General features: G+C 46.1%; 71 protein-coding genes, 1 long non-coding RNA gene and 40 other non-coding genes across 191 annotated transcripts; 50 read left to right on the forward strand and 62 right to left on the reverse strand.

Moving 5' to 3' along the window:
* Positions 1 to 13,343: 13,343 nt before the first annotated feature.
* On the reverse strand, positions 13,344 to 19,252 carry LOC128771069 (cholesterol side-chain cleavage enzyme, mitochondrial). The gene is made up of 8 exons (XM_053886195.1): positions 18,840 to 19,252; positions 18,620 to 18,775; positions 18,354 to 18,553; positions 18,091 to 18,294; positions 16,775 to 16,935; positions 16,463 to 16,708; positions 16,202 to 16,393; positions 13,344 to 16,135 (listed from the first exon to the last, which is right to left on the reverse strand). Exons 1-8 carry the CDS (start codon positions 19,106 to 19,108, stop codon positions 16,013 to 16,015), a joined length of 1,551 nt encoding a protein of 516 aa, XP_053742170.1. The 5' UTR covers positions 19,109 to 19,252; the 3' UTR covers positions 13,344 to 16,012.
* Positions 19,253 to 19,344: 92 nt separating this feature from the next.
* stoml1 (stomatin (EPB72)-like 1) lies at positions 19,345 to 22,070 on the reverse strand. Its single transcript, XM_053886196.1, has 7 exons — positions 21,586 to 22,070; positions 21,314 to 21,420; positions 21,094 to 21,243; positions 20,285 to 20,488; positions 20,021 to 20,225; positions 19,750 to 19,947; positions 19,345 to 19,675 (listed from the first exon to the last, which is right to left on the reverse strand). Exons 1-7 carry the CDS (start codon positions 21,737 to 21,739, stop codon positions 19,479 to 19,481), a joined length of 1,215 nt encoding a protein of 404 aa, XP_053742171.1. The 5' UTR covers positions 21,740 to 22,070; the 3' UTR covers positions 19,345 to 19,478.
* A 725-nt stretch (positions 22,071 to 22,795) lies between these two features.
* On the forward strand, positions 22,796 to 37,646 carry arih1 (ariadne ubiquitin-conjugating enzyme E2 binding protein homolog 1 (Drosophila)). The gene is made up of 15 exons (XM_053886210.1): positions 22,796 to 22,830; positions 23,956 to 24,292; positions 28,463 to 28,530; positions 28,602 to 28,749; positions 29,867 to 29,959; positions 30,029 to 30,084; positions 31,270 to 31,336; positions 31,403 to 31,509; positions 31,593 to 31,635; positions 33,118 to 33,189; positions 33,406 to 33,536; positions 33,772 to 33,829; positions 34,249 to 34,509; positions 34,571 to 34,683; positions 35,561 to 37,646. The coding sequence occupies exons 2-15, from the start codon at positions 24,005 to 24,007 to the stop codon at positions 35,643 to 35,645; spliced, it is 1,590 nt and encodes a 529-aa protein (XP_053742185.1). The 5' UTR covers positions 22,796 to 22,830; positions 23,956 to 24,004; the 3' UTR covers positions 35,646 to 37,646.
* Positions 37,647 to 41,008: 3,362 nt separating this feature from the next.
* c14h15orf39 (chromosome 14 C15orf39 homolog) lies at positions 41,009 to 51,599 on the reverse strand. Its single transcript, XM_053886600.1, has 4 exons — positions 51,309 to 51,599; positions 45,220 to 48,187; positions 44,231 to 44,265; positions 41,009 to 41,152 (listed from the first exon to the last, which is right to left on the reverse strand). The coding sequence occupies exons 2-4, from the start codon at positions 48,110 to 48,112 to the stop codon at positions 41,147 to 41,149; spliced, it is 2,934 nt and encodes a 977-aa protein (XP_053742575.1). The 5' UTR covers positions 48,113 to 48,187; positions 51,309 to 51,599; the 3' UTR covers positions 41,009 to 41,146.
* Positions 51,600 to 59,788: 8,189 nt separating this feature from the next.
* On the reverse strand, positions 59,789 to 64,813 carry ppcdc (phosphopantothenoylcysteine decarboxylase). The gene is made up of 5 exons (XM_053885690.1): positions 64,638 to 64,813; positions 61,888 to 61,983; positions 61,581 to 61,709; positions 61,351 to 61,519; positions 59,789 to 60,092 (listed from the first exon to the last, which is right to left on the reverse strand). Exons 1-5 carry the CDS (start codon positions 64,779 to 64,781, stop codon positions 60,004 to 60,006), a joined length of 627 nt encoding a protein of 208 aa, XP_053741665.1. The 5' UTR covers positions 64,782 to 64,813; the 3' UTR covers positions 59,789 to 60,003.
* A 353-nt stretch (positions 64,814 to 65,166) lies between these two features.
* On the forward strand, positions 65,167 to 72,049 carry fnbp4 (formin binding protein 4). Its single transcript, XM_053885686.1, has 17 exons — positions 65,167 to 65,393; positions 66,005 to 66,082; positions 66,163 to 66,293; positions 66,824 to 66,989; positions 67,072 to 67,219; positions 67,306 to 67,405; positions 67,475 to 67,816; positions 67,904 to 68,081; positions 68,151 to 68,263; positions 68,338 to 68,442; positions 68,542 to 68,675; positions 69,560 to 69,690; positions 69,767 to 70,032; positions 70,099 to 70,216; positions 70,565 to 70,755; positions 70,828 to 70,979; positions 71,109 to 72,049. The coding sequence occupies exons 1-17, from the start codon at positions 65,270 to 65,272 to the stop codon at positions 71,191 to 71,193; spliced, it is 2,562 nt and encodes an 853-aa protein (XP_053741661.1). The 5' UTR covers positions 65,167 to 65,269; the 3' UTR covers positions 71,194 to 72,049.
* Positions 71,901 to 79,308, forward strand: agbl2 (AGBL carboxypeptidase 2). The gene is made up of 15 exons (XM_053885687.1): positions 71,901 to 72,047; positions 72,598 to 72,706; positions 73,142 to 73,315; positions 73,382 to 73,489; positions 73,549 to 73,696; positions 73,770 to 74,025; positions 74,187 to 74,585; positions 74,653 to 74,795; positions 75,543 to 75,702; positions 75,777 to 75,903; positions 75,969 to 76,069; positions 76,130 to 76,227; positions 76,456 to 76,519; positions 76,607 to 76,686; positions 78,320 to 79,308. The coding sequence occupies exons 1-15, from the start codon at positions 71,997 to 71,999 to the stop codon at positions 78,330 to 78,332; spliced, it is 2,031 nt and encodes a 676-aa protein (XP_053741662.1). The 5' UTR covers positions 71,901 to 71,996; the 3' UTR covers positions 78,333 to 79,308.
* Positions 77,867 to 79,020, reverse strand: tmem17 (transmembrane protein 17). The gene is made up of 5 exons (XM_053885691.1): positions 78,828 to 79,020; positions 78,606 to 78,709; positions 78,308 to 78,421; positions 78,111 to 78,254; positions 77,867 to 78,050 (listed from the first exon to the last, which is right to left on the reverse strand). The coding sequence occupies exons 1-5, from the start codon at positions 78,940 to 78,942 to the stop codon at positions 77,973 to 77,975; spliced, it is 555 nt and encodes a 184-aa protein (XP_053741666.1). The 5' UTR covers positions 78,943 to 79,020; the 3' UTR covers positions 77,867 to 77,972.
* On the reverse strand, positions 79,084 to 80,548 carry exosc6 (exosome component 6). The gene is made up of 2 exons (XM_053885689.1): positions 80,234 to 80,548; positions 79,084 to 80,066 (listed from the first exon to the last, which is right to left on the reverse strand). The coding sequence occupies exons 1-2, from the start codon at positions 80,509 to 80,511 to the stop codon at positions 79,520 to 79,522; spliced, it is 825 nt and encodes a 274-aa protein (XP_053741664.1). The 5' UTR covers positions 80,512 to 80,548; the 3' UTR covers positions 79,084 to 79,519.
* An 830-nt stretch (positions 80,549 to 81,378) lies between these two features.
* LOC128770448 (alanine--tRNA ligase, cytoplasmic-like) lies at positions 81,379 to 91,773 on the forward strand. The gene is made up of 20 exons (XM_053884912.1): positions 81,379 to 81,459; positions 83,358 to 83,513; positions 83,583 to 83,771; positions 83,861 to 84,006; positions 84,105 to 84,296; positions 85,664 to 85,808; positions 85,868 to 86,013; positions 86,075 to 86,183; positions 86,301 to 86,451; positions 87,218 to 87,342; positions 87,615 to 87,759; positions 87,831 to 88,009; positions 88,089 to 88,202; positions 88,281 to 88,487; positions 88,560 to 88,744; positions 89,090 to 89,198; positions 89,721 to 89,834; positions 90,811 to 91,017; positions 91,083 to 91,196; positions 91,268 to 91,773. Exons 2-20 carry the CDS (start codon positions 83,370 to 83,372, stop codon positions 91,445 to 91,447), a joined length of 2,901 nt encoding a protein of 966 aa, XP_053740887.1. The 5' UTR covers positions 81,379 to 81,459; positions 83,358 to 83,369; the 3' UTR covers positions 91,448 to 91,773.
* Positions 91,774 to 91,876: 103 nt separating this feature from the next.
* On the reverse strand, positions 91,877 to 135,176 carry st3gal2 (ST3 beta-galactoside alpha-2,3-sialyltransferase 2). Of its 2 annotated transcripts, none has more exons than XM_053884913.1 (8): positions 134,962 to 135,176; positions 109,293 to 111,184; positions 102,182 to 102,241; positions 101,861 to 101,994; positions 97,751 to 97,930; positions 97,639 to 97,684; positions 95,810 to 95,929; positions 91,877 to 95,726 (listed from the first exon to the last, which is right to left on the reverse strand). In XM_053884913.1, the coding sequence occupies exons 2-8, from the start codon at positions 109,662 to 109,664 to the stop codon at positions 95,553 to 95,555; spliced, it is 1,086 nt and encodes a 361-aa protein (XP_053740888.1). In that variant the 5' UTR covers positions 109,665 to 111,184; positions 134,962 to 135,176; the 3' UTR covers positions 91,877 to 95,552. The 2 variants fall into 2 exon arrangements, with proteins under 2 accessions (XP_053740888.1, XP_053740889.1); XM_053884914.1 differs by lacking the exon at positions 134,962 to 135,176 and adding an exon at positions 122,229 to 122,374.
* trnav-uac (transfer RNA valine (anticodon UAC)) lies at positions 132,258 to 132,330 on the forward strand. The gene has a single exon. It is a non-coding gene; the product is annotated as a tRNA-Val (tRNA).
* On the forward strand, positions 132,430 to 132,502 carry trnav-uac (transfer RNA valine (anticodon UAC)). The gene has a single exon. It is a non-coding gene; the product is annotated as a tRNA-Val (tRNA).
* Positions 132,615 to 132,687, forward strand: trnav-uac (transfer RNA valine (anticodon UAC)). Its single transcript has one exon. It is a non-coding gene; the product is annotated as a tRNA-Val (tRNA).
* On the forward strand, positions 132,796 to 132,868 carry trnav-uac (transfer RNA valine (anticodon UAC)). The gene has a single exon. It is a non-coding gene; the product is annotated as a tRNA-Val (tRNA).
* On the forward strand, positions 132,981 to 133,053 carry trnav-uac (transfer RNA valine (anticodon UAC)). Its single transcript has one exon. It is a non-coding gene; the product is annotated as a tRNA-Val (tRNA).
* Positions 135,177 to 136,025: 849 nt separating the features above from the next.
* On the forward strand, positions 136,026 to 154,334 carry sf3b3 (splicing factor 3b, subunit 3). Its single transcript, XM_053886559.1, has 27 exons — positions 136,026 to 136,131; positions 136,679 to 136,819; positions 137,564 to 137,719; positions 137,834 to 138,004; positions 138,128 to 138,300; positions 138,504 to 138,645; positions 138,785 to 138,897; positions 139,053 to 139,190; positions 139,522 to 139,625; positions 139,755 to 139,920; positions 140,129 to 140,224; positions 140,496 to 140,568; positions 141,384 to 141,535; positions 141,655 to 141,810; positions 141,891 to 142,046; positions 142,863 to 143,006; positions 143,809 to 143,931; positions 144,012 to 144,166; positions 144,442 to 144,616; positions 145,889 to 146,094; positions 146,373 to 146,529; positions 147,893 to 148,018; positions 148,108 to 148,320; positions 148,792 to 148,890; positions 151,492 to 151,635; positions 152,223 to 152,327; positions 152,404 to 154,334. The coding sequence occupies exons 2-27, from the start codon at positions 136,750 to 136,752 to the stop codon at positions 152,542 to 152,544; spliced, it is 3,654 nt and encodes a 1,217-aa protein (XP_053742534.1). The 5' UTR covers positions 136,026 to 136,131; positions 136,679 to 136,749; the 3' UTR covers positions 152,545 to 154,334.
* A 1,272-nt stretch (positions 154,335 to 155,606) lies between these two features.
* il34 (interleukin 34) lies at positions 155,607 to 244,233 on the forward strand. 6 transcript variants are annotated; one of them, XM_053884581.1, is made up of 10 exons: positions 155,607 to 155,771; positions 192,856 to 198,517; positions 215,598 to 215,663; positions 215,742 to 215,819; positions 226,233 to 226,336; positions 229,602 to 229,679; positions 229,745 to 229,822; positions 231,605 to 231,712; positions 234,145 to 234,328; positions 240,944 to 244,233. In XM_053884581.1, exons 4-10 carry the CDS (start codon positions 215,774 to 215,776, stop codon positions 241,000 to 241,002), a joined length of 657 nt encoding a protein of 218 aa, XP_053740556.1. In that variant the 5' UTR covers positions 155,607 to 155,771; positions 192,856 to 198,517; positions 215,598 to 215,663; positions 215,742 to 215,773; the 3' UTR covers positions 241,003 to 244,233. The 6 variants fall into 6 exon arrangements, with proteins under 6 accessions (XP_053740556.1, XP_053740554.1, XP_053740555.1 ...); XM_053884579.1 differs by having other exon boundaries at positions 215,598 to 215,819; XM_053884580.1 differs by having other exon boundaries at positions 192,856 to 192,952; positions 215,598 to 215,819.
* Positions 244,234 to 244,727: 494 nt separating this feature from the next.
* lonp2 (lon peptidase 2, peroxisomal) lies at positions 244,728 to 272,496 on the forward strand. The gene is made up of 17 exons (XM_053884574.1): positions 244,728 to 245,045; positions 248,351 to 248,486; positions 251,181 to 251,291; positions 257,249 to 257,380; positions 257,482 to 257,604; positions 257,671 to 257,828; positions 257,899 to 257,993; positions 259,472 to 259,590; positions 259,656 to 259,795; positions 262,820 to 262,961; positions 263,061 to 263,211; positions 264,650 to 264,776; positions 269,842 to 269,978; positions 271,152 to 271,237; positions 271,453 to 271,660; positions 271,725 to 271,915; positions 271,974 to 272,496. The coding sequence occupies exons 1-17, from the start codon at positions 244,813 to 244,815 to the stop codon at positions 272,193 to 272,195; spliced, it is 2,511 nt and encodes an 836-aa protein (XP_053740549.1). The 5' UTR covers positions 244,728 to 244,812; the 3' UTR covers positions 272,196 to 272,496.
* A 1,557-nt stretch (positions 272,497 to 274,053) lies between these two features.
* Positions 274,054 to 290,596, reverse strand: siah1 (siah E3 ubiquitin protein ligase 1). Of its 2 annotated transcripts, none has more exons than XM_053884576.1 (5): positions 290,316 to 290,596; positions 281,200 to 281,256; positions 276,710 to 276,891; positions 276,095 to 276,391; positions 274,054 to 275,809 (listed from the first exon to the last, which is right to left on the reverse strand). In XM_053884576.1, exons 2-5 carry the CDS (start codon positions 281,207 to 281,209, stop codon positions 275,438 to 275,440), a joined length of 861 nt encoding a protein of 286 aa, XP_053740551.1. In that variant the 5' UTR covers positions 281,210 to 281,256; positions 290,316 to 290,596; the 3' UTR covers positions 274,054 to 275,437. The 2 variants fall into 2 exon arrangements, with proteins under 2 accessions (XP_053740551.1, XP_053740550.1); XM_053884575.1 differs by lacking the exon at positions 290,316 to 290,596 and adding an exon at positions 283,372 to 285,486.
* Positions 290,597 to 295,895: 5,299 nt separating this feature from the next.
* On the reverse strand, positions 295,896 to 307,251 carry n4bp1 (nedd4 binding protein 1). 2 transcript variants are annotated; one of them, XM_053886522.1, is made up of 12 exons: positions 306,737 to 307,251; positions 304,836 to 305,063; positions 304,586 to 304,759; positions 303,701 to 304,191; positions 302,180 to 302,561; positions 301,011 to 301,349; positions 300,698 to 300,933; positions 298,985 to 299,115; positions 298,169 to 298,265; positions 297,702 to 297,809; positions 297,249 to 297,350; positions 295,896 to 297,182 (listed from the first exon to the last, which is right to left on the reverse strand). In XM_053886522.1, exons 1-12 carry the CDS (start codon positions 307,046 to 307,048, stop codon positions 296,801 to 296,803), a joined length of 2,982 nt encoding a protein of 993 aa, XP_053742497.1. In that variant the 5' UTR covers positions 307,049 to 307,251; the 3' UTR covers positions 295,896 to 296,800. The 2 variants fall into 2 exon arrangements, with proteins under 2 accessions (XP_053742497.1, XP_053742498.1); XM_053886523.1 differs by lacking the exon at positions 304,586 to 304,759.
* Positions 307,252 to 307,660: 409 nt separating this feature from the next.
* On the reverse strand, positions 307,661 to 310,292 carry LOC128770928 (protein FAM3C-like). 2 transcript variants are annotated; one of them, XM_053885936.1, is made up of 9 exons: positions 310,026 to 310,292; positions 309,621 to 309,701; positions 309,491 to 309,556; positions 309,323 to 309,428; positions 309,209 to 309,267; positions 309,098 to 309,148; positions 308,943 to 309,027; positions 308,595 to 308,721; positions 307,661 to 308,522 (listed from the first exon to the last, which is right to left on the reverse strand). In XM_053885936.1, exons 1-9 carry the CDS (start codon positions 310,045 to 310,047, stop codon positions 308,436 to 308,438), a joined length of 684 nt encoding a protein of 227 aa, XP_053741911.1. In that variant the 5' UTR covers positions 310,048 to 310,292; the 3' UTR covers positions 307,661 to 308,435. The 2 variants fall into 2 exon arrangements, with proteins under 2 accessions (XP_053741911.1, XP_053741910.1); XM_053885935.1 differs by having other exon boundaries at positions 309,323 to 309,431.
* Positions 310,293 to 311,038: 746 nt separating this feature from the next.
* Positions 311,039 to 316,432, forward strand: prr5l (proline rich 5 like). Of its 2 annotated transcripts, none has more exons than XM_053885861.1 (9): positions 311,039 to 311,074; positions 312,001 to 312,131; positions 313,014 to 313,094; positions 313,165 to 313,213; positions 313,271 to 313,328; positions 313,405 to 313,496; positions 313,763 to 313,900; positions 315,135 to 315,249; positions 315,620 to 316,432. In XM_053885861.1, the coding sequence occupies exons 2-9, from the start codon at positions 312,010 to 312,012 to the stop codon at positions 315,850 to 315,852; spliced, it is 888 nt and encodes a 295-aa protein (XP_053741836.1). In that variant the 5' UTR covers positions 311,039 to 311,074; positions 312,001 to 312,009; the 3' UTR covers positions 315,853 to 316,432. The 2 variants fall into 2 exon arrangements, with proteins under 2 accessions (XP_053741836.1, XP_053741835.1); XM_053885860.1 differs by lacking the exon at positions 311,039 to 311,074 and adding an exon at positions 311,425 to 311,832.
* A 373-nt stretch (positions 316,433 to 316,805) lies between these two features.
* On the reverse strand, positions 316,806 to 326,684 carry nup160 (nucleoporin 160). The gene is made up of 34 exons (XM_053885507.1): positions 326,559 to 326,684; positions 325,727 to 325,835; positions 324,902 to 325,112; positions 324,525 to 324,747; positions 324,262 to 324,452; positions 323,943 to 324,179; positions 323,750 to 323,847; positions 323,565 to 323,649; positions 323,427 to 323,495; positions 323,231 to 323,311; positions 322,990 to 323,160; positions 322,822 to 322,921; positions 322,336 to 322,504; positions 321,996 to 322,129; positions 321,040 to 321,182; positions 320,832 to 320,968; positions 320,356 to 320,426; positions 320,119 to 320,272; positions 319,876 to 319,945; positions 319,706 to 319,804; positions 319,504 to 319,623; positions 319,323 to 319,415; positions 319,148 to 319,242; positions 318,977 to 319,073; positions 318,804 to 318,909; positions 318,576 to 318,736; positions 318,452 to 318,512; positions 318,226 to 318,336; positions 318,041 to 318,164; positions 317,863 to 317,964; positions 317,619 to 317,760; positions 317,211 to 317,336; positions 317,033 to 317,134; positions 316,806 to 316,972 (listed from the first exon to the last, which is right to left on the reverse strand). Exons 1-34 carry the CDS (start codon positions 326,653 to 326,655, stop codon positions 316,889 to 316,891), a joined length of 4,173 nt encoding a protein of 1,390 aa, XP_053741482.1. The 5' UTR covers positions 326,656 to 326,684; the 3' UTR covers positions 316,806 to 316,888.
* A 500-nt stretch (positions 326,685 to 327,184) lies between these two features.
* Positions 327,185 to 337,937, reverse strand: lamb1a (laminin, beta 1a). Its single transcript, XM_053885176.1, has 33 exons — positions 337,812 to 337,937; positions 335,881 to 336,095; positions 335,247 to 335,385; positions 334,777 to 334,850; positions 334,528 to 334,716; positions 334,387 to 334,450; positions 334,117 to 334,319; positions 333,927 to 334,047; positions 333,667 to 333,855; positions 333,417 to 333,593; positions 333,234 to 333,346; positions 333,079 to 333,158; positions 332,868 to 333,003; positions 332,353 to 332,511; positions 332,167 to 332,294; positions 331,983 to 332,103; positions 331,702 to 331,903; positions 331,456 to 331,599; positions 331,155 to 331,386; positions 330,779 to 330,942; positions 330,446 to 330,670; positions 329,975 to 330,192; positions 329,814 to 329,910; positions 329,371 to 329,740; positions 329,117 to 329,301; positions 328,814 to 329,049; positions 328,644 to 328,742; positions 328,435 to 328,579; positions 328,151 to 328,358; positions 327,933 to 328,074; positions 327,692 to 327,868; positions 327,461 to 327,620; positions 327,185 to 327,383 (listed from the first exon to the last, which is right to left on the reverse strand). Exons 1-33 carry the CDS (start codon positions 337,900 to 337,902, stop codon positions 327,244 to 327,246), a joined length of 5,343 nt encoding a protein of 1,780 aa, XP_053741151.1. The 5' UTR covers positions 337,903 to 337,937; the 3' UTR covers positions 327,185 to 327,243.
* A 945-nt stretch (positions 337,938 to 338,882) lies between these two features.
* Positions 338,883 to 348,897, reverse strand: lamb4 (laminin, beta 4). 2 transcript variants are annotated; one of them, XM_053885473.1, is made up of 34 exons: positions 348,848 to 348,897; positions 348,637 to 348,782; positions 348,350 to 348,485; positions 348,222 to 348,295; positions 347,965 to 348,153; positions 347,681 to 347,744; positions 347,380 to 347,597; positions 346,942 to 347,062; positions 346,695 to 346,877; positions 346,472 to 346,627; positions 346,304 to 346,407; positions 346,150 to 346,229; positions 345,929 to 346,091; positions 345,415 to 345,540; positions 345,163 to 345,351; positions 344,989 to 345,101; positions 344,805 to 344,925; positions 344,577 to 344,730; positions 344,268 to 344,411; positions 343,971 to 344,202; positions 343,574 to 343,731; positions 343,232 to 343,456; positions 342,839 to 343,050; positions 342,680 to 342,776; positions 342,259 to 342,622; positions 342,035 to 342,192; positions 341,494 to 341,693; positions 341,269 to 341,421; positions 340,710 to 340,854; positions 340,328 to 340,532; positions 340,125 to 340,263; positions 339,889 to 340,059; positions 339,674 to 339,821; positions 338,883 to 339,113 (listed from the first exon to the last, which is right to left on the reverse strand). In XM_053885473.1, the coding sequence occupies exons 1-34, from the start codon at positions 348,870 to 348,872 to the stop codon at positions 338,974 to 338,976; spliced, it is 5,253 nt and encodes a 1,750-aa protein (XP_053741448.1). In that variant the 5' UTR covers positions 348,873 to 348,897; the 3' UTR covers positions 338,883 to 338,973. The 2 variants fall into 2 exon arrangements, with proteins under 2 accessions (XP_053741448.1, XP_053741447.1); XM_053885472.1 differs by having other exon boundaries at positions 345,163 to 345,540.
* A 2,378-nt stretch (positions 348,898 to 351,275) lies between these two features.
* On the reverse strand, positions 351,276 to 355,389 carry zgc:114188 (40S ribosomal protein S17-like). Of its 2 annotated transcripts, none has more exons than XM_053886285.1 (5): positions 355,371 to 355,389; positions 353,409 to 353,560; positions 352,226 to 352,331; positions 352,030 to 352,095; positions 351,276 to 351,814 (listed from the first exon to the last, which is right to left on the reverse strand). In XM_053886285.1, the coding sequence occupies exons 1-5, from the start codon at positions 355,371 to 355,373 to the stop codon at positions 351,737 to 351,739; spliced, it is 405 nt and encodes a 134-aa protein (XP_053742260.1). In that variant the 5' UTR covers positions 355,374 to 355,389; the 3' UTR covers positions 351,276 to 351,736. The 2 variants fall into 2 exon arrangements, with proteins under 2 accessions (XP_053742260.1, XP_053742259.1); XM_053886284.1 differs by lacking the exon at positions 355,371 to 355,389 and adding an exon at positions 354,813 to 354,854.
* On the reverse strand, positions 351,869 to 351,992 carry LOC128771455 (small nucleolar RNA SNORA71). Its single transcript, XR_008416635.1, has one exon. It is a non-coding gene; the product is annotated as a small nucleolar RNA SNORA71 (small nucleolar RNA).
* Positions 354,716 to 356,442, forward strand: commd9 (COMM domain containing 9). The gene is made up of 7 exons (XM_053886283.1): positions 354,716 to 354,752; positions 355,055 to 355,188; positions 355,432 to 355,548; positions 355,627 to 355,766; positions 355,856 to 355,890; positions 355,958 to 356,061; positions 356,215 to 356,442. Exons 1-7 carry the CDS (start codon positions 354,731 to 354,733, stop codon positions 356,344 to 356,346), a joined length of 684 nt encoding a protein of 227 aa, XP_053742258.1. The 5' UTR covers positions 354,716 to 354,730; the 3' UTR covers positions 356,347 to 356,442.
* On the reverse strand, positions 356,124 to 361,424 carry LOC128771118 (L-fucose kinase). 3 transcript variants are annotated; one of them, XM_053886281.1, is made up of 23 exons: positions 361,114 to 361,424; positions 360,734 to 360,885; positions 360,618 to 360,668; positions 360,434 to 360,559; positions 360,301 to 360,373; positions 360,137 to 360,234; positions 359,992 to 360,072; positions 359,809 to 359,928; positions 359,614 to 359,746; positions 359,431 to 359,537; positions 359,271 to 359,372; positions 359,014 to 359,181; positions 358,878 to 358,951; positions 358,460 to 358,815; positions 358,165 to 358,393; positions 357,933 to 358,099; positions 357,651 to 357,872; positions 357,440 to 357,583; positions 357,266 to 357,385; positions 357,017 to 357,204; positions 356,863 to 356,962; positions 356,581 to 356,804; positions 356,124 to 356,515 (listed from the first exon to the last, which is right to left on the reverse strand). In XM_053886281.1, the coding sequence occupies exons 1-23, from the start codon at positions 361,184 to 361,186 to the stop codon at positions 356,444 to 356,446; spliced, it is 3,180 nt and encodes a 1,059-aa protein (XP_053742256.1). In that variant the 5' UTR covers positions 361,187 to 361,424; the 3' UTR covers positions 356,124 to 356,443. The 3 variants fall into 3 exon arrangements, with proteins under 3 accessions (XP_053742256.1, XP_053742255.1, XP_053742257.1); XM_053886280.1 differs by having other exon boundaries at positions 357,266 to 357,583; XM_053886282.1 differs by lacking the exons at positions 360,434 to 360,559; positions 360,618 to 360,668; positions 360,734 to 360,885; positions 361,114 to 361,424 and having other exon boundaries at positions 357,266 to 357,583; positions 359,992 to 360,046; positions 360,301 to 360,388.
* Positions 361,425 to 362,010: 586 nt separating this feature from the next.
* pclaf (PCNA clamp associated factor) lies at positions 362,011 to 363,278 on the reverse strand. The gene is made up of 4 exons (XM_053886192.1): positions 363,135 to 363,278; positions 362,747 to 362,827; positions 362,276 to 362,459; positions 362,011 to 362,197 (listed from the first exon to the last, which is right to left on the reverse strand). Exons 1-4 carry the CDS (start codon positions 363,184 to 363,186, stop codon positions 362,158 to 362,160), a joined length of 357 nt encoding a protein of 118 aa, XP_053742167.1. The 5' UTR covers positions 363,187 to 363,278; the 3' UTR covers positions 362,011 to 362,157.
* A 549-nt stretch (positions 363,279 to 363,827) lies between these two features.
* On the forward strand, positions 363,828 to 368,208 carry nedd1 (NEDD1 gamma-tubulin ring complex targeting factor). Of its 2 annotated transcripts, none has more exons than XM_053885862.1 (15): positions 363,828 to 363,911; positions 364,225 to 364,368; positions 364,477 to 364,571; positions 364,686 to 364,802; positions 365,164 to 365,304; positions 365,378 to 365,607; positions 365,680 to 365,881; positions 365,953 to 366,073; positions 366,129 to 366,251; positions 366,310 to 366,360; positions 366,435 to 366,524; positions 366,589 to 366,909; positions 367,603 to 367,786; positions 367,854 to 367,920; positions 367,995 to 368,208. In XM_053885862.1, exons 2-15 carry the CDS (start codon positions 364,233 to 364,235, stop codon positions 368,097 to 368,099), a joined length of 1,983 nt encoding a protein of 660 aa, XP_053741837.1. In that variant the 5' UTR covers positions 363,828 to 363,911; positions 364,225 to 364,232; the 3' UTR covers positions 368,100 to 368,208. The 2 variants fall into 2 exon arrangements, with proteins under 2 accessions (XP_053741837.1, XP_053741839.1); XM_053885864.1 differs by having other exon boundaries at positions 366,132 to 366,251.
* Positions 368,209 to 369,171: 963 nt separating this feature from the next.
* Positions 369,172 to 372,846, reverse strand: LOC128770845 (importin-5-like). Its single transcript, XM_053885754.1, has one exon. It carries the CDS (start codon positions 372,745 to 372,747, stop codon positions 369,382 to 369,384), a length of 3,366 nt encoding a protein of 1,121 aa, XP_053741729.1. The 5' UTR covers positions 372,748 to 372,846; the 3' UTR covers positions 369,172 to 369,381.
* A 1,709-nt stretch (positions 372,847 to 374,555) lies between these two features.
* Positions 374,556 to 378,493, forward strand: LOC128770992 (kelch-like protein 10). Its single transcript, XM_053886055.1, has 5 exons — positions 374,556 to 374,910; positions 374,978 to 375,464; positions 376,162 to 376,776; positions 377,818 to 377,967; positions 378,032 to 378,493. Exons 1-5 carry the CDS (start codon positions 374,774 to 374,776, stop codon positions 378,407 to 378,409), a joined length of 1,767 nt encoding a protein of 588 aa, XP_053742030.1. The 5' UTR covers positions 374,556 to 374,773; the 3' UTR covers positions 378,410 to 378,493.
* A 1,451-nt stretch (positions 378,494 to 379,944) lies between these two features.
* si:ch211-59o9.10 (uncharacterized protein LOC561841 homolog) lies at positions 379,945 to 383,068 on the reverse strand. Of its 3 annotated transcripts, none has more exons than XM_053886072.1 (11): positions 382,827 to 383,068; positions 381,861 to 381,978; positions 381,733 to 381,787; positions 381,355 to 381,667; positions 381,125 to 381,294; positions 380,947 to 381,063; positions 380,798 to 380,861; positions 380,649 to 380,737; positions 380,477 to 380,592; positions 380,297 to 380,396; positions 379,945 to 380,237 (listed from the first exon to the last, which is right to left on the reverse strand). In XM_053886072.1, the coding sequence occupies exons 2-11, from the start codon at positions 381,971 to 381,973 to the stop codon at positions 380,181 to 380,183; spliced, it is 1,194 nt and encodes a 397-aa protein (XP_053742047.1). In that variant the 5' UTR covers positions 381,974 to 381,978; positions 382,827 to 383,068; the 3' UTR covers positions 379,945 to 380,180. The 3 variants fall into 3 exon arrangements, with proteins under 3 accessions (XP_053742047.1, XP_053742044.1, XP_053742046.1); XM_053886069.1 differs by having other exon boundaries at positions 381,861 to 382,017; positions 382,827 to 383,067; XM_053886071.1 differs by lacking the exon at positions 382,827 to 383,068 and adding an exon at positions 382,671 to 382,819 and having other exon boundaries at positions 381,861 to 382,017.
* Positions 383,069 to 383,240: 172 nt separating this feature from the next.
* On the reverse strand, positions 383,241 to 388,749 carry zgc:171459 (uncharacterized protein LOC562056 homolog). 2 transcript variants are annotated; one of them, XM_053885594.1, is made up of 14 exons: positions 388,370 to 388,749; positions 387,995 to 388,067; positions 387,824 to 387,917; positions 387,681 to 387,768; positions 387,330 to 387,618; positions 387,162 to 387,255; positions 386,979 to 387,066; positions 386,615 to 386,921; positions 386,446 to 386,539; positions 386,150 to 386,237; positions 385,791 to 386,091; positions 384,385 to 384,478; positions 384,222 to 384,309; positions 383,241 to 384,162 (listed from the first exon to the last, which is right to left on the reverse strand). In XM_053885594.1, the coding sequence occupies exons 2-14, from the start codon at positions 388,041 to 388,043 to the stop codon at positions 383,587 to 383,589; spliced, it is 2,250 nt and encodes a 749-aa protein (XP_053741569.1). In that variant the 5' UTR covers positions 388,044 to 388,067; positions 388,370 to 388,749; the 3' UTR covers positions 383,241 to 383,586. The 2 variants fall into 2 exon arrangements, with proteins under 2 accessions (XP_053741569.1, XP_053741568.1); XM_053885593.1 differs by having other exon boundaries at positions 387,995 to 388,749.
* A 383-nt stretch (positions 388,750 to 389,132) lies between these two features.
* On the reverse strand, positions 389,133 to 401,148 carry phf21ab (PHD finger protein 21Ab). Of its 9 annotated transcripts, XM_053885310.1 has the most exons (19): positions 400,916 to 401,147; positions 399,616 to 399,652; positions 398,661 to 398,712; positions 398,500 to 398,589; positions 397,628 to 397,660; positions 397,493 to 397,558; positions 397,104 to 397,199; positions 396,811 to 397,041; positions 396,647 to 396,736; positions 396,242 to 396,583; positions 396,059 to 396,169; positions 395,843 to 395,894; positions 394,507 to 394,586; positions 394,363 to 394,423; positions 393,553 to 393,659; positions 392,805 to 392,960; positions 392,530 to 392,605; positions 392,070 to 392,173; positions 389,133 to 391,996 (listed from the first exon to the last, which is right to left on the reverse strand). In XM_053885310.1, exons 3-19 carry the CDS (start codon positions 398,700 to 398,702, stop codon positions 391,403 to 391,405), a joined length of 2,331 nt encoding a protein of 776 aa, XP_053741285.1. In that variant the 5' UTR covers positions 398,703 to 398,712; positions 399,616 to 399,652; positions 400,916 to 401,147; the 3' UTR covers positions 389,133 to 391,402. The 9 variants fall into 9 exon arrangements, with proteins under 9 accessions (XP_053741285.1, XP_053741281.1, XP_053741277.1 ...); XM_053885306.1 differs by having other exon boundaries at positions 396,059 to 396,583; positions 398,661 to 398,693; positions 400,916 to 401,148; XM_053885302.1 differs by having other exon boundaries at positions 396,059 to 396,583; positions 400,916 to 401,148.
* A 1,010-nt stretch (positions 401,149 to 402,158) lies between these two features.
* cd59 (CD59 molecule (CD59 blood group)) lies at positions 402,159 to 403,346 on the forward strand. The gene is made up of 4 exons (XM_053885313.1): positions 402,159 to 402,226; positions 402,293 to 402,503; positions 402,574 to 402,675; positions 403,059 to 403,346. Exons 2-4 carry the CDS (start codon positions 402,452 to 402,454, stop codon positions 403,256 to 403,258), a joined length of 354 nt encoding a protein of 117 aa, XP_053741288.1. The 5' UTR covers positions 402,159 to 402,226; positions 402,293 to 402,451; the 3' UTR covers positions 403,259 to 403,346.
* kcnj11l (potassium inwardly rectifying channel subfamily J member 11, like) lies at positions 402,914 to 405,484 on the reverse strand. The gene is made up of 5 exons (XM_053885312.1): positions 405,261 to 405,484; positions 404,993 to 405,157; positions 404,605 to 404,844; positions 404,042 to 404,519; positions 402,914 to 403,971 (listed from the first exon to the last, which is right to left on the reverse strand). Exons 2-5 carry the CDS (start codon positions 405,149 to 405,151, stop codon positions 403,538 to 403,540), a joined length of 1,311 nt encoding a protein of 436 aa, XP_053741287.1. The 5' UTR covers positions 405,152 to 405,157; positions 405,261 to 405,484; the 3' UTR covers positions 402,914 to 403,537.
* Positions 405,485 to 406,133: 649 nt separating this feature from the next.
* chrm4b (cholinergic receptor, muscarinic 4b) lies at positions 406,134 to 407,386 on the reverse strand. The gene has a single exon (XM_053886822.1). The coding sequence runs from the start codon at positions 407,370 to 407,372 to the stop codon at positions 406,134 to 406,136; it is 1,239 nt and encodes a 412-aa protein (XP_053742797.1). The 5' UTR covers positions 407,373 to 407,386.
* A 1,026-nt stretch (positions 407,387 to 408,412) lies between these two features.
* ambra1b (autophagy/beclin-1 regulator 1b) lies at positions 408,413 to 419,522 on the reverse strand. Of its 3 annotated transcripts, none has more exons than XM_053884596.1 (19): positions 419,097 to 419,522; positions 417,466 to 417,642; positions 417,327 to 417,385; positions 417,043 to 417,226; positions 416,805 to 416,977; positions 416,647 to 416,713; positions 415,089 to 416,560; positions 414,634 to 414,720; positions 414,257 to 414,451; positions 414,109 to 414,186; positions 413,931 to 414,031; positions 412,828 to 412,938; positions 412,559 to 412,747; positions 411,752 to 411,906; positions 411,538 to 411,677; positions 410,876 to 410,980; positions 410,504 to 410,814; positions 410,355 to 410,435; positions 408,414 to 410,265 (listed from the first exon to the last, which is right to left on the reverse strand). In XM_053884596.1, exons 2-19 carry the CDS (start codon positions 417,592 to 417,594, stop codon positions 409,829 to 409,831), a joined length of 4,074 nt encoding a protein of 1,357 aa, XP_053740571.1. In that variant the 5' UTR covers positions 417,595 to 417,642; positions 419,097 to 419,522; the 3' UTR covers positions 408,414 to 409,828. The 3 variants fall into 3 exon arrangements, with proteins under 3 accessions (XP_053740572.1, XP_053740571.1, XP_053740570.1); XM_053884595.1 differs by having other exon boundaries at positions 408,415 to 410,265; positions 417,466 to 417,647; positions 419,097 to 419,521; XM_053884597.1 differs by lacking the exon at positions 414,634 to 414,720 and having other exon boundaries at positions 408,413 to 410,265; positions 417,466 to 417,647.
* Positions 419,523 to 420,051: 529 nt separating this feature from the next.
* On the reverse strand, positions 420,052 to 425,438 carry nox5 (NADPH oxidase, EF-hand calcium binding domain 5). 4 transcript variants are annotated; one of them, XM_053884603.1, is made up of 18 exons: positions 425,410 to 425,438; positions 424,468 to 424,544; positions 424,268 to 424,396; positions 424,038 to 424,188; positions 423,746 to 423,956; positions 423,434 to 423,671; positions 423,218 to 423,371; positions 422,824 to 422,996; positions 422,576 to 422,758; positions 421,865 to 421,997; positions 421,660 to 421,796; positions 421,392 to 421,589; positions 421,224 to 421,268; positions 421,028 to 421,152; positions 420,838 to 420,922; positions 420,647 to 420,746; positions 420,417 to 420,583; positions 420,052 to 420,342 (listed from the first exon to the last, which is right to left on the reverse strand). In XM_053884603.1, exons 2-18 carry the CDS (start codon positions 424,531 to 424,533, stop codon positions 420,211 to 420,213), a joined length of 2,427 nt encoding a protein of 808 aa, XP_053740578.1. In that variant the 5' UTR covers positions 424,534 to 424,544; positions 425,410 to 425,438; the 3' UTR covers positions 420,052 to 420,210. The 4 variants fall into 4 exon arrangements, with proteins under 4 accessions (XP_053740578.1, XP_053740576.1, XP_053740574.1 ...); XM_053884601.1 differs by having other exon boundaries at positions 423,746 to 424,188; XM_053884599.1 differs by having other exon boundaries at positions 421,392 to 421,592; positions 423,746 to 424,188.
* Positions 425,439 to 425,942: 504 nt separating this feature from the next.
* On the reverse strand, positions 425,943 to 433,172 carry rpgrip1l (RPGRIP1 like). Its single transcript, XM_053884598.1, has 24 exons — positions 432,626 to 433,172; positions 431,785 to 431,893; positions 431,475 to 431,619; positions 431,100 to 431,413; positions 430,939 to 431,038; positions 430,350 to 430,493; positions 430,046 to 430,151; positions 429,726 to 429,872; positions 429,588 to 429,661; positions 429,365 to 429,504; positions 429,158 to 429,261; positions 429,043 to 429,093; positions 428,804 to 428,980; positions 428,601 to 428,718; positions 428,100 to 428,531; positions 427,901 to 428,040; positions 427,507 to 427,831; positions 427,185 to 427,444; positions 426,918 to 427,125; positions 426,769 to 426,851; positions 426,518 to 426,704; positions 426,356 to 426,440; positions 426,152 to 426,288; positions 425,943 to 426,088 (listed from the first exon to the last, which is right to left on the reverse strand). Exons 2-24 carry the CDS (start codon positions 431,885 to 431,887, stop codon positions 425,967 to 425,969), a joined length of 3,702 nt encoding a protein of 1,233 aa, XP_053740573.1. The 5' UTR covers positions 431,888 to 431,893; positions 432,626 to 433,172; the 3' UTR covers positions 425,943 to 425,966.
* Positions 433,173 to 433,228: 56 nt separating this feature from the next.
* LOC128770322 (cortactin-binding protein 2) lies at positions 433,229 to 442,954 on the reverse strand. 3 transcript variants are annotated; one of them, XM_053884605.1, is made up of 10 exons: positions 442,762 to 442,950; positions 442,070 to 442,301; positions 441,775 to 441,908; positions 441,247 to 441,471; positions 440,740 to 440,784; positions 439,840 to 439,962; positions 435,738 to 435,824; positions 433,748 to 433,820; positions 433,585 to 433,677; positions 433,229 to 433,518 (listed from the first exon to the last, which is right to left on the reverse strand). In XM_053884605.1, the coding sequence occupies exons 2-10, from the start codon at positions 442,293 to 442,295 to the stop codon at positions 433,385 to 433,387; spliced, it is 1,140 nt and encodes a 379-aa protein (XP_053740580.1). In that variant the 5' UTR covers positions 442,296 to 442,301; positions 442,762 to 442,950; the 3' UTR covers positions 433,229 to 433,384. The 3 variants fall into 3 exon arrangements, 2 of the variants coding, with proteins under 2 accessions (XP_053740580.1, XP_053740581.1); XM_053884606.1 differs by having other exon boundaries at positions 441,301 to 441,471; positions 442,762 to 442,949; XR_008416498.1 differs by lacking the exon at positions 433,229 to 433,518 and having other exon boundaries at positions 433,626 to 433,677; positions 435,530 to 435,824; positions 442,762 to 442,954.
* Positions 442,955 to 443,526: 572 nt separating this feature from the next.
* Positions 443,527 to 445,568, forward strand: LOC128770323 (iroquois-class homeodomain protein irx-5-like). The gene is made up of 4 exons (XM_053884607.1): positions 443,527 to 443,830; positions 444,509 to 444,878; positions 444,948 to 445,260; positions 445,343 to 445,568. The coding sequence occupies exons 1-4, from the start codon at positions 443,669 to 443,671 to the stop codon at positions 445,350 to 445,352; spliced, it is 855 nt and encodes a 284-aa protein (XP_053740582.1). The 5' UTR covers positions 443,527 to 443,668; the 3' UTR covers positions 445,353 to 445,568.
* A 143-nt stretch (positions 445,569 to 445,711) lies between these two features.
* On the forward strand, positions 445,712 to 448,027 carry LOC128770321 (uncharacterized). Its single transcript, XM_053884604.1, has one exon. The coding sequence runs from the start codon at positions 445,748 to 445,750 to the stop codon at positions 447,344 to 447,346; it is 1,599 nt and encodes a 532-aa protein (XP_053740579.1). The 5' UTR covers positions 445,712 to 445,747; the 3' UTR covers positions 447,347 to 448,027.
* A 304-nt stretch (positions 448,028 to 448,331) lies between these two features.
* Positions 448,332 to 453,588, reverse strand: tbc1d15 (TBC1 domain family, member 15). 2 transcript variants are annotated; one of them, XM_053885416.1, is made up of 17 exons: positions 453,480 to 453,588; positions 452,696 to 452,797; positions 452,537 to 452,611; positions 452,135 to 452,276; positions 451,744 to 451,945; positions 450,993 to 451,095; positions 450,692 to 450,886; positions 450,450 to 450,578; positions 450,267 to 450,370; positions 450,100 to 450,194; positions 449,901 to 450,017; positions 449,722 to 449,822; positions 449,464 to 449,563; positions 449,304 to 449,401; positions 449,113 to 449,229; positions 448,948 to 449,034; positions 448,332 to 448,865 (listed from the first exon to the last, which is right to left on the reverse strand). In XM_053885416.1, the coding sequence occupies exons 1-17, from the start codon at positions 453,501 to 453,503 to the stop codon at positions 448,695 to 448,697; spliced, it is 1,962 nt and encodes a 653-aa protein (XP_053741391.1). In that variant the 5' UTR covers positions 453,504 to 453,588; the 3' UTR covers positions 448,332 to 448,694. The 2 variants fall into 2 exon arrangements, with proteins under 2 accessions (XP_053741391.1, XP_053741390.1); XM_053885415.1 differs by having other exon boundaries at positions 451,744 to 451,948; positions 453,480 to 453,587.
* Positions 453,135 to 467,674, forward strand: LOC128770664 (zinc finger C3H1 domain-containing protein-like). 2 transcript variants are annotated; one of them, XM_053885414.1, is made up of 35 exons: positions 453,135 to 455,041; positions 455,962 to 456,324; positions 456,418 to 456,590; positions 457,698 to 458,064; positions 458,123 to 458,328; positions 458,404 to 458,527; positions 458,641 to 458,681; positions 458,828 to 459,007; positions 459,077 to 459,238; positions 459,315 to 459,452; positions 459,526 to 459,644; positions 459,718 to 459,864; positions 460,038 to 460,212; positions 460,281 to 460,409; positions 460,556 to 461,206; positions 461,277 to 461,374; positions 461,458 to 461,589; positions 461,773 to 461,894; positions 461,963 to 462,064; positions 462,130 to 462,258; positions 462,391 to 462,562; positions 463,116 to 463,302; positions 463,372 to 463,560; positions 463,626 to 463,863; positions 463,933 to 464,038; positions 465,004 to 465,202; positions 465,270 to 465,364; positions 465,513 to 465,620; positions 465,770 to 465,874; positions 466,118 to 466,265; positions 466,336 to 466,436; positions 466,509 to 466,610; positions 466,776 to 466,815; positions 466,961 to 467,023; positions 467,107 to 467,674. In XM_053885414.1, exons 1-35 carry the CDS (start codon positions 454,474 to 454,476, stop codon positions 467,230 to 467,232), a joined length of 6,105 nt encoding a protein of 2,034 aa, XP_053741389.1. In that variant the 5' UTR covers positions 453,135 to 454,473; the 3' UTR covers positions 467,233 to 467,674. The 2 variants fall into 2 exon arrangements, with proteins under 2 accessions (XP_053741389.1, XP_053741388.1); XM_053885413.1 differs by having other exon boundaries at positions 453,136 to 455,041; positions 458,614 to 458,681; positions 467,107 to 467,673.
* Positions 467,675 to 468,449: 775 nt separating this feature from the next.
* On the forward strand, positions 468,450 to 483,244 carry LOC128771161 (receptor-type tyrosine-protein phosphatase beta-like). Its single transcript, XM_053886346.1, has 34 exons — positions 468,450 to 468,641; positions 470,195 to 470,563; positions 470,630 to 471,927; positions 472,006 to 472,282; positions 473,211 to 473,483; positions 473,551 to 473,814; positions 473,875 to 474,138; positions 474,202 to 474,465; positions 474,537 to 474,803; positions 474,864 to 475,130; positions 476,654 to 476,917; positions 477,018 to 477,281; positions 477,350 to 477,613; positions 477,675 to 477,938; positions 477,996 to 478,262; positions 478,330 to 478,593; positions 478,665 to 478,931; positions 478,998 to 479,288; positions 479,460 to 479,738; positions 479,809 to 479,958; positions 480,023 to 480,278; positions 480,364 to 480,470; positions 480,536 to 480,641; positions 480,727 to 480,813; positions 480,889 to 480,906; positions 480,967 to 481,048; positions 481,646 to 481,736; positions 481,795 to 481,871; positions 481,937 to 482,071; positions 482,138 to 482,260; positions 482,328 to 482,491; positions 482,708 to 482,843; positions 482,915 to 483,032; positions 483,113 to 483,244. The coding sequence occupies exons 1-34, from the start codon at positions 468,548 to 468,550 to the stop codon at positions 483,133 to 483,135; spliced, it is 7,734 nt and encodes a 2,577-aa protein (XP_053742321.1). The 5' UTR covers positions 468,450 to 468,547; the 3' UTR covers positions 483,136 to 483,244.
* Positions 483,245 to 483,521: 277 nt separating this feature from the next.
* Positions 483,522 to 489,453, forward strand: LOC128770730 (fibroblast growth factor receptor substrate 2-like). 2 transcript variants are annotated; one of them, XM_053885547.1, is made up of 7 exons: positions 483,522 to 483,884; positions 485,468 to 485,559; positions 485,640 to 485,731; positions 486,290 to 486,476; positions 487,679 to 487,813; positions 487,896 to 488,059; positions 488,154 to 489,453. In XM_053885547.1, the coding sequence occupies exons 3-7, from the start codon at positions 485,666 to 485,668 to the stop codon at positions 489,171 to 489,173; spliced, it is 1,572 nt and encodes a 523-aa protein (XP_053741522.1). In that variant the 5' UTR covers positions 483,522 to 483,884; positions 485,468 to 485,559; positions 485,640 to 485,665; the 3' UTR covers positions 489,174 to 489,453. The 2 variants fall into 2 exon arrangements, with proteins under 2 accessions (XP_053741522.1, XP_053741523.1); XM_053885548.1 differs by lacking the exons at positions 483,522 to 483,884; positions 485,468 to 485,559; positions 485,640 to 485,731 and adding an exon at positions 487,367 to 487,394 and having other exon boundaries at positions 486,332 to 486,476.
* A 1,041-nt stretch (positions 489,454 to 490,494) lies between these two features.
* On the forward strand, positions 490,495 to 495,568 carry tph2 (tryptophan hydroxylase 2 (tryptophan 5-monooxygenase)). The gene is made up of 11 exons (XM_053885240.1): positions 490,495 to 490,626; positions 490,780 to 490,908; positions 491,658 to 491,841; positions 491,901 to 492,001; positions 492,082 to 492,149; positions 492,224 to 492,420; positions 492,773 to 492,908; positions 492,976 to 493,102; positions 493,182 to 493,277; positions 493,898 to 494,031; positions 495,305 to 495,568. Exons 1-11 carry the CDS (start codon positions 490,510 to 490,512, stop codon positions 495,477 to 495,479), a joined length of 1,464 nt encoding a protein of 487 aa, XP_053741215.1. The 5' UTR covers positions 490,495 to 490,509; the 3' UTR covers positions 495,480 to 495,568.
* Positions 495,569 to 496,309: 741 nt separating this feature from the next.
* Positions 496,310 to 504,786, forward strand: LOC128771360 (carbohydrate sulfotransferase 8-like). 3 transcript variants are annotated; one of them, XM_053886746.1, is made up of 4 exons: positions 496,310 to 497,174; positions 502,330 to 502,472; positions 503,345 to 503,385; positions 503,546 to 504,786. In XM_053886746.1, the coding sequence occupies exons 2-4, from the start codon at positions 502,364 to 502,366 to the stop codon at positions 504,473 to 504,475; spliced, it is 1,080 nt and encodes a 359-aa protein (XP_053742721.1). In that variant the 5' UTR covers positions 496,310 to 497,174; positions 502,330 to 502,363; the 3' UTR covers positions 504,476 to 504,786. The 3 variants fall into 3 exon arrangements, with proteins under 3 accessions (XP_053742721.1, XP_053742720.1, XP_053742722.1); XM_053886745.1 differs by lacking the exon at positions 496,310 to 497,174 and adding an exon at positions 498,574 to 498,883 and having other exon boundaries at positions 503,546 to 504,785; XM_053886747.1 differs by lacking the exon at positions 496,310 to 497,174 and adding an exon at positions 498,578 to 498,717.
* Positions 504,787 to 505,191: 405 nt separating this feature from the next.
* On the forward strand, positions 505,192 to 509,005 carry LOC128770360 (BTB/POZ domain-containing protein kctd15-like). The gene is made up of 5 exons (XM_053884710.1): positions 505,192 to 505,752; positions 506,783 to 506,958; positions 507,056 to 507,200; positions 507,705 to 508,007; positions 508,069 to 509,005. The coding sequence occupies exons 1-5, from the start codon at positions 505,726 to 505,728 to the stop codon at positions 508,225 to 508,227; spliced, it is 810 nt and encodes a 269-aa protein (XP_053740685.1). The 5' UTR covers positions 505,192 to 505,725; the 3' UTR covers positions 508,228 to 509,005.
* Positions 508,423 to 517,912, reverse strand: LOC128770354 (transcription initiation factor TFIID subunit 4-like). Of its 2 annotated transcripts, none has more exons than XM_053884699.1 (14): positions 516,230 to 517,912; positions 515,164 to 515,324; positions 514,999 to 515,085; positions 514,678 to 514,863; positions 514,488 to 514,625; positions 514,232 to 514,321; positions 513,893 to 514,157; positions 512,875 to 512,983; positions 512,433 to 512,602; positions 512,230 to 512,360; positions 512,039 to 512,164; positions 511,914 to 511,970; positions 510,104 to 510,226; positions 508,423 to 509,575 (listed from the first exon to the last, which is right to left on the reverse strand). In XM_053884699.1, the coding sequence occupies exons 1-14, from the start codon at positions 517,371 to 517,373 to the stop codon at positions 509,414 to 509,416; spliced, it is 2,949 nt and encodes a 982-aa protein (XP_053740674.1). In that variant the 5' UTR covers positions 517,374 to 517,912; the 3' UTR covers positions 508,423 to 509,413. The 2 variants fall into 2 exon arrangements, with proteins under 2 accessions (XP_053740674.1, XP_053740675.1); XM_053884700.1 differs by having other exon boundaries at positions 508,424 to 509,575; positions 514,488 to 514,610; positions 516,230 to 517,911.
* LOC128770357 (protein LSM14 homolog A-like) lies at positions 517,690 to 522,304 on the forward strand. 3 transcript variants are annotated; one of them, XM_053884704.1, is made up of 9 exons: positions 517,690 to 517,937; positions 518,518 to 518,681; positions 518,751 to 518,907; positions 519,027 to 519,335; positions 519,399 to 519,578; positions 519,641 to 519,803; positions 519,944 to 519,982; positions 521,038 to 521,275; positions 521,354 to 522,304. In XM_053884704.1, exons 1-9 carry the CDS (start codon positions 517,814 to 517,816, stop codon positions 521,375 to 521,377), a joined length of 1,398 nt encoding a protein of 465 aa, XP_053740679.1. In that variant the 5' UTR covers positions 517,690 to 517,813; the 3' UTR covers positions 521,378 to 522,304. The 3 variants fall into 3 exon arrangements, with proteins under 3 accessions (XP_053740679.1, XP_053740680.1, XP_053740678.1); XM_053884705.1 differs by having other exon boundaries at positions 521,357 to 522,304; XM_053884703.1 differs by having other exon boundaries at positions 519,027 to 519,578.
* A 398-nt stretch (positions 522,305 to 522,702) lies between these two features.
* Positions 522,703 to 528,205, forward strand: LOC128770358 (periphilin-1). Of its 2 annotated transcripts, none has more exons than XM_053884706.1 (9): positions 522,703 to 523,382; positions 524,884 to 524,966; positions 525,113 to 525,286; positions 525,693 to 525,754; positions 526,243 to 526,299; positions 526,368 to 526,489; positions 526,555 to 526,877; positions 527,402 to 527,515; positions 527,710 to 528,205. In XM_053884706.1, coding segments are annotated over exons 1-9 (1,119 nt in total). In that variant the 5' UTR covers positions 522,703 to 523,381; the 3' UTR covers positions 527,893 to 528,205. The 2 variants fall into 2 exon arrangements, with proteins under 2 accessions (XP_053740681.1, XP_053740683.1); XM_053884708.1 differs by having other exon boundaries at positions 522,705 to 523,382; positions 526,371 to 526,489.
* Positions 528,206 to 528,288: 83 nt separating this feature from the next.
* On the reverse strand, positions 528,289 to 568,280 carry prickle1a (prickle homolog 1a). 2 transcript variants are annotated; one of them, XM_053884701.1, is made up of 10 exons: positions 568,199 to 568,280; positions 559,694 to 559,823; positions 541,895 to 542,125; positions 532,390 to 532,569; positions 531,751 to 531,864; positions 530,964 to 531,101; positions 530,692 to 530,895; positions 530,414 to 530,600; positions 529,557 to 530,348; positions 528,289 to 529,385 (listed from the first exon to the last, which is right to left on the reverse strand). In XM_053884701.1, the coding sequence occupies exons 3-10, from the start codon at positions 542,084 to 542,086 to the stop codon at positions 528,610 to 528,612; spliced, it is 2,583 nt and encodes an 860-aa protein (XP_053740676.1). In that variant the 5' UTR covers positions 542,087 to 542,125; positions 559,694 to 559,823; positions 568,199 to 568,280; the 3' UTR covers positions 528,289 to 528,609. The 2 variants fall into 2 exon arrangements, with proteins under 2 accessions (XP_053740676.1, XP_053740677.1); XM_053884702.1 differs by lacking the exons at positions 541,895 to 542,125; positions 559,694 to 559,823; positions 568,199 to 568,280 and adding an exon at positions 535,323 to 536,887.
* LOC128770359 (uncharacterized) lies at positions 562,250 to 563,383 on the forward strand. The gene has a single exon (XM_053884709.1). It carries the CDS (start codon positions 562,250 to 562,252, stop codon positions 563,261 to 563,263), a length of 1,014 nt encoding a protein of 337 aa, XP_053740684.1. The 3' UTR covers positions 563,264 to 563,383.
* A 675-nt stretch (positions 568,281 to 568,955) lies between the features above and the next one.
* On the reverse strand, positions 568,956 to 623,653 carry LOC128770659 (A disintegrin and metalloproteinase with thrombospondin motifs 20). Of its 3 annotated transcripts, none has more exons than XM_053885396.1 (39): positions 623,410 to 623,653; positions 623,007 to 623,347; positions 617,640 to 617,799; positions 608,924 to 609,144; positions 607,787 to 607,870; positions 607,225 to 607,349; positions 607,103 to 607,143; positions 606,756 to 606,861; positions 605,196 to 605,342; positions 602,270 to 602,411; positions 602,100 to 602,204; positions 596,042 to 596,187; positions 595,042 to 595,223; positions 594,834 to 594,970; positions 594,013 to 594,130; positions 593,263 to 593,358; positions 590,330 to 590,496; positions 590,136 to 590,265; positions 589,930 to 590,056; positions 589,654 to 589,864; positions 589,387 to 589,551; positions 589,033 to 589,203; positions 587,709 to 587,828; positions 587,508 to 587,615; positions 586,798 to 586,962; positions 585,777 to 586,046; positions 583,731 to 583,892; positions 583,491 to 583,667; positions 574,127 to 574,288; positions 572,768 to 572,941; positions 572,379 to 572,549; positions 572,120 to 572,299; positions 571,918 to 572,047; positions 571,741 to 571,835; positions 571,579 to 571,673; positions 571,389 to 571,522; positions 571,227 to 571,318; positions 571,062 to 571,166; positions 568,956 to 570,936 (listed from the first exon to the last, which is right to left on the reverse strand). In XM_053885396.1, the coding sequence occupies exons 1-39, from the start codon at positions 623,498 to 623,500 to the stop codon at positions 570,847 to 570,849; spliced, it is 5,643 nt and encodes a 1,880-aa protein (XP_053741371.1). In that variant the 5' UTR covers positions 623,501 to 623,653; the 3' UTR covers positions 568,956 to 570,846. The 3 variants fall into 3 exon arrangements, with proteins under 3 accessions (XP_053741371.1, XP_053741372.1, XP_053741370.1); XM_053885397.1 differs by having other exon boundaries at positions 571,227 to 571,296; positions 571,443 to 571,522; positions 608,924 to 609,147; XM_053885395.1 differs by having other exon boundaries at positions 608,924 to 609,147.
* Positions 623,654 to 642,695: 19,042 nt separating this feature from the next.
* On the forward strand, positions 642,696 to 646,889 carry irak4 (interleukin-1 receptor-associated kinase 4). 2 transcript variants are annotated; one of them, XM_053886328.1, is made up of 11 exons: positions 642,696 to 643,013; positions 643,084 to 643,229; positions 643,303 to 643,437; positions 643,500 to 643,660; positions 643,727 to 643,791; positions 643,855 to 643,969; positions 644,028 to 644,137; positions 644,196 to 644,376; positions 644,441 to 644,503; positions 644,580 to 644,744; positions 645,954 to 646,889. In XM_053886328.1, exons 1-11 carry the CDS (start codon positions 642,853 to 642,855, stop codon positions 646,005 to 646,007), a joined length of 1,356 nt encoding a protein of 451 aa, XP_053742303.1. In that variant the 5' UTR covers positions 642,696 to 642,852; the 3' UTR covers positions 646,008 to 646,889. The 2 variants fall into 2 exon arrangements, with proteins under 2 accessions (XP_053742303.1, XP_053742304.1); XM_053886329.1 differs by having other exon boundaries at positions 642,798 to 643,013; positions 643,088 to 643,229.
* Positions 646,140 to 651,617, reverse strand: twf1a (twinfilin actin-binding protein 1a). The gene is made up of 9 exons (XM_053886330.1): positions 651,500 to 651,617; positions 649,647 to 649,727; positions 649,397 to 649,575; positions 648,704 to 648,799; positions 648,528 to 648,632; positions 647,851 to 647,976; positions 647,623 to 647,773; positions 647,339 to 647,460; positions 646,140 to 647,261 (listed from the first exon to the last, which is right to left on the reverse strand). The coding sequence occupies exons 1-9, from the start codon at positions 651,522 to 651,524 to the stop codon at positions 647,094 to 647,096; spliced, it is 1,053 nt and encodes a 350-aa protein (XP_053742305.1). The 5' UTR covers positions 651,525 to 651,617; the 3' UTR covers positions 646,140 to 647,093.
* A 572-nt stretch (positions 651,618 to 652,189) lies between these two features.
* Positions 652,190 to 661,189, reverse strand: LOC128770975 (uncharacterized). Of its 8 annotated transcripts, XR_008416569.1 has the most exons (8): positions 660,534 to 661,189; positions 660,291 to 660,445; positions 659,818 to 659,905; positions 658,395 to 658,910; positions 658,208 to 658,252; positions 657,282 to 658,105; positions 656,271 to 657,201; positions 653,266 to 654,663 (listed from the first exon to the last, which is right to left on the reverse strand). It is a non-coding gene; the product is annotated as an uncharacterized LOC128770975 (long non-coding RNA). The 8 variants fall into 8 exon arrangements; XR_008416567.1 differs by having other exon boundaries at positions 657,282 to 658,252; XR_008416570.1 differs by having other exon boundaries at positions 657,282 to 657,533; positions 657,960 to 658,910.
* Positions 653,100 to 671,836, forward strand: tmem117 (transmembrane protein 117). 3 transcript variants are annotated; one of them, XM_053886018.1, is made up of 8 exons: positions 653,100 to 653,547; positions 656,181 to 656,484; positions 661,756 to 661,888; positions 666,001 to 666,100; positions 666,680 to 666,777; positions 668,349 to 668,508; positions 669,111 to 669,240; positions 669,977 to 671,836. In XM_053886018.1, exons 2-8 carry the CDS (start codon positions 656,205 to 656,207, stop codon positions 670,624 to 670,626), a joined length of 1,551 nt encoding a protein of 516 aa, XP_053741993.1. In that variant the 5' UTR covers positions 653,100 to 653,547; positions 656,181 to 656,204; the 3' UTR covers positions 670,627 to 671,836. The 3 variants fall into 3 exon arrangements, with proteins under 3 accessions (XP_053741993.1, XP_053741992.1, XP_053741994.1); XM_053886017.1 differs by having other exon boundaries at positions 653,101 to 653,470; XM_053886019.1 differs by lacking the exons at positions 653,100 to 653,547; positions 656,181 to 656,484 and adding an exon at positions 661,426 to 661,670.
* Positions 671,837 to 674,090: 2,254 nt separating this feature from the next.
* Positions 674,091 to 728,202, reverse strand: nell2a (neural EGFL like 2a). The gene is made up of 23 exons (XM_053885411.1): positions 728,114 to 728,202; positions 727,221 to 727,299; positions 725,527 to 725,672; positions 723,312 to 723,502; positions 723,022 to 723,150; positions 712,382 to 712,532; positions 711,149 to 711,322; positions 710,947 to 711,043; positions 709,259 to 709,331; positions 708,932 to 709,014; positions 708,516 to 708,644; positions 705,705 to 705,807; positions 703,573 to 703,664; positions 701,264 to 701,369; positions 699,541 to 699,669; positions 692,986 to 693,111; positions 687,777 to 687,899; positions 687,125 to 687,220; positions 680,908 to 681,048; positions 679,592 to 679,785; positions 678,123 to 678,299; positions 675,662 to 675,886; positions 674,091 to 674,856 (listed from the first exon to the last, which is right to left on the reverse strand). Exons 4-23 carry the CDS (start codon positions 723,397 to 723,399, stop codon positions 674,815 to 674,817), a joined length of 2,478 nt encoding a protein of 825 aa, XP_053741386.1. The 5' UTR covers positions 723,400 to 723,502; positions 725,527 to 725,672; positions 727,221 to 727,299; positions 728,114 to 728,202; the 3' UTR covers positions 674,091 to 674,814.
* A 2,323-nt stretch (positions 728,203 to 730,525) lies between these two features.
* LOC128771087 (prolactin-like) lies at positions 730,526 to 732,377 on the reverse strand. Its single transcript, XM_053886221.1, has 5 exons — positions 732,282 to 732,377; positions 732,037 to 732,215; positions 731,208 to 731,309; positions 730,952 to 731,131; positions 730,526 to 730,708 (listed from the first exon to the last, which is right to left on the reverse strand). The coding sequence occupies exons 1-5, from the start codon at positions 732,289 to 732,291 to the stop codon at positions 730,526 to 730,528; spliced, it is 654 nt and encodes a 217-aa protein (XP_053742196.1). The 5' UTR covers positions 732,292 to 732,377.
* A 2,055-nt stretch (positions 732,378 to 734,432) lies between these two features.
* szl (sizzled) lies at positions 734,433 to 735,560 on the reverse strand. The gene is made up of 4 exons (XM_053886823.1): positions 735,280 to 735,560; positions 735,030 to 735,196; positions 734,826 to 734,918; positions 734,433 to 734,743 (listed from the first exon to the last, which is right to left on the reverse strand). Exons 1-4 carry the CDS (start codon positions 735,558 to 735,560, stop codon positions 734,433 to 734,435), a joined length of 852 nt encoding a protein of 283 aa, XP_053742798.1.
* A 3,572-nt stretch (positions 735,561 to 739,132) lies between these two features.
* On the reverse strand, positions 739,133 to 748,132 carry mov10l1 (Mov10 like RISC complex RNA helicase 1). Of its 5 annotated transcripts, none has more exons than XM_053884534.1 (27): positions 748,012 to 748,132; positions 747,427 to 747,553; positions 746,889 to 747,076; positions 746,475 to 746,634; positions 746,302 to 746,408; positions 746,031 to 746,218; positions 745,818 to 745,958; positions 745,302 to 745,571; positions 744,947 to 745,147; positions 744,753 to 744,867; positions 744,190 to 744,367; positions 743,435 to 743,505; positions 743,267 to 743,358; positions 743,134 to 743,189; positions 742,936 to 743,027; positions 742,820 to 742,868; positions 742,564 to 742,745; positions 742,346 to 742,492; positions 742,148 to 742,269; positions 741,977 to 742,076; positions 741,766 to 741,912; positions 741,122 to 741,295; positions 740,904 to 741,053; positions 740,703 to 740,810; positions 739,782 to 739,922; positions 739,626 to 739,718; positions 739,133 to 739,213 (listed from the first exon to the last, which is right to left on the reverse strand). In XM_053884534.1, the coding sequence occupies exons 2-27, from the start codon at positions 747,521 to 747,523 to the stop codon at positions 739,172 to 739,174; spliced, it is 3,411 nt and encodes a 1,136-aa protein (XP_053740509.1). In that variant the 5' UTR covers positions 747,524 to 747,553; positions 748,012 to 748,132; the 3' UTR covers positions 739,133 to 739,171. The 5 variants fall into 5 exon arrangements, with proteins under 5 accessions (XP_053740509.1, XP_053740510.1, XP_053740507.1 ...); XM_053884535.1 differs by having other exon boundaries at positions 742,820 to 742,865; positions 746,889 to 747,079; XM_053884532.1 differs by having other exon boundaries at positions 746,889 to 747,079.
* adck2 (aarF domain containing kinase 2) lies at positions 747,405 to 751,875 on the forward strand. 2 transcript variants are annotated; one of them, XM_053884547.1, is made up of 9 exons: positions 747,405 to 747,572; positions 749,075 to 749,967; positions 750,026 to 750,172; positions 750,233 to 750,361; positions 750,414 to 750,509; positions 750,575 to 750,829; positions 751,173 to 751,301; positions 751,369 to 751,422; positions 751,482 to 751,875. In XM_053884547.1, exons 2-9 carry the CDS (start codon positions 749,116 to 749,118, stop codon positions 751,620 to 751,622), a joined length of 1,803 nt encoding a protein of 600 aa, XP_053740522.1. In that variant the 5' UTR covers positions 747,405 to 747,572; positions 749,075 to 749,115; the 3' UTR covers positions 751,623 to 751,875. The 2 variants fall into 2 exon arrangements, with proteins under 2 accessions (XP_053740522.1, XP_053740521.1); XM_053884546.1 differs by lacking the exon at positions 747,405 to 747,572 and adding an exon at positions 748,441 to 748,929.
* Positions 751,397 to 784,626, reverse strand: srpk2 (SRSF protein kinase 2). Of its 4 annotated transcripts, XM_053884539.1 has the most exons (16): positions 784,530 to 784,626; positions 784,231 to 784,297; positions 761,255 to 761,406; positions 760,845 to 760,953; positions 760,365 to 760,452; positions 760,062 to 760,149; positions 759,335 to 759,441; positions 759,105 to 759,270; positions 758,912 to 758,937; positions 758,260 to 758,584; positions 757,337 to 758,188; positions 757,168 to 757,268; positions 756,804 to 756,911; positions 756,649 to 756,718; positions 755,125 to 755,217; positions 751,400 to 753,985 (listed from the first exon to the last, which is right to left on the reverse strand). In XM_053884539.1, exons 1-16 carry the CDS (start codon positions 784,543 to 784,545, stop codon positions 753,801 to 753,803), a joined length of 2,553 nt encoding a protein of 850 aa, XP_053740514.1. In that variant the 5' UTR covers positions 784,546 to 784,626; the 3' UTR covers positions 751,400 to 753,800. The 4 variants fall into 4 exon arrangements, with proteins under 4 accessions (XP_053740515.1, XP_053740514.1, XP_053740513.1 ...); XM_053884540.1 differs by lacking the exons at positions 755,125 to 755,217; positions 784,231 to 784,297; positions 784,530 to 784,626 and adding exons at positions 755,457 to 755,549; positions 774,430 to 774,698 and having other exon boundaries at positions 751,397 to 753,985; XM_053884538.1 differs by lacking the exons at positions 755,125 to 755,217; positions 784,231 to 784,297; positions 784,530 to 784,626 and adding exons at positions 755,457 to 755,549; positions 774,430 to 774,698 and having other exon boundaries at positions 758,897 to 758,937.
* Positions 782,020 to 791,987, forward strand: pus7 (pseudouridine synthase 7). Of its 4 annotated transcripts, XM_053884543.1 has the most exons (18): positions 782,020 to 782,608; positions 785,148 to 785,237; positions 787,227 to 787,516; positions 787,597 to 787,681; positions 788,167 to 788,280; positions 788,403 to 788,544; positions 788,855 to 788,872; positions 789,156 to 789,267; positions 789,333 to 789,410; positions 789,478 to 789,606; positions 789,847 to 789,972; positions 790,044 to 790,105; positions 790,229 to 790,389; positions 790,455 to 790,581; positions 791,096 to 791,197; positions 791,292 to 791,421; positions 791,500 to 791,591; positions 791,656 to 791,987. In XM_053884543.1, exons 3-18 carry the CDS (start codon positions 787,239 to 787,241, stop codon positions 791,790 to 791,792), a joined length of 1,893 nt encoding a protein of 630 aa, XP_053740518.1. In that variant the 5' UTR covers positions 782,020 to 782,608; positions 785,148 to 785,237; positions 787,227 to 787,238; the 3' UTR covers positions 791,793 to 791,987. The 4 variants fall into 4 exon arrangements, with proteins under 4 accessions (XP_053740518.1, XP_053740516.1, XP_053740520.1 ...); XM_053884541.1 differs by lacking the exons at positions 782,020 to 782,608; positions 785,148 to 785,237 and adding an exon at positions 786,649 to 786,781; XM_053884544.1 differs by lacking the exons at positions 782,020 to 782,608; positions 785,148 to 785,237 and adding an exon at positions 786,854 to 786,948.
* On the reverse strand, positions 785,901 to 785,974 carry trnat-agu (transfer RNA threonine (anticodon AGU)). Its single transcript has one exon. It is a non-coding gene; the product is annotated as a tRNA-Thr (tRNA).
* Positions 786,303 to 786,376, reverse strand: trnat-agu (transfer RNA threonine (anticodon AGU)). The gene has a single exon. It is a non-coding gene; the product is annotated as a tRNA-Thr (tRNA).
* Positions 791,988 to 794,388: 2,401 nt separating the features above from the next.
* Positions 794,389 to 796,775, forward strand: aplnr2 (apelin receptor 2). The gene is made up of 2 exons (XM_053885967.1): positions 794,389 to 794,421; positions 795,090 to 796,775. The coding sequence occupies exon 2, from the start codon at positions 795,183 to 795,185 to the stop codon at positions 796,527 to 796,529; it is 1,347 nt and encodes a 448-aa protein (XP_053741942.1). The 5' UTR covers positions 794,389 to 794,421; positions 795,090 to 795,182; the 3' UTR covers positions 796,530 to 796,775.
* Positions 796,776 to 798,105: 1,330 nt separating this feature from the next.
* Positions 798,106 to 798,179, reverse strand: trnan-guu (transfer RNA asparagine (anticodon GUU)). The gene has a single exon. It is a non-coding gene; the product is annotated as a tRNA-Asn (tRNA).
* Positions 798,180 to 798,369: 190 nt separating this feature from the next.
* Positions 798,370 to 806,575, forward strand: hdac10 (histone deacetylase 10). Its single transcript, XM_053886824.1, is given in 19 exon segments — positions 798,370 to 798,808; positions 799,509 to 799,643; positions 799,708 to 799,804; positions 799,871 to 799,968; positions 800,135 to 800,239; positions 800,304 to 800,372; positions 800,441 to 800,750; positions 800,811 to 800,870; positions 800,930 to 801,019; positions 801,110 to 801,216; positions 801,292 to 801,359; positions 804,000 to 804,207; positions 804,267 to 804,342; positions 804,507 to 804,592; positions 805,001 to 805,057; positions 805,137 to 805,215; positions 805,428 to 805,616; positions 806,321 to 806,480; positions 806,544 to 806,575. Coding segments are annotated over 19 exon segments (2,085 nt in total). The 5' UTR covers positions 798,370 to 798,749.
* On the forward strand, positions 801,629 to 801,701 carry trnam-cau (transfer RNA methionine (anticodon CAU)). Its single transcript has one exon. It is a non-coding gene; the product is annotated as a tRNA-Met (tRNA).
* Positions 802,023 to 802,095, forward strand: trnam-cau (transfer RNA methionine (anticodon CAU)). Its single transcript has one exon. It is a non-coding gene; the product is annotated as a tRNA-Met (tRNA).
* Positions 802,963 to 803,036, reverse strand: trnan-guu (transfer RNA asparagine (anticodon GUU)). Its single transcript has one exon. It is a non-coding gene; the product is annotated as a tRNA-Asn (tRNA).
* On the reverse strand, positions 803,254 to 803,327 carry trnan-guu (transfer RNA asparagine (anticodon GUU)). The gene has a single exon. It is a non-coding gene; the product is annotated as a tRNA-Asn (tRNA).
* trnan-guu (transfer RNA asparagine (anticodon GUU)) lies at positions 803,547 to 803,620 on the reverse strand. Its single transcript has one exon. It is a non-coding gene; the product is annotated as a tRNA-Asn (tRNA).
* trnan-guu (transfer RNA asparagine (anticodon GUU)) lies at positions 803,864 to 803,937 on the reverse strand. Its single transcript has one exon. It is a non-coding gene; the product is annotated as a tRNA-Asn (tRNA).
* Positions 806,547 to 818,518, forward strand: parvb (parvin, beta). 3 transcript variants are annotated; one of them, XM_053885342.1, is made up of 14 exons: positions 806,547 to 806,567; positions 807,373 to 807,516; positions 813,692 to 813,781; positions 814,048 to 814,118; positions 814,209 to 814,311; positions 814,583 to 814,723; positions 815,053 to 815,168; positions 815,304 to 815,362; positions 815,434 to 815,453; positions 815,562 to 815,623; positions 815,687 to 815,755; positions 815,821 to 815,922; positions 815,988 to 816,060; positions 816,721 to 818,518. In XM_053885342.1, exons 2-14 carry the CDS (start codon positions 807,408 to 807,410, stop codon positions 816,795 to 816,797), a joined length of 1,092 nt encoding a protein of 363 aa, XP_053741317.1. In that variant the 5' UTR covers positions 806,547 to 806,567; positions 807,373 to 807,407; the 3' UTR covers positions 816,798 to 818,518. The 3 variants fall into 3 exon arrangements, with proteins under 3 accessions (XP_053741317.1, XP_053741316.1, XP_053741318.1); XM_053885341.1 differs by lacking the exons at positions 806,547 to 806,567; positions 807,373 to 807,516 and adding an exon at positions 810,278 to 810,330; XM_053885343.1 differs by lacking the exons at positions 806,547 to 806,567; positions 807,373 to 807,516 and adding an exon at positions 812,433 to 812,674.
* parvg (parvin, gamma) lies at positions 817,554 to 825,610 on the forward strand. 5 transcript variants are annotated; one of them, XM_053885345.1, is made up of 12 exons: positions 817,554 to 817,628; positions 818,591 to 818,719; positions 818,996 to 819,060; positions 819,427 to 819,529; positions 820,207 to 820,350; positions 821,136 to 821,251; positions 821,316 to 821,371; positions 821,436 to 821,461; positions 821,530 to 821,591; positions 821,694 to 821,924; positions 822,786 to 822,858; positions 825,216 to 825,608. In XM_053885345.1, the coding sequence occupies exons 2-12, from the start codon at positions 818,662 to 818,664 to the stop codon at positions 825,347 to 825,349; spliced, it is 1,068 nt and encodes a 355-aa protein (XP_053741320.1). In that variant the 5' UTR covers positions 817,554 to 817,628; positions 818,591 to 818,661; the 3' UTR covers positions 825,350 to 825,608. The 5 variants fall into 5 exon arrangements, with proteins under 5 accessions (XP_053741320.1, XP_053741321.1, XP_053741324.1 ...); XM_053885346.1 differs by having other exon boundaries at positions 818,594 to 818,719; XM_053885349.1 differs by having other exon boundaries at positions 817,558 to 817,628; positions 818,641 to 818,719; positions 825,216 to 825,610.
* Positions 825,611 to 825,900: 290 nt separating this feature from the next.
* shisal1b (shisa like 1b) lies at positions 825,901 to 878,729 on the forward strand. Of its 2 annotated transcripts, XM_053885924.1 has the most exons (6): positions 825,901 to 825,945; positions 847,622 to 847,811; positions 868,324 to 868,506; positions 869,740 to 869,953; positions 870,614 to 870,910; positions 871,391 to 872,208. In XM_053885924.1, the coding sequence occupies exons 3-6, from the start codon at positions 868,440 to 868,442 to the stop codon at positions 871,623 to 871,625; spliced, it is 813 nt and encodes a 270-aa protein (XP_053741899.1). In that variant the 5' UTR covers positions 825,901 to 825,945; positions 847,622 to 847,811; positions 868,324 to 868,439; the 3' UTR covers positions 871,626 to 872,208. The 2 variants fall into 2 exon arrangements, with proteins under 2 accessions (XP_053741899.1, XP_053741900.1); XM_053885925.1 differs by lacking the exons at positions 825,901 to 825,945; positions 871,391 to 872,208 and adding an exon at positions 875,120 to 878,729.
* A 9,687-nt stretch (positions 878,730 to 888,416) lies between these two features.
* trnan-guu (transfer RNA asparagine (anticodon GUU)) lies at positions 888,417 to 888,490 on the reverse strand. The gene has a single exon. It is a non-coding gene; the product is annotated as a tRNA-Asn (tRNA).
* Positions 888,491 to 888,962: 472 nt separating this feature from the next.
* trnan-guu (transfer RNA asparagine (anticodon GUU)) lies at positions 888,963 to 889,036 on the reverse strand. The gene has a single exon. It is a non-coding gene; the product is annotated as a tRNA-Asn (tRNA).
* Positions 889,037 to 889,412: 376 nt separating this feature from the next.
* Positions 889,413 to 889,486, forward strand: trnan-guu (transfer RNA asparagine (anticodon GUU)). Its single transcript has one exon. It is a non-coding gene; the product is annotated as a tRNA-Asn (tRNA).
* A 269-nt stretch (positions 889,487 to 889,755) lies between these two features.
* Positions 889,756 to 889,828, forward strand: trnam-cau (transfer RNA methionine (anticodon CAU)). The gene has a single exon. It is a non-coding gene; the product is annotated as a tRNA-Met (tRNA).
* A 1,580-nt stretch (positions 889,829 to 891,408) lies between these two features.
* On the forward strand, positions 891,409 to 891,481 carry trnam-cau (transfer RNA methionine (anticodon CAU)). Its single transcript has one exon. It is a non-coding gene; the product is annotated as a tRNA-Met (tRNA).
* A 786-nt stretch (positions 891,482 to 892,267) lies between these two features.
* On the reverse strand, positions 892,268 to 892,381 carry LOC128771446 (U5 spliceosomal RNA). Its single transcript, XR_008416626.1, has one exon. It is a non-coding gene; the product is annotated as a U5 spliceosomal RNA (small nuclear RNA).
* Positions 892,382 to 893,175: 794 nt separating this feature from the next.
* Positions 893,176 to 893,249, forward strand: trnan-guu (transfer RNA asparagine (anticodon GUU)). Its single transcript has one exon. It is a non-coding gene; the product is annotated as a tRNA-Asn (tRNA).
* A 511-nt stretch (positions 893,250 to 893,760) lies between these two features.
* Positions 893,761 to 893,901, reverse strand: LOC128771441 (U4 spliceosomal RNA). Its single transcript, XR_008416621.1, has one exon. It is a non-coding gene; the product is annotated as a U4 spliceosomal RNA (small nuclear RNA).
* A 756-nt stretch (positions 893,902 to 894,657) lies between these two features.
* Positions 894,658 to 894,771, forward strand: LOC128771445 (U5 spliceosomal RNA). The gene has a single exon (XR_008416625.1). It is a non-coding gene; the product is annotated as a U5 spliceosomal RNA (small nuclear RNA).
* Positions 894,772 to 895,788: 1,017 nt separating this feature from the next.
* On the forward strand, positions 895,789 to 895,862 carry trnan-guu (transfer RNA asparagine (anticodon GUU)). Its single transcript has one exon. It is a non-coding gene; the product is annotated as a tRNA-Asn (tRNA).
* Positions 895,863 to 896,167: 305 nt separating this feature from the next.
* On the reverse strand, positions 896,168 to 896,280 carry LOC128771454 (U5 spliceosomal RNA). Its single transcript, XR_008416634.1, has one exon. It is a non-coding gene; the product is annotated as a U5 spliceosomal RNA (small nuclear RNA).
* A 345-nt stretch (positions 896,281 to 896,625) lies between these two features.
* On the forward strand, positions 896,626 to 896,699 carry trnan-guu (transfer RNA asparagine (anticodon GUU)). Its single transcript has one exon. It is a non-coding gene; the product is annotated as a tRNA-Asn (tRNA).
* Positions 896,700 to 896,973: 274 nt separating this feature from the next.
* On the forward strand, positions 896,974 to 897,046 carry trnam-cau (transfer RNA methionine (anticodon CAU)). The gene has a single exon. It is a non-coding gene; the product is annotated as a tRNA-Met (tRNA).
* Positions 897,047 to 897,981: 935 nt separating this feature from the next.
* trnan-guu (transfer RNA asparagine (anticodon GUU)) lies at positions 897,982 to 898,055 on the forward strand. Its single transcript has one exon. It is a non-coding gene; the product is annotated as a tRNA-Asn (tRNA).
* A 168-nt stretch (positions 898,056 to 898,223) lies between these two features.
* LOC128771444 (U5 spliceosomal RNA) lies at positions 898,224 to 898,336 on the reverse strand. Its single transcript, XR_008416624.1, has one exon. It is a non-coding gene; the product is annotated as a U5 spliceosomal RNA (small nuclear RNA).
* Positions 898,337 to 898,817: 481 nt separating this feature from the next.
* Positions 898,818 to 898,958, reverse strand: LOC128771461 (U4 spliceosomal RNA). Its single transcript, XR_008416641.1, has one exon. It is a non-coding gene; the product is annotated as a U4 spliceosomal RNA (small nuclear RNA).
* A 1,049-nt stretch (positions 898,959 to 900,007) lies between these two features.
* Positions 900,008 to 900,121, reverse strand: LOC128771452 (U5 spliceosomal RNA). Its single transcript, XR_008416632.1, has one exon. It is a non-coding gene; the product is annotated as a U5 spliceosomal RNA (small nuclear RNA).
* A 434-nt stretch (positions 900,122 to 900,555) lies between these two features.
* Positions 900,556 to 900,696, reverse strand: LOC128771467 (U4 spliceosomal RNA). Its single transcript, XR_008416646.1, has one exon. It is a non-coding gene; the product is annotated as a U4 spliceosomal RNA (small nuclear RNA).
* A 587-nt stretch (positions 900,697 to 901,283) lies between these two features.
* LOC128771451 (U5 spliceosomal RNA) lies at positions 901,284 to 901,397 on the reverse strand. Its single transcript, XR_008416631.1, has one exon. It is a non-coding gene; the product is annotated as a U5 spliceosomal RNA (small nuclear RNA).
* Positions 901,398 to 902,255: 858 nt separating this feature from the next.
* LOC128771440 (U4 spliceosomal RNA) lies at positions 902,256 to 902,396 on the reverse strand. The gene has a single exon (XR_008416620.1). It is a non-coding gene; the product is annotated as a U4 spliceosomal RNA (small nuclear RNA).
* An 834-nt stretch (positions 902,397 to 903,230) lies between these two features.
* Positions 903,231 to 903,343, reverse strand: LOC128771447 (U5 spliceosomal RNA). Its single transcript, XR_008416627.1, has one exon. It is a non-coding gene; the product is annotated as a U5 spliceosomal RNA (small nuclear RNA).
* Positions 903,344 to 904,118: 775 nt separating this feature from the next.
* LOC128771449 (U5 spliceosomal RNA) lies at positions 904,119 to 904,233 on the reverse strand. Its single transcript, XR_008416629.1, has one exon. It is a non-coding gene; the product is annotated as a U5 spliceosomal RNA (small nuclear RNA).
* Positions 904,234 to 904,761: 528 nt separating this feature from the next.
* LOC128771448 (U5 spliceosomal RNA) lies at positions 904,762 to 904,875 on the reverse strand. The gene has a single exon (XR_008416628.1). It is a non-coding gene; the product is annotated as a U5 spliceosomal RNA (small nuclear RNA).
* Positions 904,876 to 905,279: 404 nt separating this feature from the next.
* Positions 905,280 to 905,420, reverse strand: LOC128771468 (U4 spliceosomal RNA). The gene has a single exon (XR_008416647.1). It is a non-coding gene; the product is annotated as a U4 spliceosomal RNA (small nuclear RNA).
* A 519-nt stretch (positions 905,421 to 905,939) lies between these two features.
* On the reverse strand, positions 905,940 to 906,080 carry LOC128771450 (U4 spliceosomal RNA). The gene has a single exon (XR_008416630.1). It is a non-coding gene; the product is annotated as a U4 spliceosomal RNA (small nuclear RNA).
* Positions 906,081 to 921,524: 15,444 nt separating this feature from the next.
* Positions 921,525 to 1,072,522, forward strand: plxnb2b (plexin b2b). Of its 3 annotated transcripts, XM_053884847.1 has the most exons (40): positions 921,525 to 921,922; positions 961,307 to 961,475; positions 984,904 to 985,010; positions 1,006,932 to 1,006,994; positions 1,015,405 to 1,015,542; positions 1,026,314 to 1,027,440; positions 1,027,624 to 1,027,812; positions 1,027,878 to 1,027,997; positions 1,029,305 to 1,029,405; positions 1,030,871 to 1,030,997; positions 1,032,961 to 1,033,120; positions 1,033,192 to 1,033,303; positions 1,033,630 to 1,033,741; positions 1,033,877 to 1,033,978; positions 1,034,049 to 1,034,144; positions 1,036,089 to 1,036,176; positions 1,037,514 to 1,037,692; positions 1,039,658 to 1,039,806; positions 1,042,866 to 1,042,977; positions 1,043,274 to 1,043,410; positions 1,043,730 to 1,043,903; positions 1,044,204 to 1,044,297; positions 1,046,725 to 1,046,922; positions 1,047,014 to 1,047,193; positions 1,047,825 to 1,047,961; positions 1,048,988 to 1,049,088; positions 1,049,209 to 1,049,438; positions 1,050,469 to 1,050,650; positions 1,053,754 to 1,053,820; positions 1,054,061 to 1,054,207; positions 1,056,383 to 1,056,539; positions 1,058,328 to 1,058,428; positions 1,060,075 to 1,060,159; positions 1,060,592 to 1,060,743; positions 1,060,817 to 1,060,977; positions 1,062,364 to 1,062,511; positions 1,062,963 to 1,063,027; positions 1,063,114 to 1,063,189; positions 1,063,266 to 1,063,340; positions 1,070,005 to 1,072,522. In XM_053884847.1, the coding sequence occupies exons 6-40, from the start codon at positions 1,026,316 to 1,026,318 to the stop codon at positions 1,070,107 to 1,070,109; spliced, it is 5,544 nt and encodes a 1,847-aa protein (XP_053740822.1). In that variant the 5' UTR covers positions 921,525 to 921,922; positions 961,307 to 961,475; positions 984,904 to 985,010; positions 1,006,932 to 1,006,994; positions 1,015,405 to 1,015,542; positions 1,026,314 to 1,026,315; the 3' UTR covers positions 1,070,110 to 1,072,522. The 3 variants fall into 3 exon arrangements, with proteins under 3 accessions (XP_053740822.1, XP_053740821.1, XP_053740823.1); XM_053884846.1 differs by lacking the exon at positions 1,015,405 to 1,015,542; XM_053884848.1 differs by lacking the exons at positions 961,307 to 961,475; positions 1,015,405 to 1,015,542.
* A 2,799-nt stretch (positions 1,072,523 to 1,075,321) lies between these two features.
* On the forward strand, positions 1,075,322 to 1,103,543 carry tubgcp6 (tubulin, gamma complex associated protein 6). Of its 5 annotated transcripts, XM_053885057.1 has the most exons (25): positions 1,077,290 to 1,077,760; positions 1,078,982 to 1,079,769; positions 1,079,841 to 1,080,004; positions 1,080,561 to 1,080,774; positions 1,081,462 to 1,081,620; positions 1,083,111 to 1,083,232; positions 1,083,303 to 1,083,357; positions 1,083,430 to 1,083,539; positions 1,083,619 to 1,083,710; positions 1,085,667 to 1,085,806; positions 1,087,786 to 1,087,935; positions 1,088,394 to 1,088,475; positions 1,088,684 to 1,088,772; positions 1,092,054 to 1,092,169; positions 1,093,927 to 1,094,065; positions 1,094,132 to 1,094,230; positions 1,094,306 to 1,095,863; positions 1,096,255 to 1,096,410; positions 1,097,366 to 1,097,534; positions 1,099,217 to 1,099,358; positions 1,099,478 to 1,099,672; positions 1,099,752 to 1,099,884; positions 1,100,014 to 1,100,227; positions 1,100,655 to 1,100,848; positions 1,100,924 to 1,103,540. In XM_053885057.1, exons 2-25 carry the CDS (start codon positions 1,079,002 to 1,079,004, stop codon positions 1,101,013 to 1,101,015), a joined length of 5,352 nt encoding a protein of 1,783 aa, XP_053741032.1. In that variant the 5' UTR covers positions 1,077,290 to 1,077,760; positions 1,078,982 to 1,079,001; the 3' UTR covers positions 1,101,016 to 1,103,540. The 5 variants fall into 5 exon arrangements, with proteins under 5 accessions (XP_053741029.1, XP_053741031.1, XP_053741028.1 ...); XM_053885056.1 differs by having other exon boundaries at positions 1,077,289 to 1,077,760; positions 1,083,303 to 1,083,539; positions 1,100,924 to 1,103,542; XM_053885055.1 differs by having other exon boundaries at positions 1,094,132 to 1,095,863; positions 1,100,924 to 1,103,539.
* Positions 1,101,160 to 1,112,518, reverse strand: appl2 (adaptor protein, phosphotyrosine interaction, PH domain and leucine zipper containing 2). The gene is made up of 21 exons (XM_053885058.1): positions 1,112,396 to 1,112,518; positions 1,109,165 to 1,109,263; positions 1,109,040 to 1,109,099; positions 1,108,877 to 1,108,948; positions 1,108,488 to 1,108,575; positions 1,107,849 to 1,107,890; positions 1,107,732 to 1,107,790; positions 1,106,448 to 1,106,594; positions 1,106,305 to 1,106,387; positions 1,106,085 to 1,106,237; positions 1,104,056 to 1,104,244; positions 1,103,943 to 1,103,985; positions 1,103,819 to 1,103,875; positions 1,103,528 to 1,103,622; positions 1,102,942 to 1,103,085; positions 1,102,696 to 1,102,748; positions 1,102,459 to 1,102,633; positions 1,102,364 to 1,102,400; positions 1,102,142 to 1,102,297; positions 1,102,034 to 1,102,081; positions 1,101,160 to 1,101,963 (listed from the first exon to the last, which is right to left on the reverse strand). The coding sequence occupies exons 1-21, from the start codon at positions 1,112,450 to 1,112,452 to the stop codon at positions 1,101,832 to 1,101,834; spliced, it is 1,989 nt and encodes a 662-aa protein (XP_053741033.1). The 5' UTR covers positions 1,112,453 to 1,112,518; the 3' UTR covers positions 1,101,160 to 1,101,831.
* Between the last annotated feature and the right edge of the window lie 2,907 nt (positions 1,112,519 to 1,115,425).

Raw genomic sequence — 1,115,425 nt, forward strand, 5'->3', positions numbered from 1 at the left:
TTATGAGTAGGACAATATTATTGTCAACATAATTTTGAGACCAAATTATGCGAGAACACCCTTTTAAAACATATATATTTCTCTTCAATATTTTTTCCATTGTAATCGAAATGTCTTTTAAATGACTTTTAAATAACTTAAAAATAACAAATATACAATACATAGTCTCAGTTAAGAACCTTGAACATGTGGTTCTTGTGAGCATGCATATTTGATGTGTTTCAGTGTTTGAGAACCAATTCGACAAATTGGCTCGTGTCCTCATTGCTGTGTTCACCTCGCACATCGAAGCCAAAATATTCCCAAACTTGGGATGTGGCATTTGACTTTGCAATTATGCTTTTTTTCTCCCATTATTTCCACAAAGATACAGTATAAAATGGACTTGTGCTCACTATGAATGACTCCCAGGTGAGATGAAGGACAGATAAGAGTGTTTACTCAGCTCATTCCAGGTACAATGCGACCAGAGAGGTGTCTGATATTGTGGACAGAGTGAACCCTCCTGTCAGCCAGCGAAGACAGGCTACTTAGCTGTGGGAGAGATGAGGAAATGAAACAAACAAACATACAAATGGCTATTAATCGAGTTCATTTTTTATTATCGTACAATTAATTGACTTCTTAATTATCGTGACAGGCTTAGTTATGAGTCGATGTCACTCTATATGTTAATATTTCTGACTAAAATGATTAACTATAACAGATTTCTTTGGGGAAAAAAACACGGAAAACTGCAGTGATCAATGTTCATCTGGAAATTATACAATACACAGAAATAGACCACTTACATTTTTCTTCTACCAGTGGTTTCCCAGTAACAGCCACCCAACAAATATCCTATGATCTTGTCTTTGTAAGCTTCCTTTGTGTTACTATACCTGGTAACAACTTTGTCCCCAAAAATGTCAATGCATCACAGATATAGCAGCATCGCATGGATCTTCTCCTCTTGAGAATCACCTGATCTGTGAAAACGATGCTCGTATATGAGCTTTTTATCTTTATTTTTCCAATTAAAATAATTCAACATTTGTGTTTTATAAGAATTTTTAGATCTATGTAATAGCAGCAGGTGAAAGGCTATTCAGATGGAATTGCATACCTCCTTATCGAGAGCACCACTGTTTCTTGAAGCGTTTAGTACAGTTTAAAAAAAAACAAAAACATTTTCCTACGCTGGTACGAACCTGTTTGGGAAAGGCACTTTATTTAAATGGTCTCTTATAAAGGATCTTGGGAAATATCGTTTGATGGCTCTTCAAATTAGAGCATCAGTCTTGGGTCTGTTGCTCGTGACCACCTTTGTGTCTGATCCTCTTCCCTCCTGCCGTTTCCTTCTTTTATGGGCCCTGATTCACTGCCACACGGTATTAATAGATCCCGTGCTGCCAGAATGGCTCTCCTGTGCGTCTTTATTTTGATACAGTTTAGTATTTTATGATCTTCGATTCCTCTCTCTTTCGCATCCACAAGACGACCGTGCCATACACCACTGCTTGGATTCATTTTGTTACAAGCTGAAAAGCTAAATAAATGGCCCAATACTCAAGGTCAGAAGGGGATTTGGTGCATAATGTGTACAATATAGGATCCGCTGCTAATTATCGCTAACAGGAAAATATGCCCCCGACAGCCTCTCCCCTGGTTTCAGTCTGATTTACATGAATATAATGGCACACAAGAGAGTGCCGAGCCCAGAGTCTGGTCTCTCTGATGGGAGGGGAGGTGTGACTGGATCTGGGTGCACAAGTGTTAATTGTCAAGGAGGGAGAGGGAAAGCTGTTATTCCAACACTTCACTTCATGGTAATGGAAGCGGCGACGGCTGCAAACACACTGAACATGAACTTGAATTCAAAAAAACGAAAAAGAAAATCCTATTTCTGGGCAAATCATCAGTTCCCTTTTATATCCTGAGCTTCTCTGTCAGTGCTTAATACATTTACATTCTAGAAAACGGCATCATTAAAATAATATAATTGGAAATCTGGGCTCCTTTTTTATTCGTCTGTAAATAACTGGAGATAAGATAAATTATTAACAGAAGTGACTGCTTGTATTGGGGCATTCATTTGGTTTTTTTTTTCCTTTTTCTCCAGTTGAACGGTTGAGTAAATGGACCCTGTCAGTTAAGTACCACACAACCATTTAGACAAGTGTTATTGCGGCGCTGGTGCAATACGGTTTTAGCCAAACAGGCCAGGCGTGTGGGAGGGAGCCGTGCAATTATCTGCAGTCCGTGTGGTGGCGATGATTGCTCCAACAGCCAAGTGGTCCCAGAACACAGCAGGTGTGACCGTCAGACGGCTGCTTGGTGGACGTGAGCGCGGCAGCATCTGGCTTCTCTTCAGCGACTCGGAGATTATATATAATAATTTATATTTAATATTTGTTCAGAAATCTTCCTGGGCCATTCACATACATGTGCTAGCTGCTTTTTAAAGTTGCTGTAAGTGGACAAAACTGTTTGCCCGCGAACACTGTCTTTGACCTTAGAGTCGCCTTCTTTAAGTCGGAGACAATGGTGAAAAGTGTGTATGGGTTGGAGAGATCAGTAGCCAGGTGGAAGTGTTCTAATAGCACCGCGCTTCATGAGGGAAAGATGGACAGACAAATGGGTGCAGCGTCTTCCGTCACGTACAGGTCTGTTGTGGTGGAGAACAAGCTCCATTCAACTGTCATCTTCGCAAGATGTCTTTTGGATGCCTCACTGGGAGGAGGAGAGACCCAGGAAAAGCTAGGGATGATAAGTCTCTTGTTTAACTAAGAGAGAGTTTGGCTGTTGCCCCCATGACCTGAGTGTGGATTGGTGGAAGGAAGTTTAAGGATGAACCTAAATTGTGGTGAACAAAGATGCAACAAAATGTAAAGAATTATTTTTTTTCGGCATTTGTTTTAAAGATTTTTTTTAATTTCTCACTCCTACTATTTCAATAACAAATGCGCGAACAGATTAGTGTGGACAGAAATGTCAGACACTGATATCATTGGGCAGAACAGATGTTTTCATACTTGATTTCACAGAATGGCAGTGACTTCTAAGCTGCTCTGACAGCGTGGAAACTTGAAAACATCTGCTGCTTTTGAAGGCCTCAGCAGCCAAGATAGGAATGCAGATGTCACTGGAACACATTTAACTGACATTTTCCTGATTCCATAGGATTGAGAAGAACGTTATGTGCTCAAAAAGGTGACTTCGATATAGGAAATATGCCAGATGTTTCCAGAAAGATATGGTTTCTGTTGATGCCCAGGCGTGTTGTCAAAAAGGTGGAGCCTGGACTGCAGTCAGAGAGCATCACTACTCTGCAGGTATGGCGACGTCTTCAATGTTCCGCTGAATTGAACCTAGCTTTCTCTCGCACCGCATGTCGGCTTCTTCTGTAGCTGCTCCTTAATTCTGCGATCACACAGCAGTGAAGAGAAACATGGCTCTCTTGAGCTGAAGGCTCTTGTTCAGAGAACAGCTCATAAGTGCCTGTCACCAGCTGTCATGCAGAGACAACTCTTCTTTATGTCTGAGACCATCAGCGGTTACTCGCCTGACTAATGAGGTGGATTCAGAGAGGTCGAGGGGTGGGCCGTACGTCTTTGTTAGACGGGCCCGTAGCTGCCTCCTCTGCTGCCCCCTCCCAGGGGAGGACTCTCAGGCTGCCTAATTGAATCAAGTACACATGGTGCCTCCCCCTTCCAAGGCAGACCCTCCCCTCGTGAGCGCAGCGAGGAGGAGAGCTCCGCTTTGATGCTTTTGTTCTTCCCAGCACCATGGACAGCACCGGGGGGCTCGCTCCACTGGTTGCTGAACGGCAGGATGAAGGCAATTCATCTTTGCTTGCTGTTGCTTTTCATGCTGGTGTTTACTCTGGAGTCACACCGTGTGAGTCAACAGCGACATAAAAACCATTAGATCCACAAATGTGTAGCAGAAAAATAAGGAGTTTTACTGTGAAACTGTGACAAGAATGGCTACTGTTTTTAACATAAAGTTGATCGCTGAACTCTTTTTAGCCTGTGGTCAAATTTAAGGGCAACAAGGGGGTACTTTAAACCCTTATGTGGTCTCAGTGAGTGCAGTAACAGGCTTTAAACGCCAACATCACAGTACAGCGACAACCATCATAGTAAAACACTGTGGCGCTATATTACTTGGAGTTTCATGGTTTTCAGTTGGTCTCTTTGAAGACGGAAGCCTGGGCCTCTTCATTGTGGCTGCTGCCCCCATGACCTGACATCACATCAGAGGTGAGAAATGGATGGTTCATTGGATTTTAGGTCAGTGGCACTGCGTAGAACTTATTATATATTTATATTATTACATATTTTTAAACTGTAGACTTCATACTTATATGCTTTCCATATTACTGACAGATATTGTCAAGTAAAAACACAAATACACCGAAACGTTTAGAAGCATTCCAGACCACCATTGGCCATTGAAGGACAGTCTTCAGAACCTTTTTCACCCATATTATGATATATTGTTGGTCATAATTAATGTCAATAACACCAAGTATTTGAGATCACTAGAGTGATGCCCCATATGATGAGTTTTTGCCTTGAACTTTGCTACAGATTTCTTTTTTAAATGTGGTTTTCCTGAAGTGCCGCCATGTAAATATGAAGGTGTCTTTGGTAAATATTGTTTCAAACCGTCATGAAATATATTATACCATATCATAATAAGCATCTTATAATGAAGACTTTTGTTGTGTATTTGAAAATGAACTCTCCATTATTGCATTGCTTTAGTAACGTTTCCATCTGTGAAAGTCAGTCAACACATGATACAAGAGCCTCAGAATATCTACATGGAATCCAATGTACTGCTATGTCCTGCTTGGCTAAACAAACAAGTCAAGACAGAAGCGTGCGACTGCGCATTATGTAGAGTTCTGGCACAGATGGGCAGAGATGGATTACAAATTGTGCTGATGGAAGATGTCTAGTGGTTGGATGGCATCCAGACGTCAGGTTAATTAAATATCTGTTAGAATTTCAAGATGCAGACCTCAGTCTTGGTGGAGTCTGTTTCCTGCTTCGTCCTCTTGAGTGTACAACCTGTTTGCATTCAAAGGCCAATACCAAGGCATTAGAATTGTCAAAATTATTTTGTTCATATTTTGTTCATTGTCATCATGGAAGACAAAGCTTTGTGCCTAAATGGAGTTCTGTTTGGGCTCACTTGACTCAAATATCAGTGAGATCAGAGTTGAACTCTGGACCAGGAACAGGACAAGGTTCCCTTGCTGGTTAGGAGGTGAGAATGAGGGAGGCATGAAAATACCTTGATGAAACTAATGTGCTGTGGCTCAACAGTCCAGATGCAGATGAAGATGAATGTGTGATGTTTACACCGAGGCTATAGTCCTTCAGGAGAAGCCACTGTGGACTCATAAACGCAGATGTTTGAGAGATTTTACAGATATAAAAGGCTTTGCAGACAGTCCCTAATAAAAGACAGAAATGGTTGTCGTAGTGTAGTGTTGTACTCAAGACTACACAAGCCGAGATGCTCGCCTTTTATGACCTATTATTGACTCTTATGTGTTCTCCGTCAGTCTCGACCGGTCTGGAATATAAATCCCGAGACCGAGACATGACTTAGTAAAAATGCATTTGAGAATGAGAGCCTAAAGAAGTGACCAGTATGGAGTACTACAACAGTAGGTTGATGCTGTCTAGTATGGCAGTGGTGCGGATGGCCAGAAAAGTATTTTTCTTCGTCTAGTTTGATCTCATTCATTCTGGATTTTTTTAGAGAGTGTTGCCAGTTTGTGATGTAAACAAATGTAAACTACAGTTATTTAAACTGTTTGACATTTATGTTTTAAATTTAGTCGTATTCTCATGGAGCAGCGAAGTTGGACTCATTTGTTGGCTTCATAGTTTCTTTGTTTGTAATAACGTTCAATAGAATCCTGCCCAGAAGTTTGGTCACTTTGGTCTGGAAACTCTTACAAGACTTAAATCTGATTGTGTTGAACAGCTGGCTTATAACTTCCGCCACTAATAATATCAGGAAACAATGCGTAGCTCTCACTCACGCCACGTGTCACTGCATCGAAGCGGAGGACATTGCTTATCTTCCTTTTTCTTCCATTTTGATTGAATTGCGCTGCTGATGTGTGCGTTAAATGAAGCAGCCTGGTGGCATCACTGCAGCATTACATGGTCCTGGGTGCAGCACCCTGAGGCTCAATCTTCTGTAGAATTGAGAAATCTTCCAGCAGCTGTCCAATCTCTGCTTCCTCGGGCAGACCAGACTCCTTTTCTCGCCCTTGCGGGCGCGAGCACCACGCCCAGCTGTGCACTCAGAAAGACCTGCTGCTCCGGCGTCAAGACAGTGTGGAGCCTTTATTTGATCTGACTACACCAAAACACAGTGAAGGGATCTCATTCCACACGTGAGCGAAGTTAAAAAAGCTCATGTCGGAACCAAAGGAGAGTGAACCAAAATCTCCATCAGAAGCTGTCAATACTGTTGTGCACCACTAATTATGTTTTATATACGACACATCTACATTTTGTCGCCTGGACTGAGTCTGATCAATATCCTCTCTGAGTACAAATTTCAAATTCATCAAGGCATCTTATATAGTATTGATCACGAGCCGTGTTTGCTCTGAAGGAATCGGATTACTTTGTTCCTCCATCAGTCAGAGCAAACATGGGTTTGATAGAAGCAGCAGCCTGGAGATCTGCTGAGCTGCCATGTTTCCTATTAAAATAGATTTAGCAGGGAACAGAAGTGGGTTTTGTTTCAGTGTTTTTTTTTCTTTTTCATTATTAAGGCAGCTCTTTATACTCCAGATTTAAAGTTCTTTGCCATTAACCCTTTCTCCCTTGTTATGAGGATGGCAAGGAAAAGTGCTAAACTGTTACGTGTGGACAATATGCCGCGACAGTGTTCAGTGTCGAACACTTAATATTTAAAACCAGATCTATTTTCTTTTTACATTTAGTGGGTGTGGCTTCTGTATTCAGGGGGAGAGAAATTCCCAAAACGGTCCAATGTTCAAAATACCTTGGTGACTCTGACTGTTTCTGAGAACGTGAAGTGCTCATTTAGTGACAACTTTATGTGTAATTCTACCAATGAAATGAGTTATAAACTATAAATACAGCATAGTTCTTGAATGTAGCCATTAGCAACACAATGCTGTTTCACCAAATACTGTGTTTGTAGTCACAGCATTGGATTAAACTGACCCTCAAACCTTCCACCTTGAAGTAAACATCCGTATATGTGACCATGAGACCTCGGGTCTTTTGGCTTCACTTCCTACGCAGTGGACTCATAAAGCAACAACTCCAACCATGGCGTGTTCTATTCCCATACTCTACAACACCACTGAAGGTTCAAAATAAAGACTCCATCATCCGCGACAGCCGAGTTGGTCTTTTCCATCCCTGCTATCAACCTTTCTGGAGCCCTCCAAATATTAGCAGTAGCCAAGTGTGAGATGTAAATGTGTGTTTTATTGGCAGGGATGTTTTGCTCCCCGCAGACCAGACCTGGGGTTCAGATGGAGCTTAATATATGCAGTGGAGCTGCAGCGTACTGTAATTTCAGACCCCCTCTCTCCCCTCTCCCGCTGTTGTTTCTCAGTGTTGCAGACAGAAAGAATGGTGCAACTGGTCCTGAATAGTAATGTCAGCATATATATATTAGTCGCAGCTCTGTCCCTCACAAAGAGGACCATGAAGCGTTATCAGGTCAGTGGGCCGAGTGAGGCCACAGTGACATCTAGTGGTGATGGGAGTGTTTTCCCCCACATTTGCATTAATACTTAATGTTTGATTTTTGGAATATCTCCTCTCTGTTGGTGTGAACACTGTGAGAACTATTTGGCTGTGAGTGCAGTAGTCCTGTCTCGCGTCTGGTTTTTTTGTTCCGGCCTTGGCGGACAGAAGCTGAGAATGTGGAACTGGGCCTGAGCGGGGACGAGGTGGGAGGGGTGTGAATGTGTGTCGTGGGCGGCTCACTCCAATTATGAGCTCTGCAGGCTTCTGAGACCTTGAGCACTGACAACCGTCAGAGTTCAAGGTCCTGACTGCTTTTATAAGTCGCTGAGCTGCCAGCAAATGGGAGTTCATTATCTCTCTGCATCATTCTTCACCTAGTCCAATTGGGACACATGTTATTGTTCAAACTGAACCCGAGGAGCGGCGGAACAGTGTGTCATAATCAGGGTTACAAATTTACCGTACACCATAACAATCCTGCACAATATCGGGCTGAGCTGAGCTGCTAACTGACGTGGAATTATGGCATGTTTTATGCAGCACGAGGACCAGATTCATCCTCCAAAATGAGAGCTGTGGGGGCTCTTATTTTGAAACCAGATTGTTGGAAACCAGTAGAGGTCCAATTCACTTATATTACAAGCCTCCACTGTGCAGCAGATGTGGTACACAAGCCTTGCTATTGAGTTGAATGACATGTCTGTACTACTACTTGTGATCAGAATTACTAAAGCTGTATATTGGGGATATTGAGGAAATGTGAAGTAAAGATTTTTCGATACATTTATGTGATATTTCAGTATTTTGAGATATTTATCTCATAATGTATAATCTGTTTTTTTAGATCAAAGTGTATTCTAAAATAATTTACTCGGATAACATCAAATTCAGGTGGTTATAGGTTTGGGTTTCACTTTTTAGTGAGATATGTTGGGTAAGATCAGTTCATATTTCCCAACACATAGCTTTTAAACTTGAGCAGGGAGGAGAGCTTTGATGGGCTTTGAGATGTAAATCATCGTTTAGTCAATAGAGGCCGTTCAAGACGCTCTGAGAATGTATCAGAATATGAGGATTAATTAATAGAATCTGGTTTTCTTTGAGGCGTTTTCGCTGGATGTCTTCACTCTCTGAAAACCCAGCAGTGAATTAAACCCTCTCACGCTTGTTTATTGCTAATTCCACACTTGTTTACCTCGCTGTCCTGCGGCGCTCTGATAAGCTCAGGTTGGGGAGTGAGGGAGCCGTGTTGGCACCTCTCTGGTGTTCACACTGGACCGGGCCGGCTCTGTTTGAAGTGCAACGTTGCGCCTGGTATCTGTCGTCCACAGCTGGGGAGGTGGGGATGGGGGCGGTTCTCCTCATCTCAGCTCACCCTGAATACAGATGTGCTGCCGTCTGACAATGAAGCTGTCGGCTATTGTCCTGCTTGTCTCGTATCAGTGTTGCGGTCCATCGTCGCCCCCTCTTGAATTCTATCATCAGCGTGATCTCAATGTCCCGCTCAGTGGAGGTGAAAGGTTCATGTCTTCATCCGGCATGTGATTTTCTGCCTAAATCAATAGCCCACTAATGCAGCTCTTTAACCCTCTGATGGACCCGAGCCTCTGCCATTATCTCCATGATGCTTCCAAGGTTTCATTTGAGGGACAGTCTGAACAGCCAACAATTGATGTGGACATCACATGGTACATTGGCTGCATCATGTGCAGCTTCTCCTCTGGCTTTGTGAGCAGGATAATGGCCTTCAGAGATAAAGACGTCCCTGTGGCGGGGTCATGGTGGACGCTGGTGTCCCGCTCTCAGCTGTGCAATCACATCAGCTGACCTCGGAGCCGGAGCACGAGCGGGAAGGGGTGTGGGTCGGGGTGCAGCTCTCATCCCGCCCTGATGTAAATTTGATCCAAGTGACATTTCTGCCAAAACACCAGTGATGCATCACCAAGCAGCCACGCCTTCCTCTCCTTCATCAATCACCACGTTCGGCCTTTTCGCAGCTCCAGACTGGCTGTTGTGTGACTGTACTTTTAAATACCATGCAGAGGAGGGAGGGGAATCGTGCTACACGGAGGCATGTCTTTAGCATTTAGAGCACAACTAGGGAGTTCGCAGAACAAATATAATCTATCATCTGAACCGAGAAAATTATGTGAATATGGTGAATTTAGGAAAAAAGAGGGACAAAGAATGCATGAAAAATTAAATGTCTGAACAATTACAGTCATTTTTGGACTATAAGACGCAACGTGATTCTCAAAGTCTGAACCCTTCGACTTATACAACGACGCGGCTGATATATGGATTTTTATAGGCTAAAGAACGTCATGCTGCCAAAATATTGAACCTTGTCACATCAAACCAATGAAATCACTGGTGTTTTATTTACCTTAAAGCACTCAAAATGTGCCGTTTTTGCCCACAATTATAATAAGAATATGCCATACATTAATTACAAAAAGAAAAAGCTATTTGAAAACAGGATGAAATATAACAAATAGTTATCTATAGATCACTATAGATTGTGATAAGCCAGCACTTCTCAAAGGATACAGTTTTGGGGAAGTTTTTCTCTGCACGAGGCTTGACAAATGTCAAATGTTGTGTTGGTGATTATGAGACGCCTCTGTAGCATTTCTTAAAAGGTCACGTTGTGCCGGCGGGTGAAAGCAGCCACTGATACTCACGTTGGCTAGATTTCCGTCTGCGCTGCGTCCCCAGAGGCGCCATCACTTCCTGTGCTGTGTAATCACGGTTCATTCAGGAATCAGATTCATAGTCAGGATTGTTTTTCAGACAAGGCAGAAAAGGATTCGCTGTGAAATGAAGCCGCCTATTTGCACTTTTCTGAGAGAAAAATAACGGCACAGCTTCATTGTAAGAGTATCAGAAGGGGCATTTTGTGTTTCATGTTGCTTTTCTATGGAAATGTAATGTCAAAGGGTTGAATTTATAATCTGTGTCGGCCTTGCCGCGGCGACCAGTCAGTTCGGACCACATAGTGTCTTACCTTGATTTGAATTCATTCTTGCTGGCCTGGACCGCTGAGGAAGGGAGGGCCTCTGGCTCTGAGCCTCCACTGTCCTTGAGTGAGTGACCTTGAAACCTCTTGCTGGAGGTGACCAAAACCATTGCTATATACGCTGATAGAGAAAAAAAACATCTGAGTACATGCAGGGCAAGTTTGTCTCACTGCTCAACGTGGGGTCGACTGCTTTACCACATTGTTTGATCACTTAAAAACCTTTGTGTGACAGAAATAATCTCCATCCTTCTGTCAAATCTGTAAACCCTTCTCTCAGTACTCTTTAAAAAAATATATATTATTCCATATCTGTGGTAACAGTCTCAGCAGCTCCTGCTCCGTTTTCTCCCACATTTCTTTTTTTCTTCTCTACTGATCCATTAGCGCTCGCACGTCTTTCCGCTCAGCTTGTCACGTCTGGAAGACGGGTTGAGGTGCGGGGGCTTTTATGGGAAGGACACGGAGGTCAACTGTGGGAAAAAGGAGGAAAAATGCTTCTGTCTGGCTCAGTTGAGAGATGGGAAGTGCTGTAGAGGACGGAGGATGCGTGGTGGACCGAACTCCCGAGTGTCTTTCCTAATTGAAGCCAGTGTGGCAGCAGACTGTCGGTTTTCAGGCCGTGTGCTGAATTCTGATGATGCTAGCTGTAGCCCCCTCCACTTAGGAGACCCTCCTCTTCTCCGTGGACTTGTACATCACACCTCGTCTGCAGCTGCTCCCTGTAGATTACGTGTAACGGGGTCGGACGCATTCGCAACGCGAGCCAAGGCGGAAATGTGTTTGTCTGTTGGCTTTCAGGCACGATGAAGGGATATTAAACCGTGCTGCGTTTAGCTTCGATTAGAGAAGAGATTTGCAGAGCACATCGCTGCAAGCATAGATTGAATTATTGATCAGGATATGAAAATATTAGTTTTAAGAAAGATGCTGATTTTCAGTAGAAATGAAGAGAAAGTGTGCCACTGTTCTGAGGGCTGCATGTGAGACTACACCGCTGCTCACATGTCTTTGACCCTGTTGAGCGAAACAGCACGAGATGCTCTGAAGTGTTTTGTAAATCAGACCTGGTGGCCAGACTGTTGTGGGGAAGGGGACACATGTTAAGAGTCCAGGATGATGATGGTGGAGAATAAAGCCGGCTTTGAAGAAAAAGAAAATATTTGTGGGAAGAAGTTGGCTGCTTCATCACCCACTCAGTCCCCTGCCCCCAGTCATCAATGGCTGCCAATCTTGTTATTGATGACTGTTCGTCCCTGCCGTCTCTGCAGATTTTGATCTATAGTTCTTCTGCAAAGGTTTGTTCCACTTGTTATAGAAAATCGGATTTTAAACCGAAACTCGCAACATAGCTTCCTGCATCTTGTGGGTTTTGATAGTCCACATTTGTGGTAAAGTTGCTGTGATGTACGTTTCAAGTCGATGGCTCTGTTGTGCCTCTCAGTGTGCCGACGCCCACTCCGGTGTCTGTGGGGCGTTTTGGTGAAGAGCTCTCTCGTAGTGAGTGGGAGCCAGTCGAGTTGTGATGTAACCATGTTTAAAAGGTTGACGCAGGACAGCGATGTTTTCACCACCTCAGTCACCATTAAGTTTAGTTTTCCCTTCAGTTCTCAAGTTTCCTTTTTGATTTTACAGACCAGAATTACTTCTAATTCACTGTATATATCAATTGTTTTCAATATGTTTCTGGTTCAACCATCCATTTCTCCGGTATATCGTAGGCCATGTTGCAGGGCCAGAAGGGCAAGACATGCCTTTCCTCAGAAAACTCAGCCTTTCTGGGGGAATACTGAGGTGTCCGCAGCTCAACAGTTAAAATCTCACCAGTGTAACCTGGGTCCGCCCCAGGGCCTCTTCCTTTGCCTCTCCTGGAGCCGATCCTCCTCTCAGCTAAAATGTCCCTCCGCTATCTAGCGTGTATTATTGGCTATTTTATCTGACAATAAACTCTTGGAATATTCCAGCTCCAGATGACAAGGTTATGAAAACGCCTCATTATTCCGCTTCCTCACGGCGCAGGCGACAGCATACTCAAATCACACACCTTAAATTTGGAATACGAGGCCTGAACGTGTCACGAGGAACCTGTCTCACCATGATGTCCCCCCAGCCGAGACCCCATCACATCTTGAGCCATGATTGTCACCTGAGCCATCTACCCTTTCAATTAGATGCTCGATTTCATGGCCGACTCCCAGGGGAGCCACGGCCACCACGGCCCAGATTGGAATTCTGTAATTGTCGCCGGCATACAGGAGATCCTGTGGCGCTTCATTTCTGCCTGTTCAGCGCTATAGGCGACGGAACAATGACAACACGCGAAGAAATCCTGGATAACAGGAGAACAGCAACAGTGGGATTCATGGGTAAATGAGGTTTAGATATTATCAAGTGAATGTTTTCCTGGGAAACCAGCATGACCCTAGTGATGAAAAGAAATGTGTTATTCATCACGAAAATGAAGAGAAAGGTTTACAGTCACTGAGATACGTGTAACGAAAATATGTCACATTTTATTGTCTAACTGAACAGAACTGAATAATTCATCATTATTAATTCCATTCTGTTTATTGGTAAACTGTAAAAACATAAAAAGAACAATTAATGTGACATAATTAAAAAGATAACCTGATTCCACTATACAGTATATTTCATGACAGTAGTTATACAAAAAGTGAAAAAACGAGTTCTCAAGAAAGGCAAACGCTTTTATGCTTTTATCAGTGGAGTAAAGACGACATCTAGTGGCAATAAATGAGAGTGCAGAAACGATTTGTTCAGTTCTTTTTTTTTATTAACAGCCGAATGTATCGTGACATTATTTTTTTTGTGTGAAATATTCGGTTGTGGTTATTCTTTATTTTGATGAGATGTTGAAATTTTGAAGCTGCATTTGAAAAACTGTTGCTCACATTATTTGGAAATGGAGTCATTTCTCTGCACCTTCATAGGCACTTCCTGTCTTTTCTTCTGGTGATAGACAAACGTTGTCAAGTGTGTTGATGTGGTGATGAAGAAGTAAAGAGCAAATAGCTCTGTGGTCTGTCATTGCGCCGGGTCCTTGCCCGAACCTTGCAGCCAGACAGGGGCCAAGGCTGAACCTGAGATGCGGCGAGCTGATTCTGATGAAGAACCGCCGCAAATGTTTTTGAACGCAATCAATGACGTTGTTTTTGAATCCTTGCAAGTGACTGCAGAATTCAGATGTGTTGTGATGACGCCCCCTCACGGTCCAGGGACCCTGATAAGCTGCGGGGGCCGGACGGCTCTTATCTCCTGAAGGACAGCGTGTGACCCTCAGAGGGGCCGTCGCTCGCACTGCACTTGAGACAGTCGTTTTTTAATCTTTCAGAAGTCTGAACATCAAAGATTCCAATTAATCTGGAGCGGACGCAGAGATATGAAGAAGAAAAGACCCAAAATATGAGTAAAACACCAGACTGAAACTGAGTGAGACCAAAGTAACTAACTGTGGGAGGAAACTGGATATATTTATTATTTTGAAAGGCACGTAATCCAATGCTACAAACTCTAGTTCTAGTTCTCCTCCACCACCATGTGTTCTATTGGCAACATGGGGCTTGATACTGGGGTGTTACCACAGCACCGTCGTGACCCATGCAGGTTTCCACCTGTGTGTCTCCAGCAAACATCCTTAGCGTGTTGTCGATCCACTGTGTGTCTTAAAGCCAGCAGCACAGCACCTTCTTCTGCAACCCTGACAATCCTGATCATCCACAGTGTGTTGGAGTTCTGCCATTTATGTACCTTCAAGTTTGAAAAGATCTACTGGTAGCAAAGCAGTGAGCTCCCCGGTATTAAATACCACACGTGCCATCGTCTTACAGTGAGGCATTAGCTGCGAGCTCAGCTCTGTGTTGCATTAATATTTAGTATGTGTCATGCAAAAGTATGTATTCTTCTAAGGTGTTTCTAGAGAAAATCGCCATTTAACTTCAGTGTAACAGAAGAGGTATTTATTTTGAACTGTCAAACAAAAAAAAATTGATTTCCATTAGAAAAGTCAATGACTGTATTATGATGCTAACTTATAAAACACCAAACTTCTTCTTTTCCTTTCGGCTTCTCCCTTCAGGAGCCGCCACAGCGGATCATCTCCCTCCATCTCACCCTCTGCTTCCTCTCCTCTCAAACCTATAAACCTCATGTCCTCCTTCACCACCTCCATCGATCTCCTCTGTGGCCTTCCTCTCCACCTTCCATCAACCTCAACATCTTCCTACCAATGTACTGGCTCTCTCTCTACTCTGTACATGTCCACATGTCCTTATGTACTGCCATAACATTATGACCACCTGTTTGGAATTTATATTTTAAGACTCATGCGTCCTCTTCTTATCCCTCTGATGGTTCATTGTGAAGTTATTGCTTTATACAGTTCTCCCCCATCTGCAGTATTGGTGAACAAGAGGTTATGAGAGTCGTGCCCGATGTGATGTCACAACTCCAGCGCCTCTCAACTAGATTCAGGCCTGCAGCAGAAATGGTGTGCTTTGCATCAGACCAGAGATGTCATGGTTCAAGATAGTTAGGTGTGCATGTTTCTGACTATAAATAGTGTGAACTGAAAGTATTCATTGATTATTTGAAATGTGGATGACAAGTATATACCTAGTACATTACTAGTATACTTTTTATATAGTTATTGAATACTTAAAGTATACGTCAGTAAACTCAAATGTTTCAATTTAGTCTGAAGTAGTATAAAACTAGTATACTTTCCAGTAAACTACTAGTATATGGTCTGGAATATAATTGTATCACGTATACTTGCTAACATTTTTGTTAAGGGGAGGTGCAGACCAATGAGTAGGCGTGGTCCTGGAAAGAGTTCAGCGCCAGGGAAACAATTTTGAATGGGCGGGGCTCATGTTCATTTTGTTCATTTTAGAGACACAGGCTGGTGTGTTCCATTGGGGTCCAATATCATTTTAAAAGATGCTCAAATACTGTTTATCGAGAGGTGAGGCAAGGAAAGCAGGGCAGATGAAGATTTGGGATCTCAGAGTAGAAGAGTTGCCCAGTGAGGTGCCAGAATGGCCTTACTGTGTCAGCTGCCCATCTAGATTAAAACTGAAACAGTTTACATGGTGTGTGTTCAGTGAGTGCTCATAGCAGGACTGGTCAGTAGGCATCAACCAGGGGGTGTGTATGGATCAGTAATGCATGTTAAGTGGTCATAATGTTATGGCAGATCAGTCTATGACATCAGAACCTGGACCTCCTATGAGGCGGCGTGCAGGGGCTTCAGGGTCAGCATGATGGGTTTGTCCGGCACCAGAATGAGCTCAAAGGTGCTCTTGGCCTCCACGTGTCGCATCTTCTCCACCCTAAAGTTCTCCAGCATCTGCAGAGAAACACCACTGGGTCGGTTCTCGTGGTGGAGTGATGAGAGGGTCACAGTGATTCTCACATGGATGAGGAAGATCAGCATCTCGCTCTCTGCTATTCTGCGACCCAAACACTGGCGGGGGCCAAATCCAAAGCCCAGACTCCTGAAGTAGTGGGTCTCTGTTCTCAGCCAGCGGGATGGTTGGTACTGCTCGGGACGGGTAAACACCCTGGGGTCCCGTCCCATGGCGTATAGTCCCAACTGGACTAAGGTCTGCACAGACGAACGAAACGAAGAGGCATGTTGAACTGGAGAGGTTCAGGGATGTAGCAGGAAGTTTACCCCGGCAGGGATGTGGTAGTTCTGGATGACGATGTCTTCTGCGGTGTATCTTTGCAAGCTGATGGCGACGGGATGGAGGCGGAGTGTCTCCTTCAGAGCCCCTCTGAGCAGCGGAATCCTCTTCAGCATGTGCAGCAGGTTACCCTCGCTCTCTGCCCGCGCGGCAGCCACCTCGGCTCGCAGCTCTTCCTGGAGACTCGGGTGTCGGGCCAGTTCGTATAGCGTCCACTGCAGCGTGATGGACGTCTAGAGGCCGATGAGAAGTGTTGCTAAAGAGAGTTGCCAGGATGGAGGACGAGGTGAGGTGCCTACCGTGTCCACTCCTCCAGCCATCAGCTCGGTGACACTGGCCTTAATGTCCTCGATGGAAAGCTTGTCCAGAAGAAGCAGGCGGGCCATGACTCCCGGGTATTTCTTGGTGCTCCTGTTTTCATCCTGCAGCTGCCGATAGATGTTCTGGATGCAGCTGTCAGCTTGAGTCAGATTGAGTTGAGTTAGATCTTTCTAGTTGCATTGTGTGTGATGTGGCGTCAGTGCCACGTAGCGATTTAGTGATGGTGGAGCGTCTTTTCTGTGGCTAAAATTTGGGTGGTTCAAACACTTTTTTCATCTTCTAAACATAATATCTATTGTCCTGTGATGCGCAGCATGGTTCATATACTAGATTAGATTCGATGCCCTTTATTTGTCCCACAGTGTTCAGGGTTATAGCAGGGTTTCAGCTTGTTTCAGCTTCTGCACCACCTTGGCACCTTGACGACCGCTTTGCCCGCACCTGCTTTATATCAAATGGCAACAAAAAGGCTCTAGATTTATTTCCTTTTGGAGACATTTCTTGTTTTTATTTCCTGCATCGTTCCATGACAGAGATTTTTATCTTCATCTTGGATGTACATTATATAACAGCCTTTTACAAGACACTCAGATTTGCTTCTTTTTTGTTTAAACTGAAAATAAATGAAGCGCATTTTTCACTTTTTTTCTCAAACTAATAAATCATTTTGTAGAATTAGCACCTACTGCCGCTAAACAAATAGAGGGTGACACTTGTCAACTATCAAAGTTTGCTCTGTGGTTTAAAAGTTGGCTAGAAACTAATGGTGGAACCACATAAATGCACTCCAAAATGTGAAGAGAGAAAGAATAACTGTAGTTATGAAGCAAGCTGAAGCAAAAGTGCAGAGTGTTTGGACCGCAAGAGAAAAAAAATAGTGGCTTATAGTCCAGGAATCACTGCATTCAGAAGCTGGTTAAAACGATAAACCCTGGGAGGCATTTATCAGTGTACAGTGGCCAACAATGAGGTCAAAATCACCAGTCTGTGATAAAAGGAAGGCAGCAGTTAACTGTTTTGACCTTCTTTTGCTGTGACCACCAAGGCAACTTCAGCGGAGCTGTGACGCACGGTGAACTGTATCAAATATCTGTATTTCTGTCTTGTGAGGCATTTGACAGTTACATTATAATTTTCAAATATATGAAATTGCATTGTCCACATGCTTAACTGCAGTTGGAGGTGGGCATGAAATGAGTTTGAAGATGAAATGAGATTTGCAGAAACCCTGGGCTAGTACTTAGTACCATACTAGTGAAGTTAAATCTAGTGACTGTGTGAGAAAATGGCCCACCATGTTGGAAGATTCCGTCCCAAGCCTCCACATGGTCCCGCCACACTTTGGCTCCAATTCTCCGCAGCACAGCAGGGGGGATGTACAACATCGGCGAGGTGGTCTTGAACATCAAGGTGATGCAGTCGATGAAATGTTGAGCTTCGGGGTCGGCGTAGTCCATCATCAAGCCCAGGCGCTTCCCATAGAGCACCGAGCTCACGGCTGCATCGCAACACGCGTCAATAAAAACACATCATGAGAAGTTGTGCAGAGGATCTTACATTCTAGAGCGTATTTGAAGAGTTCCTGGGAGAGGTCAGCTGTCCATTTCTCCCCGCCGTTCCTCTTGATCTTCTGATGAAGCCTGGCCATGAAGTCCTGCCCCACCTCGTCCAGAAGAGGCACGAAGTAGTCCAGCATCTTCGGCGAGATCACCTCCTTGTTGAGGATGACTCTGTTTGATCTCCAGTCTTCTCCGTTCCTGTTGGGAAGCAGCAGATAATCAGAAGCTTTTCTTCGTTGACTGTTTCTGACATTGTGAGAGTACTTCAGCAGAACTCCGTATTTGCGGTTCCTGTAGTCCCTGTACGCCGTCCACGCCTCTACGTTCAGCCTTTTTGGATAATGTCCCTCAGCTTTGAAGAGGACGGCCGCATCCTCAGGATTGATGATGTTGACACTTTCATAATATCCTATTTTTTCCCTGCCGGAGTGAGAAAGTGTCAGAAGTTTCCAGCATCTGTCAAGGACTCGGCCTGCTCCAGTACCTGTAAATGGGTCCGAAGGCGTTGAAGTTACGCACCATGACCCGGTGAATGTTTCTGAAGCCGTCCAGCTTCCAGAAGTTGTACAGGTTGACCACTCCGTTCTTCCACTGGCCAGGAATCTCACTGAAAGGCTTCACGCTGCCGCTGCTCTCCACCAGAGCCTGCCTCCCCCTCTGCAGGCTGCTGCTGCTGAAACGCAGCGCCAGTCGACTCTCGCTGCCTGACAGGTGCAGCAGCACAGACCTGCGACACAAAGTCCACCGAGCCATCGCACTTTCATGTGTGTGTAACTTCTCACTGCTCCAGTCGGAGCTCAAAAGTAGGCTGAACTAAAATCCCCCCCCCCCCCGTTGGGCTCATCAAGGCTTTCTGTTTCATGTTACCGCCTCACATAAGTGCGCTGTCAACTCACAATAGTGCAAATTAAAGAAAGACAACACAAGTGCATTTGTAGCTGGGGTGGGGAAAACAGTCCTAGGAGGGTCACGGTGGCTCCAGGTTCGTGTTCCAACCCTTCACTCAACAGTGATGATTCAGCTGAACATGCTCACCCTGCACCACCCTGGCCCTTAGAGGACCGGTTCGCTCACCCCTGGTTTATAGCACACAAGAAGACACATCACAAAGTTCCAAATAGTATCATTTCCTGAGCAGCTTGGCGAGCTCCTCCAGCCTGAGGGCCGTCTGAATGTCCCCCTGGATCTGCAGTCTCCCGCTGGTGTAAGCAGCAAACGGCGTCACACTGCCCTGGAACATGGCCAGAAGGTCGACCTCACTCATCGTCAGCGTGACGTCAGGCTGCTGAGACAAGGACCCGGGTCCAACTGCACCGCTGCCTACGACACACACACCGGGTCAGGAAGTTAAGAACGAAAAAAAAAAAGCAACACCAACCAGTGAGATGTATCACCTTGACTTAAATCCACATAGTAACTGCGCTGTCCGTCTTCTGAGCTGATGTGAAACTGGAAACAAGCTCCCACACGGTCCACCAGACTGTCAGATAGATGGCACTTCACCTCTTCAAGCAGCTCCTCAACAGACCCAGGCGTGGTCACCACCACCTGCTGGAGCTCACTACACCCGTCACTCCCCACTGCACCGCTTGCTGTGGACATAAATGAAGATGACATTAAGGAGGATGCTGTGGTCGGAGTGACCTTTGACTTTATTTATTGTACCTTGTTGTGGTGCTGGGCTGTGACCCAGAATGTGCATGGCGAGCTGCTGGATGGGGCCTGTGATGCCTTCCAGCCCAGGTACAGATGGAGGCATGATGAGGGGCCCAGTGGGAGCCTCCTCAGGAGCCTTAAGTATCGAGCCCAGCGTGAGTTCTACTCTGTCCACCTCCAATCCCCACGGTTTGGTCATCTCGTTGATGTCGATCTGCGACAGCAGGCGACTCAGGAACACAGCAGAAGACAAGAGCTGAGGTCTCATCTTACCCCCAGGTACTCTCCCAACTTCAGTCTCTCCGTCTGGATCTCCCTGACCGTCTTCTTAGTCAGACTGTGAGTTAAGGCGTTCTGGGCCGTCATCCTTGTCGAAGCATTCAGGTCCTGGACTGCTACCACCGACAGGACCGGGTTCCAAATCCTGAATTGGATGTCTGCTCCCACAGACAACAGCCCACCATCCCGAGTGTTCACCTATCATAATAACAATTCACGCCACCGGTCACATTTTCAACTAGGCAAGACTGACACCTAGTGGTCAAATGTTATAGTAAACTATGGTGAATAACTTAATGCAATTTGATAATAATCGTGTGATGACTAACATCCTTCAGTCATCGTGCATGTTTACCGTTGTGGGGGAGAAACTTTTCTAAGTTCTGATGCGAGTGTAGGCAGAATGGAATGATCCGTTTTAGAATGAAAATTAAATGACTGTTTCCTACAAGCAAAAAAAAATGCGAGTTGACATGGAAACGGACCATAAGACCAAGTATCAGTCACTGGATACAAGGATTGACTCAGTTATTTCCAATGGAATGAATAACATATACAATGAAAGACAAAGAAAATATTTTGAAAGAATAAGGGGACCTTTTTTAACCATCTTAACAGAAATTGTTTTTCAAAACATTGTTTTTCAGATGATATTTTTGTCTGATGATTTTGTCTTTTGGTATTTATTTTTTAAAATACTAATAAACAGATGTTTTCCTTTCATTGACATCCATAGAACCAGTAAACATAAATACATTGTCACAAGAGGACTAACATTTTCATATTCAGAGGAGTTTGGTCACCTGACATGGGGGGATATTAAATGCACGGGTGCGCAGGTCGACTCTCTGCCACTGGTCAATGAGGGGCAGAACAAGAACAACACCAGGACCCTTTGGAGCACAAATCCAACCCAGGCGAAATACCACTATCCTTTGGTAGTTGGGCACCGACTGCAACGCATTTAAGAAGGCGTTATGATGACGTTGAATAGCAGAAGAAGAAGGTCATGTCAAGACTTACTTTTAAAACAAACCATCCTGATATGGGAAAGGTGAGGAAAGTGGCGATGTAAACTAAAGATATGACAATGAGATTGCAAATCCAGGACATCCAGCTCTGGGAGGCATCTGTTTGCAGAAAGAGACATAATACAAGAATATTATTATTTACATAGTTAATAAATTATACTTTTGGTGTCAGAATTATTAAAGTGAACCTGCAGTAACATAGTCATTATGTGTGTATGCATGGTGGACATGTAGATCCATCACACTGAGTAAGAAGTTACAAACCACTGAAGTCGTTTTCATGAACCTTGGGGATGTAGTCAAAAGAGCCCTTGTGGTAACCGGGCGGTGAGTGATAGTCAGCGGACAAGAGGAACCCAGGGGGTCTCGCTGTGCTCGAGTCCCTTTGAGGAAGCAGCTGATACGAACTCGTCAACATTCTTCTCAACAAAACCGAAATTCCACGTCAGACAAAATGCATACTTCTGCAGTCTAATGACTATCAAATGCGTCGATGGTGGGAATGACATACATTGAACTTCGATAAATTATTTTGTAAAAATCGAACATTTATCTACTCGTGCTAACTAGATTAGCCACCAGGCTGTTTTGCTTGATCTTCTTCTCCCCGCATATTAAAGCGACTCATCTTCCCTTTATTGTAAGTACCGCCATCTAGGGGTCGGAAAGACGAACCCGTGAGGCATAAAAGCATGTAAAATATTTTTAACATATTCGCTACATTAATCAGTGAGAGCAAGTGTTTTGTGTGTCAGATAAAGTAAAAACAATTATATTATATTATTATATTATGTTATTATACATATTATTATACTATTATTATATATTATGTTATAATATTGATTGACATTTCTTGTAAATTGTTTAAAACAAATCAATTTAGATTATTTTCACGTTTATATAAGTGTAATTTCGCCAAAGTAAGTATTTTCGCACTGTAATGTATCCATCCCAAAATTAATACAAATTTTATTTGCGATTTTATCAAAAAAAATTCAAAACAAAAACTATGAATTGAAGTCAAATCAAGTAAAAAAAATATATATATATATATATATATATATATATATATATATATATATATATATATATATATATATATATATATAATTTCTTTATTTACAACTTAATATTCAGGCAGCACTCAGGAAAACTTTAATGATGATGTCTTTGATTTATCCATAATATTAATGCATTGTCTGCTTTAGTGAGTGGCGAAAGAAACCCTAGACAGGCCACAGATATACTCACAAATATTTCAAACAATTGTAATCATATCAGGTGTGATACCTGTCAACCAGGTACTGTATCACCTAGGCCAGGTCTGCGTTGACCTGGGCAAATCACGGCCTGCTCCTATGATTGCTCACAAACATCAGTATGACTTCAGCAACAAACTTAAAAGACAAACTCAGGCGCCGCCTTCTAAAGAGTATAAGTACAACAACCAAATCGATGAGCGATATCTCAGTCTGAATTTAGTGAGTGGCAGCATGGCTTCTCAAAGTGGTGAGTTCTGATTTGTGTTCAGGTTCACGCTGTTGCCACCTCTACAGCAGAAAGACTTCATTACTGAAACTTCAGGAACCAGGTGCAATCCTGACTCCTGCTTAGAAAAGGCACTAGACCTAGAGTCACTTGCGAATTGTTGAGCTGCTTTTCAGCAAGAAAACACTTCAAGGCTTATACCATAACAACTTGTGGGAGATACTTCCTATTCTTTAATAACAAATTTCACGTGGAATGAAATGGTCCACTTGATACTACTTGCAACATCACACACAAATATAACTTAGAAGAGCACCCAGATGTTGGTGAATAAATCAGAGACAGGGGCGAGGCTGCAGTGGCTGCAGGTTTTTCTTCCAACCAGTCATGAGGACAACTTTCCACCAATAAGGTGTCTTATGACTGCCATCATTTGACTGTCAGTCTGGTGTTGCTTCATTCAGCCGAAACCTCATTGGTTAAACAGCGGGTGCTTAACCGGTTGGAGGAAGAAAAAAAAACGCCACTTCTCGGGCCCTTTGAGGACCGACTCGCCCGTCCCCGGTCCAGATGGATGACACTTCTAGGTCTGAATACATGGTGCCTGCCTCGACCTCATCAGATCAGTGTTTAGATTTTGTTCTGGAACTGGTTCTTGGGTGGGTATGGAGATGAGTCATCAATCTGAGACTTGTAGTAGAGCTGTTTTTTTTCTCTCTTCCCCTGAAAGAGAGGACATCTCTTATTTCCACTCTGACGCTGGAATATTTTGTTGGTTTCAGTAGCTAATAAAATGAGCCAAGCATTTTAAAACGAACTTTCAAGTCGCGTATTTGAGTGACAACGCCGAGGCTTTGTTCAGAACTCAGTCCCCAGAAAAACCGGCCTCTGAAAATATGAGTTTTGAGGCGAAAACCCAATTTGACCGAGGGGTAAGCGAGGGGTCAGTAGATGGGGATGTTTTTCTCGACCAGTTGCTCTGACGTCAGGACGTCGTCAGTCAGTGACGCCGCGTCTCTTTGTTGGCTTAGCAGCTCCAGCAGTAGCAGCAGCGCCGACGTTTTGTTGTTGTTTTCGCACTAACTGAATACGGTCTCGGATCATTTTGATTCTTGTGCTGACTGCTCCCCAACTCCCCTTTCTCAGACTGTAGATCCGTAGGCGTGCTTGTCACAAGTTGATAACCACCCTAGGAATGGACTCAGACGAGGGATACAACTATGAATTTGACGACGAGGAGGAGGAATGTAGCGAGGACAGCGCCGAAGAGGAGCCCGAGGACGAAACCCTGGAGCTCGGCGAGGTGGAGTTGGTCGATCCTGTCGTGGCGGTGGGTGATCGAGATGACTGCGGCGACTCCGGAGGAGGTAGTCATGGCCCAGGCGACGAGGACGAGGAGGATTACCGCTTCGAGGTTTTGACGGCCGAACAGATTCTCCAGCATATGGTGGAGTGTATCAGGGAGGTCAACGAGGTCATTCAGGTACGTATTTTGGAATGTCAGAGTCAGGAAACGCCGAGGTCTTGAGTGGGGATGGAGCGTAAACAGGCCGTGGACCTGACTGGAGGCTGACAGTCCAGCGAGAGCACACCATTAGCATGCTAACCCCTGTACGCCGTTGTAGTGAATACACTGAGAAACACGAATAAATGAAACGCACGCGTAACGTTTCCATTAAAGTAACCAAGCAGCCGAAATGCTGATGGACGTCCAGGAAGTCGTCTAATCCCTATTGAGAAGTTGGCACCTCCGACTCTGTTAGCATTAGCATTTAGAAGCTAAAATTAGCTTAGCACAACGGTATCTTTTTACTCAGAAAAAATATTGTCGCGACTACACAGGTTCATAGTTTGGTATGTCCCATCAGTAACAATAAAAACTGCAGCGAACTCGACGAGTAAACGTCGCTGTAATCGCTGGATTTGACCGAGGTTAGAGTTTCCCATTAATGTTCTCCGGACAGCTTGGTCATCGAGTTAGTTGGCAAGTTTGCCGAGCATGATAGACAGAACTACGCTAGTCTTTAAAAATATACCATTTTGATCTCGACATTTCGTGTCGTTTAAGTAATTTAGCCAGGAAGCTGGTGCAACCCTGAATGATATATTGGCCTCCATTTTCCTTCACCCTGGCTATTTTGGCTCCTACCTAACTGCTTTCCTGTCAGTTTGTGATGTTAGAACACGTTTCACGTCAACAAACGCGTTCTTTATTGACCGAATCATTTTGCAGAATGTTAACTTGCTGCTTACAATTCAGGTCCACACATGGTAGTTGCCTCCACTGACATGCTATCTACTGCTATAAATAGGTTCCCCTGCTCAACCTCAGATTTCTGAAAAGTATCGTTTTAAAATAACTGCAGTATTAAAATCAGGCTTGTTAATATGATGTCGAATGTTTGTTGTTGCCCCATACAACACACATTGTTGTTTCACAACTGTGTCTGAGGAACAAAACCAATTAACAGACCATTCTCTATTCCAGTTGCGTGATGGTTGTTTAACCATCTGGTTTCTAGAGTTTATTTTTCAACGAAAAGATTGAGTATTTCAAAAGGTGTTAGCTTGAAAATGATTAAAAGACAAAGGTATCCGGTAAATGAGAAGCGACACAGAGTTGGGCATGAATTGACTCATCTGATTTGTATGTGTCATGACGTCACCAGGTGGCAGCAATTGTGAGTGACTTACTTTTTCAGATGTTATCTGATCCACCGGAAATGCTTTTCCTCATTTCTCAACCAACAACAATGATGATGATGGCCAGGCATCATCACTGTCAGCTGCTATACAACAGGACTGCTGCCATTAGACTGTATGTTCTCCCACAGCATCTGCCACTATTTCCACAGTTTTTCCCCCCATTCTCACTACCTCCATCACCGTTTTTGTCAGTGGCTCCACCACCAGCGTCTGCTGCTTGTGGAGCACTGCTTCTGCGCGTCACTTTCTGTTTCACTGTGAGTCAGTCAAATCTGTTCTCCTGGTCTATGCGATGCTTCTACTATAAAACTACAACCTCTCTGATCTCCTCGACTGGGGGATAGTTTTCAAACTATATTTACTCCTAAACACAACCACAAGTACTACTTTGATTGAAGTTCCAGGTGCATGCCATCTGCTTGTATAAAGTAAAGTACTGACTACATCAGCCTTAAATTTACAGCTGGGCTTGTTTAAATGCGGCGATCTAGCTTGTCGCTATATTGCGGCTGTAGCCGATGACAAGTTTAAGAGAATGCCTGTCAACAGTTTGGTCCAGTTCGATCTTCTTTCCACTAAACTCAATTGCTGTCACAGCTTTTACTTTGGCAGTCTGTTGTTCATAAGCAAAGCAATCTGAGGTCAATGCACAACATCTTTTAGCTGATGAAATTGATAAGTTGCAGCTGAAGCGATGCCACTTCTTATCTTGTGCTTGCAAAGCACACCATGGATTCATTTGGTTTGCAAGTCTCTGCAATTCTAGAAAATTCGTAACGTTTAAAAACACGTGGAGCGGTCTCCATGCACACCCCAAAAATGCTGTCACAATGACAAACACTTGTTGTATGGGTTCATAGATTTTATAACTGTAGCATTGCACACGCTGGTGATAAGCCCTGGCCTATCTATTTCAAATACTTGACATATATTACTGTCACCTTTGGAACGTGCTCGTTTATTAGTCAACCATTAAGCTTTCTTTCAGTTTAATATGCCAGACAAGTGCTGACACTTTCGACTCGTGTTTTTTTTTCGTTGTGATCTACGGAAATTGAGGCTGAAAATGAACAAATTATCTGGAGAAACTCCAGGCCAACAAGGGAGTCAACTCTCATCAGTATACTGCAGCATTAGCATGTGATTTTTGTGGGAGTAGAGCACACAAGGTGTCATCGACCAGGATGGAGAAGGAATGTCAGTTGAAGAACGGGCGTCTCATGACTCGGCTTTATTGGACCATTAAACCAAAAACCCTGAGTAGAACAGATACATAGTGTTGAGCTGTTTAATGTACCAAGGCATCCCAAAACAGGAGGGTTGTAGACATGGAACCCATCATGGTTGGTCTGTTTTGGACAGAGAACTGGAGCAAATCAACCAGCAACAGGCCCAGTTGTATTTTACAAGATATTAAATCCAAATGACGCAAAGGAGAAATGGTTGTAAGCCAAACAGAAAAGTTGGAAGCCATGTTCGGCTGTTACTGTTGTGCGAGTATCGGAACATGTTTGGATTTTTCAGGCAGCCGGCTCTAATAAAACAGAATTAGGAGGTGGTGATATTGTCGTTAACACGGCACCGCCAGACCTTGACTGCAGGGGGCCAAAAGCCATCTAGGGAGAGTGAAATCCTCTTTATCTGTCAGAGCCCATCGGCAAAGTTTTGTTTTCTTGCTCCTGCGTGAACGTTTGACACATGATTACAAGCACAGATTTGTTTACTTCAGTCTGTCTTTATGGAATGATATTTATTAGCTTGCCGTCGCTGTGTCACCTTTATTAGACGAATGACAGATTAGATTTGGTTTCAGCAGCATTGTGCAACATTTTCTTCCCTCAATTTTGTTTGAAGCCTAATATAGGTTCTGTCTAGAAAAACAAATCATACCATTTTGTCCCAATTTTATAATGGCAAACAGTCTACACTTTTTCCTCCTACTGTAGTTTTCAGAAAGCACATAAGTATTTTCCGATTATCATCAACCTTCTTTTATAGTGTAAACAAATGTTTGTTTCAATCCAGGAAGATATTTCATTCATATATTTGACTTAAACTTTGTCAGAATCAAGTTATTGTGTTTGCGCAGCTTGACTGGGTTATTGGCCAGAGGTAACAGTGGCAACAGAAAGGAGAGCCATGACTTCTGACTTAATCATATTACCATTACAAAGGTTCTGCTCTGACGTCACGTTGTCCTCCCACTCCGTAAAAACAGCTCCCCTGAAGACGTTTGCTCAGAGTGAGCATTGACAGCCTTTGTAGATAATCTTCGCGTCTGACAACTATCAATGTGACAGCAGTAAAATCGTGGATAAACACATTCCATTTGCCTCTTTCTGACCTAAATAAAGCCCCCAATCGTTGTTCACATTTGCCATGACCTGTTTTCTGTGCTGAGCTCTGTAAACTTTGAAACCACAACACTCTTTTCCACCTGATGAGGCCAGTCCAAAAAGTGCTTGTCGAATCTCAGAAGTATAAGCAAACTGCATATAGTTGTATTGTAAATTCTAGGTTTGCAGTGCTGCTGTACAACAACCACACAAAAAGATGATGTATGTCTGCTATGTTTAAATGAGGTTTATTCAGTCGTGGTAATCCATGGACGTCTCCCTATCATATTCACAATGTCTGGTTATATTTCGAATTTGAATGGAATCTGTTTTGAATTAAGCTTAAGGTTTTTTTTTTAATTGTGCTTGAGACGACAATTTGTGATTAGATGTACTTCCTGGACATTGACTGTCTGCAGTATGATTCATAACAAGAGGCCCTTTATTTCCCTGGAAATACTTTCATACAGCCGTATGTTGGTGTGTAACTTTACAGAACTGTCTTGGAGACAGTTTTTAATTTTTTTAAATTCTTGTTAAGCCACTTCACCCTTTGATCATGTCGCCATCAACCGGCATGAATTTCATGTTTGTTTGTTTTTCTCCACCAGAATCCTGCAACAATAACTCGCATCCTTCTCAGCCACTTCAACTGGGACAAAGAAAAGCTTATGGAAAGGTAGCTGTCCCTCAAATACATTTCGGTTTTGAGTCAGTGCTTTGTAATTGGAACTTCTTTCATCCCTACAGGTATTTTGACGGGAATCTTGACAGGCTCTTCACCGAGTGTCACGTCATCAACCCCAGCAAGAAACCGAGGATCCGTCCGCCTATCAATACCAGATCGTCATCACAAGACATGCCGTGTCAGATATGCTACCTGAACTTCCCCAACTCGGTAACCACCACAGTGACACTCCAAAATAGTGAAGCAACTCTTGGATCTGATTCCTGTCATTCCAGTAGCAGACCTGTCGTTGCCAATCCATTTGCCTTTTTGCAGTTGTGTTGAACTGATCTCAGATTACGTTGAACTTTCTGAACTGGAATTCACTGTCGACCGTTAAGCTTCTTCATTCCACTGTGGTCTCTTACTCATGACAAAATATTTGTCATAATTCTGAAGAAATGTCAGCTCCCATGTCTGATGGTCACTTGCTCCCTCTCGTTGCTGCGGCTGTGATGGCCTGCCCTCTGCCACATGTGTGGATCTGATTGGTTCATATTCTTGTCAAACATTGTCAGACATCCCCTCGTCTAATTTTCAATGGAGCCAAGGCCATTTATTGATAAGTGTCTTTACAGTTTGGTTGTGCTTGAATCAACCCAGCAACTGTACTTTTAACCCCCTCTAGAAACCATTTTTTTTGGGTAATATTGTCGACCAGCTCTTTAGACAAGTGATGCGATGTTTACAGCCTGTTTGGTTGAAGCTTTTCTTGGATCCAATTTGTTTCTGTAACCATGGATTTTTAGTCCCAGAAAAAAATGTATATTTTAAAATATTCTATGAATGCCATTAGTTGTGTAGTATTGTCGTGGATAGTACTGCTGCCTCAAAGGGTGAAGGTTCAAATCCAGCCTGTAGCTGCTCTGGTTTTGTTGTCCAATTCTGTGTGTTTGCATGGAGCAGAAACATACTGTGGTGAAGTGACTCTTGGTTGTTCGTAGATGTGTGTCAATGGTTGTGTGTCCTGTGATGGACTTTTTTTTTAATGTATATTTTTTTAAACCACAGTTCCCATGTTGCTTCAGGATGTGGGAGTCAAATCTAGTGACATGCATCAATTAATTTACATCTTTATTAAACCTTAAACTTCTTTGACAGTTATTAATTAACCTTATTGCCATCCAGCAATGAAACATTTAGCAACAGTCCGAACGTCAGACCCCTGCCTCTGAACTGCTACATACATTTGCTCAACAGCACATTGTTTCAGCAGAAAAATGTGAACAATGTTTGGGCTAGGTTTTTTTTGTGATGTTTGAAGTCTAACTGTGTATTTGTCCTGCAGTACTTTACAGGCTTGGAGTGTGGACACAAGTTCTGCATGCAATGTTGGGGAGACTACCTGACCACCAAAATCATAGAAGAAGGAATGGGACAGGTACCTATCACCACTGTTTTAGAAACTGCCATGTCAATGAAGGATTTCTCACCTTGGCTCTCTTTCCAGACGATTTCCTGTCCTGCTCATAGTTGTGACATTTTGGTCGATGACAACACAGTCATGTGAGTGAAGTGCACACACTGGTGTGATTGAGAGGCAATTTATTGTGTTTAAGTGTTGACCATCACATTAAGGTGTTTGCTTTGTCTTGAATTTCACCTGCACTGCAGCTGTGAAATAACGTTGAAATTATATTTATATATTTATATTTATATTTATATGACATTATATTTAAAAAGAGACATTTTTAACTGAAGCATTACGAAGTTAACAATTTTGCGCACTTTACTCCACTGCGTGTAAACACGGGCCGTGCCCCTGTCTATGGTTGGCCTGCTGCAACCTCCATCTTGAGAAGCCGGTTGCTAATCTCCCGCTCCTAAGCTGGACGTAATTGCCTTGACCTCATTAGTGATGTGGTCACCTTGAAAGTGAATCTGACTTTTCCTGTTGATCAGATGAAGATGCTTTTTCACTTCTCATATTTTTATTATGATAATGTGTAAAGTAAATTCTCAATTCGATTCAATGTGTCTTAAACCCTTTTTATATTTAGACACACTCACGTTATTCCTGCCAAACTTTTTTTCTTCTTCCCCCAATAAAACTTTTCACTTCCTTCTGCATATTTTTGCTCATATTTTAAAACGTTTTCTTATTTCAGATTCTTCCACCACACACACATATTTATATCTACATAACAAAACGGAAGAGAAAAGTAAAATTAAAAAGTAATAAAAACAATATTGTTCTGGTACAAATTACTGTTTCAGATTAAAACAAATGAATCCACATAAATAAACACTTACTAACAGCCATCATTGTATCCATTATTCTGTCATGTCCGTAAATGTTGTTTTTCAACAGTTCATCATTTCTAGGGTCTGGAGTTAACTGTAGATGGAGCCACAAGGTCTTGTTTTTATTGTGAAAATAATTACGTTTAAAATGAATCAACTACATTGTAAACAGCACAAACAAGCACTCAAGAATTAAATGTGAATATTATTTGAAACATATAATTGTAAATTAAATGTAATGAAATTTGACTTCATCACCAAGAGAACATGGGAACTTGAGTCTGCAAAAATAAAAAAAATGATTTTTGTAGTGGAAGTGAGTTAGCTACCAAGCAACGGTGGACATGTTGTGCATGTCTTTTAATTCCTATTTTATTTTAACACATTGCCAGATATTCAGCGTACAAGTGAGTCAGGACTAATATTCCGTTTGCATTCCCTCTTCAGGCGCCTCATTACAGATTCAAAAGTGAAGTTGAAGTACCAGCATTTAATTACAAATAGTTTTGTAGAGGTAAGATGTGATTTATTTCCCTCAAATAGAAACAAAGTCTCATGGGATTTTTTTTCCTCTTTTAAGTGCAATCGACTGTTAAAGTGGTGTCCAGCACCCGACTGCCATCACGTTGTCAAAGTCCACTATCCAGACGCCAAGCCGGTGAGGTGCAAGTGCGGCCGCCAGTTCTGGTGAGACAGTCTTCTCTCCACACAAGACAAATTTGAGACACATTTTTAACGCTGGAAATAATGAAACTCCTGTGTCTGTGCAGCTTCAACTGCGGGGAGAACTGGCACGATCCTGTCAAGTGTAAGGTAAATCAAAAGCTTTTGTTTCCCCCACCTGTGACTCAATTCAAACCATGTATCGGTGTCAAGGCTCTGGTTTTTGGTTTCCTGTCGTCTTTGATGTGTTTTCTTTCCATTTTCAATCATTTAAAAAATCTAGTAGCACTTTAAATTTAAATATTAAATAGTGGAATCGATTTTCTCTCTTGGTGTGCCATGGTATTTACGGTACCCTCTCGCCAGAACCCACCATGAGAAAACTAAACAGTGGTACAAATGAATAATTTTGTTACTAAAAAGGTCAGATAAATCGGCGTGAGACTGTGGTCAAGCGAGCCGCCATTAAGCCGCACCTAAATTCTGGTGCACGAATATACCAGTTTTTATGCCAAATGGTGACTTCAGCGTTATTATTATTATAAATATATTATGAATATACTGTGGCCACGACACGACAATGAGAGGCAGGTCCGGGTGAGTGGCTCTTATCATCAGAACATAACTCAGTCAAATGATATGAAAATAACTTGAAGTGTGAAACAAGGCTTGACAGGTTCTTTATAATAAACATGTTGATCTTCCACTCATCATGATCTACTTCTGTCGGTACCAGCCAGTTTTGTGCTTGTGTCTCGCAGCATCTCTACTTGATGCACCGAATAAGCACGTTTGGACACCTTGTTAAGCACGACAGTGCTGGCCACTGTGTCTGCGGTCGGTTCAACGTGCTTCGTGCACATTAGTCTACAGTAGTTTTCACCAAAAAAATCAAACTTTATTTAACTTTTCTAGCACCCATTCTTATGACTTCTAAACACACAAATTGATTTGAATGACTTGTTATTATTTCTCACATTTCCATGGTAAGACACTAGTTATTGTCAACAGGTTTTTGCTTTGAAGCTGTCCCTGTTCGAAAGATAAAGCATGCCATACTCACACCCTCACTGCTTTGTCACTGATAAATCTGTTGCTCTGTGAAAAGGTGCTACTTTAAAACTAATTTTTCTTTCACTATACTATGACGACCCGAGCCAGGAGAGTCTTCAGGGGTTTCTGCTCATTTTTAAATGTATAGCTTGTGTGTGTTTTATTACATAATATTCAGAATGTCATGGCTCTTGACTCACCTTTGGTTGTTATTACTTGTGTTGTGAGCATAGCGTTGTTATTAGAAAGCTCTCCGTTGTGTATGGTTCAGCCAACAGTATCTGGCCGCAGCATGTGCTCAGCTCTTGTCTCACCTAAGTTCAGCGTTATTGTTTATCTCCATACAACACCAAGGTAGCACAGCATTCATGGGCTTCTATTTCAAATTTGATATTGACGTTTTCACCAGCAGTGAAAACATTTAACATTGCCTTCAGTTTTCTCTCTAATAACCTTGTCGATGTCTTTCTTTCTGGTAGTGCTGCAGAGCAGCATGGTTTTGGGGTGCTATGGCAACAACTGAGCTGCCGCTCAACGCTCACGACTGCGTTCCGTTTGATAGTTTGTTTTGTTTCACAGTGGCTGAGGAAATGGATTAAGAAGTGCGATGATGACAGTGAAACATCAAACTGGATCGCTGCAAACACAAAGGTATGGAGTCAGTCCGGACGATTTTAGGTGAATGTACTTTTTTTAGATCGTCTTTCACTGAACAACCTCGCAGACAAATGATGCAGTTAGGAAACCATTCCCTCAATCTTTCCAGGTTATTAGTGCTTCAAATGTTTTTCTCTTTCTGTCAGAATCAAGCAGCTGCAGACAAACTGCCACCTCCAGTTATGAACGTCCTTCTTCTATTCCCTGCAGGAATGTCCAAAATGTCACGTGACCATTGAAAAAGATGGCGGCTGCAATCACATGGTTTGTCGAAACCAGAACTGCAAAGCAGAGTTCTGCTGGGTCTGCTTGGGGTCTTGGGAACCACATGGCTCAGCATGGTAAGAGCAATGAGACCCCCACGCACTTTTCCTCTCTAGTCCCTGTGGGGTTTTACTGTGGACCAGATTCTATATCGCCCTCTACAGTATTCTCATAGGGACTGCAGTACTAGATTTTATGGTAGATTAGATTAAATCCATAACTTTTCAGCAACCTTAACATTCAGGTTTTTGTTTTGTGCATGTTGAAAATGGACTCCATGTATAATGTGTTTTTCAATTGTTTTTTTTCCAGGTACAACTGCAACCGCTACAACGAAGACGATGCCAAGGCGGCCAGAGATGCTCAAGAGGTATTGAATGTTGCCAAACATTAAGCAATAGTTAAAGCAACACACATCACGGGTTCATCTAATCTAATGCTGCGTTCAGTTGTTTGTCTCTTCATATATGTGTGTGTACATAAATGACATACAAGTTCATGGCAGTATTTGGTCCGGATTGATTCAAAATTTGAGCTGGTACTCCAACACCTTCATTTCAATTCATTAGTTTCAGTTAAACAGAATGGTTCGATCTAAATAACTGCCTATAAACTTTCTTTCGCAAGGAGCATTTTTCGGCATTATGTCACGTGATATAACTAAAACATCCGTGATGAAGTAGACTAAATGAGACTGCTCTTAAAGAGTTGGCTCAGCACTGGAGCTCTACCAAGCTGATTTTCAACCTTATTATCCAACTTGAACGTGATTCCATCTCCCTCCCGCAGCGCTCCAGAGCGGCCCTGCAGAGGTACTTGTTCTACTGCAACCGCTACATGAACCACATGCAGAGTCTGCGCTTCGAGCACAAGCTGTACGCTCAGGTCAAGCAGAAGATGGAGGAGATGCAGCAGCACAACATGTCCTGGATCGAGGTCCAGTTTCTGAAGAAGGCGGTGGACGTGCTGTGCCAATGCCGCTCCACGCTCATGTTCACTTACGTTTTCGCCTTCTACCTCAAAAAGAACAACCAGTCGATTATCTTTGAGGTACGTCCGCCGTGGTCGCTCTTCGGTAGTTTGGGGTTTGAACTTATGCTTGTGCCCTCAGAACAACCAGGCGGACTTGGAAAATGCTACCGAGGTGCTGTCTGGATACCTAGAGCGGGACATCTCCCAGGATTCTTTACAGGATATCAAGCAGAAAGTACAAGATAAGTACAGGTCAGTGTCATGCTATTAAATCACAGGTGTTTTATTGACCTTAAAGCTCTCGAAATGTGCTGTTTTCGCCCGTGAGTCAGCAGCTCCTGGAAGACTGGCGACGAGAAGGAGCAGCTGAGACCAGCTGTGGTGTCAGAACGTCCGATACGTGGGCAAAAACAGCGCATTTAGAGCGCTTTAATGTCAATAAAAGATGTGAGGAGTTCATGATTCCAGTTCAGGACATTGCCCAGTTTGTTTCATGAGTCAGTCTCCATGCTGGAGCCTGTTTTCCAAACTAGTTTACAAGTGGTCCTCATGCATTTTAAGCCGGGTGCACCACTGACCTTCCTACACCGCTGCACCCGCGGCTTATAGACCGCTGCAGCCTATGTATGGATTATTTTCCTTCTTAAATTTAGTGGGTGTGGCTAATATTCCAGTGCACTCTATATTTCGGAAGTTACGGTACTTTGGTGTCTGAGGATTTAGGTGTGCAAGTTTTGAATCTTGTTTGTCCACCTGTCTCATTTGACAAATGACAAGGCTGAAGCAGGAATGACTGATTTATTGGTGAACATGAACAACTGTGGTGTTAAATAGTGAGTCTGTTTCAGTCAATTGAACTGGTCTTCTAGGTTTTTATTTTAAGTTGCGGTGCGTTGTAAAAGCTCCCTGATAAATCTAGGGCCAGATTGTTTGGGGGCGAGCACGAGCCCCTCAGCTCGAGGGTGCAGTGGATACAGAGGTCGAGCTGCGGCTCGCTGTTGGACCAGTTTTGTGTGGCTGCTGTAGCTGAGCAGAACCTGCAAGTGAGGTCATCACGGCTCAGAAATGTTCCCGAAAGCAGACAAACTGGGCCCCAAACACTTGGTAAACATCTTTCTTTCTTCCGCAGATACTGTGAGAGCAGGCGGAGAGTTCTGCTACAGCACGTGCATGAAGGCTATGACAAGGAATTGTGGGAGTACATTGAGGATTGAGGACACGTCCCAATGCAACAGACTCTTGAGAATCTCCACGAACTAGGACGCTGATGCAATTTACCAGGGCAGCACGGGCCTTCTGCCACCTCTCTTTTGGCAAAACCAACCACTTTTGCATCATCCCCCCCTACCCTCTGGATTTGTTTAACAAAATTTAAGTAAATTATATTTAAATACAAAAGGTAGAGTAATAAAGTGTACTACAGTATTGTTAGTAACAGAGTGGAGTCTTCAACAATCCGAGAACCCGTCTAAAACAGAGCATCCCTTTGGCTTGTATCGTAACACCATCCCGGAGCTTCTTACTTCCTGTTTTTGGCTTGTGAATCTTTCCTGTTTTTGTTTTTTTTTTCTTCGTTTTTTTCCTTTTTTTTGTTTTCCATTAGTGTGATGTTTTCAACACAGCTTTAATTGCCCTGAACGTGGGAGGAATACGTGGTGAGCTCCTCGTCCGGGTGGCTGAACTTTGACCGTCTGATTGGAAGAAAGGGGCAAATAAGACATTTCAAGGGGGAGATGAGAAAAACAAACAAAAAAAAAGTCTGTATTTTTCAATGTGTAAATAGTCCATATGCATGGAAGATCAAGAGAGTGGCACGTGTTTGCTTAATTTTGAAATATTTATTCTTTTCAAATATTCAAAATGCTGTTCTTTTCTGATCCAGCTTGGGTCTGTACTTCCTCAGCGGGAACTTTGGAGTCTCTGGCAATAAGTCATTCCCCCTGTCGTCCCCGGTCTCTTCAGAGCAGTGCACAAGTTACACCGTATCAGTAACTCTAAATGGGGACTGACGGTGAGAATTTCTACAAGTTGCCAAGTGATCAATCAAAAAGACTCTTGAAAAAGGAAAAAAAAGAATTCCATCCAGCAAGTTTTCTGTTCTGACAGCGCGAAGGTGAGGTGGAATGTGCCGGCTCTGTTTTCTTTAGTCTAACCCTTTTGCCGTGTTTTTTTTTTCTTAGTTGTTTTTAGAGTTTAAAAATGATTTGCGAGAGCCAAACTGAGTGACATTCACTCCTTCTCCCCCCCACTCGCCCCCTTTCTCTTCTCTTTCCCGACTTGTCTTGAGATGGCCCTGTGAGAGCTCAGCTTGCACCTTGGGGATCGAGTGAGAGTGTTTAGAATGTACTGACGGCACTGTTGGCTGCGCTGCTTCTGGCCTGGATCTCTGTCAAACAGGTTCAAGCGTCACTAGTGCAGGTCATAGTGGAGATCTGTCGCCTCGCAGCGAGACCGAACTTTGCTTTAAATCCCACCTACACTGGTGGTGTAGATTAAAAAGATCTGTTTAGGTTGGTTTTTATGATGCCATTGGTTCAAGAGAGTTGACTCACATTCGTGGATTCAGTCAGCGCCCCGACAAGGTTAAGTCATTCGACTGTGTGTGAGACGGTGGGTCTCCGCTTGTGTCTGCAGTATGGCGTCTTCACAAGACTGACATGGGGCACAAATATTCTGTTGCAGCTCGGAAGGCGACGCCATCGGCTCATCCTTTATCCCAGTTTCAAATGGTTGGGGGAAATCGCTCCCAAATGCTTCTTATGTGTTCAAACGTATTATTTTATCCTAGCAGAACTATGGCCTGTATTGTTTATTTGAATAAATGTCATCAGAAATCTAATTTTCAGGAGTTCTGTGTGAGTCATTAGAGTAGCCGTCGCTAACTTCTGCACTGTGTACTGCGTTGTTACAACAGACCAAATTGGAGTTGAACTAATACATTTTTGGTTCTGAGGGCTGTGCGTGTGTGTGTGTGCGTGTGCTTTCCAGAACAAGACAGATTTGTCGATCCACAGCCGTCTTTATCCGTCATCTGTTGTAGCTCATTACTAATGGAAAAAAAAAGCTTCTTGAATTAAATTGAAAACATCCGAAAGCTTTTAATACTTTTCTACATGTCTTTTCTTTATGCTATCAAAGGTGTTTTATTTACTATTAGTGTAAGAAAAAAATGTGGGAAATATAGTTGTCTGTTTTGGAGAAAATATTAAAGTGCATTCTGTTGCAAACATCCTTCTGGCGTGGGTGGTTGTTTGACTGGAGATGGAAGCTCTTATGGCATATAAAGTGCTGCACCGAAGCATATTATCACATAAGTTGGCCTAATAAAAAAAGATCCTAGCTCGAGTTGTACACACGTGTCAGTGAAAATATGGTTGTGCCTTCACAAATGCTGAAGATCCAGTTGTGTAGCGTTTTTATGGCCAGATCAGATCACCGGATGTTTGTGGTTTTCTGTTGCGCGGCTGACGTTAAAGATTCTGCGTATATGCGAACTATTGGGTAGTTTTCCTTAAATATAAAATTCGACTGACTTTTAAAAGTCGTATTTTTGCGCTCAAAACTGGAGTTTATTGGAGGCCGCTTGGGCGTGACGTAACGGGCAAACGCGGAAGTAAACACCGGCAGCGTTAGCTTTAGCCTTAGCTGCTAGAGGGTCATACTAGTGATACCGACTGCTGGGACTCATCTGGAGGAATCTCCAGGAGCTTGTGGTCTGATTTTTCACTTTGATTTTGGACCCACGCCTCCATGAGATTAGGATTGTGATTTCATGAGTCATTCTTTTGCTGTTTTATTGTCATCGCATTCTACTGTGCAATACACGGTGATTTCACTTGAAATATACCGATGAAATATAAGATAAATATCGATAAAACAACGCTTTTGAAACTCGCACTCAGCCACTTTACTTTATTCATTTATCACCTGTGAAATTCTAAATACCGAGGACGGAAACATTCATGCTCGCGACCTGCACCGACCACAAGCTTCCGTCAGATCTAACTGTGGTTCGTCTGTGACCGGTTCCGCTGCTGCTGAGTTGCAGTCACACGATGGCGACAAAGACGGCGGTTGTTGGAGGCGCCGACTTCAACTTAAAATCGAAGATTCAGACGCTCGTCTTTTTCAGCGAGTCACATACACTGGAGAATGAGGACAAACACGTCAGAGTCGGAGAAAAACTATAAAACTGTTCACGTCGAAATATTTCTAGCAATTTTATTTTGTGCTTTTTTGTTCATTATGAGTGCAACTGAAATATAATAATTATATAAATTGAAATATATAATTCCCCTGATCATTTTTTAATTCATCTTTTCAATTGACCATTTTATTTTTTCTCCTTTAAAATACATCGGAATTGAAAGAGGATTTTGAAAGGTGTAAGACACATTGACAATCCTTAAATGGATTGTTTTAAATTAAATAAGACACAATTGACCAACATTTTTTTGAGTATATTACACATAAAATACTCACTAGAATTTTTCCATTGAGTTTTCAGATTACCTCCCTTGATCTGCTCTAACTATTCACCCCAATGAGGCTGGAGTTTTTACATTTCTGTTAAACAGAAGAAGTGACTTGGACTGACTCACAGACTCCGAGCTGAGCCTCACATTTCAAGTGGTGCGAGACAGTAAGTGGGTCGGACTGAGGGAAGCGTCGAGCCACATATATTGCAGTCTCCTGAGCGTGTCGGACGAACATCTGTCAAAACAATTACGACAAACGTTGGACCTTAAGTGGCCCCCGTAGCAGTAGCTGTGATCACTGTGCCTTCCATTTGGAGAAGACCCCAGAGAGGTGAAGGCACCATTTGTCTTCAATGGACACAATGGTACTTTCTTGACTTTCTGCATCCCTAAGGGTCAGTTACACACTCCGCCTCCTGAAAGATCCACGTGCACGATTCTCACGAATAACATGGATTCTTTCACAGTTCAAGATTCCAGGTATCATGTCGGACCTTTAGCTGTAGGTGCTGAAACCAGAGGTGAGCAAAGCGCAGCCTGGGGGCCACACGTGACCCATAGCTTGTATTCACGTGGCCCTCATGAGCTCAGAGCAAATGCACAGCTATGATTTTGTTTCCAAATAAAAAGTTTCTTAACGCTCCTTTTAACTGTCCCTCAAACTAAATAAAAATATTGAAGAAAATACCTTGTAGTAAGTGACTTTTTAAAGTCATAAATAAAAGTTCTGTTGCAAAATATTCAACACTTGAAAACATCTTCCATTATTTATGTTTTATAACAAGAATCTTTAAATAAAACGGAATAATTATATAATTAAATATATTTTAAGCATGTAATGCCATGGCATAATTGTATTTTCCACTAGTTAAAAATATTTAACCCACAAATTTATCATGCTTTTTATTCTGCTCTTCAAAGGATGTGGTCCCTTTTCTTTATTAAAGCCATATCATTATCCTTCAATGAATAAGGGGTGAAATTATCAAGTCTCTTCGTAGGGACAGACTGCCCCTGATCTCGCAGATATGGAACGAAATCCAACTGGTCTTCACAGTCGAGTCAAAGAACATTGTTTATTCTCATTTCTGGCAACATCTGCTGTGCATCAGTGAACTGGGTCTGATAATGTCTTGGATGGAAATGTCGATGGCAACAACACCAACCAGTTAAAAACTGGAATAGAAAACAACTTCTGGTCTGTGCGTCGAGAATTGTAAAAAGTGGGTTAAAAAAAACAACTTCACAGCAGCTCTTTACGTTCAGTAAAAATACACACTCACATATCAATGTTTTTTGCTGTGATTGTACACACGTGCAGGTCCGCTACATTCAAAGTTTCAAGTGTCGGACTTTGGTATAAAAACAGTCTTGCATAAGCAAATGTATCTGTCACTCTTCGATCTGGATCCAGCCCTTCCTGTAGTCCAACAGCAGCTCCAGGTAGTACGTCCACTCGGGCTCGCTGTCATACCGGACCTCGTAGACGGTCTTCAGAGGATTCATATGAGCCTCGTGGACACGCACCACCTCCCCCCGGTACCACACTTCCGTCTTGTCGCGCTCCTCGTACAGATGCCGGATCCGCTTCCCCACCAGGTCCGGGTAGAGCCTCATGGCCCTCCGAGCCGTTTTGACGGCCGAGCGCAGTACCCACCGCCTCCTGCGGTCTGCACTGTGGCAGGCGGACAGGAAAGGGCAGTATTTGATCTTCACAAGTCTTCTCTTTGAGGACCCGTTGAAGGTTTTGTGGCGATGCCGGGCTGAGATCCCGCTCAGGTCCTCGCGAGGTCTGGCCTTCCCCTCGCACGTCTGCGAGTCAGAGACAGCCTGGTAAAGAGCCTGGCTCTCATCAGGACCACCCATCCTCCTCAGTTTTAAAACCATCCCTTTTTTAGGCACGTGGTGAAACGTAGCTGGCGCGGTAACACGCCGTGCTGAGCGCAGTTCAGCCTCACGGGTCGAGGGAGACAGATCGTCCGAGGACAGTGGACACATCCACGAGCGGCTGGTTTCGTCCGGCGAGGAGCGCGCTGCACCCACACCGACTCCGTCGTCCTTGCTGACGCTTCCCTTGCTAAATATACCACGGTCTTTTTCGTCTCCGTCTGACCAGCTGTCGTCTAAAAACAGAAGTCGCGAACTTCTCTTTATCCTGCTTTTGGTTCGGCGATGGCTCGCTGGTGTGTCTTTGGTCAGCGTGACTGGAGAAGCAGAGACTTCTTCAGTGTCGGCGGCTAGTCCTGCAACAGAAGCAGAGAAGCTTTAGCAAAGCAGAAGGACTAGTAAGAGCTGAGGATGTTAGCAAAGCTAGTGATGGGCTGATGAGGCTTCATGAAACATGGTGCTCAGTTTCAGAGCTCAATAGGTGGCGCTCTCCGTTAAAAAAAAATGTGGTTTAATAGAAATGGCTGTTCAAATGCAAAGGTTTTAGAGCAGAGCGCCATCTTGTGGCCACTGAAAATAAGGACGCTGTTTCATGAAGCCTCATCGGCCCATCACTGACCACCACCATGTTAGTCACCGAGAGAAATCAATCATGAGAAGGTCTGGAGTGTTTCTTGCTCCTCAATGGGTGAAAGTACACGCAAATAAACATGTATTCAGGACAAGTAACTAGTGTAACATCCAAATATTAGATGAGATATCTACAGAAAAACATGTTTAATACGATTCTCACAACTTGCAATTGCCTCAATTGAGTCAAAATACAAACAGATTTCAGATGAAGAACGGTACCCAGAAATTCCTTATGTGGCAAAATATTTTTAACATATATTTTTTTCTTCGACTAGAAAGCTTTTATTACACGTTGGTTATAAAATATACAAATGAATGAATGCTAACCACCTCAGTTCATTATTTAAATGTTCCTGGAGTGATAGAAATTATGCTAATGCTAATGCTAATTATGCTAACTAAAAAAATTCCTGAATGAAGACTTAGCACCACCATTTATACATAGAACACTAACTCAGTTAACATCCTGAATTCTTATGCAACAGAGCATTGAGACTAACAAATACTCAGATAAATACCAACTCTCTTTATTATTCATTGCCTGTTCTCTTATTCATCTGTCACACACACAGAAATGACTCACTACCTTCTAGTGACAACCTCTAGAACAGTCGTCTACGCTCATGTTAGTTTTGCTGTCATTGCACGCTGCAGGTGTAACGTTTTCTGTGAGGTGGCTGCGAGATGCTAACGTGTTCCGTGGCTCTCATGTCAAGACCGGAGGAACATCCAGAGGTTTTCACATGACCGAAACAAGCCACTTCTAACAACAATAATAATAAAAGACCTATCGTTGTTTAGCCTGGTTGCTGGACTTAGCATCTCGGCTAACTTGGTTTCTTAGATTAGTAGCCCATTACCACAGACCATATCTCACACACAGAGTGTTTTGTCACCTTCCAACTACTGCGTGAAATCCAGTAAGAGCCAAGATGCCGTCTTTTTTTGGTTTCTCCTCCTTCATTTTCCATGTTTTCCTTTTGCAATTTGTTCCCTCCACTTTGCCATGAAGCTGTTGCTAATGTCGCTAACCAGTGTGCTATAGACCGGCGTCAGAATCGTTCACGTCTTCCTCACGATACATTGAGAAAATGATTATTTTCAACAGCACCATTAATCTTGGATACATTTTCTGTGCCTCAATTCCAGGTGCACCTCATTGTTAAACATAGTAACCAAAAAAAGCAAGATAACGCTAAAATTGTTCGTGTAGCAAAGATCGCTTTCACTCCACCCTGATGTTCAAACGTGTACAGATTCAGCTTCACAGTCAGGAGTCAAACATTAAAATGTGATTAACTGTGATTTATTAATGAGAACGTTTTATTTCCAACTTCCATTTTGACTCTTTAAACTTCACCTCTGTTTCAGCGATGAATTGAGTTGCTGTTCTCGCGTATCAATCCAAACGTTGACCAATTGCTTCTATTAGAGAAGGTCCTGTTTGCACTCTATAAATCAGTGATAATAATGTGAATAGTGAAGGAATCTGACCACAAACCATGGGTTTCAGCTCATGTCAGAATCAAGAGGACTGGATAACTGAGGATGTTGTGGGTAAAATGATCCGGTAATATATAGTAACAATCGATCTTTTTAGGAAATCAAATAAAAACAGAAAAATTACATTCAAATTCAACAGTTAAAAGGCAGAAAAAATGGAAGGTTCTTGGGAGTAAATCTGGCGTTTTTTTACCCCAATGACTCAGCGCTAGCTAAAACCTTGGCGCCGTAGAAGATAATAGAGCAACCAGCAGGATGAGTTTGACAATTTAATCACAAAAGGCAGCCAGAAAAATCTAATTAAAATGCCGCAGAACAGCCTTAACAACAAGGTGCGAGTGAAGGGAGACGGCAGACAGAGAGAAACGTGTGAAGAAGCAAACAAGACTAAACGCGCGAGGCGTTAAGCCTCATCTGTCAACAGCAGCTATAGCATATGCCTTTTGCCCCAAGGACACACAATGAAAGGAGAACAAGCATGTTGAACCCCATTAGCACACAGTGGAAATACACACACAGTGCAGCGACGCAGATTTTTTTTTGACAGGTTAGCGTCCTTGTTTGACACCATGTCAGTCTGGATTGATTTAACGTCTCTTTGATTGAACGCAGTCACTTGCAGCCTTCTTTTTTTAAACCATCAAAGTCTGATAAGATTGAGATAAGCGCTGCACACAGGCCACTTTGTCTCAAAAGATGTGGATTGTCATGACTTTCAATTGATGCTTATGGCCTTCTGAAAGGCTGCTTTTTAAATACTTTAAATTCTGTATGACTCTCAAGTCTGTATTTGATGATTCGGTTTGCCTCAGCTTTAACTTGTTTTCTAACACAGTTGGCTAAAATTTGAGATTTAGGTCCATCTGTCTTTTGTGTTCAGCGCCTTTCATCCAAAAATTGGACAGGAAAGTAGTCTGATCCAGTTTATGCAAATAGCAACATGAAAAACAAGCAAAGGCCAAAACCATGTTTTTAGCTGGAGTGGGACCTATTTTTTATTGCTACGCAACTCGTGTTACCAAACACTACAAGTGAGTCTCACAGGGAGCCGAGCCCCGCGGCTGAGCAGCAGAATTCCTTCAGTGTGCTGCACATCCGTCACTTCCTTCCGGCTCTGTACTCATCGTGCATGACCGTCCCCGATATGAGAGTCATAAACTGACCAACTGAGTCAGAGACAACAAGGTTCTATCCTTTAAAGAGCTTCGGCCTGAAACTGCCCCCGGGGTGCCACTTGTGTTTCTCTACTTAAAAAGTGAGACAAAGTAAGAGTAAAGCAAACATAAAACAAAAAGTACCTGGACTCTCTGTTCGACATCAGGTGATGTTGACTCTGAAAAGAAATACATGGATTTCATATTCAATATTTATTTAGCTGAACAAATGTAGAAATTAAATGAGCATAAAAGGTGTTTTGGTGAACTACCCAGAGGGTTAGAAACAAGAGTCAGACTGTCAGAAAGTGAGATGATGAAGTATGAGCTGAGCTAAAGGGCACAGCTGACAAGTGTATATAGGGCTGGGCGATACTGCAAAATAGATATTTTTTCAACATCATTTGATCTCAATTATTCTTGTTTTTTTTTCTTGATGCTTTCAGAATGGCAGTTTTTAAAACACCAGTTTTGAATACTATATAAACAATTGTTTTAACAGTTTAAATTTGAACAAACAAAACAAATAAAGTTAAAAAATACAACACAACATAACATAAAAACAACCTCCACTCAGCAACCATTACAACAAAGCCGTACCATGTCAGAACCAGTTAGCTTTGCGGCTAATGCTACAAACTGACTCAGCGAAACGCCAACAAACGACCAGTCAAATAGGTTAGTTGAATAAATGTACTCAAATTTAGCATCAGACATTCTACCAGAGCTCGCTGCGGCAACAGAATACAAACGTTGACATTTTGATCATTGACTTATCAGTTAGATTCAGAACTCAGCAACTTCTGAGAAGAGTTGTATCAAAACAGTGAAACCTTTTTTCACAGTTATTGTGGTGGATTAATCGCCCAGCCCTATATGAATATCATCAAGGGATCCCAAAATGTAAAAGCGCAGTGACAGCCATCCTCTCATGGTGCGGGGCCTCTCTAAGATAAGACTAGAGCCACAGCAGGAGCAGACCGGAGCTACATCCTGTTTGCCCTGTGATACCCGAGAATGAGCTGACAATGGCATCTGTGCACAGGGAGGAATGGGCTTCTTTCCTTGGGCAGCAGCCCCCACAACCCATGAGACCCAGTTTAATGTTAGTACCTCACTCTAAGTGTACTCACCGATATGTTTGCAGACTTGTGTGTAGTACACCAGGTTGAAGATGTCAGTGTAGACTTCAGGCAGATGCTTGAGGGACATCAATCTCCTCAGTTTTGAGGAAGAAGCTCTTTTGTCACACTGAATAAGGAACTTCTCCTCCGAGAGAGTTGATGGCCGTAGTTCGACCTTGTGCTCCTGCAGGACTTGGTCGATGAAGTTGCCCTGAACCATCGGGAAAAAGATTTCTTTGACCACCAGCATGGGGAGAAACACAGACCCTGCTCGCATCACATGGGGGAAAGGGAAGCGGTCTTGTGAAGAGTACTCCCGTAGTCTCTCCAGGACCTTGTCGAGCGCTGCATCGATGGCCGGGTCCAGCCACTCTTTCCTGGCCCTGAAGCCCGACAACTGTGAGATCTTGATTTTTGTCAGGGAGGACGGAGACTCAGTGATTTGCATGTGAGACAGCCAGTCTCTCAGCTTTCTCGCCGAACAGGTCGACACAAACGTCGACACTAGTTTGCAGACGGAACGGTGGAGTTCTAAAAAGTTCTTCCGAACCGGTTTTGGGATTCCAGGCGATTCAACTATTCGCTGCAGCGTCGTCTCTGGGTAGCCGACGAAAGTGGACGGTTCCAAATAAGGCTGGAAACAAGGGGGTTTCGGAGGGACGTCTCCAATGTTTGGTTTAGACTCTGGGAGTTTTGGAGTTGTTATTGTCACAGGGCTGACCACCACCTCCTGCTGCAACCTCTTATCACTTTGAGGTGGTGGGTTCCCATCTGGCACCGCAGGCTTGGACTCGCTTGGTCTCTTATCCTCATCCAATAAATGCGATTTCCACTCTGGCTCACGTTTCTCAACAACCTCCACTCGCAGCATTTCAGACTCTTTCATCTCGTTTTTGATGGTCAAGTTACCCTCAACTGACTCTTCTTTTGACTCTGAGTCTGGGGGCTCTTTCTTCACCTGAATCGCCACCGGTTCAGGTACCTCTTTGACCGGCTTCTGTGACGGGGCGTCTTGATTTTGCACCGGTGAATCTGCCCTCTCTTTTTTGATGCAGAGCTTGGGTTTGGGCTCCTCGCGCTGAGGGGACTGATCTGAGGGAAGGCCCATCAGGGACCTGTACGGTGCCAGACTAAAGACGCTATCTATAACCGGCATTGGGGGGGATTCCACTCCACTTCTCTTCGGATCTTCCTCGATTTCAACCTTTATCCGCTTCTTACTCAAGTCGATTCCTTCGTTCTGGTCCGCATCTTTATCACTGACTGTGGAGACACTTCTCTTCAGCAGCCGTTTCAACAGAGTAGTATTGGAGCTCGGTGTATCGCCGCCGCTGTGTTCAGAGCTGGGAGTGGGCGACGGCAACAACCACGATGGCGACGAACTTGGCAAGCCTTGAGGCGTTTTGGGACTAGGAATACGGGACTCACCAGAGGAATAGTCACTGCTCAGACTGGCGGCGGGGAAACCTGGTTTGTCTAGACGTAAGCTGGTGAACGGGGGAACAAATCTTTGAAGTACGATTTTTGGTGGGGAAACAGCAGATGGATAGTGGGGTGCGGTAGTCTGGTCTACATGAGGGAAAGCCTGAGACTGACTGACATATTGAGCAGGACTGGGCTTGTTTGCAGTGGAGCTGAGGGTCACGGTAGCTTGCGAGCCAGTCTGGGAAACATTCAGAAAGTTGGAGTAAGACGGCGGGGACAAATGCTGGCGAGTCAAAGCGGATCTCACCTGGCTCGGAGGTAAATGGTATCTGGGCACTGCGTAGTAGGGGTACGGGTAATTGATTCTCTGATTGAACGGATGACGTGGCAGCGCTTCTGAGCCGGGCCGATGCACAGGAATCTCACCATGAAGAGAGTGAGGAGCTCTGCTTTGGTCCCCGGAGTTCAGGAGTGTATTCTTAATCAGGATGGGCACCTCCTCCCGCCGTCTGGCATCCATGTCTTTATACAGATGCCTGTTTTCAAGCTCCACATGCGCTGGCGGGTAGTAAACTAATGGGTGGTGAGCTAGCTGGCCATATTTGGGCAAGGGAGAGGAATCCTGATACATTTCTGAGGTCATACCCTCGTACGCTGCGTGGGCAGGGAAGTGGCTCTGGCAGCCTCGGAGAGACATGTGTAACGGCTGGCTCGATTCACTTAAGGGACCTAAGAACGGTGGAATGTAGGGGTAGCTGTTGTAGCTCGGATCAACAGCGGGCAACTTCCTTACTTTGCTCGGGCTGCAAGTGTCCGTGTTGATTTTCTTGATTTGCTCAGCACTTGGCTCGAACTGCAGCACGGCGTCCTTCCTCTGAATGTAGGCCCTTTCCGAGTACCGCGACTCGTTTTGCATCCACTCATGCTCATATAAGGAGCTGGGTATTCTCTGCAGTCCGTGTTCCACTGCGTATCGAGGTCCCAGCCCGCAGCCCAGCTCGTGACAGCAGGGGTTTTGGCCGTACACAGGCTTCGGAATGTTTAAGTAAACAGAGTTTTCAAATCCAGGAGTTGAATTCTCACCTCCATTTTTGTGTTTTTTTACAGTCAGTGTCGTGGAGGGTCTGGGGCTGCTCAGCCGGGGGCTTTTGGTATACACTGAAAAGCCTTGCTTGACTGGTGTGTGACACATTCGGGAGGAATTTGAATGGCCTTCATTTGAAGAATGGTCGTCTTGCCTGTAAACTAAAGCGTTTTGTCTGTCCATGCCAGAGAAGTGACACACGGGACTTCTGCCTTCGAGCAGGGAGGCCTTCAAGCTGCTCCACGGAGGAGTGAACTCTCCCACATCTGTTCCTTTGGAGTCGAACGCGAGGTAATTTCCACCATACAGCAGTTTCTGCTTCCCATCGATACCAGACATATTTTCTGGCTTCTTCAGTCCCGGCGGGACGACGTTCCCCTCCAGTAAAGGCATGTTCCTCTCCAAATCACCCGGCAGACGAAGGTGTTCCCGGTTGGACCGTCTCACAGGAAGCTTTTTTTCATGAAGCTGGAAGACAGAGGTAGAAGACGTGTTCATGAAAGTAGTACTGGGTGCAGACTAAAATCATCTGGGACAAGAAGTTCTGGGAAAAAAAAACAGGGGTCATGTGCCGGTTTTTCTATATAAGCAAGATGCTAGGCGACGGTGGAACAGGTTTTGAACGCAAATATTTCCAGACATGATGAACTCATCTGATCTTGTGACGCACTTTGGTGTGAAGACACCTCATGGGTCCCATTCAAATATGAAGTAGTGAGTATAGACAAGTGACTTTTACTATTTAACGATCCACTTCAATGTTAATATATTCAGTCTTAAATCTTCTCAAACATATTTAGCCTAAACCTGTTTATTCGTACTTGATAGATTTGATGAAAGTTAAATAATAAAGCATTATTTAAGAGTGGATGAAACAAAAAGCAGATTGACCTTGAACTTCACAAGTCAGGCCTGGGGGGGGAAGTGAGGGGGGGGTCGGCAGCTTGACAGCCCTAAATGTGATCTCATTCTGTTATGAAATGTTTGTTGCACAACCTGACTGTCGACCTGAAATGTTCTCAATTCTGAGGCGTCGCATCGCCTCTTTCGACAGATGAGCTAGGTGGCTAATTTCTGAATTGTGGAACTGGCTGCCTGCCGGCGACGGGGGAGGGAGGGTTGCTGTTTAATGGACGTTTTATAGACTTGTTAATAACTTCCACATGCGTCCTAGCACAACTGATCCATCATGTCTTTGATTCTCAAGCATCTTTTAATTCATACTCTTCATTTTATTTGAATTATTTAGCCAATTTTCGTGTGGCCAAAACCACCTGGAGGTGACTTTAAATTGCATCTTAAATATCCATTTTGGTTTCTTACTTTCATCTACCTGAAGACATGAACACGTCATATGCAGAGGACTGTTTTCAAAACATTCCAGCAGACACTGATGGTCCTGTTGACAGACCAAGTGAGATCGCTACATCATGTGGCCCAGGCAGGGGGGGATATATTTGAAGGTTGCACCCCTCACCACCATTTAATTCTTGTTACCACGACGATAATCGCCTTAATAATTTCAATAAACCCACCGCTGGTTGTGCAACAGTTATTTCCACAGCCATTTTTTTCTTTTCTGTCCATGCAGTTTCTTGCTCACACATCTATTTTAGGCAATATCAGCGAGCACATTAATGTCACATAACTCTCTGTTTACGACTGTTGGAACCAATTAAAAGCTGCTGTTCTTTCAAAATACACAAGTGAACACTTAGTCAATCGCCGCCAGACGCGGCACTTGGGACTCGGCCAAAACAAGCTCGCCTCAGGTAGTCGTGTCCAAGCCAGTCTGAATGGCTCATCATGTCATGGTTGGCAGGCGACTCGCTGGAACGGCTTCACTTCATCTGACTTTCTCAGAAAGGTTTCGACAGCTGCAGCTGTTTCTAATCTGTTACTCATTATCAGCTCCGAGGAGCTCCATCTGAAACAGAGATCTGAGGTCAAGAGGTCGGCGAGTCATGGAGTGGAAGGTTTTTATTTAATCGTCGGCCTCGCCCCTTCTGATCGTGATAGCAATGTCAGCCTTTTTATTTATTTATTTATTTATTTATCTCCTGGAGGGTGAATATGTATAATAGGACGGTCCTGTTATGTCCGACTCTGCATTAGGTAGCAAGTGCATCATTGGCGTCATGATCCATCTGACCGACGGGGTCATTTCCTGCAAGGACAGGTTCCAAAACCAGTTGAAAAACTGACTTGTTTTACCAACGACAGGCCACAGACGCAGGTCAGTTTTCCACAAAATCCTGGTGGAAACCCTGAACCATCTCTTCACAGTCAGGTGACCCAATTCTCAAGGCAACCACTTTAGATACCAGCTCCATCGGGTGCTCACTTCCTCATGGTGGTCTTGATGTTAACCGTCTCCAGGACAACTCTCAAACTGACCACAACTTGATGTCAATGTGGGGCAGATCCTAGTTGAGATGCAACTCCAGACTAACTGCTTACGAAGCCTTTAGAATGGACTGTCAGATGAGTGCTAGTTTGTTTCCAGAGAACAAAAAAGTGAATCCATTAATGCTGAGCTTGCAAAACCTCAAAATGACCCCCCTATATTTGTAGCAAGATCATAGTTCTTATTAGCTCAGAACATCTTATTGCTTGTGCAGAGCTGTTCACAGCTTCTTTACAAGGCGTGCAGCACCTCTTCAAGTCGACACGGCAACTTTAGCATCCCACTGCATCGGCCTGCCTCCTATTAATAAGAGTGCCATGAAAAACATGACTTTTCAATCATAAAACTGTACTAGTGTTTGGTATTGTTGGTGGATGTATGATGGGCTGATTATAATGTAAGAATGTCATGAAAAATGCATTAATTCCTGATTTTGTTTGCCTCATCAGTCTCCTATTTGACTGCATTCGGAATATTTAGCTTTTTTATTTTAAAAATATATGATATATACACACCACTTTCACGCATTTTATCGATCATAAAACACTTTGACAGGTGACTTATACTGTAACTGTACACTTTAGTTGTTAGCATTACTCTGTCACTCAGTTTTATTTTTGCATTTATATATTTTTCAATCTAAAAAAAAAAAGACATTTTTATTTAACTTCAAAACACTCCTTTTCAACACTCAGGTGTGTTTATGCTGGAGAGTGATTTGATGTCCGGGTGACACTCGGGTCACATCGCAAGTACAGATTTGAGTTACCGAGCAGGAAACTAGTCATGTTGTGCTGCAGATGCGGGTGTCGTGGTTCAAGTCAGTGTCCAGGAAATGAAACCTCAATATAAAGACAGTAAAGTCAGCGTGTGTGCGCGCGCGTGTGTGTCGTGCGAGCAAAAGAGGAAGACGGTCAGAAAGAGCACTTTGCAACAGAGGACTCCTCGTGAGATGATGAAGCGCCACCGTGACTTTGTTTGTCAGACAGAGACAGGAAATGCAGCAGCCTCCAAACCCAACAAAATCTCATCCCGCCAGTTCAGCAAACACTTCGGATCGTAAACGGAGCCACGTCGCGCTCCACAGCCGACCTCTCCTCTGACACGGTCTCCTTCAAGTCATCGTCACGTGTCTGCAACTTTTCCCAACTCCCAAACTCGCGCGGCGGAGTTCGCTCTTACCTCGCAGCCGTCGCCTCCACTCGCAGTCAAAGTTCGCCGTGCAGCGGCTCGCCTCTGCTGCGCCGGATGTGTCGACCACCGCCGTCACATGAGTGCGGTCGCTCGCAAATCATCGCGGCTTTTGCTCGCAGCAAACATGAAAAGACAAAAGCGGAGGAGGAGGATGGTCTTCGGTTTATAGGCGGAGTCACACCCGGAGTCTTCCCACGACCTGGCCCCCCAACGCGTGAGATCTGGACCCGGATTCACCCCCAGCACCAACACAACTCTCTCGATCCCTGTGAGCTGCGCGACAGACGTGAAGTCACGTTTGACACTGGGAACATGGAACAGCGGACGCTGAAACCATCGTCGTTTGACCTCATGAGTTGAAACGACAGGAAATGATCTTTCATCTTTCGTTCGCGTTTGATAGATTTCTGGTGTCAATGTGAAAATGTGTGTTCGTTCTGATCGATATTTCTTGCCTCTAAATCCTTTTTCCTGAACATTGAAATTATTCATCATAATTGTTTTTCACCTCAATTTGTTGTAAACTAATTTATACTTTTGTATTTTTTAATTTACTTTTACATACTAAAAGTTATTAAGTTATTGATACATTACTTTGCTCATGTTACTAAACTATGCAATAGTTTTAATTAATTATCATCAAATGCACACTTTTAATTGGTTTGTGTTCATCTATTCATTTTTTTATCAATTATTTTTGATAGATTTTGATGAAAAGCACAATATTGCTTGTAGGCTTTTTTCAGATGATCCTTCTCCTCCTTTTAAACCACTTTTTTGTGACATTTATCTGATTTGATCACCTTCAATTTAGCGTTTAATCTATTTTTATGCTTCTTTTTTCGCATTTTGTTTATATTTAATCTTTTTCTGGCTGACATTGATGGCTGTTTACCACATCCTGCTTGCATTCACACACACACACACACAGAGGCTAGCAGAAGAAAATTTAGATTATTAAGATCAATATCGTCCCTCTTCACCCCCGGGGGAATGTTTTCATCGGAGGATTCTGGCTGAGCCAGCGATCATGCGCTTCCTGTTATCTCTGTCTTAGATGAAAACATTCACACTTCATGTCAAAGGTAGACTGAAAGGACAGATGGCGACTTCGATAAGAGCGTCTATTTTTACAGGTCAGTTTTACGCCCACACGACCCACTGACAGCTACATGAAGAACCTAGATGAAGAAACTCTCAGGAATGAGGGTCTTTGAGCGACAGTTTCTTTAAAGCTAACTTATTCAAAACATGGATATAAATCAGGAGTCGGCATCAACTCTCTCCTCCAGGGTCCCACCTGCCTTATGCAAGTTGACCAGGTCCATGAACATCCTCTTCCTGCTTGCCCCCCCTCCAACATTCTTCATCTATTAGACCCACATGGTATCATACCTACATCATGTGAGAATCATATCTGTGTCATTATGTAATGGTATTATTGTTTTCAAATTGTGTTAGGAGCTCTTCCTGATGTAATGGGGGTCGAAAGCGCAGGCCGAGACACTGATGGAAATCCCCTGACCGACATCAGTCAAAGCTCAGGATGACTGTTAGAGACCTTTGACATGAGGATATTGAGGAATGGGATGACACAAGTCAAGCAGGGATCTTCTTAGGACTGTGTCAAACTCAAGATACACCGACGATTCAACATGAATTTCACTTGCCAGATCAGCTCTACCGTGACCCATGAAGTTAGCTGAACTTAAGTTTAGTTTTTGGTCCGTAGAGGCCCCGGCGAAGTTAGGACGCTGAACCTACAAGGCTTTTCGATTGATATTCCTGAATGAATCTTCTAATATGATGTCAATACAAAAATATCTGAATCAAATATTCTGAAAAATATGTAAAGTCTTAAAATAAAATGCTGATTTCTGAGAAAAAAAAAAAATATATATATGTTTGTTAAAAAGTATATGAAAAAAAAGCAGATGCAGAATTGCTCTGTAATGCAGTCTTGTCTTTACTCTTTAATGAGACTCTGGACATTTGTTAACATGACGCAGTTAATGGTTGACTGTTGTTAACCCAAGTAAATCAGGTCAACAATCGACTGCGGCCAGTTTTATCTCTGGTCTTTGGTCAGACCTCATCACTTTCGCTCTGCTCTGAAACAGAGTGCCAGCGGAGGTGGCGCTCATGGCTCGTTCAGATGAGCCAATCCGTCGCGGCGCTTGCATCATGCAGCAGTCCTGCAGGACCCACACCCTTCAGTCGGGGCAAGTCCTGGCTGTGGTCTCACAGGTGAGCAGGAGGAGCGTGTCAAGAGGTTTGAGTGAGAGGAGGGGGGTCAGGTGCTGGTCCCCACGGAGCAACTCCCTCGCTCCCTTGTTTCCAGATACCATGACAACTCCTCATCAAGAGCTGTCGTCTTCACCTGGCTGACACGCCGCCACCTGGGCCACCGATCCTGCCACAGCCCACTTGAGGATCAAGAAGATTTTTGATGTTTTTGGTGTAAACATCTCCCCCCTTTCGGTTACCTTCATTTGGAAGCCTCCCAAGAGAGTATGTTCGAAGATGTCGAGACAGTTGTGGCTCAAAATCAAGACGAGATATATGGAGGTGAACATGAGGGTGGTACCAGGATCTTTAGACCAAGAGAAGTTGGGAAGTTTGGGACAGAGGCCAATGCAATCGAAGACCGTGGAGACCACAACAACTGTATTACCTTCAGACTGAAAAAGACAGTGTAGATTCAAGGGGTCAAAACCCGAGACACAACATCAAGATGAGGACTGTTTCAATGGACACGACAATAACATCCATCCTTCCTCATCGGTTTATCTGTAGCCAGGTCGCGGGGGCAGCACCTTCAAAGGGTCACAGCTAGTGATGGGCTGATGAGGCTTCATGAAACAGTGTGCTCATTTTCAGAGCTCAGTAGGTGGCGCACTGGGTTAAAAAATAACGTGTTGTTTAATTGATATGGCTGTTGAAATCCAAAGGTTTTAGAGCAGAGCGCGGGCTCTGAAAATAAGGACACTGTTTCATGAAGCCTCATCAGCCCATCACTGGTCGCAGCAAACCTTCTCCCAGGCAACACCTGCTCCGACTGGGGGATCCTGAGACGCTCCTTGGCCGGGAGATATAATCCCTCCACCTGGTCCTGGGTCGACCCCTGGGTGCAGGATCTTGTTCTTTCGTTCATGACCCTCAGCTCATGACCCTAGGTGAGGGTCGGGATGAAGACTGATCGGTAAATAGAGAGCTTTGCCTTTTGGCTCAGCTCTCTCTTACACACAGCAGTGTGGTAGAGCAACTGCAATACTGCACCTGCTGCACCGATTCAACTCCCTTACCCCCTAATGGGAACTGTGCATGTATTATACAATATTAATATTATTCATTGTTTGTGCGACAAAAAAAGAAGTTATTCACAGGAATGCTGAATGCGGAAGTGTGGCTGAGTGTGTGTGAGAATTTGAAGTTGCAGGTGGACTACAATGGAGGGAGTGAACCACGCTGGCGGAACAACTCATTAGAGGGTCCAAGGTCAGACGGAGGAGGCTGGGAAGCACCATCTTCTGCAGAGCTGGTCCTGATAAGAGCATGAGGAGGGGTGCATGCCTTGTGATCGTCGCCATGGTTACGAGGGAGCCAGTGACCAGGACAGCTGAGGACCAATCGGTCGAGGACGACGCCCACGTTTTTGTGTATAAAGGGGTCAAGACCTCAGATAGTTTTTGTCGCTCTACCGGACTACTGCTAAGGCGAAGTCAGGCGAAGTCAGGTGTATTTCCAAGGGAGTATTGGGACACACTACACTTACACGTGAATGTGCAAAACCCAGTGTTAGGGTGAGAAATGGGACAAAGTGTAGACCAGGATTTCTGAACAATTTTACTCCTCAAATATGGCTATTTAAATCCCCAGTGTGTGCTCCGAGTCACGGTCCTTGGTGCCACCTTGTTGAGTCAGACTTCAATGGCACGTGAAGCGTTACAAGCTAAAAACAAGGCCTATAAATCCTTCATCACTGCGAGTCTCAGAGCATCATTATCATGTTTCTGGCGTCATGAGGTGCGAGGAGTGTGACAAGTCAGGCATCAGACCATAATGAGATCACAGATGTTTACAGCGTTTAAATCAGTGAAGTGAGACGAGTGAGGAAGCGGAGTGATCTCTCTGGATATTTGGGATCTGATGAAACACTGGCAAGCATTTTCCCATAGGCCACAAGCGTCACTCCAGGCGACTGCAGTTGCATCAGACAGAGCACGAGGGGCACACACACACACACACACACACACACACACACACACACACACACGCCCCGGCACACAGCAACAACATGCAAGTGACAGTTGAGAGTTTCCTAGTGAAGAAGGAACCTGAAAGAAACGGCTTTATTTGAACAGTAAATTCACTGTATTAACATGTTCAATCCAATCTAATCCGAAAATAAAATCAGTAGAATTAAGCTAAATAAAGATAATGATAATGTACCGGAGAAAACTCTAATAATGTTCTTGTCATTTCAGAGCGCTGCTGATCATAACTGTAGTGCTGGCTCAAATAGAAACGCAAACACAGCAGCTGGTGAAACAAGTGTCAGTTATTCCAGGAAGTCAGTGGTGTCTTATCTGTCATCAAATCGAAACTCAACGTGAGTAACCCAAACTTTCAGAGGATTATGACTTGACTTTTTTTAGTATGAAAGAAATCAGATTTTTATTTGTATTTATTTATTTTATTTAAAAAATCATCATATATATTTTTTTCCCATCTTTTTGTTTTTACACTTTTCTGTTTATTCTTTCCATTGAATAAACCAAAACACTTCTTTCTTCCCTTGAAAATCAGTTTTGTTTGATGCGTCAAATAAATCTTTCACGTATTATCAATGACCTCCTCTCTTCTGTCAGCGGAGGTGATGAAACATTCTTCCATGTAAACATTCACTCTGCAGCCAGTCACAGTCGGACACGTCGGCTGAGCTCATGCCCGCTCTTTCACCAGCGCTTTGCAACGAACGAGCTACATCTTGCCAGGCAAAATTCTTCAAGACTCAAGAACAAGTCCAGTTTCAATGAAACAGTTAGGTGTAATGCAGTTGGCAGTGTGTGTGGCGTGGACCAGCGATGGACACTCAGCTGTGTCTCAGCTCTTTTATTCACTTTACTTTTAACACATGCCTGAGGCTTCTCCCTCAGCAGAGGCGATTTATGACCAACAGACAATACTGTGAGCATGATGGCATCCAGATGGCGCTGTAAATTCAACTGGCCACCAGAGGAAATGAATCATTCATCTGGAGGTCATAGACTGTTCCAGTGACAAACTCAATCCCTCTTCTTGATGCAATTACATTTTGTCACAGGAATGAAAGGGAATTCAACGCGAGTGTTGCTTTGAATCACGGAAGCTTCACCCAGAGCAGATCATGGGACAGTGAGGTGGTGGTCAGGGGACTTCACTATTGATCAACAGGGTGTTCATGAAAATGTGTCAGGGGAGAAAGTCGTCGGTGTCGGGGAGTCATATTTGTTGGGAACAATCACTTGTTTGTAGGCCTTAGGCCGTGAACCCTAAGATGAACATCCTGTCCTGGCTTGGAACAGGGTCGCAGGGTGATGAAAACCCTCATGACCAGACACACATGACCCGGGAGGCCCAGTGGGTTGAGTGTCCAGTCGCCATTCGTCTTTGTTGATTCATACCTTACAGTGTGTGCAGATGGGAGGGAGACCTTCATCTGTTTTCCTGTCTGTGCAACCCATCGTGTGTCCGTGTGACTGTCAATCATCCACCTCCCTGGTCGTGACGCCTTCTTCTTCTCAAGCCCATCCAACACTCATTAATCCACACATCCTCCCTTCCCACCACCATTGTCTGTTAGGTTCCTCTTCTCTTCATCTGTTCTTTCCTATCTATCCAGCAGTCTTCCCAACCTCTCTTGCTGCCAGGCTATCATTCATCTTTCTACCATCTCTCTCCCCAGCTATCTCACATCCATCCATCCATCCATCTCTCAGTCCAATGGCCAGTTTTTGATCTGTGTGTTCATCCATCCATTCCTCATACTGCCCCTATCTATGCATTCATTCGTCTCTCTGTGCGCTTCTCAGCTGACAGTCTGTCCTTTCATCTACCGTCCTTTGATCTGCCCTGTGACCCTCTCATGTCTCATCCAGCTATATCATAGTCAAACCCTCCACTCGCCCGGAAACGCTCCGCTTCTGCTCCTCAAGTGTTGGTGTCTGTTTGTCTTCAACCTGAGCAGAGAGAAGAGCCAGAAGCCGAAGCAGACAGACCTGGTCACGGTTCACCTTTGAACCACGCAGAGCAGCCTTCGATCGTAGGATTTCCATTTTTTTTTCATCACAGTAGCCTCAGAGCTAAAACCGGTCTGAGCACAGCAAACGACTTTCCTTGATTCCAACTAGGAGAGTATTAATATTTGGCAAACACACACAACATAACCCTCGTGACTTTGCGACTCACTTTGATCACCATAGCTCACTCCTTTGTTTTGACTTACTCTGAAGCAATATTACAAAAGCAGAGTTCTCCTTTTCATGCCGACCAGCAGCCTTTGTTCTCAGTCCTGTAGTGCAGACCTGGGTAAAGTGTGGCCCAGGGGCCAGATGCGGCCCTTTTCCTGTGTTTTTGCGGCCCACATGAGGTCAGACTAAAACTATACAACTGATAAGCAGTCATTGTTCTATTTTTTGTCTTGTTTCATTCTTAGCATTATTGTTTCAACAGTAGTTATAACATGTTCAGGACTAAAATTTCTTTTCATCTGCCATTTCAGTGAGTATTTTTTGTTCTTCAAAATATTGAAAGAAAATGCAAATTATATTTTGAAATTAATTTCCTTTTAATATTTCATAGATATTTGTGCTATAATTGTATAATTATTTATATTTAAATTCAATCACATATTAAATTGAATATTTGTATAGGTTTCACGCCATATTTTCACTTTTTAATATCCTGTCTTTAATGGTCCATTTCATCCTTGTTACTTAAGATTTTTTTCCCTCATGTTTCTTAGTCATCGCCGCCTTTCTTTTGGCATGGCGGCCCCTCACAACAGTCACAGTTAATAATGTGGCCCTTTTGGACATTTAGCTGCCCACCTCTGCTGTAGTGTAAGGAGTGTATTCATGTGATGCTTTTTGACACTCCAGTTGCTTTATCTTATCCTTAAAGAGTGACCAGCCTTCACTCCTTCACACCACAGAATTGCTTCCACTCGTGAACTTACCATGAACTCTGGGGATCCCAACACAGACAGGGCTGGCCAACCTGTCAGAGGCTAAGAGTCGTATTGTTTTACTGTGTTGCTAAAAAGAGCCACATCCTACAAATATGTCAGGCTGTAAGGCTCAGCTGAAGAGCTGTTCACGTGATGAGGCAGCAGTATAGCAGTTAAAGCACATCCCTGTGTGTCACAAGGTTGCGTCCAGTGTATGTCTCTTGTGCATGTATTTTTAACCGTGATCCCCCTGGAAATGTCAAGTGGCGTAGATAGAAATGTGTGCGGCATTTATTTTACTTACTATATTATTTTGCGCAGCGCATGCCACCAATAACGTGGCCCCGGTCTGTGGGTGTGAGCGACGCTGCAGATTGGAGCGTCTCATCTTCACTCCACTAAATTAAACAGACTTCACCACAATCATCGATCATAGGTGAAACACATGTCATACGTTTAGTTTAGGGAATGACAAAGTGAAACGTAGAACTAAGCCATGTAAATCATGTTGATCATGGATCTGATGACGCTCCAAGTCAAAGTCTTTGAACAATATTTTGACATTTCGCTGGAATAGCTCTTACATTTTCATCTTATTTCCTGTATCTCAACAGCGACTTGACCAAAATCGCAGACAGACGTTTGAGTCGGCCAACTGAAGGTACCTGCATCTGAGTGGACCGCCTCCATGGCGTCACCTTCTATAGCTAGGGGTGTTAACAATTTCATATAACTGCAATGCACTCAATGGGACAGCAGGTGGCAGTAGTCCTAATGAACTGGCTCGCACAGCACACACAGGCACAAAGAAGAAAGAGAGACTGAATCCTCCAATCTGCTTATCTGGTTCTTATCTGTCTCATTATCAACACAAAACTATGTTTAAAACACACCGAATGAGACAGATAAACACCGATGATCATGTGACCTGGCAGGAGGAAGTAATGAAGCTATAAATAGGTGATCTCATGAGCACTTGAAATCAAATGTTTTGTTGAGTGCTTCTTGATGACAAGCCACAGCATGTGCGAACTCTGAACGGTCTTGATGTGTTCTCTCAGATCAGCGTGAGCGAGGCGATGATAAACTCCTCTGGTTAACAGACCGCAGCCACACAGTTCACGCTGCCTGCAGCTGCAGCAGAAGCAGAGACTTTCTAGCGCAGGGCAGGGGACTGGATAGTTCTGGTCCACTTTAGCACAAGGCAGAACAGCCTCAAAGGTCTGAAATCTTCACCAGCAGACGCCTTGTGCACGTAAAGAATGCTTTATTTCAGGAGGTTTCTCCCACTTCCTGTTCTACATGGGAGGAAGTTTGATTATATAATCCTCCATTTGTCTCACAAGTGAACTTCAATCATGACAGTTACTCTGAAAGGGAAGACACTGCAAGATATTTTTAAGGCTCAAGGTGGATGTTTAGGTTCATCTCTGACAGATAGAAGCAGAATATGAAAGAAGAAAGTGACGCTAGTCATGTATTCTGACATGACTCCTCCGATTTCTGTACATATTGCTTGACGACATCGACGATGGTTGGAACGTCGGCCATGCCGCCTTTACCTGTGATGAAAGAGATGAAAGTCATTTGTTTTTCTCATATATTTTCTAAAAAAAACATGGTTGCAAATAAGCGTCTAATGTATTCAAACTAAGCACAGGGTTTCCACTACATGCAAATAAAAGCTGTCACGACCTTTTGTTACATTGTGTTATCAATGTAAACTATATTGTATGAATCATTCATATGACTATAGGGTTTATATCTGCATACATTTATGGACCATATTAATAATTTACAATTGTACATAGGAAACGTGACATTGCTATACAAATACTTGAAAAACGCACACCGGAGCCTCTGTCTCATGTCTGGTTGTACAGTGTTTCACTCGAGGCAACAGTGGGAACACAGTCTTACTCACGCAAGACTTTCCAAAATCTTAAGGATTTTTTTTTGGTTTATCACTCAGAAACCAGGGTTTGGGTTGGTGCTCCCCTACACTTTCAAAACCTCCCGGAGGAAACCCAGAGGTAAAGGAAGAGTTACTTCCCGATCCCGTAAAAAGTTGAATCTGAGCTTGACGCCAGACCTGCTTCTAAAAGACTCCAGTCACCAAGGACTACAGACTGATAACCGACTGATACCCAACTTTCCCATGAGCACCAAGTCATAACAAAGCAGATACTACTTGAGCAACAAGTCACTACAGCATTGTTTAACTGTAGACTTGTGCACTTCACAGAGCGGTGAGTTAGGTCTCCCACTGTTTATCCTACTTCATGGGGACCGATTCTTGACAAAACCAATTCTTGAGGCTGAAGACTTCAAGATAACTGGGTCATTACAATTGGGTTACCGTTTGGTTCAGAGTCCTGGTTAAGGTCAGCCATGTCTTTTGGATGGTTAGGTTTAGTGTGACACTGATCTTATGAGGACATTTTACTTTGTGCCGACATTTTGTGCTGAGAGTTTTGAGGGTGAAAATGTCAAAATAACTGGATAGAGGAAGGATAGAGATACAAGTATGCATGTGAGCGTGCGTGTGCTTTTATAGCAATCCTTGTGAGGACTAATTCTTGGAAGCACAGATACTTATGGGGGCATTTTTGCTGGTCCCCACAAGTCCAAGCCTCAATTTGAGGATGAAAATGTAGAAATAACTGGGTCATTATGACCAGGTTTCACTTTGGTTCAGAGTCCTGGTTTTTGTTTTGGATGGTTAGGTTTAGGGTGAGAGTGTTATGGCAATGAGAGGTCCCCACAAGGATAGCGAGACAAAAGTGTGTGTGTGTGTGTCATTTGCATTGTTTTCTTCACCTTCATCTCCACATGCCAGCACCTTCACGATGCAGGGAATCTCCACGTATCCAAATTCCTTCAGTCTAGACACATTCTGTTCTGTGATAGGATGCACCCACATGGCCGTGTTCATGGCGGTGCAGAAGAGGAGGGGCCGACTGGTGTCCCACGCTCGCACCACGCACGTCTGCCCGCCACAGACAGAGATCAGCGTCACCATGCGCAGGAATGCCGCGCTTCGTTCTCACCAGCATGTTGTCGCAGAGGCCGTTGGCGATCTTCCCAAGCGTGTTAGCGTCCAACGGGGCGATGAGCAGCAGGTCTGCCCAGCGCCGCAACTCAATGTGGAGAACCGGGTCTGACTTCTTGGTCCACATCTGAGTCAGAGTCAAAAACTTATTCTCAGCTCAAGGTTAGAGATGGCTCAGTTAAGTGTGTTGGGGAGCAGGAGAGTACGACGTAAAGGGGTCGTTTTACCTTCCTTTAAATGAAGCTGCTGGAAGTTTTGATCGGCTCTGACCGAAACGTAGTACAGATCTGGGGCAGAGAACTCACCTCCCATTCATCTTTATCGCCATAGATTTTAGCTGAAACCTCCGCCGGGTCATAAAAGTGCCTGGCATGTTCGGTCGTCACCACCCTGACGTTCACCTGACAAACACAAATATGGTTACAGGAGCAGCTGCTGAGACCTAAACAACCTGGCGTTGTCATACGACTCTCCTATTCTCCATCTTAAATTCGAGCGCCTCGGTCGTCCAGTCCCAGCAGCTGTAAATCGCCTGATTTATCGGACATATTGCTGTTCAAAATGCTAACAGCTCAGCACAGCGAGCCATAACAAGTGTAAATCAGCCATCAACAGCAGTCCACCACAGCAAAAGGGGTTTTAAAAACAAGGAATGTGGGCACATGGCAAGGCAGCATTCTTATGTGGCATATTTATGTTTGAATCAAACATCATATTGAGGAAGGAAAGAGGGCGATAACACTTAAATGATTGCCATGTTGGGATCAGTAACTTCATGGTTTAGGATTAGCCCGAGTCACGGCCGGAAGATTTATGGGGACATCAGTCAGTGGGGAACTAAACAAACATCATTCAGAGAGATAGCAGAGAGGCCAGAGGCCCGTAAATCTGAAAGCAGGAGATTAAAGGCTTCAAAGTTGAGACCTGAGTGCAAAAGGAATTTTGCGGGTTCAATTTGGGGTTCAGGTTTTGTGGGGGGTGTTGTTGTTCTAACTAGCAGGACCCCCTGGACGCTCTTTAAATCCACTGGCTTCGTGCGGTCCCAAGATGCAGCAGTCCGAATCAAAACAGCGCCATTTTGGCAGGAGCCCGTACCAACCCGGACGGCCAACACTAGTCAGCAAGAAATGTTGCTGCTTTCATCAAACAAAATATTAGTTCTTATTCTGGAAGGCCAGAATCTTCGGGGGAAAGTGTTTTATAGGACTCCAAGAGGACGGAAATGGATCGCGGCCATTTTAGGAGCAGACAAAACCAAACTACGGGTTGGAGTCTGAAAGTATTCGTGCAGCGTTGACTATTCATCACAAACCCAGTGGAGTGAGACCATCATGTGAGCTGCAGGGAACTGTCCAGGGTGTCCCTCACCACTCACCCTGAGTGTCTAATATAAGCGCCAGCCAACCACACAGGAGAAGACGCCTGGAAAGGATTAAACCTATGGAGTTCCTCTGAAGGATACTTTAAATTGAATTTATATTTCAGCTCACCCAGTGAAACCCACATAGTCTTGGGGAAAAAAAGTGCTTATCAGTGCCAGTTTCAAATTTTGCAAGCCTAATCAACATTTTGGCTAGTGTTGCCTCACGCTGCGGTTTTCAATAGTTTCGTTTCCTTTCTTTCATCTCACCGCAATCTGCGTGGTAAGGGTTTTTTGGATCGGATAAGACCTTTTGACACTTGCATATCAGTAAGGTTGTGAAACACTTTATTGATTTGGAAATTAAAGAGCACCTTTACCCAATTCCACTGTATTTTATTTTTATGCGGATGAAATGATGGACTGAACTGTTAGTCAGTGGTTATGACTGTCGATGGTGAATCAGCAGGATTTCAATTGCTTGCAAAACAAGTTATAACAAGCTGCTTTTGTTTTTACTAACGGTAGTGACTCAGGAAACGTCAGGGATATAGTCACTTAAAATGGGGCTGGTAACACGAGAACAGGTTCGTCTCAACATGCAAAAGGCTCTGGATGAACCTGTGCTCTTCTCTCTTCTTGGTCACTGCTTCCTGGGAGGATGAGTTGCTACTTCTGCTCAGGCTTTTTGTGCCACACCTTGGGCTAGAATTTGGCCAAACAACCGGCAGAAAGTGGATCACATTAAATTATTTTATGGTGTTCCTCATATTCAGCTCACTAAAAAGAATGTGCTTGTGTGGGTTTCCTCCAGCCACTCTGGTTTCCTCCCACAGTTGGATGACTCTAAATTGTCCATAGCTCCGCAGGTGTAAGTGGTGTGACCTAGGGTGACCTCTGCCTCCTCCTATACAGTATATGTGGTATGAGCCAGGTTAATCTTTTGTTCTACAGGTAGAAACTAGTTTGTTGATTCTAATCGGAACAAAAAAATGCAAAACCACACTGACAAAAGTCAAAAGATAATGCCCTTTGTTAACTTGAGTAAACATGTGCGGTATTATGACGCCATTAAATTGCATTTCAATGGTTTGAAAAAAAAAACACATTTTAATTATGCTTCGTTCAAAAAACGATTTACCGATAGAAGCGTTTTAATCGTCTCAGCTGGTTCAACTCCAACTGCCAACTTCTTGCAGAATTATACCACCTAGCGGCCACAGCCCATATTGCACATATTCGAAAATATGGCTGCAATTTGTACGCTTGATTGTGTTCTACTTGCAGTGAAGCTACGAACTAAATGCTAATGTAGTGATTATTCGTTACTACATCGCATTAAATGGCTCGAAACAATATACGTATTTAATGCGTTCATCTTTTAATGTTTTTTTTTTCGGAAATTACACTTTGATTTATCTCTTTACCTGGGATCAACTCGTGAAACTCATCAATTAAAACAATTCAAACGAAAATCATCTGAATTTTATTTTTTTTTTACAATTTCCATCACGACTGATCTAATCTTCCTTCTCATTGGTGAACTTATCAGATCATATTTCCGGGGAGCAACAATCTAAACGTCAGGCGAAAACAATGTATCTTAAGACTGGAATATTAAGATGCCTTGCGACGTGTGACATGACCGAACACAAAGTAATTATCAACTTCATGTCAAGTGCATGAGTCGCTCACCCCAGGAATCTTAAGCAGTTCAGAAACCAGCAGAGGTAGTTTGATTGCAGCCACACTTCCGGAGACACCCACGAGGATGTTGAAACCGTCTTTAGATTTTAGGAAATCGGGATCGGAACAAGCAGCGTTCGAATCTGACTGCATTGTGCGGCGAGTTCTTCTTGGTAGCTAAGATGCTAGTGCGTCTAAGATGAGCGAACATTTTCTCGAATTATATCTGCTAGAGTCTCCAGCGACGGTAATTAGTGGAAGTGGTACGGATCCCATTCATAATGTGATGTCGCAGTCCAGTGAATAATCTGTAATTCCACGAGAATACACTGAAATTGAATGCTTCAGTTGATAAGATTTCAAGAGGCGCAGTGTATGGATTTAGACCAAACGTTAACGAAACGTCTTTCTGCGAGAATTTATTCGGAGCGAACTCTGAACATATGACCATCGGAAGCCCAGCTTCCGTAAATAATCGGTGCCAACCAATCAGAAAGCGAGAAGACGGATGTGACCGTCGGGAATGCGCACGCAGCGTCTATACTGGAACGCGCCTGCTCGCACAATACAGCTCGGGGGCGCTGCAGCTGTGTCCCACTGTCGACGGTAAAACCAGTTGGCCGTTACTCGGGCAGTCGGCGATGAGAAAGAAGACTCGTATCTCTGTTGGAAGTGTCGGTCGGAGAACAATTCTGCAGCTCTCTCCACCCGGGCTACGTGGTGGAAACACCGACGAGAGAGACGAGGCCCTCTCGGGATCGGATGGTAAATGACCACCGCTTATTAGCTGCTAGGTTGCTAAATGCTAATGGTTCTGTTTAGCACAGATGCTAAACGCGTGTTTAAAAAAAACACAAGTGGGTATCATCATGTGATCATTTTTTAATATCTCTCCAACACGTACTATAGTGTTATTAGGGAATTATTTTCTTGAAAAATTCAGGTCCCAGTAAACCAATGATGCGAATAGTGATTAGCCGTCTGCTACCTTGTGCTGTTGTTTTGTGTGTTTGGAGGTTTTTGCATGGTTTTGATGTGTGTCCTTTAAATGATACAACAAAGCTGCCGTTGCGGATTCTGTTAAACTATTGTTTAGGCACAGAAGTTCTCCGTATAAATGTTATGAACGCGATTAAAAACCCGATGAGAAGTCAAACGTCATCTCCATGTGGCAATGACGTCAGTTCCCTTAAACTCCCTGAAACGTTCTTTGTTTTGTCCCTTTAGGGCACACAACGCCTTGTCATGTTATGAATGGTGATCCAGAATATTTTAGACAAGTAGTCTGATAATGTACTGTTCCATGAACAGAATCACAGATTGTATACTCACTATATAGTTTCATGATATACATATTTGTTGGCTGTATCTGGCAGATGAGAAGGAGGGTGACGGACCAAGGCGAGTGAAAGACAAAAGAGGCAACATGAGGGCACCCACCGTAAAAGCCACAGGTTTGTTCATCTTTTCATGTGTTATTGGCATTTTTTCTGAAGTAATTAATGCAGCATTGTCCATTCAATAAAACCTGCAGAGGGCCTGTCCCTGCTTGGGGCTTATGAAGACAGTGATGAGGAGGATGCTGGGGTTTCTCAGCGTGCTGCTGCAACTACCAAACATAATCAATCGGCAGACATCGACAGCACGTTGGCTAACTTCATGGCGGTGGGTATTATTGCTTCGAATTTTATCAATTTGTTGCTCTTGTTTGTGCACCAGCATATTTTAAGATGCAACACCTTACACAGACAAACATTAGACTGCCTTGTGGAAAAACACCATGGAAATGAATATGATATTCAGATCATCCTACATCCGTATGTGATTGATATGCTAGCTAAGTATTTATATTTCAATTCATAATAGTGTATTTCATATTTTCGTATTTTAAGAGTAGAAACTCCCAATAATGACACCACTTGGTACTGAGATGGCCAACCCTCTTTGAAGTCACTGCTTCACTTCAAAGAAAAAAATTATTATATTATTTGCAAGTTGATATTCCTTCCAACCCTCCACCCTCTGTTGCTGGGTCGTGGGGGCAGCAGCTACAAAACTGCTGCATGGAAATTACTAAAAAAACTGTCTTATGTAGATGGCTGGGCTATTGATCAGTTCGTTTTCATATTAATATTTCTACAGCAATACTGGCAAAGTATTGTTCCTCTTAATTACGTTGCATGTTTTTGTCACAGGAAATTGATGCCATCACAACTCAGCCAAGCTCGGAGGATGCACCTGCCTCATCTGTGCCAGCAACAACACAAGCCAAATCACAGACCAACGCCCAACAAACCGGTCAAGGAAAGAATGCACAAAGTACAGAATTCGAGTACAACACTCAGTGCTCTCTAGCTGGAGGTAACGCATCGATTTGAAGTTTCTCTTTTGCCAAAGGACTGTTGGTTGCTCTTTTGCTTATCGTGCATCTTGTGCCTTCTAGCGGGAGTTGAGATGGGAGACTGGCAGGAGGTTTGGGATGATAACTCGGGCTGCTATTACTACTGGAACACTCTGACCAACGAGGTGTCATGGGAGCTCCCAAATTATCTTGCTGATCAGGTGCAAACTTTGAATCAGTTTGGCAACAGGTAAGAGATGGCTGCAGTAAATGTATATAGATGGTTATTGTTGCTTTGTGTTTGTTCTTAAGTTTCTAATGTCAATGCGTTTACAGCAATACAAGCTCAAATGGGAATGGAACAGACCATGCAGCCTATTATACTGCTGATGCAGCCACATCGGCACCAGAGTCTGTGAAAGACACCAAAGTCAAGGTAAGTGTAGTGCTCTATGTGTTAACTGATCAAAATGTGGCTCTTGATCTAAAATATGACTCCTAACAGGAAGTACAAGAGAGTGTTGTCGGCCTCACAAGTGAGGAGGAGGAGCGCCGCGGGGTTGCTGCGTCGCTTCTCGGCCCCCTGATCCCCACTGAAGTGAAGGATGCTGAGGAGAAATGGAGGAAGAGATTGCTTAAAACCGTGACAGACACAGAGAGTGGCGTGGACTCTGAAGGGGAAGGAGTCCGATCCGTAGGATCACCAGCTACTCCTTCGAGAGATGCGGACTCCATTTCAGCTGCGGACAAAGATCCGGATTCAAAGAAACAAGAAGATGGCTCAAATGGCGCTGAGGAGGCAGAGGAGGATACAGTGGATCTGGAGATCGCTCTGGAACGCAAAAAGGTTAGTTTTTAGTGCCTTACTGATAATGCCTTGCGTAGATGTGTGATGGTGACATTTCTTTTTACCTGCTGGATGGTTTTGTTGCAGGCAGAGCTGCGCGCACTGGAAGACTGTGACGGAAGCGCAGGTGGGTCCAGTCCAGCATCAGAGACCGGCCACGATGCTTCTGGCCCAAAGAAGAAAGGTTGGAAGACGGCCTTCATCACCGCCCCCAGCCCGGAGTCGGCCAGTCGAAGCTCAGATGTTCAAGAGAACGCAGAAACATGTGAGTTGAAATTGTGGGAAACGCAAGACAATTGGAAAACACTGGTGTACTGAAACACTATTCCCACAGCGGCTGGGAAAGTCCCTGAAAGCCTGGGCGAAGAGGACTTGCTTGGAGATGACTCGGGAGAAAAATCTGGTTCAAAACCTCCAGTCAAAGAAGTGGAGACACCTGAGCTCAAGGTGATGCAAGGTCCTATGGCAAGTACTGCCATTCCTTCTGACTCGACTCATCATGATGGGATCTTTTCTTATAGTTTCAGATCGGACAACTTGCCAACACAGTGACTAGTAAAATGGAGTTCCTAGGCATAGATCAGAAGACCATCTCAAACTTTCAGCTGCTGCTTCTACAAACAGAGGTAACATGATCCTGACGTGTATATGAGTGCACATGTACTGTATTACATCATAGTGTTGGTGATCCTAATCTGCGCTGTCCCTTCACTTCCTGTCTGCAGACACGGATCGCTGACTGGAGGGAAGGCGCTCTGAATGGGACTTACCTCCGCCGTCGGCTACAGGAAGCTGCTGAACACATAAAATATTACGAACTTAACGCCATTCCCAAAGGCTGGTCCTGCCACTGGGACAGGTACGCGCTACTTACCTTTCTCATCTCTAAACTCCCTCGTCCCCCCCAACCGCGTGACTACACAACGTTCAGTCCTGACGTTGCAGACTGTGTAAAACATGACTTGGGGAGAAGTTTTACATACGAGTGGAACTAAAAACAAACCAGAAGCAGACGTGTCATGTGTCTGTGATGCAATCCCGACCTATCGCCTGAGGGATCGTCCTGACTCGCCTCTAGGAGAACCACAGAACTCAGTGTGACCCTGATATCAGGGCATTGATTGGTGGATTCCGGGTCCAGTATCTGGGTGGGAGGTATCATAGGAAGGCTGGTTGCGTGGGAGAGCGTTGCGCTTTTCAGGACAACAGCGCCCCCAATGAAATGCTGACAGACTGGTGCCCTGGAACGGCGAGTGTCACGCATTAAAGGTGAAGACGGAGCAATGACGGGAATCCAGCAGGTCAGACCAACTCTATTTCATGTTTTCCTGTTTTTTTACATTTTGTTGATCTGTCTTAAACAATGTGCTCACTATTCTCTGAACTGTGGTTGTTTGACGGTGTGTCTTCCCTGGCGCTGCCTCGTGTCAGGGAGAGGATGGTTGTCTTTATTCCAAACAAAAGGCAACCGTGGTGTGAGCTGCTGAAAGCTACTTTCAAGTCCTAAAGATTGTTTTTGCTGTAGTTGCTTGTGAAAGCAAGGTGGGTTCCCCTGGCCACATCTCGCAGTCCGTAACTGGACCGTTTGAAAGGACGGACAAAGTAGCTGTTCACGCCAACACACCAGCCCTCCTCTCAGGCCACAAAACCCTGGACCACTCTCACAGGGCATCGTGGTAGTCATGCAGTCGTCGGCCAGTTCGCTAAGGCTGCATCTTCTATCTCTCTTGTCCAACTCTCTAGAGAGCACAGGCGATACTTTTACGTCAACGATCGGACTGGCGCGTCCCAGTGGGAATTCCCAACCGAGGATGACAAGGCAGACTCAAAAGATTCCCAGGCTCAAGGAAATGGCAAATCCTCAGCGTCAGTAGGTGAGTTCGCTGTTCTTTTTCTGAATTCCTTGTGCTTCAAGTGAGAATCTGAAAATCAAAGTTGACTCGACCGCAGGCTCAACTGGGACTCCAGCGCCACCATCAGTGCCTCCGCAGCCCAGCGCAGCATCCCACTGGTCACCCAATCAACCCCCGCCTCCCGAAAGCCCGCCGCCTCCTCCCCCTCCCCCGCCGGCATCGCCGCCCCCACCTCCTCCCCCGCCCGACGGCGAGGACAAAATCATGGAAGTGGAGATGGAAATGGACGACGACGATGACTTTGAGCCGCCGGCTCCCGGCACCGAGGGGGACGGCAGCGAGTCCCCCGGGCTGAACACCAGTGTAAGTCTTCAGTTTGGAGGTACTTTTCTGTAGAGCGGTGTTCACGTATGTCTCTGCTATTGTCAGGTTGTCGATCCTCTGGCCCCTCTGGGGAAGGGTCAGAAGCGCAAGGCAGGCCAGATGAGCAAATCCATCACCATCGGCAGCAGTCCCATTCTCTACACGCAGTCGGTCGCTGGTGCCGGTAAGATAAGCCTTTGCGAGGTGCTGATGCTGCTTCACAGCCGCCCACATGGTATCCCAAAATAAGCCCTGAGTGATGCTGGTGTGAACTTTACGGCATGTTATTCAGCTTTGCAGTACAAAACACATACTGTTCCTGACTCCATACACAGCATGTGTGTGCCACTGTGGTCACATGGGTCATACTGAACCAGAGAAGGTCACTTGAACATTGATGACAACAAACCGTTGTCACCTCAGTGCCTGGATAAGAAACAGTACATCTCGCCACTGAGTCAAAAATGTCCCATAACATTTGAATTCCGTCTGTGTTCAGCTAACAAACTCGTACATTTGTGTTTCTCTGAAGCTCCGGTGATGGCAGCAGCTTACTGGGGTCTGACTGCTGTTTCTGCTCCAATGGTGCCCTGTGAGCCTCCACTTCCTCCGGTGTCAGCACCACCGCCGCAGCCGCCTCTGCCGCCCCCCCAGCCACCGTCGGACACCCCTGCACACAAATCTTTGGCAACAGAAAAGACCAAAAAAAGCAAGAAGGATAAGGTTAGTGTTGGAACCGCCCTCCGTCCAGTTGGTGGTAAACAGTGTTCTGACTCAGCTGTGTTTTCACCGAAGCGGGGAAAGACCAAAATGCCGTCGCTGGTGAAGAAGTGGCAGAGTATCCAGAAGGAGCTGGAGGAGGAGGAGAAGAGCAGCTCCAGCGACGAGGACAGGGATGTGCTCAACAAGAAGAGCATAGAAGATTGGAAGCTGCAGCAGCTCGTGACGTATGTTGCAGATTCCCAAAACATTTCATGTTCTGACTGAATCCTTGATTCATGCAAGATGGCAAAAACACACCTAAGATGCTTCGTACATCTTAAAAAAAATCACAAAATGTTCTGTCTTTCTTGCAGAGGAAAAGCATCAAAGAACGCCAACTTCGAGGCTCTGCCTGACGACTGGAGGGAACGGCTGAAGAAAAGAAAGATGAACACGTAACAGCAGGAGCTTCGCTGCTCCTTTTACACTTTTGTTACCACCTGTCAACTTTTCTAAGCTCTTTGACGTAATCATCATCAACATTTTGTTTGAACATGGACTTGACTGAGCCAAAGTGCCAACATTCATGACGTCGGAGTTTGTGAGAAGCAGACGCCATCTTGAACTACAGTCTCTTTTAACGTGTTTTTTTTTTTTTTTTTTACTACTCTGTACATATAGGGCCTGCTTGGATATGCCAAGATTTTGAAGGGAAGAATTTTGGAATGTGTATATTTGTAAAAAGTTATTAAACTGTTTTCTTTTGTGAAATGTTTGTCTGAATTTTTCTGTTTTCTTGAACTTGAATCTCCATTTAATTGTTTCTATATATTGTTGCTTGCATGACATTCAAACTGTAGATTCTCTTTTGGGATCCACTGAAATTGAGTGTTTTTCGTAGCGCCGTTTGTGGGCCGGTTGCCTGGTAACTGCGTTCACGTTCCATCGTCAAACCGCTGCTCGGGTTTAAAAGCCTTCCAGAGCTGGTGTCGTCATGGCGACGCAATCAAGGTGAGCGCCTTGGTGACGACGTTCGCCGTCAGAAATTGAAAGTTCTCCTCTGACACACGGATAAAATAAGACTGAATTTATAAAAGCGTGCGTGGTGGAGACGACCACTGCTAAATTTAGTTTCCATGCCAGTAGTGACGCGGTGAAGCGCGGAGTCCGACATGCTACAATTAGCTCGGTTGTAGCAAGTTAGCCGACTTTAGCTAAAGCTCGTTCGAAAGCTTCTACTGTGCATAACGCAACTTTCATCCATGTTTAGCAGAAACGAGGTCTCCAGAAAGGACAATCCGAGCTCCACACAGGTGCGTTGTTTAAATGTAACTTAAATACACCAACTTTTATGTTTTACTTTTTATTTTCGCAGACAAACGTAGCGGCACAATCGTGAAGCCTTTAGCGGGAACGTTTGAATATTAATATGTGTTATATCAATTTAAACGTCTTATTTCCTTTAGAAAGACTTACACTTTTCTTATCTTTTTTTATTTTGTTTTATAGAACAAATAAAAGAGGCAACTCTGACTGACCAGCATGCAATAAATACAATCGTTTTGTTTGCCTTGATGCCAGACAATTGAGGAATATGAACAATATAATTAAAAAAAATACATTCATATAAATTGTGCGTGGTTTATTCTAGCATTGAAATATTTAATGCTGTCTGCAGCTGTGTTTTGTTGTTCATATACACCAGTCTTGGTCTTTAATAGTGGAAATAAATATAAATAAAAAACTAAGTTGCAAGGGATAAAATAATTAAAATGATATGATACAATAAACTTATAGCAAAGATGATTTTAGTTGAGAGGATTGTACAACTCACCAAAGTAACACTTTGATTTCTCTCCCTAGGTAAAAAGAGGGCCTACCAAGTTTGCTTCAAGTATCAAAAACTGGTGGAATAGCCACAAGGAACACACGCAGAATGTACCTGAGGAGGATACGCAAAAGAAGACGCGGTGTAAGTGTTTGCATGACCTTTATTGAAAAAGGAAAAAACGTACCTGAGGGGGTAGGGAGATATTTAAATATGTATTTGACATTTAATAGTAATTATATGTGCTTAAAAAACAGGAAATAAATGACATAACTATATTTACAAGTGCTGAGCTGAGCTTAATATTCAGTTATAACATTGAATTTGGAAATTTACAGCTACAAATATTCATGTATTGTATATAGAAGAGGAATTCAGGAATATCTCTTCTAGAGCATCTTATTTTAACAGTTTACCTCTTGCATGCATGTATAACATCTTTCTAGTAATTATAATGTAAACATATGTAAATGTCTAAACATCAGATTTGTATTGGCTTTGTATTTTTTTGAGCTGCATGTATGGCTGGAGTACTGACTCACGACAGCAAAGCTGAACCTAAAGTGGTTTCCCCCTCAGTGGCCAAAAGCCTGAATCAGTCCCTGGGCACGACGCAGATGGTCCTGAACTTTGATGGCAGCAGACCTATTTTTAGTTTGAAGGCTCCAGCGGAAGTGGTGATCATCCCTTCTATATCGCGCCCCTTTTGGCCCGCTGAGTGTACGGTGGTCAGCGATGCCATCAAGCACATAGGTGATCACATTTGCGCCCCGACCTCACACATAGGAAGCAACTCTAAATGGTCTACTGTGCTTCCAGAATGGGAACCTGAAAGACCCGAACCGTTCTACAAGCCGACTGGGTTCGAATGTGAACACATTAACTTCAGATCTGTGATGAGGAGGATGGTCTACTGCATAGAAGAAGGTGAGTGATGAGCTTCAGTGTGGCTTGATGGTGTCTTGATGTGAGCTCCATCTACTCAGGCTGCAAGCAACCCAACTTCACAAATGCCCAAGTGGTCGTGATAAAGCCCACCGAATGCACCCCTCCGCCCATCTTCTCGCCTGCATTCCCCACCCTGGAGTTTGAATCACGATTCGAAAGTGGTAACCTGCAGAAGGCAGTGCAAGTGTGAGTAGAACCTGAGTCCTTTGCTACATTTCATCGTTCCTCAGTTCATGACCTCTTTTTCGGTCTCTCTCAGGGGTCCGTATCACTACGAGCTCACGCTGCGCACCGACATGTACACGGAAAAACACACGCAGTGGTTTTATTTCCGGGTCAGGAACATGAGGATTGACGTGAACTATCGCTTCACCATTGTCAACTTCACCAAACCACACAGTTTGTACCAGCAAGGCTTGAAGCCGCTCATCTACTCCGAGACTGCAGCCAAAGAGAAAGGGATCGGATGGACTCGCACTGGACACAACATTCACTACTACTGCAACCTGCTGGATGTAAGTCACATCGATGATTATTGAGATCAATGTTGTTACCCATGTGGAATGGGTCGCTCCATTATCTATAGCTAGTGAGGTGACCAAAAGAAGTGCCCTCTGACTGAGGTGGGGATGCGAGTTGCTTGGAGAGAATCATCTGTGTTTGTGTCTTTATTCAGGATTTATTTGAAGACAAGAACAACCCGACCCACTACTCCCTCACCTGGACCCTCCAGTTTCCCTACGACCGGGACACGTGCTACATGGCCCAGTGTTACCCGTACACCTACTCCAAACTTCAGGACTATCTGAGGCAGATTTCCTCGAACCCAGAAATAGCGACTTACTGTAAGCTGCGGATGTTGTGCTACAGCCTGGCGGGGAACCCTGTCTACATTCTCACCATCACCTCCCCGGTGACCACCGTGCTGGAGGTCCAGAAGAAGAAAGCCGTGGTGGTGACGGCCCGAGTCCACCCGGGGGAAACCAACGGCTCGTGGATGATGGAGGGCTTTCTGAAATTCCTGCTCGGGTCGTCGAAGAAGGCGAAACAGCTGCGAGACACTTTTGTTTTTAAGGTGAGAAACATTTGCTCCTGAGCCAAAATTTGGTTATTAGTATTAACACCTGTCACTCCGGCTGCAGGTGATACCCATGCTGAACCCAGATGGTGTCATCGTCGGTAACAGTCGCTGCTCTCTGTCGGGTTATGACCTCAACAGATTCTACAAGTCCATGCGCTCCAACGTCTTTCCCTGTGTCTTCTACACTCGAGAAATGGTGGAGAAGTGAGTTCTGTTTCCCTGCTGCCTCGTGTTTCACTCAGTGAGGAGACTAGTACTGACAGTATTATATATATGCTGCGCCCCTTTTCATTACTATTTCTGTTACAGTTGTACTGTAAATACCAGACTATAAAGCACGTCGGAATATTAGCCGCACCCACTAAATTTAAGAAGGAAAATAGATCTTGTTAAGCCGCGGGTGCAGTGGTGCTGTCTTCGCTGTAGAAAGGTCAGTGGTGCAGCCAGCTTACAAATGCATGAGGATCACTTCTAAACTAGTTTGGAAAACAGGCTCCAGCATGGAGACTGACTCATGAAACAAACTGGACAATGTTCTGAACTTGAATCATCAACACCTCGCATCTTTTATTGACATTAAAGCGCTCAAAATGCGCAGTTTTCGCCTGAGTCTCCGAAGTTCCGACACCACAACCGGCCTCAGCTGAAGCAGGAGATAGGCTCTGTTGGTGGAGCTGCGGACATGCAGGCGAAAACAGTGCATTTTGAGCGCTCTAAGGTCAATAAAGCGCCTGTGATGTCATTGGTTTGATGTGACATGGCACAATATTTCAGCAGCATGAAATCCGTTTGCCTGTAAAAATCCATATATTAGCCGTGTCATTTTAGCCTGCAGGCTCTCGTCCGCAGGAAAAAAGTAGCGGCTTATGGACCATAATTTACGGTAGCCACCTTAATTAGGACCCAATTATTTTAACCTTCGCAAGTCCTGACCTCAAATAACTCCCCCAGGTTGATGGTGAACCAAGAGGTGGTGCTATACTGTGACTTTCACGGCCACAGTCGAAAGAAGAACGTCTTCATGTACGGCTGTTCGGACAGTCGAAGTTCAACGCACAAGTTTCATGAGAAAGTCTTCCCGCTGATGATGAGCAAGAACACCGGCGGCAAGGTAACGTCTGTGCTTCGCTGCTGTGCCGCTAAAGTTGCTGGGGACTTTTCCAGTAGCACCTCTTCTGTGCTCAGTTCTGCTTCCCGAGCTGCAACTGGAAGGTGGATAAGGAAAAAGAAGGAACCGGCCGGGTCACCATGTGGAGGCTCGGCATCAAGAACAGCTTCACCATGGAGGCCAGCATCGCAGGAACTACCATGGGTATGTTTGGACTCCTCCCATGTCTCTTCTGTGGCGCTGTGAAACATGTCGTCTACTCTTTGCAGGCGACGGCGTGGGCACACATTTCACCACCAGAGATTTGGAGACTCTGGGTTTCTACTTTTGTCTCACACTGCTGGACTACTACGATGCTGATCCGACCGAGGTGAGAAGCAAACGTGTGATGTAACTCACAGAGACGACAATAATCTGTCTCGCTTGACAGAGAAACCGCTGCCTGGAAGAGCTGGGGGCTTCTATATTCGGCAAGAGATTTGGCAAAGAGTTTAGCTCCAAATGTAGATTATTGGATTTTGATACCAGGTGGGTGCCTCAGTCACGCTGTTCTACCTACACATTCACATACATGCATATTAAACTGTGTCCAAACATCTGATAGGCACATCCCTAATCTTGTCCTCTCTTCCTATGGCAACCTCAGAACTCCTTACTCTAAACCATTCATCATGGCATCTTACACCCTGCCTGCACTCTCTTCTTCACCTCCCTTCCTCTCTGTTATGTCGGCTAACTAAGGTTTTGCCTTCACAGCACCAGTGGTTCTATCAGCTGCGATTCTGGCAGATTGTCACTGAATGAGAAGAAACAATTTGGGGTGAGTTCAAGTCAACAATGTAGTGATTCTATATGTCATTTTTACTGCAGTAGGTGCTGAAGTAAGTGGCCTTGTTCCTCTTTGCAGTCTCTGGATATGAAGAAGGAGATGAAGACAGTGAGATCCAGGGAAGCACTTCGAGCGAAGAGTGTCAATTATAAGAGGAGGTAGAGTGACCACACACACACACTCCAGCTTTACATCCAGTCAAGAACCCTGCACTGCTGGAGTGTGGGGTTCTGTGAATTGAAAGGGGTCTGGTGAAAGACATTCTTGGAACCACGGAGCTCGATGGTGACTCTCAGACAACAGCCTTTCGCTTACTCAGCAATAAAGAGTGTGGGTTTGGTGAATGAAGAGGATGAAACTGGGTTTCAAGAAAGGTGGCAGGACTTCTTATCAAGAGGAGCTGTTGCCAGAGGGTAGTCCAGACTCAGGTGGGATGCACACACCTGAAGTGGCTACTCATGTTTTTCATTTTCCAAGTGGAGCTGGTGTGTAACTTGTTGAGCAGTTATTACAGTTAGAAGTGGAGGAAACAGCTCGATCTTGGAGTAATACAGCGGACACTGTACACTGGGAGATGCTTTACTTCTTGAACTATTCAGGTTGTGACAAAGGTTTGTGTGTTTTTTAAGAAGCTTCCTAAAAAAAACAAAGAAACCAATAAAGAAACATCTGATGAGCCCATGGGCAGAGTTGGTTGAGTTACACTTTGGAAAGAGGAGGGCTTCAGGTTTGTCAGAGATCGAAGAGTAGAAACCATTTTCGTCCCTGAGTTGAGACCGAGACCTAACTGAATACAGAAGCATAGGTCTGTTTACTCTTTTGGTCTTGCCCCCAACCTCATTGGCCTTGGTCCCAGGCCTTCAAGGTCTTAGTCTCGACGACAACACTAAATAACCCAGTGTCTGTTTTGAAAGTTGTAGCGTGACTGAGGAGGTGAGATTAGCCTGAGCAATAGGAGTGAAGCACCTTCAGTTGAGGAGGTCGTGTGCTTCCATCTTTTTTTTACTTTGCTGTGCCCAACTGTGTCCCTTCTAGCTGGTCCACAGACGCAGCACATGAGAGCATATGATGATGTCACTCTCATAATGTGGATTCAAGTCTGCTGTGCCCCTTCTTCAGGGGAACCATTCTGTATGATTCAAGACTCTGATCTTCATATAACCTCATTGCACAGTTCTCTTGGGGACTTTAATGCATCTCCTGAAGCATGAAGATAACTTCAATGCAGGTGACAAAGTAATGAGCCAGTTTTATTGTACACTCGTGTTAAACAACCCACATAGCTAATATTGTTGACACATAACCACTTCATGACACACTGGTGTTTATAATGGCGAGTCATATTTATTTATACATTTACAAAGATGTAAAAAAAAAAGGCCTCATAAAATAGAATTACACTCAGATTCAGGCACGTTTGGTGACAAGATGGCACGGAATGACTTCAGTGGAATTGCTGGAGGTGGAATTGGTCCTCAGTGTTCCGCACCATGTCTCGCAGCGCCACGAAGCCAGACAGTGCCTACGAACAAAACAATTACCTGCTGTGCTATGCAGTGTTTCTGAGGAGAGTGTGTGTCACCTGTGAGAGAAGGAAGACTGCCAGCACCATGTGGACCCCTCGCTCTAAAGGTTGCACGAGAATGGACTCGTTGAAGAGCTGGAAGAGTATGAGTGGGAGCTGGAGTAAGATGCTCAGCAGCCAGAATCCAGCCAGCTCCGGGACCTTGGGTGGAACAGAATCATTCTCTTGGCCAGAAGAGGGTAGTGAAGCTGTACCTTTTCTTGCAGGTTCCCTGTGTAGCCCAGGTAGAGTCGGATCGCCTCGATCAGAGTCATGAGGATGAGAATCGTGACCAGGATGAATTTGTAGTAGTCGGGCAGGGCAGGATACTGGAATGCAGTAAAGAAACTCTCTAAAGCTTGTGGTCCTCAAAGCATATTTTTTTCTTTGCAAATGACCTCTAGTTTGTGGCGATACACTGTGCTCATTTAAACCTATTATTTTGATCTAAAATTCTAAGTATTTTTGGAAGTATTTTTTTCAGAGCAGAGTGTGTGTGGCAATGTTGTTTACCTTCAGGTGCAGCATCACGGTTTCACTGATCCACCACCAGGGGAAGAACCACATGTTAAAGAACAGAGACATCTGGAGAGGAAGGCTGGACAGGACGCGCTTGTCTGAAAAATGCAACAACACTAAATAGAGCAATGTGTCATATGTGAGGGAAATGAGCTGAAAGCGAAAGTGCATCAGTGTGAATAGCGGCGGATGCTAACTACGCTAGCAAGACGTTACCGCGGGGTAAAATCGCGTCGTGGTCTTTTGATGGAGGTTGACTCCGGCTCGGCTCGAATAAAACGTTTCGGGAAAAATCATCTAAGCGTTTCCTGAGGGTCTCGGGGAGGTCCATGATGTTGAAGTCCGCCGTGGCGGCAGGAGAGAGCGGCTCCCCTTCGGACCGTTTCCTTGACAACCATGAAGTCGTACTTCTTCTTCTCATGACGAACTTTTTCACAAAAAAGTACACACTGCCCCCTACAGGTGTGTTTGACTATATGAAAACGTATTTTATTTCCATACATGGTTGTTAAAATTCAACCGATTATTATCGCACCACAGTAACAACTCGAAATGTTCATACAGACCATGAAAATACTTGAGCAACAGTACTTAATTTAGCGTTTACAAAATTGTCTCTACAAACTTTGCTTTCAGTGATTGTAACAGATCTGCACTGACAATAAACATGTCTGGCATGTACTTTTTTTTCTCTCTAAAATATATATTTCAAGACTGTATTCAAGTGTTCATTTACTAACATAATTACATATCTGCATAAAATTATGCTCTGCAATGGCAAACATTTATGAAAAGTCCAAGTACATCAAACTCAATGATCTGTATCATAGATAATAAGGGCAACAAGGTACATTTAATCCAGAATACAAAGACAATGGTTTATTACTGTGAACAAGTACAAAAGTCTCTCAGCTCTCAGAAGGTGGGGGAGCAACTCTGCGAACAGCTTTGGCCAGAGCTTGCTGAATAACTGGGTATATTTTATAACAACCCTCGATACATGTCCTCAAGCCAGCTGTCAGGGTCTCCTCAGTCATCTCCCCGTCCGACTGAAGTCCAGAGATCTGGTTCAGACTGGGCATGAAGGCAACCGCCAGACTACCCACGTTCGCACTGTTCACTGAGCCGTAGCTGTTTTCTTCAGCATAAGTCGGGTCTACCACATACGACGCTCCATCTTGCCGAAGAGTGCAGCCGAGCACCATATCATACATTTCAATCCCGGCGTCAGCAAGAGCCATGGAGGCGCATGTGACGGCATGGGCCAGAACAGAGCCGCTGTTCTCCAGGACCATGACGTTGACCTCGATTTGGGAGCGAGGGTATTTGTGGAGGCACAAGGCGGGCTGGAGACTCTCGTGCAGCATCAGGGAGAAGTCCTTGTCCTGACTGCCCTGAAGCCAGGATCCACGCTCCGGGCAGGAGAACGGGGCAAAGCGCATGTCAGTGGTCAACCTGGCGGGGGGGGTATGGAAATGGTGAAGGTTATAGGACAAGATGACATGAACTGACTAAACATGCCCGATATATCGACTTTGTTAAAGTCAATCTAACGTGTCGCAGTTATATATTTTAGTAAGTATTAAATCGGTTAAATGTGTTTGACAAAAGTCCAACTCTACCTTCCACTCTTCATGTCAGTATCATCTTTCCTCTCCGTTTCTCTCGGTCCGTAAACGCAGCACATCAACTTGGTGTCTCCAGCCTCGATGTACGCGGAGCCCTTGGCCTGGCTCACCAGCCCGCACCTCACGAACACCGGCCGGACGTCCACCTGGTCCCGCTGACGGCCGTCCTTCCTCGGCCCATGCGAAGGGACAACCACCGGAGGCTCGTTAGTGAATAAAGAGGGGCTTTGGGAAACCTCTGGGCCACGGACTCGCTTTGTATCAACCGGCATGTTGAAGCAGGAGGAAGCGCTAGGAGCAGGCGCGCGTGAGAGCAGTCCGGTAAGATAATTGTTCCGTCTGCAAACATATCCTTGAAAGCGATAGTTCCTATCTGTCAAAATGTGTTGCGTGACTTTCCTCATTGAAAAATGACTCATCTGGCGCTTTTTGGTTTAAAAAGACATCGTCTTTTGTGCTCACATTAAGTGAATGCAATTGACCATAATAATTTTAATGCAATTGTGTTATTATTCGTTATTCGTTTTCTACTGGTGCATCATGCCACTGGCTATCTGACAATGTTTTAAAAATAGTTTATTATTTAAATATTGAACAAATAATGTGGATTTTTGGTTTCACATTAACTTGAATAATAATTTGACCATATACATGTTAAACGTTTTCTTGTTGTTGACTTTCATTTATCCTGTTTTATTACGTCCCATTTTTGAGTGCAACTGTTCTGTTCTTATTTTTTCGTTTGCTGTTATTATTCATTTACATGAATGGTGATCTGATACATGGTTTATTTGAAATGAGACCTTTCGTTCTGTATGTTCAATTATAAAAACAAAACTCATTTCGAAATGTATCACAGGAGCAATGGTTTGTTAAATTAAGAAACCCCTCCAGGTCTTGGAGTACAGCATTATGGTTGTTTACGAATAAATGGTGAACAATATCTATGAATTATTTTGGGAAGAAATGGGACAAAAGAAAAGTTTCGCTTCTCTGTTGCATCAGCCAGACAGGCAAACGCATGCTACTGATGTGGCGGGTTCGTGATGATTGACGCATCAATTGCCCAATAAGAGAGACGCGATTCTTGCATCAGCACCAATAGGTGGCGCGCATGGGCGTGACCTGCAACCCGTCGCTTTCCTTCTGGGTGTGCAGCGTGGATCAAGCGGAGCGTTGCGGTGCTGCGGCTGATTCATTCTGACAGATTAGCGACTTCTGTGAGTATTTGTGCCCCTTTTCGGGCTGTTGGGGATTAAACCTGTTACTGCTTTGACTGTTCTCAACGGGCTTGTCACCAGTGGTGACAGCTAAACTGCAGAGCTAATGTCTAGCCTGCTGTCGTCAGAGTGTTGTGCTAGTGTTGCTAACACCGGCTAACCCAAACATTTAATTCCAAACTCCACTGACGCCCTTTTTCGAAGTCTATTTTGCTATTCTCTCTAGGGAATGACCACTCACGATTCATATTTGTATTTGGAGGAATTGTTAATTTCACAAATACGTAGGTGTTGATCAATAATACATTGAGTTCACCACACATCCTGTTGTCTTGTTGTTTCCTTCCCTTCACCTAAATGTCCCCACTTTCTGTGGTTGTCAACTTAGTGGCTCGGTCGCCAGGATGGGGACGCTGCCTGTTTACACGAGCTCCAGGGCCTCCAGGGTGTTACAGCCTCTGAATGATTACCGACACCAGGTGGTGACTGAAATGTACCTGTCATGATGCCGTATACGGGCGTCAGTTGGGTGTAATTAAATATTGTAATAGATATAACTTTGGATATGCATTCTAACAAATCACCTCCACTGAGTGGGGTTTATGGTAGTTTTGCCAAAGTTATAAAGTTAAAGTCTCCTGAGCCAAATCTTAATTGTATGTCGCAGCTTTTATTTTGCTGTAGACATCAATTAAACGCCCGTTACACCAAGTTCCCCGTAAGAGTTGGTTTGGTTTGTTTTGGTCTGGCATCACAAAAGTCTTGTCAATATTAATCCAGCTTCTATGACATCAGTCCGTTAGAAATTCTCTGACGCCGTGATTCCTCAAAACCAGTCTCTCTTCTTTTACAAGTTGGTATAAAACCAGTTGGGTTGTTGGAACTGAGTGTGGCGTGGTTTTTAATTTGCCTCGTGAAAAAGTGGGTGTGTACTCTTCACTCTTTGTACAGAAATGTTGGCACTGTGTCATGTTTCAGTTTGAAAAAAAAAGTTTGCTTCTTTCTGACTAGCAAAACAATAATTGCCCTACAGCTCAGAGAACTTTACAAAACTAGTGACATTCCAGAGTTGGTTAATGATCAGAGCAGAAAACTACGGCACCTGTGTGAGGACGACCTGTTCAGACGTGTAGCTGCTGAGGAAGGGGCTGACATAAAATCAGAGCTTTATTCATTAGTATTTGGCTATTAAACATGAAGCTCAGTGTCGCATTTGGTAAGTGTTAAATATTAATTTGTAGTTTAAGACTTTATGGCCTGAAATCAAGTGACGTCAAAGTTGGAATCCTATTATAAGTACTCCTTGCTTGGCCTACTTTTTAAGTGTTGAGCCACGTCATCAAAATAAAAACAACTTGTTGGGCATGACTTGTTCAACTGGCCCTGGGTCTGTCAGGAAAGAGCTTTATGCTCCGGCTGGTGTAAATAAACGTCAAACTTTCGAGCTATTCTCCCCCTGCAGGCGGGGTGGACTCTTTGTGAGCAGCTACTGGATCCTTTTCTTTCCAATTCAGATTCATTGCATAATCTGCGGTGTTGCATGTTTTCTCTGTTCCCAAAATATCTCATTTCTGATTTGTTCAGTGATTCCTAGCGAGCATGTGTTGTGCTTGTAACATCTGGCCGATCAACTCAATAAGCCACATTGTGTAAGCCACATGTTGTGGCTCAGTTCTGTCTTGAAGTCAGAGGCATGACATCAAATGTTCATGTCCGGAATGTAATGAATTGTGTAGCTGTCACCTGAGATGTCATGCTCACCTACAGGTCTTCGTAAATCTCTGTTTCAATTTTCCCTTTTTATCGTTCAAAGATGGTGCAAATCAATGAAATTCCGCCATGAAAATTGTCATTTCTCTCAGCGTGACTAAAGTTCCTATTGTCCTTGTTTCTTTTAGACTGGAGGAAAAATGGACTCTTCCTTGACTGCAAGTCAAATCCGTCAAAAGTTCATAGATTTCTTCCATCGCTACGAGCACCAGTATGTCCACTCTTCGTCCACCATCCCACTGGACGACCCCACGCTGCTGTTCGCCAACGCCGGCATGAACCAGGTTCAACACCCACCCTCTGGATCTTTCATCACCTCAGTGGGCCTCAAACCAAATGTCTCTTCCTTCTAGTTCAAGCCCATTTTCCTCAACACCATCGATCCTTCACATCCCATGGCTCGTCTGCGCCGCGCTGCCAACACACAAAAATGCATCCGCGCCGGCGGCAAACACAACGACCTGGACGATGTCGGCAAAGATGTTTACCACCACACCTTCTTTGAGATGCTGGGCTCCTGGTCCTTTGGAGACTACTTTAAGGTATTTTCGTGATGTTTGGAAAATGCAGCGCCGCAATGTAATGTCGCAATGATGGTCATGTTTCTGTCCTCCGTTTTCCCTCACTGCAGCATCTTGCTTGTAAAATGGCTCTGGAGCTGCTGACTCAGGAGTTTGGTATTCCGATCGAGCGCCTGTACGTCACCTACTTTGGTGGGAATGATGAAGCAGGGCTGGAGGCCGACTTGGAGTGCAAGCAGATCTGGATTGACCTGGGGTCAGTCAGAAGACCAAGTGTTTTTTTTTTTTTTTTTTTTTTCTCCTCTTTCCTTCAAAGAGGTTGATTATTGAATGGCAGCTGTGCTTCCTCCTCAGCATGGAAGAAGCTCGTATCTTGCCGGGCAGCATGAAGGACAACTTCTGGGAGATGGGGGACACGGGTCCTTGCGGGCCCTGCAGTGAGATCCACTACGACCGCATCGGGGGGAGGGACGCCTCGCACCTGGTGAACATGGACGACCCTAACGTCCTGGAGATCTGGAATCTGGTGTTCATCCAGTTCAACAGGTAGTGTTTTACATTTGGGAATTCTGCGTGATTCTGGCTCCATCACTTGGTGGATATGTGATAATAATAATAATAATAAACCATTAGTTACATAGGACTTTTTAGAGCGCTGTTCCCCAAGTGCTTTACAGGCTTTACAGGCTTTACAAGGGTGGGCAGCTAAACCTTCAGTGAATGAGAACTAGGCCAGTTGTTTGGATATTTCAGAAATCCAAGTGAGTTTTTAGGTGGTGCACGTTGTGTTTCACATCTCCTCTGGCTGACAGTTCAAGAGTGGAGGAGCCATGACAGATCTGACAGAGAGCCATCTAGATTTGAGTCTAAACTTGGGGGCAACTAGCGGAGACCCATCTGAGGGTCCTGGCTGGCTGGTAGGGGGTCAGCAGTTCCGCAAGTTGGGCTTTAAGTTATCTATTAAATCTTAAAGCCAATATGTGATTTGAAAAAAAATGTTTCCTGGACAGGTATAAAGTTGTATAGTCTTCAAATAATATTTGACACTAATCACAGTGACAGAAATTCATTGAAATCAAGATAAAACATGTTTTTCCTGCTGTTCAGGGTTTCCTGCAGAGAATCGGTTGGTAAAGGTGGTGACTGTCGGGCGAGGACAGTGGGGGGAGTGTGAGGACGATGCAGAACCTCGCTGTGTTTATAATATCACAGTGTTCAGTCAGCTTTTGGGGTTTATCTGTGACTGTGGCTGAGAAACTGCCTGAGTGCTCTGATGCGTGACAAGATCTGTGTTGGCCTACACAAGAGGTGGTGAACATTTTGTATTATTGTTTACTACATGTTGACATTGTGTTGATTGTTTTTTCTAGAGAATGTAGCCACACTGGGGAACACTTTTTTAAGGCAGGTGCCTCCAGCAATGCTTCACCCCCTCCCCTTTTTACCACATCATATTCTCATATATCCTGTCTGTTGTTTATACTTATATCCATTCTGGTGACCTCAAATTATTTTCTTTTTTTTTGTGAGAGTTAAAGAGTTAAAGCACATTTATTTTGTCAAATGGTACTCTTTCAAGAAAAAAACAAAAAACAAGAACATAAGTCTCCTGCAAAATAAAAGTGAACGTGCAGGACAAGTGAGACAAGGCCAACAATAAAGTAATGTTTTACTGCGTCAGTCAGGTGAGTTGGCAGTTGAAGCAGGTGAACTGTCTTTTATTCGCTAAACACACCAATCCTGTTCCTTGTGGCCTGAGGTGTGAGTGTTGGTGGGGTGAGGGTGTATGAGGTGACTCAGCAAAATAAACTGCTACATCCGCCGACAAACATTTAGCACAAAGTTTCAAAATGTTAAAGGGCAATAAATTAATGATGTTATCTCTTTCTAAAGCCTCTGGTCTTCTCCCTCAGGGAGTCAGAGACGGTGCTCAAGCCTCTCCCCAAGAAGAGCATCGACACAGGCATGGGTCTGGAGCGGCTGGTGTCTGTCCTGCAGAACAAGATGTCCAATTACGACACAGATCTTTTCATGCCGTACTTCGACGCCATCCAGAAGGTACCAGGAAGCCCTCTTCCTCTCGTGTCCCAACGAATGACTGTAATATCGTGGCGCAGGGAACCGGGGCTCGACCCTACACCGGGAAGGTCGGTGCAGAAGATGCTGACGGTGTTGACATGGCGTACAGAGTCCTGGCCGACCACGCTCGCACCATCACCATCGCTCTCTCAGACGGAGGCCGACCCGACAACACCGGACGGGGGTGAGTGTTTTATCCTGTCTGTGGTGGTGGAGCAAGCCTGTGACTGTTTGGATCTCTCCAGCTACGTGCTGCGGAGGATCCTTCGCCGTGCCGTGCGTTACTCTCATGAGAAGCTGGGAGCTCAGAGGGGCTTCTTCGCCTCGCTGGTGGATGTGGTGGTCAGTTCCCTGGTGAGAATTTCCTTTTTAAAAAAAAAAAAAAAAATCATTGAAGAAGTTTCAATCCAACATTGAGTTTTCACTTTAACATTTCTCTAGATTTAACTGGTTACTTATTCAATCCAAAAGGGCGACGCTTTCCCAGAGTTGAAAAAGGATCCAGATATGGTGAAAGACATCATCAATGAAGAGGAAGCGCAGTTCCTGAAGACGCTCACCAGGGGGCGCCGTATCCTCGACAGAAAGATCGTCAGTTTAGGAGATTGCAAGACCATCCCAGGTGAGCCAGGAACCACGTGGACGATAAATGAGTAGTGTCTCGTAAAACTTCTCAAAGGAGAACAAAATAAATAAACTTCAATTAAAAACACAGACATAATTTCAGGCAGTCAAACTGAACGTGGCCCTCGAGTGATACAAAAAGTATTATCATCGTGGAGGTCTGAAATGACTGTCAAGAGATTGAGATGTTTTCTGTTTAATGAAAGCGAAGATGGCTGTTGCAAACAAAGCGTTTAGACAAGGGTTGTGAGTCATTTAAGGAAACAGTCATCCTCGCTGTGTGCTGTTAAAAGATCATGTTTTTCAAGCACAAGAGTTGGTGATGTTTCCTAAGGGTCCACTATACATATACTGCGACTCTGGCGAGGGGCATCAGGCCCTTTCAGAAGGGAAAGAACTTGGATTTTGTTGCCAAAATATGACAAAACGTGGAGACAGTTGGTCAGGGAAAAAAGGGTAATTACACCATAATATTACATACATAAAATGTATAGATACTAGTGTATTTTTTGAGCAGTGAATATCTTTGAAACAGAACTGAATTTTTTTCATTATATTTTATGTTGAAAGACAAGAAATGCTGTTGAAATGGGCATTACTCATGAGGAGACTGTTTTGCAGTTCACCAGGGCCACATGAGCGTAGGCAAAGGGCCACTTGTGGCCCCCCTTGACCAGCACTTTGCCCACAACTGGTTAGAGCTTGACTCTGTATCCGTTGTTCTTCATGTTGAACGGAATTTCTGGATCCATCTGTGTGTCCAGGTGACACTGCTTGGCTTCTGTACGACACCTACGGGTTCCCTCTGGACTTGACTTCGCTCATCGCTGAGGAGAAAGGGATGCAGGTGGACATGGCCTCTTTTGAGGAGGAGAAGAAGGCTGCACAGGTATCAGAGATATGATGTAAAGGTCACACACACTCACACACGTCCTGCCCTCGAATGTCTCCTCCGGAAAGAGGTGCTGGTTTTCATGGACTATGGATGGTTCTTCATTTTGTTTTACCAAGACTATTACTGCTGAACACAACCTCTCAAGGCACTTTTGTCAGGAGGTATTTGTTGAATACAGTCTCGATCACTGGATCTCTGCTGTCAAAGAGCCTGGTATAAACAGCAACACTTGGCTCTGTGTGAAGATGGTGCGTCTCTGTGTGTAGCTGAAGTCGCAGGGCAAAGGTGCAGGAGACGAGGACCACATCATGCTGGACATCTACGCCATCGAAGAGCTGCGGAACAAGAACGTCCCGCCTACGGACGACTCCCCCAAATACAAGTACACGTCAGACGACAGCGGGAACTACGGTGAGGAACCAGAATGACCCTGTTGAACAACCTGTGCGTGGTCTGAGCGTCGCCCCCTTCTGGCCCGGCAGAGTTCCAGCAGGCCACCGCAACAGTCCTGGCTCTGCGGCGCGACCGCGCCTTCTGTGAGGAGGTCACCACGGGTCAGGAGTGCGGCGTGCTGCTGGACCAGACGTCCTTCTACGCAGAGCAGGGCGGCCAGACGTTCGACGAGGGGTTCCTGCTGCGGGAGGATGACAACTCGGACGACGTGAGTGCCTGTCACGCTGTCCACCTACGGGGAGGTTTCCTGGTGAGGGCTGAACCGATCCTGTCCCACTTTCCTGCAGCGGATGGAGTTCACAGTGAAGAACACGCAGGTCAGAGGAGGCTTTGTTCTCCATGTGGGGACGGTCTACGGCACCCTGAAGGTCGGTGACCGGGTCGTGCTACACGTGGACGAGGTGAGCTCGGTTTGCCCCGCGGCACGTCCAGATGGTGATCACATCTGACCCCGCCACATGACCCACCCCGCCCTGCAGGCTCGGCGCAGACCCATCATGAGCAACCACACCGCCACACACATCCTCAACTTCGCCCTGCGGGGTGTACTGGGCGAGGCCGACCAGAGGGGCTCCCTCGTGGCCCCCGACCGCCTGCGCTTCGACTTCACCGCCAAAGGAGCCCTGAGCACTGGCGAGGTCCGGCGCACCGAGGAGATCGCCTGCGCCATGATCTCCGAGTCCAAGGTGGGCGGGATTTTCTGAGTGTAACGTTGCCTCCGCTTCACGCTTGTCTGACCAGGGTCTGTCCTTTCTCAGCCAGTGTTCGCCATGGACGCCCCCCTGGCAGGGGCCAAGGCCATCCAGGGTCTGCGTGCGGTGTTTGACGAGACCTACCCCGACCCTGTCAGAGTGGTCTCCATCGGCGTCCCGGTCCAGGAGCTGCTGGACGACCCCACCAGCGCCGCCGGGTCTCTCACCTCCATCGAGTTCTGCGGTGGGACGTGAGTGGAGCTTCTGCTATTTCGCTTAATGTGGAGGGCTGGGGGAGTTGCTGAGGGAGGAAACCAGAGTGTACCTAGGAAACCTGTGCAAGTACAGGAAGTTCTCTCCAAGACTTCCTGCAGCTGGATTCAAACTCCACATTCTTGTGTTCATGATGTGGCTCGAGCTCCAGTGGAACCAAAGGAACAGCTCAGTTAAGACCCTGAGAGCTGTGTTTCCCTGCTCTGTGTTGGGAGGAGGAAGAGCTGATGTTTGGGGAGGTGTGCTGCTGCTGAGAAACCTGCTGCTGCTTTTCAGTCCCCTCGTCCCACTGGTGTAACTGTGCTTGTGTCTGTGTGCCGCAGCCATTTGCAGAACTCGGGTCACGCCGCTCCGTTTGTCATCGTCTCCGAGGAGGCTATCGCCAAAGGCATCCGTCGCATCGTTGCAGTGACGGGAGCCGAAGCCCAGAAGGTCAGCGAGCGACTCTTGCCTCAGCCACCGGGGACGTGCCCTCCCAGACTGGCCTCTGTTTGCCTTGGTTTGCTTTCATTAGGAGACCACCTGACCCGAGAGCAAGTCTGGGCTCGACACACAAGTGCTGGTCGACTTGCTCTGTTGAAAAATGCTCAGTGTTGTGAGGAAAACTCAAATGTTCCGGGCCACACACGCTCACCGATTATTGATCCTCGCTGTGATCAATAATCGGCTTGATCTCATGACATTGCAGTGATGTCACGTTTCACCTGCAGCCTTCATCAGCAAAACAAGTCGGTTGCAGTGTCACTCTAGAATTTCACTCCATTTGTGATTTTTAAAAAGGTCTCTGGTCTCACCTGAGCTTCAGAACGATGTCACCAATGATAATAACAGCTACTTTCAGTCTCACAAATTTGGCTTAGTGTCTCACTGTCTTTCATAGTTATTGTTTAGAAACTGGAGGTTCTCTTCCCTCAGTTTGACTCCTGACTGTGCCCCCTCTCTCTCGGTCCCCAGGCCCAGAGGAAAGCAGACGCCCTGCAGCATTCTCTCACTGCTCTGGGGGAGAAGGTGCAGCGGCAGACGGCCCCCAACAAAGACGTCCAGAAGGAAATCGCCGACATGAGCGAGGTTGGTTTGGCCTCAACCGTCATGGCTGCACATGTGTGGGCTTGTTTATCCCACTTTGTGGGGACCAGTTCTTGACAAAACACTGTCGTTGTGACGACCGTATAACCTGGTGGGGACATTTGGCTGCACCCCAGGAGGTTAAGCCTCAGTTTGAGGATGAAGACTTCAAAATAACTGGGTCAGTTACTGTAATTTCCGGACAATAAGCCGCTACTTTATTTTTCTCACGGCTGAAAGCCTGCAGCTTATACAACGGTGCGGCTAATATTTGGACTTTTACGGGCTGAAATTGATGACGCCACAGGCGTTTTGTTGACATTAAAGCCATCAAAAGTTTCACCAGTGTGCTCAGCTCCGCCCACAGAGCTGATCTCCTGGAGGTCTGGAATCAAGAATCAGCCGCTGAGACCAGCTGTGGTGTCGGAACTTTGTGCAGACGGGCGAAAACAGCGCAGTTTGAGGGCTTTAATGTGAATAAAAGATGGAGTTGGGCTCAAAAGTCCGACGTGAACACAACAGAGTCTGGTTTTGGTCGCTGACTTGATCCCGGCTGGAGAGCTAGACCTTGTCTATTGTGAGAGCAGCATGGATAAATGAAGACACTCCGTAACACGCAGTTTGTTTCTGCTATTTCCTCACTCTCGATGCTGGACCCTGTTTTTTTTTTGCCAAAACTAGTCTTGAAAAGCGTTTTTACGCTGGTGCACCACTCACCTGTCCACAGCGCAGAGAGCACCACTGAACCTGCGGCTTATGTATGAACAAGATATATTTACCTTCTTAAATGTAGTGGGTGGGGCTAATATTCCAGTGCGCTCTATAGTCTGGAAATTACGGTAGGTTTAAGTTTAGTTCTGAGTTTTGTTTTGGATGGTTCGGTTGAGTGGCAGAGGCTGGGGAAAGGGTCATGGCCATGAGAAACCTCACAATGTCCCCACAAGAATAGAAATACAAACACCTGTGTGTGTATGTGTAGACTCTGGGTACCGCAGTCGTCTCTCAGTGGAGGAAGGACGAGATGAGGGAGAGTCTGAAGGGCCTGAAGAAGACCATGGACGACTTGGACCGCAGCTACAAGGCGGACATCCAGAAGAGAGTCCTGGAGAAGACCAAGGAGGTGATCGAGAGCAACCCCAACCAACCGCTGCTGGTGATGGAGATGGAGACGGGCGCCTCTGCCAAGGTCAGCGCTCCTCTTCAGTGTGAACCCAGGACGTGCGAATGATTCTCCTGGTCCTCTCCTCGCAGGCCCTGAATGAGTCTCTGAAGCTGCTCAAGTCCAGCTCTCCCCAGACGGCAGCCATGCTGTTCACCGTGGACCCCGAGGCTGGGAAGATCATCTGCCTGTGCCAGGTTCCTCAGGTACTCCCTGCTCTCCCCCCGTCCCTCTGGTGACCTGTCGCTCTCTGCTGACTCTCCTGCGCCCCCTGCAGGAGGTGGCCAATCGCGGGCTGAAGGCCAGCGAGTGGGTCCAGGAGCTGTGCCCCCTGCTGGACGGCAAAGGCGGCGGCAAGGAGATGTCCGCCCAGGCCACCGGCAGGAACACGCAGTGCGTGGAGAAAGCGCTTCAGCTCGCCAACCAGTTTGCACAACTGAAACTGGGAGGGAACTGAAGACGCCAAGTGGAGCCCAGTTTTCCCAATGCTCCTGTAGTGTCGACAGGCGACCGCTAGTAGGGGCAGTCCAGCTCTTTTACCATTCATCTCTGTGTAAATCATGACAATATATATTAAAGAAAAAACGTGTCTGGCCGACAGACGTAGTCATCGCCGCATGTTTGAGTTTTTCTGGTAAAACTCAGCCGGCGCTAACAGGAGAAGCCATTGTCTTTGTAAATCACTGACCCTCACTGAACATGAGCCTCAGTCATGATGTCACTCGTCTGTGCTACTTCATTTTCATGTTGTCCACAATAAATAATTTACCTAATCAAACTGACTTTTTTTTTTTTTTTTGACAACAGCCCTAGCGTTGATCCCTCAAGCTCCCCACTCCTGATGTTTTGGATTGAACATTTGTTCATATTGTGTAGCAGATGATTCCATCAAACACACGCAGCTTCTTGTTTTAGCATGTTTTATTTGTACATCATAAGATACAAAGACCACCGAGGTTCTTCTGAAGGCCGAGACATTAAAACACACGGATCATTCCGACAGAACCAAGACATCCGTTACGTGTGCGTGAGCTGCGTTTTGACCTTCACGTACTGGAAGGTTGAAATCTGCTGACTCACTGTTCCTCTGCTGCAGACCAGTGAAGCTGCTGGAGACCACACTGCACTTGCAGAGGCAGCAGCTGCTCTTTCCCCCCGGATCCGTATCCGTGAGCTACGTTTGTTCCAGCTGGAAAAGCTGCCACTGTAACTCTGTGAACTCAAATATGGGAAAACACTTGAAAATGGGTTTATTTACTCCTGGAAACACATCAAATACAATTTTAGACAAATAAAAGGACGTTTTTGATTGTTTAATATTTTAAATATCCAGTTCAAGAAGTATACTGGACCATCAATTGACCCTTGAGGAACACCACCCAGCTTTAGAAAAGCCTCTGACTTGGTCTTTGAGTCCCAAGCACCATTAAATCCAGCTCATCTGGTGACATAAAGGGCCGCTTCTATATTCAGAACCACGTCAGCAGGGGGGTTCAGGGGTCAGCGGCAGACCTACTTTCGGGTACACCCGGGTCCTCGCCGTTCCAGTCTGCAGCAGAGTTCACGTCGGGACAGTCGTTCAACACAGTTATCTACGCAAAGATATGAAACTGGAGCGATAGTTTAGAAAACATGTACATTATGAGGAGAAGGCAGAGACACAGAGAGAATGTGTGTGTGTGTGCAGCTCAGAAGGCACCGCTCTCACTAGCGTGTGTGTGTGTGTGCGCGTGCGGCAGGAAGATGTGGAGCCAGCAGGAGTGTGTTGGCGGGAAACATCCCGCAGCACGACAAGGCACGGAAGCATGAAAGTATGAGGCCGATAATGAGTCCAGCTCAACACAGAAACAAGGTAGAAGTTCAGCAGAAATGTTCTTCTACAGAAGCTGCGGCAGAGGAGGCACGGTTCCTCACACAGTCTGCAGGGGGCGGTGCAGCCCCCGCAGGCAGTTTACCTTCACAAAGTGAAGTTGAAGAACATGTAGCACACATGGGTCTGTCAGATGGGTTCGGATATTTAGCGGTGCTCAACAGTGGCGGTAAATTCACGTCAAAAACGAGAGTTAATTTCAAGGTTGGTTCCGAACTTTCCCCCCCCTCAGCGCCGTGGGCGACTTCTCCTTGTTAAAATGTAAATAACTCAGCGCGACCTTCTGCAGACAAATGCTTTTGGGAAGCGGCTCGTAAAGAGAACGACGGGAAGATCAATAATCTCATTTCCTTTCGACAGTGAGCAGGTGGAAGCGGCTCATTCCACTCCGCAAACCGCTCTTTTTTAGGACATGAATTCGGCTTCATCTGTCGCACTTTCTCAAGGTCAGCTGGGGTGACATCGTCAAAGTCACCACACCGAAGCACCACTCTTCTTTGACTGGATGTTTTTTGTCTATACAGTTCGACTCTTAATAAAACGTAAGTTATATATGGGTGATATTCGCGGCGTTGACACGCACAGTACCTCGCACGCGTCACAGCAATGACCTAAATATTAGCAGTTTCTGAACACAGCTTGTCTGGTGGCTCTACTGTTATTCAGTTCAAGACAGCAGTAAACTCCTATTTTTTTAGGACCCTTGAAACATTGGCGAGTCTGCTCCACAGTAGTCGCCTCTATTTAGATGAGTTTCTAAATGGCTTTTTAAATTGCCACTCCGCTTCTGACACCCTGCGAATCACCAGTCAAGGCATGAGCACCTTGGCGGACAGTTTCAAAATAAACCGTTCTACCTTTCTAACAGGAAAGTCCACAGCCTCATCTCTCTCCAGCTGCTTCCACCAGCGCCTCCTGGTAGGATTCCAAGGTGTTCTCACGCCAGCTTGGAGATATCATCTCTCCAACATGTCTGCCCCATGGCCTCCTCCCTCACAGACATGCCCGAAACACCTTGCCTTAGAGACGTCCGGGAGTGTTGAAACACCTCACCCGGACCTACTTTGACCTCATCCCTGAAGACTGAGGCCAGACACCCTCCGGAGAAGGCTCATTGTTTCCTTTCGGTGAGAGACAGAACCGATATATGGCCGATATATCAAGAGCCTCACAGCACTGCCTGTCTGTCAATCTCTTGCCCCTTTTCCCTGACACCCTTCAAGCTCTCAACCCCTGAGGGCAAAGCCTCCCTTCCAAGCCCTGATCTCTGTATATTAGACTTTGTATTTAATACGTATTTCTGAAGCTGAAGTCTGCTTGTATTGTCACTGGGAAATTTGTAGCAATTTGCCATCTGACAAGCCGCCACTCGGGAGTTTCCCTGAGGTCATGGGGCGACCACTCTTACCCTGTGAGTGACAGTACTCAGTACTTAGCTAGCAATATCTCAGATTAAATCAGGGAGTAAAAATCCAGCTGAAGCCAGAGTAAATCTTTAATCGCTCCCTTTGGTGAGGTGTCCGGGCGATGAATGACGCAGGATACGCTGGACGGATTAGTCGACCCGGTACTCCCTCCAAGTTAGCATGATGAAATCCTAGCTACACAGGGTGAGAGGTGGGGGACACCCGGGGCAGGTGAAAGCATGGCTTCTCAGGAAGTGGCAGGGGTCATTGGCGTCTGCACAAGGTCAATAAGGACGGAGACGGGAGTGTGGACGCATGAGGGAGACGGAGGCCCTTCTTCATCGTCGCACACTTTTAGCAGAGAATTCCGAGTCACTGATTCTGTTGAGTTTACTGCTGTCTTGGAAACCAACCCTGTTCAGACAACAAACAGAAGACGGCTGAAGGTCAGGAGGGCTGATAACTTGGCGTGACTGTTAGCATTCGAGCTAACACACCACGACCACCACCCTGCTATGACGGTGCTGTTTCAGCGATCTGCAGATGTAACCATCCAGATTAGAAGAGACACCAGAGGAGGAGAAGCATGTGAGCGGATCCAAGTCCACGTAAACAAAAAGGTGGAGATCACAGAGCCGGCCTTGAATGTGAGAAGTTTCACGGTGCTCAGCAGGTGAGATGAAAATAGGCCACTGGTTTTGATGAAGAGCTGCAGTCTAAGGCGTCAGACTCCCCCTCGCTCAGACTCCCGAGAGGGCGCCGGGGGCTTGTGGTTAATAAAGCGGTCGTGCTGACGGGTCCAACCAGTCCCAGGCCCAGAGGGCGCTTTCGCTTCCTTCCTTTCATCACGAGTCCTAATCTGGGACAAAGCCATGCGGATGAGATCCTGGACTCTCAGGGTGTTTGGGTCAGAGACTTGGAACCTGACAAGCTCGGCCAGGATTAAACCCCCCACCCCCAGGGTCCAGAACACAGCGTGCAAACACCAAATCCCACAAAATGGACTTCTGGCCCTACAGTCTCCAGGAAACAAGATTGTCAGTAAGTAGGACCCGGTCAGGGTCGCCCGAAGGGGGCGCTATTCTGGTGACCCCCCCCCAGAAACAACGTCAGTTTCAAATGACTCCCAGTCTTTAGTCTCAAACATCTGAAGGCTCATCCTGTCTTCCTGCTCAGCACATGATTCCACTGCATCATGTTGCCATACAACTCGGATCCTCCAGCACATGCCAGGTGGCGCTTCAGCAAACAGGATTAGATCTTTCAACAGCAGGAGTCCCTGAAGACTACTTCCCAGGAAACACGGTTATTTTCCCAGCTTTAGCCAAGCGTTGGATGATCTGGGCTTCGTAGTCGGCGTCGTGGACCCCGGTCTTCCTGAACTCCCCGGAGTAGCGGTTCTGCTCCCAGTAGTGGTGCCAGTTTCCTCGACCGTCCGCCCCGAAGCCGAAAACATTCACCTAGGAGGCGAGTGCGAGGTCATGAATATGCATGAGAAAAGCAGCAATAATTCATCGGCTGCAGAGGGGGAGGGCAAACAGACCTCGTCGCAGACGTGCAGGGCGAAGAAGAGAACCAGCATCCCTGTGGAGGGGTAGCGGCCGTGGTGCCTGGTCCAGTGGTCGTGGATGTATTTGAAGAACGCTGGGTTGAAGATCTGGACCTTGATGGAGACAAGGTGGATGAGCAGTTCTGAGTGTGGGGAATTCAGGTGGACACAAACCGAGGGCATCCAACACACACACACACACAGGTTTGTATCTCTGTCCTTGTGGGGACCTCTCATTGCCATTCAAAACAAATGGCTCACCTTAGCCAGGACTCTGAGCTGAACTGAAACCCAATTCTAATGACCCTGTTAGTTTGAAGTTTTAACTAGTGGTGAGGCTTTAACAAGTTAATTACGCTTATTTAAATACAACATATTTAATTTAATTTAATTTAATTTAATTTAATGGAACAGTTTGCTCTCCAGACAACACAGAACCTTTGTCAGTGCAGGAGTTCCTGCTCCACTGATCCCACTGATGCACCAGACACGTGGCAGCTAGGATGAGAACAACAACAACAAACATGGAGGAATCATCCCTGAACCGAAGCAAACAAAAGCATCTGTTTGCTTTTGTTCAGGGAGGTTTTTCACTACACAATGGCCAGGGTTTCCACCACTCTGAATGGACTTGAAATTCTTATAACACTGAAATTCTTATACAAATATTTACAAGACATGAAAAGAGCTTTGGTCTAATTAAGGTGATATAAAAACTTGAATATTGCCACCATCCTGATTTATTGTGCTATTGTCAAACTGATGCAAAATAAACAATATTTTGTTGTTTAAATGTATGTATGGCTCCATCATTTGATTCAGTCATATACCAAAGTCATTCAAATTGAAAAATGTGGCTTCTTGTGGCAAATATTATTATACCATTAAACTGCGATTAATTGAGATGAATGCGATGAATAACTTAAAATAAGTGATAGAAAAATCTGAAAAAAAATGCAAATTAACTGACAGAGAAGGTAAATTCATTTTAATGGTTGGGAAAATGGCCTAAAAAATAGACAAAAAAGTGAAGTAGAAAACTCCTAAGGTCCAGGAAAGGACCAACTTATCTGTATAATTGAGGGATTCCCAGTGATGCGTAAAACATATGTAACTATTGGATTTATTCAGTATAATTGACTGTATTTTTTTTATTTACATGAAGTGATAAAATCAAAGGCAAAAAAGTTCCTCCATTCAAATGACTTGTGTCAGACCCAGGATATGTTATGTTATGTTATGACTCTCAGTTGACCTGGATACTCAAAGAGCTGGGTCTCTTTACTGCCTCCGCTGCCCCCGAGACCTGACTTCAGTTCAGTAGGTGAAAACCATGGTAATCTAGAACTGATCATCTGAACTAACAGTTGGAATAATCTGACAGATTATTAGTGAAACATAGCCTTGTGTTGGAAGCTCAAGCGGATGGAATGAGAATGTGAATGGAGCGTCTTCACGTCTGCTGGGAAGAGCAACAGCAAATGATTTGTATTATTCCTGGAGGTTTAGTCGTCTTTGTTGGCGTCACGATTACATCACTGTGTTTTTTCTTCCCCTCCTCTCTGCAGACTCAGCGGAGTAAACACGTCTAAAGATGTTTTTTGGGTCAACTCAAAGTGAAAATCTTCCTTCACCAAGAAAACTCTGACGTCTCGTGGTGTTGCGGATTAGAGCCAGTTTCTGCAGCTCCAAGGATTACAGAGTCACCAAGATTATTCAAACAAATGGAGGGATTCTAATCCACCTGTAATCCCTCATCAACAATGGGAATAATGGCACCAAGGCAGGCTGTGTGTTCCCGGCAGTGGAGGCTAAAAACTCACCTTGTCTTTGTCGACCCTCAAAAACTGCTTCACCGGAGCGTACGTGCTGGAGGAGAGGTAAAGAAACGCACTGAGTCATCGCTGTAAACACGCGGATCATTTCAAGACTCACAATCGGATCTGGCCGGTGGACAGCGCGCTGGTGATCCACACCAGGTCCAGGGTCTTGAAGGGAACCAGGACGAAGCTGACGTTGGCCGCCAGGTTCTTGGCGCTCTCTGGGTACATGAAGTGGTGTGTGGTGTGGCTGCCGGCGTCTTCCTCGTAGCCCACCGTGGGGGCCAAGTTGATCCTGAGGGTGAAGAGCAAGACGAGGACATGAATCCTCACACCCCCCTCATGGTGTCATGTGATCAGGCGTCCCTCAGGGATCTGTCCTGGGCTCCCTGTGCTTCTAAGTTTAAGCCAATAAGCCACATTTTAAGGTGCTAATTCTGAACCTAAGACTGAGTAGCAGCTGTGGTGGCACCAGGTCCATCAAATCTACCTTAATCGTGCAGATCCACACCAACAATGCAACAACTCTTCCACACCGAGAGCATCATCCTCTCCTGAAACAAAAACTGTGGACAGAAAGTCCTTGGCCTGCTCTCAAGTCACATCCTATTTTCACAAGTTCTTAAATTATTCAATTGCACAGAGAACCAAGTGAAGCATGACATTCAAGCATTCAGATATTATTCATTGCTACCATTGCTAGTTATGTCGTTAAAAATGACCCGCGTTAAAAATCCAAACAGTGAGCTTTAAAAATGAAGCGGAGGCGCAATAGTGCGAGAAGGAAAGAGGAATTGCGACAAAGAAAAAAGACGTGCGCAAGTGTCAGCCTGTTCTAGATGGACCCCAGATTTTGGCTCTTGATTCTGTTGTTTTCCGGCTGCAGTTGCAACGCCACAGTATTCCTGCACTCACTGAAGCAAACATGCGAATTATAGCTGCACTTTCACGCCAAATGCTTAAGTATGCTTAACGCTAACACAAATTCAATTTTAAAAATATAGTTTTTTTGGTGATGTATCCAGTGCGGTAGTAGCCTGGTGAAGGTAAACAATCCTCTGATAATTTTGCTGGCAAACCCGAGGTCAAGGGCACAAAGGGACTGGAAGAAATGGTCGCAGAGCCCTGACAGTGCTGTGTAGTTTCCAGCTCGCACCACTGTACAGAAGAGCTTTGTTTGGAATCAACAGACACAATGTGAGACACACAGCAAACAGAAAAACATTCACGGGACGTCAATGTGACTGTTGTGTTCCTAAGCAACAGCTCAGCAGTTCAGTCTGCAGCAGCAGAGGTTTGGGGTGAAGCCGTGGTGCTGACTCCAGTCCACCTGCTGACAGTTTCCACCTCATCACATCCGTCCAGTGACACCTGGGGTCACCTGGAAGGCAACAACAGCAACCCGGACAGTCGCCTCCAGAAGGGACTCCTGTACCTCACATGACCAGATGACCCATGACCCTGATGGGATTGCATGGAAGATGGTGGAAGAACAACCCAGCCGCATAGAGGAGCATGAAAACACTGTCATAACTGTAACCACAGGGAAGGAACTACACTCAGTTCCTGATATAAGACAAACATTTGAGCAGTAAAATCAGACAGTTGCATCCATCTATCTAAACCGGCAATATTAAAGTTGGAAGAGGAGTTTGTTTGCTTATCTTTGGTCAGGTGCCATCCAACTATCACATATCACACCCTCCCGAACCACATTCAGGGTCGGCAAACATGGGAAATTATTCATGGTAATAATGTTCCACTAGAGTCGGAAAATATTAGAGAAGATTAAAATCAAATATTTAAAAAAATATTATGTCTTCAGCCATTGTTATGGTGTGTTATAAGGCTTTCGCTCCTCTCCTGCACGACCTACTCTGTTGGAAACATGATTTGCCCCAGTTCCACTGAGCACTGGATCAAAGCAGCTGTGTGAGCTGTGAAGCTGAGAAGCTGAGGTTGGGAGAACATTCCTACGTGTTAGTGACTCTATTGACCTGCCAAAGGAGACTTTAATTTTATTTAATTTAATTTTATGATTTTTTTTTTTTTAATACTCTGTCTTTGTTGTGACCCTCTCACAGGCCACTCAACAGTGAGCTCACGTGGCATTAGAGATTATAAAATCCTAGAGTTGTTTTACATCTGTTGTGGCAGTGATCACAAGAAAAGACTGACCGTGCTAGAAAGCAAGTGGACCTGGAGGAAAGTGGACCTACAAACGTAAGGATTTCAGTTGAAGACTGAGTCAATATGGACGTGACAGTCTCAGCTTGAGTTGGTGACGGAGCTCTCACTGATGGACGTCACGACACGAGGACTGGCCGAGGCCCACTGAGACTCCCGCCGTCTGCTGGCCAAACAGATGTTATTGGGCCCGGCAGATGTGCAGGAGCAATTGTGCTCTTAGCCGACGCATCGACATGAAAACCGACCCGCTGACGTGCAAACATGGGAGGCGCGATCAAAGCCTCTGCTTGGGGCTTGTGACGCAGGAGCTCAGACTCCACATCCTGCCCAGGATTTCATCAGGAAACAACAGCAGCGACATCCATGAGCCACAGCGTTTGGATTCAGGTGACTCTGCTGCCAGCCAATAGGAACGCAGAACTCCAGATCAACAACAGAATCACATCTGCTGCCTGATTCTTGACTCTTTTTGTACCACCTTCAGTGATGCTCTCCCCCTCATCACCTCACCATCTGCCTCCTCTTTATTTAACTTTCTGTCTGTCATCCTTCATCATCATCATCCTCATCCATCCAACATGGAATTGCACTCTTCAACTTCAATCTAAATGCTAATATCAGCCCAAATATTGACCATGTTTCTTTGCAAGAGGAACCAGTAGTGTTAAGGATTCTTCCTCTAGAGGGGAACAGAACCCACCATATATCTAAACATTCATTTATTTTTCCATCTCCGCATCAATTTACCTCCCATTCTATCTATCCAGCACCATCCATCCATCCATCAGACCAACAGCCTGTCAAGGCTGTATTCATCAGTCTGCCCCCCCGACCTATCACTCATTCATATATCTGTCCATCCAAACATTCACTCATCCACTCATTGTCTGTTGCTCTCTCTATCAGTTATCTGTCCATCCATCCATCTGTCTGTCAATTATTCATATATTATTCACTAATCTAATCCATTTAACCACTCATCAACCTGTCAGGTTATTCATGTGTCCATCCATCTCTTTCTCGAGTCAGCTCACCTGACTCGTCTGTCTTTCTACACTTCCATTCACCATTCTGCCTTTCCTTCCGTTCATTCATGTATTCATCCATCCATAGTCATGCATTCATCCATCCATAGTCATGCATTCATCCATCCATAGTCATGTATTCATCCATCCATAGTCATGCATTCATCCATCCATAGTCATGCATTCATCCATCCATAGTCACGCATTCATCATCCATAGTCATGCATTCATCCATCCATAGTCACGCATTCATCCATCCATAGTCATGTATTCATCCATCCATAGTCATGCATTCATCATCCATAGTCATGCATTCATCCATCCATAGTCATGTATTCATCCATCCATAGTCATGCATTCATCATCCATAGTCATGCATTCATCCATCCATAGTCATGTATCCATCCATCCATAGTCATGCATTCATCCATCCATAGTCACGCATTCATCCATCCATAGTCATGTATTCATCCATCCATATTCATGTATTTATCCATCCATAGTCATGTATTCATCCATCCATAGTCATGTATCCATCCATCCATAGTCACGCATTCATCCATCCATAGTCACACATTCATCCATCCATAGTCATGTATTCATCCATCCATAGTCATGCATTCATCATCCATAGTCATGTATTCATCCATCCATAGTCACGCATTCATCCATCCATAGTCATGTATTCATCCATCCATATTCATGTATTTATCCATCCATAGTCATGCATTCATCATCCATAGTCATGCATTCATCCATCCATAGTCATGCATTCATCCATCCATAGTCATGCATTCATCCATCCATAGTCATGCATTCATCCATCCATAGTCATGTATCCATCCATCCATAGTCACACATTCATCCATCCATAGTCATGCATTCATCCATCCATAGTCATGTATCCATCCATCCATAGTCATGCATTCATCCATCCATAGCACTTGTCAATCCATGAATTCACTTATCAATCCACTCATTTATTCACTCTGGTGAGACTTGTCCTTCACCTCATGACGTAGTTGTGTCCATCGATGGTCGCTCCATATCCAGCGCCGCGCAGGTTGCCAGAGTTTCCCACCACGGCGCAGCGCAGGCAGCGCCCGGCGTCCCAGGAGCCGTACGGAGATCTCCCAGGAATCACCTTCAACACAGCGACGAGGCAAATGCACCCTGAGAACTTCACACTGACGGTACTGCTCATCTTTATAAACACCAGGCTGTAAATTCATATCACTGTTCTGCAGAGCCGTGGCCTGTTAGTGCTCATGTCCCATTTGGCTTTTGAACACGAGTGTGACGCAGTAATGAGGCACCGACAGTGAAGTTACCTGGAACAACCGGAGCAGCACCTGCTGGATACTGTGTGGTTTGAACTGCGGCTGTAACATCTGCAGAGACACAGAGAGCAAGAGGGTCAGCAGGGAACGGCAGAGAAGAATCCCCAGAGAACTCTGACATCAGGTCGTGGTGGCAGCTGCTGAAGTGAAGAGGGCCAGAGTTCCGTCACCCACCCACCTCCCTCCAGCTCTTCAGGGCCAGTAACCAGGCCAAAGAACCACAGATCAAATGAGAGATGTAAGTCTCCTGCCAGCAACACCTCACTGTGATCCTGAGAAGCTGTCAGAGTCACGGCAACTGGCTCCTCTTGAAAAAGAGGAAATTTAAGGAGTCAAAATTGACATTAGCTTCAGTAGAAGACAGGCGAAAATGTAAAATTCTTCATGATATCAGATCAATATCAAATATATCAGCGAAAAACAACTTAAAAAAAGAAATGAAAAATCTTCAATATAAGTTGCAATTTGCAAATACACTCATATGTGTCTAGATTAAGAGATTAATAAAGCAACAAAATAGAGAAGACAGTAAACAGTGGACCAAATGATGTGACTTAATCCAGGTATTTATTCAGCCTGCTAAACACAGATTAATCCCTCTTCATGATTCATCTGATTGAGTGCAATGAAGTCGTGGACTCCAAACTGTCCCCTCACTCGTGAACAAGACCAACAGACTTCTAAAAGCGCCATGGATCCGGCAAGAGCCGCCGTCCAACAAAACCTCCTAATCTCCACGAAGCAGACAAACACTCCAGTCAAGTCCATAATAGACGTTTTGTCCTTTGTTAAAATGCACGACAGATTTTTACAAACCACCAATTATGGCTTCAGAGGAAGCAGAAGACAAAAATCACAACGAGACTGTTTGCCCCTCTTGTGTTTCCTTCTCTCTCTCCTGGAATCTTTTACTTCTTTGTAGGCGCTTGTTTTCCGCCGGCGCGGCCCTCATTCTGCGTTCCTGACACAGATCTCATTCTCTTCATTCAGTCTCCACAGCGCTCTCCTTGTGCTCATGTCTAATTCCTTCTCTTTCATTTCCCCTGCTCCCTCTTTGTTTTCACCGTGTCTTTTTTCATCCCTCCTTCTCCTGGGAACGCCGGCGCTCCACGCAGCAGTGACGATCAGACACAGCTAAATCTGTTTTATTGGCCCTGTCATGATTCGGTTTCTCTTCCGACATCTGCCTCCCTCCTCTGCTTCATCGCGCCATCCATCATCCTCTTGTATATTATTTACTGTCGGAATTAAACGCTCCCCCTGGAACTGCAACCTTATCGTGGTGGGGGAGTTTGTGTACCTTGAATGATCCTAGGAGCTATGTTGTCGGGGGCGTTATGCTCCTGGTAGGGTCTCCCATGGCAAACAGGTCCTAGGTGACGGGTCAGACTAAGAGCAGTTCAGAAGCCCCGATGACAAAACCAAAAACATCAAGGACCGTGACGTCGCCCGGCATGGCGCAGCCGGGGCCCCACCCTGGAGCCAGGCCTGGGGTTGGGGCTCGAATGCGAGCGCCTGGTGGCCGGGCCTCTGCCCATGGGGCCCGGCCGGGCCAAGCCCGAACGAATGACATGGGCCGTCCCTCCTGCGGACCCACCACCCACAGAGGGAGTCATAGGGGTCGGGTGCATAGAGAACTAGGTAGCAGTCGAGGCCGGGGGGCCCGACGACCTGGTTCGTGTGGACATTCTCTGGCTCTTGGGACATGGAATGTCACTTCGCTGGGGGGGAAAGAGCCTGAGCTTGTGCAGGAGGTTGAGAGGTACCGGCTAGATATAGTCGGGCTCTCCTCCACGCACAGCCTGGGCGCTGGAACCCAACTCCTTGAGAAAGGCTGGACCCTCTACTTTTCTGGAGTTGTCCGCGGGGAGAGGCGGCGGGCTGGCGTAGGCTTGCTCATAGCCCCGCAGCTCTGCAGCTTCGTGTTGGGGTTTACCCCGGTGAACGAGAGGGTCGCGTCCCTACGCCTACGGGTTGGGGACAGGTGTCTCACAGCGGTTGCGGCTTACGGGCCGAACAGCAGTGTAGACTACCCGGCTTTCTTGGAGTCACTGGGAGGGGTACTCGACAGTGCCCCAACCGGGGACTCCATTGTTCTACTGGGAGACTTCAACGCCCACGTGGGCAATGACAGCAAGACCTGGAGGGGCGTGATTGGGAAGAACGGCCTACCCGATCTGAACCCGAGCGGTGTTCTATTACTGGACTTCTGTGCCACCCACAGTTTGTCCATAACGAACACCATGTTTGAGCACAAGGGTGTCCATAAGTGCTCATGGCACCAGGACACCCTTGGCCGGAGGTCTATGATAGACTTTGTGATCGTGTCATCTGACCTTCGGCCACGTGTCTCGGACACTCGGGTGAAGAGAGGGGCAGAGCTGTCAACCGATCACCACCTGGTGGTGAGTGCGATCCGCTGGCAGGGGAGGAAGCCGGTCAGACCGGGCAGGCCCAAACGTATTGTGAGGGTCTGCTGGGAACGCCTGGCGGAACCCACTGTCAGTGGGGTCTTTAACTCCCACCTTCGGGAGAGTTTCTCCCAGATCCCGAGGGAGGTAGGTGACATGGAGTCTGAGTGGTCCATGTTCTCCTCCTCCATTGTCAGTGCGGCTGCACGCAGTTGTGGTCGCAAGGTCTCCGGTGCCTGTCGCGGCGGCAATCCCCGAACCCGGTGGTGGACACCGAAAGTAAGGGATGCCGTCAGGCTGAAGAAGGAGTCCTATCGGGTCTTGATGGCCTGTGGGACTCCTGAGGCAGCTGACGTGTACCGGCAGGCCAGGCGTGCCGCTTCCCGTGCAGTCTTGGAGGCAAAAACCCGGGTCTGGGAGGAGTTCGGAGAGGCCATGGAGGAGGACTATTGGTCGGCCTCGAAGAAGTTCTGGCAAACCGTCCGTCGACTCAGAAGGGGGAAGCAGTGCCTCACCAGTGCTGTTTACAGCGAGGGTGGGAGACTGCTGACCTCGACTGGTGATGTTGTCGGGCGGTGGAAAGAATACTTCGAGGGTCTCCTCAATCCCGTTGTCACGTCTTCCACTCAGGAAGCGGGGACTGAGGACTCGGATGGCTCTCTCATCACCCGGGCCGAAGTCACCGAGGTTGTTCGTAAGCTCCTCGGTGGTAGGGCCCCGGGAGTGGATGAGATCCGTCCGGAGTATCTGAAATCCCTGGATGTTGTAGGGCTGTCGTGGCTGACACGTCTCTGCAACATCGCGTGGCAGTCGAGGACAGTGCCTCTGGATTGGCAGACCGGGGTGGTGGTCCCCCTGTTTAAGAAAGGGGACCGGAGGGTGTGTTCCAACTATAGGGGGATCACACTCCTCAGCCTCCCTGGAAAAGTCTATTCCAGGGTACTAGAGAGGAGACTTCGGCCAATAGTCGAACCTCTGATCCAGGAGGAACAGTGTGGTTTTCGTCCCGGTCGTGGAACACTGGACCAGCTCTATACCCTCCACCGGGTGCTCGAGGGTTCATGGGAGTTCGCCCAACCAGTCCACATGTGCTTTGTGGATTTGGAGAAGGCGTTCGACCGTGTCCCTCGCGACGTCCTGTGGGGGGTGCTCCGGGAATATGGGGTGCGGGACCCTCTGCTAGGGGCTGTCCGCTCCTTGTATGACCGGAGCAGGAGCATGGTTCGCATTGCCGGCAGGAAATCAGACCTGTTCCCGGTGCATGTTGGTCTCCGCCAGGGCTGCCCTTTGTCACCGGTTCTGTTCATCACTTTTATGGACAGAATTTCTAGGCGTAGCCAGGGGGCGGAGGGGATCCGGTTCGGGAACCACGGAATTTCATCTCTGCTATTTGCGGACGATGTTGTTCTGCTGGCCTCATCGGACCGGGACCTTCAGCATGCGCTGGGTCGATTTGCAGCCGAGTGTGAAGCGGCCGGGATGAGGATCAGCACCTCCAAGTCTGAGGCCATGGTTCTCGACCGGAACACGGTGGTTTGCTCTCTCCAGGTTGGTGGAGAGGTCTTGCCTCAAGTGGCGGAGTTTAAGTATCTCGGGGTCTTGTTCTCGAGTGAGGGAAAAAGGGAGCGTGAGATTGATAGACGGGTTGGTGCAGCGGCGGCAGTGATGCGGTCGCTGTATCGGACCGTCGTGGTGAAGAGAGAGCTGAGTCACAAGACGAAGCTCTCGATTTACCGATCGATCTACGTTCCCACCCTCACCTATGGTCACGAGCTTTGGGTAGTGACCGAAAGGATGAGATCGCGGATACAAGCGGCTGAGATGAGTTTCCTCCGCAGGGTGGCTGGGCGCACCCTTAGAGATAGGGTGAGGAGCTCGGTCATCCGGGAGGAGCTCGGGGTGGAGCCGCTGCTCCTCCACATCGAGAGGAACCAGCTGAGGTGGCTCGGGCATCTGATCCGGATGCCCCCTGGACGCCTCCCTGGGGAGGTGTTCCGGGCATGTCCTACCGGGAGGAGACCCCGGGGAAGACCCAGGACTCGCTGGAGAGATTATGTCTCCGGTCTGGCCTGGGAACGCCTCGGGATCCCCCGGGAGGAGCTGGAGGAGGTTTGTGCGGACCGGGAAGTTTGGGCTTCCTTGCTCCGAATGCTGCCTCCGCGACCCGACCCCGGATAAGCGGCAGAAGAAGGTGAAGGTGAAGGTGAATTAAACGTTTGATGCACCACTTTTTGGCTGCAGAATCCATCACCGTCTCAGCTTCCCTTGATCGGAGGACCTGGTCGTGCCCCGCATCTCATTTTGATCCTCGGCTACAGGCCTCAAACAAGAAGCCCAGTTTCATTTTCAGAACCACTTACAAGGACATCACTTAGACCTCGCGTCAAAGGCTTAGCTGCTGTTGACCTTCCAGCCTCGCACCAAAGTTACGTTGCTCAGTGAAGTAACTTAGCAACAACTCACACCGGCAGATTGAGATATATGAGCTCAAACTGAACCTTAAAAATGAAATTTGCATAAATACATACATAATTTTAACCGCTGCTGAGTGAGGTGTTTCTCACTCAGGACACCATAGAAAGACTATATACATTGGAAACGCCTTCGTATTCGCCCTGAAGAGCCGGAGGAATTTCAAGGTGAGAGGTGCTGCCCCTCCGGCACAATCCTTGAGTGAGCAGTCGGAAATTAATGGACCACTGCTTGAGTTGAGTGGCCACTCACAGATGCTATGAGAGGAGTCAAGTCAGCTTCACACTGGCTGCTTAACTGAGCGAACTCTGACTCCAGACTCCACCACGGACTGGCGTCCTCCTTGTTCAAACCTCCTTTAATGATCCAAAACAAGCCTGCTGTCATCCCGCGAAGCCTTTCAAATCGCTGGATTAGAAAGAGACACCTGGTGATGTCATAAACAAAGACACGACAATTCCGCCTCACTCGCCTAGCGCAGAATCCTCTCCCATCTTCCGATGTTGGCTTCCCACACCTGTCAATCTCTTCGCTAATCATCCGCTGCTTAACATTCCCGCCCTCCTCCTCTCGCCCGTTGTAAGATTATCCAGCTCCCATCTGCTCGATTTTCCGGCACTTCTTTTATCGACTCGCCTCAATCCTTGACCGTGACGCTGACCGCTGGACCCTGTCACCTGCCTTTTCTGGACACATGGTCAGCGCTCCTCTTTCACGGATCAGGACTTTGAGAATTGTCAGACTCTTCTCTAGATGGAGATGGAGCATGAAGATCTCGGAGATACATGGAGGTCCGGGTCACCTCCATATATCGCTAAGTCAGGTCGAACCGAATTGCTTCTCCCCGTCACCTCTCACTCACTACCTCACTCTTCCAGAATATAAAAGACAGCCCTTCTTCTCCACACTGTTGCAGAGTGACCTCATGCCTTGGCAGCTGCAGAACAGTGTTTGCAGTTTTGTGCTGCTGGAGAGTCGCCGCGCCAGAGCCAGCGTCGTGGGGGAGACTCAATTCTCAAACCAATGTTTGGGGAGATTTATTTAGCCGCTGAAATCTCGATGTCTCTCACGAAGGAGTTACACCGAGAACATGTTGTGCTTGAGCACGGCTTGGCTTGGATACAAGGAGGGATGAGGAGGATGAAGATTTGTGATGATGACTTTCCCAGTGGAACGCATCTGCTTAGTCATGTGACCTACACGCAAACACGTCTAATGCCGCTGCTGATGTCATCAAAGACACACACAAAGTTTCCATGGGCACGAATAATGACGTCGGTTTTTGCATCATCTCTAATCAGATCTTTGACTTTAAAGGAAGGCGTGTGAAGAAAATAAACATTTTTTTGGTGACTTTACCTTCTGCTATTTCACTCAATTTATATTTACCTGACTTTATTCTGGCTGTATTTTTTATTAAATAATCTGAATACCTGGACTTTATTAAGTTGAGCGAGCAGTCTACAAGACAGTTTTGGCTCAAAGGAACATAAGGTTTTATAATGAACTGTATATGTTTTTAGAAATTATTATTATTATAATACTTTGGTAAATATCCATTTTCTTTCTTAGGCTACCATCCCAGCTACTCGGGGTGAGAGGCAGGGACACCCTGGACAGCTTACAGTAGGCAGACCACCACACACACACACACACAATTACAAGTTAATTTGTCTGCAATTTATATTTTCTAAAAGAAAATTCAGGCCTCTGTTTATGTATTCATCACTTCTACTGTTATTCCCATCAAAGTATTTTCCTCTATAATGTTCTCTCGCTGTCTTGTTCCTCAGCACCGCTGTGAGGACAAATGCTGGTTTGTTTAAATCTGAGGAGTAGCATCACTGACTGTGGTGAGGACGTGGGAGGCAAAGTACAGAAGACATGACACTTTTATTCTAGTGATTTAGAAAAAAGAACAACAAACGTTTATGAAATGGGCATGTAAACACATTTATGCTTATATTGCCTCGCTGTGAGAGTCTTCCTTCACTCACACTGTGATTTTAGTGACTTCAGTGTTTTTATTATTTATTTCTTCAAAGCTTGATGAACAGTAAATATGCTAGCGCAGAATAATCAGTTGTTGCGTAGACTTCAACACAATACGATACGCAAAGAAGAGGGTACACACTCAAATCTTTGTGGAAAATTACACTAAAGTCTTATTATAAAGTTATATTTAAACATATGAATAGAATAAAATTGGTGTAACTTACCACCCACCAGTAGTAGACATCCGAGGACAGCTCGATGTTGTCTCTGGTCCACACAGGGGAGATATCAGGGTCATAGTTCTCGTCGAACCAGTCGGAAACTCCAGGGTCCCCGACGCAGCGAGGGCAGGCACATGTTCTCTGCGTCTGGGTGTCGGTGGGCAACTGGTGGTGGGCGCCGGCATAGTTGGGCACCAGCTTTACCCGCCTGGACTCCTCCCAGCCCGGCGGCTCAGGGTAGCTGAAGCTGATGCTGCCTCGTAGCGAGACGGAGAAGAAGAGCGAGGTGAGAAAGATGAGGACCAGCGTGCCCAGGAGGACCCAGACTCTCCTGGAGCATCGACCCTTTCCAGTTTTCTCAGCACCGCCTGCCATCCCGCCACCTCCAGCGCCGTTGCTACCTCGGACCCCGGTAGCCTCTCCTCTGCTGAGCCAGGGCCTGAGCTCCGTGAGTCTGGGAGCTCCCCGGAACGGCCCCCCTCCCCATGATCCCCAGCCCCATCGTCTGTCTCTGTTCAGGGTGGAGGACGGGATGCGGCCCCCCCACGGCCATGTCCCCACCACTGGGCCTGCCACTGTCCCCAGTAGAGCTCCCTCTGTGCTGCTCTCACGGCGGAAGCAACCTCCGAGACGTGGAGAGGAGAATTGAAGTCACTGAAGAACAGAAGGTCTACGACACAAGCGCTCACAAACTGACGAAAAAACAAAGTGACACGCTCCGTAAGTCTCACAGTTGAGCGACACTCTCTCCCTCTGGACTCTCTCCTCGGCAGCTCATCACACACTCGCAGTTACAGTTTATATTCACTCTGGATTCTCAGCCTCAAGTCCCTTTATTTCGTTGCGAGCCGTGCCTGCCTCTTCAGCTGCCCTTCTTTAAACTTTCCCCGTCTCTCTGTCGTGGCCCCCCGTTATGTCCATTTCTCAAGATTCATTCCGTCCATTTTTCAGATCACCAGCCCATCTGAAGTAAAAGGTCCACATCGATTGCGCTTCCATCCGCGGAAATGATCAAGGAAAAGGCTCAAGCGCTTTTCTGCTTTTTTTTTCTGTTGCACTGATGCGCCACAGCCAAAGAAAGCTGGCAGGCTACAGGAGAACAGTAGAGAGAGGGAGGGAAAGAGAGAGATGGGGGAGTGGTAAAAGGGAGGAGATTGGTCCTAAAAGAAATTCCTTCATCTCCTTAGATTTGAGAAACTCTTTCCTCTTGGACTTTGAATCAATGCAAATTATTCTCTTCGGTCCAGTCCCTCCATCGTGAGTTTTCAAGATGTCGCTCCGCTCGTCAAACCATCCGGTGGTTAGAGATATTCAAATCTGAAATAAGTGTCGTTTGAATTTCCAATAACAGTATGTAGTGGACTGATGGATGTACTTGAAAAGAAAGATGAGTCATCCAGAAAAACCGAAGAAAGGCCCCATCAGCGGCCGAGCAGGTTCAGCGAGGGTACGAGGGAGACAAAACCAATCAAGCCCAAATCTCATCTTCTTTCCAGCTGGCTTTAAGAGGACGAGAGGAGGAAGGGCGGGGACAGCATCTGTCCTGCGGCCAAGAGAGTGTGTGTGTGTGTGTCTTGTCTGCCAGTGGCGCCTGTATAATTGTGTTCTACAGCTGCGCCAAAGAGCTTCTTTGAGTTTGGACGGAAGGATAAGTTTCATGGGGCTGGTGAGTTGGCGGCCGTTGCTGTTCACTTTTCATTGTTTCAACCCCCAAGTGAGTCCAAGTCAACAGCACCTGCTGTACTCACGCTAACATAAGATTGTCTGCAGCAAACTTTGGTTTGGTTCCTGGCCATCCAAGGCACAAACAGCAGCCCCCTTAAAGGCTAGGAAAGTGTGTTCGGGGACGTCCAAACAATTTGTACGGTGGACTGATTTCCAGGTCCGTGAAAAACCTGAGGACAGAACAGAAGAAGACAGATACATCACTGTACTTTCATGTCTCGAATTCAGCTGACACAACAGTTTGATGCAGTGTAGCTTCATCCACCTTCAAAACCCAACCGAATCACCACAGAATGTAAATGTGAAAAGTCATTTTCCTGAAATCCACTTGAAGACCTTGGATACATTTGGATTTGGAGCATCACAATCATCCATGAACTTGCACCTCAAGAAACTTTGTTTCTGGTACTGGGAGCAACCTACTGTAGGGTAAACTGTAGAATGTGTCTTTATCTTTAGGACACTGGAACAGCTAAGGTTTTTTGGGTGCCATTTTGTCTTCAAAACTCAGAGGTCTGGACATGGGGAGGTAAGGTTATTTACACATCCTGTGCATTATTTTACAGTGGTCAGATCACAGTGAAAGTCGCCATGCTAATAACCATGGCTATTCAACAGTAAGTCCCACACCTTAAAAGACAAATGTTGATCCGACATACTTCCTTATCTACTGCACCTTCTCTGAGGATTTGGCAACCTCCACGAGTTTTGACCTGTTCGGAGGTCTCTCTTAGGGGCACACATGGCTTAAACAAGCCTGTTAGAGACTTCTAGAGACGAGAGACTTCCTGTCAATCACCAAAGATATGTGAGACCCAGCAAGTCCATAAGAAAGACCAGAACTCACTATGAGAGGTCAACAATTCTGTGGCATCTCCTGATGCTGATACATCAACATTTCGAATTGAATACAAGAATGTCAGTGTTTTGATCGGAAGACATATAATGGTAAAAGTGGCCACTCAAAGAACCGTTTCTTTAGTCCGACACTGGCCTCTGGTGATCTTCTAAATCAGATTTGAGTCACTGATTCTCACTTCCAAGCCATTCCAAAATGGTAATCTGACATACTGGGCATTTCCCTCAAGGCCGATTTAAACCCCTGCTTTAACTCTGCTATGCTTTTGACACTGTTATGCCACTGGGGCCACATAAAACCGAGGCAGAGGAGCCTTTAGTCATACAAGAAGACATCACAACCTCCAATTACATTTGTTTTCTGGGTCCTCGTCCATTTCCTACCTCTCAGCCCTCACTCTTATCCCAATTAAATGAAGCGAGGAGGATTTAATCAGATGCAAGTCGATAGAAGTTGGCATTAAAATGTGAAATCTTCCAAACCTGCTGAGTTTAAACGACTGTGTCCGCTGTCAATGTAACTGCATCTCTTCCTCTTATGCTTCAGTAGCCTGTTCTTCCACTCTTGGTTCTTTAACACCATCAGTGTTCACACAGCGGATGTTCTGCTTGAATCAGACGCACTTCCTGTTGACCTCACTCAGGTGAGTGGGATTCTGTACATCAATGAGTCTGAGGCAGGTAGGTCAGATCATAGGGACTCACTTGGATGTGTGGGACTCAAACTTGTCCAGCAACTGTAGCTAGGTGGATTCACTTGGATTGGTGGGTTTCGACAAGCCTGTAGCACACACCCACTTCCCCTCTAGCTGCTCCAGTCACAGACTAATATTTGTGAGACTCATAAGTCAAAAGGAAAGAATGTGATGTAGAATATATTTGGGGTCATCAGTGGCCCACTGGCAGCGGGACCCCTGAGGTGGGTTCACAACACATAACACTTGATAAGAATCACACTGTAGCATCAATGGAACAGTGATTCCATGGACAGTTCACTCCCTAGAGCTTAAAGTGATCCACAAGTTGTGGTTTATTTCAGAAGATAAAGGACAACATGATGCAGTATTTTTGCAGGTCTGAAGTCCGCATCCAACATCTGCTGCTTACTTCCCACCCACTTCCAATTTCTGCTTACCTGAGTGGCACAACATGTTGCCTTCATGGTCTTTGCCTCACTCTAGCAAGATTATGCAGCTAATGACAGACAAGGACAAAGCAGCATGTAATATTTAAGTGAAACGTCTGCCAGAGTGAAGTGGGGAAGCAACTCGTCCTTGAAACAACAAGAAAACACAGGTGCACAGAAAAAAACACTATTAAATATAGTGAGAGTGAAACATCTCTCACTCCAGACTCCAGAAGATGGAAACTCAAATCCTTGAGCTGAACTCAGGGGAATGTTGCTTCTACATTTGTTTCTACAGTTTCAACATCTTCTAAGACAACATACTCTCATTTATAGCAAGACGACATTTGACATTATTATGAGTGCAGAATACCCACCATCATGAGGAGACAACTAACAGTAGAACAGGAATAAGTTGAAAAGATGCAAAGACTTGATAGAAAAACAACCATCGAGAGATTGTCGTGATGGAGTCTGCTCCTCCAAGGAAATTAGTCTTATTACTAGAAATGCCGAACTGATTCAAATCCCGAATGTTTTGGTTACCAGAGTCTAATCAAGTCGAAAAAAAAACAGAGATCTTTCCTCAGGATTAGGAGTTCAAATATGTTGGGAGAATGGAGCGTAAGGTGGGGTGGAAAAGTGCTGCGACAAAATTTACCAATCACATGACCTGGTCATGACCTTTAGGTGGTGACTAACCGAATGAGGTTGCAGACACAGGTGGCTAAAAGGAGTGTCTGGAATAGAGAGTGCATAAGAACCTCATGGAGAACGCCATGATATTGCCTGGAAGTATCAAGAGGAAGCCCCAAGGGAGCTGAAGGAGCTTCCTCTTGAGGGAAACGCCTGGTCTTTAACCATGACCTGACCTCAGTCAAGCAGTAGGAAACAGATGAATGGACACAAGTTTCCAACCAATACCCTGCGATCCATAAAACATCACCCTGCTGGAAGTGCTTCAGCGATAGTGTGTGGGATTCAACTCCATGAGTCAGGCACCTTTCCCATCGAGCAACTTGACTCAACGAGACTCTCTAGCATTCAGTCACTGACTGAGTGAGTCAGACGTGCTTTAAGCCAAGTCTGGTCAAATGATCACACATTTAAGCTTCATTTTATGAAGCAGTTCAAACACCAGGCTAGCGATTGAAAGTCCTGATCCACGTCAAGAAAATGAGCAAGCCTTCACTCGCCAGTCTCAACTGTGTTGATATTTCAAATAGGCTTTGGAGATTCTGAGCCTGCAGTCAAAGGCAACAGCTTCAATCTAACGGAATCAAGTCACTGTGGCAAACATGCAGTAGTCTGCTCAGTTTGCACGACACACGCACCATTTTATTGTCTTTTTCCATTTCACAATCCTTCCGCCCGCCTCAACAGCTTATCAAGCATGAGGTTGCTGGGGTTACACTTTCATTATGGATTACCAGAATTTGCCCGGTACTGCATCCTTCCACTGAGCGAATCAAAGACGCTCACAAGCAGAACGAGGGTAGAACTCTTCTTCTCATCTGCCACTACGTTCTTCTGTTCATGTCCCATCAGCGATTTTTGCTTGTCACAGAAGGGGTGATATTCTCACATCCCATTATCCCTGCAAATGACAACAAGAGCCTCGTACGCTAGAATCCTCTGTTTGAATCACTGACGTGCCATCGCTGTTGGAGTCACTGATGTTGATTCTGATGTGTTTTTTGCAACGATTGTTTGGTCAGCGTGAACACACACAGCCAAAGTAAAGCGCTGCATGGTTTCAATGTGATAGATAAACAGAGGTTCTTCTGCCGGAGGGCTGATTTATGTCTTTAATTCACTTTCTGCTTCTCTCTTTGATTCAGCTCTCACTTCAAAATCTCATCTGTGCACAGTTTGTTTCTATTTGTCTCGCGAATCTGTCTCCCTCGTTCTGCATATTCTTATTGTCTCCCATCACCGTATGGCTCACACAGCTCTAATTTGGCAGTGTTTTGACTTGAAAATGTCATTGTGTGAAATTGCAGTGTTCTGCCGACAGGTTGAAAGAGTCAGAAGAGAATACTAAGTGGAATAACAACCCCTCCAACATTGTATGCACTGAAGTCAGGCACTTAACTTGGGTGTTTGGTGCGCACACAAACACCCACACACACACACAGGTTTGTCGCACCATCTTTGTGGGGTCCAGCCATTGCCATAACCCTTTCCCCAGCCACTCACTTAACCATCCAAAGGAAATGGCTAACCTTAAGCAGGACTCTGAACCAAACCCAGATCACCAAAGCACATTGATCACACGAACTACTCAGTGTTCAAGCTTCGCCCCTGACAGGACAGCAAGCGGAGATCATGAAAGTTAATATGGAAGTTATATATATAATTAAATAGAAAATACCTATAAAAAAAAACCAAAGCTGATAAAAGGAATTTATGGAAAAAGCAGCAAATGTGTGCATTTTTTGAAGCTAACTACAGAGAAGCATAATGCTAAAATTAACCTATATAATTCAAAGAAAGCACTGTTTAAACTACTTTTCCAATCACAGTGTGCTTTATTGACATTTGCTGTTAAATGAATATGAACGTTGTTCGCCCCAGGACACAGCCAAACATGTTACTGGTGTCCATGGTGTAACCTGCCTCTCGCTTGTGCAGCAGCTGAAAATAGACCACTGACCCCTGAAGCCTATTGCAGTGGAAAGCAATGAACAAAATCACATTTTATGACGCATTTAAACAGGTGAAAAGGCAGCCCAATAAAGCTCACCAACCCTTTAAAGAAACATAAATATTTCACACAGTCCTCTTAAATATTAGCCTAATGTGCTAGTAGTCAGCTCTCTGTTCAACATTTAAATGGAATACAGAAGTGCAACAATAGGTAAATGCAAACTGTGAGTTTCTATTTCACTAGACACTTAAAACGTGAATTGGAGTCGATGTCATGTGTATTTAACTGGCAGGTGTGGGAGCTTTAAAACAATCAAGTGTGGCCGCATAAATGACACATTTCATATGTAAAATCAACTTTCTGCATTTTCATAAGAAACACTAAACTTTTCCGACACACAACACGCCCACACATCTTTGCAATATCTTTATGCTAATTCCGTCCTTTCCTTTGCTCCCGCCGCCTACAGTGGCGCTGATGGAGCAATTAAGTGAACCGAGTGATGGACAAGTTTGGTTTACACTGGGAGCAGCTCCACTCCCACACGGAGCAGAAATGTCAAGAAATTAATGATATCATCCGCGGACGCAAACGGAAACCTGAAAATCTAAAGATCCTTTCCAGAGAATGTGCTTCCCGCCGAGGAAACAGACGTGACATTTAAGCAGAGCTGCTCCCCCGTTTAGCCGTCTCCGTCAGTCTCCTGCATTATGCTAATTCATATCATTATCTTGTCAAAGACCAGAACCAAAAGGACAACGTGGACGCTGTCTCAGTGGAGGAGCTTTAACAGCGTCACTTATGGATGTTCTACGAGAGAGAAGTCAAGGCAGAACTTCTTTCCCGTGATGACTCAGTTATTCTTTTATTGTTTGTGTTCACTGACACTAAAACTATTCTCCAGATCTCTTCACAACAATATCCATTATTCAATGTTTCCCAGGATTAGGAAACTCTGTTGATGAATGTTTTCACAGAGCAGTAAAACAGCCACACATTACTACTACTATTGACTAATACAAGTATCTATGCACTCAGATCCGCAGCATCTAATCCAAACTGTTATGATTCCGCTTTTATTTTGGTCCCTTGAGTCCTGTTTTGCTTTCTCCCCCCATTCTTCCTGTTCCTGTGGCACACGGCTGGAGCCACCCCGATCATCTGTGAGTAAGGACACCTGGACTCCAGCAACGTGGGCCAGATCGACTTCATTCGCTCCTACTGGTAAACGGCTTTGTTCCTTCTTCTCTGCCGTCGTACATTTATCTGTCGTTTAAATTATCTTCTGTTTAACTATTTGTAAACCCTGGTGTTCAGAGTTTTTGTAGTTCGACTCCCTCTGTTCTCCCTGCGGCTTCTTGGTTTTCTGTCTGTATCTGTTAATCCCTTCTCGTGCGATCGTTTTGACGACCTCTATACTTTACTTTGTTGTTAGTTTACATTGTGTGTTTGCTCTGCTGTTACAGACTCCTCTTGCATTCTTTATCCCTGTTCGGTGACGCTTTTCGTTTGGACTCATTCCGTTGTGGACTCTTTGCAGTTTGGGTGACGCTCTGAATTTGTTTTCTGTTTTTCTTCTCCCGGTTCGGTGACACCTTTTATTATATATTTTGTATCTTGTCATTAAATAATTGTATTAACTCGCTCCTGCCTCCTGTGACTCTTTCACCACTGCACTTGGGTCCCGCCCCGCGTCTACAACCATAACACAACCAAGCAGTAATACGCCCTGACCTCTCGAAAGTCACTCACCCATTCACTAAGAAGTGCATATTACTCTGGTGCCAACCATTTCTTTTCTAAATGTCATTTTCATTTTCCATTACCTGCACCTCCTTCAGGTTGATTTCCTTGAGATCCCAGTCAACACCAATTACAGTACAACCGTAGCCTCTACAATGATAGCCCAGAATGTGACTGAAATATGGCTTGCTATATTTTCTAGACCAACCAGGGTGCAGACAATGCTCTTGTGTGGGTTTCATTTGGCACCTTCTTTTTCCTCCCACAGTCCAAAAACATACATTCAATTTAGCTGGCGGATCTGAATTGTCCTTCGCTATCAATGTGGGTGGCTGTCCTTTTTTACCGAGGCGATTTGTCCACACACATTTCCAGCTATGTTTTTCTTCTCTGCGCTATTTAATGCGCCACATATAAACCGAAATTATTTTATTTTCTCCCACGGTTTTCAGCAATTTTAGCCTGAAATTACTATACTTGTATTCCTAATCTGAGACCAGACACAGCCAAGACTGGGTGTCAAGTCCAAGACCAAGACGGACGATAAGTTGCACGAATCATTCATTTTGGGATAAACTGCACAGTATAAACAAGAGTATTTAGAAAAAGAGAACGATCTGTTTAGTCAGCGGCTGTTTTTACAGATCAACCAAACCTAAAACATCTCACACTAATGATGTACCGTGCAATGTAACTCTGCTTTAAATATACCTTACATATGTTGTTGAGAGAAAATCCCAGACCACTGAATTTGTGAAAACCTGAAAAATTGAATGTTTAAATTCTTCTATAGTGGCACTGAATGATGGGATATAAATTGAAATAAATAGTGGGCTGTAAAATGCTGGTTCTACAGTCTGCGTCTTGTTCTGAAACTACAACTAGACCACTCTATGCTTTCTCTCAGCACTTTAGCGGCAGTGGGGCCCCTTAGCCTGGGATATATCAACATTTATAGTAGTGAAGTGTGACTCAAAATATTCGCTCCCTCACTGTCAGTTGAGATATTTGCTGCAATGTTAACTGTTAGCAACAATCTTCAAAGGAGCTGGCGGCTAACACCTAGCATCGCGCGTCAAAGTTAGAAAGTTATCAATGGTTCCACACTCAGAAACTTAACTAAGAGCATGACTAAAACTCAAAAGAAATACATTCCATCTGTGTTACGCTGAATTTTAGAGCAACCAAACCACAGAAAAACAGCTTCCTCTTGAGCTTGTTTGAGGTGAAACACTCCAGCAGGGTCACGTCTATTTTTCTGGGTAAACAACCAGACTTACTGAGTTGGCGTGTCCGATCTTGTCTGTTCGGCTATTAACCTTTGATAGGCAGGATCACCGGTCGCCATGGTAACTGCAAAATCAGCGCTCAGAGATGTACAGAATGGAAATGTGCGAAAGCCATCATGATAATGTGGCGCAAGTTTGGAGCAACTGGAGGTTTGTTTTTGGCGGCTCATCTTGTCAATAACGTTTTCTCAGTCGATGCTGAACACTGGTTTCCTCCCATGGTCCAAAAACTGTCAGTCTGAAGCCTTTTAAATCAGAGCTGTATGATTTTTTAGAATACAGAGCCAGAGTTGCATCTATGTTTTGATTTTTAAAATAACTATAACTGGGGAAACTGGGGCTTCTATGTCAAATGTTGTACCATTCTTCAATTAATATCAAATGTATTTGTTTGTATAAAGATTGTTGAAGAAGCACCACGTTTCCATGGCTACAGTTTTCCTATCAGCCCCATGAAAAACGACATGTGAATTGGTGGATAAATAACCACTTATCTTCCAGATTGTCTTCTCTTTTTGGGAGACTTTTCTCATCTTTCTGCTGCTAATTTAATGTTTTTGTGCCATCCTCCTGCTGCGCCGCTCCAGGCTTATCAAGGCTCTAGTGTTTCCAGATGGGAGACAAAAGAGATTTCCTCGGGCAGACTAAAGTACTTCTCAAAAGCTACATTTGCTGAAGGTGTTTCCGAAAAAGTCTTTTATAGTCATGCAGCCAAACGGACGTCTCCATTATTTTAGAACTGACCCTGACCAGGCGCTCGGAGCACTTTCAGAGAAGAAACAACACAAAGGTTTTAGAAAAGCTCTTACAGGGAAAGGCTTATCTAACCTGTCAGTCATACTGAGGAAACAGGCACATTGTTTAAGGCAATGCATTTCTTATAACCCTTCCAGCAAAAGAAAGACACGGCAGCCTCAAGGCTTAAAGCCTGCACCCACATAAACAATCGACGGAGGACAACACTCTCATGGCCGACCAGAAGCTTTCATAGCTCATAGGCCATTGACATCTCCCTTCAGTTCCTGGTGATGGCTGAGTTGTCTAAACTTCCACACTCATGTTGATAAATATTTAAAACATTAAAAAAAGACAACTACAGATAAAACCACCTTTTTTTCAGGACTACCTGTAGTGATACTTTTTGTCCATCAGCATCCCTACGCCTCAGCCCCCTAAACTGACACCTCTGTCAGTGATGGATAACAAGCATCAGGATCCACCAAAAGCACTGTTAAACTAGCTTCTAATATGGCGCAAATTCTTGTTTTCGGTTTGTTTCCCACCCACAATTTCCATATTCAATCCAAGATCATAAAAACATCAGAGGCTATGAAGTAAAGGAATGATGTAGCGAAACATCCCTCACATACACACAACATACAAAGGAGGGGTGAGTCAGAATCCCCAACTTTATGTCAGCAGCCTTTTGCATAATTCTGCTGTTGCTGAGTGAAAATTTTGAGATATGTTCCATCAGCAGGACTATAATTAGAAGATCCGGTGGCAAAGCTCTGCTTCACTTTTAAATCCCTCGAGCCGGAAAATGAACAAATATCTATAGATCTGTCTTAAGCTTCATTATATAACTCCTTATTGAATGTGTTTCCTCTGCAAATCGTGATAGGAACTTTAAATGAAGAGGCGAGCGCGGCCATTAAAAATAAACCTAATTACTGCAACAAATAAGATGTTTAATTATCCACAGCACAGTCATTTAAAAAAAAATCAACTTCTGGTTCCGGAGTGGAAATGAAAAGCATATACCAGGCCAGCATCCAATTAGAAAACAATAAATACAAAGCAAATGTTTATGCTTCGCAAGACACAGTATAATACCACAGATACATATAAGCAATACTTTGTGAAAAGAGGAGGAAAACAATGTGAAGCAAAGTCAAATAAATAGTAAATAAATAAAATTGGAAGATGAGGCCAGAACACTAAACCAGCTTCAACATAGTATTAAAAGTTTTATCAGAAGACAAAGCAATTCATATTTCTTACTGACATTGTGAGGGCCGAATAGCTGCTCTTGAGCTTTGCATGTCACATCATTCATCCACACAGGCGTCATCAATCCAGGGACAGGTCTTCTTGGCTATCACAGTACATTAGCTGGATTCAGATTAAGTTGCTGACACAAACACTTTCAAGTTTCAAGGATGTAATGAAGCTGGTTTATCTGCATGATGGGGGTTACAGAGTTCACTTCTTCGGACTGCAGGTGACATTATCAGCATACCTTCCCCCTAAAGGCCCGAAAAACTGACAAGGAGTCACCACCGCGATAATCAGCCCAGATGGGAATTTACATATCCAGGAAGGTGGGAGCTACATCAAAACTGGAGGACATTCAGAACACAAATTATGCTGCAAAATAAAGTTGGAGTTCTTTAGCTGAATGACGTGACTAATGAACTCCCATTATGAATGAATCACACGAGACATTCCGGTGGCAGTTGTGTGATTGTGCGTCATTGTTTGTGTTGGTATTGTCAGCAAAAGTGTGAATAATGTGCGAACTATCAGAGAGGGATGATGGACCGTCAGCCTCCATCTCTGCTGCTACACATGATGAATACAGCTTTTCTTCTGCTGGCAACAGCCCGTCAACCGTAGCATGAACTGTTCATTACCGTGACGGAACCTGACAATCGGCTATTTACAGACGACGGCAAACATTTCTTACCCAGAGGAGACATTATGTTTTATGATTTGGGAGAGAAAGAGGTCATTTATAGCCTGAGCGTGAGATACATGTTCAACTACGAAGACGTTACTTCATCGTGTTGTCCTTTTTAATGTGTCAACAGTGATGGTGAGTGACTAGCTTAATTCAAATTACAACACTGGCCCAGTAGTCAAGGTAAACTCAAGGGACCAAATGTTGCCCACAACAGCTAAAATGAAAACGGTCTGGCTTTTAACTAGCCAGTTGGGGATCATTCAAAATGTGTTATATTTGTTTGGACAGTGAAAAGTAAAATCATTTTGAAAGAAATACATATTTTGGAACAAAATAAAGTAAAATTTAAAAAATCCGTCTCCAAATATTTATTTATTCATTCTTCCTTGTCCTTTGTTAAATATGATATCCTGCTCTTCCTTTTTAATTTCATGGAAATCAGAAATTACATGTAAATGAGTAGAAATATAAAAGTCAGAAAGATAAAATATTCCATGATAGCAGAAAGGCTATGATATAAAAACCACACTGTGAACTAGAGGGATTTACACACCAAGAAGTCAAAGCAGCACACTGACCAAACCTGCTTTAAAATCTTACTCATCATATGAAGTCAGATTTAACATAATCCGAAAAGTGCAGTTCTTAAATCGTCAGTCTAAAAAAAAAACATGTGCAAGTAAAAGGTTACTTGAGTGCAATCGCTGACATCTCATTTCGTCTTGATCAGTTTATCTGTAGCCAGGTCATGGGGTGACAGTCCTATCTGTCGCTGCCAAACATCCTTTTCCCAGACCAACTCAGCCAACTCCCACTGAGGCAAGGAACAAAACCAGAGAGAAGATAAACCTGCGCTCCTTACCTTGTGGGAGTCTAGCAGCTGGATGTGCCACTTAGAACATATTACCTTCATCTTATGACAACATCTAGTGACCGTTTGTTCCTCACATATGCGTGCATATATGTGCATTATGTACAAGTCTTTGTTTATCTCCAGGCAGCGTCTGAATGGGAGCCTGTGATAAAGAAGATCCTTGAATGGACCGTTTATAGCATTTCTTTAGTCATTAAAGTGCCTCTTTTCAAAGGCAACATTTACATCAGCTTTTTCGACACCAAAATAAGCTTGCAAGAGACAGTATTTGCAAATACACACTGGCTTTAAAATAGAGACACCACCTTCCCTGATGGTTCAAATGCTGCATATGAACTCATTTTCATTTAATATAAAGCTTCAGAGGCTGTGATTTAATTCGATAAAACTATTTTTAACTGTGTGCTTGAGTTAATTCAAGCTTGTCCCACATTCATAAATATGTACTGTGGAGGACATGGAAAATAAACAAAAAAAATGACTTGGACTTAACCACCAACAACCTCAGGGATGACCGCGCATACTGCTCAGTAACACCACTATAATTGAAGTAAAAAGCCACCTCAATCATGGGAGAACTTCATTGAACCAGAGATAAGAAATAAAACAGCATGTTTCTTGTAGCTTGTACTTCATAAGAAACACAATATAGGACTCCAATTTAGATCATAGGAACGAGCCATTTCACTGGTTATTTGCATCAAGTTCATCGTTACTCTTCTGACCTTTATTATTTATTCCAAATTATTATTCATAGCCTTCACGTCCTCGTGAAGGACAGGAGGTACAAATTAATTTTAAATCCAAATTATGCTGCATGGCATTTCACCTGCGTGTATCAGCAACTTTATCAAGGAAGACACTGTGAAAAGCAACGCAGCATAAAGAGTTGCATGCAGGTCACAGCTCTGACCTCTATATGGACTCTGCTCGTATCACATTCCTCACTTGCTGTTTACACATGATCACCACATTGAGGAGTGAGTGTCGATCACTTGTGGTTCAAACATCCACATTCCCTCCACAACATGAGTTTCACGGCTCCCTTTTGTCCACTCTGCTTGTTTTTCAGGACCTTACTCCAGTGCTCGCACCAACAGCTCCCTTTTCTTCAGCCTTTAATTCCAAAAGAAGCCAGAAGAATACAGAGCAATAGACAAAGAGGAGAGTCTGGGGCCCAGTACAACCTCTAGTACTGCAGGGTTTCAAATCTTTCCCTGTTACAAACGAACAATTTTGCAGTCACATGTCCCAGCGTCAACTCCTCGCACAGCTAAAATGACACAGCTGCAGAATAAAACTGAATATCACGGATCACTTAGAATTTAGTCACATTGATAGCATTTGAAATTAAATGCAAATTTGTGTGGAAATTTGATGACAAACTACCTATATATTCCATCATATATTGGGTAAATACAAGACTTTTATTCCAAATATGATCAACTCCAACCAATAGATTCTTGATCCAGTTGGACACAAACACAACAGCAGATGCCGCCATTTGTGTCACAGTCTAACCTTTGGTAGAGGATAATTTGTGGCGCCAAATTTCGTATTTGTTTTGTGGTCTTCTCTCTTTTTGCTATTTTAGACTTCCAATCTCTTGAGGACATGCTCCCTCCAACTGAACGGAAATGGTTCCAGGCCTGCGTCTCCAGAGTACTGGGTACAAACAGCAAGAAATGAAAGGGTAAGTTGCATCAGTGACTAAAATATGAGACACTGCACAACTCCACATGGATTTGAGTAGATGATATAATCAAGATCTATTTTGTGGACGCTACACTGCCACCCTGACTTCCGCCTCGATGAACAGCGATTGCGATATGAAGTGAGAGTAAGAAAGCACTGTCGGGTCAGAGTCCGGTCAGCCGGTCTAGTCAACCTCAAATGCATTTTCATAAAAAGAGACTGCAATTCGCTCACCCCAGGTGCCCATCATTGCCCACAGAGGGATAAGAGACAAGATGAGGCAAGACGTTTTTCGGTGGGGGATGATGGAATGAAGTGGCAGTAAGGCCTGGAGCCACTCCTGACTATGGGTCACGGAGATAGTTTGAGGGGAACTTCCTGTCTGAGGAGCGGACGCATGTTCTGTCGCATGTTCATCCAGGCTTGCCGTTACGATGGACCTGTACCTGCCCAGGGTGTCCCCTAACCCTCATCCTGAGCAGCTCAAATGGACCCCAGCTCCTCACAATGGCGTGAAGAGGATAACTTTAAGAATGAAATCAGAACTGACATCTTAAAATTAGGAGCATTATAGTGCAATAAGTGTTTTTTACATTTAAGTTGTATTTTTGTTTGAGACAAAATGAAGAATAAGTTAAGTAAGTAAATCTACTTTATTTTGTAGAATATACTGATAGCATAATAATAAAATAGATTAATTTCTATGAAAAACGAATTATTTTTGTATTACTAATCCAACATTTTTCACATTTACAGAAGTTACCAACTCAAATCTTAAGAAGTGATTTAAAAAATATTTTTGAATAAACACTTCATAAAATGATTCTTGCTTTTCTTCCATGAAGAGTAGTCTTTTTAATTTTCAAGGGAAAAACTCTTCCGTTAGAAGGAAACTTAAATCACCATCCTGAAGAAGATCAAGATGATGCTCACATAAGAGATCAATTTTAAATCTCACATCCCTCTGAAGCACATTTAAACCAAATAAAACCTCAAACAGATCCTGGCTAATATGTCTAAGATTAATGCTTAATCTCTGACAATTGCAACCGTAGATTGGTTGGCTCAGTAATGATCCTCTCCCCCTGGTGCTTCTGTTTATTAAAATGTGAGACGAATATCCCTCCAGATAATTCGCCAAGAGCTGAATTGCCTTATGCTAGTCACAGCTAGGAACCGGTCTGAGACTCAGAGTAGCATCAAAGCCTCTCAGAGCGTTGATGAAGTGTGCTTTCCAGTACAGGACTATCACACTGGGAGCAGGTCAGGGTTATTGCATCCTCATATCTGGATTCATCGGACAGGGCTGGTGAAGAGGGACTGTAAACACTATCTCGCTGAGGAAGCCATAACCAGGGAGACTGTTGAGGATGAATTACAGCGAGACAATCCAGCTAGCCTTGGTGATGCTGCACCAAAGCGTGGATGTCCATGAATATATTATCCTCTGTCTTGACTCAGAAATGTAATTTAATATCTGGTTTGTCTTCAGAGCATTATTAAACTGTCAGCTTTTATAGTCCCCCCGAACGGACAGGAAGAACGGTGCTGTAAAGTCAGAAGTGATCGCAGAGTTGGATGGTTGAGAAATGTTCACTCACATTAGCAGCTGACCTGATCGGACTTTACTGCCTGTGTTTTAATTATGTATGGTTTTAAAGCGGAAAACTACAGCCCACACATGAATACAGACATTCAACTTTTAATAAAATAGCTTACAGCTCCTCACACTCCTGCACTCGCGCATATTTAGACGGACAAACTTGTCCTTGTCTGAGTAAATAAAACTAACACAAGGTTCTTTTCACACCGTACTGACACATTGCTAGAAGCAGCCTGACATTTCAGATAACAATCCGAATCATTCGGGTAAAAAGTGACACAATTGGCCTTGGAGTCTGCTGCTTGGAGACGTCTCGCGGGCATTCTGGGAGCGTGTAAATACGTTTCAGTACATTTAGTAGCATGGGCTTTGTTGAAATGTCGAGCTGTAGGAACGAAATAAGTCATTTTTCCATTTGTGCAACAAATTACAAACATCATAAACTCACACTTGAACAATTTGTTGACTGCAACACTGTTGGGGAAATTCCAAACACCATTCTTTCTATTCCGACTTCATAAAGTACCATTGTACTAAAACTGTTGAACACCAATGTTTATTTTTGCTAAGATGTTCATTTTTGGTCACACTTTAGTTTAGAGAAGATTTATTTCCCTAAATATACAATTAATTTGTATGTATATTCGCTGGAGATTAACCAGTTATTAACTAGTATAAAATATTGATCAGTGTGTTGTAAAGACTGACCGATGTTTTACCCTGGAATAGTCACCGAAATTTCAATCTAAACAACACCATAATAACCAAGTGTTAACTATAAATAAAAAAGTTATTCGTTTATAAATAGTGAATATGTGTTCCCCAACCTGAAGTGCTACCTTTTTATACACCGCTATTTCGGTGAATAGCCAAAACAGTATGGCACATGCACAGCAGTGAAGTGTTTCATACACATACATACATACACACTGTCTTCCAATGATCGCTCTCAAAACGAAGCATGTGCTGGCAAACAATGGGAATCAGCTCATGATCAATTTCTAGTTTCTTTTTGTTAAGTGGCCAGTGATTGGTCAATTTGTGCGCCGACTCGGCGCTGAAGTGAGAACTGATAGAGACACTTGAATGTAACTTCAGTTCTGAGAATACACGCGGAGACTCCCACAAACATCTGGGACCTGAGATATATTGTTATTTTTATGTAAGAAGTCAATTTGACATCTTGCAAAAAATAATATGTGCATTTATTAGGTATGTCATTATTGGTAGGTATCGTTGACATTCAGCTCTGCTTAAAGCCAGTCAGTCTACGGTAATTCTTAATGCGGTAACTCTTGCATAGAAATATAAACGCTCAATATGATGAAACTGATATGATTGAAAAAAAAAAGGTATGAAATTTTGTCATTACAGCCAAGCCGGGATTGAATTGCTTCCTCCAGATCTGAAGCTCGGCATAGAGTTTCTGCATGCATTGCAAAATGCAATGCATTTTATTTGAGCAATGGTGGAAGTAGTTGCGACAGAAATTAATCCAGTTTTCAGGCGTACGATATTGGCTACTATTGAAATGCATTCTTATGGTTAAAAAAAATGCGAAATAAAAATACATCAGCGAGAACAAACTGGCCACAGTTGAAAAATAAAGCCTGTTCTAAAAGCACTTTACAAAATAAAAATGCTTGAAAGAAATCCTGGAACGCAGTGGAAGCTGCTGCAAACGTTGAATTTACGATAATTTAGTGTCTCTTTTGAGCAGCAGTGACTGAGTCCCTGTGTGCGATTATCTGCGCAGAGGGCATCGGATTAATCTAATCTGGGCTTTTCTTGACAAGTTAATAAGACAAGAATGACTTTTTTAATCTTGCAGCTGCAGATTTCGATTTTGCAGATGAGCATCAGTGAAGGGCGCGTGAGCTGTCAGGAGACGGGAACTACATTAAACCTATATTAAATAGAGTATCCTCCATTAAGCAATTACTGCCTGTGGAATACATCTACAGTTGCCAAGTGGAATGTTCAAACTTATATACTCACTATGCTTTATAGCAGTCCATTAATCAGAATTATAACCACATGAATACCAGACTTAAAGTGCCCCGACGTGTCAAAGAGTAAACTGTTGTTAATGTAAGTCGTTTAAAATGATAGGATTAGGCACAACAGTTGTTCCCAAGCCTGGGCCACGTTGTCCTTTCCTGCCACGTCGCCTGCACAACCACGTCTGTTTAATTTCTTTGAAAAGCTGAAGGGCTCAGGCGCCCGTCTGGCTGTGAAATCAGCCAGGTATTTCTTTTGTATTACAAGTCTTTCATGAGAGCTCTTTAACTGCACTATGGGCCTTTCCCCACAGGGCAGGTTTCAATTGGATACATTTCAAACAATTCTTCAGCTCATTAGACTCCAAATTTGCTGCCGAAGCCTCGGGGTTTGAACACATGGAGAGGCCTCGAGGAGGTTTTTGAAGAGCGTATAGGTTTAGAGGCGTTTGTATCTCTGAAAATGCACTCTCATCAAGTCAAGTGCTGCAGTTATATTTGGAAGAAGACTAACTTCCTGTGTTGGCGTTAGATCTCTGTCATCAAGGTGACCAGGTCTCTAGTATCTGAAGAGATAGATATATTATCTCACCCTTAATCTAATGTTGAATAGTTTTATTAGATTTTTTTTTGCATAAATTCATGGAATAGATGGAGTTTTCTACTGACACAGAAACGCGTTGTCTTTACACAGATGATGTTGGTTCAACCTACACTCACTCCCAAGGCATGAAATAGCCACTAAATTCAAGTGTCTTTTGCATCCTATATTGATTCCGAATTCAGCCTTCCAAGTTGCATCTTGACATGCAGGTGTTTTTATGGAGTAAAAACGCTTTCCTTCCTTGGGAAACATTCCAAGCGGGGGGGAGTGTAAGGACGATCATAAATGATTTACAATGGTATAAATAGCACCTTATATGTCTCTGCCCCTCACTCAAAGTCAACTTGACTTAAACACACGGTAGTTCGAGGCACTTTAAAGGAGCAACATCCCAGAGCGAACCCTATACCCTTCAGCGACGGGCTGCCCACGGTGTCAGGATATGCTGCCGAAAGTGTAACATGTGCTTCACTTCAAAGCCGAATGTATAAACTGGCAACACTAAAATAGGACACAAAAGTCACTTGACTAGAGACACTACTCGACGCCTTTGTTCCGACCGAAAAAGCAGCACCAGACTTCAGACACCTGATTGGCTGATACATCATGACAGCAACCACAACTGTATTAGAAAGCTTTCACTCTTGCTGTCTGATGCCACATAAAAAACTAATTTCCACCTGCTTCCACCATTCCGCATTCTCTTCTTCACCTCCTGTCATCTGTGCACGTTACTCTGGATGACTCACCCCAACACTGTTTCCACTCTCTCCCCTGACATCTTGTCACTTGCCTCTCTCTCGTTCACACACAAACTGTGACCATGATCCCTCTTTTTCCTCCAACTTGACCTTCCAAGACACAACAATTCAAATAACTGGTCAGAATTGAGGCACTTGTCTTCCTGAAATAAACAACTACAATTACAATAAATATCTTCATTTGGTAGCTAGTCCCCTGGAACCATATGGCGAGTTATCATCTGGCCATATGGTTCCATGGTTCCAAGAACTTCTGACCTGGAAGTCCTTCAAAATCAGGCCGGCAGGTGACAAGATCCGCCTTACAAACCTTATTAAATATAAACAATGTGGGGATGAGTCAGACTTCTTTCACACAACCTTGGATGATTGAACAATTCATTTGCTTCATGACAAGCCTACTTCGGGATCCTGAACTTCTAAATCGGTTCCTGGACCTTGGCTTACATGAAGATTAGTTGATTGCGCAACGTCCAGAGAATCCTGAGAGAATTCGCCAGATAGGATTTGCACGTCCTCTGTATTCCTAGACAGCAGCAGGCATGGATGAGGTGTGTGTTTGTGTGGTCCACATGGTTCACAGAGAGAATCCTATTAGAAGCCCCTCTGCTCTGAGCTTAGTTTGTCAGCTGTCGGTTAACAGGATTAAGCTTTTAATGCAATTTGTTTTGAACAGATTTGATGGCTAAACCACCAAAAGTTGAAAGATTGGGATTACTTCCAGAGAGGCATTACAGCATTATATAATGTACCTGGATGGTTTAATCTATGTTTGATGTGTGTCTGAAACTCACAATTCAGGTGATTATTTGTCTAGACTGAAGCATACACAGACCAAAATTCAGCTTTGTTGTCCTACAATGTCAAGTGTTCACAGCAGTTCACACCACGGAAGTGAATTATTTAGTTCTTCCTATTTTCCAACACACAAAAAATGGGAAATGAGCATAAAACAGTTGAATTCTCGGCTGTAGCAGATGGGTCAATAGCTAAATAGCAGCTTCTTCATTTCTCTTTGAGTACAGAATAAGCTAGAGTCACTTGGTGTTTGAGCATAAAAATGACGCCAATATCTCAGGCCAGTCATCAGCATGACTTTTTTGAGATCAATTCAACATTCTCAATTTTCAGGTTCTATGGTGTTGAGTTTAGGGAAGGAATGCACAGATACCGATATCAGATACCGATAACCCTTAACGGCAGCACACAGTTTTTGAAAGTCAGTTTTGACAATTTTGTAGAATTTCTGTTCATACTGCAGTGAGATAAGGACTGTTGTTCAAATAACAACCACTCAAATCAAAATTCAAAGTAGCATAAGTACTCAGTATTGGCATCAGTGAGTACTCAAATGCAAGAACACGACTCATTCTGGGGGGAAAAAAATCGGTATCGGTCCTGGGTTCAATTGTTATATTTTTTCTGCTTATTTTGCCTCCTTTTTTCCCTTACATCACTGCATGAGGAGGAGAAACAAAGCAATTATTGATTCTTGTTTTCAGCTAATATGAAGCTATAATAATGGCCAGAGGCAAATATCCAGCAAAATACAAATAAGTAGTCATGAGTGTTGTTAAAAATAAAAAATGGTGTGTAAGGCCAATACGTCAACTGCTACACCATAGAACCCTAAATATACGATTCAATGTCATGAATCATCAGTTTCTTGTGCTCCTCAACATTTAAAACACCAACGTTTTTGTTATTTTGCAGGGACTGCCTTTTTTTGTACTGTCTTAATATTCAGCTTGAAGTGTTGTGACGTTTGTTCTACAAGTTAAGACTTCCCCTACTTACTTTTAAGCCCCTTCTGTGCAAACCTTTTCAGGGTCAAACAAGTGTTAGCGCAGGAACTCCTGGTCATTGTCAGGCTGAAGATTCAAGCAGCATTCAAGCATATTTTCTAACACATACATCATAGATATAACACGGCTTCTACATTTAAGACACTTTGAGAGCCACTTAGAAGCCAAATGGGTGCAAATAAAGACTGAGAATACTGAGAGTCTTATTAGTTGCCATGAGCTAATAATGCTCATTACCTGGGAGTTATTAGCTCACAGCGGAATCTTGTTATGGTTTTACATCCATCCCAGGTATGTTTGTGTCAACAAGCAGCATGATGGGTGCTGACTTAACAACGGCAGCAAATAATAATTATATTTCTTTTTCTAAGATTCTTGCTTTTTTTCCATTACATATTTGCTTAAATAACAATATATATACAGTAGATAACAAAATAAAATGTAATTTTAGTTCATTAATAATGAAATAAATGTATGTTATGATACATTTCAAATTATAATTACCTAAATAATTAATATTTGGTGGCCCCTCCTCTGGTGCCAGTATATAATGCTGGCCCCACCGTATTTGAATTGCTCACCCTGTTTTATCTACTTGTTTATTATTCGATTAATAATAGAAGTACACAACACAGCAGGGAAAACCTTTAAAGGAGGTTGAGTTAAAAACGTTTTTTGTTCTGCTATGTTTGACTTTTGAAGACCACAGGTGCCATGCCATAATACAGAGAATCACATCCGTGCAAGTGACAGTCACTCCTGTTCCCATCATAACCTCCCTCACAGCCCAGGAGAAGCATCTCCTCCATTTATTCCATCCTTCACAGCACTGTGGCTGCTGTCTCTTAGCAACGCTGCCAGGCAAATTGATGGAGGGGAAAATAGAGAAGCCGAGATAAATGTCTGTGTGGTAAGGGGGAAGTGGAGGGCACTGTCGAGGACAAAATTGGGACAATAGATTGGTGTCATAGGTGGGTATCAGTGTTTATGGCAGAGAGAAAAGTAAGAGACACTGAACAAAGTGAAAAAAGAAATCACGAATTTAGGTAATGGAAAATAAAGTCTTGGAAAATGTCTCTGATATGTGAGTATGTCTAAGCACTTCTCAGCGAATATGTTTGCGTTACAGTAGTTAAATGCAGCTTGTTTTTATGAAATAATAAATTGAGAGTGGTGACAGAAGACTCTTCTTATCTGGTGCCATGTTGTCCTCTGCCAACTCCTGGGCTGGCCGATCGGTCTCCTCCCAGCTGGACATGTCTGGCTCACCTCCAAGAGAGGGCTAGCTGGTGGGACTCTGAAGAGACACCTGACCCACCTCAACTGGCTGATAGTCTGAATCAATTGACTTTAGCTCCTTTTGCACCATTTTACTGGATGCTGTCGGTACATGTCGATAATATCTTCCTGCCCACATGTGGTTCTATGGTGTAGTGGTTAGCACATCTGCCTTGGATTTTACACATCACAATCATAGGCACCATTGAAATAAACAAGCTTTAGGCCACATATTATGGGACATTTTACTCTTTGATTCAAGGTGTATATAGGTTCTATGGTGTAGTGGTTAGCACATCTGCCTTACACGCAGAGGGTCCTGGGTTCGAGCCCCAGTAGAATCAAAGCTTTTCGGCTGTTGGTTTTTACAGGCACCATTGAAATAAACAAGCTTTAGGACACATGTCCTGGGTCATTTTACTCTTTGATTCAACATGTCTATAGGTTCTATGGTGTAGTGGTTAGCACATCTGCCTTACACGCAGAGGGTCCTGGGTTCAAACCCCAGTGGAACCAAAGCATTTTGGCTGTTGGATTTTACAGATCACAATTATAGGCACAATTGAAATCAACAAGCTTTAGGACACATGTTCTGGGATATTTTACTCTTTGATTCAAAGTGTCTGTAGGTTCTATGGTGTAGTGGTTAGCACATCTGCCTTACACGCAGAGGATCCTGGGTTCAAGCCCCAGTAAAATCAGAGCATTTCGGCTGCTGGTTTTTACAGATCACAATTAAGGGCACGATTGAAACAAGCTTTAGGGCCCATGTTCTGGGATATTTTACTCTTTGATTCAACATGTCTATAGGTTCTATGGTGTAGTGGTTAGCACATCTGCCTTACACGCAGAGGGTCCTGGGTTCAAGCCCCAGTAGAATCTAAGCTTATTGGCTGTTGGTTTTTACAGATCACAATTATAGGCACTATTGAAATGAACAAGCTTTAGGACACATGTTATGGGACATTTTACTCTTTGATTGAAGGAGTATATAGGTTCCATGGTGTAGTGGTTAGCACATCTGCCTTACACGCAGAGGGTCCGGGGTTCAAGTCCCAGTGGAACCATGGCACTACACCATTTTATGATGGCTGATATCTTCCTTGCAGAGTTATAATTTTACTCGAAAAAAAAGCTGACAGTACCTGTTACGAAAAGAACAAGGTTCCACACCAGATTTTCTGCAGGAAACGCTGACATTATTGTATCATTTAATTGAACCACCCTTGACATTGAAGTCATAACGATCACTACTTGTGACAAACAAATCTGTTTTTGCGTGTTCTCAAAAACATTAAACCACTTGGTTCTACTGGGGCTTGAACCCAGGACCCTGCTATACTGGCTTCTTCACATCAAACTATCGATCTATCTTTCATCTAGCCTTCTTATGGAGGACTTTGGGGTACAAAATGTTGCCTTAACAAGGGTTGTGAGTCATTTATTTAACATATGGAAGCTGGCGAAGACAGGCAAAAACCACTAGCTGGATAATCATGTCTGTCTTTGACTATGGAGGAATCAGACAGTAGTCTAACAGTAATGATGTAAATGTAGGTTTTAATGAGAATAAATATAGGATTCAAAAAGCGCTGACAGGCTGCTCAGACTTGCTGCCAGTCACTGCAACACAGGAAGTTGGCTACAGTCAATCCTTATCTGGACGGCTGCCAGTCTGCACAGGCGAGCCAGCATCCACCAAAAACACCTCAACTTTATCCAAAATGCAACTTTGTGGGTTACAAAGGACCAAGAGTCATAGGCCATCTCTTACTTTCATCTTAAAAGGGTTCTCAAAATGTTACTTCTTCATAAAATGCTATAGCAGTGCCAAATCCCTAACAAACCCAACACTGGCTTTCAGCGCCATTTATAGACATAAAACTGACCTTTCTCACACATTATAGTGTAACAAACTTACATTCTTGGCATCAGACCATACAAAAAGTTTGACTTTACCATGATACAATATACTTCAGATCATATTTTGACAGCCATGAGGTCACACAGTCTGTGAATAGTACAGTCTGCTTGAGTCAGAACATAGAGTCATCCTATAGAATCGAGGTGCAGGATGCCTCTACACATACATTTTGGGACTGAAATAGATGTACTGCAGTCCAGGAAGGGAAAGTGTGGGAGCCTGCAATGTCTGCTACACAGCCTAATCTTTCTTTTTAGTAGTATGACAATGCATTTTTTTTAAAACTTAATTGCATTTCATTAAATTGTTCTAACCTGATCCTTACTTTTTTAACACAGTCCCACGGTTTATTTTTTCCTTCTGAGTTAGGTGTCACTGAGATGTTCCTTTAGCTGACATCTTAAAACTGTCCCCTTACCTCACGTGATAGAACAGATTACCTGAAGAAGCATGGAGTATGAAGAGGTATGCAGCATGTGCTTTTACAGCAAATTTCCATTGGAAATCTTCCTTTTAAAAAGCAGAGAGCTTCTTTAAATGTACTCTCCTTAGCTGATGCTCAAGGGAGAATGCAAACAGGGGTTGTCAGAGAGGTCAGCTACTCTAATAGAAGAGGGAGGAAAGAGGGAGTGAGGGGGGGCGAGGAGAGCCCATGGCCTCCGACACCAGCAGCAGTCTCTGGATGAGGAGGAGATGGAGGTCTGCCTCACCAGCATCACCAGAACTGAACTGAAATTAAACGCATACATATACAATAGGAATTCCAAACAGGCAGTAATCCAGTTGCGTGTATAAATGACCATTAAATATTCATGTTTGTGATCTTCACCTCGTGTTTGCTGCTTCCTCAGCGCTGTTATAACAACTGGTCCCTTTCAGCTCTGATCTCAGACACCAGCAAGCTCCATTCAACACACGCCGTCACGCTGTCTGAATCTAAATGTGCATATTTCCCACTCATCCATACACATGCAACCGAATCCCCCATTAAACATTCGGCGGTAAACCAAGTGAGCATCTTAGCGACTCGTGCTACGAAAGGACCACGTACCAGATGCTGAGCAGAGGAGGCTACTATCGCGTCTGTGGTTCCGCTGGAGAATAAAGATGAGCTCCGGTGTGGAACCCTGCACCAGGAGAGGACTGTCCTCCAAGACTGCCCTCGTCGGATGAGAGGAGGAGGAGAGGGTGGCGACACTGGGTCTCTCTCTCTGGGAGGGACGCTCGTGCTCCTGGAGCCGGCGGCTAATGCTAGCTAGCTCCAATGTACAACTTGCTATGCTAGAGAAGCAGTGATAACGGAGATACATGAAACCAAGACCGATCGTTTTTAATCTGTGGTGGAAAAAGCATGATATTTTTAAAATAATTAATGAGCACAAAGTACATAGTTCATTAATGATTATTGCCTTGTAGTACTTTTAGTAATAGTAATCATTGAAAAACAAAACAAGAAAAAAGGGTTGTGTAATAACCTTGTAATACAAGACCAATTTTATAAAGATTTTTAGATTATCCATTGAAATAAATATTTAATAAAATTAACGAATTTATAATCATACAATCAAATATCAAATAATAATAAAATAATAGTGCAACAATTGACAGTGTATAGAAATTGCGTTTGAGAAATGCAACATAGAGGTTAAATGGTATTTGCATATGATGACGAGTTGTTCGGTAAACGCATTTTAGTTGCAGTGCCTATTCATTATTCAATTTTATTACAATACTTTCGGGTGTTTGGGAACAAACGGTTATAAAGCCTTTTGCGACATCTGCTGGGTGATTTGTGCTACTGTAATACAAATCTAATTAAATTAAAATACAATTTTCGTGGAAATTCGCTTCGCAGTATTGAATTTCTTTCTTTAAAAGTTGTTGATATTACAATATGTACCAATATTCTATCAAGAGAAAAATATTTTTAAAAAAGAGTATTTGTGGTTAATCAAATACCGTAAACCGTTTTTAAAAATGGGAACTGTTTACGAAATAAGGTAATCAGTAAATATATATTAAATGATATTTATAAAAAAACAAAAACCGCAGCGTTGGTTGAATTTCCGTCAGGCACGGTGAGGTCAACCTTTTGTGTATGTGACGTAGTGTTGGCGACGCTAGGACCCCAAAACGGCGGCTTGTCGTCGGCTATTCATTCATCACAGTGCAAATGAAAAACTATCCATCTGAATTCAGAGTCATCCTTTAAATATTACCGGTAAATATGACATTATACAATTCTTCGCTTTGTGATGAAATTAACAAAGATAGTATTGCTGCGATTTCTATCTGTGATGATGTATACCAACTGAGGATGCGTCAGAGAAAAGTGGCGCTTTGTATGAATTGAGTCGGAACTACTCTATTTTACCGGTTTTTACTTTAAATGACGCCCATGAATGAATAAAACATCGCATGTTCACTGCATTGGACCATCATGCGAATGTTTAATTGTATGGCGTATTAATGCAGTTACTTAAAAGTCTGTTAAACTATCGGCTAAGCTAAACGTTTGCCGCTATGCTACAGCGTAAACAATCCCGCTTCAACTGAATCACAACTTTCGTGTCCCAAGTCTTCAGTAGACTACTGCGATTTCAAACCCTGTTGTACATGCGTACCTTTTTGCTGTAGCGGAGGTGATATATATTTTAATTCAGCTACATCACGAACGGTTCCGGTGCAGCCACACAATTTCCTTATTGTGTTTCTTGTTTGTGATGAGAGATATTTTGATGCATTTTGTTTGTGTGTCACCTCTCCAGATATTCAGACGTTCCCCACAGTGTCTGGTTCAGACTACTGGAATACTTAGCTGTGGGCCAAAGACGAAGTCATGTTTCTGTACAGCGTTACCCTGCAAAGGGCCACCGGCATCTCCCATGCCATCCACGGAAACTTCTCTGGTAAGTTTCCCAGTTGGCGTGCTGCTTTAGTCTTTATTAGTTACTTTGAAACACATTGTTTGCGTTAAGGTTGAATATGCATGTTTCTTTTCTGCACATGATGTTACCCGATCTGTTACACCGAAACATAGTTGTAGTGGCTGGTGATGTATCTTGTCCTCATCAAGGATGGATAACGTGAAAGAGCAAGGTGGAGCACTGAGTCTAGACCATCTAATGTTTACAGATAGACTTAGTTGGAGTCCAAGGAATTTGGGCATGCCAAACAATTGCATTTAATTGAGAAGTTGCTCCTTGTTGTAGATGTTGACACAAAATATGCAAAGATATTTGTTTTGGCAAAAACAAAATGTGAAGTTGAATATTAGAAAAGTTAGTAAGAAGTGGCTACTTTTGTTTTATGCGTTTTGTATTTGATATGACATAGTCTGTGCTGTTTAAATGTTGATGTGCAGTGTGTTCCAATTCCTTTAATCTATTGATCATAATTTTTATCATTTTCATAGGGGTGGTTTATCAACTGAATGTATTTTTAATTCGCAAATGCCAGTAGTGGTTGCATAAGTAAATTGGGGTGTTTTTTATCAAACCTAGTCCTCTTTCTATTTCGAAAGTTAAAGTAGATGCACCTTTAAAGATCAGATATGGCCCTCGTGGGGATTGAAATGGTTTAAGATTTTTGGACATCATTGTGTTGAGGATTTGGCCTAAAGGTGAACAAATGTTTTTTTTTTATCAACCCAGGCACCAAGATGCAGGAGATAGTCGTCTCTCGGGGGAAGATCCTGGAATTACTTCGACCAGATGCTAACACTGGGAAAGTGCACACACTGCTCACAATGGAGGTGTTTGGCATCGTCAGGTCTTTAATGGCCTTCAGACTCACTGGAGGAAGTAAAGGTGTGTACCTTTTGATGCTCCCTGAATCTGAATGAATTTTAATCAGTCAATTAATTTACATCCTAACGTATGGCACCGCCTGATACAGATTTTTCTAAATGTTTGCAATCGTAGATTACATAGTTGTGGGGAGTGACAGTGGACGCATTGTCATCCTGGAGTATCATCCATCCAAAAACCAGTTTGAGAAGATTCACCAGGAAACGTTCGGCAAGAGCGGGTGCCGGCGCATCGTCCCTGGGCAATTTTTGGCTGTCGACCCAAAAGGCAGAGCCGTCATGATTGGTATGTTGGTACTTAGAAGATGCACACTGTGTAAAACTGCGTAAGCTTTACAAACAAAAGCAATGCTATGTGAAAAAAATCATGTTTTTTTTAACATGGATGATCTTGCTTTGTCTCTTTCAGGAGCAATTGAGAAACAGAAGTTGGTTTACATCCTAAACAGAGATGCAGCTGCAAGACTAACCATCTCCTCACCTCTTGAAGCCCATAAGGCGAATACTCTGGTCTACCATGTTGTAGGAGTCGACGTCGGCTTTGAGAACCCCATGTTCGCCTGCCTGGAAATGGATTATGAGGTGCAGTTCTGAAACAAAATACAGCTTGGTTTCTATTCCGTTTTAGATGGTGTACTGTTGAAGTGATGAGTCTATCATGTCTCTTCTCTGAGTGATGTTGAGGAAACTGTTTGCATTTCTGAATTCAACAAAAATAGTACATGTGGTGGTAATTAACCACAGCTGAGATTTAATTTTAAATGCATGTTTAATTTTAATTTCAGGAAGCCGACAATGACCCAACTGGAGAAGCTGCAGCGAACACACAACAGACGCTTACGTTTTATGAACTGGATCTCGGTTTGAATCACGTTGTGCGCAAATACAGTGAGGCGCTAGAGGAGCACGGGAACTTCCTTATCACAGGTAGGTTTTCTTCAATACTGTCATGCTTTGGAGAGATGAGATTCAAATGACAGGAGAAAAATTTGGCCTAAAATGTTCCCGTTGAGCCTTTTTTTTGACTGAATGTAGTTTTTATTTAATATTGGTTTTGTTTTCCCAGTTCCGGGTGGCTCAGATGGACCCAGTGGAGTGTTGATCTGCTCTGAAAACTACATTACATACAAGAATTTTGGAGACCAACCTGACATTCGGTGCCCAATCCCACGCCGGAGAGTAAGTCTATGAATTCTAGTTGTTGTCTTTTCTTCAATAACAAAAGCTCTACATATTGCGCATCATCATTTTATATACCATTCTTAAGTCTTTTTTATTTTTTGATAAAAGATTTCTTAATTTTTTTATTAATAAACTTCTTTTTTTTTCAATAGAATGACCTGGACGATCCAGAGCGTGGGATGATATTTGTTTGCTCAGCAACTCATAAGACAAAGTCCATGTTCTTCTTCCTGGCTCAGACCGAGCAGGGAGACATCTTCAAAGTTACACTGGAAACTGATGAAGAAATGGTGAGATTTTCTTTTCTAATTATTTCATGAAAATATAAATATAAAATATATGGGATTGACAAAGACATTGTTGCCGTCAGGGTGGAATAATTTTTGTCCTTATGTTTAGGGCTTGAACTTTGTGAATATCTAATAGCTAATTTTTGGATCTCATTTTTATCACTTGTTAAAGTCTGTTTTTCCCTCCTTAAAAGCATGAGTTCAGTAGGCCATTCAATGGGCCACTTATTAAATTTGTGGACCCAATTTGTGCTCAATTTCTTCAGTCACTGTTATCAAATCATGTCAGTGATCTTCTTTACAAAGTGAAAAATGTTATTTTTTCTCCAAGGTCACAGAAATCAGGCTCAAGTACTTTGACACGATTCCAGTGGCAACTGCCATGTGTGTCCTCAAGACCGGCTTCCTGTTTGTGGCTTCTGAATTTGGAAATCAGTAAGTGTTTTATATACTTGGATCAATCAATGCATTTGCTTTTATTTAGCTAAGTCTTTGTGCTGTTTAAATATCCTCAATTCTAAGTGTAATATCTGTAATGTCAAACATTTTTTTTCTACTCTTCAGCTACTTGTATCAGATAGCTCACTTGGGCGATGATGACGAGGAGCCGGAGTTCTCTTCAGCGATGCCTTTGGAAGAGGGAGACACATTCTTCTTTCAGCCTCGTCCCCTCAAGAACTTGGTGCTGGTGGATGAACAGGAGAACCTGTCTCCAATCATGTCGTGTCAGGTGAGGCGTCATTACAAAACAAGATAATTGCTCCTGTGAGTTCAGAAAACATTTAAAAGATTCCAACAGGGCATCAAAAACCTATTTAAACTGCTATATTTTAGTATTATTTTGTATTTATTTTGAGTAAAAAAGGTCATAGGCAGGGCGTTATGGAATCAATTTTCTTCTTTCCATTTCATTTTCTCCTATGGCTCCCACCTCACAGATCGCCGATTTGGCAAATGAGGACACACCCCAGCTCTATGTGGCTTGTGGCCGAGGACCCAAATCTACCTTGAGAGTTCTCAGACACGGACTTGAGGTAAGCCACTCTCTCATACGGGCCATTAGCAACCTCTGTAAATTAAAAAGGAACAGACTTGATTGTGACGGCGACTCACTTTTGTTCCTAGTGGTCAAGCAAATGAACAAAAGAAATCTCACAAAATATAAACAAGGATGACAAGACATTTAATATTATAATCATGCACCTAATATCATCTTATCTGTAGTTTTAATTTACGGATTACGAATTAAGAATAAGGAATGGATAAGAATCTAATTATCCCTTTTTCCATCTATGTGTTTAATAGGTGTCAGAGATGGCTGTGTCAGAGCTCCCTGGTAACCCAAATGCTGTGTGGACGGTCCGAAGACATGTAGAAGGTAAGTGAATGGTCTCTCAGCAACATCTGTGTGCAATCCGTTGTAGATCTGACTCTGGATACAGTTCAAACGCCTACAAGTTTCTCTGAATTCTCCTTATTGTTCTGAGTTTTTCTGTACTGAATTAAAACATATTAATTCAACCTGACACATGAATTTCTTCAACTCACCACACTCAGTTTGAATGTCTTTGCTCTTGCTTGTGTTGTCACACAGGCTGCAAAGTAGTTTTTTCATGCTTCTCATGTTGACACAATGCATGAAATTGATGTCAAAGATTGATTCCTGGCTTTGTGGCCTTGGACAGATATGAGAAGAAAATGAAATGCTACTTAAAATTTTGAAAAATGTATGTATGTTATGTGCAGGAGCAAGTGTTGAAAGTACCAATGTCCCCTAATTTTCAAGCGCACAATTGTTTCTTATGTGCGTTTGTTCAACTGAGTTCTGGTTTGCCTAATGGTCCAGTGCTTATGAGGGTTATCGACAGCCTGAGGGATGTGAACAGATACAAGCGTGATTGAAGAATAACAAATAAGAATAAGAATAATACTGATATACAGATCAGTGCAAGAGCTCTCCAATGTAGGAAGTCTGTCTTTGGTATCCCTCAGTCTGAGTTGGCATCTAACAAAGTAGTGATTCATTCAAAATATGCAGCACATGAGGAGTTAATAAATACAATAGTAATCTGCTTAATCAGATAATTTGTGTTTTTTCATAATACTTTTTGAAGTTGTTGCCCCTCTGGTGCAATCATTTGTCTGAATCTGATCTATATCAGTTCTGATTTCTTGTCATTTGTTTCTTAATAGATGAGTTTGACGCATACATCATTGTGTCATTCGTCAACGCCACTCTGGTTCTTTCTATTGGAGAGACTGTGGAGGAAGTGACTGACTCTGGTTTCCTGGGAACGACCCCGACTCTTTCCTGTTCTCTGCTGGGGGAAGATGCTCTGGTCCAGGTTTGTGTAGTTGATGCTCAGCACTCGGAGAAAAGACTGTTTGACTGGTTGTTCTGCATCAAAATAGTTCTGAAAACTGATGTTTTTCCAACAAAGTTCTCCCTCTGGTCCCGCTTCAGGTGTATCCAGATGGAATCCGTCACATTAGGGCAGACAAACGTGTCAACGAGTGGAAGACCCCTGGCAAGAAAACAATTGTCCGCTGTGCTGTGAACCAACGTCAGGTGGTCATCGCTCTCACCGGAGGAGAGCTTGTCTACTTTGAGATGGACCCGGTCAGTATTTACCTCCTTGAGAAGATGTGTTGGTTATTTCCAAAGAAGCGTCTGATTTATATGTGTAAATGTGTTTGTAGTCCGGCCAGCTGAACGAGTACACGGAGCGGAAGGAGATGTCTGCAGATGTGGTTTGCATGAGTTTGGCCAATGTTCCTCCCGGAGAACAGAGGTCCCGGTTTCTGGCTGTCGGACTGGTCGACAACACTGTCCGAATCATCTCCCTCGACCCCTCAGTAAGAATAAGCATGCTTTACTTCTGCATTTTATTCTCTGACTTTTTTTTTTTTAATTGTATTTCTGTAACACATCCTTTCATGTTTTCTCAAGATATGTGATATGTAGACCAAGACCACAGTGTGTTCCTTGATTATGCATGAAATTAGCACTTGCGTTCTGTATGAATAAAAATCTGGATCTGTTAATAATCTCTTGAGCAGACGATAAACACGTGTGCATTGCTGCTCAGCTGGTGACCGGAGGAAGATGCCTTTAGCATTTGTATAATCCTTCCTAGAATTCATGCCAACTATTTTACAAGTAACAAAAATCTCATGTTGTTTGGCAGTGGCCGGATCTCAACAGCTAAAAGCTTCCAGAAGCTTCTTGGAACTTCGACACTACTTTGGATAAACATTTAATCATAACATAGCCAGCTAGACATTCCCATGAAAAATATAGTGCCTGTTGTTATTGATGTAAATCTGAATGTGTCCGCGTGGTTTTGGGTTGGAACTGCGCATTTATAAACAACAGCCGGGAAGTGTTTTTTCTTACAATTGTTGTGCCTCTGATTGCATATTAGATCAGACTTTGATTTGATTTTAGTACCTGTATTTCATTCTTTCCAAATATGTTACCCATTTAGATTTAGCTGTATTCATCTGCTCTTAATTGTAGCAGGCAGACGTAAATTAGGAACTGTTACGTTTAATATTTTCAGAGAGAACTTTTCTTTCAATTCACAAACAACATATGTGGCTCGTGTTTTGGAGACAAAACATTTCAGTGCGTATATTTCTTTGAGTAATAATTAATGTCTCTACATTTAGGATTGTCTGCAGCCGCTGAGTATGCAGGCCCTGCCAGCCCAACCAGAGAGTCTGTGCATCGTTGAGATGGGAGGCGTCGAGAAACAGGATGAGATTGGAGAAAAGGGAACCATTGGTTTCCTCTACCTGAACATTGGCCTTCAGGTAACCCACCCCCAAAACTGCACCCACATGTCATTCATATATAATATGTATGTGGACCTGTTTTTCATTTCTTTGAAGTCAGATTTGCTTGACAAAACAATGTCATAGCACTTTACGGCGCTTGAAACATGTTTCCCTTATCACTTTCAATCACACTGTGTATACATCTTTTGTGTTTCCTAGTGTTATGACTCAACTGAAAATCAACAATTTCTATTGTCAAATACAGCCACTAGCATGATTGTGAACATTTGCTAGTGACATCGTTATGCACTGTGGTAACAAAGCTATTACTTTTTGTCAGTTACAAATAAACATTTGCATTTTTATGTTCTATAACATTTAGTGAGTAATTGTGTATGTCAAACTTGTGTATGTTGCATTGATTTATTGTGACATTTAAATTAGATTACATGTCCTTTATCGTTTCTAAATAACATTCAAAACTTAACTGTACAATTTTCTTCAATATATTTTCCACCGTTTTTGGCGAGCAATTTTGCCCATATGAATTTAGAAGTTCAAAAGTGTAGTACTACTAAGTTATGCTGGTGGCCATAAGCGACTGAACATCGAGCATTATCAGAGAGCTCCTCTCATTCTCATGTCTTGACACCAGAATATATATTAATTCTGTTATGTCTACACCTGCTCCTGATATTGAACTTTCGATCATCAATGATCGATCATCAACATATGGTTTGAATAGATGTGTCAACTTTTTATGTACATGCCTCCCTCTGCATTATGTTCTGTATTTAAGCGATTAAATTGATCACACACATGTTTTCTCTCCTATCAGAACGGCGTGCTGCTGAGGACTGTGCTTGACCCAGTAACTGGTGACCTGTCTGATACCAGAACACGTTACTTAGGTTCCAGACCTGTGAAACTCTTCAGAGTCAGAATGCAGGGCCAAGAAGCTGTGAGGAACTTTTCTACTACGTCAGTGTGATTTATCTGAGTGCAGAGTTGTTAACAGTCATCATTGCTTGTTACTGACAGGTCTTGGCAATGTCCAGTCGTTCCTGGCTCAGCTATTCATACCAATCTCGGTTCCATTTGACTCCGCTTTCGTACGAGACACTTGAATACGCCTCTGGCTTCGCCTCTGAGCAGTGTCCGGAAGGCATTGTGGCCATCTCCACCAACACACTGAGGTAGAGTGTGCACACATGTAGATGACTTTTTGGGGGGTTAACGCAAAGCCACACTATGTACTTGCCATGTTCACTGAAAAATTGCATCCACCAACATACTGTCTCCCATGATTTCACTCACTCATGCACTTCTCATTCTTTTCTTTTCTTGTGTCTATTTTAAGAAAACTAGGTGTTTGCGTAACATCCTGGACACTGCTCTCTGACACATCACAGTCACAATTGTGTTCATAACCTTGACTGAATGTTAACTTCTGTTTCCCTCTCCTGAACAGAATCTTGGCTCTGGAGAAATTAGGCGCTGTCTTCAACCAGGTTGCCTTTCCTCTGCAGTACACACCCAGGAAATTTGTGATCCACCCAGAGACCAGCCTTCTCATTTTGATTGAGACTGACCACAATGCCTACACAGAGGCCACCAAAGCTCAGCGGAAGCAGCAGATGGCGGAGGTATGAAGTGTTAAGTGGATGCATATTAAATCTTAACGACTGAAAAAATTCTTCTGCACAAGACACCAGTTTCGTGTTTGACGCAAATCAGAATGTCCAGATTGACCTCAAGATTAGCTTGCGCTACAAATTACTGATTGGAAACACACTACATTTGAATTGAATTTCAGATCCCCACAATCCAATCCGACAGAGATGAACAGTTTTTGTTTTGTTCCTCAATAAAACATTGTACAAATTCCCCACTACAGTACAGCTGGCGACAGCGTTACAAAGACGGATATTGAAACATCGTGGCATGAGAAGCAGACGCATAAAACGTACAGAACAGTCCATGATGCAGTCAACACAGCAAGGTTCCATAAGAGACAAAGTATTGATTTGGCTCGACCTATTTTGACGCGAGCTACTCTTTGTTGATTCAGAGGACGGCCTCAAATAATGCAGAGGACTCATACTTAGTATCCATCTTCAAAATAGTGTAGTTATGTCAGAATCTAGTGACATATGGTGTGAAACATGCAATGATGATTCTTTTTAATCGTGATTTTGTGTCTTCATCACCATGTTGCCCATCCCTATTTGGTTTCACTGTGTCCCAATGGCAATCTGATTATCACATTTACACTCACTGTCCCCAGTGGCTCTTATCGTTTTTGGCTGAAATCTTGTGTTTTCTAGCCAGTTCTCTTCTGCAGGGCCAGATAGAATTGGCGTAATCATCAAGGCCTTTTCCTGTAAATACAGATTTGTCAAAACAAGATGCATTTTTCTAATCAAGAAGTTTGGATCAGAGATTGAAACTTAATGTCTGTCAGACTCCCCGAACTGTCAGCCGTTCTATACTCCTGCATCCAAGAACACACACCAGTAAACATTCCTGGCTTATTAAGTCTGTACAGTAAATGCAATTACAGTTGAAATGTTACAATCTAAAATGCTTTGATTAAGCGAAATGAATTATTCTATTCAAATTATTCTTATTCACATTTCCAACAGCAAAGGTGCGTACATTCAAACCATCAGTGGAAAACTGCGCTCTGTATGCCTCTCTCCTCCTCAGTAGGCTCATTGCACAGCGTCGTTAAAAGGGGTTGATGAATAGCTGTTCAGGGGCCGCAAAAATTGGCTGTAAGGCCCCAGGGGCCGAGGTCTTCAACCTTCAGCAGTAAAACATGGGCAACACTTAAAAATAAATCTTTTTGATGGTCTGACCAACTCATGCTTTTTGGATTGCCGTTCCTTCATACACTGTTGATGTCATCCTTGCAGGAGATGGTTGAGGCTGCTGGTGAGGATGAACGAGAACTGGCTGCTGAGATGGCTGCATCCTTCCTCAATGAGAACCTCCCTGAGGCAATATTCGGTGCACCAAAAGCTGGGGCCGGCCAGTGGGCGTCACTTGTGCGAGTGATAAACCCCATCGATGGCAAAACTCTGGAACAAGTGCAGCTGGAACAGAACGAAGCAGCGTTCAGGTCAGCAGAGTTGCAGTCTGCATATCATTTTAAGAACATGGTTCTTGCTTCTCAATCACTGTTGGAGTGTGAGTTGGCGTCGCTGAGAACTGAAACGGACGACAGATGAAATTGATAGAGGATAAATAGAAGTTAGTTCATGATGCTTTCAGCATAAATGCAACCAAAATAGTTATGTATTAATCATCTTGCCATTAAGGAAATTTGTGAATCCTCTGTTTTGTATTAAGACTTGTCATATCGATGTTTACGTTTCCCCCCCTGTGTTTTGCCTTCAGTGTTGCAATTTGCCGTTTCAACAACGCAGGAGACGATTGGTATGTTCTTGTGGGTGTGGCCCGCGACATGATTCTCAACCCTCGATCTGTGGCTGGTGGCTTCATTTACACTTACCGACTCGTTGATAATGGACAAAAGCTGGAGTTTGTTCATAAGGTTTGTTTTCTTTGATGAATGCTTGTACTTTGCAGAGACAGAACTTTGTCAGCAATGGTATCATAGATAAACAGTAGCTTTTTGTTGCTTGTTAAAAAGTCTCTTCTACAAAGAACAATAATTGTTCAACACTTGCTCATCTCATCTCATGGGAAGTGCAAAACTCATTCAGTGATCTGTTCAGGGTTGGGAAAAGTAAGGTTTTCAAAGGTTTCTTGTTAGTGTCCTAAAAGAGAACACAGTGTTTGAAGGAGTGACCTGGTTAAATCGATTGCATCTTTAGTTGTTACTGTCAGAAAACATAATGTAGACCAACAGTCTTAAAAACCTGTCCAGGGCAGAGGCCTTTTGGAAGCATCTCCCTCGCTACCTGATCTGAGTAAGGGGTGTGAGTCATGAGTGCTGGACTACAAAGCAGTGTCAGCTTCTTCATTTCAGAGGACTTTCCCAACCACTTCACCAGACCTGATGATTTGGGCAAACCATGTAGTAGACTCATCCAAATATTCCTGTTATTGTCTCAGTCTTTCCGTCTGACATGGCTAGGTCTAAGTCAAGGTAGGAAAGCTTTAAAACCTGACAAAACATTTCTGAGGTCTGAGTCATCAATCAAGCTGACCAGAGATTAGCTGTTGTTTTACACGACTTCATTCCTTCTCTAAAAATAAACAAGGGGAATTTTAGAAGGCTTTGGAATGAGGATACAAAACACATGACGGTTAATTAGAGCCCTTTGTGAGTGACCTGGTCAGCCGCTGCTGTGTCCCATTGTCAACCATGAGACAATTTTTTATGTGACCTTCAGACCATTTTTCTCGTGTCTTTTCACCCAAAGTTCCTCCATCAGAAAGTTCACTTTCCTCATTTCAAGTTGTGCTAACATTTCAAAGCTACTTGCAAACATGAACTGGTTACTTGTCCGGTCAATGTCAAGGCAGGAAAGGAACTTGTTAAGTATCTGTCTATTTTCATCAGTTGATCTGTTTCCAGGATTATTTGAACTTGATTTTCTTGATTTTTTTAAAACTAACGATCTCATCAAACATTTATTATTTCCCCCCCCAAGTTTACTACTTCCTCTTGTTAGCACAATTCTATTTGTGAAATAACAGTCACATTGCCATTTTTTATTAGATTCTCTGACATGGATTACTTCAGACGTTATTAAATCATCCAACTTTTTTGATTCAGTTCAAACATCCAAAGCAGGGTGTAACTCCCACATAGTGTTGTGTTTGCAAAAATGTGATCACATATGAACTTAAATTCATTAGATCTTTGTCGTGTCAACAAAGATAGTTTGAAAACAAAACCTCTTTCTTGATGGTTTCAAGACCGATTCTTTTATCTTGTCCATCGTCAGACCCCTGTCGAGGACGTGCCACTGGCCATCGCTGGCTTCCAAGGAAGAGCGTTGGTGGGAGTCGGTAAGCTGCTGAGAATCTACGATATGGGCAAAAAGAAGCTGCTCCGAAAATGTGAGAACAAGGTGAGGCCCCAGCACACATCCATCTTAATCCAGGAATTTGATATGTTCTCTGCAAAAGGTAATTTTTTTTTTTTGTTTCTGTGTCTCAGCATATTCCCAACCTGGTGACCGGGATCCACACCATCGGTCAGCGTGTGATCGTGTCTGACGTCCAGGAAAGTCTCTTTTGGGTGCGATACAGGCGGAACGAGAACCAACTCATCATCTTTGCTGATGACACGTGCCCTCGCTGGGTGACAACAGCCTGTCTGTTGGATTACGACACCATGGCTTCTGCAGACAAGTTTGGGAACATCAGCATTGTGAGTTCTGAATTATGACATTCAAAAATGATTGTGCACTGGGTTCAACCTTGTCAACTGAGCCGACAAGTCTCGAGATCCTCTTTCAGTACAATGTGGTTTAAATCTGTTTAAGACAGTCAGCCACATAGGGATTTTAGAAATGACAACCACATGACAGAAGAGAAAGGAAGTGCCTTTTGGAGATAATGGGACATTCTGCAAGATGAACATACAGGACATAACTCAGATTGCTCACCATGTATGCTCATTATGTCTGTATCCACATGATTACATGCTTTAATCTGTAATGGTGGCACCACTTGTTTGTTTTTTCCATTTCTTTTCCCCTGCTTTTCTTTGTAAATATTTGTGTAAAGATCTGTTCAAGATTGATTGGATATGATTCTGACTTGGATTTTTCAGGACCAATTGATGGTTTTATCTGAGTGTGCATTCATTAAACATAATAAGGTTTTTTAATGTCATCAGGTGCGTCTTCCCCCAAATACAAGTGATGATGTGGACGAAGATCCGACGGGGAACAAAGCTTTGTGGGACCGAGGACTTCTCAATGGAGCATCGCAAAAGGTAGCATTTCAAGTCAAAACTGTTTTGTTAAGTCAGCCATGCGATAAATTCATCTAAATTATGGAGTCAACAATGTCGCTGTTTTTCCCCAAACCTAGCACTCTGTAATGGACTCTGCCCAACATCAACAATGAGCTTGGCTCTAAAATTGGTGCCCACTTCTCACATCACCAGTCTACAAAAAGGCCAAGACTGTTAATCGGTTTGATGGGACATGTGGCGGCAAACTGCCCCAAAATTAAAAAACATGTAGCCACAAGTGTCGTCTAAGCAACATACACCGAGCTTTGCAACACAGAGACATTGTACTGGTCTTCCCACATCTCAATCATGGTGCGAAAAGTGTTTAGGCAGCAGTTCAAGAGGGAAAGTCCCACCAATTTGGGCATCCAGTAGGTCTCTGGTGTCTTTGTGGCTTGTGTTTGTCAGCCATTCCATTGCGTGAAACCCACTGATTGAGAGTTTCCTTTGAGTTTGCGTTTGTGTGCTCACATCCAGGCAAACTCAATTATCTGTCCCAGTAAGTGGCCTCACATTCAATTACACGTCATTAGCTTATATTTGATTAATATTGTTCTAAAAATAGACATAAGAAACCCAGTGAGAGCAGAGAATGAAAGGCTCGACTGTTTGAACCCACAAATGTTGTGTTGCCTGTTTCTCTGCCGTGGGACAGCAGCTGGCCAGGGTCTTCAGGATGCATGATCCCCTTTTTAAGGTGCATTAAGAATTGACAAGATGCCAAGATGGTACTTCAGTTTCTCATGGGCATCAGAATTCAGTTCAATGTAAAAATGTGTTCCCATGAGGGTCCCAGCCAGCGCGTAGGCTGCTGAGGGGGCCCCAATGCAAAGAATTTTACCCCTTGCGCAGATATTCGACGCCTCCAACTTTCTCTTAAAATGGGGGTTGCTTTCTGTTGTATTTTGAATGTGTGGGAATTTGTGTCGTAATGACAGCACAACTTCACCGTGAGTCCATCTTAACTTGCTGTCTGGTTTGCTAGGCCAATGTAGCATGTAGCAAGGATTATTTACCACTGCTGTAATGTTGCGCTGCTTATCCTGTTTCACTGTTACGTCCCCCAAATAGTGAAAACTATGACCCAGTTTGTGGTCTGTATCAGTTTTGGTTTTCAGTTCAAACACACCGCCGATGTACTTTAGAGCAGTTTGAAGTACAAAGTCATTTTTTACGTTTTATGTAGAAACACTCTGGTTAAAAGGTTTTTGAAATGAATGCAGGGAACTGCTCATTCTCATGGAGAGCATTATGAATTTGTAATGGATCTTTCAGCCCAAAAAGTTATTGCCTAATGGGTCTTGAGATCAGGAGGACCAGATGAGGAAAGCTCATTTACATCTCTAAGCAGCTATGTCACCACAGCTGTCCGTGAATGTGAACAGATCTGCTGCTCTGACTCGCCTCAGCTCAGTCCGTCTAACGTTATTGTTCCACAACAGCCTAAATGCCATCAGAACAAACACATCCATGAAAACGTTTTAGGTGGTTATTTACACATAATGAGATTGTCAACTCATCAGAAATGTTGATCCAGTCTTCTCCGACTGGCACTACATCTGTTTGTAATATCCTAGGTGTCGGTTCATCAAGAGTGTAGAGTTTCTCTCTGGGGTCATCCTGTATTGCGCGGCAGCTCTTGTCTTACTTCCCTTCAGGTATTTGCAGTATCCTGGCATTCTCTCTGCTCTTATCAGCCACGTGTGTCAGACACACAAGACTGATCCCTGAGGTACCTTCCTCCTCTGTGAGGTCTTATCTTGTCTGATAATCAGACAATCTTTCAGCGGCTGATCGCGAGCAATCGCTCAGGTCATTTGTTACGGCATCATTGCCGCTTCTGTCACAAGTGCATGATGAATGAAGTGTCTTAAAGGTGGGTGTCGAAATACGAGCTGCATTAATTCATCCAGTGTTTATGCTTAACACAGCTCCCTGAACTACGTGCTGTCCTCCCTGTACAGTGGGATAAGACAAAAGTCACGAGTAGTTTTCAGGTTTAAGTTTTTAAGCTAACGGTTTTGTGGAGGGAGGAAAAGCACTCTCTAAATCCCTCACTTCACCATCTGTCAGCAAAATGTTCCTTTGGATTCATTTGCCTCTTTGAATTAGCTGGTGTACGGTTATGTATTGAGTGAAAGCCATTTCAGTGAAGCGGTTGCCCTTCATCGGACTATATGAATGTCAACCGTGGCCTTTGAAGTCTCAACCATGAACACCTCATGTAGCTCTGGCACAAATCTGCCTCCACCTGTTTACGTTCAAGCCAACAAATGTCAGCGGCCTTGGGAGGCAGCCAACGACAAGGCTGTCGGCTTTCAAGTATTACCCTGCGAACTCAGAAGCTGACATTTGTCTCGCGTGCGTGATTTGAGGTTTTGGAAATTGAAGCAAATGATGGTTCCTGGTGATTCACTGACCCCACTCATTAGTTCACCATCAACCTGTTGCCTCAGCGTGAAATGATTTAAGTCGTGAATGTTGACAAATCGACTCCTTTGCTTTGCTTCAGGTCCCCATTGGTCACAGCAAACTGAAAAGTCTGTTCAGTGTGTGACGCCTTGTCCTGTCTGCTTTCAGGCCGACGTGGTCGTAAACTACCATGTCGGGGAGACAATTTTATCCCTGCAGAAGACGACTTTGATCCCTGGAGGTTCAGAGTCCCTGGTCTACACCACCCTGTCTGGAGGCATCGGCATACTGGTGCCCTTCACTTCACACGAGGTAACAGAACCTTCGCGTCACTGTTTTTATTTTTTGAAGATATTTAAAAGTTCCAGACATTTCAATCATGATGGTAAAACATACTGCTGAGAAATACATGTTTATTAAAGGGTGTGCTCTGATGTATTAGCATTGCATAAGTGGTTTATTTGGTCTCAAAACAATGTTGACAGTAACATTGTTTATCAGCAATAATTTGTGGGGCAATATATCGACCAGCAAAATGTGTTATTGTGACAGAGCTAGTGCTAAATAGACTGGGCGCTGCGCAGGAGTGAGCCTAAAGATATGTGCTGAGTCATGCATTATGAATACTGCTAGTACTCCTGTAGATTGGTTACAGTCAGCAGTCCTCTGCTGGACAAGCTGCACTCTCTACCTCCATAGAGCGAGTGCTGATGCTTGCAAACACCCGAGGACTCAAGTGGGCAAAGATGGACTCCCAGTTTTTGTTATTAAAGTAACTGCTGTTTTCCCTCATGACTAGTGATTGATGTTTCAATGGTATTGAGCTGCTTTGCTCCTCAGCCAGTCATTGCCGACGCCTGACACCTAACCTTCTGTTGATAATGGCCCTCTTTGTCCAGGACCACGATTTCTTCCAACATTTAGAGATGCACATGCGCTCCGAGTTTCCCCCCCTGTGCGGCCGGGACCACCTCAGCTTCAGGTCCTACTACTTCCCTGTCAAGGTTAGTGCTTGGAGAGTCGGAAACCACGGCTCACGTATCAGTCTGTGATGTCACAAGCTGACGGTTTCTCCTGCAGAACGTCATTGACGGAGACCTGTGCGAGCAGTTCAACAGCATGGACCCACACAAGCAGAAGAGTGTGGCGGAGGAGCTGGACCGAACACCACCGGAGGTTTCCAAGAAGCTGGAGGACATTCGCACACGCTACGCGTTTTAATCACACACAATACCGCGATGTTTCTGACCAGTCGGTACCGGACTCTTCACATCCCTTAAACCTTCACATATGTGAGCTTCCACGCACCCCACCAGGGGACTATAGGGTTGACACGCTGCGTCTTCAGTTGACGCAGACCCTGACATGTGATTTTGATATTTATCTTTGGGAACGTCAGATTAACGTCAGACAATAAATTGCAACCATGTGAGCTTTCCAGGCAGGAATTAGAGCATGGTGAGAAACCTTATAAGAAAACATGAACCTTCTCGGAATCGTCTCAGATATAGATGACCAATCATTAGCGATTTGTCGTGCGTCTACTAGAGTGTACTGTGCAGGCTGTCTGCAGCAGAGGTCCGGTCCTAAATTTCTTCCATCCTTCACTCAAGTCAGGTTCTCACTGCTGTTATTTTTAATTTTTTTTTATTAACTCTATTTTCACCCTTTGACCCGTGGCCTGTCAGTGGCTGACCTACGACCCCGACACATTAATTTGGCCTGAATACGTGGGTGAGGCAGTGGTGACGGTCTGGACCGGGTGGTGATGTTCTCAGCGCTGTAAATTCCCAACCTCAGCCACAAGTACACAGTCACACATTTTCTGGGGTTTGTGGTCTCTATTGTAAATAAAGTTTTTTTTATACATTAAATCTGGATCCACTTCCTGACGCTCTGATCGCGCCCAACAAAGACTTGGCAGGAGCAGACATGACTACTGACTTGTTCACCGTGACATTCCACTGGTCATCGAGGAGGTTCGGCTTTGTCTCCAAAACATTGACATTGTTTCGTGTTGGGGGGTTTAAATGATTCACTCTTGCAGCCATCAGTGGTTTATGCTTAGTTAAGAACATCTGCAGATGATCAGCTTGTTGATTTAATAGTTTCTCTGTGCGCCGTCATCGTTCTCATTAACAGGTATCTATGAAATGAAGCGCTGATGTGCAGTATTTTGAACTAAAAAATGGTTGTCTGCTCTTTGTGTCTTTCACCTGCAGCGCTCTGCATCCGCCTGCATCTGTGGAGCATTATGTATCTCGCATTCCTGACCTGAATGAACACACATTTTGAGTGCACAAAATGTATACAAACTAAAGACCAGCATGCAGTTTTCTGACAGACGAACATTTAATTTCCTGTCACTCAGTTATCTTCTCACGTTTAGGCCTGATCCAACCACTTTGAGCGCTGAGGAGGGACGGTGTCTTTGTGAATGCTGTCGGCTGTTACTGAAATATCACCGTAATTTTGTATTAGTGTGTTAGTATTAACTCCTGTCGTAATATTACAATACTAGTGATGATGTATGGCGAAGCTTCATGAAACAGTGTCTAATATTCAGAGTCCATCTTCCATCGTCTAGAAAACCTCTGGCTTCGAAAACACATTTCAAAATAGTGATGGGTAAATGAGGCATCATAAAGCGTTTGGACACACTGTGTTGATACAGTGTCACTGAAAACTGACACCTGCTGGACATTAAAAATCGACATTAAAAGGCAACCGACTTGACAGATTTGATGACCTACTGTACACAGTCGTGTCATTTAAGTCTTTGCATTCATTATTATTCCATATCTGTAAGTAATATAACGTGAGATTAGATTGTTTCCCATCACTACTTCACTTTCAATAAAACCTGACATATTTAAACTGAGAGCGCCACCTTCTGAGCTCAGAAACTACGGCCATTGTTTAATAAAGCCACGTACAAGAGCGTCCTGAGCGACTGAGATCCACTTTCTTTTATAGATAACGTTATCTATTTCCCTTTAAGTTGTGGAAAGCAGCGACAAAAACAATGTACCTTTCAATGTCTGTTTTAAAGCCTGGTTTGTGAGACAAGAATGTGCATTATTTGATTGTAAATCTGCGATGTTATGACTTGAAAACACCTTCAGTTCAAAGCCTAGTTGGGTCATTAGTGTCAATAGGTGTCCGAGGGCAGAGATGTAAATCTAGTCTTTTACGCGACCAGAGACTCCGCCCCCAAAGGTGACTAACCTCGAAAGTGTCCATTTTTACCTGTTGAGGCAGCACATCGCTGAGACTGAGGCGTCACTGAGCTTCTAGCTCGACTCTGGTGAGACCATTCAGCTGCCTCCTGTAAGTGAGGAATGGAAAAACCCTTCTGATACTGTTGAGTCGGTGCGTGACATTACCTCCATGCGTGTTCTCCCACCAATCTTCTCATGTTAGGTCACACACACTCATCCACAACATGTTTGCGTGCTTGCTGGAGCTGCCTCTACGTACAGACAAACCCAGTTGTCATAGAAATGCAGCCCCGCCTCTTTCACACCTGGACGCTGTGGCTGCAGCTGAACTTCAGACAGGTCACTGTCAAGAACACTCAGGGATGTCTCAAAAACCTCAGCAGATACAGGAAAAATGAGCACAGCGTGAGAATCCTGAGGTTGTTCACAGGATACAGTAAACGGTCTGTGATGGGCAGCGAGTTGAAAATGAGAGACATTTCACGTTTTTTTTTTTCCCAGAGAGCCAGATCTACAATTTGTATGGGAGTCAATGGGGCACGATGACAGGTTTCGTCGAGCATTTTTGAGGCTCACACAAATTGTTAAAGAGGACGAGTATCTCTTTGAAACTGCAGCAAATAACATGTCTGTGATGCACGGTTTTCTCCCAGGCCAAAAAGGGAAACATTTTCTGGCTCCCCTCACTCTTAGATGAGAAGCATTTTTTGAAAACTGGCTAAAAGAAAAGGTGCGAGGCTACGTTTTAAGCTTTGAATGGAGTCTCTACATGAAAATATGGAGGAGCCATAAGCCATTGAAATAGTGGTGAAATTCTCATTCTGATTCACCCCCATTGGTTTTCAATGGAGGAGTTTCAGAACAAAAGCTGGAATATTTCAGGAATCATCAGTCGAAGTGCATTGTGGGAGTGATGGCCCACCTCCCAGGAGGATGCAGCCTTCATCGCTATGGCTTTGATGGAGCAGGCCAGATTTCCAACCGTATGACTGGCTCGTAGATCAAGCCCCAAATAAAACCCCAGACTCTTGCATAAACACTTTCAATTGCTCCTCCGCTCATAAAACACGTACTGGATTAGAGCCGGCGGTAAATCCTCTCTGGCTGGTTTTAATAAACGTCACTCTACTTCTAACTGACAGTGGAACAGTGACGGCGGCGGATCTGTTGTGGAGTTCAATTTTTTCACTCATTTGATAAATAAGGAATTAATGACGGCGCTGTAAGGTAAGGATCTGGTTTCAGTCGTGGTCAGTCATTTTGTGAGTGTGACCTAACCTGCGATGGTTGAGGTCTCATTTCTTCGCCAGCTGTGTTTTAGTTTGACTTCATTTCTTTTGTTTTGTTTTGTATTTTAAGTGTTCATTAGATATCGTACTTTAGTTTGCTTTTTCCTCACTTTTTTGTTCAATTTTTTCAACATACAATACTACAAGAGCAATATATAAATGGAAAAATTTTACATTTTTATCTCCTAAAATAAAACTTAATAACAAAATGAACCCCAAAAACAAAAGGAGACACATAACAAAGAAAAATACACCAGTCAATAGTAATAAAAAATAAGGATAACTCAAGATATCAGCAGCTTGAATTTTAAACTAATCCGGTATAAAAGTAAAGAAGAAAATGAGCCTCAAACCTTCTCAAATGTATTTGATGAATTTATGAGAGAAAGTCTGATCTTTTCCAATTTCAGGAAAAACAAATGAATAAGAGTAGGGGGGGTGGCACTCCTCTATCTTACTATTATTTTCTCCAGACAAGAAGGTACAGAGTCTTTTACAGACGAGGACATGGAAGGTGAATTTGAGATTCCAAACAATGCAGTTAATGGTGTGGGTGGCACATCTTCACCAGCAGTCTGAGATACGGTGTTGGATGTCTCCAGTTTGACTTCATTTCTTATCTGAACCTTTGGACCATACGTTTGTGAAAAACTCAAACCCGTCACGGTGGAGATGTTTATGGAGCCGTCCTCACCTCAAAACAGCAGCTAGGCAGGATCACACCCGACTGTGGGCCAAAGACGAGGAGCCCATTGTTTTCAAGGTGCTTGTACTCGGCGTTGACTCATACTGAAACACTAACCAAGATTCTCTTGTGGTCAGCGTTGATGTGTCATCGTAATGGAAGACAAAAGGCTTTGACTTCCATGAGTTCCAGAACGTGACAGCGACGGAGATCAGGAAAGCATTATCAGGTCGGCCACATGGCCAGTCAGATCAAATCAGGAGAGGAATCAATCCACGTGCTGTTGGATCCATCTGGAACACTCTAATGCATGGAGACTCAGGACGTCACCCCTGGGACTGGCCTTCTTCCTGCTGGATGAGAAGATGCTAGCATCTCCATCCGCGGATGGATCAGGCACTTGCATTCAGCAGTGCAAACAGATTAGAATGGGGATCCACAGGGGTCCATCCTTGGACCGTGGCTGTCCCCTGTCAGCACATTTGACATTCAAACTTTGCTTCCACAACAATCTTTGGGGCAGAATATAACATGTCCAAGGCTGGAAAACAGATAGGTGCCCATAGATGGGTGAAGTTAGCCGAGGATTGAACTGAAAATGATGCTATTGCTGTGTTCCAGATTCTTCGGAAGTGGGGTCTCTGGCGAGATCAGTGTGCTCCACTTATCAAAGTTGGATAAGGAGAAAATGATGTCCAGATAGAAGCAACGTCCCCTTTGGCAACTAGAACATCTGCAGGATAAAGAATGGACACAAATGTCATGGATGCGTTTCATTGAAAACTTCCTGTTTACGTTCAAGGGAAGCCATCTTGGATCGCACCATCGGTGTGGGTGACTCCTGTTTTTTCACTCGCCAGCTGAAGCTAGCAGAAAAGAAGCTAGCGCAAGTGAAGCTGAGTCAAATGACGCACAACTGAAGCTTATGAAAAACAGGCACAGCAACTGAAGCTAACTCATAGAATGCTGAGTCACTCAACAGAAGCTAACGCTACGTCGGCTAGCTCCAGCAAAGGCAACAACAACAACAACTTGGGACTGAGCTGGACTCTGGTCAGGGTCTGTTTTGTGGCCGACAGGATTCACGACTATGAACACAAATAACTGGTGAGTCCCCATTTCTTCACTGTAACTAGAAGCTTTTTAAAAATCTTTCATCACTGTTGCTCTGTATAAGCAGGCAATTGTGTTATAGATTATACACTTTAATACTCTCAAACAGGCGTGTAAATGACTGCGATTCACACAGTCAATATCCATTTTAACTGCCTAAACAGGCTCAGCTTGCGATTGAGCAATTGCCCGTGACACGGCTGCAGTCGCTGCAGGGACTCTCCTCACAATCCCCCTCACACTGGGACGCAGGGCGGGCAACAGATGGTCCTAAACATTATCCTAACCCCAGTCAGTCACAGCACATGTTTTGGAGTCTCACGTTACAAGCCCGCTACTCCTTTGGCGCCTCAGCGGTCCTTCATCCATCATGTTGTGTTCGCTTGTCTGTTCACACGTTAACATTCGTTATAATAATGAAGTTTTCGTCCCTTGTCCCGTGACGTTAGCGTAAACTTGGTGTCCAGCTAACTTTTCTGTTGTCACCATCACATCAAATTTTTTTTCATTCATTCATTATTTTTTTGTTTTAGATTTGCACGCCTTAAAATGAGATATATATATATATATATATAATACACACCCCACAACATAGATTATTTACTTATAAGTTTTTTCTTTCTGTATTATATTCGCACACTTTAAAATTATATATATCCCCAAAAATAGATTATTTTCTTTAATTTTTTTCTTTTTGTTTTATATTTGCACACTTTAAAATTCTTTATACACACACACACACACACACATATATATGTGCACCCCATATATATATATATATATATATATATATATATATATATATATATACCCAACACTTTCTTTATATTTGTATCCAACCACACACACACACACACACACACACATAACACATATGCACCCCAAAAATAGATCATTTTTATTTTTTATGTATGTATAGATTAGATCTTTTACTTTTTTATTGTTGTGCATCATCAAATCCAAATTCCATGGTGATGCAGTTTCAGATGTTGGACGCTACATCAGACGGTACCTGAGTGATGAGGGCTCCATCATCAAGGACGCCTGCTGGGGTGGAGGCCCTTCTCACTTGACTGACTACAGGAATCACTGTGATGCCTGGAATCACTTTAGATCACAGGGATCATAAAGCGGTGGTGTTGCTCTGACATGACCCCTGTGAATTAAGGTTATTTGTTTTAATTATTCTGAGAGTAATGAAAGCCAAAGGTGGTTACATGTGGATTAAAGGCGGGGCATCTTGGAACTGAAACTCCGACCTCTGGGTTGTTTCCTGACCTTTGCTGAGCCTGGAAACCCTTGAGAAGGCTTGAGAGCTGCTAGTGATTCCAAAATGTGAGCGTTGTCTCGCAACTTCAAAGTGGAGTGGATGCCATCACTTTTGGACCTTAATCACCATGTCAAGTGAAGGTATCCAAGAGCATTAAATGCCTGGTTCCGTCCCTTTACGTAACGAAAACTGGGGGCTAAACAAGTTGCATCTGCTTCAAAAATTGAATCCTAATGTCACAAGATCAAGTCTCCCAATTGATTTGGCAGAGGTCTGACAGCATGTGCTCTCGCTGACAGGACTTCCTTTCTCTCCGCAGAAATTTGACATTTTACAACCAACTAAATGGGGAAAAAAAACGGATGTTATCTTCACTGCAATGATGATGAAGAGGCATCTGGAACCACGAGGTGGTCCCAGTCAAGGTCATGGCTCTAAATCTGACATGAAAATTTCCCCACTGTGGGCAGAATAAAGGCGGTTTAATCAATGTCATGTCATCTAATCATAAACAAATGCACATTTGAAATGAATCTGGAGGAAAATAGAATCCCCTTTGATTGATGTGTAAGTGTGTTTAACTGAAGAGTAGAGTAAGTTGATGTGTCCTTCGGCGGCCTGCAAGAACGTCCTGTTGACTGCATGGCAGAGCTACTCTACGATGCAAAGCATAGGACCATAATGGCTCCATAGTTCTGCTACCAAGTTGTCCAGCACTTAAATCTTCCAGTTTTTATTGTAAACACTGAGATTCTTTCAAATTAAATGTGAACAAAATGCAACATATGTAACCAGTTCCATGGAGTAACGTCACCTGTCTTCTCCTTCTCCAGTTCGATTCAACACGATTTTTCTTCAGTCATTTTCTTGTCTCTTCCTCGGAAATGGAATCGCCCACCACCGATCGAAAAGGTCGTCACAAAGGCATATGAGAGTTGTTGAGTTTGAATTCATAAGTGTAAACAAACGTCATGTTGTTGGGGAACTATGAGCCAAATGTCGTCTGCAATGGTGGCGGCGTCAAACTTCAGTCTGGACGAGGTGACCATGCAGACAACATTTGGTTACCAACCGCTTTGATGCTGGGATGAAGAGGTGAGACAACAAACACTTTTTTGACTTTTGGATGCAAGTATGAAAGGATCAGGATCAATCTTGGTGTATGCAAAGTCACAGTTGCCATGCTAAGATGGCAGCTGAAAACTGGAATACTGGACGCTCATTTTGTTTAGTATACTTGAGTACAAGTATACAAGTATACTCCAGATTATATACCAGTAGTTTCTAGAAAGTATACCATTTTTATACTTCTTCTGACTAAATTGAAGTGTTTTTAGTTTACTAAAGTATACTTCATAGTATTCAGTAAGCATGCAAGAGTACACAACTTGTGTACCAGGTATATACTTCTTACCCGCATTTCAGTTATTCATTTTTTGTAGACAAAAAATTGTTAACCATGTGCACCACCCATAGGAGTAAACATTCACCTTCCAGCTGTATACAGTTGGCGATATGCTTATCAAGCTAGTACATCACCAACTCATGTCGACATACCACATTACATATCACCTGTAGCTGGTGGCAGAATGTTAGTGAATTCAATGAAAGTACACCTGTTAAATGAGAAGAAAACAATATCCAGAGTTTTCTACCCCTGTTCACCCTCCCTTCCTGTGATCCTTTGCTTGTTTACTAAACAATACACATGAATTCCAAAAGACAAAAGTCGTGTACTTGAAGTTAATTTTTCTGAGTATACTTGAGTAAAAATATACCCTAGTGTGTGACTTTTAAGTATTTACAATGTATTAAAAAGTAAACTGCAAGTATGATTTCTCAGTTATAGGATAAAGTACGACGGGATTGAGGAGAGGAGACCCTCGAAGTATCTTCCACTCAGGAAGCGGGGACTGAGGACTCGGATGGCTCTCTCATCACCCGGGCCGAAGTCACCGAGGTTGTTCGTAAGCTCCTCGGTGGTAGGGCCCCGGGAGTGGATGAGATCCGTCCGGAGTATCTGAAATCCCTGGATGTTGTAGGGCTGTCGTGGCTGACACGTCTCTGCAACATCGCGTGGCAGTCGAGGACAGTGCCTCTGGATTGGCAGACCGGGGTGGTGGTCCCCCTGTTTAAGAAAGGGGACCGGAGGGTGTGTTCCAACTATAGGGGGATCACACTCCTCAGCCTCCCTGGAAAAGTCTATTCCAGGGTACTAGAGAGGAGACTTCGGCCAATAGTCGAACCTCTGATCCAGGAGGAACAGTGTGGTTTTCGTCCCGGTCGTGGAACACTGGACCAGCTCTATACCCTCCACCGGGTGCTCGAGGGTTCATGGGAGTTCGCCCAACCAGTCCACATGTGCTTTGTGGATTTGGAGAAGGCGTTCGACCGTGTCCCTCGCGATGTCCTGTGGGGGGTGCTCCGGGAATATGGGGTGCGGGACCCTCTGCTAGGGGCTGTCCGCTCCTTGTATGGCCGGAGCAGGAGCATGGTTCGCATTGCCGGCAGGAAATCAGACCTGTTCCCGGTGCATGTTGGTCTCCGCCAGGGCTGCCCTTTGTCACCGGTTCTGTTCATCACTTTTATGGACAGAATTTCTAGGCGTAGCCAGGGGGCGGAGGGGATCCGGTTCGGGAACCACAGAATTTCATCTCTGCTATTTGCGGACGATGTTGTTCTGCTGGCCTCATCGGACCGGGACCTTCAGCATGCGCTGGGTCGGTTTGCAGCCGAGTGTGAAGCGGCCGGGATGAGGATCAGCACCTCCAAGTCTGAGGCCATGGTTCTCGACCGGAACACGGTGGTTTGCTCTCTCCAGGTTGGTGGAGAGGTCTTGCCTCAAGTGGCGGAGTTTAAGTATCTCGGGGTCTTGTTCTCGAGTGAGGGAAAAAGGGAGCGTGAGATTGATAGACGGGTTGGTGCAGCGGCGGCAGTGATGCGGTCGCTGTATCGGACCGTCGTGGTGAAGAGAGAGCTGAGTCACAAGACGAAGCTCTCGATTTACCGATCGATCTACGTTCCCACCCTCACCTATGGTCACGAGCTTTGGGTAGTGACCGAAAGGATGAGATCGCGGATACAAGCGGCTGAGATGAGTTTCCTCCGCAGGGTGGCTGGGCGCACCCTTAGAGATAGGGTGAGGAGCTCGGTCATCCGGGAGGAGCTCGGGGTGGAGCCGCTGCTCCTCCACATCGAGAGGAACCAGCTGAGGTGGCTCGGGCATCTGATCCGGATGCCCCCTGGACGCCTCCCTGGGGAGGTGTTCCGGGCATGTCCTACCGGGAGGAGACCCCGGGGAAGACCCAGGACTCGCTGGAGAGATTATGTCTCCGGTCTGGCCTGGGAACGCCTCGGGATCCCCCGGGAGGAGCTGGAGGAGGTTTGTGCGGACCGGGAAGTTTGGGCTTCCTTGCTCCGAATGCTGCCTCCGCGACCCGACCCCGGATAAGCGGCAGAAGAAGGTGAAGGTGAAGGTGAAGGATAAAGTACACTTGAATGAACTTCCTTTTGCTAAGGTGGAAGAAGCTTCCTGAGCTAAAGGACGTTTCATGATTGGGAAACATGGTTTTTATAAGTGATTATGATCTTGATGTCATAATCCTAGACATGGCACCCTTTAAATAGTTGAAGGACTACAACAAGTTACAGATAAACAGCCATATATGCTGATAGCAGTTCGTAAACATTTATGACTTGTGTAGCCAGTAAGACTTTTCATACTTCATAAAAATAAAATAATCCATAAAAGGGGAAACAGACACCCAGCATAAATCGGAGGCCAGTTCTTTGCCGGGTCGTGGAGACCACATTTACCCGTGATGCTGTCTCACTTGACATCTGAGGTTCTGTAAAACTGCACGAGATGTTTGCACACTACGTTGGTTCTAGCGTGGCAGTTGTCTTGTGGGACACACCTCGCTTCGGTGGGAGCAGTTCTCCAGGCGCTTTACTGTAGAAATGTCCAGTCCATTCTACTGTGCGGATTGTTTGGATCCTTCCGTGACGGTCGAGTTACCTGACATGTGATCGGCATGCTGGGAAATCTTGTCTCGCCACCTAAACTACATGAACAGGTTTCAACATTCTTAGCAGGGATCTTCTCATGTGACTGCGTGCCGGCATGAGGCCTCACCTTTTAAATAAACAAACCTGTGACTGATGCTGGGCAAAAACAAACTTGCGAGTCATCATTTGGGAACCAAACAGAAGATGGAGTCTTGTAGTTTGATTTGAACCCAGCTTGAAGCAACTCTGGGTTTAGAGCAGGGGTCAAAAACCTGCACCCTCTGCAGCCATTTTGTGGATCCCTGACTTAGAGTGAGTCTGACTCCAAGTTCTCCATCTGCTTGTTGCAGTTTTCTTTGGATTCTTAGTTTCTGCCCATGGAACAAAACAGCAGGTTCACTGATAACTCTAAACTAAAGGTGGGTGTTACGACGATCGCTGTCTACCAGTAGTGTGAGAGCGAACCATTCTATCGTCTGTTTCAACGCTTCCAAATCAACAAACTTATTCAACTGTGCTTCCATAAGAGTCACTCTCAACAATAAACTCAGTCACAGTCACTTGAACCTGAACAGTTCAACAGGCAATGGGCTTTATGTCACAAAGATCGAGCCTCGCCACATCAGACCAATGAAATTACAGGCGATTTATTTACATTAAAGCGCTCAAATGCGCTGGTTTTGGCGATGATGCGCTGCAGCTCAGGGCTTTTACAAAGGGACCACTGGTTGGGCAGAGGGTATATTAAAGATCTTTCAGGGGAAAGGCAACGACTGACAAATCCATTAAGTCCATGAACCAAATAGACCTGGGGTTACCTCCATGTAACCACTATTTTATGACCGTGAGTATAGTATCACTCTCCTGGGGCACCTTCGCCTCTATTGACCGTCCCAGCTGCAGAGAAGCGCTGGTCTCAGCTGACAACTGACCGGAGCAACAACAGTGCATCACTCAGAAATGCTTTTGCTAGATGATAAAATGTTGCAGAGAGACTCTACTGCAGACCCACCTGCACACAGGCCCCGAGGTTGGAACCATACTCTCTTCTCTTTACTTTGATGGTGTTTGTGTTTTGCTGAAGAGAACAGTCGGCCAATGAATGAAGAAGAATGTATGGAAACATTCCAATATGGAAGCTGGGCAGCTTTATCAGGCACCGTAACAAGATTGTATCACTACTGGATTTGCCCGTAAATCCACAGGATCCTGTTTCATGTTTTGAACTACTCATGTTGAGAGAATACATGCGTGTATGGAAGGGAGGCAGAAGGGGAAGAGGAAATGCAGGGAGTGGAGAAAAACATATTTCAGTCATCCATCATCTAAAATAATGAACTGAGGCGAAGAAGATAGTGCAGGGTGGAAACACGTGTGACCCCAGGGTAGCAACAAGAGGGAAGCTTTATAGCTTCATTGGACTGTGGCGGTGAAAGGTCAGCTGGCCATAAGGTTTGGATAAGTGGAGAGGTGCGATGGAAAAGTGAGGAGGAGGACATGGATGAAGAGGATCAGGAGATCTGACTAGCAAGGATGATCAGTGGACGACCTGCTCTACTCGCCACTGAAAGGACAGACTGAGAAGAGTGTGAAAAACAAGTGAGAAATAAATGCTGGAAGAGTTGCATCTTCTTGCCCTTTTGGAAAGTGACATGAATTATTTCATCAGCATCAACAACAGCCGGTCACCGTGAGGTACAATCCCAGGGAAACAGCATCTAAGGTAAGAGCGTAGAGCAGCAGAGGAATGAAGATATACCCTTCATGAGACTGCACACATGAGGCCGCATCATTGACAACATGACCGATGTGCAGCACTGACTTATGGGCAGCGTTGATCTCTTTAGAAGATGCAAAGAAAATACTCTGAGATGATGATGAGGGAAACCACTCGTAGCACTGTGGGAGGGCCTCTTCTAAGTGCTGCTCTGTGATGAATTCCATACCTTTATTTGGTATATGTAACTGGCAAGCACAGAACAGAACCTGCATGAATGAAAAGCAGATCCTCCCTAAAGGGGCCCTGTAGTGTTTTCTTTTCTGCTTGGCAGATTTTCTGTTTTGCAGATCAGAGTTGGCCAACCGCTTTCTTGAAAAGGTATTAAAGCTGTGCACACACGTAAACATGGCAGACACACTTTTGTATCCAACTTCTGAGCTGGCGGAAGCACGTTTCTGTCGCTGTTGGTCCATTGGTGGCGCCCAGTGGTGATCGCAGGATGTCCACATCAGAGACACATGGAGGCAGCGTTGTAGGAAGCGGTGGTCGGTGAGGCTGTTAAATATATCGCCACTGGAGGACGGAGAATTTCCTCCATTGTTATGTCTTCTTTGTGTCTCACTAGAGCTATGTATTGGGTTGTAACAGCAACACTGCCCCTCATGGTGTCCGGTGGTACTGCTCTGTTTGGCCCATATCCATAGGCTTTGTGGAAATGCGCAGAAAGCCTGAGGAAATGAATGCAGAGCACAGACAGAAGGCGTAACGTTGAGCATAAATGGGCGTTAAGAGCGTCCATCGGGTTTCACTATGAATGAAGCAGGTACTGATACATGAGGCCCCAGAAGGTGGAGGAGGTAAAGCCTGCGTTGGCTGACTTTCATGACTCCTGTTAAATGATTTAAGATGGTTTCTTTCATCCAAACCGCCAAACCACTGTGGAGTCTTCGTCACGGGGGAGTGAGGGTAGCAAAGCAGGTGCTGAATGACAAGCAGCTTCAAACATGTGTGAATTACGAGGGGCTGTTTATATATTATGAATGCATGCCCCGCAACACAGCTTACCATTGACGCAATCGAGCCGTGACGTGAGGGTCAAGGTTCAAGGTTTGAGCTTTGAGGGTCTTGTGTGGTGTGATGGAGCACGGGTGTGATAAATGAGGGTCGAGAAGATGATAAATTTGACTGGGACGATAGGTACGTGACTGGTCAAGCAGGAGGCGGCTGACACATGGCGCGAAGCAAAGAAGATGTCTGAACTCCTGGAGGCTCAGAACCGCGTGACCACACATTAGACACCCTCAGCTTCAATTTGATCCCATGCTGTTCGTCAATTCCACTCATTAACTGAACATCGTAAACATCTGTGCAATGTGCCGTTTAACATTCTGTTCAAACACCTGGACGATTTCGCATTCCCAGCTGGAATTCCTGTGAAAGACATCAAGGCCTCACTCCTGTACACATATGAAATGCTTTCCTGGAGGACACACACCAAGTAGAGGTGCTCAGAGAAGTGTAGGGACTGAGGCTAGGAAGGATTCTCCGTGGATGATGATGTTTGGTGATGATGTAGTGACGTGTGGAGAGAAAAGACGGGAGCGGTGGAGAGAAGACGTGTGTAAATGCAAGGGAGGAAGAGCTAAAGATCTAAGATGCTATTGGTGGCCCTAGATGTCGCTAGAATTAAATGATGTTATCGTCTAATTTTCATCATGACTGTTATTTATTTTTGGAGTGGGGAGGACCTCACAGCCTTCTGAAGACGTCAAATACATGCTTTTTAATGAAAACGGGGATAAAGAAAAAGTTGCTAAATTTGTCGCTTCTCAAAATAAAAGTCGCCAAGAGAGAAAGTCGCTAAAGTCAGCGCCAAACTTGCCAAGTTTACAGCGTTGCAGGAAGCAGTGGTAGTGACAAGGACATGAAGTATTTGGGGTCCGTCAGCCAGAATGATGGGGAGGCGAGGAAGAGCATGCAGGTGAGGTGGAAACCTGTGACAGACAGAGTAGCAGAAAGTGTGCAGGAGAAGCTTAGAAACAGGAGTGGGCAATACAATCTCCATAAGGGTCATGGTCTACACTGCAAGGGTTCTGGTTACACCGGAGCAGTGGTGGTAGTGTGGTTACAGTACTGGTCAAAATACACGCTGGTGAAATGAGGCTCAATGTCTGGGACGCATTTTGCGTGATGAGGAACACTGTCCTGAATCACAGTGGCCTCGTGAGGGCCACAGTGATTCCGGCAAAGGGCCGCATGTGGCACCCTGACCACACTCTGCCCACGCCTGCTTTAGGATGGTGCGCCATAGCATTAAGAGGCATAATGCTTGCAGATGTTTACTGATATTGTGTGCTGAATGAACAATGGAAAATAGCGATGCCTATTTTCCAATACATTTTTATGTGATGCCGTGTTTCCATGAAGAGAACAGGCTCCTTAGATTGTTGATAGTTGTTAGAAGCAGAGCAACTCGGTGGGACCCATTTGAGATATGGGATACATTTCCTGTCCAGGGAAATCCAGAAGTTACCCAGATGGCTGCCACCACACGGTCGAGGGAGCAACTTATCAGTTCACCCTTGCTTGCATACGTTAACCTCAGGAGGAGTGAAGTGTCCATGAATATTTCAGATGACAGGTAACTCATTCACTTACGTGGTGGACACAGAACAGAACCTGAAGGGCATTTACTTATCCAACGGACTAATAGCAAAGGGGACTTCCTGTCTCCGATGGTGATAAGGCAGCTCACGGTAAACCTGCTTGTAGCCCCCTCACCTGGCTCCAGGACGTGACTAATGTGCTTGATGTGTGCTCTCAAACTCTTCAGTGCCTCAGCTGGTGTTGACAGCAAACACTTTTGCCAAGTCTGCACCCTGGAGAAATCTGGTGGTCAGGAATGTTGCAGCATTGAGTTTCCATTTAGCCACCTCTGAGTCATGGCCGAGAGGAAGCAGAGTGATACGGATGCAGGCATTATTGCTCTGAAACCTGATGTGAGCCACAGGAAATGACTCATCCAGGTTGCGGTCGATAGAACTTTTCTTCTTTTGAGTGAATCGAAAAGATGCAGTTTGAGGGTTTTTTGTGCACCGATAACCTCATCGCAGCACGTCTCACAAGTGACGGGTCTGAGCTGCAGATTGCATTGACTTGTTTTCATCATAAAAAAATGCATTTTTCATGTGATTTGCTTTCTTGTTACTGAGAATGATAGCTTCCTGATTGGCTACATTCCGCTCCATGCCTCAGTTCAAGTTTCATATTTGTTCGTAAAAACATTGAACATGTTTGACATTTACAATTGCCGACTGTTTTCAGAGCCAACTATTAACAAACTCCAGACATAAGGATTCTCTTATAGGGTAATCCTGGAACAGTCCAATCTATGGTTGGACTTCTTTCTCTCGCTCATGGCGAAATCCTTATGACAGGAAGGAGATGAAAGTATTCGCTTAGTGGCTGATTTCAACACTTTCAATCTTTATTTTCCATACTATAAGCCCCTACCTTTTTCACATGCTGCGAACACTGAGGCCAATATTTTGATTTTTACAGGCAAACAAGCTTCATACCGCTGAGATATTTAGTCTTTTCTCAGACCAATGAAATTGCCCATGATTTACTGAGATTAAAGCAAAGTTTTTGCCCATTTTTTTCCTGGAGCTTTGCTCAAGGAATTCAAGGAAATATCAATTTCATTGGTCTGATGTGGTGAGTGTAATTATATTGGCTAATGTATGCACAACCAATACCATTCAGGGTAAAAATTACGGTACTACTTGGTGTTAGAGGTGTGTTTTTGGACATCAGTCTATGAGCGCTGCTCTGCACAATATTTTCAAACAAGTCTAACAGTCAACAATTACTCATGGAACAGCAGTTGTGTGTGCAGTAACCCAGTGGAAAGATCCTTGGCTCTGTGCTTCACGTGAGTGTTTTTGGGGACATTAAGTCCCTTTGACCCTGTAATCCCCTGCTATTCCCCTGAGGAGACACCCCTTTGCTTGGGTCACTGGCCCCACAACTATTCAGGCAAAAAAGAAATGGATGGATTTGATGAATAAAAAACGCAGTCTCAATCTGACTGAAGGTTTTTGTAGTTGTTTTTTCTGCGATCAATAGTCGTGAAGTTATTTTGTATCGGTTATGGTTCAAAGGTTTTTCCAGCTCCCTTGAGAGTGGGACCAGTTGAGGTGGGAAATTTAAGGTCTTTACCTCCGTCTAATCTTTCCAAATGGCACATTAGGTTTTAAAAGCAGCTGCTTTTACAGCCTTTTACTGCCTTTTAAGGTCATGGACAAGGTCGACTGTGATCGTGTGGAATGCAGAACGCTACCAGTGGAGGTAATTTCCAAGGGTTAACAGCCACCGCTGAGTTTGTGTCTGCGCCTGTTTTGCTGAGTCAGGGAAATCACCCACCACACATCAGTGACGGCAGCAGAGCGGTTATGTGACCACTGCACGTCTTCCTCAGTGACTGGGACAGTAAAACCTGGTTTTAAAGATGCGGTGAGTTGGAAAATGTCGAGATGCTGCATCTCTTCTTTCCCATCATTTGTCGCCTCCTTCATCTCCGCCCTCCTCCCTGAGTCACACCTGTCCTCTTCATCTGCTCTCATCCCTGAGCATCAGTGGTTGTCTTTGTTCTCGGTCCAACTTTAGCTCACCTCTCTTCGTGTCCAAACCATCTGGCCTCTTTAACTTGCTCTCCAAACTTCTCCGTACGAGCTGATCCTCAGATTGACTAATTTCTCATGTGATCATAAATAAGACTTTGCGAAGCCCAGGGGAGGAGAACAAACAGTTCTGAGCGGAGCGAGCATCTTGGCGACTGCAAACACAAAGCCACATAGAACGGTTACATAGAAAGACGTGATCGACTTCCTCTTGAGTGTTTTCCAATAGCATTAGCGCTATCACATGGTGTCAGGTTTGCTGTTGCATGGGTTATGTCTGGCTCACACCCAGAACAACACTCCAAACATTCCCCAAACTCCATGGGTTGGAGCCCTGTAATCTGACTCTCACATCAAAAAGAACTGGTGCCACGAAGAGTGTCAGACCTCAATACAGCCCTGGTTGCGTTATCGCTTAAATCTATTCAATCCCTTCCATGTCTGCGCTAGTCTTTCGATCAAAGTTGAATTAAGATACAACATATTTTTCTGCTAAATGATAAATAAAGAGGTATGAAGTGATTCTCGGAAACAGATCGATTTATGTAAGCATCAGCATGTGTCCTGGATATTTGACTCCAACAACTGGCATTGATTTACTAAAGCAACGGGTCGTTTCGAGGGAGCCCTGACTCCTTGGTTCAGAGCTCATTGTCCCACATGTTTTTTTTTAAAAGCTTTACTGCATTTTGGTGGGATTTTTATGGCATTCAGAAATAAATATATAACTGTGCATCATAATTTAGCGCTACATCTGCATACAATGCTTCACCCAGAATGTCGATGATGTAACGCTAACAATGCTAACAAAGCTAACAACGCGCTAACAATGTTAGCAAATGGATGCCATCCGATGTAATTCACTCATGGGATGTTTGTGTACTCAGGTGGCTATTATGGCAAGGTGTTTAAAATGAGTGTCATATTTGTTTGGTATGTCGAAATAATCGTCATTGACATGTATATGGTGTTCACTAGTGTTTGTTTTGGAAAGATAGCCTCGGCGACAAGTATGAAGTTCATTTTATTTTGTGTACTTGAGGAATAGTATAAGTTAGGGATAAAAAAAGAAGCATAATATATTTAGCCATTCTGGCCATAACAGTAATTCTCACAATAAATGAATTTTATTTCTGATACATGTGTTTTGACACAGTGCAGTCTGTGTTGACAGCCCACTTGTTAGCAGTTACTAACTGGTCACTTCTGTTCTCTGCATTACTGGAGTGTCTCCAACATCATTATTTGTTTATGTTTAAATATAATAGTTAACAAAGTGCAGGAAACCATTATGTTCTTTCAATTCTCTCGTGGAACCCAGTTGTGTTTGTAACTTCACAGGCTGCTCTGCCAGTTTTATTTTGGGGTTAAATCAGTCTGCAGTTTACCATAACCATAAAGTTTGAAGAAATATTACACATGGTGTGAATAAATATTTATAGAAAAGTGTCAATCAGTCCCTTTTCTACTGTGATAAAAATATTTCCACGATTCTCTCTTCTAAAATGGTCGTTTTTTTCATTGATGATTTCTCAAACACTTTGACCGAATAAGAATTTGTTGATGGTCCCTAACTGACAGACAATTGGCAATGATCAGTCAACCATATTCGAGGTCGCAGCAGAGGACGACACGACCAATGCCGGAGAGGATGTCTCCCAAATATCCCACTATTTTCACAGCGATCTTTGGCCAAAAATAATGTCCTGTACCATAAAATAAATTCCTCCACGAATGCGACTTACTGTCTGGTGCGACTTGTGTTTTTTTATTCATGGTGCATTCTTCTGGTACCTTACGTATATATATTTTTATATTTCATTCACCATTTTAGATTGAAAAGGAGCAGAGAGAAGAACACTCCTCAAGTTCTGCTCCTTATTCCTGTTTTGTCGAACTGTGTGAGTGCAGCGTCTGTGTTCCATCTTGTGCTGTTTGTTTCCATCAGCCAGTTGCTCTTGATCTTTGAAGTCTCTTCCTTAGAGACTCTCACGTTGTTTAGGTTTCATTTGCTTTGTGGCTTCATATGTTGCTGCTTTCACACTGTAGGGACCTTATTCACTTTCAGTGCGGGACTAAGCAGATATACTGAAAGAGCAACATGAAGGATCCAAAACTAGGTGTGGAACCATCGCCCCTCAGCCGGACTCCTGGTGGGGCGCTGTAGATTCAGATACATTCCCTGGACATACTGGACGCTCCCAGAAGAGCCGGATCAGATTGGAGTGGTTGTCTGGAATTGAGTCCATCTGCGCTCGACTGATGTGGTTGACGTTTCGAAAGCAGCTTGTTCATGCTTGTAGTGAAAGTGCTGAATGGTTTGATCACCGGCGCCTGCGTCTGTGACGTGGATATTATAAGAATATGCTGTGAGTGGGAAAATGTCGAGATGCTGCATCCCTTCTTTCCCATCATTTGTCGCCTCTTTCATCTCCGTCCTCCTCCCTGAGTCACACCTGTCCTCTTCATCTGCTCTCATCCCTGAGCGGTTGTCTTTGTTCTTGGCCCAACTTTAGCACACCTCTCTTCGTGTCCAAACCATCTGGCCTCTTTAACTTCTCCGTACGAGCTGTCCCTCAGATAGACTCATTTCTCATGTTATCATAAATAACACTTAGCGAAGCCAAACAAACTCTAAGTAGAGGAAGCCTGTTTGAAGTTGGACTCATCGCGGTTACCGGCTCCGAATCACGTGGAGTGGCAGGGCCGTTCCCAGGGAAACGCTGGCTCGTGCAGACCGCTGGTGGACAAGGGCGACGTGCAACATTAAAGGAGTTTCTCAGTCACTCTCAAACTTGGACGTGTAGAGAGTGGAGCGCTGGCACGGCTTCAAGAGTTGGAGGAGAAGCAGGAGTCTCTGCAGGAGGCTTGAGCAGGAGCCGTCATGAAGAAGTTGGTTGTCGGTTGGTTGCAGGCAAGTTGATATGAGGCGGAGGAGCCAAAAAGAAGAGCAAAGCAAGCAAAAAGAGGGCAAAGAGCAAAAAAAACTGGGTCTTTAAAACTCTGTTGCAGAGTCCTATCGCCCAGTTTTGGTTGGTGGAATGAGTTCCATCACCTGTTGCTGTCCTCCTCCTCTCCTGCCGCGGTCGTAAACTCCATTCAACATTCTAGCGCATAGAAATCTGTGATGATTAATATAACAATCAACCATTCATATCAATTTTCACATCACATGTTCAGGGCATCTGGCTTGTTTGAATGTCCTGTGTGGGTCACTGGGTTAGTAGAGAAACAAAGACCTTTTTTCAGAAATATACATTGAGACACATTCACAAACAAGTCTGTCTTTGTTCATCTGGGACCTGGAGAAGCGGGAGCTGTGTGTGTGTGCCCCCACCAAACTGGGTTCATGAGCTAGCCAGGGTTTTTTCCTCCTACGATTTATGGTCCTTATCGGAGGGTCGACAAACCTCTGAGCTGCTAAAGGCATGGCGGGAACCTGAGCAGACGTCTCTGAAACACCAGGGATCCATGCTTGAATCTTTGGAGAAGGAATCACAACATGCTATGCATCAGAAATGCTCAAATGTTTTTGACAGTCACATATCAAATCAGGGCTCTGTTACAACCGGGTAGTTCTTTCTCTCCTGGATCCGACCTACATGCCTCAGCGTGGCGGTTATCAATCGGATTAAACGATTATGGCATTTCCTGTCGGAGGCACTGACTAATTTCGGCATGACATCAAGAATGAATAAGTGAAATTAGATTTGAAAATGGTCAATAAGAAAGAATTCCTGCCCTGACAAACAGTTTCAGCCTCCCCACACAACACACCGACACATTGAAAGTGGGCGCCAAACCTTTGCTCTTTTGAACTCTGACTCTTCATTAAGGCTGGTGTAACCCAAGAGCGTACCCCCTCGACGCAAGTGTTTGCTTCCTACAGGTACTAAGAATGCTGTCTGTTTCCTGCTGAGAAGCCTGACCTCACTCTCCGCTGTACTTGCTTTCCTCCCTGCGGCTTCTCGCTCAGTGGTGCACCGCTTCATTTACTGTTGACACTTAGCAGAACTACATGAATCTTAAGCTCACTAAACAGAAAACCCACACCGCCCGCTCGCTCTCCCGTCCAAAACATCTCTGTGGAGGCTCTGCACTTGCCAACAGCAATTTCCTACCAAGAAGAGTCGTGACGAAAAGCATGATGTTTTCCCACAAACAGGAGGGAGTCAGCGTTTCACCTCCAAAGCCGAAGGTGTAGTTGGTGGCATTCTTGACCCAGTATGGAGGAGTGGCATCCATGAAGATTTCAAGTTTTTTGAAGACAACTCTTTTTGCCGGTGGACTTTAGCTTTGGGTTATTTGTGACAGGATCTCAGCAAGTTCAAGAAGGTTGGCTGGCCACTCCCTTGAGGTGAGCAGGCCGTGGGACAGGCCCTTTGCCATGCTGGAGCTCTTATACTGCTGGAGAACGTTTCCATGGAGACAAAACTCTGGATCATTGGATCATTCATTTTTAGCCAAAATAGATGGCAGAGTTGTTGAAATAATCCGAGTTCCTCGGGCAGCCTTGGAAGCAAAGCAGTCCAGGCTTCCTCTTCCCAGAATCCTCCACTGCATCTGTGGTTTGCTATTGCTGTGGAATATAGCCTGTGACATGTTAATTGAAGTTGGACGTCGTCCTAGAAAACTGAGTCTTGCCAAGATGTGCACATGCCACAGAATTAGAGTGATTTGCAGCATTATCAAGGTTTTTTTTTCCAGAATAGAAACATCATTATCATGGGTTGAGCACATGCCCGGAAATCACTCATCGAGAGAATTATCAGAATTCACTTGGGATCATTTTGGAAGTCCAAAATCCTATGACCAGCACAGATGTCTATGCTCGAAGCAAAGCGTGGAACATCTCAGACGGCCGTAACAGTCAGCCCCATGTGCAGGTCAAGCGCGCTGCACACAACAGTCAATGAACTGTATAACCAAGGCTCAGAATTGCTCCAAGGATGTGTGACTTGCCAGGTGAAAGTGCACCTGGTTTTCGTCAAGTGTGTGAATGAGATATGATTTCTGACATGCAAGTGTACCAGGTACTGTACCAGTGGCTGAGATGAGTTTCCTCCGACAGGTGGCAGGCGTGTAAGGTGAGGAGTTCTGTCACTCAGAGAGTGAGAGAGAGAGAGCTGCTAAGAGGAGTCACTTGAGGTGGTTCGGGCATCTCATGAGGATGCATCCTGGCCTGGAGGTGTTTTAGGCACAGACAGCTGGGAGGAGACCCAGGGGGTGACCCAGGACCAGGTGGCGGGATGATGCCTGTGTCCCATTTCTCACCCTAACACTAGCGAAGTGAAGTGAACTGACAACACTTCATGACATCACGCGTAAAGACAACGTGTCATTGGCTGCCGTGCCATGTTTTGTTTCCTGCATATCAAGCGTACGAAGACGTTTTGGAATTGCCAGCTCCAATGGTTTTGCAAACTCTTGCATCGGTGCTGATCATCTCACTTGGTTTGGTGAACCAACAGAGAAGAAATGGGCGGAGCCGAAGCTGGCTTTGCCGCTATGTTGCAGTGATAGATCTGTTGTATTGTTCATGTTGTCGGACCATGTGGGTCGCTAACGTGTGATACGAGAGAAAGTAAACAAACGGAAGAGTAGTCCCTGTTACTAAAATGTCCCTGTTGTCCTATCCAGTTTTTAAATAAAGTACTTTTGTATCCCGGAAATCTACCCACACTTCACATTCCCACTTGGTTCCAAGTCAGCTCCGGAGCTCCCTTGGTTTGAAGGGATCACTACATTGACACCCAGTGTTGGGGTGAGAAATGGGACACAGCATTAATCGCTAAGGGCGTTTGTTGTGACCTTTTTAAGCTGCTGCCCTCGTGACCCGTCCACACATAAGCGGTTGTGGATGTCTTTGAATCGCGAGACTTCAGCGAGAGACCCTCTCCTTCTGGCGAGATTTTTTTTATCGTTCATAAAGCTCCATATAGCTCTGGCTGACAAACACAATCTCTTTACAAACTGACATGCTGAATCTCATCCACTGTCAAAACTGCTCCAGATTTTAACGGTTACCAATATAAACATGCATTGAAAAACGTACGCAAAGCACTGTATTCTTCTGTTCTACACAAACACGTGCACTGTCCCAATGACAGGCATGTTTGGTATGAAAAGCATTAAATTCAAGCATTTTTGGTCAAGCTCTGTAGCTGTTGAGCAGATCCAGATTTCTATAGAATACATTAAGCACGACTTTTCATTTTTTTTCACAGGCACTTGCATGAGACTGTGTTTGCTGTCAGCGGCTAAACGGTTTTAGGATGAAAAATCAACACTTGAAAAATGTGCAATGACGCTTTATATTTTTGAAGCACAATTTCATGTATGTCATGGATCACAGTCATTCATATGGTGCCTCTTTCAAAAACCCATGCACACTTCTGTAGGAAGATGGAGTCGATTAAAGGTTGGATCTATCCATCAAGTGGCCTCACCCCAGTTCCTCTGGAGGTCTACACTTCTCCATTCATCAACGTCCCGTCAAGATGCCCGCTCCACCTGAGCTGCCATCTCTGTGTGGTGTCATGGTGGTTCTACTTAGAGTTACTTCAGCTTCTACTTAAAGCTGTGTTTTTCAACCTTTTCTAGCCACAGAACCCTTGGCTCATTGAAAAAATCACCACCAAAGGAACCTCGGCCAAAGTACACTTGTGCTTAAAGTCCTATAGAAAACCCCTGTTCATTTGTTTCAGCTACTGACACTCACTAGTTATTTTGCCAGGCTATTTGCAGAAACAAATAGCAGAAAATGTATTTGTTTCAAATGTGTCCAGAAAGGGGCGGGCAATATGGCAAAAATATATCATGACTTATTTATTTATTTAATCACTTTAAATAACTGTTTCGATTTTATCACTTCTCTTTTGCATGATTTTACTGTAGTTTTGAGTTTCCAGATAAATCCTCAGCATTCTTTGGCTGAACTTGCTTCATAAAAACAATTATTCTTTCTAACTTCACATTTTGGAGCGCATTTATTTTGTTGTGCATTTAGTTTTCCGCCAACTTTTAGACCACAAAGCAAACTTTGACAGTCTATGAGTATCAGTTAAGTTTAGAAGTCAGACATCATGTTAGCCGCTAGCTCTATTATCTCAGCTCGCACTTCCGACAAAGTTCCCTCCCTTCATCGTTCTGTGGTGAAAGTGTGTGGTCAAGTTAGAGGCGCATCAGGTTTTAAAACAGCTGGAAGTTGCGCATGTGAGCGGCTTCTTGGCTGTGAGTGTGTGGGAAGAGGAGCGCCGCGCACCAGAGTAGCGCTGCTTTGACTGAGGGACAGATCAGTGAATCCATGTCATCTCCTCACGTCGGTTGCCCGTCAACACCTTCTAATTGTCATGATTTAATGTCATCATGTCGCCCACCTCTATCTCCGGACTCATGAGGTGAAACTGGATCATTTTCCCACGGCACACCTGACACTCTCTCACGGCACACTAGTGTCCCGCGGCACCCGGGTTGAAATAACACTGACTTAGAGCTTCTCAGCCTATTGCTTGAGAGTCCAGGGACCTTGTGAATGCAACACTTGCATGTGTGATCTTGTTCTCTTTTCTGAGCTCATTCTTTACATCTGAGTCCACATGACAGAAGTCACACTCATCCATTGATCAATCTCATGCTCCATCTTTACCGCACTTTTGAAGAGCCCCCCCTCAAGGGCTTGGACTCCTTCTCCTGGAGCGATGGGCTCACCCCACACACATACTGATTTTTTGTTGTAAATGTGGTTGACACTTTCAATTCTCACCCTCAACCGTTTTTTTTTTTTTTACAATATCTGGATGAATTCACTCTTCTCGTGGCGTGCAAGCTATGTGGAGGATCGAAAACACTATGCACATCCGAAACAAGCAGTTCCAATCTGGCGAAAGATCTTCAGACCAAGATCGTGGGAAAAGAGCCAGGAGCAGAGGCTGCTAAGGTTCGCTCGTCTGACGCCACAGGAGAAGCCACTGCAGCCAAACAGCAGAACACAAGTAACCATAATGGGCCCGATTCTGTCCCAATGTTGCTGGTTCCCGACCCTAAGATGATGATGTTGGAGCTCTGCTGCAATATACAGTTTAAAAAAATGTAATGAGTAACTTGAAGTAACAGTTACTTTGGAATGTGGTAACTAGTAACTGTAACTAAGTTACTAACTTAAAGTAACTTGCCCAACACTGCTCTCAACAGATTCTCTGATAAGATCATCTCAGTGAGAGTTCTGATGACAACGGAGCAAAACTGGGACAAAAGCAGCCCATTATTGTGATGTGCATTGCCCCTTTTAGGGAAGTGACACAATGACAAAAGAACAGATCGTACACCTGCTTGTTGATCACAACGGTCTGTACTCTGTGGTATCAGATTTCTTAAGAGGAAACCAGTCTCTGTGGAAGTGACACCGCTTCACTGTCCATCCACCTGAAGCTCCTGTTGTTGCTTGGTCTTACTTTTTGAGAAGTCATTCTTTGTTGAGGATCATTGCATCTCAATCTGCACCCAACACAAAAGAGGGAGAATGTTAATGTTGCAGCTAAAAGTGCTTTTGTTCTTGTAAATGACTAAAATATCTCCTGGTAGAATACATTTCCAATCGACCGTCTGCGTGACTAACAGATGAAGACAAATTCCATCTTCCATCTTGCGGCTGGTGCAGAAACATCTGGTGAAACGAGACGGGCAAATGCAAACTCAATATTTTGAAATGATTATACCCTGCAGCCGGTTTGCTTGTGACTTTGAATGTGTTTGTAAAAATGTCTGGCGGCGCTTCAGAGTGGGAAGAGTCAATATTTTAGGATGATCGGAGCCAACAGAAATCAATTACAGCGATGTCACCGTCCCTCCTAATATGTAACATGTGAGTCCTGATGTCATGACAAGGGCACCAGTCGGTGTCAGATTTGATGTGAGATGGTCCGACCTCCCCCATGTAAATTCAAGTGGCGGACCTGGAAAATGGGCAAACCCAGAGAGGACGCCAACTCAGATGTGTTTGAATCACTCGGTTCATTTCTTTGCTTGGAAAAATTGTGGTCAGCCTCCTGTACTTGCTGACTCTCTGAAACCTGCCTTGACCGCAGACTGAAGCTGTTTCTGTTAGTGGGGGACACGATGAATTGCCGTAAACAGTTTGTTTCCTGTCTGTTGTCACAACACGTGAGGAAGTGAGGAAGCTTGCCCACTGTGGCGTCGCCATGACGGATGTTTCTCATGACTCAGCGATGGTTTACTGAGTCCATCTTTCTGTGGTTTACTTCGACACTGATTCAACATCACCACGGATAGCAACAACATGATGAAGTAAAGTGGCATAACTGTCGTGCGGCTTCTGGGTGGTTGGACTGATGCCACGGTGGAGCCTTGTTTGGTTTGAGCATATGTTCTAATGAAGATTAATGGAGGATTATGGATGTCAAGAAACCTGCCTCCAACACATCCTCACTTCCACGGCATTAAATAGCAACCATTTCCAAGTATGTCCTATATTGACGGCAACATCAGCCTTCAGCGTTGCATGCTGATGCGTTAGGCTTTCAATTGAAGCTCATGTTCCGCCCTTGGCATCTTATCCGGACGGATGGGATGGCGCTCCTTCCGCTGGTACGTAGGTGCAGTTCAGTCACGCTTCTACAGCACCATCAGCGTGTCAATTGATGCGTGCTTTCTAACCCCAGCCTCACCCTTTTGCAAGTCACCGGTGAAGGAACAAAATTGTGAAACACCTGGGGCAACATGACACATTGATGTCAAAATAGGACGCAAAAGTGACTTGAAGATCGTCGCTGTGTGAGGTCCTTTCACCACAGAATCATGGAGGGAGGGAGGGAGGGAGGGATCCTTGTCTGACCTGCGACGCCAAAGACTGTCTGCACCGCAGCTCTTTTTAACAAAGATAACGGATTCAAAACTTTATTGATGCTCATAGACTGTCAAAGTTTGTTTCGTGGTTTAAAAGTTAGCGAAAAACTAGATGCACAACAAAATGAATGCGCTCCAAAATATGAAGAGTGAAATAATAATTGTTTTAAGGAAGCAAGGTCAGCCAAGGAATGCTAAGGATTTGTCTGGAAACTCAAAACTACAATAAAATCATGCAAAAGAGAAGTGATAAAATCGATGAAGCAAGGGTGCTGTGGCTTATAAAAGGTTGAAAAACACCCTATAGGGCCGCTAAAAGTTTCACACCTTTGGGCCGTGAGGGCCGCAAGACGCTCAGCTTTAACCCACTAGCCACATATGGTGGCAGTAACGTGTCATTATATTGACTTGACAGCTGCAAATTTGTGATAGTTACCAACTGTGGAGAAGTTCGTGAAAAGAAAAAAAGAAAAAAAAAATGATGCCACGTCTACAAGAGCAAAAACTGTTCTTGAAAGCAACTGTTGAAGCAGTTTTTAAAATGAATTCCAAAAATTTTATGGCAATACTTTTATTTACACTTTACTTATATCCTCTTAAGAATTTATTTTGAATATAAAATATATTGATAGATGTTCTGACATTGTTTTATTATATTTACTTTATTTGGCATTGTATTAATGATGTACAGTTTTCACTATTTTCTCAACAGTTTGCATCAGGTGTATTTTTTCTTTTTTTTTTCTTTGCTTCTGCTGCTGGTTGGACTTTTCAATGATGAATAAATATCTTTGAGATGATCACATGGTTTCATGTCATTTCGCAAGGTTTTGGTTTGTTTGCGTGTAAGTAGATTAAATATGGTTATTGAACACAAACGAAAACGAGAGTCATGAATCAGTTCTAGTTCTTGAATGGGCCCCGGGCCCATTTGTTCTGGGAAAGGTGGGCCCCAAGATCAAAAAGCTTCAGAACCACTGCTGTAGGTACAGATCCAGATACAGTCCATGACCATGTGCCCACAATGAAGACAAAACTGAAAAAGTCATGGGGCGTCTTCAAAGAAGCCATTTTCAAAGAGTCTTCACCTCCATACATTTTAGTTTCAGCACAATGGACATTATGACAAAATGATGAATTGCCGTGCAGCACGTGCAGACTGACTTGGCTTCATTAACAAATACCTGAACATGAGTGTACTTCCAGCTTCATCAATGAATCAGACACACAAACAGGAAACACAGTGGAACTGTGGAGTCAAGCCACATTCATTGCAGAATATTGAGTGCCACTACTGTCTGTGTTTCTTCTGCTCAAATTATTCATAGAATTCTCGCGTATCTGAATTAGTGTTTTGCAGCTGCACTCAGGAAGTTGTTTACAAGTTCAGTAATTGGTGAAATGGATCAAGTAAGTGCACGGAATCAAATCTGTTCCCATCCGGACGGAAGAAGCGCAATTGATTCCTTCCAACCAACTTCATGCCACATAATAAATAAGTCAGGAAACAGAATTAGATTTAAAATGCCTGGCTTTAACACAATATGTCTGTGTCGTCTAAGCACATTATTCTCCTGCGGGCCACAGGTGGACGCTCGTGACTGGTGTCCACTCAGGTCTTCAGTGCCTTCCAAACAGTCGGTAACATTCTGGACTCTCAGTGTGCGCTCTGCTTTCATTGTAGGCTGTTAGCTCACCAGCTGGTCATGGGTGTGAATCCTTGCGAGAAAACCAGTGCGGCAGCACTACAGATTCGTCCTCTGCAAGTTGCTTTGGATAAAGGTATCAGCCAAAAGAAGAGGGTTTTTTTGGAGGTCTTTTCCAAACACACTTGGTGTAATGTCATTTACAGTACAGGTTACTGAAGATGCAACTCTCACATTGAGGTTTTTAAAATTGTATTTCAACTTTCAACTTTATAAGATTGCACACGTAGTGAAAAAACCGCTTGTTTATTTTCAGAATCAGCTTTATAAGCGCTATAACGTGAGCCTCTTTTTCTAATGCAAAGTTATTGCACTCAGCCATAGAATATGAATTAATCCCCTCCATACATTTCAGTGCAACACCGAATTAAACAGAGTGAAAATGGCAGTCAAATGTAATAAGGAAATGTCATGTTGTAATATTGTGGCTCAGCATTTATGTCTGCCACGTATGTATCAGTGCCATTTGATCTCAAATAACAGTCCACATCTGGAGTGGGAAAACTCTGAGGCCATTTCTATGGGAAACAGCCTCAGAAAAGATTCATGGCAAATTTGAAATTGTAGACAGATGTGAGCTCTGCAATGCACAAGGCTGAATTTTTACATTTTCTATTATAAAATGACACCAGAGGCATTCAGAGTACAACTCTGACTCTCACCTATGAACTTCCTTGGTTGGCCCCCTGGTACCTCCACCTCTGAAACCTCTCCATGTGCTGATATCTTGCTCTTTCTCTTATTGACAAGTCTGTAAACCATAGATCATGGCGGCTCCCACTATAAAAGTTCTACTCCACTGTTGCTGTTACTTTTGCTGTTACCGTTGTCTACACCTGGCCGTCTCCCTCATCTCCATCTCCAACGCTGGACAATTGCTCTCTCACATCTCACAGAACTAACTTCTCAGTTTGACTGAAAGGAGCATGTAAAACCTGGAAACTGACAGGTGAGGTCAGAGACAACAGTCATCACTCAATGGAGGAAGTACTTTTATTGACATTTACTAGCTCATATACTCATTTACTAGCATCTGTTGCTTGACGCTGAGGAGCAGAAGGTTGTGGGTGCTTCTGGTGGCAAGAAGGTCGACAGATGTTTCCAGTGACTGCCTCACCATGACATGACAACCTCTCATTACTGTCTTATAATTCCCGTGGATTTTCACTTGAAGTGCAGTCACTCCGCTGTAGAGTTGGTTAGCCTTAAAGCCAGATGCCAGGTTCAGAATGTCAAAGTTTGTTCCTAAGTAAAAGAACCCTTTGATTAGATGAAAGAAATTTGATCAGCTAAACCTATTTGCGTCACATTCACGGTGCTGTTGTTTTTGTGGTTGGAAAGAACAGTTGTTTGTTCCCAGCACAACACTCCTGAGGGCACTTTGTCATTGCCTCATAAAGATTAGAAATGCCTGAAAGGTCGTCTGCAGCCAAGCGTGACACTGCTGGGATGAGGATCAGCTTCTCTCAGTCGCTCCGATGGGAAGGGCCTGGTCACGAGAAGCAGTCTCTTAGGGTCTGACCTGGTGAAGAAGGAGCTGATACAGCTGGACTCACTATGGTAATTTTGACCAGTAGCAGCAGCGGGGTTTAGCTTTCATCCAGATGAAGTGCAGAGAGACTCAACAGCGCCTTCATGTGAAAACAAACCAGTTGTGGTAACAATAGCATGGATGGAGGCGGCATTCCATGAGGTCCCGTGGCGAGTGAGAGAATACGTGGCATGGGTGTTCTGGGAATGACCCATGGAGATGGATGATGTTTTTTGCGAGAGAAAAGTCTGGTCCTGATCGGCGAGACAGACAGCTCTGAATGTAACCTCAGGATGGCAGTCTGCCCACCTCCTGTCTGAAAAGAGCCATGCATGCTGAGGTATAGACACTGGAGATCGATTCGCATAAGGCTTGTGCAAGGTATGGACCCATTGGGGCCTCACATATAAAGGTTCCCACAAAACTAATCCTCAGAATATTTTAACTTTTTCTTGATGCAATGTATGTGAAACAAATTTCTAGACGGATAAAACAAAGGACCTTGCGATACAATGAAGTCAAAATAAAATGTGATCTCTCAGTTTTACGTTCTTCCGCTCTATATTATTGTTGGACCAATGATGTGTGCAGTGTACAAGTGTGGACCCAGTCAAGTGCCGTAGCGCTCATTGAAACTGAAGGCAGCAGGTGGGACCCATGGCAAAATCGCAACAGCGGGGTGGGATTCCAGTCAAGGACGTGGAGCAGAAGTCAGCGGGGAATCAGGATTAAAGGCCGGATGTCGCCACAAGGCATAAAAAAAAACCTGGCAGCATACTCAGATGAATATACAGAGTGGTGCCGTTTTCAACCAGAATACGCGCAGGTTTATCAGGAGGACAGGGGAGACAAGGCAATCCTTGTATCTCCTGTTCCGTCCACATGGCTACAACAAGCCAGTCAATCAGAGAAAATAAAATCTGCATCTCACTGGACACAGTTTTTGTTCTGGTCACTCCTCTTCAGCAGCGTGTGCCATGTAGCCTACTGGTTCCACTTCACCAGCTACTTTGCTTCAGTACACCAATATTTCCGACAGACAAATTGGGCATAAACCACATTGACAATGTGGAGAAACTTAACACCACAACGGTTGGTTCCCGGTTGGTGGGGGCAGCACTAACCCATTCCATCTTCCAAAATACTTCCTCCAGCCCATCTGTGGCTGTGTCCCATTTCTCACCCTAACACTCGTTTTTGACCCTAACACTGTGTTTCGCACGTTCCCGTGTAAGTGTAGCGTGTCCCAATACTCCTAAGACTGACTTGAAACCAAGTGGGAATATGAAGTGTGGATAGATTTCCAAGATACCAAAGTACTTTATTTAAAAACAACAGGACAACAGGGACATTTTAGTGGCGAGGACTACCATACTCTTCCGACTTTCTCTGGTATCACACATTAACATCCTCATACATCTAACAGTTCTATCACTGCAGCATAGTGGCGAAGCCGGCTTTGGCTCCGCCCATTTCTTCTCCGTCGGTTCACCAAACCAAGTGAGATTATCAGCGCCGATGCAAGAGGTTGCAAAAACGGAGCTGGCATTTCCAAAACGTCTCCAACACTCGATGCAGGAAACAAAACACAGCACGGCAGCCAATGACACGCCTTTATGTGTGACGTTGTGTAGTGTTGTCCCAATTCTTAGGGACGTCAGTCACTTCACTTTGTTGCCGGAGGGCGCTCAGAACCAAGTGCTTGTGTTAAGTGCTAGTGTTAGGGGGAGAAATCTCGCGAGCCTATCTACGGTTTGCCTGGAGCACTTTCTGATGTTGAGTCTGATTAGGTGCTCCAGCCACCGCAGCTGCTTCTCTCACAAAGGAGCACAAAATGACCAAAGTCCTCACCCTATATCAAGTCCAGACACCATGCTTGGACACTCATATCGACCCGTCATGACCTCCGGTTGGAGTTGAAAGCCCCTCATAAACTGAGTGCTCAGTTGTATCCCCCTGATATTTGGTAGGTTTTTGGGTCAGGACTCTTCTGTTATGTGCGTCTTCATCTCAGTTCAACTTTATTTTCAGAACTCTTGGATTTTATTTTGTTGACTGTCCATGTCTTACTGTAACGGATACCAAGCTAAATAAAAGTAGCTGTGACCAGAGGAGGTCGACTGCTTTTTAAACTGCGATCAGGTCTGAGGTTGTTCTGAGAGCTGCTCCTGTGGCCTCACATGTCTGGACTCCATGATGCTTGGATTATTACACAAACGTGTTGTTTTTTGGAATGGAACTGACGACTCATGTATTAGGAAGAATAAATATGATCGAGTTGGAAGACAATCTGACAGATGAAAGAGATGAAAGAGACTTGTCGCTCTTTGGCCAATGACACATGTTGTTCTGCAAGATGTGAACCTAATATCTTGAACCTTAATCACCACATTAGCCGGGAAATGAAAACATCATTTTTGTGACTAATAATTCCATTCATTCCAACTATGAAACTGCAGCTTTGGAAGAGCAACTTCAAAGTATTACTGCTTACTATTTTGGGGGCTGCAACAGGAAGAAGTAACATTTACCTGAACCTTTTGCTCGTGGTGAGTTATGAAGTGCATGTCACTCGAAGCAGCTCATTGCTGACACCAAATTCAAATTGAAATGCTTCTTTCTGATCCGTCTAATGTGTCGTTCCATTGACCTCAATCCTGTCCTGACATTCCAAAGCTGCGACTGTCCTTTATTTTCCACCATATAGTTACGAGCTCCTTAGAGCAACAGTTGGTCCCTGAACTACTGAAGAGGTCAACAGTTCAGCCTGTGGAATCTCCAAAGTCCAACAATGGTTACCTAAAGATGAATGATGTGAATGACACTGTTCTCATTCTTCTTAACCACCAACCAACTCGTTCCAGATATTAGCTTCAACACAAACAAGCATCTGAACTGTTTCTCCCTTGAATTGCTGGCTGGAACTGAGAGTTAATAGTGCTCTGTCTGATCTGCTACTTTCCTCCACTGACCTTTTTATACAGTATGTCTTGTAGGGCTGTGCATCTTCAATTCATCAATTCACAATTTGTTTTGATCCAATTCAATATCATGATTCATTAAAACACTTTAAAGCCTTAATTTTTATGTAACAGAAAATCTACTTTTGCTTCAATAGAGACAAGCAAGATCTTTCTGTTCTCCTCTTCATCTCTGACACACAAAGAAATTACTTTTCTGGAAGTAGTGTTAGCATCATCTGGAAACCGCAGAATCATTCAAGTCAGCATCACGATGCATTGAAAAAATAACCTTTTTTTTCAACAGCCCTCACATCCTGTACAAGTGTTCACCCAGGAAGACACATCCTGAAGGTTGTGTCTCCTTAAAGACTGATCTCTGGCCACTGATGGAGAGGTTTGTCGTTCAGTTACCTCAGGGTCATTCATCTCAGACCTCGGTTTTCAGTTTCTTGCCATCCATAATGTCCCAAATTACCACAGATCCACTTATTTATGATGTCTGTGAAGACAGTTTCAGCGAAAAAAAAAGACCTTCTGTGGATGAGGTCGGAGATCTGAGTGTTTCGGATCTGTGCGGATGCCAAAATATTCAAGCGCAGCAGATGAAGTGATAGCTGAGCCTCATGCTTTAAAACAAAACAGTGACCAGATGGGGGCGGCTCGGCGCATGACCCCTACATGTGTCGGTTTATCTTCGCTGCCATCGCTTGGCTTTATTTTTGGAAGTTTCTCTTTAAAGGCTTGATCCAGGATAAACATTTTCACTTTACTTTACCAGATACTCTGATCCCACTGTCCTGCTGAGTTTCTCTTGAGGGTCGTGACGGAAAGACGCTTCCATTATTTTGGACTCAACTTTTATGTAATTGAGCCATCAGGGGATTTCTGGCACGTCAACGGAATCGTGGATGTGAGCTCCAGTTTATTCTATGCCGACCTTATGGTCCACTAAGATGGCGTTTTCACAAAACAGAATGGGAATGTTACACATTTAGTGGGTTGTTTATAACAGTCCATTATCCGCAGTGATATGGATATATATCTGATGATATCAAATGTTTGGTAACAGTCGTAAGGAACTGGAGAACAGAACTTAATAGTAAACAGGAGCTTATTATTTAGTAAGGGACGACTATGAGCCCATAATCCAAATCACCTTTACTTTGCAGAGCTCATAACTCATTTCACTCATAAATGAATCCATTAAATCACAATTTGTTACAGATTCAAAACTATGATGTCACCTAAACCTTATGAGCTGCTCAGGGACTGTTTGTTCCTCTTCCCTCTGGCAGGAGGCTACGGTCCATCCAGACCAGAACCTCCCGTCACAGGAACACCTTCTTCCCCTCGGTCGTCAGACTGTTGAATTCGTGAACAGCCTTCGTTGTCTTATTTTATTCCAAAGCACTTTCCTAGTTGGTTCGGGCCACTTGCGTTCCTCAAGAAGAGGCATATCGGGTCGCAAGCGTGCAGCAGGAGAGACGTCAAATGAAGCCGATGAAGCAGCTGTTTTGACCTGTTTCCCGTCTACTACCTCAGAACTCATCTGGAGTCTCCGTGCTTTGTTGGATAGAGGGAGATTTACATTCCAGAACCTCAGAAAACAGAGCAGCTCAGGTGGTAAAGAAAACATGAGGAGCGAGAAAAAGGCCATGCTGGCTGGAAGATGGAGGAGAGAAACCGTGGAAACCCACCGGACCAGTTGGTCTGACCTGGTCTGGAGGGATGATGGTGGCCTCAGAACTTCCTCTCCATAGACAGTGGTGTGGGGTGTCCCCTTAAAGTATGGGTGTCTATGTTCAGCCTGTTGTACATAGAGTCCATAGTGTGAAATAGTTTTGACAAGTGTGGCACTTGATGAGAAAGTGAGTCACGTTATCACATCCCCCGTAAAACCAAGTCCTGCCGAGTCAAATGCATCCCAGATGGAAGCTGGGTCCCATACTTTGAAACGTCTGGAACATCTAAAACATTTGATAGAGTCATAGAAGCCATGGCATGACCACCAAGTTTCTTCTAAAGGTGGGCAGTAGTCACCTGAGTTGATCCATCATTGTTTGTGTCTGAGTGTGACAGCTGTGATGGAGAGAGTCGTCAGTGGTCAAGTGACGGGGTCATGGAAGTCCTCTGGCCAGACATTGATCACAAGGGAGGCTCGAGCCTCGCGATGATGACATGAGAGTCAGAGTGGTCAATGACAGCTTGCACCACTCAGGTCAGGCGCAACCTGAAGAGTCTGTCATGTTAACAGCCTTTAATTTCAGAAGTGTTGGGAAGAGGAATCTGGAACAACAAGGTGGACGGTCTGTTTGCCGCCCTTCATCACTGCTTTGGAGGTGAGGTCTGTGTCACTGTGGTTTCAGTCATAAACTGCTCAAATGTTCCTGAAATACATGAAGCTGTAGGTCTTGAATTAGACATGTCTGTGTCATGTACAACGTGCAGTTGAGACAAACAAAAATGACCAAAGCTTCATTGTTCAAAAGACGTGGATGGATGGCAACAGGATGGATGTCGGGAGGAGGGCAGCATGAGGATGTGGAATTGGTGCCAGGTGTGGAAGTTCAACCTGCTTCTCCCTGCAATTCTTCCTCCGATGTCACTGTTCTACACCTTCCAACACTGGTTTCTTTGATACGTTTGGCAACACTGGAGAGTCATTTCTGGAGGTAAAATTGTTTTCTTTTTTTCATTTTTATGAAAGCTTGGACCAATAAAAGAAGTTACTCTGATGTACTGACGTCAACATTGAAAGTGTTGATCCATCACCATCTGCATATATTCCTTCATTGAAGGAGAACAGACTATATCAGGAATGTTGCATCTGTTCCTTCGGATATCCCCATAAATTCTCCCCAATTACTGTCAAGGTAGCAGAGAAAGGCCCTCAGCTATTGCTCGTGCAGTAGGGGCTGCCTTGGAGATCCGTATCTGCTGGGGGGTGGTGGGTCAGTGTGAGGTGGACAGACAGATCGGTGCCATGTATTCAGGTGGGAAGACTCTATGTCAGTCTGTCTGGGGAAGAAAGAGATGAGCCAAAAGACAAGTCTCCCCATTTACAAACAGAGCTGTCATGATTCCGCTTTTATTTTGTCCTTCCTTTATTTTTGATCTTCCTTCCTGTTTGTGTGGCACACGGCTGGAGCCAATTGTCCTGGACTCCAGGATGATTCACCTTTCCAAACCCTGGTGCTCTGAGTTTGTGTATTTTAAAGTTCTGCCTTATCCTCGTGGCTTCTTGGTTTTCTTTCTGTTAACTCTTACTCGTGCGTTTGTGTTGACAGCCTCGATAGTTTACTTTGTGTTTTATTGCTCACCGTGTGTGTGTTCTCTTGTTACAGACTCTGCTTGCTTTCTTTCTCCTGGTTCGGTGATGCTTTTCGTTTGGACTCATTCCGTTGTGGACTATTTCCCAGTTTTCAGTGACGTTGTGGATTTATTTTCTGTTTTCTTCTCCTGGTTCGATGGCGCTTTTTGTTATATAGTTGTGTATTATTTATTAAATTGTTGTATTTGACTCACTCCAATCTCCTGTGGCGCTTTCATGATTGCAATTGGGTTCCACACTGCGCTCCGGACATAACAGGAAAATCAAACGATGAAGATGACCATAAACGGGCCATAAAAAAAAAAAAACATCCTCACAAGCAATTTATAGTTTATTCTAAAGGGATTTACATTTTAAGTCTGCTGGCTAATCTAAGATGACTCACCAGCATGTCCTTCATGTAGGTGTGTCCAGACAACAGGCTAGGTTTGTGGTCAAGACCTTGGTGAGACCAGAAAATGGGACCAAGCCTGAACCCAAACTGAATACAGAACAATCTGGCGTTGCAGTTCTTGATTTATTTAGAAACCATGACAGCAGTTTCTTTGGCAGTAAGAACTACATGTTTTGTATCTATATAGATCGACAGATTTATTCTGCTTTCAATTTGGTCTCGGTCATGATCTCGGCCTCCACATGGGTCCTGGTCTCAATATGCATTGGTCCCAACACAGTCCTGAGCTCCGCTTTTGTTGCTGCACAAATCAAAACACTCTGACGGTTAGCACAGCTGCATGACTGAATTTATTACATTGTTACCCTCACGCTGGTGTCCTAGATCTCTGTGAGGGAAAACGACCAGCGTTTGGCTCTGACACACTCATAACTGAGGGCCAAGGTCATGAATCAATGCAAACGTGAAAGAATCTAGGAAGGGGTCTGCTCAGAAAATGGAAAGAAGCTGTTGCCGTATTGGGGTAATGCAACTCTCTTCCTCAAGACGGAACGAAAATGAGAACCCAAATGGGGCATTAGACGGGCGAAGGCCTGACCAGCAAATGATCTGCTTCTCAAAACACATGTGGAATATACGTTCTAGCAAGCAACTCAAGTCCAATGAAATGTTGCTTTAATGTTTTCTGCTTTACAGTGAATCCTCTTCGATTGTTTGGCTCTCGTGTGAAACCATACAATCACTCTGCAGCCCTCTGGTTTGACATAGAACAGTGAGATTGACATTGACATGTTAATGCTGCTACATGGAGGCACCCTGGCTCCTTAAATGAGATACACACAGAGGGATTGTGAAGCTACCTATAGCGATCAAGCAGTTCAGATTATAGCTGGGCAGTTTCTTCTGTGAAATCCTATCTGTGTACAAATTCACTGCATCTGGGAAGAAGTTACCGTTCGAGTCATCACATGAGTGAATGAGTTGCTTCACATCTGGCCGACACGTGCGCGTCTTCCACAGGTTTTAACATGGCCACATTGATTTACTGTATTTTCCGGACTGTAGAGTGCACCGGAATATTAGCCACACCACGAAATTTAAGAAGGCTGTCAATAAGCCGCGGGTGCACTGGTGCTGTCTGCGCCGCATGAGGAAAAAAAATGCATGAGGATCACTTCTAGTGATCATGTAGTTCTAGTTTTGAAAATAGGGTCCAGCATTGAGAATGGCTCATGAAACAAACTGGTTCAAAATGCGCTGTTTTCACCCTCCTGTAGATCGGCCCTGTTGGCAGAGCTGCGGACACGCAGGCAAAAACAGCACCATTTGAGCGCTTTCAAGGTAATAAAACGGCCGTGATGTCATCGGTTTGGTGTGGGGATGAGGCTCAACATTGCTGCCAGCATGACGCTCTTTAGACCGTACAAACGAAGGATGCTCCGAGAGACAGGGAGAGCACTCAGCGGATTCAGCTGTCTTCAACCTCTTTTATGAAAGTTCCCACTCTGGACATTTGCAAAAGTTTCAGATTCAGGTGGCCAAAGAACGCTGCATCTGACACACACGAAACAGCAGCAGATTTGCTCGATTCCGTCTTAAAACAACGCCTGAGAAAGGCTGGTCACCTGGCACGATGAAATTAATGATTATTTCTTGGGCAATATGCTTAATGTTGAGTTGTGAATGGCATGCTCAGACCGGCGAGTGTCTGCGAGTGACCACTGTAGTGTCATATTCATGAGCACGGAAAACTCTCCGTGCTCCGTCACCTGCTGCTGTTGTAAATATCGTATTTAATTTGTGACGTTGACGTCTTTTACCTTGCATGTACTGCAGGATGCTAACTTTTTATGACAGACTGAAAAAGGCGTCAGCAGTAGACATGCTTTTGCAAAGTGAGCAGTGAGTTGGCAAAATCCATATATTAGTCGCATTGTTGTATAAGCTCCAGGATTCAGACCGCGAGAAAAAAGTAGGAGCTTATAAGTCTGGAAAATATGATTAAATAAAAAAACTGGCTTTCCATCCTCGCTTCAAACAGTCCGTCAAAACCTGGCCCAACATTGCTGATGAAATAAGGCGCAAAATCTATTTCAATATTCTTTAAAATTCCTTCTGTACAAGCCAAAGTATCGCTGCTGACCTTAAATGACGCTTATTTGTTCCTCAAAAAAGCCAAATTAAGGACGAGAGCTCGCGGCCCCAGGCTGCTCCTAAGCGCTCGCCAGGGGTTCACACTTGAGTTGTGTTGCTTGTTGAAACTTGCACAGCATGATCTCTGAAATTTAGAGGAATTGTTTGAGCAGCACCGAAGACGTGGTCAAGAGGAATCCACGACAGATGGGAGGATACACAATTCTTAGTATTTTCCATGTGTTGTCACTGGCTGCCACTGGGAAAGCCCGGCTGTCTCTTAGATGGAAATCACTTCCTCTGATGGGGGCGTCACTGAGCGCTTCCAGCGATTCCCATTATATCTTCATGCATTATCCCAGCAGCTGGATTGGCTATAAAATAGGCTGAACACCCATCTTCAGTTGCTTAATCTATGGATTCTTGCCAAATTCTCACTGTCAGAACCAGACATTTTACACCATGAAATATGATTTTGGACAGCAGCTTTTTTATTTCCTCGTCAATCACCTGCTCCAGGGACAACCTTCCGCTGGTCAAGACTTCCACGGCTTCATGACTTCATCCCAGTGTTGAGGGTCACATCCGGCATGTGGGCAAGCCTTCTGCCATTTGTCCCTCAAGCAGCTGCTCCTTCCCCACGTCTCGATGGCCCATCTTGACCTTCTCCTCACGCAAATGCTGTCAACTTTAAATCCTTTCCACAGATATGAAATGCCTCCTTATAAAAGCCATGTTCACAGTCTTCTGCAGCTCCCCAGGGGACTGGCGTTGCCTTAATCCTCTTCATTCTCCAAATGCTTCTCCTCTGCAACGCCACCAGACAACAAAGACTTTCTTTCTCCGACACTTGATTCTGACAAATCGAAAGCATCAGACTCATCTTTATCAGCAACCATCAGCTTGGAGAAGTGAGTTAAGCACAACTTGCAGCACTTAAGGTCAAAAGCAGAACAAGTGCTCATCAGAACCAGACAGCTGTCCTCCGCCAGCACATGAATGATTCTCCGCTCTCAAACCTCTGTCTCACCTTCTGCAACTCATTCTGACTACTCACTGTTGTGCTTTACATTGGGGGTCTATAAGTTGGGTGCACCTTCTTCTCTTTGTTCGCTTGTCTCTGGGTCATTTTCCTCAATTTATCCTCCCTCTCAGTGTCGCTCTTTCAATGTTAAAAGGGCGTAGCAAGCAAGGCAGCAATTTTGTGAAGTTAATATAACTTTTTAATTGGGGTTGGGAACCTATGGCGAGGGAGCCAGATGTGGCGCTTTCGAAGAAGGACTCTGGGCTCTTTGAACGCTTCTCTGACTTCAAAATCGATTCGCTGCAGTTTCCCTGTCTCCCTTTCAATCTAGCCATCCCGTTCTGCTGTTTTAATAAAAGATGTAGCACGTGAGGTGCCATCACCGTCAGCAATAAGCTCAGTAACAGTGACTTCTCATGATGCTCTGTCACAGTTGTTGATCACCATATTATGGAATTGTGTGGGCAAACTTCATAATGCGCCTTGTCACTTCAGTCCAATAAAGTTTCAAGTGTTTTATTGACATTAAAGTGCTGAAGTGTGCTGTTATCGTCCATATATATTCTGACTTCTTCTTCCCACTGCTCTTCTCTTCCAGGAATGCTGTGCCAGCTCATCTGACCGGCTGTGGAGGCGGAGCCATGTTGCACTGTGATTGCTTGACTGGACTGCAAAGCATCATGGGAACTGTTTAGGTCACCGTAACTGAGTTTGCTATTGAGAGTGATGGGACCAGTGCTTCTCTACCACATGCAATTTTGTTGACGGCACAATTGGTTGGATGTGCTGCACTGTAGCCACGGAAGACACACAGTTTATCGTCCCCATTTCACCGAACCGTTCAGTATCACTAGATACCGATCTACTTGTGCGATCCACCTGCTACATGAGGGAATGTCTCTTTATCGCTCTAAAAAATATTGAGAACTCAACTGACAGTTTTATGAACTGTAGACTCTAGAAAGGCACTGGGACAGTGCAGACCTCCACTAAGCCTTTGTCATGCCTACTGATTTTAAAATATCACCGGGCATGAATTTTTCTCGATGTCACTCGTGTTAAATACATTTTGGCTGCAATCGAACAGCAGGTGGCAGTAGCACTGAGGAGCTATTGAGAAATCTTTAGAAAGTTTGTAAATTCAAACAAACACAGGGATCAGCTCCAACACTGAATCACATGTCACGTTACACAGAAACAGACAAATCTATCCAGTCGAAAAATAAAATGATAATTGAATGGCATTATAGAATTACCAGGATACAGTATCACCCCCAAGCTGAAATGTAGATGTCGTGGCGGCAGCTCTACAGAGTATCTGAGAGCATGACTCATCTCCTCGGCCTCAGGTTCAGGGCTCAGTGATATTGCCTTGACTGTCCCGAAAACTAGGGCCGGCACTTTCATGATCTGACTGGCGAGACTGCTTCAGAGAGTGCCAAACCTCTGGGCAACACTTGCCTTGAAATTCCTTTCACTACTCTCTTGTCCTCTCGATGGTTCTCGAGACGTGTCATAAATTTCATATTATTATCTCAGTACCTCCAACAACTTCTCGGCTTCAGATCTACCATCGCAAAATCTGACAGCTAATCTTTTCTTCTTTTACAACCGCATTCATTTCCCCAAGCGTATATTGAACTTTTGATGTTTGCTTCTCCAGATCCAGGTCAGGTAAAGTATGTCTGTACTTATTCTGTCACATGGGAATAGTGAAAAGTACTGAGAGCAGACACTCTTGGATGTTTGCCTTCTCCATCCTCTGACACACTACCTACTCTGGTCCTTCCAGAGGTCAGCAAGACTACTTCTATCTACTCTGACCTCCCAGTGTACCAAGTCAGATTCAAGCTTCCTAGTGTGCCAAGTCTGTTTCAGGTTTGCTGGTGTACCAAATCCATTACTGGCTTCCAAGACTGCTATCGACTTTCTGATCTCCTAATACACTGGCTACTTTGACTACCAAGTCTGTTTAAAACTTCCTAATGTACCAAGTGTATTATTAGCTTCCAAGTGTACCAAGTCAGTTTCTGATTTCCTAATATACTGACTCAAGTCCTTTTCAAGCCTCTTAATATACCAAAACTATGACATACTACCCGGTGTACCAAGTAAATTACCAACCTCCTATTGTATTGAGTCGATTACCAACCTCATGTTAGACCAAGTCAGTTACCAACCTCATGTTAGACCAAGTCAGTTACCAACCTCATGTTAGAACAAGTCAATTACCAACCTCATGTTAGAACAAGTCAATTACCAACCTCATGATAGACCAAGTCAGTTACCAACCTCATGTTAGACCAAGTCAGTTACCAACCTCATGTTAGAACAAGTCAGTTACCAACCTCATGTTAGAACAAGTCAATTGCCAACCTCATGTTAGACCAAGTCAGTTACCAACCTCATGGTAGACCAAGTCATGCTAGAACGATGTCAGGTTAGGAAAAGAAATGGCAATTTTGAAACATAAAATTGAACCTTTCCACTGAGCGATTCTTGTAATGTTTTCATTTCTAAATCCCACCCTCCACATTTATTCAAGGAGAGCAGCATGTTGGTTTTACATTAACACCTGGAGGCTCCCAGAGGTTCTGACAGGTGTGATGATTAAATACCTCTCGGGGTGACTGAAATGTCAAAATAGGACAGCAATAAAAGCACGGGGGGTGGGGCAGGAGGGCCATGTGGAATTTTCAATGGTTGATCTCCTACATGGACTCGTCCTGGATGTGTATGTGGGACAGCATGGTCTCATCATAATGGGGCTCTTGAAATTCTCTTGCCTTTCTGTCATTGCATCTTCTCTCCTAACATGACTGCCTGACAACCCGACTCCGGCATTGGGTTCCCTCTAGGCCCGGGATGTGTAAGTGCCAGATTTTGTGAGAACCTATTCAAGGCCAAGTTGGTCTTTCGGTGCGTTCTGTGCTCCGCCAAAGGCAGCCTTCAGGGTTGCATGTTGACTTGCTTGGCTTTCAACTGAAGCACGTGTCCTGCCTCTCACAGCGCCCCTGACGCCGTGAGCAGCACGTCACATAAAAGAAAGATGGATGTTGGGGTTAGGCATGCGATGGCTCCCCATTCAATCTCCATGTTACAATTTGTCATTTGCTTTTTAAATCCCCTAAAGAACTGTGTGTTTGAGTCAGTGACTTCTTGAATAGCAACTGACACCCCAGGTAATTCAGTCAATATTCTTTTAATTGATTTTAACCTAAAATACAAAGCAAAGCAGTCTCTTCACCCCCCATCACTTGAATGAGCAGAACTGTCAACTATTCTTCTTCTTCGTATTCTCTTCTTCTTTTTTCTCTTTGGGCTTCTCCCTTCAGAGGCAGCCACAGCGGATCATCTCCCTCCATCTCACCCTTTGCTTCCTCTTCTCTCAAACCTACAAACCTCATGTCCTCCTTCACCACCTCCATCAATCTCCTCTTTGACCTTCCTCTCCACCATCTACCTGGCAGTTCCAACCTCAACATCTTCATCTACCAATGTACTGGCTCTCTCTCTCTCTCCTCTGTACATGTCCAAACCATCTCCATCTAGCCTCTCTGACTTGGTCTCCTAAACACCTGAGCACATGTTCTGTCCCTCTGATATACTGCTTCCTGATCCTATCCTCTGATATACTGGTTCTGAATGTCTCCCTTAGCCTCCAAATATCCAGTTAAATGCAGGCCTTTCCTTTTTCTTTGTGTCAGGGGCCTCAAACTGATCCACTGAAGGACCACTGTGGGAGCAGGTTCTTATTCCCACAGAGCAAACAGCATCAGCCTGACAGTCACCTGAGGGGTGAAACTGGTTGCTCTGGAAGTGGTGGACTATACTCTCACACCTCCTCATCTTTTGGTTGACTACATCTATACAACCTCCTTAGTTTGGTTTGGTTCACCCACTCCACATCTCATTTGGTGCAAAGCCTTCCATGAGGCCTTGAATGTTTGACATCACAACTTCAGGAAATCCATCCAAGACTATTTTACTGTTGGTGCTTCATCTAAGTGGAGATGCAGCACAGAGTTGCTTCTTCACCTGTCTGACACCGTGTCTTCATACTGAGACAAGTCAGCTCTTGAGTTGTAAAAGGTTGAGGAGGCAGGGTCACAGGAGAGAATGCTCCCGTGAGAAGAAAGGTCAGAACCTTTAAAGCTAATTCTAAAATCATTTGATAAGACAAGCAGCATGATGACAAACGTGTTCTAAAAATGAAAATAAAAAAAAATATTTCTTTATATGATTTTTTTCTTTACTTTTTGTAAAGAACAGAATACTATGAAGGTACCATTGAGGGTGTTATCTGAGGGGTACATTTTGAGTTAACAAGCACCAAGTCATGAAACAGTGGAAAATAGTACGAAGAATGTCACAAAAGAAAGAAACACTGTTCCAGTAGGCTTCCTCAGTCGGGGTCCAGGCTGCCCTGGCGCCTACATGTGGCCCATTCACGAACAGAACTATCATCTTAAAATATGCTCAAGAAGCTTGTGGTCAGCATGTGATCCACCTCAAAGATTTACACGCGTAAAGAATTTAATCCGTAAAATAGCACATTAGTAGTGTGTTCATGTCGCAGCACGAAGCAAACTAACCGAGTGATTCAATTACACTTTTTATGAGATGTTCCGAGTCCACTGTTCCTGTGAGTGAGGGCAATTTCTGCGTCCTAAATCAGATTTTATGATAGAAACAGAAGCCTCCAGGCGGTGTCCGTGATTTAGGAGCTGTTCTAGGGAGGACTAGTTACCTGGGATCATCTTTCTGTTTTGTAAACATCCAGACTCGCATTCATCCATCAGACTCATATATCACCTGTGCGCTTTGAGACTGAGTGTGAAATAGCTGCAGACGTCGAGAAGAAAGTGTCACACCGAAGAGTTTGACACCTCCTAGCTGTTTGGTATCCATTCTAGTTTTGTCCAAACCTACAGAGCAGGTTAGGTGTCCTGAGGGCCCGACTCAGCCCGCGATGACTTTCCATTTGACCCCTCCCCAAATCATGCCCACTTTTTAAGTCAGTCAGGGAGGACCATAACCTGTAAAGGTGCTTTCAATCATCGCAACCTTTAAGGTAGTAAATAAATAAACAAAGAGTATCCAAAATGCACTGACACTGCGTCAGGTGAGCATATTATTTTTTACACTGTGGCCCTCCTTACAATGCATCTACAGTGACGTGGCTCATATTTTTGTGGTGTGAAACCGTTGGCAGTATTTCATTACTCAGATGGAGATAAGCACTTGGAGTAAAAACGTCAGGCTTTAACTTACAACCAGCCGCTGTCGAGATAAGACAGATGCCGGTGCAGATTGCGTTGCAGGACTGGAGGGATTGGCTTTTAATGAGCAAGACCGAAGTGTTTTGGGGTCACGGGCCAGAACAATTAGTCCGTTAATTAGTGGATAAGATGAACCCAAGATTTGTGTTGTCGGCCACATTAGCCAGTGTTTGGAGGAGCAGTGAAAAGCTGCGCCACAGCGCGAAGACGACTTCCTTCTGGGTCCTGCCCTGTGTTCATGATGCTACTGTGATATGCTGAAGCCTTTTCCCGAACCTTTCCCATTAAACGTTCCATCTGTGGTTTTAACTGGGCGCTCTCTGATGAAAATTTAAAGGTTAAAAACTCAATATGTTCAAGAGGAGGTCAGGCATTTATTCAGTTCTAAGCGGCCTTTTTTGTCACTTTTATTTGCAGTTTCGCCATGAAATAGTATTTAATTTTTATGGATCAAAGATGTTGAACGGAAAGACCCAACTCATACTTCAACTCTGTTGAATATACAGGACAGAATTGCAACTTCTTTTCGCTTTCCGCCCCCATCATTTGCTGCGTTGGTGGCCACTCGAACCCCGCCCTCCCGACCAATATTTCAAGCCGCCGGCAAGTGAAATGATTAATTCCTGCATTCCTCTCAGGAAGAATTTCCTTTGAGCTGGATCTCCATCCCAACAGAGATACAGATAGCCCGGAGCTCGGTGTGTGTGTGTGGGAAGGTTGCTCCGAGTGTGACGTCGACGGAGGCAGAGCAGGGCCGTGCGCACTTGTCGGCGTCTTGCAGACGCGCACACACGCTCGGAGCGCAGCGCAGCAGCGTGGATGGACGCCGACTCTAATGGACCTTCTTTCATAACCTTTGTGGTCTCTCATATTCTGGGATGATTGGACCCCCTGCTGCTCGTTCTAGGCTTTAACATCCACGTTTATCCAACTTGGATACGGTTTTACGCATCACCGGAGCCACGTGAGACGTTTAAGGTGCGTGTTCTGGGATGATGGCGTCCGTTTTCATCTTGAATGTGTGTTGTGGAGCTGTTGGCAGCACTGACAGGGAGTAGAATAAAAGGCTTTGGGGTGAAGTCAGACTGAAAAGTGGTTTACAGGTGTGACGGCACGGACGGCCAGTCCTCTATATATTCACCTGGCAGAAGTTCAGCTGGCAAGCCTGGAGCTGCTGGGGCTCTGGACCTGCGCGCTGGTCATTTGTCGCGATTTTCAACAAGCCTTTGAGCTGAAGCTGGCGTCCGAGTGATGTAACAGCTAGTTGATCATTTAGGACGCATGAACTACCAACCTAAACGTTGTTTTTAAGGGGAAAACCTGTATTTTTGTCATCGTTTGACATCATTTTTACACTCTTAAATACTTCTAAATGAATGCTAATCAGGTCTATAGCTAACTGTTGACAGACTTTATGAAATATTTCTCACTCTAAACATTTTGTTTAAAACCTGTTTTATGACAGATTCATTCACCACAGCTGAAGAAGCCTTTGCAAGACAGAAACTGTCACATTTTGATTAATTGTTTTTAATAATCACATTTGTTACTCACAAATATTTCGTAACAGGTTTTACGAACTGAGAGAAATTACGTGTCAAGACTTCTCACAAGCTCTTTCATCGCACTGGCCCGCATGCAATTGCAATTAAGGAAAATTGTCAATGACATCCTTTTCTGAACTCACAAATATGAATATATTAGGAGACAAATTGACAGTTTTCTTCTGTCGAAACTGTTCTATTGCAAAGGAGCCTCACAGGGAGTTGTGAAAACACCAGAGGATCCCAAAGGAGACCACAAATACAGAGAGGATTTTTTCATTCATAACCTTGGTGTTTGTTTCTTGTTAAGCTAAACCACTGTTATCAAAGTGAGAACGACTGTTGATTTAAAAATCATTTTAAACGTTAACAAAAAGGCATGTGGATCTAGTAGTAGTAGTAATAGCATTTTAAAAGTAGCCTGTGGACACCCTTGCACTCCATCTGAGACCATTCCTGCAGCTGTTACTAGTCAACATCTGATGACAAGTTAAGCCTGATGGAATAACTACAGTCACGGAGCACATTATAAATGTGATTCAAATCTAAATTGTGCGTAAACAACAGACAAACAAATGGCAATAGAAGTGAACTATCATAACAATCTAATAGCCTGTCATTCACAGTTTGACTAACCAGATAAGGCGCAACAGATTGCGACCACGTGTGTCAGTGTTGTGACTTATTGATCAAGATTTTCTGGAGCTCTGAATGGGATCTATTTTTATCTTCCACTATTGTCAGCTCGACTGCGATAAGAATGTTGTCGTGTGTGAGCCCGTCTTGTGTGTTGGGAATAAATCATGTCAGGGCTGTAAAAAAAAAAAACTCCATCACCTCACCCTCCTGTCTTGTCTCTGCTGCATCTTTCATCTATCTCTTCTTGTGCACTCACTCCAGCCACCTTTCATCTCCATCTTCCACTTTCTCTGTCCTCCACTCCCCATTGCCTCAATGCGGACTGTTTCATTCTTGAATGGTGATGCATTGTTGAGATAAGCTGCACAAATCTGTAAATCCCTTTTGGACATGCCATTTGTCTGAATTTATGCTGGGGCCCCTAAATGGCAACCGGGGGTTGTTACTGGCCAGAACCCGCCATGTACAGTCGTCTGTTTCCAATCGCCATGCATCATTAAGTTCAACTGATCTGGACGGGAAATCACTACCATCACCAAAAGAGGAGGATGTGACCTTGATCAATGTGTGTGGCCAGTTTCACAAACATTAAGATGAATGTAACGAAAATTACCACATGAGTCTCAGGGATTTTATTCTAAAGCTCAGGCATAACTTTATAGTGAGCAAAAATGGGGGTTAACGTGGAGGCATGGAAACAGAACCGCTGAAGTGTATTTGTTACGGTTTATTATTTTACTGCCCTGGAACAATGACATGTCAGTTATAATTTGACTTGACACAGGCCACTGCGTGTTTCTGCATTGTTTTTATTAGTGCGTAATTGATATAACATGCCACAAGCTACCACCGTCACCACAAGGTGGCAGGAAAGAGGATCTGCTGATTTGTCCCAGATGTCTAATGGAATGCCCTTAGTCCTCCTCGGTCCTCCTCAGTCATCTCACCCACTGTGGTCTCCTTCATCCCGCCTTAACCTCTTTTCTTTTCCAGCTGTTTTCATCTCCTACACCTTCATGATCCTGCCTCCACAACCTCCTTGTGAAGGTTCATTCCTTCGTAAGCTCTTCAACATCCATCTCAGTCTCTGTGCTCTCGTAATCCAGGGTTCTCCCCAGTGCTTTAGCAGCATGTCCATTTCAGACAAGGAAGGCTCCGCCTTTTAAGATGGACTCTTAAGGAGGACTGTGAAGGATGCACAATGCCGTCCTCTCCACCATTTGTCTCACTCTGACACATGTATCTTCCCCACTACCTGTTGGAGACACCTCATATGCTGGAAAAAACCCTGGGGAGAACCTTCTTCTTGGTGATGATGACTTCTTTTTGGATGATGAAGGTTGAGCTTTTAAACTAATCGTCAAGCTAGCATTAGTTACTTGTGGTTTAAACCAGTGATTCTCAACCATAGGGCCGAGGCCCATGGCCCATTTACACCTTTGGGCTGTGAGGGCCACCGGACGCTCAGTTTTAATACATGAGCCACGTATGGTGGCAGTAGTGAGTCACTGAATTGACTTAACAGCTGCAAATCTGTGATACAATATTATAATCATTTTATTCAGAATTGTATTCGTGTTGTACAATTTTCTCAACAACTGCCATCAAGTGTATTTTTTTCATTTTTTTCTCTAGCAAATTTGATGAATGTAACTCGCACCTGGTTCTGCTGCTGGTTGGACATTGGACAATGACAAATAAATGATGGTTTCATGTCATTTCACAAGGTTTTGGTTTGTTTATGTGTAAGTAGATTAAATATGGTTTACTTGAATGGGCTCCGGTCCCCATTGTTCTGGAAAAGGTGGGCCCCCGAGATAAAAAAAAGGTTGAGAACCCCAGGTTTAAACAACAGAACAACAGACATCATATGATATTTGGAACCTCAGAGTCTGACAGTACCGCAGGGCTCGGCACATGATTCTGTCTCTCAAGCTTCATCAGAAAAGCAGTGTTTTTTTTTGTTTTTTTTTTAATTCTAGCAGAATCCATGTAGTCAGAAGTCTGGATACATGGTGCATGCTACTCGTACAGCGATCAGAGATAAATAAACGCGCAACGTGCCTCGGCAAGGTTTTGGAACCAGTAGTGAGATTTGCTATTTGGCAAGAGTTCTGAAAGAAACCTTTTTAATTAATTCAAGATCAAACACCGTCCTGACAGTTAACAAATTCCCGAGCCGATAAATTGTCTGAGCTTCTGAGAAAACAAGCGGCGGGAATGATTTTGATTGTCCTGACAGCTGGAGGATTCCTCTTATCACACGAGTCCTTCATTTTTCCAAACAAGCAATAACGTCACAGACTTGCCACTCGGGATCACCCCAGAGCATCCCAGCGCGTCTGCGCCCGGGGCTGAGACCACGGGGTCAAGAATCACTCACTCATCGTCTCACGTTCAGATCAGGTGTTAAAACGTCAGCTGTTGGTGTTTGTCTCTCTGTCTGGCGTTAGTCTCGGGGAAATGCATTCATGAACGTTGGCTTGCTCATGTGAGGCATGGAAATCTTAAACTATGAATGCTCCTCCAAAGGCTTTTATTCTTTTACAATATTATGTCGCTTTCAATCTATATTATATAGTTTAGAGATAATAGTCTGTTTCTCATGGTGTTTGTGAAAAGGCTCTCGGTGGTGCATGTACTGAGCGACCGGACTGTGTAGTGTTGCCTTCCCAGATTCGAGTCACTGCACTGTAGATTCGTGTTGTTTTTGAGTGATGCGTTCGAGTGAATCTGTGGTCTCACCGAATCTTTTGGACTCCACCAGCTGAGTGAACCAACTCAAACACAGTAAAGTAGTAAAGTAAAACACAGGTGTGGTGGGAGGACGTGTCTGACCGTGGGGGATGATCTGGACAATGGTGGATGGCCTCCTTATGTACCTCCTCAACGGACTCCCTTAAAATGTGACGTTCTTGATTGACAGTTACAGAGCGCTCACAGTTTTATGGGGCTAGACAAGGGAGCGCTTACATTGGCATTGAAAAAAAATATTGGCTGAAACACTGACTGACGAACATTGAAAGAAAAAAATTGAATATTGGCTGAAAAAATGGAAAATGTAAAAAATAAATGTGTTATTGAAATGGGAATTTTGTATTGAGGTAGAAAACTAGAATGGTTCTTGAAATTAATAATAATAATAATATATTTCATGTTTACAGTATTTTTCCAGCCAATATTCTTTTTTTTCAATACCAACGTAACTCTAGTTTTACTTTTGCCGAGTTGGACAACAACACTTCCTTTCAGAACCTTAAGTGGTTGGCTAAAGAGCGAATCAACCTTGTCAGCCTCAGCCGACTCATCAAGTCGAACTTCTGAAGCTCCTTCAGTAGCTGTGAGCACGGTGAGCTGGGGTGGTTAGTGAGAGATGACAGGAGAGAGGGAAGAGTGGTGGGAGGAGGGTAATAACAGAGAAAGAGGGTGGGAATCAGAGACATTGGAATTGGAAAAACGTCAAGAGGTGAATGAACTTGTGACCCTAAAGGTGAGCTCACGTGTACTGCAGCCGGTAGCAGCTCCCTGATGGAAGCCTCCTGAGTCCACCTACAAAGAACTGAGTGACTGACAGACTGGAGCTTTTCTCTCTTGGGTTCGATTTCAGCCACAATCTGAGCATCGGAGGCTGCCGGTGGGAAGGTTGTGGAGCAGCAGCGTGGAGGAATTAGCGGGTCATTGCTCACTCATGGCTCTGGACTTCAGTTAAGTGGGTCTCGCTGGGCAGAACTTTCTCCACCATGTGAGATCAAAGCGCCTCTAGTCTGCTTGAATTAGATCGACGGTGAATATTTGAACCTGAAGCGCAGCAAACAAGAGTCCTGAAGGGAGTTAAACGGTAGTAGCCAGTCGACTTTATGGGATGCATTGACCTCATTAGCTAACCCTATTTACATCAGGGAGGTCCACCACTGATGGTCCTACACTTATTTTCATCACTAGTCTTACACACTGAGTCCTGCTGTTGCTGGAAGATCTGACGCGCTGCATCTGACACATATAACTTTTTTTAAATTTTGGCATTATATTATTGTGGAAATAAACCTCACTAGAGCCCCTTTAACATCTCTTTATAGCAACATCTTTTTAGCTTATGCAGATCTACGGAGACTATTATGGAGTTGGAGGCTGAGAAGCGTGGACAGCTGTAGAAGAAGGAAGTCCATCAGATGATTTGCCGGTGGGGGATTCCTCAGTTGTGGAGGGTTTGGAGTGGATTGAATCGATCGACCATCGGTGAAGCATGACTGGAGAACAAAGGGAACTTTGATGAGTTTTGGAAACACTAGTGTCGAATCAGGTGGGTGACTGCATACGAGGAAAAAGATTTGGTGGTGAACAGCAGTTGTCTTCTGCTGTTCACCACCATTATTTTGTTTTGTCTAGAGTGATAGTAGCTAACAGTAGAATAAATATGGATTCCACCGTAGTCACATCTGACTGTTGTGCAGTCATTCTGCACAGGACCTGAGGACTTGGAGACAGAAGACTGGGTCAGTCTGGTGGAGGGTGACATTCAGGGGGTCAAGAGGACGGCTGGGATCAGGTTCTCTATCCAGAGGGAAGGAAACGTCTCCTCCCCGATTGAAGCTGAGGGTCAGAACCTTTCTGACCGGAGGGAACCTCTGGAATGTGTCTGGTAGCGCGAGTCTGACAGTGACCTACATTTAATGGTTTTGAACGGACCTTTTAATGGTGACTTTTTAAACTGTTGAGACGTCCTGTAAGACGACACTTGTTGAGTCACAGACATGCAGACGTTTTTGTCGTCCTTCGAATATGAAAGAGTTTTCAAACTTGGCAGCCATTTTTGAAAAACTTTCACTTTGAAACTGATATTAATAACTCGGCAGCGTTAAATGAAAGTCGCTACTACTGTCTAGACCCAATGTTTTTACAGAGTGTTCCCCATGTTATGAGGGGGAAACGCGGCAGAATCACGCCGCTGCTCGGCTGTGAGACAAGTATTTGCTACCTCCAGATCGCCAAGAGCGGACCTCCAGGTTGTGGCAAGAAAGCGTCACCAGCATATTACATGTACATGGTTTACGATGGGTTACGTTCAAGATGGAACATCTGTCCTTCAAGGGAAGGGTTTGCAACTTTGGGGTTCTTCTTCTTCAGTCTCACACACTTATTTAATTGAATCATCCACTTGGGATGCGACATTACCAGTAAAAATACAATATAAAAACTCCGGACGGTTAGTGTTGCTGTTTCCTTTTTCAATAACCATGTTGATCACTCATTGCCTTAAAAAGTACAAGCGAAATTTAAAGGTTTCTCGAAACCTTTAACCCGCTTAAATACAATGTGAATTTAAGGTTTTCACAGATCTCTGTGCTCTGCTGAATCCTCTCCCGCTAAGATAGAGTCAGCGGAAATAGAGGTTACTAAATCAGTCAAGTATGCAGTATGAAATATTGTGTAAATATGGGTATTGTTTCCCTTCAGCTTTTTGGAGGACCAAACATGCGTTCTCAGCAGAGCAGTGAGTGTGTGTGTGGAGGGGCTTGATGTGGATTGAATGTTATATATCAGGTATTAAAGAAAAACCTCCAATATCTTGTGAGTCAACTGGAAGTCAAAACCCCACAAATATACGATGCATGTAGCTGGTATTTTACTCATGGTTCTAATGTAAATTTTAAAAGGCCACTGCACTACCTTCAGCCTTGTCGAGGCAGAGCCCTGAAATAGCAACCAACCTGTGAGAAAAACGCTGAACAAAACGCTGCCACAAACTTGTTTCGACTCTCATCATTTTACTTTAGCTTAATTGAGCGGAGTGAAGAAATGATGGGCGTCTCTGTGATGATTGCTGGATTTAAGGCTCAACAAAACACATTGTTTTGTGTCTATAATTAGCACAAGTGTGTGGATGGATATTAGTTGGTCCCCCTTGCCAGTAATTTCCGCTCCGCTTGAAAGGGAAGCAGCTCTCAGCCTGTAATTTGGCTGCGTGTTGCCCACAGGTGATGTGAAGATTTAGCTTTTACTGTCTTGCTGGTGTCAAAAGTTCAGCACAAGCACCAGCACGTCTGGTTCAGGTGGCAGGGAGCATGATGGCGTTCTGTTGAGGGGACCTGGCAGCAGCTTGGAACATTTTACTGGGGTTTAAGTGGCAATGCTTTTATAATCGCATCGACATGCTTCGAAAGACCTCGGTTTCCTTTCTCTTCAATCTGTATGTCAGAGCAAGGGTCACACGACTGATGTAGAAATGATGTCCCAGTTTTGAAAGGACCGTAGGAGAAGGTTAGAGGTGCACAGTTAATAGTCTTGACACCTTTGTTTTACATTAGTGCTGGCAGTTAAACAGTGTCAGAGAGCAAGTGTGGCTGTTAACTCCAAGCTCAACAGCTTTCGCTTCCAAACTGCTGGCGTCAGTTTGTTTTGAGAAGAGGGGAGTGGTTGAAATGGGTGCTACTTTAGGTTATTCTACTATAAAAGCATCTGCGACACCGTCTTATTTCATGTTTTAAGTGAAATATAATGTTTTACTCCTGTAAATATTTATGCTTTCTCACGAATCCCTTGTCATCAATGATGGTGAAGGGGTATATTTGCACACTTCTCTTGCATTCCTCCCAAAATGTTGCAGCTGCATGTCCTTCACCTTTACCTGGCCTGACCTCTCCAGTCTCACCTCTCCTCTTCGTGTCCTTCTTCACCTCTCTGGTTGTCTTCCCCTTCACCTTTCACCTAATATCTCCACAACTGAACATTGACTGCTATCTGATACATTTGTAGTTGTCATCGTGACACTTTGTAGAATGAGTAATGAAGCCTTGCTAGTAGCCTTGAGTCCTTCACGGGATAACTACCACCGCACGCCGTAGCAAGTCCTGCTTGAGAGCCTCTCAATCCTCTGACCCCAGTCAGCTGGAGGTCAGGGCTGCGCATGGTTATCCAACCCTTACATCATATCATCTTTCAGCTGTGCTTAACTACAAAAATACCACGAGATATGTGTAGATGACGACCACCAAGGGCTCAGTCCAGTATAAGCAAAAGCATTTCAACAGTTTCAATCGGAATAATTTACTGGGTTGAACCGCTGAACTTCACCAGACCGATCTTAGCATTCTGCCTTTTTAAATTCAGTGACATTTTTCAAATGCCAGGTCATCTCTGGCCATTTGAGTGAGTTATTTTCTCTGTTTTTAATAGCTATAATTGTCATCTTATATAGACTCAATCGCTTTTGTAATGAAGATGAGGCTGTAGCTCGACTTGAGTTGCCTGATGCTGATGATTTATTTCCTATATATGTTGGATTCTCCTGTCCAAAATTGAAATACTTTTTCTTCTCCTAAGCATTTGTTTGAAAGCTTCTCAGTCTGAAGTTTTTTTTTTTCTGAGGGGACTATAAGTGCCATGTTTTCCCTTCCCAGGTGATGCGCAGTTAAGTTGGCATTACTTAACAATTGGGGTCATGACCTCAGGTCAGCCGAAAAGGGGTCATTATAAGACTGTTAAAGGCAAAACAAAGAGGGGTGTAGTCCAAATAGCAGTCGCTGGAATGGGGACTCCAGAAGGAGTCATGCTTTGAATTGATGAACCCCTGCTCACCCTGGTTTGGCACCTCTTGTCATGGGTAACCTGAGACAGACAGAAGGTCCAAACTGTGCTCCTCTGCCCTTGTGGTCACAGACTCAAGATTCTCCACTGGTATTGCAGCTGAGACCTCTGTGACCCGGCTGGGAGGAACAAGGTCCCAACGACTTTGGAGAGAAAGAAAAACATTACCTTCTTTGTTTTAGTATTTTACAGCTCTTTTTATGACTCCAGTACTGCAGATCTGGGGCTGTGACCCGATGTGTTGAGAGCTTTTTCAGACCACTTAACAGGTTCAAATGAGTAGCTGTGGCGGGGAAAACCACGTGATGTTCCCTTTACCAACCCCTGACTCTCTCTGGTTTCATTTCCAGCTGTTTCCAGTGCATAAATGTGGTCCAAAAACAGAAACACAACACAACTTCAAGCGGAAGGGATGATGGTTCTCATGAGTGTTTAAAAGCAAAAAAGAGGAACCATTTTATCTTTAAGTTTTTTCAGCGGCGGGTGGGAGTGAGATTTACTCCCAGGATTAAAGGAACCCCCCCCCCTTTGCTTCCTTTTATCTCTGCTGGATGGCTTCTTTACATTCAGTCGTGCCTCACAGATAAGCCAGGAGCATTTGGCTCAAAAAATTGGTGGGAAATATGGTCCCAAACATGTCTGCTTTAGCGGCAGTAGCTCTGACACAAGACCAGAGGCAGAGTTTGAAGTGTCAGAATGAAGATGTTCAGGTTTTCATTGGGAATGAAAGGGAAAGACTGGATATGAAGTTATTATGTAGGAGCCCAGTCCTGTGGAGTCGTTTGGAGTCTTAGGGAGGCCAGACTCAGATGGTTTGGACACGAGGAGAGGAGAGACAGGGAACATGGTGGATGGAAGTGGAAGTACTGGACCTCCTCGGATCTTGGTTGTGATAAAGGAGGAGACGAAGAGGATAGGTGTGACCAGGGGCAATGTACGTGAGCGGGACTGTGGAGGAGGCTGCAATACTGTGACAGAAGGGCAAAGAAAAGAAATCTGTTTGACAATATCATGGCTGTGCCAGCACTTTATTTTAGACATGCTTGCTTTGCATTGAATAGAACAAAACAAAAGTGCTGTCTGAGAACTCCTCTGAATATTTTAGGAAAACAAGTCTCCACAACCCCCTTAAGAGGCCAACATGGACTAAGACAGCCTCTGTGGTTCAGAGAGGACAGGGAATCAGATCTGGATGGAAGATCTCATTCTGCTCCAATGGATCACCAAGATTACTTTCGAGGAAAGAAAACACTCTTGTCACTCATCGAAATACAATTCTTAGCCCAGTCTGGAAGATTCAGCTTCCATATCTTTGGTTTTCCGCAGATCAGCCATGACTGACTACTGGACACATTGAACTAGTAGCTTCACACTTTTCACAATTTCCTTTTTGTCATTCTTATCGTTTTGCGATAAGTATCTTGAGGATGTTCTACAATGAACTGGCCTCTGTTTCGCTGGGTGTAAGCCTTCAGATTTAGGGATTCACAGTAGTCCAGTTGGAAAGAAATTTCAGTTTTATTTTCACACTCCTAGTGGTGCTCAAGCACCAGCCTTTTTCCCTCTTTCCCTTCTCAAATCCATTCTTGAGTAAAGAAGGTGAAACTCTATATCAGTTCCATACGTGAATTTTAGAAGGCCTTTGTGTTAACCACTAGGCCGCTGGCCAATTGTATGTAGAGTAAATTAGCTCTAAATGATCCAAATAAAGAACATAATTTTGGGTTGAAACAGACATCTTAAAGTCTACTATTTATGTTCTAACAACTCTAATCCTTTTGTGAGCGTTCACGTTACTTGTTGCCTTCAAAACGACCAGTTTGCTTTAACGCATGCCAAGCGCACGGCGTTCCGCTCGTCCACAATCCTTCGCTGATGCGCTCGCACGTGTTTCCCGCTGACACAACCGTGACAAATGTCGTGAAATGTGCCTCTCCTGAAGGCAGCCCATAACAAAAAATGTTGTTACTACAAAGGTTTGTGTGTGAAATCGTGGACTTGTTGAGGTCCTTCAACAGCCCGTGACCCAACCAGAGATTCCATCCCTTCACCTTCTTGCTTGTGTTTTGACCTCCTGGGCCATCTGTGTGACATCAAACCAGGAATGAACAATGAAATAAAGTGCCCACTTGTGATCATTATTATTATGATTGTTGAAAGGGCGATTCGGTGAGCAGAACCTTGTTCCATAAAAAGGGAAATGTTTCACATCCAGGGACAGTGAAATCGGCTCCACTAGAACTGTGAAGCAGTGTTTTTCAACGGGTGTGCTGCGGCACAAGCCATGAGAGACTGTCAGGTGTGACGCGGGAAACAATCCAGTTTCACTTAATTTATCCAGAGATAAAATGACATGGATTCTGCGACATTCTTTCTATACACAGTGGAGCTATGCTGTTACTGTGATTCCTCTCCCCTCGCGCTCTTGCAGCGAAGAAGCCGGTCAAATGTGCAACTGAGTTAAACCTGATGTGTGTCTAAACTTGACCACACACCTTCACAACAGAATGATGGAGTGTTCCTTGTCTGTCCTGCGACGCCACAGACTGCACTGCTGCAACTTTCGCTTGGAAACTTTATTGACACTTGTCACTCGACACGATCAGTTGGCTATGTGGTTTAAAAGTGGGCTAAAAACTGAATGCAGAACCAAATAAATGTGCTGCAAAATGTGGAGACAGAAAGGATCATTGTTGCTAAAAAGCTGAAGCAAAGAATTCATAGAAAGAAAGATTTGTCTGCAAATTCCCCAAACTGGAATAAAAACATGCAAACAAGATTGTTAGCAAATCTAAACAGTTATTTAAAATAAATAAATAAATTATTTTGTCATATAGTTCACCCCTTTCTGTTTAAACAATTGCATTTTCTTCAAATTGTTTCTGCAAATAGCCGACCAAACTAGCCAAGAGTCTGCAGCTGCCGTTGTTTTCAAATTAAAAGGGATTTTTTTCAAAGTGTGGCCCAGCACAAAAATGGTTGAAAAACACTGGTGTAAAGTGACCGAAATCTGAATTTGAAAAAAGGCAATGCCTGCTCACACAATGAGAAGAACTAGTGGCAAATAAAAACAGTATCATGGTGTTGGTGTTTTTGTGTGTGAGAGTACTCTTGATGCATTTGTAAGAACATTTCGGAGGGCTTTGCTACATACCAAAAAAATGTGAAAAGGATGTGAAAGATTCATTCATTATCAGTGCAAACACTAGATTGGATTAGACTGCCTTTATTCTTTTCACCCTGAGGAAATTTGGGCTGTTACATGCCATTTTAGGGGCAATCACATTGCCTATGAGGATTAAATATCTGTTGGAACAACATCATTATTTTCATTCAATATATAACATGAAACCACATACATCATGCAACGGAGTATATATGTGAAACCATCGAGTAAAGTTTTTTTTTTTGTTTTTAAGTAGTGTTTTTGTCAGTGGGGGTGAGATTATTTTCCTTACCGTCATCCATTAGTTTTAGCCCTGCGGGGGGTTAACATGCGGGAAAATCATTCCGCTGGGCTTTGTGGTATCAGGAACACATACCGGTGCTGTGTTTGAAAAACAACCATGGACGTATGCAGAGGTTGGTGTTAGAGGAGAGAGGAGGGAGCCAGATGTATATTCAATGAATGAGGTTATGAAGAACTTGAATCGACTCTCCTATTACTAGCAGTCCAGTTTGGTTGTCGTTGATGTTTTTTAAATTATGATTCTTCTCGGACAGTTGAATAGAAAAGCGGCTTCAATTGCTTCTTATCATCTTTATGGGTTTAGACGTCTTGTAAACCAAGGTCACAAGCCCTGCCAGTCATTGTGCGGCAATGTTTTCTTTAAGCTTTGTGAGTGGAATCTGAATAAGTCAAATAAATATGTAAATTGCCTGGAACGACAGTCGTAAATCCTCTCGCTGGGAGAGCTTGGAAAATAGTTTGGCTTATATCCGCCGTCGGCCATTTTGTGGGCTTTTCCCTGAATGTATGTGGCTCAATGTGAAGAAGTCAAATTGCCATGTGAGTTTACATTAGGAGTTGATGATCCCACCCATCCTCTCTACCACAGTGAAATATTTTTATGGACAGTGGACCTGACCTGGCCTTAGGCTGCCTTCAGCTTTGATGAATAGGTGTTTCAGTGGACCAATGGGCCCAGATTTGTCATAATTCTGGCCTTAAGATCAATATTCTTTTGTTTAAAAGATTAATACCTTGGTAAACAAACAGCTATAATAAGACCTTTAACTTGAGCCTGTCACCATTTTAATGTGTACAAGGAGGATTCAAGGTTCTAGAATGTCATGCTGTCAGGGTCAACCTCAGCTGTGGTAAATGTGGCTCCAGTTTCAGTCTTAATAAACACTGGCTGTCCACCGCTCTTGTTTTCATCAGTGGACTCGGAGCGAGTCCAACCTCAGATAAATCTAAAGAAAATAGCAAAGTTGTGTGTCATGCTAGGATGCACTGTTGGCTCGCAGGATTTCGGTCCTGGATATAGAGAGCTGATTTGATTACAAAAAGCCTTCAAGGAAAATGTACTTTCAACATAAAGCAAACACGCTAGCAGCCAATGTGAACTCTGAGAGGAAGCTATTAAGATGGTTTACATTTACAAACTTGGTATTCATTCAAACCCCTGGAAAGAGAAGACTTCTGTACTTCATGAGATGCTTATCTTTCTTCGGTTCATGTTCAGGAAAAGCCATGGGTACGGCTACAGATTCAACTTTGATAACTATTGTTTAGTGGCACCCACTGAACAAGAGAATATATTTAAGAGAAACAAGACACACATGCAGCTAAACAAGCTCAATGTTGATGTATTTAAATGTGACTGAACTTGTTATATACAGTACATAGGACATAAAAGGGCTGCAAATATGAAGAAAAGAAATCAATAAAAATTATTTAAATGGTGTTGCGATAGATTCATGACAGTTTTCTTATGCTCCTCAATTTAGTCACAGAACTTTGCAAAAAAAAAGTGGAGGTCTACATGGAGCACGGCGCACACACTCCAGTCACTCCTGAACTCGAGCTGTCGTTATGTGCGTTTATTTTCACGCGTCCACTTTTAAATGATCATTTACTCGTCATTTAAAACCAAATATCACAGTGCTTGTGACTGAGAATGCAGCATGAGGATCTGCTCCTGTGACCCTAGACTTCGTGTCATGGAGAATTTAGGGTGGATCCTTTAAACAGCCCTCTTCGTTTCTTACATATGCTGGGTTTCAACTGACTCTTAATAGGTAACAGACTTCGCAGACTAGGTGAACTCTCAATATTATGACAGCACACACACTTCTTCTTTTCCTCTTTGGTCATTTCCCATCAGCCACAGCAAGTTTTCTACCTCCACCATCCCAGATCATCCTCCCCAGTCACATCCATCCTCTTCATGTCCCTCATGTCTTTTGCTGTCTTGGTCCTTCATAACTTTGTCTCTGAACTTCTCCACATCAGTTGAATCTGAAAGTCTCGATGCTTCGGTAAACAACTATGAAAGCTTGTTACGCAGAAGCAGACATAGATATCGGCGGTTGCTTCAGACCACAACAGGCAGCTCACTCATTCATCACGGCGAGAAATGTCAAAGATGTGTCAACAACAGTAAGTCTGTGGGCGAGAATGTGGTCAAGGGTCACAGCCACTGGTTCAGAGCTTTCCTTCGGCTGTCACGGTGCTCCTGATGGATGTGACGGTTGGGCTGAGACCTGGAGCCGAAGAATTTAAAGCTTTCAACTGCTGCAGTATGTTGTGCCCTGCTGATCTTTAAGCTACACGGTAAATCTGATCAGTTGCAGACAGCCGACTCACTGTTGAGCAAGTTGCCAAGAGATGTGATGGTCAGCTGGAGCCTATGCCAGTTGCTGAGGTAAAGAGACCGGGGCAACATGGACAGACACATATTAGAACTGCAAGATTATGGCTAAAGTGACTCAAATGAAGCAGAGGAAAGAACAGTTCTGATCTTCCCACTTTTCCCTAACAGTGGTGGAGTGTAACTGAGTGTAGCTTGTGTGTGTGTGAGCTTTGTTGTATTGTGTGTCACCATCTTTGAAGTTTTTCCTGTTTAGTTTTTTTATTTTATTTCTCTGCAGCAACCACTAGTGCCAACCTTTCTTTCCAGCGAGGCCAAGAGTTGAGTTGCAATTTGGCAATTTACCAAAACCCAAAAGCAGCTTGTCACATCCACTGGTGCATCGCCCATGGAAGATGAACTACAGTGAGGAGTATCTAGCAATCTACACTTAGGTTTACTCATGGGACTCTGACAATGTAAATGGTCCTGAAAAAGAAAACATAAAAACGCCGCAGAAATTATCACTGTTCTTCTCTCTGCTTCTTTTTTATCTCGAAGATCAAGTTGTCGATAGGAAAGAGTTGTTGATGTATGTTTGATGTGGGATTGAAATTAGCCACTTAAGACGATTCTGTTCCTCAGAGAAGCATGAAGGTCCTACGAACCTAGTGTCCTTCAGTGCTGACATGTCGGGCTGTAACTTACCTGGAGAACCCAGGATTACAAGGGTTAGGAACTCAGACCCCGCAGACTTAAAAGGAGGGTGAAATTCAACCCGCACTGAGCAAGACACGTAAGTTGAAACGTCAAGACTGGGTCAAGATCTACCTGAAAGTTTGATGGTCTGAGTGCGAGTCTTGGCGGATCAGTAACAGGCCCTATCTTCTGTTCTCTACGAAGGGAGTCTCAACTAACTCCTACTCAAGTGGCATCTGGTTGGTGTAAAATGTTGCTAATAATTCCACCCAGCAGGTGATTTTCTGGTCTCATGGCTCATCCTCATCCCTGCTCCACATGACTGTCCAGTGTTTGTGAAGCAGCTCGCAGAGACTCTGTTGAACCCACTGGTACCTAAAGCAAATTCCGAGCATCAATGTCACCTCCTGCTGTATAGCCGTTTGTTTTCGTTCGTGTGGAGCAATGTTTTATGAGCACAACAAGCCCGTTCTTCCCATGACTGCAGCATGAACACTCCACTGCCCTCAGGTCAGCCATCTTTCACGCTCTGTCGCCTCTGTGCTCTCAGTAAATTAAATCAGCTAGTTAACAAAACTAGCCAGAGGATGCGCTTATGTTCAAAGGAACATGTGGAAATTAGATGATGAGCGGTCTTTAGGAAGGTCTATGCCGGGAGTTCATCACAAGATTTGCCATTCGCAGCTTGACCTCCCAGTAACCTCCTCCATTCTCTTTTTGAATAGATATTTTGATCAAAAACACATTAAAGCATTCATATACGTTTATGGGAGTTTCACCTTGTGACATGTTCTGAGCGACGGCTTTTTGCAAACATTTACATTTTACCCCACTTAGCTGATGATTTCCTGCTGTGCACTAGAGAATAATCCAGAACAAATTGGTTCAACAACTTAAATTTCACAATGTGTTTTGTGTACTGTGGGAAATCCCTGCCTGAAGGCCGAACTCAGGCCACCTTTTGGGAGTGAGGAGAACAAAAGCAGCTGGTGACTCCCTCGGTGAGGAAGCACCAATGGTTGTCCATGATCTGGATTTGGGCAGAATAGAGGTAAAGTGTGAGAAACAGGGAGATGTTTCACTCAGTGTTGTGGTGCTGAGTGAGATATCAAGCCATTCACGGACTTAAATGCCGACTAAAGGTGCTCAGTCTCAGTCATTTAGGGTATTTAAAGCCTCCTGGTGGACATGTAGGGCAGCTTGGTGTAGTAGTAGGGTAGCACTAGGTTCCTTATTAAAAGTAGGTCTCTCAATAGATTGAAATTTTAATGTCAATTAATCGCACTAACGCCGAGTTAACTTGCAATTAATGGCAAATGAATGACACATTCTGTATCTGTTCTAAACGTAGCTTGAAGGAAGATGTTATCAACAGCAAACCCAACATAACTGATGCTGTCAAGGACATTCTTCAGAATGACCTCAGAGGCTCTAACCTCCTTTAAGTTGCACAGAGAACAGGTACAAAATGTGTGTCTAATATGCCATTAATCGCGAGTTAACTGAGCTCTAGAGCGATTAATTGAGATTTAAAAAAATAATCTATTGACATTAACAAATGTACAGTCTCAATGTGGTATTAGAGGAAGACCGTTTGTCACTTGTTTTGGCCTCTTGTCTGCTTAAGGTATCTTTTGGACTCTGAAAAACCTGCTCACAAGTCTGACTATATGCTCGGCTGAAATCATAATGTTGCTCACTAAAGCCGTTATTTAAGGTCCAGTTTGGTTTGTGAACTGTGGGTAGATTTGTGACCATATTTTCCAGTCCTTAAACTTGTCTTTCTCTCATTTTCAGTGGGAACCAAAGGAAGGAAGCAGAAGTGAAAGGGGCTGTATGAAGACTGGACGTCTGACAGACCATGTGTGTCCTGCTGAACACACTGACTGAAGAGGACGACTGGCGCTGACTGTCTACTCACACGCTGTGCTGTGTTTCCAGCACTCCGGAGCCGAGGACTTAAACCCAAGAGTATGGTCCAACAGTCCGCCTCAGTCTGCCTGCTGGGAGGCCTTTTGGGTAAGAGATCTCATCCATCAAACCCTAAGCAGAATCCCTCTCTGATCCCCATGGAAGCGTTGGAAGTCCCAAGCAATATCAGCAATGACTTGTGCAGTTTTTGTGGAAGAGACGCAGGTTCAAAGTAAACAAAGGACTTATTCTTGTGCAAAACATCTGAAAGTGATGAGTCACACTTGTGAGACATTGAAGTTACAGATGGACTTCAGTCGGCAGTGAATGGTCGTATAAAAATCAAAAAAATAAAGATAAAAATGAGCAGGGTGTAATACTGGACTTATACAGACAAACATCTCTCCTCTGATACTGAAGCTGAAGTTCACCTGTCAATCCAGTTTTCTTTACGACTGTACGTCTATGGTGTTTATGCTCACTGACATGGTCCTGGGTGGAGTTTCCAGAGTGATGTAAAAAGTTTTGTGTGTAGACTATAACTGACTCTGGAACATCAGACAAAGGGCCCGAAGCTCAGACAGATTTAAGCTAGCAGTTTATGAACTTGCCTCTGCAAACATTCAATTTGTCAAAATATCAGATGTGAATGAGACCGCTGGGTTTCTGTCAGACGACTTCTGGCTTGGAGCATGGGGATTAACTTCTTGACTAAGCCTCATCGTGTGAAAAAAAAAAGAAAAAATCCAAAAGAAGTGGCCCTCGGGAGGAGGGAGATGTAATTCCTCAGACACAAGTCGGTTGATGGCAGCAGAAATACATGTGTGTCTGTGCTTGCCTGGAACCTTGTTGAACTCTGGTCCTGTCGACATAAGCAGAGGATGCCTTTGACTAATTTGCGGCATGTAATTATGGGAATTCCTTTCAGTTAAACAAGGATTCTGTCCAATCTATGCGTGGATGTCAAAACCCATCTGCTTTCCTACTTCAGTTTTCACGAAGCGCATGCATACATGAGGCTGTGAGCAGTGTAATTTAACATGCACAGTAGTATCCGTAAACTGACTGCCTCTGTTTCGGATGAATGTGGTTAAATACACATTAAATACATTAGAAAGCCGAAGGTCTTTATTTCCGCCCTGATCACTACAGAGAGGAACCAGAACCATTAGAAATATGGCATTAAAAATGAGAAGTACCCTATATATCTTTTGTGTCAGGGTCCTGAAAATAGATCCATAAGACTGTACCTGTATGCCTCGACTCAAGTGCTGGTTTCTGCTCTTGGAGAGTCTCATTTGAAAGTGAGTTAGAATGAACTTGGATTTGTGTCGCTTGGTTGTCTCCACCAGAAATGTTTGTTGGCTGTAGAATCTATTTACAAACACCGTTGCTCATCTTCGATAATCAGTCACAAGATCCTTTATCGTCCTGGAAATCATGTTGTCAGGACACGCTCTCTGTGAAATGAAGATCTATTGAACCAATGGAATTTGTCTTGTGTTTTACATCTGTATCTAAGGGATTAGTTTGAATAGGCTGCATTATCACATCAAACCTAGTCGAGCTGAAAGTTAGGGTTTGAGTTACTTCATGGATTGTTCCTTGCTTTGAAACAATGTGCAATGTGAGCTAATAAATACCGCGAGTGTTTAAGTTGCAGTATGCAATTTCAGTCGTTTGCACACAGTGATGTGTTTTTGGGGCGGAGAAATGTTACTTATCATTACCACTAGAAAGATAGTATTTCCATTGGACATGGGTTTTCAATGACATTACCTTAAGACCTGGAACTAAACATGCACAACTGCTGTTGAAACAATGAATGAATGAAACGCAACATCATGACGTCACTGCCCAAGTACCGAGTGAACGTGCAGCATCAGCCCCAGTGACTCTGGGAGCTGCTTCTGAAGGCTCCCTCAACGTACGAAATTGTACGAGTCCAATTCAAACGTTGAATTGTTGGCGACTGATAATGTACCTCTTGCAAAAAAGAAGAAAACAAAGGCAGCGTTGTAGGAGGCGGACCACAGTGAGGCCATTAAATATAGACTTCCCACCATTGTTGTGAATTCTTCATGTCTCGTCAGAGCGATGTCGTAACAGCAACACTGCCGGTTTCTGGTGGTACTGCTCTGTGTGGTCTGTTTCTGTAAGCTTGGTGGAAACGTGCTGAAATATGGAGGAAATAAACATGGGGCAATGACAGAAGGCTCCGTCCGTATCCGGATCCATCCAGTATCAATGGTCCATTAATCCTCAACAGTGACTCGGTCCATTTCAATTGCAGACTTCTGCACTACACATGTTTACATATGAATGTAAACTACATTTTATTGTCATTACTATCAATAATGTAGTTCTATTTTGAAGAACAAGACTTCTAGTGTTTAAAATTGCGACTTTTGAGTTTATTTGCTGTTAGACCCATGACTCCACGCCCCTGTCAGCTGGTCGAACCATTCAAATTATACAGTTTTGATTTGTTGTGTATTTTTCCTCCAGCTTCCTGTCAATGCCAAAAATGTGAGAGAAGTGTGTACTGGCTTGACGTCACGCTTCTTTTCTGCTGACCTGCGGTTGAGAGAGCCTCATGAGTGTCTCGATCCTCCCACAGGCCAAAGTGTCCACGAGGATGGCTGTGTGGACATGCTTACGGAGGTTCTGTGCATCCACGCTGTCTTGTTAATCATCTCACTGCCAGTGGGCACCTGTAAATTTCAGTCACATTGTGGTCAGAACTCTGAGGCGCTAAGGGGAAAGAGAAGCAAAGTACATTTCCCTGAAGAACAACGGGTCTACAGTGCTGCGTAAATCAACGTTGTTGTGAGTGGAATTCGCAAGTTTTGCTTGTTTACTGCAGACTTAAACATGACGAGTGTTAAAGTAACCACTTACTGAAATAGAGAGGTGCAGCAGTGCAATATACCACCTGGAATGGTTGTGGTTACTAGATGAAAACGGCAGAGTTGTAAAAGGTTTCGTGCTGAGGCATACGTAGGAGCTGTCGGCCAACAAGTGTCGGAACAGACGAGTATCAAAAGAGCTCAAAGGATTGAGGATATATTTTTGTTTTACTTCAGGTTTCATGAGGTTCACAAGTGTGGGTTGGAGCTGCGAAACTGGAGCATGTGTCTGTGCGTACGACTGACTGAGGGACTCTCAAACTATGCTTGGGTCCTTGTACAATGTGAATTATCAATGGTGATCATGGAAGATAGTCAAATTGATCAATACTTTTTTGGGTCACTTCCCATTAGTGGTGGCCACAGCAAGTTCTCTGGCTAGCTTCTTCATCTCCAACATTCTTTGTTGGTCCAACACTGTCTCTCCTCTCCACATGTCCAAACCATCTGTCCTCCCTGACGTCTCCAAACATCTTCGTGTCCCACTCATTTCTGACCGTGTGCTTTCTAGTCACATCCAAGGACGACCTCAGTGTCTTCATCCCCAAAGGTCTGTCTGTTTCACTCGCACATATTATTCAGAGTGGAATCCAAAAAGTAGTGGAGCAAGCAAAACAATGATCTGCAGATACTGTTTGGGGCTCTGTTTTCTCAGGCTCAGAAACAGTGTTTTTATGAATATATTTATCATATTTGTCTTTGCTTAATATTCCCCATGTTCCATGTTTTATATCCATCTTGCTACCAAATCCTCAATTTGAAGTAAACACCTGGATATTGAGGGTTTTTTTTTTTTTTTTGATTGTTTGAATGAATAACAATGCTCACGTGTTCCGTGTTATGTATGACGGTTTCCCCTTTGGGTCTAGCACATGCTCATATTTGCTCATGGTTTTCCCATGGCGCTTCATATATTATGAAGCTTACAACACAGTGATTCTATGAAAATATCACCACGGTTTTCTGGGCCACAATCAGAGACACCTGTGACGGAACAAAAAGAACACTCCGCACAACACAGAACGTGCCGCTCTAATTCTGCCCGCATGTTCCGGCCTCAGGCTGTGGTTGCTTTTTTCACCCAAAACCAAACCTCCTTTTAACCGGCCTCCTCTGCTTCCTGATGTGGTGTTGATTCCCTTCAAGTTGCTGCATTTAAAGGCTCAACATTTGAGCCTTTAACTGTATCAAGGGAACGACTGAATTGACTAGCTCCCGGCTAAATACAGCAGGTTCCGACGGTTCGCAGAAAAGTGAATTGCTCTCTGACAGTTTTTTTTTTCTATTCAAGTCTCTGATGACGAAGTCCACTTGTTGTTCACATGTCAATCCTGATGAAACTTCACAGGTTGGTTTGAAATAAACATCAACAAGTGGCGTCCTCCTGTTCCATGTTGGTTTTGGGCGGCGTCCACACAATTCTTGAATTATGTACGTTATTTTATTGACCGTATTGTATACTCAAAAAGTTTTACTGTTTCAGTACGGCTGTGGATTCGCAGGAATCTGGAGATACGATACGTACAGGATATATGGCTACATATATATATATATATATACATATCTATATATATATATCTATATATATATATATATATATATATATATATATATATATATATATATATATATATATATATATAGATATATAGATATATAGATATATAGATATATATAGATATATAGATAGATAGATAGATAGATACTCCAAGTATGGCAAACTATTGTCATTTGTCAACCACAAAAGCAAAGAAAAAAATTCCAACTAATAATTCAAACTTGTCGACTCCTTCCATGTTAGTTGTATGCTACATTGGTCCGCTCGGTGTGTTGGAGTATTGAGTTCCATCAGTGTTTGAGTCTTGTGTGGCACATGTGACAGCAAACACTGATGTTCCAATCTGATCTTCAATGCTCGTGAAATCTGGTTGTCTATGACCAGCATTCGGAAACTTCATTTAGCCCAAAAACACAAACATATCCGTTTGTTTTGGACTTAAAATATATACGCAGTATTGTGCCATCCAGTATCGTGATATTTGAGGGTATCGATATTTTCTTGCACACCTAGGGTTCTCCGCAGTGCTGTGGCGAAATAGGGTCCCCGTATGCTGAGATTTGGACCTGACCACCTACATTGCAGCAGTTCTTTGTCAGCGTGAAGTGAAGTGTGACTGGCTTTCACTTGATGTTGACGTCATGACTCCCTCAAGTCTGTCAAGCAAAACAGATGTAAGATGTCGCCTGTCGTCCATACAACAACTCTCCCCCTCTAAAATGGAAAAAAAGCCTCTGTTTATGCCCCAGATTCAGAATCGTGCCTTGCTTTCTACTGAAACTATTGTCCTGGCTGACCTTCTGTCTCTCACACATTTCTGCTCTTTGATGCTCCTCCAAAAGCTCCCAGCTCAATTTTCAATGCGTCTTCATTTACCTCTGTCCTTATGTGTGGTCTCAGGTGAACATTCTCATGAAACACATCACAGCACAGATAACAATCTTCGATCCTGACAGTGCTGCTGTAGGGAGTCAGTTGAAGTGGATTTTGACAGTGAATTGGAGGAACATCTCGAACGACAGACAGAGCACAAACAACTTGGTTTTCCCATCACTCAAGCCCAAATTGTGCCTGTCAACATTTGCTTAACTTAATTTCAGCAAGTTTTTTAAACAACATTGATATTTGTTGCACAAAAGTGTTTTAAAAAGGACAAAACAGCAAAAGTCTATTTTGTTCCCTCACTAAGAAAGTATTCTATAATTATATTATTTATAGCCGTTTAATTGTTGTGTACTTGTTGACTATCTCAAACATTCTTTTTAAAAATGCCTGGAGCACCAACAGTCTTGTGAGAGGCCGACACAGCAGATCACTTTGAAAGGAATAAACGTACTGGTTGAGACTGAGACAAACAAATCTAGGATAGACATGTGTTTACCTCCTCAGTCTATGTATCTAAAACTACTGTTGGAAATGTATGTAAGAAGTTGTCTTGTACTTTGGAAACATCAGTTCTTCGCAGGCTCTTCCTGCTGCTGTGGCTTCCTCCGGTTGGCAGCAGCTTGTTAGTCTTCCTGAGAATCAATCAAACTCGCTGTCATGTTGCTGCCTCTTCTTGTCTACATGAGTCTTGTGGAGTGAAGTGTCTCCCACACTAAAAGGTCCTTTTTTTTCTTTTGAAAGGAATGTGTCTTTGTGTCTGAAGTCTCACCTTGAAATTATTATTATTAGAGAAATTTACTGACTTAAGGCAAAATAGCTTTATACACAAACTTTCATGAGACTCTGAACGCACTTGCTTTTAAGTAGCAGTTTCACACTTGACATCAAGTTTTAACCATATGACTGCATTTGGTTCACTGTTTCATGTACGTCTATGCCACGCTTGAGTATTTGTCATCAGCGATCGAAGAACAAAGTCTTTTTCTGTGCAATCTGGAGACGGACCTGCTGAATGCAGACATACTGATGTGGTCAGTCCACTCACATGTTTGAGCCACATGTAGTCAATGCGGCAAAATAAATCGGATTTCCATCAGATGTCAGACCATTTGAATATAGTGAGGTTGAGCTCAAGAGTTAGTGAGGCCAGATGGGAAGAAGAGGAAGACAACTAATGTGGTGAATGAGGACATCAAGTTAGCGGGTGTGGGACTTGCTGTGGCATCCCTTGATGGGAAATGATCAAAGAAGACTCATGTAAGGCCGCTGTATCTTGTTGGTGTGGGTTCCTCTTCCCTTCGCCTGCTGCTCCACTCACACCCGAAGACACTTTGGGAAGACGCTTTTCCTTCTCCGACCCAAACACAACTGCCTTCATGTGTGGACATGGAGATCTGGAAAATTTTCTCTACATGTTATAGATGAAGTTTCACAAGTGCAGCCTCAAAAAAACTATGTTTCTCCTGTGAATTATTCCTAACTTCACTCGTCGTAAGATGTTGCTCTGACACATTTCCATTTCCACTTAAACGTTTCATTTTCCTGATGACCCAAAGACTGATAACAACAAAAGAGGAAGCGTGCGGCAATGATGTTCTTTGGGGAATCTTAGTAGTATGTTGTAGTTTGTTCTCTCTCCAAGAGCAAAATTCCATCCATTTGGATTCTCGAAAGTGAACGCATCACCTCCAGCTGCCCTCAGTGATTCACCCATTTACCAGCTCTCGTGTTAACCCTTTAATGAAATCCACGTGTGAGCGTGCCAGTGTTGGGGTCAACTTCACTTGACAGTTTCAGCTTGTAACAACAAACATGAAGACCATAGAATGCAAGAATAAACATGTGTTAGTGTTCAGATCACTGTGGATCGACGTATACAGTGGAGAGAGCCGCAGAGGTCGCAGAGTGATGTCTAAAATTTCATCCAGACATCTGAGAATGATTGACTTCTATAGCACATTTGAAACAGAAGACGACGTTCCGGAGCAGTACAGTTCTGACAAAACTTACCATAAACCTTTGACGCCACTTAAGAGAGAGTGATTTGTAAATGTTTGCCTTTTTCCAAGTCCCTTTCAGTTGTTGGGATGATGGTAACATCTGGGCACGATGCCTCTTGGATTGCTGAAGCACTCATTGCATCAGGGAGCCGTGGCATGGACTCTGTCGCTTTAGTGACCATTATGTCCGGCCGCGTAACTCAAACCAGCTGTGGTTTGTGTTTGGACCCCCTGACGAATGGAGTGGTGTTGGAGAGGAAGCACGGTTTTTGTTTTCTAATTGGCAGTCAAGAGTCGGTGTTACTGATTCGCTCGTATGTTTTTAATGATGTCAAGCTGTTTTTTTTTTTTTGTTCGCTCTAAACTGAACTGTGGGCAGCAGTATTCAGAAGCCATATATTTGAATGACATTTCCGTCAAGACATTCCCTAAATCACGCAGGACTTCAAAGCAGCGTCTGTCCCACTGAGTGCGCCTTAATATAAGCTTGATAAAATATATCAATAAGGCAGAGTCCCGTTTTTCCCCCTAACACTAGCACTTAGCACTAGCACCTGGTTTTGAGCGCCCTCCACTATGAAGTTCCCTCCCACGACCAAGTGAAGTGACTGACGTCCCTAACAATTGCGACAACACTACACAACATCACGCATAAACGTGTCATTGGCTGTCGCGCTGTGTTTTGTTTCGTGCATATCAAGTGTTTGGAGACGTGTTGGAAATGACAGCTCCAACGTTTTTGCTACCTCTTGCAAGTGGTGCCCTCTGTCTTTGGAGTTGGGACACACTACACTTACACATGAACGTGCAAGACCCAGTGTTAGAGTGAGAAATGGGACACAGCCTAAATCTCTTGTATTTTCATTTGTCTGATGTGGCAAGACTCAATATCTGGGTGGCATGACACCAGTTCCCCCATAATAATCCGTATATTAGGTTGTTTAAGCCGCAGGTTTCCCGATGAAGAGGACACGTCACTAGGGATCATCAGGCTCCAGTTGTGGAATAGTTTTTGTGGAAGCCATGTTACTGTATGGCTGTTACTGTACTGTGTGCTCCTGCTTTACAGACCATATGGAGCACATATTGAAGTTCTTCGTCGGCCCACATGCTGAATAGACCGACAGCCATGTACCATTCCATCCCTAGTTAAAATGCTTAGATCATGACAAAATAAATATTTCTGCCTTTCTATTTTTTTTGTTCCGAAGGCCATTCGCCCCCCCCTTTCACCCTCATGCTGAATTGACAGTTGTAAATATCACCAACCACACACGGCTTTCCGGGAAAACACCTCAAGACTGACATGGAAGTCTGTGGAATATACCTAGTATAAACACCTGAGCTCAGCAGAAGTTAATCACGCAGAAGATTGACGACCAGAGAGTCCTTTACCCCGAGAAGTGCTGAAAAAAGTGACGCTTACGTGTGAAACAGGAGGCGAGAATGTTTTCCTAGCTTTTTTTGCCAAGCCTCATGGCAATTCAAAAACATGTGGACTTGCTGCCGCAGCTGTGTCTGACGGCGCTGAGCACTCTGGTTTCCTCTCACAGTCCTAAGTATATTGACAAATGGCTTTAGATTCTTTGGCGTCTGACATAACCAGTGTGGCCCTCAGCTCTTGCCCCAAGGGTAGATTTGAGCTCCCTGCAGCTGGTAGAGGAGGAGGTAAGAAGGAATGGATGAAGATGGTGATAAGTAGTTGCTTCGCCTTTAGCCACTTGGTTCAGCTGCAGCTTGACTTACCATGCAACCTCTGGTAGTAAGAACTCACTCTCTGGCTTCAGATCGAGGGGGATCCGATGCCACCATGTCCTCATTTTGCTCGTGCCACACTTCCTGAACACTCCCACAAACACTCAGCTTTCATCATCCAACATAGCATCAGTCCACATCGATGCTATCACGGCCCCAAGAGCTGAGCTTTCAGCATGGCAAGGCTGATTCCAATCAGTTTGAAAATGTCATGTGCTCAGTTCCCAACAATAAGTCTGATTCTTGTTTTAGGTAAACCAGGTTCACCGTGGAGTTAAACGATTTATCCAATAAAACTAATTTGATAACTGAGAACTAACTGTGTCTGTAGAGCAGAAGACGAAAAAGACGGCGAGGTTATTTATGAAGATTATTGATGGAATTTTTCAAATCAATTGGTTGACCCAAGCAAATAATAAACACGCGTCTGTGTGTGAGAACCTGTGTGATTGTGTACATAAGCAGAACTGGATTAAAATATTTTCATAGTCAAATAAGTTGATTTTGGAAGAGAGTGACCCAGCTTCTTAGAAACAACAGAATAAAAATAAGTCGTTTTTGTCGTAGCAGCTCGAGTAGTTGCTTCTATGGCGAGTCTTATCAACTGGGGCGAGACCCAGGGATCACTCCTCTGAAGCTCTGTTGCAGGGTTCCCCTTCTGAGACCCCGTCCCAAACCCCTTCTTTGGTACGCTTCATTATGGAGAGCAAAATCGGAATCCATTGTTATCAGCATGTGTTGCAGAAAATTCAACTATGAGCAAAGTGAGACCATGGACAAATGAGGAGGTGGGAAGTTCCCCTGCAGTTTTCACAGAGTATAAGGAAAAATTTGTTGTGCGATGCTGTAGAATCGCGGCAAAAAAATAACACCCGAAGAGGGTGCTACACTCAGTGGGGACAGAAAGATGGACCTGGGGGAAAATGACCTGTTACTAAACTATCCAAGGTCAACCTACCCGGAGGCTCAGCGGAAGAATGGATGGGATACAACCTGCAGCATCTTGCAGTGTTATACACCCATTTTAGTGAAACCAAGATGTCGGGAATGTCAGCAAAGGCAGCTACAAGAAAAGATTCAATCCAAGCTTTTGAAAAGAAACAGTATATTTACGTACAATGAAGCCTGTTAGTGATGTTAGTAGTAATACTAATTTTAGTAATAACTTTTTTCACAAAAAACTACTTTCTGAGTGAAGACTAAATGTAGTTATTGTACCCTTAGAATCGGTAACAGCTTTAATGGCCAGTATAACAAGTGATATACAGGAATTCTTTACTGGCTGATGGTGGCTCTCAGTCATTGCGGTAACGAAATGGAGGCAACAAAACACTTACCCAGACAAAGGCATGGGCCTCATGACATGAGAAATAAAAAGCACATAATGTTAAATTCCTTCTATGTCTCCCTTCAGGCCTATTTCTCCTCTCGCCTGTTCTGATGGTGCCGACGCCGCCCAGCATGTGCACTCCACTGAGGACGCTCCGAGACACGCTCAGCCAGAGGCGACGGTACATGGTAAGAGGATGATGTCTGTGACCATGTAGCTGCCGACACAAAGCTCTGTGAAAAGAAAGTGTTGAGCATTGAAAAGCGCGTCTGCACACAAACAAACAAAAAAAAGGTTCAAGGCAGCAGGTCAGCGTGGCGGGTAATTTACAAACTTACAAAGAATATGAACTAAAAACCATGTAATACAGACAAATGGCGAAAGTGTGACATGTCATTGAGTTCACTAGCCGCTGGTCCTTGTTCTTCCACACATGAAGCGCCTCAGCTTGTTGCCTGAGGGTAGAGTGTCTGACAGTCTGATGGATGAGGGAGGTGATGATGTTGTCTCCACTACCTTGTGATCTAAATGTCCCTCATAGGAGGAAGGTGGTTGGGCTCGTATTCTGGGCGGTTCCCAACACCCCCTAAAATGCCTCCCTGTCAGTAGCAGGACAGTTTTACCCAGTGGTGATGAAGAAGGATGGAATACTCTCCTACACTGAATGAAAGCTCGTGGCAAGGATGTGAATTGTCAAGACGTTCGGCCAGTTCCTGTTTTCATGACCATGACGAGTGATGGGTTGTCCATCAAAAGGAACCGGATCCTTCAGCAAACTGGTTCTCACTGTTGGACATCCGTCCTACTGCTGTGAACCAAGTAACTATGGAGCGGATATACAGGCGGGTTTGAGGATGATACTGGTGGAGGATCTGTCAAACATTTTGATGGACTGTGGCGAGGGACAGGTGTTCATTCGAGCAGCTAGAAGTCACTGACAGACTCTGCGGGAGATTCATGTTAGATGCAAAAGTGTAGTCCAGCAAAAACATCCCCCTGTAGGCTGATGACCGCACATGGGGCGTAGAGCACTTCTCTCTGTTGGTGTGCTGTTTTTGAATGGCTTTAACTTTATTTGTGCAACACTTCAAATGATCTCAGACATGAAGAAGAGGTGTCGTGGGGTAGCCCATGTTGGAACCAAACCCAGGGCCACATTGTGGGTGGGCTTCTGCCCTGAGCCCAAGATCCCAGGAGTCTGTAATTCTGACCCCTAGTAGTAATAACAGAGCAGAAGTGGGTTGAGAAAACAAAAACCATGTCCAAGTAAAAGTACTGTTACTTAAATGCCAGTGACTCCAGCAGAAGTAAATAAACCCATCTGTTTTTGTCACTCAAGTATAAGTATAAAAAAATATCAAATAACTCTATGACTTATGATACAGTCAGGAACTTATTGAAGTACTAGGATCTATTATAATCGCAAAAATATCAATTAATCGCACTAGAATCGCACTAAAATCCTGATAAATGGCAAATGAATCCCACATTTTCTTTCTGTTCTAAATGTAACTTAAAGGCGTCATCAACACCAGAGTGGACAATAATGTTCTCTTCATGGAAACATTTTTTTACTCAACAACGCAACATAACAGATACTGTCAGGAACATTCTTTAGAGTTACCTCCTGACAGCCACGGAAGAGGCTAAAGGCAAAACATTGTCTGCATCAATGCTCACTCTTGTGTTGATGAAATCTTCCATCAATTTATATTTAGAAGAGGTACAAAATGTTTGATTAATTTACCATTAATCGCAAGTTAACTCAGCTTTAGTGCGATTAATTGAGATTAAGCAATTGACAGTTCTAATATTCATATATTAAGGCCTCATTTGTAATGCATTATTAGTGAATTCATAAGATACAATAATGCATTTATAAGGCTTCATAGAACATTTTATAATCATGTATTTTAGTTAGAAGAGTTAGTGGTTCTGCGGTTCTTTATAACTAGATTAAGTAAAGTCCACAATCTCTAATGTTTTATAAACCTTGTCAGAAGTTGCCATACATAATTACAAACACTCATAACATGTTCTATAAAGCCTTATATTTGCATTATGATGCCGTATTCGTGGAGTGATAATGTATTGTAGGTCAGACTTTTAAGTAAAGTGTCACCAAGTATTGTTACGGCTTTTTTGAGTGGAAAAGTTCGACAGCTCGCCCTGCTTCTTCTTCGATCCAGATGTCATTTGGTTCTTTTGCACTTACCTTTACAAACCCAACACCACTCTCTCCTCTGGAAGGTGACCTATGCCGACCTCAGAGAGTTGACTCCTGAAGAGCAAAACAACTACACGCTGGAATTATAGGTCTGCAGCCAGTAGTGCCTCACTTTCCACAGATGTTATGCAGACAGACTCGGCCAATGTTAAAAAAAAGCGCATCTTCTATGTCTCGCAGGTGGAAGGTCGACCCTGGATTGGGTCAGCAACCTTTGCTCTTTTAATTCCAGCCTCCAGATTCCTCCTGTATTCTGTTGCCATGTGTCTCCAGATCAAAAGGCTGCATTCCAAGCCTTCATTAGATCCCACGACTAAACTTGAATAACAAGTTAGGAGTTTAGTCGAACAGTTGTGAGTTGCATTCAGGCTCTGCTCTACCTCCAAGGTTGTTTTAGTTGGGTCTCCTTGGGTCATCCAGTTCCAGAAAATCTCAATGATCAAAAAGAATGTCTTGTTCTTCCACATGTTCTTGCACGTAATCATATGATCAGTGTGAGGCCAGCAGTTCATTTATTTAACCCACAACCATCCAAACGATTCGGCGGGAAAGTCTCAGAGTTGTCATTAGTCATTAATATCACTGACAATGAGAGGACATTCTTTTTTCTGGAGAGCCTCTGAAAGATTTATGGTGTTGAGTGTGTCAGTGGTGGGAATGTGAAGGTTAGGCTCCTGCAGGTTTGACGGTTTGACGGATGTAAAGTGCAATAGCTTGGATGCCAAAACACTCTTTATTTTGGTTTCCCAATAATAACGTTGATTCCCTCCGGGGAGCACTCCAGAGTAATGGAAGACCCTCATGTGGCTCAGCAACCGCAAGGTTTCCAAATCCAAGTGTGTCAGCATCATCATTTACTGCCGACCGCGGTCTTACTCGCGCTGCTGTTTTACGTAACGTGTGCTCCCAAAAACGGCCTGATATGCACTGCTTGAGGGATTATTGAGGGCTGCCCCGCTCGAGAGGTTGAAGCGGCCCTCAACAAATCCTCTGTTATCAATGGCTACATTGTGTTGTTGTTGGGCAAAGCCCATAATGATGTATGGCGCCATCATGCAGCAGCCATGATTGAATTTGCTTAAATGGATTGAATGGATACAGTAGCGTGTTTAACAACGACCTGCTCGAATTAGCTTTTCTTGAAATGATGTGATGAAATATGGATTTTTTTCTCCAGTTTAATGCAGTTTGATGCTAATTTCTTTAATGCTCCTTTTGTGTTGCAGAAGCACAACTTCCCCATCAACTACACAATCAGAGTCCACTTCAAGGAAGTTTTTAAACTCTCAAACATCAGCAGAATGGTAAACTCAACTTTTAGCTTTGCATTAAAATGTTTCAAACTGACACCCCTCCCTCTTCCCCTTAGCGATTACAGGTGGAGGGCGTAGACCAATTTATTCTCCAAAGGTTGTGGTTCCAAGTCAACCAAGGAGTCTTAAAAAAGGTAAGATCTTTGTCTGTTGTCGAATGCGATGTATCAGCAGCAGCAGCAGAGAAGTGAGTTGTGAAAAATACTCAAAGATGAGCGTGATGGAAGCATAGATCAGGGAAGGCGAGGAAGAGAGTGCAGGCAGGGTGGAGCAGAGACGACAGAAGACGGTGAATTCACAAAGTTATAGAAGGAGTTTGTCTGTGTTCTAAAAATTAAATAAAGTTGTGTATCATCGACATATATGATCGTGTGATCCATTTAAGAGGCAGATATTGAAGAGAAGGATTCCAGAGTGACACTGGAGTTCAGTCAGAATCATTCATAATCTGATAAAGATTTCCCATCAAAGGAATCAACAAGAAAGCAGAACTAGTTAGCATAATCAAAACCATGTTTGGGCTCTATTGTCAAATGAGCACAGTATTATACAAGCTTGTAAAAGTTACTTAATCCGAAACCAGTTAAAGATGCTCAAGTCTCTGGTCTTCATCAGTGCAAAAACAGCACTCAAAGACTCTTGAGCAAATAAATCGCCTTGGTAGAAGTGACGGTTTGTTTTTAGCATTACACGCCTTCAGTTTATATGACTTCAAGATTTCTTCAAGATGGTCGCTCGAAGGCGGGAATAAGAACATGTGCGTGGCACCTCTTTTCCAGAGACAGTCGGTAGCTGCCGTTTGATGCAAGGGAAGATTTGACTTTCTGATGGTGAACGGGAGAGAAAATGCTGAGATGTTTTGGATGCAGTTATTCACAACTACAGTAGGCATTAAAAAAAAAAAAAAACTTAAAATATTGGATTATTTTGATGACTTTCTGTACTAAAGATCTTTAATCACTTAAAATGTATTTCAATTTCAACAGATGAACAACAAAATATTGAAAATTATTGAAATCCCAAATCCAAAAGTCTCAGCCCAAGAAGGTGGGATATGCTCCGTCCTCCCGTGACCTGTTAAAGGAATGGACGTTAAACATCTGATTGGAATTTAGTGACAAACCCTTTGAATCTATTTACGTGGGAGCAGCTGGAGGCCAGATGAAGCTGAGCTACATCAAGAATTCAGCCCTAAAAAGGGATTCCATATATGAGCTCCCAAAACTTGGACTACTCCAACGGAGACTTGAAACTGTCAGAAAATCAAGGGAACCTTCCAACAGTGTCTGACTCACAAGGGCAAGCTCAGGCGCCCAGGGCCCAAACCTTGTGCACGTCGACAAGCCTTTGCTTGTCTGTTGGTTTAGAAGTTTCAAGTAGAACAACCAATTAAGCAAAACTGAAAGTATCCTGATTTGTTTGAATGAAAAACAAGGCTGCTTGCATAGTCAGGAAATCGGTTCATGTTCTACTGAGCCTAGAACCTGTCGGCATGGTTACTGACTCTGGGGGTTTATGAGAAACCTATCTTGATATAAGCAAAACAAACCTGCCTCTCCTGCTACTCTACTGAGACGCAGCAGGGCGCAGGAGTAGTCTTGTGTCTCGGCCTCTGTGACCCCGTCAGACATCCCGTCGTGCTAATGCTGTTTCTGACACAAAGTCTAATGAGCGGAGAAGCTTGAATCCCTGAAGAAACTCAGATGACTCACCCCGAGGCTGAGGCCGTCATGCTCAACACGATCTTGTGACGCGGAGGCCCCAAAACAGGTCCTCCAGAAAAAAACATCGGTTTGTCTTAATTTGTGATCGACACAATTCTGGTTTTAGATCTGTTCCATTTCTTCAAATAGCCAACTCAAATTCTCCTCAAATAAAATTGAGAAATCACAGTCATTTCATTTTGTGTTTTATAGATTATTCGGGTGATGCCAGGCAGACATCCGTCGCGGTCATATTCTGGCGAGTTGGAGCGTCGCTTCAGGGACGTGGAAGGAGTCTTTGTGCATTCATATCCTGCCGAGGTACGTAAAAGGTCCCGATGAGTCCCTCACATTTATATTTAGTCACTTTATATTGGATAAATGAATTCTCTGTGGAATGGAAGGTCAGAGGATTTTGCCACGCTAATCCTATTTTCCAAACCGGCATAATGAGCGTCAATAAAACATCACTTATTCGCCCCTTTTTAGGCTTTCTGTCAAACATGCGTCAGTGATTAAAAGTTGGACTTGATACTGAACGCCTCGCTACAGATTTAGAATATGTGCATTATTTATATCAAGTCATTCCATCTTTCGATTGCCCCGCAGGCTTGTCATCACAGTAAAAAGTTAGCAGACAGAGAGTCTGAACACTGATCTAATGAGGTCATGGTGATCATATCTGCATTTGTTTTCGCTCCGTGAGAGGAAACATGTGGGCCAAATTTAGAAAAAAAATGACAGTTTAACAAGGATTCGCCAAGCAGGTAGAGAGAGAGTGGAAAGCTAGCATCGTCACATCCTAGTTCTATTCAATCCCTCAACATCAAGAGGTGCTGGTAGGTCACTGAAAGACCCGATCATCCTTAAATTCCTATTTAAAATCTGCACCATGCGGTCACAGTTTGAACTCAGGACTGTACGAAGGTCCATCCGTCCATTCTGGCTGAGATCCAATGGAGAAGACAGATTTCAGCTCCTGCTTTTGTCTGTGATTTTCTTCCACTTAGATTATATCAAGTGCTTTACCTGTTTCTTCACCTCAGCAGATTGTGACTGAAGGCCCTGGGGCAATCCCTCTGTCAGGCCAAAGCCCCAACCCTTCATCTCTTGTGAACAAACATTAGGACTCTTCCTTTTCAATCTGGCTGCCTCACGTGTGGCTGCTGGAGTACCTTGGTCTGACACGGATGACCAGGAAGAAACGTGCGGGTGACGGACCAAAGGGATGGCACACCAGGGGCATCGGCGCTGGCCGACCCTTTATCTAAAAACCTGGGAAAAATTCATAATTCTGCAAAACATGAACAGATTCTGGAGCCCTACTGCCTACGTTTCCTCGCAACAATTTTATGTGCATTTACATCAGTCTTTTCATCTTTAAACAGGGCAGACAGTGGTTTTGAGGCTGCAGGCAAAACACTCTGTCAAGATCTAAACTATGATGAAGCACTGACACGACCTTAAGACCTTAAGATTGACAATGAGCTGACAGCTCGGCCTCCTGGTCCTGGTCAGCGTACAGATTTCATCCATAGAAAACTAAAGTGCAGCATCGGGTCACGACTTGCTCTCTCCATTTGCTGCGACAGCATCATCTGATTTATGGGAGAGTGAAAGATGATGATGAACGCACCGGAACTCGGTTCTGCCAGTGACAACACAGCCCCTTTTTACATGCATTTTGGGCCCATGTTTTTACACTTTTCTCAGCCTCTGCATTTGCAGATCGAACATCTCAATGGTTGGACAAAGACCTTGTGATCAGCTGCCAATTTATACTCATAAATATTGTGTTCTCAATCCTCCCTGTGTTCTTGGATCGGTGCACCTAGAATGCAAGACTAGTTGCCAAAATATTCTTTAGTTGTTGCTGTCGCATGCGTTCATTATACAATGCAGAGTCAAATTGCACTTCATTCCCTATTCCGAGTCAGAATTAATGGATTTAAAGCTGGACATTTTCCTAGAGACTCTCCAAATTTGTGAGTCCCCATAGGTCTGCATGGGGTCTGTTTGCCATAAGCATAATTTAACCAGCTTTTGCAATAAAAGCATCAATTCGACTCTGCCTCATTTACACTTTTACAGCAGTAAGCGATAAAATAATCCCATTTCTTTGCTGTTCTCTTTTACGAATTCAACTGTGTGCTAATGGTTTGACTGGTCAGATATAATGCTGAGATCATAGCGCTATTGGCGCTATTCCAACAGAGCTTATGGCCAACTTGTTCCATTCCAAATACGATTCAATCAGAAAAACTGGGCCCAGAGGGTAGAGTGAAACTGAAATAGCTGAGCAAACCAGGCTGATAAAGCACCAAACAGTAGCAAGTCAGCGGTCCGAGGACCCCACAGTGATGAAAGGCAGACACTGAAACTTGAAAGGAATGGATCCTCAACAATGAAAAACAAGTCCAAGTTACAAGACTAGAAACATCTGGAAAAACAAGAGAAGAAGGGAAAGTGCATGAAAAGGGTCCAGATACTTGGGAGGGTAGTAAGTGTCAGAGAAGGATGAAATCATGTCTGCAGACTGAAGGCAGAGTTTTTATATTCTCTAGTCTCCTTATCAACGTTGAGCCTAGCATTTTTCGGCAAGGTCCCCTTATGCTGTGACCTGTTGGTTGTGGTTCTCATCTCCCAGTTCTCATATCTGCCGATGAAATTCCTCTTGAGATTGAAGCTGATGATTATTCAGACCTGACAAGCTGTGTGCAAAGACTCACTGCCTTTGTGTATCTGTGTGTCAGGTGTTCCAGCAGGAGCTTCCAGAGGCCATTCAGGACATTTGGGACCGGTTAACCGAAGAGCCCGACAGAGTGCCACAGTCCAGCTGGAAATTAGCGACTCCGAAATCTCTTCTCGACAACCTCTCGCACACCATGCATTGCCTCTTTAGTGAGTGCTTTATCAGTCCCGAGGCGCCGCACAACTGTAAGTATGCTTTGCAGCTTTGCTCACTTAGGACACAAACAATGTTACAGTCCCGGTAACTTGAATATAGAGGGGCTCCTCGACCCACCTTAGTTCACACTCCCACATTTGATGAAGTTATAAAATCCTAAAATTCCAGTGCCAAAATACCTGCTGTACTTTCTACCACGCCTCAGTGAGGGGGAAAAAACATCTCCTGACTTGTACTATTAGGCTTCACTGGTGACTCCCTCCGTCATCACTCTTTAATATCAATGCTGATAGCGATTCTTTCATTCCTGTTGAATTGGTGGATTTTCAAGGGGTCTGAAAAATGATCTGTTCCTCGGGCTGGTACCACTCAGTGAATCCTGGCTGGAATAGAAAACAGATGCTAAAAAGATGGTGCCCACGAACCTGCCCTTTTAACACGTCATGACTAACTGCTGTTGGTTTTGTAATTTGGTGTTTGTATGGCTTTACAGTGACTTGGACTCATCCGTGGTTTCACTTTTGAGTCACAAATCTGCGAACTGGGATTCATCACTTCTAAATCCTAGGCTGGATGGTGATTACAACCTCCTTAACACTCCTTAACACATTGCAAAAACGTGGATACCATTAAGGCCCACGTATGCTCCTATTGTGTACGAAACTGTACCTGTCCGTTTCGAATGTTTATGTTGGTATTGCTGTACACCAATATATTCAGATGGGGGAGCAGCCCACAGTCAAAGGTTTATGACAACAACAATGTCCAAAACCAACAGTGCGACTGTGGAAGAAGTATTGATCATGTACCTCTTGGACAAAAGAGGAAAACGGAGGCAGCATTGTCGTAGGCGGTGGTCGGTGAGGCCGTTAAATATATCGGCACTGTAGGACGGAGAATTCCCGCCATTGTTATGACTTCTTCGTGTCGGTAGTAACAGCAACGCTGCCTCCGACAGTTTCCGGTGGCACTGCTTTCTTTGGTCCGTATCTGTAAGCTTAGTGGAAACGTGCAGAAATACGGATAACATTCACACAGAGCACGGACAGAAGGCTCCATCCGTATCCGGATCCATAGGTAACATTGAGCATACTGTAAATCACCCTTTAAACTCATGATGAGGTGGACACGCATCATTTTTTCTCTGCTGATTCCTAGGGCCCGGGGTTACTAGTGGCCGCTGCCAATATCAGATGCACGATATTGATTATATAAGATGACAAATTCACCACAGAGAAGTCAAATCCATTTAACAAATTGTCCGTCTTTACTTTTCACACAAAGACTTGTCTGTTGTTTCCTCACATCCTGACATTTTTCAGCAGTCACTCACAAAAGTAGCACTGTTTCCGCACTTGAATAAACTACGGTATTAATTCATGTTAAAAAGCCAGGTGCAACTAATACAAGATCATCTTAAAATACTTTTGGCCAGTTTATGTCCTGAGATTAACCAAACTGCGTCAGAATTTAAGGAAAAGTAATCGCCCGGGATGCGCTTCACACGAGAACAAAACCGCACTCCTGAGTGGGGAGTCATGTGCTCGGGCTGTTCCACCACCGTGTAATTGTCTGGAGTCAACTCCACAACCTTTGTCACAAGTGTACAAAAATCCTGCCTCATCCAGGATCATAGTACCAGCTGTTCCTGGAGGTTCGTTGGCGCACCTCTCAGTAACCGTGTCAAAACATTTTAAACATTCAAGATGCAACAATCACACAAGAATGTGGAAATGCTTTATGACCTGTTAATGCCCCAAACAGTACTTAAAAACGAGAAGGTTTTGCTAACAAATCCCCGGTGAGTTTTATAACCTGCTGTCTTGTGCTCATTGGTGGCTAATGCGCCTCAGTAGCAGCATTAAAACCTGGACGTCCTACAGCGACGCGCCTTCCTGGAGCGTAAACAGTTTAGCCGATTTCACACCAAGATGACTCGCTCATATGGGAAGCATTACACACATTAGTATGCACTCACCTTCAGCGTGACCCTCGAATTTCCAGCCAAAGGTTAATGGATCCCTGTGATGGACCAGGCTCTGAGAAACACACGCTAGTTGGATTGATATCTGATGTTGGTTCTCAAAATTTACTTAAGCGTCATGTATCTGTCGCCAAGCTGTTCCTTTACAAGTTCCTTTCGCACCTTCTTCAAGATAAAAATATAAAAAAAGTGCCTTTCTAAGGCCCCCATATCCAATACTATTTGAATATGGATATGGACATCCTTGTCTGTGTGGGTAGTGAATCTGGATATTTTTGTAATTGATCTTCAGGTAGTTCAGCTCCAGGTTGTTGCACCAGCCCACCTCCCTCCTGTAGGCCTCATTTGAGATGAGCCTGGTGAAGGTGGTGTCATCCGTAAACTAAATCTGTTTGACAGACCGGCTGGAGGTGCAGCAGTTGGTGGACAAGCAGATGAGTCAGGGGGAAGGAACACGGTGCTGCAGACATCTGGTGTTGAGGGTCTGAGTGGCCGAGACAGTTGTCCCTAGCCGCATGTGAGCTGGTAGAGCTTGTCTTGTTTGGATTTCCAAATCAGAAGGTCGGAGTATCCTCACCGCCATGAGTCTCCAAGATGGCTTCCCTGAACATCAACAGGAAGTAGAAGTTTTGAATCAATGAAACACAACCAAATCAAGAGAGAGCAGATGAAACAACGTGAGCCAGAAGGCAAAGCTCAACACGATCAGTGTGAGATGGAGTGGTTTCTGCCAACCACAAAGACTTAAGAGTAAAAAAGCCCAGCAGTGAAAAGTTGTTGTTGTTGATGAGGGAAAGTGAACAGTGAAATGTTTTCTAGACTCGAGTTGACGACTGATTCGTTGATTACCCCGCTGTGGGAATGGTTTTGGCTTCCACTGGTTCAACAGACCAGCCAATAACAAGTGGAGTTTAAGCGATATTCTGACCAACAATAAAATGATTCTAGACTCAGATGATTTGTTCAAGCATGTCGGTTGCTTCATTTCCTCCACCTGTTTCCGTGCGCCTCAATGAAGTCATACGTCGGAGACGTTGCTCGCCCAGAGCTGCTCCCTGACACATGAAAATCCCCACTTGCTTCCACAACAGCTGCTAATGTTTATGAGACAAATTGCATGTCATTTATATTTGGCTGTCACCATGTCAGGGTTCCTGTATTATAGTTAAGTCAAGTCTGGGAGAGAAAGGCCTTTCATGAATATCTTCCCTCAAACTCCTCAAACTTAGTAAACTTTGTCACAGGATCTTGTTAAATTCCAGGATTAAATGATGGCACTTGAGCCTTTGACAGGATCCTACAAAATTGAGGGTTATTGGAGGAAGGCACCAGATTCTTCTGGAACCGGACCAGCATGGGTCAGTATTGACACTGCTGTCTGACTGGGAGCTGCATGGAACTCTGGCTAGGGTGACCGCAAAAGGAGTCTTGGAGTACCACTGAGAAAATGACCGAAACAAATAGTGGTGAAAGGCAGCGATAAACTTAATAAACTCTGCCTGGTGTAGACAAGAATATTGAAACTGTCTGTGTTCTAACTGGTTACCAAGCAGTAGTGTTGTTGTCGAGGCCACCTAACACGAGACAGAGATAAAAAAAAAAGCGGGTGACACCAAGACCAAGACTAATACCAAATCAAATGCAGTTAGTTCCAATGATAGGGTTTCAGTTTTTGCAGTAATAAATAAAAGTGTGTGTGATTATATGACTAATAAACTTGTGGTTCTGAATGTATTCTTTGTAGTTAAACAAATAACTGGACAATGTTGAGCTTGGCAATGTCTTAAAGCTGAAGTTGATCTGTGAATGGTTGGATGGGTGGATGGATGGATAGATAGATAGATAGATAGATAGATAGATAGATAGATAGATAGATAGATAGATAGATAGATAGATAGATAGATAGATAGATAGATAGATAGATAGATAGATAGATAGATAGATAGATAGATAGATGACCGAACAAACAATGAAGATTTTTGACACAAAATGTGATGGTTTATTTGGTTAAAAAAAAATCCAATTTCTTCTCCATTTACACACACACACACACTTAGTGATATAACATTTCCAAATATTGGACGTGTTCAACTGAACAATAATGAGGATTTATATTTTCCTGCACGCCAAGAAACTTGGATCTGAATTTGAGAAATGTTTAAATTTATGCTTTCTGTGTCTCTGTTTTTAAACCAATGATGCATGACTGCTTTCACAGTCTTCCCACCTATCTTTGTTTGCATTGCTTGTTGTTTCATTAACCCTCTGAAGACAGATAATGCTGTAAAAAGATGATTTATTTGGCATTATATCACCAATAACTATCTTATTAATGACAGAATTCAGAAGGTTTCCCACAACTTCACTGTGAAATGTACCAGACAGGAAAGACTTGGAAATGAAGTCATCCCATCATGCAGTTCTTTGTGCTTCTCACAAGAGGGAGGATATTGAAAATACACTTTAAACTCATGTTTAAAAGAGAAACCTTTGAAATACATGTGTTTGCACAAAAAAGAACCTTGCGAATGAATCCAATCACACAATGTTTGATGGCTTGGTTGTTGAGTTCGGTATGTACATGGGCGTTTCACCATGTAAGTCTGTACTTAATAGGTGAACGATGACTTGTAGAATGCAATTACAAGTCTTGAGAGTGAACCATTCTTAAAATATTTCCATTCATGTGACGAATCATGACAGAGTAATGTCGCCTTCTCATTAGATTATATTAGATATGGGGAATATATCAAACCAACTCAATGAGTACATCAAAGAGTCACACCACTTGAATCGCTGTGTTGCATTCCTCTTGTGATTCCCTGGCGTTTGTGGTGTTGTTTCGTTCAGTTTTCCCCCCACATGTGATGCTTCTTGTCTTGTGGTTTCTCTAATCTTATATTTCATAGTGGAAATGACCCAAAGAAGACAGTGTTTGACGTGATGATAAAATTCTTGAGGTTGGACTTCTTTCCATCCTCTTTATCATGTGGCTACAAATGGTAATATTTAATTACAATTATCCAGAATAACAATTATGCAGAAGACCATCCAAGAGGTGGTCTTCTGCAGAGCGCATGCTTTGGTTTAAGAGCATCAATCTATTTCAGTGAAATAACAGTGAACTTACAAAACCTTCCTCCATCCATCTGTTTTATATTGTTGTCTTATCCAAGAGAGCCAACGTTACATGTGAAGCTACTCCCACATTTGTGCCTCCTAACAGACTTCTGAGATTGAAAGTGAATTCTCTATATTATTGTTAGGCTGGCGCAGTGAGAATGTCTTTGGTCCCGCCGTTCTCCACTGACCGTCCATACCTTCCCACCGCAAGAAAGCTTTCGGGAAAAAAAAACAAACTGATAAATAATTTTGTCTAAATGATGTTCATCTGGGCCAAATTCGTCACTCTTTGCTCAGCAACTAATAAATAACGTCTGCTGCTTTTAAGCGTTTTATGTTTTCCAGGACGAGAAAACGCTGCTCTGGATCAAATTTTGAAATGTGTGTTTCGTTGATGAAACTGGCTGAAAGAACGTCATTGTCAACTTGTGACAAAAACAAGTTGTAATGAGTCAACAGCTTGAGGCCAGAGTTAGTTTGAACTCCAGAGTTCGATATTGAAGACTCTTAACTGCACATTATTAGCCCTAATTCATCTTTTATAGGTGACATGTTGTCGTGTATTGGGCACGCGCTGGGCTAGTGGTTAGCAACGCCACCTCACAGTAAAATGTTCACAGGCTTGCTTCCAGCTTTGAGCAACCCCAGTCCTTCCTGTTCTTTTGAGTTTGTAATTTCCTTCTGTGCTTGTGTGGGTTTACTCTGGGCACTCCAGTTTCCTCCCACAGTCCAAAAACATACAGAGGTTGACTGAGTACCGTAAATTCCAGACTGTAGTGCACCAGACTATTAGCTGCTCCCGATAAATTTTAGTAGGAAAATAGATCTTGTTCATACATAAGCCACAGCGGTCTATAAGCCACGGGCGCAGTGGTGCTGTCTTCGTCTTAAAAAGGCATGAGGATCACATCTAAACTAGTTTTGAAAACAGGCTCCAGCATGGAGACTGACTAATGAAACAAACTGAGCCGTGTTCTGAACTTGAATAATGAACTCCTCACTTCTTTTATTGACATTAAGCGCTCAGAATGTGCTGTTTTCACATGCGTGTCCGAAGTTCCGACACCACAGCAGGTCTCCGCTGCTGCTTCTCATCTCTGCTCCTCCAGGGGATCCGGTCTGTGGGCGCAGCTGCGGACACTCAGGCGAAAACAACGCATTTCTAGCACTTTAAGGTCATATATTAGGCAGAAAAAGCCAACCACTGGACAAAGAAACTTTGACCAAAGTCTTTGGCTTCTCCTCCATCTCTTCAATCTGCGATCAACGAGTACTTCATCAGCCACTTAAGTCATCTGCAATAGTGAATTGAAGCCCGCAGTTTTGGACTTTCTCTGTGACTGAGGCCTTGGCGTAAGCTCTGCCAGGTCCAGAAGTGTTTGGAGAAATGTGTTTTTTATTCGGAAAGACATTTATTTCTCTTCAAGTTGGAGTGGCACTTGGCTTGTCAAAATGACAAACTATACATTGTGAACTTCATTTTTTCTTCAAACTTTGAAGTAAACAACTCTCCCTTCCGTTTCTTGTGTGTTTGCAGACTGTGGTTTATCCCACTGGAGGAAAGGTCGGAAGAAAGAGCTGAAACAAGTGGGGTGACCGCCTCACCAGAGCTAAGCGGAGCAGAAACAGTATCCACAGTGACAGAAGAAAATCCAGCTCTGATCCGGGATCTCTCAAACACGGTCCGGAATGTCCGACTTCCTCCAAGCATGGATTTATTTACCAACAAGACGAATTTCCCTTTAAAGACTCTTCGATGGTTCGAGTGTCAAATCCTTTCCGCCTCACTTCTAGACAAAAGCGTGTTGAAAACAGATTCCACCTGTTCTTCTTGGTCCCACACTGTATTGTGTGATGGTCTGCGACGACTTTAATTCAAATCAACAACTACTGTTTTTCACCTACTACCCCAACACCACGATCAGAGTTGATCTTGACAGTCTTCACTACCCTCCGTGTTTTGTATTTACACCTGTTATTTACGATCCGCCAGGAAAATGACCACTGTTTTAACCCTGTTTTACTCCCGACTGTTGTTACTGTGACTAAAGATGCACCCTGATCTGGTGGCACTCGAGCAAGCACCCTGTGGCTCCTCAGCAGTCTGATGCTAGTTTAATCAATTATTCACAGGGATTCACTGGAACGCTGCCAGTGAACCCGAGATGGGAGAATGAATGGGCTTCTCATAAGCACTAAATGTCAGAAGGAAGTGACAAGATGCTCTCATGCCTTAATATCAAACCACAAATTAAATTCCGAACTAAAAGCAATAGTCAGTAATTGCCTCAGTCCTCGAGCTGTCTTTTTGTCAGGCTTGACCCATTTGACTTTTTCAAAAGTTGCGCTTTATTTGAAGACCAGATGACTTGTGAGTGACGGTGGTTAGAAAAGAGTTGATCGCTTCAGGGAGTTCGATGAAACTTTATTTATTAAAAATATATTGGATATTTATGTCAAGTCTCGTACATAACCATTGTCCATTTCCTATATGCATTTTGGGATGAGCAGCAGAGCTCAGAATGCAGGTTGCACCTCTCTTCCTAGTCGGCAATTGTTTGGTTATTGGTTGCACAGTGGTGAGAGCTTCCCTCTCACTGCAAAATAAGAACAGACATGAATAAAAACAAATAAAAAATTACATAAAATTTGGATGGTTATTCCACGAACGTCACTCAAGGACATACAGTAGGAGGTGTAAAAACCTGTCATTTGGCTGTGCTTCACTCCCACAGTCTAAAAACACTGGTGTCTCCACATGAGTACCCTAAATTGTCAGTAAGAGGAAGAAAATGGTTGGCACTCTCTAAAGTCGCTCTCGTGGTGGTGGTGGCTGCGTGCTGACCGCAACCTTTTCATTGGCCCTTCCACCATCGCTTAACACGGCCCGGTCTGACTCTGCTCTAAAGGGCTGCTGAAATGGTACGTTGTTGGCGGTTGCTGAGCAGCCATGACACTTCGCCGACACACCACAGTGATGCTCAATGTATTCCCACTCTATTTCACAGAGCTTTGACGAGAAGATGCACAACTTTTTCCATCAACCTATCCGCCAACCCTGTGCATCCCCAGATAAAAATGTCTAGACACTCAGCTCTGCTGCTCGTCCCTCAAACACTTTCTTAACATTCCAAAAAAAATGTTTCCAACTGTGTTATAATCATTCCAATAGCAACAAAATAACCTACAAATGTGGGACGTTTGGACAAAAAGCTATTCAAAATCACATAGGATCTTTCTGTTGTCGTCCTTAATAACCTTTTCTAATACATTTCATGTGTAATAAAAACACTTGTTATCCAATTTTCCACTGAGACACATCAGGAGACATTCATGACGTTGTTATTATGTGACAAAAAGTCAAGTGTTGCAACAGGTTATACACAGCAGAGTAATAACACTTTCATTATGTGCAGCTGTTGCAGATCGCTGAAGACGTCATCACTGTGCGGCTTATTTCTCTTTTAATGTCTGCTTTCAAATGAGTATAAAAGAGACGATGGATGTGACAGAGTGATTGTTGTTGACCTGCAGTTGGTGATTCGCCACGGAACCTTCCGCCTCATTTTCCGGCAGACACATGCCTTCTTCTCACTTGCGCTGCTGTAGCCAAACAAGGATTTGGTCACAGAGTGTTCCAAGTATTTCAAGTTGATGAGAACAACTTGTATCTCAGACATGAATTACACTTTGTTCTTGTGTGCCTTATGAGCAATGCCAAAGCTTAGTCATGTATGTGACTCATGGTAGTCACATACATACAACAGCAACAATTGCAGCCAGGGGAAGAGTTCTCAGGGGTCATGACTAAAGATGCGGCTCACGCAGCTGGGTTGAAGCTTCATCGATTTATCAGATGTTTTCTTTAGAAGGAGACCAATTTAATACGCAAGCTTGAATGAAGTTTATAGTTTCCTTGTTAATTAAGCTTTCTTCATTCATAAAAATAGTGCCTTGTGTATGTCATTTGAGCGAAGATATGTTCATGGAACTGGAGCCACTTCCTGAAGACTGGGAAGCAGCTGTGGATGTGGAGAGAAAATTAAAACCTAACCTCTCACTCGTATGTCATCAGAGGGACAGCCAGGGTGAAATGAATGTATCATTCAGGGTCCGACATTTTCTTCTTCTTAGCAGATGCAGGATGTGATGGTTCTTAAGTGCCTTTTGAAGAGCAAATCCTTCCCTTCCAGCAAATAGGCAGTTCAAAAGCTTTGACTTTATCTCCTTAAAACTGACTGATGTTCAATGACTGAAGACTTTTGTTAATACACTGACACAATGTGCACCAACTAAGTGTTTCTGGCTGTATCAAACATGATTATGAAGAGACAGTCAACCCCCAAATTTCCAAAGTTGTTGGGTATAGTGTAATAACACAAGGATCCAAGTGTCTGTATGTTGAGTTGTGCTCCATTTCCATGGTGAACAATAATAGTCAAATATCCCATGAATACATTTTTTTATTGAACTTTGTTAACCACGTATAATGAAAAGTTTGTATCTGTAATCATGAGAGTTCTGTTTTGGTTTGCTTGACTTCCATAACATGGAGCTTATAGTGACACTCCCCACTGCTGATGGCAACAATACAGAAGATGACCACAAGCAGACACTCTGTTTTCAGAGGACTGACCGTACAAGCAAGTTTTATGTACAAAAGATACTGAATTTATTTATATTTATTTGAAAAATATAATGCTATGTGACAATACTTTTATGAAAGAAATATGAATTAAATTACTATTTTTTATCAAATAATACCGTGTCTGTAGTTATTTTCCGCAAACCTCTGCTGTTGGACTGCCTGTTCTGTTCATCGTCAAATATTCCATCATGTGCAATAAGCTGTTGATATTACAAATGTAGCCCAATGGTTATTTTGAACTCATGAATAAATATTCCAAGTTGTATGTGTTTTGTGGTGAGGGCTTAATTTAATTGTGTAAGAACATGCCATACATACTGTGACATTTGTGATGTAATCACTGCATTTAAAATCACATTTTAAAACGCGTCTGAACGACTTTTATTTGAGTAAAGACAGAGTAAACGCTTGAAATATTGTGAAAAAGAAAACAATTGACAGCTTTGGCCACGTTGCCAATTTTGTCCCGCTCTGCTTTCCGTAAGACAGCACCGGAAGTTTACAAAATAAGGGTATCCGCAGTCAGGTAACTGTTTTTGTGTCGGTTTAATTTACAACTAAATTGATAGATATCTACACCTGACCGCGATGATGCAGTTTATCGAAATACGATATATTTGTTCTCACGTACATTTAATATTTTTCATAGTTAATATTTGTTGTGAAAGTACGAACCGGAAGACCACACTGTTGACTTGAGCGCATCAAAAGTAGGTGAAACAGTGAGGAAGCGACGGAATTTTGATAAACGCTCGAAAATGTCAGCTGGTGGCGGAATTAAGATACCGAGCCGCTTGCCGCTGCTGCTGATAGATGAAGGCGTGCTTCTCCCGGGCTCCACCGTCCGGTTCAGCGTCAACTCCCCGCGGAACATGCACCTGGTGAAACACCGTCTGCTCACCGGGACGTCTCTCAAGAGCACCATCATTGGAGTCATTCCCAACACGAGAGACCCGGAGCACGACACCGACCAGCTGCCCGCCTTGCACAAGTAAAGAACAATTTCATCCATATCCCAAAATTCGACTAATAAGGTTATTGCTTTCGGACAGCTGTGCAAATGTATACATCAACAAACCTCTGGGTAGAGAGCCTTGCGAGGGTCGCTAAGTAAACAAAGGTGGACTCAAAAGTTTTCTGTACATAAAGTTATTGGAAATTATAACTGAATAAGAGTGATCACAGTAAAATGATAACCTGTTGGCCTTGGAGGCGCAGTCAAACAAACTGTTTGCTGTATTTAAATGGATACACAAACAAGTTATATGTCGAACACAGTCGAACCGTTATAACATGGCAGCCATATTGGAAAATGAATTCAAGGTTGAGGGTGAAGGTGCAGTCTTGTTCCTGAAATAAGCAGCAATAAGCTAACTGTCATAAATGGAGTTTTGGATTTTATGAACTACATATCTTGAATTGAGTGTCTGACATCTTCTGAAAGTGCATGTTCACTTTAATTTTCTGTTATAATTGACGCAAAAGTTTGGCAGGATACTACGCTGTTGGTTTAAAGGTAACTGAAACGGCCCTAAACTATTTTGTTATGATGATGTGCAGTGATGATTAGCACCAAAACTTGTAAAACTGGTTTAAATGTGTTGATATGCAGTGACAGGAGCATCTTGCTGATGTTTTTGTTGACGGAACTGTGAGGAAATATGATTAAAAACAGACTATCTCATGAAATACATGTGATTTTGAGTTGAATCTGCATGTTCATATTTGTTCAAGGCTACATTTAGGCATTGTTGACCTTGTGTTCTGGATCGAAGGCTCGATGATAAACTAGGGCAGTGAGATGGACTTTCGCCTCTGTCAGGCCGATGTGACAGTCTGGTTACTGAATTGTTCAGATGTGTCTTTGGCAGGGACAGTGTCAAGAACTCTGCATGTTTTCTGTTTCTCCTGGATGAAAACATGGTCAGTGGGTTTTTTATTTATTTATTTTTCCACAAATTTTACACAAATCTGTCATGAGGCAAAGAAAACAACATTGTAATAAAGTTAGTGTGGAAAGTGGAGCTAGGGAAAACAGTTCTTTTACTTGGAGTCAGTTATACAGAGTAATGGATCTCTATAGGTTAAGGTGCATCAGGGCTCAATGTTGCTCCCCCTGATGAGAAGAAAGCTAAATTGAGTCAGCCTAGCTTGCATCCATGGTAGCAGAGTTTCGTTTGTAGGCTCAATGATGCGGTTACAAGGCCACTCTTCCATCATGAGTCACTCCAACGAAAATACAGTAGTTTGTAATTTAAGGTCTTGATTTCTTGATGTGCATTGTAATTCATGAACTGTCTCATGAAATGTTTTCATAGACGATAAACTGATGTGAGTTATCAGTTTAAACAAGCACTTAGGGATTGTTATCTCAATGAGGTGTTCCTCAGCCAAGCCCATGATGTCTTCCTAATGTTTTTGAAACTTGTTTTATGGCCGCTTACCTTCTGAGACGTGTCAGCACAGACCATCCAGAACTAACCTGCAGGCATGGAAAACCTGGCATGCCCACAGACTGCTCTCTCCCCTCACTGTGAACCTGCTCTCATCTGTGGCTACGGTGCGGTACTAGTCTAGTTCAAGTTGTGGACCTCCCTAAAAATGTCAGCGACAAGAAAATGTCAAATAAAAAAAGACTCTGAAAGCCTGTAATAGGTTTTATGGCCTGTTTGGCCGTTGAGAATCCAGGCGCCTCAGGACATATTCTCACTCAGTTTTGGGACGAATACTGTGCCTCTGTCTCGATTAGGGTTTTTTAGAGTGCTGGTTGTAAATCTGGTTCCAAAATATAACAATATGTGACGCAAGACAGAAAGGTAACAATATGAGGTTTGGGACGAAGTTTGAGTCTGATCTCAGGATGAAGATCAGTTCCGTCTGTTTAACTACAGAAAGCGACATTTTCAAATTGTTTCTTCGTAAATATAAGACGAATAATGATGAAAAGATCTACATATTCCTGCACCAGTGTTAGTTGATTGTGACATGTTGGGTCCTCAGGTCCTCTGGTACTTTCCTTATCACACACCTTGACCTTTAAACTGTGGTTCAGTAGTGGGGCTTCAGCATTAACTGTTGTGAGTTTAAAGTGGACCTGTAGCCCTGAATTTCCTCTGCTAAGGAAGTTGTGTGGTTGTCTTTCTGTCTGCCTTCCTGCTGGCGAAATAGTTCAAAAATGAATGATTACATTTTGGGTTGTCATCTGGATCCAGGACAATTGGTTACCCTTACCCCGTAGTGCAGCAGCAGTTGCAGTGCTAGCTTTGTTGTATCATGCAGGTAAGTTCCAACATGCTACTGCCTCCTGCGCCATTGGGCTCATTGTTCTCACTGATAATTCATAAGCACAGAATTACACAGATAAAATAAATGTAGGGGCTTATTCAAGGGAAAAACATAGTTGGAAATATGGGTCTCAGCGGAGGTCTGTGCTCTTTGAGTGATTTTCTAGTTTTCTCGTAATGTTATTTGATTCATTGCCGCGTTTAAATGTGCTTCAGAAACACAAACGCACGCACACTGGAACCCTGACCAACACCAACTGAAGGGGCGTCATTGGGGAAAGATTTATCCCAAAGTGTCCTATATCACTTTAATGGCCCATGAAATGAGCTGGATTCAATCCACTTTAAACAGGTATTCAAAGGCAGATCACGTCTGATGTGCAGTTGTGTGAGTGGGTGGGAGAGGAACTTGAAAACAACTCTCTTGAAGGTATGATTGGAGTCTGTTTTACTTCTTTATTCCAACATTTGCTCTGACTGCAGGTCAAGTTGCTTTTAAACGTTTGAACATGTTCCAGTTCTGACAGAAAATGTCTGGTAGTGTTTGATTCCTCTCTTTCAGGTTTGCAAATTATTAGTGGGAAACTAAAGGAGCAGCCAAATATAGTTTCCTGATGTACATTGTGAAACTTTCCAGAGAAATCGACGTGTGTAATATGTGTGTTTGAAAGCAGCACATGCTGCAGTGCTCGATGGAACCGCAGTGTCAATCATCCTTGTGTTCGTCAAAGGTCTTTTGTAACAGTAAGTAGCTAAGTAACTAAGGAGAATGAGGACACAAAGAAGGCTATGAAAACATGTTGAGGATGTTTCGATAAGTCACCAAATTGTGTGTGAAAATCAAATTTCATGGGTTTTCTTTAAGCAAATGCGACTCATACAAGCCTTGAGGTTTGATCAGATGACTGACTTCTAACCGGCGCAGACTTCTGTGTTGATCTACGGATATTGGACATGATGCTTTTAATTACTTTTTGGCGTCTATTGAATCCAATTTTTTATTTCTCTGTAGAATCGGAACTGCTGGGATCGCTGTCCAGGTGGTCGGCAGTAACTGGCCGAAGCCTCACTACACCCTCCTCATCACGGGACTGTGCCGCTTCAGTGTGTCCAGTCTGCTGAGGGAGCAACCCTTCGTCCTGGCAGAGGTAAAACGCTGTGCCATTATATAGTGCAGTCACCAAGTTTAACTCCACAGAAACCATGTAATGTCCCTCTCTATTTCTATCCCAGGGTACTGCGCTAGCATGAACAAGAACTAGTAATGTGTAGCAAGAATAGTGCAGCTCTCATGAGCCAGGATTTATACTTAGTTCCTCCAACCACTGTGCATTTGTATGGCACCAACCTGTCTTTAGACTGGGGGCGGGTCACACTCATTGATTGGCTGGTCATATTGTGCAACCGCTGCGTATTGTTCGGTTATACAGATTGGACATACAGGAGTAGGACTCATTGTGAATGAAATGAATCTAGCCAGTCTCTGGCAAAGTGGTGTGGAGGCGTTGTCTCTAGAGCCACAGTCTCTTCTGAATTTGACTGATGTGCCAGGGTAGTAGCAGGTGGCTGTTTGAACAAGCCTTTGTAGCAACCAACTGTGATGCTATAAAGAACATTGGCGGTAATGTCGTCAGAATCCTGTCCAAAATTTTGCCTTGTAATGAGGATTGTCGGAGTAAAATGTTTGACACAAATGAAATTGATGCTGTAAATGAGTGAGGTCTGGCACTCCTGAAGTCTGGCGCCCCCGACTCATGGGCTGAGTATCGCCTAAAGCGAAGGAGAACCTTGGAACGGCAGCGACCACAAGTGTGGGTCAGAATATGTTGAGTTTAATGAGACACCTAAGTTTTTCTGCAACTTCGTAAAGAAGGGGTTCTGGTTCTGTCAGTGCTGCGGTCCAGTGAATTAATGGATCGCAGTTTGAGGGCTTGAGTGTTGGAGCGTATCCTAATAAACAGTTTCATAGCAAGTTTTCTACACAAATAAACAGCACAAGCGATTCATTTAGCGCTCAAATAACAGCGTGGAAAGACTGAAGCACTTTGTTGGTTACAGTCATTGGACACAAGTCCAGTGACCACTTTGTATTGAACAGGGAAAAAAATCAGATTACTTACTTATCATAACAGCATATTGGAATAATCTTGCTCCACTGAAGCCAGAAATCTCTGATGAGGTTTGTTGTACAACCTGCGTGTATTTTCAGATAAACAAGAGGTGTTTTCGTGTGAATTATCTGGACGCTTGAGGGACAAATATTATTCTCTTATGTATAATGTGGTTGTGATCTTGTTCATCATCTTACTTTGGCTTTCCTCTGCAAAAGTTCTTGTGTTGATGGACTTTGATGGATTCGTACTCCATGGTCCAGATCCACTGTCTTCCCCAAAAAGGCTGGCCATTTTTCTGTTTGCCATCTCCTTCTTTTTTCTTTGTAGCAAATACATCAATACTGACCAAAACATCTACAATTGTGCTTTTTAGATTGTGTATTTATATATGTACGTGCCTGTTTCTGTAACTATGAATTTCAACTTCTGTCTTCATTGTGGGAGATTTCTGCTCAGCCAAAAAACACAACACGCTCACACACACACACAAATGAATCCTGCCTATATAAACTGTGCGTATTTTCACAACATGCCATCTTGTGTTAACAAGTACTAGGAGATATTTAAGATTCTGGTGGGTGGGGAGTTCATCCAAATATTCGGGGAGGTTGGCTGCTGGTGCCAAAGAACACATGTAGTGCTCAATCAACCTTTAACAAAGTCATGAGAAGAGTAAACGGCCATCTGATAAGATCGTCCAGCATCTGCTGTGCTCTGAACACGAGTGTTTTTTTCTGTGTCTTCTTCCTGTGGTACCGTGAAACAAGAAAGTGGAATTTAAATGTCACATTTTTGTTCACATTGTTTTATCACCTTTCATTTATCATGTAAGATCATTGAACTTCTTGCCTGTGAATCAGTAAGCATTACATTCCTTTGATTCTTTGTTTGTTACATGTATTGTGGGTTCGAAATACATCATGTGACATGCTGAAGCGCAGACATCTGACTCCAAGCTGCCTAGAGGTTTCTGCAGTGGCGGTCAAAGTGTTTTGAAGTGGAGACAACCTAAGCCGAAACCACAGCATATGGAGACCAAGTAGTAGACTTTAAGAAGTTGGTCTTGGTCTCTGTCTCAATTCGTCTCTGGTTAGGTCTCGGCTACAACACTGATGAATATAAATGTACAGCGGTTGCTCAGCTGTCTTGGTATACAAGTGTTTGGTTTGCTAGCAAAAACTGCAAAAGCAGTTACAAATAAGGCTTTATTTGTCGGAGCACTGTGTTTTATTTCCGTTTCAATATGATTTAAGAGTGTAGGAGGATTACCAGTAATCGTGTTACTGACGACACAGAAGTCCTTGTTGAAGTCGCCATATAAGAAGGAGAGTGAAAGAAGAGTAGGTTTCACCACGTTGTTGGAAGGTAGAAATGGCAATCTCAAGGCACTAATAAGGAACTTTGATATACAAAACATCTTTAGCACATTTATTTGTTCAGACAGTGTCTTCAGTCGTCTATCACAGAGCTGCAACTGATCAAAAATGTGGCTGCAGTTGTGAAAGTTCTCACTTACACTAGGATGTTGGACTGCATCACAACAGTCTTCAAGTTAGATTAGATGTATAATTCAAATCACTGGCGTCCTGTGTGTCCAAGCTCTTACTAACATATATGCTCTCTACTTGTCCCAAGTTCACCCAGGACTTGTCTTATTTTTGCGTGATTAAGATATGTGTCTTACACAGGGGTGTGTTTGTCTCATCCTGGCCTTGTGATGACTTACAGGTGGAGCAGCTGGACCAGCTGGAGCAATACACTAACCCAGCTATTGATGATCTCCCAGGAGATGGTGAGCTGGGGGAGCTGTCGCAGAAGTTTTACCAGGCTGCTCTTCAGGTGCGCGCCTCTGCTCTCACGTTGTTTTCAACAAATCAAATCCACTTAACTTTGTTTCAACACACTTTTGGGATTGGTTGGTGTGCGGGGGGCACAAACAAACTCCAAAACTCTTTCGATGCACCCCTCGGTTGAATAAAACAAACGCTAGAGCCAAGTCTCAGTTTTGCGTAGATGCTGGCCCTTTTCTTGTCAGCTCTCACCCATGAATGAAAATGCTTTGCCAGACACAGTCGGAAACCTGATCAGATTTCAAGCAACTTCATGTCGGGTTCTGGAGATCAGAAAAAAAATGTAGAAAAGTGGCCTAGAAACGTACTCCTGTGGGGGGTTGAAATTGGGGTTACTTGTGTTTCTAATATTTCTGCTTTCACTTGTTTAAAGGATTCTCTGCGTTACAATACTTGATGGCATCTTTCTCTTTCTGATCTGTAAATTTCACACTTCTGGGTTCATTTCAAGTTTATATCTGTAAAATTACTCATGCGGTTCAACTTAACCATGGTCCTTGAACAAAGCATTGCATTTTCAGCCACAAGAAATAAGATTTTGGCAGAATCAATGCATTCACATTGCATGTTATATATCTAGCTGGGTGATATGTTAAACATTTTTGTGTTGCGCTAGCTTTGGCCTGCATCTATGTGTGTTGGAACATGCTGTCACTTTCATCTGTTATCACAACTAAGGTCTTTACCGTGAGCCTGGCGTATCGCTTGGCTGCTAGGAGTTGCGATGCATGTGTCAGCTTCATATTTGCCTGCAAAAAAATCAGCTCATTAATCCTAACTTGAAAATGGTTCTTGAAACGAACAATGCCGTTCCTGCGCCACTCCTTGAAAACCAAGTGGTGGGGTGACTGTTTGAAAAGATGGTTTGAAGTTATGGGGCGTAGGAGATGAATTGAGTTTAAAGGAATGATTTAACAATACTGACATCCAAACTTAAAACTGCTTTTCTGGAGGTATTCTATTCTGCAGTAGTCAGCAGCACGTTGAGCACCAATGGAAACTGGTTGACAAGCAACAGAGTTGACGGAAAAGGTTATTTAGTGGGGAGAGTGAGCGCAGATGTGGGCAACGGAGACAGTGACCACAATAGACAACAAATGCAGTTTTTAGTTCATAGTAAAAATGAGACTTGATAACGTTAAGAATGCGGTCATGGTGTTGCTGGCTGTTGGGCTCCCATATTTGTTTTCTCTGGTTTCATGTGTTATAAATGTTGAAATGTTGAGTAACTCTAAACCATGCAAAGAGGTTGTGCTGTTCATGTACGTGTCACAGTGGCTGTACTTTTGTTTTGTCTTTAACTGGATATGATGTGTGCACTTTTGACGTTCTATCACGTGGTAATGATATTTGACAACTGGCTCCCCAGCTGTTAACCCTCAGAAATGAGCGGCTAGAGTACAACTTAGCCTTAAATGATCCCCTCAATGTATCTACACTGTAGGTCATCATGTGTTTATCATCGCTGCTCCGAGACCTCATCGTAGTTGGTGCAGGAATTTCAATTGGGAAGCATCCTGGAGACACCCAAGGTGGCCAAAGCCACTTTACCTGCTGTTTCTACTCTGAGGTCTTCTCCCAGAAGGACAAGCTTCTCACTGCTTATATCTGCGGTCTTGTTGTCTTGGTCACAATCCAGTGTTAGTCAAAACTGTCCGATTTTGTAGAGCTTGGTGTTTGTCAGTTGTTGCTTCCCTTGAGTCGTAGGAGGGCCACACGCATAATGACCAACAATGGAAACGCCTGATTACCTTTTAAGATTACTTTACAATGAAAATGCTTATGTGTGTGACCCTGTTTAAGATGCTGCACGGCTTCCACTCACAAGACCTCTAGATACCGATCTCCACCTGAGGAGAAGTCTCATCTCCAACCTTGAAAACATGGTAGTTATTCTGGATCAAGTAAGAAAACTAGATCAGTCGAAATCATCATAGTTGAAAATCATCCTCCAGCCTTGCTGTCCGGAAAGAATAAGTGTCTCAGTCCAACCACCATTTCCTCCAGACCCAAATCAGGATGAAGAAGATAAAGAGGGGAGATGTGAACACCTGTTATTACTGTACAGCTAATCGCTATTATTTTTCCTTGGCAGTTCCCTGTTTCCGCTGCTGTCTCTCTCTTTGAACTGCTGATCAGTGGTGTTTGCTCAGTTTAAGAAATGATTAATGAAGAATGTAGGGTGTTTATAAATGGTGGAATGAAAATCCAGCGGAGAGTGAATCTTGTGGTTACATCATAAATGTAATAAATCTGCTGGAGAGATTTTCTTTCTGGCACAGTCAGGTGGAACTGTTGGTTGAGGACCTTGTGGAGAGGTGAAATCTCAGCACTGGCTTATTGAACAGTCCCATAATCTCAGTTGGATGGAATGACCCGAGACAAAGGAAGCAGACTGCTGCTTGATGAAAACATTTGCCCTGAAACTGACAGAACAGGAGCCGCTGAACATGAGTGAATGATTGAGTGGCAAAATCAGCAGCTTGTACCCGACAAGGTCACGGGGCAGAATCACAGTCGCAGGGGTCAGTTGTCTGGGCCTTTTTAGAAGCATGAACACCCACCCATGGCACCACTTGTCTGACCTCTTCGTACTCTCATGGATCATAAATGTCTTCTTCAGTAACACACTCAAGACATGATGTTACCACAGTCTGGACTGTGGTAACATCTATACTGCAATGTCAGGATGACAGTGAACAGATGTTAGTTCTGTCTCTGGATTTCACTATTGTGTTACTCATCCCCACCATGCAGCTGTAAATTCATTTTTTTGGTGAATTAAGTAACTATGATTGATGAAAACTCTTTCTTTTAATCAGGACTATGTGATTACATTACTCTCCAATGAGATTTCTCTATGTTTTTATTCCTCTCTTGAGCAACACACACCCATGAATTCAGATTTTTTTAACCCGCTATTAAAACCACGAATGCCCAAATAATGGAGTCTTGAAGTGTTTCACGGAGCCAAATCAAGAAAGGATGCTGGACTCAATACTGTACACATATGATGTGGATGTCCATGCAATGCAACACCAGATTGCTGTAGTTACAGTGGATATAAAAAGTCGGCGCACCTCTGTTCAATTGTTAATTGATGCAAATAAATGACACCAAGGTCAATAATTTCACAACATATTCCACCCTTAATGGGACCTATAGGTGTACAACACAGTTGGAAAACAAAGTGAAAACCTTAAACTTGTACTTTGTAGCAGCATCTTTGGATTTTATTACAGAACTCGTTTTGTGTTGGAGTCTATCAGCATGGGACATCTTGATGTGGCAATGTTTGCCCACTGTTCTTTCCAAAACCGCTCCAAATCTGACAAATGGCAAGGGCATCCCACAGATGTTCGATTGGCTTCAGGTCTTGGCTCTGGCTGAAAATCTTATTCTGGTAAATCTATTCTTTGTTGATTTGAATGATGAAATTCATCTTCAGCTTTCTAGCAGAAGCCCGGTTTTGTGCCAAAAACTGACTGGTATTTGGAACTGTTCAGAATTCCTTCCCCCTTAAATGGCACTGAATATACCTTTTGGAGCTACAGCTACGAGGTTCAACCTTGGTTTTCTCAGACCATTACGCATTTTCCCACATGCATTTGGAAGATTTGAAGTATGTTTTTGCAAAATGAAGTCAAGCTTGAATGTTTTTCTTCGTAAGATCTTCGTCTTTCAACCCTACTTCACAGACATATGAAGAATATGGGAGACGTGTATTACACAGCCTGTACGTCTCATAAATTCCTGCAGCTACTTCAGTGTTGCTGTTGGCCTCTTCACTGCCCCCCTGCCCAGTTTTCTTCTCGTCTTGTCATCAATTTTAGACGGCCTCCTTATTTCCTCCGCTTGATGACTGTCTTGACTGCGTTCCATCGTATATTTAATTCCATGGAAATTCATTTGTACCCTTTATCTGATTGAACAATGAGATCCCTCTGATGCTTTGGAAGCTCTCTGCTCTCAGCTGAATTATATTTTAGTGGGGCTCTTCAAGAGCTGACAGGAATGTGCTGACTCCCCTTGAAGAGTTTGAATGTACCGTAGTATTCGGACAGTAGAGTGCACCGGAATATTAGCCGCTCCCTGTAAATTTAAGTGTGAAAATAGATCTTGTTCATCCATAAGCTGCAGCAGTCTATAAGCCGCGGTTGCTCCAGAAAGGTCTGTGGTGCACCTGGCTTAAAAATGCGGAGGATCACTTGTGTCCTGGTCAGGCTCTCCCTGACCTCTCACCCCCAGATGCTAGGAAAGAGTGCAGGCCATTACGGCAACAGTATGTGCCCTGTGACCGGTCTTTCGTCCAGTGTTCTCTGGCCAGAATACGCTGGAAGAGACCCCTGTCCAATATGACCTCGCTGTCTAAGATTTCATCATCCATATTTTATCGCTTGTATTTTTTGTCACGTTACGCACAATTAAAGACTCTTCCGTGTTTTGCTAAACTTGGCGGACAAGTTCTAGGAAAGCATGATTCTCTAGTATAAAGTGAAGGCCAGTGTTTGATTCCACATCCTGCCATTTTCATCTTGTGTCGACATATTTGTCCACTCAACCGTTCAAGTGTGACTCTGTATGTGGTCCAGCTGGTGAGATCATTTTATGGCACATTTAGTCTCTTGACACAGTCAGATTTGAAGTCACAGTTCAAAGGGCACTGGGAGTTTAGAATGTCATTGAGGTCAAGCTTTTCGGGCCAAGTTTGACCTGTAGCCGACGAGTCATTTTAAATCAGTTTGGATGGTATTTTCATTACAAGAATTCTTTGAATTGGATTTCTACATTGTTTTACCTCTAACTCCAAAAACAGCTTCAGGCTTAATCCCGTTCCTTAACACTTAATTAAAATTCCATCTGCTCCATAACCCTCGAAGCTTTTATTGACATGCAGTTGGAGTCATGTGTTGTGTTTGTATTTCCTTATTTCGGGTGTCCCAGTAAATATGGGTTCTGTTGACAGGTAAGGCAGACGAAGCCTGATGTATGGTCAAAGCATCTGTTATTGAATCTCCCCCCGTGGCCTTACTTAGTGTTTTTGTGAAACGGATTGCTTCATAGTAGCGACATAGCGACATCCGTTCATGTCCAGAATTTTATTTTACTTGTTGGTCCTCTGCCGTCCATTGTCTCAATGTTGGTGACAGATTTTGTGGCATCTTCACCTTTTGAGATTATTTTTTTTAGGGCTGTCACTGGCCCATGGGGCTGAACATATTTTTTGTCCTCTGTTTTCTAACCAACTGTTGCTGGTCACAATCTCTCCCTAGGATTTTTCCCAGCGTGGGGGGCGTCTCCAATGGGAGTGGGGAGGTCCTGGTAGACCTAGTCCTCCAGCCATTCATACTTTCTACAATGCATTCATCCAGTCACTGTGTGAGTGGTTGTCTATGTGTGACCTTCAATTGGCTGGTGACAATCTAGAGGCAGGGGACATATTATGTCATTCAGAATGAGAGAAGAGGGAGACTGAAATATTGGAGTCTGTTGCACTGGTGGGGAAACAAAAGGTTTAAGGAGAATGGCCCAGGCCAAAAGTGATCAGCAACAGATGAGGCTATGGACTTGGTGTGCCATGGCTTATCAAAAACGTCACTAAGAAAAAAACGTTAGACTGTGTGAGCTTTTGTGGTGACATGATGTATCTGCTGCTCCCCAGATCTTGGGGCCAAATGTGGAGAGTCTTTCCAGAGGTTTTGTGGAGCCTTGGCAAAACAACAGTGACCCACACAACATCGCACAGCTGGATGCAATCTTTATTGATTCCTGAATCCATTATGAATAAGTTCAAGAATGGCAACATTAAGTCCGATAACCAGAAACAGCAGTCACGTGTCTCAGCGGCGGCTGCAACAATCTGAACATTACAGCAATAAAATGCTTGCTGTGATTAATAGGATTTCATGCACAACTGGGATTCAATCTTCCCAAATGTGTCTTCAGCTCTTGGGTATGCTGGACATCTCCGTTCCCGTGGTGGCCAAATTCCGCCGGATGTTGGACAGCTTGCCCAAAGAAACTCTTCCTGACGTTGTTGCATCTATGATCCGAACTTCCAACAAAGAGAAGTTGCAGGTCAGTTGGTTTGTCTTGCATTATCTCATTTTCATTCTGGATTCACTCCGCTGCAGTCCAACTCAAGTCACAAGTGTGAAACAACTGCTGTTTTTTTCAAGGTGCTTGAAGCTGTCAGCCTGGAGGAGCGTTTCAAGATGGTCCTGCCGATGCTCATGAGACAAATCGAGGGTCTTAAACTGCTGCAGAAGACTAGAAAGAGCAACCCTGATCAGGAGAAGATGGTAGCCAGGTCATCCACTTTTAACTTTAGGTTGTGTATCTCTGATAGGTGCGTCTCATCTTCTCAGGTTTTGAAGATGCGTAAAGGAGCCATGCTTCCAAGCCGACCCTTCAGTCTGGATGAGGAGGACGAGGACGAAGATGACACTGCAGCTCTGGAAAGAAAGCTTCAGAGAGCCAACATGCCCGAAGCTGCTCTGAAAGTTTGTCTGAAAGAGCTCAAGAGGTGATCAAGATTATGTTTTCGCAGCCAACATTTGATCAACTCATGTGTTCGTGTTCACATTTGTGCTCAGATTGAAGAAGATGCCTCAGTCCATGCCTGAGTACGCGCTGACCCGAAACTACTTGGATCTGATGGTAGAACTTCCCTGGAGCAAAAGCACGAAAGGTGAGACACACTTACGAAATCTGTTCTTTCCAGTCTGCAGAATCCAGTGGAGCAATAGAATGTGACAACTTTCCTTTGTCTTAAACAAAGGAAGACAGAAAAGAAGCTGACATGACATGCAATGCCCATCCACTACCATGGTGTCTGATCTTGTGAGGCTCATGTTGTAAATGTCACATGACTGGATTTTTAAGGGTGTTTGAGACATCTTTAATATGTTTCAGGGCTTAACAGTTTAGCTCTCTGAAAATGCCTGTTAACGCTACATTGAAAGAGTCTTTCAGGTGACAATAAACCCTTAAACTTCTGCAGTATGACTGGCCAAACACAGACCAGAGCAGGGCGTTTAGACCCTTATTACGTAGGCTTGAGTCAGAAAGTGCGTTGGTGTAGTTTGATGGGTGTTAGTTGATGTGTGTTTCTGGAAGTCATGCTGGCAGTCTGAGAGAGTGAGAAGACTAATCCAGCTGTGCAGTCTTTCCCCACCTGCTGAAAAAACACCTGGATGTTGACTATCTGCCGGCAGAAAAACAGAAACTGAAGAAGGCCAAGAGAGACCGTTTCTTATTGTAAATATGAACAAATATGAATATGAACAAGGAGTGAAATGGAAGAGAAGCTGAGTGTAGCAGTTGCTGGGATTTATGGCTTGCGAAGCTGATAGCTCCTCTGGAGGAGCAAGACATGGTGGCTTCCAAATCCTTCTATGCTTTTGAAAGCCTTTCATTGTAGATAAAGGGAGACTATTCTCTTTTCCTAAACTGCTATGTTGACAGTCTAACTTTAGACCCGCCCCCATCAGATTGACCTTTTTAGTGCATCTTGTCAGACGGGGGGAAGGTTAGCGTTGTTGTCAGGACCACTTCAACATTATCAAAGACCGAAGAGTCTCAAGACCAAAACAAAGATATTTGGAGGTCACGACTAAGACAGTATGTATAAGGTGTCTCAAACTCATCCACAAATGAGTCTTCAGACACCTTATTGGCACCCACTGTGGCCTTTTTGTGGATCTGTTTGATACCCCTGATAAATATTAAAGAAAAAAACCCAAAACAAAACTGAACAAAAAGAGAGAATTCTGCCTTTATCAATTATGTTGTCCAAATATGACAGTCTTCTGTCAGTGTCGACCAGTCTTAAATAGAAATGTTTTCAAGATTCAAGACCAAGACCAATCCCGACAAGACCAGAATGTGAGGATGATACTGTCGTGAGCTCAACAGCACACATACATGGATTGTCATTAGCATCTGGGCCACAATACGATCTTCCAGCTAAAGGGGATTAGGGTCTAAGGTATTATTCTGAGTTGTCTCTACATTCAAGTCATCACTGCCCATGATCTGTTTGTGTCAAACTATCTTCTGTCTCTGAAATGGTATGGTGTTTGTTCTTTCATATTTATTGTATCCCAGTTCTGCACCTCCCTCTCTTCCTCTTGACTTCCTTTTGTTGAACACCATATCTATCCACAGACTGTCTGGACATCCGAGCGGCCCGCACTCTGCTGGACAACGACCATTACGCCCTTGACAAGCTGAAGCGACGCGTGTTGGAGTATCTGGCAGTCAGACAGTTGAAGGCCTCGCTCAAGGTGAAACTGCCTCCATGAATTTACGTGTCAGTACTTTTGTTGTAATGTTGCTTTTGTGTCTTCAGGGGCCTATTCTCTGCTTCGTGGGGCCCCCAGGAGTGGGAAAGACTAGTGTGGGGCGATCCATCGCCAAAACCCTCGGAAGAGAGTTCCACCGCATCGCTCTTGGTGGCGTTTGTGACCAGTCAGACATCAGGGGCCACAGGTCAGTTGAATCCAGCTTGAGGTGTTTATCTTTGGAGTTTGCATATTTTTCTGTGGGCACTCTGCTTTCTTCCCACTGTCAAAAGATGAAGAGGTTAACAAAAACATGTGCTTGGAGCAAATATTGAATGAAAACCAGCTGATGTAGTCAAGACCTTTCCAGGGTGGTCCCCAACTTTGTTGCAGTGACAGCCCCCATCCTGAGTTTCTTGCAGTCATTGTAGTAATGGATCTGTCACAAGGATATGTTCTGACAGCAAAATGTTTATTCAGGAAACACGTTTTGCTCCTCACGCAACTTGTTCAAGTCAAGATCAGAAACATACTTGCTGCACCTGTTGATAAGTCCAGGCACCTGTCTCATCAGGATATGTTTTAGGACATTGTGCTTCCTGTCCATCACTGCTCACAGTCCACCTGTGTAACTGGGCACCGATAATCAGTCTCAGAGCTCAGCCAACAAAAGTGCCATTCATGAATGGTCACCTCCTTCTTGTGCTCTTCAGACTTGCAGCTCTGATGGAGCGGAACTTTTGGCGCAGGGTCGAAGGTGACGCGACTTTCTGAAAAAGAAATGCTGACGGCACCCAGTGATTTTAACTTCCTCAAATGAGAGTGTCTGTGTTTGGAATGTTCACTGTCTGTGTGGTCACACTGCACTGTGACCACCTGTTTGTGTGTATGTGTGGAGCAGCATGTTACAGAGGGATCAGCGACAAGCTTGTGTGCTCTATGATGAACATGTGTCCAGCGCCATGTGTAGCATCCATTGTTGATGCTCCACCACCATCCTTTGACACCAGTTTCGTGGCTCGACATGCAAGAGATGAACCGCCACAGATGTTCTTCAGTCCAATATCAAACATGCACAGAGATATATGAGGACAGACGCTGCAGCAACACATGAAGGAGAAGCAGATGTAGATCTATTGTTTGATAGATTTAAATTGAGTTGCAGGGTCAAAACTGTTCTCCATAAAATGGCTGGAACCTTTGTCTATCTAAACTAATGTCACCTGTCTGTTGGTGTCCAGACACTAGCCTTGTGGGTCTGTTTGGTGACTTGTTCAGTCCCTAGTGTATCATAACAATAATCCTGGTGTGGCTGTGGCTCACATGAAATCACTCTCCATGACAATTAGCAGATGCCTTGAGTTCGTGCCAAGATTACATCACTGGGATTAAAACTTTTGACTTCTCTTGACTCCAGGTAAACTCCAGTCAGATGTGACCCTTTCATAGGTCCAAACCTTCATTTGTCCCTTTCTTTCTGCTATGTTTTCTCTTCATGGGTTCACATGTCACATACATGGAGCGAGACTTTCATCCGGGGTGACGTCAGGTGTCGGGGATCTGACGCAGATGATGTCATCTTGATAGACGTGGACATGCCAAAACATATTACACTTGTCTTTACTCTTTTTTTAGGACTCATCTTGTGCATATCAACCCATTCAGTTACTTCAACTTTTATTCCAGAGCTTATCTTATGAAATGAAGCTCTCCACCACAGTACCTGCGGGTGGTCATAATGTTTCGGCCTATTAGCTTTTATTATTAAACATTGTTTGTCTGTTGCCTGAAGTTGTTATTCAACGTCCTAACCACCAAACACTGGTGAGGTGATTAAATAAACAAACCAGACACATGTCACGCCAAAAAATGAAATTCTGAAGTCTGTTAACATTGGTCTTCATCTGATGTTCTCACGAAATATTGACTCCTTTCATCCAGAGTTTGATCTCAAACGACGGCTCTGGTAATGCGTTTGTCTTTTCATCCGCCAGCAATCAGCTGTCAAAGAGACCAGACGTGGAAGTGTTCGTACATGTTTTTTGGTGGTTTTCTATCTGATTGTGATTAACACAGGGATCAAACCGTCCTCGAATGGGCCTCGAAAAGATTTTTAATTTCAACCCAGATGGATGAGGACATCTGCAGGTTTGGGCGCTGAAGATTGAATTCTATCCTGAGATAGATGTTCGACCCCGGTCAAACTTTACTGTCAGCGTTAATCATCACTGCAGGCCGTATCACAGCCTTCACATCTTGTAATGCTTGACGTGTCAATAGAAGTTGCCCCTCGCAGGCCTGCAGCCAGAGGTCATGCTTCCCAAACAACCTTCAGAACCATGAGTCAAGTTCAAGTTTGGCACAAGCTCCTGGTTAGGTCAAGTTGCCATGAGCTAGGTGCTCCTCCCGGTGGTTGATGGACTGATGTGACGATGATTTTTGTTGCATGTATCCTGCTGTCTGTGATCTTTATGTTGTGTCTGTGATCTTTATGTTGTCTGTGATTGTATGTCGTGTCCAGGTCTGAGAGAACAGATATTTCATCCATGCTATATGTCTTGTACTGTAGCATATTTGACAATAAAGTTACCTAACCTTACCTTGTTTTGTAAGAGCAGAACCTTACGGACCTCCACCTCATGGACCGTCCGGCGAAGCACTACCTACTACGATGTTATGCAGCACGGAAGGCTTAATTCTGCATCATAATGAGAAGGAAAAAGTCCACTTAATGGTCATCGATATGTGATGCCTTACAAGGAAGAATGCGTTGGTCTGTTTAAAACCCCAAATTTACTCTGACCATCGCTCCACCAAGGACCGGACGTGGAGATGAAATGTCTTTATCTCACGTCCTGTTAGAATGAGAACCAGTCGAGATTAAGTCAAGTTCAGTAGATGGAGCTGCAGGCTGTCAGAAAAGCAAGAGGTCATTTTTCATTCTTTACATTAGACTTTCATTTTATACCATAAACTTCAGATAACTTTCTTACAATCTGAATGTTACGATCTTCTGGATTTCAAAATAGCTGGAGATCTTAAGTTTTTCTAGCTGTCTTGCACATGTTTTCACCTCCCTTATAGTAGTTCCCCCTTAGAAGCAGTTCACACCTGTGGACCTCATGGCAGAGATTGTTTGAAATGCCATTTTGACCATGTGGATGTTGGCTCTTGCTTGCCCGTGTGTTTATAAGTGTATATTTGTGAAGGTGCAACTTGCTTGTATTCACAGGCGCACATATGTTGGGAGTATGCCCGGGCGCATCATCAACGGTTTGAAGACAGTGGGAGTAAATAATCCAGTGTTCCTCCTGGACGAGGTGGACAAACTGGGAAAGAGTCTGCAAGGAGATCCAGCAGCTGCGCTCCTGGAGGTCAGTGTCCTCCAGCAATTATTCAAGTGCCTGGACATTTTTGTTGCTCAAGCCAATTGATTTGTTGGTGGAAACACACGATGTATAATGTTTTCTCAGGTTCTGGACCCGGAGCAAAACCACAGTTTCACCGACCATTACCTCAATGTGGCCTTTGACCTTTCCCAAGTGCTTTTCATCGCTACTGCAAACACCACGGCCACAATTCCCCCTGCTCTCCTGGACAGGATGGAGGTGCTTCAGGTCCCAGGTAGGCTGGAGAGCAAGCAGAAGCTGAATAAACTGTTTCATGAAATGCTACTGGCCGGCTGCGTTCCTGAATTCCAGATTGTAATTGAACATTCCTGCTCCTCTGTAAGCCATCCATCATATGGGGGGGATAGTTAAGGATGAAACGTTCACAGATGTGGTAAAACACAAGAACAGCATTTAACGACCTTTATGATCTGCACTGCCATCAATAACCCCACTTATTCTCCACTGAACGATCTGGACTCGGAGCAAAACTGCAGATCTTCAGACCTGTCTTCATCTCTGAATGTGAGGGGATCAGACCTTGAATAAATATAAGTTGGTGTGAGAACACAAAGAGGCGCGCGTCATCAAAATTCCTATAAAAGAGGTTGTGAAAATATTGAGGAACAGTTTAAAAAAACAGTTTGAATCGATCATCATTTGAGCCCAAGATGAGTCTCAGATGAAATACAGTTGCAGACCTTGAAAATACATTCTCTAGTACACACTATACCAAGGGTGGCCAACCAGTCAGCGGCTCAGAGCCACATTGTTTTACTGTGTTGCTGAAAAGAGCCACATACTACACACATATAAGGCTGTAAGGCTCAGCTGAATAGCTGGTCATGTGACTTAGCAGCACTATAGCGGCTAAAGCACATCGCTGTGTGTCACAAGGTTGCTGGTTCGCATCTGGCCTATGTCTCTTGAGCATGTATTTTTAACCGTGATCCTCCTCGAATATTTTGACATTTTGCCAGAATAGCTCTCACTTTTTCGTTTTATTTCCTGTATAAACGATCATCCCAATAGCAACTTTACCAAAAGCAGCCAGTTCAGCAGCTCATTTGGTGAAGAGCCGCATGCAGCTTGGGAGCCCCGGGGTGGCCAGGCCTGCACTAGAAAATGATTTGGTAAAGTGATCGCCTTTGGTCGGACAGACTTCGCTGGGTGAAATTCTGAAATGACTTCATGGACTGGACATAGAGATAAGTTTGGTTTCCCATGGATGCTCTTCCGTAACCATGCACTTGTGGGTTATCTGGACCTTCAGCATAACTTTAACTCGCATGCTGGCAGAATTCGACATTCAAGGAGGGTCAGAACCTTATAAGCCGTGCAGGTTTGAGGTCTATCAGAGCGCTACAATTAAACATGATGGCTCGAGAAACAAAAGAAAACCAGCTGATAATCTGGAGGCTGCAGTTAAACTAACATTGGACGCACTCTTGAGCTATGTGGATCGCCAAGATCGATACAAACTAAACTTTGTAAGAATCCCTCTGTCAGTCTTTATGTTTAAGTTGGACAGACGTTTGGGAACAAGTCCAGTCCAGGACTAAGATGTGAAGTCTTTTTGTCAATTCTGTTCCTCACCTTTAATTCAAAGTTAAATGGTTGACAAATTTTGTGGAAACGCGGTTGTCAAGGAGAGTGATGTGTTTGTGTTTCAGGATACACTCAGGAGGAAAAAGTGGAGATCGCTCATCGGCATCTGATTCCAAACCAGCTGGAACAACACGGACTGACACCTCAGCAGCTGCACATCCCGCAAGACACCACACAGGATATTATTACCAGGTACACACACACACTCACACAGATTTGTCTTCCTATCTTAGTGAGGACTGTGATAGACATACATTAACATAATGCTTTTCCCAGCTTCTCACCCTGATCCTAACCATCTAAAACAAATGGCTAAACTTAATCTTTAGCCTTAACCAAGCTAAAACCCAAATATAATAACCGAGCTATTTTGTAGTTTTAACCCTCAAACTGAGGCTTGACAAAGTGAGGACCGGCCAAAATGTCAAAAATAGAAGTACAAGAACACACACACACACACATTTGTCTTTCTGTTTTGCGAGGACCGCTCATTGCCATAATGCCTTCCTCAGCCTCTCACACTAAACAAATGGCTTCAACCAGGACTCTGAACCAAACTTAAACTGAATTATAATGACCCAGTTATTAGAAAACTTGTGCGGCCCAGCAAAAGGTTCCCACATGTATAGCTAGGCATAGTGTACACACACCTTCAGCTGAAACCATCCAAGCTGGAGCTTGGGGTGTGGGGAGGAGGCTATCATTCATAACAACACATGATTCAAAACTCATATTGAGCTGAGTCTGTGCTGGGAATTCCAGCACCTCTGACTGCACCATGAATCACCGAAGTGCAGTGGAGCATGTGTCCTGCGACTTGTTTTGGGGCTCAGTTTTTGTACCCAAAAGTAGCCTTAGTATTATTATGTTGAGCACTGCTATAACCCTGTTGGCGGCTGGGACACGAGCTGGTTCCAAACTATTCCGCGCTTCAGTGCAGTGGTCTGTGGCCATTCATCGTCTGATTCCTGAGCAGTGGAGCTGATAGTTCAATGCAAGAAACACTCATCATGTCTGTCACGAGCCTTTCTGTCGTTGCAGCACCCACAAAGCAGCAGCATGCTTTTGAACTTGACATGGCAAGGTCTTGTTACACGCTGGGCTCTGGGAGTGATTATATATGAAGGCACTTGTTGTCTCATAATTCACTTGTCCTGGACCCTCAGCTTCAAAAGTCTCTTTGAGCTGCAGTAGTCAGAGGCTGAGCAGACGTCTTACATGGAACTGTAATCATGTTAGAGATGTTCTGAACTTCCTCAATTATGTCCTTAAGTAAAGTGGACTCAGGGCTTCCTGACGAGAACCAGACTGGCCCAAGCTCTGAGCTTATTCTGCTCCCATCGCAGTGACACGTGTGAACCAGCATGGCACCTTGATCGGTCCCAATGTTTAGTTGTGTCACTGCCACTAATGTCCAAGCTGATCTTGATCCTGCTTGTCACAGTGCTGGATGCCTGGAGGTGTTTGGAAAACCCCAAGCCGTTGCATCAGCTTTTACAAATAGCTATGAGGGAGTCATTGAAACCCTTCTGTGTGCCGAGCTTTTCAATCAATGCCCCACGGATTAAAAAATGACACGGTTTGGTTCAGAACACTTAGTTTCAGATTTACACTCATGATTCCTCGGGGCCCGTCCAAGGTCAACACACACTCAACCCTGGCTGTGAAGAGAGTTTGGCTAAGATGTCTCTTTCAGTCCAGACACCGTGGCGGACGTTGGCCTCTGCGACTGTGGGCGGGACTGATTATAGAAGAAAGACTAGAGCCAGATGAAGTTTCCTTTTATCGCGTGGCCGTGAGAATGAATGGTGTGATGAAAGGACTGAGTCCAAAATCTGTACATTCTGAAAGCAAGCGCAAATCCTTCAAAATATCGTGAGGCTGCAGAGAGGGGAAACACATTTCCTGGGTGGGAAATGATGCGTCGACTCAAATCACTCTTCAGCGTCGGAGTGAATCAACAGCTCTCATTCTGACCCTTCTGTCATTGGTCGTGAACAGCCAAAGAGCAGCTTCTTGAATGGAGCTTGTGAGTGATGAAGTGGAAAACCCCGTCAAAAACGTTGAATCATCAGCTGCATATGCTAGCAATGACTGAGCTCTGGCTCTGTTTCCTGGGAGACTGCAGCGCCACAAAACAGCTGCGTTTACGCCTGACTTTGGTTGAATTCCAAGTCCTTCCTTAATCCTCAACCTCACTCCTCAAAACCAAGGGTTAAGGAAAATTTTGTTTCCAAAAATTGAGAAACTCCGTAATGCAGTACGCCTGTTGGGGTGCAGCATTACGCAAAAGAAGTGTTCCATTGTAGGTACCAAATGTGAGCTACCTGCTGTGGGATGATGACGTAACATCCGTTTTATACATTTATTTCCACTAAATACCATGTTTGTCATCTTTTGAGCTGAACGGCACAACTGTCTTTTGACTTGTATATCTCCATTAACAAAGAAAATACTACATTTGTGGCTAGGCCTCTTTGTTTTCGACGCCATCCTTGATACTACACGAAGGATCCTGGGTGCTCCCCAGGTCGGGGAGCTCCTCAAGATTGAGGAAGCTACGTCCCTCTATTTCATTTCCTAAGAATTGGGACGGTCCTTACTCCTTTGTTTTTGAGGGTTGTGGTTGGTTGTAGTTGAGGATTAATGAAGGAATTGGAACACACCATGCAACTACATTCTAGCACTGACCTTTGGTTTGTTTGTGGTTGGAGTCACAAATCAGCAGTATTTGGTGTTAGAGGTGTTTCATTCATGATTTAAGGCTACATCCACACGGAAGCGCACACATCTGATCGTGTTCCGTGACAGTATCCAATAAGTTAGATTTCCCTTTTAATGTACTTCCACACAGTCCGTAACTACTTTTTTTTAAACACGAGGAGCATGGCATATGGAGCAACCTCGGGGGTCCAAAACCAACAACGACTCTGATCCGATGACTGTGTTTCTGCCCTTTTTGTAGTGTGAGAGGAAACATGCAACACACAAAGCAGCGGGTTGAGAACCCGAGTGCTTAAGACCAATGGCTCGGGTTCACTCGAGCTGCTCTTCTTCTCCTGATAAATGATTTGAAAAATGCTTCAAGTGTCAAATCACGGAGCTGATCTTTGTTGGGGTCATGGCTGTATAAACATTTCCCTGAAGGAGTCGCTGTGTTCATGGAGAGTTTCCTGCTCAATATGTTGACTTAACAGTTCTAACGTGGGCTAGCAGCTCAACTTCAGAAACAGGAGGTGCCGGGGTCAGGAGGACAGTGCAGAAGTCCCTGCTGGTTCCTCAATTCAGTGTCCAACAGTAAGTTAATTCTCTGGCGTGTCGGGGGATTTATGCGTTGCTGAGAAACCAACTACAGATACTCACCCTCAGGAATGTCCGTTCCCTCCCATGGCTCACAGCCTTTATGGATCGAGTGAGGACTGGCTGTTTAACTTGGTGTCACATTCTGCATGTGGTGCAAGACCATTATGCATCGTAACGTCCTCGGCTCCCAGCAGGTTGGGGTCACACAGTCGCCACCAGAGTTGCAGCTCTCGCTGGTGAGTCGACCCTGACCCCAGGTGCCCGACGACTCGTCTCCCACGACACGTTTCTGACCACCGTATTTGATTTCACTCTGGCTGCGGGGGTCTCCGGATCACGTCCCATCTGCCGATATATCCCGAGTCAAACTTTGCCTGCGGTCACTTGGGTTACGCTCTTGGAGAAACAAAGGAGAATTGTGGCCCGACTTTGTGATTGCGGCTGAAGTTGGCAGGACAAACCGACCGGGGAGAAGTCCTCCACTGAAGCCATGAAAACCCAACACACCTGTGACAGACTGTTGCCTGGGCCCACCAGATCCTGTCCAGCCTCACATCTGAATCACAGGAGCTTCTTTTGATAGATGTGGAGCTGCTGCTGGAGCCTGCCGTGATGGCTGCAGATGTTGGCGGAGGTTCAGGTGTTGGCAGAACATGGGTCTCCTCCACTTCTTAGTTAGGTGTGCTTGCATTAATGCTTTTGGCTGCAGAGGACGTTGCTTAAAAAATGAACTGTTTCTGTGTTTATGGTTTGCTCTTTCCTACCTTAATGTCAGACAGCACGTAAAAAAACATTCCTGGTGTCGCCGGGACTTTTGAGTCCTCATAAAACCGTGTCAGAGTTGAGAGCGTCGCTTGTCATTTCCGTGGAGCAGATGAACTAAGGATCAGCTCCTCTGAGACCATGGTTCTCCATCAAGTGCGGAGGTCCCTCCCCAGGTGGAGGGGGTCAGGTTGTACTGGCCACATCTCTGACACATGCATGTGCCTTTGCAGGGTGTGAACCGGTTCTGTGCTGTAAAAAAAAAAATTTCATCTTTTTTATTCTGATGATGAGTAGTTCCGGCCTGACAGCGTATAGTGAGCGCTCATTGTTTTGTTCCGGAGCTCCTCACAAGGGCAGAGTCAGAGAGGTAAAGGTGGGGGGTGTTTGTTTTTCTGCTGATCTGTTCCACAGTCAGAAATAGCCTAGAGAGAGATGGATCTGGCGGTCGGCCATGTTTGTTCGGGTGACGCTAGTGAGTTCTGCTTTTTACTTCCGTCTAGTCTACATTTCAATCATGGGAATTAGGATATGAATGGATTCAGATTCGTTCATGTCCGAACTGCGACCCCTTGGCGTTACTGCAGTTACCTTTATCGAGAGTTATGAGCTTCATCTGGAGTTTTCCCTGCAGAATGTCTCTTAGCAATAGAAGCTCCAGTCCAGGAGAGAGTCTTAAGTCGAGCCACTGCTCCTGCACCGTGAGGTGGCTTGAACCTTTTATCAGGGTGCTTCTTGTGACACCTATGCATGACACAAAATAACCAAGAAACAGAGGTCAACATTGTAGTATTGTGTAGCATGGTGGATTTGGACCCGCGTCACACAATCCTGTGTTTATCAGTCTCATCCCACCTTCAGTGTCCAGTGTCCCTGTGTTGTCTGCGCCAGTCTGTAAGACATGGCCTCTTCAGAGCGCGGACGTGGGTTGGACGTGGTCTGTCGGGCAAATATCTGTGAATAAATACCGGATAAATACTCTCAGCACTGTGAACACAACAACGTGTTCAAAAAAAGCCAGAACAGTCGCGGTATCTTTAGCGTGAAATGAACGTCTCATTTTTTAAAAATATGAAGAAATCAGGACCTGTTTTAAGGACTCATATTGAGTCCCATCTCCCTTCTTCCTGTCGCAGCAGCTTCTTAGACCCTGCTCCTCACTCACTCACGTCTGACCTACTGTGTCCCGCAGGTACACGCGCGAGGCCGGCGTGCGCTCGCTGGAGAGGAAGATCGGCGCCGTGTGTCGCGCCGTGGCTGTGAAGGTAGCGGAAGGTCACAGAACCGACAGTGGGGAGTCCAGCGCCGGCGGGTCGACCCAGCACGGAGGTGGGATGATTTGTGCCGCGCATTAAAGAGGAATGTGACTGTAGTCAGCCGCCGTGGTTCAAAGATTTGCTTTTTTTTTTTCCTGGAACTGTGGCTGCACGAGGCCTAATGTGTGTGGACTCATCAATCTGATCTCAAATTTCAAATTCAATAGTGCAGGAAGGAGAGAAGACAAAGCTTTTGTCCTTGTCACAAGTTTCACCTTGACAGTTTACATGTCGCTGACAGCCGTGTTGTGGTCGAGACTCGCCCGAGTGACAGGTCCAAACCAAGACCAATGAGGGAGGCGGGGCCAGGCGGGTGACAGACCTAACTAGTAGTTTGTTTCAGTGCTTGATTTATCTTGGTTTCTTTTGCAGTAAGAAATAATTCTTTCATAATAATTATTATTATATGATAACTAATAGACTTTTGCTTCTGGATTCAGTTTGCTCTCGGACTTGGTCTGGGCTGTTGGACTCAGGTTAGACCACCACTGTCAGGGGTCTGAGGTGGGGTCGGTTTGGGGGCAGCAGCCACAGTTTCCCTCCCCTCACTGACCTCCTCCCCCTTTCCTTGAGGACAGAGACACAGTCACTCTGAAGTGACCCGGGTCTGCCCCGGGACCTCCTCCCGCTCAGCCAGACAGTGGTTGACTGAGAGCAGCAGATGGTCTCTGTGCTCTGATTGTCTCTCTCCTCATATCTTTGAATAAAAAAATATATATATTAAAATCATTGATGCTGGCGATCCATAGAGCTCAATATGACTGTGGCTAATTCAACCCACATGGAGGAGTGGACTCGGTGGAAACGTCCCAAAACCTGTGAAATGACTGTTTTTCTCGTGAGACGGAGCTTGTGGCTGGGCGATAACTCAGCGCAAGAAGCCTCAGCGGGTCCGAAGTGATGTTTGGCAAAGTGTCATTCGTCGAGTGGAGTTTGATCCGCTCAGCTACCGAAGGAAACCTTCAAACGTTGGTGTCACGAGCCCAATAATGAGCAGCCAGAGGGGATCTCATTTGGGTCATGTGACCAACGGGTGACGCTGAAGAGAGAAGTCTGGTGTGTTTTCATGCGTGACTCCCATCATTCGCCATGTTTGGGGAAGGCGACCGCTGTTCGGATCACCTGACCCCATGGTCGTGTGCCGAGTCACGGGCGGTGACTTGGGTGTGTGTGTGTTGGTGTGCAGACCTGGCGGCCCCTCCTGAGATGCCCATCGTGATCGACAGCGCCGCTCTCAAAGACATCCTGGGTCAGCCGCAGTTCGAGATGGAGGTAATCCGATTCTGCACGTGAGGTCAAGGAAGCAGAACGAGGTGTTTGACCACGGTCGGCACCGAAAGGCCCTCCAGCCTTTCAGTCATCTGACAGCTGGGCTTCATAAGCAGATGGAGGGTCCGGGCGCTCCGTCATGGTGGTTCGGTTCTGTTTCCCTGTTACCTTTAAACACCCTTCTGGTTCTCCCTGAAGTGGCTCCTTCTCCCCTGCAGGTGTCCGAGCGCCTCACGCTCCCTGGGGTGGCCCTGGGTCTGGCCTGGACCCCCTTCGGAGGTGAGATCATGTTTGTGGAGGCCAGTCGCATGGAGGGTGAGGGTCAGCTGACCCTGACCGGGCAGCTGGGGGACGTCATGAAGGAGTCGGCTCATCTGGCCATCAGCTGGCTGCGGGCCAACGCCAGGACCTACCAGCTGACCAACCGTGAGTCGGCACCTCTGCCGGGTCGCTCTCCTTCCTCTCCACTCATCTCCTCTGTGTGGTTCAGTGGTCGGCGGCCCAGACCCGCTGGAGGGCACGGACATCCACCTGCACTTCCCCGCTGGAGCCGTCACCAAGGACGGCCCCTCGGCCGGCGTCACCATAGTGACCTGCCTGGCGTCGCTCTTCAGCCGCCGCCTGGTCCGGTCCGACGTCGCCATGACCGGAGAGATCACCCTGAGAGGACTGGTGCTGCCGGTGCGTAGCTCGCTCGTTCGAGCGATTCTCTCCGGCGCTGACGTGCTGTCCTCCTCAGGTGGGCGGGATCAAGGACAAGGTCCTGGCAGCTCACAGGGCCGGCGTGAAGCGGGTCATCCTGCCCGAGCGCAACCAGAAGGACCTGGAGGAGCTGCCGGCCAACGTGCGAGCGGATCTGGACTTCGTCACGGCTCGGACTCTGGACGACGTTCTGAACGCGGCCTTCGATGGAGGTTTCCCCGGAGCCACGGTGCCGACGCAGCTGGCCAGCAAGCTGTAGAGGAGGGCGCCGCATCGTCGGTCCTGCTGGAGCCCGCATCTCTCTGCAGGAGAAGGACCGGTGGAGACGTCAGCGCAGTGACTGTCCCTGTAGTTCACTAATGCCAGAGTTTTTCACATTAACCACTCTGATTTGCACTCGCCTGTATAAAGCTAAATAAATGAAAGATATTTGACAGTTTCCTTTGTTTCTGAGTCACTTTCTCTAGAGGTGATGAAGTGGACTCGCCATGCCGTGTCAACAGACCCTCAGGAAACAAGAGCATAATCCGGATTCGAGAGTGACGCGACTGGCGCGAATGCAGGGACAATCTTATTTGATTTATGTCACAAACACACACTTCATGATCTTCCATTTCTCGGGTCGCAGACGAATCAAGGCCTTTTGGAAAGCAGTTTCACCACCTCTGCACAGACGTCGTCTCCAGTCTGACCGTGTTGTTGAGAGTCATGTGACGTAACACTCGGGGCGAACACAAACAGTAGCCAACAACCACAACCTGACGCACAGCTGTTTGACTCACAGAACACGTAACACAAGGACCGTCACTTTGAGAAGTGGGGGCGAGGATTATAATGGGTTTTCAATAAATGAGGATATTATCAAAGCATCTGCGACACAACTTATTAGATGTTTTCAGTAGCATCTACGTCTGAATTAGACTTGCTTTTTGTCTACTTCAGGCCACCGTAGATCAAACTACTGGCCCCTACTTGTTTGAGTTGATGGATTTGGTTATTGCCAGTTGTTATTGTGGCTGCCACAATTCAGCAGCCACAACAACTACAGGCAATAACCGGGATAAACGGGGACGGGCCGAAACTGACGCCTTGACTCAGTGCGCTGCAACACAGGAACCGAACCAGTCGGAATCTACTGATGCGCCACACGCTTCACTTCACCCAACGACGATCAACTTCATCATAAGTTGCTCCTTAAATAAATTCTTCACTTAAACCCAGAACGATCTGGTGCCCGACAATTCGAACCTAACGCGAATCCGAACTGGACTGAAAGACCAGGAGAGCCATCACTCAATAATGAAGGAGGGGTTGGAATGAGTGACTTTAAGGGTAAACAAAGTGGGAAAGTATGTCGCACACATTCGTTTATATGGTTATAATGAAAAATACATTAATAAACACACAGAAATGTGAATATAAATAAGGTAATGCGGAGTTAAGTTCGTGCTGTTAATGGCGATGTGGCGCCCTCTAGTGGAACTGTGCAGTAAGGTGCCAGTAAAAATACCTGAGTGGATGGTGAAAATAGACTTCGATTGCTGTACATTTACTGTTGCTTTTGCAGGGACACAAGTTGACGCACACACGCGCACAAACACACACACACAGATTAAGATTCCGCTTCACACTTCAAGACCGGAACCTTGAGGCGAACCGACGCTCCGCAGATGGATCTTTGCAAGCGAGAATGCAAACAATAAAAGACTCACAGTTGAGGTTCAGGTCGCCCTGCGTTCACCTGCGCGCAGGAGAAGGTGATGACGTCTCAGCTACAGCCGGAGAGAAAGCCGCGCCCAGATTTTTTTTCGTAACACACACCAGAAGTTGGTTAAGATGATGGAAACGTTCAGAAACCAAAGCGCAGCAGGTGATGGAAAATGCAACCGGAAGAAGAACTACGCCAGTTACACAATTAAAATGCATTAAGATCTTCAGAATTACAACAAAAACACCAGCGTATTTTGAAAAACGTAGCAGCTGCTACGTGAGAAAAACCTTAACGTAAAGCAGATGGTCATAATGTTATGGCTGCGCAGCGTGTCGTGAAGGGCAGTAACATATCCGTCCACTAGGTGTCAGCAAAAACCGGAATGGAAGAGCGCTGAAACGGCGAGTATGAAAAAGATAAATTTATTTAATGACAAATTAAAACAGACCAAGTCAAGGAGTTGAGCAGCAACATAACTGAGACTCCACCAGAGGAGAACACGAGAGACGCCCATCCCTCCTCAGACACAGAAATAAAAAAAAAAAAAAAAAGACTGACCACACAAACAAGGACAGACGCACGGGGTCGGATGGGTGGGGGGGAGAAACGATTCAAGTGGGGGGCGCGGGGACGCAAACCTTCAGAAGAACAATACAACTCTGTTTTATCTACAAACACTGAAGTTTAGCCACAAGTTTTACAACTGCCTTTCAATTTTTTGTTTTTAAAAGTCATTACAAAAAGTTAATAATGATAATCTCCATTTAATAACAATAGCAAGGTTGTAACGGTAGAAACTGCCCCTCTTCTCTGGCTGGATGGTCAGTGGTGGAGGCCGACAGGGAGCAGGAGATGACTGGTGAGGGTGGGGGGGCTCAGCTCAGAATAACGGAGTCGCACGCGCAAGCACTCGTCTCACGGGGAAAAAACAGATAAAACAAAAAACAAGACTTGAGCGAAATTTAGATATTTTTTCATCTTCCTTCTGTAAACATAAAGAGCCTTCGGGATCGAAATGAAAACAAACAAAGAAAGCACAGGTTTGGTGCGAGGACGAGGGTGTGTGTGTGTGTCACTGTTAATGTTGAATGACAGTAACAGACGTGGAAAGGAGCGTCAAAATAACTAGGCGGCCATTTTGACGAGCACAAACACCTGCCGGACCGAGAGAGACGGGAGCGATGGGATCATGTCTGGCGAAGCCTTCAGTGCTGGTCCAGGCCCTGGAAGACTGTAGCAGCCATGTTTGTGGAGGAGCGGTCCAGGCTCCACTTCAGCCAAATGTTGACCTCGACTGCGGTCACATGCGACTCAGAGTGTGATGGAGGAGACGCCTCAGGTCCAGCACGTCGAGCGGCTCCAGGACCAGGCGCCGGCCACACAGACAGAAGAGGCGAGGGAGGTGGAGGGAAATGAGCAGCAGGTGTGTGTGTGTGTGTGTGAGATCAGCAGTGAGAGAGTCCCACGTGAACGATATCATGGGTGTGTTTGATAAGGCTACAGTCACTACACTGTCACGTCCTTGAATCCTCCACTCACTCGTCCATCCATCCGTCCAGCCATCATCCATCCATCCATCCATCCATCCATCATCCATCCATCCATCCATCCATCATGCATCCACCCACCCACGCCTGCCCCGGGCCTCGCTGCTGCCGGAACAGACAGTCACTTCCAAGTCCATTTCAGTGGGGACAGAGGCCAAGAGAGGGCAGTGTGAGGTCACAACGGATCGGACCTCTTGAAAATGCCCATCCGGAACTTCTTGTCGGACCCTTCTCCTGACGCTCCTAGCACATGGAGATGGTCACGTTGATGCCCAGGTTGCCGTTCTCGGCAAACAGCTGTGCGATGGAAGTGTCAAAGACCAGGCAGTCACTGTTCATGATGGCGGTGGCGATGCCCTCGTGGATGGAGCGCGGCGTGGCCTCCCACGTCAGGCGGCGCCGGTGGCCGTTCAGCTCCAGCCGGTACGCAAAGTTCTCCGCCTGCTTGCGCGTCCCGATGAGCTGCACGATGGCGAAGAACTGCTGGTGGCCGTCGTACTTCTCCTGCTTCTCCAGGACCAGCATAAAGTGGAAGCCAAAGCAGGACTGCATCATCACCCAGTCCACGGCGCCCGGCAGGTTGATGTCCGTGGCCAGGAACACAATGTCTTCACCCTGAGGAGAAACACACTTGGACGTCAGACCACAGTGGGAACAAGACACGACAACGACTATCCAAACAAATCCTGTTTGCCCAGGCTGTTCCTCCTCCAACTGGACCCTCACATGACCCGCGTGTCAACATGCTGCTCACAAACATAAACGTCAGTTTCCGTGGGTTTCAACGTTTGGATGCTGTTATGTCAGTGTCCGCGGATGACCAGTAGAGGGCGACACAGGAGAGCCCAGAGAACCTGCCGAGTCATGCTGAGGACATCAGGTCTGAGGGGCGCCACTGACCTGCAGCGTGGTGATGGACTTGTGTTGGTGCATCAGGTGAGGCATGACGGCGTCCAGGGAGCCCTGCCACTTGCAGGAGGCCCCGGGACAGGGACAGGAGTACGGCCGGAACTCGCACAGCTCTTCGTGCTCCGTCTTGTCGGTGTGAGGCAGCGTGACCTCGCAGCCCGACGAGGCGTATTTACAAGGGAACAGGACTGAGTTCGCCACCTTCTCCATGGCCAGGTTCCTGATGGAGCCCAGGGGTCCTCTGCAGGTGGGACAGCAGGTGAGCTTGGGCCGGCAGTTGGAGCAAACCTGATGGGACACACGAGGCAAATGGGTCAGGAGGAGAGCGGACAGCTCCACAGCTGAGCACTGACCGCAGCGTCTGCAGCGGCTAGCTCAGACGTGTTGATGAAGAAATGAAGGAAGTCGACCATCAGCACGTCTGGCTCAAAAGCGACGCGGCAGCAGACAGAAGTCATTCTAAAACTCCACATCATTTCATGTCTACATTCTCTCCAGATAACTGCTTGCTTGGGAACCATCTGTGGGCAGCGAAGGTCGCCCCCTAGAGGGGAAAACCGCTAAAGCATACCACACAACCGAGTGCTGCTGAGTGGAAGAACCCACCAGGTGACCAGACTGGCACTGCAGGATGGGCGGGAGCACATAGTCGAAGCAGACCGGGCACTCGAAGAGGCTGGCCAGGTCGCTGTTGGACGCTGTGGTGCCTGAGAGGGTGGGCACGCGCTGAGAGGCGGGGCACTTGGAGGTTCCTGTCGGCAGCGCGGTGGCGGTCTGGCGACTCATTTCTGTTGGAGGGGACACAGAGAGAGTCATGTGAGGAAGGTGACCACAACATGTCAGCGCTGACCAGCGTCAATATCTCACTCCCAACGCAGGAACCAGCGTCAGATGCTACAAATCCTTCACAGCTGGATGAACTGCACCAATAAGATCCTGGATGGTCTTTTTTCTACATCGACAGACCTCCAACAAGCAGGCAGTGAACCTGCAGGGTTGTTTCCCGAGTCAGTCCAGAAGTGGTCACAGCGTTCAGCACCCCAAATGACCTCGCGGATCTGAGCAACTTCCCATTTCCTGTGTCGATCACACCTCGCAACCTTCAGGGCAAAAGCCAGGGGTGAATCAGCATCAGAGATTAAAATGGTGTCAGGAACGTTCACAGCGACGACTCCTGCTGGCGTGTCATGACAATAGAACAGGAGAAACTTTGGTGCCGACTGACCGGTCTGACCCAGAGCGTCTCCCACACGCGGATCCACTGAATATACAGGCCGAGCAGGAATCTGCAAACGGCTCCTGCATACTTGCTAATTAGACGCTTTCAAGCTGCAACAGGACGACACCAGCAGTAGTGCCACACTGTGAGCGCACGACTCACTGAGGGGTGGGAGAGGAAGACACCAGCCACTGCAACACACGACAGGCTTTTAGCTAGAGGCTGTCTTGAGCGTCCAGGACCCCCCAAATGTATTACTAGTGCCGGTGTAATGCTCAAGTCGTAGTGTCATCTCACTGGTTTACATTAAATTATGTTTCCGCCCGGTAATTGCACCGAACATGATCCACATTCACAGATTCCAATCGGCGGTTTCCTCCTGTCATCAGTGTCAGCCATCCCACCAACAGCAGCGCAATTTCACGCCGCGAGTGTCACGACTCGCGAGATGTGGATCACCGTAAACAAATATGGCGACTGCAATGGCCAAAATACGGTTGCGAAAGGTTTGAGGTCCAAACTTTAAACAATCGTTCAGAAAACTAAGTCAGTGCTTTCTCATCGGAGGAATATTTGGCGCTCCCCTCCCCGCCCCCCGCATCCCAGCGGCAAGCAGACGAACACATAGCCCTTTCAGAATGAGAGCGAAATAGCTTAACAGGGATCAAAATTCGAGTAGCTCAATTGATTTAATCAAGCAACAAGCCTTTATATATGTGTTGTTTGAATGAATGTTGTGGTTATGAAAGTTCAGTAAACCATCACAGCTGATATAGCTGCTTATCATGCATCAATATATGAAAAAAGGAGGAGACGCAAGGCTGTACACACCATGGCTTGTAGTGAGGGAAAGAATGATTATAAAATGTTTTTATTATGATTATTATTATCATTATTTTAACTAATCAGGGTCTGCCTCAGATGCTGTTTATTTGTTGTTTATCATTTTATTTTAGTTGTTTTTTTACAAAGCAAGTTGTTAGTTGTCAGTCATTGACATGGCCCTAGCTAAAAGCCTCACACAAGCATTTACGCTCGCTGGGCCACAGCTTCGCATCACATAACAGCTTTCTGTGTTGACAACATTTGCCCATGTGAAACCAAAATGATCGCATCGATGTGTCCAGACTCAAGACCCAAACCTGGTCAGATATTCCGTCGCCAGTCACACTAGTTACATAAGAGCACAGGCTCTCAGTAAGAGTCTCGCTGACCTTGGGAGTGCCTGGGTGCAAGATGTGGCCAAGTTTTGCAGAACTAAACACTTTTCGGGTCGGAGGCTGGAGGCCGGTTCCACCTCACAGACGGCCGAATTAAACAGATGAGGGCGGGTCATCTGTCCCAGTGCTTGCCCATCTGTAAGCTGCTGGGACCGAGATAATGCCTGCGCAGCTATTAATAGTGATGCTGATAGCATGCTAGCTGTAACAGCACTCAAAGCAATGGGACCAAATTAGCAATGGACACAAGTTCAGCCGGGCCAGGGACACTGTCAGATGGCAGGCTGCGGTGAAATGAATACAAGGCTGACCTTACAGACTCAATACCTCTGTGACAAATATAAACGCGCACGGAGGGAATTCACTGCAGTTGTGCGTTGTCTCTCCAGGAAATCACACTCCTGTGTTAGCATGTTCAATATTCAAAAAAAACTTTGACTCTCCAGTTCTCTTGGTGTGTTCTCGTGTATTTTGGCAGAGAAGTACTGGTGCCGGTAGGTATCACTGTCCAATTTTGTATGCTAAAGAAGGTCCTGTCTCTTGGTTGGATTTTTGACACCATAACTGGAATGTAATTTACCAGATATCTTGTCAATACTTTTCATAACATTCTTCAAACTACACTTCAGCAGTGAATCATTGGCAGTTACTCATTATGTCCCAGATTTTATCATGTTCTGTCGACATGGTCGTCCAGACCTTGGTGATTCTAAACTGATGGCTGAGAAGGCTGAATATTAAAACTGGTGAGTAATAACTTATGAAAACAATATTGAAGTTTGAATCCATGTGGATTGCTGCACTGAAGGGAAAACAGATCTGATATGAGAAACTTTCAATCTTCTGGTTTTCAGCTGCGATATAAATCCACAAAATCCCACGAAACAAAGTGCCTTAGTCAGCCCACTCCAGGAGAGACGCCATGAAACTGTTGTTCAAGCAAAGAAACATACATAAATAAAACATCCAAAATATCTTGGCTGCCTAAAATATAACTTCATTTTAAATGACAAGGGCCGCTCCGGTTCCTCGGCCAGCTACCACGAGGCGAAGCTGGCTCTCCCGACGTGCAGTTATTTGGAGTATCAACAGTCAAACTGCTCTCTGTGACACTCAGCTGTCTAAAGGCTGCAACAATAGCTGGCCGGCAGCATGCAGGAATGCAAGCAGCAACACGCCGAGATAGAGCGGCCGGAGGGGATAAACATAGTATCACTCGTTTAGCAGGCACAAGAGGGTGGGAAGTGACAAAAGCAAGAATTTGGAAAAGCAAGATTAGCTGCCTTCAGTAGCAGCTTAAAAGCCATTAGTGTCGAAACTGACGGTATCCTACAATAGACGGTCACATAAGCAATGAAAGTGACCACACAAATAACTCACATTTCAATGTTAAATAAATGATATAGTTCTCTCCGCCTCTCTCAACAATTGTCCCATTAAACTAGCTCTATGACCAGTAGACGTTCATACGGGTCTGCTTTGAAAGGAAGGACAAAGGATGAATGATAAAGAAAAATAAACAATGACTCAGCACATGCTGGTGGATGGAGCTCAGCGAAACATGGTCCTAAATGTCAGTTATCCAGTTTAAAGTTGAATAAGATTGACAGTTTTTAATTTTATTGCAGTTCTAGAGACAGGCTTGACAGATTTATCATAATCCAGTTGGGAGAGAAGAGACACTCCTGCAGGGACAAGACAAGGAAATCTGCTCACACCAACATTTACTACTGAAACTGTGTTAGGTTCGTGAAGGCAAAACAAACATATACTAAGAAGCATGTTGATTTAAAGAACCTGCCTTATGTACCCAAACATTTAGAGTATGCTCATAAAATAAACATCAAACAGACGTACAGAATGACAAAGTCGTTCAGTACAAGTCAGGTACAAGCTGTCTCATATCAGGAAGACACATATACGGCTTTCATCTCTAATTTGTCTTTCAGATGAAATTCAAAGTGTAGAACATTGAGAAAATAAGCACATGTAGTGACAGAAGCACATCATGGGAACTGCTCTTTCATTTCATAAATGTATTTACCATCAATACTGATGTCATTGTACACAGCTCATGATGTTTACAGGATGAACTCATTTTGTCCATCACTAATCTAAAAGTCAACAGAGCTAATGTCTTTGTTTGCTTATGTGTACACGTCTCATTACATCGACAGACACAGCCAGTATTAAATGATCCTGGACTCACAGGTGCGTGTGTGCGATATGATATCAGATCGCGAAGGATTAGAAGATGTAGACGATCAGCCAAGGTGAGGAGGCCGTGTGTACCATCTAAGTCACGTTCTAAAAGTTACAGTTCCACGCGCTCACCGGCAGATAATTCTTTTGTGTGCACAGCACACCCGCCACATGCGCATGTTGTCTGACCAGAATCTTGCAAAATGGTCTTAAAAATACATGCTAGATAGTGATAGAATGTGGCATGATAATTTAAAAAAAATCATAACACTTAGGGCATACCGCACATCAAAACAGATCAAGATCCATTTACCCTGGCGAATGTATTGTCCCAGCACGAGATGCACATGATGTAGTGTCATGTGATTCAACTATTATGTCACGTCTTAGCCCATCATTGACACAATGATAAGCAGAACAAGAATCATCCGAAACAGGAGCTCACAGAAACTCACCTTCGTCCATAAGATTTTCAAATAAGGCTTTCGTCTTCTCTTGAAATGTGGGGACTTCTGGAAAGAGAGGGGAAAAAACAAATCAATTAAAAGATGTCCTGAAGCAAACTGGGGCAATAAAAACACACAATAAATACCACGAGGGTCATTTGTTCTTCGCAGCAGTGGATAAACCCTGTAATTTATTAACTTGTGTAACACTAATATAGCTTTTCCCACACAATCAGATTTGCATAGATGTCTGTTTTTGATTCTTAAGCATGTGCATCATAAAATATTAAATCATGTTTTTAATTTCAGTATTAAAGCAATATGAGCAACTTATTTCATCTCTCCACCATGCAGACACTAAGCATAGCAGGAAGGACTTACATTTGTCGAGTTTCATTAAACTGATAGAATTTAATATGCAAGCTCAGCAAGCTTTCTCCCACACCAGCAGCCAAACATTCCTGAGTTCCACGGTGTCTGTGACGACACTGGAATTTACGACGTGTTGAAGATGCAAGAACACAGATGTGCCACGACGCAGTCATGCTGTATAAGCAGCAACAGTGCTCAAAGTTGGCCGAGGGTTAATGGAGTTCATCAGATCACCTTGCTCATGCAAATGACAAAGCCACTTAACTGGTGCTAATGTAAAGTGCATTAAACTGGCCTCCATCGATTGCTGCGCAGCTTTCCATTTCCAACACTGTAATTTCCCAGCATCCTCGATCCATGCATCATAAAAATATTTTCGAGCTGAACAAGCCACACCCAACAAGCTCATAGAAATAACTAGAAATAAGGGTCAGGACTGAAATGTCTGAACTCTTGCAACTTGCAGTTTTTAAAAAACTCAATAAGTTGACAGCAACGCTGCAGTCTCCACTTCATCTTTGTGAGCTAATGCGAGCAGGTGGAGACGGACTTACGAGAGGCAGTAATATCAATGCTCGTAACAACCACTTGGAACGCTCACCAGGCAGGATTAATGGATAAATGCCATGGCACACATACTAAGCCGTTACTTGCGGTTGACGTTTAAAGTTTACAAACAAAAACACAAGTAAGATTCCAACAGCAGAATGACTAAGCGGAAAGCATCTCAGAGAAACTCGAGGGTCAGCAAGTGAGCGTAGCGATAAATAATAAAATAAAACAAAGCACAAATTAAGCCTGCTTCCTCACAAATAAGGTTTGATGATATAGATTCTTTGTTTTCAACCCATGGCCCACTCAGTGTTCGTGCCACGTACATAATTGACAATACACACAGGCCTTTGCTCTGCTTAAAGCTCCCTCTGTTCTCTGCTCAACACTCCAGCTATTCACTGGAAATCAGACAACAGATGACTGTGGAGTTGGACTCAACTGGGCTTGGTTCAGCTGCACAACTTTAAACAACATGCAGGGAGAAAAAAGAAAATCAAACTCAACTGCACCGAATTTCTAATGAAGTTATGAAAGACCGGGCAGCGAGGCAAAAAAACCTTCTGTGCCAGTGAGTTAACAAAAGGTTGACATGCTTTAAGCTGTTCTATGAAAGATGGGATGAGCTTGAGTACAGTACACTTCACTTGTGCACAGCTCTAGATGCATGATAGCAGAGACAAATTTGTGTTTCCCAAAAACAGCTTGTCTTTTGCAACAAAGGTCTGCTTGTTGGAGGCGCACATGCTCGGGGTGCATTTTCTGCAATATCAAAACAAACATCTGACTACTAACAAAAACCAAAGACTTCTGAAGTCTGCCAGGACAAGGCCAGTTGTCCTGCGGCCAGTTTTTGGTTCAACAGCTGAAATACATTAGACAAGCCTGCTGCAGCGAAAGGCCTCGATTATAATCTACTGAGGTAATGTCTGCGGAGCTGCACTGAAAGCACATGGACAACTCTCAACATAAGCAGCCCCCATCAGTGCAGGCGGTGGAAAAAAAAAATTATCCTCCTCTGTGTGTGGCACGCTTTGTTCGTCCCTTGCGAGCACTTGGAATTATGGGATTACGCGACGTTGTGGAATGATTTTGCTCTAGAAAGCAGCAGGTAAATAAGGGGCTCAGTTGAGGATCACGTACGCATCGGAAAAATGCATACCCCCCAACCCCCACGAAGAAAAAAAACAACTCAGGTTAGTGGACGCTGCACTGATCACAAAGACCTGTTAATATGAAATTGAAACTGAGAATCACCTTCACTTTTGTGCACAGTCTTGGCGGTCAGACATGGGAAGAGTCTGAACAAAGAGTTCCAGGGAGGAGCATGCAGTGCTATGCTAGCCGGCTTGGATTTCACTTGGACCAGAGACATGGGGGTAGAGCATTCACGCAACACGTCCCTGCCATACTTCTCTTCGAGTCTCCATGGAAACCACTCAGTGATGTTACTACAGTTTCCCCAAACAGACCACAAAACAGAAGATCATATTTCCTTCCCCTGGTCCCCCGTTAGAAATACGTCACCGGGGTCCATGGTGAGCTGTGATGAAAGAATGAAAGCCGTTTCCACATGAGAGCGAACGTTCGAGGCTAACAGGGACCAGCGAGAACCCACAGGGAGGAAAGGTGGAGACGCGATCCCACAACCACAAAACAGTGAGGGCTTTTTTTGTCCAGAGTCAGCAAAAAGTCAGTGACACTGCAGATGGTTTCATGCTACAAATCTAACACAGTTAAAAATGACCATCATGTGGTCCACTTGCTACTCCCTAAATCAGAAGAGCAGGTCCAGAAGGTGACATAGGCAGATATTCTGAAGTCGGTCTTTACTCAAGTCGGTAGCTTTGATTTCAGCGTAGAATCCTCATGCGAGTGAAAACAACTGAAAAAGTTGCCAGGTGAAGGGAAATCCTCAGTTATACCAAGCTATAGCCCATCAAACAAATCCCAGAGCAGAGCTGCAGCTGGTTCAATCAAACAATTTTCCACGGTGAAAAACAGCACTGAAATAATAATCCAAAACCAAGAAGAGAAAAGTCCCAGTCAGCGTGTGCGTGCGCATGAACGTTTCTCCTCTGTGTGACTTTTATTCAGTCCATGTTGCCTCGTCCCCTGGAGTGTGGTAGGTGTCACCGCAGCTGGGTGTGTTTGTGTGTGTGCGGGAGGGAGAGCGTGAGGGAGTTGCTTAGCCAGCATCCAATGTCAGCCCTAACAGAGCGTGCTCAGTTAAGCCCTTCCCACTCACCCCTCCCTCGGATCCTATCCACCCAAATAACATTACTCCTCAATCCAAATCATGACATTTACCACAGCAGACTTTAGGCCATCCATCTCAACATGTCAAATCATTTACACTTCATAAAGTTCTCTTCGATAAAGATCCCCCTTTCCTCAAGTTCTCCGGTGCCTCAGACTCTAGGAACATATTTGCATTCCTTCTACTCATGGACATTCCTGGACATTTTTCCCGCTAGTGTTTCTCTTTCTCAACCCCCTCCTTCCTTCCCTCAAGTCCTAGTGAGGGCAGCTGCTGGTGGAGCCTGTAACTTAACACTACACACCTCACTTTCAGACTTTCCTCCATCCAACCTTCAGCTCCACAGACAAATGCAACCCAGTGCAACATCTCTAAGGGAATAGAAGTAGTGGTGTGACAGAGTACACGCTGATAGAATCAGAGTGAAAGTTTCACAACTATAATTCACTATTGGTATTTAGATGCAGTTTTCAGTAACATTTGAATAAATTAATCAATATTCATCAAAAATGTATTTGGGACTAAAAACAAAAAAATATTTTTATAAATTTTAGATCAGCAACTTGGATGATCATTAATAATTAGATGTAAAAGTTGATTCAATCTCTGTCAGTTCTGAAGATCAACTATTCACCAGTTTCACATTAGGCGTATAACAACTGTGTAGAGCAGATCTTTCATAACAGTGTTTCTCTGTCATAACAATCATTCTTTGGCCCGGTTGAGTTTTGGGGCCGTAGAAGAAGAGGCTCTGCGGACTGGCGCCAAAGTGCTCTTGCAAGGACGCACACACCATTGCGGCGCTGCTATTCTTTCTCAAAGTACAAAGGCATGCACCAAGTCAGGAGAATGACTCCAACTGAAACTGAAATAGAGATGCAAGTAGGTGCTGGGTGGGATGCCGCTCCATTCAAAAGGTGAAAGGTTGAAATAGGAGGGGAGGAACTTGAGCTGATGAAGAGGAGGGGAAGATATACTTCACTTCACAGAAGAGAGTTTTTTTCGATTTGAGATGGGAACATCTTAAATGACTGAATGAAGTCAAGAATTTTGCCTTATCACTCAAGTTTAGCAATATTTTCTAAAAAGGAGGCCGCTCAGTCTACGTAGCGGGCTCTTCTAGAGTAGGTTCCCTCTGTGTAAATTTCCTGAAACACACATTGTCTTCCACTCACAACAGTTTATCGGCCACATTATCTTTATATTTTACCGTGTTAAGTGGTACATTTTCAGCCAATTTAGCCATTCTGTGACCGCGTAGGGCCCTACATTACATTGACACATGTTCAGAACCTCAGTCACTTCTGAGATTTATCATACAAAGTACTTTTGTTTAAATGATTGTTAAAATAATAATAATTTCAACTTCAAATAGTGCACGTTAGAAAAACATTTAAATTCATGCTCGTACATCAGATATACCGCATTTGCTGAGAGCCACAGACAAGGAGCAGCTGGTCAAATTAATGACAACATTGGATTCCACATAGACGAACAGATAGTTGGGTGAGAAAATACATAACACAGCCAGACACTGACACAAATACACAGCAGTGCTCAGTTGCTACAAGATGGTCAGCTCCAGATCATTGTGCCGGCTCGAATGCAACGTACACCAAGTAGCAAACCATTTTCAGTGGGTGCATCCAGACTACAGCTGAGAGGATTGAGCCATTGTTCATAATTTGGGATGAGCGAAACAGTAAACAGCTGCTTTCGTGGCACGGACATTCTGACTGTTGTGGCAAAACTCATTCCCATCAACATTGTTACAGTGCATCTGTTCCTGGTACCGGACAATATGGACATATGGTAGTAAAACCCAGCAAAGGTTAAGAAACAAAAAGAACACACTGTGATCCAAATGTACATGGGAAGCTGCACAGCAGCGCTACTGACACAAGCCGTGGCCCAGAGTGTGTTATTAAAGGGGCAGGGCGGCCGTGTAACAATGAGCCATCTGGACTAGGCAGCAGTTCATCAACAGAAACACTTAATCACCAACACCAGTGGGCTGATGCAGGGAAAAAATTAAACATTGTTAGCAGGGTAGAAATGATGCCTATGGCCTGTTTGATTTATCAACGTCGATGTTTAATGTACAGTAATGTAATTCCACTTAACTTCAACGCGCTCAGACGCAGTCGTGGGAGAGGTCGTAAAAACAGCCGGGGCAGAGTGGAGCCCGCATTTCCACATGAATTGAATCCTACGTTTGCAGCATCCAATCACAAGTGAGCATTAATGCACGCCACATCTGTCAGCTTATATCTGGTGTCAGATTTATTTTTATCCATCATGGTAAAATAGGGGCAATAACGAGCAGCTGCTCATCAGAAACAGCAAGTCACTTTCTGCCCTTTTTTTTTACATCCAAATCAGCACAGAAAGCCTGAACTGACCTCATATATTTAGATGACAAAAACGTGCCTCAGGACCAACTTTGCATCAAGAGAAGAAATACAGAAACTTGGATTCAAATGATGGTCAACGTCTGCAAATAAGTTTACTTAATATATCCAAACAATAATGAGACTTATGCAGGATATACACATATTTCAACAACTTCGGTGACTCCCCAGTATGCTGTAATATATCAACGTCATCAAAAAAAACCTCCTGAAATTATCTAGCCAATAAAAGTCAAACGGAGACACAATTTACAGGCACATGAGCAAACGTGAGTGTAGGACAAGCTATGTTCAGCATGAAAGATGTCATACAAAAACATCCCAAGTCAACATCTTTATAGTAATAACAAAACATTTCAGTGCCAAGAACACAAAAACTAAATTCAAGGAAGACCACAGGAAATAATACACTTATCACCATGGCTGCAATTGCAGAGTCAATTTGCATTATAGCCATCAGACTATGAGCATATGATATTCCATACAATCCAACATTTTACTTCTTAAAATCACTATTTAAAAAAAAAATAAAACATCAATCTAACAGTGAGGCAAAGAACCTTTGGCGATATGAGATGAATGAAATTATCTGTGAATGCTCAGGCACTACGCACAACTAGCAGCCAGAATGAAATATTGACCCATCAAAACATGTCGATGTATGCTTAATGAGTTTGTTGAAAACATTACAGAACCAGTTCAATAGAGACAAAAAAGTCATTTGTGAGGACAAAAATAAGAACCGCATTTTATACTCGTCAAACATTTTCTAGCAGTCACTTCTTTTCCACAGCAGGAAAAACAACTGAGTCCGGGCGCCGCTGGTTACCATGGAGAAACCACACAGCACCATGACACCAGAGCAGAGGCACAGCTAATTTCACACAGCCTGTGCCTCATTGCGTACATGCACCCGCACGCACAGAGGGACTCCCTTTGCCATTACTAACAGGTTTACAATTACCTCACTTCTGAGCTATGGAGTCACTCTGTTCACACACATAATTGGGCAGAAACAGTCGACAAAGAAGCAGTTAGGGGACACGTGCAACAGCGAATGGGGCAGGAAAGTGTGCATGCAGAGACTCCCTGTGTGTAGTGGAAACCATGACAATACATGAACAATGATATATTCAGTGAATTTATAAAGGCAGAGGATCAACATTATCCCAGACTACTCAGCCACTGGATGTTCTGATGAAGCACAATAAAATCTCTTCACTCCACATAGCGCGTGTTAACAGGACCAATGTAGGCTATTGTAATACATTAAAGACAAAATCATGTTTTGTTTTTTTTTCATTGAAGTGACCTTTACCCAACCTTGTCATGGAGCTCTGCTGTCTCGACATCTGTCAACAGGCAGATACAAATCAAATCCTTCTCCTCAACACTAAGCTGCTCTAAATGCTAGATTACACATTCGGACCAAAGATGGGTTCACATATTTGTCTTTAGGGGATAAAAGCGACTGCCGAGAATTTGAAGGATTAGCTGTAGCTTGAATTTTGTAAAAGTATTTCATTTGCGATTCTAAGCAGGTGTTTGTTGACGTGACACAGGGGTTGCATTTTCAAGGGGCAATTAGAAACGTCCATCACCCTGTTGAATGATGTCATGGTTAATTTATTATATGCAGCAGTTAAATAATGCTAACCCCAGTCTGCCTCTAGCTGTAGATAACTACAAGACTTGACTGTAAACCGTGGAACCTCAAGTTCTCCCAAGTCTCAGATGCATGACTGAGCACCTTTCAAAGCAAGCACCACCAACCCAGCTCATGATACAAGTTGCATCTCACAAATCAGATACCGCATTAGGTACAATCCAGGCAACAAGTCTGAAGTCACACGGCAACTTTAAGGAATTCATCAAACTGAAAATTATCAGAGACTAAAGTTAAACCACATTATTAATGACGAAGCCACTTGAACACTCAGGCACAAAGAAAACATACACAACTGAACACCTGTAACAAAGACTGGGGGAATCCCGAGAAACTTCCACACCAGCGAAGAGATGGAATCTCTCCACCTGGTCCTGGGTCGACCCCCTGATCTCCTCCCTGCTGGCCATTGCTGAAACACTTCCAAAGGGAGGCGTTCCATCATAAGATGCCCAAACCACGCCATTCAGCGTGCAGAAGCAGCGGCTCTACTCTGAGTGTCACCTGAGTGACTGAACTCCTCACACCATCTGAAAGGGAGACCCCTGCCTTCCGTGGAAGGAAACTCATTTCAGTCGCTTGGATGCAAGATCTCATTCCATCCCAAAGCTCATGACATTAGGTGAGTGTCTGGACGAATATTGATCGGCAAATGGACAGCTTGCCTTTTGGCTGAGCTTTGGAAGTCAATCACCATGGCATTTACTGTACGAGCGCAAATTAAAGAGTAAATGTTTTTGAAAACATATACTCATATATATATATATATATATATATGTACAATTAAGAGTGGCCTCAGGGGCTGTAAATACCTGGTACAGATTCACGTTTGGGGCCTCATGGAAAACTGATTGACTTTTGCACCTTCAATTGACAACGTGATAGATTCTTCATCAGCACAGAGCAGCACTGTTCTTACTTTACAATGATATTGCCATCACAAACCTACAGCTTCTCACAGTCACACCATACATCACCATGAACACTTGTTTCTGTTGAAACACTTACCAGACGTGCATCAAAACACCGGGTATACTTTCTGTTTCATCCTTTTTAAGTTCATAAATATATGCACCCACGTTGACTGTAAGGTGACCACATTTGAGAAGCGATTAATCCATAATATACCTTACCGTCAGACTTAACGCAGCCGTGTGGCACAACAGAAGCATCTTCCTCACTGGTTACGCTGTCATGTTACAGTCAATGCCAACTCTTCTACAGGTGTTGGTTGTTTTGACAGCTATCAAAAACGCAGAGTTCGTTCACCAACAGCGACATATCGTCCAGGACAGACATGAGCAACACTCGGCGCTGACAACTGCCGTCCGCTCTCACACACGGGTCAAACCTACAAAGTGGACCTGTGACTGCAACACCGTCTCTGCCCACAGTAAACATTACTCATCATTTCCTCCCAATCACCACAAACCCACTCGAAACCACGTAAACAATAGCCCAACTGGGCTTTGTTGACCTCGCCTGACCCGCTTTGTCAAGACAGCGGCAGGGTGCTGCGTTAGACAACGCCGTCGTTCACATCAACACTTTGAGACAGCCGGGGCCTGGTGTTGCCGAGCGGCGCTAGCCTTTAGCTCAGGAATCGGCTGCTTGACATGAGTGGAAAGGCGAACAAGCGTGTCAGCACACGTCACGTACAGCTGTCTACTGTGACGACAACTGCGTTTACTCACAAATAATGCCGGTTTACGCGACGTTATTAGACAAAACGTTACAATAATTACATCGGAACGAGCGGCGCTAAGCTAAGTATAGCATTGCTAATGTGAAGAAGCTAATGGCAGGGCTGTTGTTTTCTCAATAAGCGGTGTCTCACGCGCTTCACAAAACCAGAGGGACTTACCTCGGACTAAATATCCTCCGAATGTTCAGTAGGGAAGTGGGGGAAGCGGGGTAACGTGGTTTTATCCTTCAATCGGCGGTCATTTGTCCCATTTAGATCCACACTCCGCTGCTACTCAGACGAGACGCTAGGCTTTAAGTACCAGCCGCACCGGGGCGCGCGCAGTTGTCGAAGTTTGTCGCGGGAGCGCGCTCCGCACGAATCACAGGGCAACAAGCCTTCGTCCATTTGTAACTAAAACCGATTAAATAGGAAGTTTTACGTTCAGAGCGAGACAGTTTCAGAAATGAGACTGTGACATTTACGTATCCACGTGAAGAAAAGATGAATCAATGCATTAGGGTTCAAGCCGTTTTGCCGAATAAAGGCGCCGCATTAAAGCGTAAACATTTATGTCTCACCAACATCGTTTTCAATGTGATTCATATATTACGGAATCTTAACAAAGCGATTTCATATTACTTTACTAAAACAAGAGATTTAAACACTGGTTATTTAAAAAAAAAATATATATAAAATACTTAAATGTACACTAACATCACACTAACAAAGACACACATATGAATTCAAATTATTACACAAACACACGCAAAATATGATGGTGATTGATTGAACACAGAAAAATGAAAGAGCTCTATTTATGGTGGCTAAAATATACATTATAGGTCAATAGTTGTTTTTTGGTTTTTTTTATAAAGTTTCTATTGCAAATAAATGGAAGGAGTTCATCAAATAATAAACATCACATCTTTTGGTAACCAATAATAATGATTCACACTGTAGTAATAAATCACCAGACTCTGAAACCGATGGTGAAAAATGAACACCACATACAAGGTGTCTCATGCACTACTACACTGGTGTGTCCGCTCAGTCCTGTTGGGAGTGAACATACATCAAACTAGATGAGATTAAGATTAAGCAGACTGTGTGGCTTCTCGCATAGTAATCTGGGCATAAGGGAATTCCCAGCACATTGACCATGAGTAGGGAAGGGATTTGAAGAGGCGGAGAGGGGGGACGCAGGGGCTGGGATTACAGACCAACTGGTTATGTAAGTGTCTTCTCCCAATATGTTCGCAGCAGTCTGAGCGCAGCGAACAGTGAGCGAGACAAACGTGACCTGAACCTTTGAATATAATCCCATTGTCCTGCTCAGAATTATGGATGCAGACTATTATCTAATACAACATAGACACAGAGGGGAATTTATGGAATTAAATAGGCAGTCAGCATTTTTTTAAGCCACAGATTCCTCCGTCATTGCATGTTTGGGTGACGCATCCTGCCTTTGTGAAGCCTCAGCCACATAATGAACCAATATCAGGGAGAGTGGTGACATCAGTCTTTGTAAAGGTCTGTTTGAACCACCCGAGAGAAAGAGAGAGAGAGAACAGAGCAGAGCCTTATTAAACCAATGTCCAACAACATGGATGGAAGGAGTCACTGGATAACCATTATCAAACGCACGATTTATGTAGGATGAAGTTGCGCATGTGTGCAAGGGGAAAGGAGAAGAAAGTTGTGGGATCCAAAACCAGGAGAATGTTAAGCTGTTCTGGTATGTCAATGGAATCTAATATCAAGTGGTTGGACACATGAATATTCTCTTTCCACTTTTTGTTTGAGCACATCAAACAGAGCTCCTTGATCGACAGAGAAAATATGAGAATAAAAACACAACAAATGTGTCAGAGAAGCTGTGTAGAAGAGATGTTGTGTAGAAATGGAAATCCAGGTAGTCTGGAGCCGTGCACGTTCCCATGTACAAATTCCATACATAACAGCAGGCTAATCCGGACACTGTTGCTAATTCTTAGCCTCAAATATCTCAGATTGTTCGCAGCTCAGACTTGTTTTTACATCTGATTCTGCAACACTGCACAGCATTGAGATGTGAAGTAGAGGTCAGACGAAATTAAGAGTCAGTAAAGCCGTGAGAAACGCAGGAATCTTAAATAAATTCAGAAGCAATAAAAACATGCCGAACATTGTTCTTTTGTTTGGAATCATAAAGCACGTTTCCAGCATCTCAGCAGGGCAAATTCAAGAGTAAAAGATTAGGGACATCTTGGACAGGTCAGCAGTTTTTTTAACGCATAAGTACAGACAACCACTCACACACACACACTTCAGAATCACCATAGAACGTTCGCGTTAGCAGTAAGCTTTCCTAACTCTGAGAAGAAACCAGAGTTCCTGGAACAAAACCATGTCAAGCACACGGAGAAAAACAGTGTAAAGGCAAGTGAGGATCTGTCCTTTTAGAAGGCATCAACTTTCATGGCTATTTCCAACCACTGATCACTGACAGTGGAAGGTCCCAAAACTAACATGTGGCCAAAGCTGCACATGACTGGAAAATCTTTAAGTGCTCCACAAGCTCTTCTTCGAGTCTCTGACAGAGGAAAGAGCTGATCCAAAATCACAAAGAGAGCTAAAGACCACAGTGATGACATCATCAGAACGTGACAGTATCAATGACAGCAGCTTCAGCAACATCCACGTTAGGTTCACATTCATCTTTGGACCTTGTAAAAGAGTTATTCTGAAAACGACGGGCTCATTCACAGAGAGGTGAGATGCAGTCGCTCCCTTCTTCTGGAACCAAAGCAGCAGGAGCAAAGCGCTTTACGAGCGTAACGACAGACTCGTGTGAGACATGCAGAACCACAGGAGGACAGAAAAGGCTCCCGGCCTGCGAACGTGGAAACAGCAGCACAGACAGGATGTCGGACAAGCGTGGGCTCATTAAACACGCAATAATTATAAGCCTGTAATGAAGCTTTCGAACCACAACTTAGTGCGTTTTATGTTCAAAAGCTCAAGTTGGGAAACAATTAGGGCTCTATTTTTTGCTCGGCAGGCAGATTTCCAGATGAATACACTTGGAAAGTAGTGAATCAGTGTAACTGAATGGGATCGTAGCATTCAACATTTGAGGTGGAAAAATAACTTGCATTCTTACAACCCCTAATTTTATCCTAATAAAAAAAACATTTCAAATATATTAATTTATTTCATGTCAGTCAAGATAAAGAAAACTATTATTGTTGTCTGACTACAGAACTAACGTTGTGAACTCATAAACTTCATATGTTTTCAAAACAAAAAGTGCTGTGAGTGTAATGTTGGAGCGGCTCACCTGTGAGGACCTTTCACCGTGTCTCCCTGTGGATGTTCTCCCCGGCGCTGCTTTGCAAAGCCTCTCATTTGGGTGAAACACAAGCTGCCATCATTTCCATGATGACACTCAGGTGAGGCGCGTGTCGCTTATGTAACCTTTGCACCTGACAGGCAGGTCCGGACGCGTGGACTCTTCTGTAATTACACTGACATGACACGAGCAGACGGGACAAAAAATGTTATTTGGTTTGTTCATATGGCCGTTTTACAGTAGAAGATATTTTATTTCGCTCCTTGCACAGAACTTAAACTGTAAATTTTTGTGCGTTGAAGTTTAGGCTATGTTGAGAAGAGACTTATAACCTCGGCCTGAGGCAACCCTGGATCAGGAATGAACCATAGATAACATTGAAAATTACATTAAAATTAAATGCCAAAATGGGCTTTTGAGTGGAAACCAGAAGTCCTGGCTCTGGAGAGAAACAGGCTGAAGACTCAAGTTGGCTGATTATATCACACTGTGCAGTGTCCTAACTGGTCCAGGTCCAGGAAAGCTCCTCTTTCCGACCCAAAGAAGCGAATGACAGGAATGCAAATAAGATAAAACAGGAATTTATTGATCTTCTTGTAAAGGAAGAATTTAAATCACAACACAAGCTCTTCAGTCAAAAACAATGTGTTCAACTGTCCAGCTATCAGATAGCGACAGAGGAGGCTACAATAGCTCCATGTTCCCGTGAGATCTGACCTCAGCATTTAGTCTGACTGATGCGACCGAGCAGGGAAATTTGCATGGAGTCAAATTTAAGTGGCATGAATTGTGTAACTGGTCTTCAGCCGACACAAATGAGTTCTTTAAACTCTCAACTGGCTCCTGGTTACAGAAAGTTCACAGATCAAATTCTAAATCTCAGTGAGAAAATATTAATAAGAAATTTTTATTATTAATATTTATTGATATTTCATTCGGATTTTGATTATGCGGTTTCAAAGAAGATTTGCTTGTTTTAGACTGAAGTTGTTTTTTGCAGTAAATAAAGTTTATGGGACCAGTGTTCCTCCATTAACTTTAATGCCGCCCGTAAAATGCTTCTACTCCAGTCCTCTCACTGATTCATGGTTCTGAACTTGATGTTTCAATAACTTCAGATTGAAACATGCAAGACGTCTTCTACCCTCAGGATTCAAGGATTCAGGAAGTCAACACCAAGGTCTCCCAGCCTGTTGTCCAGAGATGAAGATGCTGTGAGTTTACGGCATGGCAGACCTCAGTGTGGAGAACAGAAGGAAAACAAAACCACCAAAACACTGAAGGAAGACTTTTCCAGCTGCCGGTGGTCTCGCCAGTTCATTCTTCACTGGCTGCATCTGATTCCCGTAACTAAGTCTCTAACAAACTTGTTTATCCACTTGTGAATTTAATTGCATGTCAGGGTGCACCTCGTAACTTTCTAAATTAAAATGAAAGACTTGTTTACTTCAGACATGTAAATAACATCAAAGTCACTCCAGTAAACAAACAAACCCAAGGTGTATTAAAAAAAACAACAACCATTATTTTTACAATTGTTATTACTTATTACATATTTTACAAATTTTCATCTCGAATTTAATTTGTATTTCCCAAACATGTAGAGCATGTGAGATCGTTTTAATAATAATAATAAAAAAAGTATTTATTGCGTATTAGTATGTAGTATAAGTTCATATTTACCTGGAGAACCATGACCGTAACGGTCCTGAATTAAATCAGGTAACTAAAAAAACCAGAAACAAGAATCAATATTCAAAGCAAATACAAATTCAAACAAAAGGAATATTCAAATGACGATTATTAAATATAGCCGGGAAGTGATCCTGGAGCGGAACAACGCAACTGTGAGAATGGATGACGTGAATACCGCTCAGATTTTAAAAAAGATCGGAGCGCCCTCTACCGTTCTGTTCTGTTTTTAGAAAAAAAATGCCTTTTTTCGTGTTTAAGTAAATCAATCGACCATTGTATTTCAATGCGTCTAACGGATTATATGGTCATTCACATGTTCCTTACAGTTTATGGAACGTGTTGAGGTGGAAGCAAAAGTAACAAAATAAGTTAAGAAAACGTTTAGCCTCGCTTTTAACTCAAGCCATTCAGTTTTATACACAAACGACACATAAAACTGAGAATGAATACATTTTAAATAGAATTCTTACTTCTTCAATAAAAACGATTTGAAGTTAATTTTAAGGACTTAAAATTATTTTAACATACCTTGGTTGAGAACAGCAAAATTGGGCGTCTTATAGGAGAATTTTGATTTTACATATAGTTTATAATTTCATGCAAGCACCTACCACCGAGTATTATTTTTCGGCGGTATCTGCGGTGTCGGGCGGCTGCCTCTCCCACGTGGATACTGACCTCTAGTGGCAGGAAGTCAGCCGAAAACGGCAAAAGCAGCATGTCAGGAATTTGAATGCATTTATTCAGCCTCCACATACAGAAATTTTCCATGTGCAATGTAGCCAAAAACGCAGTGCTACTTACAAAATAGCGATATACATTAAGTATTTTACAACAGTCCTTCAGTAACCTTTACAACATCGACAGTACAAACCAAAGATCTCTTCCATTCAGGTTTTATTGTTCTTAACAAGCAAATAAAGTTCATTTAGACCATGTCGCTGTAAAAAAAACAAGTGGGAGATGAAACTGTTGAATTTGGCTCCGGAGGACAACAATTTTGCACGACTCCAGTTTCCAATGTCAATGAATCTACTGTATACTAAATAATGCTGACTTGACTCTTACCAGGACACAGATGAAGACTAAAAAAACAGCAATTCCTTCAGTCAATGAGCTGCAAACTAAAACCACTTTTTTGAGGGTGTCATGCTTTAATGTACTCAGAAGAAGTCAGAAAAGAGGAGTACTCTTGATGTTGTACAAGGAGCGATATATTTACATCAAATAAATATATGAAGTATGAAAATAAAGTACTGCCATTTCAAAATATTTGCAGTCACATTTAATTTTAATCGTCAGAGTTTAAAGTCTCAATAGTCTCTCGTTGACTTCTAGCAACAAAACCAAGTACATATATTTGACTTCAAATTAAGAGTTAAATTTGAGAGTGAAGAGCAATGTGTTGCTTAGCAGTGAAGGAAGAGACATGTGCAGTAGCCTGATTGTAAACAAGATTTTGTACTGTAGTACTGACTGGTGTAAATTTCTTGTCGCTTTTTGGTTCTGATGCTCAAAGTAATTTAAATAAAAGTTGAAATATACAATTTCAAATAGCAGCTTGTTTAACTTCACTTTGCAAGATGATGCAAACATGGCGATGTGAGTCGCGTCTGTACAGAGGCAGGGCGCTTCACGACCCCAGCAGCAGCCCAGAAAGAGCGTTCAGGTCTCTCATGTACGGATTATCTTTGAGGATGCCGTCGATGCGCTGCTTCTGGTCGGGAAAGATGTCATAGAGTTTTCTCTTCAGCTCCGTCGTCTCCACCTGCGACCGCTGGGGAGGAGGCGAGGGGGACGGGGAGGGCGACCTGCGGGGCGGGTGCCATTCAGGGGGCCCGGAGTGAGAGGGCCAGTGTGCAGATGAGTGAGGCAGCAGGGATGAAGGGGGGTGCGGCGTGGACACAGGCGTACGTGGCGCCGAGTACAGGGCCTTGACGTACAGCGGCTGCTGCTGCTGGGCGGAGGGGCGGAAGTCTGGCGGCCTGGGAGGAGGGGGGGTGAGAGGGGGCGGTCTGTGAAAAAAAGGGGAAACCATGAAGGCGGCTCTTTACAGAACAATGGTGTTCGCTGACACCTACATGCTAGTTTTCCTCAGAAAGGTGTCCAGGAGAGGGCCGTTCCTGCCGAGAGGATCGTCGGGAATCATGAACAGGTCTTCCACAAACGTGAACTGCAGAAGTCTGTAGAGGAAGCACAAAGCAGGTTCACTTTGGGGTGGGATTGTAAACTCTCTTATTAACACTTGGGTTTTTGTCAAGAACATCCACAGAGCCAAACACTAATAATCAGATGAGATTGAGTGTGAAAGGAAAAATACCCGCAGCGACCGGGAGGAGGCGCTATTTCACCACCAGACCACAAAATCATCTCATTTTGTTGAAATATCTTTTTATGGCTCGTTTTAACGTTGTAAAATGCTCATTGAAACACGCAACAAAGATAAATAACTAAATTAGACAAGGTATTCACTTGTTCTCTGATCGCAGCACGTATCCATTGCGGCTCAGGGAAGATGTTAGCACAAGACACACCTTTCTTGAATGATCCTGCGCCAGGTGTCTGAGATGTGGACGAAGTCTTTCAGGTTGTCGTTGGTTACTATGACGCCGTCTGTTTTCTCTGCTAGGTGGAGCAGGAACCTGGAAACAGCAATGTGTGAGGCACGTTGGGTTTTCCCAAGGTCAGAAGTTTCGAGTGAAGAAACAGAACACGCTGAGTCAGGAAGTTCCCGTTAAACTGCTTGAGTGAGGACACGGGTCGTATGCTCCGCTTGGGTTGTTAGACAGAAGGATTGAGTTGCACATTGAGAGGCAGGTGGTTCAGTAAATAGTTAGGAGGTCACAAATGGACTCAAAAGAGTTCCAGTCTGACATAGAACACAAGACATTATTATAAGACACTATGATCATTGCTCAGCCCCAACTTCATTTGCATGACTCATGCAGTGATGCCAGCTGTCAAGAGAGAAGGGGAATGAAATGAAGGAGCGCCGTGGTACCTGTCGTCGTGTGAGGCGATTCTCTGGCCGCAGACCTCTCGAGAAGGAGTGAAGGAGAGAAGGCGCAGGTCTTCAAGCTGGGTCAGGAAATGTTGCTCTGTGAGAAGTAGAAAACCATGAATAATAATGCAGAAGGCTGAACCTCTAAATGTGAGTGATAGGTGTCACTGTTGGATGTGACTTCAAGAAGCACGTGAGGCCAAAGTGTCTGATGAATGAGTTAAAGAAGAACGAAAGCTCCCATCTTGTGCCTATGTTTCCACGACCGAAGTAAAGGATTCTATTTCTCTCAAGTCAAAACTTAACGAGAAGTTAAGAGAAAGAGAAAAAAGGGCCACTATCTTTGACTGACCTACATCTTACTACTACGCAGTATCAAGCTGAGATGCCACAGACCACAGAGGTCTCCAATTGAGCTCTTCATGGTGTCAGATGGAGGATATGACGATATAAGGGTGGTATAGCAAACCCAGAGGTCAACATTTTTTTATAATGTCTACTGGCAAATGGTCCCAACAACCTTCTCCCACCTCATGGGAACGAAGCAAACAAAAATATGATCTGGAGTCAATGGAGAGATAAAGGTTATTTTCTGTATCTGGAAAAATGACCACAGTCTCTTTTAAATAAATGTGTGTGTCTTTGCGACTAATGGACTGATGCCTCTGTATTTAGTTTGGTTTCGGTCTCTCCCCCTTCGTTGGTCTTAGTGTCCACTAGAACACTAAAACTTCAAACCTTCATGAGAATAATTGTTGAAGAAACCAAGTGTGGCTCAAAAGCATCGGCATCATGTTGAGATATGAGCTGCAGTACCTAACGTGAATCGGTCTCTCTTCTGCCGCCACTGTGGGACAAACACCGTGATCTCCCGGTGACCTCTCCGCCAGAACATCTCCACCGCCAGTGCGATTCCCCGACAGGAGAAGAAGCGGTGTAAGCCGTGACTGAAAACAGAAGCAGGTGGAAATTAGAATAAACAAACTTGGAAAACAGGAGTCAAGAATGTGCGTACAGGGTCAATAGAGGGGAAAAAAACAACAATCCTTTTGTTTTGTTTTGGTTAATACACCGAGTACACACTCACGTGACGCAGAAACACGCGTCACACTGCCGTAATCTAAGGTGCAGTTGCAAACCAAAACTCCCCAAAACAAACTAGGCGGTGGGTTGTGAAACTCCCCGAGAGCAGCCACCCGCAGCAAAGCAGGAAGCCGCTGCTAAGTAAAGCGAGGAACAGAACAACGCACTGTCATGACCTGTGAAGGGTTTTACGGTAACCATTCACACATCTATTTCCTTCTAACAGCCTATAAACATTTCCCTCCAGAGGTCAGATTCTGTCGCAAAATGTTCCTCCATCACCACGTCCGCAGTTAAAACCTAAATCACAGCCTCCCGTTTGAATCATAGCACTGCTCTTACAGTGTGATAAGGCGTTTGTGTTGCAATAGTAAGACGATGACATATACATAGCCACCTCTGTCCGTGTGAAGTAAGAGTGACAGTTAAGCCTTATGTGGGACACTCAAATTTCCAAAATTGCCTCAGAGCTACAAGTGAATGAATGTAAAGCAGACAGGAAACAAAGATGCATCACTTCGGGTCAGAAACCCAAGACACATAAAAGGCAAAGTCGAATGCTCACATCATCTCAGAAAGCCCGTCGGAAGGCGCCAACTGATAACAAGGCACTTATCACTGCTGCAGATTGTTCAGCTGTAACGCTTGTTCTGTTCCGGTGCTTGTTTATAAATGTGGCAAAAGCATTGTGTCACTGAACAAACAGAAACATTAATATTTTGACTTGAAGAGAGCGGCCACACGGATGATCAGTTTCCTCTAACTGACATTCATTATGAGGGGAAGTTCCCCCAACAAGTGATCAATAAAGACTGGACACTTCCTGTTAGGCAACCGGCGAAACTCCCATAGGAAATATACGATAACTCGAATGTCTGTGCATGTTCTAGAACAGAAACAGCCAATCACACCAAGTCTGCTTGACAAAACAACAATGAAATCAAAAACACTATTGAAATTTACTTTCTTTAAGGGCAAGAATAAGGGTTTAAAAAAAGAAAATCACTAACAAAAAAAGTTGGTGGTGAGTTATGAATGAACGCGATCAAACCAAGGTCAGCTGGATGACACAACAGGAAGATACTGGAAGAGAGAGATGATGCCGAAACCGCGATTGTGGCAGAAGTAGTGTAAATTCTGAAAGCACGCCGACGGGGAAGCGGCCACTGCAGCAGCAACGTTCTGTCACAGCTCCCTACTACACTGTGGACTGAGTGACTGAAGCCAGGAAAGAACAGGAAATGATCTTAGACATATTACTAAGTGAATATAATTTGATAAGTTTCATCTTTACATATGAAGGGTCATATGTAGGAAACACATACTATGTTGTTTTCGTCACAGATTACACCCTAACTCTGACTGAAAGCAGTCCAATAGAAATATTACTTCAAGTGCAGACTACAATCTTTCCATGAACAGTCCAGTGTGTGAACGTTGACTTACGCCATGGCGACATTGCTGCCGTCGATGATGATGTGCCGCAGGTCAGGGCGGCCCGGCTCATTTGGTAGCTTCAGAGTGTAAGACGTCTTAAGTGATTGCTGAAACCGAGCCAACCCGGTCACCTGACCCACATTCGGGTCCTTCTCGAGAGGGCCACGTCCGCCACTGCCGTGAAGGCCCACGTGGCCGATGGTCTGGTAGGATGATGTGGTTGGTCGGGGGGTGACCTGGGCAGACTGAGGTGATGTTTTGGTTAGAACAGCACAGAGGGATTTTTTCTTTTTTTTCAAAGGTCGTAGGAGAAATGACTCACGCTGGACGTAGAAGTGGGCGCTGAGGTGGTAGCAGCCAGCCACTGCGGGGTGCTGCGCAGGGGCATCACACTCTCAACTTTCGTCGACCCCCCCAAAGTCTGAGTCCCCCCTCTGGAAAGATAGTCTCTTTGAGAAGTCCCTCCCCTCACCAAATAGTCTGTCCTTGATCCAGACTGAGGGTCCATTTGCACCACAGCTGACCGGCTGTCTGTAGATTTGTTAGCGATGAGGATGATGTCATTGTCGTCATCATCATCATCATCATCATCATCGATGGTGATGACGTCATAACTTCCGGCTCCTCCTTGAGCACTGGAACTCCTCTTGATGGTGATGGCCTAAAAGAGCCAAAGAAACATTAATTCACCGCCATGGAGACAGCACGCCATGGTCTGCATCCACTTTTTCCACATCCTCCTCCTGGTTGGCTGCTTATTCTATCTCTCCTCTCTGTCATCGCCTAATCCTCTTAGATATCTTCTTCCATCATACATTTCTGTTACCTACTTCCTTTATCAAATTCTTATCTTAATGCCTATCCTTTTCTCCTTCTTCTGCTTCTTCTCAACCACATTCACACGTGCCACCTTGTTTTCCATCTTCCACATCTTTTAACCTTCTCTTTCTCATTCATTCCCTTCTCACTTCCATTTTCGGCGTCATTCTCTGCACTTACTTTGTCTCCTCTTCTGTAGCCTCTTCCTCTTTTACTCATCCTCTTGTCCTTCTTTGCCTCATCTCAGAGAGTCCTTTCCTTCTGACATTATTTCTTAAACCTAGCTACGCCGACACATGACACCAATATTATGCTCTGGTCTGCACAGCCGGCTCTCAAGGTTGTTGTGTTTATTATTCCCTCGCAGGGTCAGAGGCGTGTCTCTTCACCCGCTATCTTTGGAGGTCATGGGTTTCTGAGATCTTATAACTTTGGGTAGACACTGGAGCCATGGTAATCTCAGCAAGGCTGAGGCACGCCATTGATACAACACCTAATATACTGATCCCCCAACGCATCCTCCTCGTTTTGTCATAGACTTCTTTCTATGCTTGACCCCCCATAGTGCCACCAAGACCTCCTGTCTACCTTGAATTTTCTTAATACAGTTTCTAAATTGGAAAGTAAATCATTGTGGACCAACTAGCGATAAAAAAATGGATGGCACAGTACCTGCTGTGTGCTGGTTACGCTGCCGCTGCACTGCCGCCGGTGACCAAGGCCATTACTGCTGCCTTTGTCCTGGTTTGGCTTGGAGCTCTTTTTGGACATGTTTGAGTCCATTAAAAATCTGCTGAGCTCTTTTTCTCGAGGGACCGTCGAAGATATGGATGAAGATGAGGAAGAAGAAGAGGAGGACGACGACGATGAGGAAGAGGAGAGAATATCAGAAGAGCTCGCAGAGTTCAGTCTTTGTTCTTTCTCTCTTTTCTTTGACACATGTTCACAGCGCTTTGTTTCAGACACAATCTTCTCCAAGATTAGAAAAGTGTCTTCTGTCTGTCCGGTCTCCTTGACCACACGTTCTACCAGCTCTTGTTCATACCCCATGGTTCTGAAGGGAAATTGGTTTGAATTGATGTTAGATGGTTACGGCAGCATTCACTTACATCACATATGTTTGACAGTATATTTCATGGTCGCACCAGACATGCAGCACAGCATCAATATGATCCTGTCTGGTGTTACATCATGTCGCCAACAACAACACGATTAGAAGCACAGATTACTGTGTCTCCTCAATGGCTTCATGACAAATAGTACGGTACTTTGGATGCGCAAATCTGCCTTCATGGTAGCTCCCACTGTCCATTGAAAATTGTAATCTGACTTAGTTTGAAATCTTGCAGAGTTTCATACTTTGCACACAGAATATGGACATCAGATAATTCCACCATGAACTGAGTGTTGACTTTAGATGGCCTGTACTCAGGTCCAGGCACACAGTCAGCAAAAACCAAAGCACACAACAGACCCACGGCAGACATAGTAGACACAACAAATCATTAAGTGGAGCCGGGAGATCCCTAGTGATGTTCCCTCTGCGGCGAGACTGATGCATGTAGTTAGTAGTTACTAGTTAGTGAAGCATGAACCTCACACACGGCCGTACTGAGATTGTACCAAACCAAAAAACGTTACACTTCCTAATCACTAGGGATGCACGATATGGACAAAAAAAAAATAAATGTAATTTCAGCAATAAGTGAGAGGACGCCAATCCCGGAGTGGAGCTCCGTCCAATATCCAACTATTTTCACCACGGTGTTTGGCCGAGGCGCTTGCAGGGCACCTGCATGTGTTGATGTGAACCAAGGCAGACGAGTGCATCAGAGAACCTATGAGGACCACTCCATCTCATAAAATAAACAGGGATCCAGAGAGTCAGAGTCGACCAGTGTCATTTTTTACACTTCATTATCAAAGCTTCCCTGGATTAAAAATAAGTTTAAAACTACGATGGTGAACCAAAGTCCACCACACTCTCCACAACAGTCACACGCCGGTGTCGCTGCGGAGCTGGAGAGCGCGGCATGCCGTTACGGTCTCGTCGTGTTCGTGTTTATCAAATTTATCGTGAGATGCATAACTGTCATTAGGGAGATTGCTTTTGGCGATATATAGTGTATGGTAAGTTATCGCCCATCCCTACTAATCACAAAATATTCCGATCAACATGTAAAATGTGTTCACCTGAAAAAGTTGACCAAACAGCGGATGTTAGTTTCAGGACTGACTGCTTCTCCTTCTTCTGAGCCATTTTCACTGGATTCCAGCATATTTGGTCCGACGACAGTGTTGGATCTGTCAGGGGCGAGGTGGAATGAAGCCGAGGGAGTTTTGGATCGACAGCTGCTGCTGCTGCCACGGGAGTCTCTGTCTGTCGCCCGCTCTCTTTCCAACGACTCGTCTCTCCGTTCTAGAGAGTATTGTCTTTTCGTGTCCCGAGTCTCGCTCTCAGACGAGCGGCGCTTGTGCGAGGGCCGAGTGCCGTTCAGCAGGACGGCCTCGGGTCCCAATCTGATTCCTCCGCCTGCTGGTGCCTTCCCGTTCCTGTTTCCAGTTGTGGCTGTGACTTTGTCCTCAAAGCTGGTGCCCAGGATCCGGTTGGAAAGGTCTGTGACGGGCGTGCTGCTCTGTGAGCGGTCTTGGTCACTGTCAGCCACAGCGGGATTCAGCTGAACCTGGAAGGCACAAGGTTGTCTTCATTAGTGCAAAAATAAAAGTGTTCTTTTGCTTACAGGTTTGAAACATCTGGAGCACCACAGCACAAGAGAGAAGCCATTAGGGCTGCGATGACTAGTCGACAACTAACTCAATAAATTACTTGCCAACTGCTGAGGCTCTCATAGCATTTCAACAACAAACTATTTTGACAAATTAAAAACAATATTCAACAGTATAAAAAAAGGTTACTACTTACAATACTACAAACTGACAAGTCAGATGTTCATAAGCATGTACACGTCATGTGCCATGTCATCGTTGAGATAACCGTGACTAGTTGACTATTAATATAGGCCCTTGAAACCGCTGCATATTTTATCATAAATAATATCCCAAGCTGTCTACACTAACCAATGCAGGTGTGCTTGAACTGGCAGGACTGTGAGCCAGACCCAGTAACTCTTCTTTCAGCCCACTGGGTAGCAGGAGAAGCTCCATAGTGTATTTATCGTCTCTTTCCTCCACGAAGGCTTTGAATGCTCGTTTCACTGCCGTCTCTCTGTCCGCTGGAAGACTACGCTTCTCCTGAAACAGCAAAAGGATTACGGTCTCCCCGAGGAATAGATCTTAAAAACTAAAGGAAAGTTACCCAAGGTCATACCTGGAAAAGTGCTACAAACTGCTGGACCCTGCTCTGGGCCATGACCACTGGTTCGGCCCGACCCAACAGCCGCAGGCAACCAGGCTCTACAACCAGGACTTCGGCGCTCGTGTCTCGGATGAGTCTGTCCAAGAAGAGTCCACGAGCACCAGCGAAGATGCAGTGCATGTCCACAGGATACTTCTCCTGTTTCTGTAGCTCCGGGTCACACAGGCCCCTCAAGTACTCCTGCAGAACCAAAAGGAGGAAACAACTGTGATTCTTTGTGAGATTATCTATCTCTCACTAGAAACACTCTGTTTGGTTATTACATTACAGATATAGTGGCAGCTCTCGGTGGGTGTGAGCAGCCTGCAGCGGTCAGGAAAATTGTGAGCCTGCCAGGGAGACTACATTGTTAATGTAGGGAGATTTAACCTTTGGCATAAGTTTGGTGATTCCCACCTTTTCATAGCCTGTAAATTCAGGGAAACATTGTCAAACAATAAAAATAACAAAATCCCAGCAGCAAAGATTGGGGAAACCTCGCAACATTTATTTTGTTTTAGAAGCCGAAAATACCAATCGCAGTGTTCTGGGAGAGGCTCAAAACAATCGCTCCAACTATGCAAAACAACCTCCTGTTGTCACGACTGTCACCCTGGTGATGGAACAGGAAATGAAGTGGTGCAGCGTAAAACAACAGAATCATCAACAGAACATCTGGCTAATTTCACACTGAAATTTGAATTTGGTGCAGTTTACTCATTTGATTTAACTCTGGGGTAAGTGTAACCAAGCACTTCATCCAAGTACTGCACATCCTGGCACCAAGCCGAAATGACTGGACCTTGTGGAACCAGTTTGACATCAAGTGCCCTTCTCATTTCCCAACAGCATGAACACAGAGAAACTAAAAGCAGTCGTCAGTTCAGGGAATCTCCTCTTTTAGAGTAAACGTGTTGATGATTCAGCCGCTACACTGTAACTGACACTTGATGTCACATTTCAACAGAATGCATGTGTGACATTATATCAGAATCAGAATCAGAATCAGATGACTCAGCAAGGGGACACAGGGGAGTCAAAGACATCTATACATAGATACACATCTGAAGGTTTCATTTTTGTGGGTTTGGTTTCCATATATAAACCGCAATGCATTAAAATGATTCAAGAATATCAGGAGTGGAAGGAACAAACAAAAAGATTTATTAACAAGAATATTGATCAATGTGGTGAATAGAGTATCAAGACGGCCAGAATGAGGAAGAAGACAGCTGGTCGGTAAAGAGAGGAGACAAATACACAGTTGTCCACAGATAAGAAAAAAGGGAGCGACATATCAGTATGTCAAAACAAGAGGAAACAGGCTGCATATCAGTTTGGAATTTTGAGCTGTGCAGGGAGTAGGCAACAACATAACAAAGTAACTACTAACACACGGATGGAGTAGATACTTTGTGAAGCACTGTAAAAGTTGGTTCCTTGTTATTCTCACTGATATGACACATTGATTAGACTGGACTTGACTCGACTGACTAGACAATTTTATCACCTAATAATGATCATTGGTAAGTCAAGGCAATTTATCGTTAACCTAGATCGGGGTAGCGCATTTATTGTAGGGTCACAAGGGTCATGAAATCAACAGGAAGTGCAAGACATTCCTTAACAAATCCCTACTGTGACAGGACATCCCTCAGCCTCAGGGGATGGGTTCCACACAATATCCACTATGATTGTTGATGGGCTACATTTATTAACATCTTTTTTTATGTTATTAAAGTGCCACGTCTACCACTGGTTAAAATGAACATAACAGGTGAAGGTGAATTGATAGCCTTCCAAAAGAGCTGCGTCTGTTTTTCGTCGGGTTCACGCTTGCATACAGAACAACAGAATCGAATGTGAAACCGTACCTTTGCCTTGGACACATCCTCCCTGTCTCCCCGGAGCTGCAGCCAAATCTGCCGCGCGGTTCTGCTCCCGTGCGGCTGTCCCGTGTGATCCAGCAGACCGATGATGGTGAATGCAACTTGAAAAACATGTTCCACTCGGTTCTTGGCACATTTCAACTCGTCTTCTTTGTCCTCGAGCACAGCGAATTCGTCCACAGTCGGCGAGTCAGGCTGTTGCCTCCCTTCCGATGACGGTTGCCTGCTGGTCGGATGCTCGGGTAACGCGAGCTCGGTGACTCTGCTCATCCCGAGGAGAGGCCGCGTTGTTGACATTCCGCCTCACGCTCTGACCGTCGCCCCCGTCAACAAACTCCTAATATTCCACACTCCTTGGGTTGCTCGGTGCCTCTCGGGCAGTCATTGCCCCTTCTGGTGTGCTGCCCAGAGCAATGCGGAACGTTTATAACGTCTAACGACATGAACACAGCGAAGCAGCAAGCTAGGATCTCGGAAGCCCCGAGTGACGTATCCGGAAAGTCCCTTTGATTGCGTCATCAAAACACGACAGTTGAGCGTCCTGTGATGTTTATCTGCGGGCGTCACGACGAGCGGTGGACTGACAGGACGTAGTAAGACGTTCGTATGTGCGATGTGTAAACAACAACAACAACGCACTCAATGTTGAGAAATGTGAAAAAAATGTCCGATAAGTGCAAATATGCTGCGTTTACTTAGATCACAATCGATATGCTAACGATTTTAATCATAAAAAAACAATTGTAACTTTAAATTTTAATTTCATTTTTGTATAATTAATGATTGTTAAGAAATCTAACTCAAGTCCTCAAATGTCCGTATAAGGAAAACAAACATAATAGAATAATAAAAAAAATAAAACTTCACAGGTAACATCCTGTTCACACAAACAGATTTTATTTTCTAATTTTAAAGAAGGAAAAATCAATTTACAGCTTGCAGAACTGCTTCCAGAATGCATCCATTCCATCGTTCTTTATTTAACCACATTAAAAAGTCCTGGTAGCAATATTTCTTTCTCTAATAACACACCACAAACACATACATTGTTGCACTACAAAAGTAATACAGTCACCGATTTGTTGAAGCCCCTGGCATCAGTTGAACTTAATCTCAAGTCAATACAGATAAAAACAACCACAAAAAAAGCTATAAAATGCATCAGATTTATTTCTGAGTAAATCCCTTGCACATTCCCAGCCTGCTTAAAAGCACCTAACACCAGCCCATGCAAGACTTCCAACGCCCAGAAGCCTGTGCCAGTTGTTCTGGGGGAAAACCACAATCATCTGAGACATCAGCTCGAAGGAGTCATCCAGACAAGATCCCCCAAACCTCCTCAACTGGCTTCTCGCAATGAGAGAGCGGTGGTTCCCTCCCTCCCTCCTGGATGAGATAGTGTGTCACTCCATTTCTTAGAGACAGTCAAAGAGGGTACTTACTTCTACAACAAAAACAATGTTGTATTGCAAAAGAAGTCGAGAGTATTTGTCATATTTTTGTAATACGGTGACTGCACCCAGTGCTCGGAATATACATGGATATCTTAGCATTGTAATAAATAACATTTGGGTCGCCTACAACCCCAATCGAAATCAACCAAAATCTAATCAAAAAGTTAACTTCGATTGACATGAACATGATGAGCAAAAGCATGATGAGCACAGGCGGCAGTGGAGCCTCACTACAGATACTTGGGCAAGCATCCGTGCATTTCAATGAGCTCGGGCCACCGGTGGTACTTGTTGACGTTATTGTCGTTCTTTATGTGCTGTGGGAACACAACCTTCATTAGGGACTCACATTCCAGTGTCATTTATGGTCACCTTTAGATGAAGCATACCTTCTCAAAATCGCTCTTTCCCACGGTTCCTTTTCCTCCAACAAAAATCCAGTTGTCCCGGAATGCCAGCGTTTTGACCAGAGAACTCCCCAAGTCAGTGAACAGTCTCCTCGCTTCTTCTGTTAGTCTGCAGTCACACACACCAATGAGCACACAAGGATCACTTTACTGCCCAAGTTCATGATAAGGATTCACACTACACATAGATACACCAGACACAGCTGACACACAATATAAGAATAGTGTCTTAATGACACACAATGACTAAAAGGTTAGCAGACAGAGACCAGGGGACAGGTAACTGACACACAAAGGTAAAAGGTAAGAATGACTTGAAGACGGACTGACTTGGTGGAGGGATCGTCAAAGGAGGCGACCAGAACTGCAGAACCCTGATCCAGGTTCTTGAGCAGCTTGATCAGTGGGTTGACATCTGCACAAAAAACAGTTTGTCACAAATCCACAGTGTCAGAATCAGAACCAGTGACGTTGCCAAAACCTACCTCCACTGTACATGTTGAAGTGATCCGTGGTGATCACCTGACCAGTGCGTCCTGTAAATACCAACCTCATGTGAGCAGTCAGAAAAACAGAAGACACAAGATCAAACTAACCATTCAGAACCACAATGTTGATTCCCGGGCCGGCGTTGTTCAGAATCGCACCCAGGACCCTGACAAGAGGCAGCTGTGAGGGACTGAAATGTGGACGCGCACTTACACACTCACAGTTGGTTGTTGACACAAATCTTGGGTGGAACAGCACTGGCGGCACCGCTGCGGATGTAGAAGCCCAAATGTTCACCTGGACAGGTGACCCACTGATCACACGGACCTGCTGGATATAAGCGCCAGTCTCAGTCATCATCACATCAGGCATCAACTTCCCATTCTCACTTGATGGTTTGCTTCCATTCACACGCTTCTTGATCAACGGCTTGAACAGATCTCCTGGCTTCAGATCTACCGAACATAGAAAACGGGTCAAGGACGGGTTTGTCGGGCAACTAGCAGACATTCGTATTACTTTTAAACTTGTCCGTTCTCTCCAAGGTGAGGACGATGAGGACCACTACAGACACAATCATCAGGAACCGGAAGAATTGCTCTGCGGAGATCAAGGACACGCACACCCGGTCACCAGCCATAACATTATGACCACATCTATATATATATATATATATCTATATCTATATTTATCTATCTATATATATATATATATATATATATATATATATATATATATATGTGTGTGTGTGTGTGTGTGTGTGTACATATATATAGACACGTATAATGCCGCAGTTTTTCATTGAGTATGCATGCATTAAATCAGCCCTTCAAAAGACTTAAAAATGAACCTTCACCAACAAATGATGACACAATGTTTCACAGAAAATGCAAAATATATAGAGTATATATTCTGAAAACTTACTTTGACATCTGAGACGTCTCATTCTGTATCTTAAATGCGGACTGACAGGAGGCGATTGTCTTTATCTCACTCGCACATTCACAAAACTGGAACTGTGACGTCATATAACTACAAGACACTATGTTTGAAAGAGACCTCAGTTATCCGGTTCCTCAAGCAACTGAGGATGAACATTCTAAAAAAAAAAAAATCATTTAAAAGGCGCTTCTTCCTTGAATTGAAAGTGTTTCCAAAGTTTCCAAAATTCTTCCTGCGATGTCAGTTGCGGTGAGCTGCAGGTGCACAGAAGCAGGAAGTGACACACCCACTCTCCCCTGCGCCGCTCACCTGGCTCCGCCCCTCGACTGTCTCATTCGGATGACAATTCATCCAAAGCGATCGCCGAGCAGGAATCTTGGCTGAAACAAGTTCCTCCTGCTTTCTCACATCACCAGGAATCTTCCCGGAGCGCATTCAGGCGTGACAGTGTATCGAACACTCCCATTGGACCAGGACACTCAAGGAGATCTCCAAACAAGCCAGCAGAACCAGTTGATGTGGAGCAGCCAGCGCCAACTTGAGCCTCACCCACATAGTCTCCATAGTAATATCAGCAGAAGCAGTAGAACCGGGCTATTACTTGGACTTACTGGCATCCAAATATCACAGTAATATCAAGTAAAGAATGACATTATTAATGTCATTATAAAAAAAAAATGTAACTGACAAGAATGAATTCTTAAGACCAGGATGAGAAAACAATCATTTATACACACAGATTGGGAACTTCAATTTGTTGCATTAAACCAGTTCTACCACTTGAGAGCAGCATAGAGTCACTGAACGCCAATTCAACTTTATAATCTGCCATAAATGCAGTAATCCTTCGCCGGAACAAAAGCCATGGTAAAATAATAAAATCTGGCTAACAACCGGTTTTCATTAGATTTTCTTTTGTTTGCTGGTTTGAACGACACCAAACGCCTGGCGCTTCTGCGCTCAGATATAGCGGAAGTTCATTCTGACACTGCAGAGGAGTCGCGCGCGGCAGGAGTCGCTTTCTGTCCACGGTAATTTGCTTTTGTTTACGGGACTTGCGCTTAATACATCTCCTTTAAAGTACGACGTATGCAATTAGATAATTTCTTAACTTGAATGCATCCATGTTAATTGAGGTACAAGTTGAACTGATACACAATACTCAATAATTAAAAATGCTGGAATGTAAGAATCAGTAAACTCTTTAATTTCTAGAAAAACAGGAACCTCTTTAGCAAGAAATGACTACGGGGGTAACATTTTATGTCGCACCGAATTAACCACCTGTTTAATTTGGATTTTTCGGACAGAATGCATGATGGTGTTAAAAAAAAACAAAAAACAAAAAAAAAAAAAAAAAAAACTTGAGGATGCGCAATTTAGCAACGACATGACTAACAACATGTTTACAGAACAACTAACGAGTCAGTTAAAGCAGCAATCACATGACCATGAGTCATCTAATTCCTCGCATCAGATATGACGCGTACTTGGTGCAAAACACTCTATGAGAAGTTAGCGGTCTCCATAGTGACGAGATGTTAGCAGCGAAGTTTCAGGTCACTGCCGTCAGACAGGAATCTGTGGTTTCTGCTTTCATTAATGTCAACAGGAAGTCTACAGTTGTGTAGCGATACTAATAGGTTCAATTGAACTGTACAGACATACAAAGCCGTATTTCTAAAAGTCCCTAGACAGAGGACTTGAGAATGTGGCAAAGCTGTTTTTAATGTATATCAATCATATATGTCAAGGTCAGGAAGCAGAGTTGGAAGAGTCAGCGATGAAGGTACTGAGTGACTCATAAGGACCAGACTAGAAATGACTATTTAGAAAAGGTAAAGTTTGAAGGCGAATGTTCGGGAGGTGTGAGAGTGGAGGTGTGTTGGACCACAAATGTTGAAGAGGATGAAGACACAAGAAGACGACGTTTCTATTCTATATTTTGTCTGTCCAGTATCAGCTCATGATGGGATCCTTCCGGCGCGCCAGACCTCGAATCATGAGTTCACCGGCTCTGGCAGATCTGGCCCGGTTTCACGCCAGCTCCCCCGCAGCACAGATCTCCAACAGCAGCGTGTGGAGCAGGTGAGCTGCGGAAGGTCGATTGTGAATCCTCACGGGGTTGCACTGACTGTTCCGTTGAAAGAGGAAGCATCCTTATTTGGACAGTAAAGACCATGTCATCACCACAGCAACAACACACTTTTCTTCGTGGAAACACTGGTGTTCCCTAGCCAGAGTGGGGAGCAGCAATGTGTGGTCCCTGGTGTGCTCCGTGAATATGCTTGGAGACCGTCCAAACAGCAGCAACCAATGGGATCCTTTGAAACTTTAACAGTTTATTTTGACAAAAGTTGACTTCTTCACCCATTACTACTATGGGCGGGGAATTATAGGGGCCAGGTTATATATTGTGACCGTTATAAACCATGTGCGATTATGAAATTACACTTTTAAAAGGCACAGAAATGTTGATTTTTAAAATTTCTCAATGTCTCTCATATGTTTCAAAATCTACTTTCAATTCTGATGTATTTTAAGGGACAAGAAATACTGCCAAAAATCAGTTGCATCATAATGAACAAAAAACAATGCACAAGACAAAAATGTCAGAGACAATGTCAGTTTTATACAGTAGCTTTATTCTGACTCCAGGAGGGACACAAAGTGCAGTCAAAGGGCCCTAATTGGCCCCTGAGCCGCACTTTGCCCAGGTCTGGTGTGCTACCATCCTTCTAAACAATGATACAAGTAATAAAAAACACTAAAAATTTGGATCTCAAATCAGTATTCTTACTGAAATCGTAGCTACACTTGCCCTTCTTTGTAAAGTGTTGCTATTGAAGCACACGCTTTCGATATTAGAGGCCTCTGACCTTTGAGCATTTGAAAAATATGAGGAAGTGCTTTATGTGAACGTTCAGATCTCTGGTTTAGAGGTCACCTGAGTTTGTCTGTCCTTCTCAGCGTCCACTCTGCTGTAGCCAAAATATTCCAGGGCGGGGCCCTGCAAGTGAATGAGCTCTACACTCTGAATGAGAGCATCAGGTGAGTCTTCACTCACCATCCCCATCATCATCAGCTTCATCTTCATCATCATTAACCTCTGTTCCTCCAGGTTTCTACTCAGAACAGAAATGGGCTCCTTCATCTGTGAATACTTTCAGGTACCGTCTGTGTTTGCGGCTCAGTGAGTGTGTAGACGTTAATTTTGTGTGTTTCAGAATCAGGTGCTGTCTCAGGGTCTGTATCTGCTTCTGGACCAGGTTTTGTGTCAGTCTGGTGAGTCCATAAAAAATGTTGACGGTTTGAGGGGACCAGGTTGCTAAGGTAACCAGGCTTCTTCCTGGCCCTGCAGAGGAGAAGCAGCTGACTGTCCTGGGAGAAGTGTGGGACCAGTTCTTCACGGAGACGCTGCCCACCCTCCAGGCCATCTTCTACCCGGTCCAGGCAGGACATTCACTCACTCATTTCTAATGTTACTAGTCACTCTCCCACACATTTGTCAGTCATTCACTCACAGATTTGCAGTCAAGCCATTTGCGCTAAGTAATGAATGTACTGGCCAGTTGAGTTGCTATTGACTAAAGCAAAGTCATCAGTCATCTCTTGTTGAGTCACTCGTTCATCCTTTCACTCTGCTCCCACTGACTGACGCGTCACTAACCCTGTCATGGTGTCACTCATTCCTAACTCTCCCCCACTCATGTGTGCAGGGGCTGCAGCTGTCCATCAGACACATCTGTCTCTTGTCCTTCAGGGACTTGATCGTATTGAAACTGCCTCTGGAGGACTTTTTGAGTACTACAGCATCTGTCCCCTCTTCTGTCACTCAAATGCTGCTGGTCCTCCAGGTAACACTCACATCCTTCTATCCCGTTCTACGATGTTAAACGTTAGACTTTTAAAGTCTTGTGTCTTTGGATCTGTTGGTCCGTCGATGCATATAATGCCAGTTAGTGTCGTATTCCAGACCATCTAACCGAAGAGCATCAAGAGCACCAAGTCCGAGACTGAGTATGAGACCTAGTTGAGGCTAGTGATGGACATATGAGGCTTCATGAAACAGCGTCCTCATTTTCAGAGCCTGGGAGATGGCGCTCATGGTTTAAAAACAATGTGAGGTTTCTCTGAAATAGTCGTTCAAATCCAAATATTTTATGGCAGAGAGTGCCATCTAGTGGGCTCAGAAAAGGACGACGCTGTGTCATGAAGCTTCAAGCCCATCAATAGTTGAGATCAAGAACAAACTGAATATCGAAGCATAGGTCTGTGAGGCATAGAGACACACACATTTATTGTGTGCCAACATTTATTTATGTGCCAAACAAACAGTTGTTGTTTTTTCAGTTGAAATCAAGAACTGAAATGCTTTGACTGGAACTAACTAATACTTCTATAGTTCTGATCGGTATTCTGTCTCGGGCCCTTGAAGTCTTGGACTCAGTCTCGACTCAGGTTAGATCGTCTCGAGTGCGACACTGCTGCTGTTCATTTTAGAAAAGCAGAAGAACTGTCATCATGTATTCAGTTTCTACAGACAGGAGATTAAGATTGTGGTTGACACTCAAACCACAAATGGTTGTATAGAAAATGTTGACCCGTCCAGCGAGCGGGTGAATCGGCTCCTCAGCTGGGTAATCAAGTTAAAAAAAATCGACCTGAAGTTCATGCTCATTGTTGACCCTGCCTCTCCCAATGACACTAAGTGTAGGGTTGTGTCCCATGTTGACACCCAACTGTCATGGGGACGGTTGTTCAGAGTGTTGAAGGGCCAACTAGTGTTTTGGTGTGGTTCAGATCAAAGGCGCTGAGCGGTCGCACTTGACTCTGGGTCAGATCTTAAAGGAGAAGCTCAAAGATTGTCAACGTAAAATGGTTCTCCAAACGTGAATCAGTTTTAATTTGCAAGAGTTCAGTCGTCAGCTAATACTTAGGGTTGATCTTTTTTACTTTGAAAGAAACCACTTGAGATCAAAGGAAGGCGTTTCAGGAGCTTGCCAGACTTCAAGCTGAGACGACGGTCTCTACTGTGGGAGTCTCTCGTTGCTGATCGGTAATAGCTATGATCTTGTGCTTGTGTTCCAGGGGGTTCACGACTCCACTGGCCCCGGCCCTCAGTATCGTCAGTTGGAGCGCCTGGTGAAGATGATAGTCTCGCCGTATCTGAGCAACACTGACGACAGAAGTCAGCAGACATCAGGTTAGTGAGACACACCAGCAAACGGTAAGTTGATAATCAGATCAGGCACGTTGTCACGGCAACATTAAATCCTCTTGAGCTGCAGGACAAAGTTCAATCTGAGACACAGGAGGGTTTGGAATGTGGTCAGACAATTCCTTATCAATGTAATGTAATCAATATTAACGGCACGAATTTGAACATTCAATGGGACTGGCGGAGCAGCATGAATGATGCATGCTGTAGTGACGGTTTACGACCACAGGGGGCGCTCTCAGGGGGCGACACATTCTCACTCCCGAGGTGTCAAATATCTGCTGTTTCCCAGTGAACTTACTGTGCACATGTCACATGTCGGTGAATATTTTCTGAGCTTCAATCTCATGTCCAGATTCTCACCAGCTGAGGAAAGACCAGCCCGAGATCAGTGTCACACCTCCACGCGGCATCGGACCGACAAAATATCTGGCGCCCCTTGTGGAGCACGAGAGTGGAGCGTATCTGAACAAATGTGCAGGAGCTCGACGGCACACCGTTGCCAACGCAGGCTCTGACGTGTATCGCCTGTCCATGAAATTGCAGGCGGGGACGAGCAAGGTCAGTTCCAGAGGGTTCTCCAACTGATGGAGTGGACAGGACTGGCAAACTCCAGCATTCAAATCCAACCTTTAGATTGACATTTCTGACTCCATCTTGTCCATGAAAGTTTACACTAAAGTCTGCTGACTGCGAATGACTCCAGCACATAGCACCACTGAAATGAACAGTGTGATGTTAAGAGTGTTGTTGAGGTTGTCTTTTTTTTTTCCATGGACATTTCAACATGTGATGGACAGAGGTTTTTGCCTCAGCTTGCGTCCTGCCTTGACTTGACTGAGACATTTTCAATGAATGTATGAGCCTGTTTTTTTAAAAACGGAAAAAAAAAATCATTGTGGTTGACCTTGATGGACATGCTGTACCTCCTTGTTTTGATCCCCCGGGTCCAATGGCTCCATGTGACCATTTCTCGTCTGAGCTGCTGCTCTTCAGGGCGACATTCTCCAGTGTTTACCCAAGAGATTAAGCGTTAAATCGAACAGCAGACTCCCATCCTCATTCTTCGACCCCCGCCTCCCCGAGTGCTGCCTCCTCCACTGTTTGTTCACTGACTTATTGACCACTAACCCAATTGTGAGGTTTAGTGCCATTAATCCCTTTATAAATGAACTTTGAACTCTGTGCACATCGTTGTTTATTAGCATCTCGTGTGTGGAACAAGACTTCAGGTCTGCAGTACTTTTACGGCCAAATTAATCTAAATTGACTTTGGAGACATGGGGGCTAGACTGAGATGATTTGGACACGTGGCGACTGGGAACATGATGGGCAAAAGAAGAGCAAGACAACCATTGAGCTTCATGGCTGTGATGGAGGATATGAAGAAGACGTGTGACCAGGGAGGATGCACAAGATTAAGCAGACTTGTGGGAACCTCTGACAGGAAATGCCAAAAGAATTGTTATTAATCTAGTAAAACCGATACATTGGAACTCACCAGCGGCCCCACACTACAACGAGTGGCAAAATAACAAAAAAAAACCTCAGGAAAACATCTTTTTATTTTACGACAACATGGATCATATTAACATTTATAAAAGTGACAAATATAAAAAGAGTTTCAGCGGATGGCCAGTCTGCGGCGGGTCGTCTGGTCCAGGACTCTGTGATAGTGACTGAGTTTCGCCTGGACTTTGTGGTAGATCTGAAAACAGGAGTACTGGTCAGTGTCGATATGGAATCATTTAAAAAAAGCACAGCTCACTTCTGCTGAGGTGTCCGTCTCATGCAGTGCCTGCAGCAGCTGGTCGATGGACGTGTACGGCAGCCAGACGGTGGCGACAGCAGAGGTCGCCGTCAGAGGACTCTGTGGACACACCAGCAGATCAGACCTTCTGGCGTTCAGTTACCGTCGTTCAGCACCAGCAGCGGCGAGTCATCACCTCTATCCCGAAATACTGGTGTCCCTTCCCTAACAGAGCATCCACGTACTCCATCACCAGGTCAGCGGCATCTTCCAAGAGGTCATAGTTCAAGTAGAGACGAAGCAACGCTGCTGCGTCCACTGCCTGGAAGGTGAGTGTGAAAACATTTTAATGGAAAGGCGTTTTGGAAAAAAACAAAAGCAGCCAACTTGAATAAGACTGAAGAAAATGTGAAACTGACATGAGCAGATATGAAATTAGGATTAGCAGATACCGTTACTAGAATATTTGACCAAAATATGCCCAAAAGTTTTTTTTGGGTAACATTGTAATAAATTCAATTAGACACAGTTCTTTTGATCAGCCTCATCATGTACTGCAATATTCAACCTTTAAATAATGCTGAAGGAAACTGTGTCTACGAACCTTGTATGACTGGATCAGCCAATCAGGTAGCGGAGCGCCGTGTGACAACAATTTGCGGACGACGCAGCGGTGGTGACTGCCGTTATGTGACGGGTATTTGTCCAGGTAGGAGGACAGCAGGCGCCAGGCCTCGTCTGTTGCACTGTGTGGAGGAGAGACATCATCTTCCCGTCCGTTCGAAGGCGAGTGCACACGCGAGGCTTTGGTTAGACTCATGAAGACTCTCTGCTCCCCGAGGTCTCACCTGGACTCTTTGGTGTTGACAACAGATGAAAGCTGATTGGCAGCCAACCAGCTCCAGGCTTCGTTCTGACACTTCTCACCTCCAAACTGGAGCTTAACGCACCTGGATGGGCAGAGAGCCACATGCTTGAGCTGCTACACTTGATATTTAGATTCTCAGTGCAAGACTTCACACGCACTTGAAAGCCAAACCCTCAAACACAGGCTCCAGTGGCAATTTGAAGGTCTGACAGAGACTCAGAGCGGAGTCCAGAAGGCCTGTTTGGGTCAGCAGGGCTACCATCTCCTCTGCAGAGGCGCCTCCTGGAGGACAGTCAGTTGTTAGCACCGCGTGTCGCCATTAAGCCAAGAACATAATTTGTACCGGCGATAGCAGCTGAAGGAGGATGATGCCGAGCCAGAGTCAGCCGACTGCGGGCGAGCATGTACTCCTTCTCCAGGTCCTTGATTTCTAAAATGTCCACCTGACGTTTCACTGTGAACAGAAAAAAATAAGCTGCAGGAAATAACTCCCAACTATTCTGTAAGCTCCTTTTCTTCATTCTTGTGGTGTTGAAATCAAAAATAGGGAGGTGTTGGGGGCAACAAACCTGGCTCACACGTCAGCTCTCCATCCGCGTCTCTCTTGGGAGACATTCCTGGACGCTTATACTGCACACACAAAAGAAACGTTTCAGCGTGTCACTGCGGCTGTGTGTCCGTCTGGTACCGTACCACAGCTCCAGAGGCAGGTTGGACGATCCAGGCATACTCTGGCCGGATGAGCCGGAGGCAGTTGAGAGCAGCCAGGTAGCAGTTGACCTGCTTCTGAAGGCCCAATAGAGTTGGCACTTCCCGACCCAGACGCATCCCCAGCTCAAACATCACAGTTCCAGCTGAACACACACAGATCCAGGAATGATCTCATCCATCGCACCCGAGTGCGAGACCGTGTTCACAAACCTTTCCTGTAGTTGTGTCTGTTGATGTGGAAGGCATAGAGAAGCTCGTAGTAGTTATGAGAGAGGAGGTCCAAACACCGGGCCCGGGACTCGATGATACTGACCACCTGAGGGACACAAACGCAGACCTCCAACAACAATGTTCAAAAAAGCTGAGGATTGCTTGGCTCCTACCTCATCGTGGAGGTTCACATATGAAAACTGGACCAAATCTTGAAGCTGCGATCGCTCACACAGAACCACCACCAACTGACGGAGACAGTCCAGCTGCCTGTTTGGACGTGAAGAGCATCCAAATCACTGCCATCCTCAGTTATTGTCATGAGAGAACAGATGAGCACATACATGCTGGAGTCTGGGTTTTGGATCAAGGCTTCATAAGCTTGGCTGTTGTGTCCAAGGTCCAGATGATGCTTGAATATTCGAGTCCACAGTGCAGCCTGAGAAGCAAAAACACTTGTGAATACAATGACACTTTGTGTACACGGTCCAGTGTCTGGTATAGTTTGTGTACTTGTACCTGACTGGCTGTGTCAGTTGCTTCTGTCAAGACAAGAAAGGCAAGCTGGATCACCTGCTCCGGAAGACCCACATCCTCCAACAGTCTCAGGGTCTGCAGTCAGTGGAGATGAAATAACTAGGCATCACGTTGGCATGTAGTTTCACTACTGCCCTCATAGGGGCATTGTGGCCATAATGACCTTGTTAAAGTACTGAAGTCTGGGAGTGGAGGGTGTTTCGTCTTCCTCTCCACCGGTCAGTCTCATTAAGAACTCTTCCTTCTCCACCTCAGAGGACGCCTCTTGGAAACACTGCACAGCCTGAAGCCAAGAGAGGAGGAGTCAAAATCAAACAGCAGTCCTTACAGGGTTGCTTGGAAACTGGTCCCGAAAACCCCTTTACCTTGTGACCCTCCCCGTTAGCCAGGTAACACTGACCCAGCATGAAACGACAGGAGCCAATGTTGACTTGGCACCAGGAGCTGGTGAGACGAACATATTCCTGCACAAACAAGATGAGAGTGAAACAAACAAGGATGGCAAGTGCACGGCAGCGTGTGGTCAAGCTCTCACCTGCAGCTGACTGAACTGACAGTTGGCCATCAGACACTCTGGGAACTGGAAACCAGCATTACTGGGCCACCTACAGGATCGTCAAGGAACAAACGGTGTAGAAAAAAAAGATGAAGACGGGGAAAGAGCAATACAAGAAGCAAAAACAATGAGATGGAAAGACATGAGGAAGAAGCTGTATGGAGATACAGCTGGTAGAAAGGGATGACTGTGCGCTGAAGAGGGAGGACCAAGTGAGGATACAGTAGCTGTGACAGAAGGTTGACGGTGTTGGAGATCGTGTTGGTCCACTGCAGCAGCCCGCCCCCTGCTGGAGGACTCTCTAGCTGAGATAAGACGATAATCTTCCTGGCAACGTTCAAATAAAAGTGCTCCACCAATGTCTGTGGGGTCAGAGCTGCAAGAGAACACGCCGTCGGATGAGCAAGTTCTCCCACACGTCTGTGACAAATCAACCTAATCCTGGACATGTGTTCTGACCTGAAGGGGCGATGTTGATGCTAGGAGAGTCAGACAGCTGCAAAACTGACAGGTGCTGCAGGTTTGCATCTCTTGAAACACAGGAGATCAACGTTAACGCAATTCATTGAATTTGCTAAACAAATTCAATTCCACATCGATTTGGATATTTCAGTCACAATGACAATTGACTGCTTGAATAATGAAGAGATTCTCAATGAACGAAAATCCCACATACTTGCTGCATTATTAGTTCACATTCTGTAAAGGTAACATTAAATACTCAATTCAGTGATATTACAAATCAATATTAGGCCATTCAGATGAGAATTGATCGTGATTTTTTTTACCCCAGCTCTAGTGAGAAATGAGTCACTAGCTTTTTTTAAACTGCTGTGTTGCGAGAGAAACTCCACAAGCCTTACACACACATACATACATCTTTAAAGGACCTTGATCTGCTACATTTCCTCAGTGAAAAGCATATTAATACTCACATCGCATCCAAGGCAACTGCTGATGTCATACTTTGACTGACATGTACGAGGAGGTGATAAGATGACAGAAGTTGTGAGCAACGAGGAACCAAGTCCTGCTGAAGTTGCAACAACTGCATTCCGCCGCCCAAAAACACCTATAAAACAAACACACTGAGCTCTGCTCTGCGTCGATGGTGGTCAGGGTGTTGTGAAGGGGTGTACATACATTGTCTCCGAGGTACAAAGAGAGTTTCAGCAGGATGAGCAGGTCTCTGCAGAGAAGCTCTCTGGTCATACTAATGTGACCAACAGTCTGACTGATGATCGAGGCTGCGGTGCTGCTGCTGTACAGGTGGGGGACCATTCGTCCTGAAAGACAGACATTTCAGAGCTTACCCTCTAAATATCCAAATATTACAGTAAATCTGTATGGTCTAAGATGCATCTTCCTTGGTCAAAAATCAAACTATTCTAAATCAAACCACCTATGGATGTACAGACTCAAACAGGTTTTCAAGTTTTGAAATTACAACTGAGCTACAAGACTCAAGCATAGCTGAAGAATCAGGTTTAGGCAGAACGAAACACACCTACAGTGAACGCTTCATCTAAAGCAGTCAGAAAAGTTCTCATGCATGAGCCAGTGTTCTGCTATGGTTATGCCTCCTGACGCAACTGCATGGTCACACTAATAAAAACAAGGCCCACAGGCATTAGTGGTTTGATCTAAAATCCAAAACCAGGTTGTCAAGAATTAAGACACCTCAGAGGTCTAAATATGACTTGACCAAACCACACATCAACATCATCTACAGATTATAAGTACCATAGTTTCTGGACTACAGAGCGCACCGGAATATTAGCCACACCCACTAGATTTAAGAAGGAAAATAGATTTTGTTCATACATAAATAAGCTGCACAGGTCTGTAAGGCGCAGGTTCAGTGGTGCTGCCTGCGCTGTGGACAGGTCTGTGGTGCATCGGCTTAAAAACGCTTTTGAAAACTAGTTTTGAAAACAGGGTTCAGCATCGAGAGTGAGGAAATAGCGGATTGACCGAGGTGTGGACATGCGGGCAAAAACAGCGCATTTTGACTACTTTAAGGTTAAAAAAAAGCGGTGTGCTATGCTTTGCTTTTTGGTTTGCTAACTGAAAGGAATATGCTATGACAGACCACCTACCAGGGACCACTGAAGTGTCTCCTCCAAGCTCAGTCTCAGTCTCCAGATCCAGCTCCCGCAGCAAAACCATCATGGCTGCTCCAGGGTTCCGGACGACTTGCAGTTTGTTCTGGATTTCTTCTATAACATTTTCACTGGAAATAACCAAAAGATTTTCCAAGCAAATGAAAAAAAAATGGCTTCACGACATAATTTCAAACACTAGAGATAAAGGTCATTTTCTAAATTTTTGATTTCACGTGTCTAAAATATGGTGATTCCAGAATTAATTCTGTACTCCTTTTCCAATGTAGACTCTATATTTTGCAAAGCGTGGGTTGCATGCTTTAACCCAGACTACCTGTCATTGGAGATGGTGATGTTCTCCAAGATCAAGTCAGCTGTTTTCTCCGGTGAATCCACTTGTTCCAAGCACTTTTTCATCTCGTAAGCCATCTCGCTGGAAACGGCACCGTTGACAAGCCGCATGCACTGAACAAGCTGCAGGATGTCACGGTTCAGGTCCGAGTCTGGGGGTCAGTTGTCATAAGTCAAGCAGAAAACGTACCAATTAAGATCAGACACAACCTATGAATTTTCAGCACAGACTTGAGTTGAAGACACTAAAATGACAAAACAGCAGCAGTCTAAAGGAACACACCACTGCTATTCCGTAATGAAATGTGTTTTTTTTCCTGATCTCAGATGAGTTGATACACACCTAGAACATATTTTATTATGCCGTGGCAGTAGCATGTTTTTTGACAGCCAAAAAACCTAGTCTGATTGAACCTGTCAGACCGTCAACACGGAGCAAAATGATTGACAATAATCATAATATATTTACCGTCAGTCAGCATCATCTCCTCTTCAGACGTCAGGTACTCAGCACAAGAAAAGTAGAGGTGATCCACGGCAAAACACGGCAAAAGGAAGGACACAAATCCCTGCGAGGACAGAATCTCTGCCACGTAAGCTCACACTTTGCGGACTTGGTAAATGATAAATGACATACCTTTTTCAGCAAACAGGCCATGCCATTGTGAGAGTTGACCGAAAGAGCAAGCGGCGTTGCCAGCGCCTCTTGGTACTGCAGGCAACAGGCATAGAACTTGGACCAGAACTCCACCTGCAGCTGCCGATACTCATCCTGAGAGAACTCGAACTCTGTCAAGCTACTCTGAAGCTGTAAAACATAGACAAGCATTTCACAATCGGGAAAAATCCATGTGGTACCAGACATTTTTCTAACGTACCTCGTTCTCCACTGCAATGGTGACTTCCTTCTTCAGATTCTCCCATGAGCAGTCGGTTACATCAGAACCTCGACGGAAGATCTATTTAACACAGATTTTGTCTCTTTGTAACTTGTTCTTCCGACAATCCAACCAGATTCATTTGATTTTAACATGACACTGTCAGCCTGATGAACCAACAAGAATAAGACATCACCTGAAGGGCTTTGACGATGGCACTTGTTGTAAAACTCAATGGAGAGAAGAGCACATCAAGGTACGTTTCCTGTAATACGATTGTAAATGAGATCAATCTACTCTTCAGATGATTTTACAACAACCAACCACATCTTACTCGAGGGTCCTGGTCTACTCGGATTGGTACTTCTTCCTCAGGAGGTGGCTGAACAAACACTTGGGTCCACTGACCTGCCGAGTTGCTGGTAATAGGACAAAAGGGTTACACTTCAATGAAAAACAACTCAAGGCTTGGAGGAAAGCTGATGCATTTGATTAGCAGAGAAGACAGGAGGACCCTACTGATCAAAGTTGATGTTTTTGACAATGGTGGTGTTGGAGTCATCCAACCAGAGAGCCCAGATGTCTGTAGCGGTCAGCGTGAAGTCGACAAGAGTCTCCTAGTTAGATAGAATATCAAATTCACAAGTTCACAATTAACGTGAGTAAAACATACCCACCTCTTCATTCATGGAAGAAATAACAGTTAGTTTACCTGAATGCAGAACTGAGATGAGAGTGGGTCGAGGAAATATCGGTTATTGTCAGTGACGCTCAGCTGCAGAACGACAAACTGTCCTCTCTGTGGTACTGCAAGGTACACGGCAACCAACAGCCCAATGGAGGGAGAATAAAACAGGCGCAACCGATGACCATGACCCGACCCTCGCTTTACACCCTTGCAAGCAGGCATGTGTTGCAGCATGTCGGACTCCAGGAGGCAAACTTGTGCCTGCGCAAAAAAAAAAAAAATGAATAAATAAATTATGGTGATTATGATGGACTTATGAGTAAATGTGTGTGCAGATTCTTACACTGAGTGACCACATGCGGAGTTTATGATCCTGGCAGAGGGCGAAGATGAAGGAGTCGTCCTCGACCTCTCGGACTGCAATGTTGACAGCAACATCTGCTGGATTCTGTTCGCCCCTGATTGCACTCGGCATCCAGCCAGAAAGACGCTGCATCACTGAGCTGCGCTTCAGTTCCACAACTGATACCCCCCCTGCATGAAATGATCACAATTGTTACCTCTCGGTCGCCAACAAACTCAACTGATTGTGTCCTGGACCTTCACCTTGGGTGTGCGCTGTTGGTACTGTAACAACCGTGATACCCCCTGTGGCCAATGCGAGAGCGAAGTGAGCCTCTCCTAGGTCACCAAGCCATGCAGCAGCAGTGCTGGGAACCCCAGTATGGGATATCAAGTTAGGAATAGCAATGCTGTTGGATGGGTCATGCAGGCTTATTTTCCCCACATCAGTAAAGATGGACTGCATGTGCATCTCAGTCACCAAATCCTGGACGAGTGAACAAGCAATGATGAGTATATGACATTAACTGAGAGACATATACTGACACCAAAAATAGCCACTAACCGTACCAGCTTATTCAACACAAAGACATGTGAAAGTAACACTCGACAGGAATAAACATCAGATATGAAGTACTCACACTACGGTACATGCGCGCTGGATGAGGCAGCAGGAAACGGTGAACACTTTGGGTGGTGGCAATCAAAATGATGACATTGTTGGGGGTTTCATGAATAGTGACCCCTCCAGGCAGCAGCAAGCAGTGTGTGAAGTGGAGCTTGACAGAATTGTTGAGCAGGTTGGCGTCAAGCGACTTTTCCATAAGCTGCAGGGTGTCACCAGAAGTGGACCTGGGGAGGGGGGGAGAATGAGAGGAAGTTGAGCAGAAACGAAACAAAATTATCTATTTTCACAAGCACATTCAAACAATTAAAGAGTTCTGGTCACGTCAGGTGCTACATTAAACAGATGCTAAAACTAAACTTCAGTGAAGCCTTCAAGATTTTTATAACAATGGCCACACATACTGACCATGTTTACATGGGAGCTGAGAAGGCAAAATTGCTGCCTTTGCCCCACTAAGATCAAAGTTTATTAAATGCTTTTTAGCACCTTAGTCTGACTATGAGAGAGAAAAATTAAATATCATACACTCTGCTTCCCAGATAATTTGGGTATTTTTTGCCAGCATGACACCTCAATTAAGATTGGAGACAGCAGACTGACACAAGACTGACAACCCGTTTTTGTAAACATTGCCAACACACCAGTAGACTCTCAACTTTTAAAAACACTGGCACAGGAATTGAGGAGATATTACGCGATCATTTGAATCCAATTCACTGTATGCATATCCAGGAAACTGCAGTAGTTATAGATGCACAATGAAGCTATAGACAAAGTTCTGGTTTTCTGCAGATGTAAACATGGAGACTACTGGTGGCAAATCCTGTTCTGTCCTCACCAGTGGATGAAGCGGTTGCTGGTGACTGAAGTGGGCTTTGCACTCTCCTTGTAGTGAAATGCACCGGCATTGTCAGGAAACTTAAGCCCGCCAGCAAAAGCCGAAAGTCCTTCCAAAAAAAAAAAAAAGCAGATTAGGCACAGCGTTTCGAGGCACATTATTAACACCAACACGTGGTCAAGCATCCATGACTTTTGATGTAGCATGTAAAAAGTTTGGTTATGGTGCTACTGTTTTGGGGTGAATCGAACAATTGTCAACTCAGAAATTGCAATTCACCCCTTTCACCCATCAGCATATCAAATTAAAATGGAAATATATGGCTCGATACTCTGAACAAAATAAGGAAAAATACACTTAATTTTTACATTGTCCAAACTCGTGAAAACAAAATCAAAATTGTACTTCTGCAGATTCTGCAAATAAGACGAAAGGCGGGTAGTTTGCTATAGATTTATCGAAGGTTTGAGGTGAACTGTCTATTCCAAAATGTTTTCATTTTAGGCTCCTTCCTCAGAGACCAACAACTTCAATTTAAACCTTAGCATGTTTTAGCTATGCGCTTGCAATGTTTGTCAGTTAGCTAGGATCAACTGTAGCATAATGGGGGGCAGATTGAACAGCAAAGTCTGCAACTAGGACCAGTTTCACATTCAAAACAAAAAACTAACACGGAAACGCTTGAAAAAAGCGTCACGCTAGCGCGTAGCTAACATGCTAGCCGCCGCTCCAGAGTGCAGTGAGCGGAGGCTACTGCTAATGGCCCCTGAGAAGGGCTGCTCATCTTCTACGGGAGCAAACGTTTACATAGAAGGTTCGCTTGGATGTTTACCGAGATTCACAGTCACATCTCGGTGTTGTGAGCGGGAAGCTGTCTCCCGCTCGAAGCCGCATATTTCAATAAAACTCCGCTCCAAGGCCGCCGCCATCTTCTCCGCGTGTCCGAGCCGAGCCGCGCGCCGTCATTCAAAACTTTAAAGTGACAGGAGCCGCGCGAGCGCGACCACGCCCCCACAGGGGCGGGGCTGTCTCGCCAAACGGGAAAGTGAAAGGATGCGTTGAATGATTTGCCATGATTTAAGATTATTTATTCACATTGGGAATACCAAGAACCCGACACTTCCAAAGTTAAATAGCCAGAAAGCAAGTCCAAAAGTTTACAGCTACACAATTCATATTTACTTAGCATGTGGTATCTGATGTAATTGATGTTAGAATCACAAATCTTATATCATGCTATAATTCCGTGTTTATATTGTAAAAACGTTTTGTATTTTGTCCATTTACAACACAGTTCTGCATGACTCTATTCCAACTCATCAAGGTCGGAACAGTGAACAGCCAGAATGCAACAAGCAATCTCTCACAGTTAACAATTAATAAGCCCATAACAAACATGTCCACGGATTCTGGTGCTATTAATGACAAAATAATTAGTGAATAAAAACCCAGAGAAGAATGACTGACTTGATCTCGAAATTTTATTGAGAAAGATAAAGTGTTTTATTTTGTCGTTGTTAGGAAAGGCAGGTACTGTAGATGGTGACTTTCGACCCTATCTGCTGGAGAAGCTCCTTCACTGAGGCCTCCAGCTCCACCAGAAGCTCTGCCTTGGTCTCCAGTGATCGCTGGTTCTCCTCATAAGACTTCTCTAGACCTGAAATTAAAAAGATAATGTTAAAAATGTGTAATTGCAACAATGTCTTGTTGAGAGGGTCACTGCCATGCGATCACCTTTCAGCAGCCGTAGTTTCTCGCTGGCTTGCATGAGCAGGTCTTTGGCTTCCTGCTGTAGTTTTTCTGCCCTCTTTTTGGCACTGGCAACACCCCCTGCCTTCTGATCGATCAGCTCCTCAACGGTGTTGAACTTTTCTTTTAGCCCTCCATCCATTTCCTATGAAAAGAGCAACTCCCTGTTAGAATGTTCAGTGACTTCACATTGGCCGCGGGGTCACTAGACTTCACCTGTTGTATCTCTGCCACCACCTTCTGGACACTCGCTGCAGTCTGCTGGGCCTGGTCGCTGCTCGCAGTGACAGTGTCGCTTTTATTCCGCAGCATTGTCACGTCCTCTTGCAGTCGTTGCAGCCTCTGGGTGGCGTTGTTCAGCAGCGTTTCTGCATCTGACGTGTTCGACTGCACCTGAACATGAATCTGTTAACAAACTTCTGACTGAATGCGGAAGGTAAAACGGAGGAAGACTCACAGATGACAGCAGCTGATTTGTTGCGAGGATGTGTGCAGCTGCTTCCTTGATCATGCTGCTGGTGGACGTCTGGACTCGCTGGACTTCTTCTAAAACTTGCTTCACTGCATCCGCTGAGTCTTTGACGCCAGTAGCCTCCGCACTGGGAAATGAAATAGACTTCAGAGCAGAATCTTCTGGAGCTTCTCAGTTGCATAGGAACCTCTGCAGGAACTGACCTGGCCTGGCGGGCCTGGTCCAAAAGGGCCTCAGCTCTCTGAATGTCTTGAGAACTTTGCAGGAGGATGGTTTCCACATGCCCCAGTTCTCCCACCTTCTGCCGGATTTCGTCAGTCAGATTCTGGAGCTGACCTGGTGTGGTGGGCATCTGCATGGCAAGAACTTCAGAGGCAACTAACTCAATGCTCTCCAAGTCAGCTGAGTCCTCTGTGACGACACATGTTTGAAGGACGTTCATGAAAACAGGTCAAGCTCAACGTTTTAGGTTGTTGTAAAGACTTACGCGTCAGAAAATCTCTGATGTGCTTAATAAGGCTTCTCAGCTCCTCATTGCTCTGCTGGACTCTGTCTTTGGTCCGATTAGTTCGGGTTATGAGATTCTGCGCACTCAGCTTAGCCTGCTCCGCTTCCTGTTTGGCCTTTGACACCTTCACAAGAGAGAAAGGTAAGAGAACTTCCAAAAAGCAGAACTTGAAAATGTAGATGTCCTACCATCCGCGAGAGCTTCTCCACCTCCTCCATGGCACCAGCAAGCTCCTGCTCCGTGTCCTTGACCCTGGTCAGCATGTCACACTGTCCTCCTTTACATGGCTGCACATAAATGGAGAGAATTTAATAACGCTCTTGTCACGGACACAAAATATAAGGCGCCTCAAACGTACCTTTAGTTCTGGGAGCTGGATATTTTGCAGCTCTCCTGCCAGCTGATCCAGTTTCTTTGCATGTTCAGCGTGCTTCTGAAGAAACTGGTCTCGGGTCTGGTTCATGTGGTCCTCTACAACTGCCCGGAGGTTGGCTGAACTCTCCACTGGGCTACCAGGGTCCACTGTGGACGCGTTTGCTCGGATCTCCGCTTCCTGGGATAGCAGGAAGTACTTGGAGATGCTGTCCGACGCTCCTGATGTGAAGGCATCAAACACGATGAAGTCCAGTGCAAGCGAATGACATGAGGTCAGTGAGCTTACCTTTGATGTTAGAGTTCTTGATGAACTGAACCTGATTCAATAAGTCCTGAACTGTCTGCTCTAGTTTCTTAGCATCCGACATCACCACGTCAAGTTTTGTGTCAACGTTGCTCCCATCCTTCAACACCTGGTCTAACGTTTGCTCGGTTTGGTTCAGGTTCTGACCCAGAACTCCGACCAAATCCCTAAAATATTACATTTCTGTGTTAGTGGACTTCGGGTTAAGTGAATATAAAGTTGTCAGTTCATCTCACCTGGTCTGTTGGAGAAGCTCTTGGATCTCGCTGAGTGGCTGTGTAGCCGGATTGTGGTCCAGGATCTTCTGGATCTCTGCTGCATTCTGCTCTATGAGCTCCATGGAAGCTCTGTAAGGTCCACTAATTCCACTTGCTTTAATCGTGTTGAGTTTATTGACCAGTCTGTGGGTTTGATTGGTCAGCTGACCCACGATTTCATCCCACTGACTAAAGCACTGGTGGCAGCGTTGGCAGTTGGGGAAGGTTCCGGAGAAACCCCGGGCGCAGGTATCACATCGTGGTCCAGCCACGCCCTCCACACACACACACAAGCCGGTGGTTTTGGCACACTGGGGGTCAGCAGTGCCAAGTGGGTCGCAGTCACATGCTGGTTACGAGAAGAAGAGTTACCACTGTGACAGACAAACAGCGAACAGCGACTCACACAGGACGCTACATACCATGACATTTGACCTCTGGGTTACCCCAAAACAACTCCCGACACTCTCTGCAGGTCCTTCCTCCGAAACCAGGTTTGCACGAGCACTGACCGGTCACCTGCCAGCAAACGTTTTGTTTGGTCACCTGTGTTTGTGTCCACCTCAGTAAAAGCTCTTCTCACCGTGTCACATGAGGAGCTGTACGAATGTTCGCCGTCACAGTCGCAGCTCTCGCAGCCCCGCCCACTCGCCAGGTTCCAGGTGTCGGGAGCGCAGGTGTCGCAGTGTCGACCGGTTACGTTGGGGAGGCAGTGACACTGACCGCTGCTGCGGTCACATTCACAGTCACCTGATGCAGGACAGCTGGAGGCCTCGCTGCCCTGGCGATCACACACACACTCTGGGAGGCAACACACAGGCAGGGTTAGCAGACAGGAAGGCTTTGATGAAGACAACACACACAGTGAGGATGAGTCATCCCAACACACGTAAGATACAAGTGAGGAAGATGGAAGAGAAGCCCGCATTCAGGAAGAGAGATCAAACACTTCAAGGGGAAGATAACACACAGTGTTATTGCCACAGCAGACATCACACGTGGGCTGTGATGACAGACGCTCCCTCAGTAGATGAGCAACAACACCAAGACTTACTTCTACAGTCCTGCGCCAGAGCATTGCCGTAGTACCCCACTTGGCAGTGTTGGCAAGAGGGGCCGGCGCTGTGGTACTGGCACCGCAAACACTCGCCCGTTCTTCGATCACAGGACTCCGGATCGGTCATGTCGATGTTGTTGTTGCACTGGCACGGCTGGCACTGCCCTCCCGGCTCACCAGGGTTGCCATAGTAACCAGGTGAACATTCGTCACAACGAGCGCCTGAAACACACCAGGCGAAAAAACGTTTGTAGCACGTCCATCATTCAGTTGGGATGTGTTTAAATAGACTTAACAAGCCGCCACCGTCATCATCATCATCACGCTCACCTTGATAGCCGGGGTTGCAGTTGCAGACGACCTGCTGGGACTCAACAACACGGTAACAGCTCCCTGCAAACTGTCTCAAACTGTTGGGGCCATCGGGACACAAACACTGACGACAGTGGTCTCCGGAGCCCAGAACAGGGTCGCCATAGTAACCATCCAAACACCTGAAGTAAAGAAAAATCTCTCTTGAGTTTTTGATCTCAACTTTACGTATTTACAGCCAGGCTTTTAGCTAGGAGTTCATGTTTTGCAGACACCCATGAGACTTTTAGCCCTCAGGACTAAAAGCTAGCCATCTCATGTGGCACGTTTCATCTGTAAATTACAGCAGAAACGTACCACATGAGACGGCTCTTTGGGCCTAAAGTGCACCCACCTGTCGCAGCTGTGCCCGGTGGTGTGGTCCCGGCAGTTGAGGCAGCGCCCAGTGAGGGCGTCACACTCATCTGTGTGTCCGTTGCAGGAACAGGGTCTGCAGGCAGGGAAGCCCCAATGCCCGGGGAGACAGCGGTCGCAGCGCCGACCGGAGGCTCCAGGAACACATGCGCACTGTCCAGTCACCTGGTTGCAGAAAGGATTCAGAGAACCCTGGAGGTCACAGTCGCACACTGCAACAGATAAAGAATATTAGCACCGCTTAGTTGCTTCCTACGGACAGACACAGGAATTCGCCTCACCTTTGCAGCCATTGGGGCCAAACTGATAGGTAGCAGGAGCACACTGGTCACAGGTGCGGCCGACCACGTTTGTCCGGCACTCGCATTGACCCCCACTTGGGTCACACACTGAACTCAGTGAGCCTTGAGGGTCACAGCGGCATTCTGGGGAATGAAGTCAACGTGAGTTTTTGTTTTGCTTAAATGGTCTGTTTGTAGAAATTTGTCTCTGCTTTATGTATCTGCAGATTCATTGGAGTGGCTGACCTTTGGCCCCTTGGTGCAACATGGCTGAGATGCTGAAGATGAAGTTTTGACAGATGTCAGTGGTCTGTGACTTGATGACGCTCCGGCTGTCTTCCAGACACCGGTACCGCTGGAATGTCTCCCACGCATTGTTTCCAGGGGTCTCTCCGCCCTCTGAGCCGCTGAAGAGGTCCAGGTTCCTGCAGTGTGGCATCAGCACAATCTGGTGGGAACAAAAACAGCGCGAGATAAGACCAGCTAATCATCAGCTCCGACGGCCACTCTCACACGGCTTATCTCACCGAGTCGATGAGTGTGTACGGAGACTGGACATCACTGGCAGCTGAGTACAAGGGCAGGCTGAGGCGGACGGTGTAGTTGAGACCTTTTTCAAAGCACACGGGTCTGGGAAGAGCCACGTTCCTGAGGACACAAGACGAGTTTTAAAAACCTGGTCTGGAATCGAGAACCAGCGAGCGTTCTTACCGAGACCCAGGGTGCAGGGAGGTCATTTGGTTGTCGTCGTCAGGAACGGTGTTCACGCAGCGGCTGTTTGCTCCGATTGGTCCGGGTCTCATGACTGTCATCAGAACCTCCTCCCACTGATCCGGCAGCTGCGAGAGTAAAGATCAGCGCTGGTCCAGCTTTACAAAGTGAATCTATTGGTCCTACCTGTGGTTCATATCGAATCAAGATGTCGTACTCCATCGAGTGAGGGATGTTGTTGACTGAGAACTCTAAGAAAGCCCCTTCAGGGACATTGACCAGCCCAATGCCAGTCCACGTGGGAGTGCGGTCCTGAGGATGAGGTCTCTGGACCACTGTCACGCCCTGATGCACAGAAAGAAGTCACATATTCAGTTTGCTCCTCTATATTACACACATTTCAAATGACCTTCAGTTAGAAGGATTGGCTTTTTTCCCCATTTCTGAGCATTGATATTTTACTTCACTCAAAATAAAGCCATATTTGTTGTTGCATAGAAAGAACTGTCAAGTATTGACGTAAATATCTTGGGAAAAAGGAATGAAAAGCACATTTTAAAGCCATAAAATGAAAATTAAAGATGACCTTTAAATAACTGTCTCCATAAATGGGACAAAAGTAAGTCAGGTGTCGAGTGTCAGGGCGGGGCAGGGAAACTGAGATCATGAGAAATGGCAGGAAGCAGTGTTTCAAATCTTACAGGTCCAAACTCTGCATCCTCCGCTTCATAGGTGTAGTGGTCCAAAGCGATGAAGTAGAACCCAGACTGGACCTGGTCACAACGGCGTCCGAACATGTGATCCCTGCACACGCACTGACCGGTCACCTGGTCGCAGCTGCGGGTCAGCAGACCATAACAAGTCAACATATTTTACAGACTTCGACATCGGCATCCCTCAATATTAATTTACCGGTTGTGCACGGCTCCGCCCACATCACAATCACATGGTCTGCAGCCGTCCAGATCGTTGCTGAGGCCCCAATGTTCAGACTACACGAACACACACAATTTAAAGCAAACCTGTACAGGAGATGAGTCATGTTTGTGTGGGGGTTTGTGACGTACCACACACTGGTCACAGTCATGTCCAGTCACCAGTCTCTTACAGTAGCAACTTCCTGTTTCACTGTCGCACGGATTTCCACCAGGGATTGTTCCCAGAGGACTGCAGGTGCATGCTGGGAGAAGACACAAGTCAAATGGTGGTCAATGGTGTCGACTCTTGAATCGTCTTTTTTTGTCAAGTACCTTTGCAGCCGTCAGGCTGGTCACTGAGCCCAAAGTGAGCAGGTCGGCAGCGCTCACATCGCTCTCCCTCCACATTCACTTTGCACCGGCACTGACCAGCGATGAGTCCCAGAACCAGGTCCGTCTTGCCATCGCAGAGTCCTCCGTTCTTTGACCCGAGAGGATCACAGTTGCAGGCTGTGGAGCCAGATCACAAAGGATTGACTTTTTCACCGCAGAGGTCGGGACCAAAGGAGGAACCCGGACTCACCCTGGCAGATCCTGGGGTCTCTGAGGTCGCGCTCCGGGTGTTGGAAGAAGAAGGGTCGGCACTGTTCACAGTTGTAACCCGCTGTGTTGTGCTGGCACTCGTCACATACTCCACCGCTAACATTTCCTGAAGCCCTGAACACCGCCGAGTCAAAGTGGCACGAGTCCGAGTGCTGGTTGCAGTTACATTCTGAGGACATCAAATGCACATAAACAAACTAGTTCACACAGAAGACTACCAGAGAGCAGCTTGCTACTTACTCTTGCACGCGTTAGTGTTGCGTCCCTCGGCTGGTCTCCACGGCAGGTCGTGGTAGAAGTCCTGGCACTTCTCACAGTTGAGACCTTTGGTGTTGTGGTTGCACATGCAATGACCGTGAACCTGTAGATGAGTCAGGACTAGGGATCAGAAACCTCTGAGAGACATGTTGAGGGCACCACTCGCACTCACCATGCCTTCCCTAACTAGACCGGCGCCTTCGATGGGGGCGCATTCAGAGGCGTGTCCATAGCAGAAGCAGTTGCCGCGGACCACCATGTCATAGATGGAGTAGTAGTACTTCTCCTTGATCTCCATGCGGGAGTCCAGCAGGTTGTCTCCCAAAGTGTGCAGCTTTGTGAACTTCACCCGGAGGTTGGTGATCTTCAGCATGTCTGCAACAAGCCAATCCAAAACATGATCCCTCCGCTTGATCGAAAACACGGTGCTCATGTGACCTACTCTGGATTCTGGGGCTGTACGGATCCTCGATCCGGAATGCAGGGTCCAAAACTCTGAAGATGACCTGATTGGAAAAATACATTCAAATATTCATCAGGTATTTGTTTTTAAGATGTGATGCCACAGAGGCAGGCCGCTCACCTCGCCCTCCGTGGACGGCTCGATGTCGGAGTACCGCGAGTCACAGATGACGTCGTCAACCTTCTGCATCGGACCCGGGGAGATACTTGGGAAGGACGACTCGCAGTCGTAGGCGAAGTAACGGTACACCTGCCATGTCTTCCCGAAGTCAGACGACCGCTCGATGACCATGGCGGCAGGACGGAAGGTCTGCGGGGGAGTTGCATTATCACCTCTGCACCTGTGTGTTCATGAAGCAGCGCAACTTACCTTGAAGGTCATGATCAGGTGAGTGAAATGGAACTCGGCTTCCAGGTTCAGCTGGATCATCACGTTCTCCACACCTGCAAAGATCACAGTTTCCTTCACTGATGGAAGGTCTGTAGCGGAGGTCAGTTTTGGGCGAAAGACTGTGATCTACTCAAGTCGGGTCTTTCGGGTCAGATGGACATTGCATTATTGCGCCGTTGAAATTGATATGATATTAAAAGTGTTGAGAACTAGAGGTGTGTTTTGTGTTTGTGTGGCGGAGTGTTAAACAAACAAATACAGATACGACTTTCTGACTGTTTCCTGCTACAGGAAAGCCAGTTATAGATTGTTTTGCAAACGTTTGACACCACTGATCTATTGACTCCATAGTTCTGTCTGGTCGTTGCTCATGGTTGGGAGTGGCCTAGAAAACTGATCAGAGGTCAGCAGTGTGAACTTCTAAGAATTGTTTAGTATACGGTATCTACCGTTTTCCGACTGCCACCAAGTCTTGAGCCTGTTAGGGGCGAAGGTTGTGACCACGTTCTCCACGCGATGACCCGTTGTCAGATTGGCCGAGTCGCTGTAGGCCGTTGTTGAGTCACAGACGAAACACTTCTTCTCCTCCTGAGAGCGTTTGTGGGGTCATGAGAAGAAAAGAAGAAAGAGGAAATAGAGGAGAGAGAGAAGCGGGTCAGGGGTGTGAAGGGGGGACACATTTTTAAAATTCTTTCTTCAGTTGAACTTTGTGACAAGAAATCTGCTGCGTCGTCATGACGATGAAGTTCTTAGAGGAGCAGCTAGACAAACATCTGTCTGCAGTATGAGTTCAACAGGAAACACTTGAGACCATAGCACACACACACACACACACTCCACTAAAAACACACAAGATACACAAACTCCAGTGGGATGTTTCCTGTACAGCCTGTAAGTCTTTCGTAATTCAATCCAGCTGAAAAAGACATTCATTTCATCTAGTTTTCAGAAGAAAAAAGCTTTTGTTGAAGATGATTTGTGGCTGAGCTTCAGATCCTGGTGTTTGCAGCTGTTACTAGCAACTTCATGAGAGTGGATTTCAATTTATATCCAGCTGTTTAACTGCTGCACAGACTTGTTTACCTGCAGGTGGCTGACAATGCAGAAGGGTTCGGGGCGGGTCATTCCACAGGTGGAGCTGGCGGACAGTTGGTGGGCTCGTCCAATCAGAAGGTCCCCTGTTGCTGGGTAACAGCTTCCTTCCGTGCACACGTCACTGAATTCCGGGAGGCTGGTGTCAAGCTGCTGTTCCCCATTTTCTGCTCCGCCCACCTGGGCGCAGGTGAACACCTGCAGAGCTGAAAGTAGAGAGCGCAATTACTGCAAAACCTCATCACACAGAAGGAGTGACCGGCCGAATATTGAGGTCAGAAGTCCATCAGCAACTCCCACCTGTGTCACTGAGCCACCACTCAGCTGACCTTCTAAGGTCGTCACCCAGTTGCACCCACCCCCCTCAGGTACGGAGCCAACTCTTCCAACAATTCTGCTGTGTGTCGGCCCTGAGGTGACAAAGGAAAGATCCTCTACACATACTATGGATGCAGTGCTTTCTGTTTTCTGCATTGGTTTATTTATTTATTTTTTAATTTAATTTCCAATGCTCATGTTTACAGCATTCAGAATAGCATTTTTCCCACCTTCTTTAGATCTAAAATTTTCTTGTTTTCGCCTTATGAAGTTCTTCCTTTGAATTTAGGTGATGTGAATCCTGCTTGCAGTGTTGCGTGATCTACTTTGGATGAGTTTTCCACTTTGGGCATTGTGTTTATTGAAAAGGGAGTTGTCTTTTTGGCTCCGGGATATGTGTTTATGCTTTAGGTGTTTTAGGCTTGGACCGTTGCATTTACTCCTTTTAGAGTTGTGTTTTAGGCTTGTCTGTATCGTTTTCAGCTGTGGGAATTGTGTCTTTTTGGCAGGGATTGCATTGGAACTTTGTTTTAGGCTTTGAATGTTGAGTTTTGTGGGTTATTTTGTATTGGAAATTCTGTTTTTGGTGTAGAATGTTGTGCTTTCAGCCTCAGGAGTTGTGTTTAATAAGGAGTTGGGTGATGTGTGATTTGTATTTGGTATTATGTTGTATGCTATGTGTTGTGTGAAATGTGTACTGTACAGTGTTTGGTGGGGCGTGTTTTATAGTTTGATGTTTTTTGCTGTGTAGATTTCACATTTCTTATTTAGGGGTTCCAGTTTCTTTTGAGTTCTGAGCTATGACTTGGGTGCTGTGTTTATGTGTCTGCTTTGGCTCGTGTGTGATCTCTTTGTTGTGTGGAAGAAACACAAATTGCTACAAAACAATCTCAGTCTCTTCATTCAAGCCTGTTCTATTTACCAATGACACAGAAATCTGTTGACATGTCGGAGATTTTGACTCCATTCTATGGGAGAGAGCAACACCCTTCCCGTGAAACTGTCCATCAGAGGCGGCTGCAGACAGACACACATTCACACCCTCCAATTTAATCACCAATTACACACACAGCAGGGGGAGATAACAAAAGAGCCCCTATTCAGTTGCAGACTTTTGCAGATGTGCCCTTGAGCAAGAGACTTTTAAAAGTAGTAATTCATCAGCACTAAGCAAGAACGTGGGGAGATTAAGGGAGTAGATTTAAGACTTGAACCGCAAACATCCAAGCAGAAGAGTAATAAAGCCAAGCTCGGATCAGTGTGACCCAGCAGGGGGTCTGAGGAAGTACCCCCCCGCGCGCGCACACACACACGCACGAGCACACACAACCCATCATTCCACAGATAAAGTCGTTTAAAGATTGATCGCTCGACTTTCACTCCTATCATCGCTGATCCAATCTTTTTGGATTGATCAAACTTTCTCCGGTAAAAGTTCTCAAAAGATCATGAAGTATTACAAGAAACAAACAAACTCGAGGGTCAAAGTTTAGATGACAAGGTTTTAAACAAATCAAAAAGTTTCTTTTTTCATCGATCCAGAAAAGTTAAATCAATGCATTTATTCAAGTTTCCATTTGCAGAGAAGTGAAGAAGAAACTTACCGACTAGGAGGACGAGATGCTTCATCCTGGACGTCTGATCTCCGAGTGGTGGAGAAGAACCGAACCTCCTGGAGCAACGGGAGCCTCCCATCCCCCCTCCCGCTCAAACACAAACCCACAACACACACACAGTCACGCACACCTGGGGACCACACACAGCATCCGCAGGACCCTTCAAAATAAAACGCCACGTCGCTTTAACACCATGAATTGATCCCAAAAAAGGAAAATATTTCAGCCCTACTTAACGTCTCTCTGAGCGCAATCCAACTGGACCGAGCTTGTGTCATGTGTCTCCCAGTGGCCACCTCCCACCGTCTGAGCCGTTTACTAGGTTTTTATTTTGTAAGTAACGTGTTTCCTCCCTCCGATTGCCTGTCTGCTCGCTACATGAGTTTTGACCAGTATGGAACAACATGGTTCTGATTTGAATTTGGCTCATATTGCTCACGTTTTAATGTGATTTAATCTGGATTATCTGGTTGAAGCTTCTGAAGTTACTCCGTCCAATTCTGGAGGAACAGAATGGACATTCTTCGGACACACACTCTCTCTCTCTCTCACACACACACACACACTCACACAATCCTTTGTTCTTGCAGGTGAGACAACTGAGGTTTAACATTAGGGGGAGGGGATTGTGTTTGTGTGTGGTGGGAGTGAGGTGCAGGGGGGAGTTGTGGAATGCGACCCCCACCTGAACATCAGAAGACTCCTCTGGTCTGATGCCCCACAGCTCTGAGAAGATGTAATAACTGGACATGTGGAGACTGGCAGAGAAGTCGGCCCTCGGCCAATCACAGCGCAGCATTCCGACACCATACATTAATGAAGACAGGAAGCGCACTCAACCAACGTACAGATGCAGACAAGCAGACTGACAACTCGTTTTTAAGATGGTCCCTATAAAGTTGACGTCATATCCTAATAAAGGGGTCCAATCTTCCCGAGCCACTAATCCCGGAGACATTCCAGACAGAGTGAGGCTGAAATCAGCAACAAGTCCAGGCACAAACAAAAGTGGAAAGTTTATTGAGTATCAAACAAGACACCAGTGAGTAACCAGTGAGAAATTGTTGTTAGACAGAGGAAACCACCTCAAGCCAGTCTCTCATTCCTGTGTTTTTTTTGGGGGGTTAGGAGAGAGGTCCGAAAGGGAAGCTCACAAGGGGCAGGCGGCATATTCTTCCGCACGTTTGATGATTTCCTTTTGTAGATTCTCCAGTGTTTGTAGGAAAGTGCCGAGTTCTGCTTGTTTTTCATCTCTGGCTCTGATGAGCTGGTTCATCCTCTGGTCCATTTCTGAAACAGAGAACCGACCATTAACCGACAAACTTCACCCTTTAGTTGAGGCACATAAAACACTGTCCAACTTCAGTTGGTAATGGTTAGTTGCAGGAGGAAGAGGCGGTGTTCTAGAGGTCAGGCTGGGGTGACGGGACCTCAAGGCCCCCGTGTCCAAGGTAAGGTGCGTGTGCCAAATCCAGGCCAACAAATTTCTTTGAATACATCTAGTTGGCGTTACTTTAACATCTAATTTACAGTTCACCAGATGCAGCAAGATGGAAAGCTCTGCTTGAAGGAGAAAACTTGAGATGGTGGTGAACCTCTAAGGAGCTAAAACTTACCTCCAAAAATTAAAATGGAGACCAATTTTCAGTCATATTTAGACTCATACCCTATGTTAATGAATGCTTTTTTTAACATGGAAGCTGTGACTTGACAGCAAACGTCACTGTGGCCCTCACACTTCTTTGAAACACAGATGGTTCAGAAGGGAATGTGAAAATTAAATTCACAGATGAGACACCAAACTTTGAATTCAGAGGAAGTTACAGCAGAAAGATCATTATCAAGGTCACCTTCAACGAGCAGTAGTTTGTCTTCCAAAAGTTGCTTCAGATTTTTCGTCTCATTCAAGATGTCTCTTAGTTGTTCTTCAGCACCGCTCTGCTGATTCTTATTCATCTGTTCCAGCGCCTCAAACTTCCTGATAACTTCAGCCACATCCTGCAGAAACACAAACTCATATCCATCACTTTGTTGTCTTTGGACCTTTTCCAACTGAACATCTTACCGCCATTGACTCTTGCTGCAGCTCTAAAGCAGACTGTGCTGTGTCTTTGGCATCTCTTATCTTCTGTACAGATTCTTTGGTCTTTGTCTTCAGATCTTTGATGGTGTCCTGGAGCTTGACTGTTTTGTCTTCCTTCATCTTCACATCAATGTCATCCAGTTTTTGAGTTATCTAAGGACGCAACCATGGAGATGAGCACAGAAGAATTATCAAGGCCAAAGGTCATCAGCACTCACCTCTTTGATGGCCTCTTGAATGGCAGCAGTGTCCCTGCTGGCCGCCTCCAGTCCATCATTTGCCTTGTTCTGGGCGTCCTCTGCGTCATACACATCTCTTCTGATCTCCTCCACATCTGGTAAATTCTCAACTGCACCTCTGGTGACAACACGTCTTCGCTCAGGCAACACAAAGAGGGAGGAAGACGTCGCCACTAACATACCGGACTCGGCCGGCATCCTCCACCAGCTGCTGTGACGCCCTGGTGTCCCCAAAGTGCTGGACATCGTCTTGGAATTTTGAGATGCTCTTCAAAAGATCATGCACATCCTGAATCATACGTCGAATCTGATCCGGAGACCTGGGAAGTCTGATGTTCAACACAGCCTGAGACATCTTTTCAATGTCCTCAGGAGGAAGAGAGTCGTCTGGACACAAGTGGGGTGAGAAGACAGAACGGAAGGAGGACATGCATGGGTGAACGAGGACATCAGGACGCAGGTTAATGATAAACTATGAAGGAGTTTTGAATGAGGACATGTGAAAGTGGGGGAGTTGCTCATGACGAGTCAGTGAGCTTGAACGATGACATGAATGATCCTCACCAGACAAGTAGTCCCTCACTCTCTGGAGTAACTCCCTGGTTTTGTCTTTTTCCTCCTCCGCTTGGTTTTTATGTTCTGAGATTTTCTTCGGAAACATTTTGGTCTGATTCTGTACATCCTGGGCTTTTTGCTTCGCGCCCTTCACCTGATGAAGGTGTGGAACAGTTCAATTCACTCCACGTGAACACACAAGTATTTGTAAGTGTTTTGTCAAGAATTGGTTCCCACAAAGTGGGATAAACAAACCGCCCCCCCTCCACTCACACAGACACAGATGTTTGTTTTTCTGTCCTTGTGGTGACATTGTGATTTTTCTCATTGCCATAACCCTTTTTCCCGGCCTCTCGCCCTAAACCTAACCATCTAAAACCAATGGGTAAACGTAATCTTTACTCTTTACCAAACTAAAACCCAATTATAATAACCTGGCTATTTTGTAGTTTTAACCCTCAAAATGTGAGCGTGGACTCACTTAGTCCTCACTTTGTTCATTAAAAACACATACAGGTTCTCACAAGCAGAGAAGTACAAGAACACACACACACACACGTCCACCAACCTTGTCCATGGATGAGTCTATTTTTGAGGGAAGTAAGAAGAGAGCGTCTTCGGCATCTTTTGCTTTCTTGACAATGCCGTGGACAGCGGGGACAATAGCAGTGCAGCTCTGATCTCCACATGTGGAGCATTTCTCCAGTCCTTGTCCACAGATCTGCGCAGATAGAGTTGTACACCTCAGACTGTCCACATGACAAGCACAGCAAGACCAACAGTAACATCTCACCTGGGACTCAAGGTCTGAGGCATCGAGATCGTCGACCTTTTTGCTCAGTTGCAGGAGTTGACCTCCATTGCAGCATGACAATTTATTACTGGCTTTCAGTCGTAGGTCCATTGCCTCTTCTAGAACATTCTTGCTGTCCTGAACCCGGGCCTCATCAGCTGCAAACTCCTTATGATCGTTTTTTACCCGCTCCAACAGTTCTACAGAGTCAAACAAGAACACTGTCACACAGACCTGCTGTTGAAAGGAAAGTTCTTTTAAGGAAGTTTCCGGAATAAGCTCAGTCAGCATTGTTGGAAAATCATTTAGTATTTTAAAACTCTCTGATGTCTGAACAGTGAAGTTACACTTTGATTAACATTCTACATTTTTCTCTGGCATTAATGTTTACGACAGAATGAATTTCCCTTTAAAAACTTTTCATTTTTGTTTTGATTATTTCTTAATTAAAAAATGAGCTACTTGAAGTTAAGAAGTTGATGCTTCTTCAATAGGACGGTACCACGTTTTTCAGTGAGTATACTACTTTAAAAAAACAAACCACTTAGATCTTCTGGTTCAGGCTCATCTTCCACTGTTGTCCTCTTCAAGTTGCTCACGACTTGCTGGAAGTCCATTCTGATAGTGTTGATATCATTGTCGAGGAGCTTGCTGGGGTTGATCAGGATCTGACCTGGATCAACTTTGTCCTTCAGCCTCCTGAGAATGAATGGCAGTGTTGACTTTTTATGTTAACAGCCGCTGTAGACAGTTACCCAATCGGACCTGAGCTTCCTGGCCATGTCCTCCAGCTGCTTCATCTTCTCAGGGGATCCTGGTTTCAGGCTGGAAAGCGTTTCCAGTTTGGAGACCATTTCTGAGATCATGCGGCGCTGATCTCCTGGTTTGAGGTCGTCTTGGTTGCGAGGGATGAATGTGGCCATTCTCTTGGCTGCCCGCTGGACATCAGTGACACTCTCAGCCCAGACGTCTGAACAGTGGTGACAAGGCTCACAGGCAGGAAACACCGAGTTATGACCCGGAGCGCACTGGTCGCAGAAGATACCAATGACCCCGGGACGACAGATACAGTCCCCGCTCTCTGGGTCACATGACGGGCGTTGGGTTCCCTCCAAGTTACAGTCACAAGCTGGTAAAATCATCAGAGTTAGCAGCAGTCAGACATCGAGGAGTCAGCCACACTCACAGACACACTGAAGGTCCGGATCCCCGAAATGGTTATCCTCACACTCGTCGCAGTTCCGTCCCCCAAATGACGGACGGCAAGGACACTGTCCTGACACCTGAAGGCAACACGGCAGGTGAGCAACCAAAAAGACTGGCGTGAGCTCCGTGGAGGACGGACCTTATCGCAGATGTTGGAGAGAGCGTTGGCAGGATGGCAGCTGCAGGGTTGGCAGCCTGCGTCCAGGTTCCAGTACCCATCCTCACATGTATCGCAGTGGACCCCAGAGACACCGGTCCGACAGGCACATTGCCCCGTCACACTGTCACAGAAGCAGGGGCTCCCCAGAGGACACTGGACCACTTGTGTTCCCCGTCTCTCGCAGCTACACTCTGATCAGAGCATAACAAAAGATCTGTTGGTGAAGGTGATGAAGGTGTCACCATCATCATCACTGCCTCCTCAGTCCTTCCCATGTGGGAAGCATTTTCTTCCTGCATGACGGACCAACTCAAGTCTAAAGAATGAACCCCATTGTTTAACTGTATCTCCCATTTTGCTCGAGTTGCTTACCTCGGCAGGCTTGGAGGAGAGCGTTGCCATAGTAACCAGGCTTACAGGTGTGGCAGTGAGACCCAGCTGTGTTGTGGAGGCAGCGCAGGCATTCCCCCGTCACGACGTCACAGGCTTCACTGTCGTCCATGTTAATGTTGTTGTTGCAGGCGCACGGCTGACAGACGTTTCCATACGACGTCAGGTCAGCATAAAAGCCAGGAAGGCATCGCTCACAGCGGACACCTGCAAGTGAAGCCACACAGACTTGAGGTGAGTATCAAGAACGTGGTCCTGGGAGACTAACAGAGCGTTGTCGAACAAGACCTGTTTCATGTGCTGGTGTCTACAAACTTAACCCACCTGTGTGTCCTTGCTGGCACAAGCAAGTTGCACTGGCAGACTGGGGGTCATATTGGCAGTAATGGGCGTAGTGTCGACCGCTGTCTGGGGCGTCTGGACAAAGACAGGGCTGACACGGTTGACCAGAGGCCGGGTTTCCATAGTAACTGTCTTCACACCTGCAAGAGAAAATATTATATTATATTATATTATATTATATCATATTATATAAGACGTCCACAAACCATCAACAAAAAAAAAGTGAAGTCAAAAGCTATCAAACAACACAAGATAATAAATACCCATGATATATAAACAAAGATGACAAAACAAATAAAATATAATAAATAATAAATTGTATAAATGGATAGATAATAAATAAATCAGTGACAGTTGAGTTCCATTCATGGGTCATCACCTGTCACACTGAGGTCCGGTGGCGTGATCCCTGCAGTACACACACTCGCCACTGCGTTCATCACAAACCTCAGAGAGGCCGTTACACTCGCAGGGTCGGCATTGAGGGAACCCCCACAACCCACTCTGACAGCGGTCACACTGGCGGCCCGTCACTTCTGAGCGGCATGGGCACTGACCGGTACTTTGGTCACACGTTTCGGAGAGTGCCCCCTGGGGGTCACAGTCACACTCTGCGATAACAGAAAACAGTTTTAGAGAAAGGCTTTGCTACTGGGGTGTATTCCTGGTGTCTCACGTTTGCACCCCTCGGGTCCAAAGTGAAAGGTCAAGGGCGCGCACGTGTCACAGCAGTGGCCAGTGACGTAAGGCTTGCACTCACAGGAGCCGTCAACCTTGTTACAGGAAGTGCTGACTGAGCCGACCACATTACATCGACAAGCTGCAGACAAAGCCAAAAAATTCATGGTATGGTAAGGTTTTTATGGCGTGTTCAAGGTTTGGAAATAACCAAGCTGTATGGCAAAGAGACACATGATGTAATACATTCAAAGAAATGGAGTGAGACTAGGCTTCTGGTTTGATAGATTGGAACCGCAAAACTTACGCACTGCCCCCTGGTGGATCTGAGCAGACACACTCATAATGAGACCCTCACAAAGCTGTGGTTCCACAAACAACCCGACACATCGAACACCTGATGGTGGGTTTTGTGAGCTGCAGACGTCTTGCTGGCTCTGGACTTTGGGAATCAAGCCCACCTGAAGTGACCAACAACAATGAATCGGTTTGGAACCGAAACTGAGTAGCAACGTAAAAGAGAGAAGAACCTCACCGAGTCCACCAAGATGTGCGAACTGGACGGGCTCTGTGCTCTTGAATCTTTGTCAAAAACCAGGTCCAGGAAGTAAGATCCGCCTCTATTCAGACACATGGGGATCTCGAGAAAAGCAAGTCTGGAACACACCGGTCTGAAGATTTAATTCACGCAGACGGATTTGGCCTCAGTCTGACCTGACCTGGAGTGTCCTGACAGGAGTAACCTCTGCCCTCCTGACGGGTCACTAGTGCAGTCTCCACTTCCTGCCGACTGGGTGACGATGCTAACTGAAGCCAGCCAATCAGACGGGTCCTGCGACGGGATACTGAGCTCAGCCCAGCCGAAACGGATCACTTGCCGAAGCGTGACTCACCTCTGTCTCGTAGCGGATCACCAGCTGGTAATCCATCGACTGTGGAAGATTGTCCACCGTGATCCTCAATCCAGCTCCATCAAGCACTCGAACCAATCCCACACCAGTCCAAGTGACTGGACCATCTCCTGTCCTCTGACGGGGAATTATTTGGAGGGGGTGGCCAGAGTTGTGGGGGATGTTGGACCACTGGAAGGGCCAATAAAACGCTGTCAGATTTCGCTTTTTATTAGATTCAAAAGAGGACCTCACCTGTCTCCTCCTGCGGCTATGGCGACGGCTCCTGCGGACCAGAACTACACGTCCATTGGAAAACTTGAACTCATAACCTTGTTGACGGAAGTACTGCTCGCACTCCGGGAGAAGACCTGTTGTGGTCTAACACAAACTCTCTTAGATGTTGAGGAAAGAATCTTGAACAGAAGTCGGCAGATTCAGTGACTGTAGTGAGGAGCCATCAAGCCGAAAAATAGAGTCTAAATAGGATGGAAAAATATCGGCAGAAAAGAAAAGATATACGCTGTTAGCAAGAATTCAATAATTCTATGAAATGGTCCCTGGGCCACACCGCATGGTCCCTTGGTTCCTCCTATCCTTTACTAGCTTAAAAGGTCCCTTCGTGCTTATATGTGTTAAGAGGCAAGAAAACCAACCCACAAACAAACAGTTACAAGCTATGTTCTTCCAGTTTTGGTACTTTTTCTGCCCTAAAATTGCTCCTCTGGATGTTGCTAATAACCAACCAAACACAAGCTTAAACACTCACCAGAGGTGAAGAGGGAGGAGTCCCGGTATCCACCGGGGACCCGAGCTCAGCCTCATACAGGAAGTAGTCCAGTGAAGGCAGGTAGTAGCCGGGGGCCGGTTCATCACAGCGGCGACCTCCCATGTTAGGTAAACACTGGCACTGGCCGTCATCTGAGCTGCACCTGAGACCAGAGCAGGTTCCAGACAAGCGCCGCAGGAAGGTCATCCTGCCAGACTTACATGTCACTGTACGCCCCTCCCGCGTCGCAGTCACAGGGAGAACATCTGTACCCCGAGTTCCCGAGGCCCCAAAAACCCGCCTGCGACCACAGAAACCTATTAACAGCAGTAGAGCTGAATTCAAATAGGCTCACTTCCACTAGAGGGCACTCACTCTGCAACGATCGCAGAGCGGTCCAATGGCCATCGCTTCGCATTCACAACTTCCTGTCAGCTGGTCACATGCTCCGACACTTCCCATCACATGACACATGCACCCTACACACAGGATAAGTTGCTAGCGTTTGAACGAGTGATTGACGCGGTGAGTTGGGTTCCTCACTTCGACATCCCGCCTCATCGTCCTGACTCAGTCCAAAGAAGCCATGCTTGCAGCGCTCGCAGCGTTGGCCCTCCACATTCTCTTTGCAAGCGCAATGGCCAGTCCTGGGGTCACACTGGCCGTAGCCCAGCGAGCCGACGCTGCTGCAGTCGCAGGCTGAGCACAAGCAGATGGTGGATAAAATATCAAAGGATCAGATGTTTAAATGGACTGGTTTGCTTACGGATGCAAGCAGAGGGGTCCTCCGGGGACTTCTGGGGGTCCTGGTACGTTAGTGGCCCACACAGTTCGCACCGTGTCCCCGTCCTGCCGTTGCGGCAGTTGTCGCACACGCCTCCTCTACCGGTCGCCTCAAAGAGCGCGACATCAAAGTGGCAGGATTCTGAGAGTCCGTTACAATCACACCCTGGAGACAACAAGAGTGTTGAGGAGTGACTCGCCGACCTGACAGCCTCATATCACTCTTTTACTTCTGCAGACGTCTGTGCCCTGTTCCCCTCCAGGCCTCCAAGGGGCGTCATTATGAAACTCAGCACATCGCTCACAGTGCTCCCCAGCTGTGTCGTGCAAACAAACACATCGACCGTGAACCTGCCAGAGCGGAGAACACATGAGACGGGACCCCCTTCAGCTCAGGAGTTATAATGCAGTTTCTGAATTCAGATCTCTAAAGAAAAAGAGTTGTTGCCAGTAATGGGGCGATGAGGCGTCATGAAACAGTGTGCTTATTTTCAGAGCCCACTAGATGGCGCTCTGCTCTAAAACCGTTGGATTTGAACAGCCACTTTAATGAAACCACGTTGTTTTTTAAAACCAAGAGCACCACCTTCTGAGCTCTGAAAATAAGCACACTGTTTCATGAAGCTTCATCAGCCCATCACTAGTCATTGCCCTACGCAGTCGTTCACCATGTCTGGAGGTGTCCAGTCTCCTGGTTCTCCCTCCCGAGAGACACAGTAGTCGGCGTGTCCGTTGCAGAAGCAGCGTCCATGGACCGCCATGTTGTAGAGAGCGTAGAAGTATTTGTTCTGACTCCAGGGGTCTCGGCGCTTGCGACCCAGCAGAGTGTCCCCCAACGTGAAGAGACGAGTGAAGTTGACCCTGATATTGGTCATAGTGGTCCAGGCTGAGGACAGAGTACAGGGACGGGGGTCAGACATGTTCGGAGTTACGGGACCCAAAAGTGCATTGGTACATGGGCTGTAAGACCTTGAATATGTGGAGCATGGGGGTCTTCTACACCGAAGACGGGATCCAAAATCTTCAGCACCACCTGTGGACAGACAGGAGATTGACAATGAACACAATCAAATGAGGAAACATGGACGTGGGTTTAATAAACCAAAGCAGGCGCGTAACTGTAGATTGGAGGCGTTTGGGAATAAGAGCAATAGAAACCCAGACAGACAGGCATATGATGAAGTCGTGATACAGCAGCGGAGTGGGAGTTGAGTTTGAGGTTCCAGCAGGGGTGTGATGACCCAGAACATCACCTGTCCTCCTGTCGAAGGTTCTGATCCGGAGTATCTGCTGTCACAGACGACGTCGTCCAAGCGTTCAGCTGGACGATCCGACGCTGACGGGAAATGAAGCAAACAATCCTCCGCAAAGTACCGAAGAACATTCCAGGTTCTTCCAAAGTCCTTGGAGCTTTCTACCAACATGGCCGCGGGACGAAAGCTCTGAGGAACAACGTCACGTCAACATAAGAGCTATTTATTGAAGCTGCTTCTCTTGACACTGGGTGTACCTTGAAAGTAAGAATGAGGTGACTGAGCTGGAACCTGCTCTCCAGGTCCAACTGGATGCTGACCTCGTGAACTCCTGCGGAGGAGACCGGACTCAGTCCACGGAGCTAAATCTCATGGAAAAACTCACCGTTTTCCGACTGCCACCATTTCCTCTTTGGCTCTGGGTCAAACGAGGTTATGATGTTCTCGACACGATGGCTGTCGTGGTTGTCATGGTGACTGTAGGGCAGCCGGGAGTCGCAGGTGAAGCACTTTTGCTGCTCCTTGGAGGAGACAGAAATCATCAGACTCGAGACTAACCATGTTTCTTAAACGGACAGGCCATATTTATAGGTTCCAAAAATCTGATCCCTGCAGAGGACCCTATACGTGAAGGAACTAGAAGTGGACACATTGGACGGAGTGGCTTCTGACCTGCAGGTAACCAATGATGCAGTAGTCTTCTGGTCCTCTGAGGCCACAGGTGGAGGAAGCAGAGAGACCCGTGGCTCGACCCACCATCAGGTCCCCCAGTTGTGGGGTTCCAGGCTGGTTCTGTGGGAAGACTTCTGGAAGTAATGCTGGAGAGAACAGAAAGAAATGTTTGGATCCATCACGCTGTTTAGCTCCAACACTGACCACTCACAGAGGAAGAGGAGGATGAAGAGCATTGTTTTGGCTCTCTGCCGCTCTCTAGTGGACTCCTGCAGTCTGTTAAATCTGTGAAGATAAGAAATGCGCGCGTGTGTAGCATAATGTATATAAGTGCATTGAGGCGTTAACACGCAGCCTGGGGCGCATCTTGATCTTTCGCAGGAATGTTAATGAAGGTGTGTGTTTCTGCTTGAAGGTTCTAGCAGAGTTCATTAGGGAAGAGACTCAAGCGCTGACAGACAGAAGCGATTCAGCGTCACATCCAACAGTTCCAGGTCAAAACAGGAAGAAAAGAAATGCCAAAACTGAAGCTTGTACGTCACAAGATCAAAACTTTGCTGTCAAAAATGGCACATATGGATGGTACACTTAACCACTAAAAAAACTACACTAAAAAATGACACCAGGTCACTAGTTCTTTAAACCTGTTCAAACTAACATGTATATTCAAGTATGTAATTCATTTATACAGTGGTGGAAAAAATACTTTTCAGACACCATTCAATGTTAACACAATCTCAAATGTTATGAATCTCTTGTTTGTCAAAAGAGCGGCTGAACTGTAGTCAGTGTGAAAGTTCAGAGTGTAGTGCACAATAGAAGCCTCCAGCTAAAGGAGTCAAGAAACCCAAAACCAAACCCGAAGTCTTCTCTTCTAGCAGAAACCAGATACCTGCTGAGACCAGATCATTTTGTCACCGATGAAAAGATTGATTCACGATGGGTTCAAATCCCAGAAACCATAATGTAGACAACAAACTTCGAAGCTTACCTGCTGCTGCTTCCCGACAAGTGAGGAGCACCTGGCACCACCTCGCACACCTGAGCAGGTAACCACCTCCGACACCTGAGCACACGTTTCTCTCACCCTAGGGCAAAGAGATTGATCGAGCGAGAATAGGAGGGAGATTAGGAGACGTTTACTGCAGGGGCGTGCTTGTCGAGATATGCAGTTTGTAGAAAGAAAAATGAATGTGATGAAAGTATATTAACCCGTTACAGCTATAACACTGTGAAGTTCAGACGTGTCTGGTTCTGTCTTTTTCGCTCTCACATCACTGATCATGGATGTGAGCCAGCATCGATGTGAAAAGCCTGCATAGGAGGAGCTGGAGTGGAAGTGTGTTGGGATCTGTCGATCTTCATTTCCTCAGGCTACTCATAAGTGAGTGCTGGTAAAGTGTGGGAGAACATCTAGCCTCCAAGTTGAGGCAACCAACGTGAAGATATGCGAGATGTATAGGACCTGATTTAGAGGGGGCATGCAAGTGATCTTCTCTGCTGTCCCAAAGGGCCGAGGTGCAGAGACATCAGCAGCTCCTGGGCCTTCGAGATCATCTCTGCTGGGCTCCGTGGGAGTTTAGTGGTGGAGCTGGGTTTGCTTGGACTAGTGGGTCTCTGTGCTGGCTGTGGTGGGAGGGAGGTCCAGTCCAGCATGGAGACTGTGATGATCTTCACACCAGTCTGTCTGAGTCACGATCGCAAACATCAGGGCGACCTGTCTGGAGTCTTCCTTTTTGCTGCTGTTTCTTGGCCAACAGTAGTGACCTGGACACATAAGGGAGCTTCAGAGAGCTACAGGAAAGATTCCAGGCGGCGCAAGCCACAAGGAAGAACTAAGAAACTCTGGAGGACCTCAAGATGAGAAAAGTCTGTCACACGTTCAGAGAAGCCTTTCCTTGGAGTTAAATCCGACATTGAGAGTTGATTTGCCCCCAAGAGGCGATTGAGGAATGCCACTGGAGAAAGTGCCCTCGCTGGAATGCAGCAGGATTACCGAATATGGAACCGTGAACTTTTACAGAGAGATCTTGTGATCACAGGAGTAATGACTCCAGAGAGCGAAACAATGACAGTCATCGCTGCAGGGTTGGAAATATTCTCTTAAGAAAACTGCAGCTCTCGCAGACAAGTCGGGACAGCGGACTCAAACCGGGTCCTTTGCCTCGGCGAAGAACTCTCCTGGTGCAATATCAAACAATGAGGAAGTCGACTGGCTCACCATGAGAAGGTTACGTCCCTATCTTTTACATCAAGAAATCTCATACTGGTCATGCTAGTGAACAAGTGATGGTACAATTTCAGTGGAAGAAACTGCCAGAAAACATCTTATTTATAAAGGTTTAGATGATTTTCAGACCAGGCAAGGGCACAGAGCCGCCCTTGACCTGCCCTCATGAGCTCTCAGGAAACAAAATGTACTTTTTTCAAACTGATATTTTGTAGGCGTTTACTTTCTGTACCCACTTTTATAGGTTTTCCTCTCACAGTACAAGACTTGGCTGCAAAACCAACCAGACACTAGATGAAATCACGTTGGAGATTACATGCATTGACTCTTGTCATGATTAACACTAGAAGGCTCAAAAATAGCCTAAAATAACTTGCGCCAAACATTCGCCAAGAACAACAAAGCAATCTTCACCTTCATACATTTATTTGGAAATGATTAAAAAACATAAAAAAACAAAAAAATAAATCACAGGTTCGAGAACCAAAGTTTCTACACAAAAGGACAGGGAAGAGAAACCACATCACACCTGGAACACTTCACTTATGTAAGCATTCAATCCACGACTCGAACATGGAGTTCACCAGCGATCTGTAACTTCTGTATTTCTAACACATGAAAACAGCAGCAATGGAATCAGTGATTGTGTCATGCAGCAACCAGCGCTGAAGTCGATTCAAGACAGCAGTAAAACGACTGGTTTGTCAGGTTAAGACTTCTCAAAAGTCTACCTCACTCGTCACCTTCACCCGGACAAGTCGGGTCAGCCCTGGCAAAAGCTTCTGGCTAATTCACTTCAACATAATGAAATAACAGCAGGCCGGGTGGGGTTGGGGGGCGGGTGCAGGCGCACAGGTTCCAGTCTTCGGTCTAAACTCCTCGTGGCTGTTTGAAGTTCATGCCCACCGTCGGCTGCGTCACCTGCAGGTTGGAGAGGCTGCCGAAGTCCTGCAATGGAAGAAGCAGACGCTTAGAAGAGGGCGGTGCCACAGTCGTCTCAGATGTCTGCAGGCGCCAGGGTCTGGGCAGGAACACGTCCAGCAGACACGGGAAAGGCCGGCAGTTTTATCTTCCTGTACTATCAATGACGTGGCGACGTCACACCATCATCACTTTCGTTACAGGAAGTGGCGTCCAGATCGACCTTTCCTGTCGATACTCACCAGCAGCTTCAGCATCTCCTTTGTGTCCGGGTCCACTTCGATAAGCTCTTGGTCCAGGGCCGACACCTGCGAGTCACAAGTCACACAAGTCAAACCCAACACATTATTTAGCACCGGGACAGTTGTCTGGAAGGACCAGGGTCTGACAGGAAGTGGGTCCAGATTTATGCAGCACAAGGACCGGCTTGTTACTGACCTCAGGTACATAGTTGTCTCGCCTCTCACGCTCCTCCTCCTGCAGCTTGATGGAGATTCCTCTGACAGGACCCCTCTGGATCCTCTTCATCAGGTGAGTCACATATCTGGTGAAAAGATTAGGAAGAGATTACAAAATATACATTTACCATAAAGACTTTTTCAATTGGCAACTGTAAAAAAATACTAGTTTCTAAATCATGAGACACATCTCTCATCTGGAGGGTCACTTCATATGTCCAGCTGTTTGCCCCACTTCAGTTCCGTGTTCCTGTCATTACGATACATTTGTCTGGAATTTTCTGTTAAAAATACGCAGAAAATCATAAAATCAGGCCAAATTCCACAATGTGTTAGGCATTTCTACTTACTTCAATGTTTCTTCATTTTAATGTGTGACATTTCATCTTTAAAAAAATATTTTAAGTGGCAATGCCGAGTCTGGAAAATGTTGGGCAATTCAGCCAACCACTTTCACATATTTGGGACTGTTCTCAAATAAAGTTTTGGAACTGTATAAATGCAACACACCCAAACATTTGTAAAAGGGACAAATACCTCATCAAAATATTACTTGTGGCAGGTAAAAATGCAGTGACTAAAGGATGTCTGAATAAAGTGCCATCATCACTAGGAGTGGAGAGTGAATGTGAGCCAGATCTCAGAGATGGAAAGAATTACATTTTCCTTAAGATTAAAAGCAGTCACATTTTAGTAAAATGGGGCAAAATGGTGGAAATGTGTCATATTAACAGAAATCATGCATTTTATTTCCCTCTCGGAATATTGGCCTTGACCAAGTGCTCTGTGTTCTCTCTCCGTCTGATGAATTGAGATGTGAGAGTATTAATGTGCAATTCATAACGAAAAAAAAAAGTCAATCAAAATCCATCATACTGAGGGCATGGTGGCTCTTATTTGACTTTGTTTTCTTTACACAGAGGGAAACCCCGACACATCCCAGGTAGCCGTTTTAAAAATTCTTTAAAGCATCGAGTCACTGCGTCATTTCAACTCTCCCAGGTACACAATTTGTCAGCAAGCACCAGGGTCAAACAGGAAGTGGGTCCAGCAGACACGGGAAAGGCTCGCTCGTTGATCTTCCTGTTCTACTATGACCATGGCGACTTCCCGCCACCATCACTTTCGAAACAGGGTTTCCTTTTCCGACTGAGGACACTCACCCAGCAATCTTGTTGCGCAGCTTCTTGCTGGGGATGATGGCGATCTCCTCACACACTCGCTTGTTGGTGTGAAAATCGTTCCCCAGGCGAGTGTAATACTTTTCTATGATGACCCGGGCAGCCTTCTTCACCGTCTTGGTGCGCACGCGCCCCTGAAATCATGAAGGCACATGCATTAGTTACGGTGTAAACAGTAGCCATGGGGATGCACGCGCTGAGCTCAGAGCAATCCCCGCATTGGTGCGCGATATCGCTCCACGACAACGACGTGACTGTGTTGACTGGCGCCCTTTTAACAGGGTGCAACTGCTGAAACAACCTAATCTCACAGTTCCTTGTGAATGTTTGTGGATTATGGAGCAGCTTCAAAGGAAACGGAAGCTGTCTGTCCTATGGGACCATTTAAATCTCCTAATGGAGAATAATGTATTTTTTTCAATCTCTGTTTTACCCAGTTTGTCTCAGATTTTCGACTTTTCTTGTTCCATTCTAATTCAAATGAATGTCAAGGTAACTCTTACTTCACCATTTTTAGAAAAAAAACGGAGAATTTTAAAACATTTTAAATAAAAAGTTGTAAAATACACAAGCATCCTCATTCGCACAGTTTTAACTCAAATTTTGTTCACATATTTAAACATATGGAATACTACAATATGAATGCAAAGGCTTAAATGATATTGTATAAACCAGGTTATCAAGTGAGTCTCGATTTAATCTGTAGGTTGCCTGCAGGGATTTTTAATGTCCAGTAGGCGTCAGTATTCAGTGACGCATTATCAACACAGCGTGTCATTGTGTCGAAACGTTTTATGATGCCTCGTTTGCCCGTCACTAGTAATCAGGAGCGTCACAAAACGTGTATAAATGAATATCGGGGGCTCACGTGATGGCCCATCACTGAAGCCAACTGCTGTATCATAAGCAGAGAACCACGTGGAACAGACGCCAAACAAATCGGTCAGTTTGCATTGAAAGACAACTAAAACTTGCATGTCGCAAACACTACAGAAACAGGCGAACAGAAACAGGCGATCCTTAACCGAGACAAGCACGAGGTTCATTTGGACGGAAGGCGTCGAATTTAAATGTAGCAGACACAACTGCAGCATTGTAACCACGCGAAAACACGCCGGTTTGCCGCAGCAATATCAAATATCATTGGGCATTATTCATTCGGCAAAACAACTCTATATGATAGTTCGGTTGCACACCTTGCTATCCTGCTTCCTGCCAGTATATTATCGCTCCCTCAGCTACACGCGACGAGCCAACGCCACGAGTTCGACCATCCAATTGTCCAACTTGCTCAGCAGCGCAGGATGACTTGCGCACCTCCACAGAGTAAGTAAAACAAGAGGATGGACGCGGATTGAGGGGCGATTATAAAGCATAGATACCCACCATGATGAGGCCGCCAGGGTGACGATGACATGGTCGCTTCCGGTGAGAGCACGCGCCGCGCACACGCTGACGTCTAATACGCAGGCGCCGTAGCGCCCCTAGCGGCCGGATAACATGTTTTCATTCATATTTTGTTTAAGATACGTCAATGAGAATTTGGTCGAACACGCAAAAACACCCGATTCACTTGAATGATAAATTGAGAACAGGCATTTTCAGTTCTGCATGTGTTGAAATTGCAGTCTGGCTCTCGACCAGTGGGGGCAGTGACGCTTCCTTGTTGAACAAGCTGGGCGGTCATGTGACATCACGCAGCGACAACATGGCTTCCTCGATCTCAAATGAAGATTTCAATCATTTACAACTTCTTTTAAAGGTGAAAATCAGTGTGATTTCTGTGATGTGTCAAGTCTCATCGTCGCATGATGAGTTATATGGCTAAATCTTGTTAATGATGGACCAATTCCCTGGAGTATTTACTGCTACGACGACGATGTGGTGAACTTTAAATGTTTGTTTTACACAGATTTTCTGACTCGCGTGTGTGATTTCACCTACCATAGTTCAGTTGTTGTCTGTCTTGGTGGTTATGGGACTAATGAGCTCATTCTGTGATCAGGCTCCTTCTAAAGAAGTCGTGAAAGATATTTGCCTTCAGTGTCACAAATGTGCTCATGGCCGTTTGATCGAAACAACAGCGGAGACCCTGAACATTCCTGCGGACCAGGCTGCTGAGGTATCCCTGAGTCTGTTTCCTCTTCTAATACTAATTCAGTATCTGCCACTCTGATGTTCCGATGGTTTGTCCGTGCAGCTGACCAGGTCTCTCCAGGTTCTGACCCGACACGTTGTGTTCTATGAGCTTAACACAGCGGACCAGATCTCCAGTTTGTTTCCTGACGGTTTCCACAGCAACCTGAAGAACCTGTTGACCCGGATTCTGCTAGACAGCAGGTGAGTCTCCGTTGCTGCCCACCGTCATCAACATCATTACGACTGATGCTGAGTCTTGCACTAACAAGAGGCTGCACTTATTTTCCCAGTCCAACGTGGAAATCAGATGCGCTCAGTGATCAAAGTAAGTGCTGCAAGATCTTTACCCGAGTCATGTGACCGCGCTTTGTTTCTGAGTGTGCGTCTGTTAGTTTCTCTCCCACAGTTGCAGCAGGTGGACTGGAGCGTCTCCATGGTGGCGGGTTCGGACTCTATCGGCCGGATATGTGCACCGACCTGTCTTGTAAAGTTTCAGGTAAATCATCAGCACACGTTTCATTTAACACGCCACTTCTATTTAAGTGACTGGAGACGAAATTGTTATTAATAGCTATTTTTAATCTTGCTCTTCGGCTGCTGTTTGAGCTTAATCTTTTCTTATTTTTTTATGACGCTGCTGATCCGACAGACGAACAACTCCTTGGCATCTGAAGAACCAGTCACCACGATGGTGGTGGAGCTGAGCCGCGAGTCCTTGGACACCATTCTTGACGGACTGGGTCGGATCCGGGACCAACTGTCTGCTGTCGCTGCCAAGTAGCAGCTGAGCATGGGAACATATGGACACACTGTTTGATTCCAGAAAGTTTGCGTCAGATTCCAACGGTAATCAATAAAAAAAAAAAAAGGTCATGTGGTCAGGATGATGTCATCAAAGTGAGTCCATCTTCATCTATTTCCACTGAGTGCACCGTGACATCTTTCAGGCCCTGTGAACAAACAGTCATGTGATCACCAGCAACAAATGTCACACCTGGTTCTGATAGAAGCCCACCAGAGTCTGCTGAAGAACCTGAAGAACCTCCTTCTGCTGGTTTGGCTGGCGGGTCAGGAGGTACAGGAAGCCCCCGCCACCAGCCCCAGCGAGGCTCTGACCCAAAACCAGAGGACGCAGGGCGTCCATCATCCTCCTCACTGACGCAGGCTCGCATCCCGGTGCCATGAACTTCTTCTGCTGCCATGTGCGGTCCAGACATAGGCCAAGGTTCTGCAGAGAACCTGATGACAGAGAGAAACCATCACTGGTGCCCCAAAAATTGTTTAAAATTAAACTCACCCTCGGAGACTGCTTTGGCACTTTCCTCTGAGGTCAGCACCAGCTGCTCTACGTTCTGGACCATGGCGGGAATACGACTGTACCAGGACCGGACCACGTCCTGTGAAGGTCACGGTCAAGCACGTTGTTGGGCTTTTAAATGGACAAAGCAGACCTGTAAGAGGTTCCGAGCCAGACGGGTCATGCCGGTATAGACCAGTACAAGGTGCTGCTGAAGAGAGTTGAGAAAGTTCTCAGGTGGACAGAGACGCTCCACTTCCACTCTCAGAGGCAGACACTTTCTGGAGCGGCCCACTTTGACACCACCGACGAGCCCTCCAACCTGGTCCTGCCACCCACCGCCTGCAGAAGTCAAGAGTGATTCCAAGTGATTTCTCAGAATGTTTGATGTGGTCGGACTGACCTGTAGTCAACATCTGCTCCAGGTACAGAACGTCGTGGATCAGGGAATCCGTGTCGCAGGTCCGTCCTGTGCATCGGTAAACGGCAGCTAGCAGCGCCCCCGCCAGGATGCTACTGGTTCCTACACACACGTCAGTCATAACAATTGCTGCAAATAAGGCAGACAGGGTCTCACCGAGTCCTGAGCCAGTGGGGAGGAGGGACCAACTGTGTAGCTCCACCCCTGCACCCCACTTCTGCATCAGCTGCTCTCCAAGAGAGTCAGGGGAGGTGAGAGACGCCAGACCGCTGCACACACACACCGCCTTCAGCAGAGCTCCTGGAACACACACTTGAATTCAGCAAAGCCCCTCACACACACACACACACGTGTGTCAACAACGTACCGGGGGCATGTGGCTGACTGTAGTCTCTCAAGTCGTCCAGACTCTCGCACACCAAATCCAGACAAACCTCAGAGTCACTTGGGCCACTGAGAAGCAGGAGTCGGGGCTCTTGAATGCGCCGGGCTCGGGCACCGATTGGACGTTTCCCATCCACCTTTATGGCGATGTTGGTGACTGAGCCGCCATGTTGGAAGGCGATGGGCGGGGTGTCACTCCACCCACCTGTGACACGAACAGAATTTGCATTCCAGTCCATGTTGGAGATCACATCCAACTATTCACCTGCCAAGTCCAATCTGGCGGGACAGTGAACTTCCTGCCACTGGCCGATGGGAGGGACATCATGTTTGCTAAGGTGTACGAACGTCCGTGACGACATCACAGCGTGGCGAAGGAGAATTTGAGCTGCGCCTTCGTAGTGGCGTGCGGCTCGAACAAGAAGGTCCGGCCTACATGAGAAACAACTGTGTGATCAAACAGTCACTGCATCGCACCGGTGACGTCACACACTCACCTGCTCAGCCAGTGAACTCGCTGCCTGGCTAAAGCACCCACGCCGCCCGCCAGGTCACCTTGTTCCAACAGGAAGTAGGCGGAGCGCCAGGCCTTGTTAGCAGCTGGCCCACTCCGAAGCCCGCCCCTTCCTGCTGCCATACACACCAGCATGTCAGCGATGCAGGAGAGGCAGCGAGCGGCGAGGCCGACCTCTGCAGCCCCTTGACTGGCCACTCCTCCCACTGCCACTGAGGAAAGAGAAATTTGGAGATGTGAGCTTGACAACTGAGTCCACCTGAGAGAGGTAGACTCACGCTGGTCAAGGGTCTTCAACAGGGCTTCCTGCTGTCCTCCGAGCACAGCAGCTCTGAAACCAGGCAGCAGGTAGGCGTCTGTGTTCCGGGTCAGTGAGTCCACCACTCTCTTACGGCCAACAAGATGCAGAAGCTTCTCCCGCCACTGCAGCTCCGCCTCCTGGTGTGTCAGCATCAGCACCTCTTTGAGGGAAAGCCTCCAAGACTCCCTCCAAGTGTGCAGATTCCCTCCCCTGCCAAGCAGCCAGCCCACACCCTCCTGAAGACCTTGCGGGCCCGCTCGCGGGTGGAGTACTGGGAAGAGACGAGCTTCTAGTAGACAGTGGTGATCCTCATGGACCCAAAGATCTTCAGGTCTGAGGATGGGGAAGATCATCATCAAGAAAAAGACCTGTATTCAAGCTAACTTCTGTCGTACTTTACTCCATGAGTTTGGTAAAAGGACATCCAGTCTTGGTTCAGGAAGGAGGACCCGTCTTTATCCGTGGAAACCTGAAAAGACCTGAATTTGAGACCATCAAAGTGTTCACATGAGGGGTCCTCTGAAGACAGACCTCCAAAGGGTCCTGGGCTCCCACCACAGTGAACACCTTCAGCCTTAGGTCGCCGAGCTGAATGTAGTGCCCTTGGAGGATGATGTCATCAGGCAGAGCCAGCTGTTGGAGACTGGAGGATGGATCCAGCCCAGACAGAAGACAGCCAGGCGGGACTTTCAGGGGACCCTGCAGCAGACCACAGAGACTCCCTGAGACTCAGGAGGTGGGACTCAGGTTGAGTGACGAAGTCTCAGCTCTTGAGCACAGCGTCTCACCTGTAGGTGGCAGTGTTGCACCACGCAGCCAGCTGACACTGAGACCTCTCCCTCTAAGATGCTGTTGATTATCTGACTTCCTGGAGTCAAAGTGTCTTCACTCTGAAACAGGAAATGAGATCAGTGGAGGTTCTGAAAGCTGATTGGGCGTGAGAGTCACCTGAATATGCGACAGCGTATTTCCAAATGGCCAATCACAGGTCAGCCGGCGGATGTGTGACCTTCCACTCAGGGTCATGTAGTCGTAGCGACCACCAGAGACGTATGCTGCCACACAAAAAGTTTTGTTATGAACTTCATGCAGCATTGTTAATTGTCTTTTGCTGACAGAAGCATCTCTTACCCAGAGAGAGGCGAGTCCCCCTCAGTGTCCTCCATAACTGAGTCCTCGCAGCAGCGAGAGACGAGTCTCCACTCAGAAACTGATCCACAGACTCGGAGCAGAGACACTTCAGGATGTCCAGGAACAGAGACAACTAGAGAAGAGAGGACAGGAGGTGAGGAGAGGATCAACACGTGTGGTCAGGCGCTGTTGTACCTGGAGGGGCGGAGCTCCAGAGTCCAAGCCCAAGTAGGTGCAGCCGTCTAAAGGTGGAGTTACATGAGTTTGAAGTAGCTTTTCAGAAACATACCGATCAAAGAAGACGGGCCCGGAAACCTGAAGAAGTGGGAGAAGTTAGAGGCTCAGTTCAAGTTGTCGACTGACATACACCGACCCTACCAGCGCCACTTTCCCATCATGCATCAGAGCTCTCTGGACCTGCTCTTTAGTCCCCCTGTAGATGATGTCGCACACGTTTCCCTGTCAGACAAATGTGACCTGATGATATTTGATTTGACAGTTTTCAGGGAAATAGGGGAGCTACCTGCTGGTCTGACACATAGACCCCATGGTTCTGAGCGTAGGACTCGTCGCCTGGCAGTGCCAGCGCCCGAACACCCGAGAACCCTTGCCATGAGAGAGCTGCAGAGAACACCATCCTTCAGCATGTAGTTACATTAGTCATGTGTTAAGCAGGGGGAGACTGACTGAAGTCAGGAGGCACGTGGAGGATCATGTCGGTGCTGCAGACCCAAACCCCAGGAGGAGAACCAGGACAGACCTGAGCGAGCCACAGCAGAGAGTGAGGTCTTCACACAACCACACACAAAACATCCGTCACCTTAGTGGTGAGACAGTCCAGCAGCAGATCCAGACAGCAGACTGGAGCCTGCACCAGACGGTCAGATCTCTCCTGGGGGAGCCAGCAGAAGGCTCGGCTGCAGGAGCTCCAGGGAAAATCACGACCCTGCAAGAGGAGAGTGCTCAGACTCCAGAACTGGAACCAGCTGCTGCTATATACTTACGCTGTGAAGGATTAAGATGTGCGCTTGATCAAGGACGTCCGCAGTCACCACCTGACGCACAAAGCTGCTTTTAACACATCATTTCGAACTTGAATACAACCAACAGCGCAACTCACAGTGTGTCCAGCTCGGCTGCTGAGATGTTCTGCCGCCACTAAAAGGGCATTGAGAGTGGCTCCACCGCTGCCAAGGGACTCCTGGTGGTCCTGGACCACCAGAACCAGAGTGTCCTGAGAGAGAGACCCCTTCTGTTGCCTCAGATCCAGTTCTGCAAGACACATCTGCTTCAGCACAGAGGACTGAATCTGTGAGTTTAAATTTTGAGGATTAAAACTTCCAAATAACTGCGTCATTACAATTGCATTCACGTTTGGGTTAGGGTCCTGGTTAAAGACTTGTTTTGGATACTTAAGTTTAGTTGTGAAAGCACAATGTGCACAATGATTACCGTTCGCGACAGAATAAGAATACAAACGTGTGTGTGTGTGTGTGTCACCTCTCTGGAAGGAGATGACGCTGTCTTTATGTTGGCAGGTCAGAACCACTAAAGTCCAGCTGAACTTCTGCATCTCTGCTTCATGGGCCGCTCAAACTATTGTCATTAAGGTGCACTGCTCTGTCCGTTTCAGATAAACCTCTCACTGGTTCCGATTCTTCCAGGTCGGATTCCGTCGCTTGGACTCACCGCGCTTCCTTGTTGGTGCGTTTGTTTATGTCGAATGGACGTTCCGGGAAGGCGGAGACTGCTAGCCGGCGATGCTAACCGAAGAGCTAAAAGATGACAATTTATTTTAACTATTTTCTTGACAAACTAGTAAGGGTGGGGTTTTTAACGGAGTATATAAGGTTCAGAAAGGTACAAAATAAAATATCTGGTCATTATTTTTTTAACCAAAATTCCACATTACAACGTCACTCAACTTTTTCACATTTATCTTTTTTGCACTGAAGCTCATGTTGTATATTACATTTACCAGTTCAGTCAGACTATAAAATGCAAATGAACAATTAGTATTATTTAGTATAAAAATAGTGTAAAGCATCACGTTAAAACAAGACAGGAAATTAACTTGAAATCAAAACATGTTCTAATAACACAGGAAAATCATAGCTTCGTCTTCTTAGTTATGCTTTACCAAAACCAATTTATTTCTTTTCTCTGGACAATCATGTGATACTTTAATCGATTGAGGCCGATTGTTTTAACAAGCATCAAAATTGGCATCTTGACTGGGACCAGATATTTAACAGCAAACCAAGTACTGTAATGTTTCACTCTCTTACGTTTGTGTGAGTAGTGACAGATGTAAACATGGTCAGGGGTGTCTTCTCACTGGAGTATGATAATCCTCCTTTAAATAAAAAAAAATTTAACAATGAACAGGATTTGGAAAAAATATGAGCACTTTAATGGGAAACGTGTGGACATGAATGAATGTACAGAACATCAACTGCAGATGTAAAACACGCACATTTTAATGAGGAACATTTAAAACTAATAAATGTACAAATCAGAACTATTTACAAAACAAAAGGGACTTCAGTCGTCATCCTCGTCCTCAGCAGGTAGGGGACGGGCCCTGCGCACACACCACAGAGAAACAGACTGGTCAGACTCGCTCAGGAACCACAGTCGAGTTTTCAGAGCCTTGACTCACTTCCTGCTGCTGGTCGCCACTCCACTGCCTCCTGCCTCCTCGTCATCATCATCTTCCTCATGGGGCGTTTGGTTCTCCTTCTCCGGTTTCCTTCCAGGACCCCCGAAGAAATCCCCTATTCCCTTCTGCCAGGTGGGAGTGGGGCGAGGACAGACAGGGTTGCCTCCCGCATATTTGTTTTTTCCTGAGAACACAGACACAAATGGTTCATGTTGGACACGATGCACAGAAGCCTCTCAGATCAGCAGTGACTTGTCATGTAAATGGAAGAACTATAACATCAGCTGCTTCTTGCTGAGCTCAGGAGAAACAATTGAAGTATGATCTGTCTCTATGGGCTTAAGACTGTGTTCAACACACCTTACATTGGCACACTAAAAAGCCAAGCCCGCCAAACCCCGAGGGAAGTTTAAATGGAGATGTGAAGTCTTCCACGTGATGGCGCTCTTGTACATCAGTGAGAGCGAGTACCTGGTGTTGTGGCCTGGCTGTCTCGAGAAGAGCTGGACGAGTTGGAGCCCAACGATTTCCGCGGCGCAGAAGCTGCGACAGCTGCAAGTGGAGAAAAGTGAGGAATTACTGAACAGCCATGATGTTTAGGACAAAAAAAACACAACTGCCTCGACGTCACCGTACGGCCAACTATGTCATAGCCAATAAGCGAGCTACAGTTATTTACAGAGCTGTTAAAACATGAGTTAATTTAAACACAAATATATCGACCATTCCGGTTGGTGTTTTAATGGACAGACTGTTTTGGTGGTAACGCCCGCGCAGTGCAGAAACGGCGGGTCAACTCCGGGGCATAATAAAGAAACGAGCGCAAACATCACGGCAAGACAGCAACACACTCTCATACCCTTCCTGTATGAAGCGGCTCCTGATCCGGCGTCGGCTTTAGTTCGAACCATGGTGTTGCTGGAGTTCGGGAGCGCGATAGAGCTGGCTGTGCTTTCGAGACTCCCGCCTGTTTTAATCAGCGTCAGGGGCGGGAGATTTCTCGTTCGGCAGCTTCCGGTGGTGAATCCAACTCCCCCTACAGGTCGCTCGCCACGGGAGCGCGCACGGCAACTCCATATACAATACATTTCTGGAAGTGAATTTCTGGAAATGAATTTACATTCTGTTGACGTGTCGGTATGAGTAACAATGAAAATTGTGTCAATTAAATCACAAAGAAAATTGAAATGGATACATTTCAACATTCAAATTAATAGGCAATGGATTCTTTTTAATAGCATGAAAAACCCACATGATGAAGGACCCCACATGATCTTTTTTGCTATATTTATTTTGGCGATATGTTTAATATTTACAGCTATTTTCTTTATAGAACGTATATCGACGACGCAAATAACGCCAGAAAGGGACACATTTTTAAAAAATATTTGAACAACGAATCATTAGAGTAAAACAAGACTAGACAAGACTAAGACAAGACTTAAACTAGCCGCGCTGGATTTTGTTTGCTTTTATTGACACAGTTGAGTTGGAGTTGGCGTGCGCGCGCCCCCGGTGGGAGGGATTCTCAGCGGAAGTGTATAACGCTGTTCATCCGGCCGTGCGCGCTGTGGCGGTTCGTCCCAGAAGTGGCGGCCCGGTTCTGGTTCTGTGGTGGCGAGTTTTTGATCAGCTGGTGGGTTTGCCGAAGAGTTATAGACAATATACAGACTCAAAATGATCGTTTGCTATTTGCCGACTGCCTGTTGCTAGTTTGTTTATAGTTCATTTGTCACTTGACAACTTTGGTTACCGGCTAAAGTTTGTTAGCAGCGGTTTGTTTCGTTCGTCTAGCTGGATCGGATCTCTTCAACGGTCCGTCTGCGTCACGAGCCTCTTGTCTACACTTATTTATAGCAGTGTTAAAAAGAGTTTGTACATCGCGCCGGTATTTGCTGGACGGAAACCATCACTTTCTTCCAACAAATCAGACCCTGTTTTGTGTCCAGGTGTCGCCATGGAGGAAGTCACTCGCCTGGTGTCAACAGGGGACTGTCTCAAGATTTGGGATGGAGTTTCCATGGCTGTGGTGGAGCAGTTTAACCCACACAGTGCCAGCCACACGGTGTCCCAGGCCTGCTGGAGCTCCAACAGTATCCAACTGTTACTGTTAATCTCTCCACACTTTCTTTTTTATTTCATCAACGTTGTTACTTTACAAAGCATACCTGGATCAAAAGTTTAACTTTAACCCCGCCCAGATCAGTACGTGGTCAGTGCCAGCAGTGGAGGAGATAAAGTGGTGGTCTCCAGCTTGAAGGCGTCCCCAGTTCCAGTGGTTGAACTGGCCCAGGGGGTAGGTCGCAATGCTGGTCATCTGCCAGGAGGTCGATCACTGGGTTATAGACTGAGATGATGTCGATTGTGTTGTCTGCGCTTCACATGTGACTTTGAGTCTCTGTGTCTCCAGTTAAAACAGACCAGAGTGAGTCTGAGCTCGTCGTCTCAGTATCTTGTGAGTGGAGGTTTGGACCACAGCGTTCACATCTGGGATCTGAAGACAAAGAGACTCCACCGTTCACTCCAGGTGACTACCACAAGTTTTTTTTTTCTCTGATTAATCTTTGTACAACTACTGTATTTTTACAGAGTATAAGTTCCACCAGAATATGATGCAGAATATGATTTTATTTTTGATGGCATTTTTATTCAGTCCTTCTGTTCCCAATACATTTTCAGTGGTACAGAAGTAGCAAGCAGGTACATCTTAAAGTTTTAAAATATAAGTCCGTCATACAAGATGACAAAAACAAAGCAACTTCCATGTGAGTAGATGCATTGAAGCTGCCGCCAAAGTGACTGAGAAAAGAATTATTGTCGACACAGTCGAGTCCTTCTTTTAGCCACAGCTAATTGGTGTTGGATTTCTTTTTGTGTGTTCTCCGCAGGACCATAGCGATGATGTCACTTGCGTCTCCTTCAACTCGACTGACAGCTCTGTGGCGTCCGGCTCGTCCAGCGGTGACATCGTCCTCCACAGTTTGACCACCAACATGTCCAGCAAACCCTTTGGCCTGGGCAGCCAGGAGGTGAAGTATCACCCTCAGTTTCGCTGCAGGGGTGTGCCCACTCTTTGTCATGTGATCCACCTGTCGCCATCAGCCAGTCCACGACTTGAGACTGTCCCCACTGAAGCGCTCCCTGCTGGCCAGCGTGTGTGACAGCGGTGCTGTGGTCCTGTGGGACGCCAACACTCAGAAGGAGCTTCACGCCTTCCACACAGCACACAAGGCCCCGGGCTCCGGTGTGGTCTTCTCCCCTGCCAGTGAGTTGTTGCTGGCCAGTGTTGGACTGGACAAAAAGATCGTGTGCTACGACACTTCTAGTAAAATGTGAGGGCCCTTCAAACCCCTGAAGCTCAGCAGTGGGCCATGAGTTCTGATGCTCTCTCACTTTTTCTGCAGACTCCTCCGAGCGATCAGAGTGGACAGTCCACTGACGTCAGTCGACTTCACCTTGGATGGAACAGGTCTGGTGGTGGGATCCACGCAGGGCAAGATTTATCAGTACGACCTGAGGAACAGTAGCGCCCCCACCAAGGTCACACTGGCTCACAAGACTTCCGTCACCTCCCTCCGCTTTCAGAGCCAAGCAACCAGACGCAAAGTGAGGCCTTTTGCTTTTGAGGACTGATAAAGAAAAAGATCTGCTTATCTCATCACTTGTCGTGTTCCCAGTCCGGTAAAGTCGGGCCCACGAAGATGAGTGTCAAACGACCTGTCAAACTGTCCGGCAGCCTGCAGGACGTCGCCCCTGGCTCAGCCCTAACCCCGAGTAGCGAACAGATGAGGAGCATAAGTGAGTTTGTTTTGGATCCACTGAGCGGCAGGGGTGTGATTCAATGTTTGACCAGCAGAGGCAGCTGCTGGCACTTGCAGTGAGGCTGCTGGCCTGCAGGGGGCTGAGCTCCCGTCTGTGGAGAGGTTCAACAACGTTGGAAAGAACAGTTTGGACTTTTTCTCACCTGCACGAGAAGGTAACCGCGAGTGAGGTTTTCCAAACCCAATATGTCATTTCCTCTGTTCACATTTCAGATGCAAGGAACTCCGCTCTGATGTCTGAAACGTCGCTTGGACGGAAACCAGGTATCGACGCTGCTGCCTCAAACAGTGGCCAAAAAGGAATCTTCTCTGTGCATCCACGTCTTGTGTCTTCACAGTGAGCAGCCTGGAGATGCTGTCGAGAGAAGGAGAGGGACTACCTCTCACGGGCCGCTCCAGTCTGGACGTCTTCTCACCCGTCAGAGATGGTCAGCAGTTTAGAAGAGACTGGTCAGTGCAGATGAAGGCATGTAACGCCTGGACCTGTTGCAGAGTCTCAGTCGTTTGGGAGGGTTCCCCTCGCTGTCTCGGCGGGACGCTGCTACAGCCCGCTGTCAGTCCTCCACACGTCTCTCATCAAAGAGGAGCAACCTGTCGTGGCAGCAGTGGAAGGAGGTGACGCCGGGCAGGTCCTCACCAGCACGTCAAGTCTGGAGGCCACTCCCCCGTCCACCCAGCAGAGCAGCCAGAACCAACCCGCCCCGCCTTTCTTCACCCCGGAGCCCAGCCTGCGCCGAGCCAACGGGATCCAAGCTCAGCTGAGCTACGACTCACCGGCGACTCGATCTCCACACCTGAACTCGTCCGCCCCTGGTACGTTTGTCTTTCTCAGCCCTGGATGTGATCTGAAATCAAAACAAAGAAAATATGAATGAAAACGCATTTCTATTTCATCTAAACACTACTACTGCGTGAACAAAACAGACTAAATACCCTTGCTCACTTTCTGGTGAAAGCTGGCTCCCCCTGGTGTCTCAAGTGAGTTACAAACTGATGATCAGCTTAAACCAGGGGTTCTTAACTTTTTTGATCGAGGGGCCCAACTGTCCCCGAACAAATGGACCCGATTTGTCATTGAAAAGTCCAACCAGCAGCAGAACCAGGTGCAAGTCATATTCATCGAATTTACTAGAAAAAAAAAAGAAATACACTTGATGCAAACTGTTGAGAAAATTGGAAAAACTGAATAAAATAAATGTAATAAACCTAAATATCATAAAATAAAATAACATAAAGAAGATATAAGTAGTCTATAAGTGTAAATAAAAGTATTGCCATTAAAAGTTCAAATTAATTTTCAAAACTGCTTCAACAGGTGCTTCCATGAACAGTTTTTGAGGGCGTCTGTTGTGGGCGCCATCGTTTTTTATTTGCGGCTGTCACATCAATTCAGTGACTCACTATCGCTACCATACGTGGCTAAAATATTAAAACTGAGCGGTCGACATGGCCACAAGGTGTCGAGGTGTCACTGGCTCAATGACGTTTCGTTCGCTTCTTCCTCAGGTCCGGTGATGTCACAATGCCCGGGTGCCACCTCAGTTCCGTCCTCAAGCTCAAGCTCGACTGCAGTTTCCACCTCCCTGTCCAACAACATCGCAGAGGCCGGAGGTCAAGGAGCAGCCCCGCTGACATCCCTGCAGATTCCCTTCATCCAGAACATGATCCAGGAGACTCTCGACGACCTGAGGTTGGTGTGCTGGCGATGTGACGGGTCACGGCACGTACGTGTGCGACACTGACTGCGGTCTCTGCAGGGACTCGTGCCACAGAGACATCATCAACCTGCAGGTGGAGATGATTCGGCAGTTTTGCATCCAGATGGTAGGAACACCGAAATAAACTCCTCCTAAATATTTGAATATTTAAGCGCTGAAGTAGGAGTGTGTTTGTCTCAGGAGGAGATTCACTCGATGGTGCAGAAATATTCGGTCAACGACGCGCTGCTGGAAGAAATAGAACGACTTCGCGAGGAAAACAGACGCTTGAGGGCAAACTACTGACATCACCAGGACGATCTCCCACCATGCATCCGTTTCCTTTAACTGTTTACAAAACTACTATTTTATGTGGAATCCAACTGAAATAAATCTAAAGTTAATATTCTTTGAATGGCCTTGGATTCAATGGTGGAATATGACCTTCTCTTCAGCAGTCTGCCATCACGCAAACGTCTCTTGGGTTCTGAGTACAGGGGGTTCAGTTCTCCCTCTGCGTTGCTTCATGTTGCCGGTGTTTCTGATCTGTCTTAGTCATGGCAGTTTTCTTTGTTTACAGGACCCAAAGTATCCTGTTACTTTAGCTCATCCTCGTGGATTAACCATGCTTTTGGTTTTCTTGTGAGCAAACAAAATTCAGATTTTGTGAGGAGCGTTCAGTGAAGGGTGCAGATTGACGGATGGCCGAGCATGGTCTGGAGACTCAAATGAATCCAGTGGAAACTCAGGGCTCCTGGGACTGTCCCATTTCTGACACCATAAAAGCCAACACATCAGTTTTTTACTGCTGTAAATGTATTCTTTTCTCACGAATCTCTCTTTAGTGAGACTAAGTCTACTTCAGGCCCCCGTAGATCAAGCTACTTGTGCAGCATGTTTGAGCTGAAATACACAATAATGTTTCTTTTACAAATAAGCTCTCTGGAGGGCGCATGTCTTAGTTTGCTTTCGCTGCTTTTCCTTGTTCCTTTGGCTCTCTGGTAAAACGCTGACCCGTGTATCTCGGACGCAGCATTCAGGAGTGTCCAACCCACTGAAAATGACCTGGGTTACAGGATTCGTGTGAGGTGGGGACAAATCAAACCTTGAGGAAGTGGACTCCCAAATACACCCCCCTAAACTGACGCCTATGGTCAACACACAATGCCAGTCTATTCTAAAGCAGTGTATAGACCGAGACCACACTGAATACAGAAGCCTAAAGACGCATTTATTTTGTACTGCAAAATATATGTATATATATATATTTTTTTTTCGAAAATAAATCAAGAGCTGGTTCTATGTACAACTTTGATCCTGGTCAATCAGGACTTCCAGACTAGAGAAAGTAATATAGGAAACAAGTAGATGGAGCCGGACTTTATTTGCTTAGATCAGAAAAGGAGGACCGGGAAACGCATGCGGCACGTCAAGTTAAAAATGTAAACAGAGTCAAACAAAACAATTCTGGGGTCAGTTGCTTCTGTGCTGTCTTGAATCTGGCCCTTCATTAGTCCCATTTGAACTGGATAATTCATGTCCAACAGTGTTCGTGGCCGGGAAACTGATTCCTCAGCTGTTTTTATCTTCAGGTTCTGGTGTCACTCAGAAGCTCCTCGATGGCCTTCTGCTGCGTCTCATTCAGACAGGCGGCACAGTGCGACCATAACCCCTCGGAACTCCGGACAAGATGGATGACGGCAGCGAGCCGTCGGCTACACTCCTTGTCCTTGATCATTTTATTTTCTACGCCGTCGGCAATGATGAGAACAATTTTCGGGAGGTTGGTATTGTCCTGTCCAAGGACGATGGGATTGTTGCTTTCAATGAGGTCACACAAGAAGTCCAGCGTGTGGGTGGCTTCCCATTTGTCTCGTCGGAGAGGGAGCCAGCCCAGCCAGTGCGGCAGGATCTCGTTGATATTGCCACACTCCGGTCGGAATCTCATGACTTTTCCGATGGCGGAGATAGACTTCTCCGTGGCGCTGGCGCTGTCTCCGGACCCCGAGTGAGCTGCCTGGATGAGAGTGATGAGCCGGGGCAGCGCCTCGGAGCAGAATGGCCGGTAGTTCTCTCCACCATGCTGAGCTACGACACCGACGCCGTGAGCAGCTTCCTCTCTGACCTCTGAGTGGGAGTCACACAGGGACTCCAACATGGGCTGCAGGAAGAACTGGGCATATTTGAAGGAGGCGGGGCCGCAGTACTCAACGACATCATTGAAGATGCTGAGACCCCACAGCCTGTCTGCCCACGGCCTGTCGGGCGAAGTAAGCCTGGCGATGACGTCCAGCACCTTGTCCAACCACGGCAGAGCGCTCTCTCGGAACGCTCGGAAGATGGAATGCAAGACGTCCGAAACTTTGGTAAGAATTTCCATGTAGACCTCGTCCTCGTCTTGCAAGGCTTCCTCCAGCCGCTCATCAAAGTCCTCGCTCCGCCGCCTGAGCTGCCGCAGCTCCTGGTCTTTACAGCTCAGCTCCAGCCTCTTTCTGATGGCCTCTCCCAGGGTATCGAACTGCTGGTTGTTCAGAGACTCGCTCCCCATCAGCTCCACACACTGGGCCAAAGAACTCAAGAGGTCCGGCAGCACCTCTAAATCCAGCTCCGAAGATACGGCTGCGACCAGGGCATCGCACATCAACAGCCACATTTGGCCCACGTAGTCCGGCCCCTGGCCTTGAGCGCACTCCAGCAGCAGCGGCATTGACTGCGCTGCGTACACTCGAACGCCTTCATGGAAGCTGAACCCCAGCAGAGGGACCATCAGCTTCACCACCGACTCTGTGTACTCAGCAAAACCCTCCTTCAACTCTTTGGCGTAACACACCAGCATCTGACAGGCCGTGGCCTTCTCTTCCAGGCCGGCCGTCTTGATGGCTAAATTCTCATCTTCCAGGTGAAAAAACTCCCAGCTGTCGTCTTGATAGATCTCCGACATCCTCTCGTAGTTGAGAACCTCAGGTTGAATGGAGGCTGCTTTCATCAGAGGACCCATGACAAGAGGAAGATACCTCTCAAACTCTTTCCCCAGCATCTTGCACATCCGGGCCCAGGCAGAGATCATGTATGCCGCTTGTGGATCGTCGTCCTCCATGTTGTCGGATTCCATCTGGGACTTGAGCAGCAACTGCATGACGGCCGAGGCGTCTGGGATGAATTTCTCCTTCCCAACAGCGACTCCAATGAGGCTAATGCACTCGATGGTCTTCCCCCGCAGGGTACGGAGGTCCCTGTGCACCACATTCTCAATGACGTGGGTCAGCACGGGCATGAACAAGCCGTAATACGCCGAGAACATCTTCCCAATGTTTTCCGCCACTGAGCCGATCGCTATAACCACTTGCTCCAGGACCATTTTGGCGCCTGTTTCAACCAACTCTTGAAGCTTTGCGTTCAGGATCCGGTGGAGATGAGGCATTAAGGTATGAAGGTATGTAGAGAGAAGAGTTTTGGGGCAACCATTGATGAAATTTATGAGGGCTACAGTTGCTTGAGCCTGAACTCGAGGATTGTCCTGGTCCTCCAGGTTCTGCAGAAGGGTTGAGATCACCCTTTTGTGAAATCGTTTTTGGAATGATGGAGTAAAGTCCATTGCCATTTGTCGCAGGACAGAGCAGGCAGCAAACCGCACCCTCGGGTAGTTGTCCGCACAGAAGAGCAGAACAAAACTGACAACCTCGTACAGGACTTCATCCATCTGCTGATGGCAGCCCTCAGCAATGGCGGACAGTGCCATCAGCCCCGCGTGGCGGTACTTCCAGTTGGGGTTCTGGAGCATCTGCGAGATGTGTTCCTTTACAATGGGTAGAATCATTCCCCCCAGTCCACATGCCAGCCTGGTGAGCGCACTTTCTCCGGTCATAGCGTTAGTGTGGCAGTCGTCCTCCTCCAGGTCGTCCGCCATGGTCCACTCGTCGTCGTCCTCCAAGTCCACCATCATAGCCAAAATTTGAGAGATGCTTCGAGTCACGATGGCGGTGTTTTGGCTCAGCGAGGCACTGGCAGTTTCGGATAAGGTGACGATGACCTCCAGCGCCAAATGTCTCTGGGTATCAGACAAGTTGATGTCTGCATTCAGTTTAAGGCACTGCCCCAGCACCGACGGCAGGTTCGTTTTCAGGTATTTGGGAGCCGTGTCTGCGACCTCCACAAATGAGGTCAGGAGCAAGTCCTCGCCCTGGTTACAGGACTCACTGAGCTGCTGTAGGAGTGAAGGCAGCATATCAGAGAGATGTTTCATCACCGTGTTTTCGCTGCTGTCATTTCTCCTGCTGCTTTCACTGAACAAAACAAACGCTAGCGTGGCGCGCGCAGCTGCGTAGCGTATCTGTGGGTGAGCCTGGTCTTGGATGCACTGGACCAACATGCACTTGATGACGGGGAGAACCTGATTCTGCAGATTTCCGAAGATTCCAGGAAAACTCCAGAAGATGTGGAGCGCTGCCTCTCGCAAGCCTGTGTTTGTTGAGTTCACAGAGTCGAGCAGGAAGACCAGCAGCTCCGGCCACGGGTTGTTCCCATCCTTATCCATGAGACTGCGGGAGTGTTCCGCCACGATGTCACACAGTTTCTTCCGGACTTTGGAGACCGTCTCGTGCTGGATGCAGGTCAGGAGCGCAGTTTTGATGGACTTCTGCACCTCGGCAGATAGATTGGGGTAGACGTCCCTGAAGCATGAAGACAACTGACGGCGAAGCAGCAAGGCGGCCATCTGCCGGGTCGCCTCCAAGGAACAAGTGTCGCCAATGGCCTGGAGCAGGAACATGATCTTGGCCTCATACGGCAGTGGATCATAATTGTCTTCTGCATGTTTTCGACGGTCGTTGTCAGGACTCATCAGGTCACTCAGCAAGTGGTTGAACTTCACGTTTTCTCCCATCGTGGAAAGAGCTACAGTCTGTTGCGCACTTCCTGCTTCAGTCAGCGAATCAGCACAAAGATTTTGAATCATCCGCTCTTGCTTCTCTTGTTGTACGACTCCCCATACGTTCTGAGACTCGTTCTTTGATTTACAGGACTCCGTTTATTGCTTCTTATATTATTAATCCCTGTGCCTTTGATCCATCCAACACCTTCATTTGTTCATGTCCTTCTTTAGTGTGTCAGCGAGCTGCGATCTTTTCATCCAGTCCCTGGCTTCCCTCCATATTGTCAACAAAGCCACTACTGTGTGCTAACAGAGTTTATACAACAAACAAAGCAGCAGGGTTTAAAGGATGAACTTTAGGTGTCTGCATTGCGATGAGCCAGATGAAGCTCCTTTTTGGAAGCTACCTTTCCAACTGTCAGACCTTGGAAGACGTCATTGATTTTGGTGCACCGAAGGATTATATCAATAGATGTTATTTTAATTTGATCAACTGAAATGAAATTCTAAATTTTAAACACTGTTCTTGAAATAAATATATAGAAATTTCTTCTTAAAATAATCTTATTCCATTTCAATGGAAGCTTTGCTTGGATTGGTATGGTACATTACAAAGAATAGAAGCGGAATACAGAGTTATTCTTACTCCACATTAACACCGATGAAGACTGGGTTTTAATGGAGTTTCGGGGCCACCCTCACTTGAGCAACGTGTCTCAGAAGTATTATCCTCGGAGGTGTAGGCGTAACGGCTCTCCTCTTTGTATCCATTCCCTCCAGTAGGGTATAGCTTCATGGAAGTGTGAGGTCTATTGAGGGCATCTGAGGAACATTACTTCTTATCTAACATTGACTGTTTTGCTTCCTAACTTCTCGTCCTCCTTTCTGAGGTCTTCGAATTTGCGACAGAGATGAGCCTAACCTCCCGTGGAGAGCCGACAATGTATTCAAAGCAGAGCTGAAATGTATTCAAAGCAAGAAATCGTATAGGGAGTCTCTGGATTAGATTGGTTCATTAGTCCCACAGTGGGGTTCAACCTGTCACAGCAGCAGAGAGAAACCTCACCACTTCGAATACACAATCCAAGATGGCTTCCCCCAACGTAAACAGGAAGTGGAAGTTTTGAATCAGCAAAAGAAACTAACACCCTCAGTGAATTTATGTTTCCCCCTCATCTGGCATGGATTAGACTAGACTAGATTAGATTAGATTAGACTAGACGAGACTAGAATACACTAGATTAGACTAGACGAGACTATATTACACTAGACTAGACTAGACGAGACTATATTACACTAGACTAGACTAGACTAGATTAGATTAGATTAGACTAGACTAGATTATATTACACTAGACTAGACTAGATTAGATTAGATTAGATTAGACTAGATTAGATTATATTACACTAGACTAGACTAGATTAGATTAGATTAGACTAGACTAGATTATATTACACTAGACTAGACTAGACTAGATTAGATTAGACTAGACGAGACTAGAATACACTAGATTAGACTAGACTAGATTATATTACACTAGACTAGACTAGATTAGATTAGATTAGACTAGACTAGATTATATTACACTAGACTAGACTAGACTAGATTAGATTAGACTAGACGAGACTAGAATACACTAGATTAGACTAGACTAGATTATATTACACCAGACTAGACTAGATTAGATTAGACTAGACGAGACTAGAATACACTAGATTAGACTAGACTAGATTATATTACACTAGACTAGACGAGACTAGACGAGACTATATTACACTAGACTAGACTAGATTAGATTAGACTAGACTAGACTAGACTAGATTAGATTAGACTAGACTAGACTAGACTAGATTATATTACACTAGACTAGACTAGACTAGATTAGATTATACTATACTAGACTACACTAGAATAGATTAGATTAGATGACACTAGACTAGAACAGACTAGACTAGACTAGATTTTATTCCACAGCGTTATTACATCACCACATTGAAGGTCTGTGATACCACGGTGTTGCACTGGACAGAACAAAGACAAAGACGGAACCATCAAAGTCCCCACAGCAAGAAAAAGTGTAAACAGTCAATAAACCAATGACATTGTGATCATGACGGCCGACCGAGAAGCCACAGATTCAGGTGAAAAACACACAGGAAAGTCAGATTTTAACGCTGTAATCAAAGTGGGGGATGTTGAATTTCAAGTTCATAAAGATGTGCTTGGGAACTGCAGCGAGTTTTTCCGGTGAGTTCAAAAGTCTCAGCTTGTTGTCGGTCCACTTGAGTGAACCGAGTGCTTTTCCGCTCCTCAGTGCTCTGTTCAAGAACTGGTCCGTCCCTGACCAGAGGGAGTTCACCATCTCTGTGGTGTCGTCTGACGTCATGAAGGTCATCATCGACTTCATGTGCGACGGCTGTGTGTCTGTGACCGAGGAAAACTTGCTGGACGTCGTACTCGCCGCAGACTTCTTCAACATTGCCGAGATGATCGACAGGTGCAACAGCTTCCTCGAGAAGCATCTGTCTCTGGGGAACTGCATCTCCGTTTGGAAAGGAACAAGGTTCTTACACCCAGTGCCTCCGATCTGCCGAAAAGCCTTCACCTACGTCACTACTCACTTTGAGGAACTGGTGTCCTCGAAGGAGTTCTTCCAGCTCACGGCAGAGGAGCTGACCCTAGTTCTGGAAAGAGACGAGCTCAATGTACGAGAGGAGAACAATGTTTTCGAGGCCATTCTTCGCTGGGTGGATCAAAATTCTGAAGAGCAGAAACCTCAGCTGGCGAAGCTCCTGTCAAAAGTAAGTTTGAATTACACCTCAAACCAGTCAGCAGCTACCGGCTTCTGTCCTTCTGGTGGATGTCACATTGAACGATAGAAGCAAGTCAGATATTGAAGGAGTCTTGAGGTCATTCAGACACAAACCTTCCTGTTCCATTTCCCATTTGCCCATCGACAGAATCAGATTCAGAATCTGATTTATTGCCATGGTCAGCGGGAATCCCACCAACTTGTAAAGTGCTCTGGAATAAAGTGCTGTCAAAAAATAAAATAAATAAATAAATAAAACAACAAAGGCTGATCACGAATTCAACAGTCTGACAGCCGAGGGGAAGAAGCTGTTCCTGTGATGGGAGGTTTTCGACCGTAGCCTCCTGCCAGAGGGAAGAGGAACAAACAGTCCATGTCCAGGATGAGATGGATCAGCTCTGATCCGACCTGCATGTCCCTGGGTCCTGGAGACATACAGGTCCTGAAGAGGTGGCAGGCTGCTCTTGTCCCTGGAGGTGGCGCTGTTGTACCACATGGTGATAGAGATGAGGATGGACTGGATGATGGCCGTGTAAAAATAGAAAGGAGATGCTACAATTACATAAATTAAATAAATGCTACAACGCCTTTACTTTACAAATGACATCAGGTCCAAAAGCGAAGAAGGCACCTGACACTTAGTAGAACCTTGCTAAAGCGCCGGCTCTGTTCTTGACTCCCTGCAGGTTCGTCTGGCTCTGCTGCCACTGGACTACATCAGCAGCACTGTGATCACCAATGACTTGGTGTCCAGCGACCCGGACTCCTTAGTCATGGTCAAAGATGCCACTCAGACCATCAGGGTCATCAAAACATTCCGGCCCAAAGTGCTAGCCTTCCGAAACCTTCTGGGCCGCCCTCGCCTCTCCACCATCACCTTGTTGGCCTGTGGAATGTTGATGGGCAGCTCGCTCTACTACATCGTGTCGTACGACATCCGCGTGGACAGCTGGATCACCGTGACCAGCAGTCTCCCGACGCAGTGCGAGCGCTTTGCCGTCGTCTTCCTCGAAGGCTTCCTCTACTGCATCGGAGGCTACACCAAGTTAGCGGTGACAAACAAAGTCTACAGGTTTGACCTGAGCACGCAAACTTGGCGACAGATGCCGGACATGAACGACCGGCGCGATAACCCCGCCGTGACGGTGCTGGCTGGACAGATCTACGCCATCGGGGGCTCGTGTCGCCGCCACCCCCTCAAAAGCGCTGAGCGGTACAGACCCAAGGAGCAGCAGTGGAGGCTCATCGCGCCAATGAACGAGTGCCGGAGTTACACCAGCTGCGCCTCCTACAGGAACATGGTGGGTGAAAAACAACTAGCTGCTCATATCCACCCACATTTTCACTATTTTAGCCAATGATATTGGCCTGCATTTTATTATGTGCTCTGTTTTAGGTCTTTGAGTGTGATGTCATGACCAAAACATCCATGATGAAGGAGACTAAATGAGACCGACGGGCCACATTAGAAACTTAACTGTTGTGAGGGGCCATCAACAAAAGAAAGGCATCGGTGACTACAAAACATGACAGAAAAATATCTGTAATAAATACATACTGAAGTAACAAGGACAAAATTTACCAAAAATAAGGATATTAAGAAGTCTAAACCAATTGAAATATTTCATTTTGTATTCATTAAATTTGAATATAAATCAAGGTAACTATGGACCACAAGCTGAAGAAAAAAAGGCAATATTATTTCAAATTATTCAATATTCCTTCAATGTATTTTGAGGAACATGAAACGTTTTAGTCTTTAAAGAAGAACATGCTACTTTTAAAGCTGAAGTAGTGGCAGTGACTGAACGAGAAAGAACAAAAATAGGCAGAAAAATTGCAATATATCAGTTGTAGTTTTAGTCCGACATCAAAAGGGCCACGAAAATACAAGCATCAGGTCGCATATGGCCCGTGGGCCACATTTTGCCCAGGTCTGATCTAGTCCCTCCTCTAGTGTTGTGGTCATGTGACAGTACATGCAGTAGGAACCAATAGAAATGTTTAGGGTGCCCATGAATATCGCATCCGAGTTTTTCAACCAACCAACCCTGAAAGTGTTGTTGAAATATGAGACCCCGAGTGCATGACTTCTGTCGCTATAAGACAATTTGAAGAACCTCAGAGTGCTGCTGTTGCCCCTCACAGATGCCTTAGCTACCTTTTTTTCCAGTAACTGGCAGGAAGGTACCTCCGGTAAAAGCAACGTTACCAGGCTAGTATTTCGTAGCTATTTCAACTGCACTCGTGTCTGCTCTCTTGTGGATCTATCCGGTAATACACATACCTGACAACATGGCCAACATCGTACGCTACATGCTAACCATGCTTGTTCCTTACAGATCTACGTCTGTGGTGGATTTAACGGGAGGCTACCCCTTCAGTCAGCGGAGTGTTACTGTCCCGACCAAGATCAGTGGACTACGATCGCGTCGATGATGAGCCGTCGAGCCGGGCTAGGAGTGATCGCTCACGCCGATCGAATTTACGCGGTAAGGCGCTGATTGTAAATATTCAGCACTACTTTTGCTTCTCTTCTTCTCTGTGATCGTTCAGGTCGGTGGTGCGAACGGGCGCAAAGTTCTGAGCACGGTCGAGGCCTACAACCCCAAAACTCAGTCGTGGAAAGCCGCGTCCCCCATGCTGTCGCCGCGGAAAAGCTTTGGTATCGCGGCCGTCGAGGACTGCATCTACGCAGTGGGGGGGTTTAATGGCCGCTCCTTCATCAGAGCCGTCGAGTACTACAGCCCCGACAAGGACGCCTGGTCTGTGGCCCGCAACATCAAGAACATCAGCGGCACGTGTGGCTGCTGCGCTGTGCAAGGACTGTCCAACATGGGGGACTACATGTTCCCCCGGGACTGTCTGCCCTCGCTTCCCTCGCAGTACCACATGAGCAGACAGATACAACCCTACAAGAGTGTCGTCTATTAAGCATCCTCTCAGAAGAGCTTCCCGATAGTTCCACACGAACCAAAAATAACCTGCTTATACTTCACAATAAAATGTCAATAACTTTTCTTGTGCCTCTAGGTTTTTTCCTGCTCCAGGAATTCCCCATGAAAGCGGAACTAAAAAGAGCGCTGTTGACCTTCCATATTGAAACCGGTTAAAACCGGTCTGGCTGTTTTCCTTTTACTGTAAGAGTCATCGCACTGGGAAATTCTATTTCTGCCTTTCATGATACTTCCTCTTTTCAATTTTACCTGTCAGCAGACGCCAGACAAACGTGACCTCACCTCGAACATTCTATCCAAACTTTCAGGTGGACACTTTTTTTTTGCCAAGGCTCGTTTTGTCCCCACCACACACAAATCCTACAAAACCGTCGTTATTTTCAGTAGTGTGGAAAATTCCGACACTCATGAACGCATCTTCCGAGATTCACAGAGAGAGAAATAAATTAAGGAAAGAAGCGAAAGCAAACAAATTATGACGTAGCGCTCCCGCGGACCGTCATGTGTAAAAGGAATATATTCATTGTTTATTAGCCTGATAAACTCAAGGAGGTAGCGCAAGTTTCTTGATCTACGGTGGCCTGAAGTGAACAAAATGCCTCACTAAGGTGAGAAAGGATCAATATTTATCGAGGTGACAAAACAGTTATTTCACCTGTAAATGCGCTTATATGGTAACCTAGTTGAAAGTAAAGCCATTATAATCAATGATTTTTTAAAAATTATATATTCAGGTCCTTACTCCAACTTCCGCAAGAAATTAAAAACGCACCCCAGAGGAATCGAATATTTTAAGGTACTGCATATCTTCACAGAACTATGTGGAATAAAATCCAAACATAATGTAAAGGAAGTTTATTGAAAGGGATATATGTCTGGAATCTCACGCTGGTATCAAATTATTTGAGTGAGATTCATGAATTAGATAATTAATTTGATTTGTTTTTTTAATTGAATCCCACCCACAGTTAACTTATTTTTAGGGGCAGGAAAAACTGGAAAAAATGAACATTAATCATCAAATAAATGATAAAGAAAATTATTTTAAAATGCTATTAATAGCTGTAGAGGAAAAATGCACCAAAAATGATGTGGCTGAATAACTGAAAAGGGCTACTAATATCATGTTCGCTGAAACCACTTGGCACATGTTGACTTGCATCGTCTAAAGTTTGCCTACATCACCACAAGACCAAACTGAACTTTCAGTCATGAATTTTTCCATTTTCTTCAGAGATCCAGAGAGGAGGACGTGACATTATCCAAGTGTAGAGTAAATTGTTTTCCTTTAAAGATCTCCTCTTCTGGTCAGCTTTTGACATGTGGTCTCCATTAAATACAGCTATATTTTGCACCTTTAAAAACCAATTTCGCCCATGAATCTGGGTGCAAACCACCTTAATCTAAAGATTCAAAAATGATTTCACTATCATTTCACTACAGATGAAACAAAGACACTGTATTAAACTCCTGAAGTCCAGACCAAGTGGGAAACAGTCATGTAGACACAAATCAAGTTGAGCAAAGCGAGTTCTTTATTTACAACTTGAAACAATCAAGTGTCAGATTTGGAACTAGATATGATTTGTTTAATCCAGTTTCCCGTCTCAGGTCAGCGGTGAGAATAAAGAAAAACCAGTTCTGCGTCTGAAGCTCATCATGACGTCGGACCCATTCATCAAGTCCATGGAAACAATAAAATGAAAACGTCATTTAAAAATGTGTGTGTCCGAAAGGCTGTGTCTGGTTCACAGTTCCTGGTGTTGGGTCAGGTCCACCCTACAGATGGGGCAGGTGATGTTTTCCTGAGGGACAGAAACATGAGTCATGTGACCACAACAGTCAAAGGCTTCACGGCTGCTACCTTGAGCCAGCGGTCGATGCAGGGGACGTGGTAGTCGTGGAAACAGGGCAGCATCCGCAGCTGCTCCCCGGCCGTGTAGTCGCAGAAGCAGATGTGACACCTGCGACGCCACACACAAACACACACACGCACGCACACTGAGCTGCAACATCTGACTATTTAGAAGTGTAGCTGACTCACTGTGTGGCCCCGGCCCCGGCACTCTGGAAGACTTTGGTGGGAAACATCTGGATCTGGCTGCGAGTCAGTTTTTTGGTGATCACAGAGCCCTGATTGCTCTCCCACTCCAGCAGAGCCTGCGGGGACGGCCACGGTCAGACGAAGTGACGGGGTCAAGGATCGACTGGCTCACCTCGTAGTCGTTCCCCTCCTCGCTGTCTGAAAAGCTGGGAAGCCTTCTGGGTCTGCCGCGCCCACGTCGACTCGACCGCCCAGCATGTTCTGAGGAGAGAGCGCTGCTGCAGCGGTGAACACACATGAGCACAGCGTTTCAGGCTTTACCGTTGTGATCTAGCAGCGGTGAGAGGCCGGCGAGGAGGCGGGGCATCCAGTCCGGCTGTGAGAACTGCGTGGCAAGAAAGCAGCGTCAAACCTTCGGTTGAGCATCATTTTGCTCGATAGAAAAGCCTGAAGGGAAGGCCGGTGTGTACCATGTGGTGGCTCAGGTGATGGTGGTGGTGGTGGTGGTGACGATGATGGGGAAGGTGGCGATGGCGCGGATGAGACGGTGGTCTGGTACTGGTCTCCTCCTCAAGGTCAAACTGAGCCTGGGAAAAAGAAAACATTCAGCAAAGCATCGCCAGAATGGTAACAGGAAACCTGTGATACCTGAAGACTTCGAGCAAAGGCAGCGTCCTCTTCCTCCTGCGCCAGACGCACTTCGTCCTGAGCGAAACACATTTCCATCTCCTCTTGCTCCCGAGCCAGACGAAGCTGCTCCTCCTCCTCCTCCTCCTCCTCCTCCTCATCATCATCAGCAATGACGATGAGCTCTGCCTCTGGACACGATGTGTAAGGAGCATGGCGGCAAGTGTGCAAGTCTATGTGCGTGTCCTCACCAGCATCTCCGTTAATCCAGCGCCTTTCTTCATCTGTTAGGAAGGACAAAGACGCCGCGTGACTGGGAGGTATGTCCTCCACCTCTGGCGCCGACATGGTAGACGTTGTTGAGGAGGAAGATGACGAAGATGATGATGATGACGATGACGAAGCTGAGGAAGATGAGGATGATTCAGACGATGAGTCTGATGATGAAGACGGGGAGAGAGTCTCCATCCAAGAGTCGTTGGTGTTTGGCGCAGATCCAACCAGCAGCCTTCTCCGTTTGGATCGACGTAAATCAGATGAAGCCTGCGAAGCCCTGCGCACCACCTGGGGACGGAAGATGGTGGTCGGACCGGAGGACCCATTGTGACAGGTGCTGCTGAGCAACTTACAGAACTGAGGAGAGACGAATGGCGCCCTCGACACCGGTGCCTCCGGATCTGAGGACTGAACAGCAAAAGCACTAGGTCATTTGAGCCGGGTCAGAACAGCTACACAAGCAAAACAAGAGCAAGAATACCTGGGGGTCTCTGGGACACAGGTGGACAACTCCGCAGCCTCCAGCACAAAGCCACTGTTCAGAACCCCGGGGCTGTCAGGACCAGAGGAGTCTGAACTGTCCAACAGCTCCATCTCAACTACACGTAAACAGCGATCCAGCCAGTGTCAAACCAGTTCTGGAATCAAAACAGAAAATGAAAGTAACATTCCACACAGGCCTGTCTTAAAGTCAAAGTCAACTTTACTGTCATGACGGAGATATGTATGCAAGCACAGCAAAAATGAAAACAAAAGTAAACAAAAGATGAGACCAAAGTGCAATAGTCCAATAGCAATTACAGATTACACAAACCCGGAGAATACTACTAGAATAATATTAATTGAATATGAGGTGACATATAAAGAAATTTTGAAGAAATTATTAATTATATTGAAAAAGAGTTCATATATATATATTCTATCTTGATAGAAAAGTCTACATCTCTCATTCGAGAGAGAGAGAGATGTAGACTATATATATGTAGATATATATATCTACATATATATATATATATATATATATATATATATATATCTACATATATATATATATATATATATATATATATATATATATATATATATATATATATATATAGAGAGAGAGAGAGAGAGAGAGAGAGAGAGAGAGAGAGAGAGAGAGAGAGAGAGAGAGATATTACCCAGCTTATATATATATATACACAGTATATATGTATGTGAGGTCGAGCAAGTCTAAAATTGCGCTTAAAGGGTGTAAGTTCAGCCCTCAGCGCATGGGAAAGCCCTTCATTGAGTAGTGGAAACTGACATTGTGTTGGGTCCGAAGTGGTCATCCGAAAAGAACGCGGTTCGGAGGACGGGGAGCACTGCTGAAGTGGGGCGCGCCGGTCTTGATAGAGCAGCAGAACCCACACTTTTGTTGCATAGAAAGTCGAGTGGACGCGGTGTGAACTGTGATACTCACTGGCTCTTTCAGAAACGCGTCAACATTCGCTTCTTCAGGAATCAACGGTTGCCTACAAACTAAAAACCATCCGCCTGGAGGCTAAAAGAAGCCGCGACATCGAGACGAGCATCCGCATCAAAGACAACACTCGCGATCAAAGTATGCGGCGCCGTAATTAAGACTTAGATACTAAAAGCGGCGCTTTATTTCGGCTTTCGCATCCGTTTCAACCGCCACCGGAAAACAAAATGCACTTCCGCTTTTCGCAGTCTTCCGCCCCCTGCTGGTGCGGAGTCTCCAGTGTCCAGACGGCGAGTCAAAGCGACCAAAAAAAGTAACATAAACCAAACCCACACAGACATATTACACCGTAACACACCATCACAAAGTAGTCGTCCAAAGAGGGCGCTGTATGAGTAAATGAGACAGACATTGAGATCAGTAGTCTTTTATTTAGTCCGTTACAATCAAGTGAGTCGCCACGGTGACCAGCTCCTATCAGAGCTCCTACCACACCTACTTCATTCTCTCGAGGGATCCAGGCCACCTGTTCCCACCTTGGAGCACAAACTTTAAGCAGCAATAGTATTTACGAACACTGTATCTTGGAGACAAAACAAAAGTGATTCTCAAGACGACTCGGAACACAAGGAATGACAACAGCTGGTCGTAGGTCCTGTGAGTGTGGCGAATCATGAAGGCACATTCAAATATCATGGTCTTGAAAAAATAGTCACTCGATTACTGTCTGGATCGCACCTCCACACTGAGAGGAAATTCAGATCAGGCCGTTGTTCAGGAGGTGTTCTGGGTGCCCAACAGGGCTGAGCATGATGGAGTGTGGGTCGACAACCTGCGGAGTCCTCAGTTCACCCAGTTCATGCTCCGGAAGGCATTGATCCTTCTGTGACGCTGCCCTCTGCTGTTCAAGGAAGGCTCTGTCTCTGGTGAGCTGCGCCCTCTGCTGGTTCAAATTGGTTCTGTCCCGGTCCAGGTCGGCCCGCTCCTGCTCCAGCCACAGTCGCTCCGCCTGAATCGCCGCCCGCTCCTTGTTGAGCTCCGCCCTCTCCTTCTCCAGCTCCGCCCACCCCCTCTCCAGGTCCCCCAGTGTCCTATCACACGGCGCGCTGACGTCATCGCCCGTCGACTCTCTTCCAAATGCTGTAGGAGCGAGACTCGACAGCAGTTTCGGGATGTTTTCCAGGTGATCTTCGTCATCTTGGGTGACAGGGGTCAGGAGTCGGGCGGCGCCGGCCAGTCGCCCCTCCATCGCTTCATTCATGAGGTGAAACCAAGGCCAGGCCGCAGCGCTGTCCGCCGTGTTCTCCATCCCAATCGGCGGGTACTTGAGGTCCTGGAATGGAAGCAGCAGAGTGAGAAGTCCAGGTCTCGCCGTCTGTCCCGTCACGTCACCTTGTATCGCCTCTTCAGGTTGTCCCACTTCTTCGCCATTTGGTACGTGGAGACCTTTCCGACCAGGCCAAGCTCCTTCAGGATGGCCCTGGGAGACAAACACGAGCGGACAATAGAGGACGGTCGCCGGTGACAGAGACGCTGCCTGGCGGCTCACACTCACTTCCACGCGGCCTTGGCTGCATTCCTTCTTCCTGTGAACAAAGACTCGTTGGCTGCTCTCAGTCTGATCATCCTGCGAGTGTCCTGGTCGGTCACTGCAGAACAGAGGGAGACTTGAAGATGTGGTGGTGAAATACCACATATGAGGGATCAACTTTGATATCTCTGCTGCATTGATGTAACACGCTGACGAAAAATATCCTGAAACAACCATCTACATTTTGAACTTTCACTGTCAAACTATTCAGGAACAAGATGTTAGCTTAACCATGACTCCACTGCACAACAAAATCTCCATGAGCGACTATGAACCCTGCATCATGTGATGTCATCAACAGGCGACACATTTTCCAGGCTGGATTCATTCACAAGGCTCATCATTTTGAGGATATCACTGTGAAATGTGTCTTAAAAAGTGATTTTAAAATACTAATTTGAAGCACCATTTAATGAAAACATGAAAGATTCTAGCATTAAACTGCAGAGTGACATCACCAGAAGGTGTCAACTCGACTCAACATTATTAAGATTAATTAATTAGAATAAAAATTTAATTTAATTTATCAGTTTTCTCTCCAGACAACAAGGAACCTTTGTCAGTGCAGGAGTTCCTGCTCCACTGATCCCACTGATGCACAAGACACGTGGCAGCTAGGATGAGAACAACAACAACAAACATGGAGGAATCATCCCTGAACCAAAGCAAACAAAAGCATCTGTTTGCTTTGCTTCAGGGATGTTTTTCACTACACAATGACCAGGGTTTCCACGACTCTGAATGGACTTGAAATTCTTATAACACTGAAATTCTTATGCAAATATTTTCAAGACATTAAAAGAGCTTTAGTTGTTTAAATAAGGTGATTTAAAAACTTGAATATAGCCACCATTGTGATTTATTGTGTCAAACTGATACAAAATAAACAATATTTTGTTGTTTAAGTGTATGTATAGCTCCATCATTTGATTCAGTCATATACCAAATTCATTCAAATTGAAAAATGTAGCTTCTTGTGGCAAATATTCTTACACTATTAAACTGTGATTAATCTCTAATTAACTAGATTATTTTTTTAATCGAATCCCACCACTAGTTTAAACACTATCGTACTACAGCTCAGTTTATGCTGTACATAATCAATTGTGCACAAACAAAATGATCCTGACTACCAAAGGTCAAAGGTCATGCCACCCTCCTACTTAACTGTTGTGTTTCTATGACAGTGGCTTCTCACTGTACTACTACACTTTAAACAGGCCTGGTTTGTCAGAAAAGCGTAAAAAACGAAACAAAAAAAAGCAGGCGTGACCTTTGACCTGTACGACATTGGTGATACTACATTTCTCAAGTGAGCTCATTTAACCTGACCACCAAACGTGACCAAACCTAGGAGCTATCAGACTTACTTTTGTACGACAGCTCCGACGGTGACGTGCACTCTTCGCCGCTGGCGTCGATAAACGTCACGCTTCCATCCGCCTCAGGCTGATCTCCCCGGACAATGTCCTCCAGCTCGGACACGCTGCTGCTCTCGGTCAGCGTGTCAGCAGGGGGCGACATCGTCTCCTCCTCTGTGGTCCAAATGGGCGTGACTCGCGGGGCTTTGCCGGCCAGTCGCCCCTCCAAGGCGCTATTCATCAGTTCGAACCACGGCCAGGATGCTGGGTGAGTTTGACCCTCCATCCCACGGGGAGGAAACTTGAGGTCCTGTGGGGAGCCGAAACCACCCGTGATGACCGGTGATTTCTGAGTAAAAATAAATCACCTTATATTTGGTCTTGAGGTTGTCCCACTTCTTCGCCACTTGGTCAGGAGAAATCTTTCCTGTCAGGCCGAGTTCCTTCACGATTCCCCTGAAAACAGATTCAAACGTGAACCCTGCTGTGCCCTCGATTCCCCACCGGATGGCGCAGTGAGTCCCAGTTTCTACTTCTCTAGAACTTATAGAGGACCAAAGGAAATAGAGTGGAGTGTTTTATGGAAACAAACTAGACCTAAGCAATTTGTGCGAGAACCTTCATCACGCTCACGTGAGACCATCACCAGCTGATGAAGACAAACCTCCACGCCGGTTTGGCCGAGTTCCTCCTCCCGGTGAAAAGAGACTCGTTGGCAGCCCGTAACTCGATCAGTCGCCTCGTGTCCTCCTCCGTCACTGAAACACAGAGCACCATTCCAGTCTGAGACCTCACGAGGACCCAAACTCTAACCTCCTCTCCTGGAATCTCACGTTTGTAGGTGAGCTCAGACGGCCGGTGAAAGCCTGCCAAAGCTGGGGTTCCGTGTCTGTCCTGGCCGTCCACAAGCAGGTCCATTTCTGACTCGGTCAGAAACTCCGACATCCCTTTCCGGCCGCGGCGAGTCCGTTTCTTGGGCGTCGGTGAAAGTGAATCGTAATCTTCGTCGCCATCCTCCACGATAGGAGAGAGGACGGGCGCGGCGGCGGCCAGGCGGCCCTCCATGGCATCATGCATCCTGTAAAACCAGGACCAGGAGCTGGGGCTGGACTCCACGCCCGGAGCGGGACACTTGACCTCCTGGAGAAGAGTCGTCCATTGATCAGTCCAGGAAAGTGCCAGAGAACTGCTCCTCACCTTGTAGCGCCTCTTCAGGTTGTCCCACTTCTTGGCCAGCTGCTCTGTGGTCACTTTACCCTGCAGACCCAGTTCATGGAGGATCGCCCTGGAAGAGAGTACGGATCTCCATCAGCCTTCACAGGCCTCCTGACCTGCCTGCTCTCTGAGCATCTGTCTCAGGCCTCAACACGTCCTGCTCACCTCCAGGCTGGTTTGGCCGAATGCTTCTTGCCAGTGAAGAGCGCCTCATTGGCTGCCCGGAGCTTGATCATGGCCTCCGTCTCAGCCTCTGACACTGAGCAGGAGAGACAGATGACATCATCAGCCTGAGCCCTGAAGCTTCTCCAGCTCTCCAGACAGACAGCATACTTTTATAAGACCACTCCGTCGTCCTTCTCCAACCCACCGGGACCACCCCCTCTGCCGGCTCGGCCTCGCCACCCTCCAGCGCAGCAGAGTCCTCCATCTCCGTTTTGATGAGGAACTCCAGGATGTCCGTGCTGTCAGGGTTCTGGCTGCAGCCGCGGTAATCCGACATGCTCTCCGGGTTCAGAACCAGGTCGCTGTTGAAGAGGCGCCCTTGCAAGGCGTCGTCCATGATGTGATACCAGGGCCAGGACTCAAGTCCAGCACCCCCCGCCTTGGCCTGCTTCAGGTCCTGAGAGGAGAAAGACGGGGCAGCTGATGGAGACCGGTTCGGCGCGGGCGCTAATAACTGACCTTGTACTTGGTGCGAAGGTTGTCCCACTTCTTGGCGATCTGATCCGAGGTCAGCTTTCCTTCTAGACCCAGTCCTTTCAGGATGGTGCTGAGGAGCATGGCACGGTCAGAACAGTCACTTCCCACAGGACCTTCAGACATACCTCCAGGCGATCTTGGCTGAATTCCTCCTCCCAGTGAACAGGACCTCATTGGATGCCCGAAACTCGATTAACCTCTTCACGTCCTCCTCTGTCACTGCAGAGGTCAAAGTTCAGCACAGGTGAACAAGGATTTTGCATATCGGTGGTTGACAAGTGGTGACACGGACTTACTTTTGTAAGGGTTTTCATGGAGGTAGGAGAGGTTGAGGGCCTGATCCATCCTGGTCTTGACTAAGGAAGGAGGCTAGGAAGCCAGCAGGAAAGGAAACAAGGAGATTAAAGCCCCTCATAAGAGGGGATCAAGCCTTAAGTGGGAAAGGATAACAAGAGAGGGGACATTCAACTAGTGGGGATTGTGGCGCTAGGATCTAGGACGCAAGGAAGCTAGCAAGAAAGGAAGCTAGGAGGCTAGTAGATACGGAGCAATAGTGGAGCACGGAAGCTAACTCGACTCAGCCGCAATAGAAGCGCGGTAACTGCGGCTGCGTTCTCAGTTCCCCGCGGAGGCCGAACCGAACCGAGACCCGGGTAGCTGCTCTCATTTACCGGGCTCGCTGCTCCGCGTGCGTCAGTAAACAACACTGGCCGTCCATGAGTGGCGCGCTCGATTGACTTCCCGGATCTGCCCGCCGGATCACGCGGCGGGGCGCTGAGTGAGAAGCACCAAACTGCATTTCATTTCAAGTCCGACACTCTTTTTTTGAACCACAAACCCGTATATCAGTTGAAAAATATTTCTTGTTTGAATGAAGGCTTGCTGTCACGATTGGTAGATGCTGAAAATGTGACGCCCTCTGGTGTGTTTGACTCTGGAACCAACAACATAAACGGCAATAACCTGCCGAACCCAACAAAGGAAAGTTGGCAACAGTTCCAGCGTGAGACGTCACAAGAGCTCTAGTTGAATAGACTCCCTGACTGGTGTGAGGTTCCGTAGACCCACATAATACACTCATGTTCTGAAATTAGAACTTTCTTTGCTGCATTGAAGGATAACTTCAGTTCCTTCCCGTTTCAGGAGAGGATCCTTCAACGTGCGGCTCGCGGGCCAGACACAGTCCGCAGGCGACGTCATAGCGGTCCAAACATTTCTTTATAAGCGTTCTCAACGTGGTTATTACCGCAATATCTTTATGGTACAGTTTTGAAGCTCTCATATTTGCATGTGTGTATTTAGCAGATTTAATAATTAAAGAGACTTAGGCACAAAAAATGTTCCAGCACGACTGAAATTGAGCTGAAACTGAAACCTACGTAACCCTGTGAATGAAAGAAAGCAGAGCACACAATCCAATACAAACATCTCCTTTTGACAATTTATTAACAAAATGATAAAATAAATAAATACAAATTGATCAAATGCTCGTCTCCAGCAGTGACCACGCCCCCAAAACAAGACAAAAATAAACACAATCTCCCAAAATCATCATGAAAAAATACAAACAATTCTACAAATATCCAGAATTGACTCGCCGCTACGATGCGCGCAACACGTGGAAGATAAAAAACACAAGACCGGGACTCCACCCAGAACGACCTCCCGCCAACTTTGCTGCATTTAACTTGGTCTCTTTTTCACAATGATATGCATCAACGACGTAAAAGGCTCCGAACATAAAAAGTGTTCTTTGGATAAATTCACTTGTTGACTGTAGATAGTCTGGATGAAGACTTGAGCGCCCCCTGTTGCTCGGCTTGGAATATGACATCCGCAAAGAAACACAATAACGTTAATCATCGGGACGTCAGAACTGAAACGCAAGTTGACATAGAAACGTAAAAAAAGACAAATGCATATTAAAAAAGGTTCTTGTAGAAAATTTGCATAAAAGGTGTCGCCCTGGCAACTGATGCCTGCAGGATCTTTTGTTCCGTGATTTCAGCTTGACACTAGCCCACTTTTAAAATTAATACTGCTTGCGTCTAGCGACTTTTTTTTTCCTCAAAAAGAAAGAAAAGAAAAGAAAAGAAAAAAACACTACACATAAAAATAAAACACGTTAAGGCATCAAACAACAACAAACACCATCTGGCCACCAAATAAACCACATTGCAATAGAAGTCGCTTTAACTCGGGGCGGGCCAGCAAGTTGACCTGGCTCAGGAGGCGGAGTGGACCAAGTCAAAGCTGACCTGGCTCAGAGGGTGAAGTAGATCAGGCCTCACTTTCAGACCTGGCGCAGGAGGCGAAATGGACCAGGCAACAGAAGACCTGGTTCAGGGAAGCAGCATTAGCAACTGTCCCAGGACTCGGAGGGAGAGCCGATGAGCTAATGGGGCGGGGTCATACGAGGCAGGTTCTACAAGTCACAGTGCGAGTCAGAGACAGGCGAAGGCACTCGAGGTACCTACCATAGACGGAACACTCGTCTGGAACCAGTCCAAGACGTCCACGTCACAAATAACGCACAAAGAATTTCTTTCACTTGATAAATATTAAGACCAAAAAGTTCTGTCCAGTTCCTCCGAGTGTTTCGTCCAAGTTCAGTGACATTGGTCAGGTTATATTTACCAGGATCATAGACGTCAAAACATGGTCAAAATGAACAGCTAAGATTTCTTCTTTTACAAGATGTCCGACAAACTAGTTCTGATAAGTGAAGGCAGTCCCATTACGATGTCAGATATGAAGATTGATGATATGAAACATGTTGTCATAGCAACACCTCACCCTCAAGCAGCGTTTAGCGCGGCCACCTCATGTAATAAAGTTTCTGCCACTGGGCGACAGCAGTTCAAGAAAAAACGACCAGCGGCATCAGCAGGACGCCACCTGTCGAACCAGAGGAGAGGGGGCGGAGCCTTCAGAACAAAGATTGGCAACATGGGACCAAAGTTACATCTAGACAAGGAAAAACTTGAGCACTTGTGCTTTCATCATTGTGGGCGGAGTCAAACTCTCATTATTGTTTATAAACCCTCCGGAGGCTTCGACCCGGTTCATCGAGACCTCGTGGTGGTTTATCTAAGACCAGGTGAGTCCTCCAGTACCAATCACTTTTGTCCAGCAGGTTGAAGGAGGAAGACCTGAATAACAACTGACGGACGAACGGTCCACAGACACACAAATGAAGAGTCACACTGAGACCTCACTGGACACCCTCGCCTGCTGGACTGAACGCCAACAGGACTCCAAGCCTGCGGGACCCACCACCTGTGCTGTCCATCTGAATTTGGAGCCAAGCGTAGTACACATCATTTCTATCTTTTAAATACAAAGTTTCTTTTCACATTTTTTCCTTTTCTTCGCTTGGGGGCCAAACAACACACGCGAAGTCAGGTGTTGCTGGAGTCCCGGGCCGGAGCCCAGTTCTGGTCACAGCAGGATCGGTTTTCGAACTTGACCTAGTACCACCCCCCTCCTACAGTCACACACACACTTGGACAGGCACACACCGGTGTGAAGATGGACCGGACCTCAGACGGCGATCACTACTTGGCACGACGACATTGGCGTCCTGCAGCTCAGGTTAGTGGGCGGAGCCTCCCATAGTCAAGTGACCTGGGCTGTTTATCTACCATTGACACGTGACAACACGACAACAACATTTACACAGATTGGCAACTTAAGACAAGTCTTTACTCTTGAGGGTCCGAGCTGCAGACCAGCGCCGGCAGGCCCGGCTCCGAGGGTTCCGAGGTTTTACTGTTGGGCTCGCTGTGGGCCACCACTGGGGTCTTTTTCTCCTCTGCTGTCTCTGGAGGGGTGTCAGCAGCCAGCTTGTTTTCAGTGGGGGCAGCACAGCCTCCAGGTGGGGGGCTTTGGTCGAGGGTGCCATTGGTGGTGACGGGGATGGGAGTCATAGCAGCTGCCTCAGGCCCAGATTCGGCTCCAGAATCTGCTTTACTCCCCGCCGCCCCTCCCGGCACCGCCGCCGAAGGACAGCTTTCTACGATGAGAGCGCCACCGCATGGTAGAATTCCCCGACTCCCTGCTGGTGCTGCCTGCTGTTGCTGGTCTGTGAAGCTCCTCTGCACTGTCTGAGTCTCAGCAGCCGGGTCAGATACAGGTGCAGGACAAGCCTGGACTCTCTTGTCTTGGCCGTTGGACTCCACGGGCGACTGCTTGAAGCTAAAGTTCTGGATAAGGCGGATCAAGTTTTTGACTCGGTCAAGAGAAACCTGCATCTCCTTTTGTCGCGCCAGGATGCCGTTTTTACTCTCCATGCATTTCTGCGATGAAAATAAAAATCCAAATCAGAACCACGACCAAAGCGTACTGACAGTACCTAGAGTAGGTACTTACAGAGATGGAGTTGCTGAGCTGTTTGACTCGTTGTTCCAGTTGCTCTCTCTCTAGTTTCAGTTCGCAGCTCCACTTCATCAACTTCTGCTTCTCCTCTTCTTTAGCTGTCAATCGTAGCAGCCGTCAATAAGAGCCGCCAGTGATCAAGATGGCCGTAAAACACACCCAAAGTCGACTAACAGAGTGTGGACCTCTGCCAAGTCACTCGTTTGCACCCACATTGTGATTTTCTTTAAACCAAAGTACCTGTCGTCATTTATTTTATCAATGAGCGGTAGAGAACTCTTAAAACACACAGGTGTCATGTGAGGACGAGCTTGTGGGAGCACCCGCCCATCTTCAGTCGGCTCTGTTCACTCACCAGTTCAAGTCCCAGTCTGGGAGCTAAACTTTCACCGGCATCCTCGCTGTCGCTTTGACAGCAGCCGCAAACTAGGTAGAATGGACAAAGCATCGGTACCTTCTTTGTATGCGATGTAGGAGTGGACTATGGCGAGCGTGCCGGGCCAGGGCAGGGCGTCTTCTTTCTTCAGGATCTGTGGAGAGACACTGGCACATGTCACAGAGGCAAAGAGACACGGAGGGAGTGGCACGCCGCGCTGTGGTGGCTCTGTGCTGCAACATGTGAGTGGATGGCGTGAGATGAATGACAGAAAACAAAAAGGTGCCGTATGTGTGTGAGCTTACAAAGACCTGAACAGTTGCCCCCCTGTCCTTTTCCGTTGTCTTGGTTACCTGGTGTTGACATTTTGGACAGATCCACATGCCTTTAGGAATGGTTTTCAGCGGGGGATCCAGGCAGTCCAGGTGGTACACACGAGAACATGTGTCACACATGAGCAGCTGTCCGCTGCGTCTGCACACGGTGCAGAAGTCCTCGTGGATGTCTCCCTGCGAGTGAGAATTGGACCAATCAGTGTCCCGGGCTGCAGGAGCAGCAGGAGCAGCGGAGTCGACGTGGGTTAGTGTCGGGTCATCTGACTGACATGTGAGTTAAAGGGTCCGGAGAATGTAGATCACAATAATGTTGGGGGCATCGGATTATGGAGACACACTGAGGGACTAAACTCCTTCTAATGAGTTTCAGGGGAGATCCGCTTCCATCACAACAAAAAAATAAAAAAAAGCTCCAGATATTCCTTGGCCGATTGATAGAGGACTGAGAGCTGCTGTTTTAGAAAAGAAAAACAGCTCAAGAATTGTAGATTGAAAAAGAAAAAAGTTCTTAACTCTTAAAACCCTAACTGTGCTGTAAGAACTATAATTCCACGGTTGAATGACGTCGGATGCCTCCCTAACGCAGAGAATCCAGCTCTTATTTACGAAGCTCGTCCGAGTGCTGGAAGCAAACACTGACTTGGAAGAGAGCAACCCCCGCTGCGAGACACCAGCGGGACACTGTTCACTTTGTAAGACTGACTCAAATGGTGAAGACACACTCATGACATGATGACTGACAGTCTGTCCCCCCAAGATTACTTACGTCCCCAGAGGCGGGGCTGGGCAGAGGGGGGGGACGAGCGGGGCTGGAGGGGGAGGTCGGGGTGGTGCCGCCCAGCTCTGGGACGCTGCAGTACTTGGGGGGGCGACCTGGTGGAATGAGACGGAACAAAAAGATGGAGACACATGGAGTCAGCACGTACCTGAGAGGACGAGTCTTCATTGGCTAGCATGAAGGAGAGGGCGAGGGAGGAGTCAGAGCAGAAACACTGTTAGTTAGCCAGGGAACCCAGACGACAACAACCCTGACTGGACCCTCCGAGGATGGACCCGAGCAGAGAGGGGCCAGGCAAAATGGCACATCCCATCTCTCGCTCCACTAAACCAACCTACAAGCCACAACCTCAACCCGATAAGTAAACAATCGGGAACAGACCCAGCACAAAATGCAACAACACAAGGCTGAGTGTTTCCAGACGTGCAACACCTCCTCAAGACTTGCACCCAGAAAAACGGAGGACAACCAGGCAGGCACACTGGAACGCGCCAGGCTAATGATGGCAAGTTTGCTTAAACTGACGTGGCGCTCTGAGCCCAACAGCTTCAGGACTTCCCTCTGCAGAGAGCTGGAATGTAGTTTCATGAATCCCCAGAGGCAACGTGCAAGTTTGCACAGCTGCCGCTCATCTTGCACCTGCGCCACCTGCAGGCTCGGTCGCTGCACATGAACGTGCTTCTTGGCACAGCTTTACCCGGGTTCTGCTCGCTGCTGGATCAGTGATCTACTCACTACAGGAGCCTTTTCTCTACTTACTGCCACCTGCTGGATCTTAGATCCTGGGGTGATACAGACCTCTCTTCCTGGTGCCCTGGTGCAGCGGACTGTTCAGGTAACTGACGGCACTCTTCTTCCTCTGAAACACATACGTCATGATATGATAAGTTTCACGTCTTCTTTTGTCGCCTAACCTTCCTCTGTGGTCGTCAGAAAGCCTACCTCGGGTTCAAACATGGCACCACTGTACACAGGGTTTGCCGTAGTCCTTCTCTTTCTTTCCTGGCGTTTACTTTGAATCTCTGCCAACCAAAAGTGTCAACACATCAGAAGAGCACATTTAATTGGATAAACAGGACAAATGTTTAACTATTAAAATGACTCAAGCGCATCTTCCCGCCCTGTCAAGATCAGGTTCCTGGGTCAAGGCACACCTGTCAGCAGAGTCCACAGCACTCCTGCTGCTCCCCTAACAAGCGTCATCATTCATGCATAGTCCTGGAATTGGACCTGGTTGGTCTCTCCAGTCACTGACACCATACTCAGTCATCCACTGGCCAGGATGGACAATCTGGCACATGCTAGTCACTTGCAAGTCTAGACCCTTCCACAATAGCAGAAGATTTTGAGTTCTCAGAACCACCACGTTACCACCGCACGAGTGTCCAGTGGGGGCGGGGACATGGGCGGAGACATACAGACGCTAAGATGTTTAATTCATTGTTAAGATCCACATCAGCAGCTGAGTTACAAGCATTAGTGCTAGGGCTGTAGCAAGTACTTGCAACTACAACAACAGCGCAATGGAGCACAGGACAGGGCGACTCCACAACAACAGAAGCCTCATTTCTGCTCTGGACACGTTGTGAACGTGTGCACATTGAGGCATCAACAACTGGATCGCAAGTTCACACATCAAAATTCATTTAAAAAAAAAAAACCATCTTGAAGTGCTGGTGTAATGCTTCTTAACAGAGGAAACATTTCTGTTGCTTCAAGAGGTGGTGTAGCATAAATAAACTGCCTCTATGGCAAGTGTGAGAAATGCTGTCTCTCATCCGTGGTCTCATTTTGCTCATGGTTGAGTCTGTATCTGTCAGTAACACTTGTAACAACAATGGCTGCCATCGCACCTTCACTCCCTCCCGTCCAATCAGCAGTGCCTGTGGGTGTGTCACAGGTGTGTGTTTGTGTGTGTGTGTGTGTACTCTTTATCTCACTTTGGGATGTCTAGTGAGGTATACCAAAAATGGTCTGGGGCCATTTTTTCGGCCCCTTTGGGCATTAGAAATGCCCTTATATGCATAACTACCAAAGACAAACCAACACAGACCACCGGGTGGAGACATGGCAACGAGGGTTGCTTCCTGCAGAGTGCATGTGTTCTGGAACCATTTAATCCAGAACACTGTTCTAAGAATGCAGGCACACCAGTAATGCAGCCCTTACACACACAGATAAGGACCATAACACATCTGCAGGTATAGACGAACATCAGCTGAGCGGACGTACCACAGCAGGTACAGAGCGATGCAAAGAGACAAGGTAGGGCACTCACCTTCTAGGTGGTCATGTGTCACAAGACCCAGGGATCCCATGAAGGCCAGTTTCTGCAAGACAGTAAGCTTCATGGGTGAAACAAACCTTTGTCTACGGTCAATTCTCCTTCAGAACCAGAAACTCAGAGACCAGAAGTTTGGTTGGATTCTGTCTGATAATTGATTGGGTATGAAAAGCATGTATAACGCACATACAAGAGGTTAAAGTTACACACCTCGGGATTCTCTTCCTTCTTAGATCTGGAGCAGGGAGAAAGTGGCGGGGTTGAAGTAGATGGGAGAGTGATGACAGCTTTCGGCTCGGCTCCACCTTCTGTTTTAACAGTCTGTTCAAAGCAAAAGGGAAGAGTCAACACTGGTGTCTCGAACACACATCGCCGGATTGACAATGATCGCACCTTGGGTTCCAGCGTCAGGCTGCTGATCTGAATTGGTTGTGTTGGAGTCTGGGCGGTGACCACTATGGGGTCTGGAGTGTTGGGGTGAGTAGTGAAGTGGGTGGCAGTAGCTGAGACAGGAGTGGTGATGACGATTCCTGTCAGAGGTGCAGAGCCCGTCTTGGGACAGGGCTGACCATTGACAATGCGGACCTGGTGTACTGGAGCAGCTGTGGGCAATGAGGACGTCAGCTTGGTCGTCAACATGACGGGTCTTTGCAACAACTGCGGGGCTGCCATCATAGGCGGAGGTGGGGCTGGCGCGATGGGAACGTTGACTGTGGTCACCGGCTTTGGCCGAACCTGCTGGAGAGACGGGCGATGAATCACTGTGTTCAAGACACTTGTGACTTTCGGTGGACATACCTGGGGCTGATAGGTGGGCCGAGACGTTAATCCAGGAGGAGGAACGAACTGAGGAACTTTGATCGGCTGAGCCGTGGTGGTGGCCTGCACCTATGAAGCAGCAGGAGGCAGCCGTGAGCTGACCACGCTGCATGATGTTCACACACATTCAACACATAACTCACCACCAGCGTGTTCTTAGAGACTAGTCTTACAGGTTCTGCACTCTGACTGGTCAGCTTGCCTGCAACCTGCAGATTGATTGGGGAGTTCTGCAGGTCAGGTTTGGTGATAGCTGTGGTTACCATGGTGACAGTGGGAGGGCGGTGTGGCAGGACAGGTAAAGTGGTTGTTGCTGCAGCTTTTAGCACCAGAGGTAGCGTCTTTGTAGCCAAGACCGGAGTTACTGTTAGTGTCTGGGAAGGAACCTCTGTTAGCGTACGCACACAATTACACTCACACTCTTTTCTTCATTTACCTGCATACTCGGAGTCTTCAGGTCAACTGCAGCCTGAAGTTTCTCTGGTTCTTGTTTTACCAACAACTCTTTCCTCAACTGTTCCACCACCTTTTTCTGCAAAGCACGCAGTGGGACAGAACAACACAAGACAGCATGTCAAAGGGAGCACACACGGATCTAAATTATAATTTTTTTTTACGTCAATGTCTATCAAAGAACTGAGGTTTCAGTTAGTTCAGTGACAAATCTGTGATGATTCCAGTGCTGATGGAACAAGCATGGTTCATTTCCTGAAGTCTAGATCTAGGTGTCTCATCAATCCAGGTCTCATTGGGTCACAAAAATCTAACAGAACTTTAAACATAGGTTATAAAACTAGGTGTGTTTGTTCATGCTACCCATCGTACCTGCTTCTCACTCAAGGCTGTGATCTTTGCTTGCAGTTCGTGCAGCTGCTTCTTCAGATCTGCGTTCTGAAACCCAAGAAATCACTTGAGCGTTCGCTGTTTGTTTGTACGGTTGCATAAGACGGGTAAACTCACCTGGGGGTCCTGCTTCATCTGGGCAACCAGTTTCTGCACATACAGGAGAAAGACTCTCTTAGACTTGAGACCTCCAGTAAATGTGTAAGCAGTCAATCTAGGATACATCAGTTCACAAACCATAAAAATAAATGTCTCCGGTGAATAAATAATTAGTGAACTCCAGCGTGTACTTCCTTTTGTCCCATGCTTGAAGCCCCACTCACAACAGAGACAATTTCACACTGATCTCTCAAGTCTTCAATATACTTCATCAAATCAAGTATTGATGAAATTAACTGACCTCCCTGCAATATGTTCGGAAGGTAACTCTGGGTTTTAATTAAATCTGGTTGTTTTTTTTATCTGGTTCTTAAATCTTTAACTCCTTAGATTGAGACCGTTTTCAGTCTCATGACAGCGAGCTCACCAGGTGCATGGTTCCTTTTGGGCAGCTGCAGCAATGCAATGTCCCAACTTGGGATCTTGATCAATAGGCAATAAGATCATCATTTTAACCAAGATGTAATTTTTTTCAATAAAAAAGTTAAGCATTCTAACAGAACTGACCTCTGTGGTGGAACTCAATCCTGATATGAATAATAAACTTCAGAAGTTTATTAATTTGTTTTGTCACACAATCGCTCAGTGATCAACTTCCGTATCTGACAGCTGTTTACTAAGTTTACATCAAATGATATTAAGACAGGTTCACCCTATTTCACCATTTTCACTGGAAGAAACAAAATGTGATCATATGCGAATTACAGGCTGGCGTTGGACACACACCAGTAAACTGCCCAGCACCAGCTGTCATTTGATGAGCGAATGCTCAAGCACATTTTTTACAGCATAACAGGATGTAAAACAATGAAATGGACTGGTGTATCGACCTGATGGACCTGGATCTCCACCTTCAGCGCCTCTTGCAAAGTCTGTAGTTCCATCATGGATCCAGTCAATCTGTCAGCTGGTCGATCAGCCTGTAGTAACGACAAGAGTCTAGCGTCAACACAACTTCACGACAGCAGGGCAGAAAAGAACAGAAGTTTACCTGAACGCCGTCTCCAGTAGGAACACCATCCACCTGAAGCATGAACAAGCAACTAGACAATTGAAAACAAAGAAATCAACACTCATCAATGGTGTTACAAACAATAATAATAATACAGACATTACGTGACCTATAGTTTCCTTGTTATTACATACAATCATTACATGCTTGTACAAACATGATTCATGGATCATTCTCCGCTTGCCTTTTAAAGGTATGACTGCTGACAGCATCAATTAGCCATATATTTGCTGTGACGAACAGAAATTAATCTACCTTTTAGAATTTTTACATACAAATTTTAAAATGATTTGTCAATGAGTCTCTCATTTTTATTCACACTTAATAATAGCTTTGTGCTTGACTTGGTCATTATTTGGATGACATGTATCACACTGTTAAATAACTGTTTGGCCATTAGTCACTATCTGCAAATTTATAACTTGTGAGCTGACTTTTTTTTTTTTTAAGTGTACTTTGCTTTTCGATTGGTATTTGTCCCTCTTGTCTGGAGTTCTTATCTGCTGTTGTAAATTTAGAATTTCCCAACACAGGACTAATAAAGGAATCATTTCTTGTCTTATTAATTTAACTGGTTAACGCTTTGTTGCATAGTTGTAATTTATCTGTGTACAAGTGATCTACACAGATCTTGGTAATAATGTAATCACCACCTGTCGATACTGCATTTACCGCAACACAAACTTTACTTTATATATATTCTCCCAAAACTTTTGTTTCCAGTATCCAGGTATTGTTACATATATAGTTTCATGTGTGATCTTATGAAGACAGATTCCATGTATTTATCATGCATATTTATCAGTCAGTGCTGAAACAATTGAAATCCAAAGATAGATACATTATTATTATTATATTATTTCATCATGAGATTGGAAAAAAATAAACTTTGAAATCAACACTAAAGTAGATTCCATGTTCATCAAAGACCCACCTGCCTGTGGGAATGGACTCCACCCGTCTGCGCTGCCCTGCACCACACAACAAACACACAATAACGTTCATATTTAGGATTTGCATATTTTCCTTTTCCTATGTTCGAGTCTGATTAATGGCATTTGTGATCATAGATTAAAAAAGTTGTCATAAAGAGTGAGTCCCGCGTGATCTGTACATGAGCACTGGAACTTCTTATAACGATCCATCTTTTCAAACAGAAACCTAAAGTGAATCCACGATGAATGTGATAAATCTGACGACGCTCACTCGTGAGAATGAAATTGCGGACATCTTCATTTGGAACTATTTTGCTCCGCTTAACACAACACAAACGTCAGCATTGTTTATGAAGTATATTATTTGCATTATTGATGCACTTTAAAACATATTCGGCGTCGTTTTCCTAATTGCCACTCTGACAAAGCAATAGTACTTACAATGTTTTGGTTTTTGGAGTAACACAAAATGTTAACCGACTTGGGCAGCAGTTGGGCCAATTTAACAACACTGACAAACACACCGGGAAATAGTCGAAACGCCTGGTATACAAATACGCGGTGGATTACTACCGAGCTACCAAATATTAAAATATCAGAGGACAGAGCGAAAGCAAACGCCTGAAAACAGGCGGAACGTGGTAAGAGCCAGGGATACCAACAAACATCTGGATTGGATGTTGAAGGCTAAAATGGAGTCTTCCCATCAACAGTTTCTGGGACAAGACGCACTCAAAAGTGTTTTTGTTACGAGGATGACATAACAACACATTTAGAAATGTTCACCACGAAGTTCGACAGGAGGTCCCGGTCCTGCTCATCAACTTGCCGCCATGTTAGAACCTCGCTTCTGTCGCGGTTCCGTGGTTCTGATGCTTTTGAGTGTTGAAATGTGATGCTAATAGCTAAGCACTACTGCTAGCCACAGCCTAGCCGCCGTGCTAACTTGTTAGCCGCGCTTGCTAACTTTCACAGCCCACACAAACACGTTGGTCCGCGACCGTGAGAGATAAAAACACAAGCGGGGGACACGGGGCTCGGAAGGACGCCATGTTTCAGAATAACGGCGACGACCAGGCGTCGCTGTGGAAGTTCGTACGGCCTCTTGTTCCTCCGTAACTCTGAAACAAGAAGCAGAGACCCGAAGCCGCTGGGTGAGGTGCCGGGCACCTGCACCCCGACCCACGGCAGCAACACCCCAGCTCGGGCCCATAACACCTGGACTCGGGCCACAGATCCGCCCGTTGAAGTCTGACAACAGAAGATTAAAGTTACAGAATATAAAACCCAAAGACTCACAGAGCAGCGGTTCCTCCTGGTAATTAAATAAATATGTCCGAGACCAGGTCCAGTTTAAGCCGCAGCACCGGGTGGGTCCGCCACCTTCTCCGCGCCGCTACCTTGTTCTCTATCTTGATACAAATTTAATTTCAAATTAATTTGAGAGAAATCCCAAAAACTGAAGCTACAAAACAAGAAGAACTCTTCTTCAATCTCATTCAGCTCAGCCTCAGCACAACACAGATCATTGCGCCCCGAACTGGACGAGGGGGGACCTCAATTCTGGGTCTACAGGACCATGTCCCGTTAGAAACTAGCACATTGACTCGGATTCACATCACACGGTATCATGGGCTGAAAAATGAAAGTGATCATGGATGCAAAACCGACTCTAGAAGGGGCTCGAAAAGCGGACTACTTTTTGTGTCGGTGCTGCGAATTTATTTCACTTTGCCTAAGGAACGGGAGTGCTGCGACTCCCATTGCCTAGGGAAAAAACCCGGATGTAAACTCAGTGAAACTCTACGGAGAGAAAGTAGACATGCGCGTGCGTGTGCGCACGCAGCAAGCGTAGTTGTCGACTCCAGACTTCAGGCCGCTCACACGACGCGGTGACCGGCCGACCGTCGGACAGCTGGGCCCGGTTGGACCGCAGGAGTTTCGAACTCATCGGTGGAAGGCTTCACAACGTAGATCCAACACTTGTCGTCAATGCGGTTGCTCCGACGTTAGGGGGCGCAACGTCGCTGCCCCACCTCAAGACTGCATGGTGTAGTTGTTCGGAAATACATTATTAATTACCTACCCGATTAATAAAATATATTTGGATCATAAAATTAAAATGCATTGATGAATTCGTGAACAGCCCTTGTTGTTTGTGGGTTATTTATTTATTAGTTACTTCTACTTATTGTTCATTTTTATTTTATTTTATTTCTTTTCTTCTTCTTCTACCTCTTCTGGTTTGTTCATTATTACACATTGTTGGTGGGATCCTGACTGATCTTGGCAAGAAAGCTGATTCTGATTCTAATGAAATGCAATTAAAACAAATGATTTGTGGTCATTTATTTTCAGATTTTAGGTTTGTTTTGATATTTTTACTTCCCCTTTACTTGCTAACAGAGACTTTAGTGAATGTTCTTATCAGCTGTTAGATAAAGACCACAAAGCTAGTGTTTTGTGAGGCATGAGCACTTTGCTATGATCAGAAACAGTGAAAAATGAGTTGGGTTTTGCAGGACAACAGAGGTCTGTGTTTGAACGGAGCCATTGCTTTGTTGACACCTCCACCAACGATGGAACAGATGAACCCGTTGGACTGCCGAAGTCAGTTAAACGCCCCAACTCTGAAGAGGCTCATGAAGAAGTCTTAATTGTGCCCTTCTAAATCAGTTCACAGTGGCGGTGGTGGGAGGTGTCGCTTGGCTGGTACCACCGGCGCCTGCCTAACAAGGGTTTATGTCATCTTCAGCTGGAGGGGTCGGTGGGCGAGGGACAAAGGGCAGCAGTCTCTTTTTCCAGAATCAGTTCTAATTCGGCTGCCGAGGCGACATGTTGAGACGGTGTGGGATCCTGCTGCTGCTCTGTGGCCTGCTGACGCCCGGTGAGTGGACCAGAACCAGCACCAGTTGTGGCAGGAATGTTGATGATGACAGCTCCTTCTCTGTGTCGAGGTTCTGGGCTGCGGTGCTACAGGTGCTCCGACTACTCGGGCCGCTGTGAGAACGTCCAGGAGTGCACGTATGAAGACGCCTGCCTGTCACTGAGTGAACGAGGTTTGTTGTTGCGTGCACATCCAGAACTTCAGAGTTGTTTGTGTGTTCTCTATAGTTGTCTCTATAGTCTCTATAGGCCTCTTACTTGTTTATTTGTCTATAACTCTGCCTTATTGTGGGTTATTTTGCTGATTTGTGGACATTTGTCTTGTGGCATGAATGTTTGTGCCTGCTGTGTGTTTGTTTTGTGTTTTTTTTCCTGTGTGTTGTCTCTTGTGTTTGGGTTTTTCATTTGTGTGTCTGCATTGTACGGGTTTTATTTTTGGCTCTGTTTTGTTTCTTTTGTGTCGGTCTCTTCGGTGCATTTGTGAGTCTCACTGTCGCACTAGTGTCTTCTCCTTCTGTATATATGTCACTCTTGGTGTGTGTGTGTCTGTGTGCAGGTGGCCGGACTGTGCGACAGTGTGTGCGATACACAGAGTGCAACGTCTCCCGGCTGACTCAGATGTTTCCATTCATCTCCGACTTCATGTTCCGCTGCTGCAGCAGCAACCTCTGTAACAGCGGCCACACCCTGGCCAAGGCCACGCCCCTGCTGCCTCTGATTGGCTCGCTGCTGGTTATGCTTCTTTGCCGCTCCTGAGTCACCTATATGTGAAAGAAAGCTTCTGTATTTAAGACCTCATTCTTCACGTGTCAAGGGGGTAGCAAAATAAATCAATAAATCCTGAGCAAGTGACTTGTGTTGTTGTTGTTTATGGTAACGTCTGCTGGTCAAAATCAAAATACTGATGTTCTTTTTTACAGAATTTGAAAGTGTAGACTAGAGTTCAGACAGGAAACACTCATTAAAAGTAGAATTCACTATCATTTACTTGATAAATTATTAAAATACAGACACAAAAGAAGACCCAGCAAAGTGTCAGGTGTCAGTCATTTCTCCAAGCTCCTCCCCCTCCTGCTGTCGTCCAATCACCTCCAGCAAAACCGTTTTCTTTTGCCCTTTAAGTTCGGTCTCATTGTCGGGCTTCTCGGCTTGGGCATACCAAGGCTGCGAGGTGGAGGCGTGACAGGTCCGACCACCTCTGCGGAAGCCGCCCCTCCCCGCCCGGACCAGACCCCAGCCCTGGAGCTGCGTGTCCCCACCAGTGTCCTGGATCCCGCGGGTCTGATCCAGCTCTTTAGCGCTGAGTGATGACATGCGCACTGGCACTGTGTTTCCAAACTTGGAGTAGTCCACGCAGTAGCGGCCGTCCTCCTCTGTGATGATGGAGACGAAGCGGCGGCCCCACAGGATCTCCTCGGGCGTGTAGGAGGTCCGCGCCTGCATGCTGATCCCCGTTGTCTCCACCACACCTTTCAAAGAAAGACAGACGCATGTCAATGAATGAGAAGTCCACCCGCCATCTCCATCTGACCACATCACCTTCCAGGATGACGATGACCTCCAGGTCTTCTGAGTTGAGCGACTGAGCCGACAGGTCGTAGAGGGGACTTCCTCTCTCCAGCGTGTGACTGACAATCAGAGGAGACACCAGGAAGATGCCGTTGCTCCTCAGAGGGTTTTCCACTTGGATGTCCAGCTGGCAGAGCGGGATCACCTCGCCCTCTGCCGTGACCGTCCGCCGGATCACCTGCAGCTGGACGGTGGCGGAGATGATCATGCTCTTCCGAAGGTCTCCCACACGGAACATGAAGGTCGGCCTTCCGTTTCGTGGGGCGATGACCGCGCTTCTGGAGAAGATGAGCGTCTCCGCGCGACGGTTAGCTTGCGCTGTCTTCATGAAGACGCAGCCCAGCATGACGGCGTTGATGATCAGACCCAAAATGTTCTGGATTATCAGCACGGTGATCGCCAGCGGACACTCCTCCGTGACCATCCGGCCACCAAACCCAATGGTCACCTGAAGACCACAACAATGTTAGCATTCAGAAGCTGCAACATGAAGGTCAGGTTAGATTAGGCATCTTTTAGAAAGTGGGGGTCACCTGGACTTCGATGGAGAACAAGAAGGCTGAGGTGAAAGAGTGGATGGCTGTGACACAGGGGATGGGCGCCGGCTCTTGGTCCGGGGATCGAGGCTCCAGGTCACCGTGGGCGAAGGCTAACAGCCACCAGATCATGGCAAACAGCATCCAGGAGCAGAGGAACGCAGAGGTGAAGATCAGAAGCGAGTGCTGCCACCTCAGGTCAACCATGGTAGTGAAGACATCTTGCAGGAAGCGGCCCTGAAAAAAGTGAAACAAACCACTCAGGTCACCTTTAACCCTCTCGTTCTACTCTTGTATTTTTTTTTTTTTTTTTTTTTTGCCACTGCAGACCAGGAGCAGCCTCTCAGAGACGTGCTCGGTTATTTTGGATCGCGCGTGCGTGTACCTGCTCTCGGATGTTCTTGTGCGCGACGTTGCACGAGCCGGTCTTCGTGATGAAGCGGGCTCTCTGTGAGCGGCTCTTGCTGCGGTTCGGCTGGTTCTGGTCTTCCGCCAAACGGGTCAACAGGAAGCCGTCGGGGAGCAAACCCTTCCTGGCCAACATGATGCCCTGCACGCGCACACACGGTCAGGTGACCACACTGGTAAAGCGCGTCACGTCTTCACAAACGTGCACGCGCGAGTGCCACCTCCACCTTATCACGCGGTTTTACCTGATCAGTCGATCGACCCTCAGCAATACGATAACTATCGAGGATCGGCGGCCAGCGACCTCAACAGACGTCCATCATCACATCCAGCAAGTTACAAACAACAACAACAAGCTTAGAACATCCGGGGGGACCTTTCAAAATTAAATTGAGCCAGACGTCATCTCGGAACTCCCGATCGGCAAATAACGATCACTTCTTTTCGTCATGCATAACCACCGTTTCTTCCTGGTAGCAGTCAAAGGTCAACGTATCGGTCTCATTGGGAACTTCTTTTCAGTTTATTTGTGACGTCAGTAGGATGCAGAGCAGCTGCAGCATCCTGCAATGATAAAATGCCGCCAAAAGAGGGCGATAAAAGCTCAAGGAAACGATTCAAAAACGTATATTTTTCTTTTAAATCTAATTAAACACAGCTGTCTCACTCTGAAAACTTGTGATGTCATGATCTTCAACGATAAATTTTTGTGAATTGTTTTATTCATTTATGCTCAAGGAAAAGGCATTTTAAATATGTATATATTCTACATAATATATTTTTTAATTTATTCTTCACATAATATCACACATTTAACTATAGATCATACATTCCCATGAATAAACTACTTATTTGTATGTGTGTATTAGCAGAATATTAGCCTAATTAATAATTCAAACCAAAAAGTTCACTGTATATAGTTTCTATTATAAATAAACAAGAAATTCATTATTATTAATAGTTAATATGAGTCTAAGATGTCACCCATGTTTCTGTAAAATAGTTCTATCTATCCTATATTAATCTATTAACGTTTTAAAAGCCCACTATAACAGTAGTGCAGCACAGATTTGAAGACAATTTCTTCCGTTTGTCAGAAGTTCCGAACAGGAAGTGAGTTAACTGAGCTTCCTGCGACAGCGTAGAAGATTGTTGAAAGTCTTCCTGAAGGTGGCGCTACAAAGGGCATAGCAGGCAGGATTGATGGTGCTGTTGAAGTAGCAGAGCCAGATGCCAGCGGTCCAGAGGCTGTTGGGCACACAGGAATGGCAGAAGGCGGCGACCACGGCCATCACGTTGTAGGGGGTCCAGGTGATGATGAAGACCAGCATGATGACCAGAATGGTTCTGGTGACCCGTCTCTCCCGGGCCAGAATGCGCCGCTTCCTTTGCTCCAGAGACCTGAAGCTGTGGCAGAACTTAGCCAGGGGACCTTGCTCCGCAGGAGGCGAGTCATCTTCCTCCCTGGTGGACAGGGCCACACCACGACTCATGGAGAAGTCGGTGTGCTCCGAGGACTCTCCTGGACTCCTGGAGTCCTCTTGGTTCCTCCTGGGCTTCAGGATTCTGGAGTCTGACGTGTTGGGGGAGGACTCACTGGCTGTCCAGCTGCATCGCTTCAGCAGAAAATCTCTCACCAAAGGACTTGTGCTCCGCCGCGCGGATGAGTCAGAATGGGCCGGGCCCAGGCGGCTCCGGCTGGCCACAGAGACCCGACTGTAGAGTCCAACCATGACCAGCGCCGGCAAATAGAAGGACGGCAGCGTGGTTCCAAGAGTCACTGCTGGACTGACAAGCAACTGCGTGTAGCACTTCCCCTCCGGAACAACGCGTTTATTGTCCGCAAACTGCCAGCAGAGGATGGCCGGGGTCCACAGCACAAAAGGCAGCAGCCAGGCGGCGCCGATCATCAGCGCTGCCGTCCCAGCCGTCCGCCAGGCCGGGTAGCTAAGCGGCCGGGTCATGCAGAAGAAGCGGTCCAGACTGATAATGAGCAGGTTCATGACCGACACACTGCTCACACCGTAGTCCAGAACCAGCCACAGGTCACACACAGTGGCCCCCAGGGGCCAGAACCCGCAGACATTATACAGTGTGGTCAGGTTCATGGACACCAGCCCGACCAGCAGGTCAGCGCCAGCCAGACTGAGCAGGAAGTAGTTGTTGATGGTCCTCAGACGCCGGTTGACTTTGATGGACTGGATGACCAGCAGGTTTCCGGCGACGGTCACAGCGCTCAGAGACGTGGTCGCCATGACGATGAGGGCCATCTGAAGCGTGCTGTATGGACATTCCCAATGAATCTGAGCCCGTTTGGAGTCATTGATGGGAAGACAGCACCCGATCGACCGATTCATGGTCTCCTGGAAAACACGCGTCACGTTCAGCATGGCGCCGCAGCCTCCGATCAGTCCATGTCCCAACACCAACTGAGGCTTACACGGCTTTGATTGGCAGGAGCGGAGTAGTGGCCAGGCTTTCAGCAACACTCGACCAGCAGCACACATTCATCATTTCTCCACACTGTCTTGTACTTATGCTTGCCGTTGCCACTGTCTCTACTTGATTAGTATCGATATTTTTTGTGGTTAAGTGATAGATGTTTTCCTTCACTGGATGTCGTGTGTGAATGTAGATGTCCATGAGGTGGCGCCAGATCAAAGAACAAAAAGTTTTTTTCCCCTTTAAACAAAAGCGAACTTTTGTTTAAATTTCATTTTTGGAATCGTCATTCCAAACTTCAGATGACATATTCTGCTGCTACCATCACAGCCATCTGTTCATTCCTTGCCAATGTTCTGCAATATTTATTTTTCCACGACAGACATAAAAAAATGAAATAAAATAAATAAATAATACCAGTCAATGTATCAATTACCAACACACCAACTAAACTAAGCCAACATTCAGGTGCGAAAAAGTTATACAAGAAACGAAATGCATGACGTTTCACCAGGATGAAGAAGATGGTTTGGTTACCTGCAGCTCCACCGGAGGATCCTCGTCGCTTCTGCTCCTCACGTCCGCAGAGTCTCATCTGCTATCCTCTGTGACGTCACATACCACGTGGTCTTCATTTGACGGTAAAATAAATACTAATAAAAGAGAAACCACTTATCCTGCACATATATATATAAACATACGTTCTAATATATCGCCCCCAAAAACTTCTATAACGGCCCTTCGTGAAACCCGGTGATTTAAATGAATTCGCAGTAAAACCTCCAGCGGTCAGAAAAACTCTGTAAACTCGTTTTCTTTGTCGCCGATGAAACCGTTTCGTTTCTGTCACAACTTGACCTTCAAGCTTAAGTAAGTGATGGTCGACGTACTCGGTCACAGACGTTGACTTTTACACAAAAAACGGTTTTAATAAACGATCAGTAATATTTGACTCTTTAATGAGCATGTTATTATTTCATTATTTCTATGAAGGGCCAAATCCAACAAATCAAAATCATTAATTGAATGTGTCATTAATTCAATACAACTGGCATTAAATGTTAACATTTTTCATTAAATGGTTAAATGGTACAGTTTTATTTCTCTTTTTATGTCATAAAACCGGGGACCAAAAGCGACTAAATCGTGGCTGCGTGTATCATGTGATCGGCGGCGTCTGAAACGTCTCGCGGCATCGCATACATCCAACTAGGCTCCGTCTGTGTCACAACAAACGTCACTACCTTCGATCGTGAACGTCAGTTTTCCGAGCCGCCTCCGTGCCCAAGTCCGCTGTCTGCACTCGAACTGCCTTGCCTTGATCGGCAGGGTAACCTCTTTGACTGGTGAGTTTGACAGATTTATTTCAAGTATGAAACGCGGCAACCCGGTTCATGAAATAAACAAAAATACTCTAAGAGAAATAAAATGGCATTTAAATCATTTAACGATACATTAAAATGTCGAATGGCCATTTTATTTAATTACATTTGGCATTTTGTCACGCAGTTCTTTTAAATAAATACGTAGGGAAATAAAACTGCACTGTCGTTATTTAATGACAAATTTTAATATTTAATGCCTATTATATTTAATTAATGACACATTTATTCAATTATTTATTTATTTCAACTTGTGGGATTTGGTCCTCCATACATTTCATGTCCACCAGGCGGCGAGAGGGTGGCACCCCGAAATACACAAGTCAAAAGTCCATGGATCAAGTAAAACCAGGAGGAGCTGACAGGTCGTCATGGACACCGGCGGTCGACTGACACCCAGCAGCAGGGAGGGGTTAAAAGCCTCCCATCAGTCAAGTGGAGGAGGGGTATGGGGGGCACAGGTAAAGGGGTGTGGTCTGTACAAAGCAGGGGGAGGGGCTGAACAGTGAGCAGAGGAAATGTACCAAGGGTTTGGCTTTAAAGTGGATGGGTCAAACACTTTTACAGACAACTGATGAGCTCATGCACGTGATTCAGTGATGTCACTTCCTGTTCTCCCCACCGTCACAGTCCAAGTTAGTTTGTTAGTTAGCGAGCCAAGATTCAATCTTAGTAAAACATTGAGGTCCGGAGCTCAGTCAAACGATTCAGATATCAAAGACAACAGACACACATACGAGCACATGCACACTTCGGCAAGCTCACGTACGCACACACTCTGACCCATGATTGACCTGTGATGCCCCACCTCAAAAAAAAAAAAAAGTTAAAAACTAAACAGGTTGATCACATGACACCAGTGCAGGGGGTGTCGACCTTCAGCCCAGTTGTTCAAGTGCAGGGAGGAGGTGAGAGAGCCGGCAGTCGTCTCCCTTCTTCACCGGGGGAGACCCCACGGGTGTTTAAGGCTTCTCTCGGCCGCCAAGAGACTACCTGCTGTAAGCGTGATCGGGGTACGGGTAAGGGATGGGCCCACTGCTGCTGCTGCTGCTGCTGCTGCTGCTGCTGGGAGACGGCCCTTGACTGGCGGATGAGGATGGGGAGGGGGAAGACAGAAGAAGGCCTGAAGGGCCCGGAGGGGAATCGTCAAACAACACACGCTGGAACACATCATCGGGGTCTCCAAGTGGGGATGGGGGGCTGAGATTCTCAGGGGCATGAGGAAGAGGACTTGGGTAGGGGCCTGTGGGAACCCTGGAGCCGGCACCCGTCTGTGAGCCGCGGTGGATCCTGTGGCTGACGATGATGTTGTTGCCGAAACCTCCCATGGACGCCATGGTGGTGCTTTGCTCCCGCTGGACCACAGCTGTCATCCCGCCTTCAGCGATCAGCCGCCGGATCCTGGCCAGAGCGTCCTCACCAGACTCTGCCGGAGAACCAGGGGAGCATGAGGGTCAGCGCAGATCTGACTCCGACACAAGTGGGGATGGTGGAGGGAGGGGGGGAGATACATACCAGAGTTCGGTGTTTCACCATCCTCAGCAGTTACATTGTCTGGGGTCGTCGGCGTGATGTTGGTCGGAGTCACAGGAACATCTGGGGAGGAAACAAGACCACTGGAGTGTTTGTTGGGTCCAGTGGAGCCGTGGAACTAGTGTATATACCTGCTCCGGTGTCTGCTGTGTCCGTCTGAGGACCCCCAGTTTGTGAAGGTGGCGTCCTGGGTTCTTGAGACGAGGACCCCGGTTCTGAGGGCGAAGACCGTTCTGGCCGAGATGTTCTTGTTGAGGTTTTTGAAGTCCCAGGAACCGGGCGCATCAAGCGGGGCTCCGTCTGCGTTTCGGCGTTCTGCAGCTGCACGATTGGCGTTTGTGTTCCCTGTGACGTCACAGACGGGGCGGGGTGGCGCGGCTGCAGACCGATGGCGTTCATCAGTCCCATGTCCCGGTCTAGTCTCCAGCCAGGGCGACTTGACCTGTGGGACCAACACGGAGGTCAGAACCGTGATTTGGATAAAGTGAAACCACAGTTCTCACCCGGGTCGATCTGAGCCTCGGGTCCGGCTGCTGCCGCTATTGTTGACGGAGAACAGCTGCTCTGAGCTGGACTCTGCCGGGCTTTCTCCATCACTGCGGTAGAACCTGTACGCACACACACAGGACAAACACACACACACAGGTCACTTCGAGGAACTGTGGATCACGACCTCAATGAAACGCTAATTAACGTTCTTCCTGTCCAGAGATCATTAACATAATCACATCACTATAATCAGAGGAGGAGGCAGAGAGTGTGTTTTTACTTAAGGGGTGTTCACGTCTGCTCCTCCTTCTATATGAAACTTCAAAGATGCCTGGATTAAGTGCTAAAGGGAGTATTATCCAAGTAATTAACCAAATCTCCATCAGTTGAAAAGTTGAAATTCTACTCTACTAAAAATGAAATGAAAGGAAACACAGTGATGTTATGTTAAACACTGATAAAATCTAATGTCAGTTCTGTATTTTGACTGAGCATCTCATCACATGTATGACTGGCAGCCCAGGCGTCATGAATGGAGGACAAGCCAAATCGAATTAAACTTCAAGGATCAAAGATGGATTGAGGAACCGCAAGTGTGATGGTAACAAATGCACTTGACTTATTTCTTTTGTCACTGAATCTAGTGTGCGATACATAATGTCTGTGTGTCACTCACACAGGTCGGCAAATGACTAGGTCTCCCTTGTTGGTTCCGTAAGCCAGGCCCATGCCGGGGTCGGGCAGCCAGCGTGCTGAGTTGATGCTCACATGACGCCGCTGATCCGGCGCCATCGGATACACCACGTTAAACACCATCTGGATGAGAACCACAGAGACAAGTTAGGATGTGTGGGTTTATGTGAGGGGGGACAGGGGATAAAGATAGTCACCCTGATGGACGTCTCTCCACCGTGCGGCTGCTGCAAGCGGAAGACTTGAGCGACCATGTGATCTGTGGTGTGATGCAGCAGGATCCGGCGGGAAGCCAAGCCCACCATCACGTAACAGCCCAGAGGAGACAAGCTGACTGAGATGGCGTTGGGACCTGAACAAGAACACAAACCTTGGTGAGTGTGTGCGTGTGTGTGTGTGTGTGTGTGTGTGTGTGTGTGTGGGAGGAAAGTCAACACAAAGTCGTGGTGTAACAAACAAGGTAGTGGGTTTACGATATTGAAAAACAATGGACGTCACAATTTAATTTTTGTTGCACTATGTATCGAAATATAAAAATTACTAACAAGAATTCCTACCAAATACCTAGAGCAGTGAAAAATTGGGTGGATTCTCACAAGTGGATCTCCAACAAGTAACAAATTGAAAAGTAGATAAAAATGATGAAAATGTGGGAAATAAATAAGAAAAAAGAAAGTATAATGTGTAATTCAGTTAGAAGGGCAAGTGCTGGCAGATTGAGTTATGCAACTCTGGACTTCCAATAAACATTATTATTATTATCATCATGATTATTATGTTGTGGCAATAACAGCGAGGTACAGTTGGCACAGTATGGATTAGAGATAAGAATAGGTGATGCTAAACAGTCCCATATTTCTGACGCTGATTTTCTATTGGGGACTACTAACTCATCCCTCACCGGCTGCTGCGTCAGCAGAGAGGGGAGAAGCATGAATACAAACTTGGTGACATTACACAAGGAAAACTACAACAAGACACATGAGAGGGGTGGAGCTACTAACCAAATCTCTTGGTGTACAGCAGCTCTCCCAGGTTGTGTGCAGCCAGTGAGTAGATTGCGAGGATGCCCTCGTCTGGAAAGCCTCGCTGGCTGCTGGGAATGAAGACAGCGAGGAGCTGACCATCCGCCGAGATGTCGCAGCTGGCGTCGTTGTAGATCTTACAGTTTGGCACCAGAACGTTGACTGAAGCTGAGCAAGACAATCAAAGTCAGTGGAGGCATCAACAGCAAGAACAGGGTAACAGTGGACTCTCGGGGCTGGATTGGTACCGTTGCTAATCTCCGGCAGGTCAAACTGGGTGAAGTCCCACCACTGCAAGCGGTACGTGGTGTTGGCGATGTTGCTGGCAACTGCTGACTGGCCATCTCCGATGGAGGCACCTGGGCAAAACCACAGCTACTTTGAACTACCATAGACACATCAAACCTCAAGTTATAGTTGCATTTACATTTAAGAGCTAATGATTGCAGTGGGAAAAAAAATATATTTTTACTTGGATGAAAACATGATGGCGTCCAACCAAGATCCATCAAACATTTTAAGCCACAAATCATCATCATCATCATCATGACTGGTGCAGCTCATGATGAGTTGAATCCCTTCATGCCAACTGTATGAACAATCATAACTGGTTTAAGCAGAAAAAAGTGGGTCGACTTGTCGTTTTTGAACAGAACACCACTAAGATATGTTCAAGTCACCAAAGAAAGCAGATCCCCACTGAGACAGCTTGGCTGCTCCATCCCTCCAACTCTCACTCCCTCATCAGTGTGATGATGTGACTTTGTGATTCCAAAGCAATATAAAAGGTCTGACCTGTGCATTGCTGTGCCATGGTTGTTCATATGCTAATAAACAGACGCTACAGGGGTGACAAATTTCCCGATACTGGTCCGATATGAGATGAGTACTCGTAGAATGGCCACTGATACAACTGCAGTGTGCAGTTTCTGAATGTCGGTTGATGACAATTTTGTACAATGTGCTTGTACTGCAGTGAAACTTGTGACTGTCACCAATGTACAAAAAGAGCATACAGAGGAATGCTTACAAATAACGATACATGTGGGAAAATAAATATATTGACTTTGGACAATGTATATTGACAATGTAACTTTACGTGTAATGGCGGTAGTACTCAAATGCAAGTACTCATACACTACATGTTTTGGAAACAAATTGGCATTGGCACATCCTTATTCATAACCATGCAGAGTCCAAAAAAGTCATGTGCATCATCATAATGACCATCATTTGATGCTGTTTATTCTCACTGCAATCCACTCTCGTGTGTGTGTGTGTGTGTGTGTGTGTGTGTGTGTACCTGTGTGTGTGTGTGTGTGTGTGTGTGTGTGTGTGCGTGTGTGTGTACCTGCTAGCACTCTGTTGACAGTGGAGTGTGTGGCCAGACCTGGTTGTCCTCGTTCATGGAAGATTCCAGCATACGGCAAATACTCTGGCAGCAGGAACCGCCTGTTCTCGGTGGAAACAGGAAGTTTAAACACAACTGTAAAGTCAGACGAGGTGCAGCAGATCTTCAGTTAGCTCACCGAGGAACAAACCGTCCCAGTGAGGGTGCTGACATCCTCGCATTCCTCGGTGTGCGGTGCCGCGTTCGCTCTCCCTCCCTGAAACACAAACACAGTTGATGACCATCGGCCTGTCTCATGACCGACACATCACTGAGGACCAACTCACTCCAGCTCCTCGAAGTCCACTTCTCCTGTGTCAACGGCGCCGGGGGCGTGGCCTGTTGGTCCATCTGATGAGGTAGTCGATGAAGACATTGCCCTCAACCGGTTTTGTTGGTACCGCAGCGAGCGCTGGCGGATGCTGTCCCTCCTAGACAGAGACTGGATCAACCTCTGAGCGTAGTATGCTGCCGGAGACAACCTGGACACACACATGCTGCTTAGCATTTTGTTTTTGGAACGTGCAACCCGACCTGAAGGGATGGCTTAGCAACTGGGGTGTGGTGTTTCATATCAAAATATGCGACCTTGGCTGGCTGATTTTAGGGACTGACACGTTAGTAACACAACCTGGATTTGGATAGTAACAGCGTGTTGGCATACCTAGCAGGGTCTGGGTAGATGGGATGGTCCCTTGAACTGGCCATGTCGTAGCGAGACAGCGACAAGAGCGACGTCTCCAAAAGTCGTCTGATTGACAAAGACGTTTTAGATTTTTCTTTTAAGACGAACATTCAACAACCTGGCTATTGGTCAGAAAACAAAACACTATGAACAATGTAGGTGTCTCCATATTGATGAGGACACACTGAACATTCTAGCATTGACTCGGTGATCTGACCTTTCTAACTGGACAACACTGTTATCTTGCAGAATTCTGCAACTATAATGCACCAGACTATCAAATTCATGACTTCCAGCTCATCAGCAGTGCACTTGCCGCTACTTTCAGAAGAGAGCTGCTGTAATGCATTACCCAAGGATTCTCCATTTAAACACTTCAGAACCAGTGTTTGATGTAGTGCAGAGCAAGATGGCGTTTGTATACTAGTCCATACCTCCTCAACGAGTCTTCATCGGGGGGATGGACAGGCATTTCCTGGGTTAAGGCTTCAGGTGGCTCTGGCACTTGTCCTGTGACTGTGTGTTGGTACAAGCGCGCCCACTGCGCCGTCTCCTGGTGGTACAGAAAACCAACAGGCTGCTGGATCTGCTGGCTGGGGGTGGTCACTGCAGGAAAGGTCAAGTTCTCTGCACCCGCAGGTGGGGGCGGGGGCTCACTCTGCTCAGCTCCATCCCCAGGCCTTCTCCCCTCCTCAGGCCATGTTGAAGAGGTTGAAGGAAAAGCTGAGGGCTCAGCAGAGGTGGAGGAGGCCTGGCTGGTGCGCTCCCAGCGTTGGGAGTCGTGATTGAACGTAAGTAGGTTGTGGCAAGCGCGACAGCGATTCAAGTGTCCACGGGAGGTAGGGGCAGGAGCATTATTTTCCAGACTGTGAGAACTGGGAGGAGGAGGGAGGGGTGGCTGATAGTGGATGATAGTTGGGGGGTTGTTGGATGAAGATGAGGGCCTGGGTCGTTCAGGGTCCAGGTTATTATTCAGTAACTCCTGGTTCTGTTCTTGACTCCTCTCCCCCATACTTGCACCTCCTGTGTTGCCCCCAAGTGGAGACTCTAGGTCCTGCATGCGGTCGAGCTCTAAAAAGTAGCGGCTTAAGTTACATTGCAGCACGTTACGGAATGAGGCAGAGTTGCTGCGTGAGCTGTCCCAAAAAGGGTGGTGGCCACTGCTGGTACCGGCACCATCCCGTAGGCCCGGTTCTCCTTGGTGGGAAAATCCCCGGCCTTCAGTGGCAGAGGTGTAAACAGGAGAGTGAGAGGAGCCTTCCTGCTGACGCAGCACAGACAAGAGGCTCACGGACGACGAAGATGAGGTCCTGGGGGGCAGCATGGCTGGTCCTTGCCCCCCATCCCTCATACTTAGAAGGTCGCGAGTCCAATCCGGCCCTGGTCTGCTTGCCAGGTCTGAATTGTTCTGGGGGGTGGGGTTCAAAGATGAACCAGCACTATAGTAAACAGAGGTGAAGGCTGATATCCGGTCAGAGGGAGGGCGGGGTTCTGTGCGGGCCGATGAAAAACTTGAAGGAGTAGGAGTTTCTGTTTGGGCCTGTGGGTCGGTGGGAACGGCAGCTGTCCCATCAGCAGCGAGGGAGGGGTTACGATTTGCAGAGCATCGACTACAAAGACAAACCAGGCCCAAGTGCTGCGTGCAGCCAGGGAAGGGTGGGCCATGTTCAGAATTTGGGTACTGTGGTAAAGGCATACTAGGAGGATCCCCCAAACTCCCACTTGTCTCAGAGTGAACACGTGAAGAATCAGAGCCCTGTGGTGCCCCTGGGGGGCGTGATGATAAAATGTGCAGGAAGTTATGGAGGATTGGGGTCCGCCGCACTGGTTGGGAGGGAATGAGCGCTCGCTGACGGAAGTGAGGCATCTCCACACTGTCCATTGGAACCTCAGAGTCCTCGTCGTTCTAGAGCAAACACACAAACCCAGGTCAACGGCATGCATGGACAGACTAAACACACATGAACAAACTACAAACAAATGTATTCTCACCTGCTGATTGGATGGGTTGACAATTGCCGTCAGCAGATTGTGACCCAAGGGGTCAAACCGCACCAACCTGAATCACAAAATACACTCAGAAGGTGACTCTTTCTCATACTGTGACCTCACTGTTGCGCGAGTAACACAGCAAGAATAAAAAACCCCACCTGACTCGTTCTGTGTCGCTACCAGTCTTGACCACAGCAAAAGGTTCTGGTCTGCTCCAATCCCAGAAGTGAAGCTCGTTGTTAGTAGCGATGAGTAGCAGCTGAGCAGTGGGGTGGAACGCCAGCGAGGCGATGGCCACGTTACTTTCTGTGAACCAGCTCTCGCTTCCACCCTAAAGGACACAAGACATGCTGAATACCTGAGTTGTCGCCGATCAGACTGACTCGGTGAACTTACATGTAGGTCCCAGATCCGGACCTCTCCATCAAGGCACCCTGAGGCCACGAGGCCTGGGATGGTGGGGTGAAAAGTAACACACCAGGGGGTCCGCCGGTGGCCCACCAGTGAGTGGAGGCACTTGCCTGTTTTGACCTCTGTGATGTAGATGTTGTGGTTGACATGAGTGGATGCCATCAAAGTCCTGACACACAGAGCACAACATGAGCATAGCATACCACCGGATTTTTTTGGCTGCTCAACAGTCAACAGGAAAATCTGTCGACTGTCTCAGTGTGTCATACCTGTCAGGACTGAAGGCAAGAAGGAAAGTAGACCGAGGACTGTCTGGTAGCTCCACCTTCTGCCTCATACATAAAAAGACAATTGGTGAATTTATGCATTCACAGTGGGTGTGCATGTGCTGGGGAGTGTGTCTGTCACCTGACTCTGCCACTTCATCCATCTGACCTTCTCCTCCACCAGCAGCTGCAGAAGTCTCTGCGAGCCACATGTTCGAGACCCTTGTTGCCGGCCTACAAGGATCTTAACAGAGTTCTGACGTGCCGCCATGCCACTGTTTTCTGACTGGCTAGTTAATGTTGCCCATCAATGCAGAGTCTAGACTGGGTGGCCAAAGGAGGGCAGTTAGAACAAACAGTTGGCAAGTCTGTATAAAAACATGGAAGGGCCTAAAAGCACATTTCTTGATAAATTGCCTCCATTGATGAATACAACAGTCTGAGCATAAGGTAAGATTAAGAAATGGGACAACAAGGAACAAATTATTTAATTTGAGGAACGATCCGAGGCTATGACTATTCAGATCCTGGAATTTTTAAAAGCATTCTTCAACATTAGGAGATAGGTTTGTTGGCATTTGTGCCGCTATGGCATTTACATCCAGGGTTGTTTTGAAGGACACTTGTCCATTGGGAGATTTTGGTGGGGGTGGACTGAAGGTTTGCTCTAGTGACTTCATGAGTTACTTGAAATTTGGAAAGCATCACTTTACAGCAGAAATGTAATTGGTCAATGTTTTCTTAAGAAACACAGAATGTCTGCCCACGAAAAAGGTACCCAAGTAATCTAATGCAATTTATAATTGTAAATGCCTGCAATATGCATCAGAGTACAGAAGGAAACCATCCATAAACCCAACATGAATAACAAATTACCCCTAAACTAAGTCCATCAATGGAATGTTTCTCAGACAAAAATACAAACGCTGGGATTTGGGCAGGATTTTAGTGGTTACCAATTAGTTATTGCTATATCCAGACAAAACCTAACAAATAAACTGTAGACGATCGAACATATTTATGGGCAGATTTGAACTCCACTTTCTTCATTACTGTATTTCAATATGTTTAAGTTAAACGTTTTTGTGACACTTGTACTTGAGTGTATAGTCCAGTGCTCAGCATAAATTACTGGAGGACTGACTCTTCATCGAAATGTAAATCCCCCCCCAAAAAATCTATACCCGATACCAAGCAGATTGAAACAAAACTTTTTGGTCTCACCCAAACACCAATAACAACAATAGAGATACGGATGACAAGAGGATGCGGCCAATTTAGAGCCGCCAGGCGTAAAATTTCGATTCCTTACCAACAGCTAACGCTGGCAGTCTAAAACCATACAGAACCTGGAAGTTGATATGGATGTGTTTGTTGTTTTTAGGAAAACAAAGGACGCAAGAAGACTCTGGTCAGAAATCTGTCGATTACTATCGTTCAATATAGGAACAAAGCAAACCCCACCTTTTTGGTATCCGGAAAAGCGGGACAAACAAAGCCTAATTGTCGTTAGAATACACACTCAACAATGAAACTGATGACACACAGCTCAACATTAATTACAATGACTTAAACGAAGCCACTTCTGAGAATGCTACCACAGAAAAGCTAACACGCTGCCGCGTCTTCGATATGATTTAGATCTAAATCCATTAAAGTTCGTCTTCAAAACACATAATGGGAAAGAAACAATAGCCTTAAGTTGAGTACGGGTTTACATGAACTACGCAAAGAGAATAGGAGAATCAAACGACTAACAGTCGCGAGGCCTACCTGTCAACTGCTAGCGCCGCCGTGCTAACAGCTAGCTTATCACGGAAAGAAAAAAAAGCGTTTGAAGAAAAATATCCGATTTAGTCTCGTCCTGAGCAGAATTTCACAGGCTTCAGTTGTTTTCTATATATAACTACATCCACATTCAGATAGTCCAGGAGAATCCAGGGGAATTAAGGCACCGGTTCAGTAATATTAGCTGCCGAGAGCGAACCGATGCTGCGTAACTAGCTAGCTGCTAGCCACCCACAGGACTACTAAACGAACACCGAGGCCACCTTATCATCGATTCTAGAAGTCTATATTTAAGAAAGCACTCGATTCACTGGCATTTGAGTGCGATCTTCTATTTCACCACTATTCAAATATAATCAGAGGTGAACCAATAAGACATATACCGAGAGAGTCCCTGTAATAATCCAAAATTAAAAACTATAAGGAGTCTTAGTTTGATTACAAATCCCACGCAATATTAATTCGAAATTCCTAAAAGTGCTTCATAAGATTACTTCATGACAAAGCAATTGCATGAAATTGAATTCTACTTTTTTATGCAGTCAAGATTGTTGATTTAATCAGATTATTTGCGTCTTGCATGTAGTGATTAACAACACTTGCAGTTTTACTTTGGATGTTTATTTAAACACATTTAAACGAAACAATGACTCTTGGAAGAGGAAACCATCAGAAAGAGTTATTTTAACTCCAAGCCTTAGTGTGGAGAGGTTCATGTAGCCTGCTTCTGTAACCGCGAGATGATGCTGTCAAGCTGTTCCATTGCCGTTCCGACTAACTACACGTGTAATGAAAAGGTGTAATGATCAGATTAGGAGCCTAGCAGATACTCATGGAGGTACAGTTGTGTATCTTGGAAACCAGAGTGATGCTGTGGGTCATGCACAGTTAAAACTTTACAACAACTAATCCAAGACACAATGAAAAGAAAACAAACATCGACAGTCAATTGTTTTTCATTCACCAGACATTTTTTTAATCAGGCAAAAGAAATTAACTCAACCTGAACATTAGATGACATGACTGATCAGCTTTTACGTCTTGCTTTCTCACAGTAAACATGAACATTCTACTCATGTTGTGAAGCCGACACACTCGTCTAGAAGTTCTCCTTGTAGAAGTTAAAGTTAAAATGCTCACACTGAGCTTTGATCACTTTGGCGAGGGCTGGGGAGCCACAGTAGAAGACGTGAACTTTTCCTTTGTTCTCCTGCGCCACCTTCTGGAACACCTGGCACATTACAAGCACATCTGTCACATGATGGTGTTGGATGTCACATGAAAGGACCCACAAGTGTGACCAACCTTGCCCCACTCTGGGCGGCCTGGTTGAGTTCTGGTCCTCAGTCCCGTGATTGAGTCTCTTTTCTCCTTCTTAGCCAATAGGTCCAGCGCCATCTGCAGGCCGATGGCTTTCATGTCGTTTTTACTGAGTGCTGAAGTCATGTACATGTGCATCTCCAGGAACCGCCCTGAGACCCCGGATCGGTCAGTTTAATGTACACCCGATCCAACTAGGACTCAGACACACTCACCTTCAGGCTCCTCATCAGCCTGATCCATTTCCAGTTTGGTCAGGAGACTGACAAACCACTCAAAGGATTTCTGGTCTCTGTTGATCCAGATGAAGTCCACCTGAAAAGAGCACGGCAGCCGATAATGTCGGATCAAACGCCGTGCAAGCTGCAGGCGAAACACAAGTTGCACCCTCAGACACATCAATTACCTTGCGGAGCTTCATCTCGCTGTCTTTGATATTCTCGCACCAGGAGTAGTTACAGTTGGGACAGTTCTGCTTCCTGCGTCGATACCTTCATCACAGAATCAGAGCAGAGTTTGCTGGTTCAGGATCTCACTGTTATCCACCTCCTGCTCACATCAACGTCCAGATCTCTCGTAAAAATGAGTGGCCTCACCTATACATGATGCTCTGCAGGATGGAGGCAAATGGTGTGATACCGATGCCGGCTCCGATCAGAACCGCATGTTCCGATGCGAATATCTGTCTGGTCGGTGTTCCGTACGGGCCGTCGATGTAACACTGCCATGAAAACAACACACTAGTATCGCATGAAGAAGCTTTACCGGAAGATGATGTCATCAAAGGCTCACCTTGATGTTGCAGAATCTGTGGTTCTCACCAAACTTTACTGAAGCCTAGGAGACATCAACTTGAATCAGTGACTACAGAAACTGAAATCCTGAAAGTCAAATGCACGGAGGGATCTGGATCTGTTTTAAGAGGTTCTGAAAACACACAGCACATCTTCTGAACCGCACCTCTCTAGTGGGTTGAGCCTCTCCTCTCTCTACAGGCCCCAACTCATCAGTAGAAGAGGCCGAGGGTGGCGTGGATTCAGTGCCCGGGAAGTGAACCAGGCTAGAGGATCGAGAGCCGTTCTGCCGGTACATTGTGAGCTCAACAGCATCATCTTCATTAGATGCGACCGCCCCGTTAGTGTTGCCGAACAGATCTTCCTGCTGAAGGATCCGGAGTGAATGTGAGCGGGAGCTGCCGCGGTTGGACCATCTCACGGGTGATTCTGACCTGAGCATTGGTCAGCTGTTTGGACCTCAGACTTGCCGTCATGCGTTTTGGACCCACTGCTTCTTCGGGCTGCCTGAAGTACTCATAGAGCCTGTTGGTCCATTGGCCCATGGAGCGGATGTGTAGCCACATGGTGTCTAGAAGAGAGGAGCGTTAGGCCTCCTCTGACACGACGCTTGAGAAGCTGGGCGACCGCAGCACCGACCTGGCTGCTCAGGAGCGCTGCTGATGGTGAATGGATGCCATTCATACTTGGCTATGACCGGGATGTTGATGTAGACGTAGTCACCTGGTTTGAAGTGGAAGAACTGAGGACGTCGGATCACCAGGTGAGTCACCTACACACCAGGTGCAAGACCAAAAGAACTGTTGGTGAATAATCGGTCAAATGATATGAACTAATACTTGCAGGTCAGCTGGCCTCATCGAGGTCCAAAATAACGTATGAATTTCGGAAATAGTTCCGGAACAATAATCTCTCCCCGACATCCGGAAAAACAAAGCACTGAGGTGCCATTGACATTGGATTGATAACGTCGACAACAAAATTTCGTCAACATCAAAATCTGTGCGTCGATGAGTCATGTTGCTGTTGGTGTAAACACACACGGGCAGCAGGATGGGCATCGAGAACTGGCTGTTATTTAGAAGCAGTGAGGAATTATCACATTCTCTGGAATCATTAAGGTATGTTCATTACTGTTCTTTAAATTAATTAGAACCGGAGCTCTCTGTCAACTGATTTATTCTTCGTGCTTCACAGGGTTAATACATGTTCCTGGATTATGTCTCATTATTTTAATATACTTGTTTAATAATGTATGGTGTCGGAGTATCGCAGCGAGATGATTTAAGCAACTTTAGGTTAAACAGAAATTCAAAATAGGTCCAAACAACGGTAACTAGGAAGACTGACCTTAGATGGCAGCAGGTTCACTTCCACGATATAAAGACCCCCAATCCGAGACACAGCGATGCCAATGATTTTTTCCAGCAGGAAGATGAGACCCGGAGCCACGAACCACTTCCAAAAGTTAGCACAGTGGACCATGAGGAGGGACCAGACCCAGACATAGGACAGGTGGGACCAGTAGAAGACCTGGGATAACAAAGACTTAGAAAAACTGGAGGTGCCAGCAATGTCTGCTCATGAGGTTCTGATACCTCGAAGTGTCCACTGCGGCGGACGAAGGTGCTGGAGCAGAGGACCATCAGACAGATGAGCACTTGGAGGACCACTCCTGTCAGCGAGGCAGTGCCCTTCACCCAGCCGATGCCAGGCCTGGTGGTCAGGAGGTACTCCCAAAGAGAGAACTCGCTCTTTTCTGACATCTTGACTGAAACACGCCAAGCAACACACAAGCTTGTTGGATGCTCCTCTGCACTGTCTCCTCATGAGCACCAGAGGCACATTGAATAAGAACATTCCACAAGCTATCAAGGGTTGCTGGGAGTCCAATTCTATCTAAATCGTAAAGCGGAGAAGCTAGGGGGATGAGGTGAAGGACAGTAATGTGCTAAAGGGAAAAACCCAATGAAGAAGGGCAAAGAGAAGTACCAAAGTTGAAGATATGGGCAGTGGTATGGACCAACGTATAGCAAAGAATGGCGTAGCCCACAATGGTGTGCAGTAGGATGTTCTGGTCCAGGGGTAGGACCCGAACCACCCAGGTGGCTCGAAGCCACGTCAGGCAGCGGCGCAGCATCAGTACCTGAGATCATGAGACCATTTATGATCCATGCCAAAGCAAACACTATCTACTCAGGTTGTTACCATGACGAACGTGCAGTTGAAGTTGAGGCACTGGCCGCAGCCCTTGGCAATCATGTACCAACCCCCACCCTGGCGGTGCTGCATGGCAGCCATGATGAAGAGCAGCAGGCTGACGCAGGCGTACACACACAGGAAGAGGAGCTTTCGGCTGTTGTTCTGCCAGTAGACCCTGGTCAGGTACCTCGGAGTCCGGCGCTTTTTCTGATCGGTCTCTGGAGGCTTCAACCAGTTGGCAGCACTAACAACAGAACAAAGCGAAGCTCATCCTCCTCCTCCTCCTCCTCCTCTTCATGTTTAGCTCCTCAAGCTGACCTGATGGTGAGGTTCTCCATGACCTCAGGGAAGTTCTCCAGCTCTGCCTTGAGCTCCTCAAAGGTGATAGCGCCGCTGTTATCTTTGTCTGCAGACTCAAAGAGCGCCATCGTCAAGTCGTCCAGCTTCTCATCTGGCAGAGAGATGGCACTCTCACGAAGGCAGGACTTCAACACTGTTCGAAGCTCGTCCGGGTCGATGGACCCGCTACCTGCATGTAGAAGACACTGAGAGCACAGATCTTTGTAACGGTACGACCTGTAGATGGGTGTGGTTTGGGGCGGAGTCTGACCATCCACATCATAAACCTGGAACAGGAAGCGCAGCTTGTCTGTCTCACTTCCATGTATTAGGAGGTCGAGAGCCTTCAGAAGTTCCTCCAGACTGATGCTACTGCTGCCGTCCGAGTCGAAGAGAGAGAAGAATCGTTCTGCGAAGAATGACTGGGAGAGAATGCCTTCTAAAACAGTCTCTCGAAGGACGCACAATTGCCAAGTGGACCACTTGAAATTTATTACTGACCTCTTTGACCTTCAGTGCAGTCTTAAACTCATCAAGGTCAATCTCTTTATCTTCTCCTGCGATGTTCTCAAACTGTTGCGTTACCCATTCCAGCCAGCGGGCGTCTTCGTCCGCGCTCATGGTGAGGTTCTGAAATGGGAAAACATGAGACTGAAAACTGCTGTGGATGTTTGGACAAGCCACTGGCTGTTGTTCCGCACAGGAAGTATCCAGCACAGCAGCAAGGAAACCGCCCTGGATGGGTTGACTGAATCAGCAAGTTTCATCCTTCAGTTACCTGAAATTGTAAATGTTTGTCTGTGAACAAAAGGCACTGTCATCTACCAGCACAGTCGTGAGGTCACAGTCAAGTCATTAAATAATTTTGCTTGAAGCATTTGTTATGATTGATATTTCATTGACATTTCATCTTTTGTTTTATAGACAATTTCAGGATTGCTGGTAAAAATAAAAATGACGAGAAAGAAATACACATTGAAAATCAAATTTGCAAATATGAAACAATCTAAAATGGTAAATGGAACTCTCATATAACAATCTCAGAAAATAATTATTGTTCCATAAGATCAAAAACATTTGAAACAAAAACAAAAACAAAAACACACACACACACACACACATATATATATCCACAAAAAGACATTTATATGACTTATTGCAATAATTTAAATAAAATGAATACATGAAAATAAAGATAACAGTAAATCAAACAAAACAAGAAGAAAATTAAGTATATGTAAGTAAATATAATAAAATGGATGTTAGCTGTATTGACAGAGAATAAAAATAAAAAATAGAATTGTGTAATCATAAAATAAAAACGGAAAATACCTCAATAAAAACCGTGGAACATTTCTATGTGCAGTTTGACCTAATGAGACCCGGAGAATTACAGGCAGGACCACTTGAGGCCCTTAAGCCACGACTTGCTCAGTTCTGCCCTTTACTATTATTGCAAGCCATAATAATTGAAAAATCCAACAAATTTGAATCACACATTGAGGCCATAGACGGTGTATTAATCAGAACATTAGTTATTTCTAATCAAGACCAGGAAGACTAGTCACTTCAATCATATTAGTCCAGAACACTGGAATCACTAATCATTATTAATATTTACTTGCAGTAGTCGTTTATCTTACCTTCAGTCTTTCCTCCACAGAGATCTTCCACACTTACTCTTCCAGTCAGCTGCGGGTGACATCTCCCAACCAAGCAGCGGTCATTAGAATTTTGAGACCCGCCCACTAACAGATTCTCTCACTCACCACAAAGAGAGAAGAGTAATTTCCATCAGAGGGCGCTCTGTACTCAGTGTTGCTGGGGATTGAAGCGCTTGTAATTCTGAACGGCGTCACCATGGCACTACATACCGAGTTTTGCGAGTGAGCAGGAAGATCATGGCCTTTACGAGTGCATGTAATGGTCTTCAGAAAAACAAGAATATATACAATGGCAATTTAAAAACACATGTTTGAGTAAAAAAAATGTGCAAGAAACAGTTCTGCATTGTCATATACACAACAGATAATATTCCAGATCGTCATCTACAGCCACTATCATCCACCACTCACTCTAACATCAAGCCAGGACAGTATTTTACTGAGAAACAGAGGCAGAAATGACCAGTTTCCTTGTGTTTTTTTCTACAACATGATAGTCCACAGTGTCACACGACTTGGTTAGTGGGAGTGGGACATCAAGGCGAGTCTATCAGTGCGTCTTTGACTGGTGCCTTCAGGATATCCTGTAGAGCCTCCAGAGCTCTAAAGGAGACGGTGAGGGTCCCGATTTGCTCCCGAGGGTTGGCCATGGCCACCACTGAAACACACACAGCTCATTAGACCGAGTTGACACACACTGACAGACACACCAACTCATCACCATTGAGGTTGGTCTCAATCAGGTCCTCTTGTCTGTCAATCACGTCGGCTATCCTCAGGTGAGCTGTGCCCACTTCTTCGCAATCCCGCACTTGCTCCTCCTCCTCGGGAGGCTCACTGACCACGGTGAAGTGGATGCTGAAAACAAAAGAGCAGCTGTGGACACGACACACCGAGGCAAACGCATCTCCTCACACACACACACCTCTCCATCTGTGGGTTCTGCCCCTGAAGGATGTCGCGCAGCAACTTACGCCGATTCTGGTGGTTCGCCTGGTCCACAGCAATTACTGAGAGACACAAACAGTTGAAAGAACACAAGTGTCTTAGGCGGTTTCTCCAAGAGACGGACTGATGTAGTTCTGACCTCTGCTATAGTTGTAGCTGGCACATCGTCCAGGTTGAGGTTTTGGCAGGGACAGAGGGGTCTCCTGAGCACGCAAGTCCAAGAACGAGTACTCTACGAAGAGTCGCACCACACTGTCGTCCAGAGCCACTGTTGAGTCAGGCCTCAAACTCAGAGACACCACCTCTACACAGACCTGATCTGACCCCTGCGCCAGAAAAAATGGTCAGGCAAAAGCAGCAAGTTCCAAATGTCGACGTGACTCCGCCCACCTTACGCCGCTCATGTGTCCTGTGTATGATGCAGTCGTCACTGTCCGTCAGAATCGGGTCGCTGGCGGCACATTTAGCCACTTCTGATCACAAATAAAGAAGAGGTCAGTTTAAAGCGCCACAGAAAGTTCAGCGTGAATCCTACTCACTTTCAGTCACGTCCGTGTCCACGGAGAAATCTGACTCTTCTGAGCAGGATGGGGACAGCAGCTGACCCTCAGAGACCCTTGACTCCAACTCCTCGTGGTCTTCCTCTGCACCCCGGATGACCTCGAACTGAACCTTCTTCTCAGTTGACTCCACAAAAGTGACTTTTCTGCTGAATGTTGCATCATCCGCACGCAGCTTTGCAGCCGCCTGTGGAAACCCACGGGTCAGGATCAGCAGTAAGATGCAGTCGTGGGTCTTAATACAACCTGTAGGTATTGTGGCTCCTCCCTCAGGGCTTGTGTCTCCCTTGCTGATGTCCCAGACATTGGCTCTTGTTCTGGGTTCAAAGTTGGGTGCCCACTGGCAGTTGGCTCCTCCTTCACAGCTGCTTCCTCCCTCTGTGTCACCACTGGCAGAGATCTGGTCAGTCTGACACTTGTTGAGGAAACATACAGAAACTTCCAGCTGATTGACAGCTCTAGATGTCCAGTTGGCAGTCCGTTTGGGTCGCTGAGCTCATGCACACCTGTAGAACCAGAAGAGAGGAGCTCCAGAGTTCGCGACTTCTGCAGATGATCCTTTTCTCACCTGAGATCGATTGGTTCTGGAGCAGCGGCAGCAGAGACACCTGGGCCTTCCCCAGGTAGCGGTCCGTCTGCTCCTCCTTGTAGTCAAAGACGTAAAAACACATGAAGTCAGACTTAAGGTAGGCCTCCAGGTTTGAGTCCATGAGGACGGGGTACGTCTGCTGGTCGTGGAAGTGGGGGTGAGAGCAATCGTGGACGGTGGCAGTAGGCTGATCAGGGAACTGGAAGAATTTGTAGACCACATAGGGACTCGGTGGGAGCAAGGTTCTGGACTGAAGACCGGTGCAGGATTCCACAGAAACCAGGAGATGGTTCCACTTTCCACCCTGGAGAACACAGAGATTAGAAAAGACCAACCATGAGGATTTTTAAAAGACATGAGAATTGATGTTCACCTGTCTCTCGGAGTCTCCGGTACTTATGTAGCTCTCCGCTGCCACCCTCTGTTGATACTGGCGGAAAGCCTCCATAATTGGAACCCTCAGTCTGAACCAGTAGTCCAGGGAACCATAGGTCTGAAGTTCCTCCCTAACAGCTGTTGAGAAATACGTTATCAAGCAGGGAGTGAGAAATCGACAGTAAAGCCTCACCCACCGATGAGAGGGACCCTGCCGTGGACTTGCCCCTCCTGGCTGAGAAGTTGATGCATGGGCAGGGTTGCGGTTGCGAAGGTCCTCCAGCTCAGCCCTAGGGCCTGGTGCATCTCCACATTGACAGCCAGGCCCTGAAGGTAATCCAAGAAGCGCTGGTCCGCATCCACCACGTATCGGGAAGTGAAGCCGTACTGTGGGGCGGGGCCTGTGGCCACTGGGGTGGAATGAAGCTCGAACAGGTAGAAAGAGTATGTGCAGAAGGTGGAGGGCTCATCGTCACCCAGGGCTTTCAGAGCATCTGCGTTCAAAGTGGCGCTCACAATCTGCAGCTCCAGAAGATCCTCCCCACGTTCCAAAATCACAGATTCCTCCAGGTCCTGGTCCGGTTTGAGGGCCAGTGCTCGTGTACTGTAGGCCACGTCTCTCAGTTGACCTGGTGGGAAATCACCATAAACAACATGAATTAGGAACAGTTGGGAGATCAGGATCTTTCCTTGCTGACCTTCCAGTTTCTTGATTCTAGCCTCCCTGGAGTCCAACAGTTGACCCTGGTGTTCCAGCTTCTTCTTGAACTCCAGTTTGTCACTCTCCATCTTCTGCAAGACGGCCTGTAGCTCCGCCTATGACAGAACAACCGGTTTCATTTCGTGCCGTTTCCACTGGAGAGGAAGGAATTGGATGTGGGCGGGGATACTGTGGGCTCACCTTGTAGTCCTGGGTTATCTGGTTTTCCACCCTCAGAAGGCTCCGAGTCTTCTCAAGCTCCTGGATAGTGTCGCTGTGAGCTGCTCGCAACTCTCTCACCGTCTCCTCCAAGCTGCTTCTGTCACCTTGCTCTGAATCCTTCAGGAACTGCAGCGTCCCCTGCTGCGAACGATGTCTCTGGAGGAACACAAGGCCGTCACACAACGGGAGGTCCATGATGTGTGTGCACGAATAACTACCTGGACGTGCAGCAGGGCTTCGGTGAGCGCAGTCGGGTCCTGGTTGACGTCCTGTAAGAGTTGCCATCATCAGCCCAGAGTCTGTTTACATGTGTTTATGAGCGTGTGAACTCACAGTGAAGATCTTCAGCTGCTCTCTGAGCTCCTCAACTTGCTGTGTTAGTTTCAAACTTTGAATATGAAGTCTCTGGTTCTCCTCCATCAACTTTTCATTTTTGTCTGAAATTGGTATAGATGAAGTCCGGCCCTTATTTACATGTAAGTGGACAGTAGGCTCTGCCCACAGGACAAAAAAAATGATGCATGCTTGAGGCACAGTTACCAGTCTCAGACTTCACGCGGTCCAAGATGTGGTTCTTATCAAGCAGGTCATTCTTAAGTGCCGTCTCTAATTGACAAATTTGGATCTTCAGCTGCTGCTCTTGAGCATGCCACTTCTGCTGCTGAGAGACATCAAACACACTGACAAGGACATGAGCGTTAGCAGGACGGACCATCCGACACTGGAGTCGAAACAAATTTCTGTGTACAGTGAGAGCAAATACCTGTTCATCAGCGTCTCGTTGTTCTCCTTGAGCAGGTTATTCTCCTGTTCCAGCTCTTTGATTCGTTCTTTCAGCTTGATATTAAAAAAAGAAACGATTACTGATCAGTGTGCACAGATACATGATCGGTGAGATCACCTGCTCCACATGGCTTTTGGTGATGTCGGATCGCTCCAGATTCTTTTGCAGATCCAGATTCTTCATCCGTTCATCTTTCAAACGACTGGAAAGTTCATCCACCTTCTTCATCGCGGCCTCGTGACTCACCTTAAGTGAACTCTGACTCTAGAAGAAGCATGACAGCACCTTGTTTCTCCTTTGTGTGGATGAGTTACCCAACTTTGTCAAGGATTACTAGACTAGAATACATATTACTTTTCTAAGTCATATGATATGAAGAGACGACAGTGATATAATGAGAGGCCTTTACATAACAAATGGAGTGAAAAATGTCTCACCTCCTGCAGATGGATGAAGCGGGTTTCCAGCTCTGTGACGGTATTGGACCTCTCTGCTAACTGCTGCTGTAGTTTGATCACTGACATGTTGGTGTTGACATGGGATCTGAGGTGGACACACATACTGCTGATGCTCTTGGAAGGAAAATGATGTTTTATTTTGTCCATTCATGTACATGCTATTTGCAACATGCATGCCTTTATTTTCTTTACCCAACTTCAAATTATAATTTTTAAACATTGCAGTTGCAAGGTCCATGACTCATGATCCCTGGGCTCTGTGTACATGATGGAGAACAAGTACCTGAGCTTGGACGTCTGTTGCTGACGTGCCTGCAGAAGATTCTCCTGAAACTCTTCCTCCTTTTTCTTCATTTGCTGCTGCAGGAGCAACGTGTTGTTCTCCATCTCCTCTATTTGGCCTGTCTGGGACTCTATCACGTTTTCACTGTAAAGAGGAAACCAATCATCACACTTCAACAGTCTAGGTAGCACATCTGGACATGGGTCAGCTCCATGTGTAACTTAGGTCAGTGATTCTTAACCGTAGGGCCAGGGCCCATGGTTGGGCAGTGAGCGCCCCTTAGAGGGCGGTTTTCTTGTTTTATGCGATCGGGCGAGACGCTCGGTTTTAATACATCAGCCACGTATGGTGGCAGTAGTGAGTCACTGAATTGACTTGACCGCTGCAAATCTGTGACAGTTACCAACTATGGAGAACTTCTTGAAAAGAAAAAATGATAAAGAAAGTAAAAACTGTGAATGAAATCAAGAGTAATGAATCAGTGGGCCCCGGGCCCATTTGTTCCAGTTCACGGCCCCGAAATAAAAAAGGTTAAGAACCCCTGCCTTAGATGACGTTTGGTAACTTAATTTTAAATTGAGGTACTCACAGGTTGCGGATCTCAGCTCGGGCTTCCTCAAGCAAACTGTGACCGTATCGGGGCAGCAGACCAGGGGTAGCTCGGCGAGCCCCGTCCAGACTCCGGGCACCTGAATGGATATTAAATAGCGATGTCATACTCAAAATATATACGAAAAGCAGCTGACATACTTCTGGGGCGGGACTGCCATGGAGATGAGGTATCATCCCGCAACTTCTTCATGCCGGAGTTGACGCGTGAGGAAACGTGTTCATACGGCGTCTGCCTCTTGCTTGGGGAGCTTAGCAGCTGTTGCTGGGCCACTTGGAGGCGCTGTTTTAGCCGCTCATTCTCCATCTGCAAATCTCTAACCTTCTCCTGTGCCTCCTCGACCATCTCCCCCATCGCCATGTCTTTTTTCCCTCCAGCAGCAGCGCCAACACCCACTGCTAACTGCTCCATGCGACCACGGTCCTTTACCAATCTCATCAGCTTCGTCCCCAACCTGAACAAGGCAGTAAATAGGTTAGCATCGCTGTATTCACTTGAGAGATTGTTTCTCTCACTTCTTGATCTTGTCATCTCGTTGGTTTACTTGTTGTTTCAACAACAGCGTCTCGTCAACCAGACGCAGGTATCGATCCTCCAAATCGTCCCTCGTCATCCGGGAGGCATCTTGTTTAGCTCGAGTGTTCTGAATATTCAGGAAATCTGAAGAACAAAAGAGCACTGTTGTCAAATCCCCACTCATCTTTTTTTGAGCACTTACACTAAAATGAAGGAAGAATTTCAGATTGGTGTCTCTAACACAGTGTCAGGAAGTGGTAATGTGGGAGCTACCACTCCCAACAGATTGGGTAGCACGAGACATGTCACCTGAAGCTAGCGGGACAGGTAGTCGGTTGGACGGCACCAAACGGGCCATTGGGAAGTCTCTGACAGGTTCATCTGCTGCAGTCTCATCATGTGACATCGACATTCTTTTCTGAGGGAAACAGACTTTCGTAAGAAACATGAAAGTCACTCATTCTGAATGACCGGTGGCTAAAACAATATAAAAATAACTACCACAGCTCAGTTCCCAGAGCCTGCAAATCACTGAATAACAAAATATCTAGATAATCATCACTACACTTGACTTGTTATGTGATAATTTTCATACTTTCTTCTGCAGACATAGCAGGTACCACTTCCTATCCTTGTTGCTTCTGAAGCAAAATTGAGTTAAGACAGTCATATCATGCCAACACTACATGTTGCTAAGGTAGTCACATATCTAAAGGTTGTTTCGCAGCTGTAAGCCAAGAAAACGTCTCCAACATAAATAGTGATAAATTAAACTTAAAATAAACTTTTTTTTATGTGAAAGGAATATTGTTTCGACTAACAGATTCTCGTCTTGACCATATAAAACTTCATACTTTCATTCATGTGACACTGAGCTAAGAATGGGGCAAACAGCTACAATATATATTAACATTCGTATGGTGTATTTCATATTTAAAGTGGAATACAGGATCCAAAGAATGACAGCTTGAAAGCTGGAAGACAGGCGACGTTTTTCGTCACAACCTTAGCATCGTAGCTAGCCTGTAAGTGGAGCTAGCATGCTAACTTATCTGCTGTGAAAACAGATGGCAGCAATGGCGCGTCTGTAACAGTACACTCCCAACGCATAACTGATAGCATAAAGTATATATTTTAAACAATACCGTACCGTTTAAGGGTACTTTTGGATTGGAGTCCTCGTTGCTACAGAAAACATACTCCGTCGTTAAGATTACAGTGAGCATGCGCATAACAGTGGCATCCCGGGAAATGTAGTTTTTTTATGCGGATAGCGGACTATCATTGGTAAATTGAGAAGTAAATATATTTTATTCTCGTATTCAATCACAGATAAATAGAATAGCAACTGACCTAGACTTGGGGGCCGTAGCGTAAAATGAGTTTCCTAAATTTCGAGGCTTTTGATGACATCACCTCAACGTGAATTGTTTTTAAAAGCCAGGAATAATGTGCTCGTGGAGAAATGTTTGATTTAGCCTCCAGAGGATCCATGTGGAGGGAAAAAAAGAAACGAAATGGGACGCTAATGAAAGTGGAAACATCTCCGTGGAATCAAACTCGAAAGAAGGTCGCTGCTCAGAGACAAGTGGTGTTTACATCCTGCCAGAGTTTCCAGTCGTCATCGAGACACCTAAGTGAGGATGACGTCCTGAGAGACCAGCCATGTTTAAGTATATGTTACTTTGTTTAGCTTTGCGACAGAGTATCTGACAAACTCAGACTCATTTGTTCAATTTCCTCCATAGCTTTATATTAATGTCAGTATATACACACAACCACACACAACAGTGTGATGGAATAAATGGAGCAAACAAAGACAACCCATAGATTTTAAATGTATCTTCATTTTTTACATCAGAAAATGATTGACAGCTGAAATGGATGATGATTGACATGTGGCAATGTTTTAAAGATAGAGCTCCAGGCTATGTGACTCAGGTGGGGGCCTGAAGTTCATATTTAGATGTCCGTAACTGCGTGAGCGTGAGAGCAGTGGTGGGAAAACATGGCGCTGTGGCTCTCGTCGTCTTCCAAGTGTCTCTGAAAAACAAGGATACCCAAGGATATTATGAAAGATTATATAATAATTAAAGTAAGTCCACTGACCAGAAGGCAGATGATCGCCAAAGACGTTGGCAGCGCCCTTCCAGTACTGCGCCGCCATCTTGCCATGGTAATCTCGGAGGCTGACTTTAGCGTCTGGTGACACAATCAGACACATGTGGTGAGGCAGCAGCAAGAGAAGATTTGAGGAGAGGTTACATCTTACTGTAGGTGTTGATCAGCGAGTGCACGATGTGTTGGTGACCGTGGATGGCAGCTAGGTGTAGCGGTGTGTAGCCCTACAGACAAAAGATGCTCAGTTATATACTTAACAACGTTTTTTTTGTTCCAACACAAAGATTTCATGAGCGCAACTGTCAGCCATTATCGCTGTTCAGTCCACTGAATGACTGTGATCAGTAAGCTCCTATTGTATGTTACCTCAGCGCACACCGTCATGTGAACGTGGAAAACGTTTCATTGAAATTACGTGACTTAGGGTTCGGACGTGAACGATTCAGAATTGAATCGTAACTCACTAGTCCAGCATGCCGTCACCCGAACACTACACGGGATGGATGTAAACAGACACGGCTGACTGCCACTCTTCACTCTACATCCCGACTCTGTGGAACATATCAGCAGCTACTGTTTTAATTGGCTGTATTAATGAGCCGCTCCGGTCACACACAAAAAGTCCCCACCTTTTCCGTCCGTCAGTCTCCACCCTCGTGAGGAGCTCCGTAACAAAACAACAAGCACACACTAGACTCGGTCAGCCCAGAAACTACTCACGGAACATCAAAATTAAAATGCTGTACTGCTGTATTTTTATCACTATTTTTATGCAGCACTTAACATACTCAACTCTTTTTGCACATAAAGCATATATGGTTGAAGTCTTTTAGGCCAAAAACTGACACTAGTGTTTTACAAGCTAATTTGCAATGGTCCTTATTTTCTGTCATGTTGTTCCAGAACAGACCTGCGCAAAGTCCGTCCCAGGGGCCAAATGCGGCACTTGACTGTATTTATGTGGCCCTCCCAGAGTCACGGCAAAACTCTAAAAGTGATCACGTCAGTGTGTTTCTGACATTTTTGTCTTATTATGATGCAACTGAAACATAACTTTCTCATTTGATAATTTTTCTCAGTCTAGTCTTCCAGTTGGAAGGCTGAGAGCATGCTAACCAGTGCTCTCATCCACAAAACCTTAATACAATCTGTGACCATGTGAGCACCTTCATCTTTTGGATTTTGTGAACAACTCCTAAAGCTTTACAGTGAAGATTTTGGGTATTCTGTAGTTACCTCTAGCTCTAGCTAGCTAGCATGGTAAACGCCATCACAAAGCCTGAAAACAGTTCATGCAGAACTTAAAGTAGCATACGTTAACAAAGTGAAGTCAAATGAAGTTTTTAATGTAGTGATATTAACATCTCCTGAATGGCACTTGAAACGTAAAGCTGTTAAAGACTGACTCTTTCTTTGTATTTTCTTCAAGCGAAAACTCTTTGCTCAGCGTTTACACTGGTCGCTGTGAAGCTAGGAAGGAAGTCACAACGGTTGCCAATCACACCGCCGCCCTGTCAGCCTCGTCTGGGAATAAACGATGTCGGCAAAAGCTCAAGACGTGGAACGTGACAGTTGAGGACTGGGGACGCGTTTGCCGTCGCGGCTTGTTAAGGCAACATGCTTGTAGTTGACAGGACAACACGTTAACTCTTGTCAGAGCCACGAGTTCAGACGAGAGGCGCCGATGTTTGATCAGGCGCCGGCTGCTGCGGTGTTCTGTCACACTAGACACACTCGTTAGCGTTAGAAATAAACGACTGAAGATGAAATCATCATCTCAGCTGCTCTTGAACGTCTTGACAAGCATCTGCGAAACACTGCGGAGCATCGTGAGTAACGAGAGGCCCGAGAAAGTCCCTCAAAGCTGTCGGGCTGAAGACCACCTGAACAGTTTTTTGCACTTGGAGAAATCAAAACCCTGTTAAATACTTACCCCCTGAGTGGAAGTGCATGATGGGAATTGCAGCAGAAGAGAAAGACAGAAGTGATTTCACAAGTGTTGCCACCAATCAAGGTCACATTGTAAAACTTACGTGCTGTTTCCATCATGGCAGTTCACAATGAAGGACGAAGGATTGATGTTAGCGGAGCAACAAATAATTGTGTCTCACACACACAAAGCAAGACGAGAGGAAACTCACGGATCGGATGTTGACATCAGCTCCGGACTGAAGCATCATGTCGACTAGATCCTGGCGACCATGTTTTGCTGCCCAGTGAAGGGCTGTCTGAAACACACAAACACAGGGAGGCTGGGGAGGGCTTCTGTTTAAAAGGAATTCATTTCAAGCCAGACTTCACTTGAAGCCTCAATGGTTTGTGTTTAAAATAAAATAAAATAAAATAAAATGTCATTAAGGTAATGGAACAATGCATAATAATAATCATATTTTATTATAACATTATTATCTATAATAATATATATGTCTAATAATAAGTACAATAACCTTTATTTTCTTAGATTATTTAAATCAGTAATTAGCCACGACATTCTCTGTGCTCGCGAACTTGACAATTGCGTGTTAACCAAAGCAACTGTGTTTAGAGAGAACCTGGTACGGCTTCCAAAAATATATAATAATGCCAGCTAACACTTGCCCTAGGTAGCTGGGATAGACTCCAGCCTGCCTTACTATGGCTATTTATTTATTATCCTGTTTTATTGCTACACGTGATGCAAGCACAATAAACTCACATATACTTACATACTAAAAGAGTCCAGGAGGAGCAGACAAAGACAAGAGAAGCAAAATAGAAACTAACATTAGTATGGATACTATGCAGCAGAGACTATTGGTGTTAACTATCCATGCAGAAACTTCATATCCCACTTTGTCACATCTGTAAATGTAAATGGATGGTCTTCCTCTCATTCTTTTGCCTGGGACTTCCATTTCTAACATTCTAACATTTGTCCAACATGCTCCCTGTCTCTCCTCTGACCGTGCCCAAGCCGTCCAAGTCTGGCTTCCCCAACTCTACTGCCCCTCACTGCTAATTCCATGGCCATCCCAGTCACAAAAAAATCAGTTTGCCACTGTGAATTAACCTTTTCCCGGTGGATAAAATAAATAAATAAAAAAGGATGACAGGCAATGAAAACTCACCCCCTTCAGGTGCAGGGAGATTGAATTGGTCACCAGAGAAAGAAAAGAGAAGAAAAACCTCAATGAAGCAAAGTAAAATGGCACTTTTAAGGTGGTACATTTATAGCGCACAGTCAGGGATTTGTAAATATTTAAACACATCTGCATATTTGTGGAAGATGGGACGGGATAGAACCTGAGTTTTGCATGCTGTAATGCCAACCTGGACATGATTTAATGAAACACAGCAGGAAGTACTGCAAGTTGGTAATTTCCACCGATGACTGATGACATACCTCTATGATACATTCATTTTATTTATTATCAGTTAAAAAATGACAGAACCGATCTGTCGCAACTCACCGTTGACGTCTGTGGCATAATATATGCACAAAAATGTAATAAAAAAATGGGCGGCTTTTCAGTGACGTCACTATACAGATACCATTTGCAACAAGATTTATATTGAACACACAAAAACAAACAGTGAAGCACATTCAGTGCCAGTGAACATGTAATTTACCTTCTCAGATACAGCATGCAAAGTGCTCAAATGAATGTATTGAATGAACTAAAAGGTTAAAAAAATAGCACAACATTGGATATACAGCAGATAAACCTCCAAAATTCTAGGATAAAAAATTAACATGAACAACATTATGGTGTTTTATATTTTGTTATATGACCTTTTTTTGGCTATATGGACTCGCCATGAACAAACATTTTTATTCATATATAAACACCACAAACGGCAACAGTGAGTTGCAACAGATGGGTTTTGCTGTTATTTTTTTCACTGTAAAAAAAAAAAAAAAAATCTGTCATTGGTGTAAACAGGAGCAAAGGGCTGTTTAGCTTAGCTTGTAGCATAGCACAAATGGAAAGTAGCGAAGCATATCTGGACTTCATAGTAATGGAGCAAGAATACTCAACACTGTTTGGTGGTAAATTGCAAAAACAACAATCAAACTATGACAGAATTTCTGTCGTGAAATTGCACAAACATCAACACACAGCAAGTTAGCATTGCTAACAGTAGCAGTGAAGGCCTCCCAACAGATGTGGCTCACTCCTCACCAAAGGCTACAGTCATTACCAAGATGCTTGAACCCAAGCGCCTAATGCTGTTAGAGGCTTCCCAGTGCAGTGGTTCTGTATTAATGCAGCTTAGTCGGAGCAAACATCTATGTCAGGACTTGCGGGTCACTCAAGAGGTTTAGCATCCGTATTACACTGTTTTAGGGAGGAGAAGATGCTTATGTGATTATTCCTAATCAGTTTCTGATCCGAACTAACAGGATCTCTGGCTTCCTGCAGGCGAGGTGCTCCGCGCTCCGTCCATTTCATTCATTACAAGAAGAAGATAAGAAGATTACAAACTTGTTTACTACCTGTCCGATTTTTTAATGTCCTTAGGCAAATTGTTGAGCCGGGGTGCCAGCTTTCTGTGGACTTGAGGTAGCTCCCCATGGCTAATAGCGAATAAGCCGCGTGGATGCTCACAACACAGATGCCGTCAAATAAATGGGCTTGACCTGCCAAGTGTTTCCGGCTTTTTCCAAAGCGTCCGGCTTCATCTAGGTCACAAGCGGATGATTCAAGTTACTTGAATAGAAGTACAATAAGTTGGAGAAGCCTTGTTTGCAGTGCAAAGATTAGACGCTAGTTTTAGCCTGAGTTCTATTTAGGCACGCTTTTCCTTGATCACATTGTTTTTCAGATGAGTTGCCATAATAGATGTTTTTGTGTTTAAGTTTTTTACTCTATATACTGAGATTTGTCCACAGTTGTACGCCACTACTTTAAGTGCAAACCTGTCTTTGATCTGATACAGAAAGTGGGCAGCCCCTCCCATCCTGATTCAAGCTCCCATGGTGGTGCTTCGGTGCGGCAACTTACCGTGATGAAGTCCTGGCAAGTTAGTGGAGCAAAGAAAAAGGTAAAATACAAAGCGTTACACTGTTGAAACAAACACCAGACAGTCTGAAGTTAGCAGTTACAGTATATTTGTGTACGATCTACGAGCGGAAAGCCATCTGCTTTCTTGCAGCTCAAGGATATTGAACACAACAAGACCAAGACTTCCCTCTGGCCAAAACACTCCTGCGTTTGTGTTTTGGTTTGCATAGATGTCATCACCTGCATGGGTCTGTCCTGTGGCTTCCTCTGTGTTGGGCACATCTCTAATAACTTATGCAAGCATCCCTGCTGAAAAATGTTTGGCCAGCCATCAAAAAGATGAAAAATAGTCCTATACCTGTCTATTGCCAGACATTTTTTCAGCAAGGATGCTGAGACAAGTTATTCAAGCTGCTGCCTCTGCTGGCTCCTGTTGTTGTAACAGGGTTATAGCCACGACCTCTCCCCGCTGGGGCTTCATAAGAAGCCTAGCTGGCTAGGATGAGACGAGGCTTCCTCAGCGCACCTCACTCCAGTTGAATGTTTTATGATCACTATTAAAACACAATTTTACAGACATCATGTGATGCTGTCCACCTAATGGACTTGTTATTGGAACATTCTCTATTTTGTTACTTCGTTACTCAATTGCGTGTTTTGCCATATGTCATATCTAGATTGGTTGAGTGATACATTTTTAAATATATAAATAACAACAACAACAATAATAATAATAATCATTATTATTATTGTTGTTATTATTATTATTATTGTCATCAAAAGATAGAATTCTGTTACTGTTCTTAAAACCTCTCTGACAATGAATACATCTCTTGACGTTATCATAAATAATAACCACACAGCGCACACCACACCTAGTGGCTAGTACTCTCACCTCACAGCAAGAAGGCTTCAGGATCAACTCCCAGATCCTGCTTTCTGCATGGAATTTGCATGTTCTCCCCATGTGTGCGTGAGGGTTTTCTCCAGGTTTTCCGGTTTCCTCCCACAGTTCAAAAACATGCTACTCAGGTTAACTGATCACTCTGAATATTGCATAGGCGTGAATGTCTATATGAACTGGCGACATGTCCAGGGTGTCCCCTACCAATCGCCCATTGCTGCTGAGATTGGCACCTCTTTACTTTTCAATGAGGGCCTTTCTATTGACCACTAACATGCCATTTGCTTTCCAGAACAACCCGTGCTGCATTGTTTTGTTTGTTGCAGTCTGATAGCTTAAAAGAATAGGTGATACCTTCTTCATAACCAGACTCGGGTCCTGAGTCAGCAGCAAACGCTGGACACTGATGTTTCCCAGAGCAGTGCTCCTCATCCAGTCCTTCTCCAGAGGATCCAGCTGGACTCTGTGGAACAGAGACTGGGAGGGGGACCAAAGGAGAAGCAATGAGATCCTTTTGTGTCATGATACGCAACATTTATTTCCATCTACTACAAAGGTGGGCAATTACATTTCCTAAAGGGCCATATTAGAAACTGTAACTGTTGTGTGGGGCCATCATCAAAAGAAAACTCATCGATGACGGCACAATATCCAAAATATGTACTTAAGTAACAGGACATAATTAACCTAAAAAGATTAAATGTAAATAAGGATATTAAGAAGTATAAAACATTATAAAACATTTATGAAACAGTATGAAACATATTGAAATATTTCACTTTATATGCATTTAATTTGAATATAAATTAACATAACTATGGACCAGACGTTCAAGATAAAAAGGCTATTTCAAAACATATTTTCAATATTCCTTCAGTGTATTTTGAGAAACACAAAGAATCTATATTTATATATTTACTGCTGAAGTGGTGGCGGTCTTGACTAAAAGAGAAAGATCCAAAAAGAAAAAAAAAAAACGGAAAAATTATAACATTTCAGTCATAGTTTTAATCTAATGTCTAAAGGGCCTCACAAATACAGGCATTGGGCCGCACATGGCCCCCGGGCCACACTTTGCCCAGGTCTGATCCACTGTTACAGAAACACTTGCATTTCTATAGTTCTATTGTGTATTCAAATCAAAGTCAAGCACATCTTTGCATATAGGCGTGAGGACCCAAAGGAAGCTTTCTGGAGGATCTTAAGCCACATTCAAACCCCGGGTCAACACACGCACACACAAGAGACGCTGACCGTCAATGATGAAGCTGTGACGCTCCTTGTGTCATCTTCATCACTCTGAAATGAAAAAACAAAGACGTCACAATGCTAGCACACGCTAACACAGAAAACAATGTGAACTCATGTACAAAACAGACAGATATGTGGCAACAAAAAAAGGTCTCGCTCTCAACACAATAACTATCACTCAAATAATAAACAACCTAAGACTTTCCATGAATCCATCTGTTATGATCACAATATTTAAACTCCGCCTCCCAAACAAGAGAGGATCTGAAGACGCTTTTAAGAGCTCTTGAATAGTCCCTGAAGACTCTGCGATAGTGATGAAACCAATTATTGTGTTTACAAGTTAAAAGAGAAGACGACAGGACGAGGTGAAGGTCTCCAAACAACAAAAAAGTGTTTGATCTTCACGAATAAGAACAAAGTATTTTGAAGAAAAGATCTAATCTGGAATGAACTTCCAGAGACTCATGTTGTATGACATCATCTTGACCACTTATGAGTGCTACTGACCACTGCAAAAAACTCTTCTCTGCAGAAGAACGATGGTGGCTCAAGGCCACTCACCCTCCTGCAGGTGGCAGACTCGCCCCCCAGAGACACGCTGTCGCTCCACCCGCCGTCGCCTCCCTCACAGCTGGAGACCATGCTGCTGTCAGCGGAAGTGACCACTGGTCTTGTGGTCTGAAACTCAGCTGGTCCATCCAAGTCTGGTACACATGGTGCTGGTCCCACTGACTGGTGGACACACACACACACACACAAGACACACAAACTTAAGATACCTGTTTGATGATCAGAGCCTCCGATAAGACGATGCGTCTGTCTGGATCTATAAATCTCCTTCGGAGCGTCACATCTTAAGAAAATGAAAGAGGGTGTCCCAAGAGAGCTCATTACCCGACACCATTGTGTTTGCAAGTGATGTCTTGAATATGTGTTTTAGTAAGAAGGAGCAGATTAGCAGTAACTCACACTAACAACTGAGAAAAACCATAAAATTAAACTAAAGATTGTTGGAAAACAAAAACAACATCTTACTTCCACTGCCTTTGTGATCACCAGCGCGGGGACCCCTGCTGGATCACCAGCCACATCTGCCTGGACTTGTCCCTCAAGATCCGCATGTTCTCTGGTGGCTTCCTCCACAGTGGGATCAACTGAGATGTTTGGATCTACATAGAAACATTTTGAATCCAAGACTCACATATTCAGCCTTGTAATGTTCTGTTCATATGTAAGTCACAATCTTTTGCAGGTGTTATCACGTTCATATCAAACCGAAGTTGCTTCAACACATTTTTGAATGAGTTTCACTTCTCATGGTCCAACTCACCACTGTCCTCCAAGCTCTCTAGAGGCTGTTCCAAGAGTTTGTCTTCTCCATCTGAGGAATGTATATTGTCATCACCAGGGAGCTTAAATGATCCATCCAGCTGGATCAGTCCACTGTGGTTCTGAACTCCAGGCGGCCGCTGGTTTTGGTCAACTGGCTTGGTCAACGTTGGGCAGTCTGTTTGGTCGATCGGTGTAGAAGGAGGCTCATGGGAGCCGTGAGACATGACCGACTTTCAAGGAAGAAAATATTGATTTCAATTATGACAAATCACAGTATTTACACATTTGGAATAAAATTAATAGAAATACCATGACTACTATTACTACTACTGACCCAATCCAATCGTACCACAAATAATAATAATTTCCCTACTAACTGGACTGTCTTCACCATCACTGCCAGCAAAAACATGACGCGGTGCCATTCAGTGTTCAACAAGCGATCAGAAAACTTTATTTAGTTTCCTAAATAAAGACTATAAATACCTCACTGTCTCACATATTTAGCTGCAAACCCAGCATGAGTGTGTTTAGCTTCCATGTCAAGGTGCTAACATTCAAATATCCACTCGCTTCCATGCCTGAATTTAGGCTGCAACAGCAACTCAACTGACTTCAGTGCAAACTAGACTAGTTCAAGCTTCCACGCTGACTAACGCCTCGACGACACTCGAGTTTCAGTGTTCTTACCTTCAGGATAAAAACTCTCAGCAAAGGTGTCTTTATTGCGACTCACTTTTGAGTGGTGGCTTCACTTTCACTGCTGCGCTAATTATAACAACTGATCCGATTAGAGAAGCTTAACAAACACACTCAGACGATCCTCATGCCTTCACAGACGTACACACTATCACACACAAGCGTACACCAATGTAAAAATACTAAACAAGATATTTATTTATGGAAGTTCTGTGTTCTTGTTTTTAAAGGACTTTAAAGGACTTTTGCACAATTAAACGCTTCAAATTGTAAATGTGATTCTCCTGTCACAATAATGACCTTTGCAAATGCCTTATAATAAATATGAATCATAAAGATTTGGCAACAGTTTTCTGTTCAAGTGTGCACGACTGCATATATTAAGCCTTTTTGCGTGTGTTAATTTGGTTTGTAGTATTTTTTTCACAACTAAATTATACTCATATTTCAACCTCTTAGCCTGAATATGTTGTGCCACATTTCCGTTGTTTCATTTTATTTTATTCATCTGTTTATTTATATTAACAATGGTTTTATGCATAGATAATGACTTTATTAAATGCGCGTATTTAATGAATATTTTTTTGTGATTATTGTTGGTCTAAAAATGTATTTTCTGTTCTTCATTAATACATCGAGTGTTTTATTTGTTATAAACTTGCGGAAAAACAGAACGACTGACCTCCCCAGGCGTGCCCCCATAAAACACATGGACTCCGTGAGTGTGCAGGAGCGTCATCTGAAAATGCGAAGAACTCATGGACACTCACAAAACCCACCCTTCCTCCGTCAGACCTCCTACCTGCCTCCCTTCTCTCCTCCTCCTCCTCCTCTTTCTCCTCCTCTTCTGTCCTGGGATGCAAGTTGCTCCGCGGGGTTCAGTCCGGTTCGGTCAAGCATGGCTTTCGCTCCAGGATTCATCCTCCAGCAGTCGGGTTCGCTCGGTTCCGGGGTGGTGATCCGGACCGGAACCGTGGAGGAGGAAGTTTCTCGTCCGACCTCCGGGTCCGCATTCGCTCCGTATTGTCCGGCGTCTCGACTGGTGCCGCGGGTCTTCATGGTGAGTTCGTCTCTGGATCAGAACTCAATATTGGATAATAACAATAGTGCAATGTTGACTGTTTTTTTTTTCGCAAGTTGATGTATCATTGCATGAATATTAATTAAAACCATGCACTTCTTTTAGAACTTTTGTTCATTCATCAACATCATCGTGAATCTAAATAATACATGCATTCATCTTCTAAACTTTTCCCCTTCTTTACCGTGCGTGGAGCACCATGGTCTGCTGGGAAATTGACTTAGATTTTTTCTGTAATTCACAATAAATAAATGAGTGTGTTGTCGAAGGTGTAAACTTCATTTAGCCCTAAATCCTGATGGAGCTACAAAGGTTTTTGCTCAGGGTTGCATTCTTGTCTTTTGGGCTTCACTAGCTGAGTTCATTTCAGGGTTGCACAGGGACGTATGTTACATCCATGGATTGGATTATTGGGAGGGTTGTTAATGCACCAACCTGCAGAGGCTCATTAAGGGAGATCCGGATCACCAATCTGTCCATTGCTGTGATCTCAGTGGAATGTTTGATGCGCAGCCTTCTCAGACTTGGCTGTCTGTGGTGTAGCTCACGATGATGTTGAGAAGGTTCTTCAGTTAAAAATGTGCTTGTTTCTGTTGGATTCTCTTGATGCCTGGTATATTCATCCAACCACTAACTGGACTTTTACTCCCTCACCAGGGTTCTAGTTTGGACCAATCACCCGGAATCAGACGGCCCCTCGATTACCGCCACTTTGCAGGTCTGGGTGTGCACCACTACGGCGACGCCGCCTGCAGAAAAAACGCCACCCGCGATGCCACGGCCACTCTGAAGGCGTGGCTCAACGAGCACTGCAAGAATCCGTACCCCACCAAGGGTGAGAAGATCATGCTGGCCATCGTGACCCGCATGACTCTAACACAGGTGTCCACGTGGTTCGCCAACGCCCGCCGCAGACTCAAGAAGGAAAACAAGATGACATGGAACCCTAGGACACCCCGCAGTGAGGATGACGACGACGTGGACCCAGAGAGGACTGATGAAGATGAGGAGCTTCCCCACCCAAAAAGTATGTCTGTGTTTGTCAGTTCTTCGCATGTGCGAGTGTGTAAATGAAGAAACTCTTCTTTCATTTCAGCTCTCCCTCTTCTGGTCTCAGTGGGAAACCAAACCCTCAAAGGTTCTGCCAAACAGAAGTGTGAAGACTCGTTGCTGTCAATCACCACGACGGGACTTTTGCATCAAAACAAGGCCCCGCCTCCTAAACCCAAATTGTGGTCGCTGGTGGAGGTCGCTACATCTGCAGAAAAAAACAAGCCATGCAAATGGTCGGGGACCAGTAACCACGCCCCTTTAACCCTGGCGCCGCCACCGTTTCTTCTTCATGAAACACCCTTCCCCCATCATCTCAAATCCTCCCCCTATGGTCTATCGAGACCCCAAAATACAAGGTACCTAACCAATGTCTGACAAGCCACCTTTTTTGCAGAAGCCAGAGCTGAGCTGGACGTAAGTGAACTATTATTTCGGCAGACCAAGTTAGCGGGTGACCCAAGGTGGGGGAGAGATGAAGCAGACCTGGAGGAGAGGAGTGGAGAGAAAAATGGAGGAAGATGAGAAGAAGAGTGAGGGGTGAGGAATGCATGGCTGATAAAGACCCACACAGAGCCGTGCGGTGAAGTAATAAGAAAGGTTGAGCGTGGATCCATCAGGAGGCATAACTGTGATCATCTGTGATTCACTTGTTCCTAATAAAATGTTTGTGTCATAAATAAAGGTGTTGTTGATTACCCTTTGAGTGAGTGACATCACATGACCTCCTTTGTGACATCACTGTAATGATGATAGAAGGCTACAAAAGGCAAAAGGTTGTCGGTCACTGTCACTTGAACAACAGCAGAATTGTACCAGAGCACGAAGACACACTCTCAAGGCGACATGGGGGAAGTGGACGGAAAAGAGCAGAAGATTGCTGGGTACATCAACCAGCAGAGGGAACTGGTGGCCAACATCCAGGCGGCCGCAGACAGCAGGGTCCAGAGGAAAACACATCAGCTGGGTCATCTGACCGAGACAGGGCTCAGGTCCATCCAGGAGAAGCACGAGCTGTTGGAGAAGCGGTCCGAGTCCGAGGTGAATCGTCACACAGTGCATGATGTCCGTCAGCTGGCCTCTGAGATACATGAGGAGAAGCTCCAGATCGAGGTGGAGCTCAAGCGACACAGAGACCGGGAGCTTCGCGATGCCAACAAATTGATTTATAAGGAGCTGAGCTCTCAGCAGGAGGAACTGGACATGATCAAGCCAGCCCTTGTGGGAAAGGTCCTGCGGGAGATGTACAGGGATCTTTCCCGGGAGTATGAGAAGGACCAGCCAGACCCGGACCCCAGGAAGTTTGCAGAACACAGCCTGATTAATGAGGAAGCAGTCCAGTTGGACATGGCCCAGTTGGACTTCAACCAGCAGGCGTTTGAACAGGAGGAGTCAGACCAAGAGGATCCAGACCAGGAGGACCCAGACCAGGAAGACTCAGGCAAAGATCAGGATGCCATACTGCAAGAGTCCCAGCACAAGAAGAAGACCAAGACGAGAACGCTGGTTTACATGGATGATCTGCTCAATGACATGAAGAACCGAGAAGAAGAGCTCGACCGAGAGATCCTTCTTCTTGAAGGCATTGATGAATCCTTTTTTGAGCAGATGCTGGCAGCCATGATTGAGAGTGAGGAACTCATGTCTCAGATGTCGGACGGCCCTAAAAAAGAGAAGGAGAAGATGACCTTGGAGAAAATGTACAAGAAAAAGAAGAAGCGTGACGCCATGGCATACCTGTACAACTGCATCAGACACCAAGTGATTCTGGCCAGAAGAGAGCAGGATGTCCTGCAGCCACGTCTGATCCAGACCCAGATCCGCAGCTACCAGGAGGAGCACCGCTTGGAGAAGAAACTCGACTCGCTGACGTCGTCCGACACCAAGATTCTAGAGAAGATGTGGAACATGCTCACAGATGACATGAAGAACTTGGTGGAACGAAATTTGGACATTGACTCAAAACTGTTCAAGTATCTGGACGTCGAGTGGGAACGACCATCAATAGCCTTCATGGAGCCCACCAATCCAAACCATGATGTATCTGTGCAGAACTGGAATCTGGAAAGTATCAGAGTCTTTTGGAAGCGAGTGACGGACATCTTCCCCGAAAACCAACTTCAGATGTACAGAGTAGCGACTGAGGAGCTGATGAACTACCACGCTCAGCTGAGGAGGAACTCGGATCTGATCCAAGACACTCAGCTCCTGGAGGACAACAACGCGCAGCTCAAACAGCTCCTGGACCTTGGAAACACCAAGACGCCGTTACAAACCAACAACCGGGGTGTAGACACCAACAACCAGGGGATGTCAAGTCACTGTGACACAGTCTGCGCAAACTATTGGACTAAGGTTGCTAAGACTCCAGACATCCTGGAGGACTCCAATGTGTCACTGCCGCATTTGCCCTTCTGCGTAGAGACATGGCACCCAAAGACCTAGACGCCAGTGGACTCCCTACAACAAGGGATAATGACTCGGGCAACGGACCGAAACCAAACTCTCTTTGGCTGTTTAAAGGACTGTCATTGTCTTGTGATGTTTGTTAGTTATCTTTAAGTGTACTTCACCTTTGTTTATTTCCTAGATTATTTAGATGAACTGCCCGCCTATTGTTGTGTAAGCAAGCATCATCTGCAATACTTGAGTGAGACACATCCACCTGAGGATTCCCAAGGCCAGACGTCAAAGGGCCGAAAATAATGTATTAAATAATGTTATTAAAGAGAATAACTGACACGTCCTTAACATGCATCATAGCACAAGCATAACCGTGATGCACAAATCCACGCCAAGTTCCCTTCCATCGAATTGAATTGTTGACATTTATAGTCTCTGATGGTGAGAGAAGCCTGTTGAAAAACAAAGCTAGTAGCACTTGGTTCTCTGTCTGTAAACGCAGCGAGGTAATGATCTGTTGATTTGGAGCCAGTGTTTGTAGGCCTCACTGTATGAGTCACTGGGCACTATTTGGCCTTCGGCCCATGAGTTTAACACATGATGTCCCGAGCCAAATTGGAGTGGTACTTCAAAAACAACAACACAAGACTGTCACTAAGTACAGACTGTAAAATCAGGATAAAACAAACAATGAGAATAATAAATACTTAGAATTAAGACATGAAAGGCAGCAGAGCAGACTTTAAAAAACTGCAAAGATAAAATTGCAAACACGATCAGCTGTGTGGTTGTATAAAAGCCAAGAGTAAAAGTGCATTTTAAGAAGTCTCTTCCAGCTTCCAACTTTTCCAGTGATGCAGCTCACACGTGTGAGCGTTAATACCAAGGTCGCTCACCAGGGGTCAGACTTCTGCTTTACACAATTTAGCATCAGGTATGCATAAGCTAATATGAAGGTTCTGTGAAGACAATTGATTTTTTTTTTCAAAAAGAGGTCGACAAGTTCTCAGGCAAAAATAAAATCCTTTAATTTGACTTTATTTCACATCAAATATTTTATGACCATTTCAAACCTGTTACTGTTGTGTTGTCCGTGATGGGTTGTTATAAGTGTTACTGTTGAGCAAACAGCAAAAAGTGACTTCGTTCATAAGCACACATTTTCATGAGTTACAAAAATAAGAATCTGACTTTTTTTTCAAAATATTTTTACATTTTTCTCTTCAGGTCTGGACCAACAGCTTCCAAGAAGTGGGTCAGCGAAACCAACAAGCATTCAAACACGAGAAGCAGCGGCCGGAAATGCGTCACCAGCATTTCTTGTGTTTCAAATGTAGATGGCGCCAGCACTTCTACACGAATGGGAAGAGCGCGAGTGCTGAGGTCTGGACTAGGAGATGGGAACTCGGCAGCTGCTGTGAGATCCATTTTCTTCTGAGTGTCCGTTTGAGCATGTGACCGCTCGAGTTGTCTGTCCCGCTACTGGTCCAGAACACGCTGCATCATCTGAGGTCATGCCTGAGTCAAAGCCTAGGATGTTGGCGATGGACCTGGGCAAATCCTGATGTTTAAAGAATCATCAGAAACTTGTGAGTCAACAGCGAGTCAATGGAAGCAGGAGAGGGGGGGAGTCAGCTCCGTACCTTACACGTCTTCATCTGAAGACAGATCCCCTCAGCCTTCTTCAAAATCTCCTCCATGTCCAGCTTCATCGCAAGATCATTGATGTGCTGCAACAGGGCAAATGAAAGAATCACCTTTTAACATTTTCAGCAAAAACGTTGAGTCGGCATAAAAACACTCCTTACTTTGAGAATTTCGTTGAAGCCATATTTCTCCTCCATGATCTTCTGCTTCTCAGAGTCCAGAATAGCACAGCAGAGCAGGAGGTGAAAATTCTCACAGGGAAGACCGGTCCACATCACCTGAGGGAGAGGGGCCGGTGTCACTGGGAGGTCAAATGGGTCTGACCACAAGTGCGTGCGTGAGTGAGTCTCACCTCCCAGAGTCTCATCACATCCTGGAAACTGAGTTCCCTCTTGAAGCGGATCAGTAACCAGCGGAAGCAGAAGTACAAATAATCCGAGTCTTGAGACTCTGCAGAGGCAGAAACATATCAGGTCTGGGAGTGAAATGAATAAACTTAAACAAAAACATACCCAGGTAGTTCCAGAAGGACAAATCTAGCAGCCTAAGAAGCGTGCTGAGATGGATCAGCTGAGTCTTCATTCCCTGCATCTGTTCCTCAAAGTTCTGGTGCTGAAAAACACATCCACACACACAAACATGTGGTGTTCATCAAAGGGACCTTAAACAGCTTCAGGTCCATATTCTTCTAGTCATCTATATCTTTAAATACACAGCTATTATAAGAAGATCTGACAGCTGAGTCAGCAGAAAATGACAGAAACCCCCACCATTTGGTCCATGAAGGCGACAAAGCACCAGAAAGCATCCACTTCGTTCTCCATCACATAGAGGATGGGAGAGAGCAGGTCGCTCATGCCCTGGACGTAACCTGCGGCCAGAACTAAGTTCACATGCTGACCCATGACGCAGCGTTAAAAGGCGCTTAGATCGGCGGAATGTGTCTCACCCAAGTCGAAGTCGAACATGCAGTACGTCATGAGGACGTCGTGCAGAAGACCCAGACCGGGGTTGTTGAGTCCCTCGTAGAAGTGGTTGGTTCTGTCTGTCCGGTTCACATCCTTCTCTGCAGAGCAGCAGAGAGACTCATGTGTAAAATGATGTCAGCTGTGAAGTGAATTTTTCTCAACAACATGAGGCCGTCGCACCGATTAAACTCCTGTAGTCTCTGAGTCTGGAGTTCCTCCTCTCTTGTTCCTCGCTAACCGACTTCCACTGAAGCTTCATCCGGAAATACTCGTCACTGCAAACATTGTTTGACATCAGAAGCAGACAGACAAATCAGTGGTTTCTCCAGGAAATCACACACACATACGTTTTGCTTTTCTGCAGCTCCCGCCTCTCCTCCAGCGTGCTGTCCCAGGGAAAGTATCCCAGCAGAAACTTCCACGCCTCTCTCCTAACAGCGTGACAGAGTCCCTGCAGAGCCACATGACCTTTATGAAACGGCCATTTCAGACCAAAATGTCTGCAAGGTCAGCTGCAGGATTCCACTTGCCCCCTTGAAGATATGATGTTTGAGGTCACTGGTGTTCATGATGCGCCCCTCTGCATCTTGATATTTGGTCCACTCCTCAGCAGAGAGCGCCGCTTCCCGCGTCACCTGAGGCCGCACACCCAAGTCGATCTAACAGCAGTAACATTGTGTCAGTATCTGAAGTGTTACTTTCAGTCCCTCGAATCAAAAACAGTTCCATGAGTCACAACTCCTGAACCAACTTCCTGTTTTTGCTGACTCACTCTGGTGATGACTTCAAAGCCAGGTTCCTCCTGTTGGTTGATCTCAAGCCCTGGAATGATTTCTCCCATGATGTCCGCCACCTCCTCTGGGGGGCGCTGGTGCTGTTCCTCGCTTCCCCGTAAGGCATCATAGATGTAATTGGTGACTTTGGAGAAGCCACCGAACGCTGTGACGTATGGGTCCTTCTTCAGCTTCTATCAAATGCACAGACAACTTTAGTGTCACCACACGCTGAGCACTGCTGACTTGAGAATCCACATGTGGAAAATTGGGTTAGGATGAGTGGAGAGAGGGTCCAACCTGAACAAGGCCATAGTTGTTGTCATCCAGTAAGTTCTCAAAGGACTGTGACAGAACTTTGTTTGGAGTGCTGACCAGGAGACACTTTGAGTCTTCAGGAGACCTTCAACGACAGAATCATAAACATCAGAATCAGATTTATTGCCATAGTCAGTGGGGATCCCACCAACTAGGAAAGTGCTTTGGAAAACGTGGAGTCAAAAACATAATAATAGTAATAAAATAAAAGAATCAGAAACAAATAATAAATAAATAACCAACAAACAACAAGGACATCACAAATTCATCTCATAACATGGCAGTGTTTCCATCTGGTAGATTTCGCAAGCATTGTTGTTTCACAAGGAGGCAAACTTTCCTTGAGGAGAATTGCAACATTTATGCAGTTTTTCATTTTCAATTTTCAAGGGTAAGTTTAGTTTGCAGATGTATTAGTACAGAATTTTTCACTTTATTTTCATTTATTTGTCATAATTTATATAGTTCCATTTGTCTCTTGAAAAAGAAGACTATATGAACAAAAAAACATAAATGAAGACTTGTCACATGACTCTCACTTTGTGAGTTGTTTCTTAAGTTTCTGTCATTGCAACATTAGCCTGTTTAAGTTTTAGTTTCATCTACACAGAAACAAGAGGCTCTGACAAGAGGACAGTGGTGCTGAACGGGGACCAAGAGCAAAATGTCAACAGTGGAGATGACAGAAGATAACAACAACGAAGGACGAGCTGAAGGACTCGTGTGCACTCACTCGCTAAGCACAGCGAATTTCCTGAGGGTGTCGAGGAACGACCGGCTGCCGCCCTGGTGAAAGTGTAGAGGCGGCAAACGAATAGACTCCTTCAGTGTGATGACCAAAACCGCCCACCCATCTTCGTTCACTGAGATGCTCCGGAGGTCAGCGACATGAGAGGAGAACGCCCATCGGCTCCTTTCCTGACAGTGGGCCACAGCTACTGACAAGCAGAGCAAGAGGACACTCAGTAGCAGCTCCTAATAGATTGACTTGTGTACTCATGCTAGCTAGTTGTGACAATACATTTCCATCACGCTGCACATCCTTATATCAATACTACTCTGGATATTTAACCACAGATTAATAAAGTACTAGAATTAAATGCAGACTTCTAAAAGGAAGGTACCATCTCCATTGGTGGTGGGCTTTTTCCGAAAAGACACGGCATTGATCAGATCCCACTCTGTTTCATAGCTCAGCTGAGTCTCCAGCAGCTGCGGGGGACTTTGTCCAGGACTCTGAGACCACTGCACCACTGAGCTGGTGTCCTGCATGACATGAATCTGGTTACATTCATTCTCCTGTTTTTCATTAAATATTCTTCAAATCACTGTTACCATTTGTTTCTTAGCTTAGAGACGAAGATTCTTAGCATTCAAAAGACATAACGAAAACTTTCAGGTTTTCAGTCTAAATAAGAAGTCGGACCTCAAAGTTCAGTAACTTAAATGCCAAACTTCATTGGCTCAACTGTTAAATATTTCTTCAAGAATCAATGAGACGATGTATGATAAACAGAAGAACAAACCTTTCCAGCACACAGCATAGTTGATGGGTCACCTGTTTCTTCTGAAGGTCTGAACTCCACCATGACATCCCCATCCTGATCACAACACAGACACATGACTACAGCAGGTGACAAAATAACAAGGTAACAACAAGGACTGATGAAGAGAGAGAGCGTTACCTTATCAATAATCCTTAAGGCCCCGGAGACAAGCAAGTCCGGATCAAGACCGTCTTCCTCGCTGCCCGTATGAATAAAAACGCCCTCGTGTTCAAAGTAAACCTGTCATGAAGAATTAACCAATACCATATAAGAGCCACATGTGAGAGTTGTAGAGTAGCTTGATGTGGAATTCCACATTGAGGTTGTCATCGGGAGAGAGAGAGATCGATCAGAAATTAAAATGTCAGGAGGACGAAGTTATGATACATGGACGTGGTCAATGAGGTGAGGTGGGTTTCAGATGGAACAACCCAGGATGTGAAATGACACAAGACGAATTATTAATACACACGTTTGAACATGGACTATATATAGAACAAAGGCAATCATTTCTGTTTTTTAGTCTCCAGCGTGCGCACGAGGATGAGCGGTCAAATGTGACCCTTAAACTAGACGCTTGTAGACCTCCGCCTCAGACTAGAAATCAACTGGTAACTGGGAGGACCCTGAGACTGTGACGCGAACAGAAAGTACCCCACTACCCGCAAGTTGATCCGACGTGGTCCTCTGACAGTTTAAGGTGGGCGACAACGAAGAGTTAGGCAAGTTAGAGACATGCTCATGTGGTGTTGTAGTTAGAAGTAGCACAGAGCTAAAATGCTAACTAGCAGCTAACGGAGCTCTGTGACACATCGTTGCGGCAGTATCCATCACATGAGTGACTGTTCAGGCAGAACGAATGGTACCGTCACCGGCAAAGCCATTCGGAAGTACATATACGGTGTGAGTGCTTGTATTTTACCTGGAGAGTGAAATCAGCCGCCATGTCGTCAGCTGTCTTCTCATGACGTTACAGTCACATGACCCGCAACGACCAAAACAACGAGGACAAGTCAGCTAGTTATTGTGCGCATGCTCAATAGTAAAGAAAGTTCGGGCTTAATTACTTTGGCACATTTTATTGTCTTTGTTCTTCTGGTTTGAATGACTCTCATTTGGAGGTCTGTCGGTAACTCTATGTGAAACAAGGAACATAGCAATCCTAAACACATTACTTGTGATTATATTACAAAATATATATTACATACATATTACAAAACTATGGCTATCTTTGGTCGAGATCCAATTGAATAGACTTTCGGAGCTGGATTCATATCCTGGAAACCACATTTTAACCTGCTGACGAAGTAAAGCATCGCCAATGAGTGATGTCTCTTAGTTTTCAGAATCAGAAAAAAATATTAATCCCGAGGGAAATTTGTTCGTAACTTAACATGCTCTGTAAACAACAATATAAAATGCAAAATATAAAATACTCTTTTTTTTTTAAAGACAGTGTAGGAAAAGGGAAACTTCTATACACATAGTGCACATAAAGTCGGACATTGAAGCGGGCTATGTACAATGTGCAAACAATAAAAACAGATTTAAAACAGATTGAGATGGAAAAAACGTGCCAAAAAATCTTTCACGGTAAACGCAGATTTACACCAGGTCGGGGACTAAAGCTCGACTCCCTTCTGATAGTTTGGACTTATGAGTAATGGCATCAGGATTTTCATACATTGAAGTCACGGAACATTAGTAAAACTATGCAGACGACTGTTTGTTGACAGACGATAGGATTGTCATCTCGCGATATCTCCCGAGTGAAGCCGAGGAGAAGCTAGGGGAAGAAGCTAACATGGCGAATCCGGTGGAAGGTGAAGTGACAGGGTGAGCTCTGGTCTCTGAATGAGTTCAACCAGCTCGACCTGTTCACTACAGTTGGCGTCAGTGGATGTTAATGTTTTTAAATGTCATCCGCGATGAACGCGAGCCCATTTGGACTCTCCCCCAAAGAGGACGGAGAGCTAGAAGATGGAGAGATCTGCGACGATGAAGCCGAAGAGAGTATTCCGGTTCGACTGGGGGAGGGTAGCCGGCGAGGCCGCGGTGGCCCTCCGAATAATGGACTACTTCGTCAACACCAGCATCGCCACTTTCATCGCCGAAAGACATTCAATATGGGCCCTCGTGTCCACAACTTTCCTCAGAACCACATGCAGCAGTGCGGGCCAACCGGACCCGAGCTGCCTCCCCCTCCCGGTCCACCGCCGTTGCTGCCACCGCCTCAGCTGCTCGCTCAACCTCCGCCGCCTCTAATGCCTCACCCCCCTGGTCTTGGTCTTCTCGGGGAACTCTGTCCAAGAAACAATTTTTGGGAACGTAATCACGGGACCCTGGGGAGGTTCAGACACCGTGGCATGACTAACGGAGGCCGTGGGCTTTGGAACCGAGGTGGCCGCGGTGGTGTCAGGACACCACCAGGCAGACATGGGCCAGGAGACGGGCATGGCAGTATTGAGTCTCCCTCAAGGAAGCGTATCCTTTTATAGTGATGGTATTCAAGTCTTTGACATGACAGTGTATTGCTGCGCTAAAACAATGCTTTAGAAGAATTCCTAGAGGTGACTTGAACGAGGTTATCGAACATATAGATACAACATAGCCATTGTTTTAGCTGTTTATTATTCCGTTTTTTGAAATGTTGCTGACATATATTCTATATTTCTATATATGGTAATAACTGTGATGTAATTTTTGCTATTTTTGTATCTACATCGAGGTCAGGGATGATTAAAAAAAGCTGCATTTCATTTGTAAATGATCAGTTTAGTTGATCTGCAGTATGTATGATTGAAAGCAATCCTTGTCAGAAGTAGGGGTACGTGTTTCAGAATATATTCTAAATTAAATTCTTAAAGGCTTTACTTTAACTAGAGTATCCATCTTTTTTGCTATAATTTTATAATAAGTTCAATTAGAAAATTTAATTTGTATGTACAATATGTTAAGGTTCTCCTTTGGCATTTACCCTATCCGACATTTCCACGGAAAGTCAGCCTCTTCCTCTTTCTCTGATCTTAATCATCCTTCATCGTCACATCATCTTTATATCTTTATTGACCACATGCAAGAAGCTCATTGGCTGTCTTCATCTTCTAGTCACTCCGCTTGATTACTTCAGTAACTGTTATCTGGCACTTTTAACCCCTGTCTTCTTTCTCATTTCCTGTCTAACGTCCTGTCACCTTGTCATTCTCTTAACTATACATCATGGTTCTCGCTCTCACTGCAGTCCCTTATAGCTTGACTATATTGACTATATATGGCTTTAGACACCAGATGCTTGAAGCTCTGTCGTCGTTATCAAGTGATTTTTGTTAATAGATCTGAATGCAGGCCCAATGTGGGTTATTGCTACGAATTTACATTTATTTTTCCTGACCATGTGATCTCAGAGAAGGTTGTTGTACGAAGTGTTAGCAGAAAAATGGTTTCTAAATCGGAAGCTGCCGATGAGTCTTTTGAAGACTTGTTGTCAAAGTACAAGCAGATCCAACTGGAGTTGGAGTGCATCAGAAAAGAGGAGACGATGGCTCTTGAACCCCACAGCCTCTCGGCAAGTGAAGAGGTCACAGTCGAAAATGGTTCGGCCACAGAACACGTCCCATCTCCTGAGGCAACGGACACACCTTTGCTGGACAAGGAAGAGGACAATCTGGTTGTGACGAGGGTTTTTCAGGCGTTCAACATCAAACCTCTGCGACAAAAACTTCCTTGCACTGTCAATCTAGATCAAAGCACGGAGGATGATGATATTGGTGAGAATTGATTGCCTGTCAGGGTCATGTTTTTTTGTTTTTTCTTTAAGCATTCATTCAGTGTGTGGGCTGAGTTTCTACCTTTTTGAACAGTTATCATTGAAGATGGTGAGCCTGAGAGAGGGATGGATCCTAAAGACCCTCACATGCCTGATTGTGTATGCTGCATTGGTGCAGAACCAGAGGATAAGGAGAAGATGAAAACATGCTCCTCCGGAAGTGGATCTTCAGCATCAAGTGAGGACTCTGTCCCCACCTCAGAAAAGGTATCTAAAAGATGGTCCTGGGTCTTTCTTTGGTTGACACAAAGCCACAAATTTTTCGGAGCACTCAGTCCCAACAATTCTTTCACCATCTCACACATACACAATTTAACTGACAGAACACAGTCTGTGTTCGTTTACTCGCGAGAATGACTACAAAAAACCCACAAATTAAAATAAAAAATAATTTATTCCCTGAGTCTAATTACCCTAACAGAGCTCTGGGTCCACAACCACACCTGACTTAGCCTTAGCTCAAGTAGTGTACCCTGACCCTTTTAATACACATTTCAGTTCATCTTGGGGGTGTAGTCTCCGCTAATCGGTCCTGGACTCTTGGGGTCCCGGTTGCCATGGTGCCAAATTCCTGATCCCATTTCCTGGCCTTTTTTGGGTGGAAAGCTTCTGCTGGTTGACTGGCTCGTCCCATTTCTGGCTGGCTCTGCCTGGCTCCATAACTCATCTTCCTCACCCATCGCTGTCCCAGAGGTTCCTTATCTTCCACATTCCTTCACTTGATGTTTGACTTAGATGTTTGTCCTCACAAACTCAGGGTCAATTCAGGCTGTTTGGTTCAGCTTTGGTTTGGATGTCACCTTGGTTCCTCCTTGGTCCTCGTACCAGGTGGTTCCTGCCTTTCATAACTCACTCTGTCCATGCGTCTTTCCCACACTATCCTTATCATACACTCGCCTCTCATTCTGGATCAAATTGAAGTTACCTTACCCATTATACTGCATCTGTTAGATTCAATCTTTCATTAGACAAAAGCATTGTAAAACAATTTATTCAATCTCAGATAACTTGGTGAATATGATCATAAGTAAAATATTCCCACAGTAGTAACACACAAGATTCTACACACCCTTAACAACCAGTAACCCCACCTGGTTGGTCACCACTTTGACAAAAGCCCTGACACCTGTTTTTGAGTTTTATTACTTCTTAAATATCGAGCTACTTAGCTGTTGGTTCTCCACATTTTTTATAGCGCTTGTAAATGTGGGATATTTGAAAAAGGTCATTACATTGAGCTGCAGAAACATTTCAAACCTTGCAGGTGTTTTAAAATCAATTGCACAAAAGCTTCAAGTGTTTATCCATGTACAGTTACCGAAGGTGGAAGAGGAAGACCTGTCAGAGCTGCAGCTGCGACTCCTGGCCTTACAATCGGCGAGTAAGAAGTGGCAGCAGAAGGAGCAGCAAGTGATGAAGAAGAGCAGGGATAAAATCACCAAAGATATTCAAGACAAGAGCGCTGAGTCCAGTCCGACAGCTAGCAGACAGAGAGTGACCACCAGGTCTGCCACGCTGGCTGCCGTAGGCCACAGCAAAACCAGTGCCAAGTCTCTTGAACGGGAGCGGGACAAAAGCAAGATTAGTGGTAAGCCTACAGACAGAGAGAGAGCTAAAATTGGGAAAGTCACACCAGAGAGAGCCAGAGCTTCCAACAAGTCCAAGAAGACAACTAGTCCAGGTGAGATGGTGTTGATTCTTGTCTCTTCAGCACTTTACTCCTGTTTCTTATCATGCAGGCTCCACGACAAAGCAGACGTTCAAGAAGCAGCAGGTCAGGAACTGGAAACTTCAGCAGCAGAAGGAGGAGAAGCGGCTGTATGAGGAGGACGAACGGCGAAAGCGTGAGGAAGAGATCCGCAGAATCAGAGACCTGAGCAACCAGGATGAACAGTACAACCGCTTCATGAAGTTGGTTGGTGGGAAAATGCAAACCCGCAGCAAGGTAGGAGGCAGCAGTGAATATCAAGCCTTGCGAATCTGGGGAGTGTGTGATGTTGAGAAGTTGCTCGTGCTTCAGTCCAGAGATGGAGAACACAGGAAGTCATCTGGAAAAACTATTCTGGACTCCTCAGGCAACTTATACCAGTACGATAACTACGATGAAGTGGCCATGGACACTGACAGCGAGACAAGTTCGCCAGGTGTGTTTGTGAACTGAACATCTATGATCATACTGATGAAAATCAAATCGAGCAACCATCTTTATTGGCTGCTGTTTTCTCAACAGTTCCTTCACCTACTCTGTTTGTCTCAGATGACCCTGGATGTTACCCGCCTGTCCCTCTTTTCATGACGGTATGCATTTCTCTTAATGTTGGCAAAGCAAGACTGTTAGAGCTGGACTTCAGCAAAGAGACTCCAGACATGGTGGAAATTCACCATGAGAAATATTGCCTCTCATCGTGCTGTGGAGATGGTAACTCATTTATTTCTCCGTGAAGGACTACCATCTCCACGCTCCTTTGGCTCAATCCCCTCCTCCCCCACCACTCCCGCCGCCTCCAGATGAGCTGGAACGACCTCCCAAACCTCCATTTGCTGATGAGGAGGAAGAAGAGGAGATGCTACTGAGGGAAACATGTCTGATGTCGATGGCTACCAAGCGTGTGACCACAACTGAGGTGTGTAGGGAATAGATGAGTTTTTCCTCACATTGAATGGTGCTTCATGTTGTCTTGTTTTTTTTCCAGGAGAAGACCTCCAGTGGTCCTCCTTCCCCAACTAGTGCGCCCCCTACAGGGACACAGCAGCCCACCAGAGGAAACCTTAGCACTGTCAACCTAAACATGGTGCAACAAACTCGTAGCAGCAAGTTCTCGCGGGGCCATCACCACAGCCGAGCATCCTTGGTGGTAAGAAGATGGTTGTTTGTCGTACTTGTCGGTCTCTTCATAGCTGAGGTCTTAACTGTTCTTTCCACTAATGCAGCTGCCTCGACACAAATCTGTGGTGATCTCACTGAAAGACTCTGACGACAGTGACTCAGATGTGGAAACCAACAGCTCTACTCAGAGTATGTTTGGGGGTCTGGAGTTCATGATCAAGGAAGCCAGGAGGACGGTGGAGGTGAGTCTCAGGTCCAGCTCGCTGACTTTGTTTTCTCACCATAAAAGTATTAATACATTTTTGATGTTTGCAGGCAGCCAAACCCAAAGTTGCCGCTGGTCCTGAAAAAGAAAACAACCCTGTCAGAACCCCAGAAGCGCTACCTGAAGCAAAGAAAGTGGAGTACCGCCTCTTGAAGGAGGAAATCGCCAGGTAGAACGTCCACTCTGCCAATCAGTAAGCTCTTAACCTTAACATCCCTTCTGAGAATGGGTTTCTCTTCTAGCAGGGAGAAGCAGAAGCGGTTGAACCATGTCCCACATGGAGCAGCCTCCTTACCGGCTGCCACCACCGTCTCGACTCAGGACTCCGAGCAGAAGTCGGCTGCAGAATTGAAGCTGATTGAAGTTGAGCAGAAACTCATGAAACAAAGGTAACTCCACTGAAGCGACTCATCAACTTGCTAATAATTTTGAATTGTCAACATAGATGAGGTACTAGTAAACACAACTTGCGGTCTGTTCAACTTGTTTGATCTCTGAAGGTCTCAGTTCTTCACACAAGATTTTTGTCACACTTGTGACTGAGCATGCATATTTTTTTCAGGTCTCTTTTGCAGAAAGACGAGATCATCTTGAAGCAGCTGCAGTTTCAAGAGCAGAAGAAGAGTGAGTCTCTTCGTGCAGCAGAGGCTAAAGTGTCCAGACTGAAGGAACAGCTGCTGGCCAGCGAGAAGATTGTCAGCGCCAATAAGACGCTGCTGAAAAAGTTGCAAGAGCAGGTGACTCTTCTGTCCCTCTGTAAACATTATACTCTATTGTCACTGGCTGACTGACAGTTGAACCGCAGGTTCACCGTGTAGAGCATCGGGTTTCCCTCAAGAAGTCTGTGGAAGCAAAACTGGAACAGGACCTACTGAAAACGCAGGAGGCAGCAGGTCATGGGGCAAAGCGGAAATCTGCCCCGGAACAGAAGAAGGTGAGTTGCTTCAAACTGTGTCAGAGGACAGAAATTTGTATCGCAGTCATCATTTGTAGCGAAACATTATTTCTGTGTGACCGTGGCTCCCTTGTCACTGGCAGTGAATGTGTTATTAATCTGTGACCTGTGGGGTCTTCTCTCAGGTCAGCAAGATGCAGCGTGTGGAGGGCGCCCCACTCAGCTCTGAGCGCCACCTTGCGGACCTGATGAAGCAGAAGCAGCTGCTGCAGCGCCTGGAGTCCGAGTACGCACTGAAGATCCAAAAGCTGAAGGAGGCTCAGGCGCAGCGCAACAAAAGTGTTCCTGTAGAAACACCTGCCGAGTCTGCTCCACGTACCTCCACACCTCACAACCCACAGAGTCAGTCAGTGCCAACCAGTCCGTTCGCACTGCCTCAGCCCTCGTTGCACGACCTGACCCAGGACAAACTCACGCTGGACAGCGACGACATCCCCGATGCCTCTGAACCTGATCCCGAGCCTGAGCCCAAGCCAGAGCCCGAGGTCGAGTCTGTTGCACTTCCTGCTGCTGTTGGCTCTCGACGACGCTCATTAATTCAGTCTGGATTCACCAAACCGCACCTGGAGCAGCTAACGTCCACCCCTGTCAAAGATGGAAGCTCTGCTAAGCCTGCCAAGGCCTCCAACAGCCCCACGGAACCCTCTGAGGTGATTGCAGGGATTGATGTGGATGCACTTAAACAGAGCTACCAGGAGGGGGAGCAGCTGGGCGAGCTGCTTCTGCAGGAGTTGCAGAAGATTGGAGCTCACGTTGATGACACGCCTGTGAGAAAGGTAAACCTGTTGTGATGCTGAAGAAGAAGCTCTTTGACCAAAGAGACTGAGTGTGTGTCTGACCGTCCAGGTGATGGCTGTAGAGCCTGATGCTTCCACTGCTGCTGACATGAAGCCAGTGTCGTTCGGCCCGTATCACAGCCCTCTGCTAGCCTTCCGCTCATACAGGTGCGTGTAGAACCTTTCAGTTGGAACTCGATCTGAGTCTGAGCATGAGCTTCAGACAGGACTGATGTGTGTTGTCCCTGCAGGTTCAGCCCCTACTACAGAACCAAGGAGAAGTTTTCTCTGAGCTCTGTCTCCTTCAGCAACACCGTCGAACCCAACAACTGCTTCTGCCGCTTTGACCTGACGGGAACCTGCAATGATGACGGCTGTCGATGGTAAGACCCGTCAGCGTGAACGACGAATGATTGTTGCGAGTGTGGGGCTTGGTTCAGGATAGTTGGGATGAATGTTGATTGCAATGGCAGGATGAATACTAAAATCTGGATTTAGGCAAATGAGTGTAAACACTGACCAATGTCCACAGAAAACAGTGGTTAATGTGTATTGTCCCTCTTCAGGCAGCACATGAGGGACTGCACATTTAAGGGGAACCAACTGTTCCAGGACATTCTGTCGTACGATCTGTCCCTGATCAGCTGCTCCGAGCACAGTTCCAATGATGACATCAGTTCTGCCACTGGTCTGTATGGACACATGTTATCACGATGGTGACAGTGAAATGAATGACATTCTTGGTGTGTTCCACAGAAAAGTACATGAAGAAGTTATTTGGATCCAACAGTGATGGCATGAGTGTTGACCAGAAGGCCGTTCTCCTCGTCCACAAAGTCAATGAGAGCAGGCGGCACAGTGGGTGGAGCTTCATGGCTATTTGTTCTGGATGGCATGTCACTTCACCTGTGGTTCTCCCCCAGATCCGCCGTACACCACTTGCAAAGAACCACGGTTGTGGAGACCCAGGAACATAGTCCAGGTCAGTGCTCAGGCCGAGGAGGACAGTGAGGACGAAACAACAGGAGGCAACCTGACCACAACAAAATCAGGCGAGTTTAAACCCATTTAACATACACTTTGGAACTCAAAGAACTCCTGACATTATTGAAACATCAGTCTACTTCCAGGAGTGGAACTGGACCTTTTATTAACCCTGTCTGTGTTTGCATCTGTTTTAACAGATGGAGGGTTACAGACAGACCTGTCAGACGTCTGCGTCACATCAGAAGACAAGCGGTATTTCATCAGTGAAACGGACGATATCTCCAACCTGGAGAGCAGCGTGTTGGAGAGTCCCTGCGACACACAGCTCTGGATCAAATTGGCCTTCAAATACCTGAACCAGAATCAGACGTAAGTCTTCCGACACCTCCCGTTGATAGTTCTAAATGAGATGTTCTTAACCTTTTTGATCTCAGGGCCCACCTTTCCCAGAACAAATTGGCCCGGGGCCAACTAATTCATGACTCTCGATTCTATTTGTGATCAACAACCTAACTTAATCTACTTACACGTAAACAAATCAGAAGCGAAATGACATGAAACCATGTGATCATCGCAAAGATATTTGTCATTGAAAAGTCAAACCAGCAGCAGAACCAGATGCAAGGAACAGTTTTTACTGTTAGGGGGGGGACATCACTTTCTTTGTCATTTTTTCTTTTCAAGAACTAGTTGGTAACTATCACAGATTTGCAGCTGTCAAGTCAATGAAGTGACACGCTACTGCCACTATATGTGGCTAATGTATTAGAACTGAGCGTTTCGAGGCCCTCACGGCCCAAAGGTGTTCAACAGAAAACTTTAAGCTGCCCTCTAGGAGGCGCTCGTGGCTCAACCATGGGCCCCGGCCCTATAGTTAAGAATCACTGTTCTAAACCCAACGCCTCTGTGGGTCTCGGTACAGCTCCCCTGCCGAGTGTTTGGAAGCAGCACTGAACACGCTGTCTCGGGCTCTGGAGAACAACTGTGAGAACCCAGAGGTGTGGAGTCACTACCTGGCGCTCTTCTCCCGACGAGGAAGCCGTGAAGAAGTACAGGAGATGTGTGAGATGGCAGTTGAACACGCCCCGGACTACAGCGTGTGGTGGAGCGTGAGTGTCCATGTTCGTGTTTTGGAAGGATATTCAAGTTCTTCACCTTATCTGTGGTGCGCTTTGCAGTATCTGAACTTGGAGCGTTCGTTTGAGGGGAAGGACTACGTGTGCGAGCGTCTACTCGGCTACCTGCTGACGGAGTCATCCTCAGGTGTCACGGAGAAGCTTTCCTTCCAGCTCACAGAGGCGTTGCTCTACAGAGTTCACCTCAACGTGTTCACGGGGCGGACGGAGGGTGCTCTCACCATCCTGCTGGTGAGCAACCTGAAGATCCTTGATGATTGAGAAGTAAATAATTAAAATGTACCAAATGTTTTCAGAGTAACTTGAAGTCAGTGGACGAGCGCAGTGTGGTCCATCAGGTGATGGCGGGTGACAGGGCGCTGCTCTGGCTCTCCTACATTCACCTAATGGAGTTCAGCAGGTTACCAGCCGATTTGTTCGACCCGAGCGAGTCAGGTCCTTCCAGGCTGGTGAGCAGAGAAGACTTTCTGCTACCCTGGAGGACCCAGCAGGATATCAGCACGCCAGCCGACGTCCTCATTGGCCTCTTCCATGGTTTGTAGACTATGGAATCTGAGTGGCCTCTCTGGAGCTGTGATCTCTGATGCCCAGCTTTGATTCCAGATGCCATCGCGCAGTGCGGCGAGGATAACGTGCCTGTAGGCGAACGCACCGTGTCGTGCCTTTCTCTCCATCTAAACCTTGTCTACCTTCACAAGCTGTTGGACCGGTAATATCCCAGTGTCACACCTAGCAACTAGAGTTGCTCCGATCGGGATTTTTGCTGCCGAACACCAATATGGATCACGTGGATTGACAATGAATTTGTAATCAAATTGATGAGACCTTCTGTGTCCATGATGTGAAATCATTTTAATTCAGACAAGTTTTTGTATACCTCTTCAAGGTGGCAAAAATAGAAAAACATGAATGCAGCAACTATTCTGTCAAAAGGACAACTGAAAAACATTTTATTTGATGTGAGACGTCGTGCAATGTCTGTGAAACTCTGAGACAGAGAGCACTGCATTGATGGAAGTTGCTAAGTGTCAGCTGCGCTGCGGAAGAACCATCAGTCTCACTTTCATGAGCCCAAAAAACTCTCCTCGCTCCATCAAGTGCTGGAGCTTTAAATGGCGTGTTTAATTTGAAGGTGCATCCCTGCCCAGCATTTTCCTGTGCATGTGCTGCAGGAGGCAAACTTTACATGACAGATCGAAAGAACTTCTACAGCAGACGTGCTGCTGCTTGGTGAGCAGCGAGTAGGGAGGAGTGGAGGCATCACAACCAGCGGGGCTTCATCAGAGCGCCGGCTGTCACGCGTGATCAGTTGCTGTGATCGGCATTCACCGATCACGCTGATCTCGGCTGATCATGATCGCTGGGTCTGTGTCAGTTGCGGTCAGCTACATTCTAGAAACGAGATGCTCATTATCGACATACTGTAGTTGTGAAGAATCACAATCCAGGAGAACGGTATACAACCAAGCACAGACCCGGGGAGGGCCTCACCAGACAGAGGACATGGTTGAAATTCAGATCCTTCCAATGTCTCCGGATAGAGGCAGTTGTGGAGACAGGATGTTGGTGTTAAGGGAGTCGAAGGAAAGATCACCAGAGTTGGAAGGTGAAGCTCCTCAGTGAAGGGCAGGCTCAGGACTCCTGATGTGAAGGGTTGTATTTGTGTATTTCCAGGATGGATGAGGGCGTTGCTCTCTGTGAGTCTGTGCTGCGGCTCCATCCTCAGTCCTGCCGTGTGCGTGATGCTCTAGTAGACCTTCATATCAGGAGAGGAGAACTGGATCGAGCGGTCAGCATATGGCTGCACGCGCTTGTGGAGTGTCCCAACAATGCTGAGGTCTTCTATAACTCCTGCAAGTTCCTCATGTCCCAGGTGAGTCCTGTAGATGTCGATGGCTGTTTGCTGAGAAGTTCTCCACTCATCTGTTGGTGGTTTACAGAACAAGTCCACTGCCATCGCTCCACTGCTGCGAGGCTTTGTCCTGTCTCTGTGCGAGGACGAGCAGTGTAACAAGCAACCCCTTGATGTTCTCAGGTGAGTTTTCCGTGGGCCAGTGTTACATGGCTGTGAGGCGTCAACACCCCAATGACAAGATGCAGCCATCTTCAGCATGGACCTTTTAGATGACCCACAAAGGAGACAAAAAAATGACGGCCTTTACTGGATGATTCTGTCTCTGCAGACACATTCTTGGTTTTCCCACCAACGACCTGCTGCCAGCACCAGACATTAGAAAGGAACTGGACGACCAACTGAATCAGCAGAGTTCTTATCTTCATCTCATCCACTGGTACTGACCCCCCTAGCGCTCCTATCATCGTCCTGTTACTGGCTTCCTGAATCGATATTGTCGGTTCCACTGTCCTTTCAAACATTTTGTTTCGGACTGTATGACACTTGTGTCAAGAGCATCTGGTGTGTCTGCGTTTGTGTGTGTAGTCGTTGGCAGTGGCTCCACGGGTCGGAGCAGGAGACGGTGGAAGCGTTCGAGCGGGCATTGGGCTCCGTGCTCCAGCTGGAGGAGCTTCAGAGACTGTGGATGGAGTGAGTTTCTGCTGCTGCAGTCGGTGGCGGTCGCCTCACGCTCGATCTCTTTCTGTCATCCCCACCTGCACCACCTTGTTTGCTATCCTCACCCCGCTACCGTCCCTTTTCATGGCTGACCCCCCTGCCTCTCCGCTCTGTTGATCCCGACCCCGACCCCGACCCCGGCCCTTCCCCACCCCATGTTTTCGACACCGGCTTCCTCCATCGCTTCTTGCCGCTAATGGCGCCCCTCCTCTGCAGCTACCTGGAGTTTACCAGCCAGGTGAGCAGCCGGAATCCACGGCTGCTCTCAGACCTGCTGCTGCGCTGTCTCAGCACGGTCCCTTCCCGTCTAGAAGTTCCCTTCAACCCTGCTGAGTTCTGGACCTGCTACCACTTCCACAACAAGGTCAGCTTGTGAATCCACCCGAAACCCACACTTTCCCACAGCCTCGCTCAAAGGCCTGCCCTCTGCTCAGGTGGTTTCATTCTACCTGAGCTGCCTGTCGCCGACCCATCACTCTCTGGTGCTGGAGAGGCTGAGGACCTGCATGCCCAACAACATTGAGCTTGCTCTAAGGTAAATGAACCCACTCACACACACACACATGCAGTTGCACACAAATGTGTGTGTAAACATGCTGCTCCTCAGGTTGCTGCGTCAGGATCTGCTGGATGGAAACTTGGAACATGTGAAATTTCAAGCCAGGATGTTGACAAATAGCGCCCCCAAGTGTTTGTCCTCTTGGAAAATGTGAGTCAGTCACGTGATTTTGTGGCCTGAGCCTGCTCTGCATCTGCTCCAGATCAAATCCTTCTCCGTTCTATCCTTCATTTCGTCTTCTGTCAGTAATGAGCAATGACATCACAAGACGCGAGCAATGACATCATCACTGTTGAATGTACTGTCTCTTTCCAGAGCAATCGCTGTAGAGACGGAGCTGAAGCAGAGGTCAGAGGTGAGTGGTCCTGGTCGCCACGGAGATGGTGTGACCCGGAGGGTGTGTGACTCACGGTGCCCTGCACATGACTCGAAAGGCTCATGTGACTCAGTGGATGTGTAGTACCAGTTCACTTCCTCTCCACTTCCTGTTTCCTCCTCAGGTGAGACGGCTCCTGACGCAGGCTCTTCAGAAGCTGCCGCTGTGTGCCGCTCTGTGGAAACATGTAATTACTCTCACACACATGCACACACTCGACACTGGACACCGAGGCTAGATCACTCCCCCGCCCCCCCCCCCGTCTCCCAGCTGTTGCAGGTGGAGGCGGTGGGTGCTCCCGTTGGCGTGTCCGATCGTCTGCGGCGACTGCTGCTGAGGAGCCAGGAGGTCGGCGTGAGTTTATTCGAGGTCAGGCCAGCTCAGACGGACGTCTGACCAGTGTTAGAGGGCTAGTTAGCAACTCCAGATGGTTGAGTGAAACCAGACAGACGCCGCGCCCCCTCCTGGACCACGAACACTATAGTCACCTTCCAGCATGTACGTAAGTATCGCTGAGTGGCGCTGTCGCTGTTTTCTGTCTGTCACTTTTCTTTGGATTTTTGTCCCTTTAAGTTGAGTTGCCTTTGGGGGGGGCGGGGTGAAAGTGAGGGGCAGTGACCTCTCACTGTGATGTTTACGTTTGTGCCATGAGGAACAAACCGGACTTTTGTTTATTACAAACTGACGTCGAAGAAGGATGAAGAAACTGAAGGACGCTGTTTTTTTTTTTTTGTTCGTGATGTTCGATTAAAGAGGTTTATTTTTCTTCGACGCTGAAACAGTGTTTTATACATGACGTATAAACATTAAATTATTTTTATCAACAGAATACAGAGTCCTGAGTGTTTGTCGGGTTTTTAGTTGATTGGTTTGGGTCACCTGAACTTCTTTGCTAATTACATCATGAAGGCAAAATCTCATGTGGACCTGAAGACCTCAAGGAGCTCTGCTGAAGGAAGTCAGGACTACTCCAGAGTCGGAACACGTCAGCTCTGAAAGATCCATCTTTTGACACAGCAATGGTCTGAAGTGATCAAAAGTCCTGCTCCAGAATTCTGTAGAAAGGTGGCTCCAGCAGGGAGAGACGTGCAACAGATGGACATCATGAGACAGAAGAACAGTGGCGGGAGACCGTGAAGGATTAAGCTTCAGGTGTAAGTCGGTGGAGAAAAAAAATAGTAGATGCGGAACAGCCCATTATCACAGTCTTACATCCCGCTTTCAGAGGTAACCTAGAATCACTGGTGGCAGACGCGCTTCCCATTGTTTGCAGTAACCAGGTACAGCCAGAAGAGGGTTCTGCTTCCACACATCAATTCTAGAAGTTCCACAGAGCAAACTGGAGCTCCTAAAGAACATCCAGTACGGAGTCAAACTCAGACTGGTCAGTCCCCAGGCTGATATCCAGTGAAGTTTACCAGGTACAGCCCTGCTGGGTGACAAGGTTTGGATGAACCTGGAACATCTTCACAGTGAAGAACATGGATGTAACCCCCTCGTCCTCCTCCTCCTCCTCTCCTGTTGGTATTTCCTCCTTCGTTGCTCCTCATGAATCCTGCTGGACAGTTGAATAGAAGGAAGCTCTGCGCACAGACCGCTTCCTCCCAAAGAGACAAACTTCCTCTCACACTTGGTTCAGAACACTCTTCCCACTAGAACTTCACCTTCTGCCACAAAAAAACGCCAGGATTGCTGGACTTCCAAGAGCGATATGACTTCTGAACTGCGGCTCCAGCGGTTCTGGTTCTGGATTAAAGGATTAAAAATGTGGATTCTAGTTCTTCTTCTCAGGACCTCAGCCACTTGTGAGTAGAGACAGATTCCAGTTGAAGGGTTCATATTTCTGTCTGGTTTGCTTCGGTGACCTGCATGTGCTGCAGAGGTGTTTTAAGGTCACCCTGGCTTTAACACGACGGAGCTGTGTGTGAGATTGACGGACACGTCGGGTTTAGGTTGAGTGCTTGAACTCTGGTAACCTCAAAGAATCAATGACTCAAGTGGTTTCTAATAAAAGACCCCTCAACCTTCCTGGAATCACCATTAACATAAACATTTCTCAATTTACTGGCCACGAATGAGATCTTAACTAAAGGGATGAAACTTGTGTTCCATTAAAGATAAATCATCTTGTGTTTGAGCAGCAACATTCGAGTTGAAGGGGTTTTGATCGAGTAAAGTCAGTAAAGTCAGGTTTTGATGGAAGATTTGGCCGGATAACAATGGAGCTGTTCTCGGAGCATCCACCTGTTTGGATTATAGATGTTATGTAATGTCACACTGTCTAGTTCTGGATGACAGACAGGATTTCCTCATCATAAAAATAACATTTGGAGTCAGGTAAACTGGAGACTCTGTCACCACATTTTGCTGATGACGTGTTTCGGATGGAGGCAGAAACTGATAAGCAGCATAAAATAAAAGAGGATTTCTGGTGGCTCCATGGCTCTTTGTCCTCCGGTGAATAGGTTGCACTCTGGCTGTGAGAGGGTTCAAACCCAAGGCTGTGGTTCTCAGCAGGAAACAAGAACGTGCCCTAGCAATGAATTCTGTTGTCTCACGGCCTTGAAACTGTTTTTGATGTCAGGACTGTCTTGATGTTGTGAAAATGATTTTGATTTTTCTCCACAAAATAGTCTACTAGAGAGCGCAAACCTCTGCCAATGAATAATCCTTGAACAAATTCCTGGATCCAGACGATGATCCGGATCACCCCCAAAATTAAATCATTAGTTCTCCGTCCTATTTCAACGGACATCCGTCCACAGCTTTTCAACTTATTTTGAACACAGACAGACATAAATGAACAAACTGTTGACCTATGTGATTCATCCAGGAGATCTGGATGAAACATCAGGTTGTGGCCTTGGTTCTTATATGAAGGTGGCCCCAGACCCCAGAGTGTTGACATCAAGTACTGAAGATTTCAGTCATTCTCATCCTGAACATCACTCCACAGCTGTCAGGTGTTAGTAGTTTATGCATCTTTAATGGTGCATCTTAGTGGAGCTCTCAGCAGATCGTGTGATGTGGTGTCGATCCATGGTATCAGAAGTCGATAGAAATAGAAATCTGTGGCTGGACTCTGGAGGAAATTTTTGTTTGGTCCCATACTGGCACACAGAATTTTCAGCATCGTCCAAATGACTGGAGAAAAGATCTGGCACGGCAACTAATTTCAAGTGGCACACAGGAGCATGACTTGGCAAAATGAAATTAAACTCGTTTAAAGCACATAAAAAACATGGCTGCTTGTTGGCCCACGGCTTGTTCAGCTCACACATCTGACAGACTACTATGCAAACGCCTCATACTTCCTGTTCAAGCCGGAGCAGTGATCAACTCTCCACTTTGTTTCCAGCTGGTTTCTTCATCAGGACGAGCAGCTTGTGCCTGGACGCTCAGCATCAGGTGGTCACACTGACTCACTGTGACCTCGCCAGCCCGTCTCAGCAGTGGGCCTGGCAGGACAGGGTCAGACTCAAACACATGGAGTCCTCTCTGTGTCTCTGGGGCCCCTGTAACCAGACTGGCCCTCCCTGTCTCCGCGCCTGCACTGACGCCCCGCCGTGGGAGTGTGACGGCACAGCCCTGCGATCCGCTGCCACTGGTGCCTTTCTGACCCATCTGGGATCAGATCTGTCGGTTGGAGGTGAGAGGTCCCGGTCGGTCTGGACGCGAGCGGATGTGGACGCTGGAGGGACCGACACCTTTTCATCACTCTGTCAAGGTGAGAGAGACAGCCACAGAAGTCTGAGCAGCTAACACTGAGTTTTGTTTCCCACCCACTCTCCAGACTCTCCGCTCCCCAACTCAACTGACTTCCCGTCTACTGTGGACTCTGTGACCTTCAGCAGTGTTGAAGCCAGAACACAAGGTCACATATCTCCCTCATATGGATCAAACTTCGATGCCACCGAGACTCCGCCCTCACCATCGACTGTTGGAGGTGGCGATATCTCCACCGGGGTCAGCTGGTGGCCCACTTCTCCAGGCAGACATTTTGTCCCGGAAAGCAGGTCTTTCTCTGCAGAGTCTCCAAGTGTGTCCGATGATGCCTCTGCGAGTGCAGCAACCTCGAACACAGAACAGCCAAATACTGAGGGAAGAGCCAGCTTGGGAAACACTGTGTCCATCACAGGCACCAAGGCAGCGGGTGACACCACGTTTGAATGGCTGTCATCCACCCAACATTCCGACAGTTTTCCGACTGTCAGTCACAACACAGACATTTTGCCCGACATGTCGACATTCTTCCCACCATCAGACAGCTCACCTGAAGATGCCCCTTCAACCAGAAACACAGATGCTCTCAGCTCCAGTGTGACTTCAGCGACATCCATGGTTCAGTCCAACGATACGGCCACCGTCTTCCAGCCTTCATCTCTTCTTCCACAGTCCACATATGTAATGGACACGTCTCCACACTCGAGTCTGCCACTGACCACTGATCCAACAACCAATAACCCAACAGAACCACTCATGTCAAACTCAGCCACGATGGCAACAGACCCAGTCGCCATGGCGACGAGCACAAATCCTAACTCAGCCACAGTGACATCATCAATCAAACCTTCAATCCCACCACTCACATCAACAATAACTAAAACAATGGTGCCAGGATGGAACCTGTCAGTCCCACTTGTAGACATATTGGACATCACATCCACCAGCCCCACACCCATCAGTCCAGCAGCTACGACCGCACTTCCCATGAGTCCAATGGAAACAACTTCAGTGGAAACCAGCTCGGCCGATTCTAACCCACCTAGCTCAGTCCACACAGACTCCATCCTGATGCCAACCAGTGCCACTCTTGCTAGTTCACTCACCACCAGTCCAACTCCAAGTTCCATTCCACCAATTGGTCCAAGACGAGGCAGTCCGACTCCCACTACCTCCACCAAAGCTGAGGAAACGACGGCGATTCCGACGGCCACCAGTCTAACACCCACCATTCCACAGCCAGTCAGTCCAGCATTTTCCAGTTCCAGTCGTCCAACACCAGCAGGTTCATCAGCCCCCACCCCACAACCAACCACTCAGGCATCCAAACTTGGACCCAGGTCTTCGTGGTCCTTCAGCAGTACTCCAGTAAGTTCTCCTGACCACATCACTGACCTATGAACACAAACCTCACTACTAAAAAAGCACTTGCTTTCTGTCTTCCAGGACCCTGTGGTTGTCCACTGTGCCCCAAACCTTTCCAACATCAGCACCACTTCTGATTCCATACGGGTCCGATTCAGTGCAATGGTCGATTTGTGTGAACATTTCCTCATGAGGCTGGAATTTGGAGATCGAACCAATGTTTCCAGCTGTGTGCCGCTCTCACAGCCCACTCACTTGTTCACCTGCGACGCCTTCAACCTTGACCCCGGAACTGCATACAACCTAACAGTGGTCTCCCAGGAGGACGGAAGCCTGAGTCATGCCACCGCACAAACAGGTGAAAATATATTAGAATTTGATATGAAACATACTTGTCAGCCCAGGACCAAGTTAGATGAAGGTTCTCTGGTCATGATCGCTGACGATGGAGAAGTTCCAGGCGGTCAAAAAGTAGAAAATCTCATGGTGACCACATGTCAACGTTGTCAACATCATGGCTGAAGAACAAAAAGCAAATACAATTTACACTACAATCTGAAGCAAGGCTGGTTCCTATTGCTCCTCCAGCAATGATGTCCCTCCTCTTTGATAATGTCGGTCACTGACATCCACTATCCCACTGCTTTGAGGCAGAAAACTAGAAAAAATAAGTGAGTTGGAAGCCTTTGTTCCCTTCAGTGCCCTTAGGAACACATTCCTCCATGGCAAATGCCATCAACTTTAACCATAAAAAACTGGAACGCAAACACTCAACGTCCTCTCCAGAAGGCCATGATAAACTCAGTAACACTACAATACTGATTTGTAGTGTTACCAGCTCCCACCTCTCCTCCCATGGAATTCATATTTTAAAGGGTGACAAAGCCATGAACACTGACATGTCAGAGGTCGAGACTCCGCCTTCTGTCTTCCTGCTTACAAGGTTGTGTTTGAGTGAGCCTGATGATCTGGTCACAGTAGCTTTTTGTCCAAGCTGTTCCTTTATTTTATGATGTAGTAAAGACAAGTCAACATCCTGAGAGGAAACACACGTACACACACATCACATACAGCGCTGCTCACGCACGAACGCTTCACATCAGTTGGGTGTGACCATGGTTCTTTTCCTCATCCTGTCTCTGTGACACACTCTCATTGACCATCGACCTTTGTGATGAAATATAGACTGGCTGAACTGTCTGGCAGACAATAGTCTGAACCAGTGGGAGCAGGAGAAGTGCCAGAAGTTGTTTGTCACAACCTCTCACTTTTTGTACGTCTGCCAGAACCTGCTAGTCCGACACGACTGGAGGTGCATGTGGATCAAACTCAGATGACCCTCCAGGCCTCCTGGCTCCACTCGCTGGGCCAAGTCAACTGGTATGATGTCACCAACAAAGACTCGCTCTCTGGGGAAACCAACAGGATGCGTGTCCCTGGTCGTGCTACCCCCCAGGCAACCTTTACCGCTCTGGTACCTGGGACACGGTACACAGTCAGTGTGGTGGCCAGAGCAGGAAACCAGACCTCTGACCCAGTCCAGGCCACTGCGGTCACTGGTGAGTGTCCAGTCAGGATGGTGACGATGGCAAACATTCTTGTTTGAAGCTAAGTATTTCCCTGCAGCCCCCAGCTCTGTCTCCGGCCTTCATGTGGGGTCCTCCTCTTCAGACAGTCTCCAAGCTCGCTGGTGGCTCGGGTCCGGCAGGACCGAACGAGTCAGGGTGCTGCTGCTGAAACAGCATGGGGTTCTGATGAAGAACATCAGACTTGAAAACATAACCACCTCCGCTGTCTTTGACCACCTTCGCCCTGGAAGTCAATACACCGTCACTGTGGTAACTGAAGCGGTTGGTCTTCAGAGATCTTCATCCACACACGCTGTCACAGGTACATCAGCAAAACCTCAGCCTTCTATGTGAGGACAAGCGTAACACAATTCATCTCCAGTCCCAGAAGCTGTGAGGGATCTAAGACTGGAGAACAATGGCAGCTCCAACAGTCTGAGCGCATCCTGGCTCCCACCAGTAGGTGGCGTGGATGACTACCTGGCCATCATGTCTGCCAGAGGCACTGCCAGCCAGCAGGTCCGCCTAACCCCCAACATCACCCGAGTGTTTTTCAAGAATCTGATTCCAGGTCGCAAATACCAACTGTCAGTCCGGAGCCGAGCAGGAGGGGGCAGTAATGAGACTAGGATAAGTGGGACTACAGGTACATGAGAATTAAATCTCAAACTGTTTCCAACCTAACTTTTTATTTCATATCATTTTCAAGTTCCTGACCCAGTCTCAGCTCTGTCCATGACACCGGCCTCAGAAGACAGAGCACTCCGGGTCACCTGGAGGCCACCGAAGGGTGATTGGGAGAACTACACCCTGCATCTCTGGAATGGGTCCATTGTTTTGGTGGATGAGATTATGGGCCATGAGACCAAAGAGTTTGTGTTTCGGGATATAGTTCCAGGACAAATTTACCGCACGGAGGTCACAACGCACAGCGGCCTTTTCAGCAAGACTGCACAGTGTGAGGGAGGACTTGGTGAGTTCAGGCTTATCCGACCTGGAGAACCGGAACTAGAGTTTGAACGATTCTGTCTTGGCCTCCTGCAGCTCCACAGCCAGTCCAGCAGCTGTTGGTCCGTCGTGCCGATGAGACGACACTGAGCGTTCAGTGGCAGCGACCCACGGGCAAGTGGAAGGGTTTTACAGTCGTCCTAACAGAGGCCGAGCAAGGCACCATCGCAGCCAGGAGGCTGCTCCCCTGGGAAGCCACGGATTGCACCTTTAACTTACTCACCTCAGGGACATTGTACACAGTCACGGTGACAACCTTGAGCAGCAACCTGAACAGCTCCGCTTCAGTCAGCGGATGGACAAGTAAGACACATCTAGCTCTCAGATGACCCGTTAGCTAATGCCACACTGTCTTCCTCTTAGTTCCAGCTCAGGTCTCCAGACTGCAGGTCTCCAACGGTGGCACCACCGACAGTATCCTGGCTGAGTGGGAGGTGCCTGACGGGGATGTGGACCTGTACTTGGTACTGCTGATACACGACAGCAGCGTCATCAAAAATGAGAGCGTATCCTCCACAACCACAAGCTTCCGCTTTCTTGATTTGAGACCCGGCGCCCTCTACAGGGTGGTGGTGATCTCTGTGAGGGCAGGCAGAGCATCGAGGCAGGCCATTGCAGAAGGCAGCACTGGTAAGCAGGATCATCATGGAACCATTATTAAGGGGAGGGACACATACAGTAAGAGCAGTTCAATTGTTCCCCTCCGAGCACAGTTCCAGCAGAGTTCCAGCTGCTGGAGTGACCCCCCTCTGCTTGAGGGAGTGTCTTTCAGCAACGGTAGCGATAACCGGGGTGTGTCACGATTTTGCCCCGTCAAATAATCTCATCTCTTGTAGGATTGTCTCCAATGGTTTGCAGTGTGTTAAACGTGAATTTGTTCCGATAATTGGTTACAAAATCGGTCAAGCTGATAAATGTTTAACATTCAATATTTACAATGAAAAATTTGGCTATTTGGAGAGAGTCAATGGCATCTGACTTGAACTGTGATGTGGAGTGGAAGCAAGCTGACTGAGAGAAAGTCAAGGTGGTGGGGGTGGGAGGGTTGTGATTTAATTTTGGTATGATGATAATATAAACAGTATCTTTTAAACCGGGGGAGTAAATCGCTTGCTCATCTGCTGCCGTTTCCGCGCGTCTGGGTGGTATTTTGTATTTTTTTTCCGTTTCCAAATTTTCCAAATTCCAATCACCCCTTCGTCTTCCGTGTTGTGTTTTCCAGTTGTGATGTTTTTTTTTCTGCACCTGTGATCAAGAGATATTTCTGGAACAGGCACGCCCAGACATTCCATTCAAAGTTACATTTAATGTCTTCATGCGTGGGGTATGTGACTCTGTATGTGTATATCCTGCTTCAAAAGTCTGTTGTAATGTTGAAGTTGTCAAGCACTTCACTATACTCAGAAGCAGAATCCTCAAAAGGGAGACACCTTTGTTGCTTTCCTTCGTTTCACAAACACTCACTCAATCTCATACCAGGATATTATTTTATCATTCTCTCCTTGGAATTTCAGGAAGGTTCTCTGACGACTTCCTGCCAGGATGAAGTGCATTGTTTCAACTACAAATTGCTGGAAACTTTTGTTGTCTCTAAGGACGTTTAAGCAAAAACTTTCGCAGTTTTTCTCTGGTTAATTCGACAGTGAAAAATACAGGTGAAATATTCGAGAGTGGCACGGTTACAGTGACGCACAGATAGACCCCCTAGTGGTGCTCGAGCATCAGCCCTTTTTACCCTGCAGGAGAAAAGTGCCCTTTCCGTCATTCTTTTTTTTTTCTTTATTCATTCTCAAATTATTTACAAAAAAATGCTTTCTCCTGTGTTCCCCAAAGACATTTTGATATCTGACAGGACATTTATTTGACTTGTGTGAGAATCGTTCCCCAACCTGCACCGCTTCCGTTATTTAGTTTGGCATATTTTTTCTCATTGACACATTAAAGTTTACATTTCAGCAATAAATTGACCCAACACTAATATTTTTGCGACTATCTGCACAGGTGCCTGGGTAAAAATAACTCATAACATCAAGCAGCTCTGTCACCGCAGTATTGGTGGCGGGGGGTATGACTGTTGCCGAGTAACACGGAGCTCAAAAAAGTGCTTTTAAGTCCAGCATGTCTCACCTTGTCGCTCTCTCTCTCTCTCTCAGTACCGGCAGCAGTCAGTGAAATCACGGTCAGCAACAACGGCAGGACAGATTTCCTCAGCGTGTCATGGCAACCAGCCGATGGCGACGTGGACAACTACCTAGTGACTCTCAAGGATCGGGAGAGGACGCTGCACATGGTGACAGTTTCCAGGACAAGTCCAGAGTGTGTCTTCAACTCTCTGGTGTCTGGACGTCTCTACAACATCTCCATCAGCTCCCGTAGTCGGCAGTACCAGAACCAGACCATGGTCCAGGAGAGAACACGTGAGCGACATTTGTCTGTAGTCACAGTAGAAAAGCTGATATCTTGGCTCCACCCACTGTGGGTTATCGGCGGCTTATGAATGGTTTCTTCTACACTCAGGTCCTGCCAAAGTCCAGAACCCCACTGCATCGCACGGCGCTCGTGACGACTACCTAAAGGTCTACTGGCGTCACGCCGCCGGAGACTTGGACTTTTATCAAGTGTCAATCAAACACAACAACTTGGTGGTCCAGAACCAGACAGTGGCAAAGACACAGAATGAGTGTGTGTTTTACAATCTTGTACCAGGGCGACTATACACAGTTCTGGTCAGCACCTGGAGTGGAGAGTACGAGACAACCTCATCCACACATGGCTGCACCTGTGAGTGTCCGACCGATGAATGACCACGTGATTATGACCAGCCTGACTGCCGTTTTTTAACCCACCAGTGCCAGCCCCAGTCCAGTCATTGGCTGTAGGGGACCAAAGAACTGAGACCATTATGGTGACTTGGCAGCCTGCTTCAGGAGACGTGGATCATTACGAAGTCCAGTTACTGTTCAATGACATGAAGGTGTTTCCTCCGACCACGTTGGGAAATGGCGTTAGCGAGTGTGTCCTGTCCTCACTGACACCTGGACGCCTGTACAAGATTCTAGTGTCTACATTCAGTGGACCGAACCAACGGGCCCAGTTCATAGAGGGTCGAACTGGTAGGTATCCAGCCGGTCCATCTTATGTGTTGTACAGTTGGATCCACTGTCTTTGTCTCAGTTCCCAGTAAGGTGAAAAACATCGCTGTGAGTAACAATGGCGACAGCAGCAGTCTTGGTGTGAGCTGGACTCCAGGCCCGGGAGATGCAGATGGGTACTTGGTGTTCTTGTACCGAAAGAATCAACAGTTGGCCGTTCGTTCTCTGGTCAAGAACCAAAATGAGGTGACATTTGACTCCCTGCAGCCGGGACAGTTGTACCGAGTGACCGTGCAGTCGGTCAGCGGCGACCAGGTCAACAACCAGACGGCAGAAGGTCGCACTGGTAAGATAAAATGAATGTGTTTGCGGTAATGCAGCGCTCTGATGATGTGCTTTACAGTCCCATCTGCAGTGTTGGCGCTGCACCTGAAGGATATGTGGAGCAGCAGCCTGCAGGCGAGCTGGCAGGAAGCGCTTGGAGTCTTAGATAGCTACGTCTTGCAGCTGCTAGATGAGAGAGGTGTCCTGGTCAGAAAGTCTTCTCAGCCGCCCGGGAACACCTCCTGCACGTTTGAAGGTCTCACTCCAGGAAAGAAGTACCGCGTTCTGGTCCAGACCAGCAGCGGCGGCGTTCTGAGCAGAGGTGTCTGGGCTGAGGCTCGAACCGGTGAGTCTCTCTGGCTCAGCAGATGTGTTGCTTGGTGAGTCTCAAATGCTCCTCTTCACTCTTTCAGACCCTGCACCTGTATCGGGTCTGTCGGTCAGAACTCAGACCACCAGCAGTTTGTCTTTTCAGTGGTCCCCACCAGAGGGGGAATTCGACTCCTACGACATCTCTCTGTTCAACAGTGACGACATACTTCAGGAGCGGCGCCGGGCCTTGTCCAACAGCCTGCGCTGCTCATTCGTGGGCCTTCGACCTGGAGCACGGTACAGGATGGTGATTGTCACCTGCAGTGGGGAGCAGAGCCATAACTCCGAGATCTGGGCACAGACAAGTATGACAACTGGGTGCCTTTCACTCATGAGGCATCTTGGCTTTACGCCACGCTCTACCTTCTCGCTCCAGTTCCAGCAGCGGTGGCCTCTCTCAGCGTCCAAAGCGGAAACAAGTCAGACACCTTAGTGGTCACCTGGGAGCAAGCAAGCGGAGACCTCAGCAGCTATCTGGTCACGCTCTTCACTCCAAATGGTTCCGTGCAGGCAAACCACGTGCTGGGTTCAGAGGTCACACGGATTGTCTTTCACGACCTTGTACCAGGACGTCTTTATCTAGCCGAGGTGGCGAGCTGCAGCGGCGTGTTAACCAACAGCGCAAACAAGCTGGGAAGAACTGGTAAGGACCATGAAAACATTCCTCAGTGAAAGATCCCAGACCTGAACCTTGTTCCTGTTGCACCAGCTCCTGGGCCTCCAACTTCCCTACTGTTTGGGGCAGTGACCAACACCTCTCTAGAGGTCACCTGGATCGGCCCTATCTCCTCAGACTACGATGACTTTGACCTGCAGTGGACCCCGAGGGACCAGCTGTCCGTCATTAACCCGTACCACATCAGCACCTCCAGCAGCCGCATCATTCGAGGGATGTTCCCGGGTCGACTCTATAACTTCAGTCTCCGCACTGTCAGCGGCACCACGCAGCCCGATGCTCCTCCGACCTTTAGCCAGCCCATACACAGCAGCATCCGCACCAGTAGGTGGCAGTCATTATTTAGCTTCACAGTGAGTTCTTACTCACTGTAACCCAATGTGTTCTTAGACACTGTCATATCTGGGCTGCCGATGGTATTGTTGGTCCAAGTGTCCTCCAACATCTGAGGCGTTTGCCGCCTGGGAAACCTAACCGGTCTGTCTGGTCCTGTAGAACCAGAGCGAGTCCTCAGTCTCCACTGCCGTCCACAAAGCTCCACCTCCATCTCCTGCTCCTGGACCGCCCCAGAGTCGGACTTCGACTCCTACACCATCGAGTGTTTGCACCAGGACTCGAAGACTCTGGTCTACTCCAGGCGTACCAGCCGCCACTCTGCCGGCTACCTTATCACCCAGCTGGAGCCCCACAATCGTTACGTCATCTCTGTCAAAGTCATCTCAGACACCAGCACCAGCGAGGCGGCACAAAACAGTGTGGTCACCATGATTGACCGTAAGTCACATGATTGAACAGTTGATAAAAGACCCGCCGGCGCCTTCTGATGGTCGGTGATCTTGTTCAGGTCCGCCGGTCCCCTTCTTTAGCATCCACATGGAGGACCAGCCTGAAGCGGTCACACAGTCCTCCATACTGTTCAGCTTCAACTGCAGCTGGTTCAGCGACACCAACGGCGCAGTCCGGTTCTTCACGGTGGTCGTGAGCGAGTCTTCAGGTACTGAGAGCTTTTGTTTGAAGAGAAACTTGCTTTTTCATCATTGTCTGTCTCGTTTGAGTAGCCGTGGATAGAACCCAGCCGGATCAGACCCACCCTCTGCCCTCGTACCATGAGTACCGGTCCAACACCTCTGTCACATACTACCAGACCGGATTCTTCTCCAGCGGCTGCAGTGGACTCGAGAGCAAGACCTTTCACATCAACCTCGGGACAGGGACAGACTATCTTGGGGGCACCTGTGACCGGTATAACCTGGACAGACAGAGCAGCATGGAGCAGTTCTGCGATGGACCGCTGAAACCCAAAACCCCCTACAGGTCAAGTGATGAACTGCAGTCATATATTTATCAGTACCTGGCTGGTCAAACATCTCCGGCTCATTTGGACATCTGTGCCCTGCAGACTCAGCATTCGAGCGTTTACTCAGCTCTTCGACGACGGAAAGAATGAATACTCACTTCCATTGTTCACCGACACGTACATGTCGCTCCCTGTGGTCACCCACGCAGGTGAGACCCCTCAAGATTCAAATGGCAGGACAAGTCAGGAATGACTGTGTTTTTCGGTTCAACAGAGCCACTAGGGGGCGTGGTGGAGGGCATCAGTGCGGGCGTGTTCCTGATGGCGGTGATGGTGGCGGTGACCGCTCTGCTCGTGTGCAGACTAAAGTCCCGGAAACGGTGAGTTTGTCGCTGCTTTGCTCTCCAAAATAAAAACCTAAATCAGCAGAGTAACACGACATCACTGGTCATGTGGGCTGCTCAGGGAACTGCAGGAGAGGGTGGGACTGACGTTTCCCATGAATCTCAGGAGAGAACCGTCAATCTTAAGGGGCCACTCGGGCTCCAGAGGGTAAGAGATGGAGAGTCACATTAAAAATGGCTGTTGTTGTTCATTTTACAACCTATTGTTCATTTCATTTTTCAGAAACAGGCGAATATCCAGGTAAGATGATCCTTCTAAAGTTCTCAATAGGTCCATCTTTAATCTCCTGTTCTCCTTTAGTCCTGTCTGTGTATCGAACTTTGAGTCGCACTACATAAAGCTGCAGGCTGACTCCCACTTCCTGTTGTCTGAGGAGTATCAGGTGAGTGTTTTTTTTTTCCTCTTGTGCGATGTTTCCAGTCAGGAATTTCACATTTCAGACTTGTGGCGGCTGCAATTGGCAACACACATACTAGTCCCACCTCAAGTGGGCTCACAAATATTTAGATTTCACTTCCCATGAGTGGAGTTTTAGAATAAAGGGAACTTGGCAGTCAACTTCAGACCATCTGTGAGGTCATTGATGTCAGATCTTGATATACGTATCCCACAAAAATTCTCAACTGCGGGTTGGAAAGTCAACATAAGCGGTGTGTAGTGCACCCTCTAGTGGACACAAAGTTTTTTGCTTTTGTTTTGGAAGAGCATTGAAAGCCTGAAATGTGCATCAGTGGTTCAAAATGAAATTCAATGCTATTGAAAACTCACCCAAAAATAGACGTATTGTTAATACCACTGACCACACAGATTAAAGACTCATCTGATGCTGAGATGTAAGGGAATTCCGTGAGGTTAAAAAGCAGAGTAAACATGACCAGCGCTTCGGATCTAAGCTTCTCCACACCAGAATAGAAAAGTGCTCTGCAGGCTTTTCTCATGTCTGTGAATGTGATGTTGAATCTGCGTATTGAACTGTCAGGACCTGAAAGATGTCGGCCGGAACCAGTCGCTGGACTCTGCGCTGCTGCCAGAGAACCGGGGCAAGAATCGCTACAACAACATTCTTCCTTGTGAGTGAGATAGAAACACGCTCGCCCTGAGTTGGTACCAGCATGTGCTTCCCTCCAGACGACTCCACGCGTGTGAAGCTGTCCTACGTCGATGACGACCCGTGCTCAGACTACATCAACGCCAGCTACATCCCTGTGAGATCACGATTGAAGCACACGAACACGCAAATCTTTTCTAACACAGAGGTCACGGGTTTTAGGGAAACAACTTCCGGCGTGAGTACATCGCCACCCAGGGTCCACTGCCAGGGACTAAAGACGATTTCTGGAAGATGGTGTGGGAGCAGAACGTCCACAATGTCGTCATGGTGACCCAGTGTGTGGAGAAAGGAAGGGTGGGTGGAGCTAAGAGTTGACGTCTAGAAACCTTTCCAAGGTGATCATGTAGATGTGCAACACAGGTGAAGTGTGACCACTACTGGCCCTTCGACCATGACCCTCTCTACTACGGAGACTTGATCGTTCAGATGGTGTCGGAGTCCGTTTTGCCCGAGTGGACAATCCGGGAGTTCAGAATATGCAGCGTAAGAATGCTTCAACTTTAAGTTTGAAGGATGTTGAAGGTTGTAAGCGCCGTCGTGTGTGAGACAGGAGGAGCAGCTGAGCTACAACAGACTGGTCCGTCACTTCCACTACACAGTGTGGCCTGACCACGGCGTCCCAGAGACCACACACTCGCTGGTCCAGTTTGTTCGGACCGTTCGGGACTACGTTAACAGGACGCCAGGATCCGGCCCCACCGTGGTGCACTGCAGGTGAACACACATCTACAAGTTTGTATCTCTATTTGTGGGGACCTCTCATTGCCATAACCCTTTCCCCAGCGTCTCCCTCCAAAACACATGGCTAACCTTAAGCAGGACTCTGGACCAAACTTAAATCTAGTTAAAATGACCCAGTCTTCCTCAAATTGAGGCTATTAAAAAATATTTAAAAAAATAATATATATAACTTTTCTGCGTGTGTTTTAGTGCTGGTGTCGGTCGGACAGGCACTTTCATTATCCTGGATCGGATTCTGCAGCAGCTGGACTCTCGCGACACCGTGGACATCTACGGCTCTGTGTTTGACCTGCGACTTCACCGCTCACACATGGTCCAGACAGAGGTGGGTGTGTGTGTGAGGCAACGTTTTGCTTTGACTGTGTGGCTGAGTGCTCTCTGTCTCTGCGTGGACAGTGTCAGTATTCGTACCTCCACCAGTGTGTCCGAGACGTGCTGCGAGCACGGAAGCTGCAGCGGGAGCAGGAGAACCTGCGACCTGTTTACGAGAACCTGAATGTGAGCGGTCGCAGAGGTGAGAGAGACACAGTCCTTTGTAGGATCCAATAGCCAAAGAGGTCAATCTCCTGATGGTCTTTTGTTTGGGCTCCACAGAGATGCTCGACCACCGACGTTAGAAGCAGATGCTTCCTTCTACTTTTGGATATTTCTGGGAGAAAACTCTATATTTATCTACTTGTACAAATTCTTATCTACTGTATATATCGTTTTAAATGTGTATTGAAGATGTTTGTGAAATATTTATCAATATAAACTAAAAATAAAAACGGATGTATTCAAATTCAAAACATGTTTTAAGGCTTCTCTTCATCTATTTTGTGTTTATAAAGTAAGATTTTTGCACATCACAATGATGACTCTGAACCATTCATCATAAAATATACTGTAACGCTTTAGCTAGAATTGAAACTGGTTATATGGCTTAACAAACGAAGAAAAGGAGTGAAGAGAGTTTCTCAAGCCTTGCGCATGCGCACGCCAGTGCCTCAACTCTCGGAAGTTTAGCAGTGATTTAGCAGCTAGCGGCGCAGCGGACGGGGACTCCGTGACTAACTCGCTTTTTTGTGGAGAAAACCGTGGTTTTGGACGGAATATCGTTACCTGCAGTGAAAAAGCGAAGACTTACCATGGATTAAAAGTGTTTTTTGTTTCGCTATGTGCGCAAACACGAGTGTTAGACGTGTTTGAAAGAAGTTGTGATTGTTTTTTGGCGCTCTGGTGGAAAGATGGAGGCTCTGCTCGTGTAGCATCGAGCTAACTGCTGTTTTTACTCGCCTCGTCCCAGAGGACTGTCCGTGGGCTTAGGTCTGCCGAGTCCGGATCCCGAAAGTTTCAAGGACCTATATCAAGCATCATAAAGGCCCTGGTAAATATGACGTCATTGTGTTTCATGTTTACGTAGACTTGTAGAAGAGCTAGCGAGATGCGAGCTAACTTGAGCTAATTATGTGGAACTCCGTGTTAGCTTATTGAAGTTAGCCAAGGGCTAACAACTTAGCATGTCACCAATAACTTTGAATCAAACTCGTCTAACAGCGATCTTTTCTGTAAATCACTTGCATGTAACTAAACCTTGCTTCAAGTTACACCTTCTCACACCTCATCCACGCTGAAGGAATCCGAAGTCGTCAACAATGCATGAAAGTTTTAGGCTTCTGTTATTGGTCTCAGTGAGTCTATGAACGTGTAAATATTCCATCCAGCTCAGAACTGTTTTCTTCACTCACAGTTTTCTGCTTGTATTAAGTGTAAACGCCACGTCGCCCTACCCAGTAAACTGATGGTCTACTGACAAACACGAAAAAAGCAGTCAACGTTAAATTAATGATTTTTATCTGGAATTGCTTAATTGTTTTGACCTGTAAGGAATTCCATTTCTCTAACTGTCAAGAAAAGAGAGGTGGACAAAACATGCAATCTCAGTCTGAGGCTTTTGGAGAAACCAGCATGTCTGCCTGTTTCCATTAGTGTGGAAAAAGTGTTCAGGACTCGGTCTTTTTTTCAACTTACATCCTTGACATCATTAAATGTTCATTAAATTGCTCCGAAAGTGGTTGTTAATTAGAAAAAATGGTTATTTGTAAATGGCTGTATGTGCTTTTAGGTCAGCATTGAGTTAAACCATTTGAGTCTTAAAATGAAATGCCACTATCACAATGTGATGTGCACTATAGAAATAAATCTTTTTGAAAGTGATTTATTTATAACTCCAACAATACAAATTTGACTGTATGAGCAATGTACTCAATCACAACCACTCTGTTTAATCTAACTCCATTGCAGACTCAAAATTGGTCTTCCCAGAAGCATATGCAAATGGAACTCATTCAACAAGAAAGAGTGGGTCAGAACAGGAAAATTAAGCTTTTAATTATTTGACTTAATCCTCTTCACAGCTAGATGATCCGCCTTCACCTCTGACATAACCAACGCTCTTGTGTTTCTCCTTGAAGTACTGACATGCATCAGTTTTCCATCTTTCCTGTACTTTCTGTGACATTTCATCAGTTTCTGATGAATAGTACTGTCTGTGGTTGCCATACATCATGTTGGTTAATGCAACTTTAAGACTGACATCACTGTGGCTCAGGATATCAACATGCACTGGTGTGCTTTAATTTTGTTTATTACATAATTTTGAGTTGACCACATCATATTCAATGTCTCACATGCCACATACATTTACTTGTTTGTATTTTTGCAATGCATTTGTTCAAAAACTCTGCAATTCTGTCAATTTTTAGCCCGTCACAAGAATTTCTCCAATACACGCTGGTAACATGCACTTTAGTGTGCGGTTTTGGCAATATAATTTAGAATAATAAGTTATTTGGTTGGACGAGAGGTCACAATCGCCCTCATGGTTTTGCTCTCAATCACTGTATATTGATCATGTGGTATTTAATACGACTGGCCTCTCACCACATTGTCTGTGTGTGGCTATTGCAGACCTGTGGTCCATGGGCACAGAGTGACCGAGGCATGACCGTCCTTCTCTGGGCTCTGAGGATGGAACCGGAGCGAGTGGAGGCAGGATCTAGGTGATTACTCTCCCGTCTTATCACCTGCCAGTGAGTTGTATGACTGTTGCTTCAATCTTCCGCTGGTTTGTGTCCTGCAGACAGCAGATGGTGCTCTGAAGAAGCCATGGGTAGCTGCTTAAGCTGTCCAGAGAAAGAGTCAATTCCAGATAACCATCAAAGCAAATTCAAGGTGTGTGTTTTTCGCAGTCAGTGTTACAGTGTTACAACCATTTCTATGCTTGTCATCTTATCGTTGAGCTTTGAATCTTAACCTGTTTTGATGCCATAAATGTTCATGTCTAATAGGACTCCTGTGCTGTGTAATCAGTAGCGTGTTGTCGCATGTTGGACCTTGTCATTTGAAGAACAAAATACCGCAATTAGTGTTAATCTGTCATTCTGATATGGGATATATATTGAACTATATCCATTCATCCTTGAGATAATATAAAGTTTCTTTACCTGCCACCACAGCCGTTGTACTGATAAGAGCTTCATCGGTTTCATTAACAATGATGACAACTCTGTGAATCCTCTCGTCTTCTCTCTTCCACGTATATCACATCTAATCGCGAGGTATTCACCACGTGCCCTCAGATCAGATTAGTAGCTACACTGTTGTGCGTCCTCACAATAAGGAAACACATGTAGCAGATTAGCAGCATCAGATGACGAACAGAAACGATGAGGGTTTTAATGGAGTGGGTTTGCAAGTGAGTCCGCTGACAAGGTTGTTGTGGGTGTGCAGGTCATTAATGTGGACGACGATGGGAACGAGCTGGGCTCAGGCGTGATGGAGCTGACCGAAGCCGAGCTTGTCCTCCACACTCATCGCCGCGATGACGTCAGGTGGCCGTACCTGTGTCTGCGTCGCTACGGCTACGATTCCAACCTCTTCTCCTTCGAGAGTGGACGCCGCTGCCAGACCGGACAAGGTACATTAATCCACCTCAATGTTGTTTACGGTTCTGCTTTGTTGTGCTGATGAGCATTCATAGGTAAAGAACTTCCAACAGTTCATGCACATGTTATACATACTGTTCACGAGTCTGTCACTGTACACCCGAGAGAACACAGCGTCAAGTTTGTTGCTGCCTTTGTGTGTGCTACTTCTTTGTTTTGTTTTGTTTGTGTGTTACCTGCAGTGCAGACAACATTTCCTTGTTTTGGAAGTACTATTGATCAGTGAAAGTTTAGAGATCAATTGGCCTCCTGCAGCTGCATAGCTTTTATGGTCAAACTGGCATCAGTAGTTCACTGAAGAGAGTCACTAATCTCTCAGGATGAAGACAAGGTGATACATAGACTTCTATCAGGAAAAGGTTTTCATCTCTTGGGGGACCTTTTTTGCAGTGCCAACACCACATGGAAAATATCATGTCACAGCATTTAATTTTTTTTTTAACTTTTTGAAGGTCTGTCATTGTAATCAGTCAGTTCTGCATTGTGTGTACAATGCCGTTGTGTCGACAATGACATTGTGAGTTTGACAACTTGCATACTCAATGCTCAGTTTCTTTCTTTTAAAACGGTCATACTGAGAAGTATGATAGATTACACTTCAAATTATATTTAAAAAAAAAACAGCTGCAAAATCGACATGCTGTGATCTGTAAATCCATTTGATTTGGGCCCTGTCTTCTGACAATTTTGCAGATTTGTCCAGTCCACTTAAAAAGACAAAAATATTCAGGAAATCCAGCAGAATCAGAGACTGCAGGACTTGCAGTGACGTGTGTTAGACTGCAGGGGGCATATTTGTTGTGAAGACTGTGTGACTGTTTGACTTGTGATGCTTCTTCACTTGATCCCACGCTGTCGTCAGGATGATGAGGCCTGAGGAGGGTCGGAGGGTAAGTGTCAGGCTCGCCGTGTGTCCCCTTCTTGTTGATACCCCGATCAGCCAATACTGATCAGACACAGTATTGATTATCTGTATTAACAGTGGTGTGCGTGTGTAAACAGTGTGGTGTTTTTATTTCCGTCTTCGTCCTCATGGGATCCCTCCTATAGTTGCTGGTGTGTTTTGCACGATTGACTTCAGCGGACCCTGCGTGTGCGGCAGGGTCGACCTGTCAATCACAGGACCAACATGCCTGATAAAATCCAGCCTAACGTGGTCTTCGCTGTGTTTCAGGGATTTTTGCCTTCAAATGTTCCCGAGCTGAGGAAATCTTCAACAAGCTCCAGGAGGTGATGCACAGTCACAGCATCAGTGTGGTGGAGGAGGCGGTGCTGGAGCCTCCCAGCCTTGGTGGACACACTCCTGCAGGTATGGCGCCCCCTGCTTTTATTATGTGGGCACAGTGGCCATGTCATACAGTATTTTAACTTTCCTGTCTCTTGTGTAAAAGCTCTGGGCTACTCTGTTCCCACTGTGCCAAATGGCGTGGGCCGGATCCCGTCAGTTGGAGAACCTTCGTCGCACCCGTCCACCCGACACCCCTCTGTGGCCAGCACCCGCCTCCCGTCTGTGGGGGAGGAGTCCACCCACCCCCTCTTGGTCGGCGATGATGGGGTAAGACTGATCCAGTCAATGTGCTTCTGCTTTCCCTGAATTCCTCAGGTCTCCCGTGTCCTGCTACCGTGAGACTGAACTTGTCTTGTTTCAGGTCCACACGTATGTCAACACCACCGGTCTCCTGGAAGAGCAGCCCAGTCCCCTGACAGTTACCACCCCATTAGAGAGCCCCACGTCCCCCCAGTCTCAGTGTATGCCCACGCCTCCACCCCCTCCTCGAACCCGCATAGAGCCACCGGCACCGGAGCCCCAGGTGTTGGTGGAACCTGAGGGCGTTCGCTTCGTTCTGGGGCCGACACCTGTTCAGAGGCAGCTGATGGAGAAGGAGAAGCGGCAGCAGGAGTCACAGGAGGCTGAAGAGCCACAACAAACTAATGGGCATGTGGAGGAGGCGGAGCCTGCTCCTCCACAAGCCAACGGCTCGTCGACGAACCCAGTCACAGCGCCTCGCCGACACCGCCTACCCCCTCTCACTCCTGACGTGCAGAATGTCAACAACTCTGCGCAGCGCAGAACGGCCCTTCTGGACTATGAGAACCTTCCAGCGCTTCCCCCGGTGTGGGAGGCGCGGAAGCCAAGTTGGGAGGACGAGGACTCGAGCGGACTGAAGACGCCGTCGCTGAACGGCTACAACCACCAGCCGCAGCACGCAGGCCTGCAGCCCTGCTACTCGCACCCGCTGTCGGCAGCGCTGGATCCTTCGCACAACTACGTCAACACAGAGAACGTGACGGCGCCACTCAGCGCCCACAGACCTGACACAGCTCGGCGCCGTGCTGATGGCCCCACGATCTTCAACTTTGATTTCCGCCGGCCACCTCTGCCGGGTCACCTGGAGCCGCCCAAAACACTCAACTACATCGAAGTGGAGATGGACAATAGTGGCGGGAACAAAGGTGCTTCGGACGGCAGCAATCCTCATACGCCGCGCACCCCAACTTCTCCCCTGCCCCCCACGACTCCAACCCGCCGCACTGAGCTCTATGCCCTCATTGACATTGAGCGGACGGCCGCCATGTCCAACCTGCAGAAGGCTCGGCCGCGGGACGACGGTACGTCACGAAAGACTCGACATAACAGCACAGAGCTGCCCAACAAGAGCACGGCGTGACTCCGCCCACTCACCAGGGGTTTTTATACAATTCAATTTTCACATCAGGAAGAGACTCACCTGGTGAGGTCACCTGACTAGTTCTGCGGTCACGTGCGATTGCCGCAGGTGGACGAAAACTTTTGACTCATATGGTCATGATGGCGGCTGCATTCCTCTTCTTCTATGGTACAAATCAGTATTACTGAACATTCCATGTCGCTCCTCTTGGACCACCTCATGCTGCTGTAAGTTCTCGGTACACTACATCCTGTTTCTGTCCGTACTGCCACAATAAAAGTCTCCTACGTTTTTACCTGTGCTTTAGTTTGACTTCTCAGCGGACAACACGGCGTGGTTTGTGTTTTTCGTGTGACACCTGAAAGTACCCGAAGAAATTCAAGTCTGTTTTCCAGTGAAAGCTTATCCCAAAACTGTCCCGCTGGAAGGTCTATTCTTGACCTGGTAGTCATGGAGCGCCAACGGGTCTCTCCTGACGTGTACATCCATCCGGTCTTTCTATGGAGCAGAACTATGACAGCATGACTATGATGACGTCAGTGGTTTTCTCCATGTTGGCTCCACGAACATCCAGATTTGTGTAGTGCAAACACGCGGCGTCACTCGCAGGAGGACGTGTCGACTGTTTTCATTAACATTTAGGGTGGATCATGGAGGGGCGGGAGGGGAGCAAGTGTTGACGGCCGAACTTTCAAGTTTGTGATGGACAGTCCCCTCGGAGGCGAGAGTCGAGGGCTCTTATCAGCCTCCATCAGCTTATGAAAGGCGTCTTCAGTCACAGCAAAGCGTCGCTAGCGTCTCACAGCTTTTTCATTTCCTGTGACAGGAAATTGCGGCGCTGCAGCTGATAGCAGCTTATCAGCGGCACCGAGATCCATCTGACCGGGAATTATGAAGCGGCCGTGTGACGCCTGAATGTCACTCACAGATGGTCGACCAACCGAAACACCACCTGACACACAGAACGCTTGAGAAACTGGTCAGAATATTCTCCCTGATGAAGGAGGCGATGATGATGATGGTGGTAAATAATTGGAGATGTTGATGAACGGGATGATGATGATGGTGATGAGAGTGATGATGAAGGTAACCGCCATTCAGGCAAGTCGTCTTACTGCGTGAAGCCCCTCCTCCCTCTCCTCCTCTCTTCCTCTCTCCTCCTCCTCAGTATTTATTGACACTTGCTCAGGAGGCAGTCAGCTCCTCAGAGCGTGAACTTCAGAACCAGGTATCTGTAGCACCTGTCCGGGCCAGTCTGGATCCCTGGTACTCCTACACCCACTGGTACCCCATGGCCTCGTCCCACGTGGCGAAGAGTCCAGGGCCAGTGCCACCCATGCAGCCCGCCATGATGATGTTCTCCAGCAAGTACTGGGCTCGGCGTGGGATGTCGCTCGACTCGGCCATGTTCGACCGCCAGCACCAGCACCAGAAGCACACCGGCGGGCAGATGGTGAGACCATCATCATCCTCATCCCAGCGCTCCGTTACTTCCTTCTTTGTCGCTGAAAGTTCTCCAACCAAAATGCATGTCCTCTGACCCGGTACTTGTCAGCGGGTCTGGGTCAAGCGTGGACTTGTTGAGACCTTTCTTGTGCCTCCTCAGTCTCGCCGTCCGTCCTTCAGCCCCATCATTGAGAAGCCAGACAGCGATGCCGACGCCGGCAGGACCGCCGTGGTCTTCTCTCTGAAGAATGAGGTGGGAGGTCTGGTGAGAGCCCTTAGGCTCTTCCAGGTGAGTGATCATTGAGCCAGTGTCTCAGTCATCAGTAATTGTTCATTTATCTTTGAATAGAATTGTCGGTTGTTAATAACTGATCAGATTGATTGATCGATAAGTAGGAAATTATGTCCTTTTGATTGAAGATTGATAATCAACAATCATGATCGAACATGGTTAGTGGCTGATCAGAGAGTGATGGTCGAATGAATACACTTTGTTTTTGACCAGTGATTCTTTATCGGTTCACTATTGATCATCAAAGACAAATAGGATGGATGGATGGATGGCTAAATGGATTGATAGATAGATGGATGGATGGAAACATAGTTAGATAGATGATGGATGGATAGATGGATGGATGGAAACATAGTTAGATAGATGATGGATGGATAGATGATGGATGGATTGATAGATAGATGGATGGATGGTTAAATGGATGATGGGTGGATGTTAGATAGATGGATGATGGATGGATGGATGGATAGATGGATTGATAGATAGATGGATGGATGGATAGATGATGGATGGCTGGATGGATAGATGTTAGATGATGATGGATGAAAGGATAGATGGGTGGACGGATGGATAGATGGATAAATGGATTGATGTTAGATGGATAGATGATAGATGATGGATGGATGGATGGATAAATGGATATATGTTAGATAGATGTTAAATAGATGATGGATGGATGGATGTTAGATGGTTAGATGATGGATGGATAGGTGGTTAGAAAGATATAAGATGTGTCTACATGACAGGAGAGGAGAGTGAACCTGAACCACATCGAGTCCCGGGTGTCGAAGCGAGTCACCAATGAGGTGGAGATCTTCGCCGACTGCAACTGCAGCCAGAAGGAGTTCAATGAGCTCCTGCAGCAACTGAAAGATCACGTCAACATCATCTCCTACAACACGCCCGCACATGTGTGGGCCGCCGAGGCGGGTGAGGCCACGTGACTGCTGCAGCCGCATCCAACCCGCTCACCTCTGACTTGGTTGCAGACGGCGACGACGTGCCCTGGTTCCCCATGAAGATCTCTGAGCTGGACCAGTGCTCCCACAGAGTTCTGATGTACGGGTCGGAGCTGGACGCAGATCATCCGGTAAAATCCCGAATGACGGAGTCACGTCCAGCGTGCTCCACCAGGGGACAGGTCACATGACATGCTGCCATCTCTTGCAGGGCTTCAAAGACGAAGTCTATCGGCAAAGGAGGAAGTACTTTGTGGAAGTCGCCATGAACTACAAATTGTACGTCTTTTGTTGATGACCTCAGCACTTCATTGTGGTTGGCCAGTTGGTGATGCTGTTCTTCCGTGCCCCAGTGGACAGCCCATACCTCGGATCGAGTACACCGTGGAGGAGGTCCAGACCTGGGGCGTGGTCTTCAGGGAGTTGACCAAGCTGTACCCCACTCATGCCTGCAAGGAGTACCTAAAGAACCTCCCACTGCTGACCAAGCACTGCGGTTACCGAGAGGACAACATCCCACAGCTGGAGGACGTCTCGCTCTTCCTCCGAGGTACTACCAGGCGGAGTCTTGTGCCCTCTGGCCAGCTTGTTCGTGGGTCTTAGGTGGGTGGGGGGTTCTGTAGGTGAGTGGACAGTAGGTGAGCTACATGAAATTTTCAGGGACCATCTTGAAGAATTCTCCAAACTAGTCTGTGAATCTGGTCTGACTGAAGGTCCAGTCAGATGGGGCCTGGGGTTTGACGTCCTATGGACTTTGCTGCGATAAGTCTGAAACTAAAGTTTGGGGCTCTGACTAAAAGGTTGGGATGGGAGCTTGTTGGGGTTCACGGGTGCCTCCTGAAGAGGGTGGCACCTCTGTTCTCTGGGTACCAAACCTCAGTCCAGTTTGTGTCCGGCCACAGAGCGGTCAGGCTTCACGGTGCGACCAGTGGCAGGCTACCTGTCTCCCCGGGACTTCCTGGCTGGCTTGGCCTACAGAGTCTTTAACTGCACCCAGTACGTCCGTCACAGCACCGACCCGCTTTACACTCCAGAACCGTAAGCACCGTCGTCCTCATCTGATCCACTGCACTTTCCTGCCCTGACCTGTGGCGACGTCCTGCAGGGACACGTGTCACGAGCTGCTGGGTCACGTCCCCCTGCTGGCCGACCCAAAGTTCGCCCAGTTCTCCCAGGAGATCGGACTGGCCTCGCTGGGAGCCACGGACGAGGACGTCCAGAAACTGGCCACGGTGTGTTGTGGGGTCTTCTGAAGTGACTGTAGGTCACTGGTTCTGCGATGGTTAAATCAACACCATCTGTCCTCCACAGTGTTATTTCTTCACCATTGAGTTTGGACTCTGCAAACAGGAAGGTCAGCTGAGAGCCTACGGAGCCGGTCTGCTGTCGTCCATCGGCGAGCTGAGGGTGACGCACACTCACACACCTATTGCTTTAACTGACTTGTGGGGACCTCGCATGGACATAACCCTTTCCCCAGACTCTCCCCCTAAACCTAGCCATTAAAAACTTAACCAGGACTCTGAACCAAATTGAAACCGAATTACAATGGCAATGACAATATTTTGTCTTTTTCTGTTCTATTTTTATTCATTTATATCTGTGTCAATAGTAATCATCAATAATAATAATAATAATAATGTAAATACACACACACAATCAAGATCTCGGCTGTGTGCGAAAAACTATTTACAAAAAAATGGATAAAAATAGAAAAAGAAAAGAAATGAGAAAAATGTAAAATTATAAATAAATAAATTATAAATAATGAATAAATAAATTAAAACAGTAAATAACGGTCATTTGTTCTCCAAGTCCAAAGTCTGTCTTGAATATATAGGTGCATATAATAAGCATGAAGTTGCAAAGGTTATTTCATGTTTTTGTCCTCAACTGGTGTTACCCCCAGGTGGCAGGCTGTCCCCAGTCTACTGGATAATATTCTAAATATTGTCCCCAGTTTTGGCTTAAACATGAAGACACACACACGCTGAGTGAGATATGCATAACGGTGTTTGTGTTTCCAGCACGCGCTGTCGGACCAGGCGTGCGTGAGGATGTTCGAACCCAAGACCACCTGCACTCAGGAGTGTCTCATCACCACCTTCCAGGAAGTGTACTTCGTCTCTGAGAGCTTTGAAGAGGCCAAAGAGAAGATGAGGTGAGCTAGCTAGCTAGCGTGCGCCTCTGGCGGCAGACTGGAGTGGTTAGCTCCACTTCAACTCGGAGGTCGACTCGTGAAACTGGTTCCAGTTAAACAGCCACGAAGGTCTTTCCTGTCAGACCAGATCTCGGCTGCAATCTCAGTGAAACCAGCCTGAGCTGCATCTCCAGACCAGCTGAGGAGTGAGAGCAGGTGAAGTTGATATGAGGTCCTCCAATGTTTCTGGGTTTAGAATGAGTTATAGCCCGCACAAATGTGACGTCCAGGAAAAGGTCTACCGCCTCAGCAGCTCTGGAGTCAACGGGAGTCCTCCTCCTCCTCCTCCTCTTCTTCTTTCTCTTTGGGCTTCTCCCTTCAGAGGTGGCCACAGCGGATCATCTTCCTCCATCTCACCCCGTCCTCTGCTTCCTTGCTGTCAAACCTACAAACCTCATGTCCTCCTTCACCACCTCCATCAATCCCCTCTTTGGTCTTCCTCTCCACCTTCTGCCTGGCAGTTCCAACCTCAACATCTTCATCTACCAATGTACTGGCTCTCTCTCTCTCCTCTGTACATGTCCAAACCATCTCCATCCAGCCTCTCTGACTTGGTCTCCTAAACACCTGAGCACATGTGCTGTCCCTCTGATCCTATCATCATCCTGCTCACTCTCAGAGAGAAGCTCAGCATCTTCATCTCTGCTACCTCCAGCTCTGCCTCCTGTCTTTTCCTCAGTGCCACTGTTTCCAAACCATACAACATTGCTGGCCTCACCACCCTTTTGGACACTTTCCCTTTCATCCTTGCCGACACCCTTCTATCACACTTGATGCTTTTCTCCAATGATTCCATCCTGCATGCACCCGCTTCTTCACCTCTTTCTCACACTCTCCATCACCCTGGACAGTTGAGACTCAATACTTCAAACCCTCCACCTTCTTTATCTCTGCATCCTGTAACTTCACCTGTCCACTTGACTCCCTCTCAGTCACACACATGTATTCCCTCTTACTGCAGCTAACCTTCATTCCTCTCCTTTCTATGACAAAATTTTGGAATTTGTCCATCTTTCATCAAATTTCCTCCAGTTTTTCACAATTTTCCTGATTAATTTTTGTCATTGTAACCTCCACCTGAGCCTGTATTGGACAATATTCTTAGTAGCTTTGGGTATCGACATGCTTTGTTGGTTATCACGTGATTTTCAAGACTCAAGTCCACTTTTTGAGTGTGACATTTTGCAAGGCGACTCATGTGTCCACTGGGTGTTGCTGTTGTCTCCTCCGACAGAGAGTTTGCAAAGACGATCAAGCGTCCGTTCTCGGTCTACTACAATCCGTACACGCAGAGCATCGACCTGCTGAAGGACACGCGCAGCATCGAGAATGTGGTGCAGGACCTTCGCTGTGACCTCACCACCGTCTGCGATGCCCTCAGCAAGATGAACACCTACATGGGCATCTGATCCCGAACGCTTCCACTGTCGCTGCCGCCGCCGCTGCTTCCGTCCTGGATGATGTCGTCGCTCAGATCTCGGCTCCTCATTGGTTTTACTGTGGCTATTGATTTGTCCATCATCAAGTTAATAAAATGAAAGTGATGAGTCTGCAGTCCTGACTACACCACCGGACGAGGTCAGAAAACACCTCCTGTCTCTGCACCCCAGCACTGGAGCAAAAAAGAAGATCAACTGACAGTTTGAAGATAAAGAAAATGTAGACACAATCGTGGAATTGTGTGTTTAAGTCTAAGAAAAAGGAATACTTCGCTAGTTCGTTGAAGAAGTGGACTCCAACTACAAGACCGTTTATTTAAAAATGAGGCTTGAGTTGGAGTCTTTTGGCCACCAGGGGGCTCTAAATCTCTATCCATACTCGTAATAACCGAAATGTAATGACCTTTTTTAAAGTTAGTGATATTTTAAGACGCAAAAAATAAAAACAGCAATAAATAGTCCACTTACAATTACAGCAAACAATCCACATAGAAAACAAATAATTTAATGAATTAAGAATATTTAAGGAGACTGGAATTCATTGACTAACATTTATATCCTGTTCATGGTTAAAATAAAAGATTAGTAAGATTAATAAAAGATTAATAAAAACTAAACTAAAAAGGATTAATAATAATAAAAAATAAGATTAATAAAAGATTGGCTAAAAAGTACTTCCGCATTCCGCATGTACTTTAATAATTAACTGTAGCATGAAATATTTCTGAAGCCTCCTGCGGCAATGACGTCACCGGTCTGGACTGGACTCCTCTCCCCGGTCCCTGGTGTTTTGAGAGGCGTCGCTGCCTGGCTGCGCGTCGGTGAGTCCCCTGGGGAAACACACATGAACCTTTGAGATTGTCCTCTGTTTCCTGTCGCCACACAGTAAAACGTTTCACAAACCCTTTGGACTAAATCAAATACAGTCCACATCATGTGCCTGACAAAATTCCTACTCATCTGAACAGGAAATTACAATATAAATTCTTAATTAATTATTATCCATATTTATTTCATAAGCTTCATCACTCTTTTTATGCTAATGCCTTGTGGACGTCTGTGATGTTTGTTTGGCTGCTGTGACATGTTGAATCTCCCCACTGTGGGACTAACAAATCTAAAGATATTTGTTTATATGTTGTGGGTATTCATTTATTGATTTATTGTCTGGTGTTGTTTGTTGGGCTTCAAACTGACGTCGCTTATTTAAGAGCAAAAAGCCCTTGACCCATGAGTTTTATACATGAATAAGGTCTTTAACACAAAAGAAAGTGCTGATGATTTTAACTCTCATTATTTCATTATATTTAATTCGTTCACTTTTTTCATTCGATAACAAATACGAGTTTTCTTTCTTTTTTTTTTTTTTAAGTATATTTACAAATGTGAACGCAAGCCGTTTCACTTTGAAGGGCGAATTAGTTCAACATCCGGTTTCGGTCCCGCCGCTTGACGTCGCTGCTCCGCTTGCGCTTTCACCTCGGGTGTGTTCGGTCCCGCGGACTCTTCCACTCTCTGTCACGGACAACAGGCTCAGCGGCCACTCCGACTCACCCTCCAGCACACGCCGCCTCCACAGTTCCGCTGCCCGGCTGCCGACTGAACAAAGACTCGGAGAAGAAGACTGGAACTGCGCCGCCCGCGTTCATGCTGCAGCCCACGCAGGTGAGTGAGTGCGGGTCCGGGGGGTCGTGGGGTCACCGCTCCAGTGTGAGTTCTCCTTTTGATGAGAAACCCCCTGAGGACATGTGACGACAGCACGGTCCCGAGAACTGAAGTGGAGCCCGGACATTTCATGTGCAGGAGCTTTTTAACGATGGAGTTTCGTGAGCAGCGGGAATGATGGGATGAGTTCGGAGGAGGAAAGTTGGACTGATGAAGACGGTGGTGGAGCAGATCTCAATTGAAATCCCGTCTGCAACTTGATTGATACCAACATGACACGGTCACAGCGTTTTGGTCCTTTTTGTAGTTGTATTTATTTAGTGATTTCACTAAATAAATCCAACATCACCCCGATCCAACATCAGAGCTCCGTTTTATTATTATTATTATTGATATTTTTTAAAACGGCAGTTTGAGGTAAGGAAGTCAGAAAAAGGCCAACTGGAAAATCCTGTCCTGAAAAGCGACCGGCTCCTGTGAAGGTTCAAACTGACCATCAAAATGTATCAAATCCTACACAGATACAGCTCATACGTACAAGATAGGTCACATACCTGAAGCAGCTTCATCTCATCAGCAAATGAACACGCCCTCTCAATTATTTAAGATTCTTCCAGTGAAATTTATTTGACATGAAAGAACGTGCAGAATATTAAAACTTTAGTATGATGTCAAGCTTCTCACTCGCAGCAACGCTGCAGGGAAGCTCTTACTTTACACACATTTCGTGTCCCAACTGACCCACATGCACGTACACTTACGCCCAAATTCATTCATACCCCTGTCAACAGTTCCTTCTTTTTTTCAGTCGCACATTAGTATATCGCTTCAGATTTTACTTAAGTAGGACACACAAGAAAAAAACTGTAAATAAACATCTTCGACGGGGTAAAAACAAAAAAATCACACTGTCCAAAATTATTCATACGCTGCCTCAATACTCAGTTGTTTTTTTATCACAACCTCCAAATGATTTTTATAATTGCTCACAAGCTTCTTCCATGTATCGACAGGAATTGTGGACCATTCCTCCTGTACAAATGTTTCCAGACCTTTGAGCTTGGGGGGGTTTCCGTGCTGCCACCCGTTTCTTGAGCTCCATCCAAAGGTCCTCGACGGGGTTTAAATCAGGACTTTGACTTGGCCACTTCATAACTTTAATATCACTGTCCCGGGACCATTTCTTCACCACCTTGGCCGTATGCTTTGGATCATTGTCCTGCTGAGAGGTCCAATGCTCCGCCAGGTTCAGGTTCTTTGCTGCCTTCTTAGGATTTCCTGAAGAATCTTGATGTGCTGCTCTTTTCTCATGATTCCTTCCACTTTAACCAAGCTGCCAGGTCCATTGGCAGAAAAGCAGCCCCACAGCATTATGGTTCCATGTTGAACAGTAGGGAGTGTGTTCTTTGGTTTAAAGGCATCACCCTTCTTTCTCCAGATGAAAGCCATGTCTCCGTGCCCAAAAAGCTCCATCTTTGCTTCATCCGACCACAGAGGAGAGGACCAGTAGCTTTGATCTTTCTTTGCGTGTGTCTTTGCAAAGGTCAGACTAACTTTTACATGTCTTGGTGGACGACTTTAGTGCAGTACCCGCTGGAGTGTCTGCCTTGATAGAGTCACAGCACTCGAACGCAGTTCCCTCAGAACAGCCTTAGTAGTAGTTGTTGGATTATTTTCAACATCCCACTTGATCTTTCTACCAAGCTGAGGTGAGATTATTGACTTCCGTCCACGTCCTTTGAGAAAACTGGTTAAAAAACAAAATGCAAACTCTCCGTCCGTCACGACAGTTTGTTTGAATATCCTGTGGATGTGGTGTCATGTTTGTAAGGCAGATTTCAGCCCTGCTACGTGGCTGCGAACTGTGGAATCCACAGTCTCAATACGTTCAGGAAGTCATGTAATTTTTAAGTTCTTGGCCACATAAGATGATATGGCGGGCAGGATTTGGCTCCTGGGCCTTGAGTTTCCCACGCATGCTGTACACTGTATGTAGACTTCGCATCACAATTGAAGCGTCACCATCGCGACACTGAGGATCCTCACTTTGTGCTTGACCCCACCGATGAGGAAAGGGACCGACTAAAGGGCAAACCTCTGAGACACGGGTCAGACAGTCCAGATAATCTGGATGAACCGGTCCTGCTTGGTCATCAGACGCTGCTGTCAATGCTGGAGTCACGACATTTTTTGTTTTTCCAAATTGCAGCTTTTGCTATTTGAAAATCGCACTCTGTTACATCACAAAGTGCATTTGAATCGAAAAAAATCGTTCATGCCTCATAGACAGTAATATCCCCTTTGTTTGCCTTGTTAATTTCCACATTCATTCAGAATGACGGCACTCCCCTTCTTCTATATTCATCTTGTATGAAGGCTTTTGTCTTCAGTAAAATGATGTAGAAGTGGTGATTCCAACCATCACAGTCCTCCACAGCAAACAGCTTTTTCAACCCTGATGCCGGGCCTTTCTGCGGTCACATGACGGCCCAGAAAACCAGCTAAGCTTGGACTTCAAAATGCATGTAAACAGCTTAGTCCGTCTACAAATTTGAATTTCTCTTGGTCAGACTACAGGACCTGGATCATGCGGGGAATAGCTGGACTAAGCTAGCATGTAGCTGAGTAGCTGGACCATGAGCTAGCAGAAGTAAACAAACTTCTCCACTTATGACGGTCTGATGGTGTCTAATAACTTTCTATACAATGGAGAAGTCGTGTGTCTAGCCTGATGCAGTGTTGTCTGTCCTTGGTCTGAGCCCATGTCTGCGGTGATCACATGACAAACCTGACATCAGCTGTGTTTTGGAACTGGCCACCACCATGATCTGCAGATTTGTCTCACACTTCCTTCACTCAGGTTGTTTTTATAAACTGCGACTCGTCAGTTACACCACATTTATCATTCTTGTGATACTTAGACAACATTACCCCCAGAATATTTGATTTCATTCTGAAAGTTGCGGCGAAGGAAGCATGTTTGGCGATGATGGTGACAGCGTTGAACCGTCGCTTGCTGACTCTGGCCCTCTGAAGTGAAACTAGCTCATCTGTCTACACAGTTTAATATAACAGTCTGAAACGGCTCCTCGCTACCTGTCAGCTTCCATGGCTCTTCCTCTTCGCTCAGAGGAACCAGAAGGACTGAAGAGCTCACAGCGCCACCCCTCCTCATGGAGGGGAACTACTCATAGCTCGATTTTTAATGCATGTAAACTGGGAGAACATGACTCAACCAGACTCGGCTGCTCACTCGGGCCACTCTCTGCATGGAAAGGCAGAGTCTGAGTTGATCTGTGAGGATGGGGCCTGGTGGTTCTTCTTCACTTCCTCGCACAGAGTCAAGGATGAGCTGCGGTGTGAACTCTGAATAATTTCTCGACTATCCGCTAAAAATAACAGACACACTTGTTTGCATCTGCCTCCTTGTGTGGACCTCTCATTGCCTTAACCCTTCCCCCAGCCTCTCCCCCTAAACCTAAACATCCAAAATATATGGCTAATCTTAACCAGGACTCTGAACCAAACTGAAACCCAGTTATTATTTTGAAGTTTTAATGCAGCCTCCAGCGCTGCATGTTGATGTGTTGAGGCTTTCAAAGTCGACCCAAAAGTCCACTTTCCCCTCGTCCATGTACTTCGCCATGGCGGTGAGGTTGGGTGACATTTCTGCACCATCATCATCAGAACAAAAATCCTGATTAAAAAAGCCCTGTTTTTCAGCTTCTCTCTGATGCAGGGCCCCGGGGGAGAGTCATGGGCTTCAGTTTCAGGGGCCCCTTGAGGGAAGCAATCTGACTCGGCTCATTGTTGTCGTCCAACCTCAAACAAGACCAACTTTGCCAACCAGCCGTCAGATTTTCTTTATTATTTTTTTGGCGTCCCACTTTTAGGTCTCTATCATCTTGGGCCCCGGCGTCTCCACGGTACCACAGATTATCCACGCTGACCCACATATGGATTTCCCTGAATAAATACATGACTCTCAAGGGGCCCTGGGAAATCACGTCTGACCTCACGTGACCCCGGCTGAGGAGCCGTGCTGCTAATGAGCCCTCACTCTGATTCCCTTTTTTTCGACCTTGTTTTTTGTTTTATTTTCCAGTGGTCAGGAAGTGAGGCCGAACGTGTCTGGAGGATTATTCCTGATGAACTGATCATTGATTGTGTTTACTGGAAGATCATCCCAGTCGTAATCCGATCTTGCAGTGGCGCTGTTATTAACCTTTGACCTCTCTGAGCCTGGAGTTCTGCTGCGAGACCTTTTTTTTAATATTGTGGGATTATTTTATGAGACAATTATCAAGAGTGAAAGGACTGAACTGGACTCATCTGACAGTGGCTGAGGGAAACAAAGGCTCTGTGCAGATCAGACCCCTGGGACCATGTGTTGGATGCTTCCCAAAAACCAGGTTCCTATGTGGTCTGGATCAGGGTACAGGCGGGGGACGCCATGGACAGGACTTCTGGACTCATACACGTGGAGTAGTCAGTTTGGATGATGGGAGGAAACCGGAGTTCCCAAGGGAGTGTAGCGTGAGGAGCACAGACTTGCCCCACAGTGAGGACGCAGGTTCCCACCAGGCGCAGAGCTGGATTTGAGCCCGGTACCTCCAGCAGCAGGAGAGACCAGACTTCCCTGGTGCTGGTGGGTTTGGACCTCCTGTGTGGACGGGGCTCTGGATCAGACTAGCCGGCTTTCATCAGCAGATGAGGGATTAATACGCCGAGCTTTTATTGTGGCGGAGGAGGTGGCTTAACCACTTCAGAGGATTTTCAGATTAAACTCCTGATTGTATTAACATTTCGGGTGGAGGTGATTGACGTCCAGGAGTTGGAGGCTTCCGTGAGTCTATGGAGGTGACAGTCATGTGATTGCATTCCGTGGAAGCAGATGCTTCAGTCCACGCGTCCTGACATGTTCCTCTCCTCCCCATCATCGCCTCAGTTGAGGCGTTTCCATGGTGACGGGAGGGGAGGGTGGGACAGCCAGATGAAGTCCAGGTCATGTGACCTTCGAACGCTGGGATTGACCTTCGCCGGGGTAGAAACTGCGCAGACAATGGGCAAGGGATTGTGGGAGATGACATGCTCAGATGACAGAAAAGTGTAGGTCAATTTCCGAACTAACCGCAGTTCCTTGTGTGTCCCGTAGGTGGAGCTTACCTCGGCTGAGTTGGCCCGCAGCGATGTGGTCATCATGCTCCGCCCAGCGCTCAGTTTGGATGTTTGTCCTGCTGGGCGCGACGTCGCTGCTGCTGGTGTGTATGCAGGCGCGCATGGCGCTGCAGATCTCAGGTCAGTCCTGACTTCCTCTGTCAAAAAATATTTTTACTGTTATTTATCTGAACCAGAAAAGCACTCAGTGAGCGCTGACCTCCACCGAGCTGCTTATTTCCAACCTTTTTGAGATTTTGCTTTCTACCCAAAACCCAACAGGAAGTGAAGAAGAGAGTTGCTTCTCTCTCAGCTATATGTCATCATCACTTCGTGTCCCATTGTCAACAATTTAAATCTGTTCTTCAGGGTTATTAAAAAAAACAAAAAAAAACAAAAACAGAATGGCTCTTTTATATAGTGGCGGCCGGCTGTGCTTGACACTAACAACTTTTGTCCAAGCGTTGGGTGAAGGTGGGAAGTGGGTGACTGTATACCTGATCCCACCAGTAGGGGGCGGCAGCATTGTGACATTTGCATAATGGACCTAAAGAAATAATCAATGAAATGTGATCACTGAGGAAGTAGAGATCAATAAGTGAACAACGCTCACATGTCGGCCGACACACCTGCCATAAACACAGCTGGCTCCAGTCACATGACTGACTCACCATGGCAACAGTAACCTCCGGTGTGGTGAAGCGAAACGGCGTCCGACTCAACTCAATTCCGTCTGGGTGATCCACACCCACCAACAGGCCCATCGGGAGAGAGCAAACACATTCACAGCTGTTGGACGCTGCTGAATCAGGCTTCTGCAGGGGAGGTGGAGGTGTCGGGTTTCGGCATGCAAACACAAGGCTGTTTATAAATAAAGACGTTGAGGACCCTGGTCAGACCTGGATCTGCTCATGGTCTCTGTTTAAGTGTGACCCGGGTCCTCACGCTCCTGAACTCCTGCCCCCTGCTGCAAACTCTCGGTTCTAAATAGGTGTTTGTCCACGTGTTTTCAGGCCTGAAGATCCGCCTGAGTCAAAGTGGACCTGCGGACCGGGTGAGTCCAGCCCTTTCTGATGTTGAAGATGAAGATATTTTATTCCTGCTTTAATATTAACTTGCAGTTAATATTAATGTTTTGCAGTTAATATTAGTGTTTTGGAAATCATCTCAGGAAGTGACATCACCGGTCTGTCTTCTGCCCTTGTGACCCACAGATATCTGCTGCCGCTCGACCAGATGAGGCCACCACCGTCCAGCCAGCGACCACAAGTGACCTTCCACAGACCAGCCAGACATTGCCTGATGCCCCTGGTGGTGACGCAGAGAAGCTACAGGAGTGGGAGCTGGAGTCCCGGCGCCATCTGATCCGCAGCGTCTGCACCAAGCTGGGTTACCCGGACGTGCCGGTCCTGAGGCATCACGTGTCTCGGGTGTTCGTGGAGAACCGATACAAGCTGCTGTACTGCGAAGTGCCAAAGGCCGGCTGCTCCAACTGGAAGCGGGTGCTGATGGTGCTGGGGGGCAGCGCCGCCTCCGCCCGGCTCATCCCTCACGACGAGGTGCACTACGGCAACCACCTGCAGCAGCTGGACAGCTATCCCCGTGACGCCATCACCAACAAGCTCCGCTCCTACACCAAGGTCCTGTTCGTCCGCGAGCCTTTCCAGCGCCTCGTCTCCGCCTTCAGGGACAAATTCGAGAACCCGAACCCGTACTACCACTCTGTGTTCGGACGGGCCATCATCTCCAGGTACCGAGCCAACGCCACGCAGGCTGCTCGGAGCAGCGGCGACGGCGTCACCTTCAGGGAATTTGTTCAGTACTTGCTGGACCTGCGGCGGCCGGCCTGGATGGACAGCCACTGGCAGCCCGTGGCTCACCTCTGCAACCCCTGTCTCCTCAAGTACGACTTCATCGGGAAGTTCGAGCGACTCGAGGAGGAGGCCAATCTCCTCCTGCGCGACATCGGGGCGCCGGCCACCCTCACCTTTCCACACTTGAAAGACCGCGACCCGCTGGCTGCGAGGACGTCGGCGGCCATCACGCACTCTTACTTAAACAAACTGAATGCCACAGAGAGACAAAAGCTCTACGAGTTGTACTACCTGGACTACCTGATGTTCAACTACACCAAACCCTTCTAGGACCTCAGCTGAACTCCTGAGGCCTGCCTGGTTCGGAGTGGACTTCTATTGGCCTTAATATTTCGCAAATAGCTGCAGGTTTTGGAAAACAATTCCTGGGGCATGACGTCAATCATTGACCCGTAGCCTTTTCCATTTGTGTCTTGTCTCCCTCCGGTGTTGGTTTTTGGAACTACAATACTGATTGCTATTCTTCCAGGAAAAATAAATAAATAAATATGCTTCTCATTATTATCTTAAATGTTCACCAAGATCAAATGTGTCGATGATGAATCGACATTGAAGCTGCGTATCATGTCCAGAATGTCCAGGTTGAGTGATTTGGAACAACATGCAATAATGAATAAAACTATAATAAAAGTTAGTATATATATATATATATATATATATATATATATATATATATATATATATATATATATGTCTGTTTAGTATTTTGGGAGGGAGCAAAGGTCTAAAAAGATTCCTTTTTTTATTACAAGTCTGATTTTTGTTTTTTTTTTGAGAAATTCCATTTGCAGAGTTCAATCTCCTGGAGAATTGGACGATCTTGCTCAAGGGCACGTTTAAGTGCGATCAAATGCATTTCGTTTCCATTATCAGATGATGCCCCCTAGTGGTGCGGGCTTAGACCAGATTAAGTCCAGAACCCGAACCGCCGACGCGAACCCAAGTCCTCGTTGATGGCTTCCTTTTGTGAGCGTGCGCCGCGGGCCCGGTCTCCCTCCACCAGCGCGCGGTAATTGAAATGGCGCGTGGAGCCGCAGGCGGCAGGAGAGCAGGAGCCCGTGACGGCCCACGTCACGGGCTCCGCAGCCCGCGGGAGCTCGGCGTGTTTCAGCGAAACTCGGCGCCGTCGTGCTGCGGCGAAGGAGCACAAATCATCGGTGTCAGGTGAACCGCTGCGGACTCGGCAGAAGACCGTCGTCGAAGCGGTTCTGGGCTCGTCCAGGAGAGGCTCGCTGCTCCTCCTGGTCCTGACAGAAACGAGCGCCTGTTTATCCCCCTCCGGCTCCACGGAGCCCCGGGCAACTTCTCTCCTTCAAACCCGCCTCTTTATTTGAGTGAAAAGACGCCGAGACAAGGGACAGTCCGAGGGTGAACCGAGCTCCAGTCAGACACGCCGCGATCCAGACTCGGTGGCCACGAACCGAACTCGGAGAGAAACAGAAACCAGCGTTGACCGAATCGGACTCGAGCCGGACCGAGACCGTCGAGTGCGGGTACAGCAGCAGCAGCAGCTCGAACTCATGTCGTCTGTGTCGGTGTCCTCTCAGGTAAGAGATGCAAAAACAAACCCCGAACATCCGCGTGAGACTAAAAACGTGAACCATTCCGGTCGTGAATCAACTCGCCTCGACGACGCTCATAATGGCGTTACAAACTCCGTTGAGATTTCACTGTTTTTAAGGGATTTAAAGCCCATATGAGCATCTACCTCACAGAACATTCCAGATTTCCTGTGAGGCCTATTTTTAGGTGTTTAATCAGATCGGTGGGAAATTCTACTCGAGTAACGCGACGTTAGCGAATATTTTAAATGAAATATGTCGCCGTTTCGTCGTTACCGGGGACCCGGCGGTTGCGGTGTTACTGATACGTGACTGGTTTCAAAACTTAAAAATCGTGTCGTATTTGTCTTGGTACTACTTTGAAATACACTCCGATTTTACCATCTGTCGCAAGGCTTTCGATAATAGTTCTGAAAACCGCGCAGAAGCGGAAGGCAATCGTGTCTGTTTTGAAAACATTAAAGTGATGCATTTTTCTGTGAAGACTGGCGTGTCACCACGCCATCGCTCACGTCTGCGAACCGAGAAAGATTGTTAAACTCAACTGTTTAAAAAGGCAAATAGCATGAATATTAATGAAATGGGGAGGTTATTGAAAAGCCGTGTTTTAAGCCGAGTCGTTGGGTTCGAGAGGGGGGCGTGGCTGCGGGTGTCGCCCGGAGCGGCGCGTCGCCCGCGGGCCGAGACTCGAGCTGCAGCCGCCTCCTGTTCACCTTTCACGGTTCACAGAATCATGCTGCAGCCCGGAGGGCGTGGTGGGGGTCGTCAACCCCCCGAATTTACAACTCAAATTTAGAAAACGTCCGTCCGTATACTATAACGTCACCTGTGAGAAGAAGTATCAAATGTGTCTTTGTGAGATAAACAGAAATTAAACCACCAAGTCCCCTCATTTTAATTCCCAGTTCATAACATGAAAAGACCTAAAAATTGTTTCCAAATATTCTGTTTCAATGTGAAACTCGTTGGTAAACATCACAGTGGGCAACGTATAATTTTGGAAATTCACTTCCAGGAAAGCCGAAGTCTGTCCAAAATGTCGGTGAGCCGCTCGCCCGTGTCGCCCATGAGTCCGCAGGGCATCCCCTCTCCCGCTCAGCTGACCAAGGCCAACGCCCCGGTCCACATCGACGTCGGCGGTCACATGTACACCAGCAGCCTGGCAACGCTCACCAAGTTCCCAGAGTCCAGGTAACACACCATCTGATGCGGGGGACAGCGAGGAGAGCCAACGGTTGTTGAGCTGCAGAGTGGCCTGGTCCCTCATGAGCCGCATCATGTCCCGCAGGATCGGCCGTCTGTTCAACGGCACCGAGTCCATCGTCCTGGACAGTTTAAAGCAGCACTACTTCATCGACAGAGACGGCGACATCTTCCGCTTCATCCTCAGCTTCCTGCGGACGTGTAAGCTGCTGCTGCCGGAAGACTTCCAGGTAGCTCACACAGCTTCTTCCTCAGCCCAGTAGAGTGTCATGAATCTCATTCTATCCAGACTCAACCGTTTTGGAAAATTCAAATGACTTAAAAAAGACTTATCACCAGCACGAGTGTGCGCCCGAGGATGCAGACGAGTGGGTTTAACTAAAACATTGTTGAAGGTGTGTGTGTTGAGGAGGGGAGGGGGGCATATCTCTGCTCATCGTTCTCGGCTGGGGAGCTTCTGTTCCTCTCATGATGAGTCAAACACCCCCAAGACACGAAAGCTTTTCTGTTCACCCCTCCAGAGGGGAGGGGGCCAGAAATCGGCGGGAAGCCTCGAGGGGTGACGGCGAATCTCCGAGCTTGTTGTCAGGATCGGTTTAGGGAACGATCCCTGAAGACATACGACCCTCCCCACGTCAGGACCGTGGATGTTGAGGGCCGCGTCTCCCTGCCTTGTATTTCAATAGTTATTTAGCAGTGTTCAGCTCTTGACTCTCGCTTCTGCACTTCGGCAGGACTTCCCGCAGCTCTACGAGGAAGCGCGATACTATCAGCTGACTCCCATGGTTCGGGAGCTGGAGCGCTGGCAGGCGGAGCGCGAGGCCCGGAGAACGCCCCCCTGCGAGTGCCTGGTGGTCCGGGTGACGCCAGACCTCGGCGAGCGCATCGCTCTGAGTGGCGAGAAGGTCCTCATCGAGGAGGTCTTTCCTGAGACGGGAGACGTCATGTGCAACTCCGTCAATGCTGGCTGGAACCAGGACCCCACCCATGTGATCCGCTTCCCGCTCAACGGCTACCTCAGACTCAACTCGGTACAGGTGGGTGGTTGGCAGTGACCCGTTCCAGCTGGAAGTGGTCTGACCGCGTCTCAATCCGCAGGTTCTGGAGCGTCTCTTCCAGAAAGGCTTCAGCATCCAGGCGTCGTGCGGCGGCGGCGTGGACTCCTCCCAGTTCAGCGAGTACGTGCTGTCCCGCCCGCTTCGCCACGAGCCCATCTGCAGCACGCCGGTCCGGATCAAACAAGAACCCCTGGACTAACGTGGACCTCCACGTCTGACCTTTTTCTTTTTATTACCCTTTTATAAGACTGAACTCAAAACTTGTAGAAACCTGCCGTCTGAAAAGCTCATCTGGACTCTGTGTTTACGTTTTGTCTAATCTATTTTCATGAATAGTTATCAAATTTAAAATAAAATCACATCAAAAGCTGAGCTCTGATTGGAGAAAGGCAGTGGAAGACCTTTAAAATTATTTTCTTTATTTCATTTTCTGAAAAGGTACAAACGACTGTAAAACGGTCTGAAATAAGTCAGAACGTAGGAAATATAAATACTCGCCAAACCGACGTCCATGGTTCAACTGCAGGCTCCGCCCAGAATTCATAGTAAATACATCAGTCGTGATCAAACGATGGTGCGATGGAGACAAAGACGTTAAAGCGTTAAAAACCTTCACACGCGCCTGTAAAGTCCATTTAAAAACACGGTTCTGTCAACTGACGCTCTGAAAGGAGGGTTCGGGTCTGATGTCGCGTGGTCACAGGAATGATTGACAACCTTGTTCCGGCTCACTAAGTGTTGCAGAACTGATCCCAGAGGATGCGGACGGGAGGTTTGTTCAGTCTGAATGTTACAGGGATTTAAAATTTGTCTCCTAGGTAGCACATATAAGCGCCTCCCCCTTCATAGAAGTGGGTGGGGCCTGGTCTGGTGCAGCTCCTGATGACAGCGAATCTTCATCTGACTGAAACGTGTCTTTACGGGGCGAAGCTGATTCATTGGGTTAAAAATCATTTAGCTTTCAGGTGAATTCATGTTAAATTATTAAAACGTTATATATGTACTCGGCTGATGCTTCGGTCGGTTGAGCCTTTAGCGCCCTCTTCTGGGCAGATGCGTCCAGGTCTTTACTTGATTCTGTTGAATTTGGCTCAGTGGTGTCACCGTGGCGAGGCATTACCTCACTGTCCCTTCAAATGGACTCAGACTTGCACACACTCTGATCTGCGCGTGCGTGTGTGTGTGTGTGTGTGTGTGTGTGTGTGTGTGTGTGTGTGTGTGTGTGTGTGTGTGTGGACGCGACTGAACCTCAGAGCAAGAACCGATGTGTCCGCCAGAGTGATGCCATGGAGACGTGAGCAGGACTTTGATGGAAGTAAACAGGAAGTCAGCGTCCTGTGGTCCAGGTGAGACAGGAAGCCTTGATGCGGTGGGCGGAGCCTGCGTTACTTGAGCAGGGCTTTATAGAGCGTGAGTGAGCGCGCCGTGCTGCGGTCCTGCTCCAGACAGAAGATGAAGTCCCTGAGGTTGACTCTGGTGATCCGCTGCCGGAGCTGCTGCCGGGAGGACGAGCCGGACCCGGAGCCCGCCGCCGCGCCGGACGCCACCTGAGAGAGGAGAGGGGTTACAACCCCGGACCCACATCTGGAGCTCCACTTTGCAAGTGCAGCTGTTCTGGATCAGACCTGAAACCCGCAGCTACTAACAGCACCCCCACCTCCCCCCCTCCCCACACACACATCCACCCTTCAGCTGTCTTTGTCCTGCTCTGCTGGGATGGGGGAGGAGGGGCTTGACAGCTCCAGGCAGTGTGGGTGTATGTTTGTGTGTGCTACCCAAAATGCACTGCAGCTTGCCTCCGGGCCACGTTGCCCATCCCCACCCCTCCCATATCTGTTTGCCTGAAGCACTGGGTGGGGGGGGCGAACGACGCGCCCCCGGGCCGTCACTGACCCCCTTCACTCAAGTCTGGTCACACTCAGAAGGAGTGTTGACGCTCATATAACTGACAAGTTACTGACATCAGCGCTGGACATCAACTGTCCAGCAGAGGGCGCGTGCGGGTCTTTATCACACCAGCAGGGGGCGCCTGAACCACAGCAGCAGCTTCCTCTTAACAAGACGAGATACTTCACCTCGGCTCCAGCGCTGGATCCGCCTGGAGAGTCCAGCTTGCGCTTCTTTCTGGGACCGATGGCGGCGAGAGCGGTGAGGTTCGCGTCCCGCTGTCTCATCTGAGCCAACTCCTGCTGCTGCATCTGAAGAGCCGTCATCAGAACACACGTCAGTAAACACAGGCTAAAATGTGACACAAACACACAAGAATACATGGACAAACACACTGCAGAAAACGAGTATCATGATAAACGTTGCCATTCTGGCGACAATAAAACTGACAAGAAATACATTTTCATTCTACAAAGTGTTTGAATCACTACATCAACGTCTTGAAAGCCCAACTGCTGACGAAACTTAGTAACCAAGTGGTAACCTCTGTTCTCTGCATGACAGGAGTTTGTCTCCAACATCATCATTTGTTTGTTTAAATTGTAAAGTGTAGAGACGGGCAATTCAATGTGTCACGCCGCTTGTAGAACCCAGTTGTGTTGGTGACCCCACAGACAGACAGTATTATTTGAAGTTGCGCTGTCAGTCTGCTGTCCCCAATGCATCTCGTGTCCCTGAACAGTTTGCTACTTTGGACCCTTCTGGACACATTTTCTGGACGCTGTTGAAGAAATAATAATAATAAATTATATGCTCAATCTTATTATGCCAATTCAGGATTTCCGCCAGGATTATCTTGAAATTATTTTGAAACCTCAGTCATTATGATGTTTTTTTGCGGTCCACCTCCACGATGTTTCATCTGTTTGTTTCCATTTTGTTTCAATATGTTTGATCAGGTGAGATTTCATCTTTAAAAAGGGATCATTTTTCTGATGGTGTGGCTCTCATTTAAGCCGTGGTGGTGCGCCACACTACTTTATACGTGGCAGACACCCTGAAATTGCCCGTCCTTTTTCCTTGATTGATAAAGAATATTGCCATATATATACATATATATATATATACACATACACACACACACATATATAAATAAAATTTTCTTGCAATAACCATCTTATTTAGTATTTTTTTTTTTCTTTTTTGTTACACCATTGGTGAATTATTACTGTTACTGTGAAAACTCACAATGAGACAAGTATTTGAGAGGAATATCATAATATAAACAATATAATCCATTGTTTATCGTGATTTCAGAAGTGTGCCTGAACCGATGGCAGCCCTTCGGGTCACACAGTGACCTTGGAGTAGCTCGCGGTTGCTATAAGGTTGGTGACCACTGACTTAGACCAATGAGAATTTGTTGACGGTCCCTAGTTCACACCGTGTGGTAGTGCTAGTGCTGACTGTGAGACCGTTTTGCTCCGGTAAGTGAACCCTATTTGGTTCACGACACCAGCAATAGTGGAGCAGATGTCTGTCCAATCTCCAAGTATTTCTATGGTGGGCTCAGGCCAAGGCGCTGCGGGAACCCCTGCATGTGTCGATCCAAGTCAGACACCCGCATCAGATGACTTACTTTGACTTTTGGATCTGACGAAACCAACACTGAGAGACTTAGAGTCCTACTAATGTCATTACTGAGAAGTTCCTTCATTAAAAACATGTTTAAAAGGATAGGATTGTTGACAAGTAATCGCCCATTCCTACTGCAGAAACACCCATGAGAACACACACAGAAGAGAGAGGAGCAAACACAAACAGCAATGACGACACAAGGACAATCGAGCAGGTGTATCAAACTAAAGCACACGCCTGTAGAGGCAAAAACCAAGCAGCACACAAATCCACACACAGACCTGCAGCAGAAAACAGACACCCACCCTGGAGAGTCAGAAAAGTACCTGTGGACCCACATGCACACACACAAACACGCACCTCTTTGGCCTTCTGCTTCAGACGAGCCTGTTCGGGATCTTCTTGTCTCGCTCGACTCTGCAAGAGGAGGTTGTATTGATTGTGTGAGTGTGTGAAAGTCAGTGCGCACACCAGTATTTCAGTACCTTGGCGGCCTTCAGTAGAATCTCCCGCTCCTGTTCATCCTTCCTTTGTTTCTCCATTCTCTCCAGCTGCTCAAAGAAACGGAGCTGCGATCGAACGTCTGACGTCTGGTCGTGGTTGTCGTCGTCCTGGAGGAGGAGGAGAGCGTTTTCAAACCCAACAACTCAACAGCTGCGCGGCGCTGTAGCCGTACCTTCCCTCCGTCGGCTCGATGCTGAGCAACCAGCGACACCTTCTCCAGCAGGGAGCGCAGTCGAGACTGAGTGGCGTGAGAGATGAAGTTGACCACCTCCAGAGGGACCTCGGTCACGCCCAACTTCCTCGCTGAAGACAGAGTGAGACGGTTCAGTTACTGGGACACAAGCAAACAGACCCCCGCCGGACCCTGACCCGTACCTGAGTCCAGGATGCGACGGTGCAGCAGGCCGGGGGGCAGGAAGGCCTCGTCCTTGCAGGAGCGGATCTTGGTACCCACCAGCTCTGAGCTGGTTGCTAGGATCCGAGCGTTCTCCTCGTTGAGGTTGACCCCGGCCATGGAGGCCACGTCGTTGATGTCATCGTCGTCTCTGCAGAAGGAAGTTACTTTGGTGAAAAGAGAACTTTGGTCTTAAATGTCAGTGACGTGATGGAGCCTGCTAAAGTGGTTCATGACTTGGTCATGACGCCAGTCAGGCCAGGGAAAGAGGACCGGAATGTAAAAGTAAGGATCCATATTTCGATTCATGAAAATCATATTCAATGTTCTGAATAAACTAAGTCTGATGAGAAACGTCTGCCGACGAACTGGTTAGCCCGGTCAGGTCCTTCATGATCATGTGGACAAACCAGTCCCGCTCACCTGAAAGTCCCGCCCCCGGGGTCGCTCAGCTTCTTCTGATTCGCCTGTGCTGCTGCCAGAGTGATGGGGGTCTTGCTGATGAAGGTGGTGGGCCCTCTGACCAGGGGACCTGGAGAAGGGACCGATATAGCTAAAGCTAGCTTGATGCATCTTTGTGCACTACAGGAACATGACTCAATACAACTGCCAGCCCGCGATCATCGCCATTAGCTGCTACGTTCACGCCACATTCCTAGCCACATGCTGTGTTTGCACGAATGCTGAAACTTGTTCAGAAGTTTGATATACGTGCATGACGTGTTGTCACCGGCGTGCTAATGTAAATATTACTGGATGAAATCTGCGGAGCTAGCTAGAGCATAAAGTTACTTAAAAGTATGCGTTATACCAGTGACTCTTAACCATAGGGCCGGGGCCCGAGCGCCTCCTAGAGGGGCGATAAAAGTTTCTTCGTTTGAGACCTTTGGGCCGTGAGACGCACAGTTTTAATACATTAGCCACGTATGGTGGCAGTAGTGAGTCACTGAATTGACAACTGCAAATCTGTGGAGAAGTTCTTGACAAGAAAATACGATAAAGAAAGTGACGTCGCGCTCAACAGTAAACACTGTTCACGAAAGCACCTGCTGAATCAGTGAAAATTAATTTGAATATTTTATACTTTCGATACTTTCATTTACACTTTACTTTAAATAAAGTATATCATTTTTGTTTCGTGATATGGTTTAATTCTATTTATTTTATTCAGTTTTTAAAAAATTCTCAACAGTTGTTTACGTGTAAGTAGATTCAATATGGTTGTTGATCACCAATATAATCAAGAGTAGGAGTCATGAATCAGTTCTTTTTACTTGAATGGGCCCCGGGCCCACTTGTTCTGAGAAAGGTGGCCCCCCCCCGAGATCAAAATGGTTAAGAACCACTGCCCTATACTAAGCTTCTGCCAACTTTTCGACTTGTTTTACATGTTTTGAACCCATCATGCTGCCATCTAGTGGCGCTACTTTGCTTCTCTCACCTGGTGCTCGCAGGTTCTGATTGATGAGGACGGGTGAGCGGGTCTGGACCGTCTGCACGCCCACCCGGCCCATTGTGGTGTTGGCGAGGGGAGCGTTCAGGCGGACGGTGTTGGTCGCGGGGCTGACGGGGAGCCGCGGTCGGATGGTGGTGGCGGTGGCGACCGCTCCGGGAGCAGCCAGCGGAGGCGCTACCGTGTTGGACACCGGCGTGGTGAGAGACTGCTGGCTGCTGAGGAGCGACTGTCTGAGGGCCGGGAGGCTTTTCTGGGGAGACATTTAACAGTGTTTGACGCAGGTCCGAGTTTCACGGTCTCCTTCCTTAGGAGGGCTCCACGTACCTTGAGGAAGGGGATGAGGTAGGGCTGGGGGGACGATTTTAATTCGGCCTGGAGGCGCGTGGTGAACTCCTCTGGCTCGATCTTGGCATCCTGACGGACGATTGAGAGTCAGTGAGGATGTGAGAGAAGCAGACAGGCAACGGGACGGTCAGTGAAAAACTGACCATGCAGCAGATGGACAGAAGGTTTGTAGCAGCGTAGCAGAGACACGCTGACAATGAGTGAGACAGTGACGTGCGAAGATGAGCCGACTCACCAGCAGGTCCTGGACCAGCGCCTTCACATTCTTGGAGGTGTCGGGCGTCGGTGAGTTGTGGGACGCCAGCTTGATCAGCGTCGCCAGGAAGTTCTTACACTTCTTCACGTTTTCCTGCATCTCCTGCAGAGGCAGAGCCTTTATTAGGACCAGAGAGGAGACCCCTCTCTCAGGGCACAAGCAAACCCACCTGAGAGACCACGGTGACCCGCCCTGCGGCGGCGGGGGCCGGCGCAGTGTTGCTCACTGCAGGGGTGGTCACCATCCCGGCCGGTTTGGCCACCGGAGTCCCACCTGCCGTGATCACCGTCTGGGTCTTCTGAGGCGGGGTCATCTTCATGGCCATGCCAGCTCCACCAGGACTCACTGTGATGGTCTTCAGGGACAAGAGTCACATTTTAGAGGTTGACTTGGTTCCAGTACCGGGACGGGGAGGGCAGGAATCTGGTTTTCGGGAGGAAGATGGTGGAAGAGGAAGGGTAGTGCATCAGAGCACAGTTAGCTTAGTCACCTGGACAGTCCCGGGAGCAGTGGGAGACTGGACCATCCTCGGCTGACCCGGTGAGGCCAATCTGACCGTCTGGGTTGGACCTTGAACCTGCCAGCGATGCCAAGAAGAGAAGTGACGACACGCTGCGTGACTCGGGCACACAGAGATAAAGGTTTAGGAACTGACCGGACTGGCGGTGCTGACCCGGATGGTGGCCGCAGACGTGGGTGTCGCAGGTCTCTGGGCGATGGTGGTCTGTCCCTGCTGGGTCTTAGCCTGGGCCTGAGCCAAAACCTGCTGTGGGACCATGACCAGCTGACCCGTCTCCGTCCGGACCAGAACCATTCCTGTAGGAGCCGGGTCAGGTTAGAACCACTTACTGTCCCATGCATCGGAGCAACACTCTGAACACCAATGTACATTTGTTACTCAGGAACAAGAGATAAACTTCGGACCACTAGAAGGTTCCAGTCCCACCTTGGACCTGATCAATTTCTGGACAATAATTCAGAATAAATCCTTGTCATCCTAATGAAACATTCATATTACTCATGCTCATGACTAGATTACATCAATATTCTGATGACCAGACCGAGTCAATTAACTGATGCCACCTAGATCAAGCTAATCTTACGATGGGATTAGAGTCAAGTGATGACAGCCGGACATGATCAGACAATATTTTACAATGTCAAGAACCTGTTGGGAAACAACAGCACACAGACGTGGAGGTGCAGGTGAGAAGAAAACTGGGTGAATCCATCCCCGATAACCAGATTAGAGGGAGCTACTGAGGATGTCACATAAGGTCAGGCCAGTGATAATTGGCAGATTAGATTAGTCTAATGAACAATCGCATTTTCACCATGAAGATGGCCTGATAAGGTCCAAAACTCAAGGTGATGAGGTTCAAATTTTGATGATCAAATCATGTCATTCTAAAGGCGACGAGATTAAGATGCTCTTTGGGTGGAAACACTAACTTCCAACTTGCTTTCCTGTGGGCAACTGAGATGAACAAATGACATTCACTGTCTTTTACAACATCGGAACGCTCTGCTCAGAGTCTCAGGCGGATGCAGAGACCCGCCGACCGCATCTTAAAAAGAGATGAGTGACCAGAAATGACCCACAGGTCAAGACACATTTGGAAAGTTTTACAGCAGTGGTGACGTTTTCTTGCTTATATGGCCTCAAACATTGAAATCCAGATTCTATTCTAACAGAAACTCTGTATTTTGGACAGACTTACCAGGGGGCATGGTGAAGCCAGGGGGCAGCTGGATGGTGGTCTGCTGCTGGGGTCTGACCGCTAGTGCGGGCTGAGGGGCCGCTGCCCGGGTGGTGGCTGTCACCAACCCGGGTCTCGGCTGCTGGATGGATGTTGCCACCACTGGTGCAGCAGGTGGTCTGACCAGGGTCACCGTAGGCTGGCCCACACCGTTGACCACTGGCTTGACCCCTGTCACAACCCCTGTGGCACCAGGACTGGAGCTCTGGCTGACAGGGGAGAGGGTGGCCACGGGTGAAGGGGAACTGGTCAAGATGACAGAACTGCCAGACACGGGCTGGTTGGACACTAACATCTTGGTGTGCATCAGAGGGTTGTTGTGGTTCAAGACCTGAGACGTGGAGGCGGATGAGGAGGGGGGAACCAGTGGGACTCCTTTGGGGTCCAAGCCGTTCTGGGCGACAGTGGGACTGGGGTGCCTCTGCAGAACCGCTGACGGAGACCCCACAGAGGACTGAGGTACTGGGAAACTCGGCTGTGAGGACATGGAGGCGACAATCGTGGAGCCACCGGCGCCGGCAGTGGTCAGAACGGTGTTCGAACCAGGTTGTTGGGGCACCGACGGAGAGTTGATCAACTTTACAGTTCCGGCGTTTCCGTTTAAACTTTGTAATCCAGGAGACGAAGTCCGGATAGGATCCACCGAGGGGACGATGTTGGCGCCGGGAGGAAGCACCGCAGCCCGGGGGAAGCTAGCAGCGGTGGGCTGGGTGGACAAAGTTATGGGTCCCGGTCCCGCTGGGAGAGTCGCGGTTCCAACTGTCTGTAGACCCGCGCCGGGGATTATCACGGCCCCAGAGCCGCCAGAGGAGGTAGAGACGGGGATGGGTTTCCCGGAGAGTGGCTCGTTAGCGACGGGATTCTGGTTGGAGCCCGTTTTTAGGTGTCCTTGTTGTGGCTCCACAGACCCCACTTGATCGCGCACTTTCCCTGAGAAGTGGCCGGCCGCGGCGGAAGCTGCCCCGTGCTTCCCGTCGGGATAAGAAGCAGCTGTAGGTTTCCTGTCTCCGAGCTGGGACTCCAGTGAACCCACCAGGTCGCTGACCGCCGCTTCGTCCACCTCCGTGAAGAGCATGTCCTCCAGCGGGTCGGAGGCTCCCGCCATCTTTGATATCGGACCGTTGTGCAAATCGTATTTTAGAATGTGCGCATGCGCGGAGGATCCGGGTTGTTTTTAGACAAAGAAATAAAACACCCAGAGCAGAAGCGACGTCTTTCTAGTCGATAAATAAAAGTCAACACCTCGCCCACGCGAGTCATTCTCCACCATTTATGACCACTAGCTTTAGAAACAGATTCCAAAAATAATAAACTCAATTTGTATGGCGTACCATTCAGTGGTTGCTTTCTGGCCTCTTTAGTTCTATATTGCCGAGCTTGTTGTACTAACGCGAGAATACGATTTCCCGCCGGCCCCCGCGGTGAGAGTCACTGGATGGAGGATGAGGTAGCCATGTTGTAGCAGGACTACACTGGATCACACGTTTTCGGAGAAAGTCCTGTCCACCGGGTTCCGTTTGGAAGCTTGGGCCTTTGTACGGCACCATGAGCAGCGGCGGAACGCCCTATCTGGGCAGTAAGATCAGCCTGGTGTCAAAGGCGGAAATCCGCTATGAGGGGATCTTGTACACCATCGACACCGAGAACTCCACCGTGGCCCTGGCCAAAGGTGACGGCTCACTGGCTTCGACACTTATCAGGTTGCTGTAAACGATCGGCCAAGTTGTCGAATAAAAATCGTTCATTTCCTTCTCTCGCCAGACTATTTAAGTTATTACTAAATCAGCAACACTACTGTTTATAAGTGAAGCTAAGATGCTAATCATCGTCAACATGCAAATGACGTCACCGCTGCGTCATTCACAGATTAATAACAAATGGCGTTCAGAAATATGTTTGTCATCCATTACCGTAAATCAATTCGACTGCAAGCGTTTGCAGTGTTCGGTTTTTTCGTCGTGTGTTTGAAACATGAGTCAGCTCGATTGACATTCCCGCTACTATCTTAACTTCTGACGTCTTTGTCACTTTGGAAAGATGTTAAGTTGTATTTTTTTGTTAGTTGACGAGTGTTTACCTGGTAATAAATCGCTATACTTCATAACTGAGACAATATATAATTGTATTGAAAACGTTCCATATTTGATACTAATGTTTAGCTGAGGCAGATTGCGTCTATAATCGTTTGTTGTGTGTGAGAGATTTTGCCTGCTACTCTACTAGCCTAAAAGCTTGCCCGTCCTTGTTAGTGCGCTCGTTCGGGACGGAGGACAGGCCCACCGACAGACCCATTCCCCCCCGAGATGACACCTTTGAGTACATCATCTTCAGAGGCAGTGACATCAAGGACCTCACGGTGTGTGAGCCCCCCAAACCTCCGTCTTCCATCCCTCAGGACCCCGCTATTGTCCAGGTAATTCTTGAAGCTGAGGTGATGCGTGGTCCACATTAGCAACAGTAACTCACCTGCTCTTCTCTGCAGTCGTCCATCAGCTCACCATCGTCCTCAGCTGCCTCCACGCACACACCTTTTCAGACACCAGCCTCTTATGGACTATTCAATCGAGCCCCAGCTCCTGCCTACAACCAGTTCAGCACGAGCCCTTTAGTCTCCCCCCAGTTTGGACCCGTTGGTGTTGGTATGTATTGATAAGATTCATTGAATTCTATGACTAAACCTGAGTTTATAACCAGTAGAATTTAACACCAGAGTGGTTGTCAAAATGATGTCGTCGCCGCCCCTCTCCCCAACACCCAGGTCAGAGCAGCCCTCCTGTGGATCCGTTAAGGAAGAGCCCTGCACAGGATCCGGTCGTTCAGCCTTCTCCAGCTTCCACCACGGTCCCTGGCCATGGTCACCGTAGCCCTGCCCAATCTCGCCCTGCCTCATCCACTGTTACCCAGAGCAGCCAAAAGTCTCACCAGCAGGATGGGACTGAGCCCAGGAGAGGCGAGTCCACGAGAGGAGGCCGGGGCGCTGGCTCAGGGTGGTCTGCGCAAAGGTCACACTCTGCTGCTGAAAGAGCTGCGGCAGGCGGTCTTGCACACACGGTGTACAACCAGACCGGTGAGCCGCACTTTGGATTTGGTGATTCAACCAGCCTTTACATTTCTCCTTCCTTTGTTCCAGCTGGGGTGGCAGCTGCCAACCGCCGCGGACGTGGCGGCGGTCACCGTGGCCGGGGTCGATTCAATGTCCGTCGAGACGGCCCGATGAAGTTTGAGAAGGACTTTGACTTTGAGAGCGCCAACGCTCAGTTCAACAAGGAGGAGATCGAGCGAGAGTTCCAGAGCAAACTCAAACTAAAAGGTGCCACGCTTCCGCCGAGCGGACACTTTGTCAGATTCTGACTGAAGCCATCGCTGTTTCAGATGAGAAGAGTGAGAAGGCGGTGAACGGAGAGGAGAGCAGTGAGGCTGCAGCAGAGACTCCCACCACGCAGAGCAACGACGACGAGGGCGACCCGCTCGGCCCCAACTGCTACTACGACAAGTCCAAATCCTTCTTTGACAACATTTCCTGTGACGACTCCAGGTGTGTGGGCCATCGTCTCCATCAACATTTTCACAGCCACTCTGAACATTGCCTCCTTCACCTTCATCATCGTCATCATCACTCCAAAAAAAGTCGCAAAACACCTTTTCAGTAGCTTGTATTTTTTTTTATCTCATCAGGAAGTCCAGTGACAAGTCTGGGGCTGCTGGCTTTCCCAGGTAAGTGGCTGCTGAAACACACGGCCGAAACAAGTGGAGCTACTCAGGAAATTAAAGTCTTGGTGGATTGGACCGGCTACAATCATGTGTGTTACTGTTTACTCTGGAGTGAATATTGAACATCCGCACACAAGTTGATAAACACACTTTTATTAGCATGAAAAACTGAAGTCAGTAATTGCTTATTCAGAAAATGTTTTCCAGACAGCAGTGGTAGAGTTGGATCTAACTGCTTCGGTTTAGTTGCACGTCGACCTCTCTCCGCTTCAGTCTTTAACAGAAGAAAATACATTGGGTCGCACCAGTGAGCTACAGGCTGCTGTCCGTGGCTATTAACTAAACAGACATTAATAAAGGCCACTGAACTGACCAACTTCAGTTTAATGTAAATAATGATCAGGAGCTTTACTGGTTGTCAGTGACTGCTGCTGCGTATCTCTGTTTTTGATAACATTAGATGCAGTTTGTAGCCCCAAATATAACGCATGGACATTGAATTATTTTTATTTCAATCTCATCTCATCCATTGACATTGTTAGGCATATACCATTGCATTCTGGAGAGATCGAAGAAGAACAGATAGGAATTCATGAAATGAAAATGCATAACGTTCAAATGACCGCCCTCATCCGCTCAAGATAACTTCATCCTCATTGACCTACTGTATCTTTACTGTGGAAGTTTTCTGCTCCAGTCAAGAAGTTTGTTAAAGTCGCCCTGTTTACTAAGACATTGAAGTAGCAAAGGCGTTGTTTGCCTTGAGGATGTTGGTATGGAGGGTCAGATGGACCTGCCTTAGAGGAAGTGGTAATCTCTGAAGGCTGGAGCATCTAAGGGTGGTGGTGAGGACTGTTGCTGGAGTGACGGAGGGGGGCGCGGTGAGACGTGGACTAGAGCAGGGTGGCCCCCATAGGTGAAGCACGAGCTGCGGCAGCCCCTGTGTTGCCACCAACACAACTATTTTGAATATCATTTTATTCAGATGCAAGAAATATTTTTCAGCTGTCATGTACATTCAGCATGTCGTCGCGGGTCTGACCCGGTGGTGTCTGCAGGGAGCGGAGGCAAACGTGGGCGGAAGAGCGTCGGATGAACGCAGAGACTTTCGGCCTCCCGCTCCGACGGGGTCGCGGAGGTTACCGCGGGCGAGGCGCCATGGGTTTCCGCGGTGGCCGAGGTCGCCCCAACAGTCGGGGCTCCTTCGGCCCGCCACAAGGGGGTGCAGCGGGGTACAGGGGCGGATACAGAGGAAACCAGGCTGGCCGGGAGTTTGCAGACCTATCAGCTTACAGGGTACAGCGTCGTGTATTTCCTTCTTCCTGTCGGAATGCTACACTTGGCATTTAATGGAGTCTCTCCCTTTTCTTTCAGAAGGACAACAAAGTGGCAGCGTAGTCCACCACAGAGACGCAGCGCTTCGGCACATTGAAATAGTTTTATCGGCAACATTATTTTTATTTCCAACTAAAGGTTAATGTGGATGTAAAATTGTCACCAGCACTGAGCGACGCTTCCCTGTAACCTCCTCCTCCCACTCACACACATAGACACTCAGATGCTCTTCTTTATTGCAGCCAGATAATTCACCCTACAGCGCCCCCTGCTGGCTTTGACTCCTCTGTTTACTCTAGCACTTAACCCTGAGTGATGTTACAGTGACATGTCAGCTACAGGTTCATACCAGGGACCCCAGGGAAGTGGGGTCACGGTCGTACCACTTCTCCACCGCGTTTCCTCCTTAATATTTAATTAATAATTGTCAACGCTTTACTTACAGACGGAAGTCAGCACAGTGGCTACGATGGTCGGGTTGGTTTCCTTAGTTCACTTCTGGATTTACAAAACAGGCCGTTGATACTTGGCTTGGCTAGCTCAAAACGGGAAGTGTTGCCATGGCAACTTGAGGCCGTACTGTAAAATGTGAAAGCCCACTGTCGTAGTTGTGATGTCACACTTGAGCAGCCACAGCTGCACTGTCGCCCATTCAGTTCAGAGGTGACCGCTCTCGTACCAATGAGCAACACGCTGAGTTTCCTTACTTATAAAACAAGCCCCTATAGAAGAGGCCTTGAAGAAAGGTTCGCGTGCAATGGCGAAGGGAAGGTGGTTCTCCTGAGCCCCTTTTAGATTTTGGGTCTTAAATGTTTTAGTTTAAACATCCCAAAGTTCATTTTATCATGCACTTCGGTGTGACATGCAATGACCTTTAACCTTTCTGGACGTGCTCAGGAAACGCAGGTGTGTGAAGTTCAGGAAGTGAAGACAAAATTTTCTCACTGCTGTTTGACTTTTTCAACTCTCGAAGATAAAAAACTGCAGACACCTTTGATTCTTGTCGTTTTTCTTTTGCGTTTGACCTCTTTTGAAAGTCGTTTCACTTTGCTGTGGAGAGATAATTATAATGTAATGAGCAATTACTGCTGACTTTTATCAGAGAATCAACCCGCCTGGTGGATGAAGGACACATAACTGAGGTTGGAGAAACGTGCCGAGCGAAGGGTATGTGGCTGAGCTGAGGTTAAGTCTTATATATTTTATATATAATAAGGTTTTAAAATCTTGATTTATTGTTATTTTTATTTTATTATTGACCGTTAACTAAAAATAGCGTTGCTGGCGCTTCTGCTCACGCCAGGAAAGTCGCTCACATCTCCACAGGTGGCGCCTCACCTGCACAAATGTTTTGGGAGCTGTTTGACTTGAGATCTGAATTCTAGTTCTATCAGTTAAAGAAGGGCATGAATATATCACCTCAGAAATACTTGAAAATCAAAAACAATATCATTCGATACTCCTGTATTGTCCCACAATGAGAAATATTAGATTAATATGAAAAACAGTCTGTTAAACTGTAAATAAAACTGCTATTATGACCATTATAGTTTTAATTTCCCCACATATCGGAAACATGTGGCCCGTTTCTGTAACTGCTAAAACTCCAGGAATATCAACATACAGACCAGTAACATTTTTATAGAGGCGTGTACTGGTTTTATATGAGATATGAACTTACTACAATGTTTGGATGAGACCAACATTTTTGCTTCTATGACTAACGTTGTTTACAGCAACAGCATAGTAGGTGGCAGCGGCAGAACATTTCAAACATGTTTGCATGCTGTGCATTTATTAAAATAATCACATTTAGTGAGTCACAGTTTTAATATAAAACTTGGTTTTACACAAAACTGTTTTTCTTTTGTCGAACGAGATTTGTTTTCACCAAGGCGCCGGTGGGTGGCAGTGTCGTGCAGAACACATTTCCAGCGAAAAAGAGTTGAGCAGAAAAAAAGGAGAACAAACGTGTTAGAGTTTGGTTTTTTTTTTTACGTTGGATGTGGATTTTCTCATGAGCACCGGGATTAATCCACGGCGGTGACCGTCGTCTGATCACAGAGAAGTAGGTGCATCCGTTTTAGCGGCGAAGAGAAGCAAGTTAAAAGCGTTTGTTTCGAGCTAACCTGCTAACGATGCTGCAACAGATGCATTCTGGGAGAAAAACATCGGAACACTGTTCTGTTTTCATGTGAAACGTTTGGGTCCAGAACGAAAGTGCGGCGCCTGAGTCCCTGCTGCAATTGCGTCTTTCAATCGTCTGTTTATTGTGTCTGTTAAACGTGCGGTGACACCTTGTATTGCGTACTAACAGTCGTCACAACCGCTCATATTCGAGCGCGTAAAAACCGCTCGGGGCCAAAAGTAGTTTTAACACCAATTGAACCACTGTAATGATAATTGAAAACGGCCTGCGTGGTTCTTGGTTCTTGGGTCAATGTCCTGCCGGGGGTTGGAGGAGTTCGAGTCACTTGGTGGTGGTTCGTTTTCTGGGGACAACAGCTTTCTCCTGTAATGAAGAGCTTAACCATCACCACCTATAGCTCCACTGCTGTACAGGCGACACACACCTGTAGGTCTTCGCTACCCATAGAGGGTTCTTCGAGTTCTGCACCCTCTGGACCAGCAGCCACGAAGGTTCCCTCACTGGACCTGGGCATTGACTCAGATTTCCCTAATCGATTTGCTTGGTTTCACAGGGGCCCGATTAGATCCACCTTCCAATTCGGTTTTGTAAGGGATAATTCAGTCAGTTTAAACCAAGTTTTCTTAAATATGAAGTTGACTCCAGAACAACTCACGCTGTAACCAGTAGAAAACCTCTCTCACTTCATTTAAAATATGACGTTTCTTGAAACTACAGGCTGTATGACACGGTAGAAAGGGTATGTTAAATAATCAATTGAGGCCGTTTCTGAACTGATATCGGGACATACACCGTAGATTCAATTCACAATTGATTTAAAAACATTTAGTAACTTCCGTCATTTGTCCAAAAACCTAACTCCTATAGCCCGAAAACTCACTTTCAGTTGACCCCTAACAGTCCAGTCCTGCTTCTATTCATTAAAAAAAAGTCTTAAATAAAACTGCTGGCGACTCAACAAACAAACATATTCATACGTTCATATTTTCCCGTCTGAATGACTGTAACACCCTCTGCTCTGCTGGTGGAGAACTCAGCAGCAAGGCTTCTAACTGGCTCCAACAGACGACGGCACATTGCACTAGTGTTAGCTTCTCTGGCTCCCGTCCACCTTATACAATCCTCTTTAAGATCGTATTGATTTCACTGTACGTTCTACCCAGATACGCGACCCCTTAGACCCTCCACCCAGGTTCCCACTAGGTCGAAATGTCAGTCTCCTGCACCAGAAGAGATTCCAAATGCAATGTATACATTTGAGACTCTCATGTGTTCATTTTCTCTGAGCCTCTTGATCTGCCTGTTTAGACGCCATTGCTTTGTCTGTACAGCACTTACAGTGAGCATCGTTCTCAGGACCCCTTCACTTTGCTGCCATCAGTGGCGTCTCCTCTCACCGTCACTCTCTTCTCCTTTCCAGTGGCTTTTCGAAACGGCCCGATGTTCAATGATGACTTTGGCTTCCAAGGAGGCAGATATGACAACGGCTTCCCATCCAGAGAGGCGAGTCGTCCGCTCTGTCTGTGTCTGTAACTCCTCTCATCATCAGACCATCGACTCCATTCTTCTGCCCTCTGTGCTCCGACTCACAAAAGCTTCCCGGATCATGACCCGCAGCGTCGACGGCTGACTGTAACGTGTGCTTTCAGGTGACGGTCCAGCGAGTCGTCAACATCGTGAACAATCGGAACCCTGGTCGGCCACAAGGCTTCAACTTTCACGACGACGACCAGTGGTGCAACAACGGACCCCAGCGCTACAGGAACTCCCCGGACTACTACTGGGACAATGACTTCCAGGACTTTAGAGGTTTCCACGGAGACGTACGTGTGCCGCTGCAGCGTGACAGAAGTCTGAACCTGTGTCAGGTGCAGCGGGACTTGGAAACTTGAATGCAACTAATTCCCGAATCGCTGAAAATTGGGCTCAGGAGAAGTGACGAACGCTAAACGCTAAATAGTATCAAGTCAAATGTCACTGCAAATTGCACAAAATCACCACAAAATTGTCAAATAGGAAGTGAACTCATCATGCGAGCACCTTCCTCACACTGTATGAGCAGAGCGGGTGACCTCTGACCTTCAACTCACAGCGTATTTCAGGTCACAGAGTGACTGTGAGTCTCACACTTGTAGGCTGAGTTGAGACTAGTTCGGTGGCGTTCAGGTTTCCAGGTCCCACTGCGGTGAGTTTCTGTAGGAGGTGACGTGGATTGTTTCTCTTCCCCAGGACGGATCCTACATAGAACCTCAGTATTCTCACGATGACCTCAGGCATCACCTCTCCTCCAGGTACTGTATGTGCTCGACGCCTCTCCTGTCTAGTGACGCACAGGTCGGCCACTAGGCGGAGACAGAGTGCTGCTTTGTCAGGGAGCTGAAGAGGCGTCTTCTAAACACTTCTCACACCACATCTTTAAATCAGAGTTTAATTAATTCATTCCTTTACCTGGACTTATCCAGGACCCTAGTCTTGGCCTCCACATGTTCGTGGTGTGGTAAAACTTTGTTTACTCTCCTTGTCTGTGCTGGAAGTTGAGCTGAGGTGGCAGCAGCCAGGTGGGTGGTTTCCACCTCTGCGTCCGAAGAGACTTCACTCTTGTGCTGTGCCGAGGGTTTGTGCAGTAGATGCCAGGGTGGTGGTCTCCTGGCAGGGACTCTCAAGTGGAGCCAGTCTAGGTGGCTCAGGTGCAGAGATCAAGTCACAATAGAGCTGGGCTTCCTGACGCTTGACTGCTGCCTCCGTGACCCAACCTCAGATGGGACTGCTTCTCTTCCAGGGGCCGATCAGGACCGTACTTCCGTAAGCGAGGGGGCTTTAATGGCAACTTTTCAAGGTGAGGTGTCAAGCTGCAGATTGTCAGTGAACTTGGTGTTAGTGTGAGGATGTGTGTGTGTGTGTTAGTAGAGAAGATATTGAAGCCTTCAGAGCATCGTCCGGGAAAATGATGAAAAGTCGACCTCGTGAAAAGAAGCGAGAGAAACAGTACCCTGAGAGGCCAGCCGTGCCGGAGAGTCAGCCTAAAAGTGAGTGGGTGAATCCTGGAACCTTCTCCGCCCCTGACCTTTTGCCCGTCCTCTCGCCTGCGCAGAGACGGGCCCGAAGACGCCCAGCGCAGCAGGCGCAGCTGCCCCCGAGCCGGGCTGCAAGGATAAGAAGTGTGTCCCGGTGCAGGCGGCAGCCTCCAGCAGCTCGACCCAGGAGACAGCGCCCGCCGCGGTGCCCAGGTCCAGTCCCAGTCCAGCTAAAGACTCAGCTGTGGGACCAGTCCCCACCACCAGCGCAGACGTGAGGGAGCCAACGCCGGAACTGAACTGCGAGCCCGGCGCCGCCGCCGCCAAGGACACCACAGTGGTGCCGAGTCTCACCTTCAGGAGAACTGTAGAGGAACCCCAGAGCTCCAAACCCGCAGAGGTAGGACACATGATGGATGCATGAGATGAAGATAGGGAGATGGAGAGGTGGCTGAATGATGGATAAGCCCCTGATGGGGAGGTGGATGGACAGACGGACGGACGGACGGACGGACGGACGGACGGACGGACGGACGGACGGACGGAAGGAATAAACAATGTCACATGTTCTCGCAGATCCTCACATTGCAAGTCAAGAGGGATCTGAACACTGACGCTCTGAGGTCTCCTTGTTATGATGTGATCATCAGTGGCCCTTTAAATACACCAGCTTTAAACATTCAACTGGTGGAGCAGCTCCGATGGCTGTTTTATTTCTGTGAGAAATTGAAAATAATCACGAGCTATCAGTGTATAACAGTGGCTGATGAAGCTGTCGCTCTTAAGGCAGCAGTTGGGCGACACGTCGACACCAGAGCCCGAGTCTGAGCGTCTCCATTTAAAGTGGCTTTGAAATCAGAACCAGTTTCTTAACCTGACGGCCTCAGCACTGACCTTTGATCCCGCCCTCCCCCGGCTCGACAGGAAGTGCCGTCAGCGCCTCCAAAGACGGAGGGAGAACCAGAGCCGACCCCGGACGAGGACTTCAAAGCCCGGCGCGCTGAGGCCATCAGAACCAAAGCTCTGGAAATAGAGAAGGTGAGAGCTGGTTCCTTGCTGGGCTGCTGGGACTAGTTTGTGGTGCCACCTCTTCTGTCTACGACCGGCTCTGTCATGTTGCTGTGTTTGCCTTTCCTGTTTTGGAACTTCAGACCAGACCAATTCAAATGTATTCTGAAGGTGGGTCAGTGGTTTAGGACCTCATAGACTACTCTTCTTGGCTCCTCTTGCAGGTCTACAGGCAGGACTGCGAGACCTTCTGCTCGGTGGTGAAGCTGCTGGTGGACAAGGAACCGAGTCTGGAGACGCTTCTTCAGGCGCCGCTGGACAAGAACCTGCAGGAGATCAAACAGCAGTGCCTGGAGGAGCTGCGGCAGTTTGTGAAGGAGCTGGATGAGCAGTGTGGGTCAGCGTGAAGGTGACCGCAGTCTCACCACCAGGTATTCGGACCAAAAGTCTCTCCGCCGGTCGTCTGGTTTTATCGTGTGGCAATGTGTTCGGTGGAGATCACCTGGTTCCTTGTGGACCTGTGACCACAGGCTGAGAGGTGTCGGTGTTCCTCAGCTCCTCGACTTTAAACAGTGTTCTGTTTCATTGCTCATAGTTTTACCTTGTCTGATGTGAAAACATCGATGTGTTGAAACCAAAACTAAGGAAGTGGTCAATATGGTCCTGTGACTTAGTTATCTTGGCAGAATAAAGTCAATAAAGTCTATCACATTTGTTCTACAGTAACTAGTGTTTTTGTTGGTTCGGTACCAGGACATTCATGACTTTACTTGTGAAAGAAGGGAGACGGATGAAACTTGGCATTTTAAGTTCCCTCTTTAATTTTACATTTAAATCTGTACATTTATACAGACCTTTGTTCAATGTGGGAGGAGTCTCGCTGATGACGTCATCGACACAAGGTCACTGCAAAGGTCAACCAGCGATTGAACATTAGTGTCACAAGTGTGGGCGAGCCTCCTGACCTGGCACGCTTGAGCCGCCTGGTTCCCCCCAGGTATAAAAATATCCATTTTAAGTACAATATTTACACAACTGTAACAATGTTTGATAAATATAAAGGATTATAATACTTTTAACAGCAGTTTCCGATGCTACAGGTGTGGACAGGGCGTCGTGTTCGTCTAAGAAATGATACAGTTCTTCCCCTTGCGTCCTTTCTTCTTTTTGGATTTAGTCCGTTGAGCCTGGAAGGAGGAGCACACGCCCTCTACAGGCAGCTCCTCTGGGCGGTAGAGTCTGTGCGGTCGGGGGATGGGCTGTCCCAGGAAGAAGCCCTCCTCCTCCGAGTCGGAGGAGGAAGAGGACGAGCACGTGGAGCACCAGTCGTCCTCGTCCTCCCAGTACTTCCTCAGACCCTGAAGCCTGTAGTCTGACATGGTGTCGAGAGGTCCGCTGAAGCCTTGTGGAGCTTTCTGCCCGCAGCTCTGCCCCCTACTGCTCACTCTGTAAACCTGCCTTCTGTCTTTGGGGAGCAGGTTGAGTGCGTTATCAGAGCGTGACTTGCGGCTGCGGTGCCTCCGGTGGTGGTGGCTGCGGACCTCCTGTCCTTGCTCCTCGAAGTGATGCGCTCGCCGGCGGGTCCGCTCGCTCATTGGTGGCTGGCGTGGCGGGAGGTTTCCGTAGCAACCGTCGTAGAGCACGTCGTCGGAGAACTTGACTTGCTGCGTTCGAGACTGTGAGCGCGTCCGGCGCGGTGCCGGCGCTCGGCTCTCTGGCAGCTCCTCGGGGACACGCTCTTCCTGCTCCGACACCAGCGAGGTGGCGCTGCGGTGCAACATGGAGGAGTTGAGGGTTCCCATGTTGCTGGTCTTCTCGCAGTCGTCGGCCTGCAGCTCATGGAAGTTGTGGAGAGAGTAACCCAGTGGGCGGTCCTTCACGTCACCGTCACCGGATGCACCTGGGTAGGAGAACTCCATTTAGACCAAATAGTCCAGGGCAGCTAAGTCACGTCAATGCTAACGTAGCCTTGGTGCTAATGCAGCTAGTCACAGCTGTCGCTCCAGTGATGCTAATGTAGCTACAGACACCTCACTGCGGCTGATACTGGTTCTGATGGCTCAGCACTCACCTGTGATGTTGGACAGGGCCAGCGAGTCAGAGGAGCCATGAACGCTGGTGTCGGACTTCTTAAACTCCAGAGACCCACTGAACCACTGGGACTCACTTGCCTCACAGCCCCCGGCTCCATGGTCCAGCTCCAGCTCCTGGATCTTCCTGCTGCTTGCTGGCCCAGGGTGGCTTCCGTAGGCTGAGTCTCCGAGTCCGTCCTGGGACTGGGCCCAGTACATGTCGTACTTCTTACTGGCCAGACCTTTCTCCCCCCTGCTCAGAGGCTCCGCCCCTCGCTCTGCTGTTCTGGACTCTTGGAGGACCGCCTGCTCTCCGAACTTCAGCAACAGTTGCGTCATGTAGTCCTCATGCTCGGCCCACTCTTCCTCCCTGTCCTCGGGACCCTCGTCCTCTCCGCCGTGTCCCCTCCACAGCCGCTCCACCGACAGGTCCATGTGTGCGAGGTTCCTTGTTAGCGTATCCTCGCCGGTCTCGGCCAAACCTTGAAACTTGTAGTCCACGGCCGGCGAGAACAGCAGCGACTGTCGGCACTGGTCGGCCGAGCGACTGCTCTTGCCCATGCGCACGCTGCGCCGAGACTCACGGGACCGCGCTGACTGAAAGGCGGAGTCGGAAGAGTCTGAGGCGTGGTGGTCTTCTCCGACGCTGCAGGACTTGGAGCAGTAGATCCGGCCCTGGTGGGGCAGGAAGGGCCGGCCCAGCAGGGAGCAGCAGCACTGCATGCAGCGGAAGCACTGGTCGGTGGCGTGCCAGTGCAAGCCGTCATAGGTCATCTGGGCGTGATCCACACCTGCAGGGGAGACGGTGACGTCAGTGCCGCTGTCACGCCACCGCGCCTTCCTCCAAACCACTCACCGATGTGCTGAGCGCAGGCTTGGCAGTATTCGGCGTAGAGCGACTCGAAGCAGCCGCAGCAGTACGGCCGGCCCTCCTTCATGATGTAGCGCTGGCCCCCCAGAACGTGGTCGCACTCGGTGCAGCGGAAGTGCTTCAGGTGCCAGTGACGTCCCTCGGCCTCCGTGCACTCGTCCGCAAAGATGAGCTGCAACACAAGTGCCAGACCACCGGCTTCATCAGCTGTGGCGACGACATGACTCGGTGGGCGAGACCAGACTCGGGGGCGACCGTGGTACCTCGTCGCAAGCGGAGCAGCGCGGCTTGAGCATCTCGGCGTGGTGTCGCCCGCAGTAGACTTTCCCTTCCTGGTAGAAGTAGATGAGGTCGACCAGAAGCTCTTGGCAGGTGAAGCAGGTGAAGCATGCAGGGTGCCAGTGGTGCTCAGGCCCCGCCCTTGCCGCCATCACTGTCATCTCGCCGCCGCTGAAGCCCTCGCCGCACTGCGAAGTCAGCGCTTATTAAAACCCTGGTCAGCAGCGGTGGGAGAGGAAGAGGCAGTTGGACCTACGTGTTCGCAGGTGGCGCCGTAGAGATTCCGCGGCAGGGTGGTGACGGAGCCCCGCCCCAAGGCCTTCTCCTTCCTCTGGACGCTGAACATGTGCAGCTCCTTCTTCTCCTCCTCGCTGAGGGAGTGACAGTAACGCTCCTGTTGAGGAGACACGAGGGCGGGTTGTTAGTCTGAAGCAGAGGTGGGCAACTAAAGGGCCACATTAGAAAGTGTGACTGTTGTGAGGGGCCATCATGCCAAAAGAAAGGCCGCCATGACTAAACGAAATGTGACGGGAAAAAAATCGTAAGTAACAAGGACTAAATGAACCACTAAAGATTCAATGGAAGCAAGGATATTAAGTAGTGCAAATATGGCATGAAACCTATAAAGATATTCCATTTAATATGCTATTTAATTTGAATATAAATAATAATAAAACTAGAGCACAAATATCTATGAAATGTTAAAAGGAAATTAATTTCAAAATATATTTTCAATTTTCTTTCAATGTATTTTGAGGAACAAAAACCACTAAAATAGCAGACGAAAAAAAATGTTTGTCCTGAACATGTTGAAATAGTGATGCTGAGAAAGAAACAAGACAAAGTCAGTTGTATAGCTTGACCTCATGAGGGCCGCAAAAACACAGGCAAAGGGCCGCATATGGCCCCCAGGCCGAACTTTGCCCAGGTCTGGTCTAACGTGAGTGACCTGTTACCGACGAATTTTCCAGGTCACATGGTGTCTTCAGGTGGGATGCGAGCACCTCTGACCACACACAGCCAGAGTGAAGGTCAAGGCTCACCTGGTTGTCGTGGGGGGGCAACTGGTGGAGGAGCTGCATGACTCGGACCTTCTCTCCAGGACTGCTGACGTACGGAACCCTCTCCTCCGGCAGGCAAGAGAAGTAGAGCTGGACCTGAATGCGAGTTGAAGCCCACCGTTAGTCAAGACCGGGCCCCCGAGGACACCATTCTCCTCCGTGCTGCACCACTAGAGGTCGCCCTTCGTGGACACGATTATCTTTAAACTTGCTTCTTAAGGTCAAAGCAGCCAGTTACAGTTGAACTTTGACCCGGGGGGAGGGGCAGTAGTCTGACTTTACGAGGGAGGGGCCGTTAGAGACAAATAAAGAGGAGGTGGAGCATTTAGAGACTTCCTGCAGCTCAGTCATTAAACCCCCCCACCATAAACTATACACATTCTATTATTACTATGACCCCTTATCCAGCACCCCAGGGGACGGGGGCGCTATCACACACCCCGGCTATGATCATGAGCCGTTCAGACCAACACGGGCAGTAAAGTCCTCGCAGCTGACCCATCACCCCCCCTACACCCTCCACGGATGCTCAGAACTTTCGACTTCCGCTTCAGAACTGCTCCGTTCTCAAGCCTTCGCAGCTGAAGGCATGAGCCAGAATGAACGTAGTCCGCGACTCACCTGCTCGGGTCGGAGGCCCGGTGGCACCCAAGCGTACTCCTCCAGCGCACAGCCGGAGTCGTCGTCGGAGGTGGAGCTGCGCTGGCAGCCAGAGGTCAGTTTACGGACCTTGTGTTCCATTGGGTCCTGAGGGCCGGCCGAGGACGCCGCAGCTCTGGTGGAACTCATCGGACCCAGAGACTGTAGGGAAGGAAGGGGAGGAGTTAAGAACGTCGTCGCAGAACTTGACCCCAGCTGCGTTTGGTCTCTGACTCAGCGACTCCACTGTTCATCCATTCATCAAGTATTCTTCCACCCAGCTATACTTCCATCTGACCACAGACCAACCGACCTCGCCGTCTGATCTCTGTGCTGAGACTGGACCAGGACCTCCAGCTGACCCAGCACTCCCTCACCAGGCTCGCTGAGGCTGCTCAGTTATCACCAGTCCACCTTCTCTGTGGTGAACCCTCAGACAGGCGGCCGGAGAGGTGTGTGTGTCCAGTTGTGGTCGTTCCTCAAACACACGCACGGAGCTCCAGCTGAGATCAAATACAGACCCCCGACCCCCTCCTCCCCAAGAACCCGGCCCCCTGGTCGCAAGGAGACAGCTGAGAAAACCAGACGCACCGTAGTGCCTTTGAACAAGGCGACCCCGGATTCATGCTCGGCCCCAAGAGAGAGCGACCACACGAGGAGGGAAGGACCACGTTTGTGCCCCCGGTACAGTGAAGACAGCGGGCTGTCGGTGATGGTCGCACACACCAACGCTACTGAACAACTGTATTCTGAAGTTCTGTCAGAGCAAAGATGGTGGAGGGGGGAGGGGGGGACAGAAGGAGCACAGATGCAACAGAAGGACTCACGTAAACATTGAAGCGGGCACCAAGCTGAGGGGTGGGGGGGAGAGAAGACAGCACCATGTAAGGAGCTGTGGTGCAGGGAGACACTCAGCTCCACAACTCTCTAATGTTCATCAGTGGAATTTAAAAACCTGTGTGGGGAACAACAAGCTTGAGCATAAACGTGACGCCATGTCGGTGAAATGCACCCACGCGTGAGCGACCTGCTCCAAGTCTGACTCTCAGAAGGTGGGTCAGGTCACAAAAGTGTGTCATGAAGTCGCCTTCAACTCAACTTGGCCAAAAAATAAATCAGATTTTATGCTATTTATCCGTTTCATTGTGTCACATCCAACACAACATACAACTGCAGATTCATTTTTAATGAAAAAGAGTTTTCATTTTTCTCTTGACTTGGCTCATTTTCATTTAGGGGGCCTGAATCCAGACCACATAAAGGTGCACACAACTGTAATTCTTCCACAATTATCACACATTTGAGCTTTCAAGGCAACAAAGTTCTTCCATGACACTGTGATATAGGTTTGCTCTCTTGGCCAGGTCGTGGGGGCAGCAGTAAAGCTAAGAGACCCAGGCTTCCATCTTCCCTTGCCTTGAAAAATCGAGTTCCCGGGTCCACTGAAGGACCTAAAACCCCAGAGACCTTCTGACAAGTCACCTTCTCTTGAGCATCTGCTCTACTTTGAGTCTCTCCTGGACGGCGCTGGGTGAAATTGGGAGGTTCTTTTGAGTCACTGGCAGCTGAGACTGTGTGACTCTCATGAGCGCCCAGGCGCAACAGAGAAGGTGTGTAATGTGTCCAACCATGTCATGTGGTGTTGTGACAATAAGCAGCAGGGTCACATGACCTGCCATCTCAGGCAGCATCAACACAGAAACCTGAGCGTGAAGAAACAGCGACTGTGTTCCTGCTCCGCCGTGAGAGTGGAGGTGGTCGGGTCCCGGCGGTGAATCGGCGTCTGTGCTCCACCAGGAAGTGGTTGATGGACAGTAGAGCGCCCCCAACACTGGGCCCTCTGTCAGGCCGGACCGGGCCGACATGTTTAACTTGGCCCGCTCGGCGGCCACGTCGGGAAGCAAAAACAAGAATCTCCTTTTTTGAGAGTTGGACTGGGGTGTCAGAGCAGGTCCAGTCAGCAGGAGCAGGGAGCTGACGGCTTGTCAGAGGGGAGAACAGAACCTACACAGAACCTCCACCGCAGTTCTGGTCCAGTGCAGAAGCACATTTTTATTCTGGTTCTGTCTGGCTCCCCAGTGTTAGCATAGCTGGCCTAATGAGGGGTGCAATTGCAGCTGTGTTAAAATGCGCCCCCCCCCGCAACCCCCTCTCCGCCTCAATGTGTCCGCTGGGTCCTAAAGCCCTGCCCTCTGTACAGTAGCTATTCCACAGAATTAATAAGGTCATTGGAATTTTGAGAAAATTGTCGACTCAAACATCAAACTTTTCAACAACTAATGCCGCCTAGAACAGAATCGAAAAAGTCTGTGGCGGCACAGATGGTTGATGTCATCACTTGACTTGAATAATGTGCAAGCCATTGAAGTTCATGATGTAAACAACAGAGTTCTTTTTGAGTCACTCAAAATGCCTCAAGATTCCACCGTAGTTTCTCATCAACAAAGTCCTTCAAATGGTTCTGAAGTTACATAGAGAAACAGGACCTTCGGTCAGCTGAGAGTCAAAGATCCGTGTGGTTTAGTGGGAGACGCGACAGTCTCTGTTGAAGACGTCACCTGGACGTCTAGAAGTTAGAGCTGAGTAGGACACGTCTCCTACCTCAGCCATCATTTAATATACGCTAAGTTCCTACGCCAACCAGTTTTAACCATGAATGTCCCCTGAATTCACAAGATCTTCTGTTGCTTTTTCCATGCGTCCCAGTTTCTCTCTCTGGGTGGAACTAGACGCGTCATGCTGTTGCCACACAGAAACTCGTGAGGACCACCAGGACCTTCTGGAGATTGGACAGTTCCACCCCAGCATGGCAACATTTTGTGGTCCCTGAGTCGGCAGGGAATTGTTGGGCTGACACTTGACAGGATGAGTGAAAGCCGGAGACATCTGACCTGACGGAGCTCACACACACGTACCTGAGCGCAGGGGACTCTCCACGGTGGACCAGGAAAGTGGAGCTTGTTCTACCTAAAGTCCTCTCAGCAGACCAGAGGCCCCATGTCTAACACCAGGTCCTAAATCCAGCGTTGCTTTGCCGCAGCTGTCAGCAGGCTCCATATCCCGTCTCAGCACCAGCGCGCGAGTGTGTGCGACCAGATGGTTTGTCTCCAACACCACTGCCCTCCCAGAACCCGCCTCCTCCTCCTCCTCCTCAACCACGCCCCTCTGCCTCAGAACAGCCAGTGCTTGTGAAGCCGGAGGCGGGTCTTCCACACACGTTTAAATGTTGAAAGTCTGATCCAGAAATATGACCAACTCTATGATGACTGGTTTCAGATGGACCAGCTGAGAGGAGCTGAAGCTCCCCGACCTCCCGCTGACAAATCACATCCCTTCGCTTGTTAAAAAAGTTCCACTCCAAAGTGGTCAAACACCCGTCCGCCGTTAACACCGTGTTTCCAGACAGAAAGTCACAGTCGTAACCGAGCGTCCACAAAAGCTTCTAGTGTCCAGTGTTTGACCCGACTTTTGTTGCGCGGAGCGGCAGGAAGTGCGGGACATTCCTGCAGAGGTGAAGGAGAGGACGAGGGCAGCGGGGCACCTCAGGAGTTGGACTGGGCGGCAGGTGTGAATCCACTTCACACGTCCCGGAACATCTGAACCTGACGATTGACATCTGAACCCCCCGCCAGTAAAAAAGGGGCCTGCAGGCGATGTGGACGTCCAGCGGGATAATAAAGTGGGAGCAGATGAAACGCAGGTGATCATTGGCCGTTTGACTGACAGATGTGGCGTGATGTCATCGGATCGACTGCCGCCATTTTGAGGCGCAGATAGGCTGGTTCGGTGTGGGAGGGGCCTGAACCCGGAGCAGCTGGTGACTTTCCCCATCTACTTTATTCCAGCAAGAGTCTTTGCTAGAGTCAAGTTCGAGTACACACTTTCAAAAATACACTTCCACAGAGACAACTTGTCTTCTATCGTGACAGGAGAAACTGAATCATGAATATATATCTTGACTGTATTAGTTTTAGAGAAATGATTTTGCATTCTCAACTTGTAGCTATACGACAACAGCCTCCGAAACACCACGGAGAGATGGCGCTTCTGACCTCTCCCCTGAGATCCCACCCCAACTCTGGCCCTCATAAGCCTCCTCACCCCGATGAAAAAAAATGATTCAGTGAGTGAAAACAAATGAGAAAGATGGACAGATGATCTGGAACAGATGGATCAGGTCTAATACAACAAGGCTACCAGTCACTTGGTGCAGATTCTAGAGGAAGAGGCTGGTGAGGTCCATTTGGACTCGAGACTCGGACTCATCTTAGAAACACTGTCCTTCACACACACGATCTCGGGCTCCATTATTAGAAGACGCAGTCCCAGAGTTCAAGGTTCACTTTGGTGAATAAAATAAAGTGGAAGAAGCATCCCTGACCTCTGACCTCAGCCAGACCACATGACCAATAAATGCAGTGCCCGGGGGCCTTTATGACCCCGTCCCCCGTCACTGCCACACAGATCTGAACAGCAGCTCACACCTGGTCTACACCTCATCAACGAGCCCAGCGGCGGGTCGATGGCCAGCAGAGGCGATGGTCAATTGCCCCCCCCCCTTCCCCGGACACACACTCACATTCCTCTCTGGTCCAAACACGTCTCTCCACACTCTTCTTGTGCTCAGTGATCAACTCAGTCGACCGTTCTGCATGTGGGTGCTCACTACTGCCCTCTACAGCAAGTTTCACCCACCACATCTATCAACCAATTTCTCAGCAACACCTCGTGTCCAGTCATGACAAGACTCAACATCCCTTTGTCCATCCAGCTTTGACTCATGAGTCTCAACATCTGGACGAGCCAGGCCACAACACGACCGGATTCACTCAGTCTACACACCAACCGGTCTTCTGGCTCAGCTCTTTTTATGCCACAGTAACACAACCATAGTATCAGCAGAACAATGTTAGCACTGGCTCATTTAAATGGAAGTTCAATTCACCAGGCTGAGTTTAGTTAGCATCAGCTTAGTTAGCACCATTAGCATTGACTGTGAAATGCGTCGACAGTCACAGCAACGGTCTGCGTTAGCGCTTCAAAAGCCCAAGATTAGCAATTGTGCTGATCAAAAGAGCACTAAAGCAATAAACGCTTCACAAGCTCCTTTTAAGTTATTCATTTGTACTGCTACTTTGCTAGCACTAATTGGATATTAGCACTTATGTGAAATCATCATTAAAGCTGTTGCAAGTCAGCTAGCATGTGAGCTAATGCATGACTTTTAGCTTTGTTGTTAATGACGCTACCAAAGTCTTTAGTCAAATGAGAGCGCTGCTTGGTCTATTTATATGCAGTGCACTGTATCATGAGCCTGCTAGCATTTGCATTTTCTACCTTCATGAGCTTCAGTCAATTCAGGCGATTGTAATAATTGAAATATTGCGCGTAGGTTGCTAGTCAAATCACAAGGCATGGTTGTATTCACACTCCTGACTAACCTTGTTAAAGTTTGCATCCAAGACTTGCTTAACTTATATTCAGCAGGGGTGTCAAATATGGAGAAAACAAGCCTAAGAAATGGCTGAACTCGTCTCTAGAAAGAGTGCAGAGATATTTTCCAGATCAAAATGATGATGACGACCAGGTTGGCGCTTGACACACGAGCACATTTTAAAACCGCTTTACTGTTTGGTCAGTAAACGCTGGAATGAGATATGTGTTCAGGTGTCGCCACGTCATCACTTCCTGCCCCAAAAACTTTGGCAGTTTGGTGCTTTACAGTAAACCCCAGCACTTTGTGCTCAGGCTGAAGCCTCGTTAAACCTCTTTAGGGGAGTCACAGTAAAGTTCTGGGTCGAGTCATAAAGGGGGTCCTGAGGGGGCACGGGGAGGGTCAGGATGTTAACAATAGGCCGCTGTGTTAGCCAGCTTATAAAACCTCGACATTCTCCAGCTTTGAATGAGCGGCCAGCCACTGTTAGTGGGCGACACAAAGCTTCTGCAGGACCATAAAGTCGAGACACTACTGTAACAATCACTTTTACGCCTCACAGCAGGGAAGGGGGGGAGGCGGGGTGGGGGTGAGTCAACTCGCTGATATTGACTTAGCCTTCTAACCTGCCTGTCACCTCTTTAAACGCCCAGCCATCGGGGTGGGGGGCACTCGCAGAACTTGGCAGATTTGAATCGAGAGGACAGCGAGGTGGGAGCGAATCATCGCTGCAAGGGCAGCGCTCGCTCTCTTTCAGGACCCAAAATAAAGACATCAGTGGCAGTATTTTTAGAAAGAACAATCATGTGACCGTCCGTCTATTAATGTGCAAGGTATTTTTGGCACTTCACTCTCAGACGGCCCCACAGAACCTGTGTTTGAGTAAACGTTGCTAAACGTCTGATCCATGTGCCTCATGAACATCCTCAGCTTCGACTTCACATTTACACGTCCATGCATCAGAACATCCATCTGTAGATCGACTTTCTTTACAGCCATTAACAGGGCTGAACTATGAATCTATGAAACATTCATTCTTCCATCTACACGTCAAGCTCTGTTCACATGGTCCACCACTGCATTTGCACATGAATTAAAGTTCCTTTAGGGCCACTATGTGATAGTTGTGAGGAGCCAAAGGAACTGAAGGAATTAATAAAATGAAGCTTTAATTGGATGGAACAACTATACAATCATGAATAAAAATAATTTAAAAAAATTAATTAAATGAAAAAAAAAGTAACGATAAAGCACTGCACTGCAATTTTTCATAAAACCAATTCACCAATTAAATATATTTTGTTTCCTAAAATAAATAGGACTAGTAGTGTATATATATATATATATATATATATATATATATATATATATATATTAGTGGCAAAAACCAATTTAACTTAATTTATTGTAATATTATAAAACTGAAATTCTGACACAAATATTTGAGACATTAAAAGAGCTTTAGTTTAAATAAGGTGATATATAAATTTGAATATAGCCACCATCCTGATTTATTGTGCTATTGTCAATGTGATGCAAAATAATATGTCGTTTCAATGTATGTATGGCTCCATCACTTGATTCAGTAATATACCAAATTCATTCAAATTGAAAAATGTGGCTTCTTGTGGCAAATATTCTTATACAATTAAAGTACGATTAATTGAGATTAATTAATCACAAAATCTCTAATTAACTAGATTCATTTTTTAACCGAATCCCACCCCTAATATATATATATATATATATATATATATATATACTCAGCATTTATGTAAAGGCTAAACTTGCCTAAAGTAGACAATATAAATAACCTTTGACTCTAGAATCTCAAACTACCTAAATTAAGAATAAACTCTTAAACAAATAAAGTAGTGACGAATAGCATTAAAAAGATACATGTTTCTTCATGATCACTTTTATAGTTTCACTTGACTTTATCAGGGCCACATAAATACAGGCCCCTGGCCCTCATGGTCCCCAGGTCTGCATCATAGAGGCCCACGAGGCCAAACATCCGGCTGTACATACATTATTGAGGCCTTTATTTCTTAACCATCCATTGTAACAGCTGTGCACACAAGGTACCTGGATATTTATCAAGCCTTATATGGAAGCATTCCATCCCTGCTGCCATTTACACACACGGATCGTCTGGTTTATTAGTACTTGCCATGGATTCACAGTCATCTTTTGTTGGACTTTGTCCAGCCTTGTAGTGGTGCTCCATGTTGCACAGGTCTGTGTCTGTAGTGGATTTATGTGAGGTTTGAGTGGAAAAAATACAGACATGTGAAAAGTGTTCACCGACGCCAACAGGCGTTCATTACATTGCCATTAAAGTACTAACTCATAATGGACCTTTAAAACGCGTAATAAAGATAAACATCGAGTTGAAATTAACTTATCACCAAGATGGATATCAGAGTGCCATTATCTAAATGGCCACCAGGGGGCAACACCACCTTTCACTCCCCGAGAAGTGTCCAGCTTCAGTGACAACCAGAAACATATTCATCACACATTAAAAACATGAATGTGAGGGATTATCAAAGAACTAGAAATCCTCAATCCTCCACCTGTCAACACACTTCTGTACAAGAGAATCGCCCTAGCTAGTGTGCTCATGTCAAACCCACTTCTGGGTCTGATCAGCAACAGGTTGAGCTGAAAACGTCCAAAACTGATCTGCCGTTTATTCAGCACCGCACCCACTTTGACCCAGTACACCACATCAACGCCAAAGCTTCGCTGTAGTCAGCTATTGTTTGACTTTCACCGTGTCTATGTTTAACTGTTTTCGTTAATATGTATTTTTTATTTGTTTTTTAATGCATTTATTTCTTTTTTATCAATCAACCATTTTGACACATTAACACATGGCTAATATATATATATATATATAATATCAATTATCAGGTAAACTATAAGAAGAAAAATAAGATATATTCGCTGAGAGACATATATAAAAAAAAGTACCATATAACATGGTATAAATAATGCTGAAAAATGCAACTGGCTGTAATATGATGAAATGTCATGGTAACAATTCACAGAGGGTAACATTTCCGGTCATTCGTGGCTTGCATTTTACACAGGAAAGTGACTGACAGGCAGAGGAGCTTGATGGGGCCCTTCCATTTGGGCCCCAAATGACTTTGCAACGTAGGAGCCGACTTGTCTGTGTTCCATGTGTTTGAATTGCTGGCGAACACTCACTCAAAACACCCTTCACAACTGATGTTTTCAGTTAACCTCACTCACAAAGCCGTTCACTCAGTCATTTTATTTGTCCTTTCGAGTGAGTCCTAACTCATTCACACCCCCAGTTCAGTCACTCACTGGGGCCAAGGGGCATGGAACCTCCCAGCGACCCAGGGCCACAGGCTGGGGACGCCGTGGTCAAACAACCAGCCTCACAAACACACAGAATCATGTCGACTCAATCACTCAGTTGGATTGAACGGTTTTTCCAAGTTTATTCTCTCATTCACTGGGCTGCTCATCTACTCAATCACCCTCATATCATCCCCCAAATCCTTCAGTCAGTCCTTTAAACACGCATTCATGTCCATTATTGACTCTTAACGCTCACACGATGATCACACACGAGCCCACTCACAAGAGCAGCAGTGTGGAAACGCACGTCTCCGTTCTCTCACTTAAGTGTTTTATTGATCCAACTTTTTTCCCTTTTGTCTCACTCACTTTTATTTGACGTATCCATCTGACTTTCTACTTCTTCTTCACACTTGTTTTCCCTCCCACCCGCTCGTTTGTTCACCCTGTCACAGCCCCAGACTCGGTCACGCAGTTGTCACTGAAGTGACAGGCGACAGCTGAGACATCTGCGGGTCCGCGGGGACTCGGCACTTCCCCACGCCTCAGTCCGCGCGCCCTGGCGTCCGACCGTCCGTGGAACCGCGGACATTTTAAGACCATTTAAGATGGAGGTATATTCGCTCACACAAAACTACGTCGCGTGAAAACGTCTTGTCTTCCTCAAAACTCCACGCCAAACCCCCCAAAAGCCACGTAAAAAGTCGGACTCACCGCGGGGGGTGTTGCGTGGCGCCGGTCCGACTCTCCGAGCTCGATAGTCCCGAACAAAGATTCACTCCTGCGCTGCCATCGGGCTGGAAATTCCTCACGCGCTGGCGTGGATCTGGTCCAGGAGCTGGTTCGCCCGACTCTGTCACCACATCCCACGGAGACGCTCCAGCGGAGGACGGTCCGCCCGCTCATTGGCTGGGAGACGCGGACCCCCCTGGCGTGGCGGCGCAGCTGCATCAGTTTATGAAGAACACAACAAGACAAATGTTGCTCCAGTACATGGAAACCTCGACCAGACAAACATCCCAATGCGTTGTCAATAAAATCTTTTTTTGAGTAAATGAAACCTCAAATGATGGCACTATTGATAGCAATATTTGATTTTTGTGCGATAAAGTAAATAAAAGCAACTATACATGTCAGCCAATCAGAAGGCGCTCACCATGAGACCAGGAAGTAGGACATACAGCAGAGGTGGGCGATTGAATTTCCTAAAGGGCCACATCACAAACTGTAACTGTTGTGAGGGGCCTCCATCAAAACAAAGACGGCAATGACTACGAAACATGAGGGAAAAATATACAAAATGTATACGTAAGTAACAAGGACAAAATGAACCTTAAAATGAAATGTAACTGAGCATATTAAGAAGTGTGAATATGCCATGAAACATATTGAAATATTTCAATTTATATGCACGTAATTTGAATATAAATCAACATAACTATGGACCAGATGTTCAACATAAAAAGGCAATTTATTTCCAAATATATGTTCAGTATTCCTTCCATGTGTTTTGAGGAACAAGAAAAACACAAGAAAAGAAGAACATTTTAGCCTTACAACAAAAACATGCTATATTTACTGTTGAAGTGGTGGTGATGACTAAAAGAGAAAAAACAAAACAAGGCAGAAAAATTACGGCAGCTTAGTCATAGTTGTGTAGTCTGACATCAAACGGGCCACGAAAACACAGGCATCGGGCCGCATATGGCCCCCGGGCCGTACTTTGCCCAGGACTGAAATATAGGATGCTCTGCAGGATCTTTTGCTGATATAAATGTTTCCTGAGTGGCAGAACGTTCCATCAAATCCTTCATTTGAAGTTCCATTTACTCCAAATATATTTTCAAAATTCAAATTATATATGAACCATATATGAAGACGCTCACGGCATACAAACTGAAATATATCTTGACTTCTCCCGCCAGCTTCTTGTGCTTTTCAACCACCGACAGTGGAGTCAGTTTCACTCAAAAAAGATTTTTTGGAATTTAGGCCAGGTCTGGCTGGTGAAGCTGGAGGGGCTTGGTCCTCTCAGCGGGGAGGGACCGACGGTTGAGCACCAAGTAAACAGGCCATCACAGCTCATCTCCACTGTTGAAACCAGCAGCTGACCAACAATGGTCTGGACTGACTCATTCATTACTTTCTGCTTCATCCAAATAAACCATAAACATACAGGGAAACAAGCTGTGGACAACAGCAAATATCTGAAAGTTCATGACGAAATATATGTGATGATGACCGCCAGAAACATGTGATGACATCATCATCTTTAACACCCAGGACGGGGCTCGATCAGAGAGGTATTTGGAGGCAAACATGTTGGTTCTCCTCACCACTGGTGAATCATGATCACAATGAGACCTCTGTTCGCAGGAGCTCCCACCCGCTCATCCCACATGTGTCTACCTCATACGAGCAGGACTGGAAGCGTCCATTGAAGGAGAACAAAAGCTCCATGATGTCCTGAGATTGTAGGCGAAAGCTCCCCACCATAAATCACATCAACACAATCTGCTGAGTGGAAACTTTATGACTGGGTCCAGGGAGGATTCTGCACACTGTTGCTTCAAACATGCTGACAGCCTGATGGCAGCTACATTTGCTGACCTTCTGAAGAGATGCTTGACCTGCCGGGACCCAGATAAGGTCTTTCTCTGGTGCCCCTCAGGCCCCGCGGAGCACAAACAGAAAAACACGTGAGATAAATATGCAGATGCATTTGAAGCCCCAAAACAGAGTCTTAGAGAGCGATCACTCTCAGGACCACGCTCCCCACGTCGGCCCTCTGACACACAGGTGTGGATCACACAGAGAGGCGGTGGGAACATCATTATTAATGATTAAAAACCTTTAATCAATTGGAGGTTAATCACTCACTTTGGTGACTCCGCTGAAATATGAGAAGCATTTTTGAGGTCAAAAGTCTTGTGACTGATTTTTACAACGGTGCTGTAAATATCTCATCGGCAGAGACAAATGCAAGCGACTTTCAGGTCGGACTTGAAAGCAGAAACTGGCTGCAGGGCAGGAGTGTTGGGAATCATGTCGCTCGTGCACGTCACCTCCAGAGTTGGTTTCAGTCGGCGTGAATTTGCTCGCTTCAGTGCGAGGCGTGACGTGAGCCTTCTGCTGGACTTTTGAGTCGAGTTTCATGTCAGTAGTCATGATGCCGTAGAGCCGACCTGGGCAAAGTGCTGCCCATGGGTCATAAGCGGCCCGATGCCTGTCTTTTTGTGGCCCGTTTGATGTCAGACTAAAACTATAACTAATGTGTCCTAAATTTTCTTCCTTTTTTTGTTCTTTCTCTGTTAGTACACCACTTCAGCAGTAAATATAGTATGTTCTTGTTTTAAGACTAAATTTTTCTTCTTTTTGTGTTTTTTTTGTTCCTCAAAATACATTAAAGGAATATTGAAAATATTTTTAATAATAAATTGCTTTTTTATCTTGAACGTGAGGTCCATAGTTATGTTGATTTCTATTCAAATAAAGTGCATATAAAATGAAATATTTCAATAGGTTTCATGGCATATTTACACTTCTTAATATCCTTACTGGCATTTCATCTTCTAAGGTTCATTTTGCCCTTGTTAGTTAAGTATATATTTTTCCGTCATGTTTTGTAGTCATTGCGGTCTTTCTTTTGATGGAGGCCCCTCACAATCGCTACAGTTTCTAATGTGGCCTTTTAGGAAATTTACACCTCTGCTGTTGATAATAGTCAAAGTAACAATGCAGATCGTAGTCACTCTGGCAATGGGTAATGATGCTAACTGCATGCCTGCATGTAACCGTTGAGCTTGACTGTGATCGGACAGTTTGTCTTCCACCACCGTCACTCAGATCCAGTTTAACTGTCCAACACACAAAAAACATGAGCGATTCTAGCAATACAAAGACTGGAAACAAGCACTGACTGAATATAAATCTGAATATTTCATTCAGAAGCTTGGGAGTTTCCTTTGCTCGATTCATACCTTTCCACAAAGTGAACTACAGAATTGGCTCCAGGCAGCCGGATGGTGACAGCATCGAAGCATCGCTCTGTTCCACACCTCTTTAGTTCAACAAGTTGATCATTCAGCTCAGACTTAAGAGCTCGCCCCTCGCCATGTCGGCACCATGAATCAATAATTCAGTTCACCCAAGTAAACTAGGAGAAACAGCAACTGACTCTGGCTATTCTCTGCATGAAAATGGGATCAATGACTGGTGTTTACTTGAAAGACGATGTGACAATTCTACCATAAATACAACCGATCCTTGTCTGGTCAAGCGATATAACAGTAAAAAACAAAATCGGAAAACCACATATTGTCTTTATATATCACCCCGGAGGATGAAACTGAAACACAAAGTCCATTCCAGGACAGAAAACTCCAACATAGGCCACAGAAATGTCCAAATCTACACTCAAATCAAACATCAACAACGCACTCATCAGGTGAACTAAGCAGCCGGTTACAGCACCAACATCACTGGGTTTACCTTCTCCACTGAGGCAAAATCTTCCAGCTCATGATCTATCTGTGATTGTGACCCAACTGCCACTTAATCTGACTCTGTAACTCAAAATTGGAGTGGCCAGAGAAAACCCTAGCCACAAGGTTAGACCTGAGAAAGACATCAAACCAGGGGAGACAGAGAGCAGAACCGCAGCTCCTCCACATCAAGAGAAGCCAGGTGAAGAGGGTCTTGTCTCAAAGTGGCCGGGCCACTCTGATGAGATTAGGTCTCTCAGTTCCCTCAGACGATCTGGAAGAGTTTTCTGGAGAGAGGGAAGTCAAGGCCTCTTTACTTTGACTGCTGCCCCCGCAACCTGAGCTCAGATAAGAAAACGGACGGATGGGTGTTTCGGTTGCAAACAATGATCCATGACTCAACCCACCAAGCATGGTGACATTGGACTTTATTTCAGAAGACAACAAAAGTTCTGTGTCAGCGCCGAAACTGGGACAAACCACATCAGTGTATCTGTTGTGTTAACATGTGAGGATGATACCCTGACGCCACGTGTGTGGCAGCCAGGCAGAAAGGTCGGTGACTCCTGTGTCCAAATGGAGTTTTTTTATTATGATGACGCTCAGAATGGTTCAAATGAAAACAGTGATGACGATGCATCCCTTGCTACCGTGGCGACGGGTTTGCTCTAGTTCAAGGTTCAGGCTGAGGATCAAGGCAACATCCATCATCACTCAACTCAGGAATCCAACTGGCAGAAGAAAGTTTCCCTGCTGATTTTCGTCTCCTGACCTCCGTGACTCCTCGTCTGGCGCTTTTACGGGAAAACACGAGCGCAGCTTGTTTTGCAGGACGAGAAATCGGGAGATGGCGACGCGCGTCCATCTGCTCTGTGTAAAGCCAGACTTTGATTGACAGGTCTGCGCACGCTCACTTAACCGGCGTCTCACTAGAGAGATCGCTGCGACAATCAGCTGGGTCGCGACCCGGTCCCTCACAGATGTGGCGTCTAGTCGAGAAGACTTGGTCAAAGGTTACCGCTTCTGTCAAATAATGGCTTCAAGTTTTGGAAAAAAACATTACAGGATTTCAATAACAGGCGGCTGGAACTGTTCAAAAGAAGGTCAGGAGTTGAAATGTTACCTCACGCCGATTGGCTGGAGGAGTCACAGTAGAGCATGTGACATGGGCAGGCGCTCAAGCAAAAGATATCAAAGGTCTTTTAGTCTTAGCTTAGCTTAATGCTAATGGAGACGATGGGAGAACACCAAAGCATTAAAGCAGACGTGTGAGCTACGGCGCCCTCTCGCTGCTCCGGGGTGACCTAACTGAAGAGGAATGTGGAGGACTCAGAGTGACGGCAGGCATGGGGGGCAGCAGAACCCCGACGCCACTGTAAGAGCTTCCTTCTGCTCTCCAACAATTCCTGAATTAGCTCTGGAGCAGAAAACAAGCCTTCTCTTGTTTCACTGGCTGTTTGCAGTTATACTGCGGCCAATTACGCACAAAGACGAAGGAGTGTCTCTCCCCCTCGCCCGCGCGACTGATGTCACGCTAACTCTGAAGTCTGCAGCATCAGTTGGCTAGTTAGCAGTTTGGAGATCATCTTGGCATGATCCACATGAGCTCCTCATCCATCACACGGCCATCAGCATGCAGTTCAGTGGAGGGATAGTTAGTAAGGGGATTTAGCATGTTGTTTAACGGCAACATGAAGAGGACAATAATGGGACGTACAACCAGTACTAGAATCGCTCTGATGTAGCCCCGCTGGTTGTGATGCGTCCGCTCCTCCCTACTCGCTGCTCACTAAGCAGCAGCATGTCTGCTGTGGGGGTTCTTTTAATCTGTCATGTAAAGTCTGCCTCTTGCAGCACATGCACAGGAAAATGCAGTGCAGGGATGCACCTTCAAATTAAACACACCATTTAAAGCTCCAGCACTTGACGGAGCACAGAGAGTTTTCTCGGCTCATGAAAGTGATATCGCTGGTTCCTCAGCAGCTGTTAGTGCAGCTGACGCTTAGCAACACCCGCCGGTCCGAGCATGACATTCGGAATGATAAGAAACAATTATAATTTCACCGAGCTAGGTGAGCAGCCTTTCTCAGGAGTCGTTTACACAGAGACAGAAACGACTGGATCCGTCGTTGATTTGGAGTCAGGTGCAACGTTTGCCAGCCACCTGAAACTGAAACTTTTGAAAACATCCAGAGTGGAATCTTTCATAAATGCAGTGCTCTCTGTCTCGGAGTCCCGATACTGTATGTACAGATTTCACGGACACAGTACATTCACCTGCGACGTCTCACATCGAATGAAATGTTTTTCATTTGTCCTTTTGACAGAATAGTTGCTGCATTCAGCAAGGTTTTTCTACTTTTCTATTCTCTCTCTCTATTTTTTTCTATAACTTCATGTTCACACATCATGTACACAGAAGGTGTCATCATTTTGATAGCAAATTCATTTTCAATCCATGTTATCTGTATCGGTGATCAGCAGCAGAGCATCCCTAACTGAAATCTTTATTATCATTTGCGACCAAACCTTTCCATTAAAACCAACAAGCCGCACCTAACCCAGATCAGTAAAAGAGAAAAGCGAGCCATCATCTAAAAGCCAGAGGTACAGGGTATGTTTGTTTAAGTTGGAAGCAGGAGACCAGGATTTTCCACTATTAACAGTACTTTTAAAGTTTTGTGCGTGTGTGTGTGCCACCTCTCCCGGGACTCTACCTCATTCCCGGAATTCCTAACTAGGCGACCTGCTCAGAGACTCACGGCCTCTACGGTCCTCTGTGCTGTCGAAACAGCCCCCCATCACCCGCCCCCGCTCCCCCCGCTTTCCTCTCGGCGTCCAACATTCTGTCCCGTGAAAAAGTGCCACGGTCAGATCTTTATCAAGTCTCCTGCACGGACACGTCGCTCCTTGCTATGAGGAGGATAAAGGTTGCCAGAGCTCCCATACGGTGGTGGGTCTCAGATGGACATCATCGGTGTCATAACAAGCGGATGAAGAGGGTGTGTGTGTGGGGGGGTTTACAAGGAAGCTAAAAATAGCAGGGCGCTGCTGGCGTGCAGGTCGGCCCACTTTTGACGGGCCGTTATGATGCTGAATGGAAAGTATGCTGGGCAGTTTATTAAACACGAAGCGGTGGGAGGTGTCGCCCTCAGACACCCGACACACACTGGGCCAGTTTTACCCTCCATTTCCGGGCTATAGAGATGGACCACCCAGCTTTGGATCCTCAGGACCCTACAGGTGTCGCCAACAAACTTCAGGCCTTTAAACATGTTGGTTATTAAATATTAAGAATAAAAACAGCCATTGTCTGCATGTGTCCAGGCGACCGGAGCAGGGTGTCCCCCAACACCCAGCCTAGCAATACACATACCTGGCTACTCCTGAAACACGCTATTAGCTGCTGCCCCGCCACTGTGTTGCTGCTCTGGGACCAGGAATGTCTGAGAACAACCCGATCATAAACTGTGATTCACATATTTGGTCCCTTCTGCTGGCAGCATTGTCCGCTCCCAACAGAACGGCCCTTGAGTGAGAAAACAAACCAGCCACCAGTGACTCATGACGGCGGCCTCTCCTTAATGACACGCCTGACGGTCATCCCTGACCCGCGTCTGACCGCTCGCACTGGCACCTGACAATCATCTGGAGCTGACTCCACTGGCTTCTGCTGCGCTGCCATAATTACAAGCCTAAATACCTCCCCAACATGACAAAGTGTCATTTCAAAGGTCACACGGGGTCAACGGGAAAACCGCCAAAACCAAAATGGACCCTCTATAAAGCCTGAGTATATGGCAGCACTACACAGTGAAGGCGGATGAACAGATGGTGAGAATTTGGGTCAACAAGGGCGATAAAAAACATTTTTGCGGCCTTGTTCACACAAGCATTATGTGAATGCTGATGCTTGTTTGTTTCTACATGTGACCCAGAAACAAACTTGGTCACACTTAAGGACCAAGACACTCCATGGAGCAAAGGTGAAGGTGAAAAGTTGGACACCAATGACAGTAATCCACTCAAACTAACAGCCTGCACGACGCCCGACACAGAAGAGGTAAACCGAGAGCCAAGAGGAGCAGAAGACCAGGAGGGGACAGTTCAGCGTGACACAGATCTGCAGTGCCTTCGTAATGATGCTGAGTCAGCATTTAATTATGCTCCCAGATCCAGGAAGCCAAGGCCTGAGGGAGGATGAGGAAGAGCAAACAACAGGTGTGTCCATCCCACCAGCCCCTCACAAAGATCCGACATGTCAAAGCCAGACCACCCTTTTTTTCCCACACTTCAGGAAAACCTTCCCTACAATGACTGGTCTTATCTCGCCATCCCATCACTGTGGGGAGGATTAGACGCCAGGACGGTGAAATCACAACAAGCATTCCTTCTCTCGCCGCGCATCCAGGAGCGTTACGTGGCTTGTTTTGATAAGAAAGGCTCCCATCTGAGTCAGCGCCCGCAGGCCGGTCCACCAGCTGTGTCCAAACAACCCACACCCAGCCGGCGAGTGTGGGACGGTGGACGACCCACATGGTCGTGCCACGCTCTGATGTTGACATGCAGCTCTTGATCGTGCCCTCCGCAGACCCCCTTCACTCCTAATGACTTCTCAGGCCAGCATCAAAAAAGGATTCATCCAAACAAGACATCATGAGTGTAAGAACTCCTTCTCCAGCTGGACACATACAGACTGCACATACACAAACTCATCTATGGCAATTTATAGTTGTCAGTTCAGGGGTTTTCCTATAGAGCCAAAAGCACGGGAAGAACATAGGAAGCACAAGGATTCAATCCAGAATACACTGATTTAAGATCCAGTCAGATGTTTACTTGATCTTCAAGCAAAATCATGGGAAGAAAACAGGCTAAAAACAAGCTAAAAGCTAACCTGCTTCCAGTTCTTTCCCGTCACAGTTAGACTCTTAAGAATGATCTCCGCATGACAACGACCTCATGCTGATGGAGCCTGAAGCAACAATCTCAGCACCATCACAGCCGACATCAAACCACTGCCGAGATTCACATCTAAGCCACGGATCATGGGGCCAGGCGACCCGCTCTCTGTTTGACAGGTCTTGTTATCGTCTGTGTCGAGAATGTAAACAAAGAAACACGAGAAATATCGATGGGCCGTGTCTGATCACGCCGAAACATTCCAACAAGTCCTGATTCACCGCTCACACGTGATGTCATCGCCTCTCCTGACAGCCCACTTAGACCAAAAATTCAAAGTCATTTGAAATCAGGAAGAAAATATGTAACAGAAAATAATTTCAATAAATAAAGGCTTCCTGACAGTCTTGCAGAGGCGTCTCAACTGGTTTGTCTCGATGCTCTTCAAGTCCCAGACAGATAAATGAGCTTCTAGCTCAGACCGTATCAGGGATGACGACCCCAAGACAAAGGAGAAAGTGGACCTTCATCTTTAGGCTCAGCCCTCATTGCTGTTGGTCCATCTCCTCCCACATCTGACCTTCACCTAACAACAAATCCCTGCAATATTTGGGGAACAATTTGATGTCCACCATTTCCCTGAGAAGCACGGCTAGAGCATCTAGAGGTGCTGATCCTCCAACAGAATGTTTCAAATGTGATATGTAATAACTAGTGGTGGGACTGTAACAAGTTAATTATGATAAATTTAGTACAAAAAAAAGTGTTAAAATATTTCATTTAATTTTAACACAGAACCTTTGTAAGTGCACGAGTTCCTGCACCACTGATCACACTGATGCACAAGACACGTGGCAGCTAGGATGAGAACAACAACAACAAACATGGAGGAATCTGCTGAGAATAGGTTACTCGAATAGGACTTACGGGGGGCAAGTTTCATTTTAAGACAAATATTTTCAAGACATTAAAAGAGCTTTAGTTGTTTAAATAAGGTGATATAAAAACTTGAATATAACCACCATTGTGATTTATTGTGCTACTGTCAAACTGATGCAAAACAAACAATATTTTGTTGTTTAAATGTATGTATGGCTCCATCATTTGATTCAGTGCTGTACTATACCATATTTCATTCAAATTGAAAAATAAGGTTTCTTGTGGCAAATATTCGTATACGATTAAACTGCGATTAACTGCGATTAATTAATCACAAATGAGATTTTTTTTTTTATTGAATCCCACCCCCTCTAGTAATAACGGTGTAAAAAAATAAACACTTCATTTCCTACATTTAAGCAGCTGTGATAATGTTGCACTCAAAACCACATTTCCCCAGAATCATTTCCTCAGGTAAGTTAAACACAAACTTTTGAACTTTCAGTGGGTTTACTCTCTGTGACGGGGTGATGTCATGTTTAACGTTCTGGATGGTGACTACAAAGGGGAATTTCTTGCTCCATCAATTCAAGGGGACACGCTCATTAAATATATGCGCGTCTTTAGTCAAGCAAGACGTTTGAAGTGGAGATCGCAAACCCGACAGCGAGCTGTAAAAACTGCTTTCCTTGGCATCAAAATCCCTGCTCTTGCGAGACAATAGAGGGGATGGACCAGCAATCCATGACGTGGTGACCTTGGAATGTAACCTTGGAAGTGAGCAACCACGTGAACTGAGACCTGATGAGGGTGTCACACTCCTCATGTACCGTCACACAGGTTGTTTCTTTGGAGCAAACCTCGCACGTGCACGGTGGAAAAGTCGGACCAACTTTCCTCCCTAAACTTGATGTTGCCGCTGAAAACAGGAAGATTCTCGAGTCATCTGGTTTCACTTCTGAGGAGAAGACTGCTGCCTGCTCTCAGCTCGGCTCAGGTTTCCATCCTCGTGGGTGGGGCTTCTATTTAGGTCACTATAGAGGACATAAACACTCCGGTGCCCACAAGACGGAGGGAGGCCTGTAATGAGCTCACTTTTTAACACTTTCATGCCACTTCCTGTCATTGGCACCTTTCAAGAGCCAGCTTAGCAGGTTGCATGTGGATACTAAACACATGAAGGTCAACTAGACGCCTCAATCTCAGCTTCTCTTTGTGTGCCTGCCAATTATTTAAATGCACGCAGTCTCACACTTGAGTGAAAAGAGGAAGGAGAAGTGCTGCTTCCAACTATTTCAAAGGTGCCACAGACTGTCAAAGACTTTACACAGCTGAAACACGGAGCTGCGTCTGGTGGACGTGGGTGAGTTCTTCATCATCTCACCGTCAGAGTTTTTCAAAAATTGGCTCCAGTTTCCGCCTGTGAACGGACCACATGTCACGAAAGGCGTCGGCGGGAATACGGCGGCATATTTCTGTGACACCCACAGTCATAAATTGGCACCTCAGCTCGCACTAGTGCCGTCAATCACAGCAAAGAGTCCGGCAACATGTTCTATTGAGAGAGAGGCTGGAGTGGATTCACCACTCAAACTATCACTGTCTGTGTTCTGTCACTGGTTAGTCAAATTATTCATGAGTCATCACGCCACGTCATTCCAAGTTTGGTCTCCTCGCCTGGTTCCCAGTTTAAAGTGTGTCCAAACTAAATTTACTGGAGGAGGAACAGTGAACGGTGTGTTCCCAGTCATATGCCACATGCCACGTCACAACACAGACGCCTTCCCCACATCCACACTTCTCACAAGCAGAAGCTCTTCAGTTAACAGGGATATAAGTGCGGGTTCAGTTCCCGGGGATTTCAAGGAAGCCCACAGTGCCTTGGCCACTTATTAAGTATGACTGCTAACTTCCATAATTCAGGGTCTCCCTACATTCCCACCCTCCCTTACAGAGGGTTTTCGCCAAGAACAACAGAAGATGAAAAGGCGAGAGTGGCTGCAACTGTGCCACTAGACAAGACAATTCCATCTGGACTAGGTGGTCGACTGTTTGCTACATGCTCTGGATGCTGTTGGAGCAACATCTACTGAGCTGGGGGGTAAGCAGTTTATCTGCATGATGTCCTGGTTCAACTGCCTCCAGTTGGGTGAAGGTCCACTCAAAACATCATTGGGACAATGAGTGGGTTCATCATAAAACCGTTTCAAGAGAGATATGGAACAGACTGAAAATGATGATAATTATCGTTATCATTATCGTGATAACTTTTTTTGTCCATATCATCAACCCATCCCTAATACTGTCCACAATATCACCACTGGGATCTAAACACAACAGGACCAAGACCACCACAGTCTTGCACAGGATTTGACAGGGAGTGTGCTGGCTCCCACATCAACTCTTTCCCATTGGTTTTTCTATCTTTTTTGAGCCTGACATCAAAGAATATTAAAAAATGGTTGTAAACCTTTGACCCTGTGATAACTTAAATCTCCTGTCTGCACGACTCTCCCAGACTGTGATGTTCCGTTGACTGATCAGAACCGCAGGTCCGACTCATTTGCCTCACTCGGTGACAAATAACTGCGCGGGGTAATTGCAGAGTCGACAGATGTTCCCGGTGAGATTTCCAGTAAGAGAGCCGGGGGATGACTCCTCGTGTTTGAGAACATCTGCAGAGCTGCTCACCTGAGTCGGGATGTGCCCGAACAGGCCGGTGCCACCTGCCACCGCCCGGTCACAGAGGGTCAGCGAGTGTAGATGGTGGCGAGGGAGGCAGGAAATCAAAGAGGCAGGAATGTGGCTGGAATTGTAATCACAGTTGAAGACTGAGCAGCGGAATTGACTCGCTAGGCCACCGGGTCCGTCCGAGGGAGGGCGAGAGCTGACCTGGGTAAGTGATCAGGTGACCCAGTCAAGACATTCCAAGACTCAAAGTCTGGAGTCCAAAGACTTTTGGCTTTTTACCCAAGTCTTTTATCACCTTGTTATCCAGTCTTTAGGGGTGTGCCAAGTCTCTTCCAGTCTAAAACCGCATTAAGATTTTAAGAAGTCTTTAGGAAGTCATCTAGTCTTTTGGGCATCACATCGAGTGTCTGACTCTAAAGGGCTCGGTTGTTGACAGGTCATGTCCGAAGAGTGAAGAAATAAAGGAAAGCTGGATGCTTGTGAGGGAGCTGGAGCACCTGGAATCAAACCGTCTTCAGAGGGCTTTCAGAAAGGAAGTTATAGAAGCTTCCATCTCCGATGGGGAATGCTGTTGACTTCCTGCACGTCTGTATCCCAGTGTAATTACAGTTCAGTTGTTTCCTGCTGACAGAGGGAAGGCCACGCGTGGCCCCCTCCCCTCCACCATATCACAGCCAACCTTGGACCGTTTTGGACACAGAAATCTTTCTGTGCTGCAGAATCAGAACATCTCAGGTATGAAAAACAGTTTTTCCTGGAGCGCTGAGTCCTCAGAACATTTCTGAGCTGCGTGCAAATGCAGAGGAATGAAAACAAGGAGCTGAATGAAGCTCACAGTTCCAGAGACACACACTCACTTGGGAGCACTGACACACCGGCCCAGATCGAGTCTTGGCAAAAACTTACATGACTAATACAGTCTTGCATTGACCGGTCTTGAGAGGACATCATGAGACTAATCCCTTCAGTATGAGTCTATTGAAGCAAAAACTGTAGCTTTGTGGCGACATCTTTAGCAGCTTTTTTAAATTTCTCAGGTCCTCCAAGTGACAAACTAACACAAGTAAATGTGTGAATTCATCGACCGACATGAGTCTCTCAGCCTACAGGCCCGACTTCCAACTTCATTTTTTTTTTAAACAAATACTTTTTGATTGACTTATGGAAGCCCAATGAAGTAACTTGAACTGATCCATGACTCTGGATCAGTTCAAGTTACTTCATTGTGTTATATTTGTGATCAGCAACCGTATTTAATCTACTTACACATAAACAGACCAAAACCTTGTGAAATGACATGAAACCATGCGATCATCACATCATCATATTTATTTGCCATCGAAAAGTCCAACAACAGCAGCAGAACCAGGTGCAAGTCATGTTCATCACAAAAAATACACTTGATGTAAACTGTTGAGAAAATACAACTGAATAAAATAATATAATAAAACCATGTCTAAATATCATAAAATAAAATAATATATTTTATTTAAACTCCAAAGAGGATATAAGTAAAGTGTAAATGAAAGTATCACCATAAAATGTACTTTCATGAGCAGTTTTTACTGTTGGGGGCGCCATCACTTTCTTTCTTTATTTTTTTTCTTCAAGAACTATCACAGATTTGCAGCTGTCAAGTCAATTAAGTGACACACTACTGCCACCATACGTGGCCAAGATATTAAAACTGAGCGTCTCACAGCCCACATGTGTAAAACAAAAAAGCTTTTAGCGGACCTCTAGGAGGCGCTCGCAGTCCAACCATGGGCCCCCGGCCCCATGCTAAAGAATCACTGCTCTAGAGCCAACTTCCAATGCCGCTTCATCACTCTTGACTCTCAAAAGAAAGGCCACGCAGTAGGAGCGTCTGATGTGTCCCACATCTGTGCAGTGGTTTTGGAAACCCTCCAGTCAGGTGACGCTCAGGGGATGACACACTGCTGGCCTCCTTGAAGAGCGACATTGTAAAAAAACATGTGCTTCTGAGGACTCAGCAAGAGTTTGTGACTCCAAGTCAAAACAGACCTCTGACATCCTTCTCTTTGCTGATGAAACCGCTCTGTGATTGGCTGGCAGGCTTCAAAGCCACGAGCCGGACTAACTGATGGAGACGGCGACGTTCGCTGTCTTGATGTTTAGGAAACGTGATTCAGGCAACGGAACACTTGTAGGAAATTTTGAGTGGGTGTGACATCCTGAAAATATTTATACAGCTCATTAGCACTAATCCACACTCGCACGAGGACCCGTGAAAAAACGGGCCTCTGCAACAATGTGGCCTTCTGAGTTGGACGTACGCATGGAAAACAGTTTTGGACTGCAGAGATGGTGAAGAGAGTCAAGTGGGGTTACATTTGGTGGCTTTATCTTCAGCAGCTAAGCTTCATTGGAGCTTGCAGTTGTGAATTGTGAATAATCCCTAACATACCTATGAAAGTCTAAAGAGCACTGTACATTTATAGGTTTGAAATATGCTCCATTTACGCCACTCATCATGAAGACTTGTTGGATGCTGCGATAGAAACACGATGAGTGCCGGCAGGGATCCGACTTAAATGCTTCCACTCCTGATAAAGAAGTCAATGGCAATAATATTTTACAAGGCCAATCTGACCTCCTGAGCCAACAAATAGCCGTTGAAGGTTCTACAGACTTCAGAAGAGGGAAAAGTTCAGGGGTTATTGAGGTCAAACGTAGCGGTTCAGATACTCTCATCCTTCAGCACCACCAGGGAGACAGACCCAAACATCTTCTACCAGGAAGTGAGTGAGTCTGTGACTCCTTATGATAGACTCTCCAGCTGCCCCAAGTCTTTCCACCATGGCACCGTCTCCGGTGGAGGATTAGTGGCTGAATCCAAGAGCCGAGGGAATGTTCCGGGCCAGGAAGTCCAGCAGACCTCCAGGCATTGACAGAACCTTCAAGCATCTACAGTGCTGCATTGTTTTTGGACAGCGGCTCTTCGCCTGTGTGAGCTGGAAGGTGCAGCTGTAAGTGAGCAGCGACCTTCAGACTGATGACTGGAGACGGAAGCCCACTAGTGGGCAGAGTGGCGACGCAGCCGCCAACGGCCCAGTTCACCCGAGTGGACCCTTGACCAGCGTCTCAGAGGAGCATGGCTGACCCCGGTTCAAATGACTCCGTCTCATGTGGCAGACGGTGTTGGCATTAAACTTTATATGTCTGGACAGAATTAGTCGTGCAGCATCATCGGCTGCCTCCACTCATAACACTGAAGTCAGCGCTGCGTAACAGATGAGTACTGAGAACCCGCAGGTCCTCTGAGATGGTGTGTTTGAATGAGGCCGATCAGAGACTCACACATTCATACACACTCTGAGACCGGAGTTTAAAGAACACGGATGAATTGAGAGCACAGAATAGAGTTTGATGTGTGTGTCTGTGTGAGACCCTGTATAGCTGTATTTGTGGGGACCAATTCGTGGAAACGGACCGACAGGGGACCTTTTGGTCGGATCCCACAAGCCTCAATTTGAGGATTAAAACTCCATAATAACTGGGTCGTTATAATTGGATTTAAGTTTGGTTCAGAGTCCTGGTTAAGGTTATGTGTTTTGGATGGTTAGGCTGCGAAAAGCATTTTGGCAATGAGCCGTCCCCACAAAGAAAGGAATATAAACCTATTATGTGTTGCTTAAGTTGTGGGTAGCGATAAGCCACCTTCTTGTGAGGACATTTGGGACATTCCTCCCAAGGTTTACAGGGTTAAAAGTCAGTAAAAGTAGTTTTTCCAAACTGGACACAAGTTTGGTTCAAAGTTGGTTAAGGTGAGCCATGTGTTTTGGATGGTTAGATTTAGGGGGAGAGGCTGGGGAAAGCATTATGGCCATGAGAGGTCCTCACAAAAACAGCGAAACAAACACGCGTGTGAGCGCACACTGTTGGGGGTCACCTGGGTCTGACTCTTTCTCAAACATTCTGTGCGTGAGTTCAGAGGTAAACAAGTAAACAGATGGATCATAAACACTGAAGCTCTGAGTAAACACCACAAATCAGCTGACTGAGGACGACGAAGAATAACTCTGAGGTTTGAGCTTACGACCCCTGACCCCCAAGATCATGGTGTTAGAGAGAGATCTGACCTTCCACGACCGACCCTGAACCAGCCAGATGCCTCAGGAGCCAGGAGGTGGGGCCGAGGTGTAGCTTTATTTAAATACGAGGCAGAACGAAACACTTTAAGTAATTAAGTAGTGATTCACATGACGGTCCACACAGTGACCGTCCGTCGACTAGAAAAAATAACCACCAAAGAATGCTTTATCACGTTAACCACCATCGCACTGATCTTTGTTTTTAAGGCTTATTTCTCTATCAAATCATCTCATCGCTTTGAAATAAAAAACATATATATATATATATATATATATATATAGTACCTGCCATATATATATACACGAGTATTCGAGTCCTACCCCATATATATATATATATATATATATATATATATATATATATATATATATATGGGGTAGGACTGGATTAAAAAAATTGATCTAGTTAATTCGAGAATTTGTGATGAATTAATCTCAATTAATCACAGTTTAATGGAGTAAGAATATTTGCCACAAGAAACCACATTTTTCAATTGGAATGAATTTGGTATATTACTGAATCAAACGATGGAGCCATACATACATTTAAACAACAAAATATTATTTTGCATCAGTCTGACAATGACACAATAAATCACAGTGGTGGGTATATTCAAATTTTTATATCAGCTTATTTAAACTAAAGCTCTTAATGTCTTGAAAATATTTGTATAAGAATTTCAGTGTTATAAGAATTTCTAGTCCATTCAGAGTAGTGGAAACCCTGGCCATTGTGTCGTGAAAAACCTGTCGTGAACCAAAGCAACAGATGCTTTTGTTTGCTTTGGTTCAGGGATGATTCCTCCATGTTTGTTGTTGTTGTTCTCATCCTAGCTGCCACGTGTCTTGTGCATCAGTGGGATCAGTGGAGCAGGAACTCCTGCACTGACGAAGGTTCCATGTTGTCTGGAGAGCAAACTGTTCAATTAAATAAAATTTTGTTGTAATTAATCGTAATAATGCTGTAACTAATTAATCATAATTAACTTGTTAAAATTCCACCACCGTCATGGATGGTGTCGATGAATGTTATGCTCCTCCTTAACGGTTACCAGTCACCGGCACCACAACTAGATATACAGTTTGGTTTAAACGAAACAATTTCTCTGGTATACGGTGGACAAAGGGACAGAAGTTTCCTCAGAGATCACTGCTTATCTCAGGTGAATCAGACGTGGACACCTGGATTACTTTCCATGCGTGACATCCCTCAGATGTTGAGTCGAGATGTTTCTGGACAGAATTAGTTGCAGGTCTGTGCTGAAGTGATTTTCTGGCATTTTGCTGAGGAAACGCCGTCTCGTGTTTCCTGGTCAGTCGTCTCCGCTTGTAGTCTGAGTGTAATCATCTAAGCTGTAGCATGAAATCAGCCTCCGACCTCTGACCTCCCCTGGTCCCGGGCCGCCCTCTCAACCCCGGTGCAGTTAACAAGGGTTACTCACCAACCGTCTGCAGGGTCAGATGAGGGACAGCGGAGGGTCACTGAGAGGATCGGACCTTCTGCTGAAGGTCTGATAATGTTTGGCTGCGTCGAGGTCAGGGAGCTGCTCCACCGCCCTCAGGCCTTCTGACCTGAAAAGAACGTTCCAAACGTCAGCATCTGTCTACAGTGGGACGAAACCAAGACGTTTATCACACAGATCTTGTGACTGATGACGATGACATGAAGTTGGAAAACATGGCGGATCTCAAAGGAGCACACTCTGGCTACGCTACAATGAACAATGAAGTCAAAGTGACGCTCTTCTTCCTATTGAGGTTAATAATTGTTGGGGCATTATTTGCTCCGCACTAGGAAACTGGTTCAGTCACTGAGGAGTGACTTGTTATGTAACCTGTGAGTGAGAGTTGGAGAGAAATGTGGAGGCTTTTTAGAAACTTGAGAATAGCAGGACCACACCATGTGATCAAATGCCTATTTCTGAGATGCTTCAGAGAGGTCAAAGGTTGTTACCGGTACTTTTGAAAATAGAATATAATGATGAAACATTAGTCAAAAATGGCAACAGAATTTGAGATGTTGCAGCCAGACATGCTGGTGTGCTGCTACAGCTCTCATAACAACGGCGCCATGAATAAGAATGTCTGGTGGAGGAAAGGTTCTGAGTCCGGTGCCGCCGGAGCGACTGGCATCCTGTCGGAGGATGAAAGCGGCAGCTGATTGTCATTGAAGTCGGTGAACAGAAACATCTGGAAGTGAACACAACAACCCTGACAGAAGAGTCGTCCTTCTCCACTCCAGTACCAGAACCGCACCTCCCCCCCGCCGACTTCACCACTACAATGGGATCGCTTCAAACCCAGGCGATGCAGGAGGAAACGCAAACACTGACCCTTCCCCTCTGCTAGCAACTAAGATCTGGATATTGTCAGGGATGGAGATAAGTCTGTGAGAGCATCCAACCTCACGACAAAAGATGAACTCCACATCTGCAGACTTGACTTTGGGTCGGTGCGGAGATGCTGAGAGACAATCCTCTCCTCGAACCCACATGGTGTTGTTTTCTTAACCCTGAATAATGTTGACACCTGCAGCCTAGTAAGAAACTCCTTCAGTCAAGTTCAGTGAAAGGACTTGAACCAGAGACCTTCACATGAAGAGGTAAAATCTAGTCTCTAAATTACTATTATTGTTACTGATTATTAGGGAGGGGCGATATTGACAAAAAAAGTTATCGTGATAAATGTTGTAATATCACGATAAATACATTTCCATTCTATTCCAGGCATTGGACACTACAGTCTCTGTTGTTTTGTGACAAAACGTATTAGTGGAGTTTGTCTCCAACATCATGATTTGTTTATGTCGAAATATAATAGTGAACTAAGTGTAGAGATGAGAAACTCGATGTTTCAGGTCTCTGGTAGAAGCCGCTGGTGTCTGACATGCTGCTCTGCCAGCTTTATTTAGGGGTTAAATGGAGCCGTCTGTCTGCTGTATCTCATGTCTCTGAACAGTTGACTTGAACTATGGAGCAGTCTGGACACATGTCCTAGATGCTACTGAAGAAACATTAGAAATCATGTGAAGAAATGATCATGGAGTCAGATTCTATTCTCCAGATCATGATACAAACTGTCAGTCCTTTGTCTTGTGTGATGAAAAACCTTCTCACCATTCTCTCTCCTTAAATGCTTGTTTTCCATGGCCTTATTGAAGATTTCACTCATACTTTGACGCTCTGGAATTTGTTGATGGTCCCTAACTAATGGCGGCTCGTAGCATTAGCACTGCCTGTGAGAGTGTGTCCGCGATCAGTGAACCCTAATGGGGACGGAAGAGGACGACGCCGCCAATACTGGAGCAGAGCTCCGTACAACTATTGTCACCAGCGCAGCAGGAGACCTGCATGTGTTGATGTGAACCAAGGCAGACGAGCGTGTCAGAGAACCTATGAGGACCAGTCCATCTAATAAAATAAACAGGGATCAGAGAGTCAGAGTCGACCAGTGTCATGATCAAAGGTTCCCTGGATTAAAAATCAGTTTAAAACTACAATGGTGAACCAAAGTCCACCACACTCTCCACAACTGTCACACGCCGGTGTCTGCTGTCAAGTCTCGTCTTGTTCACATGTGCAGGTCCAATGCAGCAAGTGAGCCGTGTGTTTATCTGATTTATCGTGGGATGCAGGATTGTCATGGTGGAGATTGTGTTTGGCGGTATATTGTGTACAGTAAGTTATTACCCATCCCCACTTATTACTATAATTACTCCAACACAAAAACACTAACACGACACAATGACACAAAAGATTGATGACTTGACAGATCAAGACTCGTGGGCATCAGCTTTGACTCCTATTTTCAGATCATGCAGGTGTGAGTCACCACGCGTGACTGAACCCACTTCACGGTCCTGATTCTTCACATTAGTGTCCCTGAACATGACGCAAACAAACCTCATGACCCTAGTGGCGACACCTCAGGGAAGTGAAACTGCTGCAGCTTCCTGCCCTTCCTCCAGACGCTTCATTTCAGCACCCTCCAGACAAGAGATGGACGCGGCACTGAGGACCAGCAGCATGCTGGCCATGGCTACTGCTGCACTCTGCCTGGTGTTTCTGACTGGACTTGCGCAGGCAGAAATGTGTGACCTGAGCGGCTCGGTTGGGGAGGCGCTGTCGGTTCCATCTCTGTGTGACACCAAGAGTCACATCCTGATTTGGACCCACAACAGCAGCATCATCTTCTACAGGGAGCGAGGTCGAGTGTCCCTGGGGAAAGATGAAGACGTATCTGCTGACGGGTGTCTGCAGCTGAAGAGCCTCCGCTTCTCCAGCGCTGGAGTCTACCAGGCTCAGGTCCAACTTCCAAACAAGACTGTGGTCAAGTCCTGGTCAGGACATCTGTGTGTGACAGAGAAGACGAAGAGGATACCGAAGCCTCAGCTGGTGTACAAGTGCGACTTCCCGACCAACAGCGCTCTGCTTGACTGCTCCGTGCCTCTGCCTCAGGGTTTGACCTTCTCCTGGATGCAGGACAGAAAAGCTCTGAGCAACGAGAAGGGAAAAACTCTCAATGTGTCTCTGAGCCGGCTAACAGCAGGGGGCATCTTCTCCTGCAGCGTGTCGAACAAAATGGGCGAGGAGAAGGCCGAGGCCACCCGAGTGCTCTGCGTCCCGCCACGACCGCCGCCGGCACCGCTCTGCTTTGCACCCAGAAGTGTTGTAGCGGTGTCGGCTGGAGCGGCAGCGACCATTCTGCTGCTGCTGATCACTGTCATGGCACTGGCCTGTAGCCTGAGGCAAACCAGAAGACAGCTGCGGGACAAAGGCCGGGTCAGGATGGGATCACTTCAGAGGCTGGAAGCAGAACCAGTGGATCTGGAGTACGAGACCATGCACCATCCAGAGGAGCCTTCCACCCAGAGACTCCACCCACAAGTCGTCTACCTGAACGTGTCGGACAACCCTTCAGGTCAGGCTGACGACACGCCCCACTGCCCAGCAGGGGCGCCATCACCGGTGCCCAAACCAAGAACGAAAGGCCAGCTGAAGCAGAGCCAGTGATGCTCCGAAGAGGTCGCACCTAAGTAGCTCCACAGAGGTCTGGAATCTGAACGAATATCCTCACAAATACATGACTGGATGTTAGTAATGCAAGTAACAAGGTGTTTATCCAACTAACAACTTCTGTTGTAGCAAACAATAAATTGTTTTTCTGAATAGAGTCTCCTTTTTTATTGCATCTGTGATCCAGCTGGAGCAAGCCAAGGTGATGTGACGGGTGCGTTTGGCAAGACGCCACGACATGACTACTGATAGCTGGGATCAGGATTTTTGCTGCTGATCACCACTGATACAGATCACATGGATTGACAATGAATCTGTAATCAAAATGATCTTCTGTGTACATGATGGGAAAAAAATGAACTTGAAATCATTTTCTTCATGGTGGCAAAAAAATAGAAAAACCTTGCAGAATGTAGCAACTATTCTGTCAAAAGGACAACTGAAAAACATTGAATTCGATGTGAGACGTCGCAGGTGAATCTCTAGAGACTGTGCTGTGTCCGTGAAATATTTACATACTGTAATGCAGTATTTACATACTGCATTTATGAAAGTTTCCACTCCGGATGTTTTCAAAACAGCGACAGATCCAGTCGTTTCCGTTTCCATCTCCGCATAAACCACACCTGAGAAAGGCTGCTCATCTAACTCGGTGAAATTATTTCTTATCATTCTGAACGTCACGCTCGGACCGGCGGGTGTTGCAAATACTTAAATCCAATTTAAGTTGTAAATTCCTTAACGTTAACATCAGATTAGACTCCTTTATTCTGTCCTCAACAGCTTGTTTGCCTGAAACAAGAGGAATGGAACAAGTAGTGCTCCACATTGGTCTCGGCCTTAAGACCACTTTTTCAGGGTCACTGTCTCGTTTCGACCTCAAATGCATTTTTACTCGGCCAACTGTCTGAATTGGTCAGAATAATTGGTAAATGAAGGATTCTTCAGTTGTGTTGTGTTTTCTTTTATTTTCTTTGATACTGAAACAGATCCACTAGAGACAACAGTGGGTGCTTTTTTTTTTTTTTTACCTGAACAGTAACAAAGTGTCTGAAGACTAACGTCAGGCTGGTGCTGCTTGTTTCAGCTGACACCTGACTGGTTAACCACTGTGTGACTCCACCCACCGCGGCTCATTTGTGGACCAGTTCCTTCTATAGACACACTGTCTTGGTCCAAATATATTGGCCTCCATACGCTCCAGCCTCGATAATGTCTTGGTCTCGGTTGGTGTGGTCTTGACTACAACACCAATTGTAACCATGGCAACACAGATGCCTCTGCGACAGAGATGAATTTAATTAGCTTCATCTCCTATCACAAGCGTTTAACACAAATGAAGTCATCACCAACAATAATCCACTTATCTGTGTCAAACACTCTTCAGACTCTCCCCGTCAGCGTTTCGCAAAAATGTGCTGGCACAAGATGTTAAAGGGACGGCGGCGCAGAGGCGCGGATTAGCCAACGCACACATCTACTGTTAGCGACACCGCACCATAATCCACACATGAAAGTGTTCGCTGGCCGGTCTGATGCTGGGTGACACGCACACAATAACCTCCTCCCCTCTGGCCGCCGCTGCACAAAACTTACACGCCAATGTCATCTTTTGTCAGCAGCTGCTTCTCCTGATCCCGCTCCGTCCCACTGGGCTCAGATCCGGTCTGGCAGCCGAGAACTAATGCTACACCGGCGAATCATGGAACAACTATTGCTTCAGTCACTTATCTCTTGTATCTGAGAGATGCTAGCCAAACAAGACGGTCACAGTTGACCTGATGAATATGGAATTATACATGAAAACTAGGAGAAGGGAGGTGGTATAGATTCATTCAGCATTTTACCTTAGCGTTCCTCTATAGTCCCACTTCATACTTGACTTCAGGGGTCTTCACTGACCATCCATTCCAATCCAAACTAACAGCTTGAGAAGTTTTTCTGACTTCACGTGGCTTTCTTCCCGGTGGACTATTTTGCGACTCAAATTTTTCTTCCCTGACAGGAAGCAGAGTTAGATGAGGCAGAGCTGTGGGCGACACTGAGGCTGTCAACTGGAGTGAGTTGTGACATGTGGAGAGGTTTTCGGAGACACAGTTCGGCAGGCCAGATGGTTTGGACACGTGGAGAGGGGAGTACTCTGTTGGAACGCAAATGTTGTTGCTGAATCGTCTGATCTCCTTGCAGGCAGAAGCACTGAAAGAGGTCTTTATAGGTGTCTTGTTTCAGGAGGGAGCTTGTCTAACCTCCTCTGTATAGTTAAGTTGCTCACACTCCCAGAAACACACTTAGTTAAGGGTGTAAACCTTCACCCCCCACAGACTCGGCCTCCTGGCTCAGGCACGCGTCATGTGACCCGCATCGCTCTCGTCCGTTTGCGTATCTTTTCACCTGCTCTACGCGCAGAGTAAATCGCGTAAGTCCTCGCCTCACTGATTCCAGCCCCTTCTTTTTCCCCTCCTCTGGAATTTCAAAGGTTTTTTCAGGTCGGCTTCAAATTCCGTCTAAATCTCCAGCACGGCGGAGGAGTGGGAGCAGCATTCCAGAGGCATCAGCTGGTGACTCCAGCAGACAAACCCGGCGCTCTGTAATAAACCTGCGCCATCAGACGACCCACCACCTGATTTAGATCAGACGCAGCAGAAATTCCCTCTCCAATAATCATCCACCTTCCTGCAGAGATCAAACCGCTCGCTAACATTCCCATCTTCGTGCCAGGGTTCAATTACGACTGGCAGCAGCCAAATCAGCAGTCTGGAGGTAATGAGGAACATGGTCGGACTTTTACTGCTCCTACGCGAGGAGGGAGAACTTTTACTGTTACATGAAGAAACATGTGTCTTAGCCCCGGCAACAAGATCTCTGGGAGCTTCTGGAGTCTCCGTCGTCGCTCACCCACACGTTCATTCAGAACATTCTGAACCAGCAGTGCTGAGGCGGATTCAACACGCTGACTAGCAAACACAGTGAGGAAGTTGAACCTGCAAATGCATAGCTATCTAGCAACTCTCGGAATAGAGATTGACATTTTTTAATCTCTGAATCGCACTAAAGCTGAGTTAACTGGTGATTCATGCCAAAGTATATAGCGCTTTCCTCATGTAGACATTTGTGACGACAACAACAACCCAACATAACAGATACTGTACAGAAGATTCTTCACTCTTGTGCTGATAACATCTTCATTTTAGTTACATTTAGAACAGGTACAAAATATGTGGTTAATTTGCCATTAATCGTGAGTTAACTTCTGAGCGATTACTTGAGAATCCTTTTTTTAAATCTATTGACAGCCCTATTGTAAGCCCTAAGACAGGGGTTCTGAACCTTTTTGATCCCGGGGGCCACCTTTCCCAGAACATATGGACCCGGGGCCCATCAAGTACTAGAACTGATTCATTACTCTTGATCTCATTTGTGATCAAGAACTATATTTAATCTACTTACACGTAAACAAACCAAAACCTTGTGAAATGACATGAAACCATGTGATCAGCGCAAAGATTTGACATGGAAAAGTCCAACCAGCAGCAGAAAAAGGTGCAAGTCATACATACTCACCAAATTTAATGAAGAAAAAAAGAACAAAAGCAAACTGTTGGGAAAATTGGAAAAACTGAATAAATTAAATATAATAAAACCCTCTCTAAATATCATAAAATAAACTCCAAACAAGATCTAAGTAAAGTGTACATGAATGTATCGCCATAAAATGTTTTTCAAAAGTACTTCAACAGGGGCTTTCATGAACAGTTTTTACTGTTGGAAGAGGTGGCATCACTTCAGAACTTCTCCATAGTTGGTAACTATCACAGATTTGCAGCTGTCAAGTCAATTCAGTGACACACTACTGCCACCATACGTGGCTAATGTATTAAAACCGAGCTTCTCACAACCCTCAAGGCCCAAAGGTGTAAAACTAAAAAACTTTTAGCGGTCCTCAAGCTGGCGCTTGCAACACACTCGGCACTAGACATCCTCTTGCTTTCAGCTCTGAAACCCACATTATGGTAAGTTACAGAAGGAAGAAGGAAGTTGAACAAAACAAAAAATTAGCCATCACAACAAGTCAATAATATTCCTCATTGTAATTTGACAAAAAAGCAAACACAATAAGGCCAATTTAGCCTTCAACAAAAGAGAGTTTTATCCTGTGAGTGCTGTGGTTATTGAGGCAGAGCCTCTTACCCGAGGGGAACACCTGAAACCTTGAATATAAAGGACACTGTGAGGGGGAAACAATACCTCAGAGAAGGGCTTTTTTTTCTTGACACCAGGTGCGAAAGACTATTATGAGGTGAACCTGTAATTATCCAGGCCCGGTTAACAGCCTCACTTAGTGGCTTGGTCCGTCTTTTGAGGCTGACCGCAAAAAAATACAATAAAATAAAGTGTCCTCTTTTAATGTGGAACGCAGGGCAGACGTTGAACTAGCAGCTTCCACGCAACTGACTGGCATACTTTACTGATGTACTGAGTTACAGCTGGTAAAAATGAGAGTCATGAACCTGTTGAAGTTGAGAAGTTAGGACACACTCGGGAGCATCAGCTGGATACAATTAAACAACAACAACAAAATAGAATCTCAACAGTTCAACATTCAGTTGAGGCCAACCAAGACAGGAAACCATCTTCAATAGTTTCACAGTAGCGACCTCTGATGGAGGCAGACGTTCACTGCCGTTCAACTTCAGCGTTCCATACACTTCATTTATTGAAACCCCATTTGGCCAATTCAGCATTTTACTGACCTTTCCAGCCGTCATTTATGCTATATTATGCTAATGCTTCGCCGAACATCGTCAATATCGATTCAAAAGATGAATAAATGACGCTGTTTTGATCTGAATCTGTTAGTTAACTTCTATATTTGATGGAGAATAGACGGGGCTAAATGATGACGAACTGAAACAAACGTGAAATGATACATACCAAGTTAAGGAGGCGTTATTTTCAAATAAACTCAATTGTAGTAGCAGCAGTTTAGCGTCGTAGCAGCAGCACGAGAGAAACGTATCACCATGTGAGTTCAGCTCGAGTGCTGATTGGACAGGGAATCGCTCACGTTGGGCGCGTTAACCTGCATCACGAATAAACCTCTTTTAGAATTAAAATAAAAGTTATAAAAATGTGGAAAAACTTGATTAGGGATTGGCTTGAATGGCTACATTTAAGAATAAAATAAATTTTATATTTTTTTAAAACCCCTAACGGTTTCACAATCTGCATATCATATAATAATCAAAAGCCATGACGCAGATTTTGCACGACTTTACACATTGTTTAGTTGTTACGGAGAGAATATATTGAAATAAATAAATAATAAACAAGTGAGACGCAAATCAAATGTTGCCTCTCGACCAGCACATTGCTGCCCTCTAAAGGTTGATACGTGTCAGTACACGTGCTCGGTATTATTGTATGTTGGAAGGCCCAACAATAAAAGGTCAGTTCCTTTCCCCAGAAACTTCCTCCAGTGTCTGGATGAATGCAACATGATAAATCTGGGTTTGCCCCGGGGCCTCACTATTGCATATATAAGATATCACTTCCAAGCACATACAGCTACACGAATATTATGTTGAAAAATAATAAAAACTTGATTTTATTTAAAATGAAATAAAAAGTCGAGTGGTCAAAAGTTCAAAATATTTTTATTAGATACTTTCCATTTACATTAGTAGCATGAGTTCTCGTACGATTAGTAACAAAGCACCAGAAACATTCAGGGGCTCAATAAAACGTATTCCTACATCTTTGGAAGCAACAAGGCCAAAGTTCACCTCCAACCCTGTCCACATTTTACAATTCAAGTATGAATATTACAATGCACATATATCATAAGTTACACATCTTCATGGTTAAAAAACAAACAAACATGGATTACATCTCTACAAAAGTTTTGGCACATAGTGCGTCAAGTTTTCTTCTCTGATACAGACATGATAGTTCTGTCATCGACACGAGTGACAGCAGTGTCATCGGTGCGACTGACAGCCAAAATTTAACAAGCTGCGCGTTGACTTTCTAAGTCTTTTTACACGTCGATAAAAGCAGCCGAGTCGCACGCTGCCTGCTGCTGCTTTCCTAACTTTGGTTCGAGCTGTGATGAGGAGTTAGTGGGCGGAGTTGATCAGGAGGAGGCAGGGTCATTGATCAGAAGGTGAAGGTCGGGTCAGGTCTGTGAGTCAAAGTAGTACTGAGGAGAAGGGGGCGGAGTTAGTCAAGGTGAGGAGGTGTTGACATAGTTAAGGCAGAGTGAGTGATGATGAGGAGTTATCAAGATGAGTCATGTGGTGGCAAGAAACATGAGCCAAACCCTACACAATTCTTGGAAAAGGTCAGAGGTCGCGTCAGTCATTAAAAAGCACCAGAGAAACTAAACATCAAGTTAGTGGTTATCAAGCCATCTTGCCATTTTAAAGTTGATAAACATGCACCCTCAGATCCTGGAGCCGGATAAACAATTTGTACAAAAGAAAAGTCTACAATCGACGCTCCTTTAGCCGAGAATAAATACAAAAATACACAGCAGAATTAGAGTTAGAGGTAGGGGGCGCTGTTAGCAACAGAGAAACAGTGTTGACCAATAATACATTGAAATATATTTTAAAAAACAAGTGTAAAAAAGATGAAAAAAAGAATTGCCATAAAGTTTGCTTTTATGAAATAAAAAAATAACCCACACACACGAGAACTTCTCCGTCGACCAGTGTCATGATTGAGATGAGATTGAAGTTCATTTATCGCGACTTGGACCAAAGGTTAGTGTCACTGTTAGCTGTAACATACCAGTCAACTCAGCTCCAGTGACACCGGCTCTCACAGGCTTTAACCAGGACATCCTGTGCGTGACCTCACAAATAACAAGTACCGTAACATCCTATAGAATGATTGTTTCCATTTTAATAACATTTTTTAGTCGCCCCCTACAGGGCATAAACGGAAACATATAAAATAATAAAAATAATTGATTTCCTGTTTAACAAAAAAGAAAATGTCTTCCTTTGAATCATGATCGCTGGCAAACGCACAACTTTTAAGTCAAACTCAGGACTTTTTGGCAGCAAAAATAGTTAAAAAAAAAATGTAGCAAAATCACAAACATATTATTGTCATGCCTACGAAGTAACAGTAAACACTTGTTTTATGCTTCAGACAATAACTGAGGTGACGATGAATGTATTACTTCACTCCCCTTTAGTTCTTGCAATTTTTCCTACGTTGTTGTGAGTACCACTGTTGTGTAAACTTGTGTTGCATTGTTCTAAACACAACTTCAGGCAGAACGTTGATGTGAGACGACCTTGAAGGGACGAAGACGGCTCATCAGTGGAGCAGAAAACTGTCAACCTTAATTATGATTGGCCGGCTGTGGTCACATGGTTGTTCAGACGTCTTGGTCACATGACCCCACCTGCCGTCCATGGTGGCGGGCTGCACCTCGTCACGGACTTCAGACCGACCTGCAGGTTCAGTTCCGCACAGCTGAGAACAAAAAGCACCTTGTTGAGGTTTAGAGGAAGATGGAGGTGATGGTGAGGAGCAGGAGGCTCCTGCTGCGGTCCTCAGGTGGAGACTCAGTGGACTTGCAGCTGGAGTCCATGATGAGCCTGAGGAAGACACTTTCCACAGAAGCCGCCGCAGCGACCGTAGATCCTCATTCCATCCTGCAGGGGGCAGAAGAGGAAGGCAAGTGTGAGAGGGAGATGAACAGCAGACAGGACAGCATTGAAGAACCTGGATCAAAGAGTGAGGAGAGGAAACAAAAACAAAAACTGTTTGGCGCTGGTACCTCGGATCTGTGGACTTTGACGGACACGTAGTTCCCCTGCGAAGTCCACTTGGTGGCTGGGGAGACCTTGAAGCCGGTCCCCTGCAGGTTGATGCTGAACTGACCCTGCAGGACCAGAGAGCTGTGAGCGTGAGTCCAGACGACAGACAGACCTGTTGTACTCACCTGCGGACACTTGGCGGCGCTGTAGCAGTCTCCTGCTGTCGCGAAGGGAACTGGTCGACCCAGCAGCGTTCTGGAAAAGTGAATGTCCATCGCTGCGACACAGACAGAAAATGTCAGGCTTTCACCTGTCACCTGACAGCGTGCCATTGAGCAAGGACTTACTCATGATCCTCAGGGAGCTCAGGTCCACCCGCACCTTGTGGAAGAGAGTGTAACCTGCAGCAGAGTAGTCGTTCCTGCAGCTGCAGTCCAGAGGACGGCTGCCATTCTCGGGACACTGGAAGGGGTTCAGCAACCTGAGGGGTTCAGAGAGTCAGGCAGGAAGGGAGTACAGATTGCAATAGAGACCCACCTGCTCCCGAAAATCTCAGAGAAGTTGTCGGTTTGAGCGCTGCGCAGCGTGACGTACTCTCGGGGGAAGTCGGTCTGCATGTCTGCACAGTAGATCTGGGGGAGGAATGTGGAGGTGAGGAAGGAGGAGAGCAGGAGGAGGAGGTGGCAGCAGGAGACCCACCTGGATGATCCGAGACTTGACCTTCAGGTAGTACTCCCCGTCCATCCTAAGCCCCTGTCTCACCTGCACCTCCCTGCAGGAGCTGAACGACTGGCCTGTGACGGAGAAGAAGGCGGAGCAGTGAAGGAGAGAGTGACCCAAACGCTGATCAGAGAGGAGGAGGAGAACTCGACTCACACTCTTGCTCCTGACACGCCGCACGTGACTCGGGTCTCTGAGGCACAGGACACAGCTTGGAGGGCTGGCCTTTGGAGGTCACACACTCAACCTGGCGCTCCATGACTCCGGCGCCGCAGCTCTGGGAACACTGAAGAGGGAGAAGCACAGATGAAGAAGTGAGTCCAATAGCTCGGAGAAACTCCAGCTGACAGGTCCTCACTTTGCTCCAAGGCCCCACTTTCCAGGTGGAAGTGAGCGGGCAGGTCCTGAGGAGACAGCTCCGGGTGATGGGTGGGCGGGGCTGAGGGCACAGACCAGATGGTGGCTCAGCTGCAGAGGAGGGGGGCGCTGAGCAGGAGACAATTCGCTGCTGGAAGCCGACGCCACAGCTGGAGGAGCACTGAGGAACACACACACACACGTTATCTGACTCATTCACCAGCTAGTCAGGGTTGCTAGCACCGGCTCCCAGCTCTCACCTCGGACCACTCCCCCGTCACCCACTGCGAGGGGCAGGGTTCTGTGGAGCACGACTGCTTGGACGGAGGCTGAGATGAAGCATCACAGTAGCTGCTCTGGACATGGCTGCCCTGAGGGTCCACACAGTTCACCTTCCTGCTTCTCCCACCGACTCCACAGGTGGCGCTACACTGCAGCATGAGACAGAGTCGGTGACACACCTGCACGCTCATAGATGGACCTAGACTACAATGGTTTCTCCTTGGTTCAATTACTAGCGCCATCTTATGGGACATATCACCATCAGTTCACAAATAAAATACCAAATTAGTTTTTTCTCATGTCGAGATGATCTTAGCCAGAATTTTAAAGAAATCTTCAGTGTCACTGCACCATCACATGTGCTCACCTCCTCCCACTCGGCAGCGGACCAGGAGTAACGGCTACACTCCACAGCCTGGCAGGGTCGCACCGTGTCGGGCTCAGTGCGGGCGTCGCAGAGCTCTGCTCCGACCTTCCCCCTGCCTTTCACACGACAGTAGATGTCTCGGCTCTGAACTCCAGGTCCACAGGAGGCGGAGCACTGTCGAGGAGGTGACACACAAAGCAGTGACTACCAGTGGTGATGAGAGTAGTAAACGTCAGTCGCGTATGCAGTAGTGAATGTGGTGTTAGTAGCAGAAGAAAAGGTTTTCAGTGGTAGTGTCAGGAGGTGTGGTCGAAGTAGTGCGAGTACTACTATATAACAGAATTAAGAGTAAATAATACAGAACGATTTTGTAAGCAGTAGCACTGTTAGCTGTATAGTATTTTAAGTGGCGGATTTTTGACAGCTTGAGTACATAGCAAAGGAAAGTTAATAATAGCAGAAGTGGTACAAGAGGAAATATATATATTTAGTATAGTATAGTGATTATAATTTATACAAAGCAAGACGTACTCAAGAGAGTAGTCAAAGTAGAACAGTACTCATAGAGTACTTTTAGGAGAACCGCTCGCAACATAAACAGTATGTTTCCTAAAAAAGATTGGCAGTAAAATTAGAACTTAAATTAGTTTTCAGATGCAGCAATGCTACTACAGTGTTGGGGGATGACCAACACTGTAGCGTCACGCTCGAATCCCATCATCAATGGCACCTGATGTCTTGCTTTGTTCCCCTCACCTGCTCCTCTGTTCCTGTTGTCTGTGTGTACCTGTTGCCAAGTCACGTAAAGCTACACTCCTTCCTATTGAAGCGTCTTTTGTTGGAGTGTTGTTGAAAGTTGGACAGTTTTCTTATCACTCTCCTGCGGCGCTCCCTTGGGTCATCACTTTTTCTGGATTTAACCTTATTGAACTCTAAATCTCCCTCTGTATCCTCCCCATGAGCTTCAAGCTAGATTTGCAAAGTGCCTTCCCAAGGCTGCGTGACTGATAACCGCACTGGAATATTAATAACCAGATATAGATAAATCAAAGTTGGAATGAACAACTGAAAAACATAAAATAACGCTACTGCAGTATATACTGTAGATATATTAAGAGGAGATGTAGTACTAGCTGTATGAAGTAGTATCATGACCGTGACAGTAGAAGCTTTGAGATAACAGCATTAAACGCAGCCAACACTGATCCACTGTCTGCACTGAGGCTGGCTGAACACTGGGTGTCACAGGAGGCCCAGTGTGACCAGATGCACAGCTGCCAGATGTTCAGGTGACTTCACTGACTTGGTCGCTCATGCCACCATGAGCAGTGATCTCCTCTGGAACAGCACGTAACATACCTCGCTCCACTTGTTGGTCTTCCAGGTTGGACACCGCCCCGCCCGGCAGGAGCTCTGGGTCCGAGGTTTAGGGAGATGAGCGCAGTGTTCTTCCACAGTTTGGTTCTGAAGAAGGCAGACGACCTCTCGCTGTTTGGTCCCGCGGCCACAAGTGACCGAACACTAGGGGAAGAAGACCAGAGTCAACACAGGTGAAGACATATGTTCGGTTGAAGCTAATCCACCGTCACCTACGAGTCAGTTTGAGCTCATCTTGACTTTGCCGCACACAAGAATTATTGCTTATTGCAAGAATTATTCGTTTCCCCGCCGGCTCAGGGGTCGAAAGGTCAGAGTTGACAGGAATGTTTGCGGCACGCTGCTTCCTGTCTGCGACTCAATGCCAAGTGAACTCACTACAAACACATTTCAGCCAAACAACCTCAAAGGTCTTTGTCAAACACAGGCTGACGGAACGCAGCCATCTACCCGGAGAGTAAACAGAGGAATTACTCGGAGAGCAGGACCCAGATCAGACGCAGAGCCAAACATGGACGGCTGCTGACACCGTCATCTGGGACCACGTGCTGCTGAAAGCTTGGACGCCATCTGCGGGCTCTCTGTCCCCCTCCAGGTCAGACGGCCATTAGGGTGCTGCTATTTCTGTGGGCCGACCCAGCGCCTCGGTGCACGGCTGATCAGAACCCACTTTTACGACCAGGACCCGGCTCTGCTGGAGCGTGTTTTCCACTCCAGAAAATCTTCATAACAACTCATTGTCCTCTAATGACGACCTCCTCAATGTTACATAACATTAGTGAGTGGGACCAAACCTGAGCGATCACATGCCAATGATGCTAAATTTAAACCTCAATTCCACTCGTAACAATACGAGGGTCTAACCTTCAGGTTTATCTCCGTACATAGTTATCTGACCCCATAACACCACCAAGCAATGATGACCTGAATGACCTGTGGCCAGGGTGAGGTCCAGTCCAGGCTGGAGGAGTTCGAGTATCCCGGAGTCACGAGTGAGTCAGACTACAGTTGTGAGTCCCGACTCTCACCATGAGGTCACAAGCCTGGAGTAGTGACCGAAACGTAGCAAACACAAGCAGCTAAAATGGGTCTGAGGAGATGTTCAGTTAGGAAGAGGACACGCTGGAGAGAGTCTCCAGCAGTTCACCTGGGAACACCAGGGTTTACCCTCAGAAGACCTCAGAATGTAGCTCCTTCTACTATAACTGAAGATTCATATTTATAGTCATCTTGAAGTGGATGAGCTGGACCGGAGTTCATGCCTTTATAAGGACACACTCATTCACTGTCGGTCCAAAACACAAGTTCCCTTAAACAACCCCAGCAGGAAGTCCACTTCACTTCATACCAAACTAAGTAAGAAGGTGTAGTGTAAAGGAAGAACCATCACTCCATCGAAACGTTCTGTTGGCTAAACAGTACCCCATCCATACCACTTCCTAAGAGGTAGTCTAGTTGTGTACTGTTACTGTAGACAGAAACAGAGCAGAGAATACAGAGACCACCAACAAGACTTTGAGGGCAAGAGCCCAGATTGAGACCAAACTGAATCCAGAAGGCTATAAGTCCAAGAGACAAGCATATATTTATTTCTTACTGCAAAACAAACGGTCGTCAATTTCTCAAAATAAATCAAGAACTGAAATGCTTTTATTGGTTCGTTCTGTATTCAGTTTGGCCTCAGTTTTGGTCCCTTCTGGCCGTTGAAGTCTTGGTCTCAGTATGCTCTGATCTCCACACAGTCTCAGTTGCAGTCGTAGTAGCTGAGCAAGTAGAAAATAAGCCTACATGTAAACTAGTACAACTACACATACCAGGTATTGCTTACACAACTACTACCACCACTTGAAATACCACCCATTCTGCTTCACCGACTTGTGCTACTGTTACTGACACTACTCCTTTCATACTGCGACTCTACTACTGGAAACAAACAAATACATTTAGCCTCCCTAACAGCTGTGGAGGAACAGTAGTGTGAGGAGTACTGCAGGTATCTGTAGTAATAGATGAGGCCATGATAGAATTATACTTTTTAAAAATAATTTTTACTGTAACTTCTGTTGAAGACGGTATGCAGTATGAAGACGGTCACATGACCTCCAACATTTTCTATGAGGACGCCGTCTTCTTCTCAAACACACTGTAATTACTGAGGCATGTTAAAGGCCCAGGCCCAGTTAAAGCAGGACTTCAAAGTCTGAGGGACAGTTCCACACAAACGCCTCCCTCTCTGTGAGTGGGTGGTGGGGGGGGGAGGCGACTCCTCCCTCCTCCTCCTCCTCCTCGTCCTCCTGCTGCAGGAACAGAGGAACACTCACACCAGCTACACTTCCTCAGTGGAGACGCTCAGACCTCATCACCTCCTCAGCAAATCAGAACTGGTGACAACGCTGGCCCGGGCCGTGGGACCGGCGGAACGTTGCGCCTGAGAGAGCCGCGACCTGGGGGAGCTGGAGGGCGTCACTCAGCGGTAGGACCACACCACTTATCTGTCCCTTTCAGGTGAAACTTGACCTCCAGCCGGCTCGCTCCAGTCTGGAGGGGGTTTGGAACTGGGATCTTGGACAATACAGAACAAGAAAGAAATGGGTCAGGGGCAAGTCAGGACCCTCAGTACACGGACATTCCAGTAGGGGGACACACTTTCAATGCCCAAATATGAAGTTATTTTTATGATGTGCCTGTAGCAGTAGGAATATAACTTGTGGTAGTTCTTGTTTCTGTACTGAAGTGGGGAAAGAAGTTGCTTTAAGAGTTGTTATACAAGTACTTTGGTGTAAGATTAAATCAGATGTCCTGTTTAAGTAATGATAAAAGTTAGTGAGCTAGTTTGGGGACTTGTTGAAGTACTAATAGAAATGTACTAGAATAGTAAGTGAAGAATTTTTAAGCAGTACAACAAGAGGTAATAAAAAAGATTGTACTTAGTAGTAGCAGTAGCTTTGTACATGGCATTATTACAACATTAATAAAATAACTTTATGGGAAGAGTCGTAATAATGTCATAAGTAGTAGTACATAAAGGTCATTGAGGTTGTTTTCATTAGAAGTTGTAGAAATAGCTTGTGGATGGAATGGAATTCTCATTCGTACTATACACTTGTAGTGGTATAGTCATACAGTTGTACAGTACTTGTAAGGGTGGTAGGATTTCATGTAGTCCTTGGAGGGAGAAGCGACGTGGTAACAGTATCAGTAGTGGCTGTAGTAGTGGCTGTAATACCAGTGCCATACATACCACATTGGTACATAGATGATGTAGAGTGGTAAAAGATTCAGATGTTGAATGAAAAGATTCAGATGTTGAATGATGAGCTTCACTTACTACTGAAGTAGTAGTACTGGGACGGTATTGGGTGTAGAAGTAGTGGGTAGCATGGTAACAGAGGTTACGGTGTACTGTATGTGCGAGCACCAAAGTCAGAGGTTATCAGAATGCACAGGAAGTGACATCAGAAGGTTCAGTTATCAGTGAGAAGTTCTAATGTGCTGAGACTCTTCAACAGCAGTTCAGCGTCGGCCAGAACAAGACGAAACTTGCTGCTTCAGCGAGTGTGTGTATGTGTCCTGGCTCACTTCTAATCTGACACAATCTCAGTTTACGATGGAAAGGAAGGCGCTGCAGCCTCTGTGCTGCGTCGTGGTCGTCACGGCCAGATAAGCCGTTGAGGGCGGAGATACGAGTGTCGACTTGAAAGCAGCAGAGGAATGTTAGCGACCGCGGCTCGGCTGCTGCAGGCGCACAGATGACTCCTTAACCCGTTCATGCTCTTCGCTGGCTTCTATTTCAGCACATGTGAATCAAGTCACGGTGACTTTCACCACATTATCCATATGGAACACAACTTGACAGGCTCAACTCCAAGTCTCTGATGATGACTGGGCTCAGACGTCACCCACAGAGGAGTCCATTCACCATTGTTATCGTGTTTCTGGCTCCTTTGACCTTCGCTATTGTCGCTAGCAGAAGCAGCAAAAGCCATTACAAAACATACCATAGCCGTCTGGCTTAGGCGACTTAGCCGTAGCTTGTAGCTAACCAAGATCTAGAGTGAAAAAGCAAACACATGTACACGCTGTTCACTGCTCTGAACAAACAAGAAGCCTTCCTCTCGTCGCTTACAGAGAAACAAAGTGACGAGGACCTCGAGCTTCGCAGACCTCCACGGCCCGAAGAAACACAAGCCTGATGATGTCACCACGACAGATGGAACCAAAGATGACAGCTTAAGAGCGTGTGGCTGCCCCGGTGCCTTTAGGCCAGAGCATGTTAAGGTTGCACATGTGGGTTTGATTTGAGTGATTAGCACCAGTGTGCGCCCCCAGCTGGAGGAACTACACACAGGAAACTGTATGTTTTTATTAGAAATAAGATGACGGCCACACACACACACACACACGCACACACACACACGCACGCACGCACACACACACACACACACACAGACCTTGACTGTGCAATAAAGGAATACCCATGTTGTGTCTTGTGTTTACTGAACAACTCACGGTTTAACACAACCATCTTCACTTCCATATGGAAACCAGTTACAGTCTGTCCAGAGCTGTACAATCTATCTGTATATGTGAAAGTTTAACTGCTGAAACTATATTTGGCAACACTAACAACCCAAAATTGCAATTCCACAAAACGACCAACTGTAACTACAGCTCGTACGGTAAGTTTTACAGTTACTATCAGATACTATTACGAAGAAACAGAAATAATTGCTGCTGCAGACACTATTTAAAAAGGTGAGTAGCACAGCTATTGCAAGTAGCTAGTAAGACAGGCTATTAGCATTAGCTGCTACGACTTCCTATGTACTACAGAACCTTTGTGAAAGCTAATGTCGCCTTATTACAACAAAATCTATAGTACTCGAGTACTAAACAGAAAATACTAATGTGACTACATCAACATTATGTAAGTTATTAATGCTTAAACAACAACAACAACTACCTCAAATTCTAATTACAACTCCTTTGCTAGTAATAGAACAGAAACCGGAATGCTATTGATAGCGTTGCAATTTTAGCAACTTAAAATACTCCTTAAAATAAGCACACTATGACAAAAAGAGATAATAGATCAACTTACAAAAGATATGCCTAAAAATGCTAAATGCTAAGCTAAATGCTAAAAACAACAGAAAGTATAGCCCCTGGGGCGATTAGCACAGGTAAATGCAGGGTGTTCTTAAGACGAATTGATCAAAGGACAAGGACTCACAACATTATGACCACCTTTATAATGCTGAGAAGCCCAGACTCCTGCTGACAGTGTTCATATGGTAAGTCTACAGTGGTTACTGTGGTAACCCAATGCTACTGATGTCCTTGTTGACCCAGTCCAAATCAAAACTGACCATGGTACAAATGAACTAGATGATGATGAATCACATTTCCTTTTACGTCACATTGTCGTTTCCAGCAGTGGACAGGGGTCAGCGTGGGGCCCCTGACACATATATTGCTGCTTAGTCATATTTGTTCCAAACTGCTACATTGATTTTCAGTTATTATTCAAGTTATGGACTTGGTTCTGACCACTGCTGACCCTCCAAACCTCACTGGAGCTGTACTCTCTGTAGCAGTAGGCACTACATACTGTAATGTGCTGTGCTCACATACTTAAACAGAAGAGTTAGCAGAGTATACGTGGAAATAGATATTTATCTGCAGATACTGTACTAAATTTTTTTTCTGGAGAATAACATAAGCACTGCAGTCGTCCCTGATTGGCTGTCACTTGATCATGTGGTTCACTGCTTGGCAGATAAAGCAAAACGTTGGTGTCTCACAGGTGCAATTTAAGCTGTTGAAAAATATACAATTCCATGCCTCTGAATTGAAAACAGATAAACATGATTAACATGGCTCTCCTCGGTTGAACTACTCGACCGCTGCCAGCGGGAATTCATACCCGTTATTATCCAAGTAAAAGTTGTGGGAGGGGCCGCGGAACACAAGTCCATTAGCACAATGGTGAACAGATGTTTTATTTGGACGGTCTGTACTTAGAAGCATTTCAACTCTGGTAATGCTGGTGAGTTTGTGCCAAGTGTTCAGACACGGGTGAGAGTCCATGACCTCATTGTAACACTGAAATAAAGCTTGGTCAACAACACGGTCAGAAGTATGTGATCAGTGACGGTAACATCAGAATGAGGGGTCCATTTCCGTATGTAACGGGAGCTAAAAGGGCCTGACGCTATCCTGACCTATCCTGATGCATCTCTCAAACAAACAGCGGTTCCACCCTGGAAGTAGACTTCAGAAAACCTTCAATCTTCTCATCTTGAGCGACAGACTTCAGCTCAAGATCGTGTAGATACTGGACATTTCAAACAACTCCAACAGAAGAGGTTGATGGCTTAATTGGTTTAGTGTTCTTCAGGTCTGGTCCAAACTTTGAGCCTTTGAACAGCTCTAAAAGGAATCTGGACTCATGGATGGACACAACTGTCCCCCAGACATCCAGGCTCCTGCACACACAAACCTCATCGTGCAACCGAAAAGGACCTCAGCAATGCAATTGAGTTGAGGGGGGATTCAAGACCATTTGAAAATCCTTTCATGAGGCAACCCACATACTCATCAAGGGAAAGTATATTCCTCAGAATTGAGGTCTGCTGGGGACTTTTCTGACATTGATTGAATTTCAGAACGTCATTTGCTTGTACAGTGTTCTGTCTATATAACTAAGTTGCTAACAAAGAATGCTGTTTTGTGACAGCCACTTCATCAGGTATTGAGAAACAACACAAATATCACAGTTTTGTTTCTTTAATAAACTTTACAAGGTGACGCCACAGCATGATGTCTGAGTAAAATAAATAACAAAAGTTGAACAACAAACCAAAATGAGAACAGACGTTTGAGCATGAGCTTCCAAAGAAGAGTCACAGTTCTCCTGGAGTCACAGTAGAGTTCAGAATGTGTATGGATGAGCGCCCCCCGGGGGCTTCTACTAAATCTGTACTCAGCCGCCGGCGTGCAATCAGAGCTGCCAACCCTTAGCACCACTGTGTCAACTGATGACATCATCAGTTCTTACCAGGATGTCGATGGCTTGTAAAAACGACATTTTCATGAAGGTAGGTATACAGAGCAACAGTCGGTGGCGCTGTCTACATACAAACCTTTCTTTAAAAACAGATTTATTGAGGTGTTGGAGTTGTTAGCACCAACCTTTTCGCCGCTGGTAAAAACTATACATTTGCTTTTTGTATTTTGTGAATACGAAGAGAAGTGGCACAGAATAAGCGCAAACTACTTAAGTAGTGTCCGCGCTTGCTGCTAGCAGGCTAGTTGTAAATATGCTAAATAGGAAAGCAATAGTTTGAATGCAGGTGTTTGTGTATATAACGCACTGACGTGGACGCTAATGGGTAAAAGTAGTGATAGTAGTTTGTGGAGAACGAAAAGAATAAATGTAGCAAAAGTTAGTGAGTATTGGAGGCAAAGTGTAAATGTGGATTCCAAGTCTAAACGCATGCAGAATTTAAAGGCCTAGTTATCGTACATTAATGTCGCAACGTAGCATCAATCGATGTAGCAAGCTAATGGGTAAGTAGCAGCTCATATAGAGGTGCTAATATGGAAGATGCGTGTGTGGTCAGGGGAGTAGCAGCAGATGCTAACGTAGCAGAAGTTAGTCGAGTAGCGTGAATGCTAGTTCTGTGGTAGCGAAGAAGTACTCAGTAGTGTGCAGGGGAACTCGTGTGACTGCAGACGGACAGTGGCTGCCAGTGATTCAAGTAATGTCAACACAGCTGAGCAAAATGTTATAATAAATAAAATCCTTCAGAATGACATAAACAAGTTGAAGAAGGAACAGGAGAACAGTCGGAGGATGAGAGCGGGTGAAAGAGCTGAAGAAGTTCTCGTTGGAATGTTCGGGAGGATCAAATCGTTGGGAATATTTAGAGCGTCGGAGTGATAAGTGACGCAAACAAGCATTTCTGAAGTCTAGTTCGAAACGGTGAACAAGTGAAGTGAGAGTTGATGTGAAAGACAATCTTTGTGGAATAAGTTGATATAAAAATATATGAAATTTCATTCAGAAACATTAACACTGTCCTGTGTTTCTTCAGGAAGAGTCGGACAGAACATTACGACCATGTGCTGATTTTTTTTCTCCATCAAATGTAATTGAATTTTGTTATTCAATCCCCTTTTGTTGAATATTGACTGTCTTGTGTCTAACATTTTTTGTATGGTTAATAGTTTTTCCCCCCAAATGCTAGCTAGTTATCTCTTGTGATAAATATTAATACATTATGTACTTGTAAGTATTAAAAGATATATTTTTTTTGCTTCTGTAATGAAATTCATTTTTAATAGTTAATTTCAAAAAAGTTATTAATTTATTGAATGTATATGCTTAATTATCATATTTTTCCTACATAGTTTTGGGCATGTTTTAAATTCTGTAAAAATACCAAGATATTTCTAATTTAATTGGAGATTCGATGCTCGCAGAGAAAACCAGTCGTCACATGACCACAACACTGTCATGAGATCTTGAAGAAGAAAATGTGTTTTGTGATAAAAACCCATGCATGTGAACGAGCGCTGCAGCAACAATATTAAATAGTCACACAAACACAATCAAACTGTACAAACGATACAAAACACATAATATTAACTCTTATACACAAATATACACTTGTGTAAACGACAGCATATGAAATAAATATTTGGGAGTAATAACCTGACTCTCAGAACCATCTGGTTCTGATGGACCCACGAGTGGAGCGGCTGCATGTTGTTGTGTGTTCTTTCTAATCAGCACCAGAACACCGCCGGGCTCGCTTGTGTGGGCCGAGCTGGCTCGCTGACAGCTGCTCAGATATCAGGGCTGCACGCTATCGCCGGGTCACCTGACCTCGTGAGGTATCGCCGCAGCGACATGACGGATTGTTGAGGTAAAGTGAGGTAATGTCGCATCTGAGTGTTCCTGCACCAGAGTGGAGGCCAGGAGAGACGACGAGAGCCTTCAGAACTACAGAGTTTTAAAAATGGCATCGGAATCATACCTGCAACCGTCTGTATAGCAGCTCATGCAAAGAGGCTGTTCGACCTTTTGAATTTAAAAACTTTTGGATCAAAACAATGTGTTCCAAGTGCACCTACTTTCTTATCTCTGTCCGTCTGTCTGCCCCGTGCCTGTCTCACTTCCTGTCCTTCCCACCTGTCTCATGTCTCCTCGTCTCTCCTGACGTCTCGTGTGAAAGTGTGTCTGTTGGACATGGTGCAGCCCCGGATGAGTCGTTCGGACTCGCTCTAGCTCTCGCCGGTTCTACTCACAGTCGGTGAGGAGCGTCAGAAACTATCGTACCGGCTTCCACGGTCGGCGGTGCCAGGACGCAGAGCCCGGACACGCCTGAGGGTGGCACTGCTCCGTCTCCAGGGGCTTCTCCAGGATGTCACAATTGTTGTCGGCGAGTCTCTGACCGTTGGCTCTCTGGCACACCACCAGACGAGTCCTTCTTCCCCCTCCGCAGCTCTGGGAGCACTGAGTACAGGGAAAAGTGAGCGCCATCTACTGGTTTGCACGTGTGTCTGCATCTAATCTCACCTCTCCCCACACGCCGTAGTTCCAGCGAGGACAAGGGCCCGAGTCGCAGCTCTTGGACTCGGCCGGTTTGACTCTCTCGTCACAGAAGCGGCTGCTGCGTCCGTCCACGTCCTGACAGACCACCACTCGTCTCTGGAAGCCCCCGGCGCACGTTGCGGAGCACTGGACACACACATGCACGTCCAGGTCAAAGCGGAGCCACTCTTTTTCCATGTAGATCCAGGTCAGGGCAAGGATCTTGTCCAGAACAAAACCACTAGCCAGACTCAGGACCAAGTGGAGCAGGATCTGTTGAGACCGTTGCTATGGCGACAGCTCTTATCAGAGCACGATAACTGCGATCAAAGGTGGTCCTGGAGCTGCTGCATGACGTGGTTCCCATGGACATGAAAGCTAAAATGTTCACCTTGACCACGCCCCCTGCAGTCTGCTGCTGGTATCTGACTAACAAGCAATCAGAGTACATGCAGCAGTGACCCAGAAGACCCGTTCTCCATCCATCATCTTCCCCCGGAACATGATCCTCGCCGACCGGGCGGCTGGACCTTGCTGCTCTGCGGATTCTCACGGGACGGGTCTCGGGCTCGGCGGCTCCTCGCCAGCCGGGCCGCGTCACGGTAATGAGACGCAGAGCAGGACGGCGAGCTCCGTTTTCCGTCTCGGTGAAGCTTTGCAACCAAGTTTGATGAGAGTCAGATGGTAACCTCGATAAGATGTTTGTCGGCCATGTGGACGTCGGTCGTTCCAGCGCAACAAGTCCAAACAACTTGAGTCCAGTTAGGTGCATCTGACTGATCAGGAGTCAGAGCTTAATGTCTCTTTCTCTTCGGGATGATTAAACGGCATCTCCAGTCCGGAGGGGGAGGATAAATGATTAGAAGGATGATGTGAAACATGCGTCAGCAGAATTCAAACTTGAGAAAACGCAGCTCGCTTATTGCAACCAGAACCAGAACCAAGTGAAGATCCAAGAGCAGCTTTACTCTCCTCCACAGATGATCCTGAAGAAAGGGCTTCAGGACACACTGATGATGAATACATCTGGAGAGGATTTTTTTTCACGTTTTCTCCACACCCACTCTGAATTAATACTCCAGCCGATGTCATTCAAATACTCATCTGATGTACTCATTTACTTTTAATGAACCAGACTAGAACCACATTTCACACTTGGCCAGACTAACTCACTTACTAATTCAGTTTAAACCAGATGGTACAGGCAACCCTCGTCACTTCACTGCTCCGTGACTGATAGTATTTTGACGGTAGCCAGATTCATTTGATACAGTTAGGGACTAGATTAAAATGATAATTTGACATCACTAGATTTAGAAACCGAGACCATATGGTTGGTTTCCCGTCAGTCCTTCACATTCACCATGTGTACAAGGGTATGTCAATATACCTATCTTGCAAGATTATGCCCAAAACGTTTCACAGTTTAAATAAACATCTTAGCCAGATTAGCTCAACAACTCAGACTTAACCTGATTAAGTTAATATTCAGGTCAGGGATCATATCATTTATAAATAAATGATCCACCTCTAATTTGACTAATACTGCTTTTAGCCAGATAAATTTGTTGTTCTTCAGGATTAAAATATTAAAATTATACTTTGACATCATTTAAGTGGTATATTGACATGAGTCAGATTAAATTTCAACGGATATTTCCAATATTAAGGAAATAAATACCAGATAAACTTGTTGTTGTTTGGGATTAAAAGATTAAAATTATACTTTCCCAACAATTATATTATATAGTCACATGAGTCATATTAAATTTCAAATGATATTTCCAATATTAACAGAATGAATACCAGATTAACTTGTTGTTGTTTGGGATTTATTTTCATATCATTTAAGTGCTATATTTATATGAGGTAGATATTTCCAAGACTAAGAAAATAAGTACCAGATTATTAAAATTTTAATAGGAAACTGTCAAACTTCTGATGTTATTTTTATGTTGACCTTGACCAACAGTGGGCGCTAAACTCCCTAAGCGTGGCCACAAAAGAATCTTGAGTGTCAGGTGTACGTACTGCGCCCCAGGGTCCGGTCCGCCACTGGTTGTCAGCTGACGCCACGTTCCAGCTGCTGTGTCCGGGGTGATGTCCCGGGTCCTGAGGAAAGCCGTACGGCTGGTTGTTGGTGCGCTGGCGATGCAGGATGGAGGGGCAGGGGACGGAAGTGCACTCTTGTTCTGTGGTGGGCTTCTCGTCAGGGTCACAGAAGGACAGCTCCACCTGCTGGTGGTAGTTTGAGCAAACCACCTGTCTGGTGGACCTCCCGGCGCCACACGTGGCCGAACACTTTGGCAGAAACAGAGGGACAAAAATGAATGCAAGTGGATGGAAGACAACAAGGTACATTTCAGAGTGGCGAGGAGAGGAAAACCTAGCTGAGGAGGTAAGGAGACGCAAAAGGTAAAGAGAACGTTGCCATAGCAGGTGGGATAAGGGTGATGACGATGAGGATGGAAAAAAAGAGGAATAATAATAGAAGACAAAGATGAGAAGAAAGTAATAAAGGAGGACAAAAGAAGATGGAAAGGGAAAACAGAAAATGAGAAGAGTATAGAGTAGAAGAAAGGTGGGGGACAAGAGGAGCAAGAAAAGACAAGGGTGATGTAGGCTTGAAGGAAAAGAAGAACAGGAGATGGAGTAAGAAGAAAGTGAGAACAATAAAACAGATGCGTATGGGAACTGGTCGCAGGCAAGTCAGAATGTTCCTGACAGGAAGAGGAGTGAGGTTCAGACCCTGCTGAGGAGACCAGAGAAGGTTTCCTGACCTCTCTGAACTCCACATGAGACCCGCAAAAAGTGCAAATATCTGAGCTCCAGAAGTGTTTGAATCCAATGAAACCTGAAGTGAATAATCTTCTCATTTTGGACTGAGAGCGAAACGTGGCGATGAGGAGCTGCTGACAGAAGGAGACCTCCTCTCCTCCTCCACCCAGGACTTCTGGCTCACGATCACAGAGACCTGCTGGTCTCGGGTCGCCGCCGGACCAAACGCTTCGCTTGTTTTGTGATTACTGTTGCGGCCCATCTGAGCACTCACCGGAGACCACTCCCCGGTGCGCCACTGGCCGCAGGGGCTGAAGCAGGACGAGGTCTCGGGCGGCCGGGCCAGGTGGACGCAGTAGGACTCGTCAGCCACACCGCCGTGGAAATCTCTGCAGCTGACGTATCGCGCCCGTTTCCCTTTACCACAAGACACGGAACACTGAGGAGAGAGGTGGAGACCAGAGTTACACCCGGTTACAGCCTGCAGGGGGCGCTACATTTCAGTAGCATAGAGTTTTTGGTCACGCTCATTTTTTATGACCTGATATTGACTTTACATCATTGAAGTGTGGCGCAGGAGCTTAGCATCAGTGCTAACCATGGAGCAAAGGAGAAGCGTGTATGATCTGGTGTGGTGTGGATGGTGGCACTTGAGAAGTTCAACTCCACTCTCAGGAGAGGGGTCTCGATTGTCCTGAGAGGACTCGGGTCTTGGTGAACTCGGGGTGAACCGACCCTGAATACCAAATGTAATCAAACGTCTGCAGCTAAAGTTCCTCCATTAGTGTCTCGCTCATGTCAGCGACACAGCAGCAGTGTGTGCGTGTGTGTCAGACGAGCCTCAGACAGGCTGGTGTTTTGATGAGGTCTGGTTCTGATTTGGGTCAAGCATGGGGGCGGTGTGAGTGTTTGATGTTCTAAACGGAGAAGACAAAACATCGGAGGAAGAAACCAGCGACAAACACAGACGCTGAAGACACTCACAGACGTCCAGGAGCCGAACCTCCACTGGGTCTGCAGCTGAGCAGAGTTGTCGGGCTGAGGAGTGCTCTCTGCAGCGGTGGCCTGAGCGCACGCTGGCCTCTCACACTCCTTCACACCAGAGGAGAAACAGAACGTGTTACAGCCCCCACACAGGCTTGAAACATCAACAAGGACAGGTCGACAGGAAGTGGCGCTCCTCACCTGACTGTCTTGTGGTCGAGCTGCAGCGTTGCACTCGCGGTCATCCACCGTGTTACTATAGCGACCCGACACGCAGCGGACAGCTCTCATCTGGTAGCCGTGACCACAGGTGACCCCACACTGACACACACACACACACACACACACACACACACAAGAGCTCCATCAAATCTGAGCCGGTTTAAAGTGATGGGTTTTTGGGTTGTTGGAGTGAAGTTACACACCAGTCAACCTTAAACACACACACACTTGCACAGGTTTGGGAGGAAGCGCCAGAGTGGACGTTTATTTTAGCAGTAAATTACTACCACACTCCCACATTCATAGGCTGATACATTCCAGCTCTGCAAACACAACTATCTGTCTCCTCACACACTCACTTGCACTGCTATCTTTGTGAGGACATTCCTCTCCCCCTAAACCTAACCATCCAAAACAAATGGCTAACCTTAACCAGGATCTAACCCAAACTTAAACCCAATTATAATGACACAGTTATTTTGACGTTTTAACCCTCAAATTGAACTTCTGGGGTTCTGCAAAAGGTCCCCACAAAATCATATGCACAGACATGCACACACAGTTGTGACGTGAGGAAAATGGTTTCAGGTGGAGCATGTGGTTTCCAATCGGTCTGATGGTTGAGCGTGCGTGTGTGTGTGTGTGTTGGCTGGAGGAGGGACAATCTATATTTCTTGTGTGTATTTGAGTGTAATATAATATACAGATGAGAGTGCAGCTGCCATTTCCTCGATGGTACTTTGCCCTCATATCCTGTCAAGCTGAACTTGACCCACAGTGCGTGCACACACACACACACACACACACACACACACACACACACACACACACACACACACACACACACACACACACACACACACACACACACACACACACACACACACACACACACACACACACACACACACACACACACACACACACACACACACACATTCAAACAGAGTGAAGCTGGAATGTGTAATGACAGAAAAACCTGGTCTTGAACGTGACCATACACTCAGCAAGGACATGAAAGAACGAACAAGCACGAGCTGGCAGTCAGTGTGTGTTTGTGTGTGTGAGTGTTTATGTGTATCTATCCTGGTGAGGACCATTTCACGGGAAAGCCCCGTGGGGCCCTTTTGCCAAACCCCATAAGGTTAAGCCTCAATTTGATGAAGATTTCAAAACAACAAGGTCACTATAGTTAGGTTTGGTTGAGTCCTGGTTAAGGTTAGCCATTTGTTGCGGCTGGTTAGGTTAAGGTTGAAAAGCTAGTATATGTGTGTTTGTAGATGTACATGCGTGGGACTCTCACCGGTCCCCACACGCCGAACTGCCAGGATGAGCACTCTGGAAGCTCACAGTTGACCACCGCTGCAGGTTTGCTGGAAGCCTCGCAGAAGCGCTCACTCAGCTTTTCCTCACCAACCCCTGCCTTGCACGTCACTTGCCGATGTCTCGTCCCCTTTCCACACGTCACCTGACACTGAGGTGGACGACATAAAACAATTCAAGCACTTTCATTTTAATATATTTCATTTTCACGTGAGAGTCAAGGGGCACCCTGGAAAGGTCCCCAGGACACACACACCTCAGCATTTATTCTGGACTGCAGGCGGAACCGGAGTCTGAGAACATCACTGATTCACAAACACAAACAGCGTCTCACCTCACTCCACTCGCTGACCGTCCACTTGGGACACGGTTGCTCATTGCAGGCCTCCGTGACCACACTCTGGTGCTCGCTGCAGTCCCGGTCCGCCAGGCGCCGACCCAAGTTGTTCATGCAGTAGGACTCTCTGCTGCGACTCCCACGTCCGCACGACTTGGAGCACTGAGGAGAAGCAGATGAACTTTGACCTGCTGGAGTTGAGTTCCTCGCTGCCACACAGGACAGGTGGTCATAATGATACGGTCGTCAACTGCAGTGTGTCACCTGCGACCAGGCGCTGTACTGCCAGCTCTTGAGCAAGCAGTCTCCATGGCACGACTCCCTGGTTGGTGGTTTGGCCACGTCCCCACAGTTGGCCGGCTCGACCCGGTGACTCTGCCTCTTGGTCAGGAAGTACTTGAAGCACTGCACGTCCAGGCTGCGGGAGCCGGCGCCACATTTGGCCGAGCACTCGCTCTTTCCAGCAACGTGCCACCTGCAGCAGAGCGGACGGTGATCCTGAGACGTCCTCTGGGGCCTTCAGGGTTACCAGCTGTTTACCTGACTTCACACTCTGTGTTGCACGGCTCAGTGACAGGAGCAGGACGAGGTAAGTGTTCACAGCGCTGGTCCGACACCACCAGGTGGTCACTCTTACGCACACACACTGCTTTCCGTTTACGCATTCCTGAGTGAAAGACAGGAACACGCTCTCCTTTTAGCGAATGAAACAGTCACATTGAGTCCAAGACTGTTCCGGTTCCCACCCTGACAGACGCGGTTGCACTCCAGCCAGGATCCAGTGGGATCCCACACAAACTGCTCCCTGTGTTCCTGGATGGGTACGTTGAATGAGTACCGGACGTCCGGGTTGTGGAGGTTCCCCACACACAGGACCTGCAGAGAAAGAAACACGTGTCAACTCCAAACCGGGAAAACTGGACCGCAGCCGAGTCCTCACCTGCAGGACCAGCTCCTCCTCGATCCGGTCCGTGCAGTTGATCCGCTCCACTTTGGTGTCGGAGCCGCTGTAGTCGATGACGGTTCCCTTGAAGTTGATTTCCCTTTTAAACATGGAGACCACAAAGTTCCCGTTGAGGAGGAAGTTGGACTGGCTGTCGGATAACGCTGGAAGAACATCGAGGGCAAACACAGAGATCAACCTTTGAAAATGTTGATGGATGGATTGAAAGAGAGTGGAGGACAGGAAAGAATGAAGAGTAGATATTAAGATAAAGGACACGAAGAGAGGAGCGACAACAGGAGGTGAAGAGAAAAGAAAACAGAAACAAGGAAGTACATGATTTAGTAGGGAAGAAGGCGAAGTGAAGGAAAAGGAAAGATGAACAGTGATGAAGGGAGGACAAGTGATGACAAGATACAGGTGGAGAAGAGAGGAGGAGCAGGGAGACAAGTCGAGGAAGAATGGACAATGGAACGACAGATAAGGAACGTGACATAAGAATATAAGTAACAGAAAAAGAACAAGAAAAGGAAAGAAAGGATGACGAGAGGAGGAAAGAGAGATGGAGGTATAAGTTGAGTTGATTGAAGACATAGGAAAGTCAAAAAAAGAAGGAATGATTTGGACATTCAAAAGAGACAAATGACAAAGAAAAATGAAGAGAGATGGAAGCAGAGACAAGGATGTAAGACAAGAAGGTGAAAGGAGATCAGAGAGCAGAGAATAATAATAAGAAAGGTTTAAGGAAAGGTGGAAGGAGGACTGAAGAAACAAAGGTGTCGGAGAAAGGAGGAAAAGATATTTGAGTCAGGAGGAGAGGCGATAAGAAGAGAAGACAAAGATAAGAGAGAATAAAAGGTCAAGAAAATGTGATGAAGAAGGGAAGGGAGGAGGTGAGAGGATAAAAAGTGATACAAAGTCTGACGGGATCAAGCAGCAGGGAGAAAAGACATCCTGGTCATAATCACGTCATCACACAATTTAAGCTGTCAAACATTTCAACGCTCTTCGTCAGGCATCATTTGCGAGGCCCGTGGGCACGTCGGCAGCCAGTCAAGACCAGCGGCAGTTAATCAGGCGTGCGGGGAAGTTGGCGAGAGTGGAATCGCACCATGCGGCCAGATGTGCTTTCCGAGTGGATTGTGACGCGTGAGGTTTGGAATTGAACCAGCAACAACCAGACATGGTTCTGCAACGACTCAAGTGCGTAAAACTGCAGTGCACTGGGCAGCTGTAGATTTAGGGTGCGTTCCATTAGCGCTCAGCTGCTTCACAGTTCCGAGCACTTTAAGCTAAATGGAGCGCACCTCGCACATGGTGCTGTTGACTCAGAGGACCGGGCTGGATTTTCACTAATGCCTTTTTGTGGTTCGCACATGCTCTTATTGTGAATAGCTGCTTGTTGTTCTTGGTTCAGACTTGCACATACTTTCCACACTCTTGTTAGCAAGATGTTTCTGATTTAAGTTTGTTGTTTGCACAAGTTCATTGGTAGTTCAGAGATGCTTATTTATAACTTGAAAACAGGTCTATTCCGCACTGGTCGACTAACACCCACCTGTCGCACACGTACTCTGTGACAACTGGATATTTGTGGCAGATTCGATCGATTCGATCACCACCGATCACCAATACTGATCACACTGATTGACAATGAATTTGTAATCAAAATGATGAGACCGTCTGTGTGATGTGAAAACATGAACTTTAAGTCATTTTAATTCAGACACGTTTTAATATGCCTCTTCAAGAGGGCAAAAAATAGGGGAGAAAAGAATGCAGCAACTATTCTGTCAAAAGGACAACTGAAAAACATTAAATTCGATGTGAGACGTCGCACTTTGGTGAGTCTCTTGAGACTGTCCTATGGCCGTGAAATATTTACATACTGGCAGTTTGTAGTGGGACTCCAAGACACAGAGCACTGCATTTATGAAAGTTTCCACACCGGAGGTTTTTAAAAGTTTCAGATTTAGGTGGCTGACGAACGCTGCACCCGACTCCAAAACGGCAACGGATCCAATCGTTTCCCTCTCCGCGTAAATGACACCTGAGAAAGGCTGCTCATCCAGCTCGGTGAAATTAATGATTATTTCTTGGGCGATTAGCTTAGCGTTCCGAATGTCACGCTCGGACCGACAGGTGTTGCTAAACGTCTGCTGCGCTAACAGCTGCTGAGGAACCAGCCCTCTCACTTTCATGATGCCGGAAAACTCTCCGCGCTCCGTCAAATGCTGGAGCTTTAAATGGCATATTTAATTTTAACACACTTCTCTGCACAGCATTTTCCCGTGCATGTGCTACAGGATACAAACGACTAAATGACAGGTTAAAAGAATCTTCACGGCAAGTAGGAAGGGGCGGCAGTGATCGGCATTCAGCGGTCACGCTGAAAACGGCCGATCACGATCGGTGACCAATCGAGGAGCATCCCTAGTTTGCACATGTTGAGTTGGTATTCCCAGCTGTGCTATTGCTGCTCACACACAGTGATACACCTGTCAATGATTCACACTTGCACACACGTTTGTGTTTCTAGTGCACATTCTAGCATGTCTACCTGTGGCTTGCACACGTGCGTGTCACATTCTGTGTTGTTCATTAGCTTGTTTTACATGTAACATACACCCGAGATTTGCAGATGTCCTACACATGTTACTTTTGAGATCCTCTACCACTTTCTACCACACACTTTCGTGACCATGTTCTTCCGTGTGTTCCATTTTCTTATTAATTGGAAGCCCTGAGTTAAGTTTACACAAGCTTAATAGAGCTTTTGTGAGGTTTGCTTGTGGTCAGATGAGCATGTTTTCCATTGACTTCCTTCTCGTCCACATGTTTTTGATTGGGGTGCAAACACATTGCAAAGCTCCATCTGTGGCGACACGTTTTTTTGACGAGTCATTTTGCGCGACACTGCGTCCACTCACCGAGGTAGTTGTCGTCTTCTGGTTTTCCAGAGTAGCTGATCTGTTTGATGTCGATGTTTGTGGCTCCGGCAGGAATACGGACCACCGTGTTGTACCCTACAGCACAAAAACAAAGCATGAAACCGCCATCGCTGACAGTCGCGGCTTCACGGGGCAAACAGTGGAGCCAGTCCGGATCCAAAAGCAGATTCCGATGTCACACTTGGAAAAATAGACAGAAGAGTTTGAGTCGGGTAAAATAACCTGCAGGAGGACTCATGTTGGTCTCGGAGGCCCGGCCATGAAAACATCTGTAATTAGAGCTTCCTCTGGCCTGTAATTACTCCAGATGGTTTGTTTTTCCGTGATAAACTTACAGCAAGACAAGAGGAAGCAGCCATGGTGAGAACCTGAAGCTGACTTGTGGAGCAGCCTGTACGGAGCTACGCAAGTGGAAAAGTCTGGCTCCCAACCACTGTGTCCCTTCAATAGAGAAGTGTGCTAACTAACTTTTTGTAGACATAAAGTTTTGTTTTTGGAAACCGGAGGCCTCAGACCGAAATTTTGTTGCCATAATATAGTGATATGTTTTTGTGAAATGACAATAAAGAAAGTCGAAGTCTAACTAGAGCTAGCTTCCTCCCGAGGATGTCAACTGCAAGGTGTTTTTGTTTCTAATATATTTACCTGTTCATTTTAATTTTTGAACACGTGATGAGGTGCTGGTGTGATGTTAGTTTACATATAATCGATCTGAGCCTTGATACTGACCGTACTGGGCGTCGTTGAAGGTTCCATCCTGCGTCTTACATGACGAGTTGTCGCCTCCGCACACGCCGCACTTGTCATTTCTGGCTTTGGAGTTCAGAACGTGATCGCAGCCGGCTTGCTAAAGACAAGAAGCTAGCGTTAGTCGAAGATCCAGATTTAAACAGATCCTCTCATGCCAGTCAATGGAGCTCAATAAACATAAACAAACTGGATTTAACAATATGTTACAATACAAATTAAATGAAAGAAAACGAGAGCCAAATGTGATTTTCAATGACAGATATAGAGGGATGCTTATATTTTAAGATACATATGGCAACAGAGGACTAATAAAAACGGCTTCATAGAAGATGTTATGAAAGTTTGGTAAATTATGACTGGGTTTATAAAATATTATAAGCTGTGGATTTTATTTAGTCAAGCTATAAAGACTTAAGAGCTATTAAACCTAACCCAAACAGTATAATATTATTAGAAATATGATGATAATTAATAAACATTTTAAGTTCTCATACATGAACATGAACATCCAAAGCATCTTCTATAAGGCCTTGTAAATGTACTAAAAATGCATTATAGATCAGACGTTTGAGGAAAGTGTAATCAAAAATATGAGACGAGGTAAGAAATACTTTTTTAAAAATAGATAATTAAAAAAAGATGAAGAGTTAACTAATAATATTTGAGAAAAGAAATATTAACAATAACTTAAAAAACATTGTTAAATGTAGAGAAATTTCCTACAAATAACATTTCTTTCTCTTGCTTTGGTCCCTTATCTGATTTTGAGCCGCAGTGGTGAGTCGGGTCGCATTCCTTACCCTGCACAGGCCTTGAACACAGATGTCAAATGTGTCCGGCCCACATGGCGTTCCATCAATGACTCTGTCCTTCAGCTGGTAGTAGGCGGTCGTACCCGCGACCCGACAGAAGAGCTTGCACCGGTCCTTTATCAGAACTGACACACGGATCACATTACTGGACAAAATCCAAACAGAGTCCCCTCAAAGATCCCGCAGGTCCACTCACTGCCGCTGTACTTGGGGACCCAGCGGACGGTGGGCGGCAGGCCGTTGATGTTGAAGTGTTTGCCGTCAAACTGCGAGCACTGGTCCTCCCGGAAGTCCTTGCGTCCTCGTGGGCACGGTTCCGTGTTGCAGGAGCGGAATTTCATCCGCCGGCCCACGCAGAACTTACCGCCGTTTCTGGGCCTGAACGAGAAGGATGACATCATCAGAGATTTGAGGGTCAGGTGACCAAAAATCAGGTAAGAGTAGTGAAAAAAGAACTTGAGATGAAGATGAGGAATGGAAGAGAGGCAAAATGATGAAGAAAATAACGAGAGAAAAGCAGGAAGACAAGGTGAGAGAAGACAGGATGATATGAAGAGAAGTAGAGGTAGAGAAGAAGATATGTGAACCAAACCAAATGAGGAGAAAGGGGGGAAGATGAGTCTAGTAAAAGAAGAAAGCAGAGGATGAGGATGAAAGAGAAGGCTTAAGATGACAGAAAAGGAAAATGGAAATAGCAAATGAGAAACAATGAAGTAGAAAAAGAAGAAAGGCGAGAGCAAGGGTAATCCAGAAAAAAGGTAAACAGGATGAAGGCTCGTATTACACTCTGATTCGTCCGAATGCCATCATGTGACTTTCGTCAGGAAGTGAACGGCTAATGTTCTGAACTTCAGTTTAATTAAAACATTATCACATTTTGACCATCTTATGTCTTCCAAATTCATGGTTTTGATTATTTATCGTCTCTTTCATTGAAAATACTTTTCAAAACATTTAGATTTATATATAGTCTCCTGCTAAGCTTCTGTGATGTCAAACAAAACAAGAAATTGTTTTAACTGGGACTTGAGTTTAAACTGAAGAGGGCGCTATGACACTAGGTTCTAAGTTTGATGTGTCGCTATAGACTGTTTTTAACATTAGCTTCATTCAGTGGTTACACAAAGTGACTTTAGCGTCCTCCACCGATAATGGCGCCCTCCTGCGGCCGTGTATTCACCCCAGGTTGAACTCACTCGGGCTTGTTGCAGTCTCTGGTGGTGCTGCGGGTTCCTCCGCCACACGTCCTGGAGCACACACTGTAGGGCCCCCAAGGCCCCCACTCCCCGTGCACTGGCTGCTGGTGCAGCTCCTTGTTCACACACATGCCGTGTCTGCAGTACTGTGAGGAAACACACACAGATCATGTTCAAAGCTGATGACATCACCCCCACACACACACACCTGGGGAAGGTGACTGTGACACTTTAATCCCTGTGTTTACATCTGTTTTTGCAAAAAGATCCTAATTCCCCGTTTATCCTGGAGGATAGCTCCAGCTGTCCAAAGAGGCAGCGGATTAGTGCAGAGCCGCCTCACACCTGATACGTGAGGAGGATCGAGACGCCAGTTCACATGGAAGACATGACACAAACAGCCTGTGGACAAAACCTCACACACCTGGAGTGGTTCAATAGCCTTCATCATGCTCACCATCACTGCCTTCAGCGTCATCTTTATTGTTGTTGTTGGTATCTTTGTTTATTCTTGTGTCAACCCTTGTCATCATCATCATCACCTCAACTAGCTTCATTAACCACAATAATGTTCAACACATCTAATATCACCACCACCACCACCACCATCATCGTCATCATCATCATCATGTATGACTGTAACTTCTTTAGCTCTGCATCATTGTCATCATCCACAACCATTACCTCCATCATGACCATCATCATCAAGTCCATCATGATCGTCATCATCACCTCCATCATTACCATCATCACCTCATCATCATCAATGTCTTCTTCATTATCATCATCACCTCCATCACCATCATAGTTGTCTTCTTCATCATCATCATTATCATCATCATCGTCTGTATCCAGCAAGCTTCATCACCATTAGAGTCTGTATCATGTACACAGGCTCATCTGCTTTCTCCCCTGGAGTCGTTGAGAGCAGCAATAACTTCAGCAAGAAGCAAGAGCTTCATCCATGCCACCAACACCTTCATCTCGCCATCATCCTCCCTCAGTGTGATTCATCCGTCAGTCTCCTCGCAGCTTGCGCCAGCGTTGTAACCAAATCCTCGTCTCCCGCTGGCTCAGTCGTCCCTGCTCACTGAAAGAATGCAGGACAAGACGCCGTCTGTCTGCAGAGCCTCGCAGTGGAACCTCTGTGAGGGGGCTTGCTTCTTGGAGGCTTAAGTCTCGGGCTAGTAAAGGTGATGTTTTAGGGGGACTTGAGAGACCCCCCCTTTTGAACGCTGAACATTGTGTTGTGAACAACATTGTTAGCCCCAAATCTTCATATCCCCATCCCACCATATCTCCCCCCAGTCCTGGAACACCTGCCACAGAGGGGCACCAGCGCTCGCCTCACGTGTGGTTCCCAGTCCGTCCACACAGACGGACAGCTGCGAGCAGCTGCAGGGCCCCGTCTAAACACGCCACAAACATTCCCACACTGATGTAAACACCAGGCCGTGAGCTCCCGCTTCAGAGGTACAGTGACACCTAGTGGTGTTGTGGTGTGTGTCAGGGTGAGACTCCAGTTGTAGAAATAATGCCACCAATGTTGACGCTCCCCAGGGTTCTAAAGCCTGCCAACACCGTCTCTCTTTGCAAGTGCAGTTTTAGAGCTGCTATTTCAGGACATTTGTGTTTTTATGTGTGTGTCCTTTTGTGACCCCAAGCATGTGTGGATGTGGTGAAACGACAAGACCGTTTGTCTTTGGGTATCCATGCACTTGTGTGATTGTCTTGTGTGTTCTCATGTGCCATCCATGTGCCTGAATTTGAGATTGTTTTCCAGAAATTTGCTTCCTTACAACAATAATTTATAAGCTTCTGTGTCTCCATACGTGCTTATGTGTGAACAAATGCATAGTTTTGAATAGGGTTTTAGTGTGTTTCTTGTGTAAATTTGTGTCTTTAAGGTAGGGTTTGTCAGTGGATTTGTTACGGTGGTTTTGAGTGTAGTCTGTTCAAGTGTTTGCATGTCTTGTCTCCCCTGACACACACACAACGGTCCACTGACACAATTATCTCCAGCTGTACCCAACATCTGCTTCACACACGTGCCGACACACACCTGCATGTGAGTAGCCGGCTCACTGCTGCTGTGCCTCAAAGCAAGACCTCTGGTCAGAGTTGTGGGTGAATTCTATCGGCCAGAGTTTCAACATTTCACTGGTGAGTTTGTATTGGTTCAATCCCCAGGGAGAGTCGTGGTCTCCGGGAACGCTGGACGCAGCATCTGCTCCGAGCACCGCGGCTGGCTGAGAGCGTCGCCCTGTAATTGAAGTGTCCATCAGGGAGTGAATGAGAGGGCAGACATGGACCTGCTCTCTCATTTTAACGCCAACGTTTCCAACAGGCATCATCCTTCATCTGACCGTCCTGCTCAAGGGTTCGGAGGTCAGTTGGTCATGGTTTGCTCAGACCCTGCAGCGACACCTTCTGTCCGACTCATGAATCAGAATGAAGACAAAGCTTCGGGTCACAGACCACCATGGTGGACTCTCAAGTGTCGGTCTGCCCAGGATGAGAGACATGAAGACAGGCAGACCTCCTTCCTGTACCTCAGGAGCGCTGCAACTGTGACCTTGCTCTCCCTTTTCTCCGTGCCTCCTCCTCCCCGCCGGCTGCTGTCATTACATGAAACGAGTTGTTTAAATGTAGCTGACTCAGCAGAAACAAATCTGTCGAGTCACGATGGAACACTTAAGCGTCTCCGCTTCATGAATCACGTTACAGTCAAACCGGATTCTGAAGCAGCTCCAGCGGCAGTCCAACTGCTCCGCTGATCCCGGGTACACTTCCCTCCTGCACTAGTCTCTCAACAACTGCCTTCATTGGAATATTTGTTCCAATTTCTAGGGTGGATTTTGAACCTGCCTTTGCCTCCAGCACCCTCACACACAGAGGCTCCGCCCACTCGCTGGAGTCGCTCCGTTATCTCCACAAACACTAAAACAACAACCCACTTGTCGCACAAATCCGCAGATACGAGGGCGACGACGGCGAATCAAAGTGGCAACATCATGCACATACCCAGAGATTAGCTGAGTGTGTACACACACACACACACCTGTCAGTCCGCCAGCTCCCTCCAGCCAACACTCATCTCTGCAGCCAACTAACTCCACTCTCCCTTCACCTCCTTCACTCTCCGCTTAATTAGCTGAAACTAAAGCAGGCTCTTTTACAAAAGAAAGTTCTGGAGATCTCCCTCACTGCGTGTTGCCCAGGAGAACAACTTAATCACGGCCACCCCAAACAATAGGTTTTTATGAAATCAAAATCGATTTGGACGTTTGAAAAGCGGGCGCGGCATCACGTCATTAATCCAGCATGATCCCGGAAGCAAACATGTCTTTACTGTGAAGAGTTTACATGTTCCGCCGCTGCTTGAGAGGGGTTCTGCTGGGCGCTCTGATTTACTCCCACAAAAACCTAAACAAATTGGTTGATGACTCGAAACATCTGACATCAGTTTGAGGGGGGCGGGGCCATCTGTCTCGGCGGCCCAGGGTCTCCCTTTTGATACTCATCAAGGTTCACTTTCACTTTCCACACCCAGCTTCAGAATCCAGCGGACCTCTATTGCATGCATGAATTGCGAGTGTCAGTCATCGTCCCCAGCAACATCAAACGCTTTAATATTCCGTCATAAACCGCAGAACCAATATTTGTGTCTGAGGTAACATTCCACTGAAGACCCTGAGGAGGTCTGGCCCCCGACCAAAGAGGGGCCTCCTCTGTTGTTGGCCCCCCAAACGGTGTAAGCAAACACTAACAAACACACCCACGTATGTAAACCCACAAACACACACACACGCAGGCCTGAACCAATATTGCCAGCTACACACACTCAAGTTCACACAAATGATGACAACCATACACACACACTTGATGTTGTCTATGCTACACGCAAACAGGATTGGATCAAACACACACACACCTGCGAGCACAAAAACAGAAAGGGAACTGACACGCAGGGCTCTTTTGAAGAAGAGGAGGACCCGAAAAGAGGGACGAGAGAGAAAGAGCTGCAGAAGAGAAGATGAGGGAGGGACGGAGGGGGGGAGGTGATCGGGGGGTGTCGGTATTTATAGACAACAAGTGATGGGATGCCCTCGTTAGTTCACGGCCCACTGAACCAGATGACAGATGCGCCGCCAAGAGGTCATGTGACCGCATTACTCACTCTACCGCCCTGAGAGAACGAGCCACGGAGGGAAGCGAGAGAGGTAGAGGAAGAGGAAGAGAGGGGGATCACTACCCATAAACCCTTGCTGTATTTGCTGCCCTGCTCCACTGTTTATAAACAACTTTTACAACAAACTTTTCTCAAACAGAGCCGACTCGCGACACAAAGACGGTCCACATGATTCCGTCATTTAAACCCGGACGCTGTAGATGGAGTAGGGGGCGCTCTACTCCAGGGAGATCCCATCCAAGACACCCCACCACAGACAGCTAAAAATCTCAACACTCCATCTGTCTCCCCTGACATCAAGACCACACTCACTGGGTTTAAATCCACATTTCTCCCTGCGTAGAACCGCAGCAGCCATGAAACTGGCACTTATGTATCAGTCACTGTGAGAGTCCACCTCACTAGGAGACGTGTTCCCCAGTGTTGGGGAAGGTTACTTTGTGCAAAATGACTCACAGAACGTGATGATTGTGAGGTCTCTACCAGCCCTGGTTTCCGACACAAATATTGACTTCAAAAATCATCCAGCACATTTCAAACTATAGAACAGCGGTGTGATCTCGAGCTGCTGCATCTGCTGACATGCTTCCCCCCTCAGAGAGGCCGTTTGGGTAATCCTCCAGATCCTCCAACACCTCAGAGCCAGAACTCTGACCCGAGAACATGCAAAAACTCAGGCCTGAACCCCATGACTTGTTTCCAGAAGAGGCTCTGAAGGACGACGGAGCTAATCATCCGGTTATGAGGACGATCCGTTCTGATGGTCAGAGGAGGAACCAGTGTACATGTTTAACCCCTGAGTCAGGCTTTGATAGAGACTGACTTCTCTGAGTATCACACCAATGATTTATTATAGTGTTTTGTATTTACAGTGATCACCAGAGGGCCGCCTGGAGCACAGACTGATGATCTGAAATGTCTCCAAAAAACAGATGAGTCAGCAAATTCAGGTGGGATGGCTTTGACTCAGAGGGAGTAGATGTGTATCTTGGACCTCATGCAAGTCCATTTTGAGGACTACAGAGGCCTCCAACAACTTGGGTTCATTGATGAACTCCGGTAGAAAACTAGGGAAACCACTAAAGCATGAGGACTGCCTCCAAACCCAGGTTCCCATCATCCATCTCAGGATCATCAGTGGAGCAGCAGTGTCTTCTAATTGACCTCCACTGAACACATGTCAAGCCCAATCTCTTGGTTAATGATTAAAACCTTCAGGTCTGAGACCCAAAAGGAACCAGAACTCCCAGGACCTTCACCGCCCGGTCCAGTGGTCGTGGTTGGATTATCCTCAATTGACCTCCTCCCACAGACCCTCACCATCAGAGCCTGACATGGACACCAAGACAACCCACGCCACATACATTCATTTCTCAGGACCAGACCATTCCCAAAGCACCACCTCCTCTGCTCTCCAGGCTCGGTTACGGCCTGACCACTGACCCACACACCCGCCTTCTAAAGAGGTTCCGGGGTCACAGGTTCATGACAAGGTGACTCAGCTGTAAGCGGTGTCTCCTTTCAAAGGAACCGCATCTTCACCTCCCATCTCCTGCTCCTTCACTTGCACCCCGACTCCCTGTCTGAGGTCAGAACCACCGCCCTCATTAGCATAGCATCCTGGACCAAGGGGAACTCAGAGGGGACGAAGCATTCAATGTCACCTGATAGAAACAACATGCCCTAGACTGGACCAAAGTTCTAGAAACACCTGACCTCCACTGATCAACTGTCAAACTTAAATGTAAGACAGGGATTGATTCACTTCAACACAAACAGGTTGCATCAACCACTGAAGAAATGCAGAAGTTGATACCAGAGGTTGCAGTTCCTGTACTCATGCTTCAGTCAGTGAACCTCACTCACCATTCCGTGTCCACACTCGGTGCCGTCAGCCAGCGGCATGTGCTGTGTGCGGCAGCCATTGTGGTCACCCCCGGCACTGGTGCACCACAACCTCTTACACTGTTTCTGGAGCGGAGAACAAAACAGGAGGTGAATTCTGGATCGGAACCGGAGCAAAGGCGCTGGCTCACCAAGTAGGGACAAATTTGCGACCCAGGTCCAAACATGAGCTCGCACTGTCGGTTGGCGTTGTAGAGCTGCCCGGGAAGAAGGGACGGCAACTGGTAGGTCCTGCCAACAGGCTCGTCCAGGAGACACTCGCCATAGCCGGTGCTGCGGGTCAGAGGTGCGGCGTTAGACAGCCACTCGTGAAGTCACCCGTCTGGTCACCGACCATTTCACTAAAGTCAGTTTCATGTGTTCATTGTGTTCATGTGTTACTTGTTCAGTCACTCATTTCCACACATCCCAATATGTTAATGTGTTCATTAACATTGAATGGAAAAATTCATCCTCATTGGTTTCACCACTTAGTCTCCACTCCACTCCTCAGTTATTACTTATTCACTTCAAATATTTTCATTCATTTACTCTTTCATTCAGTAGTTCAGTTCTAATAGCATTCCATTATCACTCGTTCACTTTGCAACACTCTCATCCTGCCTCACCAATTCATCAACAGACTCATTGACAGACCATCCCACCGTCTCAGCCACTCACCAGCTAACTCATAGACTCACTTGCTAACTCCTCAACCCACTACCCTATCAACTCACCAACTCATTACAACTTACTGACTATTCACCATTTCAATTCCTTGTAAACTGACTGACTCATTAACTCACTTACTATTCGTCAGCTCGATAACTGACTGACTCATTAACTCAATAAACCATCAATTCACTTAGTAACTCACTGACTCACCCACCCTTTCACTCACTCATTCATTGTTTCCTTACACCACCTCATCCATCACCCACTAACTCATCAACTCACTTCACCACTAAACCACAAACTCACTCATTGACTCACTAACTCACTTCCAGCATGAATGTCATGCACTAAGGGCATTCATGAAACGAACACGTCTCCTGCTCACAGAGACTCGTGTCTGACTCGCTCGTTGCCCTCAGCGCTTGGCGTCTCTCTCAGTGGGTGGTCTGTAAAGTGACCCCTCACTGATGACATCACTTCCTCTCTGCAGGCTGTCAGTCAAAGATTAGAAAGCAGAGTCTGGTGCCACGGAGAGGCTCTGATCCAGGCTGAGGCGAAATCACCACAATAAATCAACCCGGTGGGGCGTCGGCCAACGGGGCGGCAGCGTGTTCAGCATGTTTGTGGAGTTATTGTTTGTGAAAGGAAACTCTGAGCAGACAAGACTAATTAGTCGACAAGTCTGCGCTGCTCTGACAAATCTGCTCCATCACCTGCAGCACAACTGCGAGACAATAATTATACCAGATGATCCTGCGTCAGCCTCTCTGACTGAGAGAAGCTCCGTACCCAGCCATAGTCTGCAGAGCACCGGGGACCTCTGAATCCTCAGCTACGCCCGCCTCGACCTCCTGCACCATCAAAGTTTCGACCCTCCTCTGGCCGAAAGGCTGCACAGGTTTCAAGCCTCCATTGTAGCAGCCTCTCACCTGGACGCTCTGCCAGCCTCCGTCAAGTCCATGTCGACAGATCAAGTGGAGGGAATAAGACGTGAGATGATCTCATCATGTGGTTGAAACAATCAGTCTGCCAGCAATTCACATTTGCATTTTTCTTTTATGGCTGCAGTTTGTGGTTTTCAGCAGAAGTCTGAGAGCGGAGGATGAAAAGGCTCTTTAGGCTTCTCGTGGTCGGCTAATAACACACAACTCTTTTCATCAGGTGCAGGAGCTCGCGGCTAGTATGGCGGTGACACCGAGCGAACTCCTGGGAGGGGTCGGGAGGGGGTTTGCTGCTGCGCCTCTTTTGTTCCCCCTCATGCAGATTTGCTCTCGAGGGAGAACAGGAACCGACAACAGTGACGTACTCGAGCAGGTGAGCCTGCAGAGTGAATCAATGCAGCTCATTGTTGGACCTCAAAAGCTCCTGGACACTCGCGAGGATCTTTCCCACTGCCAGGACTCTGCATCTATCTACTAGCTTATGCTAAATTTATACTTTACTTTTGTGGCAGGTTTCCCCACAGACTGTTAGCAGGGAAGAAGGAGTTCTCTTAGTCTGGTTCAAGTGGACGGGTCTCGTGCACGCCACTCGCGAGTCGGCCCCTTCCATAAGTTAGTTTCATCATCTTGCTGGATGAGACTCACCATGGACCTCACCGAAACAACTGCAGGCACCTTGCCCACATTCCCATGCTAGCATGACAATGAAGTCAAGGAATCAGATGATCAAGGGCACCACCACCGGTAGCAGGTTGACTGAATGGTCACCAATGGGAACAGGTGAGCCTCGTGAGCTTGTTTGGATCACCTTGAGGTTGGCAATCAGACCTTTCTTTTAAGGTCTTCAGATGCTGAGATGAACGTCATGGCTGGGTAGCATTGTCGAGTAGAAACATTCAGAACCTAATTTATTGGGATGGATAGCGCCATCTGAAGGAAGGGGATTAGAAGATCAGAAATGATGGGACAGTCCAAGTTTGGAGACCAGATGGTTTGGACATGAGGAGAGGGGAGGCAGTATTTGACCAAGCATGTTAGAGAAGAAGAAGACTAAGACTAACAATGAGGTTCATGGGTGAATGAGGATATGAAGGTGAGACTAGAGGAAGACTTTCTGTCTGAACCACCAGATGAAATGAAGAACAGGTAGAAGAAGTCAGTTCAGGAGGAGGCCACAGACCAGATCTCCACCAACTGGGGTGCTAACCACTAAAGACATGGAAACTGTGATTCAACATCTTCAGAATGTTGACGACACTGGAAAACCAAGTGAACAGCTGCATCATGATTCTAACAAACAGCTGCTTTGTGATGAACTGAAAATGTGGGAGATAATTATAACTGGCATTTTGAAGCCTGCACTTGTGGTCTGGGGTCTCTCTATGTTCCTGTCAGACTCGACAAGCCGCTTCATTCATCAGTACCGCACGCTGAAGCGCCACTTTTCTGGGTGGATACCTACTCCAGAAACTCGGTGATGTACTTGCGGCTGCACTTGGACCAGGTCCAGGGGTTGGTGTCGTGGTTAAGGGTGGGAGCCATGACGTGGTACTGGTGCTTCAGCCCCGCCTCCCGACACTTGGGGTTGTCGTCGTGGGGCATGTTGAACCTGGACAGAAGGAGAAGAGAGGAGGTCTGAGAAACACAGTGGAATTGAGAGGAAGAAAGGGAGGAGTGGTGGAGGGCAGAATGCAAAAGAGTGAGAGTAACAGAGAAGGTGAGGAGAAAGAAGGAAGAGGTGAGGAAGAGGTAAAGGAGGTTGGAGGTGAGAGTAATAAAAGGGTGAGGGTGAGAGGAGAGGCTCTTGTAGGAGGTTAGAAGAATGGTAGAGGAAAGATCATTGAAGAAGAAAGGACGAAGCTTGAGGAGACAGACAACAGAGAACAAGTAAGAGTGAACCAACAGACCACCACAGTGTGACCACATGTGCTGCCACCAGCACCGTGTCAGTGAAACCCGCGACAATCAGAACCTTTGACTCTGATGGACGTATGTGTGTTGTCTGTCTGTGTGTGGTAGTGTCCTCACTCCTGGGGTCTCCGAGAGGGTCAACCACACTGCTGACCGCTCGGTCCACTGAAGCCTGTTTAATAGAGCCAACTGACCATCAGCTGCTCTGAGTGTAAACAGACTCACTGGAGGAGGCAGGGGAGTGAGGTGGGGGGTGGTGTTCAGCCTGTGTATCGCTGAAGCTTATCCAAAGTTAACGGAAAAGAATGGGTGGCTAAACTGACCAGCTGACTTGACTTTTTTTCATGACATTTTAGGGGGTTAGTCTCATACTTCATCAGTTTTATAAAAGCTCAAATAAGTAACATAGGACTATCTAAAACCAACGACAAATTTGTTGTAGCACTGTGATTAGAAAAACACATTTTTGTACCTAAAAATCAGACCAACTGATCCCAACTCTGGTTTCACATCATATAATTTAACAGAAATCACCTTGACTCACCAAAAATGCAGCCATCCTCCCTTGTAAAAATGCGTCACTACATTGCAGAACTTCACAACACTTCTGTGACTTCTGTGCAAATCACACCAAACTCCTGGCAGCAGTGTGGCATTAAATGACCTCCATATCACTGGCATCAGCAGCAGAGCAAGAGGTCTACTTCCTTGTCAAGTAGTCACAATACTAAGCCTCTCTCCGATAAACAGGTCTTGTCGTCGTGATCCTCCGTCACACAGACACGTATCAACAGAGAAGGTTCAGAATATTGGCGTCACAACAGCTCACACGTTGTCATGTGGCAGGATTGTCTCGATAATGAGGGAGCTGCCTGATAACGCTGAAGACAGCAGCAGTGCAGCATCCTCTGCACGTCTTATCGGCGTGATAGCGTGGAGAGATTTGTGCTCAAAATGTTCCAGCACACGCAGGGTTAAACTTCAGATTCGGCCTTATTAAACTTTTCATTTCACCACCGTTTGCACCTGCGGTGCCCTCGATAAGAGACCTTTTGTTGGAGAACAGCGAGCTGACTGATGTGTGTGTGTGTGGGTGTGGAGCTGCACTCACACATGTCCCAGCTCATGTGCAATGGTGAAGGAGGCGCTGATTCCGTTCTCCTCGCTGATGGAGCAGCTGCGGTACTGGTCACACATGGTTCCAAGCTCGGCCAGACCTGCGGGGTCACATGATGGACGTTAGCGCTTGCAGATATTTGGGGTGAAGAATTAGCACACAACATCTAGATCAAAACCGCGGATGGTTCAGATCCGTGTGACTCTCAGAACCGAAACAGAACCTTCTCACCTGACACTGATGGAAACCTAACAAATGTGTCCTAAATCATGTCCCCTCCACTATGACATCATCACCCCCCTCTGCTATGACATCATAAATGGGTCGGGTTAAAGGTTCACCTAGTGTGTCGCACTTGTCTTTGGCTCGGCAGATATCTTCTCTGCAACACAAACAAACACAAGCGTTATGATTCTGCTGGTGTTGCTCACACGCCACCAGATGAGGGCACCGCTGTAAGAACCTGGTCATGAGCAGCGCAGTGTCGTGGTGAGACGGGTCGCTGTCATCCTGCACGTTCTGGTTCTGCTGCCAAACACAGAAGTTGTGTAGCGTCGTTGCCGCATTGAAGCTCACAGTGGGTCCGCGCTGTGAAGGAAGATGTTACATCATCATTCACATTTCCCAGTCAGCTTACCTTCAAGTGAAGTAGAGTGTTCAGAAATGTCACCAGGATGAACAGATTAAGTTTTCGTGATTACGTTTTATTAACAGGAATAATTTAATATTTATTGGTTGATACTGTTTGCCCATACATTTCAGGCCTATTATGATCGATATTGATGGATGGATAGATAGCCTTTATTGCTTCCTATCCTCCATGAGGACAATCCCACTGTTCTGAGTGGAGATGAGGACCAGAAGTGCCGACTCTGCATCAATAAAGTAAGCCTGGATTTATTCTCTCGCACTTGCAAATCAAGTGTCAAGGTTCTGGTGCAGGTGTTCTCTGACCCACAAGGCCGCCACTGTCCCGCCACCTGCCCCTACCTCGTCACTGGCTCCAGGTGCGTGTCAGGACTCACCTGCTCGTCGTGGATGACGACCAGTTTGACAACCACCACGTTGATGAGGTTCCCCACGCTGGGATCGCGGTAGACCGCCGCTACCTGGGGGAAGAGTTGAGACACAAGCCTGCGTGAACTGAGAACTTGCTTCCAGAAGAAGACACAGTTTATCATTGGTATCGCCATGTTTCACTAGCGTGGCTAACACACCTGAATCAGCAACCACTTTGGTCACCTTTACAAGATCTTTAACAGACTCACCCAGACTCCATAGACTTGAATGCTAACAACCTCCCTCTTAACTGAACTTCAGTGGACTCCACAGGGTCCGAAAACCTTGACTCATCCCAACAGACTTGGACTCCAAATCACACCACAGTCTATTCGACTAGAGATCATGGACTTTAACTAGACGTCACTTTAGACTCACGGGACTCGACTGGACTTCACTTGACTTTGCTGGACTCCACCAAACTTTCAGTGACTCTGCAGTATTACTGCATCTAATTCTTTTGTGCTCCAAGACCAGACTCGCCTTCCTTCTACACTTCAGTGGTCTTAGCTGGACTGTTTGGGAATTTCCAATTCCTCTTCACTGGACTTCAGCGCACTGGAACATTCCAGTGACTGAAGTTGGGAGCACTTCACCTCGTTTTTAGAGAATCCTCCTGAATTCTACCTGATTCCTCTGGACTTTATATGCTAATTTATGGACTCAACCGGTCACTTGACTCTTCAGGTGAATCGTTTCCATTGCGTCTGGCGCAGAAGAAGAATCCAGCTCAGTAAGAAAAAAGGTTAATTTTACTATTGAGAGTGAGAGAATAGCCCCAGTGGGAGAGAGGCGAGGGTGGGAGGCAGAGCAGCACACTTGTCCCTCACCCCCTTCATCCTCTTCCTAAGCTAAGACTTGGATGGGCAGCAGGCGGGAACCTCCATTTGAGGTCTCCTGAGGTCGTGGACGGCGTCCTGAGGTGAGCCTCCTCAAATGTGGGTCAGAAAAATACATCTTTCTGAGACTAAAACTGTTTTATAGGCTACTAAACACACAAGCGCCAACATAACACAGAGCAGACACATATTACACATGTCCACAAACATATACAGACATAAGGACAAAAGCATTACATAAGAGTAGGATGTGTTGTTACTTACTACTGACATGATTGTGAGGACGTAGTGCTCCAGGTTGCGCCCGTGGTGACGCGCCATCTTGGCGTCGGCCGTCACCATCAGCTCCACGTAGCGAGGGTAGGACAGGAAGCGCTTGCGTCTGTGGTGGGAGGTTTGCGTCGAGCCGTTGTCATGACGCTGCTGGATGGTGGCTCTGACAGACGCCAGCTGTTGGGCCAGATGTGAGGGGGACGAAGGCTCTGCTGCTGGAGGACACACGACGGACTGTCAGAGGAACCTCAAAGTCCCACACAAGTTCAGCTGAGTGGAATTCCTGCGACGTCACCAGAGTTCCCTCATGACTGGGAGCAAAGCAAACAAACCCAGGATGGCGGTTTCACCCACTCACAGAGCCACGCTCCTCAGAGGACAGACACATTCCTCGAATACTCACCAGAGTTCTTCACCAGCGTGGACACAAAGTTCACGCTGCTTAATGGTCAAACTGACTTCTCCGTGCTACAACACAGAAGGTCTCAGAACATCAGACTCTGACTTTTTATTTGAACTTATGATCACAAATAGATTCAGGTCGCGCCCCTCCTGTGTCTCAGTCTTGAGTCGGTGTCACGCTCACAAAGTCTTGGTCTTAACTAGAACACTACCCACATGCTACCCACGTACTACCCCAGGAATGCAATTGGCTCTGCACACTAGGGTACTACTACAGTTTAGGGAACCAGTCACCCACAGCAGATTTCATTTCTGAGGTTTTGTCGACGCAACTTAAGCACCAAAAGGACATCAGAAGAATGTTCAATGCCCAGACGTGAACACAACGTGGACAACGTCTTTTGACGCAACAGAATCAGGAGCGATGCTAGACGGTGTCAAACACAGAGCTGGTTTGTACCATGGCTCCTTTAGGAACGTCTTGGTTTGAAAAACAAAGTAGTGTCAACTGCTTTGAGAGATGCAATTTCCCCAAAAAATGCACACAACTTGGTAAAGCATGTATTTTTCTGAGGCTTCTCTCCATCTTCTTGAGCATCTTCACATTCAAATACGGTTCAGGTGAAGCATGCACATCTCATTGGACCACATTCTCAATAAGCTTTATGAGGAAGTAACTTCTCACAACCTCCAAGGGATCAGTCGCTCAAACGTGAATGATGTCAGCGAGCCCTTCTGAATGCAACCAGGTTTCGGGGTGGTCCCACACACGTGAGACTTCAACATAAGATGTTCTGACAAGCCTGCAGGACAGAGCGAAAGAAAACACCTTGATGGTTGAAGTGTGTTTACACAGAGAAGCCCAACGTCCCGTCATGTGTGGTCACTCGTGAAATCGTGTTACTGGGCAGCGCTTCAACCACGTGGAGCAAAGATCCAGTTCAGAGGTGAACTCCTTGGCTCCAAGCTTCAGAACAACCAGGCCAACAGCCGTTAGGAATTCTCTGGCATCCCATCAGCGGCGCCGCACGTGGCGACCTGGTGGAGGGAGAAACAATCCAGCAGCGTGGAGGAATGAAGCTAAGAGAGGAAGACAGAGACTACGAGAGCGTGAAGAGTTTGTTTAACAAGCCGCTTTAATTACAAGAATCCTCACGTTCCGCGGCAGGAGAGTTTTGCTACGATCAGAGGACCGGAACATCCACCGGAGAGGAGGCAGCGGAGCAGAGAGGTGAAGGAGACGGTGGTAAATAAGCCCTCAGAGCCATGATGTCACCTACCAGCAAGTACAGCTTCTACAGTGAAGTTCTGCTTTTCGACCGGACTCAAAAAGCTGCGACCAACATCATGGCTTCTCCATGATGAGGAAGTCACAGTTCATAGTTTGTAGTTAAATACCTGCATTTGATCACAGTCACCTCAGTTATCATCTCAATTAGGTGACTATTCCAAGCACTTACGGCTCACATCACTGCTCAGACGTTCAGAGAGAGAGGGGAGGTCCAAGGAGGTCAGGCCAAGGAGGACTGTCAAACCCTCTCTGTGTCTGCACATCTTCATACTGGCTCCCTACAAGGAGGTCCAGTGCTCCGGATTATAAAAGTGCAAATTCATACCGGGCCCCAAAGACACATGAGAAGAGGGTTTTTTGGGCAAAATAATTTCACAAGAGGAGATTCTTGAACATCCGGATCATAAAAACAGGAGCCAACAGGTGGAACCGTGTAGCTGACCGATCATATTCGCTGGATTGTCACAGATGAATCACACTCAAAGCGAAACGCCGACTTGGACTCGGTGCTGTGGACATTGGGCAGAGAACCGAATGATTCCTAAGAGTGTGGGGATGGTTGTACCGGAGCCAAGTGTGGTTCCAGCCCGTAATCCCAGTGACCTCCTGGACTGAAGAATTCAATTCAAGCATGTCTTTGTCTTCAGACACTCACTTTTTCCAGCCTGTCAGACAGAGAGCGACTGTCAGCTGCCCAAACAGTCCAGACTCTCCCGCTGCAAGTTGTCCGGCCCAACTCTGACTCCCTGCCACGTTCCTGCTCGACAGGCCCGACCCGCCTCGCCAGCTTTCACCTCCGTGCCAAGCCGGTCAGTGCGACACGCTGCCAGGTTGCCCGGCCAGAACGGATCTCAGAGCATTCCAGGAAAACTCACTAGGGCCGAACATCTCGGAACAATCGACTTTAGTCAGGATTTCTTTTAATAGACTCAACTGGACATTTTTGTTAATATCTGAAATCCTATCTTTTCAAACTCCCCTGTAGCATCACATATCCAGGTAGATATTGCGGATACCAGAGTCTTTTGTTTGACTTTGGAGCGTAGCTTTTCAGGGGCTATTCTACCTGTTTTAGACCAGGTGGAATTAGAGGAATTGGTCACCATAGCAAACCAGAGAAGTCAAGAGCAGCATCTGGAGTGTTTGTGTGTCAGCTACGTGAAGAGAAGTTCAGAGGAGGCGACGTCATCATCAGAGTTAGTGGATTTCCTCCGACAGGCGCAGCGATCTGGAGGGAGGAACAACCCCAGATGCTCTTTGACTCTCTGTCACAAGTGTCGATGCCAAGAGGCCAAACGAGCGGCTTCATTGTCCAGCTAATTAACATTCTTCCACGACGACCCGCAGAGAGCTCAAGTGACCTTTTTTCCTGCGAGTCAATGAGTGAGCGTTTATTTGAGAGGAGCTCAGCAAAGATATGAAACTGCTGAACACTAACAAGGAGGGACTTTCAGTCATGAATCTGTGTCTTAAGTCAATGGTATCCAACTGCAACCCGGAGAATTTGAATTTTCAGACCACAGTTTCAGACCAAAAGTGAAGCAACATTTACAGCCCTGGTATTGAGGCAGAGCTAGTAAGCACCAGGGTAACAACAGAGCTATTTCCATGCTCATATCCAGAAAGATTATGAACAAAACAAAGGCTAGGGTTGGCCTTAGTCTGCCATATTATTCATCACTCGCCCATACAATATGCTTAGCTCCGCCCTACGTCCACTCTCAAAGAAGGGCTCAAGTTGCTTGTGCTCAACAGCCACAGCTGGATGCTTCGGGTCTGAGTCAATGGCACTCGCTTACCTCGTCCCATGCTAGATTTGTTATACTATGAAACCATTATTTCTGTATCAAATCATCCGATTGGTTTTCAAGAGCAAGTCATCCACCGGAGGTGTGACTCTGGCATCAAGAGGTTTTATTCATCAGGTACAGTATGCTGCAGCAGCTAAAAGAACATTGCGACCAGTTTTTACGCCCATGAGAATTTGTCTTGGGTGATTTTCCATCAGGGGTTGACATCTACCACGATCATCCTCTCCTGCCCCTCACATCCATGCACCTCTACCTTGGTCCACCACTGTCTCTCCTCATTGCCATTTCCCTGGATGTCACAATCAGCTTACTCCACCCTGCCTGTACTCTCTTCTTCTGCTTCACCCTTCCTCCCCCTTCTCATTGCCACACACATTCTGCCTTTCTTCACACGACTTTTATTCCTCTCCACCATCTCCTCCAACTCCTTGCAGGCAATACTGCTACACAGTTGTCCATGCTTGGTCTCATCAGAGAAATCTAGAAAACAGGTTACAGGAACCTGGAGTTGGAAGATATTTCAGATGTCCTTATCCATTTAACTTAACAACTGCAAAACAACCTCTTTTATGTTTATTTTATTGACAAGATCACATCTAAGCAGAATACTTGCTCTTGAACAATAAAATACTTAGTGCTGGTGTGTGTCACAGTTTTGAGAGTATTTCACGCTGCTGACCTCTGACCCTTGCTGAAAGAACCTGCAGTATAAGTAATCCTCAGAACCACACCCCAGGGCACCTGAAGTGATCTGTCAATCAAGCCCCTATAACGTTGACAGTCAGAAATCATCTACTGAACTACCACTGGATTTAGTGCGACACTCCGACAGCCTCCACTCCTGACGCACACTTTCACCTAATCCCCAAAACAAACAGGAGGCATGCAACAATGGCAGGCTTCCTGGAAGGGCGGGGCTAAGGGGTGCACAGGTCACGAGGGGTCATGGCTCACCTGAGACTTCTGGAGCCGTCCAGCCTTTGGGACATTGAACAACCCTGAAGGTGAGATGAGCGAGCGTCCATCAGGGGCCCGTGCTCACAGTGACCAGGGGACGTCCAGTGACTCCAAACAAAGAGTCACAGTCACAACAAGTGATCTATTCATCAAAGTCGGGGCGGCAACTTCAAACCAGGAAGAGAATTTCAAATGAACACGCTGGCCCACAAGTGGAGCGATGGTTCTGTTGTATACGTGAAGGACGCGGGGGGAGGGGCTTATTATGTCAGAGTCGGGGGCCACAGCTAACGCGAGTGCCAAGTGGTGACGAAACGATAATGGGGATCAAAGCATCCGCAGACCAATCAACACCGACACGGACCAGAACCCCAGAGGCCCAGGAACTTAACCGTTTGTGTTTGGAGCCGACAAAGGCAACATGTTTAAAAACATCAGAGGCAACGATGCAACAACACCATTACCATGGAGGCAAGGTACTTTGCTAGCAGCAGTGAATCTCTGTAAGACTGAAACATGTTTAGCAATGCAGCTCCAAAGTTATTTGAGTGCAGTTAATTCCGTTTCAGCCGGCTCACTCTGACCAGGAGTTAATATACCAATAAGACTTAGCAGAAAAATGCTGAATCTTGATGTACATCTGTTACACAACTTGTGGCCCAGCCGCACTCACAATCCTTTCTGGTGATCCACATGGACCCAACAACAAGGTCTGATGTCTCCTGACGTTCTAATTTAAGCTCTTCTCTGCTCCACAAACACGACGTGACCTCTAAGTCAACAGAACCCACACGGAGAACAAAGCAGCGTCGCAGCGGAATCATACACTGAGAAAACACACGTCTATTTTTCCATCAAGCAAACACTCGAGTCGCTCTGATCCCTATTCCTCTTCCGTCCCAACTGACAGTGTCGAGTAGAGCTGCGTGTCAGAGGAGAGTCCATCTTTCCTCTCCTCCACTGCTGAACAAACGTGGTCTTCCTCTGCTCTCAGCACCTTCTGCAGCCTCTGTACAAACTCTGGAAAGAGACCCGCTTCTTGTTTCGGCCCGACCGTGGCAGGAATCTGTCGCAGTGTTGTAGCAGGACTTGTTTTATCAACGTCTTTCTTGAAATAGCTACAGGAGATGACCTTGAGTTTGATCTCAAGATTCTCTGTCAGCGTGTTAGCGGTGAATTTACACCGACAGGATGGGGAAGGAGGGATGAAATGAGGCGGAGATACACAGAGAGACAAGAAATGTAGAGAGGAAAGGACAAGATAAGAGGAAGCCCTTGAGAAGGACGATGAGCGATGAGAGAAGAAATGTCTAAGAAACAACAAGAGTTGAGAACAGGTCAGTGGAGGAGAAACACACAGTGAGGGCAGATGTGTTAAACATCGGGGAAAAACTTGAGATCAAAGCGGTTTGCCATTTCTTTGAGGAGGAAAAGTGAAAAAGAATGATAGAAAAATGTAGAGGCATCTATATATAAATGTAGATGCCTCTCTACATTTATATCTAATATTTATAAGCTTCAAAACATTATAAGCTTTTTCTACAGAAAAAGAAGAAGGCATTATGGTTTAGAACAGCACAAATGAAATGATCCAAAAAATGTAAATGAGAAACTGAAGAGAGGGAACAAATGAAAAATATCTAAAATGTGGAAATGAGAAGAAAGTGGTAGAAACAAAAGAAGAGAAAGAGGCAAAGTGGAGGGAAACTAGAGAGGGAAGGACAGACGAGTGAAACCAGGTGGACAAGAGATGTAGAGAAGAAAAAAGAATGAACTAGACGTATGAGGAGAATAAAATGAAAGACAAAGAAAGATCCATCGTGGAGAATCAAGGAGAGGTGAGATGTCTAATGCAAACACATCTGCTTCCAAGTTCCGGCCCATTCAGGGAGAAGCAAAAATGACCGTCCTTTGGTCTCAGAAGGAGCTTCATGAGATGTCGGGGAACAAGAAGAGAGGCACTCGACCGCGACAAAGAAACGTTTACTGCTTTTCTTTTATGAAAGAAACAGCAGTGACGCCCCGCCAACGAGTCCGAGGCCATGCGTTTATGAGCTGAGATAAATCAAACTTTTGTTGGTGGACTGAAAAGTTCACAGACTGAGCAACCTAAACAATGAAGTCCACCTTTCTTTGGGGGTAACAAAGTCCACAGCTTTCTCCTGAACATGACACCCATACAGAGAGAGAAGGCTGCAGGACGGACTGTAGACCAGGAAAGGTCCTCCAGGAAAGCTAGGACTGTCCCACAGTTGAACACTAGTGCTGAAACTGGGGGGGTCAGTGAGGAGGGCCTACGTGTCCTCCACTGTTTTCCAATGTGATTCGTCCCTTCCTCGCCAATTAAATCTCACATTTCATTGGTCAAAAATCGATCACCTCGTCGGATGGGAGGGGGCACTCTCAATCCTAGCTGAAAGCCTGGCATGTGTCGGAGATAGTCAACAGTAGGTGAAGCTCTCCAACTCAACCCCACCGCAGAACTGTCAGAGTGATGGAGCACCATAAGACGAGCGTATGGAGTTCACTGTACATACATCGAGGGGCTTCAAAGCAGGAGCCGGTAACAATAGCGAGCGATGAAAGGACTCCGACTGCCGAGGATGCTAAGCCTCTTCCTTATCAGGTCCGTTTGCAGATGAGTTGATAAACGTGCTCTTTGAAGGCTCCGCTGGGCCCCCAGTCTCTTTATGGAGAGGACACGCAGCGACTAGCACTGAGGTGTAAACACTCGTGACTTTTCTGTCCACTCTGGACTTCTGCATCATAAATGGCTGGCAAGGCATCAAGTCAAAAGCTGTTTGCTACATCACCGGTCCAGCGTTGGACCCAGCAACGCCATCAGAAGTAAAGACTTCCCTCCACTGTTGTGGCTCAGGCAGCTCCTCCCAAACAATGTCATTACCCACTTGAGTGTTTCCCCAGCAGAACAATGGAAACCCTAGAAGGAGGGCTCTCCAGCACCTCCCCCAAATCCCTCATGAACAGCAGGACACTCTCAACAGCAGTTCAAAAGCAAAGACACCCCTGGATGTCAGGCCTGTGAGTCTACCTGCTCAATGTTTCTTGCTGGAGACCAGAGCTCATTTGGTTTAGATGGGCGGGTTTAGACAGACAAGGGAAGACAAGAAGAACAGCAGGGACACGAACAGAAACACTGGTTAAAGCAATGATGGGTGTTGCAGCAAGTGTGAATGGGGAAGCTTAGTAGGACAGCAATGGTTTCAGTTTGAGAGTCAGAGACGAGGACACTGTGGGACTCAGTGAGAGCCACTAGAAGGAATCTCAGAGGGACATGTGGAGAAGAGAGACCAAGAATGTGGCAGATGGAAGAAAAAGACAAGTAATGAGGCTCAACATGATGGAGGACATGATGACCGGTGAAGGTGAAAATGGAGGACATGCTGCAGAACCCCAGATAGGAAAACACCAGAATAGGAGTTAAAAAAAGGTAGGAATAAAGAAAGGACTCAGTTTTCAAGTTCTCATTCATCCAGGTCGTCGTACTTAAGACAAGAGGGCTTGAGTTTGAAAATGTTTGACCACTAATTCAAAAGAATTCTTCAGTTACCTAACTGGAACAGAGAAACCCTCCAGGGATCATACTGTTTATACTCCTGAGCTAAACGCTTCGTAAGAAATTAAAAAAAAAAAAAAATTAAACGCCTCTTTCTTCAGCGTGAAGACTCTCTGGTGCCCTGGTGCTGAGTGCTGAAGGGTCTCAGAGTGGGGGGTCCAGCGCCCCCTCCAGTGTACCACACACAGAGCGAGAGAGACCCGGCATATTAAAGAGGTACCGGCCCAACCGATCATTCAGAGATCTTTAAACTGCACACATAGACACAATGAGCTGCGCTAAGACACAAAGGCCGAGTTCAGACAACAAGTCAATCGAGACTCGGGAACAGCAGATTTATTACGGCCCACGACAGAGACAGAAGTGCTGAGTGCAACAAGAATTCCCAGAGGACAAAGACTCAAGAGACAAACTTCATTCAAGATTTTCAAAGGGTTGCAGCGACAGTGACAAAATTTTGGAAACACAGAGAGACACAGCCGCGCTGTACTGAACAAAGACTTTCATTCACCACCAGCACCAGGACACTTGACACAAGAGGTTTCAAACTCAAAGCCATGCGATTTGAACCTCTCCCTCTAATGATGTTAACTGCTTTACAAGCTTCAACTGTTGCAGTGCAGATGTCCACTCGACGACAGTCAATGTCACCTCTCTGGAGTGTCTTACCTGAGGAGGCACAGGTCTCGTTGGCGTTGCTGCTCGCCGGCTTCCTCAGGTGTCGATACACGAGGTGAGGTTTGTGGTGCTCATCTTCATATTCCTCCCCAGTGGGACTCAGGAGAGGCTCCAGGAAGTACTCCCCGTGTGGTGTGGAGAAGGTTCCCATCTGCAGGAGAAGAGCGGGAAAATGACTGTCGTCCTTTAACGGCAAAGTGCTGCAGACAACAGATGGAGGAGGACGATGCCAAAGTGGCTAGTGACTGACGAACTTCTGAAGCTCTATAAATATAATGGTGGTCCAACAATGGTGAAGATCTACCATCGTTTAGAAGCTAGAGGATGTCAGTGCCAAATATTTGATGAGGTCTCTTGGCTTCTCCAACATTGAGTCTATCGGAATATATCTGAAACATTGGTAAATATGAGGACTCTTGAGGAACACTGAGGAGGTACCATTTGTTCTTTACTGGTGAAGGTCTCGCTCATCAGTGAAGGTCTTAAGCATCTAACTGGTGTCCCTCAGCCTTTCAGCAGCAGCTATTGGACGGCCACTTCTCCCTCAGGAGGAGATGAAACCCTGAAGGAGCCGGTACTACTCTTTAGCCCGTGAGCAGAGGCATCAGCTGCAGCCTCAGGAATGCTAATATTGATTTGGCGGCTCAGTGTCCGCCAGGCAGCAGGCGCTGATCTGGTCACTTCATGCGCTCACTGGAGCAGCAGAGCGGACGCTGGAATGTTGTTCTAACGGCACAACGTCCTCGAGTCCAGGAGGTGTGACAGTGGAAACGCATGATCCGGAGAACATGATGTGTGTTTTTCCTCGGAATGTTTGGGAGCGCAGGATTAGCGGCTCTCGCGTGTTGCATCATATATCCTGGAAAGTGCCACGGGCAGGGAACGCTCCATCTGTTCCGCCCCGGCGTTGCAACGACTCGCCTGCAATAACACCCCTGGAAACACTGGCAGAACCGACACCTCGCTTTTTCTTATTAGACAAGTTATTACCTCCAGTCTTAAATGTATAAACTGCAATATTACACCTGTTTGCCATTTTATTGTCCAAATTTGTCAATGCATATTGGAGCGGGGGAACCTTGCCTGGGAGGAATTATGACAGCTGGAATACTCTCCACTGAAAATATTTTATCGATTTATTAAATAACGTTTCTCACTGCAACATTTGTTTCCTCATCCAAGTGAGTTTTATCTACTTTTATTTTGTGCACCACTTCACAGCTGAAGAAGTTCTAGCGAGGTGCTAACGTTTAGCTTCTGTCCTATAGAGTCCTTTTCCTAGAGTGTTTTCTAGGAAGCAACATTCCCACGTTCAGAACTGGCAGGACACTCATCTCCTCAGTCGCTGCTCGTCACTTTGAAAAGGCCAAAAGCTCCTCCGCCCCTCACACCCCCATGTTCCCCCCCTCAAGGGCAGCTTTGAGCAACTCCGGACCAAAAAGGGACTTGCTTTTTTTTTTCTAGAATGACCCTCTTTGTTTTAGGGCTTAATTATTCCTTAATGACCTCATCCTTCCTCAATGTGCCGGGCTGTTCAGCCTCGGAGATCAGATACGGACGCGTTTGCGACCCGATAGCCCTCTGTTGTCCTGTCACTCTGGATGAGTGACCATGCAGAGACCTCTAAAGACGCAAACATTTAGGACCCTGCGATTCTTGTCCACACTTCTCACACAAAACGCAGGAACTCAGCGTTTCCTGTTGCTGCAGTCTGAAGCGTCAGCACCTTCAGGAGCCACCGGTTTTAAACACTCATATTTAAAAGGTTGACATTAAATCAACAAAATATTTTGACCTCTTGTGACCTAAGCTTTTGTCTGCAGAGCTTTTTTTCTCCTTGCTATTTGGAAGGACTGCTGGAGTCTGGGATCAAGGGTGTCAGTGTGTTTAGAGAAGTGGAGGGGGGGACGATGATTAGAATGGGCAACTGATTTGAGTGTGATGGGGACAAAATGGCCCCTTAAACCGACGCCTATGTCCAGGATGGCTGAGACCAGGCACAGTCTAAATGCAGACAAGACCAAAACCTTGAAAATGTGGACTCGACTCCACAGTAAAGCCAGCCTCGAGTACCTCAACACTAATATCACTACAAGGCACTTGGGAGTTCCGAAATGCTTCCATTAGGTCAAAATGTATTTCAAGAATTTAAAGAACTTAAAGACAAAAAGGTCCTCATGTTTGTTTAAATCACAACATGAAAACAAAAAAAGCAAGTCTTAAAAACAAAAAAATGAACTTAACCCTGTAATTATAGTTATTACACTTCTTCATACCAGGAATTTCAAATTATAGAGATCAATGTGAATATAGCGCCACATAGAGGGGTGTAGAGAGAGATATAGTGACACCATATACCTCCAGTAAGTCCAGGAAGATATAAAGACGTAATGAGAATGTAACCGTGATAGATGTAGATGTAGAGCTTGGATCGAGCTTCACTGAAGTATAGACAGGAATATGGTGATATAGAAGTCAAGTTTGTCCCAGTTATCCAAGACCACTCAGATAAGCTGCCTGATGGTGAGCAGAGGGACACACTGGAAAGGGTGGCATTCAACCACTATCCTGAATTGAACTGACAAAGTTTTAAAATATGAAGTGTTTGACATTTTTCTGATCAGAATTTTTTATTTTAATATATTGGGGCTGAGATGTGCATGGTCTGAATGTCTTTGTTATTTAGCAGAGATGCTCACAAGTCATTTTTTGCAAGTCCAAGTCAAGTCTCAAGTCGTCGGTCATGAGTCCAAGTTAGGTCTCAAAAGTCTATGGTCATGAGTCCAAGTTAGGTCTCAATAGTCTATGGCCATGAGTCCAAGTTAGGTCTCAAAAGTCTATGGTCATGAGTCCAAGTTAGGTCTCAATAGTCTATGGCCATGAGTCCAAGTTAGGTCTCAAAAATCTATGGTCATGAGTCCAAGTCTCAAGTCTTTGGTTCCAAGTCTGAGTCAAGTCCTACAATTGGAACAAGCTTGCTAAGATTTGCAGCCAGTATCCAGTTTACTTAGACCACTGCATTGTTATATCTAAGGGAATCAAAGCATGTCTATGACATCATCCTCATACTGATTGTTTCTAAATATGAGACATGTCGGACACGGTGGAGATTAGCATTCGGCACTCGAGTCCAAGTCGCACACCCGAGTCCCCATCTCTGACATTTAGCATGTTCTTTGTAGTAGTGTGTCTGGTAGTGTGAACCAGAATGTAAACATTGGTTAAAGGGCACTTTTTTTATTTGCAGCATTAGTTCTCTGAGAATCTCTTCCATATAACAACAACATTTTGATAAATGGACTGAAATATTCTGAGTCAGATCTAAAAGAATTTGAATGGTGAATCAATTTGAATCAATACCCAGCTTTAATTATAATAGGAATCTAGACATTTGATTTCTAATGTCCACATTCCTTTCTATGGTCTATATATTTAAGAATGTCATGAAAAAAATACAATAAAATCTGAGAGAAAGTTGGAGAAGTATCTAAGGGAGTGATTATCTTAAACATTTACACACCGTCTTGGACGGTGGCTTCTCTAACCAAAGGTGCCCAGAGACCTGTCACCTCAAACACAACTCTGACATAAGTTCTGATTCAAGACCCAGAACCTTCTGACATCACAATCTTCAGAAACAGACTGTTCGAAACACGATATCCTGGAGACGAGTGAAGCGTCTAAGATAAGAATTATGACTGATATCTGGGTTTGGAAAGGAGGAGGAGGAGGGAACTGGTGGGTGAGGGGGGGGAGGGGTACAGTCAGTAGATGTAGTGTCCAGTCGCCAGAGTCTGGCCAGAATCTGTCTGGCACGTCTGAGGTCACGACCCCCAGCTCGGGACCGCTAACCTTATATGACCCATGAAGTCACCAGCAGATTCTGCGATAGACGAGTCACAGAGCAAAATCGGAATGAGGAAGAGGGGGGGGTTCCTCATTACTGCCCCGTTACACCCCGATACAATCTGTGATGTCATCACTCATCTACGCTGAGTGACAGCCACACCAGTGACACCCTGGTGGGGTGTGAAATACAGAGAACCAGCTTCCAAAAACACATTGGGAATTTAGGCTGGGAATGTTCTCCTCGGCTTGCAGACCCTCTTCAACAAGGATCGGATCTGGCCTTGGCTCCATCACCACATGACCACAGCTTGCCAGGACACGAATTGACTCAATGACTCACGACGCTTAAACAAGTCTAGAAGTTGAAACTGAAGTTCACAAGGAATAGAAAGTGAAATTGTGCTGAGTCTAATCGCTCGCTCCTTGATTTATAATGCTGACATTTCAAGATCGGACGATAATATTTTTGGGATTCACCCGTCGCTATGTTGCTATATCTCAGACTTGTAGCTGCATTAGCACTGCTAAACGCGATTGACGCTGCACTCTTACTTGTATCTATGGAAGTGGGTGATGTTGTCATGCGAACACTCCAGTTACCTCACAAGTGGCAAGTCAGAAAAGAACATAGCGACATCCACCAAAACTATTCTCACACGTGCTTTGTCTGGATATACTTCTCAAATACGCTCCGTTTGCTACTAGAAAACGCGCAGGATGAATATAAAACACAAATTCACGACATGTGTTCATTTCGTTTGCCATATTTCATTGACTCAAAACATCTACTTCCTGTTTTTGTTTGGGGAAGCCATCTTGGATTGCGTACTCAGGACGATGAGGATTCTCCCACTTTCCAACCAGGAAATACTACATCACAGGGCGTGACTGGCAATTTCCCAGTTACGGGGCGCTGTATGACCTGCAAGCTAGGTCATTGTAAAGACACGCCGAGCTCGCCAGTTCCCATGGCGCCAATGCTAGCATGTGGAGCATTGACCCTCACAGCATGTTCAGTATGGAACTCATAAACGTCACACAGAATTTCATGAGAAATCATGGTAACTTTACAAACGTCTGCATCGTTGCTAAACCCCCAGAAACTTGACCGGTCATGAACTAGCAACTCAACAAATTCACACACAGAGCTGCACTCCAGCTGCTGGCTAACAAGCTAATTTAAAACTGTCATTACTTCTAAAGCTTTTTCAGAAGTATCTTCATACAACTGCAGCACTAGTTAGGCCCTCCACCATATATGCACTTCTCGCTCCTGGCAGTCAAGGGTCAAAGGGGTCAGCGGGTCATAAACACAAATGTTCACAAACTTATTGACACTTTTTCACTGACTGAATGTGACTATGGGAGGAAACCAGAGTATCCAGAGTAAACGCAAACAAGTACACTGACTCCACACAGAGGTGTGATGAAGTGGCCATTCAGTGGAAGAAGGTTCAAGTGCCAGCTCTGCCGACTCAGAGTTGAGGTGGGGGCCACACGGGGACTCACCAGGCCGGTGCACAGGCTGAGGACGGCGGGCTGCTCGCTCCGGGAGTTGACGTGTCCGCGGAAGAAGCAGTGGCGCATGTCGTCCGGCGAGTCCTGGTCCGCTCCCAAGTGTGTCACCGAGTACGTGGGCGCGATGAAGTCCGAGTCAGCGCTCAGGTTCAGATGGAAGCGCTGCCCGAACGCATCGAGCCGATAGTGAACCCGCTGAGCCGCGGACAGGTCGTCGTCCAAACTCCTGCGCCTCCGCCGGAAGTGCATCTGCTGGGGGAAAGACTCTCCAAAGTCGTTGACCCGCACCGGGCTGATGACTTCATAGGCTGGCAGCCGCCTGACGAGCTCTTCTGCGGGGGGGAAGAGAGTGAGAACAGCTGGCGGGTGCTCGCCCCGGCGGCTCCGCACTCACCTTGTTTGGGGTGCAGCCGCAGCTGCAGGGAGTCGTGGAGCAGCGCTGACAGTTGACACGTTAGTCCCAGCAGCCACACCACCAGCTGCATGTTTCCTCCGGCTGAGCTCTCCGAGGCGAGGCGGTCTACTCCCGAGCGGCTGCCCCCTCCTCTCCTCGGCTCTCTCCCGGCGGCTCCGTCAGCAGCAGGTCGCGGGCTCCCCGGGACTCATCTCAGTGCTAAACTCGATCCCACGCGCGCTCATGACACACTGGAGCCCGCGGTCCAGACTGGAAGCTTCCGAGCCAAGTCCGCTCTCCCAGAGCCATCCTCTACACCCGAGCACCCGCAGCTCGCCGACCCTCAAGCAACGCCTCCTCCCGGCCGCTCAGCCAATGGAGAGCCGGCAGAGGCGACACGCGCGGGGGAGCCCTGCCGGAGCTGGACATGAATGAGAATACCTGTCAGTGTGTGTGCGCGTGTGCGCGCGTGTGTGTGAGTGGAAGCAAAGTGCGGTCCTCAGGGAAGTTACACATCTACACTAGTGGAAAATAAAGCTCTATATTCAACCGCTCGTTCAAGTGTACTGCAGCACCAACGTTCACTCACACTTCCTTTCACATTCAAAGCTTTATCCAAATGTTATAAAGACAAAAAAAATGTATTCAACATGAATAAAGTGTAATGTATTCAAATTATATAATTATTATAATGATCTAATACACAAAAACTTCTCTGTTTAGCTTTCTTGATTTCCATTGTTATTTTTTTGTCCCTCGTGTGCATATTACTCTATATATTTCTTGTTGGTTTTTTTTGTTTTTGTTTTTTTGGGGTGGGTGTGCGGGGTTGGGTTGTAGCTGAGCCCTCGATCTCTGTATTATTTTATTTTATTTTATTAATTATTTTTGCCAAGAGGTGAAATTCCGGGTTTTATATTCAATGCCGCCCTACGGTTTTTATTTAATTGTGTTGTCTGATCTACTGTCGTATATTTTGCTTTATTTAACATTTATCGCTTTAAATTAGATTAAGTACAATGATATGTGGAAGAAAGAATAAACACTTTTGTGTCATAATGTGTCTTCAATTAATTTTCAGTGTTTGAGTTGGCAACCACATTGCGGAGTTAGTGATTTTCTTTTATTTGGAATCAGTCATTAAAGCATATTCCTGCAGTTGTGGCCTGGTACTTGGCTCTGAAGCAAAGAAGCACAACATATTTGGCCTCTTTGTTCATCATGTTTTGACTCATTAGCAGCAGAAGATCACTACATCATATCACATGAAAGGAATATGCACATTTGCTTTAAGTATTAAAGTATAGACTATAAAATGGCTGCATATTTTGGATGTTTATTTACCCCAAACAGTGTCACCGTTCTGTGAAGAATATTGAGGGAATATATCAGTGAAGTATTTGTCATTACATATTTTCCAAGACACAGTTTTCTCTCAGAGCTGCATGCTGTACCAACATGCAGACTCTCCCCAGCAGTGAGCAGATATGCCAGGTCGCAGGTGAGTCTGAGCGAGACCAGTGCAGCACAGACAGATCACTTCATTGGATCCACTCAAGTCTGTTGCGTTCACCAGGTGCCAAGGACGCACGCTTCCATGTGTACCATACGAGACTAAGGATTTATGCTGGGAAGTCTTATGCAAGTCTTAGCCGAGTCACTTCCTCTAGATGGGGATCTTCACGGAGCATCAGGAAGCGCACCATCTCTCAGTGATGCATGACAGATAAGTCGAGTGTCGGAGGTGAGGGGGCGTGTCCACTTTCATGTTCCCCTCCCCGGCACACACGTCGCCCTCGGCTGTGATTGACCCCGGCCTTGTTTGACCCCGCGGGGTCACACGACTGCTGAGTCTGTGAGAACGTGAAGTTGGGAGATTGACACTTCAGAGTGACGACGGGGCTTTTGGACAACTGCTTTTTCTCCAGAAATGGAGGCGGCATTGTCCGTAAAGAAACTAAGAAAATAGTGAAGAGATATAACCTACTGTTTTGACTCTGCTAGCACTGCTAGTGACACCGCAATATAAATTTAGCGTAGCGTACAGCAAGTAGGGCCTTTAGAGCTACCTTCTTTTTTCTCCTTTTTCTTTTCTGCTAAAGTTGCATGTGAATGGTGAAAATGTGCGTCTTAGATGAGCAAAATGGGGAAGGATGTGTGATTGACGCATGAGGCGGAGTTACACGTGCACAGGAGTCTGACGGGGAGAAGCAGGAGATTGTGACGCTGAAACTGGTGACTTAGCTACTAAACTAGACCTCTGCTGCTTTAACTGTCACTGATAATACATGTATTCTCACAAATGCATCTCTTCTGATTCACTTCCCGAGCTGCGTATCGATCCTGATGAATGTCCCGATAAGAGCATCATAAAGAAAACGCAGAGAATTTCAGAACTGAGATGAAATCCAAGTGACAAGCACAGTGAGTTATGAAAAGGATAGAAAACATTTCATCAACTGACAATGTTCATGTATGTAAGCCTCAGGTGGATTCATGTACAGTTCGAGAAATGATGCAAATTTGAAATGTTGCATCAGGTTCTTTAATATCCAACACCTTCAAATGTGTAATGAGACATCAATATCAAGTCAGAACAGTGTCAGTTTACTTTGTATATGTGAAGATTACCCCACATTTCCAATATATTTAATATACACTTATATACATATAATGTTCATAAACCTTCCTCTACTCAGTGTCAGTATGGAAGTGGAGTAATTCCCATCACTATTTCTAAACCCTTCTATATCTTTCACACTGTTACACCTGATTTCCACCTCTAAATTGCAAATATCTGCTACACAAAGACTATTGAAGTGCGACTACCACTTGCTAAAGTAGTGGTAGTATCTTAGTAGCAACACTAATACAAACATAGATGATCATGCAGTATACATTTGTAGAGCTGTATCATACACCTGAGGTGTCAGTGACAAGTAGCTCAGATTGCGCTAGCTTTAACATAGCTAACACACCGATTTATCGATGCTGCGCTAGTGGCTTTTAGATTAAAGAGGTAATGTAAGGTAATGTAATGGAGAGAGCAACAGCAGGACATCCACGAAGGCGGTCATAATGTTTTGGCGTCCTGGCTTCATCCATAGGATTGGCAAAGAGAGCTCTTCTAACACATCCAGGGCACTTCTGCAGTGACTTTAGCCTCACTTGGATGTGGAGGGAAGTTGTGGTGAAAAACCCAAACTCTGGTCAAACACAGCTGCTGCCTCTGTCAGTGAGGACCACAGAAGTCACATGATCCATCAACATCATCCTACTGTGAGGAATAAAAACTGTTGACAGGAGACAGAAAAACAGGTGGTTCCCAAAACGACAGAAGATCAGTTCAGGAGAAAAGCAGGTTGTTCTGATACTACAGTGTAAATGAAGTAATTTTACGGCTCCAACATAGAGTTTCCTTCGAAACCCCAAATGCTGTGGTGAACCACCAGCAATCTCCATCCGTCTACACCGACCCGAAACGTGGTGGACCGGCACACGGACCGCCCTCCGCTGACATTAGAGCCCAACACTTCCAGAACTGCCACCTGATCCGCTGTCATTCCAGAGCAGAATTCTGCACTTGCTTCCACAGCCGGTGTGTTTCAATTAGAGTTCCGGTGGAACTGCTGACCGGTACGGCATCGGAGGGGGCGATAATTGGGCCAGGTGGCGCCGGGGACAGCTGCATGCATTTTAGCACATTAGCGGAATTGAACTCAAAACGGCTCGTGAGTTTTGATGACGGGGAGAGTGGGCGGAGCTTCTCACTCGGTCCTGTTTTGAGCTTGGAACTCACAGTGAAGCAGATCTTTTTTTTCACGTGTGACATCATCACATATGAAGGTCGTGACCTTTCACCGTCAAAATTGGAAAACGCTAAACACAATTGCACGCACATATTTATCCACACAAACACACACAATCCAGAGGCACTCACAAAGGCACACGCACACACACTCAAACCCAAAGCTGAGGCACTGATCTCCCCTGCACAATGTTCCACACACATGAAATCCACACACTCAAGTCGATCAAGTTTGTCTGTTACTCTACGACAGTAACGTTGACACACAAAAATAAATGTTGGTCATCTGGATGTGGCTGCCAGGCGGAGCCAGTCGCTGCAGCCCGCCTAACTATTGGTCAATGCATTTACAGCTAAGGTCACATGATCATCCTGAAGCATTGACGCTGTTACAATTTTGGACTTTGGGTGTGGACGATGAAAAAGGGCAGCAGCTGAGATGGACTAAAATTAAAATCTGGACACACAACTAGTCAGATGTCAGTGTGGTCACTAGGACACGCACACAGATGCGTAATACTCCCACAAATACACACAGACCTACAAACACTGTATTTGTATTGCTATAATTGTGGGGACCTTGTGAGATTTCTCATTGTCATAACCCTTTCCCCAGCCTCTCACCCTAAACCTAACCATCAAAAACAACTGACTCTGAACCAAACTTAAAGCCAGTTATAAAGACCTGGTTATTTTGAAGTCTTCATCCTCTAATTGAGGCATTCGGTCCTCATAATGGTAGTGTTTGGTCAGGAATTGGTCCTCACAAGGCAAAATAAACATGTACTCAGAAGAGCAATATGCAATATTAATACACACACAAAAACACATTATGTTGCCAAAATCACAACACAGACTATGAGGCACAATGTATCCACAGCAGGACGAGGACACACAGGTGTGTTGTCAGAGTGCCGGGCCTGTGGGCTGATGAAGACCCGGTTCTCAGGGAGAACTTTGCGAGGAGCTCTCACCCACAGAGATACCAGCCGTCTAAATTTAGCCTGCAGATAAGAAGGCCTCAGCTTTCACACTTCAAACTGGGTCCCACTTAGTCCCGACTGAAGAGTGAGAAAGTTCTGACCCGGCACAGATGGAACCACAGAAGCTGCCGACCTGTCTCAGATCTACACTCTCAGATTATCCAGACTGTTGGTACATTACATCAGTAAAATGTTTAACAGAGCAAAACTGGACCAGACGCAGAGCTTCATCAAGGTTTTGGTACCATACCTCCCCCCAATCCCCCACCAACCCACACACACTTACTCACCCATCGCTCCCCTTCACAGTTACCCTCCAAAACAACAACACAAAGACAAAACTGGTTTTAATCCAAGACTGTGTAATCCTGGCAGGAGGCCATGGATCAGTGCCCGAGAGGAGGATTGTGTTTGGGGAATTCAACTCGGCCAAGGTGGTCTTCATTTAGCCACATCAAGAGGTGCTGCGCTGCGTGAAGAGGTCTTCATTCAAGGACCACTATCTACAATCCCATAATATACCCACACCTTCATATACAGCTGAAAACACACTCAGCCGCAGGTAAACACAAACACATGCAGTATTCTATCTCAACATCACACACACACTTGACATATCCAGAAAAGTTCATGCTCATCAAAGTCATAAAACAAAAAATAATAGTAAACAATAATCAGGTCTGATGGCTTGCAGAAGTCAGTGTGTGTGTGTGTGTGTGGAGGAGGGTCGTGACCACAGCGCCTCCCTCAGGGCTCTCCCTGCATGACTCCATCTCTTTACGGTGTAAACGGCCTCACTAAACTCATTACCGTCTTAATTGGAGCGCTGAACATGTTTTCTAAGCTTCTTCACTGGTTTATGATTCACAAACACTCAACACTTTCGTCCCCCCTCCTTTTCCCCGTCCCTCCGGCCCTCAGGGCCACAGCCGCTGCTGCTCCACGTGAGGAGACACCTGTGTCCTGGGCCTCAGCATCTGGAGGAGGCTGGCGTGTCCTGGGCACATGCCGGCTCTCATGAGTTAAACCTCTCCAGAGACCCTGCGGGCTCTGGCCGGGTGAGAATGAGAGGCTCGGGACACCCAGTCCTGGACCTGCTGAATAGTTCTGATCTGGATTTTCCCACTGAGAATTCCTCATTGGTTTGTTTTCTTAAATGCCGCCGATCCCTTGCTGGTTCGCACAAAGATGTTGGACTCAAACAGAGTTTTAATCTGACGAGGAACTGAAAGAACTCGGCGGATCAGGGCTCCACGGCGACGTGAGGTTTTGTAGGTTCTGACCCGACCATTATTTCTGGATGTCGGTGACAAAGTGAAGCGAGCCAGGATTTACCGGGATTAAGCTGCCGCTTAGCACTCGAGAGCGGTTGACTTCGAGAGAACCCGAAACCTGACTAGGATCATTCACATGGCAATATTCCATTCATGATTTTTCTCTTAGTGTTTGTTAAATATTTTGAAAATGTTTTTATAAATAGTCAGAAGAAGGTTCTTTGCTGTTTCTTCTTCATTGCCAAGTCTTTGACGACTCAATCTGAGCCCCAAAATAAAAGAGTCATCTGAAGAGGCCAAAGTCTCCAAAGTCAAAGAAGTGAGTCATACAGGGATGTAGGTCCTAAAGGAAACCTGAGTCAAAAAAAAGAGTCAAGACTGGAGGTCCAGGTCATAAAGAATAAGACCTTACTCTTTCAGTCATGAGTCCAATAGTCTTCATAGAGCTGTGAGTCACCTGAGCTCTACAGAGTCTAATCCTTCAGACCTGGTTCTAGAAGAGATGTGATTCTCCAAGACATCCGGGATCTGTGGAGGCCTCGGTCCTAAACAGATCTGACTCCCAAAGAGACTCAAGTCCACAGGACGACAAAACGATCAGGAGTCTGATAAAATTATGACTATTCAAGGGCGGTCCTGGTGGGGCGTCAGAACCAGGAGCCGGGGCCTGGGGGCCACCCCCTCTGACATCAGCGGGGCCCCACAGCCTGGGAAGTCGAGCATGTGAGCTTCCCCAGGTCATTAGAGAGCAGCTTGAAAAGACTGTCACCAGGAAGGAGATAAGCCGCCACGGCGCAGTAATAAGGCCCAGAATAAAGGCCCCTCTGTGGAGGACAGCGACCCGGATTACAGGGAGACTGAAAAGGAGAAAGTCAATGGACCTGGATCCCCCTACACACCACACCCCCCACCCTACTAAAATATGAACTGGAGAGTGGGTGGGGGGCCATTGGGAGGGGGTCTTCTTATGGGCCCGTCCAAGCTAAAGAAAGTGGGAGGAGTCAGCTGGAAGCGACCCTCAGAACCGACCAACACATGAACCTGCCAACCTCCGGCCCATGAGCTGGATAGAATCAAATCGTTTTTACTTTTTGTTTTTCATTTGAGTGAAATTTGATCTTTCCGTCCTGTGATCTTGATCCAATTTTAGAATTATCATTATCTTATTATTATTTTTACTTTTTACTGACATTTTATATTATTACTTTTGTATACTCTCCTGATAATTTTTCAAAAACATTTACGTTTGTTTGTTATGTTTGAAAGTGCTGACTCGCGAATGTTTTTTCGCCTTGGCTGCCTGCTGCATAAACATGACTGTACATATTTTGGTAGATAATCATGTGACTTAATGACATAACTTATGTCTAATTTGCGCTTAGACCCACGAGATTTCGGGTTTAATACCGTCTGCTCTGGTGCTCCAGAATCTCGCACATCTGTGAACGATTTGTCGAAGCTGGTTTGAAAATCCAAAACATTTCAAATATCTCCCATGGAGACTCCCGACGTTTGATGCTGTCAGCAGTCACGCTGCAGGACCGGCCCCGGGCTCACTGGACCGTCACTTTCAGGTGGGTTCTGGAGAGTAAGTGAGGGGGCTTTCTAAACAAACGTTCCAATAATGAGATCATCCAGCTTCTAATGGACTCTTGGATTGCCGTGATTGTCAATGGTTAATACCAAGCAGACATCCCAGGTCCAATTCCCTGCTGATCCAGCACCAGCTGGCAGCAGTTAGATCCTTCCAGCTGGGGGCGACCCTCAACAGCACCACGTCATTTCTGTGTTTATGAAGCTGCTTTTACTGAAAGAGCTTTCGGGGTTCATTTCCAACTCCTTATCACTCGCCAGGTCTCAACCATTAGATTACCAGAGATCTTTCACCAGCCAAGTCAGCCAGACTCTTGATAAGAGACGTTCCTGGCTCGGCAGGAGCAACAACATGTCTGGCTCTGGATGAAGGGTGACCCTCAAAGATGTTTAAAGAGGTGAATGGAGAAGATAAAACGTTCAGAGGAAAGGCCTTTGAGGACTTTCTGTAGAAGGTTTTAGGAGGACATTTTAGCACCATATGTTCCCAGTAGATGAGGTCCAGGATAGGTGTTCTATAACAGGCAGTGTAGAGATTGCAAGATGTTTACATGGTGGACTGTGACCTGTCCATGGTCACTCTGACAGGAATCACAGCGCACTGATGGTAGAGATCCTAGTGTTCCCTGTAAAGGACCTTGAGGTGATCCAGAACCAGAGGTAGGGTGCGTTCCAATTCCTTCCTTAATCCTCAACCTCACTCCTGCGAGGAGTAAGGACTCTGCCACTTCTTAGGAAGTTAAATTGAGGAACGTGGCTTCCTCAATCTTGAGGAACCATCTCCCTCTGTATAGAGAAATACCCAGAATCCTGTGCGTACGGCGTTGAAAACAGAGAGCCCGAGCTACAAATGTAAATATTTTCTTTGTCAATTGTGATATAAAATTTACAAAAACAGTAGTTTTATCCTAGTTCATGCCCATTTTATGGAATTCTGCCTCATCATTGGATTTATTTTTATTGAGGGGGGGGGACACACCTCAAAACCCATTCAAAGCCAAGTTAGTTAGTGTTAGTGTTCCAGAATTGCTTGTGCCTGCTTCGCTCTTCTACATATAGATTTCAGCTGCGTCACTCTGTTGTCATGGTTACACAAGGAAAAGGTTCCCAACTTCCCCCCGCTGGTCTTCACCTCCTCACCCACCCAGATGCTGGCGCACATTGTCCCCACATCACTGTCACTGTCAGCGGCAAACTCGTCGCCCACCCGCCCGCTAACCTCACCGGGCCCCCCGCAGGTTTGAGCGGGTAATTGTTCTGGGACCCATCAGTGAGGGTGAGCGGCGACTCTCCAGCAGCAGGAGATGCCCCCACACCCTCACCCCCACCTCTCCGGTGTGATCACTGCCTAAAAGCTTGGACTTTATTCCTTAGACTTCAACTTTAAGAGTCCTGCGACCCCCCCTCTAGTGAGCCTCCCCGCCACAGCTGCCCAGCTCCAAATCCAGACCGGGAGCAGCAAGACAGGAGTGTGAATAGAAGCAGAGAGTGAATGGGAGGATGATGGGTGGTCCCCGCACCTCAGGACTGGACTTCATGAAGCCAAAGGATCCCTCATGTCACCTCCGACAATAATCAACAAAAATGTTCCGGAGTTCAGACTTCCTGGAAAGACATTCTCTCTTTGTCCGGCTGATATTAGACGGCAGTCGCCCCCCTGTCCACCACTGCCGCCCACCACCACGTCAGCCTCCATCCCTCTCTGTCTTTAGCATTCGCTCTGTCTTTTGCCCACCAAAACAAACTCCCAAAAGCTTCCACCTTGCGGTGGCGGTGCTGTTTTATCTTCCGTCTTGTTCAATTCATAAGACACGAAACCAAAATGAGTCTTTCAGAAGGTCATGTGAAGAAGGTTGGAGACAAAGTCAGGGAAGGTTGGGCACGTGGGGAGGAGAGAACGTTGGTGATGGTGATGAGGAAGACAACCAATGAGGTTCCCTGATGAAAGAGTACGGGATGAGGTTAGGTAGGCAGCCTTACATATTGCATGCTGACGTACAGGTGTTTTCACGGGTGTAGATCTCGCATCACAGGGGCAGAACAAGGACACGCTTGGAAGATCTCTTCAACCCCTTATGTGGCTCAACTCCTTACTGACTTAAAGTCTGAAATCCACAGCTGTTTGAGGGGCTTCAAATAGCGTGAGCAAAAGAGCGGCATCCCATGGCCTACCTAACGCCAACCTCAGTCTTTTTTTACGTGACGTGCCACCCAAAGGCGTCAGGATATGCCGGGGGATGAGGGAACATATGCTTCAATTGAAAAGCTAACGCGTCAACAAGTAGCACTGAAGGCCGCCTTCGGCGTCAGCATAGGACGCAAAAGTCCACTTTTCCAACATCGGTATATTACGGCATTGCAGAGAGGAAGGGAGACGCAATGCTAGCTAGAATTTTTAGACTCGGGTTATGTTCCAGAACCACCTATTGTTCTGTGAAATCGGTGTCACACAGAGTCAAATGGCTATGACAAAGAATTACTGTAATGAGCGCCATCTACTGGCCAATGACAACATCTTCGTCCCTCATACTTAGAAGACCCTTCTCGAAACTAAAATTCAATGAGGAACAAAAACTCATGCTATGAAACCCATGACAAACGTGGTGATGTCATCAGCTGGAGCAGGAGACTCTTTGAAGAGTGTGTATGTGCGTGTGTGAGATCTACGCTATCTGTGAGCGGCTGCTTGTTTTCTCTTCATCTCACGGGGAAGACTCTTCGCTCCAGCAGTCAGAGGAGTCCAGGTTTGTGCAGGTGAACCCTTTCAGGATGTGTTGTGTCAACAGAAGCTGCAGAGATGTAACGCAACTCCTGACAGGTCCTTGTCACACACATACACGTCTGTGGATACAGGCGATGGCGAGGTGATGTCATCTAGAAAAACCTGAGATTCACCAAAGCTTTCTGAAATGAGACTTAGAAAATATTATTTTTCGGAGTCTGGAATTGCGATTTTGAATGAAAAAGCTGACTTTGACTACACAAGGTTTGTTGCTGAGTCAGCTAAAATAGGCACCATTATGCTGTGTAAAAAAATACATATTTAATTTACAAATGTGATTATCAATCACATCTGAGGAAGTTTGAATTCTGGTTATGGAATTCTGGTAATTCATGGTATTTATCTACTGTGTTACTGTATTTTTACTTTCAGTCTTGAAATGTGCAGCTTTTGAAATGTATTATGAAGACGGCGCCTTACAAAATAAAACAGCGGTGTGAGGTCACTGTTAGCGCGTCTTTATTAGTTGTTCAGCTCAGCAGGCACGAAATTCAGGTGTTACATCTTTCACCTGTGACTCTTGTGACTTTAAAATACAGTGAATCGGATGAAGAGAAAGGTTTCCCATGATGCAGCTAGCACATTGTGCAGTAGCTAACGCTAATTCAGCTATTAAATTATTGACAGAAAAACCTTAAAAGCATAAGGAACTTTACTGCAAATTATTTCAGTAGATTGAAGTTTTAGAAATACATGTAAGTATTGTGTATATTCATTGTGTAGTAGGACGTGACACGCTGGACGAAGAAAGACTCGGGCATCAAAGAGGAAACGAGCTGGCACTAATAATGGAAAGTGTTTTGACATCCCGGTTTAAGTAATTATTGGATTTAGATAAGAGGGGAATTCCACTGGATGTGAGCTAAAACAAACACAACAAAGATTCCAGCGAGTGCCAGCGAGGCCCCGGGCCAAGTCAGCGCACTCACATTTCATCATGGATGTAATCACACATGAACAATGGAAAACTGCATGTCGAAGCAGCGGCAGGGTCACCATCGGGCCATGCTGCCGCCCGGAGAGCGCCGCGGCGTTGGCAAGGCTTTTTAGCGCGTGGAACTTTAGGAACCGCTCAAGCTCTGACTCGACTCTGTTGTTACTCTTGAGGTGTCAGAGGAAGCAATAGGAGACTTGCGAACCCTTATTTCAAGGGTTTCTTATGACTTATTATCAAACTCTGTGGGCTAAGATGTCAGCCACATTTGACTAGCTAACAGCAACAGTTAAACGGCCACTTCTTCAGAGCTCCCATTGAAGGATATCAAATAGATTTTTCTTCACATTCGTTGCTCATTGTGGTCACCATTCTTTCAGGTACAATATTCCTGGAGCCTCTGGATAACGCAGGACGTGGTCAAACAAGACAGGTCACGTGACGCCGCCTACCCATCGACGACCAACAGTACCCCTCGTTCAAAGCCTCTTGAGGAGCGACGTAACGTCCAAAAGTATCTTTTAGGTCTGGCACATCCTCACACTATGCCCTGTGTTGACGCTAAGCTCATCTTGAAGCTGAGCCCAAACTCTTCACCCTTCCACAGACTCTTTTCCCAACCCTTTCCCCCCCGATGCTAGCATGCCGCCATGCTGCTGTGTTACCAGCAGTAGCCTATAGAAAGCAAATAGAAACAAGTCCAACAAAAATGCGAGACCCTCCTGCAATACTAACATGTTGTTAGCCACATTTATGCTAAGTGTGTTCACAGGCTAAATGGTCATGCTAGCGCCAATAGCTTATGCACCCGTTCAGTGAGTTATTCAAAGGGTTATTTAGCAATCAACACTGTTCACGCATCATGTACAAACATGTTTAATAATCATACAAAATTGATCAAAATAATTCTCATTTTGGACGTAATCCTGCGGCGTATTCCAACAGCCCACTTGAGGAAGCGGCCGTTTTGTCAGTGTGACGGAGCTAGATTAGACCGGCTGGTTTGAGAGGTAAATACAATTAAAGCATTCTTCACTCTTAGCGCTGGTCTGTGGGTTGATGCTACGCTAGCAGTTGTAAACTAGCTTAAATGCTATATGAATTTTAAATGAGATACATTTGAGTCTGTGTTCATCCCACAACACTTCTCGACTTATTGTAGAATACTTTATTGTACTTGTCACCGGCTGTTGTAACTCGGCTGAAGTTTAGCTGCCAAACTGTGTTCAGCAAACATGGCAAGCATTAGCTCAACCAGTAAAGTAAAGCAAAAAACTCAAATACAAACATACATGATCAAAGGTTCTGTAGTCCTTCTGTTGAACAGAATACACAGGAAAACAAAATGGCGGCTGCAGACGTTGAGCAGAAACAAGCTGCTCTCATCTGCAACAGGAGGGAAGTAGACTTAATGACCTCTGACCTTCACTTAGGAGGTAATTACGCCTCTGAGACGTCACAAAAACATCAGCGGTCTGTTACCTGAAGCTGTGACCGTCCACATACCGCTGCCCTGTCAACAAACATGGCCGCCGCCGCCGCACTCCAGACATGACTCACAGTTCACCGCTCATTTATCTTCTTCATCAGCGTTTATGAAGCTTTACGAAAGGTCAGACAAGCTTCCAGGAATCTCCGCTGCTCTTCTGCCAGTGCGCTCCATAAACTTTACGACTAGCAGGATTCTAAAAACTGGCTTTGATTTAATGCTCTGAGCTTTACAGCCACGTCTGTCAGTCACTCAGGAGGCTGTCGACGGTGCATTTGTTCAGGGCCGTTCTGGATAAGCAGCATCCATCTGGCCAGCTCTGGATCAGAGCCGTGAGTGGGCAACTAAAGCCACTCCACTTTCTTACACTGTGGAACTCCAACATGAGGATAGTTCGGTGCGTAGATGCAGCAAAATATTTTTTCTATAATCCAACAAAATTGTTCACCAAACTACTTCTCTGTGGCTCATCTCATTTTTTATCATCAACTTATGGACTATAAATAAAGAGCTGAGATAAAGATTTATCTAATTTGCATTTGTGGTAACACTTTAGATTGATGAACACATATTAACCATTAATAAACTACTTACTTACTTATTTACTACTACTACTTGGTGGTGCATGGTGTTCTTTGTGTGAACCTCCGGTGACAATTCCAGGGTAAAAATCTAGTCAGCCTTAGCAAGGCATTAGTCAATACTTAATAGTGATTAATTACTGCTGCGAATACACGTAGGAATACGTAGTTTTAGGGTAATAAATGCTCCCTTACACATGGTATAACAACATTTTGCAACAAGTGTAAATACACAAAGATACTGATATAAACATAACAAATAAGGAATCCATACATACAATAAACAGAAAAGTGCATATACAAAACATACAAAAGTACACTGAAAAAACATACTATATATACATATATATAGTATTTACAGAAAAATAAAAAATAAAACACACAATAATTGAAAAGAACATCATAATATACACACAAACAAACACACTATAAAAGTACATATTCCCAAAGAGCACACTACACTCATGACAAACAAAACATGAGCAAAATAAACACATACATGAATGCAAAAAAACAACACAAACAGCACAAACATTGACAAAACACATCCTCATATGTCGTGCAAGACAAATGTATGGATGTTTAAATATGAGGCTAACATAAACTACAATCTTTTTCTGTTACCATTTTCATTTCTGTTATGGAGGCAGAAGGCTGTCCCAGCTACTTGGGGCAAGAGGCGGAGGACCCCCTGGACAACCCACACAAGCCCAGCGCAGAGAGCAACCCCGCTCGGACGTTCTTCAAGCTGGGCTCGAACCCACAACCTTCCTGCTGTGAACTAAACTCAAGCAAGTTGGTCCTGGCTTCCCGTCAGCCGGGGTTAATCCCACACCTGTAATCTGCGCGCTCCCAGCTGTACTTTCAGCTCGCTGGCTGGACGCGGCCTGAGCGGCTCTGATCTACTCTTCAATTACGGCATGTAGCAATCATCTCCTCGCCAAAGACGGTGCTTGAAGTTAAAAGCGCTGACAGTGATCATTAGCAGACGCTCCGGCTCTTCAGCTCCAGAAACAACTTTACAACTTTGTTATTTTTTTTTCAGCCTTTTATGTAAACTATAATCGAGGAAGTGGATTCTTCCGCTGCCCCACACTGGAGGCTGCGGTGAAGGCTAAACCCTGCGCTAAGCCCTGCGGTTTGGGATGATGACACCCGCAGACTTACATGATCGCTAAACACCAGGAGATGATGGCAGCCAGCAGGTTTCTCCTCCTGCGACCGGCTCCTCCAGAGTGACGGCTGAGTGACGGGAGGTTCCGGAGGCAGCGTGTTTGGATACGATGAAGCCACACTGTGATTCCCACGATCAGTCTGTGTCGCGGCGGAAACATCTCATCTGGTGGATGAGCTCCTGCCCAACACACTTTCTTTGTAGTTACTGAGCTTCACACGCACCAAGCCAGGAGGGCGTCTTCATTCCCATCACCAGCCAATCTTCTGTCAAGCTAGCGTGTTTTCATAACAATGGGACGAGTCATGTCCAATCTGAAACATTACAGCTGACCTTGTGAGGGCATGAGCACCTAGCTCTTCTTGTTGACCGGTCACGTTGACCCTGTTCGACCTGTGGCTTCTTCAGATCTCCAGGTTTCCATCCCTGTTCTCAGATTACCACTGAAACATCCCTATCCTCAGCCATCTCCAGCTGAAAAAGAATGTGAACCTGAATCTGGAGTGAGGTCTTCGCCACCTTCATGTCTCCTTATCAGATACAACTGTCTAGAAGCAGCAGGTCTATGCAGAGACTCTCACAGCTCCCAGCTAAAGTCATTTCAGGTAGCCTTTCCGTGGCAACCCTGCGTCGATGAGGGAGCGGATATCGTACCGTTCCTCACCAGCAACTCAGGCGACAGGACAATATCAACACCAGACCATCTCCTCTACAAAGTCTGTGCTCGGTGGGCGGCATCATCCAGATGCGCCACTGTTGCGACTCAGGCTTTGCCTCCACGTCGCCACCAACTGTAGGACCTACAGATAACTAGGTGCTCAGATTTAGGGATGGTCCTGCTGCGGTGAAGCTAAACTGGCGTCTGGAGTCAGATCTCAGGTGTGAACTCAGTAAGAGGGGCTTCAAAGTGAATATTGCCGTCAGAGTCCAGGCTAGTTTGCCCCTCGGGTCAGGTGGAGGTCACTTCTGCAGACTTGCTGCGGGAGACTTCGCTGGTCCTCAGCTTCGTCACCAGAGGACGTGAAGGTGAATGCAGCCATAACCAGCGCACTAACTAAGCGAATGGTAGCAAAGTATAATCAAAACATGCCATGTTTCTTCCACCCAGAGTCAGTATCATGGCGACCTGGGACGGGGAAAGGGTTAAAGCAGCTGTTCCTCCGCGGGCCCGTTCTGACAGGTTTCCTCAGGAGGTTATTGTGTTAATAGCGGCAGGAATAAAGCAGCTGTGCTCCCATTGTGGTCTCCTGATCCTCGCGCTCTTTGAAGCCGCGCAGCAGATCAGTGTCGGGGAGAAGCTCGGAGGCTGTGTGAGGAGCTAAACGCTTCCATCGCGATGACGACTCAGCTCAGCTCAGCGAGCCTCAAACTAATTAGGAAGTTGTAAACCGACAGAAATCTGCTTTTGTGCGGAAAGACGACAGCGGATTAGCGGCCGACACACCTGGAGCCGCGCTGGAATTCTGACGTCGACCACCAGCGACCACAGTCAAATAACCGCAGATAAAACAACCACATGAGAGAAAACTTTAGCAACTAGCTTGTTAGATTCATATTTGCTATTCAGCTTGTTGTGTCTGAACAAGCGTATGATTTCATCACCATTTATTCCAGAGAGATTAGCACTGCTATCTTTAGCGACAAAAAGCTACTTTCAACTAGCATCCAAGCTAATGTGTCACCTGCTTACTGAACTCATTGGTCATACATTGATAACTTTGTCTATCATAATCTACTCCGCCAAGTTAGCAAAAATCTAGCGCCCATTGGCTATGCTAGTCTTTGTTTACTGACACGTTATCTATTCTAGCATTTCTAAAATCTGTTTCCAGCTAGAACCACAGCAGCTAAATTGGCGTTTGCGCCATGTACACTTGGCATCCACATGTTTACCTCTAGCCAATTCAGGTACGGTAGCATTCGTATCTTTGAAAAATGGATACTATGTACCCTGTACCTCGGAAGTCGGAGCTGGAAATGACTACGAGTTTGGTTATCAAAGTTGGAGAATAAGATAGTGATGTGCACTAAAGCTATTTGCGTGCGGAGTGCGGATGTAAGCAAGAACACAAATTTGCGAAATGTGTTTGTTTCAGCTATTTAAAACTTCTACTTCCTGTTTACACTCGGGTAAGCCATCTTGGATTGCATGAGGATTCTCCAACCGTCCGACTTGGAAATCCTACATCGGGTGACGTCAACAGGCGGCGCAACTGGCACCAAGAGTTGAGCTTTTCTAGCAAACACATGCTAACCATATAAACTTTGGAGCCCAGTCAGCGTAGCTAGCATATGCTACACTTGAATCTAGGCTCCACACTTGGCTAGCTCTGTTCATCATCAGCGCCTCCAAAAAAAAAGCTTGAGCGCAGAAGAGGATACGGTGGTGTTGACGCCCCCCTGTGGTGACGGATGTTTGCAAGGAGCGCTGGATTACAGGCCTCCTGCGGTGGGATGGAGAGCCGCTCTATCGCTCCTCTCTTCCGTACGCAGTGTCAGTGGCAGGGGTCAGGGGTCGGTGACCTTCAGAGATCTTCCACAAGAAGAAGGGGTCTTTACACCCTCGGGGAGGGGGGCTATTGAGCTGAACCAGCAACCCCCCGCCACCTTACTTACGTGGTGACACAGCACTTATACGTCAGGGTTCTAACGATAAGCACAGTGAGCTGGAAAGATGAGAGAAGAGTTTGGAATAATGAGAGCAGAGTTGATGGCAAAGCAGGGACGGACCTGGGTCCAGGGTCCAGGGTCCAGGGACGCCCTCGCAACAATAAAATCCCAGAGATGTGAACAGAAGACGTCATGATACCACAGATACCTGATGCAATGTTGAACAAATGTGGCACAGCTTTGGGCTGTAAACATCATTTCACAGTACACTTGAGGTGAGGCCTGACTCAGTAGAATGTATTTAGATTTTGAAAAACGTGGGATTTTTTTAAATTTGATTTTATAAAACACTTCAACTTCTCTGCAGCCCATTAGGATTCGCACAAGCCCGACCTCTACTGGAGACTCAGAGAACTAGACTGAGAGAACACTGATGCACGAGTGAGTGAGGTGTCATGAATGAATCAGTGAGGAATAAGTGAATGATGAACGAGTGAGTAAGTGGGATCAAGTGAGAGTGTTTTGCGACAGAGTGAATGTTTGGATGTAGCTGCTGAGGGTGTGAGTGAGTGGGTTTGTCTTGTTTCTCACTGCTGTGACCCTTTCCCCAGCCTCTCATCCTCAACCGAACCATTCAAAACACATGGCTCACCTGAACCTAACTCAGACCCAGTTATAGTGATCTGGTCTTCCCCCTAAAATTGGGGCTTAACCTTGTTAGGACCGGCCAAAAGATCCTAAGCAAAAGGTGTTTTGCCAAGAATTGGTCCCCACAAGAACAGATAAACCCAATCCGACACACACAGAAGAGGACACGCCCTCTGCTCGGCTTACTAATGTCTGCAATTATGCAGTTTGATAGAAAATCACTTAATGGCTGTTTGTTTACACGTGTGGTACAGTTTAATGTGCTGCAGCTGCTGGAGGAACAACACAGCAACTCTCTTGCTTCACGACTCAATAATTCTGCACAAATGAGCACTGCTTCGTCTGAAACTCACAAGACTCTCGTGGAGCGCAGGGGCCTTCTGAGGGCCCCTCAGAGTCCCGGGACCCGAGGGGCTCCACAAGGCAGTTAAAACCACCACCCCTCCCCCTGAAAATGACAATAAGCATGGACAACATTTCTGTGAAGGCCTTGCCAGTTAGACAGACTACATTAACAACAAGAGAGTTCAGTGAAAGGTGGAGTGGAGTTGGCCCCTGCTCTTCTTCAAGGTTGTGTCCTGGGGCACATACACACGAGCGTATGCTCATGATAACCAGAGGGAGAGCACGGCACTGTGACCTTGGAAGAGGAGACTTTGACCTGGGCTGTGGTTCAGTGTGGAGCAGTGAAAACGATCAACAAGGGTGACGTGTCACTGCAGCGTCCTCCGTGCTTCATATTTGTTGAGTTTGTTTTGCTGTCGTGTGGAAAGCAGCGGCGGTTTTGCCACTGACACGGACCGATGTCAGCCCGTTCATGGTCTTCAGAGGCCACCAGATGGCGCTGTCTACATCATAATGTTTGGATTTGAGCAACTAATGCAATGAAATATCACATCGTTTCCAACCCAAGTGCGACATCTAGTGTCTACTAAAAATAAGGCTATCACCCCGGCACCTAGGAACTCATCAGTTTCAAAAATACCGGGAGGAATGGTGTGGAACAACTTCAATTTAGAACAGCCTCCTTTATAGCTCGATGTTGACACCTTGCGGACTTTTAATTCTTTTAAACAAAAATGTCGTGTATTTAGTTTAGAAGGTTTAGAAGGAGTGCGGTTTGGTTCGTATCAACATTTATTCTAGGTTTTTCTAGCGTTACATCTCATTATACTTCTTTAAAACAAAAACAATCTAAATCGAAATTGGAGTGTGTTCTCCTATCCAACCGCTAGATGTCGTCGTTTTGCCCTGACCACGGAAGCCTGTTTAACTCCGGTTTGTTTCTGTCGTTTCCTCCTCTGTGTTTCCATTTCTGACCATCCACGGGAGTCACTGCGCTATGAAGCTGCGCCTCTTACCTACTGTGGCAGAAGTGCTTCACTTCCGCGGTGGGAGGGGCCGCCATGTTTCTGAGGGGAAGTTGCTCAACTCGGGAAAACACAAAACCGGTTACGCGCCGTCGCAGGTCCGCGTTTCTCCGAGAACAGGAGGAAGATGAGCTCGCGCTAGTGTCGCGGCTCTCCGAGGACCAACTTGGAGTCGACAGTGAATTTTGGACGCCAGGATGAGCGACGCGGTCACTTCCGGGACATACGTGCGTAAGTTGAGCTTGACTTTACGTCGCCGCTTGTCCGAGCTCCTGGACCCGCAGGACCGATGGAGGGACGTGATCACGTCCATCAAGAGGCCCAACGGAGAGTTTCGGTACACGCAGCTCCACGTCAGGTGACTGCCGTCCTCTCACCTTCATCATGGTCATCAGTGACCGGCTGGTGTGACCGCGATTTTTTCTCAGAAAGTTCGAGAGTCTGGTGCTTCAGGGGAAGAGTCCCACCCAGGAGCTGCTGAACGACTGGGGGACGAGCAACTGCACGGTGGGGGATCTGGTGCAGATCCTGAGGAGCCGGCAGCTGCTGGCTGCTGCCAGTCTGCTGCTGCCAGGTGACCCGCCTCTCCTGGTTCCTCAGCTGGTTCCTCTGCTCCTCCAGCTTCATGGTTCTCTTGTGTGTCACAGAGGAGGAGCTGCCCACCCGGATCCTGGGCTCCACTCCTCTCTCAGATGGGCCCCGGCAGGAGCCCCCCAGACCCTCACCTGCCGTCACCTGTGCCCTCCAGACTCGGCAGGAGTCCAGGGAGCCGGTTCAGCCTGGTAGAGCCTCCTGATCCGACATGTCCGGCCTCTCGGGCTCCTCTCACTCTGCCGCTCTCCAGGGTTCTGCAGCTTCTCGTATGAAGAGCTAAGGAGCATGACGGGCAACTTCGACGACGCCTCGCTGGCGGAGGGCGGCAGTCGCCTGGGCGAGGGCGGCTTCGGGACGGTGTACAAAGGTCAGCTGAAGGACACGCCGGTGGCGGTGAAGAGGCTGAACGCCGTGAGTCGACCAGGAAGTGTTGCTGAAGCTGCCGCGCTTCGCTGCTAAAACCTCTGGTTTGTTCAGATGGAAGACATTTCTCTGGACGAGCTCCGGATCCAGTTCAACCAGGAGATCCAAACCCTGAAACTGTGAGCTGTGAATCCTGACGTGGTCCTCATGACCAGCACCTCTCTAATGAAGCCTCTGTGCAGCCTGAAGCACGAGAACCTGGTGGACATGGTGGGGTTCTCCTGCGACGGCGAGTTCCCCTGCCTGGTCTACGCCTTCATGGCCAACGGCTCCGTCTTGGACCGGCTGGCTCGACTGGTGAGGCTCCGGAGGTGTGGCCTCAAGTTGTCCGGGTCTCAGTGTGGACTTCCTGCAGGGTGGGAGTCCGCCGTTGTCATGGCGACGGAGATGCTCCATCGCTGAGGGGACGGCTCGAGGACTGGAGTACCTGCACAGCAACCACCACGTGCACCGCGACGTCAAGAGGTGACCCGACAGATGAGACAGGAAGTGACATCACAGACTGAAAACTCTCTCTCTGCAGCGCCAACATCCTGCTGGATCACACGTTTGTGGCCAAAATCTCTGACTTCGGTCTGACACGAGCGTCCACGTCGTCCTGCACTGTGATGACCGAGAGGATCGTGGGCACCTGCGCCTACATGGCGCCCGAGGCCCTGAGGGGGGAGATCACCCCCAAATCTGACCTCTTCAGTCTTGGAGTGGTGAGTACAGAGACTCCTTCACTGACTCACCCCCTGGCCGAACCTCTGACGGTGACCCCGGCAGGTGCTGCTGGAGCTGGTGTCCGGACTCCCTCCGGTGGATGAAGCTCGCGATCCTCAGTTCCTGGTGAGAAGATCATAAGATCAGGGGTCAGAGGTCACCCGGCAGTAGTTCCAAAACCTGAGCTCGACCCCTCCTGCAGGTGGACCTGAGGCACGACGTGGACGACGAAGACGAGAAGATGACCTTGGAGGACTTGGTGGATCGGGCCATGGCTGACTGGAAGCTGGAGCAGGTGGAGAAGGTTTACACTCTTGCTGGCAAGTGTCTGCACGAGAGGAAGAATCGGCGGCCACCGATCCAGCAGGTACAGCGCCCCCGCTGGTCCGGGCCAGAGCTTCATCCTTGAAAATGGTGACTGTTAGAACTGTCATTCGCATTACGGTGACCAACAAGTCCCAAGACCTTCCTCTCCTCACCACCAGAGTTAACTCTTGAGGAGGGTTTCCAAGGTGTTCCTTGGCTAGAGTCGGAATCTAATCCTGCTTTAACTTCTTTCTCTTTGGGCTTCTCCCTTCAGGGGAGGCCAGAGCAGATCATCCTCCTCCATCTCCCCCTGTCCTCTGCTTCCTCTCCTCTCAAACCTACAAACCTCATGTCCTCCTTCACCACCTCCATCAATCTCCTCTGTGGCCTTCCTCTCCACCTTCTGCCTGGCAGTTCCAACCTCAACATCTTCATCTACCAATGTACTGGCTCTCTCTCTCTCCTCTGTACATGTCCAAACCATCTCCATCCAGCCTCTCTGACTTGGTCTCCTAAACACCTGAGCACATGTGCTGTCCCTCTGATCCTATCATCATCCTGCTCACTCCCAGAGAGAAGCTCAGCATCTTCATCTCTGCTACCTCCAGCTCTGCCTCCTGTCTTTTCCTCAGTGCCACTGTTTCCAAACCATACAACATTACTGGCTTTTTGGACACGTTCCCTTTCATCCTTGCCGACACCTGACACTTTTCTCCAATGATTCCATCCTGCCTGCACCCGCTTCTTCACCTCTTTCTCACACTCTCCATCACCCTGGACAGTTGAGCCTCAGTACTTCAAATCCCCCACCTTCTTTATCTCTGCATCCTGTAACTTCACCTGTCCACTTGGCCCCCTCTCATTCACACACATGGATTCCGTCTTACTGCGGTTAACCTTCTTTCCACTCCTAAGGCAAACCTCCCCCTCTCCAGCTTATCTTCCACTTGCTCCCTGCTATCACCACAGATGACACAATGCCATCTGCAAACATCATCGTCCATGGGGCTTCTAATCCTGCTCTAACAATCGACTGAATTCTAGTTGTGTTTTCATGCTCCTGGGTCAACTGACACTCTTCCTCTATATGCCGTGTCAAACTCGAGGCCTGGGAGCCAAGTGCAGCCCACCAGGTCCTTCTCTGTGGCCCATTAGTTTCCAGTTCTAGACACTTCACTTGGACTTAAATTTTAGGCTCCTGGCATGAGTTTGACACCTCCACGTCATGACCGCAAACTCCTTTAACCAGGTGACGGTTCTGTCTCACCAGGTTCTGTCGGAGCTCAGCGAGGTCGTCCGAGCCATCGCAGACGTTCAGGAGTGAAGACTGCTACTGAGTGTGAAGCAGCTTGACAAGTCAGCCAGTTAGAATAATCCATTTTTACTCAGCAGATCCAGAAACTCAGCTTCATCTCTCATTGAAAAAGTGCCACCAATAAAACCCTGTTTTTTTAGTACTAATAATCAAGAAAGAAGCGATTTAAATATTTTTATTCTTTAAAAGATTCGTAAGAAAACAAACGTGTTTTTTCCTCACTTTGACACGAAATGAAACGAAGGACTTTAACCTTCCAACATGAGGTGAGTAAAGCCGAATTAATTCTTCTGTAGACCAGCAGGTGGCAGATATTCCCTTTTCGTCCACTCCACTTCCTGTCGGAGTGGCTTGTTGTCGGTGTTCCGGAAGCTTCCGCCTTGTTTCCCCACTCGGAGCTACAATAACGTACGTTTACAGCACTTTGCATAGAAAAATAAGTTTCTCAGCAGATGATTTCCATGTAAACCGCATTTAGAAAAAGAAATCAAATATAAAACGCTAAAATGAATCGACAGACTCGCGGATCAGTTTTCCCGCCACAGACGGACAGAGTTAAGGAATGCAGAAAAATAAGATCAGAAAGAAGACAGAACATTTTGGCGCAATTTCACATCATTGGCAAAAAAAAAAATGTTAGAGCTAGTTGTTTTAACACTGGTCCACCTGCAGGTGGCGCCACAAGTTATCAATGGTTCAGTGTGAGTGACGATATTCTCAAGAGAAATTCAAAATTTTCGCTTTACAGTCTCGCTTGTGCACTTACTGACCAGAACCACTAGGTGGAGCGCTTGACACCCACGTGTCCCGTTAGTAAGGACGTGCCTCTCCTGGTTGGATGCAGTGATGTCATGTGACGCTGATGTTAGTGTGTGTGAGGCTTCAGGTCAAAGCTACAAATGTCGCCTCCTGGAACACGCGTCGATGCTCAGTGGTCCATGTGCATAGTCAGCTCTGTGGGTGGACGCGGTTGGGGGGTGGGGGCATGGGGGGGTCGGGTTTGAGTCTGTGGAAATCCGAGGTCTTATTCTATGAAACAAGTGGAATTACGATGATGACCTCCTCGCCGTCGTGCGAAGGCTCCACAGTGGCGCCTCAGTCGTCCTCCTCGCCCTCTGCTGGTGGCTGGGTGATGCGCCGCCCGCCCCTCTTGCCCCGCGGACCTTTGGGCTTGGCGAACGCCTGCTTGTGCGCGTGCTGCTTGGGATGAACCTCCTCGTACATGAATTCGCTGGTCAGGTCGTCGCCGTTGTCGATCTCCAGCTGGAACACAGGCATCACTGGCATCTCAGACCCACCAGGAGACGGAGGAAAAGGAGAGCGCAGACGGACTCGGTTACCTTTTTCTCTATCTCGATCTGGAGCTTGTTCTCCACCATGTCCACCAGGGGGCTTTTGCAGCTGGAGTACAGCATCCTCTCCTTGATGCTACAGTTGTACCCGGGCATGGAGTAGATGAAGACTGCGGAGGAAGCAGAGACTAGCTTCAGCTGGGCTGCCTCACCGGCGCCACCATCACAGAGCTGTTGTCATGTGACCGGTTCTGCTCCGATATCTCAGGTGAGCTTGAGTAAACAGCACCAGGCTGCGTTAGCATGCGCAGCGCTAGCTTCTGTCCGCTCACCCGTGGACTCCAGGTAGTCGCCCTCGTGCGAGTGCTTGTACAGGAAGAAGTGGTAGCGCGGCGTGTCTTTGGGGATCCGGAGGGGCAGGTCCTTCAGCTCGGTGGGTTCGGTACTGCACAGTCTGATCAGCTCCTGCACCGAGTCCACCTCCTGCAGGGGGAGAGCACAGCTGCAGTTCCAGCTCAGGGTCATGTGACCACACGAGGTCTGCTTCCATGGCCACTCACCAGCTGCACGTAGTTGATTCTCTTCTCCCTGAAGCGCTCCAGAGCGGCGACCGCCTCTGAGTGGATGGGGAAGGCCACGCCCTGCAGGGTCTGATGCTTGGTGTCCACGCTGATGTCCGTCTGCACCTGAAGGCACCACCAACATCACAGTTATTCGCCTCAGCTCTCCTCTTCATGGGTCTTCATCACGTCCCCCATGTTTCACCCAGATCATCCTCATGAAGTTCCTGCAGCTAAGCTGACGCCAGCGTTGAAGCCGTGCTGATCGGTGTTTCCCCCCCACTCCTCCTCCTCCTCTGCTGCTGCTCTCCTGCATCAGCATCTCTGCACCACTGATACTTCCTGACAAGCATCTGCACGCTCGCACTGCTGCTGACCTAGTGACGGCTGCAGCTGCTGGTCAGCAGGACACACACCAGACGCCTCGACACCGAGCCGTGACGCGCGCCGCTCATCACGCTCCGGCGCCGTCTCAGTGTCCCAGCTGGTGGGACTTACTCTTCTCAGTCCCAATAAAATCACTGGCCCTCCGTCTAGCTAGTCCAAAATAAAGTCGCCTCCCTCCTCAGAAACCTCCTGCTCTTCTGGAGGAACATCAGGTCACATGTGTTTAGAATGGTTTAGGCTGGGTAAAGCATGAGGTCCCCACAAAGACAGCGGTACAAGTGTGTGTGCACCTCATTGAGCTTGATCTGCCTCAGCTCCTCCTCGGCAGCGGTCAGGGGCAGCGGCGCGGCCTGCGAGCTCAGGTGCCTCCTGTATCCACACAGGGTCAACTCGTCCTGGGAGCAGAAGCATCACTTCCTCATCAGCGCCAGCAGAGCGGCGACAGGCCGACGGAGCAGCCACCCACCTTGACAGTGGCGAAAATCTCATCCTTGATGTGGCCTCCTCCGAACTCCTTCTTCAGCGTGGCTCTGGTCGCGGCGTACAGCATCTTGTATCTCACCTGCGAGACACAGTCGCACATGTTGACACAGAAGCTGCAGGAGGCGGCTGTGGAGGCATTTCCTGACAAGACTGAGCATGAAGCCAGAACAGGAATGTTTCTCTCCAGTTTCAGCTCCAGTCAGGAGCCCAACTTTGACTGACTCTTTTTTAACAATCACCCGCAAAGTGAAGTGACACAATAGGTCGAGATTGGAGATTTGGAGTGACCCCTGCATGTTTCAAGACTGTGGGAGGCAACTGGAGTTCCAAGTGGAAACCCACTCACACACACAGCGAACAAACTAACTCCACACTAAAAGGACTGAGGCTCCAAAACAGATTTTGCCTCAAGCCAGGTGGAAGCTCACGGCTGCAGCGCTAACCACTACTCCACCGAACTGCATGGTGATGCAAACTGAGGCTTCAGGCTACGAGGAGGAAGGAAGGGTCTGAGAAATGCCACTGATCACACTTCAGCCGGCTGCAGAGCAGGGAGCTCGCAGAAGTTTATGTAAGAGGATGCGAGTATAAACTTGGGGCTTGTGCTTTTGAAACCAGATGTGGGAGCCTTCATGTAGTGGGCTCCGCCCCACAGAGGAACTTAAAGAGCTCTTACGGCGGATTTGTCCGGGGACCAGGCCAGGAAGACCCACTCGTAGCCCTGGTTGTTGCGGGAGTCCAGCCGGTACAGGATGTAGCAGGGCATTTCCTCCTCCAGCATGGGCAGCACGTGGCAATCGAACTCCTGGTCCCACTTCTTGGAGGCTTTTCTGCTGCAGCCCAACGTGAGCTGCTCTGGAGCACACAAGATGGGAGTCACAGCCTTTAGATCGGAGCTCCACACTGAAAGTTTCCCACACACTCACCATCGTCGATGACGATCTTCAGGGCCCGGTACTCGTCGCCGTTGCGCGCTTGGGCAAAGATATCTTTCACGTCGTTGCCCGCTGTGAAACAGAGAGTGGTTTCAGATCACCTCAACAAGGTTGGCCTCCATGATGGAGAGTTTCAGGAAGTGAGAGGCCACATGTCTCCGGTCAGCTGATGAGCTGAGCAAATCAGTAGAAAGTAGACGAGTTTTAGATGTGATTTTCTCAGTACTGTTGTCAGCTTTGACCCCTGATTATCAGTAAACCTGTCATTAGCCATCGAGTCCAGAGTGACCAAACTTTTCCAACAGAAAATGTGTGGGTGTCAATTGCTGGCAGAGGCCTCATAAAACTGGGTCACGGGCCGCAACCAGCCCCGAGGCCAGACTTTTGACCCGCCAAAAACACATTGAGTTTTGGTGCAACAAAAGGAAACAGCAAAATGAGATGGACGTAAAATACACAGCAGCCATCGAAGGCCAGGACTCTCCTGACACAAAGACGCTGATCACGGGTGACAGGTTTGTTGTATTGCAGGAGCAAACAAGGTTTCTTCTACTGTCAGGCTGGAGGCGCTGTGCTGTGCTCACAAGATCTAATCTCAACTCATCTGCTGTAGGGGATATCTGGAATCATCATCAGTGGCATATCATTCTGACCGAACAGCTGTCGACGTGATGATCTATCTCGACGGGACAACCATCAAATCCAGTTCAAAACATCCACCTGTTACACAGACTGAGAAGAGGCTGTCACAGCGTATGAAACCCCTGAGATCAGTGATGGCACAGGGCCACTCTTTTGTTTTGGACGAGAGTGAAGTCAGCGTCGCATCATGACTCAGTGTCTTTTAACAGCTGCTGTTGTGACTTCTTTAAATTCGACCACCTGTTCGCTATATTTGGAAATGATTCCTTGCCAGGCTGTTGGCTTGTGAAACATCCTCTTAGCAACGAAAAACTTCAATATTGACATTTGGAACTACACTGTGAAAGAGATGAGTCGTTGATACCAAAAGTATCAGGACGTCAATACAAAGATTCAGCCTTCCCTCTCAGTGTCATCAGATTTAACAGGTCAAAATAGTCGTGATAATTATGTTGCACAACAACATAACACACCTTACACACCTTAGCTCTGGTATGTTTCAGAAATTTCCTTCGTTTGATACCATTTTTCGGAAAACAGTTCAGTTCCAGATTTATTTTTGAGGAAAAACAGACTATTTTGCACTAAGAAATGAACGTGTGGGTCGAAGGGACTGGTGCTTCAGTATTTAATTCCACTACTTGGGGCCATTAAACAGATGCCACCTGGACAGGTGACCTCGTGAGTATCTGGACCCAGCCCACCGTTCAACCCCAAACCTTCCGCCTTGACTGAACCTTGTTATGGCAGCAAACACAACCGACCCCAGGTGACTCCAAGACGCTACCTACTGAAGTGAAGGAGGATGAGATGAATCTACGCCCCAGTTCTCAGCTACAAGGTGCATAGAAAGCACTCGTCCTAAAAGTAGGAGCGCAGTTAAACACCTTCTCATATCAACATGAGAACTGGATAAACCGGCCAGAAGGCGTCGCCCGTCCATTCACAGCGACCCCTCCAACAGCCCGCTCGGCCACGCACACGGTCGCTGTCGGTGTGAATGATGTTGGATTATTTGGCTGGTAAAGAGATTAAATAGGTGGAACGTTAAGCTCCAGAGTGGCACAGCAGCCGGAGGCTAACTGCTAACCGCTAGCTTCCCACCGCCGTCTAACCGTCTGTGAACGTCACCGTGCATCAGGAAAGACGCGGACCGGCTGCGGCTGCGAGCTGAGCCCGTGGAAAGAAAGAAAAGCCGCTACCTTGGATCCCAGTTTGATGTGACATGGCGCCTCCCGTCGATAAAGAGCTGATGCAGCTGGTCAGTCGAAGCCAGAGAAGCAGGAAGCGACCGAGCCGACGCGACACGCCCCGAGCGTGACGTCACCAACAGACGGGTCACATGACAGGGACGCGTTTGATTTTAAATGTGACCTTATTTAGGCGTGATATCTATTCAGAAATACATTACACCAGTAAACAGTGTTTTTAATGTTAATGTGTCAACATTTATGATGCAAGTGTAACGATTGTTGACCATTAACGACACCATTTAACGTCACAAAAATATGAAATATACTTAACTATGAAATAATAAATAAATACAATTGGGGAAACTTTAAACGGAAACATCAGCATATTCAGACGATTTTCATAAAGCAGTGAACAGCCTTGTTGTTATTTTATTTTATTTATTTTTTGTCAGCACTTTATTCCAAAACACTTTCCTAGTTGGTGGGCTCCCCACTGACCATGGCAATAAATTTGATTCTGATTCTGATTCAACGACATTTCCCAAAGAAAGCTGAAAATAATGATTCGGGTGCTTATTATAGTGAACATGCAAATATCAAAATACATTTTTAAAGTATTTTCAAAAGAACATTCATTCGGAATCAATAGTAAACAAGTCGCTGGGGTTCTGAGTCAGGTGTTATCTGCTTTTATTTTGTCTGTAGTCTTCCTGGCTGTGAATTTGTTTCACCACACACTTTCTCAGCCGCGTGTGCGTGTTTTCGCCACCATCTTTTTTTAACTGTTTATTTTTCAATTTTGCTCACATATTTATACACAAACAATGCAATGCAATACAAAAAAAACAAAAGCTGAAAGAATAGTGAAAATAAAATAAACATACAGTCAGGTCTAATGATATGTGTTTCAATTCTACCAAGGAGTTTCGCCACCATCTTATTTCTGCTGGTTCTCATTCCTCCGTCTGCACGAGCTTTTGACCACCACGTCTTGTTCTGTTGTATTTTACTGGACTTTGTGTTTACCACGATAGAGTGTCACGAGCGATGACTTCCGTTCTTGTTTTCAGATTTGTTCCTCGGTGTCTCTGTTCAAGTTTGCTTCCGGTTCGGTGACGACCTGGGTTCTTCCTGTTTTCTCCTGGTGTTACGTTGTGATTGATTTAACCTGTATTTGTTGTCGTGTCTCCTTGAGGCTGGTTAGATCTTGACAATCTCGGAAACTCTTGCATTGTTTTTCACCTATACAAACACATTGGAATGATTTTGTAGTAAAACAGCATTTCTAGTGAGGCAAGTGAAGGCCACAAAATTGACCTAATATTTTGACATTCAATGTTTAAACAACGACAACAGCAATAATAATAATAATAATAATAATAATAATACACTTGAATAATAAAGTTATTCAAGTGTCTAAACGTACTTATAGTGAGTCTGCTAATTTCGTGGGAATAAATGTCAGAAAAAATGTTTCTCCTGGCGTCAGGTTTTCTTACGGATTCATAAATATAGTCATGAACCGAAATCAAATAATTCCTCGGAAAGAGAAAAACGCGTAACATCTGTATTTTATTTTGAAAGGTGAGAGCGGAAGTCGCCACGCTCAACATTCAGTCTTGTCGGACGTCGCTGTTGAGGCAGCATCATTGATGTTATCGGCGCGTGAGGATCCAGTCACCTCGAGCGTCCTCCCGCGGCAGCAGCGACCCTCCTCCGCCCACGCGCGCGCTCCCTTCCGCCGGCCTTCTGCTGACGAAGCACCGGGACCCCCCTCCGCCGCCCCCCACCACACAATGGCAGAGGATCTGAGAGGCGCCTCTGTCACACACCGACAACAGGTCGCGTGGATAATCCCACCGGATCAGTTGGTGTTTGGGGCGACCAGAGCGCCGCTGTCGGCCTGATGTGGCCGGGGAGCCGAGCGGCAGCGCGGCGGCTCGTCCTGGGTGTCGACTGAGCGGGACTCGGCGCGAGCAGGTGCGTGGAAGATGCTGCTGCTGCTGCTGATGACGGTGGTTCAGGTTTCGCGTGATCTAATTCCCACGAACGCGCAGGTACGATACGACCGTCTCCCTCGCTCCATCGGTGCACCGACATAAATGATGTAATCGGATTCCGGAGATTATGATTCCCAGATTTCCGTGACATTTGGCGTGGCTCTGACGGCGGGAGACATGAGAGGAGGAGCAGCAGGAGCCTCAGATTATACTCCACACGTCTATCTGTCTGATCCCACACAGTTCTCATGGCTGGGTGGGACAGATTATATTACACGTTTTGAACAATGTAATCCCGCTTCACTTTGTCCACCGGTCTTTTTAATCCGGCGTGTAGTTTAAATCGAATATAAAATGGTCTTGTTCATCAGATGCGAGGTCAAGGGGTCACCCGCACCACTAGATGGTCCACAGCCGACTGGTGTATGTGCTCCATGGCTGGGCTCTGAGTCAGAGCTGGGATTCTTCTTCTCTGAGTCTGTCACAAAGCTCTTTATCGTTAAACAAAAGCACCACTCGATAGAAGCGTATTTCAGTTTGATCCAGTGATGTCAGTTGCTATCCAGCATCTCCCACCGTTCAGGGTCTTCTGGCTCAGCTCACTTTAAGTGTTACATCTTTCTGCTGCCGTGTAGTCTTTAAGAAAAGTTCCTGCAAGAGTTTGTCAGCCAAACAAGACTGCAGTCATTGTTATTCATAGATCTGAGTTTCACTTGTGGCGTCTTCTGCCGACTGAGGAACTTGGTGAAACGTGAGGCGCTGCTTCGGCTCTATTCCTGCGCTAGTCTGGAAGCTTCTCTCCAAGTTATTTTTAGACCTGAGGGACCCGGTTGAGAGGTCCAGTCTCGTAGAGTGGGTCACAGATGACACCAGGGAGCTCTGGGATGTGGAGTGGAAACAGACAGAGTGTGTCGGGAAGCAAGTGGACGCTGACGCGCCGCTTGGTTTGAGGAGCCGCTGTGGCCTCAGCTCTCGCCTGGTCCAGGTACAGAACCTGAACTGCAGCCTGAGGCAGCTCCGTACTGCTGTTAACCGACCCTGCCATGTTGTCACTGTGTGGCTTAGGAGTCACAGTAGGAGGAGTCAGAGATGAGGGACACTGAGGTGAGTGTCGTGTCTCCTTGAGGCTGGTTAGATCTTGACAATCTCGGAAACTCTTGCATTGTTTTTCACCTATACAAACACATTGGAATGATTTTGTAGTAAAACAGCAGGACTAGAGATGAGGAGAGACAGTGTTGGACCAAGAATGATGGAGATGCAAGGAGAACCTATGAGGTTCATGGATGAATGAGGACAGGAAGGAGTGACTTGCTCTGGCAGCCCCTGATGGGAAGCGGGATAACAATAATTCTCACGATAAATTTCATTCTATTCCATGTGTTGGACACGACAGTCTCTCTTGAAACTGTTTTATGATTAAACTTACTAGAGGAGTTTGTCTCCAACATCATTATTTGTTTATGTTTCAATATAATAGTGAACTAAGTGTAGAGATGAGAAACTCAGTGTTTCAGGTCTCTGGTAGAAGCCGCTGGTGTCTGACAGGCTGCTCTGCCAGCTTTATTTAGGGGTTAAATGGAGCCGTCTGTCTGCTGTATCTCATGTCTCTGAACAGTTGACTTGAACTGTGGAGCAGTCTGGACACATTTCCTAGATGCTACTGAAGAAATATTAGAAATCATGTGAAGAAATGATCATGGAGTCAGATTCTATTCTCCAGATCATGATACAAACTGTCAGTCCTTTGTCTTGTGTGATGAAAAACCTTTCCACCATTCTCTCTCCTAAAATGCTTGTTTTCCATGGCCTTATTGAAGATTTCACTCATACTTTGAGGCTTTAGAATTTGTTGATGGTCCCTAACTGATGGCGGCTCGTAGCATTAGCGCTGCCTGTGAGAGTGTGTCCTCCATCAGTGAACCCTAGTGGGGACGCAGAAAAGGACGCCGCCGCCAATACTGGAGCGGAGCTCCGTCCAACTATTGTCACCAGCGCAGCAGGAGACCTGCATGTACTGATGTGAACCAAGGCAGACGAGCGTGTCAGAGAACCTATGAGGACCAGTCCATCTAATAAAATAAACAGGGACCCAGAGACTCAGAGTCGACCAGCGTCATGAGCAAAGGTTCCCTGGATTAAAAATAAGTTTAAAACTACGATGGTGAACCAAAGTCCACCACACTCTCCACAACTGTCACACGCCGGTGTCGGCTGTCAAACGCTGCGGAGCTGGAGAGCGCGGCAAAGTCACAGTCTCCTCATGTTCACGTGTGCAGGTCCAGTGCAGCGAGTGAGCTGCGTGTTTATCGAATTTATCGTGAGATGCAGAATTGTCAATTGTCATCGCAGTGTGTGAAAGGTGGGGACGCTACAGACAAATCCCAGGTCTGCCCCATGGCTTCCTCCCAGATGAAAAGCCCAGAAAATTAATACGAAAAATAGGGGGAAAGAAGCAAAAAAAAAGTCAGGACGAGCAAAAAACATGGACTTGAACACCGCCAGTTGTAGCACTGTCTCCTGGACAGGTGACTATCGTGGTGACCGGAGGTGCGACCTGCTTCAGGTGCTGTCAGTAATCTGATGCTGATCCAGTCTAATCCCCTTCATACCTCTGCCTCTAATCTCAGCAGGAGTCTCCCTCTAATCTGATTGTGAATCTGATGAATCCGACTGCGCTCTCCCTCCAGGTGTGAGGACTAGGACGAGTCAGCATGGGCTTGGCCGCCTGCTTCCGCTACTACTTCCAGCACCCGTGGTCGCGCCTCATCGTGGCCTACCTGGTCACCTTCTTCAACTTCCTCATCTTCGCCGAGGACCCGGTGTCACACAGCCAGACGGAGGCGCACATGATCGTGGTGGGCAACTGCTTCTCCTTCCTGTTCAACAAGTACCCAGGTCCCGGCTGGACCACGCTGAAGGTCGTCTGCTGGATTCTGGCCATTTTCTTCGGTCTGCTGGCCGGAAAGTTCATCTTCCACCGACGGCTCTTCGGTGAGTGCTGGAGCTCCTTCAGATCTGGTCCTGGTGTTGCATGACAGTATGAGTCTCTGGGCCATGTGTAGTCTGGAGCTCTCGTGTCAGAGTGTGTGTGGACCAAGTCCTGGTCTGGAACCCCGCCTCTTTATAGCTTGTCCCAGTGTAAGTCCAGATTCTAAGAAGTTGTGGTCCTTCATCTGACCTCAGTCCTGAGGGTTATCATAGTCCTGGATGTCTCTGGTCTCAATTAGGGTCCTTCCTCCAGTCATCGTCTCAACCGAGTCTTTGACTTGATCAGTCACCTATCTGACTCCTCTGTCTCAGTCACTGTCCTTACCTGGTCTCTTGTGTCATCCTGGCTCCTCTTTGACATCTCATGCACATGAATCTGAGCAGGTCCCATGTCGCAGTCCTGTTCCTAGTCCGCTAAGATAGAGGTCCTTTCCAAAGGTTCGGGGAAGCACTCCAGTCTCCTGGTGTCAGTCCCGGCCAGGCTTTTGGCTAGGAAAACATGGAAAAATGGATGCCCGTAACCGTGTGGCCAAGCTACGGTCGAGAATTGGGCGTCCATTTTTCCATGTTTTGCAGACGCCCAGACGCCCTCCTAGCTAAAAGCCTGATCCCACCCCACGTCAATATTCAGGTCATCACCCAGCAGGAGCGTTCAGGTTCTCTAGAAGATGATTGAAGTCTCGCTGGGGTCGAGATCCAGTTCCTCCTGGACTCACTGTTCTGGAAGCAGAGAATGAAATAATAATGAGCAAGATCAGACTAGATGAGTCAGAATCCACATGGAGGACACCAACGCTGACCTGCTTCATCAAAGCCCAGTTTCTGCCTGTCCGCCATGTTGACAGCGGAGGAACTGGGTCGACCTCGGCTGCGGCGCTCACCCACCGCAGGAGGAGTGAGCGGCCCCTCGCCACTCCAGGTCATGACGCAAGAGACGACCTGTCACTCCGCATCTCTGTTGGATCAGGATCCGTCCAGAGCTCTCAGCCGAGGAGCAGACGGCGCTCGTGTGTCATGCTCGCGTCTCACTCTGGTGATGAAAGGGTCTCATGCTGGAGGAGCAGAAGAATGGTTTAATATGAATGTGCTAGAGCCTGACTTTACATTGACGGGTGTAATGTTATGACTCTGCGGACTCATGAGGCGACGACAGGCGAGTCTTAGGCTGTGTCCCATTTCTCCCCCTAACACTGGCACTTACCACTTGCACTTGGTTCTGAGCGCCCTCCACTATGAAGTGGCCTCAGTGATTGACAACACTTGTCGACGTCACGCGTGAAGAGACGCTCACTTTTAATACATGAGCCACATATGGTGGCAGTAGTGAGTCACTGAATTGACTTGACAGCTGCAAATCTGTGATAGTTACCAAGTATGGAGAAGTTCTTGACTTTGACATGACAAACATCTTTGCGCTGATCACATGGTTTCACGTCATTTCACAAGGTTGTGGTTTGTTTACGTGTGTGGTTACTGACCACAAGTGACATCAGTAATCACAGTAATGGATCAGTCGTGTTCCTTGAATGGGCCCTGGAGCCATCTGTTCAGGGAAAGGTGGGCCCTGAGATCAGAAAGGTTCAGAACCCCGGCTCTAGATCTTCAGCGTCGCCGGGCAGACCCGCTCCAGATGAATGAGTAAGAAGGGAGATTGAAGGGTTACACATTGTTCATGCAGTGATAAGGTGGATGAGAGGGTTCATATCTGGCAGCAGGTGACCCATACCATGTCAGGTGGCATGCAGGGGTGAAGGACTGCTCCATGGTTCATCTGCAGGAAGACAGACAGACAGCTTGAATCGAGCTCAGATGATGACCTGGATTCCTAAATTAGAGAGGCACGTCTCCTCCTCTGCGAGGCTTCTGAGCCCCCAACACCAGACGCAGGGTGCTTGTGAGTCATGTGACCTTACTGAGCGTGCTCACGGACATTCTGTCACGCGCTGGCCGTCCCGCTCCGGTCCACGAGTCATCAGGGGCTTGGGGAAAGTTTGGAGAGTGCAGAGAGTCACGAGGAGCTGCTGGTCAGAGTGACGCACCGTCCACCGCTGCTCGTCTTCTCACGTACGTCTTTGCTTCTGAAACACACGCATGGATGTTCTCAGTCAGAACATCCTGTTCTAGCTGGAGATGAGACTCTGGAGGTGGAGTTCAGGTTCATCCTGGGGTCTTGTTCTCAGGTGAGGGAAGTGTCTTCAGTCTGAGACTGAAGATCAACATGCAGTATGAGGTTCCTCCGCAGGTGCACCCTCTGATAGAGTGAGAAGCTCAGTCATCCAGGAGAGACTACAAGTAGAACAGGTCACAGAGGAGAGACAAGGTCTCTCAGTTGAGCCAGGAACACTTTGGCTTTTCCCCAAAAGAGCAGGATGAGGGTTCCAGGGAGAGGGATGTCAGGACCTCTTCACTCCAGCTGCTGCCCCTGCGACCTGACAAATGCAGCGACTATTTAGCTGGTGACTTCTAGTTTTCCATTGAATAACGTACTCTTACAGTATCACTGAAACAGCAGCGCTAACTTTTGGCAATGCTAAGACTGAGCTCAGCTAAAACCGCAGTTCTTAGCTTGATATCAAAATTACTTTCCCCAAAACAACACTTCAGTGAGGAAAGAATGTTGTGTGAAAGGTACTGTGCTTCCTGCTAGCTTCGCTCCTCTGTGTCAGCTGTAAACACTACAACAGAAAATGCTATTTGATCCAAAAGCTTTCTAAAACATGATAGAACTCTGCTAAAGCAACGTTCCGAGCAGACAAAACGTCTCACAGTCACACATTAATCTACTTAAAAGAGAGCGGCGGGTGCTGCGTCTGTCCCTGGCTGTCCGGACGCGATGCTCCGTTGGTGGAGTGTCACTGGTCATTGTTCCCTGATCCTGACGACTGCTGCCTCCAGGGCGCCATCTGGATTCTGTCATGTGTTATCACTGCTGCGCTCGTGCAGCAGCGTGAGCCCTGGGGCCGCAGCGCTCGTGTGTTGGGGAGCCTTCGCTGCCGTGCGACTTATTCACCAGGAAATGATTCCTGTTGGGAGCGAGCCCATTATATAATCACTCGTGTCTCCGGTGTTTCTGTCAGTGTTGGAGGAGTCTGGCACCTTCCTGACTGCAAACCGCGACCCTAGCAAACGCGCTCTGAGTTAGAAACTCTGAGTTAGCTTGCTAGCATGGCCGCGTTGATCTGCTCATTACGTCCGCTCAACAAAAATCAAAATGTCAGCGTGATATCGGGTTACATTTGTCCCACAGTAGGGTTATTTGTGAAGCTGCTGAGTCGGCACATCCCAAATTTCAGTGAATCCTTCAGAATTCGGTCTTGCTAACGTGGCTAGCGTTACCAGAATGAGTCGTTCTCATCGATCTGTCGTCCTGAAGGAGCGTTTCCCACCAGCCAAACTGGACACTGATGAATCGGGTCCCGCGGAGCTGGAAAGAGACCGTTATTTACCTCGAGCACAAGCGGCCGCTCCGGACTATAAATAACCCTCTCGCTGGTGCAGTCCCGCACCGAGGGGGTGTCACTTTCCACCCGTGATTTATTGTTCATGCAGCAGCTTTGGGGACAGTTGTAGCCCGAGCTGTGACTCTGGGCGCCCCAAACCTGGAGTGATGGATGAGTGTGTGCCGAGGGGCCGCGCCCCTCTCCGAGGACCGGTCCTTGCTCACGCAGTCTCTGAAGGAGAAAACCAAGTACAGCTGCTGAGAGTTCGGCGGTGTTAATCTCCGAGGTCAGGGGTGAAGAGCGCCAACAGAGATGGAGCTATTTATAAACTACAGCAGATCAATGTGGAGCCGCGGAATCAGCACTTACGGTTAAAAAGGTTGTGCGAGACGTGACCTGGCGACGGCATTAATCTGGTCCTGACTGTGGCGTGTAGCAGGCGGGTGTGAACGCTGATGCGTTGTGACGCCTCTGGCGCTCCTGCGTCTCATGTGTTCAGTGCACCAGGACAAGTCAAACACAGCCTGCAACAGGTGATCAACACTGTGGTGAGGCAACGCTCCGATGGTTTTTAGATGGATACTGTTCGGCAACTGTTTAGCAGCAACTTACCCCCAAAGGTTTGCTGTGCGTCGCAGCCAGGGCCATCTTCAGTGAAGCCACCACGCACCACCCCGCTGCTCCTTTCCATGTTATGAAGTCTGTCTTCAAGTTTCTCAATTGCGGCGCTGCTTCAGTACCTTGTATTTGCGTCGTTGAACTCCATGTTATGTCACTCAAGAGCAGAAGTATCTCTTCCAGATTTTTGTGAAGTTAGCGTTAGCTTGACCATCTTATACTGCGGAGTCAATCTCTTACTTATTTGCTCAAGGCATTTTTGTTTTGTTTTTCATTCCACGTCCTCATTCATATTTATCTTAAGAGCTCAGTTGTTGGTCCACTTCCTTGAAGTTGGCGGTTTCAGTGGTTAAATGAGCAGTATTTCCAAGTACATCCGGTTGCGAATGTGATGTAATGACGTCACCGGAAACCTGACTGTTCGATTGTAAACAGTGCGCCCTTGTTTATTCATTTAACTTTGTAGTAATGAGCTGTTGCGGACCTCGTAGTTACTATAACGACTAAAGTAAAGCTAAAGTTCCACAGTAGTGACAGTCAAAGGTCTTCGCTGGTTCGTTCCAAGCTGCTCGTCATGAATTATCGATCACCTGTTCAGGCGACATTGTGCTGACATTCTTACTTTGGCCACTAGATGGAGACATCCACACTGGTTTGTCACAACGGCGAAGGAAATGAAAAAAAATGTCGGACTGAAAATGTCATTAGTTAAATTACAAAAATAACTTATGAGGTAGAACGTGTGGTGAAAAGCTTAATTTAAAACGTGGCTTGACTTCCGCCCCACTGTGGAACTCGCAAACGCCGAATAACAGAAGAATATTTGTGGTTAAAAATAATGATCACAAGTGACAGTTGTCTCGCTGTGGCACGTGATGGGATCAAATTCGGGATCAGACAAGAACGAAGGCACATGGACTTGACCTTTTCTGACCTTTCCATCCTGGCTGTCTCCAGCTCAGTCACGTGTCCCTGACCAGGTGATTCAGGTTGGTGAGTTGATGGACGACCTCTTCCATCACACTCGCGTTCTGAAATCGACTGATTCTCTGTGACACCAGAGAGTGGAATATTCTCCGTGTGGATGGATGTTTCCCGCGCGCTTCTCCATCTCCATCCCGGCAGCTAAAGGTCGCGGCACTGACTCTTATCGACGTGCTTTTCCTGGTCCGTTCCCGGCGGCCTGTTCCTCGAGTGACGCTGTTGTCCCCCGCAGGTCGATATCTGCGCCTGAAGATGTTCCGGGAGGACCACGGCTCGTGGATGACCATGTTCTTCAGCACCATCCTCTTCCTCTTCATCTTCTCGCACATCTACAATCTCTTCCTGCTGATGGCCGGGAACATGGAGTAAGTTCGTCCCTGCCTATTAGAAACCAATTCACACCACCTCCGCATCTGTCCCGAGTACTTTTTAACTGCTTCGGATGAATGGTGTAGTACCCATCTGCAGACGGCAGATGGCGGTGTTGCACTGGCGCCTGCTGCTCCTCCGTCCTCTATCGGCCGCTGGCTGCAGCTCCGTGCGGTCGCGGTGCCAGCAACCATTAATGTTCTCCTCTCAGTCCAAGCCAAGCTCCGCCAGTCAGATGATGACCCCAGACCTCCAACCACTTCTGCCCCCCGCTGGCGGGACCGTCTTTTGTGGCAGCAAGCGTTCAGTGCGTGGGAACTCGCGAGGCCTTTCTCTGCCTGAGAAAGACGCAGGACTCGGCGCCAAGGTTTGGATCAGGATGGTCCTCGGTGACGTGCCCATATGTGAAGGAGACGAGGTCTTTAGAGTGGAACGTGTCCCAGCTGTCACAGAAAGGCCCGAGCTTCTGGGTCAGTCATCAGCGTGGTACCTGGCACGTGTCACGGCGGAGGATTGGACCCGTCCTCGGGGAGCTGTTATCCACATCTGGGCCATTTGCATTTTAATGCAACTGTCAGATGAGGGAGGCAGTGTTTGTGCGGGAGCAGGGGAGTGTGACCGTCCGGGGAGTTGGGATTGTGTCCTGTTGCGCCGTCAGTGGCCACAATCACTTCCTAATTAGACAGAGTTATTTAATTAAGCGCAGCCAAAGCTCTGTGCGCTCATTAATCTCGGCTAATTCCCAGGAAGGAGGAGGAGGAGGGCGGGCGACCGTGGCGGGAAACCCTTTCCTCTGCAGTTCGGACAATTGAGAACATAACAGACCGGCTCTTTCATAGGTGAGGCCGACTGTAGCGCTGCCTTCTGGCTCAGCTCGCTCACCGTCACCGCCTTCCCTCACTCAACCTGAGGTGCCCGAGCACCATTTGAACGTAGGACCTCTCGCCACCGAGGGGCTCAGGTGACGCGGTGGCACGGGGTCGTGTTGAAGTGGGAGATTCTCGACTGGATGATGTCACTCAGGCGTGTGAATTCACCAGTTGCCGGAATTACATCAGCTTAGTGCCGACTAACAAGGAGAACCCAGGAATCCATTGCCGCAGATCCTGGCAGACAAATCCCTAATCCTCACACAACGCTGGTGAATCCCACCAGTCACATGACCCGCCTCCTTCATGTGATTGACACCCGAATGCTCCCCCTTCTCCTCCCACCATCGACCGTCCCCCCACACCTCAGAGGTAGCATCCATTCCAGGACAGAGCAGAGAGGAGTGAATGGACTTGCTGAAGAGTCCAACCTGCAGATTCGGATCGCTGCCAGATGACTGAGCCTTGGCAGACCAACAGAACAAAAACACACACCTGACAAGGTTTTGTCAAGAATTGTCCCTACAAGTATAGCTACACAAGTTCACTCACACACACTCACAATATCATTTTTTTCTTATGAGTTACCAGACCATGTCAATATCCCTGTTGTGAACTCTGGATTCCTCCCAAAATGTTAAACTCTGACTGTTGGATTCAGTTTGTGAGTGTTGGTGTGCTACCTCTCCTTTCAACCAGAGGACAGCTGGAGTTTAATCCCGCTACAGCCCCGGTTAGCTGGGATCACCTGCTAAAGACAACGACGATCATCTTCTAGTGGTGCGTTGCTATGGCGACTCTTTATTCAGGAATGTTTGTGAGCTGTTTTTTCTTCACGCCAAGGTCTGCTCAGAACAAACGACTGCCAAATAAGAGAAAAACAGTGACGTGAACGACAGCAGGTGGCGCTCTGAAATCTGGAATATGAATTTACTGGAGCAGAACTGCGTGAGATGGATGAGAGATCAGTTTTATTTCATGAAGCAGACTGGTCGAGATATTGTCTGGTGGTCAGTGCCGGCGCTTCTGAGCCGGGGATTGACCAGCGGCTGAAGGGCTCAATCCGCCGCCAGCTTTAATGCAACAGAGAGCGACCGAGGGATTTGGGGTTTAAGTGCGGTGGCAGAGTGAGAGGGTTGATACGGGCGGATTTATGAAGTGACTCACCTCAAGTAGCTCGCTGATGGTGATCTGGGAGAGACCTCCACCTCTGCCCGCCCCCCCCCACTCCTGAGGTCAGCTGATCAGCAACCTGAAGCGTTGGAGACAAAGTTAGGAGAAGCAGCCCCAAAAACTCAGAATAGGAGGTACGCAGAGTAAAAGATACTTGAAAGTTAGTGAGACCCGGAGCAGAGGAGTCTGACGGGAAAATGGGATTGGCGATGTTTTCCGGAAAAGCCATTAAAATGAAGCATCTAACATGATTTGTACTTATTTCTGGCAGAGGTCCTGTGGCTGTGCGCCTGCCCCCCTCTTCACTGAAACGCTGTCTTTACTCTAAAATGTCAGAGCGCAGCGTCGCCCAGCCTTCTGACTTCTCCGGGCGTGAAATTGTAATTCATTTCACGCAGTGACCACGACGGACGCGTCCTTGAACATTGCTCTGTGTTGAACCTGATAACGTTCCACGGAGGGCCGGAGCCGCTGCTGGCATCATCCACGTCACCCCACTGGCCGTGCCATTCAACTGCAGCAGCCATTTTGGGAGGATTACTCACGGTGCTACTGTCCTGATGCTGCCCCACTCTGGTCTGGCTCTGTCGGGTCAGCGCCGCTCCCAGGACCATTAAAGTTTTAGTGGACATGAATAAGTCAAAGAGTTCGGCTGTTCGTCAGGTGGCGCTCCAAACCGGAGGGCGAGTTGGTTAAGTCCACCCGTGGCCCCTTGAGCTGGGCTCGACTTGGGCAAACTTCACTTCATTTCATTCTGTCCTTAGTGTTTCAGAATGCTCTGGTTTTGACGTTGCAACTCTCACGCTAGAAGCTAATGGCGCTAATTCTGACGCGACCAAGCTCGACGTTTTTTCACTGCCCGCAGATTTTGACAATCTTTTCTCCCGTGGCTCCAGTATCGCACAGTAGTGGGGTGTTGATGATCGTTCATGTCGGTCACTGAAAAGATTACGGTGCATTTGCCGAGAGTCGTACTGACACCAGCTGTTGCTCCTCTGCTAACTATTTCCAGGGTTAGTTGTTGACTCTACTGAATGCTCTCATGTCGCCCAAAACGATTTTGGAATTGCGCCCTCTTTGGATGTTTGAGGCCTCTGTTGACGCATGTTTTTGACGTTTAAAAACAGAAAACAACAATTGCTATCCTTGAATTTTCATGATGTAAATTAGAAATACGGTATTCTCCTGTAGCTATGTTTTTGCTGCGCTACGTCACAAGGCTGTATGTTTACTAACAAAAATCAAATCACAAGAATAATTTCTCATAAATAGAACAAATAATTGCAACTTTGTGTGTCTATTTTTGAAATAAACTGAATCAGGATTCTGGGATGGGATTTTTGTTCCGCTATATGACTCTCGATCAGAGAGCTACACAAGGTTTGTGTAAGTAGTTCCAGTCAGGAAGATAAACATTCTTGACGCCTGACATTGTGAGTCAGGTTTTAAAGGCTCTCTGGGGCCTCTAGTGGTGAGCTGTGAACTGCAGTTGTAGAGGTGAAGAGCGAGGGGGGAGGAGGCGCAGAGAAACTCTGACCTCCTTCTGTTCTCTGCAGAAACATTTGGCCTCTGAAGAACAAAGATTAATTGAGCGGTGGGCTTCAAACAGTGGAGTTTCACTGTCTGTGGTGTGACCTGTGGGGGCGCTCACGCAGGGGGAGGTGGCTCCCACCTGCTCCCCCGCTTTAGAGATGCTGCCTCACAGATCAAACTCTTCCCCCTCTCCTCCCTACCTGCCTCCTGTCCCTGCAGACACCCCTCGTACACGCACCCTCCTCTCTCTGGGCTCATATTGGAAACCGCTGACCCACTTTTATCTGGTATCTATTAGAAAATAGAGCAGGTGTGTGCGTTCATGCTTCCATCTAGTGGAGGTGTGTGTGCATTTCTAGTGTATTGCAGTGTATAATCACACTCATTCGCCGGTATATAGACTCACACACATGCATTATTAAACACACTCGTGTGAACACACACACACATTAAAAGCACACGTTCTGTTTTGTGACTGGCTCCAGGAGTTGCCAGCTTGACTCCCACTCAGGTCTCCCCCCTCCCCCCCACAGGCCGTACCTGGTGACGGAGTACATGGGGATCAGGAACGAGAGCTTCATGAAGATCGCTGCTGTCGGAACCTGGATGGGAGACTTCGTCACCGCCTGGATGGTCAGACGCTTTTTCATTCACTTGTTTATTGGGTCAGGAGTGCGAGATGCAGGGGACACCCTGGACAGGACTTCTGGTCATCTCAGGGCACAGACATCAGACAAGCAAATGTGAACACATTAGTATTCTGCTGAGTAAAGAAGAGGTTTGTGTGAAAACCAGCTGACTCTCATCCAAACTGGTCTTAGACATGTAGAGATTCCGGTCAGGTGTCCTCCTCTGACCTCTCCTGACCTTCACGGGATTAGAGGTCACAGATGCCACAGTTGCTTGGGTGGTTCAGCACAGACTGGACTGCAGCTTTCATCTTCTTAATTTTAGAGACGCGTGACCTTAGACCTGCAGCTGTTGCCATGGCAGCAACACATCCTGTCAGTGGTTCCTCTGCCGTCTCAATTGAAGTTTTCCATTGATGAAATTATGCCTTTGAGAGTTCAGTCTTATTCCATCTAATTTTCCCAGATGTTAAAAACAAAGAGTGCTTTTGCGCAGAAACCTCAGCAGAACCAAAGCGCAGAATTTGATCTCTCTAGCCCCAGTGTTTCCTCCCAGTGAAAAAGACGGTTGCGTGTCCTTCAGGTGACTGACATGATGCTGCAGGACCAGAACTACCCGGACTGGGGCCAAGCCGCCCGAAGGTTCTGGAAACAAGGAAACAACAGGATCGTCCTGTTCTGGTGCGTGACTCCCGTGTGTGTGTGTGTGTGTGTGTGTGTGTTAGTAAGAGTCTTCATGTGCGATGAGACTAATGTGTCAGTCTTCATGTGCGATGACACGAGTGTCTTCGTGTGTGCAAGTGCTCCCCGAGGTCTGGAGGAGTCGATAGCCGTGTTAATCTTCTCGCTCCGCGTCGGCACCTTTGATTAGAGCAGCAGATCGATGGACAGCACAAGGTCACAACTGCTGCAGATTGAAGTACAACAAACACTTCCGGTGGAGCGTGTCGTCCTCGGTGTCGGCGTGCGGAGGGCTCACAACGACGCCGGCGCCGTCCCAGCAGTGATGCAGAGCTGTCAATCAAGCTGCACACCTGGACGCCACTGCAGCTGCTGGAGAGAAGAGAGGATGAGAGAGGAGACTGCTTCCACCTCGAGGACCCATGACTACTGTTACAGCAGCTCAACATGGCTTACATTATCAAGTACTACGACAAATAGTGTATCTCCTGCATACATTTGTAGTTTTACTAGAGCTTACTAAACCCATGTAAGCCGTAATACTACCACTACTTCTGCAAACACAAAACTAACCATTTGTACTACAACTATTATAATAATACTCCAAATGTGTAATGACAATAAATACCACATATACCACAAATACCACAACAAATACAACCAAACCTATATAAGCCATAATCAATACTACAACAGATACTACTAATCCACCATGAGTGATTTCTTGTTCAAGTAGTACAACTCAATGTACATTTAATGTTACATGACTGCGAATACTATGATTAGAAGATTAAAACAATTTTTCTGCTGCTGTGACTATCACCACTATTTAGTAGTAATACACATATTGTGCAAAAAATTCTACCACCAAAACAGCGAGAACTATGAGTAGAAAAACACAGCAATGTCTTTGAGTACAACTTCATCCGTCGGTGTTGACATGGTACTATCAGTTGTATAAATTGCAATACAGCTACTGAAACGACAGTAATCGCTAGAAACTGCTAGAATCGTTTCTAGTACTCCCTGCAACTAGTAGTACTACAAACACTATCTGCTTTACCATGAAGATGTTTAGCAGTGCAGCTACAAAACCACACCTAAAGATACTACTACATGGTGCGGCAACAGTAGAACTGTTCAGAGACCAGGCCTTAACTGTCTCACGTCATGTGACCGATGTGTCAAATATGGAAATGTATGGAAATGTTGAACGTGGAGGCGGAATTGTCTCCAGATTCCCGGAGAGAAAGGTCCTCCCGCACATTACTCTTCCCCGGAGATTCGTCTGCTGCCATTTATCAAATCCTGTAAATCGCTGTTCCTGTGCTGCCGTGAGAGAAGGAGAGTGGCGCCAGTCCACCACTTGTTGTCGTCCTTCTGCATCACTTTTTTCTTTCCTGCTCCTGTCGCTTCATGTTTAACCCTCTCCTGTATTTCTGGTCCTATTTTCGTGCCTTCCGTTCCGCCCACCTAGCTCTGTGACGAAGGCGAGAGAGGAGGACGTGACGCCACCGCCTCACATGGGTCCAGCTCCAGCTCACCTTCACTCGTCCCTCTCCTCTCTGCAGGACGGTGTTGATCTCTCTGACCTCAGTGGTGGTTCTGGTCATCAGCACGGACTGGATCAGCTGGGACAACCTGAACCGAGGCTTCCTGCCCAGCGACGAGGTCTCCAGAGCCTTCCTGGCCTCCTTCATTCTGGTTTTCGACCTTCTCATTGTCATGCAGGTACGGCGCTCCCTGGTGGCCAATTAAAAGCGCGGGGCGGGGGAGCTGGGCTGTCTCTGCTCTGATGCGTGTCCTCCCCCCTCACTCTGCCGAGGGGCCTTGATTGATCTCTATATGATGACATAATCGCCGTGACAACAACGATCACGTGACCTTCCATAACCTCAAACGTGTTTGCACCCGCCAGTGTTCCACGACCGACACCCAACAGGCCCAAAACTTCCCATAATGACTTGATTCTCTCCCCCCCTCCAGTCTCCGCTCCAAGTTTATTTTTCCTTCCTGATGAATCTGCTCTCTTCCTCCCCAGGAGAGTTCACATCAATGCGACCGTGTCGGTGGCTCATGAATATGCTAATGCGTTTGTCTGGGAAGGAATAAGCAAAAGTGAGACGGAAAAGTGAGCACTTTTGTCTGTTCTGAAGAAGAAGCTTCAGATTTAGGAGCAGCTGAAGGAGCGAATGAGTGAAGAAACCATCGGGATGCTCATGTCATATAGCGGGCTCTTCCACTGTACCTTTAACTGAGCGCTTGACGCGCCTAGAGACCAAACATGAGCTAAGAGGACGGTTTGAATGGTGGAGTGGTGTGTGTTTTTTCAGGACTGGGAGTTCCCTCACTTCATGGGCGACCTGGATATGAACCTTCCTGGGATGTCAACCACACACGTGAAGGTCAAGCTGCCGGTGTGCAAACGGATCTTTAAAGACGAGTACCACATTCACATCACAGGTACTAGCTAAAAACCATTACGGTAAAAACATCCTATCTTGCGCCGTTGACAGTCAAGGATCACCTATAGCTGCTGTTTTGGTGGCAAGAAAACCACTGTGTTTAGTCGATGGTCTTAATGTTATGGCTGAATATGTTACTATTTTTAAAAATCGCCAAAGGTGACATCACTCATACTCACCGCTAGCGCGTGTGGCTAATCACCCGAGCTCTTTGCGCCGCGACTCGTCCTTCATCGTTGCTCTCCACGTTCTCAGAAGAGAATGAATTTTCCATTTCACGTCACATTTGGTTCCGCCGTATGCTCTCAGTCTCGCTCGGCCAACGGAACCAATGTCCCGGCGCTAAATGTGGACCCGATTGGCGGAAAGTCGTTTGCCAGAATGTAGAGCCATTAAGCCTTATGGAAATGGCGGGCGGACGTGATTGGTTTAAGTAAAAACTGATTAGAAACCCGGCGGCGAGTGGACGGGAGTGTCACGTATCCCTGACCAGACTCCTGCAGGGTGTTAGTGGAGTGGAGACAGATGAAGTGACGCTCACGCAAGGATTAATGTGACGGCTGAACGGTCGACTCGGAATCGTTCCTGCAGTAGACAGGACCAATCACATACCTTCATTTGAATAGATGAGACACGAGGCGTTTCCTTGTTAAATACACGGGTGTCGTAGTACTGAGGTGGTACAGGACACAAGCAGTGAGGTGAAATGAACTGTGTCTGACATGTGGTTGCAGGTAAGTGGTTCAACTACGGCATCATCTTCCTGGTGCTGATCCTGGACCTGAACATGTGGAAGAACCAGATCTTCTACAAACCCTACGAGTACGGCCAGTACGTAGGCCCGGGCGAGAAGATCTACACGGTGGAGGAGCCGGACACGCTCAAGAACTTCAACCACAGCACGCTGACCTACGAGTGGCGCTCCACCACCGTGGACCCCGGCACCAACCGGACCTACGTGGCGCTGGACATGTTCCTCCACAGCCGCTATGTGGGCGCCAGCCTCGACGTCAAGTGTCTGGCTTTTGTCCCCAGCCTGGCTGCGTTTGTCCTCTTCGGGTTCTTCATCTGGCTGTTCGGCAGATTCCAAGACAGCGAGACGTTCACAGAAAACCCGGACAAAAGCTACGAGCGGATCAAGAGGAAGTCTCCATCCGAGTACAGCAAGGAGATGGGGGTGACACCGGAGGAGATGCAAGCGACGATGCTGGAGACTCTGAGGCGGTCGGGAACTCCCATGCTGCTCTCCGTGGACGGACCCACGCCGTCCACTCAGTCCACCATCTCCACGGCAACACAGGAGACGCATCCAAGTATTGTGATTGACCACTCCGCGCAGGAGGCACCGGCGGTCTCCTTCGACGTCAAAAAACTGTCCCCTTAGTCCGACAACTTTCCGCAACTGTCCGATATATTTTTCTAAAACTCTTTCTCAGACCTACTGAAACGGTGCTTGCTCCTGATTTACAGCATTTTCATACCCGACGATGTGCCTACATCATGGCGCATTTCCTCTCCCGGTGGCGGCAGTCAGGTGACCCAGCGGTTTTACCGCTGTCGTACAGCTGCAGTAGTGCCTTGACGTTTCCTAAACTAACTCTCACAATGTCCGATTTCTGAGCTGCTCTGTCCGGAAACACCCTTGTGTGACGTTCATGTCCGAAGCTAAATGACCCTGACGTTCCTCGCCATGTAGCAGTTGAGTAGCCATAACATTATGACCACTTGTCTCAGGTGGTACAACGTCTGTTTCTTTGCCGTCATGAACGCAGCAAAAGTGGTCCGAGGAAGGGGGAGGAGCTAGAACTGGTTGCAACAAGATGTGGAGGGGAGCGAGGAGGACACTGACACTGGTCTTAGTGGAAAAGTGTATCGTGTTGCACTGAACCTGTGTGTACGAACAAAAATGACCAGGATCAGCATCAGAACAGGCTAACGTGCTGATGCTGGGTCCACCCCTGCACCCTTACGGGGACCGACTTTTCCATACAGACCAGTATTGATCTACAGTGACCACGTTTCCGCTCCCCTCACAGTCTTCCTTGGACCATTCTGTTCACGCTGAGCTTCACAACACCATAATGATTCAAATCCATTTTGAGAAAACGACTTTTGTTTTGTTTTCGTGAAAACCGTCTTGGTTTAATTTGGTTTCGGATAGAGTGAACTTCGTGAAGCTCTTGCCTGGTTGTGGCTCTACGCATCCTCATGTGGCAACCTCCTGCCGGAGACGTTAACACAACTAACCGAACTAACTTGTAGTTGGACGACTGACTATACCACCCATTTACATATAGGATTATATATCAAGTATACTTACCTGTTATTACACTCGCAGACTTTGTGCGTAATCCCTTGTGTGTGAGTCGTGGAGCTCAGGGTTGGATTGTGTCTCACTAATCCCGCTTCGTGTAGACACACCTCTGTGTGTGCGTACGTGTGCATGTTAGCATAGCGTCATGTCGGGTCTGACTGTTCGTCACGTCGTCGTAACTGTTCCATCATGTAACGAGAGATTTTGTTTACAGAGACTTTGTTAATGAGCTTTATAATGTTTTTTTGTTTTTCAACTCAAATAAATCTATTTATCTTCACCTTGTTGCTCTTCTTTAACTGTTTTCTGCCAGTCATGTGGCTTCATGGGCTCCTTATCGCTTCTTTTGTTGCCATTTATGACTGGCACAGCCAACAAAAAACACAGTTTTTTTGACGTTTATGACTTTCTACTTTGAGAAAAGCTCCAAAGAAAACTATAAAACCACTGTAACAGATCATGATCTGGTGTCATCATATTAATGTTTCATCAGATTCCAACTGAAATGCTAGATTATCCAAATTTCATGTGAACTGCCAGATTAAGTCATTGAGCGACTATGAAACTTAATCTCAGATGAAGACTAAATTTGGATCTAATCTGAATTACAGATTATATCTCTAGAAAACAGACATTTCTGAACTGGAAACTGGAAAATGGACATTATCTGAATGTAAATAATCTGATTATCAGGTAATCTGATTCCAGATAAGGACTATTTCATGTGACTGCACCATGTATTATATATTGTTTTCTGGTTATCAGGGAGTATGTTTACATTTGAAAAAACATTTTTAGCTACGAAACCTATTGATTGAATCTGATTACTACTTAGGCCTAATCTGGTTACCCTCGGAATATTGACGTCATCTATTTTGTCGGCATACGCCGTCCTCACTTTTCGGAGGGCGGCCATCTTGCTGAAACGATTCTGTTGATGTATAAATCGTCCGAGCTGTGCAGATATTTCTGGACGAGGTTGCTGATCTTGTTGTGCAATTCCCAAAGAGGAAAGTTCTAGTTTATGTTTATCTCCGTGCAGCTGAGGCGGTTGCCAGGCAACAGCACAGGTCAAGAATCCTGCTGCTGCCGACCCAATTAATATGTGAAAAATAATGATGCCATCTTTGCAAGGACACTTGAGCGCACTCTCATGCTGCCTGGCTTTCATTTGAATTTGTGATGCGTTTTGTTTGTGCGTCAGGGAAACATCACTCACCGGGCCACTGAGGACGACCCATCTGCTGCTGTTTGTGCGCAGACTCGAGTAGTTTTGCAGCGCGTGATAGCCAGAAACGTCATCTGTAACGGAACCCAACGAAGCTTCCACATGTTTTTGAATTTTCGTCACAATTATGCAGAATGATGAGAAAAACTGACTCACACTGTGAAAAGTATTGAACAGCCACAGGGGGCGCTGAAGCCTTGCTGCGACTTTAAAAGCTCAAAATCAGTTAAATGGTGTCTGAAATGAGTTATGGATTGTTGCTCCATGCACAGCAATAATCAGTCATTAAATAAAGCTGTGTGTTTGGTGTGCGACTGAACGCATGACGCGTGTGCGTGCACGTCGACGACCATCACCTCAGGAACTCAGCTCTCTTTCTGGACTCGCCCTGCTCCACCATCAAGTGCTGCTACCGACCACACGGTTCTGAAACAGACCCCGCAGTGGTTTCAGGCATCTGCTGCGGCAGGTTCAAGCCAACTGAGGGAAATGAAACATTTAGGAGTCGGCAGGAGGGCCGCCCAGGCTCCGGTACCCACTGGCCACGTGCCACTGGGCTCTCCAGGCTCCTGGGCCGCAGCCTGACAGATGGCGGACTCACTGACCTGAGAGCAGCTGCTGTGAACTCTGCGCTGGCCCCTTCCTGCCTGCTCTAGTCCGAGTCGTGACCTCCTCTAAGTGCTTGTCAGAGAGAAACTCTGGGAAGAAATATAAAACATATTTTTAGGATTTCCCAAATAGGTAGGGAGGGAAAAGAACTTGTGAGTGACCATCTCCTCAGTTAATGAGGAAGACGAAAGCCATGATCTACTCCACCAAATCATCAGACCTAAACGCGACAGTTGATGTCGCCGCAGCAGACGCCAGAGAGCCTTTTCCAATGTAGATTCCTCGGCTGCGTAATAAAACCGGCGGCAGCTCGGAGCCCGGCGAGAAGATCAGCGGGGAAATAAAATGTCTCTCTGCTCGAGAGTAACGAAATCATGAAGATGAACTCCCACGTCTGCCGGGACTGAAGTCTGGGACGGAATCTCTGCTCGGAAGTCATAAGCATCAAAGTAAATAACTGAGAAATTGTAGCCACCAAAGACAGAAAATGACTCCCAGCAAAGCAAGACAACAACTAGACCACACACTGGCGGAGCCACAATGGAGACCAACGTTACAAAACTTGAATCCATGCATTCAGAAGCCAAGAAGAAATAAATAAATCGTGAAAAATGCTAGACAATGAAAAAACTTCGGACAGGTGAAATCCACATAGGAACCCCTTTGGAGATTGATTAGATAAACACAAACACTGGGATTAAATGTAAATACTTTATTTCACTAATACACTATAACAAGCTCAGGAATTTCAAAATGGTGAACTGAATCAAACGTCTACAAATCACCACAAAATATTGACGACTCATCGATGTGGCAACGGAATCTTGCGAGTTGGTACGCTAGCTAGCGCGTCTGAACTCAAATCGGCAAAAATATTTGGACACCAAGCGACAGTCATGCCAGTAAATATTCATATCTTACAGAATCATGTGGCGAAGGTCGGAGGGGGGGGGTCGAGGGGTCTGTGGGACTGCAGTCCATCTGTTTGACAGAAGAAGGGAAAGGGCGGAGCTTGGGGGGGGGGGGAGGGCGTGGGTGGGCCGGGTCTGGGTTAGCGTTCTGCCACAAACACGAGGGGGAGTGAAACATGAGGCCGACAACTAAAGAATGGCGCATTGGGCTGGAGGGGAGCGGGCAAAAACAGAGGTGGCGGACGCTGGATACGCAAGTCCTCGACCAGCGTCGCCCCTCTGTGGCTGGTATGGGTGATGGTGCCCCTCCCCCAACTCCATCTTCTGTGAGCGAATGAGAATCACAAAGACGCATGAAAACCAGGGCTCCCACTTCCTGGAAGGTTCTGGTCCCGAACCTCTCCAAGCGTAACGAACTGGACCCGGCCGGACCCACGCCCGGGACCAGCGGTGAGACAAAACGGTGTTTTTACAGGAGAACTCTGTACAGGAGCCTTCAGGTCTGCGGGACTAAAGGCACATGGGGTCCACTGAGCAACAGATGTGTCCATTCTGCGAACAAGAGAAGACAGAACACGCCACGGTTTTAATCTCAGACGACAGCATGTGGACCCCACTGGTGCGCAGAGACACTTCTGGGGTCATCATTCTTGGTTCTGGCCATGCAACGGGCTTGTGACTTCACAGTCATCCATCCACTCAAACCTTTCCAGGGGCTGGCTATCTTCTCAGTTCTCTTCCTTCCTCAGATCACAAACAAAGTAGGATGAGCTGGATGTCCTGTCTGTGAGGGACCTGGCTGGCCTGATGACACCAGGGGCTTGACTCCATATGAGTCTTCCCAGGCAGGAATTCATCAGCAGAAGTGACATCCACTTTTAAACAATTGTGTCCCAATGAACGGAACCACAGAGGCTGCAGATTCCAGACTTCATTTTTCTCAAATTGGTTTCAATTGAATCTTTCATCTGCTGCTGAGTCATCGCCCTCGAACACACCCACACACAAACACACAGAATATTGGGCAGCAGCTCGCCTGTGGTGGATCGGAGGCCTTTATGAAGATGCTGTTTGCTCTCTTCTTGACACCACACCAACAGACACTTTCTCTCTGCGCCGCTGCGTCTCATTACGACGTGTGCTCACTTCAAAGATCCGCTCCGATGTCAAGAACGGTTCCATTAGCCAGGAAGTGTTGTCGACGACCGACTTTTACACTGAGCTGAGGCTGCTTTTGAGTCAGGACTTATCTGCTTCTGTTTCAGAGTGATTCTACTCCAGGTACCAGGTCTAACTCACAGCAGGGCCAGTACTGCTATAGCAACTATCGCGGCGCCCACTGCTGGCCGGCTCTTACCTTGCACTGACACAGGGTGCATTCGGTGCCGTGTTTGATCCAGGAGGAGCCACTGAAGCGGGAGATGCTGTTCTCGTCCGTGCACGTCTTGGTGATGTCGTTGCGGATGGTGTCGGCCAGGCAGGGGTCGCTCACGCAGCGGGGGCAGCACTCGCCCTCGGGCACGACGGTGAACTCGCAGTCCACCGGAGGGCAGGGCAGCGGCCAGCAGTCTACCTGCCCCTGCTGCAGACAGAGAGGTGGGGGAGGGAGGGTCATTTTCAAACACAAAATGACTGATGAGAGAAATTATCGAGGCAGCGTTGTCATGGAAACATGACTGGAATTCAATCAAATTTTAACCTGCATGATGAACTTTGACCTCCCCCAGACTTATTATCCCCCAGCATAGTACAAGTGGGCATCAATGTCAGCCTTCACTCGCAGCTGGGAGGAAGAACAACCAGAACAACCTCACAGCAATATCAGAATGTTTTCCAAACAAAGCAGCTTCATCATAACCCGCCGCTGCTCTGCAGCAGCTACTCTGTAATTGACTCTGCTGTTTGCCGTCGGATCGAGAGAACAGCGTGCGTGTTTGGACGAGCTGTCCCGAGCGCGCCGGCATCTATTTGGTCTGACCCACTTGCAACTTTTGACATCCACGAGAAACTGCTGCCGGAATATGACTGCTCAAACACACATCAAACCGGGAGAGACTCCGGCTGAGGACCACGATAAACAAGCTCAGGCGGCTAATGGCTGCGCATAGAGCCATAAAGGAAGTGAGAGATTTACACAAGTGGCACTGTGAAGTGCACAAAAGGTAAGATGCAGTACCAGACTCTGGCTCAGGATACAACTCCAGGAGAGCCCCACAGAGAGAGCAGGGTCCCAGACTGGCCCAGTATTCGGAGGAGTGGAGGCACCTTACAGGAATCCTTTTGTGAATAGTTACACATCAAATTATCTCCAGTATTCCAACTACTTCCTCCCAGCTGCGAGTGAAGGCTGACATTTGGAATAATTCTAAATTCCAAAAATAAACACAAAAACTGGAATACTATGTGAAAGAAAAAGTGAAATTTCTCTGAAAAAAATAAAATAAAATAAATGCTAAATTATTTAAAACTACAACCTGAAGTGGACATATGAAAAAAGAAATAATTAAACAAAATTTAAAAATATATTATAACCCATACATGGAAACAAAACATTACTAAATCCAAATAATAGAAAAATACAGAAAAAAACCCAAATCGCTGGACCAAGGAGCAAAATTGAGAGTGACGAGTGAAACATCTGTTGTGAGCACATCTGGCCCACTGTTGTGTTCACCACCCCAAATACAAACACAAAAATGCAACACAGCATCATCCTCACATTGTAAACAACAGAGGTACACAATTGTGTGCAATATTGTGTCAGGAGAACAGCATGGACAAATGAAGGGAAATAGTTTCCTTGAGCACCGTGTGGTCTCTACAGAATTACTGATATGCGTGTGTGTGTGTGTGTGTGTGTGTGTGCACGCGCAGCAGAGCGAGGCCTGAGTGTTTGTCCGCTTGTATCAACATGCAGTCTCCAGCAGAGAGCCCGAGTGCAGAGCAGCAAACTCATTTTCAGCGGCTGAGATTCCTGCTGCCTGTGGGCTCTGATGCTGCAGCTTCTGCATAATGACTCGCAGTCAGACGTGAAAAGTGCAGCTCCAGGTCCAGACACTCGCTGGAGGAGCAAAACTGACGCTCTGCTGCCCTCCTGATCACGTGTGACTGATCTCTCACACTGAGAGAGCGATGACGTGTTGAGCTGTGTGTCGACCGTAAGATCTGCTTCTCCGGTCACTTCCTGTTCGTATCGATCACCTGACCGCCTAGTGGACAAAGTCGTGTTTACGTTTGAGAATACCAAGTTCACAGATGACTTCTCATGACTACACAAACACACATATTAACACAACCTGAATACAGAAAGGTGGCCACTGAAATACAGAAATTTATGATGAAAAACAAACAGCACCACACAGATGGATGAACCAAAAGCACGCCTTCGCATTCACAAACACAAGGCAAAAAAAATCGTACTATGGTCAATGTCACAGAGAAAATCATTGAAAGAAACAACACACAAGCGAACACACCAACTAGTTCATGCAGACACAAGGACCAGTGCATACACTGAGATAAACATTCATTCACACGCACTCCTGTTCCAGAGAGCTTGTTAACGTGTCTCATCTCTTTGTTACTTCACTAATAACTAAAATATTTCTCCTCTCTGCTGCGCCGCTCGTCTCCTTGACTCCTCTTGAATCTTCACACAGGGTTGCCATGGAGACGCACTCATTTGTTTCCAGAGTGGGCAAACAGTGTTTGTGTCACAGTAACTTTGTGTCCACAGCGGTGACTTACATTGATGGGCCGGTGTTTAAGTGTGTGAGAGCTCGTACACGAGACGACAGGGGGCGCTCCTGGGGACTCACCAGACACTGACACTGCTGACAGTTCTCCACCCAGGTGTCGCCGCTGCCGTAGGTCAGAATGCCGTTCTGGTGCAGACACTGGCTGCTGAGTCGCGGGTCGCACTCGGGGCAGCAGAACAAGTCGGCGTTGGGGTTGTCGCAGTCGCACACCATCCTGCGGCACATGACCTGGCCGGCCTGCACACAAACACATGAGTGTGATGAGCAACTGAGGGTCGAGAAAGACCGATGCTGTGAGTCTGAAGCAGTCACACACATGCTGACATGGAAGTGGGTCTGAGCAGGTTCTGAGGAACTACTTTTTCACCCCCCTGCTACTCCCTGGGTTCCTCTTTTCTCTTTGGAATCTCAATGTCTCACTACACTCTAGTGCTCACAGAAGATTCAAGAAGAACTTTGACCTCTGGAGTTGTTGTGCACATCAAGCATCCATCACAAGAACCTGTTTACTGCTCCCTCAACCGTCGCCGCCCCTAATGTTGACGGACAGCTCCTCGTTTCCGCCATCAATTAATACGACTGCTCTGATTAGCCGGGCGTTTCAGCCGCTGTCCTTTGAAATCACAACAATAATTGGCTCGCCACCGACGCTAATCCCAGATAATCAGCCGCTCGCAATTGTGGCGCGGAAGCGTGCGACCTGTTCACTGAGGTGAGGGAGGATGAGAGGTTTCCACGGTGATGGAACTGAGGCGCTGTGGTGTTGGAGCAGGAAAAGAGAAGGTGGCGGAGCGTCGTTAACCCTCGGCAGGGGTCGCGACCTTCAATTAAACTTCCTCAGAAGAGCAGATGGAGATTTGGGAAGGTCCAGGCTTGTGCAGATGAGATATGATGGGATGTTAAAGTCCAACAATGATAAATGACACATTTATAACTAGCTTGGTGAGCACCATAAAAATGGCTACGTCTCCTCCACTCGTGCGGCACCAACACTCCAGACTGTGAGCCCAGTCGGTTACCCTTCAGAGTAGGCAACACACTGTATATTACCATAAATGAACTGCTATTAGCAGCATATTAGCCGGTAAATAACCATGATGAAATATTAATTAGCATCACCATCATAATTACTGATTATTAACAGTAATACTTTATTAATGGTTAATATTCACCATTACTAATCAGATTATTTCACAATAACAGACCTTAATAACATGTCATGAAGTTGCATCAAAAATAACATAGTTCATGTAAATCATTCTAAAGAGTTATTTCATGACCGATAACTCTTCTTCAGAGCACCTCAAATGTTACTTGTTTACTCTAATTTAAATTCATTACAGCACACCAAAGACCCTTCAGTAGATCAGCTTGTTTGGGTGTTGCTTGACGACTCCAGGCGAGGTCATCGGTGCTTCAGGGAGGCTGCTATTTGATGCTGATAGCAGGAGAGGGGACCTGCTCTCGTTGGCTAACACACTTGCAGAACAACTGAGAGCGAATGTTACTAGACTGAAGATAGACCTCACCTGACAGGAGCAGACGGAGCAGCGGTCGCTGTCCAGCACCCAGATCTGTCCACTGTGTTTGACCTTGTTGTCATGGATACAGTCTCCGGTGCAGTTGTGGCCGTGGGGGCAGCGGCAGTCGTATCCACCGTCCAGGTTGAAACACACAGTGTCGTTGGCGCAGGTGTTTCTCCCTGTCTTACACTCGTTTATGTCTGAGCGAAGAGAAGGAGGACGTGAGACAAAGACAACCAGGAGGCGCGACAGAATTGACTTTTGTTGGTCCTAAAATACAATGCATACATGAACATTTGTGTTTCTTTCAATACTTCGTAAAATTATTATGTTATTGTCAAGTATGACCTTCGACTGAATGATGATTTACATGACTTGATAAATTATTTATTTATAAACTTCAAATAAGAAATGATTTTCAATTAACTTTACTGTACCTTATTTTTGAATACTTACTTTTAAATATCAGTCCCAAAGTATTGCATAGATATTTTGTAGACATCAATTCTATTGTTTACAATGAACATATTTAAGATACAAAAGGTGGAACTCACACTAAAACACACCACTGTCGGAAAAACTCATTTGAAAGTCTTAAGAAGTCTTAATAAAGACGCGCTCCACTTCTCAATCCCACCTCTCTCCAGCAAGTCAGGTCATGTGACACCACGGCAACACTAAAGTTTCTGCTTCAGTCGGATGCAAAGTAAAAGCACTAAGATCTAGACGACAGTAGTGACCCAGAAACCCACTTTTGGCCCATTTCTAACTCAGGACTGGTCGGCCCACTTCAGCAGAGACGGGTCAGCGGGTGCAAGAAAACAGACTCGAGGATCTGGTAGACGTTGGGTGATGAAGGAGCCGGAGGGTTCAATTCTGACAGCCAACATCAATTTTGACAGGTGGGATCAGAGGGAACGCCGCAGACGGCAAGCAGGAAAATAAAAAAAAAAGAAGGGAAGCTGAGGCGGTGGTTGAATTCCCTAATGTGTGATAGCACTGACAGATCACCACACTTGTCGAGATACAAAGTCTTAAAACATGTTATCGCCTCCCACTGATCTGTCGTCATAGCAACAGAGCGAGAAGACAAAATACCAAATTACTGCCCTCAGCATCAACTCAAACTAAAGCCTGTTGGTAGATGGGAACCTGTCGCTTTGTGGGGTCAAGTACTGCCCTCTGGTTCCCTCACCTGGTTTTTAACTCTCACTTAAATTGATGAAATAACGCCTGAATTTATTCCACTTCGATTCTGTTTTTAACTTTCGACTCAGTGATATCACCTATCAGAGAGAGCAGAAGACGCGCAGGACACTCACCCACACAAGACTCCCCGTTGGCAGAAAACAAGCCGTTGTCGTGGTAACCGTCACGGCACTCGCAGTGGTACCAGCCGGGCAAGTTGACACAAGTGGATTTACTATCACACTCCACAAAGCCGTCTGCACACTCATCGATGTCTGAGGAAGAGGAGGAGATGATGAGGATGAGGATGAAATCAGAGGCAGTAGGAAGACCTGCTGGATAACTGGTGAGAGCAGAGGCCTTTTTTTTCTTTATTGTTCAAACAAGCGTCTTACATCATCTCTCCTCTGGACTCACCACTTCAGACAGGGGGCGCACTCATTCCCACAGTTCAGGCTCTACAGTTCATAGCCTCTCTGGCCACGGCCGCTTGGCTCATGCTAATCTGCAAGTCCAAGGATTGTGGGTGACGTTTGAGCAGATTAGGTGGCTAATCCGAGGGGCGCTTGATCGACCGTTAATCTGAGGCAGAAATTCTATTAAAAGGCCCGGGCCTCATTAGCAGATAGATCTTAATCTCATTAGCGGCGGGCAGCAGGGGACCGAGAGCCCCATCTGCCTGGCATGCTGTGGGAATGACGGAGAAGGTCAGACTCGGCACAGCGCCATCTTCCTGATGGCAGAGGAGCTTCCAGGATCTCATGGAAATTGACATCAACAGATGGTTTCAAAACTGCAGCCAACATCAGATGGTACTGAAGAGATTCAGAGGCGAAGCCTCACATTAGACTTGTAATCCAGACTCCGAAATCAGCCTTCTTGCCTGCTCACTTGCGAAACTGCCTAATATCGCAAGTTTAACCAGGCTGAGTGAAGAAAGGGTTAATTTCTTTGTGACATTGAAGGGCTAAGCCCCATCATACAGATAATTATGTGTAGATGGTGGCAGGAAGTTATTAAATATTGCTCAAGAAAGGGATCGATAAAAAGAAAAACCTGCTGATACAAGGGTCACACGTGATCCATGAGCAGAGACAGGAGCGAAAGGGTTAAACACCGCCACAAAGGTGATCAATATGAGCGAGAAGTGACAGGCAGTCACGCGAGAAAGGAGGAGGTGATGTGTTAGGGCAGGGTTTCCTCAAAAAACAGAAAGTCTTTCACCAACAAGAGCATCTGGTTTGATACGATCTCGTTGATGTCCAGAACTCTTATGGGTTGTGACCCAGATTGAAGGGATTAATTCAGGATTTTAGACACTGGAATGAAACCTTCTGGAAACCAGTCATGTTCATATTTTTAGAAATGACATCAGTGTGTTTTATTAATAGAATTTACTGCAGCCAGAGTCTTTAATCTTGCTTCATTAATGTTGTCACGTTGAGCGTTTTGTTCAGTCGCGTTTGTACATGTCCATTTCACACTCATTCATTCACAATAACCGTCTTTGCACTTGTCATCAGTTCACCTGCATTTACAGTCACACATTCACAGCTTGCTATCCATGAATGTCACGCATTCACGCTCACTTGTTCACACTTGCCTACCGACAGTCACTACACTAATACATTTTTCATACAATGTCTCATTCAAGTGCAAATATAGTCTCTACGGCGTACGCAGCAACACTCACTCATTCACACTCATCCTAACTAGACCATCATTTATGTGTTCATCACAGACCAATTCAAATACATGAATTCACTGCCTCTTTCCTTTCTCAAAACGTTTTACATTCATTCACTCTTTGTGTCCAGTCACTTTCCCATTCTAAACATTCATTCACTCGTTCATTTACTCATGAACACATGCCAACCGCCATACAGTCACATTCACATCCAAGTCAATCAAATCTCCTTCAAACTTGTTCATTCACGGCTTTGTTCATTCATTCATCACATCCCGCTGCTTCGACCCTCATGCATGGAAGTGGAGGAAGCATTGAATATGTATGGCGCTGTATAGGCTACACACATGATTCATTCATTCATTAACGTCATGCCGCCTCTGCGCCGCAGATAAATGTGATGTGTTTTTGGAGTCAGAGCTCCACAGTTATGGTGATGTACTTTCGCAGAACAGCATGCGTGACAGCTCCACACGTCATGGACATAAATAAAGCATATATACAGAGAATCCTGCTGATGTGTTTGTGTGCAGAACCTCACAGCAGCCGAGGAGACGTGTCATTTAGAGAGAAGCAGCAGGTCGCACGCGCTAAACGACAGCTCCGACCGTTAGCCGAGTCTAATTAAGACGCTCTAATTACGAGTGATGGAGCGCTTTGTCTCTAAATAAATAATGAATCCATCATCTCTGCGCTTAAACAAGCGGCTCCGGCTTCCACAGCCCGCGGGGCTTGTGGGTAAATCTGGCACAGAGGAGCGAGGCAGAGCTGCAGTGGTGCATCATGGGAGCTGTCAGGAGGTGAAGAATTAATCTGCTTTGAAATATTCACTACCTGTGCCTGAGTGGGAGGGGCCCGGGGGTGGTGAGGTCAGCCTGGTGTTGTTCCCTCAGCCCATAAACACAGGCGCTAACAACAGTAACGATCAGGTATCGATCACCGCCCTCCTTCCTCTCACATTAGTTACAGGTGAGTTGGAGCTAAAGCTGTTCAGGCAGCCAATTCAATGGCATTTTTAAGGCAACTTAAATCATTTATCAGCTTCACTCAGATGTTTAAAAGTGACACGACGCTACAATGATGTGACATCATGTCCTGTGAGACCCTCACTCGCATGTAAACCCCCGGAACTCACATTAAGCACACCATGGCTTGGAAATATACACAGCAGCTGCAGTGGCATTTTGCTAAATTAAAAGTTTTCACTGCAGTTGTGACATTTATACTCGAGCGCTGGTCTGATCAGAATCAATCCTCACACTTTGTGGTGCGATATGCGGTTGGAAAGACTTGTGTGTGAAGCTTGTTTTAATGTCTGTACTGGGACAAAGAAAGGACTCAATAAAAATGGTCAGTAGTATTTCCTCCCGGCCTTTCCTTCAAAAGAGTTTGCAATTTCTTGTTGCCTTTTAAAACATAAATAAGGCCTTGACAGGAGTTGCTGGTTCAATTCAGGAGCTGCCTGGCGGCACAACTCTGGTCTGCATTTATTGGTGCCCATCGGCAGTCTTAATAAGAGACTAACACCGGCATTTCTCAGTGGCGCCATCTGAGAAACGACCCGAGGGCGAGCGCTCCGACTGCGCAGCTCGTTCTGGGAAAACATGACATGTCTGGTCCTGCGTGCGCTGATGACTGAAGGCTACGTGGTCCGCACAGCAATGTCCTGCATAATTCATGAAGTGTCATAGTCATGCAGTCGTTGGTGCCGGACTGTCAGCACCACATCTCTGGGTCCCTTGTCCATTCTCGCTGAGGGGTGATGACAAGCGGGCGAGCGCGCACATACACTCCCACAAACACACAACGGTAGCCCAATCAGAATCTTTTCATCAAAGCACGTGCGTTTCCTTGATGAGCAGCAGCTCTGTGTTTCCCTGACAGGCCGTCAGTCTGCGCTGCCGCAGCGCGAGTGTTGGGGTCCCTTGGGACGCCTCTAAAAGCGCACAGGGTTCTGGGGGTGGGGAGCTCAGAAAGCATTTCCATGTTCATCCCGCCCGCTCTGCTCCGACTCCAGCGGCTGCTCCGATTCTACCGGCCTCATTTTGCATCCGAGCGCGAAGAACTCACTAACCTGACCTGCTAACCATCGTACCCCCCGGTCCATCACCGGATCTGTCACTATTTCAACATCTCTGTATCCTCAGTTCCACATCACCTCCTCTCACCTCCGGCCCCGTCACTTTCTACTCGTGCTTCTGTCAATCTATCCATACTGTCCATGTAGCAGCACATCCAATGGGACATCCATCCTTCTCTGAGAGCTGTTAAAGTAAAGGACTTAGGGAAAACAGACTCGAGGTCCGCCTTGAGGCAGAGGTTTGCATGCCGCTATCCAAGACCAGCTTCTGAAAGCAGTGTAGTACTCTCAGCCAGTAGGATGAGGCAGTCGCGGAGCTCAAAGGCACTTCACTTCAGTCTTATATTGCGGTAAAACAAGGTACGCCTCGCACTCAGAATGATGGCGGATGAGGGCTGACAGAGCTGAGAAGGTGTCAGACTGTAGGAGGAACCGAGACACAGGAACACGTTTGGCGACCAACATCACAAAGCCAGAGGCGTTAGAAGCCTTGCTCTCTTGCAGGCTCATCATGATGTCTGGTTCTGGAGCCATGATCCGAGATGATAACGTCGTCCGATCTCCAGAGTAGCTATTAAAACATGAGACTCAGGATGGGATGATTTCCGAATTGGTGTGGAATCTGTGAGGATTCATAAGTAGCACTGACTCTGTATATTGGAACACACATCTGCTTGACAGCTAGCTGCTAACTTCTGAATGTCTCATGGACCTACAATTCGAGGTAACACTTGCAGAATCCGGAAGTTAGCTCACAGCATCCACTAAGACACAGTCATTTAGGGGGTTGATTTTGTGTGGCTTGAATTAACATATTGGTAATAGCTAGAACTGTTGTGACATCTTAATAAACACAGTCGAATGTCCATATATCCGGGAGGTTCTGTACATAAGCCTAATACGAACCTGGAGATCTACGGCAGACTGACAAGTGCAAGCTGATCTGAACATGTCATCGCTGGAGGACAAAGAATCCTCTCATGTGTGAGGAGAAGTCATTATGAAGAGTTGTTAACACACTGTGTCAATCCAAGACACACACACACGCGCGCCGTCTTCCCTTCCTCAGCATCTCAGAGCGGGCCGCAGGGAAATTCATTTACTTTGAGACGGCAGTTAAAGGAACGCCTCGTAAAGAAAAGTGCTTTATGTGCAATCAATATGTGAACCATTGAGCAAGCGCAGAGTCAAACAGGAGGTGTGGAGCGTGTCAGTCGCCGCTCCATTAGTCTCCCGGTCTCCTGAAGGACGCTTGTTGAAGGTTGAAGGAGGGGATGAGGACTGTGTTTTTACTGATTAAATCACAGAACATCCTGGCTCATCGTGACAGGACTGTCTTCCCCGGATTCTTATTGGACGGGTCAAGAGTGCAGCGGTCATTCGGTCTGACGCGCCTACGACGTGTGTTTCCTGTTCGAAGATGACGAAGCTGAAGCGCTCAGCGCCACAAGCCAACAGGAAGAGGCAACACAGGGTTAAATGACTTCCCTGAACTCTTTCAATTGGCAGTAATTTGGACCTAACAGAGAAAACAAACAGACTCAATCAGAGGCTCGGTTCGTCTCGACAGCCGGGATGAGCGGTAATTAAGATGCAGCCCAGACAGCAGCAGCAGAAACGCCGCGCTGATTAATAAGCCTGCGATAAGAGGTGATTCCTAAACTGCTGCAGCAGCAGATCCATCATGGAACCAGATCATTAGTCACACACTCACAGAAAGACTTGGACGCAGGCACATCACGCACTAATGGACCTGCATGCAATAAGAGGCTTCAACATGCATCTGTAATTATAAACACAGATGGGACAAGCTCATACACACGCGCACAAAACCACACACACTCGATGAGGGCTTGGCTGCTCATAAAAACCACACAGGGACAAAAAAAGTGGCAAAAACAGACGCTTTCTTTGTGTAAGACGCCTAAAAACAAAACTGCAACAACCTGAACACACTATAATCGACTATTAAATTAGCCGTTGACCAGTCCATGAGTCGACTAGTCATAACGTCATCACTCTCTGCAGTGGGCTAAATGTCCATACTACAGAACCATTTCATTAAAATGTTTTAAAACTTCAAACCACATTTTGAGCAAGGAAATTTTAAATATGAAGTTTTAAAACAATGTTTTAAGATCTTTTTTAAGCAACCATGTTCATCAACCCGTACACACAAAACTTCCATGTGTCACACAAACACAGAAAGCAAAGACACAAACAAAGGTAGAAGCTCAGATAAACACAAAAAATGGGGACTAATGTACATGAATCTGTCTGAATAAACACAATATTGCACACAGGTGCACACACCTGAGTACACTCAAACACAGACAGATACTCAGGTACATGAACTCAAACATGTAACAAATAGGCACAGAGGTACAGACTCATTGATGTGTGTAACAGACAAACACACATGCAGTTACACACATGAACACAAGCACATTTATCCTCCATCTTAAGCACCTTTACATGATAATGGATAAGGCTAATTAGCTTTTGAGCCCTGGACGGCGCTGAAGGTCGCCTCATGGTAAACTGGATTCCAAGATTAGAATATGAGCCAAGGCGGTCCTCTCACCTGTCTCACACTTGCTGCCGGTGAAACCCTGCTGGCAGACACAGTTGTTTGGCGAGAGACAGGTCCCACCATTCTGGCACAGTCCATCACACATGGCTGCAGGAGCAACACAGGAGTCGTTACTGAGCTGGATTAACAAGCGTGCGACATCGTCACGTCATTTGCATACAACATCGCAGCTAATTCATTTGATGTATAATGTGTCACTGAGACATTCATTTCTTTGATTAATGAGTACATTATTCTTCACTCCTTCTGTAAGAAAACACTCATTTAAATAAATGCAAATGAGGGGACAATTCTCCAAGATCTTGCTGCTGTTTTTGTTGCTGTGATACTAGAACACCAAGCGCTTCTTGCTAGCCTTTGCAAAGGAAATGCTAAAGCAAGTTAAAACATAATTGCGCAAAATATACTCCTGAATATAACAGAAACAGCAAACCAGTGAAACTCCTGACGTAGAAGTGAATACATTTATTGAAAAAAAAAACAGTTGACGCAATACATTTTTAGGAAAATAGCTAACCTATCTTCAAACCTATATCTAAAGCAAGTTGACCTTCCGCTGTTTGTCAATGTCCTGATAAAATTTTACAGAGCCAGAGCACAAACAAGCTAAATCGGCTCGACTGCTGTCTCTGTCGCTGCCTACCTTTGCAGACGGTTCCGTTGCCAGTGTAGCCAGGTTTGCAGGAGCAGCTGTGGCCTCCCACCATATTGAAGCACAGAGCGTTTTCGTCGCAGCTGTGGAGTCCACTCACGCATTCATCGTGCTCTGGAGAAGAAACAAGCCTTGTGTTTTAAAACAGAATATGAGGAATCCAGTTTCTCAGGGGACGATGAACCAATCTGAGGAGCCACTGTCTCCCCATCAGGTGGAACCAGGATACCTGCTGTTCTGAAGTAGCTAGTGCCCTTTGCTTCAAGGCTTTTTAGCACCAGAGTGCATCACGTTGACCAGAACCAGTTCTGTCTGAGCTCAACATTGGATTGGTGAGAACGTCTTACAAACATTCAAGGTCAAGGGAGCCAGAAAGTTCCAGATGACAAAGCAGCTACTTCTTCAAAAGTTTTACAAGAGCGACTCACTTCTCCGGGGGATTAAGGGCTGCTTCGGTTTTCAGGGACAAGTGAAGGGTACTTCTTGTTTCTCAACAACCTTTTTAATCTTAACATGTTTTTGGCAAAGGTTGACAGAGAGTGATGAGAAATAAACTACAGCAAGGAACTGGTGTCTCAGTAGAACCAGACTATTTTGCAGAAGTGCGAGGCTATTCACTGTGAGTGAGAATTTTCTCATCTGTTCATCATTTTAATTCATAATTTTATCTATAGCCTGTGAAAATCATCTCCCTAACAGAGCAGCACAAATGACATGAAGCTGAGGACCTGCAACAGTTGCAGAGCATTATGGGTAACCATGAGTAACAGGAGTGCCTTCACTAGGCCTGGGCCGGCTTTATGACACGACTTGAAAAGCACAGTACACCACTACTCCCCTGCTCTCTCCAGTCAGAGTCTACAACGTTTATTTCAATCGACTGACTGAAAAAAAATCCCCAGGTTATTTTGCTGCTATTCACATCTGCAACAGCTACGTGAGACGTATCTGTGTAATACTGAAACAGAGCTGGCGTCTAAGGTGAAACACAGGAGGTGACAATGCTACATTTTGGGCAACATTTCTTTCTGGGAGATCCAGTTGGTGTTGCAGGAGACTGAGCCCCGTCCGCCCTGCGATAACCAAGTTAAATGTCAGTCACAGCGGAAGGTCGCTGCTTGGTTTGGAACACTGCTGAGGAGACACTGGCTGGAGACAGGATCACAGCAGGCTGCCAAGAGTGTGAGATATCATCCAGCTTGTTATCACCGGTTTCCCTTTGGTATGTCAGCTTATTACAGATATTCTTTAACATTCGTCTGCTTCATGTAGTGCATGTAGTGCAACCATTCTCACAGTTTTCCATTAGCAGACCACATGTTGCCACATCTACTCCTGGCTCTGGTCCTTCTATTCCACCTCCACAGCCCCTGAACCTGTTCTCTGAAATGTAACAAGAAATTACCAAACAAAAGAGAGAGCATTTTCGGAACATTTTTATTTTCTCTGGCTCTGGAACTCTCCAGGGATCCTCCACTTGCAGCGGAGGAAAAGGGAAGCCTTTCGCTCCCTGATGTCACTGTTGTGCATTTCTGTGAGTTTCCCTCCAAACTTCAGCTGCAGCCATGACAGATAAACAATCAATTATGTACAGCCTGTCACTGAGTCAGATGCCAGCCAGCTCTCCTGCTGCCCCTCGCTCCCCCGCTCTGGCCTGGTTTGACATCCGACTGCTGCTCAGGAAATGTCCTGCCGGCAGTTTTCGACTCTAAACGTTTCTGCGCTTCATCCTTGTCTGATCTCTCAAATATGCGTGAAGCATCAGTTATTCGGATGTGTATTTTCCATAACTTTTCCAGGCCCAGGGAATGACTATTTAAAACTCCAAGACTGCTTTAAATGGCTGTATAACCATGTTTCCTGGATTATCTGCTGAACACTGAGAGGAAGAACGCTCCCGACCTCCAGACTGAACACGGCGCTCCACAACAATCCGGACACGCTTGTCAAGGTCTCCTCTTCTCTGCTTCAACTTACAGATCAGAGCTTTAATCCACTATTGTGCTCACAGCCAGCTGAAGCGGTGTCTCGTTAATCTTGGCCAGACGGACCCAAACCTGGAAACACCCATGTCAATATGAACGACCTCGTTCCTGCTGACTACGCAATTCATTAATTGCAGAAAGCTATTGAGAATAAAAACGCTCATATATCATAGGAATGCACTTTGTCGGTGGACGGTGAACAGGAGGGGCTAATGTGGGGGGTAATAATTCTTCTACGTATGCAGAGAAAGCAGCGCCTCCCACTGGACTCGTACGCTCGCACCTGTTCGATTAAACTGCTGAAAATTGCTGCAGCTGGAACTGTACGTTCAATTCTGCGCTCTATCCGTCTTTCAATGCAAATACACACACCATGCCGCACTGGTGCTGGGAGTTGCGACAGGATTTCTACTTGACGGAGCGTTTAGGGTGCGAGATGAGATTAAAGCACACAATACGACACGTCTTCTGATCAATGCCAGTCCCACAGCCTGAGTCAGTGTTGTCAGCACTAAACATCCACAGAGTGTTTAACACCTGCGGCGTGAATGAAGGTTTACTGTGGCATAGAAAGTCCACACTACAATGTCAAGGCTTACAACTACACACCATTTATTAAATGGTGCTCTGTGTGTAGTACTACACAGAGAGTGCAAAGTTAATGTAGTGTAATTACTGTATGGTAAGTTGGCTGCGTTTACAGTGAGTGTCTACATTTGAGTACATTACTTTAATAAGTGTAGCCAGGGTTTTTCCATTACATGAAAACGATGGTGGCGCACCGCCATGGCTTGAATGAGAGCTGCGATGCCTCCAGAAAAAAGATCTCTATTTAAAGATGAAATCTTCAATGTCAAACATAAAAATGAAAATCCTGAAAGAAACATCATAATGACTGATGTGCAATGCTCACAACTCAAGTCACGCATTCCGCGGTTGGACATATGGAGTGAGGGACCGCATGAGGACAGCTGCTGGAGAGAGCCTTACTTCTCATGATACAAACTTAGATAGTCATAAACAATTATATTGTCACAATTCAGTAAATGCCAAAACTTTCCCCTCGGCTTCCTTGTCACTCAATTTTTTCTTGATTCCTTTTCGTGTTGGAGCACGCATTACATTGTCATTGCTCAGAAGTCTGCTACACTGCACCAACACTCACGGGTCAAATCCGGTCAAGGAGACCACAGTAGTGTGTTGAAATCTGCTGCCTATTGTGCAAGTGTCTACACTCACATCACTTATATTGTCGAGCATACACTCAGTTGGAAGCAAGCATGCCAACTTGAAGGAAAAGGTGCTTCACACAACTGTCACGCTGAAGAATCAGTCATTCTGCATAAAAGTCCTGTTGCTACTTCACGTGTGAGCAAAGATGTTGAACATCTTCTTCTCCTTCTTTATTTATGAACCAAACATTCCTTCTTTCAGACAGTTTCTCTGCGTTTGCATCACAGCGCCCTCGTTATTCATGTCATTACATTCCTCATTGTTTCTCTCGTTCCCCCAGAACTCGTTTCCGACAGTCACAATGAGGATTAATATTCTGAAATAGGGCGCGCGGAACTATCTCATGCAGGTTTTATTTAAACGTCTCATTGGCGGCTTACACAGCTGTGCGCCTCATGCGAGTCAATTTGTGTGATTAAAACGCAGCTCACGCAGCAGCTGGACGTGATGACTTCATCTCTCGCTTGCTATTTCACTTATTAAACCATCAGACACCCGACATTACAGACGCTGAACCCAGCAGATTTGGACAAATAACAGTCATCGTGGCTCTTAAAGGGCCGGTGCAAAATGTGGAACATGGCCATAGAGAGTATTATTTTCAGTTTCTTGGTTTGAAGTTTTGAGTTTCCTACAAAATGAGACCCTTCCCAGGTGGTGTTCTTGAGAGGTTGCTCATGATTGGGTGAGGGATGGAATGAAGAAGCGCTAAACAGTTGGTGCCAAGCTCCACTTCATGAGATCAGGTAAAAAGTTGTGCTGTTCACCAATATGTCCACCAGGGGAGCAGCTCACAGTCAGAAGTTTATAACAATAACATAGTCTAAAACAAACATTGCCACAGTAGAAGAAGTATTGATACGTACCTCTTGCACAAAAGACAAAATGGAGGCAGCGTTGTAGGAGGCGGTGGTCAGTGGTTGCCAATCTTTTTTTCTTTTTTCAATCTACTTTTCATGTTTCTAGTGTGTCAAGATCTAACAGTACACCTTGTCACCCAAAACACCTTTCAATGATGTATTTATGACGCACACACCAAACTGATAGAGCCTCATACATAATAAAAATACTATACTATATTGAGATAGATGCTGATATATGAAAACGAATGCGTCTGTAGCAATGTTGGTTGCTGACCTTCAGTGAAGTGAAAGAGACAAAGAGAGAGGGACCGCGAGCAGTTTCATTTGCGAGTGATTTCTGAAGGAATTAAGTTTAAATATCTTGATGATTGCAGTGGGATAAGAGGCAGGACTGCACCAAGTTCACCTCATAAAGGACTATCTTATCTTATCCCTCAATGCAGGAACATCGCACTGCATCACACTGAATGGAACAAGTAGTTGTGACAAATCCTTGTGATCCCAACCGAACGGTTAAAAAAATGTGCAACATTAAAGCCTTTTTTGTTCTTCACTTCCATTCTTAGACCATGTCTAGTCTTGGTTCACGATTCGAACGACAGCCTGCAGGTGTCCAGGCGACTACAGGAAGTTAAGGAAGGACATGATGTCACTTTAATGGAGGACACAGACGTAATTTCAGGTGACAGATGTCGATTTTTATCGGCCGTTTATGTGTCCTGGACGAAGCCCAACATCCAAAATCAGAACTTTAAATCACACGCTGGTCGATATTACGAGTATTTTTTACAGTGTCCTTCATCCTTGACTGTAAAACAAAGTCTTTGATGAGTATTGGTGAAATGAAAGAATAAAGGAGGTTGACGAAGGGCAGTAATTAACTATGATGCCATCATCTTTCTGTCTTTAATGGCGCTTGAGCACCTCACAGTAGAGACTCCACTCAACTGATTTTGTGTGTGGTACATCCATCTGACAAGTGTGGTTGCATAACATTCGACAAATGCTGAAGGTGTCAGAGAGCACTCATTCAGAAGCTGCACGACTTCACACTCACTCACCAACGCCTCTCTTGTTCTCTAACCATCGGCGCGTCATGAGGATCACACAGGAACTCACCTGTGCAGGAATAGTCATCGATCCGGATGTAGCCGGTGTGGCAAATGCACATGAAGGAACCCGGCGTGTTCACACACATGGTGTTCTCTCGGCAGTAGTGCTTCCCTTCGGCGCACTCGTCGATATCTGAGGAGGAATGAAGAAAAAGAGGAGTGGGGAAGAGGGGTTATCGACTGAGCTCAGGAGACACAAAAAGACCACAAAATCATTAGCGTATATCATGACCGCGCTTCAATCTTTACTGGCATGTCTGCCATTTAATAGGTCAACCTCTGGTTTACTCAGCTTGGTGGGGCAGTTTCACAAAGTGGTGTTAATGATGCGGTCTTGATCAAGGTAATATTAAGTGCTAGGCGATTACCCGATTTAACTGGTCTGTGGCACTTCACACTTCAGAGTTTGACCACGTGGTGCTGAACTCTCTCCCTTAGACTCTGAAGGTTCTTAATGTGAGGGGATTGGGTCGATCTCAATCAATACCAAGCAGTAGAGAAAGAGGATTAACATTTGTTGGACTTTCTTAAGTAGACCAAACGGGTATGGGTGGACGCCCCACAATCCTGAACAGGACTAACTGGTGGTTAACTGAAGATGTATGAATGTAGGTTATTCCATGGAAGGGAGCACATATGCTTCAATTGAAAGCCTAATGCATCAACATGTAACATGGGGGGTCAGCATAGTACGCGAAAGTCCACTTCCCCAATGTCAATATATTACGCCATGGCAGTGAGGATGTGTTGCTACAACACTACTGACTCCTCTTGAGCTACAAATGGTTTAGCAACACCAGCACAGAGACATGTCCGGCATCTCCAAACAAAACGTAGTGCCGCAAGTGAAAACCCTAGATTCATTCATATTTAATATTTAAAGAGTAAACATATCTTCATCTTACTAGTCGTGATGTTTTCCAGCAAGAGTCACAGAGTTCACATGAGGCTCGCGAGTGACAACATGCTAATAATTGTTCCATGCCTTGTGGTGGAAGAGCGTGATGGACAGAGCGACGGAGAGCAGGATGCCTCCTGCTTCCTGGCAGTTATTAGGACTTTGGGCAACAACAGCCGATTTATTAGATTCTGATGCTTCCATAAATGTTCGTGTTGCTATGGAAACAGCCTTTTCTGGGATCTAAATTGCCAAGGCATCACAACACTGGCCGGTAAACAAAATTATCTTGATAACATGATGCAAGCGGAGGCAATTCCATGTAAACACCCGTCAAACGGAGCAGTACTCGCATGAACCTTGAGAATCGAGGACAGATAAACCAATCGTCTCTGACACCAGCGAGAGCACATTTGCCCTGGTCCTGAGGAGGAAGGCAGGAGACAACATTTTAACTCCAGGAACCACAAGCAGGGAAAACCAGAGCAACATCAATATTTCAGCTCAATCCTGACTCGACTCTCGCACTAGCACAAGCTCCACATTTACTAAACTTTCTTATCGTCTGTGCCATTTTCTACTTTCATCGTGTGAAGTTCAATAACAACAACCTCAACTCAAGATTTCAACATAGATGGTTGAAAATACACCACAAGGCCAAAATATTCTGACATCTACTCCTGTTTCTTTTAAGTTGTAGGAATAAAGAAAAAAAGTTTCCAGATTCAAATGGGAAAAGGCATATCTAGCTGCTACAAACCAAATGAAAAAAGGTTTCAGTGTTTTCGTCTTCATATCATATCATCATCTTTTGTTTTAGATTCAATAACCAACTACAGTATATCTTGTGGAGATCGAATACCAACACACAAATTGTGACTTAAAATGAAGGCTGAAACATCAACGTGTTAATTTTGATTAACTAATTACAGAAAAACACAGATTAATTGTGTAAAAACCTTCTTTCTCAGGGAACGTTTGCCACAGTTCCAACTCCAGGTACACATTATGAGATGTCATAACCAAACCATCTATGATACCAGGGACTAAGTGGGTTGATGGATGAAAAAATGATGTTTCAAAAACTGGTTCTGTGCACTTTATGCAACTAAGAGTTGGGTCGTCACTGGAGGACGTAGCCACAAAATGAGAATCTCATCGTACATCTCAACAATTGTAAATGTCATTCAGAAAATATAAATCACCATGTTAAATCACAAGCACATTCGCTGACCTGAAGTAATATAGCACAGAAGACTCTCAATTCTTCATACAGCAAATGTCACTTGCCTGCAGCAAAAGAAGAGCTTGGGGCTTTTTGTCAAATCTTGTCAGGAGGTCGTGAGGTCGCTCCCAACCGCTTTAACCCTTTTTGGAGGGTGACACAGTTACTTTATTCTGTTGAGGCTTCATTAACTTGAAAAACCACCCTTCCTCTTGCTGAGGAATGTCAAGTGAATCCTCTGAATTATTGAATTATTGTGAGTTTCGATTGGCATCCACAGTGATTACTGTGTGTGTGTGTGTGTGTCCATGTTAAGGGCCAGGTCTCGGCCGGCCTCTGAAGAAACCAAAGCAAGTCCAAGCTGCAGTAGCAAGGGGCAAATCGAGGAATGAAAATGTGATAAGGAGTGTGTCAAGGCAGGATTTGATGAGTATAAATGAACCAGAAACCAGGGTAGAAAATTAATATTGCATGTTTGGGGAAGGCTGATCACTCTTGGTGTTTCTTTTTTTCCCACATAAAGGAAGAATGATTAATTTAGTCGACAGCCTCAAATGCCACACCCGCCTCTGAATAGGCTGTTTTGCAGAGCACTTGAGGCAGACTTGGACGGGATCTACGTTCTGTGGTGTCCTTGGACGCAGTAGAAAAGATGACTCCTTTCAGGGCTCCGCCAATACTCTGCTACCTCCACTTATTCAAAAGCTTCAGGTATGAAAAGAAGCCGGCGGACAATCGAGCGCGTCCTTCGCTTGGCGGGTTCAGGCAGAGTGAAGGCTGTGACTGCGAGGAAACAATAGGAAGCCGAGAGGGGGACCAAACAGCAGAGACAGGAGATGGAGGCGAGCACGGATAAAAAGACAAGATTTTCATTTTCTGCGGCCGTGAGTTGAAAGCAGCAAAAAGGAGGACAACTTACTGAGTGTGTCCCACAATCTTTGCATTCTTGACAGCATTGTCATGCTTAAGATGTTTTAGTCTCAGACTGAGGTCCACTTCTGTTTGACTTGAGGGCAAGCTACACCCCCTTGTCAGCAAGAAACATTCAATGCTTAGAACTAGAGGCGTAATACTTGATAATAGAGGCCAAACCATACAAAGCTCTTGAGACTAAACGTGAGATCTTAAAGGAGACCCAACATCACAAATCTGATGTGATATTTGATGAAGTCATCTTGCCCTGAGAAAAGGGCTCGCCACAAACTTGGACCCCCGGCAGTCTGAAGTCTCATCGTATACCCGCACAGTGCAACATGACAGGTCTAGAAGTGTCAAGGCTGGAATAAAAAGTCGAGACGACGGGGTGCAAAACAGAGTAAGCCTCAGCAGGATGACCTTGGTGGTGATGGTGAAAGCCCTTAACGCCCTAAGCTGCCCAGGAAGCAGAAAAAACAAGAGTTATGGAGGAAATGGACGGAAGTTTGCCTCTGCTTACGGTGTTGTGTGTCCATATTGTGATGGATATGGGCAATATCAGCATGACTGTGAGTGCGGATGCTGGAGGATTGTCCGAATGAAGAGAAGAATCCCGGGAGATCAACTGACAGTGTCTTGGCATGGTAGACTCGTAAAAAGTACTGTCTGAGAGAGGGCAACTGGGAGAGGCTTGCAATGACTTGGTGTTACTGGGCTACTTGTCAGTGAATTCAACTTTGAGCCTGAGATGGGACATGACCCGAGACACTTCATTTCAAAAGGAGTATGTGGCACCAACAAAAAGTTGTTTATGGCTCTATTCACTGAACTTTGGGCAGAAAGAAGCAGAAGTAAATCTACAGGAGTTTGCTTCCACTTGACATTTGAAATGCGATTGTTGGAGCTGCTGTGATTTACACCAGGGAAGATGTTCTGGATCACAGCCACATCTACTATTTGGGTGACATTTCAGCGGGTCAGCGAGGTCGGCGGTGTGCAAACAGACTGTGTCAGTGTGTGTGAGCGAGGGGGCAGGTGGCTGCTCGCTAGCTCGGGGCTCATCTCAGCTGATCAGGTTTTACGACACCTCATGCTTCATTGCTGCTGCCCCCAAGTGACCATCCACGGCAACAATCTGACTCTTCAATCATATTTTTGTTTTGCATTATTGCTCAGGTGAATTCAACCGCACACAAATACTCTGGAACACACAAAAAGCTGCAGACAAAACCCACAGAGATACAGCAGCCTCCAAATGATCAAATAACACAGCTGTCAAAACACACATGCACGCACTTTAGCGCACAAACACGCTTGAAAGTGAGACAAAAAGCATGGAATCTTACAGTATAGCAATCGTGAAAACAAATGCAGATAACAAGCGGACACACAAACACACTAACAAACACAAATGGGTGAACCATTGTAATGGTACACTTATGGAAGCAAACAAAACAACAACAAGCACATGACTATAAAACTGCACATACAAAGATACATACACGTTATAATTACAACCATGCCACACGAGCACACACACAATCACACATGTATATACAAGGACAAAGACACACTGAAGGGCACACTCCGGCACCAGGTAAGCACAAACAACAACACATTGACACACAGTTTACAAAGTTCACCTGGTTGCAAACATGTACACCAGTGAAAACAAACAAGGAAGCACCACATATGCACCCATTCGAGCGCGTGCACACACACCCTCATACACACACACACTGGGTCAGGGAAGAGCTGAAAATAGCGATGAAATCATTTTGGTGTAAATTTTTCATGGGAGCAGCAGGAGAAAGAAGAATCCTCGGGGGGATTCAAGCGCTGCCTCTCTGCAAGTCTGAGTGTGTGTGTTCAGGTGCACTAATGTGTGTGTGTGTGTGTGTGTTTCCATAGTAACAATCACCTAAAAATGTTTTGGGACTCTCAGAGATAAAAGACGACAAACCCAAACAAAAAAACAGAGAGAAGAGTGATCGGACTGCAGCGGCTGCCGACAGATTCATCTCTTGAACTTTGAATGAACTTTGACGAACGTCACGACTTGTGTGATTGTCGTCGGGACTTTTTAATGGCTCCTGCAGCTCAGATGAAAATCGGGAGCGTCAGGTTCAATATGCAGCTAAAGTGGGGTAAAAATGCTGAGCTCATGTTTGCATCTGATAATCCCGCTGAGACAGAGTCAGTAATCCTCATTATTTTCCCACAACACGCCATCACTGCAGCAGCCTGGCGCGGTCACATGACTCATCTGGTCCAGAATAAGTCTGCTGCTTTTGTTTCACTGCTACCATTGTTACCGCTGTGCTGCCCGCACTCATCCCCACTGTCTTCCTCTCATTCAGCCTGTCTTTCTTTAAGCCCCTTTTTTACATTTCAGCTGTTTTGCACCCATCTTCTTTTCTTCAAGGGCATCTTTCTATCCATCGTACACTTGGCTTTTTTCTCTTCATCTGTCTTTCTTACTTCATTACTTCTTCCTTTTCTTTCGTTTCAACTTGTCTTTCAGCTTGTCTTTCACTGCCACTTTCTCTTTCTTTCAGCCCAGTCTTTTTTTGCCTTTTAGTTTCCATCTGATTTGGCCATTACTTTCAGTATTATCAGTGGATCTCTCTCTTTTTTCTTTCGTCCTATCAATCCAGTTTGTCTTTCTTGCTGCCCTTCTTCCTGTGCTTTTTTTCCCCACTGTTTTTCGCAGGTCTTCTCACCCAATTTCAATGTGTCCTTCTAACACAGAGGTGGGCAAACTGTTCCACAAAGGGCTGCAGTGGCTGCTGGTTTTTGTTCCAACCAATCAAGAGGTCACTTTTTCACCAATCAGGGGTATAATCACTTGACTGTCAGTCAGGTACTGTTTTTTTTCAGCGGCGCCTCGTTGGTCCAACTGTGTGAGCTTGTTTGGTTGGAACCAAAAACTGCACCACCCCGGCCCTTTGAGGACCAGATTGCCCACCCGTGTTGTTAGCCTTTTAGTTTTTCTTTCTCTCCATCTGTGTTTAATCTTCCATTGTCTGTCACTTTTACATACTTTCATGTCTTTCTTCCTTCAGACTGCTTGTTTTTATTACCCTCCATCATTCAAACTGAATGATAGTTTTTTCTTTCTAGTGGCCCTGTTAAACTGCATTGTGTTTTCCAATCTTTCAGCTTAGCTGACATCCATCTTTGTCTTTCGAAGCCTGGTTTATCTTTCCTTGCTTTTGACCTGTTTTCTTAGCTAATTCTTCTTCTCTATACTTCCGATCCTTAGTCTTTTTAAGCCCATTGTACTGTCCAGGATTGTTGTTCTTTAGCTTCATTTACTCTCCAATTGAAGTCTTTTTAATACACAGGTAGCTGATAAACACTCACTCCATCTAAAGAGAAAGTAAACTTGACAACTGGAGGAGGACTCACACACAGATTCATTCATATGAATTACTCATTCATTGACTGCTGCATTGTTTCTGACTTGATGCCAGAAACCTTAAGTGGAAGCAAATAAACCCTATTCTGATTTCAAGCTTTACCTTCACAGTAAGCGTTGTCGTCACGCAGAGGCCGGAAGCCATCTTTGCACACACAGTACTGACCCGCCTCCAGGTTCACGCAGTCTGAGTGCTCTGTGCAGCCATGTCCTTCTGAGCAGAAGTCATGACCTGAGGAGAGAGAGGAGGAGAAACATCTCCTGTTAACGTTCCACAGCGGCGTCTTTTGTTCCAAAGAGGAAAAAAAAAAAGACAATTTATATATATATATATATATATATATATATCTTTGTCTATCTATCTATCTATCTATCTTTACATACATATATATTAATTTGTGCATGCATTTAGAATACATAATGATAAAAATGAAATGAATGAATAATGTATAAATGATAAAGAAATGAATAAAGAAAATGAAATGAATGAATAATGTATAAATGATAAAGAAATGAATAAAGAAAATGAAATACTGAAAATAATAATTGTGTGAATAAAGAAATACATCTAACACAATAAATCTAAAAATATGATTACATGTCCCATGTAATTATACATTTATGGATTTATTTTTAGTAACTGATTTATTTATTACACATCATTTTTTGTCTTTAATAGAAGAAGAAGTTGAGACTTAAAATACTCTTCATCAGGAGTGATGGGACCTAAACAGATCGATCACACACCCAAAATTATAGAGTTCAGGATGTCAGGCCAAAAAAAAGCTTTAATGCTGTGGGGGAACGGGAGGCTGGAAGATGGAGGGGGACCTCAGAGGAGTGTCACAGCGACCTGTAAAGGGTCTGTGATACAGGGCAGCATCTCTAAAGTGAAGTCCGCTAATCTGGATAATGGAATAATTTAACAATGAGATGAAACATCTGATCACTCTCAGTGTGTGCGGATGCTCACACATCAGCCAGCGTGACTGTACCTGGCTGCTCTTCTGAGCTTCCTCGCAGAACAAAGGCTGCTTGAAACACATCACTCACTCCAGTTAGAGTGCAGCACAAATCCCAGTGTTCCTGCCAGAAAGTCTGACCGACTCATTGTTCCCCAGCTATACATTTGATTTCCTGGCGGCATAAATCCTTGAACTCATCAGCGAGCAGGACTAATCAGTCTCCTCTCTCCGACCAGATAGATCACCTCTCGCAAACATTGATTTTTTTTTCTCTACCGTGTTCCAGTTGGAGATGAAATCAATGACCGCTGGGGAAGTCGGGAATCTCAAACCTGTGATAATGAAACGGTACTGTGGTTTACTGAGCGCAGCCCTTTGAATAATGGCGGCTCAGACGGATTTCCTGAGGTTCCAGCAACAATCAAGTTCCACTTAATCTGAAGGCATGTGTGCGCGCAGAAGGAATGACCCTCCCCTGGGACCAATGAGCCGGACCAACACCAGGATCAGGCCACTAATCAAAGAGGATGGAGTGGAAAAGGAGGGAAAGCGTAGACCAGTGCAGACAGAACATTTGAATAGAAAACATCTCAGACTGGGTTTACTGGATTAGGGTCAGGGCAGAACATCAGGATAGAGTGTTGGACAGAGTCAATATTGCCTGAGAGGAAAATGAGGCTGGACACTGGGGGTTAATCTTGGCCAACGGCATCATTTGGGGTCACAACAGAAAGATGTTATTTGTATATCCTTTGTCAGAAGCTTTGAATGGTTACACCCACTGGACCTTTTCGTGAGTACACTCTGGCATGTGTAGACCTTGGTGTCTCACTCGAGAACACATCTGCTGAGACTTCTTACCTCGGCACACTTTGCAGCAGCGGTCGCTCAGGACGATCTGCTCGGACTCTGGACACTGCAGTTGAGGGCAGGGCTGAGAGGGGACGACCCGCTGCATCGTCCTGTCCTGTGTCCAACGCAAACACACTTATGGTGAGCCATGGTTTTCATTTGCTAATGGCCGCCATTCAATTACAAATGTCATTATTCAGCTCGCCCTCCTTGCCCCCCTCCCTCCCACCCCCGGTTCATTATAAAACAATTACTCTTCAGAAAATTGATCGTTTCCCACCGAAATATATTCTGCGGACAAAGTCTTGGGTTCATTTCTATTTAAATATTAGTCATCAGCGGCGCCTCCTACAGGTCCATGCCAGCATGTTTGTTTTTTTCTGACAGGAAAACCTGACAGTGCTCTTCTGCTCCCAGTATGGCGTCACAACCACTCGCTAACAACGCCACTGCTCATTAGCTGCCTGCGCACTGAGCACAGCGGGGGGCAACAGTCGGCCTTTAACGGTAATTTTAATTGTGGCTCTCCGATCCTGAACTGCCTACCACTATAATAGTCTGTGTTCACACAGAACTGTCATGTTTTACACTAGTACTCAACATGCACTAATAAGTCAGGGTATAGTTTATTAAGTTTATTTTCTGATTTTTTCACTCAGTATCTGAGATGACCTGCTGCAAATGTTCACGAAAGCATGGAAAAGAAAACTGTCCACAGGTCGTGTTATTGGTGGTTTTCTACTTTTTACTGAATTGACATCAAAGCCTTTGAATTGGAATTGATTCTGAATCTAATTGAAATCGAATCGTGAGGTTCTTGGCAACACCCAGCCCTAGCGGTTATACACTGGACTGTTATCACGACTCATCTGAGAGGCGATCAGGTTCCATCAATATCAATATCAATCCTCTCTCGGTGGTTACTTAGTTGAAGAACACCGCATCACTCCGTCACAGAGAAAGTTTCTCATCAACTCAATCTTCAGAACCGCCTCCTCGGAGGTGCAGGAGAACCTGAGACAGCTGTCGGGCCGGCTCGCTTGCAGCGGGACCATCTGCACTGACTGACAGCTTCAGGCACATCAAAGACTCAAAGACGGGGACGCTGTCAATCATCAGACACCCCCCTAGCGTCCCCCGACAGCTGCTGTCAGGTTTGTGCTTCAGAGGAGCCACTGGCACGGTGGTGAGGTGGGAAGGCATCACAAAGAAGTTGCTAAACAGTTGACCCACTGGGGAAATTACGTTAGTGATGATGGGCCAAGCTGGTGCTGATAGTTTACAAGTGAACAGGGTGACTCAGCTGTTCAGAAAAAAAGTTTGGACAACCTTTTTACATCATCTACACCAGCACAGAGCGATTAGCACATCTTTGTCCCGCTGACTTTATCCTAGCATCCACATTTGTGAAGTTTACACTGAACCTCCACATTGATGTGGGAATTTCACTGACTCAACAGGAAGTGGTTCTCACAGGGTGATTCACCAGACGGCACTGAACAAGAAGAATGCTAAACGTGGATATGAGTCGCTCATACTTAAAGCCATGTTTGACTTAGCGTAACGTTTTGGCAGAAAAAAAGCACAGTAAATTCCAGACTAAAGAGCACACGGAATGCTCGTCGCACCCACTAAATTTACAAAGGAAAATAGATTAGCTGTCTAAAATCCGTGGGTGCAGTGGTGCTGTCTGTCCCGTAGTAAGGTCAGTGGTGCACTAGGCTTAAAAATGCATGAGGATCACTTCTTAACTGGTTTTGAAAACGGGCTCCAGCATGGAGACTCACTCATGAAACAAACTGGGAAATGTTGGATGACGTTCGCTTAACAACTACTTTGTTCAACAAGACAACTGCAACTTGTGTTACACCAACTTTCACAACATGATGCTTGGATGTTTTTTCTTTTCACCTGTGCAAAGTAGAAAAAATGTTTAGGAAGAAAATGTATGCATGAAATTAATTTTTGTTGCCCAAAAAAACTAAAGAAACTCCCTAAAAGAACATTAATACTTAAAGATTTCAATACCACCACCCAGACACTAAGACAACTTCTACACCAAAATAATAACAATAATAAGCTTAGCTTATAGCGAGGCCTGTGGAACAAAAAGCCAAACTGAAGAATGACGAGGCAGAACAGATTTGTATTCAGCTGCTCGACGGAGCCAACAGAAGGATTACTTAACTGTCATGTAAGATGGGAACTGATGAAGCTGCAAAGCTATTGAGGTGTTTCAGTCTGCAAACCCAGCATCAATTTAAATGGGTGCGAGTGTGTGCAAGTGCGTGTGCATGCATGTGTGCGTAGACACATACCCTGCATTCAAAAAGCAGACACCTCCCTGTTGAGTCCCGTACGGCTCTCTGATCTCCCTCCACCAGCTCTCGTCCTCCAAACAGGCACACAGCTGGAAGTCACGACCAAAGCCATTAGTGTAAAACGACACAACCATAACATCATGCGATATTTACATCAGAATAATTACGAATATTAGAGAACAAAAAACAAATGAAAAACAATATTTTGCTTAAAGTCAATGCTATATGCTGAGGCGGCGATAACTGACGTCAGAGTAACAAGAAGGAAGGGCAGTAGCGAGTCAATTAAATTTACACAGTAAAAGAGTGACTAGAAAGGACAAGATGAGTAATGACTTTATCAGAGATCACATGGACAAGTTTGCCAACAAACCCAGACAGCTGAGACATACAGAGAGGAGAGACATTGTCGGAAGAAGAGGGAGACAACCAACGAGGCTCATGATGAATGAGTGCATGACGTGTGACTAGAGCGGAATGGAGAGGATGAAATCGCTCTCTGCTCTGTGGTACAATACCAGACAGATATCTGAAGCTACTTGAACAGATCACTGGATTGACAATATTTTTTAACTGGCTAAAAAGGATTTTAAACAGCGCCCCCTGGCACCAATATTCGTCCTGCTGATTACACATCATCTGAAAAATGAGCTTGAGTGCTCCAGGTTTGAAAGTCAGACACTTTCTCTTTCAATAATTCCTTCATTCATCTGGTTCTTTCTCCCTCGGGATAAGTCCAAATGGTCATGTGACCCACCTTGACCCGATAAAAGCTTTTATTAAACAGCCTGTATGTGATTTTCACTTTCGGCTGCAGCGCTACTCACACACACTCATTCACACACATTTTAATCCCAGCGCCGCAAACTCATACGACCTCGCCTCAATCCCTGCTGCCACGCTGCAGAGGTGACCAACATCAGAAGGTGACGGATGTTTATATGGGCCAGCTTGATGTGGATTCTACTCCCTCGGTCTGCAAGTGGTCAACAGCACAGATGAATGCACTACAGCTGCCCACATCAGAAGCTGATGTAGCAGTGCTGACACAATGTTTCATATGAGTGAGCCTTCACATTTTAATGACGATTTCTCAACATGCGATTCCTGTTCTCCCCTCAATGCGGATTGTGCCAGGGGAACAATGACGTCATGACTAGTCAACTAATGAACCAGTCAGCGTTTAATTTAATAGTTGACGATCGTCGACTCAGTGAGAACAAGCGCTAGTTATCATTGATAGCTTATGCACGTTCAATGCCAATGTGAGTTGCCATCCTAAGACTTGGATCATCATCAGATCCACGTTCAAAACAATTTACAAGATTTAGTTCCATGTTTCACTTTGTCACTCCCTAAACTAAACGTATGCCATGTGTTTCACATATTATTCAACGTTGATCATGTTGAAGTCCGTTGAATTCAGTGGAGTGATGAGACGCTCCAGTCTGCAGTGTTGCAGACACACAGACCAGGGCCACGTTACTGGTGGCATGAGCCACGTAAAAAAAAATATAGAAGTCAAATAAATGGCACACACATTTCTATCTACACCGCTTATTTTAAAAATACATGCGACATACGCTGGACGCAAACCAGCAACCTTGTGACACACAGGGATGTTCTTTACTGCTGTACTGCCACATGACCAGCTGTTCAGCTGAGCCTAACAGCCTCACATATTTGTAGGATGTGGCTCTTTTCAGCAACACGGTAAAACAATGTGGCTCTTAATCTCTGATGGGTTGGCCACTCCAGAAGTAGAAAATTCACCACCAAGTTTAATCATCTCATTCTAACTCTTGGGGATGAGAGAAGTGGATGTCACCCCAGTTTGTGCTTCACGCTATTCGACATGTTCTGAGGCACTAAAACTCATTGACATCACGCTCATTTTCTGAGGCTCATGGTGCCAACCATCTGTGTGAAGAAGCTGGTGGAATGTTTCATGTATATGCAGGAGTATGGACTCATCGACGCAGGCCTGTTAGGAGGTAACTTAGCAACACCGCCAGAGCTGCGGTCAGACTGTCCGGCAGCACCTGAGGAGGTGGCGAGCTAAACATGCTGTGTGTTTGTGTGGGTGACCAGATCTGTGGGGGGCGAGGGGGTCAAGGTGGGCCACTTACGCTGGCACTCCTTGCAGCAGGCACCTCGCACGTAGGCAGGCAGGGTGCCGGCTGGACACTGGGGAGGAGGGCAGGAGACGACTTCACACTGAACGCTTCCATTCTGGGGGAGAAACAGGACAACATGAAGATCATAAAATGTGATAAACCTCAGATTACATGAGTACATAAATGCAGCAGCATCTCCACAAGCTGATGGAGCAGAGTCTGTGCCAAGCATAACTGCAGCAAAAACCCATGAGGCAGCATGGATGCTGATTATAAACGTTGCAAAAGTAATGTAGCAGTTTGTGTGCCAAGACACAAGTCGAGCAAAAGGTAATGCAGCAGTGCTAATGTCAAGCACAAATGTAGTAAAGGAGGAGTAGAAAGTAGAGGTAAGATAATAAGATTCTCGTAAAAACCAATGAAGTGAGGCAGCTACATTGCAATATCTTAAGTAGAAATGTGGAAGCTATGTATAAGACGTAGTTAAAGTCAAGGTTAGCTACAGTAAAGTTAAAAATATATAGAAGGAAGAAGATTAACGTGAAAGCATCAAATTCTTTAGCATCCAAGTGAACACTAAATATTCCAAAAAATGTTATTAAAGAAAGTTCAGATGGACAGAAGTAGCAGTTTGTATGAACGGGCTGCTTTAAAAGCAGGGATTAGGAGTTGCAGCTGCTAAACCACAGTACACAAGCAAGAAAGTAGGCTGGATAGACAAAAAGAAAAAACAGGGTTTAACATATTAAAGAGGCCCTAATATGCTTGTACACATTTAAGAGTTATCTAAAGCGCCAACAAGAGGAAATGTCAGCTTCACCTGGCTAGAGGGGCGTCTGCGTATCCTGGCGACACTCAGAACTGAAAAACATTGAAACTGGCCCTAATCTTCCAATCAATAGTGCTTGTATATCGCCTTGGCCGCTGTGCCATCATACTGGGTTCCATGAAAAGGGTGTTTCTCCCTGGTCATTTTGGTGAATTAGACCATCGTGGATGACACATTTGTTTTCAGGCAAACTCTCACGGTTATCCACATCTTGCCACACATGAGACACAGGGGTCGACGCGGCATAGAAGATCCTTGTTATTGGAGGGACAAGTGATGGCTGGCATGCCCCCAAGCCACTAAAGGGCTTGCAGGTGGACACCCTGTCTCAAAATCCTAGCTAAAAGCCTAACCATAACATACAGGTACACTAGTGTGACAGAATACAGTAGTTTACTTGTGTTAAAGCTGCTCTAAATGCTTTTGTGATTCATATTTGTGATCAGTTCAACCCCTGACAAATGGCTCATCTGCCATTTCCGTAGTCCTTGTCACTCTTTCGATGTAAACGGAGCATTTCGAACAAGGCAGCCATTTGTAAACATTAACTTGTTATAACTTTGACATCACAAACATTACAATTTGTTTGATACAAAGCTGTTCTATTAGTATGTGAGAACGAAAAGCACAAGCCACCAGTGTAAAGGCTGGAGACTCATTGACACATTGATTTAGTCCTCAGGTGAGTCCTTATAGACTGGCAACATCTCTGACCTTCCACAGCCACAGACCTGACTAGCTGGGAAACGTTAATATTCCATAGGTGAGTAACATTTAAAACGTATTTCATCCCTGGAAATGATTCATTATGCAGCAGGAAGTCTGACCTTTAACCTGACTGTGACTGGCTGAGGTGCTCACTGCTCACGCGAGAGTTAAATACTGTTGGGCAGATAGAGTTGGAGGCAGACATGGCTCCGCCCACAGTAGCATGTCTCCACGCCACTAATTAGCTTCCACGCTTGACAGCTCGGCGACGGCGACATGCGCGTGGCTGATCCGCATAATTGATAACATCTTAATGCTCGACCTTTGAATTTTTAAAGGCCAGGGATAATTACCACACATCAGGTGAGAACATATCTCCTCTAATTCCTTAATTGCAGGCGCCAGAATTGCCACGCAGCATTCCCACCGATAGCAGCGACTCTGTTGGATGACGGTTTGGAACAGATCCTGACGATAATTATCATCTGTCGGGAGCAATTAGCTGCAGAGAGAGACGTTATTTCCTGGTTCTGCTGTGAGCAGAGTTGTTTGCTGCTGGTCTTCACACAGAGGCTTATTTACGGCAACACCCAGCAGCAGGAGCTACAGGCTTCACCATTCATTGTTCACATCTGCGATATGAAGATGGATCACCCCCACTTTTCGAAAGTGATTCAGGATTCTGTTCGCTTCGTCTCTGGCAATTACTGGGAGAAAGTGGACCAGCAACTCCACAGTTGAAACAAAGGAGGCGTACAGAAGGGATCGGCAGGAACAGTAAGCTGCTCACTGACAGTATTTGTCAATAAGAATTGTGGTCATCTCCAAAGTGAATTAACCAAAACTGAGACTGATCCAGACAAAGAAGATTCCGATAATAGTGTCTCACCTTAACTAAGGGTTCTACCCTAATTTACTTAAAGATTCTAAGCATCTAAGCTGATTAGACTGGCGCGGGAGAAAAGTGTGATTACATGGACCCGCTCGAGCTGCTCAGAGCTCTGGATCGGGGATTATTGGACCACTGTGGTGTGTAATGTGGACTCTGGGGAGCCGCCGCTGTTGGCTCGCCACTCGGGTTCTGTCAGTAACAAGGCCATTGAAATAACAGCAACACAAAATGCCAACAATTGGAACTCGATTCCCTCAAAGCCTGCCCCTCACTAATTTGATGAATAGAAACAAAACATATGACCTCACACATTTTGTTTGTGAGTAAACACAATAGTACTGGCCGACACAAATAAGTCCTCCATTAAAATGGAACATGTGCTCTTTATTCTCACCGTGCACGAGCAGTTCCTGCAGCCATCTGTCCAGCCCTCGTCCTCTCTGTAGACCACCCCCTTGACACTGCAGGTCCTCTCACAGTAGCAGCCATCCAGTCCGTTCATCTTCTCCTCGGCTCGAGACAGCTGCTCAGCCCCGGCCCGACAAAGGAAAAGAACAAGATGAGGGTCTAACTTAAGGAGTGTCTTGCTCATGTCTCATATGCAGATCATCTGCTTAGTGGTGATGAAAACAGGTACAGAAGGTTGCCCTGTGATGGACCAGAAACCTGTCCAGGGCATCCCCAGTCTGTAGCCCAGTGTAGCTGGAATAGGCTCCAACTCCAGATACATGGAATGACTTCTATATTTCATCTTAGTGAAGTATTACAATCAAGAGCGGAAACTGAAAAAAGGAGAAACCAGAAGCCTACCTTGTTGGAGGTTCTGGCCAGGACGTCCTGCAGCTCCATGATCTTCTGTACCAGACCATGGAAGTCGTTGCAGGTGGGGCATGCTGGCAGAGGGAAGGAGGAGTCAGCTCGGTTGTCACTAATAAATCTCATAGAGGTTTTGTTTTTTGGTTAAATGTAACACAGACTACTTGAAACAGTGTAACAGGAACACAAAATATTAACTTTGGTGAACAACAGCCATTATATTTAAGCATTCCCAGCTGCTGAAAGCGATGGTGAACAAGTTTTTTGGGGCTTTATTGCATTCAATCTGTACATGAGCTCCAGGATCAGTCAGACACTCACTTCTGTTGAGGTCGGGACACTGAGAGATGTAGCCCTGCGGCATCACCAGGATCTCCACGTCCTGCATCACCCCCTGAACACAGTGAAGAGATGAGAAGAGACACAGAAGGTTCAGAGTCAAACTGTGTTTCAGCCACCTCCTGCCACTTCCTGGAGAGAAGCTTCCGACTGTCTGCTGCAGTGGAGAGTCACATGCACAGCCAAACTTAACTCTCTCTGTGCTCCGATTTTTTATCAACTCCTCCCTTCCCTTTTTCTCTCCCTCATCTTACCCCAAAATCAACTCTCCTCCTTCTTGATCGACTGTCTATTCCTATTTGTCCTCCTTTCTCAATCTTTTTATCTGCTGTTCTTCCTCTTCTCTGCTTGTCTAGCAATTAATCTTGTCGTTCTCCTGTTCTCCATCTTTTTCTCTCCTCGTTTTCATCACTCGTCATCCTCTATTTCACTCCCCACCCCCACTTCATCCTCCCCCTACAGGTCCTCCATGTCTCCTTCCTTCTCCTACTTCACCTCCCTCCACCTAATAAAAGCATATATATATATATATATATATATATATGTTCTCCTTCAAACAAATCCTTGCTCGCCACTCACCCTCCTCCATCCTTTTGTTTGTCATGCTCTACCCATACACACTGCTCATCTTCTCTCCTCCTTTTCTTCTTACCTTAGACCACTTTCTATTGTCCTCCACTTTTCTATCGATCTATCCCTTCTGTTTTTTCAAATCTCGCTCCTTATTCTTGTTTCCTAATTCCATCTGCCCGTCCCAACTACTTCCAACAATCCTGTCCTGATCTCAACATCAGCTACACTCTCTCACATTCCCCATCTTCTCTCCCTATTCTTCTCCTCTTTTTTGCTCATGTTCTCTTTTTTTCTTCCTCTTCCTTGCCTTCCTCCAAAACTTCAGAGGAGTTCAGAAGAACTCACGGGTTATTGAAGCAGCAAGACATTTTAAGAACTAGTTACTTCAGTTTCCTTCCTGTAAAGAAAATAAAAAAACTCTCTTAATGAGTTGGGGCGTGTTTCCATGACGACGGCACATCTGTGCACATTTTTACGTGTTCCGGAGGACCAGAAAGCAATCAATTTGGACATAGAAATAAAATTGAGGCTGGATCTCCCGCTTGTGACACAGATATAAAACTTTAGCTTGCGGTGTATTAGTGTGTGTTAGTGTATGTGCAAGCTCTTAAAAGAACACACATCAGTCCAGGAGCTAATCAAACCTCCCGAACCACGAAGCTCTATGTGAGCCTTTGACATGATAAGTGGGCGACATCTAAGAATTCTTTCATCCACCAATTAACACACACACACAAACACACACTTGCACGGTGTGCGGTCAATAACAACAATAGCCCAGTCCTTGTGCAGAAACACTCATGAGCCAATGTAAGACAAGATGAATAGGTATTTTGCCGAGCATTGGATTTTCAAAATAGTATAATAATAGTAATAAGGAGCAAAAGATTTCCACAGGCTGGAATGATGATTGGATGATCCACAGAGCAGGTGAATATTCTCAGTAAGAAAGTTAGTACACAAGCGGAGAGTGTCGGATGTTCTATCAGGAACTAAACTGGCTCCGTTTATGAGGTGAGCAGATAACCATTTTCTCATGTTCTCTCTCTCTCTCTCTTCATGTTCATTGAGTGGCTGCACAGTTGTGCATTTCGGACCTTGAAGAAGCCGTGAGCTGCATTTCTCTGTCCGAGCCAGAAGGTGGCATCCTCTGGTATGTCCATGTAGGGGACCTCCACAACCCGCTCATAGATCCTGCCGATGACAAACTTGATGAGACTCTACCAAATCTCTCAGTCAATGTGGGGTCAAGCTACAAAGCCGGAGCTTTGCACCAGCCAAAAAAGCTTTGTCTCCAACCTGTTACAGTCCACGTGCAGGACCACATGTGAGGCGCTGACCGCCACCGACACCTTGTGCCACTGATCGTCGGCCAGACTGTAGGGAAACACCTCAGTGTGCGGTTGTTGACCTTTGGTCCTATAGTGGAGACGCACCTCGCTGCGCTGGCCACTGCTCTCCAACTCCAGGAACCTGTAAAGGAAGTGAAGAGATTTGGTGTCAGTTCTAGGCAGAGGAGTCTCAGCCAAGTAAGACCACTGAGACTAAAGATCAGTCTTGAGTGAGTCTTCATCCACTATAACTGGACTTGGAGTCCAGGTAGCTGGGACAAACGCAGGAAACCGAATCTTATGATACTGCCTCCAAACCCCGCGGGAGGACCACTTAATGTTTGATGAAACTGTCATATAAACCACTAGAGGGTGCTAATATTTGAATTTCTGGTATCTACTTCTCCCCCTGAGTCATAATCGAAGAGAATTGTGTCATCAACAGCCTCCTCGCGCACTGAAGCTTCATCGTTGACTGACTCCTCATTGAGATCCCAAATTAAAGCTCCGGCTTCACATTAATGCATGTGAACTGTGGGGCGACCTAATCAGCAGCAAAGGCGTACGGTGGTCTCACTCTTTAATCAAAACCAGATTGCAGTTCTGCTCATCCAACGGCTCAGTTAGCTGAAGCTATTGGAAAACATTAACATGCTAACGGCAGACGGAGCCTCATCGCTTCTCGGACACTCAGCTGCTCCACGGACTGAGAAGAATGAGCTACACACTTGCTGGAACAATGAGCTTCCAACCAGACGATGGAAGCCTGACGCACTGCACTGTAGGATCTTTGTCTTCTGCTCGGACCCAGCTAGTCAGGGTTGGAGGGCCTCTGCCAGCTGTTGCTAGATTAGCTTGTAATCTTGCACCAAGCTCATGTCGCATATAGCCTCTGTGTACACTTTAGCTCTGGTATGCACTTTTTTTATATCTGCTGAAACCACTATTTTTCCGATAAGACACCAGAGAAACAGGAACTCCCTGATGGGGAATTTTCAATCCAACAATAACATTGCCATCTGAAGTCTCTGCTATGCTAGTCTTTTCACTAATTGGTTTTCCACTTAACTACTTAGCAACATTAGCATCAGGACAACTTTCACCCTGAATAGAAAGCTTCACCCTACAACAAATGAAGCGTATGAGCGGTGTGTCTCCCCTGGGTTTAGACTTGCAGGCTAGAGGAAGGAACATGCGGCACCTGTTCTCCGACTGATGGATGGAGAGGATGACGCCAGAGTTCAGGTGCTCCTGTTTCAGCGTCACCAGAACGGTGAACTCATTCTTCCCTCTCAGCTTCTGGAACATTCGCTCCGACACATCTGGATGAGCCTTGAGCTCCCGGGAGGAACCTGGAGAACAGAAAGAACATTAGATGTCGATCACCTGGTACTCCATCATCAATGTCACTTCCACCTTATTGTGATCACTCAAGTATAAACCAGTGTAGTAGCAGAGTTTGGGGTGAAAATGTTACCAAGAACTAGATTTTCTTGATTAAAATAGCAGGTAGATGACCAAAACCTCAAATGTGAACACATGGCGGACATGAATAGTAACGACATTGATGAATGTTTCATCACAATCAGCGGTGCCTCCTGAACACAAGTGGCATCCATAATTAAAACCCAAAACGGAGCAGACCTTTGTGAGAGCTACAAAATCTGCTGTCATGACACTTTTACTGAGCACTAAAGGTCATAAACGGGTCTGATGTGGGCCTTAGTGCTGGTCATTATTCCGGAGCAGATCCCTGGTTCTGGTCCTCGCCCACCAGCCCGCCCCACGCCGCTGCTGGTGCTGTTTTAATGGAAGCATCAATAAATGATGATGTTCTCAGAAGCAATCACATCAAAGATTTCACTTCCAGCTCGGGGAGTCATGCGAGGGGGTGGGTGTGGGGGGGCACTAGGAAGCTGGCGGGATCTCCTCTTCAACGTTATTTATTTACACACAGTGAAATAAGCCAATTATCACGACGCTATCCACGACGAGGACACGGATCGAGGGGCGCTGGGATGAGCTTCCACAACCACAGTAGGCTTTCTCAAACAATTTTAGGATCACATCAGCCATGTTGATGAGTCAGCTGTGTAGACATTGTAATGAGACTAAAAGACATCTGGTGTCACTCCACCCACCAAGGAGGGAGTCACCTACATCAGCGATTCATTCCAAACTCCACACTGTCTAATGATTGCTGATAGTTCCACATCAGATCTAAAGATACACGAACGTGCCACCCTCAGTCCAGAATGCCACTGTAACTCATCCACAGGTACAAGTACAAACTGTGATAGTGTTGCAGAACTCAAGACCGTTGCAAGACCACAGTTGGTCTTCATTTTCAGTCAAGACCAATAAAGAAGCTGCCGTGATATTTAAAATAAATCTCAAAAGTGTTAAATTCCAGACCAATTTAAGACTTATTTTTGAAGATTCACCACCTGATGCTGCCTTCATGCACCTCATTTACGTAACTGATGAGAGGGAAAAGTCAGCTGAAAATGCAACCGTAATAGAAACAACAGTTATGACAATCAAACATCGAGGGATTCGATTTCGGTGGGGTTCTGTGGGTTTGTTTGGATTTACAATGTATGTGTTGAGTATTCAGATTGGTTGTGGTCTTGCCCCATCAAAGTCTTGGTCTCAACTGCAACACTAGTGTGGCTCCAGCCTCCCACTGGCCCGGAACTACCAGGGGAAGGCAAAGAAAACATGAAAATGCATAATTGAGTTGACTATTTTTTTTGGAAATACTTTACAGTGACTGCAACAGTTATCCAAGGACCTGTGCCTTGCTCAGAGTACTGAGCCGGACACTGATATTACACTGAATAGGACAAAACACACGGCCACAGGGACAAGAATTGCAGAAGGTGAGAAGCAATCAAATGTATTTGTTGAAAAAAAGTGAAGTGACTTAAGCTGCACCAGGAATCCCCTTCAGTCCTCAGAGAACAAACTTGTCTTGTCAATGAGAAATGTGGACAGTAGACTAAATGGCTGTCTAATGCGTAGCTGGAGCTTTGTGATTTACTGGAACTGGAACGGCAATGATGGGAGATGACCACAAAAGATATTCAGTTCCTCCATAACTAGCCAGGGTGATTTTTGGTTAAACAATGTTTTTTAAGGCAAATAATTCAGTGTCAGAATAATCCCACAGCTTGCATCTTTGCCCTTGAATTTCTGTGAAACCATAGATCTTGTTGCGTCTGTTAATCTGCGGTGGGAAGCAGGTTAGATTTTGGCGTGATTTCTTCCTCCTCCACCATCACTCGGGTGTCACTGGCCGATTACGGACAGATGGTCAAACTGAGTTCTGACGTTAATAATCAGCTGCCATCAACAAATCTGCTTTGGCTCCAAATCCAGGACTCCGTCACCAGTTTCACTCAGTTCTATTTATGTGTTTGGGTTCTGAAAGACTTTTCCGTCCACGTGAGATGGCAGCACATTTGTCCTCGCAGGTGTCACCGGGTGTTGCCAGGTTGCCCCATATTGTGTGTGTAATGGAGTACAGGAGACGCTTCGACCGGCTCGAGGGGAGCAGGTGTCAGGGCGGCTCCTCTCCCTGAGAAGGTCGACTGTCTGGAGGGAGGGGAGGGTGCGGGATCAGTCGCTGTTGTGCTCTGGCAGCGAGCAGAGTCAACATTCAGGAGGGAAGGAAGGTCCTCACGCCTGCGAACATCCACTGATGAGAATTTGAAACTGTACTCTCAAACCACTGATCAGTCAGACTTGGCAAACCTCTCATCATTTTCACATCTCCAACTGCCAACTCTCATCCCGCCATCCTCACCCAGCACACAAACAGCAGCCTGTCCTTCTCATACCTCTCCTGAGCTTCTCAAGCTATAACAGGACACAACTTATCACACTGCCCTGGTGTTCATCATCTGTGGCCTATGGCACCTCAGAATAACAGAACTGGCTGTTCACCTCTGCACTGCTTCCAACCTTCCAGACCACTCACTGACCTCTATCTTTCTTGCGTCACTAAATTATAATATTTTAAAGCACTCTAACTTCACTTCTATATTGAACATCACCCACCTCTGACCTCTAAATCGTCCCTGCCACAACTCCAACTCTCTGACCTGGAACACATCCAACTTCCCACAGGTCCAATCTCCAACACCCAGGCAGCTCCTTCTTCAATGACCTCTGTTTTCAAATGCGCTCTATAAATAAATGACTTTGGAACTTTGATGTGTTTCAGAGGAGAGTTGAACAGGAGGCTGTGGAACTGTTGTTTGTGTGTGTCAGAGAGAGACAGCCGGTCACAGGATGATCAGAGGGCTGCTGGGTGCAGCCGTCCTGGAGGTGTCCTTGGTTGACTAGAGTGGAGACACAGCAGGGGGCTCGCTGCTGAAAACACACCGACTTAGCAGTGGAAAAATCAGCGCCATCCTCAATCAGGGATCTTGTGTGTAATGAAAGGTTTGCTGTCCCCGGAGAGTCTATTATGATCCCTCTGGAGTGAGATTCTTTCACCAACTCTCCATTGTTGTGACCAAAATATTGCAGGGAGAAAAAGACTGCAGCAGTTGAGAATGACATCACTCAGTTTGCAAAAAACAACAGGAACTTTTTTAATCATGATGCAGTGCGAAAAAGAGACATTCCAGGATCCAAAGCTTTTTCAAATTTTTATGTTGTATATACAGTACGCAAAATTTAATTGACCACTAGTACACCGAAACCAGAGATTCGAAATACCTCTACTTATATGAAGACATACTCTGCGTTCAACACCTCTACGTTTTGTTAGAGCTGACAGATGCTTACTAACACTCACTTATACTTTATTGACTATACCTTTATCATTTGAATTCAAACAATAGATCAACTGTTTTTTTGCCACTGCTGTTGACACTGAAATGTTGAATGGGTTATGCTCAGTTTTGCAGTATTTCTTGTCCCTCAAAATAAATGAATTATATTGCAAAAAACACCTAGAAATTGGATTAGATTGTCTTTATTAAATAAGGCTCCCAGACCAGTGGTGAGATCTAATCCCTCCACCAGGTCCTGTGTCGACCCCTCGTCTCCTCCCTGTGCCTGAAACACCTCCAAAGGGAGGCAGCGAGAGGGCATCCTCATGAGATGCTACCATTTAGATCTAACTAGAGAAGTGTGAATTTTTGTACAAAAGAGCCTCCTGGTGGACACTAACGTCACCTCAAATATAAGGTATCTGATGTCAAAGTTTCCAAGTTAAAAAAACTAGTTTGTGCATGTTGCCCACTGACTTTGGTGAATTTGGTGAAAAGAGAAAGGATTACTCAGCAGAAAACTATCATCGCACAATAAAAAAAATGTCTTTGTATTTCCAGATTCTCATTATTTCTTCATCAGTGCTCTCTGTCTTGGCTTCCGTTCTGAAAAAGTTGTTGGAAAGATGTGGGAGGTGTTATTTTGTTCGGAGGGACGGGGAGATGAAAGTCTGCCTGCTGAAGTCGCTCTGATCTCTGCGTTTGATATCACTCGCACACGTTTTAGTCGCTGTGTCCTCGTCTGGGAGTTGTTTCTAGTCAGAGATTGAATAGGAAATAAAAGTTTATGGTGTGGGCCGGGTTCTCAGCAGGAAACTGATGCTTCCCGCACATTAATTGGGAAATTAAAGTGGGTCGGCGGTTATAGCACCACGAGTAGTTTGTGTGGAGATTGATCCATTCTGGTTTTCCATCCATTTTGGTTCTTTTTAAAGAGGTCAGTTGTTAGGACGAAACTTCTCAGTGACACTCAGAGTTGAGCTGCTACTTTTTCGAGACACTGTTCATCATGAAGGAGCAAAATTGATAAAGTTTAAATTCTAGTGTGGTGATGAGTGTTCAGGGAACAGCCATCGCGTGGACAGAAGTGCAGGGCTGTGTAATGGAACATGGTGCTTTGTACCAGATGAAACAGTTTCCAGTCTGATCCCACCAGAACCGCAGGAGTGTGTGAGAAAAAGATGGAGCAAAACCTCAAAGCATCTGATCCCTCACACGTAGCTATTGGCTCCTCTCACTGAATGGGTAATCGGCCGGATCCAGGAAAAGCTGCTGATGTACAACTGTGAGAACGGTGTGATGCAAGGATGAGGATAAAGGTCGTTAAGCAAACAACCAGGCCACATTAGAAGGTTAAAGATTAGAGACGGGAGGCAGAGTATTCAGCCAAGATAAACCAGGGAGGCAAAATGTTTGGGAGCGATAACAGGAGTATCCCCCAGCTTCGTCTCCTTTAGATTCTCCTGAGCTTTCTGCATTTCCCTGATCCCCTCAGACGAGCAGCCCAGCACCATTCTCACAATCAGCCTCATTTCCTGAGCACACGTGGGACACGCAGGAAAGCTCATCAGGTAACACCAGCCCTCTCTGACCTGCTCTCTTTGGTGTTGTACACGTACATTCACGAATGGAGGAAGCTGTATTGTACACAAGCCAATAAAAAAAAAGGCAAACAAAGTGGCACGTAACACAAAGTGCACAAATAAGACGTGCCAGACAACCAAAGTTCAACGGTCATCCTGACTTCACCTCAAATTAAGATTTTCCAATCATATTTCACTACACAAAAAAACAACTGAACCTACAAAAAGGCTCTTGGAAAATATGCTGCTTGCTGATGCCATCACACCACGCGTGGTTCATATTTGTCAATACTGAACAGACAACAAGGGTGTAGTACTCCACACCGATGCAGTGACAGTACATGGCTAGCCCGTTCCTAGACTGAGCTAAATGGAAGTGAGCGTGGGTTCAGAATGTACCATGCAAGCCTCGACTTATGTCTTGAAAATGGGCCACTCTTCAGATACTTGTGCAATGTAGCAGATCAACGTAACATCCAGCACATCCCCGCGTACAGGTCTACCCACACCGTCTGTCAGAACCATGACGACTGTAAAACCAGATCTTAATCACGTGACCACTCAGAAGAGCGATGATGGTCTCAGCTAAACTTTATAGTCATGCATGCTTCGTGGACACCAGTAAGATATCAGTCTCCAGGTCCAGCACTCAGTGGATGCAGATGCTGAGAGGATTCATATTTTTCTCCCAATTTGGAGCCGGAGAATGTGCGACGGGGGAGGGGCGTAGGTTTCCAGGGTGTGGCTCGCCTCCACGGAGAGACCAGAAGCCTTTATAGATGAGTGGATATTAAAAAGCAGGGAGTGGGGGGAGGTGCTGATGCTGGAGATTGGACAGCACATGTGAACAGATTGCCCGAGGGCTCTTCTCCCTCCGCTTTGTCTCTAAGGTCCACCTCGACTGATGCCTTGCTCCTAGGAGCTCTGACAGCAACCTTCAGAGGCAGCAGCAGGGGGGCGCCAGCAAACGCTGCAGCTCACTGATCTTTATTCACAGAAGGAGAAAACAACGACAGCAGCGGAGACATGTGACATGTTTGTGCTGCAGGTTGTGTATTATTTAGATTAAACAAAATGTCAACACGAGCAGGAGAGCTGCAGTGAGAAGAAACAGGGCGAGCAATTCTGAAACGTCAGATTTCAAAGGAAGAATTGACTTATAAACACTGAACCTTGATTTAAAATTTTACAGTAAATACCTCAGTAGCAAAATTGCCAGTCTTACATCAACTACAAGGCTGCATTAGCGCTTCGGCTAGTGCTAATAATAGGTGAAGCTCTCATTTCACTTCTCACAAGAAGAAAAACTGTTATATTATGGATAACACGGGAAGTTCAGAGCCCAGGTGAGGTAAGTGCTAATTTATCTCAGGTGCTATCATATACGAACTGCTGATATTACTATACGTGCATGTGTACGGCGTATGTGCAAATGAGCATGAAGTTCAGACATTGTCTGCGTGAGAAATGATAAACTCTTGCCAAAACACAGCGGATGTGTTACTGTACATATAGCTAAAGAGGTACTTTAGAGCTGTAGATCTCCCTGAAATGAGCGGGTCACGTAAAAAAAAATGCTGACGTTTGCTAGCATATCCAAAACCGCTGACACATTCAAAGGGCTGATGTTGCTCCCATGTTGCTGAGTCACCATAATTCCATTCACTTGACTAGCACTTGAGTGACAACAAATCAATTCTGCCATTTTCTCAGGAGATGAGAACATTTCCGATGCATCAGTGGTGCTGTTGTCATGGTGAGAGTCAACAACCTGGTCACATGACCTTCATCTCAGGGGGTGTGCAGGAACAGCCATGTTGCTCCTGCTTCCTAATGAGCAGTGGAATGTCACGGCGGTCCGTCTGCATCCGTGAGCACTCAGGAACATCTATCAAGCGGCTGGCAGACGCTTCCTCACTGTACCAGCCCCTCGCTTATCACCGTATCCATCACGATCCCGGCCAACGCTGCACTCTCCACACAAACATCCGGGGTGAAGGATGACGGTAAGCTGCGTCGTAAATAACACTGCGGCCAGGTGACTGTGTGTACAAATGGAAGGGAATGTGTAAAGACAAAGTGATGACTGAAGGCTTCTGAACAAGTGTTTCACTCTGACAAAAGCTGAGGGAGCATTTTTTTTCTTTCGTCCTCCAACTCATGCCGGTTCCCTCTTCTCCCAGCCTTCCTGCTGGAGCACTTCACAGCATCGTCTCCACATCAGAGACGCCGCAGATGCAGCTTCTGCAGAACACTGCCCAGCATCTCCGCCGCGAGATGAGAGAGAGAAGCAGACAAACGAGTGTCTCCACGTCCTGAAACAACACCTTCCTTCTGATCCAGAAGCCAGAAACTGTTTTCTTCGCGTGTCCCTCTTAGCTGCTGTGTGATCTCCGCTGCTGACATGACCGGAAACTGTCAGGTTTGGATCACGATCATGTTTCAAACACTCCAACACAGAATCACAGATCAATTAGTGGATGTGGGTAGAAGTGGGTCGGTGCGTTCTGTTGCCACATGAGTGTTATTTTGAATAAAAACACTTGAGTCAAGCAAAGATGAGCAACTTCTTGTTCTGAAATTGACAGTTGCGGACAACAGCACAATGAAAGATCATCTCCAAAACACGGGTGAAGAAGGAAGGACTGAAGTTGCCACACTGCACCACTCTGCAGTTTAAGTGGGAAATCTGCCCACGAGAATGTTTAACTTTGGAAACAGTGAAATGAAAATAAATTCGGGGGAGTGTAGAGATGAGTTCATAATGTCGGACCACGATCTGCGTTTTATTTTTGGGGTTAAACTGTGGGTGTGCGAGACGATGACTGACAACGAGGGCGAGAGATGTCACCTATCGCCACTATTGTGAAGATTTTTTTTCAGAAGAACAGCGGTTTTTGTCGACAATACTGTACTGCAGGAAAACCTGCACATTCACAACTACTGCAGCATTGAGGGAGCAGCTGTGACAGCGTCCAGTCAAGTTGTACCGGTAGGAGCGTCCAAAGATCTCAGACAAGGGTATGAGGTTCAACAGCAACTTCTGTACATCCATCATGTCCAGTTCTGCCACAAGAAATATCACCAGTATCATCAGTTCGACTGTGAGTTGAATTGATAATCCTACAGCGAACACTGTCTGAAGTTCAACAACAACAACCTCATGTGTCCAACCATCAACACAAGTTCTACAACAAACGGCATCTCTGTTAGGGGTAACAAACACAAGCATCATAGCAAGTTCCACCAGAGCACCATCACCAGGCTCTTCCACAGCACACATATGTTCCATAGAGATACAGCAAAGATTAAATGTTCAAACACAAGTACGATCATTAGACTTTTAGCTAGAGAGGCGTCAGCGTGAGGAATTGAAAGCCCTGGTTTTTTTCAGGAAGACGAGATTCACCAATTCTCAAGACTTTGTGAACCCGCAGCTTTGCCATCACAGGCTAAATCCCTGAGTTATCCACATCTCACGACAATCACATTTGATTGGTCCAGGCGGCAGGGAAACCGCTCTTAGCGGGAAGAAAAAGCAGGCAAGTTTGAAACGTTAAACATTCATTGAAAAAAAAATAGTATTTGGGATGATTTTTTTGCTTCTTTGGTGGTAATAACTGATGGTCATTCAAGGAAAAAACAAAAAGAAAGTCAGCATGAGGCAACCTACAATTCACCAATCAATGTCAAACTTTTATGAGGTTTAGACACACTTGTTTGAGACATGGATTGGAAATTTGTAGATATTTACCCTCCTGCTGCGGCGCTGATCTCATCAGTAAATAAGTCAGAGCTGCTGTATACAGTTTAGAAATAGTTGACTCAGTGTGTTTCAGATTCATAACATTTTTAATTACATTTAAACCAATGCCCAGAAACATCAAACTTTTCTTGCATATATTTAATTGACACTGACCTTGTGTCTTGCAATGTTACTGTAATCGTGTACATTTTTTGTTTGCGCTTCTCTTCCCCACAGGAAAAAGCAACTGTCCACCCCATGTCTGGTTTCACACCCACACGGAGCCCACCAGTGGGTCGATAGACCCTCCAGACACTCGTCATTCATCGCCATCAGAGCATGTCTAATCTGATTATGCTCCGTCTTCAGGATCCTTCTCTGTGCTCCCCTTCGTCTGCTCCCGCTGCTCAGCCACTTGTTCATAACATGACTATTGTTCCAGCAGGTGGTTGTCTCCGAGACCACCAGCTCAGCTCAGGCCCAGATCCCGCATTTTCAACCAAGCTTCGGTAATAACACATAATCTGATAATTACTGTATCGCCTCATTAAGAGGGGCTTATTAGGAGGATGCTGCGGTCCCAAAATGAGTCGCCTTGGAGATGATAATCGACAAATTGCTCCCAGGAACATAGGCAAGTCATGATGGCACCAGCTAGGAAACTGATCTAGCTTTAATCAAGCTACACAACAGCAGAGATTAAAGATGAGTGATGTAAGATGATGTATCATTCTGGCTCAAGGACGGCATGGACATTTGAGGGCCGATATGTTGCATGAGGTCCTGACAGGTGCATCCACCCATGAGAAAAACACATATGAAGCACAGATCGATGCGGCACAGTGGCGTTAGAGTGATCACAAATGTGAGGTACTTCAGCTACAGGTGAAACAGCTCACTATAAAGACAGTAAAGTCACACACACTCTCACAATGTTAAGATAAGGTCACTCTACAGCTGCAGCTATGTACAGACTGGAGATCAGATGTGCTGCTTGGAATTCTGGTCTGTAGCCGCCATGACTGTGTCTCCTCAGATAGATGATATTATATCAAGTATGACATTACTAGAACAAAAACACAGTTCAAACGTGTGGAGTGCCACGGCGAGTCCTACAGAGGTGGGTAGGGTTGTCCATGTCATGAGCCATTCAGCAGGTTCTGGACCTCATCAAAACGTTTCGTGGTGGTGGTGAGTTCACTCTCACCAAAAGCCAATCGTAATGTGAAAGTCAGCAGGTCATCAATGACTTTCATGGAGAGCGGCCAGGTGCAGTGATACAGTTAATATTGGGGTATTAAATGTCATTTCAAAAATGGTAACATTAGATTACACAGTTGAGCAGCTGAATGTCAACTAAGATTTACAACAATGAAATCATCTTATTAATCAGTGTTCATTGTAATCTGCCTGAAATGGTGAAACTTGTTACAGTGAGACTCTTTTTAAATGGTTCTTCAGTGATTCACATCTGCTCTGTAGGTAGATAATCCAGCATCCTTAATCTGTCTGAGAAGGTAACTGGGTCCGCACAAGTGTGTTAATTCAAACTTGTTCACATCATAAGTCTATGTTTATTTATTTATTTAACAGAATCTGGAGGTCGACACCAGCACACATACGAGGACCAGGAGCGGTCCACAGGCCGGCGTTTGGGGACCGTAAGTGTTGACAGTATATGTGCTTTACAGTGCTGTCACGTCACCGGAGGACAAAAAGACGACTGTACCTTGGAAGTGGAAGGCTCTGGATTCGCCGTGGAAGCCCTGGACCTGAGTAACTCCACCAAAACCATCTCCAAGTGTCAGCTCATCAAATACAGCGATGCGCAGCGCCGGGTCGACCCCAAAACCTAAAACTAATACACACAATTGACAGAGTTATTAGCAGGCAAGGACATGTGAGCGATCAATCACCACACTGCTGTCAGGACACGCATGCTGCGGACAAAACCACACACGGCTCTACAATCTGGAGAATCTGCGATCGGGATCTTCTCACACCGACGCAATGTCCTACCTGCGGGGGAGCCGGATATGCCGAAAAGCAGGAGCAGCTGTATTAATCCCATGATGAATGCAGAGCAGAAAATCAGTCCATGTTTCATCCACTTTCCCACAGACAGGAACGATGTGTCACCTCCAGCGCAGATGATCGGATATCAATAATCCCAGACGAGCAGCGGAGGCATCATCCAAACTTTGATCGAACTGATCGAAGGAGAAGAAGAGACGGAAAGACGGGTGCAAAGATTTATTCCATGTAGAGCAGGATCTGCTCCATCAGCAGCTCCGCAGCACAGGTGGCAACAGACAGACGGTCAGAGAGGCGGAGGAGGAGCGGAGGAGGGAGGGGTGAGCAAGGGAGGAGAGGGAGAGAGAGAGAGAGAGAGAGAGGCGGGGGAGGAACAATGAAGCCACCTGGTGGTCACGGTGGACAATCTCCATGACAAAACAAATCAATGATTCAATTATGACTTTCACATTATGCTGAGTCAGCTGTTGGTAGACGCACTTAAACACAAAAAGCAAGTCAGAATTTCAATAGAATGCAAGGCAACGTTATTACGGAGGAAAACAAAAGAGCATCTTAGTTTAAGGGTCGGGAAGATGGACGATTGGGATAGCTGAAGATTAGAACAATGAAGCCCCCTGCCGGTCACCGAGGAGAACTGCATTGGCTTCATCGCTAAATGAGTCACAGCGGAATTTTGACTTTTTGGAAGTATGCTCAAGCGTCAAACATGAAGTAAAGAGGAACAAGTTATTAATAATTCGAGCATTAGTTGAGACAAAAAAAACATTTTGTCACAGAGAACACATATTAAGCAAGCCTACTTTCTAAAAGAGACAGGAAAAGTAATTATAGCAGGGATAATAGTACTATTTATGGCCATAGAAGTCGTAAGTAATAATAGCAGTGCCGTGGTTGTAATAGTATTGTTGTCCCTAATGGGTGCAGCGGAGGTAGTAAATGTAATATTAATAATATAATAGATATGAGAGGAAGCAGTAGTTCTGGTTGCAATACTTGCTAGACGTAGCAATGTTGACACTAGAGCTGCCAGTGAAGTACAGTTACACATGGGGCTTATATAGAAAGGGTGGTGGAAGTATAGTAACAGTCTGTTTTGTTTCTAAGAGAATTGCAACAAAAGAGTCTGCATTCTTTGAGTCACTGTAAAATAACAATGTAAGCAGCTGTAAATATAAAAAAATATATTATTACAGACGGACAAAATATTAAGAATAACATGAACAGCTTTGAAGTAGCTAAAAGTTGTAGTACGTGGCATGACTGGAATGTCAGTGGTGCTAGTAGGTGTAGAGGTGGTGACATTTGGAGGAGGAAATGTACTAGTAGCAGTCTTTTCATATGTCTCCAGATGAGGAGCAGAGAGACACAGTGGTTCTCTGGATCCACATCTGAGTCCAGACAGGGGGAGTGTTCCAGAATTCTCTCTGGGGTCGCCGCCCTTCACGGACACTGTGTCGACAAAGTGGATTTGCTCACAGCAGCTGCTCCCAAATTTGATTGAGGAGCATAGAAAGATAGATTTTAGTTCCAAAGGGGTTTTGATAGATGGAGCTAATTGACCTTCAAAGTCGACCTTCACGAGTCCAGAGCCACAGACTGGTTGTGATTAAGTGATCACTTGTGCCGTGTCAGATCAGAGATGTCAGATGATGAATAACAAAAAAGGTCTTAAACAGGGAGAGTTTTCTCTGGGAGATACAGGAGACAAAGAGCAGCTCAAAGGGAAGGTATTTCAGTATAGATGGTTAGATGGGCTTTAAGGTCAGGATGGAGATCTACTCCGGGTACTGAGGCTATACAGCATGTCAGATCCAGAGGGTTTGAGTTATGGAGGTCAGTGTGCTTGAAGATGAGATGAGTGAGGTTCACGGTGTCAGGAGGTGCAGGATGTCGTGAATCTGTTAATGTTAGAACTGAGCTGTAGTCAGAGATTAAGGAGAGCTGGAGAATGGAACGTTTGGGAGATGAGGGTTCTCAGAGGTAAAGGATGCCTCAAAGGAGACAAAGAATATGGAGGTCCAAGGGGTCATCATGTAGGAGCTACAGGGTGGAGCTATAAAAATGATGTCTAAGATGCAAAAGGCACAGTGGAGGAGCAAAGGTGAGAGGTCTGCGCGGTGAGAGATATTAGAGGTAGGAAATAGTCACAGGCGAGAGACGTGGGAGTTTATATATATGTAGGAGGTGGCGAGGTTACCGATGCAGGAGAGGAGACGAGGCAGGTGCGGGTTGCTGGAGGTGACGTGAGAGAGGAGGATTTATCGAAGATGACGGGTGACTTCCTCCTGTCAAGTGGTCTTCAAGTCAAGGAGGCCTTGTTTTCATGGTTGCCGTCTGTCGGGGCTGACACAGACACCAACGGAAAATCAGATTTCAAGTGAATGAATATTGACCTGCTTATGTATGGATGGTGTAGAAGTGTAGACGTACATACGCTCCCCCAAGGATCAGATCATGAGTGTGAGCAGTGAGCTGGCTCATTAGGGCCTCACGGAGGACGGCCTGCAGACACTCACACAGCTCATTAGAGCGCCACACTGAGGCCTCTTGGGGTGACAGTGAACGCGCACACACACGCGCGGTCCGTGGAGCGCTCAACACCTCCTGATCCATCAAACACCGCCCTCTATTCACAACGCTGAGTGAGAGAACTCGGATGGTGTGTGTGGGCTTGTTTATACTGCCTCGTGGGGACCCAATCTTGACAAAACACTTTCCTCGTGGGAACCTTTTGCCGGTCCCCACAGGCCCAAACCTCATTTTGAGGATGAAGACTTCAAAATAACAAGGCGATTATAATTGGGTTTCAGTTTGGTTCAGAGTCCTGGTTAAGGTGAGCCGTGTGTTTTGAAGGTTTAAGTTAAGGGTGAGAGGCTGGGGAAAGCATTGTGGCAATGAGAAACCTCACAATGTTCCCACAGAGGTAGCAATACAAATGTGTGTGTTCTTGTACTTCTATCTTTGTGAGAGCCTGTATGCATTTTCTATCAACAGAGTGGGGACATTTTTGCAAAGTGAGGACATTTGGCCGGTCCTCACTTTGACAAGTCTCATTCTGAGGGTTGAAACTACAAAATAGCCAGGTTATTAGAATTGGGTTTTAGTTTGGTTAAGAGTAAAGGTTAAGTTTAGCCATTTGTTTTCGATGGTTAGGGGGAGAGGCTGAGGAAAGGGTTATGTCAATGAATGTCAATCAGAGTCCTCACTAAGATAGGAAGACAAACGTGTGTGTGTGTGTGTGTGTGTGTGTGTGTGTGTGCGTGTATTAACTTGTTAGGGGCACTAGTGAGTAACAAAGGCAGAGACTGGACCCCGGCCCGCCTGAATATCCAATTATCTGACTGCAGCTGTTTTTCCAGCAGCATCCAGACTTGAGGAAGTTCAGAGCCCTGTTCTCTATTCCAAACAGACAGATTTCAGTGAGCCCGCCTCAGGGCGACGGTGTTTGGGTGCACTTGGTTCTCTGCTCGGCAGGAATTTGACTAATTAGCACAGAGGTGGATCAACAAAGACTGAGGCTTCTCAAATGAGAGGAGAGGGGCAGAGACGAGTCGATTGAAGTGCTTCACAGCGACAGGCAAACACTCGAGGATCCAGACAGTAATCAGAGCTCAGTCATGTTTCTCTGCCATAAATATATTGTTGAAACTGAAGCAGAGCTTTGGACAGAGTCAAACACATGGAGGTGAAACAAGGTCGCAGCGTACAATGCGGTTCTGAGTGGATGCATTTCTTTTGACAGGACGGCCGTTTTAAAACCATCCCATGATCCTTGTGGGTTTTGAAGTGCAAAGTAAATTTTAATGTCATCAGCATGACTTCCACATCTGACACACTTATTTAAATGTTCATCTGATGATTTATTCATGCAGCGGCCTCACCGGCACTGACCTTAATGGAGAGATGTGCTGAGGCCAGCGATTTCCTGCAGGTCCACTCGTCCTCGTGCGACCTTCCGTTGGAACGGCTTCTGAATGAAGGGAAAATAAAAAAAGATGGTTTATTATGAGATATTTCTGTAGCCGTTCCACTGTTAGCACCCCGTCAAACACATGATGCAGTTGAGGTTGATGCAGAGGAAATGTTTTACTCTGAATTCTGACAGACGGAGTCAAGAAGTGTCGAGGAATTGAACACATTATGCTGGTATTAGTTCAAGCTTCTGCTGGGCAGCACATGGTCCAAAGTGGGGAGGGTGAAGGTCACAGGTGTAGGAGTGAGAGATATTACTGGGGTTTTTTAAGGTTAGTGAAGGAGACAAAGTGTTAACACATGAAGCTCTCCTCCAAGCCCTTCTGGACAGAAATGTATAAAAACCCACTTCATTTATATTCACAGTGAAATTTAGAGGCAACACTTACCGCAACATGTGGCACAAATGTAAAAAAAAAATGGATGTTTTAACGTAGTTTAGCCACTAGAGTGCAGCTTAGCACAACTGTAGTGCGACTACAATTTAATATTTTAGGAATATTAACGGTACAAATGAACATTACATATCATTTTGCAGCTATTGGTGACGTCGACGCGCATTAAAACGATGATGTGACCACTTATGTCCAAATAGTATACGTTTTAATAGGTGTGCTTGTTTAGCTTTATCCACAGATGTTGATTTTTTTTTGTTAATAATAATGGCTATACATAAATTTAGTTGAGTCATGGACGCCATTTTGTGCAAGAGTCTGTGTTTACACATTTTAGCTTGCCAAGTGTTGGTCCACGTTTTTTTTTCCAAGTCAATACAGAGTTTTGTGATTCATAAAAAGTCAAAGGACACTTACGGCGTCATTTTATTCAGAGTTTCTCCCGGTTTTTACCAGTTTCCAGCTGCGACTGTGGCGGTTTACAACGAAGTTTGGTGGATTGAAATGGGAAGCCGTGATCTGCTTCACGGAGGGGTGCAAATGCAAATCTAAAAATTCCTTTAAACATTTCAAATGAACCATCACATCACTAGTCTTATTAATTGGTTCATATAAACACAACAATGAAGTCTGATGTTTCATTGTCTGTTTGTTTTTCTGAGAATGTGTATATCGACCCCACCACCCCCGAATGAAAAGTGGTTTCACCCAACGTCGCTTTAAAAACACTCATTATTAGTCAACAAATTACAAGGAAATAATTATTTTTGGTTTTCATGACAGGTCAAATAACATAATGATAATAATAAAAAATAACTTTTTTTTTTTGCTGTGAGTTTGATTTTATTCCCTGTCAAGTTAGGCATCCAAATTCTTTGTTATTTAAAACCAATAAATTAAATAAATAAAGTAAAAATAATAAACTTCCGTCATCTGAATCTGTTGAGTCTTCTCTCCAGCCTTTACGCTCATGTCATGAGTGTAGTACAGTTGCAATTCTTGCTGTGCTTGGTTTATATTAGGTGCATGATTATTATTAAAAGAGTAAAGACTATCATTTTGTGGATTCAGTTATACACTATAAGATCATGATCCTCCTTGATAGTGTGTGGCTCACAATGTCATCTATAGCTTTGTCATGTTGACACTCTCTCAGGTAACACCCTTGAATCTGGGTTTAAACTGCGGATACAAGGGTCATCGGCGCCACTGACATCAGTGGTTCACCGCATCAGATCAGTCACGTCTCCAGCTCATTAATTTCACACTCGTTTTACAGTGGAATCTTTCCAGGAAAAAGTCCGGAATGATTCTGAACATTTGCCAGTTTCATTCCAGCGTCGGGACGAACAGAACATCTGCATTTAGTCCCATCATCTCAGCTCTGCAGGCAAATATGAGACGCCATCGTGCTCATGTGGCGCTGGAGATCCGGGGTCTCCTGGTGGGCTGACCAGGTCAAACCACACTCAAACCACACACTCACTCACAGCAGCAATATTTGGAGCAAGTTTGTCACCTGGAACTGCTGAAGCATCACCCACCCATCATGCCTGGCCTGTGTCTGCTGCGACTGAAACACAGTTAGTCAGGGTCAAATGAAAGGTCAAATCTCGTACTCACTCCACTGGGTTTATCTCTGACACTCTTCTTGTCCTCATAACCGCCTGTTATTCCTGTCTGCCTTTCTTCTTCTAATATCGGTGTTGTACCAATTCATTTGGATTTACAAAGGTTCTAAAGATCCCCCCATTCATTTCACTTCTGGCCATGTGACCAGCTGCCACTGAAAATGGCAGTTTTAAATCAGTTTTAAAATATTACAGTGGAGCAGGGGTGAAAGCACAGCCCCAGATGAAGGGCAATTTAAATGTTTTGAGGAAGATCATTATTTTAACAACTGATAAAGTCAAACTAAGTTTCAGTTTTGACAAAGGGAATATGAGTTTTAGAGAATTTTCATGTAATGAAATGGAAATTAACAAGAACTTTGGTTTGCATAACTGAACTAACTGAATAAATGAGTGTGAAACCAAATGTACTTTATTTTTGACAATGGTAATAACATTGTCATTGATGTCAATTGCGAATAAGATATTTGAGGGACAAAAAGAAATTGTGTTTTAGTTGGTAAGAAACATAAAATAAAATATCTATTATTTAAGGGTTCACGTTTTCAATCTGAAAAAGGACATTTCTTAGATAATTTTTATTAAACAAATGTGCTGAATTTTATTTCATTTTTGGTTTTGGTTTAAAAAAAGTTTTTAAGGAACAAATAGAAAATGAAGAAAAACAAAAAGAAGACGAAAAAGTATGACAGGTAGCTTTTAATTTAATACCATTACAGTTAGCACTGTCAATATATACTTAAAATATCAAACTCCGTTATTGAAAAGAAAGAGCAGGTAACCTGTTTTTTTTTTCCTTTAAAAAAAGGATGTGAAATGTTCCTGCTAGCAAAGAAACAACCACATTAATACAAACTGTCCAGTTTTATTTCCTGTCATGGGCTTCTATTGTTCCCAATAGTAACAAAATACTTTTGCACCGTGACTCTTTACATGGCTGCCAAATTGTGTGTCATCTCCGGAGCAGACTTCAGTTAATACAGCGATTTTTCAGGAAAGAAAACTCCTCTAGATTGCAATTCAACTGTCACACACTTTTGTTGTGTTAATGAAGTGGCGCTCTTTGGAGACACCACTAGATGTCGCTGTTCGTACCAATGAGAAACACGCAGTTGCAGCTTGTTTTTTATTGGTTTCATGATGAGAAGGACATTGGCGGGGAAACCAGGGAGCGACTTGTCAAAATGGCTGCCGGCACTCAGCAGTCTTGCTCAGGCAGCGAGCTGCACTTGAGCATCCGCAGGTAGTTTTGGACCTTGTTGGCGTCGCGGCGGAAACAGAAGAGCAGGTCGTTGTGCCGCTCTCCTTGCTGGTAGAAGGAGGAAGAGGATGGAGGGAGGAGTGGTCCCACCGTGTTACTGAGCGCGCCCAGAAGCTTCATCTGCGACCAAGAGAGAAGAACAACTCACTTTGTGGGTCACAATTTATGGGATTTTTCTGAAGGAGCTGGATTGACAGCTGGAGGGGATTCGCACCTGAAGTCGCTGTAGTTAGCCTGAGAGCCAGCCATTGTTATATAGCTGCTCTTGTACAACAAACCTAGGCAACCATTGTTGAGGAAACCTTCTCTGATTTGTCCTGACCAAGGTCCTTGACCTTGGAGACATGGAATCTAAGCACTCACTCTCTCCGCCATCCTGGTGACTCCGCCCCTCAGCTCCTGGACCATGTCGGCCATCTGCAGCGCCTTGACGGAGCTGACCTGGTTCTGGTGCCGGCTCTGAGACAGAGCCCGGTGCAGCTGCCAGAGCGGGTCCTCCCAGGCCGCCAGCAGCCTCAGGACCACCTCCATCAGCTGCTCGCGCTGCACAGCAAGTTCACACCTCGGATGAGACCAAAACCAGAGCTGACGTTCATGTAGCGGAGGTCACGTGACCCACCCCGAGCGTCTGCGCGTCCTCTTTGTCCCGCGGCGTCACGATGTCGTGTGTGTGACACTTCCACCTCCAGATCAGGTTCTTGTGCGGCGGGAAATGCTGCTCCTGAGAGTCAGAGGTGCGTTTCGGAATTCAGACTCTGTTGCCATGGCGACTCAAACAGCAGCGATATTTCACTGAGCTGAGATCATAAACTGGAAATGACTTCAGGTAGTCATGTTACTAGTTTTAATCCAAAATCAGATTAGGATTCATCTGATTTAATGGACTGAATTTGCTATATAACCAAGAGAAAGGTTCATATTTTCTTAATCTGGTCCACAGCACGGGAGAAAAATAATCTGGTTTATATCAGATCTGCATCTTTCTATGTTGGCAGAATATCGTTTTAATCTGGTTTATGTTTGACATAGATTTAATCTGAGAATATTCTCCGGTGGATTTCAGATTATTGATGGAATCCAAATTTTCAATAATCTCCAGAATGTCAGAATATAATCCTGAACTGCATCAAGGATCTTAACTGACTAACATGGTATCAACTGAATCAAAATGAAATGTAATAATCTGGCCAATTAATAACCGCGATAAAAAATCCCAAATTTAAGATTTAATCCGGGTGAGCAGGAGAATAGAGAAGAAATAAAACTCTTTCCATTTGGTAAACATGTATAAAGTTAGCAGTTAAACATCTTGGTGCCTGATTGTAAATGAAATAATCCCAGATTATTATGAATACTACAGGTTCCCTCAGGACGCAGTTTGGATTGTTTCATTGAATATGAACTTCCTGAAATACTTATTGAATCTGAGGTGATAATCCCAGACTCACAAACTGAGAGCGAAGGTCGTTGGAGATGTGGTGGATCCTGGACGACTGCAGGTTGACCCTGTCGAACAGGTCTGTCAGCGACGGGACCTGACAGCTGCCGTTTCCATGGTGACAGATGGGAGCAGCGCGGGCTCCAGAGCGCAGCTCCAGGAGCAGAAGTGAGACCACCAGCAGGCCGGCTGCAGAAGAAGGAGATGACCAGGGTTGAAGAAGAAAATATCCTGTGCCGCGCAAGAAGAACTCACCGCGTGTCATGTCCGCTGTAGGAGGAGGACGAAGCTGTCGCAGATGGAGACGCAGCGTCGGCTTCACCTTTTATCCGCTCATCATCAGCCAGAACCTGCCAGGCGGAAGAAAGCGCCATCGTCTCGTACGAGGTCATTAAAGGGAACTGCTGACGTCCGACCTGGACACGCCAGGGTTTCTGCCACGGTGGCTGCTCAGTCACCCGAGTCTCGGTCCGGATCCTGCCTCTCAGGTGACCTGGGGCCTTCTGTGGAGTCACGTCAGCCCCGGGACCGAGTCTCAGAGGGAGGGTGGACTGGGGTGTGCTCTTGAGCAAGGCAGCCCTCCTGCACTCGCAAAGCCACTGTGAAAGGACTCCTGAGGGTTTACTATCCTCTGGGGACCTGTCACACCCCCTTAAACCTGAACCAGGACTCCGAGTCAAACTGGAACCCAGTCATATTCACCCAGTTATGTTGAAGTTTTTATCCTCAAACTGAGGCTTGTGGGGTCCGGCAAAAGGTCCCCACAAGGAGGCGTTTCTAAGAATCGGTCCCAACGAGTGTAGCTTTACAGGGTACACACACACACACACAGTTTAATTGGAGGCAGAATGTGACGTCCGCGTGCACGCATCAGCGGTGCCATGACGGTCATGTGATCTAATGACTGACAAAGGGTCTAATTTTAGACCAGACATTTCAAGCCACGTCAAAAGTCCAAGTGCAGCAGGACAAAACGCTCTACTCAAATGTTCTTCAGTAGTGTCGAAATCATGGTCTTTAAATGACAAATGAAAACTTCAACGTGAGATTGTGAAAGTCCACCTCACGTTTCGCTAACTGCTAACACTCATCTCACCGCAGCGCTCGCCATTGCTATCACAGCTTCCACAGACGACCTTGATGACAGACGACCTGACCTTTGACCTTATATTTTTGTAGCACCCTACATAACAGCGCTGGAACTCTTCCCCAAAGCAGTGAGTGGGCCGGGGCCCATGGTTGGGCCGCGAGCGCCTCCTAGAGAGCCACTAAAAGTTTTTTTGTTTTACACCTCTGGGCCGTGAGATGCTCAGTTTTAATACACATATGGTGGCAGTCGTGAGTCGCTGAATTGACTTGACAGCTGCAGATCTGTGATAGTTACCAACTATGGAGAAGTTCTTGAAAAGAAACAAATGATAAAGAAAGTGATGGCGCCCCCAACAGTAAAGAAAGCACCATGAAAGTGCTGTTGAAGCAGTTTTGGCGATACTTTCATTTACACTTTACTTATATCTTCTTTGGCGTTTAAATAAAATATACTATTTGTATTTTATGATATTTATACATGGTTTTATGATATTTATGTTAATATTAAGTGTTTTTTTTTCTTTTTATGACTTGTGACTTGCACCTGGTTTTGCTGCTGGTTGGACTTTTCAATCTTTGCAATGATCACATGGTTTCAAGTCTTTTCACAAGGTTTTGGTTTGTTTACGCGTGAGTAGATGAAATATGGTTGTTGATGACAAATAAAATCAAGAGTCATGAATCAGTTCTATTACTTACTGGGCCCATGTGTTCAGGGAAAGGTGGGCCCCGAGACCAGAAAGGTTCCGAACCCCTGCCCTGAAACACTTCCTGTCGCTGACTCATGCTCCACACTGGTAGCCAGGAACATTTTCAGCACTTAGATCCAGGAACTTATAGAGTCAAAATGGCGCCATGTTTATCTATTTTAGAAGCAGAAAGTAAATGAACAACATTCAACATAATGCAGCATTAAAAGGGATCTAACTGGTAATGCTATAAAACTGCTGACTCATCACATGTGCTGCTTTCGATTTGCCTCGGAAACAGTTGGAGCTGGGAATGACGTCATCACAGCACAGGGGAGCCATCTTGGATCGCGTCCTCAGGATGGTGAGGTTTCTGCGCTGCCACCACCAGGGGGCGTCGCTGAGGACTTCCCTGCTCCCAGCACAACTGAAACGCGCCCGACGACCTTGAAGAATCCTCATGCCCACCTCACACAGCAAAATGACGAGTCGAAGATAGGAGTGAATATTTTATTACAGCATCATAAATATGTTTTTGCTTCGGGGATATTAATTTAAGGCTATTTACAGCTATATACAAGGTTCCAGTGCATTTCTACTTGAGTGCGCTTTCAGAGCGGGCGGCGGCTCAACATCTGTGGTGCTTCCATTTGCGGGTGGCAATGGCGATGTTGGCGTCCCTCTTGTGCCAGGGGAAGAGCTTGGTGAGCGCCAGCGTGCCGTCGGGCCGCACCGAGCCGGTGAGCACGTAGAGCTGCGCCCGGCCGGGCCGCACCAGCACCTGGGCGCAGCGCAGGTTGATGAGCAGCCACTGCTGCAGCAGGTGCTGGGTGTCGTAGGGCAGCAGCGGACCCTGGCGGATGAACTCCACGCGACCCTCCAACTCAAACTCCGGCTCCCCCAGTGGCAGACGGCGGCGGTGCAGTTTGGCCGTCACAGCTGGAAACAAGACTCGGGTTTAGTTTCGGATCGAAACCAGGCAGGTCACGTGACCTCAGGTGACTAGGAAGCGGAAACTCACCGAAGTCGTGCTGACAAAACGCATCCAGAACGGTTTTCAAAGGCGGAGCTTCTTCGACTGACGGACAGTTCTGACAGGCTGGTTTGGGCAAATCTGCAATGGAGAGTAACATTAGCTATAGACAGACTTGAACTACTGCGGCAGCAAACCTCGCAGATTCTTCTGTGAATCCTTCACAGGAGCTTGGTGGAAAAGTCGACTCACCTTTGGCGAAGAGACTGAACTTGGCGTGCGGCGTCAGACACATGTCCTCCTCGGCAGGGAAGCGGTCACAGTCCAGCGCCTCGGGCCAGGCGTGACCCTGGCACGCCAGCACCGGTGCGCAGCTGTCCCGCACCGCCACACACAGGCTGCGACAGGGCTGGATGAACCTGCAAGGGGCGACGAAGCGGAGACGTCAGGAACCCGCCGAGCGAGCGAGCGCGAGGGGGTGGGGAGCGGAGGCAGAACTTACGTGTCCAGACAGACGGGGGCGATGAGCGAGCAGAGGAAGGCCTGGGCCTGCGGGTGGCAGCCGGTCTGCAGCAGCGGCCTCCAGTCCTCCGAGCGGGGCACCACTTCGCCCTCCAGGTTGCTGTGGCCCAGGAAGTTGGGGAGGCGCATCTCGGAGTAGCCCACGTCTTTGCAGACCTTCATCTGGTTGGGGATGGCGACGCAGCGGGTGGACTGACCCAGGTCGAAGGCCAGCAGAGGCCCGGCGGTCAGGAGGAGGAGAGCGGCGAAGAGCGGAGACATGCTGAGGCGGCAGCGGCGGCTTAGGTCCGGGAGGTGTTGTCAGGACGGTGGAGGTCTCCTCACTGACCATCAGAAGGCAGCCTGAGCTTTATAGAGGGCAGAGTGAGCCGCCCACCGCCCCCCCACACTCTTATCAAGTGGCTATCAAAGAGCCTCAGACGGTTTGTTTGGAGACAACAGACTGTTTTGTGAGTCTGCAGACAGACAGCTGATGGAGGGAGGAGGAGGGCTGGGGGGTCCGAGAAGGGGGGGCGGGGGGGGGCAAACAGAGCTCTCACCGACTGATGTGCAGTCGAAGACTCCAGTCACCAAACCTCACCTCACTTTTTTGGGCGATTATCTCCTGTTGAAAACCTTCACATATCAGAGACAAACATGTCCAGGACAAATATTGAACTTTTGAGACGGAAAAATGTAAATAAAAAAGACTAATAGAAAAGTTATGAACCAGAAAGTCAAATATTTGTTTGGTGTTTTGTTTAAATAATTATGTACAGGGAAAATGGTATTTTTTAATGGATAATTATTTTAAATATATATACCGGAAATTAATCCCAAAAAAAAACTACATGGGAATTTAGGGATTAAAAGGGATTTATATATATATTTTACATTTTTTAAATATACCACTTTTACTATTACACTAGTAAAAGCGTAATATTATTCAAGTATATATATATTTACTATATATATCGATATTTTACATTTTTTAAATATTCCACTTTTACTATTAGACCATATATATATATATATATATATATATATATATTTATATATATATATATATATATATAATATTGCACTTAAAATAAATCCACTAAATAAATATGAGTTATGTGGTTACTGTGTTTACTATGTGGTTGAAGAATGAACAAATATTACTTTTAATCCCGAGGCCACTTGGCGGCTCAGATCCGGAGCCTGGGGTCGCAGAGGGGCGCGAGGAGCAGCTCGGTCCAGAGAGAGAGACGCAGACTGATGCCGACGTTTGTCTCTTCATCCGACAAAAGATCACGTTAGAGGATCACAACTGTTGTTGGGACGACTCACAGCTCTGATATGGATCAGTCCACAACTTTCCCCTTTCTCTCACACACGTTTACAACCCGAGCTGGTTCCACTGCGGGTAGACGAGCCCGGCCCACGCGAGGGGGACTAACTGGTAATTAGAGTCACGGGCCAATTTAGCGGGACAATGGTGAGGAGCGGGTCCTGTGGGCGGCCCAGCGGGGGGCTCTTGTGAGGACTAATGGCCGAGCAGTAGACACTGAGTCTGAGGCTTCATCCACACGACTGCAGTTTGTTGCTTTTGTTTCTCTGTTAGTGGGAACAAAGAGACGCGCTGGTTACGAATATTCGCCTGGGTCCTGAGACATTTGTTGTTTTAAGACGTGGTGACAGAGGCTGCGGAGGTGGATGGCTCGAGACGTCCCAGAGTGAAGCATCAAACTGGCTTCATCCACTCCGGCAGAAGGAAGTTCAAGAGGAAAATGATGAATTAGCGAGAGAATTAAAGAGTTTTTCGAGTCTTATCTGAGCCACTTTGCAGACATTCTGGACGACGTGAATCTAGAGGGCGCTGGTCCAGGGGTGGGCTGTTGAATTCCTGAAGGGGCCCCATCATATACTGAGGCTAGTGCGAGGGCCGACCAGACAAAAGACCCAGGACAGGAGAAAATGAACATTACACGTAACTTAAATTTTGCTACTCCAGCATTATAAACACAGAAATTTTAAGCAGAGCAGACTTTACATCAGATAATTTAAAGTGATTAACATCTTGGATACTATGGTAAATCAGTATGGTATAAAGGCACTCCCCCTTCCCCAAGGTATTTCTGAAAGTAATCATTTTTGAGGGACAAAAACACAGTTAAAAGGAGCGTCAGCTGTTGGAGAAGACCAATTTATAAAAGGGAAATAAAGACCTCCACATATTAGCGAGTTTCTATTCAGAGTTTGAAAAGTGTTGCACGATGTAGTTCGACTCATGAGGGCAATATGGGCCCCTGGGGCAGCACATAACCGACCTATGTCCGAGTCTAAATAAATAAAATAAACATATTGACCAGCAAAAATGTTTTCCTTTAAGACAGACCTGGATTAAGTGCGGCCCGGGGGCCAAATGCGGCCCTTTGATTGTATTCATGTGGCCGTCCGGGAGTCAGAGTAAAACCACAAAAGTGACATTGTTGTTGTCTCTGACATTTTTGTCGTGTGCATTATGACGCAAGTGAAACCTAACTTTCACCTTTCATTATTTTTCATAATTGTTTGTCTTTTCCGTTGGCTATTTTAGGAGTATTTCTTGTCCCTTAAAACACATCAGAATTAAAAGTAGATGTTGAAATGTATGAGACACATTGATTTAATCTGTGGTTTAAATTAAATAAAATGCAACAAACCGACATTGTCTGTGCATTTTTACAGTGTAATTTCATAATCATGCGTCTTCCCTTGAATTTATTTTCAATTTTCTCTTCCACTTCGTTCTTTGGGTTTGGTCCCTCGCAAAAGTCACAGCATAAAACTTGGCCCTTTAGGAAACTTGAATTGCCCACCTCTGCTTGAAGCATTTTTGTTTTAAACAGATGTATATTACTTCATAGCACTGCTAGTGAAGGAGGCATGTTGCAGCTTCTGCTCGCTCTGAGTCACCCACAGTGGAAGTTCTCAGGTGAACTCTCCGGGTGGGACCATGAATGCACCAAGTCTTCGTGCGTTTCTAAAGCCGCTGCTCTTCAGAGGCATCATGAATGTTCGACTTCAGACTCGGAGCACCGCTGACTCTCCAGCGAGACACTTCAAAGAGAGGCAGGAGACAAAAGCTGTCTCCTCCCAGCTCATCACAGACTCATTAACTTCACAGATTGAACCCCCGTCAGGGCCTTTTCTCTGCCGGGGCTCCAGCAGGACTGTCGGTCTCGCCGACACTCGGTCGTCACATCCAGACGCAGAGAGCGCAGACGCAGCCACGGCAGGCTGCGCAGACAACCTGCCCATGAGCTGCTGGCTTCAGCGGGATGGACCAGTCCACCAGACCCCGAGTCCAACAGAGTCCCACCCATGACCCTGAACACTCCCAGTTTTGGAGCTGAAACCCAGTGGAAGAAAGCGTGAGCTGGGTCTGCCCTCAGCGTCTCACCAGGGGGACGTCCAGGAGCAGCAGGCTTCTCTGGAGGTGGAGGAGCAGTTGCTCTATTTTGAGCGTCTCCTGAATGGCTCCTCTTTATCTCCTTTCCTCCCACTGAAAGCCTGAGTTCGATCCCCAAAACCAGGCAGCGGCAGAATAGGATAGTTTTTTGGATCCGAGAGGTTGTTGACCTTCTGGGTCTGTCTTGATTTAGCTGTGTTGCCAGGATGTCTGTCCCCACGCATCAGTGAACCATGTCGGCCATGTTGGGATTTGAACTCCAAGATTTTAGGAAACCAGGCCGCTCCTCCACTGAACCCCTCAATGCCCACAATCTCACCAACTAAACACAGAAAAGTTTTTAGGAAACACAAATGAAAGAGTGAGATCTAGTGGGTGACGATTCGAGAGACGAGGCAACAGTGAAGAACCGTTTATTTCCAGCTTTCACACAGCTATTGACAAGGAACGTGACGGTTCAGTGGTCCACCTTCACTCCTGACTCTGCTCCTCTGGTGAGCTGCAGGGACACAACACACACTGTTACTCCGGTATCGAGAGGTGACGCTGCATTTAAAGACCATCATGGGAACAAACTACTCACAATCATGCAACATTTAAGAATCTAATCTCCGTCACGTCAACGTTGAACACTTGACCTTTGACCTTAATATAACACTGAAGATCCTCAGAGAACCACTCAGTCTCAACTGTGTTTCCTCCAGCAACGAGAAACTTCCGACCCATGATGCACTGCAGCAGTTAAAGCAGCTTGTTTTGCATTTTTTCATCAGGAGAAAGTGGAAGGTTTCTGGTCTCCTGCAAGCTACTGACTGGAATCACCGTTCACAGGTGGATCAGGACCAGTCGACGCATGACCCGAGAGAGCGGACGAGGGTCATGTTCAATAGAAGCGTGTGCAGCAGACGTACGTGTTTAGCGTCTCTGAGAGCAGCAGGAAGGTCGCAGCCCACGTACGCGCCGTTGATGTGGCAGTACTGCAGCAAAGCCCAGAAACAAGGATCCTGAGGGGAGAGAGAGAGCAGCGTCAGCTCCAGAATGGGCCCAAACTCAGAGCTCCAACTCACCTTCACCAGCACATGTGGGTTCCCCACCACGATGAGCAGAGCCTTGGGCCGCGTGATGGCCACATTAAAGCGCTTGGGATTGGACAGGAAGCCGAGGACGCTCTGCAAATCGTTGCTCGCCACGGAATCATTGGAGCGCACCTGAGTGAGTTAGTCATGAAGAGAGAGCGGCCGAGGAAGGAGGGGAAACTTAGGGCCGTAAAAAATGTCTCATTCATCTCGTCTCTGAGTGAAATACTGTGATGTAAAGCACTTTGACTTAAGAATTCAAAGTAAATAGCTCAAATCCAAAGGTCAAACACATTAGATGAATGAATGTGAGGTTGTCGACGCTAGCGAGGATGGTTTGTCTATGATGGTGTTCAAATACCAGTCATGAAACCAAGTAAATCCAGAAAGTTCATTTCCCTTTGGACCTATGCTGACATCTAGCGGAGAACTAGTAAAATGCAGCCTATTAAAAATCCCCGGCAGAAGCGGTTCTGGCTGGAATTGTGCGCCAGGCGACTCACTCCGATCCCCAAGCACAAAATTACATAAATAAATACAAATCCGTATCTATAATGAAGAAAAACAAGATCAATAAATACAATACAGTATATAAATTGCACATGGTTGAGAGAGAAAAACGGCATCGCCCGCTCCCCGTGTCTCTTTGGACAGTGATTTTTTCATTAAAAACACACAGAAAACCAGCATCCACCATGACTCCACCTTTGTGATGTGCTATCTGTCTACCATTGTATCAATGTTTCCACTTTGTTTTAATATGTTAGATCACGTGAGACTTCATCGGCGCGTCAAAATCCGATTTTTCTTTTGAGGTCCTTGCGCCTCACATTGTCCATAGCTGAACCCCCTGACCCCTGAACAGCGAGAAGTTTGCTTTCCCACTCTAATGAGAGATTTTTGACACCCTACCGTCGACAGGATGATGACGAGGAACTCCTGGCCCTGGAACTCTTCCACAGAACCCACCTTGATGTCAGACAGACCCATTTTGCCCAGCAGAACACGGATCTTCTCGCACTGAGGAGCCAGGAAACAGGGACAAGCCGTTCACAGACACATGTTTAAAAGGCTACACTTACTCCAGATGAAGCACTGAAGGCAAATTCTTACTTGCTTCCTGTAGGGGGCGATGATGCCGATGGCAGTGGGATCCACGGGGTGGTAGAGCTTCTTGGTCAGTTGGCAGCAGTAAAACATGACCTGCACCGCCTCAGCTGGGTTGAACCAGGACGGGTTGCAGCCTTCCCTGGTTTCGTAGCCCTGGAAGGAAGCCAGATCAGGTGAAATGAACTCTGCAGGAGCGACACGGAGTCCTCCGGCAACTTTACCCGGACGCCGTGGAACAGAAGGGGGAAGCCTTTCCTGGGCAGCTTGGTCCATTGGCACAGCGATTCCACCACCTCTCTGTGGGCTTTGCACCTCAGCTCATCCTGGTAGAAGAGCTGGGAGGGCAGCTTGAGCAGGGCCTGGTGGGAGCGGTAGTTGTAGACCAGCTTAGTCACCTGAAATATGAACCTGAATTAGAGTCACCAGAGTGAAAAAGAACTGCGACATACAGATACAGAGGGACGAGAAAACAGCAAAATAAAAGAGAGCAGTTACTTATAACAATTTCTTATTCTATTTTCCAGGTGGAGGATGAGCTGAGTTGAGAAGAATCTAAGCCAGTAGAAGCAAGACAGACGACGCAGGAGTGAAATTAGTTCAGAGTTCAATCATCAAGGAAGAAGAGAGGTGAAGGAAAGAGTGCAGTCAGAGTCCTAACACCAGTGAAGCAGCAGTGACCACCATGATGTCTGTTCAGAGAGACTCAAGAGTCTGGGTGAGAAGGGTCGGAGACACTGACATCAATGGAAGATGATAACATTTTCTGGTTCCCCTGATCGGCCAAATGTCCGAGAGAAACTCAGGTGTGTAGCTGACAAACACATTTTCACAAGTAATGACACGGGATGAAGTGTCATGCACCGACCAGGTTGGGGTTGTATCCCCACTTGTGTTTGATATAGAGAGGGTTGGACATGAGCCGCTCCATCAGAGACACCCCGAGGCCAAAGGCGGCCGCCTGCTTGGACTTGACCAGCGGCCCCAGCTGACAGTGGTCGCCAGCCAAAACAATCTGAAAGAAGAACCGCGGCCGTGTTAAAGCTGGACAGGAGTGAGGTCACCCGAGGTCAGCTCACCTGCCCGTGCCTCTCCGACACCATGCTGATGGGAATCAAGGACTCCGGTTCCATAGCTTGACCCGCTTCATCCAAAAAGACGTGAGTGAAATGCCCCTCGCTGCAGAAAACACTTGCTGATTTGGGTGTCTTGGGAAACTCTTCAATGGGTCCGAATTCTGCGAGACTCACCGCAGTCCCACATTGAGGAACATTCCAGCGCTGGAGCACGTCGTGACAATGATCCTGTAGAAGGAAGCCTTCCGGATGTCTTCTCCTGCTCTCGAATACGACCATAACACTTCTGGAATAGACTGTGACGCAACATTAACACGTCTGGTGGATAACTGACGTAGGAAGGCATCACGTGGCAAAGTTTCACCGACTCACCCGCTCCAGTCGACTGGAAGCGTTGACTCGGACAAAACTGCCCGAGTGCAGGAAGCCGCTGTAGTGCAGGCGGATGCAGATGAGGTCGGCCGCGCTGTTGGACGGAGTACAGACCAGCACACGGCTACTGGTGACCCGATGGTGAACCTGGAATTCCACGATCACAACCCTCTAAATGTTTCTGCTGTCCCATGCTGACACTGAGGGAGGCAGCGCACCTGCAGTATGGCCTCGATGAGGGTGATGGTCTTGCCAGTTCCTGGTGGCCCAAACAACATGTAGGGAGTGGGCCGACACTCCCCCGCCAGGATTCTCTTTACAGCCTCCCTCTGAGAGGAGTTGAGGTCCGGGTTGAAGAAGTGTCCTGGACTTGGGATGGGCCTGGATTGAACTCTTCCATCTATATTTCACAATCGATCAGTAGACGGGTTAAACCGGTGGGATGGCTCAACAGGAACTTTGACGCATCTGTACCTTTTGTCTGTGTGGACTTGGACTGTGTGTCGACTGAAACATCAGGCTTCTTGAAGACAACACACGATTAAACTTTGTGATTCAACTACAAATGAGTTCCTGAGACACCTGCTCACCTCAGCATCTTCTGTTAAGTTCTGAAGGTCACCATCAATCCACTCTCCTGACCACTGGGGGTCCCGGTGTCTCAGACTAGTGGGAAAGAGAACTTCAAAACAGAGTGAAAGTGTCAACTGAAATGGGACATTTGTGACTTGCTCTACAGTGCTGTCTACGTGAAACACTTCCATTTAAGTAAAGCAAAGCAAACTCACTCTCCCTGAGGTGTTTGGTCAGAGCCAGTGCGTGGTGACAGCGCCTCAAGGTCAACCTGCCGAGAAAACATGTCTGATCAAGCATCACGACGTATGGCGTGAATGCAAGCTGTCCAAGTCATCCATCACCCACCGGTTTAACATGAACTCCACATCCAAAGGTTCCCCCAGATACGTCCGATGAAGGTCCGTGTTGACCCTGAGACTCACTTCATCATCATTGATCTGAGAGGTCGGCACAAGAATTGTTGAGAGGAGTCGGAGCAAACATCCACACGTACTCGGGTTAGAATGTCCTCACCTCAGTGATGTAGCTGATGTACTCTAGAACTACAGCGCTGGCTTGGGACTTCTTCAGCAAGATTTTGTCATCTGGGAAGCAAGAAGTTGCCTTTGTTTTGAAATCCTCAGAAATGTTTACATTACACAATAAAGCAAAAGGACCCATTATACGTGTCTGTGGTTTGGAAGTTTCAGTCTGAATTTATTTTAAATGTACCGTACAAGCCACTACTTTTTTCTCGTGGTCTGAACCCAGCAGCGTATACAAAGACACGGCTAATATATGGATTTTTACAGGCTAAAGAGCGTCATGCAGCCAAAATACTGAGCCAAGTCGCATCAAACAGTTGTTTTATGTGACTAAAATGCGCGTTTTCGCCCGTTTGTCCGCAGCTCCACCCACAGAGTCAATCTCCTGGAGGACCGCAGATGAGAAGCAGCAGCTGAGAAAACGGAACTCCGGACACACAGGCGAAAACAGCACATTTTTAGCACTTCAAAGATGTGAGGAGTTCATGGTTCCAGTTCAGAACATTGCCCAGTTTGTTTCATGAGACAGTCTCCATGCTGGAGCCTGTTTTCAAAACTAGTTTAGAAGTGAGCCTCATGCATTTTTAAGATGGGTGCACCACTGACCTTTCTATGGTGCAAACGCACCACTGCACCCGCGGCTTTTGCATGAATAAGATCTATTTTCCTTAAGTTGAGTGGGTGGGGCTAATATTCCAGTGCACTCTATAGTCCGGAATTTACAGTGAATGTAGCCTCACTCACTGATACTCAAGCTGGGCCGACCCTCCGACAAGCCCAGAACCTCCAGGTGCAGGTGAGAAGATCCCTTCCTGAGTAGCGCTCCATGGATGGTGAACTCTTGCAGCTCCTTCTCTGCGTGAAGCTCCTCCAGCCAGAGGAGGGCTGAGAACCGGGCGTGCATGTTGGCTGCAGACAACACCTGGAAGACCCGGCGGCTGCCTCACATTTCACTCACTTAACTGGGTTACAGACATCTTTGGGGCACGAGCCTCGATATCGAAAGCAAAATTAAGCTTTTTAAAAATCATCTACAAGGTTCTGTTGTTTTACACAACTCATTCCACTGATCAAGATATCAATGATTTGGAGCAGCTTACACAAACCTAGGTAACTGACATATGTGTTGCTGTATATCGACTCGTGATCTCACACACGAACTTCACGTACATATCTGGTCACTCTAAAAGCCAAATTACGCTGACTCTTAATGTGAAGTTTCATCTTGATAACACTGCTCCAGGAAACTACTACTAGGACCCTTTTAAAAGTGACGTTATTAAACGTGACCACAAGGACAAACCCACCTCTCCAAGACAAGGTTCAATGACCAGCACGTCACTTCTGGCATCAACAGCGTCCCTAAAAGCCTGAGGAAGTGGGTAGGACGGGAGGAAGGTCGGTAGCCGCCTCTGACTGAGTCTGGAGAGAAACAACAGAGCGGTTGAGGAGGAAGACCTTGTTACGGGCGAGGTCTTTCCTCACGCTGACTTCCAGATACCTCAGCGTTGGTTTTGGAGCTGATATCGCGATCACATGAGCGTGTGAGTTCTCCACGGAGTTGTGGGTTTCTTGGCGGCTGTAGGGCGCAGAGGGCTGCAGCATGTTCTCCTCCTGACTCCCCACGGTCACTTCCACCTGCCGCCCGATGATGAAGGAGGAGAAGTGCAGCATCAGCAGCTCCTTACAGTTTCCCAGGCTCCTGAGAAACTCATGAAGATGAGCCAGCAGTTTGCGTCAAACACCCTTCTGTCAAGCTCTTTGTGACTGTTCCTAAAGAGAACCGTCTCTCTTCGTGAATGTTACTAAACTGTAACCAACTCCAGCTACAGCATTGAACACCGAGTCACACTTACTTTGCATCACAAGCCACGGAGACTGAGAGTCTCTCTCCAGGAGCAATCTCCACCTCAACACTTTGCTTCCTGGGAACCTTTGATTCTCCTGTTCTTCCCTCATCTGGCTCTACTTCTCCTGCGGTATCCAGCTCAGAGTTGTCTTGTGTTTCTGTCTGCTTTGGTCTCGAACGTTTGGGCCCATCCACCGACAGCAGAGAGAACTGTTGCTCAGAGTCCCAGCCAGCAAAGTCACAATGCCTCAGGGTGTGAGTCTCTGAGCCTTCGTTCCTGGTCACAAAGGTAGACGGTGGTTAGGCACTTATAATCAGAACCTCCTCCTGTGCCATGGATTCAAGTCACTTGAGCGGCAAAATGAAACATGAACATTTTTCAACGTGATTAAAAGTTCTGATGCCCAAATCATGGTCCAGCTGGAGATGGATGTCAACACGGCGATCTGAGCCTTGCATCATTTCACTACCAAGCAAAATGAGGTCTGATTTGCCTGTTCCAAGAGCAGATGTTTGGACTCACTGGATCCACAACACCAACTGCGCACTCTCCCCGATGAGCAGATCAGGAAAATGACCGTAGTCTGTGACCACCAGTCCTCCTTTGTTCTCCAACATAGTGCTCAGTTCTGTCGCCGTCAGACCTTTAGCAGCTGCGTTGCCACTGCAGTCAGGATGACAACATCGCGTTAGGGACCTACCATGTTCAGTCCAAACCAACGTTTCCAGGGGTAACCTGTCAGGGCACGGGGCCATGCACAGAGCCCTCCAGCAGTAGAAGGACTGACTGCTCTCCACCATCACCAGGTTGACCAGGTGGCCGGGGTGGGGCTGGTAGTTGGCTGGCAGGAGCACAGAGTCCAGGCTGAAGAACACAGCGTCATCCACCACGCCGTTTCTGCCAAACATGCTGGTCACAAACGCCTACAGGTTAGAGAGAAGGCGTGGTCAGTGAGGAGGATGCCAAACATCATAATACCAACAATTCGATGACACAAATGTTTTACCTCATCAAGACGACTGTAGCGGAGAGGAGCCACTGACTGAGCCCTTGTACGCGTAGGGTTGATAACATATTCAGCCTGAACCCAGTCACCCTTCATAGGCTCATACCCTGAGGAGAGAGAGCGAGTGACCATGAGTGAAGAGTCTCTCACCGATTGGTGCCACGACCATCCACCTTCCAAGAGACTGGAGCGAGGGAAGTACGTCGTCTGGTTGATGTAGCCGCTTTCCCCGTCAAAAGACGTGACGGTTCCAATGAGCGGTCGAAGCTTCATGTTCTCATCTTCCAGAGCGGATTCTGAACCCTCCTCCCACGCTGCAGCGCTTTTCTCCACCTGAAAGTTGGCTCCACAGTGTACGTCACTTTTGTCACAGATGTAGTCTTTAAAAAACTGCTCAAACTTTTAGGGTCATTAAAGGTCACATGTATTCATTCATACATCTCCATTTATGAAGTTCTTCGCCCTAGAATGTTGAACATAGCATTGTTTGTATTAAAATGTCTCTGTCTACCAACAACATAATTTTTTTTAACCTTATTTCATGTGTTTTGGCTCGGTTGATTCCTTCAGTCATTCTGATTTCTCACCCTCAACGCTCTCCACCCGCCCTCAGCTCCATCTCTGAATGCAACACAGTTCACCACGTCTCCTTCTTTCAGTAACCGTCCACCCATGACTTCTTCACTGGTGAAATAGACACTGCCGTCAATCATGCCGTAGTCCAGACACAGCGAGGTCACCACACTGTCCCTGAGGTGGCGAATGTTCTGCGAACCTGCTGCGTAACAAGATCACCAGAATTAAAAAAACATGACGATATGAATTCATCCCCCTTTATGTGAAATTGACAGCAGAATGGAAAAGTCTAAAACATTTCCTCCTGAAGATGGGAGAACTTCTCATCTCGGTTGGAGATGAATAAAATAATATTGTCAACTTGGCAAAAAATAATTAGGTTACACATATAGTTGGACAGAGAGATACAGAAACTAAGATGCAACACAAGAAGATCCGACCATAATTTGACATCTAATGGACCCAAGAGTGTCTTCTTGGCAGAAAATAAGATCAAGTAAAGAAGAGCAGCAGCTTTAAAAACCAAGTTGCGGTCCAATTCTCACGCACCTGACGGCCTTAAAAACAGCTCTTCGCCTTCGGCTTCCACGGTCACCCACAAGGGAGAGATGACTTTGGACAGGAGCCACCGCACGGCCGTCAACATGGTGTCCGAGGCTCGGAGCAGACAGCGGCGCTGGGCAGCACGGACGGAGGTGTGTTAGCTTCCACGCTAAGCTAATGCTGCACCACATTCGATATTCTTACCCAGAGTTGTCAGAGGCCACATTAAACACGCAGAATGAACATTTTTAACACTAGAGACATTGTACCACACAAACAACTTCAGTGTCTCCACTTCGTGACATGCTAATTCGATACGTTATTTCTTTTCACTCGGTTTACTGTGTTAAGTGTTTTTCGTTAAATGACCGCGACATCAACTAAAGGATTTAAGATTTAAAACCATACAATTACTTCTTTATTTGGCGACTTCAGTCAAACTTTAAAACACCGATGTAGCTACTGTTGAGCTAATGCTAAGTGCAGCACACAGAACCGAAGCCTTCCAGCCCCGTTCATTCAAAAGTACGAGTAATGGTTAACAACTGGCGACATACGTCTGACAGGAAACTCTTGTAAAAGCAAACTCACATTAAATTAAGTCGACAATATCGCCGCAAAACCAACTTTGCTTCTTAAATCCGAGCTGTCGCGTCAAGTGCTGTCAGTGGGCGGGGCTAATGTGGCTAATTGGCGTGTGCAGGTAACCAATGAACAACCATTTTATTCATTCATTTATCCACCATTTATTTGAGCTCCGAGTGCAGTTAATCCATGCACCCGTTTGGTTTCATATAGTCAGTGTAACAACATATATTTAATATTTGAATATTTTGAACAACAATTGTTATTAAATATTGAGATGTGATTAAGATATATATTTACACTAGATGAGCATTTCTGAATTTGGGAAATGTCGATATGTCATATTCATGCGTCTTTATTATGTATATTTATTTATTTAAATATCGTGTGACAGTTAGTAGCTGCTTTAAGACGCTATCCCCACTAGATGTCAATGTTGCAACTGTTTTGAACAGATACAACTGAATGGCTCGTTGCTTTGTCACCGTAAAATAAAATAAGTACAAGTGTAACATAGTCAAATACATATATTGAGATTCCATTTTTGCAAATTGTTTGCTTGTCCGCTTTTCAAGGGGTGATACAACTTCCGTTATCATTTAGCTGTAAAAAAAAAATCAAAAAAGAAATTATGTTAGTATTTGTCAAGTTTCAAAAAGCCCCTGCAACATATCGAAGACAGACATAAGGTCAGTTCTAATCCAATATAAAAATGAAGGAGGTTTCAGTACGTTCCGGTGTATTTTGTATGAAAATGAAACCACGTGATCGCACCGGTTCGCGTCATATCCGGAAGTGAAACGGCGATGTTTTGGTTCTGGTCGTGAATGAAATTACGTGTTTTTTTCTGGTGAAACGGATCAATCAATACAGCGCCTTGTCGCCATGGAAACCGACTTCCAGTACCGAGCCTGATATGCTGAGGTAAATCGAGTGAATGAATGAAATCGGGACGTTTACGTTATTTACCGCCCTCAGTAATAAATTCATACTTGTGCACGTCGGTTTCACGTTGGGTCACAGCGTGATACGTCATAAACATGTCCAGAATCTGACGGTTTTGTGTTAGTGTCTCCTGCTACTCAACGCTTGAGGGCGAGAATTTGAAGCATGGCTGGGATTTTTGGAGCGAGAGTGGTGCTACTCAGCTTGCGGACCACCCTCCAGAGAGCCGGGACCTTCGCCAGAACCAGGCTGCCAGCGAACCCTGGAGCAGGTCTCCTGAGGAGACAGTGCACGCTTGTCCCTCGAGTGACCCTCCTCTGTTGGGGGGCAGTGAACGCATCACCCTCCTCATGGACTGCCAGCTGTCACCAAGGTCACCGACTTCAGACTGCGGACCGGAAGTCCCTCCTCAAGGTCCAAGTCCATAAGTTGGTCTTCCTGCTTGGCCTCAGCCTCCGGGCCTTGGTGCTGCTCCTGAAGTTTGGACCGCTGCTCCTCCTCTCCCCGCTCGCCCTGCTCTCCTCCACCTGCGCCTCCCTCTGGCTGGACGCTCTGCTCTGGGTGACCGAGACCTCTGGTCCCACCTTCATCAAGCTGGGTCAGTGGGCCAGCACCAGACGGGACATCTTCCCCCTGGAGTTCTGCGAGCGCTTCTCCAGGCTTCACGTTCAGGTGCGTCCTCATTCCTGGAGTCACACCAAGCAGTGTCTGCGCCGGGCCTTCGGAGACAACTGGAGGAAGGTGCTGCTGTTCCAGAGCAAGGAGCCGGTGGGTTCTGGCTGCGTGGCTCAGGTGTACCGGGGCTGGGCCCGGGCAGATCAGGTGGAGGATCCTGCCTTCCAGCTGCTGGTGGAGGAGATGGAAAGGGAGGACCTGAGGGAGGCGTGGGAGATCCCTGGACTGAGGGGAGTGATCGGCTCCATACAGAAGCTCTGGAGAGGGAGTCAGGAGGAGGAGGAGGAGAGTGTGGGACAGGAGGAGCCAGAGTCAGGACACCTGATCCCAGTGGCCATCAAGGTGAGAGGCCTCTGTTTCAACGTCATGCTCCAGTATGTTACTCATGTTGCCGTTGAAGGTCATCCACCCCGGGATCAGGAGGCAAGTGGAGATGGACCTGATGGTGATGAAGGCCGGGAGCTGGATCCTGCACCGGCTCCCTGGACTTCAGTGGCTCAGCCTGTACGAGATCGTGCAGGAGTTTGAGAAGCTCATGACCCGACAGGTGAGAACGTCATCGGATCATCAGTGCAGAACCGAGGTTCTGAACTGGCTTCTCTCGCAGATCGATCTTCGCTTTGAGGCTCAGAACATGGAGCGCTTCCGGAATAACTTCCGCCACGTGGATTACGTGAAGTTCCCGACGCCGCTGCGCCCGTTCGTCACCAGGACAGTGTTGGTGGAGACCTTTGAGGTGAGCGTGAAGACCACCTCACCCGACCGGCGCTCATGTCTCTCTGTTCCAGGAGAGCGAGCCCATCTCCAGCTACCTGCAGTCCAACATTCCTCAGGAGGTGAAGCAGCGGATCGCCAGGATGGGAGTGGACACGCTGCTGAAGATGGTGAGTGACATCCTGCACTTCTTCGTCCTCACCTTCTGCCGCTCCTCTTCTCCTCCATCCTCCAGGTCTTTGAGGACAACTTTGTCCACGGGGATCTGCACCCTGGGAACATCCTGGTCCAAAGCTGTGGCGATGGTGACGCAGCATCCGCTGGAGGGAAAACGACCCTCACTGACCTGTGGGACACGGTGGTGGTCAGCATCAGGCCCGAGCCCAGTCCTCTGCAGCTGGTGCTGCTGGACGCTGGCATCGTGGCGCAGCTCAGCAACCGTGACCTCCAGAACTTCCGAGACGTCTTCACCGCTGTGGTGCTGCGGCAGGTAACCAGCAGAGGGCGCCTTCCGTCCGTGTCTGTACAGACAAGAAGATGGTTTTGGAACAGTGACTCAGCTGTTTTATACATGACTACACCGCTGTGGTACAGTGACTCATCTGTTTATTACATGACTACAGTGTTTTGGAACAGTAATATGCTGTTCTAAAAACGGTTGGTCATTTTGGCGCCATGACTCAGCTGTTTATTACATGTTTAGTTTATAATCCACTCCTTCATCAAGTCTGACGTCATCATTGACCTTTAACCTGCTAACAGGTGTTCAGGAAGGAATGTCTTCTGCAGGAAAGCTTTGTCAAAGCCATGTCCGACTCTGGTCCCATCTGCAGGGTGAACGAGTGGCCGACCTGATTCTGCATCACGCTCGAGCCAACGAGTGCAAAGACGTGGCGCTCTTCAAGAAGGAGATGTCCCGGCTGGTGGACGACGCCGTCAGCAACACGCTCTCGCTCGGGAAGGTAACGCCACGTCGGCCCATCTTTCAACAGAACAAAGCCACAGCTCTTGTTTTTGTGTCCGGCCCAGGTCCAGGTGGCCGAGCTGCTCTCCAGAGTCTTCGGTCTCCTCATCAAACACAAGGTGAGCGTCAGCACGTCTCACACGCACCTCAGCGCGTGGCTGACTCTCGGTCCTCGCAGGTGAAGCTGGAGAGCAACTTTGCCTCCATCGTGTTTGCCATCATGGTCCTGGAGGGTCTTGGTCGCTCCCTGGACCCCAACCTGGACATCCTGCAGCTGGCCAAGCCCATGCTGCTGAGGAACTGTGCCTCGCTGCTCTGACTCCAACCACCCGGCGCCACCGTCCTCTCCTGACTTTTGTTTACATTGTCCCAACCAGTTACCTCATGTGACATCAGCACATCACATCCATCGGACCCCTGTCTTTAGCACAGCAAGTGAACTAAACACCTCAGACACACACGCACACACAGATGAGGAGGAAGATGAATCAAGGTGAACGTGCATTAACTTGTATGTGAAAATACTAATAAAGAATAAGTGAAACGATCATTTTAAAATGTTGTGACACTTATAATCATATCATCATACAACACACACTTGTGATGCTATCTTTGTGGGGACCTCTCATTGACATAACCCTTCCCCTAGCCTCTCACCTTATATGTGACTATCCAAAACACATGGCCGACCTTAACCTGAACCTCAGATACAAAAAGCAAAGATTTAATCCTCAAATTGAGACAGACAAACACAGCCAAAATAATCCAACAGTCATTGTTATATCCAACTAAAACGGTACACAAACTGATGGATGAGGGTCAGAATCTCACAAAAAAGTGGATACACGACAGCACACACAACTTCCCACATCACCAGCAAAATCACAAACTCACCATCTCACAACAGTGAAACATACGAAACTCAAGTCACTCACAGTTGCACTCACGCACACCAACCAGTCCATTAATTGACACTTTTATTAAACGAGAATAGAAACAGATGAGTCATCAGGAAGAACAGTCACATGGCTGAAAGAGCGCCACCAGGAGGCCCCGCTGAGAGACCACGCGTCACACTTTTTATTGCAAAACGTTTTCTGTTTTTTTGTTGTTTTTTTCCCACTGAAGTTGTTGAGGTGGAGGGGGTTGGAGGTGGGGCCACGGCGTTTAAAAAAAAAAAAATCCCATTATAGTCATAATCCTAACAAGGAAACATCAGACGGCACGATCACGTCAGGGTCTGAAGATTCTGTCACCGGAAATCAAATATTTAAAAATATTTTAACATTTAATTTAGAATCTTTTATTGCGAAAAATAGGCGACTAACTGACGATGCGAGTGCGTGTCTATAGATTTTTCTGACGTGATGCAGTATGCTCATAGGGCCAGCAGGTGGCACAGTCCAGTCTTAAACATTCCTCCTCAGGGCTGTGGAATGGGATATAAAGTGTCTGCGTTGGGCGCCGCCGCTTGTATGTACAAAGGTTTCCTGAAGAACACGAAACAAAGTGCTGAGTCCGTCGTCGCTCCTGCCGGTTCTGATCCACTTCAGAGGAGCACAGGAGACGGCGGTGGCTGGGTGGGATCAATACTCCACATATTCAGGAAGAGCGGGGTAAAAGGGGGCGGGGCATAGTCACCATCCTTGAAAGATGGAAAGGAAATCTGCCCGAAATATTGAAGTTCATAAATAAAAGACTCGCCCGAAGTCCAGTCTGATCCACGAGTCCCTCCATGCACCATAAGTCCTGCCTCCTCATCGCTAGCTTCGTTTGTCCAGGCTCTACGCTTCCTGTCATGGCGCCCTCTGGAGGACTGGCTGTCCTCCGGCTCCCGGCGGCAGAGAGCTACGGACAAAAGGGCTCTTGGGGAACATTGGGGTGTAAACTTGAGAGGAAGAAGGTGGAGGGGCGTCGCAGGCACCAAGGATGGTTCTTTAAACTTGAGGCTGCAGCGCAGGAAGCCGGCAGCGGCTGCTATTGACTGGACGTTTCGGGAGACAGGCGATTAAATCTCTACATTCCCAGTAGAAAACATCAGGAATGGGATGAAACATGTTGGTAGGTGTGTGTGTGTGTGTCAAAGATGAAGAGGTCTTCAGGCTGTGGACCACTGAGATAGGAGAGCTGCGACGGAAAAAACTGGAACTTGATGTTTGGGACACTTGGTCACGTGACGCCATCTTTGAACCTCCATCGAATCCTTTACTGGACCGTCACTGCAGCGCCTTGATGATGTCATCACATGCTACATTTTTAATCGACTTCTGGATGTCGATCCACTTGGTGACGCAGGCGTCGAAACTGTCGATCAACCTATGTCAATGATGCGGTCAGTCCGCTGGCTGATGACATCACAGCATGGCCGTCGCACTGCGGTGACACACGATGATGACATCACACTGCTGACCTCTACGCTTCACAGGTCACCACTTGGGAGGTAAGGGGGGTGAGGGGAAGAGGAGGGCAGGAGCGGGAGGGCGTCCGGGGTCGGGGGCTACGAGTTGAGCCAGGGATGGTTGAGGCATTCCCCGGCCGACGCTCTCTTCTCAGGCACCATCTCCAGCATGGGCAGCAGGAAGTGCGTGAACTGCCCGGCGTCCTCGTGCGACCAGCCGTACTTCTCCACCAGCACATCGAACAGGGACCACGGCTTCAGCTTGGTGATGTGCCTCAGCTCACCTGCAGATGGCAACAGAGAACCCAGTCAAACGCTGACCGACAAGGGGTCAGGGGTCAACACTGAGAGGACGTCAAGGGGGAAACACGGATGATGTGTGCGTTTAATGTCACAGTTTGTGTCAAGTTACAGGAGGAGTTCTGATCCTGAGACCCGTGTGAAAGAAGTCTCTTAACTACTTGGAATGATCACACTTTATACTGTGAAAGTCTCTTGACTACTACAAATACACACTTCAAATCCGTGTTTCCCCTTCTGCACCAGTGAAAAAGAAGACGGGAGCTGAGGACAGTTGGACAGATGGAGACATCAGAGGACATCAAGGTGGGAATATTCAGGAGATGGCGTCAGGAAGAGATGGAAGGAAGAAGAAGCTGTTTCACTCACCAGGAGAGCAGCAGCGCGATGAAGACCTGGACTAGTGAAGGTGCCAGAGAACCGTTCGACTGTGAGCTTTGAAATGCAAACAGCGCCCCGTGTGGAATCAAAATGCATTGCACCATGTGTCACAAATGGTCATTTCACAGAGGAAAGACACTTAGAAGATTATGTCTGATTTTATATCCTGCACTCCCCTGTGTGTAGGGGATTTATTAAGATGGTCATAGAAATCTAGACCTCCAACATAAGTAATAACGTTAATGCTGCATGAAGAAAATTTAATATGACAAATTGGGATTTGTTTTTAAACCTAGAAAATATGTGCTGAAAATTAAAAAAGGTTCCTGCTTATGAGCGTTTTTAAAGCTGAAATTTTCTCAATCAGAAATTCTTTCTTTCAACTCAGATATACACTTTAAATCACAGCTGTTTTGACTAGAAATCTCAGAAATATCTTGTTTTAAATTTGACTTTTAACTTCTGAAAATCTTCTGACTTCAAAGTCTACAGTGACTTTTGACCTTGATCTAAACCAATCCTTCCTTTACAAAAATCAGTTTGGACGTTTAAAAACTCTCACTTCAAGTCTAGCGGATGAAATCCTGAATTGATGTAACAATAATACATAACAATAATATTGCATGGCGTCTGCTTTTCTCTGGCACCTCCCCGGTCAGCGCTCCTTCCTCTGCGCCTCCTGCTGTCCATCGCTAGGAAGCTAGCCAGCGTTAGCTCCGCCCCTCACCGCCGCAGTCTTTACCTTTCCTGGTGAAAAACTCTCGGCTGAACTTCCCGGCTGCAAAGACTTTGCGTGGAACTTTCCCCAGCAGCTCCATGATCAGAGCGACGTGGTCTGCCCACCACCGCCACCAACGTCACAGACACAGAGGGAACAGGCAGGGTTCAGCGTCGCAGCATGCACACACACATCGACACACATGCGCGGCCGACTGAGGCGGGCGGACACACACGGACGCCCCGGGACACACCAGAGCCCAGCTCTTCTATCTAGCTCCCACGGCAGGCGTGTGTCTGCTCTGATGTGTGTCACGTCAGTGTGTCTCCGTCCGAGCAGTTTGGCGCCACCGATACCTCTTCTGTTGAAGAACTCCCGCGAGTATTTGCCAGAGAGCGCAAAGTGTCTTGGAATACAACCCAGGAGCTCTATGATGTGGGCTATGTGGTCTGGGGGAGGAAGGGAGGAAGGGGAAGAGGAGAGAGTCAGGTACAACCAGGTGGGAGGACGGTGGAGAGGTGGAGGAGGAGAGAGAGGAAGGAGTTGGGAAGAAGTAGGGGACAACGGAGATGGGTGAAGGAGAAGGGTTGGTGAGTGAAAGAGTCACAAAGAAGAGAGAGTGGATATGAGGTCAAAGAGTGATGGAGGGCGAGAGGAAAAACAGAGAATATGGTGGAGAAGGAAAGGGTATCGTGTTAAACAGGTAGGAAGAAGGGGGCGATTGAGAGCAGTAAGTGAAGAGCAGGATGTGGAAAGAAGGACAGGTTGGGTTCGGAGAATAAGGAAGGGAAAAAGGGAGGAGAGAAAAGGAGGGAAGCAGGAGAAGAAAAGATCACAAGGGAAGATTAGTCAGAAGCGCCGACTGAGGGTCATGGTGAGATTTCACTGGAGAAGAAAGTCTGTCGTTCACTGCTGATGTCGCCGTTAAACTCTGCTGGTTCCGTGTCAGCCCAGTCAGGAGTGAAGCTCTGGGCTTCCAGAGTGGAGGTAGCAGCAAGAATCACAGTGGAGAGAGGGGATGTGGGGGAGGAAGGGGGCGCTCCGGAACTAAAAGTTTCCAATGATCAGAGACCAAAATGACTGAAAAACGTTAACAGCTAATGGTAAAAACACTCTCCTGACCGTGAACTGAACAGCGCCAGTCACTAAAGGCTAAATGACCTAGCATGTAGAGAGCTACTTTGAACATCTAGTCTTTTGCGTTGTTGGGTTGTTGGTGCGTCGCATCTACAGCTTAAAAGAAGCAAATGGATTCCACATCAGACATTTAAATTCTGCGTTTTCACATCAACATAAACTTGTGTTACACAGGTTTACAGCTAGCAACTACACGACTATGCAAACGTCTGCAGCCAAATCTACCCTGGTAGGCAGGTTCTCATGCAACATTTCCACTGCTACTCTCACACACTTCCACACCGCTACGTTAGCTTGTGCTACCGAAACACCAAATCTTTACATTCACTTTAGTTAGTCGACACCTGACGCTCTCCTCACCTCCTCATCAGAGTAGCGCGGCACTAACACGCACGTCATTGTGAAACTCACCTTCGTCTCTGGAGTAGTCTTCGCCAGAATGGGGCTCGAACAGATAATCGCCGGTCGCCAGTTCGAACGCCTGGGGACGGCAGATAAACTCGCTACAGTCAGGTGGCGTTTCTATGACGGCCTGTATCACAGAGTGGCTTGTGTGTGTGTGTTACCATGCAGGCGGTGCTCCAGATGTCTGCAGGCGTGCTGTAACCAGCACCGATCAGAACCTCAATAGAACGATACTGTCGGGTCTGGATGTCTTCAGTGAAGTGTTTGTGCTGCGGAGACAGAGAGCCTTAATCTGATGTCACTTTCTATGTAGAGACAACTTCACTTCCTCTTTTGGTAATGTGCAACTTTATTTTGCGAGGGCTTCATGTGTGTGACAGAATGGCTGTAATCAGAGTATCTGGAGGATGACAGAGCTCCAGACCCACTTTCTGTGAGAGTCATGGGTGAAGCAAAGGCGCAGCCTTCATCCACCACTAGAGTAATAATGGTGTGAAAGCTGTTGCTGCTACGAGAGGCTCCTACCACCCAGCAGGCGTTTCCCAGATCCGCGATCTTCACTCGAATGGACCCGGCGTTACTCGGGTCTAGCGGGTTGACGAGCAGGTCAGCAGCTCGGGCCCGCACTGTGGGAACAAAGATCCAAATGCATGAAGTGCGGCGCAGGTTCAGGACCTCACCGTCCAAGACTCACCTTTCGGCGTGTCGCCCGTGCTGGATGATGACACAGTGCGGCTGCGGTCGGCCGTGGGGCTGCTGGGCAGCGGTAGCGCCTCCACGCCGCTCGTCTCTGCGTCCGCCGGCTCGGGGTCGAGGGGCAAATCCGGAAAGATGGGAGCGGTGTTGTGGTGTCGCTCGCCCGAGCCGTTGGTGAGCGCCGGCTCGCTCACCTCGCCGTTGTACATCTCGTAGCCAGAGCTCAGCGAGATGTCCCGGTCCGTGTAGCTGAGCTCCGACTCCACCAGGGGGCAGAGCAGAGTCTCGGGTGTGGGCGAGGGGGGAGGGGCGATGCTGGGGCTGGGGCCCAACATCACGTGACCATTCGTTTTGGCCAGGTTGGTTTTGTTCTGGGCAGTGATCGGAGAGGTGGAGTCGGTGAGGAGATCTGCGGTCGTCGTCACCTCGTCCTCCTCCTCTTCTTCACCCTCCTGTCCCTTTGACTCCTCCTCCTCCTCCTCCTCCTCCACGGCTGTCTCCTCGCCCTTCTCCTCATCCTTCTTCTCACAGTTTTCATTGTTCGCTTCCTCAGCTTCATTCTCCTGGATCTCTTTGTCCTTCTTCATCTCCTCCTTCTCCTCTTCCTCTTCATTGTCCTGCTCAGTCTCTTCCACTTTCTCCTCCTCTTCAGCCACCTCCTCTTCTTCCTCTGCTTGAGTCAAGTCTCCGTTACCTTGTGGCGTGGATGGGGGTATTATGCCACCGTTGTCAGCAACAGGAGTGAGGTCCTCCTCCTCCTCCTCCTCCTTCTCTTCTTCCTCCTCCTCATCTTCAGCCTCCTCCTCTGTGGCAGGTGGCGTTCCTCTTGGCTCCTCAGCATGCACGGCTCCTAGCGAAGGGAGGAAAATTGAGTTTAAAGATGAGCCCCACTGCTATCTTGAACTGCAGCGAGCCACTCACCAGTGTGGTTGGTCAACCTGACTGGCCTCTCCCTCTCAGCCCCGTCCTCCTCCTCATCGTCCTCCTCCTCCTCATCCTCATCTTCATCATCATCGCTCTCCGCCTGAGCGATGCCAGGCCCCGGCGGCGGCGGCTTCCTGGTCGGCGAACGCGGCTTCTCTTCCTCTCCGTCCTTCTCCTCGTCCTCTCCTTCTTTCACCTTCTCCATCTTCTCGGCTTCTCTCTCCAGAGCTTCGATCTCCAGCATGCGGCGCTCCAGCAGCTCCGCCTGCCGCTTCTGCTTCTTCTTCAGCTTCTTCTTCTTGTTCTTGGAGATCTTTCCCACCTGCGGGTCGCAGCAGAGGCGTCACATGGTTGCAGAGGATCGGACAAGACAAGGACTTTTCATGTATGTTGTTTCATCAACTGAAGAAATGGTCAAACAGAAAGTCAAATGAGGTTCAGATTTAGGCTTCAAAACGTTTATTGCTTTAAGGTAAAAACTTTCATTCTATGACAGGAATCTAAACATCAAAGGTTATGTGTACCAGTAAACATGGTACACACACAGTAGCTAAAAACCTCTTGATTATATTTACATGGGAGCCTGTGTGTGTGTGACAGTGTGTGTTTGTGTGTGTTCTGGTGTCGTACTCACATCTGACGTACTCACCGGTTTGAGCTGTGGGGCTGTGCTAACTGACGGACAGACAGAAAACCCAGAGTCAGACGTTATTGTCACACACATCAGCAACAGATCTAAGAGTTTAGACTGCTTTATTTGGAGTGGTGGCGCCCCCTGGAGGATCCTCAGCAGCATGGTAAAACTCCTCATCCTGCCCTCGATGTCCAGCAGTGACACGTACCTGCTGACCCGGAGGGAGGGGGCGCTCCGGCCTTCTGCCACTCGGTGGCCTCCATGGCCATGCGACGCACAAAGACGTCATCCACGCACATCAGGATGTTCTCGGGTTTGATGTCCGTGTGGATGATCTTACACTTGGTGTGAAGGTAGTCCAGGCCCTGCAGGACCTGAGCCCGGATCGGCAGGTTGGTGACAGGTTCAGGTGAGCGCGCCGTGGGTCTGCAAGTGTACCTGTTTGATGATGCTCTTCACACACGGCAGTGGCAGGCCCTGGTAGTTGGACTTGATGATCCACTTGAGCAGGTGATGACCCAGAACCTCAAACACCATACACACATCTGCATCAGGAGTCAAGGGGCTTTCGTGAACACAAGCACAACAAAAACACCTAACACACACTCAACTTAAATGTACACAAACAAAGGCATCTCAAATACACACACTGAGGGAAATTTACACAAAGACTGCAACTCGCAAACACAGAAAGAGGAATGGAAACAAGCATTTGCAAACAGGTGGAATTCAGTACAAATAAACATGGTCATTCACGCACACTTGCTTTCATGGACATGGCGACGACACACACAGCCATATAAACAAGCGAGCAACCACTGGCACAAACATAATCATTGATAAATAATCAAACAGTCTTAGTATCAAAGACACACAATCATTGCACAACACAAACACCAACTGCAAGAAAGCACAACAAAATCACAGGAAGAAGCAGACACAAATCATAAAAACAAACACACGATCAAGAAATAAAAACAAAAAAAATAGAAGATAATTATAAATAGAAACAAAAGACATTCATAGATGAAAGCAAACACAAAAAATAAAATATGAAAAAAACATTCACAGAAACAACAAAAAATGAACGACAAACACACACAATGAAAACACGAAGACACAAAATCTTGTGAAAAAAATGCACACATTGTGACACAAAGGATACGAATGCCGTTGACCCCTGAGATCTTGAAGTCATCGATCAGCTGCACAACCATGTCCTTGTTGGGGTCAACAGGGTCGCTCTCTCTGACCTGAGGAGCAAAAAGAGGAGGGTGAGTGGAAGTCTGGGAGATACAGACGAGGACATCAGCCTGCTAAGTCAAACAGCCTCACTGCAGCAAGCCATGTTTGGGACCAACACTTGGATGTGTGTCAGCGGCACATTAAATAGATAAATGGAATGTCACGTGACTCCGGTTTGGCAGGCAACATGCAGACCAGCTAGTGAAAGTCATCAGGTCCTCACACATCGCAGCAGCTTGATCTCGTCCAGCGCCGTCTCTGTGTAGTGCTGAGCGCTCTTCACCACCTTCATGGCCACAAAGTTCTTCACCCTGAGAGCAGAGAAAAGGTCATGTGACCTCCAGGGCAATTCACAGTTGGAAAGTGTGGATGTAAGGCAACACCACCACATCACAACCATTAGTGTAATTAACCCCAGAACCGTAGCGTCCGGCGCACGTGTGTGTGTGTGTGTGTGTAAGCAGACACGAGACAGCGATACAGACATCCATCCACTCTGGTTCCCACATGGACACAGGAACAACATCAGAGCGCAACTGGTGGAGTGTGTTTCAGCAGAACTGCGGTCACCATGGTAACCAACCACACACTGTCAGACGTCCATGCGTGTGCATGCTTTTGTGAGCATTGAAGGTTAATGAGAACGAAGACCACACGACGGCTTCAGAAAGCGTGCGTGTATGTGTGTGTGTGGGCCACCTACTGGATGTCGAAGCACAGCCATACGGTGGAGAAGTGGCCCCACCCCAACTTCCTGATCACATGGTACCTCCCGTTGAACAGGTCGCCGATCTTCACCGGATGATACCCACCTGAGCAGAGAGGGAGGAGAGGAGCGGACGTCAGGCAAGACAGGAGAGGAGCGGGAAGGAGAGATGAGTGGTGGAGAGGCAAGGAGCAGGGGAGAAGTGAGAGGAAGAGAGAAGGAAGTGAGGAGCAGAAGACATGTGGGGAGAGATGACAGGCAAAGAAAGAGACACATGGGGTGGAGGGTGAGGAGAAAAGGGAGGACAAAACAGAGGAATAGAAAGATGAGAAGAGTTTGCAGAGAGGACAGAGAGTTGGGGAGGTGAGGAGCACAGGAGAGGAGGAAGAACCTCAGGCTTGTCTGACCTTTGCAGTAATCTGCGGGGTCCTCCTGCTCCTCATCATCAGAGCCCAGGATCTCCTCCTCTGGCTCTGGGGGCCCTGCCGGCTCCGGGGGAGGTGGAGGGGGCGGCGGGGGAGGAGGTGCACTCACCGAGGCTTTCTGCTGGTTCTCAGGCCTGGACACACAAGACGATGACATCATCAATATCAGTAATTCACACACTACCAACACATATTTAATGTGAATTAGAAAACAAAAGATTTTAAAAAATGATTTTAAACTAGGTGCATCATAATAGTGACTTAATCTGGTTAATTAAAATTAAAATTATACTGATCTGGTTTACCATTAAAATTCTGATTTAATCCTTAATCAACACGCAAAATGAAAATCAGATTTGGTTATCAGAGAAAAAAAATGTAATCTGATGAAATGTTAAATGATAATCTGGTAATGTTGAAATGATAATTTGACAGTGCAAAGTCAACCTCCTCAGAGTAGGAAAAAACAACTAAATATGTTTCATAAATATGTATAGCTGGGATTAAGGACAATGATCTGCTTAATCTCTGCAGATTGACATTATCTAGGTAAAGTTCATACTGATCAGAATATTAACTTTTTAATCTGAATGACAGTAAAACAGACTCACATTGTCCCCTTATTAGAAAGATTAAATCTGGCACAGGCGTCACAATAACATCTGATAATCTGTTGAAATATTGATCCAACCCCTGCTCATGGAAACATCCCGTCATCCGAAAAGTGACATATGCAGACATGGAGACCGCCATGGCAACGGGGCCGAAAGCTCCATGCTCGCAGCGACGGAGGTTTACCAAGCGAAGACGGAAAACAAAAACAGAGCCGCCGCTCCGGAGCTGGAAGAAAACGCGGTCACAGAATCCTGATGGAGCCTGTCGGGGTGTCGCCATGGCAACTGCAGCGAAGGAGAGGGCGGAGGGGAGATCCGGGCGCAGAGAGCTGACATGACGGCGACGCCAACACACACAAACATCAACGTTATGATTCTGCGGTGAAGGACAGAGGAGGACTTGGCATTGAGATTTGACTGCTGTACACACACACACACACACACACACACACACACACACACACACACCCTGCATCGGGTTGCTAACACAGCTGCCATATATCATCTCCCAATGTGACCCGAGCTCTCCAGACGCTCCTCACACTCAGCAGCGAGTGGAGGTTCAGATGTTGGACCACCACGGTCTGATAAGACCAACTCTGAGGGTGAAACGGCAGGGAGGTCGGCTCAGTCAGTCACACAACTCTTCAGACTCTCTGCGGCAGTTTTCATCTCCTGACAGTTCGGTTTGTTCTCGACAGAGTTTCTTCACGCCTCCATCTGAGAACCCCATTCTCGGGTGAGTGTGAGCTAATCAGCGCTGGTTAGTGCCGTCCTCACGGCAGGACCTCTAAATACTCTTCCTCCATCACCGCCACTAATTTCCTCACAAGGAGTCGCGTGTTAACCTCATCAGGACGTCTTGTCGTCCTGCTGCAGGGTGAAATGATGACTAAGTCATCACAAATGGACAACGTTAGTCAGCAAGCATCACCGCTTCCTGTTATCAGGACTGAAGGTTTGCTGAGGTTAATGCCTGGATTTCAACTGCAGTACAACTTCAGGCAGGCGGTCATAATGTAAACTGCAAGAGCAACAGATACGGTGATTTAGGTGACACTAAAGAGAGAAATACGATCACGGATGACACCAGCTGACAGTTCAGGTGTGTCAGAAGGAGACACCGACACTTCATGCTGCGGACACACACATTCCTGACACTTTAAACAACTAAGATTAGAGTGTCGATCACATGACACAGCGCCGGCACTCACACCCTGCGCCGGCATGTGTAACGCCAATGTTAAAAACTCCAGTAGTATACAATTAGACCTGGGGCCATGTTGGACCTGAGGCCGGCCCCATCAGCTCCTGTGGACTCAGGCTCACAAACCTGTTCTCAAGAACTGTAAACAGGGTGACTAACTCAAAGACTCCTGTGATTACAGTGCTGTATATAGTAAACACTTGTAAAGTATCAAGTGCTATTTTGAAACTGATCACAATGTGGTTTGTTGTCCCAAAGGACCCGGCGCCTCAGCCGACGAATCCATTGGTCGGTTATAGTCGACTGGTCGTTGCAGCCTGTCACACAATATTTTTCAACATTTGGAGCTAGAAAGTTGTTCAGCAAACAAGTTTAAAGTATCTAAAATGACAAGCTTTTCTAACTTGCTCGATGCCATTAATCTTTGTTGATGAATGGAATGGAAACAAAGTGATTTCTAACTGTGTCACAAACTAGCTCAAACAACGCTGCAGACTTCTGACGTGCTGAGCTCCGCTACACATGTATGATGCCAGTGATCTGGATGAAAAGCCAACACGACTCCCTCCATCACTGGAAGAGTCACTGGGCGAGGCGGAAACTCTTCTCCGACTCCGTGACTCATCCCCACCGCTGGTTATCACCAGGGTAACAGCTATTCCTTAGCAACAGGAGTCTTCCAGTCAACAGGAGGAGGTTCGGTCTGCGGGGGTCCCTCGGCACCGAGGTAATCTCTCACTTATGATCACTGACTCACTCTCCAAGAAGATCCGTCTGTGAGATCTCGCCGCTATTTTCGGACGGAGATTGACGTCACTGCGCACCGCCCCCACATCGCCTCTCGGCCGGGCCTGTGCAGGTATGTCAGAAGGAGACGCCGGGTGTGCAGACTTCTCAAGGTCACTGTGACTCAGAAGGTTCAGCCACCAACTCATACAATATTTAGAAACTTCTTTCTTTCTGGGAGGAAAGTTCACCACAACACCAACACAGGTGCAGACCCTCAATCCCAGGTAAGTCGGGGGCCACGTCTCCATCACAGGTACAAAAACTGCATCTGTCACCCCAATCTATCTTGTATCAGAGTGAAACTGAAACCAGCCTGCTGATGATCTTCACTGCACTGGTGTGAATCTGGACTGTCACAGAAGGAGCAGGATTTTAGATTCTCCCGTCTAAAAATAAACTATAAACACAGTTTGTGCTGTCGGGTCGCAGCGACCACATGATCTGAAGATGCTGCTGTTGCTGCCGCAAGACGCCACCGGCGATACACACTGCTCCGCACACACACAACAGTGCACTCAGCAGACAGTTCCATGGAGAAACACAAACACACATAACGTTAGCAAATGGACTTGCTTCTGCCACAAACACACTCCAACACCCTGGATCACAGGAGCATAGCTATACATTCACAGAAAGAAAACACAGCTCACATTCATAATTAAAAAGTAAATGGATCTGAACATGCCTGACAAGTACACACTCACACACAGAGAGAAAACACATTTGCAGCAGCCACCCTCCAGATACATAGAGAAAAGCAGCCACAACGGACACAGGCATACACAACACTTCCTTAAAGCAGCACACAACCACCACCAGAAATACACAAATCTTTAAATACACAAATTCGCGTTCTGTTTTTTTTGGGGGGGGGGTGTGTTAGTTTGTTATTTAAGTTATTTTGAACACCGACAAATAGACTGAGTTTCCAGTGTTTCCAGTCACTGACAAGTGTAGTTTTTCGTTTATTTTCACAAACTATAATCAAACAAAAGTTACGGAACTAAAGGTTGTAAATATTACTCCCTGTGGTGCCGACGAAGCACAAAGCAGGTGACCGCAGAGCTGCTAAAAACACTGGAAACATGCGCCCCGGCCTCTGTCATGACTTGCAGTTCAGTGTTGACTCAAAAGCATCACCAATGTCTCTTAGTGATTCATTTGTTTAGCGCACAATCTTGTGCATGCGTCTTTCTTATTTGTTGTTAGAGCATTACAGCGCCTCTACAGTCCTGGCATATGTAGAACATTGAGTCCAGTGAATCCGTGCGGACAGCAGAAACAGCCAGCTCTTTACCGAGCACTTTATAGAAAATGTTGGGATAGGCTCCAAGTGGATGCAGCATTAAACCACACACATGTATCAGTTTCTTCACAAGGACACACACAAGGGTGTTGGTTATTCAAACACAAACACACATTTAAAGACGCACATGTTGTCCTGAATTGAAAGCTAAACAAGGCGGGCAAACACTAGCAGGTACAGAAAACAAATCACAAACTGAACTTCCTGTCAGCTGACACTGTGAATGTGTCAATAAGATAAGAACATGTTTACAAGTGTGTGAGCTTGTTGATCTGTGTGTGCTGGTGTTGTTTCACATGTCCGCGGCATCCTCTCCCTCACTCCCTCTGAGGGCATGAAAGCTCCTCAATGCTCGTCTTTGTCGTCAGCTGACATCAGTGGAATGTATGAACGCCACTATAGACGCTGCCTGATGATGGACACGTTTCCCATCAGCCCCGGCTCGGCTCTGCTCTCTTCCATCACAGACTATTTATGGAACGAGCACATAGAACCTGTGTGACAGTGTGTGCTGTCGTCAACTGGATTTAAATATGGTGGAGCTCCTTCTGCAGGAGCTCGTTGGTCATCGTTTTCACACAGCATAATGTCAGGACAGAATCTATTATTTCGGATGGAAGTTAAAGACTCAAGCTCTCGGAAAGCCTTGAGTAGGGATGGAACAAGATGCTACAAGATGTAGCCAACCTGCGGGGGGCAGTAATGTGTACTAGCTGCAACTGTTCTGCCAACAACATGAGGAGAAGGAGGGAAGCCACATAGTACAGTGAGAGTGGCTTTGGATCCGAGTCCATGCACTGTACAGGACTGTGAGCTCACTTGCAACAGTAGTTTGAAGGCAGCAAGTAAAACTATACTGAAGAGTGGGAGGGAGAGAGAGAGAGAGAGAGACACCTTGGCCTACGGTGCGACCAGGCTGAAGGTCTCGGGTATCACCACCTCACCTCAAAGTGTGTCAAGCAAACATTCCAAGACAGTAAGTGGACCATCATTGATAAGTGAACTGCGATGAACTGGAAAAGCAAGATGTCACCGCCAGCTCCAACCTCCGACATGCAGTGCAACAGACCATTCCATCAAGTTGCCATGGCAACCAGAATCAGCTAAGACAAGTTTTCATCTCTGTCTCACTTGTATTGGCTCTTCAAACAAACAGTAGCCATGATACAAACACACTGCTGCTCTTCTACCTGTTCCGCAGCGCTCTGTGTCGCAGACGGAGGGCGCACAAAGCCAGACTCCATCTCTTGGTTTTGGGTTGTGGGTTAAATTCCATAAAGCAGAGAAGAAAAGTCAAACGGGAGCAGACATGAGAGTGAATCAGAGGAGCAGGAAACTCTCAGCATAGATCCAAGTTCTGGAGCGTCTGGAATTCTCCCACCAGTCACATGGGCGATGACACCCACCTGCTAAAGCCGCAGATTGATGAACCAATACAGAGAGCATCTCAGACACCCAGTGGGCAAGTGGGGTACTGCACACCACCAAGATAGAAGTATTGACTTTGAATCCTACTTGAAGCATCTCTGGGTTCGGAGAGAACCTGGTCCCAGTTTTGTTGGCTCACAAGCACTCTGGTTTCCTCCCACAGCCCCAAAACATAGTGAGGACAAGTGACCGCGCCACATTGTCCTGTGACAGACAACAAAAGTCAAGTCTGTAATGGGGCAATTCCACACACGCTATAATCTAAGGTGAAAACTCAAACCTCAGACAGCTCATCCTAGCTAAATGTGACCGGATCAAAAGGCAGATGTACAGTAATACATGGCTATCAAATTGGACTGACTTTCTGAACCAATAAAAAGTAACAGGACATAATGAGAATCACAATGAATGATTTTCTCTTTTTACCAAAAGCTTCAACATCCCATTTCCATTACAGTACAAGACCTTTGGTGACCCCTGAGCTCAACCCCAGGTGAGACACCTGGATCAGGTGCCTGAGGAGCGGCTCACATGACCTGGTCCTCTAAGGTATCGCCATGACCCTGATGTGGTTTCAGGTGCGTGACTCGGTGATCTTCCCTCCTCCACGCTGACTCGGGGAAACATTCCGGTTTGACGGCCTCAACTGAAAATTGCACTCTGGTTTCGTGTAAACACTCTTTTATTTAACATCCAAGAGAGGACTGCTGGAACTCACCACTGAGGAGACAGTGGCAGGTCATATGCGCAGGACAGAGCTCAAAGAATTACACCAGACGTCTGGCTAATTGCTACAAAGATAATGGCTTGCTAACATAACAAAGGTTAATTGGAATGAGCCTTGCAATGTTTTATCTCTAAAAAAAACGACATGTAATGATCTGGATTTATGAATTTAGGTGAGGAGCTGCCCCAGGAGCAGATGGATGGAATGTTTGTGACATAAAAGAGTCACAAAATTAAAGCTACTGAAATGTAAGACACAGCAAAACATTGAAGGTTCAGATCATTACGCAACCCTAAATACTAAGTCGTTCCAGACAGTATACTTCAACAAACATCTGTAGTACGACATCCAGTGGGCTAACATGTGATCATGAATAAGCCTTCGGTGCCAGACTGCAAAATATTTGCGACAAACTTCAGTAGTTGAAGTCTTTCTTAGGAAACTGACCAATTGCTAAACGTGAATAGACCTGTATTTTCCTCAACTTAGACCTCAGATCGTCATGATGTTTGGGCCGTATTTGCTCACTGACAGATATATTTTTAAATTTTATACCACCTAAGTGATAGCATGAATTCAAATATAGTAGCCAATCAGATTCTCACGCAAAGAAGAAGCAGAGCAATAATGGCAGAAACCAAAGCTTCTCCTCATGAGACACAAAGCTATGTTAGCATGCTAGCTGATGGTACTACGATAACATGTGAGTGTTCAGAGATGCGATGGATGGGTGTGGAATGATAGAAAGAATGGAGACAGACACACTCAGCATGCTGGCTAGAGTGCTAGCTAGCGCCATGCTGCGCTTCAATAGTTATTGTGGCATGGTAGCGCGGCTGTTACTACTCAGGCCTGGCAGTGTGTATGTGTGTGTACAGTAGCAAAGTGGGTCAAACCAGAGAAGATGGCGAAGGCCACGTCTGCCAGCCGCAGCTGTGTTACTGTGACCCGTGTCACATTGCCATCCCCACAATTCACTGAATCTCTGCATCCATTCACCGTTTTTCATTGACCACTAATCTTGATCAAGCCATGGACAGCAGAGTCTGGATGCATCTTCTTCTACTGACATGAATTCAGCTGTCCTGGCAAGCTAGGGAAGCACACAGCCAATCCCAGCTGCGCCCGGCACCCCGCAGCCACGACACACACTTTATTTTAGGTGAGACACAATATTTGAGTTGCACTTGTGGTCAAAATTCAAAATTGTGAGTCGACACTATTTGTGTGTTTGAGAGATAAAATAGTCATCCTGAACCCTAACTCGGACTTCCAAATGACAGTCGGCCCCAAGTCTGTCTCAAATGTAATGGAAGGAAGGAAACACGCCTTTATTTGTCAGTGACTGACTATGGAGAAACAGGTTTGTATTCTTAGAAAGTTACTGAATAATTTGTGAACCAGGAAACTGCAAGAAAAATAAACGGCAGTTTTCCCCATTCGTGGGTCAATCCAACACATCTGTCACCTGCTGCGCTGAAGATATCGAAGAAGAACCTGTGCTGCGCGCCTGATGCCACCACTGACCTCTTGCACCTTATCATCCGTCTGTCTGACCTCTCGTCTTTCCGGAGTTTGCATCTCTTCTTCCTCCTCTCTAACCTATGCATCCTTGAAACACAGATGAACCAGATCAAACGTGGAAATACATCACCGGAGCAGGTTGTAAATGTGAAACTCCTTGCTACAAGCGGAGGTCAATACAAAGCTGGCCTGAAGCAGCAGGGACTCAGTCCCGATAAGATCCTCCCTCTGCCCCACACCTCTTAACCAAAGGCAAAATCATGAAAATGAGGCCACAACTTTTGTAAGTTGACTCCAAGGTGCGTTCCTCTAAATGATGCATCACTATCGACACTATTTTTGGGACAATTTCAGTGGAACTATCATACGTACAGTTTGTGGCTGTTTCTGGTGTTCGCTCTCAGCTTTGTCTCACACAGACAACCTGGAGCTTGAACCAGTTCTTGATATAAACAAACATAAAAGGCTCCACATGGCAGTGAGACACACACACTGACCTGCACTGGCAGACACACAAACCAGCACACAACAAAGGCGAAACATTCCGACCTTTTATTTACCTCGTTTACTTCTCTGCAAACAAAGGCACTTCAAAGGAAACCGGTTCTCTGATTGACCCTTCAGGAAAACTCCATGAACATATACAGCTCATCTTCGGTCTCCAGGAACAGCGTATCAGGCATGGTGTCGACTGGTACAGGGCAGTCGCAGGGAACCCAAGGAAGAAAAGCTTAACATCGCCCTTCTTCACCTACAAAACTATTTGTTCTGCGTGTTCCCAATGATTTCAAAATACCCCTTATAAACGCTCCTAGGGCTTCAGCTGGGGACCTTCTAATCTAATCTAATCTAATCCCAAGTGTCTCATATCAGGTAAGAGGGTGGAGACACCCATCTTGTGGACACTCACAACCTAAAGGACAATCCCATGCTACCAGCTGACATCTGAAAAATCCATCAAAGGAGTGGGTCATCATTCTCTGGAAAATGAGATGAGGATGATTTCTTTTGCTCAGTAGATTCTCGAAGAGAGAACAACTTTGGGAATTTGCCTTTCAGCATTTTTCTAACCACTGAATACAACTTATGACCGGATTTCTGGATGTGTTTCACTTGGAACTTTTGTTCAATAAAAAAAAAAAAAAAAAAAACATTCACTGCTGCTGTGCAGAGGCCGCCAACATTCCCGAGTCAAGACACCAACATGAGAACAAGGTTAGGGCCAGCAAAGGTACTGAGGCACCATGGACCATCTTTGTGAGTGTTTTATAGATATTAGACAGGTCACACCTAAATCTACAGCGTGGCATATGGTCGGTCTGATATGAAATGAAATGCTCTCTTCCCTAAACAGCGGTTCCCTGTCCAGCACAGTCGACGTAAACAGTCAGGGTAATGCCGCTCTCCTCTGTGACCAACTGGCCGTGTGATCATGTCTGATATTTATAGTGCCAGTTTACTTCTGACGATCTGTTCACACGCTGAGCTGAGCGTGTGCCAGTCTGGGGCTACGTGGGGCGGATGGCAGCCGCTGTAGCGTGGCATCAGACGTGACCTGAGTCATTCCGTCTGTCAGCTGGGCTCCGGCCAGATCTGGTCCACATTGACTTAGGACTTCTACTTAATCCACGGGCTGTGTTGCGAGGTCAAACATTGCAAAGCAAACTCAAAAAAATCAACTTGCCACACCTGTCTTCACATGTATCTGTGAAATGACATCTAACAGACATTTTACTTTGAAGGGACGTACAGGACATGGTTAGATTTGGTTAGCTTTGATTGCAACTTAAACCAATGTTTCATGCTCAATAGCCTTGCATTGTATTTCGGTATCCTATTATACAGGGGTAATGGGGTCCTTTCTGCCTGGTTAAATGGTACTGCAGGGCCCAAGAGAAAAGAGGCTAGTGACAGATCAACCACTGCCCCCTGAAGACACACAGCAAATGCATCCACACTCAGTTTTGTGGGTCTGGTGTGGAAAAGTCATGTTTGCAGGGTTACAAAGGAAACTCCGGAAACCCTACGAGGGTTTCAGTAGCTAGCTTATTCATGCACAGATGCCCTGTGGGGTGCCAGTCCCAGGGTGCCATAACCGACTGGGAATGTGATCCATAATTCACCTGGGAATGCAGCCGCTGGTCCATTCACGGAAAATCCCTCTCGACTGCAGCCCACCCAAGTCCCAATAGAGTGGCACACGTTTAGATGTACTTTATGAGAGGGAAAGGTATTTTCCATCGGGCACCAATTCCTTTACTGTCGCCATCTGGATTACATACTCAAACGTACTACTTTTAAGACTGCAGAGACTCTAGATCTGCTCTGATGGAATTTCTCCGGACACAAATGCTAGTTCCAGATCTTGCAATGATGTGTTTCACTATGTAGCCGGTGAGAAGAAGTGAGAAGAGAATTGCAATCGCAAAATAAGTCTGGACGCTCTCTCCAGTCTTGAACAGTAGGGTCAAGGGTTCAGACTGGACCACAGTTGGTGTGGCAACTTCCAGGAACCTTACAGTGACGCAGCAATATGCAAGTTTCAGGTGCAGCAAGAGAGAGACCTTGCAGTTGTGTATCTCAGGTTGCCAGACCTGAAGACCATCCAGAGAATTGCTGCAGTCTGTCCGAGCGTTTGGCATCCAGAGAAAAAAACAAATGAGGCAAGCGTTCAGTTAGCAAGCTGCTGTCTCAGTCATTTCTGACGGCCACCTGGTTGAAGCTCTGCAGCTGAAGCGTTGTGTTCACAGCAAGCACCGTGTTGCTTTAACGCATCAGATGAGAAGTGGTTTCCTGATGCTGCTGCTGAGCACTGTGCTTCGTCATGTGCTGCTGCTGCTGCTGGATGTTAATGTTGACGTGTGTCGACACTCCTGCTGTGTAAGCGCTGAGCTCCAGCACCACCAGGATACTGAGTGAGCAGGCGTTTTAGGGCCTCGCAGTAAATCACACAGCAGATGCTGAAGATGAGAAATTCATTTCCTTTAACTTGTAATTATTTTCCTTTCCAATCCTACCTTTGCTATTGTTATTCCAAAAATTGTAAAATCTTTTTTTTTTCCATTTCAAAATTTCCACTTTTTTCTGTACCTGTTTTCAACATTACTCATTTCAGTTTTTACATTACTCATTTTTACTATCGTTTTGACCTTGATTTAATCAACAATTTCCCATGTAATAGATTGTATTTCACAACCTTGAATTTTTAACTTTTTAAAATCTTAATTTTATCAATAGATCTTTCCATTTTTCAGCAGCATATCCCAGCAGCTTTATCCCGAATGTTGATATTGTCATCAGAGCCCTTCTCCACGTCTCGACTGACATTCTTATTCTGCTGCTATTTCAAACGGACTCGTCATAAACCAGTTAGTCAGAGTCTGTTGTTGAAAGTGGGTCGGGTTGTGCGGATGGTCCCGGGGAGCTGGGGCTGTATTTAGTTCAGATCTAACAAAGTTAAAATGTGATCACTGCAATTCATTTGTCAGTGTGCTGGTGGAACAGATTCATTACAGACTTCCCTGCATGCGTCTGCCAGCTGCGACTGAGGGAAGTCAAAATTCCAACCGAGGCAGGGAAGTAAGGCTGACGTCACCGATCCTAACGTAGCAGGGTGTTCAAAGAGAGTAGCTGAACTTCACAAGAAGACAGTAGCACACCCGAACACAGACTGCATCACAGTCAATGCGTCCAAGCTGACCCCTGTCCACTGCCAACATTTCACACAACAGACTACACTCACAGGCTTCAGAGACCCTTAGACAGTCTTCTGATCGGTCCTGAACATTGCACACCCAGCAAGAGTCAACGTTCATTCCGTACTCAGGGCTGATTTGTGTACAGCTTTCTCTTAACATTTCTATTCAGATTCCTTTCACACATAGGATGTTACAGTCTAGAGTTCAGTGTGGAATGCAAAGCCGCAGCTATACTCCGAATCTCTTATGGATGACTTCTCCAAACACATATTTCCCCATTACAAGACCAGAGAAGTGCACAGCGCTGACTCATTGTCATGACAATTCCCCCCAACTTCAGAGCACTTTAGCCATTGACTTCAGCTAAATCCGAGTAGTATGTGAGGTGCCACCACTGTCAACAACAAGCTCAGTTGCAATGACTTCCCATGATGCCCTGCAGCCCAGAAAACCAGTCATCATCTTGTGTATTTTGACTTCTCCTTCTTCCCACTTCCTTTCTGTGCCCTGAGGCACCAAGCTGCTCAGGCTGTGGAGGCGGAGCCATATTGTAGTGGCCATCCACTGTAATTGGTTGACTGGACTGCAAAGCATCATGGGAACTGTAGAGGTTCAAGTCACCATATCTGGGTTTATTATTGACAGTGTTAACGGTTAGTTAAATTGAACTACGGTCAGAGAAGTTGCCAGTTGCTTGTTATCTCAATCTCAGTAACAGTAATGACTAGATGGCACTGTCAGCCTGGTGCATGTTAGTGGCTTCCACTTGAGGAGAACAATCTTATTCTCATACGCATATGGAATTACATTTTAAAATATGCAGGTTTTTTGGCCTAGATTACTGGTTCAACAAGGAGTTCTGGAGGAAAGAACAGCTGACCTTTAGCTTGGTATCACTGGCGTGCTAATGGCTACATTAAAGAAAGTTTTGGTCTGGACTGCGTAGCAACCTTTTGTTTCGACAATGCTGCACAACAAATCTGAAATGTGTTTGATACAAAAAATATCATCATGAAAGGAAAGTGATTCTGGCTGCTGTGATCATTTGGTCAGGGTTGAGTGAGGAGAAACCTCAGTGTTCTGGCTCAGCTCTGCTTTGGCAGCATTGGCGCTGTGGCAGGTTGATCGACAGTGCAAAATGTTTAGTTCATTTATGTGTAAATGAAGGTCAGAAAAGGTCAGAGCAAGCATCAAGAGTCAGCATGAAGGAGGTGAACACATGATGTTGAGGTGTGTTGTCGTTCTGGAGGCGCCCAGAGTGGATCTGTGTGGCAGAAGATGGTTTCAGCGTAGCCGCCTGCTGACTGTGCGGGTATTTCCGTCGACAGCAGCGGCGGCGGTGGCAGTGCCGGGCCGTCCGGCGTGCGACCCAGACAAAAGCTGCTCCGGCTTGGCCGACATAAACAACATGGAGGTGCTGACGCCGAGCCGCTAAATATGCATGCAGACACCGAGGAGAGAAGATAAGGAGGCGGCGTTACCTTTCAGGGGACGAGGATTTCTCCGAGTTCACGGACATGAGCGGAGCCTGGTCGCCGCTCGCGGGCCCACGGACCACCACAGACGGCTCGACAGTCTTATTTGTGATTTCACCTGCTCGAGTGGATGTGTGAGTGTGAGTGCAGGAGAGGAGAGGGTTACTGTCTCCCCTCCTCCTCCTCCTCTCCCTCCTCCTCCTCTGTCCTCTTTCTCAGAGGAGAAGACGGGATGGAGGACAAACTCAGATGAGGATAAAACCAGCAGCAGATCTACCTGAACATGTGTGTGTGTGTGTGTGTGTGAGAGAGAGATGATAGCGGTGTCAATCACTCGCCCCTCCTCATGCCTCCTTCCTTCCTAACCTTTCCTTCCTCCCTTCCCTCACCTTCCCTCTGCCTCTCTGGCTCGCACTCTCACACTGATGATGGCGCCTGTCTTCCTTGTGTCTGCGTCCTCACTGGGGTTGCGGTTTGAAATGCTGGACGGAATCAAAAGAGGAGCTCCAGCGTGTCTCAGTCCGGCTGCTCTGTCGGCCTTCTGCAGCTCTGCACAACAACAGAGCCCACAGCGAGGCGGAACGCTCCACTCTGGCGTGCAGAGGGGTGTCGACGCGACACGGCAGCAGGACCGTGAATGCATTCCGGCTTGACTCATGCTCCCTCCCCCCCACCCGCTTCAGCCGTCAACATCGTCCCTCCTCCTCCTCTCGCTCACTCAGCTTCTCTCTCCCAATTGCCTTATTACGACATCCTGTATCTCAGGGCAACGCTGCCGTCCTTTCCCCCATCTTCTCCTCTCCATCAGGCGGCTTTTCACACACTTTTCCACAACACTGCTGCATCAGAGCAGGGCATGGAGGGACGTCTCCCCTGGGGGGGAACAGTCAATAAACACCAACTCAGTGTTGTAATTATCAATGATAATTTCATATTTATTCAAGACAAATTATGTAATATAAGAATTCAGGAAAAAGGATCGGGAATGGGGAAAAACACTATGTTATAAATAAAAATAACCTAAAAAATAGGAAAAGATTATTATTGTCAGGAAATAATACTGTGAAAATGAACAACTATAAAAAACAGTACAATAAAAAGTCACCGACCTTAATAAAAACATTGTCAATTAATCATTTAGGACGACAAGACAAATAATACAAATGTTTCGGAAAATAATGTGGCACTATTCACGAGCCACAACAAATAAAGAGTGAACAAGCAGCAAAAAAATAAGGTGCTGATTCAAAATGTTTGATTACAAAGAAAAACTGCACTTATTAAAAGCAATTGTCATTATGTACCACACATACACCACTGACACACACACTGACGTCAGTTTAGAGCAGTCAGTTAACCTCGGGATGCTTTTGGACTGTGGGAGGAAACTGGAGAGTTCAGATGGAAACCACGCAAACACGGAGGGAACAAACAAACTCCACTAGCGCCGTTGTTTAATACGGCATTCTATTGATCACCCTGCGACTGAGAAAATGGATCTTCATTTGATGATGAAGGGGGAAAAAAACAATCTAATATTGCAAAAATATTGGAAACCATGATTTGTTTAACAGTATTTTAACATATCATTTCACACAAAAATGAAAGTGCCACAAAATGAAATATGAAATACTCGGGTGAAAGCATGAATAAGTACAGTACAACCACCACTCAGTGAGAACAGGACAAAGAGTGAGAGCTAATATAAGGACTAACCACGACCAGACCCATGAACCAGAGGCCTCATGGGCAAATCTCAAGGGGGTTCCAACTGAGAAGACGAGACCAGGCTGTAGTTGACTCGTGTGAAGTCTTACACTGTTGGATAAAACACTGCGAAGGCATATTTTAGAAGGATGAGAATCATGAACCCTGCTTTCCATTCCTCTTCTTCACTGTGTTCCCTGCCTTAGGGTGGTCCCCGGTGGGGGGTTGGGGTCTCTCAGGCAGTCTGACCTCAATATCGGTGTGTTTGGATGACTGCACGGATGGAGGTCTGGACCGTGCCTTGGCCAATTGAACATGTGAGTCACAGGAAGCGAGCTAGACTCAGAGAATCCAACTCATCCAAGTGAGTCCTTGTGAGCCATCAAAGCCTCCTGTTACAAACAAAATGTCTTTTTGACGGCATTGGTTTGTCTCATTGTCAGATTAAGTTAGGCCAGATTTGGAATAAAGGATCTTCTCTCTATGTTCTTTAAAGGATAAAGAACATAGAGAGGATTAGCATTTGTCTCAGAGTAGCATTTGGCTGTTATTACACACTGGTGACTGGCTATTGGTGAGTTCAATTTCCAAACTGTAACAGAACAATCAGATATATGAGGATGTAAAACACTCGGCGTCTCACAGACCGAAATAATTCAGTCTCAAGACAACCCTACAGATAATTACAATCCGGAGCGATGGAAGAATTTAAAAGATAGCAGCACAGTTTAATCCAGTGCTTCGTTCTAATCCTCAAAAATCATTTTCCTCTGGGAGCGACACACGGCAGCGAGCGAACGCAACGTAACCTCTGCGGTTCCCACATGAAAGGACGACATCAGTCACACACACACACACACACGTCTCGCTGCCAAACAATTGTCCTCCTTCTGTGAGGATGTAGGCCAACAGGAAGTAGCGCTGGATCTCCACAACAGACGGCAAGTGGCACGAGTCAGAAGGAGAGCACTTTTCTCCAAGATCAATCCCATTTCCACTGGCTGATTTACAAAATGGGACTCTACACTGAACTGACTGAGAAACATAAATTCATTGTGCACATGTCAACTTCGGTGTTTTAAAGCCTGAGGTGCTCACCTCTGTCTAGAATAAACCACATTCTTTGTGTGATGAGCTCAACATGTTTGGAACCAGGACCTGCCCCAGGGATGGTGACTGCCTCCGTATGAATCATATTTACACTTGTTTTCTTTAACAGATCAGAACTTTTGGTTGAAGCAGACTGTGGTGTGACTGCTGTCGACTGCACCCATCTGGGAAGCTACCAAATGTTGAAGATAAATATTGACTGGCCTTTTTGGGACCGTGGGAATGAAGCATTTTTAAAAGATTTCCACTGTCATGTTGAGCTTTTCTTCACACTCAGAAAACAGTTGCTCCTATAGTGTGTTTCTCTCCCACCATCCAGCAAGGCGTATGGAGAAGTAGGCCAGACTTAAAGATAGCTCGCAGCAGCCTCAATATCAGAGCCTAAAATATATCTGCTCCAGAGAATCATCATCTTCATCATCCTCCTGCCCCCTCCCCTCTTTGGCTCCCTCGCCCCTCCCCCTTCATTCTTATTCCTCTTCTTAATTTGCCTAAAGAACATCCCCTGTGAGTTTGAGGGTGAGAATCCAGCCAAGTGTTTTCTTTCATTTCTACTTGGATTTGGTGCCAGACAACAGCATCTCTTTGCTACGACTCTACCAACACACATTCATCTTCTACCTTCCACCAGTAGATCCAACTCCAGTTTACTCACATGCCGCCTCTAAGGTCAAAGCGAGATGGCGCCCCCTGCAGGAGAACCTACACAGCCACGTTCCAGATTGACCGACAGACTTGTAACCGACAGGCTCCCTTGGAGCAGCGACACACTTCCGCATGGAGCCACCAGCCAATCTGGAGGGACCGAAGTTGGCTTGAGGGAGCACCAGACTGAACGTGCACGCACACACAACTTAACTCACACCCACAACAAATATGAATAGTCATGATTCCCCCAACACACGCTGTGCCAGCGTTTTCTATTTTGAGCAGCGAAGTGCGACTTGTCTCACAAACGGAAGATGCGAAGCGTTCACATTACTAATCGCACTTGTTCGCCTCGAACCACAACCTTTCAATCCTTTCACACCTCCAACACGTTGTATACTATGTTATGCCACCAGATGGCGCTTCATTGATTTTGCAGAATCGCAGCAATGAAATGAACATGAAAGACAAAGAAACGTGAGCTTGAATCCTCACTTTGCATTTTTAAAAATGCTGACATTTGACCATGACAATTTAGGTCAAGGTCAGGTTTATCTATATAGCACAATTCCATGGAGCTGACCAAAATGCTGTACAGTGACATAATGAGCAATTTTTAGAATATTAAAACATGGACTACACAACCTGACAAAGTTAAACAAATTGCTCAGTTAGTACCAAAGGCCAGTGCAAAACAGTACAGCTTCAACTTGAATTTAAAGTCTTCATTTAAAGCAGCTGATCATGAAGAAGGATAGTGTGGTTAAGGTGGAGCAGGCTGACTGGCGGCAACAACCCCTGACTGTGGACAAGTGAGGACGTCAAGTTGCTGCTTCAGTGAAACCTCCAACACAGCACACGCACACTCAATAAACAGAAGCTTACGCTCACAAACTCAGACCTAATAAACAGAATGTGCTTTGCTGTTGGCCCTTTCCGCACCTCATTACTCAGAAGATCGCCCTCTACAGGGCAATGTTTGAATAGCTTCTGTTGATATTCTGCTCCACTGAGGTGTGACAGCGAAAAGCAACAAATCACAGCAAATGAGGTCTGGCTGCCGTTGCTACCATCTAGCGGACAGAAGGGGTAACACAGGCAATTCTATCACTGACACTGGTTATGGAAACCTGAGTGACATGTAGTGCGTTCAGAGGCTGCGACGAGGGGGTCAACGCGAGGAAAGGCAGCGGGGCCAGGAGGAGCCGCTGGTGAGCAGGGAGTTTGCCGTCCAACAATGAGGGTCTGTGTTAGCGGCTTCGCAGCGATGTGATAACTGGCTGCCGGAGGAGGGAGAGGAGCAGACTCCTCCGCCCATCGCTAACTCACTCAATGTGATGATTCACCCAGTCTAGAAGTGTGACTGAAAATAGCCCCAGACGTGGAGAAGACAGAATTCCAGAGGACAAAACATGAAGTCAAACATCAGAGTCACTGTCATACCGAACGTGATACACTGGAGACGACGTGTTGTTTTGATGGTGGACAATTGATACGCCACACATTGTTCAATATTCTGGTCAGTGAAAAGAAGTGGGGAGTGTGTGGTGGGGGGGTCAAGATGAAGACACAAAAATGACGGGGCAAAAGAGAAGATAAAGATGGAGGAGGAAGCAATGAATAGAGAAGAAAAGTTGAGGGATGCAAGGCACAAGGAACAGGAAAGAATAAAGAGAACAAGAAGAAATGAGAAGGAGAATACTGGGAAGAGAAGGAAAATGTCATGGGCAAAGACAAAGAGGAAAGAGGAAGACATGAGGAGTGAAAAAGACGATAATGCTTAAGAAGGAAAGGAAATTAAGAGGAAGGCAAAATGTAAACAGAGGAGGATGAGAGAAGAAAAGGAGGAGAGAGAGACGACAGCAGAAACAACAGCAGCACATAAGGATGATATATGATTAGTGAGGATATATTAAAGGACAAAAGTGACAAACAAGCAATGAGAACAAACAGAGAGGAGATAAAACAGCAGGTCGGTGATAGATACGGACAGGGGCAGCAAAAGGAGACACAAAAGAAAGACAAAGTGATGACAAAGACGGGTCGAGAAGTGTGGACAAGCATAAGGAGAACAGGATAACAACAACAGCGCCAGAGACCATTTAGGATGCTGAGGCGATGGAAGGACAGAGGGGGTGACTTGTGAACATGCACGGTGGGACCGACACTCATCAGCTGATGCTGGCCTGAGATCCCCCAGCGTTGAGAGCGTCGAGACAAAATAAATAGCCGGGCTCCAGACAGCAAACACAAGGAGCGGGGATCACAGCCCACATCAGAAATTCGATGAGACAGAAATGAGTATTGATCCCAGCGTGCGGTGGCCTCGCCTGCTCTGCATTCATCATATTATCTGTGATTATTGGCCACTGAGCGGGAAGTGCTTGAATGTGTGGCGTTGTTATCGCCGTCTATAAGCATCTCCTTTGTGTCCAGAGCGCAAATGAAAAACGCCACTGTTTGGCTCGGCAAATGACTGGATCGTTGAGAGTGCAATTGATGTCTGCCAAGATAAGACTGGTGGCCAGACACATGCGTATATATCAAAAGAGAAGTGCTGACTCACACCGAGATTGTTCTGAGAGGTGTGGACAAGTCAGTGGGCTTTCCTGTAGCAACACAAGCCGCCAGCGCCTGTTGAGTGCAGTCCTGCAGGTCTGACCAGTATTTACGCACAGCAAACTTCAGAGTCACAGTGACAGACTTGATCTCCCAAGTGCATGTCTTCCTACCACCACAATATTCCCTTGATTGTTCCAAATCATCCTCCTCCATCTCCCCCTGTCCTCTGCTTCCTCTTCTCTCAAACCTACAAACCTCATGTCCTCCTTCACCACCTCCATCAACCTCCTCTTTGGCCTTCCTCTCCACCTTCTGCCTGGCAGTTCCAACCTCAACATCTTCATCTACCAATGTACTGGCTCTCTCTCTCTCCTCTGTACATGTCCAAACCATCTCCATCTAGCCTCTCTGACTTGGTCTCCTAAACACCTGAGCACATGTGCTGTCCCTCTGATCCTATCATCATCCTGCTCACTCTCAGAGAGAAGCTCAGCATCTTCATCTCCGCTACCTCCAGCTCTGCTTCCTGTCTTTTCCTCAGTGCCACTGTTTCCAAACCACACAACATTGCTGGCCTCACCGCCATTTTGTACACTATTTTTCAGCAATATTCAATGCCTATATTCTGTTTTTCAGCCATTTTTTTTCAATTCCAATGTAAGTTGTCCCTGTTCTAGCCCCATCCTCCACAACATTCCACCATTCCTATGTGGCCATGTTTGGGAGGACTGAGAGGCCCCACTCATGGTGACAGGCCTGTGGTGGCTAGTAATACCACGTCATTTGCTAAAACAATAGATGGATGGACAGTGATGTTTTCAAATGACATAGTGACTTACAGTGAGAGTAAGGTGAAAGATGAGAGAGTTGCAAGAGGAAGAGAGAAGACAGGATCCAGTTTAACAGTCAGAAACAATGGCAGGTCAACATGATGAAGAGAGTGTAGGCAGGGTGGAATGAACTGTGATTTAGGGAGGTGAGATGGCTTGGACACTTGAAGAGGAGAAAGACTAAGACCACGAAAAAAACCTTATTAAACCATGAAATTCCATGTGTCTCTCTTCTCCTTCCAGTGACTTGCACAGTTATGGCAAAGAAGTTCTCTTCAGTAACATCCTCACTGTTTTCTTTGAACAGAATTAAACCTCAAACGGAAACCCCCTGGAAAAAGTACATAAATTAATATTATGATCCTGATGCAAATCAGGTAAGCATTTTCCAAAACGAGCTATTTTTAAAAAGCACTGTCTGTGTTGCATCCAATCAGCCGTGACGTGGATGAGATCAATGCCAGCTATATGAAAAAGTGCAGCAGAAACACGGCTGCGAGACAAATTCAATATTTCTGGAGCGAACTGCACAGTTTGTTGAAATGAAAATGAGCGTCACAAAGAGAACAAAAAGCAAAACAGCTGCTGACTACAATTGCAGACCACGGTTTTCTGCAAACCATGTACTCAGTGAATCTTGTTTAAAATCTTGATGTTGGGTTGAGTGTGTTCACTGTAATTTTTCTACACGCAAAAAAAATGAAATCCAGTTTCTAGTACACACTTGATTTGGCAGAAGTTAAAATAGTTTGTGCATAGTTACAAAAATAGCTCCCTTTTGTTTGACTTTTATCCTTTTATCTTGCCGAGCGTTAAACTAAAATGTCTCTTTGTGTTTCACGTTTCCACGGAAACCGCTCATGAATGACTCCAGTTGACTGGGGGCAACAACACAGCAGCCTCAGTCTCCACGATCACCGACACAACAATGATGTTGTAGTTTGGAGCCATGACAGCGTCCTGCTGGCGTCTGCCAGTGCTCACATTTATACCCCGAACACTTGACCTCTACCCTGACCTCTGAGGGAAGCATATCGTCGGATAACAAACCATGGCAATGTAGTTTGTGATGAGCAAATGGACACCATTGAACACCATTTTCTTGTAGTGGGGAGGTTTGTGTTCCTCTGTGATCCTGAGAGTTATGTTATTGGGAGAGGGCTTCTCCTAGTAGGGTCTCCCATGACAAGGTGGTCACAGGTGACACGACAAAGAACGGTTCAGTAAGACATCATTAAAGAGAGACAGGCAAGGCAGTCGGCTCAAAACCAACCCAACGTTCCCAAAAACAAAGCCAAACCGGATCAGCCATCGCCCAGAATGACAAGGTCTGCCTTTGATTGGACAAAGGACAGGACACTACTGTCACTACTGCTACTGTCAGCTGAAGAACACGCTGGATACAGAGGGAGAAAAGGAAGAGCAGCGTTGTTGGTGTGAGTGTAGGAAGGTTGACCGTGGGGACCATGACTGAAATGGGTCAGGAGTTAGCTGATATGATGATGAGGAAAAAGGTAGGCCTTTTACGAGCAGGAACGAGGTAAGGCTGGGGACTTTGGAGACACATTCAAGATCTTTTACCACGAGGTGGATGGGAGAAGAAATGGTGTCGCCATCATTTTGATTGATGAGTATGTGGACATCTTGTGGAAGTGAAGATGGACTCAGACGGAATGATGAGTGAGATGGAGAAGGAGCTCTATTGAACATTGTAGGTGACTATGCTCCACAACAGACCTGGGCAAAGTTTCTTCTTTTTGTTTATCAATTACTATTTTCCTCAAAATTTGTTGAAAGAAAATTCCAAATATATTTTGAAATAAATTGCCCTTTATCTTAGATGTTTGGTTCACTGTGTTATTATGATTTATATTCAAATAAGATGCATGTAAAACATTTTATAGGTTTCATGCCATATTTCCACTTGTTAGTATCCTTGCTTCCACACTGAATATTTAATGGTTCATTTTGTCCAAGTTACTTAAGATTTTTTTCCATCATAGTTTGGCATGATTTATTAAGTTCCCAACGTTAGCAGGAGGAGAAAGAGGAGCTCTGGAACAAACTATACGAGGTGATGGAGAGCATTCCCCCAGGACCTGGTTACACTAAAGTAAATACCTCATATTTTGAATATTAAAAGTTGAATATGTGATCATTCTATTCAAAACTTATTTTGCAACAATCCTTTCCTCAGAGGTGTCAACAAACTTTCAGGTCACTGCCACCGAACAACCATGTCAAGTTGTTGACACATTTTGGACATTCCAACAAATTCTATGACGCGAGGGAAGTCTCTACAATGACCTCAGAATGAGAATAGTCATACGATGACATCACAAACTGTGGAAAAGCAGATGATGACCTCGCACAATGAGGATAGACGGATGATGACACCACAGTGCAGCAAGTTGGATGGCATTTGACAGTGGGGATGATCTGGCAATGATATCACTCTGTGGGGGGTTGGACTTTCATTTCATATAGACAATTACTTCTCATTGGGGGAATCGTATAACAGGTGATCACCTGGCCATATGCGCCATTTATGGTTGAATGTTGACTCTAATGGTAGATACGATCACATGCTACAATGCAGATATGTCAAAGATAAGCGCCTGCGGTGAGACTGGCTTAACAATGACAGAACAAGTGAGGAGGGTGGAACGATGACAGCACATTATAGGATGGTCACCCAATGGCGTCACATAGTGTGGAAGGTCAACATCAGGTCTAATGTTATCCAAAGCATGAGGAAAAACAAATACAACACATGCCAGACTGATGGCCAAGTCTTTGATTTCACTTAGTGTTCATTTTAGTCCACCCAAGCAGCTGCGTGCGTCGTCTTTGAATGGAGGAATTTTTTTGTTTGTTTGTACGTTGACATGAGCCAGAGTGAGTCATGAAACCGTGAAAAAGCCATTTCAGTGGGACATTAAAGAAAAATGACTCACACAAATACACGGTGAATTTGAAAATGGAGGTGCTGGTTTTGGGAAACAACATTAATAGATCAAGGTGCTCAGCTGTCACATCTGCCACATCACATTAAAGCATGAACTCCTCACCACCACCACCACCACCATCACCATCATCATCATCATCATCATCATCAGGCATGAGAGCAGCAGTAAAAACTGAGCCCCAAAATCGCAGCTTCCCGGTCCGAGTCCTTCACGTACAGCAACTTCCCACACTCCTACAGCTTGTCACTCCCTCCCAGTCCCGGATGAACAGACGCCGGCGTCACCCCAACCACAGCCCGCTGACAAGGCACCGAAGCCCCGCGTACAAACGCCCCACTCTCACGCGCTCCACGCCGACACCTACCTCTGCTTGTGCCCAGCTTTGTCTTTCTTCCCCTTCGGCCGCCTCTTTCTGGCCTGAATAGCCATCACTGCCGGGGTGAGGGTGCGATTATCCACGGGCATGACAGCCGTCCGGGGAAGGGCGCAGGAGGGACGGGGAGAGAGAGCAAACACACACCGTGAGGCTCGAGCGTCGGCTGGCTCGGCTCGTTAGCATGCCATGCTAGCTTACACAGTGCCGGACACTCCTGCCACCTATCACGGTAAATACAACATGAACACCGGGCAGCGTTGGTCACTTGCAGGCAGAGAGATACGCACCTTTCCTGGAGCTCATGTTTCCTCAGCAGGAGCAGCCGGATTCTCCCCCACCTCCTCCCGCTGCTCTCCCCGCACACACCAGCCGCTCAGCGCGCTGGTGGAGCGCCCTCTGCAGGCCACCTCGGGAGTGACGCGCAGACGCCGATAAAACGCTGTCGAACCAAAAAAGTTGAATTCTTCAAATGCTGAGCAGAAATCCAATGCGTTCGTCAACTGTCTAGAGTATCTCGTGTGTTTAGATTAACACTTGAATGGCCAATACACTTTATTTTTTAAATTCAATTGTTGTATTAACACCTTAGTTTATTCCCAAACTTTATTTACATTGAGTCTGACCTCACCTGAACGTCCTCTAATGTGTCTTAACCTGTTATTAAAATGTGGATCCACATTTGTTTGTTTTAGCCACATTTGCTCGTTTAACAACAACAACAGGGATTTAAAATTTTAATCAGATTTTGAAACTTGGACTCCTTAATAACAGCTTTGCTAATAATAACGCACTACCAACACTCATTCTAAGACAAACTTCAGTTATTACTCCTTCTTGCTAATTCCTATCACAACAGCAAAACTTAGGTCTGAAGAGGCTAAAGCAAATATCTTCTTTGCTTCAAGGCACCGCTGGAACTTGAACCCAGGATCTCCTGTTTGCAAAGTGGAGACAGCGCCAACAGAACAGGTGATGCTGAAACAGAGCAACTTCAGGTGAGGTTTTGTTTGCACTTGAACCATGAGAACACCCAGTGGTTTTAACATGGGGACCTCTCTCCAATCCAAGGATTCAACCCCAGACTCTTCTGTTTGAGGGGCAAGTGCTTCAACCAATATAGTGCTTCAACGATGTCAAATAATTCTAGGAAATAATCCAAACTCCTAAGATCTGGAATCCAAACTTTTCTCCTCAAAAACTAGAAAAGATCAGTGGCTGTTTGCTGCACTTATGAAGGCATAAATGACTGTGTCCAAGCTATAGGTGAAGGAGAGGAGGTGAACCACGCCTTGGGTTGGTGAACACCGAAATGTGTTTTCATTTTTATTGTGTCTTGATATGTATTATCACTATTAAATTTTAACAGTGATAATACATACATTGAAATACTTCTTTTGTATTTGAGGTCAACCAAATGATTGGAGATGAATCAGTTTGGGTGAAGCTGTCTATGTGATATGAGTTCTAAGGTCAGAAAAAAACGGCTGTGCCACTTGGTTAGGATGGCAACAAAGGCAAAAACATGGGACATCGAAGGGATTAAAAACCATTTAGCGTTGCATTTTTGACCTACAACTTACTGCCTGGTCGACCCAAGTTCCGTTGCCCTGCCAATAAAGAGGTTTAGTAGCAATCTTCAAGTTTAAGGGGCTCATAAAAGGCACCGCTGGGATTCGAACCCAGGATCTCCTGTTTACTAGACAGGCGCTTTAACCAACTAAGCCACGGCGCCATGCCTTGCCAGTCAAGAGGCGGGCTCAGAATGCTGTGATATCATTCATAATGCTAGGAGGGTTGTGCACTACTGGGATTTAAACCCATGATCTCCTCTTCACAAGTTGCAGCCCTGAAGTGTATATCACAGCATGTAATATGTTGATGATGGAGGAGGAGATTGACTAAGTGTCCTCTAGCTTGGTTGGAACAAAAACCTTCACCCCACTGTGCCCTGATTTTAGAGACCATTTTGAAAGTTCGAGTGGGATTCAAACCCAATACGTCATGTTTAATAGACTGGGCGTGCGACTCACCAAGGTTTCTTGCTCTGCATGCACCTCAAAAGGCACCGCTGGGATTCGAACCCAGGATCTCCTGTTTACTAGACAGGCGCTTTAACCAACTAAGCCACGGCGCCGGTCGACAACACGCGGCTTGCTGACTGACCGCTGGATCAGAACCACTTGTTTTAAGATCATTGGATGTGATGTTTTGTCATGACGACCTGTGACGCAGGGCCGATATATTGACCTGACGTTTCTGGTTGACTTAAACGGATGAAACCTGTCCACCATCAGAGCCACCAACCACGATTTTTAAATGTTGCCATCTAATATTTGCTTGAGTTTGGTTGCATGACCCACGTTTGATCGACAGTTCATGTCTCCAATCGTCTTCAGTGGGCGGGAGCATCCGGCAGGATTGTTTCCGGAACAAACACACTCGTCTATCGAGACACTCACACACGTGTGTGTGTGTGTGTTTAGAACGCTGCTGCAAGAGTTGTTCCTCTGTTTGAGATTGTCACAGTGAGCCTGCTTTTGTGAGTCAATCCAGGTTTCATTTTCAGTGACCGTTACAATCGCGCGAGTGTAATTTTGTTAGCTGCTATGCTAACGTGTGTGTTTATGTCATTCAGGGAGTTGGTCAGTCTCTGACATCTCTCTTTAAAAACCAGACCGGACTCTTCCTACCAAATTTCTTTGGACGGTAGTGTCTTCTGATTCTTGTGCATTTTGTGACGATTTATTCCGTTGTGATTTCCTGGCCATTTTCTTGCAGTTGAACCTGTTTCTAGCTATATATTTGCTAACTGTGTTATCTAGACGCAGCGGATGCTTTTATATTAGCATTATAAACGATAAATAAACTAGTAACATGACTTGAGATTTTATATTTGGTTACGGCCCGGTAGCATGGTTAAACTAAATTGAGCAGTTTGTATTTATTCTGAACCCTGATAACTCGCGTTACCTTTTCTGTTGCAGTTTAAAGCCAAGATGTCAGAAGCCATAAGCTCGTCGGTCCAGGTCGGGGAAAAGCGAGGAAGTCCAGAGGATGAAGAAGGGAACACCCTGATCAAAAAGCCCAGAGTGGAGAGAGCTTCTCGGGAGAATGAGGAAGAGCCTGGTGCTGAAGAGGGAGATGAAGGAGAGGATGAGGAGGATGATGGTGAGACGTTCGCAGAGATGATGAAGCACGGTCTCACTGAGGTGGACGTGGGCATCTTGAAGTACATCAGTGACCACGAGGGCTTCTCTGGAATTCTTAAGGAGAGGTTTGTAGCCTAGCGACAGATGCATACATGATGGTTCTGTATAACTCAGAGGCTTGTGTTTCTGGTTGTCCCCCATAAAGGTATTCCGATTTTGTGGTGCACGAAATAAGCAAACAGGGGAAGGTAGTTCATTTAGACAACCTGGAAATACCTGCTGAAGTCCAGGTGAGATTTCATGTCATTTGTTTACTCAACCTAGATATCTTTGGTCTGTTCAGCAGCTGATTTACCTGCAAATATCCAGTTTATTGCTGGGCTCAGCATCTGATGTCCAGGAAACTTTTGCTGGTTCACAAACACCGCTAAATACGCTGTCTGCTCTGGAGACATCTAGTCTAGCAAGAGTTCACACCATGATTCTGTCCTTGTTAAACATTGAGCCACTTAAGAGGTGTAGCTAGTGAGCAGGTGAGTGGATGAACATCAGCTTCTCCTATTGTGACTTCAATCACACGTTCACCTGTGAGTCTGACACTGACAAACACACCACGAGTATTTAAATGTTGATGTTTTTAGTAGTCAGTATTAATAACAGAAGAAGAATGAGTTTCCTCCCAGCACTGTTTTCGAGCCGTGACCTGTCGGGTTGAGTGGTGCACTGTTTACGTGTCTGATGAACTGGTGAGCAGTTCCCCTCCTCTGTCCATCAGGACGAGGAAGAAGTCGCACCTCAAACAGAATCTGACGTTCTGACCGACGAACAGAAGAAGCAGCTCGCAGAACTTCAGCTCTTCAAGAACAAAGAGGACAATGTCTCCATTGAGGTTGGTGAAGGAGTGTTGCTGCAAAGATTGTGAATTTCAATTGTTTTCTTAAATATTTTCACTTGATTTTTAAAGAAGCTTAGTGATGGGAGGATTGATCCTCAGTCTGTCAACCTTTGCAGGGGGACGAAGCCAAAGAGAAGAGGACACTGGTCCACAAGGCCATCAAAACTCAGTTTCCAGGTCTGGAAACAAAGACAGAGGAGAGAGATGGACGCAAATATATTGTGGCGTATCACGCAGCGGGGAAGAGAGCCCTGGCAGGTACACCACATGCCTGACCTCTTCACAATGTCTCATGAGGAAATGAAAGAGTTGTCCCGAGTGCATGATGACGCTGCTGCATGACTGTGCCGGCGTCAATCACACTACACCTGCAGTCACACAACAGCTCCCTCTTGAGTTAATGGCCAAAATCATCTTTGCTAGACTGAGGTTCTACTTGGCAGTAATGTTTCATAAAGCATGGTGGCGCTGTGCTTCTCGATCTGCATGCTGCTCTCTCTCTTCATAGCCGTCTCCTCTTTTGTAACTCTGTCCTTCTATCCCTTTCCTGCTTTTCTCTGAGGGACAGGCGCCAAAGTCAGTGCAGGTAAGAGCTTGACAGTCTCAGAGACCCGGCAGGAGTCATGGGAAACGTAAACTCACAGGGCCTTGGACAGTTTGGAGGATATTGTTTGAGTTAATAGCTAACTGGAGAACATGAACTTTCATCTTTCTTCTACTGACCTTTTTACTGATCAAGTCCCAATTACTGTATGCCTGGAACACATTTGCTCAATGTTGGAAAGAGCTGTTTTCCCCATGAGAGTGAGTGTTTAGTACCAGACGAAACACATGGTGATCATAATACAGAGTTTCTGCCTCCCTTCCAGCTCCACGGAAACATTTCTGGCCCAAAAACCGCGGCAGCTTCTGTCACTTTGTCCTGTACAAGGAGAACAAGGACACGATGGATGCCATCAACGTCCTCTCCAAGTTCCTCAGGTATCTCCACTCTAGCGCTGGAAGCGAAGCCGCAACTTGAGCTGAGTCTAAACATGTGTTGCCAGGCTTAGACCCAACATGTTCTCCTACATGGGCACCAAAGACAAGCGGGCCATCACGGTGCAGGAGATTGCCGTTCTCAAGTAAGACTCCATTCCAGAGATCTGAAGATGACCAGGAGATGAATCAGGTTTTTGTGGCTGTTTGCAGGGTCACAGCAGAGAGGTTAGCACACCTCAACAAGTGCCTCATGAACCTCAAATTGGGGAACTTCTCCTACAAGAACCATCCTCTCAAACTGGGAGAGCTGCAGGGGAACCACTTCACCGTGGTCATCAGGTAAGAGCATGACTCTCTACCAGTCTTTTTTTTTTTTTTTTTTTTTAAACCGGTCCTTTCAGGCTGCTGTTAGTGCTTTGGTGATAGACATTTGTGATCAGTTGAAACCGGAACCGAGTCTTGGGCAGGGCTCATTATCCATGTTTGGAAACCATGTGGCTATTAAGTGTATACGGGTGGCCATTTTGTAAATGTTATTTAGAAATTGAACTCCGAGATAAACACCCCCCTGATTCACAGGAACATCTCAGGCACAGACGCTCAGGTCCACGAGGCCATGACGTCTCTGCAGGAGACGGGTTTCATCAACTACTACGGGATGCAGCGCTTCGGCACCACAGCCGTCCCCACGCAGCACGTCGGGAGGTGTGAGACGCCTTCCATTCTTCTCCTTCATACATCTGTAGTCAAAAATCTAACGCCGCTTCTGTCCTCAGAGCCATCCTCAGGAACGACTGGAGCGAGGTGGTGGATTTGATCCTGAAGCCCCGACCGGGAGGTACCCAGAGCTTATTATAAATAGAAATACAGAGAGGTCTCAGGAGTCAAAGGGAGGCTTTAGAGTGGAGCTGATGAGCTTGAAAGTTAGTTCCACCTGCTGACACCTGTGCGACTCTTGCAGCGGAGAAAGAGTTCCTGGTGCGCTGCCGCGAGGAGTGGGCCAAGACCCAGGACCCTGAAGCGGCCCTCAAAAAGCTGCCAAACAAACGCTGTGTGGAAGGTCAGCTGCTGCGAGGTCTGTCCATGCACGGCAAGAAGAACATCGTCACCGCCTTCGGACTGGTCTGTTCGTGACACCGTGCCAGCACATCACTCCTGAACTCACTGTCTCTCCGGTTCCGACCCAGATCCCACGCAACAACCGGCTGATGTACATCCACAGCTACCAGAGTGTCGTGTGGAACACCATGGTGAGCCGCAGGATCGAGGCCTTCGGGCTGAAGCCAGTAGAGGGCGACCTTGTGCTCAAGGGAAGTGAGTATTTAACTTTAACAAAAACTTACATTTATGTTGACATATAAATGTTGGAGTAGGAGGTCTAATGTTGAAGAAAAATGACACAAGTCAAAGGTCACCACCTTTGGGATCAAGGTGGTCCCCACATCCTGCTCAGAAGTGTCTTGGATGCCTCCCACGTGAGGTGTTGTAGTGGTAGGAGACTTGGGAGCATACACGGGACACAACAGAGAGACGTCTCTCAAGAGAGTTGGCGGAGGCTCCATGGAAGAAGAAAGTCTGGGCCACCTTGCTTGGACTGCTGCCCCCACGATGTGAGCTTTGATAAGAGGAATCATGTGGTGCAGGCAACACCACATGATATTTGAGACACGTTTAAGATGACAATACGTTTGACATTACCTGTAATGTAGCGTTGTATAGTCTCATAAGCGCACAAAATTGTAGTTTTTTTTTCTCTTCATATGAATGAGAGGAGAATGTGGCTCTGTTATTTAATCTCTGGTTTGTTTCTCCCTGTGTGTTTGTGAAGCCACTGCACAGGTGTTGTCTGCAGAAGAAGTGGAGAAACACACCATCCACGACATTGTGATGCCACTTCCTGGATATGATGTCATCTACCCCACCCACCACGGTGAGGCTGTCAAAAAGAACGGCTATTTTGGCCTCTTTATTATTTTATTATTTTGTTGTTTTTTTTTTAAACCTTGTGATGGTGTTTCTGGCAGTGGGGAAGGGTTACCGGGAGCTGCTGAGCGCTGACGGCCTGGACATCGACAACATGAGGCACAAAGTGAAGGACTACTCTCTGTCTGGAGCGTACAGACGGGTCGTCATCAGACCCACAGACGTCAGCTGGTTCGTCCTCTCCTCTTTACTCTCCTGAGTTCAGTCGTGACGTGTCGGCTGACTGTTGTGTTTTCATCTCGTATTCAGGGAGGTGATCCAGTACGACGACCCGCGGATCTCACTGGTGCACACCGACTTTGAGAAGCTGGAGAACAAACCAGCTCCGGTCTTCAACAAGGGTGAGTCCAGCTCCGTGGTCACTGTTGCTCTGTCAGTCACGATGACACCACGTTGTCTCCACAGAGGGGAAGTTTCGGGCGCTCAGGATGGAGTTCTCGCTGCCTCCGTCCACGTATGCCACCATGGCGATCCGGGAGGTTCTGAAGTTGGACACCAGCATCAAGAAACAGACGCAGCTGAACACAACCTGGTTCAACTGAGCCTGCGTGGTGCCGGATCCGTGTGAAACTTGGTTCTGTGGGAACCTGATGGCTATTTTCTTTGAGAAACAAAGAGTTCATTTAGGATTTTTAAACATTTTTATCTCATTAAAATGTGATGATGGGTCGTCTCATCTGTGAATCAAAACTTTTCAAATGTTCAAATTTTTACTTTTAACTGTTGACTCAGCTGAAGAGAGGAATTAAAGATGTTTAGTTACATTTGACTCCGATATTTTGTTTTCCTCTCACGGTCCAAACACATGAAGTGGTTAGTTGATGACTCTAAATTTCCCAGGTGTGTGAGAGCGACTGTCTTGTCTGTATGGGATCAGTGATGAACTGTCAGGACTGTCAGCAAGGAGCAATTACATCTCCCACAGGGTCACATTAGCTACAGAGACGGTGGTGAGGGCCGTCGGTCCTAAAGTACAGAAGAAAGAGTCGTGAAATGTTGTCGCTTTGGTGATATTAAACAAGGACAAAATAGAAAAAAATACACCACAAAAACTGCTTGAAATATGTTTGTTTACTTTATATCCATTTGATTTGAAGGTGGTCATTATTGATCATAAATATTGGAAGAGTTTTTGAAGTAGTGATGTGACTCATTTAAGGGCCAAGATCCTCGAACATCTTTTCAATATCTTAATCTTAGTAGTTTTGCTGATCTCGCATATTGCCCACGTCTCTCTCCCTTCAGAAGATGGAAGGACTTCAGACGCCCCTTTTAAAATATTCATACCATTTATTCATCATTTCATTTAAATGTTACATTTAAATTAAATTAACTTCAATTTGTGTTGTCTGATGACTTTAAAGTTCCTAATTTAACTCTTTAATGTCTGATTGAAACCGGACATTTGTCTCTAGTTTATTGAAAATGATTTAATCTAAGTTTTTGAGTTGTTAATAGTTGCTTTTGGCGACTTCACGTGCTACATTATGCCTTCCATGAACGACGAATGCTAACTTGGAGTCAAGCTTGCTGTGACCCTACGGAGCTGATTCATCAAAAGTGACCAATACTGGTTAATTTTATACAAAAAGTCATACTTCTTCATGGCTTTATGGGTTGAAAATGTGCTTTTCTTCTGAAAGTGAATGCCCTCTGCCCATCTTTTGTCACAGAACAACAATTGTTAGCAAGCTAGCTAGCTTCTGTTTCCTGCCTTTCCAGCCGCCACAAACACTTCTTTCATGGAAGCCTTTATTTACTGACTGTGTTTGTCTGTGTGTGTTTGTGTTGCAGCAAGAGAAGAGAGCGGAATGTTTTTGTAAACATCTGTTCCCATGACAACAGGTTGACGACAGCTTGACCCCTGTCTCTGTGGAGATACCCACTTCCTGTTTACTCTCGGAGCTTCTTCTCCGTTTACACCCTCACCCACCGCTGACCTCCATCCATCCACCCACTCGTCCGTCAACCATCCGTCCATCGCTCACTTGTCTGGAAGCTATTGTACTGAACATGTGTTGCTCCGCCGCGTGAAGACCACCAAGCCAAAGGGGCAAAGTTGCTTCCTCACATGGTCTGAGGATTTACCCACCGATACTGGAGGAGATTCAGCCATCTTTGTCACAGAATTTATGTACTGTAATGAATGTACTTCTATTTTATGAACAGTAGCATATCAAGTGAATTCATTTGTTTTTATTTTACACTTAAAGAACCAATTCCTCTTTTTTTTTCCATCAGTATTTTAAATGAGGCAATTGAAAAAAAATCTATTTTTTAGAAAAGAAAAGTTTATTCAGAAATAATTTTAATTTTGAAATCGAAATATATATTTTAAAATTATATATTCACATTTATAAATTCTAATAACATGCATTAATTTCAAATAAAAGCTAGTAATCTATCAATTGGTTAATTATTGTTAGTCTTTTATTATTGTTATTATTACGATTGTTTTTTTGGATAATTTTTAATTGTAATTCCCCACATGCACACAGCAAAAAAAAAAAAAAATCTACTTCTCACAAAAACATTGTTTCTAATCTGTTCATGCTGCATTTTAACAGAACAGAAATATAAATCAGAATTGTTGAAGACTGTATCATAAGTCAAATAATTTGAGTGTTTGTCCTCCATGTGTTTATGAATATTTACACCTAAAAACAAAATAATACAAATAAAATAAAAGGATATGTACACATACAGTTGAGGATTGTTGGCCAGGCGTGACCATGGCAACCACACACGTAGTGGCGTCCCAATCTTCTGATAATGCTACAGCGGAGGCACCAGAACAGCAGGTCCAGGTCCAGTACAGGACAAACACAGCTGTGAACTTCTTCGTTCACAAAGACTGTGACGTCCAGGGGTGCAGTTGTGTTGGGTTTGTGTGTGTGTTTGAGGCCGGACAAACAGTCTATTTGCACGCGTTATGTATGTGTGCGTTTGAGGGAGCTATCGCTGCCTGTGTGTGCTTGGAGAAAGTTGTGTGTTTGTGATGGGGGTTGTTTGCTGGTCTCGTAACTCCACTAGTGTGGTCTGGTATCAGGACGAGAGAGAGGAGGGACCTGTGTGTGTGTGCGTCCCTTAAATGCAGACTGAAAAGTCACGTCATGGTCAGAGCTGAAGATGAGCAGACAGAGTTCCTCCAGGCTGATGGACCCACACAAGGTAGGTCACTTTAAATCTGGGGAACAGATGATCATCACATAGACACTAAAACACACCACTGTTTCTGACAAATACTTTAAATACTTACAAGCAAGAAACAGAAGACAATACAAGTTTCACAGTAATTGTTTGAAATAGAATTAAGAAAGCATCATTTTAAAAACACAATTCTCACAGAAGAAATAATTTAACTGGGTTAGGCAACATTTTAACCAAATTAACGTCAAACATCTTCAAACTAATGAAGTGAACAAAGAGTCATTTTTGTTAGTTATTTTGAAACGAACATTAACTAAAAGAAAAATAAAAGGAGCACAAATATATATATATACTGTACATGTATATTTATATATATATACAGTATATAAATAAATTCTGTAACAGATCTGAGACTACTACTACGACTAAGAATGTTACATCTACAAAATAAATGATAAAATACTGGATATCGTACATGGTAATTTTCAAAACTGTGAAAAAACATTTTACATTTTTTGTGAAGAATCCCACAGATAATCTCAATCAATCTGAGAATGTCAATGTTGGCAAAAAAACAGAATGTGAATATTCTACCGCAGTTTTACTTCATGTTGTTGTGGAGATGGGCAGCAAAAGTGTTCATCACGAGAACCTCCCTTCACCTTCAGTGACCTCTTCTCTGCTTCCAGATGAGTGCGAGAGGATGAAGAAATGGAAGCGTGACTCAAACCTGGACTGGTCTTTCCTCCCCTGATCCGCTCGCCATCCTCCGTCAGGTCCTCATGGAAGACTCCACCCCCCTGCCCTCCCCCTCTTCCCTCCCCGACTGCGACTACAGCGACTGGTGGCCGTCCTTGGCCATCATCCCGGCGGTCTACCTGCTGGCGTTCGTCGTGGGTTGCCTTGGCAACGGCTTGGTCCTGTGGGTCTACCTGGACCGAGCGGAGCGCAAGAGAGTGCCACCTACTGAGAGGAGCTCCAGAAAGTTCTGCCTCACCAGAAGAGACTCTTTTCCTCGGGGCGGCAGATCCTCCACTGGGGCTCACTGCAGACCTTCATCCTCCTCTTCCTCCTGTCTTCCAGCATCGCCACGCCCCACTCGTTCTCTGACGGACTCTCTCATAGCTAGCCTAGCGTTAGCGGACCTGTGCTTCCTGGTCACCCTCCCTTTGTGGGCCGTCTACACAGCCCTGGGCTACCACTGGCCGTTTGGCCAACCGCTGTGTCAGATCAGCAGCTTCCTCACCGCACTCAACATGTACGCCAGCGTGTTCAGTCTGAGCATGCTCAGTGTGGAGCGTTACTGGGTGCTGACCGGACGCCGGTACTCTGGTCCCCCGGCGTCGCCGAGCCGACCCGGCAGAGCTTTCTGGATCCTGGGCGGAGTTTGGCTTCTGGCTGGAGTGCTGGCACTTCCTGGCTTGCTTCTCCGCTCCGTCCAGGAGGTGGCGCTAGACAGTGACTATGATTGGCAGGAGGAGCGGGAGGACCCGCCAGGGTCGGGGTTCCTCTCCTGTCAGATGGACTACTCCATGCTGATTTCGGCAGATCTGGGCGAGTGGGACAGAGAGTGGGCGGAGCTGTGGTGGGGGGCCGCCCTGAGCATCAAGTCCACCCTGATCGGTTTCCTGCTTCCTCTCGTGGTTCTGTTGGCGTGCTACTGCTCGCTGGCCCGCCTCCTCAGCAAACACTTTGGCCGTGGGCCCCGACCCGACCGCCGCCGCCAGCGGAGGCTCCTCAGAGTGATCGTGACGCTGGTGATGGCCTTCTTCCTGTGCTGGCTGCCGCTGCACGTCAACAAGAGCGTGGCCCTGCTGCTGGAGCTGCACCTCCTGCCGTACTCCTGCTCCCTAGACCGCCTCCTCCTCGCCGCTCAGCCCTACGTCACCTGCCTGGCCTACCTCAACTCCTGCCTCAACCCGCTTCTCTATGCTGCCTGCGATGCCACCTTCAGGAAGAGGTGTCGAGGAGTGTTGCGCCACCTGCTGCGCAGGAGGAGCTGCAGGTCAGAGGAGAGGAAGGAGGAGCAAAGAGAGGTGGAGAAAGAGGAGAGGAGTGTCCACACGAGGACGAGAGAGGAGGCGGCAGAGCGGACCGAGGAGAGGACTGAGACCATCACTGCAGACTGAACCTTCTAAATGCGGTGTTTCATTTTCATACATCTGAATAAAGCTTTGAACGACTGAACACTGGGTCAAGAAAACAAGGGAAATCAACAAAAAAGTGAAAGTTACAGTGGTGGAAAGATGTTTGGAGACAACAAATGCATTATACTGTGCACCAGTGGCAGGACTACTAAACATGAATATTTATTTTTTTGCGCTGTTTTGAACATATTCTGATATTTGTTGACTTTGATCATGACAATGTTGAGAACTGACATGTTGAAACTGTCAAGAATTTATTTTTTCTTGTAAACAATCAATAAAAAACATATAATTTGTATTTGTGTCCGTCGGTATAATGTACACCTTTTGAAACACACACACACAAAGATTGAATAATGATGACATTTGAGGTTCTGTCAAATTTTATGGGTGTCCAAAAACACCTCGACAGAACTTCTATCTTTACAGATGGCTAAATGGCGTCAGCTCAACTAGCTGCTACATTAGCTTAGCAATTAGCAGCATAAAGTTGACAAACGACATTCAGATGCGCAATGATGAAAGAGCTTGGCAACAAAATGTCTCTTGTGGCTGTCTTTAAATTGCTTTAGTAAATGTGGACAAATATAAAAAATGCCAAAATAATCCCACAAAGGATCTATACACTATGGACTTCTGTTAGCATCTACTTCTGCAAAGAGTACTGTATACAAAAAATAACATAAACTGCAACACTGTTTAAACACTTGGATTTATTTCATTCAATGAAATATGGCATCTTATGCATTTTTTTTTTTTTGTAAATATATTTTTAGGGTTTGATTAGTATTAGACTAGATTAGATTAACATTTAGCAATAGTTTAAGATAATACAATTTGCTTGTTTAACTTCAGAGAACCAGACCACAAAACTCAAGCGTCTTCATCTGAAAAATATTCATTATACATTCATTCCAGCAAAATCTCTTTCCATAGCCTCCTAAAACTGATCTGTCTTGTTAAGACGATGTCTTCCCATGATGACTCTCATGAACCTTCATGGTGACCAAAACCTGACCCAGTGAATATCAGAGGAGAGTTTCCACTGTCTCATCTGTCAGTTTGTTTTCATATTCGTCATCTTCCATCATCTGATCTGAAGTAGTTGCATTCCAGTTTGATGACACAAATAACCATGAACCTTTTTCTTTAAATGGCATTATTTCATGGCAAACAAACAGGACATTCCAGATCGGTCAACGCAATGTTTGGGATTCATAATATTCTGGTGGGATTAATGGGACCCTTGAACTCAGGGTGATACTGTGCTTAATAAGAGAGATGCCTTTCTTTGTACTTCCTGCAGTACGGACGCAAGTAGACAACCAGCAGAAGCCACTGCATTTGATCCAAGAATTTATCCTGAGGAAGTCATAAAATCCTTAGCTTAATGGGTTTCTTAATGACTATAAATAATACAACTATCTCAAAACAAAACAAGTGTAGACTTCTTGTAGTGGATATAGCTCGCAAACAAACAAAATACTATTGCAAACAAAGTAAACACTATTGTGTGTGACTTGCTGAACTAGAAAAGCGTGTGCATTCAAAAGGCATGCGTCCCTGGGTGGGCTCGAACCACCAACCTTTCGGTTAACAGCCGAACGCGCTAACCGATTGCGCCACAGAGACTGTCGAAGAGCGTGAGTATGTCAATCGTTTAGTTCTTAATTCGCAGTGTAGCTATCAATAAACGCGTATCGCTGGCATCTTTGAACCAAGGAGTGACGCGTTCACGTCACTGCATTTCCTCAACACCTGTGTTTTTCTTTTCCTTTCTGGTCCCAATTCACGCGTTTTCAGATGAAACCGTCTTCAGTTCTTATATTTCCTTAATCACATAACTATTTGTTGAGTGCTTTGCCACTAATATCACTATATAAATAACAGCAAAGAGCGTTTTACTTCCGGGAAGCTCGCTTTTCCCGCACCAAGCCAGCAGCTGAACGCAACCTCTTCTTATTGCGATCTCATGAAGGCTATATACAGTAAACAAAACCATTTCGGAGCCGTAGCTAAACCAGTCCGGGTGGCGGCGCTGTCCAACCATTTATTGACAGAGGACCAACGTCTTATGCAGGACCCGCGTTTGAATTGCAACCATTTAATCGTACATATAGGACTTAATGGTCATTTTATCGCGTAACTTGCCGACCGAACCGTCCGAACATAGCAGCATTTCAACTGGAGAAAAGAGCCGCGATGGGGACAGCTTTGCTCTACGACGAGGAGATGACGAACTACAAGTTGCTGTGGGTTGAGTAAGTACGCATTAAATATACTTGCGAAATACAACCAAGTATACTCAAATGCGTCTAAATTTAATTTAAATAGGCCTGGCATCGGAGTTTAGCCGACGCTATCGTGGTTAACACGTTTTAGCTACAAGCTAAACGGGCAAAGTACCAGCACACTGATGTCTAGCTGTCAAAAGCGCAAAGAAATGCTGAATAAACTCACCTACGTTTTACGATTTTTTTGGTAACATTTCGGAATGTTTAAGTCTTAAATGTTTTTTTAATGTGTTGTGGTAGGAACAAAGTTTTGGTGTTTCACCCGGTCTCTTTAAACGGTAACACGGAGCGCTTTTTTTATGACTATATTTAAGGTGAAAATTGTTTTCTACTTGTGACTATTAGGCCAGATAAATTCAAGGTCTATTACAGTATATTGCAGCATTTAAAATGCTTTAATATTCGCGAAAAAACGTGACTTAGTCAAACTTGTGTCTTACGTATTCCTGTAAATAAAAGCAAACGCAACATTTTTTTAAGTGTCGAAATGTTTCACCGAGATAGATCGATGTTGTAATTGTTTTATTTCATAATGCTTGTGTCTACGTTATTCCCTTTGCTTGAGTCAGCATTTAAACGACGTGTTATTGAATGTTGTAGTTCGACGTGGTTGTTAGTGTAACTGAAAGCAAATTCATATCCTGATTATAATAAAATTCTGATCCAGTCCAGTATGTAAAATCGAGGTCCCCGAGCGACTGACAGTGACTCATGAAGCTCTGTTGAGGACGGGGCTTGTCAACCGCTGTGTGTCCATACCTGTTCGTGAGGCCGTCGATGCCGAGATTCTCCTAGTTCACAGGTGACGTTGAACCACAGACACACTTTCAATGGTTTTAAACTAACCCACGCTTTGGTCCCAACAGCGAGGAGTACCTGGAAGCTGTGAAGAAGACTCCTTACATGACTCTTGAGGACCTGAAGGACTTCACTCTGCAGTATGGTGACGTCTACTTCCATCCTGTAGGTCTTTCTCTGCTCCTCAGTTGATCTTCCTGCTGTGATTTAAGCTGTGATATTGTTGTGTAGAACATCTACCATTGTGCCAAGCTGGCTGCAGGAGCTGCACTGCAACTGGTGGACGCTGTTTTGACAGGGAAGGTGAGGAACGGCATGGCCCTGGTCAGGTGAGGCTGTGACACATCAACCTTCACTGAGTCACTGGCTGCTGAATCGATCTCCTGGACTTTTGAAAGGGGCTTCAGAAAGTTTACTTTTTACTTGTCAATGCTTTGGTTTAGCAGCTAGCAACATACTTGTGTGTGTACTGTAGCTTTGTGTTGTACTTCACAGGCCTCCGGGACATCACAGCATGAGAGATGCAGCCAACGGCTTCTGTGTCTTCAACAACGTGGCCATCGCCGCCAAATATGCCCAACAGAAACACAGGATAAAACGGTCACATTGCTGTTCCGTGTGTAACACAATCAACTGATTTTGACATTGTTAAATCTTCTTCCAGGGTGTTGATCGTGGACTGGGATGTCCATCACGGTCAAGGTGTGCAATATAGCTTCGAGGACGACTCGAGGTCAGTGTTTCCTTCTTTCAAGTTTCTCCTGCTTTGATATCTGAGTTTGGACTGAGCCCGTTCCCCAGCGTGCTCTACTTCTCTTGGCATCGCTACGAGCATCAGCAGTTCTGGCCGAACCTCAAACAGTCTGATTTTGATTCTGTGGGCAAAGGAAAAGGCGCCGGAATGAACATCAACGTTCCCTGGAACAAGGCGAGTGACATTCGGCTCGAATTGAATGTATTTATTGAATCGTAAATTTAAGGTTCATACACTGCAAAACCATGGAAAAATGGTGACATGCTCACTTGCGCCCCCTCCATTTCCCAGGTGGGAATGCAGAACAGCGACTACCTGTCAGTCTTCTTTCACGTCCTCCTCCCTGCTGCCTATGAGGTGAGCTTGTTGCCTACCTCGTAGCCTTCAGACGTATTGAAGCCTCTCTCAATCTCTCAGTTTGCTCCAGAGCTGGTGCTGGTGTGTGCAGGCTTCGACTCTGCCATCGGAGATCCAGAGGTACACTTCGTCCCCGCGTCAAGTCTCAAGTCGATTTAATGATCATGAGATGCTTCCAGGGTGAAATGTGTGCCACACCTGACGTCTTCGCCCACCTGACTCACCTGCTGATGAACCTTGCAGGAGGTCGAGTGTGCGCCGTGCTGGAGGTCTGTTCACTCAGTTTGACCCACAAGCTGCTCAGCTCACCACATTCTTCCTGCTGCTTGTTTGTGAGTTTAAACTCCTCATTGTTCCAGGGCGGCTACAACTTGACCTCACTACCTCAGTCTGTGTGTCAGACCGTCCACACTCTGCTGGGAGACCCGTGCCCTCGACCCCAAAACCTCCCTGGTCCCTGTAGAAGGTTTTTTCTCGGCTATTGTAATGATATCAGCAAACAGCAAAACGTAGCACCTAAACTGGTGTCTGTTTCCTTCAGCACGCTGGAGACGCTGCACTGTGTGAGAGCTGCACATCAGAAGTTCTGGTCCTGTTTCTCATGCGCAGGTAATCACTTTTCCAAGAGCCAAAGACGTGAGGAAGAGTTGTTGATCAGATTAAAAATCCTCGATTGGTCCCACAGTACGGTAATTGACACTATTCTGACAGGAAAGGTCCTGATCAGTGAGTTGCAGTGTGGTTTCATGTTGACAAGGAGCACACAGAGCTGTTCAGGATCAGAGGCCGTCTGGCAAACCATTTGAGTTGGAATGGATTGGCTCATTCCAGTCAGTTAATCCCCATTGAGGTCTGATGCATCTGGACCTGTTCCACAGGCCTCGTTGGCGCAGTAGGCAGCGCGTCAGTCTCATAATCTGAAGGTCGTGAGTTCGAGCCTCACACGGGGCACTTCTTTTTTCGAAGAGTCAGTTGTTGAGCAACAGTCCTATGTATTCAAGTTCTGCAATCACACAGTAATTCTTGTAATGCTACTGCAAAACAATTACATTTTTTTGTTTTCTTGCTGTCAATACAGGGATTGTCACGGTATTCTCAGTACAGTACGACACTTTCAAACTGCAGAGAAAGGTGCTTCTGCCTGTCAACTGGTTGTAGCGCAGAGACACATTCGTAGGGTTTGGATCAAACCAAAAAAAAAATGGCAGCTTTCACAGGACGGCAATGACCATTCCGCGTGTGACATTATTTGGGATGTCTGGTGAAGTAACTGCCTCGTTGGCGCAGTAGGCAGCGCGTCAGTCTCATAATCTGAAGGTCGTGAGTTCGAGCCTCACACGGGGCACTTCTTTTTATTCATGTTAGTCAGAGATTTCTGCTCAATAGCTAATCTTTTTGAAGTATTTATGTAGAACACCTTGCTAACAACTTCAGACATGACCTGCTGCGCAATGGTCAGCTAAACTGAAATTTAACGCTGAAGAATCCCTCTAAAAGTTCGGGGTTTCTTTTTGTTTACATTGTGTGGTAAATCCCATTCCCTTACCTCACATTTAGATGAGATTAGCTCCTCTACATCGCTGAAGAGCTGTTAAAGTACTGTCAAAGAATAATTTGATCTTCTATCCGGGATACACCAGGAAGGGTGTGTTTGACTACAATATCTGGAAGAAGATTGGCACACAATGGCAGCTTCAAACCCTCCCAATTGTGGTAATCTGACTGGTATTTCTAATCCAGTAATATTACCAATCCCACCTGGTGGTGGTCATATAATTAGAATATTATGAAAAAGTTAATTTATTTCAGTAATTGTATTGAAAGTGTGAAAGTTGTATTTTATGATCTGATCCATTTCAAACATTTATTTCTTCTAATTTTGTCGAACATTACTGACAACTAGATTATTACTCACAACAACCAATATAGAATAAACAATGAAGATATTATTAAAAAGATTTCTAGAAATGTTGGCCGACTGAAACGTATGTGCACCTGCTATGACCACCACCTTAATGTTCTCCTTCTCCGACTGAAATGTAGGTGCTGGTAGCCCGTGTTGCTTGAACTCATGACCTTCAGATTAGGAAACAGACACGCAGCCTATGCCATTGAGGCATGATGATTGGCTGAGCAGCCTCCCTCGGGGACTCCAGTCTCGTAACATGGCCAGTCACAGTAGTGGACCTTGATCCTAATAAAAAGACGTGTTCGTCCCTGGGTGGGCTCGAACCACCAACCTTTCGGTTAACAGCCGAACGCGCTAACCGATTGCGCCACAGAGACATGATCCCGTGCTGAACTCCTTACAAAAAAAAGATATGTCAAACGAAATAATGATAAAATGAATATTGCTGTTAAACATATACAATGGATATAGTTTTCTGTTGTTATTATTCTGCGACAGAACATTTAGCTATAGCCATTCAGTTGCTGTTTGTGATAAAATGTGTGTTGGGGTTAGATAGTGTGAGATCACTTTATTGGAAGTAAAAACTGTGCACGTCCCTGGGTGGGCTCGAACCACCAACCTTTCGGTTAACAGCCGAACGCGCTAACCGATTGCGCCACAGAGACATGGTTCTGGGCTGAACACCTTATAAAAAAAAGATTTCAAATGAAATAATGAGAAACTGAATATTGCTTTAAACATATATGATGGATATAGTTTTTTGTTATTATTCTGCGACAGAACATTAAGCTATAGCCCTTCAGTTGCTGTTTATGGTGGAACGTGTGTTGTGGTTAGATAGTGTGAGATCACTTCATTGGAAGTTAAAAAAAAAAAAGTGTGCACGTCCCTGGGTGGGCTCGAACCACCAACCTTTCGGTTAACAGCCGAACGCGCTAACCGATTGCGCCACAGAGACATAACACTCCTCTCAAAAGCAGGCCGTAAAATCGAAATTTCAAATGATACAATGCTAAGCATTGACGTCCAACATCTATGCTGGATAGAATTTGTATTATTACTGTAAATATTCTGGAACTGAGCATAAAGCTAAGCCCCTTTTTAATTCCTATTTATGGACTTAAAATGTGTGTTGCAGTTTGATACTCGGCGTGCGATGGGTTCATTGGAAGCTAATTTAAAGGTTAAAAGAAAGTAACCTCATCCCTGGGTGGGCTCAAATCACCAACCTTTCGGTTAACAGCCGAACGCGCTAACCGATTGCGCCACAGAGACCTGCTCCACTTGTAAATCCTGAGAAAAAGAATCGATTTTCAAATGGGATGTCCTTTTTCCAGCAGACGCTCCGACTTTTGAGATTAGCACAAAGCGTGTTAAACTGGCGGCGGAAGAACAGGAGCAGCCAGTAGGGGGCGCCAGCACAGAAGCCATTTGGCCAGAGCCACCGCAGCGTGTCTCTTCTCCTGCCCGTGTGGCAGCCGTGCTCCCAGACCACGTGACAGTCTCTGGATGTTGTCAGCGTTTCTGTTCGCCTCCGATACTCAAGTGAGAGACACTAACAAACAAGGATGTGCAGCTCTTTTCTACTGTTTATTTCTGATCAGAGAGAGTTTGGTGGAAGAAGCTCAGTCGGTGCTCGGCAGGGTCCTTGCGCTAGTGGACGCGATGGACTCAAATAAGGTGACGTATTGAATGCTATTGGTTCAAATGAAGCTGCGGTCATGTGACCTGAAGTGTGTGAAGTAGGGCAGTCAGATGACGTCTGTTGTTACTTATGCATTGAAATAGTTCCGATGTATTTCAAGGATCTTCTCAGCATTAACTGGTGCTTTTAATTGGAGCAGATCTGCAGAGGCTTGGCTCTGGTCAGCGATGTTTCCATGGCGACGAAGAGTGTCCTTCAGCATGCTGCTGCTGAGCCGAGCCGTCGGTGAGGCCTCATCTTTATTCAACATTCATTGTAATTATCGTCTGCTTAAGTTAACGTAATCTCGTAGGTTACTTTGAGTGGCATTTTTTCGAGCAGGAAAACAGAGCAGGAAGGCAGGGGTGGAAAGTGAAAGTGAACCTGCTTGAGGAGCATCACAGTATTTGAAAATCTCAAAATAAAAAGTTTCTGATACATTTTAGGGACTGTTATTAGCTTCATGATGTGTGTTCATTTTACTATCAGCAGCTTGATAAAAACATGTTGCTCACCTTACTTTGGATCAACTGGTCACTCAGTGTCCACTTCATCCATCTTCTGTCAAAAAATGGTTTTGCTTGTGTAACTAGAATCAGTCAGCGAAGACGCCTGGCACTGGCACTAACAAGTGGTGGTCTCTCCTCCGTGCAGGGTTCTGGTTGTACTTGTTGGAGACATGGAGCTCGGGAATTTGACGGCAGACGTCGGGTGAGTGTCGAGTTTCACCCTCATGAAGAATTCATGAAGCATCTGCAGCGGAATCAGCCACAACCACTTTATTTCTCAGGAACACTCTGCTGGTCCATCTGAGTTCCAAGCAGCCAGAGGAGGAGAACAAGTGTTACATCAGAGTGTGTCTGAAGAAGGTGGAGTTCACTCGGCTGCTCTTTAGTTTGTTCATAATTCTTACCGTGTTAGAGATTCAGATGGATTCAAAGGGCTTCCTCTGATGTTTGGGATGGGGGTGAGGTCTGATATTTTATCTTTTATTTGACACTTCTTTTTCATGAAGTGCTTGTCCTGTGTTGCCCAGCGTTCCCATATTGGGTCATCCATAACTCTGCGTGTCCCTCTGCAGGGCTGTAGCGACGTGTCGGCTCTCACCCAGGCCGTGCTGGGCCTCCTGCTGCCTCTGGGCTACCAGTTTGACCCGAGTCTGGTGCTGCTTATCCGGTCTCCAGCCTGTGGTGTCTGTGATGACATGTGGCAGCAGCTGACTGGTCTCCTGCAGGGTCTGGCTCTCGGACATATTCTGGTCCTCATGCAGGTGAGCAGGCGGGGCTTAGACTCTCCACTCTAGCATTGACAATGTAGGATTGATAATATATTAATTCATTTTATCAAAAATCATTGCATCACACATTAAAAGAAGAAAAATGGAAAATAAAGTGTAATAAATAATAAAATGTAGTATTTTTATGATTTTTTTTGTTGAAATAAAAAGACAAAATAACAATATATTTGTCAGCTAAACTCATAAACATTGAATTCATTATTTAGGGAATTAAATTTCTGGTGAAATTATGTTAATATAATAATTATTATACCAGTCCTTGCTATTATAGTTATTTTAAATGAAAAACAATACTGTATGCAAACAGTCGAATATATGAATGAATATAATTGAAGCTAAATAAAGATGAATTTCTCTAGTAAGAAACTATTGGAATCTCAATGAAACAGCAGTAGAAATAAAAGACGAAATGTGCACATAATGAACATAAAGGACACGTATTGAAAGAAAAACAAAATAAAATCCAAGAGAAAAAGCTAAATGAAAGGCAACACTGAAAAAAGTAACATGAACAGTGTCAGTATAATAAAGTACACAACAAAAAAGAAACATTTTGTGTTAACAAAGCAGAACATTAATTAAAAAATAACAACCAACCATTGAAAGGTTTCCTGGATTCCAGTATTTTTCCTCACTTATAGCTGAACTCAGCAGAACTGCTCTTGGTTCTGTTTCAGGAGAGTGAGGAGTCCAGTGTGGCTGCGACGGTCTCGGCTCTCTCTGGAGACCCGGCCCCACCACTCGGACGTCTCTCTGCTCCCCTGCAGGAGGACATGGACACGCTGGAGTTGCTCAGGAGACGACTGCAGGCCGACTGGACGATGCTGAGGACCACAGGTGAGCGACACTGGACCACAGATCTGAGACCAAAACGGAGTCTATTTTCTCTTCTCTCTCCAGCAGCACCTGAAACTGACCAAGGAGGTGATTGAGGCTTGTTTCTACTCAAATAAATTCTTTTTCACTGTTCTGTCGTTTTGTCATGAGTCGCACACCAACACTGCAAATAGTGATTTCGCACACAACCATTTTATGCTACACTATAGTTAAATTTATGATGTAATCTGTTCACATTAAAAACATAAAAAGTTTAAATATCCTAAAAAGATAATATATTTTCAAAAAAGAGACACAGAGATATAACAATATAAATACATATATTTAAAAAATAAGAAATAAGAATTGACATTTCATAATGTAAAAGCATCAATGGGAATGAATTTTTAACATTAATTTATGAATTTAAAACTCACTAAAAGAACAAATTTCGATCTGGTTTTCACTCAAGACAAAATAGCAACAACACTAAATTGATTTCCATATATGGAAAGGCACAGCCTACTACCACATTAAAGTAAATGAATGTGTAGTATTAGTTCTTTTTATTTCCACATTTTTTATGGTGCACAATACGAATCTTGTGCTAAACAAGAATTGGACTGAAAAATTGAGTGAGAGACAACTGGAAAATGGTGACATTAGGTAATGAAAATGGGATGAACGATAGATTTTGATATGATATAAGTGTGAAATAGATACAGTATATTTTCAGGAGACGTTCACGAGGCTTGTTGTTGCAGTTCTTCACCCGGCCTGTGAGCTGCGCTGTGGTGCGCCTCTAAACTGAATCAGTCGAACTCGCTGCTGATGCTTCTTCTGTCCCGCACCGAGACTGTCTGCTCCAAATACTCCCCGTCTCACCCTCATTAATTGTACTTTTCTGGTTCAGAACCGAGGAAATAACGCAACAACACCCACCGAGAGATGTCTGGGACCATGACGTCATCTTCAGGGTCGCACAAGATGAAAAAGGACGAGTCCTTTCTGGGGAAATTAGGAGGCACCCTGTCCCGGAGGAAGAAGTCCAAAGAAGGTAAATGAAAACAAGTGATATGTTTAGTTTTTTTTTTTTTTTTTTACCGTTCCAAATACACGCTTTGACCCGAATATTAACCCGCTGTTTTCTTACACTTGTTACGTTCCTGTCCATGGTGCTGCGGTCACGTGACCTCCACATCAACCATAATTAAATAATACGGTTGTTGTCCTTTTTTTTCCAACGTTTTGGACATTTTCAATGGCGCGGAAGCCCTTTTTGCAACCACGAACTAAAGCGTACCGTCTTTAATGAGTGAGTTGTTCGATTCAAGTTTATGTGTGAGGCCTGACCAGACACTCGTCCCAGCTCTTGAACTCAGAAGCAGAAAATAGATCCGGCGGGAATGTCAGATAAGACAGATCACTTCACACGTCACTTCTGTCCTGCCTTCATTTGAAGGAAAGGAGAGTCATCTCGCTATATTACTCTGTTGCTTCCGAACGCTACATTTTCCCAACTGCTTGGGAAACTATTTTAAGCTGCAACAGTCCAGTGACAGACAGCTGCAAGCTTCGACCCCTGTGTGTGTGTGTGTGTGTGTGTGTGTGTGTGTGTGTGTGCGCGTGTGTGTGTGTGTGTGTGTGTGTTGAGTCAACCATATGTTTCCAGGGAAGAAACAACAGTGACACATACACACAAATTGTTCCAGCATTCGCACTTCAACAGCAAGAGGAGGAACCGTTGGAAGTTCGTTTTTCAGTGACTGAATACAAAAGTATTATTATTATGATTATTAGTAGCAGTAATATTAGTATTTATAGTAATAATAAAGATTATTATTTATAGTAATAATTATTGTCATTCAAATTTTGGCTCATGCTATTTTTTCAAATACCAGATCTTGGAGCATGGAATGAAGACATAGTGAAGTAGCGTTATTATTATAACATTAAACAAACAACAAAGCAAATTAAATAAAAAATATAAATAAATAGACAATATACGACCATAAGACAATCTTTCTAAAAATATATATATAAATATGCGAATTAAATATATTAACATATGAACTGTCTCAGCTCACCGATCAAAACCTCTCAATGGTATAATCACCCAGCCCTAACTAGAAACTCAGCACCTTCCAAAAGTATTTTTGATATATATTTTATACTCAATATTATTGCCCTATATGCCACTTTTTTTTGCTATGATGTTGAGAGGTTAGCAGGTGGCAGTAGAGTGACACAGCCCCTAAAACACACTCCAGTGTCATGCGAAGAAGAATACTCTCCAGTCTTCAGCTGATTCTGTTGGTCTTCATGAAGATGTTTCAATTTAGCAACACTCACGTGTCTAACCTCTGGCTACCTGACGCAGTCTTGGCTTGTTTGCTGGTTCAATTCTCTGTGGAACTTTTGCCTCAATCTTGGGGATGTTTTAACAACAGTGACACTGCTGTGCTCCTGCCCTCTGTAGAAAATGAACTGGGGAAATACTTAGATTCATAGATCCAAATGAATCCTCAGATAGAACCTCACCAAAAGTCTAGTCTATTTCGATTGAGATGTGTTTGTCCGTTTTCGTCTTATTCTCTTTACAAAAGAGTGGAGTCCCATGATATATAAACTCACCCTCTGTGATTGACAGAGATGGGGAAAAAAGGTGGGGTAGGAGGTTTAAATAGCACAACAGACTTAAGACGTGGTGGAACCAAAACTTGTGGCAAACATACTAATCATTTCCAGCGCCACATCTGATTCAGTCGCAGCCATATTAGGATGCAGATGTCTCTGGTGTCACATCAATAGTTTCAGTTTGAAGTGACTAAAATAATTGCGACATGGAGCTGTGGGAGAAAACTTGAGGTGTTGGTTGTCACTGACATTGTCTTGACCCTGCAGACGTTGGTGGTTTCGGAGGGTGGGGTCCCTTCAGTGGAGGAAACACCGTGAAGATGAGCTGGAGAGTTTCCTCTTATTTCACACAAGAGTGTGTCACCAAGGGTGTTAGTTTGTTTTGACAAGTGTGGAGGGCTTGGCGGAGGCTATTAGCCAAAGTGACTTTTGATAAGTGCTATAGTGGGTTACACGTCAGATTAGGCTGCTATAAAAGCATCTGTGACATGATCTTATTTCATGTTTTCAGTCAAATATCAATGTTTTGCTCTCAGTGCTCGGACAGAAACAGAACTTTTGGTGGATTTAGTATCATAAAAGTTGAGATGTATGTTTGACGGGGGGTGAAAGTAAATATTCATTCAATCATTCATCATTTATAAATGGCTAATCTTCACATATATTAACTGTACTGACAGTGTTGCATGTATCGAAATCAAATTGCACATTTCCAGGCGTTGGAAATCAGAACTTGAACCAGGTTTTATAAATATTTATTCTTTCTCAAACTAATTTAAGCTGAAACCTGTGAACTGTTCGCCTGTGTGTGTTTCACACTTGACGACACTTCTTCGTATTCCGTCTTCGCCCACACGGTGGCGCCACGGCACCTCACATCTTGAGAAGTGTCCTGTCCTGGGCGCCCCCTCCTCTGGCGGGATAGACACCTGGAATAAGCAGGAGAAAATGAACGTTTCAGGAACCGTTGTGACCCAAAAGTCTCTCTGGTGAGTGATGTTGGACCCTGGTGGTGGTCTCGGCGTGGGAAGGTGCACTTGGAGAAACCTTGAATTTAATTTGTGTTTTTTTGGTGCAGACAGTTTAAGTTTGGGAAAGGAAGTGTGTAGGTGGCTGATAAGGTTTGGTCACAGCGATGACTGTAGTCACATCCTCATGACTTATCAGCTCGTTCAAGCGCCTCAGTTTGTATGTAAACCTTTGAGCTCATCACTGTCAGAGGACGGCCACAGCAGTAAGTTGCAGCCTTTTTTAAATATTCTGGTTTAACCTTCTTCACAATGAAGTATTTTTATTTGTAAAATCTCAAAATGCAGTTGTTATTTTTTTGTGATAATAATAATATTAAGTTTATTCAGAACCTAATTTCTATTCTGAATTGAACTCAATCTGTCTATATTATTATATCTAGGATTGCACTGTAAAAAATCTATTTCCATTTCCATATTTAACATTGATATGTTGACATTGAATTTTAGAGAACTAAAATGGACATTGTTTTCATTTCAGAATAATAGTTTTAACACATGATGCTTAATTTACCTGTTATTTAGCCACAATGTAACCAATATTACAAAGTCATTATTATATAACCCATGTTTTGTCCTTAAACTGATAGTAACTAAAACACATTGTCATGTTATCAGTTATTAAAACTGTTTCTAATTATTTGATTTCTATTTCAGAAAAAAAGGATAAAATTACCTTTTAATTTTTAGACATAAAATAAGATAAAATATATCTCGCTTTTTCTTTTCTTTTCTTTTTTAAAGGTGAAGCAGACATGGCTCTGTTGTTTGTAAATGCAGTCTTTTAGACTTCCACTAGATGGCAGAGCCACCACTCCCGTGTGACGGAGTCCTCTGATGTGTGTGCTGTAAATAGCAGGATCTATATTTACTCGGTCTCTCGTCTCCCTCACTGCTGCATTATTTATACCCCCACTTCCCTTCAGCACCCCTCCTCTTGGGGGGTGGGAGGTTGACGGCTTCTGCTGATGTTGACTCTAATTTTCCCCTGAGAGAAACAACAGTGACCATATTTAGCTGCTCCTCAGAGGAGAGGTCGTCGGAGAGAAAGTATCTCCGAGTTAATGAACTGTGATTCTGTTAACATGTCATCGAGCCACTTCTGCTGGATCCAGTTACTCCCTCGTGGGTGCGTCGCAGCGGCACCATCAATCAGAAGATACGCACTGTAACAGAAGTCCTCAGATCTGCTGGCAGTAGCTACAATCCCACCAGTTTTTGATCACAGAATTGGAGAGTTCCTTTTGAAGTGCTGTTCACCACTATATCCACCAGGGGGAGCAGCCCAGAGTCCAAAGTTTGTGACGACAACAAACTCCAAAGCCAACATGGTGACTGTGGAGTCAGTATTGATCATGTAGCTCTTGCACAAAAGAGGAAACGGAGGCAGCGTCACAGGAGGTGGTGGCCGGTGAGGCTGTTCAATATATCTCCACTGGAGGACGGAGAATTTCCCCCATTGTTATGTCTTCTTCGCGTCTCACTTGAGCTACGTATCGGGTAGTAACAGCCCCCATGGTTTCCGGTGCGAGTGCCCTGTATGGTCCGTATCAGTAAGCTGTGTGGAAACATGCTGCAATACGGAGGAAATAAACCTAGAGCGCGACAGGTGGCTCCATCTAGATCTGTATGGAACGTTGAGCATAAATGAGCCTTTAGATGAACAGAAGTGACTCAAAGTACAACCCAGCAGATGTGTCTCCTGGCAGCTTCCTTGCTGAGGTGTTCCAAACATCACACTGTTGATCTCAGTAAGAGGCTTCTGGGGACCATGGTAGTCCGGGCATCTTTCATTTGACTGCTGCCCCTGGAACCTCGTTGAGACTCGGAGTAGATAAACTAGAAGGAGTTGAATGAGCTGGCTTGAACATCGACTAGAGCGCAGGTATCAAAACATGTCTGCAGTATCTCTCACAATCTTGTTGACTCAATATTTAGCTCTCGACCACACTATACTTCTTATATATTGCTTGACCTACCGGTGGCTCTCAATATTTACTTCAACTCACTGACTGAATTGCTCAGAATTTGATGCACTATCTCGTCATTGGGTCTGTTTAAGCAGTTATTTTGGGTCGCTATCATATTATCATGCTATCTATGTATTTCATTAGTAAAAATATTGTACTATTATGGCTGATATTTGACAAGCTACTGACCTGCCATCACTGGCCTTTGACTGGAGGTCCACATGGTCTAGTCCTGGTCAGTGTTTTACCATCTAGTCTCCAGACTCTCTCTCCCTTCTGCTCTCTCTCTCTCTCTCTCTCTCTCCCACTCTCTCTCTCTCTCTCTCTCTCTCTCTCTCTCACACACACACGCACTCGCCAAAACTCTGGCGTCTCTGGTAACTGGAGTGCAGCGCTGGGCTGTGACAGAAATAAACACGTGATTACACTCCTGCCGCTGCTCAGTCTGTGCGCTTCACACACACACACACACACGCACACACACTCTCTCCTGTGGCACCTCGGGTCGCTTCCATCACTTTCCAAAGTAGTTGCGTGGACATGTCGGGGCTGCTGTGTGGAACCAAGAGGAAGAAACAAGGTAACCTGAATTGAGGAAGTCTGGTGCTGACATGGGGAAGAATATTCTGCTAATCTGCATTTCAGATGGATTACAGTGTGTTTGTGGATGTAGAAGCTCTGTGTTTGTGTGTGTGGTGCATCTGGGAGATTAAAAGTGCCTGCTGACGCTCCAGTAAATCATGGCGCATTGATTATTGAATGCAGCAGCAGAACGGTCATATATCACAGACAGCTTTCTGAAATTCACATTTATTCTGTCTTAAAATGCGCTAGTTTGAATCAGTTCCGGTCATGAGAACCAGCCATTGTCAGTATAGGAGTGTGAGGCATGTGGTAGAGATCAAGATACGTAGTTATATTAAGAAGTCAGTTACAAACCTTGTGGACAAAGTGGCAACAGTAGAAGATGTTCTCTGTCAAAACACTGCCATGGTCATTCAGAGCAAAGAGAAACAGCTTCTGAAACTCAAGTGTAAACGCTTAACTGTCTCAGCTCCCTCTGGTCAGAGCTCCAGGTCGACTCTTGAGCTTGTGTCCAGATCAGTGCTCGGAGACGGGAAACGCTTATGTTCAAAGGCTGCTAGTTGCTCTGTGACCATTAAAGTTCATGAGATTAGGAGTGAGATTGTAATCCCGCAGAGATGCTGGCTTCCTGAGTCGCTTTCCTCCTCCAGCTTTGAAAGGTCTGGGCCTCAAGATAAGAGCTGACGGTGGCCTTATGTGATCTGAACTAGTGCTGTCGACAGACCAAAATTATAACCTCAATTTATCGCTCTAAAGCTGAGTTAACTCACGATTAATGCCTGATGAATGTATCTAATTGTGTTTTAACGGAAGCTGTTCTCAATACCGGAGTGGAGATTGGGAACAGATACAAACGTCTGATTAAATTGCCATTAATTGTGAGTTAACTCAGCTCCAGTGCGATAAACTGAGATCAGAAATTGTAATCAGTTGACAGCCCCAAGTCGAACACATTTTGAAGAGTCATGAAAATGATGCTCGCACAACTGTATCTCACTGTGTGTGTGTGCAGTGAGCGATCTCCACGAGGAGGGCAAGAATGCCATCAACGCGCCCATGCTACCTTCAGGGACCGAGATCCATCCTGAGGACACTCTCATGGGTACACACACACACTCTCACCGGCATTTGCAGCACCATGATGTGCTTGCTGGCTCACATCTGCACCCACACACCACTTGAAAGTGTACACATTATTTCAGGCACATGTAGACACTCAATGGGTGCATCCTCATTTTCAGTGAAACACAACAAGTAAACCGTCACACATCTCACATGCAGACAGACCAGCGCACTCACACCATCCCGTGCACACACAAACGTGTTCACTAATGCATGTAGTGACAGAGCCGTTCATCTCTTTGCCAGAGGAGAACGCTGAGAGGATCATGTTGGACCCGACGTCACGGGAGAATCCTAAATTTAAAGATCTGCTGAAGGTCAGTTTTCCTCCCTGATCAAAGTGGTAGTGACACCTAGTGGTGTAATTTAGACACGAGTGTGAGAAGCTACTGTGCTGTCTTGCTCAGGTTCTGATCGACTGGATCAACAGTGAGCTGGAGGAGGACCGGATCATCGTGAAAGACCTGGAGGAGGACTGCTATGATGGTCAGGTGCTGCAGAAGCTCTTTGGTGAGGAAGTGTGTTGTCGAGCTGCTATCGAAAGCTTAGCCGCAGCTTTGAAAGGGTTTTAATTTCAGAAAATCTAGCTCTGCTTGTCCTTCCTTGCAAAATATGTCTTGGCTGACACAGATGACAGATTTTCTCCAGGAAACATCGAGGCTGCGAGTTGCTTCACTTGCTCTCAGTCTGGTCTTCATGATGTGCCAAATATGTCATCTGTGAGCTGTAAACTGTGAAAATAAAGTTTAAAAAATGCATCTTTTTGTATTTTCTCTGACAGAAAAGTTGTCTGGCAGGAAGCTGAACGTCGCCGAGGTGACGCAGTCTGAGATCGGACAGAAACAGAAGCTTCAGACCGTCCTGGAAGCCGTGAACGAAATCCTGCGTCCGCATGGTTGGTCCATCCAGTGGAACGTGGACTGTGAGTGACCCTGTCTGCTTCTACCTGAGCACATCTGAGACAGTGTGGACACTTTCATGCCTCCTCCATCTGTCCCCTTCTCATGTCGTGCTCCCTGCTGCACTCTGATTTCCTCCCACAGTCCAAAAACACAGTGGTCAATTGTCAACTTTTAACTGTCCATAGGTGTGTATGTGTGTGAGTGGCTGTCTGTCTATACGTGCCTTGTAAGGGAGTGCAGGCCTGTCCAGGGTGTCCCCAGCCTCTCACCCTAGGTAGCTGGGATAGAACCCCCCCAGCTCCATGTGCGGCCATAAAGGAAACATATGCACAATCATTGTGTTTTGCAGCAATTCATTCTAAGAACCTGGTTGCCATCGTCTACCTGCTGGTGGCGCTGGCGATGCACTTCCAGGCTCCCATCCGTCTGCCGGAGCATGTGTCAGTGAAGGTGGTGGTGGTCAAGGTGGGCACTGTCCTCGTGAAAAGAAAACTAGGATTAATGCCTTTAAATTACTCATGTTTAGCCAAAATACAGTTGTGTAATCATGTCAAGTAAATCTGCTGACTCTGACTCTGACTCTGTTGTCCACGTGCCCAGAAGCGAGAGGGGATTCTTCAGACGGCGCTGGTGACCAAAGAGCTGACCAGCACCACGGAGTACGGCCCTTCTCTCTCCGTCTAGGTTTGAAGGCCCACAAACTAACTCACACCCTCTTGTTGCCTTCCAGGATGATGTTGGGGCGCTTCGGTAAGTCTGAGCCTTTCATTGATGGAGGGACGGAGAGAGAGGTGGACGTGTGGATGGAGAGATAGAGGAATGGCGTGACACTGATGACATCACAAACGTGTGCCGCAGAGCGCGACGCCTTCGACACGCTGATGGACCACGCTCCCGACAAGCTCAACGTGGTGAAAACGGTCAGACCCCCCAACACTGGTCACGTGACCGATAACACCCGAGTCACATGATGTTGCTTGCAGTCGCTGATCACCTTCGTGAACAAACACCTGAACAAGCTGAACCTGGAGGTGACGGAGCTGGAGACGCAGGTGAGCGCTCATGTGACTGCGAGGACATCTGGAGTGTTGAACATTCCACGTGTGCTCGCGCTCAGTTCGCTGACGGCGTCTACCTGATCCTGCTGATGGGCCTGTTGGAGGACTACTTCGTGCCGCTCTTCAGCTTCTACCTGACCCCTGAGACCTTCGAGCAGAAGGTCAGTTCGGACCCACCACCTTTCACCCCCCCAGGAAGCCAGCTGAGAGCGAGTCTGTGTTTCAGGTCCACAATGTGTCGTTCGCCTTCGAGCTGATGCAGGACGCAGGTCTGAAGAAGCCGAAAGCCCGAGCTGAAGGTGATCCCGCACTCACGCGCCCCTCAGGGCCAGTCTGTCGACTGTCCAGTAGGTGGAGACATAGTCCAGCTTGTATTCAAGAACTAGACGCTCCTCAACTTGAAGAGGCCCAACTATTTTTTACTCTAAACACAAAATTACTACCAAAATATTGTATTTAATATTTTCAGCAGTAGCCAGGTAAAATAATATTAGTGCCTTATTAATATTCGTACGTTTTAGAGTTGAAAAAATATCAAGTCAAACTAGCAAACCTTGTCATTTTCCTACAACTGTAGTAGCACCTGAACACATCATCCTTGACTTGATGGGTAATACATCAAGTCTCCGGCCTCCGATTCATGTAGATCATGTCAATCATCTGAAGGAGCTGGAATTATATCGTCATGAACCCATTGATCACGACTCTTCAGCGGAAGATAAATCACATGCTTCTTTCCTTCTCAAGTCTCATTTGCCTAAACCCTCTCCATTAAGAGCTGGAGCAGCCGTCGGGCGGCGACCAAGGCGCAGCCTCATTTGCATAATTTCAGAGCAGCACCTTCATTTTCTGCTCCGACTAATTCCCCCTTAAAAACCCCTCAATTAGAACGAGCAGGTGAGCGCTTCGCTTCGGGACCTTTTAATCATCGTTTTTTTTTTCTTTTTTTCTCGCCGTAGACGTCGTCAACCTGAACCTCAAGTCCACCCTCCGAGTCCTCTACAACCTGTTCACCAACTATAAGAACTCAGAGTGAACGTCGCGCGAGGGCTCGAGTCCGTCGCTTTATTTATCTCGCTGGAGCTTTTCAAAGGTCTGTGTTCATCATTTCATCGTCGCCGTGACGACGCAACTCTGGTCAGATGTGCTGCTTCACGCTAATGTGCAATTTTTACCTTTATCTGCCGCCATGTTATGGTTTTTTTTTTTAAATATTTTTTTATGAAAGAGTGATGGAGGTCAAATCTACTTTTATGATGATCAGTCTGTTGTCATGACCAACTGAAGGAATTAAATTCAACGCTGGAGAACCTGTTCAGTGACTGGCTGAAGTTTTTTTTACCGCAGTACTGTTAATAACCAACTGAGTACATTTCTAACGTTTTTGAGCCAAGTATATGCATTTGTAGCTTCTGCAGGCCACATGTGGCCACATTTGGCCCCCGGACCTGGGGTTTGACACATATAGCAACTGAATTTTACGGTTTAAAGATAAGCTTTTTGACGTCAGTAACCAAAAAATGCTGAAATCTGACATGAACGCCGACCTAAAAATGAACATTAATTTCCATAGTTAGTGTTGACTTTAAAGTTTAGTTCCGAGTCTCTTTACATCTCTTTGTTGCCATGGTAACCCTCCCTCCTGCCACGGGTGAGACCTCCTGAATGTCACGCCGCACTCGCTCCCCAACAATCAGCCGCCCAGAAGCCCCCCAACTCTGATTGTTCCTGCAAATGTCAGCGGCGACAGAAGCTCCCGCCCTCACCAGACACCAGGAAGCTGCCGCTGCTGCCAAGAGGAAGTGATGCTGCCGCTGCTTCTCCCCCGCTTGAACTGACTGTTGATTCTGAAGAGACCAACAGGCAGGTAAGAGCCACTTCCTGGTCGTACTGATCCTCTGTGACCCAAAGCTTAACCCTTGAATGCCCCTTGGTTTCAGTGCAGAGCAATATCGAAGCCTTTCATGTCACTTCCTGGTTATATTGCTCTCCAACCTCAGGAAATGTCTCCCCTCCTGACTTTTCTCCAGATGATATATATATTCTTAAAATCATTTTTATGTCATTTCCTGTCCATTATAATTTGCATGAATATTTTACCTTTGCTCATCACTTCCTATTAATATGTGACCATAGAATAACCATCCTGATGAAACATATGACAATATTTAACCCCTTCCTGCTGATAAATCCTAATTCAGACGAGATATATGTCGGCTGTTAACAGTTCTACACCCTCTCTCTTCTCAGAGTTGACAGTATTTAGAGCTGGTGCGTCACTTCCTGTGTTTGTGCAGCAATATTTTGCTCTTTTCACGTGACTCTGCTCTGATATTTGTTCTGATCGTTGTTCTTTCAGAGCAGTAGTTAATCATTTCTGCTCATTTAATGATAACATTTACAGGATTTCATTTCAGACTGCTGGCTCATGTTGGTCTGTCTGTGTGTGACGACATTAACTCCATTCACACCACTTTCGGTTGTTTTCTGGCGGCTTTCACTTCATTTCCTGCTCAAATTAAGTCTCAATATCACTGAAATTTCACGCCACTTATTTGGCAGTTTTTCATGTTGTTATTTATTACATGTCTGGGAATCTGTTGTTTCTCAAATATTTTCTATGATCATTTATGTGTCAATATTTAACCCTTTCACTCCACCTCCTGCCCAAATTCTCCTTGTCACTGAGGTCCCTGCTCCTATTGATGATGAATGTAACAGTGTTTCACACTTTCCTGCCTGAAAGCCGGTTTATTTTTTTTAAAAACGTCATTCAAATGAACGTGGAGAGTTTCCCGAGTGCTGAGTGAGCTGCCGTCTTTCTGCCAGAAGGTAGGAGGCAGCACTGTTATCTTGACTGTCTCTCTGGTGATGGACAGAGCAGAGCATCAGACGGAGACATGGAGGGGGACCTGGCTGTGGGCAGGAAAGAAGACCCGGACGTCCATTTGTTCCCAGGTGAGACTGCAGCAACGCTCCGGACGCAGCGTCGAAATACAGTCAATAATCCTATCCGATAATCCTGCTGAGTCGGGACCGCTGTTGGGGGACACTGAGGCATGATGCCATCCATCACCTCTTCACGGTATCGTCTTAAATAGCTGCATTCTTTGCTCCACATTTGTGAATCCAAGTTGTAGATCAGAGCGGTGAGATTTACATCAACTGGGAGGAGGCCCCGGGGCAGACCTGCTGGAGAGGTTCTGTATCTGACTGGACCCATCTGTCCTGCAGGTGAGAGGAGGAAGATCATCCAGCCCACGTCACTGAGAGACCCCAAACTGGAGAAGCTGAAGGAGGTGAGTGGGAACATGAATGACATCTGCTGCAGCCACGCGAGGGGCGGGGCCTGTGAGATTTGAATCACCATCATTAGCAGCCTTCACTGGACCTTGTCGAAGGTGATCCAACGATCCACACTGGAGCTCAGAGAGCAGACCAGAATTGGACTGAGTTTGGACTGTTAAAATGCATGTAAACAGCTCAGTCAGCTTAGCTTAGACCAGGCCTTCTCAAACGGTGGGGCGGGCCCCGCTGGGGGGTGCAGAAATTTGATAAAACTGGATGTGCATTGCACATGCTGATTCTCCTCCGTGACGTCTGGTTACGTCGGGATTGAGAACTGGGCCACGGGTGTGTGACGCTGTGACGAATGGTGTCTGCAGGTGCTGCTGGATTGGATCAATAGCAGCCTGAAAGTGGAGCACATCGTGGTCCAGAGTCTGGAGGAGGATCTGTACGACGGCCTGGTGCTCCATCACCTGCTGGGTGAGCAGACACACACTTTCACTCACATTTATCAAAGACATTTATCCAATCAAATGAGACAGATTGTTACTGAATACATGTATTAATTCTATTCATTATGGCATCAAATGCATTACAATAACTAAATAATAACAATAATATTAATAATAACAAAACTGTTATATTAATTATGTTAATATATTAATAATGTAATTAATGATTTACAATGATTTATAATTAGTTATATTAATCATCATCATCACAAAACAGATGACAAAACATATTGATGATCTTTATTTTGTCATATCAAATATATTTGCTAATTAAAATAAAAACACATTGAAATACTAAAAATAAAAACTACAATTCTATATTTGAAGAATTTACAATTATTCAAATGACAGAATGATTTTGCTTGAATGTTTTAGAATAAATACAGTAATAGTAATATATTTTTTTAACTTAAATTACTATTTATTATTTTATTATTTTATCATATTATGTATTATGTTCCTGCGCTGAGCATATGAAGATAATAACCGTGTCAATAGTTTTTACGTAGCTAGATGTCCAATAAAAGTCTTGTACCTCATACTGAGTCTCAGCGGACGGGAGGTTCATTCATAATGCAAAGAGAGTTTAACATGACACGAGTGTGATGCTTCATATTCACGGCGGTGCTTTACCCCCCTGGTCAGCCAGGTTGGCTGGTGTTCGCTTGCCTCTGGAGGAAATCGCTCTGAGCCGTTCGGCCCAGATCCACAAGCTGGAGCAGATCCTGCGGGAGCTGGAGCCGACCCTGGGCCTGCGGGAGGACGAGCCCGTCCGCTGGAGCGTGGAGCGTGAGTGGTCCCGCCGCCGCCGCCGCCGCTTCTCCTCGCCTGCTGCTCGGTCATTAGTCCAGACCCAGGGATGTCGCCTGAACTCTGGGCCTCGGCAGTTACCATGGCAACTGTCAACAGGATGGAGATTTCCAGACTAAATTAAGTTCAGCCCTGTTTCGTTATGTTTCACGCAGAAACACACTGATCTGAACCTCCAGGACACAGAAACCAGCCAGTGAGGAGGGGAAAAAATATGTCCAAAAAGTGGACAAAAAATCCTGTATTTGAAAACATTATATTTCTAATTTGTGAAATATGTAGATATATTAATACGAACAGGTGAAAATGTAGGATAAAAGTTGATATTAAAGAATAGCAAGTATTAAACAAATGATTTATTAATGAAAAATTTAGAATGAATCGATAGAAAGATATGAAAATCATTGAAAAGTATATCTTAAATGATTATGAATAATAAGATGCTGAAACAGCATCTTTTAAAGGATTTTTAAATAAAATAAAAATAAAAATAAATGGGGGACATTCAGTACAAAAGAAAAAAGATCCTGTGAGAAGAAGGTTCTGGGGGAAATGAGGGTTAGTTTGACTGAGCTGGACCTCCAGCAGGTTCTGACCTGTGCCGGCAGCCGCTGACCTGCAGCTCAGGATCAGCTCTCCTCCTCATTATGGCGCTGAAGCTGCAGGTCTCAGCTCAGCGGGTGTCCGGTCGACTGTGAAGTCCTCCGCTGACCTCGCTGACCGCAGCTGTGGGAGGAGCTTCACAAGGAAACATGTTCTGTCAGTCATCCACCAGAAGGACCTGCTGGCCACCCTCCATCTGCTGGTTGCCATGGCAACCCGCTTCCAGCCCGAGCTGCCGCTGCCGGCCGACGTGCAGGTGGAAGTTCTGGAGCTGCAGGTGAGTTCCCGCGTCAGACGGGCTGCGGCCTGGCCTCTCTTCCTGACGATGGCATCACCGTCAGGTCAGCAAGAACGGCATCAGGTCGGAGGTCACGACCCAGGTCCTGACGGGGCCCAGGTGAGAGCACTGGTTCACCCTGAAAGTCTTGATCTTCCAGGTGACTTCTTTGTTGGTCCTGCAGCTCGGACTCGCTCAGCAAGAGCCACGGTGAGTATGAGTGCTGCTCATTTCACTGTAGAGAGCGACCCGTGCTATTCTCCCGATCTGGCCACTAGGGGGCGATGCTGTTGACCGCTTACTGAAGCAGGAGGCCCACAAGGTCGACCTGGTGAAGAAGGTATGACTGCAACTCTACCCTTCCAACAGCAGACGGGAAGGTGAAAGGTGTCATTCAATGAAACCTCAGCTCAAATGTCACTCCCGGCCTTGTTCCTCTCAGGCTCTCATCAACTTTGTGAACCAGGCCATGTCCCCGTTAGGCCTGCAGGTGGCAGACTTGGACAAACAGGTGCGTAGCTACCGGTCGCCTGGGAACGTCAGCAGTGAACCCGGTGTCGGTGTGTGGCAGTTTGCCGACGGTGTGATTCTGCTGCTGCTGATCGGACAGTTGGAGGGCTTCTTCCTGCCGCTCTGCCACTACAGCCTGACGCCGGTCAACCATGCTGAGATGGTGCGTCCCACTTCAGACTATTCTTCCGTTCTTCTGGAGCGTGGTCTGTATTATTGTTTTGCTGGACAAAAAAATGTCTGCAGCAAGTTAGAGAAGTAGGTTTCATTTTTATTATTGTTCACCATGTTTCATCATCATTATTATTATTATTATTATTATTATTATTATTATTATTATTATTATTATTATTATTATTATTATTAATATTTTATTACTACTACTACTAACAATAATATTTATTTATTTTATTATTTATTTATTTTATTTTTATATTTACATTTGACTGCTTATATCATTTTTCTAGATTACATATTTACGTGTTCATGGAAATATTTGTCCAAGTTAGTCATTACTTTTTATTCACAAATGTTGCAACATTTGTGTCCTAAAACTTTAGTCGTTGTTTTTTTTTAATTAACCTTATTAAAAAATTTCCCCACATTACATTATTTGTTGTTCATTCTTATGAAACAAAAAAATTGCATTTTTCTCCATTACCAACCATATAGATTCATCATAAATCCATTTTTTAAAGATTCATTAACACACAGAGAACTTGTGTATACAAAATGTATTTATAATATTATACATTTTAGCTGCCGGTCACTCCGTCGTGTTAGCTGGCAAGACACCATCAACTGAAGTCTCGGTGTCACGCGGACGGTGACTCTCCTCTGTGACGTCATAACTCCTCATGAAAACAGAATCAGAAAACTTGACTAATCCTAAGGGAAACTGTGTTTGTGTGTATTCATCCACGTTTGTCTGAGACGCTGAAAGCCTCAGTCAGGTTTGCAGACAAGCTAGTTTGTGACCTGAAATAACACTTTTCTACTTTGTTTTTATCCTCTACCTTTCAAGCTCCACAACGTGACCTTGGCCCTCGACCTCCTGAGCGACTTGGGATTACTGACCACCCCAATCGACCCTCAAGGTGACAGATGGGCGTTCATCACCGGAACAAATGTGTCAATATACATGAGACGGCAGCTAGCACACGTGCAGTAGCAGCTCAGGAGCTTCACACACATGTTGGTATCTCTATCTTTGCAGGGACCTCTCATGGCCATTACCCTTTCCCCAGACTCTCCCCCTAAACCTAACCCTTCAAAACACATGGCTCACCTGAACCAGGACTCTGAGCCAAACTGAAACCCAATTATTTGGAACTCTTCACCCTCAAACTGAGGCTTAACCTTGTGGGGTCCTGCTAAATGTCCCCACAAAGCCAAATGGTCCTCACATGGAAGTGTTTTGTCAAGAATCAGTACCCAAAAAGTAGGATAAACAAGCACACACACACATGTTTGTTTTGCTGTTTTTGTGAAGACCTCTCACGGCCATGACCCTTTCCCCAGCCTCTCACCCTTAACCTAACCATCCAAAACTCATGGTTCACCTGAACCAGGACTCTGACCTTTTAGTGACGTTTAACCCTCTAAATCTAAGCAAAATGTCCTCACAAGGAGGCGGCTTGTCAAGACTTGGTCCTCACAAGTATAGTAAACCATGCACAAACAAACACACAGTGACAATGAGAGACTGGAGGGAATGTCACACACACAGACACGGATATAATCTCAGTTGTGAACTAAACATTTACCACCCTCGCTCCCTGCAGTGGAACACACTCAGATCAGTCTCACGCACGCGTCTGCACATCAGTGGCTGACACACTCCGACACACACTCGGCTCAAGTGAAATTGAAGAGGCGGGCTGGCGCTCACACACAGCCGGGGCTAAACCTGCGTGTCTGTCGGCGGCTCCAGGGCCACGCCGGGTCCCCGTCACCCGCCTCACTGGAGCCACCACTCGCTGGTGAACCACTGGCGGCCTCTCGCCCCACACGTGAACCCCGCTTTCCTCCCATGTCTGAGTTGCAGCAGCTGAAACTCACCTGCTGTCTGAGGGCTGGTGACATCTCCAGTCCAAATATGAGACGTTTTATCTTCTTCCTGAGTCGTGTGTTTGACTCCTTCAGAGTCCTGAGTCGGCACTTCTGTAGTGCTGTTGAGCAATCATGCTGGAAATGCTAGAAGAGCCATGTCTGCTATGTCCCCTCGAGAAAGAAAGGATATGATAAATGAAGGATGAAATCATTGAATATGAATGAACTATCATAAATGTATTTCCTCATTTGCTGGCCTTTTTAAATTTATACATTTGTCTATATTTATTGTGTCCACTTCACTTATTTCAGAGTTTTATATGTCATATATCCATGTTTTCATTTATTCACCTATTTACATATTTCCATATTCTGCATTTCTCCACTTTATTGGAGGAAAATATATTTGTAGATAAATTAATATATGAATATGAAATGCAATAATATAATCATTAAATAATTATGGAAATGTAAAATACATGCATATTTGAGGAAACAGATGGATAAATAATAAATATAATAAATAATAGAAATATGGTAATTCTAACAACGTGTTACCATGTGATAATTTATTTCTGTATTTATTCATTTATTAATATTTTATTTCACCGCCTATTGAATCATTTATACATTTTTAAAAATATTTTCCTGTGTATTTTGTCCCTCATAAATTTTTGCACGTCGTATTTGCCAAACACCTGATGTGGTATGTTGCTGCTCTGCTGAGGTCTGTCTTGGTGAAGATGTTGGCTGTGGAGTCAGGACCGCTGGTCCAACCACAGAGGGAAGTGTCGCTGACGCCACTCTCGAACTGTCCCAACAAGTGAACCGGCTCCACTCCGGTCTCCTCACCTGAGCAAGGAGGCTCAGTGGCGCCCCCTCCCTTCCTCCATGTTATTGTTGAGCAAATCTCTGACGTGATAACTGCCAACATCTCCGCGCTATTAATCCAAGTCAGAGGCCAAGCTGTAATTTAATTGACTTTCAGTGTCTTTTTAATTACCGCAGTAATTGCTGTGACGGGGTGTCGGGTCCCAGCGGGCGGGAGCTAAAACGGGAGCCAATAATGAGGTCGCACTTGATCTTTGTCTCACGCCCAGCCTCTTGTTTGGAGGAGGAGTCAAGGCTTCACCATCCAACTGTCGGCAACATGAGCGCATGTTTGGATTCATGACAGCTCATTTAAAAGCAAACATTGTATTTGTTTGACTAAAAACTTCTCTTCATTTCCTCAGATGCGTGTGCTTTACTGCATATATTTGAAATCACCATCTTTTTTCCCCCACAGGAAACAATACCATATTTGAATATTCAAATTTATGAAGGTGAAAACATGACAATGTTTTTCATTGTCATGTTTTCAGCATGCCGGGTGGCTGAACGCTCTCTGGTGTCTCCGCAGACGTGGTGTCGCAGGACGCCAGCGCCACCTTGAGGATCCTGCTCACTCTGTTCAGGAAGCACCGCGGGAGCCAGGAGCCACGAGGGGAGGGAGCACAGGCGACGACTGGAGGCTTTCCAGTCCCAGAGCTGTGACACTGACACGCTCAGTGGAACAAGCGGCGTCTCATCCACCTCAGAATAAATCCTCTAATCTGTCCGTTACTGTTTATTTTGTTGCACAACAACACATGCAGAACATCTAGTTCTAAAGTTGTAGTTTTAAATGGTCTAAATTTAGTGCCCCCTGGTGGTCTGGAGGTGTGACTTCACCTTGCTCTGCTCCATTTCCTGATGTTCTTCAGCCATTCGATAGGAATAGATTTCATTGTTTACATAGCCTTACAAACGATATAATGTATCAACAAAACTGAATAAAATATGAACTGACAAAATATGCTTAGAATAAAATGTAATATTAGTAACTAGTTCAGCATTCTAAGATGGAAAAATAAATAAATAAAAAATGTTTTACAATCACAAGTCAAACCCAAAATGACCTGCCAAATGAAAACGCAAAATGTTAGATATTTAGAAGTGAAAATACATCTGCATTTCTGTTGTAAATAAAGTTGGCAGGGAGTGGTTGACCTCATGTGACCTTCTTCCTGTCAGCCCCTCACAGCTGGAACCTTCACCTTGCATGACCTGCTCCACCACCATCACGCACCCGCTGATGCTAACAGCTAAAGGTGAGCGCTACACACTTGTGCTTGGATTTATTCTGGGCTCCTTAAAACGTCAACCACCACCGGAGTCTCCACAAACACGAGTGTGTTATGAAGTGAGGAGTGAGACAGGCTTTAGCATGTAGCCACACGAAGCTAATCGGCTGCTAAAGCGTCGCTCGCGTGCAGGTGTTGCTAAGAAGCAACACAGATTTAACATTAGAAGCTGCACGATGACTTTGTTCATATAACCACAGAAACAGAAAGTCAGTATATTTGTATTTACTTTCAGTAAGTCAAATGGCATTCTGTATTCATATTGTCTCTCACGTCTTCCGAGCTAATATTCTGCCGTGTTTTGGTTTAACAGCGACGCCCTGACTTGAAAATAAAATGGTTTTAATTTGAATTCTGTGTTGGTAGAAAAAAGGCGAGCAGAGTCAGAGAGAACAAGAGCTGCCACTGGTTCTTTGGCTCATTAGTGGCTCCTGTGGACGTAAAAGGCTGGTGTTGCTCTGCTGCGGCGCCTTGGTGAACACGTGAAACGTCGCGTAACATGCGCTAATGCGAAGGAATCGCGGGTCTCAGCGGGCAGCAGAGATCAAGTCTTGGTGTTAAAAAGCGCGGCTGCTGAGTCCAGAGCCTCCTGAGTCCTGTACGGTGCTGGTGTTGAGTCTGTTCCCAGTTACCCAGGATATCACACGGGACGATACATTTCAAACCACTCTTCAGTTATTCCAGCTCTCCAAACATCCGGTGCCGGGTTTTAGCACCAGGCCACGTGTGCCAATAATATAGGATTCACAAAAACGTGTTCCAACGCACCGCGGCACAAACATAAATAAATAATCTCAGAGTTCAACACGCAACTTTGTTCTACAGAACCGTCTCATCCTCGACAACAGGGACAGCAAATAACTGTCTCAGTCTGAGTTTGTGTCTTGTGTTTAGCAACTGTCCATCTTGTTTAGACAATAATACATTGAATTGATGTATTTCTTGACTTTGATTTGTCTGCGCACGTGTGCAACACAACTGAAAAAGATAACAACTGACTTTGACGGACTTGTCTGGAGACTTGATAAACACAACATGGCATCGAGTCACTTAGCTTTCATGTGTCTATAGTGAGAATAGTGGACATTTTCTCATCCATCCATCACTGCTGCCGCTGCTGGCAGTGTGTGTGAAGATGGCGTTGCTTCTGCCACCTGCTGTCCAACTGACCACGTTGCAAGCAATCTTTCAAGGCTGTCTTATTGGTGCTGTCAATAAATTTTTAATCTAAATTAATCGCAGTTAACTCACTATGAATGGCAAATTAACCACACAATATTGTGTTGGTAACATCTTCCTTTAAGTTTCATTTTGAACGATACAAAATGTTTGGCGATTAATCGCGAGTTAACTCACTTTAGTGCAATGAATTGAGATTAAAAAACGAATCTATTATTCTGCTACACATGAATGAAGGAATGTAACTTTCAGTCTCCTCTCATTCCATTCAACATTGACTCGACCTACTTTCTTTGTTACAAAACATCGCTTCCGATACATGAAACATAGTCCAGTCAGCATTTTATCTCAGAGTGATAAAAGAAGAGCAGAACAGTTCTGATCATTCCTGCCTCTGACTCCAGGAGCCCTGTAGCTTCCTCAACATGGGTCACCGTGTGCAAGGCCTGTGTCAGAGTCACATCCGGTCAGATCACTCCACCGCGCTCCACCTTCTCTGTGGCCCTTGAACTTAGCTCCCTTCATCTCGATCCTTCTCTGGATCGATTTTAGCGCCACTGCTGTGATCCAGTGGTCTGTGCTTCTAGTTCGCAACATTTTTCCAACGTAAAGTCACTTGAACTTGAGCTTTTTCCCCAGTGTGAAAATGAAGCCTGTTCATGCTTGTAACTAGAGAGGTAAAATCCACTGAGGACTTTACGGCAAACTTTTTCTCCCCAAACATTTCATTGCAATAAAAAAAACTGCAGCGAAGAGCAAATCTGAACCTTTTGTGTTCGACATGATCGTCATTCCTTACCTTCCACTGGAGGGAAGCAGCTCAAGCAGCCAGGCCCAGACCTTCCCCCACCTCCCTCAGGGGGCACTGAGGGGCCCCCAGGTCGTGGTGGCCACATCACTGTGACTGGTGTGAGAGCATGGAAATCTTCTCATTATGAGCCTAAAACATGTCATTCTGTTATTTACTGTTTCAGTGTTATATATGTCTGACAGTGTTTTCCTGACACAATACAACTATATTTTCAAGAAAGTCTGGTTAGACGTTCAATAAGGGAACACAACTCAACCATGAATAAACGGATGACTTTATTATTCACTGTTAATAATGGGTAACAATGCTGTCACCTCATGGGACCTTCTGGGGACCAATCCACCTGGTGTGACCAAACACAGATCAATACTTTACAATTGATCTGAACTGGCTAATATGCTGCTCATAGTTGTCGGAATAAGTCACTTCTTTATGGTAAGATGTTTCCTAAGCTACAGTGTCACTGAAATACTGTATGAAATTTCATTTAATTCAACATTATTACTGAGCGGTGTCAGGGAAGAATAAAGACACGTGAGTGGAGGACTTCTCCTCTCTCCTGGGGTCACACGTGTAGTGGAGGAGCTCACTCCAGACCAGACGCAGGAGCAAAGGGGCCACAGGGGGTCACATGTGGCCCTCGTGAGGCCAAAGCCAAACAGACTTCTTCTTCTATGAGAGAGGAGAAATCCTGAACTGAGAGCTGCGTCTGTTGGCTCCTGCCCATCCATCTCACAAGCCGCCCTCCCCTCAGCCCCCAGATGCTTGACCAGCTTCCCCTTAACCCTGACTAGACATGACCCGGGGTCACAGGCTTCAAGGAGCCAGCTGATGACAACAATATTAAACTGCTGTTGAGGTTACTTTAAATGACAGTGATGGCGGCCTCCTTCCTCCTACATCATTGATCATCACCTGGTAACTGCAGGGCTTGTCTCGCTGCCAAAGTTTCTTCGATGCGGGCGGCGAGACTGTAGTTGGAGGCGACCGCCGAGGGTCACGGGGTTCGGCTCTCCAAGGAGCGGCATGAGCAGGTATTAACATATTAATAAAGCGGCGGGCTCCCTATAAATATGCATCAGGACTCGCTCCTCTCTCAGAGCGGCTAAAGGTCAGCGCCGACTTCGGCTGGGAACCAAAACAAGGCGGACAGTTCCCCAGTTTAAATGGTCGTTAATCACTTTCATTTGAAAATGCTGCGGAGCTGCGTTGGGGAGCGGCCGCCTCTTTGTTTGGGCATTTGCAATGTTTGCGCTGCGTTCAGTGCCATTTCATGCTCTGCCTCCGCTCACACTGGAGCATGAAATAGATGGAAGGTGAGCCGCAGCTAATCCTGCGCAGACTGAACAGCCATAGACTTGTGTCAGTGACTGTCAGTCTTCCTGCAGTTCTGCTCCTGACCTCCAGGGCTCCCTGTGTCACCCAGTAACTCCTGACAGATGACGTCAAGAGGAATAGAATCAGTGTGGAGCCCAAACGGCAAACCACGTACTCAACACTTTGGATTCAAGGGGCCCCTCAGGAGGATGGCCCTGGACCCCTTTGGAGGTGTTCCAGGAGCAGCCAGCTGGGTCGCCCCGGGTGGAGGGACTATAGCTCTTCAGAGGATCAGAGCAGACGTTAGGTGCTCCCTATAGATGCTGCTGCCCCCTCGACCCGGCGACGGATTCAGCCGTGGATGTATGTTGATTCAACATCTCATGAGTTCACCACAGCGGTGTTTGAATTTTCTACTTTTTTCTCGATTCATAAGAGCTGTTTGTGTTCCACTACTTTAACCCGTCATCATATTTTAGTATGTGGTATTTTTTCAGTGTCTATTCATCGCAGCATGGTTTGTGCCTCCGTGAGCATGTGTCATCTAATGCCAGCAGTAGATCGATTTTTACACAAATGAAACTGTTCATTTAAGTAACATTGGGAGCAGATAAAAAAGTGCGATTAATCGCGAGTTAACTCTGCGATTAAGTGAGATTAAAATTTTAATCTGATGCCCACCCTGGTGTACGTCTCTGTTGGCCTACTCCGTAGCCAGTGGGGGGTGTTCGGCTGTGGTGTGTGTACCTCACGCTTGTCACCATCACTGACTGTGGCGTCCGGGTTGGACCGGTACCTCAGAGGTGGACTTTGGCATTTCAGGCCTGTCTGCTTCAGTTGGTGGCAACATGTGACCTTTCGCTGGCGCCTGCCCTCTGGTCTCCCCTCGGGATGGAGGAGAGATAGAGAACAGATAGAGGTTTGTGACTCCAGCAACACCCTGAGTCTCGGACTCTGATCCCTGAAGTTCGCTCATCACACCACATCACAACATGACAGCAATGAAGCTTCTCCACGTCTCACCCCTTGGTACACACACAAAACTGTCCGTACGCATCACACGTTTGTATTTCCATCCATGTGAGGACCTCTCATTGATATACCCCTTCCCCAGCTCTCCCCCTAAGCCACACTATCTAAGACAAATGGCTCACCTGAAACAGGACTCTGAACCAAACTGAAACCCAGATAAATTCGCCCAGTTATTTTGAAGCCTTCATCCTCAATTTGAGGCTTGGTCCAGCCAAATGGTCCCCATAAAGGCATATGCTCTTCACAAGTGAGGAACAAGCCTGGTCCAAGAAAACGGAGACAGATGTTAGATGCAGACATCACAACAGGACTCGCTCCTTCACCACTCAAACACAAGTTCCACCTCTACAAATCTCACTTCTACACAGCGGCATCATCATTTCTCACACACACTAACACACAGGTGCCTGTGTGTGTGTCTGATCGCATGACACCAGTCTGAATATAAAATGGCTGAATCAGGTGAGGCGCACTGGCGGTGACTCAGCAGGAAGCTGGTGAGAAGGTGAAGGAGGAACACTCAGCGCTTCAGCGGAGTGTTTGCTGAGCCATGGCAGAAGTCAAGCGGCTCCATCACGAGAGCGCTGGAGTGGTTTCACATGTGGTGCTCTTCAGCAGGTGTGTGAGAGGCGAGCTGGGGAAGCGCTGAGTCGCGTGGAGCTCCCATGTTGAGTCTCAGATTTTAGACTTGTCTTGTTTCGTTCCAATTAATTGCAGGTAACTCCTAGTTCACTATTTACACTTTTTCTTGCAAGAAACGCAACAGACTTCATTCATAAATTTTCGTTTTTTAATTTTTTAAAAATAAAAATATGTCCAAAAACTCCACAAGCATCCTCATTCACACTGTTTTCACGTTTTTCTCATCATTTACAGATGTGAAATAATACAATATGAATGCAAAGACTTGATGATATTATTGTATACAGTAGGTCATGAAGTCAGTGACAATTCTTATCAAGTAGGTTGCCTGCAGGGGTTTTTCATGTCCAGCAGGTGTCAGTGTTCAGTGACGCAGTATCAACACAGTATCAACACAGTGTGTCATTGTTTTGAAACGCTTTATGATGCCTCATTTGCCCGTCACTCCGCTAGGAGGAATACACGAGAGGAAGCTCTTTACCGGTGGACGCAAAGTAACCATCTGGCAACACAGTCTGGAACCAAGCCGTAGAAATCAGTGGAGCTTGAGTAGCGGATGGGTTCCAGCTGCGCTGCTGTGAAGGTGGGAAGAAAACAGGAAACGAAAACAACACTCAAGAAAACTGGAAGTAACAAAATAAAAGCACATAGAAACCAAACAACAGGTTGCCTGTCATGCAGCTAGCAGGTGTCGCTGTGACTCATCCTACCAGATCGACTTGGGGGCATCTGATAACCATGATGTTCCCTAGCATGATGGGTAGAGTCACTGGCTGCGTGTTTCTTGTGGGATAAATTCAGTTCCCTGGAAAGATTTCCCATAAAAAAAGCCTCCTCAGCTGCTGATATTCAAGTTGTGCCATGTTCCATTTATAAACTGATCAGCCTTGTTTTTGTCCAAGTGCATGTTTTAAAGTCAGTATGTGGGTTCCAGCTCACGTGTGGATGCCACATGACGGGTGCAGTTAAACCCAGCCAGGTGAGGAACCAGGTTCCCGGAGAACACAGTGTTAATGTGTTCGCTGGAAAGTGAATCTAGTGTTGGAGCAAATGTTGTCGAGCCGAGAGTGATGGATGGCTGCGACTGAGTTGCAAGAGAATTCCTCCAAGGGCAGAAGAAGTGTCTTCTTCGGGTGAGTCCTCGCTCTCGCCACATAAAGATCTGCTGCGATTATCATCAGCGTGGGATGAATTCAGGGAATCCTCCTCCAACAAAGAGGATGTGAAGCGCAGCGAGGGCAATCCTCCCGCTCTGGGGTTGTCATGGTAACTTATTATTAGAGAAGGAAGCTCACTTTCCTCCCGTCTAAATCCGTATCAGCCTGCACACGTGAACCAAACCGGGTCTCATTGGAAGCTTCTTAAAAACAGTGTGGTGTTTGTGTGGTGCAACGACATGAATGTTTGATGACGGACAGGTTGGACTCTCCATGGTCAGCCATGATGTTTCCTGATGATAGAGGGGTTTTTAGAGAGTGTAAGGAGGAGAAGCAGCTGAGGTGTCAGCTGGAGGGAAGAGGAATGGAAGGCAGTGGAGGCAGGACGCAGAGTGAGAAGATGCAGGGGTCGAGGTGATGAGAACAGATTTGGGCTCAGTCATGCAGATTAATGGATGGGAGGTGAAGAAGAGAGTGCAGGCAGGGTGGAGGAGACTGTCACGGGTGATGTGTGATGCTTCAGAGGGAAGAAGTGGGAGCTGCTGTGATGCGTGGGTCAGTGGTAGCATTGGGCCACATGCCGCCCTTTACAGTACTTTAATGTTTTATTTTGTACATTATTTACCGCTCAAGTTCTTTGTTTTAGACCGAATGTGCTCTTATTTTGTCCTTTGAGTTCCTTGTTCCTCACAATACATTGAAAGAAAGAGGAGAGGCCAAGCGCAAGGAAGTATAGAAAGGCTGACACAAATATATACAAAAATGGCAGAGCCAGCACAAACGGGACGTGGCCCAAGTCCAAAACAGATAACTGAGAGAGACTCCAGCGGAGCAAGCTCGACCGAAATCCAGGGAGCAATCACAAGGGTCCGAAAACACACTGATGACAGGCCGGGCACCAGAGACGAGAAACTAAGAAACAAGAAAAACATACATTAGAATAAACTTATGGAAATCCTCAGACACAAAGGCAAAAAAAAAACAGGGCAAACCAGGAAGTAAAAATACAAGGAAGTAAAAAGTCCATAACGTTCCGATCGGGAGTCCAAAGCATACCACGGCGTAGAAACATTCACGATGTGGCACTGCATCAACCTCCAGCTTCTCCTTAAGAGGTGGAGGTGAAAATCTGTGAAAATCAAAAATCACTCAGAGACAAAGACACACACAGGAGCAGGAAGTCACTGACAAAAATAAAAGCATGGTGGGAGGGGCCATGACAAAAACGGAATATATTTTGGGGGAAAAAAGTGCCTTAATATTATGTTTTGATGTTTGGTGCAGTTTTCTTCTGATTTTTAATTACATAATGTATTTAAAATGAAATGATGCACAACATTTTAAGCATATTTTCATGTCATGGCTGAGTTATAGGTGGCAAAATCCTATGGACAACATTTAATGTTCCCCCCCACCATTTTGTCCTGGTTGCTTGGGAAGCTATAGCTCTGTCTCTGTCTGTGTGCCCTCATGTGATGCGGAGATTCAATGGCCCACGCCTGGTTTAGAGACTGAGGAGTCAGAGTCAGAAGTGTCAGATATTGAGGATGTTGTTGCGAGAGCTAAAGAAATGAGCAGGTCAGTGGGACCCATGGTTGAGAGACCAAGTCAGGGAGGGCAGGCGGTTTGTGGAGAGGAGAGACAGTGTTGGACCAAGGAGGCTGGAGATGGAGAAGAGGAAGCAAACCTGTGAGGGTCGAAGACATGAGGAAGACGTGAACATGGCGGATGAATGAATGAGCAGACTCGCTTTGGAACACAACAGGAAGGTATCAAACTCAGCTATACCTCGGCGTCACTCTCCTCTCTGGATGCCTTAACCTTTAAAAATGTGGTTGCCATGGACACACAACTATAAAGCCGGAACCCTCCAGACCGCCACTGGAGTTTTCCGACGCTGGTGTCACAGGTTTGAGCTCCCCGGATCACAGATACTGAGAGTGACCGGGTCGAACCCAGGCGCTCGGAGGGATCTGGCTGTAATCTGCCGTCCTTCGCCAGCAGTCCTCGAAAACAGCCGCGAGCCACGCTGCCTGGCTTTCAGGAGCGAGAACCCAGCGCTTTATAACCAAGAAATGGAGGCGCGCACAGATGTTTTGTGTTTCCCCGCACTCTTGAACTCGCACTAAACTCTTGGATCGCTCTCCTGCTCGCCTCCCTCCTCTTCCTCGCTGTTTACGGCGCCCATTTGCGATCTAATGACGACTTCCCGTTCGGCTCTGTGTCGGAGACATTCCTCCTGCAGCGTGTAAATCATGGCTTCATGACGCTCGTGAAGACTGAAGGTTCAGTTACGGTGTTTATGCGCTTCCTGATGCAATCCACGTTGCTTGCGACCCCTTCCTCTATGGAGGTCTGACCGAGGCCCCATGGAGCATCTAATACACCAGTGCAGCTTTAAAAAACAACATCACTCAGGTGGTGCAACCATTGGAGCGAGCGCATCATTTCGTCACAGAAATTCCTGTGTGTGTCGGTTATCCAGCACTGTGAGGTCGAGCTGGTTAAAGGATTGACCTTTGACCTTAAAATGATAAAGAAATGCCACAAGTGGGGTCCTCCTTCATGGCCCCTGGCTCTCGTCCCGAATGCTTGCTCCTGCCTCCTCAGACTTTTCTTTAAGGAGGAGCGGTGCTTATACTTTGAGTCTCTCCCAGACGCCTTGCAGAGAAAGCAACTGATCCCACCTGACAGGCGTGAGCACAGGTGGCAGTTGGCGTGAGATAAAATTCATTTCCTGACATTTGTTCCCTGATATTGGCATTGAGATTCATCTGGCAACAAAAATCCGGTGACATACCTTTGTGGTTTCGGCTAGTTTGCTGTTTGAAGGTCAAAAATATCACCACAAAGCTTCTATAGGCAAAAATAAATCGCTTGTGCCGCGGCCTCGGCAGCGCGGGGAACTGGGCGACGTGGGCTCTGCGGAAATGCATTTTTGATGGAACTGAAGCCAAATAAATCAGTCCAATCCTGCCTCCCGCAGACGTGTGCGTGACAGCTGCCTGAGCCCTTCCATTATCCTGCCGCAGGTGTCTGATCCCTCGCCGTCATCATCTCCTTCCACTTGCTGCTATTTCCAGACTAATTGATGTCTGGAAAGCTCAACCAGAATAGCTCCCACTCCCACCCGCTCGTCTCACGTCCGTTCCAAAGTGGCGTCCGGCCGGCCGGGGCGGCGCCAGTGAGTCAGCGGGTCTGGGTGTGGCGCCAATCCATCAGAGCGTGTGAAGAGCTTCTGAGATGTTTGACAAGTTCCTCTCACCGAAGCCTGGGGAGGTCAGGGGTCAACCTCATTACAGGTTTCCTCCTGCGCTCCGCGTTTCCACATCACACCCGCCCGCCTCCACCTCCTGATCCCTGCCGTCTCCTCACCTGCGCCAGAGCTCCGCTGGTCGGAGACGGAGCAATCGAATTAGCGGTGGAGATAAAAATAGCCGGCGTGTTGGCGTCACTTTGTTGGTGAGCTTTCTTATCCTCCCTCCGTTTCATTAACATGAAAGGACGTCCACCCTTTCATGTCTCTTCCTGTGCTCTCTGATAAGCTACGCTGCTTTGACATCACACCCGGCTCCGACACATTAACCAGTTCAGATCTCTTCCTGCTGATCACCCATGGAACCAGAGCTGCAACGATGAGTTCACGTCATCGATAACGTCGACAGCAGAATTTGGTCCGACGTCAGAATCTGTGCGTCGATGTTGCTGTTGGTGTAAACATAGAGAAGTGGTTGTTATTGAGAAGCAGTGAGCGATGATCACATTCTCTGGAATCATGAAGATATGTTCTTTAAATTGGCTCCTGACTGAGGTCGGACTCCGACTCGCTGTGCACCCCAGGCTCCTTGTCACCACCTCCGACTGACCGCCTCAGTCACGGAGGACTTTGAGCGGCAACATGTTCTCAAGTGTGGCTTTGTTTTGTTTGTGAAGTTAATGCATCTGCACACCCCTTCGACACCATGGTAGAATGATGAAAGAGTGTTCCGTGTTTGGTCTGTGACGCCACACACTCTTGAGCTAACAACTAGCTTGTCGGTTAGCATGGAGCTAACTTGCTATAAGTTGTAGATGTAGTGATGTGTCCTCTGTCTTTCTCCTCCATCTAATAATAACCAGAACTGAACTTGGGAGCTACACTGTTTTAGATTATTATTCAAATAAGACCTTTTGATGTGGACGTTGATCAGATATTTTAGATAGGATACATTTTATATGTGTCATTATTTTAATCTACAGTGGTACCTGGGTTCTCGACCACAATCCCTTCCAGACGGCTGTTCAAGAAGATAATTGTTGGAAATCTGAATGGATTTTTCCCATTACAATGAATGGAAAAAGAAACAATGCGTTCCAAGCCTTAAAACAGTCTTTTGTAGGAGTGAATGTCGAGTGTCTGCTGCAGGTGGCTGTTCCTCTATGTGTGTGGCCGCTGCATGTGGGAGGGGTTGCCGAGTGAGTGAGGTCTCTCCAGAAGTGAAGAGGTGCCCGGTGCGTGTCCAGCTCTGAATGTGCGCTTCTGTGCAGTTTGGCTGTGACAAAGTCATAAACCAAGTCACGCTCTGTCCCAGACTGGCCTCATCCCTGTCCCAGCTCCAGCCCACAACAGGACATCAAACCCTGGAGTGATCGCTCCAGCACCTCCCCTGTGACACTCTACCACGGTCCAGTGTGGAGACAGGAAAGGTTTTACACCTCAATATGAAGAAAAAACAGTCAGTAAATGGAGCTAACGGGACACGTCTGCATACAGAGGCTGCGTTTTACACAAGAACAAAGCGTGTCGTGGCTCAGCTGATCGGTCCGCGCACTTTTCTGGCTTTTTTTCGGGGGCGTTCGAGTTCTAGATTTTTGTTCAAAATCTGAAGCAAAAAATCTTCGAATTCCGTGACATTCCAATTCCGAGACGTTCGAAAACCAAGGCACCACTGTACTTGTTTAATAATGTATGATGTCGGAGCATCGCGGTGTGATGATTTAAGCAACTTTAGGTGAAACAGAAATTCAAGATAGGTCCAAACAAAGGTGATCGCGATTAGTCGACTTATTTCACCCCACTAACTGCTCCTGTTAACCACTTCACGCTTGCGCTGCTTTCTGATGACCTGAAATTTCACCACTTCATGTCTCATCTCGCTGACACACATCATGCGTGACGTAGTTATTAAAAATGTCTCCCCCTCTATTGGTCTTCTCACATTACGTCCTGCTCTACTGACCCCCGACACTATTTTTCATGGCTTAACAAAATCACCCGTTCACCATCTTAACCCTCTCATGTCTCATTTGGACCCTTCCAAAAGTGCCTCCCTGGTGCCGTCAGACTGTATTGGCCAATCCATGCTCTTATTAGAGCCAGCACTAGTCGTGACTTCACTTTGCCTCCAGCTCATATCACCACAACACAAAAAAACAAAATAGAGCACAAATGAAAACGCTCCTGAAAATAGATGCTAAAATGATGCAGAGCAGAAAAAGTTCCTGCTGAACGGTCTGAGCACGGATCTAGACCAGCTTTGCTCCGCTGACCCAGTTCCTGGCTGACACCCTGGACGAAAAGGTTCTGATGAGTCTGGTCCTCTGGGGACCATCCATTCTCCAGCTTCCTGTTATTATCCTAATGAAATAATTACAAGTTCCCAGCTCTCCGTCAGGTCCAGTTGGGTTTGAGAGTCCAGTTTATTTGGGGAAACAACTGCCGGCTGAGGTCGCTGACTCACCGGACCTTTGCCTTATATGGCCACAACAGAGGAAATAGATGGAGATGAGGATCATAGGAACCGCTGCTCATTGTTCTCCAATGTTGTTGTGGGACATCTGCGTCTCCTTCCTGGCCAAAAACAACCCATTTGGTTTTCCATCACGTTATTCGTTTCTCTCCATCTCCTCCGGTGCTCCACTGTTCCTCGCTGGTTCAGAGAGGTCTCCGGATGTTCCCAAGCCAGAGTGAGGGGTGCATGTCTTGGACTGTAAAGCCTGCACCCTTGTAACCATTGATGGGAATAACTGTCGGCCCCTGGGTTAAACAACGGCTCTACACTGAGTGTACAGGCATGTTGGCACCAGGCGCCTCTTGTACTTCAGTCTCCAGCAACAGAAGCGTCTTCTCTCCGTCTGTTGAGGGAAAAACTGCTTGGGACGGGACTGAACTTAGTGGGACGTCGACATGGTGGATCGATGAGGCGGGATCATAGCTCTTTATCGGCTGCGGAAGTCTATGAAAGCAGCTTGGGCCCCGGCGTCTCGGGGTCCATCAGAGGAGCCGTCGCCTCGGTGAGTCTTCAGTGGCAGCGACCGCGACGCTCAGCTTCTCTCCCACGTCACGTCACGTCTTCTTGTGGATGGATGTTCCCTCTCTGTATACGCCACGCTGACATCTGGGCTCTGACGGGTTACGGCGCCACGACTTCTCAGCTATTTCTTCTTCAGTCCCCTGAAAGGTGTCGCATCCTCTGCTCCCTGCTCTCCTTTGTTTCACTGTGTTTATAACATTGGACCCCGCTGGTCACGGCCGGCTCGTCCAGTTCTCTCATCTTATTCCAACTACTATATGCTTATAAAGCATCTCTCAATATGCGCTAATATACGAGGCGTTGTCGCAGTCGCGTCTTATTAAATCCAAATTTCAGGAAGTGACAGCAACAGTGGCATTTTATTGCACCCGACGGTTTGATTTACTTTTTGATATTCTGCGACGGTTCCCCCTGCGCGGCCCAGCCGCATAAATGTATTCATAAAGCATGTGTTGTCCCGCCTTCAGCTACGTCTTCACATTTATATTGTATTCAAGACTTCTTTGAAACGCACATATATTTAGCCAAAAACACACAAACCCTGCAGCCTGTGAAGTCTTGCTATTCCCCGCACGGATTTGAAACGATAGGACGACGTGAAGGAAAATACAGAATATTTATGGTGAGCGTTCGCATCAAAGGCCACAAACACAGCATCAGCGTTGGCTCAGCGCGTGTCTGATCAGAGGTCGTCCGTCAGAGAGTCAGGTCCTGGGCTCCGGTGCTTTCCATCATGTCTTGCTTTGTCCTTGACAAGACGCGTGACTCCTGATAAAGTGCTCGTGTCTTCATCTGGAAGCCTTAAATCAAAGGCCTTATAAGAGGATTGTGAGTCCCAGAGGCACAGTCGTCAGTGGTGACACAGCGGCAGCTTGTGCGACCATCTTTTCTGGTCTATCGTGACTCAGCAGTTCAGGGTTCCATCACCGCTGTTTTTAACCAAAATGATTTCTTTATTCATGCCAACAGTACTATTCACGCCAGCCTTCACAATCCCAGACACAAAGGCGAAAGTATCGCACAAACTGTCTGGTACAGAGTTCCAGAATAGGAAAGGGATTTGAAGAGGGGCGGGACTTTATTTTCACAGCAATAACAGGTTTTAGGATGAATTAATCGCGATTAATCGCATTTGATATTTGACAGCAGAATGACTCAATTTAAGTTGATTCTGTGAACATCAGCTTAAACATCTGTTACTCTCCTCCATCATGGATGTTTTGGTTTGAATTGACGGCTGAAAATCGTTTCCTGCAAAAGAAGGTTTTTTGCGATTAATCTGCCATTTGTATCATTAATTAATCTCCAAGTTAATCTTGTTTTTTTTTTTCCTACCATCGAGTGAAAACATGAACCTCGTTGCCGTTTCCAACGTTTGGCGGCGCGTCACATGTTCCCGTGAACCTGAAAAGGTCATTAAACGGTAATTACACGGCGACCTTCCCCGGAGCGCGTCAGTCAACGCTGAGCGTTTTTAATCAAGCGTGCTTCAGTATCGATCGGCCGCTCACCAACACACACACCGACATGGACCCTCGTGTCAATCAATGCAGTTACAGTTCGGCCTGGTTCTCCTGGCGAACGCACGGTTTACAGTACTGCAGGCCGTAAACACAGTTGGGGTTCGGTTTGAGTAAACATGAGCCGCTTGTTGACCAGAGGCGCGTGTGCTCACTTTACTGCAGTAAAACAGTGCTGCTTTGACTCATCTGAAGAGGCTCACGCCAGAACAGACACATCGCATTTAAAGAGGCATTACATTTCAACGAAAATATCGTTTAACTCGTCCTGAATAGTTCAGTTATACAAGGTATTATTCACTCGAGATTGTAAAAAATTGCATTTACACAAGTTGAAATTGATGCATAAATGAATAATGTTCCTGAATTTTTCACATGTACTTATTTTTAATATTCAGTCTTTCAAAATCAAGATCAAATTTAACAAAATATAACAATATATTTTAAAATAATATTTAAGGAATATGAAATAAATAAATGAACTAATTAATTAATTTTTTTTCCTGAATTCTTCACATATTTATTTGTATTATCATATTTTAATAGTAATATTATGTTGGACAAAACAAGAAAAAAATGTAGTTAAAATAAGACAATTAGCATTAAATTAAGAACATTTTGAATTAAATCAACAATATTTCAATATATATTTGCAAATGCATCATCTTCCTCTTCTGTACTCTTCTGTATTCTCTCCACGTGTCTCTCTAACTTTGCATGTTCATAAAAGGATTAATGCAAATCAAAGTTATGAATTCAGAACTCAAGAATGTGAAAGTTTCTGAAATACAAGTGTAACTTGTTGAAGGTGGAAGACAAGAGTCAAGAAGAGTTGGGCGGAAACAAAACAACAAAACGTACCATTGACCCAGAGTGTCTGGTGACAGTCCCGGGGACAGGGAGACGGGGGTCCTGTCCATCACCAGACACAAGCAGAGAGTGGGAGGAAACCAGAGTGGAAACCCACACGGATCAGCCCTGCAGCTGAACTGCGTTCGTAAGACTCAGGTTTGTGCTCCTGAACTCTTCTGTGAAGCTTTGTCTTGGATCACGAGGTGATGGTTACATTCCGACACTATTTTTAGTGTCTTGCGCCGGTGAAGTCTGAGGGCCATTTTGGCCCCCTTCACTTTAACGACAGGTTTGTTCAGGGAGGACCGATGAAGGGTAGCAGAGCTCCACACATCTATTTATACGTGTTTACACTTGAAGGCTTTTAGGGACGTTCCGATCCAGAGGAACCTGAGATGTATCTGTCTGGAACAGCTCAGGGACGCAGCCAGACTAGTCAGCGTTGCCACGGAGACGGGAGCCTCCAAACGTCCTCTGTAGCGACAACACAGGGGCCGAGATGGACCATGGAAAAGATGTTCTTTCCAGGATGTTTCGAACGTTCAGAATGCTGCACCGGTTCCAGCGGCTGTTTGACACCTGCTGAAAAGTGCTCGACCCCAAAACAGAATAGAACAACAAGCCCCTCTTACTGCCAATCAGCGTAAGAGCCAGCTGATCCCAAGTGGAAGAGAGGCTCCTCAGGGGGTCCCGAGTTAGCTGCTGTAGGATTAAGAGACGGTTTTCACCTGGGAGAAACCAGAGAGGACCGGGTCAGACACGGGTCTGTCAGAGGGACGTGGAGAGGAGAGTTGGACCGAGAACGTCGGAGACGGAGGAACAGCAGACGACCAATGAGGTTCATGATGGAGGAGGATGTTCGAGGGAGGTGGAGCTGGAGGACCTGCTGTGACACGAGCAGATGTGACATGAGGAAAGCAGATGAAAAAGTGGCTCAGAAATGATGAGGTTGCTGCTCAGCCCTTCCTCCTTCTGCCCCCGGGTTTGACAGGCCCAGTATAATGAGCGCACTCAAACCAAGATGACATCTTTATTCTCGCTTCCAGTGGAAGCCAAGTTCTTAGATGTTGATTTTTCAGAGGCACTTTCAGCCTTTTGGGTTTAGAAAGCAGAACAAGCCTCTTTGTTTTGGGACCAACACCAGGCAGCGCTGAACTCTCCACTCATTAGAATGTGCTCTTGCTTTATTTGGTCACTTCTTGGACACGGATCCGGTTCAATCCCTGCTGGCAACGTTGGTTTATAGTTATGAGTCTGGCCCGGCTGCTGTGGTCGACAGCGATGAGCCGCTCGTACGAAAGAAGGTCCAGGAGGAACCCAGCCATCCTTGTAAAGAGCCCTAAAACCAGCTCCACATTCATGCCGGGTGTGTTTAATGGAACAGCACTGGTTCCTGGGAAACCACTTCCAGGTCAAAAGGGCAGATATTGAACATGTGACCTGTTCCATGCATTTCCCTCGGGGGGGAGGAGGAGGCAGAGGAGATTGATCTTCCTCTCTCATCTGAGGTCAGAGGTCACCCTTAGTGAGTCACTGCCTCCTCCAAAATCTCAATATTTGACTCCAACAAAACCACAGAGCTCATGTTTCTTGCTGGAGAATTTCAGTTGCCGACACTAGAGTTCCACACACACCCAAGTGGTGACACAGTCAGAGCCACCTCATGGTTTCACTGCCACAACAACATCTGGAGCAACCACCCGGAACAGGCACCTCAGGTCCTGGGACAAGTTTGTGGAGGAGCCAACAAAGTGCACATGGGCTTCTCTCTTCAGCAGCTTCTCTTCACCATCTCCACACTGCCTCAAGCTGAGATCAGAGAAATCTGTCGTGTTGCACTGCTCCTGTGCAGAACCTGGGGGGGTCTCCCTGTGTCTTCCTCAGCCAGGAGCTCACTGCAGGGGGTGCGCCGGTGCTCTCTGAGATCTGGAGATGTCAGGGTTGCTGCTTGGCACCTGAGAGAGCAAAGACTTCCGGCAGAGGAATGAGTTTCTTTGTTCAGTTGTTACGGGTCGGAACTTCTCTGGGTCCCATTCCTTTAGCTTGGTCCAACGACCTGGTCTTGCCGCAGCTTCTGGAAGGGGTCCCTGAGCGAGGAGGAGCATCCCTGTGGTCTACTGGGATGTTCATAGCCACGGCGTCCTGGGGACCTTCTGAGACTGATCCCATCAGTCAAATGAAAGCGTCACATGGATGAGCACCTCCGAGGCTTCAGAACTCCAGTAGTAAATACTACAACCTTCTCTGAGCTGCAGCATGAAGACTCGCTTGCATGAGTCTGCACCTCATGTTTTTGGACTTGAAGGCCTCAGACTAGAAGCTACCAATGACAGAGTGTAACGGGTGATGACGTCGAGGGCCAGTCGTCGCCCCTCCACCAATGATTCCATGACTAAGCGGTAAATAATACATGAGCAGTGGAGTTCCCACATGTGAGGAGTCGTTCCTGCTTCTCAGCATCCATCCCAGCTGATGAGCTTTGACTCTTTCTTTTCTTTCCTTCTGTCTAATGGCCCGAAATTAGCCTCACTCGCAGGAACGGCGCCCGCTCCGGAGGGGTGTCAGTAACATCGGCACTTACAAGATTCCATCACAAACTGCTCAGCCATCTGAGAAATGACTGCAAACAATATTTTCCCTGCGAAAACAAACAGAACAGAACAGATGCGGGCGAAGCAGTGGCGGCCGTCCTCGCCGTGCAGAGCTGCAGCCCAAATGTCTGCAGGGGATTCAAAGCAGGCGACGGTAGCAGTGAGGAAAATGATGTTTCATGCTCACTGGAGGAGTCGGACGGGATTATGTGTCGATGACATCATTCTCACTTTCAGCTCCGTTGTGGAGCTGAGACTATGAATTGGGCTGTTTCAGTCATGACAGAGGCAGCAGCTGTGTTATAGTTGGAAGCGACAGCAGATGTGCCAGCTGAGTTTACATCCAAGTGCTTCGTGAAGTTACAAAGCAGAGGTTGATGCTTCTGGCCTTCAACTTCGGAGTTTGAAGTGAGAATTGTCTGTGAAGAAGAGAGCATGGCTGAAGGTTCTGACTCAGGTGGAGGAGTTCAAGTATCGTGCAGGAACACCTACTGCGTAGTGGTCTATGTTTCAAGGTCCAGACCTGAGTCCCGTCGACCTCAGTGGTCATCATGTTTCCCACGATGGGGGTCATCGGGGGCGTGTCTGGGACGACAGAAATGGAGGACTTCACCTCACGTGGATCACTCTTTACAAGGCTATTGTCATCCAGCTGGCACTCGGAGCAGAGCCGAGCGACGGTGTGGATCTAAGGACGTGATCTGGTTGAAGGGATCCACGAGATGAGAGCTCTTCAGCAGCCTCATGCTTGCGAAGACTCGACGACCCAGGGCGAGGTGAGCCTGGCAGATGTTTGTTTACCTCGAGTCGAGACGTGTCACGACAGCATCTTCAGATCCCCATCTGTTTTCCACGTCACGCGTTGAGATTAGAGGGTACAGAGACGCATCATGAAATATTTACCAGCTGACACTCACATGTCTTCCCTTTTCATCCCAACCCGCCGACACCCGTCACGGTAATCTGACGCAACCTGTCGGCTGACGTGTGTAGAGACACGGAGAAAAAAATCCACTCGATCTTTGCGTTTCAGATTTGACGTGACACAGTCAGTTAGTGGTTGAGATCTCCATCCTACAGGTGCTGGTTCTCTTCATCACGGCTCAGTCAGGTGAGCTCTCTCATCCGCCTGCCCAGCTCTGGCTTACGTTCTTCTCCCTCCAGTGTTGCGGTGACATTTCTGGGATCCCAGGCACTGGACATCCACCACATCCCTCCCGAAATCTGTCCATACTTTTATCACTTAGTCCTGAACTCCATCAGCAGCAGCCTCCTCGTCCATTTGAGTGCGTCTCTCAGGGTGACCTTTCATGCTGTGTTGACTCTCTGTTTCACTTGCGTCAAGGAATGTGAAAGTGTGTGTGCAGATTCTGTACATCCATTCTCTTCCTCCGCTTGCTCCCATTATGACTCTAGGTGACTGGAGACCACATGAGCCTGACGGGAAGCTTGGGACACTCTGGACATGACGGACAACCACTTCCATTCACACTTAGCTCTCACCACTTCCTTTATATTTGAGGGATCAATGTGAGTGAGGCACGACGTGAAAGTGCAACACAGGTGATGCCTGGCAGACACGGCATGGCAGGGTCGAGTTGTGTGGCACTGGTGGTCGGTGAAGGCAGAACTGGACAGGAAAGAGGACTGACTTGACAAGAGGAATCAAACGTGGCTGATTTATTCGAACCCTGAAACCTTTTTCCACGTTTGACCTTGCACCGTAAATGGAAGTCAACCTTGCACTTCTCTCCATGATCGGTTGAGTTATGAATGGCTCCATTAGCAGCGAGGACCCTTCACTCAGGGGGAACGCTGACCTCCATCTGCCGCTGTGTGAAAGACTGGACGGCAGCCTTCACTCGCGTCAGCGTCCAGGGAGCAAACATCATCAGCTGAAGGGCGTCACTTGGTCTCCAGAGGAGCCCACTTCATTTCTCAGCTTGAACAGCAGTTGAGTTCCAGGGCGCAAAAGATGGGAAGAGATTCTGCTCTTTGGAAGCCAGGAGACTTTTCTGCTTCAGTTATTATCGCCGCACTTCTGCAGTAAGCCAAAGCAAACCAGGGTGAGGGGGAAAAGGGAGCGTTCCGCCTCATTTGGCGGCTGCATTGTTCTGTGGAGACGAGGAGCAAAGTGGGTCTTCTCACCTTGTTGCACCTCAGACTCATCACAGTTGTCAATTCATCGGCAGTAATTGTCCCTCATTGAGCTGCAACTCTGAAGTACTTGATAAATGCTTGAGACTGTGTCTGATCATAAAAATAGCAATGCTGCTTTTCTTCTTTGGCTTGTATATAGGGATGGAAGACAACTGAACGCACACGCCAAACACAGTCCCTGCACTTCGTTCACTATTCTATTGAAACATCAACAAATCATGATGTTGGAGACAAACTCCACGAATACGTTTCATCATAAAACAGTTTCAAGAGAGACTTGACATGAATGAAATCGCTTATCGCTGACATTACAAACATTTATCGCCATGACTTTTTTGTCCAGATCCCCCATCCTTACTTACATATATAAACACACACATCTGGTGTCTCTCTTTCAATATTCGTTAATATTCCTCCTTCAGCAATTTTATTTTATTTTATTTCCATGCACTTTCCGAGGTGCTGATTTCAACCCAAGCGCTGTGCTGTCAAAGTTGTCACGCCGCTTGCACCCGGCACCCGAACAAAGGTCCAGTCCATGTGAGGATCACAGCATCGCACGATACTCGCTGCACTAAAAGGTAACGATAAACCGGTATTGTGAGAAGAGGCTGTTCATTTTTGACCGTCCTCCAGATACTTGGTGTTTGTGTGTGTCTCCAGTGTGTGGCGCCGGGTGGAAACACACACAACTGAAGCGGATAAGCAGCAATGTAGCAGCGAGGCGCTCACCTGTTCAGTGGAAACCAAGGGTTAATGCTGCCAGAGAAGATGCTGCAACACTTTTTTTTAGTTGGAGTCAAACTCCCAGGATGATGGTGATGGGCTTCCACTTGAAAACAACACGACCTGTGATGCTCAACCAGGGTCACTTTCACTTTCCGCTGCTGCTTTCCTGCTCTGCTCACTTCCCCTCCCAATGTATTGTGTAACAGTGGAAACCGTTTACACGCAGTTGTATGGTACTTGTGGTGTTGCACTAGTGACGGGACTCCGCCTTTACATCTGTTCCTTCTGGTCTGATATCAGTCTGCTCACAAACCAGAGAGTTAAAGTCCGTATGAAGCCGAAGCAAATGAGCAAGAGCTGAAGGTGGAAGTGATGACGTGGCCCGAGCGGAGCCAGCGTCTGATCCCTACCACCTTCACATCCTCGACAAGCCCATCGTATCAAACCGCCAGCGGGTCGATGGTGTCATCTGATGCCCCTACGTCTGGAAGGCCGCTATAAAAAGACCTCGCTGAACAGACACCACAGGTCTGAAGCGGGAAAACATCTGGTCAGGCCGACAGGATTCTTCACCTTGGACTGGTGGAGAGACGGCGTGAAGGTGACTGGAGAGCAGAGCTTTAATAATGGATCACGGAGGAGACCCCCGCCGCCCCCCACTCACTCCGTACGGGGGTCAAACACGAGGTGGCGGACCACACCAGTTGCGGTCGAATCATCACAGGCCAGATTGACTTCACACATTATGACCTTGTTTCCCGCCTGAATATTTCATGAGCGCTGTGAAGAGGACGTGTAATATGTGCGACCCGACACCGCGTGGCATCTTTCCTTACACTCGGGTTAATCCGGAAATCAAACCAGTTCACAGCGAGAAGGAGCTGCAGTCGTGATTAGCGCCGCGTGAGCTTTGGTTAACAAGCTCAGCAGTGGAGATTCCCTTCCATGTTTGACCCCGTTCCCTCTCCACACCTGACAAACGCTCACACCGCTTCACGCACTCAGTTCAACACACATCCATTGTTCACCTCTACGTCATGAAATATTTCTGGCTCTTTTGGGGCGATTCAATCTGAGGCTTCAACAACATTGTTTGTGGCCAAGTTTGACATGCGCAGTGAGGCTGGTGTCCACAAGAGGGCTCTGTCCTGACGCTGTTTGACTCAATCCATGAAAGTCTATTGGAAGCTTCAGCGTGACCCTGTGGCTTCGGACAGGAAGGAGAACAGACCAGGCACATAACATCTTCCACTGTGGCAACACACACTTTTGCTCACTCGCCCACTTTAACGCTCTCTCTCTCTCTCTCTCTCCCTCACTCTCTCTTCCTCCCCCACCCTCCCTCCCTCTCTCTTTCCAGTCTCTGTGTTCTGTCAGACGGGGATTCACAGCACTGGAGGAGCGTGGAGCGAGTGGAGCGTCTCTTCTCCGGGTGTTCTCCCCCGCCAAACTGTTGAATCCAGCTCTTCAGGATGACAGGGATCAGAGTGTGATCAAACCGGACGCAAGCTTGTCGGTCCCACACTGGACCTTCTCCGTGCTCCAGCTAGGTGAGTGAGAAAAGCTGCTTCTTTATCTGCACTCTCTCAGAACCATGTGAGCAGGTTGTTGTCCATCGCCATGACAACTGATAACATTTAAATGTCTTAACTGGACCGGTCCGCTGCTCCTACCCAGGTCTGGTTCGATCCATAAAAGTCCTGTGGAGGACCTTACAGAACACTTGGCTGCTTCCAAGCATTCAAGGTCTCCACAGCCGCCGCGCTGTGAAGTGCAGAGTTAAATAAACAGCAGACATGGAACCAAGTGGAGCCTGGGTCCTGTTTAAGACCTCGGCGATCTGTGTTGCTGTCGCTTAGCTCCGATCCTGGTTTGCCTCAAGAGGAGGACGTCAGGTGCTGAAGAAGCAGCTGACCTGGAGGCCTCTCTCTTGCCTGGTCCACCTTGATGTGAGCCATGGTTGGTCACCCGTTCAGACCAGCTCCACGGAGCAGAACTCCCTCACAGGGATTTTTAAGGAGCCTGATGTTCACGTCCACTAGAGAGGCAGTCATAGGCACCACCCCAATATATTACTGTGAGGTCATAAAACAGTCTGGGGGCTTTATGTCTATGCAGATTTTCACATCAAAATCCGCACCAACCTTTACCCCCCAAGACCTGAGCTTCGTCTTTTATTTTCCCTTGCAACGTGGGAAAAGAAAGACCTGAGGAACGGACTAAACTTGGTCTAGAACATGATGTCCTGGCGCGTGGAATCAAAGTAAGTCTGCCAAGGATGACTTGACCACTTACTTTCACAGAGTCAACCATTGTTGCCTACGTGGAGAGGATCTCCCCACTGCCTTTAGAACAGACAAAACATGGTTAGTTCATAGTGTCCGCTCACACAGTTGAAACCTACCCGGCGGCCATTACAGTACTCAGATGCTTCAACGCAATCCTTGTTTTGAAAAGCAAATTTCAAACCAGGGTCGGGAATTGAAACAGATTTTTTCATTGAAGTGGCTTTGGGTCCTTTCTCTCTGAGGTCCTGAGGGTTTCTGTCTCCAGTTTCCTCCATAAACATACAGAGATGATTCTCAATTATCGGTACGGTTATCGGCTGATAAGATGATGCTTCATCAAACATGTCGTAGCTTTTCTTGAGTTGGAGTTCACCACTGAGTTTGGTGAGGTGAAAGCACAGGCATGTGGCTCTCAGTGAAACTGGAAGTCCAGGTTACGACCTTGGAGCATCTCGGTGTCGCTTTGCTTGAATCTCTATGAGATAGATGGAGGTCTGAAGGATCCAGTTCCATCCGAACGATTTCCTGTGTGACGTTTGGAATCCTTGTTAGCTGGAAGTGCTGCGGCAACATGGTAAGAAGGTCCCAATACCCAGAAGGTATCTGAAACCTTGGTGTTTTCCATCCACTCTTGCAGCCAGTACACAGCAGAAACGGGTTAATAAGAAGTCGATACAGACCTCGCGTCTCCTGCGGTGCGGTTTCCTCTGTAGAAATAGTAAATCAATGTCAGAGTTGCCGCTGAACAAATCATAAAAACCGTTCCGGGAGCTGCTCAAGTTCATCGGGCCAGAAATCGATCAGAACCCGTGACGCTGTTTACTGAAGAACACTTGAAGAGCTTCGATGTTTTCTCGGATTTGAGCGGCTCTGGTAACCCGCTGACGGCACAAGCGCCGAGAGAAAAGACATCTCAAGAGAAGCTGAAGCTGAGGACTCGTCATCACCTCCACAATCGAGAAGTAGAAGTTACACCATGTACACTCGGCACAATATTTAGGAATAACAAGCCTTTCTCAAGTGGCACAAGTCCTGTCGTTGCGTGCAATTACCAGCACTTTCCCACAAATTAATTCTGACAGCCCCGGCGTGGACTTCAGGATCCTTCAGCAGGTAGAAGGTGGAACGACTCCCTCACTTCCTCCTTGGCGATTGAAGGCAATTAAAGATGATTGGCAGACGACACGTGATAAGGGGGCGTGCGGGAGGCGAGTGGCGGCGCTTGATAGGATTTAGTTGAGAACGACAGTTTCCTTTTGTTCACCTGCACAAAAGCCGCTCCGCCGAGGGAACGCCGCCCTCTCGGCGGCGTGAAAGCTGTTCCTGGGGCAACGCTTCCTCGCTGACATGAGCGAGTCAGGCGCCAGCGAGCGTCTTTGTCTATAGCAGCGTTTCATCTGCGTAAATAGATAATCCGGCGTCTCTGAGGACCAGCACTTGAGAGGGTAAAGAGCAAAGCCTTCTTAAATTAGCGGTGCGGTGTGAGGATTTTTCTTTGAGAGACCACTGACTGTTCCTCGACAGGTCTGAGCTCCTCTGCTGCAGCTGAGCAGGTCTCGGCAACACAAGCTCTCAGGTCTGTTGCGGGAGTCGAACCAGCGCCAGACAAAATTCTGAGACAGTGATTTTTGTTTAGAACAGAGGTGGGCAATTCAGTTTCCTGAAGGGCCACATGAGAAACTGTAACTGTTGTGCCAAAAGAAAGACAGCGGTGAGTGCAAACATGACGGAAAATATCCAAAATATTTACTTCAGTAACAAGGACAAAATTTGCCTGAGAAGATGAAATCTAATTAAGGATATTAAGAAGTGTAAATATGCCATGAAACATACTGAAATATTTCATTTTATATGCACTTGAATATAAATCAACTATGGACTAGACATTCAAGATAAAAAGGCAATTTATTTCAAAATATATTTTCAGTATTACTTCGATGTATTTTGAGAAACAGGAAAAACACAGAAAAAAATATTCTCAAAACAAGAAAACGCTATATTTACTGCTGACGCAGTGTTGGAGACTAACAGAGAAAGAACAAAAAAAGGCAGAAAAATGAGGACATGTTAGTTCAGTTTAGTCTGACATCAAACGGGCCACGAAAATACAGGAATCGGGCTGTATATGGCCCCTGGGCCGCACTTTGCCCAGGTCTGGTTTAGAAGCAGCACTTAGATAATAAAACAGGCAAGAAAGATGAATGCGTAAATATACGAAAAGAAAACTTTTCTATCTTAGTATTTTTTTTATTCACTCAAAATGACATACTTACTGTATATTTATCTTATAATATAAGTCTTATTACATATTGTTTTTCCAGATATTACCGTTTAGGGACTATTTAATAAATGTAATGTTGCATTTTCCCCCTTTTGACCATTTGTTTCAGCTATTTTATTTGTCTTCCATGAAAACCCTTAGGAAAAATATTTGTCATTTTGAATGACTGCATTCATATTTTAGAAATACATTCCATAAGTGACTTCATAAGTCTTTGGTTAATAGATTCATTTTATTGTTGCAGGCAAAGATATTTTCCTCCCCTGTTTTTGTTATGTTGCCACAGGCAGTGTGTGTTCGTCGTCATAGCAAGTTCACCACGAAGAGTCACTTCATTTTTAAAACTAATAAAAACAAATGAATGGCATAAAATATCATGCAAATCCCAGTGAAAGCAGGAGCTTCCAGCAGGAAACATTTACTCCACAAACGAGCTCCCAGAGGAGCTCGGCTTTCCTGCTCTCCGTGTTTGTTTACGGGCTTTCGGAATTTTATTTGTCTCTTTGGATTTTCATGCAACATTTTTGAAACATGTTGTGGTTTTTTTCTTCCAGCTGATGTAAACACAGCTGCTCGAGCCACGAGCGGCTTTTGAAGTCGATATCATCCTGAGAGAGCTTGAAACAACCGTGAGAAGTTGCACTGTCACCTGGTGAGAGACGTCCAGACGTCCACTCTGTTGAGACTGTAGTGGGTTTCACCACGAAGCCCTTTCCCCTGACGCTCAATCGTTGACCTCTAGAGGGCAGCACGAATAACGTCCACGCGTTTGAGACGCAAGCGTCTGCTAATGCTGCCTGGGACTAGACAGAGGCTGGAAGCAGAGTTATTATAGTATAGGATAGATGGATGCAAATCATTATTCGTGAACTGAAATGAAAATAAAAATCTGTGTTTTTCATAAAATCGTAACAAACTGAAACTGCATTGTCTCTACAAAAAGAATGAGATTGAACTAAACTGACTTTCTGTCTTTATTTGTTTTGTGAAAAAGCATTTTGAGTCGGTTTAAAATCGATCGATTTTCTGGTTTTATGGGTCGTACAACAGTTGTCGACCTGATGGCACTGAAGTGCGACTGTTGTAGTGGGGCGAAAACGTCATCTTTCAAAACTTAATGTATTTTTTTTACATGGTGTCTTTAGTTGAGTTTTTATTACTCAGCATTTTTGAGGCCTATTTCAATCCTCAGACATGTTCCAATACCCCAAATTGAGGGGGAAAAATGACTAGAACTAACGCTAAAAATAATAAAAACTAAACTGAAACTATTTTACAAAAACTAAAACATTCATTAAAACTAGCAACCGACTCATGAAACCAAAGAAAACTAACTGAATTTGAAAGACAGAAATTCAACACTAAATAAAAACAAAAAGTCATGAAAACCCCCACAATGTTATAGCATGCGTGTGAAGACAGAGCTAGTGAGTCAGGGCATCCGTCGGCGTGTCACCTTGTGAGTGACGTCTGGACCTCCGCTCTGATGGGCTGTAGTCACTTTAACCATGACGCCTCTTTAGCCTCTTAGACGCTCCATCTTTGACCTCTAGAAGGCAGCACTAGTGTCTCGACGTGTTCTGAAGTGTTTGCTAGCGTTGCCTGGAACTAGCAGCACTAGTGAGTCAGGGCATCCGTCGGCGTGTCACCTTGTGAGTGACGTCTGGACCTCCGTTCTGATAGGCTGTAGTCACTTTAACCACGACGCCTCTTAGACGCTCCATCTTTGACCTCTAGAGGGCAGCATTAGTGTCTTGGCGTGTTCTGAAGTGTTTGCCTGCGTTGCCTGGAACTAGCAGCGCTATAGGGAGTCATCAGGGCATCCGTCAGCTTGTCCCTGGCACTTCCACGGTGACGTCGCCCCGCGGGTGTGACACCCTGGTCCCTCACCACCAGGGGAGCCATTGACATTGAGGGAGCGTTCATGTCCCGGTGACACGTCCGGAGAGGACTGTCGTGTCCTGTAATGGACCATATGGGGGCAGCTGAATTTGTAACCTTTGAAAAAGTCACAAATCACATCATCAGATCCAGAGGTGCAGCGTCTGAGCTCCAGTAGATGCCGGCGTTGAGGATCAAGTGTAAAGCAGGAGCGAGGCCAGCAACAACACCATGAGTGGATGGGTTTGATACTGTGGCGCAGCTCATCTCAGGCAGCACCAGCTTCACTGTGATCAGGTCCAAATGAAAGGCTTGTCGTCCCCCTCACACCTGTGGTGTGGTAAGATCCACGATCGACTGCCCCTCGTGCCTCTGACTCCCATCTGAGTTCCAGGAGACGACCTGCCTCCACTCTGCTGCGCACTGGAGCCATTAGCCGGAGAGATGAACAGGATAACATAATCTTCAAGTGGCATCCTCCAGACTCCAGGGAGGGAAGTGTCACGTATCGATTATCTATCAGGTAATCGATTGGTCACCGAAGGGACCAGAGATCCCCTGTGAGAACTGCACCTGGAGCAGGTGTCCCCACGTGTTCTCTGACCTGGAGGGAAGTGTGCTTATCTCCCTCCCAAGGACACAGTCGCTTATCTCAGGCCTGCGCCGGCGCTGAAGTTGTCCCGCCGTGGCGGCGACTTTATCAACCGACCTGATCTCCTCTCGGTGGAGTACATCCATGCTGCAAAGCCACTTGGTCACAGCAACTTACCGAGACACTTTTGAAACAAGAGCAACGGAACTTTGTCACTATCAGTAGTGGACCTCATAAGACAGTGCTTTTCTTTGAAGGTAGCCATTAGCACGAGGATGCTAGCTTGTCCTTTGATGTTGCTACCTTGACAAAATGAATGACTGTGCTTGAAGAGCTGGACTCTTCGTTCCACCGAGACGCGACAGGAAACCTAAACGGTTCCAGCATCAGTCGGCTAACTTCTGGAGGGAATACGTCCATTTTGATGCTGTCCACAAAATATTCAGCTCCAACTCACCTCATATTTTAGAGTGTCACCAGTTGGAATAGAACATTGGGTTTCCAGCGGGAACACAAAATAAACAATTATCTTCAATTCACCGACGAGGAACAGCTAAGGGAATATTTTAGCAGCTCGCTAACAAGTCGCTGCCGACTCATCTGCATCGTCCGAGGTTCTCAGTTAGGTATTGTTAAAGGCCTTGTCAGTGAACAGGAACGGTTCAATAGTTAGATGTTTTATTTATTTATAAAGCAAATTTAAATATATATATTTTTAAAATACAAGTTCATTGTGATCAGATATGATATTTATAAAATAGAAAATATTATATATTATATTTTAAAAATATATATAATATTTTAAAACGTTTTTAAAATATTGAGAATTACAGGTGAGATTTTTTTGTGGATAGAATAAGGGACATTCTACTTAATATTTGAATCAATTGTCATTCTTGTCATTGATGTCATTCCTTCATCACCTCCAGAAGAATATCAAACAAAGGTTTTTGGTGAGAATGGCACCAAAAAAAGAAACAATCACTTTCCAACTGAGAAGTCGAACCCTGTCAACATTTCTAGAGCTGCGTATTGCACAGTGTCTTCTGTTTGAGAGACGTATCTGCTGCAAAACCTCAGCACAAACAAGATCTTTTGATGTGCTGCCGCAGTCAGACTCCTAACCATGGAGCTAGATTCGTGACTCACATACAGGCTTGTTTACGGCCCTAGATGTCCTCAAAACTGAGTCCCACGTTAGCCCCTCAGAGATCTGACCGATCCTCCGGCGTCTCTGTTGAAAGCATCACATGAGCGCTCGCTCCTCAGTGCGATCAATAAGAAAGCACTTTTCTACAGAAGAGAGAAAGTCAGGTTTCCAGCGTCGCAGCTGCGAACTCATGCCACCTTCGGCCCCACTTCCTGTGTGTCCTCATGTCCAGTGGCGTCATAAATCAAGCTGCCATATTTCATGTTCTTGGATGTAACCCTTCACACCCCGGCGTCAGCTCTGGAGGACGGGGCCTGAATGTCGCCGGTTCCACATCTGTCGCCGCGGCGGAAATGGCAGAATAATCAAACGCTGTTGGGATTCTGACACGGCTCCACCTGCTGCTGCTGCTGCTGCTGGTGAATATTAATGTGGTGTGTGTTTGGTCCAAACATCGGGAGAGAAGATTGACTCACACTCGCCGGAGGGCGCGCGGCATCGACCCGGCTGGAAGAGTTAAATCATGCATGAATCATCGAGGATTCAATTACGACTTGAATCACTGACTTAACTGTAGCGCCGAGTCATGATGATGACACATTATAACTAACAGGTCACTGGCTTTCACACGGTACTTCCTATTTCAGAATAAGAGTCTGAATGAACAAAGCAAGGCAGCACGATTGTTCAGTGGTTTCTTAGCCTCACAGTGAGAAGGTTGCGGCAACTTGGAGCTTGTGTGATGCCTGTGCACTCTGGTTTCCTCCCGTCCTCAAAAAACAAAGCGGTAAATTCATGATGCAGTACGTGGTTGTCGGTTGATATGTGCCGCCGCCCCTCTCACCCTGGGTGGCTGGGAAAACCCCCATCAGTCTGGGACCAGACGTCAACTCTTCTGATGGTGGTGCAGTTCTAGTGAGCGACTCAGGTCCACTTCCTGTGGACTCCTGGCTCCACATTTGACTCTCACACAGCTCCATGTTAACTAAATAAATATCACAGGTTGCTGTCTCTCATGTGTTTTCACGCTCCAGGGAACTTGTTCTGTTCAGGGACCTCATCAATTATTGATCTTGCGACGCTTCATTCTTATACACATCTCAAACAGAGATCAATAATTCATATCCAGGGAGCGACCTATGACCTTCTTGGACCACAAAGAGAAGTGGCTTGGAGCTCCGATATATGGAGTCACAACCACCGGGTGACAACTTGTGACTCAGATCGTCTCGCTGTTGAGTGCGATTCAAGGAACGAATGAGTCCAGGTCACTTCCTGTTGAGTTTAACAGTGAAGAATGAGATCAATTTGGTCCAGAGTAGCTCACTAATCTGCACAGAACATCAGGTGAATGTTGAATAATTCATGGGACCTGACCTCTTGTTTTCACGCACCGGTGAACTCGTCCAATCGATACCCTCATCGCATCACGTGACTCTTCCTGCTGTGTTCATAAATCACGTAGTCTTGACGTGTCAATCCAGACTAGTTGACTGGTAGATTCCACTTTATTTGTTTAGAAATGTTTTCTGCTCACGACTCATCGACGCGTCGGTTTGGACTGTGATCAGGTGGTTCCTGAGGTCTTCCTGGATCCTTGTGAGGCTGAGAGCTGTGCGCTGACTCACCACAGAGTCTGAACAGAACTGCAGCGTCTCGTAAATTCACCTGGTGTCCGCGTTTTCAGAGGCTCTCAGGAGTACAGCCTGGATGCTCCTGCCGTACGTTTGTTGAGAGCTTGCTTTGAGCAGTTTCGAGTGTATTTCCATGACCCCAAACATCATTGATTCCTCGGTGAAGGAGTGAGAGAAGAGGTAGACGTGGTCCGTGACCCAGAGGAGTGAACAACATCACCAAGTAGGAAGAAGCTTTTACCACCTGATAAAACGATGATGTGAAGAACCTCTGAGTTGAACATGGCCGGTGTTTCATGATGGAGATGGTTTTAGCTCATCACTCCAGCGCTGGTCACTATACTTGGTTTGCCAGAGCCTCATGTCGCTTTTTCAGCTTTTTATTGTCATGGATTAATTTAGCTTTTTAGCTTCATGGACCTGTATTCCGGTCCTTTCACTTCACACCCATAACTCTGACCCTTTAGCTATTGAACGCAACCAAAAACAATGTTCGGAATATTTTTATAAACGTGTCATTATCCATTTTTTTCAATTGGTATATCGAACTATTTCAACCTCATGTCCTGTCATCCTTATCTTTGTTAGAAAATGACTTTGTACTCAGGGGTGTTTGTGAGCAAAGCTCCAATAGCACTCCAGATGTGAGCTCCCTGCATGATCCTCCGGAACACACTGCCCGGACAATTCCTCCGTGGTACAGGCTTCTGCACTCGACAAGCCTCATGGAGACGCTTCCCCAGCTGAGGCAACCTAACTGCTTCTGTGTGCTACCTAACCTGACCAGATGCTGTCACGGGCCTGAGCCCATACCTGATAAAAAACAAAATAAAAATTAACAAGATATACCTACGGCATACTTTATTACTACAGTGGTACCTCGGTTCTCGACCACAATTCGGTCCAGACGGCGTGTGTGTGGCCGCTGCATGTGGGAGGGGTTGCCGAGTGAGTGACGTCTCTCCAGAAGGGAAGAGGTGCCCGGTGCGTGTCCAGCTCTGAATGTGCGCTTCTGTGCAGTTTGGCTGTGACAAAGTCATAAACCAAGTCACGCTCTGTCCCAGACTGGCCTCATCCCTGTCCCAGCTCCAGCCCACAACAGGACATCAAACCCTGGAGTGAGCGCTCCAGCACCTCCCCTGTGACACTCTACCACGGTCCAGTGTGGAGACAGGAAAGGTTTTACACCTCAATATGAAGAAAAAACAGTCAGTAAATGGAGCTAACGGGACACGTCTGCATACAGAGGCTGCGTTATACACTGTAACAAAGCGCGTCGTGGCTCAGCTGATTGGTCTGTGCACGTTATGTTTTCCGGCTTATTTCAGGGGCGTTCGACTTCTGGATTTTTTTTCCGAAATCCAAAGCAAAAAAATCTTAAAATTTTTGTTCAAACTCTGATTTGTTCGAAGTCTGGAACATTGAGGTACTGAGGTACCACTGTATTTGGAACAAGTCAGCAAAACATTTTGGAGACAACAACAACAAAAAAATGCTGAACTAAGTCTGGGGACACGAATTATAGTTTTCTGTTTTTTGTATTTTATTAACTTAATTCTACCTATCTATCCATCCATCTATTCATCCATCCATCTATCATCTATCCATCCATCCGTCCGTCCGTCTATTTATGTATCTGTCTGTCCATCCGTCCGTCCGTCCATCCATCTAATAAAGAGTCATATATTTAACTGAACCAGAAAGAAATGCTAATACAAGTGCAAATGTTAGTCTTAATGAGGAGGAGATGGAGGAGATGTTGACCGAAATGATTATGTTCCCTCTTATTGACCTTTTTACTGGTGATATTCTGTTTAAAAATCTTTCTCTTAATCACTGTGTGTGTGTGTGTGTGCACAGACGAATATCCTCCCTCCTGATAATGCTGCCTATAAATCCAGCCTGCTCATGTTCACCCTTCCTGCCACGCCACTCTTTCTCCAGCCAGTAATTCGATGTCCGACAAGAATAACCAGCGTTATCACGGGGCAGCAGTCGCCTTTTCTTTTTCATAATGCCACTTTACTGTTCACACCGGCTCAAATGAGGCCAGCTAAAGACCTGAAAGTCTTCCAGGGGAAAATGGAGACGTGATTATGGAGCGTCTCCGCAGCACAGTGGGGTCAGCGACCGCGGTGAGAGCGGCTCCTCGCGCTAATACGCCTCATCATGTAGATTCTTTAGAATGACATTTCCATGGCAGTTATTCAAAAGGTCCAATTAAAGGCTGCTCGTCATGGTGAGCGACAGCGGAGGCAGTTCTGTCCCAGTTCTGAGGTTCATGGTCCCTGAAATGACTGAATAGTTAGGTGTTTAACACTGTTTTGTTGTTGCCATTAGTAGCTTATTAGCAGTTATTTCGTCTTCCAATTTTTCGCTCTCAATTTTTTTCATTTTGTCTGCTTTTCTTCTAACTTTTTCCTTTTTAAGACCTTTATTCTTTTTATTGACTTCCATTTTTTCCCCTTTTTTCCTGTCAACTACTTTATGTTGACCTTTTCCACTTTTCCTCTCTTCATGTTTCGAATTTCAACTTTTCGATAGTTTCCACCAAAATTCTCAGATCAAATTTGTGCAGTCCTGCGTCAGGTTTCCTTCATTCTTATTGTCACCTGTGTCTGATCACTTCACTCATACTACTGGGGGGTGTGGTCTCACAGAGAGAGCTACCACCCACAGTTGAACAGGACTTACAGGGCTCTATCAGACCTCAAGCCATGTTGGTGACTTCTATTTGACATTTGACCCAAAAGCTTCTGGATCCAAACCCATATTGCAGAGAGAAACTCTGTCAGTATGGATGGACTGAGTCGAGGACGTGACATATCTGAGGTGACATTGAGGCGTGGACTTGATTTAGATAACAAAGACGACACAATGCCGCGTCTCTTCTGACATGGAGTCTCAAGACAAATGACTCCCGCCTTCATTCCTTGGAATCCCCAGCGGGTGCTCGTCTGTGGGTAGGAGTTATTTTTAAACCTCTGGGTCAGACCCGCGGATGATCTGGAAGCTTTCCAACAGACAGCGCCGCGGATTAACACGTTTGAGGAAAGCCAAAGGAGAGAAGCAGCTCCTGTCTGTTTCCATCTCTGTCCAGAGAGAGCGCCGGGGACGTTAGCCTGGACCCGTCACGGCGACACTCACACAAAACGCCGGGTTTGAGTTCCAAAGTGGCAGAGCGATGCTCTGGCAGCAGAGACTTCGCCTGCAGGCGGCTCAAACGTGGTCCGAGCAGCATGATGAAGGTTTTCTTTGGCTCAGGGAGACGCACAGACGTTCCAGCGACTTTGACAAAAGTCTCCGACAAAGTCGAGTCATTCTGTTGGAGGACAGAAATACTATTTAAAGGGCTGCTGAGACTCTCCCGTGGGGGGCGAGGGAGGCTGAGAGAATAGTTCATTGCTTCCTGATGCCTGCCTTTGAGTTTCCTTTGATCTCATTTGACCAGAACAAAAACGTGGATCAGAGGTCTGACAATGTGCTCGTCCTGTACAAAAGACGATGAGCTGCCACCTGCGTTGCTGCTGAAGGAGTTAAACCCCATCAGTCGGAGCAACTCGTGTCGGCTTTGTAGGAAGTTGATGAGAGTCAAAGGAGATGTGTGAATCCTCACACTCTGTGTTCCACCTCTAGTGACCTTGGGAGCGACAGCATATGGATGGAGTCCCTCACTGGCCAAATCTGACAGAGACATCTTCATCAATGCAATAACAGCTTTCAAGACACAAGAATGATCCCGATTTTCTTCCTGTTAAATGGCATCGCAGTTAGGCGCAGATTTCAATGAAGCTCCATTTCCCCTCAGTCGGATCCACCGACATCCCGCGACCGAAGATTGTTTGTTACAAATTGCAGCTGAGCAAAGAATCACTTATTTTCCGGTTAAGTCGGAGGGATAATGGAACAAATTGCAGTATGACTGTCAATTCTGCGCCGACTCCGGGGAGACGCGGCGGAGTCTTTCCATCATCACGGCAGCTCTCAGCAGGTGGACGGCTGCACGTGCACGTCTGATAACCGCTCGTCTCTCACCATCAACACGCATTCAACTCACAAGTCGGCTCCAGTCTGAAGACAACGCCGACCAGAACCCAGCCGTTTACTGACCAAACTGGGCACGACAGGCTCCATGGTAACCCCCGCTGAGCGGCTCTCGCATGAGTTCCCCGACACACTATTTACTTGACTGTACTCTTCCTCGTGCGTGGACTTAATTACCAGGGCTATATTGGTCCTGAAAGCTTCCCTGACTCCACCGTCTCCTGGGCAACATCAATCCACAGGACCAGAGCAACAAGCAGCGGCGCTGTGCTTTATTTAGATGTTTGATCTGGAGAAGATCTGCAGGTGACTGCTCCAAAAACATCCGGCCTCCTGATGTGAAGTTCTGCAGCTCGCACTTTCATCCACAAATGTCTCTGGTCGGCCCACGGACGCGCAACAGGGACTGCACGTGCTTCGTGTTTGCCACGGACCAACGAAAAAATCACTTGTAAGTGCAGCTTCATAGCTGAATTAGATTCACACTAATGGGGAGATTAGGACTTTAGTGAAAGCAGAGACATGAAAACTGTCCAGTCAAATACATGTTCTTCAAATACATGATAAAAGGTATAGACAGGGTTGTGACCTGGGTCTCAAACTTTGCATTCGTGTGGACCCAAATAGGCCCCTCTTTGTCTTGGTCTCTAGAACACTAAACTAGTGGTGCGGATGCATCTAATACTAAATGTGAATTTTAATATACAACACTGACTATCTACATGGCTGTAATAACGCGCTGAAGATGGAACAAACCACTGTGTGGCTCCTCTAAAGCAGGGTGTGGACAGACGACACAATGCATTGTACATCTTTCTTGGTCCTCCTTAACCTGAAGAGGCGGAGTCCAGCTCAACACCTGGTGAAGGAGTGCCGACATGGCAAGTCACACTTCACTTTGTCGCCAAAAACGGCCCCTACTCTGCTAAGGACAGGGGAGGTCCCTGAAATATGGATGTGAAAAACAAATGTATTTAGAAAAAGAGGGAAACATTCGAGTGAGTAAAGGGTCAGGGTTTTAGAGAACTGTATGTAATGATAAGAAAAATTAATGTATTTAAATCCACATCATAAATTCTTGTTCAGTGAAGAGTTAAAAAGGTCGGATCTTGGCAGACCTGGCAAAGGGACATGCATTAGTTGAAGCTGGTGACAACAAATTTGTGAGGCTCATCCTCTAATCGTTTAAGTCCACACCAAATCTTCATGAGTCTCTGGAGGACGACTGAGCTACTTTTATGGACCGAGAAATCACCCGAGGAGAAAAGCCATTTCAGCAGCTTGTATCCGTGATGTGCTTTTCCATAGCCGATAAATTAATGATTCTAAAACCTTGTTGCGCTGAAGTCGGACCCGCATCATCAAAAGTTAAAAATGTGTCCGAGCGCGATCACGTTCTTGAACATTTGGTCTGAAAACATGGTTCAACTTTACCGCCAGCAGGAAGAAGGATCTCCTGACAAACTTAAAAGCCTCTCGGATGAGAAGCGTCGGCTTAAATAAGTTATGATTTTTAGAAAGCATCAAAACGTCACCGACCGCAGAGAGGCTTGGACCAGCGGCGGTCTCGCCACTTCAGCCTCGGCGAGCGGCGGACCTTCTCCTTCATCAGACCTCTGACAGATTCGGGACTCCCGCTGTGGCGCGGAGGAAGAGCCCGCCGTTGCCACCGTGGTAATTGCTCACTCCGAATTTACTTCCTCCTCTCAAGTAGCCGCTGAAAGCAGAGACGGGTAAATGAGCTCAGCGAGCTCCTTCTTCTAGCCACAAAGTCTGTTAATGTTTTATTTATTTACTCTGATAGCCGCGATTAGGCCGCTAACAAAAGCAGCGTGACGATATCGGAGTGACGATGTGAGCAGAGAGATATGAAGGAGCGATTACCAGCTGGAGTTGACAGATGAAAGAAATCATTGTCTTGAATAAAGACGTTCACATATTTCTTGTATCAATTGTTGGGTTGCCATGGCAACAGTTCCATCTGGGAGCATTGTGGTTTCGGCCTACAATCTATCCCACTGATAAAAGCAGAGATGCTGACACTTAGACTTAGAAGTCAGAAGGAAGGCTACTTTTGAGTGGTCTTGGATGGAGTGACTTCAGCTAGAGTGCGGTGGTTGTTCTAGAACATCACGTCTCTTGGACATCCTGCTTTTTCTCTTGGCTGGTTGCTACTTGGAATTCAGAATTTTGGTGAGCGATTGCTCTGTGAGAGAGTGTTTTCAGTTTGGAGCTACAGCCCGATGCAGAAGGCCCAGATGTCCTTCCCTCCAGAAACCACATCACCAAAGAGCTTCCCAAGTGAGAGACGTGTTCCCTCTCACGTATCCTGGCTCTGACCCGGGCCTCCTCCAAAGTGTACATGCCAAAACAATTCTTCTTCTTGGTGGGCTGCTGGGAGGCACCCACAGACTGCAATTGACATGTTTAGATCTCTGCCGACCAAGTAATGTGGCACTTCGTACGTCCGGACTCCCCAGAATACGTTGAACAAGATATCGTCAACCTTTTTGTTGTGGTGAGATTCAGTACCAGCTAGCTCTTCTTCGCATTGTGAGCCGTGTTCTTTAACATTACTGCTGTCTGGTTTAGCTCCTTTCGATCAATCACATTTCAAATGCAAAACAAAAAGATTCAAAATGAAATGGACACAATTAAATGTAGGGCAATAGTATCGGGTGGAGCTCTGCTCCGTGCTGCAGGTCAGCACACCTGTGGGTTTTTCTAGTGTTGGTTCCACATTGAATCTCTCACAGACGGCCAAGCCTCTCACCCTAGATTAAGATGTCTCCAGAAAATACGCAATTTAGCGCCTCGTATCTGCACCCTTGTAGCTTGTTTGCTACTACAAGCTGCAGATGTTATAATAGCTTCATCTGAGGGGCACAACTGAGACATTACCCCACTAGGAGATCAGGGTCACCGGAGAGAGTTCAACTCGGCGCAGGATTCAGAATCAGAATCAGAAAAACTTTATTAATCCCAAGGAAAATTATGTTCGTAACATGCATGCAACATCTGTACTCAACATATCACAATATATTAAAAAGAAATAATATGATAAAGTACAAAAAAAGCTACACAAAAGAGCTTAGAAACCATGTGAACAATGTGCAAGAAAATGCAGTTCAAGAAGAATCCTTCATTGTGATTTTTTCAGTGAATGAATTGTACGTTTTTATAGCCACAGGAAGAAAGGAGCTCCTGTGGCGCTCGGTCTTTGAGATGGGTCGTGTCAGTCTGTTGGTCCATGTGCTTCTGTATCGGACCAGGAGCGGATGGAGGGGGTGGCTGATGTTGTCCAGGACGCTCCTTAGTTTCAGGAGCGTCCTTCTCTCCATAACCGTCTCCAAGGAGTCCAGTTTCACCCCCACCACATCACCAGCTTTGTGGTTGAGTCTGTTAGTGTCCGCCACCGTTAGTCTGCTGCAGATAACAAGCAATCGAAGTATTGCTCATAATTCAACAGATATTTTATTATTAATAGTGCCACTCGTGACTTGCTCATCTATTCTACCGAAGTGTATGTGAACGTGTTGGAGAACGCATGAGTGTAGGTACTGGAGGAGTGTCACGATGAAGTTTGCCTGCAGAGTGCTCCACACCATGGGAGCTCTCATGTGCTGCATCTCCCGGCGTCACAGTCCTTATCTATATTTTAGTTTCATCTGGAGTAGATAACCCTCCATCTGTGATGCTCGCCTGTTCAGCTGTTAGCATGTTCTATTTTCAGACCCGGCGCGAAGCATGTGTGTGTTCACGTCTGTGTGTTTACAGCTCGTCGCTACACAAACACTCCTCACGCTCTCAGCGAACGCACGCTACACGGTGTCAAAGTGAACCCTGACCCTCTTAAGCACCCACTCGGGTCCGAAGAGCGAACGTGACTCTGGGTTGAAGCAGGAAGATTTATAGCAGAATGGCAAACACGCGGCGACGAGGATGAAACCGAGTGTGTGGTTGGGAATCCCTGGTTCCGCCGCTGCCAGCTGAAGTATAAAGAGGAGGGAAAATATAGAAAACGCCACTCTAACAAGCCTCCAGGGACTGGAGCTGCCTGGTTCTGAGAGGAGGAACAGCTTGTGTGATCTCACAACAGTCCACCAGAACCAGGCGGGGTGTACACAAATGGATTCCCGCTGCTGTGTGCAAACGTCAGCGCGTGTTGATAAGACGGTATCGCAGGACAACAAGTGAGAGCAGGAGCCACGAGTGAGTGACGATGTTGTGTCGCCCACAGGGTTTAATTAAACACGCACACATTTTAATAACAACAGACACACAACAGCCACGCAGCACGCCGACAGCCGCTGTGGGGGATAATGAATCTACTTTGTGTGGACAGCGAACGCATCATTTTACATTTCCTCTGTGGCTCATGTGCATTATCATGTTGACGGGTTATTGTGTCGACGTAAAGAGCGTTATAGAAGACGCCGCGCAAACAAAGGTTCCTCAGCACAACAGTCGCGGTGGAGCTTCTGGTATGGGTCTTTAATGTTTGACTTTGATAGCTGTGTTGTGTCCTCTACTCGATCGAGTCTGACCAGACGAGTCGTCTACAGTTGAGCTTCATCCTCTCTGTTCCCCCAGTACAAACCTCCAGATGTAATGAACAAACAGCCCTCACACTGGACGACGACAGCGCTCTCACGAATGCTAACATTTTCCGTTACGACATCTTGACACAGGACAAGTTTTGAAACTGTAGTTTTAGCTCAATGGCTTAAGACATACGAATTTAAAAAAACTGAGGACTGTAAATACAACTTGTTTATGCCCAAGATTTCTCAAATATTTGAGAAACAGACTGTGCGAAAAACCACCCCAAATACATTTCACCCGGTTACTGACTTTGAGTGGACCGTTGGCGCTTCATTTTCCTCTGAGCTCATCTGCCCTGGTGGTTTTGTCCACTGCCACCTACTGGCCATTGGATGAGATGCTACAATCAGAACACGCTTCAGAGTCCTCTCAAAGAAGTATCATCACGCAGTAGCGCAGCACGCTCCAGGCTCTTTCTCTGCGTGTTCTCTGCGTCTGTCAGAGCAAAATTTTTGAATTAGTTTCAAGCCCATTGATGAGAGGTGAATGTTGGGAGCAAGGTTATTATAGTAAGCAAAAAAACAAAAACTGGAATTGTGAAAAATAAACTGAAATAAAAATCAAACCGAACTAAAATGACAGCAAATTTGATGTTTGTTCATGAAGTGAGACAATTTAAAATACATTTATTTTGGCTCGGCTGGTTTTACGTCACCTGTCTTTCCAAACTTAATGCATATTTTATACTATTTTTGAGACCTATTTCAATCTTCGACCTTGTTCTAATGCCCCGTATTGAAGGAAAACATAAACAGAGAACTAGAACTATCACTAGTACTAACAAAAACTAAACTGAAACTGAGCAGTCTTCAACAACTGAAACTAATAAAAACAAGCCAACCCACTGTAAAAACTAGTTAAAACTAACTGAATTTGAGAGACACAAATTCAAAACTTAATGAAAACAAAACCTAATGAAAAATCCCAAACAATTGTTAACTATCATAGTGCAGGTGAAGATTCTTGACCTGGAAGTTAGAGCGCAAGATAGATGTACAATGTTTGGGGGGTTTTCTAACCATAGAGAAGTCATTTTAAAAGGTAATAAAATACTTAGACCGATTACTTTTCAGTTGAAATGAAGTCATTCATTTCACCCTTTAAGTCCAGAACAACGTCTGGCGGAGACATAAGAGGCCACTAGGGATGATCTAGTCGTGTAGGAGACTCCCACTATCGAACGTGGACAACACAATCTGACTCCTAAGGCAGACGCCGTTGCATGTTCACGCATGAGGCATTTCAACAGAATCAAACTGTGCCCCGCCCCATGGCGTTTCTTGACGTTCGTGCCTCACGGTGCTGAAAATGCGACACCATGAGATTAGCTACTATAAATACCAAGTCACACCAAGTGGTGCTGGTGACGACGCTGCGGGAGAGAAACGTTTGATTCATATGTGTCAACATATGAATCAAACGTACGTCTGATTTCTGAGTCACGATTGGACGAAAAAGTCCACGTAAGAATTGCTGAATTCATCCGTGTAGTCTGCTGAGAATAAATGGGCCGATCAGACCAGGAAAGAGCGCAGCGTCCCCCAGACACGGTTCAAATGTGCAAACCACATTACACATGCAAATAGCTCATTGAGCGAGTTTGTATTAAATCAGCATCCACATCAGCTGAATGTAATTCGGAGCGCAATTTGGGTTTAATGTCCTCTGCTGGTGTTTGAACAAAACAAGTGCCACATCAGACTGAAAGCAGTCGCATTAATCTCACTTGTTTAGGAAGATTCCAGGGAGTTCTTAAGCTGTCTGGAGAGGCGCTGCAGGAATTACTCAGCACCTTTTTTGATCAAGCTCTGAGAAGTCGTCAATTGTTCTGTCGAAACAGAGTCTCTCTCAGAGTTCAGAACTTGACTGTGGTCAGATGATGATGAGGAAGCAGCGACAACAGCAGGACGATGTTCCGCCTGACTTGGAACAGAGGCCGGTTTCTTGGATCCACCCTCATTGAGCTCAGAAGACGCGTCGTGAAATCAACATGAGGAAACCCAGTACAGTGGTACCTGGGTTCTCGACCACAATCCCTTCCAGACGGCTGTTCGAGAAGAGAATTGTTGGAAATCTGAATGGATTTTTCCCATTACAATGAATGGAAAAAGAAACAATGCGTTCCAAGCCTTAAAACAGTCTTTTGTAGGAGTGAATGTAGAGCGTCTGCTGCAGGTGGCTGTTCCTCTATGTGTGTGGCCGCTGCATGTGGGAGGGGTTGGCGAGTGAGTGACGTCTCTCCAGAAGTGAAGAGGTGCCCGGTGCGTGTCCAGCTCTGAATGTGCGCTTCTGTGCAGTTTGGCTGTGACAAAGTCATAAACCAAGTCACGCTCTGTCCCAGACTCGCCTCATCCCTGTCCCAGCTCCAGCCCACAACAGGACATCAAACCCTGGAGTGAGCGCTCCAGCACCTCCCCTGTGACACTCTACCACGGTCCAGTGTGGAGACAGGAAAGGTTTTACACCTCAATATGAAGAAAAAACAGTCAGTAAATGGAGCTAACGGGACATGTCTGCATACAGAGGCTGGGTTACACAAGAACAAAGCGCCTCGTGGGTCAGCTGATCGGTCTGCGCATGTTATGTTTTTTCCAGCTCTTTTCAGGGGCGTTCGACTTCTGGACTTTCATTCGAAACCCGAAGCAAAAAAATCTCAAAATGTTTGTTCTAACTCCGATTTGTTTGAATTCCGTGGTACCACTGTATTGTGAAAATAGAATCAGGAGGTGATGAAAACAGCCCTCTTCATCATTGTGACTCCTGAAATCAAAGGTGTCGTCGCTGTTGTGGAAATTTAATCAGATTAAGGTGACAAAGGAGCTTAACTCAAACCTCTCAGAGTGTTTTCTGTAAACATGGCACATCATTAAGGCACAGCGCCGCCACATTTCCTGAACCCTCAGTCAGAGAGGAGGGTTCTGGAACATGTCACAGGTGCTCACAGTCAGACAGGCTGTCCGCGCAGCAGGGCCAACCTTCAAGGATCTTCAAATTTGATTTCTTAATCCGGCCCCATTCCGCTGTGGAATCTTTGATGGAGGGTTCTGATTCACCTGGGCCAGACCTGGACTGACTGCCATTACGTCGCCAGTCAGTCCAGGTCTGGCCCAGGTCATCCTCCCAATATGGCCTGTTGAAATTCCTAATCCGAGTCTCTCCTGGATGACTCAACATCTCACCCTATACTCTACACAGAGAGAGTCCAGACCTGGTTTTGGATGCTTGTTATGTCACAAAATATTTATGGAAATCTTGAGGAGAAGTCAGTGGGTGCGCTTACATGGACCGGTCCAGTAACACTTATTAGGGGAGGTTTTCTTTCGGAATCTTTTCGGACCAAGCGTGTTCAGGATGAAATATTGTTCGGCTTGAGAGGATTGTGGTAAGCATCAATGCATCGTCTCTCCCTATCTGGGCTGACTTTTCACGGCTCCCCCACCGGGTTCGATTCCAAATCAGATCATATCTTTTCATGCACGTGAAGAGGGAAGATTTACTGTCCAATCAGAATCAGAATCTACTCAGAAGTGGAAGTGCTGCTCATGTCAACGTAGCCCTGATACTGATCTGCCTCTCCTCCTCTCCAGTTCCCTCCAGGAGTCCCGAGCAGCAGCAGCAGCAGCCATGTGAGAGGAGCCAGCGAGCGATGTCCATGTCCAGCTGAAGCTGATCTGCCCCCTTCGCCCCCCATGAGTGAGAGAAGATGACTATCACCAGTCGACAGTCCTTCAATGTCCTGACGGTCATCTTCCTGCTGCTGTCCACCGCAGGTGTGTTTTGATGTCCGCCCTGTCCACACTAATAAAACATGCCGCCGTGATTTGGAGGATCGGTGAGACGTGGGTGTCACGCTCGAGTCAGGGACGGTGAGAGAAGAGCCCTCGCTGACAGGACCTGCCTAAGCAGTTCACCTTGACCTCAATGACTACAGGCAGATTTTAGGAATCTGCTGATGCACCACTGAACACTTGCTCTCTAAACACAAAGACAAGTTTCACACAACAGCTTCACAAATACAGTGGTACCTCGGTTTTCCACCACAATCCCTTCCAGACGGCCGTTCGAGAAGCGAATTGTTCGAAATCCGACTCGATTTTTCCCATTACAATGAATGGAAAAAGAACTAATGCGTTCCAAGTCTTAAAATAGTCTTTTGTAGGAGTGAATGTAAAGTGTCTGCTGCAGGTGGCTGTTCCTCTATGTGTGTGGCCGCTGCATGTGGGAGGGGTTGCCGAGTGAGTGAGGTCTCTCCAGAAGTGAAGAGGTGCCCGGTGCGTGTCCAGCTCTGAATGTGCGCTTCTCAGGAAAGGTTTTACACTTCAACATGAAGAAAAAACAGCTGACGGTCCGCACACGTTATGTTTTTTTTCCGGCTTTTTTCGGGGGCGTTCGAGTTGTGGATTTTTGTTCAAAATCCGAAGCAAAAAAATCTCTAAATTTTTGTTTGAAGTCCGATTTGTTCGAAGGCCCAGACTTTTGAAAACCGAGGTACCACTGCATATCAGTCAGGAGCTGCTCCAAAACTACTGTCAGTGTCAGATGATGCAGATTTCTGACAGAGAATGTGTGGGATATTAGCCACGGTGCGCAGCTGCTTGAAGAGCTTCCTGCCCTCCTGCGCTCCACCATCTCCGTCCCCTTCATCGCTAAACCGGCTGTGAGAAAGGAAAGCATGATCTACCTCACGAGGCTCATTACGACTTCCCATCTTTCAAACAGCCGATCCACCTGAGTGAAAGACTTCAATCAGCCCCCGGCGGCTCGGGCCCTTCAGCCAGATCACAGCAGTGGGGCTCCTGCCGCGGCTGCTTTTTAATCTCCACTGGTGAACACACAAAAAAAAGATGTGACAATTAGGAGATGAATCAAACTCGGGGAGTGGGATTCCATTGATGTCCTGGAGGAGGTTTCAGAGGCGGCACTTTTGTTCCTGGTTCGTGGAGATAATGTGGTGGCAATGAGAGGCGCTTCTTTCAACATCTCTCCGCCGTTCTCTCCCGCAGCTCTCTCCGCTCACTACCGGGTGTGTGAACCCTACTCCGACCACAAGGGGCGCTACCACTTCGGCTTCCACTGCCCTCGCTTGTCCGACAACAAGACCTACATGTTCTGCTGTCACCACAACAACACAGCCTTCAAGTACTGCTGCAACGAGACAGAGTTCCAGATGATCATGCAGGTCAACCTCACCAGCACCTCCGACGGCTACGCCCACAAGTGAGTCAAAATCACTCGATGCTCCGCCCCTTTATTCATCAGAGCAGAGCCAGCTATTGAGTTGTTTCCACACAAGTGAGAAGATGCTGACAGGTAGTCGATGAAGCCCACGTTCCATCAGTGTGATCACTGCGTAACAAATGATCAATCTGGTCATGGTCACTGCACACGCTGGTGTTTGCTGATTCTTGCACGACAATCCTCCACACAACTCTGCCTCACAACACTGAACATGAAAAGACTCGTCTGCTCTGTCATTCTGGTGAATATTCTGTACGTTGATTCTCTTTGAAATAGATGCTCTGCTGTCTAGTTTCTGTAGTCCACTTGGCTTTGGCTCCAACTTTGTCTCATGAAGTCTCCATAGTTGTGAGTGTGTGAGCGGCCGCTGGTCTATAGTCGCCCCACGCTCTGACTGACTTTGGTGACCCATGACCACATTCAATTGTAAGAAATCGAAAGATTTTTTTTAATTTATATCCACATTAAGTCTTAGTCTTTAAAAAATGAATGATCTGAAGCAGAGGTTCTCAACGGGTTTGTCTTAACTAATCTCCATCACCCCGAAATGACTAGCATTGGAAAAGGCCTGCGACCCACTCAAAGCAGCTTCACGACCCACATTTGATCTGAAGTGAGTCAATGTTCTGTTTCTCACAGCAACTACACGGCCCTGGTGGGAGTCTGGATCTACGGCTTCTTCGTCGTGGTTCTGCTGGCGCTGGACTTCCTCTACTACTCCGCCATTAACTACGAACTCTGCCGGGTCTACTTGGAGAAATGGGGTTTGGGGGGCCGCTGGCTGAATAAGGCTCGGAGTCAGTGGCAGCGCTCCATGCAGGAGGAGAGCGAAGCTCCGCCCCCGCCCATGAGCTCGGGTCACTACCAGCCCAGGCACAGTCTCCGCGGCGAGAGCCACAGTCCCACGCTACTGCCCTACAACACCTCCACGGCATGGTGAGTCCCCCACACCCGGCACTGACACGACCAGGACCAGCAGTCACCTCCAATAGTGGTTATTTGTGCTCAGGCTCAACAGTACAATATTCCGAGACTTTAATAAAGTGAATCCTCTGAGAGAGTCATAACACATTCAGCCGCCCACACCCACCGGTCCGCGCCAGTTCGGTACCAGCCGGCTCAACACACTGGTGTCAACAGTTTCCTGCTAAAGCTGCCAAACTTAATGAAAGAATTTGCTTATTGTGGCGTGATCATCGGATCGACCCGCGGTCCGTTTCATCCACTGGTGTGTTCATTAGCATACCTGAGGACTCGGTAGCAGCGCATGCTAACACCGCACAAACCAGCATGTGAGCAACAACAGTACCTTCTGGAGTCAGAGGTTAAGTTGTAGCAGAGCCAGCTGAGTCGTCGCTCCTCATGCAGGCTGTTTTTAGAAGCTGCTTTTAAAAGACTCGACCTGATTTTGTCCAGCATCTGTCAGCCCGGTGTAAACCAGCAGGCCGGACCCACCTCTGACCCGCGCTCCAGAACTCCTCTCTCTGGGGATCTGATGCTCAGTGTGGGCGACGTCATCCGGCAGAGCCAGCTGAAGAGAGGAAGAGAGAAAGCGCCCAGGTTAAATCCCGCCTGCCCCGCGACTCATCTCCCAGCGTGTTGGTTCTGGATGATTTGTGAGCGTGTGAATGGGTTTATTCTTAGCTGCTAGTAAATGGACCTGCATTTATGAAGTGGAGGATCAGGGCGCATGAATTAGAATAAGTTAGCGTGCTCCGGTTTGCTGGCCCATTTTGTCAAGCGCCGTTTCATTCCGACTGTATCGGAGTCTGCAGAGAGCTGCTCCTGCGGGTCGACAGAACCGCTGGTGGATTGATGAGTCCACTCATCCCCACTACAGTTCTCGGTCTAATGAGGGAGCTCGGTGGATTCGTCCTCTCACGCTCGCCCCGGGGTGCCTGCGCAGCCGCCCGGCGCCACCTACAGCTCATCCATGTCCAAAGTGCAACACAGAACCATTTGTCAAACTGTGCCCTCATTGAATTATCGATGACCCGCGAGAGAAGCCGAGCCAGTTCACAGGCATCAGGTCAACGGAGAGAGAGGAAGATGAAAAATGACCTGCGAGGACTTCAACCAGCAAATCCATCTTCCATTTGGAAATTAGGGAGATTTGGTTAGATAGTCATGTCACTTATAGTAGATGTATTTTATCATTCATGTTTTTATATCTTACAGAATAGTGGTGAAGGGAAGCAAAGAAAGGAGCTCAGACAGGGCGGGAGAACCGGAAGAGTGACAGTAGTTAAAAATTCAATTAAAAAAAGTCAATACATTGGATTTTTTTTCCAATTGAATAAGTTATATTATATTTTTATATTATAAAATATATAAAGTATAAAGTAAAAATATAAAGTATTTGAATCATATTCATGAATCATATATGTTTATTTTCATATATTTTATTTGTAGATACACAGATTTTTTTAAAAAATAATAAATGACATTTTAAAATAATGTAATGAAGCCTTAAATAGTGGAACAAATAAGTAAATAGATAAATATATCCCCAAATACTATGGAAAAAAGTCATTTAATGAAAAAAAAAAATCACGCTGGAAATATTCTAAATGGCTTAAAGCAATTGGAAGAATTGTGTTCATGCAGACACTTATATTTAAATGGAAAAAAAGTCCGATAAACAGTCACCAAACAGGAAATATAACCACATGGTTTGAATCACGGATCCTTCAGTGGTCTGCTCAGTAATGACAATAAATATCTCCACAAGCGCTGTGCTTCAGATCTTATCTGAGAATGAAGCTGCTCTTTTCACCGCCTGCTGCTCTGTGACTCAGTTTCTCGCCCTCCAGTCTCATGATCTCAGTACCGAGAGAATCAACGTGGCAGAGAACCAACCAGTGTTTACAGGCCGACAGGGAGCCGGCTAACGCTGTTCACTTACAAAGATATCCCGCTTTACGGAAGCCGCCGTCGTGTTTGGTGACGCGGTAATGTGGTTAGACTTCTGACAGTGCTCTCAGCAGGGTCGCGGGTTTGATTCCAGCTTGAGTCAACTCTGCTGTGTACCTACCTGAGTGGCAAGTTTTCTGAGCGCGTGTGTTTGGGAGAGGTTGTCTGTTTATATATGATGGGCTGGAGACCTGCCCAGGGTGTCCCTCGACTCTGGCGCAGAGCAGCTGGAAAAGACTCCGCCTCATGACCTTGTTCTGGGGTAAGATGAAGAAAATGACTTTTCTGTACAACACAGAGCGTCAACATTTTTTTGCTAGTACCTGAGTTACTAGGTTACTTTGATCTCCAAAATCTTGGAACACTAACCTCTCATCTGGTTTGTTATCTCAAATCACATTGCGTTTCATACCTCGTATGTTTGACCCGAAAATGTTGTCGTTGTCGGCTGGTAAATGTTTGATCTGCTTCTACTTTTTGGCTTCTGTCTGTTCCGTATCATTCACAACTCTTGGCAAGTTTCGCATCACATTTCTGGCATTCACATTTTGCCTTCCACGGCTCTCAGTTCAGGCATCGTACCGGCAGATATTTCCGTGCTAATGTGGGGCGACCCTCTCATTTACCCGGTTGCCTGGCAACTATCCACCGTCAGTCGGATTGTAACGCCTCGTCTTTGATCAACACCGTATCCTGCATATTCACGTCGGTCTTTGAACCCTGGGCCTGCGCTCCGTTATAATGGTACATTATGAGATTATTCCTGGCCTGTCCGCCCGCCCGGCGCCAAGCCAAGACCTGGTTCAATTACGGCAGCAGTGTCCATGTGGTGGTGGGTAATGAACATCAGAGAGGCAGCAGAGGCAGAGCTGCAGGCCAACCTTGGGGCGCCGCCGTCCCCTCCGCTGGGCCTGCTGGCATCATCGCGAGCTAACCTGCAGTCTTATTTATTCACTTCTCCGGGAGCCTGATCTTTTATTAGCTGCTCACTGTAGCGCTTCTCTCTGGTGCGAAGCGTTAATGAGCACAACCCGTGCAGTCTTAAATATACTCCCGTAAATCCCTCTTTCTCCTCCGTCGTGGTCGGAGTTATTCATAGTCTTTGTTCCGCCAATACTTCCTGGACTCGTGACAGCCTGCTCGGCTGTTCAGTCAGACTTGATCAGAGATGAGAGGCTGGAAGGAGCCCCCAGGAGGTGAGGGGCGGGGCTTGAGACCTTCTCTTTGGATGGACAAAACCAAAGTTTGACATCTGCAGTTCACATATGAGAATCAAGGGATTCACCCGTCTAGGTTTTACGATCGACAAGAGAACCGTGAGCATGAAACACAGCAAGTTCAGATGGGCTGAGAGCTCAACACAAAACAGATGAACGTGCACCAGAGGGGACGACTTCCAGTTCACCAAGTAACAGTCTATTCATCCGCTAACTTACAGCATCAGCGGGGCAGCAGCCAAGGTCAAAAGGCCCAGACATCTCCTGCTTTTTAGGCAGAAGAGTCTCCCTGGATGTGGAGGAGCTGTTTTAACTTTAACCTGTTGGTCCCCAGAGGTTTGTCAATGAAGTATGCCACTTTGATATCACTACTTCAAAGCTTGACTAGTAGCTTGAAAATGGTTGGACATCAAGGCGTTCAGTCGATGAGAAATGACCTAGAGTTTATGATGGAACTGAATTCTCTCACCTCACTTGTATGCACCATGATGTCACCAGACATGACATACTTTTACAGATGTTTATCTGTAGATGCGACGCTGAGCCAGAAAACATCTGCCTACAAACATGAGATCAGCTAAAGTTGCTGATATCTCATTTATCAATATGGTCATTTATAATTCTGAATGACTCAGCAGATTGAATTTGCTAGTCAGCCAAATAGGAAAAAAGGTGAAACAATGAATTTTCGGAGAAAACACTTTTGATGGACAGGTGGTTTGTATGAAGTGTTGTGGGCGAAGTAAACAGAAAATGTTATTAAGTTTGATCAAAGACTCCATTTTGGGGAAGACGCGGGAAGCTTCCACACAAATAAGAGCGGCTTTCGATGGAATGAGCAACATTCAAGCCTCGCTCTCCGAGCTCCAAAATTGGAACATTGGAACTACAATATAGTAGTACTCAATACTGTATTCACAATCATTCTTAATTTTGTATTTAATAAGTCGAATCGAAACGAGTGCGACAGAAATGTTGCACAGCTGAATTGGACTTTCATCTCTCTCTGACGCAGAAAGCTTTGCGGGGATGACCAGCGGACTGTTTTCCAGAGGAGAGACCCCAGGCCCCCCCCCACTGGGCCGGCCGGACTGTAGCCCACTGTGACGACTGCCCCTCCTTCACAAGCACACCACGCAGTAGCGCTGTGACATTTAAAAGCCTCGGCCGTGAGAGGACTCCTGGACACACAGCTGCTTTGAAGCAGTGACACCCAGCTCTCCGGCGATCCCTGAGGAGCCCGGCCAACTCTGAGCTGCGAGCGAGACGAACTTCCTGTTTTTATCGTTAGGAGATGTTTTCACTGCCGTGTCCGTGAATGTTCAGTAGCAGTTAGACACGTCGGTGATTTATTTATGTGGAGTAGCGAGCGGACGCCAGGACTTCCCAACATGAATCCAGATGCTGAGTGCGCTCGTGATAAAGCCGCTGTTCTTTTCACTTCTTGTGTCGTAAATGTCCGAGCGGACGGAAACTGTAGAGCTTATGTCTGTTTTCCTTCAGCGGAGCATAAACGAGGATCAGGGACGCCTTCACACAAGTCAGACCTTAACCTTCGACCCCGGAGACAAGAACATTCCTTCAGAAGTTAGCGTGTGTTGCCATGGTAACCTCATCCATCGGCTCATTTGGCCTCATTACCAGAGCTCGGCTCTACAAGCAATATGATGCAACTGAACACTCACTTCACAGCGAGGTAGAAGAGCAGCGCACAGAAATGTGTCTCATGTTTCAGAACAACAGCTGGGGGCGCTCTCCTGGTTTCCTGCCCTGTTAGTCTTAACCACCACGCTAACGCCCAGCTCCCCCGACCACAGTGAGAGCAGTCTGATCATGCTGATATTAGCGCAGCGTTCTTCTTGTTGCTCAAGAAGTCAAACCTGGTCCACACTCAGAGAGACTCAAATCCCACTTGAGTCTTAAGAGAATTGATTCATCATGTGTGAAAAAAAAAGTTCATAGTGCTTCACGGTACCATAGGAAGCAGCACCATCACGCTAAATACTGTGGATGAGCCCTACTCAAAAGCCTGAAGTAGAAACTTGAAGTTTTCATCGTGGGTCAGCTGGACGCCAGATCATGACAAACACTAAATCTCTGAACAGTGTCGCCGATGCTTGTCACTAACAACATCATGTTTTCGCTCCTCAAGACAGACAAGCCTGACTGAGATCTGAATGCAATCTGTTCACAATCTGTTCCACATAAATCAGAAGCCACAACAACTCTGACTGACAGACGTTTGATCGGGTTTCTGCTCCACTCAAGCTGTTATTCAAGTGCTGTAGCAATCGGTGACATCGTAACTCCATTTTTACTGCCTGATCGCAAGCAATATTTGTTTAGGAATTAACTACTCAGCTGCAATACTTGTTTATCAACACGCCTTCTGACAGCATTGACCACTCGCAACCGCACGAAGGTACCGTTGTTGACGACGAGATGCCTTTAGCACAGCTAGTTAGCATAGTTCGCCTTAACATGTCCGTGTTCACTCATGCAATTCTTTTTCTAGGAGGACAGAAGAGTCAATACGATTGGGCATCGTTTTTCTCTGAGGCTCAAATCGGTTTCATTTTACTTACTCCCCTTACTTCCTGTCCAACCACTACAAGAGGCGGGACTTAACTCAATGACTAGCAAAGCTCCGTCCACCAGTGGGAACCATTAGCTGTCATGACAGTCCTCTGTCACAGTCTGGGGTTTGTGTTAGGTGTCAACTTAGAATGACATTTGTTATACTATCTGTTAGCTGTTGTTAGCACACGTCTGCACTTCAAGGAGCTGGTTTGATTCCTGGTCTGTGAACCAATCACATGCAAGTCTCGCGACTTGTGAGATATGGATAACCCCGACATTTCACATGAAAACAAAAATGGCAATTATAAAGCCTCAGGTCCACAAGGCACCAAAAGGCAGCAAGTTGAGAATTAATTCAGTGATATTACTGGGAAGACGACGGAGCCCTGGAAGTGACATGCATGCGTTTATTTGTTTTGGATGTGGCGTGCCTGACTTTATTTTTTTTTTGCCCGAGTTATTATTATTATCTCGAGATATTTGTTATCTCGTGATAATGCGTATCTCGCGATAACAGTTATCTCAAGATAATATTTATCTCAAGATACAATCGTAAATGTCACCGCATGCGTAACTGCCTCTCTGGCAAAGCATTTTGTATACGTCCTCTTGGAACCACTATGTCTCCCATGGCTTTGTAACTGTTCGTCAACATTGTCATTGTCTGTCTGCGTTTCTAACACTCTGATCAAGTGCTCTCTACTTAAAATAATACCACATGTGGCTAAGCTATATGTATCACGCGTCCCTGGACGCAACATGCATGACTTTATTTTTTTTTCTTTCCCGAGATAAAAATTTTCTTGCGATAACTGTTATGTCGGGATAAAAAAAATAAAGTCATGCATGTCACGTGGTATTATTTTGAGTAGAAGCCACTTGATCTGACTCTTAAAAGCGGACAGACTTTACCGTCGCCAATATTCTGACTTGCAGACAGCAAGATAAAAATGATCTGGAGATACTAATTATCACGAGATAACAGTTATCACAAGATAACTGTTATTTCGGGCTAAAAAACAAACGCACGTCACTTCCAGGGCTCCGTAGAAGACATACCCTTTTCATGGAAACCTCTATGACGGCATCGTGGTTACTACACAGGCACGAGTGTGCACAAATTTAAGGCGTCTCACTGAGAGAACAGGGCGTCCTATTTCTCATGTTGGGGCCACCAGGACGCCCTGATGCCTCCCCAGCAAAGCCTGCCCAAGGTGGACACAGACATCACATTATAAACATGGGAAATGTTCCAGTCAAAGAGAGTGAGTCTCACATCTCGCCCACGCCGTGCTCTCTCATTATCCTTTGATCAGCTGACACACACCTTCTGGAGCCAACACCTAAATCACATCTAAAGAGAGACTCAAATGTTCCTCTCCTCTGTTCGCGTAGCGCCGGCATCATCACGTAGTTAACAGCAATAATAGTCACATTTACAGAGCCGTTCCAGCGAGTTCCTTCTGCTTCAAGTGGCCAAAGTTTAATTGCTAGTGTCCCCAAGCGGAGAAATAATTGGCCTGCAGACCAGCAGCGGCCGCACTCTCTCCCCGGGGCTTCCTCCTTATTTCCAGCAGCAGCGGCGGCGGAGCAGGGCGGGGTTCCCATCAGGTGCAGCAGTACAAAGGAAATGTAATTGGTCCTTAGTTCCCAGATCTGTGTTGCTCTTCAGGACTCTCTGTGTTTCTCTCATCACTTGCGGTCGCGTCGCCGTGTTCTGCGATTCCAAAGTGGTTTTGTGACATTGACTTTGTTTCCTGGCCTCGTGTGACATGAACCCGCCAAAGCCTCTTCTGGCAAGAGTGGGGAAGGAGAGCACACATCAGTCTCTCCGGGTTGTCATGGTAACCGTTGCCTTACACTTCACGTTCCGCCTGTCTACAGAACCCATCATGGCGGATACCTCACTGGGTCCGTCGACTGGAGACTAGATAAACGCCGGGGTCCAGTTTCAGTGGGATTGTACTTGCACTTGTTGACTTTGTATCGTACGACAACAGGGAGAAATAAAGTTTATCTTTTGCAGTGTGTTTAAGCCCTGCAGCGTTGGCGCCTCTACTTCTTTGAGTCTTTTCAAGCCCCGACCTCAAAGGAGCTCTTCTTTGTCTCGCACAACCAGGAACGCCAATTAAGTCAGAGGCTTGTGCAGTGGGACAAAAAGGAAGTGGCTTCCAGTAAGCACTCGGTTTTCCTCCCACATAAACACGAAGGTTGAGTGAGTGGTTTTTGCCACTTACTAGCATCGAGCCATGTAAAACCAACTTCCTCTTTCTGGTTAAACGTCACACATTTGGTTCCAAAACTAAAATACTCTTTAAGAAGAAAAGTAATGACAAGTTGATATTCTTCTTTTTTTTAAATATGATTTTTTAAAACATGAACTTGAACTCGCCTGATCATCTCCACTTCTCATTTGCATCAGTAATGGAGCGATCAAGTGAGTGAACGACCGACTGGGTGAACAGCCAGACCATAATCAGACTTTGTCCAAATCCCAGTGAAGCTCACCCTGAGAGCCAACGAGGGCGGATGGAGCTGCTGATGAAAGATGAAGAGGGTGAAGCTTCTATTTAAAAACACTTCTCTGCTCCGCCCTCATCCACTTACACTAAAATAAATGAGCATCCGATTGCAGTTGTTTTGTATTTTTTAATGATCTTTGTTCTTCATACATGTCATTCAGGGTCGATCGCGTCAAACGTACGGCCCGCAGGCTGAATGAAAACAATGGAGCACTTCCATCAGATTAGATCATCGGAGCACCATCAGGTGTCTCTCTCTTCACTCTAACTACCTCTGACTGGACCGGCTGGTTTCGAGTCAGCACCTGCGCTTAATATTAAGCCCAACAACTCTCCTGACGGAGCGCCCCCCACAGCTGGCTTGCTGTGAACTTCCTGACAGAGCGAGCTGACCTCAGATCAGACACTAAAACATCATTAAACCTTGGTGGTGATGAGCCGTCAGCTCTCGGCACCTGCCGCACGCCTCCTCTGGCGGAGGAACTTGGTTAGCACCTTGTCAGAGCCGAGGCCGGCTTCCTAATAAGCTTCGACGTTCCCCGCGCTCCCCTGTCAATCACCGGCAGGTGGGAGAGGACCACTGGCAGCTCGGACTGAAACAACCGGAGTGAGAGCGTGAGGAAGAAGAGTGTGGACCAGAACCTTAGAGGCAGAAACATTTACAAGTTTACTGAATAGCCATTTACTCTGGCTGATGTTTACGCTCTACAAACGTGAAGCTACATGAAGAAGCACAGCTTCACTCAGGTCTGTCTCCTCATGACCTCTGGCGCACGCCCATACTCGCACTCAGAGGCGGTTCAGGGTTCTCCTCCTCCTCCCAGTCTGCCAGGAACCTTCATCCCACCATCTGCACAAATGGAGCCGATTGCTTCCATCCATCACCATTTAAAGACCATTGTCTGGATCCTCACTTCCTGCTGTTATTGAGGAACTGGAGAAAACATCCGGCAACATCCATCTATTAAAACTCCATTAAGCCTCGACCACTGCAGTAAGATCCATTTGTAGAAGATATTAATGTCACTGTTTGAAGACGGAACCTTTCATAAACCCAGAGACGTTCTGGAAGAATCTTCTGTGATGACGTGGCGTTTACGCCTCCAGAGGTCCGCTATTATCGTCATGCATATGTATGATTTGTATTTTCTATGCCAGCATGGAGCTAAATATTGGCATTGAAGTAGAAGGATTTGAAAGGAAAGATTTAAAGGCCACAGGTCTTTGGAGGAAATTACCTGAAAAGAGTAGATAAACTCACAAATCCCGGTAGAAAAAAACAGGCTGTCCATCAGAAAACAGATAAAAATGAAGTTCAATAAATCTGTGTCACTCAGACTCCAAAGGTATGAACAGCCTAAACGCAACACTCCAAAAATAGTCAACAGAAGACAATGAAAGATAAACATGATACAGCTCTCACAGCTGGGCTTTACGATCAATAATTGAGAAATGCAACGCGTGCAGAATCACAAGAGTTCCTGACTCAAAAGTCAGCAGGAAGTGAAAGCAACGCTCCCTCGACAATAAAAAAGAACAAAATGAACCCAGATTCCTGGAAACTGAAATATTACATTTTTATTAGCGAGTTCATTCCGCAGCGAGCAGAGGAACGACTGCAGTGCCACGGACAACGGCGCGTTCTGGTGAGAGCCCAGACAACTTTGAGGGAGGTGTCTGGCAGCATAAATTTTAACTGTCTCCGTGTGTGACCTGGCCGGTTCTGTTCACACCCGCTCGTGAGTTCCAGCTCCCTCTTTCATGGGTGATGTCTCACTCAAGTGGACCCATTTCATGCTCTCCGAGTTTCAAACAGGCAAGGATTTCTGCGGTTGAGACAAACGGTAAACTGTCAATTGACAACAACAGAATTAATGATAGTACGTGCATGTTCTGGAACGAAGGGGGGACAGAGAGAGAAACCACCAGGCTGCTCAGCTCAGCAGGCCATGACCCTTTTCAACAATCACTCCACTAGAAAATCCCCATGGCTTCCTGGATATTGTCCAGGACGTTCAGCACAGGAGCGCCTGAGGCTAAAGAGTATCCCAGCTGCTAGTCCGGTCTTTAGCGTATCATAGGTCACATAAAACCAGACTGAGTCATCTATTATCCTCTGTGTAGCTGTTGCGGAAACCAGAGCCACCAGAAAGGTTTACAATGGAAACAAATTTGGAGAAGTGCATGTAAACATCAACAAGTTCTTATCTGGGCACGAAGTCTAATTTTATATGAAACCCAAATGTTGATCAGATTATCTTGATTTGACAACAGAACATGTATGCTGATGTTAGACATGTCTAACCAGATTAAGAAAAGGTTCAACGCAGATCCAGTTATCAGATCCAGTCAGGCTGGATTAATATTCCAGGACCAGATGATATCAAAACAAAGCACTCTTTAAAAGGAAAAACAGATTAAGATTTTACTCTGACTGCAAGGCTGTCAAACCCACACTCCATTCCGAACCAGACCGAGGACAAATCTGACAGCCAACCTCATTAAATTATGAGATTATCCAGATTAAGATTAGCTTCATTTTAGCCAGATTACACTTGTATTTTTTCAATTGCAGTTCATTTATCAGATGCGTCTGGGCTCTGACGAAAACCTCCAAATCCAAATCTAATAAATCAATATTCTGAGCATAGATTTACTCATTAAATGATCACCAGATTAAAGACGTGCTGCTGGAAACTTTAATCAAGTGTCAAACAAAAAGTCAGGTCACTTGATAGGAATCACTCATACAGGTAGTGCTAATGCTATGCTAACATTCATGTGCATTAAAAGCCTAGAAAGTGTCAAGGTGTCGTGAGTGAATTGTGGGTCATGTGGGCCGACGGCGCTCTCATGGGGTGCTGAGGTGTCGTGTGGAGGATAGATTACATAGCACAAAGTAAGTGAGATCTAAATAAAGCCTCCATGAGGAACGTTGAGCGGACTCATTCCAGCTTTTCCTCCTCGCCGCCTCCCAACATTTACAGGAGCAACAAAGTCCTCCACCACTGAGAAGAACCACTGATCAACAACAGCTCTCGAACCGTAACCTATAATCCGTGTTCATCGATGGGTTTTGGTGCAGGATTTGTGTCTCTGCTGCTACTGTGCAGCCAGACAGAGAAACTCAGTGACCCGCTGAGTTCACCTGCCGGAGGAAGGTTCCGGAAAAACATCGCATCTGACATTTGGAGGCTTCAGTTGCTGTAAATGTCAAAAAGACGTTTGGAGGGTTTTGCTCAGAATGATAGGATGGTTGTTGTGTTTCGAGTCAGAGAGGAGTCACTGCGACAGCCAGATCCAGATTAAATTATTCTAAATTGGTAATCCAGGTCAGGATCAACAAGAGAATCCAGAACTCCTTGATAGGAGCAGATCAAATCACAAGAGGAAGTCAATGTCATTCATGGTTGTCAATCACTTCTCCATAACAAAATCCTGCTAGTGTGTAGATTTTATTTTTCCTCTGACATCTTGTTCATTTTGAAAGCAGAACTCACAGCTTCATGCTCGCTCTCATAAAACCACACTAAAACCTTCGCAGTTGGATCCTTCAGAGGACGACAGCTGAGAGCTAAGCCGTTGGTTCACATGATTCACCGCGTGTGGAGATCACGTGTGATGGCAGGAACACAAGTTTTCCTCCGCTCTGGACCACACGTCCTCAACTGCCCTGGTCAAAATTCCAGGAGGACAACACATAAAAAGGTGACCAAAGGTAGCAGCGAAGTTGTTGGCTGGTTGTGAACATGTGATAAATCAGATTTACTGTTGATGACGAGGGGCTTCTTCTTTGACATGTCAGTGACTTGTCTGGTAAATGGAGGACTCACTACATTGTCACGCGGAGCAGCTGTTGTGTCTTTGGCCTCAGAGTGACGCTGGCATTTGTGACTTAGAAAAAGAATCCAGACGTCTTCTGTCATCCGGCCATCTGCCGACACTAGCCAGTGATTCTGCCTCCACGCTTGTCCTGCGTTTGGCTGCGCTGCCTGTCTGTCGTGTGCTTCCACTCTTCTCTGTGTTTACATCGGCTCTGACAAGTGCGAGGAGTGCCAACGTGCTCCGACCTCCTCCGGATGATTTCTTCACAAACGATCACATTCCAGGAGTGTAATTATCACTGTCCGACGACTCAGCGGTTCCTTAGCAACCGCTTTCCCCGACAGCAGCAGCGATTCTCTTCAGAACCAGCCCAAGTGTATGTGAGTCATCGGAGAGTGCAACGATGTCTTCTCTGGAACAAACTGCATCAGCACAAGTCACCTGACACGCCACATCACATCACTGATCAGGAGCACCAGGAAGAAAAGGTGGAGTCATTTAGAGTTTTAAGGCCATGAAAATACCTTTTATTCTATTGCTTATATTTTCAACATATTGTTATACTGTTGTGTTTTAGTTCATTATTTTTATTGTTTTATTTACTTATTTCCTTCACTAATTTAATGTTTTTAACATCATATATCAAATGTTTACTTTCTGTTTTTTGTTATTCAACTGTGCCTTTTTTTTACTTACTTTCTTTTTAATTCCATTCACTGCTTTTCTAGGGCCTTGTATTTCTTTGTTTTTCTTGGTTTGTTGTGCTAGCGATGCTATTCCTAGCGACGTTGCACAGGGAATCAAACTGTCAGCTTTGTCAGCGTGCGCTCATGCTGGGCGCCGACAGTGGCGGAGGTTCGAGTGTTATGGATTTATAAATTACTTCATCATGAGCTCATTTCCCCATCCGGGTCCCAGAGGTGGAAGTCTGTCCCAGCTGCCAGGGTGACAAGGCAGTCTCATCACAGGACACTTAAATGTTTAACCGGAGTGGCATCACAGCGATAAACTAGTCGTCATTATCTGATTTTGCATCGTATCACCTCTCCTGTATCGGGAAACACGTATCATAACGCAAGATACCTGACAATACATCATGGTCACCCACATAGCTGGATGTCAGCAAGACCACCGGAGACGCACTTCTCGAGTGCAAGCTCTGGACAGAGACGGTGATGAACTGACAAACTGTTGGAGCAGCCTGGGTGTCAGCATGGACGACAGACTAGCAGGACACCGACCGCGACAGTCAGCTGGTTGCTCAGATTGGACTGTGGAAGTGGGCCAGAACAAATGGGAGGGATTTGGAAAAAGATGACTGCGGGGAACGCGTCATGGCAGGACGCAGGTTTGGCGTGAGCGAAAGGTCACTGATGAAACCGCAGGTTGAACTTGCATGCACATGAAGGACGGAACACCAGAGCAACAAGACTTCTTTGAACTGCCCACCAACAACCAATTCATTTGTGGAAGCTCCCCTCCCCCAAAATGCAGGTCACCACAATATAAGTCTGACAGTTGAATGTCACAGCGGTGAGGAGACAGTGCCCTCCTCCTGGCCAATGCGCATGAAAAAAATCTTGGAATGTAACAACAAAAAATCCGATCCTGCCACAGTTTCCCGGCCCAGAACCACCAGTCCAGTGCACTGATTTGTCGGCTCCACAGGGAGCAGCGATGTGTTCTGAATTTGACAATCACCTATTTGTCTCTGGTGAACGCAGTTTAGCAGCGAACGACTCGGTGCCGGCAAGACTGGCGCGTGATTGATGCCCAGATGATGTAGAAACAACTTCCCTCAATAGCTGGTCTATCCCAAATCAAACGGCTCGCTGCGATCACAGCGGGCTCAAGACTCAATCAACTCGCCCGTCAATCTCCGGTTTTCCATTTCACCGCGGATATTGAGCCAGAACAGCGCCGGAGGTACAAACGCGGCGAGCAATCTACTCCTTCAATCTGCTGAGCGAAAGTGATGAACTTCATCAGTGGTGAAGATTCTGAGGACAACACTGATCACATTCTTCACGTCTTCTCAAATTGATACATGCCACATTTTTATGCCTTTAACCTGGTCAAACTGGTCAACAATGAGAGAATATTGAATTTTGTCAAACCCTTCCTGGTACCTCCTATTCATAGCCACCAGTAGACATCAATGTCTTTTTATTTCATGTCATTTTCCGCCCTCTCACCGCTTCTTGTCTCAATGATCGCCTGAGTGTCAACAATGAATCCTGAAGTAACTTCCAGTTGCAGTTTGTAATTTCAGCACCATTTCCACCGTTTCCCATGTGACCATATTTAACCCTTTCATGTAACTTTGTATTCACGACTCATCCACTGAAATTGTTCTACCGTGATTATGAGAGTTACAGAGAGAGAGAGAGTTACAGTTTGTAGTCACCAGAATGTGTGTATTAGCAACACACTCTCCACCAAATAAACAAGATTCGGGGTCAGAACTCTCCTTCAACGATGGGCAGTCAAGAACGTGGAAGATAAAAGGGTCTGACAGCTGATTTGTCACGGATGTTAGCAATGTGCTGGCGCTCCATCACTCCGTCATCTGCGCGTGGGTGTTGGTGACCGAGCAGACCTGGACCCGCACCAGCTGTCTCTCTGGGAGTTGATAATAAGTCTGACAGCAAAGGGTTAGAAGGTCAGAGCAGAATCTGATAATAAAGATACCGTGGCTCCTGCGTCGATCAATGGAGCTACTTTCAGACAGGGCAGGCTCGGGTCGACTGCAGCGCCGGAGCTTTGAGCAGCAAATGTCAGACCCGCATGGCTTCATTGACCCGCCACTCTAGCTGACATGACAATGACTCTGATTATTTTTAAATAGATGGAGTCATGCTGAGCCAGTCAGTCCATGGAAATGGCAGACAGGCAGGACGCTCGAGTCCCACCGCGAGTTATTCTGGACCACGGCGACACCAGTCTTCTCACTGTGACAGCGAACCAAAGGGTAGCTGGTGTTAACGCGGAAAGACTTTGGAGCCATAAAGCATCCCGTTAGAGCTGCCACTCTCACGCATCCGAACGAAGAATCAGAACGGCAGTATTTGATTAAAGAGTCAGACCAGGCCCATTTAGCTGCTCCCCGAACTGAACCAGAGATGGATTCCACTTCCAGCTTCTCTAATTACATCTCCCGAGAAATAAACCAAATTAAATTGAGCAGCAAAATGTTTTGCTAAAGAGAGCAACATTCATCCTAATAGCCAAACGTACAAAGTGACACCCGCGATCGATAAAAGACTCGGCTCCGCCTGCTCTCAGACGCCGGCAGCAGAATGAATCATGAAAGAAAGGCAGATAATTACATTCTTTCCATCCTCATATATTTTACATTAGATCAGATCACTTTTGTATAATGGAATCTCATAAGTAGTTTACGAGGTAAGAGGGGTTATGTCAGGCGTTCGTGGAGACAACGCTCACTCAGGAAACTTTTTATATCCAGGCAAATTACACTCGGCTCAACATGACTGCCGCAGACACATTTGATCAGTTGACTTGTTGACAAACTAAACCTCGCTCACGCTGCTGATGTTATGCTTATGGGTCGCACCTGTCACAACCAGGATGCAGCTTCCACTGCCTCACTGTGGTCAGGTCCTGGGGGCAGCAGTCCACATAGAGAGGTCCAGACCTGAATCTCTCTGGCAAACATCTGTCCAGCATGACTCGGGTCTGCACCACCTGCATTGACACAGAGAAGCAGCAGTTGTACTCTGAGTCTCTCCTGGAAGATCAAGCTTCTCACCACTGATGACTGAAACATGGCTGACTAAACTGCTTCAATGAGCCACAAACTGTTCTGTAGTTCGATTCTAGTTGTTTCAATACGTGTCAAATGTTTGAGGTTTAACCTGCCTTTTGACATTACCACATACAAACACAAATTAAAGAGATCCTGGATAATCTGTGCTTCCACACGACATCAGGTTATATATGCAATTGATTGACATCAAACTTATGCCACAGATGACGTCAAGATTTCAGAGGTTATAAATGCCCAGCAATGCTTCTTTTCCTGGTGAATTTCAGTATTTGAGTTTGGCTATTTTTCTCTCCATGCAAGCGGCAGAAACAGAGCTGGCAGCAGTCAGGTGTTTTTAAGTGACAAGTTGCAGAGAATTTAAATTCAAGAGGAAGACAAGATAATCTCACATATAACTCACTGGAAGCGAACCTTTATTTGAAGCGTGTGGAGACATGATGTGCTCTTGACGGTGATTATGCAGTGACATACCAAAGAGACCTTTCTTTACACCTCTTTCAAAAGCAGACTATCAAAAGCAGTGAAGAATTGTCGTGAGATTAAGGGATTATCCCAGTAATGATAAACCGTTTGGACAGTATTGGGTGTCATCAGGGGTTGGTAATTGGAGGCAACCCTTAGTACAACCTCACATCTCCTGGCGTTTAGGGAAATGGAAGCCAATTAATGGCCAAGTTTAATCACTTTATGAGATTCCTCTGGTGGGATCTCGGGGTTTCTCTTGTCTGCTCAATCTCACGAGCTACTTTCGAAAGAGCAAGGAGCAGTGATGCAACAACACTCCTCATAATTGGAGAAAAATCAAAGTGCCTTGCTGAGGATCTGTGCCACTCAGAGAGAAGAGGCGACAAAACCACAGATCATTTCTGAAGTTACATTGGAGCCGTGGCTTTAATCTCACTCATCACATCACAGAAAAAGAAGACTCGACTTCAGAGGAAACAGAGTCAGCTTGTGTGTCCACAAAAGGAGCGTTGAAGATGTGCAGGTTACCATGGCGATGTTTGCTGCTGTCACATGGTGTCCCAAAGACAAGTCACGTGATGCCGTGGTTTGTTTGTGCTGGACTCAAGTCAAAACAAGCAGATCAAAACCATCAGTAACACGTGGAGGACAGATGTCATCTTCATCTCTGTTGTGGTAAAGTTTGGTTAATTGACTTGACAACAGTTTATAAGAGATGTGCGTCTTGTTGAATACTGCACCCACTCGCTATTTGCTCAGTCAGAGTGAGAAAACAGGAGTCAGCGGTGGCCATGACCTGCATCTTGGTGAAGTCTGCCCTCTACTGGTGTGTCATACAAATAGCAACATCTTATTTGTGACTGGAATTAGTGGATTTTTTTTTTCTTCATTCCCAACTTTCATGATCAATGCCTGCAGATGATGTTTGGACATTAAGATGGTGAAAAGACTATATTGTTCCATCTGGATGAAATGTTTTCATTTTATGGTTAACAGAATTACCAGACTGAAACAGTGCAACATATAAGAGTGGAAGTGAAATATATAAGCAGTAACATCCCCTGCTAGCCTTTACTGAAGATGATCGAAAATGAAAAATATAGAAAGTATACAAAAAGAAAAAAACCGATCGTCCCTGGGTGGGCTCGAACCACCAACCTTTCGGTTAACAGCCGAACGCGCTAACCGATTGCGCCACAGAGACAACTGGCCGGGTCAGTGGCAGTGTGCCGATATAAACGTCATTTCAACGTCACATTGCTGGAGAAAACTTGTTTCAGAAACCGATCACAACAAAGACACAAAAGACACCCAAGATGTAAAAACCCGCATACATACCCACAATAGATAAACAATTATAACAACATATAAATGAATAGCAGCGGCATAATAGCCAAATTGAAGGCACAGTGCTGTTATTATGACAAATGGTGGCGCTGTTGCTCACACCATTGACGTACTTCAGCTATGCCAGCAGCACAGTCACATTTTATTCCGTGTCAAACGGGTTATTACCCTTGAACAAAAATTCGCAGCATGTTGCAGAGGAAGAACAAAGGCACTCTAGCGGATGTCAGTGCAGTAATTCAGCAGCTGTTAAGACTACAGAGCTTCAGTGTACACACTTAGATAAGTGAATTGGAAAACCTATACTTGGTGCAACCAAAAAAACCGATCGTCCCTGGGTGGGCTCGAACCACCAACCTTTCGGTTAACAGCCGAACGCGCTAACCGATTGCGCCACAGAGACAACTGGCGTCCCCAGGACGTACTGACGGAATAAGTGCTCGGCCTGAGTCGAACGCACGACCGCCCTGCAATTGTGTTTTGCATACCCCGGGAACTTGCAAAGGCTCAAGGGAAACAAATCTCTCTGGCAGAGGTGTTAGTTACTTCACTGAATCAGAATGTGTAACATATCGCGGTCCTGAAGGATCATGGGAGTGGGTGATTGGTGGTAGGATGCACATATGATATGATACTGTCAGATAATTCTGTTGACTGTTTAGAAAGAAATCGTCGCAAAAGCGTTTCTTCGTGCAGCGAGGGTGCTCAGCCTGCGTGTGTCCTCGAGGAGCAGTCAGCAATGATTTTAACCTGGAAAGTCAGACTTCACCCGCACACCTGTCTCTGTGGCGCAATCGGTTAGCGCGTTCGGCTGTTAACCGAAAGGTTGGTGGTTCGAGCCCACCCAGGGACGGATTTTTTTTTTAACTTGTTAAAATCACTACTTTAATTCTCATTTATGGATATAGTGTATTATTTATGCATATAGTTTGTCATGACGTTGTCAAATCCGACCCGTCCCACGTGGCCTGCAGCCACTCCACGGCACTTTCAGGAGGCGGCCGCCTCAAACATACCCCCACCCTACACATGCCATTGTGTCTGGAAATCTTGCTCCTTCCCCCGCTCCTGGCTCACAGCCATTATGTTTATACAACCATCTTCTCGCGGGACAGCACGCAGGCCTCGTTGGCGCAGTAGGCAGCGCGTCAGTCTCATAATCTGAAGGTCGTGAGTTCGAGCCTCACACGGGGCACTTGTTTTTTTTTTGACAATGACAGTAGATTTACATCAACACCACAGGAAATTAGCATGTTAGTCTAGCTGCTCTGTAATCTAATGTCTGAAGTTTTTGTCAGTTCTGGGGAGCTGGTTTGAAGCTAAATCATATTCCATCTAGCTCCAAGGGAAAGGAGAGATTCAAAAGCAATACATGACAATAGGCCAACCTATTAGTCTGCACCCACAGGCAATGTTCCCTCCAGTTTTTCATGTGTCTGAGCAAACACACCAACTGTGTGCGCGATCTGTCGTTGTCGGCTGTGGTGACTGCTGTAATAGTTTATAAGCAAATAATCTTTTAAAAATATTGGCATATTGCCAACTTTGAGGAATGGAACATGTGTGGAATTTAAAATAAAAAAGGTAGAAATAAAAGTCTTTCAATTGTCTTTGAATTCTATAGATTCTTTACATGCTTGTTAAACTGAGTCACAATGTAATATATTCACTAGGGATAGTCCGATCAGGGTTTTAATCCGGTCATTCCCGTCTCCGCACAAACGACACCTATTGTTTATCCACAATATATACTTAAGTAACAAGGACAAAATGAACCAAAGGGCGCTTTCACACTGCGGGTTCTGTCTCGAGACAAAGCTCTTTCGGCTCACAAGTCCGAGATATAAACACAAACAAGTCGGGTTTTGGCCGCGGACTTGATCACCGCTGGAGACCTGCACTTTGTCCTGGGAAAGGCTCAGCGGGTGGTGAGCTTCTCACCTCAGATGACTCGGCGCTAGACGCTGCAAACTACGCGTACAGCGCGACTCCACACAAACCTGATAAATGCTGGGCAGTAAAGGGTCTGATCGCTGTCTAGGTGGACAACATGGTTCAAAAACAACTTCTCAACTTCTTCTCAACAACACTGAGGTGTGCAGCCGGGAGCTGCAGGAAAATTGCGCTTCGCAGCGCACAGAAACGGTCCAGGACTCGCGATGTGTGCGGGTGTTTGATAACTCACGTGTTTTCGCCGTTATTAGGCTGATAAACATCTGATTTTATTGACTGACAGATTTGCTTAAATGAATAATGCCACGCTCCACTGTAACTATTTTCACTGCAGATCTCGCCGCAGTCTGTCTGCATGAGGACACCGAAGAGGTAAGACGCTGATTTTCCCGAAGATCACCGGACTATTCATTGATCATTTCTGACATCGGGATCTGAACTTCACTGATTAAAAGCTTCTCCATCTTCAGTAATCTCTCTCACTGTGTTCAACGTGTTGTGAGAGCAGCGTGGATCAGTCAAGACGCTCCGTGTTATGCAGCTTGTTTCCACTATTTCCTTGTAAAATAAACATGACAAGACTCTTCCATGTTTAGTTTTGGCTGTGAAACGCCACATTCTGTTACAGCCGTGGCGGAGCTCCGTCATCCAGTCGGACTCAGACCCATCCGTAGTGTGAAAGCGCCCTCAAACTACAAGAACACCAAGGGGAGCTGCAGGAAAACGTGCCCGGGAACGGAATTTTTTTTTCTCCCACAAGGATAGCCACACTTAAGATCAACCTCCTTGGCTGCTTCGGGTCACATTAACACTAACTCCCAGGCCTCGTTGGCGCAGCAGGCAGCGCGTCAGTCTCATAATCTGAAGGTCGTGAGTTCGAGCCTCACACGGGGCACTTCTTTCTGGATAGCTATGTAGATTTCATTGTTATCAGAAAAACTTTATTAATCCCAAGGGAAATTATGTTTCTAACATGCTCTGTACTCAACATATCACAATAAATTAAAAAGAACTAGTTCTTGTATTATCTGTTATCTGTGTTTTAACTATCAAGTTACATGACTTTAATATGTCTATCATGGTTTAAGCTAGTGAAGCACCAGCACACTCACGCTTTATATTCAACATTAAAATACCAGTAACATCCGATTTACGACCTGCTACGACTCCTGCTGACATAATGGGGGTCAATTTTCACATACTTTTTCAATTGTACAGCTGAAGAAGAGTGAGAGAGGAATTTTGCTATTTGCATAATTCATTTTGAGGAAATGGAAAATGCTGTTAAAATAGAATAGAAAGATTTTCAAAACACAACATCAGAAACATATATTTTAAAAAATGGAAACGTATCCGTTTTATTAACCCAACAACTTGAAACCTAATGAACTGCAACTAAAACAGTGGAGTCATAGTAAAATGAAGATAATAGGAACTTAAACATTTCAGAATTAGAATTAGAATCAGATCAAATTTATTGCCATGGTCAGTGGGGATCCCACCGACGAGGAAAGTGCTTTGGAATAAAATGCTGTCAAAAGGTTGTCTAAAGGTTGATCATAAATTCAACAGTCTGACAGTCGAATCGTGCGACAGGTGGTTTGGGTCTAGTTCTGTTTTAAAAGGCATCATTAAGGAGCAGATATTACTAAACTCAAAGTTATCATAGAACACAGCAGGAAGCCCCACATGAAGAGGGCATCAAAAAATTGTTTGAAACTCATGTTGTTCCTCTCCACGGAAATCTTTAGTAAAAGGCGAAAGATTTATACGATCTGAAGAGAAACATGAGTGAACTTAGGATTCTCAGCCCGCGAAGGGGCTGCATGCTTCCACATGGACGTTTCACTCACGGTGACTCTACACAAGATGAGGTGTGACATTATCAAGTCATTTATTTCAGTTTCAGTGTGAGATCATTAATGATCTGTTTTAACATTATCAAATATTCTGTGTTTCACAAAAGATTTCTGACCTCTTTTGATGTCCTCCTCTTGTTTACTGTTTTTATTCAGGATGCACTGAACATTCGGTAGCCGAATAATGGAAAAAAGGCAACATGCACAAGATGCACTGAATAAACTGGATTACAGCTGATGCTCAAACATCAACTTGACACGATCACCTCATACATGTTGGTGTGTTCACTACATTTTAGACTAGAACATCTCCGTACATGGTAGCTGTTGTACTTCATGTCTTTCTGCTTCTGCACACCAATGAATGGTAAAACAACATATCAGTAACATTCATGAAATGAAAGTAAACCAAAGAGCAGAGTAGTACTAACAGTCAGGCTGTTAACGCAGCTACCGCTTAGCAACACCCATGACTAGCTTTTCTCAGGTGTCGTTTATGCAAGGTCGGAAACGACAGAATCTGTTGCCGTTTTGGAGTTGGGTGCAGCGTTTGTCAGCCACCTGAAACTAGTACAGTATATATTTTTGTATTTCACTGTCATGGGAAAGTCTTTTTATAATATTACTTTTTTAATATTACGACATATTACTTTTATCATATTATACTTTTTGTCTGTCGTCAAACGGGCCACAAGTACACCCGCACTCTTGGTCAGACATTGCACAAGTTGTCTCTGTGGCGCAATCGGTTAGCGCGTTCGGCTGTTAACCGAAAGGTTGGTGGTTCGAGCCCACCCAGGGACGATTGGTTTTTTTAATGGTCTGCTGATGTGCCAAGAGAAAGCAGGAGCACACTTGTGTCCTGAAATAAATGATAAGTACTACAAAATACTAACTCGTTAAAAAAACAGGGTTTTTTTTACTCCCACTGCACAGGACTGCATAAACCACATTACTCCGTTTGTTGTGAGGCGTTTTGTCCTTGGGATGGACGAGTTTTCGTCTTAAGGTTACATGGTTTGAACTGAACGCAAACTTCATGTTTGCTAAATATTCCTCGGAGTTTCTCTGAGACACCGGCCACTTAGAGAATAACAATGTTGTAACGTCGCTAGACATTGTTTTCTTTGTCCTTTGTGTTCCCCTTTGATGTTTTGGTATAGGGCCCAGTTGGGATAACCGCATTTGATGAAGGGCATTCTCTATTCTTCAACATATTGTCAGAGTTTGTACTCACAAATTACATGACTTAATATATGTGCATCACGGTTTAAGCTTGTGAAGCACACTCGATTTATGTTTAACATGATAATAATCACCGTAGAGATCGTCAAAAATTGCCATAGCCGACTGTATTTCAAGTCGTCAAGGCGGGGTATTGGGTAAAGTTTTCAACTAGCAATAATCGCGCCTCGGATAAACCTCATGGGCTACGATACTGCCACTGCGCAAAGCTGACTTCCATACGGTGACGTTGGTGACCGGACTCAAGTCCACACATCTCTGACTCACGGTGCTCCAAGAAGGAATATAAAAATGTATCTGAATTTACATGATTTCATGGTTCATTTTTTTCCACATCATATACACAGAAAGTGTCATTATTTTGATTACAAATGTATTGTCAATCCATGTCATCGGTATTGGAGATGGCTGGTGATCAGCACTCTGGCTCCATATCGGTGATCAGCAGCAAAAATCCTGATCGGAGCATCGCACTATTAGGTGTGTTTTTACAGACATCTTGAGTCTGTGTGCCATGTCTTCAAGGCAGTAAAACAACATATACACAAGCTCTGAACATACAACACAAAAATAGACAGGACAACAAACTGAATGCCTCAGATAATTCTGACTCACGGTACTCCTGGAACTTTATACAGGATGCAAGAAACTTCATATCTAGAACAGAGCCGCCCACTAAAAGTTCCCGAAATACAGGTCCCTCTTCCACACAAACCAGTTCATTTAATAAGTCACTTCAAAAGGTAAAAAATGAGCCATCTTCAAACGTCATCCTTCAAAGGGGATCGCAACAACTTAAAAAAAATACCCATGTTGTTCTCCAGCCTTTAGAGTAGTGTTTCCATAGATACCCCAGTTCTATACGGGTAAAACAATAGTCACTAGTAGTCTACGCTTGAGGGAGTCACCATGGGTGAAACGTCCATGTGGAGGAATGCACACCCTTCTCTGGTCCAAAATCAGCAGTTCACTCATGTTTCTCTTCAGATCGTATAAATCTTTCGCCTTTTACTAAAGATTTCCGTGGAGAGGAACAACATGAGTCTTTACTAATTTTTTGATGCCCTGCTCATGTGGGGCTTCCTGTTTTGTTCAATGTTATAACCTTTGTCAGTCCACTTCTATAGCAGTAATTTGTTACCTGCTACCTTGCTGTCTGACCACTCTCAACACCCTGCTCTTGTTTAGCTGGCTTGTGTGTTAAACAGCTGCAAACATGATTATAATTAAATAGTGGTAAAAACTATGACAGTTTGCAAGCTTTGTCATACAAATGTTAAGCACAATGGCAATATGGCAAACCTCCAAAGAAAATCCTTCATAAAATTATTAAGGTGTGTCACACAGCATCAGAACACATTGATGGCCAAATATCATGACGCGTATCATATCGGCAGCTTAATGTGTGGAATTATGAGATCACCGAGCATATGGTGGGTATAGCATTCACTCATGTAGATATGTCTCTGTGGCGCAATCGGTTAGCGCGTTCGGCTATTAACAACTGTTAGCCGACCCAGGGACGACACATGGACAGAAAGCTTGGACTCAACGTGGACGTACCTCAACATTGAGTCCCACAGACTGGATTGGATGTCACTAGCCCAAACTGTCGTATATGTCCACATCATCATCATCATCATCATCATGTCTGTGTGGCGCAATTGGTAGAGCGTTGGGCTGTTCACTCAGATAATTCTCATAGGCCACGATACTGCCACTGCGCAAAGCCGACGTCTTAAGAGTGACGAACGATGACCGGATTTAAGTCGACACATCTCTGACTCACAGTGCTCCTGGAAGGCACTTTATACAGGATGCAAGAAACTTCATACCTAGAACAGAGCCGCCCACTAAAAGTTCCTGACATAAAGGTAGGGAGGAAGTCATGAAGTTAGGGCATGACCGTGCAGGACGGCAGTGGAATTAGTTCACACAAGTTCCCTACAGCTTCAGTGTCTCTTTAAATCCTTCAAAAAATTATTAAGGTGTGTCAAATAGCCAAATATCATGATGCGTAACATATCGGCAGCTTAATGACGTGGAATTGTGAGACCACCGAGCCTATGGCAGGTATAGCATTCACGTGCATAGATATGTCTCTGTGGCGCAATCGGTTAGCGCGTTCGGCTGTTAACCGAAAGGTTGGTGGTTCGAGCCCACCCAGGGACGGTATAGCCTTTTAGGAAGCAACTGTACTGCTGGAGAAGAGTGAGGGAGAAATTTAGCAATTTGCTTTCAGGAAATGGAAAATATTATGTTACGTAAAAATAAGGATTTTCATATACATCATACATTATCGAACAGTATCTTTCCTATTAATACCACAACTTATGTAGTGAAACCTAGTGCACTACAACTAAAACAGTGGAGTCATAGTGAAATAGGATAATAGTGGAATTTGGCATTGAAAAAACATTAATTTGTACCAAGCAACAGATATTAGAAAAGTCAAAATTTAATTGAACAAAACAGGAAGCCCCATCAAAGCGGGGCATCAAAAAATTAGTTAAAACCCATGTTCTCCCTCTCCACGAAAATCTTTAGTAAAAGGCGAAAGATTTATTTGATCTGAAGAGAAACATGAGCAAACTATGGACACTGAGCCTGTGAAGGGGCTGCATGCTTCCACATGGAAGATTCACTCATTCACTCATTCACACACGATGATCACATTATCGAGTCATTTATTTCAATTTCACTGTGAGATCATGAATGATCTGTTTTAACATTTTTTAATATTTTGTGTTTTACGAAAGATTTAAATGTTTTTCAGTTGTCCTTTTGACAGAATAGTTGCTGCATTCTGCAAGGTTTTTCTATTTATTTTTTTTTAAGTTGCGGTGGTGACTAAAAGGGAAAGAACCAAAACTTTGTCCTAGCCATTGCCTTATGAGCAGTACACCCGTACTCTTGGTCAGAAATAGCATCAGTTGTCTCTGTGGCGCAATCGGTTAGCGCGTTCGGCTGTTAACCGAAAGGTTGGTGGTTCGAGCCCACCCAGGGACGGTACTGTCTTTTTAATGAATAGAATAGAATAGCCTTTATTGTCCTTGTACAGTGTACAACGAAATTTGAGGTTTTTGAAATTTAATATTTTTATTGAAATTTAATGGTCTGCTGATGTGCCAACGAAAGCATAAGCACACTTGTATCCTGAAATAAATAAGTACAACAAAATACTAACTCGTTAAAAAATAGATGATTTTAACTCCCACAAGGGTAGCCACGTCTGAGATGAACCTCCTTGGCTGTTTATGGTCACATGAAGACCAACATGCAGGCCTCGTTGGCGCAGTAGGCAGCGCGTCAGTCTCATAATCTGAAGGTCGTGAGTTCGAGCCTCACACGGGGCACTTCCTTTTGGATAGCTATGTAGATTTCATCATTATGGAGGAGAATACAGTCAAACAGCATCTGATTCCAACGAGCATTAGAAATGTCATTATATTATGTTATTATTAATGATCTATGTTTGTGAGAGCGCTCAGTTATCCAGGTCATCACGCAGCAAAGGTTTGAATCAAGTGAACTGGACTAATAATTGTCAAAGAAAACATTTCACCTCTTATCCAGAAGGCTTTGTCAGTTCTGATGAGCTGTGTTGAAGTTCAGGTTTATATCAGGCCAGCTGCATGAGCAAAGGTGTTAATGGCCAGGAGTCGGACCAATCCAGTGTGATGGATGACCAAGGGTCAGCGTTATGCTCATGGGGATGTGTTTATGGGTCCCCGCCCATTGAGGACGGGTATAAATGACCCATTAATGCAAATGCTGATCGTAGCCCAGGTGGCAATTCAGATGTTAATGTCGCACTGTACAGGTGTGAAGGACCTGTCCACGTCTCGGACAGTGACTACATTTGCCTAGGGATGGTGATTGTACGAGGATGAAAGATGGTGTCTCAGTCCTCCTCCCCTGTTCAGAGTTTTTTTTTCCACTTTAACAGAAATGGCCTCTTTTACTCCTCTTTCAAACCACCGGTCTTCTTTTGCCAAAAGGCGAATATTGCTGTTATCAAAAGAGTGTTTCTTGCCCGCAAGATGTAAATGGCCTGCTGAGTCTAGTCCAGAGGAGTTAGCTGTCCTGTGTTGGGCCATTCGTTTGTGGAGAGGTTGTTTAATTTCTCCAATGTAAAGGTCTGGGCACTCTTGACTGCATTGGACTGCATACACCACATTACTCCATTTGTGGCCAAATATCATGACGCGAATCATATCGGCAGCTTAATATCGTGGAATTATGAGATCACCGAGCCTTTGGCGGTTATAGCATTCACTCACGCATGTATGTCTCTGTGGCGCAATCGGTTAGCGCGTTCGGCTGTTAACCGAAAGGTTGGTGGTTCGAGCCCACCCAGGGACGGCAGGTCATTTTAATAGTTCAATGTTGGAATATGGTCATTCAGCTGACAAGACTCAGAAAGAATCCACAACATGTCAGAAAAGTTGGCTTTGGCTTCAATGATTACCGTGTATCAACCAGCAGATAACGGACCAGAACAAAAAAATTTAACATTTGAACAATACAGTCAGCCCCACGTGAGCAGGGCATCAAAAAATTAGTAAAAACTCATGTTGTTCCTCTCCACGGAAATCTTTAGTAAAAGGCGAAAGATTTATTCGATCTGAAGAGAAACATGAGTGAACTACTGACTTTGAACCAGAGAAGGGTCTGCATTCCTCCATATGGGCGTTTCACCCATGGTGACTCCCTCCACACGATGTGACTGGGCACCAAAGCGATGCTCATGAATGAACACATTGAGAATAATAATAATGAAGATTCATTTCAGTTCACAGGATAATGTCATGGTACCGGCATTAAAATTACTTTTTAAGGGTTGGTCTGAAACACTTAGCCTTTAATTAAGTCATCATCATTAACTGGGTACTTCAAAAATACATGCTGTGTGAATAGATTAATTTCCATAAATCTGAACAGAAGCCATTGGAGTCCAGCACAACTTCCAACCACCTTGCAAGTACTGGTGAATGAACTGTTCTGTGTCTTAGTTACATACAATAGTAAAACGTCCAACTCTACACAAGTTAGAAGCATATACACAAGTGCACTCAGGCAGTGTAGCACCGGCACAATCCCACTTTCTGTTTAACATGATAATAGTCTCCGTAGAGACCGCCAAAAATTGCCATAGCCGACTGTATTTCAAGTCGTCAAGGCGGGGTATTGGGTAAAGTTTTCAACTAGCAATAATCGCGCCTCGGATAAACCTCATGGGCTACGATACTGCCACTGCGCAAAGCTGGCTTCCTTCCGGTGACGTTGGTGACCGGACTCAAGCCCACACATCTCTGACTCATGGTGCTCCAGAAGCTCACTTTTGACACAAAGACATTCTTTCCACAGAAACTATCAGTAAGTATCCCTAGGATGAGAACTGCACCTGTTAACAACACTCTTTTAAGAGTAAAGGTACGTTCACAACAAACACAACTTTTTTAGTCTCAGTAGCTGGTTGCTTGCTCGTTCAGGTAGTGATTTGTTGTCACCTGCTCGGTTCGAACACGTCGTCAAAGTAGGTCAGTCGCCAGGTGGTGTGGTCTCAGGCTGTGGACGGTGGATTGAAAATGCTCAACTATCACTACTTATTAAATGTAAACATGGTAGAAGAAACGTCTCTTGTTTCGTAGGATTCGCCAGAGCCACTCACACTGGTGAATTTAACCACTTCCTCCAGCAGCGTCGCCGGGATACAGCCACTCCAAGCGGTACTTGTGTCGTCTTGAGCAGCCAGAATCGTCGTATGTAGCTCAAATTGCGTAGCGTCGCACACTCCAGTACTGTTGCGGCCATGTTGGTCGCCGCTGATCGCCGTCAATCTTCCCAACTCCATTGACTTTGTATCTAAATCAGTCGTGTTGCTTGCGGAAGTAGTGTCCGGTGTGAACGTACCTGACGTCAAACAAAACAAAATTAACCCAGTCAAACACCTGTACATCCTCATGCACAACAGCAAGATTTATTTTATAACTAACAATTTACAAGCTTCCAGAGAAACCGTTAAAAGCTGCCATTGTATTTAAAGACGGGGTACTCAGTAAAGTTTTCAACTAGTTCACTAAGTCAGTCTAACAGGCCGTCTCGCACCACGAGAGCTGAACAAGTCAAGAAGGGTTCAAATGTGTCAGAAATGTTAAACGGAGAATGAACAAATGAAGGACAATGTTCAAAGAGAGACATGTAACTCAATTAAGACAGATTACAAAGCTATGGCACTAAATGTAATAACTACACACTTAGAAATTAATACTATTAAAGCAGTGCCAAAACTTCTTACTTTATACAAGCAAGGAAGCCCCACATGATCAGGGCGTCAAAAAATTAATAAAGACTCATGTTGTTCCTCTCCACGGAAATCTTTAGTAAAAGGCGAAAGATTTATACAATCTGAAGAGAAACATGAGTGATCTACTCAATTGGAACCAGAGAAGGGTGTGGATTCCTCCACATGAAAGTTTCACTCATGGTGACTTCCACTACACCACGTGACTCTATACAACACCAAAAACCTCCAACAGGGGGCACTAAAGTAACATACATACAACAAATAAGACAACATGGCACATGCGCAAATGTGGTATTTATTGGTATTGGAGCATAATCAACTTTTGAAATAAATATTGGATTGGATTGGATTGAAGTTTACATCAATTATGTTAGTGAAGTGGGTGCAGTAAGCGTAGTAAATGTGTTCAGTGTAAAGAGATTAATCTCTATGAATTTGATCAACTGGACTTCAGAGCATCTTGTAGTTCTGCACTATGATGACAGTGTCTAATCCCAAAACAAGACAATTCAGTAGATTTCAGTAGTTATTACTATTCATTAGACACCGAAATAGTCTCCATAGAGACCGTCAAAAATTGCCATAGCCGACTGTGTTTCAAGTCGTCAAGGCGGGGTATTGGGTAAAGTTTTCAACTAGCAATAATCGCGCCTCGGATAAACCTCATGGGCTACGATACTGCCACTGCGCAAAGCTGAGGATGTTATGGTGACGTTGGTGACCGGACTCAAGCCCACACATCTCTGACTCACGGTGCTCCAGAAGCTCACTTCTGACACAAAGATATCCTTTCCACAGAAACTATCAGTAATCTAATGCTCAACATAGTCATGTACTTCAGAAAAAAAATTCTGAAAAAGTAATGATGATTCAGCCCTAGGATGAGAACTGCACCTGTTATCAACACTCTTGTGAGAGTAAGTCAAACAAAACAAAATTAACCCAGTCAAATACCTGTACATCCTCATGCACAATTTATAACGATAAATAACAACTGTTTATAAGCCTCCAGAGAAACCGTTAAGAGCTGCCATTGCATTTAAAGGTGGGGAATTGAGTAAAGTTTTCAACTTGTTCAGTAATTCCGTTTCACAGGCTGTCTCATACCACTGGAGCTGAACAAGTCAAGAAGGGTGAACAAAAGACGCACTTTGAAAAAGAGACTACAGACATATTACCAAAGTAGATTTCGTAACCACTACACTAAATGGTAGAACTACACGTTTACAAACCAGCATTATAGAACTGTAGTTTCAAAATGTATTACATTGTACAGTACAGGAGGCCCCACATTAGCAGGGCATCAAAAAATTAGTAAAGACTCATGTTGTTCCTCTCCACGGAAATCTTTAGTAAAAGGCGAAAGATTTATGCGATCTGAAGAGAAACATGAGTGAACTGCTGATTTTGGACCAGAGAAGGGTGTGCATTCCTCCACATGAAAGTTTCACTCATGGTGACTTCCACTACACCACGTGACTCTATGATGCCATACCAAAAACCTCCAACATGGGGCACCAAAGTAACACATACAGCAAATTAAGACAATGTGGCACATGAGCAAATGTGGTATTTACTGGCATTGGAGCATAATTTACTTTTGAAATAAATATTGGATTGACATATTGAGACTTAACTGTGAAGCTGGGTACATTGACCGATCAAACAAATTAATTGTACATTCAACATTAAATATAATGTTAAATATAATTGTTTATGCACTATTACTTTACTTTTACTTTGCACTTATGCACTATTACTTATTATTACTTTATTTTTACTTTGCACTGTTGTTTTTATACCGCTGTTTTATAGTTTATTATTTCATTACCTTGTATATCTGTATGTGTGACAAATAAACCTCTTGAAATCTTGAAATTAAATATGAAGAGACCTTCAAGATGACTCTGTTTTTATTAAGTATTTTTCCAATGTATAGTAATGACCTTGTCTACACAATGACAAAGTGTCTGATTCCAATATAGATTTAGATTATATAATGAAGATACTTTGAGCTGGCTTTCTATAGTGACATGACTAATGCACCTTCACACAACCAGCTAATATTCAACATTAGCGTCGTCTCCCTAGAGAGCATCATCGATTGCCATAGCCGACTGTATTCCAAGCCGTCAAGATGGGGTATTGCGTAAAAGTTTACATCAATTATGTCAGTGTTTTGCAAAGAATTCACTCCATTCTTTGATTAATAGCAATGTCGCCATAGATTGTTTTTTAATTGGACATAAAAATAGCCTCCGTAGAGACCGTCAAAAATTGCCATAGCCGACTGTATTTCAAGTCGTCAAGGCGGGGTATTGGGTAAAGTTTTCAACTAGCAATAATCGCGCCTCGGATAAACCTCATGGGCTACGATACTGCCACTGCGCAAAGCTGAAGATGTAACAGGACCGTTGGTGACCGGACTCAAGCCCACACATCTCTGACTCACGGTGCACCAAGAAGCTCACTTCTGACACAAAGACATTCCACAGAAACTATTAGTGACAAACAAGCTTGAAATCAAATAAGCTGTCGAGGTGACTTGACTCCAGTGTAAAACGCCACCAAAAGAACTTAATAAACCTCACGCCACGCATGACAACATGGTCTCTGACCTGAACCAGAAAGCAATTACATAATCCTATATTTGCCTCCTAAACACAGTTCTGTCCCGTGGTGGGTTCGCACCACCAGCCACTCAGTGAATAGCCATACGCACGATTTCAATACCATGCTCTCAGTTACTGTGATTGTTTACTGCTATGAAAATTAAAAAAAGCAGATTCAACTTGATGATGGATTAATCCCCTTAAACACATTCATTTTAACATCTGTGCAAGGCTGGTTCATGTCAAAGAAGTTACACAAACATACCATGTATAAAAGTGTCACAAAGTTACAACAAAAGAATCAGCAAGATACAGGTAACATCCGACTTTTCAAAGTAGTCCACGCAAGGTTTATAGGTATCACTGTGTGGGAGGGAGATGCTGGGATACTGTGCTGCCGTAACAGTCGTACGCGTTGCTGGGCTGCTACGTGCTGCGGTGCCAGAAAAAAAAAAAAAACAAGGCATCCGCTGGCTGTCGTGGTAAGTACGGGTGGACGTTAGTTTACCACAGCATTGCATCTGATACAGTGAAACTAAGTCAAATCAATATAAGCAAGCTTCAACAAACTACTACTCCAAAGTACTGTTATAAGAATTTCTATAGAACGAGGTAGAAAGCCCCACATGAGCAGGGCATCAAAAAATTTGTGAAAACTCATGTTGTTCCTCTCCACGGAAATCTTTAGTAAAAGGCGAAAGATTTATACGATCTGAAGAGAAACATGAGTGAACTAGAGAGCCTGGACCCGAGAGTGGGCTGCTTGCTTCCACATGGAAGTTTCACTCATGGTACGGCTGGTCAATTTTTATTGGGATTAGGATTATGTCTTCCTGTGACTATAGAAATGTGATAATCATCATGAAAAGATTATTTAGCCGGACACCCGTCTCCCCAACTTCTCTCATTGTGCCCCGATGCACCCAAACGCTGCACCACGCTGCGTCCCAATGAAAACTGACCAGTGGGAAGCTACTGTGGAGGGCACAGTGAGCGCGCTACACAGAGTGAGCCACTCAGCACGAAGCTCCGCCTGCCAGCGAGACAGCTTGGGCCTCTATTTACACGGAGCAGGGGAAACTGATATTAGCCATTGTTAACTACCGACTCTACAACGGCGGCATGGTATTCAGAACTTCCGAGGAGCAGACGCCCATCCAGCGTCACAACAGCAATGCTAACTGCTTGTTGGCGATGTTTGAAATACCAGTGATTATTTGGAAGTGGATAAATGCATAAGAACAATCGCTTGCGCTCAACCTGAGAAGGGGTGATAAATTCAATATCCGTGATTATGATACGAATGAAAATAATCGCGATTATAAGTTTCCCTATAATCGCCGAGCCCTAAGTCATGGTGACTTTGTCTGCGCCACACATATAAATGCTATACCAAGAATCACCCGTTGAAACACAGGAAGCAAGACAAATCAATGAGTGTGCAATAAGATGCTTTAGGACACTATACCACACAGACAGTTGATAGTTACATTGAACATTACAGAAAGCCCCACGTGAGCAGGGCATCAAAAAAATTAGTAAAGACTCATGTTGTTCCTCTCCACGGAAATCTTTAGTAAAAGGCGAAAGATTTATACGATCTGAAGAGAAACATGAGTGAACTACAAACTACTGGCCAGAGAAGGGTCTGCATTGTCCCACATGGACGTTTCACTCATGGTGAGGTTCCTCTGCACCACGTGACTACATGGTGACGTACCAAAAACCTCCAGCAGGGGACAGCAAAGTAATACAGAGGAGTCTATTGAATTTTTTTAACCAACATTAAATTTACTTCTGAGCCAAGTATTGGACTGAAACGTTGGGGCTAACTATGGAGACATCAAATAGATTAGAATCAGCATGACTATATTCTACATTAAATTGGACTTCAAAATATGTCCTTCAAAAATGGCCATAGTCGACTGTATTTCAAATTGTCAGATTTTCAACTAGCAATAATTACCCCATGGATAAAGGTGATGTAACAGCATGGATAACAATGACTACGTTCAGTATTTAACTTAATCATGTTAGTTACCCAATCCACAGAACTTTAACATGGTAATAATGAATTATAGCTTATGAGTATTTATACCTATATCATGTCACACCCGTTGCTGCTGATTTTACTTTAAACAAATCAGGAAGCCCCACGTGAGCAGGGCATCAAAAAATTAGTAAAGACTCATGTTGTTCCTCTCCACGGAAATCTTTAGTAAAAGGCGAAAGATTTATACGATCTGAAGAGAAACATGAGTGAACTACAGAGGCCAGATCCGAGAAGGAACTGCATTGTTCCACATGGACGCTTCACTCATGGTGACTCGGGCTACATCACGTGACTGCATGACGGCATACCATTGACCTCCAGCAGGGGGCACCAAAGTAACAGATTGAGATTTGTTAATAAGCCTCATTTAAGTTCACAGAAAGACTCGTGTTAGTGAACTGGGTGCAGCAACTGATCCATAAAGCGTGCAGTATAAACGGATGAATCGCCATGACTGTGATCAGATGTTAACGGGACTTCACAGCATCTCAGTTCTGCACAATGATCCTGTCCCAATACACTGTTTAACATTGAAGCCACACTGACTGATCCTGATCAAAGTAAAACTGTGGTTGTAAATGCTAGCTGCAGCTGTTTAATAGACAATAATATAGTCTCCGTAGAGACCGTCAAAAATTGCCATAGCCGACTGTATTTCAAGTCGTCAAGGCGGGGTATTGGGTAAAGTTTTCAACTAGCAATAATCGCGCCTCGGATAAACCTCATGGGCTACGATACTGCCACTGCGCAAAGCTGAGGTTGTTGCGGTGACGTCGGTGACCGGACTCAAGACCACACATCTCTGACTCACGGTGCTCCAGGGAGCTCACTCCTGACATAAACACGTCAGTTATTTCCACAGAAACTGTCGACAATCAAATGATGGAAAGAGTCATGTATTTCAAGAAAAAGCAATATTTTTAAGTCCATCGGCATGTCGGATATGACGTCACTGTGCGAGTCACGGATCAGCGTTGATTCATAAAGGCGTGAATCTGTCCTCAAATAAGCCGTTGCGACGACAGTTTGTAAAGAGACGTTCGAAAATTCATATCAAAGAGACAATAAAAATAAACTAGTTATTGCTGATTCACAGCGAGCACGAGAACTACATGCACTCTGACCCGGAAGTCGTCAGCGACGAGCGAGAGCACAACACTTTGATACGAGAAGTCAGCGACACTCTCGCGAGAGTACAACACTATGTCAAGAGAGAAATGCATACCACTTCCGGGGCACTTAACACTTCATAATATTCTTTCACACGAAATAAGTCTCCGTAGAGACCGTCAAAAATTGCCATTGCCGACTGTATTTCAAGTCGTCAAGGCGGGGTATTGGGTAAAGTTTTCAACTAGCAATAATCGCGCCTCGGATAAACCTCATAGGCTACGATACTGCCACTGCGCAAAGCTGAGGTTGTTACGACACAGACGTGGATGCTATGTAGCCACACAGCATGTTACATGACGGTTTCACATCACACACATCAGCGACACAGGCCAGGAACACGAACATGGCCGTAAAACCATCACGTGCGCACTACTCCCGATCGTATCCTACAACGTGTTTAACTCACGTTTCTGCTCTCATTCAAACTAGCCGCGGTGCATCATGGGAAGGCACATACGACCACAATGGAAGAAGTGAATTGTCTGCAGGGCAAAGAGAAAAACGACCGCTTCATATCATCCTTTATTTATCTCATTAGCTTTTAGTGTTAACATGTTTAAATGACTTTACCTATTAATAACTATGATCTAAGACGACAAAGTGGTGAAGTATAACGAGAAGACAGACATAATTCCAATTGACACTACATTTTTTTCATTTTTTCATTCTGCAGTTTCACATTTTTATTTTCACTTTATTCATGTTTTATGATTGAATCATGCATTAATAATTGAAATTATCCTGCAAGTCCAATATGCACCAGAAGATGTCGCCATTCACCGCGAGAGCAAACCAACACTCAGTTGGCAACGTTTAAAACTTAGAGCAATGTTACACTTCAATCAGGTTTTCCTCGTTTCCCGAGTCTCTATCAAACTTGTGCCGTTCGACAGTGTTGTTTTCAAAATTGTCGCGACTGATGTAGCTATTGGGGAATCATGTGACGTCATAACCACCCGCCGTTTCACTTTTTAATATGCTAATTAACCCACCAAACAGCGAATTTAAGTTCGTCAACCCACTATATTTATCTGTTTTCTGTGCCCTTTCCTTTTTAAAGTGCATTAGCGAATGCATTTCTCATGACGGGTATCAATTACGTAACGTTGAGTTAATTTGTTTGTAAACACAAATTCACATGAGCGTAATGTGGTACATACAATGTAGTTCTGAACCTTTCTAAAATGAAACTACTCAAACTACAACAGTTTCACAAAGGCACAAGCATTAGCATCGATAACCGTGGTTATTACTGCTAGCATGAAACTGATATACAACGCTGCGTACTCGAAAAAGTTGATTTAAAGTTGTCTTACCTGTTTGTATTTTACATACTGTCGTTGAATATCAGAGGATGTGAAGTTTAAGGTCCAGACAAACGTCTCTAGTGTCCAAAGGAAGGCAGAAAAAAAGTCTATCCCAGGTCGTCTCGGGTCCAGCCACCTGTCGCTTTCATAACACTGCCGCAAAATGGCGGTCACTAATTGATGCTGAAGCTCGCGACGCGTTTCCTTTGAAACACATTACAACTACATACTATTTTTTAATAAATCCTGGCAAATTGTTAGCAACGCAGGTTTTATTATTTTATTTATTACTCTCGGACTATTTTATGTCTTATTTTATTTTAAATGTTACACAACTTTCATCATAATAACTGAGTTTAATTGATTACAGTTTAACTGCGGACCATTTTACATCATTACAATGATAGACATGCTCACAAATATCTGGTTGTTGCAGCTACAATGCTAATCCTTAACAGACTTCCTGTTTATGTGACACCTCTCGCTCAAGATGATGATTAAATTCATGAATAAATCTTCACCTTCTCCTTCACCTTCTGCCGCTTATCCGGGGTCGGGTCGTGGAGGCAGCATTTGGAGCAGGGCAGCCCAAACTTCCCGATCCTCACAAACCTCCTCCAGCTCTTCCCGGGGGATCCCGAGGCGTTCCCAGGCCAGACAAGAGACATCATCTCTCCAGCGAGTCCTGGGTCTTCCCCGGGGTCTCCTCCCGGTAGGACATGCCCGGAACACCTCCCCAGGGAGGCGTCCAGGGGGCATCCGGATCAGATGCCCGAGCCACCTCAACTGGTTCCTCTCAATGTGGAGAAGCAGCGGCTCCACCCCGAGCTCCTCCCGGATGACCGAACTCCTCACCCTATCTCTAAGGGTGCGCCCAGCCACCCTGCGGAGGAAACTCATCTCAGCCACTTGTATCCGCAATCTCATCCTTTCGGTCATTACCCAAAGCTCGTGACCATAGTTGAGGGTGGGAACGTAGATCGATCAGTAAATCGAGAGCTTCGTCTTGTAACTCAGCTCCCTCTTCACCACGACGGTCTGATACAGCGACCGCGTCACTGTTGCCGCTGCACCAACCCGTCTATCAATCGAGAACAAGAGCCCGAGATACTCCACCACTTGGGTCAAGAACTCTCCGCCGACCTGGAGAGAGCAAACCACCTTATTCCGGTCAAGAACCATGGCCTCAGACTTGGAGGTGCTGATCCTCATCCCGGCCGCTTCACACTCGGCTGCAAAATGTGTGCTCACAGAATAAGTGAAATTTATGCAGTATAAAAATATTACACTACAAAGTCAGAAAGTTATGGTAGCACACAAGGTGTAGCTTAAGTGACACGTGGCAGAATGAGGCTGACCTGTGCGCCGATCAGGTCATTAGCCAACTGTAAGTATATTCATTGAGTGTTTCGGTTTCATGACACTCTGCCAGGTATTCTAGGCCTTTTGACTTGTCGTGAGGCTCATGTGGGATAACGCCGGTGCTTTCGGGTGCTCAGCAGATAAGCGACAGCGTTCCAGGTGTTACAGCTTGCCGGGGCTGACACATTAGACGGGGATTTGTTCCCGGCAGAATGTCACGCCAATGAAGCCGGGATCAGTGTCTGGGACAGGTAAGTACGCAGATAAGGGGATTACACCAGGTAATCTAAAACGAATCCTGGCAGCCTGTGTTTCATCCTCGCCAACAAAGACCGCGTGTCCCCAACTCCAGACAACCCCAACACAGACGCGGTTCAATTCAAGCCATGATCCTTTTTCTATTATTTCCTGTTTAATGTAAACATTGGACATCATCCACTCAATCCCAAAAACGAGACAAACAAGCTGTGTGTGAAGCTTGTTTATTGCTTGATACATCCCATTTAACTCTGAACTTTAGCTCCTCCAAAAAGGAAGCACAATTCCAGAGATACAAAAAAATAAAATCAAGTTAAGACTGCCAACACGTAGACGCTTTAAAAAGTTCAATATGGACTTTTATCAATCAATCTTTATTCATGAAGCATGTGTAATGCATCCATTACGCTCTATAGTTGGGATGAGTAGACAGGAAGGAAGTGCTATGGCAGGATGGCGAACACTAGCGATCAGACCAACAACCATCTGCCTGCGCTCTTCTAGATGGAAGAGAACCAAGAACACCATGTCAGTCTAGCACAGCTGTGTGGAATAGCCTCCAACAGAGTGTGTGCGGTCATATTTGGGTTGGGTTGTTTCCATTATTTACATTAAGGACGAACATTAAAGACAAAGAAACACAAGTAACACTGTAAAAAATAGATTACATAACATAATTTTTTAAATATATATATATATGAAGTGACCGGCAATGAATAGTGAGTCTAGTCGGAGTCCACTACTGAGTAACCTGAAGGAGCGACAGAAACGCTCCCTCATGCAGCGAGGGTGGACAAGTCTGTCTCTGCAGCTGCTGCCCAGCGCCGCCAAAGAGAGAAAGAAGCCTTGGAATGAGAGCTGGAACCTGTCTGTAACAGGACGGTCACATCCGCCGCCAGCCATGGCTCCCTGACTAGCATCAAGCCACACTCTCCCACCGATGTTGGACCAGCACCGCCAGCAAACACTTGGTCAATGTGTTGCCAAAGTGAGGTGGAATGAAGGACAGAAAAAGCTTCTACATTCTTACCAAATATTGAATCCTAAACTTTAAGTGTCATCTTGCCAAGAGCTATTATATACGTCTGATCGGCTTCAGGTGCTACATTAAACTGTCCCCCACTTTGTCCCTTGCCTGTCTGGGATAGACGCCACCTCTCTCACCACCCCATGGGGGTGTGCATCACAGGGCACATAAGGACAGGGGGGAAACTCCACAATAAACAGACTCGCGTCAGAGTTGCTTGATGTAAGATGAAGCTGTGAACAAAAACAAACAGTGCCATCATATCCATCTTTAATGGCAACCTTCTGTGTTCCTATCGAACCTCTCTACCAGCTGGGGCATCCTGTGTGTGTTTTAATCACCAGCTGGTTTGGGATCCCGCGCTGAAGCGACCGGACCTGTTGAACAGAGCAGGACTCGGAGCCGCTGAAATCCCAGTGGGCAGCAGTTCTCCCGGCTGGTAGGCGCAGAAATGAAAATAGAGAAAAACAGATGGCCTCGCTGCTTCCGTTATCCAGCACAAGCTGCTGGGCGGCCCGTGTGGCGCCGCCATCCAAAAGCCTTCAGCACGCTGAGAGACATTTTCTCCCCGATCCATCAATCACCGGGCCCCGAGCAGATGAAAATCTGTGCTACACCGAGGTCAGAAAGTCTAATAAGTCTATCTGGATGTTCGACAGTGAGGTTTGTGGCCTGATCCAGTCCAGACCAGCGCTCCCTTGTTAATCACTTATTTGCAGAGCCTGTCAAGGACAAGCAGGAGACTCTCTGAGGAAAATGGATGACGTGCGTCTTTGTTTACCTGCACGAGTGTGTCGCTACAAGTCCGCAGGCCACGCTGTAATCTGCACTGCATCACATCAGCCTCCTTAAGGACATTTATTGCTGCTCGGAGTGTTCTGGTCCAGACTGAGGCCACCTGGACAATACCGGGTGAGGCGAGATGAGATTGGTTATGAGCAGCGAGAGGAAAACAATCACATTTTTCTTGGCTGAAGCGACAGGCCGGCCAGCGCAGGGGGACATCAGATAAGACAAGACGAATCGCTCACATTGTGGCTTTTAGTTGGCTACTAAACAACACGGCCCGGGAGGTGAGCGGACCTGCATGGCGATCCAGATATTACATGTCCTCGTGCCTTCAACTCAGGCTTTGGCTGGACAGATCACGGGATGGTAGCATGGTGTGCCTATTGATAATGACATGAATCTATTTGGGGGGGGAAACCTAATTAAAAACCTGGGACATCTTAGTCATCATTACTCAGAAAGCGTTGGTTGACTTCCAAGGCAGCAACGGAACAGCCCGCCCACTCCATCATCCCCGCGCTGGGGTACCGGATGAACCAGCTGATGTATCTCATCATGTACCATGTAGGTGGTACTGCTAGATTCTTCACTTTTTACCAATAATAGTAGCGATAATAAATGTAAGTATCCAAGTATCCAATAGGGCTGTGATGATTTATGGAAAATGTACATAGCAAAAAAAGGTGGTTGGATCAGAGGCTTAGATTTGCCTTTTCAGCTCTACAAGACTTTTCCAGGACCAATAACAAAATGATCTTCTTCATAAATCCTGCGACAACCAACCATAAGGGGTCACCATACCCAGACTCTGGCAACAAAACCTGCCTTTCTTAAAGAACAAACCAGGGATTCTTATGGTTGTTGGTCAGGCAAATCCGGTGTTGTCCTTGTTGCCTCTTCATGCCCATGAATACGCTTGACCACGCCCTTGCATGGCTATCATCCACGTCTTCTGTCTGCAGGAGTGGCTGCCTACAAAGACCCCCTTTTGAAAAAGATATCGTTCCTTGATCCCAAATATTCTTCAGTTGTATGGGTTTCGGTCTATTTAGGATGAGGTGTAGGTCAGGGGTGAATGTGGGTCCCTCACAGGTTAACCAGCACTTGAGTGGGATGGGGAGTGGCGTCACCAGGTGGGCACACTGTTTTTGGTATTTCATTGATATACCCATGGCACCTGTTGAGGATTGTCTTTATCCCTCTGACCACAGTTGCCTCCTCTTTTGCTCAGCAGCTTCCGACAGTGATTTGTTGACATGTTAGCTGGCCTGCACTCACACTCCTATTCCCTGAAGGAATTTTTAAGTGGGTGTGGCATCAAACTCCCTACAGCCAACGTGGCTAAAAAGCACTTGAGCCCTCCATCTGCTAACACGTTCTCTTCATCCTTCCATTGTTTTCCGGGATCACCCTAGATTCTCCATCAGCATCAACACTGGTGTTGCCATTAACTGCCTTTCCAGAGTGTCCCCTGCTGCTTGAATTTTGAATGTCAGTTTGGTTGTGTCGTACATGAACGGGTTAAAAATATTTTCTCAATCTGACGCACTCATGCACACAAACTGCTCCCAGCTACCCACACATTGCTGCTACCCTGCTATTCCCAGTTTGTGGTTATTCCCAGTCAGCATGAGAGCGCCACCATCAGAGCATCTGCTCGCTTTCTGCCAAATCTGAAGTCTCTCTGCCGCCGACGCGCCTCTGCAGGATATGTGAACTCTGCACACAGGTGTCACACTTCAGCGCAGGGAGTGAAGTTCGGAAGCTGCTCTGGCCATAATAATTTTCCTCTGAGGAGCCGTCTCAATCGTTACAGCCCCATTCTGTGAGCCGCTCCATCTGTCCTTCAGATTTAGTGTCGGGAAAGGCGTGATGCAGGAAATATAAGTGGTGGCTGATATTGACTGTGAAGCTGAAGGACACAGCAGGTGAGGTGTTGAAGAACGTATCAGCTTCTCCACTCAACTCATCAGTGACAAGATAAAGTAAACACGTTACTGACGGCGCTGTCATCAGACGGTGACAGTTCATCTGATGTGACAGCAGATGTATGTAATTTGTGGAAAGAAAAGACTTCATCTCGAGGAGAAGCAGAGTGATGAGCACAGATTCGTCTTTTGTCATTTCGCTGTCAGCTTCAGGCAGACTTGATGATGCTCAGAAAACATTTCTAATAATACGTTTTAACTTCTTGAGATCACATTCTGACTGGAGAAGTGGCCTGTGGGGAAGCTAAAACAGTCGTGAGGTTGGTTTGGCAGAGACTTGTTGCTCGGTGCCAAGAGAGAAAACCCCGAAAAAATGCGCACTCGTGACTGGACCCAGAGGTGGCAGCTTGTACACAGCATTTATCCACACATACTTATTGATAGTCATCTGTTCTGTCAAGTTTCTAAGATAAACCAGTGATGTAGCCAAGTTTTAGGATGAAGAAAATCAGGTCACTTGTGTGAATAAGCATTTTAGCTCAACAGAAAAAATATATATTTAAAAAACAGTTTTTAGTCCAGCAGTCTCAAACTTGTGGTCCACGGGCATTTGCGGCTCTCAGTATGCAGTTTTGCGGCCCAGCCTGGGAGTGGCCCCCATAGGGCTCCCCTCTTTGTCCCAGGTGGGATGTTAAGAAAACACTATATAAGACAATCGCAATGGACATTTAGGCTTTACCTTGGAAGCACCTATCTTACAGTGCAAACCAAATCTCTCATGCTGTTAATGGCATCAAAATGCTGCAAGATGACGCCCATATTGAAGGATAAAATCATGTCAGTCCTGCAATGCATGATGGGACAACTTAAGACCACGCCTGACCAATTTCTCTGAAGATGTGTGGTCTTATTTAAAGGAGCCTGTTATTTAGATCTGCAAGAGGCTTGCATAGATATCAAGTTGAATTACAAATATGAATTTGTCCAATGCAAATAAATAACAGCATTCAATGACGGAAAATGACCAATGACAAACGAAATACCACAAGAACCTTCACTGCAACAGCATTTAGCCCAGCATCAACAAGACTTTGCCTCTGGGGGCCCCAAGTCAATTGAGTTTGAGGTCCCTACTATGCATAAGGATATTTTAGCTTTGCATGCAATTCAATTCCAAATCTTATTTTCCAGAATGAATCAATGCAGACTCGAAAAACAAATTATGGCCCTCTTTCGAAGCTATAAAACATAAAATAATAATAATCTACCAATGATCAAAGAAGAATAAATAAGTAAATACAAAAAGAATAGTTATTTCTACGACCAATCAGAATATTACATTGGTTATGTTGCTTGATACGGGCTTCCATCTTGGTTCAAAAATCAAAAATGTCCATTTTCATTTACAGAGTTGTGGAGTTTTCCCACCAAGAATAAACCTAAAGTTAATTCTTGAGGACAAATGTGAAAGAGAAAATTCATAAAATAAAATCACAAAAATACATTCTTGTTTCTTATAGTTTTCCGTAGTGTATACTGTATATAGTATATAGTATACTTCAGCTATGTTCGCACCTGAACCCACGATATTGTGAATGAGAAAATACATGTAATAGACATGTCATTTCTTATTATTAATTTCACCTTTAAAGATGTAGAATGTCAGGAGATAATAGATATCGTAGATACCTTCATTGAAACCCATATTTTCGTTTTTAGTTCTCCATTTTTCCCGATTAAAAGGCGATCTAATCTGAGCACATGCTATAAACATGAGAGCGACATGAGACCATGAAGGTGGCGGCCAATAGAGGGCACTGTCTCCCCGTAACACCGCCACCGTGAACCCTGAACCTCACGTCTGCTCCTTGTTGGCGTCATCATCTCACTGAGTGCTGAGTCATAAATGAGTCGGTGTCAAGTGTTGATGGTCAGCCGTGTGGGACCCTCAGCGAGGAGCAGCGTGACAAACGAGTGCGTCCGCCACTGGCGTGATAAGAGATCATCACTATTCCGGCGACACAGCGGCGAGTGGGAGGACGGCGCAGGTGCATTGATCAAAATGTCACCCACTCAGGCCTATCTGTTCCAACAAAGTGAACTTCTATTCCACTTTAGTGAATTTAGAGCTTTGGCTTGGCCTTTCCTGGCCGCTGACATGCCGCGGGCCGAGTCGGGCCAGGACTCGGCAGCCTCATTACTCTTTAGACAAACAGGTTTGGACATCTTGAACTCGGACCAAAACAAGGCTGCGCTCCACGCCACCTTCCTCTCTCTGAGCTCTGTGTGAGCTTGGGGAGCGTTTGTCTGCGCCACTTCATCTCCGCGAGAGTGTGTTCGCTTGACGCTTGTCCAGCTTGGCCCAGTTTTCGCCTTCATCTCGTCCGTCAGAGCCAGGACCAGTGAAGGCCGTCTCCCCAGACTCAGCACTTTGGGACTGGCTCGGACCCACGAGGTGCGCAGTTCGCCGGGCAGCGGCCTCATTTGCATGTTCATAAATGAGCCACAAAAGGGACTGGACATGGTCTGACGCAGAGTCGCAAACATCGACGTGCGCTCAATTGCACAACAATGCGACATCTAGCTGTGAAGCAGATACGCCATTCATGAGAGCATGAGTGCGACAGCGGCAGCCATCACGATGGACCACACGAAAGCTGAACGTGTAAAATGTATTTGTTTTGTTGCATGGCATTTTAATGTGCTTTTTACGTTTCAAAGTTAAATACAGAGATTTGAGATCTGCTTTAATAAGCCGACATCATGGACAAAAGTGTGGTGACACCATTAGCTTTACATTAGCTTTGTTGTGTTTAATGCTAACAGAACATGTAGCTTAAAATGCTATTAGCCTCTCATTCATTTAGCACTGCAACACTCGCAGCTATATTCATGCCTCGTTTTATTTCCATCTTGGATTACAAACTCAAACTCACCCACTTTCCGACTAGAAAATCCTACATCGGGAGACAGCGTAACGGGGAATTAGCCAATTCCGAGGTTCTAAAATATATTGGTACGTGTTTCCTCATCGTAAACAGACAGCGTGATGACATTGGTTCTATCCAGAAAAGGTACGTGTGAGAATAACTTTTGTGGACGTTGCTAACTTGTTTTCTGACTTCGATGACCAGTTTTTTTTCACTGAAATATTTTGCTTTAATGTCAATAATTCAAAAGATTGTAGCTTGAAAATGTTTGAAGATATAGACACGTGGTAAATGAGAAACTACTGAGAGTTTGGCGTGAATAAATCCCTTTTTACTTTTTAAATGATTATTCCTATTATTATTCTTTTTGTATTTCTTTCTTATTTATTTTTATTTTTATCATTTGTTATTTTAAGATGGGAGTAAATTCACTCATCTGAGTTGTACAACTCCTTCCGCCACCGTCTTGACCGCCCCTCCACCATGTCCCGGACGCATGTTAGCGAATCCCAGGTTAGTAGGGGAAGCGACTTCCGTCCTCGCCTCTGATTGGCTACAATGCCTCTGCCATGACCCTCACCTTCATTTCAAACTGAGTTATTTTGCTGAAGAACTGTCAACCCATCTTAAAACATTAGACTCTGCTCTCTACTTACCTGAGTTGTTCTGCTGCGTGGGAGATGACGGCTCCGCCATTTACCTCAGATGTGAGATGACGTTTTTCGTGGGCAAATAAAGTAGCTAATCAGAGGAGAGCTATTTTGACCAATCAGAAGCCAGGAAGACGGTACCTTCCCCTACCATCCTGGGGTTAGCAAATTCGCGTGGCGGATATAGCGAAGCACCAGTATGTGTTGTTTGTGGATTCAGCAAACGCACATGACTGTCTGTTTCACTGTATGAGAATGACTCAGAATCTGAGTCACTCAAGTCTTTGGCGCCTCACGTGTTAAATATTTATCTAACGAGTGGCTAGTTAGCATGACAGCTAGGCGTTTCTGTAACAAACTGGAGCTATAGTTCACTATAGCACTTTAAAATGGCCACACAAACAACCATTTACTCAGTTTGCGGAAGGATGGTTTCACTTTACTTCCTGGGAAACCTGAAAACAACTTGTCCTTCACCCAGAGTTCAACAAATAGACCGATAATTGCTGGTAATGACGAATGAATTAGCCGCTGAAATTGGACTCAGTAAATTATTAATGAACGCGCCGCCGTCGCTTCAGACGTGCAGGAATCCTCTCTCAACGGTTATTTGAGATCATCATCATCAAACAGCAGCAGTTCATTTGGGTTTTAATTTCTTGTTTATCTGACTGTGCAGTTAGCGGCACGCTGCTCCCGCCAGATACACACTAGCAGATGCGGCGGCGGCGGCGGCAGCGGCAGCGGCCGATTTTTCTCAGTGGGTTTCCAGATAAATGACACGTATTAAAATGGAACCTGGACTTCAGAGGTATAGGTGGCTGCGAAGTAAACACGGCGCTTTATATACATCATCTTGACAGCTCTGACACTTGAGAATAGAATCAGGCAATCATCAGACCAGGCTGCAATTAATGTAAATGTTCATTAGTCAGCTCGTCTGAGTGCCAGGAAGAAGGTTGTCGGCTTTGAGGACGACAGTGATTGTTTGATTTATATGTTTGCACAAAGTCAGCCGTCTGGTTTCCCGCTGATAGAGGAGATGAAGGAACTTTAGCTCAGAGACAAAAGAGCGCTCACATTAAGAGAAACGCGCTGCTCTCTAACAAGGCAATCCACGGCGCACGTCTTCCGACTGAACTCGCCAAAACAGCCAATTTTATGAAACACAAATGTAGGAATTCACTGAAAAATTCATTTGCTTTTTTTTTCTGAGTGAGGTTTCTGCGTTCTGGCTTTGAAGAACTACAGTGGAAGGGCCTGGATGCTGTTGAACGTCACGTCACATGATCCTTTTGATAAAGTACCACTCTTTTTGTATTTCACGATGGACGAAGTCATCGATTCCAGGTTTTCATATCCTGGATTTCTTCAGTTTATCACCACTCGGTTCGATCCTCCACTAATACCCACAGTCTGGTGCATTGTTGATGGTTTGACAGGACTAATGGACAGTCACATGATCAATATGTCATGGCCACGTTTCACACCTTTGTGCATGAGGCACCAGCCGTGCCATCTCTTCCAACCGGGCCATTCTGAGGTGCTTTGTGGTTTTCTGTCTGTACATGTTGTGTGATGGACCGATGATCTGTCTGGGGCAGGGGTCTTCAGCATGGTCCTCACAGGGCCGGTGTTGGTGCAGGTTTTTGTTCCATCCCATCAAGCACACAAAGGTGAAGCAGTCAGCTGGAACAAGCAGCACCAGACTGATCAGAGACGCCCGACTGGCTGACCCGTCGGTGCTTGACTGACTGGAACCAAAACCTGCACCACCTTGGCCCTTTGAGGACTGAGAGTTCTATGGAGCTACAGGTTTTCTTAATGTTGGGATTTGTTATGGAACACATGTAATGAATTGAGTGATCGGCTGACTTTGTGGCAGCTTTGTAACTGTTGAGCGAGTGAAACCAAAGTCGAGCGCGAGCATATGACACTGAGCGAGCAGCAGAGAGGTTGGGCACGCGCCTATGCAACGTCGAGCGAGCACCAGGATTATTTTGAGAGCAAGGAAGGTCATGTGAGAGCAGATAAACATGTTTTGAGCGTACAATAACCACCGAGTTGGTGGCAGAGATCTTAGAGTCGAAGACCCCTGGTCCAGGATGTCCCTCACCTCTCGCCCCAAGTCTAGGCTGGATAACTTAATAGAAATGATTCACTTCATCATCATATTTCATTGTCAACTCAATCTGTTTTTCTTCTTCTGCCTGTAACTTTCTACTCTCCCTCACTCTGTAAATCTCTGTGTCCACTTATCCCTGATCTGTTGTCCCCAACACCTGCGGGATTATCAAGTCTCCACTGGCCTGGTTTTTCCACTGTTATCTCTCCCTTGCCTGCCTTGAAGCATGGAAGCCTTACTTTAGCGCCTACCTGTTGTGCCTATTGTTGGTGCAGACCTTTCCCTGAACTTGGCAAATCATCTCTCTTCCTGTCAGTCGGCCATTTGGGTTCATGGTACAGGTGCGTGAAAAACTTGAATTGTGAGCTTCATAGTTGCATTTCCTTATTATCAACATGGAAAACTGTGGAGTCTTGCTCACACACGGTGTCAAAAGTGGACTTTTGCGTGGTATACTGACGTTCAAGGCAGCCTTCAGCGCTGCATGTTGACACATAGATGTTTCATTGGAGTACAAAACAGTCACTATGACTCAAACACATGGTCGTTTGATAGGCTTTGAATGATAATTGACCAGGTGTTAGGTGGAAAAGAGAAGCAGTGACTTCCCATGGCTTACTGAACCATCTCACTTTTACGTGGCATGCTGCGCACGGCGACGAAAAGTCCTCTCACCAAATGTCAATATACTGAATCATGCCACAAGAGTGAGGATGTGTTGGCACTAAGAACGAGATTTGAGCATCATGTATATCACGTCATGGAGTATATCAATTGTTAGCGTGTGTTTTTATGTGCATGCAGGAGAGCGGATCATGTCTCCCTCCACGGTCGAGTCTCACGTGACAGCTTTCAAGGCGAGCCTGCCTCTCTGACCTCGCCCACCCCGAGAAGGACAAGTCAATAGATCACATCTGAAAACTTGTTTCCAACAAACAAAGTCCCGGATAATCCGCAGAGCCACTGTCACCGGCTTCCACCGGGGAAATAGTCCGCAATTACCGTCCTTTCATTGGGAGGCGTCTCCAGAGTGATGTCTGAGGATTACAGGCAGAAGGAGCTGGATTGTTTGTGGACAGTGGCGCGTTGTGAAGCATTTTTAAACCTAAATTATCCAGTCTTGTGAGGCACTTCTGAGAGAATCCCATTAACTGGTGAAATCCAGCATAAAGGCAGAGAGATTGCGACCATCCGGTCGTTTCTGAGACTTGAGAGCTCCTCGCCGCTTCGTTAGTTAAGAGAAGGATGTGAGACAATAGAAAGTTTGGTGTGAAGACGGCGATAATGACTAAACACCTTTGAGTCCCCTCCGTTGTCAGCACTGGCATCGCCGTGCGAAGCTGCAAATGAGCTGAACTCAGCATCACATTGAAACCGATGAGTTGAATTTCTTTTTGGATGCCATTCTTTTTTTTTTTTTTCTTTTAGTCGCATGTAACTGACAAACACGCAAATTACACCGCTTGATCTGCAGGTCCAGGATGATGGAAACGTGACGACTGAACAGTGGACAGTGGTGCGACAAGTGTTGACACACAAGAGAGCAAGAGAGGCCGGCGAGTCACTGAGCCGAGGGATCAAAGTGTGAAGGAGCCACAGAACAACTTTTAGTTCCAAACTTTGTCTTTGTTGTGTGTAGTGGTCACATATTAGTGATGAGTTGTATTATAGATTTGCAGTTATGTTCATGGATGTGTGTTCATGGAAGTTTGGTTTTCTTAATTGTTGTGTTGCTGCATTGTAGTGTTAAGGATCTATTGTGTTACAATTTTCATCTGTGATGTGATACAATGATGTCATCAGTCAGTTATTGTTTATGTTGTGTTTAGAGATTTGCAGTTGTGTTTAAATATTCACTATTGTGTTCAAAGATTCACCGTTGTGTTTAAAGATTCACTGTTGTGTTGAGAGATTTGTTGTTGTTCTTAAGATTCACTGTTGTGTTGAGAGATTCATTCTTTTCTTTATAGATTCACTGTCGTGTTTAGAGATTCATTGTTGTATTTAAAGATTCACTATTGTGTTTAAAGATTCACCGTTGTGTTTAGAGATTCGCTGTTGTGTTTAGAGATTTGTTGTTGTGTTTAAAGATTCGCTGTTGTGTTTAGAGATTTGTTGTTGTGTTTAAAGATTCGCTGTTGTGTTTAGAGATTTGTTGTTGTCCTTAAGATTCATTGTTGTGTTAAGAGATTCGTTCTTGTGTTTAAAGATTCACCGTTGTGTCCAGAGACTCGTTGTTGTCTTTAAAGATTCACTGTTGAGTTTAAACATTCCTTGTTGTGTCTAGAAAATCAGTATTGAAGATTTTTGTCACTCTTGTTTAGAGATCCACTATTGTGTTTAAAGACCCATGTTTAGAGATTCACTGCTGTGTTTAAAGACTCATGTTTAGAGATTCACTATTGTATTTAGAGTTTCACTGTTGTGTTTGGAAATACACAGTTCCATTTAGAAAATTTCTTAGGATTTTTTTGTGTTTAGAAACTCAGTGTTGCAACTCAGTTTTGTTTTTCAGACTCATCGATGTGTTTAACTCTTCACTGTGTTTAGATGTTTGTTGTTGTGTCTAGAGATTTCCTGCTGCTCAGTTGTAGGTTTAAGTCATTGTTGTTGTTTGAAAGTAACACTTTGAGCATTAGTGACATAATGATGTGTTCAGCCTTGTGTTCTCTCTGGAAGGGATGTTTAGGGGCCCGCTGCTGAGTTTCGTGGTTTATTTTCACAGATTGTTGTGTCGATTGTTCACAGTGGTGTTTGGATGTTGTTTCTGCTGTTAAATGTCTCACTCTCCAGTCTGGCCGCCTGTTTTGCCAGGCGATAGTGTGTAACACTTGGAGATAAACTGGCACGTTCCTGATTTGTTGACTTGGCCGTGTGTTTGTTGACATGATTTACCTTTGGTAATTTGTTTGTGCTCAGTGGTTTGTCGTGTTTAGAGAGCCATTGTTTGAGGTTTGTTGCTGTGCTACAGGATTAGCAGCAACACAAGCCCGAGTGTGGAGAGTCATTGTAACCGCGTTCATTGTTATTTGTGAGCCGCCGAGTTATTCACAAGTGTATCTGATCTCTGCTGTTGACTGGCAGCAAAGTCAACGTTTCAGCCCGACTCAGGCGACGACGCTCAAGCCACAAGTTGTGAACATTTCCTCGGGGACATTCCATGTTTCCTCCCTGGAATGACGAGGGTCCGCCCCTCCTGCCTGGCCGGACTGATCCTGTGCCGCCGCCCGCGGAGGTATTCCTGCGCGTGAAACTAGTCCCGCGCCTCATCTGCCGCCGCGCTCTCGCGCTCGCCTCCACAGCTGCTCTGACAGCGAGCGGAGAAGCAGGAGGCGGACTCCCTCTCTCTCTCTCTGTCTCTCTCTCCTTCCTCCGCGTCCCGGTCCACTTCCCGGGCTTTTCATCGCGATGACGAGGAAGGCACGAGCGGCTCCCACAGGTGTGGCACGTCTAGCTGCGGGACACGCGCACCTGGACACGACCATGTGACTGGATACCTGGGCGTGGATAAAGTCCCACTCGTTCCTCCTTTGTCGGAGGAGTGACGCGTCGCCTTCCTCGGGATTTGACATTTCGCTCCTTTTAACCGGAATAGTGCCTTTTCTGGAGCCTTCATCGAACCCGTGACGGGAGGAATGTGAACTTTGCTGTCGGACTTCTCGCTACCGGAGCCACGCGCCTGAGGAAACTACGCTTTTCTCGTCCAAGGTGAGTCCCGAACCTTTTGACCGTTTTCTGAACGGGTCTCCACCGAGGAGTTGTTACGCGTCACGGAACCAACTTGTTCAAGCTCCGCGGCGTCTGTGGCGTTTGAAGCCTCGCGTCTCATCTTGGCATCAGTTTGTGCACAGTCACTTCTCACGCGCACACACCGTTTCGAGGCGCGCGGTTCGAGTCTCGCTCGACTCCAGCTTTCACTTTTGGAACCAGTCTGTTGCCTGGTTTGACTTCAGGTGGTGGTGGTTGTTGTTAGGAGGCTGTGGAGGTTCAATGCAGCTCCAATTCAATGAACGTATTAGTCATGAAGTCGTGTCTTTGATCGCTGCTCGACGCGGCTGCCAACATTTTCAGGTTGTGTTAGATTCCAGTTGACGGCTGAGAAGTCGATTTCAGTCGCTCTTTTCATAAGTGAATCAGCAGTTTAATTAAAGTGTTTTTAGCGCCGAACATGTCTGGATTTGTGGGAGAAACCGCAAAAAGAAAGGAAAAACATTTCAACATGTAAATAATATTGGGAGTTATGTGCCAACAGCCTGTTTTCTTCCAACATTTTCGGGCTCATTTGCGTTACTCTACTGATCCTTCTTGCTTCAGTCAACTGCAACTCAGGGACCTGCAGTGGTCAGTAGCTCACAAAACAGTGTCAGCCTTTCAGAATTCAGTTTAGGGAGGACCCTATTTGTCCCCACCTCACAAGTCCTGTAAGACATCGCAACCCTGGTTGCCAGTGATGTAGAAAATTCAGACACTCCGGAACGCACCATCTGAGGTACGTAGATTCTGCCCTGTACCAGAGAGCTATAACAGCTATAACGTGTGCAGTCCGTCATGTGTGAACGTAACATTATTCCTTCTTTATATTAGCGTGATCTGATCAAGCAGATAGCGCATGACGCTTGGTCTACGGTGGCATGAAGTGGACAAAAAGTCTTAGTAAAGTGGGATTCATGAGGACGAAATCACATGTATGTTATTGAAAAAGAGAGAGCGATGTTGGGGACTTGTCGGGACTAAAACGCTACGGACAGCGGATTTTGCCAGGCATGTGACTCTAGCTTCCCTATGCAATTCTTCAGCCCTGATAAAGTGGTCATAAAGTTATGGCCATGTTTGGTTGTCAGACTGGTTGACAGAAAAAGGAATCGTCACGTCAAGCCTTGAAGACTTCGTAAGAATTTCATAAAACGTATCAGTAGCATGCATAATGAGTGAGCTTTTTGGGGAAAAAAGAAACAAAAAAACTCTTGTACATTTTGAATTTCCTCATCTCAACAGTCAGAGTCACGAGCCGCACAGCGAACTGGAGCCAATGAGGTAGCCAGTAAAGCATGTGTACGCAGAGTGTGGCTAAATAGGAGAGGTCCAGCTCTCTTCAGCCATGAAGAGGTTCGATAGAGGCGATAGAGAAGACTTTTGCAAGCGCCTTGTTCAGTTGGGGTTTTGCTCAAGAGCACCGTGGCGCTCCTCCAGCTCGACAGTCAACAAACTGTTTTACAGTGTGAGCAGGCGCCCCACCAACAACCACATGCAACCCCTCCCTGCGACACGATTTCAATGTTCAGCTACAACTTGGAACCTTGGTGTCGTGTGAACGACCTGCTGAACTATAGTGAAAATAAATAAAAAAAAACAACATTTGTAAGCAGGAATTGTCGGTTATAAATACATTTATTTTTATTAAAAATAATTAAATAACTTTACACATTTTGTAATTTTATTTTTTCCTTTCCTTTGCATGTTATATATATATATATATTTGTTTTTTTGCTGCTGTCTCATTGCTATGAATGAATAAAAAATCTCAAGCTAATGCAGCTGCGTTCCAGGCGCTGTGTTCCTCTGGTAATCCACAAACTCATCCTTGTGATTTTCTTTCACCACGTCAATATTAAATGCTCACATTTGCTGCATCGGCAACATCTGACTAACAAGACATGTCATGACTGGAGTGTTAACTCAGCCCTTCGCGGCTTCCCCTCTCCTAACTTCCCGCCTTCCTCACACACAGAGCTGTGCTCAGGGAACAAAAGGAATTCTGGAATTTTAACATCTGATTAATCCTCTTACGCAATCGCCTCCTCTGGTTTATTTTAAGATGAAATTAAGATAAGATTAAACCACTTTTAATGGAGCTGAATTGAGGATATCTGATGAGTCATTTCATGGATGGACTAATGAAATAATCTGTTGTTTATGTCCTCACACTGAACACCAACCATCGTAAACATTATGACCACCTCTCTGATAAACACCACCCTGTGACTCTGTGTATGAGTTTCATTTTAGTTTAGTTTATTTTTATTTTTGAGTTTATTGATGTTGAACTGTTGATTAACACTGCAAATTGAGGCTTTTAATTTGAAAGCAACTCTCAAAGTTAAAGGAAAGAAGAAACACCGACTACGCGATGAGAAAGAAGAACAGATGGTGGATATGTTGTATAGAAATGACACGTCATCGTGGAGACGTTCCACCCATTGAGCTGAGCCTGTGAATGAGATGTTGCGGTGTGTTTTATGAAGAAACATACGTAAAATAAAAGCTTTGTGACTCACAAGTGTTTCAGCCGAGCATGTTATATTCCAGTGGCTTGTTGTTTTGTTTACGACGTTGGACCATTGTGGTGTGGAAAGGATACGTTTTCTCAAGCAATTTATCGGCCTCAGTCAAGTGCGTCTGATATTAAAGCGAATTGAAGTAATGTTGAGTGGAATTTGAGTTGAATAGCATGATGGCATCTTTTAGCTAATGGCTACATTAGAAGAATCACCTAAGGTTTGTTTTTTTTGTGGTTCAATGACGGTCTTTAAAAGGTCTGACAGAGAAACAAGGATTGAATTGGTGACTTTAAAAACCCTAGTTTTTAATCGTGAGAAGTGAATCTCTCTCTCTCTTCATATGTCCAGCCAGGCGTGCGACTTCTTCTACTACTTCTGTGAGCAACACACTTCATTTATGATATTTTTTAATTTAATACATGTCGAAAACCACCATAATCGTGCCCACTTTCATGGTACTTTACTTTTGATAACGTGATGGATCGTTATTCTGACAACATGGCGGTGCTCATGCTGCGTTCCAGTTACCTCCGAAGTTGGAAAAAAACATCGGCGAACGCTATTCTGAAGCGTCCGTTGACCAATTATGACCAACTTTTTTTTATAAATAAATGTTCTGTGTACAACAAAAAATAGCCGCAGGATGAAGACAAAATGTGTTTGTTTCCTTTGGTGTATTTCATTCATTCTGAGTGTACAGTATATGCCCCGTTATGTTCAGAGAAGCCATCTTGGATTGCGAACGCAAGGAGGTCACATTTCCTCCACCTTCCAACTGGGAAATTTAAACGTCGGTTGAGGTTATTATGGGGCATAGCTGGGAAATTCCCAGTTCCTCAGACAAATGTAACGCCGCATGATCTAAATGTGGCTGAAACACTATTAGTCGTTCACAAGTGCTGCTGCAGCTAATCCAAATTGGAATTGGATTTCAAGAGAATACAGAAAAGCATGTGGTTTTTATTCATGTGGTTTATCTGACCATTTTGACATGGTTTTGAAAATGTGGTGTTGTTTATTTCAATATCCATAAAGATCTCAACAGAGTCTTTGTTGTTAAATTCCAGTTAAAGATTGTGTCGTCTTGAGAAAATAGTTGATATGCACTGCTATACATGGGCGGAGTTTTATTCCAGAGCTATTTTTGCTGTGATGTTACGAGAAGAAATCAAGTTGTCAACAGTGCAGATGCTAATGAGTCGTCCGTTGTTGTGTTGTCTTCACTCTTGTGTAGCTGTGGGCTGCTGTTGCTCTGCTCAGACAGAGGAACCATTCACTCACTCTCCTGTCCTTCTTTATCTGGCCGCCCCCAACAGACCGACTGTACTGCCTTGTTGTCTCTCTAAATCGCCTTATTCACACCCCTGCCTGCATCTTTCGCCGCTCAGCGCCACCGTACATGTAGGACGCGCGCCCGCTGGAGGATTACGCCGTTGTAAATAACATTATGGGAACGTCTGGATTAATGCCGGTGGAGGGCGAGCAGGGGCGGCGGGGATGGTGCCGGAGGTGGGGGGTAAAGGGCAGGGGGTCAGCCTTCAGTCTTCTGGCTGAGAGTGGGGATGCTTTTCCAGTAGATGCCATCTGCTCACTCGGAGACACACATTTCCAAGCACGCCGCCTCCGTGTCCTCCCTCTCTCCTCGCCCGCCCCACAATGCTTCATTCAGGGTTTATCTCCTCCACTCTGAATAAATAGAGACACCTTATCAGCTCAGAGGAGAGCGCTGATAAATGTCCTCCCCCTGCGCCCCATAACGCGCCAACACACTTTTTACTTTTCTTTAGGAAGTGATGGAAGATGTTCCTGTGATCAAGCGTGGAGTCAAACCACGGCGCTTTTATTCAACCTGAGAATGAAGGTGCGAGGCTGTTCATTAGTTACCCAGCAGATCGAGGCGGACACACTCCATTTTAAGTTGGACCGGAGTGTAGTGTCAAATGTATAAAAACATACCTTTTCTCTGTTGTATTTTTCCTTTTGCATTGTAACAACCTGAACCTTAAAATTAATGCTAATATTACAGAATATAGTGCTAACTAGCCGTGCTGTGGCTCACTGAAACTGTGTAGCAACAGGAGTTTCCTGTGGAATTAACTGTATAATTGTGCCTTTTGTCCTTGAAAACTTGTGTTGGTTGCTAGCTGTTAGCATTTCTGGCAATTTATTCCTGATAGCCCCTTTAAGTATCTACAGAACTGTTTATGATTGTTATTATTATTGTTGAATATGTGATTTAAAACAAATGGTCTGCATTGTGGCGTGAGGACGGAGAATGAAGTGCCCCCTAGTGGTGGTAAAAATGACTGATGCTTGAATCTAGACAGACAAGTGAATTAGCCAAATTGAAAATGTTTGTTAGTGTGTGTGACCCACACATGTGCTAGCTAGTTGGGGAGGTAAGATAAGGTAAGGAGGTGAGATAAGACGAGTGACCTCAAGTGTCTTGGTTCTACTCTGAGTCTCCCCTGGAGGACTGAGTCCAGACACCCTGCAAATAAAAGTCTGTTCTCATTCTTTGGGTGCTGATGGCAGATGCAAGTCAAAATCTAGCGGCAAATGTGGAGCTTTTTCTTTTTTTGCTCCAAGCTAGCCAGCATTTCATCTGCCCTTCCAGACTCCTTGCTTTGTCAAAGGATCTCATCCCCAACAAGACTCTCCACCCTCTCCCGACAGACACTCTCTGACTTGGCGGAGCTGATGCTCACTGCTCATTGAATCTCTCGATGAGGTGACGACAAATCAAACGCCATTAAACACGCGGCGGCTCATGAGGTGCTGAAGTCAAAATGCCTTGAAAGTTGCTTTAGCTTTCACAGCATTGTGTTCTTGTGGTTTCGGTTGCAAATCAGTACATTTTGGGCCTAAAAATACACTTGGAAACTAAGATGAATATTCATAGCTTGCAGACCAATGGCCACAATTTCCCTCTAAGCGCTCGCCCACAAAAACAACTCAGTGGTTGGATCTATTTTTGGATTCAGTCTGACCGCCGAGGAACAAAAGGTAATGAGTTAGTGTCCAGCAGGCGCTCGGCCGCGAAGCTGCTGTGTTTCCGGGCAAACAGAAGTTCAAGTGGATCTGGATATCTACACGTGTGTAATCTGCTTCTTCAACACAGCCTGGATCCTGTTTCCACAACAGAGACTTATCCTGCATGCGTCCTGCTAACACACCTGTCTGACGGCCCGCATCCCTCTCACACCGACCTAATCTGATGTCATTGTTGTCCTTGTAAAAGGGCTGCGGGGATGTTCCGTCACATGGCCGCGTATCTGAGGTCAAACTCTGGATTACGCACTTCTGTCATTTTCAAACTAAATCCATAATCCTCCTAAAAGAAGAGCAATCCCTCGCTGCCCCTCTGCGGGCTTCTGCTGCCAACTCTTCAATTATAAAACCACTGGAGCCGCCGGTGTCGACCTTCGGGGGCCACGATTTCTCAGAGCAAATATTCGTTTCGGAGTCAGCTTGGGCGATCCAGGGGGCGTTTATCGTGTCATGGGGCAGCAGCTGAAGTGAAGAGGCCCAGACCTCCCTCTCCCAGAAACCCCCTCCTCTGGATTCAGTCGAGACGTCTGCAGCATCTCCTGGGTCTGTCCCGGGGCATCCTCCCTGATGGATGAGTCCTGAGCCACCACAACTGCCCTCACTTCAAATAGAGGAGCACTGGTTCCACTTTGAGTCACCTTGTAGTGCCACCTTTAAAGTTGCCTTCACACCAAACACGATCTGTTGCCCGAAGCCAACTGATGTGTTCAGTCCGTCAGGCTTTTAGCTAGGAGGGGAAAAATGGACGCCCTGTTTTTCTCAGCAGGACGCTCCACTCATAGTGTCATCACACTTGTTTCCATGAAAAGGCCCAGTAATTTCGCTGAATATGATCGCAATTCGCAGCCGTAGCTTGGCCATCGCAGTTATGAGAGGAGGAAACCGCAGATGAGTTCCAAACTAACTCTGAGGTTTTTAATCGGAGGGGTATTTGGGTGCTTCTTTTGGCACGAAGCTCCTCCTCCCACTCCCCAGGTTCGTGCAACGAGCTGCTCTAGGGAGCGTTGCAGTTCACTGCGCTGCACACTGCGCTTGCTGAATGCGAGCAAATGTTTATTAGGACTCAAAATTCATATGGTTCTATTTATTATTTTTATTATTATTATTATGAAGAGGCAAACCTTCATATATTTTGTTTGAACGAATGTTGAAATGTGTGACCAAGTTTAGAAAACAGATACACAGCTGATACGACTGTATGCTTATCTTGCATGAATGTTTAAAATAGGATGAACGAAACTGTAGAAATATTTAAATGGCTAAAATATCTAATAAATAATAATAAATATATATATTTTTTTAATTCAGGGTCAGCCTAGTCAAACAGCTGCCCAGGAGACTCTTGCATCTGAGAGTCTTATTGTGGCAGCAGCTACTGAGTTCATCTCTATAGTGAAAAGCTCTGGTGACAAGTTCCCGCACGTTTGCCATCTGAGCCCTGCTTTTACAGTGAGAGGGAAAATTCATCAAGAAGATGAATTGAAGTGGAAGAGAAGCTGATCGCTGGTGACCAACAGCTCGTGTTTGGTGTGGATGTACCTTCCGTCAACCACGCTCCAGCGTGAGCTTCTCTGCACTGGCTCCCTGTCCACTTTAAGTCACGTGAAGATTTCATTGTTGGCTTTTAAAGCCGGACTTGGGTTGGTCCTGGATGTTGAACTGCTGACCCCGACGAGCCAAGGAGGACCCTCAGATCCTCTGCTAGTTGTCCCCATGTCTAGATCAAGAGGATTTTTTACTTTCTGTTTGGTTAAAACTCTGAAGTTTCTTCCTTTCTTTTCATCGCTCAGCTTGTGAATCCTCCTCAGTTACTCGTGGTTAACATTAGTCAGCAAAAACACAAAGAAACGGATAAGGAACTCAGATGTCGCTTGCTAGCAGTTAGCATCAAAGGAAAATGATGAAAGAGTTGAAGCTTCTCGTGGCCCAAATACTGCCATGTAAGTAGAGTCTTAAAAGAGGTCTGACTTCTTAAAACCCGCCTGATGATTTGAGCCGTTCTAAATGAAGATCTGTCGACAAACCTCTTAATGATTTTGGGCAGCGCTGGAGAGTGTTTCAGGATGGCCGTTAATCTGCGGTGGAGGCGCCGCAGCTGCTGTTTGAACAAGGCGTGAGTCAACACTGTAAAGCAGGTGGCGCTCAGGAGAGGAAGCCTGAATGCGACCCTGGTACCTGTCTCTTATCTGGAGTGCAGGCCACGTGTGGGCACAGGCATGAAGGGCGCGCCCGCTCCAGGCGGCTGAGGAATCCAGGCGACAGATTCCCTTCAGATTGGAGACGCGCTTGTCTTTTCATGTCTGCGGATTATCCCTGATGAAGGGACGCCATGCCGAGGTGGATTTCTGATCTTATCTCCACCGGGGTTTACAGCTCGCCGCCCTTTGCCCTTGGACTCGACGGCCTCGTCCGTGACTTCCTCCTCCTCGCCAACCGTCTGAGTCTGAGAGGAGTTGTTTGCGCCGCACACGCCCTCCGGCTTGTCTGCACTCTCCCTGGTGGAGAGTGGACGGAGCTGATGGCTGTGAGGTGTGAGAGCGTTAATTCTGCTGCCACATTGCTGAGCGATGGCGAGGAGACGAGGTCTGTGTGGACATGTCTGGCGCCCAGATCCAAGAGTCGCTTCTTCACTCTGTGATCCTCTCACTCAACACGGTGGTCTGGCTTCATTTCTTCATTAGCATAAGACTTCTAAATATGGTCATAACTTTGATCTATTTTTCTCTCTATTTATTTTGTTTGTTTTTTTCCCCAGTACAGTCTCAATAGCTAACATTTTCTCAATGATTCAGTATTTTTCCCTCTTCAGACACAAGTGATTTTTAAACCCTTTTTCCCCCCTCAAAGATTTTCTTGAATTGTCTTTCCTGCAGTCCACATTTTAACCAAGACAGATTACTACTGTTCTTCACTCCACTGTTTTTCTACCATTTAATAATACTCCCCTGTTCTGTACACTTTCTTTGTGCCTTTATTTTTAAAATTAAAATTGTATTACTTTTTCAAAGTATAGTTCACTTGTGACCTTATTTTTTAAAATTCAACCTTTGTTTCATCAGATTTCTTTGATGATAGTCAAGATTATTATTGTAGAGTCCATTTAACCTTTGATTTGAGGCATTTTTCATACTGTTAATTTACTTTAAATGTGTGTAAATATGCAAATCTATTTAAGTTTTTTTCTATTTTCTTATAGATTTTTCACCTTTATGTGTCTTATTTCAATGTTGCACTGCAGACCATTTTTGTATGGTCGAACATTTGTTTTTGTTTTTTTCTGCCTTTTTTCCTTCCTATATTTGACACATCTGTTTTCTTGTGATGAACCTTTCTTGTGATGAACCTGTCACTACAGCCGTTGTTTCCTTCCTGAGTAATCCTAAAATTTTTTCTTGACAGAGACCTTTTTCTTCCTATCCAGCACTTTGTTTTGGTTTTTATTCATTTTTTCGCTTCACTTTTGTGCCAATTAACCAAGCTTCAAATCTTAAGCTTTAATTGAATCCCTCCTTTGTTTCTTTTTTACAACTAACTTTTTTAACAGACTTTTTCAGACAAGCTGTTCTGTTTCTTTCTCTTCAATTTTTTTTTTACACTTTTCATTTACATTTTTCACGTTCCACTTGGCCCAGTTTCTATCCTCTTGTTGCCGATGTGATAGTCATTTCCCTGTTGATGGTTGAGTCGATAAAGAGTTGGGGGTTTTCCAGATTTTTTGTCAGTTTGTCTTCAACCGATTTGACTCAGATGTGTGTGTGATGACTGTAACAGTCGTATCTTCCATGGTTGTTGTCAGACAGTTCACTCAGCCTCCTCCGTCCCCTCCATGTTCATTTCTACTTTTAAATTTGGGAACGCCTGTGTGGCCTTGACTTTATGCTGACCGACTTCTCCTGGCCACAGAGCTGACAGGTCTGACGCAGGAACAGTATCAGAGAGACGTGTGATGCTGACCTCTGCCACCCCCCCCACGCTCCCACACGACGGGGTCACGCTGTGCCGAGACCGTAGGAGGACGTCTGATGGCCAGAAGGGTTCCTCCTCAGGAGGCAAGTGAACTGGCAGCAGGAAAAATGGTTTCTGTCCCTTCTTGCGTCAGTCGGACGCTGCTGTGATGTTTCTTTCATTTCGCTCTCAGAGGAGACTCGGATGAGTCAAGGTTTGAGTCCCTGACTGAAGCACTTTCTCTTGTCATTGGTCGACACTCAAGTACCTGTTGGTCACCCCAGCACTAGATCACCCGCTCACGACATTCACATGCTTTTCATAACATGAAGTAAATAATTTTTTAATTCTTTAAAGAGCGTCTTTTATTTCACTTCATTGTTCAAGTTATTGAAGTCGTCCCTTTTTTTAAAGACAATAAATGACCATGAGAGTTGGCTTGAAGCACTCCTCAACCCATTTTTTTAAATGTTGCTATATTTGTCCATTTTTTTTTACTGCATGATATAAATAATGAATAATTTTGTACTTAAACTGTCTTATTTATTTATTTCCTTTTTTCATTTTGCTTTGATGATCTGTATATTTGACTTTACCCTTGACTTTTTTTGCTTTTTCCGTGACATTTTTTTTTAGCATTTGATTTGGTTATTGCAGCTTTTATGAGTGATTTATTATTCTGTTCTGTTATGTTCTTTTTTTTTTTTTTTTTTACTGTCGATTCCACCCTTCTCAGTAAAGAAAATAAACAAACTCCACATGGGCCAAGAGTGGTTCCGTCATCTTGCCAACACTTTCCTTTAAACTCTCTAAAAGGGCTGGAAAGACAATCCAGTGGTGAGCACAAGTGGAACGCACCATAAGAGCTCATTTTTGTGAGTATAGATATTTCAGAAGTGAACTAAACTGAGTGGCTTCCTTCTCCCCGTGGTTTAATTAACGTCTGAACAAGGTGAAATCCAACCTGTAATCCTCCAGAGTTAATCCTGCCACTGGCAGGAGCTCGGCGGCGTCCCTCCACTTCGGCGCATGCCATTGTCGCCATCCACTATTGGCACTTTTATTATTTACACACTGGCCAATTAATTATGGAGCAGCGAGTGCGATGCGCGGCCAGAAGAGTGATGCATTATGGGTCAGCGATCTGGCAGCAGCTGGATGAAGGTCATTCCAACCTGAGACAGTCATTCTCCGCTGGTGAAGGCGGCGGTGAATCATCCTGCTACTGACTCGAGAGCGTCGTGGAGTTCCACGTCCTCGTGTGGACGCTTGAATATTTCATGCTAACGCGCCACATATTCAGATCTAAACGTCTACTCGCGCTCCGCAGGATGTTTTTAATTGCAGTTGAAGGTGAGCTCAGAGCTGAACAAGTTTTTGTGGAGGGTGGAGGGTTCAAATCCCACTGACAACAGTGGATGGACCTTTGAGTGGCGTCAGTGGTCCAAGTCATTTCAGAGAGAAGTTCAACTCAAAATGACTTCCTCTTTGGTGACTTTTCAACGGTCGATCCGTTGCCTGGTCTTTCCTATAATAGTTCGGCCTAAACTCAAGTCAGATGTTGGACTAATATACAATGTTAATGTTAGTATTAAGTTTGATGGGTATGTATTTATGTTGCTCTTTATTAAGATTATAGTAATAGTTTTATGGCCATTTCTTTTTTCCTTGTTTAACATAATTTTTTTTCTTCCTGTTATTTTTATGCCATTAAATCTATCAATCTTTATTTTTCAATAAATAAATATAGATATAAAGACAATCGATGTATTTATTTTAAAATCTAGACTGATTTCCTTTAACCCTTTCTCTTAATACTTGTTTTATGTCCACATTTTTTGTACATGAAAATTCTGTTAATGGAACTTTTTCAGTTTTTCAGAGTCTTCCAATGGTCCTGATACTCGTGTCTCTTTTGTAGACTGCATAACTTTAAAGTCACCCAGTGCTTCTAACACCGCTCCGCAGTACGACCGTAAATGTTGTCGCCCGCATTGTTTATTTCATTGTCACAACAAAAGGCTAAACAGCTGAAATGTTGTTACCGGTAAGAACTTAATTAGAGAACGGATGCCTCCTTTGCACTGTAAACAATATAAAAAATCAAATTAAAATTCAGGTCAAAGCCGACATATCGCATCTTCACGTTCTGTGGAAAGTCTCGGCCTGTGTGGTGCTCATTAGCTTGGCTAACACAGTGAACTGGGTTTACAACAGCGTTGTGTGGATGAGTTGTTGCCTTGAAAGAGGGTGGAAGGTCTAATAATGAATGTTCCTGTTGCAGTTGTGCGACAAAAAAAAAGATTTATCCATGTCTGGATATGGAGGGACGAGGTTTTGCCTCCAAGCTATCGCAGGTGAGAGGCAGAGGACACCGTGGTCCAGTTTAACCCCAGCCTTACCTGAGGTGGGGAACACACCGACAGACTCACACCTTCTGAGGCACCAGTTTTTCACCTGTTTTTGGACGGTGGGAGGAAACCAGAGTACCATGTGACGCAGCCCATGACATGCTGTGTTAGTGAGCGCTGCATGGATAAAGACTCTGCTTATTGTTGTTGCTGTCATGTCGTGCTTCCCGATTCATGACGACCAGAACTTCCCCTGATCTTGAGTTTCTCACCAGTTCAACTAAATATTAGTGCCTGGTGATGATAAAGCCTGGAGGACGGAATATCTTTACGACGTTTTTAATGAAATGGCTTTTCCTGATTGTGTTTAATGAGCGGGACATGATGGCCTTTCAGGACGCCACCATCCAAGAGTGGCCTTTTAAGCCCCGTTGGTACAGCAACACTGCAAATCCTGGGAAGTGCCAGCAGCTCTGCCGCCGCACCGAGGCAACCGAGCGTTTTACAGCGACAGTCGCGGGTGTGATCGCCTGCGGGGGGCAGATACACACGTCTTTTATGGACGTCGTCCCCTCATCGCCGGCTTTAAAATTTTATCTATGCGAAAATGTGTTTTCACAGCGATGACTGCAGGTCTTTATTCCCGTGGGTCCGAGATCATGTTTGCTGCGTCGCACGTTTTAGAATCACCCGCCGTTAACTCCAAGCATATGAGGGCTTAAAAGTGAGGCTGACGTAATTGTCATGCTGCTTTTGGAATAATACACCAATTATTTGGAGAAATAAACAAAGGCTTCAGTTTGCTGACTGACACAGCCTGTGTAGCAACGCTCAACAAAAGTTCAGTTTTCTTCTGCTGATCGGAAAGGGGATCGTGGGGGCAGCAACCCTTATGAAGAGGTCCAGGCTTCCCTCTCACCAGAAGCCTCCTCCACCTCTTCTGGTTGAATCCCATGCTGTGGTCACCAGGTCATCTGATTGGCATAATCCCTCTATGGTCCTGGGTCTGCCCCAGGGCATCCACCCAGTTGCCTGGAGCATGACGGGATAGCATCTGGAAGGCTTTCTGAAGAAGTGCCATCTCAAGTGTTCCTCTCAGTGATTTTAAACTAAGCGTAAAACGTAAAATTGGCTCCGCCTACTTTCCTGAATGCCATACGTCTCCATGAATATGAGTACTACACTCACTTGCTTCCACACAAGCGCTGTGAACCACCTTGATGTTTTTCCCATGCATTTTTAAGTACTCAAAAATCTTGATACTTATGTGTAACTTGAAGAAGCCACTTGGTTTCGTGCCTTAAAACAATGATTTGCTCAAGAGCCCATCGATAAGAGCTACGTGTGAGTGTGTTTGTTTTGAGCCAAAGTGGTTATCATCCGTCATGGCTGTGATCCACACCAGTATTGACCGCTGGATTGATGCAGCACTTAGCTTTAAGCGTTTGAACCCACAAACTGACCGTCGTCTCGAGCCGACTAATGAGCGGATGTTGAAAACTTCCTGTTTATGTCGACTCCCTCTCCGACGCTCTCCAGTGTCGTCCTCGTATCACCGCTCCCCGCTCATGTCTCCCTCCGACTTCCCTGTGTGACTCCAGCCGACGTGCGGTGTTTGGGTCCGGCCCCCGGGCCCCTTCCTGTCTCGTGTGGCGCTGATCCGTGGAGGTGTCAGGAGAGCTCTGCGTCTCCGCCTCTGGCCCTCCAGCCTCGTTCCTGCCGTCGTGGTTTTATTCCTCTCTGACTCACGGCCGCTCGGCTTTCGCTTCCCGACTCTTTGGTTTGGAAAAGGGGAAGTCGTGGGCTGTTAACATGTGCAAATCCTCCCAATGGGCCGTGCAGGTTTCTCTTCCTCTTACTTTTGTTTACTATGTGATGACCCTGCAGATTTACTTCCTGTCCTGCCAGGTCAAACTGGAGCTCTAAGGTTATCATAAAGCACTTCTTTATTTGTTCTCTCTGTCCAGCATTTTCGGTACCCTCCTGAATTTTTAGTTTTACGCAATTCTTAGCCTATCATTGCATTTCTTGTTTCTTGCATTAAAAATAATAAATGTGTTGACTTTGTGGCCCTGGAGTCGAGACCTGTCCAGGTTGTCTCCCATCTGGATGGAAGTCTGGCCATGTAGGGATGGGCAATATGCACAAAACAATAACATGACAAATTTTTGTCATTTTGGCGATAACAGATGAAACACATTAATGGAGATAATTTCTTTATGTTAAAATATAATGGTTAACCAAGTGTCGGAATTCAGTGTTTCAGGTCTCTGGTAGAAGCCGCTGGTGTCTGACCGGCTGCTCTGCCAGCTTTATTTAGGGGTTAAATGGAGCCGTCTGTCTGCTGTATCGCATGTCTCTGAACAGTTGACTTGAACTGTGGAGCAGTCTGGTCCCTAACTGATGCCTGGTGGTAGCATTTGCGCTGCCTGTGAGAGTGTGTCCGCGATCAGTGAACCCCAATCGGGACGCGGAAGAGGACACCGCCGCCAATACTGGAGCGGAGCTCCGTCCAATATCCAACTATTTTCACCAGGGTGTTTCCTCGCGGTGCAGCGCAGCGGGAGACCTGCAGGTGGTGATATGAACTGCCTCAAAAACCTATGAGGACCACCCCATCTCATAAAATAAACACAGATCCAGAGACTCTGATCTGAGTCGAGCAGTGTTATCATCAAATGAGTCCACCAAACTCTCCACCACTGTCACACGCTGGAGCTGGAGAGCACGGCGTCATCATGGCCTTGTCGTATTCATGTACGCAAGCCCAATGCTGTGAGTGTACCGTGTGTTTATCGAGAGATGCAAAATTGTCATTGAAATGGGAGAACCAGCTTTTTCTAGCCAGAGATGGCACACTGCAAACTTTTGCCGTACCTTTGTGCTGAATAAGAATTTAGACATGTAAAAGTTTTTCACAACAACTCCTGGGCACCAACATGGCCGCCGTTCAAAAGATAAAAAGCAGCTTGTTTGCCAGAATCAGGGCGGGTGTTTGGTACAGGGACAAATGCGACTCAAAAGCAGAAATCAGGATTATGGCGGGAATATTCGCAAAGCTTGTAAACACTAATCATGAGGAATAAGGTCAATAGTGGAGTTATTGCTGCGCGTGTAAACGCACCACGGCCTCATACTGCGCTGTAATCTGCTCCTGCTCCAAACACAGATGGTAGAAGAAGAGGATGAGGGCATAGCAGGGGGTTCAGAGGAGGAGGGGGGGTCTCATGTGATTAGGAGATTGTGTTTGGCATCCACGCTTCTGTAAATATTATAAGTGCAGCTCGTTTCTGGAGAAAGTGGGGGGAGCTGAAGAAGGCTGGGTCTTGAATCCAGGGGGGTTAATGACTGTTATTAAAGAGCGGGGGATCCGGCTGGGGCGGGAAAAGTCGGCAGGGTTATGTGGGCTTGTAAATATTTAGCCCGTCTTATGAAAAGGTATGACGCTGGTGAAATCCCCAGAGAGCCGCCGCTGTAAACACAAATCTGTCAGGACAGAAATGGGGCGTCACTGGCGGGATGTCGGCAAGCTTAAGGCCAGAGTCGAGATATTTAAGGGATTTAGGATGCAACAGCGCATGATGACGCAACATTGCTGTGACAGAGACCTGAGACTTTTAATGCCAGTGTTTCCCCAGTAATGTAGCGCTCCAGTCGAGTGATCATGACGCGTTGCCCAGGCGCATTGGAGCTACATTTTTATGACAACAATCATTATTCATTTGTTTACGTTACACTCAGCAGGCTGCAACTTGCTACTCCATGGACTCTGACGCATCTTGTTCGTGACATACGCGATTGCTTTTCGGCAGCTGACGGCAACCCGGAGGGAACAACTGGCAAAAGAAAAACAAGAAAAATAGCAGATAAGCGGCTAAAAAAGTTTTTACAAACTAGATGGAAGTTGACAGGACACACACATAAGATATGTCACACAGAAAGCATGTTAGCTGTTCCTAGCCAGAGATGCTAACAGCACAGTGGAACAAACCTAAACAACAATAGGTGTTTCATAGGTGAGTCTGTTTTCTTGTGAAGGATCTACAGCCTGGTCCGGTCGTGGGAAAACCTCGGGTTTTGCCCCCAGTAAAGACAGAGGACACGCTAACACCGCAGCCACTTCACTGCAGTGTGCAATGAAAGCAACGCCAACATAAGTGTTGAAGGCCGTTTCTAGAGGTTGTAACTCGAATGCAGGGTCAATTTCTTCGTGTGTGTGAGATGAAGGACCGGACAGGTAATGAATAATTAAGAACAAGAGTCGACATTTTATGCTTGTCTCTATTGATACAAAGTAGATTTTCCGTTACATTAGAATTCAGGATGTAAACTGTTGTTATGAACTGTCATATCAACTTGGATGAGGGACCACTGAAGATGCACAGCCCTGGTTTTTTACTCCTTATTTGTTGATTTGTCGCCTCCTTAGCAATCTGCTACAGGTTAGCGCATCTTGAGGAATCTCCCTGAACTCTCCCTAGTGAGGAAGTCGACTGGGCGGAGTCCCCCGGGCGGAGCCAGGACAGGCTAGAGAGATCATCTCACTCTGTTAACCTGAAAGCCCCACGATCTTTCCCCTGTAGAGTGGAAGTAGATTTCTGAGGAGTGGGCAGTCTGGGCGTCTTAACTTTCAACTGCTGCCCCCAGGACCTGCCCTTGTATTGGCAAAAAAAATGGAATGCTACTTCGTTCATAAATTAACGTTCCTTATATTTACGCTGTTAGTAGAATGACATGTTTACACTATTTAAACTCATTTTTAATGAATAAGTTTTACTTTCTTTATTTTTTTTGGTCAATTTTCATTGCATTTTGTCGCAAAAAAATAATTTCATTTCAAAACATTTCAAGAACCGCGAGCTTGTTTACCTCTCCTCATGAGGTTGAGCTCATTTGTGGTGAATCTTCTGTTTTACAGTGGATCTTTTAGACGTGTGGGTCTGAGGCTGCTTTGTCGAGTCAGCAGGTTTCATGTTTTTCGTCCATGCTTGAGTGACAGTAAACCACCAGTGAGTCACTTCATCTTTGTGCCTCTCCAGTAGTTTTTATTTTTAACAGCGTCCTCACTTCCCGCCTTCCTATCACACTTCCTCACGTCCGTCTTCTTTTTTTTTCTTCCTTCTAAATTTGACGCTCCGTCTCAGAGTCCCCCTCGGTAAACAGCGTCTGTCCCGGCGGCTCGCTGGGTGTCTCTCCACCTTTCAAGTCTGAGTAAAACACCGTCCCCTGGAGAGCAGTGCAGAAGCCTCACATCTGCTCCGCACGCAGGATGTAAATAAAGCTGCCGTAATCACCCGAAACTGCAGCAGGGATCAATTCTGCTTTCATCCACGGATGTTTTTTTTAATTTTATGTTTGTTCGGAAAATCTGATTAGACAGAATAGTCGCGACTTTGATGTTGCGTGAGTGGAGTTGTGATCCCACGCATTGATCATTGCACTACGTGATGGCCACCTGTTGCGTGTGTGGGGAGGAAAGTCATGAGCCGTGTGGTCAGGATCACATGCCGTCACCAAGACGCATCGATGTGGCGGCCTTGGAGCGTCTGACTGTCAACGCTTGGTCATCAGCTTCATATGTCAGTCATGCGGCTGCAGCATGACTGAGGTCCAGACAAACATCCATATTCTGCTCATGCTGCTGTGGGGAAACGCCACCGAGGTTTTTGTTGCGAGTCAAAGAAAGTGTGTAAAGTAAGGTGGACTTTTGTCGACTCACTCATGATGATATGCAGCTCGAACTTCTGCACCACTGTAGACCAGCATTGTTGTAGCCCAGACTTGGGAGTCACTCGGGCGAGTCGTGTGTTTGCTCTTCTCTTGGTCCCTCGCGTCCCCGTGCAGCGAGTCTGCTCACGTTTCTGTGTCTCGGCCTGAACAAGCTGGAGTGTCCGAGCCTGGATCTGTGCGTTCCTCATAACACAATCTGCTGACTGATCAATAATTCAGTCCTCGGTGTGAGCGGGCATATCTGCCTCCTATCTCTGCCGCTCCTCCTTCCTGGTCTCCTAACACGCCTGCTGTCGTGTCCTTGAGTCCGACTCGGCTTATGTCCGCACGGTTCCCTGCTCGCTGATTGGTCGGCCGCCGCGCTCCTTTGTTGTGTATCCGCTTCCCTCGGGCTGGAGTCTACATGAGCGAGAGCCCCTCGGACGCGGCGGATTACAGAGTCTTCATTATATGCGGGTCTTCTCCGTGGTGTGTGGATGTCCGTCTGCCAGCTTGTTGTGTTGAGCCTGAGCTCACACTCGAGTCGTCTTCCCCTCCGGCGAGTCGGCACATCAAAAACACGGATCTCATTAAAAGGTAGCGAGCCTGTGGAGAGGTCAGCGGCTAAGTTCTCTGATTAGCGGGCTTCCCGGGCGCGCCGGTGGGGGAGGCCTGCTCATTGAGATGCCTCGCGATCCTCTCCGGTCCTCACACCTCAGGGGCAGGGGGCCTCGAGGAGGTCAAGGACGAAACCCGCGGTCCAGTTGCTTGTTTCCAGCCACTGCCTAATGATCAGCGCCCCCTGCTCTCAGGGTCTAATAAAAGTTTGCTCTCCCTCCTGAAGCTCCGATGGAGTGAGCACAATCCTGCCTGCAAGGTGCTTCTCCCACGTCTTCAGACCAAGGACACTTATAATATAAATATTCAGACAATCCTTAGTATTTTTTGAGGAGGGGTTGGTTTCTCGACCACAACAGATTTGGTCTTGCGACTGCTTTGTCTGGTCACTTTGAGGTGCATCTCCAATTCACGAGTGAAGTCATCGTCCATTGTGAGTCCTTGGTTTCTAAAGACCCCAACACCTCCTGTAGTTGACTGTCATTCTGTCTTGTGTGTCTCTTACACTCTCTTACACTTGTGTGAGTCACCACCTACCCAAGTGAGTCTTCCTCTTCTTCTGCTGAGTCATCGTTGTTCTACGATGAGTCCTTAAAGCCAGTCCATCTCTTCAAGTCCCTCCCTTTCTCCACTTGATCCTTCTCCTCGAGTGAGTCCTTCTCTTACCCAGTCAAGTCCTTCTCCTTCATCTAATGTTCATTCCACCGTCTCACCAGTCGTCTTCTTCCTCGACAGACTCTCATCCAGTCAGTCGTTCTTTGCAGCAGCACCAACGAATCGCATTGCTGCAGCAAGTCCTTCTGAACTGAGGGGTCCTAACTGATAGACTATAATCCCAAGGTCAGAGTCCAGAGGCAACCCGACCTGTGTGGAGCTTCAGAGGTGTGGTGCTCCTGAGGGATCAGTGTTTGTGCCTCTGCTCTCCAGCGTCTGTGTTTTATGTCCTTCCAGATAAAAAATAAGAGCCATAAACTTCTTCTTTGTTTCTCTCTGGGCTCGGTGCTGATAACCACATTATCTCGGAGAAGCCCGCTCCCCGTCTATTCTCTCCGTCCTCTGTCCTGGCGTGTTGTGTGTGTTGTCTGTAATCAGCAGATTGGAGAAGAGGCTGTTATTTTGTTTTCCTTTTCTCTTCGGCGAGCCGCTCCACAGCCCAGACGAAGATGGAGGCGACCGGCCCGGATCTGCTGACTGTCACTTCTATTAAGCGAGTCGTCCGCGTCTATTGGACCTGACGCTCCTCTGAGGCCATTGTCTCTCTTTGTTCGCCCATCCTCCAAACCTGCGGCCCAAAGTTGAACTCCCGGAGAGGAAGATGAACCAGGAAATTAGCATCAGGCTCGCTTCATCCCGACCTCTGCAGATCAGTTGTTGACTCAGTCGACTGCCGAATGTCGGCAAATGAAATTCTACAGCATAGTGAGCAGAATCATTTCCCTCCTCCAAGTCGTCCTACTCATTTTTTTTCTTCGTCCCTTCAAGTTCGTCCTTTTTTTGTAAGTAGTCCTCCATTAGCATCCCAAACCTCCAGTGAGTCTTACTCCTCTGAACCTGAGTCCCTCCCTCTCGTGAGGCCTCCACCCACCTTAAGTCCATCTTCACCAGTCAGTCCGTGTTTACCAAGTCCTATATTTTCTGTACTACCTCCTACTACTCCATTGAGCCATGTCCCTCAGAGACTTTTACTCCTTTCCTGAATCCTACTTTTCTATTCTTCCCTTAAATTCTTTTAGTGAGTCCTTATCCTCAACCACTCACTGAGTCCACTTTAGTATGGCGAGTCCTCCTTCACTGGGTGATGAGTCATGCCCTTTTACAGACTCTCCCATCCAATGAGTCCTTCACTCTTCCAAAAAAAGTCAACTTTCTTTAAGTGAGTCCTTCCCCTTGACTTGATCTGTCGAGTGAGTCCTGTTTTACTGATTCTCCCTCCTCTCTATATGGATCTCGTTGCTGCAGTTGATGTTTAGTAAATGCATAGATTCATACATACATCGTCAGTTAACCAGTGTTTAGTCCTGGTCAGGGTTTCGGGGAGTGCTCGAGCCGATCCCAGCGGAACACACCCCGGACTGGCTGCCTGTCCATCACAGGCTTTATGAGTCATTTTTCCCCAAATACAAACTTGAGCCGACGGTGCTCTAAGACAGCACAAGCGTTTGTTTTGTTTTCCATACTTTACCTGAGAATCGGGCCGACTCCGTGGTAGAATCAGGTCCTCGGGCAGCTGTGCCGAGTCCGATCCGGACCGCTCCTTTTGATAAAACTCCGCTCTAGCTAAACAAATAACCGTGGGTCTTCAGAGACTCCGCGTGATGCAGACGCCACATTTCAGACTTTGTTTTCCTGCGTTTGGACGTCCAGAAACGGGAACGCCTGCCAGACACCGGGGCTCCCACAGGACTCCAGCGTTACCGCGGCGACGTGGAGCTGTCAGAATCTACTTAGCGGAATAATCAGCACTTTAATTAACAAAATTGGGTTCGTAATATTAATTATAGTTGTGCCTAATCTGCAGTCAAGAAATCATTAGAATAATTGTGAGCTCTATTGTCTCACGTTGTGCTGGTGAATGCTTCTAATCCGCACTTATTATTTACTCCCCCACAAAAGTGGCCTCATATTTCCCTGCTCCTCCGGATGATGACATCAGGAGTGGGGCAGGCGTGCTGTTGTCGGGAGGCTGCTGTGTTATTGCAGAGGGGCCTCGGGGGTCCATCGTACTTCTTCGGTCTCATCCCAGTCCAGGCACGCTCCGGGTTCTGGAATGACAAACATCTGCGAGGTGCTGCGCCGACTCGACGGGTCCTCTGAGGCTTCACACATCTCCACACCTTCCTCTTTGATTTAAGAAGCGACACTCATCTTTTCACCTTTTCTCTGCCGAAGGTCTTGCGGCGTGCGGCATCAGTAATCTTGTGACAAGAGCCATAAACGCCGAGTCTTGAACGCATCATGGTGACACACCCGTCCTTATATGGTGGCGTCATTCATCGCCTCCCTGACATGAGCATCTGTAGAATCAACATCATGAGAGCTGAAACAAACAAAGCAGACAAGTATTTGCTTTGGAATCCCAATGTTTGGATTTTCCTCTGGTCCTAGCTTCTTAGCTCGACATGTTGACACCTTGAAATCGCACATTTTTGAAAGTGAAACATTTTTGTTCAGGCACGAGTAAATGGAAATATTGAGCTGTCAGTTTAGCTTCTTAACTTCCACGGCTACACAGTCCACTGTCTTTGTGGCTGGCTTGTCCAGGTCCCTCTGAATTCTGACTGGCCGTTTTGTTGTTTTTTTCCCTGATACTTTCCCGACTACTATGACTGCGGCCAACCTCTACCCCCACGCTTTCTATTATTGCAGACTTTTTTTTTCTTGACTGACTTTCAGTACTTGCTTTCACTACAACTTCTTTGTCTTGTTGTAATTTTTTTTACTGCTGTTCCTGTGTCTCTCAGTACTATTATTTTTTTTCCCATTGGACATCATTCCTTTACTCCTACTGCAACATCTGCTCCTACTCAAGCCTCTACTACCCGTAGTTTCCGTTGTACCTCTTTACTTCTGCTGCTGTCTGTTTCTTTAAAGTACTTCCATTTTGCCTTCTTTTCCCTTTAAATGTACACCACTCCTTTGCATTCTACCTCTACTTCTTTTACCTTCTCCACCTTTCATTTCATTTTGTCACCTTCTACCTTGCCACCTTGAAAGCTTCTTCTACTCCAGCTACTTCTTTTGTACTACTCCGCACACTAGTCTTTTACGACCTACAGTATGCTTCTGCTTCCTTTACACCAGTAGCTTGACACTGCTGATACTTCTCCTTTTACTGCTTCTGTCTGCCTCATCTGTTTCTGCTACATCCTCCTATACGACTTCCAAAACTACTCGGTTCACCGTGTTGTTTTTGCTTTTGCTACTATGACTGCTTATTACTTTGTTTTAATACCTTAAGTACCTTGACTAATTTCTTGTTCTCTATTTCATTGTCCCCCACTGCTACTTCTTCTACTTCTTTTTTTCATCCAAAATATTTTTATTGGGTATTAATAGTCACAAATTAAACTTCCTCTACTTCTATTGTTAACCACTTCTCTTTACTACTTTCAAACAGACTTTCACGCTTCTGTTGCATTTCTGATATTTCAAACTGAACTTTTTATCGTGGCATGTTCAACTGCACATCTAGAAAAAGGATATTGTGAATTCAATACTACAAAAATGGAGAAAGATTGTTTTAGAGTAATTACAGTATTATAATGTCAAAATAGTGACACGCTACTGTTGGTCGTGGAAGTGTGATGGCGCCGTTTTCTTGGTCAGACTGGGTCAGAATCCTCCTCCTGCAGACTCTTTAGCATTTCCTGGCCGTCCGGTCCAGACCCGGTGGAAGAGGGTGCAGAGGAACCAATTACAGCCGGCGTTTCTGTGTGCAGCAAGTGTAGCGTGGTGCTTCTGGACGTGATGGCTTTTTAATGGCCGCGAGGCCGCGCACGCAGATGTAAAGGCTTGTTGTTTTTGGTGATTGCGACGGTCAGTGTGTGATTTTTGGGAGCCAGCGGGGCAGAGTCCATGTCGGGCCGAGTCTGATTGTTCCGATCAAGCACCTCTTAACCGCCAGATGGTCCCCCATTAGCGCCGTAAATCACCGCGCCGGTCGCAGGACCAACAGCCAACGCTGTGCTTGGGCTGTCGTTGGCGTATCCGCGAGCTCCGATGCTTCCACTCAGGATCAAAGTGGAAAATAAAAACTTATTGACAGACTTTTTATGACTACTTAGTGACTGCTAGATTATGACCACCTGCTGAACATGGTGGAGTGTCTGGTTTTCACTGCCAGTCCGGCTGCTTCTGGAGAGTGGCTGGTGTCTGCACCAGATGGGTGGATGAAGTTTTCACGCCCAGAAAAACCATCTCCATGAAGCTGCTCAGAAACATAGTGAAACACACTGTTGCTCTGCTCTCTCAGGTTGAAGGCCACCAATATGTAGGTCAAACTACTAAGGGGTACATTTCTGTCCTTACCTGCTACTTGACACCTTCAGAACTTCAAGTATGGCAGCTACGACTTCCTTACCTATCATTTACTTCATCCTGCTTCGACGACTGATCCTTATATCGCTTCTTCTGTCTTCATGTCTTAAGTGCTTCATCTCCTTTTGTGACAAAGGCTCTTCTATGGACTATAGAAAGTCTGTTTTTTCGAGTGCTTGACTTATTCCTCCACTTTAAACTGCTCCGACTCCTGTCTCCATCTTTTACATTTGTTCTACATCCACCTTTTCTACTACATTTTTCTCTTGTCTTCTACTGCTTTCTCCAAAAGTTCTACTGCTATAACTTTTACTGGTTACTTCTACTGTTCCTCTGCTACTTCTTCTATGTCTCTTCTGTTCTTCCTCCTTTACTTCTCTCACTTTGTGGTCTTAACCAACGTGTTGAACCAGTCCAAGTCGTCGTCTTGCGTGTTGAGCTCGGAGCAAGGCAATGCTGCTCTGTGTTATTTACACTAGCTCTAGAAATGATGTGAAAACTGTCAAGCTGTTTGTTTCCGAACGGAGTGTCTACTTACTGTCTTCCTGACAGCGAGCTCCTCCCCCGCCCCCAGGCCAAATGTGATTGAGCGATTAATTGTGAAGCTAAAGTGCCTCCGTTGCAGCAGCACCGACTGTTTCTCAGCCGCGTCATCCCGTTTGTTCAGTTGAAGGTCGGGACGTGGAAGAAATGTGGGCAATGTTTCTTGCTCACATTGTTTTGACAGCACCTGAATGATCTCCCGCCTCCCCCCCGACGTCCTCCCTCCACCGTGGCCAGCCTGCACTTCCTCCTGGCTTTTTAGAAATGTCATGTTTTTGCTCATTGTGTCGGCCAACGGCTTGGTAAATGGCTGGTGGCTCTGATCCAACTTGATTCCACCGTTCTGACTTGGCTTGGCTTGCATCAGTCTCTGGGAACAACAAAAGGACTGACCTGGATCGCGGCTGCCCGCCCGCTCTGCTGGGCCAGCACTTTTCGCCACTGTTGTGGAGTCATCAGGAGGATAGATGTTCTCTGCGACTGCACCTGCTGCCCGCGGAACTCCTCGCTACATGGAGCTTCTGGAAGTTTATTGCTGGACGAGCTCTGCTCTTGCTTTTGGGTCGGCAACTGTGTGAGACGCCCCTTCAGGTCATGATGCTTCTGCTAAACCACACGGCACGAGTCAGTCATTTGTGACATCAGTTGACAAGTGAAAAACACACTACACCAAGCAACAAATGCTGCAAAAGTACATTTTTCTTTTATTAAAAAAATATTTTCTTTTACACCTCAGGACGCGAGGGCTGCGAGGCGCTCAGTTTTAATACATGAGCCACGTATGGTGGCAGCGGTGCGTCACTTAATTGACTTGACAGCTGCAAATCTGTGATAGTTATGTTCTTGAAAAGGAAAAAAAAATGATAAAGAAAGTGATGGTGCCCCCAACAGTACACACTGCTCATGAAAGCACCTGTTGAAGTAGTTTGGAAATTAAATATGATATTTAGACATGGTTTTATTGTATTTATTTCATTCAGAATTTTATTCAGTATTTCCAATTTTTTCAACAGTTTGCATCAAGTGTATTTCTTTTCTTTAGTAAATTTGATGACTATGACTTGCACCTGCTTCTGCTGCTGCTTGGACTTTTTGCTGACCAATAACAACACAAGGATTCACTTTGTTTACGTGTGAGGAGAAACAATATTATTGATCACAAATGAGATCTAGATATTTGCCAGCCATTCGCTCTTGCATTGGCGGAGTCGTCCACGGAGCCCACCGATTGTGCAACAACCACGGTCATCAAGCCTCAAAGATTGATGAAAACAAACATAGCGATGTTCAGAACATGCGTCATGCTGTCAATATAACTCGACTGTTCACAGCAGACCAATGGAATCACAGGCGTTTTCTTGACATTAAAGCGCTCAATTCTCCCTTGTGTTTCCTGGCTACTTCTCTGCTGTTCCTGGAGGTCTGAGAAGTGCTCAATATCTTGGTGGCTTGAAGCTTGTTTGCCCGTAAAAATCGATATATTTATATGTAGATTAGCCACATTGTTGTTTAAGCTGCAGGATTGTGAGAAAAAAGCAGCGACGCAAAGTCTAGAAGTTACGGTAAGTAACTCAACTTCTTAAAGGCTAGAATCATACCACAGATTGTCTTGTTGGTTTGTTAAAAACCCAAAGCAAAGGAGGAAAATTCTTCAAGCAGAGACAGGAAAAATGAGCATCAGCAACAGAGTTGACGGGAGCGTCAACAATGGTTTGCCATTTTAGAGATGTGTGTTTTTAAGTGGTTAGCAGCTCCTCAAGGTCCACCAATGGCCCCCGGGCCTGAGTGTGGACGCTCCTTTCTGTGGGGCGCAAGCACAAGAATTGGATTGTTGATGTGTTGATATCAACACTTCCTGTTTGGTAATTCCCGATACACATCTGTGGCTGGTAGAAATCTAATTATGGCTGATAAATCTATCAGGTTTAATAGTGTAATTTCGGCGATGTGAGGAATGAACAGGAGGCTCCTGATATCAACTGTTGAGCACAGCTCAACAAGTGCATGTTCCCAGCTCCCTCTGCTGAAGTGGAACGCAGCATAATTGCACCGTGCTCTATTTAAAGATGGTAATTGCCGGAAAGATGGTATGTCGCCTCTGAGTGTTGGGTTGCTTGATGTAAAGACTTAGAAGCTTTTTATCACACGCAAGTGGTGCTGGAGAAAAAAAAAAGAGTTTCTCTATTGTCTGGTGTCCTACACAGCAAAGAAAACTCGGGTTTGAAAAGCCATATCTGAGCGTCATATCTGAGTGTCTTTGAGGGGCTGCTGACATCATCATTTTCACTTTCATCTGTGAAGTCACTCGCCTTCTCCGGGGTCAGCGACAGACCCCCTCTCAAGTCCAGATACCAGAGCTGCCTCCTCAGACCTCCTTGAGCCTGCTGTTGCAATGGATCGTGGCCTATTTACATGGGCATACGTGCTTTATCATCCTGACCCAGGAAAGTTTTCTGTAGATGGGTGGTTGGTCAGCGTGTGCGAGTCGCCTCTGTCTTGAAACTAGTCGCAGATTAAAGCTGATCTTCTCCAGAATTTTCACAGCAAACTGTGGAGAATCAGATTCCTTCTTCCTTTGGAAAAGGAAGCGTTGATCTGCGATAACTTCCTGTACAACCTCAGATGCTTCCTTGGCTGGTCTATCGCGGTGAGCTGTTTAGGCGTCCAGCTGGGAACTACAAATACAGTCCAAGAAACAGGAGCGCTTCTGATGATAAATCATCAGGTGAATTAAGGTCACACGTGGCCTCCGGGGCGGATCATAAGTCGCCCACCTAAGAGCGACTGCATCTACTCCCGCGTCCTCGCCGAGTCCGTGCGACGCGGCACTGTCAGCGAGACGAGTAGAGGCCTGCAGGCAGCCGTAATGATCGCTCTGGAGGAGGAGACGAAAGCCCAGCTGTTAGCTCGCGCACCGTCGGAGGTGGAGGGGGATGAGAAGCAGCTGCAGACTCCGCCAAAGCGCCGACGCGTGCTCCATCAAAGATTAATTTCTCCACCGTCAGCGCCGGCGCCAGTCATCACCTGCAGGTGAGGAGGCGCAGACGAGAGACGTGTTTTGGAGGATGTATTAAAGGCACCTGTGGACACGCGCTAGGTTAGCATTCGGCTTGTGAAGGGCCATTCACGTGTGTGTTTTTAGCAAATTTATCCTTCCTTTTCTCTTCTGAAGAGTAGTCCCATGAGCGAGATGTCCTAGCTACCTTCCATTCACTTTTTTACGCCCCCTGGTGGTCATGAGATTGATAGGAACAAGCAGAGGTTTTCACTCAGAGACTTGGACTAGAACCCGCCACTCAAGTGAGCAGTGCTACATGGTTAGCAGGCGGGGTCTAAGAAATATCGATACACTCAAACATCGCGATATTTGATTGTGTGATATTGTTGCCGAAACGTCGCAATACTTGATTGTGTGATATTGTCTTGATTTGATATCGGCTATATCGATATTTAATGCTTAGGTACTTGGATATTGATTAGCGATTCATTCCTCTGTTGGAGTGCGAGATTTAGCCAAAAGTCCACTGACAATAGACTTATTTTCATCCACACAACATTGGATGAAAATGTACATTTTCTGATTTTCCTCCTTAAAATTTTGGCTCTGATAACAATGTATTGCTTGAACTTACAGTATCCGGATGAGAGATACCTGCCGATACTTAGCCTAAGTTAGCATCATAGTTTGACTCTGTGTCCCGTGCCGTTTCTACCGATCGAAGGCCGCTATAGACGAGCTACAGATTTCCGTTTCTGTTAAGTAAAAAATGTGTGATGTCACGGTTTCTTGTCTGTGTGTGTGCGTGCGTGTGTGTTCACCCTTTGTCCAGACACATCTGCTGGTCTCTAATTAGTTTTCCTGGCGCGGCGACTGGACAGCCGCGCTGCTGGTTAATAAGAGGCGACGCGGGGGACATTTATCATTGTCCGGTGACAAGATTGTGACAGAAGACATTAGAAGTGTTTTGGGAAGTTTGCTCCAGATGCTGCCGGCGACTGTCAGAGCGAAACTCTCCTGTGTGCGTGTTTCACTTCTGCTCCTCTTTGTGCCAGTATGTCACATCCCGACCCAAATTCCCTCCTCTGTGAATGGTACCGTGCCTCTCAGTTGAGCCGGAGGGAACCTCACCTGGCCTCCACTCTGAGTCCCTCCTTGACGACAGAGCTCCTCCCCCCTTTCAGTCACCCCACGAGACCCCGTATCCTAGACACTCGTGGAAATGGTTATCAAAATATACCTAGTAAAGCAGCCAAAAAGTTTTGCAAAAGAGAGCGAGGTTGCATTTCTCAGTTTGACTCACGCTGCTGTTATTAACTCTGACTCACTGCATTTCACCCGCGAGCTCTCGTAACGATTCCTGCTTTAAAACGAGTCGGCAGAACTGTAGACTGGAAGGAGAAGAATTTGAAGTCATCGGACTGGAGGTGGACGGCGCCCCCCCTGGGCCCCACTCGACAAATTCAAATAGACTCCTCTTGAATAAAGTTCCCCCGCTGCAGATGCAGTCTTTTTCAGGAGGAATTGACTCACAGCCGCTGTTCTCTGATTCTGGGCAGCCTTGACCAGACAGAGCCGGACCGTGTGTGTTTTGAGTGTGTGTGTGGCTGTGGGCCATCATCTCATTTGTGTTCCTCATTGTTGAACCCCCTCCTCCTCTGTCCCCTCCTCTGTTTTTGCTCTACTCTTCTCTTTTGTTCAGCTGCCGTTGCTGCTCCATATCTGGCTAGCGATTGATAAGAACCAATCTCTGGCAATGTTTGGCGTCACCGGCAGGATGGTGATGATTGCAGGGTTTCAAATCAAATGAGGCTCTCACACATTGTTTATCTACCTGTCCTCCTCCAGATGGTGCTGGGCAGCAAGAGCGTTCATCTCCCACACACACACACACACACGTCTGTGTGTTTGTCAAACACTTTCTTGGAGTCTTTCCTGAGACTGAACATTGACAACTTTGGTTTTGGACTGAAATGATACTGACGTGAGAAGTAGCAAGTTTCGAATTGATGCTGATCCTCGATCCTTGTTTTGTCATGAAGATGACAAGACAGTCAGCTTTGGAGTCATTCGCTTGTGTGACAGAAGTTTTGATAGTCCTGCACACGATCACCATTTCACAAATCTGTCCTTCAGTTTGCGTAGTGAAGTCCCAGCGTCCTGTTAAGAGCCAGCTTCTGTCCACCTTGACCGTGGAGGAACGTCCTGTCCAGGTCTGAGGTCAGATCCTTCCTCTGGTGGAGGAGTATTTCAGGGTTTTGTTCTTGAGTGAGCGAAGGATGGGATTGTATGATGCGTCTGAATCAGCCTGACTTGGGGAGGAAATCTGCGCCAGAAGACAGCGCTTTGTTCAGGTAAACCCAGCCACCCGGGAGAGACTCAAAGTAGATCCCATCTCCTCCACCTGGAGATAGTTGAGGTGGCAGGAGAGGCTTTCACAGTGAAGTGTGGTGCCACACTGGTGTTGACTGGACCCGAGCGCCGCGTCGGTTCTGATGCTCTCCGCGTGAGCCTGGCGTGCTAATTGTGGCCTAATGGCGAGCTGCGGGGTTAAAAGCAGGCGGCGGTGGAGGCGCGCTGCATTTCCCTGCGCGGCCTGATTACGCTGTCTGCCTAATGCACCTCCTCGGACACAAATGGAGGCGGTTATTGCATCAGCGGAGACAGTGGGGCTGTCAGAGCCGCTCGGCAGCCGACAGGAGGGCCGGATAAATAGAGATGGGAACGGTGGCGGAGAATAAATTCAGGAGAGCCAATCTCACCCGGGGTGCAGAAGCCTGCTGGCGCAATTATGAACTATAGCTGTCTGTTGCTGTAATGACCTTTTCTCCACGGGCTATATATAAGTATAAATATATGTGTGTGTGTGGCGCGATGATGGAGAGAATGGACCAAAGCAGCTGCAGATGATGGCCCGTGGCCTCTGACAGAGCTCAGGCGCATCTCCGTTGAACGATTCCTCCTGGCTGGGACGCTTCTGGAGAAGTGACAGGTCGAGAGAGCCAACATGTCATGGAGCTGCAACAAAGCGTCTCCTGCTCTTGGTCCTCGGGCTGCGCGGGCTGCTCCCAAGAGTCCGGCCGGAACGTGGAGTCAGACGTGATCGGGATTCATCACGACACCTGAGTTAAGAGAAGTGCGCCGCCTTGTGAGCACTGGAGGACTGTGTTATTACATCTAAAGCATCATAGCATTACAATACTGCACTATGGTGTCATTGCAAACATATTTTGAGAAGAATATCGTAGTATAGGTTGATTTCAAAAGTATTCAGTTACACATGGTAGGTATAACATTAGGACTCCTGTCTATCTATCCATCCATCCATCTATCATCCATCTATCATCTATCTATCATCTATCCATCCATCCATCTATCATCCATCTATCATCTATCCATCCATCCATCCATCCATCCATCCATCATCTATCCATCCATCTATTCATCCATCCATCCATCTATCATCCATCCATCCATCCATCCATCATCTATCCATCCATCCATCTATCCATCCATCCATCCATCTATTCATCCATCCATCCATCTATTCATCCATCCATCCATCTATCATCCATCCATCCATCCATCATCTATCCATCCATCCATCCATCCATCCATCCATCCATCTATTCATCCATCCATCCATCTATCATCTATCCATCCATCCATCTATCCATCCATCATCTATTCATTAATCCATCCATCCATCTATCATCTATCTATCCATCCATCCCTTTTGATGAGGAAGCCTATAAACATGCAAAAAAATGTTTTGCATGTTTTACACACCACTGCGTGGTATATGTTTATCTTCTATAAGATCTTCACACGTCTATCACTGTGATATCGCAAATTTGTAATTATACAAAGTTTATGTTGCGTTAAGTCTGTGCTTAAAAAGTGCTGTGTAATTCTAGTTTCCAAATGAACTGAAATTGCATTGTGAATAAGTCACTCCACTTGTAACCTTTTAAAAGTTCTACACACTTTAAGAACATGTCGCTCTGATACAGTGTGCTACTGCAAGTTAGCATGACGCAGCAACATGTCACTTTGAAGCTAGTTGTTACGCAGTACGTTTTTCATTACATGGTTATTACTAGGTATATGAGTACTTACCAACACAGTTCTTTCACCATTACACATAATGTTACTTTGAGTTTTTTTGTTTTTCCATATTCATTGTTATTAAGTTTCACTGCAGTACAAATTTTACAATATTGTCATGAACTGACATTGAAAAACTGGACGCTGCCGTGAAGTGGTATTGTTTTTGTCATATCGGTACTCAAGCCTGATATCAGTGCATCCCTAGTTATTACATAATTGCATCATGCGCATAACTTAAGTATTTTTAGCTTAGTGGTATTACAGTCAAATGAGTTGTGACACTGATAACAGTATGTGTCATTAACACAATTGCATATTGTGGCGTCCCACTTGGTTATTATGCAACTATTTTATTTGTGGTTTGTCTTTATGATTGTGTCATTACACACTGCCAACATATTCATGAATGCAGTGTCTGTTTATGAGTTCATTAAATTATGCACAATTTACACACAACCAGTGTTGCAACATAATGTGCTACATACACACACAAGCGATATTACACATCTTTTAGACTCATTTATTATCAATATTTCATCCGCTTCATCTCCTAATGGGGACTCGGGAGGGCGGGACCCTGAACTGGTCCCTGCAGGTCACACAAAGATGAGTGTCTATTCACGCACGCACTGACCATATGAATCTGTTTGGACTGTGGGAGGAAACTGGAGTACCCATGCTAGTTTATACTTGCGCCACACAGGAAGTTCCGCTCTAAAAGTTGCCACGGTTTAGCGAGCGACACACCACCACCCCAGCCTGCTGCTCCTAATGCCACATATGCAGTGTAATTACACGTGTTGTAACAGGCTGCGCTGCTTGTGATTCGCCCTCCTTAACTCTGACTGGTGAACTTCATATCGTGTCTGACAGTCCGAGACGACTTCCAACGTCAGCAGGCAGTCGCCGAATGTTTCCTGGTGGCTGTTCCTGATAATTCCAGCAGCACTTGAACGCACCGCTACCTTGCGTGTGGGCGCGCCTGCACATGTGGATCTCGATCAGAGGAGACGGTCTCACCCGGGATGTTCTTGTTTCACAGTAATTAGTCACCAGAGGATCACATGAGCGCTTCTGTTCCAACACTCAGAAGAAATCTTTATGACACACACGACTGCCTGGCAGACACACACACACACACACACACGGTTCAGCTCAAGTGTGTGTGCGCGGATTCTTTGGAGCTGTAAATGTGGACCTGCTAGAAAGTGACGTGCTGATATGAGAAGCAGACGTGGAAGCAACTGTAAATGTTTTTACACGCTTGTACTCGCAGACATGAACTATTTATGCTCCACTTGTTGCCAGCAGAAGTCAAACATTCGCACACATCCTGCATCAGAAGCGGCCGGGCTGCAACACACTCGCCAAATTCCAGCGCTGGAGAAACATAAATCTCCTCCTTTTTTATGACTCGCTGAGGTCACTTTTGGATTAGCAGGGAGATTGTGATCATGTGCAGAACTCCTAACTTCCCTCTTATTCACTTTTGCTGGAGTCCTTTGGCGCTTTGTAATTTACTTGAGAACATCTTTTCGCCGATAAACCTGCGAGCGCTGACCCCCATGTAATGCCTCGCAGCTATAGTCTGAGTATTAAAGTCTAGTGAGAGATATGTGAGTGGAGCGGCTTTCTTTTTAATCTGATGAAGTCAATACAGGTTACTGAAAGTAACTTCATCTTCAAGGAGCAGAAACAAAAAGGGAAATTAATGAAAAAGCTACGTATGAGAGCGAGGCCTTATCTCGTCTGCCGTGACTGCTTTCTCTGACAAGCAAAGGTAGGATTGAAATCTGCGGTTTGTAAAATGGGTGGAAAAGTGCTTCAGTTCTGATTCTGTTTTGATCCTTGCGTTTTAGCAAAACTTTGTAGCTGTAACTTAGCATCAATAAATAGTGTCATCTTAGCATAGATGTGTAGCATAGCCACATATCACCTGAGCATCAATGAATGGCCTCATTTTAGCATAGATGTGTAGCATAGCCAAGTATCACCTCAGCATCAATGAATGGCCTCATTTTAGCATAGATGTGTAGCATAGCCACATATCACCTTAGCATCGATGAATAGCTTCATTTTAGCATAGATGTGTAGCATAGCCACATATCACCTTCGCATCAATGAGCCTCATTTTAGCAAAGATGTGTAGCATAGCCACGGATCACCTTAGCATCGATGAATAGCTTCATTTTAGCATAGATGTGTTGCATAGCCAAGTATCACCTTAGCATCAATAAATAGTGTCATCTTAGCATAGATGTGTAGCATAGCCACATATCACCTGAGCATCAATGAATGGCCTCATTTTAGCAAAGATGTGTAGCATAGCCAAGTATCACCTTAGCATCAATGAATGGCCTCATTTTAGCATAGATGTGTAGCATAGCCACATATCACCTTAGCATCGATGAATAGCTTCATTTTAGCATAGATGTGTAGCATAGCCACATATCACCTTCGCATCAATGAGCCTCATTTTAGCAAAGATGTGTAGCATAGCCACGGATCACCTTAGCATCGATGAATAGCTTCATTTTAGCAAAGATGTGTAGCATAGCCAAGTATCACCTCAGCATCAATGAATGGCCTCATTTTAGCATAGATGTGTAGCATAGCCACGGATCACCTTAGCATCGATGAATAGCTTCATTTTAGCATAGATGTGTTGCATAGCCAAGTATCACCTTAGCATCAATAAATAGTGTCATCTTAGCATAGATGTGTAGCATAGCCACATATCACCTGAGCATCAATGAATGGCCTCATTTTAGCAAAGATGTGTAGCATAGCCAAGTATCACCTTAGCATCAATGAATGGCCTCATTTTAGCATAGATGTGTAGCATAGCCACATATCACCTTAGCATCGATGAATAGCTTCATTTTAGCATAGATGTGTAGCATAGCCACGGATCACCTTCGCATCAATGAGCCTCATTTTAGCAAAGATGTGTAGCATAGCCACGGATCACCTTAGCATCGATGAATAGCTTCATTTTAGCATAGATGTGTTGCATAGCCAAGTATCACCTTAGCATCAATGAATGGCTTCATTTTAGCATAGATGTGTAGCATAGCCACATATCACCTTAGCATCGATGAATAGCTTCATTTTAGCATAGATGTGTAGCATAGCCACATATCACCTTAGCATCGATGAATAGCTTCATTTTAGCATAGATGTGGAGCATAGCCAAGTATCATCTTTGCATAGATGAGTAGCCTTGTTTTAGCATAGCTGTGTAGCATAGCCAAGTATCACCTTAGCGTCGATGAATAACCTCAGTTTAGCTTAGCTGTGTAGCATAGCCAAGTATCACCTTATCGTCGATGAATAACCTCAGTTTAGCTTAGTCGTGTAGCATAGCCAAGTATCGCCTTAGCATCGATGAATAACCTCAGTTTAGCTTAGCTGGGTAGCATAGCCAAGTATCACCTTAGCGTCGATGAATAACCTCAGTTTTGCTTAGTTATGTAGCATAGCCAGCTCTCAGCTTAGCATAGCTACATTTGCTATCCGTCAGTCCTGTTTCTGGATGGATCAGAAGAGAAGAGAAGCAATGAAGCAAGTAAATGTCAACATCCTGCCAGGTGTTTGTAGTACCGCATGACTTCAGAGTGAAAAAGATGAGTAGGATTACCACAAATTTGAAATCAATGTTTCAAATGTCAGACCGTAGATATTTACTGACAATCTCTGTCTCTTCGTAACGTACCTTGCTGCCAATAAACAGGCCAAGAAGGCAACAGAAAAAAACATTTGTAAAACGCTCAATTGTTACAGGGTGAAGTCTGTGGACGACATCAATTCGGAATATCTCCAGATAGGAGCAATTAAACCCAGCGTGCAAGCGGTGGTTGTATTAGCTGCTGTCGCTGAGGAAGCATCCCAGCGCTTGTCAGTCGAACCCCTCCACTGTTATTTGTTTCCTCCTGATGGAGAACCGAGCTGGTAATGTTCTCCCGCACCATTTCCCCAGTGTAATCCACATCCGTCTTCCACTCCGGCTGTGGCATTAGCGCCGTCACTCCTCCTCCTCACCTTCTCTCCACCCCCCCACCCCCAGCGGGAGCCGTCACGGCCGCTGAACGATTTCCTCTCGCCGGGAGAATCGGGCGAGTCGCTGTGGCAGTGTCAAACGAGGCTCCCATTTAAGCTCATTAAATGTTTCCAAGAGAATAGGGAATCAATGGTGCATACCGCTGCTCCACAACTTTTCTCTTAATTTAATTTCCCCTCCCCCGAATCACTGCGCACATCTCTCTCTTCTCGGGCGTCACTGGCTCTGGCTGCGGGGACGACTCGCCTCCCGAAACTGATCAGGACCCTCCTGCGTGTTGGCGCTTCCTCCTGATCCACGGTGGGATCTGACCTCAGAGTGTGAAGGTCAATGTTTAGTTTGAAGGCTTGTTGCTCTGGTGTCTTCTAGACCCCTTTTAAGTGGAACTTATTTTGGGGGGTTCCTTTTTCTTGACCGACCATTTGCCATTTTTTGAAACTCCAACTGGCCGGTGCCAATTTTTGATACGAGTAAGTGCTTTTGTTTACTCACACTCACTCTATATTTCAGGCCGTTGACCCTTCTTAGAAAAGTATAACATCCAGTTCATCTGAACATCCACCGTGATGGAGCCGACTGTCGTCCGTTGTACGCTTAATTTTCCGACAACCGCGAGTCATGGCTTCCATATTGACGTAGTTTGAATAAAAATCCGTCGCTTGTTTACATGATCCTGCTCTGCTTCCTCAAAAACCGAAGACAAATCCTTCATTGTTTGCTGATATTGCTTGCGAGGTTGTCCGCTTCACTGCACCGGTGTTTGGTACGTGACGTCCCAAGATGGTGGCGGTTGACCTACTTACGAGAACATTGTCAGAAAACAGTAACTTGTAAAAAAGTCATCATATTTTTGTCATTTGATCGGGCGACGGTGATGATGTATGTCACCGTGCTTGTGTCGGCACCACCCTACTCTTTTTGTTAGAACACTTGCTGGTTGAACCGTGTTTTTGTTCGTCTTCTTCCTGCCCTAGTTCCTCATGCGGCAGTTCCCTTCATAGAAGAAGACTTGTTTAGGACCCTTTCCAGGAGCGCTGTTATTCTTGTACTCTGGAGTGAACAATGTTAGTGAGCTCTCAACCTTTTATCAAGTTGCGGATGTCCAAGTCGCAATTCGATGTTAAAATGCTTCATCATCCCTTTGACTTTTTTCTGTTCGTAGTACTTAACTCTGAAGAAAAGCTTTTTTCCTGATCAAATGTAGGACATGACCCGCACCAGAACCATCTTCTGCTGGGAGAGAAGTCACAGAGGCTCGTCCTTGTCAGGAGTTTCTGCCGTCTTTTTCCAGTCCCGAACGCTTCTCCGGTGAATGTTTGCGCTGAAAGACGGCCAGTCACCAGATGCTTATCGCCGTCGTGTGATCTGGATCTTCCGCACACATTTCCAGCACTTTGTTTGTCTCTCGCAGCGTTTCATGTTTGAAAGCCTCGGGGCCGAGCGCGCACCTTCTCCCGAGCTCCTCCTGTAATTGCTCTTTTGGGGCTTTGTCTGGCTGCGAGCCTGTCTCCATCACTCTCACTTTGTCCCGCTCCCATCGTCTTTGCCCTCTTCTCCCACTTGAACTCTGACTCTCCCGTCTCTTCCCTTTCCCTACACGGCTCATTACGACGGATCCCGACTTGCCCCAATCTCCTCGCGCACAGCCGCTAACACACAAACAAGCCCGGCTACTCAGCAGTTTTTAGAGCCGCCTGTCGCTTGAATGGCTGCTCCGCTATCTGCTATAAAACAGCTTTGCTAATACCGCGGGGCCAAGGAATGGAAACAATAGTGTCATTTTTCATTTTCGGGGGTTCAGACTGACAGTTTCTCATCACTGTTTGGGTTGTCGGAGCGCCATTCCTCACACAACCCCGCCTCCTAAACCCTGGCTTTTGCTTCGATGTGCTGCAGCCAGAGGTTTCTAACCACAGGCCTGCGAAAATTTCCATCTCAGCCAGCCCTCCAGCCCGTCACCCATCAGGCTTCTCGCGAGCTCGGGGGCGCACTTTGAAGGATAATGGATGTGGCCAGTTGCAGCTGCTCGGCAGCGGGGCGCTATCATGGCAGTTATCTAAAGGCCTGAGTGGCCTGTGATGAACGGCCGGGAGCTGTGTGTCTCCACCGATCGATACGCCACTCGCGCCCAGATGAGCCAGATGCCCCTCTTTACTCTCCGCACCCCTTCGTCCTCCCATGTATATCTGCCTCTCATCATCTCCCACTCGCTGAACTTTTCCCTCCAATTGAGGGCTTGAATTGGTGCATTGATCTTTTACCCTTGGCTTCTTTTAAATAAAAGTCCAGGATCCAAAGTCCAGTCAGGCGTACAGGGTTCTTGACACTCGTTATCGCTACGCAGGCGCCGAGCTAGCTTGATAGAAGACTCGTAATGGGGAGCAGAGAGACGAGGTGCTTTGTGTATGCCGCTTCTCGCGTCCCTCTGGAGGACCAGCGAGGTTTCCATCATCGGGCTGGCAGACGTCCCTGGTGGCTTCACGCGCTAATGCGCGCCAAACGTCTTTCTGTCGCACCTCATCAAACCCGTCTCACCTCATCTGAATAGAGATTGTTGTCATTCACAATCCATCTATTAAGCGTTTATAAAGATGTTGCCGCCAAAATTAAAAATGAATGAGCGAGCGTCCCGTGAGGAATAGTAGACGGACTGTTGATGCTGTTGGGTGTTATGGAAATCACCACCGGTCAAAGTCGGATCAATTTGAATTCAACTGGTCATATTTGTGAAAGTGGTGATGGAACCTATGGTCTGCCCAAAGTCTGTTGCCCCTGGATTTTATTTCATTTGAGATGGTTTCAAAAAATGTTCCTGAAACTGAAGTGTGTGAACCTGTGTGACCATTTGCTGTGGCAGTCGAGGCCCATTTATGCTCTGTTACGTACGGATCCACATACGGAGGAAGCCTTCTGTCCATGGCCTTTGTCCGTATTTCTGCACATTTCCTCAAAGCTTACAGGTACGGACCAAACAGAGCAGTACCACTGGAAACCATGAGGGCAGTATTGCTGTTACTACCCAATATGGAGCTCTATTGAGACACGAAGAAGATTTAACAATGGTGGAAATTCTCCGTCCTCCAGACGCGATATATTGAACCTCACAGACTACTGCCTCCAACAAAGCTGGCTTGTCTTTTGTGCAAGAGGTACATGATCAACACTGACTCCACAGTCGCCATGTTGGATTTGGAGTTTGTTGTTGTCACAAACTTGTGACGCTGGGCTGCTCCCCCTGCTGGATATATTGGTGAGCAGCCACATAAAAACAGCATGGATACATGCGACCATGTGGAAGTGGACGGGTACATTTTTTACGTAAAAAGAGCATAAATGGACCATCAGCCCATGCGGCAGTGGTACTTGCAACAACCTTCCATGTGAAAACGGGATGAGGTTTTACCTACAGATAAGTGATAGTTGTGGTGGTCGTCTCTCTCTTGACAGAACTACACACTTTACGTCTTCAGTCACACCTCAGGTGTGCTATGGCTAATGCTACAGTTCGGAATAGTGGTTGTAAAGGGTCGGCTGCCTTGGAGTAGCAGAAAGGACTAAAACCTGCACAGTGAGTCATGTCCGAGTAAAAGGGTATTTCTTAGCCCTTATGCTTGCAGACTTCTAAGGTCAGGGCTTTTGTGTCTCACTTACTCAGGTTTCAGTGCCAACACGGATGTCGGACGATCTGTCTGATCTCTATCAGATGAAGACGCCAGCGTTGGTTCCTCCTCGCAACAGTTGACATGGCTATAAAGAGATTCCCATTTCCGTCAAGTGCTGTCGTGCTTGTCGCGGCAGTTAGCTCTCCACGTCGTGCTCAGATGTGACTCAAGTCGACTGTAATTGGTGACGGCGCTTCAGAACGTCAGCGGCGTCTTGTCTCCTCGGCGTGTTGGTTTTTGATCAGCCGTTTTCACGCTCCTCTTGTTCCCACGAGGGAATAGTGCTGTGAAAACGGAGCAAGTGGAAATCTCTTTTCCTCCTTCTGTCTTGCTTCCCTCCAGGGAGTCTCAGGAGTCTCAGTATCTCCCCCCCTCGTCTCTCACCTCTCCTCCCACTCGGCGCGGCTCTGATCATCGCTCTGATCTGCCGTCGCTTCTGTCACACCAAGTCGATTCTCCCACTTGGTAATTGCACGTCCGCTGCCCTCCACACCTGTTGGTGTGGGTCCAGCGGTGCATGTGTGTGAGTCAGGGCGCCCTCTGACCTCCGGTGTCTCCCCGCCATCCCTCCCGCAGGTGTCACCCCAGCGGGAGACATGTACCGGCGAGTGCGATATGAGAAGTTGATTGTGTTGCTGTGTAACCTTGAGTTTCACCTCCAGCATGTGTGTCGAGGCAGCAACACTTCTGCTGATGGATTTCTCTCTAATTCTGCTCTGCTCTCTTCCAGAGTCTGGGCCCTTAATGAAGCCCGGGGTCAGCAGCAGTGTCCGGCTAATTGGCCAGGTTTGCCCGAGGCTCCGGCTGCGTGCGATTGAACAGTCCAGGGAGGTTTCTCCGTGCAGCCGCCACCTCTTCCTGTGTCTGGACACGAGCGTCGCGGCGTCTGCGGCTCCCTAGTGAGTAGTGTCTTCCTCTTATATTGCTGAAAGTTGATATGAAACTGTCGGTGAGGCAACCACAGTCACACATTTGTTGTCCGCCGGCGCAGTGAGTCGTGCCGATGGCAGCATGTGGAATCACTGAAACTCAGGTGTCTGACCAACTTCCTGTCTCACTCCGACCTCATGTCGACTTGCGTATAGGGCTGTGCATCAGCAGGTATCTTTCAATACAACACGTATCCTGATACAGGAGTGGTGATACGATACATTGCGAGACTGTACATTCAGCAATATATTGTAAGAAGAGCCATCATTTTAAAGGGTAAAATACTGTGCAATATTATGTACCTTAAAACGAGTTTATTGCCCTGTTAGACTCTCAGTTCAGTCCAACAGAGAAATGACTCGCTCCCTTAATCGGAAAAAAGGTACCATGCTTTTTTAATCGATATAGACGACTTACAGTATCGCACAATCAAGTATTGTGATATTTCAGCAAAAATATCAATACAACTTTGCGGAATTAAGTATCGCAATAAATTTGATAAACACGCTGTTCACTCGCTGCATTGGACCTGCACACGTGAACATGACGAGACCACGACGGCGCCGCGCTCTCCAGCTCCGTGGCGTTTGACAGCCGACACCGGCGTGTGACAGCTGTGGAGAGTGTGGTGGACTTTGGTTCACCATAGTAGTTTTAAACGTATTTTTAATCCAGGGAACCTTTGATCATGACACTGGTCGACTCTGACTCTCTGGATCCCTGTTTATTTTATTAGATGGACTGGTCCTCATAGGTTCTCTGACGCGCTCGTCTGCCTTGGTTCACATCAACACATTCAGGTCTCCCACTGAGCTGGTGACAATAGTTGGATATTGGACGGAGCTCCGCTCCAGTATTGGCGGCGGCGTCCTCTTCCGCATCCCGATTGGGGTTCACTGATCGCGGACACACTCTCACAGGCAGCGCTAATGCTACCACCAGGCATCAGTTAGGGACCATCAAAAAAATCTTCTAACATGCCAATGGTGAGAATGGTGAGAAGGTTTTTCATCACACAAGACAAAGGACTGACAGTTTGTATCATGATTTGGAGAATAGAATCTGACTCCATGATCATTTCTTCACAGGATATCTAATGTTTCTTCAGTAGCATCTAGGACATGTGTCCAGACTGCTCCACAGTTCAAGTCAACTGTTCAGAGACATGAGATACAGCAGACAGACGGCTCCATTTAACCCCTAAATAAAGCTGGCAGAGCAGCCTGTCAGACACCAGCGGCTTCTACCAGAGACCTGAAACATTGAGTTTCTCATCTCTACACTGAGGTCACTATTATATTGAAACATAAACGAATAATGATGTTGGAGACAAACTCCACTAATACGTTTCATCATAAAACAGTTTCAAGAGAGACTGTCGTGTCCAACACATGGAAGAGAATGAACATGGATTTATCGTGAGAATTATGGTCACTGACTTGTTTTGTCGAAGGGCGTTCTAAGCTGGGTTCTCAGTACTGAGCAGCTTCTGTAGGTCGCACTGTTCCCAGCTCGCAGGAGGCGCAGTGGCGACTCTAATTAGCCCAGTTCAGTCTGCTCTATTGTGTGGCTGTCAGCAGAGGAGCTGCAGGTACCGGATGGTTCTGGACCCAGGGGGTTCCGATCACATGGCGTTGATCAATGATCCTCCAGCAGGAAGATGGACTCACTTGCTGAGCGCCACCAATAGCTGTGATTTTTGCCATCACAAGTGGGACGCTTCTGATGTGGCATGGCCCAAACTCCCTGTCATGGTATCAATGAAACCCCCTCACGGTACCAGTGCTGCACAACCGCGCCGGTCCAGACTCCGCAGGTCTCAGCCAGGACTTGCTCTAGACTTGTTTATCCCAGTCTCATGAACGAAACCCCGCTGCTGTGATGTTCATGTGCGAAGCGCTGGTGTTCATATTTCCCTCCTCAGACTACAAAACACAACTTTAACAAAAAAAAGACATAAAAAACGTGATGCAATGACGACTGGCCAATTACTGAGCTGTGAAAGCCGTTTTTTAGGACTCAGAGCACGACTTAACTGACTTTAATGAGTTTCTGCGTTGGGAAGCTGTCACATGCAGAATAATGAAATGTAAACGTGTAATTATAAATGTAAAATAGAATACAAAATTTCACACTAATCATCTGGATGTAGTATGAAAATACATAAAATAACATGGTAAAAGTTGCTCTGGAAACTACTTTGAAATGTCAGTGAAAGCAAAGCACAAATATATATGAGACTTGGACGTCAAAGTAGCCAAATGGCTAGCAACAAATGAATAAAACAATCATGTGGAATAAAGCTTGATAAGGTCATATGCTATAGATATAGAGCAGTTAAAATGCCAGCAGGTTATGTGGCAAGTTAGCTGGAATGCTAAAATCGCCTTGAGGCGGCCATGATGCTCACATGCTTTTAGTTGACGTTTCTGTCATGTTAGCTCAAGTGCTAAGTAGCAAGCCTGTTTGAAAGTACTTAAGAGCAACTACAACCCTTAAGCACCACTGTTAGCTAAGGCTAATTCTGTGACACCTCTCAAAAAGATGAAAAACGGCTGTAATGCTAATGCTAACATGAAAGCTAAGGCGTCAAATGAGCTAATCGACTACAACAACAAAGAGGAAATGAAAGAGGTTTGCAGTTTTGTGTTGCTCTCATTGTTTGTTTACTTGTTTGTACTTGGTCTGTTGGGACAGACGTGGAACCAAATTTAGCTCACGTGGAATGTCGGCCCCCTGGTGGATTGTCAAAGCAATGAAATGAGAAATCTGGTCTTCTCCAAAGTTCCCCGCGAGATTGTAATTATTCCTCGGTGTTATTTTTAGCCTCCTGTCTGTTGTTCTCTCGTCCCGACGCGGCGCGCAAATGTCATGCTAATCAGATCCCCCCCCTCCCTCGAGGGCCAGCCGCTGTCAATCATTCCTCCCGGGAGCCAAGTGATGAGCGAATTAGATCTCGCAAACAAATATTTACGTTGTTTACGTCGTCTCTTCTTCTTCTTTCTTGCTGCGTGCGTAGATTCTCTCCTCCCGCTGTGGCGCTGACCCGTTTACCTACTTTTCTTCTGCTTTTAGAAACTTTGCATATAGGAAGGAGCGGGGGGAAGTGGGGGGGTTCTCCAGCGGGCGGCTTTGAAGAGAACCGGTAAACAATATCAGAGAGCAACTTTTGTTTTGGAATTCAGCAGATGGCGGCAGCAGTTCTGACGTGAGCTCAGGTGGATTTCAAGACGGCGCTGCTTGAAAGTTCTTCGCTGGTTGTTCTCAAGCCGTCGACCCTCACTTGAGGTCACCAGAGGTCAAACTAGTGTCCCTTCAACTCTGAATCTTGGTCATTGACTCCACTTCCTCCCAGCTAGCCGGGGTGCTGTTGGGCTCATGGTTGAGCTCTCTTCAATAGTTAGCCTTCAGATGCTCTTTGTTTTTGTATTTATTTCAATATATCTCATTTCATTATGATTCATGTATTTTTATGTTTGCGCTTTTTTTTAAACTTTATAAATGATAGAGTGAGATTTCGAACCTTCCATTACAGTATTATGAAAAATTAATGATGTAAACATAACTGTTTACGGATATATAAGTTCAGTGATTAACAGTTTTTGGTGCCAAAATAAGCAATATTAAAATTGACTTTTAATTCTATTTTTAATTTGAATTTGTATCCCGAGTTATGTTGAATATTATTTACATTTAAAATATTTAAATGTATTATTATTATGAATTTGTTATTATTTAAATTTATTTGAAGAGTGAGTTTTTTATTTTTTTATTTTGCCGTTATACTCAGTCAGTTTTAATTATGTCTAGTCATAAATGCATTTATGGTGGTCTTGAGTTTGTATTTTTTCCTATTAAATATATTAATTTCATTATTTATTTTATATTTTACTCCATAGTTTATATTATTAGTATTTGAATTTACTGTATTTTTTGATACTGCTACTACCATTCATTTTAAAATTCTCCACATTCATCCTGCCTGTGCTCTGATGATGTCACATTCCTCCTCCCATATTTTCATTATTCCTCGTCTCGGACGGGACTGTTGCTTGTCTGTCTCAGAGAGAGAAACCCGTCTTAATGTGCCTCCAGGCGAAAGCGTAAAATTGCCACAGAAAATGGGATCAGATGTTTCTCTACATTTCTTCTTCACAATGAGGCCTCAACTGCATCACATGCTCTGCCCTCGCGCATGTACGCTCAAGTCGGCCGAACAAAAGTCACGATTCATCCCGGACTGAAGCATTCGAAGCGGTGGCCCGGGTTTTTCCCGTCGCCGTAAGTGCTTGTAAATGTTCTGTCCGTACCAGAATAATGTGGAACACCTTGCGCCTGACTCATCACCTCCCCCTCCACGCGCCCCGTCGACCCGCCAGTTTTCCGTTGCCTCCTGTGAATATGCAAGCTGTCCATGCTGGCGGTGGGGAAGCTGCTCCTGCCAGGACACAGTTGGACCAGATCCGGGCCTCCGGGGCCACAGATTCTCCTCCTCTTCAACCCCTGAAAGCGGGCCAGCCTCACACAGAACTGTTGGGTTCCACTCGTGGAGGCTTCTTTTTCTACTCTTTATCTTTAACTTTGGTTCAAAACTGGCAACCGTGACCTGAACCTCTCTCTTAATGCAGGCTGAGGTCCAGAGAAAGAAAGCGTGCCTCAGTGAGCTGATGTCACTGATGGTCTTTTATATATATTTGATAGTTTTACCACCATTATACTTCTCAATTCTGTACCTTTTATGTGGATAAACTGCTTTCAAATGAAGTGTCTCACAGTGAACATCCCCCTCTTCCTCCATTTCAAAGCCAGATTCAGTCTCAACTTAGGTCACAATTCCATCTCCTTTCTTGCCAAAACTCTCCTCTCTGAGCGCTGCTGTCCTGAGAGCTTCATGAAGACGTCATTTTTATTTTCAGATCAGAGCGAGGCCTTCGACGTCCCTGCTTCTCCTGCTACAGTTTTAATCCTAATTATTATTTTATTCCCGTTCATTTACACTTGTGTTGCCTCGATTCATCTCCATTGTCTCTTGATTTAAATGCTGAAGGCTGAACAGAAAAGACGGGAGTCTTCTAATGAAAAATAGCATTTATTATGTGTTTATAAATAATGTGTCTGAAGTCGGGTTGAAGTCAGACAGGCTGTCTTATAGCGGCTGCTGTTGCTGTGGCAACACAGGAAGTGCTCACTTGTGATCATCAAGCCTATAGGATTCTGCCAGACTTTGGATTTTTGATCACACAGGTGCAATATTTAAAGACGGAGGTCGCCTTGAAAACTGACAAAACGTCCGAAACCCTGGACTCGTGACAGAACTGCCGCATTTTATTTGGTTGCTAATTCGCTTTTTTGTGTCACATGACCAGGGAAGAAACAAACCCCAACTTCTTGTCGAGTCAGTTGTTGGTTGTGTGGTTTCAGAGCGAGCGGACTTTCTCCTCTGAATTATGTTAGTGAATGAATTTATCTCAGTTCATTATCAACCTATTAGCGAATGAATTTGGCCAAAATAATGTCACGTCGCGTCTATAACTCCCGATGCTGGAATAGTTACTGTGTTGCGTAACAAACTACGTACAAACAGACACGCTTTAATGAAGCTGAATGGAGGAGTCTGTGTATTAAACTTAACCCGAACCCACCACCCCTGAAGTTGCCGCCGCGGTTATCCTCACCACCTCATCCAAGATGGCGTCCCCCGACTGTTACCAAGAAGTAACCAAAGTGTCGTAACCTTACGTGGAATGATACAAATGCCTTCTGCACCTTGTTTCATCTTCATCCGACAGGTTTTGTATTTGTAAACATTATAATCCCAAAGTTTCTTAAATTCGCACAGGGTGAGCTCAAGAATAGCGTTCATTGAGGGTCGCCATCTTGTTTTCCGACCTTACTGCCTGGAATTTCCCGAACTTTGTTCCCAGCTCTGATTCATGAGGTGTAAATACCCAGTGTCATGATTCTGTAACTGATGGTGAATTCCAATTCCTTCCTCGCCATCTCGGTTCTCAGCGTCAAACGTGCACGCTCACGCCAACTGCAAGGGCAGCCCCAATTCTTCGGAAGTTAAATTGAGGTGCGAGATTGAGGAAATTAGCTTCCTCAATTTAGAGATTAGCCGGCACCTACTTTAGGATTGAGGAAGACCCAGACAACCCAGAATGCTTTGCGTGTTTTCAAAAAAAAATAGCGTCCAAAGCAGCGTACTAAAAACCAAAATTTTCTCTGTTAATGGAAATACAATTGTTACAGAAAACCATATTATCTTGGAATAGCTACCTCATTGTTGCGAGACATTTACTCTTATTTTATGATCTTTTGTCAGCCGTCTGAATTGACAGACTGAACACCACGTAATGCTGCCCCCTTCAGTCTGAGGATGTATCTGCGTTAAAGGGGCGTCCCATTTGTAAGACACACACAGCCCTTAACACTTGGTTTTGAGGTCTAAGTTTGAGGGTTAAGATTGAGGATTATGGGAGGAAATGGAATTCACCATCACTCATTTGCTTTACTGCGAGGACGTTATTTTTGCTCTTGTTGGACACGACTGTCAAATCATCATGGCCTGTGTCCCCCGAGCCCACTCGGGCCCCGCAGAGAGGCGGCCCTCCTGAGCCCTGGCTGCAGTGAAGAACCCCACACTCGAGGCATTAACTCTAATACTCCAAGTCTTTCCCATTGTTGTGGTGAAAGCTCTTAAAATAAAGGGGCAGTAAACATGTGGAGAAAGTTATTATCAATGTGTCAACACACACACACGCACTCACACACACACTGGTAATTACCTCAGTGGCATCAGACGTGACGCTACATCGCGAGCTGACAGCTTGGTCCTAATTACCAAGAACCACCAATTACTGGCTCCATTTCATTATTTATGAAGCTGCTCGCGCCCAAATAACAGAGACTTCAGAGGCGCTGGCGAGTGCCGGGGAGGCTGCAGACGCCGGTCCCGCCGGAAACACCAGTCGGCCTTGAGTGGCGGGCGCCGCTGTTGGTGTGCAGACTCTGGTGGCAGCTGGGTGGAGGCACCGGGTCAGGCCCCCGTTCCATGAGTCTCACGCTGCAGTGTTGGGGGGGCGGATTCACCGCCAGGTTTTTCTACCGCCCGCCTGTCTCTGCTGCTCCGTGTGAGAGATTGGGTTCTCTGACTCTCCCGCTGCTCTCTCCCTCACTCACACACACACACACACACACACACACACGAGTGTTTCCTGTCAGTTCTCCATCCCGTGCTTCTGACCAGATGATGTACGAGGGGGGAGGGCCGGGGCTGCCGTACAGCGGGGGGAGACGAGGAATCCCGCTGCTGGATAATAACTTTCCCTCGCCGGAGTGAGACTCACTTCATTATCCTGCGACTCCCTACTTTGACCTGCGAGTCGATGAGACCCGCTGACTTCCTCCCGCTGCGTCAGAACGTCCCGAGCGCTTCACCACTCCACTGTCGAGTCTGTGGAATATATATTTCTGAAGAACACATTCTGTTGTTTGTAAACGGAGGTGGCTAACTGTGATGTCAGAGGGAGAAACATAAGTGTCTTGAAGCGTGAAGTAGTCCTACACTTTGCCACAAAATATACACAAACGATGATCCTGATAAGACAAGGTCAATGTCCCGACCTAGTGGGTTATTATTGACTGTTTTGATGCTTTTTGGGGACCTCTCACCCTAAACCTAACCTCAACCAGGACCTAGACCAAACTTAAACCCAGTTATGTTGACGTCTTCATCCTGAACTTGAGGCCCGACCTCATGGGTACCAGCAAAAGGTCCCTACATGCTGTGTTTCCAAGAATCGGTCCCCACAAGTATAGCTATCCGAGGACACTGAGCCTCACAGCAGGTGGCGCTCTGCTTTGTTCTTCATACGGAGGTGATGAAGAAGTGGTGACCTAACCAGAGTGTCCCCCACCACCAGCCACTCATGTCCGTGTTAAAGGAACAAGTGGAAGATGCTTTTTCTTCTGTGAAAGTTTCTATTACTGACTGTTTGTGTGGTGTCTTGGTCGTAACTTTTCTGCTTTAGTGTTACGTTGTTTTTAGTGCTGGGACGTAATTTTGAAGATTTAATAACAGAGTATGAGTGCCTCACATGAGTCGTGTTTTTCAGTCATTATCCAAAGTGATGTCATCACTAAAACATACATGATGAAGGAGACTCCTGTGAAACGTGAAGTCCAAAACCTTCATGTCACTTCTGTATTGCTGAGTGGTTGTCTGTCGTGGGCTGGGGGCCAGTCCAGAGTGTCCCCTCCAGTCTCTCATGACCGTGTGAAGGGAGTAAGTGCAAGATGATCTTTGTGTTGGTGCGTTTGGTTGTAGTTCATCTGCCTTACTCAGTGTCTCCACCCGTGTGTTGCATTGTTTAGAACGTTTTGTCTGCAGTGTTTCCTGAGTTCTCCTGCCTCAGCTTGTCTGGTCCCCTTCAGCTTGTCGCTGTGTGCAAAATTCTCTTATCCGCCCCAGAGTTATGTCTCTTTCATACTGTAAATAACCAAGCGAAGGAGGCTTTATTCACTCGTCCGAACATCTGTGTGTGTGTGTGTGTGTGTGTGTGTTTATAGCCGTGATAAGCGCCACCACCAGGATCCTGGAGGCAGGATTATTGGTTTTGTGATCCATTTCATATGTTTGCTATTAAGGGCCAGCATATGAAACTGTATCTGGGAAACCCTTTTACTGTCAATATTTCACCCCAGCCCGAAATGTATCGCAGCAGTCTTAGATGTCATTATCTCTTAATTAAATATGGAAGTCGCGGCGGGCCGGATGAACCGTCAGACGTATTGCACGTCCAGCGAAATGGCCTTTTAAGTAGCCTATTCATGTCGGAGAAATCGCGTTCATTCGATTATAATAAAACCTCCATTACGGCCGGTGAGTAGCAGAAGGAGCTGAAGCGTAATAACAAGTGTCTTAACAAGCCGCTCGCCAAGATCTTGTTTTCCTTGCTGCGTCGATTTGGCGATACGCTCGGTGAGGAGTAATAAAGAAATACGTCTGCTTTTATTGTTTCTCGGCGACGGGGTTATGTTGAGAGCGAGTACGTGAACCTCCAACACGGCCTCAAATGATATTATGGCCCATTAGGTAGCTGGGGCCGGGGCCCGGCGAGGACGGCAGGTAATGGGGCCGCGGTGCATCGTCTGCCTGCCGCTCTTTCACTTCCAGCTGATTGAATCGTCTTCCATGTAGGCGGCAGAGGTGGCTTTTGGCTGAAGACATCAGACTGTGAAGAAGGGGTGGGAGATAAGAGCGAGGGCTGGGAGGAGGGGCTGGATGGCTGAGGTGGAAGGTCGGGCAGCTTGAATTGTGAGCTCCGGATCTGAACGGTAACACTTGAAACACAAATCTGTGGCTCTTTGCTTGTTGTAAAGCAGTGAGTCTTAGCCATAGGGCCGGGGCCCATTGTTGGGCCGCGAGCGCCTCCTAGAGGGCCACCTTTGGGCCCTGAGACGCTCAGTTTTAATACATGATCCACATATGTTGGCCGTGAATTGACTGGACAGCTGCAAATCTGTGATAGTTACCAACTATGGAGAAGTTCTTGAAAATAAGAAAGTGATGCACTGTCCACTAGGGGGCGCCCTTTAGCACTGAACGCAATCCAAGTTCCCCAACAATCTCAGCGGATCAGTAGGAAGTAGTTGTCAAAGAGAGACTCATAAACATTGACAGGAATTGACTTGGGCTTGTGGCTCTCGTTGGGTGGAAAGTTGCTCTGACTCATTGATTGCTGAGTCCCACACATCTGAGTGAGGCCTTCCAGGTTCCATTTACCAGGAAGGACTGAGGTCCGACTGGTGGAATCATCTAGTTTGAGGGAAGGCACCGCAAAAGAGTTTGTTTTGTGGTTCATTTCTATATGCCAAGTTATAATGTTGAAGTGGTACAACGGAGGTTGGACTCGCCACATCTTTCTCTGGTTTGGTGGTGGCGGTGCCACTGTTGTCCACCAGAGGGCTTTCTGACGCTGGAACTGTCTAACAGCACAATGACGTCCAATTAGCAGCCATGCAGATGTGTGAAGCTGTTGATGAGTGAGTCAACCTTCATGACTCACTCCTCTGTGGAGCTGAGTACACAACGTCTGAGTGACTCGCCTTGACTCTTTTGTAAACTGAAATATTCTGTTTTTTTGGGAATAAGAGCACAGCTAGCATCACGACTCACAACATCTCCATCGTGACTGTTGAGTGTAGCGTTCGTCCACGGAGAGACGTATGGAAACGAAATCCTTTCATCTTGATGGTTGTCGACACCAGCAGCTGGAGGATAATGGTGTTATCACCTCCCGTCAACTGTTGACCCCCACCGTGGAAAATACTAGAGTCATTATGTTCAGCTGGTAACCTGACCCAAGTCGGCTGGAATTCCAAGAATTCTGACTGGATCCAGATGTGACTTTTTACCGACTCAGTCTGGTTACTGGGATCTTCAAGCTAGTTTGGACACCGCTGAGGTACCAGGGTGTGGGGAAACACTGGGTCGAGTCCCAGGTGGCGTGGTGACTCGTGAGCTTGTGTTAATCCCACACCTCTGATAGGAAATGCCATTCTTGGTCCTGCACACTTGTGAGGGAGTTTCTAAACAGGAAGTGAATCTGAATCGTGTCGTCACTGAACGCCTGACTGAAGTTGCAGGACTCGGAACAAACGCAAGTAGACAGACGTTGCAAGACATGAACTTGGAGTTGCTGATTCATGCGAGTCCCTTTGAAAGACTCACTGAATGTGACGCATCAGACTGAGTCCTTGTGACTCAACCAGTGAGCCAGGAGTTGAGTTACATTCCAGTTGTATGTGTTCACATGGCAAAAACTGCAGGTTCGGAACTTGGAAGCTGGTTTGAGTTTGACATCATCAGTGGTCATGTTGTGTTGAGTAAATGAGCAGGAGGTCAATGAAGAAGTGGAAAAAGTGGAAGAGGAATTCATAGACCAAGTATGACAATATTCCATCATCACAATGTCAACAAGTGATATTCAGAGCTTGCTGCAGAAATACTTCCGGCCGGACGCTGCTGAATGCTGGAGCTACTTTTGTTCTGATTGAGGCCCATTTATTCTCAGTGTTATGCACGGATCCGGTTCCGATCCGATCTGGTTCTGCCTTCATGTCCTCTGTATTTCTGCACGTCTCCACAAAGCTTAATGTTACGGACCAAACGGAGCAGTACCACCGGAAACCATGAGGGGCAGTGTTGCTGTTGCTGCCTGATACGTTGCTCAAGTGAGACATGTAGAAGCCATAACAATGGCGGCAATTCTCCGTCCTCCAGTGGAGATATATTGAACAGCCTCACCGACCACCGCCTCCTATGACGCTGCCCCAGTTTCTTCTTTTGTGCAAGAGCTACATGATCAATACTTCTTCCACAGTTGCCATGGTTGTTGCTGTTATAAACTTTTGACTCTGGGCCAGATCGGCACCGGAACCAGGCCAATGTTAAACCCCTCACAGTGACTCACCGAGTCAGTTTGAGTTTCAGTAGGAGAAGCACTTGTGAGAGTGGCCATGAAATAAAGGTAGAATATCTGCGCTACATTTAAGCCAGAGGAAGTGAGACAGCAAAACAGGAAGCGGGATTATCATCGGGATCCAAGCGAGTGATGCGTGAAAGAAAGGAAATGATAATCTTGTGAGGACACGCGACCCTTCTCTTACGTGGTTTCACGCCTGGCAGTGAGCCAATTGAACTGGACGTGATTAAAAGGTGAATTGATGTTGCGCTGGAGGCTCAGTGCAGCGTCACTAACGCAGCGTCTCCATCACATTTCCACACTTGAAGTCGGCGTTAATGTCCGAACCTCCTCCGGCTTCTCCCGCCGTCACATGACGGCAGCAGCGGCGAGCAGGAATGTGTTTATGGATACGTCGCCTGCGGCCTCCGTTCTCTCATGTTGTTGTCGTGGTCCGCTGTCACATGCTGTCGCCTTCAAAGTGGAATTCCGTGGAAGAAACCAAGCGCGAGAATTTCCCGTTGTGAGACGATGATTTGTGGAATTTCAGCCACTCGCAGGAGTTTGACCTCGCCGCGGCGACAGTGACAACAGCGACGGGTAAAGACGGAGGGATTCAAATCAGCCAGAGTAAATGAAGCAGATTAATTAAGCAAATAAAGCGTGAAATAAGGAGCGTATTAGTTTTAATTTGACTTGTTTACTGCATCCTCACTGAGCACAGCCGCTCCCGAAATGTTTATTCCTTTCATTCCTCTTCAGATGATCGGTTAATGAATTCAAACGGTAGAAATGAGAAGTGTGAAATTGTGCTGAGTAATGACGGCACAGGCTGGTTTGAGGTGTTTGTTTATACTTGCTCCCATATTTTTCTCCACATTTGAAACGTCGTCTTCTTGTTCTATTCCTTCATCTTGTTCTTTTTGTCTATTTGGTTGTTCTGGCTCTCAAAAATTGAAGTTGAGCTGGGTTTTTTTTCATAAAACAATAACATAAACAGTTTTTTTTTAAGTGGTGGAACTGAATTGATCATTATTGTAATGCCAACGTTATAGGTACTAGTTCAAGATTTTTGTCTTTTCCGCCTCATTTATAAAACTTGTTTCGGTCTCATAAAATGTACAATTTCATTGTGAGTCCCACATGTCTGAGTGAGTCCACGTTCACATTACTCATCAGTACTGAAAGATGCTAACTTTAGCCTTTGGTGCAATGTAGCTGAACAGGTAGCAAGTTGCTAGCAAGACCAGATCTGACCCATTGTTCAAACGGCATATGGCCTGAATCCAAAACGGATCCGGGCCAGATACATTTTGCGATCGGAGTAAAGTCAGGTACTGACGTAACGTTGATGACTGAAGTGACAGAGTTTGCTAAAATTAGTTGTTGAGAGTAGTTTGCTAACGCTTAGCCTAGCATGACAGCGTGACAAGCACACCGCGCCTGTGGATTGTCTCAAGGTTTTTTAGAATTTGGACCTGAATAGCGTCTACAGTAGAACAGTTCACGCCACAGTCGCCGAGCAATAATGACTTGGTAAGACACAAATAAGTGTTGTTTTCTTCAGCGCCCATTCCCTCCGTTCCAGTCCGGTTTCTGCCCTGTCATGCTGCACCTGGCCTAGCGTGACATTTGCTGCCTTTTCAAGTCCCAGCGTTTCATGTGCTGCTGCGTCCGGCTGCTTTGTGGAATTACATCCGCGTTGCGTAAGTTGACCCGGAGGCCAAGGTTTCCAAGTGCAAAAAGAAACACCTCGCCCGTCCGAGCGCTTCTGCTGACAGTACCGCGTGGCGAAGCGTCTTTGTGGTGTGCACACGTGGGGTGCGTTTCCGCCATCGCCACAGGAAATGACCAGTCCTTCTCTTTGAAGTCCTGCTGGGGTTTTTCATTATTATCTCCGGGAGACCCCCGTCAGCCTCGTCGCTGATACTCTACGCCCCCCTCCTGCGCCCCTTCTAGTGCCACCAAATGCTAAGAATACAGAACAAGCATCTATTAGCATAGGGCTGCCACAGGGCACCAGCCGCACGACGAGCCGCTCACTCTTCCACACACTTGCCTGAAAAGGCTGAGGGGCTACGTGTAATTGCATTTTCTCTTCCCAGCGTGGAGATACGAGGGGATTTTTAAGATTCCTCATTTCTGGGTCTGTCTGCGTCTTTCTGGGCTCTTCCCTCAGCACCCTCCTCACTGGCTTCCAGCCTGTCGATATGTGAGGCATGTTGAGATGAAATTAATTGGATCTCGGTGTGGAAGTCTTTACCCCCCCTGTGGCGCCGCCCGGACCGCCACGTGAACTTCCTGCTTGAACTTTCACAACCTAGCTTGTACCATCGCACAATCCCGTCCCTGGCGGTTCATGCAACATACATGTGCGAGCGTCGGAGGAGTGATCCAGATGCTTCCTTTATCAGCGAGTCGGGGGGGAAGAGGGGGTTTGGGCCGAGGCTGCTGGTTTAAATCTGGGTTAGGAAATCCCTGGTCGGGGTTATTACACGCATTAATGCTAATGAAGCTTTGGCAGCATTAGCGGCAGAATTCGGGCGGGGGGTGCGGTGGGGGGGACTAATTGAGCATCAACACTTACAAAATCCGAGCGGTCGAGGGTCTTATCTGGTCTAAATCAGGCGCTTGCTAATGTGGCGATAAATGCTTCTGACACCGGTCCAAATATCTGTGGCCTTTAAACCCGTCCAAATGACGCCATCCTCAACCATGAAGGCATCCACCAAAATGAGTCGGGGGCTGTCAGCGTCGCTAGCAGAGAGCCGTCAGCAGTTATTCATGTTTATGTGAGTTTGAATCTGGAGATGCAGTTTTACACATCCTATTAAAGGAGCGCAGACGTGTGGCTAACATTCAGCGTCAGTTTCAGTGGCTTTTATCCCATTTGATTTACTGTTTTTTTTTTTTTTTTGTCTCGTGACACGCTCTAGTTCTACATGATTAGCAACAGCAAGCATCATTTGTTTTTAACTGTAGTTCTTCAGTATTCGTTTCTGAAGTTTAAAATAGTTAGATCACAAGACAAACACTATTATTGTGTGTTGAGCTGTTCGTTGTAGTCTCACATTAAATAGTACAGTTTTGCTCAGATGCTCAAGTGAAGCTAGCGTCCAGCTATGTAAGCCATCTTTGACAGTTACACAAAGCCTGTGAGCTGTTTGATCATTTGAAAGAGAGACAGTTCTACCTGAAGAATAGAGTTAGCATCTAGCTAGCATTACCGCCGCAGATGTGTGCACTGATTTGCTTGCGAGTACTTGTCCGACCCCAAAACTTTGTTTCCTTTTTAGCTCTAGAGTCTTGCCCAGTGTTCTGATCCTTGTTTGTCTCCGTCTTCTCTGCTCCGGCTTGGCCTTCGCTCTCTCCGCCGTCTGGTCTCCTCAGATTTATGAGCGTCTGGAATGTTCCTCAGAACCGTATTAGCTGTCCGTGGAGCGGAGCGTGAACCGGCGCTGCCTCATTGGCCTTGTCTTCTCCTCTCCTCTGGACCTGGGCCGTGTCTGGATCAGGCGCTCACCGGGGCGAGGTGGCCGCGGCGAGCCGCTCGGCCGTTGATCCCCGCGATGTGACTCATCCGTCTTCATCGCTCTTCTCCGCCGGCCGTAGGAGCCGCGTCACGGCGGGGAAGCCGCCTCACCTTCAGCCAAGGCCACCGCTCTTCGCCACAACCTTTTCATCTCCTTTCACTCCTCAAACTCGCCTCATCACTTCCTCGCCGAGGTCGGCGGGGGGCCCGGTTTCTGGAGCTGCGTTAATTAGCACGGAATGGAAGGCCACGCTATCTCCCCCTCCACCTCCCCACCCCCGTCTCTCCTGCCTCCCCGCTCATCTCTGGAGGTTGCTTCCATCTTCCCGATTGCGTCGGCAGGTTTGTGAAGGATGTCGCTGCCAGCTGTCTTCTTCATGGACGACTGCCAGCCTCTCCCTGTATCTCTTGTCATTTCCTCTTTTATTCCATCTTCCTCCCCCCCCGCCTCCCGCTGTTTATCTGTTAATGAACTCTGTGTCTTGAGCCTGTTTCTATTTCCATCTCCGGGAGTGCGTTCGCCAGGGCGTGGGCGGCTCGGCGCCGCGCTGCAGGCTGGGCAGGTGGGAGAGTGGCCAGGTCGGCGCACAGTCTGCGTCCAGCTTGCCGGGCCAGCTCTGCAATCTGTGTGCGAAACACAAGCATTTCCCTGCTGACCGCTCAGCTTTTCCAGCCGCGTGCTAAAGGTCAGAGGAGCTCTGGCAGGCGCTTTGTGGCCGTCACCGAAGAAAGATGGCCGTCACGAACTCATGATCTCTGGCGGCGATAATGACCATAGGTGTGAACTCCAGACACATGCCACCTCAGCCCTCACGAGTCGAGACTAGGACGAACTTGAGCCACTTTTTTTGTGACGTCTGATTCTCTATAAAATAAAGACTCCTCCCATGGTGTTGGGGAGTTCACCAGTTGGACAGCAGGGGGCGTGGAGGAACTTCTTTTTGTGATGTAGCCATTAGCACTGTGATGTTAGGAGCCAAACAATTCCTCCTTCCAGCATTCAGTTCTCTTTAGCCTTTATTGCATTTACCCTGAGGCACTCCGGTTGACTCCCAGTCTATCTCAGCTTTTGACATTTTTCAGCATTAGCTGTTAGCATGGTGAAGCTAATGTTGCTCCAAGGACCAACTAAAAAGTCTGACAACCAAAATGACTCAGCAGATCAATCTGTTTGTTGCTGTTTTTCACCAAGTTAACTGATGTTTTATACACTTGCGCTGACTTATTTTCATGCTTTCCTTTTTTGTTTTTTTGGGTGATTTTATTGCTGTGTTGCTAAGCTCGTATTAGCAGCAAAAATTTTTTTTTTTTTTAATCATCAGAGCGTTATACATACATTTTTTGATGTTATGAGTAGCCATTAGCCTTTAGCAAGGAAATAAAATCCAGGTTTTTAATACCCCCCCCCCAAAATAAAGGCTTGAAGTATTTAAAACAGCAGTGAACTTGTTGAAACATACCAATAGACATATTGATCTGCAGGGTAATGTTTAGACTTTTTCGTTGCAACATGGCTCCACTGTGCTAATGGCTAATGCTGAAAAGTTCTCTTTTTGGAAGTAAGACTAGTTTAGCAGGCGTCAGGTGCTCGTGTCTTGACAAGGTAATTAAGAAATACGGTAGATAACAGTATTTCACAATCATAAAACAAACTTTAAGAACTAGCCAGAAGTGTGTCCAAAAACTTGGTGAAAATGTCAACCAAAACATTGAAAAAAAGCAGCGAATAAAACGGTGCCTCTGTTGGTTCTTGCCGCAACATAGATCTCGATGGATCTCGAAAAGAAACGTAACATGTTAAATGACCAGCCTCGCGAGCCTCAACACAAGAAAGAAGTGAGAAGTTGTGCGTTTTCGTCACCGTAAAACCGAATCGGAGTCCATCCTGATGGTTTTTTGAAAGCCGGTCCGCTTCCCTCTGAACTCTGCGTGACCCCGACCCGCTGCGAGCCAGCGCACTGATCTGCTGAAAGTCTGTGAAAGTGAGACCTCTGTCCTCCGTCTCTCCTCCTCTCCCAGCCTCTGTTTACATTCTCGCAGGTTTGCTTAAGGAGTTCTGACTCTTCAGCTTGAGCTCACTTGGCCTTTTGATGATATCAATTAATCTGGGGGGGCCACGCTGGGCAAAGCTAATTGTGCCTTCAAACCAGTCGCAGCCGAGGATTTCCATCTCATTAGCCGCTCGGCTCCGTAATGTGGCCCTCTTTTTTTTTTTCCCTCTCTATCTCCGTACATCATCCCGCTCGGTGGCCTCGTGTTGTTTATCCGCCATCCTCTGTAATGTGCCTCCTTTTTATGGCCCGTGATCCCCGGTTGTCGTCTAGTGTGGGTTTTTCAAGGTCCCCTCATTGATCACGCGCTTTGATATCCTTGTTACTGTGTGATTCATCTTCAGTTGGTGGTATCAGAACCGCGGCCCGCTGGGCCACGCCGGGCTCTGATGATGCTCGACGACGAGAAAAAAGGACTGGAATCTTTTATTTTCTCTGCCTCTCCCAGAACCATCTGTCTGGTGCTGGCCCAACATTCTGTGCTGAATCGTATTAGCACTCGCAAATATCCGCGTTTCTGTCGGAGACTCCTGCTGACTGACGCTCGCCGCTGAACCGGAGCAGATTGGAGTGGCGAGAGTGACGGCTGTCATCTTGTGTTGCTCATCGGATCCTAACGTGGTCCAGCGCAGGCTCGGTCTGGGATCCCGGCGAGTGTGGTAGTCCAGACCACACCGACCGAGACCACGGCATTATCCAGACTGACACCAAGACAGTACCTATCTGGAGTCTCAAACTGATCCACAGATGAGCCGCAGTAGGTGCAGGCACACGTTGGTTAACCAATCAGGTGTCAGCTGAAACAAGCGGTATCTTATTGGTGTTTAGTATCAACAAGAAGCGGCTCCCACTGTGGCCCTTTTTGTGGATCAGCTTGAGAGCCCTGATAAATATAAAAGAAAAACCACAAAGCTCAATAAGAATCCAGAATCCTTCTCCTTTACCGATGATGCTGATCAGCCATGATGGTTCTTCTCTGTCGGTCTGGACCTGTCCAGAGTCTGCCCGGTCCGTGGTCAAGACGAGGCAGAGTGAAGATGCATTTCAGGAGACCCTAAAAAGTGCTCTTGAGTTTGGTCTCCGGTACTGCTACACTAATCCCAGCGTTCTGATGTCGATATTGGAGTTGAACGTTTGGACGTTCATTGTTGGTCTTCAGAGTGAAGCTTGGATTTAGAACTGATGGTCCATCATTCCCAAATCACCGGCTGTCACACAACGGTGAGCCTGAGCTATGTAGCTATGTAGCTATGTAGCGTCAGAGGATGGAGGAAATTGGTCGACCTGTAACGTCCTTTCCTGAGTCATACTGCTCCACATAAAAAAGGTGAAGAAGTTAAGTAGAATCAAGTGTTTCGTCACCAAAAAATGAAAAGGAAACCTTTAAAAACAACTTTGTTATAGTCAGTCAACTTGGTAAAACAAAAACAAGAATGAAAAAACACTAAATTAAACGATTGATAAAAGCAAATAGTCAAAGAAAAAAAGGTAAACGTCAAAGAATTGAAGCACATAAAAATTAAAAAAGCAAAACACGTCCCTATAAGTTGAAAAATGATTTTATCCAAAATATCTCCCATCATGACGAAGTCGAGTAGAAAGATTAACTCAAAATAAACTTGACAGAAGCAAAAAAAAAAAGTGTTGGTGAAAGTCCAATGTAATAAAAAAAAACAAATGCAAGAAAAAAGAATACTCTAAATAGACTTACTTTGCCTAAGAACAAACCATGTAACCGAAAAAACCTGGAAAAAAATGTTATGGAAAATAAAAGGTTTGATCAATGAATGAGTGAAAACCAAATAGGCAATCATAATTATTGATAAATAGAGTCACAGGAACAGTGAAAACAGAGCTCCTTCATTCAACCATACGGTCCATTGTTTGGTAAGTTGACTGTAAAACAGGAGAATGGCTTGGCGCTAGTCCCAAACATGTAGCCGTCGTGAAACAGTTTGGCTCCGTATCTGCGTGTGACTCTTGAATAACCGATCAAAACCAGTTTAATTCCAGCCATGTAAAGTGTTTCCTTTTGTGTGCTGAGTCAGGTTTGCGGCGAGGGATTGCAGCTGAGGTCACCAGCAAAGTGAAATTCTCTAATGCTAATAAGCTAGCGAGTTAGCGGCCCTGTCAGCGGTGGCTAATCTTGCGCTGCTTTAGCGGGATGATTCGGCCTTAAGTCTGTCTGCTCCCCTTATTTGGGGCGATAGCGGCTTTTATCCCGGGCTTCCATTTCTCTTTAGAAGCTTCCCAGTGACTCGGCGGCTCGTCCTCGGTCTGCTCCGCTGCTGTGAAATGAAATTGCCTTCTAGTTTGTTAAAAGATTTTCTTGTCGCTGCCTTGTACCACTCCGGCGGTGAGATCACTCTGCCAGGCTAAAAGTTCCCCACAAAAACTGGAGAATCACGGGGCGCTGGCGTTGGGAGCTTACATAAATAAATAAAACCGCTTTTTTCCCCTCCCCGAATTAAATCTGTTTGAAGGCGACTTTATTTTCTGACAAAACACAAATTAATTCCGGCATGTTGTCGCATTACATTAAAGCATGAAGTGGCCTGCTGGTGTAACGGAGCGCAATCCTATCTCCGGTTGCCATGGCAGCAGATCTGTTGTAGCGTCAAGGACCAGCTGTTTTGTCCCGCTGGATTACTTACAGGATCCGTCCACACGACCGCCTTTTATTTAGCGCTTGAAAATGAGCTGTGGTCACATGACTGCGATGGGGATTGTGCGCTCTGCAAGCCGCACTGAGAGTCTGGATCCTTTGAAAAGTTCGGGCATTGTGAAAAACGACTGGCTGCTCTGGCAAACCTAGGTGTCCCCAGTGTCCTGGGTCTCCTACCAGGTCCCTCGAACACCTCACTGTGGACATGACCGGGAGCAGCATGACCCGGGTCTCCGGTGTCCCTGACTCCCACCTGGATGACAGAGTCCAGCCACTGTAGCTGCTGTCTTATCCATTCAGTCACACTTTTGGCTCAGCTCTTTGTTCACCACCACCAGTTTATCAACTTTAAAATAACCCATTCCGTGCTGCTAATCTCCGGCACCATCCTCACGGCGCCCCCCCACCCCCTTCTCTTCCGCCTTCACCCCGCTCTCGTCACCGCTTCCATCTGCCCTGTAACTTCGCAACTGTTCTTCACGCTCGCGCCCGACACCCGCCGTGACGGCGTAGCGGAGCGGCGATGCTGGAAGGCGACTGTACCGCCAATCTTCATCACGTCGAGAGAGCGCACCTGCGAGAACAGATGTCCCTGGGGCGCTGGGCCTCAACACCCCTCAGCCCCCCTCCATCTATTCTGGGCTCCAAGAAGTTCTGAGCCTGAGCGCCTCCAGAACCAACCAGGGAGGGGCCAACCCTGGCATCAGGTGGAGGGAGGGAGCCTGAGGCTCTGCCCCTTTTATCTGTGGTTAGACCAAACAAGTCCGACACGTGTCCGTGCCAGTCTTGTTTGTATCTAGTGAACATGCGCTGTGTGTTAAAATATGCGTTTTAATGTTGTTTATTTTGGTTTTCGCTGGAAAGAATTAATATCCAGTACCTAAGTAAATTGACTTGTTTAGATGTGTTGAGTGAGGTGGTCTTTCATCTGACAGTTCTGTGCCGGTGCCATCTTGAAGCTTCAGAACTAATGCAGAATTTGATTCAACGTCTGCTTTATCAACTTTTATTGAGTGATATCCGGCAACGACTAGTCGACTATCATCAGTCTACTAGTCGTGATGTCGTCGTTCTCTTGGCACAGTCCACCGTTACAGGATGAATGCCTGAGACTTCAGGGTCAATTGACCTATTTTGTGCAAGTAAAATTGAAATGTAATGTTTTAAAACAGCATTTAACTCTACACAAGTCTTTACAACATTTATTTAGATATATTTACAACACTGTAACCCGCCATGTTTGCGTGTTCGCCAACCCGTACGTGTCATATGCCGACGAGTTTCGACAAATCGCTGTGGTAGCCGGTGAGTGGTCGACTTCCAAAATAACTGCACCCTAATCCGACATCAACAATCCTCTTATTGCCATCTTGACCCGCATCGCAGCCTTGTGCCGCAAGAAATGGAAGTAAATGACGTTTGGCAGCGGCGAGGCGACGGCTTGGATTTGGTGTGAGTGCTGTGTTACAAACTACTGATACAAGCCTTAAATCCGCTCATCGACTCGGCAACGACTCCGACCTCAGTCTCACTGTGCTGCTTCTTGTTCTTGGTTGGGCTGAACAGGTGTAGCAAACGTGCATTACTGCTCCCTACAGGCCACAAATGTATCATCAGCTAGCTCCCAGTCAGACGAGGCTTCTCCCTGTAACATCATGGCATTTTCATCTGGCAATGTCTCGTCGCTCGTGATAACTCTGCGTCTCAGAGACATTTATTTTTTGCTTTGTAATCAGGAAAACAAATCCCGATCTCTAAATGTGAAGCCCTCTGCGCCGGAGTTCCCCTTCGGTTCCTCGCTGATTTCAGATTGACATTTGGAGCTGGAGATTATGCCGCACCTTTGTGTGGTATTGCAGTTTGTGTGTGACCACAATGTAAACTTGTGGCAGCGGAGTGACTCGGTTCGCTGCTGCTTCTCTTCTAAACCGTCAAAAGGATCAACGGCGCGGAAATCTGATAGCTCCATTATCATAAATCAATTCTGAGCCCTTTTTATGAGAGATCATCGTGAGCGCCCCGTTTTGACCTTTAAAAAACGGCCTCTCAGATTACAGCGGGGTTTAATTCATAAGAACAGGCTTACGTGACCACACGCTGCCGCGTCCGGCTTATGCCGCGCCGAGATTTGCAGACAGCATCAGTCGCCGCGGCGTCATTCTGTGCGGTTGTCTGCAAGAAAGCAGCTTTTTTTGTATTCAAACCAGGTCGTTTTAGATCAGCTTTAATGAGCTCGCCAGACAGAATGATCTGTATTAGCGACGATAAAAGTCTCACGTTCAGCAGAGATCATGTTTTTCTCCGGTCCGGTGGTTTAAAATAGCTCTCACGCGGCACTTCTCCCGTCACCGACACGTCGAGCTGCCCACTCACAGGAGCGCTCGCTGCAAACGTCCACTTCACCTTTCATGTGTCGACAGTTGACCCGCTCCGACCAGTCTCTGCTTCCAACGTGATGAAAATATCAGCTCTGCTTGACGTCTGCTTCTTCTCACGGCGGAAACTGCTTTAGTCAAAGGAGCGTGTCGGTTTTGCTGCCTATGTTGTCGCTGAAATGACGGATATTCAGCGCCGAACATCTGATCGGCTTCCTGACCGGAACCTGAATGGGGCACTTGGGTCAAATATTCTTTCCACTGCACCCGACAGGAGGCCCAGCGCCTCTCCTGATCCCGGCCCAGTGCTTGAACACTCCTGTTATCTGTTTGTTAATATAGTGGACAACATCTCCGACTGTCACGCGGTAGACCAGGGTCCGATTCCCTGTCTGAGAGTTGAGATTCTCTTTTGTCAATTCCTACCTGCAGATCAATAAAGTGTGTATCTACCTATCTAAAACTGTGACTTCAGGTAAAGATTAACCCTGAGTTTGTCCTGTCCGACGGGTCCTAGCAAAGGTTGCGTTACATGTATTAGTGAGCAGCTCTTGATGCACTCACAAGAGAATGTTTGGCTAATTGACCAACGCTGACCTGGATTCTGGAGCCTCGGAGGAAACCCTGAGTTCCCTGGTGGGTGGTAGATCCACACGAATATCAACCTCAAGAATCTACGGAAACAAGTCCTGAACTAGCTTTGTCTTGTCACCTCCCTGACTGGCTTAAGTCTGGTCCAACCCAGGGTTTTGGGATTTGGATCCCCATCCTTATCCAGGCTTGTGGACATGATGTATGCAGAGTTGGTTGCTGCCAGAACTTAGCTCTGTTAGCTGTTAGCTTTATTCCAACTGAACGATTCTGCAACTCCAGAACAACCTGACTCTTTACATGTCCTTTGTTGGTGGTCGATCCCAAGGAACACTGTCTACAAGAAGGTCCTGGTTTGTCTCCCAAGCGAATCTTGGAGAGGACCATCAAGCCACAAGGCGTTCCCCATCCGTCCGGTGCTCCTTTAAGAACAAATGCAGTCAGGGTAACAATGACCGTGAAGGGCCAGGAGTGGTCACCTGATTGGCCAAGAGATGGTCCTAGTCAGTCTGTAGTCCTTGTGGACTGACACGCTTGTGCACAGCTGGATGAAGCCGTTGCTACTCCAGGATTCTGGCCCACATGAAGGCCCCCAGAACGGTAGCATCCATGTCAAACTCGTACGGTGTCGGGTCCAGATGAACCTCAGTCTGTCTGCTAAGTTACATGGTGACAACCTCAGGATTAGCTTTAAACCAGTTCTGTCTTTTCACAGGTGGTTTGGGCTCAAACTTCTCCTGGTTTGTACGGATGGGGCTTCTGAAGACCTGCTAGCTGTCGAACAACCAAACTGATTTCTCAAGTTCGTGGACCGACTGAATGGTAAGTGACAGATTTTTATTTTCACCAAGACTGGCGTGGCTAACGCTAGCAACATATCATTCTGTCGTTTCTTCCTCCGGTTGTGATGTTGCAGTGAAACTAAACTAAAAGGAAATGTCTCTACTGACCGAGGCATCGTTGCCGTTGATAGATATTTTGACTGAGATCAAGTGAGTAGTCAGAGCGGTGGAGCATCCCATTCCTCACTGGGCTCTGAAGGATGAAGCCACGATGTTGAGTTAAATGAAAAAATGTAAAACGCTCAGTCTGACAAAGTGAATCTGCCATGAATCAACATCTCCGAGCTGCGAAAAGTGTTAATATTTACACAGTTAATAAGTTGCCAGAGAATCAGAGCGACACCTGCTGCGTCTCTTCTCCGTCTGCGGCTCAAACTTCCCGAAACGAGGACGGAAATCCCCCTCCGGCTGCTGTCACGGTAGATCCAGGAGTCTAATCTGCAGGGATCATCTCCCAGTCGTCCTTCACGTGGTGTGACCTAGTGATAACCTACGCTGACCAGTGGCGTCCCCTCCGTGGTGGCAGCAGCAGTCCGGCTCTGTCCCGCATCGATCAGGACTCGTATCTGCTCTCTGATCCTCGTGTTGTTGCACGAGTCGCTTAATGATCTATCGACTCCATTTATTGATCCGAGCGGCCGTCCACCGCGGAGCATCTAGTGAGGAGGGACACTCCGGCCGCCCACCGCCTCCTCCTCTGCTGGAGTGTTGGTTTTCAGAGAAAAACAGAAGCTGCTGCTTGGAGAGGCTTTAAGCTGGCAGGGCGTCCGGGTGTCTTGGGGCCACCGTACTTTTAGACAGGATGTCTTGTGGACGCACTATGTTTCCTCTGTTTTCCTCCAGTTTGGTGAATGCGACTGAAGAAACGACTTGCAGGATCAAGTATCTTCAGTTTGCGTGTTCGCTAGCTGCTAACAAGCCAGTGAAAAGTTCACACGTGGAATGAAGAAGAACCGCGGTAGGTCTCAAGTCGCCACTTCCTGCAACAGCTGTGGCGACACGTCGAGTCAGGTGACGCTGAGCTGCTGCGATGAGACTAAAGTGCGTCTCTCAACCACAGGAGGAGAGAAGTTGTTGGTTTGAAGGTTTCATACTCGGAGCCCGTCATTGATCGGCGCGAGCGTCGAGTCCGCCGACTTCATATCCATTAAAGCCGTCAGTCGATGGGCCAGAATATCGTTAATCACAATTAATTGAGCGAAATTCTGCGCTCAGTGTTTCAGTGGATTAAAGGGAAACAAATGTGAGCTCGCGTGGTAATTTATATGGATCAATAAAGTTTTCACTCGTTCACTCGAAGTCCTGCCTTGAGCGACTCGTGCCAGTGAGCCATTATAGTTCTGAGTCAAATGTGAATGACTGGATGGTAGTTTAGCTTCGTGACTGTCGACTCGAGTCACAGGCGCTTGATTTGATGGCGATCTGTTGAGTCAGACTCACTTCCTGTTTTGGCTTTTGACTCATGTTCGTTGGATTCAAATGCATCTGAATCATGAATCTCTTCCTGCCTGCTTGCGGAGAGTGGACCGAGTAGATTTAACAGAGACGTGTCTGAACTCCAACTGCTTATTATAGAGACTCACTTGGAAATGTCGGACTCGGTGTGACTTGCATAGCGCACAAACAACATTAAAAATTGAGTCCCAGATGAAAAACCTCGTGATCTAACCCATGAGTCTCAAGAGGACTCATTGCTTTTGTACACTAGAGTATTCCTTGTGATACATGTTACCAAGACTCACCCAGATATGTAGGACTCCTTAACTAAAACTATAGTGTGGCTCGTCATTAGGATAGGTGACTAGGGAGCCCTCTAGTGGACAGTCAGGTGTGCTAAACTCAGAAACCAGCTGAAAGCCTGATTTAAGCTTCCGCTGGTAGGACTCAGAGGCAGTGAATCAGTAGCAGGAGCATCACATAACAGCGCCGGCCTGAGGCCCGGTAACATGATGTTCCTGCAGTGCGTGCAGGTCAGGAGCACAGCTGGCTCCCCGGGCACGAGGCAGACGACAGAGTGGGCTTTTAAATAGTGACAGTCTTATGAAATTAACACGATCGATATCGGATGACTCTCAAGCCGTTCAATTTTACACTTGCTGCGGGGAACAGATGGCGCTGGCTGATAACTGTGCCGGAGGAGGATCGGCGGTGGCGGCGGCGAGCGCGAGAGGCCGGATCCTCTCCAGCACTGCGGGGAAGAGAAAAGAGGTCGGGGAGGTTTCACCCGACCTGCGAGTTGTGTCATGAATAGCTCATCGCACATCAGCTCCAACCGTCTATTTACACAACTCACGACCCCCTTCAAGAATCCAGGCTCCCACAAAAGAGTCAAATTCATCAAGTTTCTTTGTGCAGCTGCAGGAGTGCCTGGGCTCAGTGCCGGCCAGAAAACAGGCTTTCCAATGGCGCCCTCAGGCTAGCTGGCGAGGAGGAGGAGGAGGGTGTTGGGGCTGTTTTCCTGACTTGGGACGTTACCTGTTCCAGCTGCAGGGAGCCCATGGGAAGCTCTTTTCACTGCCTTCTCATGACATACATATTTTGCTCGCTATCTTGTCTGTCAAAAGAAGAATTAAAAAATGCCGACGGGTACGAGAGCAGCAACAGAAACGTGGCTATACTGTACCTCTTCCTCTGGTGTGGCCTGCCTGAACACGTCCAGCCTTTCCTGCATCACTTCACAGTGAAGATGGCCACGAGAGGTGTGAATCTTTTACTATCTCTTGGTTTTTGGGGCCACAATTCGATGTAAAATAGATTTTCCGATTCAAAATGGTTTTATTGATCATGATTTCTTCTCATGATCTAGAGAGACGCTTGTTTCGAGGTTTCCACTTTGTTTTAATACCTTTGATCTTCAAAAAGAGACAGTTTTTCTTTTATTTATTTGGTGGGTGATTCAGATCCTGAGCTGCAGATGCAGGTGTAGAACCTGATCCGCTCTATAATTGATGGTTGTGTGGTGATGAGTGCGGACTCATCTTCCCTCCTCGTAAATCTCTCTGTCACGTCGACGCAGGTCTCCTCAGACTTCATATCCCCAGGCGCGTTATTGGACACCGGAGCTGTTCTGGGATTCCTCGCGGGCCTCTTCTTTCCCGCGTGTTTCAAGTCTCTGCCGCGACTAGAAAGTTACAGGTCTGGGCAGCGCGAGAGGGATCCCAGTTCCCGCAGCTGGGCTGGCCACATCTGGATGTGATTGGCAGGAGAAAAAAGGGTCCCTGTGTTCTGGGAACTGGCAACCAAAGTGTGACCCAACCCAGTATAAACCAGACTGGCACAGTGCAGCCAAGTTTTGGGGGGAAACTGTTCCACTTCACCCCTCCTTATTTTATCCCAACTTGGCCTGCTCTCTTAATCCCTCAGCAAAGCCCCTGGCACCGCCTTTTGCCTATAAACCGCCTTCACAGAGTTCCGTCCGTCCAAGTCGACACGAGCGCCGGGCTGCAGCGAGCCAGGTGGACGCAGAGCGCCGCGGCTTTTCCGAGGCGACTCTTGCGTCGGGGATGAAGCTCTTTGCTCATCTCGCCCCCATCCTGGATGCAGGAGTAGGTGTATGCTCCTCCGAGTTCACCATGTGTGGGGCCTCCAAATGACCTTTGTGACCCCAAGTATGGCTGTGCTTGAGTGAACCTTATGATGCTCTATGAGACGTTCGTTTGCAACCAGGAAATGCTGAGTCAGCACAAGCAGCCAGATAGCTGGAGCTCTCAACATTGCCATAAAAAAATGAGTGAAAGGAAGAGTGCTCTGATGTCCCTCCACCAGGCTTTTAGCTAGCAGTTTGAAGTCTGATAAACAACAAATAAACCAGCTTCCGAGTCAAATAACAACAGACATGAACTCAGTAAGTGTTGCCACAGTAACACATTGAGATGAGGGGAGCAAATATTCCTCCCATTAGAAAGGAGTGAGTTAGTTTTGTGAACGATTTGGAACTCATCTGTGGTTTCCTCCTGTCATCAGCGTCAGCCATCCCATCAATAGCAGCACGCTTCCATGCCGCGAGTGTCGCCACTTACTATGTGATTACGGTGGTAAACAAATATGGCGACTGCGATGGCCAAAATACTGTTGCGAAAGGTTTGAGAATCTGCGAATTTGGATCATATTCGGCGAAATTACTGGGCGGAAACATAATTGAATGTAAACCAGTGAGATGACACGATGAGTCGGGTGTTATACAGGCACTACCAAAACGTTTAGGACGTCCTGCTGAGGAAACAGGACGTTCGGTTTTGAGTGCAGGACGGCGCGCCGTTTTTTCATGTTGTGCAACGCCCTCTAGCTTGAAGCCTGCCCTCCTCTCAAGAGCCCGAACTTCAGTGAAGCTGCTAGCTGTTGTCACGCGCACGCTTAGCCTCCCGCCCTCCGTTTGGACGTAGCGTAACTGAGCCCTCAGCGCTGCAGGGACTGTTTTCTGCTCTTGTTAAGCGAGCGACTGGTGACTGGGCGACGAGCCGGGGCGTGCGGGAACCCTAGCTCGACATGACACGGCGAGCCAGCGAGCGAGCGGGCCGCCCGAGGCGCAGGGACGACGCCAGCACTCGACTGGTGTTTCCACACATGCCGCAGCTCCGCTGACCCGCAGCCGCATAATGACCGTGGGGTTAATTCCCTGGGAGAGTCTCTGCTCTGGCAGGGGACACGATTAAAGTGTGGAGCACAAGTGCATCGCCGCCGTCCTCCTCCCACCATCCTGCCTTTCTCACGCTGCCAATAAATCACCTCCTGCCTCTCTTCTTTTTCCTTTCTCCTGCATTTCTGAAGTTAAAAATAATTTCGGCAGCAAACGGCGCAGAAAGCTCCCGCTCCTTTTAAAAAAAGCCCTGAATCACAACAGAAATGTTTGAGGGAGAGTTGCGCCGGCAGAGAGCGAGGAGTGGAATTACACGGGGCCAATCTCCTACTCCATCTGCGAGTGCTGTGAGGAGAGGCAGAAATGCCCATTTCCCCACCGCATTAAGTGATTTGCTGGGCCACGTTTGCGCGGGATTGTTCGCGGCGAGAAATCCTCCATTTGCATGACATTTTCTTGCTGTGATGGAGAGAGTTGTTGAAGACTGTTACCCGCTGCTGCTTTTTTTCTCTCCCGCCAGCGCAATTGCTTTTACAAATAATGTTTGCAAATGAAATCAGCAAGTCACAGTTTACGCCGAAATCTGCTCCCAATGTTCCCCCCGAGGGCCGTTTCGGGCAGCGACGGCCGCGCACCGCTAGATTTTGGAACGAGTTGGCTGTCCGACTGGTAAACTAGTGCGTGGATGGGATGGATGTCGGGGTTGGTGAACTGCAGATGACCTTCACACAACACATGTTTTATTGTTGGCCGACGCTGTCGGTTTCAGTGGAAGTTTTTCAGAAGGAACCGCTGCAAGTTTTGGAAAGTCAGGGTCTGAAAAACATCTGTAACAGCTGGGCAAGTGAGGCCGATGCCGCGGGAAACTCCGGTAGCTCTCAGAAACACACGGATAAACTCACTAATGCCGTTCAATAAAAGCTTGTATCCTGATGAAGTTGGAAGTTCAGAAACTGCTGAGCCACTTCTGGGTGGTTTCACCAGTCCAAGATCTCAAGTGTGAGATGTAAGTGTATCAGTTGTGAGTGGAATTTATCTTTGGTATGTTCTCCAACTAAGTAAATATGACTAAAGTTGCATCAAACATATGCAAACTTTTGATCATCAAAACTAGAACCTCCGCCAACCAGCTTCAGTTCATGCAGATTTTCCTGGATTCCTGGATCCAGACGGCGACCTGGATCACTCCCAGAATCGAATCATTTGTTCCTCCTGTTTCACATATTTCCGATAAAATTCAAGCAAATCTGTCCGTAACTGCAAGTTATTTTGAAAACCGTCAGACAGAGAGACTAACCAAGGCCATCAAATACATAAATCCCGTACATTCCGGACTATTGAGCGCACCATAATATTAGCCCCACCCACTAGATTTAGGAATGAAAACAGATCTTGTTCGTCCATAAACCGCAGCGGTCTATTAGCCGCGGGTGCAGTGGTGCTATCTGCGCCGTAGAAAAGCATAAAAAGTGCATGAGGATCACTTTTAAACTAGTTTGGAAAAACTCCAGCATAGAGACTGACTCATGAAACAAGCTGGGCAATGTTCTGAACTGGAATCATCAACTCCTCACATCTTTTATTGACATTGAAGTGCACAAAATGCACTGTTTTCGCCCATGTATCGGAAGTTCCAGAGCGGGTCTCGGCTGCTGCTTCTCATCTCCACTCAGATCAGCTCTGTGGGCGGAGCTCCGGACATGCGGACAACGCATTTTGAGTGCTTTAAGGCCAATAAAACTCCGGTGAGTTCATGGGTTTGATGTGACGAGACTGCTCTTTAGTCTGTAGACTTCAGTGACACAAAAAAAGCCCCCAAAAGTCTGGACTCCCTCAGACAGAAGCTCAGTCAACTGGGAGCGAGCTAAAGTCTAACACTCCTTCCTTGTGAGGTAGCGTCTCCCAGGCTTCTTCACTTCTGCTGCTGCCCCCTGGACCTCAGTTCATCTGCAGAAAACCTGCAGTTGGAGGGAGTTCAGTTCAGCAGCTGCCTGGGTCACGATGGGTGGAATGTCATCACTTTGAATGATGGCGTTCTTGATGCTCTCCACAGAAACACTTTGGGGGAAATGATCAGTCAGCTATTTGCTCTCTTCCTCCGACTGTAATTGAATTTGGACTGGTGGCGTTTCTGTGAAGAGTCTCTCCCCTCTGCATCTGAAGAGGCGTCACGTCCGTCCCACGGAGTCGCGCGGAGACTCTGAAGAGCCTCTCAAGTTTCTTTGTGATTCTCTCCGGCTTCCGGAGTCGACAGATAAACCATTCTTCAAACGTCCCAAATCCAGTCTGCAATTTGTTTGTGCTGTAAACTGATGAGCGCACGGCGCCGTTATCTGCAGTGTGTGTGTGTGTGTGTGTGTGTGTGCGCGAGCGACATAATAATGAGATATTGAGTGTGTGACCTGGTCCCACTTTATCTCCCCGAGCACAGACCCATAATCCAATGAGACAGCAGTGTGTAATGGAAACACTGGACGCACGCTCACCATGGTCCTCGGCCGCCCCCGGCCCTCTGTGATCAGCCTGTTCCCGCCGCAGACCTCCGCTGTCACACATCCATTTCACTTTCTCCACTTAGCAAACACAGGAATTCTGCCGCCTGATTGGTCCGTCAGGGCTGGCAGCGGGTTGATGGTGATTTCCTTCAGCCGATTTGGGGTATTTTTACCATTGATCTTTAGTGAGTTACTTCTTGCTTGTGTGACGTTCACACATTTTTACATATTAATTTAGGTACTTCTTAACTCACCCTGCTGTTGTTTCACATTATTATGCAACTTTTTTTTTTTTCAATTTTCACCCTGTTTGGTCAATAGTTGTTTTTTTTTTACATTTTTTTGGGATAACAATCTTAATAATCTGTGTAATCTATAATCATGTTTTCACTTCTCTGTGTGACTTTAGCTTCTTGAAAGTAGTCGTAAACAACTTTTAAGCTAATAGCATGCTAGCTCCATTAGCGCCTACATTGATTTACTCAAGTCCAAAAAGTTTCTTGCCCCAAACCGTAACATTCGCAGTTTTCAGGCGCAGTTTGACGCCGATTCACACTAAATTAGCCTGAATCTATGGCAGGAAAGCTTCGATGGAAAGCGACAGTGAACTTTGAATACTCCATTTGATCATTGCACGCCATGTTAATAATAATAAGCATTTTAATGCTTGTTTTTTTTCATGTTCTGTGCATCAAATAATATAGCAGAATTTTAATGTTTTAATTTAAATTTCAATATTTCTGATACAAAATAATCTTTCTTGCTCTTATTCTGTTCTGATACTATGCTCTTCTACTATTAGATTTCTATAGTACAACTATACTTTTTTCACTCCCCCATGCAGTTTTCTAATAATATTATAAATAGTATTATTAAATAATATTTAAAAATATATACATATACACAATTTTACAGAATTATTTCACTTTATTTGTTATGTTGTATCTATTTTTTGGGGGGTTGAGCTATTATTATTTTTTTAATTCTAGATAGATCTGTTGGTCTAGATATCTAGTATAGTGTACACACAAAAAAAACGCCTCGATGGTTTACATGTAGCCAAAACCCTGGTATAGTAATTAAAAAAATAACACTTTAGGAATGTAAAGTGCACCATGTAGTACAATCGTCCGCCACTAGGTGAAGTCATTTGTGCCCGACTGAAAGCTGGAGAGCCAAACTGGTCTTGTCCTTGCTTCCCTTTTGGGTTCTGATCTGAAGAAACTTCAGTATCCAGCGCCAGCACATGTTCTGTTGAGGCCTGGATGTTGGCGAGCGGTTCCGGGTGCCTGTCGCCCGGCTCTTGCCCCCTCCCCCCCAGGAGCTGCTCTGTTCAAGAGCCCGGTTCTTCTCAGACGTCACTTCTGGCCTGCCGCGTCCGAGAGCTGCTTCTTTGAAACAAGCAGCCAGCAGGAGGAATCCATCACGTCTTTGCCCCCCGGCGCCACATTCAACGTCCAAATGGAAAAACGTGCGCGGCACAACAAGTGCGCGGTGATGTAGAGAGCTCGCCCTCGCCGTCGCCGCTCAGGAGAGAGCACTTCCTCTCTTATTATCCATCAGCCGCCAGCTCGTTGAGAAATCATTTACTGTACGTGGCGCTGACTGATGATGCTAGCACGGAGTTGGCGAGTCCCCCGCGGCCACCAGACTCGGCCCCGAGTCGGACACAAAGCAACACACTCCGAGATTGTGACACTTAAAGTTCAATAAAAGCTGCAGGCTCCTTGTTGGCTGCTGGTGTCGTTGGCATGCGGGCGGAAGCCCGGCTGCCGTCAAGTCTCTCCTTCAGCGCCGCCGCTCACGCCGACATAAAACGTGGAGCAAAGGAAAGATGGGTTTGAGGAGCTGCTGGGATGAAAATGAAGTCAATTCTAATCATTTTGGTATTCGCAGTGCGGCGCCTGCCGCTGCTGTGTTTATGTCATCACGCCGATAGCGGAGCACAATAAATTGAGGAAAGTTAATCTGACCTCAGAAGTGAGTCTGCTGAATCGTAAACGGAGGTTTTTCACCAGAAATGTTCTGCGGATTAAGCGGAACCTTCCGGAGAATCCTCTCTAATCCAGCTGATCAAAGCCAGACGGATCGCGGGGACTTGAACTCTCGTCACCTCGGCCGCGCTGCCGTCTTTCACACGTGCGTTTCCCGTGACCTCGCCTGGCGGTCGGCTGCGCGGGTCCCGGCGAGGAGAGGTCGTGCTCAATGAAACGCCAAGGTCATCGCGACTCAGATTTTCCTGCGGCATATTTAGGAAGCGGGAGTGTGTGAAGTGAGGCTGGATCACGTGACCTCGCAACCGCGAGATCGCACATCCCTCTGTAGCAACACAGTTGCTGAAGGCCGTCAGCTCAGTTAGCACTGAAGACATGACACTTTCCCTGAGCAACTTCACGGTTCACTTATGAAATCATTTGTTAAAAATATGTCAAGATTGTTACTTGTTTAGCTAGTTCATCCATATTAGCTCATGTTCCTCAGCTTTGCAATGTTCACTACATCAAGTCTAAGTGTGTGGCCTTGTTAGCGCTCGATAGCATCAAGTGTGTTGACATGACCTTTACAACTACTGCACTCTTTCTCTTTGTTTTAGCGCTTAAACTGCTGTAACAGGCGATTCATTTGAGTGTTGCTATTGCTAGCATTTTAACTTTTAGCATTGCAAATGAGCAAAACAACAACTATAGCTCAGCAGCTATGTTAACCTGTTTTTTTGCTGAGCTGCGTGCTAATTCATAGTTGTGTTGATATGTTAGCTACGTTAGCATGTTAGCTGCCTTCCCTTTTAAAGCTAATGTGAAACGTATGGATGATCTGTGTTATTCATGTTAGCAGGAGAAACCAACTCTGATACACTGCTGTAGAAATGTAAGAGATTTCTTAAAAATGGCTATGAAAACGGTCTGAACTACCTTGCAGCCTGTGGCGCCTTGCCATCAGCAGTGAATAAAGGAGTGTGATTCAATATTTAAAGATGTTAAACACAAACAGCTGATGGAAAATGATGCGGCGCAGCCAGATTTGTCGCTCGCTGCTCCGCCATCTGCTGCTTCCCGTGTTTGTGTTCTGATGTTGCGGTCCAATCCAAGTTTACCCGTGTAGCCAGACTTGCTTAAAGGAACTCTGGCAACTGTGTTTTTAATGTTCGGTGAAGTCAGACTGCATTGACATGCATTTAGTTTGCCAAACTGACTCCAGTGAGCCCCAGAAAGGCTTCAAAATGATGTTTTCTATTGGGTAAGAACAAACGCTAAATGTCAATATGGGGAAATAAATTTTACTTCCAAGGAAAAATAAATACTTGCTAAAAAAGAAGCTCAAAATCAGGAGAAAATTCTCATTTGAAAATAAAATAGTGGAAAATAATATGTCCGCTACATGGTAGCCGCCACGCCTTCAGAAAAATGGCCTCCTTTTAAACTTCGACACAAGCACATCACATGCAACGTACCATGGAGGTGGACATGATTATGGTGGGTTTCTGCGTGTTTTGAACAGAAAAATCCGGAAAGAAACATAGTAAAAACTGAAGTCTGTTGCTCATGGAACCAAAGTCGGATGGATATATGAAGAGACGGACCACTGCGGGTTGTATTGTATTGTATTGTATTGTATTGAACAGATCAGTGCAGCGTCTTCAGTTTTATTTGGTGGAGAAAGAGCTGAGCCAAAAGCCAATGACTGGGGGATTTCGACTCTCATCCAGCTCTGAAGCGACTGGCTTGATGTTTGTCTTTAATGTGTGCCACTGCCGTACCAAGCAGCATTTCCCAGTTGTGGGAAGAATCTAATCTAGTCAAAGATGCAACAGTTTTCTCTCATTCATCCGGCAGAGGAAAGTTTGTGTCCAGGCAAATACTGTAGAGGAAGTGAAATAGAGGAAGGGGAGAAACTCCATACAAAGTGGACGATAAAGAAAAGAATGCAGAAAAAGGAAAAAAGGTGAAGATGTCCTTGGGATTTATGACCAAACATCTGAAGAAAAGGTCAAATTAAAGCATGAAAAGAGGACCACAAGGTCTGAAATCACCAAGGCTTAAACTGTAATGGTCTGGGCCGACGTGCTTTTCTCTGCGAGGACACAAATGTCTTCACAAATGACATCAGAATTTGCCTGTGGACTCCAGCGACTCGTCCGCTCGGCGTCCTCAGATCCAGTGGCAAACGTCCGTAAATCCTCCCTCTTTAGTTGAACTCTTCGTGTGTGTGTGTTTGATGGTGAGGAGTCGGCGGTTTATATTTCCTCCCGCCGCCGCCGCCGCCGTCTGCTCTTTACGAGTGACAGGAGCCGCAGGTAATTGATATGGATTTTAATTTGCCGGTCACATCCTCTTAACGTGCATTAAAGCAGCCGGGGTGGAACAGTGCGTGGACGCTGTCACTGGCCTTTCCTGCCGCTGCGACGCTGCGTTCCAGTCCGACGCTCAATTTATTTGGCCTATTAGAGAATTCTCTCCTCAGCTGCGTGGATGAGATGGAAGCTCGCTGCTGCCCCTGCTGGCCGGAAGGATTTCCTTCCGTCCAGACCTTCCTACGTCTCGGAGAACTCTGGGCCGATGAACTTAACTGACAGTAAAATATTTATGGAAAAAAACAGTCTAAAATATAACAATCTTTATTCTTGTATTAAGTGAAGCTGAAAACTCAAAAATGTTAAGTAATAAATACAAATAAAATAATTTTAAATAATCTGAAATTACAGTCAATGAATAATGATGAAGATTATAATGCTAACGTTGACGTTATGAAAGTATTTTACTGAATAAGTTTGTTTTTAAGAAGCAATAAACGATGCTAGTACTTTTGTACAGATGGAGTCAAACAATTGGTGCAGGTACACAAAGCAAAAATATACAATATAAAAATATGAAATTAAAAACATTTGAAATACACAAAAAGATATAAGGAAATGTATAGAAGTTTCCTAAATTCCTCTGGTGGTGTTTCCTGTAAGTACACACAGTCCGACTGGGCTCATATGAAGTTAGCGTGGGGGCCCCCTCTCTTCGTCTCTGGCGATGACTTTGACATGAAGCGACCTGAATTCCAACATCAGCTGGTGTTTATGAAGAAGTCATCTGTCTTATCTCACTGTTCTCATCGCACCGGGACAGGAAATTGGTGGGGCTTCTTCCTTTCTTCGACGTCCCCCTTCTGACGATGCGCTCTTCATTTCCCGTCTTCTTCTCCGCACAGAAGTCTGACTCCCCGTCAGAGTTAGTTTATTGAGGCAGCGCTTGGTTCTTCAACTTCAGATCACTTTTGGTCCGTCACCAGCCTGAGAGCTGCAGCCTGGTGCTTCCCTCCCAAAAACCTTTCAGACGGCTTCAGTGCGGATCCTGGAAGTCAGAAATTAGCGCAGAAGATGAAGTGAAATGGAGACTCGACTCCAGGAAAATGAGCCACTGTGGCGACTGACTCCGTGACTTTATGTAGCTGTTGAAGATGTCTAGTCCTGCAACCACTTGTTGACTATAGTTGACTATTAAATTAGTCGCCGACTAGTCGTGACATCATCGTTCTCTTGGCCCAAACCGCCGCGAGAGGAGGGAAGGCGTCACCCAGACCTCTGCGAGCCAAAACGGTAAACCTGTGGGTCCACTTCTCAGGGGATACATCAAAGGACACATCAAAGGACACATACGTTTCACGCCACATTTTGAGCAATTAAAATTCAAATATACATTTTCAAAGTCTTTCCAAGTCTTTACGACATTTTCCATACATTTTTAAAAAATTAATATTTATTTGTATTCTATTTACAAACCGTCATGTCGGCGAGTTCATCTCATACGACTGGCTGTTAAGGTAGTTGGTGACTAGTCAGTCCTGCAGCCCTAAAGACGGCTGTGATGAAGAAGACAACTGAGAATGTCAGACCCAAGACTCTCCAGTTGAGGAGTTGGAGATTGGAAGGTGTGCAACAGTAGAACGACTCAGAATTTTGACAACAAATAAAGGGGCGACTACGAAGATAACTCAGATAGCAACTTTGTAGATGATATCCAAGTCTACTGAGGTGAGAAGGCGACTGAGACTACAGGAAGCTGAGTCATGAGACGACCAGGAACACGAGTGAGGAGGGAACATGGGAGCAACGAAGAAGACGACTGAGTAGGCGAGTTAAGAGGTGACTCTCGGGTGACTGAGCTTAAGAAAGTGAATCATTATGCCGTTCAGTCAGCGACCTAGAAGAGAACTGAGAAGATGAGCTTAGAACACACCTAAATGCTCGGACAACATGCAGGAAGTGACTGCGTGACGACCGTCTAATGCAAGCATGAAGACCAGGCTAAAAGTCAGGTGGCAGCTCAGCAGACTGAAGGGGACGGAGCCGTCTTCACCTCTAGTTTGAAGGAGGAAGGGAAAACGGAGCAGGTGGCCAATAGAGGAACATATGGAGGTCTGAGCAGAGGAGTCGGAAGAAGAAGTCAGTGAAGGAGACTGAATGCAGCCAAGACGCCCAAAGTCACGTTCAAACGGTTTCAGAAGGAGCCCAAGGAGAGGGCGAGGACTCTCGCTGACTTACGCTGTGTTTCAAGGTCGTTCACAATTAAAGCCGTTGGAGACTGAGAAGATGAGTGAAGGTGACTCTAAAGACGATTACGGTATTAAGGGGACTAATACGGAAGCTACTTAATGGGAGGAAGCGAAGGTGTGAGAATTAAAGAATCCGACCAGCAGGTTCAAGGATGATGGTCACATGACGTGTCGCTGGACAGTCAGGGATGTGAGTGTCGGAAGTGACGGATTATGAAATCATGAATCACTTTCAGATAAAGGCCGCAGACTTCACCGGCGGTGACGCCGCCGCCCTCCGTGGATGTCTGTTAACATAAGTGAGCGCCTGTCACGCGTTTTGTTAGCATCGACACTTTCCTTTGGACAGGCGGTCACAGAGGGATGGCGTGTGACGGGGAGGAGAGACGTGTCAGGACTGTGTCGCTGCCCGCAGGATGTGGAGCGGCTGAATTTGTTTAGAGGTGCGAGGAGGAGGAGGCGGCGGACGGAGAATTGGAGGGATGAAGTGGAAAAATAGCGCTTCTGCATCAAGAAGCAGCCAGTCGTATCAGGAGCGGAGAAGAGTGGACACTCAGATATTTGGGTTGTTTTCCGAGTCAACTCGTTTCATTACACCCGTTTCTTCTTAGAGACTGGAGCCAGAAGGAGCGCGAGAGGCGGCTGGTTCTGTAGACGCACGGGTCGATTGAAGCCTCGCACCTCACGTGCCGTAACTGTTTTCCTGTCTCTCAAAAAGTCTGAGCTCGAAAACAGAAAATATAAAAACGTAGACACACATTCAATTAAATAAAGGAATTAAATGCATTTAAAAAAGTGTTTTGAAAGTATCGGGGGGGGGGAAGGAAAAATATCAAGAGGGAAATAATGTAGCAATCAGATGGTGAAAAGAAAAGAAGGTGAAAAAAAATCAAGCAACTAAGGAAGACCTAATCATTGAAAAATAAAAATATATAAATAAAAATATTTAAGACAAAAAATAATATTAATTTAATAAGAAAATTACTTAATAAAAAAATACAAAAAAATGTGTCTATCAAAAAAAAAAAAAAAGAAAAATTGAATGTCACTTTCTCCCGAAGAAGATGAATGAGACAGCTGTAGACGGAAATGGAAAGATAAATAAAATAAAAAACATAAAGAAAACAAAACAAGTGGCGCTCATAAATAAAGGAAAACTATGTTGACTATCAAAAAATCGTTTTCTAACCATGTGATAAAACCCTTTGTTCAGTCCAGAAAACCACTGGCTTTGTGCTTAGAATGAATTTGACTCCACAGTCTTAGCCAGTCTGGAGACGTCCTGCTGATTCTGCTCCTAACTTGTAGCGTACAAATGTATTCTTAAAGAATCGTAAAAGAGCTGTCGGTTAGCATCTTTGGCATCTGTTAGCCGTGCTGTGACTCCTTCTTGAGGTCAACAGAAAACTTCTTTGAGATCCTTGTGATGCAAAACAACTTGGCAGAGTCTCAGTGCCAGTGGTCGTAATGTTTTGGCATCTGTTTGTTGGAGATGAAACAATTGAGTCCTCTCAAGGACGTGTGTGTCTCTAATCTTCTGCGCCCGCTTCCCTCCGCTTGTCACTTCCTCTTCTGCTTAACTTATTTCTGCGCGGCTGCTATCTGGGTCCCCGGCTAGCTTTGATGCTGCTCCCTGTCTTTATCTCCCCCCCTGCTCCCCCGGCTCCCGTCTGTCAAACCGCTGTCCATTTCTCTGTGCTGACCTCACAGAGACGAGCGTAAGAGGATTCAGCCGCTCGGTGTCAGACGGAATCATAGTGCAGCCTTATTTGGGATAAAGAGCTTAGATGTGAAACAAATTTCAAAATAAAGTGCGGTGTGTGTTGGTGGCTGCTTCGTGCCTGGCCTGGAGAGGCAGCTGTCGCCGCACCGAGATGCAATAAAAGGCACGCAGACATGACAGATTCGGTTTGGACCGTAAACGGGTTTGGATTTTTGTTTTGCTTCCCGACACGGTGGAGCGAAGAAAGAGCGCGGCGCTAATCCGCCGCCCTACAATCCCTGATCTGTGATGCTGAGCATGCCGCGCCGAAACAAACCCAAAGATCTGCCAGGTCATTCCAGGTGGCGTGTCCATTGACGGCAGGTCTCTGACTCCGGAGATGTGTGATGCGGACGTGCTGAGTCTCATGAATCTGTGCGTTAACCCATGAGTCGTGCCTCAGATGTGCGTTTTCCAAAGCTTTAATATTTTGTCTCACGTGTCTGACAAGTTCTGTTGGTCGTGGAAGAAGTGCATGCAACAAGTGGAGTCTCACAAGTCTGAATGGACCTGACAAACTAGTGGAATCCCAAGTCCCACACACCTGTGTGAGCCCCTGAGCTTGTGGGGTTACTGAAACCTACACCTCTGACTGAGTCTCAGAGACTTGAGTTTCCAGGTGATTGATTAATCCCACGAGCCTCTATTCTCTCACATCTTTGAGTCAAACACGTCTGAGTGAGGCTCAGTGATTGACGTTGCGAGACAGGAAGTTGTTCGGACTCATTGTACCACTGAACCCACCCACATCTCTGTGAACACTCAAGTTGCCTTATCAATCAATCGAAACTCTGAGTCCCACACATCCAGTAGAGTCCTTATGTGTTCAGTTGCTGGAGATGAATCCCACAGATGGAACCCTCGAGTCCTATGTGATATAACGAAACCCTTTTTGCATCAGAGAAATTGACAATGGCTGTGTGACTCACTGAATCCCACATATCCAATTGAGTTCTTGTAGAGTGAGTCGGATCTTGCTGTATCACAGATGAACGATGGTTGTTTGAGTGAGTCCTTCTGGTGGCTTCATCAGTGGGACTCGTAGAACTGCTGAATCCCACACTCCCGCTTCCATCTGCACCACTCAGCTGCTGACAGGAAGTGAGAGACCGACCTACACACCTTAGTCAGTTGGACTCAAGGAGTCTCCGTACCTGCATCTCAGGTGAGTCCCACACATTCAAGTGAGACCTCTGCATGAAGAGGTGGAACCTCGAGCTCATTGTTGTGGTTGCTAGTGCTCCAGCACCAGCTCTGAAGAGCAGTGCGACTTGTTTACTGTGGTGACTCTTGGTGACAGATGGGCCTCGCCAACTGAGAGCAGCTGCACATTTCCAACATCACTGTGAGCTACTTTATAAAAAGATTAGCGAGTGTACTCGACAGCAGCTCGTCTGTCGCCGCTCATCTCGCACCATTGGACGTTTTCCTGCCTTCACTTCCTGTCTGATATGGTCCCGATGAGATGGTCTGCGACTCTCGACGGACGAGTCAATAAAAGCTTGTCTTGTGTCCGCTGTGTGAACCTGAGACAAGTGCGAGTGTTGCGCGGCGATATGGCACCGCAGCAGCCTCTTCTTCCTTTGCACTCGACTTCTCTCTCCAGCAATCAATGTTGCGCATCGTGATGGGGATCAACTTCGGCTCCCGGAACGTCTCTATTAAACACCCGCTAATAAAAATGCAGCGTGCGGGCTGGAGGAGGGTGGAGGGCGTGGGGGGCGGGGGAATGATGATGGTGTTGTTTTAAATCAGGCTGGCATCGATTCGTTCCAGGGCGCAGACTCGCATAACTGAGTGTTGCTGCTCTGGAATATCCAGCAAACGTGTCGACTTGTTGTGATGGGGGCTTTGAGTCGAGTTGGCTGGGACTGGACACCGTGACATCATCGGTTTCATATCATACTGAAGTGACTCAAGTCTCTGAGTCACGTGCGCCTTAAGAGTCAGTAGAGCTCAGATGGAGTCTGAGCTCTTGTGCAGCTTGTGCCGCGACGCGACTGAATTTGCTCTACTAGAAATGGGTTCCACCTCCTGAATCATGAACCCCACACAACCGAGTCAGTCTGTAAGTTTTAAGCCAGTTGTAGGACATTTTGTGATTCCCAAATATCACTGGCGAGTCAGTGATTCAAGATGATGGGCCAAGTCAGAGTAAGTAAATTCATTTTTGCTGGAATGGTCTTGACTCCTGGTGTTGTGGATCCCTTTGACTCGCGTTGACAAAATGTGGCTTATTCAATCACTGAGTCGCACACGTGTAAGTAGGTTTTGACTCATGCTCTGATGGCAGAAGTTGGTCTGACTCAGTGACTCGATGAGCTGCAGGCAGAGGTGCGATGAGTGTGTTTGGTGTGAGGTTTGAGCCACCTGGGGGCTTTTAGCTCCTGCGTCACAACAAACCTAAAATGGTTTTTAGATCACTTCTTTGTCGGGCCACCCGAGTCACTAAGGACTCACTTGGATGTCCAGGTGTTGGGCTGGATTGTGAGCCTCCAAAGTTCCATCACCTTGATGGGGAACCTGGCCAGCAAGCTCCACTCAGACATCCAGATGTCCGGGGACTGTCCCCATTCTGTATTGACCCTAGGAGTCCCACCGACCCCCCCCAGACCTAGATGGGTTTGGTGTGTCTGCAGACCCTCTCTGCCGGACGGATCAGGTGGTTTCCGTTTCCGGCTCATCTCGGCTTTGGAACTGACTTCTGAATCTGTGATGAACTTTGAACGTGCTTCCATGTTGGTCGGCCCACTTGTCCACACATGTGGTGACGGACCCGTGCTCCACTTCTCCCGCGCCCCCTGGGGAAGTGTCAAAGCCTTATGCACACTTTCACATCTTATCAAGGATCAATCTTCCATCCCGGGAGCTTCTCCCAAAATTAGAATTCCGTCTCTCACTAGGTCACATTTTGACGGATGGAGCCGCTCGGGTTGTCGGGTCCCAGCGTGGATGTCCAGATTCAGATTCTTAAGGGCCCAATGCCCCCCTTTTGTGCGGGCTGTGGTTGGACAGACCAGAGGTGCCTCCTCCGAATAATTGCTGCACGCCTCGCCACTTTTCAATCTCGCTAATCTCTCTAATTTGTTTGGGTTTGGGCACCTTTGTGGTTCCTCGGGTTTTTGCCGAAAATGCCCTCGCTAGCGCGAAGAATACCGCGCCCAGGCGAAGCCGATCTGCCTCTCCCTGACTCGCTTTTGTGCCTCTCCAAAGATTCATCCCCGACCCTGGGTATTTTACTTCCTGGCTCAAAACCCGCGCCGGCGTGTACAGTTCAGCCTCGACCCGCTGAAGCTGATCCAGCATTTGATCTCCGCCGTTCCGATCCCCAGCCCTTCCGGCCTCCTGTTCTTCCCATAAACACAATCACACATGTGTCTGACTGAAATATGTTTCTTTGCTTGGCCTGTGAAAGAAGAGCCCGTCAGGGACAGGTGAAAAGCGATTGTCACCCATGACAAAGCTCTGCTAGGCAGGATTGGAGGATTTAACTGCCGGTTGGCAGATTAGTCCAGATGACTTTCCCAGGCAGATTGAAACACACAATCTCACCCTCGGACACACACACAGATGACTGCCGGCTGACAGTGGTTATAAACTCCGGGAATATCTTCTTGGTGTGGCCTCATGCAGTTATCAAGTGCAGCACGCCGCGCGATCTAACCTCCTGATTTCTCCCGTCTACCGTCGCCATGGTAACAATCTGACATTGCCCTAACCCCCCCTCACCGCCCAAACACTCCAGCTTCCGCCACTCTGATGTGACTTGTCAGGGGCCATTCGGAAAGTGGATTGCCAGACCATCACCCCGGCGTGATTACCGCGGCGGCGGCAGAGTAGCGCCGTTTGAGAAAATGAACCGCCAGATGCTGTTTGATATACATGCCATCGACTGCTCTGCATCCGCCGCCACGGTAAATGCCTCCCCTGCTATCTGGTCCCTCCGAAGACGGTGTGAAAGTTTGGGAAGATACATTTTCAGCCATATCTAGAATTGCTGTACCAGATTGAGCTTCCTTCTGACGGGGCCATGTGTGAGTCTCTCTCTGGAAGATGAGGCAAAGAAGAAAAGAAAAATGCCTCCATTTATGATGGTGTGACGCCGGCTGACAGAGGTGTAACATCATGTGCTGGACTACGGTCGCAAGAGCAACATTATATTCTCTCCAATTTGGTCCTCCGTCTTGGAGGACTGGATTGCGATCTTCATGCCTGTTAATATCGTCTGCTCGCTGTGTTGAGGAACCTGATTTGCATCACATAGAAGAGGGCGAGTGCTGCTCTCATCGCAGCAGCTTCTATTTTTTTCTGGTGGTCTGAACACTGTCGCTTAAACTACAATGCAGCTGATATGTGGGTTTTCACAGGCTAAAGATTGTCATGCTGCCCGAATAGTGAGCCTTGTCACATCAAACCGATGATATCGCAGGCGTTTTATTGGCCTTAAAGCGCTCAAAATGTCGGTTGAAGACGTTTCCTGAGAAGTTTGAGATACTCGATCATTAAGAGTGTAACTTCAGCCTCAGGTGGTGTTGAGCGAGTCGCGGAAGGTGCATGGAAACCAAGCGAAACCAAGGTGCAGTAGAGAGGGGTGAAACGTACACTGAGGGTGGTGTTACACCAGCAGATGAAGGTGTAGCTGGTGGTCACACGACTATTCCTCGATGTAAGCTGAGCTGCAGACTTTGTCAGGGGTTAAGCTTGAGATTCGACAAGAGCTATTTTAATGGCCAAATCAGGAGTCAGGTTTTTAGCTAGGAGGGCGACTGGGCGTCTGCAAAACATGAACAAAAATGAACATCCAATTCTTGACTGTAGCTTGGCCGCTAGATTACGCTGATATATGGCAGCATCTGGCGGCCAAACTCCGGCGAGAATCTGGCTTCCATTTTTTTCATGTTTTGCAGACGCCCAGATGCCCTCCTAGCTAAAAACCTGACTCCTGAGTTGACCATTAAAATAGCTCTTGTTGAATCCTGACAAGAGCGAAACCTGACTCAGGTGGTTGAAGCTGTACCTCTGTGGGAGACGTAATGTTGGCTGAGGGTGCATCACCAGAGGTGTGTCTAGTGTTGTAGTACTGGGGTCCCGACTCAAGACTGTGTATGTGTGCATGCCAGGGTCTTGGTCTCGGAATAGACTCCACTTAGATTCAGTTGCCTTTCGGTCATGCTGGACTGTGGATTTGTGTAGACTAATGTGTACTGTAGTGAGTTTGGTCCTAGTCGGTTTTGGCCTCACCCCCCTCCAAGTCTCAGTCTTCTCTAGTGTTGGTGTGCTCAGCTATTGACTTGATCTTGGAGGGTTCTCCCAAGGAGGTTCACCGCCAGATGGGGGTGAAGAAGAGGCTTTATTAGGAGGATGTCAGAGTGGCGTGTACAGTCAAGTCCTCCTCCATCGACTGGCGATGAGGGAGCGCTGACATTGCGAGTCACATGTCTAACATCTTGACAGAAACGACAGAAAACTCCCTCCATGGTGGGAAAATATCAGAATGTGGGGCTCAAAACCCCAGAGTTGGGGCTCCTTATGCGGCTGGGGAGAACCCTGAGTTAGGTGGTCTCAACTACAACACAAGATGTGCCCACAGAGATTTGATCTACATCTGCAGTTTGAGACCAAAATACATTGTGGTCCTCAGGTCTCACTGACTGGGATCGAAAGAACAAAATCAGAATGAGTTTCCCTCAGAGGGGGGTCTGGTTCGGGAGCTTGGCCCAGTGGAGGAGGCCCCCTTTTCAAGCCTGGACCTTTCACTTTCAATGTTGTGTGGACACCTTTATGTGAAAAGTGATTTTCACGTGGGTAATGTCTTTCTCTGAGATTGTATTTGGTGTGGTCCAGAAGGAAGACTTAATCCGTCATACGTTCCCTCGAGGCCTGGAGTCCTTTTAGAAAAGGTCAGAGTCCTAACATTCTTGGCTCGACAGTTCCACGTCCACTGTTGTGTTGCAGTGGAGGGAGGGAATGACATCTGTGGCCAAACATGAATAAATGACTTCCGCTGAGTTCCTCTCACAAACCGAATTAAACCTGAAAAATAACCCGCGAGAAGAACTCTTCGCTGATGATCCACCGATCAGTTCCCCACAAATGTCAGTGCAAGTACACTAATAAATCCATTCCAAGAGGTTTAACATGCTGATAAGTTTGTTTTGGTCTCGGCAGAACATCCTTTAGATACCGTAGCTCCAGCGAGGTCAAGGTCGACAATCCTTCACTGGGAGCTTCTCTGTTGTTGACAGCAAAAGGAGAAATATGTTCCGTTCCGGCCTCAACTTTAAACAAATCCTTGACACTTGCCGGTCAACACCTGCATTTTTTTATTCCACTAGTACAGTCGCAAAACACTCGTCCCGCTCTTCCACATCAGGCAGGAAGCGAGCCGACGTTTCTCCTGTTGCTGCAACACAACGGCTTTCGCTTGTTTGTTGACTGACTGATCTGAAGAAGACACCACTTTATCTGCCTATTTTGTCATGATGTGAGTGTGGATTGCTAACTCAACATCTGTTTTGTCTCCTTCAGGTCATTTGAAGTGCACTCCTGCTATTTCCCCAGGATTTGGACAGATTAACCAGCAGTCCGCAGGTCAGTCCTTAACTTCACAGACTGGTGAACATCAACAGAGATTTACACGTGGGTCACTTTTGGGCCGGTCGACCCTGGACATTGCCATTCTGACCTCCGATAATGGCTCCGTCAGTTGAATGACATTTCAGTACCGCACAGTCATGTCTGACGACGGGATTGGAACCTTGCCATGGGATGATGAAGAGGCCAACAAACCCAGCACAAGCTAAACTGTGAACATTATTAAAGGACACGGGATCCCTAACTGAGATCAACTAAGAATATTTACGTTTTTCTGCACCCAAGTTCAGTGGAGTTTTTGTTCTGTGCTACGTTGCTAGTGATGCTAAAATGAGCGTTGACTCCATGGATTGTTGCGACACAGACACTAGAGAATGTGGCGGGTTGGTTTTTTTCCAGTTCATATTTTAGCAGTTGTGGACTTGACTCTAGAGTCTGGTTTTGTAAGAAGAACTCTGGTGATGTGGGTTGCTAACAGGTGTAATGTCATAGCAGCGCAAATATAAACCAATGATCTTGAAGACTCCGGAAGAGGTGGTTCCTGCCCCAGCCCCAGAGTAAGGGATCGACGTACACAAACAAGAGTCTCACAAATGCCAATGCTAGTGGCAGGAACCCTGTCTTAAATAGTAGCTGGCACCCAGTGGGCTGAAGTTGGGGTGAGCTAATACTGACAGTACAAATTTCCATTCCACGGTTGTTTGACTCGTGTTCAGATCGCAAGACGACCATACCTGGTTGACCTACCTGTCCTGCTCCTCCCTTCAAGGGTGGCCACAGCGAATCATTTTCCTCCATCTCCCCCTCTGCTTCCTCTTCTCTCAAACCTACAAACCTCCTCTGTGGCCTTCCTCTCCACCTTCTGCCTGGCGGTTCCAACCTCAACATCTTCATCTACCAATGTACTGGCTCTCTCTCTCTCCTCTATACATGTCCAAACCATCTCCATCCAGCCTGTCTGACTTGGTCTCCTAAACACCTGAGCACATGTGCTGTCCCTCTGACCCTATCATCATCCTGCTCACTCCCAGAGAGAAGCTCAGCATCTTCATCTCTGCTACCTCCAGCTCTGTCTCCTGCCTTTTCCTCAGTGCCACTGTTTCCAAACCATACAACATTGCTGGCCTCACCACCCAAATTTGTTGGGCACCCCAAGAGACTGGGAACAAGTCCCACTGGTCCCACAATAATTCAAGATGGCGCTTCGCTGTTTTTTTTTCGGGCAGGTAGACTTGGGGGTTGTGGGCATCTCAGTGAGCTTCCGGGTGCCAACTGTGTGCCTGTGGTCTCAAGAGTTGCGTGGGGGAATCAGGAGCTTCTAGGTTCTTGTGTTGGTGACAAATGTTTGGATATGAGAAGGTCCATTAGAATGTAGCCCCAGGAATGAAACAGGCTTCAGGTGGAGACTCAAGTGCTTCTCACCTGGAGGAATCTGGGCCAATGTGGCCTGGTGTATTTTTGTTTTCGGCCTTCAGAACTGGACCTTTTGCCACACCGTCGTCGTGTGGCGACAGTGTGAGAGGCTGAGTCCTCGGATGTACGATGACCTGGCTGGAATTTGTTGAGCTCAGTCGGTGATGGTAATGGTGTTCGGCAGATCTGATATGACTGGTGATTTCCCAACAAGCTCTACATTCATGTGACCTTCACCCGTTTATCAAAAGTCGAATCAGAAAAGTAGCGATACCAGCAGGAAGCGATTACGTTCCCCAGCCTGCACGTTTTATCTGTCTCCGAATGAGAGGTTTTTAAAGACAGCATTGGCGGTCTAATCCCGCCACCTGCTTCCAGTGAGACCCTGCCGTCTCCTCCCTGCTGCCTGGGATACCAGCAGATGGAAAGCTTGGCCCGGTGGTTCAGCGTCTATTTTTGTCCTCGCTGATATTATCACTTAACCAAACTTGTCGGAGTAGTGTTGTAGTGTTCTTAATCCTCGGCGCTCGCCTTTGCAATCTGCTGTGCAGCGCCGAGTTGTTGGATCCTTGTGTTTGTCATTACACGACTCTCGGATGAAGTTAGAGGGAAGTTTACCGAGTACCTCAGACATGGGCGGCTGGGGCCCCCAATGCGGCCCTTTGCTTCAGTTTGTGTGGCCCTTCATTATTGATTACAACTTCAGTTCTGACACTCATGAGCTTTTTTGTTGGTGCTTATTTTTGTTTGTTTCCCTACTGTACACAGTTTTTATTCCCTCATTGATACACACATCAAAATGTAAAATTAAACCTTTAAATGCTCATGTCAATATAATTTCTTGGAAAAACCTATTCTATATCATAAAAATCATATTTACATGTTTCATCCATACTTCTGTTGAGATTTGTTCTTTTCAATATAAAGTATGTCAAAGAAATGTGTATAAAATCCAAAACAAACTTTAGCTATTTGCATTTTACTATTTCATGTTTCTGCATAAAATGTAATGTTTACGCTAAGTTAAAGTATTTTCCTTCTGGCCATCTGCACCGATGGCCCCTCACATCACTGTGGCCCCATCTTTACATGAACATTTGTCTAAGTATTCATAGTCACACACTTCCTAGCCAGCGAGCAACTTTTTTTAGCTATTTCGTTCAGCACATTAGTCGTAAAACCTGAATCTTTGAAACCAAAATATATGCATTTAAGAATACATGAACAGAAAGAAATATTTATATTCATTTTTCACATTTATATTAATCTAAAGTGAAGTAAGTAGTGAAGTAAAGTGCTGAAATAAAATAAAGAGGTATAACCTTTTCAATTCACCAAATACAAGCGACAGCATGAGCTTTTTATCGTGGCAAATGGCCAGACTATAGGCCCAACTATAAGTGACCTACGCTATGTTCTCGAGAGTCATCCAGACTGCTGAAGCGCTGGATGCCACCCGATCGAGTGGAAAGCCTAAAAAAAACAAGTCACAGTTATGCGTTCTAGAGTTATTCCCCTCCTTTTCCCCACCATCTCTTTCTTTCTTTCGCTGGTTTTGTAAAGCGCCGTGAAGATGAAGGGCGTCGCGATTTCTCTGCCGCAGTCTGCTGGAGCCAAATTCTTTGATTGATGTGAGCGATGGAGGTGAACTTGCGCCGCTGTTAACAGCTTTACCGAAGACATGTCGAGAAGAATTGCTCCTCCACCGCCACCCTGGCGCTGCCACCGGAGACCATTATCTGCCGTTATGTTCTCAGTTAAAGACTCGCCGAGTGCCTCTGGTGTTGGTGTCGGGACCCTCCGAGGGCCGTGGAAGTTCTGGAATGGCCCATCCCGCTGTGGGAGAAAAAGCTGTTTTGGGGAAGCAGTGGAGGTCTGAACGGCCGGTCGTGTGAGAGCAAACGTCTCTAGCTGTTATCCACTCAGCCGGCCTGAGGTGTTTAGGGTCATTCTGTCTCGCTGCTTTCATGGTGGGCTCACATCTGGTGCTTCTGCCCAGATAATCGCCATGACCCTGAGAAGAAAACAGGAGCTGGGGCCTTAGTTCATAGCAGTGTTTCATGTTTTCTTTGTCCTCTAGTCAAGTAATTGCAACCAGGACTTTTCTTACTCAACAATCCTGAATAGTTCAAGTGACTTTGACGGTGAAGGAGGCAGTGTGGGGTTAGAAGATGCACCTTCTGTCAGTGTTGTTTGGCCACTGGCTGAGCAAACATTTATTTAATGTCTTTTGAGTTAGATTCATTTGACTCACTTAGACGTAGAGGATTCAGTTCGGGGGGATGGACTCACTCAAAGGACGACAATCATTTCGGAGGGTGAAGGAGTCTGTAGAGGGGTACGACACTAAAGAAGGACTCGCCATAGTAAAGGGGGCCACACACCCGTCTGGGTTGTGTTAAGAGTAAATTCCTCCCAATAATCAGCTTTGACAACGGTGAGGGCCGATAATCACAAATGTAAAACGTGCAATTTTTCAGACCCAAAATCTTGGTGTGCATGGTGAGACTGGTCCCAATTCGAACTGTGATGTGGAAGGGAATACAGTCCACCAAGAAGGGATTCGACCGAGAAACAAGGAAGCAAAGGGCGTTGGGAGTCATGGCTATTATTGAATTGATGATCATAAAATTGCAGGCTCTTCATAATGTAAGGTAAATCTCCCTCCAATCTGCAGCTGTCCTCACCAGGTCCGTTCCTTCAGGTGTCCCCACATGATGCTAAAACTCTGGTCCTGCCAGCCTCAGACTTCTTTCTCTCATTTTTCATGGCCTAAAACCCACCATCATCCGATGCACTTCCATGTTGTGGGCAGTGTTTTCTGCTAGTTGTGATGTTTCCCCTTTGTTTTGTCACGATTTCTAGCTGGCTGAAGGAGCTTCTGGATCGGTGCTTTGTGTGGTGCTCTACGACGAGATTATCAGGTCGCACCATTGATATAACCATCAAGGGAAGATTAATTATTATTATTATTATTGTCTTAATATGTGGGATCTGTGGCCCCTGTAAGGTGGACTGACTCAGTGAACTGGACTCAGCAAAGGGGGACTCCAAATTGGAGGACTCACTTAAAGAATGTGATGGAAGGTGACATCTTTACTGGTGGATGGAATTGTGTTCAGACTCGACTCAACAAAACACAGGTCTCAGTGAAGAAGGAGCGACTAGAGAAGGACTTATGGAAGGTGAATGACGGGAGGGAGGGACTTGATTCATGAGTCAAAGTCAGGAGAGGAGTGTGTTGCGTTTAACATTTTGACCCTCTGTGTGATCAGGTTTGACACGCGTGCTGTATAACCAATATACACTGCATAAACATGGCTCACAAGGTCGTTCGGTGAACAGGTCCTTAGCCTACTGTGAATACTTGTCAAATATCCTTGTCCACTTCAATGGAGTTTTTCTGACTCAGGTGAAAATAGCAACTCATACTTGTCGTTCCGCCTCTCGCTGATGCATCACGGTTTAGTGGCGCCGGCCTCCTTTCAGTCCGCTCGCCTTTTCTCACGGTGGAAGCAGCTCCTGGGCGTGACGGCGGTGGCGGCGGTTGCTCTCTCGTCACGCCGCTCTTTCCTCCGGGGGACTCATCAATTCCCCCGGCGGCGGCCGCTCCATGACACCGGCACCGAGCTGAAGCTCCGCCATATTTAATTTTGTGTAAGAACAAAGCGATACCCCCCCCACTCTGTCCCCCTTCCCTCCCTCCCTCCCTCCACTCCTCCTTCTGATTTGGGTCTAATTGGTTCTCCTTAGCCTCTGGTGGAACAGATAGAAGCAATTAGGCTGGTGTAATTAAAACAATGTTCGTGGACGAGCTTTCAGCCATTAAGAAGCTCGTCACCTGGAAATATTCCGTTTTTATCTGAAGACAAAGGAGGGATCCGTCCTCAGAAGGCCGTCCTGCCGGCCGGCTCCTTATCAGGAGGGCAGCGGTCGGGGAGGCTCCCTTTCCTCCGCCGAGACTCCCTCCCCCCTCCCCCTCCCCCTCCATTAAGCTAACCATGAAAGATTCATACGCCACCTTCAGACTCCACTTCGCCCCCCTGCCGCTCGCCTCTCGCGCTCTCCTCCTCATATCACTGACTTCCCTCTAATAAGGATACTTAGAGTAAATCCTCCCGACTTTCCTTCTCCACAGCGGATTAGTGCTCTCGCCCTGCGCCTGGAGAACAATCAGGTTGAGAGGGCGAAACAAAAGGCCTCCTTGTTGGTGATTAGCCGCCGTCGGATCCCGGCGCTTGTTTTTTTGCGTCCTTCCCCGCTCGCTCCCGCTCCACTACTCACCTCCAGTTTCGTGTCCCTGTCGCTCGCTCTCATTAGCATGGCGCTTGACTCGACCGCTCACGGTTCTCACCCAAAGCTAATGGCGTCTCTGAACATAGTTTAGAATTAATTGTCGGCCTTGTTATTCATGCTTCCACCTGCTGTGCAGTTGAGCTCTGCTTTAAAGGAGTGAGTCATGGGCTTGTACTTGCCGCAGTATACAGTAAAGTTAACCTCGCGAAGACTTGTGCTGCCGTATCTGCGCTTCCAAACAAGTGGTCTGGATTTATATGTGAGATGTTTTGGCCACCTTCCTTTCATTTTTAAGGTTTGTAGGTGGTGACGGTGTTGTGTTCGGAGCTTCTGAGTCTGTTCTGTTGGTTTTATATTGTGGGTAAATTGTGGATGTGAGAACGTGTCGCTAACCAGAGGTGTTAAAGATGTTGATGTCTCAAAATAGATCAACATCTGTTGCCGTTGTTTTGAAGGGATTTTTTTTAGGGTGGGTGAACATTGTCAATGGTTCCTTTAAAGTCCTTAAATCCAGGTGGTGACTCGGGGTATGTGGTGGGCGGAGTATGACGGGATGTGGACCTTTGCTGTGTCGGTTAAAATTTTGGGATCTGTTTTGTGTACATGAAACAGTGAGTGAATGTTAGTTATCTAGTTCTTATTGTCAACATCATGTGATGGCTCGGTCAAGGGAACCCCCTCAATGATATAGCGTTGTGGGAAAACCTATTTGACGTCTGAGGTCAGAAACCAGCTGCTCCATATGCAGTGTTCCAGGTGAGAGTCGATCTGTGAGACACTCTTCAGAATGAGGCTTAGCCACCATCAAAGGACCATCACCGTGATGGTTGACCTCAAACAGACCTCTAGGCCGCCCCTGACTAGCTGGGACTGAAGTATCTCAAACCTCTCCGTGTCTCAAAGACCTGGCTTCAGTTGGACTCGCTGCTGGTCACAAAAATGTCATTTTCCTTCCCTTTAATTTGTGGTCAGGTAAACAAAAGCCCCCCAGAGGGCGCACCTTCCTCTTGGCATTCCGTTCCTCCCGCGCTCAAATAACTCCCCGGCTGAGAAGGGAAAGTTTGGCAATGATAAACACAGTGGGCCGCGTTTATCTCTTAGCTCGCTCGATCACATGTAGAAAGGAGGCGGCTCACGAGGACCCACCGGAGACGGGCTGCAATTAGGCAAGTGCTAGGAAAACACATTAATCTGGCTGTTATATCTGCGCTTGTTCATTTACGCTTGGGTTGAAGAAGCGCCCTCATTAATTGGCTGTGTTAGATGACACACTGCGAAAATTACATTTGCATAGATCATTTTGAAATTGCCACCTCGCAGCCAGCAGGGAGCAGCGCTGAGAGCAAACTTTGAGACTCGGCGAAACAGGCTCAATTCAGCAGAGCGGGTCGGTGATGGAGATTGGCGCCGAGCTTTCTAAAGCGAGGGGGACGTTCAAAACTTGGGTTTCTCTCCAAAAAAAAATTGACTCGTCCATTTCCATTCGGGCCGAGCGCTGGCCTGGATTGGAAAGGAATGAGAGTGGAGCGGCGGCTTGTTCTGGAAATGGAGGTGAGGCGGGGGAGTAAATGGCCGTGCAGAAAGAATCAAAAGTGAAATTGAACACAGGCCATGACCTTGGCACGCTGGGTGACTCGATGTCCCGGCTGATAATTCCCTCTGGCTGGACTGGCTGACTGGCAGCTTTGCCGTGACTCGGACCAGGCGAGGTGAAGCTGTAATTATCAGGGGACGATCCGGAGATAAGGGGGACCCCAGTCCTCCGTCCGATTGTTAGGCAGAGCGTATTCCCTCTGATCGCAGTGCAAGCCTTCCTGAGCTATTCAAGCTTCTGCTGCTAGACTGGAATAAATGTGGACGTGTCGCGCTCCGAGAGCCAAACGTCGCAAACACCCGCTGGAGAAGTGAGTGACTTGGCAAACTCCTCTGTGCTGCCTGGCGCCCATTTCCACCGCGACTCGTCCCCTGGCAGCACCAGTGCTGGTGGCAGCGTTTAAGATGGCACACAAAGTTACACTCAAAGTTATTTCTGAATATTACGTGGATTACTTCTGAATTATTAGCCAAAAGTGTCATCCGAAGGGCATCGCAATTGGAAGAGCTCATGAAGCTAACACACTTAAAGCCGTTGTAAATGGAACACGATTATTTACTGTGCTGTTGCACAACATTTGCAGCCCAAAGTCAGTCGTGTCGCATGACCTCGAGAGGGCGACCTGGACGGCGGGTGATTTCTCCATGCCACAAGACCGTCCAGTCCAGCTAAGCTAAGTGGTGACGCGAGACAGATAAGCTAATTCTAATTTGATACGATGCAAGAATTCATTCTAATTCCAGCGAGCACTGTTCGGTAGCTATTGTGTGACCCGTTCTTCATCTTCTTCTCTGCTCCAATTGACTGCAGATTTCACGAATTAACGGGAAAGTTGTTGCAAACCGATGATGATGAGATGAACACTAGCTAACACAGGAAGAGATGAAGAAAATGTGATGTAGTTTGTCGTTGCGTGGGCTTCTGCTCGGGGGAGGACCCCCATGTGGACCGGAGGCGTAGGTGGCCCAGTATAAGCGGACTTCGCAGACCCCTCCCATCTACCTGTCACTGGTTTCCCAACGTAGGGAGGAAACGTTCACACTGGGGACTTGGGCCCACTGGGATTCACCCTCAGCTGTCTCACCACATGCTGTGCACTTGCAGGAGAATTCCTGGACCAAATCCACTGCTCAGGCGGGCTCAAGTCTGGAGCCAAGGCCTCGATTGATGGTGGTCACAGACGGACTCGGACCCCAGACAGAGTCGCTGGTGTGAAAGACCCCGTAGGCAACAGAAAAACAGGTTGGCAAGATAACTTGTTTAAATGCCTTCCTGGCTTGTTGTTGTTGTGGAACCGAAGCAGGTCTACTGAACCAGACACGAGCCAGTGAGAAGTTTCTTGTCAGTCCCGATCAAGTCTTTCCTTCTTCAGCATGGTGGCGCTAACACGCCGCAGCGACCTGACACTTCTGACACCTCCGTGATGACGAGCAGATGCTTTCAATGACAGCACGCCAGCGGCCAGTTCGCTTATCGCACCATCTGCACTCTGATTAAAGCCGCTTATTTTTAGGCAATTGGGGGCTAATTCTCTGTGACCTCTACGTGTCACCGACGAGGCGCGGCGATTACCAGGCGCACAAACTCCATCAACTCATGAACGCAATCAGAGTGTTTCATCGGGGGGGGGGGAAGGGACGTTGCTCTCTTTTGGGGGTGGCTATGGGGAACTTGGCACGGGCGACAGTGAGAGGCTTTTCCTCTGCTGCAGTTGAACCTGGACCTCTGATGATCAAACCGCTGATTCAGTTCGAATGACTGGATTTGACTCGAGACACTCGGGAATAATCACATTTCAGTTCAGGGATTGAAAACAGGTCGTGATTTGGCTGGGCTTCTCTCTTTGCACCTGCCAGTGAATCATCCAAGTCGCCCGGGTCACAGTCCTCAGACAAACAGTTCTGCTGGAGGCTTCGGCCGCAATGTCAAGGTTCTGAATCACATTCCTGCAAAATTCCAAAACATGGAGTCATCACCTCTCGGCATCCACACGGGAGTCGAGCTTCACTTCCATCAAAGGAATGTGTCTTTTACTCCTGTTTTTGGCTCATTATGATTGCGATCCTTTATAGATCGCTCATTAATAGCTCGACTGAACTGAAACACCGACACCCCACAGCTACTTCCTGTACGTGTCTACGGCGGAGCAGGGTTTTTGCTGACGATCACCAACACAGATCACATGGATTGACAATGAATTTGTCATCAAAATGATGAGACCTTCTGTGTACATGACGTGAAAACATTTAAATCATTCATACACGTTTTATATACCTCTTCATGGTATCAAAAAAATAGACAAACCTTGCTGAATGCAGCAACTATTCTGTCAAAAGGACAACTGAAAATCATTTAATTCGATGTGAGACGTCGCAGGTGAATGTGCTGTGTCCGTGAAATCTGTACATACTGTAGTGGGACTTCGAGACAGAGAGCACTGCATTTATGAAAGATTCCACTCTGGATGTTTTCAAAAGTTTCAGATTCAGGTGGCTACTGAACAATGCACCTGATGCACCTTTCTTATCATTCCTTATGTCACGCTCGGACCGGCTAAGTGCTAGCTGTACTAGCAGCCTGCTACTGAGGAACCAGCGGTCTCACTGTCATGAGCCCAGAAAACTCCAGAAGCTCCACAGCATACACACAGACCTGGTGCTGCTTAGTGAGTTGGGAGGAGCGGACGCATCGCAACCAGCGGGGCTTCATCAGAGCGCCGGCTGTCATACGTGATCGGTTGTTGGGATCGGCATTCACCGATCACGCTGAAATAGGCCGATCATGATCGGTGATCCCTAGTCAATAGTACTGCCAGTGAGGAGGATGTTAAACCCGTGTATTTGTCTGAGTAACGCACAGACTATTACTGAGTTGGGATTATTATGAGTCTGTGGCTGTCATTTGAACTCAGTAACTCTCTCTGAGTTTGGTCCGTAGGGACTCACTTGGGTGTGTAGGATGCTTGTTGAGTCAATGGAGTTGCATGGCTGACAACTTCTCAACTCAGCAGGAACTTTGGAGTCAGGAAGTAGTGATTCGGTTGAAGACCCGTTCATGACTCAGGAGTTGGTTTTGGAGTGTTAGTTAGTTGTCCACATGAACCAGGTCGTTGGGTCCCCCGCCCTCGACTGCCACCTAGTCCTCTTTGCACCCGACCCCTATGACTCCCTCTGCGGGTGGTGGGTCTGCAGGAGGGCGGCCCATGTCGTCTTTTTGGGCTATGACCCCTGGACGCCTCCCTGGGCAGGTGTTCCGGGCATGTCCTACCAGGAGGAGACCCCGGGGAAGACCCAGGACTCGCTGGAGAGATTATGTCTCTGGTCTGGGATCCCCCGGGAAGAGCTGGAGGAGGTTTGTGCGGATCGGCAAGTTTGAACTTCCTTGCTCCGAATGCTGCCGCAGAAGAGGGTGAAGTTACCAGGAAGTGAGAGGAACCTCCGGTGACTCAGACTGTTCTGGCCCGTTGAGCTTGGGGAATGCGGTAGTGCCGACTCAAGCATCCAGGCCTCCCGGCCTGTGGGCGTTGTGTGTACCTGGAGGATTCCCAGCCTTCCTGAAATCGAGATGGAACTGAAAAACACCTCGACTCGGCTGTTTGTCATGCGACTGGTACGTTGGTGAGATTGATCTGGGCCAGAGCTCTTTCATTTTCCATCGCCATGTTTCCGGCTCCCGCGTCTCGTGCGGCTCACCCGGACCTGCGTCTGGCCTGAGCCGCTGACATTTGATGTGAGGCTCCCGAGCCCCGAGAGCTGGCTGAGTCATGAGCTCTCCCGTGTGCAGCGGAACCAAAGGTCAGGCCCGGTCTCTGAAGGCCTCACCGCCCGCTCTCGCTCTCCGGCTCTTGATTGAGCGCGTGTGTGTTAGCGGCGCTGTGATTGGCTCGCAGTGTTGCAGTGCTGGTGGTGGGGGAGAGTGGTGCGGGGGGGGACTGGCAGCAGCGGCTGGTGTGTGAAAATTCCTGACTTGTGAACGTATGATGAGCAGATGACTGCGCCGGGTCAGGTGACAAACACTCACAGGAGGTGTGTGTGTATGTGCGTGTGCGTGCGTGTGCGTGCGTGTGCGTGCGTGTGTGTGTGTGCGCGCACGCGGGTGTGTGCGCGTGCGCGCGCGTGTGTGTGTGATAGCCGGCTCAGTCACTTCTCCAGAGTCCTTCTAAAGTGGGATCCGGCCCCGAGGAGTGGGCCACGCTTTCTTCCGCCTCCACTGCAATCGACTGTGCACTTAGTTGTGCATTGATTGTTCGAATGCTGATGTGGCGGCGGTCTTCATCAGGGCCCCTCCACCCCTTCCCTCCTGCCCCCCGCGTTTCTGTTGATTCCCTCATTAGCGGCCCTTCAGTGGCTCTTAATGTGCCGTCCGGTGTAGCCGGCCCACCCTGGGGGGGGGGGAGCCTGAAATAACTCAGAGGACCAGGCTCAATGATGGTGTTTGCTGGGCTGTTAGGCAGAATCACTTAGCTCCGCCCCCGGCTGAGGCTGATGGACGCCAAAGGTCAAGACAGGTCTCTGGTGGAGAGAGGAGCCTCTGTGTTACTGCTGCGACTAGCTAAGGAAAAATATCCGCTCCAGAACCCCACTATATATATTACAATTAATTATTTTTCCATTAAAAAAGTGTTTATGGAGCCGATATTTTTCCTAATATTTGCAGTATATTTGCGCTCTTTATATCCGTAGCCACAGTACGCTGTTTTTATCCTCGACCTTCGACGATGACTTTTTGGTGGGTGCCGGAAACAAGTTGTCTCCCAGACCCCCCGATAAAAGCTCTTGAACCGCTCGAATCTGCTGCATTTCTCATTCCCAATCGCTGTGTTGGATGAATATGTGTGGGCTTGATCAGCGAGCACCTTCCGGCGGGCGCCTCGCCTCGCGACGCCGGCGCAGCGGCTGGCTCCCGGAGGAACCTCATCTCCTCGCTTCCAGGTCATTTAATCAGACTCTAGCATCCGCCAGCTGTGTCCTGACCGCAAACTGCCCAGCAGGAGGCAGCGGTCAGCATGAGGGGGCTTATGCTAAACTGCTAACACGCCCGCTCAGGTTTAAGCGCGTCCGAGGGTCATTGAGAAAGATGGAAGGTGTCGTCTGATGAGACAGGTGGACGGCTGAAATGTTGGCGTGTGTGTGTGTGTGTTCCTCTCAAACTTGAGTGTGTGTGTGTTTGAGCTGTCCTGGTGTCCAGCTGGCACAAGAAAGATAACAGGAGCCTCGAAACCTGTTTACACACACAAAAACACTCCTCTAATGAGGGAAAGTGCCGAGCCGTGTGAGTGCGTTTGTGTGTGTGTCGTCTCTTTCTTGTCCACTTGCTCAGGCCCTCTGGTCTACATTTGTCTAATTTGATGTATGACCATGATTCAGGGCTGCAACGCAACACAATCTGGGCCAAGCTATTAGTGAAGTCCCCAAAAAACACTCTGTCTTTCAGATAGTTCTGTGACGCCACCTCACGCAACTGCGTCACTGGCAACGCAGTCGCGTATTCCACGCAGGACGTTTGTAGAGCTATTAACTACATGGCCATTGTCACTGTCAATCTTTTTTCTTACAGAATTTCGTTATCACGATAAAGACAACAATGAAAAAGAAGTAAATGTCAAATAGAAATACGAGGCGCACTTGGCAACGGCTGCTGAAAAGCATCGCAACAATCTTGTCGATGTAGATGACAGAAATGACTTGAAGAGGAATAAATAGAATGAAATGTGAAAACCAAGAAACATGAAATAAAAGAGAGATTTTATTTCTGGGAAAAAATGGCTTGATAAGAGAGATGCCAGATAAATAAATGTCCATGAAAATAATTTAAAAAAATATTCATGAAGTTTTGAATGTGGCACTCATGTGACTCCATACTAAAAACAAAAATAAAAGAAATAAAATGACAAATGGGTCTCAAAAAGAAGGTCAAGGAGAGAAATAGAATCCATTAAAAATATTTTAAAAACTCATCCCAGGGTCACCAGAAGGTTGACTACTACTGTTTACCATCGTGGCACTCAGGTGACTAAACAAAAAAATATATAAATAAACGTTTTAAAAATGATGAATGAGTCAGTAAAAGTTAACTCTTGGAAAAAGTAGATGAAGAAGGTCAAGGAGATTCATATTTAAAAATGGAGAAAAGGAAGTAATACATAAATAACTAAAAGGTTAGCTGCTGAAAAACAAAACACTGACTATATTATCATGATGTTACGTATGATATTAGATATAAATGTTACTAATAGAAGCCTGTTACATTAAAAAGGTGAGAAAAATCTGAAAGACAGCTATTAAAAACAACTCTGCCAGTAAATTCTGCTGTAAAATACAAAGTGTTATAGAACCTGCAACGTTGCTATGACGGCGAGAGGCTGAGGACACCCTGGAAAGCAGTCTCATCTGTTTTTAATCCACTCACACCCTCTGAAACTTGAGTCATCACTTTACAATTGTCTGGTCTTCAGAGGAGCCTGGAGTACCTGGAGGAAATCCACTTCCTGTAGACACAGCAAAGTGAACGAGTAGGCGGAGGTTGACTTGTTTTGTCACTTTTGTTGACTGTTTTTCTGCCAAGTGTTCCGTTCTAACTTGGAGTGAGTTTGTATCCTCAGCTCTCACTTGAAACACATTCTGGCAGCGTCCAGGCGCTGGCACTCTTTTACAGCATCACCCCGAGCACCTGCATCCAAAACCGTCTCCTTTAATAAGAAAGAAGGCTTAGCCTCGAACCGCGCTGCAGTCAGGGTCCAATTTTAGAGGTGTGGGCCGCCCCGCCGGCGGCTGGACCTTCTCCTCCCGCTGATGCTGGTCGCTGTCCAGTCCGTCAAATTGAAATAAATGAAGTGCCACGGCTGACAGGGGGGTAATTGTTCATATGGAAATTGGATTGCCGTCAGCACAGCTCGCGGCCAGACGTGTGAAACAATCTCCCAGCGAGGACCGGGCCTCGCGTGTCAAAAAAAAAGAAAGAAAATCAGCGGGAGGCGAGCAGCTTCTTCCCATTTCCATGTTTCATTCTTAACAATGCCGCCTGCTCGCCGCGTCCCGGCGACATGATGAGGTGGAAATAAAGGAACGGCACAGTTCTGCAGATGTTGGTCCTCTGCTGCGCTCTATCACCCTCGCTCAGATCCACCAGCGGCCAGAACTTTCTGTGGGGCGAGGATGCTCACGACGGTGGGCGCCTCAGCAAACCTTCCCCAGTTCAAGCGTCACTGATCCCACACTCTCATGTTCACTGTCTCAGCTCTGCTCCCAGTCTCCGATGTAAGAGCTTGAAGAAAGCTGGACAATAATAAATCATGATGTGAGTGCTTGGATTCATAAGGGCTCCAAACTGCGACTGAAAATACTGAACCATTTAAACTCAAAATACTATTTTAAAACTTCTAAAACAGACCATTAAGTTGAATGAGATTTCAGTGGAAATTGATGAAATTCATAAATTTAAATTTGAGCATAAAAACAAAAAAACCTGATGATCAAGAACAATTTTGATCCAAAAGTATTAATAAGAAAAAACATGGTGATATTTCAATTATTAAGGAAAAAAAATGTTATTTAACTATAGCCAAAATGCTACAGTAAAAAAACGGTCATGAGAAATCCACACAAACAACGGAAGAAAAATAATAAATATAAATATCTAAATAATGTCATTGTGAAAGTAATCCTCCGAAAAAATATTTTGTCATATAATCCAAACAATCTGAAAGTAATCTGGAGAAAAAAAATTGTGAAAAAAAGTGTCTAATTTAGGTAAAATATTTAAAAAATAAATTTCGATTATTTTATTTATTTATTTACTTTTAAATTAATAAAGCAGTTGATCAGCGAACAGACAAAAAAAAAAGAAGAAAGAAAACAGTTCAGATAAAAATAGAAAAAATCTAGATATGAAATATTTTCTCTGGAAAAAAAAACATTATAAAACCTAAGGTTGGAACTGAAGCAATAGTCTAACAAAATTGAATGTGAATATCATGTTCAAAATGATTTATTAAACTAAGAACAGCAATACACAAAACAAGGCCCTGATTTCGGATGGCGAGTCGACTCTGAAGAGGGTCCTGCAGTGACCATGACTGAGCTGCCGACACCAGGTCCTGAACCTGACCCCCCCCCACCACAGGTGGATCCTCCTGTGACTCTGCTGTCAGCAGTTGTTGTTGCCCCCCCCCCGCGCCTCTCTGGGTACTAACTTAGGCCCCGCCCCCCCACATGAGTGTCAGGCTCTGGCATCTGTCAGTGGGCTCCGCCATGAAGAAAGTGCTGGGTATGAAGGATCACGGCGGGTGGTGAGATCCTATTATGTTTCCAGGGAGTGTTATTTATTTCCCGGCTGTTTCTGCCAAATGAGTGATCGCGGCGCTCATGCTGCTCCAAATATCCGCCCGGTCAGCAAATCGCTGTTTGATCTCATTATTATGCACACGGCTCTCGCCTTGTTTTAACATGCTCGCCGTCACACGCACATGCACACACACACACACCCGTCTCCTGGTGTGTGTTGTTCCACAAAGAAGACTCATGGTGAGAGCACTGGCCAAAGCCTGACGCGCGCGTGTGTGTGTGTGTGTGTGTGTGTGTGTGTGTGTGTGTGTGTGTGTGTGTGTGTGTGTGTGTGTGTGTGTGTGTGTGTGTGTGTGTGTGTGTGTGTGTGTGTGTGTGTGTGTGTGTGTGTGTGTGTGTGTGTGTGTGTGTGTGTGTGTGTGTGTGTGTGTGTGTGTGTGTGTGTCTTTCTTTCTTTCTTTCTTCTTGAGGACCAGTAAGACTTTGTAGCCCACAGAGTGAGGACATTTTGGCTGGTCCTCACTTCTTCAGCATCATTGGAACTGGGTTTGAGTCCTGGTTCAGGTGAGCCATGTGCTTTGGATGGTGAGGTGAAGGTGCGTGTGTATATATATATATATGTGTGTGTGTGGGTAGGTAGGGTTATCCTCACCTGTTGGGACCAATTCTTGCCAAAAATCCTCCTTGTGAGGACCTGATGCCTTTGTGAGGACACAAATCCAGCCTCAATGGCTGTGGATGTGGACTTCAAAATAACTGGGTCACTATAATTGGGTTTCAGTTTGGTTGAGAGTGAGGTTGAGCCATGTGTTTTGGATGGTTAGGTTTAGGGGGAGAGGCTGGGGAAAGGGTTAAGGCCATGAGAGGTCCTCACAAAGACAGTGGTACGACACATTGGTGTGTGCACCGCTTCATGTACTGTGTGTGTGGATAAGTAGGATGTCTTCATCAGCACCGCAGACACACACACACACACACCTGACTCAGTCTGGATCACGAGTGCCATCCCTCAACACCGTCCATCACTCAAACCGTCCTGAAGCGGCTGCAGTCTGATCTGAAACTCGTCCCCCTGGCTGACGCCGAGACTTCCTTGATCAATGTCCCTGAGCTGGTCCTGGTTCCGACACGTCCGGTCCTCGACACCTCAGACGCACGTGTTGATGAGACATCTGATCATCTCACGCTTCCTGTCGTGGGTCGCCGCCTGTCAGACTCTCTCAGCGCCGCCATTTGTCTTGTTTGTCATCATGGCTTTTGGGAATATCACTTAATTCACAAGTGAAAATGAGGGAACGGTTGAGTCGGAGGCGTTAATGAACTTTGGGAAACTCTGGAATAATAAAAGTAGAAAAGAGGTCCGTGGTTTTTCCGCTTGGATTCGAACCCGAAACCTTTCACAGGCGCCAATTGAGATTCATCATGGCGTCGCCGAGCCGCACGACTGAAAAACGTCTTGAAGGGCTCCGCTCCTCTCGTGTCCCACGTCTCAGCGGCCCTGGGATGCGCGCGGGGTGCGTCCCACTTGACTGTAGGCTGGAGGATTTGCATACATATGAAGAGGAGCGTTTGAAGTCACGGACACAAGTTCTGTGTTAATGAGTGCCGGGAGACAGCGTCCTTAAATTGTGCCTCCGCCTTTGTTCTCGCTCGGGTTTATGAGGAGTCAAAGTTACTTCCCATCTTTGGATGGGTCCTCATCATCCCGTGTCTGTCGGGATGCGAGTCACGCACTGGCTGGGTCCTCACTGGGAGGACCAGCCCAGAGTTGCTGCTCTCTTTTCATCTCAGCTCTTATTGTGGAGGACAGTGGAGACCGAGGGATTTATGGAGCTATAATTGAATAAGAAGAGGACGACTCCTGCGGCGCCCCCTGGCGCTCCACATTCACGGACACCTGCAGCAACATGTGAGTGAACTCTCGGGGCCCCGCTGAAAACATTCCCATTTATTTTGAGTCAAGAAAGCGGGCGGCGTGTTCCGCTGTGAGTCGGCGCTCTCCGCCTTCACGTCTTTTGTTGTTTTCTCCCATGGAGTCGATGGAGCCTAAAAGATGAGCCGCGTGGATCTGCGAGTCAGGATCACAGCGTGCGATGTTCGGCCTTGGGCTACCTGCGCTGGTTTTTATCTGCTCAAAGGAACCTTCTCCCAAAATACGCTCCTTCACTTCTTTCATGTGTCGGCTGTGTTTTTACTGAAGTACAAGTTGTGGAACATCTTCTGATTTAGCGGGTTTCTGTGCAGCCAAACTTGGGTTCAGTTGGTCTCAACAAGTGGTTCAGGGGGTCCATCTTTGCCAGCTCTTACGCCCTTCTGTGAGCGGCACTCTGGTTTCATCCCACACTGCACTGCGGATGTGTTATCTTCCTATACGGTGGGCGTGGCCTGGCGATCTGTGCAGCGGGTTCTGCTCATGTATTCAGAGAGGATTCGGGTTGCGCCAGATAGCTGTGCTAATAAATGCTTTTTAAAATTCATTAAATTTTTTTCCTCCATTAAAATAATCGCACACACACATTGAGTCACTTCACATCAAAATATGACATGCATTGTTTGTATTTGTCAAGTTATGTTGGGTTAAAGTAGCAAAACGGCTGCTTGATATTGTGTGTAGTGTTGAAAGAGCGACTTGGACTACAAAAATGGCAGATGTGTGTTGCCTGTTCTGTCCACAGGGTTGTGAATATTCCCAACTGGAGTTGTCACGATACTGAGCTTTCAAGCCAGATATCACGCTAGTCGCTACTGAAAAGATAAAAAAAAAAACCCAAATATTTTTAAAGGCATAAAAAGGCATTTTTGTGAACATGAAGAACAGAAACACAATAACAAAAATCAACTGAAAATCAGGACAAAAAAGTATGACAATAATTTGAAAATAAATGCAAAATAAATAACCCAAATGTTTAGCTTAGGGAAACTCTGGATCATATTTTTCAGAAGCAGTCGTGAAGTTAGGTGATTTATTAGGTTTTGTTGCAGGTCGACTCCTCTCTGCTTCAGTCGGTATCTTTAAGGAAAACATGTTCGTGAGCTGAAGGCTGCTAGTCATGGTGAACATTGAGCACCGAGCTAAGCATCAAGCTGAGCGAAATTAGCACAGACTGTCATCGCACACAATCCTCAACTAGTAACAAAACAACCAACATTCATTGAGCACCAAGCTCAGCACAGCTAGCATGGACTGCAGTAGGGAACCAGCCACAGCTAGTAACAAAACAACATTCATTGAGCACCAAGCTCAGCGCAGCTAGCGCTGACTGTAGTAGCGCACTAGCCACAGCTAGTAACAAGCAACCAACATTAATGTGCGCACTGATTCCAGGGCACATTAATGTGGTACCTGGATGCTGCATATTTTTGACAGCCTCCGTCATGACTCAACAACGCACCCACACCTACCAAAATAACCAGACTTTATTCCGCAGGCCTGTTGTGTGTTTGACCCGTCAAACAGCTTCTCCTGAAGCGCTGCAACAACTTTGGTTGCCGTGTGTTTGTTGCCCCCCACATCAACGTCTCACTGGGGACGTTCATCCTCAACTGTTTGGTGTCTTATTCCCGCGCAGTGTTAAAACATCAATATCGATCGACTGTAATTGAGTCTTGATGAGGGGTTTGATGACATCATGGTCAGTGTGCATTAACGTCTCTTCTCGTGTTTGTACCACTTAATGTGTCTTATGGGTTCATTCATGAAAGATTCATGTCTTCTCTCTCTCGTCCCCCAGAGATGACGCCCTGGCTCTGGCTCCTGGTGCTCCTGGTTAGCCAGTTGGCCTCGGCTGCCCAGGAGACCTTTAACACCGTCCCTTTCCTGGAGTTTAAACCAGAGACCCCCATTAACAACGTGGTCCAGGACCCACTCAGCGGACGCATCTACTTGGGCGCGGTGAACACCATCTTCCAGCTGGGACCGTCGCTGCTCCTGGAAGCTCGCGCTGAGACGGGCCCCAAAGAGGACGCCCTGACCTGCACGCCGCCGGCCTCCACCTGCCAGGACACCAAGGCCATGCCGAACCACAACAAGCTCCTGCTGGTCCACCCCAGCAAGGGTTCGCTCATCGTCTGCGGGAGCCGCTACCGAGGGATCTGCTCGCTCCTGAACCTGACCAACGTGGAGCAGCAGTTGTACTACAGCGACAGCAAGGGGGAGAAGACCTACGTGGCGAGCGTGGAGGAGAACGTCAACGTGGTGGGCGTCATGTCCACCTTCACGCGGGACGACCACACGTTCCCAGTGTTTCTGGTCGGGAAGGGCTACGGGGGCCACGATAGCACAAAGCTCATCAGCACACGGATCCTGCAGGACTTCCGGGAGTGGGTGGTGTTCGAGAGCATCGTGGAGGCGTCGACGGTTCAAACCACGCCGTTCGTCCCCAAGTACCTGCACGACTTCCGTCACGCCTTCAAGGAGGACGGCTTTGTTTATTTCCTCTTTTCGCGGACGCTTAACGGAATGGATAACAACAACTTGACTTTCGTGTCGCGCCTTTGCGAGAAGGACCCGCACTACTACTCGCACACGGAGCTGCAGCTGAAATGCGGCGACGACAACTACTACAGCAAAGTGCAGGCCGCCTTTGTCGGCTATCCTGGGAAGGAGCTGAGTCGCGTCATGACCTCGTCCGGAAACTACGGAAAAGTCAGCGACTCTACCAAAATCCTCTTCATGCTAGCAAGTCCCGACAACGACAAGACGGAATCGGCGCTCTGCTTGTACCCGCTGACCTCCATCAATGAGCGCGTGGTCGACATCATCAGCGCCTGCTACAGCGACCGCGGGAAAATATCCGGGTTTCTGGCGGTCGACATTCCGTACTCATCCAAGTCTGACGAACCGTGCACATCCATGCCGGTAGGTGCTTCTTAAGTGCTTCATCTGTACCGGACAAGTTTTAAATCCTTAGTAGTTAGATAGGATGCCCTTGGAGACGAGAGGAGGGGCCGACACTGCGGGGACGGACTGACCCGCAGTGGACGTCCTCCCAGCCACTGTTAGATTTCAAGTTAATATGGACTTCTCCACCTCGACCCTCAGAAAGACACAATGGAGAACTTCAAGTGCGGAGGCGACTTTCTGCCGTCCCCTCTGGCCAGCAAACCCAGATTCGCCCTGAAATCCAAACCCATGCTGACCATGAAGAAGCTCCTGACCTCTGTCGCCGTCGCGGTGGAGAACGACCACACCATCGCCTTCCTGGGAAACGACCAAGGAGAGGTCTTCAAGGTGCGCTGTTTGAAGCTGCTGGTGTGGATGGTGAGGGGAAGTTCTCACGCCTTTTCTCCACCCAGGCCCACCTGGCCAACAACCCCTACATCTACAGCAGCATCGACACGTCGGGGAGGAGGGTGAACAAGAACCTCTTCTTCGATGACAGCAGCAGCCACATCTACATCACCACGGAGAGAAAGGTCGGACAGCTCTACAAATACTCAGCATCAATATTATGAATTGACCTTGTCCCATCTTTTGGTTCAACTGTGACTGTGTTGTTGACATAATAGAAAAGTCATGAAAAATGAAGCCGTTTCTGATGATTTACGGAGCAAAGAGAAGCTACAACAAACTGACAGACGTTGGCGTCATAAAATGAAGAAATGCAGCTACTTTGTTTTTGCTGAAGCCAGGTACAGTTCATAGCCAAGATTGAATCGTTTAGCTTTACTTCATAAACTGAGTGGAAACGTACATGTCGGCATGACAGAGGCAGCACTACAGCTCATTTCCGGTTGACTTTTCACGTTAATGTTAAATGCTCACGTTAAATAGTGCAGGGATTTTTACTTTGAAAAGACAGTTTGACTGTTTCTGGCCAAGTTGCTCGAGAACCGCGAGCAAAGCAGATAAAGTGTCAGTGTCAGATGCTTCGCTGTCAAATTTGAAGTCTAATCTTCTTTTGTCTTTCGAAAATAACTTGTGTAGATGCGCGTCTAACTAAGTTTGTTTCACCATGCTAAGTTGAAACTAGCCAAAAAATACATCAAACACTTATATTATATTTTTTATATTATATTTTTTTATATTACTTATATTTTTATTATATTAAATAAATCTAATAAAAAATGTTATATTATTATTATATATTATTAATATTAAACGTAATGGCTTCAAACTATATGAAACATTCGTTGTTCCATAATGCAGATAAGTCCATTCGTGTCGCACCTTGTATTGTGCGTGGTTCCGTTGTTTGTTGTTCCTGTAATAAAATAAATAAATAAATAAATAACAAATTAGATTATATTAGATCACATTCGACTGCCTTTAGTCGTTCTTCCCACAGTGGGGACGAACAACGTGTGTAGGAAGTTGTTTGAGAAGCAAAATCCTTTCTTATGGTTCGCAGTAAAGACATAGTTTCCTTCTGTTTGGTACGTGTAGCTTTCATTCAATTCAAGTCCACGATTGACAGTACACAAGTACACATAGTAACATCCCTGAAAACTGGGTTGCATCTGCACTCGAAGCTCAATTCACAGGCGCAATGAAGAAAGGATGCGAGGAATCATGTGGATTTCACTTCCACTGAATGTGTGACTGAAGCGTCAGCTGTATTGCAGTGCTAATACTGGAAGTGAAATTTGCTCGGCCTTGCTGGGATCAGCCTTCATCAGAAGCCGCGGTGGAGCCATCTCACTCTTGGATCGTGGCCTGTTTGGGCTGTTGCTGTCCCTCCCGCTGAGCCGGCCTGATGATATGACTGGCTGTTGTGTTGCAGATCTCCAAGGCGCCGGTGCAGACGTGCCTGCAGAAGAAAGACTGTCTATCATGTGTGGATATGAAGGACCCGTACTGCGGCTGGTGCGTTCTGGAGGGCAGGTGAGAAACGCAGCTCTGGTCATAATGTGACTCCCCAACACACACACACGTCTATTTACACACTCAGGTGTGCAGTCAATAAACACACCTTTCGCTTGCTCAGTAACACTTTCAACACCTCCACCTTCTAATAATAAACGTGAATCTGGCAGATACACAAATGTTCTGACACCTGGATTTAGACATGAACAATTACTGGGGTTAAAGAACACTAACACACACACACTGAAGCAGCAAACACACTCACTCACACCTGTATAACAGCGTGTGCAGGAAAGTTGTATACAGATTTGGAAGTACTCGCAATATGCGCAGGTCTTGTTGGAGCCATGCAAACATCCCTCATGTAGACACACACACACACACACACACACACACACACACACACACACATGAGGACACGCATTTATGCGGTCCATGTGTCCAAGCACTCAGAAAGACAGTCGCGCACCAGATCACATCTGCAAGCAGTTACACACCTCTGCACGACACCTGCAAACACAGGCAGCGAGACGACGCTGACCCCTGAATACTCACAAACCTAGATTTGCATGCAACATTTGATGCACACACACACACACACACACAGGTACACGCACTCCTCTGCAGCTGAACAGAATGAAGGGTGTTGGACGGTGAGGAGGAAACGATGACCCGCACTGACAGGAGATGTTTCGGTTTGTTTACCTCGCTGGAGTCTGAGTTGGTCCGTGTGTGGTTGTTTACTTGGCTCCCAGAGTGTGTGTGTGTGTGTGTGTGTGTGTGTGTGTGTGTGTGTGTGTGTGTGTGTGTGTGTGTGTGTGTGTGTGTGTGTGTGTGTGTGTGTGTGTGTGTGTGTGTGTGTGTGTGTGTGTGTGTGTGTGTGTGTGTGTGTGTGTGTGTGTGTGTGTGTGTGTGTGTGTGTGTGTGTGTGTGTGTGTGATGAGGTAGAAGGCTCATGAGTCTGTGGGCACAGCAGTGCATGCTCATATGTTTTGTACTACCTACAGTATTTGTATGTGTGCGGGTATCACCTCTTTGTGATTTATGCGTTGCACTTCCTAGTACTAACACTACTCCCAATAATTCTGTACTGCTCACACTGATACAACTAACACTGATACCACTTGACAGCAATGATTCTACTCACAGTCAAAGTACTACGATTGTTACTTTGTACTGATCCTGCTGCAACTACTCGCTCTGATATTGCTGGTACTCGTACTCGTATACTATTCCAGGTCCTACTACGAGTTGTTATCGTCATGGTTCTACTGACAAGGGCTTCAACTCATCTCACTTCTGGGACTACTGAGTAGCGAATTATACTGCTGGTGTCATTGCGTTGTCCCACTCTTCTAATGCTAGTTGCTGCTGCTGAATACTGCAACCACAACGTCAGCTACTTTACCTCTCCAGAATGGAGAGAAAATGTTGGGAAGCGTGTTGCAGTCCCTTGAAGTGAGTGCCGTCTCTGTTCACGAAGGTGTACCAGGAGGTCTGAGTGTCGGCGGGCAGAGGAGAAGAACGGCTGGCTGTGGAGCCCGAGGCAGCAGTGTGTGAAGATCCTCTCCTTCTATCCTCCCAACCTCTCGTGCAAGAAGACTCAGAAGGTAACAGGCTCAGGCTTCTGCTCCTTCACACCGTCTCTGCGAGTCCGAGTAATAAACTATTGTGAATCCGGCTCCTCCCGCTCCGTATTGATCCGACCGAAAAATCTCCAGACCAGCTCATTAAAACGGACCTGCTGGGTTTCTCCGCCAGGCCAGAGCAGCCGAGAAAGAAAAGTGGTGGGTTTAAATCCATCACTTTTCTTCTGACTACAGTTTGATCGTTTTTATTCACCATCTTTCTGGGTTCAAACGTAGCGCCGACACTTTTCTGGCAGGATGAAGCTCAAACGAAAAACAGCTTTCACAGTCAGGACAGGACGTTGGGATGAAACCGCTAGGAACATTGTACCGGGATTAAAGGGCTTTATAGCTCATCAGCTCATAACCTCTCTGCTGCTACTACTACTTCTGTTACCATCCATCTGGAACCCCAGCGTCACTTCTGCGTTTATCTCTTAGCAAAACAGTTAGGATGCATTTTTCAGAAAATGTTTCTCTGGTCTCCTGGACTGGCATCTAGACCCACAAAGCTTTAGAAGGATGGGTTTCTCTGGTCTCCTGGACTGGCGTCTAGACCCACAAAGCTTTAGAAGGATGTGTTTCTCTGGTCTCCTGGACTGGCTTCTAGACCCACAAAGCTTTAGAAGGATGGGTTACTCTGGTCTCCTGGACTGGCTTCTAGACCCACAAAGCTTTAGAAGGATGGGTTACTCTGGTCTCCTGGACTGGCATCGAGACCCACAAAGCTTTAGAAGGATGGGTTTCTCTGGTCTCCTGGACTGGCATCTAGACCCACAAAGCTTTAGAAGGATGGGTTTATCTGGTCTCCTGGACTGGCATCTAGACCCACAAAGCCTTAGAAGGATGGGTCTCCGCCCAGAGAAGAGCTGCTGTGCCTTCTTCCTCCCCTACTGTGTGTGTTGTGCGAGCTGGTTTTGGAACACTACTGCCACCTGCTGTCCCAGTGCTATCAAGCATTCAGAGCAGGATGTATTTATTTATGTTGTACTTACCTCAACAGTAGCTGCTAAACCTTATTCATACCAGCATACTTACTGTCAGTACTACAGCTACTTCTGCTCATGTTCCAGTACTGCCTTCCTGTTAGTATTACTACCCTAACCCGAGCGTTATTTGTTATTCCAACCAGAGGTTCCCGCTGTTAGTGTTGAACTTTGGTGAAGATCCCTGTCGCGTGGATGAGGCAGTAACCGTAGTGTTTGACGGTTTGTGCGGAGTTGAACTGTGCGCTTTACAAGAAGTGTTGTGTCAGTTTTATTTTGAGATGAAACAGTCGGCGTGTGAGACCGTGAGAGCGGGACTGTGCGTGAGTGCTCCGAGATGTTGCCTGTTGCCGCCTTCTTACCGCCACCTGAAACCCTGTCTATGGCATATGACCATTATCATTCTTCTCATTGCAGATACAGGAGTCACCACATTAGCAACTGCTACTGTTATTTCTTCTTCTGCAATGACATTGTTATTACTACATCTGTTTTGAGTAGCAAATAACTACTGCTTCAACATTTCTGTTTATACATCTCACCTTTCTCCTGCAAGTATTTCTACTACTACTACTGCAGATTTCATACTACAAGTATTTCTCCTTAATTTAGTACTACAACTAGTACTACTAGTACCCGTGCCACTAAACCTCCCTTAACTGCTATTGCATCTTCCTGTGTTGCTACAGCTATTGTTGCTGTTACTAGTACTAGTACTTGTCGTATTACGTGTACAACAGGGGCATTCATGAATACTAAAATGTTAGTTGCTGTTTTAACTTACTACGTTTCCTGAAACTACTGTTAGCTTCCTGTCCCACGACTAATGCTAACATGTCTGTTTCTATTGTTTTTCCAGGAAACTCATGGAGTCTGTTCCTCAGTTGTTTCTTGCTAAGAATGTTTCTGCTGTTTATTCGTGACTGTGGTCCAGCTTTAACAGTCAGTTGTTCCTCCAGGTGAAGATCAACATCCCCTTTCTTCCCTCTATCGGACCCTCGGATCATCTCCACTGCACCATAAAAGACTTCCGTAGTCCTGGGAACATGTCAGAACCAGGGCAGGTGTCATGTGACTTGCCCGACCCGGCGGTCATACCCCAGACTCCGGAGGACCAAGGTGAGCGCCCGGCTGCTGTTCTGACTCGCACCCAGATCCAGGTCACAAACGTCCCGTGTTCTCCTCCGTAGACTTCGTGGCTGTGCCGGTTGTGGTGTACGTCAACGAAACGGTGGAGTTGGCGTCGAAAGATTTCCAGTTCTACAACTGCGCAGCTACAGTGAGGAAGTGGGAGAACACGCCGTGAGTCTCAGCTTTCACACGGCGTCTGAACAGACGTCGTGTTTTTGGACGCACCTGCTGCAGCTCTTCCTGTTATTACCAGCAACAGGAAATTGCCTCCGTTTCCATTTCATTAATCAAAAAATGGGAGTCGATCTCACCTAGTTTTGCTTCTTCGTTCCTTCTCGCACAGACAGTTGTGTGATGAAGGAGCTTTGCTTGCGAGAACTCGCTCTGATCCATTTTGCTGTCAGCAGCCTGTTTTTTCTCCCGTGTGCGCGGATGAGTCTGCGTGTTAGTAAGGTGAGGCGGGTGAGAGCGCCCTCTCATGGAGCCTGTGTCTGCAGGTGTATGTCCTGCGTGGCCAGCTCGTGGCGCTGCCAGTGGAACACCAACGACCACACGTGCAGCGACATGGACGACAGCGTCTCCGGACCCAACATCATCAAGCACCGACAGGTTGGTGTCCCCGACCGTCCAGGCACCAAGATTATTTGGTTTATTGTGTTGAGACACTGGTAAATTGTCAAAACGTGAGTGATGTTTCTCTCACCGTCTGCCTTCCGTTTTTGAAAATGTGGTCCTCTTTTTCAGGGTCAGTTCTGCCCGAGGTTTGAGAACCCAGACCCGGGTTGGATCCCCGTGGGCTACAAGACTCGAGTTAGCTTCGAGGGCATCAATCTGGACCGGTACCAGGTGCGGACTCAAATGTTGCCCGACTGTCTCCAGGGTGAGCAAACGATGAAGTTTGGTGTCTTTGATTCAGAGACGGGTTTTCACCATCGGCACTGAGCTGATGAAGAACGCTGAAGAGGAAGTGAATATCGAGGAGGAGCCCTTCTACACCTTCAGTGGCTTCAATGTAAGTTCATACCTGTGTTTCCGCTGCTGTGGTTTGGTTTTTGGACTTGGACTCAGTGCCAGGGGGGGAGAAGTACATTATTTTTCAATTAAAATAAAAATAAATGGATAAAATAAATATGCGAATTGCATAAAATGACCAAGTGTTGGGACAAGTACAGTAATAATAACCACAAAAATAAGACAAAATTAGACCATGCATATCATCATCAAGTTACAATGGATGAACATTGTTAATTAAATGAATTAAAAGTCGAATAATTTAGAGCTATTTGTACAGGAAAATTAAAGATAACATTTCCTTATTTCAGAAGAATAAACAATTTAAATAATTCAATTATTTAAATTGGATATTTATTTATTAATTTTGTTACATTAATTTTTAAAGCTTAAAAAAAGATTGTAAATGAACAAAATAGAAATCATTTTTCAAGTCATCGAAACATTGTACATTTCCTGAGATCTTGAGGCGTCTAGATTATGACATAAATGTATTAAATTATTTTGCTGTTATTTTCAAGTAAGCCGTCAAAGAGACAGATAAATAAAAATGTCTTTGGAAAGAATGATGGTGTTCTTTGGCGAGGACATTCCTGCCGACATGTGACTCAGATATCGGTGTTATATACTGTCACAGTGACTTGTGGTTCACACTTTGTTGACGTCCGTGTGAGTCTGTGTCGGGAGAATCTAACCTGATTTACCGTGTAAATCTGACAGGACAGGCTTTCACCGGATGAACGGAGTTTTTATTCAGAGTGAAGGCCAATCCTTTGAGGTGCAGGTGTGGAAGCGTTGTTGTGGAATTAATCATGATATCGTGTCTTTTTTTATATCTCTATTTCAAAAGTCAATGATGAATATCCAGCCATTGTTCGCACCTGGTTTCCCCACGGCGTTCAGCTGCCACCCGCAAAACCTTTACGCAGCAGCCTTTTTAATGCAGCGTGCATCAGAACGTTTTTGTTCAGTGAAATCCTCAGAAAAACATCTGGAGCGGGTCATGAGTCCCTAAACACCACAGCACTTTCTCCAGCTTTGTTCACTCTACAAGGATCTCCAGTTAAACAAAGGAGGCGAGCGATGAGGATCACTTTCCCGCCCACTCTAGTCCAGTCCAGGCCCTTTTTTTTTCTCCATTTAGACCGATGAATATTTAACTTCCGTCCTATATTTGGGTTTTTCTGGACGGACATTTGAAAGCTCTTGATAGTTGTGAAATGAGGCCCAGTAAGTGCGGATTAGAAGGGCAGATACCGCAAAGCGGGATTAGCCAACGCTTTCCACTGCCATGTCTCAACACTCTGGATATCTGGAAATTCAGAAAAGAAAGTCGTGAATGGAAAAAAAACATTGGTCAGTTAAAGAAAGTTATTCTGAAAGTTGAATTAAAGATGAAATAAAAAACGAAATGTTCTTCTTGGCACCGAAGTTTTTGTGATGATGAAATGACACTTTAAAAATGCACCGAAAATGTTAGTTTGTTGTGTGGTATTTCATTTAAACCACATTCCACTTAAAGATTCTCGATGCGTCTCATACATTTCAAAATCTACGTTCAATTCTGATGTATTTAAGGGACAAGAAATCCTCCTACAATGTCAGAGATGATATCAGTTTCAGAGTTTTGCTCTGACTCCAGGAGGGCCACATACAGTGGAAACACCTTAAAGCTAAAAAAGGTGTTAAGGTGTTTCCATTGCTTTGTCCAACCCCTGTAGACACAGTCAAGTTCGGCCCAGGTCTGATCTACCGTATCTCAGAGTGGCGTTCGAGCTGGTCTGTTACTGCTCGCCCCTGCGTGCTCTCCAGCTCCCTCTTCTGACGACTGCCCTCTCAACTCTGCTTTTATTAACACATTCCTTGAGTCAACCCTCCCCTGCCTCTGCCAGGAAGTGCCATTAATCACCCTCTGCTAATGATTGATTTCCCCCCAATTTCACAGTTTTCCTACGACAAGTCCCCGGAGACCAACGTGCTGTTCTACATGAAGGAGAAGGAGTCGGGCCGGCGCATGGACAGCACACTGAACGGTACGTGCAGCTCTGGAAATGAATGAGGGCGCTTACGCCGAAGGACTATTACATCGCAATTAAGACGGCGATTATTAACTCAGGTTTGGTCGCGCGCACCTTCACACCTTCCAACGCAGAACCACAAGCCATTCGTCTTCCTCTCCAGCTGTCCGCGTGGACCTTCTCCAACAATCAAATATTGATGGTGTAAACAAGCGTAAACATCCAAGAAACCAACTCCCAACCAAAACAAGGCGCCGCGGATCCTGTTTTTTTTCAAGTCCCACACTATCACAGGAAGTATACTAACCTAGGTGCGCACACAGAATAAAGCCAAGGTTTTATGTATTAACAAGTCAAACACATTTGATCGCACAAACGTGAACACAAACTGCGCTGGTAACGTGTGTGAAGACCTGAACTCACTAAAAAGCCAAACACACTGTGTGTGTTGGCACAAGCATGCACGCATAGAACGCAGCACGTTTGTGTGTGTAAACACACACAAGCACAAACTAAAGAAACAGTAGAATATAGCACTCGTGCCACTCGCACTCACAAACACATGTACTCTTACACAGACGCTCGCAGCTGGAGGAACAAACCTTCACAGAAAATAAGTATAAAGCAGTTGCTGGCGGAGCTCAGGCCGCTCATCCCTGCTGGCCGTATGAAGAGGCAGACATTGGAGGAAGATTTACGACCCATGATTCAAAACTAGTGGTTTTATCGTCACCAATTCAGTTAAAGTCGAGGTTTCTCCATTGCTTGTTCATTGGCTGCTTTTTATTTTGTACATTTAAGTTTTAAAAAATCCCGGCGGATGAACACGTTTTGAGGTTTTCATGAAATGATACTGAATCATCATAAATCTTTGTTTGATGAACTCTGTCCACATGAACTTAAACCTCAGGCTGGAAGTGCAGCAGTGATGAGTGAATGAGTCTTTTCCTGTGTTTCTACACTGAAGTTTTTTCTTTTCCCTCCACCATCACATCAGCATCACATCATTTAGTCTCCTTCCTCATGGATTTTTTGGGTCATCACGTTGTATAGTGAGGTGAAAAACATTCCCTGACAAAGAGTGTTTTTTCACCATCTGTGTCAGTTTATTATTTGTTTTCTGTTATTTATGAACCTAAATTCATCTTCATGTAAAGTTCATGTCGTAAAAATACACCGTCACACAGTTGTTCATCGATATAAACAAACAGCTTGAAATAGGTGGCTTTTATTAGCAGACATGTTTAGAAATGAATGGAGGAAAAAGGTCGCACTTACTTGCTCAGACAGTGTGACCAGCACGTTGTTGCTAACCTGGAGCTGGACTGCTGCTAACTGTTGCTGTCCCGCAGTCACCCTCTACAACTGCTCTGTGGGCCGAGAGGACTGCAGCTTGTGCAAACACGCCGACTCCAAGTACGACTGCGTGTGGTGCCCCAGACACAAGTCTTGCGTCTACCGCAAGCTCTGCAGCCAGGACGATTTGGACGACCCCTCCAAAACGGAATGTCCCGACCCCGAGATCACGGACGTGAGTCTTCATATTTGCCTCTGACCTCTTGTGATTGGCACGGCGCCGCGAACGGACCTGGGTGATTGTGGTATTGATCGGAGTGTTTGTTGACGTCTCACCTCGGATGAAGGAGCCGTTTGTTTCTTCACGCCTGCTCATTCACCATGATCGATAGCTTATTCACCTCACTGATGTCTGCTCCCTGGCAGTGGCGGAGATTCCTCGCCGCCGTCCCATTCTGGCCGCAGGTCTTTTGACATTTCAGCAGAAGAAAACTGCATTCACAGTTGGCAACTGGAAAAAGAAATGTGGAGTGTTTTCCACGTTAGGCTTTTTTTTCTTTCATCTACAACAAAAAAATGAAACGCAGTATTGTATTGTTCGAAGGGCAATAGTTTCTAATGCAACTTGAAGCGCCTCATCTTGGTCTGCTCCTCAGTTAGAAAAAGATGGAATGCTTTGTTTAGGAGATGAGATCCTTCCTTCAGTGCAAGTGTCTCGAGGGTAGGATGAAGCGTCTTCAGTACTGTGCTGAGCCAAAAGACAAAGCTAGTCAATCCACCTTGCCAATCTCACCTGTGGTCAGGAGCTGAGTACGGGGTGCTAGGTAGATCCCTGGTGGTGCTCAAGCACCGGCCCTTTTTCTCTGCGTGAGAAAAGTGCCCCTGCTGCTGGAGCCTTTTTTCACATGAATATTCATCTTCAATTCTGCCCAAACATATTTTGGTATGTGACGTGGGAATCTGTTTGAGTTCCGGTGAGTCGTCCTTCTCCGACTTCTCGTAATGCCCCTCTAACCCACAGCAACAGACAGGGAAACACCCCCTTCAGCAAGAATTATTGTTGTTTTTATGAGGATTTTATTGATTGTACAATCTAATGTAAGCTTCTTAAAAAGCACATACTGTCATGCAGCCTCTTCAGAACATTTGTGCACAGTAAAATACACAAAATATGGACTGATACATGAACCTGGAGCATTGACCACTATTCCATCGCAAAGTCTTTTGAGAAAAAAAGTTTTTATGACATGATATTGAATAATAAAAATGTTAATAATGATAGCAATAATACTATGTTTACATAGCAGCTCTCAGGCATAAAGAGACAAGGTGCTGCATATAAACACAAAATTAATATAACACAAAGGACATGACACACAACAGTAAAAAAAATAAATAAATAAATAAATAAATCCCATCAGTCAATAGAGGAGGGTGATGTATTTTTGTGACTATGGAAGTGTGTTGTGTTTTATAAAGTGTGAACTTTTTTTTGGACTCGGATCTATGTTGGACATTTTGGACAATTGTGCGACTGAGTTTGACTCGGTTTAGAGAAGCTTGATCATCCAGCAGACACTCAAAGCAGAACCGCTGCACTTCTGTAAAAGACGCCAGTTGAGGTGTGAGGAGGTCTCTTGGACAGTGCGGTGTTTAACTCGGGGGGAGTCCCTGGGGCAGACCCAAGACACAATGGAGAGATTATGTCTCTTATTTGGCCTGAGAAGAAGCGACATGTGAGATATGTATTTGAACCTATCTGAAAACTATTCATGTTTTGACCAACCTCTGCGTCTTTTGAACAGTTGACAAAGACAAGTGCTGAGCCCTAACTCAAACTGATGGTTTTCTGCCTCAAATAAGATCCCACGTTAAGAGGCAGTCATTTTCCGTCAACCAAAGGAGCCATCCACGGCTGGAATAGACGATGCAATATCACCAGCCTCTCTGACCGGGTTTATTTAGCGTTCTAACTGAAGCAAGTAAAGTTTTAAGGGTAAAGCATCGAGGCTAGATGTTCAGTATTCATGAAGATCAACCCGCACGAGCCTCAGGATTTATCAGCAGTCACATTAATCCAATCTGCTGCCTGGAATCTTAAGTCCAACTCTCCGCCGGCGCTCCATAGATTTGGTGAATGTGTTCTCAACAACCAGTGAGCTGGACTCGCTCACGCTTGTCGTCTCCCTCTGGTCAACAGATCATCCCTCGTTTCGGGCCCCTGAAGGGGGGCATCTCCATCACCATCAAGGGCTCCAACCTCGGCATCCACAGAGATGACATCGAGAGCATCACTGTGGCCGGGCAGCCGTGTGTTCACCAGCGGGACAAGTACTCCGTCTCCACCAGGTGAGACTCCGCCACACTGTCAGGGAGTCTCAAAAGCTGGAGCAAATCCTGGCAAGGTTCTAAAAGAAATCAGCCGCAGCAATATCCAAGTACTCGACAGAGAGACTTCTGGAGAAACAAAGTCATCTATCACAAACTGTCACAAACATAGACGCTAAGAATAAAACAAGCTGAAAGCAGAAAACACTCCACTGTCACGAAATGGTAAATTACAAAAGGTAGGAAAGACCGTCGCCGGGAAAAATGACAGCCGCAAATGACTCTGAGGCATATTGGAGTATTGGAAGGAAACTTGAGCGACAGGATGGAGTTTTCATCTGAGAGGCTTCACAAACACCGAAATCCAGTGAAATACAGGCAGAATTAAAAACTAAAGCAAGAAAATGATCACCAGAAGTCAATTGTGTTTCACTCTTGTTTATTGTTTTTCCTTCTTTTTGTTAGTTTTTTTTTATTTCTTTTTGACTTTGTTCTTTTGTAGGAGTTGTTATTTTCCTTTGCTCTTTTATAGTAGTTTTCTTTCGTTCGCAAGTAATACCACCAAAGCTAACAGTGAAACACAAGTTTGTTATAAGTTGTGAAGTTATAAGACGATTTTGTGAAAAATGTTTGACTGAACCAAGAGCCGAGCTGAGAGTTACCATTCCACGAGGAAGTCACAGAAGAACTGAAATGTTCCACATTGAACTGAGCATTTCAAAAGGCTGTAGCTTGAAAATGGTTGGCGATAAAGGCATGCTGTTCATGAGAGAAATGACCTGGAATTTGTGATGGGACTGAATTAACTTAACTCCGATTTGCATGCGTTATGATGTCACCAAGCGGCGCCATAGTGAATAACACCACCATGAACATCGCTATTTGCTATATACACTGTGTTTTCTTCTACTGCGCCCGTCACGATTCCCACTACCTCCATCTCGGTCGTGCCTCCAACACGATCCGGACACGGTGACGCGACAGTATGTGCTGCTCACTGACTGAAAAGACTCGCCGTCACTTCGCTGCTTCTGCGCGTCACTTTCTGTTTCACTGTATGACCCGAGTCTGACTATTCTTCTTCAGAACCTGAGTCAGTCAACTCCGCTCTCCTGCTCTCTGTTATGCTGCAAAACTATGACCATCTCCTGCACTGGGGGAAGTTTTCTTTCTTCAGCCACTCCAAAACATTCCACAGATGTTGCTCAAATTGAAGTTTCAGGTGTCCGCCACATGCTTGTGTAAAGAAGTAACTACATTAGGCTCCATATTTGCATCTTGGCTTGTTTAAATGCAGCGATGCTGCCTCTTGCAATTTTGCCGCTTTGGCGTTACACACAATAACAATCATGTAGTCACATGAAAATCTCCTCTGTTATCGAAGTTTCCAGTGAGCAGTTAGCATCCAACCTCGGTCTCAATGGCGGTCCTCACAGCCACCAGCTCCCCTCCACACTCCGGCCTCCACATCAGTCTGTGTTGCCGGCACTCTCAGTACGTCCTCTTTATATCCTGCGAGTCCTTCAGGAACTGCAGGGAAGTTGATGCTAACAGTCAGCGGTCCACCACAATCTTTCCAAAACGGCCTCATCACTGCGCACGCATGTGAAGTGAACGCTTATTAATCCTATTCCCATCAGCAAAATACTGAGCTCATTTAATTCCAGGTTCATTTGCTGCTGATGCTAATTTCTCTCGGCTGTTTTTTTTTTTTCCAAACTTTGAATATTTCATGAAGTTCTGAGCCTGAGTTGCCGCGGTGGAAAGTCTTCTTCCCCGATGATGCTGCTCTATTGATCCGGCAGCGCAGGTTGATTCATAAGCAGCGGGGTGCAGGAGGGCGAGCAGAACCCAGCACTGAAGTGTGGAAGCACTCGTGAGGGTCCAGTCTAAAAATGCTTCATGAAGAAGGAAAAACATACATAAATGACGCTGATTTATTAGTCACATTTTCAGGGACGTTTTTTTTAGTCCAAATCCATAACATGAAGTGCTAACACCGTGAATGTCTGCCGGCAGTTTGAGCGGTGAGAAGGAGCCAGCGACAGTTGGATAAGTTACTGGAGCGAGCTACTACAGCAGCTGAATCAGTAACTGTAATGGCAGCTATTACAGTCGTAGGATTGGTAACTAGTGGTAGTAGAGGTAACAAGTGGTTGTTGAAGGTGAGCCTTAAACTAGTCTTTTGTAGGAGTGAACGTAGAGTGTCTGCTGCAGGTGGCTGTTCCTCTATGTGTGTGGCCGCTGCATGTGGGAGGGGTTGCCGAGTGAGTGACGTCTCTCCAGAAGGGAAGAGGTGCCCGGTGCGTGTCCAGCTCTGAATGTGCGCTTCTGTGCAGTTTGGCTGTGACAAAGTCATGCACCAAGTCACGCTCTGTCCCAGACTCGCCTCATCCCTGTCCCAGCTCCAGCCCACAACAGGACATCAAACCCTGGAGTGAGTGCTCCAGCACCTCCCCTGTGACACTCTACCACGGTCCAGTGAGGAGATTCAGTAAATGGAGCTAACGGGACACGTCTGCATACAGAGGCTGCGTTATACACAATAACAAAGCACGTCGTGGCTCAGCTGATCTACACGCACATGTTTTTTTACAGCTTTTTTCGGGGGCGTTCGAGTTCTGGATTTTCGTTCGATATTAGAAGCAAAAAAATCTCAAAACTTTTGTTCGGACTTCGATTTGTTCACAGTCTGGGCCGTTTGAAAACTGAGGTACCTCTGTAGTTGTAGTTGCATCGAAAGTAGTAGTAGAAATAGCTCGTAGCATAGTTGTAGCAGTAACTACATGTCAGTAGTAGCAGCAACTTCAGTAGCTGCAGCAACATCAACAGCATGTAGCAGCAGTGGCTAACAGCAGGTGCATCAGCTCGTTGTTTTTGTGCCATTATGATGTGTTAGCAAATGTTAATAACAATGGTAGAAGTATTAGTAGTATGGAATTAGCAGGTAGTCAGTCAGTTATAAGATTTATTTAAATACTGTGTCTTTCGAACATGTGTAATTGATTTTGCAGTTTTCTGACTCTTTTATATAGAAATTCTTAACTCATTGTGCGACTGTGTCTCATATTTGTGTGCAGTGTGGTGTGCGAGATCAGACCAGTCGCAGGCAACAAAAACTACTCAGGCAAAGTGGTGGTGCAGGTGAAGGGTGAGAAGAAGGGAACCTCCAACATCCTCTTCACCTACAGGGTAAATACGGCAGCTCACTACTCCGACTGTAGCGGCTCGTAAGCAAAGTTTTCACCGGATTATGAGTAGACTGTTCACACATTTTCCTTGTGTCATTTGTGTTTTTTTAAAAAGGTCCTTTGCTACGTTTCTGTTTGCAGCTTAGAGGTCGTGAAATCATCAGTGTACGAATGTTTTTAAATGTTAGCTGGTCAATTGCTTCTGTTGACCCCTCTCCTCAGAGATGAATAAGCCGTCAGATACAGTCTTCATTTGAGAAACAATGAACTGAAATGTGTCCATCCAACCTCTTCAAGGATCCCATACCCAAGAGCGTGAGTCCAAGTCGTGGGCCCAAAGTTGGTGGAACCCTCATCACCATCAGCGGAGAACTTCTGGACACAGGAAGCGAGGAGGACGTGCTGGTGACCGTGGGAGGAGTGGAATGCATGGTGTAAGCTTTGCTCTGACTTCTTGGCTCCTCAGTGGGCGACTGCGTCTCCTCCTCCTCCTCGCTTTCATACCCAGACATTGATTTGAGGCTGAAATAGAAGCGACCTTACCGCAGGTGTCGGCTACCTCGCCCTCCTGCACCTCGCTGCCGGGTCATAACCACAGATGTTTTGTCACACAAGTCCATGCTGACATTTGAGCTGGACGGTAACAAGCTGACGAAGCGGCGGTGTCAGAATTTAACAAGCTGTCAGGCGGGGGAAGCGGCGTGACCCTCCCCCCCCTTGGGCCGGCGCTGACTGTCTTCTCGGTCGTGGCAGGGACCAGTTCGGGAAGGATATCACCTGCAGGACAGGGGAGTATCTCCAGCCCTCTGATCCGCTGCCCGTCACTGTCAAGTACGGGAAGGACACCACCTTCTCCATCCCTGCTGCCTTCCAGTACCTGGACAACCCCATCGTGCTGGAACACCTCCCCAGAGAGAGCTTCGTCTGGTCAGTCCGCTCTATTTCTACTAGAGCCTTTAAAACTATCTTGTGCAAACATGCCACTGAACATTCCATAGCTGTTTTTTTTTAGTTTCACTGACCCATTTTTCTTCCAACTATTCATCTCTCTATGTTTGCGGTGGTCCTTCCATCAGACATTTTTAGAGAGTATTTTTTTCTGCCCTTCTGCAAAAAAAAATGTGACTTTCAGGGATTTTTTAAAATATTGTTTTCCATGCTCCATTTGATGGAGAGAGAGAATGTGACTGTGCATGAGGTCCATGTGTCTGCCCCTGTGTCTTCCAGTGGTGGACGGAACATAGTGGTGACTGGTTCTGGCTTCGACTTGATCCAGACGGCTCTCATGATGGTGGAAGGAGACAACTCCAGTGTGTCTGAGGTCAGTGCTATTTACGGACCGAACTCCTCGCCGTTGCTTCCTCCATTACAGCTTTCATTATTGACCAAGACTCAAACTGGATTTGAGTGAAAATGCCTTCAACGCGTCACTTTGAACATCAGAGTAAACTGATTTTCAAGGAAAGTACTGACTTTGGAACAGTGGAGACAGTGTTGTACCCAATTTTATTTCCACAATAAACAACAATCTTGGGGAATTCATACTCATTAAAGTAGTACCAGGGATAGTATAAAATAAATGACAGTAGTGGTGCTGCAAAGAGTGAAAAATATAAAAATATATTGGGTATTATAGCATCCGGATGTTGTGGTTTAAGTAGTGTACAGTAATATTTGTGTAATACAAGTGTCATGTTAGTAGTTATAGTATCAGTAGTACCGATTGAAATGGGCTTAATTCATAATACTTGAACTTAAAATACTTAAAATATGTCCCGTGTTAGTGGAAGTGGTAGTTGTAAATTCAACAATATTGAATTTAGTCGAAGAAGTGATGGATCTAGTTCGATGCTGAGGTGGTAGAATTTTTTTTCATATATATATATTTATTAGTTTTTCCACAATTACAAATGACAAACAAAGACAAAAAAATAAACAACCAATACATATTTACACACCCACCCCCCACCCTCAAGACCAACTTACTCGCAGTGTACAAAATCTACTTTCAGTGTACAAAATCCAGTCACATACAGTCACGATCACAGCAAAGAAAACAACGGTTTCTCTTGCAGAAATTGCATAAAAGGTGTCCAGATATCATAGAAGACATGCACTTTCCTTTTTGATAAATAGGTCAGTTTTTCGAGAGCCAGATTGCTGGACATTTCCCTGATCCATTGACCAACTGTAGGAGCTGAAACATTTCTCCAATTCAATGCATGTTTGGCCTGTAGCAAACAGAAACTATCAACTTTTTCTTATGTGCATTAAAAGAAAGATTCATAGGAAACTTGTGTAGAATAGCCAATTGAGGATCCAAAGGAATCTTTATTTTTGTTATTTTTGAGATCAAGTCCATTATGTCCCTCCAGAATTTTACTATTTCTTCACACTCCCACATACAGTGGAACAAGGTTCCCTTCTCCTTGTTACATTTAACACAGACATCTGGTATATTTGGATTAAAATGGTGCAACTTTGCCGGTGTAGTATAAATTCTGTGAAGCCATTTGTATTGCAGTAGTCTGAATCTGGTGTTGATTGTTTGAGTTTGACATTTAAAACAGATTTCCTCCCATTCTTCAACCGATATTGAGGTGGTAGAATTAGTTGTAGTTGTAATAGCAGGTATATTAGGAATACAGTGGCATCAAAACGGGTGGATGTAGGTGTGGCATTTGCAGAGGCAGTGTTGCCTGAGATGGACAGTGTGGTTGGATCCTGTCGGGCCTGGTTTGGTGGTGCTGGTTGTTACAGTGGAGAGGTCTGTGCCAGGCCCAGCACTCGTCGGGACCAGCACCGGGGACTGTCGACGGCGAACACTGACCCAATTCTCCCTCCTCCTTGCAACTGCTTGGTTGGTGGAAGAGTGTGTGACAGTGAAAAATATTTGCTGGCAAAACTCAGGAAAACAAAAATAGCACCTTGAATTGATTGTTTTTGGTTTTCCCTCACAGTAGCAGCACGTATCGATCTTCCTGCCTCTCCGTAAAATAGGAAGAAAAAAAAAACTCTTCCTGAGTTCCGAGCGAGCACAAACAAATCGGCAAGATTACTTCATTTCCGGAAGCATAAATCCTAAAACCTGTCGAGTTGCAGACAGCAGCTCTGCAGTTTGATCCACTCTGGATAAAATGGAGTCTGGTTGAGATTCATCAGAAGAGATGCCACCCCACCGTCGCCCACCCCGACCGCCTGACTCACCAGCTTCTTTTAATTCCTCTATTTGGGTTGCGTAAGATTACCGGGACCAGACCCTGGAGCTTTTTCACGGCTCCACGCTGGCCGGGTCCCAGGTTCCCCCGGCGAAGGTCCCGCTAGACTTCTGGCTGCCACACAGCAGCGCGGGGAGTCCAAGTTATCTGCCAGGCCTTGGCGAGTCACCCGGTTAAGCTGCTCCGGTTTAAGTCTTGACCCAAATATTTGCGCTGTGTGTGGCTTCTGGCGTGAAAACACGGTGATTACGCAGCAGGTTGTGGCGACCGCTGCGCCTTATCTGCTGCCGCTGGTCCTGATAAACCCAAGCCTCCCCTCTGCGAAATTTCAAAGATAACCTTTTTTAAATGAACTTTTTTTTTTTGACAGTTTTGGATTCATGCGTTTCCATGGAAAAATGTCTTGACTTTTCCCTCCCTTGAGTTCTGATGCAGAAATCCTGGGGGACCAACCCTGTGCATCTCAGGAGGCGTCCTAACAAGCCCCAGTCTTCCTGCCTCTAACCACCTCTCATGCTTTTCTCCTGCAGCCAGCGCATGAGAAAAACGACACGGTCCTCCAGTTTCACTCTCCAAAAGTGGACGTCAAAAAGAACCAGCAGTTGAGGACCTTCATCCAGCTGGACAACTTGGTCAAGGAGCTGAAGCCCTTCAACTATCACCCTGAACCGACCTTCAACAAGTTGGCCAAGAAGGTCATCACAGAGTCCAGCATCATCATCGTGACGGTGAGTCTGGCTCTTCTTCTTTCACTTTTACCTTGGACTCTTTGGATCGTTACGATGGTTTAATCTGACCGCACCGGCGTCTGACTCGCAGGGCCGAGGCTTCTCTCAAGCCATGACAGCCAAAGAGGCTCAGGCCTTTGTGGGCGACGTCTCCTGTCAAATCAGCATCCTGCAGGATGACAAGATCTTTGTGGTCCCTCCGCCCTCGCAGCCCAGAGCTCGGTCCAGAAGACCCAGACGAGACACTCGCTCGGAGCTGCTGGAAGTGGTGGTGAGATGGGAACGCGTGCTGCACTCACACTGACACACACACACACGCACACGCACACATCACAGTTGCAGTACAAGTTAATTAGAATCCTTGAATGGTGCCGTAGAAAGGCTTTTATTTTGAAGGTCATGACATAGAAAGATGAAGAAAGTCGTACAAAAGATTTTACGGGTTTCTGCAGCGAATGCTTTTGTGTCTTAACACACTGGCTGGTGCTGGAACGTGAAATGAATCGAAACAATACCAACATCCTTCAAAATAAAAGCATTGCATCTGTATGCCTGCGACTCGGCTTTAAGTCCACACAAGGCCCCGGGGCCACGCAGCACCGAGTCTGGTGCCTGCTGATGAAAGTGTCACGCTTCCCCGCCATCCTGCTTCTGCACAGTAATTACATTTAATTACACTCCTGTCGCCTCCGCCGGGTAATTCTTCTTAATGAGCTATTGTTTCATTTCGGGTCCAGAACCAGAACCAACAATGGCACAGAACTCCATTGGAAAATGTCACGTATTTGTTGTGCTAATGTGAGACCACCGGCGAGCGCGAGACCCTCCGCCTCACAGCTGTTCTTGCCCTCTGCCAGTTCTGGAACGGAAGTGCAGATCATCCTCCGCTTTCTGTTCTGCAGATCAAGTTCGGCTACGGCGAGTGGGTGGTGGACTCGGTGCAGTACGAGAAGAAGAACGATTTGTCGCTCTACATCATCATCCCGGCCGTCGTCGTGCCCATGCTGCTCATCATCGTCATCTCTGTCTACTGCTACAGGTGAGCAGCTTCCCTCGGCCACGACCACCGGCTGGACTGACTGAAACCGTTTGACTGGTCTCTGCCATTCAGCTATATAGCTATACAAGCAGTGTATAACAAAATATCAAATACATAAATACAAATATTTACCCGAAATTGATTGAAAAATCTTAAAACAAAAAAGAAAAATCTCAATAAACGTGTCCTATCAAAACATATAAATAACAGATATTTATTAAATAGAAAATAAAGATATAATAAAAATCTTAAAACATAATGTAACATAATAAATAAATCTAAATATAAGAAATTGAATATATAAGAAAATGTAAATATAACATACAACTATCTAAAAATCTACATTTTATTAAAAAAACAAGCAGCTGCATATAATTTAAATGGTTTATAAAAAATGTAAAAATATAGTCTAAAATACATAAATGTAAAAACAACCCTCATATCTAAATATAATGAATTATTTACATGAATTTATTTTTATGTATTTTTTATTTATTTAGAAAACGTTAATATAATTTCCTAAATATATAATCTAAAATATATAAATGTAAAAACAACCCTCATGTCTAAATATAATGAATTATTTACATGAATTTATTTTAATGTATTTTTTATTTATTTAGAAAACATTAATATAATTTCCTAAATATATAATCTAAAATACATAAATGTAAAAACAACCCTCATATCTAAATATAATGAATTGTTTACATGAATTTATTTTAATGTATTTTTTATTTATTTAGAAAACATTAATATAATTTCCTAAATATATAGTCTAAAATACATAAATGTAAAAACAACCCTCATATCTAAATATAATGAATTATTTACATGAATTTATTTTAATGTATTTTTTATTTATTTAGAAAACATAAATATAATTTCCAACAACGGGTAATTGAAAAAGATGGACATATTTGAACTTAATAAAAAATGATTCATCGATTCCTGGTCATCATTCCTGGTGTGTTCCAGTGTCCATCCCACCCTGAATGATGGTCTGTTCTTGTTGCCCGTGTGCAGGAGGAAGTCTCAGCAGGCCGAGCGCGAGTACGAGAAGGTGAAGCACCAGCTGGAGAACCTGGAGGAGAGTGTTCGCGATCGCTGCAAGAAAGAATTCACAGGTAGAAACAAAAAATCTGATTCTTGCTCTCTCACCACTGCAGTCATTTCCTTTGCTCACGTAAAAGGTGAGGTGAACCCGAACAGCAATAACAGCCCGTGACTCTGGTTCTGTTCGGCAGACTTGATGATCGAGATGGAGGACCACACCAACGACATGAGCGAGGGACGCATCCCGTTCCTGGACTACAAGACCTACACCGACCGTGTCTTCTTCCTGCCATCTAAAGATGGCGCCAACGATGTCATGATCACGGGGAAGCTGGACATCCCAGAGGCCCGCCGGGCAACTGTCAACCAGGCGCTGAACCAGTTCTCCAACCTGCTCAACTCCAAAACGTTCCTCATCAACGTGAGTTCTGTTCTGTGCCTTTCACACGAATACGATGCAAACACTTGAGAAGAAAGAAGAACTAGAAGCACTTGAGATATGTTCGGACTGATGTTCAGAAGTTAAGTTGTGTTGACTTATTAAAACACTGTACTGTAACTACTGTGTCGTAACACTTACATTAGGTGCGCTACAACTTAAACTTAGCCTTTATACACACACATTTTACACACAGTATAAGTACTAGCTTTTGATCATGAGAAGTAAATCCCTTCAGGTGTCCAGGCTGTGCTTTCAGTTACCGTGTTCCTGTTATTTTGTTATGTTTCTCTCTTGTTTTTTCCAAGTAAACACACCCGAAAACACAACTATCATCTCTATTCTGAAGCTTGGTCACGTGGGATTTCTCACTTGGAGAACAATCTTCACGGTCATAATGTCATGTTTATCCTTGGTCATGTCGGTCAGCATGAAGTAACATCTAACAGCATGTGAAATGATATGGAAAAGTCGACCTGTGTATAAGTCACAGGTCCAGTGAAACTTTTAAGTAAACTGCAACTTATAGTGCGGGAAATACGGTAAGCACTTGCGCCGAATGAATTTTTCTGCAAAGTTGTCATGAGAACTAATCCAGCGTTTCATCTGCGTTCAGTTTCAGGAAAGAAACACTGAATGAAACTTTTGAAAAAGTTTTTTGTTAAAGCTCCCAGCTGCTTCGTGGCCCACCCACAGAGCGTGTTACTAAAACCTGTCATGTCACCAGAAACATCCACCGGTCGGTTCTATTTTCAAGATCGTAAATGAAACCCCAAACGTTACGGTGGGAGGCCGCGGCAGCGAGGTGTGAATGCTGAATCTGAAAATCACTGCTGAGCTGTCGACCGCTTCTCTGCCCCGATAATTAAAATATTTCTGACTCCCGACTCGCTGTTCCTCTGCGATAATTGTTACAGCTCCACTGCGATGTTTTCTGAATTTATGTGCTCATGTTTTATCCTTTAGTCTGTGTCTGGCTGTGCGTCTTATATATCGTCTGTGTCGGCTGCAGTTCATCCGGACTCTGGAGGGCAGCAATGACTTCAACGCCAGAGCAAAGGTGTATTTCGCCTCCCTCCTGACGGTGGCGCTGCACGGAAAGTTGGAGTATTACACAGACATCATGAGGACGCTGCTGCTGGAGCTGATGGACGAGTACGTGCACAGCAAGAACCCCAAGCTCATGCTGCGCAGGTAAGAGCCCCCAGCCACAACACCTTTCATCCCCCCCCCAAGTGATGGTGGGTAAAAGTCAAAAAAGTTCATCGGACTGAATGAAGCTGCACCAACAAAAAATGTTGAGTCTCAAAATCGTGAAGCGAAGTGTGTCAAGATAGCCATCGAAAAGCCAGACGGGATCATGAGGAGGAAGATTTAATGATCAGATTTGAAGTCTGAATTATCAGACCAAACGTCCCGCTGATCAGATTAGCAGAGCAAATAATCTGATGCCAACCACTGAACGATGAGTCTCATCTTCCCCCGGCGTGGAGTCTCGCTGACAAACGGCTCTCTAGTCAAACTTCTCCACGCCGCCGATGAAATCTGCTGCTGTTTGTTCAGCGATTCAGCCGGCGATACTAAATATCCAGGTGAAATGATCCTGGCTGGTCGGAGCGTAAGTCTCCGCCGGGACATTTTTACCGCCGGACTCTAATCTTCCCCCGGGCTGCCGCTCACATTTTCTGCCGCAGGGTCGAGCTGGACAGGTTGGAAAAAACGCTGGTCATTCATCAGCCGCTGGAAACGTGTTAAAGCCCAGACTCTCTCCTGCTGCTCTGCCTCATCAGAGCCCTTCTCATTAACGGAGGCGCTAATGAAAGTCGGCTCCTAATAATCCGCCTGTTCAGAAGCAGCTCCTCCAAATTGGTCTGGATGATCTGTGAGTTATTCACCAGTAAAATGTTATTGCAGCAAAAATCTGCTACAAACGGAGCTCAATTTGGCAGAAATTCTGCATTAGCCTTTTGAAGTAACATAAAAAATGGTGAGTCTTTTCACATTCAATATCGTATTTGACTGGCTGGAAGCCGCTACTTTTTTTCTCGCGACCCAAACCCTGTGGCTGATATATGGATTTTTACAGGCTAAAGATGTCAAAGTTTGTCATGTCAAACCCATGAAATCACAGGCGTTTTATTGACCTTAAAGTGCTCAAAATGTTTTCGATGTAATGAGAAGCCGCAGCTGAGACCGGCAGTGGTGTCGGAACTTGGGACACACGGTTGAAAACAGTGCATTTAAATGTCAGTGAAAGATGTTAGGAGTTGATGATTCTAGTTCAGAACATTTCCCAGTTTGGTTCATGAGTCAGTCTCCATGCTGGAGCCTGTTTTCAAAACTAGTTTAGAAGTGATCCTCATGCATTTTGAAGCCTTTCTACGGTGCAGACAGCACCACTGCACCCACAAGCTCTATTGATCTGTTTATCTGTATCTATATTACTATACCTACTTTCCTTATTGAACATAGTGGGTGCAGCTAATGTTCCATTTTAGCGGCTCCTGACTGAAGTTACCTCCTAAAAATGCTAGCGTCTGCGGAGCAGGCCCAACAACGTCGGTCCGCCGCTGCTGATAATGACTCTTGTTGTCATGACGATCTCCGGGTAATTCCTGCTAATTAGCCTTGTCTAATTTAAGGTCGCCTCCTTCAGAAACAAGTCATGTGACGGCGCTCACGCGGCTAATGTCAAGGTCGAGTGGTCCCGCGGCTGACTCCTCCGGCCCTCTGAGGAGTCTCGTAAACACAAACACTCGTCTTAATTATCGCCCCCCACTGGAGGCTCGTTACTCTCATTAGGCCACGGGGCCACGTCCGGTCGCACGAGCCGTCTAATTGGTCTGCCGGCGCCCCCTGTGGATCAGCTCTGACATTAGGATCTGTCAAGCCCACATTGTCCAAGTAAAACCTTTGGACTGTGCAGCGGGATCTGAGTGATGGACACACGTGACGTAACCGTGGCAACGAGAGGTCGACTTCAAAACAAGCTTTCAAATGACAAATCTAAACTTTATTCCGTAGAGACTGTCAAAATTGTTTCATGAAAAACTGTTGTTTGTGGATTGTTTTGTGGTGTTAAACGTTTAGCTCAAATGAGGGAATAAACATTGAATGACACCGGTTAGAATGAATCAAGTTTAGCAAAATACCTCAAGAATGTTGGAATTGAAAACAGGTTAAAGACACTTAACTTCTTCTTCTGTCACTGTCGGCTTTGCATGTAAAATGTGAATCATTCTCTGCAGTTACGCCCCTCCTCATCATGTCCTCCTCCATTATTGTCTCCCTCTCTTCATCGCCAACATTCTGGGTCTGTCTCCGCTCCACGGATCCTTTCTACTCACGCCCAATAACAACCTCAGTTTCTTCAACTCTGACTCTGTCAACTCAGACTCCTGAGTCTATAAACTTCTCAACTCTATGTCTTTTAGTCCCACTGTCACCACGAAGCAACAAGCCGTGACCCATATTAAGGAGTAAATTCAACCTTGTTTAAGCTCATCCACATATTAAAGAAGAAAAATACCATTTGTCAGAAATAAAAGCAGGTTGGCTTTATCTTTAGGAAACGGCCTGTGACCCACTTTTCATCCAGTTGAGAGCCATCGCTCTTAAGCAAACATCATGATGGTGACCAGTGAAAGACTTCTTTCCCTCCTGCTCAGTTCAGTCAGACAGGGTTTCCACCACATGTTCAGGATCATGGCGCACCTTGATGAAATGATCTCTTTTTAAAGATGAAACTCATGTGATCAAATGTATGAAAACAACGTGGAAATATCGAAACTAGCGGATCCCACCTAACACATCATGGAGGTTGACATGATGGTGGTTGTTTTCGGCGTGAAAGTTCCGCTACATTTGACCAGGAACTGGTCGGATCACAGTCGCCGTCAATGTTGTGCTCTCCCTGTTTCACCTCCCGTCATCTCCGTCTGCAGTTCTACTGACGTTTGAAACTGGATGGGCAGAGAAGTTGAATTTGTTGCTTCAAAAGGAATTTTCTTAGCTTGAAAATAAAAGCGTCATGAAGAGAGATGAAATAAGGATTGAAATGTAAATAATATATGTGTGAAAGAAGAAACAACCAAAGAAAAGGAAAATGCCTATTCACAGTTTGACAAGCATTTTCACCATTACTAATAGTAATAACAATGATAACAGTAATATCCAAGTTAAACTGCCGGGCTTCAGCTAGTGAATGTGCGTGGAAGAAAGCCAGCTCTCGTGAACCTTGGTGATGGTGAAACCTGCACAGAATGGGACCTGTGGTTGACTGTGCTGTGCTCCGCAGGTCAGAGACGGTGGTGGAGCGCATGCTTTGCAACTGGATGTCCATCTGCCTGTACCAGTTCCTAAAGGTAATCCACTTATGGAGATGCGGGCAGAAACGGCCAGTCTTTCTCTCTCTAATGAGAATCCCTGCGCTCACGACGACGACCTTGAGCAGGGTTTCCATTAGTGCTGCCGCTCTGATGATGTGCATTTATCTGTTTTCCGAATCGCACCGTCACTCTAATAACAAGAATTAGCCTCTCCACCACGTCTGAGACAACTTCCTGATGGGCCTCTGTGTCTGCGTCTGCCTGCGTGTGTGGCAGGACTCAGCGGGAGAACCCTTGTACAAGTTGTTCCGCGCCATCAAGCACCAGATCGAGAAGGGACCGGTGGACGCCAGAGTGAAGAAAGCCAAGTACACGCTCAACGACACGGGCCTGCTGGGCGACGACGTGGAGTACTGCGTCCTGGTGAGGCACGGGCCGTGTGCACACGCCCACTCTTTCATTCATGAACGTGTAAATGCTGAGCTGCTTACGAGCCCTCCTCAAGGTCATCTTCGCTCCGTCAGCAGTGCTTATGAATTATGCTTGACAGGATGTAAAATATCAAATATTATAACACAGCTAAAGCACAAATCAATAAAAACATATTCTCAGTGTTTTGCGGTTAAGATTAAAATTCATATTATCATTTAATTGACTTATTATATTTTATAATATATATATTATATAAGTGTTGTTTTTTTTAATGATTATTTAATGTTTAGATATGTAGTCTTTTCTAGGCGTTTCTCGTGTTTTAGTGAATTTTTAGTTAAGTTTCTAACTGAAGCTATGTCCTTCAATCCCTATTCAATTGAGAGTAGCTTGATATTTTTTTTTTTTTAAAGAATCACAGAATAAACCATTTATTTATTTATTTATTTAATGTTTAAAAAAAACACTTGTTTATGAGACATTCCTCTTAAACAGATCTGGTCGTATGATCTGATTCTTTTTTTTCCAAGGTTGGTACGTGGCGAAGCAGCTATGAAGTAACACCAGTCTACTTGTGTAACTCATGATCGAGTCCAACTGTGGAGTAGCTTGAGCCTCAGTCGGGTGTTTGGAGTCGAGTGGTGCTTCCTTTGATGCGCTGCTGTTTGTTTCTTTTCTTTGTGTCTCTGAACCCCTTGCTATATTTGGTGATTCCCAAGGAAGTTTGAACTCACGCCACACGCTCAGATTCATTTGGGAGTCAGAGCAGGATCACATTTTAGGCGCTCTGCACCGAGACGTCTCGACACAGATGAAGAAATGTGAATATTTCATTTGGTCTGCTGCGTCTATGGTTAACCAGTGGTCGGTCGGTGTCATGAACAAACCTGTCACGGTCCTGAAAGCATCGGTTCCAGGACCTGGGAAGGTTTTGGAACATCACGTGTCCACAGTTCTGAAATGCTGGAGGTGGATGCGAGGGTCAGATAAAGTACACATCCAGCTTCATTTAATTATTAGCGTCTGACTTGCACATCTTGTGAGGACCCACGCTCTGGACAGTTCCACGCGGTTTAGTTGCCATGGAAACTGACCCCCTAGGCAACTGCCCGCTTTACCGTGACATCCTTTTCAGAGTTTCCCAACACAACAAAGGCGACACATTGTGGTTCGGCAGGGAAATTTGGCCTGGAGCGGAGAGACCATCCAGCAGTGGCAGCACGCGACCCGCTCTCCACTTGAGTTCTAAAACTGAAGGCTAACGTGAGCGCAGCTGTTTTCTGTGGAAATGGAATCGAACAAAAGGCCCACGGGGAGACGGCGTTGTCAAGGGCAATTACCTAATTAGAGCGCGTTACACGTCGCCCGCTGTGATGGATCCGTGTCTGTGATCGAGTTACAGAGCCAGGGAAGGATGACAAACCAGATTTCACAGTCTGCTCTGGACCGCACTCCTGAGGATGTGATTGGATCACCCACTTTTTGGTCGGACAGAGTGAGTGTCGGTGGTGGGGGAGGACGAGTCCCAGTTTGGTCCGGCTGAGCTTCAGTCATTAAGAGGGCTGAGGTGACAGGCGTCCTGTCAGGTGTCAGGGAATGTGTGTGGGCACGCGGTTGCCGTGGCGACCAGGTGAGACCAGAGAGGGGTCTTAAGTGTGTAGGTCTGTGGGTGGACGGGAGGACGGTCCAGCTGAATATTCTCCTGTTTGGTTTGAGTTCTCGCTGCCGTAGCAGTGAGTGAGCGACGGCAAGAAGTGTTCTGCTGAAGTTTACTTTTGTTTTGGTTTTTGCAAGAGTACTGCTGTCATTTCAGCCAGTCGATTCATGAGAATCTCTCCTTTCATTTCCACTGTTGTTTCAAAACAAGCTGCAGCGATTCAAGGGCGCACATTTCAGTCTGCTGTAGTGGGAAAAGCTCATGTTGAAAAGTCCAACGAGATGTGAAGCACAAAGTACAGCGTTGCCGAGTTCTAGTCCACGTGCCGAGCTAGCACAGATGCTAACAACTCTGAATTAAAATCTTGAATTAAACGCAATTCAGTGAAACACCACCACCATACACACAATAGCTTCCATGCTATTCATTCCTAAATATCTGGTTCACTGCTCCAGCACCGTGTGCTCTGCGCTCACCGATGACTGATCACAGCCATCTTTCCCCCTCAGACCCTGCAGGTGCTGGTCCATGGTGAAGGTCCTGACGTGACGCCCGTCAAGGTGCTGAACTGCGACACCATCTCGCAGGTGAAAGAGAAGATCATCGAGCAGGTTTACCGGAACCAGCCGTACTCACAGAGACCCAAAGTCGAGAGCGTCACGCTGGGTAGGTACTTCTGGTTGCACCCAAGACTCCTATCTATCTGTCTGGTCTAGTTTATGGTGAATAAAAACTGAATTTAATTTAGACCATATTAGGACATAAACTCACTCGGCAGGTCGGATTTGGCCCACAGGCCTTGGGTTTGCTACGTGTACTGATGTTCACGTTTCTCTCTGTGAATTAAAAGCCAGATTTGTTCACAACTGAGAAATTATTGCTGTGATTTAGCGCAAGTATCAAAGAAAAAATCTCATCAGTGAGGAAACTGGATGATGAGGGATTACCAGATTATCGCAGAGGACAGTGGCGGTTAATTCTTTCCTCGCCACATCTCAATAAAAGCTTCCTCCCCAAACAAAGTTTTCCCCGCCACTGTCGGCGGAATCCTCCGGGAGCGACTTGAAAGGCTAAAAGCTCTAAAGACATTTTGTCGACATCAAAGCCGTTTTTATTCCCACGCAGCGCGTAGATCTCGGTCCTTTATGCATCTTAGATGAGCAGCAATCTGTCCTCCTTCATGGTGAATCACAGAGACGCTCGCCGGCTGCTGCTGCTGCTCGGAATAAAAGACAAGACGTCGAATGGAGATCTGAAGATGATGGCGCGCTTTCCAGCAGGCTAAACCGCTGTCGCTCCTCTTGCAGTTTGATATCAGATGAGTGAAAGATTTAGAATCCCTTCTCGTGTCACAAGTCTTTGTAATGATTTTTTATTATTAATGACTATATGTGGAGGTTCATGAATAATAGTACATAATGCTGACTGGAGTTAATGTCATTGACTTGAGTGAAAAAACTGGAGTTGCGATCCACTTCCTGTCTCACACGCTTGAGTCACAAGACTCAAGTAGATGTGTGGGATTCGGCCAACTCCTGCAAAAGCGAGTGTTTCAGACCACGATATGGAATTATTTTCTGTCTGGTAGCATGAGTCACATGGACTCACGCAGATGTGTGGGACTCAACATCTTTATGTGTGTTGGACTCAACTTTTTTTTCCCACTTCCTGTTGAGCGGGGTACAATTTCTTTGTCGTGTGTCACATGCAGCGATACAGTTAGGTGGGACTCTTGGGTGTGAATAATTTGTAGACACAGGGACTCTGATTCGATTTACAGGAAATTTGTTGGATGTGTGGGACTCATCTGAGTCCTTTTTCTCTGAGACACTCCACTTCCTGCGGGCCACAGTGAACTGTTTGGTGATGAGTTCCACATGAACTGATTCAGATTTGTGGGACTCTGTGAGTTAAGCTTATTCCGTACATGATCCCACTCACACGCTCTCTTGCCACCCAAGGAGGAGGAAGTCGCTTGGTTCTGTGGGATTCAGCTTTTGTGTGAGTCCAACTCGTGTTGGCTTGACTGTGCTGTGACAAATTCTGCTGTTGCACAATGTCGGCGTCTTTTCCTGCCAGGTTTGTGGGATTCTGTGCTTTCAATAGTGAGAATAGTTTTGTTCCTACAAGGCCAGAGGAGCCCAGGACAGTTGTGGGACTCTCACCATTTAGGTATGTGGGCTTCAGCTCTTATGGGAGTCTGTCCCCGGACATGCGCCGCTCATTCTGCCTCGAGACACATTGACCACTCACACACCCACCGGCGAGTTAGTCTGCCTCTCTGTGTTTACGGCAGCGACTCCTTGTGTTCCGGCTGATTTAAACTGAATCTGAAATAAATCTTTGTTGTAGAACTCTTGACCTTTTTTTCACCGCACTAATGAGATGTCGGTTAATTGGTTCTCGGCTGCTTTGCTTCATCGGAGATTCTTTTTTTTTCTCCTTTCCCTGCAGAGTGGCGACCTGGCTCCACGGGTCAGATCTTGTCGGACTTAGACTTGACCTCTCAGAAAGAAGGCCGATGGAGGCGCATCAACACCCTGGCGCACTACAACGTGAGTGCACTGCTAGCGTTCCAAACCTGCGCCCGTCGTCCATGTTGTTTTGGTCTGGCAGCTCCTTCTGGGACGGGACTCTCCGCCATCATCCTCACATCCTTCAATCTTACATCCTGCGTCCCAGTCCTTTCTTTTTCTTCAACTCAGTGTTTTTCCAGTCACAATAATATACTTTCTCTGAAATGTGACTGCACTTGTGACAAATGCCAGCAATCCACAAAGGTCAAATAAACAAGATATATGAGACCATAAGTTTTCAAGCACCACCAAAACGTCCAGAGACTTTATATGCGTGCATATATGTGTGTGTGTGTGTGTGTTAGTAAGCGTGATTTATGAAGACATTTAATTAGAATGTGCACAGCCGTATGAGAAATGGAGTGACTTGTGAGGCTCTTGTCGACACAAGTCAAGAGACGCTGTGTGTGTGCGTGTGTGTTTGCTACTGTGTCTTCTTCCACCACAGGTTTTGTGTTACACTTTATGAGAACATTCCATTAAAAGTGTGAACGCCTGAAAAGGCTGAGATATGAAATTCAGTTGTGAATAGTTAGCAACGTTGAGCTGGAAGTGGGTGTATCTTTTGAGGTTATTTGATTTTCTGTTCAACTTTTTATTCCTTTATTCGTGTATTTTTATCATCTCAGAAGCTTAATTATTTCTGAGGAGTGAAATTACATGAAACAAAACGCATCAGTCAAACGGTAGTTTGACAGTTAAAACACTTGATTTATTCTCCGCTTAACAATATATTATTTTATTTTTCATTTTTCACATTATTATTTTCTGTAGATTTAATACATTTGAAATTAAAATCACCCAAAAACTTTTCCATTCATGGCACAAACTATGATTATGAAGCTCAAATATTGATCGAGCTGTAGGATATTTTTCTCATTAGCGGCGGGCAGTAGGCTGTCCTGTCCTTCCTTATAAAATACCCTTGTTGACAGTATGGTATGTTTATTGAAGCTGCTGAAGTTGCAAAAGTCTCTGGCTACTTGGTTTTATCACATAATCCATGATATTTATGTCCTCTCCTCGCCGCAGCTCGTACATTTTCACATGCGTCCGAATAAAACCGGACCCCAGTGGCCTCTGAGGTCCTCTGGAATTATAAACAGCTGTTGTCCGCCGCAAACCGCTGAATAAATGAAGCCGCTATTGATCTCCTGACCTGATCCTCCACTGTTGCTGTCATCCAGCGGCATGGATGTGACCATCAGAAGCAGAAGTCAAGTGACCACACAGCGGCTGTGCATGGCTCTGAATTCTCCTGATGATCACTGGCGGCGGTCGCAAAACGCTCTAAATCTCCTCGGGTCTCTTATCGATCTCTGTCGTAAAGGTCGCTCACAAATTCCATCTGGTCGCTGCAATCCCCTCCGGTTCTTCGCCTCCTCTCGCTCCTCCATCAAACCCTCCACAGTGTTTGTCAGCAGTGCTGGCTGCAGCCGCCGCCCGTCCAGCTAATCATGGTCTTCTGGTGGTCAATAATGGGTGGGCAGGCTGTAAATACTCCACGTGGAGCGCGCCAGCTGATGTCCACTTACTGGGATTGATGGCGAATGAGCCCACGACCTGGACGGCCGCGGTTCCCTCTGTCCAGTTTGAGTGTCTAACTGCAGGTGTGTGATCGACAGGTGCGAGACAACGCCACGCTAGTTCTGTCCCGGGTCCAACACACGCAGCAGAACTACGACCAGAACCAGGAGAACCACGAGGAACGTGAGTCTGAACAAAAACCTCTCTCAGAGCATGTTATTGTTGGTTATTTTTTTATTCATTTGTGTTTATGCACTTCAATGAAACAGAGGTTTTATTTGAAACAGTAGTTTTCTTTTTTTTGTAAAATTCTATTTTTATGACATTTCAATTTATTTCAGTTATATTAAAAAATAGATATTTTAAGTGTAGTTTTCTCATTTATTCTCATATGAAAAGTAAATAAATATATTTAATATTGAAAATATATCTCTTTTAGATCATATTTTCAATTTGTTTTTTTGTTTTTTTACTGCAGTTACTCATGTCAGGTAGTTCTGTCTTATTCACCTGTCACTGTGGGGTTGGAGTTGGGCTGCTGTCATCCACCCCACCACCAGATGTCAGTGTCTTGATCTGGAGCAGGAGCGTTTAACTAACAGGTCCTCCCGCCAGGTAACGCCCTGCTGGAAGATGACAAGGTCTTCCACCTGGTGCGACCTTCTGATGAGCTGGACGAGATCAAGTCCAAACGCGGAAGCATCAAAGACAAGTCCATGACCAAAGCCATCACGGAGATCTATCTGACCCGACTGCTGTCAGTCAAGGTAAGCGTCACCGTGTGTGTGTCTGCCTGCGTGTGTGGGTTGGTCTCCTCACACTGTCCGCTGCCTCTCCTAGGGGACGCTGCAACAGTTCGTAGATGACTTCTTCCGCAGTGTGCTCTGCTCCGGCGCGGTGGTGCCCCCTGCTGTCAAGTACTTCTTCGACTTCCTGGACGAGCAGGCGCAGAAGCACAACAACGTGGACGAGGAGACCATCCACATCTGGAAGACCAACAGGTGAGGTCTCCTCCTGGACAGGTGTGATGGAGTAAACAGAATGGTGTTTGAGATCTTTCCATGAGAGGTCAGATGAGACTTAAGATGATGGCCCTGCCCGGGCCCCACCTGGACCTGCTCGCGCACATGTTCAACTAACAAGAAGCTTGAAAAAAGAGCCAGACGCTTCTGAGAAACTGCTTCCCATAGCGCTCCGGAGGTGGTGGGGTCCAATCCTCTGCACTGAAAACAGCCCGACAGTTCTTCTCCTCGCTAGCATGGCGCTGAGCCACTGTGGTTTGATAGAAGACCTGGAGAAGTCTGAAGTGAATTCCAATGCACACCGGCAGCACTCTCCGTGTGCACTTGCGATGCAGCGTCTCCCATGTGACATTTAGGTGCATACATTAGTGCCGCCTGGATTCCGGCGTCCGTGTCCGACACGTCTCTGTGATTGACAGTACGCCGGCGCGAGAGGACGATGGATGATCCATTTAATTACCGCACCCGGATCCGCCCCGCGAACCGGATCTGGCTGCCATGTTAATACCAATGAATGCAGCCGAACAACAAACAAACATGGTCATTACCTCCCGGGCTAATTTAATTCTGCTACTGAAGCCCTGCTGCTATTTCGGTGCTTCTATTGTTCTGTGACTGCGGCGCCCTCTGGAGACCTTTCCGCTCTGCTGCGAATGTTCCGGCGCCTGCTCCCCGAGTCTCGCACGGCCCGAGCCACGATCAGAACCAGAAGCGTTTGCTTTGTGATTGTTTTTCTTCTCTACATTCTGAGTGAAGAAGCCGCGACGGGGATCCACGTCCTCAAGAGTCTCCTTCAAGTCTGAGGCCGTGCTTGTTGGAAGGAAACCTCGAGTGGATGTGTTCGGCTCTCAACTCCGAGAGATTCACATCCAAGGTTGAGGAGGAAGGTTTGGTGGACCTTTCACGGCTAAGGCTTCCATCTGAGATCCGAAATAGAGCCCTTTTATGTACGGTTTAAATATGATCTCAGAGATCACGTCCACTAGTTCACGAGTTCTTTTGCCACGTTAGTCGTCCATTGCTGTCTGCTCTTCAAGTGACTTGCCACTGTTTCTTTTTGTTCTTCTTGATCTAGCTGAGATCCTAAATGATCTGGAATGTTGCTGTGTTTTCACTGGGACTACAAATACGAACCTCTTTGTTGTCAGTCTCACAATGTCCAGTTGCGTCCTTGACCTTGACCCACAACCCCCTCAGTTACATCATCACTGCGCTTCTTCTTTACCTTCTTTACCTACCTCATCATTTTGTTTGTGCTTAGTTGAGGTGACTTGAAGTGGAGGAGACGAGCTTGCTGCTGCCACTCAGACTCCTCATGCATCAGGTTGAGACTGTATTGTCAAATAACCCTCATCTTCCCCGCAGCCTCCCCCTGAGGTTCTGGGTCAACATCCTGAAGAACCCTCACTTCATCTTTGACGTCCACGTGTCCGAGGTAGTGGACGCCTCGCTGTCGGTCATCGCCCAGACCTTCATGGACGCCTGCACCAAGAGCGAGCACAAGCTCAGCCGGGTTAGTGGACCTGGGCCAAGAGGGGGTCAGGGGTCATTGTTTTCACCGGCTAACCGTCTGTCCTTCACACGTTTCTATCATACTTACAAACTCCAGCCGGATTTCTTTAAAACCCAGTATGATTCTGTCCAAGTCCAGCAGGGAAAACTAAGACGTTGAGACATTAAAGTCTTGGAAACATCAGTGACACATCTTCTACGTTTAGGTCTACACCCCTGCTGGTCTAATCCCTGCCCCAAGCATCATCAAAGTGTTGTTTCAAACTAAAGATTTGCACGTCTTTGACCCCTAAATAACACACCCAACACCGACAAAAGACAGCGACCCGATTCGCTGTCTCTCAGAGCATTGACTCATTGAAAGCTGTGCTCCTGAAGCCAGCCAGACTTGTGAGCACCGGCCGCTGAATGAAGCACTCACCGTCTCCCCTGTGTCCACTCTGTCTCTCCAGGACTCTCCCAGTAACAAACTACTCTATGCAAAGGAGATCTCCACTTACAAGAAGATGGTGGACGAGTGAGTCAGCACTTTAGTCAAGACCTGCTGCTTTTATGCTGGATGACTCTTAAAAGCCTCTGTGTGTGTGTGTGTGTGTGTCGCAGCTACTACAAGGGCATCAGGCAGATGGTCTCTGTGAGTGACCAAGACATGAACACTCATCTGGCTGAAGTGTCTCGGGTGAGCGTCAGTCTTCCTCACTTCCAAGACGGTCCACAGTAGACCAGCCTGATGTTGTTGCTTCTCCGCCCTGCAGTCTCACACAGACAAGCTGAACACCACGGTGGCTCTGCACCAGCTCTACCAGTACGCCAGCAAGTACTACGACGGGGTAAGTTCTGCCTGTCGCCCCCCGGAGGCCTCCTGATCGCACTGCCGCCCCGCGTGTTATTGCCTTCCCCTCACCCTCTCGCCGCTCCTGACACGCCAGACCAGCGATAGTATGAAAATTTAATTGAAAGCATTTCTGGGGGACGTGAGTTGGAAAATTGCTCTGGAATTGATTCGTGCAAGCGTCCAGCGGCCACGGAGGTCACGGAGGGAAGAAGATAAAAGAATCCTGATGAAGAAGCCGGGTAAACAAACATGTTGGCTTCCCTTCGTGAAACAGAAACAACAGTCCATTGATCACACTTCATCCCAGATGCAACGACAAGTGAACCAGAAACTCACAGGGATTCAAGTTGGTTTAAGATGGAGAGCTTTTGCCTGCATTCATGCATGTAGGTTAAATGTTATATCAACGGTGCTTTGTCTGTCTGTGTCAACATCTCTGTGTGTGTAAGAAGGCCTTCCAGTCGCATATGTGGCTGAGAAGGTGGAGTCCATCTTCTCATCACCGTGAGCGTGAAGGAGGGAGAGTGTGGCTTGATTTCATCTGGAAGGTTTTCACCTGTGTGTTTGAGACTTCCATCCGAGGTTTTCACCTGTGAGCTGGAGGTTTTCATCGGTGTGTGTGAGACTTCCATCCGAGGTTTTCACCTGTGAGCTGGAGGTTTTCATCTGTGTGTTTGAGACTTCCACCCGAGGTTTTCACCTGTGAGCTGGAGCTTTTCATGGGTGTGTTTGAGACTTCCACCCGAGGTTTTCACCTGTGAGCTGGAGGTTTTCATCGGTGTGTTTGAGACTTCCGTCCGAGGTTTTCACCTGTGAGCTGGAGGTTTTCATCGGTGTGTTTGAGACTTCCATCCGAGGTTTTCACCTGTGAGCCTGAGGTTTTCATCTGTGTGTTTGAGACTTCCATCCGAGGTTTTCACCTGTGAGCCTGAGGTTTTCATCTGTGTGTTTGAGACTTCCATCCGAGGTTTTCACCTGTGAGCCTGAGGTTTTCATCTGTGTGTTTGAGACTTCCATCTGAGGTTTTCACCTGTGAGCTGGAGGTTTTCATCTGTGTGTTTGAGACTTCCACCCGAGGTTTTCACCTGTGAGCTGGAGGTTTTCATCTGTGTGTTTGAGACTTCCGTCCGAGGTTTTGACCTGTGAGCTGGAGGTTTTCATCTGTGTGTTTGAGACTTCCACCCGAGGTTTTCACCTGTGAGCTGGAGGTTTTCATCGATGTGTTTGAGACTTCCATCCGAGGTTTTCACCTGTGAGCCTGAGGTTTTCATCGGTGTGTTTGAGACTTCCATCCGAGGTTTTCACCTGTGAGCTGGAGGTTTTCATCGGTGTGTGTGAGACTTCCATCCGAGGTTTTCACCTGTGAGCTGGAGGTTTTCATCTGTGTGTTTGAGACTTCCACCCGAGGTTTTGACCTGTGAGCTGGAGCTTTTCATGGGTGTGTTTGAGACTTCCACCCGAGGTTTTCACCTGTGAGCTGGAGGTTTTCATCGGTGTGTTTGAGACTTCCGTCCGAGGTTTTCACCTGTGAGCTGGAGGTTTTCATCGGTGTGTTTGAGACTTCCACCCGAGGTTTTCACCTGTGAGCTGGAGGTTTTCATCGGTGTGTTTGAGACTTCCGTCCGAGGTTTTGACCTGTGAGCTGGAGGTTTTCATCTGTGTGTTTGAGACTTCCGTCCGAGGTTTTGACCTGTGAGCTGGAGGTTTTCATCGGTGTGTTTGAGACTTCCACCCGAGGTTTTCACCTGTGAGCTGGAGGTTTTCATCGGTGTGTTTGAGACTTCCATCCGAGGTTTTCACCTGTGAGCTGGAGGTTTTCATCTGTGTGTTTGAGACTTCCACCCGAGGTTTTCACCTGTGAGCCTGAGGTTTTCATCGGTGTGTTTGAGACTTCCATCCGAGGTTTTCACCTGTGAGCTGGAGGTTTTCATCGGTGTGTTTGAGACTTCCATCCGAGGTTTTCACCTGTGAGCCTGAGGTTTTCATCTGTGTGTTTGAGACTTCCATCCGAGGTTTTCACCTGTGAGCCTGAGGTTTTCATCTGTGTGTTTGAGACTTCCATCCGAGGTTTTCACCTGTGAGCCTGAGGTTTTCATCTGTGTGTTTGAGACTTCCATCTGAGGTTTTCACCTGTGAGCTGGAGGTTTTCATCTGTGTGTTTGAGACTTCCACCCGAGGTTTTCACCTGTGAGCTGGAGGTTTTCATCTGTGTGTTTGAGACTTCCGTCCGAGGTTTTGACCTGTGAGCTGGAGGTTTTCATCTGTGTGTTTGAGACTTCCACCCGAGGTTTTCACCTGTGAGCTGGAGGTTTTCATCGATGTGTTTGAGACTTCCATCCGAGGTTTTCACCTGTGAGCCTGAGGTTTTCATCGGTGTGTTTGAGACTTCCATCCGAGGTTTTCACCTGTGAGCTGGAGGTTTTCATCGGTGTGTGTGAGACTTCCATCCGAGGTTTTCACCTGTGAGCTGGAGGTTTTCATCTGTGTGTTTGAGACTTCCACCCGAGGTTTTCACCTGTGAGCTGGAGCTTTTCATGGGTGTGTTTGAGACTTCCACCCGAGGTTTTCACCTGTGAGCTGGAGGTTTTCATCGGTGTGTTTGAGACTTCCGTCCGAGGTTTTCACCTGTGAGCTGGAGGTTTTCATCGGTGTGTTTGAGACTTCCACCCGAGGTTTTCACCTGTGAGCTGGAGGTTTTCATCGGTGTGTTTGAGACTTCCGTCCGAGGTTTTGACCTGTGAGCTGGAGGTTTTCATCTGTGTGTTTGAGACTTCCGTCCGAGGTTTTGACCTGTGAGCTGGAGGTTTTCATCGGTGTGTTTGAGACTTCCACCCGAGGTTTTGACCTGTGAGCTGGAGGTTTTCATCGGTGTGTTTGAGACTTCCGTCCGAGGTTTTCACCTGTGAGCTGGAGGTTTTCATCGGTGTGTTTGAGACTTCCACCCGAGGTTTTCACCTGTGAGCTGGAGCTTTTCATGGGTGTGTTTGAGACTTCCACCCGAGGTTTTCACCTGTGAGCTGGAGGTTTTCATCGGTGTGTTTGAGACTTCCGTCCGAGGTTTTCACCTGTGAGCTGGAGGTTTTCATCGGTGTGTTTGAGACTTCCACCCGAGGTTTTCACCTGTGAGCCTGAGGTTTTCATCGGTGTGTTTGAGACTTCCATCCGAGGTTTTCACCTGTGAGCTGGAGGTTTTCATCGGTGTGTTTGAGACTTCCATCCGAGGTTTTCACCTGTGAGCCTGAGGTTTTCATCTGTGTGTTTGAGACTTCCATCCGAGGTTTTCACCTGTGAGCCTGAGGTTTTCATCTGTGTGTTTGAGACTTCCATCCGAGGTTTTCACCTGTGAGCCTGAGGTTTTCATCTGTGTGTTTGAGACTTCCACCCGAGGTTTTCACCTGTGAGCTGGAGGTTTTCATCTGTGTGTTTGAGACTTCCGTCCGAGGTTTTGACCTGTGAGCTGGAGGTTTTCATCTGTGTGTTTGAGACTTCCACCCGAGGTTTTCACCTGTGAGCTGGAGGTTTTCATCGATGTGTTTGAGACTTCCATCCGAGGTTTTCACCTGTGAGCCTGAGGTTTTCATCGGTGTGTTTGAGACTTCCATCCGAGGTTTTCACCTGTGAGCTGGAGGTTTTCATCGGTGTGTGTGAGACTTCCATCCGAGGTTTTCACCTGTGAGCTGGAGGTTTTCATCTGTGTGTTTGAGACTTCCACCCGAGGTTTTGACCTGTGAGCTGGAGCTTTTCATGGGTGTGTTTGAGACTTCCACCCGAGGTTTTCACCTGTGAGCTGGAGGTTTTCATCGGTGTGTTTGAGACTTCCGTCCGAGGTTTTCACCTGTGAGCTGGAGGTTTTCATCGGTGTGTTTGAGACTTCCACCCGAGGTTTTCACCTGTGAGCTGGAGGTTTTCATCGGTGTGTTTGAGACTTCCGTCCGAGGTTTTGACCTGTGAGCTGGAGGTTTTCATCTGTGTGTTTGAGACTTCCGTCCGAGGTTTTGACCTGTGAGCTGGAGGTTTTCATCGGTGTGTTTGAGACTTCCACCCGAGGTTTTCACCTGTGAGCTGGAGGTTTTCATCGGTGTGTTTGAGACTTCCATCCGAGGTTTTCACCTGTGAGCTGGAGGTTTTCATCTGTGTGTTTGAGACTTCCACCCGAGGTTTTCACCTGTGAGCCTGAGGTTTTCATCGGTGTGTTTGAGACTTCCATCCGAGGTTTTCACCTGTGAGCTGGAGGTTTTCATCGGTGTGTTTGAGACTTCCATCCGAGGTTTTCACCTGTGAGCCTGAGGTTTTCATCTGTGTGTTTGAGACTTCCATCCGAGGTTTTCACCTGTGAGCCTGAGGTTTTCATCTGTGTGTTTGAGACTTCCATCCGAGGTTTTCACCTGTGAGCCTGAGGTTTTCATCTGTGTGTTTGAGACTTCCATCTGAGGTTTTCACCTGTGAGCTGGAGGTTTTCATCTGTGTGTTTGAGACTTCCACCCGAGGTTTTCACCTGTGAGCTGGAGGTTTTCATCTGTGTGTTTGAGACTTCCGTCCGAGGTTTTGACCTGTGAGCTGGAGGTTTTCATCTGTGTGTTTGAGACTTCCACCCGAGGTTTTCACCTGTGAGCTGGAGGTTTTCATCGATGTGTTTGAGACTTCCATCCGAGGTTTTCACCTGTGAGCCTGAGGTTTTCATCGGTGTGTTTGAGACTTCCATCCGAGGTTTTCACCTGTGAGCTGGAGGTTTTCATCGGTGTGTGTGAGACTTCCATCCGAGGTTTTCACCTGTGAGCTGGAGGTTTTCATCTGTGTGTTTGAGACTTCCACCCGAGGTTTTCACCTGTGAGCTGGAGCTTTTCATGGGTGTGTTTGAGACTTCCACCCGAGGTTTTCACCTGTGAGCTGGAGGTTTTCATCGGTGTGTTTGAGACTTCCGTCCGAGGTTTTCACCTGTGAGCTGGAGGTTTTCATCGGTGTGTTTGAGACTTCCACCCGAGGTTTTCACCTGTGAGCTGGAGGTTTTCATCGGTGTGTTTGAGACTTCCGTCCGAGGTTTTGACCTGTGAGCTGGAGGTTTTCATCTGTGTGTTTGAGACTTCCGTCCGAGGTTTTGACCTGTGAGCTGGAGGTTTTCATCGGTGTGTTTGAGACTTCCACCCGAGGTTTTCACCTGTGAGCTGGAGGTTTTCATCGGTGTGTTTGAGACTTCCGTCCGAGGTTTTCACCTGTGAGCTGGAGGTTTTCATCGGTGTGTTTGAGACTTCCACCCGAGGTTTTCACCTGTGAGCTGGAGGTTTTCATCGGTGTGTTTGAGACTTCCACCCGAGGTTTTCACCTGTGAGCTGGAGGTTTTCATCGGTGTGTTTGAGACTTCCATCCGAGGTTTTCACCTGTGAGCCTGAGGTTTTCATCTGTGTGTGTGAGACTTCCATCCGAGGTTTTCACCTGTGAGCTGGAGGTTTTCATCGATGTGTTTGAGACTTCCATCCGAGGTTTTCACCTGTGAGCTGGAGGTTTTCATCGATGTGTTTGAGACTTCCACCCGAGGTTTTCACCTGTGAGCGTGAGGTTTTCATGGGTGTGTTTGAGACTTCCATCCGAGGTTTTCACCTGTGAGCTGGAGGTTTTCATCGGTGTGTTTGAGACTTCCATCCGAGGTTTTGACCTGTGAGCTGGAGGTTTTCATCGGTGTGTTTGAGACTTCCGTCCGAGGTTTTCACCTGTGAGCTGGAGGTTTTCATCTGTGTGTTTGAGACTTCCGTCCGAGGTTTTCACCTGTGAGCTGGAGGTTTTCATCTGTGTGTTTGAGACTTCCATCTGAGGTTTTCACCTGTGAGCTGGAGGTTTTCATGGGTGTGTTTGAGACTTCCACCCGAGGTTTTCACCTGTGAGCTGGAGGTTTTCATCGGTGTGTTTGAGACTTCCGTCCGAGGTTTTCACCTGTGAGCTGGAGGTTTTCATCTGTGTGTTTGAGACTTCCATCTGAGGTTTTCACCTGTGAGCCGGAGGTTTTCATCTGTGTGTTTGAGACTTCCATCTGAGGTTTTCACCTGTGAGCTGGAGGTTTTCATGGGTGTGTTTGAGACTTCCATCCGAGGTTTTCACCTGTGAGCCGGAGGTTTTCATCTGTGTGTTTGAGACTTCCATCTGAGGTTTTCACCTGTGAGCTGGAGGTTTTCATGGGTGTGTTTGAGACTTCCATCCGAGGTTTTCACCTGTGAGCCTGAGGTTTTCATCTGTGTGTTTGAGACTTCCACCCGAGGTTTTCACCTGTGAGCTGGAGGTTTTCATGGGTGTGTTTGAGACTTCCACCCGAGGTTTTCACCTGTGAGCTGGAGGTTTTCATCGGTGTGTTTGAGACTTCCATCCGAGGTTTTCACCTGTGAGCTGGAGGTTTTCATCTGTGTGTTTGAGACTTCCATCCGAGGTTTTCACCTGTGAGCTGGAGGTTTTCACTTTCACTTGTGTGCAGTGAAGTGATTTTTATTTGTGCACATGGAATGAACAGTCAACATTCTCACGATATATTGGCTGGTGTTCAATATCCCCAGACCTCTGCCAGTGAAAGTGACCTGCATTGTAAATGAAACTGGATGGTTCCAGATTTCCACTTCCTCCCAAACCTTCTCTCTCCTGGCCTCACGTGTCCTCCTCTCCGTTCGTCCTCCTTCCAGATCATCGCCTCCCTGGAGGACGACCCGGCCGCTCAAAGTAAACAGCTGACCCTGCGGCTGCAGCAGGTCGCCGCTGCCCTGGAGAACAAAGTGACTGACCTCTAACCCGAGATGGATCCAGGTGTGGGGCGGGTCCCGCCAGCCACTCCGGGGGCTTACTTCTTCCTTCTCCAACGATCCCAACATGGAGATGGGACCAAGACTGGAGGCCTTGGGGACAATATTCTGCGGAGTATCAGGGACAGTTGGAGTTGTTCGCCTTAAAGCTCACTTGCCAAACCCCCTTAAAAGGTCTGCGCTCACGCCTCGCCGCTCCCATCATGCATTGCGGGGGAGGTAAGCCCACCTGTGGGAAACTGGCGCTCCGGATCATCAGATGTTGAGTTTCATTTCTGTTCCAAATCAAGAAATCCTTTATGTATTTTTTTATCGTGATGTCTTTGCGCCCAAAGCTTTATAAGGAAAACAGTGTGTTTGTACGGGCAGCCTGTGGACGGCGTTTGTATCAGGCACAGTGCGTGCGTGCGAGGACGCTCCCGCCATCGTGGCTCAGTCGAACAACTGCTTTGTCTCTTTAGTCCCACAGTGTCAACCTCCCTTCGCACCTCACGAGGGCGCCACACAAATCCAAGACTGCGTACACACTCCGCCAATTATACCCTCCAATTTGGTCCCAGTAAGAAATCATGTTCGCACACTTAATTCGTCGTGAGTAGATGGTTTTATTAAAGCCGCTCCCCTTGACGAAATAACGGTAATTTTTTCGCAATAAATGGACGTAAAAAACAATCTGGCAACATCAAAATTCAAAAGAATTTCAATATTAACACTATAAGACTGTTATTGTGTTATAAAATAAAGACCTGCAGTTTTTTGTGATGCCATCTCAGGAGTGTGAACGCAGTCGTTGCTTTGTGTTTGCCAGCCGTTGCAGTGCGTTTGGGAATCCAGACTAGCACAGTCAATCTCCCTTTATTGTACAGATACATTCCTCCTCAAGCGAAGCACAGAAGAACACTTGTTTTCCTGAACAACTTCAGATTTTTAACCTAGCGTTTACTGTTTTAATAGCTTTTGGTTTCACGCGGAAACGTCCGGACCTTCGTGGAGTCGCTCATATTAACGCTACAATAGCACCATGAGTCGCAATCATTACCGTGTTGAGGAATCGTAGCATTTCAGCAATATGTCGGACAGATTTTTATCGGCTTTTATTTGTCTTGTTTTTTTTAATAACTTCTTTTTGCTTTTTATGAAATAATTCTGCCTCGAAAGCTCAAATTAGCCAATTGCTAACGTGAATAACTTGCTAGCGGCTGGTACGTCTGCTTCACACGACACGACTCTGAAGATTACGAAGCCGTCAGAACAAATTCATGATGGTTTAGCGCCCTCTATTGGATTAGTTGTAAAGGACAGTGGTCTTGACGCTTTTGCTATTTAGCTAAGAACCAATTGGTGATGCAAACTGTTCAAAATATACGTTTGATATTTTGTTTAAAAATAGTGTTGTGTTTATGATAACCGTTGGAGGGCGCTACATCGTAACATAATAAAAATCGGGAGCCAACATTGTATATATGTTCATGTTTAAGGTCACATGACTAGAGCACATATGAAGTCCTTGCTGTTTATTGCAGTTAAAATTTAGTCGGTACGTTCTACGCCGAATGCCCCGCACGAGGCTTTGGCGTCTCACACAATTCAGAATATCCGTGACAAACGAATATTTATTCTACATAGGAAATGAGTGGAATCTAGGCTCTTGGAACTCTGGCGTCTGGCTCCAATTGGAGTTCCACTTTCATAATAACAATTTAATTCCGAACAAGCACCTTCATGTCTAACGGTCATGTGACTTGTGATGAGTCAGGTGGTTCTTAACAGGCTGATCGAAAGTGGAACTTACTACTGAACAGCAGGGGGCCATGAGGAACACATGGTACGATGGCACAATTGTTGCTCTACCCTCTCTCTTCATCAGCCTCCAGTCACACCTTCATGCCCTCCTTCCTCACGGAGCTCAGGTTCTCTTCCTCTTCTTCGTCTCCAACATTCCTGCTCCGGTTCCTCTTCAGTTTCCCAAACCGTTTGTCTCCACATGTCCCTCTGATCTAGTCACTCCCACTCATCTAAAGGCCCATTTATGCTCAATGTTACATTCGGATCCGGACGGAAACTTCAGTCCATGTTCTGCGTTCATTTCCGCTGTATTTCTGCGTATTTCCACAAAGCTTACGGATACGAGCCAAACACAGCAGTAGTCAGTTTGTTGTTGTTGTTATGAACGTTTGACTCTGGGCTGCTCCCCCTGGTGGATATGGTTGGTGAACAGCACCAACGTAACAAACGCATAGAAGAATGTGACGATAATTTCGTAGAATTTCGTATATAAAGGGAGCATAGGTGGGTCCTAACTCTGACTCCAGTGACTAGATACTCGGCACCTGTCGAGTTCTTCTTGTAAAAGATCATGTTTCCGGTGACACCTTCAGAGTCGTGTCAGGTGAAGTCAGCATTTCTGAACAAAAAGATGTTACGTTCCGGGATGTAAATAACTGTGGCGATGGTTCAAAGTTTCAGCGCGTTGAGCCGAGGGACATGGTCAGAGAGACCTGCTCAACAGTCGTTTGTCGCCAAATGTAAATTTAGATTTGTTGTAAATGTGTTGCAATATTTACAGTTTGATCAGTGGAAGGTTAAATCATGTAGAGGACCTGCTCGGGGGCGTAAGAGAGTGGCTTTCGATGGGAATAGCTGACAACTGCGATGTCTGTTGTTATTTAGCATCAACTCAATGCAAACGCTTCTTTGAGAGCCTTTCTTTGACCACAAACGTGCCTTACACAGAGGGAGAGGGGGGTGTGAAACGCGCCTCTGTTTCAAAGCGACGGTGGGGATTATCGAAAGACGATAGACACAGCAATGTATTCGGTGAGTTTTTTTTTTTTTTTCATTTCCGTGTGCTGTCTAAACCGCGATAGATGCTGCCGCCACGTTTCGACGGGCTGAAAACATTTCCGTGCGATTTTTCCTTCCTGGTTGCGATTTGTGCTTTTTTATTTCGTGTGTCTGTGACGTGTGCTTCATAGGACTTTGGCGGCCAAAAAAAGCCAAACTTAATCAATGTCAAAACGATGGCGGATACGAGTCGGGGGTTGGCCATCGACGATGTCCGGCATTCCTTAAGGAGAAAAAATATTCCGTAGACTGAATATAGCGGGAACTTGTTCCGATGTTGTTGATTTTCTTTTTCCTCGGCTATTTCACAGTGTGTACGATAAATGATCTATAATCGACAAATGTTTCTTACTGCTGTGCAGTTATTATTTTTATTTCTCTATATGATATAAATCTTTGTAACAAATGTTGAATTACTGTATTCTGACTGTGTACTCCTATGCATCCAGTCCTGGAACAAAAGAAGAAGAAAAAAAAAACTCACCTGGTCGAGTTTTTTCTTGTTTCTGTGTTGAAAGTGATCACTTTATCAAATCTTTACAGCCTCATGAGTCGGAAAGAACAGACAAACAAAAAATTCCACTAAATTTACATCTCATTTGGGGACGGTTACGATAAAAATATGGCGATGAAAATACGGTGATCTGTCAGTGTGCAGGGTTTCTGCCAGGATTTTGTGGCGCAGTGAAAACGCTAGCTTTTAATCATGAGAAGTAAATCTGCCTCCAATCCAAGCCGTCCTCACGCTCTTCACCGTCTCTTCACATGTGCGCCACTTGAGTTCCGTGAGCAACGGACCTCAGTCATTTTGATTCTTTTAGGACTTTTCCTCAAATAACACGGCAAAAACCGCCATGAACGCTGTGTTGTACACGGTCCTCCTTTATTGACAGCGATTTAGTGGCGTCATTTTCAGTCATGCTTCACTAGACATCTACGAAAACGGAAGAAAACTCTACCTACAGTGGGAAGACTTCAGTGTAGAGGGTCAAAACCCCTCGCAGGGGTCTCTCTGTGGTGCTAAAGCGCTGCGTTGAATTCCACTGTGTGTCATTGCAAACCTTTCCAAAACAGCAAAACATATGATCTGGAGGGTAACAATCCCCTGCTGGTGGCTTCCTGGTGCCCAGTGTACGACATCCATTTGCAACATTAAGATCTTTTCCAGGTGATAAATAGCCACTAACCTGCTCAGCCAATCGTAGCGGTTGCTGGAAATCAGGACTCGCTAAGCTGAGGTTCTAATGACGGTGTCCAAAGTGTAATGCAACTCCAGAAGTGCCGTCGAGGCGTCATTTCAGAGCGAGTGCTTCGGTATGATTAGGTCGATAAGTGTCTCCTTCGGACTGCCATCGCACCAGACGAAGGATCCGATTCCACTTGGATGTACATACAGTGAATATAAATTCATGCAAGAAATTTAAAAAGCCTTGCGAAGGGAAACATTGCGGTACAACTGGTGCGCTAATCTGTCGATGACGCATTCTTCCGATATTTTTTTCTGAAAAACATGAGTAGTGAGTAAGTCCCTCCTTCCCGAAATTAAATTCCAGACATTCCAGTCTCCAGATGGTCGAAACTTCTCCTGTTGCGTCGATAAATCTGACGAACCCAAAGATGTGCTTTTTAAGAAAGACGCCAAAATGGAGGCCAGTGGTTGGTGGAGCGACACGACAAGCAGACGGTGGACATCGTTGGTAAAACCTTTCCGAGAACCTCATCAGTGCAGCGTTCGCTTGGTTCGTCCTCACAAATCGCAACTAATGACTCACTTGCAAAGCACTTTGAGACGCGGCAGTACGATATAAAAGTTATAATTCACGGTTGGACTGCGAGTCTTTCAAGCGTCAGAAAGGTTTTCTGGGGGTTGACATTTGGATAGCTAATGAATCAGAGCGTAAAGGGTCCTGGACTGTGGTGCTCCACCAGCAGCTGTGAGTCTTCTGGAGTCCATTACTTCCCTGCACAGGTCGTTCTGGATGAACAGTATCCGACAGAGTTGTGTGTGTGTGTGGACGAGGATGTTGCGCACAGATTTCATCACACGCTCCTCTTTGAATGAGCAGAAGACAAATGTGCCCTTCAGTCATTCGGCTTTGTCTCTCCACTTCTGGAATATTGATTTGCTTTTGCAGAAACACGGCGTGAATACTGCCGAGCCGCGTCACCTTGGCCGAATAACCCCCCCTCCCCAAACCTCCTGCGCCTCCGCTTGTTCATGAATCTGTGGCTGACTTTTATTTTTTAAGAGTCATCAACTGACTCATGAGGTGAATCCGAAAAAGAATCTTCTGGCTCCGTCCGCTCAGTGACCACCGACGTGACATCATCAAGGTTCATTTGTGGCAGATGAAGACTGACGCTGTCGCCTGCAATTCCTCTTCAGTTTCTCGTCGGATGGTTGTCGGAATGAGCCACCAGTGTAAATGACGGTCGGAGAAATAGCTGCCAAAACATTCATAAGGTGCTGACAGCTGAGAACGCAGGGCCGAGAGACAAAGCTGCCTCGCAGGGTTGTTTCACAAACAAAGGCGAGAGGCCGGACAGCGCCATCTACTGAGCCAGCCAGGAGCAGATTTAAGTACAGCAGTACAGGCGGAGCGTGAGATGGACGGGCAGAAGTCACTCTGAAGTGGTAAGAGCTGAGCCAGAAGGCAAGAAAGACGTCGACACTAACGTGTTACTGATTCACGTTTTGTTGTGATGCGATTATGTGCGATGAACTGTTGCGCTACGGTATGGGAACGGGGTATGTGACACGTTTGGGCCACCAGGGTCACAGATTTAGTGTTCCAGAGACCATCCACCATGTTGCCTTTCCACCAACTTTATACCTGCCCCCAGCAGGTTGACCTACTTTTTAATGTGACCTTAGATCAGGGTTCGGGAAAGAGCCGAAAAACCCACAGATTTTAAATAAAATGTAATTCCATGAAAGCTATATTTATCCATCCATCTATTCATCTTACAAAAAGTAATTTATTTTTTTTTTCATATTTTTGACAGCGATAAAGTGACATTTCTCATGCTCACCAGGTCAGCCACACCAGTTAATGTCTACTGGTGTCAAGCCAGACTGTATGGTTCTGTGTAAGCGTTACGATACGTGTCTTCCTCAGCTGCAGTACAGTAAATCCAATACTATTGTCATTGATCTGGTTAAGGCGAGAGCAGCATTAGCTTGCAGTGCAGTCAACCAATCACAGTGCTTGGTCGCTACATAGCTCCGCCTCCACAGCCGGTTAGCTGAGAAGCGCAGTGCTCTGGGAACAGAAGAGAAGCAGGAAAACAGCGTGTTTTTGCACTTAAATGTCAATAAGACGCCTGTAAGTTCATTGGTCTGATGTGACAAGACAAGCTCTTGGCTGCATGAAGCTTGTTTGCGAGCAAAATTCCATAGTGATCGATGACTATGATTGGTTGTTGTGAGCTGGTTGTTGAGAGTGATAGCACCACGCATGACTCACAGCAGCCCAACAGAAACAATGTAAACCTTACATGCATTTGTGAATGTGAAACTATACATGAATTAAGATGCCTTGCTCATGGGATCCAACTGGCACCTGCTCAGCACCATGTCGCCAAGTGAGCACATTATATTTGGCAGAAGGCTCTTGACATACAGCAGAGCGAGACACTCTCCATGGATGTTTCCGTCCCGCAGCTCTTCATTAACCTTCATGCTCCTAGAGCACCTGCAGGTGTCAGAAGGTCGTGAGGTCAACCCGAGACGCCAGCTCTGTCACATTAGCTCCGCCCCCTCACCTGCGTTCCTGCGGGGAGCTCTTCAACTCCAGCGCTGCTGAACTTGAAGCACTTCAAAGTGGGTCAACAGCAAGACAGTTTGAGGCACATTTCCTCTCCGAGTTTCAAGATGTTTTTGGCAGAACTTTTCAAGGCGTAAGTGGGTGAGAGCTTGTGTGGTTGGGCGGCTGTGCTTCTGCTGCCAGGGTCGCCAGCGGCAGCAGGAGCGGTTGTTCACCAGCAGGTGTGTCTCACCTCAACGTGTCGCTCTGCTTCAACTGAGGTTTGGCTCTGATTTGCTCTGTCTGCACAGGAGGGAGAGGAGGAGCGGGAGGGATAGATAAGCAGCGATGCTGCGGTTCATGATGAAGTTAAAACATTAGATTGTTGATCATTTAGATTGAATTGTTTTAATTCATACGGATCGAAAATCAGAAAATAAATGATACCGAAAAGTATTTAAAAGTTTATATTTGTTATTTTGAATTTGACGATCAAGTCTATAAACATGTAGAGGAAACATGTGTACAAACAGTCTTTATTCGTAGTGATAAAAGAGAATAATAAATAGAAAGAAATAGTGTTTACGGGAATACATTTGTAATTTCCCACTTTTTATGCGTTGCCTGAACGCCTTCTATTCACTCACATGCCGCCCTTAGTGCACCAGCCAATCGGCGGCGACAAGCCGCTTATCTTGGCCAATCAACGCACAGCAAGCTTCTTCCTCGCCAATCAGATCTAAATAGGAAGCATAACGGCAACTTTGAAGGCTGCGACTGATGCCATATACAAACTTGCTAGCTAGCATCAGCGTCGCAACCTCAGAGTAAAGACGCAAGTACCGCTGGAGTGGAACACATGCTTCAAGTGAGGGGGGTTGTAGACGAGTGTTGAACTGCTGTTCGCACCTTCTGGAACAGTCGGCGAGCGCTGGCGTCCACGCGCGCGGCTGCAGGTGGCTAACAACATTAGCTCCGGAGGGAAGGACAGAGAGATGGACGCCGGCTGGAGCTGGGCTTCACCTCCGCTCCGCTCGTCGTGACGGCAGGTAAATACACACCGTTATTGTCCCTAGATATACGGAACATATTGCTTTAAAATGAGGAGAGAGGCGATGTATAACACGTCGCTTCCAACCTAACTTTCACGTTTTCATACCGCTGTTAGCTCATGCATCGAATGTCTGACATCAAAATGTTTCTGTTGGGTTTCGAATGCAAAAGGTCACAAAAAGCAATATTGAGTTTACATTACACGTTGAGGTAATCTAAAATAAAAAACGAAAGAAATACAATCCCTCCAAAAAACAGGTAAACAAACCAACCCATGACACAGCAGCAGCCTAAAAACGGTGCATGATCACCATGGTATGGAGCTCGTGTAGATGTTATCAAGTCAAGTATCAAGTAGAAATATTGACCTAATAATAATAATAATAATAATAGCAATTGTAAAAATAAAACCCAAAGAAAAATCAGGAGGTAGTCAAAGGGTTTTCATGCTGCATGAATGAAATGAAAGGGAACCAGACATTGTGACGTTTAGTTTTTGGAGAATATTGACGGATGGATCTTTTCCATGCTTAGACGGGACAGAACATCCTTTAACCAATGAGACAGGGTTGGCTGGGCAGCATCCTTCCATCGCAGCAACATACAGTGGTACCTCGGTTCTCCACCACAATCCCTTCCAGACGGCTGTTCTAAATCTGAATGGATTTTTCCCATTACAATGAATGGAAAAAGCAATAATGCGTTCCAAGCCTTAAACTAGTCTTTTGTAGGAGTGAATGTAGAGTGTCTGCTGCAGGTGGCTGTTCCTCTGTGTGTGTGGCCGCTGCATGTGGGAGGGGTTGCCGAGTGAGTGACGTCTCTCCAGAAGGGAAGAGGTGCCCGGTGCGTGTCCAGCTCTGAATGTGCGCTTCTGTGCAGTTTGGCTGTGACAAAGTCATAAACCAAGTCACGCTCTGTCCCAGACTGGCCTCATCCCTGTCCCAGCTCCAGCCCACAACAGGACATCAAACCCTGGAGTGAGCGCTCCAGCACCTCCCCTGTGACACTCTACCACGGTCCAGTGTGGAGACAGGAAAGGTTTTACACCTCAGTATGAAGAAAAAACAGTCAGTAAATGGAGCTAACGGGACACGTCTGCATACAGAGGCTGCGTTATACACAATAACAAAGCGTTTTGTGGCTCAGCTGATCGGTCCGCGCACGTTATGAGATGCGTTTATGGTAGGAATGATGACTATCTGGTGTCTCTCCTGCAGGTTGCAGCATCAGGACCACCATGTACCAAAGTTCCACTCACTCCAGCCAGTCTGGCAGCATCACCGAGCTCCTGAGCGCCCTCTGTGACAGCAGCCTGTCTGGGGTGTCATGGAAGCGGCGTGCGCTGGGCGGTGTCTCCAGAGAAGGCTACCATCGAGTCCTGAAGCGGCGAGCCTACGGCGCCCTGCTGTCCAAGCTCTTTCAAGATGCGGGCAAAACGACCAGGCCAGATCCCTTGGCCAGAACCCCGGCCCGGAACCGGGTCCTGATGATTTGTTTTGACCTGAGAGTGGCGGGCTGCCGGGAAGAGGCGGAGCGGCTGGAAGAGCAGCTGGAGAGGCTCCCTGACGGAGAGACGTCTGGGCTGAAGGAAGTCGACGCAGTCCTCCAGCTCCTAGTGCACCTGGCAGGTTCCGCCCCCCCGCCCCCCACCTCCTTCAGTCGGGACTACATGCGGCGGGAGAGGCCGGTGCTGCGACGCCAGCAGCCCTGGTGCTACCAGAGCGAGGAGCTGCAGCGGCTAGAGGCCCGGGCCTGGGGTCTGGTTTGTGGCGAGGAGTGGGGCGCCGTGGAGAGCCTGTGTGGCACTCACAGGTTGATGGACGCGGCGCCCGGAACCGGTTTGCTGGGTCTGAGGTCCAGAACTGATACTGAGGAAAGATTTGAAAGAGAGACGCGGATGTCTCTGTTTGGAGCGCTGCAGCACAGCCGGACCTCAGACATGGACATCAGGCTGGACCTGCCGCCTGTTCCGGGCAACATCGACGTCACTGGTCTGGCCATCAAGGTACATCGCTCGCTACTTTTATACAGTTTCAGTGGAAGTAGATAGAAGTGGTCAGGCACTGTTCTGTCCAGGTCCCGTCCTGTTTGGATCAGTCGGAGGACGAGGGCTTTCAGTCGTCTTCCAACTTGACCCCAGACTCGCAGTCAGAGACCAGCCCGAGTCCAGAGGTCGACATATGGGAGACCCTCCGAACCTTTGAGCCAGGAGTTCGCCGCTGCTGGGAGACAGTCGGCTGGTAACAATCGCAGAGTCACACGTCCAGTAGGGATGGGCAATAACTTACCGTACACGGTCCTCATAGGTTCACTGACGCACTCGTCTGCCTTGGTTCACATCAACACTTGATGTGCTGGTGAAAATAGTTGGATATTGGGCGGAGCTCCGCTCCAGCATTGGCAGCGTTGGCGGCGTCTTCCGCGTCCACATTAGGGTTCAGTGATGGCGGACACACTCTCACAGGCAGCGCTAATGCTACGAGCCGCCATCAGTTAGGGACCATCAACAAATCAAAGTATGAGTGAAATCTTAGAATTTCTCATCTCCACACTTAGTTCACTATTATATTTGAGCATAAACAAATAATGATGTTGGAGACAAACTCCACTAATAAGTTTCATCATGAAGCAGTTTCAAGAGGCTGTAGTGTCCAACACATGGAACAGATTGAAAATGCATTTATCGTGATAATTATTGTCATTTATTGCGATAACTTTTTATGTCCATATCGCCCCTTCCTAATGTCCAGTGTAGTTTGGGAATCATTCTGTATCGTTTTGTGGCGCCCCCTACAGCCCACCCGGCAAGAAGGAGTCCCTCTACCTGACAGAAGGAGGCAGGGAGGCGTTCGACCAGCTCTATCGTCTGTGGGAGGGGGAGATGAGGGTGGTGAGCTCCAGCCCTCCCTCTCCTCTCTTCCTGCTTCCTCTGGACTCTCAAACACAACTGGTGACCGACCTCCTCAACGTGCTGATCGGAGTGGCCTCCACCACCTTCCCCCTAAACCAGGTGAGACCTTTGTGGCTGAACTGAAGCAGCCGAGTGGTCCTCACACGCCTGAAACACTGTGGCCACACACACACACACACACACACACACACACAGTGACTGATGACACGCTCTGCTCCGAGGCTGGTAATGGATCTGATGTGACGGATTCATCGCGAGGACGTTAATAAAATCTCTCCTAAAACAAAATCGCTGGAGAGTTTTTACGCCCCTTTATTGCTTCCTATTAAGCTTTTATCCACCCTGGAGATGAGGTTGTTTTTATAACATAAATTGAATTCTAATTATGTTGTTTACCAGCCCCCCCCACTTTACACAGCCCCCCTCCTGTTCCGCTGCTAACAGACGTTTAATTGGTCAGTCGGCTGTTTTCTGAAATGGACTCATAAAAAGTCAAAACAATTAAAGGCACAATGGTGCTCAGCGCTCTCAGCCCTCACACAAAGTCTAGATTGCTTCCAAACACCGGGAATGTTTTCCCTCCCACCGACAGCGCGCGAGAGGTAAACTCATGAAGAGTGTCTGAGCTTAGTCTTTCTCCGTGGTCGATTTTAAAGAAGTTAGATTTGGCTGGAAAAAACTGCTCACGAATCACAAAAACATCTTTGGAGTGAAGCATTAATCCACGTGCTGCTGGAGTCACAGGATTCGCCGCAGGCTTCTAATCCTCCTTGTGTGTGTTGACAGAGTGTCGAGTTTGACGTGCGGCCCGGCGTGTGTGTGTCCGGAGCGTCTCCGGAGAGTGTGGCCCGCCTCCTCGGGGAGCTGGCTCAGTACGGCACCGATTACCTGCGACTGAGCCGCTTCTCTCTGCAGAGTGCTGACAAGAAAGGCTTGGTTTTCCAGGTGTGTGAGTCATGAGCTCCTCCGTTGGTTCTCTGCTTCCACATCACCATTTCATCCTCTCATCTATGTGTTTGTCACCTGTTGTCACGCCACTTACTTGTCTTGTTCATGTCATCTGTGAACATCCCCTTTCCCTTTTCCCTCATCCATTCATCAATTATGTATCCAAAATCCTATCGACTCCCCGATGAAAGTGTCATCATTTCATTCAGTCACGAATCGTCACTCTCTCATGATGACATCATGACTTCATTCATCACTCGAACATCACTTTGCCCTGCATCATCATGTATTCATCTTTACATCATCCTCTCATCCTGCGCTTGGTCGTCAAGTCATACTTCCAGTCCTCATCATCCATCCATCTATTCATCATCCCTTTATCCGTCATCTATCAATTCATCCATCTATTCATCCATCGATCTATTCATCCATCCATCTATTCATCCATCCATACATCTATTCATCCATCCATCTATTCATCCATCCATACATCTATTCATCCATCCATCCGTCCATCCATCTATTCATCCATCCATACATCTATCCATCCATCTATTCATCCATCCATCCATCCATCCATCCATCTATTCATTCGTCCATCCATCCATCCATCCATCTATCTATTCATCCACCCATCCATCCATCTATTCATTCATTCATCCATCCATCCATCATCTACTCATCCATCCATTCATCCATCTATCATCTATCCATCCATCTATTCATCCATCCATCCATCCATCCATTTATTCATCCATCCATCTATTCATCCATCCATCCATCTATTCATTCATCCATCCATCCATCTATCTATTCATCCACACATCCATCCATCTATTCATTCATCCATCCATCCATCATCTACTCATCCATCCATCCATCCATCTATTCATCCATCCACCCATCGATCCATCCATCCATCCATCCATCACTTTCACATGAATGTCACCCTCTCATTCATCACTCCATCAACCATCCATTATCATTCAGTCATCATTCACCCATCAATACGTACTCCTCAACTGCTCTCTCTGCAACTCATTGTTTCATTCGTCACCCTCTCACCTGCGACTCTCCATCATCTCCTTCACTGAACTGTTGATATAGATCTCATCCAACTCGTTCACATGAATGTGTTGCCCTCTCACTCATCTCACTCATCACTTCTCATGGAGACGTCATGCTTTCATTCATCACTTCATCAACAACGCATCATCATCAGCATTCGTTCATCTACGTGTCATCCTGTCCTCACATTTTCCTCGAGCCATCGTTCCTTTCATTCATCACTTCATCGTTTGGAATGATGACCTTGGAAAGAGGTGATCGCCTCACCCTCTCACCCACGGCTCTCTGACCGTGTTTCCATGCCTCCACTTTCTCTTATAAACCTGTGAGCTGCGTTCGGTTGCCGTTCATCGTGATGTTGGGCCGCCGTGACTAGTGCTTCAGTTCATGTGGTCACCCCCCTGTGATGTGGTCCTCAGGCGTTCACTGGGGGCCTCAGGAAGTACCTGCACTACTACCGGGCGTGTGTCCTGAGCACCCCGCCCACCCTCAGCCTGCTGACCATCAGCTTCCTCTTCCGTAAAGTGGGCCGGCAGCTCAGGTGAGGCCCAAACCTACCGTGGTTTTGACCCGGACGGTGGATGATCAGTGCCATTGTGCTGATCCCTCAGGTACCTGTCGGACCTGTGCCACGTGGACCGTGTCGACCACGACTCCTTTCCGGTGGTGAGTGATGACCTTCCACCTTCGTCGGCGTGTTCTCAGACAAGACGTGGACTCGGGGGTGTTTCTTCTCAGGGTGTTAAACTGCTGTCATACCTGTACGACGAGGCGCAGAACAACTGCAGCAACGAGAACTACCCCATCCTGCTGTCCCTGCTGAAGAGCAGCTGCGAGCCCTACACCAGGTCAGTGACGGACGCTGTCGTCTGCTCCGCTGAACCTCAGTGTTGTGTATCTTTTAATCCAGCGTCTTGCTTCCTCCAGGTTCGTGTCCGACTGGGTGTACAGCGGAATATTCCGGGATGTTTACGGAGAATTCATGATCCAGGTCAACGAAGACTATCTCGGCTGTCGAGGTGAACACCTGCGTACATACTTGAATATCTTTCCTTATGAAGACATAAACCTTTCCCCAGCCTCTTCCCCTAAACCTAACCCTCCAAAACACAAACCTGAACCAGGACACTGAGCCAAACTTTTTTACTGGTTATGTTGACCCAGTTATTTGGACGTTTTCACTCTCAAAACTCTATGTGGACCGGCCAAAATGTACTCATGAGATCAGTGTCATGTCAAAGATTGGTCCACACAAGAATAATAATACATGCACACACACTCACATGTTTGTGTTGCTATCCTCGCAGGGACATTGTGAGGTTTCTCATTGCCATAACCCTTTCCCCAGCCTCTCCCCCTTAACCTAGCCATCCAAAACAAATGTCTAACCTTGACCAGGACTCAGAACCAAACTGAAAGCTAATAATAATGACCTAGTTCTTTTGACATTTTAACCCTCAAAACTCTTGGGACCAGACAAAATCTCAGCACAAAGCAAAAGGTCCTCATAAGATCAGTGTCTTGTCAAAGGTTGGTCCACACAAGAATATTAATACATGTACACAAACACACACACAGACCTGCGGCCAGTGTGTTGTGTCACATTGTCTCTGAGGAAAACAGATTTTTCCTTTATTGCCTCATTGAACGTGTCCTTGTGTGACGGGTGCCATTAGTTGGTCGTCAGGAATCGCAGCCAAATCTGTTTTTTGGTGTTTTTGGTCGGCTCCTTAGGCTTTAGAGATGTTCTAATGTAGATCTGACCTTGGATTTAAGTTCCATTTTTAGTGCTGTAATGTTACTTGTTGTTCGCCAGAATTTTGCAATTGTAGTTAGTTAGAAATTCATTAAATGTAATGTTGTCATTTATATTCTAAATACAGCATGTTCTTGAGAACAAGCTGATTTTTTAGCCCGAATATATTTCGAGAAAAGAAAAATATTTTCGAAGACCCCTCATTTCTAAACTTACGAGCATAATTATAAAGATAATAATAAGACAAACAATTATGAGATATAATACAATCTACAATTATTGTATAGGGTCTCACAAGAAAATACAAGCTTGTTCAGTAGGAAACACCTTTTGAAATGAAATATTTGCTTTATATTATGTCTGTAATGTAATTTAAATTGTCCTGTGTAGAAAATAAGGAACATATTAAACTACTTTGTCAGAACCCATCAGCAAACTTTCTACCCGCAACATTCTTGACACCTTTGAACAAACAGAGAATTCCTAGAATATCCTACAGAATTAGTGCTAGAAACGCACTCAGAGAGTGAGGACCTGCAGCTTCAGTCAACCCCCAGCACAATCTCCCAATGTTAAAGAGGATCCCGACAGTGATCCGGATCACTCCTAAAATGGACTCATTTATGTCCCATTTGACAAATCTGTCCGTAACTTTTCCAAATTATTTGGAACATGGACAACATCATAACCTCCGTGGCAGAGGATGAAGCCTCATGCGCCTCCTCCTCCTCCAGGCTGTGGTCTACTCTGTATCAGCACCCGACAGCTCTCTACAATTACCTCCTCGTGTGAACCATTACAAGCTGTCATAATATTTTATGCGGAGCAACGCCGCCATTCAAGGTCGGCCCCTCGCTCGGCTTTGTCTGGCCAAGAGGTTAATTTGCTCATCGGCTACAGCTCATCAACTCCCGCCGCGAACCTCTGCTCCTCTCTCCGCCGCTTTTTGGAGGGCAGACAAATGTCATTGTTCTCCTCCGCGTCTGCCGAGCGAGGAAGCAATCAGCGGCGAGGCTTTTCCTGCCAAAGCTGCCGGCTCAGCGCGTTCCTGTTCGCTCGCGCTTTCTGGAAGGATCACTGAGCTAAGCGCTAACAATTCCCCGGCCTCACCTCCGGCGGCGTTCCAGGCCGCTTAAGTTGCGATAATAGGAAGACGTTTACCAACCTGTGTGCTACTTTTCCCTGGAATAACACAGGCTGCTGTGACGGTGTCTTGCAGATAAAAACTTTTGGGTTCAAGGCTACACGCTGATTTCTAAGGACGTGGAAGACAACGTGCCGGTCTTCCTGAGGCACATCGCGAATGAGGTGTACGTGTGCGGGAAAGCCATCAACCTGCTGAAGATCTGCTGCCCTCAGGTGAGCCTTCAGTAGAGCAGTGTTTTTCAACCTGTTTCTAGCCACGGCACCCTCGGTTCATTGAGAAAATCCCGTGGCTCACCACCAAAGGAACCTCAGCCGAAGTGCACCTGTGCTTAAAGTCCTATCGAAAATCCTTGTTCATTTGTGAAAAACTGTAGCTACTGACACTTCTTATTTTGCCAGGCTATTTGCAGAAACAAATTGCAGAAAATGTATGTTTCACATGTGTCCAGAAAGGGGCAGGCAATATGGCAAAATATATCATGATTTATTTATTTACTTACTTTAAATAACTGTTAACTTTGACGGTCCATGAGTATCATTGAAGTTTTGAAGTAAGACGTCACGTTAGCCATTAGCTCTGCGGTGCAGACAGTCTTTGGCGTCCCGGCTCCGAGAAGGATCCCTCCCTCCCTCTCTCCATGGTTCTGTGGTGAAAGTGTGTGAAAAGTAAAGTAAAGTTAGAGGCGCGTCAGGTTTAAAAACAGCTGTAAGTTGCGCATGTGAGCGGCTTCTTCGCTGTGAGTGTGTGGGAAGACACACTGCAGCTCTACAGTGGAGTGGCAAGAAAGAAAGTCAGTGAATCCATGTGATCTCCTCACCTTGGTTGCTCCTCAACACCTTCTAATTGACATGATTTAATGTCATCACATCGCCCACCTCTATCTCCGGAGACATGAGGTGAAACTGGATCATTTTCACCTGACAGCCTCTCGCGGCTCACTAATTGAAAAACGCTGCAGGAGAACAAGGGCGTGATCTCTCCTCGCAGGTGCTGGGGGCGTGTCCCCCCAGCCTGATGACAGAGTTGAGCTGTCTCTAGTCAGTGTTGGTGCTAAAATCTGCGGAAAATATGGCCGACTCGTTCATTTGATGGATTCTGACTTGTAGACCAGCTAGAAAGCCATGACTAAAGATGTTTTCTTCCAAGTGTAAATGAGAATCTGAAGTCTTCATTAGAGGTTTGTTTGTTCTGCGGCTAAATGCAGCGTTTAGATTAAAAACTCATGAGGCATTATAAAGGTGAGAATCTCCAGCCGTCTGCTTTGATTGAGGCTATATATTTCAGTTGTGTATTTATGTGCGCCGCTAATTATGTTGTTTGTTTCTCTGCGCGGCGGCAATTGAAACACTTCACCCACTGAAAGTTTCCTCTGCGTCTTTAATTGTTGTGCTTGTGTTGCTCATTAGCCAAACGTCACTGCTGTGAGGTCCCTGAATGCACCGCAGGATTTGTCCTCGTCCTGTCGTGACACTGAACTTCCAAATGCTACGTCGCTTCAAGTCAGATAAAAAAAACTCCTGATCCTTTTATGGAGGCAGATCCAGTCCGTAATTTGCAGAAGACCTCGAACCGACGCCTCACTTTTTTTATTTATTTTTATTTTACTTACAAGTAACATCCGACTTACAACTTGCTCGATGTGCGTCCACCCACACTTGCAACCAGGGCCAGCAGATGCTTATTTTTTTTATCCATTGTCTGGCACCGCAGCACGAAGCAGCCTTGCAACATGTACGACAGTGACGGCAGCAGAGTATCCCAGCATCTCGATGTTGCTTGTATTTATGTCGGTGTTAAATCATGACTTACGGCTGAGGCTGCATAAAAGAATGGGCATGAGAAATATATAGTGGAAATTTATTAATAAAAAAAAATGGGGAAAAAGTCAGTCAAGTGTTTGAAAACAAACTACACATTAATGTGCTTGAAAATATTGTGAGCATCATTAATATTATATTCATGGGCTTTGTTTGGAGCGGGACTGAAGACTTGACCCGGTACGTCCGTCAAGCTTCGCGCCGTTACGGTCAGAGTTCCCAAGCCATAATCACGTTCCTCATTTGTATGTGCCATGTTTACCTCTCTGCTTATTTTTCCTGACCTTGCGACCTGCACTGAGGCTCATTTGCATTCGGTAACGCCGTTCATTCTCCGTATGCTAATGTTGAATGGGGTCGGTTCCTGCCCGCAGCACTACATCTGTATGTCTGAGCTGCCGGCGCCTCGCATCGCCGTCACCTTCTCGCTTCAGGAGGTGGAGCAGATCGAGAAGGACTGCGCTGTGTACCGCGGACGCATGGAGAGGATCGCCAAGCACAGCGCCACCAGCAGGGAGGAGCAGGTACTGCCGCTGATCTCACCTGTTCTGCAGTGCAGGTTGTTGTCAAAGCTGCATCTGATGTGGAGCACTGTCATCTTGTCGCTCATATGCTTTTTGAGAGCTCTTTTGTTGTGACATCAGATCACAAGTGGAAGGCAGCAACAGCTGCTGTGGTTTGTGTTTGGCTGAGTCATTCCAGCAGGGCCATGTATTAGCATGATAAATACAACAAACGCGCCGCAGCTCTTTGGCTTTGATGGACTTTCCAGGTCATTTTCTGGGAACACGCGCCCGAACCGAGCGCCCCAGAGTGTTTTTAAACTCTGAACAAGATCAATGAAAGCGGCGCTGCCCTCGAGTCGCGCCAGCTTCTGCAGCGAGTCGTTAGTGTGATGGAGGTGAAGTTTGCGGCGTGATGAGTCTGCGGGGCGCCGAGGTGTTGGTTCATTGTGTGTCTGTCTGTGTGTGTGTGGGAGCAGAGTCTGAGAGCAGAGCGAGCGCGTCAGGAGCTGATCAACACTGTCAGAGAGTCAGCTGCTAGAACTCTGGATAGCATCAGAGGTCAGTGATGCGCACGCACACGCACACACACACACACACACACACGCTCTCCAAACAGCCAATTTGGTGCTAACATTGTGTGTCAGGTTTGTTTGCGCAGCATTTGTTGTATCCTCTCAGGTTCACCCTCAGTGTGAAGGTGAACTGTTGTGTTGAAGTTTTCCTGGAAGGTAACCACCCGGCTGTTGTCTGGCTCCGCCCCCTGCAGGGCGACAGGTGTCACAGCGTCTGGCAGAAGAGGCCAAGAAGAGGGAGCGGTTCGAGGAGCTGAAGCAGCATCTGGAGCAGGAGCAGGAGGTGAGAGCGGCTCAGGGAGGAAAGGCTCCTGATGACAGGATGTTTGTGGAGTTGTTCCTGGAAATTCAGCCTTTTGTAGCTTCAAGTCACAGGCAACTTCTGTCTTGAAAGATATTGTTTCTGGCCCTTCAGTCACGAATAACAATATTAAAAATAGTTCGTATAATGACTCTATTAAGACACATGAATGTACAAGAAATGTTAGCATCAATATCTATCAATTTATGCAGGTTTAAAAAGGTCAGCTCCAGCCATTGGTCGCCACTCATTCACAACTCATTAAATCTGGCCCACTTGGTCAAACAGTGGAAATAAGTCAATAGTACGAGAAGAAAAAAATCCACTTGGAAATGTTTCGCAGAAAAAATGTCAACGCTAGTAACAGGTCTAATTGTTTGATTCAGTGACTTTCTCACCAGAGGTATCATGGTCATCACCCTCACTACTGCCACCTCATGTACACCTGCGGAGTGTGTTGTTGTGTCATTATTTTATTGGTTAAACTTATTTTTACTTGTAGTCTTGTTTTATTCATGAAAATAATAATGAGTAAAACGTGGTATGAAATCTCACTCGATATATGTGCACTGTTAAAGTAAACAAATAAAATAAGTATCTTTGTTAAAAGAAGAAAAATCCAATGTAAAAAAATCTCTAGAATTCGTGCAACTAAAAAGAAAAAACATTTTTTTCAAGATCAATTATTGAAAACAGAGTTAAAATCTCCACTATGGACAAAGAAGAATGAAAACTAGTGTTATAGTTACGGCAGGACGAATCCAGGAAAGTATCATGGAAAATGAAGTTGAGAGCCTCTTAAAAGTGAGAAGGAGGATCAAAACTCTGCCACAGCAAATGTTGTTGCTGATCCCTAACTGGCATGAGCGTCGTGATCGTGTGGAGCTGCTCGAGGACGATTCTAGCCGCCAGTCAGTGACAGTGTGTGTCGGCTGTGAGACGGTAACCGGGAACTTTTCCAGCTTTCTGGTGGTATAATTCATATCGCTGCACAAATAACCTCATTAACACTGAACCCTTCGGAACGGGCCGACGCCAGGCTGCTTGTTTTTCTGCCCTAGCCTCCAGAGGAAATACAGAAATTCAAAAAGCGTTTCACCTCGCAACCTCCCGACTTTTGAATCACGAGCCAATTTCTTTTGCTTGATTAGTTTCGTCGTCTGGGCGCGGTGGCGAGTCCAGAGTCTAAATCCACCGCCAGACACGTTTTTGTGATTCAGCATCCCAACCTCCTGCGTCGTAATGAAATTCTCTATTGATCGGCGGGAACGCCGTCTGTCTCCTCGGAAGCCACGACTCACCTGCGCACTGTTGCCGCCACATGTTGGCCAGCCCCCCTCCTCCCCCCACCACCATCCTCGCACTCTCCTCTGGGATCAATGAAGGGTTTTCCTATCTCGCCGTCGAAATGAACCTCACCGCAATTTCAGCTTCATTTCCGATCGCTGATCAAACTGAGGATATTAGAATTGATTTCGTGAGCATCCACTCCGAAGAAAACAGCTATTAAAGTAAAAACAGGGGTAAACAACTTGTGAATGTGATTTTTTTTTTTTTCCCGGTAAGGACTCAACATTTAATATCCTCTGTTTATTATTAAGGTTTAATTCTCATGATCCTGATATGATCAGGCTGGTCGACGCCACGATGAGATTTGTCACGTGACATACCACCTTAATGCTTGTGAAGGGGGGGGGGGGGTTCAGTCCAGACTTGATGACTGAAGAAACAAGTAGAAACCTGGTCTGTTCCTGAAGAGAAGGATGTGCTTGTGGTGAAAGAACCAGACTCTTCATCCACACGACGCTCCACTTTTGGGGCTATAAAAATGGCTTCTGCCCTGCACTCCCACCCTCAAATTCCCAAACCTATTCAGCGATTTATGTCAGATCCAAAGATGAAACTCATAGTGACTCTCTGCCGGTCCACTGTGGAGAGGCGTCTGCTGCCTCGTAATCATCCAAGGTTTTATGACTGAATAAAAGAGACTTAATTACTTATCCAACTGATCCCTAGTGTCGAGGCTTGGTCCCTCAAAACAGGCTACAATCCACAATATAGCCATCAGTCACAGGTTCCATCTCATTCAAACCCGCAAACCTGGAGGCGTCTTCCTGTCACTCAAGTCATATTTATCGGTTTCCTCAGTCTTCAGTTCCATTCCAGGCCCATTCATGAACGCGAAAAGCATAAACATTCATAGCAATATTTGCAGACTAAAGGGGCCCTGGCATGCTTCCCCATGTTTGAAGACTTGACCCCTGTTAGCGTGATGAACATATACTGTACTGTATAAGTGTGAAAGAACAAAGTTCATTGTTTTCCGAGAAATTTAGTGCTATAAATAAACAATATGGCGCCTACACAAAGCACTTCTGACTGGCGTTCGACAGGTTTACTAACAAAGAAAACTTCAATGACGAAAATATTCCAATGTTTCCTCCCTGATCTGAATGTTAGTGTGTCGTCGGCATGGCTAATGGCTCACCAACCTCCTCACACGTGTATGCAAAAATAAGTACAAGCAACTTTCTGCAGGAAGAATTGTGCTGACAAAATACGTTTTTTTTTTTTTTAGAGAACTTGAACGAGGCTGACTGATGACTTCATTGAGTTTGGCTGAGTTTCTAGTGCTGCTATGATTTACTGAGTTGAATGTGATATAGTGTACCCAACACTTGCTATTAATTGCAGGTAATCACTCATTCCTTACCAAGCAATTTAGCCGGGTAAATTCCTACTTTTGCAATTCTTTTTGATGCCAAGCAACTCTATCAACATGTGAGACTGAGACAAGTGTGGCCCTTTAAAAAGAAGAACAGACAGCTCTCTCCTGCTCTGAAACGGCTTCAGACATCATTGTGGAATGTTCCTATTGTCAGGTTGAACCCGATTCAGTTTATTTGCCCACTGTTGCATGTTCATGGAACTCAAGCCAGATTTTGCGTGTTAGACTTGAAAATGATTTCTTTGAGTCTGTTTACAAGGTCAGGTCGTGGGGGCAGTAGCTGAGGTAAAGAGGCCGAGACCGTCTTCCCATTCATCTGTGAGCCATGAACTCAATGGTGAACAATGGAGATAGTGACTCGACCTCCAGCTCCTGCTGGAGGAGTCGCTTCCTTAATCTGAAAACTACACGCAGAGTCACTTCTCATTCCTCTGCACTTGACGCCTGCTTCCCAGACGTTGATCGTCCCTGACAGAGACTTGCAGTTGAATTCTCTCCAACCAGATCACGCTGGAAATGTTCTCTTCTCCTCCAGTGGCGAAGTGCGGCTCAGAAGAAGCAGGAGGAGGACGACTTCAGCTACGCCAGAGAGCTGCGAGACAGAGAGAAGAGACTGGCAGCTCTGGAGGAGCAGCTGGAGCAGAGAGCCAGGTCGGATCACTCTCCCGCTCATCATTACAAACATGAGGGTGGAATCACTTTGGCTCCGCTTCAACCCCTCACCAGTCCAGAAAGGCATGCTCACATTTGCCACTGTTGATATTCCAGTTTCAGGACCCCTCCCCCTTCCTCCCACCGTCGCTCTTATCTGTCACAATTTTCTCCAGATCCCATCTCCCCTCCCTCGTCGTAGTATCTCTTGATTATCTCGTGCAAAAAAGGTCTCACCACCTCATTATTTGGGGTTTTTGCGCCGCAACTTTTTGATGTAGCGCGCGATGATCTCAATCTGGCAGCAGCTCTCACTAATTAATAGATTCCGCGTGATTAAGAGACGGCGCCGCTCATCTGAGCCTGACGCCGCCGATGGAGGAGACGGGGTAAACAAGCGCGGGTGCTGTTGAAAACTTTGTTAGTTGCTGCTTGTAAATGTCAGGGAGGTGAAACCCTGGGGAGCCTGTGTTGATGGACACGGTGTTGGCGGTTTGCCTTTCTCATTTCTCTTCTGTGTTGCTCCTTTTTCTAGTCACACCTCCTCTCCTCTCCTCCTCTCTTCTCTTCTCCTCTTCCCTCCTCCTGTCCTCTCCTCTCTTCTTCCCTCCTGTCCTCTCCTCTCTTCTTCTGTTCTCCTCTCTTCTCCTCTCCTCTTCTGTTCACCTCTCCTCTCTTCTCTTCTCCTTCCCACTCTCCTCTCTTCTTCTCTCCTCTCCTCTCCTCTCTTCTTCTTTCCCCACTCTCCTCCCCACTCTCCTCTCTTCTTCTCTCCTCTCCTCTCCTCTCCTCTCTTCTTCTCTCCCCACTCTCCTCTCCTCTCCCCACTCTCCTCTCTTCTCCATTCCTGTCCCCTCCTCCCCTCTTCCCTCCTCTCCTCTCCTCTCCTCTCCTCTCCTCTCCTCTCCTCTTCTCTCTTCTCTTCTCTCTTCTCTTCTCCTCTCCTCTGCCCTCCCCACTCTCCTCTCCTCTCCTCTTCTCTCCTCTCTTCTTCCTCTCCTCTCCTCCATTCCTCTCCTCTTCTCCATTCCTTTCCTCTCCTCTCTTCTTCCCTCCTCTCCTCTCTCCTCTCTTCTTCCCTCCTCTCCTCTCCTCTGCCCTCCCCACTCTCCTCTCCTTCTTCTCCTTCTCCTTCTTCTCCTCTCCTCTGCTCCTCTCCTCTCCTCTCATCTCCTTCTTCTCCTCTCCCCACTCTCTTCTCCTCTCCTCTCATCTCCTTCTTCTCCTCTCCCCACTCTCCTCTCCTCTCCTCTCCTCTCATCTCCTTCTTCTCCTCTCCCCACTCTCCTCTCCTCTCCTCTCCTCTCTTCTCCTCACTTCTTCTCTCCCCACTCTCGTCTCTTCTCCATTCCTCTCCTGTCCTCTCCTCTCCTCCCATCTCCTTCTTCTCCTCTCCCCACTCTCCTCTCCTCTCCTCTCCCCTGCACTCTGTTCTTCACCTCCCTTCATCTCCATCCATTACTCAGGATGATTGACCTCAAGAACTGTTTTTTGTCACCTCTTTCAGATCTACAATCACCCTGTTGATAGTTGGATGCCAACACTGTTTTTTTTGCAAAATGATATACAACAAGTGACACGCAAGTCTGAGACATACGAGTCGTCTGTAACTAAATTATGAATACAAAGAAGCGAGAAATAGGTTCAGAGTTTTCCAGTTTGGATAAAAGTAATCGAATCCGACGAATGAAATCAGCTTGAAGAAATGTTCCGAAACAGAAGATTGAGTTACACCGGTCGCTGGTTTCCTCTTCCAGGAACGAGCTGATCGCGCAGTACAGCCATCTGTCGGAGGAAGGGGCCCGCAGAGAAAGACGGGCCATGTGGCGAGTGCAGCGGAGGAGACTGGACGAGGCCCGAGCGCGCTTCTTCACACGGGACGAGCAGCAGCTGCAGGTCCGTCAAAACCTGATGAAAAGATACCGGAGTTACTGAATCCAAGCTTTGGTGGCGTTTCACCAGGCCCTGCTGGAGCAGTTCCCCGTCGGCCGGGAGCGGCCCGGTGGGGAAGCGGCGCCGCCTGTTCCATTGTTGCAACAGACTGGACCGCAATCTGCACCGGTACAGAAAGACTTTGAGTCCAGCAGCTCGGCTCAGTGCGCCCTCAACTCTCTGAATATTCAGGCGTCTTCACAGGAGACTGAAGCAGAGTGTGAGCAGCAGCCGGCAGATCATGAGGCTTTATCGCCCCCTCATGGAGAGTCTTCTCTTCCTCCTCCAGTGCTCAGTAACAACTCTCCGCAAAATTCCTCAAGTCCGGATGGCCAGCGAGTGGAGGAGGCGCTGCCGACAGTTGGACCCGACCTCGCTCAGGAGTGTCCGACTGGGCAGCTGATAGACTACGATTTCAGTGCCCCCTTCAGTCCGCTGGAGGGAATCACCGCCGCTCAGCCAGACCCAAACAAGAAGCGCCCCTCTTTCTCCCACGTTCTTGTCGGAGAGAACGTGTCGCAAGTCCAAGAAAGACTCCCCAAGCCGAACCCCTTCGGCCAGGCGTCCGACTCCAGTTTTCCCCTGGGCCAGTTCACTCCAGACGAGGCAAGAAAAGTCCGAGAGGAAACACCATCTGGTTTGGTGGCATCAGACAGTTTTGTCTTTGATTTTGCAACGATTGCAAAGCCGGACACTTCAGAAAAGGATCCTGAGGGACGACTGGAGAACAGATTGTTGGATGTGAGCACACCTCAGTCTTCTCAAAACGCCACCGACGATACTTCAGACGCTGTGATGGGAAAGTGGGTGTCTGACTCGGCTAACGTCCATATGGAGCTCCCCCTCAGCCAGGCAGGTGTTGGTGAAGTCCATCAGCCGGAGCAGGATCACTCGTCTCATTCCACAGTTGACTTGGTTCCTCCTCATGTCGAAGTTTCGAACTCAGATGTCAAGGCTGGAGTTCCTGAAGGTGGCGCTCTTCCACCGCCCAAAAGCGTCCACGGTCACGCGTCAGATTCGCACATCAAAGTTGGTGAGAACGTGTCTGACATCGTCGCGGCTCTTCCGACACCAAACCTGCACGGTCACGCCTCCGACTCGCACATCAAGGTCGGTCAGCTGGTGTCAGAGGTCGTGGATGCTGTGCCGTCCCCCAGCGTCCACGGTCACGTGTCCCACGCACACATCCAGGTGGGGGAGAACGTGTCCGAGGTTGCATCGCCACTTCCTACCGCCAACGTCCACGGCCACGCCTCCGACGCGAACCTGAAGGTGGGCGAGTTCGTGTCCAACGTCCCGGAGGAGAAGCCTCGCTGGAGTAAGCACGGACACGCGTCCGACTGTACGCTTCAGATAGGTTGTGTGGTTCCTGGAAGTGAGCCGGCAACCCTTCCGCTACCTGGCAGCGCCCACGGTCACTCCTCCGACTCCACGCTAGGAGTCGGGTGTTTGGTCTCTGAGCCCGAACTGAAGCGTTCGCCTCTACCTGGCAGCACTTACGGACACTCCTCCGACTCCACGCTAGGTGTTGGCTGCATCGTCATGCAGGAAGAGCCCAAACTTCTCCCGCTTCCTGGAAGTTCTCATGGTCACTCTTCGGACTCCAAACTCGGCGGGGGGTGCGTCGTGTCAGAGGAGGAGCCTAAACGTTCACCGCTTCCTGGCAGCACCTACGGACACTCGTCTGACTCGACCCTGGGAGTCGGCTGTGTGGTGGGACAGCCTGCTGCCGCCGTCCACGACGTTGGGCAGCAAAACAACGGTAAACATGTTAGACTCTCCACATCAGCACACAACATCACAGATCACTTGTTTGTACAGGTTCAAGTCTTCGAGTTACTCGTCTCTTCTGCTTGACATCTTATCCTCTGCTGTCTTCATGAGGCTGTCTCCTCCTCCTCCTACATGTCACACTGGAGACCCTCCCTGACATCGCTTTATCATGGTCTCATGCTACTGGTCTCATGATGGACTCCAGTAATTGAAGCCCTTTGAATCCACTTTGCTTGTCTGACATAAACTTTGCTTCTTTATTGTGTTACAGAACAAAATGGAAACATTACAAACATGTATAAACATACATTTATGAAAGAGTATGTAAAATAATAATGGTGAAAAACTTGCTCAATATAAATATTGAAATTGCTTGTCAGGTTCTGAGGAAACCAGCGAGTCGCCAGCTGAGGGCGCCGGATCCTGGACGGCCTGCCTTGGTTTGTCTCCCGGAGAAAAGTCCGAGCAGGAATATCTGTCCGCCCTGTTGGATCAGTACCAGGTGGAACACTATGAGGACTGCTCTGCTCTGATGGGTCAGCTCTCTCTCTCTCTCACACACACACACACACAAACGTTTCGCTATTTTTGTGAGGACCTCTCATTGACATGACCCTTTCCCCAGCCTCTCCCCTTAAACCGCACCATCCAGAACACATGGCTAATCTTGACCAGGACTGGTGGACCTGTGGGGACCAGCAAAAGGTCCCCCAAAGACATAAGATCCCCACAAGGATATTGTTTTGTCGGGAATTTGTCCTCACAAGGCACTTTTATATTTCTATCCTTGTGGGGACATTGTGAGGTCTTTCATTGCCATAACCCTCTCCTCAGCCTCTCACCCTAAACCTCACCATCGAAAAAAACAAAACACATGGCTAACTTTAAAAACTGAAACCCAGTTAGAATCACGCAGTTATTTTGAAGTCTTCATCCTCAAATTGAGGCTTAACCTCGTGGGGACCAACCAAATGTCCCCACAAAGTCATGCGGTCCTCAGAAGGGTAGTGTTTTGTACATTTGTTATGTCGATCTTTGCTGTTGAAGCGAGTGTATCAGTAATACTTGACAGTCTGAAGTCTTTCGGAGCGAGTCAGTGCCCTCTGCAGCGGAAGCGTCTGCTCTCTCTGGAGGTGGAGCTGTGAATATTTAAATGCCGTGAGCTCAGGATGAAGCAGGTGACTTGGCTTGTCCTGTACTGGCGCCGCCACCATCCGTCATGCCGCCGCTATTTATTCCGGCCTCGCCCGGATCGATTTATCTCACACCAACACGTGGGCCGCCACATTCATCACCGCAGGAGAGCAGCGGAAATAGTATTTAATTCATCCACGTGATGAATATTTGGAGCGTTCCGGCTTAAATCACGCGTACAGATGATCCCGCCATTGTTAATGGGCCTGTGTTTGGTGGGAAGTCAAATGTTTCCGCTGGTTGTGTGCGTCCTCACTTCGCTCCTGTTTATTCACCGACAGTCTTGTAACTTTGCAGATTCGTCTCCCGAGTGTCAGCTGCTGAAGAAGGTGACTCCGGGACCCTGGGGCCTGCACGCCGGCACCACCCACTGCAGGGCCACGGACACCACCGCCGTCCAGCTCAGCAAGATGGTTTCTCTGCCTGTCCTCATCAAACACTCTGTCACCACGCCGCTGACCACGCAGTGAGTCTCTCCGCACGCTGAGTCACATCATCTGCCCTGGTGGGACCCTCCACTTGAGGGCGTCGACATTCGTAACAGTAAACTCTTAAAAATCCAGTCACAGAAAGAAAATATGAATTAATAAATAAATACAAGAAAAATCTGCCATGTGATTTAGAAGTTCACTGTGGAGAAAGCATGACGCATACGTTAAAAAAAAAAAAAAGTAAGACATAACTTTGATTTAAAACTTTGATAACCACTGAGTACTGGGCAACAAACAGCCAGTGGACTGTGTGATAGTATTTTAAACAGTTAAGAGGCTTCATGAACTCAACTATTTCATAAAAAATAAAGAAAAAGAAACTTAAAAATCTAAATTACGAGAATTCCAACGTAGACAGAAGTCAAATGGACTTATGTAATGAGAAAACTGGACCTAAAGAAGTCGAGCATAAAAAAATGAACCAATGAAAAATGGAAGAACAAAAGTTAATGATGAATGATGTTTTAAAGGTTTGCCACAGATCAAATTTATAGAGAGATCACTAAATCACTAAAAAGTAAATGGTGGAAAAGAAAAAAATCTGTTCATAAAATATTTAAAAGCCTAGAAATTATTTATTATCAATTACTAATGTGAAATTTATTGCCAAAGTTGCAAAACTGAACAAACATTGCAAAAAATGTGAGGAATAATGGTTGGTTTTAAAATATCACTGATGTCAGCAACTGAAAAAAAAATAGAATACACAAATACATCAAATATTTGGAGATGGGGGGCATCAAAAATGATTGACAGAAAAAAAGTTCATGATAAATGCAATGGAAAAGTTGGGAAAAAAAACTGAGGTTAAAGGTTTTGGAGAAAAAAAACAATTCTACAAAGTCTTTAATAATTAAAGATTGTAATATTACAAATACTTGAAGATGAGGGAAAAAAATCAACTGTTAATTTGGAAAATTGGAGGAAAAAAAGAGAGCATCAAGATTAAATTAAAATGAACTGCAGATCTTACATGGAAACATCTTTGTCAGACATAAAAGCAAACGTGAAAATTGTTTGAAGGCAGGAACTAATCATTTATTTGCAAATGGAAAATCCAAGTGTCTGGAAGTAAATAATTCTACAAGAAAACTTGGTGTCACATGAGAGTTCAGTTCAGTTGAGTCGTGTGACGCCATCTGCAGGAGGTTATTTGGTGGAGAACAAGCATCAGAAACCATCAGCAGACAGAGCTGATCTGAAGGAAGAGGCTCGGGTCCCACTAATAAACTCCCCTCCGTCTTGATCCTGGTCCGGATACTTTGGACCGTCCAAACCCCACGTCTGTGACCTCTGAGTCGTGGTGCCGCCTGAGGCTCCCAGCCTTAGTCCCCACTCAGGAACTTCAGTTCTGCCCTTGCTTCTGCATAATTCCTCTGAGATGAATCGCATTTCTCATTAGCGTCGTCTACAGCAAAACTGCCCCAGTATCTGCTGACTGGTGTTTCTGCCATTGTGAGTAAACAGTCATCTGTTCCCCGCGCGAGTGCATCTTTATCACCAGGAGAGTTGGCCGGCTCTCATCTCCCGGCTGCTGACGGATCGCTCGGAGAGGTCTGGAGTTTAAACAGCCGCTTCTGTGGAATAGTTTGAGAAGCTGCGGGCGTCAGTCGCGGCGTCCTCCTGCCTCAGCAACTTTCCTTGCTTCCTCCCTCAGCGTGTCCCTGGTGAACAAGGCCGTGGTGGACTACTTCTTCGTGGAGCTGGCGGTGGAGCGGCACTTTGAGGTGCTGCGGCACTTCCTTCTGATGGAGGACGGAGAGTTCGCTCAGTCCCTCAGCGACCGGCTCTTCGAGAAGGTGACCTCGTCTGAGACTGCGAGTCAGACTCAAAGTTCTGCTCTGTTTTCGGAAAACTTCCCCTTCTGTCTGGTTCAGTTAGATTTGCACTGACTCCCCCCCCTCCTCCTCCTGTGCAGCTGGGCAGCGGTCAGACTCCGGGCGAGCTGCTGACCCCGCTGGTCCTCAACTCCATCCTCAGCAAGGCCCTGCAGTACAGTCTGCACGGCGACGCTCCGCTGGCGGGAAACTTCACCTTCGCCCTGCGCTACCTGCCCGAGACCTTCCACCCGCACGCCCCCGACTCGCTCAACTGTCTGGAGCTGCGCTACAAGGTGAGAAGGAGCTGGTGCCCTCGTGGTGACACGTCTTTGTTCTAAAAAAAATTCTCCTCCTCCTCCTCTTCCTCACCAGGTGGACTGGCCCCTGAACATCATCATCACCGACAGCTGCATGAACAAGTACAACCGCCTCTTCTCCTTCCTGCTGCAGCTCAAACACATGGTGTGGAGCTTGAGGGACGTCTGGTTCCACCTCAAGAGGACAGGTGAGCAGGAGGTCTTGCTTTGAAGTTAAAATACGCCTGAGGCAAAGTCTTTCCTGCTGTGGCGAGAACATCTTTGTTTGAAGTCCTTTCATGCAAACCTGCGACTTCTCTCTCGTCTCGCCGACTCAGCGCTGGTCCGCGGCGCCGGTCGCTCGGTCCAGTTCCGACAGCTGCAGCTGTACCGACACGAGATGCAGCACTTTGTCAAGGTCATCCAAGGTTACATCGCCAACCAAATCCTGCAAGTGTCTTGGAGCGAGTTCACTGCCAAGCTGGCCGCCGCTGGAGACCTGGACGCCATCCACCGCACTCACGCCGACTACCTCAACAGAGCCATCTTCAGGTGAGTAGGAGGAGTGCACCCGTGACCAAACTATGTGGGAAATCATGGAAATGTGTGTATATATATATATACACACACACACATATATATATATATATATATATATATATATATACAGGTATATGTAATGAATGTGTTAAAAAAATATTCTATTAGAAAGATAATAAAACAAGTGTTTTTAAATAAGAAATGATGTTAGTATTAACACATTTATGAGAAATGTTTTATGTTATTAGATTATTTTATTATATATATATTAAGTGTAAGTACATGTGGCAAAGTGTTTAAGTTTAGTCATGTAAATGAAGACGAAAACATTTCTAGCATTAAAAAAACAAAAAAACAAAACAAAAAAAGGAATGACGAATATAAACTCTCCAGCGATGAGTGAGGATTGTGAGAGTGTGAACTCTGTCGCCCCCTGCAGGGGTCTGCTGACGGAGAAGGCGGCTCCGGTCATGAACATCATCCACAGCATCTTCAGCCTCATCCTCAAGTTCCGAGCTCAGCTGATCGCACAGCCGTGGAGCAGCCAGCAGGGGGAGGCGGTGCATCCCAGCTTCATCGCCATGCAGCAGTCGTACAACACCTTCAAGTACTACTCGCACTTCCTGTTCAAAGGTGAGCACGCAGGTGCCCCGCTTGTGTGTGTGTGTGACATTATACCGGTGTGTGACACTCATCTTTCCTCCACAGTGGTGACCAAACTGGTGAACCGGGGTTACCAGCCTCACCTGGAGGACTTCCTGCTGCGCATCAACTTCAACAACTACTACAAAGACTCCTGAGTCCTGCAGCGCCCCCTGCTGTTTGAACCACGCCCCTCAGCTCACGTGTGTGGCTGCATGTTGACACCGAAGCCCACCCATCCCATTGTCCCGGGACGATCATGTGACCTCCAAATCTTTGATTAAAAGCACAACAACATGAACTTTAGTCCAAAAATAGTTGTGTTTATTCAGAGTTAGGTGACGAGTTTACTGACCAGCTCTTCCAGCAGCGATGTACAGGAGATGATGATGTCATGGTTTGTCGTCCTCAAACCTAAGTGTTTCACCCTTTCATCACACGCACAGACACACACAAGCTCCACCACCTGACCAAGAAACAGCTGCAAGCCAAGCCACACAGACACACTCTTCTGAAGGTCGTGGTACCAGAACACAAATGAAGTGAGAGCCAAGGGTTAACGCCATGTCTGTCAGTTTCAGGTCACGGTCGGAATCACCTGGCCTGACTAGTGTTGCTTCATCATCTTCATCAGAGTAGCAGGAAGCACCTGTACAACAGCATCGTAGGAATGACGGCGATAGGACCCGCAGCAGGTAAGACATGCGCCGCAAACATGCCGACTCATCACAACAAGCTCCCGGAGTGCAGATTAGTCTCTGAAGTGCAAAAGTTCAATAAGAAGAGCGGAACCTAAGCAGAAGAGTGACCCCGCCCTCAGGTTAGATGACGGGTCAGTACCGATCGTCTATACACGGATGATTGTTCAGGTCAGGTGATTAGTAAACGCTGAGTCATCCTAAAATCCAACACGCCCTCTGACCCCCAGGTCACAGCGCCGCAGTACCAGGGGAGTGCCACCGTCCCTGAGCTCTCTAGGCTTCGGACTCCAGGTCCTCAGGTCCGTCTGCGTTGCTGGCGTCGCTGGCGTCGGCCTCCAGCAGCAGGAACTTGCCGTCGTTGGTCAGCGGCATGTTCTTCATCAGCTCAGCCAGAGCGTCCGGGTCCTGAGGGGGCGTGTCAGAGCTGGTCACAGAGGTGCGACAGCACCCCCTGGTGGCAGCAGCAGCAGCTTACCTTCTTGGCCTCTGTGATGTCCTTGGCCAGACTGATGGTGTAGCAGACCTGGAAGGAGACGACACGCGTCACGCTTCTGAGCTCACGAACCTCCGCAACCGTCACCACCTTCTCTCCTTCCGTGTTGCTCTCGAAGACAAAGGCACTGAACGACGGCGCCCCCTCCTCGTCGCCGTCACTCCAGTCCCGGCCCTCCACCACGAAGCCCATCAGCCGGCCGTTCTCCTGGTGGGCGGCGAACTGACACACGTCTCTGAGCTGGAACTGAGAGCGGGAAGAGGTTGGACCTCGGTGTTCCGCCGGCGAGCGAGCGACACACGGGATACTCACGCTGGTTCTCACCACCTGAGTCTGCGGGTCGATCAGCCTGCGGCAGGAAGAGACGCGGGTCAGACCAGGGGGCGCTGTCCCGGGAGCGGGCGTACCTGAGGCTGCTGCTGGTGACCATCAGGTGCGACTCCGTGGTCCTGAAGATGTTGTGGATGGCTCGCGCTGCAAGCACCTGCCGCATGGCTTCGTAGATCACTTCCTGGTTGTTGCCGCAGCGCACCGCCATGGAGCCCAGGAAGCGCACGGCGAACACCTGCTGCAGCAGCGAATCTGAGGCGACACACGGAGCGATGAGTGCCCAGAATCGTGCCGAGGCCGAATGCGAACGTTACCGTCGCTCTCTGAAGAGCAGTCCTCGTCTGTTTCTCCAAACGGGTTTGTGCGTCTGTCGGGATCGAACACAAGTCACTGATCTGAAGATTGAACAAAGATATGGACCAAAACCCAGCCAGGCTTATGACTGCTGAAGAGCAACCATAGCTACGAAGGAGCCAAGACGGAGAGGTTTGTGGCCCAGGAGAATCCCACCGTGTCGACTGTCTCTCCCTCCATCACTCCTCCCCTCCTCGCTCTCTCACCTCCCGCCGGCTCTGTTCTGGTCCTGGAACTCCGACGCCGGCAGCATGATGTCAAACTGGATGGGCGTCCCAGGAGCGATCAAGTCTTCTGGTTCCGGGGGCCCGGTCTTCTGGGAGCCATTGCTGGCACCACCTGGCTTCGCCCTGCAGGAACCACATGGAGAGGACAGGAAGCTCACAGGCTGCCGGGCGTTTTGACTGACAGCTTCATGACAGGGGCCCTGGTGAGGCTTCACGCTGACGTTCCTCATGACAGCAGCAGAAACAGACCTGAGGACCAGCGTGACATTCAGGTGGCCGACGATCTGCTGCTGGATTTGTGTGTCTGCAGGCGGAGCTCCGCTCACATCCTGAGGCTGCAACAGTTTCAGTGCCGCCCGTGCACCTACATGACCTTTGACCTGGGGATGTCATCTCATCTTTTTTACCCTCCAATTTTATAAGGGTTGACTTTCACTGTTGATTAAAATTTTAACATTTCATTTTTTTGAGTCGCGTCTCACTCCCTGGACTGAGCGAACCTTCCCCCCAGTTTTGAAGTTTGTCAGAAGATCAAAACACGAGTGTGGCGCCGGCAGAGTCTGACCTGTCGGGGTCGGCCGAGCCTTCCTGCCTCTTCTCGAAGCTGGTGATGGGCGTGACGGCCTGGATGGCGCTCTGGTTCAGGCGGATGGCGACGGCCTGTCAGCGACAGGACCACGTGAAGGACGGTCGCTCGCACTGAAGGTAGGCAGCTGTGTGTGTGTGTGTGTGTGTGTGTGTGTGTGTGTGTGTGTGTGTGTGTGTGTGTGTGTGTGTGTGTGTGTGTGTGTGTGTGTGTGTGTGTGTGTGTGTGTGTGTGTGTGTGTGTGTGTGTGTGTGTGTGTGTGTGTGTTACCTCAGGGTTGTCTGTCAGGTAGATCTGTCTGGAGATGTTGTTGACAGTGCAGATCCACTGAAGAGGCACACAGATGTTGAACCAGCATGATGCCTTCAGGTACATCTGGAGAGGCCACACTCACCTCCTCATATTCCTTCTTGCTCTCGGCCTGTAGGATCATCGACCTGGACGGGATCATCAGATGACGTCACTTCCTGCTTGTGTCACCCTCAAACACGCCAGCGTTACACCTACGTTTTCCCAGAGGGCGACGTGATCTGGAAGCAGTAGCGCCGGTCCTCGCACTCGATGGCCATGACGGAGCTGTTGTCCAGGTCCAGCACCATCCCCCCCGCCACCGCCCCCCGAGGCTGACACATCAGGTTCCCTCCCTGGGTGAAGAAGAAGAGCCGGTCCCAGGCCGTCGTCACCAGACCCGTCTTACTGCGGAGAGGAGGGAGAGGCAGGTGAGTTCAGAGGTTCGTCCAGGTCGAGTCCAGGTCCATCTCTGCTCATCATCAATTCATTTTGGGTGTGAGTAAACTGCTTTCAAAATAACGGTTAAAAAAAAAAAAACGACGGACGCCTCTAACTCTCCCCGAAAAACAAAGATATATATATATATATATATATGAAGTGAAAAGATGGAGGGGAAAGTACAGACTCATAAAAGTTGCCCCAAAACTACAGTAAGGGGAAAGAAGTCTCAGTGAAGATCAAACTTGATCCAAACAAAACCATCCATGTCTCGCCACAGAAACTCAGACAAGTCAAATATCAGAGACCTCCTGTGACAGGCAGAAAAAGGACGGTGCACTAGGTGGCGCGTGAGAGTCAAATGGAGGTGCTGGGTGAAAGATTTTGGAGAAGTGACCAGTGGAGTCAATGGAAGATAATATTGATGTAAATGTTTCAACACAAAAGCGGCAGCTGGTGGCGGCTAATGAAGCGGCGGCGTGTTTGTTGTGACGGATTCGCAGCTAGCGGCGCGACAGCCCGTGTTGTCTGGACTTCATCCCTGGCAGCGAGTGTCATCCAACACGACGACGTGGCGAGGAAACCTTTTCTCGGCTGTTACGCGCATTGCTCACTGACGCGGGAAGTATCAGAGGAGGAGACGGCTTTTGACAGCGCTGACATTTCGCTACATCACATGGCGGCCCACGCGGCAGCGCTGCAGGTTGTTAGGGAAGTTTCCCGCTCACGTCCATCCATCCTGCCAGCAGCTGACGCCGCACGCTGCCAGCGCCTCACCTGAGCCGTCGTGTCTCTGACAGATCGTGTTTACTGAGCTCAGGGACCCACTTCAGCTGGGACCTGGTCCCCTGTGATCATTCGGAACCGTGCAGACAGTGAGCGCCACCTATGGTGCTCGGAGACAGTAACATTCAATCTCCTGCTACAGGAAAAAGCGAAAAGAAAGTTTTGAAAATATAGTTCAGAAAATACAGGAGGAATAAAACTAAGCGGTCGCTACAAACACGATAAAACCAGGAAATAGAATATGAAGTCAAATGTAGCCATTTTAAAGCTGAAAAAGAGAATTATATCAATGGTCTTATGATGCAAAAGTACTCTAAATTAAATGTAAAAGTGCATCATTGAAATTGTGAAATCTTTCTCCAAAATATTTTTTTTATATTGTACACAAAATATTTAAGTTAAAATAATCACAACATATATTATTTATATATATATATACAATTTAGAATGTATTGTGAAAACACTATCAGAATGAATACAATTTAAATTATTTATATTGTATATTGTTTCAGCAATACCAAGCCTTTTAAATAGCTTTTAAACAAAAATTGAAACATAATTTCATGCGTATTTTTCTCGTAGTTTTCCATTTCTGAATACCTACAATAAATCTGTAAATACATTACATTGCCTGAAGTGAACGTTTTTATATATCATTTTTTTCAGCTCTTATGAAGGCAAAACAAATATAATATCAGGTATTTAAGTATAAATAATATTTACTTGAATCAAGCACATAAAAAATAGCTTCAAATAAAAAGTCCCACTCTCTGCAAACATTTCTGTTGTTCAAACTGAAATCCAAAAAGAGAGAGCCATAAATGAAGTGTTCATTTTTCTATTATTGGATGCAAGTATTTTTGTTTTTAGGATGAGAGCAAATAAATAAATTGTAATGTGTTCAATCCTGAGATGATGAGCCCGAGTGACTCTGAATCAGGGTGAGCCGAGCCGAGTGGGCGGGCCTCGGTGCTCAGGTGCAGAGGACCGGACCGGGGTCCCGACCGTCGGCGAGCCTTACTTCCGGATGTTGAGGTAGCCGGCCTTCTGGATGAGCGTGCGGTTGACTGTCTCGGTGTCTCTGTCGGGCATGTAGACGGTGTCCTCCACGGACAGCAGCTCCTTCTGGGCCACCCTCATGGCCTCGGCCTCGGAGTCCAGCTGGTTCTGAATGCTGGACACAACAGAGCTCTGGTGAGGACCTCAGCTGGGCGCTCCGGCACTGGCAGAAGGGCGTTTACTTCCGGGTCATGCTGGACACGGACGACAGCATGTTGTCCATCTTCTTGGACGCCATCTCCAGCCCCCTCTTGAAGAAGCTGACCTGAAACCACAGTAGCGTCACGCGCGGCCCGCACACTGCCTCCAGACCTCCTGCTGGTACCTGGGCTTGTGTGAAGCCCAGCATGGGCTCCAGCATGGCCACTCTCTTGCGGTACTGCAGGGCGTTGAGGGCGCAGTAGTACTGCAGCGAGGCCTGGTGCTGCTTCCTCCTGGTGTAGGCCACTTCCTTCACCAGGTCGCTCTTCAGCTGCGGACAGCACAGGGTTAAACGTGCGGCCCACACTCGAGCTCATGCAAACTGATGAATGTTCTGCTGCTGAACTCAAACAAATGAGGACCAGAGTCCAGACCAGTCCTCGGCCACTGATGATGCACACGGACTCGTCTCCCTTCACTTCACATTTCCAGCACAATATTTTCTTTCTTTCGATCAGTTGTACATTTTATCACGTGCTAAATCTGATTCCCTCCTACGATAAATACACTTTACTCATCTTTAACCAATAGTAGAATTAAATGATGAATTTGAAACATAATTTAGCAAATATTTTGGGATTATTTTATTTTTTTTGATTTAATAAATCGTTTTTTATTTAATGTCATGTTGGTCACTGTTGAAATTTTTTTTTACAATTAATTTTCATTATAATATTTGAAATGACATTTTACTGTTTCTGTTATTTTGTTCACATTACTTTGACAATTTATATATATATTTATTTAATGTAATACAAATGTTTAAATATTTCAATGAATGAATTTACTTTGTGATTTGCTTTTTCATAAAAAAAAATCAGCTTTTTTCTCATTAAATAAAATGGATAATAAAAAATAAAACTTTGAATGTATTTAATAACGTCAATATTAACCTGTGGATAAATACTATTATAATTCTATACATAACTGAACTTTCATTCTTTCAATCTACTGTACGTTTGATTCAGATTCTGGGGTTTTATTTGTTTGAAGGTTAATTTTTTATCTATTTTATTGTGTGTCCGTGGGTTATAAAAACTAAATCCTCTTGATAACCGGTTGCTATGGCAACACGCACAGCTACTGCTGAGCGACAGAAGTGACTGAAGAATTGAACATCAAAAACTTAAAATACAGCGCAGGGGTTCAACTGTGGCTTTGAATTTTTGGTTTTAACAAATCCATTGCGACACAATTTTACATTTTATTTTACACAAATTACATTTATTCATAGGAAAAAAATGAATCGATAAATCAATTTGACTAGATCAAGTTGTCGTCTGAAGTGTGACACTTTTAATGTCTTAATGATCAAAACAGAGGTGGCATTAATGATTTAAGAAGCATATTTGGGGAAGACCAGAGCACTTCAGGGCACTAAAGGGCGTGTGGCCTCCTCTGGACTGACCTTCTCGTTCTCCTTCTTCTTGGGAAGCCTGCTGTACTTGACCATCGCCGCCTCGTGCTCTGCACAGACGAGAGGTCACGACCCGCACAGTGACGGCAGCACATTGTTTCCACTCACCGTCCGTGGCGATGCCGAAGATCTCCTTCAGCGTGCTGATCTCTGACAACATGGAGACACACATGGCCTTCAACACGTGCAGCTTTTAACCCCGTCACACCCCGAGAGCGTCGGAAAGAAACGACTAACGTCTAAACGGATCGGAGATGGTGAGATTCACCGACACGGTTGTGTTAAACTGGTCATCTTTCGGCAATTCACTTGAAGAGTTCCACTTGCAACTTGAAAAGATTGGATCGAGTTTCTCAGGATGACCTCACTTTCAAAAGCATCTGTGACTCAGTTTCTACTGGAAGCATGAGTCCAATTGTGCTTCACACAACACACTAGAAAAACAGCAGTAGTTTGGCAGAGATCACTAAGAAACCCGATCAAATCCTACATGCGTTTCCAAATTCCATAAAACGTGACGCTCTGTGCAGCCATGCTTGTTGCAAGTGGAGCGACTTGAGGAGCGCATCTGTGTCCGGGGTGTGTTGCTCACAGACAAACACGTTTGAGGCAGTAGAATGTTTCTGTTTGCCGAAGCTCCTCATCCCGTCACGACGCACTGCTTAATCGGCTAACATTTGTTCTCCAGTGGAAACAAACAAGTGAAATATGTACAAGAGGAAAGTGAGTTGACTGTCGTCGCCGCACCTGTGAGGTCCTTCTCTCTGAACTGGATCAGCGGGAAGACCATGCTGTCGGCCATCTGGTTGGCCAGGTCGGCGTGCAGCGAGTTCAGCTGCGAGAGAGACACATTTGGGACGTTTACTCTCAGCACACGCAGGTCCACATGGAGGACTCTCTCAGATGTGTGGGACTGGATGAGTCCTACTCATGACCCTTGAGATTAGCCAGCAGTGAGGACTTGACATGTCACCGGACTCAAAAGTCAACAACAGAACCATCTCTGTTGGACCCAAACCTCCATCATCCTCGCCCTCTGTGAGTGAGGTCAGCGACTCAGGTAGTGAGATGAACCAGTGGCTGTGTGGGAGTAAATCCCTCTCCGTCTCCTGTGGAGAGACTCAGTCTGGGCTCACCTCTCCGACTGTTTTGGCGAAGTTCTGCAGAGTGGCGATTACTTCTTCGTCACCTTTTCCCAGGGCAAAATTCTGCACGGAAACAGAGTCGACAGCATTAGAGGGTGAGAAGTGCGAGTGGGTCGAGCCCGCGTTCACTGCCGGAACTGTTGATGGGGCTCACCTTCTTCTCATAGTCCAGGAGCTGCTTGGACAACTGCTCGGTGGCCAGTCCCATCTCACTCTGTCGGGACACACAAGTCAGGAAGGTTTCAAGGGGTCTGGGGGCCGCGGCGGCGGGTCATGTACCTGAGCGCCGAACACTCGCTGCATGGAGTGAAGCAGCTGGTTGGTGTAGTCGGTGAGCATGACGGAGTCCTCTTCAAACACGCTGAGCAGGGAGCGAGTCTGCGAGACACAGCTCATGGTAGGAATGGGCGATACACCGCCAAACACAATGTCCACCATGACAATCCTGCATCTCACGATAAATTCGATAAACACGCAGCTCACTCGCTGCATTGGACCTGCACACGTGATCATGAGGAGACTGTGACTTTGCCGCGCTCTCCAGCTCCGCGGTGTTTGAGAGCCGACACCGGCGTGTGACAGCTGTGGAGAGTGTGGTGGACTTTGGTTCACCATCGTAGTTTTGAACTTATTTTTAATCCAGGGAACCTTTGATCATGACACTGGTGGACTCTGAGTCTCTGGATCCTTGTTTATTTTATTAGATGGACTGGTCCTCATAGGTTCTCTGACGCGCTCGTCTGCCTTGGTTCACATCAACACATGCAGGTCTCCTGCTGCGCTGGTGACAATAGTTGGACGGAGCTCCGCTCCAGTATTGGCGGCGGCGTCCTCTTCCGCGTCCCCACTAGGGTTCACTGATGGAGGACACACTCTCACAGGCAGCGCTAATGCTACGAGCCGCCATCAGTTAGGGACCATCAACAAATTCTAAAGCCTCAAAGTATGAGTGAAATCTTCAATAAGGCCATGGAAAACAAGCATTTTAGGAGCGAGAATGGTGGAAAGGTTTTTCATCACACAAGACAAAGGACTGACAGTTTGTATCATGATCTGGAGAATAGAATCTGACTCCATGATCATTTCTTCACATGATTTCTAATGTTTCTTCAGTAGCATCTAGGAACTGTGTCCAGACTGCTCCACAGTTCAAGTCAACTGTTCAGAGACATGAGATACAGCAGACAGACGGCTCCATTTAACCCCTAAATAAAGCTGGCAGAGCAGCCGGTCAGACACCAGCAGCTTCTACCAGAGACCTGAAACATTGAGTTTCTCATTTTAAAGATTTATCGTGATTGCTTTTTTTGTCCATATCACCCATCACTAACTCATGGATTCATCTGCGGCCTCCTGGGTCCAGACTTCCCAGCGCCATTTTAAGCTCAGAAAAAAGACACGCCTCACAGGACACACAAATTAGCGGCGGACATTTGCCTGAAGTCCGGGCGCGCCACACCTCAGACTAAAGTCTGTGCAGTCCACTTCAGACTTTCACCTTCTCAAGTTGGTTTACAGCCAACGGCAGATTAGAGCACAGCGCTTACTCACCGAATTTTCAGATTTGTCTTTGTTTCCTGCTCGGAAGGTTTCAGAAATGTGGCAAAGCGCTTTTGTTTTTCACACACTGGAGTAATAACACACAGAGATTAGACTTTTTGGAGGCAGTGCCAACCTAATGCTCTCATGCGCCTCATAAATCGGCTTCCTGGATCAAGTCCTTCAGTGTGACATGATTCATATTGACAAAAAACACTGGGGAATTTGCCTGAAGTCTGCCCAGTTATTTAAGGTGTTTTATAGTCCACTTGACTTTCACTTTGCTTTTCCATTTCTTTATTAATCCTGCAACTACATTTCGTCTGCGAATATACTGTTTTTTTAGAAGCTAAAAATGAGAAATGATTTCTGTTTTCTGTGGATGTGGTACCGACACACAACAAAAAGTGAGCCCCAAGCCTTTGTCTGGGTGACGCTGTATTTAGTAGCGTTTGCAAAACAAAAGGTTATTACTTAGTTACTACTGCATTTAGTGTTATGATTGTCTTATTGCAGCTCACCATATTGAGTCAGGTTTTCACTCCTCATGAAACTAGAGGCTTAAATGTACGAACATGGACTGGTTTCTGCCTGACATTTTGGGTAGAACTCAGGTGACTGATCACCGAATACCTTAATTTGTCGACCATGTATTGTGTTATGTTTTTTTTTAACTTTACATTTGACTTTTGAAGGCTCAAAATGTGGTGTGAAAGATATTTTTGCTCCTCACTTTTATCTTTGATGTGTGAATTGTTGCCATGCTTTTTGATGTGTCGGGTCTCGATGGTCCCAGAGTCTCAGCCGTTTCTCCTCGAACTGGGGATCAGGCTAAACTGAGCACACGTGGAAGTAAGAGCAACGAAAGTCACGACCCGTTGGCGACTAGTCGTTGCAACCTTAGATCAAAAACCTCCATCAGGTCACCACTGCAGGATTCCTGCTCACCTCGCCGCCATCTTGTTTTCTGAACCACAGCAAGGTGCAGGTCACGTCACCAAAAGTAGCGAAGTTAAACTGAAATTAAAAGATGGTGGTGCGAGGCAAAATAATGTGATGGCCTTGCATAAGGTCACAGGGTCTCTGGAGCATCCAAAAAAAGCTATTTTTGCTGTTCAAAAGAGCGGAGCAGGGAGCGAAGGGTCAAGATTGGATCTCAGATCCTGAGCGAGGGAGATCTCGGATCTCTGAACTGTGGCCCGGATCAGTTCACGTGTGAGGGGTACGGGTCCAGGACTGTCTGACGTGACTGTAAACTAGTAAACAGGTGCTCAGAGAGGAAGAGACACCTGACTGTGGCGGGTCAGCAGTGGGTTCCTCAGGATGCTGATGGAGGTCTGTGGTGGTTTGAGGACCACAGAAGGGTCAGATGTGCAGGGATCGAAGCACTTGGCAGAAGCATTAGTTCCCACTAACGTTTAGGGAAACGACTGCCTTGCATTGTTGTTCTGGTCACTGGCGACATTTGAATCATTGCGAGACTCGTGAAGGGCGAACAGCAGCGCTTCCATTAAACGCCCTGTTATTGGGAAAACAACACTGTCCGACAATGGAAACACTCCCCGGTCCATGACGCCACTGACAGCTCGCCTCGTTATTCACGGCTATCAATGCATTTCAGTAACACAACCCAGCATCAGAATCGCAGGGATCGATTTATGGACATTACACGTCGCTGCGAGTCTGACATCAGCCCAGTTTCGATCACACGCGCTGTTGTGTCTATTGTTCGAGCCACAGTCGCATTGAGTCCCACAGTGCTGCGACAGCGGAGGCGGCTGTGACGGAGCCTGTTGGCTGAAGTCACCGTCCGCCTCGACAACAATGTGCCGTGCAAGAGCTGTCACAGGCGGCGGAGGGCGGCAGGATGCAGGCGGCGCGGCTAGCATCCCAGCTAACATGTCAACGCGTCACGTCGCCTCCGGGGCTGCGCACCGAGTGCAGACGGGGGCCGCCGAACACGCGCGTTACCTGCGGACTGTCCTGCAGAGCCTCCTCCAGGAGCAGTTTGTGGTGAACAGCCGGCATCTTGATGGCGCTGGAGACGAAGGAGGCGAGGGCTCGAATTATGTCGTGGAGGAACTCCGTTTCCCAGGGTGCCGTGCGCGACTGGGGGCGGGGCGCCAGCCTCCGGGATTCTTCCTATTATTATTTAATGTATTTATTTTGACGTGTTTAGTTACAGTATTACTACGTGTAAGTATTGGTGGAACAATGATGGTAATGATCAAGGGGCGATTTTAATTTTAATGCCACTGATATTTGCTCAAAACGGCAGGAGTTATGTCAGAAATATATTAGTATTTGTTGTGGAAAAGGATCGGTTTGTTCGTCGTTGGTTAATGTTCTGTAACTTTTTGCGACTATAAAATAATAAAAGCTTAGTTATGGTGTTCGTGAACACTGACCTCTTGTGGCTGCGTTGGAATCACAGCAACTGAAACTATTATTTACTTTAGTTGTGTAATATTTCAGCGTGCTAGTGTTTGTTTAAATGGATTGTGTGAAATACGCAGCATATGGGTGTGAAAAAAGTTGAATTCGTGTTTGATTTTGCCTCTGTTTTGCAGAAGATCCAGCAGCGTTTCCATCGCGCTTTATTGACCAGTCGTTTTACAAACCTTTTTATACATCAAACAGCTTCAAAACATTTTAACGCTTCACTCGCTGCATCTAAGAATGGAAGTGACGTGTTCGCCCGTCTTTTCATTGAATCCTTTGCTGTTTGTATTTGTGTTCATTGCTGATCTTGTTGTGAATAGTTTCTCAAAATGGCGTCGTCTCTGTGTAGTAATGTCACTGGAATAGCACCGCAGTGTGAGCAAACTTATTTCCATTAATATTTTCGTATATTATTGGGATATTAACGGTGAGCTGCAACAGTTGAGTTCAGCTGGTGACTGTAAATGGAATAACTTAACTCATCAGTCGTCGGAGGAAATGGCCGCTAGCCGCGCCTAAAGAAAATCTGAGAGGCCAAGAAAATAATGTAGCGATGGGGCTAATAGGTAGAACCCAACCTAACGTTCAGCTCTGAACTGTTACCTCCGTTACCTGGATGTAACCTTGATGTTGAAACCAGGATTTGGTCCCGGAATTCCAACAAATTGGAGTTTGAACAAAGGTTTTCGAGATTTTTTTGCTTCTGATTTCGAACAAAAATCCAGAACTCGAACGCCCACGAAAAAAGCCAGAAAACATAACGTGCGCGGACCGATCAGCTGACCCACGACGTGCTCTGTTATTGTGTATAACGCAGCCTCTGTATGCAGACGTGTCCCGTTAGCTCCATTTACTGACTGTTTCTTCTTCATATTGAGGTGTAAAACCTTTCCTGTCTCCACACTGGACCGTGGTAGAGGGTCACAGGGGAGGTGCTGGAGCGCTCACTCCAGGGTTTGATGTCCTGTTGTGGGCTGGAGCTGGGACAGGGATGAGGCCAGTCTGGGACAGAGCGTGACTTGGTTTATGACTTTGTCACAGCCAAACTGACAGAAGCGCACATTCAGAGCTGGACACGCACCGGGCACCTCTTCACTTCTGGAGAGACGTCACTCACTCGGCAACCCCTCCCACATGCAGCGGCCACACACATAGAGGAACAGCCACCTGCAGCAGACACTCTACATTCACTCCTACAAAAGACTATTTCAAGGCTTGGAACGCATTATTTCTTTTTCCATTCATTGTAATGGGAAAAATCCGTTCAGATTTAGAACAGCCGTCTGAAAGGGATTGTGGTCAAGAACCCAGGTTCCACTGTATATGAACACGATGGGGTCTGTACTCAACTGTGGCCCACCTGCCTGACAGTTACCTGTTGAACTGGGTCTTCTGTTGCTACTCTTCCCTCTCAAACTTACAAGATGGGCCATGATTTCTGACACGTGTCACGGTGTCGTCCTCTCCTCATTCTTCTTCCGACCTTGAATCTGGAAACATGCTCCCAGGTTGAGAAACGACGCACTCATGGGCAGCCGACTCCGCCCCGAGGCCAACGACTCCGCCGTCACAGCAGCACTTGCCGACCTGCGTCTTTGTTTGTCAGGAAGCACAGCTGCTCATGGACCTCCGTGCCACTCGGTCAGTTGGTGATAATGAATTCATGACTTCCTGGAGGAGAGGCTTCTCACTGGGAACAAGTTTCCTGCAGAAAAACGCCTCTGATTCGCGGAAGAAGAGGAAGAAGCAAGATGATTTGGATGAAATCTTTTCAAGCTGGAGTGTGAAGAAGGCGCTCAAAGCAAAGTCTGCGTCGGCGAAAAGTTGTTTTCATTTCAAATTCATGGCATCTTCTGTTCACTCTGAGACGACTCCTCCTTCAGTTGGGTCTCCGTACGACTGTCTCGTGGAGAGTGAGAAAACCCCTTCAGTGGGTCCTCGCTGAAGTCATGACCTTCTGGCTGAAGGCCACTCTAGGTCACAAAACAAGGTCAACCCCTTTGGCGATGAATTTCTCAGAACCACAAAACACACGTGGACCCTCAGGATTCGCTTCATAGAGCGGAGGTTTATCTTCCTGTTAACAGCGCCAACACACCCGCTCAGAGCTGAAACTCCTCCCCCAGTGGGGTGCCACGGCGGCTCCTAACATGGCGAGGTCTCACCGGCCTGCACTCCGCTGGCAAGTCCCGGCAGGTAGAGGGTTATCTGCACACGCTCCCCTGTGGACCTGGCTCCATTAGTTGTGGCTGAGTCTGATAATTGTGTGAGCTCAGCTATAAAAAGAGCCCTTTCAAATGAGTCAGCAACCAGGCGAAGCGTCTTGCTGTGCAGAAACAGGACTGGGTCACACAACGATAGGACAGACCGGCCTCATCAACAAAAGCTGGAAAATACACGTGAAGTTTAACCCTTATTTTGGTGCATGGCTTCAGAGTCTACTGAGGAATATATCGATCTACAGCAGAGAAAAGCAAATTCATCTGTCACAAACCTTCATAAACCACCCTGCTCTCAGACAGAAAAGGCTGGAAGGTTCCGTCCGGTTGGAGGTGAGAT

Source organism: Synchiropus splendidus, chromosome 14, assembly GCF_027744825.2.
Source record: "Synchiropus splendidus isolate RoL2022-P1 chromosome 14, RoL_Sspl_1.0, whole genome shotgun sequence".
NCBI lineage: Eukaryota > Metazoa > Chordata > Actinopteri > Syngnathiformes > Callionymidae > Synchiropus > Synchiropus splendidus.

What these genes read in the sequence shown, in the direction of transcription:
- LOC128771069 (XM_053886195.1), bottom strand. Translation starts at nt 19,108, where the DNA reads ATGGCTCGGTGGACTTTGTGTCGCAGGTCTGTGCTGCTGCACCTGTCA. An exon ending in ACTACCACATCCCTGCCGGG is followed by an intron (nt 16,394 to 16,462) that starts GTAAACTTCCTG and finishes TCGTCTGTGCAG; the next exon opens with ACCTTAGTCCAGTTGGGACT. An exon ending in TGCTGATCTTCCTCATCCAT is followed by an intron (nt 16,136 to 16,201) that starts GTGAGAATCACT and finishes GTTTCTCTGCAG; the next exon opens with ATGCTGGAGAACTTTAGGGT.
- stoml1 (XM_053886196.1), bottom strand. Translation starts at nt 21,739, where the DNA reads ATGTTGACGAGTTCGTATCAGCTGCTTCCTCAAAGGGACTCGAGCACA. An exon ending in CAGGATGGTTTGTTTTAAAA is followed by an intron (nt 21,244 to 21,313) that starts GTAAGTCTTGAC and finishes AATGCGTTGCAG; the next exon opens with TCGGTGCCCAACTACCAAAG. An exon ending in TTAATATCCCCCCATGTCAG is followed by an intron (nt 20,489 to 21,093) that starts GTGACCAAACTC and finishes TTATTATGATAG; the next exon opens with GTGAACACTCGGGATGGTGG.
- arih1 (XM_053886210.1), top strand. Translation starts at nt 24,005, where the DNA reads ATGGACTCAGACGAGGGATACAACTATGAATTTGACGACGAGGAGGAG. An exon ending in ACCTGAACTTCCCCAACTCG is followed by an intron (nt 28,750 to 29,866) that starts GTAACCACCACA and finishes TTTGTCCTGCAG; the next exon opens with TACTTTACAGGCTTGGAGTG. An exon ending in AAGTGCGGCCGCCAGTTCTG is followed by an intron (nt 31,510 to 31,592) that starts GTGAGACAGTCT and finishes GTGTCTGTGCAG; the next exon opens with CTTCAACTGCGGGGAGAACT.
- c14h15orf39 (XM_053886600.1), bottom strand. Translation starts at nt 48,112, where the DNA reads ATGCCTTTACTGGAGGGGAACGTCGTCCCGCCGGGACTGAAGAAGCCA. An exon ending in ACAAGTCTGCAAACATATCG is followed by an intron (nt 44,266 to 45,219) that starts GTGAGTACACTT and finishes ATTTCTTTTCAG; the next exon opens with AGTCAACATCACCTGATGTC.
- ppcdc (XM_053885690.1), bottom strand. Translation starts at nt 64,781, where the DNA reads ATGCAGTCAGATTCGAACGCTGCTTGTTCCGATCCCGATTTCCTAAAA. An exon ending in GCGATAAAGATGAATGGGAG is followed by an intron (nt 61,710 to 61,887) that starts GTGAGTTCTCTG and finishes ACTCTGACTCAG; the next exon opens with ATGTGGACCAAGAAGTCAGA. An exon ending in GCCTCTGCGACAACATGCTG is followed by an intron (nt 61,520 to 61,580) that starts GTGAGAACGAAG and finishes TGTGGCGGGCAG; the next exon opens with ACGTGCGTGGTGCGAGCGTG.
- fnbp4 (XM_053885686.1), top strand. Translation starts at nt 65,270, where the DNA reads ATGAGAAAGAAGACTCGTATCTCTGTTGGAAGTGTCGGTCGGAGAACA. An exon ending in TGGTCCTGCCACTGGGACAG is followed by an intron (nt 68,676 to 69,559) that starts GTACGCGCTACT and finishes CCAACTCTCTAG; the next exon opens with AGAGCACAGGCGATACTTTT. An exon ending in AAGCTGCAGCAGCTCGTGAC is followed by an intron (nt 70,980 to 71,108) that starts GTATGTTGCAGA and finishes TCTTTCTTGCAG; the next exon opens with AGGAAAAGCATCAAAGAACG.
- agbl2 (XM_053885687.1), top strand. Translation starts at nt 71,997, where the DNA reads ATGTTTAGCAGAAACGAGGTCTCCAGAAAGGACAATCCGAGCTCCACA. An exon ending in ACGATGCTGATCCGACCGAG is followed by an intron (nt 76,070 to 76,129) that starts GTGAGAAGCAAA and finishes CTCGCTTGACAG; the next exon opens with AGAAACCGCTGCCTGGAAGA. An exon ending in TTATTGGATTTTGATACCAG is followed by an intron (nt 76,228 to 76,455) that starts GTGGGTGCCTCA and finishes TTGCCTTCACAG; the next exon opens with CACCAGTGGTTCTATCAGCT.
- tmem17 (XM_053885691.1), bottom strand. Translation starts at nt 78,942, where the DNA reads ATGGACCTCCCCGAGACCCTCAGGAAACGCTTAGATGATTTTTCCCGA. An exon ending in CCGTGATGCTGCACCTGAAG is followed by an intron (nt 78,422 to 78,605) that starts GTAAACAACATT and finishes ACTGCATTCCAG; the next exon opens with TATCCTGCCCTGCCCGACTA. An exon ending in CAGTCTTCCTTCTCTCACAG is followed by an intron (nt 78,051 to 78,110) that starts GTGACACACACT and finishes TTTTGTTCGTAG; the next exon opens with GCACTGTCTGGCTTCGTGGC.
- exosc6 (XM_053885689.1), bottom strand. Translation starts at nt 80,511, where the DNA reads ATGCCGGTTGATACAAAGCGAGTCCGTGGCCCAGAGGTTTCCCAAAGC. An exon ending in ACTGACATGAAGAGTGGAAG is followed by an intron (nt 80,067 to 80,233) that starts GTAGAGTTGGAC and finishes CCCCCCCGCCAG; the next exon opens with GTTGACCACTGACATGCGCT.
- LOC128770448 (XM_053884912.1), top strand. Translation starts at nt 83,370, where the DNA reads ATGGACTCTTCCTTGACTGCAAGTCAAATCCGTCAAAAGTTCATAGAT. An exon ending in CAGATCTGGATTGACCTGGG is followed by an intron (nt 84,007 to 84,104) that starts GTCAGTCAGAAG and finishes CTTCCTCCTCAG; the next exon opens with CATGGAAGAAGCTCGTATCT. An exon ending in AGATTGCAAGACCATCCCAG is followed by an intron (nt 86,452 to 87,217) that starts GTGAGCCAGGAA and finishes CTGTGTGTCCAG; the next exon opens with GTGACACTGCTTGGCTTCTG.
- st3gal2 (XM_053884913.1), bottom strand. Translation starts at nt 109,664, where the DNA reads ATGGCAGGCGGTGCTGAGAAAACTGGAAAGGGTCGATGCTCCAGGAGA. An exon ending in TGCTGCTCCGGTTGTTCCAG is followed by an intron (nt 101,995 to 102,181) that starts GTAACTTCACTG and finishes GCTGTGTTGAAG; the next exon opens with GTGATTCCTGGGAGATCTCC. An exon ending in GGACACAACTACGTCATGAG is followed by an intron (nt 97,931 to 101,860) that starts GTGAAGGACAAG and finishes CTTCACCCTCAG; the next exon opens with GATCAACTTGGCCCCCACGG.
- sf3b3 (XM_053886559.1), top strand. Translation starts at nt 136,750, where the DNA reads ATGTTTCTGTACAGCGTTACCCTGCAAAGGGCCACCGGCATCTCCCAT. An exon ending in GCCCAATCCCACGCCGGAGA is followed by an intron (nt 138,898 to 139,052) that starts GTAAGTCTATGA and finishes TTTTTTCAATAG; the next exon opens with AATGACCTGGACGATCCAGA. An exon ending in TGCCCTTCACTTCACACGAG is followed by an intron (nt 151,636 to 152,222) that starts GTAACAGAACCT and finishes CTCTTTGTCCAG; the next exon opens with GACCACGATTTCTTCCAACA.
- il34 (XM_053884579.1), top strand. Translation starts at nt 215,774, where the DNA reads ATGGTCCAACAGTCCGCCTCAGTCTGCCTGCTGGGAGGCCTTTTGG. An exon ending in CCTGCTGGGAGGCCTTTTGG is followed by an intron (nt 215,820 to 226,232) that starts GTAAGAGATCTC and finishes GTCTCCCTTCAG; the next exon opens with GCCTATTTCTCCTCTCGCCT. An exon ending in TGCATTCATATCCTGCCGAG is followed by an intron (nt 231,713 to 234,144) that starts GTACGTAAAAGG and finishes TCTGTGTGTCAG; the next exon opens with GTGTTCCAGCAGGAGCTTCC.
- lonp2 (XM_053884574.1), top strand. Translation starts at nt 244,813, where the DNA reads ATGTCAGCTGGTGGCGGAATTAAGATACCGAGCCGCTTGCCGCTGCTG. An exon ending in CAGCTGCCCGCCTTGCACAA is followed by an intron (nt 245,046 to 248,350) that starts GTAAAGAACAAT and finishes ATTTCTCTGTAG; the next exon opens with AATCGGAACTGCTGGGATCG. An exon ending in CTGGAGCAAAAGCACGAAAG is followed by an intron (nt 257,994 to 259,471) that starts GTGAGACACACT and finishes ATCTATCCACAG; the next exon opens with ACTGTCTGGACATCCGAGCG.
- siah1 (XM_053884575.1), bottom strand. Translation starts at nt 283,489, where the DNA reads ATGTCTCTGGTCCAAGTGAAATCCAAGCCGGCTAGCATAGCACTGCAT. An exon ending in AGTGCCAGTCTGGTCACCTG is followed by an intron (nt 276,392 to 276,709) that starts GTGGGTTCTTCC and finishes GTGTCCCATCAG; the next exon opens with GTTTGCTCCAACTGCCGGCC. An exon ending in AGTCCATCACCACGCTGCAG is followed by an intron (nt 275,810 to 276,094) that starts GTCAGTGGCGCC and finishes GTTTCTCCTCAG; the next exon opens with GGTGAAGACATTGTGTTCCT.
- n4bp1 (XM_053886522.1), bottom strand. Translation starts at nt 307,048, where the DNA reads ATGTCAACAACGCGGCCTCTCCTCGGGATGAGCAGAGTCACCGAGCTC. An exon ending in AGGATGTGTCCAAGGCAAAG is followed by an intron (nt 305,064 to 306,736) that starts GTACGGTTTCAC and finishes TTGGTTCTGCAG; the next exon opens with GAGTACTTGAGGGGCCTGTG. An exon ending in CGCAGGATCATTCAAGAAAG is followed by an intron (nt 297,351 to 297,701) that starts GTGTGTCTTGTG and finishes CTTCCTCTACAG; the next exon opens with ACTTCTGCAGTTCACGTTTG.
- LOC128770928 (XM_053885935.1), bottom strand. Translation starts at nt 310,047, where the DNA reads ATGAGACGTCTCAGATGTCAAA. An exon ending in GAGACGTCTCAGATGTCAAA is followed by an intron (nt 309,702 to 310,025) that starts GTAAGTTTTCAG and finishes TGATCTCCGCAG; the next exon opens with AGCAATTCTTCCGGTTCCTG. An exon ending in CAACATTGTGGTTCTGAATG is followed by an intron (nt 309,149 to 309,208) that starts GTTAGTTTGATC and finishes TGGTATTTACAG; the next exon opens with GACGCACTGGTCAGGTGATC.
- prr5l (XM_053885860.1), top strand. Translation starts at nt 311,773, where the DNA reads ATGTATATCAATCATATATGTCAAGGTCAGGAAGCAGAGTTGGAAGAG. An exon ending in AACAGCAGCGTGTGGAGCAG is followed by an intron (nt 312,132 to 313,013) that starts GTGAGCTGCGGA and finishes TGTCCTTCTCAG; the next exon opens with CGTCCACTCTGCTGTAGCCA. An exon ending in CAGAAGTCAGCAGACATCAG is followed by an intron (nt 315,250 to 315,619) that starts GTTAGTGAGACA and finishes TCTCATGTCCAG; the next exon opens with ATTCTCACCAGCTGAGGAAA.
- nup160 (XM_053885507.1), bottom strand. Translation starts at nt 326,655, where the DNA reads ATGGCGGCGGCCTTGGAGCGGAGTTTTATTGAAATATGCGGCTTCGAG. An exon ending in AGACACTTCAGTGGTCCCTG is followed by an intron (nt 321,183 to 321,995) that starts GTAGGTGGTCTG and finishes TCTGTCTTTCAG; the next exon opens with GACGAATGGTCCCCCACCTG. An exon ending in GCAGTTGCCTTGGATGCGAT is followed by an intron (nt 320,427 to 320,831) that starts GTGAGTATTAAT and finishes CTGTGTTTCAAG; the next exon opens with AGATGCAAACCTGCAGCACC.
- lamb1a (XM_053885176.1), bottom strand. Translation starts at nt 337,902, where the DNA reads ATGGGAGGCTCCCGTTGCTCCAGGAGGTTCGGTTCTTCTCCACCACTC. An exon ending in ATGACTGTGACCAGTGTGTG is followed by an intron (nt 333,159 to 333,233) that starts GTACGTCACAAA and finishes GTGTTCGTGTAG; the next exon opens with TCTGAACATTGGGGCCTCAG. An exon ending in ACCGGGCACAGCTGCGACAG is followed by an intron (nt 330,943 to 331,154) that starts GTGGGTGCACTT and finishes TCTTTACTTCAG; the next exon opens with GTGTTTGGATGGTTACTATG.
- lamb4 (XM_053885472.1), bottom strand. Translation starts at nt 348,872, where the DNA reads ATGCTCTTCATCCTCCTCTTCCTCT. An exon ending in GATCCACCAGGGGGCAGTGC is followed by an intron (nt 344,412 to 344,576) that starts GTAAGTTTTGCG and finishes CTTTGTCTGCAG; the next exon opens with CTTGTCGATGTAATGTGGTC. An exon ending in TTCAAGAGGCCATCAAAGAG is followed by an intron (nt 340,060 to 340,124) that starts GTGAGTGCTGAT and finishes TTGCGTCCTTAG; the next exon opens with ATAACTCAAAAACTGGATGA.
- commd9 (XM_053886283.1), top strand. Translation starts at nt 354,731, where the DNA reads ATGACTTGCGCACCTCCACAGA. An exon ending in ATTTACAACTTCTTTTAAAG is followed by an intron (nt 355,189 to 355,431) that starts GTGAAAATCAGT and finishes TTCTGTGATCAG; the next exon opens with GCTCCTTCTAAAGAAGTCGT. An exon ending in AGATGCGCTCAGTGATCAAA is followed by an intron (nt 355,891 to 355,957) that starts GTAAGTGCTGCA and finishes TGCGTCTGTTAG; the next exon opens with TTTCTCTCCCACAGTTGCAG.
- zgc:114188 (XM_053886285.1), bottom strand. An exon ending in GAGACAACTATGTACCTGAG is followed by an intron (nt 352,096 to 352,225) that starts GTCAGTAACAAG and finishes TGTGACTCGCAG; the next exon opens with GTGTCGGCCCTGGACCAAGA. An exon ending in AGGAGATGCTGAAGCTGCTG is followed by an intron (nt 351,815 to 352,029) that starts GTGAGTATCGAC and finishes CTTCCATTGCAG; the next exon opens with GACTTCGGCAGCCTCTCCAA.
- LOC128771118 (XM_053886280.1), bottom strand. Translation starts at nt 361,186, where the DNA reads ATGCAGAAGTTCAGCTGGACTTTAGTGGTTCTGACCTGCCAACATAAA. An exon ending in ATGATGGGAAAGTGGCGCTG is followed by an intron (nt 359,929 to 359,991) that starts GTAGGGTCGGTG and finishes CCACTTCTTCAG; the next exon opens with GTTTCCGGGCCCGTCTTCTT. An exon ending in TGGCTCGGAACCTCTTACAG is followed by an intron (nt 356,963 to 357,016) that starts GTCTGCTTTGTC and finishes TGACCTTCACAG; the next exon opens with GACGTGGTCCGGTCCTGGTA.
- pclaf (XM_053886192.1), bottom strand. Translation starts at nt 363,186, where the DNA reads ATGGTTCGAACTAAAGCCGACGCCGGATCAGGAGCCGCTTCATACAGG. An exon ending in AGCCGCTTCATACAGGAAGG is followed by an intron (nt 362,828 to 363,134) that starts GTATGAGAGTGT and finishes CTCCACTTGCAG; the next exon opens with CTGTCGCAGCTTCTGCGCCG. An exon ending in CAGCCAGGCCACAACACCAG is followed by an intron (nt 362,460 to 362,746) that starts GTACTCGCTCTC and finishes CTGTGTTCTCAG; the next exon opens with GAAAAAACAAATATGCGGGA.
- nedd1 (XM_053885862.1), top strand. Translation starts at nt 364,233, where the DNA reads ATGGAGGAAGTCACTCGCCTGGTGTCAACAGGGGACTGTCTCAAGATT. An exon ending in GACTCCACCGTTCACTCCAG is followed by an intron (nt 364,803 to 365,163) that starts GTGACTACCACA and finishes TGTTCTCCGCAG; the next exon opens with GACCATAGCGATGATGTCAC. An exon ending in TTTCTCACCTGCACGAGAAG is followed by an intron (nt 366,252 to 366,309) that starts GTAACCGCGAGT and finishes TTCACATTTCAG; the next exon opens with ATGCAAGGAACTCCGCTCTG.
- LOC128770845 (XM_053885754.1), bottom strand. Translation starts at nt 372,747, where the DNA reads ATGATTCAAAATCTTTGTGCTGATTCGCTGACTGAAGCAGGAAGTGCG.
- LOC128770992 (XM_053886055.1), top strand. Translation starts at nt 374,774, where the DNA reads ATGACGGCCGACCGAGAAGCCACAGATTCAGGTGAAAAACACACAGGA. An exon ending in GCGCCTCCTACAGGAACATG is followed by an intron (nt 376,777 to 377,817) that starts GTGGGTGAAAAA and finishes TGTTCCTTACAG; the next exon opens with ATCTACGTCTGTGGTGGATT. An exon ending in ACGCCGATCGAATTTACGCG is followed by an intron (nt 377,968 to 378,031) that starts GTAAGGCGCTGA and finishes GTGATCGTTCAG; the next exon opens with GTCGGTGGTGCGAACGGGCG.
- si:ch211-59o9.10 (XM_053886072.1), bottom strand. Translation starts at nt 381,973, where the DNA reads ATGGAGCTGTTGGACAGTTCAGACTCCTCTGGTCCTGACAGCCCCGGG. An exon ending in ATTCGTCTCTCCTCAGTTCT is followed by an intron (nt 381,668 to 381,732) that starts GTAAGTTGCTCA and finishes TTCCGTCCCCAG; the next exon opens with GTGGTGCGCAGGGCTTCGCA. An exon ending in GCCGGGGCCGGGGCCACACA is followed by an intron (nt 380,397 to 380,476) that starts GTGAGTCAGCTA and finishes GTGGCGTCGCAG; the next exon opens with GTGTCACATCTGCTTCTGCG.
- zgc:171459 (XM_053885594.1), bottom strand. Translation starts at nt 388,043, where the DNA reads ATGGATCAGGCCCTCAACCTCTCCTACCTCCATGAAAACCCTTACAAA. An exon ending in ACCTCAAGACCAAATATAAG is followed by an intron (nt 386,092 to 386,149) that starts GTGATTTATTTT and finishes GGCTCCCCACAG; the next exon opens with GACCTCAAGTTTCCTCCCCG. An exon ending in GTCGGAGCTGTCGTACAAAA is followed by an intron (nt 384,479 to 385,790) that starts GTAAGTCTGATA and finishes TCTGTTCTGCAG; the next exon opens with TGACCGACCAGGACACTCGC.
- phf21ab (XM_053885304.1), bottom strand. Translation starts at nt 398,702, where the DNA reads ATGCTTCAGGTGGATGGTGTTCCTACTGGAGACGGCGTTCAG. An exon ending in TCTCTAAGAACACGCTGGTG is followed by an intron (nt 396,737 to 396,810) that starts GTGAGTTATGTG and finishes GCTGCTTCATAG; the next exon opens with GTGCAGGCCACCACCACGGC. An exon ending in GTGCCATGTTTGAACCCGAG is followed by an intron (nt 394,424 to 394,506) that starts GTAGGCTTTCTG and finishes TATGTGTTTCAG; the next exon opens with AGGAAGAAGAGTGCCGTCAG.
- cd59 (XM_053885313.1), top strand. Translation starts at nt 402,452, where the DNA reads ATGTTGAGACGGTGTGGGATCCTGCTGCTGCTCTGTGGCCTGCTGACG. An exon ending in CTGTGGCCTGCTGACGCCCG is followed by an intron (nt 402,504 to 402,573) that starts GTGAGTGGACCA and finishes CTCTGTGTCGAG; the next exon opens with GTTCTGGGCTGCGGTGCTAC. An exon ending in CCTGTCACTGAGTGAACGAG is followed by an intron (nt 402,676 to 403,058) that starts GTTTGTTGTTGC and finishes GTCTGTGTGCAG; the next exon opens with GTGGCCGGACTGTGCGACAG.
- kcnj11l (XM_053885312.1), bottom strand. Translation starts at nt 405,151, where the DNA reads ATGTTGGCCAGGAAGGGTTTGCTCCCCGACGGCTTCCTGTTGACCCGT. An exon ending in TGTTCTCCATCGAAGTCCAG is followed by an intron (nt 404,520 to 404,604) that starts GTGACCCCCACT and finishes TGTGGTCTTCAG; the next exon opens with GTGACCATTGGGTTTGGTGG. An exon ending in GGTCATCGTCATCCTGGAAG is followed by an intron (nt 403,972 to 404,041) that starts GTGATGTGGTCA and finishes TTTCTTTGAAAG; the next exon opens with GTGTGGTGGAGACAACGGGG.
- chrm4b (XM_053886822.1), bottom strand. Translation starts at nt 407,372, where the DNA reads ATGAATCGGTCGATCGGGTGCTGTCTTCCCATCAATGACTCCAAACGG.
- ambra1b (XM_053884596.1), bottom strand. Translation starts at nt 417,594, where the DNA reads ATGGCGGCACGTCAGAACTCTGTTAAGATCCTTGTAGGCCGGCAACAA. An exon ending in GGATGAAGTGGCAGAGTCAG is followed by an intron (nt 417,386 to 417,465) that starts GTGACAGACACA and finishes TGTATGAGGCAG; the next exon opens with AAGGTGGAGCTACCAGACAG. An exon ending in CCTGCCGGAGATTAGCAACG is followed by an intron (nt 412,748 to 412,827) that starts GTACCAATCCAG and finishes TGTCTTGCTCAG; the next exon opens with CTTCAGTCAACGTTCTGGTG.
- nox5 (XM_053884599.1), bottom strand. Translation starts at nt 424,533, where the DNA reads ATGAAACTTGCTGATTCAGTCAACCCATCCAGGGCGGTTTCCTTGCTG. An exon ending in ATGGAGAACCTCACCATCAG is followed by an intron (nt 423,672 to 423,745) that starts GTCAGCTTGAGG and finishes TTCTGTTGTTAG; the next exon opens with TGCTGCCAACTGGTTGAAGC. An exon ending in CTGCAGAGCATCATGTATAG is followed by an intron (nt 420,923 to 421,027) that starts GTGAGGCCACTC and finishes TCTGTGATGAAG; the next exon opens with GTATCGACGCAGGAAGCAGA.
- rpgrip1l (XM_053884598.1), bottom strand. Translation starts at nt 431,887, where the DNA reads ATGTCGATGTCACATGATGAGACTGCAGCAGATGAACCTGTCAGAGAC. An exon ending in ATGGCAGTCCCGCCCCAGAA is followed by an intron (nt 431,039 to 431,099) that starts GTATGTCAGCTG and finishes ATATCCATTCAG; the next exon opens with GTGCCCGGAGTCTGGACGGG. An exon ending in GATTGAGACCAACCTCAATG is followed by an intron (nt 426,089 to 426,151) that starts GTGATGAGTTGG and finishes TGTGTGTTTCAG; the next exon opens with TGGTGGCCATGGCCAACCCT.
- LOC128770322 (XM_053884605.1), bottom strand. Translation starts at nt 442,295, where the DNA reads ATGTCTCACGGCTCCCATGAGCCTCCTTCTACACCGATCGACCAAACA. An exon ending in GAGAAGAGTTTTTTGCAGTG is followed by an intron (nt 440,785 to 441,246) that starts GTCAGTAGCACT and finishes TTTTCATTTCAG; the next exon opens with AGTGATGAAGATGACACAAG. An exon ending in CTCGCTGATCAACACCTACA is followed by an intron (nt 433,678 to 433,747) that starts GTAAGATGTAAC and finishes TTGTGTCACCAG; the next exon opens with ACGCTAAAGTCAGCCTCCGA.
- LOC128770323 (XM_053884607.1), top strand. Translation starts at nt 443,669, where the DNA reads ATGGCTTTCGCTCCAGGATTCATCCTCCAGCAGTCGGGTTCGCTCGGT. An exon ending in TGGTGCCGCGGGTCTTCATG is followed by an intron (nt 443,831 to 444,508) that starts GTGAGTTCGTCT and finishes CTCCCTCACCAG; the next exon opens with GGTTCTAGTTTGGACCAATC. An exon ending in GGAGCTTCCCCACCCAAAAA is followed by an intron (nt 444,879 to 444,947) that starts GTATGTCTGTGT and finishes CTTTCATTTCAG; the next exon opens with CTCTCCCTCTTCTGGTCTCA.
- LOC128770321 (XM_053884604.1), top strand. Translation starts at nt 445,748, where the DNA reads ATGGGGGAAGTGGACGGAAAAGAGCAGAAGATTGCTGGGTACATCAAC.
- tbc1d15 (XM_053885415.1), bottom strand. Translation starts at nt 453,503, where the DNA reads ATGGCGGCTGATTTCACTCTCCAG. An exon ending in GCCCACCACCAATGGAGATG is followed by an intron (nt 451,949 to 452,134) that starts GTACCTTCCTTT and finishes TCTGCTTGTCAG; the next exon opens with TAGCTGTGGCCCACTGTCAG. An exon ending in AACATCATATCTTCAAGGGG is followed by an intron (nt 450,371 to 450,449) that starts GCAAGTGGAATC and finishes GTGGCTCTGCAG; the next exon opens with GGACTCTGTCACGCTGTTAG.
- LOC128770664 (XM_053885413.1), top strand. Translation starts at nt 454,474, where the DNA reads ATGTCATCCGCGATGAACGCGAGCCCATTTGGACTCTCCCCCAAAGAG. An exon ending in AAGCCAGGAGGACGGTGGAG is followed by an intron (nt 459,453 to 459,525) that starts GTGAGTCTCAGG and finishes TGATGTTTGCAG; the next exon opens with GCAGCCAAACCCAAAGTTGC. An exon ending in TTGAAGGAGGAAATCGCCAG is followed by an intron (nt 459,645 to 459,717) that starts GTAGAACGTCCA and finishes TTTCTCTTCTAG; the next exon opens with CAGGGAGAAGCAGAAGCGGT.
- LOC128771161 (XM_053886346.1), top strand. Translation starts at nt 468,548, where the DNA reads ATGACTTCTGAACTGCGGCTCCAGCGGTTCTGGTTCTGGATTAAAGGA. An exon ending in TCTCAGGACCTCAGCCACTT is followed by an intron (nt 468,642 to 470,194) that starts GTGAGTAGAGAC and finishes CTTTGTTTCCAG; the next exon opens with CTGGTTTCTTCATCAGGACG. An exon ending in CTACAACAACATTCTTCCTT is followed by an intron (nt 481,737 to 481,794) that starts GTGAGTGAGATA and finishes GCTTCCCTCCAG; the next exon opens with ACGACTCCACGCGTGTGAAG.
- LOC128770730 (XM_053885547.1), top strand. Translation starts at nt 485,666, where the DNA reads ATGGGTAGCTGCTTAAGCTGTCCAGAGAAAGAGTCAATTCCAGATAAC. An exon ending in TGGTGGACACACTCCTGCAG is followed by an intron (nt 487,814 to 487,895) that starts GTATGGCGCCCC and finishes CTTGTGTAAAAG; the next exon opens with CTCTGGGCTACTCTGTTCCC. An exon ending in TCTTGGTCGGCGATGATGGG is followed by an intron (nt 488,060 to 488,153) that starts GTAAGACTGATC and finishes GTCTTGTTTCAG; the next exon opens with GTCCACACGTATGTCAACAC.
- tph2 (XM_053885240.1), top strand. Translation starts at nt 490,510, where the DNA reads ATGCAGCCCGCCATGATGATGTTCTCCAGCAAGTACTGGGCTCGGCGT. An exon ending in GTCGCCATGAACTACAAATT is followed by an intron (nt 492,150 to 492,223) that starts GTACGTCTTTTG and finishes TCCGTGCCCCAG; the next exon opens with TGGACAGCCCATACCTCGGA. An exon ending in CCGCTTTACACTCCAGAACC is followed by an intron (nt 492,909 to 492,975) that starts GTAAGCACCGTC and finishes GACGTCCTGCAG; the next exon opens with GGACACGTGTCACGAGCTGC.
- LOC128771360 (XM_053886746.1), top strand. Translation starts at nt 502,364, where the DNA reads ATGTGGTCATCATGCTCCGCCCAGCGCTCAGTTTGGATGTTTGTCCTG. An exon ending in CATGGCGCTGCAGATCTCAG is followed by an intron (nt 502,473 to 503,344) that starts GTCAGTCCTGAC and finishes ACGTGTTTTCAG; the next exon opens with GCCTGAAGATCCGCCTGAGT. An exon ending in AAAGTGGACCTGCGGACCGG is followed by an intron (nt 503,386 to 503,545) that starts GTGAGTCCAGCC and finishes TGTGACCCACAG; the next exon opens with ATATCTGCTGCCGCTCGACC.
- LOC128770360 (XM_053884710.1), top strand. Translation starts at nt 505,726, where the DNA reads ATGTCGTCTGTGTCGGTGTCCTCTCAG. An exon ending in TGCTGCCGGAAGACTTCCAG is followed by an intron (nt 507,201 to 507,704) that starts GTAGCTCACACA and finishes GCACTTCGGCAG; the next exon opens with GACTTCCCGCAGCTCTACGA. An exon ending in TCAGACTCAACTCGGTACAG is followed by an intron (nt 508,008 to 508,068) that starts GTGGGTGGTTGG and finishes CTCAATCCGCAG; the next exon opens with GTTCTGGAGCGTCTCTTCCA.
- LOC128770354 (XM_053884699.1), bottom strand. Translation starts at nt 517,373, where the DNA reads ATGGCGGGAGCCTCCGACCCGCTGGAGGACATGCTCTTCACGGAGGTG. An exon ending in GGGTCACCGTGGTCTCTCAG is followed by an intron (nt 514,626 to 514,677) that starts GTGGGTTTGCTT and finishes GTCCTAATAAAG; the next exon opens with GCTCTGCCTCTGCAGGAGAT. An exon ending in CGCTGGTCCAGGACCTGCTG is followed by an intron (nt 514,322 to 514,487) that starts GTGAGTCGGCTC and finishes ATCGTCCGTCAG; the next exon opens with GATGCCAAGATCGAGCCAGA.
- LOC128770357 (XM_053884703.1), top strand. Translation starts at nt 517,814, where the DNA reads ATGAGCAGCGGCGGAACGCCCTATCTGGGCAGTAAGATCAGCCTGGTG. An exon ending in CACCGTGGCCCTGGCCAAAG is followed by an intron (nt 517,938 to 518,517) that starts GTGACGGCTCAC and finishes CGTCCTTGTTAG; the next exon opens with TGCGCTCGTTCGGGACGGAG. An exon ending in AGGACCCCGCTATTGTCCAG is followed by an intron (nt 518,682 to 518,750) that starts GTAATTCTTGAA and finishes TCTTCTCTGCAG; the next exon opens with TCGTCCATCAGCTCACCATC.
- LOC128770358 (XM_053884706.1), top strand. An exon ending in AGGCATCACCTCTCCTCCAG is followed by an intron (nt 525,755 to 526,242) that starts GTACTGTATGTG and finishes CTTCTCTTCCAG; the next exon opens with GGGCCGATCAGGACCGTACT. An exon ending in AAGCTCTGGAAATAGAGAAG is followed by an intron (nt 527,516 to 527,709) that starts GTGAGAGCTGGT and finishes CTCCTCTTGCAG; the next exon opens with GTCTACAGGCAGGACTGCGA.
- prickle1a (XM_053884701.1), bottom strand. Translation starts at nt 542,086, where the DNA reads ATGAGCGGGCGGACCGTCCTCCGCTGGAGCGTCTCCGTGGGATGTGGT. An exon ending in CGGGCCTCCGACCCGAGCAG is followed by an intron (nt 531,865 to 532,389) that starts GTGAGTCGCGGA and finishes ACTCGCATTCAG; the next exon opens with GTCCAGCTCTACTTCTCTTG. An exon ending in ACGGCGCCACCTGCGAACAC is followed by an intron (nt 530,896 to 530,963) that starts GTAGGTCCAACT and finishes CTGACTTCGCAG; the next exon opens with TGCGGCGAGGGCTTCAGCGG.
- LOC128770359 (XM_053884709.1), top strand. Translation starts at nt 562,250, where the DNA reads ATGGACGCGGCACTGAGGACCAGCAGCATGCTGGCCATGGCTACTGCT.
- LOC128770659 (XM_053885395.1), bottom strand. Translation starts at nt 623,500, where the DNA reads ATGCAGCTGGTGGTGTGGCTGCTGGGACTAACGTGTCAACTGTCAGCG. An exon ending in AGTACAGCGCCTGGTCGCAG is followed by an intron (nt 589,552 to 589,653) that starts GTGACACACTGC and finishes GCTTCTCCTCAG; the next exon opens with TGCTCCAAGTCGTGCGGACG. An exon ending in AGACCAACAAGTGGAGCGAG is followed by an intron (nt 572,942 to 574,126) that starts GTATGTTACGTG and finishes CCTCCTCGACAG; the next exon opens with TGCTCCGCCTCCTGTGGACC.
- irak4 (XM_053886328.1), top strand. Translation starts at nt 642,853, where the DNA reads ATGAGCGACGCGGTCACTTCCGGGACATACGTGCGTAAGTTGAGCTTG. An exon ending in TGCCAGTCTGCTGCTGCCAG is followed by an intron (nt 643,230 to 643,302) that starts GTGACCCGCCTC and finishes TGTGTGTCACAG; the next exon opens with AGGAGGAGCTGCCCACCCGG. An exon ending in GGCGGCCACCGATCCAGCAG is followed by an intron (nt 644,745 to 645,953) that starts GTACAGCGCCCC and finishes CTGTCTCACCAG; the next exon opens with GTTCTGTCGGAGCTCAGCGA.
- twf1a (XM_053886330.1), bottom strand. Translation starts at nt 651,524, where the DNA reads ATGTCACATCAAACTGGGATCCAAG. An exon ending in CGACTACCTGGAGTCCACGG is followed by an intron (nt 647,461 to 647,622) that starts GTGAGCGGACAG and finishes CTTCCTCCGCAG; the next exon opens with TCTTCATCTACTCCATGCCC. An exon ending in AGATCGAGATAGAGAAAAAG is followed by an intron (nt 647,262 to 647,338) that starts GTAACCGAGTCC and finishes CCTGTGTTCCAG; the next exon opens with CTGGAGATCGACAACGGCGA.
- tmem117 (XM_053886018.1), top strand. Translation starts at nt 656,205, where the DNA reads ATGGGCTTGGCCGCCTGCTTCCGCTACTACTTCCAGCACCCGTGGTCG. An exon ending in CTTCCACCGACGGCTCTTCG is followed by an intron (nt 656,485 to 661,755) that starts GTGAGTGCTGGA and finishes TGTCCCCCGCAG; the next exon opens with GTCGATATCTGCGCCTGAAG. An exon ending in ACCTTCTCATTGTCATGCAG is followed by an intron (nt 668,509 to 669,110) that starts GTACGGCGCTCC and finishes GTGTTTTTTCAG; the next exon opens with GACTGGGAGTTCCCTCACTT.
- nell2a (XM_053885411.1), bottom strand. Translation starts at nt 723,399, where the DNA reads ATGAAACATGGACTGATTTTCTGCTCTGCATTCATCATGGGATTAATA. An exon ending in ATCCATCAGTCGGAGAACAG is followed by an intron (nt 711,323 to 712,381) that starts GTGCCGCATGTT and finishes CTTCCTTTACAG; the next exon opens with GTTCCTGGAGTTGGAGAGCA. An exon ending in TGGCCAGAACCTCCAACAAG is followed by an intron (nt 708,645 to 708,931) that starts GTAGGCTTCTGG and finishes GGGGCTGAGCAG; the next exon opens with CTGTCTCGAGCCGAGGAGAA.
- LOC128771087 (XM_053886221.1), bottom strand. An exon ending in AGGACGCGCAGACGCTCGGG is followed by an intron (nt 731,132 to 731,207) that starts GTGGGTCACGTG and finishes CTTGCTGTGCAG; the next exon opens with CGCGAGCAGCTGATGGAGGT. An exon ending in TCACCAGGATGGCGGAGAGA is followed by an intron (nt 730,709 to 730,951) that starts GTGAGTGCTTAG and finishes TCTTGGTCGCAG; the next exon opens with ATGAAGCTTCTGGGCGCGCT.
- szl (XM_053886823.1), bottom strand. Translation starts at nt 735,560, where the DNA reads ATGTCTCCGCTCTTCGCCGCTCTCCTCCTCCTGACCGCCGGGCCTCTG. An exon ending in GCCCCCGTCTGTCTGGACAC is followed by an intron (nt 735,197 to 735,279) that starts GTAAGTTCTGCC and finishes CGCCCCTTGCAG; the next exon opens with GTTCATCCAGCCCTGTCGCA. An exon ending in GTTTTGTCAGCACGACTTCG is followed by an intron (nt 734,744 to 734,825) that starts GTGAGTTTCCGC and finishes TCTTGTTTCCAG; the next exon opens with CTGTGACGGCCAAACTGCAC.
- mov10l1 (XM_053884532.1), bottom strand. Translation starts at nt 747,523, where the DNA reads ATGTTGACGGCCGTGCGGTGGCTCCTGTCCAAAGTCATCTCTCCCTTG. An exon ending in ACATCAGCTACATCACTGAG is followed by an intron (nt 743,359 to 743,434) that starts GTGAGGACATTC and finishes CCGACCTCTCAG; the next exon opens with ATCAATGATGATGAAGTGAG. An exon ending in CTTCCAGTCGACTGGAGCGG is followed by an intron (nt 742,270 to 742,345) that starts GTGAGTCGGTGA and finishes GTTGCGTCACAG; the next exon opens with TCTATTCCAGAAGTGTTATG.
- adck2 (XM_053884547.1), top strand. Translation starts at nt 749,116, where the DNA reads ATGGCTGGGATTTTTGGAGCGAGAGTGGTGCTACTCAGCTTGCGGACC. An exon ending in AGAAGCTCATGACCCGACAG is followed by an intron (nt 750,173 to 750,232) that starts GTGAGAACGTCA and finishes CTTCTCTCGCAG; the next exon opens with ATCGATCTTCGCTTTGAGGC. An exon ending in TGTTGGTGGAGACCTTTGAG is followed by an intron (nt 750,362 to 750,413) that starts GTGAGCGTGAAG and finishes TCTCTGTTCCAG; the next exon opens with GAGAGCGAGCCCATCTCCAG.
- srpk2 (XM_053884538.1), bottom strand. Translation starts at nt 774,698, where the DNA reads ATGAGTCAAGCCGGAATGCATTCACGGTCCTGCTGCCGTGTCGCGTCG. An exon ending in AGATCAAGCTGCTGCGATGT is followed by an intron (nt 760,150 to 760,364) that starts GTGAGGACCTGA and finishes TTTGCTCCTCAG; the next exon opens with GTCAGAGAGAGCGACCCTGT. An exon ending in GGAGTTCTTCAACAGAAGAG is followed by an intron (nt 753,986 to 755,456) that starts GTATCGGTGGCG and finishes TGCCATCTGCAG; the next exon opens with GTGAGCTGAGGCACATCACC.
- pus7 (XM_053884543.1), top strand. Translation starts at nt 787,239, where the DNA reads ATGTCAGAAGCCATAAGCTCGTCGGTCCAGGTCGGGGAAAAGCGAGGA. An exon ending in CCTGAAGCCCCGACCGGGAG is followed by an intron (nt 790,106 to 790,228) that starts GTACCCAGAGCT and finishes CGACTCTTGCAG; the next exon opens with CGGAGAAAGAGTTCCTGGTG. An exon ending in CGACCTTGTGCTCAAGGGAA is followed by an intron (nt 790,582 to 791,095) that starts GTGAGTATTTAA and finishes GTGTTTGTGAAG; the next exon opens with CCACTGCACAGGTGTTGTCT.
- aplnr2 (XM_053885967.1), top strand. Translation starts at nt 795,183, where the DNA reads ATGGAAGACTCCACCCCCCTGCCCTCCCCCTCTTCCCTCCCCGACTGC.
- parvb (XM_053885342.1), top strand. Translation starts at nt 807,408, where the DNA reads ATGTCTGGGACCATGACGTCATCTTCAGGGTCGCACAAGATGAAAAAG. An exon ending in TCCTGAGGACACTCTCATGG is followed by an intron (nt 813,782 to 814,047) that starts GTACACACACAC and finishes TCTCTTTGCCAG; the next exon opens with AGGAGAACGCTGAGAGGATC. An exon ending in GAGCTGACCAGCACCACGGA is followed by an intron (nt 815,363 to 815,433) that starts GTACGGCCCTTC and finishes GTTGCCTTCCAG; the next exon opens with GATGATGTTGGGGCGCTTCG.
- parvg (XM_053885345.1), top strand. Translation starts at nt 818,662, where the DNA reads ATGGAGGGGGACCTGGCTGTGGGCAGGAAAGAAGACCCGGACGTCCAT. An exon ending in AGGTCGACCTGGTGAAGAAG is followed by an intron (nt 821,592 to 821,693) that starts GTATGACTGCAA and finishes TGTTCCTCTCAG; the next exon opens with GCTCTCATCAACTTTGTGAA. An exon ending in CGGTCAACCATGCTGAGATG is followed by an intron (nt 821,925 to 822,785) that starts GTGCGTCCCACT and finishes CTACCTTTCAAG; the next exon opens with CTCCACAACGTGACCTTGGC.
- shisal1b (XM_053885924.1), top strand. Translation starts at nt 868,440, where the DNA reads ATGACTATCACCAGTCGACAGTCCTTCAATGTCCTGACGGTCATCTTC. An exon ending in TCCGACGGCTACGCCCACAA is followed by an intron (nt 869,954 to 870,613) that starts GTGAGTCAAAAT and finishes TGTTTCTCACAG; the next exon opens with CAACTACACGGCCCTGGTGG. An exon ending in TACAACACCTCCACGGCATG is followed by an intron (nt 870,911 to 871,390) that starts GTGAGTCCCCCA and finishes GATTTTGTCCAG; the next exon opens with CATCTGTCAGCCCGGTGTAA.
- plxnb2b (XM_053884847.1), top strand. Translation starts at nt 1,026,316, where the DNA reads ATGACGCCCTGGCTCTGGCTCCTGGTGCTCCTGGTTAGCCAGTTGGCC. An exon ending in TCAATCTGGACCGGTACCAG is followed by an intron (nt 1,033,979 to 1,034,048) that starts GTGCGGACTCAA and finishes TCTTTGATTCAG; the next exon opens with AGACGGGTTTTCACCATCGG. An exon ending in CGGAGCTGCTGGAAGTGGTG is followed by an intron (nt 1,047,194 to 1,047,824) that starts GTGAGATGGGAA and finishes TCTGTTCTGCAG; the next exon opens with ATCAAGTTCGGCTACGGCGA.
- tubgcp6 (XM_053885054.1), top strand. Translation starts at nt 1,079,002, where the DNA reads ATGTACCAAAGTTCCACTCACTCCAGCCAGTCTGGCAGCATCACCGAG. An exon ending in AGAAAGGCTTGGTTTTCCAG is followed by an intron (nt 1,081,621 to 1,083,110) that starts GTGTGTGAGTCA and finishes TGTGGTCCTCAG; the next exon opens with GCGTTCACTGGGGGCCTCAG. An exon ending in CGTTGGGCAGCAAAACAACG is followed by an intron (nt 1,095,864 to 1,096,254) that starts GTAAACATGTTA and finishes ATTGCTTGTCAG; the next exon opens with GTTCTGAGGAAACCAGCGAG.
- appl2 (XM_053885058.1), bottom strand. Translation starts at nt 1,112,452, where the DNA reads ATGCCGGCTGTTCACCACAAACTGCTCCTGGAGGAGGCTCTGCAGGAC. An exon ending in CTCTGCAGGACAGTCCGCAG is followed by an intron (nt 1,109,264 to 1,112,395) that starts GTAACGCGCGTG and finishes TGTGTCTCGCAG; the next exon opens with ACTCGCTCCCTGCTCAGCGT. An exon ending in GTGTCCAGCATGACCCGGAA is followed by an intron (nt 1,106,238 to 1,106,304) that starts GTAAACGCCCTT and finishes TGTTGTGTCCAG; the next exon opens with CATTCAGAACCAGCTGGACT.